The sequence below is a fragment of the Ambystoma mexicanum genome, chromosome 3q (assembly GCF_040938575.1).
Source record: "Ambystoma mexicanum isolate Mex_15411 chromosome 3q, UKY_AmexF1_1, whole genome shotgun sequence".
NCBI lineage: Eukaryota > Metazoa > Chordata > Amphibia > Caudata > Ambystomatidae > Ambystoma > Ambystoma mexicanum.
The window spans coordinates 867351152-868504584 of NC_090926.1; the positions used below are offsets into that span (position 1 = coordinate 867351152).

General features: G+C 47.4%; 1 protein-coding gene across 1 annotated transcript; it reads left to right on the forward strand.

The window, feature by feature from the left end:
• The first annotated feature begins 229471 nt into the window (after window positions 1-229471).
• Window positions 229472-878053, forward strand: ATAD5 (ATPase family AAA domain containing 5). The gene is made up of 23 exons (XM_069654960.1): window positions 229472-230114; window positions 281745-283615; window positions 307940-308027; window positions 308447-308611; window positions 309492-309621; window positions 313354-313432; window positions 323753-323934; window positions 356970-357124; window positions 375731-375884; window positions 433924-434244; window positions 453602-453698; window positions 463602-463684; window positions 471294-471433; window positions 496903-497053; window positions 525043-525216; window positions 564390-564517; window positions 604553-604646; window positions 625414-625478; window positions 657072-657252; window positions 737613-737782; window positions 760330-761174; window positions 804403-804561; window positions 876403-878053. Exons 1-23 carry the CDS (start codon window positions 230064-230066, stop codon window positions 876479-876481), a joined length of 5562 nt encoding a protein of 1853 aa, XP_069511061.1. The 5' UTR covers window positions 229472-230063; the 3' UTR covers window positions 876482-878053.
• The last annotated feature ends 275380 nt before the right edge of the window (window positions 878054-1153433 follow it).

The window sequence follows — 1153433 nt, forward strand, 5'->3', positions numbered from 1 at the left end:
CCCTCTCCACACCTGTCTGTACAGTAACTTTGTCCTGCACTAGAATACAAAGCCCATTACACCTGGACCCTACAGATCCTCAGCCATACCGCCATTTGAGGGCCGGTCCACATAGGAGGGTGAACTTACTACCACTTGCACACGGCCAGGGGTGAACCCCACACGCTCAGTACTACAAGGCCCAGACCGTCCCCACAGGGTGAGCAATCCAGCATCACCCCACCCAACCCGCGCAACCAAGTCCATCCAGTTACGGATGCCACCAACGTTCACCACGACACCACAAACCACGAAGGGGCCAAGATGGACTGAGTGGATGGAAGACTTCCAGCACTTTGTGAGAGGGTCAGGTGATGGCGACTCTCCCCACATAAGGGACATCTTCCTCAACCTGGTGGGGTAGGGGGGATAAAGACAATCCCAGCTGCTGAACAAAACGATTTTGCAGCATTGATCAAAGCCCTTGACAAACTACTCATAATCGGACCAAATCGCGATTATGAAAGATACCTCTTCAACCAGTGTTCTCAAAAACCACAAGAGACAGTAGATGAATTCCTAACCCGCTTTAGGGTGAAAGGAGCACACTGCCAATTTGATGCATTTTCTCTTGACGAAGCAATACGTCTTAGAGTCATAGAAGGCTGCTTATCGCCCGCACTCAAAAAGCAGTTATTGAAGAAACCACTCACCATCCCTGAAGTCAGCGAGCTTGCTCGCATCTTTGAAAGAGTTGATACACTAGCCGCGTCCATGACCGGCACCAGCAACCCAAAACAAGATACGGTTCAACTCATAGCCGCTGTGCAACCACCTCGCCAGAGCGATAAAAGTCCATACCCATACAGACCACAAGCATATCTAATACCATGTCAACCGAGGCAATGCTACCGCTGCGGCATGGCATTTCCACACTCAGGAGCCTGCCCAGCATTGTCACAAAGGTGCTCGAACTGCAGGAGAGAAGGACACTTTCAATCAGTATTTAGAGAAGGGAAACCTTTCCCCACAATGCCACCCCAAGCACCGGTCAGAATGCAATTCCGCCCAACGCTTCCCCAATACAGATCACAAAGATACTACCAACAGAACTAACGGCGACATGTAAGAGCTGTTGACGAATACCAAGATCAGGAATACACACACATGCCTGAATACACGGCCCAACTGCAATATCTAACAGACGAAAATGACAACCCACCGGAAGAAGAGGGTGAAGACACGTACTACCAGGATCCTCCAGCAACCGCATACATGTACTACAAACCACACAATCAAGACGAGTAAGTCAACCTCGTACTCGACAATGAAGAAGCCAGAGAAGACCCAAAAATTCCAATCAAGATGGAAAACGGTCTATTTCACTTTATGGTAGACTCAGGTGCCATGGTAAACATTATGGGTGAACAAGATTACCGGAGAATCCCGAATCCACCAACGCTCGAGTCCTCACACTGCAGAATCTTTCAGTGAGGTGCAGTCACACCTTTACAGACAATCAGACATTTCACACGCCGTTTTCTCCTAAATGGGCACAAGGTGGACACCATCATTCACGTTGTTTGATCTCTCTCCGAAGGGAGATGCCTCCTCAGCTATCACATCGCCTCTCGCCTGGGTTTGATCGAGATCCACGTGAGAGCTGGAGACACCATCACCTCCACCATGATACACCAGGAATCGAAGGAACAAGTCAGGACAATTGTCAATGAGCAACCTCAAAACCTGATCTCAAAAGCGGACATCATGCAAAAATTTGGCAAGCTCAAGGGTCCCCCAATCAAACTTCACATAGACCTTAACGTGCGACCTGTGCCACAACACCCAAGGAGAGTCGGATTCCACCTCCAGGAAGCAGTGTCACAAGAACTTGAACAACTACTCTCCGACGGCATTATCGAACCAGCGACAGGACCAACACCTTGGGTTTCCCCCCTTGTCATCGTACCAAAAGAAGGGGGCAGGTTATGCCTGTGTGTCGACATGAGGGTAGCCAACACTGCTATTCAACGCGAGAGACACCCGGGGCCATGCATCAAGGACATGATAGTGCAATTAAACAATGCTTGCATGTTCTCCAAACTCGACCTAATCCAGGGCTACCACCAACTGGAATTGCACCCTGACTCCAGAGCAATAACGACCTACACGACCCACGATGGGTTATTCAGATACCGCAGACTAAATTATGGCATCTACTCAGCCGCTGAAATCTTCCAGGAGGCGGTGCGACAAATCATCAGGCCAATACAAGGAGCCCTAAACTACAGCAACAACATCCTTATTTTCGGTTCGTCAAAGGAAGCAAATGACACCGCCCTGTTTTTCACCTGTGAGGCAGTACAAGCCACTGGCCTCACACTCAACATCGAAAAATGCAGGTTCAGCAAGTCAAGGCTCACATTTTTTGGTCACATCTTTTCCAGTGACAGAATGATGCCCGACCCCGAAAAAATGGACACCATCACAAAACTCAGTGAACCACAACAGACCGCCGATGTCCGCTCCTTTCTAGGAATGACCGGATACTGCGCCAGGTATATGCCGCAATATCATCACTCACCGAACCACTCAGGAAACTACTGCAGAAGGAAGCCTCATTCGACTGGACACCTGAGTGCCAACGCGCATTCAATAGCATCAAGCGAGCTCTCACGGAAGCCCATCGCCTAGCCTACCTTAGCCCGACCTGGCACACAGAAGTGATAGTGGATGCCAGTCCCGTGGGCTTAGGTGCAATTTTAGCACAGACGAGCGGTGCAGGTGTCCACCCCAGGCATGTGGTAGCATACGCAAGCAGAGCATTGTCCACCCCGGAAAGAGCCTACTCCCAGGCCCGAATAAGAAAGCCTGGCCGCTGTCTGGGCATGTGAACACTTTCACAATTTTCTTATTGGAAAAAAAATCACCCTGATAACAGACCACCAAGCGTTACTATCACTATTTGGGAACCCGCATACCAAGATGCCGCAAGAATAGAACGATGGGGCATCCGCCTTCAAGAATATGATTACAATATCGTCCATCGACCCGGAGGCAACTTAAACCCCACCGACTACCTGTCACAACATCCGGTGGGGGCCCCACTGACACGAAGAGGAGATGTCGCATATGTCAACTACGTAGCAGCAAACTCACTACCACCTGCGCTCTCAATAGACATGGTATCAGCAGCATCTGCTGCGGACCCCACTACCTCACTTGCCATCAGCCTGACGTCGACCAATAAATGGAGAGACCACCGACGTGCAACACTGGCCCACCTGGGGGCGTGCAGAGAAGAAATTGAGAGACTAGCGAAGATACACAACAAATTGGCTGTAAAAGACCACAACATTCTACTCACGGGTTGCTGCGTCGTCATTCCAGCCGCCCTGAGAAAAGAGGTTGTCCGCACCACACATGAAGGACACCGAGGAGCCAAAAACACAACTGAGACGCCACGTCTAGTTCCCATTCTTGGACGCCGCAGTGGAAGAATGGGTAAAGAACTGCCATGCCTGCCAGTGCACATCGCCAGCAGAACCCCCTTCTCCCCTACAACATACGCAAATACCAGACCACCCCTGGGAAGGAGTGGCCATAGACTTTTATGGACCAACAAAGTCAGGCGAATATCTCCTGCTCCTAATCGATGAATACTCGTGATTCCCCATAGTGAAGAAGCTAGACACTACCGCTTTCCCCCAAGTGGGTGCAGTACTGGAGGTGCTCAGCGAGTGGGGAATTCCCAGAGTGATCAAGTCGGACAATGGGCCACCTTTCTCCGGATATGAATTTGCAGTGATAGCAAAACATATCGGATTCAAACACATGAAAATCACACCTCGACACCCGGAAGCAAATGGGATGGAGGAACGATTTATGGTATCAATAAAGAAACAATCCAGAGAGCCCACATCAAAGCAGTTAACCCACATCAAGCACTGTGCCAACTCCTCAGAGACTACCGAAACACGCCACATGAGGCCACGAACAAAGCACCTGCCGAACTCATGGTCCGATGTGAGGTACACACATGCATCCCACGGAACCATTCAGCTACAGAGACCCCAGATATCGAAATACTACAACGAGATGCTGAAGGAAAAGAGAGGGCAAAGCAAGACACTGACACAAGGTGCAAGACAGTGCCAAAAGACTTTCAAATCGGAGATGAAGTGCTGGTACAGCAACCTGTAACACGAAAGACAGACCCCCCGGTTTGCTCTGAACTCCATGAGAGTCACAGCAGTAAAGGGAACAATGGTGACGGCACAAGACCACGACAAGGCCATCACGAGAAACTGCCAACAGTTCAAACACTACCTCAAAAGATAAGAGAGCGAGTCTCCCCCGAGACCCAGCTCCCCAGAGCCAAGGGTCCCACCAGCAGAGCTATGGATCCTGTCGAAGGAAGACGTCAGCAAAACAGATCACGGTGACGGCGCCCGACATGAAGGAGAGACAGAGACCTGTCACGACAGACCACAACGGGTCATCAGGAGACCAGCACGACTGGTCGAAGAATGTTAATAAGATGTTTGGACATTTTGTCCGGGGGTGGTTTTGCCGGCCACTGTAGTGCCAAGCCAGACCCCGCCCACCAAAAGGGGTGGGCGTGATGACGAGGGAGTTAGGGGGAGGTTGTGAAAGGAAGGCACGGTTGGTGCCAGTTTTACGTTGGAGCTCGAATAAAGAAGAGTTGATTTACCAACCCTCTGAGCGTGTGCGTGTGTTTCTTTCCGCCCGATCCTGGGCAACAGGCACTGGTCCAGTTTTGGTGGGTCGCGCCTCTTTTTAAACCTAACCACGTCATGACGCACCACATCATGACACCTCATTGTCCCTTCCTCTACATCACACCCCTCCCCAACTTGCTCATAAAACAGACAACATTCAGCATACAGTTTGTTGGTAACTGAGCAGAAGTCTATGCTGATCGTGTCCCACCTCTGCTGGCTGCATGAGGAAATTGTGATCGGCTGCAGGGGTCCTTGTTGGGTTGCTTGGCACACTGTGCATTATCCTACCAGCGACATCATTTTCTGTTGTATTTTTGGCAGCCACACTGTTGATTTGAGGAATGCCTGAGTTTTTATGATCCCTTGATGGCCCTCGCGGGCTAGCGTAGGGTCCGTTCCTCTAGCGTTGTTGGCAGGGCGATAAAGCGACCTTTCAGTATTATTCCATCTGTTGAGACAGAGTTCATTGCGTACCCCAAAGAGGCTTTGCAAAAATTCTTGGGCTGCTGGAGTGCGGTGGGTTGTTGCGCTAGAAAATTCTCCAGTAGCCCGACAGGATGGATTCCTTCACAAGCATAAGGAGCGTGTCTCACGCAGTTTTGCATATGATTTCCTCTAGATTAATTTGTTTGGGTCGGGCACACGCAGCCACATGGTAGACATGCTCATTCGTCTCCTGTGTCACTTCTTGTTCCGCCAGTGTTGCTTGCCCTGGGTGCCGAGATAAGTAGTCAGCCAAGTTATCACCTCTTCGATATCGAACAGTTGTAGCTGGAGCATGCAGCCTTCAAGCCTCGCCAGGGGATGTGAGACTGACCCCTTGAAGAGTGGCCTGAGCGGCTTATGAATAATGTAGGTCGTGGCATGATGTCCCAGGAGACAAACTGGCCTGCTGCCTGCTCCAAGGAAATACTGGCTCCTCATCCAAACTAAGAAGAGAGCCCACATCCAAGCCCACGTCTCTGCAGAATCTAACAACTCGGCCAAACTTTTTAAAATCTGCAAGGAGCTGACCAACCCTGCTGAAGTCTCTACCTCTCCTGTGGCCTCCCAGACCCTCTGCAATGCCGTTGGCTCTCACTTCATCTCTAAAACCCAGGACATTCTGTCCACCCTCTCGTCCTCTCCACCTCTTTCCCCTTCTGTCTCTGCAAACTCTGACTCTCCCGCAGCCACCCCCTCCTTCTTTCTCTTCCTTTCCTCTGTTCTCCCCTGACAAGGTTTCTAGACAAGTCTGATCTATGAAAGTCTCGTCAGAACAGATTCTTCCCTGTGCATCTAAAACCATCAAGGACCACATTGACACCCTTGCTTCTGCTATGGGCGACTTCTGCAACCACTCTTTCACCTCTGGAGCCTTCCCCTCCCCTCTGTTGAAGCATTGCCTTGTGCACCCTCCTCTGAAGAAACCCACAGCCGACCCCTCATACCGGCTAACTATCACCCGATCTCCATCACTCCTTTACTGGGCAAACTCCTGGAAAAGCTGGCCATCTTCCAGCTTAATCTTCACACTGACTCTGTTGGTTGTCTCCATGACCATCAGACTGGCTGCCAGAAGCATGGAAACTGCTCTCCTGAACATCCGTGAAGACCTGCTCTCCAACCTTGACTCTACCATCCCTTCTGTCCTCATCGTACGCAATCTCTCTTCTGCCTTTGACACGGTCAACCATGCCACCCTGCTCAACAGTCTTCGTGATAACCTGGGTATTACCGGTCAGGCCCTGGCCTGGCTAACCTCTTTCCTCTCTGATCGACCCTCCCAGTTCCAACTTGGGTCCTTCCTTTCCTCTATCTCACTTTCTACCTGCAGTGTTCCCCAGGGGTCTAACCTGTCTCACTGGCTTTTCAACCAATATTTGGCACTCGTTGCCCACCGCATTGCTGCTCTCTGCTCCAACTTTCAGTGCTATGCGGATGACACTCGTTTTTAGGCTTACCCTGCCACCTCTTCTTTCAACTCCAACTGTCTTTCTGCTATCCAGGAGTGGTGTGTCTCCAATGATCTCTGCCTTGATGCCAGTAAGACGGAGATTCTCCTCATTTGCACACCTGCACCCTCCTTTCCTACACTCTCTGGCCGGCCTCCCCTGGCCCTCTTCCTGCACCCACATGTGAAGCCAAGAACCTCTGGGTCATCTTCGACTCCACACTTTCCTTTTCTCCTCACATCTCTGACGTCTCTAAGAAGTCAAACTACCAACTGAACCTCCTCAGATGCATTCTTACTTTCCTCTCTTTCCCCCAGAAGCTTACTGTTTCTAGAGCTCTGGTTCTCTCCAGGCTGGACTATTGCAACAGCCTGTTTCTAAATCTGCCTGCTTCTACTCTCCGCCCTCTGCAACTCATCCAGAACAGGAATGCGAGACTTGTATTTGGCCCCAAGCCCTGGGATCATACCTTTCCAGCCCTGAAATCTCTTCATTGGCTCCCAGTAGCTGCAATGATTAAATTCAAGACCCTTTGCATTGTCCACTGATGCATGGGTCCAAAATACCTTCATCTCTCCCTCCGTAAATACCTTCCTACTCAAGCTATTCGGTCCTCCACCTCCAACTCCCTCAGGGTCAGTCGCTTCTCCAAGCAACGAGTAGGTGGTAGATCTCTCTCCTCGGCCAGGGCCTCCCACTGGAACAACCTCCCTGCCACTCTGAAATTTGAGGAGAACCATCTCCAGTTCCGGATGCACCTCAAGACCTTCCTCTTTGCTTCCGCCTTCGCTCTCCCTCTCCCATGCTGATCTGTCTGCTTCAGCACCGTGCACCTGCTTTACCCTCTGATTTCGGGGCCAGTTCCATGCCCACACAGCCGCTCACCTGCACTGCCCATGGCAATCCTTGCACTTGGGTCTGTATCTGTTACCCTACAATCCCCTTACCTGCACTTACCAGACACCCCTTGTCTGAGCTCAATACCTGCACTTGCCACCTTGCTGGCTGCACTACCTTTTGTGTTTTTGTATCCTGTGCTCGGCACTTGCCATTTCTCCCCTCTCCCTTGCACTTTCCCCCTTCCCTCTCCCCTGCACTTGCACATTCTCAATGTCACTGGGCCTAGTAGGATTGCTGTTTTGTCCTCCCTTGTTCCCCTCCCTTGCCTCGCTTCGCTCTGAAACACTTGTGTATGAGCGCAATACAAATAAAATATCATATCATATCATACACTTGAAAGTGTCAGCACCCTCACAGGATGGCGAGTACCTCTCGCTCAATGTGTGCATAGTTTTGTTCAGTCTTTGTTAGTGCGCGGCTGGAAAAAGTGATGGACTGCACGACTCCTTCTTGGTCTGTTTGGGTGAGGACTTCTCCCAGTCCCACCAGACTGGGATTCACAGGTAGTTCTCTTTTCCATGCTGTGTTGAAGAATGTCACTGTGGTGTTGTTGGTGAGCGTGTCTTTCATTCGCTGAAATGCTGCGATGTGCTCCTTTCCTCTTGTGCACAGCGCTTCCTTCATGGTGAGATTTCGCAGGTGTGCTGAGACCGTCGCTAGGTCCGGTATGAACCGGATGCAGTATGTGGCCAAAACTCAGGACTTCTGTTGCAGTGGTCGGTGGCTTTGCACTCTTGACATCCGCCATCTTGTTCAGGTTAGGGGATACTCCGGTTGCATTAAAGACATATCCGAAAAATGCCAGCTCCCTTTTTCTGAATTCAAATATTTTGCTGTGTAGGGTCAATCAAGACTCTTCTACTCGTTGTAGCACTACTGCCATCCTCGTATTATTTTTCTTCATCCAAAGTGCTGTACACTAAGATATCATCACTGACAATCATGGTGCCGGTTAGGTCCTCCAATGCCTTGCGGATCTCGTTTTGGAAGACCTCAGCAGCCGAGGAAATGCCGAAATTGAGCAGCGGTACCTTTGGAACCCCAGCTGGGAGGAGAAGGTTGCAATGTACTGAGACTCTCTGGCCAGCTTGATTTGATTGTAGCCTGACCGGAGATCCAGTTTGCTGAAAATGGTTGCTCCAGTTAAGTCAACAATCAGTTCATCACTCGTGGGAGTGATGTGTCATTCACATCCAATCGCAAGATTGTGAAGCCTCATATCGATACATATGCGAACAGCATACAGCTGTTTTGGTTTCTTGGTGACACCATCGTGGGTGGGCCCCAACGCCTTCTCGATAATGCTTAAGTGTTCCAATTTCTTTAGTGTGCTTCTACAGACGCACGCATATGGAAGGAAACTCTCCTGTGTCTAATTGCTTTTGCTTCTACAGTGGTGTCAACGTGGAGCGTGACAGTCTGGTTTTTGACACAGCTGAACCCTTTAAATAGTTTCACATGTTTCTCCAGTAATCTGCCAATGACAGGCTTCTGCAGGTTGAAGGTGAAGTGAATGAGTTTACATTGTTCTGCTGTTCTGCAGCTCAACAGTGTCTCTATGCCTGCCTCAAAGACATATCTCCTGGTGCAGCATGCTTCTCCATTGTAGACCACTTTTGGTTTGAAAGACCCCTTTACAGGGAGAAGCTTTTTCTGCCATATGTGTAGAGTCAAACCATTTTGTGGTGCAGTTTGGGGCTTTCTGGAACTGTCTTGAACTTTTTCAGAGGCATAACAGTCACTGTAGCCCCAGTCTCTATGACCATTTGTGTTGGGGTGCTGTTCACTAGTACTGTGCATGTTGGATGGGACCTGCGTTTTGTTCTTTTGGTGCTCTTTGGTAATTACACTGCCAATATGAGGTGCACTCCCTCACTCTGTCTCTTCCGGTGTTTTGTGCATCATTCTGGAGACAATTCTCCCTCCAATTGTTCCCTATCTTCACTGTCGTTGTCACTCGGACTTTAGTCTCACCCACCGTTCTTACGTTTCCTTTCCGATTCTTTTGGTAGCCTGTTCTTGGCATCCGAGTGTGTCTCGAGAGCGACTTGCGAGGCTATCGCCGGAACCTAGAGCTGAGGCAGACAGAGGCAACATTATTTATTTTCCCACACTTGTGACAGGTTGCTGTAATGGCTGGGCACAATTCTTCCTTGTGCCAGGCCTCTACGCACCATTTGCATGATTGCTGCATCCGTGAAGGGCGCTTTGATAAGGTGGGGGCTCTTCCTCTAGCATTTCCCCTCGAGTCGATCGCGGCAATGCTTATGGTTGGCTTGTCTGCATTGATTGGCATGCCACTCATGGCTGCCTCCATGCCCGCGACCCGAGAGTCTGTTCTTTTTCTCCGGTGTCCTATGTACAGAATTTCATTCAGGGATAGGCTGATCTCCGATACAATGGCTCTCCTGAGCTTTTCGGATAAGAGGCTATGGATGATTTGTTATCGCAAAGAAAACTCCTTGCCGGGAAATTTGCATCCCGCAGCCAATTCCCGCTGCCTCACCAGGCTCTGTTGGAATCTCTCATAATCTGAATTCAGTTGGAACTTGAATTTGTGGTTGAGCGCCATTTTGGCCACTTGGTAGTCATCTTCCAGGCCTCTTTTGAGCAGGGCATAGAATAGCCGCAAGGCTAGAGTTCGTAGGCTCAGCATGATGAATGTGTACGTTTTTCTTCTGCTGCCACAATTTTCTTAAACTTGAGGTGCAGCTCGAACTGCTACAAACACAGCTCCCACCAGAGGGTGGCACCCTCTGCGTAGGGTTCAAAGGGCTTCATGAATGAGCCTAGGGAGGAATCTGGCCACGTAGTGCTTCCGATGCGAGGCTCTCGCCATCCAGTTGGCTCTCCTGATGACCTGTGGGAGTTTTCACAGGCTGGTGGCGACTGCTGCTCGTCCGACATGCTGCCTGCTGAGTAGTCAGCTCTGGGGGCGCCTTTTCTTCACACCATCTGTGTGTGCGCTCGCTGCGTGATACTAGGGTTGAGGGTGTCTTTATGTTCTCCTTTTTCTGTTTGCGCCTGCTCTCTATGGGCTGCAACTACTCATCTACTGTTGGGGCCTTCCTTCACCTCCCTGCGCGTGGGATGGGGACACGTTTCCTTTTCTCTTTTTGCTTTCTGACGTGAGTTGGGGTCACACACCCACATTGATTGTTCTGAAATCCCTCTAGTGGTTATAGCGGTCTTCGGTTGCCTCCAACTCCCTTGGGGCTTGCAAGTGAAAGGATGCAGATGAAATGATGCCGGTGTGTACGTGCGCACGCACATCCGCTGTACCATGCTGTGCTATCTTGCTCCAATCCCGATGGTGGCATGATAAGCCTAGGATGTTCTGCCAGCAGGGAGACCGGACCGCCCTCCCTGTGATAGCGTTTGTAAAACCTCGGGTGTGATTGTTCACACGTTGTTGTGTTTATCCGTGTTCTCATTTGTTTTTTTTCCTTGATCCGGGCAGCTGGCTGTCGGAGTTGCTGCCGCCCTGATGTTAGTGGGGGCCGGGCCACCCCCGGACGTGTTGTCTCAGTTATTGTATTTATTTATTTATTGGTTATTTGTTAGGTGCTTATACAATTAGCAAAAACTGTTTCAAAGCGCCCACAGGGCAACAGGGTGGGGACAGGGGAAGGTAGACAATGAATTACAACAAAGATAAATAATTTAATTAATAGTACAAAAAAATAATGAGAATGACAGGGGGGGTGAACCTACTATGCCCTGTGAGTGTTCAGAACGTGCTAGTGTAGAGTAGAGTGGAGTCGGGAAGGGATAGGTGCTGTGGTGCTCATGGAGAAGTGCTTGGGGTGAAGTGCTTAAGAAGAGAAGAACGTAAGTGCAAACTCCCGTGGGAGCCTAAGTAAGTGCAGTAAAATAAGACAGTGGCTGGGATGAGATATATGGTGGGGCTTGGTCAGGGCCCCGAGGACACATAAGGGCCCTGCGCATCATTCAGGCTACTGTATTATTAGCAGGGAAGAGAGAGGAGAACAAAGAGGTAAAGAGAGTTTTTCGGAACTTACGGAGGGCCTGCTCAAGTCGTGAGGGAGAAGAAGGCTGTCGCCTCTTTGCCAGTGTCATGTAGCGTTGGCCTGCTGAGATGGGCCGCGCCATGGAATCAAGACGCACACACTTTTTGGGTTTGCAGCTTGTTAAGGATTTCAATCAGGCGACACACATTTTGGTCTCGTCCTAGAGCACAACTGAGATACTTTTCTCCTTATTTTATGCAGATTCAATTTGAGATGGTGCATCAGTCATATCACACTCCATTTTCAAATACCCCGGGTCACAATGGGCCATGAACCAGGCTGGTTGGTGAAATGCAATATTTATTTATTTTAAAATTCAAAAGAAATCATACAATTTTAATATGGGGCAGCAATCACCAATGGGGTGATAATCACAATGAAAATGGAATCAAGACACTTGGTTACCCTTCCCCTAGAACATATATACAGCACAATGGAATAGGAGCACTTTTTGATTTAGGAAAGATAGCACCAAGTTAAGGTTTCCTGCTGCAATGTTCCCTCAAACCACAGCAAGTAATCAGGAATAATAGGCAGAAGACAGAATAAAAATCTGACCTCCCCTCACAGAATAAGAGCCAAAAGAGCACTTTAACCCCTTAACAAAGGCCTAAAATAGCAATCGGAAATGGCAAATAATGAATTAATGTGTGGTTAAATTATAATATACATATGTTTTATCACAATAGCATGTAGGATATATCACTGGCAATCACAAGGCAATGGATCAGCAAAAGGCATACAATTTGATAATGAGTGGAAAGTTTAGAACAGATTACAGCCAAATGACACGTGTAAAAGTTGCATTTCTAACCAATTGCCGCTTTAAATTACCCAAACGGTTTATAATAAAAACAGGTGAAATACTCTGATTTGGAGTGTTCTTGGGTTGGGGGATAGATATATATCACAGGGGCATTCTAGAGTTGAAAATAGGCCTCTAGCTATGAAACTGGATGAGTTATGGAAGATATAAAAAGGTGCGCTCTGAGCAAAATGAAGCCATGAAATAGGAAAGGAAATCAGTTGTGACAAGAACAGTTTTACTCTAACCTAGAGTATTCACAGTAGAGCACCAAAGATGGACACAGTAAGATCCAAGGTTGATTTGCGATTTCAACCCGGTCACCCCAGTGTCCAACCCTGGCGGAAACCAGTCCGATCACTCGAAATAGGACTAATGGTTTAGGATTACACAAGACAAAATTGAAAAGAGATGACACTAGCACTTTGGAACGTCACGGGCAGGGTGCACGGATAATTCTAACAGTTTTAACAAGTTATCAGGATAAGGATAGGATGGCTTAGAGAGTGAGATAAGGACAAAGGCAAGAAAAGATAGGGTATGGGTTTCTATGGGGTAGGGATTATACTCACAGTCCACTTTTAGTTTTGGGATTTTTGGACAGTGAACAGGTTCTGGTCACCACACAGCTGCGCGCCTGGTAAAAGAAAACAGCTGGGCCGTTCTGGTTATCGGATGGCAAGGACAGCGGAATGGCAATCCTGGTCAATGGATACTAAAGGTCAGCTGGATGGCAGGATTGCAGCAGGCATGCAGTTAGTGGGCAGCAAGCCAGTCTGATTTCAGGATGCTTCCCAAATGAATACCACAGCGTTCCCCTTTTTAATGGGAGATTAGTGGGTTTTCAGAATTGGGGCCTTGCAGGGAATAGGATCAGCAATGCTTGGGTTTTGCAGTGGAACCTGGAGTAGGGTCAGCAATGCTTTGGCCTTGTAGTGGGGTCTGGAATCTGGATGTCTGGAGTCTTGTCAGGGACTCTTATTTATAATGAATAGTGACATCATCAAAGTATATGGCTGGGCAGGTTTAGCTAAGCTTGCCTCCAAACTACTGGATTGGTCAGGGGTGCTAGTACCCGCCTCGTTCTAAGCTGGTTGGATTTCAATGGAATGATGTCAGATTTATGATGTAAGTTTTACAATGTCCAAAACCTCCCACAGTTACTTTAACTAAAATCTAGTTTTGCCCTAAATGGCACCTTTATACAGTGGAAACATCTAAACAAATTACATAAACAGGTTACATATTTTATGCAGCACCTAGCAGTCCAATCCTCCAGTTTGTGAGACATTGTTTCGCCCTTCTACCAGTTTTTCGCGCTTTTCAGTGTGAAATGTTCGGCCTAAAATTTCATAACTTTATACATATGTGTGGATCATCATAAGGGATGTAAATATGAAAACTCGCAATGGCATCATGGACACGTTCCTTGTAATCACTGATTATTTAGCCATTTCCATTCCCAAAGGGTCAGTGAATTCTACTATGTCTTAAATAAAAAGCCCATAAAAATCTGTTTTGAACTGCGAAATGTTTACATTTTTACAAAGTCTTGCTGCAGAGATAAAAGTCTTTACATTTTTATTAATAAATTGTCTTTGGAAACAAATGGCAGTCGTTTGTCCCCCATATTTGGAAATAGCTTCCAAGCTACCCCCCTGAAGGGCAGGGCCGTCATGGAGATCTCCTCGGAAACCTCCTGTAGAAATCACAAAGACGTGTGACTTTCTTTTCACATATTCTTATCCTGGAAATTCCATTGTCAGTGGGTTCAGCCTAAACTAGATTCTGTCCCACCTAGTAATTATCACGGAGGTGTTAGTATCTACTGAGAGGCCCTTTTGTTTTTGTCATCCTCTCAGCAGAAACCTATTTTTTGTTTTTTAGCTGACATCCCCCCAGCAGCCACTGAAGTTTGAATTCATTGTGTTTATTTTGGCTCTGAATTGTAAGAAAATCTGCTCAATAGAACCATTTCCTTCAATGTATTGTCACACCACAGTCCCCTTTACATTGCTAGATAAGGGCAGGGTTTCATTAAACATGCCCTTTTAAAACAGATATTTTCCTTTATTTTGCAAAAGTACATTTCCCATGTGGTGACTGAAAGCATTTTTCTTGCAAATCCGGTTGTTCTATCTAGATTCCCACATTGTTTTGCAGCCATAGTTATTTTCTCTTGAAGGCAGGAGTTTGTTTTGACACACAGATGCACTAAAATTGACATAACCCAGATAGCTGGAGTTTGTTTGAAATACTGATCTTTGATACTTTGTGAAGAAAATGAACACGTTTTCCCGTGCTGGTAAAAGTGAGGTTTCTTTTTTGTTTTTTTTTCAGATATGGTTTGACAGGGCCTGTCAATTAGAAATCATGCTAGGTTTGGCTGTAGCACAATGGCCCTCATTACGACCCTGGCGGAAAGTGACTGACCGGACCGCCACAGCGGAAATAGCGTTTCCGCCATAGCACGAAGGAGCTAAGTGCGGCCCATTCCGACCCATCGGGCACGAGCCCCACGCCATGGCGGAAGTGCAAAGTCCGCGATGGCGGAAATGACCCCAAAACGGCCCACACCGCCGCCGTACGGCGCCCCAGGTGCAATACCGCCACCCCTCTTAGCGGTCACCGCAGTGTGCGCCTACCGGAAAGTACGGTGACCGGAAATATACGGAAACGGAAGTAAAAACATGGGCCCGGAACGGGAAACATCCCGCCGTACACCTATAAAACCACTAAAACCACACAACCACCAAAAACACTACCCTGAGACACACCCAAACCCGTCACCCACCCTAGCGAAACCAAGAAAAATGGGAAAAGTAGCGAAGAAAGCGTGCGACCGCAAGCGGCAGGTCCACTTCTCCCGTGAGGAACTCACCGTGCTAACAGAGACCCTCCAGGAGAATGCTGCCGTCGTCTTCTCCACGCAAATGACCAGGACGGCACTTGCAAACAAGAAGGCCATATGGGCTCTGGTGGCACAGCGGGTAAGTGCGGTGGGGACCGCACCCCGCAACCCACAGCAATGCAGAAAGCGATGGGACGACCTGCGGATACGCGTCCGTAGCATACTCTCTGCCAACCGCAACATTGCCACAGCCACCGGGGGAGGTCCTGAATCACCCATCAAGTTGACCCCTGGGAAGAAATCTGTGCCTCCACCATCGGAATGGAGAGCATTGAGGGAGTCGGAGGGATGGAGAAAGGAGTGCAGACATCCGAAGATTCAGGTAGGTGGGCCAGATAAAACAATGCTAAATCCCCAATGTCCAATCATGCGAAGTACCATGTGTCCACATAGTGCAACAGAAACACATGTCCAGGAGAACGTCCACACACATCGGCCTGATAGCGCACATTAAAACCCACAATAAATACATAATTAATTAAAAACACCTAAAACACGCACTACACGTGCAGCAGGCACACCCTAACTGCAGGCTGCCAAACAACTGCACCCTCACTCCACACACAAATGAAAGCACCTCCAAGGCCCCGACCCAAATCACCCTCAGGTACCACCCCAATGCATGTGATACAATGCCATTCCAATTTCCACAGACCCATAAATAACCCTCGCCCTCCTTTACTCCACCACAGGGTCCGATCCAAACGACGAGCTCCACGACACCCCTACCAGCACACCTGCAAAGAGGGCCAAGACCAACGGCCAAAGACCCTCCACCTCAGCTGCACGGATCAAGACACGGCAGCAGCACAAATCAGGTGGCAGCACAGAGGAGGGAACATCAACAGGCACCCCAGCAGCCAGCATGCCCACACCACCACCACCACAGGTCCCCCCAATGGATGCCACAGAAGGCACTGCCTCTGGTGGCAGCAGCACCATAGGTGACACCCCATTGATGGCAGCATGCTCGGACACAGAAAACGGGGATGTCGAAGTCAGATCCATCCATGACCTGTCCCAATCCCCCTGTCTGTCCCATCCCGTACAACATGAGGATACCACGCAGGGGCACCCACAAGACGACGACTGGCCATCCCCCACAAGCCCCGTGGCAAGGCAACATGAGGTCAACAGCCCCTCTGTGACACCCCCGCAAATGGCCATGGCCCAGCAGAGGCAACAGTCCCTCGACCAGTTAATCGTGCAACAGCAGCGACTGGCCACGCTCCTCAAGGACCATGCCGATGAATGTGGGGGCACTAAGGCAGACATAGAAACATCAACTGAGACACTTAGGGCAGAAATGGAGAGAAGTACAGAGACACTAAGGGCACAAATGGAGAGTAGCACCGAGAGCCTGAGAGTCCAAATGGAGACTAGCACCGAGAGCCTGAGAGTACAAATGGGGAGTGGCACCGAGAGCCTGAGAGTCCAAATGGAGAGAAGCACCGAGAGCCTGAGGGGGGAACTGCATGCGACGTCCACAGACGTATGTGCCGAACTTGCCGCAGTGCGCCGTGTGCTCACTGAGCTCTCACAAACACTTAGGGACATGCATGGACGTGAGCAGGCAGAGACATCATCCGTTGCAAGTTCCGTCCAGGGCAGCCCCCAACGTAGATCTGGGAGGAACCTGCGCTCCACAGGCAGGGGTGCCCCTGATACCCGCAGAGGGGGCTTGCAATAGCGACAGCCCACTGACAATGAGCATCTTTGGACACTGGTGTTCGGGGGGGAGGTAGGAGGGTGGAGGGGGTGTGTTGGGCTCACTTGGGTGGCGGGTCGATAGGGTGTTCAACATGATATCACATATGCCATAAACAGTGCACGATCAACCAATGAGATGTGTGGACATTGATCTTTGTGTACTAGGCCATCATAGGCGTACAGTCCATATTGTGCATGTACCAGACACACACAGTGCCACGAGTCCCGTGTCCATGTATCAGCCACCAGGCGTGAGTGCTAGAAGCATGCATCAATGAGATGCTGACGAATGTCACGGGCCTCCGGTGCCTCGCAGACTCCTTGAGGTGCTGCCACATCCCCACCCTCATCATGACCATCATCAGGTGCTTGCAGTTCTGCGTCAGGGGGCATGGGCACATTTCTACGTACGCACATGTTGTGTAGCATGACACATGCCATGACCATCTTTGCAACCTTCTCATGGCGGTACAGGAGTGCCCCGCCAGACCTGCTGAGGCAGCGGAAACGGGTCTTCAGTAGGCCGAATGCCTGTTCAATGACTACACGGGTACGTGAGTGGGCATGGTTGTAGTCCTCCTCATGCTGGTCCCGTGGGTTCCGGACTGGTGTGAGGAGCCATCTCTTCAGTGGATACCCACCATCACCTGTATGTGGACGAGAAACGTATGATGTGGAATGCCATTGCTACGTACGCACACCCCCCCCCTTCCTGCCAGGTCATTGCCGCATCACATACCCCACATCATCATGCATGAAATGAGACTCACCGAGTAGCCAGGATCTGTTCCCTGCGTGTCGCTCCATGTAGCGTGGTATAGTAGAGTTCCTCAAGACCATGGAATCATGGGTTGATCCAGGGAATCTGGCACAACAATGTGTAATGATCCTGTTGGAGTCACACACCATTTGTACATTCAGGGAATGAAATTGTTTTCGGTTGCGGTACTGGGCCTCCATGGCATGTGGGACGACCAATTCCACATGGGTGCAGTCGATGGCACCAATGCAACCCGGTATGCCGGCAAGTGCATGGAATCCCACTTTTGTGTTGGTAATTTCCTGCTCCGAGCGTGGTAGAGAGATGTAGTCGTCTGCGTGCTGCAGGAGGGCATCGAGCACTTGCAATAGTGTCCGTGAGAACAGTGGCTGAGAAATGCCATGCAGCTGTCCGACTGTGTGCTGGTAGGTGCCTGTGGCCAGGAAGTGGAGTACAGACACCACCTTCAGTAGGGGTGGGATGGCGGTTGGGCTATCTATCATGCTGACAAGGTCAGCCTGTGTCATGTCCACAATGGCGGCTATGGTGTCCCGGTCCAAACGGTAGAGGGTGTGGATCTGCTCATCAGTGAGGTTGAACGGATGTGCTCGGAGGCGTGGGATTGCGGGCTGCCTGCGTGGTGGTCGTGGCTGTGCTGGCGGCCCTTGCTGGCCCTGCCTTGGCCTCCTCCTCCTCCTGCGTCTCCTCCGTGCGGCCGGTTGTAGTTGGTGTTCGTCTCCTTCTTGGAGTTGGAGTACTTGCAGTGCTATCAGGTCCCCCAGGGCCAACATCGCGAGTCCTGCCGGTAGCATTTCGGAGTGGGTGTGGTTGTGGGAGGAGACTGGGTGTGCAATTTATGTGTTTTCAGGCTGTATGGCCTCCACCTGTGGTGATTCATTCCACCTGTGCAAACTGCTCTCCCCTTTGGCCGAGCACGTCCAGCACACAACGCTGCAATTCGAGTAATGGCATCTTGCTATTGCAATCATGTATTTGTACCCGACGGCCGTGTAACATTGGTTGATATGTTCATTCTGCTGTGGTCCCATTGTTTCACATACTATCTGTGCAGTCGCGAACAGACTTGTGAAGGCTCAGTGGAACGTAGTACTCGAGTAACGGTGGGCCCTCATGCATCACTGTACCGAGTTGCAACGACGGGCGGGGCGTCCCATTTGTGGGTGAAGGCAGTTGCCATTTTCACACACAGCCGCACTAGATGGATTAATTTGTGATTTCAAACGGCCACAGATGCCTCTTCGACGTGATGTTGCAAATGAGGAATTCGAAGGGCGGCGCTTTCGGTTTTCAGCTAGCGGCGAGGAGATGCCCACAGGTCTGACTGCAAATATAACGTTCTATTGTTCAATGTCCTTGAGACAGGGGCCATGGCGAGGGTGCAATGATTGATATGAATAGTTTGGGATGCGCAATAGCGACGTGGGCGATGAGGCCGGACGTTCCCAAATACATGTTACTTCACAACACTGGAATTACGGGCTGGGGCACAGTGGATTTTGCAGGCTGCATAACGCACAGACTCAATGGAAATTTCACATGTTATGTGAGTATGGAAACAGGCGTTTGCATTACGGGATGAGGGAACGATGTATGGATGCATGGACAGATGATTTGATACAGAGTTTGCCATGTACAGGGCTTCTTGGAATGTATCCGCCTCCCCTGCGCTATGTGATGCAGGGCTGCCATAGTGGGACCATCGTCTATGTGGCCTTGTTGAGCCCTCCCTGTCTCGACGCGCCTTCAGCCACTTGTGTCCATGCACGTTAACATTCCCATCTGATGGATTCTGTTTTGACAGACGCATGCACAGGTACACTCGTTTGTGATGGTGTTTACACCTCGATATAGATAGTTATGAGTCGCAAGTGGTTTTGGGGTGGTGATGATCCTTTGGAGTGGGCTAGCATGCATATGGCTGTGGATTTAGTGTGATCATTGAAGTGAGTTGTTCGGATGTAGTTCTGATTGCCATTCTGTTCTTTTTCTTTTCTTTTGGTTGACAGGTATCTCCTCCCCTTTTGCCACTGCCATCTGTATGCCACTCCTGCAGATGGCTTTTACTCCCGACACCTGCTGCTTCGTGTTAATCAGTGGAGCAGCATTACGATCTTATGGGACGATCGCCAATGGGCCCCATGCCCTTACGCAGTACTGGTGGCTCGGAGCAACATTTCGGCCTTTCAGCTGGACTAGTGCCTCCCCATTGGGACGGCCCTGCGGTTCTGTGCGCTTCCATGTTGCCTTTTCGTACGTGGATGTGGCTCTGTGTACCATGATGGAACAGGGCGTCACACAAGTAGTGGCTGGTCATTTCTTGCGGATGCAGCCCACAATGGTGAAATGTGTTTTGGAGTTCATGGCCTAATGGCTGTATGGGCTTGGTGATTTTGTTGTGCATTAAATTTCTATTCTGATTTGGCCCGTGTAGCGTTCTTCTTTGCAAGTGATGTGGCATATTCCTATTTGGGGAGCGATGTATTGGGAGGAGATCTGCATTGGGTTCCAGCTTCGGAGTCTAGTTGCGTGGTACTGTACTGGGCGCGTTTGCCTACGAAGCCCAGTGAGGTCAGGGATGGGGGCTGCCAATTTGACTGTTTGAATGTTGTCATGCTCAGGGGCGGGGGATTGGGTTTTGTGTAACAGATGCCGGTCAGCCAGGTGGACTGGTGGGATGATGTGTTTTCCGAATATTGCTGGTCACAGGTGCCTGTGTTTGCGTGCGTTTCGGGGGGGGGGGACTGTGGTCATGTCCATTGGATTGGCTTCTGTATTCGTGCCATCTGTGCCCTGCTGCTCCCATTGGCCCCTCATGTGTTTCTTTTGTTCGTTGGCATGCATGGGTGACTTGTACATTTCACTGGTTGTTGTGACTTCATTGCACCTACGGGGAGTTGTACTTTGTGGGCAGGGAGTGGTGTACAGGCACTCAGTGGGGCCGTTTACGGGTGATTCGCGATGCCGTACTTCTCACCATGGCGGAATGGTACATTCCGCCATGCTTGATGGCGTTAGGTACATGTCCGCTAGGGTCGGAATTAGCGTACCCTTGCGCCATGGTTGTATTTACGGTTTGGCATGGCGCGCGCGCGCGTGTTTGGTGCAGTTAGCGTTGGCGTTCACTACGGTGTCGCTAATGGCTTCGTACTTTGCGGTGACGGGTCATAGTCGCACCGAGCGCTATTCGATGGCGGTATTGCATTTCCGCCATCGTTTTCCGATTTCCGCCAGGGTCGTAATGAGGGCCAATGGAATATAGTGGGCATGGCAGGACCTTATTAATAACAGTAGTTTAAGGAAGAACAGATGGAAATAGTGTCAGCAACATTATTTTAAAGGTGAAAAGGTTTCCTTTTTAATGAGGATTTTGGGCTGGCAGCAAGGCAACGCTGCTTTTTCACTTTATTCCATTTGTATATGTAAGAACACACCAGTAAGCTCCCTCATAGTGCCCCCTTGTTCCATCCTGCCCAATATGTGCTTGTAAATATTGTGCAAGGCATCTTTTTGTTGCTGCACAATGCAGTTTTGAGGCCATGGTGCTCACTGGAACCAACGCAACCATTTAGCTGTTTCTGTTGAAGCGCTGCTTGGTTTTGGAGAAATTCTGTTCAGTGGTTCAATGTAGCCCAAAGATTCCTCCCACCCCGACTCTTCTGAGATCCTTGTCGAGGGAGAGTAGGGCAAAGTGGGCTTCATTGGTTAGGAGTCCTTCTTCCCTCAGGGAGCGGAACATCCTGATCCTCTCGCTGTCTCTCGTTGGAGCGTGGAATGACACCCACAGATTTCTCTTGGATCTTCCTTTATGGTGTGGAGCGACCCCCCTGATTTTCTTTGATTTCTCCCTTCGAGGTAGGATGTCCTCCTTGGTCTTTGAATAGGCGCAACCAGCACAAATCTATTAAAGAAATAAGAACTGGTTACTTCATTTTCCCACTAACTGCCAATAGGGTTGACAGCAGTGTGACACACATACATTCAATAATGACAAAAGATAGTGAAGAAAAATGCTCCCTGTTGCATAATTATACTTATAAATCCATTGTTCGCTTCTTTTTCTTATTCTCGTGCTTCAGATGTCTCCTCTATTTGATTCTCTCTTGGCTCCTCAATTTGCTGTAAAGTGTGCCTAGGATGACAACTCTTTAGCTGATTAATATGGACCCATTTCTCTTCTGTCAGTTCTCCTTTGGGAATGCAGATTCTATAGGCGACAGGTGAAATTTTATCTGCAATTTAAAAAAGACTGCGCCAACTGGGTAAAAATGTACGCTCTTTGGTCTGGTTCCTTTGGAAATTGTACAAGTAGACTCTGTCTCCTACTTGGTATTCCTTTTTGGTTGTTTTGAAATCATTTTATGTCTTCATCCCCTCTTCAGATCTTTCTAGATTCCACTGAGCTTATGCAAAAGCATCTTGAAGGTGTTTTCTTAGCTTCTCAACATACTCATGAGTTGTAGAGGCATTATCAGTGACAGTTATCAGTGTCTGCTCCTGTGTTCTATAGAGCAAATGCTGAGGTAGCACTATCCTTCGTCCAGTCATCAACTTAAATGGAGACATCATGGTTGCAGAAGAAGGTATAGATCTGATGGTCATCAGGACAAGCGGTAATCGGATGTCCCAACTTGGCCAAGAGTCTGCCACAAACTTATTTAGAATGCTTACAATGGTTTTATTGTACCTCTCAACTCCACCACTAGAGGGCTTCCGGTATGCAATGTGAAGTTTCCTTTTTACCCCAAGTATCTCCCACATCTTGGTCATCACTTTGCTGGTGAAGTGACTCCCCGTCTGACTCAATCCTTTGGGGTAGGCCAAAATGCGAGACGATGTAGTTGATCATCAGGGAAGCTGCTGTTTCTGCATTGCAATTTGGGACCGGGAGACATTCCACTCATTTGGTAAACAAGCATTTTTTTTAAAAAATATATTTTATTAGTTTCATAACATAAGATAACAAAAAACTGGCATAAGTTGCAATGGTCCAGCATATCAGCAGGTAAATCCCCAACTCCCCCACACCACTACCCCTCCATTCCCCCTCCAAGACCACGGTAAAGTTCTATGTTCATCATGAGTACATGTCTGGGCCTGGGTCGCCTTCCCCGGTTATCTCACCCTCCTGTGATTTTGGATAGAGCAGGGGTACTGTTAAGGCCACCCAACAGTGTAGCTCTTTGCTAGAATCAAGTCTCTGCACTTGGATCGCCGTCTCCCATGCTGCAGTTTCAGCTGTGATCCACTTTGTAAGATCATCCCACCACAGGGGCATAGGCGGGCCTCTGGGGCTCTTCCACCCCATGGCTATATGCCTTTTGGCCGTTATATAAATAAGGTCTCTGAGCTTGTTGAGGGGTTTGTTTTCCCTGCTGCGCCCATACCTGCCCAGGATGAATGCCGAGGGTTCGTCCACTTCAATGTCTATGTCTGCACCAGCCACCCTTCCCTTCACTTGTGTCCAGAATTCTCTGATCGCTGGGCATCCCCAGAACATGTGGGTCATGCCAACCTTGGGCTCACTGCATTTGGGACATGATTGGGTGCTCGCACCGGTAAATCTGGATATAGCTTCCGGGGTGAGGTACGCTCTGTTCATAACATACAGTTGGATGAGCTGTAAGCGGGCGTTTCGGGAGATGTTTTTGTGGTAGTGGGTTATATCGCCCCAGGCTTTGTCTTCAAAAACCAAGTTCAATTCGGTCTCCCATTTGTCCCGGCATTTGAGGTCATCTTTGGTGGAGCCCCATAGTAGGGCCTCGTAAATACGTGAGGTTTCGTGGCCCCCCTCGGCAGCATTCAGTATCGTTTCAATACATCCGTTTTCATCAGTCTGGTCGATAACCACAGGCCATCTGCTAGTCAGGGCCTGTATGACCGCTCTGTGCAGCAGGAATTGCCCGGCTGGGAGGCCTGTGGCGTCGCAAAGGTCCGGGAAGGCCAAAACCGTCTGTTCTTGGATTAGGTCCCCCAGTGTGGCCACCACGAAGGGCTTCCATTGTGTACGGGTCTCAAGTTGCCCCAGGAATGATTGGACATGAGTGCTGCAATGGGGATCTGTGGGGAGTACAGGTCCTCGGACCCGACCAGTTTGCAGGCCCTTTTCCAGAGTCGGAGCCCCAGCTTAACGAGGTAAGGGCAGTGTTCGAGGGCACTCTTCCTGGTCCACAGCAAATCCCTAAGTAATAGCTGGGGGAGGTCCGGCTGGAGGAGGCGAGTGTCGGTTGTGCTTTCGTCGGCCATCCACCGCACAATGTGTCTTAACTGGCTGGCAAGGAAATAGAGTTCGAAATTGGGATCTTCAGCCCACCCCTCTCGTATGGTCTCTGGAGAGTCTCCAATGCCACCCTGTGCCTGCCTCCCTACCAGAGCAAGCCCCTACAGAATTTGTTGAGGTCTTTAAAGAACGCGGGGGAGATATAGAAGGGAATGTTAGTGAAGTTATGTAATAGGCGGGGCAGGGCGACTATCTTAAGGAGGCCCGCCCCCCCGGCCACCGAAACCGGGAGCCGCCCCCAAAACTCCATAGACTTTAAGAGAGAGTCTTTGGCCCTTACGGTATTAAGAATATGTTCCGTGCCGGGGTTTCGATGTATAGTTATCCCCAAATATTTAAACGATGTCGCCTGCCATTCGAGATCTAGGGGTGGGAGAGATCCATAATATTCACTGTATAGTGCAGCTAGGGGGTAGAGGCAAGAATTAATCTTATTAATCTGGATCCCGGTGTGCTTGTGAAAGCTGTCCAGGGTTTCAAGAATGTAGGGTAGGAGGTGTTCAGGGTCCTGTAAATACAAGAGGGTGTCGTCCGCGTACATAGAGATGAGGTGAGTCGTCCCATCTATAGTGATGCCCCCATCTCCATATTCCTGTCTCAGGTAGGCTGCTACAGGCTCAGCGGCGATGATGTACAACATGGGGGATAGTGGGAAGCCCTGACAGGTGCCTCTGTGTAGGGACCATTTTGTGGAAAAGGTTCTATTGGTTCGTGCAGTGGGGTTGGCATAAACCAGCTGGGTCCATTTCAGAAATACGGGGCCTATTCCCATCTTTGCCATGGTAGCATATAGCCATTCCCACCTCACAGAATCAAAAGCTTTGGTGGCCTCCAGTGACACCACCGCAAGTTTCTGTGGTCTTCCCTCGGTACTATAAATGACGTGATGTAACCTACGCAGGTTCTCAGTGATGGAACGTCCGGGGACATATCTGGTTTGGTCTTGGTGGATCAACAGTGGGATCACTCTGCGTAGTCTGTTAGCGAGCAGTGCTGTGAGGATCTTGCAGTCTACATTTAGCATGGAAAGGGGCCTGTATGAGGCACAATCTGCCCCGTCCTTCCCAGGTTTGAGTAGGGATATTATCACGGCCTCGCTCAGGGAATCCGGGAGGGCGCCACGCTCGAAGGCCTCATTATAGACCTGGGCTAATATAGGGGCGAGTGTTTCTTCATAGGTTTTATAGAACTCCCCCGGGAGGCCATCCGAGCCCGGGGTTTTCCCAGCTGGTAGCGTTCTAATTACCACCTTGACCTCCTCGGAGGTGATGGGCTCGTCGAGGGTCTCAGCCATATGCGAGTCTAGTTTTGGCAAGTCAATGACGTTGAGGGCGTCTTCGATCCCCGTGTCAGAGGGGGGGTCTCAGAGTACAAATTATGGTAGTAGCTAGAGAAAACCAAATTAATTTCCTGTTGGGTATGCACGGTAGCGCCGTCCGGTGTGAGTATTTGGCATATGGGTGGCCTGCGGGTTTCCCTCTTGTAGAGCCAGGCTAAGAGTTTCCCGGGTTTGTCCCCCAGGGCATGGACTCTTTCCGTGTGTTTGGCGTAGCTTAGTTTACCTAGGGCTTCCCAGTGCTTTAGGCAGGTTTGTCTGAGTTCGGTAATTTTAAGTAAATGATCGGGAGATGAGTCAGCCCTGCCCTCAAGGGCGCACAGGTCTCTCTCGGCTCGTTCCAACAGGGTTGTGATGGATCTCTGGGCACCCCCAGCTGCTGCGATCATCTCACCCCGCATGACCACCTTATATGCCTCCCAGGCGGTGCTTATGTATTTAACACTATGCAGGTTGTTCTCCCAATATTGTTCAGTCTCGTCTCTTATGCGCTCTCTGAATGCTGTATCAAGTAGAGCTTCGGCTCTCAATCTCCACGTGGGAATGGGGGGTCTAGGCGGGAACACCTCCCAGGTGACCAACAGGGGAGAGTGATCGGACAGTACCCTCAGCAAATAGTGCACATCGACAAACACAGACTATTGTGTCTGGCTGAGAAAAATATAATCTAACCTGGTATGCACGGCATGTGGTGGGGAGTAGAGGAAGTGCTCGCGTTGCCCCAGGTACTGGTCCCTCCAAATATCACTGAGTTGCAACTGGTGGACTAGTTTAGAAAGTATTTTGGCCGGAGGGGAGGGACGGTCGTGTTTGTCGTCGGATCTATACAGTAGAGGGTCAAGGGTGCAGTTATGGTCGCCTCCCCATATCATAATTCTGTCAATATATGGAGTGAGCCGTGTATAGAGGAAGTGGAAGAAGGTAGTTGCGTCGTGGTTGGGTGCGTAAGTACTAACTAGGCATAGCTCTTTGCCCTCGATAGAACCACAAACCACAACCATCCTCCCCTCGTTGTCTGATTTAGTGCTAGTAAGCCTGAAGGGGACCGTGGGGGCAATCCAGATCAGGACCCCTCTAGCATAGGAAGAGTAAGCGGAACCCACTAGGGTGCCACGCCAGGTTTTGGCCTGGGCATCTAGCTTTTTGGCAGTTAGGTGAGTCTCTTGGAGCATGGCGATTCCGACCCTGCATCTCTTCAAGTAGGATTGGACGCGTCGTTGTTTGACAAAGCTGTTCAGGCCTTTAACGTTCCAAGTAACGATCTTTACTGTGTCAGCCATAGGTGTTACATAGACGGACGTGTGGGGCCAGCAGGACTCTGGATCTAATTAGTGCAGAAATGCATGACGAGTGCTTCCGTGGTCTTGGTAATTTTCGTTTGTAGTTCCCAACTGTAATAATAACTCCCCGTTTCCCACCCCCCCATTAACTGTAAGCAACCCAAACATAGAACTAGCCCAGCGAGGTCACCCTCGTTATGACAATCCCGTTTCTGCTCCGTAGGACCGTGCATAGGTCTCCAGGTACCCTACGGGTGGGTATGTATACCCAAAAAAAAAAGGGAAGAAATTTTCCAGGGGGTGGAGTGAACCTTGACTCCAGTGTCTCCATGTTAGGATCTAATCAGCTGTGTGGGGGCTCAATTCACCCACTGGCGGTAGGTAAAGGCTGCATGATTCCTATCGAGATGGCGGGAGAAACGTTATCTAGGTTTCCGCTTTCTTTCCTCGACATCAGGTATTTGCAGTCCGTCCATCCAGTCTCTGGCCTGTGTCGGAGTGTCAAATAGGTGTGCCCTGTTGTTGTGCAGCACTTTAAGTCTTGAAGGGTACAGGAGCATGTAACGCAACCCAGCTGCCTTCAGTCTGGCCTTTGTGTGTATAAACTGGGGTCTGTTCATTTGAACCTGGAAGGTATAATCAGGGTAGATTGCAATTGTGGCAGAGTCCCGTTTGATTTGGCCACCTGCTCAGGAAAAGGCTAGGATTACCTCTCGGTCTCTGTAGTTAAGGACTTTTGCTATCACCGGCCTGGGCGGAGCACCCGGCGGAGGTTTTTTAGCGAGGGATCTGTGGGCCCTTTAAATGTTGAAGCCTTGGGAGAGTTTACCAGCTCCCACCTCCTGTAGCAGGAGCTTCTCAACAATGTTAGTGGGGTCGGAGCCCTCAGAACCCTCCGACAGCCCAAGGCGAATATTGTTGCGACGGGCTCTTCCCTCTGCTTCCTCTGCCCTGTCTTCCAAGTTCTTGACCCTTTGTTGGAGCTCTTCGACGTCTCGGAGGAGGTGCGTTTTGGATTCGGTATTTTCTTTGACCTGTGTTTCGCGCGCCTCAGTCCTGCCGGCCCAGGTCTATGGCAACGGCATCGATTTTATGCTCCATCGTTGTTTGGAGTAGTCTGATGGCTTTGAGGAGCTGGGTGTTACTGGGTTCGGGTATCGTCGTTACCATAGGGTCAGGTTGAAAATCTGTGGTCACACAATTCGTGCTTTCAAGGTTCGGAGATTCGCTGGCTGCGTAAGTGTCCATGGTGGTCTGTCGCTGCTTGGGCCTGCCGTTTTTACCAGCCATCTTGTGAGCACACAGTCCACTCCGAAGTCAAGGAAGGGGGTAATGCTCCGATCCCTCACCGTGTTGCAGCGGCTGGCACCCCCTTTCCGTGGTGAGTGAGCAGTGGGGCCTTTAGGCGGTGATATCTGGGCGCTCTGTACATCCGAGGAGGCAGGCGGCGGGCTCGGGGAGTTCCGCGGTGCCCACACCCCATCCTGTGGGTGTAGTCAGTGTGGGTGGCGGATAAGCTATGGCCGCCCGTGGGCTCACCAGTTCTTGTGGATGCACAGTGCGCCGGGCTTGGGCCGCCCTCGGTGTCGGCTGAAGGGCGCAAGGCGGTTCCAGGTGATGGGGTCCGCTTCAGCGACACTCCCTGGTGTAGATACGCATTGGCGGGGGGGCCGAGGTCCCAACAATATGCGATTGCAGGTCATCTATCGCTCCGCTGCCGAAGCAAGAGCCAGGGCAGGTTACCCCCAGCCCCGCTTACCTTCGCGGCACCGGCCAGCCGCAGGTCTTGTCAGGGCTCCGCTGGGCTCTGCGGGGCTCCGCTGCGCTTCGCGGCCACGGGCAGGACGCTGCTGGATAAAGGCCTAGAGGGCGGCTCGCTCAGTCTACGAGCACAGTTGCTCCGCTCCTCTCACTCGACCCTGGTATAGGCCGGCTGGCTGCTCCGGCTCCCCTGCACGCTCCGATGGACGACGTCCTCCGCGGTGCAGGTGCGCTCCGGTCCCTCGAAACTCAGGACGCGGGAGCCGCCATTTTAGTTCTCGGCTCCGGCACTTCTCACTCGGCGTATGACGGCATTAGTTGTCCCCAGCCGTCCGAAAGACGGATCAAACAAATGCGGATGGGATACGGCGACGAATGGTGCAAGTTGCAACTTTTAAAAGTTAGCAGAAATACATGTAAAACAGCTGATGATGGCACATCGGCGCGGAGCTCACAGGAGACACGTCCGCTCTACATGGCAGTTAGCCACGCCCCAAGGTAAACAAGCATGTTACGGTTAACATGTACTTGTTCCCCCTAGATGAGCGAATCACGGGCCTGATGAAATCTACTTGTAAATCTGACCAAGGCAGTGTCACCCCCCTCTTCTGGAGGGGACCCCTTCAAGTATTGGTTGAGGTCCTACCCCATGTGTGGCCAGTATGCAACCTCTCGTAAGATTTCTAAAGTAGTGTGAAACCCCCTATGACCGACTGTGGCTGCATCATGGGCGTGACTTAGCATCAGGCTTCGGAATGAGGTAGGGACCACCCACTGGTCACAACTAGATATGGATCTCCTCACCAACAAACCGTCTTGGATTCGGGACATTTTTGGACATTTCATCAACACCTTGAGGTCCTCTTTCCCAATGTAATCGGTATCCGTCAGAGGAAAGTTCTCAGGGTCCTCAATGTGTGATAAAACTTACCAATAACCAGATCCCCTTTTTGTGCCGTGATTAAATCAGCATCTGGGGTCTCCTTAATCCACTGGGCAGTTGAGAGTTCATTGTGAGCATTTGTTTGGGACCTAGTGATAACAGTGACCTGGATTTCCCCCAACAGGGACTCGATCTCGAGGAGATCCCCCTGGATGGCTCCGGTTTAGGCCAGCTGATCAGCTAGGTCATTTCCAGTTTTGTCTGGTCTCTCTATTCTGGAATGAACCTTGATCTTCTTCCAATAGATGGTCATCCCACTAGAGGTGACCAGATCATCTATATTTTGGATTAGCTTGCCATGTTTGAGAGGTTTGTTGTTAGCACATAGCATGCCTCTGGTTTTCCAATTAACCAGGTGATCCACGAGCCTGTTCCGGACATAATCTGAGTCAGTGATTATGACCAGTTCATGAAGTTGATGTTGGACGGCAGTGAGGATGGCCTGATGAACTGCAATTAACTCTGCCACCTGACTACTGCAGGGACTGATTTTGTATGCAGCGGAGGGTTACCATCCACATAATCTGTGGGCATTCCCTCGCACTTGTCCTCTTCATAGACTTTGTGCAGGGAATTCAGGTACGCCTCTATGTTGTCCTGGGTTTTAAGACTTTCGTCCTCGAGACGATTTTCTCTGGCACAATCTTGCAAGTCAGCCAGATCTTGCACGAGGGGACTTTTCTTGTTTTGACCATATCTGACCTCCGCAGGAAAGCCTTGCAGTGACAGACTCCAGGAAGTAATTCTGGAATTACTTACATTTCCGGGCCGGATTCTGTCATTTTGGAGGTATTGCAGAGGCTGGTGTGAAGTCTCCACTATGATGTGTTCCACCTGGATAAGGCAGTCATTTTTCAATGCCCACAGCGTTGCCAGGAGTGCCTTCTCACAGTCGTTGAATTTTTCCTCCACAGAGGATAAAGTCTTGCTTGAATAGGAGATGACTTTATTGACCTTGTCATGCTTTTGATATAATACTGCTGTCAAACATGTATTCAGGAACCCTGTCTCCAAGAAGAACGCCTTGTTTCTGACAGGGTAAGCTAGACAAGGCACTTGTGAGAGGCTTCTTTTGAGTTGCTTTACTGTCTCGGATTGTTCTGGACCCCACTCCCACTTGACCCCACCCTCCTTCAACAGATGGATCAGGGGTATTGTAATCTCTGCGTAATCCTCAATGAACTTCCTACTGTAATTAGTCAGTTCAAGGAAGCTTCTTAGCTCACGCAGAGGTGTGGGGACTTTAAGTTTCAGGAGTGCTTCCACATTCTTTTCCTGGGGACAGAGACCCTCAGGAGTTATTTCATGTCCCAAGAAGTTGACACGGGTTCTGCACCACTGCGCCTTTTGGAAAGATAGTTTTGCTGTGTCAGAACATAACGAATGTCCGCTATGTTTTCCTCCACAGTTGAGCTTTTTATCAGGACATCATCCACATAGGCCAGGTAACCCCTTTGACCCAAGTCGGGCATGGCCTTATGTAGGAAGATGTTGAATTCGTTGCCGGAGTTGATGTATCCGATGGGAGTCCGGGTCCACGTGTACTGCTGCCCCCCGAAGGTAAAGGCCAGCTTGTATTGGTCCTCCCCAGTGACAGGCACGGTCCAGTACCCATTGGTCAGGTCAATGGCAGTGTATACCTTTGACCCCTGGAACTGGGCCAGTCCTTGGTCAATGTATGGAAGAGGCCATCGGGACATATGGACCCGTTTATTTAGCTCCCTAAGGTCAGCACAGAGTCTCCATTGGCCGTTTGGTTTTAAAATCCCCAGCACCGGATTATTAAAGGTGCTAGGACTGGACTCGAGACTCAAGGTTTTTGATTATTTCTGTCAGGGACTCCATGGATGCGAGAGGCAGGCGGTATTGCTTCACAAACACTGAAGTCATTCCAGGGACCATTTTTAATTCAAGTGGGAATGGTCGGGTCCTTCCTGGGATGCTGACCTCCTCTCCAATTTGAATTTCAACAACATACGGCATCAATTTGGCTGACCGAAATGCTTTTCCTGAATCATCAAAGTCCATGGGATTTCTCCCTAGTCCAGACCAGGCTTTATAATTGATCAGGTCCAAATTAATGGCAAAACGATTGAGAATCACAAAAAGCCAAAGACCAAGTCGGATGCAAGGTCACACAGCCGCTCTCTTAGAAGACCCAATCAGGGTATGTAAGTTATGTAAACTCTATAAAGCTTCATAGACTCCAAAGTAAAATTGTTTACATATTAAAAAAATAATGATAATAATGAAAGTTCAGTGGTATTTCATAAAGATTTTTATCAATCACTGGTTTTGTGAAAAAATACGTCTCTTGGTATGAGGCGTCACTAATAACTTCTTAGTGAGGAAGAAAAAAGCCAATAGCATTTTATGTCAGACCAAAACAATCTTTTGCCAATGCATTTCGGATTTACAAATCCTTCGTCAGGGCAAGTCTGTAGTTAACATGTATATTTACATAACATCCAAAAGAAAGTGTATCACAATGCACATTCACAAAAAAATATATAAATAACATACCAATCGTTGTAGTGGTAGAAAGATCGGTTGATACATAAAAGAAAAAATAGAAAAAGAGAAAGAAAGAGCAATAAGAAGTCTGTAAGTAAGGAGGTTAGCGATGACAAGATATACAGAACGCGTTTACCTGAGAAAATGGCAGAATGCTTGCATGGACAGTGGCTTGGAGAACCAGAACCATGTGGTGGGCAGAAAGCTGCCCGGACAAAATCGGCGCCAAGGCGCAGATAAGCTGAAATGTAAGAGAGACGTTGTAAGGAACCCGGGTGGGATCCGTGTAAGCAGTACGTGTCATAACATCAGGGGAGCTTACCATGAGACCAGCGAGGAGTCGGACTGTTCCTCTCGCCTGCCGGCGTGTAACTGCGTTGTTCGCATCGGAGCGTTGCCCAGACAACGCTCCTTAAATAAACCACGTGATCGCGGCCTAGCGAGGCACGCGCTCTGGGACAAATGACAGCAAATAGGTTTCTAAGTGATTATTTAGAGCTATAAATTAATTATACGCCTTAATTGGAATATGTCAAGAATTGTGGAAACAAAAAAATGTAAAAACCAGGAAACTGAAAGCATAGAGATAAAAGAAATACTCCAATACAAGACAAAGTAACAGGGGTAGAACTAGTGAAAGAGGATAAGAGAGTCATAAAAGAGAAATAGCAAATACAAAAGAGCCCTAAAGAATGCTGGGCTAATAAAAGAAAGTTGCAAAGTAAAACATCTATATCAACATTATTATATATACATATATATATATGACCACACTGGATCATGTCATCAAACGGCGGCATCTGAGGCTATTTTATGTAGTCATAGGAAAAATCATAGGAGAAATCAGATGCATGAGTAATGCTGCAAGTACCAACCCACTGTAATGGTGTCGTCGCCAGACGGCACCTTGGGTCCCAGACCGAAGTCCAGGAAACACAGCGGGGTGGTCTAAGTCCATAAGATATATCACAGTAAATAGTTGCTAGAAATTATGCCTTGAAGGAAAAGAGATTACACAATTAAAGAAAACAGTGATAATTAATCTCCTCGTTAATCCCATTGGGAACCAGACTCCCAAGTTTGTCAATCCAGAATGACTCTCTGCGATTCAACCGTTGGTTAAGGTCTTCGTGTGGGTTGTTTCTTGTGAGTACCTCTAAAACCACAAATCTAATCAGAGTCAAATTATGTCCATTCTCCAAACAGTGCCGTGCTACGGCAGAGTTGGTGTTAGCATTACGAATACATGAACGATGCTCATTCCACCTTGTTTTGGCCATTCTTGTGGATTGGCCCACATAAAATTCTTCCACACGGGCATTTGATGCCATAAATTATGTTGGTGTTGTCACAGGTTCCATAATTTTTGAGCAAAATCTTTTTCCCTGTTCTGGGATGGTTAATGGAATCTCCCTTGATAACTAAGTTGCAGTTAGTACAGTTCAGACAGGGGTATGTACCCGTCCGTTGGGTTATCGGTTCCTTAAGTGGTGGTCTTGTGTGTACAAGTTCATCTCTCAGATTCCTGCTACGTTGGTAAGCAAACACCGGTAATTCAGTGAATAAATTTTGTACTCTGATGTCATTTTTAAAGATCCCCCAGTGCTTACTGATGGTCTTCTTAATTCTGTTGCTCTGGATAGAGAATTTTGATACAAAGACAGGTGTTTTAAGTTCTCTCTTTTTTATAGGATTTTGGGTAGATAACAAGGTCTCTCGTGTCAGACTGTTGACCCTGACTGATGCTGTGTCCAATTCTGCTTGTTTATAGCCCCGGGCTAAAAACTTCTCTTTCATAATCTGTTGTTGGGCTAAACAATCATTGGGGTCGCTGACAATCTTCTTAACCCTTAGGAGTTGACTATATGGGAGATTTTTGAGTAAACTGGGCTGGTGAAAACTCAGACGATGTAGAAGGTTGTTGCGATCAGTAGGTTTATGGAAGATTGAAGTGCTGTAACACGTGGTCTCTTTTTTGATGGAAACGTCCAAGAAGGTGATAGTGTCATAAGAAATTTCTCTCGTGAATTGGATCCGTTTATCTATGTTGTTTAGATATTCAAAGAAAGTATCGAAGGATATCCTTGTGCCTCTCCACACCCCAAAAATATCGTCAATGTACCGGGTCCAAAGGTGAATGTCATTCTTCCAACGTTGGTTATTAAGCACATTATCGGTCTCAAACTTATACATAAAGCTGTTGGCATATGAGGGTGCCATTGTCGCTCCCATAGATGTCCCCGAGGTTTGGAGGTAAAACTGATTGCGATATTGGAAGTAAGAATTTTCTGAAATGAATTGTAGGAGAGCCAGTATGAACTCTTTCTGTGCTCGAATTTCTGATGCTTGTAGCAATAGCTATTCTACTGATTCTATACCGAGGTCAACGATTGAGAATGTCACTGCCTAAATAAAATGCAGCAGGGATGTCTGCACGACCCAACAATTGTGTTCTATGCTTTTGTTACCTACAGACATGTTGAGCATACACCTGTTAGGCAGGAGATGTTTGGAATTGGGAGTTTCTAAGCCCATTTCCCACTTATCAATCAATTTAAATGTGGGAATGGATGGATCTTTAGGAAGCTGCCTGAACGTGGCTTCGCTGATGAAGCTCTTACCATTGTTCACGCACACTCGGGCGAGAACAGATTCCTTCCCCTCATTTAACTGAATTGGGATGAATAACTGTTATCTAATTTTCTGAATGTCAGCTAAACTCTGAGCTGGTTTCTCATCATTGTTGACTATAGGATTGGGGTTTTCAGATTGTGAAAGAGTATAACATTTCAAAGTATTTCCTTCCAGTGTGGAATGGCACTTGAGACTGGAAGGGAGGTTGATTTTCAGGAATGGGCAGGAGTTCCCATCACCCGTTTGTTGTCCTACAGCAATTACTGTCACGTCAGGTATTTGATTGTTCTGGAAATGAAACTCAATATGATCAGGTTTTTGTTCAACCATGTGGCATGTGCCATTTAAACTAACATGGTTGACACTCTGTTTCAATTATATTGGCCTGTTAGTCTGAGTCCAGAGGACCCTATCCACACAGATTATTAGGGGGGACAGCCTTCACAGAATGTCATTCCCAATAGACATGGTGTGCCCTTTGGAGTCACAACTATGACCGGGTGTTTCACTTTGTGTCACACAATTTTTATTTCCAAATCCGCAGTCCCCTCGACAGGAATTTCATTCCCGTCGGAGTTCTGGAGTTGTCCAGGAAGAGGGGTGAGAGTGATCTGATATCTCTCCCCCCTTCCTGAATTTAGCTGACCAAAGGCCCTTTTTGACAGAAGAGTGGCTTGGGATCCAGTGTCCACCAGCGCCGAAAATGTACATTGCCCTTGCACTTGGACCAGGGCATAAAATCTGCCCTCCTTCTCTTCAAGAGGGCAAATATAATGTGCATTTTGGGCCAGCTGGGTGGTCAATTTCCTTATTTCTGACCCCGACACAGGGGTAGTTTGGGGATCATTCTGTATGGGAGTTTGGGGATCTAAAAGAACATTTTTACATTCGGATATTTGGGGAGTTTTGGGCTCCCCTTTTTCTGATTCTGGGCTGCCCTCCCCTTTTTGGAGGCAGTCAACAGAATTGGATTGTGAGGTTTGGGATCCCTTTGTTACTATTGGGTTTCCTGGATGTTCATTCTGGGGTTCACAGATGGGTGATTCTGACTCAGTCCCCACACCCACCCAGTCTTCATTTAGATCTCTTGGGACCCAGCTTTCTTTGGGAGGAGTCCCCCCCGTTGCTGAAGGAGAAGATCCTTTTCCCAGAATCCTCTAAGGATTCTTCCCCTTCACAATGGAGGACACTAACTTCCTCCACAAAATGGGCCTTTTTGAGTTCTTTATTTTTGTTCCAGTTCATGGGTGTCCAGGGGCTTTTCATGAGAGAGGAAGGAAGCTTCCTCTAGGGCTTTACACAACCCTTCCCCCTGTGCCTCCTCCTCTGGATCTGTTGAGTTGTCAGCGTTCTCTCCCCGTCATTGTTCTGGGGTACCATACCCTGGGTTTGTGGGGTTCTGAGCCGCCATGTTCATCTGAGGGTTATGTTGAGCCCTCAATATGCGACCCAGATCCTGTGTTAGGTTCTGGACCTGGCGCTCCAGTTGGGACACCCGCTCCGGTTGGTATGGGGTCTCTGTTCCAATCTAGGTGGATCACGGGAAGGGTGACTATCCCTTCTCCCGTAGTCCCCTGGATATTGTGAATTTTGGTAACCCTCCCCTCTCCCAGATTGGGTTGTTTGGGTTCCTGAAATGGGGGAATGAAAGGAGGGTTGTCCTGCAGGTGGGGGTTTTGTGAGTAGCGGGGGAAGAAACTTAACCCAGCATTTGGGAAATTACTGCCCTCCTGGGGGAAGTTAGGAGGGAAGTTTCCCGGGGCAGTATTTACATGATTGGACCCCCCCTTGGAGCTGGGGGAGTCCATAGATCCTCCAAGATTGGCCGGGTGCCCTTGTATCGAGGACTGATATAATCAGGGGAATAAGGGGTCCTTCTAGTGGGATTACCTCCCTGACTGCCACCTGTTTGTGACTGGCCTGAAGGCCTTCAGGGTCTCTGATTTTGCTGGTTTTGTGTGGGTACATTTTTAGGCCCCCCAAATCTAGATCTAAAATGGGGCCAACCTTCACATCCACCACCTTAGCAGTAGCAGGGGTATTGGCTGTTTTTGGGGTTCTTGGCCACATTTTTATTTTCTGAAGGTTTTTGGACCTCATAAATGCGGGTCGCCTGCTCTATGACCCAGTCCAGAGATCTTTTGTCACAGAAATCCCTCACCAGCTGGGTCATGATATACTTGGGGAGTGCATGAAATAAGTTGGTGATAAACCCCCTGCTATCCATCCGCACCCTCCTAGTGGTTTGTGCAAAGGGGCGTTTGAGCTCCTGCACAAATTCTCGCTTGGCCTGATCTTCCCCGCAATGCAGATTGTAGGCTGCTTTGCGAGCCTCTTGGGGGTTTCTGTGGGCAGAAAAGTGTTTTAAGATGGCCATCCTGTAGGTGGACCATCTTGAATGGTTCTGGTCCTCCAGTCCAGCAAAGAAGTTGGAGTACTTGGGGGAGAATGTCCATTTTACATGCTGTATGCAGTTCGGGTTGTCTTTCAGATGGAAAGTGTCCATCATCATCATCATCATCTGCTCATAGAGTTCCAAGTGTTCCCAAACAGAATATTTTGCCTTTTTTATGGTATGGGATTATGACACTCCTAATGGCCTTAATCTGCCTAATGGGGTCTTTTGTCATAACTCTCTTGAGTTTATTTGCCTTCTTTGGCTTAGTCAACGAGTCCACTGGCCCTCAGACTCTGAGGCGCTACTACTTGAGGTCCCTTCATGATCATCTAGCCACTCCCTGATTCTGTGAGCTTGAGAGAGGCTTGCAGAATGGTGCGGCCTAGTTTCTCCACTCCTATGGTGCTCAGGAGAGTAGTCTTCTGACTCTTCCCTGGTCCCATGGTTGGCAGAGTATCCCCCTCCACTGCCCTAATTAGGTAGAGGTCTTCAGGATGCTCTTTTTGAGCCTCATTTCATTTTGTTTTTCATCAAATTGAACCAACTGGTCCCTTGGAAACTAATATTTCTGTGGATCTAATTCCCCGACTCTCCCCTCACGGGAGAATTCCTTGTCAGAGACATCAGCCTTAATGTTTGGGTATCTATACAGGGACGCCCGTCCATCACTTTCTGGGGGGGGGCGCTGGCCTGTCAGTTCCATCAGGCTTGGCCTATTAAATTCTGATGGCCTCATGGCTTCCGGCTCATGTGAAGCGGCAGCCATGAAGTCAGCAGTGCACAAAGTGTTAAATGGGTTTGAGTCCCTTAGTACAGAGGTCCATATACTATGATCAGGGGTTGGCCTGTCCCTCTCTACCTGTTCAGGGTCCCTCCAGTTAGGATTAAATCTAGCATCCTCTTTGTCCATCCTCGCTAGTTTCTCCTTCTCAGCCCCTACTTCTTGATGATAAGCAGAGATCTGGGCCTTTTGCTCAGCTATCAAGGCTTTACTGGGCTCTATGACCCACTCTTGCGCTGCCATTTGTTTGTGGAGCTATCATTCTTTGCACAGAGGGCCTCATTGTCTCTCTGCACTTCCTGTATGGTTTGAGAATAATGAGACAATTTCTGTTGCAGGAGACTCACCTCCTGAGTTTGTGCATATTTGGTTTGGGTGTTCTCTTCCAGAGCACTTCTACCCATCTGGTGTGCTCCAGTAGATTCCCATACTCTGTTTTGAGTTCATCTAGTTTCTGGAGGGCTAACTCACTTCCCTGTAATTCTGTTTTTAAATAGCTTACTTCCTGGCCTAGGGCGTCTGTCTCTGGATTTAGGGTGCCTCTCTGTTCAGCCAGGTCATCCCTTTGTTTCTTGATGGTATTTAATTTTTGACGCTCTTGAACGAATTCTGCTTGGGAGTGGAGGTCCCTCATGATAAATTTATTATTTTCCTCTTTCAGCCTGATCTTGCTGCATGGTTATTTGTCCTGAGCAGGCCCTGTTATAGGTTAATTGTTGAGTCAGTTTCTGTTGACTCTCTGTCACGACCCTTGCCCAAAACCCCCTCTGGCAAACCCATTGGCCAGGTGGAGTCAGGACTCGGGCCTCCAGGGCCTGGCAATCTCTTCAAAAGCCCTCATGGGGCCAGTCCTGGCGCCTCTGGCGCCAGGCTCATACACCATGAAAAACAATGTGCTTGGGAACTACTTTATTGTATTGTCAGCCAATATGGAGGCATCCACATAGCTTGGTGTAACGCTCACCTGACTCCCACGGAGGCGCTGGCCTGGTTTGGATTGCTGTGGCCTCTTCTAGGGTGATGTGCAGGACTCGGAAGATGGAATGGGTCGGACCCCCAAATCTGGCTTGTCTGGCTCATAGAAATATCCTTCTGTGTGTGAAAAGGGAGTATTAACAATCTGCGGGATAATGCGTAGGACTCCCACTCCCCTTCTCACCCTCCACAAAACCCTTCTGCGATTCCCCGTGAAGTCTCACCTTAGGGTCTGAAAGGACGAGCTCTCCATCCTGCTTCTGATGCAGGGGCGCGTTGTTATCCAGTTACTTCACTGGATCTCGGATTGGTGAGAGTTCAAGTTCGCTTGACTTTTCCGGTAAGGTATCGTAAGAATTCTGTTGCAAGTTCAAGCTTTAAATAACCATTGTCTGTTTTCTCTATTTCAGGTGCTGAATGAAGATTCCGAGTTAGGGAATGGAACCGTCGAAGGAAAATTCTGGTGAGTTTTTGATGAGTGGTTCCTCTAGTGTTCTTGCATTAATGCACTAATGCTTGTGTCTTTTTCCCCTTAGGGGCCGGGGTTCGGAAATGCCGAAGATACGGCGCCGACCCGAAGTGAGAAGAGATGTCCCAATAAATATCAGGTAAGTCTTAGATGAGCGTTCCGCTAATGTCCTTGCATTCGCTCACTAATGCTAATGTCTTTTTCCCCTTAGGGGCCGGGGTTCGGAAATGCCGAAGAAACGGCGCCGACCCGAAGTGAAGAGGGATTGACCCAACAGGTAAGTCTTATGGTGGAAATTAAGCCTTTCTTATTCTCTTCCCTAGCTCACCTTCGTTCTTGTCTTTTTCTCCTTTAGGCGCTGAAATGCGGCGGAAGATCCAGATGGTCGCTGATGGGCAAGAAGGCGCCTAGTAAAGGTGAGTGGAATGCTGCGCTGCAGCGAGCTATGCGATCTGCTTTTAAAAATGAATGTCTTCCCTTTAGGATCGTCGGCGAGATGACTCTGGAATGCGGGTTAAGCAGGTAATGTCTCTTCTTTCTCCTGTTCTCCTCTCTTTTCCTTTTACAGGTGTTCCAGGATGCTGTCAGGCGTGGCTGGAGTCCGGATGCAGGAGCAGACATGGTGAGCGTCCAGCTGCTAGGTGCAGAACAACGCGAAGCGTGAGTTGCTGCTTGGGCGTGGCTTAAATAGCCTTCAAAGTAGTTCCAGGTATGTATTCTTCCTCTAAGGTATGTATTCTTCCTCCGGCCACACCCGTGTGGTAAAGTAGTCCCATAGGTAAAATAGTCCCATTCAGGCCTCTAGGTGGCCTGGATGTTGCAGCACGGTCTGCATCAGGTAAGTTCACACCAAGCACTTCTTAACACAAAGTCATCCTTTATGAGCCTGGCGCCTATGGCGCCTGGACTGTTGTCCAACATGAGCCTGGCGCCAAAGGCGCCAGGACTGAGTCCAAAGGGCCCCTACCTGGGGCCGCTGGGACTTCCCTCGGGAACATGATGTCTGCCACTGGGGTTGCTGGGCCCGGTCTGGCTCCTTGGGGGTAGGCATCATGACAGTACCCCCTCCCAAGGCCCCTCCCAAGGTTGTTCTCTCCGGAGGTTTCGGTTTGTTTGGGAATTTCCGGTGGAATTTCTGTATTAACCGAGGTGCATGTACCTGGTCGCTTGGTTCCCAAGGCCTTTCCTGAGGCCCATATCCTTTCCAATCAATTAAATAGAAGAGTTATGACTTTGACACCTTGGAATCTAATATGTCTTTAACTTCGAATTCCAGCTCCCCATCTACTTGAATTGGTTCTGGTTGTTTAATTAGTCTGGTTCCAGGTTGTACTGGTTTCAACAGTGATACGTGAAAAACGGGATGGATTTGCATGTTAGCTGGTAGATCGAGTTTGAAGGCCACTGGGTTGATTATAGCTTTGATTGGGTAGGGCCCTACATATCTTGGATTGAAAGTTTGCGGTCCTTTGAGTGGTAAATGTCTAGTCGCTAGCCACACTTGGTCCCCTATTTGGTACGGAGGTGCTTCACTACGATGTAAATCAGCATTTTCTTTGTACTTTTTCTTGGCTTGCTGTAAATGAGTCGTTGCTTCTTTGAAGGCTCGAGTTATCGTGGAATGCAAATGATCTACAGCAGGCATTTCAAGACTTTGAGGGGAGTCAAGGTCAGAGGTTCGGGGGTGATGGCCATATAAGGTATAAAAAGGGGTTTGTCCCGTTCCAGAATGTACAGAATTGTTATATGCATATTCTGCGATCCAAAGAATGTCTTTCCAATTACATTCAGATTGGTGCAACATACACCGAAGATACTGTTCAAGGGTCTGGTTTGTTCTCTCGGTTTGACCATCGGTCAGGGGGTGGTGACTAGTGGATAGTCGTACATTGATTTGTGCCAGTTGACAACACTTTCTCCAAAAATGGGAAATAAATTGGCTTCCTCGATCAGAGACCAGTATGGATGGAAAACCATGCAAACGAACAACATATTCAAGAAATTCCTTGGCCAGGATGGAGGCTGAAGGTAACCCCTTTAATGGGATAAAATGGGCCATTTTGGAGAAGAGGTCCACAATCACCAGGATAGTGTTGTATCCATAGCAAGTAGGCAGGTCTGTAATAAAGTCCAGCGGCAAGGTGTGCCAAGGTGCCGGTGGGATGTCCAAGGGTTGTAAAAGGCCGGCTGGTTTTTTCTTTTGACCTTTATTTTGGGCGCAAACTCCGCAGGACATCACAAAGGATTTTATATCCTTTCGCCAGGAGGGCCACCAGAATTGCCTTTTGATCTTTTCTTCAGTTTTAGCAATACCAGGATGTCCTTCCATTAATGTATCATGATAATGGGCAATAACGAGTTCTTGCAATTCCTTATGAGGCAGAAATAATCGCCCTTGGAAGTAGGGTAGATCATTATTGACGGAAAAGTGTGAACCCTTTTGACTCCATTCTTGCAAGGCTGTAGGGTCTAAAAGTTGTTTAACTCTAGTTTGAATGTCCTCCATAGTTTGTAAAGAGGTCAACCCCAAAATTCTCTGTTCACGTATAATCGGTACTGGTTCTAAGCTTGAATTTGTTTCTCCCATCCCAATCCGGGATACAGCGTCCGCTTTGCCATTCTTGCCGCCAGGGCGGTATGTGATTACAAAATCAAACTCCGCAAAGAATAAAGCCCATCGGAGTTGATGTGATGATTGAGCTTTGGCAGTTTTTAAATATTGCAAATTTCTGTGATCTGTAATCACTGTGATGGTGTGTCTTGCGCCGAGAAGGTAATGACGTCAAGCCTTGAAGGCGGACTTAATAGCTAATAACTCCTTGTCGGTGATTGCGTAATTAATTTCAGGAGCCGAGAATTTTCTGGACCAAAAGGCTACAGGGTGCAATTGGTTAGTTACAGGATACCTTTGAGACAGGACAGCTCCCATGGCTAAGCTGGATGCGTCGGTTTCAACAATGTAAGGGAGATCTGGGCGCGGATGTTTCAGTACAGGTGCAGAGGTGAATTTAGTTTTTAGTTCTTGAAAGGCCTGTTCTGCCTCATTAGTCTTTTCGAAGCGTTTATTTTTCCGTAAGAGTGCAGTGATGGGTTGAACCACCCGAGAAAATTCTGGGATAAATCTTCGATAAAAATTGGCAAAACCAAGCATGCTCTGAACACCCTTCACAGAGCTAGGAGATGGCCATTTGAGGATGGCGTCCACTTTTCGTGAGTCCATTCGGACTCCCTTTGGTGTCAGGATGAATCCAAGAAACTCGACTTCTGTGGCATGAAAAACACATTTTTCGAGTTTTGCAAACAGTTTGTGCTGGCGCAATTTCTCAAGAACTGCCTTGACATGTTTTCTGTGATCGGATTCCGAAGAGGAGTACACCAGAATGTCGTCGATATATACGATGACACAAACATCGATAAGTTCCAGAAGAACATCATTCATAAAGTATTGAAAGGCAGCAGGGGCGTTGCACAATCCGAAAGGCATCACCTGGTATTCGAAGAGTCCATATTTGGTGCGGAAAGCAGTCTTCCATTCGTCGCCTTCTTTTACACGCACCAGGTGATAAGCTCCCCGAAGATCTAACTTGGTGTATATACAAGCATCTTTTACCTGGTCGAGAAGTTCAGGGATCAGGGGCAGAGGATAACGATTCTTAATCGTTATTTGATTTAGGGCGCGGTAATCAATACAAGTTCTAAGGTCGCCTTCTTTTTTTGGCACGAAGAACAGAGCTGAGGAAACAGGAGACTTTGACGGGCGAATAAAACCATTGGCAAGGTACTGATCTAAATACTGTCGCAAATGAAGATTCTCAGGTTCAGTAAGGGCATAGATCCTACTACAAAGCAGTTGAGCATTGGGTACCAGATCGATTTGACAATCGTACGACCGGTGGGGAGGTAACGTGTTGGCCTGCTCTTTTTGGAAAACGTCTAGGAATTCTTGGTACTCAGGCGGCAGTTGTATTGTGGCGGAGGTTACTGTGGCCAGGCCCATGTTTGGATTTCTTGGATAGCAAGTTTGTGTACAAAAGGTTATTCTCTTTGCTCGCTAGTCAATTCGAGGATTATGTGTTTCTAACCAAGGAATTCCAAGAATTACTTGAAACTGTGGGGCCTTGATTACGTCAAACACAATAGATTCCCGATGTCCATCCTGACCCTCCAGTGTCATTTCTGTAGTAGAATGTGTTACCGGCCCTGAGGCAATTTCGGTTCCATCAACTGTGGTAATGACATCCTTGTTGGTTTTCGGACGGAGAGGGAGATTAATCCTGGAGGCTAATTCACGATCAACATAGTTTCCGATAGCTCCACTCTCGATGTATGCCTTTATAGCATGCAACGGCCGAGGCTGTCTCGGATCCACGAGGACCATTGGCATGATGAAATGCGAGGTCAAAGAATTTGTTTTCAAGCTCGGCAAGCAGACCGCTACGCTTGTCGGGCTTGGTCGTTTCCCGAATCAGGTTCCGTTAGATTGTTGTCAGTGGCTCCAACCACCTTCTTGGGTGGTTTTACCGGACAATCTCGTAAAAAGTGGCCAGAAGCCCTGCAATAAAGACATAATTGCTTCTGCCGCCTTCTTTCTCGTTCCTTCTGAGTTAACGGTCCTTTAACTCAACCGATTTGCATAGGTTCTGAAACGTCGGTACCCTTGGGGTAGCGTGAGTTTTGATCAACACTCGGGTTTCAAACTTAGATCGATCTGCTTTTCTATTCTGAAGTCTGTGATCAAGTTGGACCACTAAGTCTATGTATTCCGCGCAGGCTTGGGGCGGATTTACAATTTGAGCTAGAACGTCTTTAAGTTCTCCACGCAGGCCTCAATGAAATAACTTGATCCTTTTATTTTCTGGCCACCTGTTTCCACAATCAACCTATTAAAGGTGGCGATGTAGAATAAGAGATCCTGGTTACCTTGTCGTAAGGATAGCAGTTCGTTGTCCAGGGCCTGTCCCTGGGAGTGTCGAGCGAATAATCTTTCCATGCTTGCCTGGAAGCCTTGAAAATCCTGGAGAATTGGGTCATCTTGACTTACCAAAGGAACTGACCAATCGGCAGCACAGCCGCTGAGATAAGATAATACAAAAGCTACCTTGGTTTGGTCATTAGGGAAGGCCCCAGGTCTGCATAGAAAGTGTAAGCGACATTGGTTCATGAAAACGGCATATTTCTTGGGGTCCCCAGCAAAACGTTCAGGCGGGGCCAGTGGCATATTTCCGGGTAGATTGATTTGTACTGGGTTATTCGAAACCACAGGAGTGGGATTACCCCCGGAACCAGGTAACGGAGTTTGTCCTGCCTGACCTTGCAACAGCTGTTTGGCCAGGTCATCAGTTCGTTCCTTGGATAGGATCAGTTCTCTCCTGAGAGCGTTAGTCTCCTGGCGGGCGAAATGTACTTCTGCCCGTAATTCCCCCAAAAGTTGGGCCAGCTGGTCTGTCTCGGAAGTATCCATAGCGCCCGGGTAGGAAATTGTAGGTAGGCTTCGCGTTCTGTAACGCTCACCTGACTCCCACGGAGGCGCTGGCCTGGTTTGGATTGCTGTGGCCTCTTCTAGGGTGATGCGCAGGACTCGGAAGATGGAATGGACCGGACACCCAAATCTGGCTTGTCTGGCTCGTAGAAATATCCTTCTGTGTGTGAAAAGGGAGTATTAACAATCTGCGGGATAATGCGTAGGCCTCCCACTCCCCTTCTCACCCTCCACGAAACCCTTCTGCGATTCCCCGTGAAGTCTCACCTTAGGGTCTGAAATGACGAGCTCTCCATCCTGCTTCTGATGCAGGGGCGCGTTGTTATCCAGTTACTTCACTGGATCTCGGATTGGTGAGAGTTCAAGTTCGCTTGACTTTTCCGGTAAGGTATCGTAAGAATTCTGTTGCAAGTTCAAGCTTTAAATAACCATTGTCTGTTTTCTCTATTTCAGGTGCTGAATGAAGATTCCGAGTTAGGGAATGGAACCGTCGAAGGAAAATTCTGGTGAGTTTTTGATGAGTGGTTCCTCTAGTGTTCTTGCATTAATGCACTAATGCTTGTGTCTTTTTCCCCTTAGGGGCCGGGGTTCGGAAATGCCGAAGATACGGCACCGACCCGAAGTGAGAAGAGATGTCCCAATAAATATCAGGTAAGTCTTAGATGAGCGTTCCGCTAATGTCCTTGCATTCGCTCACTAATGCTAATGTCTTTTTCCCCTTAGGGGCCGGGGTTCGGAAATGCCGAAGAAACGGCGCCGACCCGAAGTGAAGAGGGATTGACCCAACAGGTAAGTCTTATGGTGGAAATTAAGCCTTTCTTATTCTCTTCCCTAGCTCACCTTTGTTCTTGTCTTTTTCTCCTTTAGGCGCTGAAATGCGGCGGAAGATCCAGATGGTCGCTGATGGGCAAGAAGGCGCCTAGTAAAGGTGAGTGGAATGCTGCGCTGCAGCGAGCTATGCGATCTGCTTTTAAAAATGAATGTCTTCCCTTTAGGATCGTCGGCGAGATGACTCTGGAATGCGGGTTAAGCAGGTAATGTCTCTTCTTTCTCCTGTCCTCCTCTCTTTTCCTTTTACAGGTGTTCCAGGATGCTGTCAGGCGTGGCTGGAGTCCGGATGCAGGAGCAGACACGGTGAGCGTCCAGCTGCTGGGTGCAGAACAACGCGCAGCGTGAGTTGCTGCTTGGGCGTGGCTTAAATAGCCTTCAAAGTAGTTCCAGGTATGTATTCTTCCTCTAAGGTATGTATTTTTCCTCCGGCCACACCCGAGTGGTAAAGTAGTCCCATAGGTAAAATAGTCCCATTCAGGCCTCTAGGTGGCCTGGATGTTGCAGCACGGTCTGCATCAGGTAAGTTCACACCAAGCACTTCTTAACACAAAGTCATCCTTTATGAGCCTGGCGCCTATGGCGCCTGGACTGTTGTCCAACATGAGCCTGGCGCCAAAGGGACTTCCCTCGGGAACATGATGTCTGCCTCTGGGGTTGCTGGGCCCGGTCTGGCTCCTTGGGGGTAGGCATCATGACACTTGGTTCCTAAGAACCAAGCTATGAGGTCTAGTGTTTTGGGTGTGGTAGCCTAGGGACTACTTTACCTGGACTATTTTGTTGGGGCTATTTAAACCACTGCCGAGCAAGACAACACGCTTTGCGTTACTTTGCAGCTTGCAACGTGACGCTCACCGTGTCCAGCTATTCCCTCGAACCTCGGAGAAGCAGAACTTGCAAGGAGACAAAAGGAACATCTTTAGCAGCAGCATCTTACCTGCAGTCTTCATCTTTAAACACTCGCAGCTAATGAGAACAGCTTCCTCGAATCTGCACGCCTCCCGGACAGAACGACCTGAAAGAGGAAGATAGAGGCAACATTAAAGAAAGCAGTAGAGACATTTACAAATTACGAACTGCTCAAAAGGCTTACCTGGCTGGTCGCTTCTTGGCTGGCACCACTCCGGACATTCTACTAGCGCTGAAGAACACCACGACCTACAAGGAAGGAAAACACAGGTTAGCAAAGACAAGACTTCGCAGCGCTGCGCATAGCGCTTACTTACCGCATCATAGCGCTCTTAATGCGCCATCATTTACCAGCGGGGCTCAACCAAGCCAGTTCGCCACGCTGAAGCTCCGCATACCTAAGGGAGAAAAAAGAGACATTTTAAACAAAGAAAGGCATGCAGGATAGCAACAAAACCAAAGAACAGCAATAAGACCTACCTGAACAATATCACACGGGCCGGCGTCAGTGAAGTAACTGGACCGCACTCGCCCATGAAAGATAACGCACCCCTGCAAAAAAGGCAGGATGGAGAGCACGCCTAATTCTACCATAAGGTGAGGAGAGGGCGCCAGAGGGAATTAAATCATACGTGGGTGGAGGGAGGATACTTACCCCAGTCGATCAGTCTTGAACACAGTCCTCCTGTATTTTCAGGCAGAACCTTCCCCGCAGACCACATCAGGGCAAAGCTGAGAAGGATACCAGCGAGTAACCCGGCTGGGTGGCGTCCCTGTGGATACCAGGTGAGCATAATAGAACGCGAAGCCTACCATAACAAATCCACCTGGGCATCATGGAGACATCAGAAATGGACCAATTGGACCAATTACTAGGGTAGCTTCGTGCTGAGGTTCATTCTGCCCGACAAGAGACTAATGCCCTCCAGAGAGACCTAATAGTGACCAAAGAACGCACTGAAGAGATTAGCAGGTAATACTTGCAATCACAGGCAGGACAGACGCCTCTACCTGGAAGCAATCCAACGATGCAAAACCCTGCCATACCACCCGCTCCGGTACAGATCAGTACCCTGGCACCACCAGAAAGGTTCTCAGGCGACCCATGGAAGTATGCAGCATTCATCAGTCAGTGCCGCCTTCATTTTCTTTGTAGGCCTGGAGAATTTACAAACGACCAAGCTTGGGTAGCTTTTGTCTTATCATACCTGAGTGGTAGTGCAGCAGATTGGTTGGTGCCGTTGGTAACCCATGACGATCCTCTATTACATGATTTTGGGGGGTTCCAGAGAGAAATGGAAAAACGTTTTGCTCGCCATACCCAGGAACAAGCAGTAGACAATGAACTCTTGTCCCTCCGACAGGGGAATCAGGACTTGTTAACTTACATTGCTACCTTCAACAGACTGGTTGCCGAAGCTAGGTGGCGAGAAAGCAAAAGAACCACGTTATTCCATCGAGGCTTATGAGGCGAATTAAAGGACGTCTTAGCCCAGGTGGTTAATCCACCCAGAGGCTGTGCAGAATTCATAAATCTGGTCGTGCAGCTAGACCACCGGTTGCAAGACCAAAAGGCAGACCGGTCTAAGATGGACCATCAGACCGTGTGTGTTCGACCAAGGGAAAATACACCCCGTGTACCAGAAAAAGCTATAGAACCCATGCAGATTGGAGGGATACGGCCTCCATTAATAAAACAAGAGCAGGACAAAAGAAGACAACAACAGCTCTGTTTGTGTTGTGGGAAACCAGGACATTTCCTGAAGGACTGTTCAGTAAAACCCCCAAGAAGAACAGTCGGGGCCACAGAGAAGGATGAAGCTAAGGAATCAGAAAACTACCAAGCTCGACAAACGTAGAGGTCAGTTTGTCGAGTGAGAAGAAAGAGTTGCTGACCTCGCACTTTGCAATACCAGCGATCTTAATTAACCACCAATAGTCATCAAGAATGCATGCGGTTGAAGCATACATCGATAGCATACATCGACAGCAGAGCAGTTGGAAATTATATTGATCAATAACTGGCAGCAGAGATGGGGCTTCCTTTGTGTTCTAAGCCAAGTATGGACAAGGTAACCACCGTTGATGGGACAGAAATCGCTTCCGGACCAGTAACCCAGTGCACAGCCAGGGTAACCTTGCTGTGCCAGGACAGACATCCGGAGTCTATTTCATTTGATCTCATCAAGGCACCTCAGTTCAGGCTAATACTAGGGATGCCATGGTTGGTTGCTCACAACCCTTTGATAGACTGGCGGGCACGATAATTATCCTTCCCCGGTGACTGCTCCCCTGCCTGCTATTACCAAGCAGAGAAACCCGACGTCTGTATCCCCATGACTCCCGGAGCGACAGTATCAACCCTGGGAGCAACTAATACCTTTCCAAGTGAATACCATGATTTCCAGGATGTTTTCCGAAAGGACCAAGCCAATACATTGCCGCCGCACAGGCCCTATGACTGTCAGATCGACCTTGTTCCTGGTGCACAAATCCCTTGCGGCAGGATCTACACTCTCACAGAACCAGAAAACCTTCATTTGAAATCCTATTTAGACCAGTACCTTGAAAAGGGATTTATCTGTCCTTCGAAGTCCCCTGCAGCCAGTCCTTTGTTCTTCGTACCGAAAAAGGAAGGAGACTTGAGAACCTGTATTGACTACCGCGCATTGAATCAGATCACCGTGAAGAACTGCTACCCCTTGCCACTTATCCCTGAGATGCCAGACCAAGTTAGAGATGCCCAGATTTATACCAAATTGGACCTTCGAGGAGCGTACCACCTGGTCCGAGTCAGAAAAGGAGATGAATGGAAAACCGCCTTCCGTACTAAGTACGGCTTGTTTGAATATCAAGTCATGCCCTTCAGGTTATGCAACGCTCCTGCGGCATTCCAGTATTTCATGAATGACGTCTTAAGGGAGTTAATTGATGTGTGCGCCTTAGTGTACATAGACAACATTTTAGTATACTCAGCCTCGGAACAAGATCATGTTAGGTACGTTCGTTCAGTCCTCATCAAGCTCCGTCAACATCGCTTGTTTGCAAGGTTTGAAAAATGCTTTTTTCACGTCACCGTAGTAGAATTTCTTGGTTTTATCCTTATTCCAGGAGGCATCAGAATGGACGTGTACAAGGTAGATGCCATTCTGGAATGGCCTTCACCGACATCTCTGAAAGGGGTACAAAGCATGCTGGGCTTTTCGAACTTCTACCGCCGGTTATCCCAGACTTCTCTCAGGTTGTGCACCCAATCACAGTACTATTACTAAAAAACAATAAAAAGATTTCTTGGACCGAAGAAGCAGAAGAAGCTTTCAGGAACTTAAACGAAGGTTTACCTCCGCTCCAATCCTGCGACATCCTCGTCCAGACCTCCCTTATGTCGTTGAAACTGATGCATCCAGTCTCGCAATGGGGGCTGTCCTTTCACAGAGAGACCCGGAAACCAGCCAGCTGCTTCCTGTGGCCTTCTGGTTGAAAAAGTTCTCAACTCCAGAGATTAATTATGCCATCACGGACAAGGAATTCCTGGCTATCAAATCTGCCTTTAAAGCCTGGAGGCACTACCTTCTGGGGGCCAGACACACCATTACAGTCATCACAGACCACCGAAACCTGCAATATCTCAAAACAGCCAAGGCCCAGTCCTCGCGCCAATTATGGTGGGCCCTTTTCTTCGTCGGATATGATTATGTAATCACATTTCAACCAGGACTCAGAAACGGAAAGGCGGATGCCTTATCTCACATGGGCATAGATGAAATAGTATATACAACTCCAGACCCAGTACCTATTATACCTAAAGACAAACTCTTAGGTATCACAACAGCCTTAACACAAGCAGAACTATGAAAAGAAATCCAACGGACAATGAATCCTGATGCCTCCCTGTCAGGAATGGCACTCTATAAAGAGTAGCACAGGACACCCAGAAAGGGTTTGGGTGGTTGTGCCAAATAAAGTGGACAGATAAGAACACACACAGCGGAAAGGAAAGAGAACGAAGAGTAAGCAAGAGTAGCAAGGGAAAAGATACAGAATGAATACCCTTTTGGGGTGTATGCAGATAGAGGAAAAGAGTATTCCACGAACCTTGGAAATACTCTAGCCTTCTGCACAGTTTGCTATAACAGAGGCCCACGCTGATTGCTCATGACTTGGAACAGCAGCTCTGGGTGTCTGTAATGTAGAAACAGGACAAGGGAAGGGGCAGAGGTTGACTGATGGGAACCAACAGACAAGCTCTGTACAAAAGGGTCTACAAACAGTACAAGAGAAGATACTACAGACAAATCCAGTAAAGGAGGTGATAGCAAACTAGCAGAAGGAAATGAAAGGAAAGTCGTGTAACAGGATAGGATAGCAGAAGACAGTAAGGAACAAGGTTGAGAGCTCAGAGGAGCAGGAAAGCAATCAGTAAGCCCACAGGAGTAGGACTGTAAGGTAGAACGCCCAGAGGAAAAAGGGCTTAGGGCAGCAGAGTAAAGCAGACTGCACGGCAAGGATCCCGTAACGGCCGGGCAGTAAGGAGTGAACCCTGAGGGACAGGGCCGCTGAACGTAGAAGGTAGCAGAGGACTGTAGAGAGCTGCTAGGCCGAGAACCCAGCGGAAAAGGTAGATAGTAGGCAGCGGAGCGTGATAAGCTGCAAAGTAGGAAGGCCCAGAGGACAAGGGCTGTAGGTAGCCAGAGAGAAGTAGGCTGCAGAGCAGGGAGCCCCAGAGGACAAGGGCTAAGGCAGCCGGAGTGAGGCAGGCTGCAGGGCAGGGAGCCCAGAGGACAAGGGCTGAGGAAGGAAAGCAGCAGAGCGTGATCAGCTGCAATGTAGAGGGTTCGCAGGGCTAGGGCAGAGGCTGGAAGGCAGCAGAGTGTGATCGGCTAGCAATGTGGAGAGCCCGGTAGGACAAGGGCGGAGGCTGGAAGGCAGCAGAGCGTGATCGGCTGCAATGTGGAGAGACCGGTAGGACAAGGGCGGAGGCTGGAAGGCAGCAGAGCGTGATCGGCTGCAATGTGGAGAGCCCGGTAGGACAAGGGCGGAGGCTGGAAGGCAGCAGAGCGTGATCGGCTGCAATGTGGAGAGCCCGGTAGGACAAGGGCGAAGGCTGGAAGGCAGCAGAGCGTGATCAGCTGCAATGTGGAGAGCCAGGTAGGACAAGGGCGAAGGCTGGAAGGCAGCAGAGCGTGATCGGCTGCAATGTGGAGAGCCCGGCAGGGCAAGGGCGAAGGCTGGAAGGCAGCAGAGCGTGATCGGCTGCAATGTGGAGAGCCCGGTAGGACAAGGGCGGAGGCTGGAAGGCAGCAGAGCGTGATCGGCTGCAATGTGGAGAGCCCGGTAGGACAAGGGCGAAGGCTGGAAGGCAGCAGAGTGTGATCGGCTGCAATGTGGAGAGCCCGGCAGGGCAAGGGCGAAGGCTGGAAGGCAGCAGAGCATGATCCGCTACAATGTGGAGAGCCCGGCAGGGCAAGGGCGAAGGCTGGAAGGCAGCAGAGCGTGATCCGCTGCAATGTGGAGAGCCCGGCAGGGCAAGGGCGAAGGCTGGAAGGCAGCAGAGCGTGATCCGCTGCAATGTGGAGAGCCCGGCAGGGCAAGGGCGGAGACTGGAAGGCAGCAGAGCGTGATCAGCTGCAGTGTGGAGAGCCCAGAGGAGCAGGGCTGTGAGGCAGGGAGCCTGGAAGGCTATGGCTGGAGGCAGCAGGGTGGAGCAAGCAACAAGGCAGGGTCCAAGCAGGAGTGAAGGTAAGCAGCATACAAGATCCGTAGAAAGATGCAAAAGGTGGAGGAACAACTCTCAGATGCAAGAGGCTGAGCCACTGCAGGCAGCAGCCTTTATGCTGCCTAGCCCAGCACAGAGGCAGGCTAATTGGTTGCACCTGGCTAAACACACCTGCAGGCAATCGGCCACCTCCCTTTCTGTTCCTGGGCTGGTGGAAGCAGGGCAAGTCTCTAGGGCTTCTGGGGGGTGTAGTTCCATTGATAACCAATAGGAACAGCCAGGAATCAATGCTTGTAGCCAGGTGCATTATGGTATGCATAGTTTGTTGGAAATAATAATTAAGCAGCAAAGTCTCGCAAATGGGAAATAAAGTTTCCAAAGTAAATATAGATAGATCCAAGAGTCTGTTGTAAATAAATGATAAACATATAGTCAAAATTGAGCGTAAATGGATGCGCCCATGGCGCAGGCATGACACTACCTCACATGACAAACTCAAGGAGAACAATATACCATCAAGGACCATCTACCCTTTTTTAAGGATCGTCTATATGTACCGAAGAAGGAATTACAACAGCATATTATTTCAAACTGTCATGATTCACTGATCGAAGGGCATCTTGGGATCGCCAAAACCCTAGCTAAGGTGAAAGAGAACTTTTGGTGGCCTATCTGCCGTAAGGACATCATTCAGTATATTCGGTCCTGCGGTGTCTGCGCACAATATAAATCACAGAAACAAAAACCATCTGGTCTCCTACAACCATTGGACATTCTCCAGTCCCATGGCCCACTCTTTCCCTTGACTTCATCACTGATCTACCTCCAAGCCAAGGGTTCAACACCATCCTTGTACTTGTGGACTTATTCTTGAAGATGGCCCATTTTATTCCTCTCAAAGGCCTCCCAGACTCAGCCACTTTAGCAAAAGTGTTCCTGAAGGGCGTGGTTAAGCTACATGGCTTCCCTTTGGTTCTGGTCTCTGATCGAGGCAGCCAGTTTGTTTCAAACTTCTGGAAAAAATGTTGTGTAATGGCGCAGATCTACCAGACACCATCCCCAAACGGATGTCCAAACCGAGAGAACCAATCAGACACTGAAGAAATATTTACGGTGCATGCTGCACCACGAACAAAGGAATTGGAAAGACCTACTATAGATAGATAGCCGAATATGCATATAACAATTCTTTGCATTCAAGCACGGGACAAACGCCCTTCTATACCCTTTATGGCAGACAGCCACGTACCTCTGAACTAGACCTTCCAGCTAGCTTGGAAATGCCAGCGGTAAAGACTCTACACACAACCATTACTCAGGCTTTCAAAAGGGCAAAGGAACACCTTATTCATTCCAAAGAAAAGCAAAAGAGATTTGCCGACCAACACCAGAAAAAGGCCCCTGATTATCAAGTAGGAGAGAAAGTTTGGTTAGCTGCTAAATTCGCACCCATCAAGGGAACCCGGACCTTTCATCCCAGATTCATAGGACCCTATACCATTAAGGCAATTATCAACCCAGCAGCTGTGAAACTGGATTTACCACCTAATCTACACATCCACCCGGTATTCCATGTGTCCCTCCTGAAACCAATGCAACCCGGCACACAGATTGGGACACCACCCAAGCCCATACATGTTGATGGAGAACCAGAATTCAAGTCAAAGATATCTTGAACTCTAAATACTCTAGGACCAAGCTATATTATCTCGTCGATTAGAAAGGATTTGGACCACAAGATAGATCCTGGGAGCCCAGTGAGAATATCCATGCAGCACGACATCTAATCAGGAAATTCCATCGGAACTACCCAACCAAACCTGTGCCAGACAGAAGGAACACCATGGGAGGGGCCTTAGGGGGGGAGTGCTGTCACGGCCCTCGCCCAAAACCCCCTCTGGCAAACCCATTGGCAGGTGGAGTCAGAACTCGGGCCTCTGGAGCCTAGCATCCTCTTCAAAAGCCCTCATGGGGCCAGTCCTGGCACCAGGCCAGAGCTATGGCGCCAGGCTCATACACCATGAAAAACAATGTTCTTGGGAACTACTTTATTGTATTGTCAGCCAACATGGAGGCATCCACATAGCTTGGAACCAAGCTAAGCTATGTGATCTAGTGTTTTGGGTGTGGTAGCCTAGGGGCTACTTTACCTGGACTATTTTGTTGGGGCTATTTAAACCACACCCGAGCAAGACAACACGCTTCGCGTTATTTTACAGCTTGCAACGTGACGCTCACCGTGTCCAGCTATTCCCTCGAACATCGGAGAAGCAGAACCAGCAGCAGCATCTTACCTGCAGTCTTCATCTTTAAACACTCGCAGCTACTGAGAACAGCTTCCTCGAATCTGCACGCCTCCCGGACAGAACGACCTGAAAGAGGAAGATAGAGGCAACATTAAAGAAAGCAGTAGAGACATTTATAAATTACGAACTGCTCAAAAGGCTTACCTGGCTGGTCGCCTCTCGGCTGGCACCACTACGGACATTCCACTCGTGCCGAAGTACACTGCGACCTAAAAGGAAGGAAAACACAGGTTAGCAAAGGCAAGACTTCACAGCGCTGCGCCTAACGCTTACTTACTGAATCATAGCACTCTTAATGCGCCATCATTTACCAGCGGGGCTCAACCAAGCCAGTTCGCCGCGCTGAAGAACTGCATATCTAAGGGAGAAAAAAGAGACATTTTAAACAAAGAAAGGCATGCAGGATAGCAACAAAACTAAAGAACAGCCAATAGACCTACCTGAACAATATCAAACAGGCCGGCGTCAGTGAAGTAACTGGACCGCACTCGCCCATGAAAGATAACGCGCCCCTGCAAAGAAGGCAGGACGGAGAGCATGCCTAATTCTACCACAAGGTGAGGAGAGGTCGCCAGAGGGACTGAAATCAAACGGGGGTGGAGGGAGGATACTTACCCCAGTCGGTCAGTCTTGAACACAGCCCTCCTGTATTTTCAGGCAGAACCTTCCCCGCAGACCACATCAGGGCAAAACTGAGAAGCATACCAGCGAGTAACCCGGCTGGGTGGCGTCCCTGTGGATACCAGGTGAGCGTAACACTCTCTTCCAGAGAGTCAACCTTTTCCTGACACTCTATTTTTACTGCTTCTAGTTGGGCCTCCATGTCTCCATTATTCCGCTGTTGGAGAGCCAAGTCCTCTTTTAATTTTATGATGTCATTTCCAGAATCTACCTCCAAATCCTGGCTCTTTTGTAATTTCTGTTCTGCTAATTGTAGTTCTGTCTGGGCTTGATTTAATAGTTCAGATTGATTCTGCGCTAGAGTTTCATTTTCCTCATGCTTTTCCCGCATCCCTCCCATGTTTGTATTTATTTGCTCCTCTTTAATTTTTGGGGTCATATATAATTCACTCAAAGCTTGGAAGCTTGGTGTAATAGGCCACCGTCCTGCCATGTATCCAGGTTCACGACAGTGACCTGTTGTATTATTTCTTGTAGCCAGACTTTTTCATCCTGTTCTGGCCATTCACCTCTGACAAATAGCTTGTGCAGAAGGTGCTCCCTAGCCATATTCATCTCTACTGAAACAGCCATTTTGGATATGTCCTTTCTTTATTAACTTATTTATTTAAGTAAGGGTAACATGTATTCTATTGCTTTCTGTCTATTTCGGGGTTGATTTAGCATTAATTTTTAGACACAAGCCTGGTACTTAGAGCATTTGTTTTTGGGAGACGCTTGTACAGTGTAACACAGTATTCCAACGACACAAAGTATCACTGCCCTGCAGGTTAGTCTGCTGTGCTAGACTGCACGGGTGGTAACCAAACTCAATCCTGGCTAACGGGCCCCCAACGTGTGTTAAGATTTCAATCAGGCGACACACACTTTGGTCTCGGCCTAGTATGTAGCGCACAACTGAGATGCTTTTCTCCTTATTTTATGCAGATTCAACTTGAGATGGTACACAACTCGTATCACACCCCCTTTTCAAATACCCCAGGTCACAATGGACAATGAACCAGGCTGGTTGGTGAAATGCAATATTTATTTATTTATTTTAAAATTCAAAAGAAATCATACAATTTTAATAGGGGGCAGCAATCACCAATAGGGTGATAATCACAATGAAAATGGAATCAAGACACTTGGTTACCCTTCCCCTAGAACATACATATAGGACAATGGAATAGGAACACTTTTTGATTTAGGAACGATAACACCCAAGTTAAGGTTTCCCCCTGCAATGCTCCTGCAACCCACAATTAATCGAATTCTGAGAATAAAAATCCAACCTTCCCTCAAAGAATAAGAGGCAGAACGGACTTTAAACCCTTATCAAAGGCCTAAAATAGCAATCGGAAATGGCAAATAATGAATTAATGTGTGGTTAAATTATAATATACATATGTTTTATCACAATAGCATGTAGGTTATATCACTGACAATCACAAGGCAATGGATCAGCATATGGCCTACAATTCGAAAATGAGTGGAAAGTTTAGAGCAGATTACAACCAAATGACATGTGTAAAAGTTGCATTTCTTTTCAATTTCCGCTTTAAATTACCCAAACGGTTTATAATAAAAACGGGTGAAATACTCTGATTTGGAGTGCGGTTGGGGGATAGATACATATCACAGGGACATTCCAGACATTCTAGAGTTGAAAATAGATCTCTAGCTATGAAAATGGATGAGTTATGCAAGATATAAAAAGGTGCGCTTTGAGTAAAATGAAGCCGTGAAATAGAAATAGGAAAGGAAATCAGTTGTGACAAGAACAGTTTTACTCTAAACTAGAGTATTCAGACTAGACCACCAAAGATGGACACAGTAAGATCCAAGGTTGATTCACGATTTCAACCCGGTCACCCGAGCGCCCAACTGGTGGAAACCAGTCCGATCACTCGAAATAGGACTAATGGCTTAGGATTACACAAGATAAAATTGAAAAGAGATGGCGCTAGCACTTTAGAAAGTCATGGGCAGGGTACACAGATAATTCTAACAGTTTTAACAAGTTATCAGGATAAGGATAGGATGGCTTAGAGAGTGGGATAAGGACAAAGGCAATGAAAGATAGGTTATGGGTTTCTATGGGGTAGAGATTATACTCACAGTCCACTTTTAGTTTTGGGATTTTTGGACCGTCAACAGGTTCAGGTCACCACACGGCTGCTCGCCTGGCAAAAGAAAACAGCTGGACCGTTCTGGTCACCGGATGGCAAGGATAGCGGAATGGCAATTCTGGTCACTGGATACTAAAGGTCAGCTGGATGGCAGGATTGCAGCGGGCATGCAGTTAGTGGGCAGCAAGCCAGTCTGATTTCAAGATGCTTCCCAAAAGAATACCACAGCTTTCCCATTTTTAATGGGAGATTAGTGGATTTTCAGAATTGGGACCCTGCAGTGAATAGGATCAGCAATGCTTGGGTTTTGCAGTGCGCCCTGGAGTAGGGTCAGCATTGCTTTGGCCTTGTAGTGGGGTCTGGAATCTGGATGGAGCAGATCAGAAACGCAGCGCAGGAACTTCAGGAAGAGTGTGTGTCTGGAGTCTTGTCAGGGACTCTTATTTATAATGCATAGTGACATTTTCAAAGTATATGGATCGGCAGGTTTAGCTAAGCACACCTCTAAACTTCTGGATTGGTCAGGGGTGCTAGTACCCGCCTCACTCTAACTAGGTTGGATTTCAAGGGAATGATGTTAGATTTATGATGTAAGTTTTACAATGTCCAAAACCTCCCAGAATTACTTTAACTAAAATCCAGTTTTTCCTTAAATGGCACCTTTATACAGTGGAAACATCTAAACAAATTACATAAACCGGTTACATATTTTATGCAGCACATGGCAGTCCAATCCTCCAGTTTGTGAGATATTGTTTCGCCCTTCTACCAGTTTTTCGCACTTTTCAGTGTGAAATGTTCGGCCTTACAATTCCATAACTTTATACATATGTGTGGATCATCATAAGGGATGTAAATATGAAAAGTCGCAATGGCATCATAGATACTTTTCTTGTAATACCTGATTCTTTGCCATTTGCATTTCCAAAGGGTCAGTGAATTCTACCATATCTTAAATGAAAGCCCATAAAAATCAGTTTTAAACTGCAAAATGTTTACATTTTTACTAATTCTTGCTGCAGAGATAAAAGTCTTTGCATTTTTATTCATAAATAGTCTTTGGAAACAAATGGGAGCCATATTTGGGAACAGCTTCCAAGCTACCCCCCTGAAGGGAAGGGCCATCATGGACATCTCCTCTGAAGCCTCCTGTAGAAATCACAAAGATGTGTGACTTTCTTTTCACATATCCTTGTCCTGGAAATTCCATTGTCAGTGGGTTCAGCCTAAACTAGATTCTGTCCCACCTAGTAATTATCACTGATGTGTTAGTATCTACTGAGAGGCCCTTTTGTTTCTGTCATCCTCTCAGCAGAAACCTATTTTTATTTAAGCTGACATCCCCCAGCAGCCACTGAAGTTTGAATTAATTGCATTCATTTGGGCTCTGAATTGTACGAAACTCTGCTAAATAGAACCATTGTATACATTGTATTTTCACATCAGAATCCCCTTCACATTGCTAGATAAGGGCAGGATTTAATTCAACATGCCCTTTTAAAAAATATATTTTCCTTCATTTTGCAAAAGTACATTTCCCATGTGGTGAGTGAAAGTTGCATTTTTCTTGCAAATCCGGTTTTTCCATCTAGATTCCGACATTGTTTTGCAGCCATAGTTATTTTCTCTTGTAGGCAGGAGTTTGTTTGACGCACAGATGCACTGAAATTGACATAACCCAGATAGCTGGAGTTCATTTGAAATACTGATCTTTGATACTTTGTGAAGAAAATGAACGTGTTTCCCGTGCGGGTAAAAGTGAGGTTTCTTTGTTGGGCTTTTTCAGATTTGGTTTGACAGGCCTGTCAATTAGAAATCATGCTTGGTTTTGCTGAAGTACACTGGGATATACTGGGCATGGCAGGGCCCTATTTATAACAGTAGTGTAAAGAAGAACAGATAGAAATAGCGTCAGCAACATTATTTTAAAGGTGAAAAGGTTTCCTTTTTAATGAATAATTTAATGTATATGTAAGAACACACCGGCAAGCTCCCTCAGTGTTCCCCCTTGTTCCATCCTGCCCAATATGTGCTTGGCAAGATTGTGCAAGCCATCTTTTTGTTGCTGCACAACGCAGTTTTGAAGCCATGGTGCTCATTGGAAGCTGCGCAACCATTTCGCTGTGTCTGTTGAAGCACAGCTTGGTTTTGGAGAAATTCTGTTCAATGGGTCAATGTAGCCCACAAACTGGCACTGGTACCATTTGGCAGGAATTGCCTCTTTTTTATAACTTAACTGTGTCATGACGGGCCACATCATGACGGTTCATTGTCCCTTCCTCTACACCACTCTCTACTTAGTACCTACTGCTACCTGCTTCTTATATATTTCCTTCTCCCTTCATGTTGCCACTCAGATACAGGACTAGTGGCTGCAGGCTGTCTGGTTGCAGGTATGCGACTAAGGTGCTTCAGTACATCTCCTCACAATTACCTTTCCTGAATGCTACTAATAATGAGACACCAACCAAGATACGTTTCCACAGCCACACCACATCAGGACACAAATCGAGATGGCACGTGGATAGATGGCATCCTTATTCTTTTTTTAAGAGGGCGGACACAGTCCCCTTTAGGATATTTTTGAGGCTGGCTTTCAAAAGAAAAAAGCATATTCAGCTGCTCGGACTGCAACCCAGGTCCTCATTTTCTCTGGTCAGACACCCACAATACCACATGAGAATGTAATCAAATATTTTAAATGTTTCATAACGCAGCACTCTCAGGTTACCCATGGTCATGCAGGAAAAGGTCATCTTGTCCTGTTTTCCCTTTGGATTCTTGGCCATGTTGCTTTTTTCCCAGCATTTCTAATTCAGGAAAACTACAAGTCCCAGAATTCCAAGCAAAAAAAAGACTGGATGGCCTTCTCATGTATGGCCACAGGAAAACTGAGAGCTCTGCATTATGGGATTTTGCATTCATGGAATATTACAATCTAAATGTAGGGTTTAAATAGGTGTCAAATACTTTGCCATCAACGTTATAGGAAAATATAACCTTTCAGGTTATTTGTTGAGTGTTGATGGTACATTTTTTGAAAGGTGAGTGCTCATTTGTCCTCTGCACTTTCTTCTATTAGGATGGGCCAAATGAATTACATTTGCTTATTTTGCTACAAGATATATTCACTTCCTGTGATTTTACTTCCCAGTGCGTATGTTAATGAGTCCCTTGAGTGTTTTTATTAGAACTGCACCAGATGGATGTTCTAAGTTGACCACTAGGCTCACCACTAACCTCCCCTCACACAAACATTTTGAACTTCTATGCTCAAAGACATCACATGAATACCAACTAAACCTTTTGCTAATCCCTCCCACCAGGCATCACGCATGAGGATGCTACATCTCTGATCTTCTTGATTTACTTCCACATATAGCAAAATGGCCCTGCAGCTCGCATATATACTGTAAAATAGCCTTGCCTTTCAGCTGTTCCTTTTATTTTGCTCTTAATTCAAGAAGATCAATAAAATGCAATAAAGTTTACATAGGGAACATAACTACAGAATAATTGGAAAACCTTGAAATGGAGCCAACAAGGCCTGAAACACGTGTTAGCAAAGGGGGAAATTGGTTGAAGCATTAAATGACATGAGATGATGTTTTACTTTTTGAGAAATACTGTTTACATATATAGACAGTTGTCTTTAAATATATTACAACTTGGAGCATTTGAAAATAACATGTTTTCACTTAAATTGCTGCCAGTAAAACTGTTTATGTTGTATGTAATATTGATATGACTATTTTGTAAAGGTGTTCTTTTCATGAAGTTGAAATAATTATGGAATCCGACAAACGAGGTTCAGATAAGTGGAGTTCAGCAGTATAAGGCTTGGGCACTATAGCACATACATGAAGTTAGGTTGCCATCATTTAAAATCCTCATTAGTAATAGACAGCCATATGTAAATATAAAGTAATAAAACAAGCATAGCTTTAAGTCTTAGGTAAGATAATATTCCATCATTGGGTGGTTTGCAATATTTTTAGTGCACTGAGTATGCCTAGTCTATATGACAAATGCCACAGAATATTTATTACTTATATGGTGCATGCACTATCTTTAATTATTATTTTATTTTGAGTTTTTGTTTAGGTGTCAATGAGTATGCTTCATTCATGTGCTACAGAGTAATACACATGTATTTGGTACTTGCTCCATTGTGTCTTTAAGCAGATTTCTCTTTCAATGATGGAATTACCTACATCATTTTATTAATTTAATACACATAAGAAAAAGCTAGGATACCTAAACCCTTGCCAGATAGCAATATGTCATACGCCCCAGCCAAAAGCATAGTGTGGACCTGTGTCCTGCAGCATCAGTATCCTGGTTTTCAGCACCTGCCTTACTGGTGGCACAGAGCAGGTTCAGAGGTCATAGATGGTCAATTGACAGCTACAGTGACAGCCAAGTCTCTGCAGTGCCGGTCTCCAGAGTTGGGATAGAAATATCAAGTGTGAAGATTACATCACTAGTGATCTTCCTCGTCTCAATTGTTGTATCAAAGAGACTGAAAGAGAAGAACATATCGGGAGTACTCTCCCTCAACACTCTATCCTCAAAAGAGACATTCAGGCTATAGAGTGCTGCGAGAACAATCTCCTTTGTCAGAGTGTTAGAAGAAAACAAGGACACTATGGAAAGAGTTCCCCTTGTTTTCATCGACAAGAGGCGAGGTTAGAAAGACCAGAAATAACTGTATTTGACTTTTAAGCAAATCCTAAGAGAAGCCTGGAAAGAAGTGCAAAGATTGATCAAAAACTGTTGCAGGAAACTATGCAAAGTTAGCCAGCAGCTGAATCAACTTAACCGGAAGGGTTCCATGTGTTAAAATCACGGCAAAAAGGCAGTGGTTTTGCCGCCGCAATCCAAGTAAAGGATGCGGGGGACACCGCCGCAACCCCTAGACCCATTATACCATTTAAGGGGAGCGGGGGACACCCCCACAACCCCCACTCCTCTTAAATGGTTAACAGGGTACACCTTTACTGGGTCAAACCACAGCATTTTTGCCGCAATTGTTTTGCACAAGTGACATTTTTGCTGCGATTTTATTACTGCATACCACCAGGAGAAGAAAGTCATTCTCCTGGTTCTTTCACCAAAATTGTTGAATCAGAAACGAAGGTTACCAAACAGCAGCTTGGAGGCTGACCAAGTTGACCAGGAGCAGATATCTGGTGTTGTACTGTTGAACCAGGAGAATGGAGTAATTCTTTTGATATTCTCTACAAGTGCAGAACTTTAACTATTATCAGAGACCAATAGAAATAAGTCCCTAGGGATGATCTCATTGCACCAGAAGAAGGGAGTCATTCTCATGAAGTTATTTATGTTCCTGTCTTTTGTTAGTGGAAGGGCTAGAGTAGGTTAGCATACCTAAGTGGTGGTGAATACTACATTCCCCCTCCTGTTGTTGTCAATTCTTCTATCTGTCGCCTTCTTCCAGTCAGCCTGTCAGTCCATCATTGAGTGAGTTCCCTTCAATCTATGGGTTCAGACTTTTATAGACTAGAAACCACTCATTTTACAAATGTGTATCATTTCTCTATTTTAATTGGTCAATCTATGTGATTGGACAGTGTTCCGAAAGTGACATCAAAATAAACCATCCCCTTCATACTCATTGAGCATATTAATGAAGTGAGCCGTCCAATCTAAACCAATCTAAACCCAGTTTCTCTCCCTTTGATGTGCTGTCGTCTTGGAGATTTTTACATTAAACCATTGTGATTTTCTAAAACAATATGTTCCACACATGTGATTAATTACTAATTAGTTTGTTAGATTGCTCTCATTCAAGGAAATCACATGATGCTAGCCTTATCTCTGCATGACAGGTGATGTGCATGTGACAGATTAGTGCTTTTCATTCTCTGATACGTTCACTTAAATATTCTATTCCCATCTAAGAATATCAGTATAGCCGGCACAAATTCTAGGACATATGAATCAATGATGTGTGACTTTTCTGCACAAAAATATTGACATTCATACAATTTGCATGGTTAACAAATATTGGAGAAAAAAACATGTTTTATACTCAGCTGATAGAGTTTTTCAACCTGAACTATTTTCTTTCTAAAAGTTGCTACAATATTCCTGTCAAAAGATATTCAAGAAAACCTGGTCCCATATGTACAATTTAATACTGCAGTTATTTTCCTTCCCAAGTGACAGGTTCAACAAATATTAATGGTATTTCTAGTTCCTGACCTGGAAAGAGACCATATGGGGTAATTCCTTTGAGGCTCAGAGCTGGGCCATGTATGACCCCTATGTGGGTGGTTGTCATGGGTTTCTTTATCCAAAAGTTCTTTGAAGTTCAGTTGATCAGAGTGATTGCATGAGCTGGCTGTCACGAATGTCAGACTTCATGTGTAAGTAAGCGTGAATTACATCCTTAATGGAAGACCTGTTTGATGAGAATTTCTGATTGTTTGGGAGAAGTCCACTGCCAGCCCACCCACTTTTCAGGATATATTTATCTGTATCTTTAGGGAATTGTTGAATGGACTGTGAGGACTCCTGCAAAGTCATCACTGAAACTCTGGTAGTGGTCTCTTCCCATATGGTCAGGGAAAGGCAGCCACTACCTGATCCTGACCCTGGGGCTGTTATCAGGAGGGAGGATCATGTGGAAGGAGACATATATTTGGGAAAGTGGTAACTCCACTAATGGAGACACACAATTCTTCCAGCTTCCCTCATACCCAAAATGTTAAATCCCTGATTGCCTATTGTAAAGTAGAACCAAGTGTTATGAACGCCATTACACATAATGTTCACATAACCTCTCAAGATTCTGTCAAACTCTATTCCAACAAGTGTTTAAAACAATCTTGCCTTGAGAAGTCTGGAAATGTATATGAACTCTAAGTTCCATAATACCTGGGGTACTGAGAAGAAGATGACCAAGGTGTCAATGAGGAGGAAATGTGACTTTAAGCGTGAAGTGCAGTCTAGTTGTTTGAAACCTAATCAGCCATGCGGGACATTTAAACCTGAAGGTTTTCCACAGCTAGAGGTTTGAGGAAGAAGCAAGGAAAGAGGCTGCAGAGTACAAAGAGCAGGACACAAGACCGATAGCAGAGGCAGTTCAGGATAGAAGATCCATGGGAGAAGGGGAGAAAGTCTGGCTGCAGCGGGTCGGCAGCAGCAGACCGTAGAATAGAGACTCCAACAACAAGGAGGTGACTGAAGCGCAGAAGGGTCAGGAGAGCGGAGGCCCTGTAAGGTTGCGCAGGTCCCAGCGGCAAAGGAAGCAAAGAAAGCCCACGCCAGCGCGGGAACCAAACAAACCTCCGCACAAGCAGGGCAGCCCGCCCCGTGGAAGACGCTCGCAGCCACAGCACAGTATACTAGCGAGTCAGCCTGAGAGTGTAAGGGCCCCGAGATGTGCAAAACCATGAAAGAGGTTTACAAAATGCTTTTCTATGCTGACCGAATTGAAGTAAAATAAAAAGGCAAACATGGTACAATTTCCCTAACAGTTGATGTCCTTTGGAGAAAAACTGGAACCAGCATTGCCATAAGCCAAAAGACATTGGGAGCAAAGTAAAAGAGCAAACCTGGTTAACGTGCTCCTGACATGAGATGTCAGTTGGGAGAAACCTGGGAATAGCATTGCCATAAGCCAAGAGACATTGGGAGAGAAGTAAAGAAACAGACTTGGTACAATTCTCCTGACAGGAGATGTCAGTTGGGGAAACCTGGAACCAGCATTGCTATCTATAAGTTAAGACACATTGGGCCTCATTCCGAGTCCGGCGGTAAGTAATAGTAATTACCGCCATGGCGTAAATACCATGTACGATGTGGTCGGAAGGCGCTATTTCCACCATATTCCGACTTCGCGTGCACGAGTATTCCGCCATGGCGGTAAACTCCCTTGCGGCATAGCGCAAAAGGTCCCGTCAAACCCCTTACCGCCATAAGCCTAGACGCATTTAACACCACCGCCTTCGATCGAATCCGTAATTAGCGGTGACCGTAAGTTACGCTGACCGTAAATTACGGCCACCGTTAAATACCGGAAACGGAAATAACGTCATCGCACAGGAACGGGAAGCATCACGGCGGCCATATTTAAAATCACAATCCATTGCAATCCTCACCATACAGGACATACAGGACTCCATACAGGACTCAGATCGACCAAATATACAACAGAGAAGATCATCATGCCAAAAGTTCTGAAAAAGGGCGCTGCGCGCATCCGAAAAGAAAAATTCACCCAGGATGAGTTACAGGTCCTGGTCGACACCCTGCATGAACATGCAGATATCGTATTCTGCGGCGACATGCGTAGGCCAACCATCCTCAGAAAGAAGGAGATATGGGAGTTGGTCGCACAGAGGGTGAGCGCCGTTGGAAACACCCCCCGCAGCACAACGCATTGCCGCAAACGGTGGTATGACCTTCGTCTCAGGGTGCGGGCCATCATGTCAGCAAACCGTCAGCAGGCCCTGGAGACAGGAGGAGGCCCAGGCTCACCCATTAAAATGATGCCCTGGGAGGAAACATGTGCGGAGATGATGGGCACAGAAGCCATCGAAGGTGTGGGCGAAATGGATTGCGGTGACCCCTCATCCGCTGATGCAGGTGAGTGTCATGAGTCCAAACAGTACATGCATCCTTAATTTAATTCACCGCAAAGGGCCGCCCAAAGAGTCACATCATGTTTGCTTCGTAGCCCCCCCCCCCCCGCAACCATGTCGTAACAAGTGGGACCCAGGATGATGTCAGGTGCAAGGCAGACACCCATATTGGCCATTCCACACAGAAAGCTGGCCAATGTCACTCACCACTGTACTCCGCCAACATGATTGACCCCGCCAACAGTATGCTTTTACCATCCAAGCCAAGTTCTCTCACCAACCAAAATATCACCAAGACGCTGCTCTCCCAATGTGTTACCATAGGCTTGTAGTCATGATGACCCCCAGATCATTGATCATGCTGTCTCTCTCCCTCTTGCCCCCCACAGGTAGCGGACATGAAAGTGAGGAGCAGGAAGGCTCCCGGCCAAGTACCTCCCGGGACAGGGGCAGGGTACAGCGCATACCTGCTGGCAGACATAAGGCCCATTCCACGCCACCTGCTCCAGCAACCCCCATGGAGGGTACACAACCCCCACCCGCGCACCTGGACATGGCTGCAGTTCCGCAGGAAACATGCCCCACGCTGCACCCTGAGGAATCCAGCATGTCAGGGGAGAATGCTGCCATGTGCCTCCTTAGTGTGCCAGACAGCCCCACATCCCATTCCGGGGTCAACGTGGAGGAGACCAACGTCTGCAGCCCTGAGTCACCATCATACAGCCAGGTTGCACACAGCGACTCCGGGTCGAGTGATGGGCCAGGCCTCACAGGCGAAGGGGCAACACCTGTCTCACATCAGCCCACATCCCCTGGCGCAACACCTGAGAGGCCTGCAGGCACAATACCGAGCCTGCAAACCACATCCCCCACAACGGCCGCAGAAGCTGTGCACTCCCAGAACCTCACGGCCATGATTGAGGAGTTTCTCCGGGACAACCGGGAATCAGGGTTGGTGCATCACAATGACCTGCAGGCTCTGGGCGAGGTCATCACTACATCAACAAACCGGCTCTGTGAGGTGCTCGGCAGGATTGCTGATGCCCTGGAGGCAGCTACCCCCAGACCTCAGCCCCAGCAGGAGGAACCACCCTCCCAGTGCTCCTCCACGCAGACCAGCCCGGTCCGCAGGTCACAACGCACAATGCGTAAATGATTCCTCATGCTCGGGGCGTGCCCATTGACTATGAAGCCACACACATGTGGCCTATGTAGTATTGATGGGACCATTGTGGGGCTGTTGTGGGGGGAGGGTGAGGGGGGTGAGGGTGTGCGTGGGAGTTGGGGGGGAGGGGGGTGAGGGTGTGCGTGGGAGTTGGGGGGGAGGGGGGTGAAGGTGGAGGATTATTTGTACACGTTTTCACATGATTGTAAAATACACAGTTTGGTGTTTCCTTGAAAACAGAGTGGACATTGATCATTGTGCATGTGTCTTTTAATGTCTCACAGTGCATGTAGTACACGTATCCCCACACCCAGTGCCCAATGTCCTGTCATCCTCACCCCCTCAGCTGACTTCTGACTCAGAAATATTGGTCAATCAATGCTTGTCGCACGTGACGTCCCTCCTGTGCATCGGCCCCGTGATGCTGTCCTGCCATTCCTTCCTCCTCCTCCTCCTCCTCCTCCTCCTCCTCTGGTGGGAGCAGACCCACGTCAGGGGGCAGTGGCACGTTCCGATGGATGCACATGTTGTGCAGCATTGCACATGCCATGGTGATCTTGGACACCTTCTCGTGGCTGTAGATGAGGGCCCCACCTGACCGGCTGAGGCAACGAAATCGTGCCTTCAGAAGTCCGAAGGTCTGCTCTATCACCACCCGTGTACGGGTATGAGATCTATTGTAGTCCTCCTGGTGCTTGTTTTGTGGGTTGCGGACGGGGGTCATGAGCCATGCCTTCAATGGGTAGCCAGCATCACCTGCATGAGAGTGGAATGAAGGTAAGTGTTCGTGCAATCATGGTGGAGAAATGGGCTAATCTGACATTGCAGCAGGTGTTCACTGGCCATGCACACATGTCCCAGGATACAGTGACCCCATTACATCGTACAATGGCGTTGACTGCCCCAACCTTATGCATCTCTCTACCCCACCCTTTACCACCCTGGTGGAGTATGCTGGCAGCCTACTCACAGCCCCAATGGACTGCCATGGCCCATTCCGGTTACTCACCAAGCAGCCAGGTACGTCGTTCAGCATGTCGCTCCATGTAGCGTGGTAGTGTAGAGTTGCGCAGGACCAAGGAGTCATGAGTTGATCCGGGGTATCGGGCATTGCATTGTGTGATGGTTTTACTTGCATTACACACCATCTGGACGTTGATGGAGTGATATTGCTTGCGGTTGCGATACGGCACCTCCATGGCATGGGGCACCACCAATTCTACGTGGGTGCAGTCGATGGCACCTATGCAATTTGGCATGCCTGCAAGTGCATGGAATGCAGCTTTGGTATCATATGTCTCCTGGGGAGTCCGGGGGAGGCATATGTAGTCCCTTCTGTGCTTGAGGAGGGCATCGAGCACTTGGTTGAGTATCCGGGAAAATATGGGCTGTGAAATGCCATGCATGTGCCCCACTGTATGCTGGTAGGTCCCTGTGGCAAGGAAGTGGAGCACAGACACTACCTTTAGTAGAGGGGGGATGGCAGTGCTGATTTCTATTAGGCTCACTATGTCGTTATGTATCAGGGCCACTATGGTGGTTATCGTGTCCCGGTCAAGGCGGTACAGGGTGTGTATCTGCTCTGGTGTGAGGTTGAAGGGGGTGGGTCTGATGCGTGGGATTGGGGGTTGACGGCGTGGTAATTGTGGCTGCACCGGTAGGGCATGCTGGCCCTGTCTCTGCCTCCTTCTCCTCCTGTGTATCCTCTGTGGTGGGGGCTGTGGTTGCTGTGGTTGCTGTGGTTGCTGTTGTTGATGTTGTCGTCGTTGCTGCCTTGCAAGCAGGGCCTCCAGCTCCATGAATGCTGCGAGAATTGGTATCATCTTGGTGTGGGAGGGGGTGTGGTGTGTGGGTGTGCTCCTTTTGTGCTGTGCCTGACTCTATGGACTCCACCTGTGCTGATTGGGTGCACCTGTTCCTCTTTCTGGCACTGTTCAGGGTTGTTAACACCTTCTCTGCGATGCCGGTAATTACGCCATGGCGTTAAGGTACTTTGCGCCCTTGTGGAGGCCGTTTTTACCGTGTCCGCTTTACTTGGGATCAGCACTGGTTTACGCCTTGGCGTTATTTCCGACGTGGTGTGTCGGGCGCGCGACACTGGTACGCTATTTACGGCGTCGTACTTTACGGTGGCGGTAATTACGGTGTGAAGGGTCGGAATAGTCCACGGCGGTAAATGATGGCGGAATTACTTTACCGCCATCGTTTTTCCATTAGCGCCGTACTCGGAATGAGGCCCATTGAGAGAGAGATAAGGAGGCAAAGGTTTGGCAGCTTTCCTGACAGGAGATGTCAGTTGGGGGAGATCTGGAGCAAGCATTGTCAAGAGCCAAGAGAAATTGGAAGAAAGGTTGACAGACAGAGCTTGAACAAACCATCATATTAGGAAAGGCTTGCATGGGAAAAGATGGTACAAGTAATCACTGGAGTCAACACGTTGTGTCACAGAAGTAGAAGGAAGATCTGATAAGAGTATCAGGCACTGAGGCTTTTTGGAAGAAGACACCTGGCAGGGCAGTACACCAAGAGGTCTGCGTGATTCAAGAACAAGATATTCCTGGCAGGAGAGTAAAGCTGGCTATCAAGAGTTTTCTTTGTAATTACAAATATATTCCTGCCATGGGAGTATACCAGGAGGTGAACAGTTGTGTAAGAGAGAACCCTTGTCATTCTGAAACAGTGTTCTATGAATGAGACATATGGTTTTGCCATTCGAAGAACAGTGTTCAATGAAAGAGATATTTGTTTTTGCCCTGCTCAGAAAGGTGTTCTGCGGAACAGACATGCATTTGACTTTTCAGTCAACTGTATTCTATGGATGAGAAATTATTGCTTTGCTAAATCGGAAGAGACGATTTCATTAATTTGGACAGAACATTGCTGAAACATCATATTTCCAATAGGCTTCCTGAATTGGTTCAGCAGAAGGGAGCCAACTCCTGAACACAAGGATTGCTTTACTGGAATCACTTATTTGAACTCTCACACTCTTTCTTTTATTGGGTTGAAACTAGAGACATTTACCTTGCCGAGTTTTGTATATGTTAGTGTGAGGGTCAGATAGCAGTTGGAGACAAGGTCAATTTGTTTTAGGTTTAGTTTCATGGATAGGGACATTCTCATTACGATAAGGACAGTTAGGCATTTATCCCACCCGTTTTGTTTTAATAAACATGGCAAAGGTTGAGAATCCTATGAAAATGATGTCCAGACTTGGTCTGTCCGGAACACTACCAGCACTCACTCAAATCGTGTGAACCTAAGGTTCTACAACTCTCAAATAATGTTCAGAACAAACATTCTATTACACACAGAATATTTTAATATAAAAAATAGAGAGAGAAAAACACAGACTTCTTAGTGCAATATAGAGTCAAAAACCTAACCTATTATTCATGACCTTTTTTCACATGAATTATTCAAAGAAATCCTCAAAGAAAAATACAATCTTATCTTAACTCTGATTAGTTCCCGTTTTATACAAAACAATCTCTGTCACATTGATAACACCCCAGTTCTTAAATTCCGCATAAATCAAACAGTGAATAAGGTAGAATTGTTCCCAAACAGAAATGAGGGTTCCAAGCTGGTATAAGAATTCTACATGTTTCTGGACCTTGTGCCCCATCATCAGGGAAATACCCTCAAATACATAGAACAATAATAAAGAAAATCCAATTATTATCATATATAAATAAACATTCATTCTAGCCTTAAATATAAAACATCCCCAAAGATAACAAAATACAGGTTTAACTACCTCAAAATCCTTGCTTCAATCACCAGTTAGACTTCACATCATCAAACTAGAGAAAGTAAAACAAAAATCTTCTAGTATTCTGGAGCCAGAGATAACCTCTGTGGGGAATCCATGCTGTAAATCCTGTAACAAAGGAATGCAAAGAAGACATTCAGGAAGAAAAGAAAATAGCAATTTTCAAATCAAAAAGAATACTACACCAATGGGGGCCCTATATAGAACTCATATACCATATCACCCATGCAAAAACGTGAATATAAAGTAACTGTGCACTCTCTAAATTGAATCAATAGCCAGTGTACCATCTAAAACATATAATAGCCTGTCCCAGAAAGAGAAACTCGCTAATAATAACAATTAAAGCTGAGAAGGCTAAAGAAGCTTCACCCAGGCGTGGACTGTGCCCCAGGAGTTTTCACTTCTTTCCATGGAGTTGATGGGTGGCGCTCTTTCCACAGGGCTTGCCGCTTGACATGGCAGGCACCTCCGCACGTGTAGTTCTACCAGGCTTTCGAGGTCTGGAAACCAGACTTTGGTTGCAGTCGCGCCTTTGTCTTTGCGACCCCCTGATGGCCGGTGTGGGCCAGTTCCAAGACCCGGGCTCTCATCGCTTGTGGGATGACGATCTGTCACCCTCGCAGTAGTAACCCATCCTCCGAAATCGAGAGTTCATCTCACACTCTCCAGAGAGCTTGAAGGTCTCTCTGGGCCCTGTCCTCTCGCCTGGTGTTGTTCTGGAGCACTTCCTTCCACTCCCCACTCCGTATCGTGGCTTGAATGATCTTGAACACTTCGTATGCCGTCGACTCTTCGGCTACCGCTTCTCTCGACACCGCTATCGGCATTGCACTCTCAACGATGTTGTGAACGAACTCTTGACACTCTACTAATTCGCTGGGGCCTTGCCCTCTCTCATAGTTCGGGTGGCGAGACAAGTAGTCTGCTGGATTGTTTGTCCCAGGCCGGTACATCAACTTCACCCTGTACTCGATGAGGGCAAGCATCCAGCGCTCGATCCGAGGCAGAGGCTTTGAAGATACTCCTTCTAGAATAGGTAACAGCGGTTTGTGGTCCGTCACAACCATTACAGGTTTCCCAAGGATATATAGGCGAAAGTGCCGGCACCCCCACAGGATCGCCAATGCCTCCCGCTTGATCTGCGAGTAACGCCTTTCAGTGTCCGTGAGGGCCATACTCGCGTAGGCAATAGGGCGCATGTCGCCCCTGGCGTCAGATTGCATGAGTACCGCTCCTAGTCCCACTGGGCTGGGGTCGACAACTATCTCAGACTCCGCAGTAGGGTTGAAATATGTCATCGTGTCCTGGTAAGAGAGTGCCCTCTTGATATCCAAAAATGCTTCCTGTTCTTTCTTCTCCCAGACCCATGTGGCATCGTTCTTTGTCAGAGCCCGGAGTGGTTCCGATAGGGACGCCAGACCTCTTATGAATCGGCCACATTAATTGTCCATCCCCAGAAAACTGCGCACTTCTGTGGGAGACTGGGGTGCAGCGGCCTCGCGGATGTCCTTTATCTTCTCTGGGTCAGGCGATACCCCGCTCGCATGGAAAATGAATCCAAAGAACCCGATGCGATCCTTGAAGAATTCACACTTCCCTCGATGCAGGGTGAGGCCTAGCTCTTTCAGCCTCTGCAAGATGGACTCCAACCGCTTCATGTGTTCGGCCTGGGACGCTGTGAACACTAAGATGTCGTCGCTCATATTGAGCATGCCGCGGCAGAGGATACGCCGAAGCTGAGGCGTTTGAACTGGTAGAGGCCCTCATGAGTGGCAAAAGTTGTAATATACCTCGAGTCCAGGTGAAGCTCTAGCTGATGGGTGGTACCCTGACCTCAAGTCCAGCTTGGAGAAGACTTTGGCCCCTTGTAGCTCCCCCACAATATCGTTCAGCGTGGGTGTGAGATGCCTTTCCCGTTTGATGGCAGCGTTCGGGAGTCGCATGTCTACGCAGATGCGGACGGCACCAGGCTGTTTAGGTTTCGGTGCCACGACAATGGGCGAGACCCAGGGAGTTGGCCTCTCCACTCTTTCAATGATCCCCATCTCGACGAGGGATTGAAGCTCCTTCTCGACTTGCGCCCTGAGGTGCAAAGGTATTCTTCGATGTTTTAGCGCTGTGGGCCGAATGGTGTCATCGATGTGCAAACGCACTGGGGCGGCTTTCAGTTTGCCCACTCCCTGAAAAATGCTGGAGAACCTGTCCAGGAGCCTATCGATGTCCACTTGGTACACCTCCAGCGCGAAGTGCACAATGTCCAATGCCTCCGACGCAGCGCAGCTCAGCAGTGAGTGCGGGCTGACATCATTGACGAAGAATCTGGCTTTGATGGTTTTGGTCCCACGGGTCACGGGCGCCACGAACACACCCTGAATCGTCAGGGGTGTGTCACCCCCAAACATGATTATTTTGGCTCTGGACTTGTCCAGCGGGGGTGGGCCCGGAATGGCTTCATAGTGCTCAGTGGCCAGTACACACACCGAAGCCCCTGTGTCGATTAGTACTTGAATATCCACAACGCAAGTGAGCTGTCTCCTCTTCTTTGCTCCCGTGGCTATATTTGAGAAGAAGAAGATTTCTTCCTCCTCTTCTTCTTCTTCCGTCATATTCAGCCTTTGGGTGTCCTGCTCCAGCGAGGCGATGCTTCGTTGCCTCCTGAAGCCTCCTCCACTTCAGCTCCTCCACTTCAGCTCTCCAGCTCTCGATGGCCCCCTGTGCGTGATCACCGGGGCAGCTGCTCGACACATCCTGGCATAATTCCCTAGCGTGTTGCATCTCCCGCAGACTCTAGTTTTCGCCGGACAGTCTTCCGAGTGAGGCAAATCATACCCACAGTACTGACACACATCCGGGTTGCCGTGTGTAGGTGCTGCCTCTTGATGTTTCTGGCCCAGCTGGGTTTTGACGATGCTTGTCTCCCTACTGCAAACGCCTCCTCGCTTTTGCCTGGGCACACTGCAGCATCCATCTTCGCCCCTCTACTCTCAGCGAGCTCATACACTCTGCCATTGTCCAAAATCTGTGTCAATGTCATACCTGGCTCTCGCAGGATCTGCCTTTGCAGTTTGCCGGAGCTGCAGCCTTGGATCAATTGATTACGAATCATGACTTCATCGTTGTCCCATCTGCAGGTGCTTGCTAACTGTCTCAGACGTGCACAAAATTGGTCGAGAGATTCGTCATCATGCTGTTCCTCCCCGCCCATGAGAAATCTGTTAAAGTCAACATTGGATAACGAAATGAAATGATTGTGCAGTGCTGTTTTGACAGCACATAAGTCACTACCTGCAGGTTCAGTGATTCGTAGATTCGCAGCACATTCATACCTGTCGAAAAGAGTAGTGTCGCCACTTTGGCATCATCGTCGGTCTCCCCAGTCGCCGCAAAAAACATGTCTAATTTCTTTATCCACAGGAGCCACTTGGGGCCCAGTTTCGATGGTGGGCCAGATGCATCAAACTCCTGCATTGGCTGTAATGAGCCATGTTGCTGTCGTGCCGCTCTTGCTGTCGTGGGTGCTTCGCTGTCGCTGTCCGTTATTTTCACAGGTCGCACAGGCACCTCCTTGTATCCTGGAGGCCGCAAACTTGACTCCACATGGCCTCAGAAGTACCTCGCTGAATAGGCTGCACCTTACTGTGATGGGCGTTGGCCCTGGCACCTGGCACTGGCTGTGGATGAGGATCTTGATGGCTCTTGCAGCTCCCAGCCTTGAAGAATATCTTCTCACCAGCTGTGTCTGTAGTCCTCTGGATCAGAGGACCACAGGGTTTTCAAAAATTGAGGAAAATGAAACTTCCTTAGCACGTGGGCAGCGCACGAGCACCCTCGCGGGCCGATACTGCCACACGCGTTGTAAATTCAAAATGGCCACCATCACTCGTGTCGGGTCCGGGTTGCTTTAAGGGTAAAGATCCGTGATTGACATGCCTGAGCTTGTCAGAATGTTCCCCTTTCCGCATACGTCCTCGTTGCCAATGTGATATGTGCCTCCGTGCCTCGGGCCGCCCCACGCCTGCAAGAGATAGGCGGACACACGCCTGTAGCTGTTGGGGTCCCGGCGGCAACTGCCGCACGGACCGTCTTTATTACATCTGCGCATGCACGGCCCAGAACGAGGCTCGCTCATGCGCGCCTTCAATCAAAGACGCAACACACTGCATATTCGAACACGCCGTGCTGAGCACTGCTACCAAACGTAACCCGGAAGTAACTGCAGAAAAATAAAGGCCCTCAGTGAGGTGCGCTTACGAGGACTGTCTGGGTCTCAGGAAATACAATGTTGGACTGACTCTGGAACACTCCAAACCGCGATCATAATGGCTTGTTGCTAACTTTGCGATCCAAGAAGGTGCTCTGGTGCGCAATGACTCCCTCAAGGTGGCAGTCAGTATACAGTCCATGCACCCCCTACCCCGCCCCCCCGTGATCCACGACAGCAACCATTCGAAAAAATTACCACAATATCTAAAAAAAAAGTGTTAAAGATACTACGGGAAGAAACTAAACTGAAAACGAAAGGCACAGTAGTGAAATTGTAGCTCCATGTAGTCATGTGGATCCTCTGGCTAGGCTTAGGATGATATGGAAAAAATAACACTAACGGTTCTACCCAATCTGGCATGACCCAAAACAGTCCATACGACGTATGGGTAAAACAATGTAGTCAAAATCGATGGGAAACAAAAGCAACCGTCCTTCAGCTATAGGGCTGGATCAGTGTAATACACAATCAACGAAGATGCTAGCAAGTGTGCCTGATAGGTAGGCAGTCACAAAGTCACAAAGGTCGGGTAAGTAAGGGGGGGCATTCTAGTATATATACCTGTCAAGATAGGAAATAGGAACAAAGTAGAGTTAGTAAAAGCAAATGAAAAAAGAGAACAAGAAATTAACCAAAATTGAGCAGTAAATAATCCAATAATCGTGCTGTACAATTAAACACCCAGTGATAAAAACATTTTTTTTTACCCGTATCGATTATCTCTTTCAGAAGTCCCCCAACTGTTTTAACTAAAAGTACCAACCAGTTATTGAACATAACAATTCAAATCAAATTCCATGCTCATGCCTCTTGGATGTAGCGAGAAGAGGTTCTCTATCCACCAAAGCTCATGCTGATGTAGCCATTTGACTGTATTGCCACCTCTTTTGCCACTCTTCACTTGTTCCAAAATAACAAACCGTAATTGCGCTATGGTTTGCTTCTTTTCCATAAAGTGTACTGCTGCCGGGGACTGTTGGTTCTGTGTTCGTATTTGTGACTTATGGTCAGTCCATCTCTGTTTGGCGTTACCTCTAGTAAGACCTATGCAAAAAAAACACAGGAACACTTCAAAGCACAAACAACATTCATTCAGTCACAGCTTGTCGCTGATTTGATGTCAATCTCCTTCCTGGAATATGGATGATTGATGGTTAAACCTTGTATAACATTGTGGCAATGCTGACAAGCATGACATGGTACAGTCCCAACTTTAGTATTCCTCGACTTCAACTTAGCCTCACCTGCTGCATGCACCAAATTCTTTCTCAGAGACGTTTTGTTCTCATATGCAAAAATAGGTAGTGATGGGAAAAGATCAGCTGTTATGCTGTCAGACTGCAATATTGATCAATGTTTAGCTATTATCTTCTTAACTCTGTGGCTTTGTCGTGAATATGTATACTCATACACTAGATTGTTTTGTGTTAATGTAGTGCGTTCTTGGAGTAGAATGTATTTAAACTTGCCGCTTTGTTTTTGGCTGTCTCTAGAGTCAATGAGTCATACTCCCTTGCTTTGAAGCGTTGCAACATTATGTTGGATTGTCTTTCATACTCAACAGGATCTGACATAATGCGTCTTATTCTCACCTGCTGGCTAAAAGGTAGTCCTTTTTTATAGTACTGCTAGGCTGAAAACTATTAGCATGTAAAGTACTATTTTTGTCAGTGGGCTTGGTATAAAGATTCGTCATCAAACATCGATCAATTTGGTGAATTTGTGTGTCAAGAAAATGAATATCGTTCTGATCAAAGCAGAACGTGAATTTGATTCTGTCTTGTAAGGTGTTCAGATTCTCGAAGAACTCTGAAAGTTCAACCTAGGTTCCCTGCCAAATTCCAAATATATTGTCTATATAATGCTAATAAAAAATGTAATGATTTTGTGCACTCTCATTTGACAGTATCAATCATTGTTCCAAATAATACATAAAGACATTTGCATAAAAAGGTGCCATGCTGGCCCCCATAGAAGTCCTGGCAATCTGTAAATAAAAATCTTCCCTAAATCTGAAAAAGTTGTTTTTCAAAACCAAAGTTAACAGGTTTAAAAAGATATATCTTATCAGCCAATCTCGCCTTGTTGTAACAGGATCCGCTCCATTGCACTCAAATATTCATCATGCAGAATGGAAGTATAGAGGCTGGTCACATCACATTTAAATAACAACAAATTAGGGTCATTCAAGGATAATGCATTCAGTTGTCACAAATGTTCACCTGTATCTTTGAGGAAGGTTGAAGTAGCGATTACAAGGGGTTTAATGATTTTATCAATGTGTCCATCTCTCATTTCCGACCCCTCACAGGACACAGTGGCAAATGGAGGTTGTTAATGAGTACCATTCTTTTCTACGCAAGACCAGTCTTTTGAGAAGAAAGATAACATTTGGTCCTTTGGTGTATCTTGGCAGTGTCACAAAGTGTATAGCCTAGTCTCAGAGGCCTGGGTTTCATTTCTTTGTGAAAACATCTTCCAAGCACTGTGGCTGGGGTCATAGAAAATATTATTTTGCTTTCTAGCCCAAAGTTGCTGGTTTCATTGACAAATGTATCATTTAAAGTAACTTTCTTTTCCACGTTTCCATGTTATAATTGATTTTGTAAATGGGTGTAAGGGTGTAGGAGGAGAAGACTGACACACAGGTGTCATAGTGATTGTTATAGACTTATTCAATATAAAAATAAAAGAGAAAACCTATCTTTTCCTATGGCCCCCATTGTAGGTTTGCCGGTATCCCGCCAGTAATTCTGGCGGGATACCGGCAAACCTGCCTTAATGTCTCTGCCACCCGATATCCCGGGATGGGATTGCCATAATTACCGCCACCAGTAGTACCAGTGCCATGAATTGCAGCAATTGTTTGCTAGTAGGGGCCTGAACTCCCAGTAAGTCAGGACTGCTGGGAGATCTGCAGCCTCCACCGGCAAACTGGAAGGGTACTGGTCCGGAAACAATACCAAAGCCTGAATTACCAGAATGTATTCCAGCATTTGTTCCAGACCCCCACTCTTATAATGAGGCCCTCTATCTATGTGGGGGTTCCCCTGCCTCAACTAAAGTGCTAATGGGTCTGTCAGGATGTCCTTGTAACTTAAAGAGTCCACTGTCCTGTGTCAACCATCTCTATTTCTGTCCCTTACACTTATAACTAAACTAAAGGTTGCACTGATATTCCTGGTCAGGGAGAATGACTGCCTCCACCTGGACTGGATGGCACAGTTCTGGTTGCAAGTTCCTCACCAGGTGTCAGGAATAAGGGCTGGAGCAGACGTGGAGTGCTAAAATGTGCTTATTGAAGGACAGAGAGCTGTGGGAGGACAAAAGACTACACTTCCCAGCAGCATTAGGGCGTATTGTAGTTTCTGGTTACGCACATGTTGCCAGCTGACTCTAATTGAAGGCAGTTTATTAGCAGGCAATGGCGCGAGGCAGGTGTGTCTTATTTTGTTCATGGAGCGGTTGGCGTCAGAGGAAAGGAGAGTTCTGCATGTTTTCACGGCTTGATGGTTTCCTGACTTTCCTGATTAATCATGCAGGTCGGAGGGGTAAAGACACTTCCGGGCTGACTAATTGCAGGGTGCTCTTCGTCCGGGAAGTCCTGCAGGGCTCCCCAGACTTCAGATAAGTACCAGTAGGGCTTTGCTGTACTTGTGCTAGTGGGATTGAGTACTAGACGGTCCGAGGATCAGGGCCTTCTTATTTTGCTTTCTATTACATGCTGGAACGTTTTTGAAAACATGAAATGTACAAACTGTTAAGTGGTTGGTAAGTCATTCAGTATATTGCGGTTAAATAAGCAAATCACACCACAGAAGGATATGTGTGCTATAAAGACACATGGGCATCGATTCAACTCCAACTAGTATTGCAAACTAGTTTTTGGTTACAAATGCTATTCATGTTACTTGTATGTTGCTTACGCCTGCCCAAGGGGCCATGTGTTGTTGTCCAATTATATTGGGAAGATTCCCATTCGTTTGTTTCATTACGCTTATTGCAATATGTTCATCATGTGTGTTATAATGGTCTAGTACACGTATTAAGGTGTGCTTTATCAGGTACAGGGCAGGGAACAGGTCTATGGTGTACCCTCATCTCTGAATTACATGCATTGCAGTATTTGAGTATTGGAAAGGGTATTAATGTATGCATATGTTTAGATAGGTTAAGGGTTTTTCCTTGTGCTTCCCCTTCCCTATGCAACTTAGGTGTTTCCTTAACCTTTTTCCGGTGTTCCTAATTTCCTCCACCCCATCCACAACCTCTCCCTAACCCCTCTTCCCCCCATTGGCTGCCACGTGGTGACCTGTTGTGTAATATGAGGTGCCTGTGCCAACCACGGTGGGAGGGTCAAATTAATTTGGCTTCTGTGGTTTGAGGGAGAGTGTCAATCTCTCTCTCTACCTCTAAATTGTGATTGTGACACCAGGAGGAATTACTCCCTTCCCCGGGTTTTAATACTTCACAAAGGACTGCTGATCCTTTAGCACTCTGCAACAAAAAGTTCACTATTTCTTCACTCCAGGGAGAATGACTCCCTTCCCCCGGATCATTGGTTTGATCCTCCTCCAAAGTTCAATTACCGGGAGAATGACTCCCTTCTCCTGTTGTCTGGCTCTCACTGCTTTTCCCCATACAAAGTCAGGGGGAATGACTCCCTTTGCATGGACTTTCTTTTCACTTGGCTTCATGATTCCACAATGCCAGGAGATTGACTCCCTTCTGCTGCCGTTCCTTAGCTTTGTTCTCAGAGTTCACAACACCAGGAGGATTGACTCCCTTCCCCTGTCCTTTCTTGGCTTTATTTTCACAGATCACAACATCAGGGGGGCTGACTCCTTTCCCCTGGATTTTCTTCTTTTCAAAGCTCACAACACCAGGGGGGAATTACTCCCCTCCCCTGGCCTTTTGTGGCTTTATTTTCACAGTTCACAACACCAGTGGGAATGACTCCCTTCCCCTGGCCTTTCTTTCATTTTAGTTGACTGTCCAGCACTTGGTTTCACCCGTGCGTTTCTCAGCAGTACGGTTAATGTACCAGTAGGGTCCTTGACGCAGGCCTCTCCACTAAGGTCCACTTGGTTCTTTTGGCTTCCCAAGTGCTGCCACAAGGAACAGGTCTGAACTCTCACTCATGCCCTCTGCCGTCATGAGTCCCAGACTTGTATTTCATAATTCTTTCGTTTTGGCAAACCTGGTTCACTCACTGCCACAAAGAAGATGACATCCATGTTCACCTTTCTGTCTGGAGTTTCGGTGCCAGATCCTGGCCTTTCTTCTCCCTACATCTCCCAGACTTGGTATACTCGCACGCCAAGTACTGTGATAAGGAATGTTTCCCCACTTGTTAGTTTGGTACAGGGGCTTGTTCCCCTTTGGTTTCCAGCCCCCACCGGTCCCTGCACAGTTCCCGTTACCATTGTTTCTCTCTGGGTGCGTTGCCAGTTATTCCTGGGGTCCTTCACTCAGTTTCTTGGTTGCATGGGCGTCTCCACACCTTTACTTTGCGGATCTGTTGTTTTGCGCTAGGACCGAAGGCTGCTTTTCTGCTTCCCGCCTTCTGGTCCCTGTTTATCAAGGCTTGTTCGGACGCCGAGGGAAAAAGGAGATTGATGACATTCCTGTACCAGGGACCAGACCTTCCCTGTTTGGCTCCTTGTCGCCTTCCAACTTCCCTGGCTTCATGGTCTTGCGATATGGTTGGCTGCTTCTCTCCCTTGTGTAGTACTTACTTGCTTTTTGTGACGAGTGGGCAAAAACAACTAGAATATTTATCCCAGTTCACGCCATGGTTCTTCATGGTTCCTCACCTCCTCGTCTCAGTACCTGTCAAGGAAGTTATCCATAGGTAGTACCTAATCTTCCTCGTCTCAATGGATGCTAAGCTTATCACCTTTCATACATGGGAGTAGTAAATTGGTTATTGGGTTTCCTATCATAAGGAGGTGTGTAGGATGTGGAGTGAGGGTTGTTGTACCACATTCTTCTCAGATGTTCTCCCTGATCCCCAGAGGGGGAGTCTCTCCCGTGAAAGCATCACAAAGCAAGACACAGACAATAGATTCAAAGTTCAAAACAAAATGATTTTTTAAAGGAAATACCCAATAAAGGCTAAGAGAGGGTGGGTTGGTGTACAGTTGGGAAGAGGGGAATAACATTCCTTCATGCATTCTCCTCCCAATTCCCTGCGACCCTCCATGGCCCTTCCCCAGCCAACTGAATGGAAGATTCCTTTTTTCTTTATTTTGTCTATCCCTATTGAATAATTGAACTGCTGGTGGGGAAATCCATCTGGTTTAAGGGACATTTTGTGGGGTGCCCATAACCTCTACAAAAGTAGCATTTTTGAAGGGGGTTAAGAGGTGGGGTTATAATAAGAGGATGATCTCCCCCTTTTGTTTGCTTAGATGCTGAGCAGTTCTGCTCTAGTTTTGGTGCTATTTGGGTGAGGAGGATAGTAGCCGATTCTGGGTAGGAAGGTAAGATGTTAGATGGCAATTCATTGGGGCTCCCTAAGGTCTTCTAGGGGTTTTCAACAGGACTCAGTTTTCTTTTCTAAGATCAACACAAGGTTCCAGTAAATTATTGAATGGGATCTCTGCGGCAGATGGTCCTTGGTCCATCTGGTCTAAAGGACAATGGGGGTCATTCAGAGGTTGGAGGTAAGGGAAAAACGATGCCGGTAAAGGATTGCCGGCATCGCTGACCGCTACAGGCTATTCCGACCAACCAGACCGCTATTTACAGCACCGTAAAGTACGATGCCGTAATTATCGGTCTTGGGTCGTGCGAGCGCCCCACCATGCCGAAATTAGCGGCATGGCGTAAACCCGGAGCTGATCACAAGTAAGGAGCACACGTAAATTACGGCCTCCTCAAGCCCATAAAGTACCTTACCGGCATGGAGTACATACAGGCATGCATCTCAGAGAAGGAGTAAAGAACCCTGAGCAGTGGGTTCCAGAGCCAAAGGTGCACACAATCAGCACAGGTGGAGGCAATGGAGTCTGCCACAGCAGAAAAGGAACTCAGCCATACACCACACCCCCTCCCACACCAAGATGACACCAATAGAACCAGCAAGGGCACAACCACAAAAACCCCACCAACAATACCAGCCCCCCCCCCCCCCCATTGAGGAGGCACAGTGGGAGAAGGAGGGGGAGACAGGCCCTGTATGCAGCACCAGTGCAGTCTCTGTCACCACCCCAGCAGCCCCCATTCCCACACAGCATGTCCGGTCACTCAAGGAAACCTCTGAGCAGATACACACCCCTGACCACCTTGCCTGTGACACCGTCACCACCATAACTTGCCCAAGACATACTGAGATAATCGAGCAGCATACAAATACACACTGCTATCCTGGCACAAGAGACGGTGTAGCCAGTGCCCCATACCCATGCCACAGGCACCTACCAGGACACAGTGGTGCCCATGCATGGCATGTCACAACTGTCCATTACACGGACACCAATAAAATGCCATATCACCTCCCCAAGCACACAAGGGCCCACCAATCCTCAACATGGACCACCCAGTAGACACACAACAGTAAAGTTGGCCCTCATGCATCTGCAGGCATGCCGAATGACATTGGTGCCCCTGACAGCACACACGTGTCGTAGGTGGACCAGCATGGCATGCAGGTGGCGGATAGCAACTGCAAACAATACCACTCCCCCTACGTGCAGACGGAATGCAACGCAACCAAGAACACCACACATGGGGGGCGCGACTTCAAAGAACAACTCATGACTCAATGGCCCAGCTGATTACAACGCTACCGTGCCACATGGGGCGACATGCAGGACGACATGCCAGGCTGCCTGGTGAGTCGTCTGACTGTGTCATGCCAGTGCATTGGTGGCATGAGGTGAGTGACTGCATGAACCAACTGGGCGGAAATGATGAAGCCATTGTACGATATTCACCCCACCAACCAACCCGCCACAGAACCAGTGCAACGGCACATGAGTACAGAGTCCCACATCGATGTAGTAAGGCACTCACAATACACTACATTTCCACCATCTGACAAGGCCAAATCCCACTACACATGCACCAACCACTGGCAGCCACCACAACCGTACGCGCATATAGGTCGACACACTGCATATGCACAATGTGGCTGCCCCCAGCATGGCACCACGTGGGAGACACATCCCTGGGAGTGGATTGAACTGAGGGCAGCAGGGGTATCCCACCACGTCACTGGCATGGCACACCCATAGGAGTGTTGGAATTCACCATAGTATGGATCAGAGCAGGATGATGACCATGAGCCACTGACTACATCCATCACACCCAAATACGAATCCACACAGTACACAACACCACATGGTTCGAACTTCAGGACTGCTGCATGCATCAACGAAGCCTGTACCACGAGATGACCACGCCATTCATTGTATGTGGACCATCTTGTAGACGCACCCCCCCCGCACAGCATTCCATTGAATTGTACACATATTGGGGCCATGAATGGGTGAAATGCATCCATGGACATGTTCAGTTCTCCAGTTCAAACACTCACCTCAATTGGCTAGACATGCAGGTGTTGGTGGCTGTCCCTTGACACCATGGTACATGACCCCTGTCAGTAACCCACAGAACAGGCCCAGGGTACACCAAATCACTGGCCATACCTGTGCATGCGTGTAGATGAGGCGGCCACCTGGCTTGCGTAAGGCACAAATGAGTTGGCGAAGCTGGACTGGTGTAATGGGCCATACAAAGAGCAGACAAGATGTCCAGAACACAAGTCAGCAGAGGGTGGCATGACATGGGCACACAGGGCACTGGATGTGTGTATACTTGTACACCATGCACTGTCAGTCGTCATCATACACATGCTCAATGATGAATGTCCACAACTGTTCAACTTTGCAACACCAATAGTGTATTGTGAAGAAAGAAATATTGTGAACATTAACTGCAGCCCCCCTCCCCCCAACCCCCCAACTGCACAACAAACCATCACCCCCCTCCCCCCCAACTGCACAACAAACCATCACCCCCCTCCCCCGCAACTGCACAACGAACCCTCAACCCCCTCCCCCCAAGTGCACAACGAATCCTCAACCCCCATCCCCCTCCCCCCCAATTCCACAGCACTGGTCCCATGTAGGACTTAAAGGCCACATGTGGCAGCAATGACTATTGTTCCTTGCTCCCCTGGCCCGGGGGGGGGCATGTCCCTGCACCGCATTGAACGCCGAGTGTGCCTTGCTGGGCTGCCTTGTGTGGCCTCACTGGATGCGGCCGTGTCCGCCTGCTCTGGCTGGGTATTCGAATGGCCTGCCTCAAGGGCATTAGCTATGTGGCCAAGGATGTGGCACAGACGGGTTGTGCTGTCAGTTAGAGTGTCACACAACCGGTCGGTGCAGTCGGTGAGTGTCTGCTGCATTTCCCTCAGTCCATCATGCCATTCAATACGGGCCTGCCGGTTGTTCTCCATAAACTCTGTTATGAGCTCTGAGAGCTGATTCACCCGACGTGTGCCGAATGATGGGAAACCATCGGTGAAACCACTTGCCCCTGCATGCTCGGCTGAGGGCTGCACCGGTGGACTTGGGACATCATCATCATACACCTGCGTGTCGATTGGAGGACTACAGACAGGTGTTGGTACATCTCCACAGTCACTACATGAGGCCAGGGGTACGATGCAGGGCTCCGGGGTGTGGACTGTGTGTTGGTCCTCCTCCTCGGACGCCCAACAGATGGGTGACGGGCTGTCTGCATACTCGTCAGGGCCAGTGGCAGCAGCCTCCCCAGAGATGCTCGACTGCGCCGATGTTGGGGTTGGCATTGTGGCAGGCACCAATGCTTGAATGGGTTGTGGTGGGGCAGTATCCAGTGGCCTTTCCGGAGCTGGGGGGGGCTGTTGTTTTTGGTGCAGGGATTCGCCTGACCCTGCCACTGCCCCTGGAGGTGTTTGGCTGGCTTGATTGTGGGTCGGCGCTGTCATGGTCAGTGCCTGTGGGGGTAGAAGAGAGGGACAACATGAGTGATTGTAAGATGTCCTATTTGCATACATGGCTGCATTCACATTTCAGTTGATCGCAGTTTGTGGACTTTTGGGTGTAGCTACGGCAGTGATACATGTGCATGAGTATGTCATGTACGCATGTTTGGGAGTGACTCATCGTGGCATGGTTATGTGCAGTTTGGCTGGCACAATGCCGAGCCGGCTGCACAGTGTGCATGATGGGATGTGCAAGTTAATGCACTATGGTTGATGTGCGCTATGTACTCGCACTTGGCCCTTGATTGCGTGGCACTTGCCTCTGCATTAGTTGGATGGGGGGATGGGTTGGATGGGGGAGGGCAACACGAGAAGGTGCCTTCAATGGCCCTTGGGGCACTTTGAATCATGCAATGGACATTGGCAGTGTACACTGTGAACACTCACCTCCTTCGGCAGAAGTCATTGCCCCGCACTCCATGTTCCCCACGCCCTCGATCGATTCTGTGCCAATCAGAGCCGCACATGTCTCCTCCCACGGCTCTAGTTCCACAGGGGTACTTGGTCCGCCTCCCGTCTGCATGGCCTGGCTCCGGTTGCTGGAGAGGAGGCCCTGCACCCGTAGGTCATCCCACCGCTTGCGGCAGTCCCTGTGGGTGCGGGGGGTGTTTCCTATGGCGCTCACCCTCTGGGCGAGTTCAGCCAAGATCTTCTTTTTGCGGAAGATAGACTCCCTCCGCATGTTGCTGCTGAAAACGACATCTGCATGCTCAGCCAGGTAGTCTACCATGGCCTGGAGTTCCTCTGGGCTGAATCTCCTCTTGCGGATGCGGTCCGCTGCCTTCTTTGGTGCTTTCGGCATGTTGGTAGTCGTCTGGTTCTTTTCCAATGTCTGATTTGCTCCAAAGGGTGCTGGCGGATGAGGATGGCAATGGATTGTGTTTTTAAAGATGGCCGCCGCTCTCCTTCCCGTTCCTGTGCGATGACGTAATTTCCAGTTCCTTTTTTTCGGTGACCGTAATTTACGGTCACCGTTATGTACTGGCGCTAGTCTTCCAAGGCGGTGTTGCTATTTACGTGTCGTAGCATGCCGGTAGGGGGTTTGCGGGTCGTTTAGCGGCAGGCCGCTCGGTACTTTTCCGTCATGGCGAAAAGCGCTTGTCCGCGAGGTCGGAATGGGCCGCAATTAGCGGTCTGACGCCAGGGATGTGTTGTACTTTACGCCATGCCGGAAAATACCGGTACTTACCTCCAATGTCGGAATGAGGGCCAATGCCTCAGAGAGAATCCCCATTCTTCACATATGGAATTTGGTTCATCTCTGCTGGGGACTGATGCTTTATATACATTTCTCTCTGTTGTCCCCATTTAATGGATTTTCATATCTTCTGGGGGAATGGATAATTCTGATAAAGTATCCTTCTTAAGAGAGAATCTTATTTCCCTTTCTAAAAGACTGAAAACAAAATTTGAACTTCCCTCCTCGCCAGATGTCGTCTCATGGTATATTTCTCTCTAAGGTTTATGGGCAAGAGGTTCCCATGGATTTTCATACCTCAAACTTCCCAACAATTGGCCCGCTCGATTTCAATGGGTTTTCAGAGCAATTTAAAAGAACAAACTTTAAATCATCTCCCCAGAAGAGTAGAGGTAGCATTTCTAATCCTCTTTCTCCAGGGGGTAATACATAGATGCCTACTCTGTTGGGTAAACCTAGTGTTAAACCTAAAGAAATTGTTATCTTGTCTCTCCTTGGCACTCGACAATCTTGTGGACAAAAAGATGGAAATCATTCCCCTCTACGGTCTTTCTGCTGGGGAGATTAGCTTGTGAGTTCAACTCCTGGACAGTGACCCCTAAATTATAGTTTACAAGGTCAGGAGGGGGATTACTGTCCCCCAGCTGACTCTTATTTCATGGATTTGACCCACTGAAGTGGCTTGAGTTGGTCTTTGCCCCTTGGGATTTGAGTCTATCGATGGAACAGTAAGGTGGTATATAAGGGCTAGTTTTCTGGCAGACTATACACGCTTGCATGAAGGTTTTAACATCAGCGTGAATTCCAGACCAGTAAAATGTATCCGTTATATGTATCTGAGTTTCAGACTGTCCCAGATAGCCTTCCGTCATATGTGATAGGGCTATCTCTAGGACCACCTGCCTGTGATTTTTAGGGACTGCCAATTGGGTCTTAACAAGGCCCTATAAAGTGGTGTCTCCTCTATAAGTCCATGTTTCAAACAGAAAAAAGTCCCCTTTCTCACAACCCTCTGGCTCTGCTACTAGTTGTAAAAATGCTTCCTTTAACCAGGGGTCGTATCTTTGTCCAAAGGCTAAGCCTGGCAGAGTTTTGAGCTCTTCCTCTGTGGGTTTTCTAGGTTCCCCAAAGCCTTGAGTTCTTCTATCTGTACTTTCCTTCCCGGATTCTTCCTTAAGCCTAGGAAACACTGCTTTCTCAAGTACCTCTTTGGAAATTATATCTCCTTGATGAACTTGGAATGGGTCCTTTCCGTGATTTCACGAAAGTTCAGCAGAAGTCTAAAAATTACCTTTTCTCAAGTTCAAACAGTTCCACAATTCCTTGGGGTTCCCTTCCCCAAGTTTGTATACATTCTATTCGTAAGGGATCTGCTTCCCAGGCATTCTTATAACTTCCCTTATATGTATTCTCAAATGCTTTATAGTTTTCTACACTCTGTAGGTCTGCTCATGCAAATGTATATAAAATGTTTTTCGTGCGCCATTCAAGGAGGGAGCATTCCGGGCCATAAAAACACAATGGACTCGCTGTGTATGTCAGGCTCTCCACTTCCGTACGCCGCTTATTCCTCGATCGCTCTTTCTCTGGGTTTCTTTCTTCCCAACTTTCTTGTCAGGTGGGAGTTTCCTTCACTGCATGTCGGCACCAGGGAAAAAGGGAGCTTTCTTTGCTCCCAAGCCTTCTCTTGCAGCTACCAGCCTTCAGGGCTTCTCTACACACAGGTCTCTGTCTCAGACCTATGGCAGCCTCTCAGGACAGACTCTTGCTTCAGTGTTTGCATCCCGCTGCATGGATCAGGTCTCGTGCTCTCTCACATCCCTCTTCGTATGGCTTCTCAGCGTGCACCAGCTTGCTTCCTTGGCTTCTCTCTCCTTCCTTGCTCGCATTGATCTGCACCTGAGGCAGATATTTATTCCACCCTGCCTTACCCAGGTCCAGGTCCTTTTTCTTCCATCTTTGATTAAGGTACTTTTGGTATTTGTCATCTATCTTCCTCGTCCCAGTACCAGAGTGGGTTTTCCTCCTCTTCTTCGCCTCAGCACCAGAGTGGTGTTCTGAACTTTGATTGTGAAGGGGAGGAGAGGGAAATGGTCTACTACAATAGCCTATAAAGGCTGGGGGAGGGTTATTTTGTTGTTCTTCCATAGGGATAGGGGGATGCAATGTCTCTCCTGTGGGCCCCCCACTTCCAGTCCCTAAGGACCATCCCCCACCAGTGATCCTCCCTCGCTTCTCTACCCCTATGGTTGGAATCCAAGAGTGATGGCCTTTCCCTGGCAACCTAAGCAGAGGATCCAAGGGGAGTAGGAGTGAGGACACCCTCAGGTTTCTCACACTCCCCATGAGATCCTCCCGCTGAGTATCACCCACAGGGTGACTATCGGGTAGTGACCTTACCTCCCTAGCCTCATGGGTCGGGGCACCCCCAAGGGGAGCAATGACAACTTCTCGGGATTTGTGTCACAGAAACCCAATGGTCGCTGTGGCACAGGTAGACAGATGGACACTGACTGCTCCACAATGCTACCAGACATTCTCCTAACAAGTTCTAGTTTATTTCATTATGGCATCCTTATGCACACGTCAAACTGTACACATTCCAAATGGAACAGACGAGGCTCACGTTGCGAACCTGCTTCTCTCCTGATCCTGTGTAAGGCGCTAGTTTCCCTCTATCCCATTCTCTGAGTCCTGTCCTCCTCGCTATATCCTTTTGGAGACTTCTCATTCCTGTATCCCATCTACTTGCTCGCGCTGTCCGTGCCTTGCCTTCCTTTTGCCTACAATCTGAATCTGTGCTTTGCGCATTTTCTAGAGCGTTGTTTTCATATTATTGCTCCATGCACCATCCACTCATTCTTCCCTGGTCACCCTAGCTATGCTGCATGCTTCTATATTGACTCTCTATATCACTGGAATATTCCTCTTCCTTCCTTCTTTGCATGCCCATAATGGGAAATTTTGTTGGACTTCTAACACTGATTCAGGTCAGTGCTGTAGTTGTTTGTTGATATCCAATCACATATCCTGGATTCTACACTGCATCTGCCTGCTGGTATCAACAATAAGAGGGTTTTTGTGCCTGTTTGGCCTTTCCCTCTGATCTGGGACGCATTCCTGCCCATCTGCCGCTCTGTCGTTCCTGGACTCTTATAGGGGACATAGTGGTGGTGGGCCAGGAGTACCCTTATCTCTTCAAGAACAAATCCAAAGCAAGTAAGAGTATCAAGAAGACATAAGGAGTCGGACTCAAATGACTCGGACTCAAATGACTCAGGTGAGAATTCGTCACATAGGAATAACAGTATAACATTTTTGCAATCAAGCTCTTTTTTTGTAATGTTATAGTTTATAATTATTTTTCATTATTCATTATTTCATATCCCAAATTACTAGCTTATACATCAACAAGATCTAATGCCTTCTCCAGTCTCTGCTATCATATCTATATCGCATCTGGCATTTTCTCTTCAATGGTTTTGGAAATTATGCAGGTCCAAAATTGAATAATTCTAAAAATAAGACCTTTGTTATCACCACAAAGAATCTGTGCCCATCTCTCGTCTCTGTAAATTTCATTTTGTAATGCAGATTCTCTGGCCTGCAAAGAAGAAAGCAGAAGTAACGTAGGCTTCAGTTCGATTTTCACTTTTCTATAACATGCTGTGTTTTTTCATCCCAGATTTGACAGGAACTTCGTTCGGATACTTTCAGATAAGCGGAAGGCTTTATATTTGTACTTGTCATTTACTGTGGACAAACACACTCTTGTTGCAGATGAGCTGCTGACATCATAATATTTTTTCGCATGCGTTTCTTTTTCATATGTGTTGCATTCTTTCCTTTTTTGTAGATTTCCCTAGACATCCGTGCCCCTTGATCTTGCACCATGCAGCAAAAGAGGGAGTACAGGGGACTCTTTTGTTCTCATTTCTTTCTGGACAGCTATGGATGAGATATTTCTTTCACCGTCTCTTCTTTCTTTTTAGAGAATAATGTGAGTTTCTTTCATGGGTTTTCGCCCCTCTCTATATTTTCCTAAGAGAGGATTTTTTCCCATCCCTCTGGCCTTGGAAATAATTAACCAGTTACATAACTATAAAGAGAGGTTGAAAAACTGGTTTAGGTGCACATAGAGACACTGATTTCAATAAAAACATACTTCCTATCATGAGGGTTTTATTATGTTTTTTATCCATTTTTATAATGCTGACATTTTCATCCAGTCATTGGCCCTCATTACGACCCAGGCGTTGGACCATGGTGCTAACAGCACCATGGTCCATGCCGGTAACTTACCGACTCCGCCATGGCGGAATGGGGAATTACCGCCCCATTCTGAGGTTGGCGGGGCGGTAATTCCCCATGCTGCCATGGCCCTTCCCCATTCCCATTTTTGCCCCATAGGGCTCAATGGGACTGGGGAAGGCGCTAATTATGGCACTGTAAATTACGGTGCCGTAATTAGCTCCTTGGTCCCTTTGCGGGTTGGTTTTTTAACGCCTGCTAAAAGCAGGCGTTAAAGTGCCACCCGCAAAGGGACCTCGTAATCAGGCGTTAAGGGTTTAACGTCGCCGCCACCTTTTACGGCGCCGTTAACCCCTTAACGCCTGGGTTGTAATGTGGGCCATTGTCTGTACTCTAATTTAGTAACTTACCAGTTAATTTCCCTTGCTCCACCTTTCCTCTTTCTGTTTTTCAGATATCATTCATTAGTTTTTTCTTCAACCACTGACTTCAGATGGCTACTCAATCATTCTCAAAGCTAGTCGAGGGTGACAGCTTTTCAATTGATTGATATGGACCCATTTTCCCTCAATAATATCTCCTTTTGGGATGCATATCTTATAGGTGATGGGAGATTGTCAACAATCTCAAAGGTTCCTCGCCAAGAAGGTAACACTTTTATTCTCCTTGGATTACTTCCCCTGAAATGTATAGAGATTAACCAAGTCATCCACCTCATACATGTTGTTGTTATCAGGCCATAATCTGTCTTAAGCCCTTCTGAGAATCTCTATGCATTCAAGAGTAGTTGAGGCATTTATCAAAGTCTTCCATGGAGTTTGGCAGTGCAGGTGTTGCGGTAATACCACTTTTCATTCTGTCATGAAATCAAATGGAGACTTGGTGGAAGAAGAAGGTGTAGATCTGAGGGCCATCAGAATAACGCCAATTGGATGTGCAAACTTGGTCCTGAATCAACCACAAACTTCTTCAAGATACTCACAATTGTTATGGTGTATCTCTCCACACCCCTTGATCGATGCAGGGCAGTAGGCAATGCTGAGTTTTCTTTTATCCCCTACGATTTACCACATTTTAGTCATCACCTCAGTGGTACAATGACTACCTCTGTCAGACTCAATCCTTTGAGGAAGACCGAATAAAGAAAACACGCGGTTGATCATAAAAGTGGTGGCTGTCTCTGTCTCACAATTTGGGACAGAAAGGCACCCAATCCCCTTTGTGACGATGCATGTCATCGTCAACATAAATTTGTTTCCCCTGGAAGATCAAGCTACTGGTCCAATGAAGTCTACTTGCAAATCAGACATGGTTACGCCGTTCCTCTTTTCTGTAGAAGTGCTTGTGCGTGAGAGAACTCTGTTGCAATTGAGCACACACAAGAAAACCCCTTTAAATATGCATTGAGATCTTCTGAGGTTGAAATGCTCATCCAAACAGAAATGTAAGTGAAAATGCATTGTAATGGTTGAAAAATTAGGACAGTCTGAGCAGCAAAAGCATTCTTTTTAATTAAAGAGTCTCCTTTCTCCCCATAGTTGTTAGCATTTGAGGAAGAGCCCGTTATGGCCATATGTCCTCCAAGATGTAAGGCTGGAGCCAGGCCACGATCACCCTCCATCCCTCCAAAGACCCACTTGGAGTCAGACTTGGCGCTTGTGGCACCAGACTCACTCACTCCCATAGGATAACATTGGGGATTGGACTTGTAGTGCATTGATGGGGACAAGAAGGATGCCCCCACATATTTCGGTTCCCAGAACTGCATGTGCAGTCTAGTCTTTTGGGTGTGGTTCAGCCCAGAGACACCTGGGCTACCCAGAGACTATTTAAGCCACGCCCAGGCTGAGAAACATGCTTTGCGTTTTCTGCACCTGCAGCGTGACACTCACCGTGTTCGGATCGGTCTCCAGTAGGCCTGCATCTTTCTTCTGCGCTCAGCTCCTGCAAGAACAAGAACACCGTTAGGAACAGCCTTACCTTGCAGCGCTTCTGCCCATCATTCATCGCTCCTTCTGTTCTGCGGGCATCTTCGGCGGTGTCATTCCCATCCCGGCACGCCGCTTCCTAAGGAAAAGGGAAAAGAACAGAAAAAAGGCATTAGTAAGCATTCTGCAAATCTTCGCTTATTTTTAAAGACTGTACGAGCTGCAAACGCTTACCTGAATCCCAGCCGCTCTGGGGGAACTCTGTCTCCGGAACTTCTCATCCATCTGTAAGAGGGAAAAGACACTCCAGGTTAGCGTGGAGACATCTAGAGGCGCTGCATACCGCGCTTACTCACCGCATTTGTTCTTCATAACCGGCATCTACGCTGAAAACGTCACGGCACCTAAAAGACACAGAAAAAGAACTCAGTTCAATACAAATACGAAAGGGGTGCATCGTGCATCGCACTCTCACTCACCTTCAACGCTACTCATCTCAGCAGCACGCCGCCATCCCCAGATGCCGGCCATCATCTAAGGAAAGAAAGGAACGAAGTCAGAGAACTGTTCAAAAGACACATTATACTTATCTGTCGGACTCTTGCCAGTGAAGTAACTAGGCAGCAACGAGCCCACATCAATCAACGCACCCTGCGCTGAAAGCAGGACGGAGAGCACACTATCCAAGAAAACAAGGTGAACTGTGGATCAAAGGGAAGGGTTGGACCCCGGGGAAGAAGGGGTTCAAGCACACAGAGACAATAGGGAGTTAAACTACCAATCCTGTGTTTCAGGCCCAGTCTCCAGTTGAGTAGCCTCCAGGGAAGGGTTTGATGTCGTAAGAGGTCAGAACAGGCTGAGTGACGTTCACGTGGATACCAGGTGAGCGTTACACCCTGACAGAGCCTTATTGCATTGTATGCTAATTTTCTTAGCCTACTGAAGGATGTCCCTGTCTGCAACATGAAATACATTTTATTAGACTGGCACAATAATGAGAACTTCTACCTTCCATGGGCGGCATGGTCCAGGGACAAGTGGGGAATTGCCCCCAAGCTGGTTGGCCTTTTACTCCCTTCGAAGGCAGGTCTAGATCCTGGGCCTCCTACCTTCAATGAGGTTTTGGCTGTACTGTGCATGATCCATGGACCATAGAATGCCCTGAAAGCTCAAATCCAAGCTCTCAAGACCTCCTCTGGGAAATGATGGCATTATTCGGCCATTTGATGATGCACTTAGCAATTGCTGTCACCACCTAACAACCTAGCCATAAAGTGCTATACCTTGCATATGGTTACAATCATGCATGTGATTGCATTATTGGGTCATTTGAAGCTGCCGTTGAAATGTGATGTCAGAAACTGGATGTATGGGATTCTTACTTACAAATGGTAACTTACTTCGTATATGCGCACACTGTTGGTGGATTTGAGAATGCACTGCCCTTTCCTCGTAGCATGTTAGACAGAGGCAGGGTTGCCTTTGGTATGGCTTTGGATTTGGATTATGGATTTGACTGTTGGAACAGGCATATCCTTCTCAATACTTGATTAACTGGAGTAGTTTCAAACTGGCAAGGCAATGTTTCACTGATAGACTGCCACATTGAGCTAAACTCCGCCGTGTTTAATAGTATGATTATGACTTTATGTATTATCACAGACCGATATGCACTTTCAGCACCCTATAATTAACAACACCCTTGAAAATATGAGCATCACCCTAAAATTATTGACAGCACTCTGGACTATTTGAAGAGTAACCTGACATTTAGTGGCAACACCTTCACATTTAATTGTTATGTTCTAGGAATACCATTTGGATCCTAATTCTTAGCGGTACACGATAAATAACCTGGTGCAATATTTAAAACTGGAGTCACTTCTACTGTTCTCTGAATCCACAATTGCCATTTCCCTTAGTCTGGTGATGGTACACTGTATCAGACACTACTTCAGTGATATGGCACAAATATACATTTGTAAACTGTGCATCCAGTATCTCTATGGGGCACACACTTTTATAAAAGGCACATCTATGGTTTCCTGCAGCAGAATGCTCAAGTGTATAGTTGGTGAGCAGACCTCTGAAGTATTCGAATATTTATTGTGTTCCTCTACAGATATGCTTGTTAATCCTATGGATTTTATTCAATTTATTTACAAAATGCGTCCTGTAAAAATGCACCATTTTGACAATTTTGACCTATTTAAAAAGTATTCTTGTGTGCAAAACCCCCCAATCCTACCTGGGTAACTGGGAAACTATTTATGCCCGACCACTTTATAAATTCACCGGCTGCCACTAACCATGCGGGTGAGACATGTTTTGATTGGTGCATATTTCCACTCTCCTGCTTCCCGGTCTCGGTCCGGTCAGACAGTCGGCTATCCGGCCGGGGGTGTGACAACAGCGGCCCCCACCACATACACAACAAAGACCCAGGGCCTCCATGGGTCCTATAAATGAGAGCAGCATGCTCAGAGTAAACACAATCTGTTTGTGGACCCTGAACGGGACCCAAGCAAACAGGAGGTTCACTGTTTACTCAGTGTCTTCCAAATCTTCTTGCTTCTTTAGCAATTCTTGAAGTTCGCTGTATATCGCAGTGTCTTTTCCTTCCTGGTCATTGTACTGTTCAAAGCAATTGCAATGCAGCTTTAACGAAGGAAGAAGCGGCAACCGAACGGCCAGCGCGGACGCTGTCAACTTCAACAATTTTCGGCATAGAACGAGAAGCGAGCGGCGAGCGTGTCCAAACACAACAAACAAAGACGCATGCTGCGGAATCATCCCCAAAACCAGCACGGCGCGGACGGCTTCTGATTCAACACTTTACAGGTGAGCCACCACGCTGGGGCTACGAGGGAGGAAAAATAGACATTTATGTCCAAAAGAGATACATTTTATTACGTGGACCGGAACCCCCGCATTATAAGGCAGACGGGGCAGGATAACGCAAGCCCATTTTAAACTGGGCAGAGTCACAAACCAGCTTGGGAGCTCGTCTTTGCTTGACAGCAACGCAGAGCTGCGAACACATTTTCAAACTCGGCGGGCCCAAACACTGCAGATTTAAAATAATTTCTGTAATATTGCAGGGCGATCGCACAGCGAAACCAATTATTTAAATTCAGTAAATCAAGCCTGGGGGCTGCCCAAGTTTCTGAAACCCGGGCAAAGAAGGCACCAGTCAACAGTTACCCACCACAGGCAACAAATGGAACAGGCGCAAAGAACTCACCGATAACAACGGTTTAACTCCGTGATAAAAACCCCTTTTTCTTTTCCTATAGCAGGCATAGAAAAACATGGTCCCCAAACGCAAAACACGGGCACCCCCAACACCGGCGCAGAAGCCCAAATCACCACAATTGCTAGCAGCCATTGAAGCGGCAGAGCACTACGGATGGGCATGGGTTAGAGAAAACATGTACGGCCTACCCGGGGAAGGAATTACCAGCCCACCCAGCCAGGAGGAGGTTCCTGCACCATTGAAAAAGAGAAAAATATCCAAAGACGCCACAAAAGGTATAAAAATATTGTCAAAATTATGCGAGAATATAGCGGAATTGCAGCAACTAATGGTAGAAATAAGGGGGAAACAAACGCCGCCTGCAAGGGAACCTGGGGCCTCAAACCCCCCATCACAATAGAACTGTCAGGATTAGTCAGGCGAGTACAAAGGCAGCGAATATGGCAAGGGAAATGTGCACACAGGAACAACGACTCATGTATGCTAGAACCCAGGAGTGCAAATAGAGTGTGACATCAAAACCAATATATGAAAAGGGATGTGGGGTAAGCACCTGACTGCGAGGAAAGTCGGCAATCGCCTTACCCCCAATTGCTGTTACAGGTACTGACAGCGCTAAACCCACGTGGAGGGCAAGCAATGACAGGATCTGTGAACTAACACTCTTGATGGTATTAAATAAGGGAACTAAAGAACTGTACTCACGAGGACGAGATAAACCTCTTGAATGTCAGCTTGCCCACGAATCCTGTTGATGAAACTGGGACCCCGAAAGGCTAGAACAGCAATGGGAGGAAAACTAAATACCTAAGTTGGAATAGTGATTACAAATTAGTGAGGAAAACATAAGCATTCACACAGGAGCTAGCTACAACCGCACACCACACCTAATAATCAAATGGGAAATAAATGCAGAAGTGCAATGGAAAACATGGAATGGATCCCAATAGAAAGTAAAGATCAGGAGCAGGGAAAAACGAAATAACCAATGCAAACTTCTCCCTACCCCTCCAAGGAAAAGACAGGAAGCTAATCTAAGAGGAAGGCTAAGGCATACGGGTTTACAGCAGCAAAGGACAGAGTCAAAGAAATATAGAACACAGACAAACTGGGCTGCATCTAAAAGGGGAAAGCACTGAGAAATGCTGCCTGCAAACAGAGGAAGACAAAAAGGGAATCAAGGGAGCAGAAATCAATTAGCGCATGAATCCGAGATTCAGGGCGGGGGAACAAGAAAACAGGAACTAGGAACTAGGTACAAAGGCAAGGAACAAGGAACAAGGGACTAGTCACAACAGGAACACTGCAAACGATGACCAGCGCTGGACTGAAGTAAGACTGAGGCTTTTAAAGCTGCTTAACGAGCACACGCCTCAGGTGTGCTGATTGCTGCACCTGCAGCCACAGGTGTTGCCTATCCTCCACCCAACCTTGTCCTGCAAGGGTGGAGGTGAAGCAGTGGGCCAGGCATTCTGGGAAGCATAGTCATTTGGTTAAAGAAGCATGCTGGCTGCCAAAAACCTGGAATGGATCCGGAAGGGAAGTAGCTTGGAAAATAGGGATTTAGCGCTCCTAATTCATCACAGCACTGTAGCATAAGGTTCGGAGGAAAGGTCCAGTAGGGAATAAACCCCAAATCATGCCCCCAAGTGGTGGGAACGGGAGTGAAGGGAGCGAGTCGTGACAGTATACCCCCTCCTACGGCCGTCTTCTGGTGCCCGCCACCCGCAAGAGACATCTTCTTTCCATGATGGGAGTGCTTTTTCTTTGGAGGTGGCACTGATGGAAATGGTGGCCTGTGGGCAAAGGCAGATGGACTTCCATGATAGGAGTGCTTTGTCTTTGGAGGTGGTATTGATGGAAACGGTGGCTTCTGGTGAGGAAGAGACTCATGGTTCGAAGAAAGGCATGAAGGACTTGCAGGACCTGAAGCAGAGTTGGAAGGTCCAGGAAGCTCAGTCACTGGGAGTGGACCCTTATAAGTCTTTGAGGAGGGAGGCAGGCTGGTGCAACATGCCTTAGACAATGGTAGAAGCCCTGTTAGCCTTTCTGCCGAGAGTGGACATGCGGGAGGTGAGGAAATTGCTGGCTTCAGGAAAGGTTTATGTTCAGCCATTAGAGAAGGTGGCGGCTGAGGTAGAGGTTCACATTTTCTTCTGTCATCCATCTGGGAAAAGGCTTGTGGTTGAAAGTGACTAAGGTTTGACTGCACATGTTCTACGCCTTGGAGACCTGGAAGTCCAATGGGTTGTACAAGGCTGGTACTCCTGGTGACAGTCGTGTAGCCACTTTGTTGCACGTGGGATACAACAGCAGGGACGTTTGGCATACTGATAGGAGTGATAGACGCAGTACTTGGTATTTCAGGCACACTCGCAGAAGGAGCAATAACAGACACATTTTGAACTGCAGCAGTCATTCCCTTCCTTTGGCTACTAGCACCCAACTGGTGCTTCTTGGCGGAATTCTGTTGCACAAGTCCTGTAGGTAATACGCCGGTCTGCACCACCCCCTGTGCACACCCAGGTGAGTGGTTCTGACTCACCACTTGGTCCAGCTTGATGACTATGAAGCGGGAGCTGGCAAAAGTCTCAAACTCTGATGCTGCATCTTTAGGAGGCTCTGATGCTAAAGTGAAGCAGTTGGGAGAATCGTCTTGTGGAAAAGGCAGGCATTCTGGTGCTCCTCCTGAAGCAAAAGAAAGGCAAGCTAGACGTTCATCGACAGTAAATGGTTGGGATTCAGGAGGAATCGCTGGAGCAGAAGAAAATACAGCAGGATCTGATGGTGTAGACAGGTATACCTCTGATATTGGCAGCGAGGCTAAGCAGGATACAGGCGTCTCATGAACTGAAGGCAAATACTCAGTATACTCCGGGACTGAAGACATGCACTTTTGATGGACTACCGGAGGCTCTAAAGCTGAAGGATGATCTGCAGGATGAGTCACTGTAGCTGAAGACAGGCAGGCCAGGGGAAACCTTGAGGCTGAAGGCATGCAAGCTGAAGCAATCTCGGTTGCTGGATACAAACATGTCCAGGTCTTTGGGACTGGCTCTTGAGTAAATGGCAGACATGGCAGCGGTTCATTGGTTGAAGACACGTGTGCCAAAGATGACTGCAGGGCTGTGGATTGGATCATAGAAGAGTCAATGGTTGTAGGAGGACAGACAGAAGTCTCAGAAGTTGACAGACACATTGGTGGCTCAGGAATGGAGGGCACCTTTAGGGCCGTAGACTCCATGGCACCAGAAACCAAGACTGAGCTGTACCCTTGCAGTCCCTTTCTTTAGTGGGTGACACAGAGTCTCTTTCTTTGTAGAAGTCAAAACCAACCAGTGGAATCACCATAGTAAAGTCTCTGTTAATCAGGATTTCGTCAATTGTCCATTCCTCTGTTTTAGCTTCTGAAAGAGGCAGATTATCAATCAACAGTTCAGGAATCGCCTGCCGGTTTTTTGGTTCTGTATACTGTGGAATGAATCCATCAGAACATGAAATCTGTACTGTCTCTGACTGTTCGTATTGATCAGAATTGGCAGAAGGAAGAGCGAACCCAGAGGTAACATCGTTTTCCACATCAGCTTTAACATCTACTTCAGTCTCAGCAGCTGTATCAAGAGCAGGGCCTAAGCCTACTGTAGTGACTGAATCTGTGTATGCCACCATTGTGGATTGTGTTTGGAAATCAGAAGCTTGTATGTGTGCTAGCTCAGAATTATGACAAACTGCTACACAGGAAATTTTAGGTAAAGGAGTGGCTTGTAAATCTTCAGCTAACTGCAATCCCTGACAAACAGCAGAACAATTGTTAGAAACTGTGCCCAGATTAAGCGCTGTGCTAGACGAAAGACCTTCACTCCCAATAGATCTGACATATTGACAAATATCATGGTTTACCAAAGTCTCTGCACTCAGGGGCTGAACAGTGTTCACTTCCTCAACATCAACAGATAAAGTCTGAGGTGTATTCAGTAAAGAGTGCAAGGTTTTATTCTCCTCTTGTAAAGAAATTAATTCTTGTCTTAACTCCTCAAGCTTAGCTCTTAGCATGCCCTGCATTAACTGTACATCACTATCAGTAGGCACAGGGGGAGGCATAGTGGCATCAGGGCTGGATCCTGCACTAGCAATCTGGATGTGCACCGATTGTACATTGTCCTCTACTGCTTGCAGGTTCTGTGATTTATAGTTTCTCTTACCAACTTGGTCTGTGTTTCCCTTAAGCAAACTATTGACATTAGACCTCTTGGCATTAGGGACTACAGTATGTACCTGTGCAAAGGAGTATGGTTTAGACTGAGGGTAGAAAACAGAAGTTATGCAAGGAACCCCTCCATTCTTTATGTTTGTATCATGAAACTGTTCTATCTGAGGTGAAGCACAACTGGAATCATGGGGTTCAACAACAGAGGTACTCTTGTATAATAAGTCTAACAGTGTGTTGTTTTCTGCGGCTAAGGCTTGCGCTGACATAGAATCGGGATCAAAACAAAAGATAGAACTAGGATCAGGCAATGTAGGATGTGCCATTCTATGGGAAAAATACTTTGCACGTAAATGCCCATTCGTGACAAGGAGTTCATTTAAGTCAGGACTAGTGATTTGATTGTCACAGGTAAATGTAGGGGACGCTTTCTGTACAAACTTGTTAGAGGCCTTGCCGCCTTTCTTTCTTAAACTTGCCATATTCAATGGGAATTTTGGGCTGGTCATTCTGTCAGGATTAGTCAGGCGAGTACAAAGGCAGCGAATATGGCAAGGGAAATGTGCACACAGGAACAACGACTCATGTATGCTAGAACCCAGGAGTGCAAATAGAGTGTGACATCAAAACCAATATATGAAAAGGGATGTGGGGTAAGCACCTGACCGCGAGGAAAGTCGGCAATCGCCTTACCCCCAATTGCTGTTACAGGTACTGACAGCGCTAAACCCACGTGGAGGGCAAGCAATGACAGGATCTGTGAACTAACACTCTTGATGGTATTAAATAAGGGAACTAAAGAACTCTACTCACGAGGTCGAGATAAACCTCTTGAATGTCAGCTTGCCCACGAATCCTGTTGATGAAACTGGGACCCCGAAAGGCTAGAACAGCAATGGGAGGAAAACTAAATACCTAAGTTGGAATAGTGATTACAAATTAGTGAGGAAAACATAAGCATTCACACAGGAGCTAGCTACAACCGCACACCACACCTAATAATCAAATGGGAAATAAATGCAGAAGTGCAATGGAAAACATGGAATGGATCCCAATAGAAAGTAAGGATCAGGAGCAGGGAAAAACGAAATAACCAATGCAAACTTCTCCCTACCCCTCCAAGGAAAAGACAGGAAGCTAATCTAAGAGGAAGGCTAAGGCATACGGGTTTACAGCAGCAAAGGACAGAGTCAAAGAAATATAGAACACAGACAAACTGGGCTGCATCTAAAAGGGGAAAGCACTGAGAAATGCTGCCTGCAAACAGAGGAAGACAAAAAGGGAATCAAGGGAGCAGAAATCAATTAGCGCATGAATCCGAGATTCAGGGCGGGGGAACAAGAAAACAGGAACTAGGAACTAGGTACAAAGGCAAGGAACAAGGGACTAGTCACAACAGGAACACTGCAAACGATGACCAGCGCTGGACTGAAGTAAGACTGAGGCTTTTAAAGCTGCTTAACGAGCACACGCCTCAGGTGTGCTGATTGCTGCACCTGCAGCCACAGGTGTTGCCTATCCTCCACCCAACCTTGTCCTGCAAGGGTGGAGGTGAAGCAGTGGGCCAGGCATTCTGGGAAGCATAGTCATTTGGTTAAAGAAGCATGCTGGCTGCCAAAAACCTGGAATGGATCCGGAAGGGAAGTAGCTTGGAAAATAGGGATTTAGCGCTCCTAATTCATCACAGCACTGTAGCATAAGGTTCGGAGGAAAGGTCCAGTAGGGAATAAACCCCAAATCATGCCCCCAAGTGGTGGGAACGGGAGCGAAGGGAGCGAGTCGTGACAAGAACCTACTATAACGGTTGTCAATCCACCCGTAACACCACCTATAGCAACTCCGCCACAACAAGTACAGCAGTTGCCAATAGCGGCCACAGCTCTAAATGCAACAGCCTCCACAACTCCAGCAACTGATCCAGCAGGTGCCCTAAAAGCATGGACAACGCCAGGCGCAGACAGCCCAGGCGCGACAGGGACACCCGGCAGCAATACTGACATTATATCAATCTGTAATGCGCAAGTAGAACAAAAAATGAAATCTTTCCAAACAGAGATATTAAATAGATACAAAAGATGCCTGGCATGGAACATTGATACTACAATCAAAGAAGCCATATGGGCCAAAGAGTTTATAGAAATCTTTTCCCTCATAGAAGCACAGCGCAAAGGGAAAGACGCTTTTAGAGATCCCAAAAAAATAGAAGAGAAAGCCATTGCCAGGAACGCCCAGGTCGAGCAAAACTGGGACAACTGGTTACAGGCCTTTGCCATACTAGCAACAATATATGAAGAAAAATTTCCCATGGATGGTAGGAAGATCTGGGCATATGTTGATAAAATAAGGGAAGTAAAAGTAACACAGAAGGGGAAGACATGGCTTGCATACGACATCAGATTTAGGAGGAGCATGTCAGAAAGACCGACCATTGAGTGGGATGAAGTCCAGAACGATTTATACACCCTCAACGCCGAACCTCCCCAGGAAGAAGATACGATGCATTCTTCTTCCAAAAATAGAAAACACGTGCAAGTAAGCAAATCCCATGACAATGATAAATCCAAAAAAGGGGAGCAGCCCTTTCGGAGGAACCAGCCTTGGGCGGCGAAAGATAATGCCCACAGACAGAACAAACAGCAGACTGGCAAATCCAACATCCCATGCAGACATTTTGGGAAAAACCAGTGTACATGGGGCAAAGAATGCTGGTGCAAACACGCCTGCACAAACTGCAACGGCGACCATGCAACAAGCAACTGCACCAGACTCCCAGCCAGGAAAGAATGATATCCCAATTTTAGAACATGGACGAACGCCCATCCACCCGGGCAATTTTAGGGATGCCCTAAACAGCTAACCAGACATAGAAACTAGCAGGATAATATCGCAGGGTTTCACCAAAGGGTTTTTCATCCCATTTAAGGGCTCTGGGTCACAATACATCCCAATGAATCTAAAGTCAGCCAGGGACAACCCCCAGATAGTAGAAACCAAAATCAAGAAAGAACTGCAACTGGGCAGGGTAGCAGGTCCTTGGGATGCCATGCCTCTAAAGGACTATTTAATATCTCCACTAGGCCTGGTTCACAAAAAAGAACCCGGAAAAATGAGACTAATCCATCACCTATCCTGCCCCAAAGGCCAGTCTTTAAACGATGGCATCCCACACACAGAATCCGCTGTAACTTACACGCATTTCCAAGAAGCGGTAAGGCTCATACAAGAGTGCGGCAGAAACGCCTTGATGGCTAAGATGGACATCGAATCTGCTTTCAGACTTTTGCCAGTCCACCCAGAGTCACAGCAGTGGCTAGGTTTCACTTTTAACAACAAATTCTACGTAGATAGATGCCTTCCCATGGGGTGCGCAATATCCTGTGCACTATTTGAGCAATTCAGTTCCTTTTTTCAATGGGCTTTCCTAAAGCAGAGACCAGGGACAAAAATATTGCATTACTGTCATGATGCCTACCCCCGGAGCACCAGGCCAGGCCCAGCACCCCCGGAAGCAGGCATCATGCCCTCGGGTAAAAGCCCAGCGGCCCCTTATAGGGGCTCTTTGGACTCAGTCCTGGCGCCTTTGGTGCCAGGCTCATGTTGGACATCAGTCCTGGCGCCATAGGCGCCAGGCTCATAAAGGGAGGTGTTTTGTGCACTTACCTGATGCAGACCATACTGCATGCTTCAGGCCTCCCTGAGACCTGAAAGGGACTATTTTTTCATAGGGACTATTTTTTCACTCGGGCGTGGCCAGGGAAGGATACATACCTAGTTGGGGAAGGATACATACCTGGGACTTCTTTTTTTTAAGCCACGCCCAGACAGCAGCTCATGCTTCGCGTTGCTCTGCTTCCTGCAGCTTAACGCTCACCGTGTCTGCTCCTGCTCCTGGACTCCAGCCACGCCCGCCTCGAACCTGGAAGACCTGCAAGGAAGGAAGAGAAGAGAAAGGTGAAAACCAAGGACTATTTCAAACTTCTTACCTGCATCCGGAATCTTCTTGCCAGCATCCCTGAAGAAAGACTGCCATTTAAAAGCATCGCGTTGCTCGCTGCAGCACCACGCTTCACTCACCTGTCCTCGAGACATCTCCCGGCTCCATCGCGGCTGTCAGCATCGGACGCCATATCTCTGCACCTAGGGGAGAGAGGAAGAAACAAAAGGTGAGCAGAAGGAACACAGAAGGAAAGCCTGATTAACAGCCATAATACTTACCGGCTTTTCTTCCACATTTTGGGTCGGCGCCGCCCCGTTGGCAGGTACCGTACCCTGGCCCCTATGGGGAAAGGACAAGAGACATTTCTGGGGAATGATAAGGACATTTAGAGGGATCGCCCTCATCACTACTCACCTCGGCAGTTTAACCCCTCGACGCATCGCCTTCATTCTGCACCTGAAATAAAGGACAGATCACAGGTTAGAAAGACAACATAAAGGGGGCCTCACTTGAACTTTGAACTTTCATACTTACGGCGCATCGCTCAGGAAAGTCAAGTGGATTTTGCCAGCGCCATTCTGAAAACCAGTGAAGTAACTGGACGAACACGCGCCCCTGCACCAGAAGCAGGATGGAGAGTTCATCCTTCCAAACCATAAGGTGAGCTTAAACCGGGGTTTGGAGGAAGTTAGAGAGGAACGAAGGGGGAAGGGGGAAAGGGGGGAGCTAGCCCACTATTCTGCAGACTGTTAATCCCCTTTCTCATCTGCAGAAGGATATTCCTACGGGCCAGGCAAGCACGATTTGGAGGTCCTGTCCAATCGGTGTTCTTGGTCCTGCGCATCACGCTAGAAGAGGCCACAGCAATCCAGACTAGACCAGCGCCCCCGTGGGAACCAGGTGAGCGTTACAGAACGCGAAGCCTTCCTACAAATTCCCACCCAGGCGCTATGGAAACTTCCAAAACTGACCAGTTGGCCCAATTACTGGGGGAATTACGGGCCGAAGTACACGCCGCTCATCAAGAGACTAGTGCCCTCAGGAGGGAAGTGATTGTAATAAAGGATAGAGCTGATGACCTGGCTAGACAGCTTTTGCAAGGTCAAGCTGGACAAACTCCTTTACCCGGTTCCGGGGGAACTCCGCTCCTGTGGTTTCTAGTAACCCGGTGCAGATTAATCTACCTGGAAACATGCCGCTGGCCCCACCTGAACGCTTTGCTGGGGACCCCAAACGATTCGCCGTATTCATGAATCAGTGTCGTTTGCACTTCCTATGCAGACCTGGGGCCTTCCCTAATGATCAGACCAAGGTAGCCTTTGTGTTGTCATATCTCAGCGGCTGTGCTGCCGATTGGTCAGTCCCACTGGTACCTCAAGATGACCCGATTCTTCGTGATTTTCAAGGATTTCAAACAAGCATGGAAAGGTTATTTGCTCAACACTCCCAGGGACAGGCTCTGGATGAAGAACTTCTATCTCTGCGACAGGGCAATCAAGACCTTCTATCCTACATTGCAACCTTCAATAGACTAATTGTGGAAACTGGTTGGCCAGAGGATAAAAGAATCACGTTATTCTATCGAGGTCTACGCGGAGAACTTAAAGATGTCCTGGCACAAGTTGTAAATCCGCCCCAAGAATGCACTGAATATATAGACTTAGTGGTCCAATTGGATCACAGGCTGCAAAACAGAAAAGCAGATCGGTCCAAGTTTGAAACCCGGGTGTTGGCCAAGACCCACGCTAACCCCAAGGGGGCTGATGCCTCGGAGCCTATGCAAATCGGAGGTGTTAAAGGACCCCTAACTCAAAAAGAACGGGAAAGAAGACGACCGATGCAATTATGCCTTTATTGTGGGTCCTCTGGACACTTTCTACGAGATTGCCCGGTTAAGCCGCCCAAGAAGGTGGTAGGAGCCGCTGATAAAATCCATGGAAACTCTGTATCGGGAAACGACCACGCCCGGAAAGCGTAGGGTTCCGCTTGCCGAGCTTGAAAACTAACTCTCAGACCTCGCATTTCATTGTGCCAATGGTCCTCGTAGATCCGGAACAGCCTAAACGGTTGCATGCTATAAAGGCATACTTCGATAGCGGGGCTATAGGAAACTATGTGGATCGAGAATTGGTCTCTAGGATAAACCTCCCTCTGCGTCCTAAAACCAACAAAGATGTCATCACCACAGTAGATGGAACCGAAATTGCCTCTGGACCGGTAACACATTCCACAGCTGAGGTGAAACTTGTAGGTCCGGATGGCCATCGGGAGGCAGTTGTGTTTGATGTAATCAAGGCTCCACAGTTTCAGCTTATTCTTGGAATCCCTTGGTTAGAGACACTTAATCCTCGAATTGATTGGCGAGCGAAGAGAATAACCTTCCCGGATTGTGCACAAACCTGCTACCCAGAAAATCCAAAGATTAATCTAGCATCAGTAACCTCTGTCCCCGTGCAACTACCTCCAGAGTACCAAGACTTTCAGGACGTCTTCCAAAAGGAACAGGCCAACACGTTACCTCCCCACAGATCGTACGATTGCCAAATCGATCTGGTGCCCGGTGCACAACCCCCTTGTAGCAGGATTTACGCCCTTACTGAACCAGAGAATCTGCATTTGAGACAATATTTAGATCAATACCTCGCCAATGGTTTAATTCGCCCGTCAAAGTCCCCGGCATCCTCAGCTTTGTTCTTCGTGCCTAAAAAAGAAGGCGACCTTAGAACTTGTATCGATTACCGCGCATTGAACCAGATAACTGTTAAAAATCGTTACCCTCTGCCTCTAATCCCTGAACTCCTTGACCAGGTGAAGGACGCTTGCGTATACACCAAGTTAGATCTCCGGGGGGCTTATCATCTGGTACGAGTAAAAGAAGGCGACGAATGGAAAACGGCTTTCCGTACAAAATATGGACTATTCGAATACCAGGTGATGCCTTTCGGGTTGTGCAACGCGCCTGCAGCCTTCCAATTCTTCATGAACGATGTCCTTCGGGAACTCATCGATGTCTGTGTTGTCGTGTATATCGATGACATTCTTGTGTACTCCTCTTCGGAATCTGATCACAGAAAGCATGTCAGGACCGTCCTAGAGAAACTGCGCCAGCACAAACTGTTTGCCAAGCTGGAAAAATGTGTTTTCCATACCACCGAGGTTGAGTTTCTCGGATTCATCCTGACACCTAAAGGGGTCCGAATGGATTCACAGAAAGTGGATGCCATCCTCAAATGGCCATCACCTAGTTCAGTGAAAGGTGTCCAAAGCATGCTTGGTTTTGCCAACTTTTATCGCAGGTTTATCCCAGAGTTTTCACGTGTTGTGCAACCCATCACTGCACTCTTGTGAAAAAATAAACGTTTTGAATGGACCGAGGATGCCGAACAGGCCTTTCAGGAGTTGAAAGCTAAGTTCATGTCCGCACCTATTTTGAAGCACCCGCGTCCCGATCTCCCATATATAGTCGAAACCGACGCGTCCAGCTTAGCCATGGGAGCTGTCCTGTCTCAGAGAGACCCTGAAACTAACCAACTGCACCCCGTAGCATTTTGGTCCAGAAAGTTCTCGCCGCCGGAGATAAATTACGCGATCACTGATAAGGAACTATGAGCCATTACGTCCGCCTTCAAGGCTTGGCGGCATTATCTCCTCGGCACCCGGCATACCATCACCGTGATCACTGATCACCAAAATTTACAATATTTAAAAACTGCCAAGGCTCAATCGTCTCGACAGCTCTGATTGGCTTTGTTCTTTGCTGAGTTCGATTTTGTAATCACCTACCGCCCCGGCTATAAGAATGGTAAGGCGGATGCTCTATCCCGAATTGGAATGGAAGAAATAGACACAAACTCAGAACCTGTGCCGATAATTCCCGAACAAAGAATTTTGGGGATAATCACTTTACAAACCCTTGAAGACATTCAAGCACGAGTGAAACAATTCCTGGACTCTTCAGCCTTGCAGGATTGGATCAAAAGGGGGTCTAACATTTCAGTCAAGGATGGCTTACCTTACTTCCAAGGACGCTTATTTTTGCCAGAAAAGGAATTGCAGGAACTGGTTATTTCCCGTCATCATGATACCCTGATGGAAGGACATCCTGGCATTGCCAAAACAGAGGAAAAGGTTAAACGACAATTCTGGTGGCCTTCCTGGCGAAAGTATATTAAATCTTTCGTGATGTCCTGTGGAGTTTGTGCCCAAAACAAAGGTCAAAAGACAAGACCCGCCGGTCTTCTTCAGCCCTTAGACATTCCACCAGCACCTTGGCACACCCTGTCACTAGATTTTATCACGGACCTGCCCTCTTGTAATGGTTACAATACTATTCTGGTCGTGGTGGATTTATTTTCCAAAATGGCCCACTTTATTCCGTTGAAAGGATTACCTTCAGCCTTTGTTCTTGCCAAAGAATTCCTCGAAAATATCATCCGTTTGCATGGATTCCCGTCCATACTAGTCTCCGATTGGGGAAGCCAGTTTATTTCTCATTTTTGGAAAGTGTTGTCAACTGGCACAAATCGACGTACGAATCTCGACCAGCCACCACCCACAGACCGATGGTCAGACGGAGAGAATGAACCAGACCCTTGAACAATATCTACGATGTATGTTGCACCAATCGGAGGGTAATTGGAAGGACATTTTATGGGTGGCAGAATATGCATACAATAACTCGATACACTCTGGAACTGGTCAGAGCCCCTTTTATACCCTATATGGACATCACCCTCGTACTTCAGACTTGGACTCAACTCTGAGCCTTGACATGCCCGCATTGGACCATTTGTATTCTATGATTACTCAAGCCTTCAAGGATGCAACTGCACATTTGCAACATGCGAAAGGGAAATACAAAAAGAATGCAGATCTGCATCGAAGAGAGGCGCCTCCATACCAAATAGGGGATCAAGTATGGTTGGCTACCAAACACCTATCACTCAAGGGGCCTCAAACTTTTAATCCAAGGTATTTAGGCCCTTACTCGATCAAAGCTATAATCAACCCAGTGGCAGTCAAGCTCGATCTACCAGCTAACATGCGGATTCACCCCGTTTTTCATGTGTCACTTTTGAAACCAGTGCACCCAGGAACCAGATTAACAAAGCCACCAGAACCTATTCAGATAGATGGGGAGCCTGAATTCGAGGTGAAGAACATTTTGGATTCTAAAATCTCAAAATCGAAACTTTTCTATCTAATTGATTGGAAAGGGTACGGGCCTCAGGAAAGGTCTTGGGAACCCAGTGATCACGTACATGCACCTCGGCTGGTAAAAAGGTTCCATCGGAATTTCCCAAACAAACCGAAACCTCCAGAAGGAACGACCTTGGGAGGGGCCTTGGGGGGAGTGCTGTCATGATGCCTACCCCCGGAGCACCAGGCCCAGCACCCCCGGAAGCAGGCATCATGCCCTCGGGTAAAAGCCCAGCGGCCCCTTATAGGGGCTCTTTGGACTCAGTCCTGGCGCCTTTGGTGCCAGGCTCATGTTGGACATCAGTCCTGGCGCCATAGGCGCCAGGCTCATAAAGGGAGGTGTTTTGTGCACTTACCTGATGCAGACCATGCTGCATGCTTCAGGCCCCTGAGACCTGAAAGGGACTATTTTTTCATAGGGTCTATTTTTTCACTCGGGCGTGGCCAGGGAAGGATACATACCTAGTTGGGGAAGGATACATACCTGGGACTTCTTTGGAGGCTATTTAAGCCACGCCCAGACAGCAGCTCATGCTTCGCGTTGTTCTGCTTCCTGCAGCTTAACGCTCACCGTGTCTGCTCCTGCTCCTGGACTCCAGCCACGCCCGCCTCGAACCTGGAAGACCTGCAAGGAAGGAAGAGAAGAGAAAGGTGAAAACCAAGGACTATTTCAAACTTCTTACCTGCATCCGGAATCTTCTTGCCAGCATCCCTGAAGAAAGACTTCCATTTAAAAGCATTGCGTTGCTCGCTGCAGCGCCACGCTTCACTCACCTGTCCTCGAGACATCTCCCGGCTCCATCGCGGCTGTCAGCATCGGACGCCATATCTCTGCACCTAGGGGAGAGAGGAAGAAACAAAAGGTGAGCAGAAGGAACACAGAAGGAAAGCCTGATTAACAGCCATAATACTTACCGGCTTTTCTTCCACATTTCGGGTCGGCGCCGCCCCGTTGGCAGGTACCGTACCCCGGCCCCTATGGGGAAAGGACAAGAGACATTTCTGGGGAATGATAAGGACATTTAGAGGGATCGCCCTCATCACTACTCACCTCGGCAGTTTAACCCCTCGACGCATCGCCTTCATTCTGCACCTGAAATAAAGGACAGATCACAGGTTAGAAAGACAACATAAAGGGGGCCTCACTTGAACTTTGAACTTTCATACTTACGGCGCATCGCTCAGGAAAGTCAAGTGGATTTTTCCAGCGCCATTCTGAAAACCAGTGAAGTAACTAGACGAACACGCGCCCCTGCACCAGAAGCAGGATGGAGAGTTCATCCTTCCAAACCATAAGGTGAGCTTAAACCGGGGTTTGGAGGAAGTTAGAGAGGAACGAAGGGGGAAGGGGGAAAGGGGGGAGCTAGCACACTATTCTGCAGACTGTTAATCCCCTTTCTCATCTGCAGAAGGATATTCCTACGGGCCAGGCAAGCACGATTTGGAGGTCCTGTCCAATCGCTGTTCTTGGTCCTGCGCATCACGCTAGAAGAGGCCACAGCAATCCAGACTAGACCAGCGCCCCCGTGGGAACCAGGTGAGCGTTACAATTACCTAGACGATTTCATGGTCATAGGGCCACTAAACTCCGAGGAATGCGGCCAGGCTTTAGCAAATCTGGAGCACATGGCCGCACAGTTCCCCTAGCGAGCGAGGGAAAAAACTACCAAACCAGACACAAACATAATCTTTCTGGGCATCGAAATAGACTCAGCAAAGGGGCTCTGCAGAATCCCAAAAACAAAAATAACAGAACTCTGGGCTAGAATACAAAACCTGATAATGAGAATACAATCCTTAGCAGGCAGCCTCAATTTCGCATCCAAAATAATACCACAAGGGAGGATATTTTCCAGAAGCCTGGAGTTCAAAACCAAATCAGTCACCAAACCACACTTGTATATCCGGCTAGGCAGAGAGGTGAAACAGGACTTGGAAACATGGGGAAAATTCCTCAGAGATTTCAACGGGTCTTTACTTTGGCGAACGCCTTTAAACACCCTGTCTAACAGGGTCCTATACACCGACGCAGCTGGCAGCAAGGGGTTTGGAGCCATACTAGACTCCGAATGAGTGGCAGGACACTGGCCCAATTCATGGCAAACAGCAGGGTGGACAGGAAACATCACCTTACTAGAAATATTCCCCATCTGGCTAACATTGCACATCTGGGGCAGGCGATTAGCGAATACGGAACTTTTGATTTGGTGTGACAACATGGCTGTAGTGGGCCCCATAAACAGAAGGTCTACGAAATGCCCTTGAGTACTAAAAGTATTACGAGCCATTACAACAGTCACGCTACAAGTAAACGTTGTACTCAAAGCGAAGCACATTTTCAGGAGCAGATAATAACATTGCTGATGCCTTATCTCGCTTCCAGTGGACAAGATTCCGAGAGCTAGCGCCGCACGCCCAAGAACAGATGACGCCAATACCAGCAGAATGCTAGGCAATAATGGGAAGACAAGAATAATGGCATCAACGCCAACACCAGAGAGCACAGGCCGGGATGCCCAACAAAAACCAGGCACCTCTAAAACGGGTGCCAACAACACATTGGCATCAACACCAGCACCAGAGAATGCAGGCCGGGATGACCAATACAAAGCAGGCACCTCTAAAAGGGGTGCCAGCAACACATTGGCATCAACGCCAGCGCCAGAGAGCCCAGGCCGGGATGCCCAATGAAAACCAGGCACCTCTAAAACGGGTGCCAACAATACATTGGCATCAACGCCAGCACCAGAGAGTGCAGGCCGGGATGACCAATACAAAGCAGGCACCTCTAAAAGGGGTGCCAACAACACATTGGCATCAATGCCAGCGTCAGAAAGCCCAGGCCGGGATGCCCAACAAGAATCAGGCACAACAACAACGGTGCCAACAACCTCACAGGCTTCCTAACAGAGATGGCAGAGAGGGCGGTGGCAAGCACCACAGCAACACAGTACAGTAAGTGTTTGCAAACAGTATTCAAAGCCACAGGTTTACACCACGTAGAACTAATAACGATTAAAGATATAGAAGTATTCTTAAAATGGGCCCGGGAACAAGGTTTCAAAAGGGATTGGGCTAAAAGACACCTGGTGGCAATCTCATACTTTACGAAAATTCAGGGCGATTCAGACCCCACCCAGAACACACTCATTTCTTATGCAATGAAGGGATGGGGCAGATTGGAGGGGCCGCAAGTGGACACCCGCCGACCCCTTGGTTTCACCAAACTGGTACAGATAGCAAGCCATTTGCAAGCCATATGTTGGCAGCCTTATGAGATAATGTTATTTAAAACAGCCTTTTTCCTAGCCTACTTCGGGGCTTTCCGGGTAGGAGAACTCATCGCTTCCAGCACCAAGGCCACAAACGGCCTGGGCGTCATGGAAATCAGGGTGAGACAGGAGAGTGTTAATATAGAAATGCAGCAGTCGAAAATGGGTGCAAAAAGAACCATCAATATTTGTTTCATCGATGAGGCAACAAACTGCCCGGTGTGCATCACCAACCTCTATTACGCACAACGACCCAAAGTGGGGGGGAGTTTTTTAATCCACAAGAATGCATCGGCCCTAAGCCGCTGCCAATTTAAAGGAGTGCTGATGAAAGCAATCAGCAGAGCAGGGTGGGATCCCAAACATTTCGGCAATCATTCCTTCAGGATAGGTGCCGCCACCGCTGCATGGCAAGGAGGTTTAGAACCGCAACTACTAAAATACACAGGGGGGTGGAAGTCAGACTGTTATAAAAGATATATCAGACCGCAACCGATATAGCCATCCACCCTAATAATATTGTCTTGCTTTTCCGTCCCTCCCACCACAGAAAAAACAGGCGAATTGAGGACCACACTCCGATCAGCATGGATAGTTGGCCACTCATTCGTTTTCAGGACAGGCAGATGGGCAGAAGAGACTAAAGATGGGCCACCTTTCAGAAACACCATTACGTTATGGTGGGGACACAGAGGCCTCCGTTGGGCGGACGTCCACGAAACATTAGCGGAACTGGTGGCATACAGGGACCCACCAGAATTCTTGATCCTACATCTAGGGGGCAACAATCTAGTCAACACAGCTAGACGCACCCTATGCAAAGAAATGTGCTCCTCCCTAGCAGGCATTTCGCACATCTGAGGGGTACCGAAATATATTTCTCGGCCATCTTACCAAGAAAGAAATGGCTAGGGGCCAACTGCTACAAATCTATAGACATATCCAGAAGAAAACTGAACAGGACCATAGAGAGATTCTGTATGACTAGAGGACTGGGTTTCATAAAACACCCAGCCATTACACTAGGCAACCCAGACCTTTTCCTCGACGACGGCACCCATCTGTCCAGCCAGGGCATGGAGCATTTTTTTCAGGAAATCAATACAACTCTTGCTCACAGGGGGTGTCTCTAGGGCATACTCTTGGGGGAACACGGCCAGCCGGGAACCTGCCCGTGTGTGGCGGCACGGGTCCGAGAGGGTAACCTCAGGACCCGGTGCTCAAAAGTATGATACCATCATGATATGTGATATTGTTATTGTAATAACCCATATCTGTACAATAATATCCTACGGCCTTTTTATTGCCAACACTTGAAACAAGTTGTGAGCCTATCATTACGGGTGAGGGTTCGGGGTTCGGCCATTACTAATGCATGCATATGGGTTCAGCAGTTATGGGCAATGCTGCATGGGCATCCCACAAGCGAGGCAGGGTAACTGCTGTTACCATCGGCAGTTGGGGGAGGGGCAGCCCCAACCCCCCGCGCCTGCTCCTCTCCTTCCCCCCAGCTACGGAGACACGCAGTCTCAGCAGCACAAAAGCCACAGCAGGGTAAGGTGCGAACAGTCAATGCGCACCCTTCCTCCAAACAGCAAGGTGCTAAGCGCCATAAGGAAACAACCATCAGGCAGGGCCCAGGTTCAAATATCTGCCCCCACCGGGGGGTCAGACAGTCGGCTATCCGGCCGGGGGCTGCGACAACAGCGGCCCCCACCACATACACAACAAAGACCCAGGGCCTCCATGGGTCCTATAAATGAGAGCACCATGCTCAGAGTAAACACAATCTGTTTGTGGACCCTGAACGTGGACCCAAGGAAACAGGAGGTTCACTGTTTACTCAGTGTCTTCCAAATATTCTTGGTTCTTTACCACAGAACCCACCCACCCTACAAAAGGGGAGAAGAACAAAAAGAAGTACAAGGCACTGTACGGTGCCCACAACAAGTCGTGGGACACAAGAAGGCGGCACGGGTCCGAGGGGGTAACCTCAGGACCCGGTGCCCAAAAGTATGATACCATCATGATATGTGATATTGTTATTGTCATAACCCATATCTGTACAATAAAATCCTACGGCCTTTTTATTGCCAACACTTGAAACAAGTTGTGAGCCTATCATTACGGGTGAGGGTTCGGGGTTCAGCTATTACTAATGCATGCATATGGATTCAGCAGTTATCCGCAGGCACGGCTTGCCTGGCTCGTATTTAACATCGGCCTGAGTCGCAGTGCACGTTCTCTTGGTAAATCTGGGGTAAGTTCATTTTCTACAATTATTTACTGCGTACTTTACTGCTCCTCCTCTGCGCCCTTTCACTGTTTCGTTACCTTTGAATGAAGTCTCAGCACTTCTTTCTGTGGAGCCTGCATCCCTTCCTTTCAGAATACACCTTAGAACACCTTATTGCAGATCATGCCTTCCTTCTTGATTGAAGGAGCCATTTTGCTCTTCCACGCTGAAAGTTTCCTGTATCTCTTCTATTGGAACTGTTCACCACTTCATCTTACTGAAGAGTGTTTCCATCCATCACCCAACCTCATCTACGGAGTATCTACTCACTCCTAGACTGTTCCACTACCCTGAAGTATCTTCTAGGTTTTTTTTGACATCTGCTTTTTCCCCTACCTGGGCTGCGCAGGAAAGACATCATTCTTGTTGAGACTGTTTCTCAGTCCAACAACAGTGGAGAATTCCCAGAACAGACTGCATCTCTTCAAATAGAAGGGGACCTTCAAGGAAACAACTACTGAACTTTCCGAATCTGAAGTCTCGACCAGCAGAAGCGACAACAAAACACAGGTGAGACCTGACATTGTTGACAATGGGCCACAACATTTTATTTGCCTCCTAACCCCCAATTTAAGGGGGTCAGAAATGTGAGGCAGACAACTTGGTAAACTTGTCAACAGAAAATTCCAACTCAGTTTGGTAAAATATCAGTTTGTCAACAGAAAATTCCAACTCAGTTTCATATAACTTCTGCTTGTCAACAGAAAGTTCCAACTCAGAAAATAGAATGCTCTTTCCCTTCCTTGAACATGTTTTGAATTCATCAATACCAACAATAATTGTCTTGGTCAGGATTAGTTGCCACAAATACCTTTAGCACCAAAAACAACAGAAAGGGTCTTTATCAGTACCCTTTTTAAGCACGTCTTCAACTTCCACTGGTTTACTCCCGTGCCACGCCTACTCCTCCAACAGTTTGCCATCCAAGTACACTCCCCTGCCCAAACAGCTTTTCACAACAACAAGGGTTTTGGGGTTAATATCAATTGACTTCATAATATTCAACAAATTGCAGATTCAAAACTCCGAACAACTCTTCAGGGAAAACAAGATTTACATTGGTGCTCTTTGATACTGTTCTGCAAATATTGCTCCTCTCCTTCTGAATTTCTTTTACCAGAAGAGCAGACTTTTTGCCACTCTTGTTCCTCCCCTACACAAATAATCAATGATTGATAGGAAAAGGGTCTTTCACTTCTCCCCCTTGGCCTAGGTAATGTGAGTTTATACCTGCTTTCGCCACATGTTGTACAAAGGATGTGCAACAAGTTTCACTGCTCATGGATCTTCCAATACCCACTTTCTGTTATTGGCAATGTGTACTAGATTGTAACAGCCTTGGGTTTACTCTCTCTTGGCTTGGGCAATGCTTGTAGGTGTTCACGTTTAACAATGTTGCCCCTTTAGATTGCTGGTGCTTCCATCGACTCACAATTATACAATTACAGTCTTTTGGCTTTCTTATAATGGGATTTTCGCTGCTTTTCATTACTTTGGTGTTCCAGTTTACTTTGGCAATCCCTCTCACTAGCTTGTGAGTGCGGCTTCTGTTGCTTTTCAGTAGAAGGAGATTAGAAAATGCTTTCCACACTACTTTCATTCACCCGCAAGTGTTCCTCACTCGCTGAATGCCTGCCTTGCATATTCGAGCAGGGAAGGAGCGCTCCAGGGTCACTAACAAGCGGTGAACTCACTGTGAAAGATGTGCGCTTCTCAGGCTTCCTCAGGTGTGAGCCATTTGCATTAATGACCTCACCACTTCTGTAACACTGCACCTATTCAACCATCTTCCTCGTCCTAGTTATTAGGGGATTATGGGACTTTAAGTCCCTTTTGACAAAGTTAGGTTTTTGAGTTTGAATTTCACTTCTAAACCCACATTTGTTCTTTATAAAACCCTTTAAAGGAATATCATAAGGATTAGTCACTAAACCTGATTGAAGAGGGAAAGGCGATTCTTTTAGGTCGTTATTATCCATAAATTCACATTCACTGTACCTTTGGGTGTAACAGAGGTCTTTAGATTTACAAGTGTGTGAGGCTTTGACAGGGCTTTTATTTCCTCTAAGACCTAGGAGTGCATGAGTGTTTTTACTCCTGTTTTCATGTGTATTTTGGGACACAGCAAGATGGTTTTTACAACAAGCCATCACACACTTTGGCATTAGACAGTCCTCCTCCCTAGAGGAAGACAAATACTGCCTCTCATCCCACAGAGTCCTCTAATTCCCCTCAGCCTTTTCTCCTCCCAGGTGATCCTCCTGCAGAACACCACCCCCAAGGTCAGGATAAGAAATTGTCTGCCTTTCCCTGGTCACCTGGGAGTGGACTTTAGGCAAGGAATTAGTGAGGAGTCTGTAGGATTCATCACAGCATAAAATTAATAGAGTCTCTCGCTCTCAAAGGACGGCTTGTCAGTCTACCACTTCCCACTGCGAGACCTCTGAGAGGGTTCGGAGTTTCCACTCTGAAGACCCTCTCAGGACTGAAATCCGCTTTTATAACAGCAGCGGTTCCGGCATCTTCAGTTCTCGGCTGCTGCAACTGCTGCTTACAACTCCTACTGCTGCTCCACCTTCTAGTTCCCATGGCCTGCACCTGAAGGGGTCTTAAATACCTAAAGGTCCCCCACAGGTGAGGGTCATCCAGACTGTTTAATTGCACACTGCGGTTTCACGCCGTAAGATATTCTGGCATCATGGAAATCTTCCCTTCTGAGGAAGATAAATACTGCATCTCTCCTAACAGAGCCATCCTGTTCCCTAGGGGCCCTTCTCCTCCCAGCCGATCCTCCTAGCTAATACCATCCCCAGGTTTAGGGGTCAGATAGGAGCTGCCTCCGCCAGGCCACTTGGGAGGAGACTCTAGGCAGTGTTTCTGTGAGGACTCTGCACCATTCATCACACTGTTTTCAATCAAGACCCACTGCACCCAAACCATAAGCACACTGATAGTGTGCCTCCTTTACAGGGAGACTTTACCTTTGAGAGCGCAGCCCATGGAACATACTATCAGACCACTGGGCTAGGACCACAAACTAAATCCGTAAGTAATCCAACAAACGAAGGAGCCACCCGTGGGTGGAATTACATGATTTGTAGAGACACTAACATGTCCGACTGGCGCAAGGAGAACGTTCCTTGCCTAGGCAGCGAATGACGTTGATGTCCTTTTTAAACACTTTTCTGTACTATTCACTTTAGGAGGATATCTTAGATCCACACCCTAACCCACCTTTGCAACATGCTGTTGGAGTCATAGTGAGGGGGTGGTGTCTTAGTGTCTTCACAGTGATTATTCAATGATGCCAATCTTTCTTTGAAAAGATGCTGATACACCAGAGCAGTGTGAAGAGAAGGAAACTACTGGCCTGGGGAGTAAGCTGTGTGCGATCTACTTTTTATGCAATTGTCTGCACCAGTCACTTTTGTATTTTTTCCATCCACACCTCTCCCAACCCCCGTCACTCTCTCCCCTTCCTCTTCTGGTCCTCTTTGAGGACCAGAGGGCACTGGGTCCTCAAACCAGAGCGCAGTGGATGGCCGCTTTATTGCCTGCCCTCAGAGTGCCGGATGTTGTTCTGAAGAGACTCTGACGTGCCAGTCTCTGGGTCTCTTGATTCACTCCCAGCTGATAGTTGGGTCAATCTGGTCAGAAGAAACCGGTTGTCACTTGTCAGGCTAAACGGGTGGACTGGTCAAGGTGGTTGACTTGTCAACCTGATCGACCAGTTTATAACGGGGGAATGTAGGAGGGTTTACTCGAGGTGGGGGCAGGAAGGGCGGGTGGTGGCATAAGGACTGGGGTGAAGTGGGTGCAGAGAGTGGGGTGGGAGAGGAGATGGAATCATGTAGAGTGACCGGATTTTCAAGATATAAAACAGGGACGTCCAACAACATAAAAGAAGGACCAACCCACTCCCCCCTAACCCAACAACCAAATGCCATCCCACCCCCACCCGGCCCTCCCCCGCCCAATCCCACTGCATCTTCATGGTATATTTTAAGTAATGCTGATTCATGTATTTTAATTTTATATGTATACAGCGAGCTTGTTTATTATTGGTATTTAGTGTGAAAAGTTGAACATCTCAGTTTTACCTCAGAAAGATGGGGTAGGGTATAGGGAGCGGAGAGGGAGGCTCAGTGGGGGACCATTTTTATTTTTTTATTTTTATTTAATATTTGTAGTGCGCCGGTAGCTCGCGAGCCTCGGGGCGCAGAGATAGGAACACGATAGACAGACTGACAGTGAGACGGACATATGAAGACGGGAAGGAAATACAAGGATTACTCCGGCTGAGGTTTGAACATGTGGAGTATTATTTGAAGATGTGGGTTTTTAGAGATTTGCGGAAACGGATGTAGTTAGGCTCTAATCTTAGGTGGTCGGGAGATTGTTCCAAAGGTTGGCAGCAAGGGTTGGAAAGGCTCTGCCTAGGCCACTTTTAAGTTTATGTGGGGCTATAGCAATTTTGCCGAGTAGGGATGATCTCAGAGTTCTGTTTGGGACGTATGAACTGATCCTCGTTTTTAGGTATGTTGGTGCTTTTCCGTGAATGCATTTATGGACGATAGTTAGGGTCTTAAAGTGCACCCTATCTTCAATTTTAAGCCAGTGTAGCTCCCTTCTGGAGTTGCTGATATGCTCTGTCCTAGATTTAAGTTTGACGGTTCTTACTGCGTTGTTCTGTATAACTTGGTAGCTTTGTAGGCACCGTTTGGAGGCCCCCAGAAGTAGGGCATTGCCATAGTCGAGTCGTGACAAGATGGTGGCTCTAGCTATGGTCGCGCAATTATCTTCTGATATGAAGGGTCTGATGGCATTTATTAGACGGAGGTGGTAGGCACAGTTTTTCTTAACGTATAGTGCTTGGGCCTCTGCCCCTAAGGATGCTTCAAGCAGCATACCGAGGGTTTTGACCTTGCCTAATACCGGAATGGGTGTGTCTTTGATCTGAAAGGATGCGTAGGATGTGGGTAGCTTAGCTCGGGCGTGTAATGAGCCAAAAATCATGAGCTCCGTTTTTTTCCCATTAAGGCACATCCAGTGGCAAGCGAGACCTGGGTGACGGAGGGGCAGGTTGCAGGGATGGCGGACACATAAGGGGTGAATATATGGCAGGGAGAAGGGTGAAAGGAGGTGGAATAGTAGGGTCAGGGATCAGTGGAGTTTTGGGTAGGAGAATAGGTGAACGAAATTCGGAGTAGTATGGTACAAATGAGCAACGGGTGAGGTGGGTTAATCCGCACAATTCCATAAAAGAAAAAAGAAAGGAAATGTTTTTTAGGATTTATGGTAGGTCAAACGTAGAATTGTCCTGCAAGGATGGACTTGAATAGTGATCGACTTTCCATGGACCATAGGTTTAACTGACTATACGCTTAAATTAACTGACTATAGTTAAATAATATTGAAATTCTGGAATTGATCCCCACCTAGAGGTCACCAAGATGAAGTGACCTACCATAAATTCTAAAAAAACGATTTCCTTTCTTTTTTTCGTTTGAGCTATTATAAGGTGAGACTGCTGTATTAGATTACATATAGGAACAATGGCATATGACGAAGGACACAAACCTTGCAGGTGTAGTTTGGTTATTTGCCCATGACTGACTGCCCATGACCATGCTAATGCCTATGGCCATTCCCACCCAGTTCCTGCCCCTCCTTGCTTTATTCACACCTTATTATCAAACTTTACACCTGAAGTGCCTGCCAGTATTTTCTCAAACCAGAGAGTTAATGACTTAACTGGAGTTGTAAATGCGCAAGTAGTGTAATATAAATGTCTCCACCCGGTCTGCGTTCAGCAAGCTATTTGTAAGCACTATGCGTGCCCTTCACTAAAGGCCTGTTAAAAACAAGCATTGGCATCCCCTTTACATTTTGTAAAAGTGAGCCAGCACACCCCACCTTATGTGGAGTGCTGGAGGAACACAATGTATCCTCTTTCTTACTCACCTGGTAACTAACATTTATTTATAATGCGGGTTTTACATGAATGGCTGGTGGCAGTGGTTTTACCTTAGTGACTTTTTAGTCTTATTACCCTCAGGCTGTCAATTCAGCCTCTGTAATGCACAGGAGGGCCACCATTTTGGTAAACTGGTGGCCTACCCAGAGGCTGATGAGATCCACTAGTCTCAAGAAGACCTGCATTTTTAGCCTTCCCACCACGTGCTGCGACCTTGTAGGGCTGCAATACCTCAATACCCTGGGACCTCGAGCCTTTATACAGTGCATGGTTTTCCAAATTATGAATCAAGCTGAAACTTTTGTGGCATCCTTCTGGATCTCCAGAGACCTGATTTGAATCCTTGAAGTCTCCTTACCAGAGTGCTGGACCAAATTAGGGACGAGAATCCAACCGGCGATATGCAGTCTTCTCCTGGCTCCTGAAAAGGGTGCCAAAACCACAGAACCACGTCCAGCTATGAAGAAACCTGTATCTGGAGTCTTCCCCATTGATCCCTGCTGCAAATTCCTGTCCAGTGTCCTGTCTTCAATCTTCACGACAAGGAATTCATCGACCAGGTTTTTTGACTGCAGATCCTGAAGATGTCCTGCTGCAAACTCTTCTTCTGTTCTGAGGTACTGTCAGGATCACACGCTCCTCCACTAGCTCTGAGTTACGCCTTCCTCTTTTGGGAAACACAGGACACTTTCACACCATGAGAGCACATCTGCTTTCCTTGCACAAAAACATATGTTTCTGTCCTCCAATGTCGTCTCCCTACTACAATGACCAGTGACCATTACGATCCTGCAAGAGGGGACATTACGGCCAAAACTGGAGATTACCATGGCGATTGGCGTCCGGGCTTTGACGCTTCTCCAGTCTCCAACTCATGTCGCTATCACCTGTCACGTGATGAATCCAATGACATTTAAGCTCCTCCTTCTCTAACCACGGTGCTTCTGAATTTGCAGAGGTGCGTTTGGATTGTGCCTCAATATTCTTGTTCTATTGGATTACCTGTTCTTTTGACTTTTTGCCTGTCTTCTGGATTGATTCGTTTTTTCCTGGTCTGCTACGGTTACCGGATTATCTTCTGCCTTCATCCTCCTCGACCCGGAATGCTTTTTGAATTACTTTTGTTCTCGTTCTATTATCAAGTTGCTTCTTGCATCTTACAGAACCTGCTTGCTGAGGTGAAGCGGAGTACCCCCCTTGCTGCTACACAAGGACTAGAGACTTCTTGTGTGTGTTAGCGGCCTCCCATTAGGCGTCCTCATTCCGGCGGGCTAGAACCTGGACTAGAGACTCACCTGTTTAGGCGTCCTCGTTCCGTCGGGTATAGGTCTAAGGGGTTACTCCATCCTCCCTCAGCACTGCGGCTAAGACTCTGCATAGAAATCTTCCTCCTCTGTGAAGCTTGCTGGATCCACGGTAAGACGTTTTTTCCCATTTTTGTTATCCCAAATCCTGCTACATCCTCACACTTCTAACATCAGGGTACATAGTTTGCAGATTGTATCGTTACACATCGGAAGGGACGTACCAGTAGAAGCTACCTAATCTTACAGCATTCTGGTGACATCATCAGCAGTCTTCATCTATTATTACAGAGGTTAGTCTGGGGTTCTCTGAGACTATCGTCCAACCTACCTTAGGGAGTTGTATTAACTAGTGTGCTTTCCTTCATAGGTAGCCTGGTGTTCGTTGGGTCCATCCTTCAACCTGGTGTTCGTTGGTTCCATTCTTTCAAAGAATAGATCCTACTGTCTCGTTTACATTACAGACAATAGGTTATATTGTTGGGAATAATCCGTCAGCTACACTACGAGGGCAAGTAGAGACGGATTCTGACAGGTACTGTGTTGGCTGGGATATTACTTAACTTAAGCCTTTTGTGATTCCTGTGAAGCTTTGGGAGTGATTCGTGTGATTGGGAGTCTTCTCATCCAGTTCATCCAAGCCCACTGCTGGAATCCCTCTAGGTTGTCTTCTCTGAAGTCCCTGTACCCGAACTAACTCTAAAGTGAACTACTTACTTGTTTTGAAATGATTTCCTCAGGGACTCTTGACTTTTTCTCCAACTGAACCTGTCTCACCGTGCCTACAGCTGGCATCTAGACCACTAGTGCCCCTCTTCTGCCTCTGAAAGAACTCATGCACTAGACTAGGGAAGGACTGGATAAAAAAATGATTCTGCCTTGAAAAATATAACAAGTGTTTAAAAGTTACTTACTTGTAACAGAGTTGGTTTGGTAACTGTCCCTCTGAAATGAGCAGTTACACAAGTTGTTACTATGACTGTGTTTTGCCCTTCTTAAAAGTATACATAAGGGTACTTTACTCACCTGTGAATTGTTTCTCCCACTTCCCAAAAGTAATGCTGTTGGCTTCACCTAACTATTTCTTTCAGAATATAAATGTATACGTTCACAAACTGAGTCTTGATTCCCCGGTCCTGCTGTCTAGCCTGTCTAGAATAAGTCTACATTGGGGTTTTCTTACCTTTATTAACATTGGGTCATTCTCAAAGTGCTTTCCCTGGTCTGCTTTATACAGATTGTAAAACGGTCTTAGGTTTATACATACCTTTAAGTTGCTGGTAGCTCCTTTAAAAAGTATATAGGTCGTACTCCCCTTGTGCTTTTCTGAATAAGTGTACTGTGGTTTAGCTGACCTTGGTCTGCCTGGTGTAATCCTAAAATAGTGTAGAGAGTTCTTGCATACCTTAGTCTGTGCTCCACTGATCTGAAAAGCAACTGTAATAGTTTATTACACAATTAGGTCTTACTCACCTAGAATGACTAAGGGTTATCCGAAACATAGTTGCAGGTTCATACTGTTCCATGAATTTCTGTTCTACTATTCAGAAAAGTATCCTGGTAACAGGATTGGTTTACTAAGTGATTCCTTAACTGAGTGTCAATGCATGACTGACAGGGTCTACTACCCTTGAATTACTGAGTGTATTCAAAAAGTATATGTAACCTGGTTTTACTCCTCAAGAATAGCTGATTGCATTCTGAATGTGTTATAGGTTTACTTAACCTTGAACAGCTAACTGCCATTCTTAACAAGGTAATACTTTGGGTTGTATTCCTTATGTATTGAGTTGGTTTTTATAATTGTGTTTATGTATAATGTGATAGTACTCATTTACCCAAGATTCACATCTTGGCCTACTTGTATTTAAATAAACCTGTTATTCCCATGCCCCCTACATCCCCTCTCCCTTTATCTGGGTGCGTTCTTCTACCATCAGTAAAAGTTGAGTTGTATGCATCTGACGAATGTTCTTGTGTGTAACCATTTTGTTTAAAGAAAAAATTAATAAACAGAATTGGAAAAATTAATTATAACATAAACCCTTTATTTTTAGAATACATAGTGTTTCAGTGTTTCTTTGGACCATATGTATGCTAGAATTAATTGGACCAAGCTACACCCCTCTCTCCTTCCTAAAATAAGCCTGCCTGCTCTGTCTATACTGCCAAATACTCAGGTAGTACAGCTTTATACTAAGAGTGGAGTTTTGTACTGTCTCAGTTATATGGTTTAGTGAAGCCCTTAATAGAACTTAAGAAAAACTGTCCTAACAGTCTGCAGTTTGTTCGACCAGTTTATGTTGACCTCAATTCGCTTTTATTTTTATGGGAAGGTCTGTGTCTCTCCCCACCTCCCCTCCCATCCCATAGTCAATGCTATAGCCCAGGAAGATATCTTGCAAGAATTGCAAGCCTATTTCCAATGCATTGGATGCCTGAGAAGATTGTCAAGTGACACAATGACGAGATGATTCGGCCTCTAGCCACGCGTCACTGGTGTGTGCCATTTCCCATGAGTGCCTGGAAGAATGCAGGCATAATTGGCAAAGGGATAGGACTGACACCCTGGGTTTTCCTGATTGGTCTCCCAAATAATGGCAAATCAACTGGGTAATGGCAATGCCTCGATTACTTGCCGGTAATCTTCATTACTCCGAATCCGAATCTTCCTTGTCACCGCCCTAATTCCTTGTAGTTCAGCTAAAAGAAAGCACTAAACATAGTTAGGCATGGAGGAAAGACTAACGCAGTCCTAAGGATCCTCCATGTTGATGTAGGAAACAGTGGTTTGGTAAGTCTGTCTGAAGAAGTGGGCATCAATGAAATAAGTATTGTGACGAGGTGTCATGCCTGCTGGTTCTCATGTCCCTGTCAGAGCCATGCCCCTATCAGTGCTCGAAGACAATGCTTTCGCTCTGCCGATAAAACGGCTGCTAGACCGTTCTTTAATCACTGGAAGTTGCATGGGATGTTGCATGGTGATGTTGTGGTTCGCCAGCACGTCGCACAGTCACGCTGCATTCCAGGGACGCTCTCCTATCATGTGACGTGAAATGATGTGTATCACGGCAGAACTGCGTAGTGAGGCTACTTAATCCGTTCGGATTTGGAACGCAGCGCTTCTGATTATTTGTTACGATCCCAAAGCGTTCCTCTGTTCGTTACGCCATCTGGCTGTTCTTGACTCCCTGTTACCGACCTGCTTTTGCTCACGGACTCCTTACCAGTCTCTGCCCTTGTTACGCTTACCAACGGTTAACAACCTCGGCTTGAATTACGAACTGATTTCGCTTTACGCTTTGCTGTTTCTTTTGCCCTTACCTGGCCGACCCAGAACTCACATGGACTACGTTTCCACTGCCGCTCCAAAGCTGCCTTGTGGTAAGGGGCCCCTGAACGCTAACTCAATCTGAGGGCATATCCATACAGCTTTCTAACTCTCAGCTCCTGAACTGCACCATTCTGCTCCTGGATCACCCAAGGGTCCTTAACCTGAACATTACCTCCTTCAATCCCTACTTCCCAGTCCTCTTCCATTGGATTTCAGTGCACTGGACATTTGGACGCTCTGCTGGACTTTTCTATGTGTGCATCAATCCAATTCTAGCGCGTCCCTTGTGCCGCCCGGGTCCTAGTCCCCTAGTAACCTTTCCCTTCCTCGTTTTTGCCCCTCTCAGTCACGAGCCTTGGATATACCTCCATCAAGACTTCTTCACGGTAAGAGACAAACCAGCCACAGTATATTACCTAGCTCAGGGGTGATAGGAAGGGAAGAGGGTGGTTGATTGGCACCCCATAAAATTGCTCTTGCCTTCCTAGGAGGAGTCGAGAAGGAGACACATTACCATCACCCAGGAAGTGGGGACTCCATTGTAACCAGGTTAATTCAGTACGATTGGGGGCTTCTTATTGCACCTGAAGGATCATTACCTCTAATTCCGGCCTGGTATGTTTCCAGTTATCGTGGATTCTCCGCCCTTCGAATTGATCCACTCCTCTGGCTTCTTGACTCTTAATAGCTAGTGAGGTGTGTCATTGGGAAGGTCATTCTTACCTTCTGAACCCAGGACCTATTAGGGAAAGTGAGGTTTCGGTACATCTGCCAGAGACCGAAGCCATCTTGGTGAGTCTTCCTTATTCTCTGTTTACTGTTCTGAATCATTGTGACACAAGGAAGCCGGACGAAGGGGTAAGCGGGTCCGTCTGTGTACCGACATGCGATTTCTGTACAAGGCTACGCACAGACTGAGCCGGCCTACACTGAATGTTGATTACCTCATTGTGAATGTAAAGGAGTCACAGAGTTCACCAAACTCGAGCTACATGAGAATTGTCACCACACCAACTAATCAAGGAGCCCAGATAAATAATGATTTTCTAAATGCAGATAGGTTTCCGCGGATACAAGAAACTGAGTTCTGGTGTGTATTCAGATGCAGATTTCAAGATAACACCCAAATTGTCCTCCGTGGTATAATAAATATAAGCAATGACATTTTGCTGCTAGAAGAGCTCCAATGCCCGACATTTTGCGGATATCACAACACTGAGAGAACTGTGAATTCCTCAAAGACAAACTAGACGTTTTTGGAAATTTATTCAGCAAAGACCCGATTAAGGTTTCGAAGATCGCCGCTACACCAGGTCCGGAAACTGGTACCGAGGTAAGAAACTTCCCAGGCATGGTGAATAACCGTGAGCACTTGGCACCCCAACTGGCATTGCGGACAGGACCACTGAGAGGCCTCAGGAAAAGATCCTCTACATGAGGCTAGAATGAACCACACAGGAAGTGGCCTTCCAGTCGATCAGAAAATTCACTCACTGACATTAGAATGTCATATTTCGACACAAAGAAAAGCGCTAAAATGGTCAATTCAGAAAGGCTAAACTTTCACCGTCGCCTGCCCCAGAAGGGCACTCACATCCACAGAGCAAAGATACTCACAAATTGAGTTCAAACTATTTGTGGTATTATGAGGCCAACATCATTTGGCATATGCATGTGGTTACCTTTGAAGGCCATCATGGACGGCAAATCATTGTCGCTCCTCATCCACTTGCTAGTGCAGGAAAATGGGTATTAGAATAACCAGGGTATAACTTTGAACTTACTTTTCACCCGATGCAAGATAATCCTGCTGATACCTCATCCAGACCCCCTCGACCTGCAACCTCAAGACATACAGGAAGCTGTGATTAAAGGGGGGCACATGTGTCATATTACTGAAAAAGCGCTCCCCAAAGCCTTAACAATAGAGTAATTTGCTCTGCCAACAGCGAATGATGAGTGTTTACAGAGGATCATAACTGCAGTGTAACAGGGCCAGTGGAAAAACATGTTAAGCATCAGCAGACACAGCACAGCTAAATTGGGGGCAGTTTTAGCAGCATTCAATTATGGACTGTCATCCACAGAAGAAGGACTCCTGTTAAAAGTCAGCCAAATCCTGGTTCTGGCAATGCTCACCAGAGTATTGCTCCTAGCCCACGAGGGACTTCAGGAGATTGATCAAACCTTCAGAAAAAGTATGGTTTCCAGGGATCTATCAGCGAGCTGAAGAAAAGGCGTGAACCTACAAATTATGACAGGCCTCCAACCCCACAGAACTAATGCCATCAATCTGCACCCCAGAAAGAGACACTCTGAGACAGGATAAGCGCGGACCTCTGTTCAGTCCCAGGTTGATTATTTCTTCGCATACTAATCCATGACTACTCAAGAGATCGAGAAGTAGAAACAGTCAGACCCATAAGCGCCCAGGAAGTGGCCCCAAAATTAGAAAGAGTAAAAGCGAGCAATGGAATTTCAAAATCACTGAAGACAGACTGGATCACCTTTTCATGAGAAGGTAGGCAGATCCAGCATGCCAGAGGTACCCCATGCTAGCACCAATCAAATGGTGACATTGAGTGATTAATGAGTACTTTGAAGAAGGAGACTGGAATTGACTTGAGCTGTTGCAAGTTCTTCTCATCTATCATACCATTCCACACTCCTCTGCCGGATGGGCAGTGCCCCATGTACTCTCCTGACAGCGAGAACAGGAAGGTCAACCTTTCCCGCTAAACGCCATTGAAGAGTCTCTGACAGCGAGAACAGGAAGGTCAACCTTTCCCGCTAAACGCCATGGAAAGTCCCTTCTGATGGGCCAGTGGAGATGAGAAGGTGTCTTGCCAACTCACAAGCCAGCACCCATAGGAGAGCAATACCATCAGAGATCCTCCCTGGAGACCAAGTGCCAATTGAAAATTGGCATCAAGAAGGTCAAAGCATCATGGCATTTGCCACAACGCCAGTGACCTGCACAGAGGGAACGCGGGATCACCACTGAAACCACTTGAGCTCCCACAACCCGAAACAGATCCTTCTTCCAAAAACTAAGGGGCCACCCACGGGTGGAATGCTATGCTTTAAAGAGACACTAACACGTTGGCACGCAGAGGAGGAAGTTCCTTGCCTATGTAGCAAATTACTTCGATGTACTTTTGAAGCACTTTTCTACAGTAGTCACTTCAGGGGAGTATTTTCTATCCACCCCCAACCCACCTTTCCAACAACTGAAATTCATGCAAATAAATAAAATGCTGTTGGTGCCAGAGTGAGGGGGGTGGAGTCTTATTACCTACACTGTGATTAACCAATGTTGGCAATCTTGCTTGGAAAAGATGCTGACACACCAGAGCAGTGGTAAGAGAAAGAAGTTTCTGGCCCGGGCACCGGACTGTGTTTGTTGAACTTTTAAGCAGTTGTCGGCATTAGTCACTTTTGTTTTTTTCCCAATAACTCCCTTCCTCTTTCCATTACACTGCCAGTGCCCAGATAACATTGGGCCCTCAGGCCACAGTACAGTGCAGGTGAGTTGTATTGCCTGCACTCTGCATGCTCAATGTTGCTTTGAAGAGTCTCTGACGTGCCAGGCTTTGGGTCACTTGATGATATATGATATTTATAACACGCTTAATACCCAGAGGTTTCTAAGTGCGGACCCGGGGATCGAACCTGTGTTGCTCCATGTCGTCTTGCTTCCAAGGCACCCGCGAAGCCGCTGAGCCTTCCCCCCGGGACATATATATCTGATGGTGCAGCAGAGAAGTGGAAGGGGGGCTGTATGGGTACAGATACAGACCCCAGTGCAAGGGGTGGCCCGGAGGCAGTGCAGGAGGGTGGCAGGGTGAGCAGGTACCTGGGCCTGAAGGACAGACGGTGGCCAGGTGCACGGCGTCGAGAGAGGAAACAGATCAGCAAGGAAGAAGATGGGCAAAGGCAGAAGTGAAGAAGAAGGTCTTGAGGTGCTTCTGGAACCGGAGATGGTTCTCCTCAAGTTTCAAGGTGGCAGGGAGGCTGTTCCAAAGGGATGACCCAGCTGAAGACCGACCTACCCCCAGCTTGTTTCTTTGAAAAACGACTGACCCTGAGGGAGTTAGAAGTAGAGGAGTGAATGGCTCGAGAGGGAAGGTATTTACGGAGGGATAGTTGAAGGTATTTTGGACCCAGGGCCCAGAAAGCCTTGTGGACAATGCAGAGAGTTTTAAATGTAATCCTTGCATCCACTGGGAGCCAATGAAGGGATTTCAGAGCTCGATATGATCCCAGGGCTTGAGGCCAAGGACAAGTTTTGCAGTCCTATTCTGGATTAGTTGTAAAGGCCGGAAAGTGGAGGCAGGCAGATTTAGAAATAGGCTGTTGACTGATTCCAGACCCAATGAATAGTTGGGTCAATTTGGTCGGCCTAAACTGATTAGCAAGCTAAACTGGTCGATTGGTAAAGGTGGGTGACCTGTCAGCCTTATCAACAAGTTTATGATGAGTGTTCTGACTTGAGTGTCGTGTAGACCAATGAGTCCTCTGTCCCCAAGTGACGCACAGGGGAACTAAATAGAAACCCGCTGTGCGACCTTTGAGGCCACAGGTGGGAGATGTCTTCCCAGATCCACGGAGCCTCTGGAACACCGATGCTGCTGTCAAGAAGGAACGAGGTTAAGTACCAGGCAATCACAATACAGTCAGATAAACAAAAGGATCTAAAGTGTCTTACCTATCTGGTGTAAGGGTGGCCCAGGTAACCTAGTAGAGAGGTTCGAGACTCAGATGATGCGGCGGTCCCTGGAATGGTAGAACCGCAGGTTAGCGTGGATGAAGGGTTAGCCACCTGTAGGAGAGAGGGCTTGACTTGAATCCCAAGAAGGGAAAGGGCGTAGAAGTTCAGCAAGGTAACAAGGGATGATCCAAAGACAAGTCGAGGTGAAGTCCAAAAATCCGGCAACAGGTCAACAGTTCTAATCAAAGGTACAAAGGGGTGTCCGAGGGAGTCCGAGGTAGAGTTCCGTGATCAAGATAACAAGGAGCAAGTAGTAACGCCAAACAGGGTCTGAAGCCAGCTGAGAAGCAATGAGCGTTCTGTCTCTCAGAACTTTATACTGCGTGTCCCTGGGTCATGTGACTTCTCTGGGTCATGTGACGTCCGCCAAGATCACGTGAGGAACGCCACCGTGTATCACATGACCGACGTGAAGACGAAACGCCGCCCCTTCTGCTATATGTTCTCCAAGGCAATTGCCAATGCAGAAAGGGTTGTAGTCGAGCCCGTACACTAAAGCTGGTACGGAGTTTTCAGTTCTGTGGGTTCACCGAATCACTTGAGCCTCGAAGCTTGGGAGGAGATGCTGGGGGAAGGTGAGCAGTGTTCTGATGTGTCGCGACCTGGTGTGTAGCGGCCTGGTGTGCAGAGGATCGCCTAACATAGCCCCCCCCAACGGCCCACGACCCCGTGGGCAGGACGGATGTTCCTTATGGAAACGGGCAACTAACCGAGGGGCGTTCAGATCAGGGGCGGAAACCCACGAACGCTCCTCCGGGCCATAACCCTTCCAATCCACCAGATACTGTATCCTACCCCTAAACCATCTGGAACCCAAAATGGCCGACACCTCAAAAACATCAGGAGAGGTCAAGGACACCGGCGCAACAGGGGTACGAAGACGGACAGAGTCAGGACAATGTTTGAGGAGGGAGACATGAAACACAGGATGGATACGCCAAGAACTGGGCAGCACTAGACGAAATGCCACCGGATTCACAACCTGAGAGATCACATACGGGCCGACAAAGCGAGGTAATAACTTCCGGCAACCTACCAGACGAAGATGACGTGACGACAACCAGACCCTAGAACCCACCACCAGAGGGGGAGCAACACTACGTTTGCTATCCACACGGGCCTTCATAGAAGCCTTTGCTTCGGTGAGATGAACCACGGTACTAGCATGTACCGCAGATAGATCCCTAAGACATGCCGTGGCCGCAGGGTTCGAAGAACTGGAAGCATCAGGGACCGGCAAGACCTTGGGATGTTGGCCGTAGAGGGCGTAAAAAGGAGAATAACCAGTAGCTGAATGAGCCGCATTATTATACGCGAACTCCGCAAGGCGTCAAACGGCCAACCAAGAGGTCTGATGTTGCAATATAAGGCAGCGAAGGTACTGTTCCATGGATTGATTCGTCCTTTCGGTCTGCCCATCGGTCTCCGGATGATAGGCCGACGAATACCTGGTATCAATGCCCAATAATTTCATCAACGATCTCCAGAACCGAGAGGTGAACTGTGAACCTCGATCGGATATAATGACCGAAGGGAGGCCGAATAGCATGAATACATGTTCAAAAAACAAATCCGCCAAGACAGGGGCCGAAGGTATGCCTTTACAAGGAACAAAACGAGCCATTTTTGTGAACGTGTCCACCACTACCCAGATGGAATCAAAGCCTTTCGACTTGGGGAGATCAGTAACAAACTCCATAGTCAACGTATGCCAGGGCCTAGGGGGTACCGGAAGCGGAAGTAACAAACCAACCGGTCGACCTCTTCGATGCTTAGCCTGAGCACATACTGCGCACGAATTGACATAGCACTCTACATCACGTTTCATAGAAGGCCACCAACACCAACGCTTGAGAAGATCTAAAGTGCGCTCTTGTCCGGGATGGGCATTAAAGGGAGCATCATGAGACCACTCAAGGGCCAGATTACGAGTGTCAGGTGTGGGAAGGAACAGGCGTTCATGTACGAAAGGTAATCCATCAGAATACACCGGATCCCATTCTCGCAACTGATCAGAATGATTGTTAGTCCAGGATCGTACCGAGTCTAAAAGTGACAATGAGGGTGTACAGAGACAAATCACATGACTCTTCCCGAGAACGGTGTCAGGAAAAGCAGGCAACTGGACCCCCCCCGGGGAACGTGACAAGGCATCTGCTTTCCCATGTGAAGTGCCAGGACGATGCATAATATGAAAATCAAAAGCGGAAAAGAACAGGTGCCATCGGACCTGTCTGCTATTAATGCACTTCAGAGAAGCCAGAACCTGTAAATTCCGATGATCTGAGTATACTGTGATGGAGTGTTTAGCCCCCAAAAGATGATGACGCCAAACACGAAAGGCATCCATGACAGCCAAGAGTTCTTTCTCCGTAACGGTATAATGAGACTCAGTACTGGAAAACTTACGGGAATGGTATGCCACTGGATGTAATTTGCCTGTAGTAGGACACGTTTGAGACAGTACCGCACCAAGAGCAAAGGAAGAGGCATCCGCCTCAACTGTGAATGGAAGCTCAGGATTGGGGTGTTGGAGTACCGGTGCGGTAGTGAAGGCGGTTTCCAAAGCCTCAAAAGCCTCCTGGTGTTCCCTGTGCCAATGATAGGGTACCTGAGGACTAGTCAAGGCCGTGAGCGGCGCAACAATTGTGGAGAAAGAAGAAATGAAACGTCTACAAAAGTTGGCGAATCCCAAAAAGGCCTGCAGGGACTTGAGTGTTTGAGGTACTGGCCAATCTAATACTGCTTTGACCTTAGATTCGTTCATGGATAACGCCCCAGGGGTGATGTGGAAACCCAGAAACTCAACAGAGGTTTTATGGAACTGACATTTCTCAGGTTTGGCAAATAAGGAATGTTCTCTCAAACGGGATAGGACTTCTTGAACATGCTTTACATGGTCATCAAGATCACGAGAAAAGATTAAGATGTCGTCCAAGTACACAACCATGTAAACATCCAGAATATCCCTGAATATGTCATTCATGAATCGTTGGAATGTGGCCGGGGCATTACATAGGCCAAAAGGCATGACTAAATATTCGTACAAGCCGTAACGAGTACAGAAAGCCGTTTTCCACTCGTCTCCCTCGCGAACGCGTACTAAATTGTATGCGCCACGTAGGTCAAGCTTGGTGAAAATGGAAGCATGTGTTAAATGGTCTAGAAGTGGGGTGATTAACGGGATTGGATATCTATCCTTTTTTGTGATAGCATTAAGGCGTCGATAATCCACACAAGGACGTAAATCCCCCTCCTTCTTGGGTACAAAGAAAATGGGACTTGCCGCTGGTGAAGTGGAGGGGCGGATGTGTCCTAAACGTAAGGCGTTCTGTACATACTCTTTCAATGCTTGTTCCTCCGAAGGGGACAAAGAATAGATCCTGCCCGAAGGGATAGTGGAATCAGGAAGTAATTCGATTGGGCAGTCATATGGTCTATGTGGAGGAAGTACCTCGGAAGAGCCCCGATCGAATACAGATTCGAATGCTTTGTACTCAGGCGGAATCCCAGACACCAACCCCCCAACAGTATGTGAATGCACAATCTCTGGATCATCAACAGTGAGTTGAGCTAAGGCTCCCAAGGCCCGAGAAGGTGTGTCAGGGGCTTGATGGACCGGGAGAAAATAATTCTGACAGACTTCGGACTCGAAGAGTACAGTGCCTGACTGCCAATTGATTAGTGGATTATGTTCACGTAACCATGGAATTCCTAGTATGATACCGAATTGTGGTGTGGTAATCAAGTCAAAACTTAAGGTTTCTGTGTGTGTTTCTTGTATATTCAACAAGAGGGGTGCAGTTTGGTGGTGTCTAACAGGACCAAAAACTAATGCAGAGCCGTCTACGGCTTGGACATGTTCCGGCCATGTTTTAACCACTAAAGGTAGGTTGAGGGAATGGGCCAAATCAATATCTATGTAATTACCAGTGGCACCTGAATCAATAATGATATTGACTGCATGAAGAAGGCCTGTAGAGGGACATAGAGTAGCCTTTACAGAGATGGGTTGGACACGAGTAAAGGCAAGAGAGGTACCCGGAGAAGATGACGGGACACTCGACCTGTTCTCCGGATCTAAGGTCGAGCCATCCGAAAAACCTGGCTCTTCTTGGGGCGTCGAGGACACTCCTTCACAAAATGTCCAGTGGTGCCACAATAAAAGCATGCATTATCCACCCTTCTACGTTCCCTCTCTGATGTTGTAATAGGGCTACGTAAACCTCCAACTTGCATAGGTTCTTCTGTACTGGAAGCAGGAGTACTGGCAAGAGTAGGATGGGAAGAGACCCCCAATTCAGCTCTATGCTCTGATCGTCGTGCATCTACCTGCAAGACGAGATCAACCAATTCCTGATACTGAGTAGGCATAGAAGGGATCACTGATAAAGCATCTTTCATGGTGTTACTCAACCCCCTATAAAAGACCACCGCCCATTTGTTTTCTGGCCATGATGTTTCCGCAACTAGTTGATTGAACCGGGTGATGTATTCTATCAAAGTCCTTCTACCCTGAGTCAATTCTAACAACTCCAAATCCCTAGACTGTGCCTTGTGTCGGGTATCGAATACTCGAGACATTTCTAGAACCAACTAATCAAAGTCATAAAGGACTGGGCTATTATTCTCTAGCAGGGGATTAGCCCAAGCGGCAGCCGTTCCGGCTAAATGGGAGAGGGCGAAGGCGGCTTTAGTAGTGGAAGTAGGAAAAGCCAAAGGTCTGCATAAGAAATGTAACTTGCACTGATTAATAAAGGTTCTGAATTTCTTGGGGTCACCTTGATAGCGTTCAGGGGCAGCCAGGGGGGAAGGAGTTGGGAGGATCATTGGAGTTGGGACTGTAGAAGTAGCCAAGGGAGGGGGTGTAGTGGAGGAGCTGGCATCTCCAAACTCAGGGTCTGCAGGAAGGGAATGCTGAACACTCTGTATGGAATCCAACCTTTGGTGGATCACTGTGTTCGCGGCTGCCATATCTGCCCTTAATACTGTAATGCCTGGACTAAAGCAGCTATGGGTTCTTCCGTGGATCCCTGCATCGTCAAACACGACTAAACGGCTTCTCAGTCTGTTCTGACTTGAGTGTCGTGTAGACCGATGAGTCCTCTGTCCCCAAGTGACGCACAGGGGAACTAAATAGAAACCCGCTGTGCGACCTTTGAGGCCACAGGTGGGAGATGTCTTCCCAGATCCACGGAGCCTCTGGAACACCGATGCTGCTGTCAAGAAGGAACGAGGTTAAGTACCAGGCAATCACAATACAGTCAGATAAACAAAAGGATCTAAAGTGTCTTACCTATCTGGTGTAAGGGTGACCCAGGTAACCTAGTAGAGAGGTTCGAGACTCAGATGATGCGGCGGTCCCTGGAATGGTAGAACCGCAGGTTAGCGTGGATGAAGGGTTAGCCACCTGTAGGAGAGAGGGCTTGACTTGAATCCCAAGAAGGGAAAGGGCGTAGAAGTTCAGCAAGGTAACAAGGGATGATCCAAAGACAAGTCGAGGTGAAGTCCAAAAATCCGGCAACAGGTCAACAGTTCCAATCAAAGGTACAAAGGGGTGTCCGAGGTAGAGTTCCGTGATCAAGATAACAAGGAGCAAGTAGTAACGCCAAACAAGGTCTGAAGCCAGCTGAGAAGCAATGAGCGTTCTGTCTCTCAGAACTTTATACTGCGTGTCCCTGGGTCATGTGACTTCTCTGGGTCATGTGACGTCCGCCAAGATCACGTGAGGAACGCCACCGTGTATCACATGACCGACGTGAAGACGAAACGCCGCCCCTTCTGCTATATGTTCTCCAAGGCAATTGCCAATGCAGAAAGGGTTGTAGTCGAGCCCGTACACTAAAGCTGGTATGGAGTTTTAGGTTCTGAGGGTTCACCGAATCACTTGAGCCTCGAAGCTTGGGAGGAGATGCTGGGGGAATGTGAGCAGTGTTCTGATGTGTCGCGACCTGGTGTGTAGCGGCCTGGTGTGCAGAGGATCGCCTAACAATGAGGGAATGGAGCAAGGTTAACTCTGGGATGAGGCGGGGGCAGGTAGCAGGGGTGGCGTGCAAACAAGTCGTGATGTGGGTGCAGAGAGAGGGATGGGAGCTAAGGTGGAATAATGGAGTGGGCCGGGATAGGACGGAAAGGGAGCAATAGAGAAGTGGAGAACTCAGTGAGGTGGGGGCAGGTTTTGGGGATGGTGGGCAAAGATGGGGTGGTTTTTTGGATAATAGGATAGGTGCATGAAAGGTGCAACAGGGAAGGAGGATTTAGCTGGGTCCCCTTTGACGAGCGATATAATGGTGAGATGAGTAAATCCACACCAATCATACAAGAAAAGAAACAAGCATTGGCAAAGCCAATAGTTTTGGCATTTGTAGTTTATTGAATTTAACATTCAGCATGGAGGGGAGGAACGAGGAATGACAGCACAGGGCGGAAGAAATGACAGCGTGTGGGAATGAAGGGCAGCCACAGGGGTGAGGGAAGCACTGTGGGTGGAGAAATCAGAAATAAATGGAAAACTGTGGGAGAATAAATAATCCAATAGATGGAAGCTAGGCCAGCAATAGTACACAGGAGCATTGTACAAAATTTGAAGGAAGTAGTGACAGCTCAAATGGCGGAAGGAGTGACATGGGAAAGGAGGGCAGAGGAACCGCACAGAGGGGGCTGATCGACAAGGGGAAAGAGTTGACAGTGGAAGAGGGACAGAGCAACAGCACAAGGGTGAAGGAGAGAAAGCACATGGGGGTGGACGGAAACCTACAGACAAGGGGAGGAAGGACAGTGCAAGGGGGGGGTAAGCACATGAGGGAGGAGGGAGGAGGGAAAGCACATGGGGGTGGACGGAAACCTACATGTAGCCCAATGGGCCAGGAACATTTCCCAAATATAGCCCTCCCTGTGGCTGCAAAATGAAAGATCAATACACAGCCACATCTTTGAAAGTGACACATGCACGTGATATGGTAGAGTACATCAGATTGAGAGAAAAAATGTGTTAAACAAGCCACTATTGGATCACATCAGTGTTATGGAACAAGAAATCACATTTAGTGTGCTGGCCAATGTCTGATGATGCCACAGCATTTTCAGTTGTCATGCCAACCACAAAGTCAGCCTTCTGGCATCCTTTTACTCTCTCTCTTCCCTGTAGCAATGGTTGTGGTCAGATTGTGCAGCTGTTGGCAGTGGGGTTTTTGCCCACATGATACCACACTGGCGACGAGGTACACACCCATGAGAACCATGTGTGCAGCAATTAGACAAAGATGGCACAACTGATCCACCAGATGACCCAAAGCCACCTCTTGTTAAACCCCTCCAAAACGGAAATCATGGTATGTGACAACTCGGAACCTTCTTCCGCACCCACTACCATGGCCATCCGCCATGGGCAACTCACCGACCCCCTCCAACTCAGTGAAAAATCTTGGATGCACTCTTGACTCTGACCTAACACTCTCGCGCCATGTCAACAACGTCTCAAAGTCCTGCCACTGCCACCTTAAAACCCTTAGGCGCATTTTTCCATATCTCTCCTTTCCCAACAGACTCTCTGCGGTCCAATCAATCGTTATATCAAGACTGGACTACGCAAACACCTTATACCTCGGAGTCCATGCGTACCAACTGAATAAACTCCAAAGAGCACAAAATGCGGCAGCCAAATTGCTACTTGCACTCGGCCCAAGAGACCACATCTTCCCAGCCCTCAAGACGCTGCACTGGCTTCCAGTAGCCCGAATAGTGACTTTCAAAACCTTATGCATCTCCCATCGAGCACTGCATAAAACCGGACCTCAATATCTTCAAGACAAGCTAAAACCCTATCACTCCCCACGCACCCTAAGATCAAGCTCAGCCGGCCTCCTAGTCATACCAAAGACAAACTCAGTCAGATTAGGTGGATCATCATTCTCAGCCTTGGCCCCCACACTATGGAACTCACTCACACCCCACATCCGCCTAACTGAGGATTTAACTTCTTTCTGCAAACTGCTTAAAACCTGGCTCTTCCCCTAAAACCAACCCGTACCAGACTAACCCAAACAGACTAACAGCATCTCAATGACTCCAATCCACCGAACTACCTGATGCGAGAAATTGATAGCCAAAAACCTCTAATATAAACTAGAAGGACAAACAGAATCAAACGAATAAAGTAGATCAAAGCAGTGAATTGGTTAATAAGAGTAAATTATACGGATACGGTAAAGAGATTAAAACTGCTGAAATGGACATAATGCATGAGGAGTGAACAAAATGAAAGGCGTGGAGGAAATAGTTAGAATGAATGAAGCAGGTGGAACAGAGGAATGCGCTGAGTGGACGAATGCATGAGTGGATGAACAGATGACTATATAGTTCGAATGAGTGTGGAAATCGAAGGTGTATGTAGATCGGATGAGTATATAGAATGGATGACATGTTGAGCGGATGAGTGTGTAGAGCGGCTGGTGTGTAGAGCGGACTTGCATGTAGCACGGATGAATGCGTAAATACAGAGAAGTGAGTAGAATGCAGGAGTGCGTAAAACAGATGAATATGTAGAACGGATGAGCGTAAACCGAATGCGTGTGTAGAACAGATGAGTATTTAGAGCGGATGAGTATGTAGAGCGCATGAGTGTGGATAGCGGATGAGTACGGAACTGCGGAGAGTGTGTAGATCACTGGAGCAGATGAATGTACAGACCTGGCGAATGTATAGAGCGGATGAGTGTATAGAGCGGATGAGTGGATAGAGCGGATGAGTGGATAGAGCGGATGAGTGGTTAGCGCGGATGAGTGGATAGAGCGGATGAGTGTACAGAGAAGATGAGTGTACAGAGCAGATGATAATACAAAACAGATGAGAATAGAGATGAATATATGCAACAGGATTTTACTGTTGAATGCGTGAAAAGCACAAGTGAATGGAGCGGATGAGTGTTGGGAGCGGGTGAGTGCGGGGAGCGGGTGAGTGCGGAGAGCGGATGAGTGTGGAGAGCGGATGAGTGTGGAGAGCGAATACGCGCGGGGAACTGTTGAGTTCAGGGAGCGGGTGAGTGCGGGGAGCAGGCGATTGAGTTGGGTGGGTGATTGCGTAGAGCAGATGAAGGTGTAGTGCATGCAAAGGGATAAAGCGCACAAACGCCTAGAGCGGATGAGTTGCACAGACCGGGTGAGTGCGTACAACCGATAAGCATGTAGAACGGATGAACGGCGAATGCATGCAGAGTGCGGGGAACGGATGAACGAGCGGAGCGGGATGGATGTGCTGTGCGGAAGAATGCGTAGAGTGGAAGACTACATAGAACAGACTAGTGGGTAGGGGCGGCAAATATATAGAACAGACGAGTGCATATGAGTGATTATGAAAAAAGGGATACGTAGAGGGGATGAGTGCGTAGAGGGGATGAGTGCATAGAGGGGGTGAGTGCGTAGAGGGGGTGAGTGCGTAGAGGGGGTGAGTGCGTAAAACAGGTGAATGGGGTGAGCGCATAGAGGGGGTGAGTGTGTAAAACAAGTGAATGCATAGTACATGTGAGGGCATAAAGCGGACGAGTGCCTGGAGCGAACGAGTGCCTGAAGCGAATGAGTGCCTGGAGGAAACGAGTGCCTAGAGTGAATGGACATGCTGCCTAGAATGGACGAGTACGTAGAACGAACGAGCACAGAGTGCATCCAGTACTGACGAGTGCGTTGAATGGATGAGTACGCAGAGCTACTGAATGCGTAGACCATGGGGCAAACAGGAGTGCTTGCGTGGGGCAAACAGTGCATGTGTGGGGCAGATAAGAGTGCATGCGTGGAGCAGACAAGAGTGCATGCCTGGGGCAGACTGGAGTACACAGGGCAGACTGGAGCGCGTGTGACGGACTCGAGCGCGTGGGCAGGCTGGATTGCATGAACGCGTGGAGCGGACCGGAGCACATATAATTGCGTGACGTATATAGTATGGCTTGGAATGCAGAGAACGTTTGAAAGAGCATATAACCCAACATATTATACCACCATGCTTACTCTCTCCTTTACATCACCACTCAACTAGAACACAGAGATACTATGACACCATTCGGTATAACTGTTCTCATACCAACATCCGCCGCACACTCCACATCATTCTAAGTAAACACTGCTGGTTACACACCCCCAGCCAGGAGTTCTCCTCAGGCCTAACGCAGCCACATCCGGTCTGGATAAACTCTGCCAGAACAAACACATACTCCAGATCTCTCAAACACCACACCTACCGCTAAGAAGCAGCTATTACACGAATACCCACCAGCTGCACACATACCCGGTGTTCACACGCACCTTTTGACTCTCTCTACTCTCTCTACTGATCTGAACTTCGGTTCCCAAGGGCGTTCAACCTACCAGCGCCTTCAGACCATACCAGTGGTATATAAGGCGCTATATAAATACAAAATAACATAACATAACCCAGAGCCGAGGCGGTGAAGGAAACTCACAGAGAAAGCAAGGGACATTCACCACCTGGTGGCAGATGACCAGCACCGCACCCACATGAGGGAAAGAAAGGATTATGAAACACAACAGCTACAGTGGCAGCCCAGAAAACACGTACTGAACAGAAGCAGAGAGCGCACCACCCAGTCTAGCAAACAAAAGCAGTTAGAAGCCACTCCAACCTCAACAGCAGGTAAGAAAACACAGGGTCACCCAGAACACTACGAAAGGAGCAAGCCACAATCATGTCAGAAGAGCAACAAGCGAAGAGCCCCCGCAAACCCGGAGCCCCGGGAAAACCTTCCAACCCGCCAGCAGCGCAAGTGGGTAGAAGTACGTGGCATGACTCTGCCCAAGGAGCGTTCATGAAGCCATTCGACCCATATGCTGGAGGGGCAGCCATTCGCTGGGAACTTTGGCTTCAGCAATTTGAACTACACATCCCGGGAGGATAGCTCAGCGGCAACGTGCGCGCCTTGGAAGCAAGACGACACGAAGCAACACAGGTTCGAACCCCGGGTCCGCGCTTAAAAACCTCTGGGTGTTTAAGCGCGTTATAAATACACAACTAAGACAAAAAAAAACCAATTACGCAACAAAGCCAAAAACAATTCCTGTAACAGCGCCTCGATGCCCGCGGGCTGTGTGAGCGCTTTAAAAATGTAAATAAATAAATCCAAACGAATTGTGGAGGAGGAGGAGAAGCACGCACTCCTCATGCCAAATTTAGGCATGCTCGCACTGCGACTCTTCACCACACTACCGTCCAGAGGCCAGGAAGAGGACTTCCAATTGGCAAGAAGTGCATTGAATGGGATATTTCGACCACAATTGAATCCAGACTACAAGAAATTTCAGCTGAGCCTAGAAAGGCAGCTGCCGACAAAAACAATTGATGACTTCCACTGAAGAATTTGGGAAATGGCCATAGGTTGCGAGTTCCCCAATGAAGAGTTTTTTTTTCCATAAGACAGCAAGTAATCCATGGAGTACGGTCTGAGAAGCCTCGGAGAGACGTTCTATCCGAGAGGAACATCCTGCTAGACTGCAATTTAGAGATGGGCCGCCAGAAAGAGACAACAGATACACAACTGGCCATGATGGAAGCAGCCATCAGTAGTCTGCCGATAGACGCAGAGCCAGAAACACCAGCCGTTGCAGTGGTCGACGCTAGGAGACGCCCACCAAGAGGAAAGCCCACTCTTCCAATATCGGCTGGGAGCAACAAAAGAACATGTAAGTGGTGTGGAGGAGCATGGCACCGCGATGAACCCTGGCCGGCAATCGGAGCCACATGCCGGAAGTGCAGCAAACTGAACCATTTCGCCCCAGTCTGTCTTAGTGCTAGGCCTCGAAGAGAAGGCGCAGAAGCCCCCTCACAAGAGCTACACTGACCAAGAACCAGTCGGCAAGCAAACTGCAAAAGCAAGGTGAGAACAATCGAGCACAGAACACACACAAGCAGCATCGAGAGCGAAGCAAGCAAGAGCTCAGAAGACAAGTCGCCCCAAAGACATCACGCAGGGCACCACAAATGACACTCAGAGAAGGTACACCTCATTTCGGCTGTGTTACCACACAGGAAGTCGAAAAAGACAACACAGAAATCCCAGCCCACCTGCACAGTGCTCATGAACGGCATGCCAACCAGAGTGATCATTGGCACTGGGGCAGTGGTCAATGTCCTGCCATTCACCAGCCTCACGGCCATGCACGTGAAATCTGTGTTGTTACGCAAGACCATCCGCATGTACACCTTTGGGAGCAAAACACCTCTCCCTGTAAAAGGATCATTCAAAGCGGACGTAATATACAACGGAGAAGCCTGTCGAACCAGATTCTATGTAGTGGACGCCGGCGTTGTGGCCCTACTGAGCTGCAGAACAGCAGGGAAACTGCGGATCATCCACTTTGCCCTCCAAATCCGACAACCAGAGTTAGACAACATCATTGCACAGCACCCAAAACTCTTCAAAGGCATTGGTTGCCTCAAGAACAGGACTGTAAAGCTCCACATCGACCCGTACATTGAGCCAAGAGCAGTCCGGCATCAGAGAGTGCCGTTCCATCTATGAGCGGCCGTCAAGGAGGAACTGAAAAAACTTGAAGACCTCCACATTATAGAAAAGACTTCCGGCCCTACCCCCTGTGTCTCCCCGATGGTAGTCACCAAAAAGCCCAAGCAACCAAAAGCAGTCCGGATTTGCATTGATATGAGACTCCCAAACCTCGCCGTCAGGCGGGAACGTCACATTACACCAACGATTGATGAGCTGATTGTTGAACTCACAGGAGCGACAATGTTCAGCAAGCTAGATCTTCAATCTGGCTACCACCAGTTCCGGCTAGCAAAGGAGTCTCGATATATAACAACTTTTGCGTCACACCTGGGACTCAGACGATACCACTGATTGAACTTTGACATTTCATCAGCAGCAGAAGTTTTTGAACATGAAATCCGGAAAGTCCTGCAAGACCTCCAGGGAACAACAAATGTAAGTGATGACATCCTGGTCCACGGTACATCTGAGCAAGAGCACAACGCATGGCTAACCACTATTCAGGCGTGCCTAGAGGAGTCCGGTCTTACTCTGCATGCTGAAAAATGCGAATTCGGCAAAACAGAACTCTCCTTCTTCGGCTATATCTTTAACGCGAAAGGAGTGTCCCTTGATCCAGCCAAAGTGTTGGACATACAGAACGCTTGCCCACCAAACACCTTGTCAGAAGTGTGAAGCTTTTTGCGAATGGCTTCCTACTGCTGCCGCTTCATCCCTGACCTGGCAACCACTGCAGCCCTACTCTGACAATTGACATGGAAGGACGTCCCCTGGACCTGGGGGCCAGAACAGGAAGAAGCGTTCCAGAAAATCAAAGTGTCCATACTTTTCAACACCACCATGGCGTTCTTCAACACAGCAGACAAAACAGAACTGCTAGTTGACGCCAGCCCAGTCGGGCTAGGGACTGTACTCACCCAAACGGACCAAAGGGGGAACTCGCACCCTATAGCTTTTGCCAGCCGAGCGCTTACCAGCACAGAACAAAGGTATGCCCACATTGAGTGGTAAGTCCTAGCTATCCTGTGGGGGTGTCACCATTTTCAAGTGTACTTGCTGGGGAACCGCGGAACCATTTACACGGATCACAAACCACTTTTTCGCATATTTAAAGGCTCTACCCCGCATCCACCAGCCAGGCTCGAGCGATGGATGCTACAACTTCAGCCATTTGACATCGACGTTGTATACCGCTCAGGAAGTGACAATACAGCAGACTACCTGTCTCGGTACCCCGACCAGCAATGCAGGAGGAACATGACGAAACACACGAGACAGACAAACACGTGCGCTAGACCAAAACGAATGGAAATGGAAGAAGTCATCAAGGAAACCGAGCAAGACTCATGCCTCCAGCAAGTCAAAGAGTCCTTCCATTCAGGGAACTGGAAAACCTATTAGCGGATACAACCAGCAAGACGGCAGCAGCCCAAAACCTCCTGCAACACCTACTAGGTGTGTGACATGAACTATCAGTGTCCGCCGACGGGGTCATATTGAAAGGACACCAAATAGTATTACCATTGGCACTAGAGGAAAGAGCCCTGCAGTTAGTTCACGAGGGACATCAGGGCATCACTAAAACTCAAGCATTCCTCAAATCGAGAGTGTGGCTGCCAAACATCCAGGCAAAAGTAATGGCGCTGGTAGGTGTGGGTGCAGCATGCCAAGCAACACACTGATCAAGCCTGCCGGAACCCATCACCTGCCCCCCCTCGGAGTCAACAGAGGTGGGACGCGATCAGCCTGGCCTTCTTCTCAGTTGCAAATGAAGCATATCTGTTGGTTGCCATTGATGTTTTCAGCAGGTACCCCGAAGTTGAACAAGACCGGTCAACAGATGCAGCTTCCGTCATTGCAGCCTTGTGCTAAAGATGGCGTCTCTAGGACGCAGAGTACCTGGGCTCCCGGTAGTTGTTCGTGGTGTGGTCGCCAGGCTGTCTGACAGGTTTCGGTAGATGATGTAACGCGAGAAACCGGTGCAGCCCTTTCCCTGAAGTCAACAGGGTTAGGGGTGGACCAGCTCCCAACGCCACAAGTGTGCTCCTTCCTGATTCTTGTGGCGCCGGAGCAGTCTGCAAGATTGTGTTGCGGACTGTATGCTGTGGTATTCTTCAGAGAGGAACACAAAGGTAGGCTGATGAGTGAAGTAACTGTCCGCAAAATTTATAAGGCCAGATTCCAGGGAAAACAACTGGGAACCCAATAGTAGAGCAGAGTAGAGAGTTCGTAACTGGAAGCAGCTGGAATGCAGGAAGAGAGAGGCAGGTAGGTCGTGGAAGACAAAGCCGTGGAGCAAGGCTGTAGGTGGTAAGGATGAAGGACTAGCAGAAGCAGGCAAGGCTGAAGGGCAAGCTGAAGCAGGCAAGGCTGAGGGCTAGGCTGGAGCAGGCAAGGCTGCAGGACAGGCTGAAGCAGGCAAGGCTGTAGGGCAGGCAGAAGCAGGCAAGGCTGAGGGCTAGGCTGGAGCAGGCAAGGCTGTAGGGTAGGTAGAAGCAGGCAAGGCTGAGGGCTAGGCTGGAGCAGGCAAGGCTGTAGGGTAGGTAGAAGCAGGCAAGGCTGAGGGCTAGGCTGGAGCAGGCAAGGCTGTAGGGCAGGCTGAAGAGCAAGGCTGGAGCAGGGATCAACAGGAAACTGGAGTAGCAGGAGGCTACAGGAGCGAAAACACGATCCGAAAGACAAACCGCGTTGAGACGCGGCGAGTCTCGGGATCTCGCTCCTTAAATAGGGCCGGCAGCACTCAGGAGGCTTGGAACGCAAGCCGTGCTATCCCCGAGCGCTGCCGGGCCCGAAACGAGGCTTGGGAAGCAAGCTTGTGGCTTCCCAAGCGTCTCGAGGACTGCGCATGCGCGAAGACCGAGACGCGCTCTTCCGCGCATGCGCAGACCCCGGGACACAGAAACCCCGGAAGCGCCGAGTGCCGCGGATGACCGCGGTCCCCCCAGCCGGTATCGGGGATAACAGCGCCAGGATGGGGCGCATCGGGACCCATAGGCGCGCCCCCTCCGACAGGTAAGTGAGGTGGTAACACTTTGCCCCCTCCCAGAAAGGCCAGGAGCCCCAGGTTTCCAAGGAAAGCGGCGATAAAAATCATGGATCAGGCGGGGAGCATGTACATAACTACGTGGTTCCCAAGTCCTATCACAGGCTGGGTAGCCCTTCCAGTCCACTAGATACTGGAGTACCCCACGCCTGATGCGAGAATCGCAAATTTCTTGTACCTCAAATTCAGGGGACCCCCGGACAAATACAGGCGTAGGACGAGAGGCAGATCGGCCAAAAGTGTCAACCACGTATGGTTTCAACAGGGAGACATGGAAAACTGGATGCACCCGCCATGTCTGAGGTAATCGCAAGCGAAAAGCCACAGCAGACAGGCGCTTAGTGATCCTGAAAGGGCCAAAATATCGGGGAGCCAATTTGGTGGGCAAATTACATATGGGAAGATGCTTGGAGGATAACCAAACCAGATCTCCCACCTGGAAAGCAGGTTCCGGGGACCTTCCCTTATCAGCCTGTCGCTTCATCCGTGCCTGTGCCTCCGCCAAAGTACTGCGTGCCAAGGAGTGTAGATCCTGGATGAAAGTGACGAGATGATCAGCAGAAGGAACTGCACTTGAAGATACAGGACAAAAGGGTACCAATCTAGGATGCAAGCCAGACAAACAGAAAAACGGACTCAGGCCCGTAGCAGAATGAACCGTGTTGTTATAGGAGATTTCGGCAAACACTAGATGCGACTTCCAGTTAGACTGGGTGGCATTGGCAAAACAGCGAAGATACTGTTCTAGAGTCTGGTTAGTCCTTTCTGTCTGGCCGTTGGTGTGAGGATGATAACCAGAACTAAGTGCACGATGAATGTCGAGATGACTGCATAGTTGACTCCAGAAAGATGACAAGAATTGAGACCCTCGGTCGGATATGATCTTCTGCGGTAATCCGTGTAACCTGTATATCTCCTGAAGAAATGCCGTTGCCATCTGTGAAGCAGTAGGTATTCTAAAGAATGGAACAAAATGAGCCACTTTGGAAAAACAGTCCACAACGACCATGATACAGGTATATCCTTCAGACGGAGGAAGTTCCACGATAAAATCAACCGCAATGGTGTGCCAAGGGTAAGGAGGAATCTCGGTGGGATGAAGCAAACCCAGGGGCCTCTTCACCTGGGGAATTTTCACCTGGGCACAAACAGGACAACTCTTTACATAACGTGCGACATCATCTGCCCAACCAGGCCACCAGAACTGTCTGGATATTACTTCTCGAGTTGCTCCTATTCCACGATGGCCACCCACTCGGGAGTCGTGAAACCCCTGAAGCACAAGAGTCCGACGAGAGGTTGTGGGGATATACAGCCTATTCCGGAAGAAAAGCAGCCCATTCTCTTCAGTAACCTGTGGATGCCTCATGAGGTCTTCCCGATCGGGATCGGAATTTGTGTCTTGTAGAATCTTCTGAAGATAAGGCGAGAGGGCGAACAGGAAATGCCTTGGGGATATTATTGGCTCATCCCTGCACTGCTTTCTTGCTTCTACCTCCAAGGATCGAGACAAAGCATCGGCCTTTACATTCTGAGCACTGGGGATGTATGTGATATGAAAGTCATAGTGAGAGAAAAAGAAGGCCCACCGGGCTTGACGAGAGGTTCGGCACTGAAGAGACTTCAAATACTGCAAATTTCGGTGGTCAGTACGTACTTCCACAGAATGCCGGCCTCCAAGGAGATGATGCCTCCACTCTTCAAATGCAGCCTTTATTGCCAACAATTCCTTTTCAATTACTGCGTAATTTCGTTCGCTAGGCGAGAGCTTGCGAGAAAAGTATGCCACGGGGTGTTCCACATCAGTTCCTGGTTCCTTTTGCAAAAGGACTGCACCTACAGCAAAATCGGAGGCGTCGGCTTCTACAATGTATGGCATCTCGTCATTTGGATGACGCAAAATGGGAGCAGTACTAAAGGCTTGTTTCAAGACGTTGAAAGCCTTGGTGGCTTGTGCATTCCAAAGAAAAGGTGTTTTACTGCTCGTTAGTTGAGATAAGGGAGCCGTGTGTTGGGAGAAATGGGGTATAAATTGCCGATAGAAATTAGCAAATCCCAAGAATCGCTGAAGGGACTTCACATCAGAAGGCTGAGTCCAATCTTGAATGGCTTGTACCTTGGCTGGATCCATGAAGATTCCTGTGCCACTGATCACATAGCCCAGAAACTCCATTCTTTTTTGATGAAAAGAACACTTCTCAAGCTTAACGTACAGATGGTTCTGAGACAAACGTCGAAGCACCTCTTGAACATGTTCCACATGTTGCTTCAGGGAGACGGAAAAAATGAGGATATCATCGAGGTACACCCAAACAGATATCCCGATTAGATCACCAAAAATGTTATCCATAAAACACTGAAAAACAGCCGGGGCATTGCATAACCCGAATGGCATGACCCGGTATTCGTAATGGCCAAAGGGGGTCTTAAAAGCCGTCTTCCATTCGTCTCCGTCTTTAATTCGAATTAGATGATAAGCGCCTCTTAGATCCAACTTAGTAAACACCTGGGCAGTTCGAAGGGACTCCATGATGCTCCGAATTAAAGGCAATGGATATCTATCCTTTCTTGTGATATCATTTAATTGACGGTAGTCAATACAGGGTCGTAGGGTTCCTTCCTTCTTTTTCACAAAAAATAGCGGGAATCCAGCTGGTGATTTCGAGGGAGTGATGTATCCCTTCCTGATACAGTCCGACAAGTATTCCCGAAGAACCGCCTTCTCAGTAAGGGATAAGGCGTATACCTTCCCATGAGGTATCACAGAACCAGGTACCAAATCAATAGTACAGTCAAATAGTCGATGAGGTGGTAGTGGTATGTCTTCGGGTTCAGAAAATACTGGCTGGAATTCGGCATATTCCTGAGGGACAGACAACAAAGCACAGAATTCAGGAGAGCCAGTACCCCTCGTGAGGGGTATGGAGGAAATCTCCTTTCTTGACACACCAGGCAAACAGCAATCTTGGAGGCAGAGAGATGAGGTGAAATCCAAAATGCGAGCTCCCCAATCGATGGTAGGATTATGGTGAAGAAGCCAAGGTAAACCCAAGACCACGGGATAGGAGGGTGATCTGATGACATCCAAGGCGATTCTTTCCCCATGTTCTTTAATCTGCATATGTAGGCACATGGTTTGTTGACGAATTGGACCAGAAGATAATGGGGTTCCATCGATACCCTCGACGGGCAAGACACTTCTCCGGGTGAGCAAGGGTATTTCATGGCAGACTGCAAATGTCTCGTCTATATAGTTTCCGGAGGCCCCACAATCCAACAAGCCTAGCACCTCTGTCTCCTTGTTTAACCATGATAACTTGATCCTTACCACCAGTAAAACAGCCGGTTGCATGGGCTGAAAAGAGGCGGAACTGGAAAGGACTGAATACGAATCTGGACCTGTCGTTGCCCTTCCTACTGACGACAGGCCTACTAGTTTTCCGACTTCCTTTGTGGGCGTAAAGGACAAGTACCCAGGAATTGCCCAGCAGCCCCACAGTATAAGCAAAGTCTTAAATTTCGTCTGCGTTTCCGTTCAGCTTCCAAGAGCGGACCCCTAACGGCTCCCAACTGCATGGGTTCGGGGCCGGAGTCCGAAGGCCCGGAATTTCCAGCCTGAGCGTTGGGTGGTCTAGTGAACATCCGTTCAGCTCGTCGTCTCTCACCCTTCCGTTCTGCCAATCTGTGATCTATTCGCAACACTTGTTCAATTAATTGTAGTAGGGTGTCTGGCTCTGGAATATGTAGTAATTCGTCTTTGTACTCCTCTCTTAAACCTCTTCGGAACAAAGTCTTTTGAGTTATCTCAGGCCACTGGGAGTCAGTTGCCAATTGACGGAAACGGCCAATGTAGGCTATGATATCCATAACACCCTGTTTCAAATCCATCAATTGATTCTGGGCTGTGGAGGCCAAATTAGGTGATTGAAAAACCTCCAGAAATGCTTTTTCAAAAGCTGCGAAGTCATTGAGTATGGGCCTAGTGGCGGACACCAATGGGGCGGCCCAAGCCAGGGCATTTCCAGTCAAATTACCCAAAATATATCCTATCTTGGCTTTGTCAGAACTGAAATGAGAGGCTCTAAAGAGGAAATGTATTCTGCAATGATTGCAAAACTCTGCCACACGTCTTGGGTCTCCGTCAAACTTGATGGTTGTAGTCTGGGACATAGCCCCTTCTCCCTGAGACGATACCCCGGAGGATTGTGACACCATCTGTCTTAGACCAATGTTCTCTTGACGGAGTGCTGTCATTTCGGCCCGAAGAACACGCATCTCCTCCCGGAGATCTTGTGCCTCGTCCATCTCGGAGTCGGAAGGTAGGCGTCTCAATCTGTTAAAGATGGCGTCTCTAGGACGCAGAGTACCTGGGCTTCCGGTAGTTGTTCGTGGTGTGGTCGCCAGGCTGTCCGACAGGTTTCGGTAGATGATGTAACGCGAGAAACCGGTGCAGCCCTTTCCCTGAAGTCAACAGGGTTAGGGGTGGACCAGCTCCCAACGCCACAAGTGTGCTCCTTCCTGATTCTTGTGGCGCCGGAGCAGTCTGCAAGATTGTGTTGCGGACTGTATGCTGTGGTATTCTTCAGAGAGGAACACAAAGGTAGGCTGATGAGTGAAGTAACTGTCCGCAAAATGTATAAGGCCAGATTCCAGGGAAAACAACTGGGAACCCAATAGTAGAGCAGAGTAGAGAGTTCGTAACTGGAAGCAGCTGGAATGCAGGAAGAGAGAGGCAGGTAGGTCGTGGAAGACAAAGCCGTGGAGCAAGGCTGTAGGTGGTAAGGATGAAGGACTAGCAGAAGCAGGCAAGGCTGAAGGGCAAGCTGAAGCAGGCAAGGCTGAGGGCTAGGCTGGAGCAGGCAAGGCTGCAGGACAGGCTGAAGCAGGCAAGGCTGTAGGGCAGGCAGAAGCAGGCAAGGCTGAGGGCTAGGCTGGAGCAGGCAAGGCTGTAGGGTAGGTAGAAGCAGGCAAGGCTGAGGGCTAGGCTGGAGCAGGCAAGGCTGTAGGGTAGGTAGAAGCAGGCAAGGCTGAGGGCTAGGCTGGAGCAGGCAAGGCTGTAGGGCAGGCTGAAGAGCAAGGCTGGAGCAGGGATCAACAGGAAACTGGAGTAGCAGGAGGCTACAGGAGCGAAAACACGATCCGAAAGACAAACCGCGTTGAGACGCGGCGAGTCTCGGGATCTCGCTCCTTAAATAGGGCCGGCAGCACTCAGGAGGCTTGGAACTCAAGCCGTGCTATCCCCGAGCGCTGCCGGGCCCGAAACGAGGCTTGGGAAGCAAGCTTGTGGCTTCCCAAGCGTCTCGAGGACTGCGCATGCGCGAAGACCGAGACGCGCTCTTCCGCGCATGCGCAGACCCCGGGACACAGAAACCCCGGAAGCGCCGAGTGCCGCGGTCCCCCCAGCCGGTATCGGGGATAACAGCGCCAGGATGGGGCGCGTCGGGACCCATAGGCGCGCCCCCTCCGACAGGTAAGTGAGGTGGTAACACCTTGGAGAAAATGTTTGCGGTACATGGCATACCCAACAAAATCAGGAGTGACAATGGGCCCCCGTTTAAAGGGCGCGAGTTGCGGAACTTCCTTGGCAAATTAAACATCCAGCACCACCACATCACCCCATATCGGCCCCAGGTGAATGGGGATGCGGAATGCTTTATGGCATCCTTGAACAAGGTGATCGCCATCGCTAAGAAGCAACGGAGCCCGTGGCTGCCTGCCATATATCGATTCCTATTAAAGTATCGACAGACGCCTCACTCATCCACCCAAGTTAGCCCAACTTCCCTAATGTTCGGCTTCCCAGCACAGATAGAACTACCGATGCACAACAGCTGGATTGCCCACGAGCCGGACTGGGAGCGCATTGAAGAAAGCAGAAGAGCCAGAAACGAAAAAGAAAGCCGCTCCGGAGGAGCCATCACCAGGGACATTGCCCCAGGAGACAAAGTGCTAGTGAAGAACAGAGACCCCCGGACCAAGCTAGCGCTCCCCTATGAGTGAGTTCCGTGGACAGTGACGGAAAATAACCACGGAATGATAACAGCCCAACGAGAACAAGAATCAGTAACGAGAAATGCATCTCACTTTCGGCAAGTGCCGGCCACCATGTGGGAAGAAGGTCACCCTCCAGTAGCACCACACTCTGTCGTCCCGGCTGAACCTCCGATGATGCCTCAGCATACCAACTGCAGGGAAAGTGATGACGAGATGGGCAGCACAGCAAAGGAGTCCCCTGGCACGGCCAGCCCTGAACAAGAGCATGCAGTGTCAACCCCCCACACCCCTTCAGACCTCGAGCTACTTCATCAAGGTACGTGTTAAGAGAACACCACAAGACTGAGAGGTTTTGTCCTGCACGGTGTCTACCACGGGACAGTGAGCCGGAAGGGCAATGACAAGTGATGTGACTGTGACAGTAGTTCCTATTACCTGTTGTATTTTCTTTTGTTATGTATGTTGGGGAGGGGTGTGGTATGTGAGGAAAGGTCCCGGATACGTCCTGACGCTACGACGTTAGGAAGCAAGGACGTGAAAAAAAGGAGCTGACGCCCGCGAAAACGAGACAGTTGGTAAAAGACAAACTAACCTGCGTGTCTGTGTCGTATGTTGAACTGCAACCAGGCCTATTGAAGTCCACAGCCAACAGCTGGGTTTTTGCCCACATGATACCACACCACCAAAATTCACCAAAACCAAAAAATAAAGAAAATAGTTTTTGGGGATTTATGATCAGTCAATTCTTTTTGATACCACTAGGTGGTGATAAAACGCAGCATTTCAATATTATGTAACTATAGTCAGTCCGTTTATTCTGGGGACCAAAGAAGTCCATGCTATGGACTATTCGTTCTGTTATGAGGAGAGGCGGTGGTCTCCTATGCCGCCCATTTTTCCTCTCCCTACAACACATTAACCGACCTACTCCCCTACTCCTGCACACACATGTACTGCTTGTATTTGGTCCTTGTGTCCAACAGAGTTCAACCAAACGGCAGACTTACAAAAGAGGCTATTTTAAACAAGTGGATACGACAACCAAAAGACATAGAGCTCCTGTTAGAGGCACCAGCAGGTTTGGGGGAAACCGAGGGATGTTACTATGCTTAAAGTTTTTAAAAAGGCTAATTACCTGACCAAGTATTGCAGATGAATAATAGGCTGGGTTTACAGAATTGCTAAGAAGTCTCACGTTTTACAGAGTTTACTGTTATAAACAGACAGTAGTTTACGTTTCTTCTGCGCATTTATATTAATTGTGGTATCACTGAGGTTCAGTGACTTCTTCAGCGCCTCTATTTTCAGAATGCTCCCATCCCCTTATGAATGTGCTATTCATTGAGGCTGGTGTTTACACTTAAGCCTCTTTCGCCAATCACTTTAGTGAAACACTCCTCACTTACTGATCATGCAGTATTTTTATTTCAGACGTTAATCAGGCACTCAACTTTAAGAAGAATGCCTTTCCTCCAGCTGGAAGAGTAGAGATCACTGCCAAAATAAGCAGTGAGGGAAAAGCGTGTCTGAAATCATGTGCCAATACTAATCAGGGGTATCTCGAAATTAACACAACAGATCTCCCTGAACCAAAAGAGGGATGGGTGGAAGGCTTTGAATAAATCTGAACCACTGGCACTGCTCTGGGCAATCTTCCACACCACTGTTTTTTAGCCCATCTGCACCATTGCAAAAGGGGTCCGCCATATGCAAATAAGTCAGGTGTTGCCACCAATAGGAGCATCCCAGCCCGAACTGCTAGGGCAGGTCCCCTCTGCACAGAAAACACAAGCAACCCCAGGCATGTTTCGGCCTTGTTGGGTTTCCTCAGTGAGGTGCCGCTTGGTGCGAGCAAGGGACCCACGTCTGGGCATACCCTCTCTCACATAGGGAGACAAACCATAACCAAAAAAGTGATGGGTGGAAGGTTTTGAATACATCTGAACCACTGATGTCCCAACACACAGTGATATTTCAATCCCTTTATTCATTCTTTGCAGGGATGGGTTGGAGGAATACATGTAGTAGTGGGGAACTAACTGCAAATGGGAGAATCTCAGATAACCGTCTCAGTATAGTGGGGTACATCATAGTGGACTGAATGTTCTTAGTCCAATATCCAATCCCTATTCTAAGCCACACAGTTCTGTGGCATCAATACCTGGAAACCATCCTTCCATATACTCATAGTCCCAGGGAATGTTTGAGATGTCCCAGCAGATGTTTCCACTTGTCATAGAGATATCTCAATCATGAGCAGTCCTCTGGAGTTACAATAAGGCAGGGGCTTCAATTTACCCCTTGTCCCTTATGGATCTCCTTAGACTTACCAGTGCAAGACCTTATAGATTTCCCCCACTAGCTACACGGGTCTCGTTAGTAGGATGTATTCCCTCCCACCTGGGTTCTTTTCAGGCTTCATCAATTATGACCCTCTATCCAAGGGTTGACCTCCTGGGCTTCTCCTCACTGCAGCCTCTTCATAGGCGTTTGGCGCTACAGACTTCCTTTTAGCTCTAATGTCTTTAAGGCTGCCCCGGGATCTGGGCTGAAGCATCTAACAGACGATTCTTTGTCTCTTTCTTTTCAGTGTTCTTTATCTCTTGCCAGCATTTGATGCTAAATGGGTCCACCTTCTCCTCATGACCATGGCCCACTTTCCCCAGTTATGCCTAGGTGTTGTGTTTCTCTGATTATTCTATTCAGCCGGTCACCCTGCGCTTACCGTCCAAGGTCTCAAACAGCCCGTGTATCATATTGAGGTCAGGCTCAGTCCTAATGGCAGTTGGGTGGTCTGGGATTCTGGCTGCAAACTCTCAGTAGGTACACTTTCTCACTGGCAATGAGTTTGCCCGATTTGCATGTTTGTGTGTCTTGCTTCGCTTATCCACTTCGCTTTGGGCTCCGCTCCAAGATATGCTCTCAGGCATGCAGGAAGTATCTCGCTCTGTGTTAGGACATATGGATGGTGCCCTAGGAAAACGAGAGACTGCCAGCATATACTATATCAGAGTTCGAAATTGCTGTGCGCTGTGAGAGCTCCCAGTTTATGAGCCTAGGGCAGCCTGGTTAACATGACACCAACATCTACCAGGAGCTACTTTTGACTTCATAGGCCAACTAGCGCCATACCAACTTACCTATGTGCTATTAACTCTGGTTGAGAAATGTATAAAGGAGAATAAAGGACACATCTAGGGAATATTTAAAGCAAAATGGAGCACATATAATGGACACAAATCTAGAGTTTGCATCTCATCCCCAGTATTATTTTCAGCATTCTATGTGCTAGCTCCATGTGCTAGCTCCATGTATCAGCGTCTGGTTCCCCAGAGGTATGATATGATATGATATGATAGGTTATTTATAATGCACTTAATACCCAGAGGTTTATGTGCTCGGACCGGGGATCGAACCTGTGTTGCTCTGTGTCCTCTTGCTTCAAAGGTGAGCATGAGCTCTGGCCTACCGGATGAATGCTGATACCCAGAAGCTGTTTCTAGCTCCAGCTTATCAAATCTTATTTTCGATCCCTGCTGTATTAACATTTCCCTGAATTGTTGACCGAAGGTTATGTGACGGGATGCCCAAGAGGAGACTGGGAGAGATCTATGTGTCTCCCATGAAACATACCATGTACAGCTATTGCCCGTAGGTGGTATACTGGTAAACCCCCCCGTAGGTGGTACCACATACCCATAGAGCCACATGTTACCCGCCCCCCTTCCATGTTCTCCCCAAACGTCATTCTGTGACAGAAAGATAATAAAGGGTCCATCTTGAGAACTTTATAAGTGCTAATCCTCTACCACCAAGCCCACAAGGAGCTGTAGGCTTTGCCTAACCCAGAGCCCGCGGTAGCTGTAGAGGGGGGTAGAACACTCCGAAGTCAATTCTCTAATCGCAATCAGTTGCTTACATGTATTAGCATATACGCCTATTAGGGTGGGTCACTAGGCTAGTGAAAGGGCAGTGCTACATGTTTGAGTCAGCAAACCTTTTCTCTTGCAAGGTGTTGAGTATAAATCTCTTTCAACTATGTCAGCTCCAATTTCCTAGGCGGATGCACCTAGACACACAGAATGGGTGTTGCTAGTGAACCAGAAGAGGTTGGGTGTTCATATGTTAAATGCTAACCACCTCTTCTAGAAGTGTTTGGTATTATCATAGACACTATTTAGTTTAGTACCATGATGAATGTTTGCAGGATGAATCAACCAGGATGTGCAATGCTTTGGAGAAGTGGTGTACATGTACAACTGTGGCTGGTGGGGATGTAGAATTGTGGGCTTTATAGCATATGTGGATATGGAGAAGAACCTTAGTGAGAGGCGCCAATCAATAGTTGCTCCTACAAAATAGTTGCATGCAAATACAAAATTGGGAACGCATTGTTGTGAGGGTGGCGATCACAGAGGTTGCACATTTGCTCAATGTGTTTATCCCTTTTTGTCAGTGGGATTCAGAAGATCTTGTGGCTGTTGATAACCACCTTCAGCTGGTGGGGGAGATAGAAGTAAGTGAAAAAGTGCACTCCCCTCTACTAAATGTTATCGATAACCCAAGTTGTATTGTAGGACCTCTTGCTCCTCTGCCAATGATCAGAGTTCACTGTTATGTTGCAAAGAGGGACAGTCCCCTCTAAGTGACCATGCTGCTTGCACATTCACACAGCGGGCACCTGATGTCAGGCGCACCGGCACAAGCAAATAAAAGGTGAGCCTCTGCGCATGTGTGGGCATTTTAGGGTAGACCTCCAACACACACACCAGAAAAAATACATCCCTTTAGGGAAAAAGCCCTGGCACACCTCTTGCAAGGATAAAAAGATTTATTTCCAGACAATACAATACGTACCAGCAAAGAACTCTGCTACCACGGAGCGTTTTGATAAATTCAAGCAAGACAGTGGGTTTTAAGGATACATAACATCACAAATGACAACATTACATACGTACATTACATAGGTTAAAAATCCATGGAGCTGGTTGGTGTGACCCTATATACATGTAGCCTGCTCCATACAGGATGCTAGGCGATTGGTCCCAGCATCTTCTGTCCGTCTTCTTCCATGTGGGGATCCTTTTCTTCTGTCATCCAGTATAGATGTGCTAATTGGCAGTTTTAGTTACACAGTTCATTATTTCTTAGCCCTACAGTGCATCTGGTACCAAGGACATGAGTGAGGAAAATACTTTTGAGGTCAAGATAACTCTCAGAACTATGTGGACCCCCACTCAATCCCAGACATGTCAGCGCCTCCTCAACCGTTCCCACCCGCAGTCTAAATTTGTTACCTTCTCCCATGCCACTTCACAGCACAAATCACATGACCCGATGGTGGGGGCAGCCCATCACCGCTCTCTGATCTTCCTAATCGATTGGTCAATTTACATTTTTATGGCCAGGGGTCTTGGGCTGGTCAGTGCACTCAAATATTTGGATCCTTAGCTTGGGGGTCCCTGGCCGCTGTAACTCAAAGATCTTGACTGGCAAAGGCCTAAATCCTTTGCCCCCTTCTCATGGGACAGCTCTTCAAAATAAGGTTCTGGCCCTCTCTTGGCCTTGTAGGGCGAATTCCTTCTGGGTTACATGCACTGATAATAAGACACAATGGAGAGCTGTGTGTCTTCAGCAAATTAATCTTCTACATGGCTGCCAGGGCTGCAAGCAGAATCCGTGCACACATCCCTCTAACCCTCGAGATGGAATTAGGCCTACTTGCATATCTACGGCACTAGGCCTCAATTTCAAGATGACATCTATCTTCTAAAATGGAGTCTCATCACACATGCAATATTAGTACCGGAATTCACTACATTTCCATTATAATCCAGCTTCTATGGGTGGCCCTCCTCCCCCTACATTCTCCCAGATCACCTACAACATCTCCTTCTACATCTGCCTCATCCTAAATCACAGAGGGGCCTGGGACTTCCGCCCCCACTCCTCAACATTCCCCCTTTCGTTAATCCCACATTAGCAAACTGCCTTGCCATCCTCTCAGCCTCCTCATACCTCCATGTTCCTTTCTTAGGCACTCACACTCTATATACTGAGCGCAAACTTTCTCCTGCTTGAGCGTACTGTTCGCGGGTGCAAGTAAGATAGATACAGCCACCAAGCCATTATAAATTCTAAGAGGTCTAATGCTCCCGGTCCGAATGGTCTGGCAAACTCTGTTCTGAAAAAAGATCCAGAAAACTGGGCCCAGGTTCTCCTGACTCTCTTTGCATGGGTCTGCCGATCTCGCTCCATACCTCCGACATGGCAAAGATCGGTGTTAATTCCGGTCTATAAGAAAGGAGACCGCAGGGAGCTAACTAGCTACCGTCTTTTGTCCATGCTGGATGTTACAGGCAAGGTCTTTACAAAACTGGTTCTCAGAGAGCTGGAGAACTGGGTAGTTGCTGAGCAAGTTTTACATCTTGCCCAGACGGGATTCAGACCTGGACCCAGCACCACTCACAACATCAGAGTGCTGGACTCACTAATAAATACCACATTGAGTAACAAAGAAGCCACCTTATATATGGTATTTGTAGATTTTACTAGTGCGTTTGACCAGGTAATTAGCGAGAAACTTTGATCTAAGCTAACTAGCCTTAACTGTCCCAGCTGGTTAATTCAGATTTTAAAAGCATTGCACAGAGAGAACAGTGCCAGGGTAAGACTTAATAACGAAGGTGCAGTGACCGAACCCATTAGCATTAACATGGGAGTAAAGCAGGGATGTGTGGCGGCAACCACGCTATATAACCTTTACATCTCTAACTTACTCCAACGTATGGGATTAAAGTCAAACTCTCCTCCCAAGTTGGGGACTACCCCAATAGTAGGTATGCTCTACGCAGATGACCTGATACTGTTCGACAGAACATTATCGAGCATCAAGAGTATGCTGGAGGAACTCGCACTGTACTCTTCTGAGCTGGAAGACAAAGATAATGCTGATTAACAGGAAGGGTCCCACCAGGCTGGGAATTGAATCTAGACTGGGCCTGATAGAGTTTGCTGACTCTTATCCTTACTTGGGCTTAGAGTTTGATGTATCCCCAAATTATAATAGGGTAATTGCCCACAAAAAAAGACGAGCCAAATTATTGACACTGCAGGCCTGCAAATTCTCAAGAGGGCATGCGGGATATAGCTTGGCGGGTACTGTAAAGTTATATCAACAGTGCTTTGTCCCAGCTATACTCTATGGCCTAGAAGCGCTGGCTATGCAGGACCTAAACTGGCTCAATACTCTAGAGGGCCAGTATTGGCGAGCAGTGCTAGGTTTGGGGCTGTCCTGCTCTATGCAATATCTGAGGATCGAGCTATGTTTAATCTCTTTGAGGAGCATGGCCTTGCGTGCTCAGGGAGTTTTCTACTTAAAATCTTGCACCGTTCCAAAATGTAAGCTACTTGCGATAGTGGGAAACAACTATGATACTGAGAAGGTCATGCAGGCAGATAATTTCAAGGATCTCAACAAATCACTTTTCCTAGAGATTGGATGGATCCATGCAGCAAAGAGAATGCAACCATTTATCCACTTTAAAAAATCATTTGTGTGCAATCTAAACCACTGGGACTGGTGTGAAAACGATTCCCATCTTGAAAAGCTGAAAGGGTACGAGGCTGTGCTCAATGTAATCCACAGATACAGGAGAACACAGCCTTATTTATTACTCTGCCCTGACCCGGGGTGAGGGACTTTCTCTTAAGACTGCGAACTAACCAACTGCTGGTCCTCGCCATTACAGGCATAGCTCTCAACTCACACGCTTTTGGCGGGTGTCACCCGCCTTGTAAACTGCTGACTCACCGCCAAGCCTCCTGCACGCCCATTTGTTTCAACGGGCCTCTCACCCGCCAAAAATAAAATCGAGTGTTTTCACCTGCTTTTGCGACACAAATGGTTGAGAGCTATGTACAGGTGCACACCAGGGGTTGGCTTTAAGGGATAGGTTTTGTCGTATATGTAAGAGACCAGGCTCCCTGGAAACTGCCAGACATGTCCTCACTTCTTGCCCCAAATTGGGTCCATTATATATGAACTTGTTGGGAAGACTGGTACACAGATATGAGAGTATTGTAGGAGACTCTTTTTGGGTATACTGCCTTAACTCATACGCAATATCATCCCAACTTACCCTGTTTAGAGTATGGCTACAGGTCAGAAAACTATTGCCAGAAACTTAATCCATTGCCATTGATCTGATTATATCGCTATAGAATTTTGTTTTGCAGCTGTTGGCATTGCCCTATATGGTAGGCCTTGCTATGATATGATAAGGCATTTGTAACGCGCCTATACACAAGTGATTCAAGGTGCGGCGAGGCAGGGAGGGGGGAACAAGGGGAGACAGACAACGATCCTACTAGGCCAGGTGTCATTCAGATCGCGCAAGTGCAAGGGTAGAGGGGAAGGGAAAAGTGCATGGGGGAAAGGGAGAGGGGAAAGTGCAGTACAGGGTTATTAGCATACAGCATACAGGATAAATAACAAGGGCCAGCTGGTGGCAAGTGCGAGGTAAGTGCAGACAAGTGCTGGGAAGGGGGGCTGTATGGATACAGACAAAGTCCCGTAGTGCAGGGGTTGCCGTGGAGGCAGTGCAGGGGAGAGTGGCTGAGCCGAGAACGGTGAATGGCCCAGTTGCAGATTCAGTGCAGTTTCAGTAGTATTAACAGGGGAGAGGGGGAGAGAAAGCGGAGGCAAAGAGGAAGGCTTTGAGGTGCTTCCGGAACCGGAGGTGGTTGTCCTCAAGTTTCAGGGAGGCAGGAAGGCTGTTCCAGAGGGAGGCCCCTGCAGTGGAAAGAGATCTGCCCCCAACTCGTTGTTTGGAGAAGCGGCTGACCCTGAGGGAGTTGGAGGCGGATGAGCGAAGAGCTCGAGAAGGAAGATATTTAGGAAGAGAGAGTTGAAGGTATTTTGGCCCAAGGCCCCAGACGGCCTTGTGGACAATGCAGAGGGTTTTGAACTTGATCCTCGCAGTCACTGGGAGCCAGTGTAGTGATTTCAGTCCTGGAGAGATACGGTCCCTGGGCTTGAGGCCGAGGACAAGTCTTGCAGTCCTGTTCTGGATGAGTTGCAAAGGGCGGAGAGTAGAGGCGGGCAGATTTAAATAGAGGCTGTTACAGTAGTCCATCTTAGAGAGAACCAGGGCTCTAGAGACAGTGAGCTTCTGGGGGAAGGAGAGGAAAGGAAGGATACCTCTGAGGAGGTGTAGCTGGTAGTGTGACTTCTTAGATACGGCGGATATGTGAGGAGAGAAGGAGAGCGTGGAGTCGAAGATGACCCCAAGGTTTTTTGCTTTGCAGGTAGGAGCAGGAAGAGGGCCCAGAGAGGCCGGCCAGAGAGCAGCAGGGAAGGAGGGAGTGGGAGTGCCGATGAGTAGAATCTCAGTCTTACTGGCATTAAGGCAGAGGTCGTTGGCGGCACACCATTCCTGGATAGCAGAAAGACAGTCAGAGATGAGGGAAGGAGAAGAGGAGGCCGAGGGTAGCCTGAAAATGAGCTGGGTAACATCCGCATAGCACTGAAAGTAGGGGCAGAGAGCGGCGATGTGGTGGGCGAGAGGTGCCAGATACTGGTTGAACAGCCAGGGAGGGAGGTTAGATCCCTGGGGGACACCATAGGTAGAGAAGAAGATGTCAGAGAGGAAAGACCCCAGTTGGACCTGGGAGGGTCGATTTGAGAGGAAAGAGTTCAGCCACGCCAGAGCCTGACCAGTGATACCGAGGTTATCACGGAGACGGTTGAGCAGGATGGTATGGTTGACAGTATCAAAGGCAGAAGAGAGATCAAGCAAAAATGAGAACACATGGAATGTTAGAGTCAAGGTTCGAGAGCAGGTGCTCACGGATGTTCAGGAGAGCAGTTTCCGTGCTTCTGGCAGCTCTGAAGCCAGACTGATGGTCATGAAGACTACCAACACATTCAGCATGGAGATTAAGCTGGGAGATGGCCAGTTTCTCCAGGAGCTTGCCCAGGAAGGGAGTGATAGAGATTGGGCGATAGTTAGCTGGGCAGGAAGGGTCTGAAGAGGGTTTCTTAAGAAGGGGGTGCACAAGGGAGTGCTTGAGAGGGGATGGGAAGACTCCAGAGGCGAAGGAGTGATTGCAGAAGTCAGCAAGGGCAGGAGCCAAGGAGTCAATGTGGTCCTTGATAGTTTTGGAGGAACAGGGGTGGACCTGTTTTGACGAGACTTTCATAGATCTGACTTGTCTTGAAACCTCGTCAGCAGAAAAAAGGGGAAAGGAAGAGAAGGAGAGAGGAGGGGTGGCTGCAGAATAGCCAGAGGAAGGGCAGGGAATAGAGGGGGGGAGGTTATATGAGGAGAGTGAGGACAGGATGTCCTGAGATTTTGAAATGAAGTGAGAGGCCAGTGCCTTGCAGAGGGCCTGGGAGGGGACAGGAGAGGTAGAGACTGCAGCAGAGTTGGCCAGCTCCTTGCAGATTTTAAAGAGTTCGGCCGAATTGTTAGACGCCGCAGAGATGCGGGCTTGGATAAGGGCTCTCTTCTTGGTGAGAACGGAGAGCCGGTATTGCCTTTGGAGCAGGCGACAGGCCAGTTTGTCAGAGGATGAACATGAAGCACGCCATTTCCTCTCTGCCACCCTGCACTTGCGTTTAAGGGTGACGAGATCCGAGTCATACCAGGAGTTACATTTGGCTTTGTGCTTCAGGTGGATTCTCATGACAGGGGCAAGGATATCAAGAGTATCAGATATAGCAGAGTGGAGAGTGGAGAGTGCTGTGTCAGGGTGGGAGTCAGCCAAAGGGGGAGGAGGGGGCAAGAAGGTGGCAGCGAAAGCCTCAACTGACACGCGCTTCATGGGTCGGATGACCGAGAAGGAAGGTGGCAGTGATGGGGGTGGCTTTGCCTGTGGGGTAGGGAGGGTGAGGTGGGAGGAGAGGAGAAAGTGATCACTCCAGGAGTGAGGAGTGGAGAGAGGGACAGAGAGGGGAAGGTCAGAGGAGATCAGGGCATCAAGAGTGTGCCCTGCAGAATGAGTCGGCCCAGACGGGAGAATAGAGAGTGAGAGAGAGTCGCAGAGGTTGCGAAAGAGTCCAGAGGGGGGACAGGAAGCATCTAGGTGGATGTTGAAGTCTCCAAAAAAGAGGAGTTGGCATGGCTTTGGGCAACTGTCTGTCTGTCTGTTTGTATGTATATTTGCTCATATAATTAGTCACACTCATTTTATGTAATCTTAACTTTTCTTAGTTTGATGAGTTAGGAAGTCTTTGTAATTTTGTATAATTGTGAAAGATGTTGTGATTGACTTTTTAATTTGTGATTTGTTATGATTTTGTGTAAAGTTCACATTTTTGAACTAAATCACAATAAACTATTAATAATTAACAACGAAATACAGCCACCATCTCCTTCTAAGTGAACCTAATTCTCCTCATAATTTTCAGGGTCAGATGGTGCCGTAGTAACTCTTTCCAGGGGGGACAATTCTCTGCTGTATTCTTGCCATGCGGGTTATATTTGGGTCATCTGTTTGTGCCTGCCCATCTTTTGTACCCCAAGGTGCCCTGCTTACCCCAATTGAAACCATCATCATTGCACTATTAGGGATCACTTTAGTACATCATCGAAGTTCCAACTGGCACGTGCAGAAGATCACCAGCATGAACAGCACCACCACTGGCACTAGTATCTTCACAACTGCTCCCATCAATTACGGTGCCCACGAAAACAGATCATCGATCCAATAATTTTTATGAATCCCTGCTTCTGTCTGCATGTGTTCTCAGAGGGTGTGTACGGTCTCTATTATAGGTGTGAGGGACCCATTTTGCGGCATCATTTGGGGGTATATAAGTACAGCAGGACTCTCCTATTTATTTTTTACAAACGGCCCATTCCATGGCTGTGAGTAGATCGAGCACATACCGGTTCAGCAACGTCATTAACTGGATGGTCCTCAGTTCAACTTTGATTGCACTGAATCCTTGCTCAGTATCATTCACCAGCTTTATCAGTTCCCATCAAACTATTTGCAACCATTTGGCATTGGCCTATGATTGTACCCCTGATTTATCCCTGATTGTATCCCTGGCACTATCAGAGAAGCGAAACATTTCTCTTCTTTATCGTACAGTCTATATTGATCCAGTATTTCTTGAAGCAATTGAGCTGAGTTTTTTGACAGATAGTTCGACCTCCTTTTCCTCTTTAAAAGTATGTTTTCCTTTTTCCCTGGCAGCATTCGGAAGACAGGGGGCTTCAGTGCTGATGCAGAGGCAGTTGGCCCTGGCGATTGCATGGGGTTAAACAAGCTTCTTGCTCTCATAGTTAGGTGTGTTTCAGGGACCACAAGGAGAGCTGAGTGCAGGGCGGCCAGCAAGCAGATGCCCCTCCATGATGGTGGGAGGTGCAGGAATGCCTGCTGGCCACAGATCCAGTATATGTCCATTACTGCTGCTGTTCCTTTCTTGAGGTCTGGAAGGTTTATTGTCACATCACACTTGCCATTGGTACCTACAGGGACATCTCCTGCATTATAGAAGCACAGTTGATGTTCCTCTTTTTTTTTGCACCATCACTGGCTTCTCCTTTGCTTCAATCCATGTTAGCTTTGCCCAGCTAGGACAAGGCCAGCTGTTGATAGCCAGAGAGAGCCATGGGAGAGAACCAACTGAGCAAACCGCGTTGTCTAAACTCCACCCACGCACTCAAAAGAGCCGCCAGGGACCCAGAGCGGTGAAGCCCAGTTAGGACAAGGCTGGCTCCTGCCAAAATTGACATCTTCGTTGTTTGCTGTTAATATTTGCATCAGTAGGATTAATTGGGAGTTACAGCAACATCGCGACTCTAGTGACTGGTTGCAAAATCTCACACCAGGCTTGCCGCTCCCGCCAAAATTGACATCTTCGCTGTTTGCTGTTAACGTCTGCATCAGTAGGATTAACTGGGAGTTACAGCAACATCGCAACTCTAGTGACTGGTTGCAAAATCTCACACCTAGCTTGCTCTACATGTGCTGGAGGTCTGTGTGAGAGTTGCCTGCTACCTGTGGCATATTGGGTGAGTGCCTTTGCTGAGGTTCACCTGGGTTTTATTTTTCTTCATCTTGCCTGGCATTAGCTGACAAAACCGGGGGGTTCGACGTCTCCCTGTTTTTCCCGCTTTCCGAGAGCCAATAAATTATCACACCCATTCATTTCACAATGGGGGGGTCTTCCTGCACCCCCTGTGCCTCCAACTGCTGGTGCTGGGAGGGGTGTATTCTGTTCAAAATCAATAGACAATGGTGAAAAGGAAGGCAGAGGGAGCAGCGGCACTAATCTAAACCGATCAAGAATGTCAATATACTGATCTCTGAAATCAAGAGCCTCCTGTCGGACATTGATGGGGGCAGGATTGGCCCAGAAGGGGATCCGGACACCCAGGCGAGCGTTTCAACTCAACCCCTCGGGATTGACTCACAGAGGATTAGCAAACCTAATACCAATTGCACGATTCAGGAGGTAGAAGTAGAATCCGGCAAGGTGAAAGGAAAGAAGTCTTGCTGAGAGGGAGGACGCTCCATTCCAGACCCTGTTAGTTGATGTGATCTATCTGCCTACCTTCTCTGGGGAGTTTTGCAGTGTTGATTCGGGCAAGACAAATTTGTTCTCTACAGCTGCACTAACGGGGATGTATTTGTACTAAGTCTTTGTCTATCTATGTATCTATGTGTAACGAGTTGCATTTATTCCATTGTTTTATGCATGTTTAAGAAGTATGAATAAAGGGCCTGTAAAGAGCCAATTATATTGTAACCAATGGTCTAAGTGTGCATCATTGCCTTCCTGAGTCCAGGAACTTTTATTCTGTATAACAGGGTGAGTAATTCTGAAGTTTTTGCACGTGTTTCGAAAGCAAAACATAGCGGCGCTGTGAGCAGGGTACTTGTGAGGTAACTGATTCCAAGTACTAAACGAATCTGAGGCTTGGACATGGAAATTCAATTTTCTTGGGTTTTTAGGTTTGCTAATTGTGTGATTGTCTTTGAGGTTTTGATTGGGGACTTGAAAAATCCAATGAAACCATTAGTTCCTTGTTTAGGAAAAAGGGAAACTCTGCAGGCAGAGATTGTCTCGAAGTGATGATCCCAGGATGGACAAAGAATCCATATGATAAACAGGCGCAGACTTGGCCGTGTGGCGCAGGTTTGAGCGAGCCATGGGATACGTTTATGGGAGAGGCGAGTCCGGCCGAGGTGGCCGCTTGCTTGCAACAGGTATTGGTAGAAAAGGAAAAGTAGTGCTCAGCGTTGGGCAGAAGAGGTTGGATTTTGTTGCATGCATTTAGACAGGTGCATCGGCAGAATGTCGCGTTGAAGGTGAATATTTTAAGGCTAGAAAAATTGTGCTAATGCAGCAACTTCAGATGAAACTGTATCATGATAAGGCAGATAAATATCAGGCAGTGGCAGTGGCCGAGCGAGCTGCTGTAAGAGTTGCCCGATATAAATACCGAAAGAGAAGAGGGAGAGTGAATACCCGAAAAGGTGGCAACTGTAATTGCCTCCCTAGGGGTCGATTGGGATCCCGATCAGTGGGACAGGGACCTATTTGACAGCACTAGTTCAGTGAGTGGTTCGGACAGGGTAACACTGTCTAAACCAGAGGCTGACAGAAAGACGGTGACCGTTAAACCGGTTACGTGTCGAAGAGCAGGGCCACATACGCAAAATCCGGGGGGTGGTTTAGTGGATTTGGAGGATTATTCTCAAAGAGGTCGGGGAATTTATAAACTGATTGAAACAGAGTGATGCTGAGTCTCTCAGAGGGATGGTGAGATTATTCAATGGAGGTGAGGAAGGCCTTCTCGTAGATTCGACAGATTCACCACGACACCTGTCATTGTCCCATGAAACCAATATTCAGGAGGTATTACGTGCAGGGCCACCTCCTGATGTGCAGCGGAGAGTTACAACACTTTCTTTGCTACAGTTAGCTGCTCAAGGTTGCAATCGCAATATCAGATTACGTCAGAGTGTCCGAGTGATGAAAAGAGGGGGTATATGTTGAGAGAGGCAATTCAAAGATTTAGGGAGCATGCGATGAAAGAAGTCATCCATATTGATGATCCTGAATATATGGGGGTGGTGGCATTATCGGTTCCAGTCCGAAATACAATCATTCGAACTGCTCCGCCAGCTTTTAAGAATGTAATCATTACTTTGCTGGTGGGAATGACAGGCAAATTAATGGATGAAGTGCCTGATGCAATTAGGCAGTTAGCAGACCTGTGAATGGGACAAAATGGAAGAGAAACCCTGAGACAGCGAGAGAGAGGAGCGTAGTGACAATCGGTCCCAGAGAAAGAGGTCCGACAGTAGGGATTCTCGTGTGTCGAGAAAGCACATGTTCTTGGTACTACGAAAAGATGGAGTGCCACAGGAGGACATTGATTGGATTGAAACAAGAGAAATGTACCAACTGTAAAACAAGCAAGGGCTTGATGGGAAAGAGCGGTACAAGCAAGTGAAAAGACAGGATGTAAATAAGCATGTTGGGGACACTTCCCCTTCTGCGCTGCCTGAAGAAGAGGTGGATGAGCGTGCCATCGGGACGTCTTCACCATATCAGCCAACTTATGCTGATTTGCAAAAAGTGATCAATGCGATGTTAGTGACACAGTCCAAATAGCTGCATTCAAAATATAAATAGAATTGTGATCAAACTCCGGTAGCGTCTGCCCGTATTAAGGTAGACAGACATCCTCATATAAATGTAAAACTTTTTTGGCAATCAGGGAAAACGCAAGAGGTTCGAGCTTTGATAGATACCGGGGCGAAGGCCTCATTGATTCATGGTAATCCTTCCAGATTCAATGGAAGACATTTTACTATTACTGGACTGGGGGGGAAAGAGAGACCCGCAGTTCAAACCAAAGTTGACATGAAAATTGGTAATATGAAAAGATAATAATATCAAGTGTTAATTGTCCCAACACATGAATACATTATTGGTTTTGATATTTTGGAAGGATTGACGTTAGGACTTGGAGGTAAGACTTACCAGTTTGGGGTGAGTGCAATGACGTGTACACCCATCATTGTGGGAAAATTGAAAATGCCCCAGTGCAGGTTCTGTTGGCCACAAAACATGTGTCGATGAAACAATACCGCATACCTGTGGGGCATAAGGAAATCTCAGATACTATCAAAGGATATGTTGAAGCAGGCGTGTTACATTATTGTGACTACGGCTTGAAACAATCTGGTCTGGCTGGTTAAAAAACCAGATGGAAGTTACAGAATGACTGTGGATTATTGCAAGTTAAATAAGTACACTCCTCCACTAATTCCTGCAGTCCCAGACACTGTTACTCTGATCGAGAACATGCATACGTTTGAGTGAACTTGGTATGCGGTGATAGATTTGGAGAATGCATTTTTCACTGTGCCGATAGCAGAAGAGTGTCAAGAGCAGTTTGCATTTTCATGGAATGGACGCCAGTATACGTTTTAACTTTTGCCTATGGGATACGTGCACAGTCCAACTATTTGTGACCGGCTGGTGGCAGAACATTTAGACAAAATGCTGTGCAAACATGATGTAAATTATCGCACTATATTGATGACATTTTGATAGAGGGAAAAGATGAGCAGAGTGTGCGGATGCACATAGAGGTAATCATTGAAGGACTGAGAAAGGAAGGATGGGAAATTAATGAGACTAAAATTCAGGGTCCAGCAGAGACGGTGTTCTTTTTAGGAATTCAATGGCACAATGTTCATTGTGAGATGGTGCCAAAAGATAAATTGAAGATTCTTGAATTTACCACACCTGTGAATAGAAAACAAGATTGGCAGTTCATAGGGTTGTTTGGGTTTTGGAGACAGCATATCCCACATTTGGGACAAATTCTGGCCCCCCTCTACAAAGTGACACATAAGAAATATGACTTTGAATGGGGTGATGAGCAATAGAAAGCATTTCAATTAGCAAAATAAATACCATACAAGTGCTTGAATTGTGGCTGTTAAGGGTGGGTGAAGTGGAGTTAAATGTGTCTGTACATGGGACTTATGCCAATTGGAGTTTGTGTCAAAAACAGGACAGGAAACTTGTTCCTATGGGATTTTGGAGTCGTAAGTTACCTGAAGCTGGTGACAGATATACTCTGTTTGAAAAGCAGTTGTTGGCATGCTATTGGGATCTTGTGGACACCGAGCAAATGACAGTGGGTCATGATGTATTGATCCGACCAGAAATTCCAATCATACAATGGGTACGGAGCTCTCCTAGGACACATCAAATAGGACATTCTCAAGGAGCTAGTATCATTAAATGGAAATGGTACATTCAGGATCGTGCCAAATCAGGAAGGGTGGAATAGTGAAGTTACACAAGCAAGTAGCTGGTGTACCGCCGTAGACTTTGTACCACAAGAAGTGACAGTAATCAGTGAGTCTCCCGTGAAATGGGGAGTACCCTATGGGGAGTTGACGAGTGAACAAACCGAACATGCTTGGTTCACTTATGATTCAGCTAGATATGTAGGAACTGAACAATACTGGAAAGAAGTTTCATATAATCCAAAAACAAAGAAAATTCGGACAACATCAGGGAAAGGGAAGAGCAGTCAGTTTGTAGAACTATATGCAGTTTGTCAGGCATGAAAGCAAGAAGCGCCTGGTCAATGTCATGCTCTGTGGGCAATAGACTAGCTGTTTGGCTGCCAACATGGCAGAATAATGGGTGGAAGAGTCATGCAAAAGAATTATGGGGAAAAGAACTGTGGCAAAATATTGCATAAATGTTGGTGCACAGTAACGTGACCGTGTATCATGCAGGCGCGCATTGTGTGACAGATTCATTGGAACTCTGGTTGAATTCTGTTGCAGACGAGCATGCCAGGATTTCATCTATGGACGCGAGGGCTGAGGAAGATAATCTGGAAGGGCTTGCAAAGTGGGCACACCAGAAAAGTGGGCACCTTTGGAGAAAAGGCTATCATCAGGTGGGCACAAGATCGAGTGATTAGTGTTCCATGACAGATAGTGGAAACCGTGATTTTGCAATGTCCAGTGTGTCAGCATCAGAGCCATAGATCTATTTTGCATGTGGTTCAGAGCACATTGAAGCGAGGTAAATTACCAGGCCAAATTTGCCAGATCTATTACATTGGTCCGTTGCCAATCAGCAAAGAATGTCAATATTCTTGTACAATTGTGTACACGTATTCGGGACACTTGATGGTGTTACCATGCAAAAGAGCTACTCAATTAAACACCATTAAATTGTTAGATCAAGTGGCAGTGTACTATGATGTACCTTTGCAAATCCAGAGCAACAATGGGTCGCATTTTAAAGGAAAATTGGTTCAAGAGGATTGTCAGGAAAAGGGTGTTGAGTGGATATTTCACGTCCCTTATCATCCCCAGGCTTTGGGGTTGATTGAGAGAATGAATGGGTTGTTGAAAGAACAGTTGCGAAAGACAGAAGAGGGCAGCTTGAAAGGGTGGCATGAATGCATTCTTGATGCGGTGCAGGTGTTGAATAACAGACCGATTGCTAACAGTAAAGCGCGTTTGATGCGCATGTTAATGCCAGCTTTGCAACTAAGCAATAACATTGCAGTGGAAACTGTGTTGTACTGGGAAATGTTGCATGGGGCTCTAGCTCCTTATTGAGCAACACCAGAATCAGCAGAGGTAGATTTGCATGCTAATGAAGAGATCAGGTTAGAACCTAGAGGAATTGGTGTTATTGCCACAGGAATTGGAGTACGAATTACGCCAGAGCATATGGGATTTATTGCCCCTAGATTTGGGCTAGGATTGAAAAGGATCCAGGTGCTGGGAGGTACAGTAGATGCAGACTACCAAGGTGAAATTAAAGTAATTCTGATCAATAGTGGAGACACAATGTGGCCAATTCACAAAGGTGATAGAGTAGCCCAATTAGTTATTGTACTTGTGAAATGATCAATGGTGAAAAAAGGAGAGCCACCTACTGTAATAACTACATGTGGGGACAGAGGTATTGGCTCATCAGACAAATTGGTACCGGGGCAAAGGTTTGGGTCGAGAAGCATTGTGGCCCGCCGGTTCCGGCAGATGTAATTGCAGCAGGAGAGGAGCAGGTTGTTCTAGTCTTGGAACCGGAGAAGAGAAAATGGAGCCATATTCCCGCTGACAAATGTTATTTGCGTGAGTGATGTACAATGCTGATCTCTTGTTTTTTCTTAATGCTTTTTCTTCAGTCCCTGTGTGTGGTTGGTGCGGAGGGTCCGGGGACATGCAAAGAAGAATGGTGAGTGTCTCCTTTGTGCAACTGACTCCAATGATTCGGATGATGACTAACGACTATGATGTCACAAGGTTGCCCAAGATGAGAGCGGCAACGAGATACCGACATTTTTCAAGGAGACGTCGTGGTCATAAGCGTGATGCTTTATCTTCCTCGGCGACAGCTGTGTCTTTTCTGTAACATGGTTATGGCTATTGTCTCACAATCTGAGAACATGGGCTTTTCTTGCCCGTCGAGTGTTGAACACTTCGCACGTTTGCTTGGCTGACGTTCATGATGCTTCGAATTTGATATCCACACGTCTTGTGGCCGTGCCGACTCCGGCACCTATGCTGCAACACTATTTTGGAGTACTGCATAATTATTCCATGATTGAGGATTCGGATGTTAGAAATTCTTATTTCGTTTACGAATACTGTAAAATCTGTCATGAAACGGATCGCAAGTGGAGAAATATGACACTAATTGTCACCTACAACGTTGCGCCAGCTGATGGGTGTTATGACATGACTTGTGATCCTCAGCGCATTGGCAAATGCCAGCATTGGAACATGACCAATGGAAAGAGTAGAACTGACTGTGAAAAGCGATTATGTGTGCGATCTGATAGCGCATGTACTGATGTTTCGAATATGATGATATGTATATTTACTGTGATAGCTGCCAGCCATGTTTGCATGTGAAACCTCCGACAGGTTGGCTATTTTCCTGTGGGTACATTACATATACATACATTCCCACTAACATTTCTGGTGGACCTTGTGCCTTAACGCGGCTCGGACTGATGATGTTTCCTTTATGGCCTGCGATTCATCGAGCTAAACGTTATTCTGTTGGTCATGTTGGTCTTTCACCGGACTGTGATTCTGATGTGTATTTGTTATCTGAACCTGAGGTTTTAGCACTTGCATTTTCTTTGGTGGGTGTATGTGGTTTGACTGCTGGTGGTTATAAATCTTTGATTAAATTAGCATGTTTAGTAGTTAAAGGGCTTAATGAAACTCCTCAAGCTATTTTGCAGAACAGAGCTGCTGTTGATTATTTGCTGTTGAAACATAATTTGGGATGCAATGGTGTGGAAGGGATGTGCTGTTTTGATTTGAGTGACCATTCCCGTTCTATTGAGAAACATATTAGCAATTTGAATGGCCTGATTTCCCAAGTCACCCAGGATCAGAGCAGGAGTTTGTGGGATCAATTATTTTCATGGATTCCTGATGCATTGCGTTATGTTTTTGTTTGTATTTTTATGTTTATTTTGATTTTGGTTATTTGTTGTTGTATTTCATGTATTCCCAATTTGATAGGGATGCTTCGTCGGTTTCTGAAACCGTTATTTGTTTCACTGGTATATGGAAGCTAATGCCCAAAGGGTGAATTGTAGTGTGCGAGCAAAAACTTGCTAAAACGTGGTGCCGGTGCGCGGCCATTTTGGACATTCACTTCAATGAAAGTCTACGTTTTCTTTGAGCTCAGTTAGAAGGCAGACATGATTTCTGCAGCGTTTGCGATATTTTAGTGTGAAGTAGAAGAGCTCACTGCGTAGGATAGTTTGCATTGCTCGTTCAAGAACGAGTCAGGAGGGAAGGCAGAGATGTGCAGGTGTGCTGATAAGGGGTGCTGGGAACGAAAGCACGAGAGACAAGCTGGTTTTTTCCACTGTCTGGATTTTTCCGCTCCAAATGTGCCTCCAATGCTTGCTGTCTGTCACTCGGGCTGGGGGCAGTCGGTATCCTATGAAAGGTGGGAACTTTGGCCCCATAAGAGGAGAGGTAGAATCCGCCAAGATGAAAGGAAAAATGTCTCTCTGAGAGGGAGGACGCTCTGTCGCAGACCCCGTTAGTTGATGTGATCTCTCTGCCTACCTGCTTTGGGCACTTTTGCAGTGTTGATTCAGGCAAAATGAAGGTGTTCTCTACAGCTGCACTAATGGTGATGTATTTGTACTAAGTCTATGGTCCTCATTACAAGTTGGGTGGTAGCCTTGCTGGTAAAACCTTGCACATTTTTCCAGCCCCTAGCAATGGGGAAATACAGAGCCATTACAACCCTGATGAACCCTGTATTTCCCCATTGCCAGGGGCCGGAAACTTTTACTCCCAATTCCCATTTCATCCCCATAGGGCTCAATGGGAATGGGGAGGTTGGATGCACCAGTACCAACCGACCTGGCGGGTGAAACGGCACCCGTGAGCAGAACTCGTAGTTTGCCGGTCCAGTATCTACGGTACCAGCAAGCTTACCGGTACCGTAGTTACCGGACCAGCAAACTTGTAATGAGGCCCTATGTCTATCTATGTATCTATGTGTAATGAGTTGCATTTATCCTATTACTTTATGCATGCTTATGAAGTATGAATAAAGGGCCCGTGAAGAGCCAATTATATTAACCAATGGTCTAAGTGTGCATCATTGCCTTCCTGAGTCCAAGTACTTTCATTCCGTGTAATAGGGTGAATAATTCTGAGGTTTTTACACGTGTTTGGAAAGCAAAACACCTTGGGATGTTGGGACCTAATGTGCAACAAAGGATATCTTCTGTAGATATTCACCTGCAGTCACTGAGGGTTAGTGGTCACACACAGAAGTCGATCAATTGGGCCAACGTAAAGAGACCCGACTTTAAGCCGCCTCTCTATACATCTATCCTCGATAATTTGAAAGTAATTTGCGAGTGGCAAACTAGTGTGGGAGACATTTTGCCAGAATATGAGCAATTAACTAATAATCTAATCCCACACATTTGAGTGCCCGTAAAGGTAATAAGAGGTCATCTCTTAAAGAAACCTGGCTGGTATGATCATCAGTGCCATTTGGCCAAGCAGGAAAACGTCAATTGTATAAAGTTTCCTATGGGGATGGATAGTACAATACTTTGTGACTGTCGTGCAAAATATAAATATTTGCTATCTATTAAAATGATACAATTTTTGGAAGGGCAGTGGAATGCCCTGCTCTTTTGGAAATTGGTCTCAACCAGGGATTTGAATGGAGGTCAGTGACTACTCTGCCATATTAACGAAGACTGTTGGTGGTCACACTTTTTCCACCTGTACCAGGATAATGATCCATGCACATTGCTACTCTCTCCAGTTACTCCCCCTGCTGATGATGCTGCCCTTTCGGTGTCCGTTGAGGAGGTGGTGGTAGCCCTCAACTCACTTAAAGGAGGAAAATTAGCTGGCCCTGATCTGATCCCGATAGATCTGTTAAAAGATGAGGTGGATATCTGGGCCCCAGTGCTATGCAAGGTATTTAATGCAATCTTGTGTCTTGGAGGCAGGCCGTGATTCTACCTATTTATTAGAAAGGCGTCAGGGATCACCCGGGAAACTACTGCCCGATTTCACTCTTAGATAGCACCGTGAAACTGTTTGGGGAAGTCATTTTAAAACATTTACAGGATTGGGTGGACAGCCATTGTATAATTCATGACTTGCAGGCTAGTTTTAGGGAAGATAGTGGCACGATGGATCATTGTTTTATGCTTTTTCTATTGATACATCAATATGTTGTTTTAAAGAAAATGGGCCTCATTAGGAGTTTGGAGATAGCCATGCCGTTCTTACGGGCATGGCTACCCCCAAACCGTGTCCCAAAAATAGGGAATTACCGGGCCATGCCGACTTTAGCGGGGCCGGTAATTCCCATTCTCGGGACCCGGACCCGGTACATCCCCATTCCCATTTGAGCCCCCATAGGGCTTAATGGCAATGGGTAGGATGCTAACACCGGGCCCGTTAATTACGGGCCCATTGTTAGCATCCTGGTCTGCTAGCGGGTCCCGATCTGCATGTGTTGTCTGACCAGGCGTGAAGAGAATGGGACCCGCTGCAGACCTCTTGAATGTGGCGGCCCAGAATGAACGGTGCCGGTCCCTTACCGGCACCGTTCATTCCGAGGCCACCTGCCTCGTAATGAGGCCCAATGTGTCTTTTTTGTGGCGTTTGCAGACCTAAGGATCGGATTTGATTCAGTATGCAGAGAAACATTATGGCAGATACTTACTTCTCGGTGTGTTCCTAGTGTTCTGATTCACATAATTTGTCAATTATATACTGCTAACAGGGCCAGAGTACGTTATGGGCTGGGGGGTGAATTGACATGTCCCTTTGACGTTGAGAAGGGGGTCAGACAGTTTGTGTCCTGGCCCCCTCCTTTTTAATATGTACATACAAGAAATTATAGATGCATTATTAAAGGAAACCCAGGATAGTCCTAATATTGGACTTGATAAATACCCAGCCCTATTTTATGCAGGCGGCACAGTCCTTATTTCCACTACACCTCAAGGTTTAAGGAAGTGTCTATCTATTTATTTTAAAAAATGTGGTGAGTTACATTTGAATATGAATATTGATAAATAAAAGGCTATGGTCTTCGAAACGTAGATCAATTAAGGTTGAAGTAGAGGGTTTGGAACTTGAACAGGATGAATTCTTTGATTACTTAGGACTAAGATTCCACGAAACTGGTAGTTGGGCAGCTCAGATTCTCAAGTCCTCAGCAATTTTAGGGCAGGTTTGTGCGAAACATGGAAAAGGGGCAGTCTCCCCAGCTTTGGATTTATTCCAGAAACAACCGTTGACCGCCACTTTATACGGATCTGAACTATCGGGTTACAGCAATATTTCTAAGGTTAGTTCATGTGAGCATACATTTTTGAAAATATTATGAATGCTTTCTCCAAGCGCTCCAACTTCTTTTTTTAGAGGTGGGTCTGCCTTGATCCATGCAAGACCAGTTATCTTTTGGACTAGACTATGGCAGCAACTGCCCGTGAAAGGTATCAGTATGCAGCGCTCCACCTCTTAGCTATGGAGCGTGGCAGAATCCTGTAATGGCATGTACATGTTAAATCCTCTCTTCAAGATATGGATATGTCTGAATTGTGGGTACACCCTGGTGCAATGAACCAGGCTTCGATAATGAATTTCAAGAGAATGAGCAAGCTAACAAGCAATTAACTCATTAGGGATGACGCTGCATCCCTGAAGCTAGGTCTGGATTATCTCTAATGGAGGATCCACCCTAGCTCTAAACTATATCTGAACAAGATAACACCAGCATTATATCTGCGCTTTAGATTGGGCATTCTTCCAGTGGCCTTTTTTACCTGCAATTGACGGGTAAATACCTGCAAATATCCTATATGGCTGTTAGGTTTCTGAGTCAATGTGCAGATTTCCATGTTGTTTACTAACTACCCATTGCATCCGCAGAGTATGGCTGCTTAGAGCACAGTCCCTGGAGAAATAGTGCAGTGCCAAATGCGATCATTGAAAAGTAGGTGAGGCTCCGATAAGTTTCTCTCCTCACGATACTCTAACTAGTGTTTGAACTTTGTCCTTACCTCTAATGTCACGCCAAAACATTTGTATTTTGTAACAATTAATTTTATCCTTGTATTTATCTTATTGTATCCAATGATTTTACAATATTATCTCTTCTGACCCTTCTTTGCCTCTATTTTTAGTCTACGCCCAAACTGTATATTTTTTGCCTTTTATGAATTTTATGAATGCAATGTTTATTTCTTTTGAACTAAATGTGCTTGAACAACCGGAGTAAAGTTGTTTAAGTAAGTTAGCTTTGCCACGTGCTTGGCCCAGTACTCTCGACATGCCTCGTTCACCCTCTGAATGACTTCTTTTCCATCTCCTATGAGTCCTCCTGCCATACAGCTCATCACAGTCTCCTCCCACCGATTGGCCACAAACTTCACTCCTTCCAGCTGCATGTATGGTCTTTATAAGCACTGTGGGCTTTTGGCATTATGGGCACACTGCTGTCCATCTGGGTCCATTATCCTAAGGTGTATGCTGTGCGCTTGGAACATGCTTCGCAACCTAAATAGTGCTATATCGACATTGAGCATCCAGAATCAGAGCCTTTTGCAGTATTAATACCTTGGGGGCTCCAGACGCGTCTGGTATTAAGGAACAAATATAACAACTCCCATTTACCATCTGCATCTTGTGAGAAACCTGAGGGTATTTTTCCAGTAAGTCCTTGAGACTCCCTTATTCAGGTGGTCAGGACACAGCTATGGCTGTTGGATCCAGTTCCTGGGGGAGGATCACCTGGGTAGGGGAAGTGGGGTCTATGCTGGGGGCAATACCCAAGGTGAGACGCAGTATTCTATCAAGAAGGAAGAAGAGGGGGGTGAACTACCTGCGGACTTCTTGGGTTATTCCATTTCTACCTCCCTTCCATCTATAGAACCCATTGGCACCTCAAAACCGCGTCTCCCAGAACCCCTGTTTCCCTGTTCCCTACCTGCAAACTCCCAGCCATTCTTTTCCACGCCCCTCAAGTCAGTATTTTCTGCGCGTTCCATCTGCTCAGGTAAAACACTACGATTCCCACAAACCCATTTGTTCATGTCACAACCCCAGCTATTCCCAGTTACCACAGAAAACCTATTGTTCCCACAACCCCCTATGTTCTGTTCTTCATCCTGGTCATTCTTATTCATTTAGTAGACCTTCCCAAAATTACCCCTTAGGACACTCTGGTACTCCAACCCCCCCCCCCACCCCTTTGTGTTACACGAATGCTGTTTCACACCTCAGACAGAATAATGTTAAATCTGCTCACCTGACATGTTCCAACAGAAGGGTCAGGCAAAGTCAGGCAATTAACCTAAACAACACACACCTGACAGCCCTTCCTTTTCCCCACAGGGATAAAAGGTGTCACAGGCGTGTACAGTACGAGCAAGGCGAGAAAGGCGAATACGACAGATTGCATGACGGCCGCCTTGGCTAAACCAAGGCGGCAGTTTAGACGAAGGAGAAAGGCAGCGGGAAGCGAGAGAGAGGCGAGGACAGAAAATACCTTGCCCTTTTCATCCCAGGTCCGCAGAACCTTTGTCAAGGGGAGCCTAAGACTGTGAACAATAGAGCAAGTGTCTTGCAGCAGATGTGAGCAGTACACAGGGCGAGTTTATGGTGATGAGCAGGAGCGAGGGAAGCTCTTGTGCCGTGGTACTGGTCTTGACTCCACGAAGAAACAGAGCGCCAGGCGATTAAGCACACCCAGTGAGTCAAGGGGAGAATTGAGAGATGCTGGGAGATGTTGAATGAGAATCTCAAAGTGGCTAGTTCTGAAACTAAAGTAATGAACTTTAAGTGAGCTGTGAAATCCGAAGGGGAAATTAGCGACAGAGGGAAACCAACACCACGTGGGTGTCAATTCAAGAGACTCTGGCCGAGCCCCAAATTGAGAAACTACAGAAACCAGAAGGCCATAGAAAGGCCGCCAAAGGAATACAAAGTGGTCATACGTGATTGTCGAGCAAAAGCCCTATACATTCGAAGGACTTTGATTCATGAATTGCCAAGAAACTGTAAGGGACATGAATCCTGTGAACATTTTAACTGAAGTGAAATTACAAGAGAGAAAGGCATTAGTGAACCTGGAGGAGGGATGCTGAAGGAGGGGGACGAAGTTTCAAAGTCCAGCGAAACAAAGTGGCAAAATGAGGAGGTCCACTGAACCGGTGTTGATAAAGACATTGAGAAATTAAGAAGGGTCCAAACCCGGATGCGGGAGATCTGTGGTGAGGCTAAACTCAACAGTGACAGTCAAGAGCAGTCCGAGCAAAGGAGATCCACAGGTGAAGCCATCAGTCACCCAAGGGCTGGCAGTCGGAAGAGATCTGAGTCCGAATGAGGAGATCCAAGGAGTTAAGCTATCATCCAAACTTTCTATTGAGCAAGGATCAGCCCCAGAAGAGGGGGACCAAGGGTGAAGTCTTCATTCTGTGTGAACTGTAATTTACAATTGAGAGGGTTGAGTCCAGAAGAAGGGGACCTAGGGTGAACCCATCACTCAACGAATATTGGGAAAAAACTTTTCATTTTGTTAAAGGAACTTTTTTTTAATTGTTTGAACACTTCAGGCCCGAAGGCAAGAGACTTTCTAAGGAAACGAGACTTGGCCATCAACATCCTGAGAACTGCCATTGGAACTGTCGTCTCATGCTGGAGAAGCCAAAGACAGTATTATGCGCCAAGCTCCCACCTACCCTGAGCTAAAACATGGAGAAGGGGACCCAAACCACTGCATCCTGACTTATCATTTACGAACACTTCTTTCTTTCTTAAGAGCTATCCCACACCTCCTTATGTAGTAGTTGCAAGGTTTGGAAATAGGTTTCTTAGTATAGGTCTTTTTTATTTTGACTTGACATCACTAGGACTGACTTATTATTCATTTGATGGTCGACATCTGTCCCATTTTAGAGTTAGGTTTTTTCAACCCTCATACCATTTTCATTGTTCAAAATAAACACCCTTGAACTGTGCTCACTTGTTTCTGTCTTGCTTGTGTCACCATGAGTTTCTCACATTACCCACCCAACTAATGTCTGCATACCAACTGTTACTCATCTCTGGGTGGTGCACATCTTCTATCATATCAACTCCCAATCCTCTGTATTAGTCATACTTTTTTTCCTTGATCTGCCTTCTAAAGCGTTTTAATTTGCTTGCATATGTGACATATATATGTATATACAGCTGTCAATTTACGTTTCGGGTTATAACATTCCTATTTATTGATGTATTAATGTTCTTTCCCAATGTTTTGTTGTCATCAGCATTCTGATATGTACACCCGACATGGTACACCTCGCTTGTATATCCTCCCCCTTTTATACGTTCCACCCATATAGAATTACATGCCAAATATGCTCCTGAACCAAACAGAAAAATACAAAATATTTTCAATGTAAAATGTACCACACACATATAATGTAGATAAGAACACAGTATTATTAGGTCTCTTCTTGACTGCATGTTGTACATACCTTAGAGGCACCTCGATAGGTAATTGTAATTTCATTGTTAGATAAAAAATGAAAAAGAGACAGAACGAAAGGTGGTTTACTCAAAATAGTGGGACTTTACAAATATAAAAATAAAGATATAAATCAATACTGCGTACAATTAAAATAAACGGTTCGTGAGACTCTGCATGTAGGTCATATACATATAAACATTCAGTAAATGACTTCGTAAATGTATGTAAGCTCCTTCTGGTTGGGTATTTCTCATGTAATGCTGTTGTGTTCGTGAGTGGGGGGTGCAGTATTTGGAGCCCTTTGGACATCAGAAAGGCATACCCAATATTGCAGCTCCTGGACCTTCACCGCAAACGGAATGGCATACACAACTGTAAAAGACCCATTGTATCTTGGTTCACTCCACCTGCTTGCAAAGTTCCTAAAAAACGCGTGGTCACCCAGACACAACTGGAGAGGCTGTGATGCCACTGAAGCAGATGCAGTGCCGGTTGTTTCTTCGGATCACAGTGGTGCTATCTGTTGAGAAGTAAATTTGATTGATCTAGTCAAAACAGTGAAATAATCCTTATATTCCTCACCCAGAACGGATGCTGCCCTGTGAGCATCAGAGGCATTACTTACAGGCCATAGAGGCATGTGCATTCGCCGGCCTGTTACCATCTCATGTGGTGATAAGTGACGATCCCTACAGGGCTGCGCATGCAAATTAAATAGCGCAAAGGGAAGACAGTGCACCCACTTTCTCTTAAGGGTGGCACAAAACTTAGATAATTTTGCTTTCAGCAATCCATTGATCCCCTCCACAACACTGTTAGCCTAGGGTTGGTAAATTGTGCACATCCGATGCTTGATGCCCAATAACGCGGTCCCTTCTTTCAAGAGTTTGTTAAAGAAATGGGTGCAATTGTCTGACCACAACACATCTCAAACACCACAACGAGGGAACTAATTTGGCAGCGCATTTAGCATCTGGATGTGCACAGGGACCTGCCTCAACACACCGGAAGAATGGACAAACTATGACGACCATGTACTCACACCCATTGCTAAAATCTTTATTTCGAAGTATTGCTCCATAAAAGACACATACAATATAACAATATAACATTTAAAACATTTTGCAAACATTCTATTTTACAACAAACTCTGCGAGAAGCGACAAAGAAGATTCTAAAAACCGATAAAGGGCCACTGCTACGTCTTTAGATGGTAAGAAGAATATACAATGCAATGCCTCTTTGCTCGACTTGCAGTGTCTTAAAGGCCGTTAATAAAAACCTTTTTCTTTGTACATAAAAACATGGGCAAACAAACAGAAAATTAGCTGTGCCATAAGTTAAGATTCTGCTACATGGACAGCAAATAATCATTTTCTGGACAAGATGTGTGCTGTCGCAAACCTCCTGTAATGATAGGCGGTCAATCCTCAGATGAAGCAGAACACACCTTATTCGATTACGATGGAACCAATACATATATTCAGTGTTAAACCCATTATATCCATAGCTAAAATAATTTGAGACCGAGCGGTTCTTCATTTCTATGAGGGTGTGCTACTCTCTTCGGTACTCCAGTTATTTTGTCCTTATTAAGTTGATGTCAGTTCTAGAAACAATTGCCAGAGCAGTGAAAATACCCGGTAAACCAATGCTATCAAGTGTCTTATCAAGTGCATTTAGCAAGTTAATCTTTCTACGGATATCCAATGTCATCAACACCTGCCAAATTTAATGCATTAAGTGCATCTCAGTTTTAACCCATATTCTCAGCTAGAACAACACCCATTTTAGTCTTATGTGATCTGGTATGTAATCCAGGTTTAGTTCTTGATGGAGCAAATAAATAGAGGAGCTCCCAACAGCCCCTAAGATGATCCACAAGAAATTGTTTTCTTGACCCTGAAGTGATTTAGCAGGGCACCAGCCCCACACTTCTGCGCCGTAAGTGCATGCCGCTATTGGCTTTGCCCGATAAATATCTAGAGTAGGTTTGGCACTTAAGCCACCCATTTCTTGGGTGAATCTATATAATGCACCATAGGCCTGAGAACATTTTTGTGCGATTTCAGCTATATGGTCTAACCAATTTGCCCTATTGTTAAGTGTCACCCATAGCTACATTAATTTTTCCACCCAATTCAGTTTTTGCCCTTATACACGAATAGGAGGTAGACTCTTGGAATATGTGCCCACTTGCATAACTTTGGATTTTTTTTAATATTTCTAGCCAAACCTCTTTTACATATGTAATGTGCTTAGGCACAAACTAAATTCTGTAGGGCTATAAGAGTATGAGCCAATATTACTGCATCATCAGCATATGACAGGACAGAAATGTTTCTCCGCCCAAATCTTGGTGTGTCCTTTGTTGCTTTGTTTAGTTCACTTGCCACACTGCAAACATACATATTAACATTAAACAGCGGAGCAAGAACGCAACCTTGTCTGACCCAACATAAGATATCATACACCCATTGCATCGCTCTCCCATATCAGCGTAATCTATATGGAGCTGCTGGAACGAGCCATTAGGGCGAGTTAGTGCACCTCTTATTGTTCTCAGGGTGTGACCAGTACTGTAAGTCTGACATGTGATGCAATTTATCAGCATTTTGGTAAGAACTTCCTGCAGATTGGGGATAAACCAGTCCTCCTGTATATCCGCAGCAATATGTTGTTTTGACAAATAAGATGGATGATGCAACTGGCTGAAGGTGACCAGCAACAATTGTGGAAGAACAACTTTGCCTGTGCTGTCATGTAGCCATAATAAATCTGTGGGGGATTGTGTACACTCTCTTTTCTGCCATAGCTCCTTCTTCTCCGGTGGGGCTCATCCTTGCAACTCAATAATTTGTGATATTGGTACTGAAGTGTATGGTGCTGGCAACTACTCTCATCCCTGTGCTATCAATTGATACTCTCAGATATTGGGCACTGGAAGATAAGCGGACTGTTTGGCCACTGCATCCGTGGCAGTGTTGCTGAGTGAGACTTTGTCTATATCATTTGTATGGGTGGTGCATTTAACCACTGCCGTCATGTAGGGCTGGGAAAGGGCGTGAATTAATTTGTTAACAGTGCTGCATGTTGAACCTGGGACACAACACCCCTGGGATGCTACGAGTGCTTCAATAAGTGCTATGACCTTCGCTGCCTGAGCTGAATAATGCATGGGCAGTCTTTTTTGTATCAGTACTTTGTACTCTCCATCCACTAAGTGGACCACTGCTACTCCTGTATGTCTCACGCCTGTCCCCTGACCAATGATCGCTGAACTGTCAACAAAAAGTAACCCCCCCACTCAAGTGGGCTATCTTTGGCCTTTGGTATGTCATCCCCCTTCCCGTCAAATTTCACACAATCATGCCTAGCCTCGGTACACAGTTCTGTAAGGAAAGTGGCTAGGTTTACTGCCTTGCAAGGCACTATGTGGATTTTTGGGCTGGACAAAATAACCTCATATGTGGAGGCCCGCTGTGTAGTTAATGTTGATTTAGATTGTTCTAAAATGGCAATTACTGCATGTTCGAGAGAGTAAGGTGCGCAACAACAGAAAAGTAGTTGAATTCAATTCTTTAGTTTCCAGTTATTAAGGTAAGTAATGTCAGGATTGATCAGGTGAGTGCAAATGCAGCGAATATGGCAAGGGAAATGTGCACAAAATCGCACAGTGAATAACCTTGAATCAAACAACGTGCACACAAGAACCAAGACTCATGTATACTAAACCCAGGAGTGCAGATTGAGTGAAACAATAATACAAATATATGAAAAGGGATGTGGGGTAAGCACTTAGAACCTCCTTATGACTGAAAGGAAAGTCGGCAAACTCCTTACCCACTTTGCTATTACAGATACTGACAGCGCTAAACCCACGTAGAGGGCAAGCAAGGACAGGATCTGTGAGCTGACACTCTTGATGATATTGAAATAAAGAACTTAAAAACAGTACTCACGAGGACTGGAAATACCACTAGAATGTCAGTGAGCCCACGAACCCTGTTGATCAAACAGGGACCCAGAAGGCTATAACAGCAATGGGTGGAGGATAACTAAATACATAAGACTCAAGACAAGGGGCAAGTAAGAATTGTGATTATAGAATAGTGAGGAAAACAAAGGCATTCACACAGGAGCTAGCTACAACAGTACACCACACCTAATAATCAATGGAAATAAATGCAGAAGTGCAAGGGAAAACATGGAATGGATTCCAATAGAAAATAAGGAGCAGGAGCAGGGAAAACGATATTTCAAAAGGCAAACTTCTCCCACCCCTCCAAGGAATAAAGGCAGGAAGCTAAATCTATAAAGGGAAAGACTAAGGCATCAACCTTTTCAGTAGCAAAGGACAGCATCAAAGAAAAAGAGAACACAGGCAAATTGGGCTGCATCAAGGGGAAAGCACTGAGAAAGGCTGCCTGCAGACAGAGGAAGACAGAAAGGGAAATCTAGGAAGCAGAAATCAATTAAGCACATAAATTAGAAATCCAGGGCAGAGGAACAAGAAACAGGAACTAGGAACCAGGCACAGGAACTAGGAACCAGGAAAAAGGGACCAGTCACAACAGGAACACTGCAACAATGACCAGCGCTGGACTGAAGTAGACTGAGGCTTTTAAAGCTCCTTAACAAGCACACCCCTCAGGTGTGCCGCCTGCTGCACCTGCAGCCACAGGTGTTGCCTATCCTCCACCCAACCTTGTCCTGCAAGGGAGGAGGTGAGGCAGAGAGCCAGGCATTCTGGGAAGCATAGTCATTAGATTAACGTAGCATGCTGGCAGCCAAAAACCTGGAATGGATCCGGAAGGGAAGTAACTTGGAAAATAAGGTTTTAGCGCTCCCAATTCATCACAGCACTGTAGCATAAGGTTCGGAGGGAAAGTCCAGTAGGGGATAACCCCAAATCATGCCCCCAAGTGGTGGGAACGGGAGCGAAGGGAGCGAGCCGTGACAAGTAAATATGATGGCGTAACGGACCCAGACACCATCTTCCGAACCTCTTCACTCTGCACTTCGCCTCGTCAGAGATAAGCATTTCTAGATACTTTTGGGCACTCCTACAGTCATCCTTCTACCAAACTAATCCACCGTGAAAGTTCAATTTTTTCGTTTGTATCCGCATCTCTTAGGAGGCTTTTTTGAACAACAGTAAGTTCTATATTGCAGTACAAATTTGCGATTTTCCCGCAATTGCAGCTTTAGCACTCTATTATCTTCATCTTCCGAGAGACTTTTACTCCGGTAGACTAGACTTCGCCACGTCTCTGGTTCCCTCGAGGGCCTACCACATTACATTGACTTTGGAATTCTGGCATAATATAAGCCTTTTGAAAGCCCTGATATGATACAGAGAGACGGTACCTGATTAATTTCCTTTCTACAGTCCGTATTTGGCCAATTGAAGAAGGGGAACAAATCCTCGAAACGCGTCGCCTCAAAATAACGGACTAATCTTTGTTTGCTTCTCTGTACATTGACCTATGTTCTTGATACATTTTTGTATATGGATTTTCATGAATCAATTATATATTTTTTTCAAACTAAAAATCCTTTCTGTGTGATGGAATTATTTGTTCCTACCATGTTCAAAAAATCAACTTGAATATCATTGCTATTTACATAATATTTGGCTTGATGCCAACACCTGATAGTGTGCAGGGGACAGGAGGATTACCTGGTTGAATCTTCTTTTCTTTGTTTGCAACAAAGGTAATCACTGATTTCCTGATTACACTGCATGACTTTCCATGTACTTACATGCATCTAATGTACGCATATTACATCCACAAACACAAAGGCCCTCATATTAAGGAACTGTTTAATTCATTCTTTTCTTTTCCATACATGCTATTTCCTTAAGATTTCCTTTGTTTTCTCTTTTATCCCACATGTCCCATTGCCTGTTATGGTATGTATGGACCTGAGTTCTGAATATGGCTATAATTCATATGTACCTTTTGTGTAACCCATTATAATACAAACTTGCTTGTGTATGCTACTTTTGTTTGAATTTATTAGTGCTCAGCCTTGAAGATGGAGTTATCTTCGGAATTCATTGGTTTATGAGCCCATACTGATGAGGAAGCTGCTTGCCTCTATTTTTCTGTTATTAAACACAATCTTTTTGTGCAATATGCTTGAGTTTCGACAACTACTTTTTTCAGCAGTCTATTAGCAAAGAATTTGGTCAGCCTACCAAGAACTGTATCTCAAACAAACATTGCAGCTTTTCTATAAGAGCAGTGTATGAGTGTCTGGATAACTGTGTGGTTTCACCCAGTTTTTCTGCTACTTTAAATTATGCATATTCCACATACAATGTTACTGAACACCCCATGGTGATTGTGGAGCTCTTTTCTATTGCAAATGTGGGAGTAGCAAGTGCTTGTTTGCAAGGGAACTGCCCTTCCATTACTGAGTTGAGCATTCCACTGTAATAGGCCAATGGGTTGTGGCCCATAATACTCTTTTGAGTGAGTACTGCCATTATCATTTGACCATTAGAATGAGAAAACAAATAAAACTCTCCCAACCCCGTAACACCGATTCCACTGCCTGATATCCCGGTGCACTGTACTCTGAGGGATTGCACCATTTTCTCACTGGGTGTGCAAATACCCAACACTATGGGCTTCATTACGAGTCCAGCGGTAACCCTGCTGGTGCTACCGGTGGGTTTCCTCCGGACTTGTAATACTTTACCGGCACCAACTTCCCGGGCTATTACAAATCTGGTGGCCCGGGAAGTCAGACGCCGGTAAAATGTAAGTCCTCATTCCCATAAAGTCCTATAGGACCCTATGTGAGTGGTGCCAGTGCTTCTGTGTACAGTCTGCCTACCATGGCTGCAGCGCCTGGCAGGGTCAGACCTGTAGGGCAAGTGGCCACGGCAGGCAGACACATAGTATGCTGGTTGGGAAATGAGGGTGCCGATGAGCTTACCGGCACCCTTGTTTCTGGATTGGCAAACTTATAATGAAGCCCTATTTCTCCATCATCAACCCTGTCCTCAAACAATTCTGCATCTGTTTCTTCTTTCAAGGGTACTGTCGACTCAATGCACAATACAGTGCGCCACTCACACTCGCCTGAATCAGTCCCAATTACCACAATCTCTGACTGCCAACTCACCCAAATACCTGTTCCTGCCACAAGCTCTGGGGACACAAATTAAATCAGATTTTATCTGCCAACACACTTTTCCGATCTGGGGCACTGCATTGAGTAATACTGTAATCCCATACACAAAAATATCGGGATCAATAGGAATGCTGCAAACTCCCCACCCTCTATAGCATGTATTATCATCATAGCTCTCACAGCACACATTCCCAGGGTAGCACATACTATTCCTTGATCTGTAAAAGAGATGGTCATGTTAAGTTTGCTCAAGCTGGCACGCCCTAACAAATTTACTGGGGAGGTTTCCGAGTATAATAGGGGTGCATGCACCACTTCTCATATTTTGATGGGTACTTCTTCTGTAAAAGCTTCCGTTGCCACAGCCCCAAAAAGTCCCTGTGTGCCGAGTGTTTCACCTGATAACGGAAGGTTTCCTTCACTGATGCATGATTTAGTGGCACCTGTGTCAACCATAAAGGTGAATTGTCTATTTCCTACCTCCGCTCCCACCAAGGGTTCCGCGTCTGGGTGGGTAGTCATGGACAGGACAGGGCACGCAAAGGCTCTCTGTGGGCTGCCCTAATCAGGATATGTTTTTGTCCCTGGAAACCTGAAAGGATTGGCTCCCATGACACTTGCTCCACGGTAATGTGTCACTGTCCCGTTAGGAACGGCATTGCAACCGGGCATTTGGTCACTTTGTAATTGGCCAGGTGGCGCTGCTTGTGGTGGGATGCCAGGCGGGGTAGGGCAGGCAGCCGTGCATGAGGAGGTTTGCGGCGGCAACTGTTTGTAAACTTGTCGTATCTCTTATGGTACGGATGTGGGCATCGGGGGTGCTGGAAAGTGTTGCTGCTGTGGTGTTGGGAACGTGGCAGTGTACGGATTGTTTCCTGCCCCTACTCCTACACTCCCTCATAAAATGACCAATTTTTCCTCATTCCCAAAACTGAACTGGTCCTGCTCGCCCTCTCTGCCCCATTCCTCCGAATCCACCTCTGCCCCCCTTCCTCCTTTAAACCATCCTCTTCCTCACTGCTGACCCCCTTGATACCACTAGGGGAACTGTGATTGAGACCCACCATTTGATTGCCCAACGCCTGGTGTGAGACAGGCATGGTATCAAGAGAGACACAGACCCAAAGATAATCATGTCCAAACCTTTATTTAATAAAGTTTCTGGGTTGGTGTAATGCCTAACTGGCTCTAACACTAAAGGGATGATTCCCTTAACTGATGTTTCTAAGGGCCGTCGAAGTCTGGAAGTCCAAAATAAAGATCCGTCTGTGTCTAAACCTATGCTTGCCCTCACTCTTTGACAAAAATGTGTTAGGAAGTCTTTCAAAAGTAAAAGTGGTGGTAAAAAAAAGAAAACCAGGTTTGGTTTCAGGTGGTCTTCTGACCAGGTGTAGGTTGGTCAGCTTCAAATGAAAAAGGACTGTTCATAGGATCTTCATAGCTCAAACAATGACCATGTTCTTAATGCCTTAGGGTGCCCTTCCCCAAGCTTCAATTCCTTCAGTAACACATAATAATCAAGATTCTACTTTGATAGGCCTCTTATGGTTCCCTTGCCCAAGCTTAGGCCTCGTCCAAGTTCAAACACAAGTTCAGCTCTTAGGCTTCTCAAGCTCAGGCCCCTCTTGAGTTTCAAAACACGAGTTCAGTTTGTCAGGATGTACATTTCTTTCATATACAGTTCTTTCAAAGTATTAGCATCAGAGACATTCGAAAAAAACAGGTTATTTAATCCTCCTTAGTGTGACCACTCTGAGTTTTAACTCCTCCCTTTTATTTCCTGCTCTTAGCCGCTTGCCTTTATGGGCTTTCTGCACACCTTCTTGTTCCCCTCTGTTTTCTTGAAGTCTTTCTCATGTCCACTGGCACTTTTCTTTCCTTCTCCTGCACACTTGCATCTTCCTCTCCTTCTTGTGCCCACTGGCACCTTCTTTAACTTCCTACATACATACTTGCACCTTGTTTGTCCTTTTTGTGCCCCCTGGCACTTTCTCTAGCTTTCTTTTTCACACTTTCCACTCTGCCCCCTTCTCTCTCATTTTGGGGCGCTCACACCCTCTTTATTATTGTTCTTTCACTTCACGCCCCTTACGCACTCTGATTTTCTTTCTTTCTCTTAATTTCTCTTGATCTTGTCACTCTTCTTTCAATCTATATTGTTTTACTAGTTTCCTTTGTAAGGAAGGCATGGTATCAAACAGTAAGACAGACACAAGTGATCACAGTTCAAGGGTGTTTATTGAACTCCAATTGGTTTTGAAAAACATCTATCTAATCCTAAATCTAAAGATGGGAGCAAGCTATGACCATCAAATAATAATAACGCAGCCCTAGTCGAGTCTGTAAAAATAAATGGGCCTATAGTAATAAATTAATGCCAATCCTTACTTCTAAATACAAATAGTATGGGAAACCATATTTTGCAAAGGAAAAGTGTTCAAGAAATTATATGCCAGGATATTCAAGCAGTTGGTTTCCCATCCCCATGGTTTCAGCATGGGACAAGGTGGCACATTCGAGCTTAACACACTCTCTGGCTTCTCTAGCATGAGGATGCAGTTCAAAACCTCAGCATCAGGGCCTTCTGTGCCAAAGTCTCTTTGCCATTCAAAGGCTCTTATTTCAGAGGGCCTGATACAAGTTCTCTGGTTATTTACTGCTCACCCTGGGTCCCCCTCTGCCGGGCTCAGACCCACTTTAACATATACAACTTCTCAGGTGATTTACTATCCACTCCGGGTCCCCCTCCGCTGAGCTCAGACCCACTTTAACACAAAACCTTCAATCGGTCTCCCTCCACCGGGCTCGGACCAAATGTACCTACTTTTCCAAACTTTCTCTACTTCATTAAAATCAAAGACTTTCGACTGTATGTGGGATTTTTGCTTGACCCGTCGTAGGACCACTTCAGTTCACATATAATCATTCTCTTCTTGATAGAGTCAGGACCACTCTGTCAAAGGTATTGTATCTTGCTTTTAAAGTTCAGTCATTCATCAGCAGTTCACCTTTACTTGCGTCTCTTATCACACACGTTTTTAACAATGTTCGCTCTGGTTATTTACTGCTCACCCTGGGTCCCCCTCTGCCGGGCTCAGACCCACTTTAACATATACAACTTCTCAGGTGATTTACTATTCACTCCGGGTCCCCCTCCGCTGAGCTCAGACCCACTTTAACACAAAACCTTCAATTGGTCTCCCTCCACCGGGCTCAGACCAAATGTATCTACTTTTCCAAACTTTCTCTACTTCATCAAAATCGAAGGCTTTCGACTGTATGTGGGATTTTTGCTTGACCCGTCGCAGGACCACTTCGGTTCACATATAGTCATTCTCTTCTTGATAGAGTCAGGACCACTCTGTCAAAGGTATAGTATCTTGCTTTTAAAGTTCAGTCATTCATCAGCAGTTCACCTTTACTTGCGTCTCTTATCACACACGTTTTAACAATGTTCGTTCTAGCGCTCACCTTACCATGTTGCTGCTTGCAACCTTGGCTTCAACACAGACCAGTCCTGTATCAGTCTCCCCAACTCACCGGCTGTGTTTATTTCACTGCTGCTGATTTGTTCTTGGAGCCAAGGCCAGTACCACAGCGGCTGGCGCTTCTCCCTGCCTTGATTATTGACGCTTGAGGGCCCTGGGTATCTCTGACACACAATGCAGGATTCTTCAGCCTGGTTTCCTAATCTTACACATTCTATTCTCGAGGTTTCTGGAAAGTAATGGTTCCTTCTCGAAAAGGTCAAGGGATCTTCCCTCCTTGCGATCCCCTTCTGTTGTGCCGTCTTTCTTCTCTCATTCAGCTGCCATCTTGAAACTGCGGTTTTCTCGTGTACCTTGCCTCACTCATAGTGTGCTGTCATGCTCCGCCTTTTATCCGTGTGGGGAAGCTTAACGGAAGTCAGGTGTGTGTGATGGTCAGTAATTGCCTGACCTCCCCTGACCATTGTATTGGCACACGTTGGGTATACTGCACTGGTTTTCTCTCATAGTGGGCTGACTGTGTGGAAGTGTTTGTGTTGTAAAAGGGGGGTTAGAGTTCCTAAATATTGTACCTGGTAGGATGGGGGAAAGGTGTTAAAGGGAAAGGGATACCGCATCTCACCATCTAGTGTTCCACTCCCACTCCCGAAGACCCCTCACCCAGGTGATCCTCCCGCACTGTTTCACCCCCAGGAACTGGATTCAAAAGTGATGGCTGTGTCCTGGCCACCTGGATGACAGATCTCCGGGGACTAGTGGTTGAGACACCTTCTGGTTTCCCACATGACCTTCTCCTCTGCGTAGTGGATATACTTGGTCCTTTCTAGGTTCTTCCATTTGACAATCCTGGTTAGAACAAGAGGGAAATATATCCAAGGACTTTTTTCCTCTGTTCTGGGAGAGGTGAGGTGTTCCCATTTGTCTCCTGAATGTATTCCATAAACTGCCATTGAGGGGTTCACTCTGGAATTAGGTGCTCTCTATATTGCATGGAAGGTTTTTGGTAAATGGGAGGCTCGGGAGGGGTTTGGGAGAAACAGTTGGAGTGCCAATGTTCTTGGGGTATGAATTACCTAAGGGGAGTTGGAAATTCCTACAAGAGAGTGGAGAACGCAGGGAAGTCCCTTCCTACAATGACTTCTTCGTGAAGCCCAGGAATGATGGCTGATGATACGAAATATGACTCTCCCCTGATTTTAATATACACAGGAATTTTGGGGTATATTTCGTTATCCCTGTGTACACATGTAACTCTAACTAGGGTTGCATTCTCGAGGTCTATTGTTGTAACCAAATCGGCCCATGTAGCGGTCTGTTTGCTACTTGAGTCGATTAATGCCTCTCCTTGTTTTCTATTTACCATGGCCTTTTCATACGAAAAGTCAGCGGAAGATTGACATTGTTACGCTCACCTGGCTCCCACAGGGGCGTCGATCTGAACTGGACAGCTGCAGTCTCCACCAATGTGACGCGTAGGGCCGAGATCACGGACTGGTCTGGCCCACCTAGCTTCGTTTGCTTGGCCCGTAGGAATATTCTTCTGCAAATGGAGTAAGGGAATTAACCACCCGTGGAGTTGAGCATTAACCCCCACCCACTCCCGCTGTTCTCCCCACTGATCACCTTTGATGTCCCCTCTTATAGTCTCACCTGATGGTTTGGAAAGATGAGCTCTCCATCCTGCATTGAGCGCAGGGGCGCATAGATAACCAGTTGCTTCACTGGCTCGAAGGAATTGGTGAGTTCCAGAACAATATTGACTCTGAGATTTCCGGCAAGACGCCGTAAGTATGTAGTTCGTAAGAGTTCAAATGTCTGACTTTCACTCTTGTCCGATTCCTTGCAGGTTGCAGCTTGACCCTAGCGAAGAGTTCCTCGTGGCAACCGGTAATATTCAGGTAAGGATTTGTATTATCCAACACAGATCGATAAGATAATGTCAGTATGAAACCTGTTGATGTCTCCCTTATTCAGGCGCTGAGAGAAAGTATGAAGTCTCGGGGAATAATGCCTCCGGCGGTAAAATCAGGTAAGTCTATTGTGGTGAGGAGGTTTCCCCTTGTTTGTCCCTTTGTTTCACCTTGCTGTCCTTTTGTTTCCCCTTAAGGGCCGGGGTTCGACGAGGATGCTGTGGAAGCTGCGCCGACCCGTGAATAGTTATAGTACCCCCGGTGGTAAAATCAGATAAGTCTATGGGGGGTAACTAATATTGCCTCTGTTTATTCCCTTGGCTCACCTTGCTGTTCTTGTGTTCCCCGTAGGTGCCGGAGTGTGGCGGGAACATGCAGAAGGATGCAGTGGAATGTGAAGATGCAGCGAAGGCCGGTGAGTTCAGCGCGCGCTGCAGCAGGCGAGGCGCATAAAATAACTTCTTTCTTCCAGCTCGAAGGCGCGGTGGATGGGAATTCAGGTAAGGATCAAAGGCATTGCTCTTGTTCTAGCCTTTTCTCCTTCTTCCTCCCTTTTTATAGGAGCTCCAGACTCAAGGCGGGCGTGGCAGAAGACTGGATGCAGACTTGCAGGCACGGTGAGCGTTACGCTGCTGGATGCAGAATAACGCGAAGCGTGTGCTACTCTTCGGGCGTGGTTTAAATAGCCTCCAAAGTAGTCCCAGGTAAGTATTCCTCCCCAGCCCCACCCGAGTGAAAAAATAGTCCCTAGGTAAAGTAGTCCCTCCCAAGCCTCTTTTGGCTTGGAGCTCTTTCAGCATGGTCTGCATCAGGTAGGTTTGCAGCATGGTCTGCATCAGGTCAATTTTAATCTATGAGCCTGGCGCCTATGGCGGCAGGACTGACTCTCCATATGAGCCTGGCGCCATAGACGCCAGGACTGCACCCAAATAGCCCCTAGTAGGGGTTGTTGGGCTTGCTTGGAATAACTTGATGCCTGCTACCGCGGTTGCTGGACTTTGTCTGGGTCCCCGGGGGTAGGCATCATGGCAGACATAAACATATACTAAAGATTTCTAGATCTTCTTCGGGTTCTTCCCACTCTGCCTCTTTTAAACAGCCTATTTCCATAGGTTTTTCATTTCGATTTTTAGGACAGTTTCTGGCCAGATGGCCAGTTTCTCTACATGAAAAGCAGATAGGAGGAGAGGATTTGATCCATTTAGGTTCTTCTCTTTTACAATCCTCTCTACCCCTTGGGTCAGTTCTTGTAACTTCCTTTCTTTCTTTTGGTATCCATACCTTGGATTTATAGGATCCTCCCCCTCTATCTAGTACCTGGGGTTGGGAGTGGTGAGTAAGCTTGTGATCTTTCCGCTCCTTTGATGTACCGAGTGGAAGTGTTTGACTGCATCCGAGTTGTTTTGGGCAGTCTCAATAGCCATAATTAGGGTGGGTCGATTTAGTTGTAGTACTGCCTTTTGCAAAAAGGGTGGTCAAGAATTGGTGAATTGTTCTAGAGTAATAATTTCAACGCATTCTTCCATTGTTTTGTAGTTAATCCAGAGGGAGACTGTATTTTTAATTCGTTGATATTGATATTTTATTTGTATCGCGCTCGTACACAAGTGTTTCAGAGCGTAACGAGACAAGGGAGGGGAACAAGGGAGAAACAAAACAACGATCTTACTAGGCCCAGTGGCATTGAGAATGCCCAAGTGCAGCAGAGAGGGAAAAGGGAAAGTGCATGGGGGGGGGGAGAAGTGGAAAGTGCTGAGCAAAGAAATAAATAAATAAAAACAAACAGTGGTAGTGCAGCCTGCAAGTGCAAGGTTTAAGGCAACAGACAGGGTGTGTCTGATAAGTGCAGAAAAAGGGGGGGGCTGTAGGGTTACAGATATAGACCACAGTGCAGGTGATTGCCAGGAGGCAGTGCGGCTGGGTGGCAGGGTGAGCTGGTACCAAGGCCCAAAAGTCAGAGGGTAACCAGGTGCACGATGCTGAGGAAGAACAGATCAGCAGGGGAGAGGAGGAGCGAATGCAGAGGCAAAGAGGAAGGTCTTGAGGTGCTTCCGGAACCGGAGACGGTTCTTCTCAAGTTTCATAGTGGCAGGGAGGCTGTTCCAGAAGGAGGTCCCAGCCAAAGACAGAAATCGACCCCCAGCTCATTTCTTAGAAAAATGACTGACCCTGAGGAAGTTGGAGGAGTGAAGAGCTTGGGTGGGAAGGAATTTACGGAGGGAAAGCTGAAGATATTTTGGACCCAGGTCCCAGAAAGCCTTGTGGACAATGCAAAGGGTCTTGAATTTAATCCTTGCATTCACTGGGAGCCAGTGGAGAGATTTCAGGGCTGGAGAGAGATGATCCCAGGGGTTGAGGCCAAGGACAAGTCTCACAGTCCTGTCCTGGATAAGTTGCAAAGGCCGGAGAGTAGAAGCAGGTAGATTTAGAAAGAGGCTGTTGCAATAATCCTACCTAGAGAGAACCAGGTCTCGAAAGACAATGAGTTTCTGGGGGAAGGAGAGGAAAGGAAGAATACCGCTGAGGAGGTGTAGTAGGAAGTTTGACTTTTTAGAGACATCAGAGATGTGGGCAGAGAGGGAAAGCGTGGAGTCAAGGATGACCCCGAGGTTCTTAGCCTCGCAGGTGGGGGTAGGAGGAGGGCCAATGGAGGCCGGCCAGACAGTGACAGGAAAGGAGGGTGAAGGTGTGCCAATGAAGAGAATCTCTGTCTTGCTTGCATTCAGGCAGAGATTGTTGGCGGCACACCAATCCTAAATGGCAGATAGGCAATCAGAGATGAGAGTAGGAGAGGAGGTGGCCGAGGGAAGCCTAAAAATGAGTTCAGTGTCATCCGCATAGCACTGAAAATTGAAGCAGAAAGTGGCAATGCGGTGGGCGAGAGTTGCCAGGTATTGGGTGAAAAGCCAGGGTGAGATGTTAGACCCCTGGGGAACACCACAGGTAGAAAGGGAGATAGAGGAAAGGAAGGACCCAAGTTGGACCTGTGAGGGTCGATCAGAGAGGAAAGAAGTCAGCCAGGCCAGAGCCTGGTCAGTGATACCCAGGTTGTCACAGAGACGGTTGAGCAGGATGGTATGGTTGACAGTGTTGAAGGCAGAAGAGAGATCGAGTAAGATGAGGACAGAATGGATGCTAGAGTCAAGGTTGGAGAGCAGATCTTCACAGATGTTCAGGAGAGCGGTTTCTGTGCTCTGGCAGCTCTAAAGCCAAACTGATGGTCTCTGAGACAACCAACAGAATCAGAGTGAAGGTTAAGTTGCGAGATAGCCAGATTTTCCAGGAATTTGCCCAGAAAAGGAGTGATGGAGATCGGGTGATAGTTAGCCGGGCAACAAGGGTCGGCTGTGGGTTTCTTGAGAAGAGGGTGCACAAGAGAGTGCTTCAGAGGTGAGGCGAAGGCTCCAGGGGCAAAGGAGAGGTTGCAGAAATCAGCCAGGGCAGGAGCAAGGGTATCAACGTGGTCCTTGATGGTTTTGGAAGAACAGGGAAGAACCTGTTTTGAGGAGCGTTTCATAGATTGGACTTGTCTAGAGACCTTATCAGGGGAGAAAAGAGGAAAGGAAGATAAAGAGGGTGGGGGGTGGCTGTAGGGGGGCCAGAGTTTACAGAAGAAGAGGGGAGAAGAGGGCGAGGGGAAAGAGGGTGGACAGGATATCCCGGGTTTTTGAGATGAAGTGGGAGGCAACGGCCATGCAAAGGGCCTGGGAGGCGACAGGAGGGATAGAGATTGCAGCAGGGTTGGCCAGCTCCTTGCAGATTTTAAAGAGTTTGGCTGAGTTGTTAGATGCCGCACAGACACAGGCTTGAATATGGCCTCTCTTCTTAGTGTGGACAGAGAGTCGGTATTGCCTTTGGAGCAGGTGGCAGGCCAGTTTGTCAGGGGATGAAAAAGAAGCCTTCCATTTCCTCTCAGTCACCCTACACTTAGGTTTAAGTGTAGCTAGGTCAGAGTTATACCATGTCACAGGTTTCCCCCTTCTCACCTGTCTATGTTGTTTGTTGGAGTTCTTCGATGGAGTCTTCTTTCGAACAGTTCGGGTCTTGTCGGTGCTCGGGTTCCAGGGTGCGTTCAGCGTTCCGTCTCTTGGAACGTTCAGATGTCCGGGGAAAGTCCAGGAAACGGCGAAGAGCGCACTCGGGGAACGAGTGCACGGTGATCCGGGATGCAATAAAGGGCAAAAAAGAAGGGGAATGAAGGAGGAGGAATTTAGGGGGACTGGGAACCAGGAATCAAAAGGATAAGCAAAGGGAACTGCGGCAGCACACGTCTAGTCACGGCAAGCGGTAGCGTTGAGACGCGCAGGGCCACGTGGGCGTGTCTGCTTTATAGAACGTAATATGTACAGCGCTGAAACTGGTAAACAACTTTCCGCGTTTGGGGGACATGTTAGGAGTACTGCTGAGTGCAAGCCCCTATGGGTCAGGGACCAGGAAATCCAAAAAGGACGTGTCCGATGGTTCATGACAGCATGCCTCCTCCGAAGGCCTGTTCCTCCGTGTTTGCCCGGGTGTATAAGGTGGAACCTTTGAAGTAGTCTGGGGGTGTTTAGGTTTGAGACTGGTTCCCATGTGCGTTTACTGGGTGGATAGCCTTTCCACTCAACCAGATACTGTAGCTGACCACGTCTGCACCTGGAGTCACATATTCTGGACACATTGTATTCTAGCTGGTCATTGACAACCACAGGGGTAGATCTTGGAGCAGTCCAGGAGTTCTGGACGTATGGTTTCATTAGAGACGTGTGAAACACTGGTGGATCCTCTTCCAGGAGTCTGGTAGTTTGAGTCGGAAGGCCACTGGGTTAATGATTTCCTATATGGAAAAGGGGCCATAGTACCGAGGAGCCAACTTATTAGGTCGTAAGTGTCGAGGCAGTAGTTTCGAGGATAGCCAGACCTTATCACCCACTGCATAGGAAGGTCCTGGTCTTCTTTTGGAGTCCGCATAGTGCTTGATGTTAGTTTGGGCCTTTTCGAGGTGTTCTTTGGCTTCCTTGTGTACGTTAATGAGGGTTTCAATCCAGGAGTTGACTGTAGGAACTGGTGTAGGATGTGGGAGAAGGGATGGTAGAACTGAAGGGTGGAATCCTTGGCTGCAGAAGAAGGGGCTGGTCTTGACAGACGAGTGATCCGAATTGTTGTAGGCAAATTCAGCCACAGGTATTAAGAGAGACCAATCGTCCTGGACCTTGGTGGTGAACCAACAAAGATACTGCTCCAGGGTTTGGTTCACACGTTCAGTAGCTCCGTTGGTCTGTGGATGATAACCTGAGGAGAGGGCACGTTGGATTCCTAGTATACAGCATAAGTGTTTCCAGAATTGAGATATGTATTGAGGACCTCTATCTGATATGACCTTGGAAGGGAGTCCATGAAGTCGGAATATGTGTTCCAGGAAGATTCCAGCGAGCCAGCGAGTTCTGATGAAGATGGTAGTTTATACAAGGGTGTAAAATGAGCCATGTGAGAGAATAAATCACTGATAACCATGATAGTTGTGTATCCCCTGGAAGGTGGTAGTTCCACAATAAAGTCGGTAGTGATAAATTCCAAGGGTCTTGTTGGTAGCGTTGGTTGGAGTAGGAGACCCGCCGGCCTCTTGTTATCATGCTTGTTTTGATTGCAGACTGCACAGGCTTGGATGTACTGCTGGACGTCAACTTTCATTTTTGGCCACCAAAACTATCTTTGTATTAAACGGAGAGTGTTGGTAAGGCTGCGATGTCCTGAATGAAGGGTATCATGACAGTGGCTTGTAATCTTTTGTCGCAGTCTCTGTGTGGGAATGACCAGGCCATTGTCCTTGAACAAATACCTGTCCTTTGTTTTGAGATTCCATTGATTCTTCCCGGTAAATTCCTTCCGTATCTCAGAGGACTGGGTTTGAATCCGAATGTCTTCCAGGAGAGGGATTTCTTGGGCTACGAAAACTGTATGGGGAAACATCTTTGGGAAGGATCGGTCTTCAAGAGTTTCATAGTCAGGACGTCGGGATAAGGCGTCAGCAATTATGTTGTGTGTTCCAGGAACATGATGGATTTGGAACGGGTACTGGGCAAAGAAGAAGGCCCAACGGGCTTGACGACTATTCCTACATTCCAGGGATTGTAGAACTTGAAGATTCCGATGATCCGTACGGACCTGAACAGGATGTTTTTCTCCCAGGAGTAGATGACGCCACTCTGTGAAGGCTTGACAGATGGCTAACAATTCCTTTTCCAGAACAGAATAATGGGTCTCGCTAGGAGTTAGGGTTCGCGAGAGATAATCGATGGGGTGTTCTAACTCGAATTCCTGCTTTAGGACTGCTCTGATGGCATAGTTGGAGGCATCAGTCTCCACTAAGAAAGGTCGATCAATGTCAGGTTGAGCCAAGATGGGGGCTGTCCAGAGGAAGGGAGTATCCTTCTTCAACAATGTAATGATTGGTTGAACTATCTCCGAAAAGGAAGGTATGAATTTCCGGTAGAAGTTGGCAAGCCCCAGGAAGGATTGAATATGTTTCACAGTATTTGGAACAGGCCAGGATAGTATGGAATCTACTTTTGAGTGGTCCATTCCAATTCCTTTTGGACTAAGGACAAATCCAAGATAGTGAACAGTAGAGACATGAAAAAGGCATTTCTCGGGTTTAGCCAAAAGCTTATGTTCACGTAGGCGCTGTAAGACTGCCTTAACATGCTCTTCATGCTTAAGATGGTCCTTGAAGTATATCAGTATATCGTCCAGGTAAACTATGACGAAGAGGAACAGCATATCGGAGAACACCCGGTCCATAAAACGTTGGAAGACCGCTGGGGCATTGGCGAGTCCGAAGGGCATAACCAGGTATTCAAAGTGACCAAAGGGTGTTCTAAAGGCTGTTTTCCATTTGTCTCCTTCCTTTATACGGATCAGATGGTAGGCACCTCTGAGATCCAATTTCGTGAAGATTATAGCTCCTCTCACCGCTTATCCAAGATTAAGGGCAATGGGTAGCGGTCCTTGAGGCTGCATTGATTAAGACCACGATAATCAAGACAGGGCCTAAGCTCCTTAGTATCTTTCTTGGGAACGAAAAACAACGACGCTCCCGCCGGGGATTTGGATTGTCGTATGGTGCCATTTTCTAAGTTGGTATCCAAGTATTCTCGGAGGGCCCTTTTCTCTGGTTCTAATAGGATGAACATCCTTCCAAAGGGAATCACTGCTGAGGGTTCAGTATTAATAGCGCAGTCTTCAGGTCTGTGAGGGGGTAGGGCTTGAACTATGGCAGTTGAAAACACATCAGTGTAATCCTGATAGGCCCTGGGGACCTGGATAATATTTGAGACTCTTCAAGACTCTTCAATGTACTATCCTCTTTTGTGTCTCTGTCTACTCGTATGCGCCCCAATGCTTGCGAGCGGTCGGCGCTCTACAAATAAACAAATAAATAAAATAAAAATAAATTGAGACCGTGAGTGGGCCTTGCTGGTCTGTCAGCGTACCTTCAGAGGATCCTGACGAGGAATCCAGGGATAGACAGTGAGACATGCAATGTTCGGAGCCAAGAAACAAGGATCCTGCTGCCCAGTTGATGTATGGGTTGTGCTTCTGTAACCAGGGCATACCCAGTACCATTGGATAATGGGCAGACTTTATGATGTCAAACTTGATCATCTCTTGATGATGGTTTATCGAGAGCTGGATCTCTTTGGTTTGCAGGGTTATTGGTCCTGAAGAGAGAAGTCTTCCATTGATGGCCTCTACAGGTTGCATGATGTCTCGAGTTTCATATGGAATGTGGTGGGTATTAACCCAATCCTGATCTATAAAAATCCCCATGGCCCCACAATCCACAAATGCTAGAATGGGGTGAGTTTCTTTCTTGGATGGTGATAGAAAGGCCTGTAAGATCACAAGGTTGTTTTGTCCAGGAGAGTTCAAGGATGGAATAGATGTGGAGCAAACATCTCTCTCCCGAAGCTGTGCTCCATCTAGGATCGGGAGCTGGCGTTTCCCGAACGCCGTGGAGGGGCCAAAGGACATTCTCTCACAAGATGTTTATCTGAGGCACAGTACATACACAGCCCTATGTGAATCCGTCGCAATCTTTCTTGCGGGGATATGGGTCCACGGAAGGCCTCCAGTTGCATGGGTTCTGGGTCTGTGGTCGGGGCAGGAGTGGGTTCGGGTTTAGAGGGAGATTCTATAGAGGTCTTTTGGTAAGGCATCTTTGTTTTCTTCTTTTCCGCCTTCCTTTCCTGGATACGAAAGTCTATTTGTAAAGAGAGGTCCATAAGGGCCTGGAAGGAACCTGGGCGAGCTACCCTGGCTAGCTCGTCTTTTATCTCTTCGTTTAGTCCTCTCCAAAATAGGGTAAAGCAGGCCTCCGAGGACCAATCTGCTTCCTTGGCCAGTTGCTCAAAGCGTGTTACATAGGTAAGCATATCCTGGGTCCCTTGTTGGAAATCCAATAGACGTTCTTGGGCACTATAAACCTGTTCTGGGCGGTCAAACATGGTGTTTAGAGCCTGTACGAACCCATCATAATCATCCAGGAGGGCATCTCTAGAATTAACTAAGGGCGTAGCCCAGGTTAATGCATTCCCGGAGAGATGCAAAATCATAAAGCCCACCTTTGCCCTGGGGGTGGAAAAGTAGCAAGGCTTAAAGGTAAAGTAAACTAAACATGAATCAAGGAAGCCACAAAGGTTCGTTGAGGAGCCATCATATTTATCCACTACTCCGCCCAGCAATACACTTTCCTTGGTTGTGGAATCACGTGACAGGACTAGTTTTTTTAATGCGGCATTCTCGGCTTTGAGATTCTTTACTTCTGTGGTTAACACTTGTTTGCCGCGCATGAGGTCTTGAACTGCAGCCCCCATGTCCGTATCTATATCAGTTTGGTCTTTATACTTGTGGAGGCAAGAAGTAAGAGGTAAGGCCATTAGTCGCTTAATAGAAATGACTGGGGTAAGTAAAAACAAAAAATAGAAAGTGGTTAAAAATGAATATTCATTTTTTATATATTAAATTTTGCATTGTACGCATGCGAGCTGTGACGTCACAGTGTTTACACTGTGATGTCCAGCCGTACGTCATACGACTGCGCAAACGAATGCTGTATTACGGCATTTACTGGTATATATAGCCGTGCTTTCCTGGGTTTAGGTATCCAGGGAGCAGTGCGGCTGTGTACATATATTTCCGTTCACAAGTAGGTTACTGGAAGGGTTTCTCTACACTTACGTGTTTTTTTTTAACCACTTTCTATTTTTCGTTTTTACTTACCCCGGTCGTTTCTATTACTTTCAGGTGATCCTATGGGGAACCTGTGTATTTTCTCAAAACTGCCACTAAAACGACTTGTTTTGATCCATACTTACGAGGATTGATTGGGGCGTGCAACCAGTTTCCAAGATTGACTCAGGGTAAGTGACTATTGGCCTTACCTCTTACTTCTTGCCTCCATACGTCTGAAATATAGTACCCCTGAATATTTTTCCGTATTTATATTTGATTTTTAGGGATCTCTTATCCTCATGACTTACCTCAGCTTCATGGGCCACCATTGAATAACTTCGAATAAGCTGCACATGATGATAAATTTAATTTTTTGATCCGTAGTAGGACTACTGGTGAGCATTTGCTACAATGTTAGAATGAATCATCCTTACCGTATTGTTTAGGCAGAATAGAACTATGTAGAATATTTGTTAGACTATATTTGAAATTAGGAGCAAGATTTAAATGATTTAGGTTCGAAATGTTGAAGCATACGAGGTGAACATTATATGGCTCGCTTTCTGATTGATATGTCAATGCAAGTGTAATGAATTGTGCATGATGACGAGTATCATCTACCATCATCTACCATTGGTCTCTTTGAAAACCACAAACTCTGTTATTTACTTGAAGAGATGTACATCAATATTTTACTTTGCTGCTTGAAAGATTTGTTGGCTATACGTCATTGCAGACTAATGAAATATTATTTAAAAATTCTTTTTTCAGATATTTATTTGAAAATTAACTATGAACTGCCCCTGAAGAAGTGATTGTTCACGAAACGCATTGGGCTTATAATAAAAGAATCAAGTTTTATGAAATAACTTTTGTACCCTAGATTATTGAGATGTGCATTACAATTTATATTTGTATATGTATGTTCAGGTCTAAATTTGCCTAAAAAAAACAATAACATAAAACCTTTTTTCGACAATGAAAGTAGAAATGTTTCAATTAAATATTTCAGAAATTAACAGGACTCATTATTGAGCCATTTGACAGAGTGCAGAGGACGGGAGTTCCCACACACGGGAACTTGTCTGTTTGTCTAAGATGAAGAAGGTTGCCAGCCTTAAAGTCCTTCCAGGGAGAGGTACAAATCAGAGGTACGCCCTGCAGAGGTGAAGGAGGCTGAGGTGGGGCAGAAGATGAGGGGAAAAAGGGCAAGAGAGCAAGGGGGGGAGGAGGGGACAGAAGGAGATGAAAGGAAATTGATGAGGTGAGGGAAGCGCCTATAAAAGAGGAGGAGATTGCCCCGAGGGCCTTGGACCATGATGGTGCCATTAAGGTTGACATTAATGATGACCTTAGAGGAGTCGAAGGGAGCCATGAGGACTTCCCAGCGGATGTCCCCTTTAATGGGAGAGGAGGAGACAGGACAGAGCACAGAGATCATATGAAGTGTCCATAGATATGGCAAAGGAACTACAAAGAGGATGTCAGTGAGGGTCTGTCTGGAGGACTCGCTGGAGACCATGGTTGCAGGCCAAGATATCCTTTTTGAACTCCTTTCTACCAGACATAGTGAGAAGGGAAGGATAGTCAATGGAGAAGCAGCTAGAGAAGATTAGGAGAAACTGAAAGTGCCATGGGAGTGGTAGCGAGAATAAAGGGGAGGGAGAAGCAGGTAAGAGTAGAACAAAGAAAACGGTGAAGTCACTGGGCCAGAAGGTTGCAGAATATCAACACTATAAGCAAAGTGCAGAGCAAGTTAGCAAAACACAGCTAGAATTTACTTTTAACCAAAATGCAAAACACAGCTAGAATGGACTTTTAACCAAAATGCAAAACACAGCTAGAACTGAACTTTACAAATGGGTTTAGATGCTAGCCAAGGGTGTAAAACACAAAGGAATTAGGAGTGTGAACATGGGAGACAAGCAGAGAGGGAGGAGAAAACAAGAGGGGGTTTGAGAGTGTGACCAGAAGGAGGGAACTTACCCATGGTTAAGGGGAGTGTAAATGTCATGGTAGTCCAGATTACTTCCAGGAGTGCTGTAGCAGCATCATGGAGGTTCATGTGCAGAGGTGAAGAAGAGTCTCAGGCAGCATTCTGGTAGCAGACAGGGAGCAGACAGAGGCCTTAGAAGTGGGCCTTTGAAGCAGTGGGCCGGCTCCCGCCTCCCGGTCCCATCAATTGGCTAATTTAGTGGAGGTAGCCAATGGTGGTGGTAAGGTCAAGGCTACAAGGCTATTGTTCTCCTAATTCAACAGAGGTTTCCCCAGGGTTGAGTTTAATGGCCCTTCATGTTTGCCGATAGAAGTTACAGGTTTGCCCTACCCTTTTTAGAAACCCCTCTTTTATGTATATAAAGGTGGCCCCCTGGGCAAGGTTAAGTAAGTAATAGATGGTCTGTAGCTCACCTTTCAGCAGAGGCCCCAAGTAACTTTTTTTTAGATGTTCTTCCCATCCTAAGCAGTCCCCACACCCTGACCCTCAGGTCATTCCCTTTTCCGGCAGTCCTCACAATCACGGGGTACACTGGCAACTGCTATGACCTTCTGGCCGATGTTGTTCCATATTGCTGTCTGCCGCTGCCCACTGGTCTTTCTTTGCCTGGATCTATACAGCTCCTCACAGTGGGCCACTACCTCATCTGTGAGGACCACAAGCTCGTCCTTGCTAAATCTGGGCTAAAATCCGGAGGCAATGTTTGGCCCCCTTGCCTCTTAACCTCTCCTGAGATATTTGGATGGTTTGCAGTGCTGGATGGCTGCAGGAAGTGGAGATATTTTAATGGATTGTATTTTCCAAAATGGATGCCGTGATGCTTCCCATTCTGGCAGTGACGCGATTTCCACCGGCGCTAATAGCGATAGGCTCGCCGGCGGTAGCGCTAGCAGCACTGATTTTCTGGTGATAGCCCTTATTTCGGCGCAATTACCGTCGGGTGCTCATAGTGTTACCATCAGAGTTGAGAGCACGTGCATGCCAGATTGTGATGTAGTGCTGATACCACTGCACGACCTGGCAGTAAGGCTATTTGCGCCCAGCGGTGATTGCACCGATTTACCACCAAACTTGTGATGATTTGACTCTATGGGTAGGGAAAAGGTCTCTACCAGAGATGGTAGAAACCCTTGCCATAGAACAGTTTTATTTATTTATAACATTTTTGTAACGCCCAGACCCAGGAGTATCACAGCGTTTGTACAGAGAAACAGTGGAAAATGACATTTCCCAGTCATATGGTGAACGAGGGAGGGGTACGTGGAACAGGAGACAAAGGCCTCATCACGAGTTGGGCAGTAGCCCTTAAATGCGGCAGTGACGCTATTACCTTTATTCTGGAGGAGTTACAGTTTAAATAGGTTGTTGATGAACTGCCCATGTGGAGGACATTGCAATAGTCAAGTTTGCTGATGATGAGAGCTCTAGCAAGATTGAGACAGTTTGGTGGAGAAAGGCATTGTCTGCTCAGAGAGATGAGCTTTGCCATATATGCAGAAGATGAAGTCAAAGCATTGATGTGTTAGGACATGTTAAGTTCAGCATCCAGGTAGATAGGTAGACACCTATTGTTTTCACTTGTTTCAAGACAGGTGCTAGGTAACTGGTGTGAAATGTACATAGTAGGGTCGGTACTGGTGAGAATGAACAGACTACCGGGTTATCTTAATGACCCCTTGCGAACGTGAGAAAAGCAGAGAGGCCATTGCTATAAGGAATCCCAACCCTGGGGGTGGACGGCCGAGGAAGTATCCCCTCAGTGGAGGGTCAAAGGGGATTGGGAGGAGTATACCCAAGGGCCAGACATGGTATCCACCTTTCCAAATATACACCAACTTACCCTCCCTCAGCCCTAATGGGGTATTTTCAATCACACCACATTGCCCCCTCCCCATTTCTAACAAGTACTGGGACGAGGAAGAGGTGACCGAGAATAATGGGGATAACCCATAGGAACAGCAAGGGGATACAAAGAGAAGCCTCCTACCTAACACCATTAGGCTGTCCCACTAATAGAGTCCGGCAAGGTCAGGCACTTTAGCACAACTGTGCACACCTAACTCCACTTGACTCTCCACTACACTATAAAAGGTGTGGTTCTGCCAGAAGCAGTTAGCGAGCTGGGGTTGCTGGTTGGGACGAGGAAGCCTGAAAAAGCCGGAGGAGACCTCAATGCCGAGACTCAGACCCAGGTGAAGCGTGACGAGAAAGCTGTGTTTCCAGGGGGCCACACTGAGGCGTGCTGCAGGCTGTGTCCAGGCCAGTGCTCATTCCCCTGGGACGTTAGCCGGTCCCATCGGCTTCTGAGATGCAGGTGGTAAAACCATGAGCTTAGTCCTCAAGATCCAGAGGACCCACTGATCTTACTTTTCAGTCAGCGGCAGAGTTAGAAAACTATGTAGCATGTGGGCAGTACTGAGCGTAAAGCAGAAAGGAATGAACATTGTTTAGTGGAAAGCAGAAAGCAGAAAGAAATGCACATTGTTAATCGGAAAGCAGAAAGAAAGTAAGAGCGAAGCGTCAGAGTGATAGCAAAGCAAAAAGCAGCAGGAAAGAGCGCAGGAGAGACCGAAGAGCCAAAAAGGGAGCCGGGCAGTACGAGCAACCCGCAAGCAAGGAAAGGGGCACGAGAAGCCTGAGAGCCAGAAAGGGAATGAGAGCGACCCACAAACAGGAGGGAAGCCGCGAGAGACCCAGAAGTCAGGAAAGGGGTACGAGGCACCCGAAAGAAAGTAAAGTGAGTGAAAGAAGGGGCAAGTGTGCACAAGTAAAGACAGTGAAAGAAGGCGCAAGTGTGCAAAAATAAAGTGAACAGTGAAAGAAGGTGCAAGTGCGTGCAGGAAAAGTGGAACCAGTGAAATGTGCTGCAAAGATGCACAAGCAAAAGTAAAGACAAGTGCAAGAGGAATAAGGGCAGAGTGGAAAAGGCACCAGAAGGGAAAGGTGCCAGAAGTGAGTTTTAAAGTGAAAAGAGAGGATCCGGAAGTTACAGTGGTTACGCCTCGGAGGAGTAAAGAACCAGGCATTCTCGAAAGTCTCTGATACTACCGCCATGAAAAAACTGTACAGTGAAAGGTACATCCTGACAAGAGGAACATTGTCAGCCTGATTCATGGAATTATTTGCGTGAAAAATGCAGATTTGCGCGCCTTTCTGCCTGAAAATCCCCATACCTCAAACAGGGATTTTCGAGCAGAAAGGTGCGCAAATCGAGGTTTTTCATGCAAATAATTCCATGAATCAGGCTGTTTGTTTGTGTGAAACCAGAGGGGCCTAAGCTTGGGAAAGGGAACCCTAAGAGGCCCACTAAAGACATTGGTGAACTTTGTGACGAGAGGCCTATGCTTGGGGAAAGGAACCCTGAGAGGCCTAACAGGAGCTGTGTCTTTTTGTTTGGAACTGGAAGGATCAAAGGTTGAGGAAGGGAACCCCAAGACACCCAGAGACCTTGTAAACTTTTCTTTTGAAGCACCATTTTGACTTTAAAGAGACCCCTATCAGATTTGGTTTAAGAGTGAGGGCAGGCAAAGGTTATGACACAGATGGATTTTGGTTTTGGATTCAACAGACATTGACGGCCCTTAAAAACATCAGTTGAGGGAACAATCCCTTTAGAGGTAGGGCTAGTTAGGCATTACACTAACCCAACTACGTTATTCAATAAAGGTTTTCCAACGATTACATTTGAGCCTGTGTCTCTCTTGATAACATTGCTGTCTCAGGCAGACTTGATGCAGTTTGGAATGGTGTTGGTTTTAAAGGAGGCATTCACAAAGTCAGTAATGATTGGAAAGATTGTGGGTACACATAGTTGTACAATGTGAGGTGGATAAGCGCCCCCCTTGCAGTTTGATGGCTTGAGGGCTAAGATAGACTTAAGTACATGCTCTTCTGAAACTTGGGTGAAGGAGAAGGGTGTGCTATCATGGGTGGGATGGGGGTTGGAGATGGAGGTGGCAGAGTGGGCAGGCGATCTGGAGGTAAATTGGATTTTTTTGGCATTCATTTTGTTACGAAGTAGGTTGATTTTCTTGGCAAGGGCATTCTGAATGGTAGTGCACCAGTCTTTTGTTCAAGCAATCGTGTTGGGGCTGACCGGGTTCTCTAGTTCTCGTAGCCTCCCTGCTTGCAAAAGTTGAGTCTTCAATTGAACACGCCTAGTTTAGAATTAACCACAGAAACAGCTCAGAACTTAAAAAGGACATCAGAAGATTTTCCAGTTTCCCCCCTTTTTCAGGTAAAGATAGAAACCAAGACGGTCCTTACAATCCCATGGTAAGAGATCTACCTAAGGGAGAGAGTCAACCTATGGTAATAAGAGAAAAGGGAGAATTAAGATCTGATATGGGAAGAATCCCGAAACACAAGTATAGATTAAGGATTATTTCCCGAGCATGGTGGTATTACTGGGCAAGGTAATGCCTCGGGCCAGGTACAGCTGTTAGTAGCCCCTTCTCCCTTTCCATGACGGTCATTCACGAGGCTGCCGGGACCAGGCAGGAACACTGCGATTCCCGGTGTCAGTGACGGACCAGGCAGTGATAGGTAAGTGGGGTGGGGATGGAAGGGGGAAAATATGTGGGGTTGGGGAAGGGACACATGGATGTGGGCACAGGGCAGTACTTACCTGAGATTGGTGGGGGGAGCCTCCCTCTATGAGGAGACTCGGACGGCAGGATTACCACATGGTAATGCCCTCGTTTTGAGCCTCCTCATTGGCTGGGAGGCTGTACCAACAAATCTTCCTCCCCAACCCCTGGCTTTTGACGGGTACTAATTAGGTAAAGAATTCATTATACTGCTGACCGACCTTAAATTGAAATACGATGAATGTAAGCTTTATGGTTTTGAGCTAAATAAACTTGACTTGACCCTGACCTAATTCCTGCGACATCCTTAATTAAAATAAATGTTGAGTGATTAGAAATAAAATGGTGCATAACAAGCTGCATGCAGTGTGAAACAAGGACTACAAAAAGGTGACTTTATCATGCTTTTACTTTCATTGTTTTTTAAGTCTTGACAGTACAACTGGAAAACTCATGAAGAGATTTGTTTAGGATCATATTACTTTAAATGTTGCTATTTGCGTCTGTAACACAATGGGTGTTTTCTCTTTTTTTGGACCTATAGAAGGTCAACCTTACATTCATACACATGTAATAGGTTCATTAGAATAACTTCTCCATAGACCGTGATAGTGGGCTATTTGTAGTCTTCCATTCAGGATGGGGAAAATAAAGCTACACGTATACATACCATGTTCTGCTCCATGAATGTGTTACTGCATATACTGTGATATATATGCTGTCAGGTTGGTTTGTTGTGCAATTAGTGTGTTTTTCCAGTCATCTCATTTCTATCAATTGTTTGCTATGACTCCAGCCCTAACCCGTCCCCGTTGTTAAGACCACTCCCCAACACCCACATTTCCAGCAGTGAATACGAGTATTCCTACAAGACTAAAATACTATAATCTTAGTTGCTGAATACCATGACTATGAACAGAAACTTAATTCCAACACTGAAGGGCATGCTATGTGCTGTACGGTTTTGAAGCAGTCTGCCCCCTGTGTAGCCGTTTTTAACACTTGCAAAAACCCATGTGCTGACACACATGTTGTAAAAGCCTGAGCAAATGTCGAATACACCTTTGTGCTAGAGAGGGAGAGACAATGCGAATGCTAAACAAGCATTGGCAATGCCAACAGTTATGCCTTTTGTGTAGTCATGGGAAAGGCATTTGCCATGCACTCCTGTAGTGGTATTAACTGGCCATCGATGTTAGCAGCTGCAAAATGATGCAAATACATGGGCATGTAATACCAGTGCTTGGCAAATGCCTAATACTTATACACAAGTCAAAACTGTTGCCTTTGTCAATCGTTGTTTTTAACAGGCCTTCTGTGAAGTACACGCAAAGTTAAGTGATGTTTTCGGAGGCAGGAAACAAAGTAAGTACTTTGGGCCTCATTGCTAGTTTGGTGGTATTTAACCTGCCCAGATACCACCAAACTCAATTACTGTTACCGCCATTTGGACCGGCGGAATATCCGCTGGATTCCAAGTGGTGTTGGCGGTGTAATTCCCCATTTAATATGAGCCCATTGTACTCAATGCAGCTTTTTTTGCAGAATTACTGCTGTCGAATTACCACCGCAGAAATTCCACCGATTCTGCTACTTTTTAGGCTGTGATTTGGAGGATTTACAGCCAGGATTTTCCTGGAGGCAGATCCTCCACTCCAGGCCAAAACTCCGAAATGGTGTAGTGGTCAAGTTGGCAGTAACTCCTTACCGCTTACCACCAAACTCGTAATGAGGCTGTTCATTTGTAAATGACTCTGCAGCAGTACATGAAACTACAGCCTCCCCTTCCAGCTCCAACCGCCCGTTCCAGAACCTTGGCCAGAACAGGATGCTTGCACGAGGCTGCTACAACACAAAGTGCTTATAAATCAAGTGGCTGAGAGAAGAACTGGTTAAGACAGCTCCAATTAAGTAAGTGGCCCTCATTACGACCCTGGCGGTAATTTGCGGACATTACCGGCATGGCGCAATTAACGTGTCCGTGCTGGCCAGATACCGCTAAAAGCGGCACATTATGACCTCTCGGGCACGAGCTTTGCGCCATGCCGGTAATGTAACAACCGCCATGGCGCAAAAGTACCAAAAACGCCACTTACCGGCATCGTATGCTATGCAAATAGCGCGTCAGCCACCTCAGCCATCTATATTAACGATCACTGCCATTAGCGGTGGCTGCAAATAGCGGGAACCGCTATTAGCGTTCCCGCTATTAGCGGTGACCGCAAATAAGCAGAACCGGAAGTTGCGTCAACGCACAGGAACGGGAAAGAGCACGGCGGCCATCTTCAAAAACACAATCCATTGCCATCCGCCTCAACCAGTGGACACCTGACCCCCACAACCTCTGCAAAGCTTCATCTACATTAATCCATCCTCACAATGCCAAAGGTTGTGAAAAAAACTGGAGACCGGCTGCGGCAGGAGCGCTTCTCTAAGGAGGAGCTTAACATGTTGACAGACACACTACAGGAACATGCCGACGTGGTGTTTTCGAACAAGATGACAAGACCGGCAATAGCCCGTAAGAAGGCCATATGGGCCCTGGTCGCACAGAGGGTCAGTCCAGTTGGCACTACACCCCGCAATGCACGACAGTGCAGGAAGAGGTGGGATGACGTACGGCTCCGCGAAAGGAGTATTCTTTCTGCCAACAGAAACCTGGCCATGGAAACTGGTTCCATGGCCAGGAGCACAGTCATCAATAAAATTGCAGCCGTGTGAGGAGACATGTGCCGCACTCATTGGCACCGAAAGCATCAAGGGGGTCGGAGACATGGAGAGAGGAGCCCCGACTTCATGTGACGCAGGTAGGTGCCTCTAATCCAGCCATGCCAAAATCACTGAAATCCAGATTGATGGGAATTGCAATGCTGCCTGACAGGGTTAACACAACACATCTGCATAATACTGCTTACAGGCAGTTCTGACCTCCACCTTGTACACATGCAGTATGCACACCCTTTCTGTAGCCACCTACATGCCTCCATGCTTCTACCACCTAAAAGAATGTCACTGCCTCCAATGTGCAACATGTACCAATCAAAATTAATGCAGCCATCACAATGCCTGCTCAATGTCGACAGAGGCATCACTAACCCTTTCCCCCCTTTGCTCCACCACAGGCTCTCATTCGGACAGTGACGAGGAAGACACTGCCACCACACCTGCAAAGAAGGCCAGGCCCGATGTCCCCACACAACAACCCTCCACCTCTGCTGGAAAAACCAAAATCCCTCTGCAGCCAAAATCAAAGACCACAACACAGGCCAGGGCACAGATGTGCACCAGGCCAAGCACCATGGTAGCACCAGCATCATACACCCAGCAAGTGTTGCCCACCGAAAGCACTGGGTCTGCCGGAAGCAGCACAATAGGCGAGACTGCTGCCACCGCAGGTTGCTCGGACGATGATGCAGGGAATGCAGATGTAGTTGTAGGTTCCCCCATTGGCCACCTTCTTTCCCCCTACCTGTCCCCATGCAGCCAGCATGTTGAAGGCATATAGGGGCAATACCCTGATAACTCTTGGCCAGCCACTCCATCCCCAGTTGAAAATGTGCAGGAGGGGAGCAGCACATTCAACACGCCACTGGCATCATCGTCAGCCCAGAAAAAGCAGGAGTCAATGGAACAAATAATCCAGAGCCAACAACTGTCCTCACTAATGAACCAGCATGTGGCCGAATGTGGGAGTGCTAGGGCAGAAATGCAACAATGTGCAGAGACAGTGAAGGCAGCAATAGTATCCACATCCAAGGACATATGTACAGAATTAGCCGCAGTGCTGCAAGTGCTCGCAGACCTTGTTCAGGTTTTGAGGGACATGCGTCCTTGTGAGGGGCCAAGTACCTTCTCGGCTGCCAGTTCGGCCCCATCCAGCCCTGTTCGCAGATCGGCCAGGAACCTGCGGAGTACAGGCAGGGGTGCCCCGGGTGCAGGGAGAGGGGGGCAATAGAGTCCGCCCAGTGGGACAATCCCACATGATGCACTACACCACAGGCATCCACACAGTTTTGTGGGAAGTTGAGGGGGGAGGGGGGATGGGATGGGGTGTGTTGGGAAGTTGAGGGGGGAGGGGGGATGGGGTGTGTTGGGAGGTTGAGGGGGGAGGGGGGATGGGGTGTGTTGGGGAGTTGATGGGGGAGAGGGAGGGGGTGTGTTCAGTCAAATCACCTAATCAATACAGTTTATGGTTATGCACAAATCACATGTGTGGACATTGATCATTGTGTACGTGTGCTTTATTTGTGAACGGTCCACAGTGTGCATGTCCCAGACACACACAGTGCCCCAAGTGCCATCTCCATGTGACACCCACCATCCATGTGTGCTAGAAGCATTGGTTAATTAGAGTCTGACGCATGGCACGTCCTTCCTGTGCATTGCTTCCGTCCTGAGGTGCTGCCCCATCCCCAACCTCCTCATCCTCATCGTCAGGTGGTTGCAGTTCAGCGTCAGGGGTACAGGGGCACATTCCGTCTGATGCATATATTGTGTAGCATTACACATGCCATGACGATCTTTGCCACCTTCTCATGGCGGTACAGGAGTGCCCCACCAGACCTGCTGAGGCAGCGAAACCGTGCCTTCAAGAGTCCAAATGTCTGCTCAATCACCACACGGGTACGGGTATGTCCACGATTAAATTCCTCCTCGTGCCGGTTCTGTGGGTTCCGGACTGGGGTAACGAGTCACCTCTTCAAGGGATAGCCTGCATCACCTGTATGTGGGCAACAATGTGTGTGTCAATCATGACATCAGATTTCAAATCATGACGTAACACCATGGCATGCATTCATCTCTTCATTTGAACCCCATTTCCATGCACGAATACAGTCACACGATGTGACCGCTATATGTGTATTCCTCTTATGGACTGTTTTGCATGCCTTCAACCACTGTATGCAGGGGGGTCCAGTACCTTATGAGTGCCCATTCACTGTGTTAGTACATAGCGGTTGTTTTGGTGATCTGGCCGATGTGTTATCAATGCTCTCATCATAGCACCATTGCTGTCAGCCTCATGATGACCTCACTGAGCACTAAAAATGTTGTCATGCAATTCATTTGGGCCTCTATGTCCATGTATTGGTGTTTTGATGTTCATGTCTGTCATGTGGCTCCTTTGTGCGCAGTTATGGTGGTCTGGCCTTTCAGTTGATGGTGTTTGGTGCCGTGTATTGGCTGAAGTCATTGCATGTAGGTGCATTTCTTTGAGATGAATGCGGTCTGATTTTGTACAGTGCACATGCTTTTGGTTGGGTCATGGTTGGGACACATCTTCATTCACATGGTAGGGCTGCCTACATCTGGCATTATGTGGTCAGGTGTCAGCTAAAGTCTGCACTGCTTTAGGGTATGAGCTGGCTCCATTACCTCTGATACTCGCAGCCAGATGAAGTATGCACCCCCCCCTGTCAGCCAGATGAAGGATGCATCCTTCCCCCCTTTGTCAGCCAGATGAAGTATGCATCCTTCCCCCCGTCAGCCAGATGAAATATGCATCCTTCCCCCCCTGTCAGCCAGATGAAATATGCATCCCCCCCACCACCCGTCAGCCAGGTAAAGTATGCAGTGGTACGTCAATCACCTATCCACTTCGCAATTCCATGGCCATGACATGAGACTCACCAAGTAGCCAGGATCTCGGCCCTGCATGTCGCTCCATGTAGCGTGGTATTGTGGAGTTACGCAGGACCATTGAATCATGGGTTGATGCGGGGTATCGGGCACAACAATGTGTGATGATCCTGTTTGAGTCACATACCATTTGTACGTTGATTGAGTGGTATTGCTTACGGTTGCGGTACGCTACCTCCATGGCATGTGGGACCACCAATTCCACATGGGTGCAGTCGATGGCACCAATGCAACCAGGTATGCCGGCCAGTGCATGGAAACCCACTTTGGTGTTTGCGATCTCCTGGGTAGACCGTGGTAAGGAAATGTAGTCGTCTGTGTGCTTGAGGAGGGCATTGAGCACTTGGTTCAGCGTACGTGATAATAATGGTTGTGAAATGCCATGCAAGTGCCCCACTGTGTGCTGCACATTGGAACACTGCACATGGCCATTTACGGTTGGTCCGCGGTTGCGGTATTAGCACCATGGCGGTAAGGTATTTTATGGCCTTCGCAAGGGCGTTAAGAGCATGTCCGCTCGACTCGTCATGTTCCCCAATTTGTGCCATGCTGCTATTTCCGGCATGGGGGTCGCGTGCCCGCGCCCTTGGTGCTGTTAGCGGCACCGTTAACTACGGTGCCGCTAATTGCAGTTACTCAGATCATAATAGGACCTAGGGGTAAGCGATGCCGGTAATCCTTTACCGGCATCGTTTTTCACTTACCGCCAGGGTCGTAATGAGGGCCAGTAACACTTAGAAGACTGCTTTCAAAAAATACTGGCAGACATTTTGAGCAAAGCATTTGATGTTAAGGCTTGATGGAGCTAGCTCAAAGAGATCCCAGGAGGATGTGTTTTGGGCAAGGAAGGGCAGAAGGTGGGTGGGAATGGTCATAGTGATTAGCATGGCCGTGGGTAGTCAATGGGTGGGGAAATAACCAAACAAAACCTACACGCTTTGTGTCTCTCCTCATATGCCATTCCCCTGATGGAGTCAAGTGTGAGTCCTACTATTGTGTGCTGAATTTGGCAGTCATTTTTACTTCCAAAATGACGGCCGCTATAGATACAAAACTAAAAAAGGTGCTAATCAGCAAAGAAGGGGACGGTCCCGTCTGCAGCGCTGAGCCCGCTTTCTGCTGCTTTTCGGACGCCCTGATGGGATGGGGCATGGTATGGTCATGAAATGCAAGAATACATCACATTTTGGTAGCAGGGACTCGTGGGCCATTAGAAATGTATGTTGAAATTAACTCTCCGATTCTGACCATGATGATGTTTTTCACTTAAATATGACAAGTTTAGGGAGTCAGAAAGTAGCACTTCTTTCAAATGTTTCACTTCAGTGCGCACACAAAGCCACGTCTGCTACTAGTTTCTGAGACTCTGTTTAGAGGAGCGGTAGGGTGAAGACTGGCGGAATCCCTGCTGTGACTGAGATTCTATGAATCTTCAAACACAGTGCTCGCTTACCGATTCATTATAAATATGATACTGTGGCAAATGTTAATTAATGTTAACGCAACATCTCTGCCAGCCCAGGATGGTAGGCTCGAACCCTCATTTAATATCCACATACATTACCCGATTAAGCCACAGTGACTGTATTGAACATGTTTTCATAAAAAGTCTTAAATGAGCAATCACAGGAAACACGCGGTCATAACCAAATCTCAGAGAATGTTCCCGACTCTACTTTCACCCCCCCCCCCTTCCACTGAAGTGTAATCACAATAGCCACTGTCGTTTCTAGTGCACCTTTTATGTTGGTTGCCAGACCAGGTTTTTCATTTTGAAAAATCTGCTCACCCTGTTCTGCCTACTAGGGCAGGGGATCACAATGGTGTCTTACTCACTGTGTTCGCACAGTGACTAACCTTTAGTTAGTCTTACAATTTCAGCTCCCTTATACAGTTCAGTACTGATTTTCCATGCTTGCACTATAGAAAGTCAAGATTCTATTAGACAATTAGACACGAAGGCAAAGGATTATGCTTTTCTTTCTTTACTTCACTCGACCAGCATTATGAAACCAACAATAAACAATATACAACTTTACAAAAAAAATTACATTTCCAAATAAAGCAGTCTTTTTTATAGTCATTTTAAGATAGGATGCATATTTGAACATGTGATCATTTTATCCAATCCACTTTCTCTGAGTCCATAACCCTATCCTCCTTTCCTTGTCCTTCCTCTTTCTCTGTCTGCCTCGAACTTTAAATCGTATGCCCCAACTGCTAAAACATAAAGAGTTTTTTTTCCTGCCTTCCTCAGGATCCTGCTGTCTTAGCCTCTGTTCCTGTCCAAGAAATAAATAAACAAAACTGAGGCTAGCTGTGATAGGGTTGGCAATCGCTTGAACACAATTCCTCACAAGAACAGCATTCCATGAAAATTTCATCAATACATCAATTATGATCCATACAACAATTGACTGGGTGGGATAATCAGTTGCCTCTGTGTCTTTAATAGAATCTTGACTTTCTATAACGCTAGTATGAAAAATCAGTAATCAGTATCCTACGTCAAGCGGATTATGTTTGTTCAAAGATTACTCACCACTAACTTAGACACTTGATCTATCGTTTGAAAGTAAAAGTTCTTGAAAGTTGACTCCTTCGACCAGTCTGCTGCTTTTAAGATGTCCTCTAAATGTGCTCCTGCGTTATATGCTTTAGAAGCTATTGCTCCTCTAATTGAATGAGGCTCGTAGGCTCTGATGTCGATGCCTTCCTGGAACATACTCCATTTTACCCACCTAGCCAGGGTTTGCCACAGATACTGCAGCAAATTATCTCCTTAAAGCGATCAACAATTGAGTTCACCCTGCCGGTCAAATACTATCTGTCATAGCCTCATAGGTCCTCAAACAATGCACTGGCCATAACCTGGGTTGATCTGAAAAATGTGTGTAAGAAACGTTCTTAATACCTGTCTTAGTTCTCTTAATAACCTAAAACGTGATCCCCGAGGGGGTAAAGAATTTTCGGTCCACTTCTAGTGCTCTAACGTTCGACACCCTTTTACATGAAATGAAGCATAGCACTCTAGCGAGCTTTGCTGATACTGCTTTCCTTGAAAGCTGATAATTGTCTGGCCAATTATTAAAGAAATTCAAGACAACATTAACGTCCCATGTCTGAGAGTGCTTGGGCATTGCTGGCCTCAAAAGCTCTACTCCCCTAAGGAGTCTGCAGACTAGCGGGTGTTGCCATAATGGCATGCCTTCTAGCGTAGTGTGTTCAGCTGATATGGCTGATCTACTGGTATTCACTGTCCTGTATGCTTTTTTATTATTATTATTTTTTAATTTATTTGTTTGTAACCATATAGGTTTTTACAAAATGAATTCGTATTTTAGAAGACCTTGTGCTGTGTATGTTCTACCTAGCAACACCACTCGGGGTGGTTCAGTTCGATGGCTTTGGAATATTGCCGGTTTTACAAGGGCTCTGCCTCGCGGGCCACTGGCGGTGGCTTCTCTGCTGGCGTGTTTGCTTTTTGTAGTGCCACCGTCAGGAATTTGGCAGCAGTCCTGGACCATTTGACTGAGTCGCCGGCTATCAGCCGAGACCAACAGGTTTCCTCTTCCAGTGTCGAGGGTTGGACGATGAGTGGTGTTAGGTAAGCTTGTCTTTCAAATGTTAGCGCTGGGCATGACATGAGTAGGTGTCGCAGTGATTCCACTTGTTCTGGAGCTCTGCACAAGCAGCAGTCTGATGTCGGGGATAGCGATCTGATGGCCAGAATTTCTCTACTGAGGAGTAGGTTCATGCGGGCACGCATGAAGGTTTTCCTTAGATCCTTTTCGGGAAATTTTTCACAGTACTTAAGGGGTTCCTTAAGTCGGTTGTGAGATGGAGGAAGATGCTTTAGAGATTTGTACAGCTGGATTTTGTCATTTGTGCAAATCCAATCTTGTTGTTCCAGCTTGGTTTTTACCCGACTAGGGTTTGTGATGAGCATTTCCTCGTTGCAAGCAACTTCTTCTAGTTTGCCCTGGATTTTTTTTGTCCAGACTGTTAGGGCTTTACAGGACCCTTTTTGCAGTTCAGATGCTACCAATTGGAAGATTGGAAGGGAGTTTGGAAGCAGTATTTTTCTGTAGAGTTGGGAAGCACTTAACGTCACCACCGAGGCTAGGGATGCCAGGCCCAGATCACATCGGATAGCTGGGAGCGGGGCTGACTTGGGCAGACCGAGCACTGATTTCCACAGAAATCCTTCCAGGCGAGTCCAAAGTTCCTCCGGCAAGCTTAAATTTGCCTCCATTCCGTAGGTTATGGCCGGGACAACTTTCGCTTTGTAGAACTGTATAGCTGGGTACCATGAGAATTTCCCAAATTTCTTGTCCACTGCGCGAGTTTGCGCGGTTAGGTTTCGTATTTTTACCCACAGGGAATTTTGGAGGGAGTTTTCTTGGAAGGTATTGTCGAGCATGACTCCTAGGTATTTGTATTCACTGATAACTTCGATCTTTGTCTGATCGAGGGACCAAGGAATATTTGTCTTGCCTTTCTTTGTTGACTTTGACAGTATCAGAATTTTTGTTTTTGTTTTGTTAATTTGAAGGTTGTTACTTTTCATGTAGATTGATAAATTGGTTAGTTGCCGTTGTAGACCTACCGCCATCTGGTCTAGCAGGATAAGGTCGTCAGCATACCAGAGCCTTGACACATTAGTCGCACCCACTTTCGGCGGGAAGGATCTCACTGTTTTTTCTGATTCCTGAAAGTCTCCGATGTACGCGATGAACAAGGCCGGGGCCAAAGGACATCCTTGTTTGACTCCTCGCTCAGTGCGGATCTGTTCAGAGAGAATCCCTTGGCGACTTAGACGGACCCGCAAAGATGTTGAGGTATGCAACGCCAAGATGGGTTCAAGGACTGGTTCTGGACAGTTCCACGCAGATAGTTTAGACCATAATTTTGACCGATCTACTGTGTCAAAAGCTTGGGACAGGCCTACCATCGCCATGTATACTTTTGTCGATCCACTTTTTACTTTCGCTTTGACGATGTTCATGATTAGTAGGTTTATTGCTGTCCCTGTGCCTTTTTGGAACCCAGTTTGGAAGTGGTCTGCTGCTGGGGAATTTGCAGCCCATTCTTTGAAGTGGGGTAACAGCAGTGACGCAAAGATTTTGCCAATTATGTCTAAGAGAACAATAGGTCTGTAGTTTGCCGGGTCACTTCTGTCCCCTTTTTTGAAGACCGGGACTAGGACTGCTTCAGTCCAGGTTTTTGGGACTTGTCTCAGGCTTTGGCATTGGATGAAAAGCTCGCAAATTGCATTTGCCCATGCTGTCGCGTGCTTTTTAAGGTCCACGTTGGTCAGCCCATCAGGACCTGGGGCCCTTGAGGTTTTCAGGTTGGCGATGACTCTCTGTATGTCCTCCACGTTTGCTAAATTGACCCATAGCACCGCAGATGATTTTTGGTACTGCGTGCCTGAATCTGAGGGAGGGCGGTAAAGGTCTGTGAAGTGGTCGATCCAGTTTTGCTCCGACACTGCGTTAGAGAGCAGGGGGATGTTTCTGAGCAGCGACCAAAAGTCTTTGGTCTATCTTGTTGTCCCAATGACGAGCATGGCTTCAGCGTCCTTTTGATAAAGATGTTGTCATTGGTGGTTGAGACATGTTTTGTAGATCCTCTCCTCTGTGCGGTATGCCGTCCACGATTCCATGTTCCCTATTTTGATTGCTTGCTTTTTTGCCTTTCTCAACTCCCGTCTCTTAGTCACCACCTCGTGGTTGAACGTGTGTGTGTGGTTTGGTGAGTTTTGCATCTTGCCACCGAAGCTCCTCTTGTGGGCCACTAGTAGAGACACGTACTCGGGTCTGTTCTCAGTTGCACTTGTACAGCTGGCGCCCCGTTTCCTCCTCAGATTGTTTTCAAAGGATCTCAAGTTTTCTGATGATAGTCTGAGTCGATTTTGCTGTTTGTTGGAATCTACCATGGGTAGGTAGAGCGATCTTTCTTTTGTTAGGCCTCCCCATGACATCTGGAGCAGGTTGTGGTCGCCTTTGTTCGTTCTATGTACTGTGAAGTCGGCGAGGAATGGGATCAGGCCTTCTGTGATGTAAATGTAGTCTAGGGTTGCACCAGTACCCGACCTTTCCCAGTTTGGGATTTGACTTCTGGGCTCCCCAAGGTCTGCCACGTTGTAAAGCTTCCGTGATTTCATTAGCTCAACCCAAGCTCTCCCTCTCTCATCCATCGGTGTTGGTATCGGGTCTTGGTCGCCTTGCGTGAGTGCCCCACAGTTTGCATTTAGGTCACTGCATATTATAATGTTCGGGACGTTCAAGTCAATTGTGATTACGTCGATGGTGTCGGCTATGGCGTTGCAGAACTCTTTGGTTGTGATTCTTTCCGGGTTCCAATATAAGTTGATTATTGCCAGTTCCGAATTTGCCACAGCTTTTGAGTCAGGGCTATGGTGATGCCATGACGTGAGTGTCGCTAACAGGCCATAACCTGCCGCTATGTTCTTTTTTCGGACGATTCCCGAGCCCACGCGAATGGCAGTCAGCAGGCCCGCGGAAGGTCGTCCCAGGGTGGACTTTGTTGCTGGAGAGACTTCGATTTCAAAGCCGTCGAGTGATGGCTTTCCCAAAAGCCAAGTTTATTGCATGCATATGAGGTCGTAGGCGCCTAGATTTACCTCACTCTGTCTCGTTAGATGTAGATATCCTCTGGTGTTCCATGATGCCATTTGTAGGGGGCTTTCCTTCTGCTGCAGTGATGGAGTCCCCGTGTTGTCTCTAGAGGCGTTGGAACACCGAGGTTGTTGCTATTTCTTTTGGGAACGTGAGATGATTTCCTGGACCCACTTCCACGGTTTCGGGTGGTGTGTCTCTTTCTGCCCTGTCTTTGGGATATATTCCTCCAGTTCTGGGTGATGTCTTTCTGGACTGGCTGCTCTCGCCCTTTGTGATACTTTTGAGGGCAGTCGTTTTCTTCGAGTCTCGTATTCTTTTTGATCAGCATGATGGTTCACCCGTGAGTCGTCTCGTCTCTTTTTTTGGGTGATCCAATTTTGCTCCGGGGGAGTCTCTTCTAGAGTGGAGTTTGGACCACGACGGCGAGCAGAGCCTCTCTTTTCACTCTCGACAGTCCTGAGCGGTGATGTAGGATTATGGAGTTTTTGTATTTTTAGTCCCAAGCGGTGTAGATCCTTTGTAAATTCCAGGGAGAGGTTAATTAGCGACTTTTTTCTTATGTGTAGATAGGCTTTGGCTCGGTGTTCGCGGTGGTAAGGTTCCACAAGTGTCTGGCCGTTTGATGTTAAATGGCGTAATTTGTTGGACTTACCCAGAAGATTTAGTACCGTCCTGCGGTTTAGTAATAGGTAGCTGTCCTTGGCTGAGGTCTGTTCCACTTTGTAAAGTGCTGTATCGTGCAATTTGATGTTTAGCTTAGTTTTTGCCTCGTTTTGTCTTTCCGCCCTCTTGTGAGATTGCACTCGGGGTCTGCTTTTCTGGTGTGCAGGTTCAAGTCTTGAGTTTGTATACCTTTCATGTTTGCGGATTACTGGTTTTTCTTGAGCCTTGAGGGCTTTTAATGCTTCCAGGCCCGCACTCAGTGAGTTTGAACGTGATCTGTGGGAACGTGTCCGTGAGTCGCTATCCTTTTGGTTAGTTTCCTTCCTCGGGACTGGCGTCACGTGCAGTTCTTTGAAGTGGTCTAGATGTGGCTCCTGAGTTTTTCGAGGTTGACGGTAAGGTGGAATTTAGATCTAGGTGTTGGGAGATGTTTAGCAGGTCCTGGTCGAGTTCTTGTTCGCTACTTGTTTCTAGTACTAAGACCGGCTTCTCTACGGTTTGGGTTTCTGCCTGTTGCAGGTTGGTGTTTGTCAATGGTTTTGGCCGCAAGTCCGCTATTTGGCTCTGAACATCCCCTTGGTCGACGTCTACAGGCTTTTCTTGTGGGCCTGGTTTTGGTGGTTTTTCCCTTTAGTCTGTTTGGGATTTTCAGTAAGCTGGCCTGGTGTGTCCTGAGTTTGTGCTTGTACTGATAGTTTTTTTGGTAATTTTATGAAGATTGAGGCGGGTTCAGTGCGTTTTCTATTGTCTGATGTCTGGGTTGCTTTTGCTGAGACTGTGGTTGCGTTATGGTTTAATTTTGCTTTGGTACCTGACGGGTCAGCTATCAGTTTATCAATTTTTGCCTCCAGGTTCGTGGCTATCCTGTTTGATTTTAGCTCGACAGCGTTTAGGTAGCCTTCTATGAACGTCAGTTTTTCTCTCATCGAGTTTATCATCGATGTGTTGTCTTTTAGGGCTTTCGTGATGGACTCATAGAGCTTGCCGAATGGATTTAGGGCTATTGTCAGAGCCGACATTATCGATAGTAGGTCCACTTTTTTTTTGGACGGGGTGTCTTTATCTGCGGTACTCGGGATTACACTGAGCCGCCTGGATCTTAAGGGTGTTCCAAGGTCTCTTTCATTTGGGAACTGTGCGGTCTTTTCGGATAGCCTTGTCTTAGCTGGAGTCCGCTTTTCGTAGCTGGCTGGAGGGATATCTCCCGACAGCATACTAGGGTTGTCTTGAATATAGGGGCGCATCCACTCATACTGATCATTTGGGTAAGTTATGTTCTGGTCTCGTCTTTCTCGGTGTGTATCCGGTCGTCCTGGCGAGTGTATAGTCACTCCTTCACACGGTGACTCTGGTGTGGATTCATTTGTCTCGCGTATCTTGTCAAATTCAACATGATGGATTTCTTTTTCATTACATTTGGTGTTTAGATGGAGAACCAAACTCTCTGGCTCAGTTCTCCCAGTGGTGGCTCTAGCAGGCTCTGCGTCTGCTGTGCTACTGGCTGCAAGGCTTTGCAGGATTTTATCAGTTTTTCTTGTTTTCATTCTTGGTGAAGACTCGCGTGTGGCCTCGAGGATTTCTGCGTCCGAGAGTTCTGGGTCTGCGTCGTGTTTTCTTTTGTGCTGCTTTATGAAGTATTCCTTCAGTGATGCAGATATAAGTGGGGTGGCTAGGTGTTTCGCACCTCCTAGTGCTTTGCCCTGGGCTTTCTGTGGTTTCTTTGTCAGTGTTTTCTCTTGCCTAATTTTCGATTTTATGTTTGTCTTGGCAGACACTGTCATGGGGGCCATGGCTGGGTGGTCTGCCACGGAGCTGTTCCTCGAGAAACTTTGCTGTATTGATTCAGTCTGTGGGGCCGTGGCCTCCACTAAGTTGCTGGAGGATCTTTGCATTGGAGATACATGCGGCGTGGCCAACACTTCTGCTTCCGCCCCCATGAGCGAGGAAGGTTGGGGCGGGTACGAGTTATTTGTTGTTGATCTATCGTGGGGGAGGACTCCTCCTGCGACACTTCGAACACCGAGTCCTCACCTTGATGGTCATTGACAGGCGACAAGTCCTCTTCTTCTTCTGTGTCCCAAGAGGCGTTTGCGCTATTTTCGGTAGGGCCCGGTCTGTGATTTGGCTGCTTAGACTGCTTTGTGGGATTTATTTGCAAGAATGAAGTTTGCTGTGGTTGGTGCCATTGTGCCGTAGTTGTTAGGGCTTGAAAGGCCGGCACCGGTTGCTGCTTATCCGGCTCGTCAGTATTGGGCTTCCGGATTACGGCGTGGAAACGCACTCCTGGGGCTAGTAATCCGTCTTGTACAGTGCCGTCTGTGGCACGCTTCGAGGACGCTGGTTCCGGCCGTTGAGGCTCCCGCCGCGACCGTCCTCTGACAGTCTCCGGCTGGGGGTCACTCGTCGTAACGGTGGAACGGCCGGACGCTTTGGACGTCGAAGAGTTTTCAGGTAAGGGAATGATCATCGTGGCTGGTGATTTTTTCTTTTCTCCTCCGCTTCTGACTGGCGACCCTTCTGGCGTCAGTCGAGTATTCTCGGGGCTCAGGGTTCCGCTGTGGACCCGCCCACGTGGATTTTTTGTCGAGGAGGGGTTGCCTTGAGGGGAAGTTGAGCTTAGAGGATGAGGGCTGACTAAGTCTGCGTTGCCCGCCGTCAGTTTCCCCGCTGGCTCGAGCGGGGGACCTCTGCCTGGTTTACCGTGATGTTGGTTCGGATAGGGCTGAGGGACCTGTGAGTCTAGTTTTTCTTGTGCGGGTTTGCTGCTGCGCAGGCGACGACTTATGTCGTCTTCAGGTGGAGAAAGAGGAGCCATAAGTCCCTTTAAGTTCCCTTTAAGTTCGGTATTGGTGGGTAACGGGAGACTGGTGACAGATACGTAACTGAGTAACTGATGAGTTTGTGCAAGGGGGAGGGAGAAACTTTTCTTCGATAAGAAGGATGGCTTACCGCTGCCGTCTCCCGGCACCTGACACCGGACACACTGCTTCACACACCGCGCTGCGCTCCGCGCCTGCGCTGTGTTTAAGTAGGAAGTCTTTCTTTGGAGCAATGGAAGTAGAAAGTGGACAAACTGGATACAGTCCACAGAGCAGAAAGGCAGCAGCAGTCCGTCTCCACGACACACACCGGACACACTGCTCCACACACCACACCTTTACCCTGAGCTGACAAAGCTACCAGAAAGTTCACCACTTTAATTATATTTGCTCTACTGGGATGTATGCCCCGTGCCACACACATACCTCTCAACTCACTCCCTTTTGGCGGGTGTCTGCCGCCACTTAAGCACCTCTCTCACCTGCCAAGATCTCTACACGCCCATAGGAATCAATGGGCTTTCACCCCTCAAATATAAAATCGGGTTTTTTCACCCGCCCAGCGGCCATGAAAGGTTGAGAGCTATGCACACACCAGCTATTCCATCATGACCAAGCTCACCTGTAGTACCTGGAGCTCATGCCTCTTCGATGAATTTCCTCTTGCTCATCGATTTCATCCTCTATCATTGGCCTCTTACCTTTCCCTGTTCCCTTACTCATTCTCTACCACACCTGCATACCTTCTTTTATCCTCCCATGTTAATATGCGCACTCCTACTTGCACACTGGTGCCTGACAGGGGAGCCGACTTATGAATTTTCCGGGGGGGGGCCAAATACAGGAAGTGACATCACTGGCAGTTATATGACTGCAAATTTGCATATAGTCGCCAACTTGGGGCAACGGCGCGTGGGGGGGCGGGAGTTGGCGCGCGCAGCGCAGAACAGTGGAAACATTGGCTAGCATGCACTGCATATACTAAAGTCAAGAAAGAAGGAGATTTAAGCCTTCGAGTTGCATTCTAGTAAGACATCACTGCCCCTACTCCACCGCTCTATAATCGTCCAGCAACACAACTAGGAGGGGAGAATGAAATGCTTGCTAAACAGAAGGTACAGCTGCAAGGTGGAGTACCACCACCACCACCAAAAAAGAAGTTCCCAATTCAAGGGAAACGAGAAGTAAAGACGTTCCCGATTAAAAACTACCAAGCAAGACGTGTGTGGTGCCACAGTTCAGTAAAACATCAACAATTCAAACTTACAATAGTGCTGCTGTAGATTCGCCAGCCACAAGTGAAATTTGCTGAGATGTTACCTCTGGGTAACCAGATAGATTTAGGGAAGTACCTTAATCTTAAACCTTTCAGTGGACACATCAGATGTGCTGCTGAAGTATAATGCAATCCTGGCTGAAGTATAATGCAATCCTGGCTGAAGTATAATGCAATCAAGTGTGGTTTCAGACTTGGGGGGAAGAGTGTTAACTGCTTTTAACATTGTAGTTTACCAGATATTCTGGTAAAGTAGTGTACAATGTTAAAAAGCAGTTCCCCAGGCTCACCCTGCACCGAGGTGATGTTTGGGACTGATGGAAGCACTCGCGTCTAAATGTTGTAGCCGTGGTTGTCTCCATGTTTTAAAAACTCCCACTTTCCGGGTTTTCAACATTGATTTGAAACACCCCTTATTCAAAAAATGAAGGAGTCAGTAAAAAAGCCAATGCTGAAAAGCCTATTTTGCACAAGTAGTAAGACCCAAAGGGTAAGAGCGACTGTATAGCAGACCATACCAATGTAGGATACTCCAGGATTACCTTCAGTCAAAATTCACCCACTGCAATGTTCCTAAATTCAGATTGCAGAGTAGTGTCCGACTGAACCTCAATCAGCGCTTCCTGGGCATCAAATGGATGATGCACCACCTCCTCTGCCAGAAAAGTCTGCAACACCCAGTCATTAATGCCAGCATTTACTTCAGGGAAGTATTCATCAAAGCTGGACCTTAATGTTGCTAGTTGGCTTGCCCAGCTCCAACTGTTCTTTTGCAAAGGTCTAGCTTCCTCTTGAAGGCAAATACTTTTTTATTCATTCTTTCCTCTGTGTTCTCATGTCCACAGGAATGCCCCCAAAGGTGGGATTGGGCGTTTCTGGGGTGGTGAGTTCTAGTGGTCTTAGTTTCCTTTATAAAATACACAAATCACATAGTATGTCAACCAGACAATGTATCATTGTGTACATCTTAAAGGGGGCCACCTGACCCAAAGCAGCACACTAGGAGATGTATTTTGGAACAATCAACATTGTAAACACACCTCTAGTTTAGATTGTAAAGAGTGCTTGTGCTGCAATTACAAGCACCCAGTTAATAAAGTCCAGACTTAAAACACTTGATCAGCATTCAGTGAGTAAAATAACCTTATAAAAATAAAATGCAGTTTTGCATAAAATTACAGAGAATTTTGGGATTATCAGGCACTGGCAAGCGGGCTCTGCTGTTGCTGTGGGAGAAGTGAGACTTGCAATGGTGACAAATTTAAGGTTAATAGCTGCTGATTATCACAAGATGGCAGGCCAGCATGGATCTTAACCACTGAATGCCCACTGAACAGCTATAAACCCTTCTATGTCAGCAAGAGGCTGATGTAGAGGAACCAGTGATAGAAAGCAATGAGGTAATTATACTGTACCATATCCCGTGGGAGGTGATGCCCCCCCAAGACTAAGTGAAGGCCCCTCGTGGCAAAAGGTTGAAAAGTCCTGCCGTCTCAGTCCCCACAGTCCTAACTTCTCCCCCGCTTAGAGTGGAAGCAGTCTGCGGCACACAGCTTGTAATGCAAATCGCACATTTTAAGTTTCAGGACAAAAAACAGAGAACTGAATACATTGCTGAGGTAAATGAGTTCTGACTGGCAACACTGGTAGTACCGTATAGAGCCACATTATTGCACCGCCCAACTATGAGTTTGAGGGCAAAGGCGGAGGAAAATCCTCCAGCAAGAAGCTGGAGGTATTTCCTCCATCATACCGTCCAAAATAGAACAATTTGGGATATTACCACCAGCAAAATGACTACCAGCAGTAATACCGCTGAAATCCACCATGGAGTCCTATGGGCCTCCAATTAATAGGGACTAACACTGCCTACCACCACTTGTAATCCGGCAGTAATACCGCCAGACCAAGTGGCAGTAATGGTAGTACAGTTTGGTGGTATCTCGGCAGATTTACAGGCCACACATAGACATCACCTCTCTCCATGTTGCCTTTTATTGTAAAGTGGATTACCAGGTTTCAGACCTGTAAGATACCCCTGTCTCCTCAGGTGACTCAGACCCCCACCATTCCATCCTACATAAACTTGATGCCCCCAGGCTGTTCTTCTAGTCTACTTTTATTCTACGCATGTAGATCCAGGAACGCCATACTCCTTTTACTTTCATGGATTATTTTACTTCCTGTTCCTTAAAGCCAGGGGTCTTAAACATGTGGTTCTCCAGATGTTTTGGACTACGACTCCTATGATCCATCACCATTGACTATGCTGGCTGGGGCTGATGAGCATTGTAGTCCAACACATCTGCAGACCTAAAGGTTGCAGAACCCGGCATCCAAGCAGAGGCCTGGAACTCCATACTGCCACAAGCACCTTATCATTTGACTCTGGCTCTGAAATAGAGACTTTATGCTGGCCCTTTACCCACAAACACTGGTTGTTAATATTAAACCTTGGAGCTGCACGCGTTAATAGCACTAGTGCAAGAAACGTTCAGGACGGGCGGTAAAAAGACTTCTGTGGGTCTTATGCGGCCTATGAGTTCACAGGATTTGGTTGACCAGGGAATAGCACACGAGGCATGGAGTTGGGACAGGATGGCAGGTTAGCTGCTGGCAACCTTTCAGGTGGCAACCGTAAACCCATGAAGAGGGAGCGGAGATGTGCAGTGCTTCTTTGCCCCCGATTCTCTGATTTGTCAGAGCTACATTTTCAAAGCCTCTCTCTGAATTGAGCATGAGTGCATTCATCTCTCAGTTGACTCACACAGTTATTGTTCTGTCTGCGTCTTTCATTTGTTATAAAACAGCAACCAAGGTTGGTGGCTCTCAGGGGGTAGGGAGCCTGGGACGCTCCAAGGACAATGAACTGGCAGCCAGGGGGTTTTAGCAATGCGCTACTTTTGTAAACAAAATGGACCCCCAAAAAATCTTTTTTTTTGTAACTGCACCAGTAAATCATCAAGAATCGAGGACTGGGAGAGAGGCTGCAGGAGAGCCATTCCCCCTAATGTGTATGGTACAGTTGGCTCTCGACTTACATCTACCTGTTCAGTAGCACACCTGGGAGTGGGTAGTTGAACTGGCTTTGCGGTCCCCGTTTCTCTGTGATAGCATACTCTTGAGGGCATACTTTTTAATGAACATTTAATTGCAACTGCATGTGTATACCAAGTGCTTAATTTGTAAAACAGTAGGTGCCTGTGCCCAAATATGTTCTAGCACTTCTGTGACACTTGGGCAGTTCCACACCACTGCTGCCACCCAGGGTCGGACTGGGACAAGAAAAAGACCCGGTCAACCAAAAAAAAGAGGCCCACCCCTCGCCTCAAAAAAGTGGCCCACCCCTCGCCTCACGACACTTGACCTCTGATATCACCGGAAGGGATGTAATTTGACCCCACACCAAAGTGACATCCTGGGAAGCGATGAAACACAACCTTTCACCCCATGACAAAATAGGAAGTGGCATCAAATAGCATTGTTCCTAAGTAAACTACACTACGAAAAATATGGTTATGATTTCCTCACGACACTTGACCTCTGATATCACCGGAAGGGATGTAATTTGACCCCACACCAAAGTGACATCCTGGGAAGCGATGAAACACAACCTTTCACCCCATGACAAAATAGGAAGTGGCATCAAATAGCATTGTTCCTAAGTAAACTACACTACGAAAAATATGGTTATGATTTCACTAAGGTGATATACATTTCATACAAGAATGGATCATCATACGTATCATTAATATCTGTGTGTATAAATCCATATTGTCAAAATACTGTGACTCCAAGCAGACGTCCAAGGCCACATGATAATATGGTATTATATAGCACTTACCCTTAAGCTCTTTTTTATAGAACAAATATGCATACAATATCACCCAACCTGTGTTGGTACTTATATCGACCCAAGAAGGATGAAAGGTTTTTGAAGAATAAAAAATGAAAATTTTTTTTGAAAAAAATGAATTTTTCCGAATTTTTTTTTTCAAACCGGCCCAAGCATGGCCTGAAACCGGCCCTTACTCCCCAGGGACGATTTCAGCCCGGGCAGGGGCCAATCCGACTCTGCTGCCACCACCCATAGTGGCACCATTTCTGATTTTTAGTTAACATTGAGTTTCATTATAGTCGGAGGTTATTTTTAAAAAAGCGAGCCATTGTAAAAGGGCACAATGTTTCTTAATAAATTATTGGAGAAGTTAGTATGTAGGGTGGTAGCAAAAATAAATGTCAGTCCTCATTTGAAAAGACTTTACAAAAACAGTTTGAACATTATAAATTACTTTCTTCCGAAACTACAGGTGCATATTCTTGCGGTGCATATTCTTGCTGTGCGATGTAACACTAGAATGTTAAGGAAAGACTTGGCCTATCCCGCCTGCCGTCCTAAACTACCATTGCGTCTTGACGCCGGGAAGCGACGCAGAGCGAACGTCAACTAGCTCAATCTCCTGGCAGAATGGGGGCGTACCGCCCCTCCCTCTGTGTGGCGGGAAAATAGAACTGTCACTCGGATCCGAGAGGAGGAAGTAAACACAGCCCTGTGCCTGGACCAGGCGCGCGTTTTCGCCTCTCGCGAGAACGTTTTCGGCGGCGCATTTCATTTCCCAAGTTTGTGCCTGAGAAAATAGCAAGGGAGGGGGGAAAAAAAGCACTTCGCAGCAGAGGAGAAAGTGGAGGGTTGAAAAATCCTAAGTTCTCGCCGTAAAGGAGAGCCAGCGATCAGGCGAAGGATAGTAACTTCTTTGGGGGGGGAGGGGACCAGGCAACTTCATGAACCCACCCGACCAAACCAACCCTCTTTTGGATAGGGGTACATACCATTAAGAACCATAGGCAGTGGAAACCGTCGCAACGCAGGCCGGCTGGTAAGCCCTATGGACTGCGTTTTACAGAGGAAGGAAGGCACCCGGCAGCTGACAGGAGAGAGCTAGCAGGGCGGCATTCTCCACGGCCAGGAAGAGTCCGGTTGAGGAGCCCAGTTCCCCTGTCTGATGCTTGCCGGCGAGTAGCGACCCCATGGCAACTGGCGAGGTCCCTTTAGCTGCTCCTGAGCTGCATCGTTCTCTCCTGCGCTGACATGGCGGGGGTACTTGCAATGGCTGCTTCTGTGGAGGACTACGGAGTCCAGGTGAGTCGGTGCAGCGGTTCTTCAACAGGGTGTCTTTCACTTGCCTGCCTCTAGTTGTGAGGGTAAAACTGAGCTGTAGCTTTTGTGTATCCATTAACGCAAACAAGGTAATGATCGTATTCAATTGTGCTACCCTCTTGCAAAGGGCCACTGCACGAAGTTGGAACCCCTGCAACGGCCTCTGTGATGTTGAGTTTTGACTGCAAGTCACTTTTATTTTGCCACCTACTATAATCATGGAGTATTCTGCCATTCCCCCATGTTTCGAAGGAGCAGTTGTACTTTTAACTCTTACACATATACTGACGATAGCCGTGCCAAAGAGCTATGTAATGTTGCACTGTAGTCGATGGGCATTTTATTCTTTAATGCTTGGCATTTCGTTCATGCCTATACAAAGAATAAATTCGTTTTAAAAAAATTAAGTTTGCTAATTTATTTTTGATTAGTAAACGGACCCATTTGATTAGCGATTTTGTACTAATATTGTTAATACAAAAACAATAAGTGCACCAGTGAGTGAGGGATGACAATTAGCACTTCCTTTATCCTTTCACATATATTGATAAATGCATATTCCAAAAAGTTTCTTTTCTTTTATATAAATCTTTAAAAACAAATGCATGTTCGTATATTAGTCACATCAATAACACAAAATGTTTTGACACAATTTTTCAATATTCTCAGTTTTTTTGGCTTGCACACTCAAATAACCCCCCCCCCCTTCTACTCGCATTCATTCACTCTCCATACACTTCACAATCTTCAACCATATGGGACCCACTATTTTGGTCATGTCACTCCATTAACAATATTTGACACAATTAGGTTCCTCTTGTCCAATGTCCGGTAACTCAATCTGTATAACAATGTTCCACAGATTTTGTTGTCTACACGTGTTTCGGTTGTCATAATAGAACTTCAAAACTAATGTCCATTCAGTAGTGCAACCTTCATCATGACAAAACAGGACGTTCAATATGTCCTATTTCTGATGGTAGGGTAAGGCGCACCACCCAAAAAAAACAAAAAAAAACAAATATACCCATCGTCACTTTTGTTTGTCACCCCCCTCTAATTCATACAGTACTTTTATTGTATTATCTGTAACTGTTCAGCGTTACAGATAATACACCTCTACTTAGCATTGTGTGAGGATGAACCAAGATGTGTCGACAGATCCCAACTTTCCTCCTAGGTTTGAACCTGATAAGTATGGTCTCTCCTATAGAGTCAAGAAGTAAGTAAAAATTAGGTGGTCTAAAATAAACCACATAGTAATAGGATACAAGTCAATCTCTATTGCAAAAACATGGTCCTCATGTCTGTATTTTGGCACCACTGTAAATACTTACTTATGTTAGGTTAAACGCTATTTTGTTCCCATGTGTCGTATTGTTCTCACATAATTCTGCACAGACAGAAACATTTCTTCCACCTGAAAAGACATCAATATGTCTATTATTTTGTAGTCAGTATATATCTCCCAGAACAACCAGGTGACTATGTATTCACCCTGGTACTGTCAGTTATCAAATAGAGCCAGTTCTTCCTCGATAAAATTAAATGACTTCCTTTTGGTTGTTTCTCTTCTTCTGTCACAATAGCGCAGTTCAGTGCTCAATGGTTCACAACCTACAGGGCAAATGATAATAGTATTTCTCTTAAAACGGGCACCTAGTGTTATTCGTTGCCACTCATATGCAGTGACCCGCATCATTATAGGTTCTCTTTAATGTAGCGGCACCCATGAAAACAAATATATTAACCTAAAGCTCCATAGCCTCCGAATTCTCCTATTGGAATTCTCATTCATACGGCCTATTAACCATTTCTTATGTCCGGCAACTGCTGCCAATTTCAATGCCTTTAGTTTATTATTAAATGTATGCTGCATTGGATGCCTGTTGGTACCCATTATCATTTATTAGTGCCGCTGGTACATGAAAATGCCCCTTCTGTCACTCTTCTCACTGTATCGGTCCGGACAAGCATCACAGGCATCAATCACAAGCCTGTCCCTTAACATCAGCTAATCTTTACTTCGCATATACAACTTGTACGTTGTTCCCTTTCCACCGTCATGCTAGTATCGCAAGTATATGCTATTTTTATAACTCGGCCCATGCGGTATACTGGACCCCTTACGTGGATATTTCGTCTGCTACAGGAGACGCCTTCCCTTTGAGTCGCAGGCAGTGAAAACCAACATTTGCGACATGTATGAACCTATTTACCTGTCGCGTCCGTGATCATAGAAAGGATTGTACCGTAACCTCACTCTCGACATATTTCATTAATGAATAGTATTACCTGGATCTGCATACCACAGCTATATGCATTATTACTGCCCCAGCTTATTTATAGAGTTAAGACATAATTCTTAGTTGGATAGTTTAGATACACATTTTTGTCTTTACCAAAAATGACACATCTGTCGGTCATCAGCTTCCCTAATGTGGGGTAACATATAGACCCTTGGCACAGTTGGTCATGCCCCATTGGTATTGTGCGCCAGGACTATAGTTGATCAAACCAAACTGGTATCATAAGCAAAGACTATGAATATTGCGCACAATTCTCGGTTGCATGCTTTTAAATATAAGACTTTTGCCATACAAACAGTGAAAGTTCCATCTATCTTCATGTAGAGCTTCACATTACACCTTGCCCATAGTTAGTCATACTATATTGATATTCTGTGCGAGGCAATATTAACTTTAGTCTTGTTAGGAGAAAATATCCTTTTGTGTTGGTAAACCATGTCTTCTCTTACTCTATCCACTATTTAGCTAGAATACCCTAAAGGGGGGTAGACCCCTATCTCTTGACCATCAAGTTGTTCCATTCCCCAGAGACATTCAGTCCCCGCCTCTCCGTATCTAGGGTGTATATCCATCTTTGCTCAACCCTATGTAGGGCGGAGGCCATATCGCCACCCCTGGTCTGTTGTCTAATGTGGTGTAATACAAACCATCTTCGGTCGATATCCTTATGGCCATATTTGTTGAAGTGATCCAGTGGGGGCTTATCTGCGACCTTGTTGCGTATACATGATCTATGCTCCCCAATTCTCTCACTTCTCTTGTTGTCTTACCCACATACATTTGGGCACATGGACAGGTAATGATGTGAATGATGTTCTTTGTCCTACAATTTGTGTTCGTAGCTTCCTTTTGACTTGTTCACAGTTGAATTCAAGTCTTGTCAGTCAAGGAACATGCTACACAATTGCCACACCTGTGATGGACTATTACTGGAGGTAAATCCCATTGGTTTAAAACAGTCTGTTCTCTGTTTATTTCCGAACATGTGTGCACCAGCCGTTGTCTCAAATTTTGGCTCCTTTTTAAAAGCAAAGAGAGGTCTCTTCTCTAGACTCCCAGGTTGTTTGATTAGATCCCAGTTACGATTTATAATCTTCTTGATGTCATTGCTTACTGGGTTAAAAGTAGTTACACAGACCAATCTTTCTTCTTTCGTCTTGTCCCGGGGTGTCGGGCATATCTCCCGGCTTGTATTTGCTGCCCTTTTCATGTTATCCTTTATCAGATGTTTTGGGTAACCCCTTTCCGTTAACCTCTCTCTCAGGTGCTCTGCATGTTTTGTAAACTCTTGCTTATCTGTGCAATTCCAATTCCTAGGTATCTGTAGGAACTGCCCATAAGGGAGGTTTTGTCGTAAACTCACTGGATGGAAACTCATAAAATGTAATGAGGTATTCTTATTGGTGGGTTTTCTGAATAGCGTTGGCAATTCCCATGTACAGAATGATCATATCTAGAAAACTCCCCTCGGTCCGATTCCACTCAATGGTGAACTTGATGTTTACATCACATAGATTCAGCCATTTATGGAAAGGCATCAAAGAGGCCGTTGTGGCCCGCCAGATCATAAAAACATTGATGTACCTGTACCAGGCTCTCGGGCATTGGTGCATATCCACTTGTTGTTTAAGTTGGCTGTCATTTCCAGAAATGTCTATTTCTTCATAGTTGGCCATGAATAAATTAGCCACATTTGGGGCAAACGTTGCCCCCATGCTGACTCCTCTTCTTTGTTTATATAATTGCTGTTTAAACAAAAAGGTTCTCAGTCGTTGCCAGTCGGGCACACTCGAGAAGAAACCCCCGTAGGAGGGCTATGTGGCTTGTCTCTTGTATCTAAAAACTCACCAAGTACCTCCACTGCATTTGGGGTATTGAGGTGTACAATGATTCAACGTCCATTGTAACTAAGATGTCTTCTGCTCCCACCTCCTATGTTCTGTGTGATCTTGATCATGTCAGGAGTCCTTCACGTAAGATGGCGTTTTCTCCACAAATGGTTTCAGAAAGTAGTCCACATATACTGTTAACGGTTTTAGGAGAGAGTCAATAGCTGAAACGATTGGTGTGCCCGTGGGTTTATCGATGTTCTTATGAATTTTAGGTAAGATGTAAAACACTGCTCTTTTGGGATGGACTTTCTTTAGGAAGCGGCCTTCATCTTGACATATCCACTCCTCATTTTCTGCATGGGTGATTAGGCTCTTGATTTTTTCCTGTAATTTTGCAGTCGAATTCCAATTTACTGTAAGACCCTTCATCTCCAAGCAGCCGCAAGCATTCCTTTTCATAATCCGTGGTCTGCATAATCGCTATCCCCCCACCCTTCTCTGCGGGTTTGATGGTAATACCCGGTATGTCAGTTTTTTTGAGGCTCTTTCCAGTCTGGTCAGATTGTCAGGCGCATCATTCTTTTTGCGATCGACTTGAGTACCTCCCGAACCAAAAAACAGTGGGAGAATTTTGAAAAATGGTGTCATAAAACATTGTGTTATTTGTGTAACTAATATATGAAAATCTGTTTTTAAAGACTTATATAAAATAGAAATTGTTTGGAATATACATTTATCAATATATGTGAAAGGGTTAATTGTCATCCCCCACTCACTGGTCCACTTATTGTTTTTGTATATGCTGTATAGCCTGACGGACCATGGTTTAGAATCGGCAACTCTTCTTTTTGACTAATATTGTTAATGTCACCAGAAGTTATTTGTACCCAAGACATGAAATGAGCAACAATACAGCAGTTTTGCACAGTTTTGCATACCACTGAAATAAGACATTAGTGAGAGGAGACAGGGCTTACAAATTCTTTAAACTTTAGCCAGACCTGCAGGTGTGGTAACTTAGTTTACCTAGCCAACCTAAGAGAAATGCAGTCGACCAATGGCAACAGAGGACAACACATTTAAAATGTGACTTCTTTAAAATGGTGCATGTCACTAAAATCCCACTAAATGTTTGGCACACTGCTGCCACCCAGAGACCAGCCATGCACAGTGAAACTTTTATTTGACATTTACTGCAAACAAAGTAAATGTTAAATAAAAGTTTAAACATCTCTGGCAAATGCTACTCGCCCTTCATAAAAATCTGTTTGTCCATGCGAGTGACTGAAAAGACGGGCATGTAACAGGTTAGCTACATGAATGGGCACAAATAGATATGATAAAAAGGCTCTGCAAGCAGTTTGGCCAGCAGTCTGCGGCAGGTGGTAATCTATAATACAATCATAAAGCAAAGCGTGCTCTGTAGGCTAAATACAGTGTTTGGTATCGCAGTAGATCTGTAGATGCACAGACTTGATGGAACTATTGATCACTACTTTGCATAGCATCTAGTTCGCTTGTGTGTTCATTATGTAAGAGTGAAGAGACTACGCAGAGCAGAGTGGATTGCGTAGCAGGCAGATAAGTGGGCCAACTAGGTGGAATATTGTTATTTGTGGTCCTCTCACTTTCAGGGTACCTGGTATAAAGTAACAGGGTGATAATATAGATTGTCTAGCAGGTGATAATATAGAATGCCAAGGAGTACAGGTTCGTTCATGGGTTGAGCACCAGTTGCAAGCAACCTGCAGGTTATAGAACTAGGTTTGCCATCCACATCATTTGACCATGTGATCATGTACATTTTCAAAAGTGTTCCCTCGTCAATATGATGCATCTTCCCGAACAAAATGAAATATAATTGACTCTAACCAAAATTTTACTGTAAAACATGGAGATGATGCCATGTTTTATACATCTTAAATTTTAGGAATGGAATTGCATGACTTCTCTCTTTTTTTAAATTTTTTTTTTTTTTTTTTAATAAAGTTGACACATACTGGTCTTTGCCAGACAGGATATAGAAAGTTTAATACAAGTATCATCCCGATTAATTCAGTTTTGCATTTATTTGAACAGGAAAACGAAATTCTTGCCTAGCACTCCCACACATGCCTTTGGCACTTGTGGAGGAGATGATTACTGATGCACTTGAAAGTGAATAGAGCAGAGAAGGTGGGAGAGCACTGAGGGCAAGAGAGGAATGCATGGTGAGCTGTGCTTTCATTGAAGAGGGGTACTTAAAATAGCTAACTTTGCTACTGGAGTCTTCATTTGATTAGCAAAACTAAGAATTGCATGGCAAATTGCTATGCAATACTGCTTATTTTGTGCCTTGTTATAGATTGAGTTTTCAATTGGGGGTTTACAACCTTCTCACAAAGCTTCTACGAGAAAAAATCGGGCAGCCACTGGGATGCAAAATGGGAAGCTGCAACAGCCATCTTGAAAGAAGCTGACCATCCCATTTGGAGGATGCCTCGTTGCTTTACTTGGAAGAAGGAATCAAGCCCACCTATCCAGGGCCAGACCCACCTTGCATGCAGCAGTCTCCTGTCACCTAATGTCTTTGTTTATGTAAAGCGCCCTGATACCCGTGGGCTCCGGCGATATAAAAATATATAAAATATATTTTTTTTAAATAAAATCGAGCCAGTGGTGCTAGCGGATGCACTCAAGGCTATGTTTATGGCAAAGCCATCAGGATAACGGACTAAGTCGACAAATGTCTCTTGAAGCACCCTGCTAACATGGGAGTTGAGAGCATTGAGGAATGCACATGCACTGAAGTAACAGAACTTGCTGAGAAGCTCGCAAATGGCAAAGCACCAGGGAGCAACGGAATAACCAACTTGGCCATGAAGATACTCCCACCTGCAGCAGTGGAATGCTGTGCGGAAATCGCCATGCATGCATACGAATTCAACACTTCTTTAAATACTGGAAAGAATGGACGGTCATTGTGTCCCCAAAGCCTGTGAAACCACTGAGAGATCCCGAGAACTACCACCGACATATGAGTCCAATTGCTGTACTGTCTAAGATTTTTTTAAAGGGTCTGTGTCCCCTGCTTCAGCAACTTTGCCTATGAAGGAATCCAGAGAGGATTCCTTCAAAGAGCATACAGTGAACCATCAGCTACTGAGTGGTAGACAAACATTCTGCATCCACAAATGTCCCGGAATTGTCTTCTTGGATGTGGCCAAAGCCTTTGATCGTGTGTGCACAAGGACTTCTGCACAAGATGATTAACCTGGGATTTCCAAACTATTTGGTAAACCTGATCGCAAGTTACTTTGCCGGCTACTTTTTCCACATGACCATGGGGGCAGAGCTCCGAACAACACCCCCTATCCAAGCAGTGTCTCACAGGCATCAATCCATGGACCATTCCTGTTCAACAGCTTTACCAACGACATTCCCTATGGATCTCCACAAAACAGACCTGGCACTGTAGGCAGATGACATTGCAGTCTTTCGGGGAAAAGGAAATGGCAAAGAACCTTCAAAAATCCTTGCTGTCGACATGGTGCAACGACTGGAAGGTTACACTAAACGCCAGCAAGACTACTGCTACGCTGTTCACCAAAAAGATCAGGGAGCACCTGCACATCACTCTCAACTGAGAGAACATCAAGTGGGAGAGAAGCAGCTGTTACCTGGACGGGACCCTGGACAGCAAGCTCACCTGGAGGAGCCACACTGAAAACTCACAACAGAAAGCTTTCAGCAAGCTTGCTGCGCTATCCCCACTCTTGAAGTCAAGGCTCATGCCTATCCAGGGTTAAGTCAACATCTACGTAGTGTTTATTAGACCCACCCTGAGGTACGCCTCTCTGGCATGGAGCACCTGTGTAGAAACACACCAGAGGACTCTTCGAAACGTGCAAAACAAAGCCCTGAGGATAGCGGCTGGAGCTCCCCTTTTTACAAGAACAGCAAACTTGCACGGGGAGTTTGGCATTGAGATGTTGGATGACCATCTAGAAAAGCTAAACGGAATTTCTGCCAGGGATTGGATCAGAACGCAAATCCTCTGATCAAGAAACTTGGTAAGATTACTGCTAACCCTTTTGAGCGCTACCCATGGCACATCACACCGCTGACGATGTAAATCCAGCGTATGCATTATACATTAATTTTAAAAGTTGAACATCTTCTACTTGGCTCCATTTTTCAAATTTTGTTTTTCTTCAATGCAGTGCATACATTTCATATTAGGCGCATTCCAAAAATCTTGAAAATAGAAGCAGCCAAAGAATGGGGTACATTTTCCTTTCCCCCCCCTAAATTGTTCATGTAGCAGTTAAGTTTTATTAAGAGAACTTATTTTCTGAAAATCCATCGACGATCTCACACTTAACCTTGACTATGCCATGCAATAGTGTGATTGTTTGTGTGATACAAAACATAATAGATATATTATAGGGCCGTATGATGAATTAGACAGTCGTCAGAGTTCCTGGCAGTAACCACCTCCCATGTGACCAGGGGAGAAATCATGGCTTCACCGGGTGAGACATGTTATCCCCTTTTTTTAAAAAATGTTTTTTAAATTTTTAAATTTTTCTCTTGAAAATGACCCTCATATCGAATAGGCTATTGTTATGCATCCACTCCTTCTCGCATGAAGAATGGGGAAATCGTGCTCCAGTTCCACCTATCTATCAGCCAGGACTCGGCATTAAAGACCACTTGAAATGTTTATTCAAGTTTGTCGAATCAATTCTCAAATCTGGACATCTTCCCCGAATGTCCAAGGTACTGGGACGTGGAAGAGGAATCGAGTAGCACAGAGCGAGAGGCCCAGGGAGCGTTCTAGTGGTTGCTAGCATACACATGTGCCCTGAAAATTTAAAAGGCAAGTGAAGCAGGGAATTGATGTCTGCTGCTGGTGGGAGTGAGCTGTGTCTCTGCGAGGTTGAAGAAACCGAAAGGCAATTACCGGCATGGTGAAGCCAGGCGGCTTGCCAACTAAGAAGAAAGAGGTAGTGCGAGAAGGACAAGCTGCCCGAACACCAGGAGCCGGCGAGAGAATCCTGGGGCGTTCGCAGGTGACAGAGATCAGTGCTTTAGTCACCAAAGTCCTGAACGAAGCAGACGTGTCGGAAGCCGCAAGAGACGAAGAAACCAAGAGGAAGCAGTTGCGAGAAGGAAGCAGATGGAAATTCTTTACTGGTTCACCGCGGGATACTCAAGAGATGCTAACAAGAGCCAGCAAGTCCACCCAGAGGCAGTGGGGACCCCTGGGGCGTGTCGGCAGAAACGCAGAATGCAAGTAATTAAACCGTAAGCGAGCGAGAAATACTTGTTGGAAGGGGATTTAAGCTACAAACAAAACCCTTACAAGCAAAGCAATATATGTTGTGCAAATATAGGGGAAACCTGTACTGGATAATATAGCCAGAGGACATATTGACAAGTATACGTGGGGAAGAGCAGAGGCATGGCCTGATTATAAGAAGCCCTGGCAGGAGAGTATACCAAGCAACTATAACTGTGTGAAATAAAGAGGTGTAGAGAAAAGGAAAAGTAATTGTGTTAACCAGGAGAGAAGAAGCAAAACCCTGGCAGAGAAGCATACCTGGAGTTCTGAAAGATGCCGATTGCAAAGTCAGACCAGTTTGTACGTTAGATGGTTATGGGCCAAACAAAGGCACAATGAACTGTTCCATGTGAAACTTCAGAGAGTAGAGCGTAATCTAGGGGAAGTGAATCGCCCTCTGGAGCAAGGAACATTATCCTTGAAGAACCTTTGTGTTGGAGCCATTTATTCTTTTGTGAACTCCTTTTTTTTCGAAACCTTCCAAGGTTAAATACAGTTCTCGTTTCACCTTCGAGTTTAGTTTTAGTGTGAGGGTCAGAATAGGTTTTTGGACACAGGACAGTTTTTTTGTTTTTGATATCCTGACAGATCCTTAGTTTTGGTTTAGGTAGGGAAATACCTCTTGGAGGAGGGTCAGAGATGCCTTTTCCCAACCATTTTTATTTTCAATAAAACTTTAACCAAAATCATGGTTTAATTTTGTTAAGGTGATGGAATGTTTGGACAACCTATGACTACTGAAGGCTATCACTAATAACTTTTGACTTGTAGGACGGATATGGTGTTTATTTTCAAAAGGGTTTTCAGACTACACCCCCCCCCCCCCCCCCGCCCCCTAAAATTTCCCATAGAGAAAAAGAACACATTTGGTGAAGCCAAAGTGCAATAACTACTGGGCGGATTTGGCCCAGATAAGCAACAGTTTGGGCAAGAAGCATTGACTTAGTTTCTGGGACAGGTTTGGGGTTATTCTGTCCATGAGCTGTTAAAATATTCAACAGGGAAGAGGGTGCCCCATGCTCCCAAAACTACAGCTGTATCCCCCATGGTGCTTTGCAGCTGAGAAATGAAAAGTCAGCATTTTATTCGATGTGAACGATGATTACCTGTGGGATGTGAACACACAAAGTTCTTTGGTGGGGTTGAAGTTGCATCGGGCCAGAGGTGGGGAGGTGTTTGGCCACACCTTTTTTGGGGCAGCCTCTCTGGGTCTCGACTTGGTGCTTTACCCATGCTGGTGCCTTCCGCGGATTGCATCTGTATGGACACCGATGGCTATATCGTTCACTCGTAATCCTAAAAATTGGCGAATACTCCTAAAAAATAAAAATGCAGAGTAAAAATACAACAAAAAATTGGAAAAAGCCAGGTATAATCTTGCGCCCCTGCTTTCAACGTCACAGCTTCATTGTTGGACTTGTTTGGACCTTTAGTGCACGTAGTAGCACAGGAAGAAACCACTATTTTAACAGCATGATTGGCAAAAGTAAACGTATCTTAATGTGCATGAATAACTAGGTGCAGAGAAATCTTACAAAAACATTTCAGTTAAAACCTATTTTTGTACTCGCTTAAAAAAATAAGCTCATTGGGAATTGGACTTTTTTTACTCAATTAAAAAATCATTTTGCTTCCACTTTAAATCTCTGGAGCACTGCCGATGGGCGCAGCCATCTTTGATGTGTGGCGCATGCACGGGTGTCCTTGTTCGGAGCTCCTCGTGCGCTGTGCACATGGCGTTGTGGCGTCAACTTGCTTTCCAAGCCCCTCTCTCACACTGTGACCCATATTCGCCCTAATTTGTCAGTACTCTGCATCTCAACAGATTGGTTTTCCCTGAACCATGCTACCCTCTTCGGCTCCAATCTTAGTAGGGTTGGGCTTCTTAAGTTGGGGATATCCGTTTCTGGAGTTGGCCATTGTGTGAAAGTTTGTGTTTTCCCTCCTCACAGGTTTTGGTGGGAATCCGCACTTCCCTGCACTGACCTAAAAGTGACTACATATATTTTACCTAGTGTGTGTTTAAGTAGTAGTTTTATTGTGTGTTTTTTCATTATTCATGTGTTTTTAAAGGCCTAATAAATTGTGTATGTTTGATATACTAAGAGTAATTCTTGGGTGTGCTCATCCACGACCTCAGATCACCCCCACTACTCCTGAGACTTAGCCTTGACTGCTCTCCAAGCTTCCTTGAATTGTCCTGGCTAACTTTGCAGGAGTGTTCCCTGTTTGACTAAATTAGGGAGGCCACCTGAAGATCTGTTCACCAGAGCAGAGTTGAGAAATCCATTCTAACAGAGTGCAAAAAGTTAACCGTATGGAAATGATTCTCATGTGTCGGCAATCCACATTGTGACATAAAAGCAGGTTTCTCTCGTAACGAATAAAGCACAGAATGAAGTAGCACAAAATGAAGTAGCACCCTCTCACCAAAGGAACAGATGTGCACTAACATTCTGAGCTTTCTTTGTATGCACAGAAGCTCGTGGTCAAATGTTTGCTGGACCGTTAGCCTTATATCCTTCAGAAGTCTTTACATTTTCAAATGAGGCAATCCTTAGTTCATGGAAAAAGAATGTCTGCATGAACCACTACATAAAGTTAATACTTATCTGGATTACCTCCTATATGGACATGTCTTGCTTAGTTTCTATTTCAGTTACAAATAAAGCATTTTCATTTTTTTGTTTATGTACAACGCTTGGACTGGTTGGAGTGTCAGGTTTTGAATGTTAGAATTGTAGTCTTGAAGATTGAAAGCTGCTGTGAATCCTGTGATTGGTGTAATCGCAATCACTGAAGTGTGAGCAAGGGCCTTGCTGCCTCTAACAAATTGTAGTACCGTTTACCACATTGGCTCCAAGGTAAATTGTAATTGGCTATTTTTAACGCGCTTAATACCCAGAGGTTTCTAAGCACGGACCCGGGGATTGAACCCGTTTTGCTCTGCGTCGTCTTGCTTCTAAGATGAGCATGTTGCCCCTGGGCTAACCTCCCAAGGTAAGGTTAATGGATGTTTAAACTAGACATTCCGAACTTGCCCATGCCTCATATGGTGTTAAACCCTTTAGTGTTAATTAAATTGTAAGAGTAAAAGTGATTTGCCTACACAAGTGTAAAATATATACGAAAGACAGACAAAATATGACTAAACTTGAAAATGAATAGTGGCCGCGAGGGCTGGTCTCCTTAAAATGGTCGCCCTTCCCCACCTACTACATAACTTCACTAACGTCCCCTTCAACATCCCCCTCCCCCCCTCATTTTTCAAAGAACCCAACAAACTCTGTAGGGGCTTCCTTTGGCAGGGAGGTAGGCACAGGGTGGCGTTGGAGAATCTCGAAAGACCATACGAGAGGGGCGGACTTAAGATCCCCAACTTTGAGCTGTACTTCCTCGCCAGCCAGCTGAGACATGTCACGCGATGGATGGATGGATGGATGGATGGATGGCTGATGAGAGCACGACAGACAGCCGGCCCTCCACCGGTTGTTCCTCCGAGACATATTGTGGGCTGGGGAGGGTGCTACGAGACACTGCCCTTACCTCGCCGAGCTCGGGATCCGGCTTTGGAAAAGGGCCTGCAAACTAGTCGGGTCGGACGACCCGTTCTCCCCACAGATCCCTATCACTGCACTCATGGTTAATCACTCTTGGGGGGGCATGTTGAAATACGTACACAATGGGAGCCCCTCGGGGTGGCCACGCTTGGGGACTTGATTCAAGAACAGGAAATCCTAACTTTTTCGGAACTGTGTGAGACCACGGGCCTCCCGGCAGGACAGTTCCTGTTGCACAGGGTGGTTGTACAGGCTTTGTGCAGGAGATGGCCGGTCGCTGCTGACCTGACTGAGGAGAATGAATGCATCGAAATGATACTGAACTTCGCTGAGGGGGGGCCACAAAACCTCACAAATCTCGAAGCCCTGCTGTGGGGTACGACCAGGGGAGACCTCAAATACAGGGAAACTGAATTGGGCCTTGTTTTTGAAGACAAAGATTGGGGTGATATAACCCACTACCATAAAAAGGTTTCCAGGAACGCCCGCTTGCAGCTTATTCAACTGTGCATCACCAATAGAGCGTACCTCACACCTGAAGCCATATCAAGATTCACAGGTGCTGGAACCCAATCATGCCCCAAATGCAGTGAACCCAGAGCGGGAATGACTCGCATGTTCTGGGGCTGCCCAGTAATCAGGGAGTTCTGGTCACAAGTTAAGGACAGAGTGGCTGGCGCAGACATCGTAGTTGAGGTGGATGAGCCTACGACCTGCATCCTTGGCAGGTATAGGCGAAACAGGAAGAACAAACCCCTATCCAAGCTCACTGAAAACTATTTTAAACCGAACACAAAGGCCTAATTCTGCAACAGAATCCAAATGTACAAATGATGACAACCTGGATAACTATGTATAATAGGGGTGTCACGGTATTCGTTTTATGACGGTACGATAACCTTCTTTCCAAATGACGGTATATCATGGTTATCGCGGTATAGCAGGTGGAGTTAACTGATCTTAACAAATATTTTCTAAAAGGTCATAAATTGACAGATTTATCATCACAAACAAAACCAGGCACCCAGGGCCAGAATTGGGCTTTTCAACATACTTCCCACTGAAATGCCTTGCTTCCACCAAACACAAACACGTGTGGAGAGGAGGAGGTGGGGTGGAGGCCTGCTGCAACTGGCAAAGCAAACTGAAAAGCTTTTCTTAAGTGGTCATTTAGGCTTTTTGCTTCCCCACTGGCTACTGGTGAAGATGAACATGTTGCCATCTTGATAACCTGCATGCCACAGATCAATGGAGGCTGATGGTTGTGTGTGTGTGTGTGTGTGTGTGTGTGTGTGTGTACACACACACATTTTATGTAAATTCAATGATAGAACCAGGGAAATCCCCCATTGCCATATGTTTATGGAACATTATCCATTATAAATATATAAACCCCAAAGCCGCCACCCCAAAGTAAACCCTTTTCCTTCTTGGCACTGTATCTATTCTTCCTATTGCTAACATATTGATTTTGTGTAAGGCACGTGTGGTTTATGGAATGGCATTAAAAACTGCTCCAACTGAAACTACTTGGCAGACGGCACATCCAACAGTGCAAAACCAAGACTGTGCAGCAATTGCTTACTGCAACCTTTCCAAATCAGATTGAAAAGCACACTTAACGGTATGAATGGTATAACGGTATAAACAATGTGACTGTTATTATTGTTCAATTAAGTGTTTTAACGGTATACGGTTATACCGTTACATCCCTAATGTATAATTACTTCATAAACAACATCAAACCAGTTAAAGGGAAATAATCTTTGCAGGCTTAGCAAACAATGTTAAAGGCACCAGTTCTGTGCTCAAAACTTGGCTATGCTGCTTAGTACTTGGACAGAATCATTTTTGATCCCAATCCATGAGCGAGACGAGGGTTACTCTGGGAATTATCATTTAATTGACTCTGTCCAGTAAGATCTTCTCGTCACTCCTCGACAAACCGAGAGCTTGGGCAAATGAGACCAGTGTTCTGCCTTTGGACCAAGCTGGGTTTAGGCATTCAGTGCCCTCCTTTGCAGTGTGTTTTCAAAATGTCTTTTTTTCCCCCCCTGTCCGTGTTAACCAAGAAAGCTAAATCTTGCAAAATGGGGCCTAGACCCGTTTTATGAAACTAGCTTCATTCAAGGTCAGGGTGGATGCACATGGTAACTACACGGCCCCTTAAATATTCACTGAGGTTTAAAATAAGGGGTTGTCATCACTGTTATTTTGTTAATTGTTTAATTCCCCTGCAAAAATTATATCACGACAATCTTTGTGCCATTTTTATTAAGAGGTTTGATTTTTGCAGGGTGTACATGCCCTGCATTCCATTGGAAATTCAGTAATCCTGTATTGAGGCAAGTACATTTTTTTTTTTCCCTAGCCAAATTCGTTGTTAAAATAAGATTCAAAGCTGCCAGTGTTATGGGTGCTAGGAGAATCTTCAATTATCGATAGGGTGACATTTCACTAGCAATGAGTATGCTTTTTTGTTAAGACATCCCACTATTTTATATGGAGTAAAAGCTAGGGTTGCCACCTATAAGGAACAGTAAAACTGGATTGAAGACCAACTTTTGTGACTATTTTTAGGTTTGGCCAATTTTTAGGTGGTTTGTGAGAGGAGACTTGGGTTTAACTACATGATTTTTCTTTGGCTAAATACACGTTATTTGGTGATTCTATTAATATTAAATCTGTATCTTCTAACACTTGCCTGATGTACTCCAGTTGGGAAAGGAAACTGGAAAGGATGTCGTGGTGCACAAGGTAGTATATTGAAAACATTTAAATTTTTTCAGAAAACAATATACGTACCTGTTGGTTTAAAACCGGTTCAAATTATAAGTGGTTGAAGCATTGCTTATTTATGGGATTTGTGCAGTCACCAGCCTTTAGCTAGAGAGTATCTCTATTTAGTTTCTCAAAAATTGGAAAGTGGTTACATAAGACATATATTTAGTTTTGTACACTGTGCAGGTTTAATCGGCCCACATGAGTTGTGGCAGCTTATGAAGAAAGGCAACTTTCCCTGAACCTCGCAGGAGTAATATCGGCGAGAGTGAACATTTTTTTGATTATTTAGTAACTGGGTCCTTTCGACTGACTATGGATAATTCTCATAGAAAGGCTGCTGGTTCTAATGCAGGTTTGATTTTTTATTATTGTTTTGGGATCTCCTATTTTTTAGATATGATTTTATTTGCAATGTTTTTATTTTATGTGCATCACTTGAAAGGCTTTCACCTAAACCAAATCATGTTTCGAATAAAATAACCTGTGGTATAGCTCATGGTTTAAAGAAGTTATTGCTCATTTAATGGGCCATTCATTTAGGTATTTGTAGTAGGCATACGAGTCTTTTTCCATCCCATCTGGTGGGGTTGCTGTGTGTTTTTTATTTATTTATTTTAAATTTATTTTGCCCAAGTGCAGGGTTCTGTTTCGAATAAGTATTAGATTTCCTGATTAAGACATTAATGGGTTTAGCTGGCTTTCAGGAGGCAGTTGTATACATGTTTGTATTAATAGCCCAGTGTGTTAGGAGTTTGTACCTATTTTTATTTGCTAGTTTATCTGGAATGAGCAGTTACAAAAAAAGATAATGCTACCTACTTGGACGAACCGGAATGCTTCCACCTGTTTGCTGAACCAGGAGACCAAGGAAACTGTACATTCTTGACATTACCTTATCCCGGCATAATAACTGCGCTTTAAACTATGGTCTTTCTTTCATACAGCTACACTTTTGACCATATGTATTATAGTGTATTTTGGGTGATCCCCTGGGCATTATTACATTTGATTGTATATATTTACATTTGAACACCTGAATTCATATTCAAACTAAATCAATAAGGACCGTTCCCAAATCATTTCGGCAGATAATGGGTTGAATCGAGGAGTGCGATCAGTTTTAGTTTCTACATCGGACTTTGCATCTTGCGTCTTCCTTCCAAAAAGACATCATTTCTTCAATGATTTGCTACTGTTACTCTGAACATTCGGACATGGGTAGACGACCTGCTGTCACTAGTTATGGCGCTGATGCAAAACATTTCACTCGAAGCTGCACAATTTGCAAGATTCCAGATTTTAAATAGTGTTTAGACTGAATTTAATTTTTAAATTGAAAAATATTATACATAGTTGAATAGGTACTTGGCGATTTTTAATAGCTTTGTGCAGTGCGCCAGATAAGATTTTGAAGTGAGAGTATTGTACTCCCTATTTTCTAAAGTTGGGAGTAAAATGTTTTTTGGGGAGTGCAAAGACTGGAGGGGGGTGTCTGTACTCCTGCTCTTTATATGGCAGAGAGGCACAGAAGACCCCAGCCAAGATTCTCTATAGGGTAGCTATGGCTGAGCAACCAATGTCTAGCTTTTCAGGAGGTGATGCAGGCTGGTTCTTAAGCACTCACAAAGGAATGTCCACACACTGTATTAGTTAAAACATTCTTTATATAATAAAGGTTCAAGGTTCTATGCACAATCACAATAACTCACTTTGTGCTCAGTTAATCTACAATGGCCAATATATACACAGTTACACGTGGTACCACAATTACTATCAGATTTCATTAAAGTGCATCAACTGCACTTACTTTAACCCTTTAAGTGCCATGGGTTTCCCCCCAGTGCCAAGACCTTTTTTTGGTGATTTCGGTATGTCTCCATTCAATGCCTTGTAACTTTTGTTACATGAGATCTCACCCAAATTTGGCCCCTTTTTTCCCCACATGTAGGTGGTCGTAATGCCACCCAGGAATCCTAGATTGCTGTATGGGGGAATAACCAAAAAGGGGGAACATTTTGTGTTTTTTCAAAAATGCCAATAAAATGAAGAAGCCTGTGTTTTTTTCCTTGTAAGAGCTAGGAACAAATGGTTTGCTTTGCTGAATTCCCCAATTTCCTGGCTTTCAAGAACAGGTTGAGTGGAAACGAAAGAAAATTATTTTGATGTGGTTATCAACCGTTTTGTGAGGTGCGATTTTTGCCAATTGGACATGAATGGACGAAAAGGGTAGGAAAGCCGAATTGGAGGACAGAAAGGCATCCATTTCTGAAAAGTAGACAAAATTTCAAGTTTAGGAAGGGGTGATTTGCGCAGGTCAGGCAACAACTAGGTAGGGGAAAATGCCATTGTTTGGGGAACAAGCAGGAAAATGACCGAAAAAAAGGTATGTGGTTGGCTTGGTACGGCAATGGCTTTTATGAATTTTGAGAAAAACAATGCTCCGCTACATTGCCCCGCCTCTTGCAGTTAGTAAAGCACACATTTGTTGTAGTGTTTCACAAAACAAGCAATACCACAAGCCAAACACTGAGCCATGGTACACGGGAGTTTAATGCTTACGGCCTGAACAGACGTACTTGGCATGTGTAAATCAGGAAATCCAATGTGGTGAGGAACGGCAAGCATACATTTTTTGAAAGAGCACAGGCAGACCTTTTCAAGGGTAGGTGACGTGTGCAGGTTACAAAAGTGTATGGTGCCTAAAGCAGCGACTAAATGTAGGGCACATTTGGGAAATTAAAGGGTTGTGTGACAAAGGGCAACAGCAAATGAGTCAATGTTATATAAACCACACAAACACAACAAATGTCATACCTTCCCACGGGTGTCCCGATGAAAACGGTACCTCATGTGTGGGTGCACCTACCTGGGCGCCAATACCTCCCTGAAGGGAAAAGCTGTAATGCAGCCCAGCCGCAACTCCAGGACGGTTGCAGGTGATGTCCCTAGCCTTGGACATCCATGCACCATGTGGGTGTACCGTCCCCTAAGCGCAGCAGCTCCAGGGAGCCCCGGATCCCCATTCCTCCCCGGAGGTGACATCTGTAACGTAACACAGCCAGAGGTGGAGCCTGGGCTTGCAGATGGACATGCCAATGTTCTGCTGGCATGGGGGGCAATTTGTGGCCTGCCCCTACAATTGTGTCCCAGCCCACCAACATATCTGCCCAGAAGGCCTATTCCCACCCACACCACCAACAATCCAGCCCCAGTCTCACCCACCCCACTGACAGTGGGCCCTAACCATACTGTAATAAACAGTACTCTCAATGTTGCAGCTGCTCGCGTAGAAAAAGCTGTAAACAAAACAAACATGTTAACTACAGTCACACCAGCAAAAAAAATCAATACTTTCAAGCATGCCCCCCACCCCCTTCTTGCAAGCCATCCCTGGTGGTCTACTGAACCTCACCCCCCCCCCCCCAGTGAAAACACATTTGCCCCTTCCTACGGGCAGATATCTTCCCCCAGGGAGGCCTGCATGACGTGCCCCCGCCACCCATCCGGGAGGGCTACAAGGGGTGGGAGGGGAAGGGCCACCACCCTTTCACGGGGGCAAAAAAAATCCCTGGTGTCTAGGGCCCCATCATCCCCATTGCATTTTTTAAAAATGTTTATTTTTATTTTGCCCCCTTCCCTCGGGGCAGATGATCAGCCATCTGCCCCCAGGGGCTGCACATATGTGCCCCCAATGCTTTGGGGGACGGGGGAAGGTGGGGGCTGCTTACAGTAAGCACCCCTGGTGTCTAGTGGGCATTGCTGGGTGCGGATTGAGCGCTCTGCGCCCTATCCGCGCCCAGCAATGCTTTCACAAAAGGGGTCGTTGGAAAGGGGCGTTGGATTACTAGGGATCGCTCAAAACAGAGCGTCCTTGACACCCTGGAGGGAATTCCAAGGACGAAATACCTCGTCCTTGGCACTTAAGGGGTTAAATGTCACACACATCCAGTAATAGAGAACCAACAATAGACCTAGGAGGAAAGCAGTTGGTTAGGACAATTGGCAGAATACTGAGCCCCTACCACCAGGACCAATTCTGTGTGGGGATTCCCCCCCCCCCCAACCTGGGCAACCTGTAAATAAAGATATATCGTACAAGCTCAGTCCATATATTGTTCACATGAGTCTTATTTCCTTCTAAATAGTTCTACGTACCTGGAATAGCAGAGTTCGATGTAGGGTTGTCGACGGATCCTTCTTGAGCGTCTCCCTTTAAGGCAGGAGCCACGGATCGTCGAGATCCCACGAGGAAAAAGGGTTAACACTGTAGCTGCGGCAGCAGCTTAGGTTCTTGCGGTCGAAAACATCCTGCAAACTGAGGCGTGCGGTGCACCTTGACGACGAGTGTCCGTTGCTCCTAAGAGTCAATGAAGGACTTTGGCCCAGCAGGGGCGTCTGGCGTCGGTGAACGGGACGGGCAAGCGGCTGGCTTCAGTAGTTCCATCATTGTCTGAGGTCTTCGGGTGGCCTCGGTCGTAGGCAGCCTTGACTTTTTCCGGCAGGACGAAAGCGGTCGACGAGGATGAGAAAGGGAGTCCTTGGATCAAATGTCTTAGGCAAAGGGAGCACTGCAGCTCCGGTCGGCGATGGTGGATGGCTGTCCGGTGCTTCTCTTAGTTCTCCTTGGCAGCCTTTCGTAGGTCTGTCTACCAGGGAGATTTGGCAAAGATCAGCTGGTGCACGATGGTCCCTCGCAGCTAGGGAAGAGGTCTCCTAGCCAGGTTCTCTCTTGGATCAGTTCCTTGAAGGCACAGCAGCTTTCAGATCAGTGAAGGACAGCAGCAGCGGTTCTTCTTCCAATGGGCTTCAGAGTTAAGAATCAGTTTCAACTTCAGCTTCTGAACGATTTCCAGCAGTGAGAGGCCCCCAGATATACTGTTGATCTCCCATTCACTTTGCTGGGTCACACTCCGGCAACCAATCATTCATAAGGGCATTCAGGCAGTCAGGCAACCAATCTGCTCACAATGCATTCAGGCCATTCTCCATCCAGACACTCGCAACACAGAATGTGGATTCGGACAAACACTCTGCAATTCAGCACTACACACTGCATTCATACCAGTTTGCCCCAAACCTGTAGCCAATTGTTGGCGAACTGCCGATTATAACTTTGTCTGCAGGCAGAGAAGCCCTGTAGCTGGTTGAGAGGAGCCATGAAGCGATGGTGCAAGCCCCGGCAGGGGTGCTGAGTCGGCGGACTCCCGACAGGGAAGGTTTCGTGTGGGGGAAGCTCCCCACAGTGATTGCAGAGCGGGAGACTGCCGCAGTTAAGGAGGAGCTGGTGCGTCCCGCCTGGAGCCACAGAGAGGTCGGAGCAGGAGCTGCAACCTGGTGGAGAATTGAATAGCAGTGGCAGCTGGACGGAAATCAAGCCGTGCCGCAGAATGGGAGGACCCAGATGGGAATCCTGAGGACAGGCAAGCGCCACACAACGCCTCTCCCAACGAGGGAACGGTGAGGCAAGCATAGGATGAGGTGAGGAGGAGCGGGAAACGGGAGACCCCACCCCCCTGGGAGGCCAGTGGAGACATCTTAGCCACTCTGGAGAGCGGGTGAAGACCCACGGAGAGAGAACCCATGGGAGGCACTATGGACCGGAGCCCCCTGAAGGGGAAATGGTCCCCTTTCCCTAGGGACACGAGTGCGGGCAGGAAGTGGCAAGGTGAGGGACCCCCTCCACTGGAGGAGGGGCGTGCTCCCGCCTAGCCAAAACCTTTGTGAAAAACGGGCAACACATCAGTGGACGGGGAGGAGGAAGCACCAGTGTGGTGGGATGTGGGTGCGAAGATATCCCTGAGCAGGTGGCGGGAGAGAGACCATAAACCAGAGACACCCCAATGGAGGACTACCACCGGGCAAAACATCTGCAGACACTGACCAGCGGTTTACACCCAGAATTGGAGGTGCGAGGGGCTCGAGCCACGCAGTGGAGAGCGGAATAATGGCCCCCAAGGCCCTACACCACCCTGCCCCCGTTCCCCACTGTCCCCCAGCCCTACGAGACGGTGCCAGGACTCAAGGGGAAGGCTCCAAGAGAATACCTCTTATGGCCTGGCGGCCTGCTCTGAAATTTCAATTAAAACCCAAACAGCCGGCGTAGCACCCGCGGACACTGCCCAGAGAGCAGAAATGGCGGAGGACCCAACTGCCAAAAAGAGAGAAACCGAGGGCGACCTGCAATGCTCCGTAATGGGGTTCTTACAGCTTCTATTGGGTCCGACGTCCTTGATGAGCGGGTGACTGAAGACGACATCCAGTGGGTCTCAGAACGAATGGGCACCGGCGCTAGACGGCGAAACCCAGAGGGGATGGGTGAAGGTGCAGCGGGTCAATGTTCATGGCTGGACAGACGCAAGGTCCCAAGATCCCAAAAATTCAAGAAACTCAATACCCTCCAGGAGGGCAGCGGAATAGATAACTGATAAGTAGAATTGAGACTATACATATGGGGGCTAGATGAGGCTACAAGTGAATAACAGAGTGGGGAGAATGGAGGAGTAGGTTTTGTGGAATTGAAGCAGAGGAGTTGGATCGGATGCCAGGGCGGGGGGAGGGATAGGGGGCCGATAGTTGATTTGGGGAATTTATGTTCGTGGTATGTTTCTAAGACCGTGGGTTCAGCAGGATCAATGTTACTCAAAGCTTCTGGAGCGGGAGGAGATGCAAGAGCAGATTATGGCAGTGGCTAAAGGGGGTATTTGCACGGGGTATCATCTCCTCAATTAAAAGCTTGCACGGTCCTCCGAGTTTGAGAGCGAGATTGGACCTGCTATGCCTGCAGGAAACCCATTGGGTGCGGGACAGGGAACCCCGTCTGAGGTCAAGCGAAGCGGGGGAGATATAAACAGCCTCTGATACGAAAAAGAAGGGAGTGGCAATATTGATCTCCTCCCGCTTCGCGTTCCAGAGGACCGAGGTCCTCCCCGATGTGAATGGGCTCCACATCTTTGTTAAGGGGAATATCTATGGTGCCCAAATCACCCTAGCCTCCATCTATGCTCCAAACATGGGTCAATGTGACTTTTTGGAGGAAGTGAAAGATAAGTTTGTGGAGGTTGGGTTAATGGTGGGGGGTGATTTCAAATGGTGCTTGACCCTACAAGAGACCGCAAGAGACTGGGGAGAGTGGCAGAGATCCGGAGTAATGAGGGAGACTCGATACGTTTCAGAAACACGAATGAAGCCCTCAGGGTCGTGGATTCACTCACCCTGTAGAAGGCCATTTATCGGCTCGGCTGTACACAACTGCTATTCGAGAACAGATCTCGTTCTGGTCGATAGACATTTTAAGGCCCATGTATTAGAGACACACATTGCCCCCAATCCCGTGGTCAGACCACAATTTAGTGAGGGTGGATATGGGGTTGGAGAGTACACCTGAGGCGTCAGCTCACCCCCCCCCCCCCCTACCACCAGCCCCCCCCTCCCCCCCCCGGATCCTGGAGATGCACAGATTGTTCTTTTAAAGACCAGGTCACCCAGGAGGTTTTGGGGGCCATTAAGAGTACTTTAGCTTCAACGACATGGGAGAGTTGAGACTCCACTCCAATCCATATGGGAAGGGTTTAAAGCCACAATTGGGGGTACTGATGAGGAGAGGTTCCCAAAAGAGAGGGCAAAACAGGAGGCTATGCTCCGACAGAAAATAGAAAGGGTGCCACCAGGGGGAAGGAAATACAGGGTAACTACATGTCCCCTGCAACCTCAAGTGTGCCTAGACGATACAAAGCACAGCTAAATGCAATTCTGGTCCAAGATACTGAGAAAAAGCTTGTTTCTAAGAGAGAAATACCATGAAAAAGGGCAAAAAGGCAGACAAGATCCTTGCGTGGCGATTGAGAGGGGAACAGAAGAGGCGAACGATAGGACATATCGAATCGAAAGATGGAATAGTCATACGGGATCAAAAAGGCATAGGGGGGGAAGTTCGCAAAATACTACGGCAACCTTTATGCATCGGAGTGGGTGGGTGAAGAGTAACATATTGCAGCATTCTTGGAGGATATAAGCCTCCTGGGCCTAACACACGGCAGAGCAGAGTCCCTCGATACTCCATCACAGTGGAGGAGGTGATTCAAGCAATGAAAAATATGAAGGGGTGCACAGTACCAGGTGAGGATGGATTTACGATAAAGTTCTACAAGCGTTTTCGATCCCTTCTTGTCTCTTACCTGGCTCGAGTCTTCAATGCTTGCCTCAAAGGGCATCCCTCCCGACACAATGTTGATGGCAGCGATAATTGCGATCCATTAGGAAGGTAAGGACCCCTCGAAGTGTTCATCCTATAGACCCTTCTCCCTGATTAATAGCGACATGAAAATATTAGGAGGCAAGCTGGAAATGATCCTACCAACACTAGTTCACTATGACCAAGTGGGTTTTATCTGGGGGAGGCAAGGGTCATTTAAACCTTATCCACTGTGCCCACGCAGGAAACCTAGAGGCGTGTCTGGTTTCACTACACTGTGAAAAGGCCTTTCGCAGGGTTGAGTGGCCCTTTATGATTAAGGTATTGGAGAAGATGGGATTCGGGGGAAACCTCTGTAGATGGGTCCGGGCGCTATATGGAGGTATCAGGGCAGGGCTTCAAATAAATGGGGGGAGGCTCTCTGAGGTGTTCAAATTGACGCAAGGCATGAGACAAGGCTGCCCGCTTCCCCCCTGCTATATGCTCTGGCTATGGAGCCGCTTTCGGTGGGCATACGGGAAAATCAAAACATACAAGGGATATCCAAGGGAGAAATGGACTGTAAGCTCACACTCTTTGCAGATGATATTCTGAGCGTTCAGCTGTTTGTCAGGTCTCAAAATGAATGTACGAAAATCATGTATTATGCCAATCGGTAAACTGAGCCCAGAGCCCCGAAGAGGGAATACCTGGGCATGAGAATAGAGCATGCTAAAATCACAGGATTCAGATTACGAAGGATCTGGGAGAACTGGTGAGATGGAACTATGACCTGCTATTGATGCAGCTCAAAGAGGACTTGAAGAGGTGGACCCACATTGTGCTGACCTCGGTCAAAATGAACCTTCTCCCCTGTGTACTTTACCGGTTTACTGCTAACCCGAGTCGACCTCCGGAGAGGTTCTTCCCCGAACTGCTTAGCAGCATTCGCAAATTTATTTGGAGGAATAAGACCCCAAGGGTGAGCTACCTAGAGACGAAGGGGGGGGGGGGGTCGGCTTCCCTGATATTGAGCTGTATTACAAAGCCGCCCAATTGCGTATACTCCGAGACCATATGAGAGAAGACACTAAAATCCACAGGGTGTATCTGGAAGATGGGACAGCCCACCTGTTAAAAGTTGGGGATTACTGCGGGGGTCCTTAGCTCCCACCCAATGTTGGGAGTCCTCTGGTCGTTTTGGCGGGACACGGGAGTCAACCAAGTGTTTACATCGTGGCCGTCTCCACGTTCCTCGGTATGGGGCCCCCCAATCATGGTTTCCGATATGTGTGAATAAAGAATTGCAAAAAGGGGAGGATCGGTGAGAAATTTGCATATAAGGTCTCTCCATACTATAATAGTATATTGGAATACATTCTACTACAATAACTACTGAGTTCAGACTGTAATCGCAATTGCTGCTTACATAGTTGTAGAATAGGATCTACATACTCACTGGAGTAACCATTACTGGCAAGTGTGTGTGCATATAAAATGTGAATGTTTCAAGTTGCATGCTACTAGCCAGCTTTGAAAAGTTGCTCACTTCCTCAATTCTTCACATGCACACAGCACACCATTTTTTTTTTTACTTGCCAAAAGTAAACTATCACTAGCAAAAGACTAGTGAAAAATTCTGCCAAACCCTATTAATTTGACTGGGGGTAAGCCAAGCCGCCTTGCCTCCAAGTCCCTGCACAGCAGCCCCCCCTGCACAGCTCATGTACATACTGATGACGACAATTCTGTCCCCTTGTGGAACTCTGGCACACTGACATCCCTGAATTAGCTCGTGCTGCAGTTCACATCTTGTTTGGATGTTTGTTTGGGTGTTATGGCTTGACTACAGCGCACAAGACCCACGAGAACTTTCTTGGGTCATGTGTATTCTTTCTGTACTTAACACAAATCCATGGTGCTCTGCACTTTTCATCTTTACTTCCTCTCACTCTTCAGTCAGACGTTAATATGGGCGAGTAATGGCAAACCTCTCAAACTTTAGTCCCTTACTCTGTTTGCCCCCTCTGTCCTGGACCACCTACCTTGTGGCACTCTTACTGTGTTGGACCTCTTTGCAAGTAAAGTAACTAGTGCGTTTGTTTTCCAAGCCTCTGCATTTGGCCATGTTAACCTGTCAAATGCCTCACATGAGGCTCCTTCATCCATTATCAACCGTATTACTTTGCCTTTTCAGCCGGACTGGGAGGTGATGGTTCCAAAATGAGTCGGGTTAGGTTGGTGATTATATTATGTATTTCTCTTCCAATAAAGGTTGCTGCCATGTTACCGTTTTAGAGGTAATGCTCAAAAGCTAAAGCGTTGGATCTCTCGAATCTTCAATGATGACAAGATATCACAGTATCCTGCATTAAAATGTGCAAGGGGCGATCCTGTATTTAACAATAGTATTTTTGTTAGCTTCCCATATTTTTCTTAATTCTTGGCTCACTTGAACGCTGTCCATGCAAAGGCTATAGAACTGGCTCTGTCCAAATCCTCCTCCACCAGTCTTCCCTAGTTCTGTCTGTTCCTTGTCAGCATGTACTTTTGCTGAAGTAGTCTAATAGTTTCTGCTGTTGAACAATAAGGAAATTTCAATAACGGCCAAACAAAATGCAGCGAACCAAATGTGGATCAGTTTCCTTTTGCGTTCTATCGAAAGCATCCGTGGTTGTAAAGTAAGTTGTTTTGTCCCCAGTTTGCAAATATGTTTGGCCAATGTTGTACCATGCCCCATTTCTTACGTTCTTGGTATTGGATGCATGGCATAATTTTCGCTGAGCATCCGTGCAAAGTGAGGTTTTCTTGAAAGACATCCTGTGCCAACACTTAAGTCTGACAGTGTCTGTTGGGGAGAATTCTCTGTATAGGCTAATTTCCCAAACCTAGTGAGTCCCCCAGCAGCTTTGCTGGATTTTTGGGGTTTATTTTTTTCTTCTGCTAAGAGTGAGACGACTCTTCTCTCACTCTTAGACATGATTTGAGATATCCTTTGACTTTGTAATGTGTTTTATGGGCTATGGGGTCTTTTACTCCATAGGTTTTCATGTGTTTTTGGTAAGTGTTACTGCACTGAGGGTGCAGTGTAACACAGGGGCGTCATAGTGACCCCCAAACATAGACTCATACCCTGGGACTGACTACTGTCTCCCAGGGCATGTAAAGTCACCATTGACTTTACTAGTCTTAAATTGTGAACAGAACCAGTACAAACCATCATATTGTGGAAGTACTGGTAGGGGTAATTAGATTGCCCCTTGGTCTGTTTTTCAAGGGGGCACTGCAGTCACCCCTCGTCGAGTTTCCGGCTGGTGGCAGTGGTTACCACGCAAAATATTCCACCAGAATATTTCCTATGGGATTTTCCCATTCATTTTAAACGCACCACTTTTTTGGTGCAATGTTAAAGATACCGCCAGGGTATTTATTTAACATTTATTCCCCAGTTGGGTCTTTTTGCCAGGACTCGGTTTTAAAATGGTGTTTGTGTTCGTCTCTGTAACTCCAACCCAAGTCGAGCCCTTTGTTCCACTTTTGGTGGGCTTCTGCACAGAAGCCTCCAAAAGTGGTGCCACTCTGTCTGGGTCTACAGGATGTGTGGGAGGGGGGGGGTTTAGGCACCCTGGACTGAGTTGCCTCGGCAACTCAAGTCGCACTCTTGTGTGATTGGGCCAGCGGTGAGCCGGCCGGCTCACCACTTAGCATGTTTGAGTGACAGCTAGGACTGGTGAATGGGGGTTTTCTGCATAAAAGCAGGGCTTTGGGGACTGGAACTTCTGAAGTCACCACAGGACCTAAAGAATCCGAAGAGGGAGAAGCTGAGCCGACCTGCAACAACGACACCAACGGTGGAGCCCTGCTGAACCGCCTCACCACTTCCCAACGACAGAGAAGATCTTCATCCTGGAGAGTCTTCTTCCTTTAACTGGTGGGGTTAACCAGTTAGCCCTCTTTTCGCCTTCCTAGATCGTCTCATGGTCGAATCGCCCGTGCCAAGCACCCCGGCGGCCGGATAGCCACGCTTCACCACTACCGCGAATAAAAGGGTAGAACCTTTTTTTTTTTTTTTTTAACCGGGAAACTCCGCAGCTGGTTTCTTCCCTGGCAGTGCAACGACCTCCAGCTTTCCTCCACGTCTCTTCCCTTGGGCGAAGCACCGACTTGCACCCGCTGCCAGGAACAACTGCCCCCCTGGAGCTTTCTCACCATTTCAGGTACTGTGTCCCGCCTGGTCTCCCTTGCAACAGACTGTTCAAGGTGTCCCGTAAATCCTTGACTCTCTATCCTGGGGTGACATGGGACCTGTTAACTAACTTTTTCTGAACTGATCCAATTCTTTTTGAACTGTCTGCAAAGACTTTTAAAGTATAACTCAACTGTGTGATCTTGGACACATTCCGCCTTGCTCTCCAAGAGTAGGCCTGGCCTATGACTTTCTTGCTTTACAGTAGACGCTGCCTTTCCTGACTTGCTGCGGTTCTTTGAAAAGTGTTGGTATTGTGTGCTTTCCTAATTCTGCCTTTTCCCTCCCTTTTTAACTAACTTGTTGGAGTGCCATCTTAGGTTAAGCGCTCACCTCTGTCTGCAAATAAGTGGTGTTTTAACTAAGACTTGTTCAATAAGTAATCGGGGATGTATATATATATATTGATAGTGACTGTGTTTGAACTTGCTTGCCATATTAGTGTTAGTGTATTTTTACAAGTGTGTTTTTAAATCAATAATATACTTTTATACCAAAGCTCTGGTCAGTGTTTGCTTGTGCTACTGTATTTTTGTACCTAATGTGTACACTCTATATACTGCTTAACTCTTCTTGAGAGAAGTCTGACTGCTCAGCCACAACTACCAGGTAAATCTGGGTGGTGCAGACTGCTACCAATTGGGTTTACTGCCAACACCTGTAGTCCTAAACCTTTTGCAGTGGTCCCTAAGGGAACTGCACAGGTTTCTGCCTAACAGTGTCATTGAGGAAACAGTTCAGCATGTAAATTGATCTGGTGTCCTCTTATTCCAGCCTGGGTGCAGATGAGTGGCACTGTGTATTGGGACACTTGGGCTATGCTTCCCACACCTGTTGATAGTAAAAACTGTCCAAAGCATAACTCGGGAGGATAGCTTGGGGGCAACGTGCTTTCCTTGGAAGCAAGAAAGAGTGCCACAGGTTCAATCCCCGGGTCCGCGCTTAGCAACCTCTGGGTATTGAGCGCGTTATAAATAACCTATCATATCAATGCGTCCTGAGTGTTTACAATAGTAATGTGCTGCATTGTCCAACAAATCATTCCTGGAAACGCATTGGCCTGCCAGTAAGTGTCCGATGCAGGCTCAAACCTTTCACTCAGTTTGCCGTCCCCTGCATGCTCATTACAGGCAATGGTAAAGCATCCATCCACTTTAAGCCGCCTCAGCTCATATTTTGCCATTAGGAACCCATTTTGGTACTGCACCAACCACATTGGTATTGGTGATATGGACAATAGCGCTTTTTTGAATATTTAATGCTTAACACATCTCCTGTATCATTTTTTCTGTTCAAATGGATGCATCTGTCACTGTTGATATTGAGTGGCACTTCAAACATGAGGATTAAGTCGCATACTAACTTGTGCTCTATGGTGTGTGCATTAGCCTTGGGTGTTGGATAGAATGACCCATTTAGAGAACACCACCAGTATGAACATTTGACCACCAGTACGAACCCCAGACCCGCCACTCATCATATGGAAAAAAAATTAGAGTGGAGCTGGGCAAAGTCTGTCAATGGGGCCGGGTGTGCCCCCTTGCTCTACTTGTGTTGCTTTCCATACATTCTAATGCTCGCAGATCAGGCATTGCTATACTAACTGTTCTGCTACGCGTGAAAAACCTGGTGCATACCAAACCAGTCCCTCCCTTTCGCTAGTTGCACAATAGCGTTCAGATTTCTAGCTAAATATAACTTTGGTAACCAGTAAATCTTAATGCGATTGCCGCAGCTTATCTGTTGTCTGGCTGCATGTGTTTATTTTATTTTCCTCTGAGCTTTGTGCTCGCGCTTAAATTTTTAGCAAACTGTTCAAGTGATTCATATTGTGGTTTATCTGTCTGCACTTGGATCTGGGGCACACTCTTCATCAAGAGTTTCAAGGGAAAGGACAGTCTCTCCCTGCTTGGTCTGCAAGAGCATTTCCTTGACTGACGTCACTTAAGAGCTTGGTGGAGGGTAGACTTTGTATGACTGCTGTTTTTTTGAGAGCATAATGAATTTTAAAAGTTCACTCAAATATTACGTTTTTAATGAGTTCCTGCTGCCATTAGCTGTCGTAATAGTATATTATCCCAAATCCATAGAAATATTAACCTGCTTCTCATTTACTATGCTACATATACAAAAGCTACTAATTACACTTCCTGTGCAGAATGCGGGGATCAAAATTAAGATTGAATAAGCAGGAGCTAAATATGCAGCTCCTGGGTATCCAACATTAACCAGTGACCAGGAGCTACAACGGCAGGATGAGGAGCTAGTACACCAGGTTCCACAAATGTAGCTTTCGCATTAAATACAAAAATATAATTATCTTTTTACCCCTTATGGCTTTGTGTCTTACAGATGTCCTAATGTTTGTTTATAGTGTAAAAAGGTTCTCCCGCCTGGAAGATGAACCAAGCATGAGACACTTTCACAGAATAAGATAGTAGCACAGGTCATTTAGCACCAAACAAAGCACTCAAGCGGAGGGAGGCAATATGCTTCTCTAGTGCCTTCTGCCTTACTTGCAATCTTTGACTCCTTAAATGTTTCTATTTTAGCTGCGTTAAATTGACACGTAAATAACACAGGGCCTTTGAAAGGTAAATCACTGACTGGATGAACAGACAGTTCGGTGAGTAATTAAAGTGAACTACAAGTATAAACACGTAGGGGGACGCTCAACGTGTTCCTTTTTCTATCCTCAGCTGGAGGTCAGGGGGAGGGTCACCACCAGCCGTATTTGTGTGTGCTATTTTGACCGCATGCTATTTCCTAGCTTGAGAGCAGTGCCTACAAACGCGCACACAGGTCTTTTGGGATTTCGCTAGACTGTCGTGTGACATTTTGACAGAGAAAAGAGAACTGGTGTTCATTTAATGTATATGTTCAGAAACGGCCCTTTGAACATCGGGTCTACTGTGTGTGGTATCTTTATAAGCGCTAGTTTTGATTTGCAGGATAGGAAAAGATACTAATGTCAATAGCCATTATTTCTTGTATTGCTACATCTTGCATCATCAATGTATTACTGACCGATAAAGATGAAACGGGCAGTTTGAGCAACCGGGTTGCTTCCATCAATCTAGCCAGGCGACGGATATTCCTAGAGTTTAGGGCAGGGCCAGACCAGGGGAATGATTGCTTTAATGAGATCGACAAATACCTGCACATCAGTATCATCCTGAATAACAGTTCTCTGATGCCTGGTAGGGTTGTTAACAAGAGGGGGTCTAATAGATATGGTTAGCAATACAACTCCCAAATGGCAACAGCCTCTCCAATGTGGGGTAGCAGAGTGTATGTGTTAAGCCCACAAATGAAATAGAGTCGCTAACATAAAGGGGAACATCGGGTCCTCTCTAGGAATGGTGAGTGTCATGTTGCAGTTGGTGCTATATCCTAGCAGTTTAGAGCCATTGTTCTCAATACAAATGGCCCCTATTATGTTGGAGGGCTGGAGATGCCGGCAAGGGATGTAGGTAGAACAGGGGCCGTCGCAGTCACAAGGCCAGCCCGGGAGAAAAAAAAGGAATAAACACATCTGAGAAAGGGAAAGTAGCATTTGGGAGAATCACAAATTCACAGGCTCCTTTTGTGCAGCACCTGCTATTACGAGTGCGAGAAGTAAGAACTGGAGTCTTAGTGGATATTAGCTATTCCCTGGGATATTCCTTTAAATGTAGTTCTAGTTTCTATACATAATATAGCCATGCGTAAAGCATAACAGGAAGCAAAGAATGGGCGGGGCAACTGTTGCAGTGGGAGACCTTCCGCAGGAAACCGCAAGCGTACATGGCAATTGCCGCGTTGAACCATCTTGTGTGTATGATGCATACGTGTAATAAACCCATGCTAATTCACAATGATAATGCTGGTTAGGGGGTACAGTTGCCATTTTAACATTAGGACAGGGTATGTGTGTATATATCATCGAAAGGTGCAAATACATATCACATAATACAAAAGCACCAAGTAGGATCCAAAAAGAAAAGTCCCAATCTAGAGCGATAATATATCATTTTTGCAGGGCAATTGTCTTTTCTCATGACAAAAGCAATGTAGAGGCATGGTCGGTGTATCCGTGGAGGCGGCACACATGTCTTTGGAGTGTACAAAATAGGTAGTCCTTTAAACTTGACCACCAGGGTAGCTGCTCTACAGTTTTCCCAAATCAGTTTGTCATTGACAGTTTCATTAAAGTTTTCTTGATCTTGGATTATAGCGTGGCCCCTCTGTTGGCCCTACAGCGTCTTTGGGGCACACTGTAGCTGGAGAAAGCAGGTTCCTTTCTCCCAGCATACGTTTCTGCAGAAGAAACGACAAGTGGGGCGGCAACACAGCCGTGGTAGGGGTGCTTTCTTCACATGACTGGCATAAATCCAGTTACTATAATCGGTCACTCTTGAACAGAAGCATCGAAAACAGATTTCAATAAAACCAGAGAGACGGGCAAGCCAGAGTAAAGTGGAGCAGTAAAATGCAGGAAAAGATTAAAGAGGAAATCAAAGTTTGGTATCACCAAACTCAGTAAAGGTCGAGCTTGCTGAATATTAAAAAGGTGATGGCGACAAGAACGAGATAGAAAGTTGAGTACGAGTCAAGATGGAGACCGAGATTCTGAGCAGACTCAGCAATAGGAAGAGAAGATGGAGTAAAAGACAAAAGAAGAGGGAGACTGAGAAGGAACTGTATTAGCAGGGAAGAAAAGAACTTGTTTTAGAAAAATTCAAAACAAGAAAGTGATTAGACATAAACATTTTGATGGCAGAAAAGACCGGAAGCAAGATGATTATGAATGGAAGATGTAAAGGAAGTAAAACCCAACTTTTTCTGTCTATCTTCTTCATAGAAGTGGTGAAAGATACCAAAGGATCAGATAATGGCAGCCAAAGGAGAAGTATAGAGAAAAGTTCCCAGAACGGATTCCCAAGCAACTCCGTGAGGAAGAGGTTAAGTGTTTGAAGAGATCCCAGTCCACTGTACGATTGGATAGCTAAGAACAAAACCAAGACAGAGCCAGAAAAACCGAAAGAGGAAAGGGAAGCTAAAAGTAAAGTGTGATCCACTGTGTCGAAAGCAGTCGACAGATCAAGTAGAATAAGAGAAGAATGTTTGGAATAAAGTAGAATAAGAGAAGAATGTTTGGAATAACAGGCATAAAGTAGAGAATCACAAACTGAAGGAAGCAGTTTCTGTAGAATGGAGAGGACGGAAACCTGACTGGAAACGAGGAAGGAAAACCGTTTCTGTAACGGAAACCTGAGAAAAACGACGTTCAATCAACTTGGAAAGGAAGAAGTGAAACAGGACGAAAATTCGTTGGTAAAGCAGAGTTTAGAGGTTTTTTCCAGAATAGGAAGAATTGTAACATACTTGAAAGAAGGAAAAGTGGATGTAAGAAAAGGCCCTTAACACAAATAGCAGTGGAGGGTTCCAAATTGGCGGCTGGCAGAGGACGTGCTTGGGAGTTCTCTTCCACCCCCCCCCCCCCCACCTGCCGCCGGCCCGCGATCAGCACATCAAATAAGCATTTCAGGGTGTTTCATCGCTCGAACAACAAAGGAAACCTGGCGCTCTACAGACACCGAAGCAAGAGAACATGGCAGGATCCCGGCAAGGGACCGGACCAGTGGTTACAGAAATGCTGAACGCTGTCAGAGAAGGGTGGACTCTACGGCGCACCGGCAGCAGAGGCAGGCCAGACGTACCGCTGCGAGGGCAGGCACACCAGGGCGGTTGAACGAGTAAAACACCAGTGGAGATCAGCCGGAGCACCCAACTCCCAGTGCGCTGCAACACCGGCACGAGCGGGAGAAGCAGACACCGCCCATATGGGCAGGCGAACCGGATACTGCGGCAGGAGAGAATTGGCGGGGCCAAAAGAGGGAATCGGACTGCCCCAACGCCCAATACAAGCAACACGTACACGGCATACGCTCCAGAGATCTAACAGCCCACGTCGAGGACGAGAGGAACCGGCAGGCCAATAAAAGAACACAACAAAGGTTCACTACAAAGCTACATCTATCAATACTAACTACAGTAGCCAAGCATAAAAGGAACCGACCAACGGATAAAGCAGACATCGGGATAGTGATCAACAACGGCCTGAGCAATAACAGCCCAAGAAGTTAGAAACCCCAGGGGCTAGCTGGGGTCCACCAAGGAGGAGGCTCAGGCAGTGGGCCATAAATCACGACCGGTAAACCAGGAACCAGTCCTCCGATGCCACCAAACACCATATTTTCAAGAGATCAAGGACCGAAGCGTACATCAGGGCAAAAAGACTACTGGGAGGTCCTAAAAGGGGAAATGGCCCAATCTTGAAAAGGCTTAATCGGCGGGGCACATAGCATTAGCATTAAGACGTGACGGAATAGAATCCAGGAGGGAAACCACCCAAAAACTGATATCCCCTCCAACCTCATGGAAATAAACACAACCCCCCCCCCCCCCACCCAGCCGAGAAAGCAGAACAGAAGCCTGAAACAACTGGGCGTGCGGACGACACAACCACAACAAGAAAGGAGGAACTCGCACGAGACGTACACAATACAGAACAGCAAGACCTGGGAGGAGGGGGGGGGGGATAATGCAATGACCAAATCGGACATGGAAAACTGCTTCAAGGAACTAGAGTCCATTTTTACTCTATCCAGGAACAATTCCAGATACTAAAAGACGACGTGAAGCAATCCCTACAGGAGGTGAAGACTGACATTGCAAAATTGGAAGAGAGGACTGACCAGATGTACAGAAATCAGACGAGGTGCTAGAGCAACTGGCTCGAGTCTTAATAACCTTGAACTCCAAAGTGAGGACTTAGAAAATAGATCAAGAAGATCAAATATTAAATCAAAAACAGATAAATAGAGGACAAAGACCTACAGGGAACAATCACCCAGCTCTTTGCGTAAGTGCTAACGGAGGACACAGAACCGCAGATACAGTTAGACTGCATAGAGTTGGACCAAAAAGAGCAACCGAACCACTAAGGGACGTGCTGGCAGCTGTATACTCCTACACTAAAAAAAAAAAGCTAATTCTATGAAAAGCGAGGTATGCAGGCCTGATGCAGATTAATAGTCAAGAAGTGCAGCTATACCAAGATCTTGCACAGTCTACATTATTGAAGAGAAGGAAACGGCCAACCAGGTGAAATACAAATGGACCTTCCTGTTAGGGCTTCTCTTCACCTGGGAAGGGAACCATCACCGGAATAACATCATGCGAAGGAGAGCAGATCCTGGGACTACAACAGGAAGACTGGTATGGGCTGGACCGGCCAGTGGGAAGAATAAAAGGGCCCAATAAGCTGGAAGGATGGAAAACTGTAATGAAGAAAAGCAGAGGGAGGAAAAGATGAGGCCCACCAAATCCCCAACGTAGTAGAACTTAAAACCACTAGAACTAGAGCAATAGCATAGGTATAAGGGGCGATGGGGCAATGTCAAACGCAGGCCCAAGGGTGAAGGAGGAAGGGCTTGGATGGAATCCAAAGTGGGGTTCAGGATCCCCCCACAACTTGAACCTGAGGTGGATTCGGCGCCAGGCACGTGGGACATTTCGTCCAGATGCTCATTGGAACCTAGCCCCCCCTCCTACCCCTGTCGGGGGGGGGGGGGGGGTAGGGGAGGGAAGTCTGGGGAGGGACACGACAAAGTGATGGGGGACGGGAACAGGGACGGCAAGGGTGGTGGGGAAGGCTGGCAGTAAGGAAACACAATAGTAAGGAGAGGCACCAGAGGGGCGAAGGACAAGAATTACATGGATAGTGGGACTTCGAAACAGATAAAAATCCTGACGCGTAATGTCTGGGGGATGAACACCCCGATCAAAAGGAAAAACCTAGAGCGACAGGCCTGAAGAATAATGGAAGATATTATGTCCCTGGAAACCCACATAAAGAAAACACAGATCAAGATAAGGGGGACCTCACAAACCTATCAGGCCAATACGGAAGGAAAGAGGGTGGAGGTACTCGTAGCTATACAAGACAGGCTCAAGGCACACATACAGAACTCGCTGGCTGATCAGGAGGGGCGCTACTTCTCGCTAAATGTAAAAATAGAAGGCATACATCTCACTCTAGCATCGATATCCAACACAGGGCAAAACGGATTCCTGAGAGGGACCTTCGTGGCACTAGAGGAATTTGCCATGGGAGATTATCATGGTTGGCGATCTCAATATAGCGTGGGGCCCCAGATTGGACAGAAGACACGGACGGGCACAAGCGCACCCTCTAAGGCACTAAAGAAAGGTATAGGCCAAAATTACTGCACCAAAGGTTCCGACGATGCAGAAAGTCTGAAAAATGCACATCACCAAAGGTTCGAACACCAACAGTTCGAACCTTTGGTGGTATGCATTTTAGGTAGGTAGGTAAAGACTGCGGGGGACACCCCCACAGCACACCCGACAAATTAAAAACCCTGTAGCTATCTGGGGGAAAAAAAGGACCCTGCGCCGCCGGTTCCCGATCACGGAAGTGAAAGGGAACTGGTGCCGAAGGGACACAGCGCGTCTTAAAAGTTAAGTAGGGTTTGCGTGGGGGTATCTTGGGGGTGTGTTGTGGGTGGGGGTGTAGGTTTGTAGGGTTTTGAAATGTTTGTTTGCATAGGAAATATACGAACATTTTGTGGTGCGTAGATTTCCCATGCAAACCTTTCCGTCGCTGACTTCCACGTAGATCCTAAAGAAAGCCTTTGAGACTCTAGCGCTCCATGATATTTGGTGTGCCAGTAAGGGGACATACAAGGATTCACCCACTTCTCTCATATTTATAATTCCCAATCTAGATTAGTTTACATCTGGGCGTCCGCGGGTTTAGTGGGAAAAACATCGGACATAGAAATTGGTCCGATCACCCTCTCGGATCATGCTCTGTTAACAGCAACCTTCACCATCAACAAACCCGTGGGCGGGGGGGGGGGCGGTAGGTTGGGGAGTGGAGATTCCCAACCGATAGTCTTCAAGACAGCATACTGGTGGAAACAATAAAGGGAAAGATTGTAATCTACTTCGCAGAGGATGATACAGGTACAACCTCACAGGGGGTGGTATGGGATGCCTTCAAGTCAGTATTGAGGGGAGAACTAATGGCGTTAAAGGCACAAACAGATAAACCATGTATAAAATGGGAAGTCGAGCTAGAGGAGAAACTCAGGATTGCAAAAAGAACTAGTGAATAACCCCAGCAGGAAGGTGAAATTGGCCCTGAAACGCATACAAGGCCAATTAGGGATGTTACAGAACATAAAAGCAGAGCTAGCACTCTTAAGAACGAAACAGAGGTACTATATCCGCGCCAACAAAGCAGACAAACTCCTGGCGAGACAGCTTCGCGAAAAGGGTCGCACAATAGCCATTCTGAAACTAAGGGACGTGCAAGGCCACCTGAAAACTACCAATGAAGAAATGGGGGTGAAATAATGAGTTCCTACTATCAGGCCCTCTATAAGTCAGAACGACCGGAGACTGAGAAGCAGAAGGCTTACCTAGACAATATCACCCTACCTCAGATATTGGAAACAGACAAAAAGATACTGGATAGAGACCTACAAATGGAGCTCATGCAAGCTATCAAACTCCCGTGAAATAAGGCACCGGGCACAGATGGCTACCCTGTGGCTTTCTACAATAAATATCAAGAAATACTGGCCCCAAGACTGACCAACCTGTTTAATAGCTTCAAAACACAACAAATTCGATGAACTAAGCGAAACTGGTCATATTTCCCAAACCAGGAAAGGACCCAACTCTGCCAGACTGTTACTGCCCAATAGCTTTAATTAATTTGGACGCTAAGCTCTACACGAAGATTGTGGCGGAAAGACTGACTCGGCTGCTTCCGACAATAGTGGGCCCAGACCAATCTGGATTCATCCCCAGGAGACAACACACGTAGGGTGAGTCACCTGATTGAAAAAGCTGAACACACCCGTACCCCAGCTTCTTGTTTCACTAGACGCGGAGAAAGTGTTCAATAGAGTAGAATGGACGCAGCTATTCCACACAATGGAACATATGGGCTTTGGGCAGACCTATATGCAGATGATCAAAGCTAACTATAAAACGCAATCAATGAGGATTTCACTGAATGGCACCCTGACGAAGCAAGTACCACTGACTAGAGGCACAAAACAGGGTTGCCCACTCTCACCTCTGCTATATGCAATATTCCTGGAACCGTTGATGATTGGAGTTCGAGAGACACAGCAAATACAAGGCATAAAAATGGGAGGAGAGGAACACAAAACCATGGCCTTCGTAGACGACTTGCTCTTAGCTCTGTCGAACCTGGAACATTCCCTCCCGGCGCCTCTGAGAGAACTAGACCACTTTGGGACCATCTCCGGTCTAAAGATCAACAGGCACAAATCAGAATCCTGAATCTGACGGCAGACCTGGTAATGGTGGGCAATATTGCTCGAACAACCCAAAAGCCAGGGACAGCATCACATAACTAGGGATAAGGCTAACACCCTCAATAGGGCAGCTATACAACACCAACTACCCGAAGCTCCAAGCAAAGCTGAATGCAGACCTAGTGAAATGAACCACCCTTAGCATTTCATGGTGGGGCAGACTGACTGCCGTAAAAATGCCAGTCCTTCCGAAACTGCACTATTCCCTCCGAGCGCTCCTGATAAAAATTCCAAGAAAATTCTCAAAATGATGTCCACATTCATGTGGTAACACAAAGCACCAAGAAAAGCGATGGCGACCCCAGCGGCTCAGAAGAACGAGCGAGGACTCATGCTCCCCCCCACTTCCGAAGATACTATGAAGCAGCGCAACTTCGAGTCATAAAATAATGGGTGGAGCAGCCCCCCAACACATCTGGGCACCCCCCCCCCTTTCAAACATGTTACAGCTGCATAAACATTAGAACACTAAAGTGAGTGAAGTGATGGGAGCGGGAATCTAAGCCGGGGACACATCGATCAAAAGAGTGGCCCTTAAAACATACCCATCACCCCAATGTTTGGGAACCCAGACTTCCAACCTGGAATGGAACGGAAAGCTTGCCTTAGCTGGATGCAAGCAGGGTGCACCAAAATATGCGATCTATACAAAGGCCAAGACATTATAACACTTCAAGATCGTGCACAAGAGTTGGGGATGAAACCCACACAGCTAAGACACTGGCTATTGATCCCCTCTAATAAAGAAGCCGCCACCAGACAACTGACCCCGTTTGAAGTATACATGACAGCGGACACGGGTTTCCACAAGCTGATCTCTAATCTTTACAAACTTTGAACGAACAAGGATAAGAAATCCAATGGAAATACATGAAGAGGTGGGAGAAGACACTGGGGGAGCCAATAACACAGAATCGGTGGCAAGACATGTGGAACAAAATTCCCAAGCTAACACGCTCCATGCAGCTGAGAGAAATGTGGCAGAAAGTTGTTCCCCAATGGCACTACACCCTGGAGAGACTTCATGCCATGTTCCCTGCTACAAGCAACAGATGCTGGCGAGGGTGCTCTGCAATACGAGACTGGAATCCTATTTGGTGGAGCTTCCCAGCAATAACACACTTTTAGGAAGATATAAAACAAGTAGGGAAAATGGTACAAGGAGCAGATGCTTTGGAAGACGAGGTTTGGTTGATGGGCATGTGGAACCCGAACTAGATGACATATACAAAAACCCACCAGAGGGGAGTTATGATGTAGATCATAGTGGCTTGGTTAACGATCGGCTAACATTGGAAACAAAAAAAACCCACCTATGATATTTGACTGGCTCCAAAAAGTATGGAGATTCGTCTCCATGGAATAGATGCCATACAGACTGCAGCTTCTGCTCAGACTGGGGTAATATCCACTCGATCTGCAAAGTGAATATATGCTTCAATGGTACCTGCACAATATCAGAATCATGGACATTTTGTGAACCAGTACATAGCACAACACCAAGAGCCAAAGACAGGAGGGGAATAGGGAGTTTGCGCGAGGGGGGGTGCGGCTCGGGGGGGGGGGTAATAGTTTTTGAAGTTATTGATATGCAGACATGTAAAACCACTAAATGTTTGTTTTTTTTTTTAAAGAGCAGTGAGATAAGAAATAAGCGAAGGATAGACATTAGATATGAATGAAGAGGGAATCGAAACTGAGGGAGAAGCAGAGTGGAGTATGAGCTAAAATAGACAAAGTATCAGAGTTAGTGATGGGTACAAATGACGAGATCGCTGAGATGGGCGGAGAAACTACGGAAGAAGAGGACGGAACAATAGCAACTCGAAGAGTGGTTACTTTTGAAGTCACCCTCACCCCCCGATAGGGCTGTGGTACTTTTGGGTATGTGCATGTTGCAGTTTACGTGCTGGGGCATATTTTGCTGTGTAGTTTTGTTGCTGTGCATGTGCCCTCCCAGAGGCCGAGTTGGGAGCTGCATGTTTGCTTTGTGTATTTCTTAGGGTATGGAGGTCCTCCTCTGGTGACATCTGTTGTGTGTTCGGGGGCGGAGGGGTGGATGGAAGTTATTGTACAGATTGTATCTGAACCCTTGTGTGCTCCTGCACGCTCGCATATCCCCACTTTCCACAACTCCAACATGTTGATTGACCCATGCCTCCCCATCTAATCTAGGCCCCATTCCTCCGAAAACCCCAAATCCCCCTCTTTCACCTCTAAACCCTCCTCTCCCATGTTGCTGAGCTCCTTGCTGCCACTCGGACTGGGTGCTGAGCTCCTCCTCCCCACTGTCCTTGTCCTTGCCAGAACCCCACTATTATGACCTCTGCGGGCGTTTGCGTGCCCCCTGTTTCTGGCTGTGCGGGTTTGGACACAGTCCCTTCTACTGCTAATTTAGCCAACTTCCTTTTGTACCAGTCTCGCCTCATTTACCTGCAACTGTTGTGCAGTTGTTTTTTTGTGCTTTTATTATTTTACAGTGGTGTATTCTTTGTATCTTCTCCCACCCCTTTGCTTCAATACCCAGATATTGTCTAGTGCCTTCTGAATTTCCTTGGTTAAGCCCCTTTTGCCTCAAAGTAAAAAAGAGGAACTGATTGGTCCCCCGTCTCTGCCCTCCACATCTCATGGGCCTTAATGTAATGTGATGGGTCTTCATCATCCCCCATTGTGTATTGCATAATGGACTGTATGTCTGGGGTGTCGCAGTACATCCGCCGAAGCGCGTCGCATCCCTGCTCTGATGGAACAGCCCGCCATTGTGCGCTTCATCTAACCTTACTCACGGGAACCCTGCTTTTATCCACACATCCCCAGCCTGATCTCCCACTATCGCTGCCAATAAACTTTTCATATCGCCTGTTGCTGTGGGCTGTCTGTTTTTCAAATGCATATATTCATTTCCCCACCCCTCCTGTTAACGGTAGGAGCGCTTTGATCAAATTGTTCTTGTCCCTCTGCGCCCAGGGCACATGTGTTCTCACCACGCCCTTGTATATTTGATGCATCTTTAGACTTACTCTCTTCCCTTCTTTCCGGCACTTCCCTTTTTCCTCGCTATTGCCATCCGGCCAAACCGCCTTATCCTCTCATCCCACAAAAGTTCCACTTGAGGTGTTATTTCCAGTGCCTGTTGCACTTCCTCCTCACCATCATCCTCAAACACATCTACGGTACTCCACCCATCATCTCCCGGGTCCCTGCCTAAACTTCTGTCGGACCTTATAGTTCCGTACCTTGTGCTGCCTGCTTGCCCGTCCTTTCTTCTCGATATGCACATCCTTTATTGCCATACTGTCCAATCCAAACAAAATGTCGCCCGCCCCCCACTCATCTAGCCCGCTTCCCCTTTGCCCCGATCTGCGCTGTTCGCAGTCACACTAATTCTGCTGGTTAATGGGCCTGTATGTATAATTTTGTTTGTTTATACCACTGTCTAGGGTCCTGTCTGATGTCAGGAAAATCTTTGGTAAAAGACAACAGATCCGTCCTGTTACATGGTGCATGTACATGGTGATGGTCTGGGCTAAACACAGGAACTTCCCTCATAGGGACCTGATGAATGGAGACTAGGTCTTTTGTGAGCCACTCAAGTAAGATTTAAACTCCCTGCTCGCACCCCAATTCATTTAAGTTAAAGCACCTGCACTCATATCGCGCTACTGGTCAGGCAAAGGCCACTCCTCAAGAGACCCCTTCTAACTGCTATTGTGTTTTTTTTTTTTTTATATTTCTCAAACACTAGTCCAAATAACTCATGCACAATGATATTATTTGCCCGTAGGGACTGAGTTTGTCTGACATTTTGACAGAGAAAAGAGAACTGGTATTCATTTCAATGTATATTTCCAGAATAGATTGTCCAAAATGCAGTAAATGAGTTAAATTCACATTGGTTTGTTTGGCATCCGTTGTCTGGGAACCAAAAGTAACTCCTCGTAGCTGTTGGTGTCTAGCTAACTAGGCTATTTAGGCTGCTAGAAGGAGCTAAATAGCTCCCAGCTCAAACTCGAACGCTGAGAAGGTGCCTCTGGTAACTGCCTGCTCTCCTTTACTGTGAAGGCAGTATATACCGCATTCACAGCCTTCTAATCACAGTTGTAATTTCTCACACAAGACCCATCGTTTAAAAGCTCTTCATCTAGATTGTCCGAGGGTTTCCTGACTATCTTTTCTGGATTTGGTGAGTACGTTTGTAATTGGGATACAATTTTGTGGCTGACCTTGTGTGGGGCATAGTACTCGAGAATCTGGGTTTAACACAGCTATTTAAACATCTTGTTTGCTCATATTTTGTAACTCTGGCTGTGGAGAACTGCTTCACTTATCTTCAACAAAAGCATGATGACGGCACCTGGCACTACTACAATAAAGGATGATCCTAGCACTATATTTTTGTGTCTTGGTAATGCAAGTGCGGCTGTAACCACATGCTGTAATAAGCGTTTTTGTGTCACTACAGCTTGCACATAACCTTCCTTTTGCATGGATGTCTGTAAGAAATGTTTGTGTAGTTGGTTAACCCGAGAGTAGAAGAGCTTGCCAATATTTAATTTCGGTGAACGCGGTTTCTTTCATTTGTCCCATCTAATAATTGTGGTGCATTTAAGTCATTTTCTGCAATGGCTTTAGCGTAGCCTAACGCTTCCTCTGGCTTCAATAACCAGTGGCACCTGAAAAGGATCTCATTTGACTTTCCGTAGTTTGCAATTTTAGAAAAGTTTGTAATCTTGACTCCATGATAGTTCTTCTCCCTCTGTTCTATCTAGGATAATGGACTTTTTCACCAGCCTCTTGTTTGAAGGTTTCATAAGACAGTGACTCAATGTAATCTGCAAATGGTACCAATTCAGCCCCTCAGACTTTAATTTATTTATTGGTCACTTACTAGACGCTTGTACAATTAGAAAAACTGTTTCAAAGCGCCCAAAGGGCAAACAGCGCGGGGTCACGGAAGGTAGACCATGAATTATTGCAAGGATAAATAATTGCATTAATTGTACAAACAATATTAAGAATCGAGGGAAGGGGAGACAAACCTACTATGCCTTGTGAGTGTTCAGAGCCGGCAAGTGCAGAGGGGGCGAGGGGTATGGGATAAGGTGCTTTGATGCTCATGGAGAAGTGCTCAGGGTAAGTGCTGAGAGAAGGACACAAGTGCAACCCTCAATGAGTGGGTGATCGAAGTAAGTGGAGTAGGAGGAAAGACAGTGGATGAGATGTGGGCGGTCAAGGCCCGAGGACACAAGGCCCCTGCACATCAGTCACGCTGCTGTGGGATTAGCAGGGAAGAGGGGAGTAGAAGGAGGAGGTAAAGAGAAAGGTCTTGAGGCTTTTTTGGAACTTGGTCTTGCTCGAGACGCAGAGGGAGGCTGTTCCACATGAGGGAGCCAGCCGAGGAAAGTGAACGCCCGCCAGCTCTGTTGGCAAAGCGCTTAACACGCAGGGAGCTGGTGCCGGAGGAGCCTAGAAGAAGAGTATTGGTCAGGAAACATTGAAGATGGTGGTCCCTGGTCCCAGATAGCCTTGTGTATGATAGAGGGATTTGAATTTTATCTGTGCTGAGACCGTGAACCAGTGAAGGCTTTGTTGGGCAGGAGAGATGCAGTCCCTGGGCTTGAGGCAAAGGATAAATCTCGCTTACCCTATTCTGGGTAAGCTGGAGGGGGGTCACAGGGTGGAGGAAGGAAGATTGGGAGGCTATTGGAGCAGTCTAGCCTGGAGAGAACCAGAGCATGGGTAACATTGAGTTTCTGGGGGAAGGTGAGGAAGGGTAGAATCCCTTTGAGAATGAAAAGCTGAAAGTGGGACTTCTTGGAAATGTCCTGAATGAGGGTTGGAGGAAAGGGAGTCGTCAAAGATGACTCAGATTCCTAGCTACATTGAAGGGGCATGGGGGAGGGGCGCCCATGGAAGAAGGCCACAGTGCAGGGAAGAAGTATGGTGCAGGGGACCCAAAAGGGAGGATCTGTTTTGCTGGCATTGAGGCAGAGATAATTGGCAGTGCACCAGGCCTGGATGGCGGCGAGGCGGTCAGGGATGAAGGAGGGTGCAAGGGTGTCACTTGGAAGTGTGAAGAAAAGTTGTGTATCGTCCGTGTAGCACTGGAAGTTTGGGGAGAAGGAGGAAATGAGTCGTGCCCGTAGAGAAAAGTATGTTAAAGAGCCAGGGGGAAAGTGTGGAGCTCTGGGGGACGCCACAGGTAAGAGGAGGAAGGGGACAAGCATGGTTTTGGAGGAAAAGTTAGTTAGGAAGGAGGTAAGCCAGTCCAGTGCCCGCTCTGATATGCCAAGGGAGTCATGGAGCCTTTTTATGAGGGTGGAATGATTCACACTGTCAAATGCCGAAGAGAGATCAAGGAGGATAAGGACAGCAGGGGATTGGAGTCAAGAGATGCAGGCAGTTCTTCACGGGTGTTCAGAAGAGCGGTTTCCGTGGCTTTGGATGCTAGGAATCCAGACTGGTGATCATGTAGACCGCCAACAACTTCGGTATGGGTGAGTTGGGGGAGGGCCAGCTTCTCAAGTAGTTTTCCCCAGAAGGGGGTGATGGAAATGGGGCGGTAGTTGGCTGGGCAGGAAGTGTCTGCAGAGGTTTTCTTTAAGGAGGGGGCACACAAGGGAGTGCTTGAGGAGATGGAAAAGAACCAGTAGCAAAAATGGTTGCAGAGATCAGTCAGAGCCGTGGCGAGAGAGGCTATATTTTCCTTGATAGTTCTGGATGAGCAAGGAGCAACCTGTTTGGACGAGACCTTCATGGAGTTGACAGCTCTGGTGACTTCACAGGAGACGGGAGTGAAGGAGAGGAAGGGGTAAGGAGGAGGGTGAATGGTAGGAGGGGCGTAGTGGTGAGCGTTGGAGAATGCGTGAGAAGGCTAAGTATGTCCTGGGTTTTGGAAGCAAAGTGAGAGCGAGTGTATTGCAGAGGGCGTGGGAAGGAGTAGGGGCAGAGGATGCTGCGGATGGGTTAGCAAGTTCCTTGCAGATATTGAAGAGTTCAGCCGTGTTGTTGGATGCATTGGACACACGTACCTGAATGTGGGCCCTTTTTTTTGCACGGATGGAGTCTGTGGTTCTTAGAAGTTATTTTTCAGCGCTTGATTAAATAGTGATGTGCTTTCAGTGTACACGTGGGGTAAATCAGGCCATGTCAGTTGTCCCTTAGCATGCGTACCGAAGAAAAGGTACTATCTGGATGTATAGGGATAGAAAAGAAAGCGGAGCATCAGTTACAAACCATGTTTCTACGGACAGTATGTATGGGGGAACAGTTGCAGGGTTAGGGTCTACAGGAAATGATGCTAAGAATACCCATTGCATTCAGTGCCCTTAAATCCTGCACAAATCTTAAACTTCTCGGTTAAGTTGATTTATGGCTAGGATTGGAGTATTACATGGACTAGTATTGGGCATGAGCATTCAATTGCAATTCCCATCTGCATCTGGTTTTAATGAGTATTGTGGTTATTGCTACACCGTGTACTTTTTATATGTACAGGTTCCATATTTTGTATTGGTCCTACCTCTTTTGCATGATATTTTGGGAGTTTACTTGGAAGGTATGCTAAGTTTTGTTTCTGTACCTGGACTGTTTCTTATTTAAAAAAAGTAAATTACCCAAGTTCCAATTTGTATGTTTTAGGTTTTAGTATCTTGATTTCAGATTGTACATGGTGCCACTATTATTTTTGGAGCACCTTTTCTGGCAACTGCTCCAATTCCTATATGCCTGAATTCCTCATCTATCCCCCTCTTCTGCTCATCTCCAGACTCCGTCTGTAATATTACCTCATCTTCATGCTCACCAGGAATGCCTAAGATAACTCCATCTGGAGTACAACAAATAGTACACCTTATTTTGCATAGTGTATCTCATCCCAATAAATTCACTGATAGTGGGCTTAACAGCAAAGCTGTTAAGCACTCTGTTACATGATGACCCACTGGGTTATTGGAAATCTCTACCCTTCTGACAGTTTGTGAATAATGAGTTATCTGTAAAGACTACTTTAATTGCAGAGTGATTCACTCTGGTATCAACCAAGCACAGGTCATTTTTAATGATTTGTTAGACAGTCGACAAAGGGATCTTCGGTTAAGCTTTTTCATTAGATCATCAGTTGTACCTTGGCATTCCTATTCCATAACCTATTTGTTCATGTCATCGAAGGGTCTAGGATTCACATTTAGAGAAGTTGCTGCTGGAAGGGGCAACTGCGCCTCCTCCGGGTGTCCAGGAGCTGAGTCTAATTAAAGCAGTCTTGCAATAGTAACCTGCTGTATTGCCTATCACAAATCTTCCTGATCGCCTGAGGGCCAGGGGTGCCACTTCCATGGCCCTTTCCCCTGGGTAGCCCATTTCCTATTGCATCGTTCACTGGTCCCCTTCATCCTGCATTCATAAACACTGCCCACCAGTGATGCTATTTGGGAGCGCCAGATGAATTTTGCAATAAGTGCATCTAACTCATTGTAAATTAATTTTGACGCAGACATTGGTATCATGGTGACCAGATATAACAACTTAGGAAACGCGTTAATTTTAAATGCGTTAATCCTACCCGTAAGTGAGAGGGTTAATATGTTCCATTTCTCCGAATCATTTGATCTTATCAAGTATTGGGCCGTAGTTTAACTGTATTAATATCCCCAGGTCAGTTGCTATTTAAACAACCAAATATTTTATAGAATGGCATTGCAGTCGGAAGGTGGCTACTCCACCCGGATCCCAGAGATGTCTAATCGTAAGCGGAGAACCTCGGATCTGTCCAATTTATACAATATCCTGCTATGGTATCATTTGCAGCAGAATTTCACCTATGCGAGGAAGGGAGCAGTGACTAAAAAATAGCAGGATATCTGTGTATAGAGAAATTCTGTTTTCCTCTGCCCCTTGGTGATGCCGGACCATTCAAGTCCATCCATAGCTACGTCGCTAAAGGCTTGATAGCTAGGGCGTATAGGAGGGGTGACGAAGGACAGGGGCTTGGCTCCACAACATAACTACATCTCTGGTATCTGGGGGAAGTGCAGCGGCCAGGAGGTGTGTGGCGTCAAAGGTGTAGACCATGCGTCCCCAAGTGTGGACTCTGCAGGGGCACATAGCAGCTTTTATTATGGTAGAGGCGTGGACGCTTTCATTCAGATCCCCGGATATGCAGTAACACAAACTGATGGTCGCCCTCATCACTCCGGGATGTCTGGAAACCATTCTACCCCCCTGGGGGTCTGCATGCAGAAATAGGTCCTAGCACCGTCATGGCCTGTACACAGGGAGAGTACGAATCAAGAGGTATTAAGCTGTTCTATTTGAGGCGCTGCACTCCCCAGCCCACAGAATAGGGCCCACCAGGCAGAACTATCCAACCCTGCGATCCCTCAGCAGAGCCCTGTGGGAAACCTTCAAGCGAGCACTCTGGCTTGAGCGGGAGGGTGCCGGTGCTTGTGTAGTCAATAGCTTAGAGTAAGCCGCCAGCGCAGCAACATACCTGTAATCATTAAAGCATGAAATGTCCGATTTTTGGTGTCTAGTCAAAGGATCGAATCTAAAGGGTCGACGGGTCAAAGGATCAACATTTTTTTTAAATTATATATTTTTTAGGTTTTCGTTTAGGGCAAAAAAGTGGATTTTAGCAAAAAAAGGGAGTTGAGGGGAGGGGGTGGGGGATGTGGGGGGGGCCCAAAAAACAATGTGGAAAAAAGAAAATTGATCCTTTGACCTGTCGACCCTTTCACTGTCGATCCTTTGACTGGCAACCCGATTTTCCCCTGTAGGCCCCTGGATATTGCTCGGGCTGGGGATCGGAGTGGATGAGGCAGCAGCAGGCATCCGAGGTGCAGCGTCCTGCCGACTGGAATCAAGATGGCGGCCTGCCTTGCATCGCCCACCTTGATTGCCCTTATGGCAATTACCTCTCCGGAGTGCGGGTGGACCCCAGGTTGTACTGCAGATGTTGCGACCGGCGTCCACCGAGAGCCCTTCAGAGATGTGCCGCTGCCAGAAGCGTACCAGGACATATCCGACTGCCGCGGCATGCAGCAGGCAGCTGGGCCAAGCAAATCTGGGTTCAGTATTCTTGTCGTTAGCTAGGACCCAGCCCAACTGCCGACCGCTGCCGCTCAGTGGAATGCCCTCTCGTTTCGGGGCACTTTCAGACTCTGAAGTGTGAAAACGAAGGATGACATAGCTCAACAGAAAGGGAGTTACATTAGCCTGCTGCCATCTTGCCCATGCTCACGAGTACGAAATCCTGCCACCACGGCCACCCCAGTGTTTATTTATTTTATTTTTTTTTTTATTTTTTTTGTGTGTGGCTGTGGTCCTTTTTATTTTATTTGCATGCAGGGGAGGGTGTCCGTGTGTGGCAGGGGGATAAAGGGACTTGTCATCACCCCACGCCACCATAAAAAAGCTGCAAAAAATTTGGCAACACCACCAATGCTATTGCCTGTCCAAGATCCACTTATGTTACTCCAATCTGACTTTCTAGGACACGCAGCGGCAGTCTTCTGAACTAGTTCAACACCATATGCTCAGTAGGCCAAAAACTCTTGTGCTTAAGTGCTGGCACACCGCGATGGGCATAATCCCGTTCAATGAGAATTCAGATCGGCCCATGAAGATTTATAGCACTGGATTACTGTGCACACTTAGTCAGTGAACCTCTGGGGTTCTTCTCTTTTTGTTAGTAAACTATTTGCTCAAATTCCATCTCCACAGGTGTCCATGGGGCAGGAACAGTTATCAGGGTTCTACTACCATTAGCACTCACTCCTTGTAAATGTTTTAGTGCTGCTTGCAGTTTTGCAGTTTGTGCGCTGTAAATCGTACCCGCATGTGTGGTAAGGGCTTCCAGTGGAAACGCGTCCTGCTTGCATGGCTTGTACATGACATCTCATGTTTGTGCAAATACTCGCTGAACACTGGGTTTGTGTTTGCTAAATGCTCTGGTCTTAGGCCTGTGTCGCTTGTGTTGCTTGGGCTGCTTGCTCCTCCACTCCATACAATATGGATATATCCTCCACCTCTAAATTGTCTTCCATTCTTTTTATTTAGCTTTGTTGTGGATAAAATATCGTCACAGGGGACAATAAACTGCACTTTTCCCCTTCATGCAGTTATTTTCCATTTGTTATTTTGTGTACTTTAGGTTTTTGCTTAGGACTCTTCCAAATATCTCTGCTTCGATTCTACAATTCTTAGATCCTTCTGTAAATCATTTAAAGAGAAAGTTCTGTCCATGTCATTTGTACTGGATCCTTTAGCTTCTAAGACACTTCTTGAGTGAAACTATTTTAGTTGAACGGGCCACCTTCTACATCTCCCGTTTAACATATATTTCAGTTTGCCACTTTATACAAGAATGCACTTCTATTTCGGGTGTTCCTGGTGCCCTTGGTTTCTTTTCCCTGAATGGCTCCACTCTCTGGGCCAAACTATCACCAAATTTAGTAGTTATCCTTTTCTTTCAGTTAATTATATTCTACCAGCGCTGCCATTCATTTAAAATTTGCTTTAGTGCAGCCTGGGAAGAAAAACAAAATGTAGGACCAGCTCTCTGCCAAAGCTCCTTGAGAGGTGTCAGTTACGCCTCTTACCTATACCTTTTTGTGTGTGAACAGTGCTTCGAAGGAGTAGCGGATCGCTTCTGTCTCAAACGGGGAATGCAAATCTGAGGCATGCAGGTACCAAAAGGATGAACCTGCAGTCTTTCGTCCAGTAATCTAAAGCAGCAAAGGTAGAACAGGTTTATTTCCATTCAGTTAGCAGAAATGGGTCTGCAAACAAACGGTATTCAATCCCAAAATGTGACCCAATGAGTCTCAAACAGAAAAGTCGGATATGATGCATTTAGTCTGTTACGTTAACCATAAACTTCACAAACAGTAGATCTGACTTTTGAAGGGGATAGCTTTAAAAAATAAATAAATGAATGCTGTGTTGGTGGCAAATTAATGCTCACCTCCGTCTTGTCATAGAATCAGTTTGCTTACACACGTAATACATATCCCCCTTTGAGCAAATCTTTCAACGTAAAGTAACGGTAGCTGTCTAGGCTTTCTGCTCGCTTCTTCGTTGAGGTTCCCAGGCAGTTTACCAAACCTTCATTTGTAGTGTATACACGTTAATGGGGCAATTTTGGCGCTTGGGTGTTCAAAGCCATCGATCGAGCCTGATGTAATATATGTGGGCCAATCAATCGGCACTGAACCTGCACCACCTCCATAATCATGACTGCGGCTTTGTGTGGTTGTCAGAGCCATCTAAAAACATTGCTGTGGCTGAATTTGGTAAATGGCTCACGTGTATCCAGTATTCTCTGCATAATGAAATACTGTGGTGTTAAGCACCGGTTCCATGACACGAGCGAAGCAAGGGCTTTTAACGAGGGCCCCAGACTGTTAACCACCCGTTGGAGCATGTGCTTAACGCCATTAGCACCCATCCCATGGGCTGAGGCGGGGCTAATTGAAAGTATCTTTTGTCAGTGAACGGGTCGCCCTGCGGCGTTCCATTTACGGAACGAAAAGCCTGTTCCAAGATGGCCACCAGGGCTCTGTACGGAAACTTTGCTTTTGGAAGTTGATCCTGTTAGATTAGATCTCCAAAACTATCCACTGGTTGCATGTTCTCAAGCAGCTTGTGTTGGTTTCCATTTAAAGTGGTAAGTAATTTGGGTCATAACTCCTTCAAAATTCAAACCGAAACTTAATTTGTCACTTCTGGATGCGGTTTCAAGGTTCATGATAGCAAAATGTGATGCAACTTTGAGGCGTGCTTTCATTTTGTTCTATTGTTTTAAACTGTCAGTGACTTCCTTGTATGTCACGCTGTATGACTTTGTAATCTTAGCCATAAAAGTCTCCATTTTATTGAAAAATAGTTGTGTACGAGAAACGATGTCCTCAAGCAGTTTTACCATGGCTAAGTTGATATGTTTCTATTTTTTTTTTGTACACAGCCATGCAAAAAACTACGCAAAGATGACGATCATCCAGTTAAAACCATAACAAATTATTTCTCACCTTTGGTAAAAAATGTGGCTAAAGTATTCTCACCACCGAAATCTAATATCCCAGATTATTTTAAAAGCACCCCACCCACAAAAGAAATTCGTATTTCAAATGGAATCTGCGAAAATGGAAAGCCTTTAAATAACCCCAAAGATCCTGCGTCGCCTGTGACGGCTTCACAGGAGCCATTGAAACGGAAAAGGCGAAGGGCAAAAGTGAATTTGCAATCTAGATTAAGTGATGTTAAGCCCTCTGAGGATCGGGCAGCTGTGGACACGATTAGTGACAGTCTTCCCAGCAATGACCCAGAATCAGCCTGTATGGGTGTTGGTTTTATGGGAAGTGACACGGCTGCCCTTCTTGCTCAAATTTGTAATGAAAGTCAACTGTCTGGTGGTGTCCAGTCTTGTGAATTGGGGACCCATACAACAAAAGCTGGCTGCAAAAGCAAAGCAACCAAGAATTCCCTGCAAAGGAGGCCTAAAAATGACAGAAAGTCGAGGAAAAGGAAGTTTGAAGATGGTGAGATGACATTTCCAAACATGCCTATGGCAATTCAGACTGACAATCCGAATAAAGAGGAGGATAAGAAATCTGTTAGTCTTGATCTTTCTTCCTCCATACAAAACCAAAGCAGTTTAACTGACTGTAGTCTTGAAGTTCATATAGATGACGAAAGGTCCAGCTTGAACAATGATAGTGTTGTAACTGTTTCGTTTGAAGAGTTTTTAAAAAGCCAAGGCAGTGGAGCAGGTCAGTCAATTGTGGTGCAGGCACCGGTGCTAGAGAACTCTCCCACAACCAGTAATGCTGATGAAAAAGGACTTGAGAAAAGTGATGACAATCCCCTTTCTACTAAGACTGTGACTGTGCTTGTGCAGGTTCATTCATCTCCCCCATCTACCATATCACCCCCTAAACAGTCCAACAAGCTGAAACACAAAAAATCGGGGGGGAAAATTGCTTCAATCTTTTTTAGGAAAAGCAGTAGAATGGAAGTGGAATGCGATCCTCTTAGCAGTGATGAACAGACTCCACAAATGACACTGAAAAGAAAATCTAATGTTGTTATCGAAGAGGAAGATTTGGAGTTGGCAGTGCTAGAAGTTGGGGGTTTGGAATCTGTGAAACCAAAGAGCACTGTAGAGGAAAGGCAACAGTTCATGAAAGCTTTTAGACAACCCTCTTCAGATGGTGGAAAAGCAGTTGCCAAAAAAGCTTCTGGAAAGCAACAGGATCTAAACGAAAAACCTCTGAAGGAGAAAGAAAAGGTTGATGAAGCACACACGAATTCCAATACAAACACTAGGGAACATAAAACTGCATCCAAATTAAATTCTGAAGAGCCTGCACAGTCAAAAGTTGAATATTCCAAAAGTGATGTGAAAAATACAAAGTTAAAGAAACGGAAAAGGGTGGGACAGGTAAAGTGTGCCGATTCTGAAAAGCCAGAACAGTATCCTCCTGAAAATACACACAGTAAGGTTGATTTAAATGCTGATAATTTGAATGCTAATTTAAACATGGAAAAATCCCCAGTTTTAGAGAAACCTGGAGTTGTTCTGCGGAAGAGTTCAAGACCACACACTCATGTGTCCCAAAATAGGACCCCCTCTAAAAATGAATCTGGAGAAGCTTCCAGAACTGCAACCGAGGACCCTGCAACTCCTAAAGTGAACAGACGTGGCCGTACTGCTCTTAAAAATACATTGAGTGGGCCTTCGCAAGTTTCTACACCAAAAATGAGTAGATTTGGGAGGAGAAATTGTGTTTATAAGTCCGAGATGATCTTAACTTCTGAAACGCAGAGTCCAATAAGGTAAGCATGGTCGTTAAAACTGTAATGCTTTTCTGATGTGACATGTTCTCACAAGCAGATAATGAAAGTTGTTCATTGCCTATGTACGTGCTTCAGGTATTCGAAGTCCATATAGAATTAACTTCTTGGATGATGACACAAATGTTTTCTTTTTGCTGGTCAGATAGCACAGCGAGTAGAGTGCTCGCTTTGACAATTGTGCTGACCCTGGTGATGCAGGTTCGAATCCTGGCAGGGCCAAACTCAGCCTTTCATCCTTGTGAGGTCAATAAATAAGCATCACACACCGTGGGTAATGAGCAGGGCTCAGATGCCCGAGGGTTCTTGGCACTATATAAATGCAAATTATTATTTTGTCTTTCTGTTTGAAAAGCTTGCTTTAGGAAATCATTAAATCTTTTCTTTGTTTCAGTTCAACTGCAAGCTTATTAAAATACTTAATAAAATATGGTTATCGTTTAGGTGATTCGCTACTCCTGTTACACAATATTACAGATCAATCCTTTGTGTTCAATAGGTATTTCAACTTCGGAAGGTTGATTAATCATCAAATGTTAGCGTGGTTATTTCAATTGAAATAATGTTAGCATTAATATCGGTATGAACACCATGTGGCGTTAATGTGGAATAATCAAATTACTTATCAACCTTCCTAAATACAAAATCTTATCGGACAAATGTTTGGACTAGAGGCAGTGTGAGTTTATATCACTTTGTTTCGTCTGCAATGCACCCACGTTCGATCTGCATGTGCTCCCTGCTCCCATTTCATTCCAGTGCAGGCACTGTTCATGGCATGCTTCCCTCTCAACAGGCATGACAGAATGCGATCTCCGAGGGTACAGCGGGGATACTCCTTATACGGCCCTCTGGCCGCTTGTGGCTATTCAGACTATTTGTTGTGCCCCCAACAAGGCACGTTAGTGCTTGAGCTTATGGTCCGGCTTAATGAGTTTAGAGATTCTCTGCTGAACCTCTGAATTATTTTTCCATCATCCATGCACCCCTCGACAAAATAGCTATGATCCAAAATAAAATCGCAAACAAAAAAGACAAGTTAACACTGCCAGCCATTAACACTGACCCACCAATAACGAGAGAGCCTTTAACACCTCATTTTAAATTTAGCCCAGTCTCCACCACTGAGATCATCAAAATCCTCTCCAGTTTAAAACTGTCAAGGTGACATCTGCCCTGCCCCTAGAATGAAAGACTGTTACAGAACTCGCCCCATTCATCACCTCTCATCAATAATTCTTTCTCACAGGGTACAGTCCCAAAGAAGCATGGGTCCTCCCGCTTCTAAAAAAAAAAAAAAAAAAAAACCTTGATCCCGGCATCCCTAGTAATTATGTCCCATCACGACGGTCCCCTTCCTCTTGAAAATCCTCGACCGCCCCGCTTACCTCCAGATTCATGAACACCTGGAAAATAATCTCCTGGGCCTACGCCATCAGGTTTCCGACCTAGAAACTGGACGGAAACGGCACTCCTAGACCTAAAAAAAAAACAAATGACACCATAATCGACAACAGAAATTTACCCCAATTTGACTTTAAATGCATAGTGTTGCAATACTTTTTTTTCAACATGTCTGAAGCGGTCTAATGGCTACAAAAAACTAGTCAATCATGTTATTGACCTACTGCAGTGTGCAGCTCCCCCACCCCCTCTGTGCTGCGCGTGTAATCGCTGGCAGGGGCTCGCTCACCTCAGTAGTGTTTTCCCGCTGCTTCCCTCTCGGGATCCTCCGTTATCTTCGCCCTGTTGGGGGATCCTCTTTGCGGCGCTCCTTTAATGTGGAGTCCTCTCAGTGAGTCCTATTACCTTCTCTGTCGAGCCGATGCATCAATGGAGGATTCAGCGGGATGGTAACTGGTTCTCTTCTGGGGCTCTTCAGTTGCCAGCTCCACGATGGCTTCTTTCCTTGTATGTCTTGGGCGGGGGCTGCCATGTGTCCACGCCACCCTCTCGACCCCTTTCCTTGTTTTACGTGGGACTGTTGCTGTCCTGCCCCTGGGCTCACCTCCAGTGGGATTCCACGACGGCAGTCTCTTCAGTGCTGCTTTGCTGAGGATTCTTCACAGGCTCCAACGGTTCACCCCTCGCAGCCCACCAGCCTCTGCACACAGCGGTCCGCATTACGGTCTCCCCCCCCCCCCTCCCCTTCCCCCCCCACCCCCCGGGCGGCTCGGATCACCGGGGGGGGGGGGTGGGGGGAGAAACATGTTGATTGTCCTTAATCTTTGCAAGTCCACCAATGTATTGTCCCCGGTGACTGTTCGTTTACTCCTCGGCACAGCCTGGTCAGAATGTAACTCAAACTCACTTTTAATTCATAAGAGCATTGTTCCTTCCTGTATATAGATAAAATAAGTAGTGAGGGCAAAGTAAATGGTGCCATTTATGTATTCTTTGTATTCATTATGTAAGAGGAAATGCAAGGCTAGAGACCAAACTGAGTAGATGGCATTGTAGCAAGCAGAGAACTGGGTAAACTAGATGGCAAATTGTGGAAATTATTCACTTTCAGGGTAACTGGTTTAAAGAGACCCGAGACCCATTGAGAGAGAACGTCAAGGACTTTGGAATCTGCTCCTGGGTTGAGCACCAGCTGCACAGATCTCGCAGCATCGAGATGCTGGAACTGGATGCTTATTTATTCGAGATGCCCGTAGAGCCATGTGATGCAACAATGGGGCGTAGCGAAATCCCTGTAACAGCCAAGACTAAGCTCCTTTAAGATTGCATTAAATATCTGTGCGGTCTCTGCTATATTGGTGAAACCACCAGGGCAGCACATGCCCAAATTGCAGTGCACTGTACTAGAATTAGATGTTGAAACCTCTCGACACCTAAGGTCCAACATTATATTGAACATAAACATTCTGCTGACATTTTCTACTCCTGAAAGAAGCTTGTTGGATCTGTAGAATGAGAATTAATGGAATGGGGCTTGATGACCAATGCATATTTATATTGTAGGCAATTTGTACATTGTCAGTGCTGGTTTGCTGCATCCTTCGTCACCTCTTGAAGTGGACTATATTGATAAACTGTAGTCCATTTTTGATTTTGACCATGGCCCTGGACAATGAAGTATCTTATCCTAACTTGTGTTCAGTATTTATCTCCATATATTGCTATGCGTTTCAGCACTCCGATATATCTGAAAATTGATCACTCAACAAGAACCCACATAGCCATTTCACCATTTGCACAGTAGGTGATTTTTAAGTTCGGTTAGTTTCCACGTCTCCCCAGTGATGTCATGACGCTGTTTGTCTCTACCTGTGCGCAAACAAGATGGCACCACTGTGCGCTCCACTAGGCATACTTTGCGTCTTTCCGACTGCTGAGCCACACGGCTCGGTAAGTTACTACCATTAGTTTCATCTCCCTGTCCCTCTGTAACATTGAGACTGATTTGTGCGCTCCCTGTTAAGAGCGAATTACTGAACTACTCTCCTGATCCGTCGTTTACTCCTAAAAAATAAAAAAAATAAAAGCCATCCATAAATATCCAGCCACACTCCAGAAGGTAATTGGCCTTTAAATACACTATACTTGGCTTGGTTATATGTGCCTAGAGAAGGCTGTAACTGACATACTCCTTCTTTACAGGACAGTAGATGCAAATGCATCTTGTCATTCGAGCCAATGAACGTTCTGTGATCTCGCATATGGGTTTAACATCTCTCAATAGACCAAAGGTTGAGCTATATAATAAGGTAACATTAATATCACTTAAAATGAATCTCTTCAACATGTGGTAGTTTTAACTAAGCTTTCGATCCTGAGAAAGTCGTAGTAATGCTGCATCGCCAAAATGTCTATACGTTTATTTGTCCTACAAATGATGTTTGTCATACATTGTATGTATCATGCAGCTGATGCGTCTTTAGCAGACAGGGAAACTCCATTGTGTTTGATTCTACCCGATTTCCTGCTCTCATGGGGACCTCCCTTTTTTTTTGTTTTGTTTTTTGCATATATCTTCATTAAGATTGAACAAACTATCTTTGATGTTGGTATCGGTTGTAAACGATTTCTTAAAAGTGAAACTAGCAAAAGTGTGCTACTGTCTTGAATTCATGACGTGAAAGTCTATATTCTGATTGTACAAATGCGGCAGAACACAAACACATGCAATGAATATATTTTTCTTCTCTTTGCTTTAACATACATCAGTTGAAGGTGGCATTCAGTGTAATTGCACTTTGTATTTTTACAAACCGTCCCCAAGTACTCACATTATTGAATGTCAAATTCTGTTTTTCCCTTTACCTTCTTTTGTGCTTTTTTCGAAGCAGCCTCGCATAACTGACATGCTGAACCCATTCATCTAAGTGGCAATCTTTACTCATTTGTCGAGAATTCCTCAGATATCTTATTATATTCTCCTGAATTGTTTGTATTGGAGACACTCTTACAGGTGCATTAGAGTACATATTTCACAAGCAGGGACACACTGGAAATCTAATAAGATTTGCCAATGTAATCCGTATACCCTAAGTTATGGAAACACCAGCTGGGAACCCAGTGTCTGTATTGTTTGTGTAAATTGGCAGCAAACTTTCAGATATGTCGTTTTATTATTTGATTGGGAAAAGGTTAACTGTCAGAATTAAGCGTGGCGCACACTCCTTCCTGGTAGGCCGAAATAGTGTCAGTCGCCAGGCTATACTGTAAGGCCATAGTGGTACCTGCTCATGGTTCATTAAGGACTGTTGGCAGTGTTAGAAACTTTTTTTTTTCTTACTTTAAATGTCTTTTATTATAACATAACACAAACATACATGTATCCCGTCCCCCTCCTCACCTGCTGAGAGGTCATGTTGCCTTCTGAGCTTATCATCCGTCATACAGCTGTTTCAATCGAGGAGCCAAGAAATCTAAATATGTCTTATAAAATGTAACCGGTAGGCCATCAGTGCTGGGCATCTTCCCTCCCTGTAAGGAATCTATGGTTAACCGTATTTCCGATTCCGTTATTGGTTCCTCCAATCTCGCTGCTTAAGGTAACTTGGGAATATTGGCCTGACCCGGAACATCTACATCTACTGAGGGAATGCCCCCACACTTTTTTACAATAATTTATAGAAACATAAAATACCTTGTTAATGTCAACCTTTGTAAAAGCATGGGGCCAATCAGCTCTTTGATTCTGGGTAATAGCTTTGTGAGGGGCTCTCTCCAGAACAGCCAAGCCAATAATCTTCCTGCCATGTCACATTCCCCATAAATTCTGCCGGTGTAATGGGCATAATCGTGACGGCCTAAATCCTCCTGCGTCTGCTTATGGCGCAGAAGTTCTGTAATTTGTTCTGCCCCACAGTGATTTCCGCAAGCTATTTCCCCCCTCTCGTTTTTTGATAGTCCTCAGAGTACCAAAGCTTCTTTTTTAATACGGATTTGACTCCATCAGGTAGCTATACATTTCCCCCTAATCATCACTTTGCAGGCTTCCTACAGCACACCTACGTCCTCAACTGACCCCCATATTGCGGTGATAGAACTCCACAATTGCCTCAAGATTGTGATCTTGCATGCCATGTTCATCAAGAAATCTGTCCAGTCTCTCCACGTAGGAATCTTAGCCACATATCTACACAATGTAAGCTTGGCAGTTAAACGAGAATGCTCTGAAAGGATCGTCCCCATGTATTTGATATAGATAAAATCATGGTACGAGTTCTGCCTAGTGAAAATCTAGTCCATTCTAGAGTCATGGGAGAAAAACAAAAACCCTTGGATCTTGATGGTAGTACTTTATATGGTGTTCATTTGTTGTACCTATAAGTTGGGTCAAGTAAACAAAACGCGACCCAAATCATTTTCTTATGTCCATTGCCCTCTATCGTTTCAAAGAATCGCAGAAAATACGAACCACCTGTGTTGGTGACATAATAATTAACCAAACATATCCCTCCCATCCAGCACCCCCACCAGTATTCGCGTACTACCCTCCACATCCTTTCTCACTCTCGATACTATGAGCCGAACGCCTCTGGCCACCATTTAAGAAACCTCCCTCGCAAAGGCCAAATAGGACGTGCCATATACCTCACCTCCCCAGTTTGCATTAATCTTCTGCAGACCTGAGGCTAGCGTGGGTCTCTTGGATAAAAACTATGTTCACATTCCACCTCTCGATGAATGCCCATATCTTTCTCCTCTTCCCTGGACATTCCAGGTCCACATTTTAACACATGCCTGCCAACGATTATCGATCCGCCCCCCCCCCCCCTCACTCCCTGACCCTTCCAAGTAAGACTGCCTTGTCATGACACACAGAAACCCTAACCGATCTCGTAGACACTTTTCCCCAACATGTCCTTCACTACCGGCCCAACCTCCTATCTCTCTCCCCACCCCCCACTAACCACCACAACCAAGCCTTAACCCCATGACCATATGACCTTCTACGGACAAATACCTGATCTCTGTGCATGCAATGGCCCAGACAGTGGGTGCCCACCTTCCACAGGGGTGTGTGATCCACCTTAGCGTGGAAAGAAACAGCTGATGAGCAGACAGACTGACCACCCCAACCCACCCAGGCCATCTACCCTCTCAAACATTCCTGACCGGCGTACATTAGTCATGCACTAGTGTAACTGATGGGATCGCAGGGGAGCCATGTCCGGCTTGTTGAAAAACATGGTCAACCCGAGGGATTTGACGCACCCATAGCCTGTTCTTTCTGGTCTGTTATAAGAACATTACTTCGGATTCTGCCAATTGCAAAGGTCCATTCTCCGTGACCAAGTGTACAGTCTTCCCGGACATCTGTCATGCTGCTTTGTCCTCCACCAACTGCAGGCCGAGCTTTCCTTTACGCTGTTATCTATCTTTTTTACTGCTTCTTGAACTCGTGTTAGTACCAGCACTCCACTGTCTTCAGATTCCCACTATTCTTGTGGCGAATTACAAAACCAGTGACTGTCCCCCCTCGGATGATCTTAAGCCTGGCTGGGGTACAGCAACATATATCGCAAGTCATGGTCCCTCTGGGTCTGTTTCACCTCCTCAAAGCTCTGCCACTGCTGCTGGACTGCTTGGTATCCTCTAGGAATACCATCACATGAATGTTATCTGTGAAGATGGGACCCATTTGCTTCGATTCCTCAAATATGTGTGCCGTCCCAAAACTTGATTCTAGCCACCACTGGCCTCTGTCTGGCCCCCGGAGGAGGTTTCTGCACAGGCATCTTGGGGGAGCTTTCAACTGCAAACCCAATCGCGAGGTCCTTGTATCCAAGTGATTCACATAGCCAAAGTTCTAGGAATAGTTCAACGGCCCACCTCCAATCCCACCTAGTGGATGTTCCGTCTTGAGCGACCCTCTGTATCCTCGGCTCTCATTTCCAGAATGTTTATAGTTTGTTCATAGTTGGTAGTAGGGTGGAGACTTTGCTTCTTCAGTTAATGCTTCTATTTCCATGGTAGTGGTCTTGGAGCGGTCTGTTTCAGCTTTTCTCACATCAGGTTTACTTCCTCACCTATAGAGCCGATCTTTGCCTCAAGCGCTACAGAGTGCTGAGCAGCAAACGGTACTTCAGTTATCCTGTCCTCGAAATTCCTAAGTAGGCGCTCTGATCCTCCTATTGCAGGTGTCCCTTTCTCTTCCTCAGGTTGCGTTTTGCCAGCCGACAGAACAATCCAAATAAAGAGGGGGGGATAATTGGGAGTACAAGTATCTGAAGAGAATAAATTATAGGCCCTGTTCAAAGATACTGCATCAGATGACGCATGGGCGGAGTGCATCATTTAAGCCCCAACACACAGGAATTGGGGAGCGTTCTTGGGAAATCTGCAGACAAAGGGAGCTTGTCTGACTGTTGTGAATGGGGTTCTACATTGGATGCAACTCCCCATCAAGAAGGCCTTTTCCAGTGCAAGCCCTTGCAGATAATTTGCTCAGGACAGAACCAGAATGCCTGAGTGGCATCTTGAAAACAGGACAGACTTGGTGCAGTGCTTACTTGACTGAGGTGCCCCATAGCTCTTTGTTTCTCATTTAATTAATAAAGCGCGCCGAACCCTAAGGTAACTGGGCTCATTACAAGACAGCTTAAAAGTGATGGCTACATGTGGGGCACGTTAATACGTACATCGTAATAGGGGCAGGGCAATGGATACAGAACTGGGGAACGTTGATACATGCATACCTCCATAATGGGAGGGCAGGGCAATGAGGAAGTATGCATTTTGTCAGCGTATGAAGCGCATGAGCGATTACATCAATAAAGTTAACGACAGGAAGAATCACAAGTGCAGGTTTATGAGGGAGGAGTGGCTGGCTTGCAATACTCAGGCAATTGAGGCGGTAGTGTCGTCCGTGAGGAGCCATTTTTTGTTCGACCTAAAGCTGTGGAAGGTTTGGTCAGTACGTAGGTTGAGCAGGAGTGCATTCCAGGCTAGGGTCGCTTGTACAGGGAAGTTAGTGCCTCCGGCTTTTTTCAGTGATGCCAAAGGAATTGGCTGATCTCGTAGGTCCGGACGAGGTTTTTAGGATTATTTTGTCTTTCAAGTACTGTGGAGCAGCATTGTTAAGACAATTGTCGGAGATGGAGACAGGTTTAAAGTCAGTTCTGTCCTGAATTGAGAGCCATTTGTGATTCCTTCTTGTTTCAGAAATGTGAATTTTCCTTGGGATACTCGAGGCTGTTTCAAGGCATTATTTTATAAGGTTTGGAGTTCATCACTTGTTTATGTGCTCCTGCGTAAATTGCGTTGCAGTAATCAAGTTTAGACAAGATTAGTGCTCTTGCTAGTGTGATACAGCGATTTGTGGACAGATAGGCTTTGCAGGCATGGATAAGTTTACAAGTATAGGCGGTAGCCGAGGCAGTAGCGTTAACTTGAATCCTAAGTTTCACGGTGGATTCAAGTTAGAAACCTAAGGTTTTTGTTTCCTTAGCAGTTTTGATCATGTTACCATCTATATTGAAGGAGATGTATTTTGGATTCAGTTTAAGGTTGGTAGGGGCACCTAGGATAGGAATTTCAGTCTTCTTGTCATTCAGGCTGAGGCTATGGGTAGCCATCCAGGCCTGAATGACAAGGTAGATTTAGTTTAGTAGGGCATTGTCGGAGTCATAGGTGCCAGATAACAGTATCGGTATCTTGGTGTCATCTACTTGACCTGAAAAATCAAATGGATGACATTTGTGACGCTGGCAAACTAGCGCTCCTGCTCCTCCTCGATCTATCAGCGGCATTTGACCTCGTCGATCACAACACACTCTGCCACCATCTCTCTATAGCAGCCAACTTCTCCCCGAAAGCATGCACATGGATCATCTCCTTCCTACAGGAAAGGGCCATGAAAGTTTTTTCGGACTTGGCATGCGCCTTTCCCAGTCACATCAAATGTGGGGTGCCCCAGGGCTCCTGCATAGTGCCCACCCTTTACAACCTGTTCACTCGGCCTCTTTTCAATCTCCTCGATGCCATAGGCATCTCATACACTAATTATGCGGATGACACCCAAGTGCTCTTCCCGCTCACAGGTGACTGAGCTCGACAAGAACACCTTCAATTCCATCTACGCCACCATCCAAGCTCGGCCCACTACTCCAAACTCATCTACGCAGCAAGACCCTTCATATCCTCTCAAAATGGCCTCACTATTGCCAGGGCCATGATGGGATCCAGGTTGGACTACTGCAACGGGCACCTTGGTGGGACCTCCGGTAAAAACATCGCTAAACTCCAACTTGCCCAGAACGCCCTCAGGGCCCCACCACAGGTTTCTCCAGGAAAGACCACATTTCTGACCTTAGAAGGCAGGTCCACTGGCTGCCCACTAGGCAGAGGATCATCTTTAAAATCCTCTCCCTCACCATAAATGCCTCCATGACATTGCTCCCCCTTACCTTGCCCAGAGAATTTCAAGACCCACCTCTGCCAGGCCCTCTAGATCTGCCTACACCAACCTGATTGATACCCCCAAGACCTGCAGAGTTTGTGCCGGCGGTTCGAGCTTCCCAGCTCTAGCAGCCTCACACTGGAACGCCCTACGTACGCACCTCAGGGAGGGGGGGGCGATTGACTCTCACCCTTCCGCAAAGCCTTGAAAACTATTTGTTTAACCTACTTGCCATGATCTCTGCAGGCAGACACACGTCACATGTAACCACGCTCCGCTCCTCTCTTCTCTCTGTAACTAAGTACATTATGTTTTCTATGTATACATAATCTTGCTTGCGTACACCTTCATGTAATAGCGCCTCGATGTCTATGGGCTGCAGTGCGCTCTACAAATGTAAAAAAAAATAATAATCTGCGTAGTTGGTGTAGATGACACCCAGGCGTTCCAGTTTGTCGAATAGAGGTTTGGTAAAAAACATTATAAAAGTAGGGGAGACGCAAGAGCGACCACAATTCTTACAAGCAAGTGAGCTGTAGAACAGGGAGTTAATGTGATTAAACCAGGGTCACACAGTGTGGCATGCACCAAATAACTGTTTTCATATTGTTTCTATGTGCCCACAATTCCTGGAGCGAACAAATCACTCATGGTCTTTTGGAAGAATTATTCTTCATTGATGGGTATGGGGTCGGCAGCATCGGAGGGGGAGAAAACTCTCCTCGTTCTATTTAAGAAGGACTTGATCCAATTTGCAGCCTCTTGTAAGAAATTGTCCGCTGATGTGAGGTGTTCAGAGTATATTATGGTCCACCAAGTCGAAGATGGCAGAGGTCTAGCAAGAGAACTAGTGCACATTGTCCGTTTATCTTTCATTTTGTCTATTTGAGTTTTCAAATCAATTAGGACTGTTTCTGTTCCGTGGAGTGGTCTATAGCCAGATTGTCTAAGCCCTAGGAGGTTATTAGTCTCAAGGTAAGTCTGGATTTGGATGTAGGCTGCCTTGTCGATGATTTTGAGTAAAAAGGGGACCGTTGTTGTTGGTCTGTAATTAGTTGGGATGGTGGGGTCGAGGCAGACTTTTTTTTTTAAAGTAAGGGGAGTACCCAGGTGTCTTTGAGATTAGTAGGAACCTGGCATGATTTGAAGGAAGCATTTATTATCTCAGTGATAAAAGGGGCAAGATCTCTGGCTGCATCTTTAATAATGTGTGCAGGGCAAATGTCGCCTTGGCATCGCACAAGTTTCAGAGAGGCTATACTTTTTTCGACCTCTGGAGTAGTAACTTGGGCGAATTTTAATTCTTGTAAAGTATTGAGGGCGAGAATTTTTTCAGGTCTCTGAAATGTCTGTGCCGTTAATGTTCAGTCGTTTAGTGGCAATGTTGTTGCCCAGGGCATTTTGGATGCCTGTGCACCGTCTGTTTTTAGGATGAGTCGGGGGGGCTATGGGCGATTCTAATTCCCTTAGTATTCCAAATAGTTCCTTGATGCTAGAACTGACGGTTGAATTCTGTCGTCGTAGGTTTCGTGTTTAGTTCTAATCTCTGCCTTGTAGAGAGGAGATTTCGGTTACTTTGTGTTTGTAATGCTCACCTGATTCCCACGGAGGCGCCGACCCGTTCTGGACTGCTACAACTTCTTCCACGGTAAAGCGTAGTGCTTGGAAGATGGACTGGACCCCCAAACCTCGTCTCTCTGGCTCGTAGAATAATCCTTCTGTAGATGGGGGGGGGGAAAAGGGAGTGAACTGTCTTGTAGATTGTGTGTGAGATTTCCCCCCTTTTCCCCCTTCTCGCCCTCCTCGAACCCTAGCTGTGCCTTCCGCAGACTCTCACCTTAATTTCTGTATGGACGAGCTCTCCATCCTGCTTCTGACGCAGGGGCGCGTAGATTTCCAGTTACTTCACTGGATCTCAGATTTGGCGAGGGTTCGATGTCTGCTTGCCTTTACCAAAATGCTGCCGTAAGTATATAGTTCAAAAGATCGTCTTATTTGTCCCTTGGCCTTTGTTTAATTTTCAGGGACTAGGTGAGGAATCCGTGTGGAGGAATGGATTCGCTGAGGTAAGCTCAGGTGAGTACATTTAATGAAGGTGTGCCGTAGTGGTTTGCTCCGACACCTTAATGAGTGTGTCTTATTTCCCCATAGGGGCCGGGGTACAGAAAAGCCGCTCCGACCCGAAAAGGGAACTGAGGTCCCAACAAAATTCAGGTAAGACTTAAGGTGAGTAATCTGTCCTTTTGCAGTTAGTTCGTTGCTCACCTTGTTTTGTCCTTTTTCTCCGTAGGTCTTGAATGCGACCAATGTCGCCTATGGGCGCTGAAGAGGTTGCCGGCGCCACGTGAAGGTAAGTGGAAGCGGCGCGGCAGCGTGAGAAGCGGAGCGCTTCTAACTATTGTCTTTCTTTTCCGTAGGTGCTGGGATGCGGCCGATGTCGCCTATGACCGCTGAAGAGCTAGACAGCGCCACGTGAAGGTAAGTGGAAGCGGGCTGCGGCGAGCGATGAGATGCGTTTCTAACCCTTGACTTTCTTTTGCAGGATCGACGGAGTGAAGAATCCGGATGCTGGATGAAGGTAGGTAATGTCCTAATGCTTGCCTTTCTCTCCTTGCAGGTGTTCCAGGTGCTGGCGGGCGTAGCAGGAGCCAGGATGCAGGAGCCGACTCGGTGAGCGTCCTGCTGCAGATGCAGAATAACGCGAAGCACGTGTGGCCATCCGGGTGTGGTTTAAATAGCCTTGGAAGAGCTTCAGGTGAGTGTTCTTCCACTGGCCCCACCCGAGTAAGAAAAGAGTTCCTGAAAGAAAATAGTTCCTCCCCATCTTTAGTTGGCTTGGAGCTTCAGGCATCATGGTCTGCCTCGGGTGAGTATGCAGCATGGTCTGCCTCAGGTGAGTTCACCCAAGCATTACCATATGTTCTGCCATGATGAGCCTGGCGCTTATGGCACCAGGACAAGGTCCAAAGAGCCCCTATAGGGGTTTGCCGGGTCCTGCTTGGTGAGTATGAAGTCTGCTTCCGGGGACGCTGGGCCTGACCCGGCTCCTTGGGAGCATGCATCATGACAGTGTTCTCTTTGAAAGGTAGATTCTTCCATATGGTTTCACGTTTCCTTTTTGCAAGCCTAAGGGCTTTCAGGTGTGTGGTAAACCAGGTGTTGTGGGCTTTAGGTTTACTCTTGCGGAGTTTCAACGGGGCAATGGTCTCTAAGACCTTGGTGTTATTGAATACGTCAATTAAGTCTTCGGGGTCTTCAATGCTAGTGGAGTTCAATATTGGGATCAGGATACGAGTCAGTTTCTCGGCTGTGATGTCGCACTTGTTTCTGGTGAGTAAGGGTGGCGGGATAGTTTTGGTTTCAGTGGCAGGTCGGTTAGCATTGATGGTAAAAGCGATAAGTGATTGGTTGGTCCATGTCTGAGGTTCAATGGCGGTTATAGCAGTGACACGGTTATGATCAGCCAGCCAAGCTAGAGTTCGTCCTTTCACGTGGGTAGCTTGGCTAATTCTTTGCGTGAAGTTAAGTTCACTTAAGGAATCCTCCAGAGATTTAGCGGCCTGGTCATTAGGATCGGACAAGCCTAGGTTAAAGTCGCCTAATACTAGGATTTGTGACAATGGTTTGGTATTGTCTGAGAGCAACGTAATGATGTCCTCCTCAAAGTCTCTAATAGGGCCAGGAGGCCTATATATGAGGTGGAAAGTTAGGGTGCTAGAATGAGAGGTTGTTAGTTTAACCGTGAGAAGTTCACAGGATTTGAGAATAGGGGTGGTCAAGGGTCTGAGTGCCAGGTTAGCCCGAGCTATGAAGGCAACCCCTCTGCCTTTTGAGGTTTCCCTATCCGCTCAAATGATGGTATAAGAGTCGGGAATGGCTAGCATTAGAGAGGGCCCTGCGGCGGCATGGAGCCAGATTTCATTGATTAAGTCTGCTATGTCTGTTGCATGTTTAACGATAGATCTTGCATTTATTAATGCACCTTTGATGAAGGGGGACTTGGTCTGTGATGGGGGTGAGACGACTTGGTCAGTGAGGGTGAAGAAGGTGGGCTGTCTTGATTTTGCTTTAGGTGGTACTCTAGTGTTGGTAGGGCATAGTAGGCGCTTCGTAGTAGGATGAGTGTTGGGATGGGAGGTTTTCTCCTGGTATATGTTCACTAGGAGTGCGTCGATGATGAGCCTAGAACCTAGTCTTTGGTTTCTGTGGTCGCCACGGCATGGTTGCTTGGGGGTAGGTTTGGAGGTGAACTGCTCGATCCATTGTCTGGGAGTAAGGATGGATGGGCAGTTCGGGCCAGTTTGAGTAGCCTGGTAATTTTTATGGTTTAGAACCAGTTTGGGTAAGAATGGGGTAGGATTGATGGTGGACATATGAGGAGTTTCTTGTAGTGGTGGGAGGAAGATAGTGTGTTTAACCTCATGGAACGGAGGCATTTTCTTTTCAAGTTGAGGAACAATCGGCACAGCTGGCAGATGAAAGCACAATATTAAAAGGCTTAATCGAATGTCTAGGTGTAACTTTGTGGCAATCATAATGGGTTCACTGGGTAGTTGATGCTAATAGTGGTGTCGCTGCTAGTGCAGGTGGTATCTTAAGGCGATAATTTATACCAAACGTTATCAGGGATAAGGATGTGAGATCTCTGCGGATAAGCTATGGTGCGGACGTACTCCCGCTCAGCTTAAGGTATGGCTGATTAAAAGTATGCTAGATGTCAAAGGCACAGGCCCCTAGGAGGTTCGCTAGGGTAGGCCCCTAGGAGGTTTGCTAGGGTAGGTGCCCAGTAGACTAGTGGGGCAGGGTACGATCAGGTAGCAGACAGCATCTAAGTAGAAGATGTGGGCATGACTGGTGTCAGTCAGTTGTGTTAGTCAGATGAGCAGTTAATACATTCCAAAACAAATAAGACTGAAGTGGGCGATGGGTTGCAAATTCACGTAAATCACAGCAGTATGATGTGAAGTTAACAGTGCAGCATATTTCAATTCATAGTTATCAACATTTAGATCATACATTGGATGGCTTGAGTAGCAATGGCCTATAGAGGTGAGCTGTATACATAAATCATAACCATCGGGAAGCGCGAAGTGAGCCGAGTAAAGCAAAGGTGAGCAGGTTGGTGCTGGCTGCTATTGGACAAATACCTATAAATGAGGCCGTCCTAGCGTAGCTAGCAGGATGCACAACGATCCTTGCAAGGGCAAGACATGCAGAGTCGAGCCGCGACGATATGGGACAGGTAGCTGCCACTACCTGTCCAGTGCTTTGAAAGACCAACCAAAAGGAGTAGAACTATCTGTGTGCATTTAAATCTATGCCTCATGAATTGGTTAAAATCCCTGCTAGGGAGTCTTTCACCAGGTAGGCCACTGAATGGGGACTGAAGTGTTTGAAGTATGTTCCCTGCACAATCATGAATTTTGGGGCACACACATATTCTCTGAATGTCGGAAATAAATGAATTCACTATTTTTCACTTGGATGGTGTATGACCATATTTATGAGATAGTGTACACCATGCCACAGAGTTGAAGGACTGGCTTCTTGACCTGTTGAAACCACAGTTTACATAAAGGGACCCGGAGTAAAGCTGCATTTCGTAACGAGGAATAGGAAGGAGGATAGTTTGTCCACTGTATTCCCAGGAATGTCAGTTAAAATAACAGTGGCATTTTCCAAATGGCATTGCACAGAGAAACTAAGTTAAGATTCCTGTTCCATCGTTCGCATAGTTATACTCCTGTTTGTGTGATTTTATTTTGAATGAACCTAGATTTTGTGCTCTCCCAAATAAAAGCTGCTGTTCAAAACCCAACCCAAATTAAAAGAAAAAATCCAACATGGCACCTTCTGTTAGACATACATGCCTGGACTTCAAACCTACCAGGCATTTCATGTAGAGTAGATTTACCCATAGATTAAGAAAGTGTGATGAATCTGAGGATGTGGTCCCTTCTTTCTTAGGCGGAGACATTTCCCATGGGGCCAGGACGGTGCGACCGTAGTACAATATTTATTCCCCCTGACGATGGTGCACAGAGGTAGACTCACATGGGGAGGGAATCCCCCAATGGGATTGGACACGATTATCACCAGAGAACACAGTATATTCCAGTTTCACAATATTCAACCTCTCTTCCAAATCCTCCTGCCCACTCCCTGGATAGTGTTATATGTATGGTTGTCAAGTTAGCCAAACTAACTTACTTGACAAACACTGAGAGACAAAATAATACCAAGCATTATGCATGCAGCCAAACTAACGTACATAACAATGAAAGATCACACCATCCAAAGTACTATGCATGTAGCTTTAAAGTTGATACTGTGATGAAGATGGGCAGGAGTACGATTCATTGCGTAAAGCAGAGTGAGCACTCTAGTTTTCCGAGCCCCGCAATTGCCTCAAACATCACTGCGACACGCAAGTTTTAAAGAGATCCAGAGTCCAGCTCAAGGTGGAAGAAACATGCAGCAGAGACGCTTTCAAGGGAAAGCTGCCCCCCCCCTAAAAGGAATATCGGGCGACCTACCCGGATGCAAGGTGAAGACAGAACTCGCAGCCGGAGGGAAGTCTCAGTCGGCAGGGACGCTATATAGGACGCTGGATGCCCGAACGCTACCAGAACCTCCAGGAGGAATACAACTGCCTGGGAAATGTCGGTACCACGAACAGCGCAAACTGGTACACAGGCTGCCCGGGAGCTGCATCGAGGTGAGCTCACGAACTGGGAAGCGGGTCTGGGGCCCTGTAACCAAGGAGAGACAACTGTATACTTGTCACGAGAGTGAACCAAGGGTACAACGCAAAGGTGCAAGTCTGTGACCCGCACCCATGAGAGGGTCTGGGGCCCGAAGAAAGTAAGACGGTTGTATATTTGGCAGGAGAGTGAACCAAATGGATACAACACAACCTTGCGAGACTGCGACTTGCACAAGGAACACTTTTTTACTTTAAGAAATGACCATCCTTGCACAGTTTTGTTGGATTGCTAGCGCTGGGGACATGACAGTGACAGACTTTTGGATTACCTGACAATTTCACTATTTAAGCCCCTCTTAGTTTTAGGCACAGAGGCATTTTTCCAACATCATGCCACCACTGTGTCTGAGCCTTACTTCTGCACCCTTGCAAACGTTATATTTGAATCCCAGGGTTTGAAATAGCTGGGAGCTATTTAGCTCCTGGATAATGCTTAGAAGAGTTTGAATACAGGAGCTACTTTTCACACCCCAAGCCAACTGGAGAACACAATATTCCTATCTGAATATTTATTCTATGTCTGGGAATTTGCATGAAAGGTGCATTAGTAAACTTCTAAAAGACATGTAAACATGAATGGCCATATACTGTACATAACGTTGTAGTTGCTTTTAATTTGGAAGTTGGATAGCTCCTTGGTCACGATGAGTACTTCCTGGTTGGAAGAAAATCTTGACACCCAGGAGCTACTTTCTTGCTCTATGAATGCCGGTTTTGACCCCTGAAATCCAATGCATGTTTTTCCCCGATAAGAACACTTGTAATTATATTTCTGATGTTTGTTAATCTGCTTAGAATCACATGCTGTGCATAGTCCGACATCCAGTGGTCACTGCAGAGTATTGCATTTTGTTTTTCGTAGTGAAAGGGGACGTCGACAAGGCGTGTCTGTAACACTATCCCTATAGTGACGTGCAGTGTACCCACAACCCCTCACGCGTCGAGGTCCTTCAGATTGTATTTTTTCCGCCCAGTTATTGGTCGCCTTTATGCGGAGCTCCTCGAGAGACATTGCGAAATCATTTCCTCGACCCTTGGTCGTTTATTATTAGCTATCACATAGATCCCTCCCTCGACGTAGCTGCCAAGCTGTTCTCCGCCGAGCAAGATCTTCGACGGAGGGACGAGCGGAGGAGATCCTTCTGTGCTGCCGAACACGTGGCCTGGCCTCGCCGGCCTAACACAGTAGCGAGAGTGGGGTTGTTGGTCATTTCTTTGTTTCACTCTGAGAATGCCTTTCTCTTCCCCTCCCTCTTTCGAGGTCGTAATCACATTTCATTCCCTCCGCTATGGAGAGGACACCCTTTAGGTTTTGCCCGCGTTGCAAGAGCCAGTTGACCTGGAAGGACAAGCACAAACGGTGTAACCGTTGCTTGCCCCTCGATCACAAAGAGGACGGCTGTGCGGCCTGTAAGTTACTTAAACCCAAAACTTTAAAGGACCGCAGGGTCAAAAGGTGGGCAGCCTATGCAATGTCTAGGTCTGACTCCTCGCCAGCTGCCGCCGCCGAATGTGATGAGGACAGTGATTACACGGCCTCCGCAACGGAGGTTGTAGACCTCTCGAAGGAGCGTTCCCGCTCCTCGTCGTCCGGCCCCGGCAAGCCCGGCTCACGCCCCGCTTATGGGGATGAACACCCCGGCGACAAGGACGAACACAGAAAAACACATAAGCACATACCCCAGGGCACACATTCGTCAAAGACGAAGGCAGCCATAGCGTCAACGGAGGCGTCGGGTCCACCGGCGTCTTCCGCTGACCGTAAGGGTCGCAAGCCCTCCCCGCCACCGCTTCCGCGACTGGGCTTTCTGTAAATAAGGGCGCTAACCCCAAATCCTCAGGCGACGCACCTCGCAAGAGTGCGTATGTTGCCAGTAAAGACTCGGCACTGCCTAGCGCAACGACGAGCGATCCCTCGACGGAGAAGCTGATCGCCGAAAGCCTCGCGCGTATAGCTTCTAAAGACGGCCAGAGACGGATGGCGGGCGACGCATCGAAAACCGCTCACAAGGCCAAAGAAACGCTGAGGACACCGGAGGGTAGGCTGGGACAGCTCCCACCGTCGACAGAAGACCCTAGCCAGCGAGAAGGTTTCTCAGAAGACAAAGGGACTTTATCTTCGACGCTATGGGACAGAACTAAGCAACTACAGGGAGAGGAAACTCCCTTTTCACTCCCAGACCGCTCTGGCCTACCTTACTGGACTGTAGAGAGGTTCCAGTCATGCATGGACAAGCTAGACCGGTTCATGGCCATCCCAGAAAATAGGACACCCAAGAGGCCAAGGGAGGTACTCCAGGAGGGGCCATGGGCTAAATACCCAAAGCTCTTTAAAGTCCTACTGAAAGACATGAACTCTTACGACCTCACTGAAGAGGACTCTCACTTCCAGGAAGAGGATGAGTTTGTGAATAATGAAGACCAACAAGAGGGAGAAGGTTTTCATGATGACACTAACCTAGGTGAGGAGGGCTACGAGGAGGACCCAGGTGAAGGTGGCTTACAGCCCTGGCAGTCGCCATCAGGGTCTACAGACCCCGACATTATAGACATTTCTTCTCCTCAGACCACACCGGTCAGGAACCCATCTCCAGTAGACAATCAGCCCAACTTCAATGCGCTACTGAGGAAGGCAGCAGCGCATTTTGAAGTTGAAACTGGGGAGGTCACCCCAGATACTGATTTCGTCGAAAGGATTATTAAAGAAAAACCCTCCCACTAGTCAAACTATTCCTATCCTCGCCTCGGTTAAGAGACGACTCACCCCATCGCTGTCCACCCCCGCGCTGGTAAGAGGGGTCAATCCAAGAAGCGAGAAATTGTTCTCACCCTCTGTCAGACCCGTTATATATCAGGGGTCACTCAGTCCCGGACTCCTTAGTGGTGACTAACACAAGGAAGAGGGCTGCGGTTCCACTGTCAACCAGCGAGGCACCCCCAGATAAAGAAGGGAAAAAGCTTTATGCCTTGGGCAAAAGAATTTCCGCCTCGGCAGCGTTTTCAATTAGGATTGCCAATAATACATTGTTGGCAAGCTATGCTGATGCTCAATGTGGTAAGCTTAAGCAGGACATCGAAGAAGCCCCTGAACCTCCAAGAACTCGCTTATTGGCTACATTTACAGAAGGAGCTCTGGTCAACCAGAGCATCATTAAGAACACTCTTGATGCGGCAGAAACTGCTGGCCGTTCTTTGGTGCAGGGAATTCTGCTGAAGCGTCACGTCTGGCTTAGCAATTCCGGTTTCAAGGCAGACACTCAGGCGTCACTCATTAATAAGCCAATAGAAGAGTCTAATCTCTTTGGAAGGGCAGTCGACGCACTGGAAAATGCGAAGAAAGAATTCAACACCATAAAGACCTTAGACCAAATCTCAAAGCCTCCAAACAGGCGGGGATTTGGGAACAAGCGCTTTTTTCGTGGCCAACGCCAACAGCAGCAGCAACAGCATTACACTGCGGGCAACTGGCCCTCTAATCAGGGTACCAATAACCAGTATAACCAAAGAGGACAACGCTGTGGCATGGGCAGAGGCCGGGGCTCCAGCCCCAGAGGCACCCCGGCAAGTAACACCAAATGACCCGAAGGTTCGGGTCCCCTCCATGCGTCTCCGGTTGGGGCCCGGATAACATTGTTCCTTTCAGCATGGGAGGGAATAACATCAGACCGGTGGGTATTGTCAACCGTAGCCCAGAGGTCCTGTCTAGAGTTCAATCGGTCCCCCACCTACAGACCTCCAAGGGGACGATGCCTGTCACCAGAACACCTCGTCATCCTCCTGCAAGAAGTAGAACAGCTGCTACAGAAAGGAGCAAGAGAGGTCGTGCCCCTATCTCAGGTAATGGAAGGTATTTATTCAGTGTACTTCCTTGTACCCAAAAAGGACCTAACCATGCGCCCTGTACTAGATCTGCGCCCAGCGAACAAATTTGTAAAACCACAAAAATTTCGTATGGTAACATTACAGGAGGTAATTCCCCTGCTATCTCAGGGGGGACTACATAACACTAGACATGAAAGATGCATACTTTCATATTTTGATGTTGCCAGTGCGAAGAAAATACCTCAGGTTCATGATGGAGGGCAAACACTACCAGTTCAGAGTGCTACCCTTCGGCATAGCGTCTGCACCAAGGGTATTCACGAAGGTACTGGCAGTGGCAGCGCCCCACCTGCGCAGGTTGTCCATACCGGTATACCCTTACTTCGACGATTGGCTCATAACAGGAGTCCTACGAGACATGCTTCTCAAACACCCAGAAGACAGTAGACCTTTTGTTCCAACTGGGCTTCTCCATCAACGAGAAGAAGTCCAGCTTAGACCCCAGCCAAATCAAACAATTCCTAGGGGCTCTAATTCGAACGAAGGACGGCCTTGTCTTCCCCTCCAACGAGAGGGTCCAAAATATGCTGTTTCAGATCCCTCAATATGTGGCCGGTCGAGAGGTGACGGTATGCAAAGCAATGCGCTTGCTAGGAATGATGGCGTCCTATATTTATTTGGTACCTCACGCGCGCCTGTGCATGCGCCCACTGCAAGAGTGGCTCAACAGCCAGTGGTGTCAGGCCAGCGGACAATGGGACGATCTAGTGGTGGTCTCGCAGGCCTTGGTTCTCTCGCTACGGTGGTGGTCGAAGGAAAACCTGGTAATAGTGATAACTGATTTGCCTTTGATTCAGATCTTTATTTACAGGGGAAAGGAACGCCGATCGGGGCTTCATTTGCCCCTAGTTTGGTGAATATCTGTATGTCGGAGTTTGAGGAGAGACCTATATGATAATCCATTTTCTTCCAATGTTACCCATGTGAAACGTTACATCGATGACTCGTTCTTCATCTAGAACGGTACGGCTGAACTATACAGGAATTCTTGTGTTGGCTAGACCAATTTGACATCAACTTAAAATTCACACACTATGATGGGGATTTCCTGCCTTGCTTGGGTTCCCATATTGGACATGGGAATGGCCATGGTACATATATTTGTAGAGAGCCCCCCCATCGAAAAACCTTGTTAACTTAAAATAGTCAACATCCAAAGTACCTTAAAGAAAATTTGCCTTATGTACAGTTCCTTCGATTGAAACTGAACTGCACTTTCCGTTAGATATTTAAAACCGTTAAATTTTGAAGGCCAGGCACAAGGCCTGGCGGACAGACTGCAGCAAATCAGAAATCCTCACAAAGTAGTCCAGCATGCAGCCAAAAGGATACGTTTCTGATGCAGCCCAGAGAAGGCAAGAATCAATCTGGCAGAGTGGTGCGTGTTACCACTTTTTCATAACATACCAACCAGATCAAGAAGTTGGCTAAAAAACATTGTTGGGTCACTTGCCCAGGGTGACAGACACAGATGCCCCTATTTGATCATAAAAGGGACAAGAATTTATGGGACAGGATTATACATTTCAGTTTTTCTATTGCTTCAGGCAGCTGTTTTCGGAACACTTTACCAGCGACATCCAGAGATTACCTGTAGAGGGAAATTATCCATGTGGCCCTTGCATGTTTGCGCATTGCTAATTGGAACAAAGGAGTTAATACATGGAACGTTTCACTGGTCTCTTAGAAAGTTTACCAACTGCAATTATACCAATGTAGTGTATGAGATCATGTCTCTGTGCTTTGCTTTACATTGGGAACAGCACTTTAATGGCACCTTTGGTTCAAACATTTTTGGAAAAGGGACATGATGTATAATTGGTTATTTATAACGCGCTTAATACCAAAGAGGTTTCGAATGCCCGGACCGGGATTCGAACCTGTTGCTCTGCTTCATCTTGCTTCCAAGACGAGCACGTTGCCATCGATGTAGATTTGAAATGTTTAGTGATCGACCAATTGCAAGCAGACCGAAATAACCTTTACATGGCGATACGTTTGTTCAAGTTGGAGCAGACTTGGATTTTCTGGCTGAGGACTCTATACAGTTGCCCTCAGTGAGGCACTCATTAAACTAGTGCTTTAGAAACAAGTTATTTTGGGGAGAGAAACCCCCTTGTCCCCTATAGGATTAAATTCATAATATGTTTCCATATGGGCTTTGGAAACTACATGTATGGGATTCTAGATGGTGATTATTTGCGTGTCCTTGTAGTAATGAGTCTTGTAATGTGCCATGTAAGGGAGGTTAAATGACATCCAATCTGCCTGAAATGCTTAAGTAAATATTTGGGATAAGCACAATTATTTATAAATGCACGGAGTTTTCCCTCAGTAAATCATTTGGCCAGTATGACATTGGAGAGATTTTACCCGGTAGTAATTGCCAGTGCGCGTCAGTGGGCATCAAGCTCTGGTTTTAAAGATGACTGCCGACTGACGTCGAGTGTCTGGACTGTTAGCATAGTAGTCGGTACACCCAAGATGGCCACGGGGAGAAGCACTGAGTTTTCAGGTGCCCGCAACAGCACCATGGGCATGTGATGCAGCCCTCCAGGATATAATATGGCTGCATGCAGGTAAACCACACACATTGTGGCGACAGCAGTAGATGACATGCTGTCGTACAGCCGGTAAGTGCGACGTGATGTTGGGGGTGTAGTTACTGGGCCGAGTGCCAGGTTCGGACTGGCATGTGTACGTACGTTTGCATTATTTGCTTCAGTTCCATGAGTGCTCTTGGAGCCCTTGAGTGTTCCTTTAGAGTCTTGGGAGTCTGTCCGCTTACAGGTAAAGGCTTGGTGTAGAAGAGGGCCGGTTAAGTGTAACGGGTCTAGTGGATGATGCACGCCTTGTCTTCAATAACCAGTGGTGCACACAGCGTGTTGTGAATACCATGGTAAGGACTGCTTATGTTTCCGCCTGGGGTGCACCCGAGGGGGGAAAATAAGACCCATTGACCGCCAGGACCTGGAGACTTTGAATGGTGCATATGTGCCGAGAATTGTGGCAACAAAAAGTGCAGATCAGGTTAGCCTAAAGTTTTTGTGTATGATGAATTGGTAATAGTGAGCAGTTTATAGGGTTGATGGGGTGTGGTTTTGCTATGAACAACCAAAACAAAGTGACTAAACGTGGTACCTTATGGTTTGTTTCACAGGCCATGTAAGGACACTCGTGATAAATGGTGTTCAGATCTGAGGAAGGCTGAGTAGTTGTGAATGACTACTTACGAGCACGAAGCTAGAGTAGACCAAAGTAAAAAGTGTTGACAAATGTTTGTTGTGCAGCATTGTTTTGCACATATGTAGGATGGTTTATATGTTCATATTATTTTTTGTGTCACGAGGGAGGATGCATGCATGAATTGAGATCTTCAGTATGTTAATTTTTAAATGAATTGTTCCCATGTATGTTTGTACGCGTACACTTTTTGAATAACGTAATCTTGATGCTATTTTTATAAGCAAGCTTTCAAAGTGATTGAAAACGCAATAAGCTAATGAGACATTTTGAATGTGCACAGGACCAAATGCTTGTGTTTGTATTGCCTTCAAGGCAGGGTATGTACTACATCCTTCTGATTAAGGTCCTATATAACTAAGTGCGTGGGCAATATCAGTTTGTGAGGTGGCCGATGCCCATAGCCTGTTGGTACCTTGAGCAGCGTTTTTTGCAGTGGTGAAGTGAAGTCCCTGTGTAGTCTCAGACAATGTTGTGATGCAACATGAGCGATTAAAACGTGTTTTTAAAGGTTGTAAGCTATGCACTGTTTTAATGATTCCATTTGTTAAATCAGGATGCGGTTTACGCGACTATCCGTTAGAGGGCGTACAGATGATTCTCGAACCGGAGAAGATGCAGCGTTTACTCCAAGAAGTAAAAAGGTAATTACTACATGAACAAACACTAGCACACCCACTGCTTGAGAGGGAAGTGCCTCAAATTAATTGAAGCAAATATCGGCACAATGCATATTTATGGGGCATCGTGGGAGAATTTCGGCACTGGGGCGGTTACAAGCTTAATTCCAGAAATGTGCCTTTGGAATGTGGCAATAAGTTCTCGTGTTTTGTATGATACTACCATTTTTGTTAATAATATTCTTGGATTATTACCTGCATTTTTATGAATAAGATATGTAGATTCTCCTTTGTTGCGGTGTCCTTTCTTTGGTTCTCGTGTTGTTCCTATGTAGATATTTCTTAATTATCTTGATCTCCCTTCGTGAAGTCTGCCTGCTTTGCAATCAAAATATTGTGTCAATGACATTTAAAATGCAGTGGCGATTTAAATGTGTTGGTAGGTACCGAATTCATCAAAGAAGGTGTCGAAAGCAAAGAAACTGGTTAAAAAAGCAAAGCATATACAGCACAATGCATCTAAGTCTAATTTGGAAACTGAACCACCCCCACGACGTTCATCTAGGCAGCAGGCTCTTTCTGAAAGGAAGCACTACGTTGAGACTGAGGCGAGTATGCGTCCCATTTTGTATTTTCGTGGATTCCAAATTAATATTCTGTATATGGTTGAAATGGCTATAGCTTTGAAATTAAATTTAATAAATGTGCGATCGTTTTGATATTTTAAGTAGTAATTCTCAGTGAATGTGCTGTGACCAGTGCTAATTATGGAACTGCGTCCGCAGCAAAGACTGCATCCATAGCGACACGGTCTATGCGGGCAGATGCCTGAAGAGAGCAATTGATTTCCCTGCTGCAACCACCCTGTGGGATGCCTCTGCTGCAACTCCAGTGGGATGCCTCCTATAACCTCTCCAGGCAAAGTGGTTCTTTTGATGTTCTGATCCCATTCTGATGATGTGCAAAGGCACACTAATAACAAATTACAAATCCATGCGGTGGGGCTGGATTATACCATGATCCACAAAAATATTATCTTGGCTTTTGTGCCTGCGCAAACTAAATATGCGAAAATGTCATTGCACATTGATTTTTGTAGTACATGTTGGAGAGAAATGGCATTTTCTTTACTTCTATTAGTACCGCCGTGAAAATGTTGGAAGTGTGGGGTGCGTTTTAGAAAAAATAGAAGTTCAGCGCAGGTATCTGTTGTAGTGCTGTGACACAATGTCTACAGTAATCTATCATTTGCAGTGATTTTTGACTAATGTTTTGGGCGAATCACCTGCCTATAAATGAAAGTTCTGCCAACCCCAATATGTATGGCCTCTCCATATACAGTTTTGCCCTTAAAAAAAGTAGTTGTGTCCTCCCAAAGTATGTTCAGTGCCCTAAAGTCCAACACCCCTTGTTTTTAAATCCTGGGTAAATAACTGCATTTAACAACGAATAAAAAATACCCTTTTCGAATTTTTGTTTTATATACAGGATTGTATGTTTGTCGATTCAAGCTCTGAAGATACCCCGGCTGATAATTGGAAGCCTGAAAAAAAATTGAGAAGTCTAAATGATGTACTTGGAAAAAGGCGGCAAGCAAAGTCTACAGAGTGTTCTGTTGGTAGTTGTCAATGTGCACCTTACGTTATACTGGGAAGACTGTTTTATTACAGAAAGTCTGGTTTTAATGCTTGCAACACCAAAAACTAGCCATGTATAGTGTAATTGTTTGCACACTCTCAAATTGAAGAGCTGCAAGTTATTTACAGAACTGAGGTTTGCTGGGACATGGGCATTTCAGACACAAGCTTTGACTCAGACGCAGTTCCTGCACTGGCCTGTAAGAAACTGAGTTGTCGAAAGGGCTGACTGCATGCACAAGGACTTGTAGCCAACTGTAGAACTCCTTGTTCCCCACAGATGACCATGACCTCAGGTGAAGTTCCAGTAACTTCTTTATTAGTTCCAGTACATTATGATAGTCATGTAATGTCAGGTACATCTGGGTTCAGGGCAACATACACCTGCATCCTCCCAGGTAGGCTTACATCTCCCAACTGCCTCACATAGAACCCCAGTCACACATAAACATTCTAACCCTTAACACTCCATTGTCAATCAATACCCTGACCAAAGGTTCCATTAGGATGCAGGATAATATCAAATCCCTACCTATCTCCCTTCCTTAGGGACATAAAAACACAAGTAGATAACTTAACCATAATGGCTAATAACAACACGCACACAAACAACCCCACGTTCAATGCACTTGCCTCATCACTCCTAAATGAGAACATTCTGCTAGTCTCATTACATATTCCAAAATAATCCACATAGCCGTGGGACACCATTACAATCAATGCCCCTTCCTCTTTCTACCAAGTGAGGAAAAGGCACCCAACTGCTCAAACATCCTTAGTAAAACTTTTACAAATAGAGGCACCCATACCTCTCTTCCTAAACTTGACTTCATTGTCCCACAAAAAAACACACACACATCTCCCTCACACCCAACAATGCAAACCGGTATGTACCTAAATACACACCACCTCCAACTAGACTGAGTATCCCAGATACCCGGGTAACTACTTCACTTCTTGTGACACCATTACCCCTAAATTGCCCATGTTGAAAGTATTCCTAAATACAATACAGCTCCTATTAGGGAAAACCACACTTCATTCACACCAGCATCATAACAACATCAATGACTCTACTATAGTCTTTGCTGTATCATCATGAAACTCTGAATGGTTTCTAAACCAAACAACCAACCAAAAACTTTGTTTGACACTTAGCACTCTAAACTTTAGCATTAAATAAGGTCTTAATACATCTGCATTACAAAAGTTCATCTGTGGAAATAAAACATTAGTGCACATAACTATACTTCAAATTCCACATACCAAACTCTAACAATGTTGTCAATGCAACCTATATTTCATTAAATGCCCATCTGTGGAAGGAAAAGCGTGTTAGTTAAACATGACCGTACCACAATTTTTTCCTTTGCATCATAACATTACCATGTATTTGTTGACAGAGGTAACAGAGGCCACGACTTTTACACACCATCCGTGCACACCTATCAAACATGCTAACTACCACTTGCAAGATACCTCTCATACCAATGTACCTACAACATAAATACCAAATAGCATTTCAGAAAACACTATTACTACGCATATCTCAATCTCTTTCTACTAATATGCAACTTTAACCTACTTAATAAAGCCTCACATTTAGATCACTTAATCCCTTGGTTGACTAATTACAAACACCCTTGATACCTAAATCCAATCTAAAAAACTATAAACTTTGTTCTCTGCTCTTAAGCTTCAACAACTTCCATGAAGTACCCCTATTACAGGACAACCTATCCCACAAGAACTACACCTGACAACATACAGGTTCACACTCTCATGCACTCACGCTGTCCAAATGCCATTCAGGCCTCACATGACAACAGATTCTGAATCAATAACTAATTATAACTACTTAACCAATTCAATGAAGGCAAGACCAAATTGCTTCGTTTACTTATGCTCGTGAAAGCATCATCTCTTAACTTAAAAGTACCTCTGTTATTCATTCCGGCAATTAAGATCATTAACAACTTAAGCTTTTTGAAAAAAAAAAATCCAACGGGCGGAAATGCAGGTGCCCGCAACAGAAATGGATTTACCAATCCATCTGCCACACTTCCTTTTGTAAATATTACCTCCCAAAGTGTTCCTTTCCTGGTATGTTCATAATGCTGCTTTTCATTGCTGCCAGCCGCCTGCTTTAAAATTGTACCCCCTTTGCCTCCTACCGCATCTCTCAGTTCTTAAGTAGGCTCCAAGCCCCTCAGGAACTACTGACAACATGCCTTCAAAGATCCTCATATAAGTGATAGCTCCTACATAGCGCTGCTGCAAATGGACCCTTGCCCCTCCAGGCACTACACATGTTGTCTTGGGCAATATTCTTTCATCTCTGCACATGGGCTCTAAGCACCTAAGGTGCAGCCACGGGCTACAAGTCTCTTAGGTGCAGGTATGGGCTCCAAGCCCCCTCAAACGCTGGAATGGCCCCCCAGGACCCTCCTCTGCTCCAGGCGCTTTTCATCTTCGCCACCAATCTTCTATTTAACATATAGGCGCAGCTTAGGTTCTCAACCTCTTCTATTGCTGCTGCCCCAACTCCAGGCCTCAAGCTGTACAACATCACTCCTCATTGTTTCTTTTCCTGGCGCAGCTTAGGCTCCAAGCCTCTCCTGTTGCTACTGCCTTGGGCTTATAGTCCTCAGTTGCACAGCATGCCTCCTCCTTGCTTAATTTCCAGGCGCAGCTTAGGCTCCAAGCCTCTCCTGTTGCTACTGCCTTGGCTATATCCCTCAGCTGCCCAGCATGGCTTCCTCATAATTTCCAGGCGTAACTAGACCCCAGGCCTCTTCAAATTGCTACTGCCATGGGCACCAAGCCCTCCATGCTGCAGCTAGTGGTCCCAGACCCCTTAAGCAATCAGTCTCTGGGCCCTCAGCCCCTCCTCAGTCTCTTGCTTTCCTCTTTCCCTGACCTGTCCTTCTAGTGACGGGCCAGCTGGCCCCTGGCTCTGGCGCAGCCCCTTACTTTCTGCCCCTGAGCTCGATGCGCTGGGCCCTTCTGCGCCTACAGTTTTAAGCGCTCGCCCTACCTGGGAGGTGGTCTTCTTGGGTTGGGGGGAGGTGTATGTGCCATCTTCAATGCTGTCCCCCCAGCACAGCCAGCATCCTCGCCGCCAATGTAGAACTCCTTGTTCCCCACAGATGACCATGACCTCAGGTGAAGTTCCAGTAACTTCTTTATTAGTTCCAGTACATTATGATAGTCATGTAATGTCAGGTACATCTGGGTTCAGGGCAACATACACCTGCATCCTCCCAGGTAGGCTTACATCTCCCAACTGCCTCACATAGAACCCCAGTCACACATAAACATTCTAACCCTTAACACTCCATTGTCAATCAATACCCTGACCAAAGGTTCCATTAGGATGCAGGATAATACCAAATCCCTACACCAACCTCTTCATGCATACGCGTGGGTCATGTTGATAGCTGACGAGTGGGCTTGAGTTGTGAATTCAGTGCAACCTAAAATTTGGAGGTGGGTCACTGGATATGCAGGAATCCTGTTTTTTTCTCGACTTGCATGTACCATACATCAATACTATATTGTTTTCACAAATAGCCAGAGGGGTCACCTATGTGTTCAGTTTCGGGTAGTCAAGTAGAGGAAATATCTAGCCTATGTGCTTTTCTGCTCAAATGTATAAATGGGACCAGAGCATAGTGTTTAGATGTGATTATTTTTTTCCACTTGCTTTACAGGGCAAGTTGTCACAAATTTAGTTTGTGGGAAAAAAAGGAATCCTCCAACAGGAGCCATTTCGGTTATTGACGATAGCAGGTCAGTACAACGATTTATTGCTTAAATGCTTTGAAAGAAATGCTAATTTGAATGGGCATAATTGCTGAAGGCTTTTTCGGTAGTCTTTACGCAGATGTGGGGGGGGGGGTGGGTAATTTTTATATCTACAGTCCCAATATTGTAACTTGTTTTCTTCTCCCTAATTTGCATTCTTTAGTATTCTGCGAGCATCCACAGCAATATAAATATATCCATCATACTAATCTTGATGCAAAGGTATGTTTGATCGTGGAGGCCAAATCTTTGTAAAGGAATTCAGAGCAATGCTACTATGGGAACCTTCGTAGGTTTCTCCCGCATGGGATATTTCATGGATTCAAATGCTCATGAATAATCCTTGTCAGGCTGGGAATCCTCAGTAATATTAAAGCAGTTCAGCTTTAAAGCTTTAACCGCTTGTCACTTATATAACCTATTTCTGTCACTTTGGGTCATACTGCCGCAGCCAATGTCATTAGCACTCCCTACCTCCACCCCCGCTGGCCATCTTCAGATTTCTACCACATGTTTACGTGTTAAGTCTTCGTTGTTTAGTTATTCAAATTTTTGACTTTTGTACTATTTTTGAGAGAATGTTTTCAATTTTTCCTTCATTAGTCACTTTTGTGACTGCCGGTAGCTCAGTTCTGTTGTCTATGAAGATTTGAACCATCGACTGATCTTCTCGCCGCGTGAGGCCTTCTTACCTGAGGCCTTCTCCACGCAGTGATGACTGACCACAGCAAGAAAAGCCTGTTTAGGCCCTGCTTCAAGATCGCCGTCAAAGGTTGGTCACTTGGCTGGAGGAAGGTGACAGGGCCTCTGTCTGAAGTCACCCCGCAGCCAGAGTCTGCCAACCTGTGGAAAAGAAACCTGCTGCAAAGAGATTCAGATCTGAAGAGCACACTTCCCTGGGGAAGAAACCTAAAAGGGGAAGACATTAGTCGCACACCTCAATTACCCCACACCCCCTACCATCCATGACAGCAGGGCTGCCATAGCGCGGTCTACTTCATCCGTTTCGTTGACTGCCCCAACTACTACTACTAAAACAGCCAAGTCAACTTCCACGACTAAATCCTTGTCTTCGCATTCTTCAGAGAAAAGAAGTTCGTCAACCTCAACGGCTAGGACACGTTGACTAGCCACACTACGTCGAAACACAAATCGTCACCGCTATCTTCAACGGTACGATCCGTAGGCCTGAAACTACCATCTCCTCATCGACGACTTCACCGTCCACGATTCACTCATCAGTGATTGCTACCATAGTTTCCAGGGTTGTGTCTGACACCTGACAACTTCGCAAGCTTGCTTAATTTCCTGTAAGTGCAAGGGTGGAAAAAGACATGCCTCCAGCACTTTGATTTTTACCACGGCGTACAAAGGCAAAACCATTTTTCACCCTGGTGCCTTTGGCCACTGAGACACAGCCTCTTCAGATGCTGCAGACGGGTAGCATGTCTGATGGAGGAGCCCTGCATGGTTTATTTTCTGATCAGGAGGATGTGGAATGGGAACCTGACCCAATTCTGCTGGCACCTCATCAGCCAGTGCCACCAGCAGATCCTCCCACTGCCGTGCCACCACTTGTTGCACCCACTTCTATGCCTATGGTTCACTTGGGAACACCATCGGCACCCAGAGATCTGTCACTGGACATCGTGTCAACTTTACAGACACTGGTCCCAGAACTGCAGCAACCACTACGTCCTCTGGCACCTCAAGGTGCCCCTAGTAGGAGCCCTCCAGCGTTGTCCTCGCATGAGGTAATCCTGCAGCGTCTGCCTCCTCGACCACCACCTCAGTTATCCACCGGATGAAATAGGTTCTTTTCACTCACTGTTAACACGTGCAGTGAAGCTCTTTGACCTCGTTCTGGAGGAACTGAGGAAAGAGGGTTTCCTGTTTCAAAGGCGCAAAGCTTCCAGAAAACCAGTTGTGGCCATCCCTATACTTGATGACATCTGGGAAGATGGTTTACTGGTAATGAAAAATGTATCCTCGGCTCCTCCATTAAAGAATTGCCTAGACAAAAAATATAAAGTTCTGGATACCGCACCCAAGTGTCGTCACACATAGCCAGCCTCTGACTCTGTGTTGGGTACAGCAAGGAAGAGATCGGCTAACCCTTCTCCATTCATGGTACCACCGAACAAGGAGGGGAAGCAACTAGATGCGTTTGGAAAACTGGGGATTACCCTGGCAGCCACTACTTTGAAAGCTGCTAATTAATTACCTATTCTTTCCCGATATGAGCAAGAATTGTGGTAAAAGATGCCCCCCCATATTTTATTTCCTGCCGGACAACAAAAAAAGATTAGGCTCTTGCCTTAATGCACAAAGGGGAGGCTGCGTTTGATCATGCCATCACCATAGCCGTAGACAATGCAGATACTGGTTTCCGCCATGGGGGAATCTGTCCGTGCTGAGGCGCCAAGGGTGTTTGAAAGCCTCCAACCTGAAGTCTTAGACATGCCCTTTGATGGAGTAGGCCTCTTTGGTAAAGTCGACGAGACCCTTCGGGCAATTGACACTGCCTGCTCCCTGTGCCCCCTGCAGCAGTGGAGGCAGCCCTTTCGATCTGGCAAGGGCAGATTCTCCAGAACCTCCAGGGATTATCGCCCATCGTATCACCAACCGTCTTGCACCACCTTGTAGGAGGCGTACTGAGGGAGGTTGCAGCGACGGATTGGATCATTTTCCTGCATGCAAATTCCCAAGCAAGCCTGACAAGCATCGGGCCCGGACCCCAATTCAGCACCCCAGTGGGAAGCCGGTTGTCGCAGTTTGTTGATCGGTGGCGCAACATCTTCACCAACAAGTGGGTGCTCAACATTGTTCATAATGGTCACACCATCAAATTTCTGGACAAATTCCCTTCCATTCCACCAATAAATCAAAAGGAAGAACAGCTGCCCCTTTTCTTTAGCAGGGACCAGACTTCCTGCAAGAGAAGGGCTATAGAAACCATACCATTGCACCTCCGGGGCTCCAGAGTGTACTCCAGATACTAACTGGTGAGCAAGGACTCTGGTGGGTGGAGACCCACCTTTGCCCTCAGGCAGCTCAAAAAGTTCTTAAAATCGTGAACATTCTGCATGGTCACGCTACAACATGTTCTCGACTGGCTGGAACAGAAATACTTCCTCTCTTGACATGGAGGATGCCTACTTCCACATTCCCATACATCACACGCTTCCTTCGTTTCGTGGTGCAAGGCAAACCTTACCAGTTCAAAGCTCTACCCTTCAGCCTAAAATTCGCTCCCAAGAGTCTTCCCTAAATGTCTAGCTCTGAGGCTGCCGATCTACACTGCTCAGGCATTTACATCTACCGCTACCTAGATGATTGGCTATCCTCCTACGTCCCGCCCCCTTTCCTCCATACTTGTGGGACATTCCGTCCTTCGGGACGGGACCGGAGCACTTTTGTCAAAGCATCAAAATTAAATGTTTGTCTTTATTTTTACGCAGGGCCACAGCACGTGGCCGTAACCCCGCCCTCCTGAGCTCTGCCCGCACACCGCCTTAGTCCTTTCTCTGCGTGGTCGGGGTCAGACGCACTTGCATCACTGGGAATATTTTCTTTATTCCCTTTTTGTCCTTCCTGCTCCTGCTCCGGTTCCACGGTCCTCTTGTCCTCCATCTATGCCGGAGCGTCAGGGATTTGTGTCCTGTTCTTCCTGCGAATGTCGTTTTGCGAGGGCGGTTCCCCAATCTTTGCCTGGAGTGTCTAGGCTTGAACACCGTTGGGACTTTGCAACTCCCTTTCTGTTCAGTCAGGTGGGAGGAGGTGTTCCAACACGTTCCTCCACAGCATTTGCAGCTCTTCGACGAGAAAAAGAAATGTCTGGTGAGTTCTTTCCTTTTTGGGGCACCCCAGCCATGGGACTTCTTCCCGGGGTCTTCCAGGACCGGAAGGGGCCAGAGTAGCTCTTCTACCAAGGATATCCCTGAGGTGTCCCGCAAGGGGGCTTGGCCCTAGTGGGTGCTGATGTGCCAACTGCAAGGGGATGTTGCGAACCTGTCCCTATCCTCTCTAAACCACTTTCCTATTGGCTAAAAAAGAGTGCACACATTTAGGGGTCGATAATCCATATTTTAATATTTTCACCTCCCAGCTGTGTGGCTTATCAATAACACAAGGTTTTATAAGAAGAGATTTCTATGTCATTCTTGTCACATATAACTCTATTAAAAGGCTCTTTTTGCTCTGTACAGTACTATGACTGTGGAAAGCAAATAGAGTTGTGATAATTTAGATTTCTTTTTTCAAGTCCTTTACTTAATATGTAGGGGTATTGGGGTCTGGGTTATCAACCAGATACTGCTATAACAGTCAACCGGTTTCAGCGGGATTCGCAAGTGGTCGCTTTCTTCAGGACGAATATTAGTGAATTAGATATTCTCTTTGAAATTCTTCAATGTTAGGAAGAATGTTGAGGATGTCTTCAGGTCTCAGACCAGCTTAGTTGGGTCAATCCCTGAGTCCTACAGGACAAACAACAAAAAGACAGGTGGACTATCATCAGTCTGAGTACTTCTAAAACCTACTAGACATATATTCATGTCATCATTCAAGAGTGAGGCACATCTTGCCTCTTGTTCTAGCACTTGTAGTTATACCTGTTCTCTATTGGAACACAGCTATAGGTGTCTTGATTCTTCCTGTCAGGTAGCCTGTGTCTCTCAGCATTAATTCCTAAAAATGGAGAACAGGGAGTTACAGGGCTTTATGTTTCCAAAAGTGCACTATATCTGTCCATCTGGACTCTTCTCCATTCTGTACAGGTTGATTTTCAACGCCTGTGACTCTATGTATAACCGCATCCAATTCACTGTACAGATTCTGATCATTACTACATATGAAATCTCATAAAATAGGGAATTAAACCCAAGTTCCTTCATAGACAGTCCTTTAGTGTAACATCAATCTAGCTTTCCTTTCCCTTTTTAAGCATTACTCATACGGTGGACCCACCCGAATGGATAAAAGGTTTTTATGGGGGCTAGTAATTGCCGCTGCCTACCTTATTTTCTTTTCCGTGCCGCCGCTGTCCTCCGTGTTTGTATTGCGCGCCATTTTGTGTTTCTATTTATCTGGTTGTAGTCGCGAGTTGATCACATGATCATTCGCAAACTACAAAAACAGCTCAAAGTGACGTAGGGAGATGTAGTTGTCTCTCCGTGCTTAGGTACCGCTCTGTCATTTTGAGAGCGGCATCGCGGTCATGTGAGCGCAAACACCAATCGCTCCCAAGTTGTAACACAGCAAACTCCGGGGCAGTCGGGAAACGTAGTTCTCTACCCCTTGGCCGCGTCTAATTTTCATAATGTTAATTGTTTGGAAAGCCAACTTTGTTGTTGGTGGCGTGCTTTCTGGTCACCGAGATATAATAGGGAATTACGTTAGTGTGTGGTCTGAGTTAACAGGGCTATTATCCTAGATCGTATAGCGGGATCCTTGACTCTCTATCCTGGGGTGACCTGGTGCCTGTTAACTAACTTTTCTGAACTGATCCAACTCCTTTTTGAACTATCTGCAAAGACTTTTAAAGTGTACTTTTGTGTGATCTTGGGCACATTCCGCCTTGCTCTCCAAGAGTGGGCCTGGCCTATGAAATTTTTGCTCTACAGTAGACCCTGCCTTTCTTGACTTGCTGTGGTTCTTTTAAAAGTGTTGGTATTGTGTGCTTTACTATTTCTGCCTTTTCTCTCCCTTTTTAAATAATTATTGGAGTGCCATCTTGGTTAAGCGCTCACCTCTGTGTTAAGTGGTGTTCTTTTCCTAAGACTTGTCAAATAATTAATCAGGGAGGTGTATATATTTCTAGTGACTGAGTTTGAACTTACTTGACATATTAGTGCCAGTGTATTTTTACAAGTGTGTTTTTTAAATAAATAATTATATACTTTAATACCAAAGCTCTGGTCAGTGTTTGCTTGTGCTACTGTATTTTTGTACCTAATGTGTATACTCTATATACTGCCTAACTCTTCTTGAGAGAAGTCTGACTGCTCAGCCACAGCTACCAGGTAAATCTGGGTGGTGCAGACTGCTACCAATTGGGTTTACTACCAACACCTGTAGCCTTAAACTTTTTGAGTGGTCCCTAAGGGAACTGCACAGGTTTCTGCCTAACGCACCTAGATGCATTTGGAAAGAGGGTCATCTTCACGGCCACCACTACCATCAAGGCGGCGAACGCCATGGCCATCCTTGCCAGCTATGACTGAGAATTACGGTTCATGCTAAGACCTATTCTTGAATTTCTCCTGGAAGACGAGGCAATCTTCCACGAGAGCAAAGCTGCGTCGGTCCAGGCCATCTCTGTATCCATCGACATAGGGGTTCGCCAGCTAGGGAATGGTGCCGTGGCGATGGGACTGACCGCAACAAACGTCCGACCAGGAGTACAATCAAAGATGGTGGAGATCTATTTGGCATGACAGTAGATGCAACCCTTCAGTCCATCAAGACTGACACTGCCCGCTGTCTGGGCATCCTACAGCACAATTGTCCTTTTGGACTGAAATTCTGTTTCAGCAGGATGTCACAACTACCGTCCCACCTATCAATCTTTGTCCTACAAGACCCCTTTCTACTCACGACTGACCCATACGGGGCAAAGGCCAGTCCTACAAGGGTAACTAACGCAGGTGCAGCTCCTCACAATCTAGGGGCTAGTCTTCAAAGCAGGTCTGACCCACCCAGGGCCCCGCCCTCCCACTTCAGCACCCCAGTGGGAGAAAGGCTTCTCCCAGTAGTGGACTTCGTTCATTAGTGGAGAAACATCACCACCAACGAATGGGTGCGCTCCCTCATCCAGCCGGGGTATGCTCTGGAGGTCATAAATCAGCCAATGAACGTCCCTCCGTTGCAGAATACAGAAAAGCTGCATCTGCTGCAGTGAGATGTAGAAGCATTGCTGTCCAAGGAAGCTGTGGAGAAGGTTCCAACCACACAGCAAGAGGCTGGTGTCTTCTCCAGATAATTCCTGGTAAGAAAGAAATACAGGGGGCTGCGGGGAGGATTGGAGGCCCAGTCTAGCTTGAACTTTTTGCATGGCCATTCTGCATGAGGTCCTATTACAGCTGCAGCAGGGAGACTTCCTGGCATCTCTCGACCTGGCAGCCGCCTACTTTCACATCCCTATTCACACTGTCGCTACTTGCGGTTTGCAGTAGCCAGAGTCCATCATTTCAAAGCTCTTCCCTTCGGCCTAGGGTCCGCCCCACGAGTGTTTACCAAATGCCTTGCTACAGTAGTGGCACATCTGTGCCGAGCGGGCATTCATGTCTTCTCATATCTCAACAATTGGTTAGTGCACACTGAGGCAAAGCACAGTGCACCGTTAACCATTAGCTGTCTGCAACCTGTTTCTCAATCAACTTTCCAAAGTCTCTCCTCTTTCCAGCTCATCGAGCATTATACCTGGGTGCGAAACTAGACTGCTGCAAACTGACCCCCATCAGAAGAATGGGTGGTAGCCCTCCCTAGCAAGGTACATCAACTCGCCACTTCAACCTTGGATTCAGTCTGCAGTTACAAGTCCATATTGGGCATGATGTCCTCCTGCATCCCTTTGCTGAATCACTACAGGCTGCACATGCGTCCTCTGCAAGAATTCTTGGATGCTTAATGGGTGCAAATCTCTGGATCCTGGGAGGACTGCGTTTCCTTAAGTAAGCAATTCAGGAAATATTGTCCCTGGTGGTCAATCTGTGCCCACCTTGCCCTTGGCACACCTTTCCAACTGCCCATCACCAAGTCGGCCACCACGAAAGCTTCACTCGAGGGATGGGAGCTCTCTCAGGAGACCTTCATGCCAGAGCTCTCTGGATGGAGAAGATTCTTCATATCAATCTCCTGGAACTGCACAGTTTTCTGGGCGATCAAATAATTCCTCCCGCGACTGCAGAAAGGTGGCGGCGATCTTTACGGACATCACAATGTTCTACATCCGTAACCAGGGGGGTGACATTCTCCCTCACTCAGACCTTTTGACAGAAGCGCAAACCCTTTGGTGCTGGGCACTACAACACCAGATGTTCCTTTTCCTCTTCCAGTGATTCACAACACCGATGACGATTTCCCTCAGCAGCGTCCTCCGGGAGAACTGCAGAGCGGTCAACTTCACCTAGTTTTCCATTGTTTAGGCATGCTGGAAATGGGCCTTTTCAACGTATAGCAACAAGAGATGCAAATCCTTTGCCATCTGGCTTCCCCACCAGAGAGCCTCCATTGCCCCTCCACGTGGGCCTGCTACAGGAGCAAATGGAAACGGCACCACATATGGTGCAGGGCCACAAGCTGGAGCCCCTAGCAGTCCAACCAAATGACATTCTGCCATACTGGCTGTCTCTGGCACAGGCCGGTTTGGCTCATTCCTCTAAAGTGCATTTGGCGGAGATCTCAAAGTACAACCGTTCACTGAACACTCCTTCCCTCTAATCTCGCAGATTGGTGAAGGAATTTGAAGCACTTTACTTGTGTACAAGCGCTTTGCAAATTTACAATTACTATTCATGAAAGCGCTGTTTTGTTTCTTTCCGCCAGTCAAACGCCAAGTCCCATCCTGGGAACTCAATGTGGCCCTGTCCAGACTCATGAACGCCTTTTGAGTCTATGCACAAAACTGTTTGATTCTCTTTCTTGGGGAAACCGTTTTTTTGTCGCCATAACATCCGTCCGAAGGGTATGCGAGATACAAGCTTTTTCAACGAAGGCACCCTACTTGACACTTCACAAATCCAAGATCATGCGCATCCCGCATTTGTACCCAAGGTGCCTTCCACATTTCATCTCGCTGAACCGGTGGTGCCTCCAGTATTCATTGGATCGCCTGCCTCCCCAGCGGACCGCTCATTGAACGTAGTGTGTGCTCTGAAGTATTACATTGCACCACGTCTTTCTGGGAAACTTCTCAGCTCTTCGTGTCATTTGGCCTCTCTTGAGCAGGGAAGGTGATGTCCAAACCATCAATTTCCAGATGGATATCCTCATGCATCTCATTCTGTCACCAGCAAGCTGGCAGGCCTCTTCCTAGCAGACCCAGAGCTCATTCTAACAGAGCAGTAGCTGCCACATCGGCTTTCCTATCTGGGATCCCCCTGCTGGACATTTGCAGAGCGGCCCTGTGCGCACGTTTACCAAGCTTTACTGTGTCGACTGTGATTCTGCGGCAGAGTCCAAAGCTTGCCAGTGTGTCGTTTGTAACCTGTTTGCATAAGGTTAGGGTCTCCGGTGGTAAGTTTACTGCAAGGAGCCTTTCTCTGCCCTTTTTCTTTTTTTGGTTATGGTACTACTTTGTAATCTATTCACAGCATGTCAGTCTATGAAAGATTCAATGCTGGAGAAGGAGCAAGCTAGCTACCATTGCAGGAGTTATAGGTATATTTTATAGATTCACATGTGACCCCCCCCAACCCTGCTTGGCTCTTCTTGGCTCATACTGCTACTGACGTGTGCTACAGCAAAGTCTGAACATGGTCGCTAGTGGTGGAGCTAAGGGAACCTTTCTGATTGGCTGTGGGAAGTATGGCTCTAAAGAGACTATACTAGAGCACAGAAGTGACAAATGCAGTTTGTTTAAACTGCTCTGTTACTGCGGAGTCCCAGCATACTGACAGGGAATAGTCACAGCATGTGAATCTATGAAGGATACCAATGCTACAGAACAGGGGTTACAGGTAAGTAACGTATTCCTTCTGTTAGCATAAGCTCCTGATGGTGAATGTATATGTATGTGCATAGTAGTGACACTTGCATGAGGCTTTAATTGCTTAGTGTTTTGAAAAGCCGAATTGTATATTTGTGTCCCTCTTCTGTGTAACTTGAATTATTGGAGTGCTTTGTGTGTGTGTCTCTCTTTGTAGCTCTAGACTCAAACCTTGAGCTCCTTTGCTACCCTACCTTGATTGTGTTTGGCTAGAGCTCAGTGTCTTCTTGTTTACTATAATAGGTTGGCGTCTCGGATTCCACCTAAAGGTGGATTCTGAAAAGCCATCTTCACAGGCTCAATAGTTAAGCAAATGTCAGCACTGTTGGTGTATGAACCTTTTTGCTTTACTTCCCAACAAATTAATCTGAGCTGGGGCAGTTTTCTGGCACATTCTTCTTTGCATTAGTGCTTTCTTTGTTTACTGACACTTTGAGTGTGTTAGACTACAGAAATGTAATGCCTCTAATTATGGAATGGTCTTAATACATTCACATTTTATGGTAATTTATTCTATTTAATCTACATGTTTCGTAGACGTTGCCTACATTATTTGGGAAAATTGAAATTGATCTCTTTAATGTTTGTATTTAAAGTAAAGATGCGTCTGAAAATTCTCAGGATGAAGAACAATGCAAAGCAAAGCGTGAGTTTCTGAAGAGTGGCTTGCCGGACTCTTTAAAAAGACACATTGCCAAGACGGCAGCTACCTTGGAAGCATACTCTGCAGCAAGCTTATCTTATCAAGCAGTCGCTCATGTACAGCAGAAAGAGGACTGTGAGTATCCCACTGAAAAAATATAAAATTGTCTAATGTCATACATGGTGGCCATGAGGGTCAAAGAAAATACTTTGTCCTTTTTTTATTAGCACATTTCAGATTATTGGCACTCAGACACGAGCATTAGTTTAAAAATTGCACTTGCATGTGAAAGTAAGAGGAGCATCAATCTTGGGGTAATGTGCCTTGGACAAGAGCATTGTTTGACTGGCGTATACTGGGTGGTGCAGGAATAAGAAGAGATCATACACCTGGCACTGGTGGACATATTGTTTTTTAGATTGAAAGCCTGTGGGCAATACTTTCACATGCACAAATGTGATTGGTCCTGAGTACATAAATCAGCAGATGTGGGTTGGGGCGGTAGGTTTGGCTAGGAGGGTTGAAGGATATTTTAATAAGTTTTACTGAAGAGAATGGCTTTGGCTGGAAGAGAGCATGTGTAGACAAAGTGGGGGGTACATGGTAGGCCAAGAGTGGCAGGGGAGTGATGGGTTGTGAAGAGACGAGGTGTGGAACGTTACAGAAGAATACATTGCGATGTAGACAGTAACATAATGGGCTAAGGTCTGGGATGGGGAGAAGACATTTTAGACAAATTGCAGGAATTTAGAGAGAACAACTTTGCCTGTAGAGCCATCCAGCGGTATGACTTAAGAGGTGGAAAATCTAGGAAGGTTGAAAATGGTGCATGTCCCAAAGTTGAGAATGTTGCTGAGAGCATAAGAGTATAGGGGCTGACTAAGAAGTAAGCGTGCGCAGTAATGCTTTTTGATTAGCACAAGCTAAGTATTTTAGTTGAGTGCGTTCAGTATGGATGGACTTTTCTGTTTAAGAGGTTGAGTTTGACTGCAGTGGCTGTGATAAACTGGAAGAGTTTCCGTTGCTGTCTGAACCCAGGGTTGCGAGTCATGGATGATGAGGGCGTTTGGGGATTTGGCGGTGAGGAGCAGGTTGAAGGGGATTGGTGCTGGAGTTGGGCAGAAAGAGGACTTCTCCCTTTGATTAATTTAGCACGAGGCAACGTAGAGCGATGTGTAGAAAAGGTTCAAGAGACGTGGACCCTGGGCTGATTGTTGAATGGCCACTTAAGGGTGTGGAAGAGGTTCTGGAGTCCCATGAGATGGAGTGATCAGAAATGGGATACCTAGTTGAGTAGAGTGACCTTGAATCAAACAGTGCGAAAGAGTTTGAAGGAGGAAGGATCCACAATGATGAATGCAGCAGAATGTTCAGAAGGATAAGCATGAAGAAGAGACAAGTGGTGCGCAGTGGTACCTAAATTGGTTGTGGTGTGAATGATGTAAGGGTGCAGAACTAAGAGTCTGACACCGTTGTGGTAGATGGGTTAGTATAGACTTTTTCTCAATGATAAAGAATAAGAAAAGCTGATCTTGCTCCACTCTGAGGGGTTGCCCTACCTCAACAGAAATACTAAGGACCCAGTCAGGATGTCCGTAAAGTAAATATCTGCCATCCTGTGTCTAAACCTATTTCTGTCCCCCACACAAACTTAAATGAAAGACTGGATATTAACCAGAAGGAGGCACCTCTCGTTCTGGATGTAGATTCCAAGGTACAGTTCTTTGTGAAAAGAATGTCTGAATGTTCAATCCAAGTTAAACCAAATACAGTTCCTCGCTTTCATGGGAAAACGTCTTCCTTAATCCTTGCTTCCGCTTACAAACAAAACATGGTTCACCCTTCTCCTGGAGGGAGTTTCTTGTGTTGAAGACAGTACACGGTTCTCCTCTTTCTTGGAGGGAACCGCTCTTAAACAAAAATTATGTAATAAAGCACAGTTTGAAAACAGTACACAGTTCCCCAGTCTTCTCTAGGGAACTTCTTTTGAACAAAAGTGTGGCTTGCCTTAATTCTTGCGTCCGCAACCAAAATACAATTCTCCCTTCTCCTGGATGGAGTTTTGTCTGGTTGAAAACAGTACCCAATTCTCCAATCTTCAGAAGGGAACATCTTTCTTGGTTTGCAAAACAAAAGTAACCTTTCTGAGTCTTTTCTTGGGCTTGGTCCACTAACCTTCCAGACCTGACCGTAGACTTTCCGATGGTGTATCAAGTCAGGTTCACTAACCTGCCCAACTTCATCTTACTGCTTCCAAGTTCCATAAATATCTACTTTTCTGCTGGTTTCCCTATTCCATCCTTTTAGGCCTTATCAAGGTCTTCCTGAATGCTTCTGGTCTTCGCCCTACAGGTTATACTCGCCTTTGCCTTGAAGGGAATATTCAACCCTTGAATGTCTTGATGGTGGTCTTTGCTTGTTTCTATTTGTATCCCAGACCCTGTTGCACATTGGCAGGGTATTGCCACTTTCATCTGGGTCCCAGACCCTCCTTGTCTGCTTCTGTGGGACCCTTGTCCCGGCTTTACTTAAAGTCCACTTGGGCAGACCTGGTAAACTCTCCTGCCAGGTACTACCATTATGTTATTCTTAATGTTCATATTAGCGTATGTAGTTCTCTTGTTATCCCCTTGAATAAGAACTTTATAAACCAGAGGAACAAATCAGTTGCACAGGTTCTCTTCTCTCCCCTTGGGCCTTTCGGGATAGGTTCTTGTGATTTATATATAAAGTTCGTATTAAGTTGCACAATGTTATCCCCTTTGGGTTTTTGGGATACCCCTACACAGTTTCTTAGTGCTTCCAGCTCCCTCAATGCCCCCGCAACCGGCCTCACCCTTTCCTTACCTTTGGGAAGTCATGGGGCGGTCTTTGATCTCTTTGGGAATTGGAGCTGAGCTTCCCTGCTGCTGCCGGGCTCCGCATTCTATCCCTCATGGATCCACAGCTCCAAAGTGGTCCTCGCGTCTTTGCCTGCGTCTTTGCCTACTTGTGTCTTTGTTGTTGGTTTGATTTGGCCGGTCCGGCTTCCCTTCGCATTGCCACCGGTCAGGTCCGCCTCGGTGGTACCTCTCAAACTGTCTCAACTCAACTCTACATGCCTCAGTTTCCAACCATCAGGTCCTCTGCCACAGAACGAGCATCTTGTTTCTTGTTCCCTGTTCTTCCAGGGCAGACTCGAACTCTCACTGAGTTGTGCTGCCCTTTTTATGATTGGGACTGCTTCTTGACAACTATACTGCATTTATTGGTTCTGTGGTGGGCTCCTGCACCTTGTTACCGCTTCCTTATCTCAGTAATCTTTGGTATAAGTTTGGTAAATCACCCTTTCTCGTCTAAGTAATGTCAATAAGACTTCCTACTTTACTACAACACATACAGGTTTGGGGGCTCAGAGGGGCATGAGTGGAGTAAAAATAAAGTCAAGTGAATACAGCGTTCTCCTCGGGCAATCCTCACTGGTCCCATGAAGGATCTTTCTCCATGAGATCCACCAGCTGAGTACCACCCCATGGTGGACTATCTGGTAGCCTCACTTCCCTGGCCTCATGGAAAGGGCCCTACCCCATGGAAGCAGTGACGATACCTGTTAGGCGGAATTATATGCAGTACCCTTTGGGAACACCACACACAATTAAGACTACAAGTGACAGTACAAATTCACCTTTGATACAAGCCTGTACTACAGTTAAAGTGGTAGCAGTGGATGAGCAGCCAGACGTATCTCAAGAGTAAGTGAGCAGTATCAAATAGTTACACAAAGGCAGCAATTACTATGATTCAAACAAACACTGACTCAAGGTTACTGACTCAAGGTTTTCAAGTAAAAGAATATACATTTATTTTACTCTTCAATTGTATAACATTTCACTATTCTTAGCAGTTTAAAAATCACTCTTAATACACCACACAACTCACAAGATGTCCCAGACAAGTCGAGCTCACAAAACGTGGGAGCAAAATGGCACTCCAGCAATTTAAAAGGGAGGGAAAGACAAAGTTAATACAAATTGAACCACACCAACAGCTAAGTACTCAGGGCAATTGAACAAGAGGAACTACAGTGATGGGGTAGAAAAGGCTTGGGGCCAAAGTCAATAGGACAAGTCTTTTGCTCAAGATCACACGGTTCAGGGTAGTTCGCGGTAAGGTTCGTGCCACGGATTCCAGACGAGGTTGGTTGGCAGAAAAGTTAGTTCAAAGAGAAGAGAAGCACACGCCCTCGGATTGAAGGATTTCACACACTTTCACCGTGGCTGAACGAAACAAACAAGCGGATTTGCACAGTACCTTAAAACGGAGCGGGAGCTGTAGCTGAGGCGGACGTTCCTGGTAGTTCCTGCAGGTTCACGTCTCCTGAAGCGACTGTCGGACTGACGAGAAGTAGGAAGACTGGAGGATCCTGCACTACCCAGGGAAGAAACCAGCAGCAGAGCAAAGCAACAAATAAAAGGTGCGCTCTTTTAAAACCTAAGCAGGGTCCGACCTTCCTGGCTATCCGGCCACTGTAGCTCTGTACAGCGAATTCGACCAGAGGGGTCCTGGCTTGCAGTTTAGGCGAACTGGTTGGTTCCCACCAGATCAAGGGAAGATGTTTCCTGGAGAATCTTCTGTCGTCCGATTCTGAAGATTCGGACTTGCAGCAGGGCTTCACCGGGCGGTTCAGTCGTTGTAGGGGTCCTCTCCATCAGCTCCTCGTTGGCTTCTTTCGTTCCAGTGGCGACTGCTCTTCCAGTCCCAGAGACCTGCTTTTTATGCAGTTTTCCCCCATTCATACAGCCTGGCGATCAATCACACAGCAGGGTGGCTATCCTGGCAAGGACAGTCACCCAGCATATCAAACGGAAGTGCGACTCGGGTTACCAAGGCAACCCATGGCAAGGGTCCTAAGACCCCTCCCTCACATCCTGCCTACCCAGACTTTCAGGCGCCTTAAGGAGGGCTTCTGTGCAGAAGCCTGCGAAAAGACTGCAAACTAAGAGACCAAACCTGGTTTGGCGCGCAGAGTAAAACGCGTGAAAGACATTTACAAAAAGAACTAGCGAACAAACCCAGCCGGAACCGTAATAAAATATATATGGTCAAGGGGGTTTGTTTGAGGCTAATATAATAGCCTAAAACAATACCATGGTTATTTAAGATAACCGTGGAATAAAAAATAGGGTAGTTACCCCTGCCACCAGCCAAGTCTTGATGTAAAGGGAGCGAAACAATGCTTCAAGAGACAGACTAAAAGGGATAACAATTAACCCTTTGCAATACTCCATGTAAGATGGGGTGTACTGGGTCTGTGGTTTAAAGTGAATAAGTTAATGGCAACTTTATCTTTTCTGGGGGACAGTAGTCAGCCCCAGAAAATGGAGTCAGTAGGAAGTCTCAAAGAAAACCATGTGTCACTGCACTGAAGGTGCTGTGTAACACGCATGAAAAATATGATGCCATGGAGTAGGCGAGGCTCTATTGCCCAAGATCACACAAAGTAGAAACACACACAGCAAAACACATGTAAGAGTGGGGAAAAAGGCTCACACCAGGTGAAAAAAAATAAACCCTAGAAATCCAGCAAAGCTGCTGAGGGACTCATTAGGTAAGGGAAATCAGCCCTTTATGAGAATTCTCCCGAACACTACCCCAGGATTTGTCACAATGAGAACGGTATATGTGGGTTGATTGGATTGCACTTTTCAATTGGGTCGTGGGTGTGCATCTCCCGAGTATTGAGTATGCTGTTGAAGACAACCCACTTGAAGATTTAAGTGGTAGGCAAGAACACAGGTTTGCAGAATGATGAGTTGGGGGTTATTTTTTTAGGAGATTTATGACTGACTGTTTTGTAACAGGCTGGAAAGATAATGGTTGAAAGTTGTACGCTCCTTGATTTATCGTACAGATGGTTCACTTGGAGCGCAAGATCAGTTGGCATAGCAGAGGATTGATCGAAGTTTGGTGGGAGAGCAGTAGAGAGCAGAGTGGGGGGGGGAAATGGTAGGAGGGGAATGTGGAGGGAGTGGCAGAGAAGGGTAGATCTGGTGTCCAAAATGTTATTTTTAGTAGAGAAGTCTACTTCTCAGTCATTAGCAGATAGGAGGAAACTGAATATTTCTTGAGTTTGGGGGAGCCTGGCCTTTTGAGGGTCTTGGATAGTTTTCAAGGGTGCGACAAGATGGACTAACCTAGATTATTGTAATAGGATTTGTCTGTGTTGAGTGTCGTAGTGCTTGTCCCTATAGAGTCCTTGTAGTCCGCGAGAAGAATGGGAATTCTATCTGATGCATGGTTGTCAGCATCTGGATGGCTGGGGAGATCCATGGTTAAGTATGTGGGCGGCACAGGGTAAAGTAGGGGGACAGAGTTTTTATCATTGAAGGAGGGCTGGGGTGCTTGAATTCATTAAAGGTTAAATTGAGTACGTGTCGAGGGGGAGATGTTGACTTGGTTGAGGTAGGTAAACCATGGAGTCAGGCTTCACTTTACAAACGTAAATTGGGAGGGGGTAATAATGAGGAATGGAGATTGTCAAGCGAATAAGAGTGGACAGAGCGAGGAGGGGTTATTTATAGACTCAGAGGAGCCCAGGGTGGTGAATAGGAATGAGGGAGTTGCTTTGGGTGTGGTCCAGGATTAGGAGTTTATGTAGGCTGACTGGGGAGTTATTAGAGAGTGGAGTCTAGTTGGAGCAAGGAGTTTGCCAGAGATGGGCTCAACGGAGGAGGGAATGAAATCAAATATGGTAAAGGGATGATGGTGGTGTCACCTTGCTAATGCTACCCACCACCACCACATTTATTTTAAAATAAGTGTTTGTGCAGAGGCTTTTGAGTCTGTGTGAAAAGATGCCCGGGAGGGAGGGGCGGGCAGGTACGATGGATCCATGTTTCTGTGGAGGCCATCACCGTGAGTTTGGGGTGAGAAAGTAGTTTTTGTTGCATGGACTGGGCATGCCAAAGACTGTGTGAGGTCAGGAAGGGCTGCAGTAGATCTGGATAGGTGGAGGTAGGCGACTAGGGTAAATGAGAATGTAGTGGGCTGGAGGTAGGAAAGAGGAGCAGCCCAATTGATGTTTGGCAGGAGAGTGAAGGATTCAGAGGCAACGGAAAGGTGGCTGAAAGGCCATGATAGACCAAGAGAAAGACTAGTAAGGTGAAGTAGAGAAATTGGCAGACTAATGATGGGCAGCAGTCATTTGGGGAAGTTGCAGAGGAGATTGCAGGGTCTAGGCAACCAAACAGAAGTGTTAAATACACATTATACTAGGTCACCAAAATGCTATTTAAAATTAACAAGTGATGTTGATGAATGCCTTTGTGGCAGTTCATAAGGATTTGCACAGGTACTGGAAGGTGGCGGATTTGTTTGGCTCACATGGTGGTCTTGCACGGCTGTACAACTAGATGGAGAGGGGAAGTGGTCAAAAAGAATGGCCCTGGCACCGACCAAGATTGAACGGGGCCATGCAGAACTCTCCCTTTGTTTTGAGACCCTTCACTGAGATGCCAGCTAGTGACACTTAAGGCTTGTCTTATAGTGGCCTTATTAGAGGACAATAAAGTATCGAGGTGTAGGATGAAGTGGGTAAGGAAGGGAAGATCTGTGTTCCGGGCATAATTAAGGCGTTTCTAAAATGTTGGCTCTTCAATGTAACTCAACGGGCAAGTGCATTTGTGGCTCAGATGACTCCTGTTTGAGAGGTGGAGCAGACTGCTCAATCAATCTTCTGGTCCTCGCAGGGTATCTTGCCCCCCCTCCTCTACGATCGCCTCACTCAGAACAGAGCTGTCTGAATTGGTGTAATGTAGTAATTCTGGAGGGATAGAGGGAGAGCACCTTTACACAAAAGCACTACCTGGTTTTTACTAGAGGGCATCCGGCCTACCAAGGCTACTCCTGAGGAGCTGACGAGGACCGAGCAATCGCTCTAGCAGGCCTCCCCGTTCAGGCTCGGCACCGGACTCTGGTTTCCTGCGCATTTCTGTAGCTATACCCAAAGTGACTTCACATGAGGAATCTTGTTCCGCTTGTGCGGAAGGCTGTTGAGTTTGTGCCTCTGGCGCCTAGGCCAAACTTCAACCCGCAGGTGGTATGGTCTCCCATGCAGACTTTGCAAAGAACGTGGGGTACGGCATACCTGCTACCAGCTATTTTGGTTGGCTACACGGAAGCAACCTACACGCAGGCCATACCGCCTTCTGCCACCTTCACATCTATGGCGGCAAGAACAGCTTTGCCAGCGCGTGAGTAGCGTTCTTTAAAATAAATGAATGGCGGTCATGAGGTCTGACCAAAGGTGTTTGATAGACCTCAACAGGGAAGTTCTCCCTCAAGCTGCGGCTCGTTCTCCTCCAGTGCAGATGCCAGTGCTCCGGTTGTGCACGACGATGCAGAAACTCTTGCTGGGGCCACAGCTACACAGCCCTAAAAGGGAGCATGGACACAGGGTTCATTATCCACTGGAGCGCAAGACCAAACTGTTGATCTCTTTGGGAAATAGTCAAGACAAACAAGATACTGACAAGGATGCAGAATAGCCTTTTGCAAAGGCCTTCCCTGAAAGGGTGGCAGGTTTAGCTCAGTACCTGGGCATCTCACAGCTGGAGCAGCCAAAAGCAGGAGTCCTGGCAGAGCTTCTTGCATTGAGAGCAACAAGCAGGTCGGGTATTCCCCTGCAAAAGGATGTAGAAGCGCAGGTCAAGAAGAGCTGGACCAAGTCACATTCACAGCATCCAGACATTTATTTGTGGTTTGCAAAGTATAGGCAGGTGGAGGGTGACGCTATCCTTCTAGCCTCCCACTCACAGCCGCATTCTTCTGTCATAGCAGCGGCAACAATGTATGCAAAGCCTTAGTGGGGTCAGCATCTTCATTCTTGCTACTACGCTTCTGTCCAAGGATGACTGGGTCTTGGAGGCTTTTGGAAAGGTAGTTTCTGATGCTTGTTAATCTGCTTAGAATCACATGCTGTGTATTTAGTCAGACATCCAGTGGTAACTGCAGAGTATTGCATCTTGTCTTTTGAAAATCGAAAGGGGACGCCGACGTGGGCTTGCTTGTAACACTATCCTTAACGTGACTTGTAGTGTAACCAAAATCCCTTGTGCGTCGAGGTCCCTCAGATTGTTTTTCCTGCCCAGCTGTCTGGTCGCCTTAATGCGAAGCTCTTCATAAAACATTGTTTTTTTTTTTTTTTAAATGTATTTTATTTTATAACGATCACACAGTGCAACAGAACATAAATAGAACACATCAGGCCACAACAAAGGCCAAACAACAGATATGAAAAAAGAAAGGAAAGAAAAAACAGAACAAAATTAACTTAACAATCCCCTTCCCTCCCCCCTATGAGCCTGTAGGGTGTCAACCATCATTGTCCGTTCCGTGTGGTGGGGTTCCGTCGCTCTCAGATCCAGCCGAGGTCGACCCCGTACTGAACAGTTCAGCCAGTAGCACCTTCCATGCCATGAGGGAGCTCACCTCTTCCTCCCCTCCCGCCCTGCTGGCCTCCCACCATGCTGTCGTCTCGGCGGCAGCCCATTTCTGGAGGTCACGCCACCATACCTCCACCCGTGGCCCTTGACAATTCTTCCATCCCATGGCTATTCTGCGTTTGGCAAGTGTATAAGCCAAATCTTTAAGCTTCTCCACGTGCCGAAGCTTGCGCGCCCTGGGGTACCCTCCAAGCAAACAGGCCCAGGCCGAATCTATCTTAAGTGCAATGCCCCTCCCTGCCAGCTTCTGCGCCACTTCACTCCAGTAGGTTGCAATCACAGGACAGGCCCAGAACATGTGAATCATGTCAGCGTTCTCTGTGTTACACTTGGGACACGCCTGGCGCCCAGCGTCTCGAAATCTGGAAATTCTCAGGGGGGTCATGTATGCCCTATGCGTGATATATAGTTGTATCTGTTTAAACCTGGCATTCCTCGATACTTTTTTGTGGTACCCCAGGGCGCGCTCCCACTGCCCATCCACCATCGGGGCCCCCATCTCTGTTTCCCATTCCAACCTCAGGTACCCCAAATCCTTCCCAACCTTTGCCATCAGCATCTCGTACAGCCTGGAGACCTCATGCCCGCCCTCGGATGCGTCATACATAATCTCCAGCGTCGCATCCGGCTCGTCAGCCAATACGGTCTCGGGCCAAGTGCTCCGGATCTCCCCGACCACTCTGTGAAACGTCATATATTGCCCCGCATGCAGCCCCGCCCCCGCCTCTAGATCTGCGAACTCCGCCAAGGCCCCATCCTGCCAAATGTCCCCCAAAATGACCAGCCCCACTGACTCCCAGTATGTTCGCAGGATGGCCCTAAGCTGTCCGTCTTCCCCTGCCAAGGCCACCAGCGGCAGCTGCGGCATGCACGGCAGGGGATCCCCCATCATCCGGCAGGCTCTTCGCCACATGTTCCTGCCCAACGCTAGCATCTTAGGAAGCCCCCTCATCCATGTGCTGGATACCCAAATAATCTCTCGCAGGTAGAAGGGGGAGCAGTCCTTTCCCAACAGTCTATGTTCCGGGGTTTCGTCGTCCGAAAGCCACTTGGCCACGTACTGCAGCTGCGCTGCCACGTAGTAGGCCTCAAAGTTCGGCAGCCTCACGCCGCCTTTCTCATAAGCCTTCTGCAATTTCCACAATGCGACCCTATTACGCGTGCCCTGCCATAAGAAATCTCTACATACCCCATGTAGTCTAGCAAAAAACCCCTTGGGTATCATGTATGGAATGTTATTGAAATAATGCAGCAGCCTAGGTAGCACGACCATCTTAAGCATAGCACCCCGGCCCATCATCGCTAAGGGTAGTTTCTCCCAAAACCTCATGCACTTCTCCATCCTCCCCACTGCCAATTCAGTATTGTGCCTGTGTTCCTCCCCGGTCGTGTGATATACGTCTATGCCAAGGTACCGAAAGGTGCTTGTCGCCCATGGGATTCGCAATACTGGCAACCTCTCAGCCGGTATCCCCACATAGCCGCCCAGCGGGAACAGGGTGGATTTCCGAGGGTTGACCGCTATACCAGAAAGCCAAGCAAACCTCTCCATCACCTCCAAGACATATTGCAAGTTCTCTTCAGGGTATTGGAGGTACAACAGCATATCGTCGGCATACAGGGATATCAGATGGCTCTCCCCCCCCACCTCTATGCCCACCGGGTCATACTGTTGCCGGAGGTAAATTGCCAAGGGCTCCAGGGCCAGGATGTACAACATTGGGGACCAGGGACATCCCTGCCTGGTGCCTCTACCTAACTGCCACCTGTCCGACACTACTGCCCCCGTACGAACTCTGGCTAGAGGCGCGCTATATAATAATTCGGCCCACCTCCTGTACCCTGGCCCCATTCCGAAGTGATCCAGTGCCGCCAACAGCCACGGCCAACGAACAGAGTCGAACGCCTTGACCGCATCCAGCGCCACTATCGCCATTTCGCCGTCTTTGCTACATCCCCATTCGACCACTCTGTGTAGGCGTCTATGGTTGTGGGTAATGTTCCTGTCCGGGACATAGCCCGTCTGGTCAGGGTGAATCAGCTTGCCTATCACTCTCCTCATTCTAGCCGCCAAGACAGCTGTTAGGATCTTGCTGTCCTGGTTCAGCATTGACAAGGGTCGATAGGAGCCGCAACCGTGTCCCGGTGTATTGTGCTTGGGGAGTGGCACTATGGCCGCTTCCCTGAGTGATTCTGGTAGCTGTCCCAGCTCAAACGCCTCATTAAACATGTCCAGCATGGGTGGGAGTACCTCCTCCCCATACGCCTTATAAAACTCGCTGGGGAACCCGTCCGCCCCCGGGGCCTTGCAAGTGGGCAGCTGTCGCACTATTTCTCTGAGCTCTTCCAGAGTGATCGGAGCATCCATCTCCTCTCGCTCTTCATCGCTGATTCTGGGCAGGCCTATATCCCCGAGTACTTCCTCTATCTCCTCTCGGCTCCCCCCTTCCCGATCTTCATACAATGTTTGGTAGTATTCTGCGAATGCCCCATTTACCCCTTCTTGCGTATCAATCTCCGCACCCCCTTCGGTGATGACCGATCGGATCGGAGCCCTAGGGGTTTCGCTCTTATATAGCCAAGCGAGGAGCCTGCCTGTCTTGTCCCCACCCGCATGCAACCTCTCAATGTACTTCGTATAATTCAAGTTACAAAGTCTGTCCCAATGCCCGGAGCACCGCTGCTGCAGCTCAGTAACTACTTCCATATCGGTCCCACCCTTCTCCAATTCTTTTTCCAGCTCGATCTCGGCATCTCGCAGGTCGGTCAGGATTCCGCCCATTAATCCCTTGGACTTCGCGATAGCAACTCCCCTCATCACCACCTTAAAAGCCTCCCAAAAAGTACCAGCCGATTTGACACTCCCTGTGTTCGACTCAAAGTACGCGACTATCTCCTCCCTCATGACCTCCTTGAATACCGGATCCCGTAGCGCTTCCGCCCGAAGGCGCCATGTTGGAATCCGTGCACGTGGGGGGCGCAGCCGCCAATGCATGATTAGGGGCGAGTGGTCCGAGAGGACCCTCGCCCTATAGTCAATCTGATCACACTCCGTAAGAATGTCTGGAGTGGCAAAAAAGTAGTCGAGCCTCGTGTGCAGTTGGTGCGGAGCCGAATAGTGCGAATACTGCCTCCCACCCGGGTGTCTCGCTCTCCACACGTCTACCAGGCCTAGATCCACTAGCAGCGACTGCAACACCTTGGCCGCTGGGCTGGGCCTAACCATTTTGTCATCCGACCTGTCCTCCCTGGGGTTAAGCACACAATTAAAGTCTCCGCCCCAGATTACTGTGCTCCCCATCCCTTCACCGAGTCTCGCGCACAGTGTCTTGAAGTAAGTCGCTGTGTCGTGGTTGGGCGCATAAGTGTTTATGATACAGACAACTCTACCTTCCACAATCCCCCGAACCATGGCCAGCCGCCCGTCCGACTCCACAACCTCCCCCAAGAGCTTGAACGGGACATGTGGTGCGACCCAAACCAGCACACCCCTGGCATACGCAGAGAATGTGGATCCAACCACTGTCCCCCTCCATTTTCTCCGCACCATTTCAAGTTTATCCCGTGTCAAATGCGTCTCCTGTAACAAGGCCACATCTATCCTCTGCCTCTTCAAATACAACATGACCTTATTACGCTTCAGGTAGCTATTCAACCCTCTAACATTCCATGTCAATACCTTAAGGTCTCCCATGATTTATCCGTAGCTCCCACTTCCCCCTCTGGTCTGATCGCCTCCCCCCAGTCCCGACTACATCCCTTCTCAGTTTCTTCCCCAGGCTCACATAACAACTAACACCCCCCACCCCCCTAACCCACCCAACCAACCGCCCAGCTCCATCCCTGGATCTCAGGCATCCCCGTGTTCGGTTCTCTACGGAAGCCCCCGCAGAGAACCCGACAGGGTGTCACACCCCACACACAGTGACTAACCTAACCACACACTGGGGTACGAATAAAACGGCCCTCGGATGCCCCCTACACATTTATATCCGCGCTCGCGGACCATGTTCGAAACAGTTAAAAAGTGCATCCCCATCACAAAGTGGCAAAGACTATATTCCAGTCCAAATGTTCAAAGTCCGCCAGGCCCACTGTTTCACTTAACTCTCCCTGCTCCGTCCGCCATCCGCTCATCAGGCTCCTGAGGGCAGTTCTGCGCATCGAGCCATTCCATGGCCTCCTCAGGGGTGTCGAAAAACAGCGTCTTAGCCTTGAAGAAGACCTTAAGTTTGGCTGGGTAGAGTAACATGTACTTGAAACCGGCCGTCCGCAGGCGCCTTTTGACCGCCCCAAAGTTCATCCGACTGCGCTGCACTTGTAGAGTGTAGTCGGGGTAAGCAGTGATGGTTGCCTCCCCTCGCCGTATGGTGCCCCCTTTACGAAAATGTTCCAGAATCTTCTCCCGGTCTTTGTAGTTGAGGATCTTGGCGATCACGGGCCTGGGCGAATTACCCGGCGGTGGCCTTCTGATCAGGGCCCTGTGTGCCCTCTCCACTGCGAATCCCTGCGTTAGGGCACCTCCGGTGATCTCCTGCAGCAGCAAAGTTTCAATAAAATCTGTGGGATTCTGGCCCTCAGCTCCCTCCGGTAGGCCCACAATCCGGATGTTGTTTCTGCGGGCCCGACCTTCTGCTTCTTCAGCCCTGCTTTCCAGGTTGCCTACCCTCTGCACCAGGGCATGGATCTCTCGTTTGTGCGCGGTGCATTCCGCCACAGTCTGGCCCATCTCCTTCTCCAGGGTCTCTGTGCGCTCGGCCAGGGTTCGCACATCTTGCCTCAGGAGGTTCACGTCCTCCTGTACCGCCCCGACCTGAAGTTCCATCGCAGTTTTCAGCTCGGCCACCGCAAGTTGGAGTTTGGTCTCCCATGTCGCCTTCAGATCTGCGATCGCTGCCAGGACCTCCTGGTTCGTTCCTCCTGCGGCCATCTCCTTGGGCTGGGCCTTCTCTTTGCTCCTGGTCCCCTCGGTGCCAGGCGATGTCTTGGCAAATTCGTCGAGCGTGGGCTGTTTATTCTTCGCCCTCAGGAGCTTGCTCGTCATATCTTCGATCAGGAGCGTCCCTTCGATCTCGCTTAGGCCCCAGGCCTGGGGGCACTATGTCCCCCCGTCGCCACACAGTTTCGGCTACCTCCAGTCAGGCTTGCTTTCGCTGGATCGCGCTGAACGTGAACTGAGAGAATCGCCTCCAGAATCCGGTCCCCGATCCTTTGTCCCAACATCAAGCGACGGCAGCCATTTTGTCTGCCGGCGAGGCTCCGGCCCAAAAACTTCACGCGGCTCCTGAGTACACAAGCGCTGCACAATCCCGTATGAGAATGCATCCACATGTGCAGCCGAGCTTCGCATTTACAGTCATCACCGTCTATGCCACATCGTAGCGGCCGTTGCGCGGATTCAGCCGGATAATGTTCGGATCAACGGGAGCTCCCGTTCAGGCACGTCCTTTCACATGGCGTCCAAGCCACGCCCCTCATAAAACATTGTTATTGTTATATTTCTCGACCTTCAGTCATTTATTCTCATTGTCACTCCCTTTGACGGCTGATCCTGTGCCACCGCTTAAGACTGCTGATGACATAATTTCGACGGCTCTTGATCCGGTCGCGCTGCCGACCATGTGGCTGGCTCTTCTGGCCGGCCTGTACAGTAGGGAGAGTGCGGTCGGGGTGGTCATATTCTTTTCAAGAATGCCTTTCCCCCTCTTTGTTACCTTGGGTTTGTCGTCCCTATCACAATCCTGCTCTATGGACAGTACTCCATTTTTAGATTTTGTCCTTCCTGTAAGGCAAAATTTCCATGGAAAGACTAGCACCGTTAGTGCAACAAGTTCGGCCTGTACACTCGTACGTCCCAAGACTATTAAGGGGTGCCGTTTGAAGCGGTGTGGGTGGCCTACGGTATGTCGCAGGACGAAGAAATTGCCCCCAGCCCCCCCCCCTGCCGCCAAGTGTGGTGAATAGGTTAGCAATGACCAAGGATCAGTTCCGGAAGCCATTGACCTTAAAGTGGAGAGTTCTCGATCTGCAGCGTCTGTAAGCATGACAGAAGTCCTGCTATGGGGACGATACATCCCAACGACAGGGACGCACCCGATTCCCACACAAAGGACACAACCCACGGTTCTGCTTCGGTGGTCCAGTCAAAGCACTCCAAAGCGCCAGCAGGCACGTCGGATACGTCGGCGGTGTCCGCTGATCTTTATGATCGGCAGCCCTACCTGCGACTGCGGCATGCATCTGGACAGTCCAAAAGTAAGGGCGCAAGCACCAAAACACGCAGCCATGGAGACGCTTCAGAAGAAAGCGCTGACTCTGCTTAAGGCCCGGTGGTGCCGAAATCCACCACGCAGCCACAGGCTCAACCATTACGCCTCCCTGTAACCCCGAGCATCAGCGATAATAGTATTGCAAGGATTGCCTCGGCGGTGAATAAGGAGCAGGAGAAAGAGACGAAACCAGAAAGAACGGTCTAAAGACACGTCAACGCCCAGAGAGCCCCTTGTCTTGATCGAAGACTTTAGAGGAAAAATCGCAATGCTCTAAAGAGGAAAATCGCAGGAAGACCACTTTCCTCTCCTGGTTCACCAACAACACATGGCCTACCTTCCCGCGTCCCCACACGTGTCCCGATAAACGGTACCTCACATGTGCGGGTGCACCTACCGGGGGCGCAAAAGGAAACTGGTAACCCCAAGCCTTTCGCCACTGACCAAATGCAGGGGGGGGGCATCTCGTTCAGCCCTCCCTGGGGGCAGATGCCCCTTCCTAGGTGTAGATATCTGCCCCCAGGGAGGGCTAAAAGGGGTGCCCCATTTCCCCTTGGGGGGGGGGGGGGGTGGGGGGGGAGAGGACCACCCCCTTTTTCTGTAAAATATATCCCTGGTGGCTAGTGGCCCCCCCAATCCCGAGCAACATTCCCTTTCGTTATTTTCATTTTTTTGTTTTGCCCCCTTCCCTGGGGGCAGATCAGCCATCTACCCCCGGGGGGGCCTAACCTGCAGGCCCCATCCTTTGGGGGCGGCCTGCACACTAATTCCTGGTGGCCCTTCCCCCCCACCCCCAATCAGATGGGGGGGCAACCACCACTTCATGGGGGCAAAAAAAATCCCAGGCCCCCACCCCTACACCCCATCCCCGTTCTATTTATTTTTATTTTTGCTCCCAGGGCTGTGCACATAAGTGCCCCCATGCTTTGGGGGCCGGGGGGGGGCAGGGCTGCTTACTTGAAGCAGCCCCCCTCCCCCCACGTCACAAACTAATCCATGGTGGTCCAGTGGGTTGCTGGTCACGGATCAAGCGCTCTGCGCTGATCCGTGACCAGCAATGGGTCATATACGTGGTGTCCTTGGAAAGGAGAGAACCTCCCCTTTCCAAGGACACCACTTTTTCCTATATCCCTGGTGGCCAAGTGGGCCCCAAGCCCCCTCCCACCGCACCCATCCCTCGGTTTATTTTTTACATTTTTTATTTTCACCCCTGGGGGCAGTGATCCCATGCTTTGGGGCCACGGGGGAAGGGGGCCGCTTACCTAGTAGGACGCCCCCGCGTCACAAACGGATCTCTTCATCCAGTGACATTGCTGCTCACGGAATCGGGCGCCCCGCGCCCGAACCGTGAGCAGAAATGCCACACAGTGGGTATCGTTGGAAAGGGGAGAATCTCCCCTTTCCAACGACATCCGCCTCGATCTCCGGCTTGAAATAGAGTCGGAGATTGACGCGGAGAAATAAGGGCTCTTACCTTCTTTCTTCACTGCAGCAGCTGAAAACGGCAACTGCAGTGATTTTACTTTCAGTTTCACAGCGACGTGCTTTACGCATGCCAAGGTGAAACTGAAGGTAATCCAGCCCCCTGGCAGCGAGGGGGGACCTCCCCCTCACATAGCCCGGGGGTTGGATCACACCTTTGTGTGATCCCTGCTTTGCAGGGATCACACAAAACAAGGTGCCAAAAAGGACGAGTTATCTCTTCCTTGGCACTGCGTATGCAATTCCAATGACGAGATATTTCGTCCTTGGCACTTAAGGGGTTAAAGAAGGCGGCAGAACATTTTGAAATCGCCACACAGGAGGCTGTGCTAGATTCGTACTTTGTTGAAGACATGCTAAAGGAAAATCCTCTTGCTAGCCAGGCCATTCCATTACTGATCTCTATTAAGAGATGTCTGGCTCCTTCATTGTTAACACCAGCTCAGACCAGAGCGGTTAATTCCAGGGTGGAGAAGCTGTTTCCCCCCCCCCTTCTCCTACCAACCCCCTTTACATTAGGGGGCATGCCACTCCGGATTCTCTGGTAGTTACGAATACCACACCACACTGTTGGCTAGCTATGCAGACATCCAATGGAATCTGCTGCAAGAGGGCCTTTAAGAGGTACCTGAACAGCTGCAAGCTCTGCTTGCGAGCATATCTGAGGGCAAGCAGGTGAACCACAATAATCATAAAAATACTTTGGATGCTGCTGAAACAGCGGGCAGGACTTTGGCCCAGGGCACCTTACTAAAACGGCACACCTGGTTGAAGAACTCAGGGTTTAAGCCTGAAGCCCAGGCACTCTTGATCAACAAGCCGATTGAGGAAAACTACTTGTTGGGCAAGGCCGTTGATGAGGCACTTGAGACAGCAAAGAAGGAACATGAGACTCAAGTCCTTGAACCAGATTACCCAAAGACTCTTCTAACAAAGAGGGGGTGGTTCTCGTTCCTTTTGTGGGCAATCTCGCTCCCCTCACAACCAGTATGGTTCAGGAAACAACTGGTCCTCAGGACAGGGATCTGACACCACCACCACGTATCCACCTAAAGGACGACGACGTGGAAGGGGTCGGGCTGGAATTCCACCCCCAGACATTACTTGGCCTCAAGTCAAAAATGACCCTCAGATCCGGGTCCCCTCCCATGTCTCCCCGGTCGGGAGGGACCTAACATCTTTCCTTCATGTATTGGAGGGGAATAACAGACCAGTGGGTACTCGAGATCGTCACCCACGGGTACTACATAGTTTTGCCGACCACCCAATTCAGACCGCCTGATGCCGGAACATCTACGCATCCTGCTGCAAGAGGTCAAGATCCTGCAGGAAAAGGGCGCCATAGAAGTTGTCCCTCTTCTACAGGTAAACAAGGGTATTTATTCAGTGTACTTCCTTGTACCCAAAAAGGATCTTACCATGCGCCTTGTGCTAGACTTACGCCCAGCGAACAAATTTGTAAAACCTCAAAAGTTTCGTATGGTCACATTGCAGGAGGTAATTCCTCTGCTGAAACGGGAATTACATGGCAACATTGGATATGAAAGTTGCATACTTTCATATTTCAGTGTTGCCGCCACCGAAAATATCTAAGATTCATGATCTAGGACAAGCACTATCAGTTGTAAGTACTCCCCTTCGGCATTGCCTCAGCGCCAAGGCTGTTTACAAATGTACTGGTAGTGGCAGCAGCGCACCTGCGCGGAAAATCCATTCCGTTTTACTCTTACCTCGACGACTGGCTCATAACTGGACTCCTACGGAACATGCCTGTGGAACACTCAAAAGACGATGGATCTTATTCAGCCTGGGATTCTCCATCAACGAGAACAAATCCAGTCTAGACCCCAGTCAAGTCAAACAGTTTCTAGGGGCCCTAATGCGGACAGAAGACGGCCTTGTCTTCCCCTCCAACTTAAGGGCTCAAAACATGCTGTTTCAGATCCCTCAGTATGTAGCTAGTCGGGATTTGATGGTATGCAAAGCCATGCGACTGTTAGGAATGATGGCGTCCTGCATTTACTTAGTTCCTCACGCGCGTCTGCGCATGCGTTCCATGCACGAGTGCCTCAACAGCCCGTGGTGTCAGGCCATTGGACAATGGGAAGATCTAGTGTTTGTCTCGCCAGCCCTCGTTCTCTCTCTGCAGTGGTGGTCGAGGGAAACCCTCTTGAAGGGAAAGGCCTTCACCACCCCTGCAGTAGAAGCCACTCTTACAACTGATGCATCTCTTACAGGGTGCAGGGCTCACCTGCTTCAGCAGAAGGCGCACCGCGTGTGGTCCCCAGAAGTAGCATCCAACCACATACATCTGTTGGAGTTGTTAGCTGTATTGAAAGCACTGATAGCCTTTCAGACACTACAGGTGAAGACCATCCTGATCCTCACAGACAGCACCACGGCCATGTACTACCTGAACATACATGGGGGCACACTCTTCAAGGCATATAAGCTGTCCCAGAACATTTGGAAATGGGCTCTCAAACACAGGATGTTCCTGTTGTCCCAACGTGTTCCAGGGGTACTCAATCTTCTGGCGGACATGCTCAGCAGAGACTTCCCACTGCCCGTAGAGTACGAATGGAGATTACACAAAGAAAAGATCTCCGTTTTCGCACAATGGGGCGTTCCAGAGAGCAACTTGTTAGCAACTCTGAAGAACGCTCAATGCCAAGATTATGCCTCCGGATACCCCCAGAACCAATCCAAGGGGGAACGGTCTCTGGATAACATGGTCAGGGAAATTTGTTTACTCCCCCAAGTCCCCTACTTAACATGATTGTGCGCAAGATGCACCAGGAACAAGTCACCATGATATTGGTGGCCCCCGTAAACCCTGGTTCTCATCTGATGTAGATGTCCCCATCTCCTCCAATGAAACTGCTTTGCCCATACATGTTATCTCAGGACAAGGGGGGTAAACACTTTACCCATGCCCGCAAACCCTGAACTTAGCGGCCTTGCTCCTGAGGTGATGAGTTCGGGCAACTACAACTTCATCAGAGATGCATGGAAGTAGGGAGGCGAGGAAACCTAACGCCCAATACTGCTACTCCAGTAAATGGAAGTGCTTTATCTGGTGTAATTCCAAGGGCATCAATCCCATTGACTGGTCTCCTACACACATTGTGTTGTACCTGACTCACTCACTGGCTCGGGTCTGGTTTTTAATTCCCTGAAAGTTCATCTATCTGCTCTCTCAGCCTACACTACGTCACAACAGAACGTGTTGTGGTAGAAATACCAGTTAAGGCTTTCATGGAAGGGGTTAAAAGAATTCAAAACCCAACCCCATATCTAACCCGGCTCCCGGATGGGACCTAAATGTGGTATTGACTAGACTTATATGGGGTCTCTTTTTAACCCTATGCAAACGGCAATTCTCAAGGATCTTGCATAAAAGACAGCCTTCCGAGTGGCTATCACTTCTATAAGAAGTTAGTGAACCACAGACCCTTTCAGTTTTAGACCCTTTCGTTGCAGTCCAGAGATAAGGTGGTTCTGCGCACCCCCTCCCTCGATTTGCGCCTAAATTTATATCCAAGTTCCATGTGAACCAATCCAATAGAACTGCCTACTTTCTTACAGAACCCCACTAACGTGGCTGAAAGAAGCCTACACATATTAGATGTGTGCAGGGCAGTCCTGTTTCTAGTGGAAAGAACTAGACCACTGAGGAAGACAAACCAGTTTTTCGTTTCAGTGGCAGCTGGTAGAGAAGGGGATCCTGTCAATAAATCGACCATCTCAAGGTGGATTGTCAATTGCATCACACTCTGTTTCTCTCTTGCTAAGAGAACTGCCCTTCAAGCCTAGAGCTCACTCGACTTGAGGCACTGGGGCTTCCATAGCATTCATTGCATGTTCCCCTAGAGTCCATTTGCACAGCGGCAACCTGGAGTTCTGTAAACACCTTTACGAAACAATATTGCCTAGACACTGATTCTAGGTCTGATTCCCAGGTGGGACAAGCAGTAAGAAGACCTCTTTTCACCACTGTTTCTTCTCACTGCCCACCTCCAACTCTGGGTACTGCTTGCTAGTCTATGCCCAGCAAGTGATTCTAAGCAGATTAACAAGCATCAGAAGACATGCATTACTCACCGTAATAGCATTTCTGATGATTGGATCTGCTTAGATACACATGCGCCCTCCCTGCATCCCCGCTCGGGTAGAAGGAACGTAGGCGTATTACTACTACTTTCTCTCTTTACGTACTCACTCCCGATGGTCCTTAGGCTCCCTCATGGCAGAAAAAATCCAATTGGAAGGACCTGGACGCTTGAGGGATTTTGGGTACATAAGTCACGTTGGGGATAGTGTTACAGTCACGCCCATGTCGACGTCCCCTTTCGATTCTTGAAAGACAAGATGCAATACTCTGCGGTTACCACTGGATGTAGGACTATATGCACAGCATGTGCATCTAAGATAAAATCATCAGAAATGTTATTACGGTAAGGTAAGTAATGCATGTCATACCTCAGTAAGTCCTGTCCCCTTTCCTCCATACTGCATGGGCGTCCCTTCCTAAGGACGGGAAGCAAACTTTTTCACCAGAAAAAAACCTTCCCATTTAAATTTAAAGGCGCGCGGGAGTGCTGCCCTGACTCCGCCGCCACACCTCAGTCTCCTTTTCTTTGTCAACGGGAGCTAGCCAAATTCACCAGTGCTCCCGGTTTGGCTTCAGCCATGTAATTCCACGCGCGGATACTTCTCTTTTTTCATTCAGGTACTCTGTCCTCGGGTGTCACGCTCCTTACCGGCGCATGTCGACTTCAGGGTTCAGCAGGTGTTCAGCCTGCGAAGGGCTCTTTCCTACATCAGACGCCCACGCCCTCTGCTGTCTTGGTCCCGACCACGGCTGGCATGTTTGTACTGCGTGCAACGTGTTCTCTTCGAGGGCTCTGAAGAACAGACTAGCTAGGTGGAGAGAGCTCTTCCAGAGGTGGCCTCCAGAGGACCTGAATGATTTCGTCAAACATAGATCGAGGCCCAAGGTAGGGCCACTCTTTTCCAGCGCACCCTGCAAGGGAGACTCCTTCCCAAGGACTCGCCCGAGCGGAAGGAACCTCTCAGGGTCTCATACGAGCACCCACGCTAATCCAGCTACCGGCAGACAGGACGAGAGGCCAGTAGATCCTCCCGGTGATGGTGCTGAGGGACCGGAAGGTCCTTTTACCAAGTGTTCACTTGAGGGGCCACACCCTTGTACCGTCAACATGTCTGAGGGGGCGCCTATACACGGCACAAGCGGCAACTCCGCCGAGGGCGAAACGCCTACCAGATCCTGAGGTGCACGGTAGGCCTCATGATCCACACTTGAGGCTTGGAGGAGGCTGGGCCCGTGAGCCAAGCAACACGTCAGCACGTGGAAGGCAGATCGACAAGATGGCCGACGCGCCAGTCAATATGGGCACCCGTCCGATACCGCTTCATGGAAGGGAGCAGGTGGAGGAGCGAGTGTCAAGGTGGGACTGGTGGCTCCAGTGCCGCAGGCCCCAGTGCTGCCCCGCTGCCCACTCCTGCCCCCCCCCCCCAACCGATAGTGCAGGCGGTTCCGTACCAGCCTATGGCTCCGGTCTCCAGTCCCCAGCCTTTGGCTCCCAGCACCCATCCACTGGTGACTGAACAACAGGACCCCCAGGTGGACACAGACGAAGAAAAGGACCCCGACACACCATCGTCAACCAATGCCTTCCACGAACATCTTGCAGGGCTGGCAGAGTACTTGGGCTTTCCTCAACCGAAAGTCGAGCAACCAGCAGAGGGGGTGCTCACTGAGGCCCTCACACTAGGATCCACGGCTAGAACGGGAATCCTGATGCAGAAGGACGTTGCCTTGGCCAAAAAGGGGTGGCTCAAGCCCCACTCTGTCCAGCTGGTCAATCGATGCCTGGACGCCAAGTACAGGTAAATGGAGGGGGATACACTCTTGCTATCAGCCCATCCTCAGCCACACTCTTCGGTGGTTGCTTCGGCATCTCTCTACTTCAAGCCTCAGTCGACCTCGGCCTCCTCGTCAACGGCACTGCTAGGCAAGGAGAAGATCTTGGAAGCATACAGGAAAAAGCTTAATACCAACGCTTCACTGCATCTTCGTCAAGCCAACGCACATGCCATGCTGGCAGCTATTAACCAGAGGCTTTGGCGGGAAATTGCAGACTTCCTCAGAGCTTCTGGCACAGAGCCAATCACGAATCAAGGCGGGACTGGCAGAGGCCAAAACGGTGGCACAAGACATCATGGAGTTCACTGTGTCCCACATTGACACCTCTGGCTGGGCCATTTGCATTGCAAAGGACATTAGAACGGTCTGGCTCTGTGCTACTAAGTTCAACCCGGATGTCCAGGAACGCATTTTGGAGCTGCCATTCGAGGGGGTGACCTCTTTCACTTCATGGATGAGGAGCTGGATATAAAGAAAAACAGCTCGCAAACAGTCTTTATCCATCCTCACAAAGGCAACGCCCAAAATGTACAGCCAGTCACAGCAGCGTTGTACATACGGAGGGTTCTGCGGCTTCCAAGAACGGAGCAGGACTGTTCGCCGACCCAACATCAGGGCAAGCAACAAAAAGGGTCGGGGGGGAGGGTTAAGGGCTTTTTCCAGTCCCCCTCCTCCGCAACAGCCTCAGAGGGAAAGAAGGCATGATGCGCACCTCTGGGTCCACGTGTCTCCCGTGGGGGGCAGGCTTGCTCTCCACGCACACTTCTACCACCTGAAATTTGCAGACCACTGGATCCTCTCCGTAGTGTCCAAGGGGTTCCGCCTACCTATCCCTGCCTCTCCTCAAACCCCCTCACCTGCCCCCACATACCCCCACAAGCCCGCCGCCCTCCCTCCCCCCCCGGACACACAGGTTGGGACAGCAACTCTTTTGGCGGAGGTCTGTTCGCTCGTAGAGAGCCAGCCAGTGGAGGAAGTCCAGCCTCCCAGCGAGGGATTCTACTCCAGGATTTTTGCCATTCAGAAAAAGAACCAGACAGGCCTGAGAGTTGTTGGACCTATCCACTCTCAACCTCTACAAAAATTCAACCTCCTTACGCCACCGCTCATAGCCGAGACATTGTGCAAGGGAGACTGGATGTGCTCCCTGGATCTGAAGAACGCGTACCTACAGGTCCAGATTTGGCAGCCTCATCCGTCTTTTCTACGATTCAGAATCATGGGCTACCATTTCCAATATAAGGTGCTTCCTTTCGGCCCCCCAGAGTGTTTACCAGACTGAATACAGTGGCGGCTCTCCTCAGGGCACAGGGCCACCATCTACCCGTAGCTCAACAACTGGCTTGTCAGGCGACATCTCCGGAAGCGGTGCACCACACGTCCCACGCTCATATGAGCACACTCCACGATCTGGGCTTTTCGCTCGATCTCAAGAGGTCACAGCTGCAGCCTACGCAGACTGACTTTCCTGGGGCTCATCTGGGACACGTATTCCAGAGTTTTCGCCTCTAGGGCAAGATCACGGCCATCAGGAGGGCCACTGTTCACTTTCTCAGCAGAGAAATGACATTGGCCTGGTGGTATCAACACCTATTGGGTCTCATGGCAGCGGTCCTATTGGCCGTCCCCCACACAAGACTCAGAGCACCATACAGCTGTACTTCGCAGCATCGTTGAACCAGGAGCGGGGCACTCGGGCGGAGATGATCAACGGTCCTCCTTCTCTTCACCCAGACCTCACATGGTGGTCCAGGGACTGCAACCTGCGGACGGGCAAGCCCTTCCGCCAGCCGACCCCCGCAGGTCACCATCACTACGGACTCCTCTCTCGAGGGCTGGAGGGGCCACTCTGGACAACCACAGCGTTCATGGAATCTGGGCCACATCAATTGGCTGGAACTAAAGGCCATCGGGCTAGCGCTCAGCCTTCCTTCCAGGTATTGGGGGCAAGGTAGTACTCATTCAGACAGACCACTCCACCAGCATGTTCTATGTCAACAAGAAGGGAGGTACCAGATCCCCTACACTGTGCAGACTAGCAGTCCGCATGTGTGAATGGGCTCTCGAGTACAACATCTCCCTCAGGATCGTCCACGTTCTGGGGGATTCCAACTTGGAGGCGGACAGCCGCAGCAGACTGGCAGCAGACAATTACGAGTGGCAATTGAATGACCTGGTGCTGCTGGAGATCTTCAGCAGATGGGGGCACCCCCAGGTGGACCCTTTTGCCTCCTGGGACAACAAGAAGTGCCAACAGTTTGTGTCCTGATAGGGACAGGGCCTCGGTTCCCTGGGCAACACATTTCAGATTCAGTGGAACGGCATGACCTTGTACGCCTTCCCGCCCACACCGCTGAGCCACAGGGTGATGTGCAGGATGAAAGAGTCTTGCCATATCAGCGGCATTCTGATAGCTCCATGGTGGCCAGCCTGGCCATGGTTCTTGGAGCTGCTCAGCCTCTTGGACAGGCCCTCTATTCACATTGCGACATGCCCAGCACATCTTCTGGTACAACAAGACAGGGGCATCCACACTGTGCCACAGTAATTGGCCCTCACAGCGTGGTTCCTGAGCAGGTCACTCTAGGGCACCCGATTCTCTCACAGGCTAACCTAGAAATCATACAGGGTGCAAGGAGCAAGGCTACTAGGACCCAATATAAAAGTGCACCAGGTTCTGTCTCTGGGCAAGTCTCTGATCAACGCCCCCCTCCCCCTTGCATGTACATTGGATGACGTGCTCTCCTTCTCTGCGCACCTCGCTCCCTCTTGCTTGCTACTGGACACTTGCTGCACTTATTTGGTGGCCATAGGAGCCTACAGAAATTTAGAGGAAGAGGTTTTTACCTCTTCCAACCCGATAGTCAAGAAGCATTTGACGGGACTCACCAGACTCTACCCGCCCATCAAGAGGCCACACCCTGTGTAGGACCTCGGCGTAGTGTTCGGCACCCTTGCGCACAAACCATTTGAGCCAATGGCATCCGTGGGCATCAGGCTGGTCACCATTAAAACAGTCTTGCTAGTTGGCCTCACTTCGGCTCGCAGAGTCCGCGAAATCCAGGCGCTAGTCGCCTCAGAGCCCTATGCTATTTTTCACAAGGATAAGGTTGTCCTGCGGACACACCCAGCGTTCCTACCCAAGGTACCTTCCGCTTTCCAACTAAACAAGGAAATAGTGCTGCCTACGTTCTTTGCTGAACCGAAGGACGAGGCTCAGAGGGTTATGCACTGCCTCTATTGGGCGTCTCTAAAATTCTACTTGGACAGGACCAAGGGCTTCCCCAATTCGGACGCACTGTTTGTCACTTTTGGCAGATCAAGACCTGGGTACCAGGCCTCCAATGCCTCTATAGCCCGATGGATGGTCTCGGGCAGCAGAAGCCACTTCCGGCTAACATGCACGCCCATGCGGTCAGAGCCAAGGCCGTGGCCATCGCATTCCAATGGCAGGTCCTGTGGCAAGTCATAAGTGGGGCGGCCACCCCTTTGGCTTTCTGCAAGCAACCTGTTCACTTAAGCAGTGTCTCCTCTCCACCCTGGGGCTACACTCAGTTGTAATCCCCCATGTAGTATGGAGGAAAGGGGGCGGGACGTATGAGTAATTGGGTTACTCACCGTAGTGACTAACTTACTCTTGGTCCCCTTTCCTCCATACGTCCCACCACCCCCCCCTAATAAAACTGGTGTCATTAGGCTATGTTAATCTATTGTCAACGCTTTTATGGGGACTGAGGTGTGGCACCGGAAGGCGGAGTCAGGGCAGCGCATGCTCTCAGGGCTGCACCCCCACGTGCCTCTAAATTTAAAGGGGAAGGTTTTTTCTGGTGAAAAAGGTTCCTTCTCCCATCCCTAGGAAGGGACGCCCATGCAGTATGGTGGAAAGGGGATTAGGACTAGGATTAGTCGCTACAGTGAGTAATTTTATAATTTCCGGCTCCACTTGAAACGGGCTGATGCAATGCTAGCAGCAGCCAAACACACTCAGCAGAGAGATTGCGGATTTCCTTCCAGATCTTCTGATACACATGCAGCCTTCATTTAAAACGGGCGGGTAGAGGCCAGAATGGTGGCCCAGGATTGGACTGAGTCATTGGTCACTCACATCAACCCTGCAGGACAGGGCATTTGTATAGCCACAGACATGCAACATACCACACGGATATGGGATACCAGGTTCAATATGAATGTCCAGGATCAGATTTTGGATCTTCCTTTTTAGGGGATGTGACTTATTCCACTCATCCACTGATGACCAGTGCAACAAGAAAAATCAATCTCGCAGACGGCTAAGTCCCTGGCACTTTTGGCAAAACCAGCCAGCAGTGGCTTCAACCGGACACAAGGCAGGGCAGAAAACGGGTCCCGAATGGTTGGTGATTTCAGGAGTACAGGGCACGACAACCTGATGGGTCGCCCAGCCTGCATAGGTGCAAGCAGCAGCAGCGGAGGGCTCAAAAGGGGATTTTCCAGTCCCCCTCCTACACCCCACCCTCAGATACCAAAATAAAGTGAGGTTTCCATCAGGTCCCACAGTTCTCCAGGTGGTTGGGGGGAGGGAGGGCGCAGGCTTGCACCCCAGAGTCAGTTTTGGCATCTTCACTTTTCTTTCATTAGTATCCACAGGCTTGTCTTCCCATTCCTGCTATCCCTCCTCTTTCCCTGACCCTCCTTCAAATTTGGACACCAGCCCTTCTAGCTGAGGTTGCTTCTCTGGTGAGCAGCCTAGCAGTGGAGGAGGTTCCTCACTCTCGGAGAGGCTCTGCAATTTATTCAAAGTTCTTTACCATTCAAAAAAAGAATCCGGCTGGCCTGCGGGTGGTGCGCCATCTTTCTTACCTCCTTCTTTTCCTACCGCTGGTGATGCCATCGCTGATAGCAGAGGGAGACTTGATGTGCTCCCTGGACCTCAAGGATGCTTACCTACACGTCCCAATTTGGCAGCCTCACAGGCACTTCCTTAGATTTACATTAAGGGGAGTTAACTTCCAATACAGGATTCTGCCGTTCAGGTTGAACTTGGCTCTGAGTGTTTACCAGGCTCATGAATGCAGTGGCGTCATTGCTACGGACACGGGAACACCGTTTATCTGTACCTGGATGACTGGTAGGCCAGAACCACATCTCCAGGGGCAACCCGAGAGACAGCGGGGTGTCTCATGCAGATGTTGATCGAGCTGGGGTTTTCCATCAACCATTGCAGGTCTCGGCTCACTCTCTCCTGTTCGCTAGTCTTTTTGGGATTAGTTTAGGACACGAAGCAGCAAACTATTTTCCCTACTCAGGAGATGGTCACTTCCATGAAGGCGGGGGCACTTCCATGTAGGCGGGGGTGGCTCATTTTCTCAGGACGGTGACGAAGGACTGGTGGCTCGAGCACCTGTTTGGGATTAGGGTAGTGGGTCTCCTGGCGGTTCCATTTGCCAGTCCAGCAGAATCCCAATTCCGCAAGAGCCAATACCAGACCTTCTCTGGTGGAGAGAGGAGGCCAACCTTCTGATCGGAAGGGCTTTTGCTCAGACCGTCAGTTACAATCACTAAAGACTCCTTTAGAGGGACGGTGTGCCGCCATCGACAATTTTTTGGTCCACAGGATATGTTCTCACAGGGACAAGGACTTGCACATAAATGTTTTGGAGCTCTCAGCCATTCAGTTTGCTCTGAGGGCGTTTCTGTCCCAAATCAGGAACAGAACCATCCTCATCAGAACAGACCATTCAACTTCTATATATTACTTCAACAAGCAGGGTGTGGGGGGGGGGCGACGACGACGACGACGAGATCTCTTCCTCTATGCAGATTAGCGGTTCAGATATGGGAGAGTTGTATTGCAGACTCATCCAGGGTTTTTACCTAAGATTGTCAAATTTTCAGGAGAGTATCTGTTTTTTCCTAATCCACAGTCGGAAGCCAAAAGGGTGTTACATTTTCTGGATTTGTGCAGAACTTTAAAGTTCTATATCAGCAGAACTAAGAAGTTCTGCATGTCAGATGTGCTATTTGTCACGTTTGGAGGCGCTTGCCCTGGCTCGAAGGCTTCCGTGCCAGATGGATGGTGGCTGCTATAACAGGCTTATAGGGTGCAAAACGATGCAAATTGCATGCGCGTGCAGTCGAGCAAAGGCTACAGCTGTAGTATTTCAACTGCATGTTCCATGGCAGTTCATCAGCAAATAGCTACCTGGGTGTCCATCTGCTTTTTGCAAGCATTACTGTTTGACTGTGACGTAGCTTTGGTCGGACAGTGTTGAGGAATCTATCTGCATAAGGTTTCATTACTCCCCTCCCTATGAGTATAATATCAGTTGTAATCGCCACTGCAGTATGGAGGAAAGGGGACGGCACCTTTCCTCCGTACGACCCTCCTTCCAACCCTTTAAAATACATCACTTAGACTTTTATAGCTGGTCAACCTGTCAAATGGGACTGAGGTGGGGCACCGCAGGGCGGGGGTTGCGGAACGCACGCTCCTGTGGCCATGACTCTGTGCGCCTTTTAATTTTAAAAGCCAGTGCTTTTTTTTTTAGCAAAACAGGTTCCGGTCGCGTCCATAGCAAGGGACGCCCATGCAGTATGGGGGCGCAGGGCTTATGGACTCGAAGTACGTTAGTCATTACGTTGAGTAACTTTACATTGCTTGTTCGTAGGGTTTGTTTGGGTTCTGCTCACGTTTGTTCTCTTTTCCAGGGTTCCAGACCCTCTTCTATATTGCTCTCCTCTCTCGATTTAAGATTACTGAACTCCCAGTTATAGTTCCTCTAGCCAAGGTACTCTTTCATGTACAGGACTGGTTCTTGTGACTTCCCATGTCTTTACTCCCCAAATATATCTTGGGTATTTTATTTATCTTTGGGATATAGTTTATTCTTCCCTTTTGCCAGGGTATTAAAATTTCAATACTATTTCTCCCGCTCTGTTTCAACAGATCGGATTCATCAGCTTATTTTAAATTCCTTTCCCATTTCTGCTGGTTGGGTTTTGTTCAATTTAAAACGAGTCGGTTTTGATATTCTGTACTCAAGTTAACTGTATTGCCTTTTGTCTCCAGCGGTAACGTCTCTGGTACCTGTAGGACTTTGGACTCTCAGCCTTGCTCACTCTGCAGCGTCTGCTTCGGGTGCACCCTGCTATCGCCTTCTGGATGTTACGAGTGCCGGGACTAGAGTTGGGAGCTGCTTGTTCCCGTGCCTGGTATCAGCATTGTTGTACAGGCAGGTTGCCCACCACAATTGCTGTGGTCATGCCACTACTGGAGTTCCTTTCTCGATAGCTGGTCTCCCAGTGGTAAATGCTCCTGAGTCACAGCTGGTCTGGATTACGCCGGCTCCGCGTACTGCGACTCTCCTTCCGCTCGGCTGCATACATGGGGCTTCCCCTGCATCTCTCGACTCTGTTCTCACACAGCCTTCTGCCTTCTGCCTTCTTGCCTTCCTTCTCTTGCTTGTCATCCCTTTTTTCACTCTCCTCGGCCCAGTTGATTGGAGGCTTGGATTTAAAGGGATTGCCTCAGTTTCTGGTTGATTATACTAGTTCACTTGACTCATGAAACGTGTAACGTCCTGGAATATTATATAAGTCCATATAAACCAGCGGTATTCAAACTGTGGGGTGTGCCCCCGGAGGGGTCAGCGGCCGCATTCCTGGGGGGGCCGTGAGAGCCCAGCATGAAATGTAAAAAATAAAAATTGTAATTTTTTCAAATTTTTGGGGATTTGAAGAAATGGGCAGGGGCGGCTCACATGATCGGGCTGAAGCATGAAACTGTCTCAGGCACCAATGAAAAAGTGGCCCGCAGTTGTAAATGGATATTCATTCCTTTAGTCAGACTATTTGAATAGTACCCACGGGGGGGTGCTTTGTGTTAAAATGTAAGTAAATTGTGATATTTAAAGAATATTTATTCAGCAACAATGGTCAACATTACAACATTACTAACTGCATACTGAAGTAACTAATCAAACTGGCCCACATTGGCCAAAAAGGCGGCTCATCCATAATGGCGAGGGGGTGCCCACCCAGTGGCCCCCTCGCCCATTATGTTGGAGCTAAGGAGCCAGCCAGTGAAACAATGAGCACTCCCTCAGCTGCTTTTTCCAGCTGAGGGAGTGCTCCTGGGCTGGCTGAACTGTCAAAGGGAAACACTATTTCCCTTTGACAGTTCAGTTTAGTTCCCCAGCCGCACATGCTCACTGAGCCATGCAAGTGCTGAGGCGTTTTGCTTCACCAGCATTGCATAGTTCATTGGAAATGCTGGCTGGGGCACTGCATGTCTGTATGTGCGAGGGGGAGCTTGTGCGCCGCCACGCACATACTGACCGAGCAGCCTGGAGCAGGGCGTTTCAGCACCCACACGCAGGCCAATGCAGCAGCTACGTTTATGTTCATATTTTTATTATTTAAACTTGTATGCTTGTTATGAGTGAGTGTATGGTGATGGATGCTCGTGTGAATGATGGTGATTGCTGTATGAATGTGTTTGTTTTGGTCTGTTGAGCTGATTCTGGCAATTGGATAGAGGGGGGTAGGAGGGTTGTACAACAAAGGCATTTTAAAAATGCCTAAATGCCTTTGTTGCACAATCCCCCTACCCGCCTCCGCTCTCCTTCTGTGGAGCCGATGGGACAGGGATGGTATTTTATTTACTGGATTTTTATCATAGATGTCCAGTCAAAAATACCATGCTTTCCCCCTTGGCACCCTACCGCCTTACATACACAATCTTGTTGATTGTGTGGGGCCCAGGGGACAGGGATGGTATCTTTTTACTGAACATCTATCATAATGTCCAGTAAATGTCATGCCTGCCCCCCGGGCACCCCAGCACCAATTCCAAACTGTCCATTTACCAATTTTCTTTGAAGTATGCTCTACAATGTAACATTTTAACCCATTATTTACATTTTTTTTTAATGTATGGGGGGGATCCCCCCCCCAAGCCCCCTTGATTGGTTCGGGCTCCCCCACTGTGCTCAGTCGCTATGGCATCTTTGGGAGAAATAGTTATGGCCACCACTTAAAAAAATTCACCAGCAGCCACTGGCCCTCGGACTGTGTTGGGGACAGGATGGGGGGAGCCCAGGGACTGTGGTGGGAGCAGGATGGGCGGGAACCATGGGATAGTGGTGGGACCAGGGTGGTGAGAGCCCAGGGTGTGTAATGGGGTGGGGAGAGCCCAGGGTGTGTAATGGGGTGGGGAGAGCCCAGGGACTGGGTAGGAGTGGGATGAGGGAGCCTAACGACTGTGATGGGAGCAGGTGCGGGAGCCCAGGGACTATACTGGAAGTAGGGTGCGGTAACGGCTTGCAACACTGCACATTTTTGGGGGGGCTTGGCCTGCCCACATTTTGTTCCGGGGGTCCCGGCCAATCAAATTTGAAGATCACTGATATAAACCATCACTTGGAGGATCTCCGGGAGTTTCTTACAGGATCTGGAGTCGTCGTCCCCAAAGGGGAGTCTCCCCAAATGAGGTCCCACTTGCCTCAATCACTACGGAGGGTTTTGGGGAGCAGGCTCATGTCCCAGGGGACAGAGAAGGTCAGGGGTGGGCGGGGGGGGGGGAGAAGGGACGAATTCCCTCAATTTGTCACAAAGTGCATGGGCAGAAGTGCTTTCTGTGACCTGGTGCCATTTCCAACCTCTAATCTGTGCAATTTTGACCCACCTGGCATAAAATAAGAGTGTTTCTGTTTAATCCATGGTAAGACTGTTCAGTGTTTTGGGTTCAGTGACATTTCAATGATCTTGTACAGTACATTATTGCAGCAACACTCTATAAAAACCTTCAGCAGTGTTAGCAGCTGCATCATTTTTGTGCTGTTTCCCTTGGGTGTTGTGTTGCGCTTGCCGGGAGACAGTGTTGCGGTTCCATGATCACCGTAATGGCTGAAGCAATATACTTCAAATCCAAGCAAGTGGGCATTTGCATGGTTTGTTTATTTTAGCTTGTGATTTATGCAGCCTTATCATTAACTGTTTTTTTCCCAGGTGTTCGCATGTGGACGTTGTTATGGCCGTCCACCCCTTTCCTGAGTGGGCTTCCGCAGCACCAGACTGATGTGAAGGACGTCGCAAAACTGAGCATGTCCCTGGGAACGTTTACTGCTAAAAGTTCAAAACGAAACATTGTTTCTACGGATATGGTTTGTATCTGTCTTTTAATAAGTAGCTTGTGTTATGCATATTTGTAGATGTGATGTAGGACTTTTTTTTTTTTTTTTTTCGTTCAGTAATCTGCTGTTAAAAATGAGACCCTGCCTATTTTATTCTCCAGCATTGGATCTTTCATGGATTCACATGCTCTTGAAGATTCCCCTGTCAGGCTGGGAACCCTTGGTAACATTAAAGCAGTTTACCTTTACATTTCTAAACTGCTTGTCACTTAAGTTCTCCATTAGCCATTTTGGGTCATAGTGCACACAGCCAATTAGACAGGTCCCCTTGGCTCCACCCCTGGTGGCCATTTTAGATTTTTTACCGGTCATTAAGTGAGTCTTCCAGAAATCGCTCTTCAGATATTTGACTATTTTTTATATATTTGATTTTGTTCTTTCAATAATATCTGCTTTTGTGCCGTGTTGCTTCCTGTCTGCTGGTGTGTACGTTTGGCCCATTCAATCGCCTCTGTGGTTGCTGTATTTTTTCCATCCAGTTTTGAGACATTCAGGAGTCTATGAAGATCTTGACGGACACGAGGAAGAAAAGCCTGCCACCTTAAGAACGTGTACATCGAGGAACTTCATGAGCAATGTCTGTCAGGCCACGACTTGAATAACTGCGCCATCTGCCAGTCGTTGAGGACCGCCACCTGAGGTTATTGGTCTGCTTTGATGAAGGTGCCGGGGTCTCTGTCTGTAGTTATGCCTCTTCCAGACACAGCAGACCCCGAAGGTACACACCCTAATCAGAGGTCGAGGTTCCACGAGTAATCTTCCCGTGTGGAAGTTTACAATTGTGGACTCATCAGATTGTCCCATCGCCCATGTCCGGGGAGAGACACCCACGTAACCACAATGCCCAGGAAAGGGCTTTCCATAAATATCAATTCTGGATCCTTGGGGCAGGAAGGCGGCCATAGAACAATATGGCCAAAGTACAAACATCTGGAAAGGGTGGTCACATCCTTGGCACTTGTAGTACTTTATTAGCACTGTGCACTTTTAGGCAGAGAGCACACATTCTCTAGCATTGGATCGTTCATGAATTCACATGCTTTTTATATTTCCCCGTCAGGCTGGGAAAACCTTGTTAACTTTAACATTGCTTTTTCCTATGGAAAACTTCGACACAGAGTGTCCCATCAATGTCTTTTTGGGTGCTTTCGGCTACACCAATAGGACGTCTGGACGTCAAACTGTTGGGATCACCTCGTGCTTGCTTTAGAGTGACTTACTCTTCGTGTTCTACACGTGCTTTGTACATTCTGGCCATCATGTCATCTGTGGGCTCAAAGAAATCGCTGTTTAGGCCATGAGACCTGTGGCCTAAAGAATGTCGACGAAGGGGATGGGCAGGCGCATGGTCTGTATTGCCTGTATCACAATCATTCTGCAGACAACTGAGATTTGTCATCGCTTTTCGCAGAAAGCGATGAAGGACCTCAACTGCCAGTTGATTTGATGGTTCAACGAAGGGCCTTATCCGGGTTCGCAGATTGGTTCGGCCCGCAGGAGCAAGTCCTCTGCTACGACGGTGAAAGGGTAGTCTTAACACCAAAGGGTGAAGTCGGCAGAACCCGCCTCTAAGAAGTGTGCCCTGGGGTGCTGCCGGAGTCGGAGGCTGCCGGAGTCAGAGGCAGTGAGGCGGGAAGGGTTGGGTGGCCCCGCTCTGGACAAGCCAAAAAGAACAGACCATTTGAGGGAATTGAATGCTAGGCCGGAGAAGTCGGCGGCACTGTCTCACAAGTCCTCAGTGGCAGATGAGGAGAAATTAAGTCGGTGGCGTCTTCTTCGACAAATCGATCGTTGTCGAAGGACTGCCATATGGCTTCCTCAGACCGGGAGTCTTATAAACATCGTTCCTGCTCTACCTCCAAGCGACCCGCTGTTGGGGAGAATTCTCATAAATGTGCTAATTCCCTTCACCTTAGAGACCCCCAGCAACTTTGCTGGATTTTGAGGACTTGATTTTTTACCTGGAAAGAGTGTGAGCCTTTTTGCCCACTCATGTGTTTTGTTGTGTTTTTTACACTTGTGTTCTTTGATTCTGGAGTTTTAGATAACTCCATAGGCATCATCTTTTCATGTGTGTTACACTGCACCCTCAGGGCAGTGACACAGGGATGTCTTTTAGACTTCCCAAATGTTTAAATACCTTCTCTGGGATAAACTATTTCCCAGAGAATGTAAAGTGAAATTGACTTTAATAGTCTTTCCAAATGCCTAGACCCAGCACACACCATTTTACAATGGAGTGCTGGAGGGATTGCATAGTATCCCCTGTCTCTGAAATACTCATGTAGCAGTCAAATGATACCCTTTCCTATTGAAAATGCTGGTGGCAGTGCTTTTACAACGAACTACCATGATTTCTCCCTAACGCCAACACTGGTAGCTAAAAATCACTGGAGCCATGTTTTCCAAGATGGAGCCTTAAGCCCCTTTGTTTAAACAGGTCCCGGTTTTACTCTTGCGTTCCATCCCCTTTCCTCCATAATGCATGGGCGTCCCTCGCGAGGGACGGGAGATGGAACCTTTTTTACCAGAAAAATCTTCTTCACCTCTAAATCTAGAGGCGCGGAGGCTTGGCCCTGGGAGCATGCGCTGCCCTGACTCTGACCTCCGGCGCCACACCTCAGTCCCCTTTTCCGCGTCGATGGGAACGGGACGAATTCACCAGCGCTCCTGGGTTTGGCTTTGGCCAGGTAATTCCACGCACACATTTTTCCTCTATTTCTTATTTTGTCTTTTTTCAATAGGTACTCTGTCCTCAGACGCCACAGCTCCTCCCCGGCGCATGTCGACTTCGACATGGTTCAGCAGGTGCCCATCCTGCAACGGGCCCTTCCCAACTTCAGACCCCATGCCCTCTGCCTACGTTGCCTTGGCTCAGACCACGGTTGGCAGGCCTGTTCGGCGTGCGGCTCGCTGTCCTCGAAAGCACTGAAGAACAGACTAGCAAGGTGGACGGCGCTCTTTCAACGGTCTCCTTCTGAGGATCTCAAGAGTTTCGTGAAGCATCGATCCAGGCCTGAGGTAGGGCCTATATTTTCATCCGCACCTCGCAAGGGAGACTCCTTCCCAGGGACTCTACTGAGCAGGAAGGGTCGGTCTGTTCCTTATGCCCACTCACGCACCGAGGCTGCTACAGCTACCGGCCTTCGGGCTGAGGGGTCCTCAGATCCTCCCAGTCTCAAAGTTGAGGGGCTGAGAAGCGCTGTCACCGGGCTTGCGCCCGAGGGGCTCCACCCAGCTACTGGCATCATGGCCGAGGGGCTATGCCCGGTTACCGGCAGCACGTCCGAGGGGGTGCCTGAAAGCATTAACGTCCCCCGGGTCGAGGTGGACACGTACCAGGCAAGGGCCCGAGGAGCGGGGCAAGTCTCACGCCGCTCACATAAGACTTGGCAGAGGCTCGCATCAACGAGCCGAGCAACACATCGCAGCCACATGGTAGGCAGCTCAGCAAAATGGCAGACGTGTGTCACGACCCTCAGACCTGATGCCCATTGGCCAGGTGGAATCAGGACTCGGATCGCTTATAAGGCCTGGCATCCACTTCTCAGGCCCTCTTGGGAACTACTGCTTGTGGAACTACTGCTTAGGGCTTTCAGTCAACATGGAGGCATCCACATAGCTTGATTCCTAGAACCAAGCTATGCGGTATAGTGTTTTGGATGTGGTGGCCTATTTAAACCACACTCGAACCACACAACACGCTTCGCGTTACTTTGCTACTAGCAACGTGACGCTCACCGTGTCCAGCTTTCTCATGAGTCTGACAAATTCCGGACCCGCAGAAAAACAAAGAACGTTAGCTGCAGAATCTTACCTGTAATCTCCATCCTTCACTGCTCGCAGCTCCGCTTGAAGAGTTTGCCACCTGGATCGAAGGACCTGAAAAAGGGAGAAAGACATTATTAAAGGAGGTAGAAGAGACATTACAAACACGAAGCGCTTCGAGACTTACCTGGCTGGCTGATTTTCGACCGGCAAAGCTCGAACTCCATCCGCGCTGGGAGCACACCACGACCTACAAAAAAGAGAAAAGCACAGGTCATTGAAGACAAGACATCGCTGTGCTGCACAAAGCGCTTCCTTATCGCATCATAGCGCTTTGGTGTGCCATTGTTTACCGGCAAGATCCAGCCTACCCAGTTCTCCAAGCGAACACTCCGCGCACCTAAGGGAGATAAATAGACATTTTAGAACAGTGAAAAGGCATGCAAGAATAACAACTTCATCTGAGAGACATTACTAGGGCTGCAGTCAGTGAAGTAACTGGACAGCACGTGCCCACCATAGACAACGCGTCCCTGCCCAGAGAGCAGGACGGAGAGCCCACCAATTCCGACAACCAGGTGAGAAGAGAACCCAGAGGGGCTGCAATCACAAAGGAGGTGGGAAAAAACGTACCTTGGTCGTCCAGTCCTAACGTAGTCTTCATTTCCAGGCGGAATCCCATGGACACCGAGAACCACACCGGGGAACCATTGAGAAGGGCATCGGCGACCAACTGGCTGGGTGGCGTCCCTGTGGATACCAGGTGAGCGTAACGTGCCAGAAAAGGACACCCGCTCGACGCCTCTGCAGGACTTCGGTGAAGAACGAGTATCAAGGTGGGACTGGCATCAACCAGGTACGTGGCCTACCCTTTTTATGCACAAGGTGGTTTTCCCTTGCATTCGTATGTACAGGGTCGGCAGCGGCCTCAGCTGCGGGTCTCCTGATATGGGGGCTATTATCGACGCAGTCGGGGAAGTCCTTCCTGCTATGCTAGTGGCTCCACAGACGCCTCCGCCGACACCATTGGCCCCGGCTCAGCCTCCTCCTCCGGTTCCTCCGCAAGCGGTTCCATACCAGCTGCCGCCTCTTCCTCAGCCGGCGGTCCCTATAATGATGCCGCAGCAATCACCGAGGAGTGTGGCTGAGGATGGGAGGAGAGCATCCCCCTCCATCTGCCTGTACTTGGCGTCCAGGTGGCGGTTGACTGGCTGGACGGAGTGGGGTTTGAGCAAACCCTTCTTGGCGAGGGAGACTACATCGGTTTGCAATGGAATTCCCGTTCTGGCTGAAGGGCGCCTCGTGAGGACTTCAGCGAGGATGCCCTCTGCTGGCTGTTTACCTAGGGATGGGGGAAGCCCAGGTATTCCGCCAGGCCCGAGATCAGTTTGTGGAAGGCCCTGGCTGATGATGGCGCATTAGGATCCTCTTCCTCAACGTTATTGGGAGGAGGAGGAGGAGCAGCATATCCTCCCATCCTCGGCCACACTCCTCTGTGATTGCTGCGGCATCACTATACTCCAAGCCTCAGTTGTCGTCGTCTTCATCAATGGCACTGTTAGGCAAGGAGGAGACTACCTTGGAGGCATACGGTAAGAAGCTGTATTTCAATGCTTCCTTACCTGCGACAGGCCAACGCAGACGCCATGCTGGCAGCCGCTAACAAGAGATTATGGCGGGAAATTACTGACTTCCTCCCGTAACTCCCCTCCCACAGCCAATCATGCTTCAAGGCGGGGCTAGCCGAGGCCAAGCTCGTGGCTCAGGATATCATGGAGCCCACCCTAGCACACATTGATATCTCTGGACGTGCCATCTGCATTGCCACGGAGATGAGAAGGATGGCCTGGCTCCGGGCAACCAAGTTCAACCCGGATGTCCAGGAACGTATTCTAGACCTGCCCTCCTAGGGCAGTGACCTCTTTCACTCCAGCACAGACAAAGAGCTGGACAAGAAGAATAGCTCTGACGGCTAAGTCTTTTTCCATTCTGACAAAGACCACGCCCAAAGCGTACTCCCAGTCTCAGCAACGCTCGGATAAGAGTCGCTCGTCTGGAGGCTTCCGCGGCTTCCAGGAACGGAGGTCCAGGCAGCCGGAACACTCGCCGACCCCTAGTCGGCGCAAGCATCAAAAAGGGTGTGGGGAGGGGGACAAGGGCTTTTTCCAGTCCCCCCTCCTCCGCCTCTGCCTCCGAGGGTAAAAAGTCATGGCCGACCCACTCAAGTCCACGTGTCGCCAGTGGGCGGCAGGCTTGCTCTTCACGCGCACTTTCGGCGACGGAACTTTGCGGGACTCCTGGATCTTGTCAGTAGTCTCCTCTGGGTACAGTCTACCTATTCCTGCCTCTCCTCCCTCATCTCCTCCTCTTCCGCATGTTGAGACAGCAACTCTTTTGGTGGAGATTCAGTCGCTCGTCCAGGCTGCTACTCCAGGATCTTCGCCATTCACAAAAAGAACCAGGCTGGCCTGAGAGTTGTACTGGACCTTTACCCTCAACCTCTCCTTACCTCTCCAGGGGTTCAAGATGGTGACACCAGCTTTTATTGCAGAGACAATATGCAGGGGACACTGGATGTGCTCCCTGGATCTGAAGGACTCATATCTACACTTCCCGATCTGCCAACCCCATCATTCTTTCCTCCGGTTCAGGATCATGGGCCGCCATTTTCAGTACAAGGCCCTCCCTTTTGGCCTCAAGTTGGCCCCCAGGGTCTTTACCAGACACATGAATGCAGTGGCAGCCCTCCTCAGGGCCTCCATATATACCCCTACCTAGACGACTGGCTTGTCAGGGCTACATCTCAAGAAGCAGTTCACCACTCCCCCCAGGCTCTGAACACGCTACATGACCTGGGCTTTTCGCTCAATCTCAGGAAGTCACAGCTACAACCCACGCAGTCTTTGACCTTCCTGGGCCTCATCTGGGACACGCGCTCCAAGAGGGTCTTCCCCTCGGAGGACTAGATCGCAGCCATCAAGAGGGCCACGTTCCACTTTCTCAGCCGAATCGCTACTTCGGCTTGGTGGTACCAGCATCTACTGGGCCTTTTTGCAGCAGTACTGCTGGCCATCCCCCACACAAGACTCCGGATGAGGATCATTCAACTTCACTTCTCAACATCGGTGAACCAGGAGAGGGGATAGCAGGCCGAAATCAAGATCCCCACTTCTCTCCACCCGGACATCACATGGTGGTCTGAGGACTGCGAACGGTCAAGCCCTTCAGGCCCCCTGTTCCGCAGGTGACGATTACCACCGACTCCTCCCTGGAGGATCTCTCGGTCCACGTCACGTGGACCCGTCGGGAACAAGATTACCACATCAATTGGCTGGAACTGAACGCCATCTGGTTAGCGCTCGGCCTTCCTCCCACGTGTCGAGGGAAGGGTTGTCGTCATCCAGACAGACAAATCGACCAGTATGTACTACAACAGCAAGCAAGGTCCCCTGCCCTGTGCAGACTGGCGATCAACATGTGGGAATGGGCCTTGGAGAATGAGATTGTCCACTTGCCAGTCCACCTCATTGGGGAATCCAACCTGGAAGCGGACAGGCTCAGCAGGTTGGGAGCGGACAACTAAGAGTGGCAGCTGAACGACCTTGTTGCACAGGAGATCTTCCACAGATGGGGCCTCCCCTAGGTGGATCTCTTTGCCACCAGGCACAAGAAGTGCCCCCAGTTTGCCTCCTGGCAGGGGCAGGGCCTAGGCTCTCTGGGTAGCGCCTTATGGATCCAGTGGAACGACATGTCAGCCTACGCCTTCCCGCCCACTCCACTGAGTCAGTGCTTTGCAAGTTCAAGGAGTCTCACCAGCTCAACGTCATTCTGATAGCTCTGTGGTGGCCAGCCAGACCATGGTTCTCGGAGCTGCTCAGCCTCTCGGAGGTTCCTCCAATCCACCTCCCGACGGGCCCAGCGCATCTTCTGACACTACAGGGGAGCAGGGTCGTCCACCCCACCCCACCCCTCAGAAGCTGGCCCTCACAACTTGGTTCCTGAACAGGTGACGGTCAGCCACCTCCACCTATCCCAGGCCAATCTGGAACTCCTACAAGGGGCTAGGTGCAAGGCTACCAGAGCCCAGTATAAAAGTAAATGGACCAGGTTCTGCCACTGGGCCCACACCAAGTATATTGACCCACTGGCTTGTTCGCTGGATGACGTACTGTCATTCTCGGTGCACCTCGCCAACTCTGGCGTGCAGGTGGACACCTGCCGCACATACCTCTCAGCCATTGGGGCCTACAGGAATTCGGAGGAAGGGGTCTTCTCCTCCAACCCGATTGTCAGACACCAGGCCGGATTTGCTAGACTCTACCTGCGCATCAGGAAGCCACACCCCGTGTGGGATTTGAACCTAGTCTTGGGCGCCCTAGCGCACAAGCCGTTTAGCCTGATGTCCGCGGACGCCATAGGCTCAGTCACCATCAAGACGGCCCTACTAGTCGGCGTTACTTCGGCACGCAGGGTCAGCGAGATCCTGGACTTAGTCGCCTCAGAGCTGTACACTACCTTTAACAAGGATAAGGTGGTCCTGCGGAACCATCCGGCATTTCTACCTAAAGTGCCATCAGCCTTTCACCTAAACAAGAGCGTCCTTCCCACATTCTTTGCTGACCCGAAGGACGAGCCTCAGAGTTCCGTGCTGCCTAGAAGTCAGACGTTCCCTTAAATTCTACCTGGCCAGGTCCAAGGGCTTCCACAAGTCAGATGCCCTATTCGTCACTTTTAGAGGCGCCAGGCTATCGGGCCTTAAAAGACTCCATTTCCCGCTGGATGATCTCTGCCATCACAGAAGCGCACGAGGGCTAGCATCGACCCCTTCCGGCAGACATGCATGCCCACGCTGTCAGGGCCAAGGCAACGGCCATCGCTTTCCAGCCCCATGTCCCCTGGCAGGTCATAAGCAGGGCGGCCACATGGGCCACTCCATCGGCTTTCTGCAAGCATTACTGTTTGGATGCCGGCTCCAGGTCAGATGCGGCTTTCGGACAGGCGGTTCTCCGGAACCTGTTTGCTTAAGGAAGGTCTCCTCGCCACCCTGGGGCTAGATTCGGTTGTAATCACCCATGCAGTATGGAGGAAAGGGGACGGGATGTTAGAGTAATCATACATTACTCACTGTAGTGATTAACATACTCTTAGTCCATAGTCCCCTTTCCTCCTTACGTCCCACCACCCCACCCCCCGTAATAATCTGGTTTCATTAGGCAATTGTAAATCTATTGTCGATGCGTCTTTGGGGACTGAGGTGTGGCGCCGGAGGGCGGAGTCAGGGCAGCGCATGCTCCCAGGGCCGCGCCTCCAGATTTAGTGGGGAAGATTTTTCTGGTAAAAAAGGTTCTGTCTCTCGAGAGACGCCCATGCAGTATGGAGGAAAGGGGACTATGGAGTATGGACTAAGTACGTTGCTCACTACGGTGAGTAACTTGCAATTTTTTTGCAGTTTCTTTTTGGAAAGGTCCTTCTAGTGTTTGTCTCTGCGTGCCAAACCAGGTTTAGTCCCTTTGTTCGTATGCCTTTGGCGGGCTTCAGGACTGAAGACCTCTGGCGCCGGAGTGTCTGGGGTGGGCAGGAAGTGAGGGAAGTGCACTCTGGCGTGATTGGCTGGCTGACTGTCCAGCAAGGACAGCCACCCTGCTGGGTGAGTGACAGCAAGGCTGGAATGAAAGGGAGAGAACTGTTTAAAAGGCGAGTCTCTTGGACTGGAAAGCAGTCGACCACTGGAACTAAAGAACTAAAGAACCGAAGAAGAGCTGGAAGAGGACGGCTGCTGAAACTCCTGGACCGTTGGTTTGCCCGGTGAAGCCCTGTGCAGGTCCGAATTGCCAAGTTCATCCCGACGGAGAAGCCCCTTCAAGGACGACTTCTTCCTTTGAGTTGATGGGACCAACCAACTCGTGAGCCACCTAGATGCCATTATCAAGGCTGGTTGGGATTAACCAGGGAGAGGGACACCAGCTTGTGTGCTTGAAATACAGCTACTGGAACTGAAGTGACTCCATTTTGTTTGCGTTTTCCGATGATCCCGTGCAGTGCAGGAATCACCTGACGTCCTCCCTCTTGTCCCCACGACGGAGGCTCAGGAACAGTGAGATCTGCAGGAACTGCCTGGAACCAATGACTTCAGCTGCATTTGTTTCTTCATACTAAGGTACTGTGCCAACCCGATTGAGAGAATGCGCCTCTCGCAGTGAAAGTTCATGAAACTTTCCCAACTTGCAGGCTTAATCAGCTTGTGACTCAACATGATTCTTTTTCTCCTAAACTACTTATGAGAAATTTTGCAAATACTTTACCGTTTCATACCAGAACTGCTCTTTCCTGTCCAGAACACTAGCCCATTGACTTTGGTCTAGGCCTATTGACTTGAATTGAACTCTTCTGGTGAAATGAAACTATTTGCACTGTCTATCAAGTATGTGATCTCTTCTACTTACCCTTCTGCCTTTTGCTCACTTCTAAGTAACTGAACTGCCATTTGGCTCCTATTTCAGGGGAGCTCAAACTGTCTCAAAAACGTAGTTTTGTAGTGTATTGGTATATAATATTAAGTTGCCTCCTTCTAGTGAATGTTTTCTAAATGATTGTTTAATAAATTAATAGGTGTTTTACCAAGAAAGCTTGAGTAGAAGTGTCTACTTGAACCACTGTGATTGAGAGACCTCTGTGTAATAACTTGTACTGCTCACATTCACTCTTGAGATGAGCCTGGCTCCTCAGCTCGCTACCAGAAACTGTGTGGTACAGACTTATACCAAAGGTTGGTTTGGCTTACACCTGCAGTCCTAATTGTGTGGTCCCAGAGGGGACTGCATGCAATTCTGCCTAACACCCGCTTCGCAGGAGGGGGCCAGGCCGGTCGCAGCCTTGGTTCCATCGCAGAGGGGGCTTGTCTACGGAAGTCCCTCCGTCGACGATGGTTGTTGCCTTTATTCCATCATTGCAAATGGTGACGTCAGCTCTGTCGGTGGCCGGGCTGGGTGCCTCGTTGACGGCCGAGGCGACTGGTGTGCTGTTGTCGTCCGCGGCTCCTCTGGGGCCCGATGCTGGTCCGGTGGCTACGGAGGTGCCGTGGTAATCTGGGTCGGCCTTTGGGCCTCTGCTCCCGTTGGAAATTCTTCAGCAGGACCCCACAACGTATACTTTGGACTTGAGGCTGGAAGAAGAGGTGCCGTTTTTCGATCCATCGGTGTTGGAACTGCATTTGGCAAGGCCGTCTACGTCGGAAGGAATGTTGTCTGTCCTGCCCCAGTATCCACTGGTGAATCCCATGCTACAGTCGCTGTTGGGACAGTTGCATGCACGGCTCCCAGTTCCCCTAAGCCCGGTGGAGCAGGTGTTGACCGTTGTGCCCCGACAGAAGGATGGGGTGATGTCCCTCGCCCAAGTCTCCTGAGAAAGTCTCATCTGGTTCGGCCGCCATTGCCGTTTCTCTCCTCCCAGTGGACATCCTGAAAAAGGGGAGCTGGTGGATTCGGATCCTGATAGTGTTCCTCATGACATGCTGTCAACGTTGTTGCCCAGGAGGGCGGATACTTGTGATACAGACCCTGAAGTGGATCCTCAGAGTAGCCCGGCTCAGCCATCTCCTCCGGTTGATGTCAGCCCTTTTCATGCTCTGATGGCAAAGGCTTGTCATGAATTTGGCCTTACTTCGGAAGAGGCGAAAAAGGACTGTTTTCCCATTGAGCGCACGGGGGAAGCGGCAGAAGGCGTTTTTTTCCGTCACCATTTTGGACCACGTGTGGCAGGAGGGTCTGCGAATGATGTGCCATCGTTTCTCGGAGCCGGCGGTGAAGGGCTGTTTGAAGAAAAAGTTTAAAGCACCGGAATCTTCACCAAAATGCCTCACGTCGCAACCCACTCCGGAGTCGTGGTGGTGTTGGCGGCGGCTAGTAGGAAAGCGCAGAGTCAACACAAGTGTGCAAACGCCCCCGGACAGTGAGGGCCGTATGCAGGAAGCGTTCAGCAAGAAGGTGCTTACGGTGGGCGCTACAACTGTCAAGGCAGCAAATTCCTTGGCCTTTATGGCTCGCTACGACCGGTTGGCTCTACTCTTTGACCATCTCCCGGAACAACAACAACGGAAGGAGGCTATGCTGCTGGTTCGGGAGGGGGAGGAAGCCTCGAACCACAGTATAAATATTGCCCGGGACCTGGCAGAATCCGGATTCAAGCAAATCAACAATGGGGTTGTTCTCCAGAGGAAGTCATGGCTGCTCTGTACCGACTTTCGTCCTGAAGTCCAACATAAAGTGGTGGACATGCCATGTGAAGGTGAGCAGCAGTTTGGGGGAAAAGATTGACGAGGCATTGAAAGGGATGAAGGAGGACTGATACGGCAAGATTACTGGGTATGCTGCAGAGTGGATGTTCTTTTCGACCCTTTGGGCATTTCGAGGGGCCTCAGGAAATGCCACATTTGTGGGTTCCCGTGACGAAGGTTACGGTCGCCCAGTTATTCATCCCAAGGGTTCCGACGTTCTTTCCAATCCATGCAGAGGAACAAGGACCATCAAGCACAGAGGAAGAGGGTTCCAGCCTCCTCAGCTACTAAAGGCCGGCAGTCTATGCCTCAACAATGACTGCCATATAGGCAGTCAACTAGGGGGCAGAGTGGCGCAACACGTCAAACGTTTAATTACGACGGACCATTGGGTGCTAGATGCAGTACAATTCGGCCACTCCAGTTTCGGCGTCCAAAACCTTCTATTACACCTGCAAAGCTGTTGGGGAGAATTCTCTGTAAAGGCTAATTTCCCAAACCTAGTGAGTCCCCCAGCAGCTTTGCTGGATTTTTGGGGTTTATTTTTTTTTCTCCTGCTAAGAGTGAGATTCTTTTTCTCCCACTCTTAGACATGATTTGAGGTGTTCCTTTGACTTTGTGTTTTATGGGCTATGGTGTCCTTTACCTCATAGGGCTTCATGTGTTTTTGATATGTGGGTTACACAGCACCCTCCGTGCCATAACCCAGGGGTATCGTAGCGACCCCCAAACATAGACTCCATGTGTGCTGCATAAAAGCAGGGCTTTGGGGACTGGAACGTCAGAAGTCGCCACAGGATTTAAAGAATCCGAGGAGGGAGAAGCCGAGCCAACCTGCAACGACGACACCACCGGTGGAGTCCTGCTGAACCGTCTCGCCACTTTTCCCGACGACAGAGGAGATCTCCAGCCCGGAGAGTCTTCTTCCTTTGACTGGTGGGTATAACCAGTTTGCCCGTCTTTTCGCCTTTCCTGGACCATCTTGTGGCCGCCTTTCCCATGCCAAGCACCCTGGCAACCGGAATACCACGGTTTACCACTACCGCGAAGAAAAGGGTAGTACCTTGTAACCAGGAAACTCTGCGGCTGGTTTCTTCCCTGGCAGTGCAACGACCTTCAGCTTTCCTCCACGTCGAGACCCCTTCCTCCGGACGAAACACCGACTTGCAACCGCTGCCAGGAATAACTGCCCTCGCTGGAGCGTTCTTCCCATTTTCAGGTACTGTGTCCCACCTGGCTTCCCTTGCAACAGATCGTTCTGGGTGACAGTAAATCTGCGACTTTCTAACCTGGATTAGCCTGGGGCCTGTTAACTAACTTTTCCTGACTTGATCCCAATCTTTTATGAACTATCTACAAAGACTTTTTGGGCATAACCCCGCTGTGTGATCCTGGACACATTTCGCTTGCTCTCTCTAAGAGTGGGCCTGGCATTTGAAGTTCCTTGCTCCAGTAGACTTTGCCTAACCTGCCCCACTGTGGTTCTTTGAAAAGTATTGGAATTTATGTGCTTTCTTAACTTTGCCTTTTCCCTCCCTTTTTCTATAACTTATTAGAGTGCCATCTTATGTTAAGCGCTCACCTTTGTTTGAAAATAAGTGGCGTTTCTCATTAAGACTTGTCTAATAAGTAATCAGGGTTGTATATGTATGTATGTATGTGTATATATATATATATATATATAGTGACTGTGTGTTGAAATTACTTACCTCTTTGTGTGCTAGTGTAATTTACAAGTGTCTTTAAATAAATAATTATATACTTTTACACCAAAGCTCTGGTCAGTGTTTGCTTGTGCTACTATGTCTCTGTACCTATTGTGTATACTCTATATACTGCCTAACTCATTTTGAGAGGTCTGACTGCTTAGCCACAGCTACCAGGTAAATCTGGGTGGTGCAGACTGCTACCAATTGGGTTTACTGCCAATCACCTGTAGTCCTAAATCTTTTGCAGTGGTCCCTAAGAGAGGTTTCTGCCTAACAGAAGCTGTTGCAGCCGCATCTCCATGTCTTGCTGCAAGAGGCGCGTCTAATGTTGGAAAAAGGAGCAATAGAGCCAGTCCTCGTGTCGAAGCAGGGCCAGGGGTGATGTACTCCGGGTATTGTGTAATCAAAAAGACAAATGTAAGTGGCGCCCTATTCTGGATCTTCGGCCAGTGAACAAGAATCTCAAGTTCAAGATGCTCACGTTACAGGACGTCATAAGATCTGTGCAGCCCTGGGAATTCTTGGTGTCATTGGATCTTGAAGACGTGTACTTCCACATCCCGATGCTGCCAAAACATTGCAAGTTCCTGCGCTTCGTGGTCGGCGACGAGCATTTCCAGTTTCGTGTTCTCCCTTTTGTCCTCAAGTCGGCTCCAAGGACGTTCACCAAGTGCCTGGCTCCAGTGGCTGCTTTCCTCCGCAGAGAGGGGCATCATGTGTATCCATACCTGGGTGACTGGTTGGTCAGAGGAACGTCGGAATCGGGATCGTCAGAATATCTCCAGGCTTCTATGATCCTGTCACTGCAGCTGGGCTTTGCCGTCAACTTTGGAAAATCCTGTCTGACGCCTTCCAGGGATTTGGTATTCCTTAGCGCTCAGTTTCTTATGCAGCACAATCTGGTAAAGCCGTTGGTCGAAAGAGTTGGGAAGTTGCTCTGCAGGCCGGGCGCCTGGGTCCCGGGGACTTCAGTGTCTGTCCGAGATTCCACTCAACCCAAATTGGCTGTTAACGAGGCCTGTGCAGGAGTTTCTCGCCTCCCGGTGGTCGCAGTGTCGGGGCTCCTGGTCCGACAAGGTGGTTATCTCCCAAGCTTTGGTGACAGCCCTGAAGTGGTGGACTCGCTCGGAAAACATTGTGCGGGGCATGTTCCTGGTGGAGCAAGACATTTAGTACAGGATAGTAACAAACGCATCCCAGGTGGGTTGGGAGGGCGCACCTCGATCAGGTTCAGGGATTGTGGTCCCGCAAGGAGGCGTCATTGCACATCAACATTCTGGAGTTGAGAGCTGTTCACTGGGCTCTGAAGTAGTTTCTACCTCTCATTCAGGGAGCAGTGGTTCATATTTTGACAGACAACACCACCACAATGTTTTATCTGCGCAAGCAGGGGGGCACGAAGCTCAGGGTGTCTGGCATTGGGTCATTGCTCACAGGATTCACATCACTGCTTATCATTTGCTGGGTGTTAAGTATGTCCAGGTGGATGCTCTCAGCAGTGACGCAGGTCCATTACATGTATGGAAACTGAAGGTGGAGAGAATCTTCAAGAAATGGGTATCCCCTGCCCCCCCTCTGCACTTGTTTGCCAGCTCGGAAAACAAGCAGTGCCCTCTTTGCCAGCAGGGTGGCTCATCCGGAATCAAAGGGGGATGTGTTCTTTCCCGCCGACGGGCATGTTTTTCTGCCCTTTCCTCTGATTCGGAGAACAATAGATATGGTGCGCAGGGTTCAGTGCAGAGTGATCTTGGTGGCCCCATTCTGGCCCAGGCAGACTTGGTGCTCGGATCTGCTTCACCTTGCGATGGACGACCAGATTCATCTGGGGTCGGAGCGGCATCTATCGCAGGACTGCAAGGTGTGGCATCATGACCCGGCATCCCTCTGCCTGGCAGCGTGGCTCCTGACCACTCCGAATTTGGACGTTTAGGGATCCCGCAGGAGTGTCGTTGGATCTTGGCGGCGGCAAGGGTGCCATCTACCAATGTGTCTTACACTACGAAATGGTCTTGGTTCTGTGCCTGGTGCGAGGAGAAGCCGGACGTACAGCCTTTAGAGGTGTCTCCGGCTCATTCTCCCTTACCTTCTGCTTCTGGCTATGGGGGGCCTGGTGTTGTCGATCAAGGTGCATTTGGCTGCTATTTCCAGGTTCACGAGACAGAATTCTACTCCACTGTTCAGTGACAGGTTGGTCAAACATTTCCTAAAAAGGACTTTTCAGAACTTTTCCTCTGGAGAAGGTTTGCTCCGGTATGGAGTCTCAATGTGGTTCTCTCGGCTCTCATGAAGCTGCCGTTTGAACCTATGTCGACGGCAACGATTAAGTTTCTCACATGGAAAGTCGCTTTTCTGGTGGCTATTACATCAGCCAGGAGGATTTCTGAACTTCAAGCTTTGGTTTTCGACCCGCCGTATCTGCGATTCATGAAGGGAGAAGGTTCTCCCGTCTACCAATCCTCACTTTATCCCTAAAGTTCCGTCGGAGTTTCACAAGAACTCTACAATTGCCTTGCCCACTTTCTTCGCTACATTCCCTGGATGTCAAGAAGGCGTTTAAGTTTTAGCTCGACCGTACTCTAGTCTTCAGGAAGTCGAGGCAACTGTTTGTGGCTTTTGGACCCTCCAACAGAGGGCAGTCAATTTCCAAGCAAGGACTTTCCTTTGGGTCACTCCTGCAATTTCCTTATACCACAGGAAAGCTGACAAGCCTTTGAGGGGCACTCCTAAGGCCCATTCTACGAGCTCCACAGCGTCTGCGACGCTGTGGGCAGGTATACCCCTCAGTGACATTTGCCAAGCAGCATCTTGGGCGGTGCTGCATACCTTCACCAGACACTGTTTCGGACAGCAACATGTGAAAGATGTGCAGGTGGGACGGGCGGTCCTCCAACGCCTGTTTCAATAAGGTAGGCCCCGCAGCTTCTGGGGTGGTTTACTTTGTCTATTGGTGTTTGTTTATCATGCATGTTGTTGCCTAATGTTCATTAGGCTGATGACTATTGCCTGGGCATGGGGTTCGGGTTGCCTGTACTGCACCTCCAGGTTGCCATACTGGTATGTAAACTATTCACAGCATGTGCATCCATGAAATATCCAATGCCGGAGAAGGAAGTAGTTTCTTACCTGTAACTCCATTTCTCCAGAGTTGGTATCTTTCATGGATTCACATGCGCACGCTGGCCGCCCCTGCAGGCAAACCTTGCTTCGGGTTTCCTCTACTTTGGGAGGTTAAAATCTGAAGGGAAGCCGCGGGGGCTGGACTATTTATACCAGACGTCCTAGTGGTGTAGCCTAAAGCATCCAAAAAGATGTTGATAGGACACTGTGTCAAAGTTTTCCATAGGAAAACGCTATGTTAAAGTGGGAAATGGGATGATAGGAAATATTCACAGCATGTGAATCCATGAAAGGTACCAACGCTGGAGAAATGGGAGTTACAGGTAAGATACTCCCTTCCGATTAAAACAAATTAATTCCCCACTCTTCCCACAGTGGCATGACCACCTCTTTTGTATGTAAATGGGCTGATGGTATATACTGGGATTTTTCGATGTATTGATACTTGTATTCCAATTATCTTGCATGAAACACTATGCTCAATTTGTATTTTGAAAACTTATCGAGAAAAGATGATTTATTTTCCCATAAAGCAAGGTTTTCAGGAAAATGTAATTGTACAGTTCAGTTAAAGAATAGAAGTTATGTCTGGTTTGGAATCCCTAATTCCCATCAAATTAAAAATCGGGCTTTTTTATTATGGTTCCAGAGTCTGTTTATCTGTCCACTTAGTAAATATATACAAGCTTTATATTTCTTCCAATATCTTCACTGTAATCCTTGTGATCAGAAGCCCAGTTCCCACAATATCTTTTTAAAAGGTTTGCTCAGTTTTGTCCTGTATGCAGCTTTAAGAATGAATTTGCAGATAAACATGCCCCTGTCTCCCAAAGACCTTCAATTTACTCTCCTGTACAGCATGATTTATTTGAACTATGGTAGGGCATGTATTGGGGTTCACTGCAAAATTAATTTGAGTTCTTACCTTGTCAGGCCACTGGATCCCATCAAATCTCTATTTTATTCTTAGCATTTTTTTAATGTCCAAGAATACAAGCGTTCTGCATTAGCAGAACTTCCTTTAAAAAAAAATAATAGTAAAATGGTTTCAATGGAAATAGGCATGATGTACTTGCAGCTATTGTCCTAATTTTGTGTTGAGGAAAAGAATGATGTATTCTGTACACAGAGATTTTTGAAAATTCTGATGGCCCTGGAAAAACACCAGATTTGCAAAAACAAACTCTCAAAACAGGATACCCCATGTATACTAATTTAGCAGATAGGGTACCCAGTCACAAAATGGAACTTGTGTCCATCCTCTGAGATTGGACAAAAAGCATAAGGATTAATCCGGTAGACTTAAGTGTGAACTATTGTGGTAGGTGGGAAAGAAACAGAAAAATCGCTCCCCACAGAAATCCTTCGCTGGGCTAATTTATAGGGTTGAGTCTCTTGCTCTTCTCAAAGGCTGTACTCTAGTTGTACTCTAGTATTTAAACAAAGAATTCACGGGAGAAACCCCTTCAAGAATTAACTCAAATCTCCATTAACAAGCATTTCAATGATACTGAATACGAACAAAAAGGACAAGCAGCTTCATAATTAAGGACTGATTTTGGGCTTTTGGCAAATGGATCGGTACAATGTGAAGCTTTTTTTTTTCCTATATGCTGTTCTACCGGGTGTATTTACCGTATCAAAAAAAACCTCACTTTTTTGTACACTTTCTCCATTGTGTCTGCTTGAAATTTTTGATTTTCATTTCAGTTATCTGGGTGGAGAATGGAATTTTCGGACGTGGTCTTGAACTACTTGTTGGAGGAGATCCGGTCTAGCAATATACTGTTTCCTGTTAGAAGATTTTTGAAACAGTTTCAAAAAAGACACTCTGAATACTGCACACCTTTAACCAGTAAGGAAGGTAAGTAATGTTTCAGGATTGAACTTTGAGAAATGGTTCCCAAAATCACTAACAAAAGTTTAATGTTTACATGCTAGGTGGGCTAAATGAGATGCAAATGAGATGCAAGCTGGTCACTTAGAAATGTTTCACCTGATGTTGGCAGAGCCATAGTACAAGCCCATTTTCCAGAGGACAATTTAAATAAAGCTTTGAGAGGTAAAATCCAGTCAAATCTTATTGCAAAATGTATGATGCTTGTGAATCTGCTTCGAATCGCATGCTGTGCATATAGTATGACATTAGTGATAATGGCATTGTATTCCGAGCTTTCTCTCGGAGATCGAAAAGGGACGTCAACTGTAACACTATCCCTAAAGTAATGTGTAGTGTACCCAAAATCCTTCACGTGTATAGGTCCCACCAGACTGTTTTTTTCCACTCATCTAGTCGATTGCATATGCAGAGCTTGTACAGAGTTTATATTGCTTTGTCTACTTTTAAGTGGTTCACACTTAATTTCCTCGCCGGCTGCTTCAACGGCTACCATCCGACAGATCCTGCTACGCTGACGGTCCTTCTACTGACAACTCTGCGACTGATTTCCTCGCGGCCTTGGCCCTCCGGCCCGGCCTCTTTGTAGGGAAAATGGGGCCCTGTTATTACTGACTTTCTTCTGAGAATGCCTCTTCCTTTCCCCTCATCCTTTTTCCTTTAGCCTCACTGCTGTTTCTCTCTGTTATGGAGCAAACATCCTTTAAATTCTGCCCGGAAAATTTCCCTGGAAGGATACCCATTGCCAGTGCAATCGATGCCTCCCTTGTGACCACAACAGCGTCCTACGCTGGAAGGGCAGAGCGTCGCTCCCCCATTGGCACCTCTGCGGCTCTGATTCGGAACCATGGACTTAACGGTGGAAGCACACGTGCCCGTCCCTGACAGCATGCCACCGGCAGTGCGATGGGAAGATCACACCCCGGTGACGAGGGCACTCAGGCTACACCTAAGTACAGAACCCCCTACGCTTTCTTTGAAAAATATGCAGAGAAAGTCTTCGATACCTGCTGGCCTGTTGATCATTCTGACTGGGCCTACTAAACCTCTGCGCACCTGCCATTGTGGCCCATTCATCCAAGATGCTCCCAAAGCTTCGGGAGAAGCTCTCTAAAGCCTGTTTACAGGGTTCTGACCCTAAAAATGCCTCTGTTACCTGAGCGGTATTCTCTATCCTCTCGCCCTCTTTCCAAGGCCCTGCAGCAGGTTCCTGTTCCAGCTGCCCAGACCTTCACTCAATGGATTTGGACTCATCAGGGGGAGGGGACGAGAGAAATTTGATGCATGTATGGATAAAATGGTGGAGTTTATCAACTTTCCGGGCCAGTTCGATGATATACTCAAGAGAGACATAGGCCTGTGGATTCTTGCTTTTTCTCTGAAGTCCCTGAGGCTCCTTTCACTGGGAGCACAATTTGCATCCTCGGACGAGCAACGTCCGCAGGAACCTCCTGTTGTGTTCCTGGACGACTAGGATGACACCGACCAGGTAATCTACTTTGTCCCTGATCCAGGTCCAGCATCTCGGGAACCCTATCTCTGTAGACCCAGACTGGGAACCCTGCTGATGATCAGGACACATGGCACACTACCCCTTCCCGTTACCATCGCCCGAGGGTCCTGCATAGAATTCCTACAATCACTCCGCTACCAGCCACCCAAGAGCAGACTACTGTCTGAATAGCATCTGCAACTCCTTCTGGCAGAGGTCCAGATCCTTCTAGATGAGGGAGCGATTGAGGTTGTCCCTAAACAAGGGTATTTATTAAATATACTTCTTTGTACCCAAACGGAGCTAACCATGCACCCTGTTTTAGATCTGCGTCCTCCAAATATGCCAAACCACAAAAGTTCAGGATGACAACTCTTCAGGAAGTAAATCCCATGCAACAGGGGGATTACATGGCCACTTTGAATATGAAAGATGCATACTTTCATATTTCAATGTTGCCAGCGGAACATTCACTATCAGTTCAAGGTTACTGGGGATGCTGGCCTCTTCCTGGTTCCACACGCTCGTCTGCACCCCATGGAGGAGTGGCTCTTGAGCCATTGGTGTCAGACAAGCGGTCAGTGGGACGATGTAGTGGTTGTCTCCACAGTCCTCGTTCTGTCTCTGCAATCTTCTGGCAGACATGTTCAGCAGAGACTTGCACTGACCCGTAGAGCACGAGTGTTGCTTGCAAGAGCATATTCTATACAACGTGTTTGCAGAATGGGGTTATCAGACGTCGACTTGTTTGCGACTCTGGAGAATGCGCAGATTTCGCCTCTAGGTACCCGCAGAGTCGATTCAAAGGGTATAGTCTCAGGATAATATGGTCTGGGGGGAGATTTATTTGCCTACCCCCCCCCCTGAGTTCTCTTCTAAACAAGATGGTGCACAAGATGCACCAGGAACAAGTAACAATCATGGTGGCACAAATGGGGCCTGACAGCCAAGGTTCTCATCAGAAAGTCGGTCTTCCCCCCGCCCGCACAACATGCTGAGAAAAGACCCAGGGAAGGCACTGTACCCATGCCCCCAAACTCTCAACTCTTGGCTCCTGAAGTCGGAGTTTGGGCATCTCCAACTACTTCAAGGATGTATGTACGTACTTAGAGGCACGTAAGCGTGATGCTAGACACTGTTAATCCAATAGATAGAAACATTTTGTCATTTGATGCAATTCTAAGAGCATCAACCCTATTGACTGTACACCTAAAGATGTATTCCTTTATCTAACACACCTATTAGCCTCAGGACTTGTCTTCTACTCTCCAAAGCTCCAACTCGCTGCTCTCTCTGCGTATACGACTTCTCAGAGAAAGGTGTCATGGTGGAGAATTCCTGTATTCAAATATTTCATGGAAGGGGTAAAAAGACTTCACCCTCCTGTTCCAACCCAGCTCCCGGATGGGACTTGAATGTTTTTCTTAGAAGATTTAATGGGACCTCCTTTTGAGCTAATGCAGAAGGCTAGCCTTAAAGCCCTAGCCTAAAAGACTGCCTTCCTAGTGGCCATTACCTCTATAAGGAGTGTTAGTGAACTGCAGGCTCTGTTCAGGACCCATTTGTGACTATTCACAAAGATAGGGTGTTATTGCATACACATCTGCGTTTTTCGACTAAATTAATCTCCAAGTTCCACGTGAATAAATCAGTAGAACTTCCAACTTTCTTTCAGAACACAACTAACTCATCTGACAGAAGCTCCATATCCTAGATGGTAGGAGAGCAGTGGTATACCTTGAAAAGACTAAACTATTATGAAAGGCAAACCAATTGTTTGTCTCTGTAGGAGCTGGTAGAGAAGGGGCCCTGTCTCTAAATCGGCAATTTCCAAATGGACGATTAAATGCATCACACTGTTACCCTTGAAGAGAAGCGTACCCTTTACGCCTAGAGCTCACTTTACTCGAGGCACAGGGGCTAGTATAACCTTTATTGCCAATGTTCCTCTAGATTCTATTTGCAAAGCAGCAACCTGGAGTTCTATTTTTACTTTCACCCAACACTACTGCTTGGACACACACTCAAAGTCTGATTCTCAGGTTGGACAAGCAGTGCTAAGACTTCTCTTTGCTATTGTTCCTTCACAAATCCAACCACCACCCCCTGCTCGCTAGTCTATGCACAGCATGTTATTCTAAGCAGTTTCACAAGCATCAGAAGACATTACTCACCATACTCGCATTTCTGATGATGGTAGTTGCTTAAATTTACAAGTGCCCATCCTTCCTCCCCTCCTTGAAGTAGAAGGAACATAGACATCTCAAACCTTGCTTCTGTACTCGTGTGCCTGTAAGGCTCCCTCATGGCAGAACAAAAACAACTTGTGGGACTGTGACGCGTGAAGGATTTTGGGCGCACTAAACATCACGTTGGGGATAGTGTTGCAGTCACGCCTATGTCGACGTCCCTTTTTTGAGCTTCGAAAGAAAGCTGCTATAATCTGCGATTACCACTAGATGTTGGACTATATGCACAGCATGTGAATGTAATCGGATACAATCATCAGAAATACGATAACTGTGAGCAATGTATGTCATGTAGCTGGGACAGATTCAAATGACAATGAAGTGAAGTTTTCTTGCTTACAACTGCTAACCGAAATGACAGAGCATGTAGAATCATTTCCTTCGAGTCCCTCATTACACCCTAGACCTTCTAAGAGCAGCCTTTTCACCAGACGGTTTCTCGCTGTTCAGTATTTCCACACATAGTCTTGATGCCGTTTCATTTAAACTCTACAATGATTCTCACTTGCTCTTCTGCAGATGTGCATGCCTAAAAAGCTGTGAGGGGTGGGTCTGCAGGGGGATGTGCATGCCTCTGTGTATGCGCTGTGACAAGTTTTGTTCTTGTGCATCTTTGACATTGATATACGCCACATTTCTGCACACACTGCTGTTGAACTTCTTTCCATTCTTGTTGATTTCATTCTTCCAAATAGTTTTTTTTACCAATGGCCACTTTGTTTTTTAAGGAGCATTTCTTGTTTTCAATGCATAGTAGGGAAATATATATATTATGGATCTGCTTAGATCACATGCTATGAATAGGCCGACATCTAGTGGTAGTCGCAGAGTATTACATGATTTGTTTTCGAAACTCAAAAAGGGACGTCGACAGGGCGTGTCAGTAATTCTATCCCGAGTGTGACGTCCACTGTACCCAAGGTCCTTCACTCGTCGAGGTGCCTCAGATTGTTTTGTTCCACCATAGTTCATACTTTCTGGCTAACGCCTTTGATTATACACGTTTTAAAAGTTGGATTTCCTCCTATTCTTTCGACGGCTGTACCACCAGCTGGCATGGACAGATTCTTTGACTACTCAGACCGTCTCAACAAACTTTGACTGCAGCCTACTTGGGTCTCAACGGGCCTTGACCCTTCACAGTAGGGAGAGTGGGTGGAGGTCATAACTTTTTTCTTTTAAAGAATGCCTTATTTCGCTCTTCTTCCTTTTCTATTGCCGGGCTTCCATCGTTCCATACTATGGAAAACGCACCATTTAACTATTGCCCTTCCTGTAACACCCCGAATAAACCTAAAAGCATTGCAAGTTCTGCAAAGTTCTTCGGCCAAGACAACTAAAGGACCATAAGACTAAGTGCTGTGCTCATCGCGCCATGCAGGTATAGGCTGCTGTGGACATGGAGGGAGCCTCCAGTGATGTTGGCATCCTAAGTGACGCCAAGGGCGATCTGGACCCAACGGTTTCCTGTGTGCGATCAGGCAGGCTGGCGGTTTTGCTGCGGAGACTACACCCAGCGGCTCAAGCTCCTACACTGCACGCCGCAATAAGAACACCCCCCCCCCCCCATGGCCGACAGTCGACCACTTTGTTGACCGTTAAGCCACACGAGGTGTCGAAGGGAAGGTTCTAAAAATCCCTGTCCTCTGGGCCATTGCGATTGCCACATGACGGGCCCCCAAAACAGACACTGAAGTCTATTTCCAACACCGCGAATAAACCAGACAAACCCTCGGGTACCGGCGAACATGTGTCAAAAGACGCTTCGACTGCCCTTTCCAATAGCTCTAAAATGAGGGAGATTATTAAGAAACATGTCCCAGATACTCTCGTCCAAAGCGTTAAAGCTCAATCTTTTACGCCCCTACTCTCTCCCCTATTTTAAAGGCTAAAGAACCCTCTCTAGTGACACCCTTTCAGGGGCCATGCAGCATAAACCACCCTCTACATCAGAGTATCTCTATCCCTGTTCCCACAGGTTTTCCAAGCTCCATTCAATGGACCCTTGAAAAATTCGACCAAGACATGCAAAGAATGTCATGATTTGTTGACTTCCCTGATCAACTGTCCAACCTCCAAGGGCTCTCGCAAGAGGAGGTAGCTAAAGACCAACCTGCTGCCAAAAGACCACGACTAGACGCTGCCCAGCCAAGTACTTCGCAGGACATGTCCCAAGACCTCTACTACATTGACACTTCAGGCTCTCAAGATCCTGGTTCAATAGCAGACCAAGGGAACCTACGACACAGACCAGTATCATGATGACATCTACATCATACAATCTCCAGACCATTATGACCAACCCGTGGCTGACTACCTTGTGGATAATCGGCTGTAGTATAAGCTCCTCCAAAAGACTGCTGAACATTTCAAGATCGATACCCAAGCACAAGTCGACAAAGATTTTGTAGAGGACATCCTTGGGAATAAGGTCTGCAGCACAGTTTATACCGCTCATGCAGTCCAACCAGAGGCACATTCAGCCTGCTCTGCTTACTCCCGACCTTACGAGTGCAGTTAACCTCTGTATTGAAAAGATGTTCTTGCCAGCACCCTCCGACTCATACATCAGGGGTCAAATAATGGCTGACTCTCGTCTCAACTGCCACAAGAAAAAGGGCGGGCACGCTCTTAGCCTCAGCTGAAGACCCTCCTGACAAGGAGAGCAAAAAGATATATACACTAGGCAGGAAAGTAGCTAACTCGGCTGAATATCAAGTAAGAATAGCTAATAACGCCATGCTCTTGGCAAGTTACAACTGCCATAAATGGGATGAGATCATACAATCGACTCCGTCCTAGAGCCCTTTAAAACAGTGTCTGAGGGTAGGCAGGTGGACAACTGCATACTTAAAAAAAATCTGGACGCAGCAGATAATGCAGGCCATATACTAACAGAGGGTACTCTTACTAAGCGCCATGCATGGTTGAGCCGGTCTGGTTTTAAGCTGGAAGCCCAAGCCACTCTACTTAATATGCCTATTGAACCCAATGCCTTATTTGGGAAAGCAGTGGAGGACGCACTTAAAAGTGCTAAAGAAGAGTATGATGCCCTTAAATCCCTGGAACAGCTTACTAGCAAACCTTTTGTGCAAAGAGTCGTGTTTGTGTCACAATGTAAATATTATGCCTGTGGAATTTGTCAGACTCCAAGGTTTAAGAAGAGAAACACAGAATAAATCACAAAAAAAAAACATGAGTGGGGAAAAAGGATTTCACTCTCTCCAGGTTCATCAAAAAGAGCTGGGCGTCTCTAAGGTAGAAGGGAATTAGCACATTTCTGATAAATCTCCCTAACACAGAAGATAAATGGTTTGGTAGATATAAGCTGATCAATCAGACTTCAATCACACTCCATATGCAGTATTGCTTTGGCGGCACTTCTGGGTTGCAATAAGATATTTTAGAAAGGCATTTTCAGCCACTTATGGGTCCAATTTTAGTGTGACCAGACATTTCCGCGCCATAGTTTGTGGCTGGTATATCTTGCATTTTGTACAATTCTAGGGCTGAGGTCAAAGCACACCTCCCATGTGAATGGAAGAATTAACTGATGCCCACGCTATACTTCCTCAAGGTCAGTGTAGCTTTTATGGCTTGCTCGCCCCAAGTTACATTCTCAGCGAAACATGGGCCTAGGTAGTTATAGGTATTGACCTGCTCCAGATTTGTTTCTTCAATCTCTATACTGACCTTAACATGCTTAGCCGTCTTGTGTCTAAAAACCAAGCTTTTGGTTTTGCTTTTATTTTTTTCTAGGCACAGTTCGTTGCATTTCTTCACAAAGGCAGCCGGGATATGCTTAATGCCCACAGGGGTAGTTGACAGCAATACTGCAACATCTGCGAAGAATAGGGCAGGGAAGTGCAAGTTAACCATCTTCAGAGGTTCCATGCCATTGTTCACCAGTTCCTCAATTAGCCTGTTGATATTCATACAAAAGAGGAGCGGGTCCAATACACATCCGTGCCTTACTCCACCTCAAAACTCTCTATTTTCTCCACTTAGTCCCCATCTCACCACAGCCCTGTTATGGTAGAAGGCCTGGATTATATGTAGCATTCCAGCCGGGAAGTTATATTCTTTTAGTCTCTACCAAAGCTGAGCTCTGGGAACCAAATCAAAGGCTGTCTTAAGGTCTGCAAATGCAACGTACAGCTTTTTGCTGTTCAAGACAGTGTATTTGCTGACAATGAGGTTTAGCCTAAGGCAATGCTCAAGGGGCCCCATTCCCTGCTTAAAGCCGATCTGGAGTGGGCTTAATGTTGTACTCTCAACGCTCATTGGTGCACCCTTCGAGCCTATGCACAAATCCAGCCTCATGCACCTAACGTACAGCTTTCATAGTAGCCATCACCTCAATAAAAGGGGTTAGTGAGCTACAAGCTTTGTCAGTGCAAGACCCTTTGTTTGTTATCCCCAAGGACAACTCACCCTAATTTTTCACCTAAATTCATATCCAAGTTCCATGTTAACCAATCCATTGAACTACCTGCTTTCTTTTGAAAATCCATCCAACTCAGCTGAGAAAAACCTTCATACAATAGATGTAAGGGCGGCAGTTTTGTACTATGTAAACAAGGCAAAACCGCTAAGAAAACCAGATCAACTGTTTGTAGCACCTGCCATGGAGGGTAATCGCGTTTCAAAGAATGCCATCTCCAAATGGCTAGTGAAATGCATACAGCTCTATTCCCTATCAAAGACAACCCTGCTTTCAAACCGAGAGCTCACTCGACCAGAGTAACAGGAGCTACTTGGCAGTTATTGCAAACGTCCCTCTAGACGCCTACATGGAGTTCCATACATACCTTTACTCTGCATTACTGCATTGACGCACATTCTAAAGCAGTTTCACAGGTGGGACAAGCGGTGCTAAAACATTGATTTGCTGCCATCCCTTCTCACAACCCACCTCATTCTCCAGATACTGCTCGCTAGTCCATACACAGCATGTGATCTAAGCAGATCTACGAGCCTCAGAAGGGATACATTACTCACCGTAATCGTATTTCTGATGCTTGTATCTGCTTAGTCGTATGCGCCTACCCTTCGTCCCCTCCTTGGACTAGAGCGTGCATAGATGTTTTTTGGCTTTATTGCTTTTTATGTTTTATTACATCTGTACTCGCGCTACACTTCATGCTACCTCATGTCAGAAAGAAAAAAATCTGAGGGACCTCGACACGTGAAGGACCATTTGTACAGTAGACGCCACACTAGGGATAGTATTACTAACACGCCCAGTCAATGTCCATTTTTGAGTTTCCAAAACAAATCCTAAGTAGGCCGCAGTCAGTTTGTGGAGACGGTCCTAGTGGTAGTCACTGACGAAGAATCTGTCCTTGCAAGCCGTCGCAGAAAGTCTTACAGTGCTACGGCCGTCGAAGGATAGGAAGAAATCTAAAACTTGTATAATCAAAGGCATTAGCTAGAAAGAAGGAACTCTGCAACTTGCGTCAGATTATGATGGCCGAAAAAACAATCTGATGGACCTCGACACGTGAAGGACCATCTGTACAGTGGACGTCACACTAGGAATAGTATTTCTGACACGCCCTGTTGACGTCCCTTTTCGAAAACAAATATTGTAATACTATGCAACTACCACTAAATGTCGGGCTATGCCCAGCATGTGAATCTAAGCAGATATAAGCATCAGAAATACGATTGACGGTGAGTAATGTATCATTATATGAACTGCATCCTGTGCACAGCATTTGAAAGAAATGCGTGCAATGGCATTTTGTGATGACAGCAGCCCACCTACAGCAAGAGCGGATTTGTTCAGAGTAAATGGCAAGGCCAAGAAAACAAGTCCTTTCAGTCACATGGAAGCATAGAGCAATCTGTACCAAATGGAGAACCGTCCAATCCATTTGGCACAGCGTTTTATAGAAAAGTACAAAAGACAAATTCAATTGAGGTCTACATCATTTCTGCTTTCTTCTTTGCAGGGCTACCTAGAGTCTGAAAGTGTAAAGCTTTTTCAGGCGCTAGTTTGGTAAAATTTTTATAATGTTGGCAAAACCAATTAAAACATCAATGTTGGACTTGAATGTTTTGTCATATTGGGTGCACTGACAGTCCCAATCTATGACTAGTTATTCTGCAATTAGTTTAATGACAAACTATTTTAATAGCTATGACCTCTGCCAGTTGAATCTGGGAATTCAATCTCCCCTTCAGAAGAAATGCAGGGTTCGAAATTGAGCAGAGCTGGGAGCTATTTAGCTCCTGCTTCTAGCATAGTAGAGCCTGCTTAGCTTTAAACCAACAGCTACCTGGAGCTACGTTTGACAAACATGTAAATGTGACTGTATTTGAGAATGTTAATAAAGAACCATTAGAACACATCAAAATAGACAAAGTTAGAGGGGCATCTCTGGTAGCTCCTGGTTCCCCTGCGGCAGCTCCTGATGCACATGAGCTGGTTTATTTCAATTTCGAACCCTGGAAATGCTCCTTGTTTAATATGGCCCCTAGAACCCACTTGTTTCTTCCTAAAGATGCATAGTTTCATGCCAACCAAGCAATCTTCCTACCAGTTTACTTTCCTTATATGGTTAAAGATGCAGGCAGAGTTTGGCACAATCTAGATGTCTCCAGGGCATAACAATTCTATCTAGCAGTGGGTACTATCTGTAACCTACAACTTCTCATGACATTTTGTAATTCTGTGCTGGGTTGGTCGTTGGGCCGTTTACTGCAGCGGCATTGGTAGTTTGCCTTGGTGTTGGAGTCTTATTTGCCAGAAGTTTATTGGGACCCCGCCTATCTTGCTTTTTTGGGCCATCCTGGATCACCCCTTCCTTTGTCCTCTTTGTGGGGCAGTCTTTTGCTGATGGCTGACTTTGTACTTTGAGCCTTTTGTCATCTACCTTGCTTGTTCCTCTGTCGTCCTGTGGCCATTTCAGTTAGTTCTTTCACTTCTGGTTAGCGGGCCCCACTACATGGAAGGCTGCTTTTTTCTTTGTGGCGCATTTGGTCGTTGGTGTTCCAGAATTAAAGGCCCTAGGTGTTCGGATACCGAAACAGCAGCTGTAGAAGTGTTGTTTCTCCAGCGTGGGGTCTGGCATGGATTCACATGCTCCTGAATATTCCCCGTCAGGCTGGGAATCCTCGGTAAAGAAAAAATCTGTTTGTTTAGTTTCTGAACTGTCTTTCTACTAGTGACCAATCACTGGTCTCTGGGTCATACTGCCCCCAGCCAGTGACTGCCCTCTACCTAAGCCCCTCCTCTGGCAACCATCTTCAGATTTTTACCGCACGTTCAAGTGTTGGAGTCCTCGTGCTATAGCTCTTGAGCTTTTACTGCGTTTTGTGTTTTTTCAAAGAGTTTATTCTTATATTTTCGCTCAATCGAGTCTCAAGCGCCTCCAATTCTACTTCCGATCAACGTGGACCCGTTTCGGAATTTTTCTACACCCCTCAAGGGCGAATTTTCACTTCTTGGAGGATTCCAGAAGAGCTTTGAGGCCTACATCGCGTGGTCATGGCCCAGGACAAGGGAAACACGACACCAGGAACCACGCTGTTCAGGAGCTGACCTGGATTGCAGAATGTCTTCAAGGAAGATGAGCACTCCCGGTGCCTCTGCTGCCTTCACAACGACACATCGCACGTGAAGGACTGTGCATTCACTCAGAACATGTCTGACCGAGCAGCAGGTTAGAAGAAGCCCGAGCGGTCTAAGACCTTTGAGGGTGCTTCGGCGACGGGGGCCCAACAAAAGGCAAAGCACTGCGAGTCCGCAGACACCGGGAGTGCCGATGGTTCGGACTCCTCGGCTGCCAGGCAGGGCGCGATCTCACTAGCGCCATCAACCATGAGCCAATGCTCTGGCTCGGTGAAGAGGAAGTCAGAGAACCCGGGTAAGCTTCGGGAGAAGCCCCGGTCGATCCTGACGGAGACAGCCAGGGGGGGGAAGCAAGGCAGCGACCCTCCCGATAAGGTGAAGTCCTCAGGCACACCCAAGGTGGTGAAGGCCCTGATTCACCCAGCGAAGGCCTCTATTGAAGGAGATGTGGCGGCCCTGGCGAAGCCTATGGAGGTTTCCCCAGTGGAGACGACTTCCGGGCCTAGAGTTTCCCTGCCACCCCGGAGGGAATCCTCTTTTCAACCTATCGATAAGACCCCCGGTGAAACCCCGGGTGGAGAAAGAGGGGGTGGGCACTGTAGCCGTAACGGACACAGATACCACCTCTAAGGATGAGCTGTCTAGCGTCTAGCGGAAGGATCCTGACGAGGCTGACTAAGCGAACGGAGGGGGTGACTAGAGAGACCGGGCCGTGGAGGACCTCACGCCCCAGCCGGCGGGCCCGTTGTAGCCGTTGCCTTTACCACAGGACAATTAGGAGCAATCTTGATGGCTATACAGACCCTGTGTACAGAGATAAGGCAAAGGTTGCCCTTACCCCCAGCAGCGCCTGGACCATCTGGAAGCCCACCCGACAAGCGGAGGCGAACCTATCCTCCCTTCCAGCCTTCACCTCCATCCCCTCCACTTAGGGATGAGACGGGAACGCGGACGGACGACTGGTGACGACGGGATGGACCTAGTGTTCCCCCGCCCCCTGACGAAATTGGCTCCTTCCACGCCATGATCGCCAGGGCATCGGATCTCTTCCAGCTCTGCCCCGAGGAACAGGAGGGTTTCCTCTACCAACGATGGGAGGCCAAGAGGAAGACTGTCCTCTCAGTCCCATTGCTGGACATCTGGGACGAGGGACTGGCGCTACTGAAGAACCCGTCCATGGCTCCTGCTAAGAGGGATCGCTACGAGAAGAAGTTCCGGGTCCCGGACTCTGCCCCTGTGTGCCTCAGAGCACAACCGTCCCCGTATTCAGTGGTCTCCGCAGCGGCCAAGAAGAAATCGGCAGGGGCGTCGGCATCAACTTCCACTTCCCCACCGGACGGCGAGGGGAAGAAGCTGGACGCCATGGGACGACAGGCCATCTCGGCGATGACCATTAAAGTGGCCAACACACTTCCGGCACGCTACGACAGGGAGCTGTGGTTCAAGATCGCTCCCCTCCTGGACTTCCTTCCAGACAAGAGGGCAGAGGCCCTGGAAATCCTACAGGAAGGCGAGGTTGCTTCGGACCATGCCATCACGATGGCCACAGACATCGCAGGATGGGCACAGCTTCGCCCACGCATGTGGCTCAAGGCCACTGATTTCTGTCAGGACGTGCAGACCAGGGTACTGGACATGCCCTTCGACGGAAGCAACCTTTTCGGCAAGGCAGTGGACGATTTCACTGCAGGCCATCAAGGCGGACACTGAGATGGCCCGGGTCTTGGGTTCTCTCCAGCAACGATGGCCGCCCTTTGGGACCACCGGAGGCAAGTCGCAAGGTGCCTCCAAAGGATTCGGCGGCAGTTCTGCGTCGTACCGCCAAGCGGACAGCTCCTCGTTGCAAAAAGCCTACAGAGGACGTGGCGAGGCCGGAGGATCCAGTCGTCAAGGTGGCAAGCCCGCAACGAAGCAAGACTGAACCGGTCGTGGCGTCGGGCCCCCACCCGAGTACCCCGGTGGAATGCCGGCATGTGAATATAGTCAGCGTGTGGGAGTCCATCTCCACCGACCGTTGGGTGCTAGATGCCATGGCGCATGGGCACTCTAAAATTCCAAGGAAGGTGTCCCTGTCTACCACCGGTGGCCAGGAAGGAAAACCATGTGCCACAACTGCTTCTGGAGGTATGAGCAATGCTAAGAAAGGGAGCCATAGAACTCGTCCGAAAGATGCTCCGGAGTATACTCGCGGCCCAGAAGTTCCGGATGGTCACCCTTCAGCATGTGCTGGGACAGCTGGAGGAGGGCGATTTCCTGTCGTTGCTGGACTTGGAGGGCGCTTACTTCCACATCCCCATACTCAAAGGACACTGAGTTCCTGCGATTCGTGGTCCAAGGGCAACACTATCAGTTCAAGGCCCTGCCCTTCGGGTTGAAGTCGGCACCAAGGGTCTTCACCAAGGGCCTGGCACCGGTGGTGACGCGGCTGCTCTTGCATGAGATCCACGTATACCCAATCTGGACAATTGGCTCATCCGAGCAAACTCAAGAGAACTTGCCGTCGATCACACAGCGAAGACCGTCCGCCTGCTTACGGAACTGGGATTCTCGATCAACTTCGCGAAGTCCCACCTGGTGCCGTCGCAGAACGCCCTGTTCCTGGGAGCCAGACTCAACACAGTGGCACAGTTGGCTTCTCCGTCGGAGGAGAGGACGAAAGCCATCCTGGGCAAGGTACAACGGCTGTTGACCATGGAAGTGGCCAGGGTGAGGTCCATCAAGTCCTTGCTCGGCATGATGTCGTCGTGCATCTACCTTGTGCGCCTGTGCAAGTTGCGGATGTGGCCACTACAGGAGTTCCTCGACACCCGTTGGATGCAAGCGGCGGGCAGCTTCGAAGACCGGATCTCACTCAACGAGACTTTCTGCCAAGCGATCCGGTGGTGGGGCACCTGTGCGCATCCAGCGGCGGGCATAGACTTCTAGACCCCGGCACATCAGGAAACAGTAACGACGAACGCCTCCCTGGAAGGATGGGGAGCGCACATCGGAGTTCTCCACACAAGAGGCCTTTGGCTCCCGGAGGAGAGGTCACTACACATCAACATCCTGGAGCTCCGAGGTGTGTTCTGGCCCCTCAGGTCGTTCCTTCCGTCCCTCAAGGGCAAGGTGGTAAGGGTCTTCACCGACACTACCACCACAATGTTCTACATCAGGAAGCAGGGGGGCACCAGATCCCCAGCCCTATCCAAGGAAGCGCAGGATCTGTGGCACTGGGACGTTGCCCAAGGGAGGTTCCTCGGCAGGGAGCTGCGCTTCGCATGATCAAGTGGATCTCCTATTCCGACGATGGGGCAATCCCCAGATCGACCTATTTGCGATGGCGACAAACGCCAAGTGCCGGAGGTTCGCTAGCAGGTTTCCCCAGCCAGGGAGCATGGGCGATGCAGTCTCATTCCCCTGGAACGGCCTGTTCCTGTATGCGTTGCCGATGCGACTCATCAGTCAACTCAGACGGTTCCGGTGCAGGATGATCCTCGTCGTACCGGTGTGGCCGAGGCAGATCTGGTTCCCGGACCTCCTGGACATGTCCGCATCCCCCCCAGCCCCCCGGTCAAACTTCTGATGGATGGGGATTTTCTCGCCAGGGAAGGAGACGCCATCCTCCATCACGACCCGGGATCGCTGAACCTGCAGGCCTGGCTCCTGCAGAACTAGAGTTTGGAGGATACGATATCCTGGTGGACTGTAAGGGGGTGCTTGCAAAGGCCAGGACGTCCGCAACTCAAGTGCTATGGACACAAATGGAAGAGGTTCTCTGTCTGGTGCCTTGCACAGAAGATTAACCCTCTGCGGATTATGGCCCCTTAAGTGCTGCCGTAATTGCTGTCGATGGCCAAGGCGGGGCTGGTTCATGCCTCCATCAAATCCATCTGGCGGCTATCACCCGCTATACTAGAACTCCGGGACGGTTGTTGCTGTGGTCTCACCGCCTGGTGAAGGAGTTCATGAAAGGACTGTTCCACTTGTTCACACCGGTGAAGGCTCTGGCCACGGCGTGGGAGCTCAATGTGGTGCTGACCAGGCTCATGGGTCCCCCATTCGAGCCTCTACACTCGGCACCGCTGAAGTTTCTATCCTGGAAGACGACGTTTCTTATGGCAATCACCTCTGCACGACGAGTGGGAGAGATCCAGGCCCGCTCCTGTAAACCTCTGTACCTGACGTTCCACGAGACGAGGGTAGTGCTGAGGACTCAACCCTCCATGCCCAAGGTGCCGACGGGCTTCCATCTCAACGAGCCCTTGGTCTTACCTTTTTTCTTCGCCGCCTTCGTCGCCGGCTGAGAGGACTTTGCACTAGCTGGATGTGGCTAGAGCGAGCGCTGAAGTTCTACGTGGACCGCACAAAGAGTCTTCGGAAAACATCACAGCTGTTTGTGAACTTTGGACCTGTGAACCAAGGGAAGGCCCTCTCGAATGCTTCCATTTCCAGATGGCCTCCGGCTGCATCATGCCTAGTCACCGGTTGGCAAACCGACCGTTGCCCGTCCGTCCAAGAGCCCATTCAACCAGAGCGACTACGGCGTTCGTCTGGTGTGCCCCTGCTGGTCATCTGCAGGGCTGCTACGTGGAGGTCGACGCACACCTTCACGAGATGCTACTGCGTCGACCGGGATTCCAGGGAGGAGTCCAGAGTCGGCCAGGCAGTGCTGTGCAACCTGTTCACTTGAAGGTGAGCCTGGCGAGGAGGTAAGAGATGCTTAATGTTGAGTTGTTGAAATGCTTAATATTGAGACTTGCCACCTCCCGTGGTTGTGCACGTGTACTGCTATGTATTCTTGTATTCATGAGCATGTGAATTCATGCCAGACCCCATGCTGGAGAAGGAACAAGTTACTTACCTGTAACTGTTCTCCGGCATGGATTCACATGCAAACTCTCCCTTCAACTCCTCTGCGGCTCTTCTCTTGGTCCTAGTGCCACTTTACGTGCTACCAAATCTGAAGATGGCTGCCAGAGGAGGGGCTTATGTAGAGGGCAGTCATTGGCTGTGGGCAGTATGACCCAGAGACCAGTGATTGGTTACTAGTAGAAAGACAGTTCAGAAACAAAACTGATTTTTTCTTTACCAAGGATTTCCCAGCCTGACAGGGAATATTCATGAGCATGTGAATCCATGCCAGACCCATGCTGGAGAACAGTTACAGGTAAGTAACTTGTTCCTTTCACCAGGTGGGTGTACATTTTAGTATAGGAGTGGGTTGTGCCTTTGACAAATGAATCTTTATACACATATTGTGTACCTAAACTGTTTCACGAAGGTTCCCAGTTTAATGCATCATCCGGTTTTCACTGGGAAATCCAGTCTGTCGCTTTTTTTTCTGATCTGGAATTATTCATGTAAATATTTGCATATGGTGTCACAAAACATCATGGTTTGTTGTAAAAAAAATACTATTTTACTAATATTTAAAACATACAGAGCTAAATCTACAAAATACCAAATCCAGTGTGTATTAAAATACCAATTAGTCTCAACTGTGCCCAACCAGTGGCACTCAATTTTATGCCCGTTTTGTGGTGTATACCAGGAGATTGCTGCAAGCTATTCTTGTTGCCGGGTGGCTCTGTCCGTAAGCCTACAGTTGTATCTGTGGTTTAGGAAGTCGGGTCTCACAGATTGTATGTTTTATTCTGATCCTTTGTGTCTGAGCATATTTGGTTGTACCGAGCCGTACAGATGAGTTCTGTTTCGGCCAATTTTACTCCCTAAGAATTGGCAAATACTCCCAAAAAATTAAGAGTAGGGAGTAGAAATGCATACCTCCAGCAAAAAAATGACATGTAGAATCTTGTGCCCCTGCTTTCACCCTCACAGCTCCATGGATATTTTTGAACCAGACGTGCACATAGTACCATAGGAAGAAAGTACTTTTTAACTGCCCGATTGGAAGAAGTGAACCTGTATCTTTTAAGGTGCATGAATAACTAGGTCCAAAGAAATAGGTATTACAAAAATATTTCCATTTTTCAGTTAAAACATATTTTTACTTGCTATGAAATACTCTAATTGGGAAGTGGACTTGCATTTGGACTCCCTAAAAAATTAATTTACTCCCAACTTTAAAATAAATAAGGGAGTAAAATACACTCCCAAATCTTATCTGAAACACTGGTTGTACCTTATTGCATGGATGAATGTTGTGGCATGCTTTGTGTGCACTGGGTGGAAGCGATCACTCTTCAAATAGCAGAGCCGGTCTGTTGGTTCACGATATACTGTTACATGTAGCAAGCCATCTTTTATTCTGGTGGTGTCAAGGAAATGTACTTTTTCAGGAGATAAGAGTATGAGTTTGATGTTTGCATGGAAATCATTGAAACCTCTGTGAAATCTTATGTACGGTAATGTTTCTTAGCGGCTCAAATGAGGAAATCAATGCATCGCAGATACCTTGGTGGTCTGCAGTCACAGGTGGCAATGAAATCATTTCCTAGTTGTGCCATAAATAGTTTGGCATACAGCGGTTCCATCTGATTGCCCATACCCATCTCCGGCATTTAGAGATAAATATTAGTACCAAATGTGAAATAGTTGGGGATTAAAATGAATTCTATGCATTTGGCCATAGGGTAAGCAAGCAGGTTATTTCCGAGAGCATTGCTGTACGTCTCAGTTCCATTGATGTGAGGAACGTTGGAGTGACAATAGGGGTAGGGGTGCCAATAGCGTTCTCTTTTGTATGCCAGTGGGCGATCTGGTTATAGCTGGGGTTCTGTTTTACAAGTGTTCAGAAATGTTCTCAGCGTCCCTGATGCAGAAATGATTGGGTATCCAGGGTGGTTTTCTTTGTGTATCTTGGGGAGCGTATAGACTGTACTATGTTGTGTAATGTACAAACTGTAAAACTCATACGCTCTGTATACAGTATGTATATAAGAATCACCTTCATTCTGCGCATGAGTCATATATAGATGAACATACATTGTTAATATCTCATAATTGGCAGAGTGGATTTTCACATTTATTTTCAGTGCATCAATTTCAGATGAAATCCAGGCATGCAAAACATTGTGAAAATCAGAGAAACCACTTGAGACTTGGGCCGAATTGTCCCCCCTCAACCTCCCTATGGGAAAACCCCATGTTAAAAACTGTTAATGTACATGTACATGCACATGCCTTGAAATATTACTGTGGAATATGTTCAGATAGCTTCTTGCAAGGGTTCGAAGTTATTGAGGTTTCTGAAGCGCCACGATAAAGACTTTAGGCCTCATCACAACTTTGCTGATGCAGTTAGAACGTGCCACTGGCATGTTACCGCACCGGCAAAGTACAAGTTTGCCGGTGGGGCACCTGATTTACTATCCGGTTAAGAGATGGAAGTAAGTCTGGCACCTTACTGGCAAAAATTGCTGATATTACTGGCACTGGGGCCTCAATGGAATGGGGATTTACAACCGTTGGCAGCACTCGTAATCTGGCAGTAACACCGTCAGACCAAATGCCAGTAACAGTGCAGTTTGGTGGTATCTGGGTGGATTTACCACCCAGATATCACCTGTTGGGGGATGTATCTATTTTACGGCAAATTCTCCTCTCCTTGTGAGACCCCCAGCACTTTTTGCAGCATGTAAATGAGGAGTCTTTTTTCCCCTCATTAATTCTTCTTGATCTGACCATGGGAACCCTGTTCATTGCGTTTTTACTTTATTTTTTGGAGTTATGTTTTCCTCCATACGTTTTAAAGGCATCTGAATTTCACTTTTGCAGCACACAGTACCCTATATTGTTGCTAGGAGCGGTTTGGGCTCTTTATATTCTCATTTTCTCCAGCATGGGGTCTGGCATGGATTCACATGCTCATGAATATTCCCCGTCGTCAGGCTGGGAATCCTCGGTAAAGAAAAAACCAGTATCAGTTTTTCGTTTCTGATCTGTCTTTCGTAGTAATAACCAATCACTGGTCTCTGCGTCATACTGACCACAGCCAATGACTGCCCTCTACCTAAGCACCGCCTCTGGCAGCCATCTTCAGATTTTTACCGCACGTTCATGTGTTGGGATCCTCGTGCTATTGCTCTAGCGTTAGTGCTATTTTTTCACGTTTTTTCTCAAAAACTTCGTTTTTTCGGTCAAAAGAGCCTCAAGCTCCACCGACTCTCCATCCGATCAACGGGGACCCGTGTCGGATTCGTCTGCGCCCCTCAAGGGTGAAGATTTCGTCGAGCTACGCTTTTGGAGGACTCCAGAAGTTTCTCAGGCCCGGACATGGCCCAGGAGAAGGGAAGCTCGACGCCCGGAAAGCTGTTCAGGATCTGCCCTGGATGCCAGCTCCAGAACGTCTTTAAGGAGGACGAACACTCCTTTTGTCTCTACTGCCTGCATGAGGACAAGACGCACGTGGAGAAGGACTGTGCGTTTTGCGGCAACATGTCGGAGAGGACCATGAAGGACCGCCATCAGCGTCTCGCCAACTGGCTGGAAGGGAAGAGCCCGTCAGGCGAGAAGAAGAGGAAGAAATCCGAGCGGGCTTCTAAGACCTTTGAGGACACCCCGGCGACGGGGGTCCAACACAAGGCCAAGCACCGCGAGTCCGCTGGCACCGGGAGCGCCGAACGGTCGGGCTCTACGGGCGCCAGGCAGGGCGCACCCTCCCCGGCACCTTCAGCCACGAGCCAACGCTCTGGGTCGGGTAAGAGGAAGGGCGAGCACCCGGCGAAGCTCCTGGAGAGGCCCCGGTCGAGCTCGAAGGCCCCATCGGAGGGGGAGCGAGGCAGTGTCCCCCCCCCCTTAAGGATAAGGCGGTGAGCGCACCTAAGGTGGTGAAGGCCTTAATCCATCCGGCCAAGCCCTCTATCGATACTGTCGCGGCGGCCCTGGCTCAGCCTGTGGAGGCTACGCCAGTGGTGGCGACCTCGGGGCTCAGTCTCCCTGCCACCTCGGAGGGAGTCCTCTTTTGTGCCCATCGATAGGACCCCCGTGAAATCCCCCGTGGGGAAGAAAGGGGGGGCAGGGCGTCGTAGATTCGGCCTCAACCTCGGAGGAGGAGCTGGTCGAAGTCTTAAGCCACGGCCTCGGCGTGGAAGAAGACCGGCCCGTCGGGATGGATCCCGACGCAGGTGACGACGACATCGTCGAGGGTACCGACGGGGCCCCTGATCGCCCGTCGGATTCCCCTCTGCCAGCGCCGCGAGACACCTCGGCGGCCATTTTGTTGGCTATACAGTCCTTATGCTCAGAGATAAGGACGAGACTACCGTTGCCGACGGAACCTCTCCCGTCGGGAGACCCGGAACCGGGACCTTCTGGGGTTCCCCCTACCAAGAAAAGAAGGATCCACCCTCCTCCTCCTTTTCAGCCGTCGCGCCCCTTCCAGCCCTCCTCCCCGTCCACCCGAGGGGATGATACGGGGACTGACACGGCAGCGACGGGTACGGACGACGAGGTATACGACGTGGATGTACCGTCGTCGCCTCCCATCAGGGCTTCTCCGCCCGACGAGATTGGATCGTTCCACTCCATGATCGCCAGGGCATCCGAGCTTTTCCAACTCTGCCCTGAGGAGAAGGAAGGTTTCCTTTATCAGCGGCGCAAGGCCAAGAGGAAGACGGTCCTCGCAGTGCCTCTATTGGACGACATTTGGGATGAGGGCCTCACCCTCCTCAAGAACCCTTCCACGACGCCAGCTAGAAGAGACCGGTACGAGAAAAAGTACCGGGTCCCGGACACGGCCCCCCTGTGCCTCCGGACGCAGCCTACCCCGGACTCCGTCGTCTCCGCGGCGGCCAGGAAAAAAGCGAGGGGGGTGCGGCCTCCACTTCGACTTCCCCACCGGACGGCGAGGGAAAGAAATTGGACGCTGGACGATTAAAGCTGCCAACGCCTTGGCTATCGTGGCCCGATACGACAGGGAGCTCTGGTACAAACTGGCTCCCCTGCTGGACTTCTTGCCAGACGACAAGAGGGCAGAGGCCCTGGAGATCCTGCAGGAAGGTGAGGTGGCTTCGGACCACACCATTACCGTTGCGACGGACATCGCCGACACTGGGTTCCGCCAGTTGGGCAACGGCGTTTGCCTTAGGCGGCGTGGATGGCTCAAGGCCACGGACTTCCGTCAAGACGTTCAGACCAGAGTCCTGGACATGCCCTTCGATGGGAACAACCTGTTTGGGAAAACAGTGGACGATTCCCTTCAGGCCATCAAAGCGGACACCGAGACGGCCCGGGCCCTTGGAGTTCTGTAACAACGACGGACGCCCTTTCGGAGCAGCGGAGGCAAGGGCGCCTCCAAAGGTTCCGGCGGCGGTTTCTCCTCCTACCGTCAAGCGGCCCGCTCGTCGGCTCAGGAGGCCTACAGAGGACGAGGCAAGTCTGGCGGACCCCGCCGTCGTCGCCAAGGACAAGGCGGCAAAGCCTCGTCAAAGCAGGATTGAACCGGCCGTGGGGTCGGGCCCCCACCGAAGCACCCCGGTGGGAGGCCGGCTGGCGAGCTTCGTCGGCGTGTGGGAGTCCATCTCCACCGACCGTTGGGTGCTGGACGCCTTGGCCCGGGGCCACGCGCTCGAGTTTCAAAGAAAGTGTCCGCGCGTCCCCCCCGTGGCCAGGAAAGAACTTCACGTCCCTCAACTTCTCCTGGAGGTAAAGGCGATGCTCAGGAAGGGCGCCATCGAACTCGTCCCAAAGAGGCTTCGGGGCTCCGGAGTTTACTCGAGATACTTCCTCGTGAAGAAGACGGGGGGATGGCGCCCCATCCTGGACCTGCGACGTCTGAACAAGTTCATCAAGGCGCAAAAGTTCCGGATGGTCACCCTCCAGCACGTCCTGGGTCAGCTGGAGGAAGGAGACTTCCTGTCGTCGTTGGATTTGGAGGATGCCTACTTCCATATTCCCATCCTAAAGGGGCACCGAAAATTCCTCAGGTTTGTGGTCCAAGGGCGTCATTACCAGTTCAAAGCCCTCCCCTTCGGACTACGGTCGGCACCCAGGGTGTTCACCAAGTGCCTCGCACCGGTGGCGGCGCAGCTGCGCCGCGAAGGGATCCACGTCTACCCCTACCTGGACGACTGGCTCATCCGAGCCAAGACAAGGGAGCTCGCCGTGGTTCACACGGCAAGGACCGTCCAACTTCTCACGGACCTCGGGTTCTCCGTGAACTACGCCAAATCCCACCTGGTACCCGCGCAGGACGCTCTGTTTCTGGGAGCGAGGCTCAACACAGTGTCCCTTCTGGCCTCCCTGTCGGAGGAGAGGACCAGGACCATCCTGGGCAAGGTGCAGCGGATGTTGGTGGCCGACGCGGCCAAGGTGAGGTCCATCAAGTCCCTCCTCGGAATGATGTCTTCCTGCATCTACCACATTCCCATGTGCAGGCTCCGGATGCGCCCGTTGCAGGAGTTCCTGGACGCGCGCTGGATCCAAACGACGAGCAGCTTCGAGGAAAGGATCACACTCGACGAGAGTTTCCGACGAGCGATCCGGTGGTGGGGCACCCGCGCGCATCTGACGGCGGGCATGGACTTCCAGACCCCAGCCCACCAGGAGACAGTGACCACGGATGCCTCCCTGGAAGGGTGGGGAGCGCACACCGAAAATCTGCACGCAAGAGGCCTTTGGCTCCCGACGGAGAAATCCTTACATATCAACGTCCTGGAGCTCCGTGCAGTGTTTTGGGCCCTCAGGTCCTTCCTTCCGTCCCTCAAGGGCAAGGTGGTGAGGATCTTCACCGACAACACCACCACCATGTTTTACATCAGGAAACAGGGCGGAACCAGGTCCCCAGCACTGTCCAAAGAGGCGCAGGACCTGTGGCATTGGGCAGTCGCCCAAGGGATGTTTCTGGTGCCGTTTCATCTGGCAGGGATAAAAAACACCATCGCCGACTCACTCAGCAGGGAGCTGCGCTCGGGCCACGAGTGGGAACTACGGCAGGATCTAGTGGATCGCCTCTTCCGACGGTGGGGCACACCCCAGATCGACCTGTTCGCGACGGCGACGAACTCCAAGTGCCGGAGGTTCGCCAGCAGGTTTCCCCAGGCGAGGAGCATGGGCGATGCTTTCTCGTTCCCCTGGGAGGGCCTGTTCCTCTACGCGTTCCCTCCTTTGCCACTGCTAATCCGGCTCGTCAACCAGCTCAAGAGGTCACGGTGCAGGATGATCCTCGTCGCACCTGCGTGGCCGAGGCAGATATGGTTCCCGGACCTTCTGGACTTGTCAGCGTCCCCGCCAATCAAGCTGCCGGTGGACGAGGATCTACTCTCCAGGGAAGGAGGCGCCATCCTCCACCACGACCCGAAATCGCTGAACTTGCAGGCCTGGCTCCTGCAGCGCTAGAGTTTGGAGGATACGACATACCGGCCGACTGCAGAGAGGTTCTTGCAAAGGCCAGGGCGTCCTCGACTCTTAAATGCTACGGACACAAATGGAAGAGGTTTTCTGTCTGGTGCCACGCACAGAAGATTAACCCTCTACGGATTACGGCTCCCCAAGTACTGCCGTACCTGCTGACGCTGGCCAAAGCTGGACTGGCACACGCGTCCATCAAGATTCATCTTGCTGCGATCTCCCGATACACCAGAACCACGGGCCGGTCGTCCCTGTGGTCTCATCGTCTGGTGAAAGAGTTCATGAAGGGACTGTTCAGATCGTTCCCGCCGGTGAAGGCGCCGGCCCCGGCGTGGGAGCTCAACGTGGTGCTGACCAAGCTCATGGGACCTCCGTTCGAGCCTCTGCACTCGGCCCCGTTGAAGTTTCTGTCGTGGAAAACAGCGTTTCTTGTGGCCATCACCTCCGCACGACGGGTGGGAAAGATCCAGGCCCTTTCCTGCAAGGCCCCGTACTTGACTTTTCACGACACGAGGGTAGTGCTCAGGACGCACCCCTCCTTCATGCCCAAGGTACCGTCGGACTTCCATCTCAACGAACCCTTGGTGTTGCCTGTGTTCTTCCCGTCGCCTTTGTCGCCGGCTGAGAGGACTTTGCACTCGCTGGATGTGGCTAGAGCGCTGAAGTTCTACGTGGACCGCACGAAGTGTTTTCGGAAGACGTCACAACTCTTTGTGAACTTTGGACCTGTCAATCAGGGGAAGGCTCTCTTGAAGGCTTCCATTTCCAGATGGCTCTCCGGCTGTATCATGTACTGTCATCGGTTGGCGAACCGACCGCTGCCTGGCCGTCCGAGAGCCCATTCCACCAGAGCGATCGCAGCTACCACGGCGTTCCTTTCTGGTGTGCCCCTGCTGGACATATGCAGGGCTGCTACGTGGAGGTCGACGCACACCTTCACGAAATTCTACTGCGTCGATCGGGATTCCAGGGAGGAGTCCAGGGTCGGCCAAGCAGTGCTGCGCAACCTGTTCGCCTGAGGTGAGCCTGGTGAGGAGGTAAGATGCTTAATGTTGAGTTTGATGTAATGCTTAATGTTGAGCCTTTGCCACCTCCCGTGGTTGTGCATGTGTCTACTGCTATGTATTCTTTATTCATGAGCATGTGAATCCATGCCAGACCCCATGCTGGAGAAGGAACAAGTTACTTACCTGTAACTGTTGTTCTCCAGCATGGGTCTGGCATGGATTCACATGCGAACCCTCCCGCCTACCCCTCTGCGGCTCTTCACTTGGTCATACTGCCACTTCACATGCTTCCAAATCTGAAGATGGCTGCCAGAGGCGGTGCTTAGCTAGAGGGCAGTCATTGGCTGTGGTCAGTATGACGCAGAGACCAGTGATTGGTTATTACTACGAAAGACAGATCAGAAACAAAACTGATACTGGTTTTTTCTTTACCGAGGATTCCCAGCCTGACGACGGGGAATATTCATGAGCATGTGAATCCATGCCAGACCCATGCTGGAGAACAACAGTTACAGGTAAGTAACTTGTTCCTTCCTGACCCCAGAAAATATTTAAACTAGGCGACTGCCCATTTAGGTTCAAGGGGTTCTCTGTCCGTAAGCAATGTAGCAGCACTGGCTTACTTCTCTGCGCTATAGTTGGTGCCACATACTACCGTGGCATAGTGCAACAAGTACTTCCATCTGTCCCATGGGACGGGTGGCTTGCCTGGTTCTGTTAAAAAGATCACAAGGGGACTAATGTTCTGCATGGTTGAAGGGACGTAGCACGATTAACCTGCAGCCCCATGGTTTAACCTTTTTTTCTGGGGGGTATGGAGGATTCCTACCTTCCTAGCTTCCTTCATCAACTGTGTGCCAATTGCTTTTTTATTTGTGTTAGGGAGAATTCTCATAAATGTGCTAATTCCCTTCACCTTAGAGACCCCCAGAAACTTTGCTGGATTTTTGAGCAAAGGTGAAGGGAATTGGCACATTTATGAGAATTCTCACTAACACTCGCGCCACCCCTCCACCCCCGACTAAGGGACAGGAGGATTTAATCCACCCCTGGATGAATCTTCTTACTCCAGTCGGTCAAACATTCTAGAGAGACATCAGCATTTTGGTGGTCAATGGTAAAATCAAACCCCTCTAGGCTGGCTGACCATCTTAACAATTTAGGATTCTCCCCTTCATCTGCATTAACCATCTCAAGGGTTGGTGGTCAGTCTGAATCATAAAAGTAGATCCATACATGTATGGTCTAAACTTCTTCAGTGACCACACCATAGCAAAACATTCTCTTTCAATGGTTGCCCACCTTGTTTCTGGTTCCTTCAGCTTTCTGCTGATGAAGCAGATGGGGTGCTCCCTACCTTTCTCATCCAGCTGACTCAGAACTGCACCTATACCTGTATTGGAAGCATCTGATTGCACAATTTAGGTTTAGTTGTAGTCAGGAGCTCTTAAGACTGGAGCTTGACAAAGGGCTTTCTTAAGTCCGTCAAATGCCTTAGTGCACTCCTCATTCCATCTGACCTTTTTAGGAAATGTGGGTGAGGAGACCACATTTAAGGGAGAAGCTATGGACCCATAGTTCTCAAGGAATTCTCATACGCAAGGCCACCAGGGGGCACAGGGATGAAGGCTGCCTCTGTGTGATCTTCCGTCCCATGGTCCTGCAAGTGGCCTGAACCCGATTTTGCCCCCCCAACCCCAATAAAGAATAGCTACGGAGGTGGGGGTGCCCTCCAGCTGTCGGTGACCAGAACGGGGAAAATCGTGCCGTGAATAGCGGAGAAACAGCCAAGGCCCGAGGCGGCGGGATCGAAAGTTGGAATCCAGCACCTGAGTGGTGAAACATGGAGCGGTGACACTGGGGTGCTCCCGGGCCTATGGAGACTTAAGGAGGCTTTGATCTCTGACCCTCCTTCCCGCAACGGAGTGCCGGCCGGGACCTTGCTCGACACCCCCCAACCCCTCCAAGCGCTGGCGCAGAGCCCAGAAGAAAGGAGAGTGGGGACTGTGTAGACTGCTGCGCCACTGGGGACGGCCCTGCCTACTCGGAGGGCCGGTGTTACATGCTATCCTTTTTTCACCAGTGGTCGGCTCGGGCGTAATGGCTGCCTATGCCGTCGTCTCCCACTCCAGGCGATGAGAAAAGGCGAAGCGCTCTGTGAATTATACCCTCTGCAGCATTACGGACATACGATCAGATTCCTGAACTATCTGCAACTCGCGACCAAAGGTGGAAGAAAACCGTGCCTGCGATCGCAGAGAATGGGGCGAGGATCTACAGACCCGATTGGCGCGAGCCGCAGTGAAGGGAGGTCCACAACATGGCTGGCACTGTCTGCAAGTGAAAACATTTAAACAAGGCGATCTGCCCGGCCGCGCTGGCACCCGCAGGCAGGAGTGTGCGTCTTACAGCCTGACCACAGCTTTTAAGCAGAACGAGCCGTAGGAGGGACCGAGAGCAGGCGAACAGAAGTGCTGCGGTAGAAACTCCATGTTGCCGGTAAGCTGTACGCACCTCCCTGCATCAAGCACCCGACAATTAGACCGTTGCTCCCTCCCACTTAGAGTGGGTGGCTCACTGCGAGTGTCTCCTAGGGGAATAACATTAGTAACGCTGATCTCGCTGTGCAGAAGAATGACAAAATCCGAATTAACACGTTGAGGCAGCCCGCTCCTCACACAACGTACCGATCTGGTTTATCACGAGAGTGCCCCAGGGGGAAAAACGGCAACAACGCTGACCGCGCTGTGCAGAATATTGACAATTTCCAAAGTAATATGTTGACACAACCCACTCTCCAGACAAAGTATGGAACTCTAGCATATCTAAGTGTCAGCAGGGGAGGCGCAATGTAGAAGAAGAAAGAGGGAATTTAGCCTGCGCCTGGGGGACATCAGCAAAGAAAGCGTACACAGTGTTCTTTAATAGCTTCAGGCTATGCCAGCTCCCCGGGCTTTATTAGAAGTGAGCGAAGCACAGGCATCTGCAGTATACAACCTGCCGCTTCAGTGGTGGCTACGACAATAGACCGGATTGGGAATTAGAGGTAGCTTGAAAGGCACGTCGCCAGCCACCGCTATGAAAGTTTAACGGCGCAAGCAAGTGATGCCCTCGACCATAACGAGCAAAGCGCCCTGAGCCCAGCGGTGTGAACATCACTCAGAATAAGTGCCTACAAATCGCCCACTCGCCTTGACAAAAGGCTAGAGAAGCAGCGCCCGGCATACAGCCCAGTTGCTACTTGAGAGCTGCAATTGTATCAAGGGCGAGAGGCGTCTTAGGGAGCAAGGACGAGGTCTCACCCAGGGGGGGGGGGGGGCAGGAGGCAAACAACAGAGGGACCAAACGGAAAGAGAACCTCCTACCCGAGACCCACGGGAGGCGCACCAGGAATATCGCGGTGCTCAGCAGTACACACCAGGCTGCCCGGACAGCACGCCAAAGGTGGGTCAGACCCCTACCAGAGAGAGTGGATACCAGCTAAGTGGTCTCGCCCAGCTGAGGCAGAAGCATAACCCTCCGCAGCACACCTACTGTGGGGTAGACGCTTGTTCCCCATTGACCGGCAGAGAAGACTCGGCCACTCAATCTTGGGACGAGAAACCAGTAGACGCATCCCAGCGAAGTGGGTATTGCACGTGACGCTCCAGATGCACAGTGAGGGGCACCCTGCCGTGCTGGGGCCATCCCTCACCCCCTTGAGCAACAGGCCTAATCATCCTATGACAAGCCCACACTTGTTCTATATCTCAACGCAAACATGTCACCCCCACTCCCCTGCTCTGACAAGGTACCACCCACACCTTTCCTACCAGCTTTGAGCAAAAATTCCACCAACCTAAATCGTCCTGGCTCCCTGCATAACCACACCATCCCCACCAAACCACCCCACAGTGCACAAACTAACTCCTACACAGTGCCTCCTCACCTGCGAAATCAGAGGCTTGGCTGCCGTGCCACCCATTTCTCAGCCCCCTATAACACCTTCATCACTAAGCACTCCAAACACTCACCATCACTGAATACTACCTCCACACCCAAAACATCCAGCAACATCAACACACCCAAGATCATCCCCACTATAACGAAACAAAAGAACAACCAGCAAACACAGCTCCAATTTGCACTCATTAACGCGAGATCCCTCCCAGCACACGCCACACAGATCCATGACCTAATCACAGATCTTAACCTAGATATACTAGCTATCACTGAGACCTGGCTACATGAACCCTCAGGTCCAGCCATATGCCAATCATTACCACCAGAACACACTATCTTATGCCAGGATAGAACATCCAGTAAAGGAGGAGGCGTTGCCCTTATTCTGAAAGAGACCCTCAACGTTAGACAGCTAAAAACATCAGATGCCGACAATTTCGACTTGAGATCATTAAAAACATCCCCCTCACCAAATGACACCATTACAATAAACATTGTTTACCGACCACCTGGCCCAACTCTCGACTTTCAGTCCAATATCACTCACATCTTGGGCGACAACCTCAAAACAAAGTCAAGTGCTATACTCAAAGGAGACCTCAACCTAGGCTTCAAAGACCCAAAAGATAAGCAAAGCACTTGCCAAAACTCTGCATGACTTAGGCTTCACCCAACGCGTGATCAAACCGACCCACAATAGAGGTCGTATCCTGGACTGCGGACCACAAATGTGCAGCCGACATCAGCTCTAACACACCTTGCCCATGGACTGACCACCACGTACTACACTTCTTCATACCATCTAAAATAGGAAAGAGCCCAAACCTACCTGCTCCAGCCACCACGGCTAGATCAAAAAAACTGCTCACTCCAGACAGGCTTTTCCCTTTCCTTGAAACGTTGCCACTGCTCATCCCACAGCCAACGACCCTACAACTCTAGTTGAGATCTAAAACACCACGCTCAAAGAGATTATAGATATTGTAGCCCCACTAGAAAATAAAAAAGCAAAACAAAAACTCCATGCAAACTCCTGGTTCACCCAAGAACTCCAGGACGCCCGAACCACCAAAAGAACAGCACCTACCTCCTGGCAGACCAATCCCCCCCTCTACCACAAGAGACACCTACCTCACAGCTGCCAAACTATATAAAAAAGCAATCGCTAGAGCTAAAGCGGCCACCTACAATGACAGAATTGAGAAAGCCAATTCTCAATCCAAAGAGCTATTCGCCATTTACAACGAGCTGACCATCCCACCCTCAGCACAACCTACTGAAAAAAATGCAACATGGTGTAACATCCAAAATGCTATGCTAGATGAAATCAAACTCCAGAACAAAATCAAATCCCAATTCGACAAATGCACACAAAACACACACACCTAAACCCTTCTCATTCAAGGAAGTCGCAGTTCCTGAAGTCCTTCTAATCATGAAACAGACCAAACCATCTCTATGCAAAGGAGACATTTGCCCAGCCAACATAATCAAAGACTGTGATTCAGCTTTGGTCCCTTTTGTAACTACGTTCATCAATACCTCTTTCGCCACCAGTACTGTCCCACTCGCCCTTAAGGAAGCATGGTTAAGACCGCTGTTTAAAAAACCTACCTTGGATTCGGACGCCCCAAACTACCGTCCCATTACCACTGTGCCGTTTCTGCTCAAGATCCTGGATAAGGCTGCATACCTACAGCTCCAAGCTTGCTTGGAAACGCACAACATTCTTGGAAAAAGGCAATCGGGTTTCCGCCTGCGCCATCGCACATAGTCAGCCCTACTCGCCCTCAAGAACCAACTACTTGAAGCCATGGACAAAGGCAAGACCGCTCTACTCCTAGATCTCTCGGCAGCCTTTGATTTGGTCGACCATAAGATCCTGTGCAAACACCTCACCAACACAGCACACTTCTCCCAAGAAGCCTCCGACTGGATCACCTCCTTTCTGGACGGTCGAGCAATGAGTCTTCTCAGACCAGGCATCCGCCCAGCCATCACCTATCAGCTGCGGAATCACACAAGGCGCATGCACCTCTTCACCCTCCCCTTATTCAGTGACTTAGAAGACTTCGGCATAGCCTTTACAAACTATGCCGATGACGCCCAAATTCTCCTAACTGTAACAGCTAACTATGAGCAAGACACACATGCACGCATCCAGGCTTGGATGGCGACAAATGGTCTATGCCTAAATGGGGAGAAAAAAAACGAAATGCTGCTAGTAGGCCCCAAAGAAGCCTTAAAAAAACTAGACCACTATAGTTCTTTCAGCATCGAGGACACCATCATTAAAACCTCAAACACAGTAAAAACACGGCCTATCTGGACTCCACCCTATCAATGGACAGGCAAGTCCGCGCCATCTCATCAGCGGCTGCGCTCACATCAAAAATCAAACGCTGTGAGACCATACCTATCGCATAAAAATTGCCTCAACATCGCAAGGGCCACATCTTGTGCAAAACTTGACTACTGCAAGGCACCTCCAATAATATCAACAGATTACAAATTGCACAAAAACAGTTCCCTCAGAGCCGCACTCAGTATACCCAAGAGAGAGCACATCTCCCAGGAACGGGAAGATGCCCATTGGCTCCCGGTCAAAGAACACATAATATTCAAAGCCCTCACCATCACACTCGGATGCATCGCCCAGTCTGCCCCAGCTTACCTAGTGGAAAGAATACACCAATCACCAGTCCACAGACTGAAACGTTACCAATATTCACACCAACTCTGTCCCTGTATTCAACAGAGCTAAAGCAGGCGGCTCTAGCTTTGAGGTTCTAGCCCCTAAAGCTTAGAACTCACTCCACTCAGTCTAAGAAAAGAAGAATCCCTGACAACCTTTAGGAAAGCTCTAAAAACAAAGCTGTTCAACTAGACACCTTATGTCATGCATTGTCTCTTAACGCTTTCCCTCTGTAACCTGTAACACCTTCTCTACAATATCATATACTGCTGTATACATCTACTCCTGCAATAATGTTATAACCATGCACCGAATGTATACTCTGTATAACCTGTATAACATGCACCAAGTGAATATCCTGTAACAGCGCCATGATGCCCCCGGCCCGCTGTGCGCTTTATAAATCCAAATAAATGAAGTTCCTATAATAACCAGTGAGACCGAAGAAGGCTCTTACTTGGGTTTGAGTAGTAGGGATGGCCCATTCGTGGACAGCTTGTGCTTTGCTAGGCAATTGCCTTATTTCACCTCCTCCTACCTCATGTCCAAGGGAGACCACTTTGCTCTGACCAATTTGACATTTACTTGCCTTTATGGTCAGATGGGCCTGCTCAAGAGCCTGCAAAATATATCATATGTGGTCAACATTTTTCAAGTATGGCTGAAAACTGCTATGTCCAAGTATGCCATGCAGAAGTCCTCCATCCCATTCATAACTTGATTAACCATCCTTTGGAATGTAGCAGGTGCATTCTTTAATCCAAAAAGCATTACCTTAAACTGGTAGAGGCCTGCTAGGGTTAAAAATGCAGTTTTCTCCTTGGCATGGTCTGTTAGAGCTATTTTCCAATCGCCTGATGTTAGGTCAAATGTACTGAGGTACTTGGCTGAACCAAGTTTATCCACCAGATAATCTGTCCTAGGTAAAGGATGGGCATCAGTCTTGGTGACTGCATTTAGAGCTCTATAGTCCACACAGAATCTCAACTCCTTGGATCCTGCTTTTGGCACTAGCACAACTGAACTAGACCATGGGCTGATACAGGGTTCTATTACCCCGAGATCAAGCATTTTGTTGACCTCATCCTTTATGTGGGCTCTGACAGTATCTGACATCCTGTAACCTCTGTTCTTAACAGATAAACAGTCACCAGTGAGAATATCATACTGGCCCCAAGGGGTCCGGCCTGGTGATGGTGAAAACAGTGAGGCAAACTTATTTAACAGAAACTTGCACTCCTCCTGTTTCAGTGTCAGATTAGAAGAGAGGTGAACTCCTATTTTCTCATCTAAAGGTTGTCCCTTGAGGAGATCAGGTAGAGGTTCACTCTCTTCCTCTTGAGCTGAAGGTAGAAGCAAAGCTCCCACTTCTGGTCTGGTGACATAAGCTTTTAGACAGTTTGTGTGAAAGACCCTGGGGGCCTCCTTAGGGTTGCCTAAGTCCACCAGATAGTTGACCTCCAAGTTTTCCCACAACCTTGAAGGGTCCTATCCATTTGTCCTGTAAGGCCCTCTGCCTTGTAGGTACCATAACTAAAACTTGCTGGTAAACTCGACCATGTTGGCCTTCTGGTCATGCCAATTTTTGACCAGAGCCTGACCTGCTTTTAAGTTATCAGATGCTTCTGTCATCATGTGTGTCATTCTCCTCCGCAGACCTAACGCATAGTCAGTGACTCACTGGCTTGGGAGAAGGCTCACCCTCCAACCCCTCCTTAATTGGGGCCAATGGACCTCTAACTGTATGACCATAGAGAAGCTCAAAGGGACTAAATCCAACTCCCTCATGAGGGACTTCTCTATAAGCAAATAGAAGGCATGTCAGTAGAAGGTGGCCCTTTCTTCTAAGGGGTTCCTCTAAAGCACCTATCATGCTCTTCATAGTACGGTTACACCTCTCTACCAATCCATTTGTCTGTGTATGGTAGGCAGTTGCAAACTTGTAAGTCACTCCACAGTTCTTCCACATGGCCTGCATGTAGTGGGAGATGAAGTTTGATCCCCTGTCAAAGATGACTTTGTTAGGAAAACCTACCCTGGTAAAAATACCAGGTAGGGCCTTCGCAACAGGCTGAGCTGTAACAATCCTCATAGTTGTGGCTTCAGGATACCTAGTAGCATGGTCTCCTACAACCAATATAAATCGGTTGCCAGAAGAGGTTGGAGGGTCTAAGGGACCAACCATGTAGATTCCTACCCTCTCAAAAGGGACTCCCACCACTGGGGAGGGGGGCACTAAAGCCACATTCTTGGTTCCACTCGTGACAGCTCTTACAGAATGTATCTACATCAGACCCCAACTTAGGCCAATAGAAATACAGAGAAAGCTTCTCTTTGGTCTTCTTCAAATTCAAGTGACCAGCCAAAGGAATCTCATGGGCTAACTGTAGGAACTGTTGTCTGATTTCTAGAGGCGCTACAAGTCTTCTGTAGTACTCTGGAATAGACTGTTGGTTCACTGTAGAAGACGCCATCTTCCCAGTACAACCTGTGCTTCCCTAACTCTTGCCCGTCCAGCTGGGAAACTGCCTGTTGGCGAAGGCCTTCAAGAGTAGGACATTCTCTGGTCTTTAGGATCCAGATCTCCAACATGGGTCAAGTCTTCTTCCAGCTCTCAATCTTCAGCAGCTGATTCAACCTTCCCTGGTTGTTCCTCACACTCGGCCTCGGCTGGTGGAGTAGTCACGTGTGACTTTGGACAGTTCTCTCGGGGATGTCCTTGTTGGTAGCACAGGAGTCATTTCTGGCTTTTTCCTTGAGGCTCTGGGTTTCCCCTTGTTCTTGTTCTTCTTAGAAATAGCAGTAAGTAGCTGCTGTGGTCTTGGTGTTATCGTTTCCTCTACAACATCCTCTGGAGAGACATTCAATGTACTCTCCCTGGCCCTTCTGGTCTGCTCTGGTTTCCTTTTACTGGGAGGCCTGAGGGCGTGCTTGATATAACTCCAAGAGTTTTTAAGTCATTCCCCCGCAGGACTCTCCCAGGCACCTCACTTTGTACACTAACAGGTATCTTGACAGTCCTGTTGTTGCACTGGATGAGAGCTGGTAATTGTGGAAGCATTTGGACAGGTTTTAATTTTGAAAGCTTCGGTGCCATATGTGACTACGGGAATGAATTTCTGTTTGTAATAAATAATGATAGGCTTTAGTGAAAGTTTACAGTACTTGGCTTTAATCAGATGTGCCTGGGACACTATCATAACGCTTTTTGTTTCAAATGGTGTTCTTGTTCTACTATATTCAGTTATATATATGATGAAACTGTATCCAGCTTTGCAGTCTGTAGAGGCCAATGATGGAATTTGGACCGCTGTTTTAATGTACCAAACTGGATGACTTTAGTTTTTGTGACATTGACTGAGATATAATTATCTAGACAGTAAGTTTCTAGGGATTTCAATAGGGCACGTAGTCCATTGGTGTTTTAGAAAACAAAACCATGTCTGCATAAATAGATGTTGAATTGGAATACCATTGATTCTTGTCGAATCAGTCACAATGGAATTGAATCGTAGATTTATATCCGCAATGAAAAAATTAAATAATGCAGATGCTAGCAGGCACCCTTGTTTCTGGCCTCGTGCAGTGTTGATGGAATCGGAGAGTAGGCCATTGTTTAGTATAATTTGGATGGTGTCAGAATGAAATTCAATGATCCATTTTAAAATTGACCATGGCCAACCACTATTCATTAATTTTTTGTATAGCAATTCGCGTGGAACTGCGTCAAAAGCCATACAACAATCAATGAAGGCCACATATAAGGCTTGTTTCTGTTCTTGAGCCCGGTAGATGACAATATTTAGAGTAATGATATTTATTGCTGTTCCTAATTCTTGTAGAAAACCAGTCTGAAATATATCACGGAGGCTGTATATATTGAGCCACGTATTAAATAGTTTCAGGACCAGACGTCCGATCTTGCCCGGACAATCTAGAATGGCAATTGGCCGTTAGGCCTTTGGGACGGTCCGATTGCCCTTCTTAAATATAGGCACTATGATCGATTGCTTCCATGTCCGTGGGATCCGTCCGATGGTAAAGGCATTTTCAAAGATCTGCATCAGAATCTATGCCCATTCTTGAGGGTGATCCTTAAGCATGCCATTATGCAGACCGTCGGGCCCACTAGCTCGCGATCGGCTTAGTCTTGATGCAACCTAAAATGTCATCAATATCTATTGGAAAAGAGTGGGGCATAGATATAAGCTGTAGAGACCAATTCAAGTCTGGGAACAGGATTGGTAAAGATCTTTAAAATGTGCTTCCCAATCCTCATTTGATATTGGATGTATCAATACTGCTTCCTGTGTTCTCAGGGTGACTCCATTTAGGTATGCCCAGATGCCACTTGTCGATTTACTAATTGATTTAACATTTGCTCACTAATTTCTCGATGAAGACACATTTTTTGCTCTTTCAGCCATTGTATATAGCCCAGTTTCAATTTTTTTCATATTGGGTTGCATGCTGGTGGGATAATGTATCAGATTGCGCAAAGCACTACTTAAGTCAGTTTTAGCTTGTTGAATTTTAAAATCAAATTAATGCCGGCGTTTGTATCTGGTGGTCAAATCAGGCATGATGGTTTGCTTAAATATCTGCATCTTTTGGATAGAACAGTCCTGGATATTAATTGGGAAGGAATTAATTAAACATTTTGAGACTATTTCCAAATTGGATTAGTTTCTGGGAATTCCATCTCGGGCGATTGCCACAATTATTTACGCTAATGTGACAAATTCACATTCCACTGCTGGATCTGCCAGCCAGTAGGAAACTTAAAGCACATAATTAGCTTGTTGTGGACACTTGCACAGGATGGTACCACATCCATAGATTGTACTTGGGAAAGGAATTTATTATTTACATGGATGTAATCCAATATGGCACACTGTAAGCCTCTTTTCCAGGTGATACAAGCATGGGCATTCCCATTACATACATTGTTTAACATGATAAAACCCCTGTCTTTCATGATTCTGGTCCAAGTGCTCTCGTCATTTGTCTCGGTTAAATTGGTATCAGAGAGCAAGTGCAGATTTAGATCACCTACATGAATAAATTTGCACTGCTATTATTCAGGGCTATATTATCCAGATGCCATAATAGGTGTTTGAAGAATAGGTCTGAGGTCAAATTTGACTTGCTTCAATATATGTTAAGGATGATGATATAAACTTTAGCTCTAGTAAGTCTCACAACTTGGAAGTAGGGGGAGGGGGAATAATACTCCTCACCTATAAAGCCACATGTTTTTTTGACTGCTAATAGGATACCACCGGATGGGTGGTCCTTCGATTTTTATTTTTTGTTTAATTTTTTTTACACAGCCATGGTGCTAAAGAGTATGTGAGAGTCCCATATGGGAGTCTCAATCAGCTTCGTCTCTTGGAGTGCAATGATGTCATATTGCTCGAGGTCACTCCTTCTAGAGTTTATGAAATGGTTGTGACCTCTGGTATTCCAAGAGACTATTCCAGTCCTATGGACTGTCCACTTTGTGGTGCCTTTTTTCATCTCTCGAGCCCGTGGCCAAGCATGCTGTTCCTCAGCGTAGCTGGCACCGGGTTTCTAGTTTTGACTTGGTAGCTTCTCTTCTCTCTCGGTGTGCTCAATATGCGCTGTGTTCTTTGCTGGCATTGGATGCTACCTTCTGTGTGTTAGCTGACCATCTGGCTCCACTTAGGCTCTGTAAACAGAAAAAACGTCCATCTCAGCCCTGGTTCTCTGGACTTAGGGCTTGCAAACTTCTTTGTAGGCAATCTGAGAGCAAGTGGCGAGCCAGTTATTCACCGGCTTTACATCTTCCTTTCGACGCACTACGGTTAAACAATCTTCTTTTAGTCAGAAGGTGGAGGCAGCCGTCAACCAACACAAGGCTCTGTTTGACTTGGTTCACTCCCTCTCCTGCTAAGATGAGTTCACAGGCTGTGCCGTCTCAAGATCTCTTGATTCTCTTGCCTTTTTCTTAACAAGATTGAGACTATCCGTCACAACATTAGCAATTCTGTTGGGCAGTCTGCTGCTTTGTCTTCCCCTAATTTTCCTACTTTGCCCAATCCTACTTGGTCTGTTTTCACTACTTTTTCAGGATGTTCTTGTGGCTATCAGCTTAAATCTGCATCACCTTCTGACTCTATCCCTCTTTTTCTTAAGGAGAACTGTGGTGATATTGTTTCACTGTTTACATCAGCAGTTAATAGCTCCTTTTGTGCTGGATATATTCCTAATTCAAACATGCGCTTGTGATCCCTTTTCTTAAGCAGTCCTCCTTGGATCCAACCATGCTCTCAAATTTCCATCCAATTTCACTTCTTACTTTCCTTAGGAAGTTGTTGGAGTCTCTTGTTTCTCCACTGCTTTCTTCTTTTCTGGAATCCTCTAGGTTCTTATACAATTTCCAGTCAGGGTTTCATCCTAGGAGAGGCACTGAACCAGTCCGCACCTCTGTGATGGATGATCTTGCCGGCCAGATTGATCAGGGTGGTGGCGGAGCAGTGATTTTGTTAGATCTAGCTGCTGCTTTCGACACGATTGATCATCCCATCCTGATCTCCCAGCTATCAGCGGCCGGCCTGGCTGGACAAGTTTTGGCATGGTTCTCTGCCTTCTTGGCTGACAGTTCTCAATATGTTTCTCTTCTTCCATTCTGTTCAAAACCTGTACTATTCTGTGACGTTCCGCAGGGCTTTGCACTCTCACCAACACTATTCAATATCTATATCGAGCTCCTTCTCCGCCTTATCCAGTGCCATGGCTTCCGGTATTACTCCTATGCCGATGACATGCAAATTATAGTCTGCCTTGATCTTACTCGGTTGGATACTGCCACACGGCTTGGGAGTTGCCTTGAGGACGTGTGATCCTGGATGGCTGCGAATTGGCTTAAGCTTAATGGTGATTAAACGGAGGTTCTCGTTGTTGGCACCTCCAGCCCTCTGTTTCTGGACAGCCCATTTCTGGCATACTTCTCTGGGTCTTTTTCCTATGCCTGTCTCCTCGGTTAAAAATGTGGGTATAGAAATCTCTTCATCTCTATCCATGTGTCACCAGGTTGCGTCAGTATGCAAATATGGACACTTTAAATTAAAAATGTTGTGGAAAGTTCTTCCTTTCTTTCCAGCCCAATTTCAGGCTTCTGTTGCGGCTCTCGTTCTCGGTACTATCGACGATTGTAATTCGCTTTACCATTGTCAGACCTGCTATCTTATGCACCGTCTCCAGCTCCTCCAGAATGCTGCAGCCAGGTCTGTACTTCATCCTCTGCTCGGTGCGCATATGTCACCTCTACTTCGTCAGCTCCATTGGCTTCCCATTGAGAAGTGTGTTCTTTTTAAATCGCTCTGCATTGTGCATCAAGCCTTTTATAAACTGGGCACAGAATCCCTTCAGACTAAATTTCTCCCTTATGTTCCGTCTTGCCCACTTGCTCTGTCTGCTCTCGTGATTCAGGTGCCTCAGGTTAGACTCCATCGTGTGGGTGGGTGTGCTTTTTTATTTGCTGGAGCTAAGGCCTGGAACTCTCTCCCTCACTCTGTGTGCCACTCCTGAACATTTCTCCATTTCTCATTTTGAATCCTTCTTTTCCTCCCTTTCTGACGGTTTAGCGCCATGCCGCCTTTGGGCGAATGTGCACTCTACAAGTACCCTTAATTTAATATAACATGGGGCCAGGAAGGTGAAGCAGCTACATGATCGTCCCCCTGGGCATGGTACTCGTGGAAGGATTCTATGGGCGGGAACCTCCTCTGCAGGATAAGAGGACTATCATGGTGGAATGAGGTATGTTAACCACAGTTCTGCCCTACATAATCCACCATACGGATGGGGCCCAAGCACCCCATCCTCTGTCTCCTTTCTGTTGGTAGTTAGTTCATGCAGTGTAGTCCTACCTATAAGATGGGCAATACTGTGAGTGAGGGAAGTAGATGGCTCCGCAATACTGACACAAAGAAGAGCAGGGCAATGAAACCAAGCCAACCATTTTAGCTTTCCTTTGGATCAGTCCTATCCGAGAGGGCCATTGAGCTGGGAAGCGAGGCAGTGCAGAGAGGACGTGTTGCAGACCTGGGTGCTAGGTGAGTGAAGTTGGTGTCCGAAAAGGTAGACGAAAGCCTAAACACACCTGAAGGCTGGGGAACTCAACATCCGGGGGCAGGAAGGAAGCCAACAGAGTGGTCCAATGCGCGACCCGATGTGCGGGGAGAAACCAGCATGGTGGAGCTGCCAAAAACTGATGGCCAACCGCGAGAGTCAAGGGGAAGCCAGAGAAGATTGTCAGTGTTGCAGAGGACCGGAACCCTTGCAGATCAAGCTAGAAGATGCGCAGAGAGGGGGGGGGGCGAGAAGGCACTGGAAACCCTTAGTCTGTGCTTGGGAGGAAGTGGGGAACAATCTTTCTCGTCCCAGTGGGGCCGAGCAGAGAAACAGACTTACTGAGTAAGGGAGTACCCCAGAGGAGAGCAGGGTCTGGCACCCGTGTATTGAGAGAATTGGAGCATTGTATATGCAAGACAATGCCTGTAAGGTTAGTGAACCAGGCCTGATTAAGAGACATTATACACCAGAGAAAAGGGTCTGGAACCCACATAATGAGAAGAGAAGACCAGAGGAAGAAAGCTAAATTAACAAGGAAAAATTGAGACCTCATTTAAACTATTGAAGGAGAGCCTAAGAAAGGCCTGGCGAATGGAGACATTTCCCTCGCCTTTGTTGAACTGCGTAACACCTGATGAGGCCCGGTGAAAGACTCCTTCCTTAGTAGTGCAGACTAATGGAGCTTGCTTGACTGCACCAAACACACCTTTGGGATTGGGACTTCTCTTTAGTATTGAGCGTGTGCTTCACGTTGGGGATTACCACAGTACTAGTATCATATTTAATTGCAAGACGAACTCATGGCTGAATGATTTCAGGCGCAAAGGACCCCTAATTTTCCGACAACCAGACGTTTTACTCATTATCTGCACTACTGGATGTTGCCAGCGCCCCTAACCCAGGGCTATGCAACCTTTGGCTCTCCAGATGTTTCGAACTACAGTTCCCATAATATCAAAATGATGAGCATTGTAGTCCAAAGCATGTGGTGAGCCAAAGTCTGCAGTCGTCTGCTCTAAACCAGTAGCATTACTGTTTTCAACACACGTCTTGATAGTTTAATTGCCTGTAAAATGCAAAACATTTCTCTTAATATTTCATGCCACAGATACAGGGGCATTTGGAAATGTCTTGGAGTAGTCAATGGTGAATTTAATGTGGTAGTGAAAGCTATTGATTGACTCATGTAATTGTTAAAGAGAATCTTCTGCTTCTGTCCAAATCATGAATCGCAAAAATGTTTTTGGTTTTCTAAATTGATGTTGGAACTCTTCCCCAAGGTCTTCCTCAATGAGGGTTGCATATTGAGGAGCCATTTCTTATGCCTGTGACTGTTCCAGTGTTTTGTAGGAATTGCCTTGCATTTAAACAAAAGTCCTCTTTATAAAGTATTGTGTTGCAATAACTTGCAGCCCGTCACATTGGGCCCTTAGAGAAAGCAGTCAGGATTTAAAAACTTTAATTTTTGGTGCAGAGATTTTCAGCAATGCAATTGAACCTGTAAAATGAGTACACAAACATGCTTACTCTGCCTTTATAACCACTGTAAGACCTTTTTGACCATGAACCGAAGTACACATTTTATCAAGTTCACTAGGCGCCCACTTTCCACGTGTAGGGCAAAACACGAGATTGGACTACTTTCTCTTTGTAAATGCGAACATCTCTTTAAACACTGTACTTGTTGTGTTGTAGATTTACAAGTGTTATATCATTGCTCCGATGCCAGCCTTAGCAAAGTTCTCAGAACGTCTTGCCCCGCACTTTTCAAAAACGAGTACAAAAAAAGGTATAAAATATCAAAATATTAGATTAACAATAATGCTGAAAGGAAATTGCCAAACCAATGGACACACCTTTTCCCATCTAGTGTCCCTTTATTTCTCCAGCATGGGGTCTGGCATGGATTCACATGTTTGTTTATTTTAGTTCTATAGCGCTCCAGACCCGAGAGTAAAAGGGCACTTAGTACAGATTACAAGGCACAGTAAATGGTAATTAGCAGTGATACTTTACAGCAGTTATATACAGGATATAAGACAGTGATATTTTAAGTTATGTACAGAATATACAGACAGTGGAAGTAGAAGCAACCAGTAATGGCATAAGTGAGGCATGTGCAATATGTACAGTTTATAACTAGGCTTAACTTAAAGGTTGACTTTTTGTCAGTAGCCACCCAATGGCAAGTTTCCTGAACTGGAAGGATTTGGATGACTTGATGATCAGTGGCAGTGCGTTCCAGAGTTGGGAGGCGAGGACAGTGAAGCTCGAGCCTCCGGCTCTTTTGGAGAAAAATCTGGGCACTGTGAGACATAAGGCGTTAGAGGATCTAGTGGTTCTGATGGAGGGTTTCATGGTGAATTTGTTGGTGAGGTAGGGGGGCTAGTTGGTTGAGAGCTTTGTAAGTGAGGCAGAGAGTTTTTAGATACATTTTTTTGTTGGATGGTGAGCCATTTGCATGTAATTCTGGTGGCAGAGATGTGCTCTCGCCTAGGAATGTTTAGTGCTGCTCGTAGCGCATTATTTTGAAGGACTTGGAGTTTGCTAATTATCGCTTGGTTGGCACCTCGGTAGAGGCTGTTACAGTAGTCTAACTTAGATTGTACGAGGGCTCTAGCTAGCGTGAGGCAACTGTTAGAGGAGAGAAAAGGTCTGCAGGCTCTAATTAATTTTCCTGTATAAGCGGTGGCTGAGGCGGTCGAGTTGACTTGTTTAGTAAGGTTGATATTGGCATCAAGATAAAAGCCAAGTGTTTTCACGTTTTTGGCGACGGGGATGGTGTTGCCATCGATGATGATATTGGAGTAGTTGGAGCTCAGCTTTTGTAAGTTGTTCTGTGAACCGACAATGAGCAGTTCAGTCTTCTCGTCATTCAGGCAGAGGCCATGTGTGGCCATCCATGCCTGAATGACAGATTTCATTGATCCTGGTGACATCAGTGTTGTAGTTGCCCGAGATGGTGAGGAGTATCTGGGTGTCATCCGCATAGTTTGTGTAGGTGACACCCAGACGATCCAATTTATCAAAGAGATGCTTTGTAAAGATGTTGTATAGGGTGGGGGGGAAACACATGAGCCTTGTGGGACACCACAAGTGTTGGGGATGGGGTCTGCTGCTTCCACCGGGGAGAAAACCCTTATGGTTCTATTGGCCTAGAAGGACTGTATGCACGTGACCGCAGAGGGGGAGAAATGGGCAGCAGAAGAAAGGTGATTGCAGAGTATTTTATGGTCGACCAGGTCGATGGCTGCTAAGAGATCTAGGAGTAGGATAGCAGCCTTGCCCTTCTCTTTAATGTCGTCGATCTGACTTTTGAGATCAACAAGGGTGGTTTCTGTTCCATGTTGAGGCCGAAATCATCCAGATTGACTCTAACCGAGTAGTTGTCTAGGATTTTTAGCAGGAAGGGCATGGTGGTGATAGGCCTGTAATTAGTGGGAATGGCTGGGTCCAGGGTTTGTTTTTTTAGAAGCGGAAGGACCCATGATTGTTTCAAATTTTTAGGTATGGAGTTGGTGGAGAATGATGCGTTTATAAGCTTAGAAATGAAAGGGGAGAGGTCTCTTGCTGCATCTTTTATAATCTTTGCAGGGCAGCTGTCCCCTTTGCAGTTTGATGGTTTGAGAGCAGTTATAATGTTTTGCACTTCCAGGGCAGATACTTTTTTGAAGGTGAAGCCATGGTTAGTGTTAGAGGTAGTAGGCTAGGAGTAGGAGCGAGGGTTACTGTTGGAAAGTTGTACTGTTGGAAAGTTGTAGTCTATTGTTTTCAATTTTCGTTTGTAGGCCAGTCATTTTATTCGCAAGGGCATCTTGGATGCTCGTGCACCAAAGTTGGTCCTGCACAGACATGTCCATCGGTGGATTGGGGTTTTGTAACTCCTTCAGGATGGTGAATAATTCTTTGGTCCTGGAACTTGCATTACTTATTCTTACATTGTAGGCTTCCTTTTTAGTGTGAATTATTTCTTTTTATTAAGGGAGGATGCATTAGTGAGGTTGGTTTTGTGTTCCTCTGGGTTCATTTTCCAGAGGGTTTCCATTTTAGTTTTCTTATTTCTTAGCATTTTAAGTTCAGGAGTGTACCAGGAGTTAAGATGGGCTCTGGGTTTACCTTTACGTAGTTTTAGTGGGGCAACAAGGTCGATAGCTTTGGTCATGACATTATTGTAGGTGTCTACTAGTAGGTTGAGGTCAGATGTGTCGTGGATCCTGTTTAGGGTGGGTAGAACCAATGGGATGAGGGCTTCAGCGGTAATGTTGCGCTTGATTCTCGTTAGACATGCTGGAGCAGGAGGGCACTGTATATGGAGCGGGTTATTAGTGCTAATGTCGAATGAAAGTAGGAAGTGGTCGGTCCATATAAGTGGTTGGGGGTCCTTGCAGATGTTAGTTGTGGACAGCGAGGCAGTCTAAGGTTCTGCCTTTCTGATGTGTAGGTAGGGTGTTAAGTTGAGTGTAGTTGTGTTTGCAGAGTGCATTGGCAAGGGAGGATGCAGGGGTGTCATGAGGATCATTGTAGCCCAAGTTGAAGTCACCTAGAATTATATTTTGTGAGAGGTTTGGATTTTTCTGCTATGATTGAGGTTATATCTTCCTCGAAGGTACCTGTGGGGCTAGGGGGTCTGTATATTAGTTCCAAGGTGATGGTGTTCTTAGGGGTGGTTTGGATTTTGATGGATAGGTGTTCACAAGAATTTAGCAGAGGGAGGTAACAGATCTAATTTTGAGTGAGGATTTGAATGAGTGCTACACCTCCTCCACAGGCATTGGGGTCTATCGGCCCTGAGGATGGAGTATTTGTCGGGAACCGGTTAGATAGGGACCTGCTGCGGCATGGAGCCAGGTTTCTGTGATGGCGAGGAAATCCAGGTCTGCTAAACAGATGTCGGCAATTGCAGTGGGGTGAGCCAAAAGGGATCTAACATTAAGTAAGGCTCCTTTGAGTGGCACGAAATTAGCAATGGTATTTTTATTAGTGACTTTTGTTGTGGGAGTAGTGGGCATTTTGCTGGGTAAAAAGTCTGCAACCTAGTCTGTTACGGGTAATGAGGTTGGGGTAGGCTGTAGGGAGATGTTCTGGCGTATTGAGAGTTCGCATCTTTAGCAAAGTTAGGTGGAGGGTTGCCTAAAGTGACGCTGATTTTAGCACTGAGGTCTGTAGGGGCACTGTGGGGGAAAGGAGGCAGGGAGGGCAGGAAGGGTGTGGGGCAGGGAATGGGGTGGTGTCTAGGGCAGCCAAGCTTGGCGAGTCAATTACTAAATGGGATATAGCTATTCCTACTACATGGCGTGCAATTGGGCATAATGCAGAAGGGGAACATGATGAATGAGCCAGGCTGGCATAGTACATATGTGAGGTTGGGACGGGATACTAGAAGGATGGTAGATGTTGACTGAGCTTGTGCGTGTAAGACCTAGGGCAGTTACAAGCGGTTAAGGTAGGTACAGCTAAGTTGCAGCTGAAGTAGGAAGGCATTCGTAGGTGCTAAGTCTAGGTAGTGCAGCAGTTAGATTCGAGTTATATGCCGACTGGCAGAATAGCTTGTACATGGGACAATCAGCAATCTAGTTAAAGTAGCAACTAGATTTGCGTTATATGCAAACTGGCAAAATAGCTTGTACATGGGACAATCTAGTTAAAGTGTGAGATTATGGTTAACAAAATATCAGATGGCTATAGTGTAACCGTGTAGACGGCACTTATTTATCTAGATCAGTTAAGCAGCCGTGATGCACATGTTAGATCAGTCAGTACCAGGAGGCAGCCTGGCTAAAACACAATATAGGTAGCATTGGTCTAGTAATCCAAAAAGTACATTTAGGCAGTTAAACACGGGTTGCCGCCAAACAAGCAAAATATGACATTGCTAGATATAGGTGTAGGCAGGGTTGAAATTAGCAATCTGAGCAGCACTGATATGGGGATGCACGTAAAGTGTCGGTAAGAGCATGTTTACTTGACTATAAATGATGCATACATGATACTACGTAATGGATCAGCAGGGTCAGACAACCATAAAAAAAAGGCCACAATGATCAACTTTAATAGACCAATAACATGGGGAGCAGAAAAGTGACTATTGACTACTCTGGGCAGCAGTGTGAGCGGCCGGAGGGTAACGCTAGTAAAGGCTGCTTACCCTATTGGATGAGTCGGATGAGTACAGTTAGTGCAGGCAACAGGCCATGTGGTCAATAGTTAAAGCGGAGGCACAGAGAATATGCTGGTGAGTAAAAAACAATCCGGGTCGGCAGATGGCTAACTTCAAATGCAGGTCGGAACGGATGTTTTGGTGTCTGTAATATTTTTTTTTTTTATTAGTTTCATACAAAACTTTTAAAAACAATTTTCAAACAAGATTCATACATCCATCCATCCTTATGATTATTGCTCATTTCACAGAATATTTCTAGGAATTATCTTATCTTTCTTGTTGTACAAGTTTTTTTTGTCCATTTCTTTTAGGAATGATATTAACGCAAATGTTATCTTGTTGTTGGAGCCATCATAAAATGCACTCCACCATTCATCAGGGTGCCAGGTTGTTCTTTGCGCTATCTCAAGTCCAAGAATTTTCTGTCTCTCTTCCATGTCTGAGCAATAAAGAACAAGATGCTTAAGTGTTTCAGTCTGACAGTTGCACAGCCTACAGATTGTCACTTTGATTTGTTTTATTTAGAATGTTAAGAGTTTCCTTTGTTTGGAATTGATTCATTCTGGATTTTAAAGCTTTTCTTAAAAATCTACATGGACATTTTAGCAGATCTATTGATGATTTATTATAGGCCTTAGCCGGCACGATTTGCATACATCGGTGGCGTGATCTTTGTTTCCCACCAGTCCATCTGCCACAATTTCTTGACTTCATTGGGATTTGTCCATAGTATCTCTTTGGTAGTATTTAAGATCTGAAGTATATTTTCATATTTCTGCTCCCACATTTCTTGAATCGATTGATTTTTTTTGTTTCAAGGTTCTTTAATATTTTAAATTGATATACAGTAAAATATCTGCTACAAATTGTCTAACGCCAAGGTGTTCCATATGATTTTTGCATTTATAGAAATGAGACTAAGCTCGTATCTGATACATGCAAGAGGTGTGCCAATATTTAACTGCAGGATCTTTCACCAAAATAGGTATTCACATGATTCCCATTTGCCATATGAGCATCCGAAAGAGGCTTTGCTTCCGTATATCAATGCCGGGACTACTTTTGTATTGTAGAAATCCCAAATTGGTTTAAGACTGAACTTTCCATATTTTTTATTAACCCAGATTGTGCTGTTAATTGACTGCTTCTCTGTCGAATTGCTCTTACATTTGCCTCATCATTGATGTTCGAGTTTATTATCACTCCCAAGTATCTCGTCTGATTTACATTTCTTAATTCATTACCGATTTTCCACTGGAATTTTGTTTGTCATTATTCCTCTCCCTTGCAAGTTCTTAAATTCGAAGGTTTCTGTCTTTGCGATGTTAATTTGGAGGCCGTTCTTCGAGATGTAATCCTCCAGTACCTTCAATTTATGCTGGAGACCAATAGGCGTTAAATCCAATAACACCATATCATCGGCATAAAGAATCCAGTCAAATTCCCGTTGATTTTTGGCAGAAATGTCCTAGTGTCTGTCAGGTGTTGTCCCACGTCGTTAATAAAGTTGAATAGTACAGCACCTAGTGGGCAACTTTGTTTGACATCTCGTTCAGTTTTGATTTTCGATAGTGTTCCTTTTTTATCAAGACGTATTTTGACAGATGTTCCTGTGTAGAGTTCTTTTATAGCTCTTATGAGTCCTTCTGGACAGTTCTGGGCTCTCATTTTGTTCCACAACAAGTTTCGATCCACTGCATCAAAAGCATGGACTAAGTCGATGAAGGCAAGATATATTGTTTTTTCTTCCTGATTGCCTCCATTTTTAGTAAATTGAGAAGAAATAAATTAAGATTACAACCTACGCCCTTTACAAAACCTGTTTGACGGGGGTTCAAAGGAGTCTGATTGCTGTATCCATGCTGTTAATTGAATTTGCAATTGCGTTGCAAAGATCTTACCTACGTCTAAAAGCGCGATCGGCCTGTAGTTACCAGGCTCAGATCTTATTCCTTTTTTAAAAATAGGAACTATTATAGCGCTTTTCCATGACAAAGGAATGGTTTGTTCTCGTATTATGTTTTTAAACAGAATGTAACAGAATTCAGTCCATTCCTTAGGATTGTCCTTTAGTGTATAATTTTTCAATCCGTCTGGACCAGGTGCTCTCGATGTACTTAGCTTTTTGATGTTTTCTGCTATGTTTTCTTTTGAGATGGTAATGTTCCAGGTCTCATGTTTCCAAGTAATTTCTTGCGTAGTTAATTTCTGGGGCTTATAGAGTGTAGTGGTTAAGCCATTGAGCCTCACCATGTTGGTAACGAGCGCTGTTTGATTTGACTCAGTTTTATTCAGTATTGCCCAAAATTCTCTTGTTTTGTTGTGCAGTGTTCGCATCATTTCTTCTGCGTCTTTTTGTTGCATTATGGCTCTATGGGCCTTTATCCAGTTATTGTTTCTTGTTTTCAGTGTTTTTTTTCCCTTCTTGTTGCTTTTGGGCATTCTCATATTTTAGTGCCCGAGTGTTTCTTCATAGTTCGCGTTTCTTCTCTACCACAATTCGGTCGTAACTATGGCAATGGCGAAAGTTAGTTTTACCACTGGTATTGGATTTCTCTTTAAATTGTTCTAACAGTGGAACATAGTCCGGCTCTAGATTCTTTTGGATGTAGGCCGTAATAGTTTTTATTTTCATGCTGTTAAGCCTTAGCCTATTACGACTAGGTACCACAGTAATTTCATTTGACCAATTTTCAGACTTATCAGATCTCATTTCATGTTTAATTCCAATTGTGACTAAATTATGGTCGCTTTGGTCCATATTCAGTACTGTCAAGAATAAAACTACTTAATCAATACTCTGATACTACAAAATAATCAATAGTTGAGTTTAAAGCTCCGTTTTTCTAAGTGGGATTGGACGGTACATCTCCCAGTGTATTCCCGTTGAGTATTCTAAGTTCCCTCACGGATATATCATTAAGGAGCTGATGAGTTAGTAGCTCTGTTTTAAGACGTGTTCGACTAGACCCATTTACACTCGATGGCTTGTTAAGATCCAAGTTCAAGTCACCACATATCGGGTTTACATTTGTCTCTTGTGACATAATTTCATCTATTGTGTCACACAACTCATCCAAAAAAGCCCAAATCCCTGTTGATTTTTGTTGCCAATATATATTAACCATATGTATTGAGTTTTTTTAGCCAGCTTTTATTAACATCTGTCCCTATTTTTACAGTTTGAATATAAGGGGTCAGATTTCTTGTGTAAAGGATTCTGAAACCACTGCATATTTTTACCAATGTGATCAAACCAGTCATAGGTCGACCCCCGTTTCTGTGTAATAGCCATGTTAATTGCTATCTCATAATCCGGTACCAGAGGTGGATCTACCAACCAAAGTTTCCTGTAAACACAAGATATCCAAATTTTGTAAAGCAGGAGTATCTTGAAAAAGATGAGCATGCCCTCTTGTGTTCCAGGATCCTATTTGAAGAATGTCAGTATTTTTTATATTATGACGCTAGCTTGCTTTATTTTGATTCAAAGCGCCGGACAGCCAACTCCAATCATCCATGCCTGCAGTTGTTTGCATTTTAAATTGTTCATTTTGACTCTTGTCTGGGTTAACGGGCACAGGGATGGTGATCTTTATTTTCCTTTTTTTGTTTATTTTAGCAGGTTGTACCGATGTCGAAACTGCAGTCAGATTATTAGCTTGTTTGTTGAGCTCATTATTCCGGAAAGTAGTCATGCTTTCGTCTCAGACTCCAGTTATATTTCTAATTGGTTCGGTTTGATCCTTTCTGATTTCTTAGCTGATTCAGTTGATCATTACTGAGCTCTTTGATGTCGAAGTCAAGTCTGCTTAGGACCTCCATTTGATCCATAATTTGGTTCCTTATGTGTCTTTCATCTATGTGTAATAGTACCCGATCAGTCTGCAATTCATTTACAAACAACTATTTTTAGGTCTCTTGAAGACAGTGTTTTCAGTTGTCCAGTATGTTTTAGTAAAGTTAACACATTTCTTATATTCAATATAAGGCAGTCATTTGCCTTATAAGCTCTTTCTAACATAATGCAAAAATTGGGGTTCGTATTTATGCAAGTTTGTGCTACTTGTGTCTTTTGTTGTGTAGGGACTTTTGCGCCTGCAACGGAAAAGTACTTCTTGCATGGTCTTCTCGATTTTGTGTTGTTCCTGGTTGATTATTTAGGAGACTTTCCAATAATTTCTCAGATTCACGTTGATAGCTCTTCTGAGAGATAGGTTGTAGAAGCTCTTGATTTGTTGATGAATTTTCCCTGTCTTGTTTTGAGTGGATAAGGTTTCTTCGCTCTTCAATAGTTAAGAACCTTTCTTCCATGTCTTTGTTGTTAATTCCAGTAGTTTGTTCTCTCTCTTTCATCACTTTCAATTGGGTCCATTATACTTACTCGTTCCTCATAATTCCCTTTTGAGATCAGATCCATTGGATTATTGTTCACATGAGCTAAGGTGATCAATGCTTTTTTTGACGTGCAACTTGATGGATTCCCAGATGTTTCAGGGTTAACATCAGTGTCATAGTCGCCATCTACCATCTTGTGTATTGATAAGTTCATTAAGTCGTCAATTGTGTTGTCAGTGCTATTAGAACGTTTCTCATAATCGTTATGAATTTTATCCAGATCTTTAATTAATTGTTTGAAGGACCTTGTTTCTTTTTCGCTTCTTGCTGTAAGCGCTGGAAAGTTCAGAGGTTTGAGGTTTCTTAAGAATTTTAATGATCCTCTCTTAGAACCTTGTATTTGTTCTATTGTGTTCTTGGTTTTCTTTTTGGCTTTACCTGCTGTTATAACAGGTTTATTCAGCACATGTGTTGCTTTGTTTTTCAAATATTTAATATACCCATGTCTTAGTCTGAACTTCTACAAGTTTTTGAGTTTCCATTTCACTTGTTTTTGCACTCTGCGTGTTTCTTTCATCTTGAAGTTGGTCAATAACTATTACAACTTCAGTTTCTCTTGGACTTTTGTCACTCGAGGTAGAGGGAACATCCAGATCCTTCAATTTAATGGCTTTGAGTTCCTCTTGGTTCTTTATCCGCCTTATCGCTGGTATCTATCGTTAAGAGCCATCTTCGATCCAGTAGTTAAGCGCTGCCTTGAGGAAGATATCTGCTTTTCTGAGTTTTATTTCCTCAGAGATTATACTCGTCTCCACTACATCAAACTGGGAGCTGGATGTAAGTGGCTGGGTTTTCCCTTGTCATTTCTTGAGGTCAAGTTGCCTTCCCATCTCACCATTGTGCGTTGATGGGCACGGAGGTGAACTCAAGTGAATCACAGTTTCACTTGATTACGTGAATCTCCTTAATTCTGATGTTTCTTGTGATTTCATGTTATCGAAATGAGTTTTTTTCAAGATCTGTAAAGCTTCTCGGGCAACTTCCGCTAACAATCTCTTGTCACTTGCGTTGCATACCATTTGGTCCTTGAGAAGCGCACTGGACACTTCCAAGGACTGTAAGTCATTGAGATTGGATTTTCATTTCTCTCATTTTGAATTCGATGTTTGTCATCTTTGAGTTTAAAAGGGCAATTAGTGTGTTCCGATCTTTATAATTGTCATTAAATTGCTCGTCCATCTTTGTAAATGGTGCTATGGCAATGGTTATTGCCGATGATATTTTTGGCATTAGGTCAAAGCATAAGTTTTCAGTTGGTGCCCCTTTACCATCTCAATGTGGGTTTTGTGATCATTTCTTCCAAATTCCAAAAATGTGACCACCTAATTTTTAGGAAATGGTCTTTCTGCAAAAGATGAGTCGGAGGAAGAAGTTTCTTCTGAAGATGAATCTCGTTTCTTCAACCTCGTTCAAATTTAGTGCAGTAGAGGTAGATCTTTGTATTGATTGATTTGCAGATCCACTTGTCAATCTTTTCTGGGATCTGCATAGTTCTTTTTCATTACTGGAATCAATCCTTCTTTTATTTGTCCTTTCATTAAATGGCCTCGAGCTCTTTAGTTGTGTATCTTGTTTGCGTTGAGGTGAAATATCACCAAGAGTCTGATCATTGGCATTTGTGGCAATTATTGTTTGCAGTCTTGATTCGCAGTTTGTTACATCAAGCTGGTTTTTCAATTGTATTTGTTCATTGATGCTAGACAGATCTTTCAATGATTGGTCGGCAACTGCTAAGAAGCTGCGTCTTGCATCTGGTCCACAAGCCAGTGTCTCATAAGTGTATTGCGCGTTTTGTGCTCTGGTTTGAAATCTTTCTTCTTGTATTTGTTCATTAGCAAATCCAATAGGAGTGCATGGAACAAGATCTATGAGATGGAGCATCTGGTACAAGAGCATCATTTTCACAAATTGGTTCTTTTCTTGCGTGTGCTGTATCCTTAAATGTATTACAGAAGTTTACTTTCACACTTGTTTTCTTTGGACTGCTTATGATTTCTTTAGTACTATTATCAATATTTGTATCGTATGACACGTTTTCCTTTGTCGTACCAATTGTGTCCAGTGTGTTTGTTACATTCACTATGTTTTGGCTGTGTGGGTCAGATATGCAGCAGTCGCTATCTGCCGCAGCTAAATCAATAGCCGCTTTGTTTGGTAACATTAGACCTCGAACGAAGTCGTCACAGGCGGAAGTCAGGCAGGGAAGAGGGCGGACGCCACCTCCAGGCACCGACCCCAGCGAAGCACACCTCAACCGACCGCATCCAGTCAGCCGGGAAGCATTCCCCGCCGCGGCACTGCCGCACCGTTCACCATCCTCGGCAGAGATAGCAACCCGCCCACCCTCTCCGAGCTCCCCAGCATGGAGCGCCAGCCCCAACCAAGGAGCCTGATCACCACCGGAGACGGTGGGAGAAGCGGAGGAACACCCCGCGGCTGCCCCGTCCGCCGTGTCGCAAGCAGGAAGCAAAACGCAAACAGGCACAGCAGGAGCAGCACGCGCAGCACGCGCAGTGCCGCCTTCAGGTAAGGGGAGGTGGGCTAGTTGTAAAGACGTCATTTTGTTTTTGTCAGGATTTATGTTTGACAGCTAGTGACTTCTCGTAGTTTATCAGCTCCGGTCCGCTGCTTGTTGGACTAGCGGTGTATAAGGAAAAGTCACAAGCCTTTCCAAGATCAATGTTACAACGTTTAAGTTGTGCTTGTGTTTTTACGTTTGGGTTTTGTGTGAAGGATTGGACTGGAGTGTAGGTGTTGAGGGGAGTGGGGACATCTTTAGGTTTTACAGACCGAGAATTTGGATTCATAAGTTAGTTTGTGTAACTCACGACTCACTGGGTTCGGATGTCCTCCCTTCGAACTCATGTAATTAATGATTACATTTGAAAATGGATAGTTTTCTCACCTTAGCCTAACACCACAAACGCTCTGCTTCACTCCGCATCTGCGGAGTGATTATGAAGCAGGGACTCTGCCTGGGACTCCACCTCCAGGTAAAGAAAATAGAGAAAATACTGTTGCTGCCTCTCTGGATCAGCAAGACACCACAAACACTCTGCTTCACTCCGCTACCTGTGTTGGTAATATGCGCAGATCAAGGGTGCCGTGAAGACGCAGAGCTGATTGCCACGGGCGAGTAGAAGGCTTAGTGCGCAAAGGTTGGTAATAGTAGGCAGTCTTTAGTGGGGCCAAGGGGTGAGAAAGTACTTAGTTGTGCGAGCAATGAGCACCAATGCAGGGGTACCGGTCGACGGTCCGACAGGCTTCAGACAGGCTTCAGACAGGCTTCAGACATGGAAGGGTGGCCCGGCTTACGCCTGCCGGTCTGGGATAGGTGCAGATGAGGTACTGGGCAGCCAATCGGCACTTGGATAGCAGGTCTCGGGCTCGTCGGAGTCGATTCGTGAGGCAGGGCGGCCATTTTGGCCTGTTTCACACCGCATGGAGTGTAATGGAGAACAGGTACACTGGATTCAACACTTTACAGTGGGCGCAGATGGGGTGCCTCTGGCACTATACTAGTGCCACTATAATTACAGCACATTCCACAGCGCCGAGATAAAAATTCTTCATAAGACCGTCGTGGATAGTGTGAGGTCCTTGGGCTTACCTCGCGCCGAGATAAGCATGGATTTCGCTTCCATGGAGGGGGACACTGCTCCTGCAGTGTTTTTAGAGCGCTGGCTCCTGCAAAAGGGGATGCAGCAGGCTAGTGGGCTTAAGACAGGCAACAGCCTTGGAAGGTGAGCCTTAGAGGGGTCATGAATATTTCCCCGTCAGGCTGGGAATCCTCAGTAAAGAAAAAATCAGTTTCATTTCTGAATTGTCTTTCTCCTAACAACCAATCACTGGTCTCTGGGTCATACTACCCCCAGCCAATGACTGTCCTCGACCTAAGCCCCTCCTCTGGCAGATTTTTACTGCACGTTCAAGTGTTGGGAGTCCTCGTGCTTAGCTGGTATCTGGACTTTCTCAGCATGTCGGCGTCTCCTCCAGTCAAGCTTCCAGTGGTTGCAGATCTTCTCGCCAGGGAAGAGGCGCAATTCTGCACCACGATCCAGGATCGCTGAACCTGAAGGCCTGGCTCCTGCAGCGTTAGAGTTTGGGGGCTACGTGCTCCCAGCAGACTGCAAGGAGGTACTTGCCAAGGCCAGAGCATAATCTACTCTTAAATGCTATGGACATAAATGGAAGAGGTTCGCCGTTTGGAGCCCTACACAGATCGATCCTCTACGTGTCACGGCTCCGCAGGTGCTGCCATAGCTGCTTTCGTTGGCCAAGGCTGACCTGACACATGCCTCCATCAAAGTTCATCTGGTGGCTATCTCCTGTTACACCAGATCTCCGGACGGTCGTCGTTATGGTCACACCGTCTAGTTAAGGAGTTTGTCAAAGGACTGTTCTGTTCGTTCCTGCCAGTGAAGGCTCCAGCGTGGGGACTCAAAATGGTGTTGACTAGGCTCCTGGGTCATCCGTTCGAGCCTATGCATTAAGCGCCACTAACATTTTTGTCGTTGAAAACAGCTTTTCTGGTGGCCATCACCTCCGCACGATGTGTGGGAGAGATCCAGGCCCTCATGTAAACCGAAGGGGGGTGAGGCGTGCACTCCCAATTCCTGGCCAATATACTACCTGAAGAAAGAAAAAAATAACTGGGTTAAATCCCAAAAGTGTCCAATTCCCAATGTTCAGAGTTGGATTCCTTCTGCTGCATTTGTACTGCTGTTCTCCGCCTCCTAGCGCTTTCGTGTCCCAACACTCTTCAGGGAGGCTGTGTTGCCTTTCTTTTCAGGTGAATCCACTTAAATTGCTAATGCTGTCACTTAAGGATTATGGGAGCTGTAGTGAAACCATTTGTTCAGGTGACCAAGGAAAGACTCCCCTCCAGGAACACACATCTTACCCTTAGCAGGGGGAGGGGTGAAAACCATAACTATCATGTAAACCACCTTACTTGACATTCCACGAGATGAGGGTAGTGCTATGGACGTACCCCTCTTTCATGCCCAAGCTGCCGTTGGACTTTCATCTAAGCAAGCCCTTGGTGTTGTATTCTTCCTGACTCCTTTGTCGCCGTCTGAGAGGACTTTGCACTCGCTGGATGTGGCTAGAGCGCTGATGTTCTATGTGGACCACACACAAAGTTTCCGGAAGACGTCACAACTTTTCGTGAACTTTGGCCCTCTACACCCTGGGAAAGCCCTCTCCAAGGCTTCCATTTCCAGGTGGCTCTCTGGCTGCATCACCCATTGTCACCGGTTGGCAAACCGACCGTTGCCTGGCCGTCCGAGCCCATTCAACTGGAGCGATCACTGCAACTATGGCATTCCTGTCTGGTGTGTCCCTGCTGGACATCTGCAGGGCTGCTACGTGGAGGTCGACTCACACCGTCACGAGATTCTACTGCATCGACAGGGATTCCAGGGAGGAGTCCAGAGTCGGCCAATCAGTGCTGCGCAACCTGTTCGCTTGAGGAGGTAAGATGCTTATGTTGAGCCTTGCCACCTCCTGTGGTTGGTCATGGGTGTACTGCTATGTATTCTTTATTCATGAGCATGTGAATCCATGGCAGACCCCTTGCTGATAAAGGAACAAGTTACTTACATATAACTGGTGTTCTCCGGCATGGGTCTGGCATGGATTCACATGCAAACCCTCCCGCCTACCCCTCTGCGGCTGCCTGAGGAGGGGCTTAGGTAGAGGGCAGTCATTGGCTGGGGGAGTATGACCCAGAGACCAGTGATTGGTTGTTAGGAGAAAGACAGCCTGACGACTGGGAATATTAATGAGCATGTGAATCCATGCCAGACCCATGCTGGAGAACAACAGTTACAGGTAAGTAACTTGTTCCTTCTATTCGGTTGCCAAAGATATTGCCTTTTACATGGATTGGAAAATAAGGTGCATTTGTTGGATTTCTTTGTTATTTCTATGTGCCTAAAGACAAGCTGATGGCAGCCAAGTATATTTTTACCATTTTATTATTTGTTTTGTGCAAATTCAGGCTTACTACGTATGGCTATAAAACGTGACTAGTGCCCTGAAATAGCCACGGCATGTGATTTTTGCCTATTCTTTGGCCTTCCTGCCTTGCCAGGAAATATGCACTTGCCAGGAAATATGCACTTGCCAGGAAATATGCACTTGCCAGGAAATATGCACTTGCCAGGAAATATGCACTTGCCAGGAAATATGCACTTGCCAGGGAAAGCGGCTGCTATCGCGGGCTAGTGATGCCATTTTTTTGTGTTACTGACTCAGGAAAGGGGCCCATAGGATAGGACCATTGTCTGATCCCCCTCCACATCTGTGGTGCCTGAAAGTCTCGAGTGTGAGACATCATTGAAACCATCAGTGATCCCTGAATGAACCACTGCTGCCTCTTTGGTGCAGATCTTTACCACTGGCGGACTTGGACTTGATTCCAGCCAGGATTTTTGACGAGGACTCCTGAAGCCAGAATCCAGTGTCAAAGACCAACCCGACTGGAGATCTGAAAGACTCCTGAAGAGGTCTAGCATCCCTTCTTGTGTCTGGCCTGATGACGCCCTGTTGGACTACCTGATCTGCAAAGGCCCTGTGTGGTGAAACATTGCCATTCCGAGTTTGATGCCGGAACTTCGATGGCTGCCAGCATGTGGTGCAAGTCGCCATTTTGTAGAATTCAACTTCCCAGCTTCAACGGGTCCTGCTCTGGAAGGTCGTCTTAATCCTCTAGTGGAAGCATACCTGTCTGTGTGCAGTGGCCGCCACTGGAATCCAACCTCCCCAAACCCCCCCCCCCCCTCTTCATGTCCTGTAAAGTGTCCTGCATCGGTGCTTTCTGCATTTCTCCATAGACAAGGGTTGCATTCTGCTCCTGGACCTGACCTAATCTGTAGGATCCTTGCACGCGCAGCTCCTGGGCACCTCACCAGAACCAACGGCAGGAAAACAAACCTCCAGCTGACGCTTAGTTATCTGGGGAGTGGGGGGTGATGGGCCAGGGGGTTAGAAGTAAATGCAAAGCATTTCCGGAAGGATAAGAGCACATTTTTACTTACCAGTAGTATTGTATGTCTTCTCTTGAACAATCCCCAACACCTGCATCAGAGATTCTGGGGAGAAGCCTTGTGACCTTTTGGGCACAAGATCCCACTCTTCATAGGGATTGGACCTCTAAAACTAGGGCATATTTCCTGTGACATGGTTCCATTTTACTGCATCTCTTACCTTATTTTATTGAAGCCATTGAATGCATTTTAGAATCTATGGTGCCTGTATTTATGTTTATCACCTGCTTGTTTAATATTTAGTGTGTTTTGGGCCAAGAATAAATAGTATTTTTGTACATTCCTGTCTACATTGATATTGTATGATTCACTGTGGGGACTCATTGTGCTCCCTTTACCCCACTCACTTTGTCCAGAGAATACCCTTGACTGCTCTCCATTGCTACCTTCATTGGGTTGTGGCTAACCTTTGAGTTCCCCTGTTCACTATAAGTTGGGTGGCCTCATAAAATCTGTCCACCATGCCAGATTATAGAAATCAATTTTAATATCTGCTAACAAAATATTCTTGGCAAGCCGCATTGGTGTTTCACATATATCATACCTAGCCCGTTACTCCTCTGCCTGAAGCAGATATTACATGCATATTGACTGCATTACCTGTTAACGCAAGACATTTCTTTTTTAGTATATCACCCTAATCACTAAAATGCCACATGCTTAGTCGGCCTACACCACCCCTCAGAAAGTAAACCCACATTCTTAAGTGCACCACATCAATTTGACACTGTATTGCAAAACTACACAGTCATCTATTTATTCTCATCAGAAGATTGTCACAATATAAAGCAGACTTTGAGATCCCATTCTTAATGTGCTGGTGTGGATGTCTGATGTGTTGTCTGTCAGCTGTAATAGTTTCCACTGGTGAAGTTCTACTTCTGACAGTTCATAACTGTCTAGGTAGTGATGTGTGGTGGGTGTCGTCCTAGCTACTCCTGCCTTTCTTATACTGGAATAAAAAGTGACTATATCTATTGTAACTGTCTTCTGCATCCCTTTCAACCTACATTCGTCTACTTTTGTATTTCTTCCAATTAGGGAGCTCTGAATTCCAAGCAACGTGTTCAGAGGACCCTGAGAAACAAAACAAAAGAAAAAAGGAAGAGGTTGGAGACCTCAAATCGAAAAGAAGGAAAGCAACCAGCAGCAGTGTTACAGACCAGACAACGGTATCTGAAGTGGATCCTACTGCGAGAAAAAGCATGAGAAGCAGCTTGAGTGAAGTTGAAGCTTCCACCAAAAACAAACGTACTCGAGCATCTAGGAAAAAGCAAGCCGAATCACCTAAGGAGAAAATTGAGGACTCTGATGAAGTTATACTAGTAGAGGGTGCTGCATCGGATGTTCTTACTACACCTGGTAAGTGTAGTTTTTCAGGTAAACTGCATATGTAGCTGTTATGTGTAAATCCATGTTCTATCAAGTAACTATCCACAGATCAACCAGGACCTTGATGTTGCTTAGGAACGGTCTAGGATTCAAACCGCTATAAAGGATGTGAGAATTGTGAGGAGAGGGTGGTTGGGGAGAGAGTGGAAGCAGAGCTCCTGGGGGCCTGTTGGATGAAATTTACCAATAAAGAGTAATAACCATATCTGTGTCTGCTCACCCTAGTAGTTAATGTTAAACTTCTACATTTGCTTGTGGCATAACCTTTATTTTTGTCTTGTATTCATTACTTTTTTCTGGGATCAATATTAAACTTGGCTAGCTCGGCCCTTGTACAGAATAACATTGGCGAGAAAACTCCCCTTTAAATGTAAAATTACCATAAAATATATTCTCCAGCATTGGATCTTTCATGGATTCACATGCTTAGAATATTCCCCGTCGTCAGACTGGGACCCCTCGGTACACATATATAGCCTTTTCCTAAGGAAAACTTTCGACACTTTTGTGTCCTATCTACGTCCTTTTAGGACTCGCCTACGCATGCTCCGTAGGCCGTCCCAGTATAAGAGGCCCGCCCCCGCGGTTCCCCTTCAGATTTCAACCGTCTCCAAAGTAGTGGGATCTCCTCGCGTGTCTTACTATTTTATACAAGGTTGCGTTACTGGAATTTGAGTACAGAAAATGTCCTCCGTGTCAGGAAAAGCGCTGTTCCGCCCATGCGCGACGTGCGGCTTGAAAAAAGTTTACGAGGGGGGGCGGACATATGGATTGTATATATTGCCTCCACCCTCATTCGGCGGATAACTGCGACATATGCAAAGGGTTTTCTCAAAAAACCCTCAAAGACCACAGTCGACGACTGGTGGCATGGCTGAATGAGGGAGCGGAGGCATACCCCCCCCTTCGGAGGTAGGCTTCACACAATCGGCGAAAACATCACGCCACGCTACCTCGTCGGAACCACCGGCGAAGAAATCTCGACCGACGGAAAGAGTCGTCTGGAAGCCACTCAACAAGAGACTCCTCGTCAAAGAAATCATCTTCATCAAAGGAAAGGAAATCCTCCTGGGGCGATCATCATAGATCGACCACGAGTCGAGAGTCGAGTAAAAGCAAGCCAAGTGTGGAAAAGGCGGGACCGCCAAAACCACCTGCTAAGTCACCTTCGTCGACGGCGGCCCAGTCATTGGCCCCCACCCTGCCACTCACGCAGGTGGCATCCACAGTCCCACCGACGACATAGACGATGGCCTCGTCGACAGGGGTTCTACAGGAGGCCTGGAGGCCTGAAGTTTTTGATCCGCCCCCCCCCGGATACTTTACTACAAGAACAGGCTGTGTTGCTGTCCTCGGAGGACGAGAATGAGCGAATAGCTGGCCCAGCAGACCTAGGGCTATGAGTGGCTGACAAGTCGTCGACGAGGGGATCCGTTATACCGGTATCTGCCCCTCTTCTCAGTCCTCAATCTGTTTTGTCGTTGGAAATTCTGTCCACGCTTCAATCGTTGTTACAGTCGTTGGACCAGAGACTACCTCAGGCAAACCTGCCGCAGTCACCCGTCGACGAGCCGGGCCCGTCCCGTCAACCGACGCACCTACGCATGCCAATCTCAGCACTGGCACAGGAGGAAGGTGAGCTGCCACATTCGGAGTCTGACAGGGGACCCATGTCGGATATCTCATCATCCCCCTCCAGGGATCCAACCTGGGAGTCAGAGGTGGAGTTGGAAACCCCTAGAAGCCCAGCTCACCCGTCCCCTCCAGACGACATTGCGTCATTCCATTCTATGATGGAGAAGCATGCAAAGAATTTGGTTTGTCCCAGGAAGAACAGAAAAAGGACTGTTTTTTGTTCGACCACATGGGTAAGAGAAGGTCTGTTCTCGATACCAATACTAGACCATGTATGGAAGGAGGGGTTGCAGACAATGCGTCACCCGTTTTCAGAGCCGGAAGTGAAAGGACGCCTGGAAAAAAAGTTTAAGGCTCCAGAGTCTACCCACAAGTGTTTATCCTCCCAACCAACGCCAGACTCGGTGGTGTCGGCGGCAGCGGCGAGGAAGGCGAAGGCCCAGCACAAGTGCACGACTCCTCCGGAGAACGAAGCGAGACGCCAAGATGCCTTTGGCAAAAAAGTGCTATCCGTGGGAGCGACCACAGTAAAGGCCGCAAACTCTCTGGCAATTGTGGCCAGATACGATAGGGAGATGTGGCACAGGCTAGCTCCGTTGCTTGATCTTCCGGAAGAGCATAGGAAGACAGCGATGTTACTCGTCCGAGAAGGTGAGGAAGCCTCAAATCACGCAATAAACATCGCGGTGGACCTCGCTGAGTCAGGCTTCAAGCAAGTAAATAATGGGGTCGTATTACGTCGACAGTCATGGCTTAAGTGTACCTACTTCAGGCCAGAAGTACAATACAAAGTTTTAGATATGCCCTTTGAGGGAGACCTTCTGTTCGGTGAGAAGGTGGACGAAGCCCTAAAGGGAATGAAAGAGGACTCGGACACGGCACGTTCATTGGGTGCCCTCCAGAGTGGCAGAAACTACAAATCTTTTCGTCCCTTTAGAGGGGCTTCAGGTAATTCAAGATTCTCTGCATCCGGAGACAGATCCTTTGGCAGATCAGCTTACCCCTCCCAGAGATACAGACGTGCCTCCCAAACGGCAAACCGTCGCCGGAACTTCCAGACTTCCAGAAAAAGACCATCATATCCGTCGTCGAGAGACAAGCAAAATAAAGATCAGCAGTGACATACAACACACCGTTCTGGGGGGAAGAGTTTCAGCATATGTCGACGAATGGGAACGAATAACGACGGATCAATGGGTGCTGGATACTATAAGAAACGGACACTCTCTGCAATTCAAACACAGCCCTCCGCAAATTCCACCTGCGTTCACCGCTCATTCCCATCTGAAGATACTGCAACAAGAGGTAACACTCATGTTAGCAAAGGGCGTGATAGAATTAGTTCCAACATCACAGAGAGGTCAAGGAGTCTACTCAAGATATTTCGTCATAAAAAAGCCAGCAAATGGCATCCCATTTTAGACTTACGCGATCTCAACAAATCTTTGAAGAGCCTAAAATTCAAGATGCTCACTCTGCAGGAAGTGATCCGCGCCGTTCAAGGGGGGGATTTTCTAGCGTCCCTAGATTTACAGGACGCGTATTTCCATATTCCAATGGGTCGGAAACACAGGAAATTCCTAAGATTTGTAATAGGGCGGACTCACTACCAATTCACGGTTCTTCCTTTTGGGCTCAAGACCTCCCCCAGAACGTTCACGAAATGCCTGGCTCCAATAGCGGCCTGGCTAAGGAAGCAAGCCCACCATGTATACCCATACCTCGACGACTGGCTGGTAAGGGGATCCTCCCCAGCGTCGACCAACACAAGTTTACAAGCCACCGTGCAGCTTCTACAACAGCTGGGATTCGCCATAAACTTCGAAAAATCTTCTCTGCAGCCATCGAGATCGCTGGTATTCCTGGGGGCACAGTTCGAGACCCAGTTAGGGCTAGTGAAACCTTCCCTCGACAGAACCTCAAGACTCAATCAACAAGCATGCCGACTACGGCGATACACCAAGATCTCAGTGAGAAAATACGTTTCGGTCCTAGGGGCCATGGCATCCTGCATCCATCTGGTGGAAAACTGTCGCCTATTCATGAGGCCAGTCCAGGAATTCCTCGCGGGCCGATGGACGCAGGCTCAAGGATCGTGGTCAGACAAGATAACCATCAACGACGACAAGCTGCTTCGGACCCTTCAGTTGTGGCAGTTTCCACAATCTGAACAACGGCGTACCCCTACAGGAGCCGGAGTTTCAGCGAACCATAGTTACGGATGCGTCCCTAACCGGGTGGGGAGCTCCCATGGGTGCTCTCCAAACGCAGGGTCGCTGGTCTCCAACGGAGTCACTCCTACACATAAACGTGTTAGAACTCAGAGCAGTACGATGGGCCTTGAAGGCATTCCTACCACACATCAAGGGCTCGTGAGTACGAATACTGACCGACAATACAACGGCCATGTTTTATCTGAGGAAACAAGGAGGGACGCGATCAAGAACTCTTTCCATAGAAGCCCAGAAAACATGGCATTGGGCATTAAAGCACGAAATTTCCATCGTGGCTCATCACCTTCCAGGAGTGAGGAACTCCCAAGCAGACTCCCTCAGCAGAAGCATGGCCCAAATACACGAATGGGAAATGGACACAGTTCACCTGATGAAAGTGTTGCAGAAATGGGGTCACCCCTCTCTGAACGCCTTCGCAACCAAAGACAACAAGAAATGCGAGCAATTCGCAAGCATATGGCCTCAAGAGGGTTCCATGGCGGAGGCATTCTCCTTCCCATGGACGGACATGTTCCTTTATGCTTTTCCCCCGTTCCCCCTCATACGGAGGACAATTCAGTGGATACGCAGATACAATAGCTGGGTAATTCTAGTGGCACCACACTGGCCGAGGCAACCGTGGTTCTCCGACCTGCTTCACCTGTCGCTGGAACATCCCATAGCGTTTCCGAGAGTCCCGAACCTACTATCCCGGGACAAAGGCACGGTGTGGCATCACGACCCGGACAGTCTCAACCTTACAGCCTGGCTCCTGACTTTTCGGAGTTCGGTGCTTTAAACGTTGCGGAGGATTGCCAAAAAATTCTGCAGGCGGCCCGAGCCCCTTCTACAAATAAATCTTACTCCTATAAGTGGCGGAGGTTCTGTGAATGGTGTCGAGGACAACAAGGCCTACAACCGTTGTTGGTGACGCCGGAACAAGTTCTACCTTACCTGCTTCTCTTGGCGGAGAGGGGGTTATCCTTCACATCGATAAAGGTGCACCTGGCGGCCATCTCAAGGTTCACGAGGAAAAGGCAGTCGTCTCCTCTATTTAGCGACAGACTTGTGAAACACTTCATGAGGGGTTTATTTCAAATTTTTCCCCCGGTAAAACGTTTCCCCCCCAACTTGGAGTCTCAACACAGTGTTGGCAGGCTTAATGAAACCACCTTTTGAGCCTATGGCCACGTCCGACATAAAATTCATATCGTGGAAGCTGGCATTCTTGATTGCTATCACATCAGCTAGGAGAATCTCGGAACTGCAAGCGCTGGTCGTAGACCCGCCATACCGAAGATTCTTTAAGGACAAAGTGGTCCTGGCAACTAATCCTACGTTCGTCCCAAAAGTTCCGACAGTGTATCATTAACACTGGTCCATTGTTCTCCCTACTTACTTCGCGACACCATCATCGACAGCAGAAAAAGCTCTTCATACCCTGGACGTTAAGAGGGCTCTGAAATTTTACCTACACCGTACACAGGAACTCAGGTCTACTCGACAACTGTTCATCGCATATGGTCCGTCGACGAGAGGAAATGCAATCTCTAAACAGGGATTGGCTCGATGGGTCTCATCGACGATTGCGTTTTGTCACTCCAAGGCCGGAAGGCCGCTGCAAGGACATCCTAGAGCCCATTCTACAAGATCAATGTCCTCCTCAGCAGCTTTATGGGCAGGAATTCCACTGACGGACATATGCCAGGCTGCGGCATGGTCAGTGCCCCACACGTTTACCCGCCACTACTGCCTTGCCAGGCAGCATGCGGACGAGGTGCAGATGGGAAGAGCTGTCCTGCGCCATCTGTTTCAGTAAGGTAAGCTCCACGCTGTGGAGAATCTGTTTTCTACCTTTTTTGATGACAGTATACTTTATGTAGGTAAGGTTATATGAGTTAACTTATTCCTACTGTACATATGCATTGTGTAGTATGGTGAGGGTATATTACATTACATTCTCACCGCCGTCTCAAGTGTTACTGCTATACAATCTATTCTAAGCATGTGAATCCATGAAAGATCCAATGCTGCAGAAGGGAATAGTTTCTTACCTGTAACTCCATTTCTCCAGCATTGGTATCTTTCATGGATTCACATGCGCCCGCCAAACCTCCCCGGAATGCAATGTATTTGATTGATAAGTTTAACCCTTCCTACTTTAAAGGGGCCGAAATCTGAAGGGGAACCACGGGGGCGGGCCTCTTATACTGGGGCGGGCCTCTTATACTGGGGCGGCCTACGGAGCATGCGTAGGCGGGTCCTAAAAGGACGTAGATAGGACACAAAAGTGTAAACTTGGCTAGCTCGGCCCTTGTACAGAATAACATTGGCGAGAAAACTCCCCTTTAAATGTAAAATTACCATAAAATATATTCTAATTGCTTGCCTATCTGACATAATACCTTTTTAGATCATCCCACGGTTTGCTCCATAAAAGAAAGCCGTTGCATTTAATTTGCATTTTTACCCAACCCTAGAGAAACCAAGGAAGCAAGTCGGGTAGCCTTTAAGAAAACCTAAAGCACAGGTACTTATCTGCCTATTGAAGGTAACTTCTTGCTTTCCTTATGAATGGTACTGGCAGTTGAATTTGCTTTTTTAAAATTTTGTTTGAAGAACTGAGTAAAATCAGTGGAATGTTTCCCAAAGGTCGGATTTTTTAAATTATGTTCACCACTGCTAAGTCTTGGATACCTACCCTCAATGTCCCTGTTTGTCACTTGTGAATCCCGCCAAAGACAAAACGAACAAAGGGACCAAACCTGGTTTGGCACGCAGAGTAAATCTCAAGGGACCTTTCCAGCAAGAAATGGCGAAAAAAGACTGGGCCCTTTTTGACAAAATGGGCACCCATGGGTGCTTTACCAAGGCTGCAATTGCAGCCCGCGGTAAAAACACAATGGTAGTAAAAAGTAAACCCCTGCCACCAGCCATTAATTGAGTGAGAGTGGGTTCAGTGAAATTGGAAGGCTGGGCATTCGGTCAGACCGTGGCCATCTGTTCTGCCATCGGCAACATTAGGAGTTGTGCCATGTCAAAGCATGTGTTTTATAGGCTGCTACGGTGTCCCTTCATTATGAGAATCAGGGTGTGAACACAAGGGAGGGAACTTCTCTTGAAGTGCTATGGGTTCTGCTGGAGTCCAGGTGGTGGTAAGATTAGCAAGCTTGAAATTGTCTGGGGCAGGAAGTTTTCTGACAGGGACAAGAATATTCTGAGATTGGCCCAACAAGTTGTCCATTTTCCCAGTCTGAGGCAGATGAGCCTAAATCTGTTGACCTTAACCTTGGGCACAGGACAAGTTCTCCAGCCATGTGAGAATTTCACCTTTCTTCACATGTCTGCATCCCTGGTTAAAATCTGGGTCTGTCTCTGCAAAACTGTCTGATCTTTGTCATCTTTCCCATAAGGCGTTGGTTTGAGCTCCTGCTGCTTATCCCATATTCCAAGGAAGTGAAATTAAATACCTGTTTGTATGCGCTGGGGAGCCACAGTTGGGGGCATAGGGGCTTTGGAAGCCACAGCCCGGTACAGTAGAGAATCTGGTGAAGGGAGCAAGGGGGAGCAGCAAAGATAATAGTGGTGGTTGTGGATGCCTGGGAAAAGGAGTGACAAAGGGGCTAGTTCTTAAGGGCCTGGGACTAGGGCCATGGGCCTCACCTGTTACCTGTGTGGCTGCCTGGCCTGCAGGATGACATCAGTACACCAACATATACCGCCCCCTTTCAACTATTCATATACTAGGGTGCAGTTGCAGTAGGAGTGCTAAGGATGGAACACAGCCCAGTCACTTTATCTTGCTATTTCATGTAATTTTTCTCTACCCTGGGTTGCTGCTCTCTCATCGCTGACTAACATTTTTTCTACCACTCCTTTATAACTCACTTGAGAACTACCATATGTGATGTGGTGGCTTGCCACAAATAACCAATCTGACTCTGAATGTAAATTAATGGGTGTTAATTGACCTTCAATAGGCGCACCCGAAGTGGACCTCAAGTGGCTGTTTGGCTGTTATACTCCCAGCCGCTTTCTGCTGTGTCTCGTGCCCGACTGCGGCCAGGGAGAGGAAGGTTGCTCATAACACATCATTTATATCTGTAAAGGACTTTGCAGTAAAGTAAATGTATACTTTACTCTCATTTGCATTTGGAAGAAAGGACTTTGTCCTCTGGACTTCGTGCTTCTTGCTCAGGATTTTGGCAGCGCACTATTTCATTTGCTCTTCCTGTTTGCTTCCTTCACAGCCCCTCCCTACTCACTGTGGGCTCTGCCTACTGCCCTCCCAGCATTCCCTACAAGTCCTGTATACCGCGCGCGCACCCGAAGTGGACCTCAAGTGGCTGTTTGGCTCTTCGGGGGTGCGGCGAGTGGCTGCAGCCTTTTGATTTTGATTCGAGTAAAGGCAGGTTTCATTTCCTTCTTTAACCTTCAAAATTCCTGCGTGAGCCGCCACTCCTTCCTGTTTGCGATAGATTGCTTGTTTATGAAGGGTGGCTTCTTTGGGCGTCTGGGGAGGCATAGAAACTTTTATCCATAAAATAGTGAGTAGAGGCAGTCTTTTCTATGCCTCAGTGTCGGCTCACATACTTCTCCCTATCCTGGGAGCGGTATGTAAGAAATGTTCTCTTGAACTTTTTGGTTGTATTTAAATTACCTGTAAAAATTGCTGAGGTTCACTCTTGGGCAGACTATGCATTTTATTGGGATAGTTAGAGTCGTAGGTGAGACTGCCAATCACTTACTTCTAGAACCCTTCGACAGAAGGAAGGGGTGGGCTTTGTGCAGTCTCAGTGAATCATCACGGGCAGTTTTCAAGTTCAGCTTGTGCCCATTTAGTCCCAAATATCTTCCTTCTCGAGCTCTTCGCTCATCCGCCTCCAACTCCCTCAGGGTCATTCGCTTCTCCAAGCAACAAGTTGGTGGTAGATCTCTCTTCGGCAGGGGCCCTCCCCCTGGAACAGCCTTTCTGCCTCGCTGAAACTTGAGGAGCACCATCTCGGGTTCCGGAAGCACCTCAAAACCTTCCTCTTGGCTTCTGCTTTCTCTCCCCCTCTCCCCTGCTGAATTCCCGGTTGAAACTGCACTGGTTACCTGGCCACCCTTTCTGATCTTGGGCCCAGACCCCGCCAATTGCTCACCTGCACTGCTTCCCTGGCAACCCCTGCACTTGGGGACTGTTCTGTATCCCTACAGTCCCCCTACCAGCACTTATGTCTGCTCTTACCTGCACTTGCCACCATCTGGCCATTCTATTATCCTATTTAATATACTATCCCATGTACTGCACTTACTCCTCTCCCTTCTCCCCACGCACTTTTCTCTTTCCCCCTTCCCATGCACTTGCGCGATCTGAATGGCACCTGGTCTATTAAGATCGTTGTCTGTCTTCCCTCTGTTCCCCCTCCCTTGCCTCGTCGCGCCTCAAAACACTTGTGTATAGGCGCATAATGAATGCCATATATCATATCATTGTTAGTGCTCGTAGGTTAATTGTTTCCTACCTTGGGACGGAAGGCCTGTGGGTTACACTCCTCACACCAAGCCGGCTGTGCGGGTGGAGGGGTAGGCTCTCACAGTCCCTTACAAACATGGCGGTATCGTTGAGGAGTGGTAAACTGAGGTCTTCCATAATTTAAAAAAAATGCATTAAAAAAACAGGTGTTGAAATGAATGAAAATGTATCTGACTATTCTGATAATAGTTTTGACCTTGATTGTGCTCCATGCGCTAGGCAATTCGGCACTGGTCCACCAAACTGCCATTGTGGAGCTAGTGCCCAATTGCAATGAAAAGATTTCATTGGGTGGGGGAGAGCCTCATAGCCCCCCACAACCTCTAGATGACCGAGTTTATCGTCTCAAGGAGTCGAAGAGGTTCACCCTGAAAAAGGGACTCCTAAGACATTTCCCCTTAAAACGGTTCTGGACCCGGATCTGTCAGTTCATCAAAGTTTCCTTAGTGTCCGGGACAGGGAGATATCCGTTAATCCTTTACCTCCAAAGGGCGACATCCTGACTAACCCTCCCATAGATACATCAATGATGGCTCCGGTTGTAAGTGCGGAATTGGACAGGTGGATTCTATTTTCCCTGCGCCCTTCCACACCAATACAGTTAAGGGCAGGAGGCATAGACGTTGTACATTTTCACAATTTTGACCAGGACATTTCATTCATCCCGAGATCTGACTTCTCAACCCACAACTCTTGGGTAACTTGCTGGAGAAGTCTACTGGCAACGGTGCTAAGATTGAGATTTCACCGACTCAGAAGAGCCGAATTTTAGACAGAGGAAGCACTCCTGCTCGGTCGGTAAAAGTAATTCATTTAATTCCTTGCTCAACTTCAATTTCGATCAGATTCAATGGAGAAAGCCTGCTCTGGACTACCCGAGTGTAGTACTTTATTATTTATTAGTACCTGGCGAGAGTCAAACAGAATGCATTCTGATTGGCTCTCGCTGGTCGTTACCCGGCTGAGAATCCTTTGATTCTTTGCTGGGTTTCTAGCCGCCTTATCCTCGGCGGGGGGGGGGGGGGGGACGGGGGGACATCCCCCCCACCCCCCCCATCCCCCCCCCCCCCCGGCCGGGGACTCTGGTAAGTTTTTTTTTTTTCTCCTGCCCACCCCACTTAACTTGCTCCTTCGTCCAGGCTTCCATCGTCCCCCGCCGGGGCCCCAGGTACTTTATTTATTTTTTTTGTTTTTTTCCACCGTCCCAACCCCACTTACCTTCTTTGTTTTTGGGAGCAGACACGCTGGGAACCGCCATGGAAAGGGAAAATGGACTCAGTTTTCCCTTTCCCGGCGGGCATTTTGTTTTTTCCCTACAGAAACGCTGCAGGGTTTTGGGACAAAAACAATGCTTTTAGTGCCCCGGTCTCGCAGTTCTTGCGGGCCGGGGTACTAATAGCTATATGCCCCTTGCGGTGGGGGCATTACCGACTCTGGTAATGCCCCCGCCACTCAGGACATATGTTAGGGAGAATTCTCCTTCTAGGGCCAATTCTCCTCACCTAGTGAGTCCCCCAGCAGCTTTGCTGCATTTCTGGAGTTTATCCTTTCCACCTGGTAAGAGTGTACAACCTTTTTCCACTCTTACATGTGTTTTGGCCTATGTGGTGTTACTCATTGTGTGATCTTGGGCACTGGAGCACACCACTCCAAGTGCCCCTGTTGTTGTATGGGTTACACAGCACCTTTAGTGTCGTAACCCAGGGTTGTCTTTTAGACTTCCCTCTGACTCCATTTCGCTGGGGCTGACTACTGTCCCCCAGAGAAAGGTAAAGTTGCCATTTACTTTACATAGTAATTTCTACCACAGACCCAGTATACCCCATCTTACATGGAGTACTGGAAAGGGCTAATCTGTACCCCTTTTCTGTCTGTACCTCCCTGAGCATTGTTTTGCTCTTAACATTTAGACTTGGCTGGTGGTAGTGGTATCTACCCTAACTTTTCTACCGCGATTATATTCGATAAACGTGGTACTGTTCTTGGCTATTATATTATCCTCAAACATAAACCCGCTTGACCAAATCGTCTTTCTTTTGGCACCGGTTGGGTTTATTTGCCATTTCTTTTTGTTCAAGTCCTTCTTGTGTTTTACTTTGCGCGGCAAACTAGGTTCGCCTTCTTTGTTCACCGTCTTTTGGCGGGCTTCTGCAGAGAAGCCCTCCTCCAGGCGCCTGGGTGTCTAGGTAGACAATGTGGGGAAGGGGTGTAGTCACCCCTTGCACAGGGTATCCTAGGAAACCCAAGTCGCACTTTGCCATGATTGGCTGAGGTGGTTGTCCCGGCTGGACAACCCCCCCTGCTTCGTGATTGACAGCCAGGCTGTGTGAATGGGGGTTTCTGTGCATAAAACGCAGGTCTCTTGGGCGCGTAGTCAGTCGCCGCGAACTACAAGGAACCGAAGAGAAGTGGAGAGAACGACGGCTGCTGCAACTAGGCTGGAGGTCATCCTTGGGTCGGTTCAGCAGCTGTTGGCAGTGCCCATCGCAACTGTTGGGTCCATCAAGTCTCTGTTGGCAAGATGTCTTCTGCATCCATCTGGTCCCCTTTTGCAGGCTCCAAATAAAGCCTCTTCAGCAATTCCTAGACCGCCAGGTGGCAGCAAATCTTGGCGCTTGGACGGAGAAGATCGCCCTCATTCAGGCGTACCAGCAAGATCCGAATTGGTGGGTGCTGTGCCTCATCTCACTCGGGGTGCTCCTTTTTGGATTACTCTATACCGAGCCACGGTTGGCACAAACGCCTCCCTGGAAGGCTGTGAAATCCAAATGGCAGTCGCACGCCAGGGGCCTCTGGCTCCCAGAGAAGGACCTGCACATCAACGTACTACAACTCGGGGTGGTGTTCTGGGCCCTTGAGTCTCTCCTATCGCAGCTGCAGGGAAAGGTGGGGAAGATCTTCAGACAACACCACCACCAGGTTCTACATCTGGAAGCCAGGCGGGACAAGCTCTCCTGCTCTGTCCTTGGAAGCCCAGTCCCTGTGGCGCTTGCCCATTCTTCAGGATATATTCCTCGTTCCTTTTTACCTGGCGGGCATCAAGAACAAGATTGCGGACTCAGCACAGAGCTGCGGTCCTGCCATAAATGGGAACTTCAGCGGAAGCAGGTGTCTCAGCACTTCAGCAGGAGGGGTCTTCCCCAGATCAACCTCTTCGCGACGGCAGCCAACTCCAAGTGCCAGAGGTTTGCCAGCAGGTACCCTCAGCTGAGGAGTCTGGGGATGTGTTCTTGTCCTGTGGTAAGGGTTCTCTGTTCGCCTTCTCTCCAATCCCGCTACGTGTCAACGCACTCCTATGTTGCCATTGCAGGATGATCCACATCGCGCCGGCATGGTCGCGACACATCTGGTACCCAGACTGGCTCCATCTCCGCGCTTGGATGCCTGTGGGTTTGTAGCACTATATAAAAACTAGTTGTATAGGTCAGTGGCTCTGTGTATTCAGCTGCCTCCACTTCACGATCTTCTAGAGAAAATGGAACAATACTGCATCACAACCCTGCGTCCCAGAGTCTCACGGCCTAGCTCCAGCAGCCCTAGAGTTTGCACATTACTCCCTGCTGCTGGAATGCAAGAAAATCCTGGCCACGGCCAGAGCTTCCTCTACGCTGTCTTGCTACGGCCGCGAATGGAAGCGATTCAGTGTGGTGTGTGACTTGGAAGATTCCGCCTCTGCAGATGACAGCTTCTTCTGTACCTCCTTTTCGCTGGCCAAGGCTGGTCTGTCTCGGGCCTCCATCAAGGTGCACCTGCCGGCCATATCCATGTACTCCTGGACATTGGGCAAGCATTCCCCTGACCCCTGTGGTCACACAGGCTCATCAAGAAGTTCCTCTAGGGCTTATTCAGGACTTTTCCGCCAGTAAAAGGCTCCGGCTTGGGAGCTCAACGTTGTTTTGACTAGACTCATGGGGCCTCCATTCAAACTGTTGCATCAGGCCCCTCTGAAGTTCCTCTCGTGGAAGACTGCTTTCCTAGTTTCCATCATCTCAGCCAGGTGATCGGGGATATTCAGGCACTCTCCAGCAAGTAACCATAGTTGTCATTGTACATCCTCTCAAAAAATCTTGCACTGCCAATAAGTATCTGGTGCGCTGAGCAGGGTTCCATCTGGTGGGAACTGAAACTACTTTTAGACTCAAACCTGGCCCTGCCTCAATAAATGGGAGCAGGAATGTTCTTTCATGAAGGTTAGCGCCATCTCTAGGGATATGATTCTGTATTTCCCCTCCAAAAAGCTAAAATAAAGGGATTAGGCATACACGATCGAGAAGGTAAGATCATACAAAAGGTTTAAAGATTTACTGATTGAGGTAAGGCCTCTATGGGTGCTACCAACCTATTTAAGCAAGTCACCTATCCCGACATGGCATAGATTGGCTGAGGCTCAATTTACTGCATACTAATGAAATTGAGGGGGCCAACGCGGGGACTCCCAGGGATTTAAGGATCTGTCGCCATTGCTTGAAGCAGGGCCAAGTTGAGACATTACTACATCTTTCGCTGTATTGCAGAGCTGTGAATGACAGGGACCACCACGGTTACAGGTTATGAGTTCCTATGGACAAAATCATTGGTTGAGGCAGCAATGCACTTGAATTTAACATAATTGGTTTGGTTTTTGATTTTGGTGCATTGTAGGATTGTTACTTGATGTGCTTAGTTATGAATTAATGCAATTATTTGCGTTGTTTTTAATTCTGTTATGAATTTGTTAAAGGTTAATCCTTTTAACCCTAGTAAAAAAATAAATACAAAAAAATGTCTTTCCATGCTACGGACCCACCCCACCTTTATGCCAAAGGTCCCCTCAGAGTTTGATCTCAACGAGCCTTCGGTTCTGCCGGTGTTCTTTCCGAACCCTTCTACGCCTACTGAAAGGGTGTTGCATTCGCTGGACGTTGCTCATACCTTGAAGATTTATGTGGCACGCACGAAGGATTTTCGAAGACTTTGCAATTGTTTATCCATTTTGGACTTGTGATCATGGGAAGGCCTTGTCTAAGGCTTCCATCTCCAGGTGGCTCGACGGCTGCATCGTGAAAAGTCATCGTCTGGCCAACAGACCCCTTGGAGGCCGGCGAGCCCATTCCATCAGAGCCATCGCAGCAACAACCCCTGCTCGACATCTGCAGGGCTGTTACATAAACGTCCACACACACACCCCTTCACAAGATTCTACTGAGTCGACAGGGATTCCTTGGAGGAGTCCCGGGTTGGCCAAGCAGTGCTATGCCACCTCTTTGCTTGAGGTGAGTGTTCCAGGGGTAAGTGTATTGCTTATGTTGAGCCTTGCCACCTCCCCTGGTTTTGTATATGTACTGCAGTTTAATCATATTCATGACCATGTGAATCCATTCAAGACCCCATGCTGGAGAATGAACAAGTTACTTGCCTGTAATTCCTGTTCTCCAGCAGGTGTCCGGTAATAATATTGCCATATATATGGTCGCCGTAAATAATATCGCCGGGAAAATGTCGTGGCGATATTATTTGGGTGACGATATATATGGCGATAGGGGTAAAAAAATAAAAATAAATGTGGGGGTTGCGGCCATTTTTCGGCGATATTTTTGTATGGCGAGATTTTTGTGGCGACATTATTACATGGAACCCTCCAGCATGGGTCTGTCATGGATTATCATGCAAACTCTCCTGCCTTCCTCTATGGCTCGTCTTGGTTCATACAACCACTTTACGTGTTCTTCCAAATCTGAAGGTGAGCCCAGGGATACGACGGTCATTGGATGGGGGCAGTATGGCCCAAAGGACAGTGATTTTTTTCAGATTGAAGCAAAACTGCTTATCTTTTTCTTTTTTACCCAGGATTCCCAGCCTAGCAGGGGGAATATTCATGAGCATGTGAATCCATGCCAGACCCATGTTGGAGAACAAGTTAGTAACTTGTTCCTTATGTAAAAATGGGTACTGGATGACCCTCACTACTACAGGCCCATCTCTCTCGGGTAACTCAAGTAAAATAATTTGAGTGTATTTTGGCAAGAGTGGAGGAGTGGGCATTGGACTACAACATCTTGAAACCACTCGAGCCATGTTTTAGACTGTGCTACAGTATGGTGGATCACTCCTTTATTTTGAACACCATCATTTGAGAAATATTGCAAGGTCAGAAGAGGGAAAAACTTTCCTTGACCTTGCAAAGGCATTTGCTCAGTAGGATATTTCCATCAATGGAATTAAACTTTACTAAATTGGTATATGTTGCCAGTTAAAGCTAGACCAAGTGAGTTACGCGGATACAGAGGCTTCAGTAATATACTCAAGTTTGGGGTAATAAAATGCTGCTATTCCCTACCAATAAGGGGTTTAAGCAGGGATATCCTTTAGCCCTAGTTTCTTATTTATGTCTGACTTTGATTCTTCCAGTGCTGGTAGAAAGGTGTGGCCCCCAATTCTAAACCAAACATATTCTAGTGCACTTCTATATGCTTACAATACTGGCCTCCTAGACCGAAGGTGCTTCAACAGGGGCACCAATATGCTAACTATCGGCAGAAACCTAGCCTGAAACTTAATAAAAATATGTCCAAAGTAGTAGTCTTTGGTAAACCTACGAGCTGGTCAGTGATGGAGAACCAATTAAGGACTTTGACTCTTATTCGTACCTCAGAAATGGATGCTGGGCTAGACATATAAAGCAGTTTGTGTGGAGCGCTACACTTGATGGGATTTATAGATTTTACCATTTGTATGGAGCCCATAGATTGGACAAATGTCTGAAAGTCAAGGAGGCCAAGGTTTCCTATGATACTTTTATACAGTGAAGTCTGTTGATGCCATAACTGCAAAATATTGGAGACAGTCCAGAATGTTTTGACGCAAGCTAATGGGCTCCGGGATGTACCCTTTTGATGAGGACCATGCTGGGGTTGTTGGCGATGGAGGCTATGGTTTAGTCAAGATAATTAAATTATTTTGCAAAAATACTTTTCGATTTCTCAGTCAACCACAATTTAGAGTTTTTTTTTTTTTAATGAAGTCCTCTCCGTGCAGTGGAAAATATAAGTGGTATTAAACAGCTCACAGATGATGGCATATAGAGGGATCTCTCAAATTCTGGCTCACTGAGCCTTCTCAAATCAGCAGTTAAAGCCAAGATGGGCAATATGGCTAGGGAGCAAGCTATGCTAAGCATTCACTCTTTGCCCTCCCTAACCACATATGCTGAGTCACAGGATTTTCCTTTGTCAGTAGGGACTGTATCAAATAAAATATCCAGTCAGTTGTATGATTGTCCTACACATTCATCTGAATTTATGACCTCACTGATTCACCTAAATGTACCTGTTGGCGGAAACCTGTGCAGTTCCCTTAGGGACCACTGCAAAACAGGTGTTGGCAGTAAACCCAATTGGTAGCAGTCTGTACCACCCAGATTTACCTGGTAGCTGTTGCTGAGCAGTCAGACTTCTCTCAAGAAGAGTTAGGCAGTATATAGAATATACACATTAGGTACAAAAATACAGTAGCACAAACAAACACTGACCAGAGCTTTGGTATAAAAGTATATAATTATTTATTTAAAAACACACTTGTAAAAATACACAGGCACTAATGTCAAGCAAGTTCAAACAGTCACTAGAAATATATACACCTCCCTGATTAATTATTCGACAAGTCTTAGGAAAAGAACACCACTTATAAACACAGAGGTGAGCGCTTAACCAAGATGGTACTCCAATAATTATTTAAAAAGGGAGAGAAAAGACAGATAGTAAAGCACACAATACCAACACTTAAAAGAACCACAGCAAGTCAAGAAAGGCAGGGTCTACTGTAGAGCAAAAAGTTCATAGGCCAGGCCCACTCTTGGGAGAGAGCAAGGCGGAATGTGCCCAAGATCACACAGTTGAAGTACACTTTAAAAGTCTTTGCAGATAGTTCAAAAAGGAGTTGGATCTGTTCAGAAAAGTTAGTTAACAGGTCCCAGGTCACCCCAGGATAGAGAGTCAAGGATTTACGGGACACCTTGAACAGTCTGTTGCAAGGGAGACAAGGCGGGACACAGTACCTGAAATGGTGAGAAAGCTCCAGCGGGGGCAGTTGTTCCTGGCAGCGGGTGCAAGTCGGTGCTTCGTCCAGTGGAAGAGAAGATCTCGACGTGGAGGAAAGCTGGAGGTCGTTGCACTGCCAGGGAAGAAACCAGCCGCGGAGTTTCCCGGTTAAAAGGTACTACCCTTTTATTCGCAGTAGTGGTGAAGCGTGGCTATCCGGCCGCCGGGGTGCTTGGCACGGGCGATTCGACCATGAGACGATCCAGGAAGGCGAAAAGCAGGCAAACTGGTTAACCCCACCAGCTCAAAGGAAGAAGACTCTCCTGGAAGAAGATCTTCTCTGTCATTGGGAAGTGGTGAGTCGGTTCAGCAGGGCTTCACCGGTGGTGTCATCGTTGCAGGTCGGCTCAGCTTCTCCCTCTTCGGATTCTTTAGGTCCTGTGGCGACTTCTGAAGTTCCAGTCCCCAAAGCCCTGCTTTTATGCAGAAAACCCCCATTCATCAGTCCTAACTGTCACTCAAACATGCTAAGTGGTGAGCCGGGAGGCTCACCACTGGGCCAATCACACAAGAGTGCGACTCAGTCCAGGGTGCCTATACCCCCCCCCCCTCCCTCACACATCCTGTAGACCCAGAGTGGCGCCACTTTTGGAGGCTTCTGTGTAGAAGCCCGCCAAAAGTGGAACAAAGGGCTCGACTTGGGTTGGAGTTACAGAGGCGAACACAAACGCCATTTTAAAACCGAGTCCTGGTAAAAAGACCCAACCGGGGAATAAATATTAAATAAATAACCCGGCGGTATCTTTAACATTGCACCAAAAAAGTGGTGCCTTTAAAATGAATGGGAAAATCCCATAGGAAATATTCCGGTGGAATATTTTGCGTGGTAACCACTGCCACCAGCCAGAAACTCGACTAGGGGGGACTGCACAGTGCCTCCTCAAAAAACAGTTTGTACTGGTTCTGTTCACAATTTAAGACTAGTAAAGTCAATGGTGACTTTACATGCCCTGGGAGACAGTAGTCCGTCCCAGGGTATGGAGTCTGTGTTTGGGGGTCACTATGACACCCCTGTGTTACTTCACTGAGGGTGCTGTGTAACACTTACCAAAAACACATGAAGCCCTATGGAGTAAAAGACCCCATAGCCCATAAAACACATTCACAGTCAAAGGACATTCTCAAATCATGCCTAAGAGTGGGAGAGAGAGTCTCACTCTTTGCTGGATTTTTGGGGTTTATTTTTTCTCCTGCTAAGCTGCTGGGGGACTCACTAGGTTTGGGAAATTAGCCTATAAAGAGAATTCTCCCTAACAGTATCTGTGCCTTCGGCCACCCTGAAGACTTGAGGCACTTCATGATGATCTGACACTTATTTGTAATCTATCCTAATATGCGATATCCGCTCTGAAATCGCAAGTTCAACCCCAATGGCACAGTAGGATTTTTAAATTGGTTCTATTTTGGTTTTACTGCCTAATGTTTTAAATGTTAAATTGTTTGGATCTAAGAATTTGTAGTTTTACATTTTGTGACTTGTTTCAAGCGTGTCTTTATAAGGAGACTAGGTTCTGGATTTTATGATGAAATGGGGGCTGATGCTGTTGTATGTGTATTCTCCTGTGTAAATGGAGAAATCTGAATAAAGTGTCTCTACTATTGCATGCACCTGTGACCAGGGCATGTTTCTTGTACCTGTATGTGTAAAAATGTGTTATCCTTATTGTGAAATCCATGCTGACTCAAAAGAAAATTGATAAAGGAAAGTTTAGACAAAACGAGGACAAGAGTTTAGAGAAAGGACAATATGGGATATCCTGTCAAGCACAACTCTTCAAAGAAGCTGCATGTTCATTCCTCAGTCATGTAATTTACCTGTTTCGCCCTGAATTATTGATGCGCACTGAGGTTTATAATGGTTAATTACATCTGGAATGTTTGTTTAGGTTCAATGTTTGAAGATGTTCTCTGGACAGAAAAATATCAACCGCAAGATTCCAGTGAGCTCATTGGAAACTCTGGTGCCATAAAGAAATTACACTGGTAAGTACTTGAGTGCTGGCGTGTGAATTTTTATTGTTCTTAGGGTATTTATTGAACCTGTACCTAGCTTTGGGAAGCAACAGTGCTTTCAATCCTAGGGGGAAGAACATAGTTAAGGAAGCAGAGAAACAAATAGAGTGGGGGGACAGGAAGTTTGGTAGCAGGGGCTCCAGAAGCAATTGGGGGAGGAAACGGTGGGGAACAGATCAACCGGTCTCTGGTAGACTTGGGGAGTTTAGGGTGTGTGGACCTACGCATTACAAAGGGGCCATTATTTGAAGATGATAGTCTTGAGCTCCTTCTGGAACTGTAGAAATTAAGGGGTGAGTCTGATGGGGGGGTGATTCAAGGGTTTTCTGGTGTAGACTTCTCGTACTTTCCTTCCCGCACTGGCAAAGTTCTGTCTGCGCATTTCCTTACTTCTGGGGATCATAGGCTCCCTTATATGCGGTTTCTCAACCTCAGTGATGCAGATGAGTCTTGCTTTGGGTGCTAGTGCAGTTCAGATGAGCGGATGGGTGATGTCAAATTTGCAGTGTCCTTTGATTAGACGTACTGCCGGACACATCTTGGGGAAGCCAGAGTGGACGCCGGAAGTCACTGTCCAGGTGGAGAGGACCAAAGATTGGATAGCAGATCTGATTTTTATTTTCTTCCTTTGATGAAGGGCTTGGTTTTCCACTGGGGAGAAAGTGGATACCAAGCTATTTGTGTCTTTCTTGCTATGTGCTTTTTAAAGGAGAGGTGTCCGCCAATGTCGAACCCAAGGGACTTGGCGCAGGTGGCCAGTTGTGGGTGTGAAGCTGCCCGAGGTTCATTGCAGAGAGCCAGGCCTGAATGTCAGGGTGTTCCTGTTGGTCAGCAGTAGGAATTCAGTCTTGAAGGAGTTTAACTTCAGGTATGCAATGGATCCATGACTGGATCAATGTGGATGTCTTCGATGAAGGATATTTTGAGGTAGAGCTCTGTCTCATCTGTGTATTGGATGTTTTGAGCGAAGATGGCTCAGAGCGACTCCATGTAAAGATTGGCGATCACGTGGGAGAGGATGGGTCCTTGGGGAGCTCCACAGGTGATGAGGTTGAGTTGATATGGAGGAATCCATTTGTATGAACTAGTAGTGATTAGCAAGGTATGATTTGAACCAGCTGAGGACAGTGTCTCTAATCCCCATGAAGCTATGCAGATTGGCGGTCCGTGTCTTTTGGTTTACTGTGTCGAATGCTGCTGAGCCGTCAAGGAGGAAAGGATGATGGTCATCAAGGAATTGAAAGGCATTGTCTATCACCTTGATGGTAGCAGTTTCTATGCTGCATCTGGGTCTGAAGCCAGATTGGTAGAACTGATGGAGGTTGTTTGCTTTCTCAAAAATCTCGTCTAGAAAGGGAAGATGGAGTGATGGGGCAGTAGTCGCAAAGGTCATCCAGTTCCACTGTTCGTTTCTTTTAGATGTCCTGAGTTAGGGAGCTGTTGATGTTTGTTGGGTGAAGCAGGAATACTCCAGTCGGAAGAATCTTGAGTATGGAGGCAGGGAGGATGTCCTCTGCATATCATGTGGCTTTGAGGGATGTTACGGTGGCAGTGAGGCCTTCCATACGGAGTGCCTTGAAAGTTGTCCAGGTGCGAAATGGGATGTGAAATGTGCCATCAGTTGTGGTGTTGGTGTCTGTTGGCAGATCATGCTGATTTTGTTGCTGGGAGATAGTTGATGCTGGTGGATTTTTCCATGGATTGTTTTACGGGTACGTCAGGCAGAGGATTGATGCAGTGCTTTATGGCTTTGAAGAGGGCTCTGCTTTCATGGTTGGCCTTGGTTATGGTGCTTTGGTAGTAGTTGGCCTTGGCAGTTGTAATCAGTCCTCTGTGTGTAGCACAGAGTTCCTTGGACAGAGTAAGGTTGGATGTGCGGCTGGACTTTTGCTAAGTCTTCTTGTTTTCTGATTGTTTGTTGAAGTTCAGTTGTTCAGTGGAGAAGCAAGACACAGTTCTGGTTTGTCAGAGGTAGATCAGTCCATGTAAGGAGAAGTTTAGCACAGTCTTCAGCGAGAGCCTCCACTGCAAAGTTGTTGAATGATCTGAAGGCTTGCTTGCTGGGTTTATGCTACAAATGGAAGTAATAGTCCTCTCACAGCCAGTGGTGGTCCCCCATCATCCTGGTTCCCAAGCCCGACAGCAGTTCCAGGTTTTGCATGGACTTCCGTAAACTTAACAAAATATCCACGTTTGACGCATATCCCATGCCCCGAATCGAAGATGATCTGGATAAGTTGGGGAAAGCCAGATATTTGACCTCCATCGACCTCTCCAAAGGTTACTGCCAAATTCCCCTCTGCCCAGAAGACAAGGAAAAGACTGCATTCGTAGCTCCTTCCGGGCTCTTCCAATTCACTGCAGTCCCTTTTGGCCTTCATGGAGCTCCAGCCACCTTCCAGAGACTTATGAATTCAGTTCTTGGGTGGGGGCGGGTTGAGGGTGATGGGGGGTGGGGGTGTATGGGGGGGACAGATGGGCAAGGTATGAACAATATGTGGGAGCCCATCTAGACAACGACATTATATACAGCGCAACCTGGAAAGAACACCTGAAACATTTGGAGGCCGTATTGGAGACATTACAACGGGCCGGCCTACAAGTCAACCCAAAGAAAACTCAAATGGCGAACTTCCACAAAAAGTACTTGGTATACTTTGTGGGACAAGGTACCATCAGACCACAGAAAAAGATGGCAGCGATTTAGAGAGTACAGTTCCTGGCCAACACTCGGCAAGTCCAAGCCTTTCTGGGCTTCGTGGGATCCTACCACAGGTTCATCCCTCATTTTTCAGCTATAGCCGCCCCACTAACAGACCTTCTGAGAACCTCCGCCCCGCCAAATGGGCGTGGAGAAGCTACAGAGGCAGCCTTCATTGCCTTAAAGAACGCTCTCACAAAGACCAAGCGATACTACGGTGCTCAGACTATGAAGCTCCCACCCTTCTTTCTACATACCGACGCATCTGGAACTGGCATGGGAGCCGTCCTAAATCAAAATAGGGGAGAAGCTGAGCAGCCAATCCTTCATCAGCCGAAAGCTACTTCCCCATGAAATGGGATATTTTTTTTAAATAAAATGTTTATTGGTTGTTCTTAAAAAAAGAAAAAAAAAGCAAGTTAACCATTTACATTTAAACAAACTTCAAATCCACATCAATTTTCAGCACAATAGAGAATGGCAAAATAAACCACTTGATGAAATTCCTAAAGTAGGATGTGTAACACCCTCTGCCAGTGGCAATGACTATACACTAGTATTCACCCCACAGCTATGTTTACACACTTAAGTCATTTATTGGTCACAAATTGCTCTAATTGTTAGGCGTCCAAGGTCAGTTCATCACTGAACTTGTTTGCTCGTGCAATTGCTTCATGACGTAACAATGAATCCTCAAATTTGAGAACAGCTAGACAAAGACTTGCGCATTCTCCCATCAGAACCCACTGCCACCACTCTAGGTCTAAAAGGGTAGTGTAATGGATGCAGTGAGCTTGTAGATGCTTGGAGCGCAACTGGGTGAGCGCTGTACAAGCTGTTACCAGAAGGCAAAGAGATTCTATTTGTTCTAATGAACCACAAAAACGACAATGAGCTTTTTCAGGCTTTATTTCCGTGCCAGTTTCACTTCACCAGTGGAAAGTAAATTTAATCGGACTCTGCAGTAAGTTTCTATAGTGATGAAAAGGGAACTTCAATAGATGGATTTAAACCATTTTGTTCCCATCCATTCCAAACTAGGTCTTAGCAAATCCAGTTTTGTTCTTCGGATAGTTTCAATCCAGTACATTTCTTGAAATGTAATTGGCCATTTTTTTGGGTTCGAAATCTACTTTGTTCAAAATGGTTTCATCAAGAATCTCTTAAATGTTTGCTACCCAAAGCTTAAATGATTTAGTAGGATCTTTATAATTCGGTATGAGTAATTCAAATGAAGCGGAGTTGGGTAGCATGAGCACTTTGCGCCAAAATAGACCTTCAAACAGTGCCCATATGTTCCATGATAAGCTCAGCAGGCCTCCTGAACCGTATGTCAAGATTGCTATAGCCTTCTGGCGATTATGGTGCAAGAGAAAATGTAACAGTACTTTTGCAAAATGTTCATGCCTAGGGCCGCTAGACGCATGTTTTTTATTCGCAGTGAGAGGTAGCAAGCGTTATCATCGATGTTTCAATTGTGACTCCCAAGTACAGTAGGGACTGTACAACTTCAATTTTCTCTCCTCTGATCCACCAGGTGTGATATTTTCTTGGTTCATTTCCAGCAGACGTCATGTTCAAGATTTTTGATTTCGAGACGTTGATATCCATATCATTTTGCTGTAAATATTCAATGAAGCAAGATGTGCGTCTCTGGAGGCCTACCTGTGTGTAGCCCAAGAATGATGTAGTCCGCGTAGACGATCCAGGGAATTTGAACACCATTAATCTTGGGTGGGAAGGCTCTCACCACACTGAGAAACGCTGAAGTCAGATATATATATGGCACAGTTCTGCTTTAGGCCACGATGGATAAAACATTTCTCAGATAGGACTTCTTCAGAGTTGAGTCTTATTCGAATAGATGTTGTTGAATATAAGGCACGAATGGCATCAACAATGTCTGGTGGACAGTTCAATTTTCTCTATTTCTCCCACAATTTGGACCTGTTGACTCAATCGAAAGCTTGTTCGAGATGCATCAAAGCCATATGCAGGCAAGAGCCAGATATTCAGGCCTCCTGTTTGAGTATTCCCAAGATGAAGAGATTGAAGCCAGTACCCACACTCTTGACAAACCCCGTTTGATGAGGATCTGATCTTCTGGTCTTCTGGGCCCATCTTGTTAGATCACATAAGAGAATGGAGGCAAATACTTGCCCCATGGAATCAAGAAGGGCGAGCGGCCAATAGTTCTTAGTATCGGCTCAATCACCTCTTATAAATGGGAACAATGATCGCCTATCACTAGGTGGAAGGAATTTGTTTGAAGACCAAAAAGATCAGCTCACTCGCAGGATGTTTAAGAAGTAGATTTGAGATGCCATCGGGCCAGAGGTTCTCGAGCTACTGAGACCTCGAATCTTATTTCCAAATCCTCCTTATCAAACTGAAGGTCCATGGCAGGGAACTAGCCCTGACGTGCAGTACCTCCAATATCACCAGGATACTCAAATTAGTTTGAAAAGTGGGCATGCCAGTTGGATTCACTAAACTGACTCTGCATCAGATCTGCTTTGAAAGATCCTCCATTGTTCAACAGTTGCCATAAGTCTCTGGTATTTTTACGCATAACACCCTCAGCATATGTTCTGCGTCAGCTTGTAAACGTTGGCTTTTAGTTGCAATCCGCCAGTTCTTATATTTTTTGCCTTCGGAATCGACAAAGTTCCAGACTAATGATAATAATGAAAATGATTTATTTATATAGTGCCTTAAGCCAAAGCGCTTTACAGAGAACATATTTACTTACATTTATCATCCCAACCGAAGTTGGTACTTATTTATCGACCTCGGAAGGATGAAAGGCTGAGTTGGCCTTGCCGGGATTCAAGCCTGCGACCTGCAGTTCACACATACATCACAGCAGCAAGCGCTCAACCTTCTGAGCTCTTACCAGCTATGAGCAGATTTTTCAGATTTAATTTTCCTAATGTCAGGAAGCATTAAGCGTTTCGCTTTCCTGACAGTTTGATCAAATGCATGCTTTGGTGGAGATCTGTTGTTGGATTTTTTACTTTTGTGGGAAAACTGTTTTAATATCCAGTCATAGTCAACACAGGAGTGATCCATGTCAGCTGTTTCTTTGTATGTTGCACAGATTGAGTGAACATCTTCATTGCATAGCCTTACTTGTTTTTTGGCCCAAGTTGCTTAAATGTGGTTCATTACTTGCCTCAAACTTGCTTTAACATGTTTGCAAATTTGCAGAGCTACTAGATCATGATCACTCTCTGAGGAACAATTTTCATTTGAACTACTGTCTTTAAGAGAACCATAGACAAAGTAATAGTCAAGACATAACCTTCTAGGGCCACGCCCCCATGTACAGGCCCCTGGTGAATCGCCACTGGCCTGACCATTGAATGTGTCTCTGGCGCTCGTTTCAAGGAACCATTCCCTCACTGGGTTTTTTTATTACTGATTCAGATTTAGGTGTGCCATTTTCATTTAGCAAATGTTTATTCAGGTCCCCACATATCATTAGCATGGCATTGGCATGTTCAACCAAAGTTCCGTCAATCACATTGATCACAGATTGCACAAAGTTTACTACTTTCGTAGAATTCACTCTCCAGTATACGTTCATAATTAAGATGGTTTCCACTTGTTTCTTTCCAGGTTTTGATAGTATCATGTCTTGGACATAGGGATTGGGAGTCTGAGAGACCCAGTATCCACTTTAATAAGAGTAAATCCTGAAGAGGGCCGACCCATCGGCCCTTTAATTACCAGATTCAGGAAGCACGCGTATCCATCACAAGAAGGCAGTTCTCTAAGCCAAGTCTCCTGGAGGCAAATAACATATTCTCTGAGAGAAATCCATCCATGTGTAAACAAGGCACTAAACCCTCTTGTGTTCCATGAGCAACAGAGGATTAGTGGGCTTTCCTCCTTTGTGGTAATCTAATGGTTGTCGACACTTGCTATGGTGCTCGCCAGCCCCTCCCAGCTCGCTGGTTTAATCTGCATTCTGGATTTCGCCACGTTTGTACTGTTTATCATGAATTTGACTTTCAGATCTTTTTTTTCCAAATGTGATGCAGCTGAGGGTTTGATAGAGGCTGGACGATCAGACCTAGGTGGAAGTGTGCGTTGGGTGTCATTCTTGGTGATTTTGATACAAGTCCGGGTCTTGGACTGGGTTCCATCGGGCTTCTGTTGATAAATAAGCTTTTTCAAGTTGGCATAGGAGGGCAGCACATTCCATTCAAACTTCCTAAGATCATAACCAAGGGGGGGAGGGGGTGTGGGATGGGGGTGTGTTGGGAGTCATTGTTCACTGTGCTTCAGAACTGCATTTTTGACTTTGTTGGAGTGGAAGTGTAATATAACCCGATCTGTTTTGTGCTCTAAGGCGAACTCGACCACTTTAATATCATTGGTAGATGCAAAGCGGAGTTCATGAACATCCTTGAAAAGCTTCATGACGTTGGTATAATTTAATATAGGCACATTAGAGCTGTTGACATTCCGCTCTGGATGGATTTTATACATGTTCAAGTTTGCAGCTAATGGCAGGCCGACGCTCCTGCTGTAACTTAGCAGAGTTTTTAGTTGGAAGGGTGACGTGACAGACGATTGCGTTTCTGATGCAGCATTTAGAATTTATTTTCCCACACTGAATCACTTTTCGTCTTTTCAGGCAATACAGAAGCTGAGGTTGTAGCTAATTTTTCGATCTCGGCCCACTCAGTATTTGAAAGATTATTCCACTCTGTCTTCACGGTCCTGTTCTATTATTTACACTAGATCACTCAAACAAGTGTCATTCACAATGTCTGTGGACTGTTCTTGAGCTATGCTCTTTCTTTCATGGGATCTTAGAGGGGCATTTGATGCTTTTCCAATAGCACTGTTTTTCCAATACCCACTGTTATTGCCCTCCTTGCTCAGTGAGCTATTCTAATTATTCAAGCAATTCAAGTTATCCAGAGTTCTCAGCGGGAGTTGGCCTTGGTTAGTGATTAAGCATGTTCAGTGCAGGCAGATCTGCTGCTTTTATATTTGGATTGCATGCACCGATCCCATCCTCTGTTAGGTAAGTGATTGGAAGGAGAGCTCCCACCATCTTCTTGTCAGTGATATCCAGTCTGGAGGCCAAGGACCTTTTGGCAAATGTCTGCAAAGCAGGCCTTGTAGCTTTCCCAGGGCCAAGGTAGTCGTGAAGGGGAGGGAGCGGATGAAGCAATTTACCCACAATATCCCAACAGCAGGGAGGTGGGGGGGGGGGGACAGAATCCCTGCTTCGGGAAAGAGTGGGCGGCGGAGCAATCTCACCTTGGATGCGCGTGTGCCGCCTCGTCCTGCTTCGCGCGGTTTCTCCCTCTGGATGCATCATAGCGGTCTAAAGTTGCCAAATGGGATCGGTTCGGTTAGAGAGGAGCGGCCACTTCTTGCTGACAACTGCTGGCAGATTCAGCGGTGCTCCGCACCAGTGATTTTAGCCGCCTGCTTTGGGCAGCGAAAAAAGACTGCTAGCTGACAGAACTCCACACACAGCTGACAACTGCTGTCAACTGCTGTAAGACTCAGCAGAGACTGCGCATCTTCCTATCACTACTTGTGTCCTCTTTGCATTTGTGACAGAGTGCAGTGTATTTGAGTCTGACCTGTATTTTGGGGCAGTGATGGAATTTTCTTTGCCGTCCGTGGCAGTGGTACTGTTTCTCTCCAGAAGCTCTGGGGACTTTTCAGCAGAGCTGCAGGGGACTTAATGTCTACTTTCGCATCCAGCGTTGCTGAAAGGATTTCACTGGCCCTCTTGCAGAGCATTTCTAGTGAGGATTGCAGTGATCCCCTGCAGTGCAGACTGTGCTTCATGTGCTCCCTTGGAGGTACTAAGGTAGCCTACAGCCTACAGTATACAGCTGTAGCTTTAATTTTCCCCCACAAGGATGCAGGAAGCTGTTCATCATGTGGCCCCACAATAGATGGTATTTCTGTGACCCAGGAGTGCTGAAAATGCAGTCTTCCCTTTCAAGACCACAGGTTTTTTTTATGTGCACTCCTTGGATGCAGCAGTGACTTCCTATGTGCTCTGGGTATACAGACAGGTTTTTGTTGCCCCCTTATGGGTGTGCAGGGTCTCCTCTTTGCCTTCCATGGGTGTTGGGCGTGTTTTAGTATGTCATGTTCATGAAACGTGTGGGGCTTGCCTGTGCCCTTCCTGGGTGTCTGCTAATTACTTTATAGTATTCACTGTTTGTGGGCCTGTTTGGTGGGAGTGTACACTTTTTTGACTGTGCATTAGAAGCAAGGATTCTTTGTGCATCCAGAATGGAGAAATGGAGAAGGGCTTTCTTGCCTTCCAATGGGATTTTTAAGCAGTATTTAGGTGTGAGTAAGAGGAGGCTCCTTATATTTAAGAATGTTGGGCAAGTCCTGGTTGTGCAGACCTAAAGGCATTGGGATCTCACTAAAACCTTGGTCTGAACATAGAACCCAATCCCAAGTGCTGCATGGCCAAGCCTCAACCGCTGCTAGAGCCTCACCTTCCTATTTGCTGCGTTCATCGCTGGGCCCAGCTGCCTCAATTTTGCTGCGTTGCTGCTTGTTAAAAGGTCTCCTCACACTGCCCATACACTGCACACAAACGCTTGCACTGTTCCCTCACAAATGGGCTCTGGCCCATCGTGCTATGCATGGGCCCTCACCTAATACAATTTCTGCACAAAACCTTGCACATGCATGCTCATTCATTATACTCCCAGAAAATGGCACATCGCTTCATACTGCACAAATGCCCATTTTATGTGCATATCCCCATTCATTTAGTGCCTTTACAAAGCCAAAACGATTTTATTTGTGGCTTTGGCAATGCTTGGATGTTTTAACCATCTGGCTCCAGACATTTCTCTCCCGTCTCTGGATGGACAAGAGTGCGCTGAAGACTTTTAGCCTAAAAGCACTTTGAGCACTAGAAATGTGATGTAATATGCATCAATTGAATGCCTGTTTAACTTCCTTTGGTTTATCTCTAGTAGATTGCACATCCAATAGCAGGATTTCTTAGGTTAGAAACTCTTCTGTAAAAGAAATACTGATTTTAAATTGTCAGCACATTGTGACATTAGGTGCCAATCTGTAATCTTGCATATTAAGCTTGCAACTGTCATACGTGTTGTTGTACCATTAAACTATTTTTACCTCTTTTATCCCAATAACTTTAGTTGGTTAAAAGAATGGAAAGCCAGAACTGATCGTGAAGAAAAAAAAAGTCAAAGGGAAAAGAAGTCCGATGAAAACAGCCAAGGTACAATTTTTGTTGTATTGGTATTTTATGGTTGCCTAAAGTAAAGCCTTTTCCCTACAAATACAGCATTTGTGTCTTTTTGATGAGTTTTTTTTTTTTAATCTAGGATCATTTTCTAAAATGGGTTTCCCAATGAGGTAATTGTTCTCTTTAGGCGTTTGGATATTTCTGAGGTATCTGATTAATTCCCTATGGATCGGGGTACGTGTTAAAACCACCAATTTGCGTTTGGATCCATCTTGGAAATCCTCTCGCTACGCTGCATGTTGCTTATACAGTGCTGGTGATCGAACATCACAATATGCCCAGGGTGTTTCATGACTGCATTCTTCTGGGTATTGTTTTTTTTAACCCCTTGTCTGGATGATCTCTGGCCCACCCCACAGCTCTGCACCCTCCAAAGTCCCTCAAATGAGGAATTACTGCAGCTTGGGAGCGGTAGACCGCCAACAGAATGCACGCGTCATCCACCATCTGGTAGAGACCAGATAAACCATGTCCTTTGCAGCTTGCTATCTCAACATAACAATACAGGGGGTGGTCAGGAACTTTCCTGACAATTTCCAGTTGTGCAGAGCGTCTGAATTCCCCATCCGTGCATGCCTGGGGACCGGAGCTGCAGTCAAGATATTGCAGTGGATATGTGGTCTGCAAACCCACACACTGATTTTGAACCTTATATGCAGGAAAGAACAGAGAAGCTGCAGACCGATGTGGAATATCACTCCACGTAGGTGGATTTCAAAATGGCACTGCACACCGCAATTACCTTTTTAAAAGCATTGTAGGCTGTATTCGCCATGTGTGCATGCTTGCTCCTTCTAGCAAATCTCTGAGCAGACCACTAGGCAGTCTGATCACCAGACGTGCACATTATAGATGGTAATTAATTTAGCATGCAACTCTTCTGTTTCTATTGTTCTGAAGCCTTCTGGAGCTGGATAGAATCTGAAATGAACATTGAAGGCAAAGCATAGACTTCAATTTGGTAATTTACTAAAAGGGGCAAAAAGCCTAAAGTACTTAATGTTTTACACATCCCCCTGGTGAGGTCTGTGTACTCCTCTAATGGTGGAACACTGTTTCTCCCAAAAAGGAAAGGCTAGACTCTCCAATGGTAGCTGTAGCAGTGCCGTCATGCTTAACTTTAAGAGGGAGGGAGGGAGGAAGGTTGACAGGGAGGCACAATTAGTCCCAGCAGACACTGCACAAGAACACCGGTATACTGTAAACCTATTCACTTTATTATAAAGGCCACACACAACACATACCAGAGCATAGTGTGGATAAACAGTAAATGGCCAGCAAAGGCCTAACTTTTAACCTAAAATGTAGGCCCTATGCATATAAGTTACATGAAAGACCCCTAGACAATATTACACACTAATCATGTTCTGATTGCAAAGGTACTAAACAAAACTTAGTACAGGCTTCCTATTACCTTCTACATGAAGTATTCTAATGAACAGTTAGATGTTGAGCACAGGGCAACACCCTGCCCAACACAGCTGGGCGGGCTAGCAAAGTCCAGGGTACATTTAAGAAGGCAGTCCCAAGGCCTAGAAAGGCATGTTCAACCCCTAGGAGGGAAACCGTAGCAATACAGTGATGCAATGTATATCCTATGCAGGAGTGTAATTGACACTTTTAATAGTCCCTAGTAAATGAGGAGAAATCTCTTATGATCCAGGGCTTAGTGAGGAACTCCAGGGACACAAAATGGGACTCTAGAAAAATGTCAGTGCAGGTGGGTCACTTGCAGTATCACTTGCAAGAGTTCCTGTATTGAGAACAGAGCCCCATAGGAAACGCCAGGTAAGTCTTTTCGTACCACGAAAAAGAAATCAACACCATTGGCGATCCAGAAGAGAGCCAGTAGAGGGTTTGAGACCCAGCAGCCCCAGAGGCAGAAAAACAGAGCAGGATTCAGTCCTGAATGTTATCAATAGAGAAATGCAGTAGAAGGGGACCTGCAGAACCCATCAACCACAGACCACGGGGACCCCCTGAGAGGGAGTATCTGGGATAACCCACCAACGCAGGGCCCAGAGTGGTTACTTTGGTTCCCTCCAGAAATTCTGGATAAACATGCTAAGTAATCTCTTCTTTTGAAAAGGTGAAACAAAGGATCTGGTGACCCAGGAATGTGCACCTTGAGCAAGCGAAGACCTCAATGGCCCAAAAGAGCAACAATCGCCCTTCAGTGAAGTGGGTCCCACCATCCAGAAGTGGAGTCTACAGCGGTGATGGCTCCAAGAAGGAGTACACTGTGGCTCAGACAAACATGGTCATCACTCCAACAAAAACTGTCCCTGCAAGAGAAACGGGTGGTGGGGACCAGAGACGACACAGGAAATCCGATTTGGTGGGTTGGGTGAGTCCCAATACTTCTCCAGGCGGGGGCAGCTTCCAAAATCAAGGTGGTATTGCCTGGTGGGGAAACAGCAGTAACATGCTGTAAAATGGCAAAGAAAACAAGAATAGTATGGAGGGCCTGGCTCCAGCAAATGAGCAGGACAAGGAAATCTTGTGAAGGGAACCAACGAACAAGGATTCAAACTGGAGCTAGGTCTGTCGCTGCATCCAGCCAGTGTGGCCAGAAGAGGGCATAAAAATGTAGTAACGGCAGGAAACGTCGAACTCCTCGAGCAAGTAAGCAGACCTGCTTATCGTCCAAAAATCATTGAGCTCAGGAACAGGGTTTCCTCGATATATTCGCTCACTCATAAGGGCTTCTGCCAGCCCACCAATGGGGATGTAAAACTAAGGATTTGGAGGCCAGCCAATCGGGTGGACCTAAAAAAAAATCACTCTGGCCCATCCCCCACAAGAAGTGTAGTGGCCTGCCCAGGGCCGGTAACTGATCTAAACCAGTCCAAACCAACATGGAGGCTGTCATCCTGGACTCACAAAGAGCACATGTGGCCTGAACAGCCATTTTAAGGGCTTCTTTAGTGGTTTCCCTGAAAAAAGGAAGCACCTAAACAAACTGGCCGAGTTGAAAGTAAAAAGACTGATTTAGAACCCCTATGATACCATAAAGGCACATTGGGCTACTAATGTGGTAAATCATCTTACACCCCCAAGCCCCCTGGTGAAGCCAAAACGAAATATTAAGTGCCCCAGCCTACCCGCTAAAACCAATATAGGGCGATAACATCACCCTACGGTAGAAATATGGTGCCCGAGAGGCAAATCTGGAACTGGGGCCATATACCTTAGTACATAAAGTGGTGTAGTTTACAGGGCGGACTTCAGCAGAGTCCCTCCTACCACCAAAGTAAATTAAAAACCTCAGTAAATGGAGGGGGGGAGGAGCAAAAAGAGTAGGGGTCCCATAAAATGAGACTGCAGATACCCAAAAATGAAATTCTGCCCTAATGGGCCTTGAAGTTGAATATTAAAGTAATTTAAAATTGCCTGAGGATTTCCAGCCCGATGACTCAAGTACGCGGCTCTACTGAACCTTCAAATCTGAAAATCCTAATTTTTGGTAACTTAGTTTTCACATTTAAATTCTGTAAATGCCTGCCTGTATTGTCCACAATAGCTAGTTTAGCTGGTAATCTTTGAACAAAAGGCCATTTTAAATATGGTACATCACTTAACTGTAATTCTATTTTTCAAAGGTATTTAACCAGAAATAACTAGCTATCATTCTAACACAGCTTTTTAAATGAATACTACCTGATTTTAGGAATATGCGATGCTTTGCTGTGTCTGAATGGGGGCGGTTATGAGGGAGGATCACATGGTGGGGGAGACCACCTCCGGGGGAGGGTTATGGTATCATCGGGTGAGACATGGTATCCTCCTTTCATTTCAGAAGAAACGCCTCTGATACTCCATGTCCTAATGGCTTATTATAAAGCCTCCCCTCTTCCAACCCTGAGTGCAGTAAAACCCTTTTGTTACAGTCCAAAGGCCAACTCTCAACCTCGAACTGGCCTTTTACAATGATAACACTTTTATTAACTCCACATACTGTCCCTCCAAACCTAGTTTTCCTTTTAAACACTTTGTAAACATTCATGCAGTGGTTTCAGGAAGGGACTACTACTCACACTATATCCACAACACTGGAATGAGGAAGAGGAATGAAGTAGTGCAGAGCATGGAAATCCACAAGCACAAGCAGCGCTCTAGTGGCAGCGAGTGCACACCTGTGCCCTGGACATTTGAGTCTCCAGAGCATGTAACGAGATGAAGTTGTTGGCTGGAGCTGGTTGCACCTTTCCGTGTGGAAAGAAGTCTGTGCAGCCAACCCACTCGGGGAGCTGAAAGGAAAAGGCAGCTGGAAGTAGGTGACACGCTGCGAAAGCCAGAAACCTGTGGAGGACTCTTGGGCGGTCGCCGGTGGTGTTGAGCAGAAAAGCAGTGTATAAACAGTTGCGAATCAGTAAGCAGCAGGAGACAGTCACCGGAAGACTGCAGAACAGACTGGACACCATTTAGAACGGGCGAGTCCACGAAGGGACAGAGGGAATACCGGGGCTTATTGGTGAACACGCCAAACTGACAGATACAAAGAGAAAATAAAGTAACAGTTTATGAAACCAGAGAGAGAGAGAGACTGAAAGATCAGTGTTCTAAAAGGAGACACTTTCAAGATGGTTAATGCATGTTGCAAGCATATGAGGGACGCTAAAAAGGCGATATATGAGAAACCAAAAATACTAATCAATAAGGCAAAACCATCAAAGGTAGGAAAGTGAGCAGACCCTCAGAGGAGAATTCCTGGCAGAAGAGTATACAAGGCTGTTGTAAATGTATAAAAGAAATACTGATAAGTAAATACACCAGGCAAGTTGGAAGTGAATAAGATAGAAGGATTAGCCAGCAGACTCTGTTGCTTTAAAAGACTTGGGAACGAACATCCTGGCAGGATAGTGCACAAGCTGTCCCAATCATACATAAAGACAATCCGTTTGAAGATGACCTTTATTGTTCGCTCAAAGGAACGTCGAACTGTTATTTGTAAAGCCAGAAAGTGACAACGAATCCAGGGAAATGGAAGAACCCACTGGAGCAAGACGCTTGAAAAACGCTTTGTTAGGCAAGATTGTATGCAGTACCCATAGGGTGCACTACAACAACCCTGACCTCCTGGCATTAGTAACCCAACCTTTGGTATAAGTCTGTACTACACAGGTTGGTAGTGTGGATGAGCAGCCAGGCTTATCTCAAGAGGGGTCGATGTGAGCTGTAGGGGTTACACAGAGGTTCACAGTGACAAGCATCCAAGCAAACACACACAGGGTTTCTTGAAAAAAACTATTAATTTATTTACCAGTCAGTTAATGTAAGCCTTCTTCAGAAGGGAGCACTGTAAAAGACCACACACACATACTTCAAAATTACACAATCTTAGTTCAGAATCCGTAAATACCAATTTGGGATGGCGTACAGCAGAGACCTAGACGCACAGGTGACTTCAATTGCTAGGGTGGCGCTGACATTAATTTATTGCTGTTGGCATTCAGAATTAGTTGAGAGCAATTAAAAAAAGGAAAAGATTAGAGCAAACAAGTTACCACAATTATTTTTTAAGCAGGCAAATAATTTCAGGTCCCCCAATGAGTCCTTCAGTTAAAACAGGCTAAGCCAAAGTCAATAGGCAGAGTCTAGATAGGCTAAAGCACTTCTTGGAAGGTAAGTAGAAAAGTCTTTGCACAATGTTTCAGAGGTCTTTGAAGAAAAAGATGAATCAATGTAGGGCCACAAGCTGTTTAGACCTGTGAGTAGTAGAAAATGCAAGCAACTCTACAGCAAGAGGCAAGTTCTCTTAGACTTTGGACAGTACCTTTTGAAATTAAGAAAAGATGCAGCAGATGACTCCGGCTCCTGTGCAGATCTCACTGTTCCTGAGCCTCAGCTGTGGGGACAAGAGGGAGGACGTCGTGGAACTCCTGCACTGGGACGGTCAAAACTTGCCACCGGCAAACTTCACTTTCAGTGGCTGTTCAGTGTTTCAGCACCTCACATCTACCGCGAATAGCAACACCGCAGTTCCTGGCTGTCGGGATGGCCTTTCCTTGCTTCTGGGGTCCTGCACTCTCTTGGGGCTCAGGCTCGGTCAGTCCTGCTTCCTGGGAGTCCGGAGGATCTTCCTGGAGCTCTTGGCCAACTTAAAAGCAACGCACACAAACTGGTGTTCCTCTCCCTGGCTCTACGGTTTCCAGCAGCAACTCTGTGGAAATTCAACCAGCTCAGAGATGGATGTTCAGGTGGCTTACTTTGGAGTTGATTGGTCCCACCAACTCAAGGCGAGAAGTCGTCCTTGCAGGGGATTCTCTGTCGATGTGAACTTGGTGTTTCGGCACTGCAGCAGGGCTTCACCGGTCCAGGATTTGTAGCAGGCTTTCTCTTCAAGGTCGTCTTCGGTTCCTTCATCCAGTGGTCGACACTGCCTTCGAAGCCAAAAGACTCGCCTTTTATACAGTTCTCTCCCTTTCATTCCAGCCTAGCTGTCACTCACCCAGCAGGCTGGCTGTCCTTGCCAGACAGTCAGCCAGCCAATCATCAGAGTGCATTTGGGTCTCCTAGGAGACTAAGACAGGGCTTCGGGCACCTCCCTCACTTCCTGCCTACCCCAGACACCCTGGAGTCAGTGGCGGGCTTCACTCGTGATTCCCGCCAAAGGCAAAACTAACAAATGGACTAAACCTGGTTTGATGCAGAGGGTAAATCTCAAGAAGGACCCTTCTACACAAAAATGGTGAAAAAAGACCGGGCCATTTTGACAAAAATGGCACCCTTGGGTGCTTTACTGCAGCTGTGAGCGCAGCCTGTGGTAAAGGCACACCACGGTAGTAAAAACGAAACCACTGCCACCAGCCATTCAGTGAGGAAAGGGCAACATAAAATTGTTACATGAAAAGTTAGACAAAAGAGATACTAGGTAACCCCTCCAGCACCCTATTGTAACATGGTGTGAGCTGGGTCTAGAAAGTTACAAATGTAAGTAAAGTCAATTTCACTTTAATGCTCTGGGAAACAGTAGTTTATCCCAGAGAAGGTATTTAAACCTTGGGGAATTCCAAGACTTCCCTGTGTCACTGCACTGAAGGTGCTGTGTGACGTAATGTAAAAGATGATGCCTATGGAGTTTGTCAGACTCCACAACCAAAAGAAACAGTGTACAAAAATCACATTAAAATACATGAGTGGGAAAGTGTCTCACTCTCTACAGGTAAAAAAAAAATCAAGTCCTCAAAATCCAGCAAAGTTGCTGGGTGGTCTCTAAGGTAGGGAATTGGCACATTTCTGAGAATTCTCCCTAATGCTTTGTTGAAGTTGTACATTGTTTTTTTGAACATTTAGCACACTGCAGATTAAAGACATTATCCTTTTCACCTTTCATTTGTTTAGAGTTTGATGGTACGATTAGTACTTTGGACAAAGGGTGGTTTTTTTTTGGCCCTTCGGACATTGACGGATCCTTAGTTTAAAGTTTAGGTAGGGAAACTATGCTAGTGCAGGGACAGCGAGGCCTTTTACCCAAACCTTTTTATGTTCTCATAAGTCTTTAGCCAACATCATGTCTAACTTGTGACAGAATATCATTCCAGACACCTCAAATCCGCTGCCTTTTCTTTTTCATTTGTAGATACTTGGGGACAATCTGACTTTGAAGGCGACTCTGGCGATGAGGAAGAATTTTTATGCAACACAGTCCTTATAACCGGGCCATCGGGAGTGGGAAAGACAGCTGCTGTGTATGCATGTGCCCAAGAACTTGGTTTCAAGGTTTGTTTCTAGGCATTTTATATCCACTAAATGTTGTTATGCCTTTTTATAAGGTGCCGAAGCCCGCAGGCATCAGGGTGTCATATCATCTCTGGCTACCATTTTCTGTTAAAGTATATCGAGTGGAATCTATTAAATTCAATTGTGAAGCTGTTTACACTGTCCAAAATAGCAAATTTTGAAGACATCCGCTTTTTTGTAGTTCGATTTTACAACCTGTTGGAATGTACTTTTTAAATGGTTAGTTTGTAAGGTCTACCCCGACTAGCACGTCAGCCATGTTGAATTGGTCTGCCTTTCTGATGTTTGTTTGAAAAAGACTTCTCTGAGAAGTCCAACCACTAACTGTTGTACAAGTCAATTCATGATTTTTATTTTACGATGGCCCCTGTCCATTCCTTGTCTAGATTTCAGCTTTCACAAGCTCATGAAATGTAATCTGTGGCAAGGTGAGCATCAAAATTGAAACACTTTGTATTACGTCAAGTAGGTGGGAAGTCTTGCTTTGCGTTCTTCAGCCGCAATTGGAAACATCTGCGATTACTTGCAGATGAGAGAAAAGCTAGTGGACCTACGTGGGTAGAAGCTGAGATCATAGTCAATGACAAGCTGTGTCCCGCCACCCTGGTTCAACGAACATGCAGCTTCTGGTGTTACTTCCCACCAGTGTCCTATGGCCTGCTCTTCCTTGATCTTGGCAGGGCGAATGAGCTCTAGCCACAAGGATGCACAAGTTCAGATGCAGTTTGTGATGCATCACATCTCTGGTGGGGCTGGCAAAAGGCATGTAGTGCATATCCTTCCTAGAACTCTAGTTGTACAAGGTAGCACTGGCATGTAAAGAAGGGGATTTGTCGGGGGGTGGGAAGGGGCAGGCAAAGGAACCCCCTCTACTGCAACTTGGTTAAAAGAAACAGCAGAGTGTGGTTTTACACACTATTAATTTGGTGAGTGCTGAGCAAGGGTCTTGGAGGTACACTAGGCACTTTCCTAGTATTTAATGTAATTGGGCAGTGGTACTGTATGCGTCAGTAAAATCACATTTGCTGCCACTGGCAGATGTTATGTCTGCAAAGTAAATATATACCTGCGGCTGGTGCTGTAGCTGGGTCACTAACCTCTGCAATAGGAGACCTGTTCAACTTTTTTGGGCTCGGGTGTATAGTGTGTGGCTGGCTAGGTTTGCCCACCCCTCCCCCTCATAGCCAGATACCCTTATTGAACATGGTTACAGAGGTTACCGTTCTTTTGATCCATATACCACTCTGTGCAATCAAGGTTGTTCACAGAGCAGCATGGTAGTAAAACGGGTGATTAATTCTTAAGACAAGTAGGAGTTTTGCAGGCTTCAGAAAGTCCAGGGGCAGGGTTCATAGACTAGAAACCCTGATGGTATTGCTGTGGTATTCTCTGCACAACAGAATCCACAGGTGGAACTTGAGGGTCTAACCACCTATAGCACCATTGTGAAAGAGAATGTGAACGAGACAAGTGAAGGTCCATTGCCTAACGACCTGACGTGCAAGATCTGAAAGAGGGATCCCATTATTTGGAGTAATTTGCAGAAAAAGTCTACATGCTGGAATTTTTGGGTCTTCACTCCAAAGTGGTTTCTTTGGATTGATTCCTAAACCTGCTCCCTCTCACTCCTGTTCCCCTGTCCCCTACAGAGTGCTGCATTTTATTAGGCTCCCATCAAATCCTAGCCAGCTGAATCAGAAGTCTGCATAGTCCCTGGTTTATTAGGGGCATAGCAGCAGGAAAAGCTTTTCTTGTTGGTGGCTTAAGAGTTATCAGATTCAAAGGCAGACCCTGAAGAGGAAAAAGCAGCAGTGGGTGTTGAAATGATCTCCTCGTTTCAGAGCCCAATGCCTCAATGTGGTACTGTGAAGCGTATAGAAGAAGGAAACCACTGACAAGGAGGCTTCATGGTGTAGACTATAAACCTCATTAAAGCAATAAAACTTAACTTTAGTGATTTGTCAGAATGTCTGTCAAAATTAAACGTCCTCCGTCAGAAACCAACTAATCTAACCCGAACGCTATAAACACAAGTCTTTATCTAAAGTGAAGTTTGTGTTCCCTACACCAGGAAAATGCCTCCATTATCTTACGTGGTCTTGGCACCTTTTACAGACCTCATGGTACACCTCTTTGCGCTCGTGCCACCACCTCGAATTCCTCTTCCTTCTGGCGAGTTGACTCCCAGCCAGCTCCTGGGACGTGGTAACAGCGCCCCATTCCTTGCAGCCTCTACCTGCAGGAACAGCTTCTCCATGTCTCTGGACCTTCTGGTTTGAATCTCCTGGACAGGACGTGCATGATGCTGGCTTCCGCAATGAGTTCTTTAATCCTTTCTTGCTTTCTTCTTTATATTGTTGACGCCGCCCTGACGTAATGTCAACACCATCTTGGAAAGTCTCTTTTGGCAATCTTCATGCCTCCAGTGAGCCACCTCGTTGCAAAACTTGGCTGGTTTTGCTTATGGCTGCTCATGTTCTTCTTCGTCCCAGTATGATCTACATTTGTCAGTCATGACTTTGCAAAAACACATTGTTCCAGTATCAATGGTGGGGGGAAATGGTACCCATGAGGGTGGGAGTTCTGTGACAGGGTAATGGGGAAGCTTTCTCCCAGGTGGACAACCTTATCCCCAGGACGGGAGTCCCCTACTATGAGGTCCTGCTGCATGTTACCATCCCAAGGGGCACTATTGGGTAGCAGCCACACCTCTCTAGCATCATAGGAAAGGACTCCCCAGGTGAGAAGTGACGAGACGTGGTGAATTATCACAGTACCCAGTCTGGCTCGGCGTAAGCTGGAAATGGGTGATCAAAATGTTCTCACGATTTGAGAGTGAACCCCTGTTGGCCATCACTGATTCCTCGCTCAGTGAATTCTACTCCCTCTGATGTCACACTTGCAGTCCCTCCTGACTATGAGATACTTCGGGCAGACCGCGAAAGCTCGAAGGGAAGGGGCGTTGCTCTGTTATTCAAAGACCAGTTTCAGTGCCACCTGTCGCCTCGTGACCCCCTGACGATTGTGAATCACTAGTGGCCAAACTAAGAATTAACGATACCACCTCTTAACATTTTCGTCATTTATAGGCCTCCTAGACCTCTTCCATTGTTTAAGGACCAACTCTTATACCTTCTTAATAAAACATCCAATATGAATATACCAGTCGTTCTGTTAGGGGACTTCAATCTCTGGACTAATGTGGCTACGGATAAAGCCTCTTGGTCACTGCTTAGAGGCAAGAAAGCGACTAGGAGTGGATTGCGTAGCAGGCCGAGAACTAGGCAAACTAAGTGGAATATTGTAGTTTGTGGTTATCTGACTTTCAGGGTACATGGTATAAAGCAACAGGGTGATGATATAGAATGTCAAGGAGTATGGGTTCGCTCATGTTTTGAGCAACAGTTGCAAGATGCAGGTTACAGAACAAGGTTCGTCATCAGAAGCGTTTGATCATGTACATTTTTAAAAGTGTTCACTCGTCCATATGGTGCATCTTCCCCCACAAAATGAAATATAGTCGACACTGACATTTAGCTACACTAACCTAAACATTACTGTAAAACATGGAGATGATGCAGTGTTTTACAGTATCAATAATGTATGCATTATGTAACAACTTACATTTTAGGAATGGAATTGCATGACTATCTTTTAAAAAAATATAAAGTTGACATCTTTTTGCGAGACAGGATATAGAAAGCTTAATAAAAGTATCATCCTGAGTACTTCTGGGTTGCAATTATTTGAAAAAGAAAAAAAAAAATTCCTGTCTAGCACTTTCACACAAGCCTTTGGCACTTAAGAGTGGTGGAAATGATTACTTCTGCACTTTCTCTCCATTAGCACTTGAAGTGAGCAGAGAAAAGAGGGTGAAGAGAGCACCGAGGGTACGAGAGGAATGCAGGGCGAGCTGTGCTTTCATTGAAGAGGGCAACTTAAATAGCTAACCTTGCTACACACATGTCCATTTGATTAGCAAACCTACAGAATTGCATAGCAAATTGCTATTTGACACAGCTTATTTTATGCCTTGCACGTCCAAATCCTCATTTCCCTTCACCAAATGCACTGTGGCTGACATTACCCGGATCATCTCCAATATCAAGCCCACCACATGTAAGGGTGATTCATTTCCCTCCATGTTTGTGGTTAGCTGCACAATACCATGGCCCCTTGAGTTACCAAACTCAATCTTTTTTTCATGGGTGTCCCCGTAGGCCTGGATTCCCCCCCTACTTAAAAAAGACAACCTTGATCCCCTTCAGCCTAAAAATGACCACCCAATTACCAATGTTCTGTTCCTCCTCAAGGTTATGCACCCAGTTGTGTACTTACTACAGAAATTCATTGAGTAAAATGCTACATTGGTCCCGCGCCAATCTGGTTTCCGAGTTCGACCTGGCACAGACTGCCATGCTCGACCTGTAGTCTAATCTCTCGTCTATCATCGACCAGGGTCACCTGGCCCTCCTTATGTTGATCGACCTCTTCCGCCTTCGACCAGGTCGACCATGAACTTCTGGCGACCAGGTTGCAATCACTGGTAGGTTGTTTGAGTACAGCATCACAGTGGCTGGCTGCTTTTCTGGGCCTCTGCATTGCCTGGCTTGCCATAGATGCTTGTTCCTCCCTGACCTCACTTGCACGCGGCGTGCCCCACAGCTCCTCTCTATCGCCCACTTTGCTTAATGTCTACAATCTTCCTCCTCTGATGATCTGATTGCCCTGTATACTGACTCTGCAGATGACACCCAGGTGATCTGAAAACTCTCAAGGAATCTACTCCCAGGATTCTCAGGTGATCAATTCCATATATTCCACCGTCCTCTCCTGAATGGTAGCGAACTCAATGGCCCTCAATGCCGAAAAAACTGAGATTCTTATCCCCGCCTCCAGCCATATGTTCAGGAACCAGGCTCCAAAGTACGCCAACTTCTGTTGCCAACACCATCATCCCTGTGGCCACGAGCGTCAAAATGCTGGACGTCATCCTTGATGTTGAACTCGCTGTGAGGCAGCATGTAACTAAAACACACGCATTATGTGGCCTTCTCAACAAACTTCTTCGTCATATTCGTTCTTTTTCTGTCCGAGGAAAACATGTCCCTACAGGCCTCATCCCTGGTCAACTCACGGCTCGACTATTGCAATAGTCTTCTGGCTGGTACTGCCCAGTCAAATCTCTCTGCTCTCCAGTAAACACAGAATGGGGCGATAAGAGCAGTTCTCCAGCATGGGGTCTGGCATGGATTCATATGCTCCTGAATATTCCCCGTTGTCAGGCTGGGAATCCTCGGTAAAGAAAAAATCAGTATCAGTTTTGTTTCTGATCTGTTTTAGTAGTAACCAATCACTGATCTCTGGGTCAAACTGACCCCAACCAATGACTGCCCTGTCCCTAAGCCCCGCCTCTGGCAGCCATCCTCAGATTTTTACCGCACGCTCAAGTGTTGGGAGTCCTCGTGTTTAGCTCTCGCGTTTTTTACTGCGTTTTCACGTTTTTTCAGGAGATTTTCTCATTTTTTGGTTTAATCGAGCCTCAAGCTCCACCGTTTCTACTTCCGATAACGGGGACCCGTTTCGGAATTCTCTACGCCCCTCAAGGGTGAAGTTTTCGTCGAGTTTATACTTCTTGGAGGATTCCGTAAGATCTGCGGCCTACCTCAACGGACATGGCCCAGGACAAGGGAAGCTCAACGCCCGGATCCAAGCTGTTCAGGTGCTGCCCTGGATGCGGATTACAGAACGTGTTCAAGGAGGACGAGCATTCGCAATGTCTCTACTTCCTCCATGAGGACAAGACGCACGTGGAGAAAGAATGTGCGTTCTGCAAGAACCTTTCGGCACGGACCAAACAAGATTGTCGTTCCCGCCTCGCCGCCTGGCTGGAGAAGGGCACAGCAGGTGAGAAGGCGAAGAAGTCTGAGCGGGCTTCTAAATCCTTTGAGGGTGCCCCGGCGATGGGGGCCCAACAAAAGGCCAGGCACCGGGAGCGTCGAAAGGTCGGGCTCTTCGGATGCCAAGCAGGGCGCTACTTCCCCGGCACGTTCGACCATGAGTCAGTACTCTGGTTCGGGGAAGAGGAAGTCCGAGAATCCGGGTAGGCCGCTGGAGCGGACCCGGTCGATCTCGAAGGGGGAGCGAGGCGCTGACCCTCCCCCCAAGGCAAAGGCCCAGGACGCACCTAAGTTGGTGAGTGCTTTGATCCACCCAGCAAAGGCCTCTACTGAAGTGGTCGCTGTGACCCTGGCGAAGCCGGTTGAGACTACGCCTGTGGAAACGCCCGCCGGGCCCAGAGTATCCCTGCCACCGCGGAGGGATTCCCCTTTCCAGCCCATCGCTAAGACCCCCATGAAGCCCCCGGCTGAAAAGGGGGGGGGAAGCTGGTGGACATTACAGACTCGGAATCAGCCTCGGAACTGGTGGAAACCGAGAAGGGCCTCAACGAGGGGTCCCTAGGCCTCAACGAGGGGTTCCAGAAGGTTCGATCCCAGGGGGCGGTCCCTGCTGACGTGATCAATAGCAACGATGAACAGGGCCCAGTGGAACGGCCACCCTGTCCGTCGCAGCCATTGCCCGAGCCCCAAGATAGGTCGGCGGCCATTTTGTTGGCAATCCAATCCTTATGCACCGAGATAAGGACGAGATTACCACGGACCCTGACGGAGGATCCAGAACCAGGCCTGTCGGGAAGCCCTCCTAACAAGCGGAGGAGAGTCCACCCCGCTCCGCCCTTCGTGCCTGCGAGACCGGTGGACCCCTTATCCCCCTCGCCGGACCCTAGAGAGGATACAGCGACGGATACAGCGACGGGGACGGCGGCGATGACACAGCAGACATCCCTTCGCCCCCCACCCCCGCGGGCGTCTCCAGCCGACGAAATTGGCCCTTTCCACGCAATAACCAGGGCATCCAAGCTCTTCCAGCTCTGCCCTGAAGAACAGAAAAAGGAGGGGTTTCTGTACCAACGACGAGAGGCCAAGAGGAAGACGGTCCTCGCAGTGCCTTTACTTGACGACATCTGGGAGGAGGGGCTTGCTGTCCTCAAGAACCCTTCCACGACACCAGCCAAGAGGGACAGGTACGAGAAGAAGTACCGAGTCCCCGATGCCGCCCCCTTGTGCCTCAGGGCCCAGCCCACGCCGGACTCGGCCGTCTCGGCAGCGGCTAAGAAGAAGGCACCGGGTGTGGCGGCTTCAACTTCCACCCCCCCGCCAGACGGTGAGGGCAAGAAGTTGGACTCTGAGACGACGAGTCATCTCGTCAGCGGCGACGACGATTAAGGCGGCCAATGCCTTAGCGATCGTGGCCTGCTACGACAGGGAGCTCTGGTTCAAAATAGCTCCACTGCTAGACTTCCTGCCTGATGACAAAAGGGCGGAGGCCCTAGAAAATCTGCAGGAAGGCGAGGTGGCGTCGGATCACGGCATAACGGTGGCAACAGACATTACCGATACCGGATTTCGCCAACTGAGTTTGCCTCCGACGACGAGGATGGCTCAAGGCGACAGACTTTCGCCAGGACGTCCAGACCAGGGTGGTGGACATGCCGTTCGATGGCAACAACCTTTTTGGTAACGCGGTGGATGAGTCCCTACAGGCCATCAAGACCGACTCGGAGACGGCCTGGGCCCTCGGGGTACTTCAACAGCGGCAGCCCTTTCGGAGCTCCGGAGGCAGTCAGGGTGCCTCCAAAGGATCCAGCGGTGGCTCCTCCACTTACCGCCAGGCGGCCCGCTCCTCTTCTCAGGAGGCCTACAGAGGTCGCGGCAAGCAAGGGGGTTCCTGTCGCCAAGAAGGCCGCCTTCAAGCAAGACTGACCCGTCCAGGTTGTCGGGCCACCACCAAAGCACCCCGGTGGGAGGCCGGCTGACGAAGTTCGTCAGCGTGTGGGAGTCCATCTCCACTGACCGTTGGGTGTTGGACACCCTGGCCAACGGGCACTCGCTGGAATTCCAAAAGAAGTGCCCTCGCATTCCTCCCGTGGCCAGGAAGGAGAATCACGTCCCTCAACTACTGTCGGAGGTAAAGGCGATGCTCAAGAAAGGTGCCATCGAACTCGTTCCCAGAGGGCTCCGGGGCTCCAGAGTGTACTCAAGGTACTTCCTCGTCAAGAAGACAGGCGGTTGGCGCCCCATCCTGGACCTGCGTCGCTTAAACAAGTACATCAAGGCACAGAAATTCAGGATGGTCACCCTCCAGCACGTGCTGGGACAGCTGGAGGAAGGCGACTTCCTATCGTCTTTGGACCTGGAGGATGCTTACTTCCACATCCCTATCCTAAAAAGGCACAGGAAGTTCCCCAGGTTCGTGGTTCAGGGACGCCACTACCAATTCAGGGCCCTACAGTCGGCACCCAGGGTTTTCACCAAGTGCCTGGCACCAGTGGCGGCGCGGCTGCGTCTGCAGGGGATCCACGTTTACCCCTACCTGGACGACTGGCTAAACCGGGCAAGGACAAGGGAACTCGCCGTCAAACACACGGCGAAGACCGTCCGGTTGCTCACGGAGCTGGGTTTGCCATCAACTACCCCAAATCTCACCTGATTCCATCGCAGATAGCACTGTTTCTGGGAGCTAAGCTCGATACAGTGGGGCAATTGGCCTCCCCTTCAGAGGAGAGGACCAAGACCATCCTGGGCAATGTGCGGCACCTGCTAGCCACGGACGTGGCCAGGTGAGGTCCATCAAGTCCCTCCTCGGGATGATGTCATCATGCATCTACCTTGTACCCCTTTGCAGACTTCGGATGCGTCCGCTACAGGAGTTTCTCGACGCCCGCTGGCTCCAAGCGAGGGGCTGTTTCGAGGACAGGATCCCTCTCGACGAGGAGTTCCGTCTGGTGATCTTTTGGTGGGGCATCTGTGCTCACCTCACGACAGGCACGGAATTTCAAATCCCGACGTTTCAGGAGACAGTGACAACGGACGCCTCTCTGGAGGGTTGGGGGGCCCACACCGGAGACCTCCACGCAAGAGGCCTTTGGCTCCCAGAGGAGAGGTCTCTCCACATCAACATTCTGGAGCTCAGAGCAGTGTTCTGGGCTTTCAAGTGGTTCCTTCTGTCCCTCAAGGGCAAAGTGGTGAGGATCTTCACCGACAACACCACCACGATGTTCTATATATGGAAGCAAGGAGGCACCAGATCCCCAGCCCTATCCAAGGAGGCCCAGGATCTGTGGCATTGGGCCGTCACCCAAGGGACGTTTCTGGTTTCCTTTCACCTGGCAGGAATTAAAAACACCGTCGCAGACTCACTCAGCAGGGAGCTGTGCTCGTGCCACGAGTGGGAACTGCACCAGGACCCAGTGGATCGACTCTTCCAACGATGGGGCAAACCCCAGATCGACCTGTTCGCGACGGCAACGAACTCAAGTGCCAGAGGTTCGCCAGCAGGTACCCACAGCCGAGGAGCATGGGCGATGCTTTCTCGTTCCCTTGGGACCACCTGTTTCTATACGCGTTCCCTCCGTTGCCGTTGCTGCTCCGCCTCATCAACCAGCTCAAGAAGTCCAGGTGCAGGATGATCCTCGTCGCACCGGCGTGGCCAAGGCAGATCTGGTTCCTGGACCTTCTGGACTTGTCAAAGTCCCCACCAGTCAAGCTGCCGGCGGACGCGGATCTTCTCTCCAGAGAAGGAGGCACCATTCTCCATCACGACCCACAGTGTCTGAACTTGCAGGCCTGGCTCCTGCAGCACTAGAGTTTGAAGGGTACAATATCCCGGATGATTGCAGAGAGGTTCTTGCAAAGGCCAGGGCGTCCTCGACTCAAGTGTTACGGTCATAAGTGGAAGAGGTTCTGTGTCTGGTGCCGTGCACAGAAGATTAACCCTCTGCGGATTACGGCCCCTCAAGTGCTGCCGTACCTACTGTCGCTGGCCAAAGCTGGACTGGCTCACGCCTCCATAAAAATACATCTGGCTGCCATCTCCCGATACACCAGGACTACGGGACGGGCGTCCTTGTGGTCTCATCGCCTGGTAAAGGAATTCATGAAGGGACTATTCCGATCATTCCTGCCGGTGAATGCCCTTGCCCCGGCGTGGGAGCTTAATGTGGTGCTGACCAGGCTCATGGGAGCCCCATTCGAGCCTATGCATTCAGCGCCTTTTGAAGTTCCTGTCATGGAAGACAGCGTTCCTCGTGGCCATCACCTCTGCACGACGAGTGGGAGAGATTCAGGCCCCATCTTGCAAGCCTCCATACTTGACTTTTCATGACACAAGGGTAGTGCTGAGGACGCACCCCTCCCTCATTCCCAAGGTGCCGTCGGACTTCCACCTCATTGAGCCCTTGGCGTTACCAGTTTTCTTTCCGTCGCCTTCGACGCCGGCCGAGAGGACTTTGCACTCGCTGGATGTAGCTAGAGCGCTGATGTTCTACGTGGACCGCATGAAGAGTTTTCGGAAAACGTCACAACTGTTCGTGAACTTTGGGTCTGTGAATCAAGGGAAGGCTCTCTCGAAGACTTCCATTTCCAGATGGCTCTCCGGCTGCATCATGCATTGTCACCGGTTGGCAAACCGACCGCCGCCCGGCCGTCCGAGAGCCCATTCGACCAGAGCGATCGCTGCTACCACATCGTTCCTGTCTGGTGTGCCCCTGCTGGACATCTGCAGGGCTGCTACGTGGAGGTCGACGCACACCTTCACAAGATTTTACTGCGTCGATCGGAACTCCAGGGAGGAGTCCAGGGTCGGCCAAGCAGTGCTGCGCAACCTGTTCGCTCAAGGTGAGCCTGGTGAGGAGATAAGAGATGCTTAATGTTGAGTTGTTGTATTGCTTAATGTTGAGCCTGTTGCCACCTCCCGTGGTTGTGCATGTGTATACTGCTATGTATTCTTTTATTCATAAGCATGTGAATCCATGCCAGACCCCATGCTGGAGAAGGAACAAGTTACTAACTGTTCTTCAGCATGGGTCTGGCATGGATTCACATGCTCATGAATAGTCCCCGTCGTCAGGCTGGGCATCCACGGTAAAGAAAAAATCAGTATCAGTTTCGTTTCTGATCTCTTTCTTAGTAGTAACCAATCACTGATCTCTGGGTCATACTGCCCCCAACCAATGACTGCCCTCTCCCTAAGCCCCGCCTCTGGCAGCCATCCTCAGATTTGGTAGCACGCCAAGTGGCAGTATGACCAAGTGAAGAGCCGCAGAGGGGTATGTGGGAGGGTTCGCATGTGAATCCATGCCAGACCCATGCTGGAGAACAGTTAGAGGTAAGTAACGTGTTCTTTCTAGACGGTACTCCATCTCTGAAGCAAGAAGAAAATTGCACTCGCTTCCTGTGAGGCATAGTGTCTCTCAAGATCTTGATCCTCACAATCGTCTTACCCTTGACGTGCATGTCTGCCTCATACAGCGTCTGAAGCCCTGCCTGCCCTCCAGCACCCTCGGGTCACAAGACCAGGCCAAACTAATTCAGCCCAGATTTCGTCTGACCAAGTATGGGAAGACAAACTTTGATGTCCTTGCCCCTGCTACCTGGAATGTCATCCCTCCCGAGCTGAAAAAATTCCATCTCTCACTGAATTCAAAAAGAGGCGGAAAACTTTACTCTTCAACGCGCTACCAACTTGGACTCCTCTGTTTCTGACGTTCATCACTTTGTTCTGTTTTGTCAGTCTTGTGTGTGCCCGGAGGCCCTCGGGCGAGCTGGTGAGTTATCAAAAATTTAAATAAATAATAAGCTAGTATTGGGTGCTAAGTATTTCAATCAGGGGATACACCCTGGTCTCAGCCTAGTATGCAGCACACAGCTGAAATACTTATTGTATTATGTCTATAGGTTCAATATTATGAGTGATATACCACTCATATCACACCCCTTCTCAAAATACCCCAGGTCACAATGGACCAGGAATCAGGCTGGTTGGTAAAGGTCATATTTATTTAAAAGTCAATCAAACATATACTTTTTAATAGGGAGCAACAATCACCAATGTGGTGACCATAACAGATGATAAGGTATGTAAGGCAGTTAAATTCACTTTTAAACAACACAAAATATAAAACACCAGAGAATAGAACACCTTTGGCTTGCTGGGAAAGATGGCATTTAAGTCAGGATTTCCCCTTGCAAAATTCCTCAACCCACAACTAAACAATTTTAAATAGCGATAAGGAAGCGGCAGGTAATTAGGAATAAACAACAGCAAACATAATTTGAATACAACGTTCCCTCCACAAACAAGGGAGAAAAACGGATTTGAAATCTTACACTTTAAAATGACATTCGAAAATGGCTGTCGAACAATGAAAAGTGTGCAAAAATCCTTAAATCAGTATAAATTTCTATGGGAGCAACATTGAAAAGATGCTAACAGTCATAAGCTATAGTTTGAGCAAAAGTAAATATTTTGAATCGAATGGAAGTTTGAATATAATTGAAAATGAAAATCACACGTGTAAAACTCCTAAAATTAACCAAAGGTTTTTAAAGAATAACGAGTGAAATACAGTGTGGTTTTAGGTTGGGATGTAGCTATGGGTTTTGGGTATAATCCAGAGTTGAAATGAAGTCTCTAGCTATTAAACTGAGTTATGCAATGTTGAATGGGAGGAGTTTTGGTAAATGGGGCGTAAAAGAAAACAAATCAATTTTTACAAGGATAGTTATGCTCTACACTAGGGCATTCAGGCTAGGACTGCCAAAGTTTTACTATTTACTGCTGAGCGCCATATAATTATAAGGCATCTGTATTGAAATGTGTTTAACATCTGTTCTTCCTACTTTGGTGAGTGAGTTTTTGATTACGTCTTGTGATTCTAAAGTAGTACCTCCTAGTCGGTTGCTTAAGTGAGTTATATGTATGTACTTAAGTCTGTGTGCTTACTTTAAAAAAAATTAGTTATTTTGATAACTTCAATAGAAATGCAGTGAGATGCACACCTAATTTTTGAATAATGCTAATTGGCCAGTTTTGCTTTTTGAATAACACAATTTCTGATGTTAATCTGCTTAAAATCACATGCTGTGCATAGTCCGACATCCAGTGGTCACTGCGGAGTATTGCATTTTGTTTTTTGTAGTCGAAAAGGGGGCGTCGACAAGGCGTGTCTAACACTATCCCTATAGTGACGTGCAGTGTACCCACAATCCCTCATGCGTCGAGGTCCCTCAGATTGTTTTTTTCTGCCCAGATATTGGTCGCCTTAACGCGGAGCTCGTTCGAGAGAAATTGCAAAACATTTACTCGACCCTTTGGTCGTTATTTATTATACATTACATTAGATCCCTCCTTCGGCGCAGCTGTTTCACCGCCGAGTAAGAACTTCGACGGCGGTGACTTAGACAGAGGAGATCCTTAGGCGCTGACTAACACGTGGCCCGGCCCGGCCTCGCCGGCCTAAGACAGTAGGGAGAGTGGGGGGGAGTCTTTCTACTTCTAAGAATGCCTTTTTCTTTCACCCCCCTGTCCTTCGGGGTCGTTATCACTTTTAATTGTATCCTCAGCTATGGAGAGGACTCGGTTTAGATTTTCCCCACGCTGTAAGGGCAAATTCACATGGAAAGATGAGCACAAGCGGTGTAACCGTTGCTTACCCCTCGACCACGAGGACGGCTGTGCGGCCTGTGAACGTCTTTGCCCAAAAACTTTAAAGGACCGCAGGGTCAAGAAGCGGGCAGCCTACGCTATGTCTAGAGCTGATTCCTCACCCGCAGCCGCCGAGTGTGACGAGGACAGTGATAACCCGACCTCCGTTTTGGAGGCTGTAGACCTCACTAGGGAGCATACCCGCTCCTCAGCGTCGTTCCCCGACAAGTTTGGCTCACGCCCTACTTATGGGGATGAACACCCCGGCAACACTGACGAACACAGAAAACATAAACATAAGCACACAACCCACGGCACTTCGTCAAAGACAGCCCTAGCGCCAACGGAGACGCCGGGCCCACCCCGCTCCCGCAGACGCAACGAGCGACTGGGCTACCTGCAGACAAGGGCGCTACCACCAAAACGCCAGGCGACGCGCCTCATAAGAGTGCGACCGTCACCGAAAGAGACTCGGCACCGCCCAGCACGACGCCAGACGAACCCTCGACTGAGAAATTGAGAGCTTGGCTCCTATAGTTTCCACTGACAGCCAGAGACGGACGACGAGTGATACGCCGAAGCCCGCTCACAAAGCCAGGGAGACACCGAGAATGCCGGAAGGGAGGCAGGGACCACTCTCGCCGTCGAAGGAAGGCCCTAGCCTATGAGAAGGTTTCTCCGAAGGCGAAGGGACTTTATCCTCGACGTTCTGGGACAGATCTAGACGGCTACAGGCAGAGGAGCCTCCTTTTTCGCCTCCAGACCGTTCTGGGTTACCACATTGGACATTTGAGAGATTCCAATCATGTATGGACAAGCTGGATAGATTTATGTCCACTCCTGAACATAAAACACCCAAGAGGCCAAGAGAGGTACTTCATGAGGACCCCAGGGCTAAATATCCTAGACTATTTGACCCCCTTCAAGAGGACACTAATACTTATGACCTCACTGAAGAAGACTCTCACTTCCAAGAGGATGAGGAGTTCTTAAAGAGTGAAGACCAACAGAACCTCGAAGAAGGTTTTGAGGAAAACCCTGACATAGGTGGGGGGGGCTTCGAAGAAGACCTAGATGAAGGTGGCTCACAGCCTTGGCCGTCCCCAACAGCGTCTACAGACCCTGAGATCCTGAACCGTTCCTCTCCTCAAAGTACACCGGTCAGGAACCAGTCACCTATAGATGACCAACCCACTTTCAACACGCTACTTCAGAAAGCAGCAGCGCACTTTGAAATTGAGACTGGGGAAATTACTCCTGATATTAATTTCGTAGAGAAATTCATTAAGGAAAAACCTCCCACTAGCCAGACCATTTCCCTCCTCGCCAGTTAAGAGACGAATCATCCCATTGCTGTCTACACCTGCATTGGTTAGAGGGGTCAACCCAAGAATTGAAAAACTGTTTACTCCCTCTCCTTTGTGGACTCATTATACATTAAGGGTCACTCAGTACCAGATTCCTTGGTGTTAACTACCACAAGGAAAAGGACAGGGGATCCGCTATCAACTAGCGAAGCACCCCCAGACAAGGAAGGAAAGAAACTGTACGCCCTGGGTAAGAGAATTACAGCCTTGGCAGCTTTTTCCACCAGAATTGCCAATAATACTACCTTACTGGGAAGTTATGCTGATGCCCAATGGGGAGAAGTTACGCCAAGACCTCGAGAGTCCCTGAGCCCTTAAGAACTCGCTTGTTAACCACTGTAACGGAAGGAACTCTGGTTAACCAGAGCTTCATTAAAAACACACTTGATGCTGCAGAAACGGCTGGCCGTTCTTTAGTCCAGGGGATACCTCTGAAGCGTCGTGTCTGGCTCCGCAACTCCGGTTTTAAGCCAGGAACCCAGGCGTCACTCATAAATAAACCAATCGAGGATTCTAACCTCTTTGGGAAAGCGCTGGACGATGCACTGGAGACCACGAAGGAGGATTTCGACACCCTAAAGACTTTAGAACAGATCGATCTCAAGGCCTCCCAACAAGCGAGGATTCGGTAACAAACGCTTTTTTCGAGCCCAACGTCAACAGCAGTACACTGCAGGCAACTGGTCCTCTACTCAGGGCACCAGTGGCCAATACACTCAGAGGACAACGCCGTGGCAAGGGTAGAGGTCGGGGCCCCACTCCCAGAGGTTCCCCGGCTACCAACACCAAATTTCCCGAAGGTTCGGGTCCCCTCCCATGCATCGCCTGTCGGGGGCCGGTTCACATCTTTCCCACCAGCATGGGAGGGAATAACATCAGACCGCTGGGTATTGTCAACTATAGCCCACGGTTACTGTATAGAATTCAGTCGGTCCCCCACGTACAGACCACCAAGGGGACGACGCCCATCACCGGAGCACCTCGCCATCCTTCTTCAAGAAGTGGAACTGCTGCTACTAAAAGGAGCAATGGAGGTTGTGCCTCTATCACAGGTAACGGAAGGTATTTATTCAGTGTACTTCCTTGTACCCAAAAAAGGTCTTAACCATGCGCCCTGTAATAGATCTGCGCCCAGTGAACAAATTTGTCAAACCTCAAAAATTTCATATGGTGACCTTACAGGAAGTAATACCCCCTGCTGTCACAGGGAGATTACATGACCACACTGGACATGAAAGATGCATACTTTAATATTTTAATGTTGCCAGCGCACAGAAAATACCTCAGGTTCATGATAGAGGGCAAACACTACCAGTTCAAAGTGCTACCCTTCGGCATAGCGTCAGCACCGAGGGTATTCACGAAAGTACTGGCAGTGGCAGCAGCCCACCTGCGCAGGTTGTCCATCCCAGTATACCCTTACCTCGACGATTGGCTCATAACAGGGGATTCTTACGAGATATGCTGCTCAAATACCCAAAAGACTGTAGACCTTTTGTTCCAACTGTGCTTCTCCATCAACGAGAAGTCCAGCCTAGACCCCAGCAAGATCAAGCAATTCCTAGGGGCTCTAATTCGAACAAAGGATGGCCTCATTGTCTCCTCCTCCGAGAGGGTCCAAAATATGCTGTTTCATATTCCTCAATATGTGGCCGGTCGAGAGGTGACGGTACGCAAAGCAATGCGTTTGCTAGGAATGATGGCGTCATGTATAGATTTGGTACCTCGCCTGCGCCCAATGCAAGAGTGGCTCAACAGCCAGTGGTATCAGGCCAGCGGACAATGGGATGATCTAGTGGTGGTCTCACAGGCCTTGGTTCTCTCGCTACGGTGGTGGTCGAAGGAAAACCTGGTAATAGGGAAACCATTTGCCGCCCCCGCAGTGGAAGCCACTTTAACCACAGACGCATCCCTCACAGGATGGGGAGGGGGGGCCCTCAGCTCTCCCATCAGATTGCACATGGAGTTTGGACTCAGAGTGTAGCGTCCAAACACACAAACTTGCTGGAACTGCTAGCGGTCTTCAAGGCACTGAAGGCTTTCCAGGCACACCTGCAAGGGAAGACAGTGATGGTCCTCACAGACAGCACCACAGCCATGTACTACCTAAACAAGCAAGGGGGCACTCCCTCTCGAGGACTGTCCAAGCTGTCCCAGAACATCTGGAAGTGGGCTCTCACACATGTTCCTGTTGTCACAACATGTACCAGGGGAACTCAATCTGCTAGCAGCTGAACTTAGCAGAGACTTCCCTCTGCCCGCAGAGTACGAATGGCGACTACAAGAAGACTTAGTCTTCAACGTTTTCACACAATGGCGATTCCAAGAAATAGATCTGTTCGCAACTCTGGAGAACTCCCAATGCCAAGATTACGCCTCCAGGTACCCCCAGAACCGATCCAAGGGGAACAGTCTCTGGATAACATGGCCAGGGAAATTTGTTTACGCTCCCCTCTGCCTCCCCCTCCCCCCGCGAAGCACCACCCCCGCCCCCCACCGGCTCCCCTTCTCAACAAGATAGTGCACAAGATGCACCAGGAACCAGTCACCATGATACTAGTGGCCCCTATGTAGGCCCGGCAGCCATGGCTCGCTCACCTGATGGAGATGTCTCTATCTCCACCTGTAAAACTACCCTGCCCGTACAACATGCTGTCGTCACAGGACTGGGGCAAGACGATACACCTATTCCCACAGACCATGAATTTAGCAGCCTGGCTCCTGAGGTCATAGAATATGGACATTTACGGCTCGCTCAAAGATGCATGGACATTCTTAGGGAGGCTAGAAAACCTAACACTCGTTACTACTATTCTAGCAAGTGGAAGAGATTTGTCATCTGGTGTAGAGGTAAGAGCATCAACCCCGTTGACTGCTCTCCCACACAGATTGTTCTTTACCTGACTCGCTTATTAGACTCAGGTTTGGTCTTTAATTCTATTAAAGTTCATCTAGCTGCACTTTCTGCATACACCACTTCTCAACTCAGTGTCACGGTGGAAAGTCCCAGTTATTAAAGCCTTCATGGAGGGAGTAAAGAAGATGCACCCTCCTATAGCTAACCCAGTTCCCCGATGGAACCTAAATGTGGTACTTAACAGGCTTATGGGCTCACCCTTTGAACCCTGGCACAAAGCATCCCTTAAGAACCACACTCTTAAAACGGCTTTCTTAATAGCTATCACCTCCATTAGGAGAGTGAGTGAACTACAAGCGCTCTCTATACTAGACCCCTTTGTAACAGTTCACAAGGATAAGGTGGTTCTACGCACACATCCTAGGTTTGCACCAAAATTAATTTCTAAATTCCATGTCAACCAGTCAATGGAACTACCAACGTTCTTTCAAAACCCTTCACATTTGGGAGAAAGGAGCCTGCATACACTGGATGTACGCAGAACCGTCATGTTTTATATGGAAAGAACTAGACCTCTGAGAAAGACTAATCAGTTCTTTGTCTCGGTGGCAGCAGGAAGAGAAGGAGATGCAGTTTCAAAATCCACTGTATCTAGATGGATTGTCCAATGCATCACTTTGTTTCTCTCTTGCTAAGAGAACTACCCTTCAAGCCGAGCGCACATTCTACTCGAGGCTCTGGGGCTTCCATAGCATTCATTGCAAATGTCCCTCTTGAGTCCATTTGCAAAGCAGCAACCTGGAGTTCTGTACACACCTTTACAAAACACTACTGTCTAGATGCCCACTATAGATCTGATTCCCAGGTGGGACAAGCAGTATTAAGACCTCTTTTTTCTAGTGCTCCTTCTCACAACCCACCTCCAACTCCGGGTACTGCTCGCTAGTCTATGCACGGCATGTGATTCCAAGCAGATTAACAAACATCAGACGACAATGCATTACTTACCGTAAAATCATTTCTGATGGTTGTATCTGCTTAGATTCACATGCGCCCCCCCTTCCTTCCCCGCTCGGATGGAAGGAACATGGACATCCTTTATCTCTCTCTCTATTCTGTACTCACTCACGTCTAATAGGCTCCCTCAGGGCAGAAAAATACAAACAGAGGGACCTCGACGCGTGAGGGATTGTGGGTACTCTGCACGTCACTATAGGGATAGTGTTTCAGACACGCCTTGTCGACGTCCCCTTTTCGACTACGAAAAACAAAATGAAATACTCCGCAGTGACCACTGGATGTCGGACTATGCACAGCATGTGAATCTAAGCAGATACAACCATCCGAAATGCTTTTTCGGTAAATAATGCATTGTCATATTGGGTTACTATGATAAAAAGTAAGTCATTTTACTGACAAACCATTGGTGACACCTCCGGAATTCATCTGCTAGTTTTTTTCAGCTTTGCTCAAGAGAATGTCTTGCCAAAAACAGTTCACTTTCTCCAGCATGGGGTCTGGCATGGATTCACATGCTCATGAATATTCCCCGTCGTCAGGCTGGGAATCCTCGGTAAAGAAAAAACCAGTATCAGTTTCGTTTCTGATCTGTCTTTCGTAGTAATAACCAATCACTGGTCTCTGCGTCATACTGACCACAGCCAATGACTGCCCTCTACCTAAGCACCGCCTCTGGCAGCCATCTTCAGATTTTTACCGCATGTTCATGTGTTGGGATCCTCGTGCTATTGCTCTCGAGCGTTAGTGCTATTTTTTCACGTTTTTTCTCAAAAACTTCGTTTTTTCGGTCAAAAGAGCCTCAAGCTCCACCGACTCTCCATCCGATCAACGGGGACCCGTGTCGGATTCGTCTGCGCCCCTCAAGGGTGAAGATTTCGTCGAGCTACGCTTTTGGAGGACTCCAGAAGTTTCTCAGGCCCGGACATGGCCCAGGAGAAGGGAAGCTCGACGCCCGGAAAGCTGTTCAGGATCTGCCCTGGATGCCAGCTCCAGAACGTCTTTAAGGAGGACGAACACTCCTTTTGTCTCTACTGCCTGCATGAGGACAAGACGCACGTGGAGAAGGACTGTGCGTTTTGCGGCAACATGTCGGAGCGGACCATGAAGGACCGCCATCAGCGTCTCGCCAACTGGCTGGAAGGGAAGAGCCCGTCAGGCGAGAAGAGGAAGAAATCCGAGCGGGCTTTTAAGACCTTTGAGGACGCCCCGGCGACGGGGGTCCAACACAAGGCCAAGCACCGCGAGTCCGCTGGCACCGGGAGCGCCGAACGGTCGGGCTCTACGGGCGCCAGGCAGGGCGCACCCTCCCCGGCACCTTCAGCCACGAGCCAACGCTCTGGGTCGGGTAAGAGGAAGGGCGAGCACCCGGCGAAGCTCCTGGAGAGGCCCCGGTCGAGCTCGAAGGCCCCATTGGAGGGGGAGCGAGGCAGTGTCCCCCCCTTAAGGATAAGGCGGTGAGCGCACCTAAGGTGGTGAAGGCCTTAATCCATCCGGCCAAGCCCTCTATCGATACTGTCGCGGCGGCCCTGGCTCAGCCTGTGGAGGCTACGCCAGTGGTGGCGACCTCGGGGCTCAGAGTCTCCCTGCCACCTCACAGGGAGTCCTCTTTTGTGCCCATCGATAGGACCCCCGTGAAATCCCCCGTGGGGAAGAAAAAGGGGGGGGCAGGGCGTCGTCGTAGATTCGGCCTCAACCTCGGAGGAGGAGCTGGTCGAAGTCTTAAGCCATGGCCTCGGCGTGGAAGAAGACCGGCCCGTCGGGATGGATCCCGACGCAGGTGACGACGACATCGTCGAGGGTACCGACGGGGCCCCTGATCGCCCGTCGGATTCCCCTCTGCCAGCGCCGCGAGACACCTCGGCGGCCATTTTGTTGGCTATACAGTCCTTATGCTCAGAGATAAGGACGAGACTACCGTTGCCGACGGAACCTCTCCCGTCGGGAGACCCGGAACCGGGACCTTCTGGGGTTCCCCCTACCAAGAAAAGAAGGATCCACCCTCCTCCTCCTTTTCAGCCGTCGCGCCCCTTCCAGCCCTCCTCCCCGTCCACCCGAGGGGATGATACGGGGACTGACACGGCAGCGACGGGTACGGACGACGAGGTATACGACGAGGATGTACCGTCATCGCCTCCCATCAGGGCTTCTCCGCCCGACGAGATTGGCTCGTTCCACTCCATGATCGCCAGGGCATCCGAGCTTTTCCAACTCTGCCCTGAGGAGAAGAAGAAGGAAGGTTTCCTTTATCAGCGGCGCGAGGCCAAGAGGAAGACGGTCCTCGCAGTGCCTCTATTGGACGACATTTGGGATGAGGGCCTCACCCTCCTCAAGAACCCTTCCACGACGCCAGCTAGAAGAGACCGGTACGAGAAAAAGTACCGGGTCCCGGACACGGCCCCCCTGTGCCTCCGGGCGCAGCCTACCCCGGACTCCGTCGTCTCCGCGGCGGCCAGGAAAAAAGCGGGGGGGGGGGTGCGGCCTCCACTTCGACTTCCCCACCGGACGGCGAGGGAAAGAAATTGGACGCTGTGGGACGCAGAGTCATCTCGTCTGCAGCGACGACGATTAAAGCTGCCAACGCCTTGGCTATCGTGGCCCGATACGACAGGGAGCTCTGGTACAAACTGGCTCCCCTGCTGGACTTCTTGCCGGACGACAAGAGGGCAGAGGCCCTGGAGATCCTGCAGGAAGGTGAGGTGGCTTCGGACCACGCCATTACCGTTGCGACGGACATCGCCGACACTGGGTTCCGCCAGTTGGGCAACGGCGTTTGCCTTAGGCGGCGTGGATGGCTCAAGGCCACGGACTTCCGTCAAGACGTTCAGACCAGAGTCCTGGACATGCCCTTCGATGGGAACAACCTGTTTGGGAAAACAGTGGACGATTCCCTTCAGGCCATCAAAGCGGACACCGAGACGGCCCGGGCCCTTGGAGTTCTGCAACGACGACGGACGCCCTTTCGGAGCAGCGGAGGCAAGGGCGCCTCCAAAGGTTCCGGCGGCGGTTTCTCCTCCTACCGTCAAGCGGCCCGCTCGTCGTCTCAGGAGGCCTACAGAGGACGAGGCAAGTCTGGCGGACCCCGCCGTCGTTGCCAAGGACAAGGCGGCAAAGCCTCGTCGAAGCAGGATTGAACCGGCCGTGGGGTCGGGCCCCCACCGAAGCACCCCGGTGGGAGGCCGGCTGGCGAGCTTCGTCGGCGTGTGGGAGTCCATCTCCACCGACCGTTGGGTGCTGGACGCCTTGGCCCGGGGCCACGCGCTCGAGTTTCAAAGAAAGTGTCCGCGCGTCCCCCCCGTGGCCAGGAAAGAACTTCACGTCCCTCAACTTCTCCTGGAGGTAAAGGCGATGCTCAAGAAGGGCGCCATGGAACTCGTCCCAAAGAGGCTTTGGGGCTCCGGAGTTTACTCGAGATACTTCCTCGTGAAGAAGACGGGGGGATGGCGCCCCATCCTGGACCTGCGACGTCTGAACAAGTTCATCAAGGCGCAAAAGTTCCGGATGGTCACCCTCAAGCACGTCCTGGGTCAGCTGGAGGAAGGAGACTTGGAGGATGCCTACTTCCATATTCCCATACTGAAGGGGCACCGAAAATTCCTCAGGTTTGTGGTCCAAGGGCGTCATTACCAGTTCAAAGCCCTCCCCTTCGGACTACGGTCGGCACCCAGGGTGTTCACCAAGTGCCTCGCACCGGTGGCGGCGCAGCTGCGCCGCGAAGGGATCCACGTCTACCCCTACCTGGACGACTGGCTCATCCGAGCCAAGACAAGGGAGCTCGCCGTGGTTCACACGGCAAGGACCGTCCAACTTCTCACGGACCTCGGATTCTCCGTGAACTACGCCAAATCCCACCTGGTACCCGCGCAGGACGCTCTGTTTCTGGGAGCGAGGCTCAACACAGTGTCCCTTCTGGCCTCCCCGTCGGAGGAGAGGACCAGGACCATCCTGGGCAAGGTGCAGCGGATGTTGGTGGCCGACGCGGCCAAGGTGAGGTCCATCAAGTCCCTCCTCGGAATGATGTCTTCCTGCATCTACCTCATTCCCATGTGCAGGCTCCGGATGCGCCCGTTGCAGGAGTTCCTGGACGCGCGCTGGATCCAAACGACGGGCAGCTTCGAGGAAAGGATCACACTCGACGAGAGTTTCCGACGAGCGATCCGGTGGTGGGGCACCCGCGCGCATCTGACGGCGGGCATGGACTTCCAGACCCCAGCCCACCAGGAGACAGTGACCACGGATGCCTCCCTGGAAGGGTGGGGAGCGCACACCGAAAATCTGCACGCAAGAGGCCTTTGGCTCCCGACGGAGAAATCCTTACATATCAACGTCCTGGAGCTCCGTGCAGTGTTTTGGGCCCTCAGGTCCTTCCTTCCGTCCCTCAAGGGCAAGGTGGTGAGGATCTTCACAGACAACACCACCACCATGTTTTACATCAGGAAACAGGGCGGAACCAGGTCCCCAGCACTGTCCAAAGAGGCGCAGGACCTGTGGCACTGGGCAGTCACCCAAGGGATGATTCTGGTGCCGTTTCATCTGGCAGGGATAAAAAACACCATCGCCGACTCACTCAGCAGGGAGCTGCGCTCGTGCCACGAGTGGGAACTACGGCAGGATGTAGTGGATCGCCTCTTCCGACGGTGGGGCACACCCCAGATCGACCTGTTCGCGACAGCGACGAACTCCAAGTGCCGGAGGTTCGCCAGCAGGTTTCCCCAGGCGAGGAGCATGGGCGATGCTTTCTCGTTCCCCTGGGAGGGCCTGTTCCTCTACGCGTTCCCTCCTTTGCCACTGCTAATCCGGCTCGTCAACCAGCTCAAGAGGTCACGGTGCAGGATGATCCTCGTCGCACCTGCGTGGCCGAGGCAGATATGGTTCCCGGACCTTCTGGACTTGTCAGCGTCCCTGCCAATCAAGCTGCCGGTGGACGCGGATCTACTCTCCAGGGAAGGAGGCGCCATCCTCCACCACGACCCGAAATCGCTGAACTTGCAGGCCTGGCTCCTGCAGCGCTAGAGTTTGGAGGATACGACATACCGGCCGACTGCAGAGAGGTTCTTGCAAAGGCCAGGGCGTCCTCGACTCTTAAATGCTACGGACACAAATGGAAGAGGTTTTCTGTCTGGTGCCACGCACAGAAGATTAACCCTCTACGGATTACGGCTCCCCAAGTACTGCCGTACCTGCTGACGCTGGCCAAAGCTGGACTGGCACACGCGTCCATCAAGATTCATCTTGCTGCGATCTCCCGATACACCAGAACCACGGGCCGGTCGTCCCTGTGGTCTCATCGTCTGGTGAAAGAGTTCATGAAGGGACTGTTCAGATCGTTCCCGCCGGTGAAGGCGCCGGCCCCGGCGTGGGAGCTCAACGTGGTGCTGACCAAGCTCATGGGACCTCCGTTCGAGCCTCTGCACTCGGCCCCGTTGAAGTTTCTGTCGTGGAAAACAGCGTTTCTTGTGGCCATCACCTCCGCACGACGGGTGGGAGAGATCCAGGCCCTTTCCTGCAAGGCCCCGTACTTGACTTTTCACGACACGAGGGTAGTGCTCAGGACGCACCCCTCCTTCATGCCCAAGGTACCGTCGGACTTCCATCTCAACGAACCCTTGGTGTTGCCTGTGTTCTTCCCGTCGCCTTCGTCGCCGGCTGAGAGGACTTTGCACTCGCTGGATGTGGCTAGAGCGCTGAAGTTCTACGTGGACCGCACGAAGTGTTTTCGGAAGACGTCACAACTCTTTGTGAACTTTGGACCTGTCAATCAGGGGAAGGCTCTCTCGAAGGCTTCCATTTCCAGATGGCTCTCCGGCTGTATCATGTACTGTCATCGGTTGGCGAACCGACCGCTGCCTGGCCGTCCGAGAGCCCATTCCACCAGAGCGATCGCAGCTACCACGGCGTTCCTTTCTGGTGTGCCCCTGCTGGACATATGCAGGGCTGCTACGTGGAGGTCGACGCACACCTTCACGAAATTCTACTGCGTCGATCAGGATTCCATGGAGGAGTCCAGGGTCGGCCAAGCAGTGCTGCGCAACCTGTTCGCCTGAGGTGAGCCTGGTGAGGAGGTAAGATGCTTAATGTTGAGTTTGATGTAATGCTTAATGTTGAGCCTTTGCCACCTCCCGTGGTTGTGCATGTGTGTACTGCTATGTATTCTTTATTCATGAGCATGTGAATCCATGCCAGACCCCATGCTGGAGAAGGAACAAGTTACTTACCTGTAACTGTTGTTCTCCAGCGTGGGTCTGGCATGGATTCACATGCGAACCCTCCCGCCTACCCCTCTGCGGCTCTTCACTTGGTCATACTGCCACTTCACGTGCTTCCAAATCTGAAGATGGCTGCCGGAGGCGGTGCTTAGGTAGAGGGCAGTCATTGGCTGTGGTCAGTATGACGCAGAGACCAGTTATTGGTTATTACTACGAAAGACAGATCAGAAACGAAACTGATACTGGTTTTTTCTTTACCGAGGATTCCCAGCCTGACGACGGGGAATATTCATGAGCATGTGAATCCATGCCAGACCCACGCTGGAGAACAACAGTTACAGGTAAGTAACTTGTTCCATACCATCTAGGCAAGTGCGTAGCATGGTTGAAGCAGAGTACATTTGTGAGTACCAATATCAGTGGGAATGTTTTCATGGAGCAAATTTGTTCTTGCAGGTGTTTGAAGTCAATGCATCCTGCCAAAGGAGTGGTCGTCAGATTCTTTCTCAGTTAAAGGAAGCTACTCAGTCCCACCAGGTGGACAAACAGGGTACAAACCTGCATAAACCTTGCTTCTTTAATAGTAGCAATTTCAGCAATTCCCCAAGTAAGTGGAATGTGATGAATATATTGGTAACCATATTAATATTCTTTTTTTTGGGGGGTTTTCTTTGTATCTGAAATGCTGTCTGTATAAACAATCTGGAAACTCCACTCAGAATTTATTTTTAGTAGCTTACGTTCCACTCCAAACTGTTTTATGCTTTAGGGTTTTCTGAGGAGACAGATTTATTTTTTCAAGGATTTGAACTTGGAGCAAGAGGCTGATGGGTTTATTAATGTAGGACATGGGAGAACTACTATTCAGTATTTGGCCATGCTGGTAAACTAGATAGTTCAGCGCTTACTGCTGAGAGAACTGTTGGGCCGACTTTGCTGTTAATACGTTCAAAAGCAAGAACAGTGTCCTTTTTAATTGGATATCCATTGTACATGAAAATGTTCTATAATTGCTTTTTTGTAAAGCACCATATATAATGTATGTATTTTTCTTTATTAAAGTGTTCAGTTACAAATAACACCTTTAACACTATTGATGATTACAACAAAATAAATGATACATAGTAACCATACACAGTAACCTATAAAAACGATTAAAATTCAATTTCATATTCGGTTTCATTGTAAAATTGATGCAAATTAAAATACAATCTATATGTATTTTCTCACCAACCAGCCACGCGGGTCGGCCTATGTAATGCCTGCTCCATAGGGGATGCCAGGTCATTGCTCCCAGTCCGTCTGTCTTCCATCACATGGTTCCCTGCACGATGAGCCTTGCAAAAACCAAGGCCGAAGAAGCAATTGGCTACATTTGTGAACAATGCTACTGTGTCATTATACAGTGCACCTGGCAGGCTCGGGGACTGGCATTGGAGGAGTCTCGAAGTCAAACTGACCCGCACATCCTTCACTCATTCCCAATCGCGTCATCCGCACCCTAGGCTTTCACCCTCGCTTTTCAACTATAATTTGTCCCTCCCTGTACCTCGTTCTACAAAGCTTGATATTATATATAAAGGTGTGACGACCATGCTCTTAGATTTATGGTTGTTTATGCTCTGTGGTCTGGGGTCAACTGGTGTCTTGGAATTCAGGGCTCTCAGGACTAGGGCAGTTCTAGAGGCTATAACTTGTAGTTAGCTGGGTGGTGGTCGGAGGCCTGCTTTGGCCTGTTTGTGATAAGTACACCAAGGCACACCCAACCCTGTCTCGTGGCCTTGCAGGGCACATTCTTTTTAGAACAAAGATTGGCAACAATCTTGAAACAAAGCTGTAGCTGTAACCCTATATTTAAATCTATAACCTGCAATTCAAGTTGAACAACCCTCTTTTTGCCTTCGCGCCCGAATACCCCTGGGTCTGGTGCGCAATATAAATAATAAAACAAACGCTTTCTGTGGAAGCTGGCAGCATTGGCCTTATCAGTACTTGGGCCTCTCCAGATTTCCCCTTCAAGATTGTGGCTTGTGTCGAACACCCTAAATGCTGCATGGCCGTGCAGACCCTGTGCTGTGGTTATGGCTACTAACTTCTACAAAAATGTCCACTTATATACATGCACTATGTCTAAATGTCAATATTCTGATAGTGTCAGGCACCTGGGGGGGAGGGGGATGGGCTTGCTCCCTTCCCAACACCACTTGGGTCTCCTCGTCCAGCGAATCAAAGGCACTCATTGCCACTGCGGCAGGCACAAGAAGAGGGTGAACTGAATGATAATGATGTGGACAACCCCCATGACAGTCAACCTCCACGCATACACCGCAAGGTGACTGGGATACCAATTCTTCTCTGGAGACCCACCAAAAGAGGATCCCCCAGCAGCCCCTCTTCTCCCACCCTCCCCATTGATATCGGAGGTCCACACTTTGGTCACGAGTGCCTGCCGTGAGATTGGTCTCATTTCTTCTGAGGACGAAAAGGAGTGCTTATTTGACCATACGGGGAAGAGGAGGAAGGCGGTCGTCGCCATCCCGATCCTCAATCATGTATGGCAGGAAGACCTTAAGACCATGAAACATCTGTTTACAGCACCAAATGTGCAGTCTCCCCTGAAAACGAGGCACGTAAACAGGACGCTTTTGGAAAGAAAATTCTGACAGGAGCGACATCCGTAAAGGCGGCCAATTTCCTCGCTATTATTGCCTGCTATGTTTGGGAAATGTGGCATAAACTAGCGCTTATTCTCGAATAAATCCCAGAGGTCAAAAGGAAAGAAGCTAGGGCGCTCCTCAGAGGGCGAAGAGACATCCAACCACAGTATAAATATTGCAGTGGACCTTGCTGAAACTGGGTTCATGCAGGTTGCCAATGGGGTGGTTTTAAGGCGCCAGGCGCGGCTCAAGTGCACTGGCCTTTGCAATGACATCGGTAGTAGACATGGCCTCTGAAGGGGACAATCTATTTGGCCCCAAAATAGATGAAGCCTCAAGGCCATAAATACGGACTCTGGTACAGTCTGCTCCCTAAAATCTTTACAAAATCCCTGGTCCTTTTCGGCCCTTCAGAGCCACCTCTGGAAGAGTGGGTATGTCCAGGGAGAGCAGACAGTGCACTAGAATACTACTCCCAGGGGTATAAAATATCATATAAAAGATCATACCATGCAGACAAAACGACACAAATGACCTTCCGGCTCCCAAATGGGCTGGCAGGGGGAGCAACCACAGTGAATATCCATGAAAACAGTTGGGGGAGGGGGACGGGGGGGGGCAGGTGCTGTTTGGGGGGGGGGGTAATGGGTCTCGCAATGCGCCCACAACTGGTGCGAGGAACCTGAGGGAATCCTTCCATCTACTCCCCTTGGATTCTCTTCTCAAGTGGTCAGGGAAAGGCCATCACTTTGAATCCTGACCCTGGGGTTGGATCAAGGGAGGATCACTTGGGGAGCTGGGGAGAGGATGTATTTAGATTTGTTTGCTTGTTACTTGCTTATACAGCAAGTAAGTTCTGTTTCAAAGCACTCAGAGCAAGAGGGAGGGAACATGGGAATGCGAAACATAAAAATATTAAACAGTGGACGGGAAAAATAAAGGACAAACCTACTGTGCCTTGTGAGTATTCAGAACATGCAAGTGCAGAAGGGAGGGGGCAGTGGGGGCAGGTGCTGGGTTTCCCGTGCTCGTGGGTGAGCAAAAGATGAAGTGCAAGGTATGGTAAGTGTGAGCCTCCAGGACGGTGTTTGTGCCGAGGATAGACAGAGGATGAAGACAATTCGGTGTGGGAGGTCAGGTCCCTGAGGATACATAAGGGCCCTTGACACCAATCAAAGCAGAGGGCGAGAAGGTGGAGAAGCGTGAGGTATAGGGGCAAAATCTTGCGGAGCTTCCGGAATTTAAGAAAGTCCTGCTCAAGAAGGTGGGGGAGGCTGTTCCATATAAGGGAGCCAGCTGTGGAAAACAATCGACCTCCTGCCCTGTGTTTAGCGAAACGCTGAACACACAGTTGGGGCCAGAGGAATGCAAAGGTCTAGAGGGAGAATATTTTGTAAGAGTTGCAGATGGTGTGTTCCCTGGCCCCAGACAGCCTTGTGGATGATAGAGGGATTTGAATTTAATCCGTGCAGCAAGTCAGTGAAGACTTTTTAGGGCAGGAGAGATGTGGTCTCTAGGCTTGATGCCAAGGATAAGTCTTGCTGCCCTATTCTGGATTAGCTGGAAGGGGGTCGCAAAGTGGAAGAAGGTAGATTCAGGAGGAGGCTCGAGCCGAGAGATAACCAGGGCTCGGGTAACATTTCACTTCTCGGGGAAGGTGAGGAAAGGTAGAATTCCTTTGAGAAGGAGGAGCTGACAGTGGGACTTCTCTGCAATGTCCTGCGTGTGAGGGAGGAAGGAGAGAGGGGAGTCGGAGATGACTGAGGTTTCTGGCTTTAGAAGACATAGTCGGGGGAGAGCCCATGGAGGAAGGCCAGAGTGAAGGGAAGAAGGCAGGAACAGGTGTCCCAATGGGAAGGATCTCCATTTTGCTGGCATTGAGGCAGAGATCATTGGAAGTGCACCAGGCCTGGATGGCACGCGGGGATGATGGAAGGTGCACGAGGGTAATCGGGAAGCTTGAAAAAGTCGTGTCGTCTGCTTAACTGGAAGTTGGAGGAGGAGATGAGTGCCGGCTGAGAGAGGTAGATGCTACAGGGCCAAGGGGAGAGGATAGGGACCTGGGGGACACCACCGGTGGAGAAGGCAGTAGGAGAGAAGGGGCTCAGGAAGACTTGGGAAGAGTGGTCAGTTAGGAAGGTCAGCCAGTCCAGTGCCCGTTCCGAGATACCAAGGGTGTCATGAGCCTTTGAATGAGGATGGAGTGGTTGAGCGTGTCAAAGGCCGAGGAGAGATAGAGTAGGATGAGGACAGCTGGGGAGTTGGAATCGAGGGATGCAGCAGTACTTCACAGGTGTTCAGAAGAGCAGTTTACATGCCTCTGGATGTTCTGAATCCAGAGTGATGGTCATGGAGACCACCAACCAGTTCAGTGTGAGAGTTGAGGTGGGGCAAGGCCAACTTCTCCAGCAATTTCCCCAGGAAGGGGGTGATGGAAATAGGGTGGTTAGGCTGGACAGGTAGGGTCTGCTGACAGTTCTTTAAGGAGGGGGCGCACAAGGGAGTGATTGAGGGAGGAGGGGAAAGAACCAGTGCAAAAGAGTGGTTGCAGAGATCAGCGAGTGCGGGGGCAAGAGCCACTGTTGTGATTGATGGTTCTGGATGAGCAAGGGGAAACCGGTTTGGGAGAGACCTTCATAGAGCGGACAACTCTGGCGACTTCTTCAGGCGTGACTAGGGCAAACCAGGAGGGTGGGTGACCAAGGGGGTGTGAGATGGGTTGGGAGGGTGAGTAACCAGACTGTTCAGGATGCCCTGAGTTTTGGTGGCAAAGTGAGTGGCCAGTGTGTTGCAGAGGGCCTGGGAAGGAAGAGAGGAGACTGCGAGAGGGTTGGCTAGTTCCCTTCAGATTTAGAAAAGTTCAGCTGTGTTGTTGGATGCACCAGATAGTCCCTGCCTGCCCCTTTTCATGGCACGGATGGAGAGTCTGTATTGTCTTTGGAGCAGGCGGCAGACCAGTTTGTCAGAGGATGAGCCTGACGTTTGCCACTCGAGTTCCGCCGCTCTGCACTCATTTCAGGGCTGCAAGTTCGGAGTCGTACCCGGTGTTGCGCTTAGCTGGTCCGATAGCACAGCGAGTAGAGCGCTCGCTTTGACATCTGTGCAGAGCCTGCTGATGCAGGTTCGAATCCCGGCAGGGCCAAACTCAGCCTTTCATCCTTCCGAGGTCGATAAATGAGCACCACACACCGTGGGTAATAAGCAGCGCTCAGATACCTGAGGGTTCGTAGCGCTATATAAATGCTAAATAATTATTATTAGAGGCGGGATTCAGGTGGATCCTCGTAACTGGGGCAGACATTTCAAGAGTGTTGATCGACAAGTGGAAGTTGCTGAGAGCAGTCGGTGGTAGATTCTGAGGTGGGGGATAACGGGGGAATAAAGGTGGAAGTGAAGGCAGCAGCTGACACTCGTTTCATCGGGCGGATGTTCGAGAACGAGGTTGGCAGGGCTTTTGGGGGTGGGGTCAGAGGGCAAAAGCGACCCAGGTGGGAGGGGAGAAGAGTGGACTGCCCAAGAGAGGGGTGACCAGAGGAGATGAGCAAGGGAGGTCAGAGTGGATGAGGGCGTCCAGCATTGTGGGTTAGACCAGAAGGGAGAATGGAGAGGGATAGAGGGGTGCAGAGGCCAATTAAGAGTGGATGCTGTGGCAGGGGAGTCCAGTTGGATGTTGAAACCACACTGTAGGAGCAGGTTGAAAGCAAGGAGGAACAGAAATGAGCCCATTCAGAAAGGAACAGGGAGGTAGCTCCTGGAGGCCAGTAAATGGTAGCCATGGTCAGGGTGGAGGAGGGAGAGATGACCAACTTGCATACCAGCCTCTCAAAGGAAGAGTAGAGCTGGGTGGGTAAGATGGAAGAAGGAATCGTACTAAAAGATTGACTCTACTAGTGCGCCCCTACAGTCACTGCGACTTTGGGGGCGCACAAAATACCAACTCCCGTTACTGCGCCTAAGCAGAGCAGGGTTTGTGGGGGTGTCCCCCGCTCTCCTAGGGCCCCATAACATGGTGGTTGTGGGGGTAACCCCCGCTCAACATTGTGGTAAGTTGGGGACAAAGTTTAAGAAAAAAAGAAAAGCACCCTGCAGCGTCAGTGGGAGAAACTGATGCTTCAGGGATAGTGGGGTGTAGGCAGCGTACACAGAAGTGTGCCACTGTAAAGGTCTGATGGGTGGGGGGGAGGTGTCGGGAAGGGGAATTCAGGCTAGGGGACGCGGGCAAAGTGATCTATCTAATGGCCACACCGTAATTGGCGTTGACATTTTCATCATCACATTTATGGCGGCGCAGTGATCACATAGATTCATGGAAGAAGGAACCCACTCCGGGAAGATTAAGGCAACCCCACTGCCAGCGCGGTGAGGTCGCGGCTTGGAAATTATCTTGAAGCTGTCAGGTAGGAGGGAGTCGAAAGCAGTGACTGAGCTGGCATTGAACCATGCCTCGGTAAGAGCGAGAATGTCTAGGTCATTGTCTTCAAGAAGGATGCAGATGTCAGCAGTGTTTGTTGGTTGAGCAGGCTCTAAGTCGACAGTCTCTGCCTTTGGAAGGTTTTCTGAGTGGAGTACAGGGGAGTGCTACTTAGTCATAGAGGGGGGGCAGAGAGTGGTAGGGGGAGATGCAGTAGAATGAAGAAAATTAATGAGGGACGGCAGGATCCGGTCAAAGAGAAGGTTGTCTTGAGGACCCTGAACCCGGATACTGCCAGTGTGGTAGACATTAATGATGCAGCTTGATGCGAAGAAGCCCGCCAAGAGGATTTCCCACTTGGTGTCACCATTAATGGGAGAGGAGTTGAAAGTGGAGAGAGACGAGATGTGAAGTCCATAGGTCTGGAAAGGAGATCAGTGAAGATCTCTCTGGAAGATGCGCTGACAAAGGTGTCTGCTATGGGAAGGCCAGGATTTGCACCCAGAATGTCTGTTTGCTTCGTCCAGATGTCGTGAGAGGGAGGATAGGTGATAGTGTAGTTGATGGAGAAGATGGGAGAGCTGGTCAGGGCCATCTCAGTGGCAGAGGATAGATGAGAGAAGGAAAGGGGGGGCTGCACTGCACAGTCCTAGTAGTTAGAGGGCACAAATACAAATGCAGAGCAGTAGGTGGGGTGCAGGATTCAATTATAAAAAAATAGCAATGCAGTACACAAAATTGATGCATGATGTAAAGCACACCCACCTAGATAAGATTTTAAAAAGGATCACAAATGAATGCAGTGTACACAGGGATGTGAGAAGGAAGACGCACAACTTGAATGATTTTACCTTTGTAGAACACAGAGTGCAGTGAAGAAAAATAGGTGGTCGAGGGAGAAAAGACTGAATAGGATTGGTACAGTACTCTTGCGTCCCGTCCCCTTTCCTACTTACTGTATGGGCGTCCCTTCCAAGGGACAGGAGACGGAACCTTTTTCACCAGAAAAAAATCTTCTTCCCCTTAAAATTTAGAGGCACGATGGGGTGTGGCCCTGGGAGCATGCGCAGCCCTGACTCCGCCCTCCGGCGCCACACCTCAGTCCCCTTTTCCACATTGACTGGAACGGGCCGAATTCACCAGCGCTCCTGGGTTTGGCTTTGGCCATGTAATTCCACATGCTGATACTTCTTCTCTTCTGTCTTTTTTCTTTTTATCATTCATGTACTCAGTCCTCAGGCGCAACACTCCTCCCCGGCACATGTCGACTTCTACAGGGTTCGGCAGGTGTCCGCCCTGCGACGGGCTCTTTCTAACTTCAGACCCCCACGCCCTCGGCCTACATTGCCTTGGCCCAGACCACAGCTGACAAGCTTGTACTGCATGCGACACGCTCTTCTCGAGGTCTCTGAAGAACGGACTAGCCAGGTGGAGGGAGCTCTTCGAGAGGACCTGAAGGACTTCGTCTATCATCGATCCAGGCCCAAGGTAGGGCCGCTCTTTTCCATCGCACCCCGCAAGAGAGACTCCTTTCCAAGGACTCGCGCGTGAGGGACAGCTCGGGTTCTCATACCAGCACGAACACAGGCGATCTCAGCTACCTGCCAACGGGCCCGAGAGGGGTCAGTGGATCCTCCCGATGTCGGTGCGAAGGGACCGGAAGGTTCTGTTACCGGGTCTTCACCCGAGGGGCCACGCCCTAGCACCAGCAACATGTCCGAGGGGGCGCCTAAACGCAGCTCTACCAGTGTATCTGCCAAAGGTGAAACGCCTACTAGGTCTCACCCTGAGGAGCATGGTAGGCCTCATGATCCACACTCAAGAGTCCTGGACGAGGCTGGACCCAGTGAGCAACACGACGCAGGCACGTGGAAGGCAGCTCAACAAGATGGCTATCGTGCCAGACATTGGGGACACCGGGCCTACGCTGCACCAAGGAATGCTGAGGAACGAGTGTCAAGGTGGGACTGGTGTCAACCAGGTACCTGGCCTATAGCCTATCCTTCATTTGCGCAGGGCAGGTTCCCGCTGCGTCCATATGGGCAGGGCATGCAACGGCTCCAGCAGCCTCTCGCTACCCCGTCAATATCGCCTCCCACTACTCCGGCCTGCAAGGGCAGGTTCTTTGGAAGGTTCATTTGGCTCATGAAATCTCCTCGGATGGGGGTCATTCTCAGGGACTGCATCAGGGACCTGCTCCCGCCTATGGCTCCAGTGTCGCAGTCCCCATTACCGCCACCCATGGCCCCTGTGCAGCCACCACTGCCCACTCCAGCCCCTGAACCGATAGTGCAGGCGGTTCCGTACCAGCCTCCGCCACAGCCTACGGCTCCAGTCTCCGGTTCCCAACAGCCCACCACCGGTGCCGGACCCCTAGGTGGACACAGATGAGGAAGAGGACCCCAATGCAGTCGTCAGGCAAGGCATCCCACAAACTTCTTGCAGGGCTGGCAGAGTATTTGGGCCTTCCTTAACCCGAGGTCGAGGAACCAGCAGAGGGGGTCCTCGCCGACGTCCTCGCGCTGCGTCCCTCAGCAAGGACCAGGATCCCGATGCAGAAGGACGTTGTCATCTTGGCCAAAAAGGGTTGGCTCAAGCCCCCTCGGTCCAGTGCGGATGCCATGCCAGCCGCCGTTACCCAGAGGCTGTGGTGGGAAATTTCTGATTTCCTTCCAGAGCTTCCGGCGCAGAGCCAATCGCGTTTCAAGGCGAGATTGGCAGAGGCCAAGATGGTAGCCAGGACATCATGGAGTCTACCATGGGCCACATTGACACCTCTGGCCAGGACATCTGCATTGCCACGGACATAACTGCCTGGCTCTGCAACTAAATTCAACCCATATGTCCAGGAACGCTTATTAGACCTTCCGTTCGAGGGTGTGGTGACCTCTTCCACTCCATGATGGACGAGGAGCTGGATAAAAAGAAAAGCAGCTCAGACGGCCAAGTCTTTATCCATTCTTAAAAAGACCACGCCCAAATCACTGTCACAGCGGCACACGTACAAGAGGCGTACATACGGAGGGTTCCGAGGCTTCCAGGAGCGGAGGTCCAGGCAGCTGGACCGCTCGCCTTCTCCACATCGGCGCAAGCAACAAAAAGGGTTTGGGGGGGAGAGTAAGGGCTTTTTCCAGTCCCCCTCCTCCTCAACAGCCTCCGACGCAAAGAAGGCTTGGCATGCCCGTTCGGGTCCACGTGTCTCCAGTGGGGGGCAGGCTTGCTCTTCATGCACATTTCGGGCACCAAAATTTCACGGACCCCTGGAATCCTCTCTGTAGTATCCATGTGGTATTGCCTACCCATCCCAGCCCCGCCTCTCTTTGCCTCCACTCCCAGAGATTGGGACAGCAACTCTTTTGGCGGAGATCCAGTCGCTCGTTGAGAGCCATGCAGTGGAGGATTTCCCAGCCTCTCAGTGAGGCTTGGGCTTTTACTCCAGGATTTTCGCCATTCAAGAAAAAGAACCAGGCAGGCCTTAGAGTTGTGCTGGACCTATCCACCCTCAACCTCTCGCTACCGCTACAAAAATTCAAGAAGGTTACGCCAGCTTTGATAGCTGAGACATTGTGCAAGGGAGACGATGTGCTCCCTGGATCTGAAGGACGCGTACTTGCATGTCCCGCTTTGGCAGCCTCATCGTTCCTATCTACGATTCAGGATCATGGGCTACCATTTCCAATACAAGGTGCACCTTTTAGCCTCAACTCGGCCCCCAGGGTCTTTACCAGACTAATGAATATAGTGGCGGCCCTCCTCAGGGCCACCACATTTACCCGTACCCTGACTGGCCCGTCAGGGCGACATCTCCAGAAGCGGTGCACCACACTTCAAACACTCTTATGAACCCACTGCACAATCTGGGCTTTTCACTCCATATCAAGAAGTCGCAGCTGTAGCCTATGCAGAGTCTGACCTTCTTGGGTCTCATCTGGGACACGTGCTCCGAGAAAGTCTTTCCTTCGGAGGACAAGATCACAGCCATCAATAGGGCCACTACTCACTTCCTCAGCAGAGAAGGGACATTGACCTGGTGGTACCAACACCTACTGGGTCTCATGGCAGCGGTTCTGTTGGCTGTCCCCCACACGAGATTCAGGATGAGGAGGATTCAGTTACCCTTCGCAGCATCATGGAACCAGGAACGGGGCTCTCAGGCGGAGATGATCAACGTTTCTCCATCTCTTCACATGATGGTCCAGGGACTGCAACCTGCGGACGGGCAAGCCCTTCAGGCAACCTACCCCGCAGGTCACCAATACTATGGACTCCTCTCTCGAGGGATGGGGGGCCACCCTGGACAACCACTGCATCCATGGCATCTGGACCCGGCAGGAGCAGGCGTACCACATCAATTTGCTGGAACTGAAGGCCATTGGGCTAGCACTCAGAGCCTTCCTTCCGATTATCAATGGCAAGGTTGTCCTCATTCAGACAGACAACTCGACCAACATGTACTATGTCAACAAACTGGGAGGTACCAGATCCCCTCCACTGTGCAGTCTGGCAGTCAGCATGTGGGAATGGGCCCTGGAAAACAACTTGTACTTCACAGCCGTCCATCATCCGGGGGAATCCAACCTGGAGGCGGACAGGATCAGCTGGTTGGGAGCGGACAATCACCAGTGGCAACCAAATGACCTTGTACTGAAGGAGATCTTCAGCAGATGGGGACACCCCCAGGTGGACCTCTTCGCCACCTGGGACAACAAGAGTGCCAACAGTTCGCCTCCGGGCAGGGACAGGGCCCCAGCTCCCCAGGCGACGCATTTCAGATTCATTGAAACGGCATAACAGCATACGCCTTCCCGCCCACACTGCTGATGCAGAGTTATATGCATGATCAAGGAGTCTCGCCGCCTCGTCATTCTAATAGCTCCACGGTGGCCAGCCAGGCCATGGTTCTCGGAGCTGCTCAGCCTCTCGGAGAGACCTCCGATTCACCTTCGATGGGCCCAGCACATCTGCTGGCGCAGAAGGGGGTCGGTGTCATTCACCCTTAGCCACAGAAACTAGCCTTCACAGCGTGGTTCCTGAGCAGGTAATGCTACCCCTAGCCACAGAAACTAGCCCTCACAGCGTGTTTCCTGGGCAGGTAATGCTAAGGCACCTCAGCCTCTCCCAGGATAATCTAGCGATTGTACCGGGCGTAAGGAGCAAGGCTACTATTGCCCAGCATAAGAGCAACTGGACTAGGTTCTGCCACTGGGCAGACGCTATGAATATCAATCCCCTTGCATACAAGTTGGACAATGTGGTCTCCTTCTCGGCACACCTTGCCCAATCAGGCGTGCAGGTTGATACCTGCCGCACTTACCTGGCAGCCATTGGGGCCTACAGAAACTCAGAGGAAGAGGTCTTCTCCTCAAATCCTTTTGTCAAGAAGCATTTGACAGGACTTGCCAGACTCTACCCCTCATCAGGAGGCCATACCCTGTATGGGACCTCAACATAGTATTCGGTGCCCTGGCGCACAAACCATTAAAACAAATGGCATTTGTGGACTTCTGGCTGGTCACCATTAAGACAGCCTTGCTAGTCGGCCTCACATTGGCTCGCAGAGTCAGCGAAATCCAGGCGCTGGTCGCCTCTGAACCATATACTACGTTTCACAAGGATAAAGTAGTCCTGCGGACACGCCCAGCATTCCTGCCGAAGATGCAGTCTGCTTTCCATTTGAACGAGGAAATGAAGCCCAGAGGGTTCTGCACTGCCTCGATGTCAGGCGTGCCCTGAAATTCTACTTGGATAGGATCAAGGGCTTCCGCAAGTCGGATGCTCTGTCACCTTTGGAGGTTCAAGACCGGGTTATCGGGCATCCAAGGTCTCCATAGCCCAGTGGATTGTCTCCCTCATCCAAGAAGCATATGAGGGACCGCATAAGAGCCACCTCCGGCCAACATGCACGCCCACACGGTCAGAGCCAAGGCAGCGTCCATCGCATTACAGCGGCATGTCCCTTGGCAAGTCATAAGCAGGGCGGCCACCTGGGCCACACCTTGGGCTTTCTGCAAGCACTACTGTTTGGATGCCGGCTCTAGGTCAGACGCGGCTTTCGGACAGGTGGTTCTTGGAAACCTGTTTGCTTAAGGACGGTCTCCTCTCCACCCTGGGGCTATGCTCTGTTGTAATCGCCCATGCAGTATGGAGGAAAAGGGACGTAAGAGTAATTAGGAGTTACTCACTTCTATGTTAGTGACTAACATACTCGTCCTTAGTCCCCTTTCCTCCATACGTCCTACCATCCTCCCCCTAATAAAACTGGTGTCATTGGGCAATGTTTAAATCTATTATCGACCAGTCTAATGGGGACTGAGGTGTGGTGCTTGAGGGCGGAGTCAGGACAGCGCATGCTCCCAGGGCTGCACCACCTCACGCCTTTAAATTTAAAGGGGAAGAAGGTTTTTTCTGGTGAAAAAGGTTCCGTCCCTTGGAAGGGACGCCCATCCAGTATGTGGGAAAGGGGGGACTAAGGACTGAGATAGTCACTACCGTGAGTAACTTATTTATGGTTCAAGGAGATAGTTGGAAGAGGCAATGGGACAGTTCAGCCATCACTTTGAGCAGAAGGGAGCCTGAAGGTGCAGTGGTCTACGATCGTGCAGGAGCAAGACGTGCACAGGAGGCTGCAGTATTGTTTGGAGGGGGCGCGTTAGGTGGGGGCCCTCCCGAGCCCTTGGCTGGTGGACGGATTTCGCCTGCCGGCTTCCAAATGGCTGATTTAGGCAAACTCCAGCCAATCAGACAGCGTCAGGCCATCTTTCCGTTGTGGATTTCAATTGAAAATACAACTCTGGACATGTGTAATGCACCAAAAACACAGCCTTGACCCGTATTTTCTTATTTAAAGCAGTGTTTTTGATATTATTTTTGATGCGTTAATTAAGGTTAGGAAATGGCGTGCCCCACAAGCCACGGTGCTAGAGCTCACCTTAGCTTCTTGGTGATGAGGGGGGCTCACGGCAGCCCGTTGTAGCCAAGCCTATTTAGGCGAACTCCAGCCAATCAGGCAGCATCAGGCTGCCTCAGGGACACAAAGGGCTGCTGTTTTTCATGGCAGCCATTTTTTGGCGTCGTGGTTTTCAGTAGTTAAATACAATTGAAATCCATGACGATGAGGCATGATATCCTCTTTCCCATGTCAGAATACACCCTGCCCTCCCCCTATCTTTGTAGGTTATCAGTCTGTTTGTCTCACACATCCACACTGTCCCACATTCATATGCCTTTAAGACTGGGATGAAGAAGGGGCAACTAGGAGTAATGCACACTTCATTTGTGCACACCACTCTGGTACTGAGACAAAGAAGAGCACTGTGAAACACCACTGCCTTGGTCTGGGATTTTCCACTAATTGGGGTCAGGCAAAGGACTTGCACCTGCAGCCAGTTGAAAGGCTACAGGTGTGTGGTTTAAGGAAGAGAGACCTGCCTGGAGGGAGAAACCCACTTGTGGAGGACGACGCACCATCCCAGTACAGAGCATGCTGGAGAGGGGCCGATGTAAACGGTGCTGAGTGCTGCAGGAGAGCGAGAAAGACGCCACAGTCCAAATGGGCTGTGAGATGGTCTAGTGAATCCAGTGCCGTGCTGGGGCACACTGAAGACTCCAGGGAGCTTCCAAAAGCAGCAGGAAGATTTGGAGCTCCCGGCGAGTGAAAGGGCAGCGAGAACAGAGGAGAAAACCGAAAGCACCCGGAATAGCTGCCGTGTACCAGTGAATGCACAAGAGGGAATAGTCAGGCCGGGGCATTTCAGGGCCTGGGTTTGGGCATAAGGAGATACCGATCCGATGAATGCTTATGATGAAAGGGTCGGTAGACTGTAGGAAAGATTTATGAATACCGAACTAGCTGCAAAGTATTTCATGCATTATTGATTACTGAACTAAAGAAAAGTTATGCAAAATACATGAAATTACCTCACGTGAAATGAAAGTGATGTACAATTTTGAATACAGTGAAAGCAAGTAAAAAGCATTGATGGACAATGTGAAAGTATTGTTACGCTCACCTGGTATCCACAGGGACGCCACCCAGCCGGGTTACTCGCTGGTATGCTTCTCAGCTTTGCCCTGATGTGGTCTGCGGGGAAGGTTCTGCCTTGTGGTAGAATTAGGTGTCCTCTCCGTCCTGCCTTCTTTGCAGGGGCGCGTTGTCTTTCATGGGCGAGTGCGGTCCAGTTACTTCACTGACGCCGGCCCGTTTGATATTGTTCAGGTAGGTCTTATTGCTGCTGTTTAGTTTTGTTGCTATCCTGCATGCCTTTCTTTGTTTAAAATGTCTTTTTTTCTACCTTAGGTATGCAGAGCTTCAGCGCGGCCAACTGGCTTGGTTGAGCCCCGCTGGTAAATGATGGCGCATTAAGAGCGCTATGATGCAGTAAGTAAGCGCTATGCGCAGCGCTGCAAAGTCTTTGCTAACGTGTTTTCCTTCCTTGTAGGTTGCGGTGTTCTTCAGCGCAAGTGGAATGTCCGGAGTGGTGCCAGCCGAGAGGCGACCAGCCAGGTAAGCCTTTTGAGCAGTTCGTAATTTGTAACGGTCTCCACAGCTTTAATGTTGCCTTGATCTTCCTCTTTCAGGTCGTTCTGTCCGGGAGGCGTACAGATTCGAGGAAGCTGTTCTCAGTAGCTGCGAGTGTTTAAAGATGAAGACTGCAGGTAAGATGATGCTGCTGCTAATGATGATCCTTTTGTCTCCTTGCAGGTTCTGCTTCTCCGAGGTTCGAGGGAATAGCTGGACACGGTGAGCGTCACGTTGCAAGCTGCAAAGTAACACGAAGCATGTTCTGCAGTCAGGGTGCGGTTTATATAGCCCAGGTAAAGTAGTACCAGGGAAAGTAGTTCCAGGCCTGTCACACCCAAAACACTAGACCGCATAGCTTGGTTCTTAGGGAACCGAGCTATGTGGATGCCTCAATGTTGGCAGACAATACAATAAAGCAGTTCCCAAGCACATTGTTGTTCATGGTGTATGAGCCTGGCGCCATAGGCATCAGGACTGGCCCCATGAGGGCTTTTGAAGAGGATGCCAGGCTCTATAGGCCCGAGTCCTGACTCCACCTGGCCAATAGGTTTGCCAGAGGGGGTTTTGGGCGAGGGTCGTGACAAGTATGCACCAAATGAAAGCCAGTAACGAGGGCTTAGGAAGCAAGTGAAAAGGAAATGAGCACTATTTCAAAGTGTGAAAGCAAGGTGGTGACAAGGAAAACACCCCTTGAAGTGAATGGTGGGAACGTCACTTTGTGACTGAGGCCAGCAACTGCCAAGGAGAAAAAACTGCAAATGGACAATTGACACAGGTTCAAAGAGGGTGCCTGTGTTGGCAAGGAAGTTGATAAGATGAGACGTGGGTAAGTTAATATAGGCTTTTATTCGAGTCCGCAAAGCGCAGCCTCTGCTGCTGGTAACTCAACCAACAAACTCTGACTCTTAACAATTCTAGAACTCTAATGCATATGTTAAGCACAACAGAGCAAAGTGAAACATACATGTATACGAGATGTACACAACAGAAGTACAGTGATAACAAGTGAATATAACAATGTGCCAAAGGTTATCGGTTGCGTGGCCTGTAGTGTGTGGACCGTGTGGTCTGACAACTGCGCCTAGACCGGGTGACCCCTACTTGGAGTGAGCCAAGGAAAGTTAAGATATTGAAGCTATCGTGCCTTTCAAGTGATTCAAGAAAAGAGCAAGCTTAGTGAACTGTCCAAAAGCCTGAAAGGTTGCAAGCCAAGAGAACTGACTGATTTTGAAGCTGAAAGAACTGCCTTCTTTGGGATGGGAACCCCAGAGACATTTTGGAACTGTGTTGAACTTGGGGAAGTGAACCCCAAGGTCTTTTATGCGGAACTGTTGAAGGGGCTGAAACGCAAACGAAAAAGCTGGTAGAAGCTCATAACTTTATTTTGAACAGTTTCTTGGGTTGCTGACATTCCCTACACATTGTATATCTTTAGCTTTGACGGCAAGTATAGGTTTTGGACACTGACTATCCTTGGCTTTCTTTAGTTAGGGAAATCCCACCTTAGCATAGGGAAAGTTAGGCCTTACTCCCTCCAGACAAATGAGAAATAAAATTATTTATTTTAGAAGTGAATCTGTTGTCTGTATCTTACTTCACCTACTAGAGCTCGCCCCACCCCCCCCAACCACCTCCAAACCTGCAAAGTCGCCAATCACCGGCACACAAGAGTGTTGATAAGAGGTACAAGACATGCTACAAAAAAGGGCCATAGAAAAAGTTCCAAGAATATTCAGGGGAAGGGCAGTTTTCTCCCGATACTTTATCATTTGAAAACCTGGCGGCAAGTGGAGACTGTTTTACTAAAATCCACTTGGAGGAAAGACTCTATAAAACTATCTCTTGGTATGCAAGTCCCCAACTCGTATAAGTCTGTACTACCCAAAGGATTGGTAGAATGGCAGAGCAGCCAGGCTTTCTTATGAGGATGATGTGAGCTGTAGCTAAGTACAAGAAGCCTAGTCAATATATTAGCCCAAAGAAACTTAAACACTGGAAGGTATAATAAAATATCTATTTTATATACACAAGTCAAGGTAGGTAAATACTATATTAGACTAACCAAAACACACAGGAAATATCAACGATACTTTTGACAGGTGACTGCTTCAATAGTAGTTGCTTTCGCTTGTAATTGTTAGAGAAAATTACAGTAATGAAATTATTAATTCATTTAGAGTCACTCCGACAAAGTATGTAGGAAGAAAAAAAAATGTTATTTAGTACTCGCTTGCAGTGATCTACTTCTCAGCAACACTTCAAGGATTCTAATGCTTTAGCAGTCCAATCCCTAACTAGTCAACAGTTCATCAACGTCAATGTAGGATGGGCTCAAGTTCTTCAGGATACTTTAGTTTAAATGATTTAGTAGGATAACACAATTTATAAGGACCCTGCAAAGGACTCCGTAAAAGCACACATGTTGTTAAGCCTGGGCAAGAGGTATGGGTGGACAGCCAAACAACTAGTATCAAACTCCATTCACACTGGAACGACTATTCGGCCTGAGGAAAGTTGTACTTTGAGCCCCACAGTACCTTAGGGTGGTTGAAGAAAATGCATCCGGATTCTTTCCTGTGCAGCCGCGACAAACCCGGTTGCCTGATTCCTTTGTCTGGTGAGGAAAGAAAGGTCTCTGAATGGGATGTCACGGAAGCAGTCGCAAGAAAGGACCCTCGGCAAGCATTTCTTCGGTCTCCCATGTCAATCTGCAGTTTTCACGGACAAAGGCACAAGGGAGTGTCAAACTCCTCCCCCTGCATTCTGTCCTCACAGACACACTGGAGCCTAGGCGGGGGACACAAAGGGTTCCCACCAAAGGAAAAACTCACACACAGACCTCCCCCTGACAGAATGGTAGAAGGGCTAACTAACAAAGGACAACCACACAAGAAATGGCGAAAAAAGATGGGAGCCACTGTGTTAGAACATAGGTGATCCTTTTGTGCATAACCAAGGCTGTGAATACAAAGTCAGGACAACAAGAAAAAGGTCCAGAAGTCCTGGAAAAAGTGCTTGGGGGGGTGGGGGGTCTCACTAGGAGAGGGGACTAAGCATTAAACTAATAAATCACCGCAACAGCGACCCATTTTGGATTTGTGCAAATTAAACAAATTCATAAAATGGCAAAAATGTACCATGGTAACCAGACAACGGGCCATAAAGAGGGTCCAACGCCACGACTGTCTGGCGTCCTTGGACCTCCAGAACATGCATTTCCACATCCCAATCCACCCAAGACACAGGAACTACTGAAGCTTTGTGGTAGATGGCGTCCACTACCAGTTTTAGGTGCTACCTTGGGGCCTAAAATCAGCACCCCGCACATTAACCAAGTGTCTTGTACCAGTGGCCGCCAGCCTCCGGGCGGAGGACCACCATGTCTACCCCTATCTGGACAATTGGCTGGTGCGGGCACCCATCATGGCAAAAGTGGAACAGTCCTCTGATTTGCCATCAATTACAAACAAATCCTCTCTTCGGCCATCCAGGAGAACCCTCATGGCATAGAACCCAACCTTCAAGCCCAAAAGGTGGCGAACAGTGCGTCACTGTATGCTCTCCTGGAAACTATGGAGTCCTGCATTCTTCTGAACCCGCACTGCAGGCTCCTGATGAGACCTCTGCAGGAATTCCTCACAGCAAATTGGTCCCAGGCTTCAGGGACATGGGGGGGGGGGGGGGTGACTAGGTGCAAGTCTCTGCCAAGCTAACGCAACAGCTCCAGTTTTGGGTCCATGGTAAGGTGGGGTGCACACGTCGACCAACTCCATGTGAGGGGGTTGTGGACAGCTCAGGACACCTCTCTGCACATCAATGTCCTCTAGCTCAGGCAGTGAGATGGGCACTTAAATCCTTCCTACCAGTGCTCAAAGGGCAGTCGGTCAGGGTCCTGACAGACAACACAAAAACAATGTACTAACTCAAGGAAATAGTGGGACACAGTCCATGATCCTGTCACAAGATGCACAGCACATTTGGCACTGGGCAATACCTCACAGCATATCCCTGCTATCATTCCATCTCCCAGGAGTCCAGAATCAGACAGACAGCAGCAGGCAAGTGTTCCTGATCCAAAATTGGGAGACCACGGCAACCCAAAAGCAGCTATTTCACCAGTGGGGTAACCAATCGGTGGAACTGTTTGCCACAAGTACCAACAAAAAGTGCAAAAGGTACACCAACAGAACCCCGCAACTGAGGTCAATGGAGGACGCATTCTCCTTCCCGTGGGATGGTCTGTTCGCGTACGCTTTCCCCCTGTTCCAGTCATATGCCAGGTAGTGCAAATTAGCAGAGCGCATCCATGCTAGGTAATCCTAATCACCCCAGACTGGCTTCACCAGACCTGGTGCTCGGATCTCATTCAGCTGTCGGTGGATGAGCGAAGCATCAACCCACTCAGTCACTCAAGAGGAGCTACTTCTATACCGTCTCTCCTTGGCCAAGTAGGGTCTGGCCCCCACATCCATACGGACACACCTTGCAGCCATCTCCAGGTACACCAGATGGAGTAACAGCATCCTACTGTATAGCAATAGGGTGGTGAAGCATTTTTTTAAATGACTCTTCCGAACCTTTCCTCCAACTAAACAAACTGCTTCAGAATGGAATTTGAACAGTCTTCTGATGCTTGTTAATCTGCTTAGAACCACATGCTGTACATATGGTTCGACATCCAGTGGTAACAGCGGAGTATTGCATTTTGTCTTTTGGGAACTGAAAGGGGACGTCGGCGTGTCTGTAGCACTATCCCTATTGTGACCTTTAGTGTACCCAAAATCCCTCACGCGCCGAGGTCCCTCCGATTGTTTTTTTCCGCCCAGATAACTGGTCACCCCATTGCGGAGCTCTTCATAAGAGACATTGTTTATCTTTGTTTTACACACTTTGTCGGTTATTTCCCATAAAGTCATTTTGGTGCTTCAAATAATACGACGAAGACTGCAGGAACATTTGATGGCGGTGGACCTCAACGCCTAAGATCCGGCGGCAGAATCATCCACGTGGCCGGGCCCTGTGGCCAGCCTACACAATAGGGAGTCTGGTGTCGGGGTGGTCATATCTTTCGCTATGTTTAGCCTCTTCCCCCCTCTTTACCCTCTAGGTCTGGTCATCATTTTCATTACCTTCCCTTATGGAAAGGGACACCATTTAGGTTTGCCCCTCTTGCAGGCTCAGGTACCCGTGGAAGGACGAGCGCTAGAAGTGCAACAATAATTGTCTGTCCCTTGACCACGATGAAGCTCGGTGCTCGGCCTGTAGTCTCCTTCGACATAAAACGCTTGAGGAGCGCTGCGTTAAGCGGTGGGCCGCCTACGGCATGTTGTGGGCTGCATCTTCTCCAGCAACCCCACAGCCGCACCCGCCGAAAGTGATGGGGGCACTAGTGATGACCAAGCATCCGTATCAGATACCATAGACCTTACGACAGACACTTCTAGGTCGGCCACGCCTGTCTCCGACCCCTCTAGGCCTGACGTAAATCACGCTATGGGGACAACACCCGGCGACCGGGCCGTACAAAAGACCCACACTAAACACACAACTCCATCCCCTGTTTCGACGGTTCCGCCGAAACAGATAAAAGCGCCAACAGGGCCGTCAAAAGTTTCGGCGGAATCCTCTGATCTTGAAGATCAACAGCCTTCCCCGCCTCCGTAGCAGCAGCTTGTGACTGGGCCTTTGAAAATTAGGGGCGCTACCTCAAATTCACATTCGGCCACCGAAGCGTGCTCAGCCGACGCCCCTAAGGTCCCGGTAGGACAAATCTACCGCTATGCCTCCTAGCCTCTTGGTGGGCGAATAATCTACCATTAGGCCTCCTAGTCGTACGCAGGACATCGCCAAAAGCATTGCAAGGATTACTTCGGCAGTGGGGCTGAGGCCTAAGGAGTCGATGAAACACAAGGAACGTGCCGTGGACAAGTCTAAAGATGCGCCACAGCTCCCCGATGCTATGAAGACAATCAGGAGCCGTTGTCTAACACTATTAGTAATACATTTCGGCACCAAAGGGAAGAAAATTAAGATTTTCCACGTTTTGCACCTTCTGGTTCATCTAAATGAACCAGGTAAAAATGTCAAGGGTGCCTGGACCGCTTGGAAAGGATGGTCTCGCTTTCAGAGCACCCTACCCCTCAAACCTCGGGAGGATCCTTTTTCTCTGTCAACCTTAAGATTTCCTGGAAATTTAGAACCTTCTCAGGAACATTTCTCATCTATCCACCCTGAAGATGAAATTCAAATGGACACATATCAAGATATTGAGACGGAGCCATGGGCGCTCCCTACTCACGATCAGGACACAGATGTCCTATGTTTGGACTCCCCTCTTTCCACCCTGGCCCGCCAGGCTTCACCAGTAGACGTACCAAATGGCCTTTAATGCCATTTTAAGGAAGGCAGCCGATCACTTTCAGATTGCCACCCAAGAGGCCATACCTGAACAAGATTTTGTGGAGGACATTCTAAGAGAACCCCCACCCCCCCAACCTCCTCCAATCAAGTAATTCCTCTCCTAAATTCCATTAAAGGGAGGTTGGCTCCTTCTCTCACACCAGCCCAGACCGGGGCAGTAAATCCAAGTGTGGAGAAATTATTTCAGCCATCGCCTACTGACCCTCAATATATTAATAGCCACGCCACCCCCAATTCCCTAGTGGTTACCACCACCCGGTAGCGGGCAGGAGTACCCCTTGCTACTGGAGAGGCACCCCCAGATAAGTAATCAAAAAGATTGTATGCCTTAGGTAAGCGTATTATCACGGCAGCTGCTTTTACCACGCGCATAGCAAACACTACGTTGCTTGCAAGTTATGCCGATGCACAATGGAACCTTGTACAAGGTGGTCTCCAGGAGGTACCTGAACCCGTAAAGACCAAGTTACTCGCCATCATGGCCGAGGGCAGGTAGGTCAACCAAAATGTATTAAACACTCTGGATACTGCAGAGACGGCAGGAAGATCCCTAGCTCAGGGCACACTGCTTAAACGGCACGCTTGGCTCCGAAACTCTGGCTTCAAGCCGGAGACCCAATCAGCTCTTAATAACACACCTATCGAAGAGTCGAATCTCTTTGGTAAAGCAGATGACGATGCTCGCTCTGGAGACTGCCAAAAAAGACCATCACTCTTGAGTCCCTGCAGCAAATCACACCACAACCCTCCCCCCAGAGGGGAAGCGGTTCCCACTGGTCCTTTCAAGGCCAATCCTGTTCTGCCCAAAACATGTACAACACTGGAAACTGGAACTCTGGACAAGCATCCAGCACCCCCGCCAACTATCCACCTAGGGGTCAACGACGCGGGAAAGGCATAGCCCCAACTCCAGGGGATCCACAGCCTCTGGTCAGAAATGACCTACGGGTCCAGGTCCCCTCCCATGTCACCCTGGTCGGGGGGCGATTTAACATCTTTCCTTTTGGCATGGGAGGGGATTACATCACACCAGTGGGTTCTGAAAACGGTCGCCCACGGGTACTCCGTGGATTTCGCCCGACCACCACAGTTCAGACCGCCCAAGACAAGACGCCTGACACCAAACCATCTGCGAATCCTGAAACAAGAGGTGGAAGCACTTCTGGAAAAGGACACCATAGAAGCCGTCCCTATTCTTCAGGTAAACAAGGTTATTTATTCAGTGTACTTCCTTGTACCCAAAAAGGACCTCACCATGCGCCCTGTACTAGACTTGTGCCCAGCGAACAAGTTTGCCAAACCTCAAAAGTTTCATATGTTTACTCTGCAGGAAGTAATCCCACTGTTGAAACAGGGATTACATGGCAACATTGTACATGAAAGATGCATACTTTCATATTTCAATGTTGCCAGTGCACAGAAAATATCTAGGGTTCATGATAGAGGACAAACACTATCAATTCAAAGTACCCCCCTTCGGCATTGCCTCGGCGCCAAGGGTGTTTACGCAGATCCTGGCAGTGGCAGCAGCAGACCTGTGCAGACTATCCGTCCCCGTCTACCCTTACCTCGACGACTGGCTCATAACAGGACTCTTACGAGACATGTTTAGGAACTACTCAAAAGACAATAGACCTCCTGTTCAGTCTGGGATTCTCCATCAACGAGAAGAAATCCAGCTTAGACCCCAGTCAAGTCAAGCTGTTCCTAGGGGCCCTGATTCAGACAGAGAATGGTCTATTCTTCCCTTCCAACGAGAGGGTTCAGAACATGCTTTCTTAGATCCCTCAATATGTAGCCAGTCTGGAAGTGACGGTATGCAAGGCAATGCGCTTGCTAGTTATGATGGAGTCATGCATTTACTTAGTTCCCCACGCTCGGCTGCACATGCGTCCCATGCAAGACTGGCTCAACAGCCAGTGGTGTCAGGCCAGTGGACAATAGGAAGATCTGGTAGTTGTCTCGCCAGCCCTTGTTCTCTCTGCAGTGGTGGTCGAGGGAAAACCTCTTGAAGGGGGAAGACCTTCACCACCCCCGCAGTGGAAGCTACTCTCGCAACCGACGAATCTCTCGGGGTGGGGGGCTCACCTACTTCAGCAGACAGCGCATGGTGTGGTCCCCACAAGAAGCATCCAATCATATAAATCTTTTAGAGATATTAGCAGTAGTCAAAGCACTAAAGGCCTTTCAGACACAGCTACAAGGGAAAACAGTTCTGGTCCTGACACAGTACCACGGCCATGTATTACCTAAACCAACATGGGGGCACACTCTCCAGGGCTATGCAAGCTGTCCCAGAACATTTGGATGTGGGCTCTCAAACACAAGATGTTCCTGTTGTCCCAACACGTTCCAGGGGAACTCGATCTTCTAGCGGACGTGCTCAGATTTCCCACTGCCCTTAGAATACGGATGGCGTCTACACAAAGACCTAGTCTTCAACGTCGCAGATTGGGGCTTCCCAGAGATAGACCTGTTCGCTACTCGGAACACCCAATGCCAAGACTACACCTCCAGGTATCCCCAGAACTGCTCCAAGGGGAACAAACTCTGGATAGCATGGTCAGGGAAACTTGTCTATGCTTGGCCCACTCCCGCCCCCTCTGGCTCCCCTTCTCAACTAAAAAGTGCACAAGATGCACCAGTAACCAGTCACCATGATATTGGTGGCCCCCCATGTGGGCCCGCCAACCCTGCTTCACTCATCTAATGGAAATGTCCCTCTCCCCCCTGTGAAACTACCCTGCCCGTACAACATGTCGCAGTAACACCCATGCCCGCAAACTCTGAACTTAGCGGCCTGGCTCCTGAGGTCATAGTTTGGACACCTTCAACTCCCTCCAGAGATGCATGGATATACTCAGGGAAGCTTAAATACCCAACATGGGCTATTGCTATTCCAGTGAATGAAACGCTTTGTCATTTGGTGTAATACCAAGGGCGTCAATCCCATTGATTGCTCACCTACACACATTGTGTTGTATCTAACTCATTTGTTAGACTCAGGACTGGTTTTCAATTCCCTAAAGGTTAATCTAACTGCTCTTTCAGCCTACACTATGTCACAACAGAAAGTGTTGTGGTGGAAAATACCGGTTATTAAGGCTTTTATGGAAGGGGTTAAGAGAATTCATCCCCCCATTTCTCACCCAGCTCCTGGATGTGATCTAAATGTGGTTTTAACCAGACCCATGGGATCACCCTTTGAGCCAATGCATAAAGCAAGTCTAGAAGACCTTACTTACAAGACGGCCTTCCTAGTGGCTATCACTTCTATTAGAAGGGTTAGCGAACTACAGGCCCTTTCAGTTCTAGACCCTTTTGTTAGAGTCCACAGGAATATGGTGGTTCTGCGCACTCACCCTAGATTTGCGCCTAAATACATTTCAAAGTTCCATGTGAACCAATCAATTGAACTACCCACTTTCTTCCAGAATCCCACTAGCATGGCCGAAAGAAGCCTACACACACTAGATGTGTGTAGGGCAGTCATGTTTTACCTCGAGAGAACAAAACCACTGAGGAAGACAAACCGATTTTTCGTTTCAGTGGCAGCTGGTAGAGAAGGGGATCCTCTCTAAATCGGCTATCCCAAGGTGGATTATAAAATGCATCCCACTATGTTACTCTTGCTAAGAGAACTTCCCTTCAAGCCTAGAGCACACTCAACTCTGGGCACTGGCGCTTCCATAGCATTCATTACAAATGTTCCCCTTGAGTCCATTTGCAAAGCAGCAACCTGGAGTTCTGTACACACCTTTACACAACACTATTGCCTAGACACTCATTCTAGATCTGATACTCAGGTGGGACAAGCAGTATTAAGACCTCTTTTCACTACTGTTCCTTCTCACAACCCACCTCCAACTCCGGGTACTGCTCGCTAGTCTATGCACAGCATGTGATTCTAAGCAGATTAACAAGCATCAGAAGACATGCATTACTCACCATAATAGTATTTCTGATGATTGTATCTGCTTAGATTCACATGCGCCCTCCCTGCCTCCCCGCTCGGGGCGGAAGGAACATGGACGTCTTACTACTTTCTCTTTTTGTACTCACTCACAATAGCCTGGGGCTCCCTCATGGCAGAAAAAATGCTATCGAAGGGACCTCGGCGCGTGAGGGATTTTGGGTACACTACACATCAGTGTAGTGTACATAGTTATGGCTGGTGGCAGTGGACATGTCCTACCAAATATTGTGCTATTTACCACAGACTGCATTCACAGTCTTGGTTGTGCACCATAGAGTCCCCTATGTTTTAACATGGTGGCTCCTTTCTTTTTCTTACCATTTCTATCGTGGTTGTTTTTTGTGGGCCCTACCATTCCGGGAGGGGGAGGTCTGTGTGTTTTGCCTTTGACAGGAACCCTTGGGTGTCCCCGCCTAGGCTCCATTGTGTCTGGGCAGGCAGGAAGTGGGGGAGGAGTTATTCTCTCCCCTACCTTTTGTCTGCCTGATTGCCTGAATGGAACTAGTTACCACTGGAAGGCTGGTTGTCCAGATTGGATAGCCACCTGCCCCTTTCTGTAAAATGCTGAGTTTGCAGAGGAGTGCGTGGGGAAAACTGAATAAAAGGTCAGGTTCCTGAGGTGGAAGGCAAGCTGACCACTGGAACAGAAGAACCGACGCTGAAGATGACCAGACGCTTGCAGACCCTTCCAATCACCGAGCAGCGACCACTGCTGTTCTGTCCCAGTTTTCCACTCGACAGAGGAGCTCTGAAGGCGACTCCTTCCCTTTGGCTGGTGGAACCAACCAACTTTGAGACAAGCTACAAATTGAGCCATCTCCCGAGGTGCTGTGCCTTTCTAGAGCTGCAGACGGCGAATACCAGGAGCCCTCGGACCCATTTGCAGTGCAGAGTTTGAGAGGCCAAATCCGTCCACAACTGTGGTGAGCTCCAGTTGGACCTCTAGAGGCATGATCCCACTCATCGCAGTCCCCTCGCTAGAGTTCAGAACTTTGGAATCGAAGATCGACTGGACGAATACTGTACTTTTCTTGGTGCTGACAAAGTGTGCCAAAACCACATACTGACCAAGATGACTGAAGAAATCCATACCAAGGGTCCTCTCTCCAGACTGCTGCTTAGACATCTCATTCAAAGTCCTTCCTTTCGTCACCAGAACGAGGAATCGGGAGACCGGGTCCGTCTCTGCTGAACAGAAGAATCCAGCTTTTTATTTCTTCTAACCTAAGGCACTGTGGGGTGAAAGCTTTAACTTACCTTGAACCGAGAAGTCACCCCAGAGTGTCTGGAGTGCGTGAAGAGGTGTCCCTTTTAGGGAGTCCTTTTGCAGGGTCTTCCTATTTTGTTATATTGCTATTAACTTATCCTAGAGACTGAAAGTATCCTGAGGAACGTTTGCTGTTCGTAAGACTATGGCTCGACTCCTACACTTACTTTTTTGTATTGTTAGGTATTGCACTTTTAAAGCGTTAGAAGCTGTGGAAAGTGTCTCTAGATCCTTAAGCTCTTCTGCCGTGTCTATAACCAACCTTTTTCACTCATAAAGACTATCTTATGTAGTTTTGCTAACTAAATAGAATTACTGTATATCTGTGAAGTAATGTGAGTGTGCAGTACTACCGATATTACAGTAGAACTGTCATTGGTGTCAAACTCTAACCATTTTACTGCAAGCAACTACTATTGAAGTAATGCCCTTTGAAAAGTTTTATTAAGAATTCCCATGTGTGTTGGTTAAGCATTTATCTACTTTCCTTGGGGAAATAGAATGTATATTTTAAAATAACATTTTAAGTGTATGTGTTTCTTTGGACTATTGTACTTACTGGGTTCAGTGTACTTACCTAGAGCTCACGTCTTACTCCTGTGATAAGCCTGCCATTCCATAAAGATCCTTTGGGTAGTACAGACTTGTACGAAGCGTTGGGGAGCTGTAGACCAAGGGATAGTTTTATGAAGTCTTTAACTCAAGTGAACTTACGCTATTGAAGTTCTTTTTGATAATCCGGAAACTGAAAGAGTACTCCTTAAAATTGAAGACATGAGTCTGTAAGTATGATAGTCGTATTGATTTCAATGTGTTCAGAAGTATATAAAAGTGGAGAAATTAAGAGGAGGGGCAAGCAGGTTGGATTTGTCTTCAGAAAAGTAATGTTGATGTGTTTTTATTTGTTTTGCTGTTAAATATTTACCAAGCCTACCTTTCCTCATTTGGATCCTGCATCTAGATTTTATCGCTTTAGTATATTGCACTAATCATTTAAACTGCCCCAGCCAGATATGAACTGACATTACTGATAACAGAAATAATCCACTGTTTTATTCTTTAGATTGGCTAAATGAATCTTGCTCTTTACAGATTTTTATTTTCCTCCCTAATGTTATCCCTCCTACCCTACAGCTAACTTTCATAAATGTTTTAGGAGCAGTTGGTCAGCTATTGCACCCAAGATTAAATGTGTGTGAGGGGAGGGGAGCGGGTGGAGAGGGGCTTTACATTTATCATTCTCACTACACACGCTGCCCTTAAAGATTTACGCTGAAACATAATTGCATCACACACTTGATGGGAGGTCAATGTAAGTTGATGGTTTTTCAAAATATTTTATAGGAAAATTAAACTCTCCAAGAAAAGTTGTTTCGTCGCCAAGGAAACCACCGCTCTCCCCAAGAGGAGCACAACTTAAAAGTAGCTTGCCAACTAACTCACTGGCAAATTTTTTCAAAACCTCTGCCAAACAGAAAACTACTGAAGAAACTGAGAAGCAAGCAGAAAAGAAAAAAAGTATGTTTTTTTTCATTCAGCTTCTGTTTTGTATAATTACCATTTAGCTATAACTGAAAACTGCTATTCTAATAATTTCCTAGATTGTTGGTGAGTTTTCTTTTCTGTGATCTTCGTTGGGGCTCATCATGCTGCATTTATTCCTGAGCACAATACAGTCCTGTATATAGTTATTGAATACAAATCTGATGCCTGTTTTAATCCCAAAAATGAAGTGACTGTTCTAATTTCAGGGATCCCTTACATAAGAAACCAATGTATGCATCCTTGAGATAAATTGGAAGAACATTGAGAAATAATGACACAAAAGTACCTTGTGCGCAAATACATGTCGGAAAGAATTCTCGATTCAAAGACAATGAATCTTAAATTTTAAGAAACATAAATGGTACTCATTTGAATCAATCCATATAAACCCAGTGATGACAATTCTCAATACATATTTTACAAGGCCTCTTTTCAACAGTGTCGCAACACAAAATTAAATGGCATAAATATCACAAATTGTCTCTGAAAGACGTACAGTGATAAAACACAATGACATGGTTTTTTTTTTAATTGAAATCATCAAACAGGCCGCTATAGACATTAAGCCACATTAGTGGCTGCATCTTCATTAGGACAATAATAAAATAGGCATCTAAGCAATGAACATCTAAACAATTTTAATATGTTTTACTAATAGGAAAGGTTTTTGTAGACCTTGCTATCATTCATTACAAGAGGGTGTAAACTTTAATAAGTGAAAATGACCTTGCACACCCACACATTAGTCGGAAACCTCAATTTCTGATCTACACAGCATGACCTAGAAACCTGCATTAACCAAGTCATGTGCTGATTGGTTTGCCACTGATGCACCACATTCAAGAACCCCAACCTGACCGCAAAGGACTGTCCATCTACAACCAGTTAATTCAAGAATCTCCTTTTGAAACAAAAAAAGAAATGAGCTTTCCAAAAATGTGGTTGGGTGTCCCTGAAAAACAAACCTATTGTAGCTGTAAGTCCATTTAAATCGCCCTTCACAACATAAATTAAAATCAAGCCAAAATAAAAGGATTAAACATAGACTTGTCATAATAAATAGAAGTTAAACGGAGCTTGGTCATGCATTTCAAATTCATTTGCTTTTTCAAAATGCATCTAGGTACAAAGAGAATCCAAATGGGGTGGTGAATAAATTAATGTATTTATTTTATTGTGATTTAATTTATCATTACACTTTTTTAGTCACATTCCGTATGTACTCATTCTCCGTTACCAAACACATGGTTATCTCACTTAATACTAAAACCCAACCGAACAATCCTCTATTTACATTTCTTTCGAGGCTGCCAAATCTTTTCATGTCCAATTAGCTGTATTTATTCGCCACATTCCACATTTTATTTTTCTTCTAGGTCATTTCTGCTGAGCTCTGTTCTTGTTTCTTTAACAGAATGTCTAAAAACGTTACACCAGCGCAGGTGAATCGCATGTTCCATCTATTGACATTTTCCCACCATATATCCACCGACCTCTTTATACGGTGCGATACAGCTTTCGATATGTATCAGTCTTTCTGCTCTCACTGCGGTGCATTCAAATAAGATATATTGGGGACTCTAAATTGTTAGTGTTACAGAATCTACAAACTCCATTATTTACTCCTCGTTTGCCCATTCAATGTTTGAATTCATTTGTTGGTAGCACTACAAGTCTTGTTTGCATTAGTCTTTCACAAAGATATTTGGATGGAAATTTCTTTAAATATTGAGGCACCGTCTCTTTTTTCCTGCGGTCGTGTGCCGCAAACCGTAGTGACTTAGACGCAAGTGCGGCTTCTCTTGTGAGGATCCAATCCTGACTTTTGAGTTTCTCATTTACTCGAGTTGGCTTCTCTATGATTCCTTGCAATGAGGAATTAATGGATTGCAGTTGTGTTTTTCGATTGTTTTCCATAAGTTTAGCAGAGTTGCACTCTTTCCCTCAGTTTGTAATGCAAGCACATTGTACCCATTTAGTGTAGAGTCCACTGAGATCTTCCTTAGTAACTAAAGCGTCTTCCATTTTATGATTGAGTATAAAGATTGATGTCCTAGCTCCAGTCTAATTGCAGCTATTGGAGTATACTTCGGTAACTTTAATATTGATTTCCAACACTGTGACTCCAGTCTTGCCCATATTCTCCAAGAGAGGTTGACACTTGCTTCACCACCATATATTAGAATAGGAGTTGCTTTTTGAATATAAAATGATCGCACCGGGAAGAGAGAATTTGCCAAATTTTCCATTTAGGATCGATCCTTGTGCACTAACATTCGTGCTTTTGAGTTGTTCCTCTTCCCAAGCTTTCTTGGCTACTGATTGATTTACTCTTACTCCCAAGTAGCTTATCTCTTTTACTCTTTCTACTGTATCACTTCCTATTTTCCATGCATACTTTGTCATGATATATATATTTCTGATGTTAATCTGCTTAGAATCACATGCTGTGCATAGTCCGACATCCAGTGGTCACTGCAGAGTATTGCATTTTGTTTTTCGTAGTCGAAAAGGGGACGTCGACAAGGCGTGTCTGTAACACTATCCCTATAGTGATTTGCAGTGTACCCCCAACCCCTCACGCGTCGAGGTCCCTCAGATTGTTTTTTTCCGCCCAGTTATTGGTCGCCTTTATGCGGAGCTCCTCGAGAGACATTGCGAAATCATTTCCTCGACCCTTGGTTGTTTATTATTATTAACTATCACATAGATCCCTCCCTCGACGTAGCTGCCAAGCTGTTCTCCGCGGAGCAAGATCTTCGACGGAGGGACGGAGAACACGTGGCCTGGCCTCGCCGGCCTAACTAGTAGGGAGAGTGGGGTTGTTGGTCATTTCTTTGTTTCACTATGAGCATGCCTTTCTCTTTCCCCTCCCTCTCTTTCAAGGTCATAATCACATTTCATGCCCTCAGCTAAGGAGAGGACGACCTTTAGGTTTTGCCCGCGTTGCAAGGGCAAGTTTACCTGGAAGGACAAACACAAACGGTGTAACCGTTGCTTGCCCCTCGATCACAAAGAGGACGGCTGTGCGGCCTGTAAATTATTTAAACCCAATACTTTAAAGGACCGCAGGGTGAAAAGGTGGGCATGCTATGCGATGTCTAGGTCTGACTCCTCGCCAGATGCCGCCGCCGAATGTGATGAGAACAGTGATTACACGGCCTCCGCAACGGAGGTTGTAGACCTCTCAAAGGAGCGCTCCCGCTCCTCGTCCGTCCGCGGCCCCGGCAAGCCCGGCTCACGCCCCGCTTATGGGGATGAACACCACGGAGACAAGGACGAACCTAGGAAAACACATAAGCACATACCCAACGGCACGCATTCGTCGAAGACGAAGGCCGCCATAGCGTCAACGGAGGCGTCGGGCCCACCGGCGTCTTCCGCCGACCGTAAGGGTCGCAAGCCCTCCCCGCCACCGCTTCTGCGACCAGCGACTGGGCTTTCTGTAAATAAGGGCTCTAACGCCAAATCATCAGGCGACGCGCCTCGCAAGAGTGCGTACGTTGCCAGTAAAGACTCGGCACCGCCTAGCGCAACGGCGAGCGATCCCTCGATGGAAAAGCTGATCGCTGAAAGCCTTGCGCGTATAGCTTCTAAAGACGGCCAGAGACGGACGACACGTCGAAAACCGCTCACAAGGCCAAAGAAACTCCGAGGACGCCGGAGGGTAGGCTGGGACAGCTCCCACCGTCGACAGAAGACCCTAGCGAGCAATAGGGTTTCTCAGAAGGCGAAGGGACTCTATCTTTGACGCTATGGGACAGAACTAAGCAACTACTGGGAGAGGGAACTCCCTTTTCACTCCCAGACCGCTCTGGCCTACCTTACTGGACTGCAGAGGTTCCAGTCATGTATGGACAAGTTAGACGGGTTCATGGCCATTCCAGAAAATAGGACACCCAAGAGTCCAAGGGAGGTACTCCAGGAGGGGCCATGGGCTAAATACCCGAAGCTCTTTTACCCCCTACAGGAAGACATGAACTCTTACGACCTCACTGAAGAGGACTCACTTCCAGGAAGAGGATGAGTTTGTGAATAATGAAGACCAACAAGAGGGAGAAGGTTTTCATGATGACACTAACATAGGTGAGGAGGGCTACGAGGAGGACCCAGGTGAAGGTGGCTTACAGCCCTGGCAGTCGCCATCAGGGTCTACAGACCCCGACATTATAGACCTTTCTTCTCCTCAGACCACACCGGTCAGGAACACGTCTCCAGTAGACGATCAGCCCACCTTCAATGCGCTACTGAGGAAGGCAGCAGCGCATTTTGAAGTTGAAACTGGGGAGGTCACCCCAGATACTGATTTCGTCGAAAGGCTTATTAAAGAAAAACCTTGCACTAGTTAAACTATTCCTATCCTCGCCTCGGTTAAGAGACGACTCACCCCATCGCTGTCCACCCCCGCGCTGGTAAGAGGGGGTCAATCCAAGAATCGAGAAATTGTTCTCACCCTCTCAGTCAGACCCATTATATATCAGGGGTCACTCAGTCCCGGACTCCTTAGTGGTGACTAACACAAGGAAGAGGGCTGGGGTTCCACTGTCAACCAGCGAGGCACCCCCAGATAAAGAAGGGGAAAAAGCTTTATGCCTTGGGCAAAAGAATTTCCGCCTCGGCAGCGTTTTCAATTAGGATTGCCAATAATACATTGTTGGCAAGCTATGCTGATGCTCAATGGGGAAAGCTTAAGCAGGACATCGAAGAAGCCCCTGAACCTCTAAGAACTTGCTTATTGGCTACAGTTACAGAAGGAGCTCTGGTCAACCAGAGCATCATTAAGAACACTCTTGATGCGGCAGAAACTGCTGGCCGGTCTTTGGTGCAGGGAATTCTGCTGAAGCGTCACGTCTGGCTTCGCAATTCTGGTTTCTAGGCAGAAACGCAGGCGTCACTCATTAATAAGCCAATAGAAGAGTCAAATCTCTTTGGAAGGGCAGTGGATGATGCACTGGAAAATGCGAAGAAAGAATTTGACACCATAAAGACCCTAGACCAAATCTCAAAGCCTCCAAACAGGCGGGGATTTGGGAACAAGTGCTTTTTTCGTGGCCAACGCCAACAGCAGCAACAGCATTACACTGCAGGCAACTGGCCCTCTAATCAGGGTACCAGTAACCAGTATAACCAAAGAGGACAACGTCGTGGCAAGAGCAGAGGCCGGGGCTCCAGCCCCAGAGGTACCCCGGCAAGTAACACCAAACAAAGTCCATCGAGCGGCACTTTCTGCATACACCACCTCTCCACTTAAGGTGTCATGGTGGAAAGTCCCAGTTATCAAAGCCTTCTTGGAGGGGGTAAAGAGAATTCGCCCTCCGATAGTAAACCCAGCTCCCGGCTGTGACCTTAATGTGGTACTTACCAGGCTCATGGGCTCACCCTTTGAAACCATGCACAAGGCAACTCTTAAGGACCTCACCCGTAAGACTGCTTTCCTAATAGCTATCACCTCCATTAGGAGAGTAAGTGAACTACAGGCTCTTTCTATTCTAGACCCCTTCGTAACAGTTCACAAAGATAAGGTGGTTCTACGCATACACCCAAGGTTTGCACCGAAATTCCATGTCAACCAGTCAATAGAACTACCAACGTTCTTTTAAAACCCTTGCAATTTGGGAGAAAAGAGCCTGCATACACTGGATGTGCGCAGTGCTGTCATGTTTTATATGGAAAGAACTAGGCCACTGAGAAAGACTTATCAGTTCTTTGTCTCGGTGGCAGCAGGAAGAGAAGGGGATGCAGTCTCAAAGTCCACTATATCTAGATGGATTGTTCAATGCATCACTCTGTTACACTCTTGCTAAGAGAGAAAAACCCTTCCAGCCAAGAGCACACTCCTCGAGGCACTGGGGGATCCATAGGATTCATTGCAAACGTTCCCCTTGAGTCCATTTGCAAAGCGGCAACCTGGAGTTCTGTACACATGTTTACAAAACACTGTCTAGATGCTCAATCTAGATCTGATTCCCAGGTGGGACAAGCAGTATTAAGACATCTCTTCTCTACTGTTCCTTCTCACAAACCACCTCCAACCCAGGGTACTGCTCGCTAGTCAAAGCACAGCATGTGATTCTAAGCAGATTAACAAACATCAGAAGACGATGCATTAGCATTTCTGATGGTTTTATCTGCTTAGATTCACATGCGCCCATCCTTCCTCCCCGCTCGGATGGAAGGAACATAGACATCTTTCTACATCTCTCTCTTTTCTGTACTCACTCACGTATCAAAGGCTCCCTCAGGGCAGAAAAAATACAATCTGAGGGACCACGACGCGTGAGGGGTTGTGGGTACACTGCACGTCACTATAGGGATAGTGTTACAGACACGCCTTGTCGACGTCGAAAAACAAAATGCAATACTCCGCAGAGACCACTGGCTGTCGGACTATGCACAGCATGTGAATCTAAGCAGATGCAACCATCACAAATGCTTTTACAGTAAGTAATGCATTGTCATTCTCTATATCTATCTGAGGCTTGTGGAATCTGCTTAGATCACATGCTGTGCATAGGCCGAAATCTAGTGGAAGCTGTGGAGTATGAGTTTGTTTTTTGAAACTCAAAGGGGCATCGAACCAGGGCGTGCCAGTAATACTATCCCTAGTGTGACGTCCCCTGTACCCATGATCCCTCACGCATATAGAACCCTCAGATTGTTTTTTTCCGCCATACTAGTCGGACGCATGTTGCGGAGTTCCCTCGTCTTTTAGTCGTTTATACTGTCCATTACAACTTCCCCGTTCACTTCACCCTACGCCGTTGAAGATCGAGGAAACCAGCCGTCGAGGACGGCCGTGACTTTGGGCATTGGAAGGCCTCTGCCCTGTACAGTAGGGAGAGTGGGGTGTGGTCATACAGGCTTCTTTCTTACCTATTTTCCTACATGTACCCCGCTGCCGTTTTGTAACATATGGAAAGTACTCCATTCAAATTCTGTGCTAAGTGTAATAGGAAGTTTCCCTGGGTGGATAAGCACAATACATGCAATCTGTGTCTCCCATGACACCATCCCGAGGCTACCTGTCGAGCTTGCAAGCTCTTCAAGCCGAAAATCCTTAAGGACCGCTCAACCAAACGCTGGGTCCACTACGCCAGGCAGCTAGAGGCCGTGGAATTGGAGGGGACATTCAGCAATGGCAGCAGCGCAGCCGAAAAGGACAGCTAGGGCCAAGGGCTGACTTTGGACACCCATGCGCAGGCCCCCGACTCCGAAGGACTGGCCGGCGGCCACGTTGTGGGGACAACACCCGGCGGCAAGAGTGTGTCACATACTACCTCCACTAAACACATCAGCCGTGACTCGACACGCGTGGCGAGCGATCAGCAACGGAAGCCACCTAGAGAGCGATCCAACAAATCTGTGTCCTCTGGGGGTTCCCGTTTGCGCTCGCCTCATGACAAAGACCAACCGTCCTCAGTTGATAAAGGTGTCGCACTATCAATAGTCCCAGAGGCCCGATCGTCAGATGACGATTCCGCCCTCTATTCTCCTCAGTCAAGACGCGTAGCGTCTACTCCCGAGATTCGATGTCCTTCCTCGAATACTGTTACCGCCTATCGAAGGGTTAACAAGTTGCCCCGCCCACAAGAGGGGCGGGAGTTTAGGACGGACGTTGGGGGGAGTTGGGAATGGAGGAAAGGCACACGTTGCGCCAGTAACAGTTGGAAGAGGAATAAAGCAGTTACCTTCCACATCCCTCCGTGTGTTTTTTTTCCTTTGCCTTATAAGCAGCAACATTTGACGACGAGGACCGTCCCGCACACGACGGAGTCCTCCTTCTCAGAAGTCCGCCGAATTCCGTGACCGCTGGCATTCCGCCAAGCCTCCACCTCCTGAAGCCGCCGCGGCTGCTGTCACTCGGTCAGCCTCCTTCTCCGCATGAAGAGATAATACGCAGCCACTGATACCCCGCCAAGCATCCTCCTTCTTCTGAAGCTGCCGGCGCCCAGCCGCACACGATTGAGGGTCGGACACCCTGCCAAGTCTCCTCATCAAAGGCACCACGAGACTGCCGAGGGCAGACCCCACATTGGCAATCCGCCAAGGCTCCTTCCACGCCTGCAGCACAAGCAGCGTGCCTGCCTCCTCCTGATTAACGGCAGTGATTTCACACGCGCCTTTTGGCTGGCAAAGGCACACCAACGCCCCAAAGTGAAGAAACGTCTCACGCTCTGCCCTGGAAACACGGCCGCCCATGCCATTCAAGCGGGAGGCCCCTTTCAAGTTTCAGAACGCCAGCATATGACAAGGGCATATCTGAGGGTGAGTAAATACAAAACACCCCTGACATACCAGACTATGCTATTTTAATAACCTCAGTGCACAGTACCATTTCACTAACATTCCCCAGTGCACAGTGGGCCCTAGTAGTGGGGACAAGGCCCAATACCCTGGGACATTTGGCCCCCGTGGTCCCACCAGTGAGCACATCGTGCCCCACACACTCGCAGCACCCAAGGGTGGTGCTCATCCAAACCCACCAACAGTGAGGCCAAGACCCCTTACTCCAGAAAGGGGCAGCAAAGTAATCAACACCTCAAAAGATGAGTAATCCAGTGTCACCCCAGCCTGCCCATGCAGCCAAATCCATACAACTAAGGATGCCACTTTTCTCAATTTGGTGGGGGGAGAGATTAAGACAATTGTCAAGACAATTCCTGCAGCAGAACAAAACTTCTTCCCGAATTAATTAAAGCACTAGACAAACTTCTCATAATTGAAGTAAACCGTGATTACGAAAGAACTTTTCAACCAATCTACACAGAAACCACACGAGACAGTGGATGAATTCCTAACTCGCTTAAGAGTAAAAGGAGCTCACTGCCAATTTGATGCATTTTCACTTGAAGAGGTGATACGTCTCAGAGTTAGAGGGCTGTTTATCACCTGCACTCAAGAAGCAATTGTTGAAGACGCCCCTCACCATCCTCGAGGTCAGTGAGCTTGCCCGCATATCCGAGAGAGTCGATGCCTAAGCCGCGTCCATGACTGGCACCAGCAACCCTGAACAAGACAATGCTGAACTGATGGCGGCCATGCAACCACCTCCCCAAGGCGACAAAGGACCATACCCATACAGACCACAAGCCCCACGTCAACAGAGACAATGCTATCGCTCGTAATGACATTTCCACACTCAGGATCATGCCCAGCTCTATCGCAACGTTGCACGAATTGTGGCCGAGAAGGACACTTTCAGTCAGTATTTAGAGAAGGGATACCGTTTACTCCAATACGTCTCCTAGCACCCTGTCAGGATACTGTTCCGTCCACCGCCCCACAATACGGGCAGCAAAGATACTACCAACAGAACCAACGGCGATATGTTAGAGCTATGGATGAATACCCGCAAACATCTGACCACACAGATCAAACCCAATACTTAAGGAATGAATATGACAATCCACCAGGTTACGGGGAGGATGGACTCTTCATGATCCAGCAGCGACCGCATACACCACATATTACGACCCAAATAATCGAGACGAATGTCAACCTTATACTTGACAATGAAGAATCAAGAGAAGCTCCCAAAATTCCGATCAAGATGGAAAATTGCCTGTTTTGTTTCATGGTTGACTCTGGGGCCACGGTAAACATAATGGGTGAACAAGATTATGCTAGGATCCTGAATCCGCCAGCGCTTGAGTTGTCACACTCGCAAATTTTTCAGTGGGGCGCAGCCCCAGCATTGATGACAATTCGACATTTTACACACGGTTTCCTCCTAAATGGCCGACAGGTGGACACCATCATCCATGTCATTCGCTCGCTCACCAGAAGTCGATGCCTTCTCAGCTATCACACCGCTTCTCGCCTGGGAATGATAGAAATTCACATGAGATCTGGAGACACCATCACTGCAACGACGAACAGGCAAGAACCGAAATAACAGATTGGGACCATTCTATGCCATCAATCACAAAACCTTGTCACAAAGGAGGACATTGTACAGAGATTTCCAAAAATATGCTCTGGTTTGGGTAAACTTAAAGGTCCCCCAATCAAACTTCACATAGACCTCAACGTTAGACCAGTGCCACAACATCCAAGAAGAGTTGGATTCCACCTCCAACAAGCAGTGTCGCGAGAAATTCAACAACTACTCTCCGGCATCATTGAGCCAGTGACAGGACCAACACCATGGGTGTCACCTCTCGTACCCAAAGAAGGGTGCAAATTGCGCCTTATGGTGACAACATCCTCATCTTCGGCTCATCAAAGGAAGCTCCTGATATTGCCCTGTTTGCCACTTGTGAGGCATTACAAGCTGCTGGCCTCATACTCAACCTCGCAAAATGCTGTTTCAGCAAAGCGAAGCTCACATTTTTTTAACATATTTCTTCTAGTGAGGGGATGATGCCGGATCTGGAAAAAGTTGACACGATCACAAACCTCAGCGAACTACAACAGCCTGCAGAGGTTTGTTCGTTCCTAGGTATGGCTGGATATTGCGCAAGATACATTCCGCAGTACGCATTCCTCACGGAGCCACTGAGGAAACTTCTACAGAAAGAAGCAACATTTGACAGGACACCAGCGTACCAACGTGCTTTTGCTGACATCAAGCAAGCCCTCACGGAAGCCCACCGCCTTGCCTATTTCAACCCAACGTGGCACGCAGAAGTAATGGTGGACGCGAGCCCAGTTGGCCTAGGAGCCATTCTAGCCCAGAGAAGTGGTGCAGATGTTAACCCCAGACATGTGGTAGCTTATGCAAGCAGGGCACTGTCCACCCCAGAAATGGCCTACTCCCATGCAGAAAAAAGTCTGGCCGCTGTCTGGGCATGTGAGCATTTTCACAACGTTTTAATTGGAAAAAGATGCACCCTGATAACGGATCACCAGGCACTTCTCTCTGTTCGGTAACCCGCACACAAAGATGCGCCCGAGGATAGAGCGATGGGGCATTCGCCTTCAAGAATATGATTACAACATCATTATTCATCGACCCGGAGGCGACCTGAACCCCGTTGACTATTTGTCGCGTCACCCAGTGGGAGACCCAATAACGCGTAGAGGGGATGTCGCGTATGTCAACTACATTGTGTCAAACTCATTACCGCCCGCACTGTTTTTTGACATGGTCGCTGCTGCATCAGCTTCTCTTGCGATCAGCCTCACGACGACCAACAAATGGAAAGACCACCGGAGAGCAATGCTAGCCCACCCGGGGGTGAGCAGGCAAGAAATTGTAAGATTAGCCAGAGTACATAATGAACTAGCCGTCAAAAACCACAACATTCTACTTGGATTTTGCCGAATTGTCATCCCAGCGGCTCCAAGAAATGAGGGTGTCCGCACCGCACATGAAGGACATAGGGGAGCCGAAAACACAAAAAAACTGAGATGACACGTCTGGCTCCCATTTCTGGATGCTGCAGTCGACGAATGGGTCAAGAACTGCCATGCTTGCCAGTGCACCTCGCCAGCCGAACCGCCTGCTCCCCTACAACACACGCAAATACCAGATCACCCGTGGGGAAAGAGCAGCCATGGACTTTTATGGACCCACAGAATCAGGTGACTACCTCCTACTCCTGATAGACGAGTACTCGCGGTTTCCGATATTATAAGAAGTAGCCACCACAGCCTTTCCGCAAGTAGCAGCGGTACTAGAAGGAATACTCAGCGAATGGGGAATTCCCAGAGTGATCAAGCCCGACAACGGGCCACCATTTTGTGGACATGAATTCGAAACGCTAGGAAGACATCTAGGATTCAACCACATGAAAATCACACCACGACACCCACAAGCAAATGGGATGGCAGAGCGATTCATGGCATCAATTAAAAAGACCATCCAGAGAGCTAGAATCGAAACAGTCAACCCGCACCAAGCACTCTGTTGGCTTCTCAGACTATCGGAACACATCACATGTGGCCACGAACAGGACAACAGCTGAACTCATGCTTCGTTATGAAGTACGCACCCGCATACCACGGAACCCGTCTGTGACGGAGACCCGGACGTCGAGATACTCCAGTGTGATGCTGAAGGGAAAGCGAGATTGAGAGAGGACACTGACACGAGGCGCAAGGCAACGTCAAAAGACTTTCAAATCGGAGATGAAGTTCTCGTTCAACATCCCATGGAACGCAAGACAGACCCACGGTTCGCCCTGAGCCCCATGAGGGTCACCCCAATAAAGGGCACGATGGTGACGGCACAGGGCCACGACAAAGCCATCACGAGGAATTGCCAACAATTCAAAAACTATCTCAAGAGAGAAGAGACTTGAGTTTGTCCCGAGACCCGGAGCCACGGATCCCGAGAGATGACTTATGGGCCCCCTCTGAGGAAGATGCCAGAGAGACAGAACAGGGCGAAGGACTCCAGAACGGAGAAGGGACAGAGGCTCGTTATGGGAGACCACAGCGAATAATCAAGAGGCCAACACAACTAGTTGAAGAGTGTTAAATTGATGTTTGGACATATTGTCCGAGGGTGGTGTTTCCGCCTTTTGAAGGGTTAACAAGTTGCCCCGCCCACAAGAGGGGCAGGAGTTGAGGACGGACGTTGGGGGGGAGTTAGGAATGCTGGGAAAGGCGCGCGTTGCGCCAGTAACGGTTGGAAGAGGAATAAAGCAGTTACCTTCCACATCCCTCCGTGTGTGTGTTCTTTTTCCTTTGCCTTATAAACGGCAACAAATACCACCTCCGAAACTCGACGCAAGGTGTCTAATCCCTCGGAGGCCCCTAAAAACAATGGAAAACATTGCTCTAGTCATGGGAAGGGGGATAAACAACCTAAAGTCATCTTCAGAACACCATGTTCATAAGGAGGAACAGAAGGCCCCTAAATCTTTAGAAAAGTCCAAGGTCTCTGACCCTTCCACTAAAAGTAAAGTCATCCCTCCCACTGCTCAAGATGTGGGAATTGATGAGGAACCAGAACATGTTGTGGTTGTTCCTAGCTCAGGAGAATGGAACTCGGCTGATATTGATAGGGTCATGAGAAGGATGTCATTTTTGGCTGACATCTATGAAAAGGACCCTAATTACTTTCATAGCCATGCCAACACCCCAGGTGCCTCTGCCCCTTCGGGGTGTAAGGCAATACCTAAATCCTCTCAGCCTCCTGCTAAAAAACCCCGCTCTGACGCCCCGGCTCAGGGCTTGGTCACAGACTCCTTTGTGGTTGAATCTTACCACCCTGATTCATATTGTGATGAAACAAACACAACTGGTGGAAGACCAGACAGGGGTCTCTTATTATGGGAATGACTAGGACCAGGAGGAGGATGAGGCTGAAGCCTACAATCTTGACTCCCCGATTCCTAAAGACCCCCCGGTGCATGACTTGCCGGTAGATAACCAACATCTCCTCAATGAGGTACTGGCTAAGGCAGCTGCCCATTTTCATATTGACACGCAGGGTGTCCAAGAAGACATGGATTTCGCTGAAGAGATCCTAGGAGACAAGAGTGCCATTACTTGGGCTATTCCTATATTAAAATCCATCCAGCATGGAATTGATCCCTCGCTGGTAACCCCAAATCTCACTTGTGAGGTTAATCCGCGATCTGAGAAATTATTCAGTGCCGCACCCTCCGATCCCCTGTACATTAGGGGCCAATTAAAACCGTATTCTCTGGTCGTAACAACTGCCAGAAAAAGGGCAGGTACACTGCTTGCTTCTTCTGAAGCACCGCCTGATAAAGAGAGTAAAAAACTTTACGCTCTGGGTAGAAAAGTTGCCTCCACTTCCGCCCATCAGGAACGAATTGCCGACAGTGCCGTTCTTTTGGCAAGCTACAATCAGTGAGAGGAGGTATCTGCTTTGGTATCCTCCGCACCCGAACCCCTAAAGAGCCAGTTGGCTCAACTAGCAGCAGATTGAAGGTCTGTATCAGGATGCATACTAAAGACAAACTTTGATGCAGCAGATAATGCTGGAAGGTTAATCGCCGAAGGCACTTTATAAAGCGTCACGCTTGGCTAAGGCAGTTGGGGTTCAAACCTGAAACCCAGGCCACTCTCAGATATGTCGGTAGAGCCAAACGTACTATTCGGCAAGGCAGTGGAGGAAGCTTTAAAAACAGCTAAGGATGAGTATGAGACCCTAAAATCTCTTGGCCAACTCACCAATAAACCCTCTGGACAGAGGGGAAACAATTTTTGCCGCTTTCGGGGCCAAAGTTCCCAAAGGAGTTCAAACTATTACCAGAATCAGGAAACCTCATGGGGCAACAATCCATCCCAATCCTCGCATGGCTTCCCCAGAGGGCAGCGCAGGGGTCGCATTAGGGGTAGAGGCAGCCCCGCCAGAGGTGGTACGCCACCCAACAAACATTGACGCTCAGCTTCAGGTCCCCTCCCATGCATCCCCAGTAGGGGGCCGCATTTCCAACATCACTCACGCATGGGAGGGGGATCACTTCGGAAAGATGGGTGCTGTCCAGTGTCCGGAGGATATTGCATAGAGTTGCTAAGGCGCCCCCACAACCATCCTCCACGACAGAAGGTACACTCACTGGAACACCAGAAGATCCTCCTCAAGGAGATTGCCATTCTGCTAGCAAAGGATGCCATAGTTGTTGTCCCGGTCAGACAGGTAAACGGGGGTATTTATTCAACCTACTTCCTTGTGCCAAAAAAAGATCTGACAATGCGAACAGTATTAGATTTGCGCCCTGCAAACAAGTATGTCAAGCCACAAAAATTCTACATGACTACACTACAAGACGTAATCCCCCTACTAAAAAAAGGGGGATTGCATGGCAACATTGGGTATGAAAGATGCCCATTTTCATATTTCAATGGTCCCAGCGCACAGAAGATTCTTGCATTTCAAGATAGACAACCAGCACTACCAATTCAAGGTGCTGCCCTTCGGAATGGCCTCGGCTCCAAGGGTATTCACCAAGGTACTTGCGGTGGTGGCGGCGCACTTACGCAGGGAGGCAATCCCAGTGTACCCTTATCTGAACGACTGGCTCATTACGGGGGGAGTCCCCCTAATTTTCAGACTAAGCGTCCAAAGAACAATCGACCTCCTCTTCCAATTGGGCTTCTCAATCAACGAGAAAAATCAAGCTTGATGCCAAGCACCTCGACAGTTCCTAGGAGCTGTCCTAAATACCCAAGAGGGGTTGGCCTTTCCATCAGAGGAAAGAATTCAAAATCTGTTGCTGCAAATTCCTCTATCAGGCCGGTCGCCAAATAAGGGGGCGCAAAGCTATGCGTTTGCTAGGCATGATGGCATCTTGCATTTACCTGGTTCTTCACACACGCCTGCGCATGCGACCCATGCAGGAATGGTTGTGGAAACAGTGGTCTCAGGCAAGTGGTCATTTCGCCAACACTAGTACAGAGTCTTCGCTGGTGGACAAGAAAATCTTACGAAGGGGAAACCCTTCTACGATCCAGAGATACAGGCTGTTGTCACAACAGACTCCTCCCTAGCAGGGTGGGGAGCCCACTACCTTCACCCTACAGCTCAGGGTCTCTGCTTTCACACAATGGCTCAGAACCACATCAATCTGCTAGAGCTTCTGGCAGTCTTCAGAGCGCTTCGGGCATTCAAACCCCTCCTATCTAACCAGTCTGCAGATCCTAACAGACAACTTGACTGCAATGTTTTACTTAAACAAACAAGAGGGCACTCATTCTCCCAATCTGTCCAAGCTTGCCCAGAAAATTTGGAAATGGGCACTCAAACCGAAAATGTACTTGTCATCCCAACATGTTCCAGGGGAACTCAACTCGCCATCAGATGCTCTGAGTAGAGATCCCCCTCCTAGAGGAACACGAGTGGCGACTACACAAAGAGGTCGTAGGAGACCTTTCTCTCAATGGGGTTTCCCCACTATAGACCTATTCGCCACAAGCGAAAACAGACAATGCCCAGACTTTGCATCCAGGTTCCCCCAGCCAGGCTCCAAGGGGAGCGCCCTATGGGTGAATTGGTCAGGGATGTTTGCCTATGTTTTTCCACCAACCCCTCTGACGAGGAAAGTGGTGAACAAGACCCACAGGGAACTGATGACGCTCATCCTGGTTGCTCCTATGTGGGCGAGACAACCATGGTATCCACACCTATGCAAACTAGTGGTGTGCGACCCCATCAAACTCCTCTGCCGGTACAACCTACTCTCCCTGCACGAGGGGCTAACATTGCATCCTCAGCCCAACTCTATGAACTTGGTAGCATGGCTCCTGAAGTCAGAGTTTGGATATCTCAATTTACCCCAGAGGTGTATGGATATTTTGAAAGAGTCAAGAAAACCTAACACGAGGCACTGTTACTATGACAAATGGAAACAATTTGTTATTTGGTCCCAGAATAAGCAAATCAACCCAGTTGATTGTACTCCTTCTAATGTTGTCACCTATATGCCCCACCTACTGGATGCAGGGTTAGTGTTTAACTCACTAAAAGTGCACCTGGCAGCTTTATCAGCCTACACCACTTCCCATAACAAGGTGTCATGTTGGAAAGTGCCCGTCGTCAAAGCATTCATGGAAGGGGTAAAGAGACTCACCTCCAATTTCAAACCCACCACCAGGGTGGGACCTTAATGTGGTACTTGCTAAGCTCATGGGACCTCCCTTTGAGCCCATGCACAAATCTACAACTGACTTATAAAACTGCCTTCTTAGTAGCCATCACCTCCATAAGAAGGGTCAGTGAAATTCAAGCTCTCAGTGCAGGATCATTTCTTTACTATTCATAAGGATAAACTGGTTTTACGCACTTACCCTAGGTTCTCACCGAAGTTCATTTCAAATTCCATGATAACCAGTCTATTGAGCTACCAGCCTTCTTCCAAGAACCCAAAAGCTCTGCTGAGGTGAAACTCCACACACTAGATGTGAGGAGGGCGGTCCTCTACTATGTAGACAAGACCAGACCACTAAGGATGACAGATCAGCTGTTCGTCTTCATAGCTCCAGGCAGAGAAGGAGATCGCATCTCTAAGAATGCTATCTCTAAGTGGATAGTCTGATGTATCCAGCTGTGCTATTCCATTACAGATAAAACACTGCCTTGTACGCCAAGGGCCCACTCTACAAGAGGTACTGGAGCCACTCTGGCTTTCATTGCAAATGTACCCCTCAACAGTATTTGCAAAGCAGCTATATGGAGATCTATTCACACCTTTACTCATAACTACTGCATTGACGCTCATTCCAAGACAGATGCTCATTTGTTCGCTTATGTACCTTCTCACAACCCACCTCCTTCTAACACTGCTCGCTAATCTATGCACAGCATGTGATCTAAGCAGATTCCACAAGCCTCAGAAGGGATACATTACTTACCGTAATTGTATTTCTGATGCTTGTATCGGCTTAGATTCACCCGCGCCTGCCCTTCCTTGTAGTCTTATCTATCTTATCTGCTTGGATACTCTGTACTCTTGCTACTCCTCATGCTACCTCATGTCATAAAATACAATCTGAGGGTCCTACACGCGTGAGGGAACATGGGTACGGGGACCTCACACTAGGGATAGTATTACTGGCACGCCCTGGTTCGGCGCCCCTTTTCGAGTTTCGAAAAACAAACTAACACTAGATGTCGGCCTATGCACAGCATGTGAATCTTAGCAGATACAAGCATCAGAAATACGATTATGGTGAGTAATGTATCATGTATATATGTATGTATATATGTTTTTAGTTTCGATAGTAGCCGTTGAAGAGACCGATTTGAGTCTGGTCTAGCAAGACAATGTCGCCTGCATCAATCTCTCTTGGTGGTTTATTTTCAAGGGGTAATGTCTTGTGTGTTTTAAGGCCCCCGGCAGATCAGCAATGTAAAGCTTAAAGTAAGAACTACAGATAAATTGACCTTATTGTCAATCCTTATCTGAGTTGAAGTGTTTTTATGTAGTGCTTTTATTGGCTCCAAGAGCGCGCTTGGGCAACCATTGCTCCAATTTCTACCATAGTTGTTCCCTATTTACTCGGTCAAAGGCTTGCCTTAAATCAATAAAGGCTAGATGACATTTCTCCTTTGCTTTGATGATAGTATTCTAACACTGTGAATGGATGCAGTAATACTCTGTTCACCTGTGGCATGTTTGGCTTGCTGGACCTGAAGCCATGAAGATGCACTGTCAATGGCAACAGTGCTCAGGACCCCTGCAAAATATCCAAACGGGTTCACTCGCTGTGGGGAAAAAGGCTGAGATGCATCCTACACCTCAAAAGTAGTCTCTTACAAGGAAAACATGCAAACGTGAGCTGCCATCTTCATCCAAACACCAACTAGAATATTGGTGGCAAATGAGCACGCCATTTTAGGAATGCAACTATATCGAAAACCTAGGTCAAACCATTGATTGTGAACCATTCGACCGTATACTAAAACGTGTTATCGCTCAAGGAAGATGTCATCAGAAAAAAATGTTCTAAGGGAATTGCGGATAAATCACTCAACTCAATTGAAGAATAAACACAATTGTTCAGTTTTATCACTGAATGCCTACGCATGGCATCTGTTCATTAAAACTTTGGTTGCTGAGGCCCACTTGAGCAGAATCTATTATATTTACTTTAATATGTATCCTAAAAAATGACCAGTTTATTTGGTTGGGTTGGTAACAACCATGATGTCCACCTTGCTGCCAATAAGGAGTATCTGGTAAAAAGGATGAACACTTTTTTTAAATTGGCATACTTTTTCCGTTTTGACATTAAATGATGTAAAACATTGCAGTTATTTCTTAATCTCCTTGAAAATGTTTCTTTAAGGAGTATACTTTTATAATCCGTTGTTTGGAGAGGAACTTACTGTACAATTTTCCCTGCATATTGTGTTTTTTTGGCCATGCTGAACACTTTGTTTCAGGCACCATTGATCCGATGTCCTCATTGCCCATAGCAAAATGAGCCAGACAGAACTGATTTGTTCATGTTAGAGTACTAGTTTATTAAATCACCCCATGTTAGGAGTTTTACAAAAGTCCATCTATGGTAGGACTTAAGAAGACTTGCACTTGGGGCACAGGGCTCCAACTCTTAGTATAGGCCTGAACGACACACGTAGGTTGATAGAAATGGCTGAGCAGCCAGGCTCATCTTGGGAGGGAGAAAGGGCTTTGTGGTACAAAGGAGTATACACATAGGCCCAAAGAAAGACACACTAAAGTTATATAAAAATAATGGTTTATTTTAATTATACGCTATGTAAGGTGAGAAAGTACATGCTATTACCCACAGTGAGTAACTTAGAAAAACCAATGCAGTATTCACAGGAAGTAAATCTGTTGTACTACTTTTAGAATGGCAGTATGCAATTCAAAGGTCAGTAAAACATTTGTAATAACTTTTAGAATATCTGTCGGGTAAGAATGTATGAAACAAAACCAACATAGGTCAATATTTGTACATTCTTTACAGAGGCCTAACACTTCAGAAGTCCATTCCTATCTTGAGTGGCTCAGAATCAGATTGGAGGGCAAAACATGTAAGGCACAAGCTGTAGAAAGTTCCAGAAGAAGTCTTCAGTAGCATGTAAGTTAAGTTTTTTGTTGGAAAAAGTGTCCAGGCACTTCGGAGAAGGCTCCATGAAGGCACACAGGCGGGTGACCTGGGCAAACTCCCTAACACACGAATCGGCACTCCAGCAACACAGGAGCAGCTAAGCAAGTAGGTAAGTTACCTTGAGTATCACAGTACCTTATAAATGAAGAAGAGGATGATGCTGCACGACACCTCCAGGATGCAGCAGCAGTAGACTGGAATGTATCTTGTGGCAGCAGTAGAGTGAATAGGCTCTCCGCAAAGGATTCTTCAGGGTTTTGAGATTTATTTTTTTAATTTTTTTTGTGCTCCTTTTTCCAAAGCACCAGTGAAGATGGTGTTCCATTATTTCTTTATTATTCCTGAAACAGAATAATTGAAAAAGTCTACCAATATGGTTTACTCGCCTTGAATGGCTTAAAGTGTAACATTCGGTTTTGCTTTCCCTGAACTTAGTGCCATACTAAAACTGTCTTGCAGAGTTCACTTAATCTAGAGTTGCATTCTGTCCTTGGAAAGTATACACATTCCTTAGAATTGTGTTGCAATCTTCTGAAAATTATCATTGCTAAAACTAACTGTTCTTGTAATAGAATTATTGTAAGAGTTTGACCAATACGGTTTTACTGTCCCTGAATAGCTGATTGCCATTGTAAATGTGTATCTTGAGTTCTTATCCATGAGTAGCTGACTGCCCCAGTACCTTTTGAACTGTGTTGTGAAAGGTAATAATAGTGTAACTGTATCCGTTCCTGAGAGAAGAATAAGTTTGATATGTTGCAAAGTGCTTACTGTTTATCTGGGTTGCGTAAGTGTATTATTCTTGAATCAGAATAACTCACAAGTGGCCAGGTACTTACATGCAACAGTGTTGGTATCACTATAGTATTCCTGAAATTGAATAACACTATAGGTTTCCATTGGGGTCGGTTTCCCTTGAATTCAATTTTCATTGCCGAGTGGCTGTTTGTGCTGGAGACTCTGGAACTTTGATACTGTGTGGTCCTTGTTGGGGAGAATTCTCAAAAATGTGTTAATTCCCTCGACCTTAGAGACCCCCAGCAACTTTGCTGGATTTTGAGGACTTGATTTTTTTACCTGGAGAGTGTGACCCTTTTTTCCCACTCATGTATATTAATGTGATTTTTTATACATGGTTTCTTTTGGTTATTGAGTCTAAGTCCATAGGCATCATCTTTTACAATTGTCACAAAGCACCTTCAGTAACTTTCTAGACCCAGCACACACTATCTTCCAATAGAGTGCTGGGTGGGGAGGGGGTTACTTGGTATCCCTTTTGTCTAACTTCTTATCTAGCATATTATGTTACCCTTTCCTCAATTGACTGGCTGGTGGCAGTGGTTTCGTTTTGAACTACCTTGGTTTGCATTTACTGCGACCGTTTGCTGAAGTCACCTGTGGGTGTAGGTTGTGTCTGTGGGCCATCCCAAAAGGGTCTTGTCTGATTCAGAAACTGAGTGTACAGTATTGAAGTGTGTTTGTGTGTTACCAGTATATTGCTTCCTTCTAAAGAAGGCTTTATACCGGACCGATAAATACATTAATAATTCTTTATGCAAGAAACCTGGAGTGTAAGAGTTTATTTGAATACCTTTAACTGTGAATCTTTGTACCACCACTACTGCTCACATTTCCCTTCTTGAGAGAAGCTTTCTGCTCAACACGCTACCGAAACTGTGTGGTACAAGCTTATACCAAAGGTTGGGTTGCCTATACCTGTAGTCCTAGTTGATTGTTCGTATCAGAGGGTACTGCATTCAAACCTTGCCTAACAGTCCTTCTACTCAGTTTTGCTTCCTTGGAAAGGAGTGGCTACAACCTTTAAAACCTCATCCATTCCGCGGAGTGGCTGTTTGTGCTGTTCATGATGCTGTTGTGCCTAAGGAGATGTCAAAACATAATGAATCGCACAAGTCAAAATCTGGCAGGACAGCAGTGGACTCGCAGCCAAGCACGGAAACATAAACATGGTGAGTCACTCTGTAGAATGATTCCGAAGGGATTGTGTCCTCCGACTTATTCCTTATCTTTGATAATACGTTTCCACCTTGCTGGCCTCGGAAATTTTTTCTGTAGAGGGCGCTGCGCGTCGACTTCCGCCGATGTCCCTCAACGGCCACTGTATCGGCGCCGACGTCACCATGCCCATAAATAGCCACGCGCTGCGGCTGTTGCTCAGTTCCATTTTTCCGCGCTTCGTGGGGCCTCGGAACGTCGTTGCTCACTTCAGTCAGGATAACTCTATATCTACTCGAATAAATACCTACTCGTTCTCGATGGCATCTTCATCGAAACCGCCGCCGCGAACCGGCTTCAAGAAATGTCGAGACTGCAGTAAAAAAATGTCGATAACGGATCCACACAGGAATCTGCTTGTGGTGCTTGGGAGCCGAGCACCATTGTTCGGAGTGTGAGGACTGCATGTCCATGACAGCGAAAGCCTTGAAGGAGCGCAAGGGCAAGCTTGAGAGGTAAGTCGGTCAAAACCTCCTCGAAGGTTTCTTCGGCTGAGTCGAGGCATTCGTCTCCTCGCCGTCAAACATTCCCATTCTAGATCTCGAAGTAGCTCCCACCATTCGTCGATCAAGACACTCAAAAATGAGACGTCGAAGATCCCCTTCCTCCTCGTCTTCTGTTTCCCCAGAAAGGGTTTCCTGTCCCACAAAACACAGCTCTCAGGCTGAGTGGGAGGAATTCAGAAAGACAATGTTAAGCGTCTTCGAGAAAGCGGCCTCGACCCCCTTGAAGACAGCTGAGGGTGATACCCCGGGTGAAAAACCCAAAAAATCAAAACACCGCGAGTCACAGCACCCGGCGAAACATTCCACCCGAGAGCGCCTCAAACCATCGGGTAAGAAGGGGATCTGAACTCCTGGTTCACCCTGCAGTACGCAAAGAAAAACGTAAGGCTAAATCACTCTGGAAGAGCCACCCATGTGACTCTAACAAAGATCGCCTCTTTATCACCACCTACAATTACAAGGAAGCCATTCTACAAGCCAAAAAGGAGACCTACAACCAACGTATCACCCAAGCAGAATCCAACACTAAGGAATTATTTAAAATCCTTAAAGAATTGGAATCCCCCTCCCCTGCTCCTGATACCTGCATTAAAGACAGTAAATGGTGCAACAACATCCAAAACGCGCTCCTCAACAAGATCACCACCCTGCAATCGAAAATGAACGTCAAACAAACTACCCTTTTTACCAACCCCCCCACTAAACCCTCCACTACTCCGGCCTCCTTTACTCGCACCCTCCTTTACTCGCACCCCTTTCAGCTTTACCCCACTCACCATCCTCGAGGTCGAAAACATCATTCGCAATTTAAAACCTTCTAACTGCCAAGGTGACTCCTGCCCAGCACCTATCATTAAGGAAGCGGCACATGATTTCGCTCCTTTTTATAACCACCTTCATTAACTCTTCATTCCTAACTGGAACGGTACCCAACAACTTAAAGGACGCTTGGGTTATCCCTCTCCTAAAAACAAAAAGGACTCTTGACCCTGAAACACCAACCAACTGCAGACCTATTACCACCGTACCGTTCCTACTCAAAATACTTGACAGAGCAGCATACCTGCAGATTCAGAACTACTTGGAAAACAATAACCTCCTCTGCTCAAGACAATCTGGCTTCAGACCTAAGCACGGGACTGAAACAGCTCTTCTTGACCTCAAAACTCAAATTGAGGACCTTAAAGACAATGGTGAACTGGCCCTCTTACTACTACTACTGGACTTATCCGCTGCCTTCGATTTGGTCAATCACCAAATACTATGTCGGCACCTGAAGTCCGCTGCCCACTTCTCTGACAATGCATCCAACTGGATTAGGTCATTCCTCGACAATAGGCACATGAGTTTTCTCACCTACCGCATCGGCCGATCCTACACCTGTCCCTTGTGGAGTCCCGCAAGGGTCCTGTGTCTCCCCAACTCTCTACAATGTCTTCACTAAACCACTATTTGATGTGCTTGACTATCTGGGCGTCACCAACACGAACTATACGGATGATACCCAGATATTCATACCCATCACTGGTGACTACATTGTTGACTCTAAAGCCCTTAATGACATCTACTTGGTCATACAAGCTTGGATGGCCCAGCACGAGTTGTGCCTCAACGATGACAAAACTGAGCTTCTCATCTTAGGCACGCAACAGAGACTTAACAAACTGACTCCCCTGTTCGGCTCCTTTAATATTGATGGTAATCTAATTAAAGTATCCAAAGATACCAAAACCTTGGGTATCTACCTGGACGCCTCCTTGACTCTCACTAGACAAACTAATGCAGTAGCCGCTGCGTCTGCTTACACCTGCAAATTGATTTCAGCCTGTCGCCCATTCCTTATCGCCCAGAACTGCATCACCCTGGCCAGGACCTTGGGTATGTCAAAATTGGACTACTGCAATGCTCTGTACCAAGGCACTAACCAGGGCAATCTCAACAAACTTCAGACTTCCCAAAATAATGCCATCAGAGCGGCCCTCCATATCCCCCGATCTGCCCACATTTCAGAAACCAGAAAGAACGTCAACTGGCTCTGTCTCCCAAAGGATCTCTCTGAAAGCACTGGCCCTCGCATACAAATGTGTTAACCACCAGGCCCCCTCATATCTAGCCTCGCGATTCACTCAACACATACCATCGCGAGCACTTAGATCTGCAAAATCCCTAGGTCTGGCGATCCCTAGATTCAAGCTGCAAACTGCTGGGGGCGCCAGCTTCCCAGTCCTGGCTGCCAAGCTTTGGAACACAGTACCACTCACTATCAGAACATTACCCTCATTTAACTTATTCAAACACAAAGCCAAGCTTTGCTTAGCTACATCTCACTAACAACCTCTCTTCTCGACGGGCCACCTGGGACCCAGCTCTGCTTTGCTCCGGCACCACCGTTCTGCTTTTTGCCTTGATTTGTAACGTCATTTGTATATTTTTGTTTACAATCTGTTTCACCACTGCGATGATGTCATACTTGTAATGTCCTACTAAGATATGCGCCCGGTTGCCCTTGGGCCTGGTCTGCGCTATATAAATAAACAAATACAAATACCATCTTCGCCGTCGTCGAAGATTCCTTCGACGCATGGATCGAGGGCGTTGTCGAAGGGTTCTGCGACGCATAGGTCGATCGACTCGACGCCGATGAAAGAGAAGACCAAGGCTACTCCACAGCCAACGGTGATTCCAAGGGCATCCGGCACGACGGCGAGACAGTCGTCGATGTCCTCGAGTAGGCTCCCGATCCTCACGAGTTCTTCGAGACCTCTTCCAGTTTTTTCGATGCCGTTCTTGGCGCCTTCGAAGCCTGTCACATCGTCAACGACATCGTTTTCTCGCCCAATAATGACGAGTTTGGCTCCTTCTGCCTTAGAGATGGGTTTTAAAACATTTCAGAGATCAGAGTACCCTGGACTATCTTCAATTTATGAAGAGGGGGAAGATTCTGACCAGGAAACATTTGGGTTACAGAGGACCACACTGCCTATTTCAGAGGATTTCACCTCTGAGCAAAGAAGGTTGAAGGACCTACAGGAGTCACTACATGAGGCAAGTGGGCTTCCCCAGAAGTGGAATTTGTTAAGCCAGACCCAGGGGGAACATGCCGAAACATCCTATAGAACCCTTATGGCAAGAATTATTGAATGTATGGGTTGGTCTGCGCCTTCGCCTGCTTTTCAACAGGATGACCTAACAGACATATTGGACAAAGGTCCACAGGAAGACCCTGTGGTCCCCTTCCATGCAGCCTTACAAAGGAAAATTACATCTAATTGGGAAACTCCTGAAGGGTCAATAAAAGATTGTCAGCCAAGTATAGGGTAGCGGCTGCTGACCCTGAATACTTATCAAAACACCTGACTCCAGAGAGCCTGGTGGTTCAAGCGGCAACTTCATCTAGCAGTAGGACCGCTTGCCCTACTGTCCCACAGGATAGAGATGACAAGAGGTACGATTCTATGGCGAAGAAAGTCTTCTCTGCTTGTCGTATGGCATTGAAGTCCATCAACGCCACCTGTACGCTCGCTAGGTTCAGTCGCACACTGTGGGAGTGTGTGTAACGCTCACCTGATTCCCGTAGAGGCGCCGGTCTTGACTGGGCGTATACCGTATCTTCAAAGGTGATGTGTAACACACGGCTGGCTCTTTGGGCTGGACCTCTGTGCACTGTATGTCTGACTTGAAGGGTAAGATGTCTTAGGTAAGTGAACGCCGTGCTCTCCATCTGCCTCGGGGCAGGGTGCTGTAACCAGTTTCTTCACTGGATAAGGGGAGCAGGCCTCTTGACTTCAGAGGACTGCTGTCCGTCGTTTACTGCACGAACGGTAAGTTTCGAGTAATTCTAATGTCTTTAAAGTCTTTAGTAATGATGTTTCTTGTTTTGCAGGGTTCCCGCGATGGCGGATGACGGGCTGAAGTGAGTTGAAGATGGAGCCCGTGTGATGAATAGAAGCGCCTGGAAGCACGTAAGTAAGCGCTTGTTGCCTGCTTCACGATGCGCTCTAACTGTCTTTTTATTTTGCAGGTACAAGTTCGGAGCGGCTGCAGGGTGCCGGAATACCCACTGGGTTAGATGTGGAAAGGAGTAATGGCACGTGAGTATTAAAGTTCCCCAATGTCTTTAAACGCACCTTGTTTTGTCTTTCAGATGCGGGATGCAGCGCCGAAGGCCTCCGGAGCGTGCGAAGAGTTGGCAAGCTTTTGTCTTTCAGATGCCGGAATGCAGTGTGAAGACCTCCGGAGCGCACGAAGAGTAGGTAAGCCCTTGTCTTTCAGATGCCGGAATGCAGCGCGAGGCGTTGGTGACAGCCGATGGACCAGGTAAGTGAAGAGCTGTCACTGAAGCCCGTAATGCTAACCTGTTCTTTCTTGTCTTTATAGGTGTTGCTGAAGACTGGATTCAGGATGGTAAGCCTTTTTCCTTAGGCCCAGGATCAGATGCAGAAGACCCGATGAGCGTTCTGCTGCAGAGGATGCAGAATAACGCAAAGCAAGATTCATCCATCGGGTGTGGTTTAAATAGCCTCCTGTAGTGCTTAGGTGTCTCCTTCCACAGCCACGCCTAGGTAAGAAAAGAGTTCCTGCTTTCCAGAAGAGTTCCAGTGTTCTGAATCTAGGGAGTGGCTCCTGCCCCACCCAACAGGAAAAGTAGTTCCAAACAGAAGAGGATCAGAGGCTCAACTGGCAGGCAAGTAAGCAGCATGGTCTGCTGCAGGTAGGTCCACCCAAGCATTATGAGCCCGGCGCTTCCAGCGCTGGGACTGGGCATATTTATGAGCCTGGTGCCACTGGCGCCAGGACTGGGTCCAAAAGGTCCCAATTGGGACTGGTTGGCACTCGGAACCTGGGTTATGGATCTGCTTCCAAGGGAGTTGGGAAAACCCTGACCTTTTGGAAGCAGAGATCATGACCGTGTGCTTCATCAGCAGCTGACTGCATACCCGAATGAGAGGAAAAGGAAGCCTTCCTTAACATTATTAAAGATGCCATGTGCGAATCACTTCAAACTGGCATCGATTCCGCTGACAGTATCAGCAGGGCCATGGCGGCAAGTACAACAATCCGCAGGCATGTGTGGTTGCGAAAGTCTGGTTTTGCTCCAGATGTACAGGCCAGACTTTTCAATATGCCCTTTGACGGCTCTTCACTATTCGGAAAAAAGGCTGATGACAGTCTGGAAAAGTTGCAGACTTCTAAAGCAGCAGCAAAATCTTTAGGAGCTGCTATCCGCCGAACTCCTTTTCGCCCCTCAGGAACCTCTGGGAGAGGAAAGTCCTTTCGCTATTATTCCGCATTCGGGAAAGGCAGAGGACAGCCGGCTCAAAGAGGCCAAAGGAGATCCAACCGAGGTGGACGGGTCAAAAGTACTAAGGCCGCAGCAGCAGCAGGTGCCTCTTTACCCTCGGCATCTGCATCAGCCGCCCCCAAACCACTCTGAGGCCTTTCCACACAATACACCTGTAGGGGGCAGGTTAACTCACCATCTGACGGAATGTAAGGCTATAACGTCAGATGCTTGGGCATTGGAGACAGTTGCCCAGGGTTACTGCCTACCCTTTCTACACATCCCTCAGTCATCCACCGGGGAACAGCTCTCTAAAAGTTCCAGATCCGCTCCTCTTGCAGGAAATTATAGACCTGCTAGACAAAGGTGCCATAGAACCAGTACCTGTAGCGGACAGGAACAAGGGCTGGTACTCCCCCCTACTTTCTCATACCAAAGGACGACGGAGGACTGAGACCCAACCTGGACTTGGGAGAATTGAAAAAGTTCCTCAGGAAGGACAAGTTCAAGATGGTAACTCTCTCTCAGATCCTTCAGGCCCTCCAGCTCCAGGACTGGCTGGTATCTCTGGACCTTCAGGATGCTTATTTCCATGTGCCAATCCATCTCAAACACAGGAAATACCTGAGGTTCGCAATTGGCGACTCTCATTATCAATTTCGGGTTCTGCCATTTGGGCTGACCTCCGCCCCAAGCTAATGTCGGCAGTGGCGGCGAGTCTAGGGAGGGAAGGGATCCACGTCTACCCCTACCTGGACAATTGGCTAATCAGGGCTGTAGCTTCGAAACAAGCCCAGGCCCAGATAGATTGTCTGCCACTTCCTTCACAAACTGGGCTTCTCCCTCAATTTAAAGAAGTCACAGATGATACCGTCAGAGACTCCAGTTCATTGGAGCAGTCCTGGACACTTTCCTGGGAAAAGCCTCGCCACCAGAGGTGAGGGCTCAAGATATTCTACAGGTGGTTACCACGTTTCAAAATGCCCAATGTCTCCCAGCCTTCGACTTTTTGAGGTTGCTAGGCCTCATGGCATCCTGCATCTTCCTTGTGCCAGAGGCTCGCCTGAGAATGAGATCTCTTCAGTGGGCCCTGAGAAGTCAGTGGTCGCAATTCTCAGGGAGAATGACAGATCTCCTCCCGATTCCGGACAAGGTAGCCTGCGTCCTTCAATGGTGGGCCTATCCAGAGAACATCTTGAAAGGAGAACTGTTTTGCCAACCATGGCCGGAGATAACAGTAGTCACAGACGCCTCACTCACGGGGTGGGGAGCCCATGCCAACGACTTGACCATCAGCGGTCGTTGGTCTCCATCGGAGTCCAGACTACGCATCAACCTATTGGAGCTGAGAGCGATAAGACTAGCGCTGAAAGCTTTCCTGCCATTAGTACAGGGGAGAAATGTCCTGATAATGACGGACAACACGGTGGCCATGCACTACCTCAACAAAAGAGGCGGCGTAGGATCACTGCCACTGTGCAGAGAGGCGATGCAGCTCTGGTTTTGGGCAATCCAAGAAGGAATCTCTATCGGCATCCACCTAGCTGGAGAGAAGAACTTGACAGCGGATGCTCTGAGCAGGCAGAGCACAGTCTCCCACGAGTGGGAGCTAGCTCAGGAAGTCCTTCAAGAGATCTTCGCCCTTTGGGGAACCCCTCAGGTGGATCTGTTTGCCACAAGCACCAACAGGAAGTGCGATCTGTTCTGTTCAAGGGAATTTCCCCCGAGAGGAGCTCTAGGAGACGCGTTCGTAGTGGACTGGGAATTTCCACTCCTTTACGCGTTCCCACCAGTCCCTGTTATTCCTCAAATGATCAGGCGGTTGAGAAGATTCTGGAAAACCATGATCCTAATTGCCCCGGATTGGGCCAGGAGAACGTGGTACCCGGACCTTCTAGATATGTCCATCTGTCCTCCAATCCGTCTTCCACTCAAAGAGAAGCTTCTCTCGCAGAAGGGAGGTCAGGTTCTCCATCCAGACACCAGAACCCTCAACCTTCACGCTTGGCTTCTGAGAGGGTGAGGTACAAGGATTGGGATCTCCCTGATGACGTCATGGAGGTGTTGCTTTCGGCCAGAAGGCCAGCAACAAAGTCTTTATACCGTTGCCGTTGGAACAAATTTTGCAGCTAGTGTAGAGAAGAGAATATCGACCCTTTTTCATGTGGTACACCAACGGTGTTATTGTTTCTACTTTACTTGGCAAACTCAGGCCTTCAAGTTGGCACTGTAAAAGGCTATCTCGCAGCGCTTTCTATCTTCAAGCGCACTGCGGAGGAACCATCGTATTTCAAACTTCCTCTAGTGATACAATTTCTCAAGGGATTAACTAATGTTTATCCTCCAAAACCATTCCAGGGTCCCTTATGGGACTTAAATTTAGTCTCAAACTTGCTAATGGGCACTCCACTCGAACCACTTCACTCTTGTTCGCTGAGATTTCTCACGCTTAAAACTGTCTCATTGGTAGCACTAACATCTGCTAGGAGGGTGAGTGTGTTACAAGCTCTCTCCTGTAAACCCCCACATACAATTTTCCACAAGGACAAAGTTGTCCTACAGGTGAAGCCTAATTTCCTCCCAAAGGTGGTTTCTGAATTTCATATTACTCAAATTACCTTACCTTCGTTCTACCCTCCTCCCCATCCGGGGAAAGAGGAAGAAAGGCTACATAGGCTGGACCCAAGGCGAGCTCTCAGCTTTTACATCAGTAGAATGGCTAGGATCAGGCAAGCAGAACAACTGTTTGTAGGATACTCGGGTCACAAGTTGGGACTACACATAACAAAACAAACCATCTCCAGGTGGATTATTTTGGCCATTCTGGAATGTTAGAAACTGGCAGGGAAAGAGCCACATCTTCGGCTCTCCAAAGGGGGTTACCGGTCCGAGACATATGTGCGGCTGCCACATGGTCGTCCGCACATACTTTCACAATATTTTACAATCTGGATTCCTCTACTAGTCAAGAGACCAGATTTGGCAAGGCCGTATTACATTCGATCCATCCCTAAAGGGATACATAACATTCTCACTCCCACCTCCAATTACATGCCACTGCTATGGGAGTCTATCAAAGATAAAGAATACATCGGAGGACACAATCCCTTCGAAGAACAAGTTACTTCTTACCTTGTAACGTTCTTCTTTCGACGGGATGTTCCTCCGACGTATTTCTTATCGCCCCTCCCATCCATCCCCGCAGTGATACTTACCTTGTGATTGCAGCTTACGCTCCTTCAAGGTCAATAACCAATTCAGGCATGACTTTTCTCCAGCATGGGGTCTGGCATGGATTCACATGCTCATGAATATTCCCCATCGTCAGGCTGGGAATCCTCGGTAAAGAAAAAACCAGTATCGGTTTCGTTTCTGATCTGTCTTTCGTAGTAGTAACCAATCACTGATCTCTGCGTCATACTGACCACAGCCAATGACTGCCCTCTACCTAAGCCCCGCCTCTGGCAGCCATCTTTAGATTTTTGCCGCACGTTCAAGTGTTGGGATCCTCGTGCTATTGCTCTCGAGCGTTAGTGCTATTTTTTCACGTTTTTTCTCAAAAACGTCGATTTTTCGGTCAAAAAGAGCCTCAAGCTCCACCGACTCTTCATCCGATCAACGGGGACCCGTGTCGGATTAGTCTACGCCCCTCAAGGGTGAAGATTTCGTCGAGCTACGCTTTTGGAGGACTCCAGAAGTTTCTCAGGCCCATCTCGGACATGGCCCAGGAGAAGGGAAGCTCGACGCCCGGAAAGCTGTTCAGGGTCTGCCCTGGATGCCAGCTGCAGAATGTCTTTAAGGAGGACGAACACTCCTTTTGTCTTTACTGCCTACATGAGGACAAGACGCACGTGGAGAAGGACTGTGCGTTTTGCGGCAACATTTCGGAGCGGACCATGAAGGACCGCCATCAACGTCTCGCCAACTGGCTGGAAGGGAAGAGCCCGTCGGGCGAGAAGAAGAGGAAGAAATCAGAGCGGTCTTCTAAGCCCTTTGAGGATGCCCCGGCGACGGGGGTCCAACACAAGGCCAAGCACCGCAAGTCCGCTGGCACCGGGAGCGCCCAACGGTCGGGCTCTACGGGCGCCAGGCAGGGCGCATCCTCCCCGGCACCATCAACCACGAGCCAACGCTCTGGTTCGGGTAAGAGGAAGGCCGAGCACCCGGCGAAGCTCCTGGAGAGGCCCCGGTCGAGCTCGAAGGCCCCATCGGAGGGAGAGCGAGGCAGTGTCCCCCCCCCCCCAAGGAGAAGGCGGTGAGCGCACCTAGGGTGGTGAAAGCCTTAATCAATCCGGCCAAGGCCTCTATCGAGTCAGTCGCGGCGGCCCTGGCTCAGCCTGTGGAGGCTACACCAGTGGTGGCGACCTCGGGGCTCAGAGTATCCCTGCCACCGCGGAGGGAGTCCTCTTTTATGCCCATCGACAGGACCCCCGTGAAACCTCCGGTGGAGAAGAAAAAGGGGGGGCAGGAGGTCGTCGTGGATTCGGCCTCAACCTCTGAGGAAGAGCTGATCGAGGTCTTAAGCCACGGCGTTAGCGTGGAAGAAGACCAGCTCGTCGGGAGGGATCCCGACGCAGGAGACGACAATATCGTCGAGGGTGCCGACAAGGCCCCTGACCGCCCATCGGACTCCCCTCAACCAGCGCCACAAGACAACTCGGCGGCCATTTTGTTGGCTGTACAGTCCTTATGCTCGGAGATAAGGACGAGACTGCCGTTACCACCAACGGAGGAACCGCTCCCAATGGGGGACCCGGAGCCAGGCCCTTCTGGGAGCCCTCCCCCTAAGAGAAGGATTCACCCTCCACCTCCTTTTCAGCCATTGCGTCCTGTTCAGCCCTCCTCCCCGTCCACGACTCGTGGGGATGATACGGGGACTGACACGGCTGCGACGGGTACGGACGACGAGGTTTACGACGAGGATCTGCCGTCGTCTCCTCCCACCCGGGCTTCCCCGCCCGACGAGATTGGATCGTTTCACTCCATGATCGCCAGGGCATCCGAGCTCTTCCAGCTCTGCCCGGAGGAGAAGAAGTAAGGTTTCCTTTATCAACGGCGCGAGGCCAAGAGGAAGACGGTCCTCTCCGTCCCTCTACTGGACGATATTTGGGATGAGGGCCTCGCCCTCCTCAAGAACCCATCCACGACGCCGGCTAGAAGGGATTGGTACGAGAAGAAGTACCGGGTCCCGGACGCGGCCCCCTTGTGCCTCCGGGCACAGCCGACCCCGGACTCCTTCGTCTCCGCGGCGGCCAGGAAGAAAGCGGGGGGGGGGGTGCGGCGGATACGATGGGACGCAGGGTCATCTCGTCTGCAGCGACGACGATTAAGGCGGCCAACGCCTTGGCTATCGTAGCCCGCTACGACAGGGAACTGTGGTACAAACTGGCCCCCCTGCTGGACTTCCTTCCGGACGACAAACGGGCGGATGCCGTAGAGATCTTGCAGGAAGGTGAGGTGGCGTCGGACCACGCCATTACGATTGCGACGGACATCGCCGACACTGGATTTCGCCAGTTGGGCAACGGTGTGTGCCTTATAGACGGCGTGGTTGGCTCAAGGCTACTGACTTCCGTCAAGACGTGCAGACCAGTGTCTTGGACATGCCCTTCGATGGAAACAACCTGTTTGGGAAAACAGTGGACGATTCCCTTCAAGCCATCAAAGCAGACACGGAGACGGCCCGGGCTCTCGCCGTTCTTCAGCAACGGCGGCTGCCCTTTCGGAGCGGCGGAGGCAAGGGTGCCTCCAAAGGTTCCGGCGGCGGATTTTCCACCTACCGTCAAGCGACCCGTTCGTCGTCGCAGGAAGCTTACAGGGGACGAGGCAAGTCAGGCGGACCCCGCCGTCGTCGCCAAGGAGGTCAAGGTGGCAAAGCCTCGTCGAAGCAGGACTGAACCGGCCGTGGGGTCGGGCCCCCACCGAAGCACCCCGGTGGGAGGCCGGCTGGCGAGCTTCGGCAGCGTGTTGGAGTCCATCTCCACCGACCGTTGGGTGCTGGACGCCCTAGCCCAGGGTCACGCGCTCGTGTTTCAAAGAAAGTGCCCGCGCGTCCCCCCTGTGGCCAGGAAAGAACTTCACATCCCTCAACTTCTCTTGGAGGTAAAGGCAATGCTCAGGAAGGGCGCCATCGAGCTCGTCCCAAAGAGGCTTCGGGGCTCCGGAGTTTACTCAAGATACTTCCTCGTGAAGAAGAAGACGGGAGGATGGCGGCCCATCCTGGACCTACGACGACTGAACGAATTCATCAAGGCACAGAAGTTCTGGATGGTCACCCTCCAACAAGTCCTGGGTCAGCTGGAGGAGGGCGATTTCCTGTCGTCTTTGGATTTGGAGGATGCCTACTTCCATATTCCCATCCTAAAGGGACACCGAAAGTTTCTCAGGTTCGTGGTCCAAGGGCGTCACTATCAGTTCAGAGCCCTTCCCTTCGGGCTAAGGTCGGCACCCAGGGTGTTCACCAAGTGCCTCGCACCGGTGGCAGCGCAGCTGCGCCCAGAGGGGATCCACGTCTACCCCTACCTGGACGACTGGCTCGAGCCAAGACGAGGGAGCTTGCCGTGGAGCACACAAGGACCGTCCAACTTCTCACGGACCTGGGATTCTCCGTAATCGCCAAGTCCCACCTGGTGCCCGCGCAAGACGCAGTGTTTCTGGGAGAAAAGCTCGACACAGTGTCGCTTTTGGCCTCCCCGTCGGAGGAAAGGACAAGGGCCATTTTGGGCAAGGTGCAGCGAATGCTGGTTGTGGACGCGGCCAGAGTGAGGTCCATCAAGTCCCTCCTCGGAATGATGTCTTCTTGCATGTACCGCATCCCCCTGTGCAGGCTCCGGATGCGCCCGTTGCAGGAGTTCCTGGACGCGCGCTGGATCCAGACGACGGGCAGCTTCGAGGAAAGGATCACACTCGACGAGAGTTTCCGACGAGCGATCCGGTGGTGGGGCACCCGCGCACATCTGACGGCGGGCATGGACTTCCAGACCCCCGGCCACCAGGAGACAGTGACCAAGGATGCCTCCCTGGAAGGTTTGGGGAGCGCACACTGAGAATCTGCACGCGAGAGGCCTTTGGCTCCCGACAGAGAAGGCCCTCCATATCAACGTCCTGGAGCTCCGTGCAGTGTTTTGGGCCCTCAGGTCCTTCCTTCCGTCCCTCAAGGCCAAGGTGGTGAGGATTTTCACCGACAACATCACCACCATGTTCTACATCAGGAAACTGGGCGGAACCAGGTCCCCAGCCCTGTCCAGGGAGGCGCAGGATCTGTGGCATTGGGCCGTCGCCCAAAGGATGTTTCTGGTGCCGTTTCATCTGGCAGGGATAAAAAACACCATCGCCGACTCACTCAGCAGGGAGCTGCGCTCGTGCCACGAGTGGGAACTACGTCAGGATCTAGTGGACCGCCTCTTCCGACGGTGGGGCACACCCCAGATCGACCTGTTCGCGACGGCGACAAACTCCAAGTGCCGGAGGTTCGCCAGCAGGTTTCCCCAGCCGAGGAGCATGGGCGATGCTTTCTCGTTCCCCTGGGAGGGCCTGTTCCTATACGCGTTCCCTCCATTGCTGATCCGGCTCATCAACCAGCTCAAGAGGTCCCGGTGCAGGATGATCCTCGACGCACCTGCGTGGCCGAGACAGATATGGTTCCCGGACCTTCTGGACTTGTCAGCGTCCCCGTCAATCAAGCTGCCAGTGGACGCGGATCTGCTCTCCAGGGAAGGAGGCGCCATCCTCCATCACGACCCGAAGTCGCTGAACTTGCAGGCCTGGCTCCTGCAGCGTTAGTTTGGAGGATACGACATACCGGCCGACTGCAGAGAGGTTCTTGCAAAGGCCAGGGCGTCCTCAACTCTTAAATGCTACGGACACAAATGGAAGAGGTTCTCTGTCTGGTGCCACGCACAGAAGATTGACCCTCTACGGATTACGGCTCCCCAAGTACTGCCGTACCTACTGACGCTGGCCAAGGCTGGACTGGCGCATGCGTCCATCAAGATTCATCTTGCTGTGATCTCCCGATACACCAGAACCACGGGGTGGACGTCTTTGTGGTCTCGTCTGGTGAAAGAGTTCATGAAGGGATTGTTCAGATCGTTCCCGCCGGTGAAGGCCCCGGCCCCGGCGTGGGAGCTCAATGTGGTGCTGACCAAGCTCATGGGACCTCCGTTCGAGCCTCTGCACTCGGCTCCGTTGAAGTTCTTGTCGTGGAAAACAGCGTTTCTTGTGGCCATCACCTCCTCACGACGGGTGGGAGAGATCCAGGCCCTTTCCTGTAAGGCCCCGTACTTGACTTTTCATGACACAAGGGTAGTGCTCAGGACGCACCCCTCCTTCATGCCCAAGGTGCCATCAGACTTCCACCTCAACGAACCCTTGGTGTTGCCTGTTTTCTTCCCGTCGCCTTCGTCGCCGGCTGAAAGGACGTTGCACTCAATGGATGTGGCTAGAGCGCTGAAGTTCTACGTGGACCGCACAAAGTGTTTTCGGAAGACGTCACAACACTTTGTGAACTTTGGACCTGTCAATCAGGGGAAGGCTCTCTCGAAGGCTTCCATTTCCAGATGGCTCTCCGGCTGTATCATGTACTGTCATCGGTTGGCAAACCGACCGCTGCCTGGCCATCCGAGAGCCCATTCCACCAGAGCGATCGCAGCTACCACGGCGTTCCTATCTGGTGTGCCCTTGCTGGATACCTGCAGGGCTGCTACGTGGAGGTCGACGCACACCTTCACGAAATTCTACTGCGTCGATCGGGATTCCAGGGAGGAGTCCAGGGTCGGCCAAGCAGTGCTGCGCAACCTGTTCGCCTAAGGTGAGCCTGGTGAGGAGGTAAGATTTGCTTAATGTTGAGTTTGATGTAATGCTTAATGTTGAGCCTTTGCCACTTCCCGTGGTTGTGCATGTGTGTACTGCTATGTATTCTTTATTCATGAGCATGTGAATCCATGCCAGACCCCATGCTGGAGAAGGAACAAGTTACTTACCTGTAACTGTTGTTCTCCAGCATGGGTCTGGCATGGATTCACATGCGAACCCTCCCGCCTACCCCTCTGCGGCTCTTCACTTGGTCATACTGCCACTTCACGTGCTACCAAATCTGAAGATGGCTGCCAGAGGCGGGGCTTAGGTAGAGGGCAGTCATTGGCTGTGGTCAGTATGACGCAGAGATCAGTGATTGGTTACTACTACGAAAGACAGATCAGAAACGAAACTGATACTGGTTTTTTCTTTACCGAGGATTCCCAGCCTGACGACGGGGAATATTCATGAGCATGTGAATCCATGCCAGACCCATGCTGGAGAACAACAGTTACAGGTAAGTAACTTGTTCCTTCTTATGCTACAAAACGGAACTGAGCAAGGGACACAGCGCGTGGCTATTTATGGGCATGGTGACGTCGGCGCCGATACGGTGGCAGTCGAGGGACATCGACTCGGCGGACGTCGACGCGCAGCGCCCTCTACAGAAATCTTTTTCGAGGCCAGCAAGCTGGAAACGTATTATCAAAGATAAGGAATACGTCGGAGGAACATCCCGTCGAAAGAAGTAACTTGTTAGTCTGTGACAAAGTGAGACTCAAACTTGGTAACATCACTCAGTAAAGAAAAACATTGCTATTACAGACATTCTCATCACTGTTTGAGCAAATATCACCATGAAGAGACAAAAAGCGCATGCGACTCTGGCACCCTGCCCTCTGGCTGCGAACGTACCTGTTCTTCTCCCCCAATTGGCGACTCGGAGCCGGGTGGTTCAAGCGTTGTGCTGACGCCATGTGCATCGGATCGATCCAAACCGGGAAGGCTGGGTGCTTTTGCTTTCGCTGACCTAGCGCAGTGCACAGCCCTTGGTGCAGCCCCTTGTGTAGCCCGTGATGCTGCTGGCCCCGCCGCTACCGCGATTGATGCCACTGTCTGATGCCGATGAAGGTGGGCCTGTCGGGTGCACCGGCTAGGACTCCTATGGAAAACGCACACAGTAAGCGAGGACGGGCACACGCAGACTTGAGGAGCACCTGCCCACTAGCAAGCCCAGTTTGCAGGACCGAGGTTGCGTAAGAAGCTGCACCGGCAGTAGTCGGTCAGAATCTCAACAAACTCAAGAACAGCTGCTGATGTAACCCTTGATGCAACTCTATCTGAAATACGAGAACTGAAAGACTGATGCACAAAGCAAGAGACACCTGAGCAGTCGGGAAATAAGACCGCTTGCTTATGAGGAACCACAATTGACTCGCATGGAGTGTTAAATTGCGACCGACAAAGGTCGGCAAAAACCAACATTGAGCATCTATTAGGGTCACCTCAATCGATCGTGAGAAATTAAACACTGCCTTATCATGAACAAGAATTACACAGCAGTGGAATTATTATTGAGCACAATTCTGCATTGGAATCACAAATGTGGAAACGTGATTCACAATTGCAATGTACGCCCTTTGATCTGCAAACACGGGATCGCTCGGCAGAACTGGAGGCACAGTGCCTCCAACTTCACTGTTTATACATTCTGACAATCCATCTATACAACAAAAATTAAGAAATACAAAGGCAAAACCCACCCTGATCTCTCCAAGCTGTTCTAATAAGGCCTAGCAAGATCAGGCACGGATCAGCCAATGTAGAACTCCAAGAAAAGGGGAAAATTAGCAAAATGAACCCACAAGCAATTCTGTCTGAATCATCCGTTGACTCAAAAATGTGAATCCCGCCAAAGGCAAAACTAACAAAGGAACCAAACCTGGTTTGGCACGCAGAGTAAATTTCAAGAAGGACCTTGCCACAAAGAAATGGACGCAACCCGCAGTAGATGCACACCACGGTAGTAAAAACGAAACCAGTGAGGAAAGGGTAACATAAAAATGTTACATGAGAAGCTAGACAAAGGTGATACTAGGTAACCCCTCCAGCACCCTATTGTAAGATAGTGTGTGCTGGGTCTAGAAAGTTACATATGTAAGTAAAGTCAATTTCACTTTACTGCTCTGGGAAACAGTAGTTCATCCCAGAGAAAGTAGTTAAACCGTGGGAAATCTAAGACTTCCGTGTCACTGCACTAAAGGTGCTGTGTGACACAATGTAAAAGATGCCTATGGAGTTTGTCAGACTCCACAACCAAAAGAAACACTGTACAAAAATCACATTAAAATACATGAGATTGGGGAAAAAGGGTCTCACTCTCTCCAGGTTAAAAAAAATAATTAAGTCCTCAAAATCCAGCAAAGTTGCTGGGGGTTTCTAAGGTGGAGGGAATCGGCACATTTCTGAGAATTCTCCCCAACAGCGACCAGCTGATGAGGACTTCTGGGACAAGGGTGAGGGGCCACTTGCAAGGTGTTTATCCAAGACTTTATCCAATCTTCCAGTCCAGCTAACCGCAATCTCCTTAGCAATTACCTTAGCAATCACTTTAGCACATGTGTGGGTTGAATTATATAGTCCCATGAGCCATATGGGCAACTACGTTGCCATATAATCTACAAGTGTGCCAGCAGCAGTCCCTCCTTGCCACAAAGTCAGAGATTGAAATAATTTGGAGAAAAAGCCAAACCTTTTAGGATTCCCAAAAAAAACACATACGTCCAAAAATGGAGTGCTGTCTTAAGTCTTGTTTTGTAGGACATCAATAGTTGAGGATTTTTCCTACTGTTAATGTTGTGAACGCGTGCAAGTTAATTCTCACTTGAAGTTTACTCCCTCTTTAAATGAAGGGGCTGCCTTTAACAAATCTCTAGGCATGTGAATATAGAGGTAGTTTTGTATAATTACTTTATTTTCATTTGTATCTCCATGATGCATACACTTCTTTTTACTTGTCACAAATCTGTACTTCCTTTTCATTGCAGATAATTGTGAGTCTTCCGAAGTGAAAGAACTGAAAAGTACATCAAAAGAGGTTGTTAAAGCAGCAGAAAAAGAACTATCGGAAGACTCAACCAGAAAGAGTGCAACATCTCTCATCCTTTTTGAAGAGGTACATTTTATTTTGTGATTCTTTTTAAGTACAAGGTTTCAGAAGAGCAGCACTATGCTGTTTTTTTAATATGAATACTACAAAGGAAACTGATTTCATAACTAATTCTCTTGGTTGTAAAAATATTTTTTCTATATACTGAACAGTTGACAATATACAACAAGGAGAAAGCTAAGAATTTGAAGCGTCCTGGGACCTGTTCTACCGGGTGTTCCAAGGGTAAAACTGGTTTGCATTTGTTAGGCATCTGAAGAGTTATTTTTATAATATGAGGGATTGTGAATGCTGAAAGCTACCATTTAAACACACATTGTTAAACTCTAAACAAATAAAAACGAATTTCTTATGATCACCACAAGAAGAAACTACTGATCCATCACAAGGTTGTATGTAGCAGAACTGGAGGAGACAGTTCATTAAATGATTGTTTAGCGTCACTGTACATATTCACTATACCTCAACAGGGTTTTTTGATGGAATTTAGTTGCCTGAATTTTGTTGATTCGACTAGGTCAAACTTTTTCTTTTTGTTTTTTTATTAGACGTTTGAACTGTGCTATAAACGGGTTACACAAGGTTGGAGTTTGTCTTCTGTTTTAGGCAGCTTTCAGAGACAGGAGGTTGTTGCTGGAGGCAAGCTTAGCATATTTAGCAAACAGTAAATGTATCGGAGTAGAGCAAGCCTAGCTGAGAAGGAAGAGGTGATGAGTCACTTGACTCCAATTTAGGACAGGTTTTGTGTGTGACACTAATTTGAAGTGGGTGAACCACGCAAGTTCGACTTAGTGAGCCTAGGAAGTGGGAATCCCAAAATGAATGAACGATTCATGTACCATTGGTCGGCTCTTGGGGTTGAGCAAAGAAATCACTAAAAAAAGGCTTGGGAGACTGTGATTTTTGTGGGATACAGTAACGGATCTGTTTCTCAGAACCATTACTGGTATAGAGTTCTGGGAAACCAACATTAGTGGACTTGCAAAGGTTTCACACCAGTCTAATCAAACTGTCATTTTGTAATGAGGCTGAGCAATAGGGATGAGTAAGATGCTCAAGTGCTGGTGTAATGTACATTTGACAGGTACATGACATTATCAAGCAATAGATTATGCATGCAGAGTAGAACCCTACTGTAATTGGCATACATAAGCATTAAGTCCTATGTGCTGAAAGAAGGTAAGTAAAACCATATACAGTAAATGCAAATACACTAAAAACATTATTTACAGATGTTTGGTGTCCAAGATGGTACATGCATATCCCTTGTCGAGGGAATGGGAAACGCTCTCAGCTAGCAGTGGGAGTGAAGCGAGCAATCGCAAGCCAGTCCTTTCCCTGAGGGCTGATATAGTGGAGGAATCGGGTTCTTATGCCACTTGTGGCAGCATGCGGTTATGCAGTACCTATTTGTCTCACACTGTGCCTGCCCAAAAAAAAAAATGCTTTCCAGACTTTTTGATTTTTTCCTAGTCAACCTACAATATCTGAGCAAAAGCAAGTCACATCAAGGAGAGAACAGCCCTCCCGAGCCACACATAGTCATCATGTCAGCAAAGGCAGGTACATAAGCAGCCCTCCAACATCCCTTGGTGTCAGTATTCTGCCGCGAGAGTCTGAGATCCATCAGGGAGATAGAACTGGCATTTTAGCAGCTACGTGGCTGGGAGAGCAGCCACCCGCGCACCCCATGCACAGGCGTCCACCTAAAACAGCTGGCACTCCTTTCCCTGGAACCACCAGGGAAACGCCCATGTGAACCAAACCCCCAAAGAGACTACACTTACAGAAGGGAGCCCAAAACCAAGCCCCGAATATTAACTTTACACAACTTGGCTGCCATCATGATTCTGTGATTGGTGCAGCTTCAATGCCGCTGCCTTTTGCTGATTTGTCATGGGGGAAACTGATCAGTCCTTCGGACTATCAGTACTGGGAAACTGTTTTCCCTTTTGTCTTACTTTTTGTAACTTTTGAATATTGCACATAGCATCTTTCAATTCAGTGCAGTGGGGGTACTTCTGTATCACCCATTACACTTGGGATTTTTGGTTACATTGATCTGTGCCCAAAGAAAAGTTGGTAGCAGCAATTATATTTTGTTTACCATTTTTGTTTTATTTCTAGTGTGCACATTTGCTTTTACTGCATATGCCTACTAAACGTGGCTTGTTCCCCAAAATGGCCATGCCACGAGATTTAACGTCTGGGTGTGGGGCATGAGTGAAACCAATAGTTGGCAGAGGCGGTTGGAGCATCGGTAGAGCAGCGATGCAGGGCCTGGCTCCGTGGATGGTGTGCTGGGCACTCCTGGCTGTGGCAGCTGCGCAGAACCATTAGATGAAATACTGAAGACAAACACTAGAGTGGATGAACAATACGATACAGGAAAGAAAGTTACAAGGATTAGAGACTGACGGATGGGAGAGATCCACAGCATTACAGATAAATCAGATTGAAGTACAGAATTTGGACGCACCTGATGAAGGGCTGAGAGAGAGCCCGAAACGCGTTGTGCATTAACGGAAAGACATGGGACTATTTGCTCAATGGTCCCTTTACTTCATTTGAGAACTATGGACTCTAAATTGAATAAGATTAATGAGTAAAAGAATGTTAAAGGGACATTAGAAATACTTTCGTTTCGAAATAATGATGAAAATACGGATATATTGTTTGGTTTATTGAACATTACTTGAAATACAAAACTACATGTAACATTTTTGTTGAAAAATTGATATATTTTGCATTAAGATAATGTGTTTAGCATGTTCATGCCTGAAAGTGTGCACAGAGTATGATCATTTTTGCTGAAGTGATCTTTTCAAACCTTTGTTTATCTGGATTCTGTAGCCCAGAATCAAACTCTGTTCAGCACCTAAATTTGTATTTAACATAAGCAAATACTTGAGTTTACATTAAGGTTTTTTGAATCAGGGAGTGCTCCTCTACACCTAGATTTCATTGAGATTTACACTAGAGGCTACTCCATATCTAGGGGAGCACCCAGCAGTAAGTGGATAAATAAGAGATGTCATTTTCAAAAATTGAATCTTTAACTACAAATAGAGCTGAAACATTAGGCTTCTCTGCAGAAGAAGCCACAAAGATTTTGGGACTGATCAAAGAAATCAACATTGACCTAAGTACCACGGATAATCCTGAAGAACTAATACATCAACTTGAACGCCTAATACGGAGAGAAATAAGTCAAAAGTTACACGCTACAACACTAGCCCAATACTACAAAGCACAACGAATACCACGGGGTCTGAGAATTGACCTAGAGCCAACACTCTGCAAGGAAAATCCTGAATTTGTGAAAAAGTGGAGATTCATATTGAACAAATGTTCACTGGATTTAATCTTATTGACGATTGAAGAACTATCTAAATCACTGATGAATATAGAAGTGGACCTTGAAAAATTAAAAACGTCATTAATTAAAACAATTTCTAAAGAACTAGTAATCGTACTAGAAGAAACCAATAAAAAACTAGACTCATATAAAAAGGAAATTGAAGCTAAAAAAATAAGAAAATTTCGGAGGGACACCCTAGACTACAAGTTAGACATAGTGTATTCGTGGAAAGAATATTACCAGCAAAAGGACAACGCAAAAAGTGGGAGAACAACTTACAACAAGAGATCTCCAACAACAGGAAGTGCATCGTCTGAGGCATCAAGTGGCGAATCAGAACCACAAGAACAATTAGTAGAAAGGAATGAACTAACACCATCGACATCTAAAACGACGAAGTCACCTTCAGAAAACATTGCGTCTTTTTTAGACAGGGCAAAACAAGAAGAAGCAAGAAGAAAAAACCCATCTCGGAAAGTGAACTTCCTGCAAAAGAGACGTTAGTAATCAACATCTCAGACTACCGTCTTAGTAAATTTGAGGAAAAAACTCTACAAAAAGGAATCTCGTTTGTCCCATACTACAGCAGTTCTCTGTTAAAAGAAAAAATTGACTTCTTTAAATTGACTCGTAAGATGAAATTGAAATTATTTTTTGACACATGTGAATGGGGAACAAGCAAGCAGGAATGTAAATATCTGGAAATGAAACCTAAGAGCACATTCATGCCACCAATCCAGAATCCACTAATAGATGTGTTTCAGAAGCAAGTATTGAAAGACTTGGAAAAATTGAAGTATAAGCGTAGATCAAAAACGAATTTTTCGAAAAGAGAACAACAAGTACTTGACAAACTGTGGAAAAATCCGAATTTAATACTAAAACCTGCGGACAAAGGAGGAGCCTTGGTATTGATGAATGTAGAACAATACAAAATGGAAATAGAAAGACAATTGGCACATGTCAATACTTATCTTGAAATTTTTGAAAACCCCACAGAGAAAGTACATAAATTAATAAAAGAAACATTAGATGAAGCAGAAAATGACGAACTAATAAGTCATCGTACCAAGAATTTTCTAATGAATTCTCATCCATTGATGCCGATAATATATATTTTGCCGAAAGTCCACAAAAATCCAACCCACCCACCAGGGAGACCTATCATTGCTGCAAACAGTTTACTTGAACCATTGGCACAATATATAGATAAGGCAATCCAACCTTCAGTGCATAAATTCAAAACATACATAAAGGACACGAATGATTTTTTGAACAAATTAAATCAAGTTGAAATAGATGACGACCAAGATATTCTCTTCACAATGGACGTGGTAAGTCTTTACACTAACATCACTCATGAGGGAGGTCTGGAAGCCATGGAGTGGCTACTACTGAAAGCAGATACAGTTTGTGAGGCTGATAAACTGTTTACTTTAAAACTACTTAAAATAGTGTTACAAAACAATTTCTTTATGTTTTCGGACAAATATTATATACAAACATCTGGAACTTCTATGGGGGCCGCAATGGCCCCAAGCTATGCGAACACATATATGGCCTACTTGGAGGAAATGAACATTTTCAGTGAAGAAAGATGGACAAATAAGTTGAAATGTATGTTCCGCTTTATAGATGACATATTCGGGATTTGGAATGGTTCACATGATGAATTGTTGGCATTCTTTCAGCATCTTAATAACATGGCACCAAGGATTGAATTAACATCTAAAACGAGCAAGGACTCCATTGAATTCCTTGATGTGTTAATATACAAGAAAGGAGGCAAACTGGAAACAACAATATTCACGAAACTAACAGACAGGAACAGTATACTGCATGCGACTAGTTTTCATCCACGGAGGACAATAGAAAGCATACCGTTTAGTCAATTTTTAAGATATAGACGGATTATTTCAGAAGAAGTGGAATACACCAGAAGAACAGCAGAACTAAAAGAAAAATTTGAGAAAAGAGGATACCAACCGTCCATCATTACAACATGTGCTGAAAAAGCCAACAGTATCAGTAGAGAGATAGCGTTACAACCAAAAGAAAAGGAGGAACAGGAGAAACTTGTATATGTTACCACTTTTTCTCAACAGAGCCCTAAAATCAAAAAAATTATCAGAAAAAATTGGTCAATTTTGACCCTTGACCCAATGATGAAAAGACCTTTTCCAGAACCTCCACTCTTTGCCTACTCCAAGAGTAAATCAATGAGAGAACACCTCATAAAAGCAGATTTTCTAGCAGAAAAACGAAGCCAGGAAACTCACAAAGGCACAACCCCATGCCACAATTGCAATAATTGCAATAACTTGATAACGGGCAACACCATCTTTCACCCCCATAAAGGTTACAAAATCAATTTGCATCATTCTTCGACTTGTGATTCAAAAAATGTAATTTATGGTATAAAATGTCCACGTGGGCATGACATTGAGGAAGGCGAAAATCAGATGGTCTGAACACAAGTCAAACATCAGAACAGGAGCAATTAAATCACCAGTGACTCAACATTTCAAAAAAGAAAGACATAACATTTCGCAAGCAAGATTTATTATCCTGGAACAGATAAAAACATCAAGAAGGGGCGGAAATTTAAATAAAATTCTTTTACAAGGCCCGGGAGACGCCGAAAAGGTCAGAAGGAAGGCAGAAACTGCCCCCTCCGTCGAGAGGGACCCCTAGCCTACCAGAAGGCTTTTCAGAAGGCGAGGGGAACCTTTCTTTGACGTTATGGGATAGGTCGAAGCGTTTTCAAACGGAAGGCCCCCCGACCGCTCTGGGTACCTCAAACCCTAGAGAGACTCCAGTTTTGTATGGACAAAATGGAGAGGTTTATGGAGACTCGAAACCTTCCAACACCCAAGAGATTAAGAGAGGGACCTCAGGAGGATCCCAGGGCCAAGTACCCTAGGCTGTTTGATCCCCCTCCCCCCCCAAGAGGATGTAGAATTATGATCTCACTGAGGAGGACCCGCACTTTCAGGAGGATAATGAATTCTTAGGCAATGAAACCCAGAGGAGGAAGGTTTTGAAGATAACCCAGATATGGGTGCTGGGGGCTTCGGAGAAGACCCAGAAGAGGGCGCTTCACAGCCCTGGCAGTCCCCATCAGCGTTTTCAGACCCTGACGCCCTAAACCTGTCCCCACCCAAGGACTCACCTATTAGAAATACGTCACCTATAGACGGTCAACCTACCTTTTTAATGCACTACTACGCAAGGCAGGAGCGCATTTCGAGATCGAGACCGGGGAAACTTCTCCTGACATCGACTTTGTAGAAAAGATCATTAAGGAGAAACCCCCTGTCAGCCAAACCATGCCTCTTCTTCCCTCAGTAAAGAGACAAATTATTCCTTCACTATCCACACCCGCGTTGATCAGAGGGGTCAACCCGAGGATAGAAAAATGTAGTCCTTCTCCATCGGACCTGTTATACATCAGGGGCCACTCTGTACTAGACTCCTTAGTGGTGACAAATCCAAGGAAGAGAGCACTGGTCCCGCTGTCAACTAGCGTGGCACCACCATATAAAGAGGGTAAAAAATTGTATGCCCTAGGAAAGAGGATTACAGCCTCAGCTGCCTTTTCCGCAAGAATTGCCAACAACTCTTTGCTGGCAAGTTATGCAGATGCACAATGGAGCAAACTACGCAAGGACATCGAGGAGGTACTGGAACCCCTGCGTACTCTGCTTCTAGCCACGGTGACTGAAGGGACCTTAGTCAACGAAAGCATCATTAAAAATACTCTGGATGCTGCAGAAACAGCTGGCCGTTCCCTGGTCCAAGGAATCCTCCTTAAACGCCATGTATGGCTATGTAATTCAGGCTTTAAACCTGAAACACAAGCATCTCTAATTAACAAACCTATAGAAGATGCAAACCTCTTTGGTAAGGCGGTGGATGAGGCACTAGAGACCGCAAAGAAGGAATTTGACACCATCAAAACCATAGACCAAATTTCAAGGCCTCCCAACAAACGTGGTTATGGCAACAAATGCTTTTTTGAGGCCAACACCACCAACAGCAGCAGCAATACTCTGCAGGTAACTGGTCCTCTAACCAAGGCACCAGTGGACAATACAACCAAAGAGGACAAGGTCGTGGCAAGGGAAGAGGTCGGGGTCCCACCCCCTAGGGGTTCCCAAGCCACCAACACCAAATGACTCAAAGATTTGGGTCCTCTCCCATGCATCGCCGGTCGGGGGCCGGTTAACATACTTTCTTCCAGCATGGGAGGGTATAACATCAGACTGCTGGGTACTATCAACCATAGCCCGCGGTTACTGTATAGAATTCAACAGTTCCCTACGTACAGACCCCCCAAGGGGACGACGCATGTCACTAGAACACCTCGCCATCCTTCAAGATGTGGACCAACTACTAGAAAAAGGAGCTATAGAGGTTGTGCCTCTATCTCAGGTAACGGAAGGTATTTATTCAGTGTACTTCCTTGTACCCAAAAAGGACTTAACCATGTGCCCTGTACTAGATCTGCGCCCAGCGAACAAATTTGTCAAACCTCAAAAGTTTCGTATGATGACTACAGGGGGTAATCCCCCTGCTTTCACAGGGAGATTACATGACAACACTGGACATGAAAGATGCATACTTTCATATTTTAATGTTGCCAGCGCACAGGAAATACCTCAGGTTCTTGATAGAGGGCAAACGCTACCAGTTCAGAGTGCTACCCTTCAGCACCGAGCGTATTCACGAAGGTACTGGCAGTGGCCCACCTGCGCAGGTTGTCCATCCCAGTATACCCTTACCTCGACGATTGGCTCATAACAGGGGATTCTTACGAAACATGCTTCTCAAATACCCAAAAGACTGTAGTGTAGACCTTTTGTTTCAACTGGGCTTCATCAACGAGAAGAAGTCCAGTTTAGACCCCAGCCAGATCAAACAATTCTTTGGGGCTCTAATTCAAACAAAGGACGGCCTCGTCTTCCCCTCCAACCAGAGGGTCCAAAACATGCTGTTAGGGAGAATTCTCTGTTAAGGCTAATTTCCCAAACCTATCCCCCAGCAGCTTTGCTGGATTTTTGGGGTGTATTTTTTTTCTCCTGCTAAGAGTGAGACTTTCTCCCACTCTTAGGCATGATTTGAGATATCCTTTGACTTTGTAATGTGTTTGATGGGCTATGAAGTCTCTTACTCCGTAGGGTTTCATGTATTTTTGGTAAGTGTTACACAGGACCCTCAGTGCAGTAACACAGGGGTGTCATAGTGACCCCCAAACATAGACTCCATACCCTGGGACTGACTACTGTCTCCCAGGGCATGTAAAGTCACCATTGACTTTACTAGTCTTAAATTGTGAACAGAACCAGTACAAACCATCATATTGTGGACGTACTGATAGGGCTAATTAGATTGCCCCTGGGTCTGTTTTTCGAGGGGGCACTGTGCAGTCCCCCCTCGTCGAGTTTCTGGCTGGTGGCAGCGGTTACCACGCAAAATATTCCACCAGAATATTTCCTATGGGATTTTCCCATTCATTTTAAACGCACCACTTTTTTGATGCAATGTTAAAGATACCGCCGGGTTATTTATTTAATATTTATTCCCCGGTTGGGTCTTTTTGCCAGAACTCTGTTTTAAAATGGCGTTTGTGTTCGCCCTGTAACTCCAACCCAAGTCGAGCCCTTTGTTCCACTTTTTGGCGGGCTTCTACGCAGAAGCCTCCAAAAGTAGTGCCAATCTGGGTCTACTGGATGTGTGGGAGGGGGGGTTTAGGCACCCTGGACTGAGTTGCCTCGGCAACTCAAGTCGCACTCTTGTGTGATTGGCCCAGTGGTGAGCCGCCCGGCTCACCACTTAGCATGTTTGAGTGACAGCTAGGACTGATGAATGGGGGTTTTATGCATAAAAGCAGGGCTTTGGGGACAGGAACTTCAGAAGTCGCCACAGGACCAAAGAATCCGAAGAGGGAGAAGCTGAGCCGACCTGCAACGACACCACCGGTGGAGCCCTGCAGAACCGTCGCACCACTTCCCAACGACAGAGAAGATCTTCATCCAGGAGAGTCTTCTTCCTCTGAACTGGTGGGGATATCCAGTTCGCTCTCTTTTTCGCCTTCCTCGATCGTCTCGTGGTCGAATCGCCTGTGCCAGGCACCCCGGCGGCCGGATAGCCACGCTTCACCACTACCGCGAATAAAAGGGTAGTACCTTTTAACCGGGAAACTCCGCTGCTGGTTTCTTCCCTGGCAGTACGACGACCTCCAACTTTTCTCCACGTCGAGATCTTCTCTTCCCCTGGACGAAGCACCCACTTGCACCCGCTGCCAGGAACAACTGCCCCCGCTGGAGCTTTCTCACCATTTCAGGTACTGTCTCGCCTGGTCTCCCTTGCAACAGACTGTTCAAGGTGTCCCGTAAATCTTTGACTTTCTATCCTGGGGTGACCTGGGACCTGCTAACTAACTTTTCCTGACTTGATCCAACCCTTTTTGAACTATCTGCAAAGACTCTTTAAAGTACTATTCAACTGTGCTTGGACACATTCTGCCTTGCTCTCTCCAAGAGTGGGCCTGGCCTATGACTTTCTTTCTCCTCAGTAGACTCTGCCTTTTCTGACTTGCTCTGGTTCTCTTAAAGTGTTGGTATTGTGTATTTGCCTAATTTTTCCCTCCCTTTTTAAATAACTTATTGGAGTGCCATCTTAGGTTAAGCGCTCACCTCTGTCTGTAAATAAGTGGTGTTTTAACTAAGACTTGTTCAATAAGTAATCAGGAATGTATATATATTAATAGTGACTGTTTGAAATTGCTTGCCATATTAGTGTTAGTGTATATTACAAAGTGTGTTTTTAAATAAATAATTATATACTTTTATACCCAAGCTCTGGTCAGTGTTTGCTTGTGCTACTGTATTTTAGTACCTAGCTTGTATACTGTCTAACTCTTCTTGAGAGAAGTCTGGCTGCTCAGCCACAGCTACCAGGTAAATCTGGGTGGTACAGACTGCTACCAATTGGGTTTACTGCCAACACCTGTAGTCTTAAGCCTTTTGCAATGGTCCCTAGGGGCACAGGTTTCTGCCTAACACATGGTGTTTCATATCCCTCAATATGTGGCCAGTCGAGAGGTGACGGTACGCAAAGCAATGCGCTTACTAGGAATGATGGCGTCATGTATGTATTTGGTACCTCACGCGCGCCTGCACATGCGCCCAATGCAAGAGTGGCTCAACAGCCAGTGGTGTCAGGCCAGCTGACAATGGGACGATCTAGTGGTGGTCTTGCAGGCCTTGGTTCTCTCGCTACGGTGGTGGTCGAAAGGAAAACCTGGTAATAGGGAAACCATTTGCCACCCCCGCAGTAGAAGCCACTCTAACCACAGACGCATCCCTCACAGGATGGGGGGGTGAGGGGCTCACCTATCCCATCAGACTGCTCAGAGTTTGGACTCCGAGCATGGCATCCAAGAACATAAACTTATTGGAGCTACTAGCTGTGTTCAAGGCACTGAACGCCTTCCAGGCAAACCTGCAAGGGAAGATCGTGATGGTCCTCACGGACAGCACCACAGCCATGTACTACCTCAACAAGCAAGGGGGCACTCACGCTCCAGGACTGTCCAAGCTGTCCCAGAACATCTGGAAGTGGGCTCTCAAACACATGTTCCTACTGTCACATGTACCAGGGGAACTCAATATGCTAGCAGACGAACTCAGCAGAGACTTCCCTCTGCCATCGGAGTACAAATGGTGGTTACACGGAGACATCGTCTTCACACAATGGGGATTCCCAGAAATAGATCTGTTTGCAACTCTGGAGATCTCCCAATGCCAAGATTACACCTCCAGGTACCCCCAGAACCAATGGGAACGGTCTATCGATACCATGGTCAGGGAAATTTGTTTACGCTTTCCCCCAGACTCCCCTTCTAAACAAGATAGTGCACAAGATGCACCAGGAACAAGTTACCATGATACTGGTGGCCCCTGTGCGGGCCAGACAGCCTTGGTTTGCTCACTTCATGGAGATGTCCCTATCTCCTCCAGTGAAACTTCCCTGCCCGTACAACATGCTGTCACAGGACAATGGCAGGACACTAAATCCATGCCCTCAGACCATGAATTTAGCAGCCTGGCTCCTGAGATCATAGAATTTGGACATTTACAACTCCCGCAGAGATGCATGGACATTCTCAGGGAGGCTAGAAAGCCTAACACTCGTTACTGTTATTCTAGCAAATGGAAAAGATTTGTCATCTGGTGTAGGGGAAGGAGCATCAACCCGGTTGACTGCTCTCCCACACAAATTGTTCTGTACCTGACTCACCTACTAAACTCAGGCTTAGTGTTTAACTCTATTAAAGTCCATTTAGCTGCACTTTCCGCATACACCACTTCCCAACTTAGTGTCATGGTGGAAAGTCCCAGTTATTAAAGTCTTCACGGAAGGAGTGAAGAGGATCCACCCTCCCATAGCTAACCCCGCTCCCCGATGGGACCTAAATGTGGTACTAACCAGGCTCATGGGGTCTCCCTTTGAACCCGTGCGCAAAGCAACGCTTAAAGACCTCACTCTTAAGACTGCTTTTCTAATAGCTATCACTTCCATTAGAAGAGTAAGTGAACTACAAGCGCTCTCTGTACTAGACACCTTTATAACAGTTCACAAGGATAAGGTGGTTCTACGCACACATCCTAGGTTTGCGCCAAAATATATCTCTAAATTCCATGTCAACCAATCAATAGAACTACCAACGCTCTTTCAAAATCCTTCTGAACTTAGGTGAGAAGAGCCTGCATACACTGGATGTTCGCAGAGCCGTGATGTTTTATATGGAAAGAACTAGGCCATTGAGAGAGACTAATCAGTTCTTTGTCTCGGTGGCAGCAGGAAGAGAAGGAGATGCAGTTTCAAAATACACTATTTTTAGATGGATTGTACAATGCATCACCCTGTTACACTCTTGCTAAGAGAGAACTACCCTTCAAGCCAAGAGCACACTCCACTCGAGGCACCGGGGCTTCCATAACTTTCATTGCCAACGTCCCTCTTGAGTCCATTTGCAAAGCGGCAACCTGGAGTTCTGTTCACAACTTTACAAAACACTACTGTCTAGATGCCCACTCTAGATCGGATTCCCAGGTGGGACAAGCAGTATTAAGACTTTTTTCTACTGTTCCTTCTCACAACCCACCTCCAACTCCGGGTACTGCTCGCTAGTCTATGCACAGCATGTGATTCTAAGCAGATTAACAAACATCAGAAGACAATGCATTACTTACCGTAAAAGCATTTCTGATGATTGTATCTGCTTAGATTCACATGCGCCCACCCTTCCTCCCCACTCGGATGGAAGGAACATAGACTTTCTTCTATATCTCTCTTTTCTGTACTCACTCATGTCTAATAGGCTCCCTCAGGGCAGAAAAAATACAGAGGGACCTCGACGTGTGAGGAATTGTTGGTACACCGCACGCCACTATAGGGATAGTGTTAGACACACCTTGTCGACGTCCCCTTTTCGACTACAAAAAACAAAATGCAATACTCTGCAGTGACCACTGGATGTCGAACTATGCACAGCATGTGAATATAAGCAGATACAACCATCAGAAATGCTTTTACGGTAAGTAATGCATTGTCATGTATATGTATATATACATTCAGGATTTTTCATCTTTTCTAACGTGTCCTTGGCACCATGCGTTTCCCTTTGGAGGTTCCTTCTCTCTTCCTTGGTTTTCTATACACATTACTATTTCTTGACTTAATGCCCACTCTCTTCGCTGGCTGGGCCAGTTAACACAACAACTGTCTTATTTTGCTTTCACTCTTGTCTAATACTTGGATGAGTAGGGAGGTTCCAGTAATGATTCTCACTTGGGTTCTGCTCTTTGGGGTTAGCGTCACCAGGCCTTGTCTGAAGGCTAGGAATCTCTTCTCGGGCTGTCAGGTTAGCTTTGCTGCTCGTCTCTCATTCTCGCTGTCATCCCACTGAACTTGTTCTGCGATGCAGGAGGGTCTGTGGCCTCGGCATTGTTACTGGACCGTCCAGTGCGTTGCGGTCACGACATCACTCACTGTTCGGTTTCTTCATTGGAGTTCCCTTTCACCAGTTTCTCCAGCTTCTAGCTGTTCATGGCGTCACTCTCACATGCCAGATGTGTTCTCGGTCTGCACGCTGCACTTCTCGGCTTCTCAACTTTCGCAGCAACCCAGGTTTGAAACTCCCAGGATTCCCTCAAGGATAGAGCTCCTCCTTCTTTTTATGGCGTACAGCTGGGTCTTCCCCAGTGCGGCTGTATACTCCGTCCTCACTTTCCATTGAGCGTTCTGTATCACTCGATCACGCTTCTGCTCCGTATTATCAGTTTGATGCTTGAGGGTTCTGTATCACTTGAGTACTCTTCTTCTTCCCAGTATTAATAACATATGAGACGGTGTAGAAGATGGGTTGTAGAAAATGAACACTCCAGTGCTGGGCTTTGTTTTTGGTTGTAACATGTGATAATATCTTTGGAAGGTCACAGGTGAGGAGAGGTAAACCCGATACTTCCAGTGGGTAAAATTGTGAGAAATGTGCCGATTGCCTTGCAGTAAAAAAAGTTGAGTGACCCTTTAATAAGGTTCTGAAACTTGTTGCTGTGCAGGATGTTTTTATTTGGAGTGTAGACAAAATTGTCTAGTTCAAATGGTCAGCCAACACGTATTTCAACCCAAAAGGGTCTTTCTCAAGGCAGGTCGGGTAAGTTGTGGAGTATGTTCACAGGACTGTGTTCGAGTTGCACAGTCGTAGCATTTGCTGCAAGAAGGCATCAGCCTCATGAACCTTGCTGAATAAGCTCAGACTTTGCCTTCTGGCTTTACACACCTTCCATGGGAGAACATACTCCCCCACTTACCCGACCTGCATTGAGAAAGACCCTTTTGGGTTGACACGTGTCGGCTGACTATTAACATAGGTTTCCTCACATTGAAAAAATTGGTTTTTTGTCACAGTAACACACAGTAGCTTGTTCTTCTTGGTCTTTTTGAAGAAGAGTTGTGACTGGTGGTTGTGAGAAACGGGGATTTTCTTGGTGGAATGGGAGTCCTTGTCCCCAAGGGGGAAGTCGCTCACGGTAAAGCCATGCTCGCCTCTACCTCTAGGGAGGGCACTATATAGTGGCTTCGCCTCCTTAGCCTCACAGGGAAAAGCTCACCCATTGGGGAGAAGTGAATAAATCCACATTAGCTAAACTGAGTAGGTGGATGAGCAGCAAGACTGAGATTTAGGAGATGTGAGAACCGGGAAGTGTTCAGTTAAGCACACATGGAACACTCTTAATACAAGTTGAGCAGAATTCATGAAAATACAGTTTCTTTAGGCCTTGGCCAAACTATTATTAATGAATAGCCACAGGTACACACTAAAAAGTTACTGCTATCTGTTGAGAGAGATTTAATTTAGCAATGTTCCCTCCATAGTTCCAAGGACCCCCGAACATTTTGCTTTTGTTTATGAACCTACCCTGACTTTTTACAGGGTAGTGAAACCTTCAGCTTCACTCCTTCGGCCATTTTGTTATGGGGAACTGATTAGTCCATCAGACTATCATTACTTGATAACTGTTTCCTTTTTTGTCTCAATTGTCACTTCTTAACATTGCACAGAACATCTTACAATGCAGTGCAATGGGGATACTTTTGTATCAGCCTAACCTTTTACACTTAGGATTTTTGTTTACTTTTGTAGGTGCCTAAGGAGAAGCTGGTGGCGGCAATTATAGTTTAACTATTTTTGTGTCCTTTCTAGCATGCATATTCGCGTTTGCCACATATGGCTACTAATTGTGGCTAGTGCCCTAAAATGGCCACGTTACAAGGTTTTCGCTTTTTCTTGGGCCATGTTGTTTGGCCATCTTACTGCCTTGCCAGGTCAGGAAATACCATATAAGGCCTTCTTTCCCTGGCTAGTGATTCCTTTTGTGTGTGAATGGTTCGGGAGGTGAGTGGGACGGTCGGGTCCCACTCCCCATTTGTGCTGCCATTTGAGTTTAGGTGTAGGGCAACAGTAACCAAACGAATAGTTGTCCCTGATTGGACAACTACTGGCTGTTTGGTGCAGATCCTTATCAGTGGTCTCGGACTTGCTTCCAGGCTGGATTTTGGATAAGAGGACCACTCCTACAGCCATTTCTAGAGATCAGCTTTGGAACCAAGAGTCCTTTGTAGAAGAACAGCCGACTAAGATGCAAAGAAGACTCCTGAGGAAGATCCCTGAAGAGGCCCACTATTCCTTCATGCGTCTGGCCTGGTAAACCCCTGTTGTATGACCTGATCTGCGAAGGCCCTGTGCAGTGCTTTCAATCCCTGGACTAGTGTGACCAACCAGTTTCAACATATTTTCGAGGATCCAGTCGTCCTAAGCCTTGTGAAGTGTCGCTGTACCACCCTGTCGACTGACCAGCTCGTTGTCAGATTTACAGATGAAATCTAGACGTACCACATACTGCCTCGAGATGGTAAGCAGGAACTTGACTTTAAGACAATTAGCATCCCGCAAAACCAACTCTCTCTCTCTCCCCATCCGATATAATTAGGAATCAGGAAAGGGGGAAGCAGGTCACAGAACACTAGAGGGGGAAAGGCGATGCCAGAAAAAAATCTGTGAAATGTCTGCATGGTAATGATGGCTTAGGAAGAAGTTTCAGATAAATGGAATGTCTTCGGACCCAGCAGGTGGTTCGGTGGATTCCAAAAGAAATTTATAAAGTTGTTGGCGAAGAAAAGTTTTCCGGATCAGCATAAGGTGGATGGCAACCAGAGCAACACCAGCGAATCAGAAGGCAACGAGGAACAGGAAGTAGGAGTTGGAGAGAGGCATGGAGAATGAGAACAGAAGGCAGAACGAACAAGGATTCTCCCGGACTGAACGAGCGTCGGAACAGGGAAGGAATGACCTGTTGAGGCAAGAGGTTCCAATGGTAGCACTTTCTGATGAACAGTGGACGCAGAGAATGACGTATCGGGACATGATGCCGGAAATGTTGCATGCTGTTCCGAAAAGAACTAGACCGCAGATGGCAAAGCGTTCTACAGGCAGCAATGGAGGTGTGACGAGGAAGATGCCAACTTCTCCATAACGACCAAGGTGTACATCCGACAGTGGGCTAATGTGCTAGAACCGTCACCTTTCCACGTTTGCAGCTGGTGGCCAGCTTGTGGCGTTAGTCACCTTCCTGCTGAATTTCAGCTGCAATGATCCTGCTCTGGAAAACGTTCTTCAACCGCGACTGGAAGGATGCCTGCTAGCTGTGTGCAGTGGCCTTTGCTGGAACTCGACTTCCCCATCCTGTGAAGTTCCCTGAATAGGTCTGCATCAGAGCATTCTTCGTTTCTGCATTTCCAAGGGTTGAACTCTGCTCCTGGACCCGGCCTGAAAAATCCTTGCACCTACAGATCCTGGGTACCCGCACTGGAACTAACCGCAGGAAAACCGATCTCCAGCAACAAACCCATCCAGTCCTCTGAGAAAATCAGAGCACAGGGGTTGGCGAGGGGGTAAGTAAACGTATTAGTCCCCCCTACACCCCCCCCTCTCCTCCATAGGCTAACCTCTTTTGTAACCTTCCATGGCACTGATTTTCGGTCATCACACCTGAGCAGTGAAACCTGAAAGAACACATTTTTGCTTAGCTGTAACTTTGTTGCATCTCTTCCCTTTAACAATCACTAACACAAGTACTTTGCCTGCTTCAGATGCATTGTGTGGAGAAGCATTGAGACATTTGAGCACAGTGCCTCATTCTTCATAGGGATTGGACTTCTGCACATGGGGCATATTTCTTGTGACTGGTTTCCATCTTACTGCATCACTTATTAGTATGTGTTTGAAGGCTAGAAGGAATATGGTGTTTTTTGTAGATTCCTTTATAAATTTAATTATTGTATGCTTCACTGTGTGGACTCATTGTGGACACCTCACCCCACTCTCACACTCCTGAGAGTAGCCTTGACTGCTCTCCATTGCTACTTTGATTGGGGTTGGCTAACCTCTTGTGGTTCCCCTGTTCACTAAGACTAGGGTGGCCTTCTGAAATCTGGCTACTAGTCCAGATTCTAGAAATCCCTCTTAGCACTCTGGTGTGCTCTAAAAACAGCACTAACACTTCATTTTGAAATGCAGTTAGAGATAGATTTCCAGATACTGTACGTATGGTAAAGTGAATACAGAAATCGAACCAGGTAAGTAATCAATACCTTGATAACGGATTGGCTGAAAATAAAGGAGTTGGCTGGAAAACATGCACAACCTTATACTATACTCATGTCATTCCCTAGTTTGAAAACTCGGGGCGTGTAGTGCTCTTATAAACAGTGGACCCAGTAATTATTTTTAGGACAACTGGACACGTTTTTGTTTGAGCCATCAGGAAGCATGTCTGTCTAAGGTTCAGCAACAAGAGGAAAGTCTTCTACAGCGCCTCTCCCTATCCAGCCACCTTAAGGGAGACCAAGGGGAAGATAATAAGCCAGAACACCACCTTTCAAGGCTGGGCAAGGGAGAGATGGGGCTAGGACTTTACGCCCATAAAACCGTATGGAGACAAGGGTGAGCCAAAACGGGTATGTTTACTTGCCCCCTGTACTCCAATTCCCCCAAAATACCATAGGAGTTCCTGAAATCGCTTGGGCTTTCTATATTCGTGCTTTGGTTCCGTTGGAGGAACCCCAAAGGCTGTGTTTTTTTTTTTTTGCTAGTCTAGTTAATCATTCCTGGCTCTGTTGGACCGGTTCTCGACGCTGGGGCAGCTGGACACTCGGCACACGCTGATTATTGGACCACCTTGCGTCCTGGGAGTCCTCGTTGACTACCTCGGAGGACTCCAGGTTGTGATGCAGACAACAAACGGCGATGGCCACTTGAACAAAATGGTGCAATCTGACATTTGTGGCGGTAACAAACTTTGGCAAGGCTACTCTTTGTGGTGGGTGTTATTTAATTTTTTTACTTTAGTGCTAAATCTCCCTCACTTGTGAGACCCTCAGAACTTTCTGCTTGCCTGGTGGATTATATTTCCCTATACCTTTTTTAATGTTGTCCTCTTTGACGCAATTTTGGCTTATACAGCCTATTGTTGCTGGGTTGCCCTTTGGTGGTCTTTTTAATTTTCTCTGGCTTACCTTGTTAGAACTACTGTTCCCAAGGATAGAAATTATATTTTATAATTTTTGTGGAAAAGCTATTTCGCCCAGCTCCTTCGGACCCTCAATACATTAAAGAGCACGCCACCCCGACTCCTTGGTAGTGACTAACAGCCAGAAACGGGCAGGAGTACCTCTTGCTAAGGGGGTGGCGCCTCAGGATAAAGAATCCAAGAGGTTGTATGCCTTAGGTAAGCGGGTTACCTCGGCTGCTGCATATACCACACACATAGCAAATACTAGGCTGCTGGCGAGTTATGCGGACGCTCAATGGAACCTAGAACAGGAAGGTCTCCAGGAAGTCCCAGAACCCGTCAGGTCCAGGCTTCTCACCATTGTGGCCGAAGGCAGGCAAGTAAACCAAAATGTAATAAAGAATACTCTGGACACTGCTGAGACAGCAGGCAGGTCTCTGGCCCAGGGCACTTTACTTAAGTGGCACGCTTGGCTTTGTAACTCAGGTTTCAAGTCTGAGACACAGGCCGCTCTCATCAACAAACCCATTGAAGAATCTAACCTCTTCGGAAAGGCGGTCGATGATGCCCTGGAAACGGCCAAAAAAGAGCCTGAGACTCTTAAGTCCCTGCAACAGATTACTCAAAAACCTTCCGCAGCGAACAAGTTCATAAAACCTCAGAAGTTCCACATGGTAACGCTACAGGAGGTGATCCCACTGTTGAAACAGGAGGACTACATGGCAATATTGGACATGAAAGATGCATACTTTATTTTAATGTTGCCAGCGCACAGGAAATATCTAAAGTTCATGATAGAGGACAGGCATTACCAATTCAAGGTGCTCCCCTTTGGTCTCGCCACGGCGCAAAGCGTGTTTACAAAGGCCCTGGCAGTAGCAGCAGCAGCAGCACACCTGCGCAGACTATTTGTCCCGGTTTACCCTTACCTCGACGACTGGCTCATAACACGGGACTCTTACGACACATGTTTTTTGAACACCCAAAAGACCGTAGACCACCTGTTCATTCTGGGTTTCTCTATCAACGACAAAAAATCCAGTCTAGTCCCCAGTCAAATAAAACAATTTCTGATGCTTGTTAATCTGCTTAGAAACGCATGCTGTGATTATGGTCTGACATCCAGTGGTAACCGCAGAGTATTGCATCTTGTCTTTCGGGGACCGAAAGGGAACTCCGGCATAGGCGTGTCTTTAACATTATCCCTATCGTGACATGTTGTGTACCCAAATCCCTCACGCGCCGAGGTCCCTCAGATAGTTTTTTTCCGCCGGATAACTGGTCGCCCTACAGCGGAGCTCTTACATAAGAGACATTGTTTATCTTTTACCGACTTGTCGGTTACTCCCCATTAAGTCACTTCGGTCACAAGAACAACTTCGATGAATACTGCATGGGATTTGTCTACAGCAGTGGATTTCAGTGCCTAAGATCCAGCGGCTGGAGCTTCAACGTGGTCGTGCCCTCTGGCCAACCTTTACAGTAGGGAGTGTGGGGTCAGGGTGGCCATATTTTCAGTGTCTTGCCTCTTTCCCCCTCTTTACCCTTCAGGTCTGGTCATCGTCCCCTTTTGCTATGGAAAGGACTCCTTTTAGGTTCTGCCCTAAGTGTAGGGTCAGATATCCTTGGAAGGACGAACACAGGACGTGCAACGCCTGTCTCCCATTAGATCACTACGAACAGCGGCGTACAGCCTGTAACCTCCTTCGGCCTAAGACCCTCGGAGCGCTGTGTAAAGCGGTGTGCCACGTACAATATATCGCGGGTGGAACCCCCGTCCCTCCACCGCCACACCCGCTGAGTGACGGCACCTCGGATGACCAAACATCCTTTGCGGATGTGATTGATGTCGAGACGGACACTTCTAGGTCCGCCACGCCCGTCCCCGACCCTTTTAGGCCCGACTCTGGTCTCGCTTCAGGGACAGCACCCGGCGACAGGGGCGTACAAGCGCATTACACTAAGCACACAACCCCTACACTTATTTCGATGGGCATGTTGAAAAAGGTGAAAGCGCCAGCAGGGCTGTCGAAAATTTCAGCGGATTCCTCGGATCGTTCAGATCCAACACCTTCTCCGCATTCCGCAGCAGCGTCTTGCGACTGGGCATTCAAAAACAAATAAGGGCGCTACTCCAGAATCTTCACACGTCGAAGCGCGGAAATCCGACGCTACGACGGTCCCGAAGGCCGCGGTAGGCCCAAAAATCACTACAGGGCCTAAAGTCAAAAAACCGATCGCTGGGTCCTCATGGCGCCCGACGATACCTATGAGGACAGTCAAGAGCCTCTTTCCAACACCCTGAGAGACAATTTTTGGCGCTGTAATGTGGAAGACGATGTTTTTCCATCCGTAGGCCCTTCTGGGTCCTCTAAATGGACAAGGGAGTAATTTGAAGGGTGTATGGACCGTCTGAAGAGAATGATCAGTTTTTCTGATCATCCTTCCCCGAAAAGGTCTTGTGGAGAGCCTAACTTTCTTTCTACTTCACATTATCAAGATCAGCAGCCTTCTGTCCCCGTCCAGCATGAAGACATTGTCCATATGAACACTTATAGGGACACTTACGATGAAGAGGAAGAAACTTCCTTTCTACAGAACTACGAAGAGGAACAGGCAGATGCCACGGACAATTGGGAAGAAACCCAGCAAGAGGGAACGGACCCATGGATGCTTCCCCATCAAGATCAGGACACTGATGTATTGTGCCTGGATTCCCCTCCGGCTCGCCAGGCCTCGCCTGTAGATGACCAGATGGCCTTCAACTCTGTTAAAAAATGCAGCTGGACATTTTCAAATCTCTACTCAAGAGGCAGTGCCTGAGCAGGACTTTGTAGAGGATATTCTTAAGGAAAAACCTCCATCTAGCCAAGCCATTCCCCTCCTTAATTCCATCAAGAGAAAGTTAGCTCCCTCCTTGGTATCACCAGCTCAAACACGGGCAGTGAACCCGAGAGTGGAAAAGGTGTTTCGGCCGTCTCCTTCGGACCCACAATACATTAAAGGGCACGCCACCCCGATACTCTGGTAGTGACTACCACCTGGAAAAGGGCAAGGGGTTCCCCTTTCCACGGGGGAGGCACCTCCAGATGGGTAATCCAAGAGGCTGTATGCCTTAGGCAACGAGTCATTCCGGCTGCCGCATATACCACGCGTATAGCAAATACTACGCTGCTGGCAAGTTATGCTGACGCTTTGTAGAACCTACTTCAGGAAGGCCTCCAGGAGGTCCCAGAACCAGTCAAGTCCAAGCTTCTCTCTATTGTAGCCGAGGGAAGGCAGGTGAACCAGAATGTGATAGAGAACACTCTGGACACGGCTGAAACAGCAGGCAGGTCTCTGTCCCAAGGGACCCTACTCAAAAAGCACGCTTGGCTGCGCACCTCAGGGTTTAAACCCGAAACACAGGCCTCACTCATCAATAAGCCAATTGAAGAAGCTAACCTGCTAACCTCTTCGGAAAGGCAGTCGATGAGGCCTTAGAAACAGCCAAGAAAGAGCATGAGACTCTTAAGTCTCTGCAACAAATCACGCAAAGACCTTCCCCCAGAGAGGTAACAACTCTCGGCGGTCCTTTGGAGGACAGTCCCGTGCAAGTCAGAACTACTATAGCATTGGGAATTTCAATACAGGACAAACTTCAGGAAGCCCCGCATACTACACTCCAAGGGGTCAGCAACACAGCAGGGGTAGAGGCCCCAATCCTAGAGGCGCCGCAGCCTCTGGTCAGAAATGACCATCAGATCTAGGTCCCCTCTCATATCACCCCAGTCGCGTGGTGCTGAACATCTTTACTCACGGCATGGGAGGGGATAACTTCAGACCAGTGGGTCATAAAGTCGGTCGCCTGAGGTTACTGCGTGGAATTCGCCTGACCTCCACAATTCAGACCACCATGCTCATTGCGCCTTTCACCGGGCCATCTGGAGATCCTGAATCAAGAGGTGGAAGCGCTGCTGGGAAAGGACGCCATAGAAGCCGTCCCTATTCTTCAGGTAAACAAGGGTATTTATTTAGTGTACTTCCTTGTACCCAAAAAGGACCTCACCATGCGCCCTGTTCTAGACCTGCGTCCAGCGAGCAAGTTCATAAAACCTCAAGTTTTGCATGGTAACGCTACAGGAGGTGATCCCTCTATTGGAACAGGACGACTACATCGCAACATTGGACATGAAAGATGCATACTTTCATATTTCAATGTTGCCAGCGCACAGAAAATATCTAAGGTTCATGCTAGAAGACAGTTATTACCAATTCAAGGTACTCCCCTTCGAAATCGCCTTGGCTCCAAGGGTGTTTACGAAGGTCCTGGCAGTAGCTGCAGCGCACCTGCGTAAACTATCCGTCCCAGTTTACCCTTACCTCGACGACTGGCTCATAACAGGGGACTCCTACAACACAAGTGTTTTGAACACCCAAAAAAACGTAGATCTTCTCTTCAGTCTGGGATTCTCTATCAATGAGAAGAAATCCAGTCTAGTTCCCAGTCAAGCAAAACTATTTCTGGGAGCTCTAAAGCAAAGAACATTTGGTCTTTTCCTCTTCTCTCTGCTTCCACTGCGTCTTCTGCTCCTGTTAATATTGTGACCACTACGACAACTCCACTTAACTGGCCTCGGTCCTTCTTCCCTTTTGTTGTCGTTGTCAAGGAAGATAAAAGGACTAAAGTTTTGTATGTCAGCTTCCACTCGCCTTCCATCTAGATGCAGCCTCCTCATCTCAGTAATCTGAGATGGTGGTTTTGCCCTATAATAATACATATACCCATATGGGTTGAACTTGTAAGGAGTGTTGGGGTTTTGTGTTAATTTTCTGGGTTTTGGTGTGGGAATTCCATCTCTTCCCTTTAATTCTAGGTGGAGATCTGGTTTGTCACAGCAGTTGCAAACGTTCTTACTTACCTTGATTGTGTTTTGCCATTCTGAAAAGTATATATAGGGTTATTTACTCACCTGTAAATTGGTGTGCCTCTTCCCCAAAGTAATGTTGCTGGCATCACTTTACTATTTCTTTTAGGATATAAACCTATACCAACTAGGTCTTTCATTCCCTGACCTGCTGTTTAGTCTGTCTAGACTAAGTCTGCCTTGGGTCTTTAACTGCCTTGAATAGCTGCATGCCATTCAAAATAAGCATACAGAGTTAATGCTTTCCTTAGTCTGTGTCCCCCTTATCTGAAAAGCAACTGTAATTGTGTATTGCAACACAAGGTCGTACTCAACTGGTAGAACTATGTCATCCTGAATGTAGTTACTGTTCCTTGAATTTGTGTTTTACAAAGTGATTATTTAACTAAGTGTCACTGCATGACAGACCGGGTCTACTATCTTTGACATAATGTAAAGTAATCTAAAGGTAACCGATGATTCTACTCCCCATGAATAGGTGTGTCCTATACTAAATGTGAGAAGGTCTGACTTACCTAGAAATACTATTAGATTTATGAACGGGGTCTATGCTTTCGTCTGTGTACTTTAAAGCATTGTGTCTTATGTGTTTGATTCTATGCCAAAGTACTTACCACATGACTTGACATGGCCTGTTTTTATAATAAACTTTTATTTCCTTAAATATTATTTCTGGTTGTAAGTGTTTTTGTTGAACCATTTGTTTGCTTCAGGTTCTTTGTAGTTTCCTAAAAGCCTCTTTCCCTCCCAAGATAAGCCTGGCTGCCTGGTCTACCCTACCAAATACTTAGGTGGTACAGCCTTATACTTGGAGTGGAGTTTTGTACTCTCAGTTGTATGGTTTTAATAAGCCCTTAGTTGCACTTCAGAAAAACTGTCTTAACAGTGGAGAGCTGTAACTTCAGGGAAATGCTTCTCAATGCATACGTTGAGGATCTCTTGAGTATGAAGGCTGAACTCTGGAAGGTGACTATGGCAGCGAAGTAGCCCAAGACACCACCTGGCGAGCCCACAGGATGGTCCAGAGCGCTTCTGGTGGATGGATTTTCGAGCAGCGGTTGGTCTGGACTGCTTGTTCCTACCGTTCCTGTGTTCGACGCACTGCTAAACAAACTTCAGGAGATCTGCAGAGACTGGGCATCCCAGGAAAGTGAAGAAAGGGCTGCCGGACATCTTCTGACTTCTGGGCTTTCAGCCGGCTGCTCTTCTTCATAGAGGTCTTCGCTCCAACAACAAACTGACGGATGCTTATCCATAATTCGGGTTGTTGTTGCCCCAAGCCCGCTAATCGCAAGAATCTGCATCATTCAAACTTATCAGGGACTGTCCAATCACAGACTGCCTCTTGCCATTCCAACTGTCCAGCAACGGATACTGTGGTCCGAATATGAACTGTTTCCAGACAGACCCAGCCCCTACATCTGAGTGCACATAGACAGCCACATTGCCCGCAAAACTGGAGCTTTCCCTGGATAAGGGTTTACCAAATATTGGAAATCCAGCCACTCCAGAGCAGGAAGAAGGTCCAGCTACAAGATGGCCAAAGGACGGGCGCAAATCTCGTGGCATGGCCATTTTGGAGTTTGATACTCTAATTGGCATTAAGCGGTAAAATGCAAAAGTGCACAGGACTACAAGAAAACATAAGGATCCCCTGCAACCAGGCCATTCTGGCTACATCCTGCAAGTAACCACAGTGTTACCAAAAACGGTTATAGCAACCGTGTCTCTACCACGGTGGTCAGTCATAATGTAGAATGCAATAATGTAGAAAGTCAAAATGTAGAATTTTTTTTTTTTAGAAAACAATGTGAAAAACAATGTCGAATTTTTCTACATTTTTTATATATATACTTAGAATCACATGCTGTGCATAGGTCCGACATCCAGTGGTCACTGCGGAGTATTGCATTTTGTTTTTCGTAGTCGAAAAGGGGACGTCGACAAGGCATGTCTGAAACACTATCCCTATAGTGACGTGCGTTGTACCCACAATCCCTCACGCGTCGAGGTCCCTCAGATTGTTTTTTTCCGCCCAGCTTCTGGTCGCCTTCACGCGGAGCTCCTCGAGAGACATTGCAACTCCTCGACCTTTGGTCGTTTTTTCTCATAATATTAATAATCCCTCCCTCGACGCAGTTGTAAGCTGTTCTCCGCCGAAAAGAATCTTCGACGGAGGGTCGAGCGGAGGAAATCCTTCGGCGCTGCCGAACACGTGGCCTGGCCTCGCAGGCCATATACAGTAGGGAGAGTGGGGTCGTGGGACATCTCTGGGTCTTTTCTGAGAATGCCTTTCCCCTTCCCCTTCCTTTCCCTTGGGGTGCTTATCGCGATTTATTGCCTCGGCTATGGAGAGGACACCATTTAGGTTTTGCCCGCTTTGCAAAGGCAAATTTACTTGGAAGGACAAGCATTCACGGTGTAACCGCTGCTTGCCCCTCCTCACAAGGAGGAAGGTTGCGCGGCTTGTCGGCTTCTTAAGCCTAAAACTCTAAAAGACCGTAGGGTTAAAAGGTGGGCGGCCTACGCGATGTCGAAGGCCGAAGGTTCACCCGCCGCTGCTACCACCGACAGTGACGAGGAACGCGATAACACGACCTCCGCTACGGAAGTCGAAACCCCCTCTAAGGAGCGCTTGCGCGCTTCGTCGTCTGTCCCCGGCCCCGACGGGCTCGGCTCACGCCCTGCTTATGGGGATGAACACCCCGGCGACACTGACGCACACAAAGACTCACATAAGCACACAACCCACGGCTCTTCTTCGTCTAAGACGAAAAGAGCTTCGGCGCCCAAGGAGACGCAGGTTCCACCGGCGGCCTCCTCGGACCGTTCGGGTTCGAAGCCCCTCTCGCAGCCGCGACCAGCGACTGGGCTTTCGGCAAATAAGGGCGCCGCCCCCAAACCATCGGCCGGCGCGCATCAACAGAAGGCGCATACCGCCGTAGAGCGTTCGACACCCATAGCGTCGAAAACGCAAGCTTCCGCCGACAAACGAGTCGCCGACAAACGAGTCGCCGAAAGCTTGGCGAGGATCGCTGTAGCCGACGCCCAGAAGCGTACGCCGAAGAACACGTCGAGTGCTACGCATAAGTCGAAAGACACGCCGAAAGAGCCCGAAGAAAGGCAGGGACTACCCCCTTCAGTCGGGGGGTCACCCAGCACACCTGAAGGTTTTTCGGAGGGCGACGGGACACTTTCCTCGACGCTTTGGGAGAGGTCGAGCTGTTTCCAGTTAGATGACTCTAATTTTCCCCCGCCAGACCGCTCTGGGGTACCCCATGAAACCATGGAAAGACTCCACCTCTGTATGGAGAGGATGGAAAGATTTATGAATACCCAGACCTCTCAAACTCCCAAGAGGACTAGAGAAGGGCCTCAGGAGGACCCCAGGGCCAAAAATCCGAGGCTAGTCGATCCCCAGGTGGACACAGCCTCAGACTTCCATAACGTATACGACCTCACTGGGGAGGAAGTATACTTGGAGGAGGAGGATGATTTCATAGACGATCAAGTAGGACAGAACCGGGAGGAATGTCTGGAAGACACGCCAGACATTATAGAAGAAGGCTTCCGAGAAGACACTGAAGAAGGACCTTCGCACCCCTGGCAATCCCCATCAGTGTATTCCGACACTGATGTCCTAAACCTAAATCCTCCTGACAATTCACCGGTTAGGAACACGTCTCCGATTGACGATCAGCCCACTTTCAATGCACTGTTGCGCAGAGCAGCAGCACATTTCGAACTGGACACTGGGGAGCTCTCTCCAGAATTAGACTTTGTGGAAAAAGTAATTAAAGAGAAACCCCCGGTCAGCCAGACCATTCCCCTCCTAGCTTCAGTGAAGAGAAGAATCATCCCTTCGCTGGCCACTCCCGCATTGATCAGAGGGGTCAATCCAAGAATTGAAAAACTTTTCACTCCTTCTCCCTCAGACCCGCTCTACATTAGGGGACATTCCATTCCGGATTCCCTAGTAGTATCTAATACTAGAAAGAGGGCAGGGGTACCACTTTCCACCAGTGAGGCACCCCCTGACAAGGAGGGCAAAAGGCTATATGCCCTTGCAAAAAGAGTAACTTCCTCGGCTGCCTTCCCAGCAAGAATTGCGAACAACAATTCTTTGCTTGCTAGCTATGCAGACGCGCAGTGGGCCAAACTGCGCAAGGACGCCGAGGAAGCACCGGAGCCTTTACGTACACGCCTACTTTCAACTATTGGCGAAGGAACCCAGGTCAACCAGAGCATTGTAAAAAACTCTCTGGACGCGGCAGAAACAGCGGGACGTTCCCTGGTGCAGGGAATACTCCTAAAACGCCATGTATGGCTGCGCAACTCAGGGTTTAAACCAGAGACACAGGCGTCTTTAATAAATAAACCTGTGGAAGACTCTAACCTATTCGGAAAAGCGGTGGATGAAGCTCTAGAGATGGCGAAAAAAGAGTTCGATACTATCAAGACTCTTGACCAAATCTCTAAGCCCACTACCAGACGCGGCTATGGCAACAAACGCTTTTTTCGTGGCCAACGCCAACAACAACAACAAAGTCAGCATCAACAATACCCTGCCACCAATTACCAGACCAATAGTGGGCAGTACAGCCAAAGAGGCCAACGCCGGGGTAAGGAGAGGTCGGGGATCCACCCCCAGAGGCTCCCAAGCCCCCAACATCTCCAAGTGACGCGAAGATTCGCGTCCCCTCCCATGCAACACCGGTCGGGGGCCGGATAACATCCTTTCTTCCTGCATGGGAGGAGATAACGTCAGACCGTTGGGTACTTTCCACCGTAGCCCACGGATACTGTATCGAATTCAACAGTTCCCCATCCTACAGACCCCCGAGGGGACGTCGCATGACACCGGAACATCTTGCCATCCTTCTCCAAGAAGTACAACAACTGCTGGAAAAAGGAGCCATAGAGGTCGTGCCTCTATCTCAGGTAACGCAAGGTATTTATTCAGTGTACTTCCTTGTACCCAAAAAGGATCTAACCATGCGCCCTGTATTAGATCTGCGCCCAGCGAACAAGTTTATCAAACCCCAAAAGTTTCGTATGGTAACCTTACAGGAAGTGATCCCACTGCTTTCTAAGGGAGATTACATGACAACATTAGACATGAAAGATGCATACTTTCATATTTTAATGTTGCCAGCGCACAGAAAATACCTCAGGTTCATGATAGAGGGCAAACACTACCAGTTCAAAGTGCTACCCTTCGGAATAGCATCAGCACCAAGGGTATTCACGAAGGTGCTGGCAGTGGCAGCGGCCCACCTGCGCAGGTTGTCCATCCCAGTTTACCCTTACCTCGACGACTGGCTCATAACAGGGGATTCTTACGAAACATGCTTCTCCAATACCCAAAAGACGGTAGACCTTTTGTTCCATTTGGGCTTCTCCATCAACAAAAAGAAGTCCAGTTTAGACCCCAGTCAAATCAAGCAATTCCTAGGGGCTCTAATTCAAACAAAGGACGGCCTCGTCTTCCCCTCCAAAGAGAGGGTCCAAAACATGCTGTTTCAAATCCCTCAATATGTGACCGGTCGAGAGGTGACGGTACGCAAAGCAATGCGCTTGCTAGGAATGATGGCGTCGTGTATTTATTTGGTACCTCACGCGCGCCTGCGCATGCGCCCAATGCAAGAGTGGCTCAACAGCCAGTGGTGTCAGGCCAGCGGACTATGGGAGGATCTAGTTGTGGTCTCGCAAGCCTTGGTTCTCTCGCTACGGTGGTGGACAAAGGAAAACATGGAAAAAGGGAAACCCTTTGCCACACCCGCGGCGGAAGCCACTCTAACCACAGACGCATCCCTCACAGGATGGGGGGCGCACCTATCCCATCAGACTGCTCACGGAGTGTGGACTCCGAACGTAGCATCCAAACACATAAATCTACTGGAGCTACTAGCTGTGTTCAAGGCGCTAAGAGCCTTCCAGGAACACCTACAAGGCAAAACGGTAATGGTCCTTACAGACAGCACTACAGCCATGTACTACATCAACAAGCAAGGGGGCACCCACTCTCCAGGCCTGTCCAAACTGGCCCAGAATATATGGAAGTGGGCTCTCAAACAGGACATGTTCCTACTATCACTACATGTACCCGGGGAACTCAATCTGCTGGCAGACAGTCTCAGCAGAGATTTCCCCCTGCCCGAAGAGTACGAATGGCGCCTGCACGAAGACATCGTCTTCGACGTCTTCACACAATGGGGATTCCCAGAAATAGATCTGTTCGCAACCCTGGAAAACTCACAATGCCTAAGTTACGCCTCCAGGTACCCCCAGAACCAATCCAAGGGGAACGGTCTGTCGATGCAATGGTCAGGGAAATTTGTTTACGCTTTTCCCCCGACTCCCCTTCTCAACAAAGTGGTGCACAAGATGCACCAGGAACAAGTGACCATGATACTAGTGGCCCCAATGTGGGCACGACAACCATGGTTCGTTCACTTGATGGAGATGTCTCTATCCCCCCCAGTAAAACTCCCCTGCCCGTACAACATGCTGTCTCAGGACAAGGGCAGGACTCTGCATCCATGCCCCCAGAACATGAACTTAGCAGCTTGGCTCCTGAGATCATAGAGTTCGGACATCTCCAACTCCCGCAAAGATGCATGGACATCCTCAGGGAAGCCAGAAAACCGAACACTCGCCACTGCTATTCTAGCAAGTGGAAAAGATTTGTCATCTGGTGCAGGAGTAAAAGCATCAACCCTATTGACTGCTCTCCCACACATGTGGTCCTATACCTGACCCACCTATTGGATTCAAGTCTAGTGTTTAACTCCATTAAAGTCCACCTAGCTGCACTTTCTGCATACACCACTTCCCAACTCAAAGTGTCGTGGTGGAGGATCCCTGTTATAAAAGCCTTCATGGAGGGAGTAAAGAGAATACACCCCCCGATAGCTGACCCAGCTCCCGGATGGGACCTTAATGTGGTACTTACCAGACTCATGGGCTCTCCATTCGAACCCATGCACAAAGCATCTCTTAAACACCTCACGCTTAAGACTGCTTTTTTAATAGCTATCACCTCCATCAGGAGAGTAAGTGAACTTCAGGCTCTTTCTATTCTAGACCCCTTCGTTACAGTTCACAAAGATAAAGTGGTTCTACGCACTCACCCTAGGTTTGCTCCGAAATTTATTTCTAAATTCCACGTAAACCAATCTATAGAACTACCAACGTTCTTTCAAAATCCTTCCAATTTGGGAGAAAGGACTCTGCACACACTAGATGTACGCAGAGCGGTCATGTTCTACATTGAAAGAACCAGACCACTGAGGAAGACTAATCAGTTCTTCGTCTCGGTGGCAGCAGGAAGAGAAGGAGATGCGGTTTCAAAATCCACTATTTCTAGATGGATTGTTCGATGCATCACTCTCTGCTATACTCTTGCTAAGAGAGAACTGCCCTTTAGGCCAAGAGCACACTCTACTCGAGGCACGGGGGCATCCATAGCATTCATTGCAAATGTTCCCCTTGAGTCCATCTGCAAAGCGGCTACCTGGAGTTCGGTGCACACCTTTACAAAACACTACTGTCTAGATACACACTCTAGATCTGACTCCCAGGTGGGACAGGCAGTATTACAACACCTTTTCTCTACTGTTCCTTCTCATAACCCACCGCCAACTCCGGGTACTGCTCGCTAGTCTATGCACAGCATGTGATTCTAAGCAGATTAACAAACATCAGAAGAGAATGCATTACTTACCGTAAAAGCATTTCTGATGGTTGTATCTGCTTAGATTCACATGCGCCCACCCTTCCTCCCCGCTCGGATGGAAGGAACATAGACTTCCTTTATATATCTCTCTTTTCTGTACTCACTCACGTCTAGAAGGCTCCCTCAGGGCAGAAAAATACAAACAGAGGTACCTCGACGCGTAAGGGATTGTGGGTACAACGCACGTCACTATAGAGATAGTGTTTCAGACACGCCTTGTCGACGTCCCCTTTTCGACTACGAAAAACAAAATGCAATACTCCGCAGTGACCACTGGATGTCGGACCTATGCACAGCATGTGAATCTAAGCAGATACAACCATCAGAAATGCTTTTACGGTAAGTAATGCATTCTCATATATATATATTTAAAATGTGTTCAGTATGAAGGGTGAGGGGAGCTGGGGGGACCCCCCTAGTAAATGATACTCTTGTTTATTTATTGATAGTGCTAATTGACATTTTTTTTTCAACATTTTTTTTCTAAAAATTGACTTTTCATTATATGTATAGGTTTTCGACATTGTTTTCTACATTTTTTTTCTACATTTTTATACGTCGACATTTTTTTTTATACATTAGGACTATAAACCCTCTACCACACTTCAATGAAAGTAGAATACACATAAAAATGTTACTACTCCACTGATAACTCGTGCCCCCAAAACGGATGAGCTTTGCAAGGTAAGTTGAGCAAAAAGCTTCACTTGCCTCAGTCGGGAAAGTTTCAAAACAATAACAAAGGTAGTGTGCTATTGATGTCGATGGAGGGAAAGTGGAATAATTGTTCTGTACAGCTGGGCACCCAAATAAGCCAGAGGGAGGGGCTGGGGCTAACATGCTGCTCCTGGTCTTTCCATATCTGCGGTATATTTGGCTATGAGCACTGGGGATTGAAATGATCCTCCACCACGCACTGTTCGAAGTCACTGGAGTTCATCCACCGGTAAAAGTAAATGCATGGGCATTGCTTCCTGGCAATCTACAGAGAAAGATGGGGGTTTGCACAGCCAGGTTCATCCAGTAGTCCAGGGAAACTAGGGGGAGTCTGCAGATCCAGTCTGCGGAAGATCAGAGAATATCAGTAGTTGAGCAGCAGATGAGTTTGACAATTGCAGGTCATTTTCTGCTGCTCCATCCACTGCGAAGTTCGACAAATGATGTAATGGATTATCAACAAGTCAAAGATTATGATCTTCGGGTTCAGGCAGGAGAAAGCGTGTTGCTGCTGGATAGGAGTGATCCTGTGCAGGATAGTCTGAGAAGGACTCCACAGAGACTCTAGTAGTATTAAAAGCTGGGCCTTCACGCCCCACCTGTGTACAGACTTTGAGAAACCTCCTGCCTCGGATCCGAAAGCAGACAATTGTTGCCTCTAGTACACCACCATTGATCCCAGATGAGCCCAGCTAATAAACTGCAACCAAATCTGGGCACTAAAATGGTAGCACCATATTCGGACATGGGGAATTGACGAGCAGATCCCGTAGGTATATCCGACACCCCTACCATCAGACGAGCAGCGGTTTTGCCATCAAGCCTCTAATTTACTCCAAAAAGATATTGTAGCCTTCATTGCCTGAGACAACACGTTCGACCACTATCACCTCAGTGATTAATAGGAGTGCGTTCCCCCATTATGTCAGGCCACTTTTTTGGAATAGTTTGAGCAGGAGCAAAATATGACAGTGCCTACTCGATGCTAACCTGGCTATAATGTTGAAAATAGACCTCTTGCCCTTTTCTTTCGTGGAGTCCGCTGGATGCCACTGGCTTATGGGAAAAGCAGGTCCGTGCTAGGTACTCTTCTGCACTTTTTCTCCTGTTAGGTGGAATGGCTAAGTTAGAGCATGAACTATAGCAGTCAGTGGGCTAAAACAAAACACTTCACAACAGATATGTGGGCCTGTTTTCAGATCATTAACTACATGACTGACAGCACACTGGGGGGGGTTCCTTTCCTTCTTCTAGTGGTCAAGGTGGAGCAGGTGCATGCAGTTCAGCATAAGGCAACATTTTGCATGCAAGGATTTCAGGACCGGAGTAACGGGAGTTGACATCTGGGAGAAAGTGGAGACGTAGAGGCTAAGGCCTCATTTACATTTGAGCTTTGTTTCAGCAGACAATGGATCAAATGTCCTTGCTTTATGATTTCTCAAGCGCATGCATTGCTCATGTCCTTCATCGCATCCTTTTATTGCTGATTTTTACAACCACTCCTTTGCCTCAGGATCCTTCCCCTCCCCTCTGAAGCACTCCCTTGTGCATCTTCTCAAGAAACCCACAGCTGATCCTTCTTGTCCGGCTAACTATCACCCAATTGCCATTACTCCCTTTCTGAGCAAACTCCTGGAAAAGCTGACCATCTCTCAGCTTAACCTTCGTTCCGATTCTGTTGGCTGTCTCCATGACCACCAGTCTGGCTTGAGAGCTGCCAGAAGCATGGAAACTGCTCTCCTGATCATCCGTGAAGATCTGCTCTCCAACCTTCCTGAAACTTCCACTCTGGCGTGATTGGCTGGCTGACTGTCCGGCAAGGACAGCCACCATGCTGGGTGAGTGGTAGCTAGGCTGAAATGAATGGGCGGAAACTAGATAAAAGGCGAGTCTTTTGGCTTGGACGGCAGAGTCGACCACTGGAACGAAAGAACTGAAGACCAGCTTGAATGCTGCAACTACTGGACCGTTAGTTTGCCCGGTGAAGCCCTGCTGCAGGCCCGAATCACCAAGTTCTACTCGACAGAGAAGCCCTGCAAGGATGACTTCTCTCTTTGAGTTGCTGGAACCAATCAACTCGTAAGCCACCTGGACACCATTCTCGGAGCTGGTTGTATTTTCCTGAGTGCTGCAGGAAATCGAATAACTAGGGAGAAGGACACCCGCTTGTGTGCGTGAAGACAGCTACCGGAATTGAAGAGTGCCATTTGCCAGCTTTTTGACCAGTCCCCTTGCAGTGCAGAAGTCCCCGACGTCCTCCCTCTTGTCCCCAGGACTGAGGCGCAGGAACAGCGAGATCTGCAGGAACTGCCAGGAACAGAAGTCTTCAGCTGCATCTTTTACTTCATTGGAAGGTATTGTGAAAACCCGACGGAGAACTTACCTCTCACTGCGAAAGTGTTTTGAACTTTGGCAACTTGCATGCCTAGCCAGCTTGTGACCCAGCACATGAACCTTTTCTTTTACACACTACTTCGAAGAACTTTGGCAAAGACTTTTCCGTTTAACAACCAGAACCGTTTTATCCTATACAAGACTTTAGCCCATTGACTTTGGCCTAACCTTTTGCATTGAATTGACTCTTCTGGTGAACTCCAACTATTTGCACTATTTTAGATTACTTGTACCCTTTGTTTTATTAACTTATGCCTTTTTGCTCCTACTTCAAATGCTCTGAATGCCAATTTGCTCCTCCTTCAAAGTAGTTTAAATGCCTCAGAACCTGATAGTTTGAAGTACTGTAGTATATTTACGTGTGATATTGATTGCGTCCTTTAGTGAATGCTTTATAAGTGACTGTTTAATAAATTAATAAGTGTTTTACCAAGAAACCTTGAGTATAAGAGTATTTGTATACTTGTGATTGTAGAGCTCTGTGTAAAATCCTTACAGCTCACATTCCCTCTTGGGATATGCCTGGCTGCTCAGCAACGCTACCACAAAGCTTTGTAGTACAGACTTATACCAAAGGTTGATTTTGCTTACACTTGTAGTCTTAGTTGTATGTAGTGGTCCCAAAGAGTACTGCATGCAAACTCTTCCTAACAGACTGGTGAAGATCATTTCCGTTGGTGTGCTTGGACTTGCTTTCAGCTCCAGTTCTGGATAAAAGGAAGACTTTACAGCCATTCTTCAGATCCATGCTGGAGCCAAGAATCCTTCGAAGAAGAGCAGCTCGTATATTACTTCTGCAGTAGACCGACATTCCCTCCAGTGGTTGACGCTGCTTAGCTCGCTCCTCTGCAAGATTTCCAAAGACCCTTCTCTGTGCTGCAGCCCTTTGACTAGTGGGACCAACTAGTCTCGATGCATTCTCGGGGTTCCACGTCCTTCAGAGCCTTTGGACGTGTCCCTGGACTGCCCAGCTCTTTCGCGGGATGCCTAACCAGAATTGTTGCTGTTATGCGTTCAAGCCCTGAACATTGATGGTCGCCAGCTTGTGCCGGAAGTAAAATTCTCATCTTCTCATCTTCAAGGGCAACTGTTCTTGAGCTGCTGCTTTGACCCTGACTGGAAGGACTGTCGCGGCCTACAAATGGTGGGTGTCTCCTTCTACCATCCCATGAAGCGTCCTGAAAAGGACTGAATTGTAGAAGTCTGCATTCCTTCGACTGGGCTTGCATCTTGCAGTTGCACCCAGCAGGATGAACACTTGAACCTGCAACCCCTGGCACCCCGCAAGCGAACAAAGGACAAAGACTTTGCTCTCAGTGACCCCATTCGATCCATCATGACCCCTGAGAAAATGAATCGGCGGGGTAGGGGTGAGTGGTGGCTCTAGTGTGCCTGTCAACACAACCTGACTCCCCTCCATAGGATAACATTGGGTACAAAGCCCTTTGTCTCCCATACCCCTCTTACTTTACTTTGGTCGTTGAACCTGAGACAAGTATCCTTCCCCCTGGGTAGCCTTGGGTCTGGAAGAGAGCACTTGCCTGTCTTCTGGTAAATTGTTGCAGAACCTTTGATTTGTTTGAAACATTTCTGAAACACCACCACAAGCCCATTGAATCCCTTTAGAGAGTACATACCTGGGAGAAACCTTGTGTTGGAGCCTGTGACTTTTGGGCACAAAGCCCCACACATCTTGGAGTTTACTGCTAAAGAAAGGGAATTGTACATGTGATTGGTTCTCATCATTTTACCTACATCTGCAATACCCATCTGCTTCACATAGATAGTTATTTAGTGATGTATTTTAAGCAATCCTACTGCTGAATGTATATTTTGTTCTATAAGGTGCTGTGCGACATTAGTACCTGCTAGTTTAATTTTTCACTAAACCTCGACTGGTCTCCACAATTCCTTGATTAGGTTTTGGCTAAACTGAGTCTCCATGTGCACTTTAACTAGGGTGGCCTCCTAAAATCTGTGTACCAGGACCGATTTTAAAACTCTATCTTAACACTACCCCTTTCACCAACTCCACACCAGTAGATCAATCAGCCAAGTGATGCCCAGTCATGGAATTGTTTGAATGCCCTGCCACGTAAGTGCTTGGAGGAGAATTGCAGTCGGCCAACGGGGCCTATTGGTGGTCAGTTGTCTGCCCATCGCATTCTCCCCTGCTGCAGATTGAATCCCTTTCACTTGTGCAGAAGGCTTAAAGGTTGAGCCTCATGGAGGCTGTCGAGCCTGTGCACCTGTCAAAGAGGGGTCTGTTCATGCACCTTCAGTGTTGAAACCCAACCAGATTTGCCTGCACACCACCCTTTACTTGCCAGATTTCAACCTGCACCTTCCCACAGAGTAAGATGACCCCAGTGCAGATTCATTGTGCCCTTCCCCCATGGTTGCTTGTTTAATCTGAAGGGTGCCTTTCTGCACGTCCTGATATGGCCAGAAAGTTTCTATGTTCCTCTGTGTTGGAGCTTCACCTTTAATACAAGGTTCTTCTTTTTCCAAAACTCTGCACCAAGTGTCTATACCAAAATGGAGGCAAAGAGAAGCCGGCACCCGCTGCCACTAAGTCAATTTTTACCCCTAACTGGATGATTGGCTGGAGAGGGCTCAGTCAACACAGGTGGCAAGGAACCACCTACAGCTCTTGCTGGCTCTGCTCTTTGATTTGCATTTGTCCGTGAACCAAGGTAAGTAATTCTTGATGGCCTCACACGGCCTAATAGTCTTTAGCTGGACACTCTGTACTAGTCTCTTTTCCCCATGATGGACCAAGCAAAGGGCTTAGGTTCCACTTGCGCCCTTCCTGCACAGGCTGTTCATGGTGGCTTTATGGCTTCAGCTGCAGTTAGACCTCAATGCTTCATGTCCTGGTGGTCCCACCGTCACCTCTAAAATTGAGGACATAACTATGCTTGAGAGCTTCTTGCTTACAGGCATTGAGTCCTCAATCCAAGCTTCTACCATTCCTAGAGGAAACACATCTTTTTTGGCGGATGTCATTAGACAACCTCTTAGTGGGAGTCCCTTTTGCATAGCCAGATCAGGTGAGCATTACAGTGTACTCCTAGAATGGGGAACTTCCCTGTGCAATTGCCATGAGCACATAAAAAGCCTGTGTTCTCTAGGCGATGTTCTGGAGATTCTGTTGAACTGGATGCATCCCCTTCACCTTACACTCCTAAAGTTCCAGAGGTTGACGGAATACGTGATAATCCTGGTGGCCCCTGGGCAGTCAGCTAGTTTTGGTTCTATCTGAATGTACTGCAGTTAATGCTTTTTCTGACACAGCCGGATTGCCTTTCTCTGGGTGCGAGGGACCAGCATGTTTTAAGTACCATCTCTTTTCTTACTTCGGCTATGGTCTGTCCATTTTGCATCTAGTCTCTCCATGTCTCTAGAAAGATTTTTGCTGGACTTAGCTGTCAGCTTCAGGAGCTTATTTTGATTCTAACTTTTCCTTGTTCTGGTTATCCACACATTCAACTGCCATTTCAACACTGTTTTATCTATTCTCACAAAAATGCTACCTCAAGCCTTAATGGTATCTGAATGTAGTCCAGGTGGCTATTTGTCATAACCCGTTTCAGCCGTAGGCTACAGCAGATATTTACTTGGTAACATGGAAACCTTCATTCCCGGTAACCATTACTTCTGCCCAGTGAATAAATGAGCTTCACCTAGCAAGGAAGCCTTTTAATGTGTTCTACAGAGTGGTCCTCTGGACTCAACCTTCATTTATGTCAGAGATTAACTTGACTTTTGATCTAAACCCGGAAATGGCTCTTAATCTAGTCCCTATTACGTTCTTCAGAGCTCCAAGGGCTTTTTCAGTGCCTAGGTTAAAGAAGAGCCTTCAAGTTTTGCCTTAATTAATCCAGGGAATATAGGTTGTCAGGCTTTCATTTTCCACTGCTTTCACAAAGCTTAGGCCTCCAAAGCATCCATACGCTACATCGAGAGCCACCCTCCTCTGAAAGGCTCCCATGCTCACTTAGCGAAAGGCAATGCAGCTTAAGTGGATTTTCAACTTCTTGTCACCTAGGACATAATGGCTAAAGCAGTGACATGGGCTACACACTAATCTTTCTGCAAACAATACTGTCTTGAATGCAGCTGCAGAGCTGATGCACAGTTTGGACAGTCTGCCCTTAAAAACTATTCTGCCAAGTTAATGCTGAAGCCACCCTTCCTTGGGTATTATGTATTTGGAGGTCTCCCAAAACTGTGATGGAAAACGTAACCCTCTGTCAGGTACTGATGTAGACGGATGGAAAAGGACTCAGAAACCAAGCCTAGGCTGGGGATCAGGGAGCAGACAGCACCCAACCTTGTGCAAAAATCAAAGGACAAATGTATTTTGTGGCAAAAAAGCGCTCCGGTCCCGTAGGAAGGAATGGCCCAAGCATAAGGGGGGGTGAGAGGGAGCGTGGGACTTTGGACTAGAAGTACAGTACTCACTGAGGTTGCTAACATTTTCTGTATGGATGGTTTGCTTTTATTCTGTGGAGTTGTAGGGAAGAAAGACTGTCCTGACAAGTGAGGAACCCTGCTACAGCACTTGAAAATCCAAATCTCTCAGTTGAATCACTGCTCATTACCTAGAGAAGCTGGACACCCATTTGCCAGAGTGAGGCCAGGGTAGTGCCTGCTTCCTCTGTCCAAAGGACCAGCTGGAACAAAACAAGAGACAAGACACCTTAAAGTGAAAGCCAGAGATGGACAGCTACAAAGCCATTACAAGACTGCTTACCTCATTTCACTTCATGATGCTTGCACCCCTGGGGATTCCTCAATCGCTCCTTTTAATGGTTGGTGCTGCCCTGCAACTTACCCCATTTCAAAGCATCTTGTGGGGACTGATTTCCCAAGATCTGCAGGATCATCAGAACACTACAGTCCTAGTCCTGAATGGAACAGTGTTTGGGAGCTCCAGTCACAAGCAGCCAAAGATCTGTGTGGTACCAAGCCAAACAAGTTACATCTGCTTTGTGCCTGAATGCTGCTCTTTTTCCATAAGACATTGGCTAGATGAAGTGGGAGGGGGGTGGGGTGAAGTGATCTTACGAAGATTTGTATTGCAAAGTCCAGCCCTCCAGAGCCATGCACTAACAGACATCTAAACCACATGCCTTTCCGTTCATAAAATCTCTATTTCTCCCCCCCCCCAACTGTTAACCGAGATCAGCCTCAAACACATTCTGTCAGCGTTCTGCCCCTGAGCCTCAATCGTGTGGCTAAGCCAAGGAGGGTGCAGTACCACCAAGCAGCACCTTGTAAAATTGGATGATGCCAATGCCCAGTAAGCTTTGCCATCCCTTGACTTGCCAAGCTTAGCAACGTAACTCCACTTTGAGACGTGATGGTTGCTTCAAACAGCACTGACCTCTTAAATGCAGTACCTACATGAGCTATAACTCTTGTCTGGACAGCCTTCTTAATCAGTATGATAAACAGGATAAACAGTTTCCTTGAGGGCTTGGCCTAAGTTGTTACTTTCACCATCAATAGGTGAGCAGTGGGTGCAAACTTTACAAACTAGGAAAAACTACATGGTGTGTTCCAGAGTTGCTTGCCTATTGGTTTTTCCTGAACTTGCACAGAACTTTCTTATACCTTAAAGGAAATCGTATCTGTTATTGAGAATGAATGTATTGGAGAGGGGAGCTTTCTTCGTGAGAATATTTCTGTATGGTGTCGCATAGTCTGGTTTATTTGTGAAGGTGTGATTCTTAGTCGGCGGAATAAAGCAATTTAACATTTATGTTCTTGTTTTAGGTCGACGTAATATTTGAAGATGATGTTGGGTTTTTAAGTGCAGTAAAGACTTTTATGACGACTACAAAGAGGCCTGTCATCTTAACTACAAGCGGTATGTACAGTTGAAGTATTTGGGCATTACAATGAACCGTTGAACCCTTTGCTTCAGTGGTGAAGCATAATAATGCTCAGACTTGAGCATACAGTGGCCTTACTAAGAGGTTAAAACTAATGAAGTGGACCTCTGGGCGTGCACTCCTTCTGCTTTGTGTTGAAAGAGCAGTGCTTTTGCCACCCTCTTTGGATGCACAACATTGAAAAAAGGCTTTGGCGCCGTCTCAGGTTTTCATAAGAGGTGGATATTGGGCCACCGATTTGCTTAAATACTATATGCTCCTGTCTACATTTCCCCCTTGGATCAGTAAAATAAACCACTTTAGCATCCAAAATAAATTAGAAATTAGGTACATTTGGTTCAGAATGCATGCAATCTACCAGCAGAGAAGCAGTCCTTTAAGTAGATGTTTGTGACATTGAGAGGTCGTTGATGAGTTGAAGGGCCAGATGGAAGTGTTTTTTGCATGCTTTATCTGCTTGTTTGTGCATAACAGTCCAGTTGCTGTTAGGGGATTTTTCCTAAAGTCCACTTGAGGTAAGACTTCATAAAACTATCCCAATGGCATACAGGTCCCCAACTCTTAGTATAAGATTTTCTGATGCTAGTTAATCTGCTTAGAATCAAATGCTATACATATAGTCCGACATCTAGTGTTAATCGCGGAGTCACTGAACCCATTTAGTACAGTAGTCCAAAGAAACACTTGCACCAATAAAGGTATATTAAAATTTCGGATGCTTGTTAATCTGCTCAGAATCACAAGCTGTACGTCTGTAAAACTATCCCGATCATGTGCCGTGTAGCCAAAATCCCTCACGTGCCGAGTTACCTCAGATTGTTTTTTTCCGCCCAGATAACTGGTCGCCCTATGGCAGAGCTCTCTCATAAGAGACATTGTTATATCCTTGTTTATCGACTTTATCGATTATCCTTTGATAGTAACTTAGGTGCTTTCTGTGCTACGCTGAAGAAAACAGGGGACTTTCAACGCCTAAGACTGCGGTGGACTTCGACGCCTAAGATCTGGCGGTGGAGCCTTCCACGTAACCGGGCCCTCTGGCCAGCCTACACAGTAGGGAGAGTGGGGTCGGGGTGGTCCTATCCTTTCAGCTATGTCTGTCCTCGTTCCCCCTCTTTGCCTTCTAGGTCTGGTCATCACCTTTATTGCCTTTCGCTATGGAAAGGACACCATTTTGGTTTTGCCACTCTTGCAGGGCCAGATACCCATGGAAAGACTAGCACAATAAGTGCAATAATTGTCTACCTCTTGACCACAACGAAGCGCAGTGCGCAACCTGTAGACTCCTTCGACCTAAAATGCTTAAGGAGCATCGAGTTGAGCGTTGGGCCGCCTACGGCATGCCGTGGGCCGGATCTTCTTCCCCCAATGCCGCACCCGCCGAAATTGATGGGGGTAATGGTGATGACAGGCATCCGCGGATGGCATCGACCTCTCGACGGACACCTCTAAATCCGCCACAAGCGTCCCCGACCCCGCTATGGGGAAAACACCCGACGACAATGGCGTACAAGATCGCCACACTAAACACGCAACCCGACCCCGGTTTCGACGGTACCGCCAAAACGGGCGAAAGCACCAAAAGGACCGCCGTAAATTTTGGCGGAATCCTCTGATCTTCAAGATCAACAGCCTTCCCTGCATCCGCAGCAGCGTCTTGCGACTGGGCCTTTGAAAACTAAGGGCGCTACCTCAAACACATTCGGCCGTCGAAGCACGCTCAGCTGACGCTCCAACGCCCTCTAAGGCCCCGGTAGGGGAAAAATCTACCGCTAGTCCTACGGCACGCCCCACTTCGCCGAACATCGCCGAAAGCATCGCTAGGATTGCTTCGAGAGCGGGGCTGAAGGAGAAGTCTAAAGACACAACGAAGCACAAAGAGCGGGCCGTGGACACGTCAAAAGACGCGCCGCAACACCCCGATGCTCGAGGACTACGAGGAGAGTCGGGAGCCTTTGGCTAGCGCTATTGGAGAAAAATGTTGGCGCCATAGGGAGGAAAATGAAAATGTTCTACCCTTGCACCCTTCTAGTTAGTCTAAATGGACCAAAGAAAAATTCGAAGGGTGTATGGACCGTTTGGAAAAGTTTGTCTCACTTTCAGAGCAGCCTACCTCCAAGAGACCTCGGGAGAACTCTCCCTTTTGTGCCCGTTTCAAAATTTCCTAGAAATGTTTGACCTTCTCAAGAACATTACACTTCTATCCACCCAGAAGATGAGATCCAGATGGACACTTGTCAGGACATTTATGATGAGGAAGAGAATACTACCTTCCTACAAGAGTACACTGTGGATCACTAGGCGGCTCCCACGGAAGGCTGGGAAGACACTTGCCAGGTTGAGACGGAACCATGGGTGTTCCACGGATGTCCTATGTTTGGATTCCCCTCCCTCCACTCCGGCCCGTCACGCTTCCCCAGTGGATGATCAGATGGCATTCAATGCCATCTTAAGAAAGGCAGCAGATTATTTTAAATTCGCCACCCTGGAGGCCCTACCTGAACAAGATTTTGTGGAGGTTATTCTTAAAGAAAAGAAACCCTCCAGCCAAGCCATAACTCCTAAATTCCATCAAAAGGAGATTGCCTCCTTCCCTGGTCACACCAGCCCAGACTAGGACAGTAAATCCAAGGGTGGAGAAATTATTTCGGCCATCGTCTACAGACCCTACATATATTAAAGGCCACACCGCCCCCGACTTCCTAGTGGTTACCGCCACCCGGAAACAGGCAGTAGTACCCCTTGCTATGGGAGAGGCACCTCCCGATAAGGAGTCAAAAGACTGTATGCCTTGGGTAAGCAAATTACCACGGCAGCTGTTTTTACCACGCGCATGGTAAACACTACGTTGCTTGCCAGTTATGCCGATGCACAGTGGAACCTTATACAAGGTGTTCTCCAGGAGGTGCCTGAACCTGCAAGAGCCAAATTACTCACCATTGTGGCCGAGGTCGGGCAGGTCAACCAAAATGTACTAAAAAACACTCTGGATACTGCAGAGACAGCAGGAAGATCCCTAGCTCAGGGCACCCTGCTCAAATGGCACGCTAGGCTCCGAAACACGGGCTTCAAGCCAGAGACCCAAGCATCTCTTATTAATAAACCTATCGAGCAGTCGAATCTCTTTGGTAAAGCAGTCGACGATGCTCTAGAGACTGCCAAAAAAAAGAGCATGAAACTTTTGAGTCCCTGCAGCAAATCACACAAAAACCCTCCCCCCAGAGGGGAAGCGGTTCCCGTCGGTCCTTTCGAGGCCAATCCCGTTCCGCACAAAACATGTACAATGTGTCGAAATACCTGGAACTCAGGATAAGCATCCAATACCTCTGCCAACTATCCACCTGGGGTCAGTGGCGTGGGAAAACCAGATGCCCCAACTCCAGGGGAGCCACAGCCTCTGGTCAGAAATCCCGTACGGATCCAGGTCCCCTCCCATGTTACCCCAGTCGGGGGGGCACTTAACCTCTTTCCTTTCGGCATGGGAGGGGATTATGTCAGACCAGTGGGTTCTCAAAACGGTCGCCCACGGGTACTGTGTGGAGTTCGCCGGACCCACCCCCCTACCCCCCCCCACCACAATTCAGACCGCCCAGAGGACGACGCCTGACTCCAGACCATTGCGAATCCTGATACAAGAGGTGGAGGCACTTCTGGAAAAGGACGCCATAGAAGCCGTCTCTATTCTTCAAGAAAACAAGGGTATTTATTCAGTGTACTTCCTTGTACCCCAAAAAGCGCCTCACCATGCGCCCTGTGTTAGACTTGCGTCCCAGCGAACAAATTTGTCAAACCTCAAATGTTCTGTATGGTAACCTTGCAGGAGGTAATTCCTGCTGTTGAAACAGGGGATTACATGGCAACACTGGACATGAAAGATGCATACTTTCATATTTCAATGTTGCCAGTGCACACAAAATATCTACGGTTCATGAAAGAGGATAGGCACTATCAATTCAAAGTACTCCCCTTCAGCATTGCCTCTGTGCCAAGGGTGTTTACGAAGGTCCTGGCAGTGGCAGCAGCAGCACACCTGCGCAGACTATCAGTCCCAGTTTACCCTTACCTCGACGACTGGCTCATAACAGGGGACTCTTACAAAACGTGCATATTGAATACACAGAAGACAATAAACCTGTTCAATCTGGGATTCTCCATCAACAAGAAGAAATCCAGCTTGGACCCCAGAAGCAATTTCTAGGGGCGCTAATTCGGACAGAGGATGGCCTCGTCTTCCCCTCAGAGGGTTCAGAACATGCTTTCTCAGATCCCTCAATATGTAGCCAGTCGGGAAGTGACGGTACACAAGGCCAGGCGCTTGCTAGGTATGATGGCGACATGCATTTATTTAGTTCCTTACGCGGGTCCCATGCAAGAGTGGCTTAACAGCCAGTGGTGCCATGCCAGCGGACTATGGGAAGATCTGGTAGTTGTCTCGCCAGCCCTCGTTCTCTTTGCAGTGGTGGTCGAGGGAAAAGTTCTTGAAGGGGAAGACCTTCACCACCACGGCAGTAGAAGCCACTAATCTCTCACTGGGTTGGCGGGCTCACCTACTTCAGCAGACAGCGCATGGAGTGTGGGCCCCACAGGTAGCATCCAACCATATAAATCTGTTAGAGCTATTGGCGGTATTCAAAGCATTGAAGGCCTTTCAGACACAGCTACAAGGGAAAACAGTTTTGCTCCTGACAGACAGCACCACAGCCATGTATTACCTAAGCAAACGGGGGCACATTCTCCAGGGCTATCCAAGCTGTCCCAAAACATTTGGATGTCGGCTCTCAAACACAAGATGTTTCTGATGTCCCAACACATTCCAGGGGAACTCGATCTTCTCCAGCATGGGGTCTGGCATGGATTCACATGCTCATGAATATTCCCCGTCAGGCTGGGAATCCTCGGTAAAGAAAAATCAGTATCAGTTTCGTTTCTGATCTGTCTTTCGTAGTAGTAACCAATCACTGATCTCTGCGTCATACTGACCACAGCCAATGACTGCCATCTCCCTAAGCCCCGCCTCTGGCAGCCATCTTCAGATTTTTACCGCACGTTCAAGTGTTGGGATCCTCGTGCTATTGCTCTCGAGCGTTTGCTTTTTTACGCGCTTTTTCTTAGGAACATTTTCTCTCTTTCGGTCAAAAGAGCCTCAAGCGCCACCGTTTCTTTATCCGATCAACGGGAACCCGTGTCGGATTCTTCTACGCCCCTCAAGGGTGAAGATTTCGTCGAGCCACGCTTTTGGAGGACTCCAGAAGTTTCTCAGGCCTTTCTCGAGCATGGCTCAGGAGAAGGGAAGCTCGACGCCCGGAAAGCTGTTCAGGGTCTGCCCTGGATGCCAGCTTCAGAATGTCTTTAAGGAGGACGAACACTGCCTTTGCCTTTACTGCCTGCATGAAGACAAGACGCACGTGGAGAAGGACTGTGCGTCTTGCGGCAATATGTCGGAGCGGACCATGAAGGACCGCCATCAGCGTCTCGCCAACTGGCTGGAATGAAGGAGCCCGTCAGGCGAGAAGTCCGAGCGGTCTTCTAAGACCTTTGAGGGCGCCCCGGCGACGGGGGTCCAACAGGCCAAGCACCGCGAGTCCGCTGGCACCAGGAGCGCCGAACGATCGGGTAAGAGGAAGGCCGAGCACCTGGCGAAGCTCCTGGAGAGACCCCGGTCGTGCTCGAAGGCCCCATCGGAGGGGGAGCGAGGTGGTGACCCTCCCCCCAAGGAGAAGGCGGTGAGTGCACCTAAGGTGGTGAAAGCCTTGATCCATCCGGCCAAGGCCTCTATCGAGACAGTCGCGGCGGCCCTGGGTCAGCCTGTGGAGGCTACACCAGTGGTGGCGACCTCGGGGCCCAGAATCTCCCTGCCGCCGCGGAGGGAGTCCTCTTTCATGCCCATCGACGGGACCCCCGTGAAACCTCCGAGGGAGAAGAAAAAGGGGGGGGGCAGGAGGTCGTCGTGGATTCGGCCTCCTCCTCTGAGGAGGAGCTGATTGAACTCTTAGGCCACGGTGCTGGCGTGGAAGAAGACCATCCTGTCGGGAGGGACCCCGACATAGGAGACGACGAGAACGTCGAGGGTGCCGACGGGGCTCCTGATCGCCCGTCGGAACCCCCTCAACCAGTGCCGCAGGACAACTCGGTGGCCATTTTGTTTGCTATACAGTCCTTATGCTCGGAGATAAGGACGAGACTGCCGTTACCACCAATGGAGGAACCGCTCCCGACGGGGGACCCGGAGCCAGGCCCTTCTGGGAGCCCTCCTCTTAAGAGAAGGAGGATTCATCCTCCACCTCCTCTTCAACCATCGCGCCCTGCTCAGCCCTCCTCCCCGTCCACGACACGTGGGGATGATACGGGGACTGACACGGCCGCGACGGGTACAGATGACGAGGTTTACGACGAGGATCTCCCGTCACCTCCCACCCGGGCTTCCCCGCCCGACGAGATTGGATCGTTTCACGCCATGATCGCCAGGGCATCTGAGCTTTTCCAGCTCTGCCCGGAAGAAAGGAAGGTTTCCTTTATCAACGGCGCGAGACCAAGAGGAAGACGGTCCTCGATGTACCTCTACTCAACGATATCTGGGATGAGGGTCTCTCCCTCCTCAAGAACCCATCCACAACGCCGGCTAGAATGGATCGGTGCGAGAAGAAGTACCGGTTCCCGGGCGCGGCCCCCTTGTGCCTTCGGGCACAGCCGACCCCGGACTCGGTCGTCTCCGCGGCGGCCAGGAAGAAAGCGGGGGGGGGGCACGGCCTCTACGTCAATTTCCCCACCGGACGGCGAGGGAAAGAAATTGGACACGATGGGACGCAGAGTCATCTCATCTGCAACGACGACGATTAAGGCTGCCAACGCCTTGGCTATCGTAGCCCGCTACGACAGGGAGTTGTGGTACAAACTCGCCCCCCTGCTGGACTTCCTACCATACAAGCGGGCGCAGGCCTTAGAGATTTTACAGGAAGGAGAAGTGGCGTCGGACCATGCCATTATGATAGCGACGGACATCGCTGACACTGGATTTCGCCAGTTGGTCAACAGCGTGTGCTTTAGGCGGCTGGATGGCTCAAGGCTACTGACTTCCGTCAGGATGTGCAGACCCAGAGTCTTGGACATGCCGTTCGACGGGAGCAACCTGTTTGGGGAAAACAGTAGACGATTCCCTACAAGCCATCAAGGCGGACACGGAGACGGCCCGTGCTCTTGGTGTTCTCCAGCAACGACGGCCGCCCTTTCGGAGCGGCGGAAGCAAACCGGGTGCCTCCAAAGGTTCCAGCGGCAGATTTTCCACCTATCGTCAAGCGGCCCGTTCGTCGTCACAGGAAGCCTACAGGGGACGAGGCAAGTCGGGCGGACCCCGCCGTCGTCGCCAAGGAGGACAAGGCGGCAAAGCCTCGTCAAAGCAGGACTGAACCGGCCGTGGGGTCGGGTCCCCACCGAAGCATCCCGGTGGGAGGCTGGCTGGCGAGCTTCGTCAGCGTGTGGGAGTCCATCTCCACCGACCGTTGGGTGCTGGACGCCCTGGCTCAGGGTCACGCACTCCAGTTTCTAAAGAGGTGCCCGCGCGTCCCCCCTGTGGCCAGGAAGGAACATCACATCCCTTAACTTCTCTTGGAGATAAGGGCGATGCTCAGGAAGGGCGCCATTGAGCTCGTCCCAAAGAGGCTTCGGGGCTCCGGAGTTTACTCAAGATACTTCCTCGTGAAGAAGACGGGAGGATGGCGTCCCATCCTGGACCTACGACGACTGAACAAATTCATCAAGGCACAGAAGTTCCGGATGGTCACCCTCCAACACGTCCTGGGTCAACTGGAGGAGAGCGATTTCCTGTCATCGTTGGATTTGGAGGATGCCTACTTCCATATCCCCATCCTAAAGGGACACCGAAAGTTTCTCAGATTCGTGGTCCAAGGGCGTCACTACCAGTTCAGAGCCCTTCCCTTCGGATTGAGGTCGGCACCCAGGGTGTTCACCAAGTGCCTCGCACCGGTGGCGGCGCGGCTGCGCCTAGAGGGGATCCACGTCTACCCCTACCTGGACGACTTGCTCATCCGAGCAAAGACGAAGGAGCTCGCCGTGGAGCGCACGGCAAGGACCGTCCAACTACTCACGGACCTGGGATTCTCCATAAACTATGCCAAGTCCCACCTGGTGCCCGCGCAAGACGCACTGTTTCTGGGAGCGAAGCTCGATAGTGTCGCTTCTGGCCTCAGTCGGAGGAAAGGACGAGGGCAATCTTGGGCAAGGTGCAGCGGATGCTGGTTGCGGACACGGCCAGGGTGAGGTCCATCAAGTCCCTCCTCGGAATGATGTCTTCTTGCATTTATCTCATCCGCCTGTGCAGGTTCCGGATGCGCCCGTTGCAGGAGTTCCTGGAGACGCGCGCGCTGGATCCAGACTACTGGCAGCTTCGAGGAGAGGATCACACTCGACGAGAGTTTCCGACGAGCGATCCGGTGGTGGGGCACCCGCGCGCACCTGACGGCGGGCATGGACTTCCAGACCCCGGGCTACCAGAAGACAGTGACCACGGATGCCTCCCTGGAGGGGTGGGGAGCGCACACCGAAAACCTGCACGCGAGGGGCCTTTGGCTGCCGGCGGAGAGGTCCCTCCATATCAACGTCCTGGAACTCCGTGCAGTGTTTTGGGCCCTCAGGTCCTTTCTTCCGTCCCTCAAGGGCAAGGTGGTGAGGATCTTCACCGACAACACCACCACCATGTTCTACATCAGGAAACAGGGCAGTACCAGATCCCCAACCCTGTCCAAGGAGGCGCAGGATCTGTGGCATTGGGCCGTCGCCCAAGGGATGTTTCTGGTGCCGTTTCATCTGGCAGGAATAAAAAAACACCATCGCCGACTCGCTCAGCAGAGAGCTGCGCTCGTGCCACGAGTGGGAACTACGACAGGATCTAGTGGACCGCCTCTTCCGACGGTGGGGCACACCCCAGATCAACCTGTTCGCAACGGCGACGAACTCCAAGTGCCGGAGGTTCGCCAGCAGGTTTCCCCAGCCGAGGAGCATGGGCGATGCTTTCTCGTTCCCCTGGGAGGGCCTGTTCCTATATGCGGTCCCTCCATTACCGCTGCTGATCCGGCTCATCAACCAGCTCAAGAGGTCACGGTGCAGGATGATCCTCGTCGCACCTGCGTGGCCGAGGCAGATGGTTTCCGGACCTTCCGGACTTGTCAGCGTCCCCGTCAATCAAACTGCCAGTGGACGCGGATCTTCTCTCCAGGGAAAGAGGTGCCATCCTCCATCACGACCCGAAGTCGCTGAACTTGCAGGCCTGGCTCCTGCAGCGCTAGAGTTTGGAGGATACGACATACCGGCCGACTGCAGAGAGGTTCTTGCAAAGGCCAGGGCGTCCTCAACTCTTAAATGCTACGGACACAAATGGAAGAGGTTCTCTGCCTGGTGCCACGCACAGAAGATTAACCCTCTATGGATTACGGCTCCCCAAGTACTGCCGTACCTGCTGACGCTGGCCAAGGCTGGACTGGCGCACGCTTCCATCAAGATTCATCTTGCTGCGATCTCCCGATACACCAGAACCACGGGACGGTCGTCTTTGTGGTCTCATCGTCCCCGGCGTGGGAGCTCAACGTGGTGCTGACCAAGCTCATGGGCCTCCGTTCGAGCCTCTGCACTCGGCTCCGTTGAAGTTCTTGTCGTGGAAGACAGCGTTTCTTGTGGCCATCACCTCCGCACGACGGGTGGGAGAGATCCAGGCCCTTTCCTGCAAGCCCCCGTACTTGACTTTTCACGACACGAGGGTAGTGCTCAGGACGCACGCCTCCTTCATGCCCAAGGTGCCGTCGGACTTCCACCTCAACGAACCATTGGTGTTGCCTGTTTTCTTCCCGTCGCCTTCGTCGCCGGCTGAAAGGACTTTGCACTCGCTGGATGTGGCTAGAGCGCTGAAGTTCTACGTGGACCGCACAAAGTGTTTTCGGAAGATGTCACAACTTTTTGTGAACTTTGGACCTGTCAATCAGGGGAAGGCTCTCTCGAAGGCTTCCATTTTAAAGATGGCTCTCCCGCTGTATCATATACTGCCATCGGTTGGCAAACCGACCGCCGCCTGGCCGTCCGAGAGCCCATTCCACCAGAGCGATCGCAGCTACCACGGCGTTCCTACCTGGTGTGCCCTTGCTGGACATCTGCAGGGCTGCTACGTGGAGGTCGACGCACACCTTCACGAAATTTTACTGCGTCGATTGGGATTCCAGGGAGGAGTCCAGGGTCGGCCAAGCAGTGCTGCGCAACCTGTTTTCCTAAGGTGAGCCTGGTGAGGAGGTAAGAATTGCTTAATGTTGAGTTTTGATGTAATGCTTAATGTTGAGCCTTTGCCACCTCCCGTGGTTGTGCATGTGTGTACTGCTATGTATTCTTTTATTCATGAGCATGTGAATCCATGCCAGACCCCATGCTGGAGAAGGAACAAGTTACTTACCTGTAACTGTTGTTCTCCAGCATGGGTCTGGCATGGATTCACATGCGAACCCTCCCGCCTACCCCTCTGCGTCTCTTCACTTGGTCATACTGCCTCTTCACGTGCTACCAAATCTGAAGATGGCTGCCAGAGGCGGGGCTTAGGGAGATGGCAGTCATTGGCTGTGGTCAGTATGACACAGAGATCAGTGATTGGTTACTACTACGAAAGACGGATCAGAAACGAAACTGATACTGATTTTTCTTTACCGAGGATTCCCAGCCTGATGACGGGGAATATTCGCGAGCATGTGAATCCATGCCAGACCCATGCTGGAGAAAAGTTACAGGTAAGTAACTTGTTCCTTCTAGCCAACGTGCTCAGCAGAGATTTCCCACTGCCCTATGATTGGTGTCTACACAAAGACATCGTCTTCAACGTCTTCGCAGAATGGGGCTTTCCAGAGATAAACATGTTCGCAACTCGGAACGCCCAATGCCAGACTACGCCTCCCGGTATCCCCACCATGGTCAGGGAAAATAATCTACACTCAACCCCCCCCCCCTCCCAAACCCGCACCCGCCCCCACGACTACCCTACTCAGCAAGGTAGTGCACAAGATGACCCAGTTACCTTGATATTGGTGCCCCCCCCGTGTGTGCCCGCCAAACCTAGTTTGCTCATCTAATGGCTATGTCCCTCTCACACCCAACCCCTGTGAGCCTACGCTGCCTATACAACATGTTGTCTGCGGACGGTGGGGGAAGACACTACACCCATGTCCGCAGACTCTGAACTTAGTGGCCTGGCTCCAGAGGTCATAGAGGTCAACTCCCTCAGATGCATGGACATACTCAGGGAAGCTAGAAAACATAACACTCGTTATTGCTATTCCAGTAAGTGGAAACACTTTGTCATCTGGTGTAATACCAAGGGCGTCAAGCCCATTGACTGCTCGCCTACCCACATTGTGTTGTACCTAACTCATTCGTTAGACTCAGGACTGGTTTTTAATTCCCTAAGGTTCATCTAGCTGCTCTCTCAGCCTCCACTACGTCACAACAGAAAGTGTTGTGGTGGAAAATACCTGTTGTTATTAAGGCTTTTATGGTAGGGGTTTAAGAGAATTCATCCCCCCATTTCTAACCCAGCTCCCGGATGGGGATCTAAATGTGGCTTTAACCAGACTCGTGGGATCTCCCTTTGGGCCAATGCATAAAGCAAGTCTAAAAGACCTTACTTCTAAGACGCCCTTCCTAGTGGCTATCACTTCTATTAGAAGGGTTAACGAATTACAGGCCCTTTCAGTTCTAGACCCTTTTGTTACAGTCCACAGGGATAAGGTAGCTCTGCGCACTCATCCCAGATTTGCGCCTAAATGCATTTCAAAGTTGCATGTGAACCGATCAATTGAACTACCCACTTTCTTTCAGAATCCCACTAGCATGGCCAAAAGAAGCCTGCACACACTAGATGTGCGCAGGGCAGTCCTGTTTTACCTGGAAAAAATGAAACCACTGAGGAAAACAGTCTTTCGTTTCAGTGGCTGCTAATAGAGAAGGGGATCCTGTCTCTAAATCAGCTATCGCAAAGTGGATTGTCAAATGCATCACACTATGCTACACTCTTGCTAAGAGAGAACTGCTCTTCAAGCCTAGAGCATACTCTACTCTGGGCACTGGGGCTTCCATAGCTTTCATTGCAAATGTTCCCCTTGAGTCGATTTGCAAAGCGGCAACCTGGAGTTCTGTACACACATTTACAAAACACTATTGCCTAGACACTCATTCTAGATCTGATTCTCATGTGGGACAAGCAGTACTAAGACATCTTTTCACTACAGTTCCTTCTCGCAACCCACCTCCAACTCCGGGTACTGCTCGCTAGTCTATGCACAGCATGTGATTCTAAGCAGATTAACAAGCATCAGAAGACCTGCATTACTCACCATAATAGCATTTCTGATGATTGTATCTGCTTGGATTCACATGCGCCCTCCCCGCCTACCCACTCGGGCTGGAAGGAACATAGACGTCGTACTACTTTCTCTCGTCACGTACTCACTCACAATACCCTTGGGCTCCTTCATGGCAGAAAAAAATACAATCAGGGGGACCTCAGCGTGTGAGGGATTTTGGGACCACTACACGTCATGATAGGGATAGTGTTACAGACACGCCTATGCTGATGTCCCCTTTCGGCCCCCAAAAGACAAGATGCAATACTCTGCGATTACCACTGGATGTCGGACCATATGCACAGCATGTGAATCTAAACGGGTATAAATCATCAGAAATGCTATTACGGTGAGTAATGCACGTCATATATTTGTTATATTTATACAAGGAATGTCTTAAAATACTTGGGTTACTTAACCAACACACATAAGATTACTTATAATTTGCAAAGGCCACTGCTTAGTTGGTAGTTGCTCGCCATACAATTGTTAGTTTGCCAGTGACACTATCGGTACGACAGCCACCTCACGTTAAGACAAAGAGATACGGTAATTGTAATTGGTTATCAAAACCACATAAGTCTATTAGGAAGGAAAAATGTTGGTTAATCATACAGTAGCAGAACCTAAGGTTCTAGAGGCAGTTTCTGAGCAAATTAATGCTTTAAAATTCTGATCCCTAACTCTGCAAAAGTCAGTTCGCAGAGGGTTCAGTCTCACGAAGCAGGATAATAGCAAATGTTCCTGTGGATACTTTGTCTCTAGATAAGGATGCTAGAAGAATTAACAGAACGTTGGAGACCCTGTTGAAGGACTCATTAAAGGGACACAAGCCGGCAGCTTGGGTCTGAGATAAGAGTGGACACCTTCACGCACTCCAACACTGGAGCGACTTCTTGGTTAAAGGTAAGCAATACTTTTTCACCCCACAGTACCTTGGATTAGAAGAAATGTGTTTGGCTGGATTCTACTCTGTGCAGCAGCGACTGACCCGATCTCCAGATTCCTCGGTTTGGTGACGAAAGAAAGGTCTCTGAATGGGATGTCGGCGCGCCTCTGTTCTTCTGAGTTTCTATCGGTTCTTTCAAACTTGTTCGTATTGTGAAGATCATGTCTTCGTCGTCTTCCACCCTGCGACCGGGTTTCAAGAAGTGTTGGGACTGCGGTTCCAAGATGTCGCTGACAGACCCGCACGACGCCTGCCTCTGGTGCCTCGGTGAGGACCACGTTACGGATGACTGACGACTGCCAGTCGCTTAAGTCGAAGGCCTTGCGGGAACAGAAGCTTTCTGTTGGTAGGGTTTCCAAGCCCCGAAAGTCGAAATCCACTGGGCTTCATTCAAGGGGCGACTCTCTGCATCGTCACTAGAAGTCCAGGGGGGTCTCAGTCCCGGAGTGGGTCCTGCCATTCCTCTGCCTCTTTGAGGCACTCGCGGAAGTGCTGTCACCGGTCGCCTTCCCTCGTCCAAGGACTCAGCCCGTCGGCGGGGTTGCTTGTCCCAACAAACACTCTACTCCTGCGGAATGGGATGCCTTTCGCACGGAGATGATGGCGATGTTTCAATCGCAGGGCTCTGTTCTGTCCGCCACCACTCTCACGCCTTCCGGGTCGGATGATCGACGCGATCATCGTGCGCCTTTGAGGTCCCGATCGGACAAGGTAGATCACTCCAGTCCTGCCCGCTCCAGGTCCCGGTCCTCGACGCCCTCGAGACCGTCTGAGCCTGTGAGGTCTTTTCGAAGACTTCGGCGCCATGTCCGTCGAGAGTTTCACTCGAGGCTCTGGCTCCGAGGAAACCCTCGATGCCATCGGCGCAGAGGCCGTCAAAGAACACGCTCGGGACTCCGCCCTCGAGGCCTGTGTCGAAGCCATCAGCGCCCCGCTCGACGCCGATTCGGCTCCCTAGACTCCTTTCGAGGATGCTTTGTCGACAGTCCCCCGTGTGTCGGTGGAAACCCCGAGGAAGGCCCTGAAGAAGTCGGTGAGACCTATCTTTGAGCCTTTTTCTGTGCCCTCCTCCAGCGATTTATTCCAGCCTCCGGAGTATATTTCTGAGGTGGAGGAAGGGTCTGAGGAAGGTTTAGTTCCGGATGAGGTCCCCAACGAGATTTTGTCTGGTCATAGCCAGATTGAAGACTGGTACGCCTGGTGACTCTTCGTACAGGCGGCTGATGTTGACGGTGACCGAGTACTTGGGGTGGTCTGTGCCACCAGTAGATTTTCTGCAGGATGATCTGACGGATATCTTGGACCAAGGTCCACCAACTGACCCGGTACTGCCATTCCATATTGCTTTGCAACGAAGGGTGGCGGCGGCTTGGACTGCTCCGGGGTGTCTCCCGGCAGTGGGGAAGTGGTTGCCGAAAAAGTACCGCCCAGCCAGTGGCGACCCCGGCTACTTGTCCATGCACCCTACTCTGGAGAGTTTGGTGGTACAGGCGGCTACGGCCCCAGCAAAACAGGCGGCGTACCCTACCATCCCTCCTGATAAGGACAACAATAATTTTGACGGTTGAGTGAAAAAAGTATTTTCTTCAGGGGGTATGGCTTTGAAAGCAGCCAACTCTGTGTGCCTTAGCACGTTTCACTCACTCTGTGGAATTTTCATTGGCGGCTAAACATATTTCCGAAGGGGAGGAACGGGGTGGCTTTCTTGCCCTTGTACAGGATGGCAAGGATGCCATGTGTGAATCCGTTCAGTTGGGTCTTTACAAGGCAGACTGTCAGCCGGTCCATGGCAGTGAGCACCATGATGCGCAGATTTGCGTGGTTGCGGAAGTCGGGGTTTGCTCCGGATGTACAAGCCCGGCTTCTCAACATGCCCTTTGATGGTGACCATCTTTTTGGCAGCAAGGCTGGCACAAGCCTTGAGAGGTTGCAGCCCTCTAAAGCTGCAGCAAATTCGTTGAGCGCTGCAGTTAGCCAACATCTGCCTTTTTGTCCTAGGGGACTGCAATGAAGGGGAGGTTCCTTTCGATATTCCTCTACCTTTGGTAGATCGAGAGGGGCTGCAAGTCAGAGGCCAATGTGGGAGTACCGGAGGTGGAAAACAAGGTACTCGAGGTGCCAAGGCCACTCGGGCAGTCGCCTCTTTGCCCTCAGGCATTGCCGCAGCCGCTTCAGGTCAGTCATGAGGCCATGTCCCATGGTTCGCCGGTTGGGGGAAGGCTGGCGCAGCGTCTTGTAAAATGGCTTGCCATTACTTCAGATGTGTGGGTTCTGGAGATCATAGCCCACGGCTACTGTCTTCCCTTTCGTCAGAGGCCTCGCGACAATCCACCAGGGAATCTCTCTTTGAAGAGTCCGGATCTGCTCCTTGCGCAGGAAATCATATCCCTGCTGGAGAAAGGCGCCATAGAACTGGTGCCTGTAGCGGAGAGGAATTCCCCTTATTTTTTGATTGCAAAGAAAACGGGGAATTGAGACCCATCATGGACTTGTGTGGTTTGAACAAGCTCCTCGGGAAGGACAAGTTCAAGATGGTTACTCTCTCAAGTCTTCCAAGCCCTTCAATTTCAGGACTGGTTGGTGTCTCTCGACCTCAAGGACTCTTACTTTCATGTGCCGATCCATCCCAAGCACAAGAAGTACCTGAGGTTCGCGGTTGGAGACTTGCACTTTCAGTTTCGGGTCCTGCCGTTCGGATTCACCTCCGCCCCGAGGGTTTTCACCAAGCTAATGGTGGTGGTGGCAGCGTATTTCAAAGTGGGGATTCACGTCTACCCCTACCTGGACGATTGGTTGATCAGGGCGCCCTCTCCCGAGCAAGTCACCTGCCACTCCCTTCACAGGCTGGGCTTCTCCCTCAACTTAAAGAAGTCCCACTTGACGCCAACCCAGTGGCTTCAGTACATCGGAGCAGTGCTCGACACATCCCTGGAGCAGTGTTTCCCTCCCCAGGTGATGGCTCATCACATTCTGCAGATGGTGCACACCTTTCAACATGCCCAGAGTCTCCCGGCGTTCGAGTTTTTGAGGTTCCTTGGCCTCATGGCATCCTGCGTTCTTTTGGTGCCAGAGGCTCGACTGCGGATGAGATCTCTGCAGTGGGCTCTCAAGATGCAGTGGCCACAGTCCTCCGGCAGGATGTCGGACCCCGTTCAGGTGCCGCCCTCGGTCGCCCAGGACTTTCTGTGGTGTGCCGTCGAAGGCAATATGATGACGGGGGGGGGGGGCTCTGTTTAGCCTACCCTGGCCTGAGGTGACGATCCCGGCTCCATATCAATCTGTTGGAGCTGAGGGCCTTCATGCTTGCTCTGAAGGCTGTTCTGCCGACTGTGCGAGGGAAGAATGTTTTGATTCTGACGGACAACACAGTGGCCATGCACTACCTCAACAAAGGGGGGGGGCAGGGTCACTTCCTCTGCGCAGTGAGGCGATGCAGCTCTGGTTCTGGGCCATCCAGCAGGAAATTTCAATCTCGGCAGTTCATCTGAACAGAGACGAAAACGAGACGGCAGACGCTCTGAGCAGGCAGAACGCAATCTCTCACGAGTGGGAGCTGGCTCAGGAGAATCTCCTGGAGATCTTTGCCCTTTGGGGGACCCCTCAAGTGCGAAAGGTTCTGTTCGCAGGAATTTCCTCCAAGAGGAGCCTTAGGGGACGCGTTCGTGGTGGAGTGGTCCTTCCCACTGCTGTAGGCGTTTCCTCCAGTCCCCCTCATCCCACAAGTGCTACAGAGGTTCGGTTCCCGGATGATGCTCATTGCTCCGGCATGGGCCCGGAGAACGTGGTACCAGGTCCTTCTCGACTTGTCCATCTGCCGTCCACGACGTCTTCCCTACCGAGACAATCTGCTCTCATGGGAGGGGGGGAGGGGTCAGGTTCTCCATCCAGAGGTCAGATCCCTCAACCTTCATGCTTGGCTTCTGAAAGGTTGAGGTATAAGGATTGGGACCTCCCTGAAGACGTGATGGAGGTGTTGCTTTCGGCCAGACGGCCTGCAACAAAGTCCCTGTACCGTTTCCATTGGAGAAAGTTCTGCGACTGGTGCAGGGTTAAGAATGTGGATCCTTTTTTCATGTGACATTCCTGTGGTTCTGTCGGTTTTGTTTTCTTTAGACCACAAAGGCCTGCAAGTGGGTACCATTAAAGGTTACCTGGTGGCGCTGTCCATATTAAAGTGCTCGTCTGAGGAGTGTTCTTATTTCAAAGTTTCTTTAATTTCTCAGTTTCTGAAAGGGCTCACTAATGTTTCCACCATCCCCTTTCCAGGTGCCCGGTTGGGATTTGAACCTTGTTCTAAAATTCCTAATGGGTGCTCCATTTGAGCCTTTACATTCTTGTCTTTTGAGAATGTTAACCCTTAAAACTGTATTTTTAGTTGCGGTTACTTGAGTGAGTGAGTTGCAGGCACTTTCTGTTAAGCCACCCTTCACGGTGTTTCAGAAGGACAGGGTTGTCCTTGGGGTTCATCCTTCCTTTCTTCCGAAAACGGTGTCGGAATTTCATTTAAGCCAGAAGGTAATTCTTCCGCCATTTTATCCTCCTCCGCATCCTGGTAAGGAAGAGGAGAGGCTCCATAGGTTGGATCCTAGGAGAGCTTTAGGTTTCTACATTTCACGCATGTCCCAGGTCAGAGAGGACGATCAGCTCTTTATAGGATACGCTGGAAGGCGTTTGGGACAAGCTGTTACTAAGCAGACTTTGTCTAGATGGATTATCTTGGCAATTTCTGAATGTTACCGCCTGGCGGGTAAGGACCCTCCGGTAGGCTTACGGGACCATTCTACTCGGGGTATGGCTGCCTCTACTGCCCTGCAGAGGGGTGTTCATATTCGGAACATCTGTGAACAGCCACATGGGCTTAGGTCCATACTTTTGTAACACACTACTCCCTAGATTCTATCCGTGGGCAGGATCTGGCCTTTGGCAAGGCGGTCCTCTATTCTGAAATTTGATTGGGCATTCTAAATTTCCATATTCTAAATTCTTTTCCATCCTCCATATGTTGGTACTGCTTTGGTACCCCTCGAAGAACAAGTTACTTTCTTACCTGGTAATGTTCTTTCGATGGGATGGTCCGACGACTTATTCCATATCGCTCCCTCCCTGCCCCGCTACAGAATTTCTTATGCAATTGCAGCTTACGTTTCCGCAAGGCTTTCTGTGGTCATACTGGCCCGAAGATTGGTGCCACACGTTCTGGGGAAAAACCTACAACGGAGGCTACGGGCGTTGTGCGTCCTACTTATAACATCCGGTGACGTCAGCTCGACGGAGGCCCTCGACGACCGCGTATCGACGTCATCAACGCAGGACGTAGACGCCGAAAATTTTCCAAAGCAGCACAGCTGTGGTGATTACCTGTCCTAGATATGGAATACGTCGTCGGACCATCCCATCGAAAGAACGTTACCAGGTAAGAAAGTAACTTGTTCCTCTATCCTTAAGATCAGTAGTAAGGATAAAGAAAAGAATCTCAAAGGAGAACCCAAAGGGTTCCCAGCAACCCCTCCCATCAAGAGCTGTGGGCTGCAAAAAGACAGATGCCTTTAAAAGAGATGGAGAAAAGTAGACTCCATAGTAAAGGTAAAACACAGGGATGAGAGTTCCAAAAGACAGAGTAAATAAGAATGAATGAGTGGAAAAAGACTCCACCCATGCAGGATAGAAAGAAAAGGGTCCAGAAGGCCAGCAAAAAGTGCTGGGGGTCTCGCTAGGAGAGGGAGATTGAAGCATTTTAGGGAGAATTCTCAGAAATGTACTAATTCCCTCCACCTTAGAGACCCCCCAGCAACTTTGCTGGATTTTGAGGACTTGAATTTTTTAACCTGGGGAGAGAGACTCTTTTTCCCACTCTCGTGTTTTAATGTGATTTTGAACACTTTCTTTTGGTTGTGGAGTCTGACAAACTCCATAGGCATAATCTTCTACATTGTCACCCAGCACCTTCAGTGCAGTGACACAGGGATGTCTGTCAGATTTCCAAAAAGTTTAAATGCCTTCTCTTGGATAAACTGTTTCCCAGAGCAGTAAGGTGAAATGGACTTTACTTAAATTTGTAGCTTTCTAGACCCAGCACACACCATCTTACAATAGAGTGCTGGAGGGGCTACTTCAGCTCATATAGACTTTTTCCCCGTTGACCTTGGCTTAACCTGTAATACTTAATGATTCTGCTTAGGGGATCCAAAAGTATATGCCTGCTTAAGAATATTTGTGGTCTCTTGTTTTTTCTAATAACCTTTTCCTTTGACCAAGTTCTAAGAGTATTCTAAATGTACAGTACGATATTAATGTCCCCTGCACCCTAATTCTTGAAGTCACCTGAGGGTGTAGGTTTTGGCGCTGTGCCATCCCAAAAGGGTCCGTACTGATTTAGAATCTGTCGTTTTTAAATGTATTTGTTTGTTGCTTTTTATATTGCTCCCTTCCGAAGAAGTCTTATTCAAACTGACTGATAAATTAATTATTGTTTATTCAAGAAACCTTGTGTAAGTGTATTTGAATACTTGTCACTGTGAATCTCTAACTCCCCCACAGCTCACATTGACCCCTCTTGAGATAAGCCTGGCTGCTCAACACACTAGCAACCTGTGTAGTACAGACTTCTACCAAAGGTTGGGTTCCTATTGCCAGGAGGTCAGGGTTGTTGTAGTGCACCCAAAGGCTACTGCATACAATCTTGCCTAACAAAGCCTAAAAATGATAAATCTCCCCAAATATTGCCCTCTCACAATCTCACACCAAACCTTGCAGGTTGCAATGTACTAGTTCCGATCCGTACAGCAAGAGTCATCAATTGCAAACATTTCCATGGGTTTCTGAAGCACACTTCAGTCAATTCTCAAGCACACCACTCAACAAAAGATCCTGCTAATCTCAAAACCTACCCAAGACGGGGACAGAAGACACTGGTTTATACAAACCACTTCAAAGTGTCCAGCCTCTGTCCATGAGGGACCCAGCCTCCCAAGTGCATAGTCCTCCCAAGTTTCCTTTTTAAGGTACATATAAATTGTCCTTATTCTGTGTATGGTGCCAAAAGACAAACTTGGAGTGTCTACATTTGAGGCATTTTCCAACCACATGTCCTACGTGAACTCTCACAATTTTAACAGGGCAACATCTCCTGCTTTTCCTTCAAATCCTTTGTGTTGGCAAAACTTCATCTGTAGAGTAAAGTTGATGCAATTGTATGTCAATGGTTGTTATTCCCATTTGTTTGACCTTCGACCAGTAACCGCCCGCTGATCTTCGTATGGACTACTGCTCCGAAATGTGTTGCTTTTCTCAATATTTTTTTACTATACACAAATGATAGGTTATGAAAGATTGTGGGGATTATGTTGTCATTAAAAATAAAAGCCTGAATCTCACAAATGATAAACTTTTTAAATCAAATTTCTATTGCAGATCCAACCTTTAGTTTGGTGTTTGATGGCTTCTTTGAAGACATTTATTTCAAAACTCCTTCTCCAGTAAGTTATTGCATTTTACTTGTGATATTAATATACAAATACAACTGCTTCGTTCCAAAGCGCAAGGGGTTTGTGTTGGTGCTATACTATATAGGTAGCGTTGAACGTTTTCGAATCAGTGTGGCCGTCAAGTCTGCAGTTGGAAGGAGCTACTTGTCTTGCTGGTCTGTTTTCTACTTTCATTGAGGGATCTGAAAGTCCCTCCCATCATTCCATCCAAGTGTGCGGGACTGTTGGGGCCACTGAACCAGTCTCTTCGAACTTTAAGCTGGTTTGCTGCAAGCCTTTCTGAGCTACGGTCTGCCGCTGCGAGCACCGTGAGTACCAAGCGCATAGTGTTTGTCCTTTTTCTTTTCTCCTCAGGGCGACTGTGCGGCGTGAGCCCTGAGGCGTGTAATATATATATATATATAGAGAGATGGAGGGGGATGGCGGGCGATGGAGGGAGATGGAGGGGGAGATGGAGGGATATTGTTTCTTTTTTTTTACCCTAGACCGCAAGAAAATATTTGACCGCATTGCTTTTTAAGAGCTGTGGGAGCCTTATTACATTATCATTGCAGCGTACTTGAGGTCTAAAATGTAATCGCTGATCAGCTCGTGGGCTAATTTGCAATTGCTTTTGGTGATTGTCGGAAAAGCAACCTTTTGAGTTAGCTGCTCTGCTGGGCAGCCTAGTTTCTTGATTTGGATTTGGCCTTTATAGTTGACTCCTGCTAAAGGGCAACTACAGGAGTTGTCTTAAAACTATGGTTGCTTTGACACTTGCCGCCAAAGACAGTCCGTCCAGTCTGAGTGAGGCTCATGGGAACACAACTGCTAACGGGCCTATTCCTGGTCCTGGTGTGGAAAAAGATTCTAAGGAAACCATGAAAACTGCGGAACTGCAAGAAATGGAAATTGTTGCAGCCATCCTGCACAACCTGGGTGGGGGGGTGGATGTAATGAGTTGAATTCAGGCTAATTAGGGGTGGATGTAATGAGTTGAATTCAGGCTAATTAGCTATAAGCAAAAGAGTACTCGTGCAGGGAAGAACAAAAATGCGATGAAACCTTTAGTACCCTGTGACTTGTGTGCCTACCTAACCACAACTCCTATTGCTGGGAAAAGAACTACCATGTTTTAGAAGGTTGTCAGCTCAAGTAATGAAATCGGGTTTTCAACAAAAAGTTTAGCATCACTGGTCCACTCAAATGTGAATGAAATTACTGATTTGAGTAAGATCGAACATGTTGACTCTATTATTGATTTGAGCCATTCTGATTTAGTAAATGTCGTTCAACAAACGTGTGACCATACCGGCTTGTGCTCCCCACAGTTACTGGATGAGATTGGCGTATCTAGAAATTATTCTAGAATTCCGGACAATAGTAGTTCAGATTTGTTTGGAGGGGCAGTGGGTATGCATCATACACTCAGAGGTAGTTGAACGCATTAGGTTAACTTCTCCGACTGTGTCAGCATTAAATATGGTTTTGAGCTCTTGTAACCATAAACGGAAGCATGAAACAGTGGCAGTGGTGTAACAGGTCTGAGTAAACAACCAGAACTCCAAAAAGATAATCTAATTATTTAAGATTGAGTAAGAAAAAAACTCTGCCATAACATTTATTAGGAACCTTACTATTAAGGATGTTCTTTGAGGTGGAATTCTACAAGACTGGAGGAGGGAGGGTCTGAGTTCCAATGTGACGAGAGGCGATTGACACTGTTGCTACGATTAGTGCAGACCGAAACTGGATGGGGTGAAACCACCTACAACCTTTGATGTAATTAAAGGGAGTGTGCATACAGATAGCGTAGGGATGCTTGGCATTTGTAAAAAATACTACCTGTACTATAAGCTCACAGACAGATGCGCCTTGTAACCTCGCCACTAAAAGGCATACTACGAACTGATGGGAGTGCCAATGCCTCCCCTTCGGTTCTCCTGAGGTCTGTGACTTAAGTCGCACATACTACTTGGCCGGGCCCCTGACATTCTGATAGATTTGACCCTCAGCAAAAAGATCAACTCAAAATGAGTGGTGGGGATTGAGTTTATTTTTTAATGATTATTTTTATTTTTTTATTTTTTTGGGGACATCAACCTGCACAGAATGTACTGGTGGTCACTAAGCCTGTCTGCTTGCTGGGTGGTCTGAATAAATTAAAGTTGGACGAGGTAGAAGTCTACCCTGAAAGAAATGTGTAAATTGTTAAACAAATTGACGTTGCCTGGTAGGAGGGGCGATCTGAAAACTCCAGAGAAAGTACATGATGAGGTTAAATGTGATTGTAATAGGAGGTTTGATAATCCAAAAAACCTTCCTAAGGGTCCTGTCCAATTTATGAATAGGGAAGCATCACGGGGAAAGCACCCATGTGAAAAAAAATGGTCAATACACCACTGTGTTGAAGGGTGCAAGGAGTATGGATGGTGGAGGTAGCGGTTTCTGCTCTACAAAATAATAGGACTTTCTCAGAGAATAGGGACAATGCTGCGTGAGCAAGGACAAGTAATACGCTGTCTTTGGTAAATTTCCATGGAGAACATGCCCAAGTCTGCTTAAACCGCGGTAATGTCCTTGTATTATTCTGAGATTCCATCTTTAGCAGCTTTCGCTGATCTGGAAAGAGTTGCATTTCCGGATCCAAGCCAAACTAATAAATGTACTCTATACTTTACATCATTGCTGGTAAGGGAAATGGTTCTGTTGGAACATTTGAAATTGGAGAAGTTGGGCTTTTCAATTATACCATGTGAGGAAAGCGATATGGAGGGGAAGTGAGAGGAGCCGGCTAGAGCTCTGAGAATCCGAGCATATACTACTGGCATGGTGGCTGAACGTAACCACCCACAAATAAATAAAGGACAGTGGATTGAGCGGGAGTTACCTCAGCATTATGGCAGTCAACTAGTTCCTGATTTGATTATGTACTGTGCCTCTCCACAGGGATTGATTGACCATACATTTGTGCAATGTCAGGTAGGATTGGGGAACTTAGAATTGAACCCGGACCTAGCATGCACCGAGGGATCAGATGACTTAACTCTGTCTTCTTGGAACTCGAGAGGGAATTGCGATCTTTTTAGCAACAGGATTTTACTACCCTGCTGAATCAATTACATTTTTTTTGCAAGAAACTCGGCTCCTGGAAACACCTGTGCTATATGGATACCTGACTTTTGTCCAGGCAGCCAAGCCTAGTAGATCTGGTCGTCCAGAGAGGGCCTTATTACTGCCGTTCGCTCTTAGCAGACATTATCTGCTGAAATGGTGCCTGACCTCCCATATGGTATTTTAGCATTTGAAATTAGTGGGTCTTGGTGGGGAGCTGAAGGTGCTTCTGGTTAACGTTTGTTAGCAGTCTGTAATTTGGATTTATTCCTAGAAATTGTTGCTCAAACCATTCTGAATTGGTAGTGTAGGAATACGGGGGAATATATAATTTTAGCAGGAGACCTAAATTCCAATTGCAGTGACCATGAAGTCGAAATTATACCCTGGATGAGAACACATCTCGGACCAAAAAAGTTAACGGTAAAAAGTGGTTTGTGGCTTTTTCCTCATTGGATCTTCAGGTCTTAAATGGACAGGTCAAAGGGGATATCCCCAGCCAACTGACCTGGTTTAGGGGAAATTGTAAGTCCACTCTGGACTATGTTTGTAGACCACACTTTGTTTCAGTATTGCACTAAATTTTCCCCATTGAAAAACTCTTGGAGTGACCACTCAGTTTTAAGAGCTGTTTTTGGAGTAACTGTTTGCAATAGTCTTAGGGGTGGCTAAAAGTTAACTCAGGAAATCGAGTGCGCTGGACAGATCCAAATATCTTAACTTAATTTCGATCCTTGCAGAGGTGATGAGCCAATCCACCTTTGAGTGGAAATTAGAGGTTTCTAACAGATCTCACTTCGACTCCTCTCTGGCTGCGATTATCGCTAGGGTTCCCTCTACTAATGTTAACTGGAAGAAATCTGGGAGCCGCCATGCAAACTGTTTTCATAATGATCTGGCTAGTAGAAAACAGCAAATTAGTACTCCTGAGGAGTATATATAAATTTGGTTGGGGGGTGGATGGGTGTAAGTAGTTTGAAGGCAGCTAGATTGGTTAAACAACATTATTGGAACTACTGTAAATCTGTTTGGGTTAAACACCGCCAGAAGGATGCTGAAGTTATGTTGCATACTGTTATAAAGAGGGATGTGGCATGTTTTTGGGCTCTGGCTAACGGGCTTAAGTCTGCTATTTCGGAAATGAAATTTTGTTGACGAATCTGCTTGGGTAGAGTACTTCCAGGATCTGTGTTCTTTGAATCTTCTACGGATTTCTCGAGTGATCCACCGTATGAAGGGTCGATTTATAATAAGACTTTTGATGTAGTGGACATTGTAAGGGTGATTCCCCCTAGCAAACGTTTGAGGGCCTTAATGGCCTTACTAATACCCTAAGGGCAGACCCGGCTACCTGCGCCAACGTTCTTTCAAGTTTGTTCAGGAGTGTGGTACACTCCTGCACTATTCCTGAATCTTGCACACAGCACTGGTAGTGCCTATTTAAAAGAGAAGTGCGAAATGTGACCCCCAGAAATTAGACCAATTTCTTTATTGGGCATTGACAGCAAGGTATTCGCCTCTCCTATTGTTAAAGCATCTGGAAGTCTGGGCAGTCTCTGTGGGTCGTCACAGTAGATTTCATACCGGTTTCCAAAATGGGCATTCTACAAACATCAATTGATGTGTCTTGAGGACTTTGCAGGAAGTGGCATGGGGGAAGGGTGAAGCGGTCTGCACTTACGTGGCTTCGATTGACCGCTCGCCAGTCTTTCACTGCATTGATCGTAATAGACTGTCGTTGAAGTTGGACGATTGGGGGCTGCCGAGAGGTCTTTTGAAGCAGATCATGTGGTTGAATGCATGAGAAGACAGGTATTCGTTTAAGGCTGAGTCGTGCTGGGGAATTTTTCCATGATGTATTCCAACACGTACTGGACTGAGGCAAGGGTGCGTTTTTGTCCCCTGTCTAGTTCATCTGTATGTCTCAGACCTTCAAGAAAGTCTGTTACCAGCTTCGCTTGTTGCCCCGACTGTGGTGGGGGAGAAGGTCGTATGGTTGGCTTACGCCGACAACTTTCTCCTCTTCGCCAGTTAGAGGAAGGATCGGTTTACAGAGACTGCTGAGGACTTTCAAGATCTATGCTAATAGTAACCATCTGCTAATCAACCCCAACAAGACAAAGATCCTGAGGCTGGCGAGGGCACTGAAACAAACTAAAGTCGGTTGGTCTTTGGCATATGCCAGGATAGAATGCACAAGAAGGGTTGTGTATTTGGGTTAATTCAAAAGGCAGTTTAGGGAATCAAATTGTGAGGTGCGATAGGAAGTTTGGTAAATTCTCGACCAGACATGCATTTTTGTTTTACGAAGGAAAGATGGTTCCTAAGCTAATTTACGGTCTTGAATTGTGGAATGAAGGAATGTACCGAACTCTAGATCTTGTGGCGGCAACTATCTGGCGATGCACTCTGCCCCTTCCTAAATCTGTTCCATTGCCAGCTATTCGGTATGAACAGGGGCTACTATCTGTGCGACTCAGTTAGCTGGAGAATGTTATCTTTGTTTAGGGGCATTATGGGTGCCCATGCAGAATCGCTGTACGGAGAAATAAAAAAACACTATGGAATTGGGTGTATGCTCTGCACTGAACTTTGCTGTGAAAATCTGTTGCGTGAAGTGAACTTGGAATTAGATGACTTTCTTCTAATTCCGTACCGGGTTAAGAAGGCTTTGTTTGCTCTCGACTGGGTAGGCACATTAGACACTCTTCATGCTTACACCTAAAAGAACATGCAAAACGAGGCTGCCTTCCACACTATTTAAAGTTGTTTCCAAGACATGACTTTAGAAGTCTTATGTTGAAGTTTAGGTTTACTATCTTGCACATCAGAGACCCTCCCATGGAGAGGGCAGATGACACAAACTAACGCGTACTGTAGATTGTGTAAACTGGAGCAGGAGAGCATGAAGCACTTGGTTCTCTATTGCCCTGCCCTAGCGGTCCAGAAAATTTCCTTTTTAAGCAAGTTACTGACTAAAATTGAATGGTTGAATGACGAAGAGCTCTGGAAGAACTGTGTAAGTTTTCTGAATAGATCTGATCTATCTATGGCAGGGTTTCTAAAGTCTCTGAATTTGAACCAAATGTAATATAAAGTGAGTTTTCTTTCTATATGTTTTACCTTTTGACTCTGAAGGACTGATTGATTGTAGGTAGATTAGTTTAAGGGCTACGAAATTTGTACAATTGTATGAAATGGTTGAATTTGTGTTGATGAAAAAGGAACACATTTTTAATTTTTTTCCCTTTTAGTTATTTAACTGACTATTGTAAAGGTTCATTTTTAACCATGAAAAATAAAAATAAATGTATGATATACATGCTTTGTTTTTTACTGGTTTTAACTTTGCATTCTGGGACTTGTAGTCCTTGGTTTACAATGGGGAAATCTAGGACTCAAATTCACAGAATGTTATTTGAAAACCAGGCCTGGCTTTGCATCTCACAAATGGAATGGGGCATATTGGCATATTTGTTTATGCAAGACCAAAAGTTCCATTCAACACTAACCTTTAGTCCAAGTCTAATGGCGGTTATTTTGTGGGTTTCACAGGCTGGTATCGGATTGATTGCAGTAATGTGCATTCTGCGGCACGCCTGGGATGTGCACGCATGGACCTCTGTAAATCCAGCACATCTGTCCAACATTGCCCGCATGAAAGATTAAGTGGAATAGGGATGTTGCCATATATGATCATGGTTAATGCATGAATGACTGAGAACGGAATTTGTCAAAGAGGGCTGGGCTTTTTGAAAATGCTGTCTGGGTTGAATGAATTAATCAGTTACTGCACTTCTATAGTACTCTCTACCCTAGATGGGTTATCTTGGTGTTGATGACCTTGTTCCATCACATGGACTTTGTATTGGGTCCTAAAAAAGGGGGTCTAAAGGTTTGTATGGTGAGGACTGTGTAAATTCAAAAGGAAGCATTCGAGGTTTATGCTGCTTGCTCTACAAGCCACCTGCTGCCCTTGTGGAACAAATAGGATTTTGCATTAGCCGGCAGGCCTGATCTGGTTTCGACGGGTCTTCTGGGGCAGAGGGGTGTAAAGCCTGATTATTTGTTGCAGAGATATTTTAATGCAATGCACCCCATTCAAAAGATTTCCCCATCCATTGTTTTGTTTTTGCAAGACATTCTTGTAAGCCCCCAAAGTCATCCTCTGCTGCGTGAACTTCATGTAAATCTGGCTATTTTCTGCATATTAGCATATCTGTATATAATCATAGGCCAGGTATAAATTGAACAGCACAGGGGATTGTGGCGACAGTTGAGGAACCTCATACTGAAAAACTTGGCTGAGTTCTGAAAAGACCCTTACTGAAGAAACTAGCCGTGGTCGTGAAGGAAAGGCTGAAGCCATTTAATTGCAGAAGGGGAAGCAGTTGGAGTAAGATCTTGTGGTCCATTATGTCAAATAGTGCCGAGAAGCCAATCGTGATTAGGAGGATTCCAGCCTCATCAACCAACCTAATGATATCATCCCAAAATACTTGTAGAGCTATTTCAGGGCTCTCGGGTCAGAATCCTGATTGCAAAATGGAGAGACCGTATTTATGGTTCAGGATCTTCAGTTTTTGGACAATATTATTATGAATTAAGCCAAGACATAAATAATAAACAATGTGCCTAAAGTTGACTAGGGTTGAGTTTGCCATTTTTAGGAGTATGGAACTGCCTCAATTTTCAAAACTTCGCCGATCTGCCAGTCTTCAAAGCGGAGGATTATACATTTACTTATGGGATGAGCCAAAACACTTCTCAGCAGTTAGGCAGATGGATCTACTGCAGAGTCTTTAGGTTTTAAGAGTTAACATGGAGGACATTTGATATGGGTTTTGAGCACCAAACAATCATAGTTCGTTTTGCATTTGGGTAGTGGGTGTACGGTTTAGCAGTCATGACCAAACCTGTCCTTGGCATTCCAATTTTTCAAAGACATTTTCACATAGCTGAATTGAGGGTAGAACAGTGGTAGAACAGCGTTTCAGTGTTGGTACTCGTGTGACCAAGTGGGTGCTGCTTGCCTGGTAAAGGGGCCTCATCCTTTTGACCAGTCGCTCTTTTTCTGGATAGCTTTTTCATTTTTCTTAGGATGAGTGTTCTAATTAGTTGTATCCTCTACTTGTAGTTGTTGGGACCATTTGGTTTCCAACCTGCTCTTTTGTTTAGGGATTTTGCCCAGTTTATTTTCTGGGATTCTAAGTTTGTCATAAAAGGAAAAAAAGGTTTTTTAAAGCTTTTTGAGTGTTAGGCTGGCCCATGGGCAGTTGTTGGCACGGCTGGGCTTGGCTTCGAGCTTGTGGAAGAGCGTACGTAGCATTGCAAATGAGATAGTCTCCTGAACATTTATGCTGGCTTTTTGGTTTCTAGACTGGCTGTCTGATGCTTCTTGATGTGTTCACCTAAGCAGCATCTTAGAGTTTTATTTTCCAGAGATCTATGGTCCTTTTTAAGGACCCCTTAACACAGATTTTTCTCTACTCTACCCCTTTTTGGGTTCTGAATTTTTTTTTTTTTGGTCCAGTGATACCTCTGCTGAAGTACCCCCCTATCACTACAAAACTTGTAACTTTATTTTTTAGTGGGCATGGCCCCATGGTAGCAAAGTTGGCTCCCTGACATGGGTGCTTTATAAATCCCCATTTTGGCCCTTGGGCGATCAGATCACCCTGCATTAGTTTTACACAGTAGGCTGGTATCGGCTGTAATTTAGTTTCTGCTTCACTAGAGGTTGTAAGCAGGCTTACCTCCTAGGTAGCCTCATGTAGCATTTTGGTAGCCCTTGGGGTATCCATATACTTAAGTTCTGCTCCCTGCCATTTTGTTTTAGGGCCTGTATTTCTCTAGAGAGACCAGGAGGCAGGCCAACAAAGGCTGTTGTGCACACATGTCTTTATGAGCGCAATTATGCACCGCCTATGGTGATTTGAACTGGTCCAGGAAAAAATTATGGGAGGGGTGGTACCTGATTTGGTTTTGTGCAGGGAAGCCCAATCATAGATACTGTAATACAATAAAGGTCTAACACACCTGATGCTTGTCTAGTGCAACACCCTTTACATTAAGAACGAAATTAAAGTGTAACTGGAGTGTATAGGAGTCCTAGGTGCTGGACAAGTTTCAAAGGCAGGACAGAGATTCTCTAGCTGTCACTGAGTCTCCTTCGGTTGAGCTGATGTGCCGCTAATAGGACGAGACCCAAGTTGTTCTTGTTATGTTAAAGTATAATTAAACACTTCGTAATAGTAACACACTTTATTCACCCAAAAATAAAGACTCTGTATCCCAATTATACATAAAACTATACATAAAAAGGGGCTGGTAAGGCTACACCAGACTGCTTGTGGCAAAACCTATTTTATTAGCCAGTATTCTGTGTGCTTCTATTCCGTGCCCCAATGGATCTGTTCAAATCTAGTGAAGCCACCTCATCGGATCAGAGGTGGACTAGTCCATGTTCTTCGTCCCCAGTGATCGGATATCATACTTTACCTTTACTCAAGTCTGTTTCGTCTACCAGTTTCAGTGGTACAAGCTATTGTGCTCACTTTAATCAGGACAGTCTAGTATTGTGAATACTCACTACTCTTCTGTTTGCTCGTGTGATTTATTTTTCACATAGCAGCAATCCTTATTAGATTAGAGACTGCACCCGTGTCCCTGCAAGGCAAATATCAGAGAATCATGGTGGTGGTGCATATTATAGGCATAAATGTCCCGGGAGTCGTGAAGTAGTTGCGACTCCTGTGTATATGCCTTGTCAAAATGAACACAAATTCCACATATAAATGACACTCGTCACTTACAGCTTGTTAGTGCTTAGACTTCCATGAGTGGTTTAGGGGTATTAACATGAACTGTGCACGCAGTGCTGACCTGTATGGCTGTGCAGAGATCCCCATCTCCAGTTGTATTCAATTGCAGGCGATATTTGAATTACTCAGTGGACTGTCAGTATTCCATCTCTCCATGTGATTCCTTCCATGCCCATAAAGGGAGAACCGAGAGAGGGGAGGACATTCTGTGTCCAAGAATACTCTTTCATTTGCAACACTCGAAGTGAGTGGCACCATATATATGGTGCACTTTATATAATTTATTTTTAAACTGCCGCCGAAAAACTCTTAAGAATTGTATTTATGGTACATGTTCATAAACCTGTATTTATGGTACATGTTCATAAGCCTGTACCCATAGTTAAAAGTTCCCCCCTCGTCTTTCCGTGTTTGTCCGTGTGCTGGGCACGACGTACAGTTCTACTGGCTAGGAACTTCTGAGTTACTACCTTCTCCGTCTCGGGCCACCTTGCGGATCATGTGATTCTGTTAGATCACACGTCATGCCGTAATGGCGCAGAGGATCGCGTGCGTGCATCACGTTAGTCAGATGTCACACAAAAATAGGGTCAGGCACGGCAGGCAGAGTACTAAGCACTGTAGATTGCTGCTCTAGTCTATGCAAGATTGTTTTTTTTTTGAATGAGCGTCTCCAACATTTAAGGGGCAGCCAGACCTAGACAAATCTACACCCCAAATAGACACAATCTTAGCTCAACTATTTTGATTTTTTTTCTCCTCCATAGAAAGTGTTAAGGATTCTTTTCTTTCTAATGTGTGCCGCTGCTCTTATGGGCAAACGCACGAGAACCACTGCTCTAAATACTCAAAAGACTTATGAGATAATGTTCATTTATATGTGGATTTTTTCTGTTAATTGTGACCAGGCATAAACAAGAGTCGCAACTACTTTGTGACTCCCTGTGGATGTACGCCTATAATGCGCAACTGCACCATGAATCTGATATTTGCCTTGCACGGCCACGGTCTCTAATAAGATTACCTCTGTGAAAAAAATCACACACATGAACGCACAAACAGAAGACTAGTGAGTATTCACAATACTTTGTAAGGAAGACTGTCCTGATGAAAGTGGGTGCAGTAGCTTGTACCACTGAAACCGGTAGACAAAACGGACTAGGGTAAAGTCTGAGATCTGATCACTAAGGACGAAGAACATGGACTAGTCCACCTCTGATCTGATTCGGCGTTTTCACTAGATTTTAATAGATATCCATTGGTGCATGGAATATAAGCACACATACTTTTGGCTAATAAAATAGGTTTTGCCACAAGCAATCTGGTGTAGCCTTACCAGCCACTTTTTTTAAATGTATAGTTTTATGTATAATTGGAATACGGAAAGTCTTTTATTGATGGGTGATTGAAGTGAGTTACTATTACGAAGTGTGTGATTATACTTATTAAACAAATCAGAATCAAGAACAACTTGTCTCGTCCTACTCTTCAATCCACTTTTAGATAGGCGGCACATCAGCGCAGCCTAAGGAGACTCTGACCGGTAGGGACAGCTAAACACTCTTGCTGTCCTGCCTTTGACACTCTTTTCCAGCACCTGGGACTTATGCACTCCAGTCACACCTTAACTTCAATCTGAATGTAGAGTTTGTTGCACTAGATAAGTATCGGGTGTGTTGGCGCTTGAACTGGTCCAGACCAGTTCCTGGCTATGGGTCAGCCATTTCACTTCCTGTGGATGTGGTCTGGGTTGACTGGATGATTTCAGGGTCCAAAGATTGGCTGGCAGCTAACCCTTTTGAACCGCTTACTGTGATTGGTGGGCTAGATTATGCACGCTCCTCTGTGTAGGTATCATACGTACGTGCACATATATTATAGGGAGACCATGAACATATGCTTGTGACAATTTTTTTGGCAGGCATGTAATTACTTTCTTGCTTGAGGATTCCTGCCAATTCTTTGGGCTGTTTGTTTAAGAACCAGATCCTTCCATACTGGCTGGACCTTGTGGCCTGTGCTGATCGCCAGTTCTTGCTTACGGCAGCAGATTGTCCTTTTTTAGCCTGCACCGCATCCTCCTACTGCCCCTCCCCCCCTTGTTGCTGGGGCCAGGCCTTCAATACTGGGCCCGTCTCTGGGCTGATTTTCCACTGACTGTTTACTGCCTCTGTTGTCCCACTTTGAAAGTTTGAAGTTGCTTATACCTGGGAGGGTATTAAGACCCTCATCCCTGCCTCAATTTCTCCACTTAACCGTCCTGTAGTCGTCTTCGTGGAGCCCTCTTCTATAGGTGTGCTCCTTTCTTTGATCAGCGAGTCACCGTAACCCGCTTTGCCATGTTTTCTTGCCTTTCTGGTGTCATCCTCTCCATTGCTTCTGCTTCTGGCTCGAGTGTCCCTCTCCTACTACAGGCGATTGTTCTTTATTTCCGTTATCTTGGTCGTTCTGCAGTGCAAGTCTCCTGGCTGTTCAGATCCTGTAAAACACAATTAGGGTTCTTGTAAAGTCAGTTCAAGAAGCCACAAAACACCAGAACTATGTATACCTTCCTCATAGCCGGTCAAGTGGCACAGCGAGTAGAGCGCTCGCTTTGACATCCGTGCAGAGCTTGCTAACGCAGGTTCGAATCCCGGCAGGGCCAAACTTAGCCTTTCATCCTTCCGAGGTCGATAAATGAGCACCACACACACACCGTGGGCAGTAATAAGCAGCGCTCAGATACCTGAGGGTTCGTAGCGCTATATAAATGCTAAAAATATTAAATTATTATTATTCCTCTGTGCCCGTCGTTGATGGGTTTACTCTTGATAGTTGGCCTCTGGGGTCCCCGGGGCCCATGTACAAATCCTTTTGCAGGCGTACTTTAACCACATTTTCCAATTGGCTTCCATTGAGGCTGCTTTTTGCTTGCGCTGCATCTCAAACCTGCATCTGGAGCTCTTTATTGGTGTTTACTCTTAGCGTACGTGGGGGGGGGGGGGGTTTACTTGCCAACAAGTCATCACTTACCTGCCTTTTCTCCATACAAGTGGATCTGTCTATTGACTTTTTCCCGTTGATTCCTATGGGCAACATTTTTCTCCCCTAAAGCTCTTACCTAGTGGTTTAAGGGATACTTACCTGCCCTAGGAAATGTCCTCCATCCATCCTGGGTCCAGTGACCCTTAGGCCAAAACCTGCACCTTTAGCTTAAACCTGTAATCTTGCAGTCCTATGCTCATGTGAATGCCCGTTTACAATGCAACTAATTTTAGTGACACTAGTGTTAGGACAGTTTTTCTGAAGTCCAACTAAGGGCTTAGTAAAACCATACAACGGAGACAGTACAATAAGGCTGTACCACTGGAGTATATGGTAGCGTAGACAGAGCAGCCAGGCTTATGTTAGGGGGGAGAGTGGGCTGTAGAATCTGTACAAAGAAATTGCTGTACACATTTGATCCAAAAACACAAACACTATTGTCGAAATAAAGGGTTTATTTAAATACAAGTAGACAAAGGTAAATCTTGGATAAATAAGTACTATCACATTATATATAAGCACAATTATAAAAACACAACACTATGCTTCAAAGTAGACAGAGAAAAGCATAGACCTTATTTAGAAAACTAACAGTATTTCTAGGTAAGTCGGACCTTATCAAACACATTTAGTATATGACACACCAATTGATGGGGAGTAAAACCACAAGTTACTTTTAGACTACTTTCAGTAATACAAGGGTAGTAGACCCTGTCAGTTATGCAGTGACACTCAGTTAAGGAATCACATAATCAACCAACCCTATTACCAGGAATCTTTTCTGAATAGTGGAACACAGATTGAAGGAACAGAATATACATATAACTACTTTGAGGATGACAGTTATTCTAACTGGGTAAGACCTTTAGGTGTAATATTCAATTGCAGTTGTTTTTCAGCTCAGTGGAACATAGACTAAGATAAGCAAAAACTCTTTACACTAATTTAGGATTCATCAGGCAGACCAAGTTCACCTAAAGAACACTTTTCAAGAATGGCACACAGATATTTTTTTAGGGTGGCACACAGCTAACTCGAGAAGTAAAACCTATACACTTTTTAAAGGTGGTATCAGCAACTTAAAGGTGTGTATAGACCTAAGACTGTTTGAGCATCTGTACAAAACAGACCAGGGAAAAACCCAATGTTACACTTTATGAATGACTCAATGTTATTCTAGGTAGGTAAAACCTTTGCAGACTTGTGCTAAACAGGTTATACAGCAAGTTAAGGGAAGCAAAGCCTAGTTGGGAAATGAATACACCCATTCTCTGAAAGAAATAGTTAGTGAAGCAAACAGCTTTGCTTTTTGGAAAGCGGCATAACCAATTCACAGGTGAATAAAATAACCTTATAGGTACTTTTCAGAATGGCACAAACACATTCAAGGTAAGAACTTTTGTAACTGCTCACTCTGAGTTACAGTTAACTTAACTCTTTCACAAGTAAGTACTTTTCAACACTTGTACTTTTCAAGACAGATTCCTTTATTCATCCAGTCCTTCTCTATTCTATTGCATGAGTTCACTCAGAGGCAGAAGAGGGACCCTAGTTGTCTAGGTTCCAGCTGTAGGCAGGGTGAGATGGGGTTCTGGTGCAAGTAAGTCAGAGTTCCTGTGTAAGACTGTTCAAACAAGTAAGTAGTTCACTCTAAAGTTTGTTAGGGTCCAGGTACTTCGGAGAAGACACCCAAGGAGGATTCCAGCAATGGGCCTGGTTGAACTGGATGAGAGGACTCCCAATCACAGACCCAAAAGCTTTACAAAAATCGCACAGGCTTAAAGTAGGTAGATACCCTAGCCAACACAGTAACTCGGCACAGAAGAAGAGTTGCAGCACGAAGACTTCAGGATCTGCAGCAAAAAAACAGGTTGATGGATTTCTCTGTCATGAAGGCAGAAGACAGGACTTTGTAAGGGAATTTGCAGCAGGGATCAACGGAGAAGGCTCCAGGCAAGAGTTTTCTCGCGGGTGGATGTGGCTTAGTGGTTTTGGCGCCCTTTTCAGAAGCAGGAAGAAGACTGAATATTGCTGGTCGGATTCTCGTCGTTTGCAAGATCCAGCACTCTGATGAAGGGACTTTTGGAAATCAAAAACTGTCTCTAGTTCCAGCAGGACTCATTGAGGTGCAGAACGGGATGTGTCCCAGTGGCGGAATTCCCGGTCAGGCTCTCAAGAGCCTGTGGAGGGGCAGCTTGCCCTCCAAAGAACCCCACACTGACGTCCGCCCGCCCAGTACACCACTGCCTGTAGCTATGGGTGCCAAGTTTTGGTTTTCGTTACGTGGGCAGAAACACATTTCGCAATTGGGGGTGGGGAGGGTCGAAATTCCCATAGTGCAAAGCTAGGGGGCCGGATCCATCCACCTTTTTAAAAACCATTTAACGGCAGGAATTGGGAGAAAAAAAGCTGCAGCATTTATAGGCAGGTCTAAACCTATAACTCAGCAGCAGTCGCCTAAACTGCTGGGCTGTCTTTGCAGTATTCTGCTTTTGTAATTCCTACTTTCCTGACAGCTCGCCATCAAACAGTTTGGCTTGTCCACGACCTACTCCCAATCAAGGCTGACCACAATAAGGCTGTCATAAACCCCTTTGAAGTGACAAGCACGTGCTCATTTTGCAAGATGCATGTTAACACTTCACTAAGCCAAAGGCAACAGTAGAGGAGGCCAGTCTGAGTGATTCAGAATAGCATGCCAATCCGGATTCTTTTTGGTTGCAAAATGACACGCCTGCCCCGTTCAAAGAGAACGGACGGGTGGGCATGTGGGGGGCGGGGGGTTGGTGACAAGTGCTCAGCTGCCTGAAGGCATTGCCTTCTTAATGTTCTTTGAAATGTGGGAGTACAGTGATTTGTCTGCACATTGTGCTTCAAACATCATTTACAAGGTCATATGTCTGCAGGCAGACCTGCCTATGTTTGAAAATAAAAAACACTGATTTCTGTAGCCCAGCTTCTATAATTACTATAAAGTCGGTCCTCCCCTTTCCCTATATTGAAAAAGGGGACAACCACTTAAAAATAACACAGAATTGGGAAGTGTTAGGCAGGTCTGCCTGCAGGTTGTATTATCAAGAGGTTGTGTTATCAATTGTCTGGAAATATGTCTCCTGCCCGATGATAGGTAGAACATATATTCTTCACTGAAAACACACCCTAAAGTCATGGGGCCTTCTAAATTTCTTTGACGCGCCAGACTGCAGCAGGGCTGGCTGAAGATTTGCCATAGCTCGTGCAGGCCCATTTCAATCTGATGTTTGGGGGCCCCTTAGCCTGGAGCGGAGACAAAGTCTGAGGCACCTGTGGTGTGCAAACAGTTTTTTACAGTTTACAAGAAACCTTTACACTTAAGCAAATTAGAGCAAATACATAAAAATGAAATAATACAACCAAATATACATTCTAATGAAGACAAAGAAATACACCTTGGGGGGCAGAAGAAGGGGATTAATACATCAGATTATCACAAGACTGCCGAACGGCGGGGAACTGAAACATTAAACCTCCACTGAAAAGCTATTAATCCATCTTTAGCAGCAAGGGTCTATTCTGAAGCCACCTGGCTTACAAGGCAACAATTTGATAACCCTTCTAGATGCTGAGGAAGCCCAAGGAAGGTAACGGCCTGAAGGACTCCAGCGAATGCAGCTTGTTGTGTGTAATGTGAGCACTGCAAAGTATGCATTTAAAGTATGGAATATAAGAAGTATTTTGCAATGTCATAAGATTCCTGACTGCCAACATGGGGACAGTTGCTGGTGGACCCTCCCAGGCTTGGGCCCCTTTCAACTGAAAAGGTTGAAAAGCCCCGACTCATCCTGTGGACTGCAGTGATTTGCTACCGTCCCACGCTTCAAGGAGCATTCAAAAGGCATATACCTGCAGGCTATATTCTCAATGCAGGGTTGTGTGCTATGTGGTGTCTGGGAATAATAATTCTCCTGCCCGATGATTGGCTGGAGATGCATTATTCGCAACCATTTGCTAGAAGTTGTCCCGCACGGATAACAACCTGCAGGCATGAGGCCTTCTAAACGTTGTTTGAATATCCATGTGATAAATGAATTGTGCCTGCGCTGCACGGTTAAAAAGGCCCAGAGATCACCTCAGTAAAACATTTTTTGTTAGTTGCAACTGCGCCTTATTTAGGCAATTGCTATGTTGCAATTAACTGCTCATCCCTTTAAAAAATATAGATATACAAATTGCTACTCATTTAGATCGGATTGTTTTCTTGGCTATTTCAGCTAATCAATTTTGCAAAACTAATTTATGCCTTGCAGTATGCCTGAAAGGAACCAGTTAACACTGGGGGTGCTGGCTGTCCAGATTGGACATCCACCCCTCCCATTTCTGTTAACTGCAGGGAGAGCTTGCAGAGTGCATGAATTTCTGACAAAAGGTGAGGTTCCTGAGGCAGAATGCAAGTCGACCACTGGAACAGAAGATCTGAAGCAGAATACAACCAGGAACGCCAGCAGACCCTTCCAGTAACTGCAGAGAGACCACTGCTGTCCTGACCCAGTTTTCAGATCAACAGAGGAGCTCCGAAGAGGACGACTCCATCCCCCGACATGTGAACTTCCAGGACTGCAAACCGCCATTACCAGGGGACCTCTGACCCAATTGCAGCACATAGTCTTCCCTTGAACAAATCCTCTCAGAACTTTGTGCTCCAGTTGAACCTCCAAAGACAAAATCCCCAAATACCCCTCAACCCCAGTCTTGGCCTCACCTGGCCCCTTGTGGGACCTCCAACCCCCCTTTGGCCTCTCGCAGGTCTCTCCCCATCCCCACACTCACATTCTCGGCCGGGCTCCTTGCCGCCACACCTTGGCCTCGCACGACACCTTGTGGCACCCCTCACTTGACCTTGCCTGGCCCCCTGTCAGGACTCCAGCCCCTGATGTGATTATCACCCTTCTCTCCAGAGCCCTCCCTCCCTCAAAGTAGTGTCTAAAACCCCCTCAGCAAGGGCTGTTGAAGGAATAGAGATGAGGAAAAGCATACAAATGTCACTGCATCAGCAGAGAAAGTAAGCAACAACCCCCTGCAGTAAGCGACTACTCTAATTCATCATCACAGGAGAGGCTAATTAATGTCGCACTACTTTGTATTGATAGTCCACTGCTCATACCTTCCAGTAACGCTGTGTATTAGACATGCACATATATAACTAAGCAATACACAGTACATTTAAATAGATGCCCCACATATAATGTTCATATTCCAAATGCTTCTGACACATTTCTCAGTAATGAACACTCTATGGATGCTTCTTACATGCTCCTGTATAATACAAATCTTTTTAATTATGAGAAATAAGCAGTAAAGAAACATTGCTACCATTATGGTCATTACACACAACACACTTAAATTGCAAACGGTCATTAAGTAATAAGCAGCAATCATGCCTCTGTCAACTCAAGGCCAACACTAATCAACCTTCTCAGAGTTATGGGCCCTTTAAAAACTACGACCTGCCTCACAAGGTCTTGCTAAGCAACCTCATCAAGTCTTGCTAAACAATCAACATAGATGCACCTGCCCTTTCAATACCTTTCTCAGTGTGATCTCAATGATGGGTAAAAACCTTTCATGTTCATTATCTGTACAAAGTAGGGAGATGAGGACTGGAAAAGACGGGATGCCTGGAGCGGTCAGCACAATCCAAAAAAGGGCAAAAAAACCCTATACAATCACCATGGTCTCTTTATTAAAAAGCAGGAAAAATAGGTATAAATGCTTCAGTGTCAATTGGGATTAACCATGGTACATGCATCAGCCAATTAAGAATATCATCTGTTCTTTAAGCTTTTTTGGCTTGGGTGGAAATGTAAAAATAGTCCCCATACAGCTAAGTGAAAAAATAGATCTGCTCAAAAGCCAAGTGTATTCGTTTGCCGGTGGAGCACCTGATTTACCTCCCAGCTCTAACTCGAGTTAAGCCAGATGCCTTACTGGCAAAAATCACCCATATTACTGGTGCGAGTAATAACGGAAAATCCCCCCAATGGGGATTTACAACCGTTGCACATGCTCTTAATCCGGCTGTAATACCACTGGGCCGATTGCTGGTAACAGTAATGCAGTTTGGTGGTATCTGGGTGGATTTACTCCCCAGATGCCACCAAACCCGTAATGAGGCCCACTGTCTCTAACTTTGTGTTTGGTAACTTTGTGGTAAGTTGCATAATGTTTCCAGGATGAGATGGTGGCAATGGATGCTTCGTTCTTTTTTTTTTTTTATAGTCTAGTGCACTTTAACACTGAATGGCAATTAGATTACTGTAAGCTGTAAATGGGCCATGCCACAAGATTTTTGCCCGTCTTTTGACCATCTTGTAATTTGACCCTTTTCCTGCCCTGGAGTCTCAAAATTTTCCATTTATGGAAAGCTGTTCCCCAGGGGAAGCTCCCGCTTTCGGGGGGTAAAGTGGCTGGCTGTGTGTGTGGCTGGATGCGGGAGCTGGGTCTGAAAGAAGCAGGAAGCAAATTTGAGTGGGCACCACAGGGGTATCGAGTCCTTCTGGCGTTATCAAAGGTTTCTAGTGTGATGAGTCTTTGTTAGGAAGTTAGATCCTCTATGCAGGAGCTGGCTGAAAAAGGCCTGGAGACACCCAAACCCAAAAAATACAGCAAGAAACAAAGATTAGGTGAAAACCCAATCATACAGCCGCTCTCTGGAATCCCATACTGGGTTCTATATTAGTTGTAATTTCACTATGTATAGTTCCTTCGATCCAATTCTTGAAAAAATACAAAAGTCAAATATATAGTGATTTTTCAATGTTGAAAATTATTTTATAGAAAGAAGTGACTAGTAGCCACCAAAATTGTTCTCCGTGAGGAAGAGATTGCCATAAATCACTCTATCTGAAGACTTATTTTTGTGCCAATGCATTTCGGAATATAACAAATTCCTTCATCAGGGCAAGTCTAAAACAATAAACACATAACATTCACAAGCAATTGTGCCAACCATCCCAAGATTAATATCCAACATAGAATAATTCCCATATTAGAAACAACGTAAGTATATAAACATCAGTATGAACAGTCATCATCCAAATAGTAGAAAAAATATGAAGGTAAACACATACCCGACAATGTAATGAGCCGGATCAGAAGGCAGGTCAAAAGATGTAAAATAAGAAACAAATCAGTACAAAGGCAAGTAAAGTTATCCTATAACAAAATGGAGGGAATCGGGGCCATTACCTGATGTAGGTGAGTAATGGCGAAATCTATGTTTCAGAGGTCAGGCTGTTCCACCGTGTACGGCGAGCAGGTGCTGTAAATGGTAAAGTGAATATATATAAAGCACCTATCCAAAGTGTAGCTAAACGCTAAATAGAAATAAACAGGCGTGGATTGTAACTCACCATATGTAAAGAACGAAGCGGAGAAGTTCTCTCAGCGTCTGCTCAAAGCAGACTGTCTTCGTTGCATCGGCGCGTTGCCGAGCAACCTGGTTTAATAAGACACGTGATTGAAGGAAGAATGTCCTCCTTGCATCGGTGCGCAGCCAAGCAACTCAGTTGTGTAAGACACGTGATCACGGCTCTAAGAATACGAGCCGCGACCCGTGTCCGAGAACTGGTTAATAAACTCAATATGATCAAAATATCTAATTACTGGACCTCCTGGGGCAGTAATGATAAAAGTCATTGCCTAAGAATCAAAAAAGAAATAAGTAATCTGTCATCCATGGACATAGAAAAAATACTAAGATTGAATGAACCCATTTGGATAAAAGTAATGGCTGTTATATGAGCACCTCAGATGAGGCTATACTAATTATGAACGTGCCGAAGTAGGATGGATGGAGCCTAGGGAGCAACCCTAGGGATGTACCTTGTGTTAATAGTATGTGCCTTAATGCCGCTAGTGGTGTCGTCTAGACAGACGGCACCTCGGGTCCTGGGGGAACTCCAGGATGCGCAGCATGCAGGACATCTTTTAAACATGGGAAACATCTCTTATTCATATACATTCAAGAGACCCTCAACATTCAGGTCATATACGTACTGGTGTCAATCTAAACCAAAAGATGCTAAATGCAATGTAAGAAAACAATTAGAGAAAACAATTAGAGAAAACAGTGAAAGTTGATCTCCTCATTTAACCCATTGGGTGCCAGACTGCCAAGTTTGTCGATCCAATATGTCTCCAAGTCCACATTCATGCCTCTTGCTGGGCAGTTGCAATTTCCAGCGGCTGTCTCTGATTTGAAAGTCACAGCCAAGTTTTAATGCTGCAAATCCTTGCCATTGGTGGGTTTGGGCAGCTCCTTTCAGGATTGTGGATAAGAGGGGGACTGCAGCCATTCTTCTTGTCATTTTTGGAGCCAAGACGCCTAGGCATCTTGCTTAGGTTCCAGAACTCATTGTTGGAAGATTGCCAGCAGCCATTTCTTCACTTGCTCAGCAAAGGCCTGTCTCTGCAGATCTCCTGAAGACTTTAATCAGTGCTTTGATCCCTGGACGAGTGGGAACAGGTACTGACTTCTGCTGGAAGATCCAGCTGCTCCAAGCGCTCTGAACAGTCCTGGAATCACCCTTTGGGGTAGCCATACAGTCCTGGTTTATTTCGCTGCAATGGTTGCTGCCCCAAGTTGAGCCTTTGGACAGCAACGTTCGCCGTCCCAGGTTTGAGTCTTGGGACTCTGAAGATCCTCAGCTTATGAGCCAATAAACCTTTCCCTCAAGTTGTTTCACTCCACCACGAAGAGGGGCCTTGCTGGACCTATTTATTTCCACTGCGAGGGTCTCCTTTAATTTTCTTGAATTAGCCATCGCTGTCCGCCGCCTGTATCGCATCCTGGAGGTCTTCTGTGATCGTTGGTTTGGTGGTCCAGTAGTCTGTGTCCAGTGTGTTCAGCTATCCATTCACCAGAAACAGTCTAACGGTGCCTGGAACTACAAACTAGCTGGACCCAATGCCCGAAGAGCACTCTCCACCCGAGACCCTGGACTTCAACAGAAAGAAGGAAAACCGCGATTTCATGATCTCCTGCAGTGCTCCCTGACTGAATCGGAGTACAGGGGGGGTGAGTAACCATACCTATTTTATCCCACCCTCAACCTGTCGCTATAGCCTTCCGTGCAATTGAAGTCCTAGCCGTGAACTGTGATGTCCTAGCCCGGTTTGATCCCTTGGCTCTCCCTAAGGCAGTTGGATTGGGAGTGGGTCTGCTGAACTTTTCTTTTGATGTCATTAACTTTTGGAACAGTTATAACTACTTAATGACTTTCTAAAAGACTCCTAGCATCCGAAAGACTTTTTTATTTTATTGGGGCTTGAGTCTAAAGGCTTTAGACCCTTGCTTTTCTAGCTGGGGAAGGACGTTTTAAGATTATAACTTTATACGGTTTGTATGGTATTTATCATCTTTCTTCTAAACCTAATAGTTCTCAAAGTATTAGATACTTACTAGTTCTATTTCTTTATTCACTTGCTTTGCTGCACTTGTATATTTTTTTAAATATATATCCAACTGTATTTACAAATGTTATTGCACTTAGCAGAGCACACCAAGGTGAATGTGTATATACTAGTGGGAGTTTGCTACTTACCTATGATTTTTCATAGATGGAAGTTTCTTTGGGACCTGTCTAACTTACATTTGTTTATCCTCTCCCACTCATTGTTCCTCCTGTGTCGTCCCTCTGGCCGCCACCCTCCCCGATTGGGCTCTAGGCCCTAATTATCTTTATCTCACAGATCAACCCCACTGCCCGTTGCAGCTCCTGCGGTGAAGGGCAGCTCCCACAGTTGCATCTCCAGAGGGTGTTACTCAGTGTTCACTGAGTGAGCATGCAGCACAGCAGTCAGCCAGCAGCGACTGACAAGGTAAGAAAGGACCGGGCAGGGGGAACAGCTGTTACTGCTCCCTATTTAACTGACCCTCTTCATTACTTCTGTTATCTAATTCTGCAGTCTGCTGCACTTTGCAGTTGTATGTTATCCTTATCTGGAATTGTAGAATTGTCCTATTCAGCCTGTGGGCTTTTCATTTCTAGGATAGTCAAATCTGTGTGTTCGTGCATTTGCTGCTCCATTAAAAAAAAAAGTAGGCTTTTTACTTTTCCCTCTATCTAGTCTTGCATCTGTCCTGATAACTCGCTCTAGGTGTTGTGCTTCTGCTATATGATGTAACCTAGGCCTTTCTCCCTCTGACACTTGGCTCTAGTTGTCATTGCTGTTGGTTGTAGTTGGTGTTGGTGCAGTTCCCCAACCTCCCCCCTTCGTCCTTTCCGCACTCTCCCTCAATGTTGCTCTCAATCTCACCCATCTCTTCTCAAACTGCTATTATATCACTTATCCTATCCCTCTGACAGTCTGGAAGAGAACATTTTAAGAAGGATCTCTTGGTCTCCAATACAGGCCTACACATCACTGACACATATGTCAACGTTTCTTCCAGCGAGACTCACGGACATCTGCTGTTCTTCGCCAGACCTATGAATTCCCCTTATGGTCTCTGTACTCTTCCCTTTCTCTTCCTCTCCCATTAATGGTGGCACCCCTTGAGAGGTGGTATTGGCCTCCTTCCTGTCTAGGGTCATCATTAATCTAAACCGAAATGTCACTGTCCTGGTCAAGGCCTCTCAGCCCAAGTTCCTTCTTGATAGGCGTCTTCCTTCTCATCAACTTGCTCCCCTATTCTGCCTCTCCTCCTGCCACCTCAGACTGGTATACCACACTCTTGTACCCCTCCTCAGAAAACCTTCAAAAGTGACAACCTGCTCCACTTAGCACCCTCCAATTCTCGCTCCGCCGTCAAACACTCCTTTTACATCTGCCACCTCCTTGACGTCCTCGCTCTCACCGAGACATGGTTCACTGCCAGCTCTGTCACATGTTTTGACACACTCCTCCCTGAGGGGTACAAGATCCTCTCTAAGCCCAGGCCTAACCGGTCTGGGAGTGGAGTTGCTCGGATCTTCCCTGAGTGGGTCCCTAAGACTATCATACCCACTCAGGCCTACTCCTCTTTCAAATGTCTTGTGTGCAGGCTTGGTGTCTCTCCTGTCGCCTTTCTGACTCTGGCCACCATCTACAGGCCCCCTGGCCAGGTCTCCCACTTAGTCTCTGGGCTGACCTCACCTCTTTTCTCCTTGCCGCCGTCTCCAAGCTTCTCCTCCGAGACTTCAATATTCACCTAGACTCCTCTGATGTGCCCTCTAAGCTCTTCCGCAATGTGTGATTTTTTTTTCTTTTTTTTTCTTTTCCCCCTCATTCTTCCTTCCGGTCCAACGCACTCAGCCGGGCACAACCTTGGATGCTCATCTCTTCAGACATCCCCCATCTCCAACCCTCTCATTACTCCTCTCCTGGTCTTATAATGCTCTCGTTTCCTCTCACCTGGACCTCCTGGGTCCCACAGCTAAACCCACGCCTGCACTGCCAGCCTCCTACTCTGTCATTCGACCTATGAAGCGAGTGTCAGTTGCTGCTTTTGCTGCCACCTTCACCCCTACTCCTACCGCTGACTCTCAATCTGACCCTTGAGAGTCTTACTAACCTGCAACTCTCCATCTCCGACACTCTGGACATCCTTGCCCCAGTCGTGTTCGGCTTGAAACCTGCCTCCAAGTGCAATTCCTGGTTTGACTCTGACCTGGCTGCTCTGAAATGCAAGTGCAGAGAGGCTGAGCGGAAGTGGTAGGCCCCAAGCACATCCCTTGACAGACTAGCCTGCCACCTGCTCCAAAGGCAATACAGATTCCATATGCTCGAAGAGGGCCTATATCTTCAAAATCTGCAAGGACCCTATTGCAGCCTCCATTTCTCTGCCTACCCTATCACTCTGCACTTCACAGGCCTCTCACTTCATTTAAAAAAACTCAGGACATCTTGTCCTCACTCTCCTGTACTCCTCACCCTTCTCCCTCCCTTTGCCTCCCCTTTCTCTCCCATAATACCTGATAAGGTTTCTAGTCCAGTCCGCTCTATGAAGGTCTCATCTAAACTGGTGCTCATCTGCTCCTCGAACCATCAGAGAACATGGTCTCCCTTGCTCCAGCCTTGGCCGATTTCTGCAATCACTCCTTTACCACTGGATCTTCCCCTCACTTTTCAAGCACTCCCTTGTGCAACCTCTCCTCAAAATGCCCTCTGCTGACCCTTCCTGTCTGGCAAACTGGAGAAGCTGGCCATCTCCCAACTTATCCACCACACTGAATCTGTTGTCTGTTTCCATGTCCAGCAGTCTGGCTTCAGAGCTGGCAAAGGCATGGAAACTGCTCTCCTGAACACCCGTGAATCTCGGCTCTAGCTCTGTCCGATCTCATCCTCCTTGACCTTTCCTCTGCCTTTGATATGGTCAATCATGCCACCCTGATAACCAGCTCCAGGATACCCTTGCCATCACAGTCCTGGCTCTGCACTGGTTGACCTCCTTCCTCTTGGACCGACCTTCCCAGCTTCAACTAGGTTTGTTTCTCTCCATCTCACTCTCCACCTGCAGAGTCCCTCTGGGCTCTATCCTCTCGCCTTGGCTGTTGAACATCTACCTGGCTCATCTAGCTCACTTGATCTCCAATGTTGTTTTCCAGTGTTATGCTGATGTCACGCAGCTCTCCTTCAAGCTTCCCTCCTCTTCCTCTCTCATTCCAGACTACCTGTCTATTTAAAACCATGGTGTCAGCTCACCCTCCTCAGAGGCATTCTCCCTTTCCTCCCCTTCCCCCAGAAACTGTCTCCAGAGCGCTGGCCCTTTCCAGATGTCCCTCTGTTATATGTATTCCCTGAATTCATTAGGCTAATATGCTATGCTCTACAGAATTTTATACTGGAAAAGCTGCAGCTATAATTCATATTCATTAAGACACAATATTGCTTCTACATCCAAGAACAATTAAGATGGCAAGGTGCTAGTCTTCTATTTAAAAGGCCGATTGTTGTAAGGTAGAATACATATTTATTTAAAATCTCAATAACAAAATAAACTTGCAAGTTTATTACTTTGGATTCATTGCCTACCAATCTGTTGCCGTGACTGTAAAAAACCTAAAGGCAATCACTATTGCAACAAAGAAACCTAGGCCGACCTATGTTATGAGAAAATACACTGCCCTTACTTAAAATGTTAGTACCAGTAAAGGTGTAGCTGTCATACTGCAAATCCAAAACCAAATAGTTATGCCAGCGTAGACTATATTCATCATGTTTCCCTTTTGCATGGTACCTCTCGACCTACCTTGCACAGGATCTAATTTATTTTCCCACCCCAACGGTTTTAGTAGGCGAGCATGTCCTAGACACCATCCTATCCCATGTCCCACCCCATTCCTACCCAACCTAAACCCATTCCAGCCCTGTCACAATCAGATCTACCCCATTGCAGATACTTGCAGTATCCAAAAAGCAATTTGTGCCACTATCCCTTGCATTCCTACCCTGAATAACAATCCCATCAGGAACTCCTATCCAAGCACTGGCATAATGAGACATGACCGCCTTAGATCCAGAACATACACACCACTTCGCCTCTTAACACAGGTCTAAGCAAAAATAAGTAAACTCAACCCAATAGAACTCATGACTAGAAACCAACGGCTCAGCTCACAAACCATTTTTTGTACAGACAACAATATCACCACTCAAGCTGAGACCAACCTCACCACTCCCACTGTGGACATTTCACCCGAACCCCACAAAAAGACCAACACAGATACCAGCATGCACCAGGCCACCCCAATAAAATCGGTAACACCCATAAAACTGACCCAACCCATGTCTAAACCTAAACTAGCGCTCATTAACGGACGAGCCATAGCCGCCCATGCCACGGAAATACATGATCACATCATCGATCAGGAACTTGACATGCTCATAGTGACAAACATGGCTCCACCAAGTGTCAGAATACTGAAGCAGTGGGATCCTGCAGGAGTGAAGCTGGCCCACCTAGCCCCCTAATCCTGCCTGCTCAATAATCCTGCTTCTTTAAAACTATTGGCAGGGCAAACCCAAGGGGAAAGGGGAATGGATAAGACAAAAGACAAGAACTCCCACTGCATGTACTTCAGATTGTCTTCCTGGAAGGTTTTGGCTCAGATGGGATGTTCCTAAAAGGAAAATACAATTTTTTAAATGAATGTGTTCTTTTAATCTTTCTGACTACTTTGTTATATAATACTTTCTCCTAAATAAATATTACCTGTTGCCTAAGCTTGATTTGCCAATAGGCTGCTTCAGAGAGGTATATTTATATATTGCTGTGTGGCTGACTGTAGCTACTCATAGAACTTTCTTCTCTTTTTGTCTTTCTGCACTCTTGTTCTCTATTTCCTTGAATTCCTTGTGTGATTCAGATGACTTAGTAGAATGACTGAAATATTTAAAGTTCCAACAAAAAATATTGTGCAGCGTACATCTAAAACTGCCTCTTACTGCGAATGTCTTTCCATTAAACACTCCAAAAAAAATCGCTGCTCGCTCGAACTTCAAAGGCCGTCTATTCTTGCTTTCTTCCGTTAGACTGACAACGAAGAAATGAAGAGAAAACAATTGACTTTTAAAATGGCCGCGACGCACGCGCAACGTCGCTGGGCCCTTTCTTCTAAACCGCGCTTGGAAATCTTCAGGAATACGCAACGCTCTCTCGCCGAACGAATAATAAAAATAAGGTTAATTCGTTACCTGAACTATGTTAAATGTTAAAACGCGGCGAATATAGTCTGCGCGCCTGATTAGCAATAAAAGTTAATTTACTCATAAATCAAAAATAATTCTTAATAGAATTTTTTATCAACAATTATATACATTGAAAAAATAAAGGAATGTATATTTTTTTCCCAAGTCTTTCTCTACAACTTCAGTTCAAAAATAATGAGTCTTCAATTAAAATACTGAAATCCACTTAGCTTATCAGTTTTTTCTAGGACTTGACTCTTCACAAGTTCAGCAGCTGACTGAAACTGGATTTCTTCAACTGCAGACGATGCATACGTTATCTAACAACTAATACTAAGATATCTTTGGGATTAAACGAATGGATACTAATATCCTTTAAAAATGGAAACTTTAATAGGAATTAATCAGGAGCTAATAAATGTATGACCTACTCAGCTACAAACTTTAATGAAAGGCAGTTGAAAATTGCCATGAACATTCTAAATGACATCACAATACTGTATGTTGTAAGCTAAACCAATCACTACTGCAAAAGTGTTCCACCATCCTGGCTTGGGGGCATTTCATCTTTCTAAATGAGTTAGTTAAGGGACAATAGAATAATTTGAAAAAGAAATTTCCTGTTCTCTAAACAGAATTTATTTAGTATTTCAACCACACTCTCTAACTTTCCTGGAAAGATATTTGGAACTCCCGATTCTCTTAGGAATATTATCAATGTGAGGTACCAAATGTGAAAACCTGACACCAAGCCTCTGGACCCATCCTCACCATAGCCATACCACCGGACTACACCATCCTCAGAATGGATAGAACCAATGCAATAGGTGGGGAGTAGCCATTATTTCTAAAACTACTCTTAAACTAAGAGAGTGTCATATAGAGAATCCTCTGGGATATGAAATCCTACTGACAAAACTGGCTACCAATCATAATACCACCATTAACATAGTAACAATATACAGAGCCCCCAATCATAATTCACAACCAGACCTAGATATACCACTGCTACTCACACCCTTTCTCAAACCTAAAACCAAATGCATCGTCTGTGGCGACCTCAACCTCGGATTTAACGATAGCCAGGATCACAAAGCAGAAGCATTATATAACGCCCTCAAAGACATGCTTTTCACGCAACACGTAAATGCACCTATCCACAACAAAGGCAGAACACTGGACTGGGTATTATCCCTCAATACCTCAGTTGACACAAAAACTATCACCCCACTACCCTGGACTGACCACCATAGCATCAACTTCTCTATCATGCAACGAGCCCGATCCACCCAAGTCATCCACAATAGACTCTTATGTCACTAGGAACATTCGCAAACTTTCAGCTGAAAACCTACCCCAATCCAAAAAAACACCCTCACTGACAAAATGATTACAAATGACAACCCATGCGCTCTAGCAGATATCTACCGAAACTGCCTCACATCTACTATAGATATACTAGCACCCTGTGTCAATAAATCCAGACTATCGGACAAAAAAAACATCATTCTGGTTTGACCAGGAATTAGTAGCACTCAGGAGAATTAAACGCGCGTGCAAACACCGCTACATTAAAATCCGCACTGCTGAAACAACCAATGCCTTCAACACCGCAAATAAAACATATAAAGCAGCCATTATGGCACATAAAGCAAATGCACTCAATACTAGGATTAAAAATGCAGCCTCAGATGCAAAAGAACTATTGACGATCTTCAAAGAGCTGGAAAACCCTATCCCAATCGCCAATCCTGTTCAACCTTGCAAAGAGTGGTGCACTACCATTCAAGATGCTCTCGCCACCAAAATCCAACTATTACAAAATAAAATCACTACTAAAAAGAAAATGTTAGCAGAAAAACCTACTCTACTAGCCACAAACTCTTGTCCTAAAACTTGCAAATCCTAGACCTTCCATTTCGCCCCAGTTTCCCAAGAAATAGTGCTCAATACCATAGATAAATTAAAGGAAACTAACTGCAAAGGAGACAACTTTCCAGCACACCTATTTAAACTATGCACTCCCACCCTCACCCCTATCATCGCAAATTTTGTAAATGCATCCTTCAGCACCCACCTAGACCCAGCCAGTATCAAAGAAGCTTAGGTCACACCATTATTAAAAAAAAAAAAAATCCCTAGACCCTCTAATTCCAACCAAATATAGGCCTATAACCACGGTCCCATTACTTCTTAAAATTATTAATAAAATTGCATACAACCAAATACAAACCCACCTGGAACAGAACAAATTACTCGGAGCCAGACAATCGGGGTTTAGACCATACCATAGCACTGAAACCGCTCTCACAGGCCTCAAAATCCAAATAGACACCATCAGAGATTCAGGTAAAATGGCCATACTGCTGTTGCTGGACCTATCGCAGCGGTCGATCTAGTAGACCATGACAAATTGTGCGATACCCTAACCAAAGACTTCAATTTCTCTACCAATGCCACCCTCTGGATCAAATTCTTTCTATCTGAACGAACCTCCAGAGTTGCTATTGGAAATGATGGCGGCGACCCCATACCGGTATCCATTGGAGTTCCTCAAGGCTCATGCCTCTCCCAACACTGTACAACGCCTACACCAAACTTCTATTCTCAGCATTAGACAAGATGGGTGTCATCTACACTAATTTTGCAGATGACGCCCAGATCCTTATTCCCATCACTGGGGACTATGCCCAAGATACCCAAACCATTAATATAATCTATGCTATCATCCAAAATTGGATGGCAATGAACAGTCTGTCTTAATGACGAGAAGACCGAGGTCCTCCTCATAGGATCCCAGGTCTGAATTAACTCTCTCCACGCAGACTACAAACACATCAATATTGACGGCTCCATGATTCCAATACTCGAGCAAGTCAAAACTCTTGGTGTATATCTTGATGTCAATCTCACTATGTGTAAACACATTGCAGCCCTTTCATCTTCCACGGCCTACACAGCCCAGCTCATTTCCCTGAGCAGACAATTCCTCACACCCGCAAACTGCATAACACTAGCTAGAGCATTAAAATTAACCAAGCTCGACTACTGCAACATCCTCCTTCTATGAACCTCCAATGACATAAACAAACTACAGCTGCTTCAGAATAAAGCTCCCAGGGCTGCACTAGGCATAAAGAAATCAGACCATATCTCTCACATTAGGCGCGATAACCACTTGATGCCCATCAGGGCCAGAATCCTATTCAAAACCTTATGCACAGTATACAAATGTCTCACTAACAAAGCCCCTACCTATCTTAACAACACTATAAAGAAAAGAATGACAGCAGAGTACTTGGATCAAACAAATCCCTACTAGAAATCCCACGCCATAAAAGTACCAAAGCAGGAGGGAATAGCTTTAGAGTCTGGGCGCCCACATTGTGGAATGCCCTCCCACTTAGAATCCAAAATGAAATTAGCATTGCAACTTTTTAAAAATCAGTTAAGATATGGTTCAACAAATGCTGATCATCTAGGCCTCCTAGCCCCTACCCCCCTCGCATTGCCAATGCACACCCCTCAACCCTTGCCTACTATTGTACATTAGATGTGATATCCACTGGCTGCCCATTAAGGACTGAATCCGCAAGACCCCACCTAGAATCTCCCTGGTCTCAGTATCTACTGCTGTTAAATCTGTAATTTTACTTAATCTCAAGTACCATCTGCCCAACTGTTCTAACTGAAAATGTAACACTGCATAATTACTTCATTACTTCATACAATGTCTTTAACCTTTGTAAAATAATGTATTATAAGCTGTCTGTAACCTCGCCGTGATACCCAAGGGTCTGGGCATGTAACAAATGCAACAAATGCAATAAATAAAATAAATAAAAAATGTCATCAGACTTGCTGTGAAAATCGTATTTTTGTAGAACCATGGTGTAATTTTGAAAGGTTTCATCTCTTGTCTTCCCCAAGGTTTATGCTTTTTGAAGTCTGGTTGAAAAGTGTTGCCCTAAATGTTTTTGCTTTTGCATTGCAGATCAATATTGCCAGCTACCTGCATGTGCTTTGTTTATCTGAGAATTTAAGAACCGATCTAAAAGACTTTGCCACATTGTTAACCATGAATAATTGTGACATCAGGCAGAGCATTCTCTTCCTTCAATTTTGGGTTAGAAGTGGAGGAGGATACATGAAAGACGCACCTCTCTCCATTTGTGGTAGGTAGCTCTTGCTTGAAAGTTCTTCTGTATAATATATTTAAGTTGTCAAAAATGAACTGGAAATGTTGGTGAAATCTCTCCCAGACAGTATGCTAGCAGTAATGGGTTAATGTACTATAAAACTATTCAAGGACCAAAATCAGTTATTTTTAATGTAGATTGAGGAGTAGTCGAAAAGCCTTTTTGAACGTATTTGCTGTATGGCAATGGTTTCCGCTATGGTAAGCATTACTTTCCAACACGAGTTAAGCATGCATAGTGGTAAGCTTGTAGAAAAAGTGGTCATACCATGGAATGGGGGTTTGTTTTTGGGGTGGAGGGGCAAGGAGATATAATATGGGTCTTGAGCAAAAGCAACTGAGATGTCACTGTACTTTGTATTCCCTGAATTCATTAAGATAATATGCTCTACAGAATTTTATACTGGAAAAGCTGCAGCACTGGAACACCTGCGTTCTGCAGGAAAACGTTAAATTGATCCAGTAGAGGTGTACATCATAGCCATTTAAACCTCCCTTTTTGACATGCAGGAATGATGCAGATGCTTTGGTGAAACCCACAGTGAATACTTTGGGTTTCACCCCAAGTAACCCAGGGTAATCCAGATGTGGACCCCTTGCTCATGGTACCTTAGAGGCTTAGCTTCACCTCACTGAGGGGACCCAACACGCCCAAATCACGTATTTGGTGCTGCTGATGGTTCTCTTGTTCAGAGATTTGCCTAGCATTTTGCTGCTGGACTCCCCCTTGTGGGTGGTACCAAACTGATATGCAAATAGGTATTTTGAAGGGATTGTGTCCTCCGACGTATTCCTCATCTTAGATATCTCCTTCCAGCTCTGCTGGCCTCGGAAAAGTTTTCTCTAGAGGGCGCTGCGCGTCGACGTCCTCCGAGTCGATGTCCCTCGACAGCCGCCGTATCGACGTCGACGTCATCCTGCCTATAAAGGCCGCACGCAGCGTCCGTTGCTCAGTTCCGTTTTTCCGCGCTTACTCAGTGCCTCGGAATACCGTTGCTCAGTTCTTGTCAGATTAATCCTATTTACCTCGAGTTATTCGATCCGTACTCGATGGCTTCCTCGTCGGAACCGACAACTCCTCGATCCGGCTTCAAAAAATGCCGAGATTGTGGGAAAAAGATGTCGCTGACTGACCCTCACAGAGTTTGTCTGTGGTGTTTGGGAGCTGAACATCCTTGTTCGGAGTGCGAGGACTGTATGTCCATGACAGCTAAAGCCCTGAAGGAGCGTAGGGGGAAGCTGGAGAAAGGTAAGACTTTTAAAGCTTCTTCTTCGTCGACGAAGTCGAGACATTCGTCTCCTCGTCACCATTCGCGCTCCAGGTCTCGGAGTGGGTCCCATCACTCCTCGAGATCGAAGCACTCGAAGAGGAGACGTCGAAGATCCCCTTCTCCGTCTTCCTCTGTTTCGCCAAAAAGAATCCCTTGCCCCACGAAACATAGTTCCCGGGTCGAATGGGAGGAATTCTGCAAAAATATGATGAGCGTCTTCGAGAAAGCGGCCTCGACCCCCTCGAAGACTGCCGAGAGCGATGCTCTGGTCGAAAGACCCGAAGGTCAGAAACGCCGCGAGTCGCAGTACCCGGCGAAGGAAACCTCTCGAGCGCGTCTCGAACCCTCGAGTAGGACTATGACCTCCAAACCTTCCTCGAAGGTTCCGTCGACGCCGTCGACGAGGGTTCCGTCGACGCCGAGGTCGGTGTCTTCGACGCCGTTGTCGAAGGAACCTTCGACACATGGGTCTGTCGACTCGACGCCAGCTTCGACACCGGCGTCGACGCCAAGAAAAGTCACGGTCACGACACACCCAGTGACTATCCCCAGGTCCTCGATGGCAATGGCTTCGAGATTGTCGAGTAGAATCCCAATTCTGTCGAGGTCATCGAAGCCTCCGCCTTTGTTTTCGACGCCACGCTCGAAGCCTTCGGCGTTGACGACATCGACGTTTTCGAGGCCGATAATGACAAGCTCAGAACCCTCTGCCCTGGAAATAGGATTTACTCCCTTTATGAGTTCAGAACAATTGAGAACTATGGCCTCAATTTTGGAAGAGGGTGAATTGCCTGAACAGGAAGACACATTTGAGTTGCAGGGACCTGTAACCCCAATTAGAGAGGAATTTTCCTCTGAAGAACGCAGGTTAAAGGATCTTCATGATTCCTTACATGAGGCAAGTGGGTTAGACACTTCCACTGAGTTGGAGTTTGCTAGGCCAGACCCGGGGGAGCATGCTGAAACCCCCTATAGAGCCTTAATGGCCAGGATCACAGAGTTCATGGGGTGGTCTGCACCTTCACAATCTTTCCAACAAGATGACCTCACGGATATTCTTGACAAAGGCCCACAGGAGGATCCTGTGGTGCCTTTTCATAAAGCTCTTCAGAGGAAGGTCATGACAAACTGGGAAACCCCAGATGTCGTACCAGCAGTAAATAAAAAACTGTCTACTAAGTACAGGGTATCCTCTACAGACCCGGAGTTTTTGTCTAAACACCCATCCCCAGAAAGTCTGGTGGTACAGGCAGCATCCTCTACCGATGTCAAGATGGCTTATCCTACCGTCCCACAGGACAGGGACGATAAAAAATATGATGCTATGGCAGAGAATGTCTTTTCAGCATGTAGCATGGCGTTAAAATCTGTTAATGCTACTTGCACCCTTGCTAGGTTCAGCCATACACTTTGGGAGTGTGCTTCTACAGCGGCTGACTGCATCCCGGAGGGAGAAGAAAGGGATGCGTTCCTGAATATTATACAGGACGGTAAAGACGCTATGTGCGAATCCCTCCAGACGGGCATTGATTCGGCTGACAGTATCAGCAGAGCAATGGCGGCAAGTAAATCAACCAGGAGATTCGCTTGGTTGAGAAAGTCTGGTTTTGCCCCAGATGTGCAAGCCAGGCTCTTGAACATGCCATTCGATGGCTCTTCTTTGTTCGGGAAAAAGGCGGATGACAATTTAGAAAAACTTCAAAAGCAGCAGCAAAATCCCTAGGAGCTGCAATCCGTCAAACTCTTTTTCGTCCCACAGGAACCTCTGCGAGGGGCAAGTCCTTTCGCTTCTACTCTGCATTCGGAAGAGGTAGAGTACGACCGGCTCAAAGCGGACAAAGAAGAACTACCCGAGGTGGATGGGGTAGATATTCAAAAGCCGCAGCAACAGCAGGTGCCTCTTTACCATCGGCATCTGCATCAGCCGCCCCAAAACCACTCTGAGGTTTTCCCTCACAGGACACCTGTAGGAGGCAGGTTGACTCAACATCTGGCGGTATGGCAGGCTATCACGTCAGATGCTTGGGCATTGGAAACAGTTGCCCAAGGTTACTGCCTGCCTTTCCTACGTATACCTCAGTCATCCACCGGGGATCAGCTCTCAGAAAGCTCCAGATCCGCTCCTCTTGCAGGAAATTTTGGACCTGCTAGAGAAAGGTGCCATAGAACCGGTACCTGTAGCGGAGAGGAACAAGGGCTGGTACTCCCCTTACTTTCTCATTCCAAAGAAAGACGGAGGACTGAGACCCATCTTGGACTTGCGAGAATTGAACAAATTCCTCAGAAAAGACAAATTCAAGATGGTCACTCTTTCTCAAATCCTCCAGGCCCTTGAGTTCCAGGACTGGTTGGTATCTCTGGACCTTCAGGACGCTTATTTCCATGTGCCTATCCATCTCAAACACAGGAAATACCTGAGGTTTGCAATTGGCAACTCTCACTATCAATTTCGAGTGCTGCCATTTGGGTTGAACTCCGCCCCGAGGGTCTTCACCAAGTTAATGTCGGTAGTGGCAGCAAGTCTGAGGGAAGGGATTCACGTCTACCCCTACCTGGACGATTGGTTGATCAGGGCTGTTTCTTCGGAACAAGCTCAGATCCAACTAAATCATGTGTGCCACTCCCTTCACAGACTGGGCTTCTCCCTCAATTTAAAGAAGTCACAAATGATACCATCGCAGAGACTCCAGTTCATAGGAGCGATCCTGGACACTTCCCTGGGAAAAGCCTCGCCACCAGAGGTGAGGGCTCAAGATATTCTACAGATGGTTACCAAGTTTCAACATGCCCAACGTCTCCCAGCCTTCGACTTTTTGAGGTTGCTAGGCCTCATGGCATCCTGCATTTTCTTAGTGCCAGAGGCTCACCTGAGAATGAGATCCCTCCAGTGGGCACTGAGGACTCAGTGGTCACAATTCTCAGGGAGAATGACAGATCTTCAGGTTCCCGACAGAGTAGCTCGAGACCTTCAGTGGTGGGCCTGTCAGGAGAACATTTTTGGCAACCCTGGCCGGAGATAACAGTAGTCACGGATGCCTCACTCACGGGGTGGGGAGCCCACGCCAACGACTTGACCATCAGCGGTCGTTGGTCTCCATCGGAGTCCAGACTACATATCAACCTGTTAGAGCTGAGAGCCATCAGACTTGCGCTGAAGGCGTTCCTGCCAGCTGTACAAGGGAAAAACGTCCTGATAATGACGGACAACACAGTGGCCATGCATTACCTCAACAAAAGAGGAGGCGTAGGATTACTACCCCTGTGCAGAGAGGCGATGCAGCTCTGGTTTTGGGCAATCCAAGAAGGAATCTCTCTATCGGCAGTTCACCTAGCCGGAGAGAAGAACTTGACAGCGGACGCTCTGAGCAGGCAGAGCACAGTCTCCCACGAGTGGGAACTAGCTCAGGAAGTCCTTCAAGAGATCTTCGCCCTTTGGGGAACCCCTCAGGTGGATCTGTTCGCCACCAGCGTCAACAGGAAATGCGATCTGTTCTGCTCAAGGGAATTTCCCCCGAGAGGAGCTCTGGGAGACGCGTTCATAGTGGACTGGGAGTTTCAGCTTCTGTACGCGTTCCCACCGGTCCCTGTCATTCCTCAAATGATCAGGAGGTTGAGAAGATTCCGGAGAACCATGATCCTAATTGCCCCGGATTGGGCCAGGAGAACGTGGTACCCGGACCTTCTAGACTTGTCCATCTGCCCTCCAATTCGACTTCCACTCAGAGAGAACCTACTCTCACAGAAGGGAGGTCAGGTTCTCCATCCAGACATCAAATCCCTCAACCTTCACGCTTGGCTTCTGAAAGATTGAGGTACAAGGATTGGGACCTCCCTGATGATGTTATGGAGGTGTTGCTTTCGGCAAGGAGGCCAGCAACAAAGTCTTTATACCGCTGCCGTTGGAACAGATTTTGCAGCTGGTGTAGAGCACAGAATATCGACCCTTTTTCATGTGATACACCAATGGTTTTGTCCTTCCTTTTATATTTGGCGAATTCAGGCCTTCAAGTTGGCACCATTAAGGGCTATCTCGCAGCGCTATCCATCTTTAAGCGCACTGCGGAAGAACCATCCTATTTCAAATTACCCTTGGTAATACAGTTTCTAAAGGGGTTAACTAATGTTTATCCCCAAGACCATTCCAAGTTCCCCTATGGGATTTAAACTTAGTACTAACTTTCCTGATGGGCACACCTTTCGAACCACTCCATTCTTGTTCGTTAAGATTCCTTACCCTTAAAACTGTTTTATTAATAGCACTTACATCTGCTAGAAGGGTGAGCGAATTACAAGCTCTTTCTTGTAAACCCCCTCACACAATATTTCACAAAGACAAAGTTGTCCTGCAAGTGAAGCCTAATTTCCTCCCAAAGGTGGTTTCGGAATTCCATATCACTCAGAAGATTACCCTACCATCTTTCTATCCTCCTCCTCATCCGGGGAAAGAGGAAGAGAGGTTACACAGGCTAGACCCTAGAAGGGCTTTACGTTTTTACATCAGTAGACTAGCCAGGATAAAACGGGCAGACCAGCTGTTTGTAGGTTACACAGGTCACAAGCTGGGGTTACCAATAACTAAGCAGACCATTTCCAGATGGATCATTCTAGCCATTCTGGAATGTTATAAACTGGCAGGGAAAGAGCCCCCTCAAAACCTTAGGGCTCATTCAACCAGAGGTATTGCAGCTTCATCGGCCCTCAAAATAGGTGTGCTGGTTAAAGACATCTGTGCGGCCGCTACATGGTCGTCTGTCCATACCTTTACACGATTATACAACTTGGATTCCTCCTCCAGTCAAGAGACTAGGTTTGGAAGGGCTGTACTGCATTCTATTCATCAATAGAAGACAGCATGAAGTCAGTACTCCCTCCTCCGATAATAGAATACTGCTATGGGAGCCTATCTAAGATGAGGAATACGTCGGAGGACACAATCCCTTCGAAGAACAAGTTACTTCTTACCTTGTAACGTTCTTTCGACGGGATGTTCCTCCGACGTATTCCTCATCGACCCTCCCATCCATCCCCGCAGTTCTACTTCCCTTGTTGTTGCAGCTTACGCTCCTTCAGGGTGATTAGTCTAGTCCAGAAAGAATTTTTGTGGGCTACAAAACGGAACTGAGCAACGGACGCTGCGCGCGGCCTTTATAGGCAGGATGACGTCGATACGGCGGCTGTCGAGGGACATCGACGCGCAGCGCCCTCTAGAGAAAAATTTTCCGAGGCCAGCAGAGCTGGAAGGAGATATCTAAGATGAGGAATGCGTCGGAGGAACATCCCGTCGAAAGAACGTTACAAGGTAAGAAGTAACTTGTTCTTCTCCTTTGATTGGTGGAGTGAACTAAAACGTGTCGCGCCAATATGTATTCAGCTACATTAACTGGATAAGAAATCTATGGATTTGGAACCAGGTATAGCCTCTGAAGGGTCACAGGAGCCTCTAAACCTCCATAGTAGAGCTAGCTGCAAATGTGGTTGAGCTTGGCATGGAGCGAGGGGTTGCATTTCTGGAGGTTTGTGTGGGGGTATGGAGGATTTGGCAAGTTTTCTGTGCACTCTTAACTGGTCATTGAAACTTGCACCACAAGGTGGTCACACCCTTGGTATGAGGTGCATTGTCAGTAGGAAGTAGGCTGGCCTAAAGTATATTTACTGCTGTAATGGCGAAGGGTTTGCTAGTAGGGTTGGTTCCAGGCATGGGAATGTGTTTTCCCACAAACGTGAGATACCTTCTTAAAACAATTTTGATTACCTCACTGGGTGAAAGCTTGCATGAAGATCAGAGGGTTCGCTTGTGGTTTTGGTTGATTGGTGTCAAGTCGTCTGGTGAAACAAATTGATTTTTATTTGGTCAGAGTATAATGTAACCAATCTAAAACCTGATATGCGTTTCAGTGCAATCAGTTGCTCAAACAGTGCATCACTGGGTGTGGCTGTCTGCTCAGCCTGTTTGGTAGATCAGCAGCAGAGAACAGTTGATTGTGAGACTGTGCAGCCAAAGCTGGGAACATGAATTGGAGTGCAAGAATTAGCTGGGAAACATGTGTGGCTGTTCATGCAGGCTTAGTGGGCTGCACAGAGAAGCATAGGACAGTGGAAGTGCGTACTCTGATAAGCGAGAGAGGCTCACCAAGTATCTAGAAGGTGGCTGTAAGTGATATTGGAGGGAGGAGGGTAAGTGGAACATTTCCTTTCCATCATAAACCACAACTTTCCTTCTTTGTTATCCAAGATACTCAAGCTTTCCTAGATTGTTCCGCATCCACAGCTCAGATAGGTGCTTGGTTGTCGTGGATTAAGTTGGACTACATTGCTACTTGTACAGTCTAAATGTACACACATCGCTGGTTTTAGCGCATCGAACGCCAATCACCAGATTATCTTTTAATTTCATCTCTGCTGAACATTGAGTGCTGCCTGTGCCTGATAGTTTATCTTATGTCAAATTACCCGAGGATCTTCCCTGCCAAAACAGGGTCTACCCTGATTGTACATAAATATTACGGAATCACCAGCCTGAGCAGCAGAGGAGGTGGTTTGCCCCCTCCTTATATACATGAACTTGTGTGTGGATTGCCTTAATAAGATCATGTACATGGACTTTTATGGGGGTGGGGTGAGTCTCAAGGTAGGAGGCAGAGAGGATCAGCGTACAAAATATTAGCTGTGAAAATTACAAGCGATTTCACACACAAAAGCACTGACAACTGGTTGTGATGAACAATCCTCATGCTCCCATTAAGTTAGCGATAGTCATGCTAGACCTTCCGCATCTATCGTGAATACTCCCTCAGAATTACAGCCGCAAGTTGAAATCAATTCTCTATTGCAAATATGTTTACTTTTAGAACGTGAATTGGAAAGTACAAAACTCAGGTGGAAAAAATGTATCTGGGATAAAAAGCAAATTTTAGTAATTGTAATTAGACAATCGAATCTTAGGACAAATCTATAATGCTAGCCTAACTGCTTACGCCAAGTGGATTTACAAAGTTGAATAGGAAAAACTCTCTTGAAATGGGACCCAGTGACATTGTATGATGCGTTGTAAAAGGAAATTATCTAATGTACAGAAGATTTGAAGGATTTAATTGCGACCGCTGCAAATATTGAAGATGTAACTGTTGATAATGATGGACCTTTGGGTCAGGGTGTTCAACAAGATAATATAGATCCAGAATGTGAGATGGATATGTCAAGCAGGTGTTTATTAGGAAACAAACATATGAATGGCAAGGGCCACTTTTGTGCCTGTAGATGTGCCTACCAGCAAACATGCCTGCTTCCAGTTTCTCAAGAGAATATATGAAAGTAAGGTAATGCTAAATAAAAGGACCTAGGGGGTGGTGGGTTAAAGGGACGAGTGTTGATATTGGAGAATTCTTTCAGTGTAAAAAAGACTGACAGACCAGACTCAATCCCTTCTAATAATGAGCAGTTTGTACTGGAGAAGGATAACTGAGATGGTCAGGATTATCACAGGGCTGTTTTGGAAATAATGCTCAAAATAATTTGATGAGGGCGCATTCATTTAAGATCTACAATGGAGCATCCTTACCAAGTGAGTTGAGGTTATTGATGAACAAAACAAAGTTATTGATTCTAAAAGATTGTATTTTTTGTAAGGGCAGATAGAGGAGAAATACAACATGAGGAAAGGGGTGGTTCCCATGTTGCATACCGAGCCTGCTTGTAAGGAATCAATGAAAATAGTGTTAAATCGTAGTATAAACTTCGATATGTTATTAAATGCCCAAATAGACGGGTTTTACTACTCATGACCTTGTAGTGGAACTTGATTACCTGTGCTTCTCATTGGGTAACTTACATTTGAGCAATGTAGCAATTTTATCAGACTTAGAATAATTTAGAAAGATTGGTTATGAGCTGGACAAAGTGTTGGAAGGGGGGAGTGGGTGGAGGGAGAACTGTTGTGGTATTTGAAAAAGACATATGGGAGTAACACGAATGAAACCTGGATTCCAGGCATAACTAACACCCACAATATTGCACGGTGATCCTGTAAATAGCCCAAATGGGAACGCATTGACTGCCCATGGGTAGCTGCCAAGTTAAAAGGGGTGCAATTTAAAAGATCCTCATGAAGTATTGAATAGCTGTTATGCCTTGGCACTCCAGAGGTTTTAATTGTTTTGTGGAACTTGTGATGGCATATGCCTGCAAGTAATCTTGCTGGAAGAACTGCCAACAATAGATGGATATGTCTACATGTTAAAGGGTCCCAACAGTCGACCATATGGTGGCTTTTTAATAGCCTATAAAACATACTTCCTGTCATTATACAAGAGGTACAAATAGATGGCATGAATATTCTTATATATTGTATGTGGAAATTGATGCTTTATATAAATGATTGGTGGATGATTTATGTGCATAGTCCTGTTATTACAAAGATCTACAGAATCAGGAGGGATAGTGGACAGTTTATTAAAAACATGAAATGGCACAATTATAGATGTGGCGTTAGTGGTTGATATAAATGCAGCACGTCCTGACCTGATTATTTCTGCTAGTAATAGGGGCTATTCAGTCTTAAAGGAAAGGCCTCTGGTGAAACATTTTGCGCAGCCTTTGAATACAAGTGGGCATAATTGTGCTAAACACCTTACTGGGAATTGGTTATGTTTAACGGAAGGTTACATAAGGTATCCTAGGCTCTTGGGCATGACATTAAGGAATCACTGCTGCACCTTCACTTACACAAACCTATTTTAGATTATTCAAAAAAGGATGGTTCAAGATTTAGAGACCAGTGATCATTGTACCCTCACCATTGAGGCACGTTCTGATTGCAACAAATTTGAGATACCAAGGTTAATGCAAAGGGTGGTGGAGGAGAATAAAGGACAGAATAGTCACAGGCAATCAGAAGCCTATTAAAAAAAATAAAAAAGTGAAGCGCATTTACATCAACAAGGTGATCTATTTAGGATTACTAAGCGAATAGTAACTTTCAATTTAGTCCTTCAGTTTGTGGACATGATGGATGAATGCACATCTCGTTTTGTATCGGATGAATACGCATCAAGTTTTGTATCACATAAAGGTCAAAACAAAGGCATTAATTATCAAACGTGGCAAAGGAACACATTTAGATATGATGTGTGACATAGCGACTTAAAAGATCAGAAATGTTTGAAACACCAAATTAAACCAGGTTATAAGAATAGGGTATTTTTACACAAATGAGCAACATACGCAACTGTGTGCTGTCTGCTGCCCCCCAAGGGCCCTCGTACATCCTGGGAATCTAAATTGTGCTGTTTGACCCATCCATCAAAAGGAATCTTGAACCCTTGGCCAGGAACCTGCTGCTGCATGGTGCAGTAATGAACCTAGTTGTCGCCAATGATCAAATGTTGTGTGAGGGAGTTGGTTTTGTTGTTAATGCAGGAGGCTGAAAAGTCTACCCACCCCTGAAAAAGCACTAGAATGTGAAGTCTACTTAGTCTTACTTTAATCTCAGTGGTGATGCCGGAGCATAGAACTCCTGCCTGTGGCCCTTTTAGTCTGGTCGACTTCCTCTTTCTTTGCAGGAACCTTATGTTTATGCTACTTACTTTAGAATGCCAATTGTTCTCTAGCACTGAACACCTAGATTTATTTTGAGCCAATTTACCTGTGTTGTATGGTGAGCCAGTCGAGCCATCAGTGTTTTTGAATTAATCTATACAAACCTGGGGACGTAAGGTTGCTTACCTCTGTCGGACTTGGACACTGTGTAAGGTAGCACTGGACTTCTCATTAATTAGTGTGGAGTGCCTTTTGAAATAAGGCTTCTACGTTGGGTTATAAATGTTTCCCCACCTTAGGGACTGTTGGTGTATATGCCTTTAACTATGAATACGGGAGGGGTGTTTAATCCGTTTTGAGTTTAGACTGTGAATGTATACATGTTAATAGTATTTACTTATCTATAGTAGTGTGTAACTTGATGCAACTTATTGAGACTGTTTTTGTACTTGCACGTAGACCTTTGTTGCCAGTCTTCCTGAATGTTAATTGTGCTATTCTCAAGCCTACCAGTTCCATAGCCTAAGCCTTTCTGCTCTGCCACTTGACCATTGGGAATTTGGCTAGATTTTTGTGTAAATTTGGTCTGCTTCACTAAGTTGACTTCTTAGAACCCTTCACCATAGCGCTCACTTTTGGGTCTTGATTCTATTCTGTCGATGCAGGGGATATGTTGTTGTGCTGGAATTTCAAAAAGCCAATTCAAGAGGGAGAGGCTGACTTTTTACTCCAAAAAGTGTTTTCAGTAGGCTCCATAGATTTTGAATCCTGGGACCCATTTTGTTGATGGCTGTATATAATGGATACTGGAGACACTAATGGAAAGTGCAGTGAAATGGCTTGAAAACCTTCCCAGCACCCCTTCCACACCCCAGCCCACAAGTGGAGTTAGGAGGATTGAGGCCCTCTAGCACCATACTAACGCAGAAAATTCAAACCAGAGCTTAGCGTATGCCGCAACATTCAGCCAGTATGGCCAAATGTTGGCCTAAAATTGCAGCAACAGTGAAATCCTCCATGCGGGAAGTAAACCGGCTCCTTCTGAAAATACAAGAGAGGTTTAGGCAAAGCGGTGTCCCTTTAGTATTGTCAATCAGATGGGCTTACCAAAGCTAACTCACAAGCACATAGGGGGTGGGCTACGACAAATGTGTCAGGTAGTCAACCAGTCTGTTTGGGCACTAGAACTAACACTCCACCAAGACCAGCCCCCAGTGACAGCTCCTGGTGTAAATCGGTAAAGATCAGTATGGAGTCTGCCATATGTGATCACAAAGAGCCCACATTGGCAGAACAGCTATTATAAGCCTACCTCGTGGTTCTCTAGAACAAAGGCCCAAAAACAAAATGGACAAGAGAATGGATTTCGGCCTTCGTGAGGCCAAAATTAAATTAGTTTCCACAAGTCTGCTCCCTAAAGCCAATGTATAGTGATTTGGTTAGGAAGCACCCTTGGTACTGGGAGCCTTGTGGGTGAGACAGGACCATTTACTAAAAATCTGTGAAAGGGTTGCAATGGAATGTGGACTTCAGTAGACGTCTCTTTGGCCACCAAAAATAGGTCCGTGATCCAACAATAAAATTAGGGGGTAAAGCAGAAAGTTGATAGCCTTTTTGCTAACTTTCCCTCCATAGTTTCCAATGGAACCTGTAAGGGTGCAGAAGTAAGAACGTGACAGAGGGGGGTTGTTGTTGGCATAAACCTTTTATTCAAGTGAAAAGAAAAACATCATCTTGCCCTTACTCCTCAACCAAAATTACTAATGTCATGGTCAGGCTGTCAAAAGCAAAAGTCTAAATCCTAGGTTTGACCCTCGCACTCGAAGTTTAAACTAAATAAAAAGGTCTTCCTGGCCCAGAGGAATGACTCCCTTCCCCTGGACAAAAAGACAGTTCTGTGCTTATCAGTTCCTTAAGTGTTTGGGGGAATGTCTCCCGTCTGGTACAGTTTATCAACTGCTGGGCGATGTCGCCCTTCCCCAGACTTCCTTGGGCTTGTAAGACAATTCAGCAATTGCGGGTCGGGGGGGTGTCTTCATTCCCTAATTGTCCCTCCACAGGCTTCTGTCTCTGGGGTCCCTGACCCTGAATGGCAGACCTGGTTCCCTCCTACCTGGCACTACGACGAAGAGGGGTTTGGATGCTTACTCAGACTCTGATGGGTAATTGACCGTAGTTGGCAGACTTGATGTCCTCCATCAGGCCTCTTAGTCCCAAACACAGACTTGGTTTACTTTCCTGCCAAGCTCTGTTACTGTTATTCTAGCAGTTCTCTTTATGATGTCTTGATTTCACATGCAGACTTGGTTTATTCCTCTGTCAAGTACTGTCTTCATCCTTATCACTCTCGCGGTTCTCCTTATCGTTTCTCTTATTTGACAGCCCTAAGTGCCTTCCATCCAAGCATTGCCACGAAGATTAGAGCGATGTATCTTTTTCTTGTATGGGTCCCAGTCTCTACTCCCCTTGTTAACTGTATCTTGGTAATGTTTCATCCACTGTGCTTCACAGGGTTTCTTGCACCTCTGGGGACCCCCAACCATAGGCTCAGCCACCCAATACCTTTAGGGTCTTGGAGGAAGCCCTCTGGTCGATCGCGGGCTTCCCAGGGTCCTTCTCTGCTTCGCTGGCGCTCTTATGCTCTCCTTGGATTGCCAGAGCGGCTTCAGACCGACATTCGGCATCTGTTCTCTCCAGACCACTTGTTCCTGTTCAGCTGCGCTGCTAGCTCTTCCCGCAGCTAGTCCTTCCATTTTCTCTGCGAATCAGTTGGAGACTGCCTCGTCAGCATCCACCTTTTTCTGCTGACGAGGTTTCCAGACAAGTCCGATCTATGAAAGCCTCGTCTAAACAGGTTCACCCCTGTTCCTCCAAAACCATCAAGGACCACATCGTCTCCCTGGCTCCTGCCCTGGCTGACTTTTGCAACCACTCATTCGCCTCTGGAGTCTTCCCATCCCCCCTCAAGCACTCCCTTGTGCACCCCCTCCTCAAGAAACCCTCTTCCGACCCCTCCTGCCCAGCCAACTATCGCCCAATCTCCATTACTCCCTTCCTGGGCAAGCTCCTGGAGAAACTGGCCATCTCCCAGCTTAACCTCCATGCTGAATCTGTTGGTAATCTTCATGACCATCAATCCGGCTTCAGAGCGGCCAGAAGCACTGAAACTGCTCTCCTGAACATCCGCGAGGACCTGCTCCTGAACCTCGATTCCAACACTCCCTGTGTTCTCATTCTGCTCGATCTCTCCTCTGCCTTTGACACTGTCAACCATGCCATCCTGCTCAACCGTCTCCGTGATCACCTGGGTATCACTGGTCAGGCTCTGGCATGGCTGACCTCTTTCCTTTCCGGTCGACCCTCCCAGGTCCAAATGGGCTCCTTCCTCTCTGACATCTTTTTCTCCACCTGTGGTGTCCCCCAGGGATCCAACCTCTCTCCCTGGCTTTTCAACCAGTATCTGGCACTCCTTGCCCACCGCATCGCCGCCCTCTGCCCCCACTTCCAGTGCTATGCGGACGATACCCAGCTCATTTTCAGGCTACCCTCGGCCTCCTCCTCTCCTTCCCTCATCTCCGACTGTCTGTCTGCTATCCAGGAATGGTGTGCCGCCAATGACCTCTGCCTTAACGCCAGTAAGACTGAGATTCTACTCATCGGCGCACCCACTCCCTCCTTCCCTGCAGCTCTCTGGCCGGCCTCCCTTGGCCCCCTCCCTGCCCCTACCTGCAAGGCTAAAAACCTCGGGGTCATCTTCGACTCCACACTCTCCTTCTCTCCTCATATATCTGATGTCTCTAAGAAATCACACTACCAGCTGCACCTCCTCAGAGGTATTCTTCCCTTCCTCTCCTTCCCCCAGAAGCTCACTGTCTCCCGAGCCCTGGTTCTCTCAAGGCTGGACTACTGTAACAGCCTCTATCTTAATCTCCCTGCCTCCACTCTCCGCCCTCTGCAACTTATCCAGAACAGAACTGCGAGACTTGTCCTTGGCCTCAAGCCCAGGGACCGTATCTCTCCAGGACTGAAATCTCTTCACTGGCTCCCAGTGGCTGCGAGGATTAAGTTCAAAACCCTCTGCATTGTCCACAAGGCCTTCTGGGGCCTGGGGCCTAAATACCTTCAACTCTCCCTTCCTAAATATCTTCCCTCACGAGCCCTTCGCTCATCCATCTCTAACTCCCTCATGGTCAGCCGCTTCTCGAAGCAACGTGCTGGGGGCAGATCTCTCTCCGCAGCAGGGGCCTCCCTCTGGAACAGCCTGCCTGCCTCCCTGAAACTTAAGGAGAACCATCTCCGGTTCCGGAAGCACCTCAAAACCTTCCTCTTCGCTTCTGCCTTCTCTCTCCCTCTCCCCTGCTAAACCTGCTCAACTCCCCACTGAATTCTACACTTAACCTGCATCTGGGCCACTCTCAGCGACCTCGGTCCAGGGCCCAGCCACTCTCCACTTGCACTGCCCCCCTGGCTCCCCCTGCACTGTGGGACTGTCACTGTATCCCTACAGCCCCCTACCCAGCACTTGCTCTGCACTTACCTCGCACTTGCCACCAGCTGGCCCTTTTTATTTATTATTTATCATTTATTATTTTATTACGCCACTTACCTTGTACTGCACTTTTCCCCCCTCCTCCTCCCCCTGCACTTCCTCCTTTTCCCCTTACCTCTGCACTTGCACGATCTGAATGACACCTGGCCTAGTAGGATCGCTTGTCCGTCTTCCCCTTGTTTTCCTCCCTCCCCGCCTCGTCGCGCCTTGAAACACTTGTGTATAGGCGCGTTACAAATACCATATCATATCATATCATCTCTGTTTGGATCTGCCCCTGCTGCCTCCCTCTGGGAGTCTCTCTCGCGATTCCTCACTGGAGTGTCTGACTTTCTTGTAAGTCCATTGTCAGTGTTTGTCCGTTCCTATCAAGGTCTGCATTTGAAAGCTAGACCATTCAAATACGTTCCTTTGAGTGATATCAGCAGATCTGCGCCTTTTCCTAGTCTGTCCTTTCTTGTTTTGGATTGATGTTCATCCCTATTCATCCTTGTCTCAGTTCTCTCTACGTCTTGCCCGCTACAGAAGTATATGGGATAAGAGGGTAGGTTTGAATTGTGGTTGAAGGAGAGGTAGGGTATTATGTGAATACAGCGCTCTCCCACAATAGTCATCACACGTCCCATAGGGGTTTTCCCCGTCCCATGACAACATCCTGGAATTCCTCACATATCCTTCCCTTCAAGCTGTTGGCTATCTCATCCCCTAAAGGAAATCGGTATAGGAAATCCACATTCCCCTGGTCCTTACCCCTGCAATGTTACACGCTTAAACAAAAAGGCTTGAAGTTGAGGAACCATTGCATAATCCGCAGGTTGGTGCAATTTCTCAAACTGATTCACATGAGAGGGGAATGGTCAGTAACGAGGGTGAACTTTCTGCCGGTGGGGTAATAACTGAGATGTCCTATTGCCCATTTTATTTCCAAGGCCTCCAATTCTATTGTGGCATAGTTACTTCTCTAGGGAATAACATCTGGCTGATATACGGCACAGAGTGTTATATTCTGCCATAGACTTCAGACAAAACTGCTCCTAGACCCACTTTCGAGGCATTTGTTCGAAATACAAACTTTGTTGAAGTTGGGCACTTTTAGGACATGTTCACTACACAAAATGGACATAAGGAAGTTAAAGCAGGCCACATCTTACTTTTCTCATTTTTTTAGTTGGTCAGTTAGGCACGAAGGAATAGATAACAAATTGGAAATGAATCTTCTATGATAGCCTACTAATGCCAAAAAGCCCCCCCAAGACCCTTTTGGTCTTCGGTATGGGAATTTCTCCAGCATTGGATCTTTCATGGATTCACATGCTGTGAATATTCCCCGTCAGGCTGGGAATCATCGGTAACTTAGAGCCGTTTAAACCTAATCTGAAAACTTTCAGTCACTTTTGTGCTCTGTTAGTCATGTTAGGTCATACTGCCCCCAGCAAATGGGAACACCTCCCTTAACACCTCGCCTGTCAGCCATCTCCAGGTTTCTTCAACATTTCGACGAATAATTTTGGTTTTTAACATTTACTCAAAGAATTTAAATTTTTCGATGACTGGCATTGGCGGCAGCAGTGCTAGCTCTGTAGACCGCTCCTGCCGCTGGAAAATCTTCGACTAAGCTTTGTCTGCACAGTTGGGCTTACAAGAGCCTGCTCAAGGCATGTGCCCGATGTGGACTGAAGAATGTTTACATAGATGATCATCACGCGAACTGCATCTACTGCCTTCACCCTCCCCATGTCATCCAAGATTGGGCAATCTGCCAGTCGTTCAACAAGACACTGAGGGATCGACATTCTTGTTGCCTGGCTCGGACACAGGTGGCACCTCTGACTCTGCTTTGGTACCGAGTCATGCTTTGTTACGACAGGGCAGGACGGCCCAGCAAACTACCTCTAGTTGGAGGTCAAGATTGCGCGAAGTCCAGGCCACCACCAAGAAGAGGCATAAAGACATCTGGCGACGAACCCAGATCCTCCCACAAGGACCGGTCTTCACCAAAGGTCAGTGCCCAATGAGGCTTGGCAGGGAAGGAGAACCAAGGCCTTTTTCATCGCCCCATGGAGACTTCATCTAAGTCCACGTCTTAATGCGGTGCCCACGCTTTGCCTTCAACCTAAAAAAAAATGGCTCGTCCAGATCGGCGACAGATGCGTCCTCGTCAACGACCAAGCTTTCCTCCAGGTAGTCTACCCCAAAGACCGTCTTCTACATACGTCGGAGACCCAGCTAAGGAAGTTGTCGACCACGACTACCGCGTCTTCGACTAAACCATCAACAGCCACAACTATGTCATTGAGATCCTCGTTGACGGCATCTACATCGGCGGCTGTGATACCCTCGTCGATGGCACAGTCGATTGGGGGGTTTGGGGGCGGGGGGGAGTGCATTTTCCAGATTGTTACCACTGCCATTGTAACTGGCGTCACCAACACCCAGACCAGCACAGTGACTGCATAGACGCCCCCTCCATGGGCATTATTCCCCAACCTTGGCCTGGTCTTTCTACGAGGAGGTATTGTCTCTGAACCAAGTCCCTCTCAGTCGGAAGAGGTAGAGGAAGCACATGAGGCCATCATTTCACCGCCGTTGTCTAGAGGACGCTGGACTTCATATCCCTTAAGGTAATCCATTTCATGGCGGTGTGAGGCAAGCCTAATCAGACCACCACCATGACCTCCTGTGCATTCATCTCAGACACAGGACAGTTTGCTTTTCATGCAGCCAGCTCCATTGCTGCCTCCACAGGGAAAGGCTCTTCTGGAAAAGGTGCACTGTCTCAGCAGCCCCCAGGTAATGCCAGTCCGCAACTACAAATCCCTGCTGGGGATGTTGTCAACATGCATCCCGTTGATCACCAACTGCCGGTTACACATGAGGCTGGTTCAGGAATTCCTGGATACCCACTGGATCCAAGCCTCCGGGTCCTGAGACGACCGCATTGCTCTGACACCAGTTTTTAGGCGGAACAATCTCTGGTGGTCAGTGATGCCACATCTGGTGCATGGCGCCCCCTTCAGGTTGCCAGACCACCATCGTAGCAGATGCTTCATTGGAGGGCTGGGGCGCCTCCCACTGTCAGGACCAAAATACCAGAGGCCTTTGGCCGGAGGAGGAAAAGGGCCAGCACATCAACCTGCTGGAGCTACGTTTTTTTTTTCTTTTTTTGGGGGGGGAGGCCTGAGGGCAAGGTGTTATGCGTTTACACTGACAACACAACACCAATGTTTTAAGCAGGAAAGAACGAGGGCCCCATAGCTTTCCAAGGAGGCCCAAGCCCTGTGGAATTGGGCTCTACAGCATGACATGTTTCTCATTACCCTTCATCTATTGGGGATTCAGAACACTCTGGCGAACTCCTTCAGCAGGGAGTTGCGCTCTTGTCAAAATGGGGAACTGCACACTACCAGCTTTGCCTGTTTTGCTCCAGAGATGGACCTTTTTGCCACCTAGGAGAATAGTCGCTTCAAGTCCTTTGCCAGTCGCTTCCCTCCATCCGGCGAGCTTGGGGGGCGCCTTTGCACTTCCATGGGCAGGGGAGTTTCTGTATGCATTCCCCCCCCCCCGCCCCCATTCCTCTGGTGCCTGGAGTCCTACGCACCTTCACACTGTATCGTTGCTAACCGATATTAGTGACCCCTGCGTGGCCGAGACAGTTTTGGCACTCCGACCTCCATGCCCTCTCCACGATGCCAATCAAACTGCACCCGCACCAATCGCTCCTGTCCAGGAACCAGGGGGGCGGTGCTGCACCACGACCTGGCCTGGATCTTGGAATTCAGAGCTCTGTCCCTTCCGCAAGACTGCCAGGAGGGCCTGTTCCAGGCAAGAGCTCCGTCCACCTTAAAGTGCTACAAGAGCAAGTGGAAACGTTTTCCGGTGTGGTGCAGGAACCTTTAACCAACCTCCGACCATCCATCCGGAGGATCTGTTGCCTTATCTGTTGTCCCTGGCTCAGTCTGGCTTGACCAATTCCTCAATTAAGGTGCACCTGGTGGCGAGCTCCAGGTACAACCGCTCTGCATGGTTGCCATTCCTCTGGTCTCACCGGCTGGTGGAGGAGTTCTTGCTTTGGCTGTTTTGAACTTTTCCATCACCCAGCGCGGGAGGTAAATGTACTACTAGCAAGACTCATGAAACCGCCTTTACACCCATGCGCCAAGCATCCATTAAACATCTCTCCTGGAAAACAGTGTTCTTGGTGGCAATAACTAGCCAGACGAGTGGGTGAAATCCAGGCGTTACGCTTGAAACTGCCCTATTTGACTTTTCACAATGACAAGGCTACTCTACGTACTAACCCGACCTTCATGCCTACGGTTCCATCCTCTTTCCATCTAAATCAGCGGTTGGTTTTGCCTGTGTTCATTGGCACACCGACCTCTCCAGCGGAGCAGGCCCAGAACACGCTAGATGGTCTGTGTCCACAAGTACTAGGTGGCTCGTACCAAGTCATTCGTACAACAGATCAACTGTTTGTTTCATTTGAACCTTTGGGGTCCGGGAAGGCTCTCAAGTCCTCCCTTTCAAGATGGATTGTAGCCTGCATCTCATTCTGCCATCAGCGGGCCATTTCCCAACAGGCCCCAGGTGCACTCCACCAGAGCAGTGGCAGCAACCACTGGTTTCCTGTCAGGAATTCCGCTGCCCGACATCTGCTGTGCAGCCACCTTGAGATCGGTGCATACGTTAATCAGGTTCTACTGTATCGACAGATTCCGCAGAAGTCTAGAGTTAGCCAGTCGGTTCTGCCTGTCATTTTTGCCTAACATTAGTAAGTCTCTGTGGTAAGTTATGCTGGGAGCTTGCCTTGGCCCATATGTATTGTTGTAATACTGCTTTGTAATCTGTTCACAGCATGTGAATCTATGAAAGATCCAATGCTGGAGCAGGAATTAGTTACTCCCCTGTATCTATGGTTCTCCAGCATTGGTATCTGTTCAGATACATTTCTAAACTCTGACCTGGTTGGCGGAAGTTTATTTATTTTATTTGTAATGCGCATCAACAAAGCCTGTAGGCATAAGAGCGCAGGGACAGATACGACAAAACAAATCAGAGCAAAAGACAGGGCAAGTATGGGCAAAAAAAAACCTGGCAGAAAAGGAGTGTCTTAAGTGCCTGTTTGAATTTCAGAAAGCTGCTACAAGCCCTCAGGTCAGGCAGAAGATCGTTCCATAGCCTCTGGGCTGTGTGGGCAAAGGAGTTCTGTGCAACCATGGCCAGTGTTGCCTTGGGGATGAGCAGAAGATTAGAGTTGTTTGAGCTCAGGACTTTTCTCTCTGGTAACCGGACCACTTTCTGAGCGAGATATTTAGGGACATTTCTGTGGAGGCATTGTTGTGTAATACAGAGTATCCGAAAGATCACTGGAAGCCAGTGGAGACCTTGTCTGGCAGCGGAGATGTAGTCCGATCGTTTGAGCCCCTCCACCACTCTCACCATTTTATTTTGAATGGCCTGGAGTCTTGCCCAGAAGCAGTAGTCCATGCGGACCCCAATAATTGCTCATGCAATTGCCGCACAGTTGGGTCTGCTAAGGAAAGGCCTAAACTGGGCAAACAATTTTAGGTAGTAGCCTGTACTGGTTACCAGGCAACTGATATGCGCTTTCATGGAAAGCTCCTGATCCAATACCACCCCCAGGGTCTTCACTTTATTGACTGTCTTAATTTCGCAACCTGCGATGTCAAAGGCTTGATATTCATCCCCAAGTTTCCTGGTCTGGCCAGCAGTGCCCGCAATCATCAGCTGTCTTCTTGGCATTTAACACTAACCCATTATCCTTCGTCCAGGATTCGATGAGACCAAACGTATGGTTAACAGAGCTGGTATCTTTGGTGTAGGCCCCAGTAAGGCGAATCAGACAGAGTATCGCCCACATAGTTGGCATACAGGGTACCCTCCCTATCCAGCATGTTAGAGGGGAGTGGTAAAGATGTTAAACTGGGGGAGATGCATGCCCCCTGTGGCATCCCTCATGCCATGGCCTTATGACAGAAAACCTTGGCCATACGACCGGAGAGGAATGAATTGACCCATTTAGCCACATTAGGGGAAAGAAATGCGGTGTCACTGAGTCTCTGAATCCGTATGTCATGGTCTACTAAATCAAAAGCTGATGACAAATCTAGTAGCATGAGCAGAACTGTACTGCCTTCCTCAAAGTGCTGTTAGATTTAAGATCCAATAGGGTGGACTCTGTGTCATGCGATTTACGGAAACCTGAATGTTTGACCAAGAAGATTGTGCGTTTCCAGAAAGCCCTTTTAGGGAGAATTCTCATAAATGTGCTAATTCCCTTCACTTTAGAGACCCCCAGCAACGTTGCTGGATTTTGAGGACTTGATTTTTTTTGATCTGGAGAGTTTGAGACTTTTTTCCCACTCTCTCGTATTTTGATGTGTGTTTTACTCTTGTGTTCTTTAATTATGGAGTTTTAGATGACTCAATAGGCATCATCTTTTCATGTGTCTCACATAGGACCCTCAGTACAGTGACACAGGGAAGCCTTTTAGGCTCGCCCAAGGTTTAAACACCTTCTCTGGGTTAAACTGTTTCCCAGAGAAAGTAAAGTGAAATTGACTTTACTAGTCTTTTCAAATTCCTAGACCCAGCACACACTACAATAGAGTGCTGGGGGGCTTACCTAGTATCCCCTATGTCTAGAAACTCATGTAGCAGTCAAATGCTACCCTTTCCTATCGAAATGGCTGGTGGCAGTGGTTTTACAACGAACTACCATGATTTTTCCCGACCGCGAACACTGGTAGTTAAAAAACGCAGGAGCCAATATTTTTAAAATGATGTTTGAGCCCCCTTTTGTTTAAACAGGTCCCGGTCTTCTCTTTTCGCAGTTACATTTTGGAAAGGTCCTCCTAGAATTTCTCTCTGCGCGCCAAACCAGGTTTGGTCCCTTTGTTCCTATGCCTTTGGCGGGCTTCAGGACTGAAGACCGGCTCTGGCGCCCGAGTGTCTGGGGTGGGCAGGAAGTGAGGGAGGTGCCAGAAACTCCCCGTGCTTAGTTTCCTAGGAGAGCCAAATGCACTCTGGCGTGATTGGCTAGCTGACTGTCCGGCAACGACAGCCACCCTGCTAGGTGAGTGGCAGCTAGGCTGGAATGAATGGGAGAAAACTGTTTAAAAGGTGAGTCTCTTGGCTTGGAAGGCAGTCGACAACTGGAACGAAAGAACCGAAGACGAGCTGGAACAGGACGAATGCTGGAACACTTGGACCGTTGGTTTGCCCGGTGAAGCCCTGCTGCAGGTCCGAATAGCCAAGTTCATCTCGACAGAGAAGCCCTTCAAGGACGACTTCTTCCTTTGAGTTGGTGGGACCAATCAACTCGTAAACCAGCTGGACACCATTTTCGGAGCCGGTTGTATTTTCCTCAGAGTGCTGCAGGAAACTGAATAACCAGGGAGAAGGACAGCAGTTTGTGTGCTTGAATACAGCTACTGGAATCGAAGATTTGCCAGTTTGTCAAATTTGTGACCACTGCCAGTTTAGTCCAGGAGCTAATTCCCTCCTTTTAGTGAATGTTTTTTAACTGACTGGAATAAATTAAGTGCTTTACCAAGAAACCTTGAGTATAAGTGTCTACATGAATACTTGTGATTGAAGACCTCTGTGTAACACCCTTACAGCTCACATTCCCTCTTGAGATAAGCCTGGCTGCTCAGCTCGCTACCAAAAACTGTGTTACAGACATATACCAAAGGTTGGTTTTGCTTAAACCTGCAGTCCTAGTGGTGTGTAGTGGTCCCAGAGGGTACTGCATGCAAACTTTGCCTAACCAGCCCTGAATCTATGCCACCCTATCCAGAATTGTGACTAGAAAAGGGATCTTTGTAATGGGGCGATAGTTCTCCGGTAGAGCTGGGTCAAGGAATGACTTCTTCATAAGGAGGAAGATCCATGCCTGTTTAATATACCCCGGTATATTGTCTTCTTGAAAGGAGCAGTTGACAAACTTGGTTATTATAGGCAATAACTGAGCTGCACATACTTTAACCGTTAATGCTAGGCAGATATCTCCCTTGCATGTAGTAGGCTTGAGACTAGCCAGAATGGCCACCATTTCCGTATCTCCTTAAAACAGAAAGGTGCAGCAATATGTGGGGGGAGATCATGGGGTATAGAGTCTTGCAAAGAGTCGAAAATAGTTTAGTGAACAGAGGTGTTTGCTCTGATCTTTTCAATGTTCCCCTCATTGCCTTCTGAATACTAGTGCACCAGTTAGTATTTTTCACAATTTCTGTTGTGATGGCACATGGGGGGTCTCAAGTTACTTGTGGGTCCTAAACAGTTCCCCCTAGTATTAGTGTGCTGTAGTAATATAACAGTATTTTTGCCTTGTAGATGGCAGTGTTGTACTGTTGGCAGCATTAGAGAGGTCCAATTTATTGGCCATGGATGGCTCATTTTTCCAGTTTTGGAAGGCTTTGTTCTTGAGGCACCTCAGCTTCTGAATCTCATTGGAGAACCAGGCTTTGAAGGTGTTGGTTTTAGAGAGGTTCGTTATTTCAGGTGCCAGCTTTTTAGTTGCCTTTGTCAGCATATTGCAATAGGCTTCGGCCAGTTCATTGGCCCTAGTGGGATCAGGTAGCTAGTATAGGAGAGATGAACGGTGCGCTCCGAGCAAGTGGTCCTATAGTGGTCCTGTTTGCTGTGGCTGTGATGGACTTTATTTCCCTATCTTCAGACAACGCTTGCTGTGTTTTTTGAAACCGGTACAACTTAACTTGGAATACGTCAAAGGAACTGAATTCACTGCTAAGAGTTACTAAGAATTCTCCAGCATGGGGTCTGGCATGGATTCACATGCTCATGAATATTCCCCGTCGTCAGGCTGGGAATCCTCGGCAAAGAAAAAATCAGTTTCAGTTTTGTTTCTGAACTGTCTTTCTACTAATAACCAATCACTGATCTCTGGGTCATGCTGCCCCCAGCCAATGACTGCCCTCTACATAAGCCCCTCCTCTAGCAGCCATCTTCAGATTTTTACTGCTATAGCGCTCAAGCTTTTACTGCGTGTTGCGTTTTTCCAAACAGTTTACTCTTTATTTTTCGGTCAAATCGAGCCTCAAGCTCCATCGATTAATCTTTCGATTAACAGGGACCCGTTTCGGAAATTTCTACGCCCCTCAAGGGCGAATTTCCATGGAATCTCACTTCTCGGAGGATTCCGGAAGATCTTTGAGGCCTACCCCACGTGGACATGGCCCAAGACAAAGGAGACTCAATGCCCGTTGGAACCAAGCTGTTTAGGATCTGCCCAGGATCTTCCCAGGTTGTGGCCTACAGAACGTCTTCAAGGAAGATGAGCACTCCCGGTGCTTCTACTGCCTTCATGCCGGCAAGTTGCACGTGGAGGAAGACTGTGCGTTCTACAAGAGCATGTCCATCTGGACCATAAATGACTCACTGACTGGCTGGCGGCGAAGATCCCAGCAACAGGTGAGAAGTTGTCAGAGCGGTCTTCTAAGACCTTTGAGGGCCCTCCGGCGACGGGGGCCCAACAAAAGGCAAAGCACCGCAAGTTTGCGGGCACCCGGTGTGCCGTTGGTTCGGGCTCCTCGGCTGCCTGGCAGGGCGCAATGTCACTGACGCCGTCAACCACAAGCCAACGCTCCGGCTCGGTGAAAAGGAAGTCTGAGAACCCGGGTAAGCTTCGGGAGAAGCCCCAGTCGTTCCCGACGGAGAAAGCCACGGGGGAGCGAGGCGGTGACCCTCCCCCCACAGTGAAGGCCTCAGGCGTGCCCAAGGTTGTGAAGGCCCAGATTCACCCGGCTAAGGCTCGATTGAAGGAGTTGTGGCGGCCCTGGTGAAGCCCTCGGAGGCGACCCCAGTGGAGACGACCTCCAGGCCTAGAGTTTCCGTGCCATCACGGAGGGAAATCGTCTTTCCAACCTATCGAAAAGACCCCTGTGAAACCCCAGGCTGAGAAAGGGGGGGCAGGCTAGTCCTAACGGACTCGGATACCTCCTCCGAGGACGAGCTGTCTGTCATCAAGGCAACCCTGGACAAGATGTTCATGGAGGTCAGGGCCCTCGGGAAGGATCCCAACGAGGTGGACGTAGAGAGCGAGGATGGAGCCGACTAAGAACGGCAGATCGACGAACCGGACACCATGTCGCTGCCAGCGCTCCCGTCGCAACCAATGCCACCGCCGACTGACAAGTCAGATGACATTTTGATGGCACTGTACACCCTGTGCACCGAGATAAGGAGGAGGTTTCCCTTACCTCCGGTAGACGATCCAGCAGCGCCTGGACCGTCGGGGTCCTCCATCCAAGCGGAGGAGAGTCCACCCTCCCCCACCCTTCCAGCCTTCACCTCCATCCCTTCCACCGAGGGATGAGACAGCCGGCGACGACGGGGATGGACAGTGGTGACGACGGACGGATCCCCCATCATCGCCTCCCCAGGCTTCCCCTCCCGACGAGATTGGCTCCTTTCACGCCATGATCGCCAGAGCATCAATGCTTTTCCAGCTGTGCCCTAAAGAGCGGAAGGAGGGGTTCCTCTACCAACGATGAGAGGCCAAGAGGAAGACCGTCCTCTGTCCCGTTGCTGGACGACATCTGGGACGAAGGACTGTCCCTTCTGACGAACCCGTCCACGGCCCCTGCGTAGAGAGACCGGTACGAGAAGTCCCAGATTCAGCACCTATGTTCCTCAGGGCGCAGCCTTCCCCGGATTCGGTGGTCTCCGCGGCGGCCAATAAGAAATCGGCAGGGGCGATGGCATCAACTTCCACTTCTCCGCCGGACGACGAGGGAAAGCAGCTGGACGCCGTGGGACTACGGGTCATCTCGTCAGCAGCGACGACCATCAAGGCGACCAAAGCTCTCGCTATTGTGGCCTGCTACGACAGGGAGCTTTGGTTTAAGATTACCCCCTCCTCCCCCCCTGGACTTCCTCCCAGACAAGAGGGCGTAAGCTCTTGAAATCCTGCAGGAGGGCGAGGTGGCGTCAGACCACGCCATCACGGTGGCCATGGACTTCGCAGACACTGGTTTTTGCCAGATGGGCAACCGCGTTTGCCTTTGCCGGCACGGTTGGCTCAGGGCCGGTGGACACAGTCGTCGCCAAGGGGTCATGGCCTTGGCGAATCAAGACTGAACCGGCCGTGATGTCGGGCCCCCATCCGAGCACCCCAGAGGGAGGTTGGCTGGTAAACTTCGACGCCGTGTGGAAGTCCATCTCCACCGACAGTTGGGTGCTGGATGCCCTGGCCCACAGGCACACTCTGGAGTTCCAAAGGAATTGTCCCCACTTTCCACCGGTGGCCAGGAAGGAAAACCACATTCCACAACTGCTTCTGGAGGTACGAGCAATGCTGAAAAAGGGCGCGATAGAACTCCGGAGTATACTCGCGGTACTTTCTCGGAAGAAGGAAGACCGGCGGCTGCCGGCCCATTCTAGACTGCCGCCGCCTCAACAAGTTCATAAAATCCTAGAAGTTCCGGATGGTCACCCTTCAGCATGTACTGGGACAACTGGAGAAAGGCGACTTCCTGTCGTCACTGGACTTGGAGGATGCTTACTTCCACATCCCCCATACACAAAGGACATCGAAAGTTTCTACGCTTCGTGGTCCAAGAGCGGCACTATCAGTTCATGGCAGTGCCCTTCGGTTTGAAGTCGGCGCCAAGGGTCTTCACCAAGTGCCTGGCACCGGTGGCGGCACGGCTGCGCCTGCAGGGATCCACGTCTACCCCTATCTGGACCATTGGCTCATCCGAGCGAAGTCGAGAGAACTTGCCGTCGACCACACAGCGAGGACCTGCCGCCTGCTCACGGAACTGGGGTTCTCGATAAACTTTGAATTCCTGCTTGGTGCCATCACCGGACGCCCTCTTCCTGGGAGCCAGACTCAACATGGTTACACGGCTGGCGTCACCGTCAGAGGAGAGGATGAAGGCCATCCTGGGCAAGGTACAACGGCTGTTGACCAAGGAGGTTGCCAGGTGAGGTCCATCAAGTCCCTGCTCGGCATGTCGTCATGCATCTACCTCGTGCGACTGTGCAGGTTGCGGCCGCTGCAGGAGTCCCTCGACGCCCGTTGGATACAAGTGACGGCATGTTTTGAAGACAAGATCTCCCTCAACGACTTTCAGTCAGGCGATCCAGTGGTGGGGCACCCGCGCGCATCTCGCGGCAGGCATGGACTTCCAGGAAACTGACGGACGCCTCTCTGGAGGGATGGGGCGCGCAGACCGAACACTCTAAGCAAGAGGCCTTTGGCTCCCAGAGGAGAGGACTCTGCACATCAACGTTCTAGAGCTCCGGGCCATGTTCTGGGCCCTCAGGCCCTTCCTTCCCGTCCTTCAAGGGTACAGTGGTACAGGTCTTCACCGACCACACCACCACGATGTTCTACATCGGGAAGCAGGGGGGCACCAGATCCACAGCCCTATCCAGGGAAGCCCAGGATCGGTGGCACTGGGCCGTCGCCCAAGGGATGTTCCTGGTACCCTTCCACCTGGCAGGAGCAAAGAACACTGTCAACGACTCACTCAGCAGGGAGCTGCGCTCTTGCCACAAGTTAAGTAGATCTCCTATTCTGACAATGGGACAATCCCCAGATAGATCTGTTCGCGACGGCGATGAACACCAAGTGCCGGAGGTTCACCAGCAGGTTTTCCCCAGCCGGGGAGCATAGGCGATTCATTCTCCTTCCCCTGTGACGGACTGTTCTCTATGCGTTCCCACCGGTGCCGTTGCTTCTGCGACTCATCAGCCAACTCAGACGGTCCCGGTGCAGGATGATCCTCGTCGCACCAGCGTGGCTGGTTCCCAGACCTTCTAGAAATGTCAGCGTGTCCACCACCTCCCAGTCAAGCTAGCGACTGACGCAGATCTTCTTGCCAGGGAAGGAGGCGTAATTCTGCATCACGACCCAGGATCGCTGAACCTTCAGTCCTGGCTCCTGCAGCACTAGAGTTCGGAGGCTACGATATCCTAGCGGACTGCAAGGAGGTACTTGCCAAGGCCAGGGTGTCCTCGACTCTCAAGTGCTATGGACATAAATGGAAGTGGTTCTGTCTGGTGCCGTGCACAGAAGATCAACCCTCTACGGATTACGGCCCCTCGAGTGCTGCCGTACTTGCTGTCGCTGGCCAAGGTGGGTCTGGCACATGCATCCATCAAAATTAATCTGGCGGCTATCTCCCGCTAGAACTCCGGGGCGGTCGTTGCTGTGGTCTCACCGCCTGGTGAAGGAGTTCATGAAAGGACTATTCTGCTCGTTCCTGTCGGTGAAGGCCCCGGCCCCGACGTGGGAACTCAATGTGGTGCTGACCAGGCTCATGGGACCTCCATTTGAGCCTTTGCATTCGGCGCCACTGAAGTTCCTGTCATGGAAGACAGCGTTTCTTGTGGCCATCACCTCCGCACGACGAGTGGGAGAGATCCTGGCCCTCTCCTGTAAGTCTCCATTTCTGACATTCCACGAGTCTAGGGTAGTGCTGAGGACTCACCCCTCCTTCATGCCCAAGGTGCCGTCCGACTTCCATCTCAACAAACCCTTGGTGTTACCTGTTTTCTTCCCGTCGCCGGCTGAGAGGACTTTGCATTCGCTGGATGTAGCTAGAACGCTGAAGTTCTACATGGACCGCATGAAGTGTTTTTCGGAAGACATCTCAGCTGTTTGTGAACTTTGGTGCTGTGAACCAAGGGAAAGCCCTCTCCAAGGCTTCCATTTCCAGATGGCTCTCCGGCTGCATCATGCACTGTCACCGGTTGGCAAACCGACTGTTGCCTGGCCGTCTGAGAGCCCATTCAACCTGAGCGATCGCTGCTACTATGGCGTTCCTGTCGGGTGTGCCCCTGCTGGACATCTGCAGGGCTGCTACGTGGAGGCCGACTCACTCCATGAGATTCTACTGTGTCGACCGGGATTCCAGGGAGCAGTCCAAGTTGGCCAGGCAGTGCTGCGCAACCTGTTCGCTTGAAGGTGAGCCTGGTGAGGAGGTAAGAGATGCTTAATGTTGAGTTGTTGAAATGCTTAATGTTGAGCCTTGCCACCTCCCGTGGTTGTGCATGTGTGTACTGCTATGTATTCTTGTATTCATGAGCATGTGAATTCATGCCAGACCCCATGCTGGAGAAGGAACAAGTTACTCCAACATGGGCCTGGCATGGATTTGCATGCAAAAACCCTCCCTGCGACCCATCTGCGGCTCTTCTCTTGGTGCTACTGCCACTTTACATGCTGCCAAATCTGAATATGGCTGCCAGAGGAGGGGCTTAGGTAGAGGCAGTCATTGGCTGGGGGCGGTATGACCCAGAGACCAGTGATTGGTTATTAGTAGAAAGACAGTTCAGAAAAGAAACTGATTTTTTTTTTTTACCAAGGATTCCCAGCTTGACGATGGGGAATATTCATGAGCATGTGACTCTATGCCAGACTCATGCTGGAGAACAGCTACAGGTAAGTAACTTGTTCCTTGTGAAAAATTATAGTTCACTAATGTCTTTTTTGTTCTCTTTTTTTTTTTTTACTAGGCCATGTCGCCTTTTTTGTTACGTGCATAAAGACTTTTGCGCGCGCTCCGAGCAAGTGGTCCTGTTTGCTGTTCGCAGCACAGCTAAAGCAGCGGGACACGCCTTTGTCTTGGAATCATGTTATTCTAAAATACTGATATTGACTTGCCAGTAGACTCAGGCGGGTCATTACTCTCGTCTAACAGCCAACAAACCCCTGTATACGAGAAAAGTGAGTAATGTGCGAGCGCGACTGTTGCCTGAATTGAATGAATGTTCAGCCTGTTGTGAACGAGTGCTGGGCAGTTAACCGCCCCGATCGTGCGGCTGATTGTAAGCCTGTGGACTTGAGCGGTACTCGACAGTGAGGAGCTATATGTTAAGGCATTGCTTGGGACTGATACGAGAGTGAAATATCTAATGTGAAATTCTCGCAATGTCTGGTCTCTGATGACAACGCAGTAAAAGGAAAATCGACTTAACATTAGAGCCACTTTTCAAATATTGTAGAATGAATAGAAAGAACACACAACTAAAACGAGACAGAGTACTCATGTCAGTTAGAACAAGGCGCATGAGTCTGTCTGCTGCACAACTCCTTCCAGGTTCCTCTGACACTGATGAGGACCTTATGGAGTGTGCTCAACAGTGTACAACCGGGATGATACCCATGACTGAGGACTCTGGTGCTTTAGATTCATCACAATCGCTTTTTTGTGAAGATAGGTTAATACTTATAAAAGGTTTTGCAACTGTGATGGTTGGGATAGAGGAAAAGATGGCTTCCGAGCCTTATGAATCATTTATGGATACCCCCCATATTCGAGCCAGGAGAAATAACTATGCTTAGTTTAACGCAGCACTTTGATGCCTCTACCCAGTGTGATAATGACCCTGACTCATGGATGCCCAGTGCAGTTATAACCTCTAAATCGAATAGTGATAATGCACTTGACAAGGTTGGGGAATCATTTAATTCTGATGGAACTGAAAAAACAAACCCGTACACTGAATGAAATCATTATGGTTTTAACTGCCATGCCCGTGGTGTGCATTAAAGAAATGCTAAGATTGTCGCCAGTTACAACAGTGAGTAGGGAATCTGTAAATACTGGTCCTAAGATTGTAACAGAAAATTTGAAAAACGTAACATTGAAAATTACCTAAAGATTCCTGAAATAATTGATCTGGGAGATTCACAAAAATATGGGGGTCACTGAAATTGAGCCAAATATAGCAGAGACAATCGATTTGGGAGTCAGTCTGGTCCGCATGATCTAGCGATTCCTACTGCTGCAAATGAATCAGTCTCTCAGTTCAACATAAAAATATTTAGAAAAATTAAAGAAAAATAAAAGCCAACAAGCTCAGGAGCAGAGAGAATTGAATCGATCTTCTAGAAAGTTCCTACGAGACAGTAACTTGCGCAAAGATATGCAAGAAGTCTTGAAGGGGGGACAAAGCTAATGGTGGTCATGGACTCTCCTGAGAGAAAGCAGGAATCAAGATGTACTTGAAGAGTCCTCAAGCATTAAAAATGGAGAACAAGTGGATACAAGGGTACATTGAGGGGGAACGGAAACTGTCCGATGTGCTTAAGAATAAAATAGTTACAGACAGAATAGACATGAATCTCAAAGCGATTGAAATGGGCATGATGGACATTTTCGAGATCTTTAGGATCTGTTGGGATTTAAGGCGTCTGTCGGGTTGAGAGACTCAGCAATTGCATGGTCAGGTCTGTTCTAAGATTTCATAAGTACCGTACCAACGGGATATCATTTTATGTTCTGATGTGGGAAGGACAAGGACAGTTTGTCCAGTGGAAAAAAAATGCGAGTGTTTGCCTTTTTATCAAAATGTCCCTTTTGATTTTCTTGGGCTGAGATCCCGGCACAATATCAGGGTGGCTGAGAAAGTCTCTAATGTATCAATGTATCAATGGAGCAATATGTTTCCACAGGTCCAGTTCTCGCAGCATTTTCTGATAGAAAGGGCCCATAGATCCCTGGCCCCACCACCCAAACCAGGTGCCCCACCCACGAATGATAATAGCCTGTCTCCTCAATTATCGAGACCGGGATCACATACTGCGCCTGGCGCAGGGAAAAAGGCACACTGTTCTATGACTCCAACGGGATACATACATACCAGGACTTCTCTAATGGGGTCCAAGCGGCCAGATGGACATTTGACCAGGTGAAGAAGTCACTGTGACAGGAAAGTACCGTACGCAATGTTCCCGGCCAAACTACGGATCCTACATGCTGGCCGTTCCCACTTTTTTGAGACCCCTGGGGAAGCAATGTCTTACATCGAGCAGCATATCCCGAAACCCAAGGCAACGGCTGACTGTAGGAATCTGCAGCACAATTTTGCGTCCATATGCACAAGGATAAAGCCAAGCACCACAATTGGGAGCCGACGCACCTACTTCGCAGCAAACCATAGTTATGATGCACATGGAGGCGACTAGTTCCATAGTTCGAAGTGTTGGCCGCACATCGCCACCCACTGCATCAGACTGTTAAAAGGGGTTGGGGTACTACACTGTCCAGTTGGAGGGACAGTGAGGGCAGAAAGAGTGGGTTTAAAGTAGAATAATGCTGACAAAGGACCGAACACAGAACAAACACCAGTGACAACAGGCACAACACCGCGACAGCACTCAACATAATATGGCCCCAGCAGGCTCATCACGTAACGTGACTTTGTTCATGGAACATACGTGGCCTGGCAAACCATATAAAGTCCAGAACAATCCTGGCATATGCCAGACGCCACAAGGTCGACCTATTATTTCGGCAGGAGATGCATGCCACAACGCGAGCAGTAGAGTCCCTCGCCCGTGAGTGGGGTCCTCTGAAAGTGGGAACTGGGTACTCCTCGCAGTCAAGCGGAGTGTGCAATATCATACACTGTTACGTTGGGTTCCATCTTATCAAAACAAGCGTGGACACTGAAGGTAGCTATATGATCATATGGGGAGCTCATTGATACTCCAGAGTTTTACCTCTAGGTCATGACACTGGTGTCACCGGAGGGGGAAGCTGTAATCAAATAGGGTGGGGACTTCAACACGATTTTGGACCTCCGGTTGGATAGATCGGCCAGCAATCCATAGACCTTACTCCAGAGCAGCTCAAATTATACAAAAGGGCATGACTGCACTGACACTCGTGGATGTGTGGAGTGAACTAAATCCAACTCTGAACGAGTTCACATTCTACTCACCATCACACTCCACCAGCTCCCGAATAGACTACTGGCTCCTGTCCCCGGCACTGGTCCCACGGGTGGTTGAATGTTCTATCCTTCCGCGTACGCTATCGGACCATTCACCGGTAATATTAGCAATTAACATGGAAACCACCGAAAGGATACATCGCACTTGGCGGATGTCGCCGTCCCTCCTGAGGTATGACTCATAGAACCCCGGAGAACGGAGATCACCGAATTCTTCAACATTAACGAGGGCTCAGTGGCCACACACTCCACGCTCTGGGAAGCATTTAAAGTCTGGACAAGGGGGCATCTCCTCTCCAAATTAGTGGGCACACTCGAATCCATCGGGTCCGACCTCAATCAGGTGGAAGCCAACCTCCGGAAGCGGGAAAACGCGCATGCAATGGCGCCTGGTAGGGAATACCTTAAACTGCTGCAGGATCAGTTGGACAATTTCAAAATCCTGGCGGAAAAAGAAATAAAAATATACCATGCATCCAACCAGAGCCAGATGCTACGGAGAGGGCAACAAGGCCGGGAAGATGCTGGCAAACCTGATGAAAACCGAACAGGGCTTCAAACTGATTTCGTCCATCAACTGTATAGACTGGGCAGTCCACACTAATGCGGACAAAATCAACGAGGTCTTCCTGGACTTTTACTCGGAGCTGTATAAAAACAATGACCGGGTGGTGTTGGAAGAGCTGGACCGAAACGTGACTTCCATCTCGCTGTCCAGACTCTGAGACAGAGAAACCCTGGTACGCCCGCTCACCCTCGAAGAGATAGTCCAGACCATCGACCTGACGGCTGGTAAGGCCCGGGCTTGGACGGCTTCCGAGCCGACTTTTACAAATGCTATGCAGACATATTGGCCCCTAGAATACTAGCACTCTGGGAAGAAGCCCTAGTGACCAGCACACTGCCGGAGTCCCTGAGGGAGGCCACCCTAACCGTTCTGCTTAAGCCACTCGCCCAGAATCTGCGGCAGTAACGCTTGACACTGTATGTCCTGGCGCTACATGTATGCCTTTCTGCACCGCATGGGCTTCGGTCCGCAGTTCCAAAACTTTATCCGCATACTTTATACAAACCCTAGTGCCAGAATTCGCACTAACGATACCTTGCCCCCCGCCTTCACCCTGCAGAGGGGTACATGCCAGGGGTGCCCACTGTCTCCCCTCATTTTTGCGCTTACGATTGAGGGTATGGCTGCGTTTGTCCGCCACAAGCACACAGCCTGTGGTATCCTGACTGGTGGGCTACTGCTATACGCGGACGACACCCTTCTACCCTTCTATACCTACTAAACCCAGACATCAACCTGTTGCCGGTCATGAATGACATATCGGAATTCGCCAAATTCTTGGGGTACAAAATAAATTTGACGTCTGAGATAATCCCCCTCACACCGAAGGTCACCAGGTCGGATGCCACAGCTCTGCTGGGCACCTAACACTGCCAGATATCTCGGTATAATAGTAGCCAAGGATAGAGACACACTATACAACACAACTATGCTCCCTAAATTACCCATCTAGAAACTAAACTAACAATATGGAATAAACTCCTTATTTCGATGTATGGCCTCATTGTCCTTCTGAAAATGGTTAGGGTCCCTTAAGCTACTATACCTATTTAGCAACGTTCCCATCTGGCCAGGTAAGTCTTTTTTCGATAAACTGCACCGGCTGGCCTTGTGGTTTGTATGGGGCGGGGGCGCAGTCAAGACAGAGCTGGGCCAAATTATGTGAAAATACAGATAAAGGGGAGCGGGCAGCACCCGTTTTCACTCTGGACTACTATGCGGCGCAGGCACACTACGCCATGTATTGGTACCATGACATCGAGGCATACCCTCACATGCAAGCAGAAAGACAACTGGCCACCCCCATCGATCTGCGGGCCAGCATATTTACTGAGAAACGTGGTCCCCAGGTTGGCCTGAATCCGCTGGCCTGCACGTCTCAGGCTTGGGCGGAGCTATTCCGCAGAGTTGGTTGCACACACCCCTACAGGAATCGCACTCCCCTGTGGCAACACCCAGACTTTACCCTCTTGCTTGATATGAGGCTACGTAAGAATTGGGACCAGGGAAAACCATGGAGCTCGGGGACCTGTTCCCAGGGAATTCTTTAAACTTGCAGAAGTGCAAACCACCACCGGCAACGGGCTCACAAGAACCATCCAATATCACCTGAAGGCAGTGTTAAAACAGATGGCCCTCATTCCCCAAAGAGCCACCCCCTCATCCATTTATTTTAGACATACTGGACCAGGACGGCTTCAACGGCACAATCTTCAAAATATTCCGCACAGTCCAGTCCCGCACCCCCTCCCAGAACAACATGAAAGTCAAATGGGAACAAGACCTGGGAATAGCAATAGATGACGCACAATGGGCCAGACATTGTCAATATACTAAGTCCATATCACTAAATGCCAACTTGAGGCTGACCCAATACAAGATCCTAAACCACCTACACATCACACCGGGAAAAGTCGCTAAATTTGACCGCTCCACACAACCCTTGTGCCCCAAATGCGGGCTGCCAGAGGAAGTCCTTCCACATTTACTGGGAATGCCCCCCACCCCCATAAGGCGTTTCTGGGGCGACGTGGCCTCCAGTCTCAGTGACATCCTGGAGGTCTGCATCCCGGCCACATCATTTAAGTACCTCTTGGGGACATTGGCAAAGTCTCGGTAGGTTCCCGGAGACTATTCTCGGTTGCGACAGCGGTGGCCAAACGCAATATCCTTTGGCACTGGAAAGCTGAAGCTGCCCCCTCTGTCCATGGCTGGCTCAGAGACCTGATTGAGACGTATGACTGTGAAACTTGCTTTACCAGTATAACCACGCCGACCAATCGTCCCAAAGACATTTGGGCGCCCGCCCTCGCCCCCCCCCCCCGCCCTCAGGCGCTGTCTGAACTTGGTCTAATCATAGGCCACATTGATGCATCTAATTCTGGTGATGCTTTCACACGAGTCACACTAAGCTGTTGCTATACATACCTGTGAACACTGTCGTTTGTATTGCAAATTACAATGTAAGCTCTGTTGATGTTCTGTACGTGTCAGCTGGAAAAATAAAGTTGGAAAAATAACTATAAAACCTATCCTTGACCTCACAGATAAAGCTAAACAATGTAGGAATTTCCATAATAAGAAATGGTGACCAACACAAAGTTCTGACCTTCCAGCTCTTAGCTTCCTTTTTAGCTCCCCAACCTAAGTTCAACAAAGTTCCACAAAAGGTCTCAAGATTACCTTTGCCCAGGTTCAAGGTAATATAGTTACACAGTCCTCTGGGTTCCCAAGTTCAATGCAACACAGTTCACTCAAAATGGGTTGTTGAGGCTCCATCCTCAAGACAGTATTTGCAGTTCATCAAATCTCAGGGTTCCCTTCCCAAGATTTCAACGTAACAACTTGTACTGGTTTCAGTCTTTCAAAGTTCAACACAAATCTAGGTCCACTTGACCCTCCTTCTGACTTGCTTTATCAGTTCACTCGCAGTGCTCTTTCTGGGTTTATTTCACAATATCTTTGACTGTCCCCATTTAGGGTTCACAGGTCTAGGCGCAGTTGTCGGACCACACGGTCCATCCATCACAGATCGCGCAACCAGGAACCCTATGCTCTCCAGCCCACACAGGTTCTTCTCTACTTGTCCCTGTGTACAGATTTACATTCACTTAGTTTCTCTTCATCGGCCTCTTGGCTCTGTGTAGTTTCACACTCGCCTGGTTTCTCCTGGTTAGCCTCTTGGCTTTGCCATAAAGTGCTACACACTTTTAGTAAGTCTTTGGCCTTGCCGGTCTTTATCCATTCATAAAGTTCACTTTGTGGTGGTCTTTTTCATGCCCCACCTTTCTGTTGCTTTCTTTCACACTTGCCCTCGTTTGTTTGCAAATGGGCACCTTCCCTTTTGGCTTTCATCAGTTATTAGATTTGCCCACAAAGTTTTATTCAGTTCTGTGTGCAATAAGATTACTTTAGCTCAGTTTCAAGGTTTTCTTTCAGTTCAATATTCAATATACGTAATTTAGCTTTGTTTCGAAGATTCATTCAATTCGGTATTAAAAAGAAAACTTATACGGCACTTGATTGCCTATGCATAGCCTGCTAGGAGCGCCCTGTACTGAGTGACTTTATCCGACACTCACTGGTCCTCTGCGTTACTCTCCGGTGGCTCCTCTTCTGCCTTTTAGGTCGGCGGGCCGGCCTCTCAGAGTCCCGCTTGCATTCCGGATGCTGTCCTCCACACGCCGGCAACTCGGCTGCTTCGACGCAGATGGCGTCCGTTACTCTCCCGTGCGCGTTCGCTGCTCTCTCTCCAACAGAGAGGCTCCCAAGTCTGTGGCAACTTAACAGCTCAGCTTGCCCTGGTCCTACCGGATATCAGCTGGCGTCATGCCTTCCTCTCAGGTCCCACCCGGCTGCCTCCTCACGACACGGGTCCCCTGCTGGTCTCTCCCACACATGCCTCCCTGTTGCTCCCTCTGCTGCTTCTTTGGTCTCCCGTTATACACCTGCAACCACTTGACAGGTTGCAGTGTTGAATTTTTAAATGAGCGTGTATGACCATAATTAAAAGTGCATGCCTGACATTTAAAGCACGTTACAGGCTTCTTGATCGTCCCCGTACTAGAGTGGTGAAATGAGGCGTTGGTGTTCATCACTCCTAATCGCCTTTTCTTGTTCCCGTACTGTCAGAGGTGAAAGGTGGGAGAGAAAAAAGGGGAGAGGTTTTACAATAGCCTATAAAGGCCGGGGGAGGGAGAGGTTGGTCTTCAATAGGGAATGGGGGGGATACCATGTCTCGCCAGTGGGCAACCCACTCCCAATCCGCAACGACTCACCACCCAGGTAATCATCCCTTGCTTCTCCACCCCCAGGGTCAGTAGCCAAGAGCGATGGCCTTTCCCTGGCCACCTGAAAAGAGAATCCAGGGGGAGTAGGAGTGAGGATACCCTCATGTCTCTCGCATCCCCCTGCCCCGAGGGGAGGGGGGGCATCGGGCAGCGCCTCTTCTCCCCGGACTCATGGCAAGGGACCCCTTCCCTGCATGGAAGCAGTGACGACATCCTAGGATTCATCACAAACCCTATTCTTTTTGCTCTGATTCTATCCTGTGTGATGAATCTGTATGTTTTGTTCCTTCTTCCCTGTGAGGAACCACCCCCTCTGATGCTACAGAGGTGAGCCCACTCAGCAAAACCCTCCCCGGGGGTTTGGGAAAGCAGTACCTCACTGGGAGTGACTCCCCTCAAGGGGACAAGGACTCCCATTTCCATGGGGAACCTTCTATAACTAAGGCCTTACGTCCCACAGCTCAATGTTAAAATCAAAATAATACTGAAAGTGCATTTTGGTTGTTTGGCTTAAGACGATGTTGATCTCTCCGTGGGCTTGACAGCTGAACATAAACTAAACGCCGCTTTGTGGTCACAGAGCGAGAATAAAGGCACGGTCACCCTTGAATGGATGAGAACAGCAGTTGAGCATGTCACTGAGGGGCGGCGCCGCGCTGTCCAGAGGAGCAGGCTGTGGCTCGGAGAGAAGCAGGAGAGAGACGCTGCAGACCCAGCACAGAGCTGTGCCGCATCGATGAGGCCAAGGCTGAGCAAAGCCGGCCTTATCTTGAGGCGTGACCACGCAGAGGACATGGTGGACCTGAGAAACTACAGTGAACCTATAATGCGAAGGCGGAACTAATCCTACGCTTGCAATGAGGGAGCCGAGGAGCTGAGAAAAGCTGAGACGAGCGGACTACAAAAGTCGCTTGTGTCAAGAGAGAATGCCAAAAAGCCACAGAGGATGCCACCGCTATCGCGCAAACGCCACATCTCCGAAGCAAGAACTGTGGCATAGAAGGTACCCAGGTTGCTTATATTGGAGGGGGCGGAGAGACCAGAGGGAGAAATGGGAAGAAGGAAGGATTATCCTAACCTCATACCAGAGGAAGAAAGCAGAGAGAGTGAACCAAGGTACAATAAGGGTTACAGGAGTCGGAGAAACCCAAATATTCAAATCGGCTAAACGGCTCACCGACTATCAAGAAACAAGAGGGTACATATCGAAAGAGGGGTTCCGAATACCCCTGGGAGATAAATGAGACATTGGGACAGAGAAACCCAAGGGAGTCAGAGGGGCCCAATAAGATGAAGTGAAAAACAAATTCGAGGGGAACAAAAAAGGCAACCAATACGTTAGCCTAGTGAGGAGAAACACACCCAAGTGGTGGAGAGGGCTCAAGGAGGTATCCCTTCTGACGATTCACAGGATCCCCTCACTTCTATGCAACATTCCCCCTAGTGGTGACGGTAAGCAGACCTCCGAGGGAGAGACTCCCCTCTTGGGGGACACAGTCGCCCGTTGTGAAGGAACTCCCTGACCCACTTTCCTATGAGCACCTCAAACCATCAGTACCTCAGAAAATCCAACCTTAACAGACCACTGTCTGCTACTGTAACACCACTTCCAATACTCGCCCAAAACATAAATCCACTGGGAAGAGGAAGAGTGAAGAAAGCATGGAGTGCTAACGGGTCGGAACCCAACCATACTATGAAGAGTAATGCGGACCACTCTGCCATGGAATGTAGACTATACCCTGAAGAGTGTGAACCACAGAGTAATAAAGAATATATCATGTAGAGTGAGGAAGGACTGATCCTCCGCTGGGGTCCTCCCAGCTAAAGCGCCTAAAAAGTAAAGGAGGACTTGCAATATAGTCCTCACCGAGCGGGTGAATTCCGGGAAAGCTTAAACCTGGGAGAGAGAAGCTAGGAGAATCCTGGAGCTCCTTGGTCAAGAGGATGTGGCGAACCAAGGAGAAAAGCAGTCCAGGAGCTGGTAGAGAGCAGACTCATGTGTGCAAGGCATTCCAAGATAGTGACGTGACCTTGAGGTGGAGGACCATGCGGTCCACAAACGATGCTAAGAAGAGGAAGTAAATGCTGGAAGCGGTAACCAGCACAGAGTGATCCCGACCCCGCAGGCACTGAATCTGCTACTGGGCCACTCTCACCGACCTCGGTCGTTGGCCCAGCCACTCTCCACTTGCACTGCCTCCCTGGCAACCCCTGCACTGCGGGACTGTCTCTGTATCCCTACAGCCCCCCCTTCCCAGCACTTGTCTGCACTTACCTTGCACTTGACACCAGCTGGCCCTATTTATTTATTTTTTTACTCTACTTACTTTGTACTGCACTTCCCCCCTCCCCTTCCCCTTGCACTTTTCCCTTCCCCCTACCCTTGCACTTGTGCGGTCTGAATGACACCTGGCCTAGTAGGATCGTTGTCTGTCTTCCCCTTGTTCCCCCCTCACTGCCTCGTCGCGCCTTGAAACACTTGTGTATAGGCGTGTTACAAATGCCATATCATATCACAGGAAGAACTAGTGACGCCGACCCAGCAAAGTAGAGGTAACAGAACGGCGCGAGACCCGGGATTGGGAATGGGCAAGCATTAAGCAGTACTGTGAATAAAGAATACTGCAGGGACTCATCCTCGTTACAGTAATTATGAAGATAGTAAAATTCAAGGAAGTTATGGAACTTTTCACATTCGTCCCATTGGTCGTAAAGCCAGTAAAGAAAATAAAGAATACTACAGGACTTCTCGTACATCACAGTATTTGTAAATCTGCAAAGATGGTAAAGAATGTAGACCTGTTGTACCAATCTTAGTGGTTGGGAATACCAGAAGGCAAGTAAAGATGGGCAGAAGAATATTCATGTTGAGCTCCCTAAGTGGAAGGGCTTAGAAGAGGGATACTGGTCCCAGTGGAACGAGAGACTTTGAACAAGGTGAGAGATATTTTGAGGGTAAGGAATGGTTTGCCTTAAAGCCAGATTTTGAAAAAGGGAGAAAACTACAAGGAAATGATGTCGAAGACCCTCACGTAGGGAAACAAGGAACTGTAAATAAAGACCAGGGATACCTAAGAGAAGGTGGAAGAGTCCCACATGAGGAATTAAAGGAACTGATCAATCACGACACAGGGTAGATGGAGTATTAAGGCTGGGCAAGCCTGTCCTGGAGAAGGCGGTCATTCTCCAAGAGCTCTTTTTGTTTGGTTAGTGATACTCCTTTTTGATTAATGGTAGGGTCAGTGTAGGGTATTTTCTGGACGGTGGACAGAACTATTGGGTTTGGACTACATTACGGACGACGAGCACCATGTTGGGAAGGGCATCCCCTCTTTTGTTAGGGATAGACAGGCCTTTTTTTTTGGTTTAACTACATTCATTGCGGAAAAAACACCACCACTTTGTCTGCCTCCTTCTAACACCCACTCCACTTACGACAACATTTGATCTGTTCAGGAATGTGAGACTTTATTTTGTTCACCCGGGAAACCTTTGGAACTTTGATGGGTCGATAACTGTTAAACCAGGGAGCATTGCTTTCTACAGATACGCATGGTATCAGAAACTAGGAGGGATTCCTGGAAGCACCGAGGGGGATTGGGGTGAAAAACTCTGAAGGCAGGTGTGATGAATCCCAAGGTATCATCACTGCTTCTGATGGGGGGAACCCCCCTTCCCATGAGGCCTGAGAGCTAAGGCCGCTACTGGATAGTCCCGCTGGGAGGGTGGTACTTAGCAGGTGGATCTCATGGGGCGGGAATCCCGCTTTGGGAGCAGTGATGAATTTGCGAGCACTCTGTATCCCTATAATATCCCCACCTCTCCTTTAAAACTCTCCTTTCCACCCCTACGCTCTGTTCCAGTGTATTTCTGAAGTACCACAGAAAAAATTGAGACGAAATATATCCAAAAGGATTTCTCTCATCGTAACTAGCGAAGTACTGTGACGAGGAGGATTGGAGGAACACGGAATACATACCACAACCACACAGACCATTCTAGTGGTGCAAGTCAGCCAATCAAACTACAATTAGTTAAAAGGATAAAAGGAAAAGAAGCACACAATTAATATGCCTGCCCAGCAGGAACCACAGGAAGAAGGGAGGCAATCCAGGAAGTCGCTTGAGGAGGAGACCTTTTTCCAAGCTGACCCAGGGAGTGGGGAACCCGCAGCTTGGGTCCAGGCGGAAGCTTCAAACCTACCTACCAGCCGGGACATGTGGCCAGACGGTCTCGCACTGGCAACTGCGAGGTAAGAAAGCCTTCATAAATCAGCAGAGGAACCCATGCTGCGATCTGCAGAGGAAAAGGATGATCTGAGACCAATGTGTAAGTACACGGAGGGAAGGGGACATCCTGTGACACTCGTAAAAGGGTGCAAGGAACTATTGAGGAGGAAACAGAACCAAAGGCCACACCAGAGGATCTGGGTCCCTGATACTAAAAAGCAGCAACTGTGGTCCGCTTGGACGGAAACTGAACCAAGCTGCCACAATGCAGGATTGTGAGTCTGCGACCCATATTAGGAATACAAACTTTTCATATACAAGAGACATCACAGACCTTGGCAGGAGAGTAAACCAAGGCTGTGGGTGGAAGTGAAACCAGATAGAGAGAGCGGCAAGAACATGGAGTACCCTACTTGGCAGGGAGAGTGGACCAAAGAGGGGGTACTGAGAACAGGCTCTGGGACCCGTAACAATTGGGAGGAAGATTGAAGCACTGCTTGGTAGAGAACCAGGCTATTCTTCCTGGTTGCAGTACCTGGGAGCCGGGTCTGCGCACAAAGACTCTAGGACCCTTAAGACGGCTTGGAAAAGGTGTTCAGGCCATTCTTCCTTGTTGCATGGCCTGGGAGCAGGGTTCTGCCACGTTAAGGACCATTAAAAGCAGAACATTTGTACAAAGCTTGGAAAGACTCGAGGGAAAGGGAATCAATCCCTTGAGTCCTGTGGAACTTTTGTTTTCTTTTGAGCACCTTTTTGGAACTACAAAGCTGGGCTGCAGGTTGACAGCCAGGAGACATTTCCCTTTTTCACCTTATGTTGAGTTTAGCCTATGGGGATCAATTAGGATTTGGACACACCACCGCAAACTTTACTTTGGACATTCTGACAGTTGTATTAGCTAGTTTTGTTGAGGGAGGGAAGCACCTCTTAGAGGTAGGGTTAGTTGGGATCAAGCACGTTATAAATAACTATTTATAAAAGTCGATGCCAATCAACATGCCATCTTTGTGTACGAGTCTTAACTCCTAGACCCTCACACAGGACACACTGCCTAGTTTTTTCTTTTATACTTTAAGTGGTAGGCTAGTTTATAGGATAAGTTTGGATAGAGGACAATATTTGTTATTTTGACAATTGACTAGCACCTTAGTATAGTTTGTTTGGAAGGGAACTTTCCCTTTAGCAATATGGATAGACGGGTTTTTTCTCTTAAGTTGGATAAAACCCTTTGATAAAATGTCTTCTGGTCTGAGTCCTACTCCTGGTTTGCCACACCGGACCTCTTCAGCTTCATATCCCTTGCCGTTTGGTCATTGTTATGGGGAAACTGATCAGTTCTTCAGACTATATCAGTACTGGGAAACTGTTTCCTTTTTGAATTCTCACCTTAAAGTGCAGTGTGATACTTTTGTATCACCCTAGCCTTTTACACTTGGGAATTTTGATTACTTTTAGATGCGTGTAAAGACCAGCAGGGGGCAGCAGATTTGTGTACCCTTTTTTTAACCTTCTTTTTAGTGTGCACATTCGTGTTTACCGCATATGGCTGCTAAACATGGCTAGTGCCCCCAAAATGTCTGCTTGCTTATTTGGCCATATTGTTTGACCTTCTTGCTGCCTTGCCAGGTCAGGAAATCACTTGTACGGTAATGCACTTGCCCATGAAAATCTGCTGCTTTCATGGGATAGTGGTGCCCTTGTGTATGGCCCAGGGAGGGGGTGGGAACGGTCTAGTCCCACTCCACATCCTGGGTGACAGAAAATCTGGTTGTGGGATAAATGTGAAACTATTAGTTCAGATTGGACATCTTCTAGCTGTTTGAATGGTGCAGATCCTTGCCATTGGTGGGCTTAGACTTCCTTTCAGCTCTGATTTTAGATGGGACAAATACTTCTGCAGCCATTTCATCAGATCTTCGTTGAAGCCAAGAATCCCTCAAAGGGCAGCCTGCTGAAGCTCTGAAAAAGACTTTGCATCCGTTCCATTACTGAGTCGCTGAAGACTTACTCCTCTGCCTGATCTCTGAAGACCCCAATAGATGCTTCAGCCCTTGGACTAGTTGGACCAGCTACTCTCGATGCCTTAACAAGGATCCTGACGTTCAGAGCCTTCTGAAGTGTCCCTTGACTGCCTGGTCGTCTGACCAGCTCTAGTGAGCTACCTCGCTAGGAGCATCACCATAACATGTTCGAGTTCTAAACTTCGGTTGTCGATGTTTTGTGCCACTAGTCCCTGTCAGGGAGAATTCTCATTATATGGCTAATTTCCCTTACCTATATATAGAGTCCCCCAGCAGCTTTGCTGGATTTGAAGGGTTTGTTTGTTTTTACCTGCTAAGAGTGAGACTCCTTTTCCCACTCTTAGGCATTTTTGCTGTGTGTGTTCTAGGCTATTTTTGTTTTTAATGCCTATTGGATTTTCTCAACCCCACAGGAACCATCCTTATTCACATGTGTTACACAGCACCCTCCGTGCAGTGACACAGGGGTGTCGTAGCGACCCCCAAACATAGACTCCATACCCTGAGACTGACTACTGTCTCCCAGGGCATATAAAGTCCCAATTGGCTTTACTAGTCAATTTCTATGAACTTAACCAGTACAACCCATCTTACTATGGAGGTACTGGAAAGTGTTAATAGTGTTTCCCTTATGTTCATTTTCGAGGGGGTAGCGTAAAGTCCCTCTCTAGTTTCTGGCTGGTGGCAGTGGTTACTACCATAAATATTCAACCGCAAATATTTTCTTATGGGATTTTCCCATTGTTCGAGGCTACCACTTTTTCTGACAGCCTTTAACATACCGCCGGTTTATTCTTATTTTAACTTTACTCCGGTAGGTTTTATTTGCCAGAACTTTAATATAAATTCTTTCTTGTGTCTTTCTCTAAACTCCTAAGGTCGGGGATCCTTTATTCGTCCTTTTGGCGGGCTTCTGCCCAAAAGCCCTCTTTCGGCACCACTGAGTCTGGGGTGAGTCCCTTGTGTGGGAGGGGGAGTAGGACCCCTGGACAGGGTTGCCTCCTCAACCCATGTCGCACTCTATCCTGATAGGCTGGAGGGTCTCCCGCCAAGATGACCACTCCAGTGTGTGAGTGACAGCTAGGCTGTATGAATGGGGCTCTTTTTGCATAAAAGCAGGGTCCTGAGGACTGGAAGAGCAAGACGTCGCAACTGGAACTAAGAAGCCGAAGAGGAGAAAAGCCAAAGACATCTGCAACGACTGATCCACCGGGGAAGCCCTGCTGCAGCGTCTCACCACTTTTCTCCACACGACGAGAGATCTTCATCTGTAAGAGCCTTCTTCCCTTGAGCTGGTGGGGCCAACCAGTTTGCCAATCGCCTTCCTTGGTCGAATCGCCAGTACTCGGTGGTCGGATAGCCAGGCACCAGTCCACCCAGACCGCGATTTAAAGGAGCATACCTTTTATTCGTCGGGCAGCACCGCGGGTGGTTTTCATCCCTGGGTAGTGCAGTAACTCGAACCTTCTTCCATGCCGGAGCCTCTCTTCCTCTGCTGGATCCCCCGAACTGCAGGAACAACCGCCACCGCAGGAGCCACTTCTTCATTTTAAAGGTACATTGTTTCGCCAGGCTGCCCTTTTTCGTGGTAGCCCTTAAGGTGTTTTAAATCTTATCTACCTGTTGGGTTGGCCGCCCCTCACTCTTAACATTGTCTTTTGTTTTCTGCATCCACCTTTTTCAAAATCGTTAACCAAAGACTTGACTGCAGCTACGAGAACATTTTTCTCCTGGGCCCTTGCCCTGTACCACTGACTCTGGCACAGGCCTATTGACTCTGGGCACATTTGTTAGAACTGCCTTCTTTAGATTGATTCTCCATTCAAACTGCGTGGTGCACCCTTTTCTTATAACTACCCTTTCCTTCCCATTTCTAAACCTTGTGAAATGCCATTTTTCTCAGTTGTCATTTAAGTATATGCTATACTGATGCACTGTCTGATTTAAATTGGTGCACAAACTTAAGGGAAGTGTTGATAGGGTGTATAATAAGCTATTTCTATATAACTTGTGCTTTCCCTCCCTTGTGAGAAATTGATAGAGGAGATAGAGGATCCCTTGTGTGTAGTTTTCACTGTGCTGTTTTGCTCAGTTTTCACTCTGGATTCTGCCTAACAGTCCCCACCTCCCCAAATTTCAGCATCAAGGAATTCTGTCCTGGGGTACCTTATGTGACTCTGACTACGCCTGACTTAACCAGTGTGTGACCATCGCTGGAACTCTTTCTCCAACCTGTGAAGTGTTCTGAAGAGGCCTGCATCGGTGGTTCTGGCCTTTCTTCGACCAAGGTTGCATCTTGCACATGCACCTGTGCGGAAGAACCCTCAAACCTGCAACTCCTGGCCACCTCTCATACGAACCAACGGTGGAAGATTGAGCCCCAGCCCCCTCCCCCCTCCAAGAAAATCCAAGGGGATAGATTTAGTGCCTCCTTTTGGGGGCAACATGTCCTATTAATCTCTGTTCTGTCCTTTTACAGCGCTCTGAGACCTACGGTTGTGTGGCTCTCAACAAATATCGAAAGAAAGACATTCCTCTGGCCTTTTGGTCATCTAACCTGGGTCGTTACCTACCACTGGGTTAGCCTTGGATCTGGAAAAAAGGAAAACGCATACTGACCTCTACTAAAATAGTTGTAGAACCTTTAAGCTATCACCAACCGAAGCTTATTGAACTTACCTACAGAGACTCCATTCTGGTGAGAAATATAGTGGCTCCTGTGACTTTTGGGCACAAGCCCCCATTCATTTTAGGGTTTGGACTTATTTAGATGGGTTATTTTGTGATGTTTCTATCATTGAATGCATCTAAAATATTGACCTTCTTTTGTGAAGCTATTTGATGTATATTTTAACCTGTGGTGACTGTGTACTTGTACCATAGTGTTGTGCTGTAATACTACCTATTAGATACATTTTCAGTGTGTCCAGAAGGCATATAATAACTGGTTTTGTCTACATGACTGCCTAAATTTAAGTATTGTGTTCCATACTATGTAGACTCATTGAGGGCCACTGACCCCACTCAGTCTCTCCTGAGAATAAGCCTTGAGCGCTCTCCATTGCTACCTTGAGTGGGATTTGGCTAACATCAGTGTTCCCTGTTCACTATAACTAGGGTGGCCTCCTAAAATCTTTACACAAGGCCAGATTTTAGAAATCCATGTCAACAAGATGAGGGACCCTAAAGTGGCCCTAGAATTCCCAAAAATAGAAATTCTGTCTTAACGGGTGTTTCCAGGATAGGTATGTGGCTACCATAAAGTATGCAGGATGCTTACAGTACTCTGGTTAAGAGGGATGAGAACGTTATGGGTGCAAGGTCCTTGAGGGTTTGTGGTTCAAAGGGGTCCACTGGAGCTCACAAGGAGAAAGTGTCCTGGATTTTAGAGAGGGCAAAGCTATTACCAGTGGGAGGTGATACAAGTTGGGGTGTAGCAAAGGAGCTAGTAGCTTGTGAGGGTGAAAGAGACGTGGGTGAAGTAGTTTGTCTCTTTCCCAGGGCAGAAGGGAGCTCATGGATGGCATTGTTTGTGTGCTTTAAGGAGTTTGCAAGTGTGAGATTTAAAAGTAAGGCTGTGTGGTGGTTTTGCCTCCATCTATCTCAGGTTGTCCATAGTTTGGGGCAAATGGTGAAGTGTAGGCTGAGAAGATGTGCAAATGTTTATTGGTGTTAAAACTGAGCTCAAAACTAGGTTTGTTATTATATTTCTTGCTCATTAGATGAGGCCTGGGGAGAAGAGGGGGGCCTAGGTGATGGGTGTAAGAAAGCACAGGAGCTCACCTCAGCAGGTCAAAGGTTGCAGGGTGTATATCCTGGATTGATTGGACGCTGCAGCACTTTTTCTAGTAACCTGTTCAGAGCATTGGATCAGATAGACAAGCACCCTAGTGAGATGTTACTTTGGCCCTCACATTGCTTCTGTGAAAGCAGGCATGTGTGTATTTGTGAGGGGGGGGAGTGATGGAGAGTGTGGGAAAGCACGTGGAGCTCATCTCGGTGGGAGTAAGGCAAATGAGATGCTATCTCGACATTCATCTCCCCTGAGCGGTTGATTTTTACATTTGAGTGCTACAATGAGGAGATGGCCTGTTAATGGAAATGTATTAATGCTGGTTATGTCGTAGACACAAAATGGAGGAAGCTACTTTAATGTGTCTCCTTAATCGGAAATGGTCTAATAATTTCACTTTAAAACCAGTTTGTTAGCACAAGCCTTTTCAACATTCAATGTGAAATATAAATAAAGCATTGTCAAAGATTAAAACCATAATGATGCCAGCAGACAAACACAATGTCGGCTACAAGTCCTTTTCAAAATTTAATGTCGAAAATAAACAGTAGAAAATAAACGGATTGCAACTCGCAGTTGCCTTATTTGTCCCACCATCCATCTAAATGGAAAACAGGGAATTTTCAACAAAATCTCAATCCTATGCAAAATTCTGTAGATACTTGTCTGCCGCCCTCTTTACTATGGCTCCGTTCTCGTTATTCTCCCACGCCATCTTGTAGAGAATCTGCATACCCCCACCACCTCCTCTCCCTCACTTTACAGCCTTCTCTGTCATAGCCTACGTGTTGTTCAATCTTGTCCTCTCTGATCACTGACTCAATCTGAAAGCTGTTCACTACCTTGTTTGCTATAAGGAGGAGTAATAGAGCCACTCCTGTCTTGTCCTGTCCTCCAAAACCTTTAAACAACTTTGCATACTTCTCTAAATTACCTTTATGGCATAGTGTGATTTTTATATTACACTGATTGTTTTCTTTCCGTCCTCCTGCTCAGGACAACGCAACATTCCAGCCTTGTCTCTGTCAAAGGTTTTCCATCTCTGAATGAGGGCTTAATTCTCCCCTGTCAGTGAGAATGTTCTTCAAATCCCTTCAATTTGTTTCTCACATCTAGTCTCCAAGAACCTTGCTAGGTACTTTCATTTTATTCTTCCTTAAACATCAACACGCCTGACATTTTGCTTCGTAGTTCTCTATTTTTTAGTCTGGATGCTGAGGTTTACCCTTGGACCTGAAGGAATAGGGACATATTTTCAAGCATGTGTAATAGAGTTGTGGTGCTTTAAACAGCTGAGTTCTTAGTAAAAAAAACTGTTGAAGGATGACGAATATTAAACCCTGACACCAGCACTGTAGTGAGCCACAGGACCAACCCTGGATTCTCGTATTTAGAACCCAGGGATTTACCTTTTCGCCTAACGTTGCTGGAGAATCCTCAACACCCATTTACTTTGGTAGAGGCAGGGAACAAATCTGGAATTGCAGTCTCACTCGTAAAATAGAACTTTCTCCTAGGGGTGGTTGGGTGCAAACTATGGCGAATCCATCAAGTCAGGTTTTGAAAATAAAATGATCAACAAGCCAGTGACTGCTTTCGAGCCATCACCTAATGCCAACAGTAAATGGTCTAACGATGTGGCCTTAAAGTAGCTGCCTGCTCGAAATCTATTTCCACGTTTCTCACTTAAGGAATACATATGTTCCTTTTCAGGCCCAACACCCTTCCAGGCAATGGCAGCAACTAAAAAGGCAAACGCTTACAAAGTACACTTTCTTTGCAGCAGTGGTGGTTGTGGTGTCCCTAGTGATGAGAAAAACCAAAAAAGGAGCCCAGGTCTCATTCTTACTGGTCCTTGTCGCTTTATGGGGCACTCATCCACACAAGATGTAGCAGCACCATCAACGAGAGCCTTGCATCATGAATATAAAAAGCATTTGTCCATTAGCACAGCACCATATATCTTGTCGACTGGAACAGCACCCTCAATGGAGAAGTCTGTCACACAGAAACCCAATTCGTCGACACAGAAGAATACATTGTCGACGAACATGTGAATGGATATGCGTATATTGTTGGCAACGGTTAACACCAGTACTACTAAGTCTACTGAGCTTTTGCTGATGGACATAGTTATGTTATTGCCTATAAAGAAAATGTCAGATTTTCCACACCTGATGTTGCATGAGGTTTCAGAGCCATCTGGAGACTAAAGGATCTTCTTGGAGTCTACCCCACCTCACGGACATGGTGTGCCAAGCCAATTCCGATTTAGGAGGATCCCAGCAGTTCTTGCAGAATACCGATGCTGAAATTAATAAGCGGCAGCAAACACATTGGTTGAAGTGCAACCAATGGACACTGATCTTTGGGAAGACCCCATAAGTGACCTATATCGTGACTTGTCTCCAATCGGGTCAATGAGCCAAAGGAGGGTGAATTGCCACAAAATGTGCCATGGATGGATGAATATTATTCCAAAACGTATGTAACCCAATGGCAGGGTGTTTCTACCTGGGGAAATCTTCTTTCCATACGATGGGTACCAAAACTGGTGAGTTGTTTGGACTGCAAATGTCCACAGAGGAGATCTGTGCTCTACGACCACGGGACAAACATAGACCATCAACTGAGCCCATTCCAATATTTGTCACAATCTAGGAGACAAGTGGGTCAAGCCACAAAGTACTGCAATCACTGCTTGCCCTGACGAAATACAAGCCTCCGGATTCTGTGCCACTAAGTCTATGGGGACATCCAGCCCGATTCCATTATTACAGTGGTAGTATGGCGATGGCTACAAAATCTGGCACCTCCTTTGACGTCACCTCTGGATAAAGAGGGAAAGCTAGAAGCCATTGGCCGCAAGGTATCCACATCTGCCTCCATGACCATCAGGAGAGTCCACATGCTCGCCCTTATGGCACAAAGTAATCTGGAACATCTACCGGACGACTTGCAGGAAGAGGCGAGGGGCATTGTTAAGGAGAGCTAACAGTTTAGTTCAGTTTAATATGATGCACTGAAGGCCGTAGACAAAACGGCGCACACATAAAATAAAGACAAGCAATGTGCCATGAGGTGCATGACAAGTAGTCTGATTATAAACAACCATGCAGAAATTTAGATTAGTAAGACAACATATAGATCAAGAGTTTAAATGAAGAACGTGATCTTCAAGGCCTTAAGGATTTGAGAGAGAATGTAATTCTCAGAGTGGATGCAAGGCTGTTCCATGGACAGGGCGCTATGGAATCAAATGCCAAATTTCCGGCTCTAACAAGTATGACTTGTGGTTTGTCTAGAAGGTTAGAATTGTTGGATCACAGCACACAGGAATTTGGTTTAAAGGCTAGTGTATTTTGCAGGTAGACTGGATCCTTACCGTATAGACATTTATGCATGGGGGTATTGACCTTGAAAGCAAAGTGCTCCCTTACAGTGAGCCAGTGTTGGTACACAGCAAGCCCCACTGTGAATCAGAGGTGATCCCAAAAAACGCTGGCCTGGACCCGTTATGTGGCAAAGGAAAGGCAGTCTCTACCGGATCCTGATCCTGGAGGTAGTATTCTGTGGGAGGATCACTTTGGCGGAGGCATGGGTCAGGAGGAAGGGGAGAACCCTCTGCATAACTTCCCTAATGATCCTACAATTTTAGTGGCTTTCTGTGAAGTTGTGGATGTAAAAATTAATAACATTATGGACTTAAAGTCCCATAATTCTCTTAGTTCTGAGACAAGGAAAAGAGGCAGAGTTACTAAACCGTAGGGCGCGGTCTAGTTCTAATTTCCCACACCTGAGCGGGATCTAGGTGCGAGTCAGTGGAAAGCAGTGTGAGCCGCAGAAGGAGAGGCAGAAGCAGGAGCCGACACTCTACAGAAACCCTGGCAGAGATCAAGGTTCCTGTGAGATGCAGAGAACCCGCAGCAGGAAGCAAAGTGAAGCCCAGCTGTCTCCAAGAAGAGATAAGCTCTGAGTCCTGCATTCTGTCCTGGTGTGAAGCTTTCAACAGAGCGTGCAAGGAGCAGTGAGCTCCGTTGACTGAGCAGGCATCAAAAGAATGACCGGAGCTGTCAAATGCGAGGGAAACGAACGCTTGAAGAGGCAACGAGTCAGGAGGAGACGCCAGGAAAGACTGGTGAGATTGCCTGACATGGGTGACGCTGGGGTGCTCTTACATAGACCGCTGCCTAAGAGTACATAATTTGGATACCGAATATTTGAATTGAAGCAGGTTGAGCCTGACTCTTCTATAAAAAAAGAGGTTGAATAGGGGAACCTTATAATTGATATTGCCAAATCCAAAATGGGGCAATACTTAAGCAAAAACAATCTCTCTCTCTCTGGGAGAGATTGGGCAAGAGACAATTCTAACACACATTGCCTAAGCCAAGAGGGGGCAATATTTGAGCAAATAGAATAGAACTTGCCCAAAGAGGGATATCTAACAAAGGGACATTGTACTCAGCACTACCAAGCCAAAGAAATATAACCGTGGCAGCAAGACCATTTGAATGCAACAGTCCTAGAACAAGATACCCTGTGGGAGAAAGTTATGAACTACATTACCTACAGCCAATAGGTTGTTCCATGAGATCAGAGAATGCAGGAGAAAGGCCCTCCTTGTAGAAAGTATCAAGGGGAAAGAAGTGTAACCTGCATTGCCTATGGCGAACAGATCAATCGGAGAATCGTTGTCCTTTTGTACAAAATACATGTAGAAGAAAAACCAAGTATGTTGAAAGTCAAGAGACTGAATCAAGAAGTAGTTGTTGATCCAACTTTCCCTATTGAATATTTAAGTGTGGAAATTTGGGGAAAAAAACCTCACCACAGAGTACAAGTAGTAGTGATAGGAGTTTTATCCATACCAGGAAAGGGACAAATGGTGGTTAGTCCTGGCAGGTGCATGGACCAGGAAGAATATGATTTGAAGTACTGCAATGTGGTAGAAGGTTATGGTGCAAGAGAAAGTGATTCCATTACTGTGTTTTGATGAACTGTTGTAAAACCATCAAAAAATAGTCCATAGGCACCCCTCTGAGAGAACGAACACGGCCCATTGACCTGTTCTTTGGGAAGGTACCCACTTGAGAGTCCGTAGCCACACTTTAGCTCACTGTACCTTTCACAGATGGGAAATAACTATTTGCATATTGGTCTTTGTCCCGCCCATATGGGCAGTCCAGCACCGAAATGCTATGGCAATTCCCTTCTGAACAAGAGTACCAACAGAAACCCCATACATGTATTTCAGCCTTGTTGTGCCTCATCAGTGAGGTGAAGCTGTGCCTCTCTGAGCACAGTGAGCAAGGTGTCCATGTCTGGATGACCCTAGGAAACTTAGGGTGACTAAACCTAACCCCTTAAACAATCAAAAAATGGCCCACAGGCGCCCCTCTGCGAGAACGAACACGGCCCATTGACCTGTTCTTTGGGAAGGTACCCACTTGAGAGTCCGTAGCCACACTTTAGCTCACTGTACCTTTCACAATGGGAAATATCCATTCGCATATCAGTCTTTGTCCCGCCCATATGGGCAACCGGACATGCTCGTAGCCATGGACCTTGCAACACTATCCACAGTGTCCAACCAAGACTGCAGGGATTCACACATGGCATCATTGCTAGCCTTCACAATAGCTAGAAAGCCAACCCTTTCCCCCCCTTCGGGGGGGAAAGTCCGGTTTTGCACCCGATGTGCAGGCCCGTCTTCTCAACATGCCCTTTGACGGGTCGCATCTTTTTGGCAACAAGGCTGAGCCTTGAGGTTGAAGACCTCCAAAGCGGCTGCCAAATCTTTAGGCGTAGCTGTCAGACAACCTCAGCCTTTTCGTCCCAGGGGAGAGCAATGGAGGGGTGGTTCCTTTCGCTATTTCCTCATTTGGAAAGACTAGGGGGATGGCCAGTCAAAGGGACCAACGTAAGGGCACTCTTGGTGGACGAGGTAGGGGTGGCAAAGCTGCTCAGGCAGCTGCCTCTTTGCCATCCGGCGTTGCCGCTCCTAAACAGCTGACGCCATGATTGATCTCTGGTTGGGGCAGGCTGTTGCAGCATCTCGAAGATTGGCAAGCCATTACTTCAGATGCATGGGTTCTGGATACAATAGCCCACAGTTACTGCCTACCTTTTCTCCAACGGCCTCACGACAATCCACCAGGGAAACACTCTTTGAAGGATCCGGATGTGCTCCTTGTGCAGGAGATTTTAGCCCTGCTAGAGAAAGGCGCTATAGAACCAGTGCCTGTGGCGGAGTGGAACAAGGGTTGTTATTCCCCTTATTTTGGTATACCCAAGAAGGCCGGAGGACTGAGACCTATCTTGGACTTGCGATACTTGCACAAGTTCTTCAGGAAGGACAAGTTCAAGATGGTCACTCTTTCTCAGATCCTTCAGGCCCTCCAACTTCAGGATTGGTTGGTGTCATTGGGCCTGCGGGATGCTTATTTTCATATGCCAATCCATCTCAAGCACAGGAAATACCTCAGGTTCGCAGTTGGCGGATCCCACTATCAGTTTCGGGTCCTGCCATTCGGCTCACCTCAGCCCGAGGGGCTTCACCAAGCTCCTGGTGGTGGCGGTAGCGCATCTCGGGAGAGGGGGTATTCACGTCTACCCCTACCTGGACGATTGGCTGATAAGCACGCGTTCTCCCGAACAAGCCTTGGATCTCAGCATCACCTGCCACTCCCTTCACAAGCTGGGCTTCTCCCTCAACTTCAAGAAGCTACATATGGCACCATTCCAACAGCTCCAGTACATAGAGGCTGTTTTGGACACATCCTTGAGGATGTGCTCGCCATCCAAGGTGAGGGTTCATCACATTCTTCAGATGGTCCCAAAATTTCAACAAACCCAGTCTTCCGGATTTTGAAATTCTTAAGGTTGCTCGGCCTAATGGCATCCTGCATTTTTCTGGTGCCAGAGGTCCGCTTGAGAATGAGATCCCTTCAGTGGGCTCTACGGACTGAATTGTCCCAATTCTCGGCAGGATGTCGATCTCCTTCATGTTCCGTTCTCGGTCTCGCAGGACCTTCTGTGGTGGGCCAACGAGAAAAATCTCATGAAAGGGAAGTCATGGCCGGATGTCACAATTGTGACGTACGCTTCCCTGACAGGGTGGGGAGCTCATGCCGACGATCTATCCATCAGCGGTCGTTGATCTCCATCGGAGTCCAGACTTCACATCAATCTATTGGAGCCATCAGGCTGGCGCTGGAGGATTTCCTGCCGTCTGTACGGGATATAAATGTCCTGATAATGATGGACAGCACCGTGGCGATGCATTACCTCAACAAGAGAGGTGGTGTAGGGTCACTACCTCTGTGCAGGGAGGCAATGCAGCTCTTGTTCTGAGCAATAAGCGAGGCTATGTCCTTTTTGGCTATTAATCTGGCCGGCATGGAAGTCCTTCAAGAGATCTGCGCCCTTTGGGGAACCCCACAGGTGGACCTGTTCGTGACCTGTGCCAACCGGAAGTGCAAAAGGTACCGCTCAAGGGAATTTCTTCCGAGAGGAGCTCTAGGAGACACGTTCGTCGTGGAGTGACTCTTCCCACTTCTGTACGCGTTTCGTCTGATCCCCGTCATCCTTCAATTTCTCAGGCGGTTGCGACGGTTCAGGACCCACATAATCCTCATTGCTCCAGATTGGGCCAGGAGAGCGTGGTACCCAGACCTTCTAGACATGTCAATCTGTCCTCCAATGCGTCTTCCCCAAAGAGAGGATCTCCTCTCGCGAGAGGAAGGTCGGGTTCTCCATCCTGAGATCAAGACTCTCAACCTTCACGCATGGTTTCTGAGAGGTTGAGATATAGGGATTTCAGTTTATTTGGCAGTGCTGTCTATCTTTAAGCGTTCTTCAGAGGAATGCTCTTATTTTAAAATTTCACTGATCGCTCAGTTTTTGAAAGGGCTCGCGAATGTGTTCCTGCCGTCGCAGGTGCCGGTCTGGGACCTTAATTTGGTTCTAAAATTTCTGATGGGTGCTCACTTTGAACCGTTGCACTCTTGCCCATTAAGGTTGTTGACACTTAAAACGGTTTTCTTAGTTGCAGTTACATCTGCTCGAAGAGTGAGGGAGTTGCAGGCACCTTCTTCTAAGCCACCCTTTACTTTGTTCCATAAGGACAGGGTTGTATTGCGAGTACGTCCGTCCTTTTCACCTATGGTTGTGTCCGAATTTCATTTGAGTCAGAAGGTGGTACTCCCCGCTTTCTATCCTCCTCGTGCTAGTAAGGAAGAGGAACGGCTCCATAGGTTAGATCCTCGAAGAGCCTTGAGCTTTTATCTCACCAGAATGGCCAAAATCAGAGTGGACGACCACTCTTTGTGGGGTGTACTGGACACCATTTTGGACAGGCTGTTTCTAAGCAGACCTTGTCTAGGTGGAATGCTACCGGTTGGCTGTTGAGGACCCTCCTGAGGGTTTGCAGGCTCATTCCACCAAGGGCTTTGCTACTTCGACAGCCCTCCAGAGGGTTGTGCTGGTAAAAAAATATCCGACGCTGCAACGTGGTCTTCTATACACGTTTGTTCAGCATTACTCCCTGGATACTTTCCATGCTCAGGATGTTGCCTTTGGTAAGGCAGTGCTTTACTCTATTTAAATTGGGTATTCTAAATTCTTTTCCCTCCTCCCAATCATGATTACTGCTTTGGGAGTCTGTCATAGATGAGGAATACGCTGGAGGACACAATCCATTCGAAGAACAAGTTACTTACCAAACTGGTAACGTTCTTTCGACTGGATGTTCCTCCAACGTATTCCTCATCTCCCTCCCAGCCTACCCCCTCTCAAGAATTTCCCATGGCATGCCATTCGTTTACGTCCCGCAAGGACAAAGTGCAGTCAATGCTGTGTTCTGGGCATGTGTGCCACATGTTGTGAGGTGGGGGGGGCCTGAACTGAGGCTACGGCAACGTGCATGCTACTTATAACATCCGATGACGTCACCCTCTACGGAGGCCTTTGAGGACATCGACCCGATGCCATTGACGCAAGGACGCCCTCTGCCGAAAGAATTTCCGAAGCTGCACAGATGTGGACATTACATGTCATAGTTGAGGAATACGTTGGAGGAACATCCAGTCGAAAGAACTTGTTGTTCTCCTTGTATAAGAAGGGACAAATGCGGGAGAGAGGTTTCTACTAACAAGAGATTGTTGCGACAATCTGATTGGTTTGCGCTTTCATGTTCAATGGAGCATCAAGATACACCCCAAGCTTGTAACTGTCTGACACTGGAATAGTACATAACAGCAATTGTAAAATCCTTGTTCTTTTAGGGGTGGAGGGGTGGAGGGGGGGTGGGGGAGTGGCAGTTTATTTAACCTCTGCTGTGTACCGACAATCAGGAGTTCCATTTTAGTCATTGAAGGCCAATTTGTTGTGGGCCATCCAGTTCTGGATAATTTTGTTTATCATATTGATGTAATCCAGGTCATGACTATAGATCCAGATAACTGAAATAGTACCAGAGTGTCGTCCACATAATTGGTGTAGAAAACGTCTACATAGGCCATGATTTCACAGAGGGGCTTAGTGAATATATTGTAGAGCGTGGGGGACAAGCGCGATCCTTGCAGAACTCTGCAACCAAGCGTAACTGGAGCAACTGCTCGTAAATCACTGAATACTCTCACAGAACGCTCAGATAGTAAGAAATGAATCCAACTAGCCGCCTTGCATGAAAAGTTAGCTGATATGCATAATGTCAACCAAGTCAAAAGCATGCTACTGATTCAGCAATGGATGATGCAGATTCATGGTTTTGATAGCTTGCCAACCCGGATGTATTACGAAGCCAAGCCCGGTTAAAGGCCACTAACCTCCATCCAGAAGTGCAGCTTAAATATTGGATATGGACAGGGCCTATTCTTCAGGAAGGAAATGGACGACCCATGAAAGGCATACAATCGGACACAGACACAATCAAAGCCATAGGCGTATTGCAAGACCGGGACAGACTGTCCTTTCATTTTGTTTTTTCTCCAGGGGAAGCAGTACTAGATTCAGCACTGTCACTTCTCAATCCTGGGTCTTAGACATCATCACATACCGCCTTGACCTGGTACCAGCAAAGCTCCAAGATATTCCACCAACAGTTGTCGGAAGGGATCGCTTAATCCCTGACGTCTATATATAACATGAGGGGTGATCCATCCCACGCAGCACCCATCTTGGGGAAGATCAAATAGCATGCAAGTAAGTCAATGGCATGCCTTTAGATCTGACTACTGGCTGCTAGGCATAGTTTCAAGAGGGCATGTGTTGGAAATTATGACCAGACTGCTAATCTGTGGACTCGAACAATCACCAGTTTATTCAACTGCAACAGGTAGTGAGAAGGTTCTTTGTGACCTTGTACCCCATATTCACAGGGGTCAAGGATTTTACTCCAGATACTTCCTGGTTAAGAAAAAGCTGTATTTGGTAGCTCATATTAGATCTGTGCTTGACGATTTCCATCGTGGGCAAGATAAGTCTCTTCAGGGCCTGTGCATCTTGTGGCCTGAATAACATTTATGTCGAGGATCAGCACCTCAAGTGCCTCTATTTTCTACACCAGATCACGATGAAGACTAATGCGAGATCTGCTGTCTTTTCTCAGCGAAGACCAACAGGGACCGCTATCGCAGTTTGGTGGCTTGGCTCAAGGGGAAGTCCTCTGAAGTGGCCGTGCAGTCATGCTTCGTCAGGGACCGGTAGGTCCCATGTGCGTGCTCCCTTTGAGAAAAAGGTTGAGATCCTTTGAGGATCCCCCTTCCTAGAAGATCCAAAAGAAGACAAAACGCCACGCATCGGATCCCATGAAGGTTGCTGCTGCTACAGGATGTAGTTCAGGAAGGGGCCGCTGTCTGGTACAGTCCACGTGAGCATACCGGCTGGTGGGTTACCTTCTGCGAGGAAGTCCCTGTCCCATTCCAAACACAATCCTCTTCCAAGGATAGTTCTTGGAAGGAGAGGCCTGTGAGGCCCGTTGGCGGCTCCCTCATCTTAGTCAACTTCGGTCCCAAGGACCCTTTCGATGACGCCTTTGCCTACCAGGACGACCGCCTTGTCTACGACTACTTAATCTGCCAAGACCTTCAACTATCTACGTTGACGACCACAGCTTTGTAGACCGTCTGCAACGACCCAGTCAACATCAACCATTACTTCGCCGAAAGGTTTGCCAGCGACCATAGTTTATACATTCACGACTACGGCTGCGCCAAGGGTGCCCCTGCCTCCATGGCCTGTCTACTACACTGACAAGCTTGTCGACATTTCACCTGACCCGGATGTGTGGGCATGGGTGAGGTGGTGGTCATTTGGATTGTGAAACTCTCGCCTTCTCTAGGTACATAAGGTGTTTTTGTTTTGGAGCTACATGCCATTAGTTTCAAAATGTTTATTCTGTTGGTGATGTCACACCTACTGGGCTTTCAATTTTAATTGTATATTGGGTTATTTTATCAATATGGGTTAGATACCCGGTTTCTTATACACATTAAAGTTTTTCTCCACATCCACAGTGCTCCATATCCCTGGGGTCCTGAAGAAGGCGAAATACCCATCTACCCACCGAAACATGCATACCTAGCATCATGCACCATCTGCACATTCATGGTGCCCAGTGTCACTTATTGGGACGTAGACCTGAGATGTGTGTCTGGGCCTCGGACAAATTACGTTCTGGCCTTGAATATCTCCCATCACGGTACAACTCCCTTATTCTTTAGATCAGGACTTGAATGGGGGATGCTTTTCTATGGTAGGGGGTTATCCCAGATAGCAACATTAAGTGTCATTGATTTTGATGTATGCAATCAATTTGGGAAACTCTTCTGCTTTTGTAATGTGTTCACATTATTTATGTCATGATATAGTATTTTAATGTGCACTTACCCGATGCAGACCATGCTGCCACATCCAGGCCCTCTTGAGGCCTGAATGGAACTACTTTACCTGTGGGACTACTTTCCACCCGGGTGTGGTCGGGGAAGGATGCATACCTAATCGGAGGAAGGATACACACTTGGAACTTCTTCCAACGCTATTTAAACCACACCCGATCAGCAACTCACGCTTCGCGTTGTTCTGCTCCTCGCAGCTGGACGCTCACCGTGTCAGCTCCTGCATCTGGACCTCAGCCACGCCTGTCAGTATCCTGGGTCACCTGCAAAGGGAGACAAAAGACCGTACCTGCTAAATCAGCACCAGAGAGACATCACACCGACGATCCTGAAAAGGAAGACATCATTTTAAAAGCATTTCGCTCCGATCGCTGCAGCGCTGCATTTCACTCACCTTTCCTGGACGCCACCATCTTCAGCAGCGATCATCCGGATCCACAGCCACTTCCCAGAGCCTAGAGGAAAAAAGACGAGAACAAGGTGAGAGAAGGGAGGGAATAGGAAAAGCTCAGTTTCCTTCTAAGTCTTACCTGTTGGGTAATTCCCATTTCATTTCGGGTCTTGCTCCTCCCAGGCATCCGGACCCCGGCCCCTATGGGGAAAAAAGACAAAGACATTGAGCGAATGCAAAGACATTACCCGAGCGCTCATCCAGCACTTACCTGTCATTTACTGGAACAGCACGTTTCACTTCGGGTCGGCGCCATATCGCCGGCATTCCGAACCCCGGACCTTAAGGGGAAAAAGACAATGAACATTATTATTAAGCTTGGACTTTTGAACTTGCAACAGAATTTTTACAGAGCCTTACCTGAAATGTCAAGCTTACCTGAACTCCCATCAATCCTCAATCCAGTGAAGTAACTGGGTTTCGAAGCGCCCCTGCATCAGAAGCAGGATGGAGAGCTCATCCTTCCTGACCCTAAGGTAAGACTTCACAGGGAATCGTGGAAGGGTATCGTGGAGGGTTGGAAGAGAGTGGGAGGCTTAAGCATAACTCAGTCAGTAGGTAATACTCCCTTTTCACGCACAGGGGAATATTCCTGCGAGCCGGAGAAGCCAGAGTAGAGGGGCCCTTCCTGTCCATCTTCAGAGTCCTGCGCTTCACCATTGAAGAAGCATCAGCACTCGAAGCCAGACCTGCGCCTCCGTGGGAATCAGGTGAGCGTTACAATTTCGTGGAGAATAAGAGCATTGTATATTTTTCTAGCTAATCTGTATTTGCTTTATTAATGTGGTGTACAAGTTACTGAATACTCCTATTCAACGGACAATTAATTTATCCAAAATACAATAAACTATCATATTTGATCAATTATTCATGTTATATTTGTTTGACTGGATTGTGTCCTCCCACTTATTCCTCATCTTTGATATTCGTATCTCGCCAGCTTTGCTGCTTGGGAAAAATTCTCAGAGGGCGCTGTGCACAATGTCATGGCATTGATGACCCTCGAGGGCCGCCGTGGAGCGTCAACTTCATCAATTGTATAGCTTGTGCAGCGCCCGTTGGCTACAGTTCCTTTTTTCCGAAAGCTTTTGCTTTGAGCACTAACGGCACGCTTTGTTTTTCTGTTGAAAAATGTCATCTTTGACACCTTCTACCCCAAAGTCGGGATTTAAAGTGTTATGACTGCGGGGCAAAAATGTCAGTAACCAACCCTCACTGCGTCTGCCTTTGGTGTCTGGGCTCCGGGCACCGTACCGATGACTGCGGCTCTTGTCAGTCCATGACGGAAAAGGCTCTTCCAGAACGCAGAGGTAAACTGGCAGTGGGGAATGAAGCTTTATAGACTTCCTCGAAGAGGGAAAAGAAATCCAGGGAATCTAGAGATTCCACTCGGCATAAACAGTCGAAGGGGACTCGGTTGGGAAGCCGATCGAGGCAATCTTCTGCGAAGAAGAGACGTCATAGGTTTCCCCTCTTCTTCCTCAGACGACTCCTACGAAGGTCATCAAGTGCCCGACTAGGTCAGATTCCCCTAGTAAATGGGACGCTTTCAAAGTGGAAATGATGCAGATCTTTGAGAATGCGGCCTTGATCCCTTCAAAAGAATCACGCAAGAGCCATGGCCAAGTCGCTCCTTCAGACGACTCGGGGAAGTCAAAGGCTACTTGTCAAAACCGAGTAAGTTGGCTGTTTGTCGAGAAACTCGACCCAACGAAAAGGCGTCTAAGGTATCGACTCGGGAAACGAGTTCATCCCCGATACCATCGAAAAGTGCTGAGTGCTTCGCCGAAGTCTAGGGCGAGTCCTAGCAAATCGACCCCTTTTTCAAAGCAGTCTTCGACACTGTCAACAGAATCTTCGATCTCATCGAAGCCCATATCGGTTCAGGAAAAAAAAATCTTTAAGCTTGTACAGAAAGACTTTTACAAGTCAATATCCACCATATTTGAAGAGGGAAGTGCTTCTGATGAGACTTCATTTGGGGTGCAGTTTGGCACTAAAAATGTACCTGAAGAGCTCATTGATCCAGAATTAAGGATGAAAGACCTCTGTCTCGCAATCTGCTAGTGGACTTGATACTTCTCCAGTATTGGAGTTTGGCAGGCCTCGCCCGTCGGAGCATGCTGATTCAGGTTACAGAAACCTGATGAACAGAGTCAGAGGGTTAGTATTCCCCCTACTTTCTCATTCCCAAGAAGGACGGAGGATTGAGACCCATCTTGGACTTAATAAACTTGAACAAGTTCCTCAGGAAGGACAAGTTCAAGATGGTTACACTTTCTCAGATCCTTCAGGCTCTCCAACTCCAAGACTGGTTGGTATCATTGGACCTTCAGGATGCTTACTTTCATGTGCCAATCCATCTCAAGCCCAGAAAGTGCCTGAGGTTTGCGGTTGGCTGTTCTCTCTATCAGCTTTCAGTTCTGCCATTCGGGCTGACCTCCGCCCCAAGGTTTTTCACCAAGCTGATGGCGGTAGTGGCAGCAAGTCTCGGGAGAAGAAGTCCCATATGATACCATTCCAAAGACTCCAGTTCATCAGAGCGGTCTTGGATACTTCCTCTGGGAAAGCCTCACCTCTTGAGGTGAGAGCTCAACACTTTCAGCAGAGGGTAGCAAAATTCCAGAATGCCCAACATCTTCTGGCCTTTGATTTTTTGAGGTTGCTCAGTCTCATGGCATCCTGCATTTTCCTGGTGCCAGAGGCCCGATAGAGAATGAAATCCCTTCCAATGGGCTCTCAGAACTGTGATCCCAATTTTCAGGGAATATGTCAGATCAACTGCAAGTTCTGAGCAGAGTTGCTCAAGACCTGATTTGGTGGGTTTGCGAGGACGCCATTCTCAATGGAGAATCTTTTTGGCAACCATGGCCGGAGATAACGGTAGTGACGGACGCCTCACTCACGGTGTGCGGAGCCCACACCAACGAAGTGAAAATCAGCGGTTGTTGGTCTCCATCGGAGTTCAAACTACACATCAACCTTTTGGAACTGAGGGCAATCAGACTAGCACTGAAGGCCTTCCTGCCCTCTGTACGGGGAAAGAATGTCCTGATAATAATGGAAGACACAGTGGTCATGTACTACCTCAGCAAGAGGGGTGTAGGGTCATTACCACTGTGCAGAGAGGCAGTACAGCGCTGGTTCTGGGCAATACAAGAAGGAATCTGTCGGCTGGTCACCTAGCCGAAGAGTAGAACACGGCGGTGGACGCTCTGAGCAGGCAGAGCGCAGTCTACCACAAGTCGGAACAAGCTCAGGAAGTCCTTCATGAGATCCACCCTTTGGGGAACCCCTCAAGTGGATCTGTTTACGACCTGTGCCAACCGGAAGTGCGACAAGTACTGCTCAAGGGAATTTCCTCCAAGAGGAGCTCTAGCGGGACGTGTTCGTAGTGGACTGGGAATTTCCACTGCTGCACGCGTTTCCTCCAGTCCCCGTGATTCCTCACATAAGCAGGAGGTTGAGAACGTTCGGGAAATCCATGATCCTAATGGCCCCAGATTGGGCCAGGTGGACGTGGTACCCAGACCTTCTAGACATGTCCATACGTCTTCCACAAAGAGAGGATCTTCTCTTGCAAGAGGGAGGTCGGGTTCTCCATCCGGAGGTCAACACTCTGCTTAGATCACATGCTGTGCATAGGCCGACATCTAGCGGAAGCTGCAGAGTATTACGGTTGTTTTCGAAACTCTTAAAGGGACGTTGACAGGGCGTGCCAGTAATACTATCCTTAGTGTGATGTCCACTGTACCCATGATCCCTCCCGCATCGAGGTCCCTCAGATTATTTAGCGGAGTTCCTCTTTCGGCTTAAAGCCATTACTTATTTCAATTACCGATTGTTAATTCTTTCTATCCTTTACTTCACCGACCATTGAAATTTCACGCCGGTGAACAGACTGCTCGTCGAAGACTACTGCGACGGACCATTCGGCATTGGAATGCCGTCTCAGCCCAGACAGTAGGGAGAGGGGGGGTCGTTTTAGGATATGTCTTTCTGCCCCAAGTGCAATAGAACATTTCCGTGGGTTGATGAGCATTTAGTCTGTAACTTGTCTCCCAAGAGACCACGTCGATGGTTCTTGTCGAGTGTGTAGCCTCTTCAAGCCCAACACACTAAAGGACCAATCGACAAAACGCTGGGCTCACTACGCCAGGTAGCTCGAGGCCATGGAGGTAGAATGTGCCTTCAGTGATGGCAGCAATCGGGCGTTTCGGACGGCGAGGGCGACTGGGTAGCTTCGGCTACCCAAGCGCAGACCCCCGACCCCGGAGGACAGGCCGGCGGCCTGTTGTGGGGTCTACACCCGGCAGCAGAAGTGCAACAATTCCATCCACCACTAAACGCACAAACCCAGGTCGAGACTCGACACATGGGTTTGAGCGGTCGACAGCGCATGACACCCACGGAAAGGTCTGTTAAGTCCCTGTCCTCTGGGCACTCTCGCTCGATCGCCCAACCGTTGACGGCGCGGGCATCCCACGTAAAACTCCCTCCGAGGGCCCTACCCGCACTTGAAAGTCGACGCTCTGCGTCAGGCAGTAGGCCCCAGACAGTAAAACACTGCTCTGGGAGCTGGGGGGGTGAGGAGGACACAAAAAGGTCCTCAAAGACTCCTCATAGGAATTAAAGCCCTCATAAGGATAAAACCCCTCATAAGGAAAAAACTCAAGAATCTAGGCCAATCCCTCAAAAGGATAAACCACTAGAGGCTAGGCCTAAGAAATCTGGGGTAATTCCTCCCACAGATGAACTTAGGACTTCCTTCCAAACCCTTAGTCTTCCCAAGTTCAGCACAATGGTCATCGCAAGACATAGACAGAGTCATGAGGAGAATGTCCTTTATGGCCAATTTCTACGAAAAGGACCCTGCCTAATTTCAAAGTTTCCACTCCTCCCCCACCACAGCTCCATTTGGGTCACAAGTCTCTGCTCAACCTTCTCAAACCCCTACTAAATGGTCTTGTACAGAAATTCCAGTGCGTAGCAGTGTCATAGAGCTCAATGACCCAGACTCCGAATACAAAGACCTCTCAATTGTAGAGGCAGCTGACCCTCAGTATAATGAGGATGCAGCAGACCCTTACTATGCGGATGGTGAAGACCAAGAGGCGGACCCAGAGACCAATATGTATCCTATCGACTCACCTATTGATCAGGACCCCTTATCACTGATTCTCCGATTGACAACCAACCCCTTCTTAATGAGGTGCTAGCCAGGGCGGCAGAGCACTTTCAAATTGAGACACGAGGATAAGGATTTTGTAGAACCAATCCTTGGACAAGAAGACGGTGGCGCAGTTTATGCCTCTACTCAAGTCCATACAGCGCAAGATACAACCGTCATTAGAGACCCCTAACCTCACACGGGCTGTAAACCCCGTATAGAAAAGCTATTTAAACCTGCACCTTCAGACGCACTATATATTAGAGGGCAGCTGAAACCCGACTCCTTAGTCGTAACTACAACTAGGAAGAGAGCTGACACCCCCCTTGCTTCCTCTGATTCCCCACCGACAAAGAACGCAAAAATCTTTATACAATGGGCAGAATGGTTGCCTCCTCCGCGATTTACCAGACCAGAATTGCAAACAATGCAACCCTTTTGGCCAGTTACAACTGCCACAAATGGGAGGAAGTGTCGGCTTACTGTCTTCCCCGGAACCATTGAAATCCCAGCTAGCACAGGTAGCCGCTGAGGGGAGAGCAGTGTCAAGCTATTTACAGATGTCAGATGGATTATTGCACAGGGTACTGTTATTAAACGTCACGCATGGCTGCAGCAATCAGGTTATTAGACCGTAAACGCAGGCCACCATAATTAACATGCCAATTGAACCCAACGTGCACTTTGGCAAGGCCGTCAAGGATGCCCTTAAGACAGCTGAAGAGGAGTATGACACTTGAATCTTTGGGTCAACTCACCAATAAGCCACCTGGCCAAAGGGGTAATGTCAATTTTCGCTGTTTTTGTGGCCTAAGTTCACAACGGGAGTCCAATTACAATCAGAGCCAAGGGACTCCCAGGGGAAATTATCAAGGTCAGTCCTCCCAGAATTATCCTAGATTACCGCGTAGAGCCAGAGCTCGTGGCAGGGGCAACTCCTCCTGGGGTTACCCCTCCACAAAAAGTCACTAACCGATTCAGGTGCCCTCCCATGCCTCTCCAGTAGGAAGGCGCATTTCCAGCTTCACCCACGCATTGGAGGGAATCCCCTCAGACAGATGGGTGCTGTCCACAGTAGCAATCGGATACTGTATAGAGCTCCAACTACCCCAAAACCATCCCCACGACAAAAGGTTAATTCAAAGGAACACCAGCGTATCCTCCTCGAGGAAGTCACCACACTTCTGCTAAAGGACGCCATCGAAATCGTCCCGGACAACCAGGTAAACATGGGTATTTATTCAATCTTCCTTGTGCCAAAGAAAGATCTCTCCACGTGCTTGGTATTAGATTTGCGCCCTGTAAACAAATATGTAAAGCCACAAAAGTTGTGCATGACTACGCTACAAGAGGTAATCCCTCTACTACAAAAGTGGGGATTACATGGCAACACTGGATATGAAAGATGCCTATTTTCATATTTTAATGTTCCCAGCACACAGAAGATTCTTGCCTTTTCAGGATAGTGAACCAACACTACAAATTCAAAGTGCTACCCTTCGGCATAGCATCCGCTCCAAGGGTATTTACCCAATGTACTGGCAGTGGTGGCAGCACACCTGCGTAGGGAGGCAATCCCAGTGTAACCTTACCTGGACGACTAGCTCATTACAGGGGAGTCCCCCTCATTTGCAAACGGAACATTCAAAAGACTATCAACCTTCTTTTTCAATTGGGCTTCTCAAAAAAATCAAGCCTAGTGCCAAGCACAACCAAACAGTTCCTAGGAGCTGTCCTAAACACACGAGGAGTTGGTCTTTCCGTCAGAGGAAAGAGTACAAAATATGCTGTTGCAAATACCACATCAGGCAGGTAGCCAGATAAGGGTGTGAAAAGTGATGCGCTTGCTAGGCATGATGGCATCTTGCATTTACCTGTTTCCACACGCGCGCCTGCGCATGGAACCATGCAGGAATGGTTGGCGAAACAATGGTCTCAGGCAAGCGGTCAGTGGGACGATCTAGTGGTCGTTTCGCCAACACTGGTACAAAATCTTCGCTGGTGGATGAGAGAAAATCTACTGAAGGGGAAACCCTTCTACGATCCCAAGATACAGGCGATTATTACAACGGACGCCTCTCTTGCTGGTTTGGGGGGGGGCCCACTACCTTCACCACACAGCTCACGCGTGACATCTCAGAACCACATCAATCGGCTAGTACTTCTGTCAGTATTCAAGGGGGCACATGTTCTCCAAATCTGTCCAAACGAACAGCAAATCTGGAAATGGGCACTCAAACGGAAGATATTTCAATCGTCCCAACACGTTCCAGGGGAACTCGACTCTCTCCCAGACTCATTGAGCAGAGATCCCCTACCAAAGGAACACGAGTGACAACTTCATGCAGAGGTCGTGTAGAACACCACTTCTCTCTATGGGGTTTCCCCACAATAGACTTGTTCGCTACAAGCAAACAAGCAATGCCCAGGCTTCTCCTCCAGGTTTCCCCAGCCAGGATCCAAGGGGAACGCCCTATGGATGAACTGGTCAGGTAAATTTGCTTGCGTTATACCCTCTCCCCCAACACCTCTCATGAGGAATTTTGTGAACAAGATCCACAAGGATCAGATGACGCTCATCCTAGTTGCTCCTATGTGGGCAAGAGAACCCTGCTAGCCACATCTGTGCAAACTGGCGATGTGCGATCCCATCAAACTATCGCTTCATAAGAAGAGTTAGTGAAATACAAGCATTGTCAGTGCAGGATCCTTTCTTTGTTGTACACAAAGACAAGCTGGTTTTACGTACTCACCCTAGGTTCTCCCCTAAATTCATCTCCAAATTTCATGTAAACCAGTCAATCGAGCCACCGGCTTTCTTCCAGTAACCCAACAACTCAGCTGAGGTAAAACTCCACACACTGGATGTGAGGAGGGCGGTCCTCTACAATGTAGATAAGACCACACTGCTTAGAAAGACAGATCAACTGTTGGACTCGATAGCGCCAAGTAGAGAAGGTGACCGCATTTCAAAAAATGCCATTTATTTTTATTTTATTTATTCGCATTTGTTTAGCGCACCAGCAGCCCAGAGGGCATCGTGGCGCTTGTTAGATATGAAAATGGCTTGTTGTACATACAGTGAAGTCATTACTTAGTTGCAAGAGAAGAATAGTCGTTACAGGAGAGAAGGGAGGACGAGAGAGGAGAGGAGAGCAGGAGAGAGTAAACGACATGAAGGAAGAGGAATTAGTTAAACAAGGTGGTTTTCAGTATTTTTCGGAAGGCAGTGAGCGATGTTTCTGCTCTGAGCGTGCTAGGTAGTGCGTTCCATAGCCTAGGGGCAATGTAGGGGAAGCTTATTCCACCTGCTCTAGCTCGTTTGATGCGTGGGACCCTAAGTTGGTTGGAGTGAGATCTGGCTAGCGTATCAGACAGGTATGAGGGTGCAGACAGGTTGATACATTTGTGTGCGGTGGTAAGTATTTTGAATGTAATGCGCTCTTTGCCATCTCTAGGTGGATAGTCCGATGTACCCAACTGTGCTATTCCCTATCAGATAACACACTGCCTTTTACGCCCACGGCTCACTCCACAAGAGGCACGGGAGCCACCCTGGCTTTCATTGCAAATGTCCCATTTAGACAGTATTTGCAAAGCAGCTACATGGAACTCAATACGTACTTTCACTGAGCACTACTGCATTGACACTCATTCCAAGACAGATACATAAGTGGGACAAGCAGTTCGAAGACATTTGTTCGCTTTTGTACCTTCTCACATCCCACCTCCTAACACTGATCGCTAATCTATACACAGCATGTGATCTAAGCATATTCCACAAGCCTCAGAAGGGATACATTACTCACCGTAATCATATTTCTGGTGCTTATATGTGCTTAGGTTCACATGCGACCCACCCTTCCTCCCCTCGGAGAGAAGGGGCATGGATGCTTATGAGCTTGCCTGATAAGTTTCTGCTTGGATTCAACTGTACTCGCGCTACTCCTCATACTACCGCATGTCAGAAAATAACAATCTGAGTGACCTCTACGCGTGAGGGATCATGGTACAGTGGATGTCACACTAGGGATAGTATTACTGACACGCCCTGTTGACGTCCCTTTTCGTGTTTCGAAAACTAATATTTTGCAGCTTCCACTAGATGTCGGCCTATGCACAGCATGTGAATCTAAGCAGATACAAGCATCAGAAATACTATTACGGTGAGTAATGTATCATATATATAGCTCTTAATAGATTTGACGGGAAGCAGTGAGCTTCTTACATTGGGGTGAGATTGTGGGACATCCTGAGCAGGTTATGGAGGGGAGAAATGGAACAGCCACTGGGGACCATACAGAAGTTGACCTACATAGATGGACAAAGAACATTGGGCATTTTTAAGTACAGGTAGGTGGTACGGCCAGCGTGGGGTGTGACAGTGATGGGTGAAGTGCTACGGTTAATTTCTTTTATTATTGTGTTCATCGTCCAGACCCTCCAGTTTATAGCGATTTTGCGATCCGCAAATGCCGCGAAAATGGCCGTTTTGCGCAAAATGCAGCCAAAACGGCTGTTTTGTGCAAAAACGGCATCTTTTAAAAAAACATATTTTTTTTACATTTTTTTTTTTTAAAGTAATCTGCAAAAATTACTGTTTAAAAAAAAATGATACTCAGGGTGCCAGGTTCTCAACTTTTTTTTTTACACAAGAAATTAAATGCGCTAACACATCTCATCACTTGCGCCCCAAAAAAGTGCAGCCCAATCCACAAGGGACACATGAATGGGCACATTTTATATGTGCGCCCATTCAGATGGCCTTTTTCACCTCCTTGATCAAATAAAGTGGCGTTTCTGTCAATTTAAAAGCGCATCCTTCATTTCCAAGCAAGATGCACTTTTAAATGTGCAGAAATTGTAGGCAACCCTACGCGCACGGGATGTGGGGCTGCCACTGCATGACCGGGTCTTTCCTGATCCTGTCATGCATTTCTTTTAAGGTATGAACCGCTGCTGTGTCGCTTGCATCTCTGTTCCTCAAACAGGATAAAAATGCATTTTTTGGGTCGCATTTTACAGCGGCAGGCACCTGGAGGGCCTGTCCCTGTGAAAGGCGCTGGGAGCTTGCAGAACACTGTCGGGAGAGTGATTCTATTCAAAGTACTGCCCGTTTTGATGACAAAAATCTGTTGAATGTTACAATTTGACCTATTTCGTCCAGTACTATTCGATCGTTTTAAAAAAAAAAAATACTGAACATGTGTTGCAGGGGTGTCACCCGCTCCCCATTTTCAGTATTTTTGGTCTAGGGTGGTTGCAGAAGTTTTTACCCCTTTTTCCCCAAAATTGGAGGCAGGGACAGAAGAAAAAGAAAAATAACGAAAAAGGGACCCTGCGGAGTCGGATCCGTCCCGCGTTGGAGGGACTGCAGGGTTGCAGGGGAAGCGGCAGCGACCAAGCAGTTAAGTAGGGGAGGGGGTGGGGTGGTGGTGAAAGGTACATTTTGGGTTGTTTGGCTGAAATGCAAATCAATTTGCAGCGAAATTGACTACGGTCAATTCCGCCGCAAATAATTACACTTCGGTCAAACAACCCAGAACACCATTCAAGGCAGCTGGCCAGCGCACAATTTACGCTACAGCTCAAGCCTGTGGAAATGCGCCGTTCCCCTTTGAGAATAAGGTGACCTGCTCATTTCCAAGAATGGGTTGTCTAAAAATAGCATAGCCTCGGATCTTTTTTTAAATGCCCCATTATTTGAGGAACTGGGTCAAAATCTACATTAAAAAAAATAAAGAAAATGGTTACACTACGAGAGAGAGGGAGAGTGATGGGTGAGATATGAAGTGATGGGCAAGAAAGCAGAGGGAGAGCAGTGGGTCAGAGGAGGAAGCGCTGCACAAGAGAGCAGAGGAAGCAGTGATGCGGTGGGCCAGAAATCTGAGCGCGAGCAGAGGTACAGAAAGTAGGAGCGTGTGGTCAGTGAGCCAGAAAGCAGAGAGGAAGCGGTTGGCCAGAAAGAGGCATTGAGCTGCAGATTGGGGGGAAAAGGATGAGGGAAGAGTGCGATAGAATGGGAGAAAGGATGCAAGATGCAGAAGCAGCACAAAAGAATGAAGCACTGTATATTGCGGGAGGAATTGTAGAATGTAAGGTGTGAGTTGGGAGTATGATTTGGAGTGTGGCAGGGGCTGGGCAGTGCAAATTGTGACTTGACAGTGTGACATAGCACGTGAGTATTTGTATGACAGTGAGAGGTTAAGGAATGCAAGTTGTGATGGAGAGTTGGTCAGAGAGGTGTGTGGGTGTTTTGTGGGATTGGAGAACATAGAAGGGGAATATTTTCAGCATTACAATTGATAATGATCAATTTAGTTAATACTATTAAATAGGCATGAACATTAAACCAGAAATGTAGCCAAATCAAACACTGTTCTGCCAAGCCAGAGACATCTGGGACTCTTCCTATTAAATTAATACAAAAGATACATAATAATGATACCCTGGCTCTCTTGTAGCCTTCCACTGTGCCTATTTCCTGCAATGTGGCAATCTTGCACCCTCCAGTTAATACAAAATGTCCCGCAAAAATGCCGCAATAAATAAAGGTTTGTGCCGCAAAATTTGCCATTTCATGCCGCAAAATCCTGGGAGGCCTGATTGTTTACAGAAAACCTTACACAACATACACAATGTACATAAAAAGAAAGGGAAAGAAAAGAAAAACTTCTCATACAATCTTACAAATCTTGTTAAATAGAAAAAAGTACATAAAAATGTTATCAAGAATATGAATAATTCAAACATACAGAATTGATACAAAAGAAGATTCCTTCACATTGATAATCAATGCCAAAATCAATAAACATGAAACCTATTCTATTGTACCAGCAAAGTCCCATTAGGTACTGGAATTCTTATTGTCCAGTTCCATAGTAAGTAACACCAAAAACTCATTAAGGGCCAAGTTCAAGGATATACTCGTAGCCCACATGCACCTACACCAGAATAGATTTGCAGAGACCTCCATATTTTTGTCGAATTTGTATTATTTGAGACTCTTCAGATACATAGCATCGAAGTAAGGACATACGATAACCAAATGTCTGAGTCACCGTAGAATCCTTGTCCCCACAAAATCTGCAATTGTTCTAGGAGGAATTGTATACACAGTTTGGAAGAATCATACCAATACTTAATCCTCTCATAAGTAGGGATCTGATTGAACCTAAATCGCATGTAGGTCACTCGTACATTAGCACATGGAAATCTTTGGAGATATAGAGGTATGCATTCTCTTGCGTGCCCAAAGTTATTGTACTCCCTATAGGTAGAATAGGTGGCAATGCAATTGACAGTCTCCACTCAATCTGCCCTAAACAGAGACCTCTTCACACTGCCCGGTCTTTGCACTAGCCAAAACAGACTTTATCCTGGAACAGAATTCTTGTATAGAAGAAACAGATTTGTCATGCATAACTGAACCAGGTATCTCATAGAGCGAGTTTTTCGGGGGGGTGGGGGGGTCATTCATTTTCCTAAAGGTGTTTAGTTGTTTCCAGACAGATCTAGCTTTTAAAGATATTAAAAAGAGATCATGTCTTATAACCGCATTAGGTACAGACATAGACAAACCCAACAGCTCCTTCGACAATTTCCCTTGTATCAAATTCAGGGTAGAACCCATGGCATGGGTGGAAAGGTCAAGACCATATAAGATAATGGGTTCAAACTTGGCAATATAGTAACGCCTAAGTGGGAGAAGTGAAAATACTTTTTGCTTTAGAAATTTCATTTGGGCTTTAACTTTGTATGCCTTATCAGGAAGACTAGTTCTCCAGAATTCAAGGCGGACCCTATTCAGAAGATTGTACCCAAGATAAGTAACAGCCTTGATCTGTTCCATTTTTTCCTGACCCTTAGTCCAATCATATGACACTACCTTCGTTCCCCTAGAGTAAACAAGTACCTGAGATTTCGTTGCATTGGGGAGATTATTTGCAGCAGCATAGTGGAAAAACTCATCCTAAAGCCCGGGGGTGGGGGGGAAACGGGGGAGTTACGATGTAAAAGAATAAAATCCTCCACAAAGGCCATCCATTCTATCCTAGTACTCCCCAACCTGGCCGGTGCAATAAACTGACCCTGCCACAGTCCCTCCACATCCCACACGTACAGGTTGAAGAGTATAGGGGCCAATGTACAGCCCTGTTTGACCCCATCATAGGAAAAAATCTCCTGGCAAAGTGACCCCTCCCCGGTCAGTCGGACACTTATTGTGGTGTGGGTATGCAGAAGTGCAATAAGCTGGACAAGCTTTCACAGGATATTCATAGCTAACATTTTAGACCATAGCCTTGCCCTGATGACACCATCAAAAGCACTGGACAAGTCCATTGAGGCTAAAAAAAACAACCCCCACACACGTATTATGTACAAAGTGTATTAGATAAGCTTGTACAGTTGCATTTAGGATAGTACCCATATCTTGTCTGAATCCAACTTGGAATTTACTAAGAAGAAAGCTGCGCTTGACCACACAATTAAGGACCCTGAGAAGCAAGATGGAAAAAACGTTACTCGTAGCACCATTAAACGCTGTGGGCTGATATGGATTTTCTTTCTCTCTATATAATATTTCTGATGCTTGTTAATCTACTTGGAATCACATGTCGTGCATATAGTCTGACATCTAGCGGTTACCGCAGAGTATTGCATCTTGTCTCTCGAGGATCGAAAGGGGACGTCGACATGGGTGTGCCTGTAACACTATCCCTAACGTTATATTGTTATATTCCCGACCTCTGGGTGTTTTTCTATCCTCCTTTCCCTTTCGATGGCTGATTCCAGTCCGCTGAAGACTGCTGAGGACTGAATTTCGATGGCTGTCTCCAGTTGGTGCTGCCAACCTCATGGCCGGGCCCTCTGGCCGGCCCATACAGTAGGGAGAGTGGGTTTTGGGGTGGTATATATACTGTTCCGAGAATGTCTTTCCTTCTCCTTTCTTTGTTTCCTTGGTCTTGTTGTGTAATTTTTTAAGATCCTAAGCTATAGACAGGACACAGTTTACATTTTGTCCTTCCTGTAAGACAAAATTCCCATGGAAAGACTAGCACCGCCATTGCAAGAAGTGTCTTCTCCTCAATCACAACGAAGCACCCTGTGAGGCCTGTAAGCTCCTACGTCCTAAGACTTTAAAGGAGAGTTGATTGAAGCGGTGGCTGGCCTACACAGTGTCACGTGCCGAGTGCATCTCCCCTGCCGCCACAGAGTGGGACAAGGATGTGAGTGACGACCAAGGCTCCACTTCGGACGCCATTGACCTTACTCCGGCGCATTATCGCTCCACAACGAGGGTCCCGCTATGGGGAATATACACCCTGGCGACAGACGCACACGATACCCACACAAAAGACGCAACCCCCGGTTCTGCTTTGACGGTTCCGTTGAAGCGCTCTAAGGCGCCAACGGGTGTGTCGGCCAGTTCGGCAGTATCCACCGGTTCCAGTGATACGGCAGCCCTCCCCGCAACAGAGTCAGCAGCATGCGTCCAGGCAGTCCAAAAGTAAGGGCGCCAGCACCAAAAGCCATGCGGCCCTCGCAACTCTTCAGAAGAGTGCGTCAATGCCGCACAAAATCCACCGCGTAACCGCCTATACAGTCCGTGCACTACCTTGTGACACTGGGCATCAGCGATAGTATCGCGAAGACAGTTTTGGCAATGAAACACAAAGAACAGCCGAAAGACTCGTCGAAAGACCAGGAGGGACGAAACGATTACTCTGAGAGCCTTTTCCTCCTCTAGGCCCCTCTGGTTCATCATGGACCAGAGAAAAGTTTGCGAGGTGCATGAACAGTCTAGAAAGGTTTGTTGAACTTTCTGAAAAGTTTGCTCCAAAAAGCCCACTTGAAGAGAGCCACGCCTGTAACCAAATTTCAGAGGTCTTTTGATCCACATCATGAAGAAAACATTTTGGACATCACTGATGATGAATTACATGCTGATCCATATGTACAGGATGATTCCCCCCCCCCTCCTTGGTGATCCTGCTGCTGATCCTTCTGATCCCAATCTGGGATGGGAGGACGACCATCCAGTTGATGATCCACCTTGGGCGTCCCCTACTCCGGAACCCGACAACTTGTGTATGGACTCCCCTCCCTCCCCACCAGTCCGTCAGGCATCACCTGTTGACAACCAAATGGCGTTTAAAGCTATCTTAAAGAAGGCGGCTGAACACTTCCAAATTGCCACACAGGAGGCAGTGCCAGATTTGGACTTTGTTGAGGATATCCTAAAAGAAAAGCCTCCGGCCAGCCAGGCTATTCCATTATTAAATTCGATAAAGACGCCTTGCTCCTTCATGGTTAACGCCCGCTCAGACCAGTGCTGTTAATCCACGAGTGGAAAAGCTGTTTCGCCCTTCCCCTACTGACCCCCTCTGCATTAGGGGGCATGCCACTTAGGATTCATTAGTGGTTACAACAACGAGGAAGAGGGCAGGTGTCCCCTTGTCCACAAGCGAGGCACCACCTGATAAAGATTGTAAAAAGCTGTACGCATTGGGAAAAATGGTTACAACTGTTGCTGCATACTCCACATGCATAGCCAAGAATACCACACTGTTGGCTAGCTACTCAGATGTTCAATGGAACCTATTGTAGGAGGGCCTTCAAGAGGTCCCTGAACCTGTGCATGCTCGCTTACTTGCAATTGTATCTGAAGGCAAGCAGGTGAACCACAACATTCTAAAGAATACTTTGGATGCTGCTGAAACAGCTGGAAGGACTTTAGCCCAGGGCACCCTACTAAAATGGCATGCCTGGTTGAAGAACTCTGGTTTCAAGCCAGAAACCCAGGCATCTTTAATAAACAAGCTAGTGGAGGAAGGCAACTTGTTCGGCAAGGCTGTTGACCAGGTGCTGGAGACAGCAAAAAAGGAACTCGAGACTCTGAAAAGTTTGAGCCAAATTACTCAGAGGACTTTTCAGCAGAGAGGTGGAGCTTCTCGTTGCTCCTTTCGTGGTCAGTCCTACTCTCGCTCCCCTCACAACCAGTACAATTCTGGAAACAATTGGTCCTCATATCAGGGATCTACTTCCACCACCACGTACCCACCTAGAGGGCAACACTGTGGAAAAGGAAGGGGACGTAATTCCACGCCCAGAGGATCCCCGGCCTCTAGTAAAAAATGACTTCCGGATCCCCTCCCATGCATCCCCGGTTGGGGGACGTTTAACATCATTCCTGCAAGCAAGGGGATTAAATCAGAACAGTGGGTGCTCATGACGATCGCCCATGGGTACTGCATAGAGTTCAGCCGACCACCTCGATTCAGACTTCCGTGATCAAGACGCCTGACATCAGAACACCTCAGTATCCTGCTGGAAAAGGGCGCTATCGAAGTAGTCCCTCTTCTACAGGTAAACAAGTGTATTTATTCAGTGTACTTCCTTGTACCCAAAAAGGATCTCGCCATGCGCCCTGTGCTAGACTTGGCCCAGCAAACAAATTTGTCAAACCTCAAAAGTTTTGTATGGTCACACTGCAAGAAGTAATTCCTCTGACACAGGTGGATTTCATGGAAACATTGGACATGAAAGAGGCATACTTTCATATTTCAATGTTGCCTGCACACAGAAAATACCTAAGGTTCATGATGGAAGACAAACACTATCAGTTCAGGGTACTTCGCTTTGGCATTGCCTCAGCCCCCAAGGGTATTTGCAAAGATACTGGCAGTTGAAGCAGCACATCTGCGCAGGCAAGCCATTCCACTTTATCATTACCTCGATGACTGGCTCATAACAGTACAGAACATGCCTGTCAAACACTGAAACGACAATAGACCTCTTCAGTCTGGGATTCTCCATAAACAAGAAGAAAATCCAAGAAGAAAATCCAGCCTGGACCCCCGTCAAGTCGAGCAGTTTCTGGGGGCTCTAATTCAAAGAGAAGACTGCCTAGTCTTCCCCTCCGAGAGGGTCCAAAACATATTGTTTCAGATCACTCCGTATATAGCCAGTCGAGAGGTAACGGTACGCAAGGCCATGCGACTGTTCGGTATGGTGGTGTCCTGCATTTATTTGATTCCTCACGCGCATCTGTGCATGCGTCCCATGCAAGAGTGGCTCAGCAGCCAGTGGTGCCAGTCCAGCGGACAATGGGACGATCTAGTGGTTGTCTCGGCAGCCCTCGTTCTCTCTCTGCAGTGGCAATTGAGAGGAAGACCTTCATCACCCCTGCAGTGGAAGACACTCGCAACGGACGCATCTCATGGGGGCTCACCTGCTTCAGCAGACAGCGCACTGAATTTGGTGACCAGAGGTAGCATCCAACAATATAAATCTGTTGGCGCTCTTAGCCGTATTCAGCACTGAAAGCCTTTCAAACACAGCTGCAGGGGAAGACGGTCCTGATACTCAGACAGCACTACAGCCATGTACTACTTGAACAAGCAAGAGGGCACTCACTCTCCAGGGCTATCCAAACTGTCACAGAACATTTGGAAGTGTTTCTCAGAAACAAGATGTTCCTGTTATCCCAACACGTTCCAAGGGAACTCAGTCTTCTGGCGGAAGAACTCGCCAGAGACTTCCCACTGCCCTTAGAGTACCAATGGCGACTACACAGACAGTCTCCAACGTTTTTCGCAGAACGGGGCTTCCCAGAGATCGATCTGTACGCAACTCTGGAGAGCGCGCAATGCCAAGACTACGCCTCCAGGTACCCACAGAACCGATCCAAGGGGAACGGTCTCTGGATAACATGGTCAGGGAGATTTGGTTACGCTTACTCCCCAATCCGCCTGCCCCCGACTCCCCTACTCAACATGATCGTGCACAAGACGCACCAGGAACCAGTCGCTATGATTTTTGGTGGCCCCGATGTGGGCCTGCCAACCCTGGTTCTCGAATCTGATGGAAATGTCTCTATCTCCTCCAATGAAACTGCCTTGCCCTTACAACATGTTATCTCAGGACAAGGGGAAGACACTTCGTCCATGCTGCAAACCCTGAATTTAGCGGCCTGGCTCCTGAGGTCCTAGTTTGGGCACCTCCAACTTCCTGTGAGATGCATGGGCATACTGAGGGAGGCAAGAAAACGCAATACCCGATATTGCTACTCCAGTAAATGGAAGAGGTGTGTTATCTAGTGTAATTCCAAGAACAATCATCCCATTAACTGCTCACCTACGCATATTGTGTTGTACCCGACTCACTTACTAGACTCAGGCCTGGGTTTCATTCACTGAAGTTTCACTTAGCTGCACTCTCAGCCTACACTACGTCACAACAGTGTTGTGGTGGAAAATATTAGTTATTAAGGCTTTCACGGAAGGGGTTAAAAGGATTCATCCCCCCATTTCTAACCCGGCTCCCGGATGGGACCTAAATGTGGTATTGACTAGACTTATGGGGTCTCCCTTTGAGCCTATGCATAAAGCAAGGCTCTTACCTACAAGACCGTCTTCCTAGTGGCAATCACTTCAATAAGAAGAGTCAGTGAACTACAGGCCCTTTCGGTTCTAGACCCTTTTGTTACAGTTCACAACGATAAGGTGGTTCTGCGCACTCACCCTCGATTTGCGCCAAAATTCATTTCCAAGTGAACCAGTCTATAGAACTGCCAACTTTCTTCCACAACCCCACTAACGTGGCAGAGAGAAGCCTACACACATTAGATGTGCGCAGGGCAGTCTTGTACTATCTGGAAAGGACTAAATCACTTAGAAATACAAACCAGTTTTTCATGTTAGTGGCAGCTGGTAGGGAAGGGGACCCTGTCTCTAAATCGGCCATCTCAAGGTGGCTTGTCAATTGCATCTCACTGTTTCTCTCTTGCTAAGAGAGAACTGCCTGTCAACCCTAGAGCACTCTACTCGAGGCACTGGGGTTTCCATAGCATTAATTGCAAATGTTCCCCTCAAATCTATTTGCAAAGCGGCAACCTGGAGTTCTGTACACACCTTTACAAAACGCTATTGCCTAAACAACTCATTCAAGGTCTGATTCTCAGGTGGGACAAGCAGTACTAAGACATCTTTTCATTACTGTTCCTTCTCACAACCCACCTCCAACTCCGGGTACTGCTCGCTAGTCTATGCGATTAACAAGCATCAGAAGACATGCATTACTTACCGTAATAGCATTTCTGATGATTGTACCTGCTTAGATTCACGTGCACCCACTCTTCCTTCCCGCTCAGATGGAAGGAACATAGACATCTTACTACTTTCTCTCTTTTCTGTACTCACTCACGATGGTTATAAGGCTCCCTCACGGCAGAAAAAAATACAATCGGAGGGACCACCACGCATGAGGGATTTTTGGGTAGACTACATGTCACATTAGGAATAGTGTTACAAGCACGCCCATGTCGATGTCCCCTTTCTGATCCTCGAAAGACAAGATGCAATACTCTGCGGTTAACACTAGATGTCAGACTATATGCACAGCATGTGAATCTAAGCAGATGCAATCAGAAATGCTATTACGGTAAGTAATGCATGTCATATATCTCTCTCTCCCTGGTCGGTGCTAGAATACCCATCAACAGTAGCTTATTTGCCCACTATTCAGTGCTAAACTCTTTTGTATGGCACACGACTAGCGCTGCTGTGTACTGGTTAACACTGTTTGTTTGTGACATGTTTCCTAAACAAATAAAAATAGCTTAAGTTTGTACAACCGATGCTATAAATGTAGATCTAGAATTAATTTCAGAATGCTAGCTTGGACTGGTGAGTTATCCTTTCTAAATGGTAGGTATGATTCAGTGTTCTGAGGTGACTTTTTTGTGTATGTCTGACTGTTAGTGTAGTCTGAAAATATTGCATTATGATGGAATATTTAATTGGAATAATTTCCATCTAGAAAAATCTAATGGCGAAATTACTCCTGCTGACGAAGACTCTGCGGATACCAAGACAGTTATTCCTCTGATGAATGCCCACATCCCGAAATGTGACACTGGATGTGTTGAGTCTCTTTTGGGCCTTAAAAACATCCTTTCACCGTCAGAAGATTTGATGTCATTTATTAAGGTAATTTGTAAAAGTGTTGCCTAATGGCTTGATATTTCTCTTGCGTAAAGCAACAAAGGGGGAACCTTCACTGTTTTCTTCTGCGCACACACTTGTTTACTGACAGTTCATGAATCCACACCATCTTAAGTGTCTTGTCACAGGACCATGTGTTCCCTAGGGCTGTAGAGTCTTGATTGGAACACGATTTTATAGCTTCAGATCCAACCAGATGAGGCCATGTTTCTGATACTAGTCATGCGTCAAAGAATTTGAAGGGAGCCAAACACACACATGTACTTCCTGAGCTTGCAATATGACATTCCGTTTAAAGCGTTCTGAACCTGGACTGGTTTGCCCCAGTAGTGAATGATAAGGTGGTAGACAGTTTCTGGTGTCCTGATTTCTCTCCTTCACAACTAGTGGAGTAGCCTTGACCGGGAAAAGCTCCTCCAAAAGAGTGTTACTTTAAGACATGCCGTATGTGGCCGGTGCATGCCAGCATCCCTCCATGCACCAAGCCTTACTGCCTCCTGTCCCCAGTTGTCACCATCTGTCACGTCCTAGTCCATTTATCTGTCCTATCAGTTCGATATAAAAGTGCTTTCTCCACGTGCTGCCATTTTTATTTTTTGGGTTCTATTTTCTCCTTGCTTTCAACCATCTCAGAGACACATTTCTATTAACTTGGTTTTTATTTTTCTAATACTGCCTCCCTCTTCATATGGCATTCACGTTGGGTTCTAGTTGGTGCATAAGATGCTGTTCACTGTTTTAGTGGCTGACCATCAGAGCATTTGTGAACTGTCTCAAGAACTTATATCCAGTAAGCTTCTGTCAGTTTTGTGTTGGAATCAACATACGTCACTGAAGTCGTACTTTATTGCCATGCTGAACAGGGGTCCAGTACGTGGGGCCTCTATGGACTTTTTGGAACGATAGACACAGCCTTCTGTTACGAGTGATTCAACATTGCCTCTCTGCACCTGAGATAAGGTTGTGCCTCCAGTGCTAAAAGTCCTAATGACCTTTCAGAAGTACGCATTAGGCACACTCATTTGCATATACCTCTTGGTGGGAAAGGAACATGATGCAAGGTTTGGTCCGGATTGCAAGCTTTTCGCACAAGACGCAGCATAGACTGTACCGCAGAGAGATGATCTGTGGAAGCATGTCATCTAAGAATGTGAAGTCTACCTCCTTATGGGTGTGGTGCCTATCATTCAGGGTTTTTGCACCAAAGGGGTCTAGACCAGATACAATTCCACTCTGACGTTCCAAGCTACAATTAAGGTAGGATCATAGACTGTTTTTTCTGGAGGTATCCCCTGATGAGTCTCTTAGCTATGTAGCCATCTAGCATGGAGCAGGCGTTACCTGCTGAAGACTTCGTTCAGAACTCCTTGCCAAATCCTTAGATTTTCCATAGGAGATCTCTAAAGATAAACCCTTTGTGCTAATGGGTTGTAGTCCTGCATAATCTGTTGGGGTTTCCAGAGCCCCTAACAAAAGCAAAAGGCTGGTTTAGAACCAAAAACTGTCATCCATCTGAGACAAAGGCTCTAAGGTTTTGGAGTGTCAAGGTAGAAGAATTATCCAAATGCAACTCTAGCGCTAAAACAAATTAACTGTCTTGGCTGCTTATGACATCCGAAATTGGGAAATGGACAAGATTGCCAAACTTCTACCTCCTGAGATTTGAGGAATTATTATTTTGGCTTTGAGGGAGAGGAGGTTGCATTAACAGACACCACCACTAGCACTTTTAACTGCTCTGTATGTATGCACCTATAAAACATTTACACAGCTCTTTGGTGAGGACTTTGAAACAATAGATCATAAGGGGCTGACTACGTTCCCACCAAGGGAAAGACCATCATGTCTTGATTTGTGGCTGTGACAAAGCAGTCGAGTGTCACTCAAGGGAGAATAATGCTGGTGGTGAAGTACAGTTAGTCGCAATATGCAACCCAAGAGAATATGCTGCACAGGCATAGTGAAAATAATACTTTGTTGTAAAAATGTACAGAAATCATACTTAAGTAGGGGTGTGGCCAAGCGGCACCTAAGATGGCGGCTTGAGTGAGAGGCTCCTCTGAACAGCGAGATCATATTTCAAATATGGGCAATTAATGTTAATAACATTTCAAAAACATTGAAATACCCTACATAGCAGCAGGTCTTCACATTGTTATGTTTCCGAGTTGAAACATCCACAGAATTTGCTTACTTGAAGATAAGAGGCTTTGTGTGTGAGGAAACGCGACTTTCGCATCCCGCTAAATCCTTCTCTCTCAGATCTTCCTCTGGACTTCCAGGGTGCGGCATCTCGGAAAGAATAAAGAAAACTACCTCATCATCCTTGGCAGCAGCGTGCGCATTTTGCCGGTGAGTATTCGCAGTCTATCCCTCCTCACTGAGGTAATCTTCCCGAGCAGTTTCCGAAACACACTTTGCAGTGGCCCCCATTATCTCAGAGATACGCTCACAGGGGAAGCATTCTGGTCACCCTCTTTTTGCCTGTGTCTTTAATCTTCATTGCGTGCCTTCTCCGCTCGCCATGGTACATGCTTTATCCCTCACACGGCTTACTGGCTTCCTGCTTCACAGCGTAACAAATCATGTTGCACCCTGGCTTCAATGTAATCTCTGCGGCCTACTGATTACTGATACCTGGTGGGTAAAAAATATACAGGCTTCATATTCAATTCATCTATCTGACATTTTTTATCTGCGTTTCTTCAGAAATATGGCTGATGCCAAACAGCCCAATAATCAGATAAATCTTCACTTTGTGCATGGAGAAGATTCTAGAAGAACTTGGTCATATTAGCTCTTCCATTTCCACATTTTCTCGTTACTCCAACATTCAGGATGAAATTAAAGATTTTAAGCACAAAATAAAAATGTAGATTAGATGAAGCTGAGGAAAGAATTTGTCGTTGAAGACCAAAAAAAGGCAGCAAATAATTCAACTTTATGCCGCAGAATTAGAAGGCAGAAGCAGTAGACAACATACTCTTTGGGGGGGAACCCTGAATGCAGAAGCACATGACCCTATAGATTTTCTTACCAAATAGAGCCCCTCTACCTTAGGAATTACTTTCTCGCCCCCTTGGAACTGCAACAAGCTCATCGAATAAGGCCCCGGTACTCGGTCAATAAATCTACTGCCAGAGCATTTATTGCCTGCTTTCTGAGACATCAACAAGCGTGCCAAACTTTTATAACTGCCAGGAAAAATTCTCCAATCCTTTATCAAGGGCATAGGATCATAATCTCTCCAGACTTCTCCAAAATTCCCCAATCCAAAAGGAAGACATTTCTGGATATGAGACCTCTCATGAAGACCCTGGGTATCAGATCAGATATGGACTGCTTGAACCCACGAAAATGATGATTACCATACCGGATGGACCAACCAAAGAATTCATGGAACCCAGCAATCTCTACAACCTGCTACAGACTCTTCAATCTACCCCGATGGATACTACCTCTTTGCAATCAACATCCTGCTCCATTTTGTCTGACCCTCTCTCCATTGCCTCCTGTTTCACCTATCCTCATCTGCCTATGTCAAAAATGTGTTATATATTTCCTCTATTTCCTAATCTTCTCCCTTTTTCTGTAATCTTAGAGATTATCTATACCTCCTGTCCACTAGTCCTTTATCACTCTCGTCTTGTTAGTCTCTGTGCTCTTATATCCCCTATGATACTTCTTTTACTATTTCTTCTCATTTCTACTACCTATTTTTCCATACATCATTACATCAACCTTAATATATTCCTTTCATTCTCCTTTCTGTTCTCCTCCCTATTGTTATGGTCCCTCCCAGCTGTTCTTCCCCACACACCCTAGTGGTTCTTTAATGCATACAAAACTCTTAATTTGTCTGTTCATTAAGTGTTTAGCGACATATATATGGACTGCATACTTTGGTCAATTCATATACTTTATGATTATTACTCAACTCACAAAAATGAAGGTTGATATAGCTTGCCTTCAAGAGACCCATCTAGATTCAGACAGTGAAAACCTCAAAATTAACACATTATGGATTAGCCACACATTCTCAAACGCCCTAGACAAAAAAGGTGGGGGTCTCCATCCTGACTAACAAACACCTCACCTTCCCCCTCATCAGTGAAGATAAAGCTCCAGAAGGCCGCTGGATCATTATTGAAGCAACTATCAACAGCTTACCAGTAACTATAATTAATGTACATGGTCCCACCGCTCCAACCCTTCCACCCCCCTGTTTTGGTCCAGCTTTAAAGCAAAACTTCTTCAGGCGTCGACGTCTTCTTCTTCGAAGACTTCACAGGCTCCAACGGTCTCGAGGGCGTCGAGGACCGGACCTGGAACGGGCATGACTAGAACAATTCCCCTTGTCCGAGCGGGACCTTTCCCGCGAATCGTGCTGACCACCCGAGCCCGAAGGCGTACGAGGGGTGTCTCGAATACGGTCACGGCCGACTCCTCTCAGAGGCGCGGACGGACTAGAGTCCTGCGATTCAAAAATCGGCAACATCTCCTTACGGAAGGAAGCCCATTCCTCAGGAGTCGAAAGCTTGGTGGGACAAGCAACCTGCCGACGGGCACCGTCCTCAGACGAGGACCGGAAAGGCGACCGATGACGGGGATTCCGTGAGTGCCTCAAAGAGGCAGAGGAATGGCGGAACCTACTCCGGGACAGAGACCTCCCGGACCGACGACAATGCGGAGAGTCACCCCTTGAATCGTCCTTCGAAAGCCCAGAGGACCTCGGCTTACAAGGCTTGGTCACCTTACCAACAGAAAGCTTCTTATGCTCCCGCAAGGCCTTCGACGTAAGCGACTGACAGTCTACACAATCATCCGTGTCGTGGTCCTCATCGAGGCACAAGAGGCAGGTGTCGTGCGAGTCCGTCAACGACATCTTGGACCCGCAGACCCGACACTTCTTAAAACCCGGCCGCGGGGTGGAAGAAGACGAAGACATCATGAATCTTCACAAACGAACGGGTTTGAAGAACCGAAAGAACAATAACTCGGAAGAACCGAGGCATGCCGAGATCTCCGAAGCGAACACGGAATGCGTCCTACTTATAACATCCGGTGACGTCGGCTCGACGGAGGCCCTCGAGCACAGCGCATCGACGTCATCGACGCAGACGCCGAAAATTTTCCAAAGCAGCACAGCTGTGATGATTATCTGTCATAGATACGGAATACGTCGGAGGACCATCCCATCGAAAGAACGTTACCAGGTAAGAGTAACTTGTTCTTTTATGTGGCGATGTTAATCAAATCATGGATTTCACCCTAGATCGGAAATCTACCTCCAATTTTGTCCAATCCAAATCCCGCGATCATTTGCTCAATATGATACATAACCTTAACTTGATTTACTCTTGGTGTTTCTGCCATCCAGACACAACGATTTTACATTCTACACTCCCCCTCATCACACTCTAGACTTGATTACATCTTTGTTAACCCTTCATTAACCTCTGCCATTATTAATTCTGAAATCTGCCCCATTACCATTTCCGATCATGCCCCTGTCTCTAGTTTTAGAATGGATACCTATACCCAAACTCTCCCCAAAATGGAAATGTAACTCCTTCCTCCTTAAGGATAGCTCCTACATTCAGAAAACTAACTTTCATTGAGGATTTTCTTCTCCACAATAGTCCAGAACATACTTCCTTCCACAACAGTTGGGATGCTTTCAAAGCCACTACTCTGCTACTAAAAAGCACTAATTTGAATCCACTCATAACACACTATTAACCTCCATTAAAGATCTTGAGAGAGTATACTATGGCAACCCAGATCCCACTATAGAAGAAAACCTCCTGAATAAATGTATTGAATTCAATAAATAGATAAAGCGGCTAATTCTATACTCGGATCTAAATTACATAGTACCAACAAAGCTGGAAAAATGTTGACATCTTATCTAAAAAAAAAAAGAAAAATCGCTCATCACTCACATCACCTCTTCTGAGGGTAAGAGACTAACACATTGATATAAATGGAGCCTTTCTAGACTTCTATTCCAACCTATATTCCTCTGACACCTCTATAAAAGAATCAGAAATTCAGAGATCGAGGAGGGTGAAAAGACCAGTTGACCAAACGGACGGTAACCAGGTGAGCGGTAGGGAGACCATGAAGTAGAGCTGAGAAGTAATGTATACGAGAAAAGATGAGCAATAATGTTTAGTTGTGTGCAAAGAAAGAACAGGCACAGCAAATATTAAATAAAGCATAGCAAGAGGATCAGACATTGTTAGAAATGTGGAGGGAAAAAGAGAGATGGGGATCAAAGATGACACCTAGGTGACGCACAGATGAAAAAAGACGAAGAGGGAAAGAGCAGATGCAGGAGGAATGGAAGTAGCAGGGAAGAAGGGAACCTCTGAGGGTTTGAGATGAAGGAAATTTGTATATCCAAAGCTGACTATCCGAGACGGACAGAGACGGATAGTGAAGCAAGTCAGAAAAAGAGAAGAAACAAAGTTGAAGTATCACTGGCGTAGAGCTGGAATGAGAATTCATAGGAGACGAGTAGTGAGAGGGATGGTATAGAAACAAGAGAAGGGGACCATGAACAACCTTGAGGAACCCCATAGAGAAGAGGGCTGTGGGGATGAACTGTTACCAGAACAAGAGACAGAATAAGAATGATTAGAGAGATGGGATTGAAACCATTAGAGATCCGAGCCAGAAAAAACAGGTTTTAGGATGGAAAAAATAAGTTGTCAACAGTATCAAACTCATCTGAGAGGTCGAGAGGAATAAGAATATAGGAGAGCTTAGAGTGACAAGTAGTGAGAATAGTGATGGAGACCTGCAGGAGGGCAGTTGCGGTGTAGCGAGAGGGGAAAATAGACTGGAGAGGTGGGAGACGAGAATTAAGATGGAGGTTGAGACCTGAGACTAAACGGTACGCTCCGAGCTTGGAGAGAAATGGAAGAGGAGAAATGGGGCAGAAATTAGCAGGGGGAGAAGGGACAAGGGAGGTTTTTTATAGATGGTTTTTATAGATGGAAAGAATAGTAGCGTGTTTAGATTGCGAAGGAAAACATGAGTGAGAGAAGAATTAATGATGGAAGTAGATTTGTTGAGGGAAGTGGGTCAGACGGGGGGGAAAAGCAGTAGGTTGGGCCCGAGCAAGGAAGTCCTAATCCGAAAGAGGAAAAAAGACGATTAAGAAGGGGAGCTTATGGATAAAAAGGACTGGGTGTAACAGGTTGAGTGGAGGAGTGAAAACAAACTTCAGGGTAAAATAGTTGGCAAAGTCAGAGAAAGAAAGGTAGATGAGGGAATGGTTTGTGGCAGCTGAGACAACACGGCTGAGATGGAGCTAGTGAGAGAGCTAAAGTGAGTTCAGAGAAATGGTTCTTTTTACCTGGGGGCCAGGATTGTTCATAAGAGTGGAGGAAAGAGAAGATGGAGATGAGAGGGGGGCTGAGACCTTTCCCATTGCCGTTCAGCTTTGCGAAGACTCTGGTTGTGAGAGGAATGAGCCAAGGCATGGTAGGGGGATGAGAAGGGTCCCGTGAAGGAGCAGGAAGGGTAAGAAGGGTCGAGTAGATTGGAGGGACGGTGAAACAGATTTTCATCCTCAGGAGAGCAAAAAGGAAGGAATGGAGGAGAAGTTTGAAGGGAGGAGAGAAAAGGAGGACTGAAGGAGCAAAGATTACGACTGATGTTGGAATTTGAAGGGGAAAATTGAGGATGAAGGAAGGTAGAGAGGACATCTGCTCAATGGATACGGTGCAATCAACAGGACAAAGTCCTGAGGCAAACCGCAGTTATGGGTTAAAGCCAATTTAGTAATAGTACACCACAGATGTGGCCAAATAAGCAACCAACCCCAGGGAACAACGATGGAGACAGTTTCAAGCAAAATACAAGGAGACCAGAGAAGGATGGTTTCAAAGCAGGATTGAGGCCATTGGAAGTCGGTGAAAATTTGCATTAGAGTGCCTGCAACACCCATGTTGCTCCTGGACTCCATCGACTAAGGACTTCTGAACAATATAGCAGGACCCGAGGGACAAGAATTTAAGGCACCATTCTCTGAAGATTGGGTACAGAGATGATGGGAGTACCCAGCAAGTACATAGATTTGTTTTGCAAGGTAGGGACAAGGATCCAGTAGCCAGGGACTTCAACCAGCAAAATCGGCAACATAAAAGGCACTAGGAAGTTGGAGGAACCTTACCAGTGGATCCAGCGCCTCAAGGAACAAAATGGTGCAGCCAGCCAACAAACTACGATTGCATGATGGGGCACCCTAAGGGCTGATGTAGTGTAGTGGTGAGCCACCACTCTAACAGGCGAGGGAGGCGCTTGTCCAAGAAAAATTTGAGGGGACGAATGGAGCAGTGACCTAGACACTGACAAAGCGCAGGATAGCCAGCAAGGCAGACCAGGGGTTGGGCGAGGAAAAGACCAGCAAGGATTACAACAGCCAAAAGAAGGACACTGAGAGAAAGGACAAAAACTGTTCTGCCAATATGGCCAAACCTGAACCTTGGCAGCAGTAGCCAAGCTTCGTAACAATCCTCCAGTAATTCAGGTAAGAATCTGAGAAATTTTCCTCCGGTCTCCCTTGAACACATTTGTTCTGGCACACAGATTTTTGTGGCCAGCCACAAATCGTCAAACACTCTAGTCCACCCTCACCGGATGTGTAATGGGCATGTCTGGGATGCGAAACCAGGCTTGGCCAGGTTAAACCTCTCTAGAGCAGGGGTCTGCATCCTTTGGCTCACCGGATGTTTTCGACTAAAACACCCATGGTGCCCTACCATTGACTATTGGCTATGACCGATGGGAGTTGTAGTACCAAACTTCTGGGTAGTCAAAGGCTGCAGACCCTGCTCCACCGGGTGCAAGACCGGGGGTCAGAGTCGGCCCTCATCAGCACAACAGCCATTTTAGACCTGCCTTGTTCCCCCTCAAAGGGGATGGCCCAAAACAAAATTAATTGGTACCCTGATGGCTACGATACTGGTGCATTTTGCTACCAAGCAGGTGGACTACTCAATCCTAATAAAGCCAAAACTAAATTACAGCTACCACCATCCTACACTTGTAGGGTGATGGAATCACACTGGGACCAAAATGGGGTGCTTAAAAAGCACCCTGGTCCTAGGAGCCATATGTGCTACCTTATGTCATAATGTGAAACAGGGTTGCAGTGGGACATCAGTAGAACACCCTCTATTAGCAAACATAAAGATACAAAAGAACCAGCTAGGGAAAAGCAAAGCATTTAGGGATCCCTTGATGGGTAAAAACTCAGAAATTGGAATTCTGTTCTAAGCGGTACATACTGATATTCAAGAAAAGGCCATTGACCTCCCTTTGGATGGGAGAACAGTTTTTTCCTTCAACTGATGTCCAGCAAACCTGTATGACTACAGTTACAACCATATCCCCAAGTGCCCCTTTACCTGTTAGTATGTCTGCCACAAAGCGCTTTGAAACACATTGTGTATAGGCGCTATCATATCCTATACCTACTTGGCTTTCAAGATTGGGCTGTTTACAAATGGCATACATTTGGATACTACATATTCAATAGTTTTATCAAAAAGAAAGTGTTCACTCGCATATGCTTCTTCTTATCTGAAGGCTGTGACAAAAATGACTTGAGAATTCAGGGGAAGGGGGTGCAGCTCTCATGTTCAGGGAAGGACTGATGCATCTGTAGGCGGGAGGATTTCCTTTTTTAATTTTTTCTTCAAAGCCTGGGCCAGCTGCCCAAAATTCCTGGGGGTGCTGAACAAATTCGGGAAGGTTGTGCTGTAAATATTGCTCCTACACTTGCATGAAATCTCAGTGGTTGGCATTAGAATTCCATCTTTTATGTCCTTCCTAGCAAATGTGGGCCTTAAAGTTCAGCCCTGCGATCACTATCTTATTACTACTGCCGATTATTCAAAGATGCCAAATGAAAACGTTTTCACTGTGTAAAAAAGCATTTCCGACAATTTGAATGATTACTTAATAAATACCACGCTTTCTAAGATCCTGTCCCTCTGTGGGGGTCATTATTTTGTTATAGCTGCTGTTATGCACACCCCATTTGAGCGTATAGCCTCTTGCAACATAGACCTTTTAAACTACAACAAATGTTAATATTTTCTTACTTCTACTTGGGAAGCAGGAGAGCTGCAAGCCTGCTATCGGAGGACCATCAGCATTTTTCCAACGGATTAGAACTATTGCCACTTTTATTCTAAAAGTTCTTTCAGATTCGCCTTTAAATCTAGAAATTGTTCTTCCTGCCTGTTTACGCCTCACTCTTCATCAGTGAAGGCTCCTCAATGTTGCTAGTACCCTTAATATTTACTGCTTTATTTGGATAGGGAAAAGCCCTTCAGAAAATGAAACCATTGGTTACATATGGCGGGTTCTCTACAGAAAATAAATCTGAAAATGCTACCACTACAGTTGGGCAGTCTCGAGCATCTCGGATTTCATTAAATGTCCTATCTGAGTACTTATCAGAGACTTCATGGAGAGCTATCCTGGGCCATGCCTCATGATTTAAGCATTATTCTTGATGGATCTCAGAGTAAAGATGCTTCTTTTGGCCCGGAAGGCTTACATAGACTCTTTGCTTGAAGCCTGGCCGGGCACATATTGTCTCCTTCAAGCAACCTTCTGTTTATGTACAGTCTGGTCAATCAATTTGGAAAGCAGAGCACTATTGGGTTAGGGAAAATGATCTTCATGGTGATTATAGTATTTTTAGTCCTTGATCTTCCTCCTTCACAACACCCTCCCAGTCATCGGCTCATAGCATATGCTGTGATCTTCAGGGGTAGAAAACCTGAATTGTAAGGTGGTGGTTGGTGACCTGCATGTGCGGGCTAGTCACGTGGAAGGATGCATGGGTGTCATCCCATTCTTAATTTCATATAACTGCAGCATACTTTTTTGGGCAGCTTTCCCCCATGCTTCCCCTATACTTTTTCGGCCAATCTTAACTAACCAGAACTAATCTAACTGGAATTACCATGAAGGTTATTTTTTTCTTTTGTGCCCATTTGAATTCTATCAGAATTCCATATTCGCACAGTAGATCTACGCCATCTTCAACCAGATATTAATTTTCAACCAGATAAAAACAAACATTACAGCTGCATGGAATGTTTGACTAATTGATAGGTAGGGTGACCGTCCATCATGCATTTCCTACCCTTCTAATCCACAGTGATTCATAGCTCCATTCAAAACAAAGCCTGTTGTGTGACTCATCTTGGCCTTGATCGTTAGGATTCTCTACCCTCCTTGAACCTCATTCTGGCCCTAAAAAATAAACTCACTGTCCACTTTATTTACTAAGTTGTGTTTGTTTCCCAAAGAATCGGTTCGGCAGCTTGGAATGTCCAAAGTCACAGGAGAGGTCAACTGCTCAAGTTCGGTGGTTAGCAAATAGTAAATATTTGGCTTGGTTGTTATTGTGGTACAATTTGATTTACCAATAATTTGGGTGAGAGGAGCATGCTCGTAGACACCCACACCTGTAACGGTTGTTTTGTATTCCAAAAAATGTTTATCTTTTTGTTCAGAATATTAGAAATACATTTTAGCCTGATGTGCAGTATCCCTTCAATGAGGGATGCAGTTTATCACTATGCAAATGTGTTAACTGTTTTTTTACCCTATAGCTCTATGCATGTTTGACTTTGCGTAAATCATTCTGAAAATATGCTTTATTTTTTTTAATTTGACAGGCGTGGCCTTTGATTATATGAAAACAATGTTTTTCATATAGTTACATTTCTACCTTAAAGGTCATTGTACTAGTGCACAGGCTGGGCTTCTCCCTGAACTTGGAAGTCCCATGTGACGCCAGTCCAAAGGCTCCAGTTCATCGGAGCAGTCCTATAAACTCTGGTAGGGAAGGCTTTCCCTACCAAAGAAAGAGCCAACAACATGGAACAGATGGTACATTTGTTCCAGACTCACAATACCTTTCCAGCGGCTCCCTTCCTCCGCTTCATGGGTCTCGTGGCCTACTGCATTTTTCTAGTGCCAGAAGCCATACTGCGCATGAGATCCCTTCAGTGGCTCCTAAGGGACCATTGGTCTCAGTACCTGGGAGCGCTCACAGATCCACTGTGACCAACCAAGTGGTCCGTGACCTCAGCTGGTGGGACGCAAAGTTTCCCCCAATCCCTTTTGTTGTTCAAGATTGGGATCTTAATCTGATCGTGACATAATTGATTTCGGCTCCATTCGAGCCCATGCATTCATATCCCTTAAAGCTGCTGTCCTTTAAAACCGCCTTCTTAGTCGCAATCACTTCAGCCAGGAGGGTTAGTGAGTTGCAGGCATTGTGCTGGAAACCTCTGTTTCTATGGGTTTTTTTGGGGAGAAAGTTTCTCTCAAAGTGAGCCCTGGATTCCTCCCGACAGTAGTTTGAGTTCCACCTTTCTCAGTCCATTGATTTTCCTGTTTTTTACCCTCCACCACATCCCTCAAAAGAGGAGGAGTGGTTCCACTGTCTTGATTCCAAAAGAGCCTTAAGCTACTATGTCGCTCGAACATCTGGGTTTCGGAAGACCGATCAGTTATTTGTGGCCCATTCTGTGTCCCGTAAAGGTTTGGCTGTGACAAAGCAGACCCGGTCTAGTTGGATTATTCAGTGCATAACCGAATGTTATCAGTCAGCGGGCAGGTGGGGCTTCCTCCCAGTACCAGGGCACACTCAATAAGAGGGGTTTCGTCTTCTACAACCCTACAGAGAGGAGTTCCTATTGGCGGCATATGCCATGCAGCCACATGGTCGTTCTTGCACACATTTGCCAAACATTATTCGCTTGATGTTGCATGCGGGGACAATGCACAGTTTGGAAGAGCAGTTCTGCAAAATCTGCTTGTATAGCGCTTTCTGCCCTCCTCTGTGTCCTAACTACTTGGGAGTCTATCAGATGAGGAATCCGTGGGAGAAAAGCAAGCCATTGAAGGAGAGCTGGGTTAGCCTCCCCTCCGGTTTTCCTCTAGCATTCATGTACAGGGGAGGGGAAAGGGTGGAACTGAAGCATGGGGCGTAGTGACGTGGTACTTATACAACGGTCACGTCTGGATCTGACGATCTAGCACTAAGCAAAATAGATCCGCCGAGTCGAGGTCCACTACGCCCCATCAAAAATGTTTCCGAGCAGCAGAGCTGGATGAGAATATTTATCAGATGAGGAATCTGCGGGAGAAGACTCCATAGAAAGATCATTACAGTAAGTAGCTGCTTTAAGGCCTGTTCAAGATGTAAACTCCAGAATGTCTACATTGAAGATCTTCATGATACGTGTCTTTACTGTCTATATCCGGAACATAACTTGTCCAATTGTTCACATCCAAGATCAGCAAGGACTGCCACTGCAGGTTAATGACCTGGTTGAATGAGGTTGCTGGGGGCCTCTGACTGGCCTCTGTCCGCAGTTATGACTCTGCCAGGCACAGCAGACCCCTAGAGTGTTCTCCCTCTTCAAAGAGGTCGAGGGCCACACAAGGAATCTTCCCGCCGGAAGAGAGCAAAAGAGGGGCATCTGTCAAATGCACAGGCTGCTCCACCATTGACCGTTTCAGCACCTAAAGCACCTTTGTCTATGATTACATTGTCTAAGCAGTCTTCGGAGAACTGGCCCTCATCCACGACTACCATCCCCTTGTCAACGTCGACCCCGTCGACTCCCCATAGTCGGCCCAAATCAGCCGTGACAAAGCCCTCCTTGACGATGGCAACCTAGTCGACTACCCATTCAGCCACATCTTCAACTACTACTACTTCAACCAAGATACTACTAGCAAAACCGTTGCTAACCCGTTGACGACCAAATCTTCTGCGTCTTTGCTGTCTAAACCATCGTTTTCGGCCCCATCCAGAAGCGTTTCCACATTCCCAAGAGGAATTGCCATTGACGGGGAGGTACCATCTGCTTTAGCATTCTTCCGAACACCTCTGGGGACTCGGCCTGTTTTCACTGGCTCCCTATGTACCGCCTCTGACTCACTGTCCATGACGACTCCTGAACTGGACATTGAGCTTCTGGAGACTATTTTCTTCCAACTATGAGGAAGAACAAGAAGCAGCTGTCCTGCCTCTTCCTAGCATGTGTCCACCAGTTCCTCTGAAGCAAGGCCCTACTCGACCTCCAGTGGCGCAGCCTTCTCCAAGCACTCCTGTCCCAAGTGGCGCTCCTGGCTCCAGTGACCTGTCTGTGGATATACTGTCCACTTTGCAAACACTGGTTGGCGAGCTCCAGCATATACTTCCTGCTCCACTGTTGCCCCTTCAGGAGCAACCTTGTGAGTTGTTTGCATGAGAGGGCTTTGCCCCCGCACTCCCCACCACTATCTAGGCCTCTTCCGCAGGCTCCATCCCTGCCACCTGTCACCCTCACTGATACTGACGCTGATGATTGTCCGTCAGATGGTTCTCCAAGCAAGCAGGCCACAGAGGAGTTTGAAGGCCTGGTGCCAGGCGATGGTGAGCCAGTCAAACTACTGCCAAAAGAATCGCCTCCAGATGAAATTGGCTCCTTCTATTCACTCATGACGTGTGCCGCCAATCTGTTCGATCCTATGCCTAAGGAACAGGAAAAATGAGTTTTTTTCTTTTAAGAGTCTAGAACCTTGCAGGAAGTCGATGGTTTCCATGCCAATGCTAGAAGATAACTGAGAAGATGGGTCTCCTTGTTATGAAAAACCCCTTTTCAGCACCACCCAAGGAGGACAGCCTTGAGAAAAAATACAAGGTCTCATATTCCACGCCAAAATGCTTCCACACGCAGTCATGTCCACACTGTCGTTTCTGCAGCGGCACGTAAGCATTCTACCAACCCTACTTAGCCCTGCATGGTGGCTGCAGACTAGGTGGACAAACAGGTAGAGCAGTCAGGCTTATCATAAGGGGAAGATGTGAGCTGTAGGTAAGTACACTGAACCCAGTTAGTACAGTAGTCCAAAGAAATACTTAAAATGTTTTATATTAAAATATATATTTATTATTTACACAAGGATTGTCATAAAATACTCAGATCACTTTAACAACACACATAGGATTACTTATAGTTGATTTTTCAAAGGCTTCTGATTAGTTGCTAGTTGCTCGCAGTTGCAATTGTTAGTTTGAACTAATGACTTCTACCGTATTATCAGTATTACTGCGCACTCGTGCACAGATATACAGTAATTTTATTTAGTTAGCAGAACTACATAAGATAATCTTTTAGGAAGTAAAGTGGTTGGGTAGTCCAACGGCAGCAGAGGTAAGGTTCTAGAAACATTTTCTCTACAAACTATAGCTTTAAAAGTCCGATCCCTAACTCTATGCAAAAGCCAGTTCGTAGAGGCTCAAGGCCTTACGAAGCAGCAGAACAGCAAATGTTCCAGTGGATACTTTGTCTCTTGTTAAGGGTGCCAGAAGAATTAACTCGACGTAGGAGACCCTGTTAAAGGACTTGAAAAAGGGACCCAAGCCGACAGCTTGGCTCGTGTAAGAGTGGACACCCTGGACAAGTCTACGTGCACTCCAACATTATGGAGCGACTTCTTGGCTAAAGGTAAGCAATACCTTTTCACCCCGCAGTATTTTACGTTAGAAGAAATGTTTGTGGCTGGATTCTCCTCTGCAGCAGCGATGGACCCGGTCTCAAGATTCCTTGGTCTGGTGATGAAAGGCAGGACAATGAGAGGGGTATCTCAGCAGCCGTCTCATGGGGACCTCTGAAATGGATTTATCTAGCTTCTTTGGTCAGTCTGCGGTTCTGGGGCCTTTTCTGCAGCACTAACAAAGTACACAATTTGCCTGGTCAATCTTCTTCGATTCCTGGAGTCCTGCACTCTGGTGTCTCTTGATGTTCACCCGAGGCTCAGCAAAGACTCAAACGGATTCGGCCTTGGCAAGACGATGCACTACAATTGTGTCAGCGTTCTCTTGCAGCTCTGGAAAGTCACATCACCTAGGGAGATAGCTCAGATTGTAGTTCTTCACAGTGTTGCAAAGGGCCTGCAGGCGTCACTGGTCATCGTCTTCGGTTACTTCAAGTTCCAGTGGTCAACCTGCCTACTGGAGCCTAGGCAGGACACCCAAGGGGTCACGCGAAAGGCAAAACACGCACCGACCTCCCCCCAACCCCTCCCAGAATGGTGGCAGAAGAGCTAACCAAAAACAACCATACTAGAAATGGTGAAAAAAGAAAGGAGCCACCATTTTGGAACGTAAGTGACCCTATTGTGCCCAACCGAGACTGGATAGTCTGCAGTAAAAACGAATGGCACAATAGTTGGTAGAACACATCCACTGCCAACAGCCATATCTAGAGGGTTGTCTATGTGACTACAAAGTCTCAGCAGCATAGAGAAGGGGGATACTAGGTATCCCCTTGATACTCCACAAGATAGTGTGTGCCAATCTCTCCTATGTTTTAGGAGGGATAAAAAATATCCCTCTATCCTTAAGAACAGTAGTAAGTAAGGATAAAGAAAGAATCTGAAAGGGTTCCCAGCCACACACCCCATAAGGAGCTGTGTGCTGCAAAATTGAAACAGATGCCTTAAGAGATATGGAGGAAAGTAAACTCCATAGTAAAAGTAAAACGCAGAGAACAGATTTCCGAAGGGCAGATCCCACTCATTCAGGATATAAAGACAAAGGTCCAGAAGTCTAGCAAAAAGTGCTGGGGGGACGGGGGCGGGGGGGTCTCACTAGGAGAGGGCATGAAGCATACAAATGAGAAATCTCCCTAACGGCTATCAAGACCGGCACTGACGCAGCCTGCTCGCTAGGCACTATACAGGAACGCTGCCAGTCCTTTCGCTTTGGTAAAGTGAGATTCTCAAGGACTTAATGGGAATATAAATCCTCCTACCGGCCACAAACATCCCACACTGGCACCTAGGAGAGGTTACAAGGGAAGGGCCCAGTCGTACAGAGGAAACCAGCGCTGCAGCAAAGTTTCCTCCAGGGCTCCATCTCCAAAGCAGGCCTGGCCAGGGCTTGCATCCAACCCCACCACTTCAGCACCCCACTAAGGAGGAGGCAGGGGACCGAGGGGGTGTGTATCGGGCGGTCAACCATCTTTGTCACGCAATGAGGACCTCACCGACAAATGGATACTAAACATCATTTGCCAGGGTCATACCCTAGAATTCATGGGGAAATGTTCCTCCCATCCCAAAAAGCAACACCAATCCTTGCTCCTGCAAGAGGTACGGTCCCTCCTAAGGACGAGGGCACTCCAAGGCCCAATGCACCTCCGAGGGTCAGGAGTGTACTCCAGATACTTTCTGGTGAGAAAGTAGGAAGGATGGAGCCCTATATTCGACCTCAGTCTCCACAAGTTCCTCAAGACTCAAAGATTTTGCATGGTCACACTACAAAACATCATAGGGCAGCTGGAAGAAGGGGACTTCCTCTCCTCTCTAGACCTAGAGGGCATGTTTTTCCATAGCCCCATCCATTGACCGCACAGGCATTTCCTCAGATTTGTAGTCCAGGGAAAGCACAATCAATTCAAGGCACTGCCCTTCGGACAGAACTCACTGTCACAAGTGTTAACAAAATGCCTAGCTCCAGTGGCAGCATACCTCAGTCGCTCAGGCATTTACGTTTACCCTCAACTGGATGATTGGCTAGTGCGCGCTGCCTCTAGCAACACAGAACATCAAGGATACCATCTGGTGTCTAGCATCTCTGGGGTTCTCACTCAACTTTGTGAAATCCTGGATATAGCCTGCTCAAAACTTGCTATTCTTAGACTTGCGCCTCAACACCCTCCCATGTCTCGCCACCCCTCGGAGGAGAAGGAGAACACGATACTACGAAAGGTCCAGCGGCTGTCAAGCTTGCCAATTGAATCAGTCCACACCCTCAAGTCCCTACTATGAATGATGTCCTCATGCATCCCCTTGATTCTGAACTGCAGGCTCCATATGAGACCACTGCAGAAATTCCTCGACACCCGTTGGCAGCAAATATCAGGGTCCTGGGAGGACAAACTTCTTACACCATCTTTCCGCAAGGCTCTCCAGTGTTGGTCATCGAATCTCACACAGGGCACTCCCTTTTCGCCTTCTGAGGGTGAGGAGCCCACACAGGACAGTTCCACGACAGGGGGGAGGGGGCTATGGCTACCCAAAGAAAAATCCCTACACATCGGTGAAATGTTCTGGGCCCTGAAATCCTTCAATCCGCAACTTCAGAACAAGGTGGTTTGCATCTTCACGGTCAACACCACCATGTTTTATATCCGGAATCAGGGGTGCCTGTAACGGTGTGTGGGAGTGCTTCTACAAGTACCAACACAGCTGTATATAGTAATCCATCCCCACCCACCAGGTCATGTTAGCCATGGATTTAGAGTTGCTAGGCCATTGTGTACATAGTTACCAGGCTCCAAGGCTAAGTGCCAGAGTGGAACTTGGAGCCTGGTGGGAAGGGGAGTTCTGGATTCCATGGAAAACAGTTGAAGAGAGCCTCGATGGCTGGGGGTCGTTATGCATGAAGCTTAACATGCATTGTTAAGAAACGGTCAATAAAAGGGCAAGTTACACCATCCATAAACGTGTGGGTCTCCCTTTCATACACAACAAGGGGTGCCCGCTCTGTTTTGTTGTTGGAAGCACAAGCACTATGGAAATGGGCACTGGCGCAGAACATGTATCTCATTCCCTTCCATTACTGGGGATCCACAATACTATTGTGGACTCGCTCAGCAGTTCTCTGCCTCTTCTCTAAGTGGGCGGGTGTGGGGATCAACCTGTATGCCACAACAACAACCACAGTGACCCAGTTTGCAAGTCGATTTCCCCCCAAAAGGGAACCTCGGGGATGCATTCTCTTTCACATTGGAGCAACTGTTACTGTTTTTCTCTCAATTTCGTCTAATGCTTAGAGTTCGAAGTGCACTCAAACTAAACCACTGCAAGATGATCCTGGTAGACACAGCATGGACTTGCTAGATTTGGTACGCCAACCTACTTCACCTATCAATGGCACAGTTGCTTCCTCTCCCCGACCTTCTCTCCATAGACAAGCGGGTCATTGCTACACCATGATCCAGTGCCCCTCAGCTTGGTGGCTTGGCTTCTCCAGCCATACATGCTGTCCTGCTATAAGAGCAACTGGAAATGTTTGACTACATGGTGTGAATTCCAGCAGCTAAACCCGTTGCACATCCGAGCTTCTCAAATCTTTCCATACCGCTTTAGCAAAAGCAGGTTTGGAACACATCTATCAAAGTGCATTTAGCAGCCGTTTCCTGCTACACACACCCCACAAGCCAACCTTCGCTCTGGTTGTAGAGGCTAATAGAGGAATTCCTCAAGGGCTTGCTCCATGTGTTCCTCCAGTCCCGCCTCCCTTCGTTCGAGCCACGGCGCCAGTTTAGGAACTTGATGTAGTCCTCTTGAAACTAAGGGGCCCGCTGTTCTAGCCTCTCCACAGAGCACTGTTCAAATGTCTCTACTGGAAGACTGCTTTTGTAGTGGCCATCACTTAAGCCAGACGAGTAGGTGAACTGCAAGCGTTCTCCTACAAGCCTCCATACTTTACTTTTCACCAGTCCAAGGTGGTTCTCATAACATAACCTTCTTTCATGCTGAAGGTTCCCTCTGTCTTCCACCTAAACGAACCACTAATGCTGCCAGTGTTCTTTGGCTCCCCTTAGTCAACAGCGGAGCAAGTCTTGCATTTTCCCGATGTTGCAGAAGTCCAGGTTTTATATGGCTCACACAAGGGAGTTCCACAAGTCATCACAGCCGTTTGTTGCCTTGGGACCAGTAGGTAAGGGCAAAGTCGATGGTGGCCGGTGTGCATTTCAGTCCAAAAGTTCACTACACAAGAGTCGTGGCTTATACTACAGCCATTCTGTCCGGTGTTCACCTTCTCGACATCTGCAGGGTGGCCACATGGAGGTCTGTCCATACCTTCACAAGGTTCTGCTGTGTCTATGGGGATTCCAGGTAGAAGTACCAGGTTGCTTAGCAAATTCTTCGCTTGAGGAGTGTTCCAGAGGTGAGTTAATTGCTTCTGTAGAGCAATACCGCTGCACATTTTGGGATGTACTGCTGTGTAATTGTATTCAATGAGCATGTGAATATATGCAAGATCCAATAATGGATAAGGAATAAGTTACTTACCTGTAACAACTGTTATCCTGCATTGTCATCTTTCATGGATTCACATGCAACCGTCCCACCTTACCCCTCTTTGGTCGTTCTTGGTACTTACTGCCACATTGTGTGCTGCCAAATCTGAAGATGGCCACCAGGGGTAATGCTAAGGGGACCTGTTAAATTGGCTGTGGGCAGTATGACCGAGTGACACAAATGGGGTACTAAAGTGCCCCTTAGTTTCAAACTTTAAAGGTAAACTGCTTTAATATTACTGAGTATTCCCAGCCTGACTGGGAATATTCAATGAGCATGTGAATCCATGAAAGATACCAATGCTGGAGAACAGCCGTTAAAGGTAATAATGTATTCCTTTCGCTCTGTGTCTCCTTCCACACTACTGTAAAGTGTTCCAAATGGTGGTGTTCAACTGTCTTACTAATTTCATAGACATCCACAACCTTGGGGACCCTGCCTCCCTACAAGCAGGTTTCCGCTCCTGTCACTCCACGGAAACTGCTCTCATGAATGTCACCAACTTCATTGACTCTTCTAAGCACTCAAACCTATTCTCTATCCTAATTCTCCTTGACCTGTCTGCTGCCTTTAAAAATGTCGATCACTCTGATCTCCTTTATACTCGCTCTTCTTGGAATTTGCGATCAAGCCCTTGCCTGGATTGAATCATACCTGGCATCTCGCCAATTCTGCCTCCTGGAGCAACACCACCTCTCAACTCACTTTTCTGTTTGTGTTCCACAAAGCTCAGTCTTGGTCCACTCCTCTTTACACTCTACACCTCTGCTCATAGGGCACTTATCTCCTCCATTGGGTACTCGTACAGACACCCAAATAATCTTCTTTTTTCCTGAACACTCCTCTTGTCTATCTCCATTTTAAACACACTCTCTGCCATTAAATATTTAATTGGATGGCTTTGCACTCTTTGATCAACTGTACCAAAACCGAGGTGCTATTCTTCCCTGCCAAATCCCTCATCTCTTCCCCGCCTATCCAGTTCTCAATTGACTCTCTCTCGTACTCTTCAGCTAGAAATCTGTCATCTATGACCCTTCTCACACCTGCTCTACTTTAATCTCAAACTGCAGCTCGCCTCAACCTCCTAAATATTAGTAAAATCAGCTACCTCCTTCCTTTCAGCTTCGCCAAGCATCTCTTAACCACCCATGTCTTCTGCAAACTGGACTATTGTGCCAGCATCCTCTTTGGCCTCCCGAACTATGCTTTCTGTCTTCTCAACAAGATTATTACATTTCTTCGAACTATATCACTGCACACCTACTTCTTTGTACCATCACCAGGCGGGATGGCTGACTATGTAAAACAAGGCCAGATTTGCATTTCTTCCCCTGGTATACAAATCTATTAACAGTAAGGCACCACCGTATCTAACTTCCTCTAAGCCTTCTCGTAATTTCTGCTCTGCCTCCTCGACTCCCCATGTGACACCTTGCCCTCCCTGTGCATCCTCTCGCTTCCACTCTCTTCTTGCTCCACTTGCATGTAATTCTTTCCCTGGACATCTGAGAAGCAGTCTGCAGATTTGTTCAAAACCAAACTAAAAGCCAACCTCTGCGTCTGTTATCCCCATTAACCTACCTCTCATCTGCCTTCTAGCTAACATTTTTCCCTCGCCTCTATACTGCCTGTCCCTCACTTTCTCTGCCTCCACTCTACCACTTCTTCCATCAGTCGCATCCCTAACACAGCTGCCCATACCACCTACCTGCCCTTAAAAATGTCTGATTGTCCTTTATGTATGTCCACCCATCTATTGTCCCGGTCACTGTTCCATTTACTCCCCAACACAACCTGGTCAGAATGTCACTGAAACTCACCCCATTGTAATTAGCTCACTTCATCCTGCCGAATGTGATTTCTTATCTATTGTACATTATTTTGTGATTTAAAAGAACATTGCAACGCCCTGCACATTAAATAAATGAATCACATAAAAAATCATAAGTGGCAAGGATGGACTTGGGAGTAGGGTGAAGGGGGCTTGGAAGCAACATATAGAAATGTGTTCAACAGCATTGTAGTGAATGCATCAGATATCGCTGCTAAGGTGGTGGAAACATTGTAAATGGATTTTAAAGTTGTGTGGTCCAGTAGTAATAAAGGGTAAAGCAAGTACCATTTAGTCAGCTGGGTTTGCATGCAAACGTTTGGGTGGCGTGGAATTACCAAACCTATCTATGCATGCTGCCATTCAAGAACCTCCGGTGTTGCAAATCAAGCACATTAGTAACCAATAATGTACAGTATAGCGACCACATTTCAGTTTCATTATGTAATTCCTTTATGCTAGTTGGTTGAGGTTATGATTGGGCAGCATTGTGATGAAATGATGCAAGTGCTATGATCTGCCAAATGCGTAACGTCCTCTTACCATTTCACATTTCAACCCACAGTGCAACATCACCAACGCGGAAGAGTGGACAACGTTGGTGCTACTGCTCCAGAACTTCCAAATGAAGAATGTTAATTTTATATTCAATAACCTAGAACTACTTCTGCCACTGCCTGTTCAGATACTCCCAGAACCAAATGTTGCACCTGAAACTGAAGGAGAAAAGGCTGATCCATCTGCTTTAGATCCCAAGTCTGCACTTAAAGAGGACACAATTAAACATGACTATTCTGAAGATGGTAGCCCAGTGAAAATGTCTATGCGGATGAAGTGTAGAAAAAAGCTTGGACTCTTTAACGACCCTGACTTATTTGAGTGCGACTCTAAATTTCTGACATTGCACAACCAGGAACTTCCGTTTTCTGAATTGGAAACCAATGTTCAACTAAAGCCAGCAATTGTAAAACCTCATCAAGAATGCCTAAAAAAAACTCTCAGCCCAGCAGAGCAACAGTGTTCAATTCTTGTATCCCAGTGCCTAGATTCACTGATGAAGTTTGTGGACGACATATCTTTTTTGGATTCCTGTCTATTAACTAATGTTGAGGAACAGACAGAGTTGAAAGATATGGATTATAATTGGAGTGGTGGCAGAATAAAAAATGGTCTATGTGATGGCCATAGAGTTGAAAGTAAAGATTGGTGGAGTACACAAAACTGTGGAGAGCTGAAAGCTATGGTGGAAGTGCTCAGTTTTCGGAACTGTTATTCCAGTATTTCTGATAAAATGGAATCTTCTTTGGACAAGTGCAGGAAGCTGGGAAAAGATCCAGTGGAAGAACTAACGCTGCGCTTGCCTAAACACAGAGATGCAGTCTCCTTCAGTCAGTCAGGGGTGGATGCAAGGTAAGTTTTTAATGGTATTTATTGAAATTGCATTCTATTTGGGGGATGCTTGTCCAGCCCTATTTTTCCTTTTATTCTCACACTTTATGTGCTTATAACGGAAAATACAAGGCTGAGCATCCCAGAATGCAAACAGAAAATGACTAGATAATGTCCCCCATGCCTAATTTGGGAGTGTTGTCATGTACCCACCACACAGAGAACAGAATAGCAAAGGCTGTTTACTAAGCTCACTGCATTCAAAGATAGTTGGATTGAAAAATTACTGTAATGGTCAGCAGCTACAAATTGGAAGCCTCTTAATTGTTGCTAGGAATAAATTAACTTTCTAATAACTCAGTTTTACAATAAATTTTGGTGCAACAATTCAAGTGCTGCAGAGATCTGTGTTCAAATTGCAAGCAAATTTTTGATTCCGGCATTTTTCATATGCCTTTAAGCCATGATGAAAATGTCATTGCGATTATCGGTAGTAGCAACTACAATTTTGCAAGATTGTACCAGCAATTCTTGTATGAATACGTTTCTATTGCTGATAGTTTTGGTAGCAGTGTCTACCATGTTCAATCTTACAAAATATACGTCATGCTTTGTTTTGGACTCTTTTCTTTGTGGACCGATGTGTTTGCTAAGGAAAAATATCAATTTCTATGCATTATTTCAAAGAAAGTTCTGCACCTGTACACTGATCGGAAATGCTGATACCCGTGCCAGTAGTTTCCTTATAGACTGCATCAAAGTTTTTTTGCAGACTATAAAACTCAATGTAAGGGAACGTTTCAGTGACAGTACTTTTGTAAGTTTAGTGTTTTCTTAATGTAAAGTTCTTCACATTTTATTTATAATGAGGAATACTGCAACATGATTCCACTTAGCTGACTGTGATAAATATTAATAATTGTAATGTTAAGTGACATTCAGGCAAATGGCTCTTTTCTTGTCGGAAAGGGGTTTTATTGGCAAATAACTGTTTTGGCATCAAAATATCACTGACCAGCAGCTGACAAAGCCACACAAGGCACTGTCCTTTCCTGACTAGGTGACCCCTTCTAATTCAATGCTCATCTTACCTGCACATGCACGCTGTATACAGTGTGAAACTGGTGCTGCAAGCTATAAGTAGGTTCATATACATGCATAATTTCTATAGTGTATGGCATTTATGATGCGCCTGTACACAAGTGTTTCTAGGCGTGACAAGACAAGGAGGGGGAAAATAGGGAGGACGAAACGACAATCTTACCCGGCCTTGTCATTTAGATCGCACAAGCGCAGCTAAGGGAAGAAGTGCAGGGGTTGGGGTGGGTGGTGGTGAAGTGCAGGTAATCAAAAAAGTGTTTTTTCTATGGCGTTGCACTGATGTCTCTTTCTTGTTTTATTGCTGTTGAAATTAGGGATGTAACGGTATAACGGTATACCGTTAAAGATACCCTGAACCACTTAATTGAACAATAATAACAGTCACATTGTTTATACCGTTATACCGTTCACACCGTTAAGTGTGCTTTTCAATCTGATTTGGAAAGGCTGCAGTAAGCAAGTGCTGCGCAGTCTTGGTCTTGCACTGTTTGGATGTGCCGTCTACCAAGTATTTTCAGTTGGAGCAGTTTTTAATGCCATTCCATAAACCACACGTGCCTGACACAAAATCAATATGTTAGCAATAGGAAGAATAGATACAGTGCCATTACGGAAAAGGGTTTACTTTGGGGTGGGGGCTTTGGGGTTTATATATTTATAATGGAGAATGTTCTCTAAACATATGGCAATGGGGGATTTCCCTGGTTCTATCATTGAATTTATACATGTCACACTGCGAAATTCACTCATCTGTCGGTATTCCCTGCTGCCATACCAAAGGGTAACATGTCCGTGATTACTGAACACCTTTTGGCCCGCAAGTAAACTAAAGTAAGAGAGAGAGAGAGAGAGTGTGTGAGTGTGTGTATATATAGAAGTGTATACTCCCATCAGCCTCCATTGATCTGTGGCATGCAGGTTATCAAGATGGCAACATGTTCCATCTTCACCAGTAGCCAGTGGGGGAGCAAAAAGCCTAAATGACCACTTAAGAAAAGCTATTCAGTTTGCTTTGCCAGTTGCAGCAGCCCCCCCCCTCCACACGTGCGTTTGTGTTTGGTGGTAGCAAGGCATTTCAGTGGAAAGTATGTTGAAAAGCCCAATTCTGGCCCTGGGTGCCGGGTTTTGTTTGTGATGATAAATCTGTCAATTTATGACCTTTTAGAAAATATATTTGTTAAGATTAGTTAACTCCACCTGCTATACCGCGATAACCATGATATACCGTCATTTGGCAAGAAGTTTATCGTACCGTCCTAAAACTAATACCGTGACACCCCTAGTTGAAATTGAAGAACATGGGAGGTCAATTTGAACATAAGTAAATTATATTGTTCTTCGAATTACTTAATGCCAGTACAATCTGTACAGATGTACTGCTTTGTTCAATGCATGTATTGTCCCTGTATATATTTTTATGATTGACCTTTGTGTTTATCAATTAAATTTATATATTTTTCTAGAAATTGCCTGTTGATTTAATGATAAAAGGGCAGATTTCTTTTCTTCAATCACTTTGTTGACCCAAGGTTACCGATGTGGAACATAAACAAGATGCCTGTTGGACCCAAAGTATAGTACTAAAGGTTGTTGACCTTTTTGAGGGTGGTCTATTACGTGGTTTTCTTCCCTTTTACCTCCTTCCGTGTTATTGGAATCAAAAAAGTGCTGCTGGTGGGTGGCTTGGTGCATTTAATGAAAAGTGCAGCCAATGAGTGGCTCTTAAGTGCAGGGAGAGGGGACTGTAGGGTTAAAGATACAGTCCACAAGTGCTGGGACGCCACGAGGCAGTGCAAGGTGCATCTGGACAGGCAGGGACCTGGGCCCAAGTTCAGAGGGTGGCCAGGTGACTAGTGCATGGAACAGACGGGTCATCCGCTGGGGAGAGGCAGAGAGAAAGCGGAAGCGAAGAGGAAGGTCTTGAGTTGCCTCCAGAACCGGAGATGGTTCTGCTCAAGTTTGAGAGAGGCAGGGAGGCTTTGCCAGAGGGAGGCCGCAACCGAAGGCAGATCTGCCCCCAACTCTCTGCTTGGAAAAGCGAATGACCCTCAGAGTTGGAGGTGGATGAGAGGAGAGCCCGAGATGGAGATACTTGGGTAGGGGGTAGTATGGTGTAGTGCGGTCCCAGGCCGCAGAAAGCCTTGTGCACAATGCAGAGGGCCTTCAACTTGATCCTTGACACCACTGGGAGCCAATAAAGAGATTTCAGGGCTGGAGAGATATGATCCCTGGGCTTGTGGCCAAGGACAAGTCTTGCAGTCCTGTTCTGGAAAAGTTGTAAAGGACCGAGAGTAGAGGCAAGAAGATTTAGAAAGAGGCTGGTGCAGTAGTCCAGTTAGGAGGACCAGAACTCTGGAGACAGTGAGCTTCTGGTGGAAAGTGAGCAAAGGAAGAATACCTCTGAGGAGTTTGATTTGGGAGATGTGAGGAGAGGGTGGAGTCTAAGATGACCCCAACGTTCTTAGCCTCACAGGTAAGAGCAGGAAAAGAACCCAGAGTGGGCGGCCAGAGAAAGGAGGGAGCTGGTGTTCCGATGACGGGGATCTCAGTCTTACTGGCATTAAGGCAGAGATCATTGGTGGACCACCACTCCTGGATTGCAGACATACAGATGGGAATGAGAGGAGTAGAGGCGGCCGAGGGGAGCCTGCAAGAGAGCAGGGTGTCATCCGCATAACACAAAGTTGGAGCAGAGAGCAGCGATGCAGTGGGCAAGAGTTGCCAGGTATTGGTTGAACATCCAGGGAGAGAGGTTAGGCCCCGGGGGGGGGGGGGGAGAGGAGGGGAGGGAGGGGGGGGGGGAAGAGGAGAGGAGAGGGGGGGGGGAGAGAGAGAGAGAGAGAGAAAGAGAAAGAGAGAGAAAGAGAAAGAGAGAGAGAGAAAGAGAGAGAAAGAAAGAGAAAGAAAGAGAAAGAGAAAGAAAGAGAGAGAAAGAGAAAGAGAGAGAAAGAGAGAGAGAGAGAAAGAGAGAAAGAGAAAGGACGACAACCAACAGGTTCAGTATTAAGTTAAGCTGGGAGATGGCAAGCTTTTCCAAGAACTTGCCCAGGAAAGGAGTGAAGATCGGGTGATAGATAACCAGAGAGGAAGGATCGGCAGAGGGCTTATTTAAGAGGTGGTGCACAAGGGAGTGCTTCGGAGGGGGGGTTGGAGGTTCCAGTGACAAATGAGTGATTTCCGAAATCGGCCAAAACTGGAGCAAGGGTGTCAATGTGGTCCTTGATGGTTCTGTAAGAACAGGGAAGACCCTGTTTTGACGACACTTTCATAGATCGCACTTGTCTAGAAATGTCGTCGGGGGCGAACAGGGGAAAGGAAGTCATATCTCATCGGCAGCAACGACGATTAAGGCGGCCAACGCCTTGGCTATCGTAGCCCGCTACGACAGGGAGTTGTGCTACAAACTGGCCCCCCCTGCTGGACTTCCTACCAGACAAGAGGGCGGTAGCCCTAGAGATCTTGCAGGAAGGAGGGGTGGCGTCGGACCACGCCATTACGATTGCGACGGACATCGCTGACACTGGATTTCGCCAGTTGGGCAACGGCGTGTGCCTTAGGCAGCGTGGATGGCTCAAGGCTACTGACTTCCGTCAGGTCGTGCAGACCAGAGTCTTGGACATGCCGTTCGACAGAAACAACCTGTTCCGGAAAACAGTGGACGGTTCCCTTCAAGCCATCAGGGCGGACACGGAGACGGCCCGGGCTCTTGGGGTTCTCCAGCAACGGCGGCCGCCCTTTCGGAGCGGCGGAGGCAAACAGGGTGCCTCCAAAGGTTCCAGCGGCGGATTTTCCACCTACCGTCAAGCGGCCCGTTCGTCGTCACAGGAAGCTTACAGGGGACGAGGCAAGTCAGGGGGACCCCGCTGTCGCCAAGGACAAGGCGGCAAAGCCTTGTTGAAGCAGGACTGAACCGGCCGTGGGGTCGGGCCCCCACCGAAGCACCCCGGTGGGAGGCCGGCTGGCGAGCTTCGTCAGCGTGTGGGAGTCCATCTCCACCGACCGTTGGGTGCTGGACGCCCTAGCTCAGGGTCACGCGCTCGAGTTTCTAAAGAGGTGCCCGCGCGTCCACCCTGTGGCCAGGAAAGAACATCACGTCCCTCAACTTCTCTTGGAGTTAAGGCGATGCTCAAGAAGGGCGCCATCGAGCTCGTCCCAAGAGGCTTCGGGGCTCCCGAGTTTACTCAAGATACTTCCTCGTGAAGAAGACTGGAGGATGGCGCCCTATCCTGGACCTACGACGACTGAACAAATTCATCAAGGCACAGAAGTTCCGGATGGTCACCCTCCAACACGTCCTGGGTCAACTGGAGGAGGGCGATTTCCTGTCGTTGTTGGATTTGGAGGATGCCTACTTCCATATTCCCATCCTAAAGGGACACCGAAAGTTTCTCGGGTTCGTGGTCCAAGGGCGCCACTACTAGTTCAGAGCCCTTCCCTTCGGATTGAGGTCGGCACCCAGGGTGTTCACCAAGTGCCTCGCACCGGTGGCGGCGGAGCTGCGCCGAGAGGGGATCCACGTCTACCCCTACCTGGACAACTGGCTCATCCGAGCAAAGACGAAGGAGCTCGCCGTGGAGCACATGGCAAGGACCGTCCAACTACTCACGGACCTGGGATTCTCCATAAACTATGCCAAGTCCCACCTGGTGCCCACGCAAGACGCACTGTTCTGGGAGCGAAGCTCGACAGTGTCGCTTCTGGCCTCTCCGTCGGAGGAAAGGACGAGGGCCATCTTGGCCAAGGTGCAGCGGATGCTGGTTGCGGACGCGGCCAGGGTGAGGTCCATCAAGTCCCTCCTCGGAATGATGTCTTCTTGCATTTACCTCATCCGCCTGTGCAGGCTCCGGATGCGCCCGTTGCAGGAGTTCCTGGATGCGCGCTGGATCCAGACGACGGCCAGCTTCGAGGAGAGGATCACACTCGACGAGAGTTTCCGACGAGCGATCCGGTGGTGGGGCACCCGCGCGCATCTGACGGCTGGCATGGACTTCCAGACCCCCGGCCACCAGGAGACAGTGACCACGGATGCCTCCCTGGAAGGGTGGGGAGCGCACACTGAAAATCTGCACGCGAGAGGCCTTTGGCTTCCGACGGAGAAGTCCCTCCATAGCAACGTCCTGGAGCTCCGTGCAGTGTTTTGGGCCCTCAGGTCCTTTCTTCCGTCCCTCAAGGGCAAGTTGGTGAGGATCTTCACCGACAACACCAGCACCATGTTCTACATCAGGAAGCAGGGCGGAACCAGGTCCCCAGCCCTGTCCAAGGAGGCGCAGGATCTGTGGCATTGGGCCGTCGCCCAAGGGATGTTTCTGGTGCTGTTCCATCTGGCAGGGATAAAAAACACTGTCGCCGACTCGCTCAGCAGAGAGCTGCGCTCGTGCCACGAGTGGGAACTACGACAGGATCTAGTGGACCGCCTCTTCCGACGGTGGGGCACACCCCAGATCGATCTGTTCGCGACGGCGACGAACACCAAGTGCCGGAGGTTCGCCAGCAGGTTTCCCCAGGCGAGGAGCATGGGCGATGCTTTCTCGTTCCCCTGGGAGGGCCTGTTTCTGTACGCGTTCCCTCCATTGCCATTGCTGATCCGGCTCATCAACCAGCTCAAGAGGTCACGGTGCAGGATGATCCTCGTCGCACCTGCGTGGCCGAGGCAGATATGGTTCCCGGACCTTCTGGACTTGTCAACGTCCCTGTCAATCAAGCTGCCAGTGGACGCGGATCTTCTCTCCAGAGAGGTTCTTGCAAAGGCCAGGGCGTCCTCAACTCTTAAATGCTATGGACACAAATGGAAGAGGTTCTCTTTCTGGTGCCACACACAGAAGATTAACCCTCTACGGATTACGGCTCCCCAGGTACTGCCGTACCTTCTGACGCTGGCCAAGGCTGGACTGGCGCACGCGTCCATCAAGATTCATCTTTCTGTGATCTCCCGATACACCAGAACCACGGGGCGTCTTTGTGGTCTCATCGTCTGGTGAAAGAATTCATGAAGGGACTGTTCAGATCGTTCCCGCCGGTGAAGGCTCCGGCCCCGGCGTGGGAGCTCAACGTGGTGCTGACCAAGCTCATGGGACCTCCGTTCGAGCCTCTGCACTCGGCTCCGTTGAAGTTCTTGTCGTGGAAAACGGCGTTTCTTGTGGCCATCACCTCCGCACGAAGAGTGGGAGAGATCCAGGCCCTTTCCTGCAAGCCCTCGTACTTGACTTTTCACGACACGAGGGTAGTGCTCAGGACACACCCCTCCTTCATACCCAAGGTACCGTCGGACTTCCACCTCAACGAACCCTTGGTGTTGCCTGTTTTCTTCCTGTCGCCTTCGTCGCCGGCCGAAAGGACTTTGCACTCGCTGGATGTGGCTAGAGCGCTGAAGTTCTACGTGGACCGCACAAAGTGTTTTCGGAAGACGTCACAACTTTTTGTGAACTTTGGACCTGTCAATCAGGGGAAGGCTCTCTCAAAGGCCTCCATTTCCAGATGGCTCTCCGGCTGTATCATGTACTGTCATCGGTTGGCAAACCGACCGCTGCCTGGCCGTCCGAGAGCCCATTCCACCAGAGCGATCGCAGCTACCACGGCGTTCCTATCTGGTGTGCCCTTGCTGGACATCTGCAGGGCTGCTACGTGGAGGTCGACGCACACCTTCACGAAATTCTACTGCGTCGGTCGGGATTCCAGGGAGGAGTCCAGGGTCGGCCAAGCAGTGCTGCGCAATCTATTCGCCTAAGGTGAGCCTGGTGAGGAGGTAAGAATTGCTTAATGTTGAGTTTGATGTAATGCTTAATGTTGAGTCTTTGCCACCTCCTGTGGTTGTGCATGTGTGTACTGCTATGTATTCTTTATTCATGAGCATGTGAATCCATGCCAGACCCCATGCTGGAGAAGGAACAAGTTACTTACCTGTAACTGTTGTTCTCCAGCATGGGTCTGGCATGGATTCACATGCGAACCCTCCCGCCTACCACTCTGCGGCTCTTCACTTGGTCATACTGCCAGTTCACGTGCTACCAAATCTGAAGATGGCTGCCAGAGGCGGGGCTTAAGTAGAGGGCAGTCATTAGCTGTGGTCAGTATGACGCAGAGATCAGTGATTGGTTACTACTACGAAAGACGGATCAGAAACTAAACTGATACTGTTTTTCTTTACCGAGGATTCCCAGCCTGACGACGGGGAATATTCATGAGCATGTGAATCCATGCCAGACCCATGCTGGAGAACAACTGTTACAGGTAAGTAACTTGTTCCTTATAGGTCCCAAATGGACATAGGTTAGTTAAGTGACCCATTGCCCCTATCACTAGATGGTGTAGTTTTTGTGTTCGGGGCTTGTCGGCAGTTGATATTTTGGGATTCCCACCAGAAGGTCATTACATTAACCAAGCCTCGAATTTGAGTGCTCCAACCACTGAGCAATGATAATCTTTATTTATAAAGCTGAATGTATCTATGTATGTGTTTGTCCGGCTATACAAATCCACACTGTTGAACCCACTGCTACCAAATTTTGCATGGATTCCTCATTTGTCTTGTGCAAGAATTTAGTCTGTTTGGATGCAGAACATCTACTCCGTAGACACTCATTTACTGATGCTCACCCTGATTCACTGCAGTAGGTACTAGGAGGCAAAATTTGGAAAAGTGTCTGAAGCAAAATGTTCGTTATGTTGGTTATTACTTTAAAATGTATTACTACTGTATACAATTCAAAACTGTTTATTAAAGCAGTTTTAAAGGGAATCAAAAAGAATTGTTATTTCATGCCACTCCAAATATGGTAAATGGGAAGGTTACAGTTTACTTAAGTTCATTCACGAGAAGAGAGCACAATCAATCTTTCTTGGACATTTTCTCAACGGTGACTGAAACATGCAGCACAAAAAACAAAAATCACTTGTAAAAGCTCCACCTGATGCAAAGCAAAAATCAATATCAAGAGCTTCTGAAACACAACAAAAAACAGCAGCACGACTTGCCGACCAGAGGACAAGAGCAACTTTCTCCAGGGCAAATGAGATGCCAGAGCAAACTGAAGCAAAACTTGCCAACAAGAGCTACATCCTCCAGGGCACATGAGACACCATTCGATCAGGACACGGACAACGCTGGTTACCCGAGCTAGTTATCCATAAGTGGCATTAAAGGTTTCAGCAGTTTAAGTTGGCAATAGTAGTTTGATTTGCCTGTAAATTGCAGTTCATATTTGACTGCCAAATGCAGCCAAGATTCTTACCTTCTATGAGTGCTGTAGGAACACCAAAGAGGGAGGGACAAGAAACAGATGTAAACTTTTCCAACCGATTCTTGGAACCAAACGCAATAATTTCCGTTTTAGACTGTTTCAGCTGTAGCTTGTTCTCCATCCAAATTTTAATTTTCTCTGCACATGATAAAACACAGGCTGATGCTTCTGCGAAGTATTTTAACCGAACATGAGCATCAGCATACGAATTATACTGTAAACCAAATTGGGGGAAAAAGTGTTAAAGTGGACAAATGTGCACATTAAACAGTGGGGAGAGGGAGGAACACTGAGGGAGCCCACATCCCACCGATGGACACGAAAGAGCTCAATCTGACTTGCTAGTAACGGTCAGTCGGAAAGGATGAGCATTTGTCTGGTTAATCTGTAGGTCTTGTCATTACTGTAGAGGAGCAGAAGAGCAGTGTGTGAACTAGCCACAGCAAGGCAGGAGGGTGTTTCTAGAGCAGCAAATTGCATTTTAAAGGATATCTTTGCATCATCAGTCAATTTGGCCACTTAAGAATGGCCTGGTATTTTTAGCTCACCAATAAATAATTCTCAAGTCTCCACAACTTGACAGATGAGCGGATTCAGAGAAGACTGCTTCATTTCATAAAAATAACTCAAATAAACCTCTTAGCACTGCTTAAGCTGTAAAATGTTAGTTTCCAGCCAATGAGCAACTGTTTTAACCACCCATATTTGTTTTATTAGAAAGTAATTGGATCTGGGGGCGCTGCTGAGCAGCGAGAAATATGGCCGCCTATACGGAGCTTCCAACCTGATGACCTCCTGAGTTGAATTCATCCAGTTTCCAGCCTGTGATATCACTGGCTAGTGCAGCTGTAGCTTGCTCATTCAATCGGGCAGGTCCACATCAACTCCCGGAGAGATTGGCGGCTGCTGTACTGAGCTGGCTCCATTTGAAACCCTGTCGGGGAGCGCTGGAGAATTGCTGCTGGATTTGGCTGCAGTCTGCCTGGGCAGACAGCAAACCCACTCATGGCCTCGTGAAGATCTTTTGAAGTCCCTGTTTTGGGATGTCCTCTTTTCAGCACAGTTCAACTATCGAGCTAGAGACCATATATTGTGCATATTCATTGATCGGGGCTCCTTACACGTTGACTCTAGTACAATTCATATCTATCTGGACTTTTCTACAGCGGTCCAGGCAGCCAGAAGATCATGTGTCCCGGTCAAGCGGCTTCTACAGAAGCAGCATATAGAATATTCCATCCTTTTCAAATCCAAGCTGCATATACTGCATGGAGGGAGGGCACATTTCTTTAAGACTCTTGGGGACACTATGCAGTGCATTGAGGCACTCCTGGGCGACCGGCCTCGAATCACACGTGAACTGTACATTTATTCTTTTCTGCCAATGTCTGCTGAAGGGAGCTGAACTGGGGGTGGGAGGTGAATAGCCTGATCAAGGCAAGGAAGGTACTGGCCTAAATCACTAGAAATCAGCTCAAAATCCTGATATTGCAGGGGGTACATTATCTGGGGAATACTCATGAGGCATTTGCCCCAAGTGGGGTTGCCAAAGATGATTTCTGATGCTTGTTAATCTGCTTGGAATCACATGCTGTGCATATGGTCCGACATCCAGTAGTAACTGCGAGTATTGCATCTTGTCTTTTGAGGATCGGCATAGGCTTGTCTGTAACACTATCCCTAACGTGACATGTAGTGTACCTAAAATACCATATGCGCTTAGGTCCCTCAGTTTTTTTTCCGTTCAGATTACTTGTCGCCCTAATGCAGAGCTCTTACACCGAGATAGTCTTATCATTATCGACTTTGTCGATATTCCCGTTAAGTCACTGACTTTTGAATCCTGTGAAACAACGCTGAAGACTGCTGTGGACTTTCGCCGCTTGTTGATCCCTGCTGCGCTGCCGTCCATGTGGCCGGTCTTCTGGCCGGCCTACACAGTAGGGTAGGGGGGTCGGGGTGGACATATCCTTTAAAAGTATGCCTTTCCTTTTTCACCCTCTCTGCTCCCTGCGTTTTGTCATTGGTTTAATTGTCTTTCACTATGGAAAAAACACCATTTAGATTTTGTCCCTCGTGCAGGGCCAAATATCCTTGCAAGGACGAGCACGCTCCGTGCAATAATTGTCTGCCCCTCAACCACAAAGAAGCGAGTTGCACAGCCTGTAGACTCCTGTGTCCTAAGACGCTTAAGGAGCGCTGCTTAAAGCAGTGGGCGGCCTACGGCATGTCGCAGGCTGAATGTGCTTCCCCCGCTGTTGCAACCGCCGAAAGTGACGGGGGAACTAGCGATGACCAGGCCTCTGTTTCGCAAAGCATTGACCTAACTGTGGACTGCTCTCGGTCCACGACGCCTGTCCCCACCAGGCCTGACATGAGTCACGCTACGGGGAAAACACCCAGCAACAGGGGCGCACACGATCGTAACACCGAACACATAACCCAAGGTTCTGCTTCAGCAGCTATGTCGAAGCGTACCAAACTGCCAACGGAACCGTCAAAATCTTTGACTGGATCCTCCGACATGATCGGCAGCCTTCCCCACAACGACAGTCGCGGCCTGCGACTGGGCATTCCAAAGTAAAGGGTGCTAACACTGAAAGACACCTGGAGGCCGAGGCACTCCAGGAGGATGCACAGGCGCCGCTTAAGGCCCAGGTGGTGGCGAAATCCACCGCTCTGCCCCTGGATCAACCCCCGGTTCATCCGGTGGCGTCGAAATCCACCGCTCAGCCTCTGGTTGTCCAGGTGGCAGCGAAATCCACTGCTCAGCTTCCGGTTCAGCTGGTAGACTGCCCAGATTCTCCTACCATTGCCGAAAGCATCGCAAGGATTACTTCGACAGTTAGACTGAAGGAGCGGTCAAAGGAGGTGGCGAAGCACAAAACAGCTGAGAGACGTGGCGAAGGACACGCCACAGCGCCCCAAACCCTGTCAGGACTACGTTGAGTCCTGTGCCTTTGTCGGACTCATTAGGGGAAAATTCTCGACGCCACAGGGAAGATAAACCCTTTCCTCCCCTGGATCCTTCTGGTTCATCCTCCTGGACTAGGGAGAAATTTGTGGGATATATGGACAGATTAGAAAAATGCCTTATTCTGAGGCCCTTGCTCCCAAGAGACCTCAAAGACTTTCCTTCTACTCCTGTATCTAAGTTTCAAAGGACCTTGGATGATCCACCTGAGAGTTTACTTGTGTCCTTACAGATGAGGATGTTATGGACACTGATCAGGATGAAGATTGCACCTTTCTGGAACACTACAATGGGGATGATCAGACAAGTTTTATGGACAATTGGGAGGACAGCCGTCCGGTTGATGCTGAACCCTGGACGTTCCCTACTCCCACCCAGGACCCCGATATCTTGTGCTTAGATACACTTCCCCCCTCCCTGACCCCCCCGCACCCCCCTCCACTCCGGCTCTGCAAGCCTCCCCAGTGTACGACGACCAGATGGCGTTGACCATTTTCAGATCATCTTACCAGATTCTGATTTTGTGGAGGATCTACTCGAAGAAAAACCTCTGGCCAGCCAGACCATCCCCTTGTTAAACTCAATCAAGAAGAGGTTGGCGCTTTGTTCGTTGACGTCAGCCGAGACCAGGGTGGTGAACCCTAGGGTAGAGAAGCTGTTTTGGCCTTCTCCGACCAACCCTGCCTATATCAAGGGTCATGCCATTCCGAATTCGTTAGTGGTTACCACCACTAGGAAACGGGCTGGTGTGCCCCTGTCTACAGGAGAGGCACCACCTGATAAGTCAGACTTTATGCACTGAGGAAAAGAATAACAGCTGCTGCATTTACCAACCATATAGCCAATAACACCATGCTATTGGCCATCTACGCGGATGTCCAGTGGACCTTTCTACAAGGACGACTTCGGGAAGTGTCGGAACCTACAAGGACCAAGTTGCTCGCCATCGTTTTGAAGGCAAGCAGGTGAACCAGAATGTGCTCAAAAACACTCTGGACGCTGCCAAGGCAGCAGGGAGAACCCTGGCACAAGGTACCTTGCTCAAGAGACCTGCATGGCTGAGGAACTCCGGTTTCAAGCCAGAGATCCAAGCAGCACTGATTAACAAACCTGTTGAGGAGACCAACCTGTTTGGCAAGGCAGTGGACGACGCTCTTAAAACAGCCACGAAAGAGCATGAAACACTTAAGTCCCTTCAACAGATTACCCAGAAACCCTCTACTCTGAGAGGAAGCAGCTCCCACCAGTCCTTTCGTGGGCAATCTAGTTTTTCACAGACCCAGTATAATGCAGGAAACTGGAATTGGGAACAAGGGTCTAATACCTCCGCCACTTACCCACCCAGAGGACAGCGGTGTGGGAAAGGTAGAGGACGGGGTTCCAACCCCAGAGGCGCCCCAGCCTCTGGTCAGAAATGACCTGCGGATCCAGGTCCCCTCCCATGCAACCCCGGTCAGGGGGCGTATAACATCTTTCCTTACCGCATGGGAGGGGATAACAGACCAGTGGGTACTGAAGACGGTCGCCCACGGGTACTGTATAGAATTTGCTCGACGACCCCAATTCAGACCGCCAATATCAAGACGCCGGACCACCGGCAAATCCTACTGCAAGAGGTGCAGACCCTTCTATGAAAGGATGCCATAGAAGCTGTCCCCATTCTACAGGTAAACAAGTGTATTTATACAGTGTACTTTGTACCCAAAAAGGATCTCACCATGCGCCAGACTTGCGCCCAGCGAACAAGTTTGTCAAACCTCAAAGGTTTTGTATGGTCACTTTACAGGAAGTAATCCCGCTGTTGAAACGGGAATTACATGGCAACACTGGACATGAAAGATGCATGCGCAGAGAAAATACCTAAGGTTCATGATGGAGGACAAGCACTATCAGTTCAAGGTACTCCCTTTCGGCATTGCCTCAGCACTGAGGGTGTTTACAAAGGTACTGGCAGTAGCGGCAGCACACCTGCGCAGACAATCCGTCCAGGTTTACCCTTACCTCATACCAGGGTAGTCCTACGAAACATGTCTATTGAACACTCCGAAGACACTAGACCTCTTATTCAGTCTGGGATTCTCCATCAACGAGAAGAAATCCAGCTTAGACCCCAGTCAAGTCAAACAGTCTCTAGGGGCTCTAATTCGGACGAAAGACGGCCTGGCCTTCACCTCAGACAGGGTTCAAAACATGCTGTTTCAGATCCCTCAATATGTAACCAGTCGGGAAGTGACTGTATGGGGTGATGGCATCTTGCATTTACTTAGTTCCACACGCGCGTCTGCGCATGTGTCCCATGCAAGAGTGGCTCAACAGCCAGTGGTGTCAGGCCAGCGGACAATAGGAAGATCTGGTAGTTGTCTCGCCAGCCCCAGTTCTCTCTCTGCAGTGGTGGTAGAGGGAAAACCTCTTGAAGGGGAAGACCTTCACCAGCCCCGCAGTGGAAGCCACTCTCACGACCGACGCATCGCTCACGGGGTGGGGGCTCACCTGCTTCAGCAGACGGCGCACGGCGTGTGGTCCCCACAAGTAGCATCCAACCACATAAATCTGTTGGAGCTATTAGCGGTATTCAAAGCACTGAACGCCTTTCAGACACTGTTACAAGGGAAACCAGTCCTGATCTTGACTGATAGCACCACAGCAATGTCAATGTACTACCTGAACAAACAAGGGGGCGCACACACTCTCCAGGGCTATCCAAGCTGTCCCAAAACATTTGGATATGGGCTCTCAAACACAGGATGTTCCTGTTGTCCCAACACATTCCAAGGGAACTCCATCTTCTGGCAGACCTGCTCAGCAGAGATTTATCACTGCCCGTAGAGCACGAATGGTAACTACACAAAGACATTGTGTCCGTTTTCGCAGAATGGGGTTTCCCAGAAATCGACTTGTTCGCAACTCTGGACAACGCTCAATGCCAAGTTTACACCTCCAGGTACCCACAGAACCGCTCCAAGGGGAACAGGCTCTGGATAGCATGGTCGGGTAAATTTGTTTACAGCCCCCAAGAACCCCTCGACCCCCCCCCCAAAAAATCCTTACTCAACAAGATGCACCAGGAACCCATTCACCATGATATTGGTGGCCACCATGTGGGCACGCCAACCCTGGTTCTCATCTGATGGAGATGTCCCTCTCCCTGCCTATGAAACTGCCCTGCCCGTACAACATGTTATCTCAGGACAGGGGAGAAACGCTGCACCCATGCTCGCAAACTCTGAACTTAGCGGCCTGGCTCCTGAGGTTATAGAGTTCAACTCCCTCAGTGATGTATGGACGTACTCAGGGAAGCGAGAAAACCGAACACCCGATACTGCTATTCCAGTAAATGGAAACGCTTTATCTGGTGTAATGCCAAGGGCGTCAATCCCAGTGAATGCTCTCCTACTCGCATTGTATTGTACCTGACCCACTTACTGGATTCAGAACTGGTTTTTAATTTCCTGAAGGTCCACTTAGCTGCTCTCTCGGCCTACACTACGTCACAGCAAAAGGTGTTGTGGTGGAAAATACCAGTTATTAAGGCTTTCATGGAAGTGGTTAAAAGGATTCATCCCCCCATTTCTAACCCAGCTCCTGCATGGGACTTGAATGTGGTTCTGATTAGACTCGTGGGGTCCCCCTTTGAGCCTGTGCACAAGGCAAGTCTAAAAGACCTTACCTATAAGACAGCCTTCCTAGTGGCTATCAATTCTAATAGAAGGGTGGGTGAACTACAGGCCCTTTCAGTACTAGACCCTTTAGTTACTGTCCAGAGATGATGGTTCTAAGCACTCTCCCTCGATTTGCGCCTAAATTTATTTCCACGTTCCATGTGAACCAGTCAATAGAACTGACCACTTTCTTCCAGAACCCCAATAACCTAGCCGAAAGAAGCCTACACACGTTAGATGTGCGCAGGGCAGTCATGTTTTACCTGAAGAGAACACAACTACTGAGAAAAACAAAAAAAAAAGGTTTCAGTGGTAGCTGGCAGAGAAGGGGATCCTGTCGCCAAGTCCGCTATCTCAAGGTGGCTAGTCCAATGCATCAGACTTTTTCTCTCTTGCTATACGAGAACTGCCCTTCAAGCACATTCTACTCGAGGAACTGGGGCTTCCATAGCATTCATTACAAATGTTCCCCTATAGTCCATTTGCAAAGTGTCAACCTGGAGTTCTGTACACAGCTTTACAAAACACTATTGCCTAGACACTCATTCTAGATCTGATTCTCATGTGGGACAAGCAGTACTAAGACATCTTTTCACTACTGTTCCTTCTCACAACCCACCTCCAACTCCGGGTATGGCTCGCTAGTCTATGCACCGTATGTGATTCTAAGCAGATTAACAAACACCAGAAGACATGCATTACTCACCGTAATAGCATTTCTGATGATTGTATCTGCTTAGATTCACATGCACCCACCCTTCCTCCCCGCTCGGGTGGAAGGAACATCAACGTCTTATTACTTTCTTTTATGTACTCTCTCACGTTAGCCTTGGGCTCCCTCATGGCAGAAAAAATACAATCGGAGGGACCTCAACGCGTGAGGGATTTTGGGTACACTACACGTCACGTTAGGGATAGTGTTACGGACCCGCCGATGCCGACGTCTCCTTCCGATCCTCGAAAGACCAGATGCAATACTCTGCAGTTACCACTGGATGTCAGACCATATGCCCAGCATGTGAATCTAAGCAGATGCAATCATCAGAAATGCTATTACGGTGAGTAATGCATGTCCTACTAAATAATCCTCAGGCGAGCGATGTAATTACTCTTATTCATCGCTCCATTCCATTTCCGGCCACGAACAGCAGTGATGACTCCATGGGATGTTGTGTGATAGTCTGGGGCAAGCTCTATGGTAGGGATGTAGGCTTAATTAATACATATGGGCCCAACATTGAAGACCCAGGTATTGATGAATCTGTTTTTGGCATACTGGTGAGGGCCTTTCGAAGGTATAAGGTTATCCAGACGGCAGTTTTGAAAGTGTAATTCTTTTCCGTATATGCAATTTATGTGGGAAACTGTGTTCCCTGTTCTCTTCATATGTTCATTTCAGTTTTTATTATGTTGTTCACAAAAGAATACAAGTACTTTCTACATTTATCAAATTGATTTTGAATTTGTTCTATGTATGTTTTATACGGGCTATTGACTACCCCTATTCTGTGGACGATTTGTAAGTGTTTGCAGAGTGTTTGGCAATAGCTGGAGAATCCCGTTTTGCAGGCGGACTAGAGAGTCTGTCCTCGCTCTCTATTCTTACCAAACCTACAAAACATCAACTCCGGATGCAGAGCGTTTGCTGAGTGTTCGCCGTGTTGGTACCAGGAGCCGCAAACTGAGCACCTTAATATGGAGCCTGAACAAGAACTCCAATATCCTCAACGTTCCAGGCGGCAGGTACGTTTAAATTCAAAGACTCTTGTAGCAGAGCCTGTCTGTTTCAGTTGACCGCAGGAGCCCAACATTGCATCTTTACGCACACATACATAGACTGTATAACCTTCCCTAGCCCCCCAGCTGGAACCTTCAGAGCTCCCAAAGCCCTAACACCTAACCCAAGACACGTTAGCAACAGCGCAGGACGGGCCTGAAGTGGAACTATTCAAAACAGTCTCCAGAGTCTGGAACGCTGGAAGACACCCGGGATGAAGTGCTCAACGTCTCAATGACCGAAGGGGTGAAAGACTTGCAAAAACCACACAACAGAAAGCCTGCTAACGCTCTCCCTGAAACGAGAACGAAGAATAACAATGAACCAAAAATGGCGCCTATGTTTAAAAAAGAAATGCCACTCATTTTCAGATTTGGGAAAATTAAATTGGCATTTTAAACAGCCCGACCACCTCTCTGCCACAACCCAGATGCGGGCCCCTAGGGCTGCCCCAGTCAGAGACTTCACAACTATGTCTCAAAGAGAGGAAACCCCTGGGATTCTAGGGCCTCATTTGGGGCCAACCCCCTTCATACAGGAGCTAGAAGTGCCAACCCTTCGGGGCGACCCATCGGATGAAGACTTACTGAGAAGCGGAATCCTCTGGAGCCCATGTAAACTGGTATCCCCCTCCACTGCGGCAGACAGGACCGTAATTCCACCTAAACCTTGAACCTGCACGCTATTTGCTTGAAGTTGCACGCCGACTAGCCCACTCTGATAATCTGTAAGGTATCTCTGTAACATGACATGCTATCTGTATCTAAGATGTTTCAATTATGTAACAGCGCCAAGATGACGCCGGGCTTTTTGTGCATTTTATTTAGTTTGCATTTATATAGCGCACTTAACCTGGGGGTATCTAGGCGCTTATCTCATAGTTATACATAGAGTTGCACATAATTGATCATTGAGGTGTGGTCCATTACATTTTTGTACAGTTCCAAGCATCAGGTAAGTTACAGATTAGGGATATGTTGTTTAGGTTACATAGCATGGGTTAGTAGCAGAGGCCCTGTGTGAAGTGGTGTTTCTTCAATTATTTGCGGAATTTCCATAAGGAATTTTCAGCTCCAAGATTGGTAGGTAGGGTGTTCCACTGTTTTGCAGCTAGTGTAGGGAAGCTACTGCCTCCTGCTTTGTGTAGGTAAAATCTCGGTGTGGCAAGTAAGTTCTTATTTGCTGAGCGGGTATGCCTGTTAGACTGGGATCTAACTACTTTGTCAGCGATGTAGGTAGGTGCTACTTTATTTAAGCATTTATGAGTAAGGGCAAGAGTTTTAAATGTAATACATTCCTGGATAGGTAGCCAATGTGCATCTTATCTTGGAGACATGGGTGGTTTTAGGAACGCTAAGAGCCGCCCTGAGGGCATTATTTTGAAGTACTTGGAGTTTTCTGATGTTTTGAGTCTTCGTACCGGCATACAGAGCATTAGAGTAATCTAATTTGGACAGTATTGGGGCCCTGGCCAGCGTGTACAGTTGTACGCTGTTGCAGGTGCTGTAGCATTTACTTGTTTAGCGTGAGTGACGAGTCCAGGTAGAAATCTGTATTTTACTTCTCCGGCAACTCGAATGTTGCTATCAATATTGAAGGTTTTGAAGGTGTTGTTTACTTTGGCAATACAGAGTTGTGATCCTAAAAGGAGCAGCTCAGTCTTATCGTCATTAAGGCATAGGCCGTGGTGTGCCATCCAGGCTTGAATGGTCGGGTATCTGGCATTGAGGGTGGCTGAATCGGTGCTGCGGTCAGCAGTGATAGGGATGAGGATTTTGGTGTCATCTGCATGGTTGGTGTAGGTGACACCCAGGTCGTCAAGACGGTCGAAGAGGGGTTTGGTAAATATATTGTAGAGCGTTGGGGAGACGCAAGAGCCTTGTGGAACCCTGCATGTGACCTGAGGGGGGGGGAAGGAAGAGCTTCCATCATAGAAGAGAGGACTCTCATAGTTCTATCAGATGGGAATGATTGAATCCATTGGATGGCATTGGAGGAGAAATCAGTAGCAGAGGCTAGGTGATTACATAGGATTTTGTGGTTCACAAGATCGAATGCTGCGGAGAGGTCTAGTAGGAGCAATAAGGCTAGTTTCCCTTTATCTTTTAGATCATCCATTTGGATTTTTAAGTCCAGTCGGGCAGTTTCCGTCCCGTGTCGAGGTTGGAATCCAGATTGTCGGAGACCAGTGAGATTGTTAGTCTCTAGATAATTTTGTATTTGTAAATATGCTGCTCGATCTAGTATTTTCAGAAGGAAAGTTACTTTAGTGATCGGGCGGTAGTTCGTAGGTATATTGGGGTCTAGAGGGTTTTTTAGGGGCAGTAGTACCCAAGCGTTTTTCAGATCCAATGGGATCGTGTTAGTGAAGAGGCATTAATTAGGTTTGTGATGAACGGGGTGAGTTTAGTAGCACATTTCTTAATGACAGTGGCTGGGCATGGGTCGCCTTGACACCTAGAAGGTTTAAGGCTGTTGATAATTTAATGACTTCTTTGTTGGTGACCATCTTAAATTAATATTGGGTTGTAGTACTAGCATCGATGGTGGTACTAGGTAAAGGGTTGGTTTGTGACATTTGGGTAGTCATATTTTATTTTTTTTGCTTCACTTTTTGTTTGAAGTAGTTATTTTGTTGGATAGAGCGTTCTGGATGTTTGAGCACCACAGGGTGTCTTTGTTGCAGACTTCTACTTGTGGTACTGGCATTTCCAGTTCTGAGGATGGCAGAGTTCCTTTGTTTTTGGATTTTGCATTTGTGATTGTCGTTTAAAGGAAGTACTTGCTTGCTTGTAGTCAAGCGCAGCTGTCGTGTACTTAGTTTTGTTGATACCACTTGGCTGTTTTTGCCAGTTGGGGTGTGCGTGCTGCTGGCTTAGCTTTTCGCATGGAAATAGCTGCTAGCTTATTTATGGCGAAGAGTACAGTTTAGTTGTACGCTTCAACCATTGTAGTTGGGTCATTTGTGGTTGTATTGGTAAGTGCCAAGATGGGTTGTAGCAGTGGAAGTATATTGTTAGCCGTGGTATTCTGTTTGTTTCTGGATAGGGCAGGAGGTACCAAAATTGTGCAAGGCTGGTGGGATTAGTTTTTGTGTTAATTGTGAAGGTAATGAGGTGGTGGTGGTCCGACCAGAGACATTTGGGTGTTAGAGATGATGTGTCTGTTGCAGTTGTAGTCCGCTAGCCAGTCAAGGGTGTGGCCTTCGTTGCGGGTGGGTTTCCGTATTCGATGTTTGAAGCCGGGGACTGAAATCATGTTGGCCAGGGAAAGGGCTTTCTTATCTAACGGGTAATTAAGACCTAAATTGAAATTACCCATAATAATTGTCTGAGTGCAGGGTTTGATAGTTGGAAATCAACACAAATTGAATTTAGAAAAATTAAAAATGTATCTGGAGCGCAAGATCTAAATGACTGGTGTTCATTATCCATTTATTTCAAGCATTGGGCAGTCTACATGCAGCAAGTCACAATTTGTGCAGCTCTAGTTTCACCTTGCATAAAACATATTGCAACAAAAGATTCAAACCACTCACCAACAGTTGTTATAGGCTGCTTCTTATCTAGCAGGGTTTGGTATTCGTTGAGAGGAGTTGGGCTAGATCATTTTCCAGGGAAAGGATCCGGCCTGATGGCCTGTAGAGTAGATGGATGTTGATGGTGGCAGTGGCGGATAGGGTCATTGTCACTGACAGTAGTTCCCCGGAAGGTATGGGGGTGGATGGTACAGTTCTAATATTGATAATATTTTTTGCAATAATGGATACTCCCCCTCCTTTAGCATTGGGTCTGTCCATCCAGAATATAGCGTAATTGTTAGGTATGGCTAATGCAAAAGCTGGGCCCGCTGCTGCATGGAGCCAGGATTCTGTGATGGCTATAAAGTCAAGGTTGGGTGTGATAATGGTGTCAGCGATTTCTTGGGCATGGGTAGGGATCTGGCATTGATGTATAAATTGGTTCTTTGGTCGTCCCATTTAGTGAGCTGTTCAGCAGGGTTTTATTATGCGACCTTGGACAGGTTGGTAGGTTAGATTTAGGCCAGGATTTACTATTATTCATGGTTGGGTGAGGCATACCAGACATTTGCTACTGTGACAGGTGTTGGTGGTAGGGCACTGGTTCCTAGTAGGTGGTAGGAATGGGCGACTAGGTCCTATAGATGTAGGCATAACCGTTCTAGTCTTGACTATATTGGAGGTGAGGTTCGTGTTGGCCTGCTCGGGGTTAAAGGGTAGGTACTGAGCAGGTGGTAGGAATCGCATTAGTCTGAGAGGTGTTGCGACATTGCGAGCATAAAGAGGACTCTTGCCAGTGTCTGGTTGGTGTTAGGGCTGTGTTCCTAATGCTCACAGCTAAACCCGTCCAGGAAGGTAGGTATGGTATGTATGCAGTCTAACCTGCTACTAATTTAGTTCTGTAGCTGACCAGTGTTTGGTTCTCACCTGCCTGGGAGACTACCGCAAAACGTGTGCTGTGTACTAGGCACTCGTGAGTCTAGGCTTCACACCCGTGAAGCCTGGAGTGTCATTAGTAATCTAAAGCCTCGTTGTAGGGTGCAGGTTGCATATGGCTCTTTGGGGTGTAATGTGGAGTATAAGCCTAGTGATTGGTCTGTAGGGCCTCGGGGATAGTCGGGAGCGGGGGTGGCTTAATCTTGGCGTGTCCTCTTACTAGATTTGCAGCACAGTGTGAAATTGGCCTGGCATAGTATAATACTAACACACAGACAATGCACATAGGGGCCTAGCATAGGTGAGATCTGACATGCTGTCCAATGCAGTACACAGGCCTAATATAGGGGAATACTAAACATACAGTCTTAAACATAGGAGGATACACATACTGAATTTATAGTTAAATAGCCTAGCATGGGTGAATATTATCCAACATGAAGGTGCACACACAGGTCTAGCATAAACGTACTAAGCCAACCGCACTATGCATACAGTGGGCCACAAATAAGAAAGGACACTTCTAGATTTGCAATTGGAGACTAGAAGGGCCTATCATAGGCTAATACATTTCCTGGTCGTAGCCAAGCTCGAAAGGGCAAGGTATCTGAAAATAAAAGTGGAGTGTATATGACGGGGATGAGCACACGGCTTGAATGATGTAAGTTACAGACACCGGCCACGTGTGCCTGTCTGTGTCGCCAGCGAGAGGGGCTAAATAGGCATGAGCGATCAAGTTGGTATACAAGGTGGCGGTAGGCAGGGAAGCACACGGACCGTTGAGGATCAGTTAAGCGTAGTGGTACGCTCTGCGCTGCCTAGCTCTGTAGGACGAATCAGCCATATGTATTAGAGACTTACTGTCAAACGTGGCGGGCGAACTTAAGAAATGTTCTCCGCAGACATGGAGGTGGAGAGGGACAGTGTGGCAGGCACCTATACTGCCCGGCTCGGACAGGAGCCTTAGGTTTGGGCCTTTAGTGGGAGGGCAGGCTATCCCCTGCCGGTCCTCCTGTTAGGGCGGGGATGTAGTCAAGGGTGCCCAATCGGGATAGCCAGTAGAATCCTGGAGGTGGGGCACATTCAGAGGCGGCGGCCATCTTAACGAGCATCGGTCTGCAGAGTTAGGAGTCTGGGCACCATGGAAACCCGGTTCTCAGGTGAAATGGATGCCGTGCACACCGCTGGCAAGTAGAGCGGTTCTTTAGAATCTTTTCTTTTGAATTTCTGCACAAATAAAATGAAGGATAATAGCGATTGTGCTACATGTGCTGTGAATAAGCCACAAGGGCTTTTCTCGTTGCCACTGCACGCAGTAGATGCCGTGTAGCTGCTCATGCAGCACGTGGTGCGCGCAAGGCACCTATACATATATACAATCACATTTATTCCATTGTAATTTGACTGTCCATCCTGTAAATCACTCCTTGGTTACATTATTAATCCTTGGTTCCAAACACACTTGTAATAAAACATTTCTCCTTCAGCAGCAACCAGCCGACTAAATCACGCTTGTCATACTTCCCCCTCAAATTGTTCATCTCCATATTTTTAGGCCGAATCTCCCCAACCAAAATTCCCATTGCGCTGCCTGTCCTTGCAGGAGTTACCCGACTGGGGAAGCTGAGCTTTATTCCTTTAAGATTTTAAAATCATAATTTGTTTTCCTTGCATCAATCCTCTCCATGTTTTATAAGGCTAAAGTTCTCCAACCAAAAGACTCCTCGGTCTGCCTGCCCTTGCAGGAGATCCTGTGCTGGAGGAGCGCTGTTTGACTGGGGAAGCTGACCTTTATTCCTTTATTAGAGCCCCCTTCGCCGCTGGGCTTCAGAGGGAGGCTCATCACGTGAGAGGCGAAAACCCCTCCTGATTATTGCCAAGCTCACTTAGTCTTTTGAGTCCAACTGATTGCTTGCATACCGCCCCTGCGACTACTGCAGTTGCATCAACATGACAGTGGAACCTGCCATTGCTCGTAACATTCTATATTATTGGGTGGATGGGAGGGAAAAGCTGCCCTCCATGCACCTCGACGGCCACGCAGCAGAAAAGAGGGTCCTGAAAAGGCAGGTTGCGTTGCCCCCTACTGGCTGCCCTCTCCTCTGCCGGCTCCAGAGACCCCCTTCCGGGCCTTAGTTGGTTTCTATGGCTTCCACCCTTTCAATTGTTCCTCCTCCAGGGCCGTGGCCCCGGTTAAGCTTATGCCTCCTCGAGGATCGGCTCTGCCTCCCACGTCATCGCCATAACCGTGGGACTTCGGGTCACTTCTTGGTTCACACACCCCCTTTATGGGTATTTATAAATGAATAAAACACCTCCACAGATCCTCACTGAGTCACTTCCCCTAATTTTTAAATGGAAAGCACAAATCTTTCACGTTGGCCGTTCAAAGGACACCCTCACTGATAGAACTTCATTAAACTCTGTGCCCAGATCTCAACGTTAGTGCCCCAGCATACAACACTAATCTGTTGGATGGTGCAGCGTGTGCCATTCCCCTTTGTGACTTTAGATATTTCGCCGCCCACGCCCCAACTGCATAGGGAAAACTCAGCTCTTAGCAAGAAACATCGAAAGATCTCCTCCCAGCGAACGACATCAAGTGATGGATGCACCCAACAGGACTTTGAAAGATCCACCACGGTCTTGGAGGAACAAACCGGGACCCCAAGACTCAACTGCCGGGCGAAAGATTCCCTTACAGCCGCCAGGGAAAATTCATCACAGGCAGGCCGTTTTACTAAAGACATTGCACAGTTCGCTTTACGCTTATGCAAAGAAATGAGCCCAAAGAGGATGAAGTGCCCCAACGGGGAACCCTGAGAAGATCTAAAGGGGGTTGATGCCATACCAGCAAAGAAATCGAAACTAACCGAGGATGAGACTCCACCAGGAACCTCAGCAGCCCGTGAGCACAACGCACACCAAAGACTGCACACCCCCACTGGCAGAAGACGAGCCCCAGAGGTTTCGTACAGGAGAGAATCCCTTGGTGAAGATTCCTCCTCTGAAACGGAATCTCCAGAAACATTTCACTCTGAGCAGGAGCCAAGAGAACAAATCTTAAAGAAACAGCTAATGTTAAAAAATCAGAAGCGGTTAATAACGCATCAATGCAGTAAGCATCCCTGGGAAATAACCTTCAGGCCTCCATTCTCTCAACAATAACATTGGCTCCATGCTTAAAATTGTATGAGAACCTGCACGAAAACTAGAGGATCAAACGACTTTAATAGCACTGATGATTTCCAAGCTAGTCTATGTTGAATCCTTTATAGAGTCACTAAGGGAGAAAAAAGCAAGAGAAAAAGAAATGGAGGGGGTAATCTTGAAATCTTTGACCTACTTCAAGATGCCAAAACTGAGGCGCAAATCTTCCTGGAGGGGCCCGGGAAATCACCTCCTGGTCCAGTATCCAAAATCAACCTCAACTCCCCACAAATCACCCCCAGAAGAACCTGAGAATGTGGCGGACAAGGGCACCAAAGAATCAAGCAGACTACACTTCCCTCCCAAGATAAACGGAACAGAATTAGACTGATTACTGTACGCAGACAATTTGGTGCTCTTGGATCAGACGCAAATCAGTCTGCAAAGAAAATTAGACATCTTACAGAGCTATGTAAACAACCTCAAGATCAACGCAAAACAAAATGAGATCATGGTACTCGGAGCCCAAAAGGGCAGAAACAAGAAAGGGGAAAGCTGGCTATTAAATGGGGAAATGCCTGTGCCTATCAAACGAGATAAAATACCTTGGGATAACTACAGGAGAAACTCCATGGGTTGATTTCCCAAAGAGAAAAGCAAAACGCCCAACTTCACTGGGTTTGACAATTGACTGCGTTTGGAAAGTATTCTCCTCAACCATTCATAACCTTTTATAATCAAAAGGTGACCCCAGTACTAACTTATTTGGCAGATGCGTGTTCGGCCTTCGTTGGGAAATCCTGGGATTACCTTGAAGGTCTTTTTTTGGAAAAGAATACTACATCTCCCTAAAACAACCCTTGTGGCAATCTTGTGTAGCTTGTGATTGTGGCAATCAAACACAAGCTATGCCTTCTATCACTATATGTGATGGCATGGAAGGTACAGTTTGAAGTAATCAAGACCAAAGAGCTAGCTATGAATGATTGGCCGTTGAACACATGGAGGGACCACTGTACAGCTATTCTACAGAACTTGGGGACTTTGATCGAAATTCTATGTAAAAATCTGACCTGTGAAAAAGATCTTTTGGGCGGGTGACTGGCCTGAAACGGAAAATCACATTCCGCCACACACTTTCCAGAAACCTTTTCAGGCAGCCAAATGTCACTTCTGGTTACTTGAAAACATTTCCCAATAAGCAGAGGGGCTGTTTTTTCAGATTCCGGCTGAACGTACTTCACACTAAAACCACTTTAAGAAGATATTGAGGCAAACTAAGTGCCACCTCTGTGGCTCACAGACCGAATCCTTGAAACACTTATAATTGACATTGTTTTGCCCCAACCTGAAAGATCGAAGATCGATCCACCTATATAACCATGCGTTTGAAAAGGTTGGCCTGGATGCAGAAAAGTCGTTGTAGGTCTTGTATGGGGGGGCTAACCCCAAGGACTATATACGCTCTGGTAAAATTCCTTGAAGCAACATTCGGAAAACTGAAGGAATGGAAATGTAATTTTGCCCGCCCGAAGGGAGGAGTGGATTTAAGGAATCGAAGGACAGTCAATAAGTGACATGCTTTTTAACTGAAATGAATGAAATGTAGGTGGATGGTGAAAAGTTTGTAATAAACGAAGCACTAATACAAAAAATACAATACAACAGTATATTTTGTATATTAAATATTGTCACATTTATTTGTTTTGACTTAGCCCACAACTGGCTGTAACATCATTCATTGTGTGGTCCATAAATGGCCAAGCTGGTGCACCCTGGCGAATACAGCTTTATCCCTAGTACATCCACGGCGCCGAATCGGAGATGGCTGTTCCGCATGGTGTCCCAAATTAATCAACATGCCAGGGCGGTGGCGGCCTCCCTTGATTCTGAGAAAGCTTTTGATTCTGTGCCGTGGATGTATTTATTCAAAGTTCTGCAGCGTTATCAGTTTGGTCATTATTTTATCAATTGTGTGCAGCTGCTCTATTCTGGGCCTGTGGTGAACGTTCGTACCACCAACAATAATATATTGCAGCTGCTACAGTTGGGTAGAGGTACACGGCAGGGATGTCCGTTATCCCCCTTGCTCTTCGCACTTAACATAGAGCCTCTGGCAGCACGTATTGGAGCATTTCATGGGCATCCGCATATCAGGACCTCCGCAAGTTCTCCTTATATGTTGATAATACTCCTTTATGTTCGTTACCTGGAGGTGATTTTAGGCCCTATGATGGACACAGTCCATGAATTTACCAGATACTCTGGCTATAAGGTCAATCAATCCAAGTTGGAGCTCTCCCCGCTCACTGACGCCAAGACTGCTCCAATAGATTTAATGGGTTTTAAGTGGGTCCCCTTGCAATTTTAAGTATCTGGGGATAATGGTCTCCAGGTCACAGCAATCCTTATGCTCAATCATGCAGGATATCTGCTGCTGCTTGGGGCCCAAGTTGAAGGTATGGTCCAGACTACCTCTCTCATTGTATGGTAGACTCTCTCTGCTGAAGATGATTGTGCTTCATAAAGTGCTATATTTTTGTATTGTCCCCATCTAGCCCTGGAGGGAGTTTTTTTACATCACTCGGATCACTTTCAGTGTAGTTCTCTGGGGGGTCCAGGACAGCTAGGATCAACTGAGAACAACTTGTTGAGCCGTACGAACGTGGAGGGTTGGGTAAGGTGGTCCATTTATCCTTGGAGAAGTATGGGGTGGTGCATATGGATATCCAATCAGTTATTTTCGGTGATCAGTATGTGGACGCCTGTTGCTTTTACCCTGTGCAGACTACAGTGAATGCATGGGCTAGACTATTTTGTAGGCTAGCACTCGCCACTCCTTACAATAGGCGAGTTCCCTTGGGGAACTACCCAGGTCTTCCTCCAACATATGATGCAGAAATACGTATGGCGTCGGGTGGAGAGAAACAATTGATAATTGGAGACCTGTTCCCTGATGGTCGATTTGTGTCATTGGATGATTTTTCGGTCCAAATTGGTAGACAGCTTTCTACAAGTATTGCAAAATCTCCGGGTTAGGGCGGCCGCCCAGCGGCTGTACCCATCGTTTTTGCAGGAACCCGAAGCGCAGGAGTGCATCACGGCAATAACTGTTGGGGGTGACAATAGGTGTATGATTTCCAAACTTTAGAAGCCGGGCAGGGTTGCAAAAACAGGGTATGCCAGAAATATTATGCAAGATTTGGGCACAGGTTTACAGATGTACACTGAAGGCTGTGTTGTGTTTTGACTTAAGTATCTATGAATGCCGGTTACCAGCTGATGTAGATAAAAATACTGAATCAGCTGCCCAGCATGCCTGTTAAATAGCTACGTTTTCTCCTCGTATAGATGGTGCATGTGCGAAATATGGATTGTCTCCTGCCAACTCATTCCATGTGTTTTGGGACTGTTTGCCTGTAAACCTATTTTGGCACAGTGTGCCCGAAATGTTGGGTGACATTGAGGGAGTTCTCTGTAATGTGTCAATCACAAGGAGGTTTTTTAACCCCATCTGTATTGCTTACAAATGCATCCTCCAACACCGGAAATCGGCATCAATCCCAACTTGTGGTGAATGGCTTTAAGACTTGGTCTAAACCAGCGAGACGGAGGAGGCCTTTACTGCCAGTGTCACCCGAGCCTCCTCACCTAGGAATATTTGCGCACCTTTCCGTCTCTCGCTGACTCGTATGGTGAGGCAGAATATTGTTGAATAGGAAGTTTTTGGGAGGATACTTGCACCTGAGTTTTATCACAGTGGATGGAATAATGTGTCACGATGTATGTATCCTCATATGTCACTGTCATGCAGCCTGTCTGGTTTGTTGAAAATAAAGTTTGGAAAAAAGAAAATAATTGCATCTAAATCTACATGAGTGGGCTTTAAGAACACACGTAAAACATTTACATTTAAAATATAACTCATGTAAATAGCCAGATTTAATTCACCATTTAACAGTAGAAAGACATTTTTTCCTGGGAATAATATAAGCATGTCATTGCCCCTGTAAGAAAAACTCTGGAGTGAGCCCCATAATGCACTGCAGTGACAGCCTACAGTTCAATGTTTCCAATCCGAGAATGCATATCTAGCTTTTGAGCCTTCATTTGAATTATGTTGCATCTTTTTAAAGGATTTGGAGAAAACTCCACGTTTTGTGACACTTGTCTATATTGTTTTTTCGGTGTACCTCTACCTTAGTCATGCCTGCCCTCAGAGGGCTGCAATGCCAGAGTAAAATTGGGTGAGTCTGATGTGCATGCACAGTTTACCTGTCCATTACATTGACCAGGGTTCTGCAACCTTTAGATCTCCAGATTTTTTTACTTCAACTACCTTCAGCACTTGCCACCATAGGCAATGATGAGAAATCAAGATGTAGACCAAATATCTGGAGAGACACAGGTTGCAGGTCGCCTGGTAAAGAGGAAGGCCTGGTGTATGGCGACATGCTTTGGAGGAGAGTTTGCGGGTATGGAAGGGCAGTCCAGGATTTCCCAGAACGGATGCCACTGCGTAGTCACAGGGCCCTGATGCCTAGAATTGAGAGTTCCTGTTTTCTATCCAGACGCATATCTGATGCCCTCGGGTTCTGCTGATATCCACCCATCCCCCTGACTTATTATGTGATATCAAGAGTCTAATCTTCAACATGTTCCTCTTGGAGGATCTCTGTGGCATTCTCCATTTCAACATCTAGGCATTCCATGTCTGCATTTTACTGGCTACTCAACCTTGACAAATTGTCTCTTCCCATGCCGAAAGGAGCAGTTCCTATGCATCTGTCTGGTGAACACTTCCCCCATGAGGGTTATGACTGACACCCCTTCGGTCTCCATCTGCCTCTAAAGCCACCATCTTGCCTCGGTCCCTCTGAGGATAGTACCATCAGAGGCCAACTGGCAGAAACCTATCTGTAGCTAGTCATCAAATCTGTTGACTCCTTCCAAGCCGCTGAGAGTAACTTCTCTTTTAGGAACGCCTCCTACTCCTGGTTCACTCATGGATTTTGTTTTGTCTTCATGCTTTTCTCCATCGCTGACCGGGTCTCCAAACTCTAGTACATCACCCACGGATGATGTCATCACTTTGAATGGAGTACTCATTTCAGTAGCGATCAAACTGAATGTCATCTCTGCTGCCTCGATCTACACCCCCAGGCTGCAGAGTCTCAAAGCCATCAACAGTAGACTTAGCCATTCTTGTGCAATTCAGAAAAGATCTCAAAACCCTCTTCAAGATGCAACTTATTAATACACAGTAACAACCCTCATCCCAACCCCAAAGGACCCCCACACCTTAATGCTAATTAGTATTTCTGTTGCTTAACTGTCATGTAAGAAAGCCCTTTTGTAACTTTGCACCTAGCATGCAATCGTATTAATCTCTACAGTCTGCTGCTTCTCAAAACTAGATCTGTGTTCAATAAATACCCAGAATGCAATAAATAAACGAAATACATTTTGTTTAAGAAGGCCATGATTGCTTGCAAGACTCTGCATCAGCCAGTTCAGAAACTCTGGTTCTGTTGGTTCGTGCAATTCAGAGGATGTTTCTTACTCTGCCTCTAACCAGGCTACCTAATCATGGCAGGATGATAAAATGCTCTAGTACAGGTTCCGCTGCTCAGAAGAGCTCATCTGCTTGTATATTCCGTGGTGGCAGCAAAGTAAAGCTCTTCATGCTCAAATACCTTTGTCCTGGCTCCCTCTAGACAAGGAAATCAAGAGTTAATTTTCAAAGTAGTATTTACAGCTTCATCAGCCTTGAGAGCATCTAGTATGACTGCAATTCTGAGCAGATAAGATAAACTTGTGGACGCAAAGCAGCTACTTGCCCAGTGTGTGCCAGCTGATAAATAGGAATATTGATTGGATGTTATCCGTGAACTGAAACTTGTCTCAATACAAGTGATGTATGTTTTGGCAGATTTAGCACACTTCTTGAAGTCCTGTAATGGCTAGACTGTCCCTCAAGCATCATTCATGGGAGAGCTTGACACTCTAGCCATAGGTGCAACAAAACATTTTGACTCCTCAACTCGGGCCCATTCATTTTGGATCTCTTGCAGACAAAATCCAGAAAACTATAACAAATTCAGTTCTCCAGCATGTGGTCTGGCATGGACTCACATGCTCATGAATATTCCCAGTCAGGCCGGGAATCCTCAGTAAAAGAAAAGTTTCACTTTCACTTACTGTATTTCTTCTTTCAACCAATCATTCAACTGAGTCATACTGCCCCAGCCAATGACTGCCCTCTCGCTAAGCCCTTCCTCTGGAAGCCCTCTACAGAATTTTATTGCACGGTCAAGTGTTAGGAGTCCTCAATTTTTGCTCCATGAGCTATTCTGTTTTTTGCGCTTTTTCGAGAAGTCCCATTTTTGTTAGACAGAGCCTGTGTGCTCTTTCTCTCCATCGGCTGACAAGCAGGGATCCGTTGGTTCGTGAATTTCAGCGCCGCCTCAAGGGCGAAGATCTTTGAGTTTCGTCATCTTCCAGAAGGCCATTGGGCCAATTCCGGACCATGTCGGAAGAGAAGAGGGAAGTTCCCTTTTCAAGCTCCGCAGTGTGCAGCAGGAGCAGAACGTGTTTGTTGGGGACAAACACCTTCAGTTCCTCTACAGTCTCCATCCGGACCACAGAGAAGGGGATTGCGAGATCTGCCTCTGGTTCACCAACAGAGAACCATGAAAGCTCATTACAGCAGAATGGCGGCTTGGCTCAGTGCCAAGGTCTCTGCCTTGTGCCCTGGGCAGGGGCATGCCTCACCCAGGACCGGCCGGTCCGAGGAACAGGCTTCTAAGTCCTTAGAGGGCTCTCCATCCATGGGGGCCCAAGACAAGGCCAAGCACCGCAAGTCCACTTCCTTTGGGGTCGCTGCACAACCTCACCATCTGCCTCCATCTCCAGCCATCAGTCCAGCTCGTCCTCTAAGAGGAAATCGGCAAACCAGGCCAAGTTGCAGAAGAAGCCCAAGAAACTTAAGGTGCAGGAAAAGTTGGCCGACCTACCCAAGAAGGCCCAGGCTGCGCAGGAAAAATCGTAGTCTATCGAGATGGTAGCAGCCGCTCTCTTGAAGGCCAAAAGGGCTGACCTGGTCATTGTAGCCCCGAAGGCGCTTAGGGTGTCCCTACCTGCGCGGTGGGAGGCCTCGACCGGGGCTGTGGAAAGGACACCAGAGAAGAGGATGCGTCACTAAGCCCGAACCTGACCCCTCAGTACGCAAAGGGGGCTGGGAGAGGAGACATCCGGGCAGGATTGGATGTTTCTTTCGTGAATGAGGAGGATCAGAAGTCCATTAACATGATCCACAAGGATGTTTTAGGACAGCAGTGGAAAGCCCAATTGGGATGGCAGCAGAAACCCTGACCGGGACGAACGCGGGGCCTAGTAGGCCTACTGCCCAAACCCCTCCAAGAGAAGTATCCTTGGACATCCTCTCGACCCTGCACACGTTGGTGTCGGATATTCAGAAAAGGATTCTCCCGGCCCTGGTCTGTCCGGCCATCCCTGTGTCCCCTATGATGCCTGTGGCCCCGGAACAACCTCTAGGGGAAAAGGAGGAAGCGCCACCCAGCACCTCCTCACCAACCTCCGCACCCGCCCTCACCTTCCCCTCCCTGGGACCAGAACACGGACGCAGCAATGACATAGTCCTGGGCGGTTTGCCGCAGCCGAGAGTCTCCGCCGGATGAGTTAAGGTCATTCCATGCCATGGTCACCTGAGCGTTCAAGCTCTTCCAGTCTATGCCTGAGGAGACCAAGAAGGAAGGTTTCCTTTACCAGCGGCGCAAGGCCAAACTGAAGAGCATCATGGTGGTGCCCCTCCTAGATGCCATTTGGGAGGAAGGCCTGGCACTGATGAAATACCCGGCCAAGTGGGACAGCCTGGAGAGAAAGTACCGGGTGCCGGAGTCTGCACCACAGTGCCTGTGGTTGCAGCCATCACCGGACTCGGTGGGATCGGTGGCTGCGAGGAACAGGTCATCTAACCCCTCGTCCTCTGTCCCCCCGGACAGTGAGGGGAAGAAATTGGACACCATGGGTAGAAAAGTCGTATACTCCGCGGCATCGACAGTGAAGGCGGCCAATGCGCTGGCAATCCTGGCCAGGTATGACAGGGAGCTGGTACAAGCTAGTCCCAATTCTGGAGTTCCTACCCGACGACAAGCTGGTGGAGGCGTTCTACCTCCTCCAGGAGGGGGAGGTGGTGTCGGATCATGCCATCACGATGGCCTTGGACATTGCTGACACCGGTTTCCGGCAGATGGAGAATGGTGTCTGCATCTGTCGCCTGGGCTGGCTTAGGGCCACCGACTTCCGCCAGGAGGTCCAATCGAGGGTTCTGGACATGCCCTTCAGGGACAAGCTCTTTGCAAAGACAGTCAATGATTCCTTCCAGGCCATCGAGGCTGATACAGAAACGGCTTGTGCCCTGGGCACTCTCCAGCAGCACTGCTCTTCCTTTCAAGCCCCCGGCAGATCGACGAAGGGGTTCGGTAGTGGTTCCGCTTCGTACCGTCAACCCTCCTGATCCATGACTCAGTAGACCTACAGAGGCCGTTCCAAGGCTTTTCGTGGGAGTGGCCAGTGCTGTCGTCTCCCCCTAGGTGGACACAGGTGCCGAAGCAGGACTGAACCGGCCAGGAGCAGCACGTCCCTCCGCTCCTGCAGGAGGTCCAGACCATGCTAAGAAAAGGGGCGATGGAGCTAGTTCCACGACGGCTGCGGAGTCTATTCAAGATACTTCTTAGACAAAAAAGACTGGGGCTGAAGGCCCATTCTAGACTTGAGGCGTCTCAACAAGAACCTCAAGTCACACAAATTCAGGATGGTCCCGTTGCAACACGTGCTCGGCCAACAGGAGGAGGGAGACTTCTTGACGATGCTGGGCCTGGAGGATGCATACTTCCACGTCCCCATTCACAGGAAACATAATAAGTTCCTGGGCTTCGTAGTGCAGGGAATACACCACCAACTCAAGGCCCTTCCATTTGGCTGAAGTCAGATACAGGATGTATAGTAAGTTCTTAGCGCCAGTGGCAGCCCATCTACAGGGGATACATGTGTACCCGTACCTAGACGGCTGGCTCGTCCGGGCCAAGTCAAGGGAATTTACATCGGGCACACGGAGAGGACCGTCCAGCTGCCGACGGGTCTGTGGTTCTCAGTCAGTTATCCAAAGTCCTGCTTGGCGCCACCACAGAATGCTCCGTTACTGGGATCCAGGCTCAACAGTCGCCTGCCTGGCCTCACCGTCTGAGGAGAGGGTAGTGGCCATACTGGAGAAGGTGCGACAACTGCCATCACTGAAGATCGCCATGGTGCGGGCCATCAAGTCACTGCTCGGCATGTGTATTTACCTTATCCGGCTCTGCATGCTACGGATGCGACATCGTCAGGAGTTCCTAGAAGCTCACTGGATTAAAGTGTCCGGAAGCTTTGCAGATGAGATCCCTCTCGACAAGTTTTGTCGGACGATAAGGTGGGGGGGGTTGTCCACACCAAAGTCGCCCAGGGCACGGGGTTTCAAAACCCTCCATACCAGGAGACTGTCACCAGGGCTGCTTCTCTGGAGGGCTGGGGTGCCCACACTGGGGGTCTCCACAGCAATATCCTGGTGCTGCAGGCAGTGTTCTGGGCCCTCGAGTCTTTTCTTCTGTCCCTGAAGGGCAAGTTGGTGAGGACTTTCACAGACACCGCCACCACTATGTTCTACCTCAGGAAGCAGGGGGGCACCCGATCCCCAGCGCTCTCCAGGGAGGCACAGGATTTGTGGCACTGAGCCATCAACCGAGAGATGTTTCTCATCCCCTTTCACCTGGTGGGGGTCAAGAACACCATTGCCGACTCCCTCAGCAGGGAGCTGCGCTCCTGCCACAAATGGGAGCTTCGGCAGAACCAAGTGGACTGCATCTTCAAGTGGGGGCAGACCCCAGAACGATCTGTTTGCAACGACAAACACCAAATGCCGAAGATTAGGCAGCATGTTCCACCAGCCGGGGAGCATGGGGGACGCCTTCGCCTTCCCGTGGGAGCCCTCTTCCTGTACGTGTTCCCGCCGCTGCCTCTCCTACTGCAAGTCATCACTCAACTCAAAAGGTGCCGATGCAGGATGATACTAGTCGCCCCGACGTGACCGAGGCAGATTTGGTACCTGATCCTTCTCAGCCTGTCTGTGTCGCCTCCGGTCAAGCTGGCAGTGGTCGCGGATCTGCTCACCCAAAAAGGAGGTGCAATCCTGCATCACGACCCAGGGTTATTGAACTTGAAGGATTGGCTCCTGCAGCCCTAGAGTTTACGGGCTTCCGGCAGATTGCAGGGAAGTCCTTGCCCAGGCCAGAGCATCATCGACAAGTGCTATGGGCACAAATGGAAGCGTTTCACGATGTGTTGGTCGCAGAAGATTGAACTTCTGAGGGTCACAGCCCCGCAGATTCTTCCGTACATGTGTCCTTGGGCGAGGCTGGTGCACGCCTCCATCAAGGTGCTTCTGGCGGCTATCTCTCGCTACACCAGGTCTCCAGGACGATCATCTCTTTGGTCCCACCATCTCGTCAAGGAGTTCCTCAAAGGACTGCTTTGGTCTTTCCCGCCGGTGAAGGCTCCGGCATGGGAACTCAACATGGTGCTGACCAGGCTCATGGTGGCCATTCCACCTCAATGAGCCTTTGGTGTTGCTTGTGTTCTTTCTGAAACCTCCGTCGCCGGCTGAAAGGACTTTGCACTTGCTGGACGTTGCTCGTGCTCTGTGGCACGCTTGAAAAGTTTTAGGAAGACGTCTCAACTATTAGTGAACTTTGGTCCTGTTAACCATGGCAAGGCCTTGTCCAAGGCTACCATCTCCAGGTGGCTCTCCAGGTGGCGCTCCAGCTATATCACGTCATTGGTCGGCCAACCGACCGCTGCCCGGCCTTCCGAGAGCCCACTCCACCGGAGCAATCGCTGCGATAGAGTTCTTGTCTGGTGTGCCCCTGCTGGACATCTGCATGGCCGCTATGTGGGGGTCCATGCACACCTTCACATAGTTGTACTGCATCAACAGGTATTACTAGAGTTGAATGCAGAGTCGGCCAAGCAGTGCTACGCAACCTGTTCGCCTGAGGCGAGTCTGTTCCAGAGGTAAGAGATAATTGCTTTTGTTACTGCTATGTATTCTTTAATCGTGAGCAAGTGAATCCATGCCAGACCCCATGCTGGAGAAGGAACAAGTTACTTACCTGGAACTATTGTTCTGCAGCATGGGTCTGGCATGGTTTACATGCAAACCCTCCGTCCTACCTCTCTGTGGCTCTTCTTGGTCATACTGCCACTTTACCTGCTTACCAAATCTGAAGATGGCTGCCAGAGGAAGGGCTTGGGGAGAGGGATGTTGTGTGAATCCATGCCAGCCCCATGCTGGAGTACAGTAGTTACAGGTAAGTAACTTGTTCCTTACGCTTAAAACATATGGTCGAGTTAAGAGAAGAGGGAATTTCATTGGCAACAACAAAAGGTGTTGCCCATATAAATACCAGCATCACAAGGTTCAACTCTAGTGAGAATCTCACACCCAAAGGCCTCCGTACCAGCCGAGGGAAAAACCACAAGCTCATGTGTGTGATGGAGGTACACAACTAGCTCCTCTACAGAGTTTCTAGTGGCTTTGCACTCGCACCAATGATCACCCAGGTGGGAGGCATAAGCCACCAGAGGTTTGGAGCTTTAACTCAAACAAGTGTATCTGCTGACGCTTCAGTCCACTCAACAGGCTATATCTCCTGTCAAACCAGTTTGTCTTTTTCTGCAAAGGGGATGTTTTTGCCTTTCCTGAGCCTCTCTAGATGACAAACACCTGTAAGGCAAAGAGAAACTGTAAGTCAAACCGGATTTGAGACCTTTTCTGGGTCTGAAGTTGGCAAACATTCGTGAAAAACATTCCGAATGTTGGCATTTCAGCAGATGGTACCTTATTTGGCAATAGATCTCCAAGACGTCTTCTTCCACAGCCCAGTCAGTGGAAAAGACAGATGTTGCTGTTAAGAAATTTCAAAAGGTATGGTCCTCGTTGCTTCCTTTCGGAGGAAGAATACCTTTATTTAGCCTTGGTTGGATAGTTGCATTATAAAAGCATTAACTGATCCCTCTTGTTTCTGCAGCCTATGAATCAACTAGTTCTGCAAGTAAACTGAATTCTACTTAGAGACTTGCTTAGAGAATTTGCAAACTGAGCTCAGCAATCAATACCAGGGAAGCTAGTGTCCAGAACTTTTTCAACCTGCCAGTTAACTGCTAGATGCACTGCACCCCTGGATGGTGGCCACCTCTTTTGTGTTCTTTCACCCTTAACTCATCTAACTTTGCATCTTCAGACATTTTCTTCTTCGTGCTTTTACTTCACCTTTATCTTCACATCAAACGTAGCTCTAGGATTAGAGATGGGGTTTTGGCTAGGATCCAGTTTAGCTTAACTGTTTAGTTTAAGATTTGATTTAATGGTAGGAGTCTTGATAGGGTTGGGGCAGGGGTAAGAATATGGGTAACAAAAGAACGGAGGGTAGGTAGAGGAGTCTCTCACTCTAGAGGAAGTTTATTTTAGGGAATAGGGGGTGGGTCTAAAGGGTTCAGGGTTAGATTTAAGGTTAGGAGTTCCAATCAGGGTTAGTTGGATGCGTTAGTTTAGGGGTAGTGGGAATGTGGTAGGAGGGAGGATAGGATTTAGGGATAAACCCAATTCAATCCTTATGGTTGGCAGTATGGTTGGGTTTCAGGGTGGGATTAGGGGAGAAATATGGATTATAAAACAGGGGTTAGTCTCCCACTGCAATAACTAATGGTACGAAGAGGTACGCGACAAAGGGAATGCAGAAAGTTGATATTCAACGTTGTGTTTGTTAGAATCATGCCTTTTTATAGTCCCTTACGTGAGACTACGGATGCACCCTCTCCAAGAATGCCTGGAAGATCAATGGCAACAGAAACAGATTGCTGGGAATCCAGTATAATCTGAATGCAAAAAGCCATAGTCACTCTTGTGGGTGAAAGCTTTGAATCTGATGATGGGGGAGCCTTGTTTCTTTCCCTAGCATAGAACGTGAAAGGTACAGATACATCGCATGAGTTTCAGTTGATCACTTATCTCAGGGATCATGATCTGTGACCATATTTGCAGTCCACCTGTCTGAGCTTTCCTTCCTTTGAGTTGGCATATTTACCAGTGCTAAAGGACAACATGACCACTATGCACTCTATAAACAAGCAGGAAGGAAAACCTATGATTGTTTCAAGGGAGGCTCAGCTTCTTCTGGCAATAGGCTATCCAAAGGTGAATGAGAAGTACACCTTCCATGGAGAGGTCATGTTGTTGTGGCCAACTTGTCACTTGTGTTGACAATCAGGAAGGTTTAGTGGTGAGTAGAGGACCGAGGGTAGTGTATAAAGAGAAAAGGGGGGTCCCAGAAACGACAGCTGTCCCCCATGAAACGGATGATACAAAACAAACTTGTCTGCGGGGGTGTGGGGGGATGTCCTCCATGAAGAGGTTATTGGGAAAATCACAGAGCACACAAAATCCCCAGTGAACTACACGCATTATAAGTGTCAGAGGATTTTGTCTTAATACACAGACAAGGTAGTGCTTCACACCTACGTTCCTCTCCAAAATTCATCTACAAATGTCATGTTAACCAGTCTAGAGCGTCCATCTGTTTTCCCTAACCAACCAAATAGAGGTGAAAGAGCACTACACACACTGGATGTGCAGAAGCAGTCCTGTTCACAGAAAAAGGATAAACACACGTTTTTGGCAAAGTAAAGTACAACCAAGTATTTTACTTGGCAAAACAGAATATAACCATCACAATATAATTTGTCGAAGCAGATTTAAGCAGCAGTGTATTCCCTTTATAAAGTCTAACATTTGACTAGAATGTTTAATACATTTACCATAGATTTCTACTTATAATACTGTTCTGACATATATTCTTGAAGGTAGAGTCCACTTGATTTTTGAATGCTGTTTGAAAAAGGAATGCATAATGCATTGGCTGGTTTGGTCTTCAAACAGGAAATGTAATATTTCTGGGCTCTCTTCACAAGCGTGCTCATGTTTTCCAAATAACATAAACTGGTGCCAGTCCTTTGGCTTTCAGTTCAGCAAGGCACCATTTTAGATGCCTGGGGAAAATACTATTTTAGGAAATTAGCCAATAGCATACTTTGCTGTCAGTATTAAAGTTTGTGTTCCACCTAATCCTTGAGCAATGGAAGTACAATTTTGCCAATGCATTTCAAAGAAATGTTACTGATGTATGGCAAAATCTGTGCCTTATGTCTGATGCTATCAATCAGGTGAGCAGGTATCTAACTTCCTGCATCCCAAGGGTTCACCTTTTTCATGGTAGCTGAAGAATAACAAGAGGTGAATGAGTTAGAGGCATTATTCCTTCGTCCCTCACTTTATTTTCCATGGGAAATTTCTGTTGTGGGGGAGGGGGGTGGGCAGCGGAATGGAGATTGGATGGTTTTAAAGTGAAAGTAATCTGTCAGTTATTAAAGCTAGCTTCTCTAGTTTATTCTGTGCAGGGGGATTTTTCATCCCATCGCAGGACTTTCCTGGCAAGCATATTTAGGATATGTTGCAACTTGCCTTCAGCAGCATCTTACTTTCTCAGGAGCTTAAAACATACCATTCTGGTTCTCCTCTACCAAGCCATGATATGATGTGGCATTCGTAACGCGCCTGTACAGATTCAGATCGCGGGGCCCCAGCCGAAGAAAGAGGTCTGCCCCCAACTCTTTGCTTAGAGAAGCGCCTGACCCTCAGAGTTGGGAGAGCGGTGAGCCCGAGAAGGCAGATATTTAGGAAGAGAGTTTGAGGCCGTGTGGTCCCCGGCCCCAGAAAGCCTTGTGGACAATGCAAAGGGTCTTGAACTTGATCCTTGCTGCCACTGGGAGCCAGTGAAGGGATTTCAGAGCTGGAGAGATGCAATCCCTGGGTTTGAGGCCAAGGACAAGTCTTGCAGCTCTGTTCTGGATGAGTTGAAGAGGGCAGAGAGTAGAGGCAGGAAGATTTAGGAAAAGGCTGTTGCAGTAGTCCAGCATAGAGCCAACCAGAGCTGTGGAGACGGTGAGCTTCTGGGGGAAAGTGAGGAAGGGAAGAATACCTCGGAGGAGGTGCAGCTGGTAATTTGACTTCTTGGAGATGTCGGAGATGTGAGGAGAGTTCGGGAGTCTGGAGTCGAAGATGACCCTGAGGTTCTTAGCCTCACAGGTAGGGGAGGGAAGAGGAAAGGAGGGAGCTGGCGTTCCGATGAGGAGGATCTCGGTCTTACTGGCATTAAGGCAGAGCTCATTGGCGGCACACCACTCCTGGATTGCAGACAGAGGGACGGTCTGGAATGAGAGTAGAGGTGGCTGAGGGGAGCCTGAAGGAGAGCCTGAAGGAGAGCTGAGTCTGCATAGCACTGGAAGTTGGTACAGAGGGCGGCTATGCGATGGGCAAGAGGTGCCAGGTATTGGTTGAACTGCCAGGGAGAGAGATAAGACCCCTGGGGAACACCACAGGTTGATAAGGAGGGAGAGGAAGGACCAAAGTTGGACCTGGGAGGGTCAATCAGTGAGGAAGGTCAGCCATGCCAGGGCCTGATCAGTGATACCCAGGTTATCATGGAACCTGTTGAGCAGGATGGCATTGTTTATCGTATTGAAAGCAGAGGACAGATTGAGGTGAAAGGACAGAAGGAAGGTTGGAATTGAGGTTTTAGAGCAGGTCTTCATGGATGATCAGAGCAGTTTCAGTGCTTCTGGAAGCTCTGAAGCCAGACTGATGGTCATGAAGACCACCAGCAGCTTCAGCGTGAAGGTTAAGCTGGGATACAGCCGGCTTTTCCAGGATCAGCAGACGGTTTCTTAAGAATGGGGTGCACAAGGAGTGCTTCAGAGGTGAGGGGAAGGTTCCTGTGGCGAAAGTGTAATACAGAATTCAACCAAGGCTGGAGCGAGGGTGTCCATGTGGCCCTTGATAATTTTGGAAGAACAAGGAAGGACCTGTTTAATGATGAGACTTTCATAGATCGCACTTGTCTAGAAACATTATCAGGGGTGAACAAAGGAGGGCAAAGGAGGACGAGAGGTGGCCGCAAGAGGGTCTGGGGAGAGATGGAGGAGGATGGAGTGGGGGAGAGGGTGGGCAGGATGTCCTCAGTTTTAGTGATGAAATGAGAAGCAAGGGTCGTGCCGATGGCCAGGTAGGGGACAGAGGAAGTAGAGGCTGCAGCAGGACTGGCCAGCTCCTTGCAGATTTTAAGAGTTTGGCTGAGTTATTTGATGCCGCAGAGACGCAGGCTTGGATGTACGCTCTTTTTGGCAAGGACAGAGTCTGTATTGCCTTTGGCGAAGGCGGCAGGACATTTTGGCAGAGGGTGAACCTGTTGCCCTCCACTTCCTCTCAGCCACCCTGCACTTGTGTTTAAGGGTGACGAGGTCCTGAGTCATTCCAAGAGTTGCACTTGGATTTGAGTTTCGGGTGGATCCTCATGACGGGCAAGTACATCAAGAGTGCAGAGAGAGAGCAGAGAAGGTTGGAGAGGGCTGTGCAAGTCAGCCAAAGGTGCAGAGGGAGTAGAGAAAGTGGTGGCAAAAGACTCAACTGAGATACGCTTCATGGGTCGGATGACCAAGAAGGTGGGTGGCAGAGCTGCAGTAGGATTGGCCGGAGGGGTAGAGATGGAAGGGAGAAAAGGAGAAAGTGATCACTCCAGGAGAGAGGAGTGGTGAGCAGGTTAGAGGGGGGGGTCTAAGGAGATCATAACATCCAAGATGTGCCCTGCAGTGTGTCGGGCCCAGAGGGGTGAAGAGAGAGAGAGGTTGCGAAAGAGTCCAGAAGGACATGAACCATCCAGGTGGATGTTGAGGTCTCAGAATAGGAGAAGTTGAAAGATGGAGGCAAGGAGAGAGTAGGCGAGGTCCGCCCACTCAGAGGAAGGAGGTTACCTGGCCAGGCGGCCGATACATAGTGGCAACAGTGAGAAATGGAGAGCCTACAGACCAGGCATTCAAAGGAAGAGTAGTCCTCCATAGGAATGATGGAGGCGGCGATCCACTCAAGAAATATACAGGCTACACCCCCACCGGGACGGTTGGATCTGGGCGAGCCATCCACTGTGCAATTTATGAATGTCCTATGGATGCTAGATCCTTTGTGGCTATGTGCCGTTGGCTGTCGGACGTATTTGATCAGGTCAAACACTGGGTCCTGTTATTCATTTGAGTCACTTGAATATCTGTAGAGTTTGGAATTAGATCTTCTCTTTTCAAACTGATTGCAACCAGTTGGTTTAGATCATACACCCTTTGTGTGTGCTGTGGCACTCCCCAGGGTTTTACCCTCATTCTCATGACTTTGAATATCTGCATGGAATTGCTGGACACTTGGTCGGTGTGTGTGGCCATCAGTTTGCAGTTGCTGCACATGTTTACCTGAAAGTATCTACATGGACTGAAATCCATATCCGATAGCTAGGCTGGATGGCAGAAATATAGTTACCTGGCCTTATTGTTCACTCCTTAGTTCTATTCAAGAGTGTCCTTCCTGCGGTTGATAGCATTGCTCCTGCTCTCTTGTAGTAGGGTCCTTTGCATCTTGATATCCCACTGGCCCGTTCTGCTTTCCCCCTAAAGAACAGGTGGCCCTGGAGGCAGCCTTAATGTTATCCTTTTCTATCAAAATTACTAATCCTCTACCCCCTATATAAATGACAGCATTGAAGCAGTGTAACCCAGTAATGCTTCTCAGGAGCCCTTCATCTACACTGAAGGACATTCACTCATTAACATGTATTTTTGTTTTCTTATATAGTGAACGTCGCACATACACAATGTAGTTAATCTTAATATTTGTTTATTTTGCAGGATTGCACAAAAAAGGTTATCTCTGGTAAAAAGTGTGTTTTCCAACCGATCTTTCATGACTGTGGGTAATAGGCAAGCCAGCATTGTGGAATATTTACCCATCCTTCGTAATATTTGTAAGACGGAGAAACTCAAAGAACAAGGAAAACTGAAACGAAGGTAAGCTCTAAACAGTGGTTTTTGCTGTGCTATGAGACGTTTTCTGAATGTGCTTTGAAATGAAGCATCAGACAAAGGGGAAAACCCATTTTGAACTTAAGTTGGTACAGTTCAGCATTTAGTAACAGAATTTGATACTTTGCTTTCTCTCGCTCTCCCTCTAAATAGACAGAACACCCTTCCTGCCCGAGGTCAATAGATTTACTTGCTTTATTTGCTACACATCCAGTTTAAATGGCAGTTTTTATTTTTAGAACAAATGAAGTTTTTTTTGTTGTGATAAGTAATTTTCCACTGCAGGATCATGTATTATTCAAGATCTCCATGCATTAGATTTTAGGCTTTTGTTCGGGTGTAGCTAGAGTGTTAGTACTCTGGAAGCTTTTGAAGAGTTTGTGGTGTCAACCAGCTAATCTGCAGTTCAAAAAGAGTGCATCGTGGCAAAATCTCTGTAGTGTCTACGTTGTAGGAGGTAGTGAAATTGTAAGGTCGGAGAGTGTTGGTAGCGTGTTGGTAGCACAGCTTTTAAAATATCTTTGTATTTCCATGCTGCTTGGTTTATTTAGCTGTGCTGCATTCGAGGGTGGTAATAGTAGAACTATGAAGCTGTGAAACAAGAGGGGGGGGTCTGGGAATCTCTGTACTAGCACAAACAGCCCAATGACCTGTTCTTGGGTGAGTAACCCCTGGAGAGACTCTACCAAGTCTTTAGCTCACTGTCCCTTTCACAGAGAAGAAATTTCCCAACATATCAGTCTTTGTCCTGCCCAGGGGCAGTCCAGCACCGAAATACTAGGCAATTCTCCTCTGAACAAGAGTACCAACAGCAACCCCATACGTGTTTCAGCCTTGTCGGGCATCATCAGTGAGGTGAAGCTGTGAAGGCTTAGTTTCTGGTCCTTTCCCTTTTGCAGTGGCAGATTTCAAGTCTGCATGTGTTCTGGCTTCTGGTGGTGCGCTGTCCACTGGATTGATCACTTAAGCATTTTTCAGCATAGCGAAGGATTTGATCGGGGTGAATCCACTCATATTTTGAGTCCTTTACCCTGTTGCAAAGCTATCCTTCTATGAAAACACTTGGTGAGGTTGGATTTTTAGCAGTCGACATGAGGTGAATCTGTCCTGTTTTGGTATATGAATCATTTGCAAATTGAACACCCCATGCAAAATCATGGTTATCTTAATCATGTTAGTCGAATTTATACCATGCACGTTTATCCAGGAGCATCTTGGTTGGCGTTAGGATTTTAACGGCATGCTGGCCCAGAGCTAGAATAGCTGTTTTCAACAAGCGCTTTAATTGCAGGTGATTCTCAGTATGCCCAAGGGCTACCGGGAGACCTTTCCGCAATTTACCGGCTGGGACAGAGAAGGCCCAGCCCTGCAAAGGCAGAATTTAGGAATAGCGAGACAAGCATTGCCCGAGCGGAGCGATCGCCCCGGAATGTATGACAAAAACTTGTCTCGAAGATAATATGCCCCCTGGCGATAAGAGATTTAAATGTAATCATGGTTGTCCCAACTGTCTCATTTAGCTATGCCAGAATCTTTCCAACGTGCCTTCCATGGCCACGCCCTATTCCTTTTGTTAAGTTTGTTATATTGGCTCTCATCTTTTATACTTTTAGCTAACTGAGCATTCTGTACTTTGATCATTTCCCTTTAAAAAGCTAAATCTTGCCAGTCTGAAAAATAGTGTAGAGGCCAGGACGAAAGGATAGGGCCTTCATGTAGTAAAGGCAATGAGTCCAACAGCTTATAATTGTTTTTCCTTTGGCAAATTGGCCAAGATCTACCATCATTCAGTACTTTGACATCCTCCCCCTTTTTTGTACGATCATTTTTAGTTTTTGGTTCCTTCATCAAGGCCAGTAATTCCAGGTATGTTGGAACACATGTCAAACTGAACGCATTCATGTGAATAACCATCCCATATTTTAAAATGGATGGGAAAATGGCCTTCACTTTCAGTCAACCTACTTAACTGAGGAATTTCAGCATGTGTCTCACATCTTTGCACATGCCCCCACATGGTTAGTCTGCTTCATCTGAGATTGTAGCATTCGAGGTTGTGAGCATATATCCATCAAGGGTGGAATTCTCAATTGACGTCTTGGTAGTGCTGACAAAAATGTCCAGGATCCCTGCCAGAGTTAAATCCTAGTCCCTTTTCATCCAGGAAATTGTTCATCTATTTAGCTATTCCCCAAAGTCGCGTCCTAACTGTTTCGGTGGTCAATACTTCTGAGCAGGTTGCGTCACTGGCTACATTAGTAACCTTAGCAGCTTTTAAGACATTCCTTCCCCTTCATTAATTTGAAACCAAGAACTGATATTCAGAGCAGTGGTGCTTCTTTGTTGGCTTGGGTGCTAAAACCGCATTCTTGCTCATATTTGTACTATGGGATAATGTGAAGCAATTGAAATATTCTGGTGTTCCCCTTTTAGTTAGCGTCTCCAGTTAAAATCATATGTGGCGAAGGAAACTCACTAAATGGCCTCCACTATGCTGATCCTCTTTACTGCTAGATTCTGTGGATTTGCTTGATGCCTAGATGTATATTCCAATTGGGACTCCTCAAAGCAAATTCCTCTGTTAAATGAAGCCAGTTCAGAGTTGTCACGTTTAGCCTCTTTGACCAATTGGTATGAAATTTGTCAATTCTAATATGTTGATTTAAACTTTGACACTTTTATGGAAGACATGCGACTAAAGCTTACTACTAAGATGACATTTAGGGGTGTTATGACAAATTGCTGAATTAAAAAAAACAAATTATTTTTTTTGCCAACCTATAGCTCTACTGCTTTTATTTGACTGATTTTTTTTTAAAAGTTGTTTCTTCTGGTTTTACTGCAAAATGCACATGGAGACCACCCCCATATATACCTTACCCCATCTTAACATCTGCATTTTGCGGCAAAAAACAGTGGGGATGTGGGAATCTGAAGTGTAGGTCAGCGAAAGTGGGGTATACTCACTCATTCAGATGCAGTAGTAACTAACCTGTTGCCATGCAATGCTTTGTAGTATGAGACTGCTATAGGTTTCCCTGTCCTGCCAGCTAGCGGTTAGCTCCGGATTTATAGGTTTTTTCCTCAAAGGCAAAAATTGGTGGGTGTTGACTATGGAGGTGTAAGTTATGAGACCTCCATGATGAAGCACCAGTGCCCATCTGCTATGGGACCTTTTTCTGTTTCTTTAACCAGTGACTTACAGCAAGGTCCACCAACATTCAAAGCATGTTAATCAGTTATTGGCTTGGTTGTATAAATCGTAATACATGTTTCAAAAGACTTTTTTTTAAGGTCTTCCCTTTTGTTTGTGCAGTTGTGTTCTAACTAAACCAATTGCATATACATGTATGTTTATGTAGGAGTGGGGAAGGGTCGAATTCATGACAACCAAAACTTCAGGAACAAAGAGCACACTTCAAAAAAAGGCGCCTAGAAAACGCATACCATATAAATGTCTATAGGTGCGTCATTCAGGACAGTGGTGGCAGGGATGTGATGGTTGTTTTTCGAGGTACATATAAAGCAAGAATATAAAGATGTTTATCCATCAGAATCACAGCTTTGCTTCTGCTACACGTAAAGAAGCTTCAAGCCAAGGGCCGCTAAGCTGAAATTCGGTAATGGCACTTAACCTGGGCAATTGGCCTTGTTCGAGATGAACTGAGTTATTAGTGGGTTCAGGAAAGCCACTACCTCCAATTGGAAAAGGGTCAGAATTCTTTAAGACTTTGGAGAGGACAGAATTTCAGATAAGTCTTCCCTGAAAACATAGATGACAAAACGACAGGAGAAGCATGTAAAGGTATGCCGTCAAAAGGCTCCAAGATCAGACGCACACTAACCATGTAAGACAAAACCTTCTACATACACAGAATTGAAACACATCGGTACATCTTGCCCCCCACCAGCTGAGATCTGGCCAGTATTTTAGCAGGCAGTGTATTTTCCATTCTTCCTATATCCTGTCCCTTTTCCGCCATACTTTTGTGTTATCTGCTTTGTGGGTTCGGCGCCAGTAGCCATGTCCAGCAATGCCCTCATGTTTGAGATTAGAAAGGGGAAGTTGGGGTACAGTGCCCCTCTAGCCATGCTCTACCCTCCAGTTAGCCTACCTGTCCTTTTCTTCATGTCGACGGTACTTGGTGCCTCTAATTATCACACAGGTCTTTTAGCCTGCTTACATTTTGTTGGTTTTTTATGCACTTCGGCTTTTAAAGCAAACTCCCTTCAACCTCTGGCAAGCAAATCGTTTTTCTGTTTACAGGTTCCATGATTGGCTGTTCACAATCTCTGCCTTGAGTGCTTAGCCCTCCAGTTGGCACTCTGCTGACTCTGCAACTACATGTTGATGTACTCTCTGGGAGACCTGCTTTTGTTTTTGTAGTCCCCCTTCAGAAGACCTCCACTAGACTCTTGCAAGAAGTGTCTGCTGGAAAAAGACATGCAGGCCATTTTCTCAACTGCATCCCGCACCAATTACATGTTCCATCATGCCTTCAGTATCGGTCTGGACCCAATGTTGCTGTCCCTTACATAATGAGTCTCCTCTGAGGATTCCTGCCTAGTGGATTTAGAAAGGGGGCTAGTGCAGAGGAGTCTGGTGTGGCTAGGACTTTCTTGCCCTTATGTGATGCGCAAGCATCCTACGGCGACACCAAGGACTAATTAAGGAAACTGGTTCCTGTGGGCTGTGTGCTTACATCGGGCTATTGCTGAAGTTTCCTGACTTATTCAGTGGGGCCCAATTTAGTCTTTGTAAAGGTCAGAGCCTGTTGGCTGCAAAAGATATCCATGCTTTCAAATGGATTGTGTCCTCCCACGTATTCCTCATCTTAGATATTCATGATGATACGAATATCTAAGATGAGGAATACGTGAGAGGAACATCCAATCGTAAGAACGTTACAGTTGGTAAGTAATTTGTTCTTGTTCCTGTTTCCCACATATAGGTCATGTGCAAGAAGGTGAGCCACATTGAAGAGACTTGAGTACATTTGGGCAACATTTTAATGGCATGCTCAGAGCCTTATTCGCCAGAGTCCCTCCGTATTTACATGGGTTCCAAACAATGGAATCCCTCCTTTACTTTTTTTTATTGCAGAAAAGAATATCCACTGTTTTGATTCAGGTTTCATCTTTTAGCTGATGTTCACTTCCATCAAAAGGATCCCTCTTTTGGCTAGGAGAGACTATTCCCATTCTCCAGCATGGGGTCTGGCATGGATTCACATGCTCATGAATATTCCCCGTCAGGCTGGGAATCCTCGGTAAAGAAAAAACCAGTATCAGTTTCGTTTCTGATCTGTCTTTCGTAGTAATAACCAATCACTGGTCTCTGCGTCATACTGACCACAGCCAATGACTGCCCTCTACCTAAGCACCGCCTCTGGCAGCCATCTTCAGATTTTTACCGCACGTTCATGTGTTGGGATCCTCGTGCTATTGCTCTCGAGCGTTAGTGCTATTTTTCGCGCTTTTTCACAAAAAACTTCGAATCTTTCGGTCAAAAGAGCCTCAAGCTCCACCGATCCTACATCCGATCAACGGGGACCCGTGTCGGATTCGTCTGTGCCCCTCAAGGGTGAAGATTTCGTCGAGCTACACTTCGGAGGACTCCAGAAGCTTCTCAGGCCCGGTCTCGGAGATGGCCCAGGAGAAGGGAAGCTCGACGCCCGGAAAGCTGTTCAGGGTCTGCCCTGGATGCCAGCTGCAGAACGTCTTTAAGGAGGACGAACACTCTTTCTGCCTTTACTGCCTTCATGAGGACAAGACGCACGTGGAGAAGGACTGTGCGTTTTGCGGCAACATGTCGGAACGGACCATGAAGGACCGCCATCAACGTCTCGCCAACTGGCTGGAGGGTAAGAGCCCGTCTGGCGAGAAGAAGAAGAAATCCGAGCGGTCTTCTAAGACCTTTGAGGGCGCCCCGGCGACGGGGGCCCAACATAAGGCTAAGCACCGCGAGTCCGCTGGCACCGGGAGCGCCGAACGGTCGGGCTCTACGGGCGCCAGGCAGGGCGCACCCTCCCCGGCACCATCAACCACGAGCCAACGCTCTGGGTCGGGTAAGAGGAAGGCCGAGCACCCGGCGAAGCTCCTGGAGAGGCCCCGGTCGAGCTCTAAGGCAGAGGAGGAGCGTGGCAGTGCCCCCTCCCTCAAGGATAAGGCGGTGAGCGCACCTAAGGTGGTGAAGGCCTTGATCCATCCGACCAAGCCCTCTATCGAAACGGTCGCGGCGGCCCTGGCTCAGCCTGTGGAGGCTGCACCAGTGGTGGCGACCTCGGGGCCCAGAATCTCCCTGCCTCCTCGGAGGGAGTCTTCTTTTGTGCCCATCGATAGGACCCCCGTGAAACCCTACGTGGGGAAGAAGGGGGGGCAGGGCGTCGTCGTAGATTCGGCCTCAACCTCAGAAGAGGAGCTGATCGAGGTCTTAAGCCACGGCCTAGGCGTGGAAGAAGGCCAGCCCGTCGGAATGGACCCTGACGCAGGTGACGACGACGACATCGTCGAGGATACCGACGGGGCCCCTGCTCGCCCGTCGGATTCCCCTCTGCCAGCGCCGCAAGACAACTCGGCGGCCATTTTGTTGGCCATACAGTCCTTATGCTCCGAGATAAGGACGAGGCTACCGTTACCGACGGAGGAACCTCTCCCGTCGGGGGATCCAGAACCGGGACCTTCTGGTGTTCCCCCTACCAAGAAAAGAAGGATCCATCCACCACCTCCTTTTCAACCGTCGCGCCCCGTCCAGCCCTCCTCCCCGTCCACCCGAGGGGATGATACGGGGACTGACACGGCAGCGACGGGTACGGACGACGAGGCATACGACGAGGATTTTCCGTCGTCGCCTCCCGCCAGGGCTTCTCCGCCCGACGAGATCGGATCTTCCCACTCCATGATCTCCAGGGCTTCCGAGCTTTTCCAACTCTGCCCTGAGGAGAAGAAAAAGGAAGGCTTCCTTTATCAGCGGCGCGAGGCCAAGAGGAAGACGGTCCTCGCAGTGCCTCTGTTGGACGACATTTGGGATGAGGGCCTTTCCCTCCTCAAGAACCCTTCCACGACGCCAGCTAGAAGAGACCGGTACGTGAAAAAGTACCGGGTCCCGGACACGGCCCCCCTGTGCCTCCGGGCGCAGCCTACCCCGGATTCCGTCGTCTCCGCGGCAGCCAGGAAGAAAGCGGGGGGGGGGTGCGGCCTCCACATCGACTTCCCCGCCGGACGGCGAGGGAAGGAAATTGGATGCTATGGGACGTAGAGTCATCTCGTCGGCAGCGACGACGATTAAAGCGGCCAACGCCTTGGCTATCGTGGCTCGCTACGACAGGGAGCTCTGGTACAAGATAGCTCCCCTGCTGGATTTTCTGCCGGACGACAAGAGGGCGGAGGCCCTGGAGATCCTGCAGGAAGGTGAGGTGGCCTCGGACCACGCCATCACCGTGGCGACGGACATCGCTGACACTGGGTTCCGCCAGCTGGGCAACGGCGTTTGCCTTCGACGTCGTGGATGGCTCAAAGCTACGGACTTCCGGCAGGACGTCCAGACCAGAGTCCTGGACATGCCCTTCGACGGGAACAATCTGTTTGGGAAGACAGTGGACGATTCCCTTCAGGCCATCAAGGCGGATACTGAGACGGCCCGGGCCCTTGGAGTTCTGCAGCAACGACGGACGCCCTTTCGGAGCAGCGGAGGCAAGGGCGCCTCCAAAGGTTCCGTCGGCGGTTTCGCTTCCTACCGTCAAGCGGCCCGCTCGTCGTCGCAAGAGGCCTACAGAGGACGAGGCAAGTCTAGCGGACCCCGCCGTCGTCGCCAAGGAGGTCAAGGCGGCAAGGCCGCGTCCAAGCAGGATTGAACCGGCCGTGGGGTCGGGCCCCCACCGAAGCACCCCGGTGGGAGGCCGGCTGGCGGGCTTCGTCAGCGTGTGGGAGTCCATCTCCACTGACCGTTGGGTGCTGGACGCCCTGGCCCGGGGCCACGCGCTCGAGTTTCAAAGAAGGTGCCCCCGCGTCCCCCCCGTGGCCAGGAAAGAACTTCACGCCCCTCAACTTCTCCTGGAGGTAAAGGCGATGCTCAGGAAGGGCGCCATCGAACTCGTCCCAAAGAGGCTTCGGGGCTCCGGAGTCTACTCGAGATACTTCCTCGTGAAGAAGAAGACGGGAGGATGGCGCCCCATCCTAGACCTGCGACGTCTGAACAAGTTCATCAAGGCGCAGAAGTTCCGGATGGTCACCCTCCAGCACGTCCTGGGTCAGCTAGAGGAAGGAGACTTCCTATCGTCGTTGGATTTGGAGGATGCCTACTTCCACATTCCATCCTAAAGGGGCACCGGAAATTCCTCAGGTTCGTGGTCCAAGGGCGTCATTACCAGTTCAAAGCCCTTCCCTTCGGACTACGGTCGGCACCCAGGGTATTCACCAAGTGCCTCGCACCGGTGGCGGCGCAGCTGCGCCGCGAGGGGATTCACGTCTACCCCTACCTGGACGACTGGCTCATCCGCGCCAAGACGAGGGAGCTCGCCGTGGTCCACACGGCAAGGACCGTCCAACTCCTCACGGACCTGGGATTCTCCGTGAACTACGCCAAATCCCACCTGGTGCCCGCGCAAGTCGCACTGTTTCTGGGAGCGAGGCTCGACACAGTGTCCCTTCTGGCCTCCCCGTCGGAGGAGAGGACCAGGACCATCTTGGGCAAGGTGCAACGGATGTTGGTGGCCGACGCGGCCAAAGTGAGGTCCATCAAGTCCCTCCTCGGGATGATGTCTTCCTGCATCTGCCTCATTCCCATGTGCAGGCTCCGGATGCGCCCGTTGCAAGAATTCCTGGATGCGCGCTGGATCCAGACGACGGGCAGCTTCGAGGAAAGGATCAAGCTCGACGAGAGCATTCCGACGAGCGATACGGTGGTGGGGCACCCGCGCGCATCTGACGGCGGGCATGGACTTCCAGGCCCCAGCCCACCAGGAGACTGTGACCACGGATGCCTCCCTGGAAGGGTGGGGAGCGCACACCGAAAATCTGCACGCAAGGGGACTCTGGCTCCCGACGGAGAAGTCCCTGCATATCAACGTCCTGGAGCTCCGTGCAGTGTTTTGGGCCCTCCGGTCCTTCCTTCCGTCCCTCAAGGGCAAGGTGGTGAGGATCTTCACCGACAACACCACCACCATGTTTTACATCAGGAAACAGGGCGGAACCAGGTCCCCAGCGCTGTCCAAGGAGGCGCAGGACCTGTGGCATTGGGCCGTCGCCCAAGGGATTTTTCTGGTGCCGTTTCATCTGGCAGGGATAAAAAACACCATCGCCGACTCACTCAGCAGGGAGCTGCGCTCGTGCCACGAGTGGGAACTACGGCAGGATCTGGTGGATCGCCTCTTCCGACGGTGGGGCACACCCCAGATCGACCTGTTCGCGACGGCGACGAACACCAAGTGCCGGAGGTTCGCCAGCAGGTTTCCCCAGACGAGGAGCATGGGCGATGCTTTCTCGTTCCCCTGGGAGGGCCTGTTCCTCTACGCGTTCCCTCCTTTGCCTCTGCTAATCCGGCTCATCAACCAGCTCAAGAGGTCACGGTGCAGGATGATCCTCGTCGCACCTGCGTGGCCGAGGCAGATATGGTTCCCGGACTTGCTGGACTTGTCAGCGTCCCCGCCGATCAAGCTGCCGGCGGACGCGGATCTACTCTCCAGGGAAGGAGGCGCCATCCTCCACCACGACCCGAAGTCGCTGAACTTGCAGGCCTGGCTCCTGCAGCGCTAGAGTTTGGAGGATACGACATACCGGCCGATTGCAGAGAGGTTCTTGCAAAGGCCAGGGCGTCCTCGACTCTTAAATGCTACGGACACAAATGGAAGAGGTTCTCTGTCTGGTGCCGCGCACAGAAGATTAACCCTCTACGGATTACGGCTCCCCAAGTACTGCCGTACCTGCTGACGCTGGCCAAAGCTGGTCTGGCACACGCGTCCATCAAGATTCATCTTGCTGCGATCTCCCGATACACCAGAACCACGGGGCGGACGTCCTTGTGGTCTCATCGTCTGGTGAAAGAGTTCATGAAGGAACTGCTCAGATCGTTCCCGCCGGTGAAGGCTCCGGCCCCGGCGTGGGAGCTCAACGTGGTGCTGACCAAGCTCATGGGACCTCCGTTCGAGCCTCTGCACTCGGCCCCGTTGAAGTTTCTATCGTGGAAAACAGCTTTTCTTGTGGCCATCACCTCCGCACGACGAGTGGGAGAGATCCAGGCCCTTTCCTGCAAGGCCCCGTACTTGACTTTCCACGACACGAGGGTAGTGCTCAGGACGCACCCCTCCTTCATGCCCAAGGTACCGTCGGACTTCCATCTCAACGAACCCTTGGTGTTACCTGTGTTCTTCCCGTCGCCTTCGTCGCCGGCTGAGAGGACTTTGCACTCGCTGGATGTAGCTAGAGCGCTGAAGTTCTACGTGGACCGCACGAAGGGTTTTCGGAAGACGTCACAACTCTTTGTGAACTTTGGACCTGTCAATCAGGGGAAGGCTCTCTCGAAGGCTTCCATCTCCAGATGGCTCTCCGGCTGTATCATGTGCTGTCACCGGTTGGCAAACCGACCGCTGCCTGGCCGTCCGAGAGCCCATTCCACCAGAGCGATCGCAGCTACCACGGCGTTCCTATCTGGTGTGCCCCTGCTGGACATATGCAGGGCTGCTACGTGGAGGTCGACGCACACCTTCACGAAATTCTACTGCGTCGACCGGGATTCCAGGGAGGAGTCCAGGGTCGGCCAAGCAGTGCTGCGCAACCTGTTCGCCTGAGGTGAGCCTGGTGAGGAGGTAAGATGCTTAATGTTGAGTTGATGTGATGCTTAATGTTGAGCCTTTGCCACCTCCCGTGGTTGTGCATGTGTGTACTGCTATGTATTCTTTATTCATGAGCATGTGAATCCATGCCAGACCCCATGCTGGAGAAGGAACAAGTTACTTACCTGTAACTGTTGTTCTCCAGCATGGGTCTGGCATGGATTCACATGCGAACCCTCCCGCCTACCCCTCTGCGGCTCTTCACTTGGTCATACTGCCACTTCACGTGCTTCCAAATCTGAAGATGGCTGCCAGAGGCGGTGCTTAGGTAGAGGGCAGTCATTGGCTGTGGTCAGTATGACGCAGAGACCAGTGATTGGTTATTACTACGAAAGACAGATCAGAAACGAAACTGATACTGGTTTTTTCTTTACCGAGGATTCCCAGCCTGACGACGGGGAATATTCATGAGCATGTGAATCCATGCCAGACCCATGCTGGAGAACAACAGTTACAGGTAAGTAACTTGTTCCTTGCCCTGGGACAACCTGGCCTCCAACTATAATCCCTCTTACTTTTTAATAGTGTGTGTTGGTCAGCAACCTACAGGGTTTACTCCAACAATGCCTGCACAACCTCAGAATCCGGCTGGCCACGGCCCCTCTCAAACAAGTGGTAGGTTCCTATTATTGACTAAATTCCAGTACCTCATAACCTTTGGTCACAAAGGTCTATCAGAACGAAGTATTAAGATGGTCATACAGCAGCCCCAACCCTCTGATCCAATACAAATACAGTACGAGCCTTTTCTGGAGTTGTCTAGCACCTACGACCCACTCTTAAAACCCCATTTTAATTGAACCACTTCCGTTACCACAATCTCATCCAGTTCTTCCTCCTGATTTGCTGAATCCACATTCTGAAGAGCAGGAAATGCTAGCCCACTGAATGACTTAGAAGTGGTAACATCCTCAGCTTGTGCTTCTTTCTAGAGATTGGTGAAATGTATGTAACTCATGTGAATCGGTGTCGCCGAAGTGTGGGGGAGGGATTTGTGCATTTGTTCTAGATAGGATTGATCTTGCTTAGGTCATACATAGAAGGATGTTATGGATGAATCATTAAATTTATGTAAACCCTCACTCGGCCTATCCAGTCAAACCCATGCCTACCATAGAACTATTCAGTCAGATTAAGTGTTTCCACAAGCGTTGGAATAAGCCACCTCTTCAACTGCCTCGTCTACTTTTGCACTCTTATGTAGTGATAATGTGCTTTTGTATTGCATCAAGATCTGTCAAAACAATTTGTATTTCTATTTGGAGAACACTGTCAATTTCAATAAGAAATTACTTACAGTAACACATTTACAGATGGCCGATGGCTGGGGAACAGAACACTAACGTAGACTCGGGTCAACTGACATTTGTCATCAAAAGCATGATTGGAAGAGGTGCATAAGGATTCGTTATACTGATTTCTAGAATGCGGAGGGTGCCCATAGTATTGGTTTGAAGCCCAGTCCAGTAGAAATCTTGCCCAATGAGCTCCTTCGATGGTATGGGTGCCCCCTGTTTCAATTGGTGCTCGGATCAGCATTCAGGTTTTGTCTGTCAATTGCGTTTTTCTTTGAGGCTGCATCCTGCCATTTCGGCTTAATATTTTCCCCCCAGAAAGCAGTGCTGCACCTTCTGACTTCCGAGAACCTGGAAGGTTCTTGTACTGACTGACAAGTGTAGTGAACGAAGTTTAACTGGTTTTAACGAACCCCTGCAGTGCTCTGGGGTTGAAGGCGCACCGACACACCCCTTACATTTTTTGTAATTCTTGTGGATAGCAGCCCTTGTGTACATTTCAAGCATCCTTTCCACAATTTGGTGAAAAGGTATGAAATGTTACTAAGAGCTCTGTGTGGGTTTTCTGTGTTAGGAGTACATGGTTTCTCTATCACCTTCAGGTTTTGGTACCAACACTAGAGCAAAGTGTACACTCAAAAGCACTTGAACCAGAGTATGTTTTAAGGAAGCTCCTGTTACCCATCTTAATGTTTGGTTTTACAGCATGGCTGGGTGTGTCTGGTTTTGACATCAGTTTATCCCTTTTATTTAACAAATTCATTAATTTCCCATGGGTTGGTGGGGTTGAGATAGTTGGTGCCACTATGATTACATTCGGTTTCTGGTCTTCTGAGCCAGTTGCCCAATTAAAATAGCATCAGTGTTTTATAAGATATCAGCGTATGGGTGACATTTTTGAGTCGGCCTGAGCGCACAATATGCAACTTAAAATGACAGAGGCACAGATCTCCTTGCCCTGGCAGGTGGAGGTACTAGATTTCCAATGCATAGTTGTGTGATGTACATTGAAGCTTTTTGGGGGTTGACACACAATCACCAGGTAGTTGCCCTATAATGAAGAGCTCAGGTACTTGGATGCCCAACGTTTGCGTTAGCGCTGTAGACTTCCCCAGTGTTAAGTGGGCAGTTTACTTCAGATAGGTTCAGTAGAGAAGAAAGGGGTCCAACATTCACTGGAGAAAGTTGATAACTTATGCTTTTCCATATTTCTCTTTCATGCATAGGATCCTGATGAAATTCAGTAGATGCCGGAACTGCTCTTTGTCTATTCCCAACTGGCCAGAGTGGTTTGATTCTCAGACCTGGTCCTCTTCACCCCTCCCCTACTCTTGCTCCCCTTTGAATGGTCTTCTGTATGATCTAGGTGGATTCTTCATCCCTCCCACCCAATCAGTGATCGTAGCAGCATGGTTCCTGGGTTCTTGATTCTGGCTCTTCTCCCAGGAGAAGATATCTGTGCAGCCTGAAAGGTTTCCACAAAGTAGCTGTCCGATAGAAAATGGGTACCTTTTCTGTCAATTTATAGATGGAGGGTCTTAACCTTCTTTAGATCAAGTTCCTGTCATGTTAAGTTATGCAAAACCTGTCTGGCAGCTATGGCTGAATTTAGGAACTCTTGTAACTACTGTTACTCAAAGCATAGGTAACATTTGTTGGAAAGGGGGCAACCCTGTCCCACCCCTCTAAGTGCTTTATAGTAAGGCGAGCAGCATTCGAAACACTATGGTGGGCCAGGGGGAAGGCGTGAGAGTGGTATGACCCCACCCCAATATAATCAACCCACATAGTATAGCCCAAGGTGCGAGCAAGACTGCCATTTTGTATAGATGTTAGTGCATTCTGTGTAGATGTTAGTAACTATAGTTTGGAGACCAGGCCTGTGCGCAAATGTGGCATTTCATGCATTAAGACCTAATTACAAGACACAGGACATTTCCAGCCATGCACGAGCTTCCATGAGGACAACCCACACCCCCCCGACCGCCATAAAGCTCATTCATTGTTCTAGCAGTGTTCCTAAGATGTTTTTCTATCTGCAAGAAATGTACCCTACAAGGCCGTGATCATAGACACGCAGCTGGTGTGCACGTTACCTCACACTGGCCAAAGCATGATCTGGCCCATCCCCAGGCGACCACGAGTTATAGCCATATAACTAAGCCTCAAGATCCCTGAATTCCATGGCACCAGTTGCCCTTTGACCACCATCCCCAAAGTAACAAATCCTGAAATGTTCAAAGAGGATGAAAATTGCATGTCTTTGAGCTACAATTATTTGATTTGTATTGCAAGGTGCTGGGTTCAAAACGGGGGCAGAGAACTTTGAGCCGGATGGCACGGAAAAGAGTGGGTGAAATGTGTGAAGGTTAGAGTGCCCCAGAACCTCCTTTGTGCCAGTCTTAAGGCCTGCCAGGTCCACAGTATAATGATAAAGTAGCATTGTGTTAGGAGTGTAGATAATTGGTTCTTTGACCTTTGTCGGTGAGAAGATGATCTCTGCGGCGCCCATGTGATGGAAGACTGGTGGACGGACGAACTGGTCTGGAACCATTGACCTGGCATCCCTTATGAGGCAAGCCGATCCTGTATAGGTGCACACCAACCAGCCGTGCAGATTTCTACTGTATGTATTGCATCACTGACGATTTCTCATTTTAAGCCTCTGCTTGTACCCTTTTTCGGCAGAACGTTCTTAGCAGCAGAGTTCTTTGATGCTGCTCTCATCTGTCTGTGAGATTAAAACGTAGATCGACTTGGGCATTTCGTCCCTAGCGGGTTATATTCTGTCTGGTGTGAGCGTTCCGGGACTTGCCTTCACATCCTCTCCTTGACCTCATCACTGCCGTGCCAACCCTCCATCACAGCTCTCCAATCCTGCTGAACTGATTAGACAATTTGACTATCCCCTTTCACATTATTCACACCACCTCAGTCAAGCACACGCATCGGAAATCCAGCAAACGAGACCCACCTGCCTCCACCTCCCATAATCTGATCTACCCCTGACGAACCAGGACTATGACTCACATCAACACCACTGTCTGAAACAACATCAACTGCCATGCTCTAGCAAATCAACAAGCCTTCAGAAAACAAGAAAAGACTTGCCAAAAATCTTAGCGCCCCCAGTCACGCCCTGCTCAAGGAACTCTGTGCTGCATGCAGACAATCACTACTGCCAGGGCCAGCTACTGCCAAAATACCATAGAAAGCAGGGTTTTCACCAAACTGCTGGCAGTGAATAAATGCCGACCCTCCCGATTTAGGAAGGCGACTACTGATTTTTCGATTTAAAGAAATTCTATCTGTCACTTACTTCTGCCTAAAATAATTTAATACCCAATGCAGTCGGTGACTCTGCTTTCCCGTGCCTTCTTGGCATCATGCCCTCCTGCATCCTAGTGGTGCCAGAGATGAGGCTGTGCATGGGACCGCTTAAGTAGCTTCTCCGTTGCCTATGGCACAGTGCCAGGGCCACATGTCGTACCTTCTACAGGTCTCGAGCTAGGTGGCCCAGGATCTCTTTTGGTGGGCTGTGTGGACCACTTGCTGAGAGGTGTGTTGCTTCGTCAACCTTGGCCCCGGGTGACAGTGGTCACGGATGCATCTCTGACTGGCTTGGGCGCTCAACTGTCAGTCCTGACTTTGAGCGGACTGTGATCTCCTGTGGAGTCTGCAGAATACATGAACTTGCTGGAGTTGAGGGCTGTCAGGCTGGCCATGTTCCCCTTCTTGACCTCTGTGAATTGCAAGAATTTGCTGATTCTGGTGGACAACACAGTGACTATGCACTACCTGCAAAAGAGGTGGTGTGAATTCCTTGCCTATGTGCAGAGAAGCAAAAAGACTGTGGTTCTGGGCTCTGGAGAACAGCGTCTCTACAGTGGCTCATCTGGTCGGACGAGGGAATGACACAGTGGATGCCTTGCGCTGCCAAACTTTGGCCTCCCACGAGTGGGATCTCTGTCAGGGAGTTCTGGAGGCGATATTTGTTTTGGGTAACTCCTCCAGTGGACCTCTTCACATCCAGTAGCAACAGGAAATGCAAGTTGTTCTGCTCCAGGGAATGTCCTTGTCAAGGAGCTTTCAGGGATGCACAGACGGGCCAGTCGACTTTGGGCCTCCTTTCTGCGTTGCGCCAATCCCCGTCATTCCGCTTGTTCTCAGGACATTTGCACCTGTTCGGAACCACAATGATCCTGAACGCCCCAGACTGGGTCAGGATAACATGGTATCGGGAGTTGCTGAAAATGTCCATCTGCCCTTCCTGGTGCCTACCTGTTATGCTCACCTGGTATCCACAGGGACGCCACCCAGCCGGGTTACTCGCTGGTATGCTTCTCAGCTTTTCCCTGATGCGGTCTGCGGGGAAGGTTCTGCCTGAAAGTACAGGAGGACTGTATTCAAGACTGACCGACTGGGGTAAGTATCCTCCCTCCACCCCCCGTATGATTTCAGTCCCTCTGGCGCCCTCTCCTCACCTTGTGGTAGAATTAGGCGTGCTCTCCGTCCTGCCTTCTTTGCAGGGGCGCGCTGTCTTTCATGGGCGATTGCGGTCCAGTTACTTCACTGACGCCGGCCCTTTGATATTGTTCAGGTAGGTCTTATTGCTGTTGTTTAGTTTTGTTGCTATCCTGCATGCCTTTCTTAGTTTAAAATGTCTTTTTTCTCCGTTAGGTATGCGGAGCTTCAGCGCGGCGAACTGGCTTGGTTGAGCCCCGCTGGTAAATGATGGCGCATTAAGAGCGCTATGATGCGGTAAGTAAGCGCTATGCACAGCGCTGCAAAGTCTTGACTTTGCTAAGCTGTGTTTTCCTTTCTTGTAGGTCGCAGTGTTCTTCAGCGCGAGTGGAATGTCCGGAGTGGTGTCTGCCGAAAGGCGACCAGCCAGGTAAGCCTTTTGAGCAGTTCGTAATTTGTAAATGTCTCTACTGCTTTCTTTAATGTTGCCTCCATCTTCCTCTTTCAGGTCGTTCTGTCCGGGAGGCGTGCAGATTCGAGGAAGCTGTTCTCTCATGTTGCTAATGATGATCCTCTTGTCTCCTTGCAGGTTCTGCTTCTCCGAGGTTCGAGGGAATAGCTGGACACGGTGAGCGTCACGTTGCAAGCTGCAAAGTAACGCAAAGCGTGTTGTCTTGCTCGGGTGTGGTTTAAATAGCCCCAACAAAATAGTCCAGGTAAAGTATTCCCTAGGCTACCACACCCAAAACACTAGACTGCATAGCTTGGTTCTTAGGAACCAAGCTATGTGGATGCCTCCATGTTGGCTGAAAATACAATAAAGTAGTTCCCAAGCACATTGTTTTTCATGGTGTATGAGCCTGGCTTTTGAAGAGGATGCCAGGCTCTAGAGGCCCGAGTCCTGACTCCACCTGGCCAATGGGTTTGCCAGAGGGGGTTTTGGGGGAGTGTCGTGACACTACCGAGGAGGGTGGACTTGCTCTCGCAATCGGAGGGGCGGGTCCTTCATCCAAACCTAAGCAGCCTGAACCTTTATACTTGGCTACTGAGAGGTTGAGATACACAAGGAGTCTGCTCTTTTCCAGCTCTGAGGCATGCTACAAAATCCATTTGTGCCCACAAGTTGTGTACATTTTCGTTTTGGTGTCTTGTCCTCTATGCTGGATTTTCTACTTTCCTTGGCCCAAGCGGGCCTGCAGATTGGCACTGTGAAGGGTTAACCTCACCGCTATTTCTGTGTTCAAGAGGTCCCCAGAACAGGGATCGTTGTTCACAATTGTTATGCTGGTCTTGAGGGGTTCGTCTAACCAGTTTCTTCACTTTCTCTCCTCTAGCACTCTCTCTACTTGTGGAGACCCCGGGGATCTAACTTGACCCCCTGGTTCTTCAATATCTGCATGGGCCCCCTTGCCCCACAGGATCTCTACCCTTACCTCTAACTTTCAGTGTTATGTGGATGACTCTTTCAGGCTACCCTCAGCCTCCGTCTCCTCGCTCATCCCTGACTGTCTATCCGCAATTCAGTCCTGGTGTGCTGCTAACGATCTCTACCTGGCCGCCAGTAAAACAGAGGTTGTCCTCATTGGGACCCGCTTTCCCACTTTCACACTGGCGGCCTCCCTGCGCCCTCACCTACCAATGAGGCAAAAAATCTTCGAGTTATCTTCGACTCCACTCTCTCTTCGCACATCTTGGACATCTCCAAAATGTCCCACTACCAACTACACACCTCAAAGGTATTCTACCTTTTCTCACTTTCCGTCATAGTCTCACTACCTCGAGAGCCCTGGTTCTCTCTAGGCTGGACTTTAACAGCCACTTTCTCAACCTTCCTACTTATACTCTCCATCCTCTACAACTCATCCAAAATAGAACCGCAAAATTTCTACTTGGCCTCAAGCCCAGGGACCGCATCTCGCCAGCGCTGAAATACCTCCACTGGCTCCCTGTGGCTGCAAGGATTAAGTTCAAGACCCTCTGCATAGTCCACAAGGCTTTCTGGGGCCGGGGCCCGCACAATCTACAACGCTCTCTTCCTAAATACTCTCCCTCTAGAGTTCTCTGCTAGTCCTCCAACTCTCTGCGGGTGAGCTGCTTTCACAAACAGGGATTTGGGGGTAGATCTTTATCCTCTGCAGGTGCCTCCCTCTGGGACAGCCTCCTTGCCGCTCTCCGTCTTGAGCCGGAGCACCTTGAGTTATGGAAACTCCTCAAGACCTTACTCTTTTCCTCCTTCTCTCTCCCTCTACCCTGCTAACCTGTTATTTTTCTCCACCCTCCTTCCTCCTTCTCTTTCCCTAACTCTACTCAGTTTTGCTTACTGGTTGCCTGGTTCCCCTCCAAAGCCTACCAGGTCCCAGGACCCCGCCCGCCAGCCAGTGCTTGCACTTGCCTCCAGGCCACTGCACTATGTTCAGCACTACTGCATTTTCTGCTTAGGCTCTAAGCGAGGCAACCTCTCTGCACTTAACCCAGGGCCCTGTTGGACTGGCCGCTTTTTCACCCCACATATCCCCTCTTCCTCACACCTCTGTACGCATGCATTAACTGAATGTACTAGAACTAGTAAGTTTGTGTGTCCTGTCCGCCCCAGCCCCCCACCTTTTTCTGCCCCACCACCCCCATCTTCCCTAGCTTAGTCGAAACTGTAACACTTCATGCACTTGCACTAGGAGAAATGCTGTCATGGCATAGTATACTAGTTTTTCTGTTTAGATCATTCGGAAACTTCAAGGCATAAGAATGATTACTGTATTCCTGTGTCCCCTTCCCGCTTTGAAGCACTCCACGTGTGTATAAGGGCTATATAAATTTACAATTACTACCAGTTTGTGGTTCCAGCTTGGGATTTGAATTGAGTTTTAACATTTCTTATGGGTGCTCGTTTGAGCCCCTTCATTCCTGTTCTATTAGATTGCTCACCCTCAAGATCATTTTCCTGTTTGCCATCACTTCTGCGAGATGGGTCTGTTTTACCGCCCTATTTGTTTTTTCCCAAAAGAGGCATTGAGAATGAGACACTCCTTTCTGCCAAAGGTGGTCTCAGATTTCCATCTCTCTGAGAAGATCCATGTTCCTGTTTATTTTTCCCTCCACCTCGCCCTTCCAAGGCAGACTAACAATTCCATCGGCTGGACCCAGTATGGTCGCTCAAGTCCTACATGTGTCGTATTCGAGGCTAGGAACGATTACCAGATTTTCGTTGGGTACTGTAAGGAAGGCATGGTATCAAAGTAACAGACACAAGTGACCACATTTCAGGGTGTTTATTGAACTTTATCAAGGGGGGATAAATGCCCCTCTAAACCTAAATCTAAGATGAGGGGGGGGGCAGCTACGACCATCAAAATAATAATAATGCAGTTCTAGTGGAATCTCGTCAAAATAAAAGGGCCTATACTAAAAAACCTATTGCCAATCCCTACTGCTAAGCTACAAATGTTGTGGGGGTAATGTTCATGATAAAGAAAAGTGTTCACAAAATGATAAGTCAGAATGCTCGGGCAGTTGGCCTCCCTTCCCCACGTTTTCAGCCTGGGACAAGGTGGTTCACTTGAGCATAGCACACACCTGGACTTCTTCGGCACGAGGACACATTTCTATCACACGCATCAGGGCTTTCTATGCCCAAGTCTCTTGATCCAGATGGCCTGATGTATCAAACAAATTAAAAAGTTCCCTTCCAAGTAGGGTGATTCACCCTTCATCCTGGAGCCCACTCTTTCGGGCTCAGATCCTCTTCTCCAATGCTTATAGAATCGTTTCCCGGACGACTCACGGTCCACACTGGATCACCCTCAGCCAGGCTCAGATCCCGTTTACACAATTCTCCAGCATGGGGTCTGGCATGGATTCACATGCTCATGAATATTCCCCGTCGTCAAGCTGGGAATCCTCGGTAAAGAAAAAATCAGTATCAGTTTTGTTTCTGATCTGTCTTTCGTAGGAGTAACCAATCACTGATCTCTGCGTCATACTGACCACAGCCAATGACTGCCCTCTACCTAAGCCCCGCCCCTGGCAGCCATCTTCAGATTTTTACCGCACGTTCAAGTGTTGGGATCCTCGTGCTATTGCTCTCGAGCGTTAGTGCTATTTTTTTCACGTTTTTTTCTCAAAAAACGTCCATTTTTCGGTCAAAAGAGACTGAAGCTCCACTGTTTCTTCATCCGATCAACGGGGACCCATGTCGGATTCGTCTACGCCCCTCAAGGGTGAAGATTTTGTCGAGCCACGCTTTTGGAGGACTCCAGAAGTTTCTCAGGCCCATCTCGGACATGGCCCAGGAGAAGGGAAACTCGACGCCCGGAAAGCTGTTCAGGGTCTGCCCTGGATGCCAGCTTCAGAATGTCTTTAAGGAGGACGAACACTCGCTTTGTCTTTACTGCCTACATCAGGACAAGACGCACGTGGAGAAGGACTGTGCGTTTTGCGGCAATATGTCGGAGCGGACCAAGAAGGACCGCCATCAACGTCTCGCCAACTGGCTGGAAGGGAAGAGCCCGTCAGGTGAGAAGAAGAAGTCCGAGCGGTCTTCTAAGACCTTTGAGGACGCCCCGGCGACGGGGGTCCAACACAAGGCCAAGCACTGCAAGTCCGCTGGCACCCGGAGCACCGAACGGTCAGGCTCTACGGGCGCCAGGCAGGGCGCATCCTCCCTGGCGCCATCAACCACGAGCCAACGCTCTGTTTCGGGTAAGAGGAAGGCCGAGCTCCCGGCGAAGCTCTTGGAGAGACCCCGGTCGAGCTCGAAGGCCCCATCGGAGTGGGTCGAGGCAGTGACCCTCCCCCCAAGGAGAAGGAGGTGAGCGCACCTAAGGTGGTGAAAGCCTTAATCCATCCGGCCAAGGCCTCTATCGAGACAGTCGCGGCGGCCCTGGCTCAGCCTGTGGAGGCTACACCAGTGGTGGCGACCTCGGGGCTCAGTCTCCCTGCCACCGCGGAGGGAGTCCTCTTTTATGCCCATCGACAGGACCCCCGTGAAACCTCCGACGGAGAAGAAAAAGGGGGGGCAGGAGGTCGTCGTGGATTCGGCCTCAACCTCTGAGGAAGAGCTGATCGAAGTCTTAAGCCACAGCGTTGGCGTGGAAGACGACCAGCCCGTCGGGAGGGACCCCGGCGTAGGAGACGACGATAACGTCGAGGGTGCCGACTGGGCCCCTGACCGCCCGTCGGACTCCACTCAACCAGTGCCGCAAGACAACTCGGCGGCCATTTTGTTGGCTATACAGTCCCTATGCTCGGAGATAAGGACGAGACTGCCGTTACCACCAGCGGAGGAACCGCTTCCGACGGGGGACCCAGAGCCAGGCCCTTCTGGGAGCCCTCCCCCTAAGAGAAGGAGGATTCATCCTCCACCTCCTTTTCAGCCATCGCGCCCTGTTCAGCCCTCCTCCCCGTCCACGACTCGTGGGGATTATACGGGGACTGACACGGCCGCGACGGGTACGGACAACGAGGTTTACGAGGATCTGCCGTCGTCACCTCCCACCTGGGCTTCCCCGCCCGACGAGATTGGATCGTTTCACTCCATGATCGCCAGGGCATCCGAGCTTTTCCAGCTCTGCCCGGAAGAGAAGACGAAGGAAGGTTTCCTTTATCAACGGCGCAAGGCCAAGAGGAAGACAGTCCTCTCTGTACCTCTACTGGCCGATATTTGGGATGAGGGCCTCGCCCTCCTCAAGAACCCATCCACGACGCCGGCTAGAAGGGATCGGTACGAGAAGAAGTACCGGGTCCCGGACGCGGCCCCCTTGTGCCTTCGGGCACAGCCGACCCCAGACTCGGTCGTCTCCGCGGCGGCCAGGAAGAAAGCTGGGGGGGGGCGCGGCCTCTACGTCGACCTCCCTGCCGGACGGCGAGGGAAAGAAATTAGATACGATGGGACGCAGAGTCATCTCGTCTGCAGCGACGACGATTAAGGCGGCCAACGCCTTGGCTATCGTCGGACATCACTGACACTGGATTTCGCCAGTTGGGCAACGGCGTGTGCCTTAGGCGGCGTGGATGGCTCAAGGCTACTGACTTCCGTCAGGACGTGCAGACCAGAGTCTTGGACATGCCGTTCGACGGAAACAACCTGTTTGGGAAAACAGTGGCCGATTCCCTTCAAGCCATCAAGGCAGACACGGAGACGGCCCGGGCTCTTGGGGTTCTCCAGCAACGGCGGCCGCCCTTTCGAAGCGGCGGAGGCAAACAGGGTGCCTCCAAAGGTTCCGGCGGCGGATTTTCCACCTACCGTCAAGCGGCCCGTTCGTCGTTGCAGGAATCTTACAGGGGACAAGGCAAGTCAAGCGGACCCCGCCGTCGTCGCCAAGGAGGACAAGGCGGCAAAGCCTCGTCGAAGCAGGACTGAACCGGCCGTGGGATTGGGCCCCCACCGAAGCACCCCGATGGGAGGCCGGCTGGCGAGCTTCGTCAGCGTGTGGGAGTCGATCTCCATCGACCGTTGGGTGCTGGACGCCCTAGCTCAGGGTCACGCGCTCGAGTTTCTAAAGAGGTGCCCGCGCGTCCACCCTGTGGCCAGGAAAGAACATAATGTCCCTCAACTTCTCTTGGAGGTAAAGGCGATGCTCAAGAAGGGCGCCATCGAGCTCGTCCCAAAGAGGCTTCGGGGCTCCGGAGTTTACTCAAGATACTTCCTCGTGAAGAAGAAGACGGGAGGATGGCGTCCCATCCTGGACCTACGACGACTGAACAAATTCATCAAGGCATAGAAGTTCCGGATGGTCACCCTCCAACACGTCCTGGGTCAGCTGGAGGAGGGCGAATTTCCTGTCGTCGTTGGATTTGGAGGATGCCTACTTCCATATTCCCATCCTAAAGGGACACCGAAAGTTTCTCAGGTTCGTGGTCCAAGGGCGTCACTACCAGTTCAGAGCCCTTCCCTTCGGACTGAGGTTGGCACCCAGGGTGTTCACCAAGTGCCTCGCACCGGTGGCGGCGCAGCTGCGCCGAGAGGGGATCCACGTCTACCCCTACCTGGACGACTGGCTCATCCGAGCGAAGACGAAGGAGCTCGCCGTGGAGCACACGGCAAGGACCGTCCAACTTCTCACGGACCTGGGATTCTCCATAAACTACGCCAAGTCCCACCTGGTGCCCGCGCAAGACGCACTGTTTCTGGGAGCGAAGCTCGACAGTGTCGCTTCTGGCCTCTCCGTCGGAGGAAAGGACGAGGGCCATCTTGGGCAAGGTGCAGCGGATGCTGGTTGCGGACGCAACCAGAGTGAGGTCCATCAAGTCCCTCCTCGGAATGTCTTCTTGCATTTACCTCATCCGCCTGTGCAGGCTCCGGATGCGCCCGTTGCAGGAGTTCTTGGACGCGCGCTGGATCCAGACGACGGGCAGCTTCGAGGAGAGGATCACATTCGGCGAGAGTTTCCGACGAGCGATCCGGTGGTGGGGCACCCGCGCGCATCTGACGGCGAGCATGGACTTCCAGACCCCCGGCCACCAGGAGACAGTGACCATGGATGCCTCCCTGGAAGGGTGGGGAGCGCACACCGGAAATCTGCACGCGAGAGGCCTTTGGCTCCCGACGGAGAAGTCCCTCCATATCAACGTCCTGGAGCTCCGTGCAGTGTTTTGGGCCCTCAGGTCCTTTCTTCCGTCCCTCAAGGGCAAGGTGGTGAGGATCTTCACCGACAACACCACCACCATGTTCTACATCAGGAAACAGGGCGGAACCAGGTCCCCAGCCCTGTCCATGGAGGCGCAGGATCTGTGGCATTGGGCCGTCGCCCAAGGGATGTTTCTGGTGCCGTTTCATCTGGCAGGGATAAAAAACACCATCGCCGACTCACTCAGCAGGGAGCTGCGCTCGTGCCACGAGTGGGAACTACGACAGGATCTAGTGGACCGCCTCTTCCGACGGTGGGGCACACCCCAGATCGATCTGTTCGCGACGGCGACGAACTCCAAGTGCCGGAGGTTCGCCAGCAGGTTTCCCCAGCCGAGGAGCATGGGCGATGCTTTCTCGTTCCCCTGGGAGGGCCTGTTCCTCTACGCGTTCCCTCCTTTGCCACTGCTAATCCGGCTCGTCAACCAGCTCAAGAGGTCACAGTGCAGGATGATCCTCGTCGCACCTGCGTGGCCGAGGCAGATATGGTTCCCGGACCTTCTGGACTTGTCAGCGTCCCCGTAAATCAAGCTGCCAGTGGACGCGGATCTTCTCTCCAGGGAAGGAGGCGCCATCCTCCATCACGACCCGAAGTCGCTGAGCTTGCAGGCCTGGCTCCTGCAGCGTTAGTTTGGAGGATACGACATACCGGCCGACTGCAGAGAGGTTCTTGCAAAGGCCAGGGCGTCCTCAACTCTTAAATGCTACGGACATAAATGGAAGAGGTTCTCTGTCTGGTGCCACGCACAGAAGATTAACCCTCTACGGATTACGGCTCCCCAAGTACTGCCGTACCTACTGACGCTAGCCAAAGCTGGACTGGCGCACGCGTCCATCAAGATTCATCTTGCTGCGATCTCCCGATACACCAGAACCACGGGGCGGACGTCTTTGTGGTCTCATCGTCTGGTGAAAGAGTTCATGAAGGGATTGTTCAGATCGTTCCCGCCGGTGAAGGCTCCGGCCCCGGCGTGGGAGCTCAACGTGGTGCTGACCAAGCTCATGGGACCTCCGTTCGAGCCTCTGCACTCGGCTCCGTTGAAGTTCTTGTCGTGGAAAACAGCGTTTCTTGTGGCCATCACCTCCGCACGACGGGTCGGAGAGATCCAGGCCCTTTCCTGCAAGGCCCCGTACTTGACTTTTCACGACACGAGGGTAGTGCTCAGGACGCACCCCTCCTTCATGCCCAAGGTGCCGTCGGACTTCCACCTCAACGAACCCTTGGTATTGCCTGTTTTCTTCCCGTCGCCTTCGTCGCCGGCTGAAAGGACTTTGCACTCGCTGGATGTGGCTAGAGCGCTGAAGTTCTACGTGGACCGCACAAAGTGTTTTCGGAAGACGTCACAACTCTTTGTGAACTTTGGACCTGTCAATCAGGGGAAGGCTCTCTCGAAGGCTTCCATTTCCAGATGGCTCTCCGGCTGTATCATGTACGGTCATCGGTTGGCAAACTGACCGCTGCCTGGCCGTCTGAGAGCTCATTCCACCAGAGCGATCGCAGCTACCACGGCGTTCCTATCTGGTGTGCCCTTGCTTGGACATCTGCAGGGCTGCTACGTGGAGGTCAACGCACACCTTCACGAAATTCTACTACTGCGTCGATCGGGATTCCAGGGAGGAGTCCAGGGTCGGCCAAGCAGTGCTGCGCAACCTGTTCGCCTAAGGTGAGCCTTGGTGAGGAGGTAAGAATTGCTTAATGTTGAGTTTGATGTAATGCTTAATGTTGAGCCTTTGCCACCTCCCGTGGTTGTGCATGTGTGTACTGCTATGTATTCTTTATTCATGAGCATGTGAATCCATGCCAGACCCCATGCTGGAGAAGGAACAAGTTACTTACCTGTAACTGTTGTTCGAAGGGATTGTGTCTTCCGACGTATTCCTCATCTTAGATATCTCCTTCGAGCTCTGCTGGCCTCGGAAAAAATTTTCTTTAGAGGGCGCTGCGCGTCGACGTCCTCCGAGTCGATGTCCCTCGACAGCCGCCGTATCGACGTCATCCTGGCTATAAAGGCCGCGCGCAGCGTCCGTTGTTCAATTCCGTTTTTCCGCGCTTACTCAGTGCCTCGGAATACCGTTGCTCAGTTTTGTCGGGTTAAACCTATTTACCTCGAGTTATTCGATCCATACTCGATGGCTTCTTCGTCGGAACCGACAACTCCTCGATCCGGCTTCAAAAAATGCCGAGATTGTGGGAAAAAGATGTCGCTGACTGACCCTCAGAGTTTGTCTGTGGTGTGTAGGGGGAAGCTGGAGTAAGGTAAGACTTTTAAAGCTTCTTCCTCGTCGACGAAGTCGAGACATTCGTCTCCTCGTCACGATTCGCGCTCCAGATCTCGGAGTGGGTCTCATCACTCCTCGAGATTTAAGCACTCGAAGAGGAGACGTCGAAGATCCCCTTCTCTGTCTTCCTCTTCCTCTGTTTCGCCAAAGAGAATCCCGTGCCCCACGAAACATAGTTCCTGGGCTGAATGGGAGGAATTCCGCAAAAATATGATGAGCGTCTTCGAGAAAGCGGCCTCGACCCCCTCGAAGACTGCCGAGAGCGATGCTCTGGTCGAAAGACCCGAAGGTCAAAAACGCCGCGAGTCGCAGTACCCGGCGAAGGAAACCTCTCGAGCGCGTCACAAACCCTCGAGTAGGACTATGACCTCGAAACCTTCCTCGAAGGTTCCGTTGACGAAGGTTCCGTCGAGGTCGATGTCTTCGAGTCTGTCGACTCAACGCCAGCTTCGACACCGGTGTCGATGCCAAGAAAAGTCACGGTTACGACACACCCAGTGACTATCCCCAGGTCCTCGAAGTCGATGGCTTCGAGATTGTCGAGCAGAATCCCAATTCTGTCGAGGTCTTCGAGGCCTCCGCCTTTGTTGTCGATGCCACGCTCGAAGCCTTCGACGTTGGCGTCGACTACATCGACGTTTTCGAGGCCGATTATGACAAGTTCGGCACCCTCTGCCTTGGAAATGGGGTTTACACCCTTTATGAGTTCAGAACAATTGAGAACTATGTCCTCAATTATGGAAGAGGGTAAATTGTCTGAACAGGAAGACACATTTGAGTTGAAGGGACCTGTAACCCCAATTAGAGAGGAATTTTCCTCTGAAGAACGCAGGTTAAAGGATCTTCATGATTCCTTACATGAGGCAAGTGGGTTAGACACCTCCCCTGAGGTGGAGTTTGCTAGGCCAGACCTGGGGGAGCATGCTGAAACCCCCTATAGAGCCTTAATGGCCAGGATCACAGAGTTTATGGGGTGGCCTACACCTTCACAATCTTTCCAACAAGATGACCTCACGGATATTCTTCTGTGGTGCCTTTTCATAAAGCTCTTCAGAGGAAGATTATGACGAACTGGGAAACCCCAGATGTCGTACCGGCAGTCAATAAAAAACTGTCTACGAAGTACAGGGTATCCTCTACAGACCCGGAGTTTTTGTCAAAACACCCATCCCCAGAAAGTCTGGTGGTACAGGCAGCATCCTCTACCGATGTCAAGACGGCTTATCCTACCGTCCCACAGGACAGGGACGATAAAAAATATGATGCTATGGCAAAGAAAGTCTTTTCTGCATGTAGCATGGCGTTAAAATCTGTTAATGCTACTTGCACCCTTGCTAGATTCAGCCATACACTTTGGGAGTGTGCTTCTACAGCGGCTGACTGCATTCCGGAGGGAGAAGAAAGGGATGCGTTCCTGAATATTATACAGGACGGTAAAGACGCTATGTGCGAATCCCTCCAGACGGGCATTGATTCGGCTGACAGTATCAGCAGAGCAATGGCGGCAAGTACAACAACCAGGAAATTCGCTTGGTTGAGAATCTGGTTTTGCCCCAGATGTGCAAGCCAGGCTCTTGAACATGCCATTCGATGGCTCTTCTTTGTTTGGGAAAAAGGCGGATGACAGTTTAGAGAAACTGCAAACTTCAAAAGCAGCAGCAAAATCCCTAGGCGCTGCAATCCTTGAGACACCTTTTTGTCCCACAGGAACCTCTGCGAGGGGCAAGTCCTTTCGCTTCTACTCCGCATTCGGAAGAGGTAGAGGACGACCGGCTCAAAGGGGACAAAGAAGAACTACCCGAGGTGGACGGGGTAGATATTCAAAAGCCGCAGCAACAGCAGGTGCCTCTTTACCATCGGCATCTGCATCTGCCGCCCCAAAACCACTCTGAGGACTTCCCTCACAGGACACCTGTAGGAGGCAGGTTGACTCAACATCTGGCGGTATGGGAGGCTATCACTTCAGATGCTTGGGCATTGGAAACAGTTGCCCAAGGTTACTGCCTGCCTTTCCTACGTATACCTCAGTCATCCACCGGGGATCAGCTCTCAGAAAGCTCCAGATCCGCTCCTCTTGCAGGAAATTTTGGACCTGCTAGAGAAAGGTGCCATAGAACCGGTACCTGTAGCGGAGAGGAACAAGGGCTGGAACTCCCCTTACTTTCTCATTCCAAAGAAAGACGGAGGACTGAGACCCATCTTGGGCTTGCGAGAATTGAACAAATTCCTCAGGAAAGACCAATTCAAGATGGTCACTTTCTCAGATCCTCCAGGCCCTTCAGTTCCAGGACTGGTTGGTATCTCTGGACCTTCAGGACGCTTATTTCCATGTGCCTATCCATCTGAAACACAGGAAATACCTGAGGTTCGCAATTGGCAACTCTCACTATCAATTTCGAGTGCTGCCATTTGGGCTGACCTCCGCCCTGAGGGTCTTCACCAAGTTAATGTCGGTAGTGGCGGCAAGTCTAAGGAGGGAAGGGATTCACGTCTACCCCTACCTGGACGATTGGTTGATCAGGGCTGTTTCTTCGGAACAAGCTCAGATCCAGCTAAATCACGTGTGCCACTCCCTTCACAGACTGGGCTTCTCCCTCAATTTAAAGAAGTCACAAATGATACCATTGCAGAGACTCCAGTTCATAGGAGCGATCCTGGACACTTCCCTGGGAAAAGCCTCGCCACCAGAGGTGAGGGCTCAAGATATTCTACAGATGGTTACCAAGTTCAAACATGCCCAACGTCTCCCAGCCTTCGACTTTTTGAGGTTGCTAGGCCTCATGGCATCCTGCATTTTCCTAGTGCCAGAGGCTCGCCTGAGAATGAGATCCCTTCAGTGGGCACTGAGGACTCAGTGGTCACAATTCTCAGGGAGAATGACAGATCTCCTTCGGGTTCCCGACAGGGTGGCTCGAGACCTTCAGTGGTGGGCCTGTCAGGAGAACATTCTGAAAGGAGAACATTTTTGGCAACCCTGGCCGGAGATAACAGTAGTCATGGATGCCTCACTCACGGGGTGGGGAGCCCACGCCAACGACTTGACCATCAGCGATCGTTGGTCTCCATCGGAGTCCAGACTACATATCAACCTGTTAGAGCTGAGAGCCACCAGACTTGCGCTGAAGGCGTTCCTGCCAGCTGTACAAGGGGAAAAACGTCCTGATAATGACGGACAACACGGTGGCCATGCATTACCTCAACAAAAGAGGAGGCGTAGGATCACTACCCCTGTGCAGAGAGGCGATGCAGCTCTGGTTTTGGGCAATCCAAGAAGGAATCTCTCTATCGGCAGTTCACCTAGCCGGAGAGAAGAACTTGACAGCGGACGCTCTGAGCAGGCAGAGCACAGTCTCCCACGAGTGGGAGCTAGCTCAGGAAGTCCTTCAAGAGATCTTCGCCCTTTGGGGAACCCCTCAGGTAGATCTGTTCGCCACCAGCCTCAACAGGAAATGCGATCTGTTCTACTCAAGGGAATTTCCCCCCGAGAGGAGCTCTGGGAGACGCGTTCATAGTGGACTGGGAGTTTCCGCTTCTGTACGCGTTCCCACCGGTCCCTGTCATTCCTCAAATGATCAGGAGGTTGAGAAGATTCCGGAGAACCATGATCCTAATTGCCCCGGATTGGGCCAGGAGAACGTGGTACCCGGACCTTCTAGACTTGTCCATCTGCCCTCCAATTCGACTTCCACTCAGAGAGAACCTACTCTCACAGAAGGGAGGTCAGGTTCTCCATCCAGACATCAAAACCCTCAACCTTCACGCTTGGCTTCTGAAAGGCTGAGGTACACGGATTGGGACCTCCCTGATGATGTCATGGAGGTGTTGCTTTCGGCAAGGAGGCCAGCAACAAAGTCTTTATACCGCTGCTGTTGGAACCGATTTTGCAGCTGGTGTAGAGAACAGAATATCGACCCTTTTTCATGTGGTACACCAATGGTTTTGTCCTTCCTACTATATTTGGCAAATTCAGGCCTTCAAGTTGGCACCATTAAGGGCTATCTCGCAGCGCTATCCATCTTTAAGCGCACTGCGGAAGAACCATCCTATTTCAAGTTACCTTTGGTAATACAATTTCTAAAGGGGTTAACCAATGTTTATCCCCCAAGACCATTCCAAGTTCCCCTATGGGATTTAAACTTAGTCCTAACTTTCCTGATGGGCACACCTTTCGAACCACTCCATTCTTGTTTAAGATTCCTTACCCTTAAAACTGTTTTATTAATAGCACTTACATCTGCTAGAAGGGTGAGCGAATTACAAGCTCTTTCTTGTAAACCCCCTCACACTATCTTTCACAAAGACAAAGTTGTCCTGCAAGTGAAGCCTAATTTCCTCCCAAATGTGGTTTCTGAATTCCATATCACTCAGAAGATTACTCTACCATCTTTCTATCCTCCTCCGGGGAAAGAGGAAGAGAGGTTACACAGGCTAGACCCTAGAAGGGCTTTAAGTTTTTACATCAGTAGACTAGCCAGGATAAGACAGGCAGACCAGCTGTTTGTAGGTTACACAGGTCACAAGCTGGGGTTACCAATAACTAAGCAGACCATTTCCAGATGGATCATTCTAGCCATTCTGGAATGTTATAAACTGGCAGGGAAAGAGCCCCCTCAAAACCTTAGGGCTCATTCGACCAGAGGTATTGCAGCTTCATCGGCCCTCAAAAGAGGTGTGCTGGTTAAAGACATCTGTGCGGCCGCTACATGGTCGTCTGTCCATACCTTTACACGATTTTACAACTTGGATTCCTCCTCCAGTCAAGAGACTAGGTTTGGAAGGGCTGTACTGCATTCTATTCATCAATAGAAGACAGCATGAAGTCAGTACTCCCTCCTCCAATAATAGAATACTGCTATGGGAGCCTATCTAAGATGAGGAATACGTCGGAGGACACAATCCCTTCGAAGAACAAGTTACTTCTTACCTTGTAACGTTCTTTCGACGGGATGTTCCTCCGACGTATTCCTCATCGACCCTCCCATCCATCCCCGCAGTTCTACTTCCCTTGTTGTTGCAGCTTACGCTCCTTCAGGGTGATTAGTTTAGTCCAGAAAGAATTATTGTGGGCTACAAAACGGAACTGAGCAACGGACGCTGCGCGCGGCCTTTATAGCCAGGATGACGTCGATACGGCGGCTGTCGAGGGACATCGACTCGGAGGACGTCGACGCGCAGCGCCCTCTAAAGAAAAAATTTTCTGAGGCCAGCAGAGCTGGAAGGAGATATCTAAGATTAGGAATACGTCGGAGGAACATCCCGTCGAAAGAACGTTACAAGGTAAGAAGTAACTTGTTCTTCTCCAGCATGGATCTGGCATGGATTCACATGCGAACCCTCCCGCCTACCACTCTGCGGCTCTTCACTTGGTCATACTGCCACTTCACGTGCTACCAAATCTGAAGATGGCTGCCAGGGGCGGGGCTTAGGTAGAGGGCAGTCATTGGCTGTGGTCAGTATGACGCAGAGATCAGTGATTGGTTACTACTACGAAAGACAGATCAGAAACGAAACTGATACTGATTTTTTTCTTTACCGAGGATTCCCAGCCTGACGACGGGGAATATTCATGAGCATGTGAATCCATGCCAGACCCATGCTGGAGAACAACAGTTACAAGTAAGTAACTTGTTCCTTAGTCTACATCTGCCGAGCTCGGACCAATTAGTTCGTATTAGCAATCGAAGACTTTCGAATGTGCACAGAGGTTGGTTTGACCCATTGCAGGACCGATTTGATTCACAGGACACAATTTTACACTCTGTTGGATGCCTAACAGAGTCCTTCGAATGAGCACCCTTGTGGAGAGACCACTGTGTATATGGCATCTACCTTGGTTTCAGGAGTTCAATCACTCCTTGCAAATACAATTATATTCGCGGCACTCAATCACATATGCCTTACACTCTATTCTTCACAGATTTCTTAATACAAAGTTGTCGCTTGTAACCTTGGTTCAAACACAGACTGGTCTGCTATCAGTCTACCCGACTCACCGGCTGTGCTGACTTTACTGGAGCAACTTTCTTGTAGGAGCTAAGGACAGCACCACGGCGGCAATCGCTTCTCTCTGCCTCGGCTATCGATGCGGGAGAGCCCTGGGTACCTTCGACACACAATGCACCTTTTTGCAGCTTCTGTTCCTGGTCTTGTGTTTCTTATCTTATCCTCAATGGCTCATGAAAGTCACGGTTTTCTTCCTCTGAAAAGGCCAATGGCAATTGCCTCCATGCAACCCTTTCTGGTCTTGCCGCCTTTTTCCGCGTGTTATACCATTTCTGTACTGCTGCTTCCTTGTGTGTTTTCCCTTGCTCAGTGTGCTTTCGTGCTACGGCTTTTATCCATGTGGGGAAGTGTGATGAAGTCGGGGTGCTGTGTGATTATCAGTAATTGCCTGACCCTTGTGTTGGGACATGTCAGGTATACGGGTGTTCGTCTGTTGTCGCTCACGAACTGTCCATGAGAAAGTGTTTGCGTCGGAAAGGTGGAGGGGGATGTTGTGGTGTGGGGTTTGAGCTTCTAGGTGTACTACCTGATAGGATGGGGAAAAGGTGTTACCTTCGGTGTCCCACTTCCACTCCCCGAAGACACCTTATCCAGGTGATCACACTGGTCCATCCCCAGGAACTGGATTCAATAGCAATGGCCGTGTCCTGGCCACCTGGAGGACGGACCCCAGGGACTGGCGGGTGAGACACCTTCAGGTTTCTCACAGTACGCTAGTTCTCGTGCTGGCAGGGCTGTGACCAGACCTAACCGGTCTAGGTGGATCATTCTCTAGATCTCTGAATTTTAGCATTTGGCTGGGAAGGATGTGCCTGAGGGCCTCTGAGCTTATCCTGCCAGGGGAGTGGCTGGCACCTCAACCCTGCCGCCGAGTGGAGTTCCAGTCTTGTATATTTGCCAGCCGGCAACATGGGCGTCCTTGCACAAGTTTGCTATGCATTACTGCTTGGATTCCCTTGCTGGCTAGGAATCCTGTTTTGGTAGGGCAGTCCTCTAGAGTTTTCTTGTTTAGGTGGTGTCATTGCTTCCGCCATCGTCTAGATGTACCTACTGCTTTGGGATTCTATCATAGATGAGGAATCCATGGCAGGAAAGAATCCATTAGAAGAACAAATTACCTACCGCTCGGTAATGTCCTTTCAGATGTTCCTGCCACAGATTCCTCATCGCCCTCCCTACCTCTAGCGGAAAGCTAGTACACCATCAGTTCTACGCTACCTCTGCTTCAGAGTGCTTAGGGAAAAGGGTGGAACTGAAGTCATGGTGTGCTACTATATATGCTGGCAGTGATGTCCTATCCTAGAGGTATCGATGGAACAGGTGCAGAGTTGCTCTGCTCCCCCCTAGCGGTGAAAACGTTTCTGGAGAGCAGCTGTGCTGGGATGGGGGGGGGGTGATATCATACATGAGGAATCTGTGGCAGGAACATACCTTCGGAAAGAACATTACTGAGAGGTAAGTAATTGGTTAGTATCTAGATTTCCATATCCGGAAATATATTTTTTGCTCATTTAGTAGGAGCGAGAGGATGTGTGAGGAGGAGGGCAAACCACTTGTGGTTGTTTGGCTATTTACCTAGCAATTGACTGCCCATGACCATGTGTATATTATCTGACCATTCTTGCTCATTACTTGACATTCCCTACCAAAGCACAACCTCCCTTGATCTCGGACCTAGCTTGGTCAAGCCATAATATAAAACTTTGTCCTGCCACTGTTCTTTCTCAGCAGTCTGCTGAGTTAATGGTTAAATTGCGGCTGAAAATGTGCTACTGGTGTAATAAAAATGACTTGATCAAGTTTGTGTCTGATTTGCACTGACCTTCTGCCAAAAATCAGCATCGACCGGGTCTACACTTTTGGCAGGTATTGTATAGCCACTGATATCTCCCAAATTTGAGAAATGTTCAACGGTTGCCATTTTGTAACCAGGTAATACTATTGTGGCAGTGCCTAGCAAATGCCTATCCTGTGGCTACACAAGCCAAAATTGTTGGCTTTGCTAATGCTTGTTTATACTCCTACATGTAATGATTGTCTAGGGTGTTACCCTTCAATGGGTTCTTTACCATATTGCACTGACATCCTGATATTTATACAAGTCTCTGCCAATCTAGAACTGACATGGGTTATGTTGCGAGTCTCTTGTCACTATATACCAGGGTGGGCTAACCTCTTATTTACACAGAATATAAGTGAGCAAAATCCATGCATTATTTAGCCAATGGACGTCTAGTCTGTCCGCAGGCATTGGTTTGTATCCTTGCCTTGCTCCAGCTCCCACCATTCACAATCTGGGCATACTTAAATTCTGACCATTCACTCGCACATCAGATAGTATTATTGGTCAAGTCCTGTATCTTGCATATGCTTATTCTCGAGGCACTCGCGTCTGCTCTTATCCACATAAAATCATGGCACATAACACCTTTTTGTTTTCAATTTTGTTTCGGGGTATATCATCAATCTGGGCCTGGCAAATAAATGACCAGTCTGCAACAGGTACGAAATGCAACCACCAAACATTTGCTGCCTCTGTGAATTGATCGGAGCGCCTGTGCTTTGCTACAAGTCATTTTTATAACGCGCCATACACAAGTGTTTCTAGGTGCGACAAGACAGGGAGGATAAGACCCACTATCTCACTAGGCCTTGTGTCATTCAGATAGTGCGAGAACGAGTAGTGCATGGGGAAAGAGGAGGTGCAAGGGAGAGGGACAGGGAAACAGGGCAGCAATGCTCTAAGTGCAGCACAGGGCAGCGCGGCTCTCGGTAAGTTCAAGGTGGCAAGGGACTGTAGAGGTTACAGTAACAACCCCTACTTGCGCGGAAGGCCCAGGGGCAGTTCAGGGGTGACTAATCAAGAGACAGCCTGGTACCAAATGAGACTGAGGGTAGCCAAGCAACCAGTCGGTGCGGCAGACAGTTGGGCTAGCTGGGGAGCAAGGGAGAGAAAGAGGAAAGTTTTGAGCTTCTAACGGAACTTCAGGTGGTCCGGCCCTGAGAGGGGCAGGGAAGCCATTCCAGAGAGAGGCACCTGCAGAGAAGGATATTACCCCCCCTCCCCGTCTGAAGAAGCTACTGTCCTCTAGAGAGTTGTAGGTAGCTGAGCGAAGGGCTTGAGAATTAAGGTATTTATGAAGAGCGTTGGATGTGGTGCAGGCACAATGCAAAGGGTCTTGAACTTTATCCCTGCAGCCACCGGGAGCCAGTGGGGAGATTTCAGGGCTGGATAGATACGGCCCCTGCGCTTGAGGCCAAGGATAAGTCTCGCAGTCTTGTAGTCTTGCTCTGGATTAGTTTCAGAGGGTGGAGAGTAGCGGAAGGTAGATTGAGAAAAGGGCTGTCGCTATAGTCCAGCCTAGAGAGAACTCAGGGCTCTGGAGACAGTGAGCTTTTGGGGGAAAGTGAGAAAGGGAAGAGTACCATTGAGGAAGTGCAGCTGGTAGTGGGACTTCTTGGCGACTTCAGAGATGTTAGGAGAGAAAGATAGTGGAGTCGAAGATGACACGAAGATTTTATGCCTCCCAGGAAGGCGAAGGAAGAGGGCCCAAGGAGGGCGGCCAGAGTGAGGGAAGGCGGGAGCAGGTGTCCCAATGATTTCCATCTTACTGGCATTAAGGTAGAAATCCTTGGTGTGGCACCAGTCCTGAATCGTGGATAGACGGTCAGGAATGAGCGAGGAGGCTGAAGGAGAACAGAGTGGCATTCTCATAACACAAAGTTACAGACGACGGTAGAGATTAGGCGGGCCAAAGGGCCTAAGTAGAGGTTGAAAAACCAGGATGAGAGGATAAAGTCCTGCGGAACGGCACAGGTGGAGAGGGAGAGGTTGCAGAGAGAATGGAATCAAGCTGGACCTGGGAGGGGCAGTCCAAGAGGAAGGAGGTCAACCACTCAGAGCCTGATCCGCGATGCCCAGGTTCTCACGGAGTCGATTGATCAGGATGGCATGATTGACGTGTCAACAGCAGAGGAAAGATCAAGGACGAAGAGAACCGAAGGAATGCTTGAATCAAGGTTAGAGAGCAGATCTTCACAGGTGTTCAGGAGAGCAGTTTCCGTGCCTCTGGCAGTTCTGAAGCCAGGCACATGGTCATGGAGACGACCAACAGATTCAATGTGGAGAGTAAGCTGGGAGATTGCCAGCTTTTCCAGGAGTATGCCAAGGAAAGGGATGATAAAAGTGGGTGAAAGTTTGCCGGAAAGGTAGGATCGCAGACAGCTTTTTGAGGAGGGGGTGCACAAGGTAGTGCTTGAGGAGAGGGGTTAAGTTCCAGTGGCAAAAGAGTGATTATAGAAATCGGCCAAGGATGTCAATATGGTCCTTGATGGTTCTGGAGGAGCAGGGAGTACCTGTTTGGATGACACTTTCATAGATCAGACTTGTCTAGAAACCTTGTTGGGTGTTGTCGGAGAGAGAGAGGAGAAAGGAGCGGAGGGAGAGTTGACCAAAGGGGGCGCCGAGAGAGGAAGAGGAGATGGAGGACAGAATGTCCTGAGTTTTAGTGGTGAAGTGAGAGGCCAGAGCCGTACAGTGGGCCTGGGAGGGAACATGAGAGGTAGAAACTGCAACAGGATTGGCCAGTTGCTTGCAGATTTTAAATAGTTTGGCCGTGTTAGAAGCCGCCGAGACGCGGGCTTGAATGTGGGCTCTTCTTGTACAGGACCTAGAGTATGTATTGCCTTTGGAGCAGACGGCAGGCCAGTTTGTTGTAGGATGTGCCCAACGCCCTCCACTTGCTCTCAGCCACCCTGCACTCGAGTTTCAGGACGGCGAGGGCAGAGTCATACCAAGAGTGTTGCACTTGTGGGTAGGCTTCAGCTGGATTTTATTGACTGGGGCAAGGATGTCCAGAGTGTTGGAGATAGAAAGATGCAGACTAGAGAGGGTGGTGTCGGAGTGAGTTAGCTGCAGGAGTAGGAAGAGCAGAGAAAGAAGCAAAGGCATCCATTGGCACACGCTTCATGTGCTGAATGGCCACACAGGTAGGTGGCAGTGCTGGGGTGGGCTTTGCCAGAGGGATCGAGATTTTCAGGTGAGAGGAAAGTAGAAATTGGTTGGTCCAAGAGAGCGGAGTGGTGAGAAGGTTGGAGAGGGGGGGGAATGTCTGAGGAGATGAGAACATTCAAAGTATGTCCGGCAGAGTCTGTTGGACCAGAGGGCAAAATGGAGAGCGAAAGCTTGTCGCAGAGGTTGTGGAAAAGCCCAGAGGGGGGATGTTGAGGTCTCTGAGGAGGAGAACTTGAGAGGTAGAGGCAAGAAGAGAGGATAGGTCAGCCCAATCTGAGACAAAAAGGGCAACCTGGCCTGGTGGCCTGTAGGGGAGAGAGAGAGAGAGAGAGAGAGAGAGAGAGAGAGAGAGAGAGAGAGACAGTCACACAGTTCTGGGCTCGGGTTGGATCTTGTAGCCATCAGGAGAGTGTCAAAACTTGTGACAGAGCTGGCCGTGTCTCGGTAAGAGCTAGGACATCCAGGTCAAGTTCGTCGAGGAGGTGGCAGATGTCGGAGGAGTGTTTGGCAGCAGAGCAAGATTTGAGAGTAGCGACGTGGAGCAGGTTGCCACATTTGAAGGAATCCTGGGGAGGGGTACATGCTTGAGGTGAATCAAGTGGAAGAGGGGCCCAGAGTAGTGAGCAAAGGTGGAAGCGAGAAGTGGCAGAGGAGCCATCTGGATGCTATTTGGAGTAGCAGGAGAAGTAAGGAAGTTGATAAGATGCAGGAGATGCCTATCAAACAGGACATTGGTCTGAAAGCCCTAGACCAAGACGGTGCCATGCAGATGGACATTAATTATGACCATGGATGAGTGGAAGGGGCCAAGAGGGCCTCCCAACGATTGCCACCATTAATGGGAGAGGAAGAGGTAGGAGAGAGCCAAGACCATATGAAGGGTCCATAGGTCTGGTGAAGGAACGACAATGAGGATGTCAGTGAGTCTGTCTGGAGGAAGCACTGATGTAGGTATCGGCGATTGGGAGGCCTGGGTTGGAGACCAGGATGTCCCTCTTGAACTTCTTCCTTCCAGACTTAGTGAGTGAGGATAGGAGATAGAGTAGCAGTTAAAGAAGATGGGAGAAACAGAGAGCACCATAGAGCATGCAAAGTAGAGAGGAGAAGGGTATGAGAGGAGAGAGAGAGACGCACAGACCAGCTCCACACAATGCAGGATGCTCAGAGGGGGCACCGTGGTCACAAAAACAAGGAGAAGACACAGGAGGAGAAAATAAGCGACTCACCAGTACAAGGGCACCCCTTTCAGGGTGTGTGACCTAGAGAGTGGGAGAGATCCTAATGCGACATGGTTAACCAGACCACAGTTAACACAATGTAAAACACCCAGATTCAACTTTGTAAAAGGGGAAAAAAAGCCTATTTTTTAAACATTTGTCCTTTCACACGTAGAGATTCTCTATAACACAAAGATGTCCTCTGGGTGAATGTGCTTTACAAATATACACATACCTACAAAACTCTAGCTACCCACAGTCTTCATCAGGACAGTGTCTAAATGTATCAGCAGAAGCTTCTGAGTCTGCCATGTTGATCATGTCTAGTACTTTCTTCAAAAAGTGCAGGCGGGAGGCCACCAGTAAAAGACCCAACCTCCCCCAGAATGTATAAACAGGAGCAGCATTTGTGGGAGTACCCAGGGCACACTCCTGAGAAGACTGGAGTGCAACCGCCCCCTGGGAGCCGAGATACGGCGCACAGTTGGCAGCATGTGAAAGTGAGGAGGCGGCCCGACCTGACTATGGGCCTGCGGCTGCACACAGGGACACCGGCTGCGGCACACTTGAACCCCCTTGGGGAGGGTCCCAACAGTGGGAGAGGGGAGGCGGCGGGGGGGGGGGCATTCCAACAGGAGACACAGAAGAGTGGAACACTGGGCTGAAGAGGAGGAGCAGACCCCCCCCACACCGCCTCTCCGTAGAGCAGACTGAGCAGCCCAGCAACCCCCGGGGGCTGAGGGACCCAAGAGCTTTTGCGGTACCAGCTTCTGGGGCAGCCCAATCACGCCCCCTCTAGAACAGTGGGGGGGAGGGGTTGTCGTGGAGGAGCGGAGCAAAAGGTCCCCAGAGAAGTGGGGACCAGAAGGTGTCACTGCAGGCAAAGGTGTAGGCCCCCAGCACTGGGGCGCTGTCATGACACTTGCCCCTGGCCCTCACTGGCAAGTCAGCCTTCCAGTTAGGGCCAGGTCAAAGGCCTTAAAACCTCATCCGAGACACTCTTGGAGTCAGTCCTGGCTCCCATTAGAATGGGACTATTTACTTGGGACTATTTAACTTGGGGGGTGGGGGGGAGGGTTCAGCCAACATGGAGGCACACACATAGCTCAGTTACAAGAAACAGGGCTATACGGTAAAGTCTTTTGGGTGTGGCAGGCCTGGGACCATTTTACCTGGACTACTTTACCTGAGACTATTGAAACCACACCCAAACAGTTTACCTGAAACCAAGGACCTGCAGAGAGAGAAAGAACACTGCAAAACGTACCTGGAACAGTATCCTGTCTTCAATCCATCGCGGACTTCAGTTCCACTCACCTGAAGATACAAACTCCATAATCCGGCACCGCATGCATCCTGGAATACCATAACCTGGAAAGAGGAGAAAGAAAGGCAGCATTAGTAAGCGTTTACTCTAGTTTCCTCCCGAATGAAGAAAGCCACGCAATTCTTACCTGGGTAGTCATCTCCTGGTCAGTATCATTGCTGGAATATTATGGCGCTCGGTGAGGAACATCGCAACCTGCAAGGAGAGAAAGGACACAGGTTGGCAATAAAAAAGGCGAAACAGCGCATCACGCATTACTCACCGGACAGCATCGCGCACACCGCGCTTTCAACTACTGGCCCATGCTCATCTTCAAACTGCATGACAACACCAAAATACCTTTCCATACCTAAAAGGAAAGAAGCAAGACATTATTATTCGAACTAAACGGAACATAAGAACTGCATATAAAGACTGTAAAGCAGAAACCTACGGAGTCGCAGCAGGCCTGGATTCCCACAGGGGGGCTTGCACCAGTGAAGTAACTTGGTCGCTGCTCGCCCCCACATATACGCGCCCCTGCCACGAGGAGCAGGACGGAGAATCCACCTTTTACAATATTAGGGTGAGGCGAAGGCCCAAGGGGGGAGGAAGGAGTTGAGGCCAAGGGAGGTGGGAAAACAAAGACAAGCCTGGTATTGAATCCAGCTCTCCTATATTGCAGGCCCATCTTTAACCAGAGGCATTACTAAGGGACCAGGAGAGGTTTCGAGAGTGCAAATCATCCAACCAGGGCTGGGTGGCATCCCCGTGGATACCAGGTGAGCGTAACAGGCGTGTGCCTCCCATGATAGTTGAGGGACCTGGGGAATCTTGTGGGGCCTGGCCCTGAAATGGCCAGTCACCGCCTCCCCCCTACGCTAGAGGAGACCGACTGGAGGTGAGGGCCCCCTACCCAGGGCACTGCACAAAATGCCCAGCTCACTAGGACCTGAAGGGCGGAACAACAAAGCACCAGAAAGGGGCCTCAGGCAAAGGTGCTGGAAAGGGCTCGGCACACCCCAGTTGAGAGTGAGGGAGAGACGGATCGACTGCCGGCGAGCATTGGTTCCCACAACAAGTCGCTCAAAACAGCCCCACGGACTGACTGGAAATTCCATAGAGCTTGAGGTGGCCACTTGTGGATCATGGTTGTAAGCAGTTCAGCCCCTCGCAGTGGGGGTCCCCCCAGACAAGGGACAACACGCCCGGCAGTGAGGGAAATCACATAGATGTGAGAGCTATGCTGGCTGGTTTTGAGTACAGAGAGAGAACCAGGAAGAGACAGCGCACAGCCATGGGGGCCGGGGGGGTGGGAGAATCAATGGCGACAGACGTTGCAGCATTGATGGAGATCCAGAGTTTTCGGGCTGACATCGTGAGAAGTGTCGACAGAATAACTGAGGTTCGACACGAAGAAAGATAGACTCGAAGTGGAGCACAACCAATCGGTTTAGGATGATTTTCCAGAATAAAAATGGTCGCAACGACCAAAGTTCTAAAAATGCTAGCACTAAAGGTTCGAACACCAAAAGTTCGATCCTTTGGTGGTAGCATTGAAAAAAAAAAAAGGGAGGGGGTCTCGGGGGGAGTCCCCCGCATCGCCCCCTCACTATACTTTATAGTAGTGAGCGGGGGCTGCGGGGGACACCCCCGCAGCCTTCCGTTTAAAATTAAAAAGAAAAGAAAAGGACCCTGCAGCGCTGGTTCCCGATCACGGAAGTGAAAGCGAACTGGCGCTGCAGGAACACAGTCTGAAGATGAAGGTAAGTGGTGTTTGTTTATGTTGGAGGTGTGGGTGGGGGGGTGTTATGGGTGTGTTGTGTGTGTGGGTGTATGTATGTGTGTTTGCATGAGAAAGGTGCAAACTTTTGGTAGTTCGCACCTTTCTCATGCAAACGTTTTGCCCGCGGTACTTTCAACTGCGGGCAAATCACTTGGATGCCAACCAATCCTCTCTGGATGACATGGAGATCCAAATGGACGTGGGAATGTCGGAAATGGAAAGGAGAGGGGGAGATTGCACAGAAAATCGATGTCATTGAATAGAGAGAGGCGAAACAATCTGAGGCTCTTTGGGATCCCCGATAAGGAGGGGGCAACAGAGATGGACTTGCAGAGAATCCGCCACAAAGTCACTAAGATCAATTTCGATGATGACTCCATTGATCAAGCCAAAATCGAAAGGATCCACAGGGCCGGAGGACCAGCCAGGGGTCCCAGATCGGTACTCGCCCGATTTCAGAACTACCCGGATAAGCACAAGATCCTTGAGAAGGCGAGGAAGAAGGGCCCAGTGATGTCTGGTAATGCCAGATTAATGATTTTCCAAGACCTGTCCTCGCTAACGCTCGCAAGGAGATGTCTGTATTCACCTCTAACGAAGTGGATGAATGAGAAGGGAATCCGATCTAGGTCTGGTTTCCGTTTTCCATATCCTTTGAGGTAGATGGAACTAAATTCAAACTGTCGAACGAGTAGGAGATACAGAGGGCCACAAGGGACTTAGTAGTTGACACTGGAGGTCCACAGGGGGCGAAGGAGCAGGAGGTTGGTGCGAACAAATGGCACTTCAAGGGACCTAGAAGACGAGGAATGCCAGGATCTCAGAAGTTCAGGAAGTTGAACACGTCCCCGGCAGCAGACGCCTGATGGCATAAGACATTGTATCTTTGTTCTTAGTGAAGGGCATCAGGTGGTGTGGGGGTGCCCTACTGGTAGGGGCAGGCGAGTGTGCTTTGGCTAGTGCGAAACGCCTCAAAGCTATCCACCAGTTGCTGCGTGGCCATTGCATGCGGGGAGATTGAGGGGCAGAGGTTCTGCGGTGTTAAATGAAGGTGGTCTGGGTGAGGGAGGAGAGGGGCTCTGAGAAAAGGGAGTCTGAGCTGAGACCTATGTGAAGGGGTCCAGTTGGTGGTTCAGTATCACCCTAGTGATAACTCGGGCGAGCCGGGTGCCATTCGGGGGGGCAAGGGGTGGCAGGCAGGCAGGTACCAGGTATCTCGCTTAGTTTTGTTTTATTTCCTGGTTACATAGTTCAAGTTGGCAAGTTAAGGGTAGCCAGATGGCAAGGACGTGGGATTTGTAGTGGTATAACTTGATGGTGACCGCAAGAAAAGGCACTTAAGGGGGCCGGCTGAGGATTGGGACTCGACATCAAGGGCCTAAACTCCCCTACCAAAAGGTCTCTTGTCACAAGGGAATTTCGCAGGGTAGAGCTGAATGTTATTTTTCTCCAGGAGACCAAATTGTGTAAGGGGGGAGAAAGAAGAATAACCAGTGGTTTGGTGGGCCAGGTATTCTGAGAGTCTGGTCCAGTAAGGAGGGTAGGGGTGGGTATCCTACTCAACAGAGTACTTTAGCTGGAGGTGTCCAAGGTGTGGCCAGATGTGGAGGGGAGGGCCTTGTTGGTCTCAGGCACCATCATAAAGCTGCATTTTACGTTTGCCACAATATATGCACCCAACCAGGGACAATTGCGATTCTTAAGAAATATCCTCCGTAAATAATGGAAAGTTCGGGACATCTCATAATTGGCGGGGACTTCAATATATGGGTGGATGTGAACTGGGACAGGCAGGGTATGCAGGACTGGGCACAGTAAGTAGTGAGACATGGCTATGGGGAGATCCAGGAGACTTGAATTATATGGGCTGCGGGACATGTGGCGATACTTTCACCCACTAGAGAGGGGATACGCCTTTTACTCACCACCCCCCAGAACATTTACCTTGATATACTGTGTACGCTTCAAACGGTGTATGGGAAGAGGCGCTGAACGCAGAGATCCGCCTGACTTTGTGTTCAAACCACAGTATGGTGACGGTGCACTTGGGTTGAGCGGGCATGAACCCGGGGGGGGGATGAGGGGGCCAAGTGGAGATGCAACAAGTCCCTATGGAAGGACTCTGTGTTCTGTCGGGAGATGGCTAGGAAAATCAAGTTTTTCATTACTAACCACACAAAGGAGGAGGACATAAGGACGTGTGGGAAGCGAGGAAAGCTACCTGAAGGGGGTGGTTTCGATTAGGGAATGGTGCGGAAGAAAAGCGAGCGGTTTCTAATTGAGAATAGGCTGTGGGATGAGATCAATCGCCTGGATAAATTGGCGCAGGAGCAAGGAAAGGTGAAGGAGGAGTGTGTTAAGGAGGCTAGGGGGAAACTGGAGGACCTGCAGCTCCTTGAGGAAGGTAAGCTAATACACGAACTGCAATTCCTACGAGAAAGGGGATAAGGCGGATGCGCTCCTTGCAGCCAGATTAAAAGAAAAGAGAGATGGGTGGTAGAGATAGAGGGGGGTGGAGTGAGGTAAATGAGACATCCACAGAGGAGTTCCAGGGGGCATTTTATAAATCAGACCGTACCCCAGGAGCCGGAGGGATCAGAGTATTTGGCGAACACTCACCTGCCCAGATTGAAGGGAAATGAAACTGCCGCATTGGAATCCCCCATAACAGAAGAATACATTCGGAAGGTTGGTGGGGAGACCGCAGCAGGGGAAAGCCTTGAGGGAAGATGGTTTCACTGAGGGATTCTACAAAACCTTTCTCAAAGTCTTATCACCATTTATGACATAATTGTTTACTGACATATAAGCCCTGCAGTCTTTCGCGGGGGCATTCATCTCGGTGATACCAAAGGAGGGGTGGCATCCCAGGAAATGTGGCGTATATCGCCCAATTTCCCTCTTAAATATAGATGCCAAAATATACACCTGGGTGCTGTCAGCGAGACTCTAGGGCTTCAAGCTGTGTTTAATCCACCCAGATCAGGTGGGCTTTATCAGGGGCAGACAGGGGGCAAACACAATGAGGAAGACTGTGCATCTCATGCACGAAGCCGGTGGATGGGGGTAGGGATCCCTCATCTCTCGGTCAATGCCGAAAAAGCATTTGATCGGGTGGAATGGGAATTTCTCTAAGCGGTTGTTAGGCAGAATTGCAGTGCCCTCTGGGACCACCACATACAATTAGGACTACAGGTGTAAGCAAAACCAACCTTTGGTATAAGTCTGTACTACAGTTTTTCGTAGCGAGCTGAGCAGCCAGGCTTATCTCAAGAGGGAATGTGAGCAGTACAAGGATCTTACACAGAGGTCTTACAATCACAGTGGTTCAAGTAGATACTTACACTTCATTTATTACACAATCATTTAGAAAACATTCACTAGAAGGAGGCAACTTAATATTATACACAAACGCACTTCAATACTGAACCAATACGTTTCTGAGTAAATTAGGCTCCCCTGAAATAGGAGCAAAATGGCATTTCAGTTACTTTGAATGGGAGTAAAAGGCACAAGTTAATAGAATAGATCACAAATACTTTCTTGGGCAGTGCAAATAGTTTCAGTTCACTAGAGGACTCAGTTCAATAGGCCTAGGCCAAAGTCAATGGGCTAGTGTCTTGGATAGGAAAGAGCAGTTCTTGTAGTAAAAAGTAAAGTTTTTGCCAATGTTCTCATTGTTGGGAAAATATGTTGGGTCACAAGCTGATTAGGCCTGCAAGTTGGGAAAGTTCCACAAACTTTCACCGCAAGAGGTAAGTTCTCGCAATCGGGTTGGCACAGTACCTTAATATCAAGAAAAAGATGCAGCTGGAGACGTTGGTTCCTGGCAGATCTCGCTGTTCCTGTGCCTCAGTCATGGGGACAAGAGGGAGGATGTCGGGGGGAGGAGGGGGCTCCTGCACTCCACGGGGACTGGTCAAACAAGCTGGCAAAATGGAAGATCTTCGGTTTGATTAGCTCTCTTCAAGCACACAATCTGGCGTCCTTCCCCCTGGTTAAACCAAACCAGTTCAGAGAATGGTATCCAGGTGGCATACGAGTTGATTAGTCCCACCAACTCAAAGGAAGAAGTCGTCCTTGAAGGGGCTTCTCTGTTGAGATGAACTTGGCAATTTGGACCTGCAGCAGGGCTTCACTGGGCAACCCAATGGTCCAGGAGTTGCAGCAGCCGGCCTCTTCCAGCTCGTCTTCAGTTCTTTCGTTCCAGTGGTCGAGACTGCTTTCCAGTCCAAGAGACTCGCCTTTTAAACAGCTTTCGAAGGATTGTGTCCTCTGACGTATTCCTTATCTATGATATTTGTATCTCCAGCTTGCTGGCCTCGGAAAAATGTTTTCCCAGTAGAGGGCGCTGTGCGTCGACGTCTGTCGAGTAGGTGTTCCTCGACAGCCACCGTATCGACGCCGACGTCATCATGCCTATAAATGGCCACGCACAGCGCCTGTTGCTCAGTTCCGTTTTTCCGCGCTTCGTGTGCCTCGGGATACCGTTGCTCAGTTCGTCAGTCAAAATATATTAATATTTCCTCGAGAAAACCGGCCCGTACTCGGTGGCTTTCTCCTCCGACCCGACGACTCCTCGGTCCGGTTTCAAAAAATGCTGAGACTGTGGGAAGAAAATGTTGTTGACGGATCCTCATAGGATCTGTTTGTGGTGTCTGGGAATCGAACACCAGTGTTCGGAGTGTGAGGAATGCCTATCCATGACGGCGAAAGCCTTTAAGGGGAAGCTCGAGAGAGGTAAGTCAGTTTTAACTTCCTCGAAAGTTTCTGCGGTAGAGTCGAGACATTCCTCTCCTCACCGTCGAAAGCATTCTCGGTCTAGGTCTCGAAGTGGCTCCCACCACTCGTCGAGGTCTAGACACTCGAAAAAGAGTAGAACATCTCCTTTATCGTCGTCTTCTAGTTCCTCTGAAAGAGTAAATTGCCCCACAAAATGCAGCTCTCAGGCTGAGTGGGAGGAATTCAGAAAAAAGATGCTAAGCGTCTTCAAGAAAACGGCCTCGACCCCCTCGGAGTCAGCTGAGGGTGATACCCCGGGTGAAAAGCCCAAAAATCTAAACGCCACGAGTCGCAGCACCCGGCGAAAGAGTCGACCCGAAAGCGCCATGAGCCATCAGGAAGTAAAGCATCTTCGACACCATCGTCGAAAGCCCCTTCGAAGCATAGATCAGCGCCATTGACGCCGTTATCGAAGGGTTCTTTGACGCATCCGTCGATCGAGTCGACGCCGATAAAAGAAAAACCCACGGCTACTCCACAGCCAACGGTTACACCGAGAGCCTCCGACACAACATCGAACGTCGTCGACATCCTCGAGCAGGATTCCGATCCTCTCGAGTTCGAGGCCTCTTCCAGTTTTCTCGACGCCTTTGTCGGCGCCTTTGAGGATTTTTACATCGTCGACGACATCGACCTTTTCAAGGCCACTGATGATGGCTCCCTCTGCTTTAGAGATGGGTTTTATACCATTCCACAGGCCAGAGCATCCCCCCTTAACTTCAATTTATGAAGAAAGGGAAGATTCTGATAAAGCCCTTTTGGGCTGCAGAGGACCACATCAACTGAACCAGAGACTTTTGCCTCTGAGGAAAGAAGGTTGAAAGACCTTCAGGATGCGTTACAGGAAGCAAGTGGCCTAGACACTTCCCCAGAAGTGGAATTTGTCAAACCAGACCCAGGGGGACATGCTGAAACCCCTTATAGAACCCTAATGTCAAGAATTGTGGAGTTCATGGGTTGGTCTGCGCCTTCACCTGTTTTTCAACAGGATGACCTCAGATATTCTGGATAAAGGTCCACAGGAGGATCCTGTGGTTCCCTTTCATTCTGCTTTACAAAGAAAATTTTAACTAACTGGGAAACTCCTGAAGTTGTCCCTGCGGTTAACAAGAAGTTGTCAGCGAAATATAGGGTACCTGCTGCTGACCCTGAACACCTATCTAAGCACCCTACTCCCGAGAGTCTGGTGGTCCAGGCTGCAACTTCATCAGGCAGTACATCTGCATACCCCACTGCTCCACAGGATAGGGATGATAAAAAATATGATGCTATGGCTAAGAAAGTCTTCTTGGCCTGTAGCATGGCTTTAAAATCTGTTAATGCGACTTGTACGCTCGCTAGGTTCAGCCACACTCTTTGGGAGTGTGCTTCATCAGCGGCTGACTGCCTCCAGGAAGGAGAAGAAACGGGACTCATTTTTAAATATCATCAGAGATGGTAAAGATGCAATGTGTGAGTCCCTTCAAACTGGCATTGATTCTGCTGACAGTATCAGCAGGGCCATGGCGGCAAGTACCACAATCCGCAGGCATGCGTGGTTGAGAAAGTCCGGCTTTGCTTCTGACGTACAGGCCAGACTGTTAAATATGCCCTTTGACGGCTCTTCCCTGTTTGGTAAGAAGGCGGATGACAGTTTGCAAAAACTGCAAACATCTAAAGCAGCAGCCATGTCACTAGGGGCTGCAATCCGCCAAACTAATTTTCGTCCCTCAGGATCCTCTTGGAGAGGAAGGTCCTTTCGCTATTATTCCTCATATGGAAGAGGCAGAGGACGGCCGGCTCAGAGGCCAAGGAAAATTTACCCGTGGTGGACGGGGTAAAGAAAAGAAAGCTGTTGGAGCAGCTTTACCTTCGGCAACTGCATCAGCCGCTCCCAAACCACTCTGAGGTCTCCCATCACAAGACACCTGTAGGGGGCAGGTTAACTCACCATCTGACGGAATGGCAGGCTATTACGTCAGATGCTTGGGCATTGGAGACAGATGCCCAAGGTTACTGCCTGCCTTTTCTACACATCCCTCAGAGCCATCCACCGGGGAACAGCTCTCTGAAAGTGCCGGATCCGCTCCTCTTGCAGGAAATTGTAGACCTGCTAGAGAAAGGTGCCATAGAACCGGTACCTGTAGTGGACAGGAACAAGGGCTGGTACTCCCCCCTACTTTCTCATACCAAAGAAAGACGGAGGACTGAGACCCATCCTGAACTTACGAGAATTGAACAAGTTCCTCAGGAAGGACAAGTTCAAGATGGTAACTCTCTCTCAGATCCTTCAGGCCCTTCAGCTTCAGGACTGGTTGGTATCTCTGGTCCTTCAGGATGCTTATTTCCATGTGCCAATCCATCCCAAGTACAGGAAGTACCTGAGGTTCGCAATTGGCAACTCTCACTATCAATTTCGAGTTCTGCCATTTGGGCTGACCTCTGCCCCGAGGGTCTTCACCAAGCTAATGTCGGTTGTGGCTGCAAGTCTGAGGGAAGGGATTCACGTCTACCCCTACCTGGACGATTGGTTGATCAGAGCAGTTTCTTCGGAACAAGCTCGGATCCAACTAGATTATGGCCCTCATTACAACTCAGGCGTTAAGGGTTAACGCCACCGTTTAACCCTTAACGCCTGATTCTGATTTTAACGCCTGCTTTTAGCAGGCGTTAAAATCCATGGCGCTAACCCGCCATGGTGCTAATTACTCCGCCGTAATTTACGGCGGCGTAATTAGCGCCTTCCCCACTCCCATTATGCCCTATGGGGCAAAAATGGGAATGGGGATGGGAAATGGGGATTTACCGCCCCACTCACCTTGGAATGGGGCGGTAAATCCGCCATCCACCATGGTGTAAACAGAGTTTACACCATGGTGGTAAAGTTGGTGCACTTAGCACCAAGGTTGTAATGACCTCCTATGTCTGCCACTTCCTTCACAAGCTGGGCTTCTCCCTCAATTTAAAGAAGTCACAGATGATACCATCACAGAGACTCCAGTTCATTGGAGCAGTCCTGGACACGTCCCTGGGAAAAGCCTCGCCACCAGAGGTGAGGGCTCAAGATATTCTGCAGATGGTCACCAGGTTTCAAAATGCCCAACGTCTCCCAGCCTACGACTTTTTGAAGTTGCTAGGCCTCATGGCATCCTGCATATCCCTTGTGCCAGAGGCTCGCCTGAGAATGAGATCCCTTCAGTGGGACTTGAGGACTCAGTGGTCACAATTCTCAGGCAGGATGACAGATCTCCTCCGGATTCCGGACAACGTAGCCCACGACCTTCAATGGTGGGCCTCTCCAGAGAACATCTTGAAAGGAGAACTGTTTTGGCAACCATGGCCGGAGATAACAGTAGTCACAGACGCCTCACTCACGGGGTGGGGAGCCCATGCCAACGACTTGACCATCAGCGGTCGTTGGTCTCCATCGGAGTCCAGACTACACATCAACCTGTTGGAGCTGAGAGCCATCAGACTGGCACTGAAGGCTTTTCTGCCGTCTGTACGGGGGAGAAACGCCCTGATAATGACAGACAATACAGTGGCCATGCACTACCTCAACAAAAGAGGAGGCGTAGGGTCACTGCCACTGTGCAGAGAGGCAATGCAGCTCTGGTTTTGGGCAATTCAGGCAGGAATCTCTCTCGGCAATTCACATAGCCGGAGAGAAGAACTTGACAGCGGATGCTCTGAGCAGGCAGAACAGTCTCCCACGAGTGGGAGATAGCTCAGGAAGTCCTTCAAGAGATCTTCGCCCTTTGGGGAACCCCTCAAGTGGATCTGTTCGCCACCAGTATCAACAGGAAGTCCGACAGATTTTGCTCAAGGGAATTTCCCCCGAGAGGAGCTCTAGGAGACGTGTTCGTAGTGGACTGGGAGTTCCCACTTCTGTACGCGTTTGCTCTGGTCCCTGTCATTCCTCAAATGATCAGGAGGTTGAGAAGGTTTCGGAAGACCATGATCCTAATTGCCCCGGATTGGGCCAGGAGAACGTGGTACCCGGACCTTCTGGACATGTCCATCCATCCTCCAATTCGTCTAGCGTACAGAGAGGATCTTCTCTTGCAGAAGGGAGGTCAGGTTCTCCATCCAGCCATCAAGACCTTCAACCTTCACGCTTGGTATCTGAAAGGTTGAGGTACAAGGATTGGGACCTTCCAGATGACGTCATGGAGGTGTTGCTTTCGGCCAGAAGGCCAGCAACTAAAACTCTATACCGCTGCCGTTGGAATAAATTTTGCGGCTGGTGCAGAGAAAAGAATATCAAACCCTTTTCATGTGGTACACCTGCGGTGTTATCATTCTTACTTTATTTGGCAAATTCAGGCCTTCAAGTTGGCACTATTAAGGGCTATCTCGCAGCGCTATCGATCTTTAAGCCACTGCAGAGGAGCCATCGTATTTCAAAATTCCATTGGTAATACAATACCTCAAAGGTCTAACTAATGTTTACCCTCCAAGACCATTCCAAGTTCCCTTATGGGACTTAAATCTAGTTTTAAACTTCCTAAAGGGTGCTCCTTTTGAGCCACTCCACTCTTGTTCATTGAAGTTTCTCACCCTCAAAACTGTTTTATTGGTAGCATTAACATCTGCTAGAAGGGTTAGCGAGATACAAGCCCTATCTTGTAAACCTCCTCATAAAATTTTTCACAAGGACAAAGTCGTTCGACAGGTGAAGCCTAACTTCCTCCCAAAGGTAGTTTCTGAATTTCACATTACTCAGATTACTTTACCTTCCTTCTATCCTCCTCCCCATCCGGGGAAAGAGGAAGAGAGACTACACAGGCTGGACCCTAAGCGAGCCTTGAGTTTTTATACCAGTAGACTTGCTAAAATTAGACGAGCAGACCAACTCTTTGTAGGTTACGCAGGACATAAATTGAGATTACCAATAATCAAACAAACCATCTCCAGATGGATTATTTTAGCCATCCTGGAATGCTACAAACTGGCAGGGAACGAGCCCCCTCAAAATCTAAGGGCTCATTCGACCAGGGGTATCGCAGCCTCCTCAGCTCTTCAAAGAGGGGTACCAATTAGAGACATATGTGCGGCTGCCACATGGTCGGCCGCACATACCTTTACCAAATTTTATAGCCTGGATTCCTCCTCTAGTCAAGAGACTAGATTTGGCAAAGCTGTGTTACACTCTGTTCATTCTTAAAGAGTAATAGGGCTTTGAGGGGATTGGGTCCTCTGACGTATTCCATATCTATGACATGTAATCACCACAGCTGTGCTGCTTCGGAAACTTTTTTCGGCATCCTGCGTCGATGCGCTGTCGTTGAGGACCTCGTCCGACGTCATCCGATGTGATTCGTAGGACGCCCGTAGCCTCAGTTCCGTTTTTTCCGCGAACGTGTTGCTTCGTGAATCTCGGTTAACGCCTCGACTCTTTGGAGTTCTGTTCTTCTCGGTTCTTCGAACCTGTTCGTTTTGTGAAAATCCTTCGTGTGAAGATGTCTTCGTCTTCGACCCCGCGTCCGGGTTTCAAGAAGTGCGGGGAATGTGGGTCCAAGATGTCGGTGACAGACTCGCACGACGCCTGCCTCTGGTGCCTCGGGGAGGCCCACGACACGGATGACTGTATCGACTGCCAGTCGCTCACGTCCAAAGCCTTACGCGAACGTAAGAAGAAGTTGTCGGTAGGTCGGGTGTCCAAGCCCCGGAAGTCGAAGTCTGCGGGGCTTTCGACGGATGATTCGAGGGGTGACTCTCCGCGTCATCGTCGGAAGTCTCGTGGGTCTCCTAGAAGTCGGTCTCGCCACTCCTCAGCCTCTTCGAGGCATTCTCGGAAGCGCCGACACCGGTCGTCTTCCAGGTCCTCTTCGGAGGACTCTGCCCGGCACGTCGCTTACCCCACCAGCCGTGCGAACCCGGAGGAATGGGCTTCCTTCGGAAAGAAAATGCTGGCGATTCTTGAGTCGCAGGGTACTAAGCCATCCGCGCCCCCGAGTGGGGTCGGTCGTGAGAGGTCGAGAGACACCGCTCGCAAGAGTGGTCGGCACGAGTCACGGGAGAGGTCCCGTTCGGACAAGGAGACTCGTTCTCGACGTACCCGTTCCAGGTCCCGGTCCTCGACGCATTCGAGACTGTGTGCACCTGTGAGGTCTTCGAGGAAGACATCAATGTCTGAGGCGTCGAGGGCGTCGACAGGCTTTCTCGAGGCTCCGAGGAAGCCGTCGATGCTCAGGTCGTCGAGGGACACGCTCGGGGCTCCGGCTTCGAGGGCTGTGTCGACGCCGCCGATGCTGGCGGCGCTGCATCTGACGTCGACGCCGATTTCCTCGACGCCGATCCTCTCGGCGCTGATGCCTGTTCTCTCGACGTCGGCGCCGATTCGCTCGACGCCTTTTGTGTCGGAGGTACCCCGTGGCACGGGGGAACCCCCTAGGAAGGCTCTGGTTAAGAGCAAGCACTCTCGGGTGCCTTCTTTTCGCCACCTGGAATATATTTCAGAGGCGGATGAGGATTCTGATGGCCTGGTTCCTAGTCAGGTTCCAGATGAAATTGTCTCGGGCCATAGGCAGTTTGAAGATTTTAGGCAGTCATTGCATGATGCCAGTGGACTGGACACCTCTCCGGAGGTGGAGTTTTGTAGGCCTGAGCCTGGCTCTCATGACGATTCCTCGTACCGGCGCCTTATGGCTAGGGTTTCTGAGTACTTGGGATGGTCTGCTCCCCCAGGGGAGTTTGTGCAGGATGATCTGACGGACATCCTTGATGTTGGTCCCCCAACTGACCCGGTACTGCCGTTCCATATGGCTTCACAGAGAAGGGTGGCGGTGGCTTGGACTGCTCCGGAGAGTCTCCCGGCGGTGGGCAGATCCTTGTCGCGAAAATACCGTCCAGCCAGTAGCAACCCCTGCTACTTGACCAGGCACCCCACTCCGGAGAGTTTGGTGGAGCAGGCGGCCTCGGCAAAGCAGGCGTCGTACCCTACCATCCCTCCTGATAGGGACGACAAACGTTTTGATGGCTGGGCGAAGAAAATGTTTTTTTTTTCTGGTAGTATGGCGCTTCAGGCGGCCAACTCCATTTGTGCCTTGTCTCGTTTCACACACACTCTGTGGAACTGTGTTGCGTTAGCGGCTGAACATATTCCCGAAGGGGACAAACGGGATGGTTTCCTTGCTATGGTCCAGGATGGTAAGGATGCCATGTGTGAGTCCGTTCAGTCGGGTTTGGACTTAGCTGAATGCGTCAGTAGGTCCATGGCGGCGAGCACCGTGATACGCAGGTTTGCGTGGTTGCGGAAGTCGGGGTTTGCTCCTGATGTGCAGTCCCGGCTCCTCAACATGCCCTTTGATGGTGAGCACCTTTTTGGCAGCAAGGCTGACGAGAGCCTTGAGAGGTTGCAGACCTCAAAAGCTGCAGCAAAGTCGTTGGGCGCTGCAGTTCGCCAACCTCTGCCTTTTCGTCCTAGGGGACAGCAGTGGAGGGGTGGTTCCTTTCGCTATTACTCGTCCTTCAGTAAAGCAAGAGGAGCTGGCAGTCAGAGGCCAATGCAGGGGTACCAGAGGTGGACGACAGGGTACCCGTGGTGCCAAGGCCGCTCGGGCAGTTGCCTCTTTGCCCTCAGGTAACGCCGCAGCCGCTCCCACTCAGTCATGAGGCCATGTCCCATGGTTCGCCGGTTGGGGGAAGGCTGGCGCAGCATCTTGTAGAGTGGCAAGCCATTACTTCAGATGTGTGGGTTCTGGAGATCATAACCCACGGCTACTGTCTTCCCTTTCGGCACAGGCCTCGCAACAATCCACCGGGGAACCTCTCTTTGCAGAGTCCGGATCCGCTCCTTGCGCAGGAAATTCAAGCCCTGCTGGAGAAAGGCGCCATAGAACTGGTGCCTGTAGCGGAGAGGAACAAGGGATGGTATTCCCCTTATTTTTTGATTTCGAAGAAAGACGGGGGATTGAGACCCATCATGGACTTGCGCGGTTTGAACAAACTCCTCAGGAAGGACAAGTTCAAGATGGTTACTCTCTCTCAAGTCCTCCAGGCCCTTCAGCTTCAGGACTGGTTGGTGTCACTCGACCTCAAGGATGCTTACTTCCATGTGCCGATCCATCCCAAGCACAAGAAGTACCTGAGGTTCGCGGTTGGCGACTCGCACTTCAGTTTCGGGTCCTGCCGTTCGGATTGACCGCCGCCCCGAGGGTTTTCACCAAGGTCATGGTGGTGGTGGTGGTGGTGGCAACGCATCTCAGGCAAGGGGGGATTCACGTCTACCCCTATCTGGACGATTGGTTGATCAGGGGGAGCTCTCCCGAGCAAGTCCTGGATCATCTGTCCGTCACCTGCCACTCCCTTCACAGGCTGGGCTTCTCCCTCAATTTAAAGAAGTCCCATTTGACGCCAACACAGCGGCTCCAGTACATCGGAGCAGTGCTCGACACTTCCCTGGGGCAGTGTTTTCCTCCCCAGGTGAGGGCTCTTCACATTCAGCAGAGGGTGCACAAGTTTCAGCATGCCCAGACGCTCCCAGCGTTCGAGTTCTTGAGGTTGCTCGGCCTCATGGCATCCTGCATTCTTCTGGTGCCAGAGGCTCGCCTGCGGATGAGATCTTTGCAGTGGGCACTCAAGACGCAATGGTCGCAGTCCTCCGGCAGGATGTCGGACCCGGTTCAGGTGCCGCCCTCGGTCGCCTGGGACCTTCTGTGGTGGGCCGTCGAAGGCAACTTGATGAAGGGGCTCCATTTTGGTTTCCCTGGCCGGAGGTGATGATCGTGACGGATGCATCCCTCACGGGATGGGGAGCTCATGCCAACGGGCTGACAGTCAGCGGTCGTTGGTCTCCGTCGGAGTCCAGACTCCATATCAATCTGTTGGAGCTGAGGGCCGTCAGGCTAGCCCTGAAGGCTTTTCTGCCGACTGTGCGAGGAGTGTCCTGATCCTGACGGACAACACAGTGGCCATGCACTACCTCAACAAAAAGGGGGGGCAGGGTCACTTCCTCTGTGCAGGGAGGCGATGCAGCTCGAGTTCTGGGCCATCCAGCAGGAAGTTTCGATCTCGGCAGTTCATCTGGCCGGAGACGAAAACGTGACGGCGGATGCTCTGAGCAGGCAGAGCGCGATCTCTCACGAGTGGGAGTTGGCTCAGGAGATTCTCCTGGAGATCTTCGCCCTTTGGGGGACCCCTCAAGTGGATCTCTTCGCCTCCAGTGTCAACCGGAAGTGCGAAAGGTTTTGCTCGCGGGAATTTCCTCCAAAAGGAGCCTTAGGAGATGCGTTTGTGGTGGAGTGGTCATTCCCGCTGCTGTACGCGTTTCCTCCAGTCCCTGTCATCCCGCAAGTGCTGCGGAGGTTACGGAAGTTTGGTTCCCGGATGATCCTCATTGCTCCGGCGTGGGCTCGGAGGACGTGGTACCCGGACCTTCTCGACTTGTCCATCTGCCCTCTACGTCGTCTTCCCTACAGAGACGATATGCTCTCACGGGAGGGGGATCAGGTTCTCCATCCAGAGGTCAGATCCCTCAACCTTCACGCTTGGCTTCTGAAAGGTTGAGGTATAAGGATTGGGACCTCCCTGAAGACGTGATGGAGGTGTTGCTTTCGGCCCGAAGGCCAGCAACAAAGTCTCTGTACCGTTGCCGTAAGTTCTGCGACTGGTGCAGAGTTCAGAATGTGGATCATTTTGCATGTGACATCCCCATGGTTCTGTCCTTTTTACTTTCTTTGGCCCACAGGGGCTTGCAAGTGGGTACCATTAAAGGTTACCTGGCGGCGCTGTCCATCTTTAAGCACACGCCTGAAGAGTGTTCTTACTTTAAAATCCCTTTAATTTCACAGTTTCTGAAAGGGCTCACTAATGTGTTCCCTCCGTCACCTTTCCTGGTGCCCGGTTGGGATTTAAACCTTGTTCTTAAGTTTCTTATGGGTGCTCCGTTTGAGCCTTTACATTCTTGCCCTTTGAGGCTGTTAACTCTGAAAACTGTGTTTTTAGTTGCGGTTACTTCCGCTCGCAGAGTGAGTGAGTGAGTTACAGGCACTTTCAGTTAAGCCACCCTTCACTGTATTTCACAAGGACAGGGTTGTCCTTAGAGTTCGTCCTTCTTTTCTTCCGAAGATAGTGACGGAATTTCATTTGGCCCAGAAGGTTGTTCTTCCGGCATTCTATCCTCCTCCGTATCCTGGTAAGGAAGAGGAGAGGCTCCATAGGCTTGATCCTAGGAGACCTTTAAGCTTTTATGTTTCACGCATGTCCAGGGTCAGAGTGGACGATCAACTCTTTATTGGTTACGCTGGAAAGCGTTTGGGGCAAGCTGTGACGAAACAGACTTTGTCTCGCTGGATTATTTTAGCCATCTCGGAGTGTTACCGCTTGGCGGTTAAGAACCCACCGGCTGGCTTGCGGGCCCATTCTACCAGGGGTATGGCTGCATCTACTGCCCTGCAGAGGGGTGTTCCTATTCGCAACATCTGTGATGTAGCCACCTGGGCTTCAGTACATACATTTGTACGTCACTATTCCCTCGATTCCATCCGAGGACAGGATCTGGCCTTTGGCAAGGCGGTCCTTTGCTCTGCTATTTGATTGGCTATTCTAAATTTTGATTCTAAATTCTTTCCCTCCTCCTTGCTCTGGTACTGCTTTGGGAGTCTGTCATAGATATGGAATACGTCGGAGGACCCAATCCCCTCGAAGAACAAGTTACTTTCTTACCTGGTAACGTTCTTTCGATGGGTTGGTCCGACGACGTATTCCATATTGCTCCCGCCCTGCCTTCTCTGCTGCAGAATTTCTTTTGCGATTGCAGCTTACGTTCCACAAGGCTGTGTCTGACTGGCAGTTGACTAATGTCACACGTTCTGGGGGAAAAAACTACAACTGAGGCTACGGGCGTCGTGCGTCCTACTTATCACATCGGATGACGTCGGACGAGGTCCTCGACGACGGCGCATCGACGCAGACGCCGAAAAGTTTCTGAAGCAGCACAGCTGTGGTGATTACATGTCATAGATATGGAATACGTCGTCGGACCATCCCATCGAAAGAACGTTACCAGGTAAGAAAGTAACTTGTTCATCTCTTACTCCCGCCTCCAATCACATACCACTGCTATGGGAGTCTGTCATAGATAAGGAATACGTCGGAGGACACAATCCCTTCGAAGAACAAGTTACTCCTTCCTGGTAATGTTCTTTCGATGGGATGTTCCTCCGACGTATTCCTTATCGCCCCTCCCATCCATCCCCGCAGTAACATTTCCCTTGTGGTTGCAGCTTACGCTCCTTCAAGGGTAGTAACCATTCATGCAATAACTACCTTACTCTACAAAACGGAACTGAGCAATGGACGCTGCGCGTGGCCATTTATAGGCATGATGACGTCAGCGTCGATACGGTGGCTCTCGAACGCCTACTCGACGGACGTCGACGCAGAGCGCCCTCTAATGGGAAAACATTTTTCCGAGGCCAGCAAGCTGGAGATACAAATATCATAGATAAGGAATACGTTGGAGGAACATCCCATCGAAAGAACGTTACCAGGTAAGGAGTAACTTGTTCTTCTATTTCATTCCAGCCTAGCTGTCACTCACCCAGCAGGTTGGCTGTCCTTGCCAGACAGTCAGCCAGCCAATCACGCCACAGGGCATTTGGGTCTCCTAGGAGACTAAGCACAGGGAGTTTCGGGCACCTCCCTCACTTCCTGCCCACCCCAGACACGCAGGCGCCAGAGGCAGTGTTCATTCCTGAAGCCCGCCAAAGGCGTACAAACAAAGGGACCAAACCTGGTTTGGCGTGCAGAGACAAACTCTAGAAGGACCTTTCCAAAAAGAAACGGCGAAAAAAGACAGGGACCTGTTTAAACAAAGGGGCTTAAGGTGCCATCTTGAAAAACATGGCTCCCACAATTTTTAGCTACCTGTGTTCGCGGTCGTTTATAACATGGTAGTTTGTTGTAAAACCTCTGACACCAGCCATTTCTATAGGAAACGGTAGCATTTGACTGCTACATGAGTTTCTAGATACAGGGGATACTAGGTAACCGCTCCAGCACTCTATAGAAAGATGGTGTGTGCTGGGTTTAGGAATTTAAAAAGACTAGTAAAGTCAACTTAACCTTACATTCTCTGGAAAACAGTAGTTTATCCCAAAGAAGGTATTTAAACCTTTTGGAAGTCTAAAGACATCCCTGTGTCGCTGCACTGAAGGTGCTGTGTGACACACACACAAAAAAGATGCCAATGAAGTTGTCAAAACTCCATAACCAAAAGAAATAAACACAGAAAACAAACAGAATTAAAAAGTTCAAAGCCCCAAAGTTTAGCAAAAGAGCTGGAGTGTTCTAAGGTAGAGGGAACTACCATATTTATGAGAATTCTCCCTTACAGCGGTGCTCGTAAAATTTGGAATAGTAGCCACTTCCTCCGCGAGATAAAGGCATTCTACACCTCCCCAAGGGCCTCTGTAATGGTGAATGGGGGATGCTCCCAATGGACTGAGCTGGGTAGGGGAACTAGGCAGAATTGTCCTCTCCACATCTTTGTATGCACGCTCTCTGGAACCCCTTGCCCAGAGGATTAGGGAAGACGGCAGAGTGGAGGGAATTGGTGTGGGAGGGGAGAAATATAAACTCGCCCTATACGCAGACAACCTGCTGCTGCACATAGTGAACCCTCCGACATCCATTCTGGCCGCAGTCCAGCAGATAGAATCATACAGCGCACCCGCTAGACTGAAGATTAATAAATCCAAATTGATCCTCTTCCCACTGAACAGGGAAAGAGAGGTTAACACAGGAAGATTTGCGCCCCTCTGGATGCAGGTTAGTTGGGGGACGTTAAGATACCTGGGTATCAATCTTACCAGATACTTGGGGGAACTGTTTGAGGCCAATTTCACCCCACTGAACCACTTAAAGCCACGATTGAACTGGACCTGACGAAGTGGAGTAAGCTTGCTGCATCATGGTTGGGGCGACTTAATGCAGTAAAAATGGTAGTCCTCCCAAGACTTTTGTATCTATTTCAGATGCTCCCTATATGCATTCCAGATTTCATCTTCCTGGAGATGAAAGCGTTCCCTATCAAGATTCTTATGGCAGGTAGAAAAAGGCCAGGATAGCATGGGAAGTACTCGTGCTTCCCAAGGGAAAAGGTGTGGTGGATCTGACAGGTATTACAAGGCAGCCCAACTTGGGATGCCGGTACCACACCTCAGGGCCCAGGCGGACCGCCAGTGGATTGCATTGGACAACCGTCACCTGCAACCAGCTACGGTGGGGAAATGGCTATGAGTATCAAGAGAGAGAATCCCCCATAGAATCCGGGAACACCCTATACTGGGGACCATATGGAACACTTGGAGGAAAGGGGCGGAAATGAGGGGAATCACGTGGCCTTCCCCACTTGGACACCTATTGGTCCCGGGAGTCAGATGCGATTCCGAATCCGGAAAGGTTCCAGGCATGATTTGAAGCCGGACCTGAGAGGATAGGCCAGCTATGGAGAGGGATACGTTCATAGATCTACTTGAGTTGGAGGCCCCCCTGGGCATAGGGAAACTGTCTTCCTGTATTTACAACTAAAGGGGGGTCCTCACCGATAGGACCTGGAGCGAACAAATACAGCAGGCCCTGACCCTCTTTGAAAGACTCCTGGACTCTAGAATGGAGATGAAGGGACTGTTCTCAGTGATGTATGGGACCCTTGTAGAATCTGGGGGAACAGGGGGGGTCAACAGAGAAACTGAGGGAGAGGTGGGAACGGGATCTGGATGGGAGAATAGAGCCTGCACTGTGGGGACGTCTCTGTTAGGGTGCCTATCAGAGCTCGAGTTCAAGTCAATGTACACAACACAGGATGAAGCTCCTACATAGGTGGCAACTCGACCCAGTCAGACTGGCAAAAATATACCAAGACGTCAGCCCACTTTGTTGGCATGAATGTGGAAATGGGGCCGACTACTGGCACGTGGTGGGGCTGCCCAAGGGTCCAGTTTTACTGGGATGAAGTCTTGGGGTGGAATAAGGAGTGGATGGGATTAGCCGGGCCAAATCCCCCTTGTTAGCCTTGCTTGGAGTAGAGGGGCAAGAAGCAGAATACTGCGGACTGACTGGGATGGCCTCTGGCTTACTACTAGCAGCGAGAGCATATCTTGCCATGAAATGGAAAAGCCCCCACACGCTGGATAAAAAGGAGTGGACAAATGTGGCATAGACTCTGTGATGGAAGGGATACAGAGGGATTGCATGACCAACCCGGCCCACTGGAATGCGGAGGGTTTGAAATACCTGATGGCGGAGGAGAGGCAGGGTGCGGAGGAGGCAAGAGGGGCACAGAACCCAAATGCAAGAAACAGTGTGCAGCGCCGCCAGTACTAAGGAAACGGGAGAATAAAGGATTCCAGGGCAGAGATCAAGCGCCAATGGTTAGTGCTTTAAATAGTCAAAGGGGAATAACTGTTTCAATGTTTTTTTATAGAGCTGAATGGTATTTTATTTGAATTTATAAAGCACTCAGCGGCCATGAGGCATCGTGGCACTGTTACAGAAGATTCACTTGTATAGAGATTACATGTATTACTGCATTGAACCCTGTAATGATACAAGTATGTATGTTCCATGTATATTCTAGTTGAACAGCTTAGTTTTCAATGCTTTTCTGAACATGGTGAAGGAAGTTTCCTTTCTAAGGTTGAGTGGTAGTGCATTGCATTTTCTTGGTGCTAGCACCGAGAAGCTGACTCCACCAGCTTTGGCTCTTTTGGAGGTCGGTACTGATAGTTGGTGTGAGTATTTAGCCCTTTTAGGTTTGTTTACAGGCACCTGGTGAATTTGTTCTGACAGGTAGGGGGGTGCGGACTGAGGGCCATCTGTGGATGATGGTGAGGGTCTTAAACGGTGTGTGCTCTTTGACTGGGAGCCAGTGGGCATCATGTCTGGCCTGAGATGTGCTCTCTCCTACCAGGGGAGAGCGGGGGGGGAGTTGGAGGGGGCGCTGTTCATTGTTACTTGTTGACCCCTAGGAGAAGGAGGCAGAGTACAGGTGCTTTCCTTCGTGGTGTCTACATTTTCTAAATGCATGCCTCATAAAGTTGTGTTGGCACTTTTACCAAAACTTTCAATAAAGACGAATTTGGAGAAAAAAAAATGAAAAAACTATTCTTGCATCGGACCACATGCCCAGCATACATCTGTATTCAAAAGACACCTCTTCCAGTGGTAGAGGTGTAGTGCTTCAGGATTGTCTGCTCCACCTAATTCTGACTCGTGGGTGTAAGATCTGTTGGACGTCATTATGGTTAAGGGCCACCAAAGGTAGCATTTTGTAAAAACCCAAATGCAGCCAATTCCATGCAACTTAAAGCCTGGGGCCAGGTGTGACTAGCTGTGGACCAAGATAGATGCCAGCTTTATTGTCCTCCTGGCATCCTGGCAATTAAGCATGTCATGACAGCTCATGGGTCTGGACAAGAGACTTTCATGCAGACAACAGAGGGAACCTACCTAATTTGAGGGCCTAGTTCCAGCAACTGAAGCCCTAGAAGTGGCAAATTTGTCCTGTGGTTCGACGCCACCCCAAATCTAATTTACAAGATGGCAGAGTGGGACATGCATTGGCTGAGCCCTGGGTTAATGCCACAGATACAGAAGAATGCTATTTTACTTTAAGTGGGAACTGGCATGGCTCTGTCCGCTGCCAAGTAGGCAACGGTTGTGTGCAATTCTCAGTACTCCATACCATGGACTGCTGAGCCTTGCACCATGATGCATGGCTGAAGAGGAGGTACACCTCAGCAGAGGGCCTGAATCAGCACAGTAATAACTCAAGTGGGCCAATTTGTGGCTCTCCCTGTATACCTGCGGACATTTCTGCTCCGTTTTACCCAAATTCTGATAATTCTAGATTGGCCAGCCTTTGCCTGAGCCCTGCGCTACCCTTCAGCACTTTTGGTCCTCACAAGCAAGCGTCTGAGTCCAATAGCCCAGTATGGTGATCAGACCTACTGAAGCGCACTGAAACTCAGGCCTCTGATGTGCAAGGGAACTACTTGTCTGTCTTTACCACCTGACAAGGTGAGAAAAATAAAACCGCCTGGAGCGCAAGGTCTTTGCGTCTGGCAGCCTGGCTCTGTGTGCCATCAAAGCCACCTGTACTCTGTCCAAGTATACTCTCGGATTGCAGGATTCAGTCACTTCTCCCCAGGGGGAGCCTTTCCTAGTGTAGCTAGGGATGTGAGCTCGCTATATGATACCCTCCTTAGGCGTAGAGGCAAGCGGGACCTCAACGGGAGAGACTCCCCTCTTGGGGACAAGGATTCCTGTTTTGAAGAGAAACTCCCCAAGTTACTCACCCACACCCTACCTCCAACAACTTCTATCCAAAGAAGATATAAAGAACCAATTGATGTATGTTACTGTGGTGCAGAAAGCTTAAATCCATGTGAGAAATAAATGAGTACAATGCTGTGAAGACGATTGCATGAGTAATGCAGAGTACTTGCACAACAAAGATTACTTGGGCGCTCTGCCAGGGAAGGCACTGCTGCGCGTCATAAATGGAAGAGGGGAAATCCTGTCAGAAGCCTGAGAGATTCGAATCAGCTGTGCAAGGAAAGCTGAATCGGACCAGGACGCGCAGCTTCCAAGTGTGGAAGCAAGCTGGTGAGTGAAGGCAGCACGGGAAAAGCCTGTAGTAAGAAGAGCTGAGGGAAGAACCCCAGGCAGCCTACTGTGAGGGGTCAGTAATGCGAGGCAGACCACTGATTCGCGTTTTCTCAAAATATGACCTTTTATTAAAGCAAATATTTCCAAAGGTCTTGCTTACCCTACTCTACCGAGGAATTCCCTACCTAGTCTAAAGACTAATGGAAACAATCTCAAGCATGTGTAAGCTGGCCCTCGCTCTTAACAAAACATACACAGGATATTATGTATCGCCATAATGCAATCAACAATATTAAACCATATTTGAATGACTTTCTCCTGCCCTGGGTAAGATCCCTTCCCCAGGTCTTCAGTTCAACATCAAGTGTTCAAAGGAAAAGAAAAGCCTTGAACCAGTTCTTGTCAGTCCAAAACAAAGCAAACCGCTCATCAAACAGAAATCCACTGGTAACAATTCTTTGTTGCTGTATGCCAAGATTCCCTTCCAATTTCCAGCAAAGAAAATAGCACCAATGGTAATCCTGGTTCTAATAATAAAATCACTTCTTCAAGATAGTTTGTCACAGTTCAAAAGAAAGTCCGTTATTTCCTCAGTGACAATAATACACCCTTCTTTAGGACTTCATCTGCTACAACTTTACATTTGGTTAGTACTTGGTAGGCATGGCACTCTTCCTTTTAACCTCCTAAAAAGGGGTAGCCTCTTTGCCTCTTCAGTTTGTCTGACTGCCACAAGAACAAGCTGCTTCGGCCCACAATACTCACTTATTTTCAGATTCAGCTGTCTTTTGCACCACAGGTTGTAATTTACTTCTGAGCCTTCACAAGCATTTAGCTCTCCTTCACCCAGCTTTACTCGCACCTTTTCTGCCCCAGTAATTACCCAGAAGCCGTAGTGCTACTCTTTCAGCTTTAGCTACCAATGCCACAATTAGAGCTTAGGCCACTTAACAGTTAACAACTTCACAGTGCAAGTGGATAGCTTTTTGACTCTTAACACAACTGGTTTCACTAGGAAAAGGGGTTGCCTCTTGGCTTAGTCTAAAACACTGAAGAGAAGAACATGCATTACCTCTTTGCTTCTCAGATTTAGAAAGAATGCCACTTCTGGATACAGTATAGGATTCTGTCTTTTGAGTGAAAGCACAATTGGGCACACAACCACTTTTTAAGGTAGAGGTTTAATTTTAAAGATGTGAAGAGAAATGTATTCTCATGTAATGTTAAAGGATGCAGCTCTGACTACCTTCGGGAAACCCAATTAGGCACACACGACCTTCCTTTGGTGTAGATTTCACTCTTAGTTACTTGTAACTTGTACGTCTTCAATTTTTGGCATTCGGTAATGGTTTGACAAGGGCATTCTGTTAGTCTGTAGTTGATTTTACAAGATTCAACAATGGGTTTAAACACTTTTGACTTCTCATGCGAGTGTTAAAGCTTTCACTACAAATTTGAGTGTTACAATTCCATTATTAACCGAACTTCAAGTATATCGAACAGCTTTTGCTTGCTTTAAATATTACGCAAGTCCATTAGGAGCTGGCTACAGATACCGGCAAGGCTCGGGAATTGTATCTGAACGCTGTGCTTCAATCACCGGCTTCAGGGACACTGCTTTTGCGGGTTGCTCTTCTTCCCCGACGACTTAGACAACTGCTACTACTTCTGGCGCACTTGGGATCCACACCCTTCGTCAACACAGGTTTTTCTAGTCTGGCCACTTCAATTGTGAGTTTCCTTTGTACGCCCTCCCCCTCCCACAGAACTTGGGCCTTCTGCTTCTGGCCTTGAACTCCAGCACGGTCACGGCTGTGCAATCACAGCACCTCGGCTCACATGGGGAAAACTCAGCTTCCAACACGTCTTCCTCTATGCAGCATCTACAATTCAGGTTTGGGAGAACAGGACCCTCTCAGAATTTACGGGTGAAATCTGTATCCACGTTCTGGTGTCCCTTCTGTGCTCCTACTTCCTCGTTGCTTGCCAGCCTTGTGCGTCTTCTCTGCTGCTACTACTACTGCCAGCCTTCCAACTCCTGTTTCAGCTCCTTCCACTCCTGCTTTCCAGCTTTTGCCTTTTATGCCTCTTAGGTTTGTCAATAGGCTTCAGGTGCAGGTTGTTAGCCTTAATTGCATGACTGTTACTATGGCTACTAGGCTTAATTGCCTGACTACTACATCTACATACCTCTTCAGCGCTCTTCCTCGTCTCATTACCTCTGGATTCTGGAACATCTAGGGTAGATTTAATTCCCTTACATTGTTTAGGAGAGGGGCAGTGCAATTACATTTTTACAGAGGAAGATGGTTTGAAGAAGACATTTCCATAATCCTTTGCATTGCCACCTTGAGATTGAGGGGGGTATTTAGTTTGGGGGTACCAAAGAGGATCTTTCTTTTTAGTATAGTGTGCTTTAATTGTATAACCTTAAGAGTTAACCTTAGATTTAATATGAAGTTGAGAGATATTAAAATGGCAATAGGCCATAACCTCGTTAGGTACATTGGGAAGAATCTTTCTTTCTGTCGGAGGAAAAATACTGTCTCATCCCACAGAATCTCCTCACCACCCTGGGCTTTCTCATCCCAGGTTATCCTCCCACAGTACCCCACCCCCAGGGTTGGGATCAGGAAGCGTCTGCCTTCCCCTGGCCACCTGGGAGGAGACTTAAGGCAGGGCTTTAGTGAGGGATCTGCAGAATTCTTCACACTACAGAGTTGTAAGTGGTGGCGTGACCGAGAGTTGGTGGACTGTTAACGCTGACAGACTCGGAGACACACGCCTGTTCATGGAGGGGTATCGAGAAAGAGAGCGAGAGGCCAGAAGCCAACCTGACTAACGGAAGCAAACATCCCATCCTGACGGCAGGCCCAGTGACGCTAACCACAAGTGCGAGAGGTCTCTCAGGAGACCTGGAGAGATTATGAATATAAGGAGCATAGTAATTCTACTTGTCCGAGTGAGGAACGTAACTTAATATTCCCTAAGGGGAGGGGTAAGTCTAATGTAGACATTCCTACGAAAGAGGGAAAAGTGAAGCACCAAGAGAATCAATACTGGTACCCTCATACTCGTCCCAGTTAAACTTAAGAAGTGGAAACCGAGAAGAATCATTATTGGAACATTCATACTCGTCCCAGTAACTATCGAGTGACGGAGAAAAGCGAGAGTTCATTCGAGAATCCTTACAACTGGCACAGCCTCTACAGACGAGGCACCAATTGTGTGAAAGAGAAGAATACTGTTGGAAGGGGAAAATGAGGTATTTGTTTTTGTTTTTTTATTTGGCCAAATGGTACATTTGAATTTGGTCTGTACCATTCAACCGAATAAAAACGAACAATTTGGCTAATACAAAACGAACATGTGGAGCGGGGGTGTCCCCCCACTCCCTATGATCGATATGTATTAGCCTTGAGGGGTTGCAGTGGTGTCTCCTGCTTCCTAATATTGGAGGCGGGGGTCCGGGAAAAGAAAAAGGGACCCTGCGTCATTGGATCCCACCTGCGTTTGAGGGACGGATCTGACGCTGCGGGTTGAAGTGGACCAGGCGGCGAGCTAACAAGTAAGGAAGGAAAGACGGGTGTCGGAACGGCGGTGTGGGTGGTAGTGTTGGATCATCTGAGAATTGATCGCATTCATGCTGGGTTTTTTCAAACAGTTTGCCGCAATCAATTTTCACACTATCCAACACCGCCAAACAGAAAATATTGTGTTAGGAACAGAAGAGAAGCTGAAGAGCCCCATTTTTGAACTTTATGAACTGGTCAAAGTAGTTGCCCAGAACTTCCTATGATTATTACTAAAGTGACCGTGCTGAAAAGTAGAAAACAGGAGAAGGGAGTCATTCTCCTTTACCTACATTGTTTGATAGTGGCAGGGACAGAATAATAGTTTAGCTGTGGACAGAGGACCGATCTTCCTTTTGGACTCGCGGACTGGCGAGTATCCTAACTTGTTAGGTAGAGAAAACCCATATCTTGGCTGAATAAAGTCCTTCAATGGAAGATATTGGTCTGTCCTTTTTCTGACCTGCCACAATACTCACATTCTGTCAAGTCTGAGTTTATTTCTAAGATTGGCTGAAAACCTGCCCATGCCTGACATGCTAGTGAGTTTTGCTTAATTGGTTGCAGATGGCAAGAGGCCGTAAGGCAGATGCTATAATTCGGCCAGGACACAGCAATTGCGGTGCCTGCTCCATGGGCAGCTGAATCATACCCTGGAGACATTCCTGCGTACAGCTGTTTCCACCCTGAAATATCAGCCAAACTCCTCCCCATGCTGAGGTATCTGCTTTTGATCCAGAGAGGATGAGTTGCTAGGAAGGTTTACAGCTTCAAGTTCTACATTCATTGGGCCCGTCTGTCTGCCAACCTCCTGCCTCTTATAGAAGCTTGTTTCTGTCATTCTCTTTTTTAGCCCACCGAGGCTGCAAGTCGGAGGGTCTTTAGTGGAATGCTTCTTTACAGGTAGTCTCTCAGGGCTGTTGACCCCTTTTCTCAATTGTCTTCCACACAAAACACCTTCCATCGCCCAGATGCTCTTCTGCTGGAGATCTCAAACCTCCGGGTGACTCCTGGCATCAAGCATTTTTCCCCATCCTGCAGCTGCAGATTTATTTACTGAAACCTGCATGGATTAGTTCAAGATTAACACCCTTGCCCAAATCTTGAGGTTCCTGGACCTTCGAAATACTCACTTTCCTGTGCCAATCCATTCCAAACACACAGTAGCTGAGGTCCGTGGTTGGCAATGGCCACTACCACCCTGCCAGTTCAGTCCTTCCTTTCACCCCCTAAGATTTCACCAACGTTTTTACTGTGGTGAACACTTGTCGCAGGAGGATTGGATTCACGTCTTTCCCACCCGGGGGACTAGCTCATTTGAGCTTGTGCCCTGGAACAAGTATGTGTCCACCTTAACCACAGCTAATGTTTGCGGCACAGTGTGGGCTTACCCCTGAACTTCATGTATTCCCTGAATACACCATCTCAGAGCCTTGGGACAGACTTCTGGCAGGCCCTTTCTTCCCAAGAACTATGTAGCCAACATTATTCAGACTGGACAGCTCTTTCAGTTGCCTCAGCCTTCCTCTGCCTTTTAGGGCTCACAAACTCCTGCACCATTCTGGTCCCAAAAGCATGAGTTGGTGCTAGTGGCCACCTTAGTCAGTTGTCTGTTCGAAGCAACATGGGGAAACCTTCTACAAGTCTCCAGCAGAGTATTGCATTACCTCTTGTGCCTTGGACCTCAGAGCCTTTCTCTGGAATTGAGACCCTCCATGGCAACCTTTGCCACAATTGGCAGTTGTCACATAGGTCTCTCTGAAAGAAGATCCAATAGTAGAATTCTCCCTTCCCCTGCACACTATCATATACTGTGAAAACAGTCAAAATTCATCATGTAATAAACACAATTATGGGTAAGTCGGTATACAATGTAAAGAAAGACCAGTATGAATATTTTTTTTAAAACAAGATAGATGAATTCAATAGCATCAAATGTTTTGTATCGGATACAACATCCGTATGTGGCTGACGCGTTTTGAGGTAAACACCTCTTCAAGAGCTATACGGACTGCAGAGGGGAAAATGACATGAATCACTAATTCAATCTATTATGTACTTCAAGGTTAACATTATTCATATGTCTATAGGAAACTTAATGTTAGTGTGTTTAGTCAATTCATTTAGTGGAAACTCTGTGTGGGAGCCTTCACCAATAGCAAGCTGGATGTGACCCCAAATATACAATCAATTCATTATACTGATGAATGGTGGTATTGAAATAAGGTCTGGTGTAGCCACCTCTTAAAACAATCACCCATGCATATAGTGCCCTTGAGCTATATATCTAGGTCTATCAGCAATTTAACCTCTTCTTCAAATTTCCTTAGGCATTCATTTACCACCCTCCAAATCTGTTTAATTGCAATGACCAAACTCTTATTCATCCCAGAAAGACATCTCAGCTAAAAGTTTTCACTAGCAATCTAGGTCTGATCATACTCAAATTTGTCAAAATATTTCTCATATGTGATATTTATCTTTTTGCAACATGCAAGTACATGCCTAGCGGTTTTCACCTCTCATCAAGGCACAGTCTACAGAATCTTCTCTCAACTGGAATACCAGCCCAAGCTCCTCTGACCCCTAAAACATTCAGACGATTAAGTCTGATATCCAGAAATATTCATCCGTTAGCCTGGGAGGACATTAATTTTATATAGTATTGCAGCTTTTTATAGAAGAAAGGCATTCTGGCAAACGTACTTAGGGGACTCATAGTTGCTACCTTATCATAGCTGGCAATCCAATCCCACTTCGAAATAAATTCTTCAAGGATTTTAATACTGCCCCATCCCCATTCGTGTCCCTTATAACCTTATCAAATACTGTAACATTACTTGGATCATTCATGAGGTCTCATCTTACTACCAATGGGCATAAGATCATGAAGATGTTTAGATAGCCAGCACACTATTATCTGCCGAGCGAGTTACCAATTGCTCTATTGCTATATCACCACACCATTTTTTTGCATTTGCTAAATTACCATTGGACCATCCGATCCTGTTGCCATTACAGGAGATCTAAATTTCCCCTATGGCGTCATGTCCATAGCAACCGTACATTGTAGCAGAGAATGGTTACTAAATGTATTCAATAGCTCAAAGCCCTTTAGTTGGTCATAGAGCCTATCGCTCAGACATATGTAATCAAGTGTTGATACATATATACCATTAGTCCATGTACTATTAGTAGTGGACTTATAATATATACATCCATTCACCACTGGTAGGTGGAAAACCTTCATTATGGATAATGAACTATCTGCTTTCGTTATATCCCCCAGGTGAAGTGATAGTATATTTGAATTAAGATTGCCTCCTAATATAACATTCATTTCACCCTATATGCTCCATTTGGTCGACAGGCATTCATATATGGTCTGTTGAATGGAGGTTGTAGTGTCATTACCAGGCGGATCATATGTTAACCAGTATGATTCGACTAGCATTATTCAATATACCTCCACCATCAATACATTAGTATTTGCCACCAAAATGGTTAGGCCCCCAGATGGTCTACACTTATCTCCTTTCTTTGCCAAATTGTGATATGCTGTATAACCATCAAAGGCAACCCTTTTCGTTAGCCAGGTTACTTGTAAAAACACTATTTTTGCAATATTCAGAAGATCAAATTAACCGTATTATGCAAAAAGATGGCAATGACCTCTAGTATTCCATGATATAGTGGAATCAGCTCATTTACTATTATAAACTGGTGGTAAGAAAGAGCACAGCTATTCCCAATGGGATTTTATTACATCATTGCCCTCCTTTGCAGACTTTCCCTCTCCCCTTTGTTCCAGGCCAAACATCAACCTCTTAACTGACATCAAGTACAGATCCACTACTTTTCAACTCGTCCTTGTGATCTCTAACAAGGCATACCACTGCTTCAGAATTACAATATATCCGACTAAACATACCCCCACGAGGCTCAACAAACTTAGTCCCTGCTTTTCAATACTCTCAGTGGGAGTTGGGCATTAAGAATTTCAAGCAGTTTACTTCGATTGATGGGCTGTTTATTTTTCTTATTACTGCTTGCAATAGTGAACTGTCTCTTAGGTAGACTATTATTCATATTGATCCCAGGGCCAGAGTTCAGAGGTGATTTCATATTCTTACCGCTGTTCATGGACAATGTCTAGACCACCTTCGAAAACTTGACCTTGTGCTTCGTTAAATGCAGAGGGTTTTCCTCAGGTTCAGCCTCACTGACATTTTTACATACAGAGGAGCTATCAGTTGTAGCCATAGAACTATCACTGGACTCATCAGATAGCCCCCTCCAGTCGCAGTAACGGCTCTTCAATAGCATTTAACCATAGTTGTGGTGAACGAGGAGGGGAAGCCGAACCACAGTAGAGGGAATGACCGCAAAGAAGTGTCAATGCGGTCTGCTTTTGCTAGTCATTTTTTTCATTTTAAAATGTCAGCATGGTTAGGGAAGTATGTGGCATTTGTCATAATTTCAGCAATGGTAAACCATGTATACGTGGAACAAAATATTATCCAAATGCGCTTAACCAAAGCAAACGGGTAGCTATGCCTTCCCTGGGTTCAACATGCTAAGCATAGGCACCTGGCACCGACAGAGGTCTTTTGAGCTATGGTGTGCAGAACAATATGCTCTAACAACGACTCCTGTGGCACCAGAGTGGAGCAGCATAGGTAAGAGACTTGGTTGACGGTTTTTCAGCACTTCAACTAATCTGAAAAGCTTTTTCAGGTGATCTGAGCATCTGTTTAAAACAATGTACAATACATTTTTAAACATGCGATTGAATAATTCTGTGGATAAATGGGGAAGAAGCAGAAGGCTGTCAGATAGGAAATGCTCATGTTCTTTTTGGCAGCCGAAAACAGTTTGTGCTCTTTTTATTGTATTTAGTAGTAAGGATGTCCTGGATAGATTTTGTTCCAATGAGAACCAGCTTTATTGGTTAAGTAGTTTCTTTTAAGCACATAGGAAACAGACCTTTTGCTTTGTAGCACTTCTGATTGGTGGCTATCACTTCTACACATGTCCATATTCTCATTTTCTGTATTTTAGGTTCCTGCATTATTGTGAAGGTATAAGTCTGGAATTACCCAAAGCAACTTTACAAAGTCTGGCTGCGGATTTCCCCTAGCGTTTCCTTGATCGGACGTTGGTGCTACATTGTACTATGACTGAAAGAAAACTTCAGAGTGATGCCAAAACTCAGATTTTTCTACATTTTACTTTGACCATCAGTTCACACGCCTGTCGAGGTCAAGTGCAAAGAATTTTGTGTCCAGGGTGTCTCGCTGGAGGATTTCAGAATTCGGAAGTGTTACTAACCGTATTTCATATTGTTAACAATGGGTATATTTTACAGTCTGGTTTCGTGTTGCTTGATGGGACGATTTGATCTAAATGCACATGCGCTTCTGCCAATGTATATAGTATGTAAAGACTTGTGTTTATTACATTTATCTATTTAAGTATTTGTAACTGAGTAATGAGGTGCTTGCAGCCTTATTGTCCCATGAAACGTTGTAGAATTGAATTCTGCGACTTTCATCACAGATGTTAAGTGTTTATTCTGTATAATGGACTTCAATGATGCAAATGTTAAGTGATTTTTTTTAGTCATGCCTTTCATCAAATTTAGGACTTTCTAAAATGCTGCTGCCCAAAAGCTGCATAAAATAACTGCATACTTGAAGATTGCAGGTATTGTACGTATCATATTAATTTTACAGTGGATATGGATAACATTTAACTTCCGAAGCGCTCAAAAGACATGTAAATAAAACTTTTGGTCCTTTCAGAGATTAGATTATACTTTGGTAAACACTTCAGAGATTAATTTTGCTGTAATAGCCCAGTCTTACTTTTCCCAATCATATCCACTGCTAGATCCATAAGCAATATGATCCGCTATGCTCCATAGGGCTCTTCTCATTTTGCATTTACTAAATTTATCCTTCTGTCTGAATGTTTATATAAACTCTTTCCACTTCATGTATTGTGGTATTTGTTTCATGAAATAGTTGAATTGGAATAACTATTTTCACATGAAAGCATTGCCCCATTTTCTCTTAATTTATTTAAATTATGGTGTTTTCATGGATACGTAGATTGTTTAATATTTCATTGAAATGCATAAAAGATGCTTTTTCATATTCCTTGTGAAAATTGCTAATTTAATGAATATTTTTTGAACAAAATGTCAGCAAATTGAGTATACCCTGGGCCCCCGTAAAAGAAAGTGATAAGTTGTATGCTACTTATGTCCACCCTTAGGCCAGATGAAATACCAATGTTTTGAGCTTGGCATTCTCAGATGACACTTTTTTAAATCACTGCACGTTTTGACATTTCTGCCTTTATTTTTTTACAGTCCTTCTCACTACTCCTATGCATGCCTCTGTGTAAAAAGGTGATTTTGAGTCCTTTGTGTAACCTGTTGTGAAAGCTTTCATTTTGTCACCAACCAGGAGCGTTTTTTAAACAATTTATACTTGACAAATCTTAACATGTGTCAGATACAAACAAACGTAGAAAGCACTAGCTATTGTATAGTTCTATAATTATATTAATGTTGTACAGTTTGTAAAAATATTAAAACCTGCTTCTGAATGGGAAAATGTATATTTTTATCTTCACAAACCTTTTCCAATGTAATGATTTTTTAAAACTGTTTACAGGGCTAATTAAATGTGATTATTTAATTGTGTATTTCTGAATTTCTTTTCGTGCCAGCGTTAAGTAATCCATTGCTAAAACTGCATATTGCCCACATTGTGTACAAAGACGACAAATGGCAGGGTAAGTCAATATTATCCTCTGCGCTTGTACGTAATTATTGAAGTGGCACAAAGGCTGCGGGTGTCTGGGAGGTGTGGGTGTACTGCCAATATACTACCACTGTACAATAACAATTAACTCAAAAGGTCCCAGTCACACTGCGCCAATTGGTGCGAAAATTAAATTCCAGTCTGGTGTTTGAATGGTAAAACAACCTGACACGTGTTTTGAGATTTCCTAGCTCTTCATCTGAGGCCGATGTAACGCACCAAATTTCCATATGTACAGTATTTCCACAAATTAAATTACAAATCAACCAAAATGAATTGACACATGTATCAATCAAGGAAACATATTGGGTCACACAAAGGGCAGTTCGCCAAGGAAAGGCAAATAAGGTCAATGAAAAATAAATGCCACATTTGATGTCATTAAATGTCCACATTTTCACCAAAACACAATTGAAGACAAAGGTTGGGGAAATAAAGAAGGGGGGGGGGGATAAAAATAGAAAGACATTATTAGTGTGAATGTGGTTAGGCTAGCGCGACCAAAAACAATTTTGCCAAAAGTGTAGGGGTGAGAAAGTTTGATTGAGGTGATACCTTATGTATGGAGTTCAATGGTCCAATTCTGGATATGGCAAAAGTTTGCCTGTTGATAGTTCAACTGAAATCAGGGGTTGACATAATAGGTTGGCTGAGGTAAAAAGTCCTGAATTAATTGTGTATGAGAGGAAAGTAAATTATCATACATCTGATGCTTCGCAATTGCGGCGAAATCTGAGGTAAGAAAATGACATAAAACACAGTATGAATAAATTAATTGTGCCTAAAATGTGGGCAATTAGTTATAATAAAAGGTGGCTAATTTAGCAATCATTTTTAATTAAATGAGGTGATGGGACAAACTATTATATAGTTATGAGTGCCCAGGAGGCGCTTGCAGTGCGTGTGTAAGGGTTGATATTATAAACATAGCGTGAGGCTCGAACGTGCGAGCGCCGCCGTGATTTGGCTAGCATGGAAATTGCAATAGAAGCTCAGGGGCTGTAGACAAAGGGTCTTACCTGAGATGAGAAGTAGCAACAATATAAACTGGAGCGCGAATCCGAGGAGACATTAAAGCACAGATCCTCGGGTGATACCGCCGCTAGACCTGGTTGGGTCCAGAGTGTAAGTGATTTCAATCCGGCACACACCCAAGTCAACGCCTAGCATGTAGTGCACAACTGAAATCCTTATTTATTTTTGTCTAAAAGTTCTTTATTCTGAATGATATACCACTCATATCGTGCCCTGGAATCGGGCTGGTTTGCAAAGGTAAATACTTATTTGTATTTTAAATTAATCACAATGTTTTAATTGGCACACAACAATCACCAATGGGGTGATGTAACACTGAATGATCTCTTTAATACATAAGGAGTAGGTAGTTAGCAAAACAATTCAGCACAGAAAATAATACTTTTGTGTAGGTTCAGATCGGATAGCACTTTGGTTAGAGGTTCCCCCTGTACGCCCCTCAACCCCAATAGGTAATGTAAAGAGATAGGAGGAGAGAACAGGTTTCAGGAATGGCAGAATTCAAACAGAATATCAATCCCACTTTCCCCTTTTCAAACACAAGAGAAAACAGAATCGACTGCCAAGCTGTCAGAATGCCTTTTAAAGTTATCTTTAGGATGTACTGGGCAAAAACACCAAATATGGTCAAAATTGCTGATTGTTATACGTTCTTAGGGGTGCCGCTTTGGATAGTTGCACACAAACACAAGCAATGATTTAATCCGAAGTAAACATTAGAAAACTTAAAATTCAAGTTGGAAGCAATTAAAAGCTGTTTTACACGTGTAAAAATTTCCCAACACGAAAATTAGCAGCAAACCTTTCACTGCGCGATAATCGCCATAACGGGAGAACCGCAATTTTGTTTCCATCACAAAAACTGAGGGAGTTACAGACGTTTTTGTAGAGGTTGTTTTTTTCCAAGATGGGCGCAAGAATCGAAAACAGGGATGCGCTTATAAAATGACAAATGGGTTGCTTACACTAGAGGAGACTATGAAAAAACGAATACCACACAGGAAAACAGTCACTTGATCAGGATGACTGCCTGCTAAGGAAACTTGCCTTCTTCTGATGAGAAATATCAGCGCAGAGATAGCTTTAACAATACTAGTTATGGAGGAAAGCTAGTATGGGTTGGAGAGAGGTTTCAGACAATGCAAAGATACTCCTAACAAATACAATATAGGATGGGTCTAAGATAGGACTAAGTCTATGCAAAGTACATATTCTAGGGACACTTCTTCCTATTGATACTCACTGGATAAATGTGTAAATGGAACAGTCGGTTCTGGTCAGGGGATTGAATTGGGATAGGAAAGACGGCTTGGCACATCGGACTGGGCAGTGTCAGCAAGACATTCTGGGCATGGCACAGGACTGGATAGGGTCAGCAAGGCGCTCTAGTCATGGCACCGGACTGGATCGGATTTTCCCTTCTTGGTTCTGAGGTTATTTCTTTTCAGCAGGCAAGCAGTAACAGCACAGCCCGTCTGTATTATGTTGCTGCCCCTTAGGCTTGTGGGGTTCTGTTCTGGAATTTGAGGCCTTGCTGAGTGGTTCAGCTGTGCAATGGGCCCTTTTGCTTTGACACGTGTCTGGAGCAAGGGAGATGTACAGCTCAGCAGCAGGGTGCTCCGCCAGCATCAGGATAGTGAGTGAATCTGTCTGTCCTTGTGTGGTGAGCTGTCCCTAGTTATGCTATGAAATGACCTGAAATGACCTCATAAAGTGGGTGTGGGGGCCGGTTTAGCCTAAGCTTGCCCCTTTGAAAGGTGATTGGGCCAGAGTCTACTCTCTGCCTTGCTAGCAGGAGAGAAACAGAGCGTCATCTTTATGGTGCGATTTTATGAGGCTGAGAATCCACCCCTAGCCCCTGGAACACAAAATCTACTTTTGGCAAAATACAGATTTCCACATGTGCAACCTCCATACAAATCATATACAGATTGCATATTTTATATAGCAGCTATTCCTCAAAACCCTGTAGCTGTGGGGTCCAATTTTTAAGCAAATGTCTACAAGTGTGCGTGTTTAACATGGGAATAAGTGTATAAAGTTTCACATTTCTAGCAGAAATACATTTTGTGTAAAATCACATTTCTTGCCATTGCTGTCCAGAACCTGTCGCACAGTTCTGGCGCCTCTTCACCCGCGCATCCAGAAATTACATTAACATCTGTTATTTTTATATTTTTCACAATTTTAAACAGTAATCAGTCTTTTTAAAATATGTTCTTTGTCCTTGTAAGCAACAAATTGTTGTTTTGCTCCTCCCCTTGGTGTCTCCCTGGAAGCCCAAGAGCCACCCCCATGTTTGTTCCTTGCAGAGGCCATTTACCACTGTCTTCAGACTTAGAATTTCCTGCTCTGCAGCTCGTCATTGTTCCGTGCCAATGTAGCCCAGGTTCTTTCCTACCCTGTATTTAACACTTGTGTGTGATTTCCTGCTCGGGGGGGAAAGACCTTCCTTCTGTGAGAAAAACCTGCTATTCCAGTTTGGCAGCTTCAGCCAGGTTTAAATTAATTGTTAAATTCTGTGGCCTTTTCCTTAGCACAAAACAAACTTTTTGGATCAAATAGCAGCTAGAATTCTCATTCAAGATTTTAAATCATGGGATCAACACAATTACAATATGAGTTACTTTCAGTAACAGGCCTTTTAAATTGCAAACATTTGATTTTCAGTTTATACAAGTTAAAGTTTAATCAGGCAGGCCACTGACAGCTGCCATCACAGCAGCCCTCTGCTGGACAGAGATTTTTGACAGATCCACAGACAGGCCACTTTTGCTGTGGAAATCTCTTTATGCTCTCAGCCTTTCAAGCATTGTAAGTTCACAATGATTTCTTAAATGAAGTGATTTGTAGCACCCAGCAAGAATTTTTGAAGGTGTTCTGTACCAGCATTCTGAGGTTTCAGCAACAAAAAACGAGTGATTTCAAGCAAGCTTGGGAGTTTCCTTTAGCAAAGCACTGCTTTTTTCCTTCTGCACTCCACTTTCCATTGTGGTGGAGCCCAGTGACACATTTCAGAAGTGAGAGCTCTGTTACACCACTGACAACACGTGTGGCAGATTGGGCAGCCATCTTTTTGTGGGTTGAAAAGCACGATTTTAAAGGGTTTTGGCACGCACAAGGATTTTGCAGCCATTTTGCTGTTTCTGGCCCCATCATAACGGGGTGATGCAGCATAGCAGATCAAAAGTGGGTGAATTCATCCCACAGAGCCCCCCCTCACGACTTGAGTTTGACCGCCCGTCAAGGGGAAGTCGGGAGATTGGGATGCTCTTTTTTTTTTTTTTCTTTGGTCCATGTTGCGAAAGTCAGCTGCTTCTCCAGTCAGTGCTGGATGGACACGCTCTCCTCGCCGGTTCTGATTGGGGTATAGAACGGCACTCCGGGCTCCTTGGGTCTTTCCTCCCGGTCCCCGAGTGATCCTCTTTGATAATCAGAATTTCTTCGTTCCAATGCTATGAGACAGAACAAAGCATGGTTATGGACATTTTCCGCACTACTACTCCCCGAGGATGTAGTGGGGCAGATGCATATATTGACTACAATTTACAATATTCCCCGCCTATATTTACTAAAGGTTTTAGCAGGTGGATTCTTCCAGGGGTCCGGAATTTCCCCCTCTGGGTTTCCGGTTGGCTCCTCTATTTGCCGCAAAGTATGCCTGGGATGGCAACTCTTCAGCTGATTTATGCGCACCCACTTATCTTCCCCTTCTGCCAAACTGCCCTTGGGGATGCGGATTCTGTAGGCGACTGGTGATTCTGTCCACAATTTCAAAAGGACCCCGCCAACTTGGGAGTAATTTGCTCTCTTTGGCTTGGTTCCTTTGGAAATTGTACAAGTAGACCTGGTCTCCTACTTGATATTCTTTTTTAGTTCTAAGATCATAGTGGGTGCTCATACTGTCTGCAGATCTTTCTAGGTTCCGCTTGAACATAACAAAAGCATGTTGAAGGCGTTTTCTCAGATTCTCAACATACTCATGAGTTGTGAAGGCATTTATCAAGGTCTTCTCTTGTGTTCTGTAGAGCAGATGCTGGGGTAGCACCATCCTTCGTCCAGTCATCAGCTCAAATGGAGCCATTTTTGTTGCAGAAGAAGTGGTAGATCTGATGGCCATCAGGACAAGGGGTAATCAAATCTGCCACAAACTTTTTTAATATGCGCACAATAGTTTTGTTGTATCTCAACTCCACCACTAGAGGAGGGCTGGTAGGCAATGTGTAGTTTCCTTTTGACCCCAAGTATCTCCCACATCTTTGTCTTCACTTCGCTAGTGAAGTGACTACCTTGGTCTGACTCAATCCTTTGGGGTAGTCCAAAACGCAAGAAGATGTGGTTGCTCATCAGGGCAGCTGCTGTTTCTGCCTTGCAATTTGGGGCCGGGAGACATTCCACCCATTTAGTGAACAAGCATGTTACGGTCAACGTGTACTTGTTCCCCCTAGAGGAGCGAATCACGGGCCCGATAAAATCGAATTGTAAATCTGACCAAGGCAGTGTCATCGCCCTCATTTGGAGGGGGGCACGGTGTGTGAGTGATGTTAGCTGAAATTGTGCACACACAAGACACCCCTTCAAGTATTGGTCGAGGTCCTCCCCCATGTGTGGCCAGTATGCAACCACTCGCAAGATTTCTAGTGTCGTATGAAACCCCCTATGACCGGCTGTGGCCGCATCATGGGCGTGACTTAGTATCAGGCTTCGGAATGAGGTAGGTACCACCCACTGGTCATGGCCAGCTATGGATCTCCTCACCAACAAACCGTCTTGGATTTGGAACATTTTTGGACATTTCATCAACACTCTGAGGTCCTCTTTCCCAATGTAATCGGTATCAGTCAGGGGAAAGTTCTCAGGGTCCTCAATGTGTTGATAAAACTTACCAATTATTGGATCCCCTTTTTTCAGCCGTAATCAAATCAGCATCTGGGGTCTCCTTACTCCATTGTGCAGCTGAGAGTTCATTGCGAGCATTTGTCTGGGACCTAATGATAGCAGTGACCTGGATTTCCCCCAACAGGGACTCTCTCGTAGATCCCCTTGGATGGCTCTGGTTTTGGCCAGCTGATCAGCTAGGTCATTTCCAGTTTTGTCTGGTCCCTCTACTTTAGAATGACCCTTGATCTTTTTCCAGTAGATGGTCATCCCATTCAAAGTGACCAGATCATCAATATTTTGTATTACTTTCCCATGTTTTAAAGGTTTATTAATAGCACATAGCATGCCTCTGGTTGTCCAGTTAACCAGGTGCTCCACGAACCCGTTCCGTACATAATCTGAATCTGTGATTATGACCAGTTCGTGGAGTTGGTGTTGGACAGCAGTGAGGATGGCTTGATGCACAGCCATCAGCTCTGCCCCTTGACTACTTCGGGGACCGATTTTGTACCCAGCTGAGGGTTCTGGGGTATCATTCACCCATGCATTCCCTACGCCAGCCACAAGTTCCTTTTCCCTGTTGTCAACATGGTAGGAGCACCCATCCTCATAGACAGTTGGCATTCCCTCATACTGGTCTTCCTCATAGACTTTGTGTGGGGAATTAAGGTAGGCCTCCATGTTGTCCTTGATTTTAAGACTTTCGTCCTCGAGACAGTTTTCTCTGGCACAATCATGCAAGTCAGTCAGACCTTGCGCGAGGGGACTCTTCTTGTTTTGGCCATATCTGACCTCCATGGGAAAGCCTTGCATTGACAGAATCCAGGAAGTAATTCGGGAATTACTCACATTTCCGGCCCCGATTCTGTCACTTTGAAGATATTGCAAAGGTTGGTGTGGAGTCTCCCCTATGATGTGTTCCCCCTGGATAAACGGGCGGTAGTTCTTTAATGCCCACACCATTGCCAGGAGTACCTTCTCACAGTCGTTGAATTTTTCCTCCACAGAGGATAAAGTCTTACTCGCATAGGCGATTACTTTATTGACATGGTCATGCTTTGGATATAATACTGCAGTCAAGCATGTATTTGAGAAGCCTGTCTCCAAGAATAACGCCTTATTTTTGATAAGTTAAGCTAGGCAAGGCGCTTGTGAGAGGCTTTTTTTGAGTTGTCATACTGCCTCGGCTTGTTCTGGACCCCACTCCCACTTGACCCCCCCTTCAACAGATGGATCCGGGGTCTTGTGATCTCTGCGTAATCCTCAATGAACTTTCTGCTGTATTTAGTTAGTCCAAGTAGGCTCCTTAGTTCCCGCAGAGTTGTGGGGTCTTTTATTTTCTGGAGCGCTTCTACTTTCTTTTCCTGGGGACAGAGACCCTGAGGAGTTCTCATGCCCCAAGAAATTGACACGGGTTCTGCACCACTGTGCCTTTTGGAAAGAGCTTTGCTCCGGCAGCCCTCAACTGTATCAAGACATAACGGATCTCCGCTATGTGTTCCTCCACAGTTGAGCTTTTGACTAGAACATGGTTTACATAGGCCAGGTTACCCCTTTCACCCAAGTCGAGCATGGCCTTGTGCAGAAAGATGTTAAATTCAATGCCGGAGTTGATGTATCCGAAGGGAGTCGGGGTCCAAGTGTACTGCTGCCCCCCAAAGGTAAAGTCCAGTTTGTATTGGTCCTCCCTACTGACGGGCACGGTCCTGTACCCATTGGTCAGGTCAATTGCAATGAATACCTGTGACCCTTGGATCTGGGCCAGCCCTTGGTCAATGTAGGGAAGAGAAAACAAAACCCAGATAAAGTGGGAGCCTCTGCAATCACTGGTACCTTGAGGTAGAAACATACAATAATATACAAAAGTTGGTACCAGGAGATGAGGAAACTCTAAAAGGAGGGCGAGTGGATGCAAATTTTAATTTTATCATTTTCATTTTATTTTGAATTTTAAATTATATAATACATAATACTTAGAAAACATTTAATTCATTTTACTGCTCATCCATTCGCACACATTCATTCAAGTAATTTGCACATCTAAAAGTTATATAAATGTAATAAAATGCCATAAAAAAGAATTATTCATTTCATTGGTACATTTCATTATAAACCTAATAGTTAATCAAAGTTCATTCCAGAAAAAATATCGACTATTGGTGCTTTATCAGATAGTTCTTTTTTCGAAAAAGCTCCCCAGATGGTAAATAGTTTCGACTTGGCCGATTTGGATGTCTTCATCAGGATTGGATGAACATTTAACAGATACTTCTAAAAATAGAACAAACGTACAATTGTAAACATTATTAAAACAACTGTCTGAAATTGCATACCTAAATCACCCCTCTCCTAGTGTTTCCTCTCACAAACAATGTATTACGACATATCAGTATCTAGAGCATCCCTATGGCTTTAGTCTCAAGGTCAGCATCTATCTAGTCCACCGTATAATTAGACGTGTTGTCACGCAACCTCTTTATTGACTTAATCAATATAATTTTATATTCATAAAGGATGTCAAAGAAAACTAGAACGAAAATACGTTCTTGTAATCTCCATAACACGCACTTCTAAGTTAGTGCTGAACAAACCCTTCTCGTCACACTCAAGAGTCCCCACTATTATCAGCATCAGATCTCAGCATCGAAAAATAAGAAAAAAAGAAAAAGCCTTCCTACCTGCAAACCACATTTGGTTCGCCTAGAAGCTTAAGCTCCAGCAAATTCTGATTCAGAAGCTGGATATCCTAAAGACAACACAAAAACATATATAAACCAGTTTTAGGAAAAAACAAATAACAAACATATTGCTGTCTAAAGGGGGCAAATGTTAAATTACCTTCTTTCCCACAAAAACTAAATATATATCTTCCACACTGGTACTTTGGATAGTATCAATTTGCCTTGGGTGCCAATTGTTTTCTAGCGTTCAAAAATGGCCGGTTAGCATGGGTTAGAGAGCGCAGATTTAGTTGGCTACACCTCTGTGCTGTTTCAAGTGGAAATATAAAGGTAAACAAAAAAATAAGTAATGAATATTGGCTACATGCCACAATAACTCAAAAGTAAAAAGGGACTGCCCAACTTCTTGCTTACCTATAGAGCCACAGAGGTACTCTACTAAAGCCTACAGCTCTATCCTGAACATCAATACGAATAGTATCCAGTTTCCACGGCTAGCCGCGTGTCCTTCCCACAGCGGTGATCTAAATGTAATAAGGAAACAATGTGAAAACGACCGGTCTAGTCTGATTAAACGGTACCAGTCCAACTACCCAAAAAACGGAGCGATCTGCTCTCCCAAAGGCTTACCTTAAAATCGCCTAGTACCGAAGATGTTTGCGTCCGCCATTGATCCGCAGTGGTCCGAATCTAATGCTGCATGAAAGTCCCTCTTTTATTTCAAAACAAAGTAACTAACACAGTGGAAGGACTGAAAAATCAGCCCTAATACCTGAGCTAGAAAAAGGACTATAGAAAAGAAAAGAAAAGAGGAGCAAAGGGCCAAATTCTTCCATCTCGGTAAACCGGGCTATGGAGGGAACCAACGAAATTTGTATCTTTTCTTTCAAGAAAACCTGAGGATAGGAATCAATTCCATTCCTCTTGTTGATTGAGCCCTGTATTTAAACTGTTAGTATGGTAAATCCACCATTGTTCTCTTTGTGCTAATCGTGCAGCAGTATTAGCTGCATCAGTGCCTAGAACCTTTTCTACTACCCACCATCTCATATCTTCTGGCTTATGATTAAATTCTAAAAAATGTAACGTTAAGGGAGCATTCTGCTGACCCGTTCTAATCTTGGATTTATGCTCACCAATCCGTAGTTTAACCGCCCTAGAGGTCTTCCCTATATAGGCTTTCTTACAGGGACATATAATGACGTAGATCACGTTAGCACTGAGGCAGGTAGAATGCTGCCTCAGTTCCCAACTTCTTTTATGGATCTCCACCGCCGTCGTGGCCGTGGTACTAGAACAGTTCGAACAGTTCCCACATGGGTAATGCCCCTTAATAGGTGGCATACCCCACGAGGCAGTGATAGTAGGTTGACTGTCATGAATCGAGATTCTGTCTGCCTTAGACACCCAATTCCTAATATTTTTACCTTTCTTAAAAGCATAGATGGGTTTTGCTAAATTAGGCATATTAAGTTGTAATAGGTGCGTGGAAATAATCTTCTTAATTTTACTATGTAGGGTATTGAACGTGAGAGCACACACTAGTTGGTCCTCACCCAACTTTCTCTCTTTCAGGTCCTTTTTCAATAAACTGTCCCTATGTTGGTATCTAGCACGTTTTTTCGATTGTCTAAGCAATCGCTTGGGATACCCTCTTTCAGACAGTCTATCTTCAATTATCGAGGATTGTTTAAGGAAATCTTCAACTGTGGTGCAGTTTCTCCTCGCCCTCAAAAACTGCCCATATGGAATATTGGATTTCAATGACTGAGAATGAAAGCTCTTGTGATGCAGTATAGTATTTCTATCTGTGTCTTTCCTGTATAGGTCTACAGCCAATACCTTTTTGTCAACTTTGATAAGAAGGTCAAGAAACGGAATCTCCTTATTGCTGGTCTCAATGGTAAATTTAAGATTGGCGTTTAGATTATTAATCCAATTAAAAAAGGCCTTATAGTCGCCTTTTGAGCTGTCCCAAATGATGAAAATATCATCAATGTACCGTTTGTACATTTTTAGAGCCGATCTAAAAGGGTTAGAATCTGTCATAATGTTGGTTTCTTCAAAGTCCCACATGTAGAGGGTGGCATAATTCGGTGCAAATGATGCACCCATGGCCGTACCCTTAATTTGCATGTAGTACGAGTTTTTAAATCTGAAGAAATTTTTAGTGAGCGCAATTTCCAATAGTTCCACCAAGAATTCACTCGGAACTGAGATGGTATCAATCCTAGTTTGGAGAAACCTCTTAATAACCCCCAGTGAATCCTCCTGAGGAATGTTCGAATAGAGCGACTCAACAATGTAGGGAAGAGGCCATGGGGAAGTGTGGACCAGTTTGTTGAGCTCCCTTAGGTCAGCACAGTCTCCACTGGCCGTTAGGTTTCAAAATCCCCAGCACCGGATTATCATCCCACGGGACTCGAGGTTCTTAATTATTTCAGTAAGGGATTCCATTGATGCGAGAGGCAAGTGATATTGCTTCACAAACACTGGAGTCATGCCAGGGTCTGTGGGAATTGTGGCGTGGATGTCGGTGCGACCTCAGTCGTATGAGTCCACCACAAAGAACTTGAAAATCCAAGAAAACTCAATTTTTGCTTTTGCTCCAGAGTCTCACAGGCATCAGGTAGGTTGACTCTCTCTTCAACCATCTGCCTGAAGCCTGGAAAGACTTCCGGTTTGGCTATCTCAGCGGCCTCCTCCAGCTTGGTGGAGAAGTTCCTGGTCAGGGTATTGACTTGGATTAATGGCTTCACGTGGGGAAGGCAGTCCTTGAGGACCTGAAAGATCACCTCATCCCTCCTGAAGTCACAAGTCACATCTTCCTTACCATAAGGGCAGGAGGAGTACACCAGGAAATTCCCCCCTGCTGGGTGAAGATCCTGTCTGGTGTTGTCATCGTTGCTATCACTGTCAAAACAGTCCTTGGGGATTGGTCCTAACAGTTCGTTACCTAAATCTATGGAGAAATGTCGGTCATCAACCGCCATTCCAATAATGGTGCCTGCGCCCAGAGTGATACTCTTTAGGTCGCTGTTATCCATCTCTAGTGGCATGATGTTGTGTTCTATGTTGACTAGTGGTGTTGGGTTTACCCCCAACCCTTGCTGTTGGAAATGAGCATTAAGATGAACATAGGCGTCAGGATTTTTCAGTTTCTGTCCTCTTTTAATTTTTACTTCCAGTGAGAATTGTCGGGTCCGTTCTGGGATGGTGGCTTCCTCTCCAATCTGAATTTCAACTGCATATGGCAGCAGTTGAGCTGACCGAAATGCTTTCTCTGGGTCATCAAAGTCCATGGGATTACCTGCTAACCGGGACCAGGCTTTGGAGTTTATTAGGTCCAAACTAATGGCAAAGCAATTGAGAATGTCACTGCCTAAATAAAATGCAGCAGGGACATCTTGCACGACCCAACAATTATGGACTATGCTCTTGTTGCCTATGGACATTTTGAGCATACACCTGCTAGGCAGGAGATGTTTGGAATTGGGTGTTTCCAGGTCCATTTCCCATTGGTCTGCCAGTTTAAAAGTGGGAATGGCTGGATCTTTTGGGAGTTTGCAGAACATGGCCTCGCTGATGAAGCTCTTACCGTTGTTCACACATACTCAGGCGAGAACAGAGTCCTTCCTCCTCATTTAACTGAATAGGGATGAACAACTGCTCTCCAATTTTCTGAATATCAGCCTAGCTTTGAGCTGATTACTCATTGTATTGGACTACAGGAGAAGGGTTTTCTGATTGTGAATTTGTATAGAATTTCAGAGTGTTTCCTTCCAGTGTGCAATGCCACCTTAGACTGGAAGGAAGGTTGATTTTCAGAAATAGAGAGGACTCCCCATCACCAGTTTGTTGTCCTACTGCAATTACTGTCACGTCTGGGATTTGGTTATTCTGGAAGTGGAATTCAATTTGTTCAGGTTCAACCTAAACTAGCATGGTTGACACTCTGTTTTAATTTTATTGGTCAGATAGTCTGGGTCCAGAGGACCTTGTTTACACAATCTATGATGGGAGACAATCTACGCAGGATGTCATTCCCTAGTAAACATGGTGTGCCCTCTGGAGTCACAACTATGACCAGGTGCTTCACCTTGTGTCGCCCAATTTTAATGTCTAAATCCGCAGTCCCATCGACAGGATTTACATTCCCATCGAAGTTCTGAAGTTGTCCAGGAAGAGGGGTGAGAAATTCGGTATTGCTCCCCCCTTCCCGAATTCAGCTGATCAAAGGCCCTTTTTGACAGAAGGGTGGCTTGGGATCAAGTGTGCACCAATGCAAAAATTGTGCATTGCCCCTGTATTTGGACCGGGGCATAAAATCTTCCCTCCTTCACCTCAAGGGGGCAATGATAATGCACATTTTTGGCCAATTGGTGGGTTAATTTCTTTGTTTTGGATTCTGATAGAGGTGATTTGGGCAGGATTCTGTATGGGATCTTGGGAACCTGTAAGAAAAAGGTGACCGCTAGATATGGGGGAAGTTTTGGGCTCCCCTGGTTCTGATTCTGGGCTGCCCCCGCTTTTTGGAGGCAGTCACCATAATGGGTTTGAACAAGGGGATTTTCGTGCTGGTCATTCTCATTCTAGGGTTTGATGATGGGCGGTTTTAACTCGGTCCCCACATCTACCCAGTCTGGATTTGGATCTTTTGGGACACATTTTTCTTTGGGAGGAGTTCCCCCATCCCTGAAGGAGAAGATCTTTTTGCCAGGATCCTCTGAGGACCCCTCTCCTTCAAACTAGAAGACTTGCACCTCCACAAAATGGGCCTTTTAGGCTCTTTATTTCTCCTACCCCACCCTCTGTTCCTTGGGTTGCAGACTTTCGGGGGCAGGAGATTTTGGTCCGGTTCCTGGGTTTCCAGGGGCTTTCCACAAATGGGGAAGGAAACTTCCTCTAAAGCTTTACGCCCCTCTTCCCCTTGTGCCTCCTCCCTGGGAACCGTTTGGTTGTCGGGGTTCTTCCTCAGTCATTGTTCTGGAGCACCAGACCCTGGATTCTGAGCCGCCATGCTCATCTGAGGTTTCTGTTGAGCCCTCAGCATGCGACCCAGATCCTGTGCCATGTTCTGGACCTGGCGCTCCAGTTGGGACACCCGCTCTGGCTGGTACGGGGTCCTCTGGTCTACCCTAGGTTGATCCCGGGAAGGGTAACTATGCCCTCTCGCATAATAACCCTGGTTCCGATAGTTTGGGAACCCCTCCACCCTTGGCCTCCCCCCTCCCGGTTTGGGCTGACTGTGCTCAGGAAAGTGGGGAAAGAAAGAAGGGTTGTTTTGGGGGTTGATCTTTGGTGGGTACCGGCGAAAGACATTTGGTCCGGCATTTAGAGGATTACTGCCCTCCTGAGGAAAGTGAGGAGGGACGTTTCCTGGGTTTCCAGCTTTCTGGTTGGATCTCCCCTACCCCCCATTGGGCTGGTGGAGTTCACACATAGCCCAGGATTGGTGTATTGCCCTTGTAGCGTGGGCTGATGTAGTCAGTGGAGTTAGTGGTCCCATTTGTGGGGTTACCTCCCTGACTCCGTTTGGGATTGGCCTAAGGGCTTTCTGGGTCTGGAGTTAGTCGATTCTGCGCTGGAAGGTTTTTAGGCCCCCCCCTCTCCAGATCTAAAAAGGGGGCAACCTTCACCTCCGCCACCTTTCGCAGCAGCAGGGGTGTTGGTTGGTTTGGGGCTTTTGCTAATAATCTTACTTTCCAGTGGCTTCTGCACTTCATAGATGCGCATTGCTTGTTCAATTACCCAGTCTAGTGGTCTTTTCTCATGAAAGTCCCTCACTAGCTGGGTCATAATGTATTTGGGGAGAGCATGAAAGGTGTTCACAAATTCCTTACTGTCAGTGCGCACCCTTCTAGTGGTCTGCGCAAAGGCACGTTTCAATTCCTGAACACATTCTTGCGGGGCCTGGTCTTCCCCACATTGTAGGTTGTAGGCTGCCTTGCGGGCCTCTTGAGGTTTTTGATGAATAGAAAAATGTTTCAGGAATGGTTCTGTCCTCCAGCCCTGCAAAGAAGCTAGAGTACTCGGGTGAAAATGTCCACTTTACACACTGAATACAGCTTTGGCTGTCCTTTGGGTGGAAAGTCCATCTGCTCAAATAATTCAAGGTGCTCCCAAACCGAATATTTGGCATTTTTGGGGTAGGGCGTGATGACGCTCCAAATAGCTTTTTGTTTCAGGGGGATCCTTGAGTAAAGCTCTCTTGACTTTGTTAGCCTTTTTAGTTCTAGCCACCCTGGTCCACTCATCCTCTGACTCGGGCACTGCTCCCAGAGGTTGCTGTCTGATCTTCTAGACTCTCCCGGATTCTGCGAGCTTGGGAATGGCTGGCAGAATGTGGGGGCCTAGTCTCTTGGGACCTGTGGCGCTCGGAAGAGTCTTCAGACTCTTCCTTGCTCCCAGGATTGGTTGAGTACCCCAATCTCCCCCCGCCCCTTCTGTCCTAGCTGGGAAGAGGTTTTTAGTATGCTCTTAGTGGGCCTAGTCTCATGGAATTCCCCACCAAATTTCACTGACTGATCCCTAGCTATGTGATATTTCTGATGATCCAGTTCTCTGATTCTCCCCTCACTGGAGTCTCCCTGATCAGAGAAGATGACCCTAGTATTTGGGAACCTGTACATAGACGCCCGGCCATCCATTTCTAGAAGGCAGTGACCTATTAGCCCCATATTTCCCATTGGGTTGAAGTCTACCATCCTTGTGGCCCTTGGTTCATATGAGCCAGTGGACAATGGGGGTGGCAGAGTCCATGGAATTGAAGGGATTTAAGTCCCTGATGACGGCGTTCCTGAGGTTATGCTCAGGGGTTTCCCTCCCATCTGACCTCATCTCTTTCAGCCCCTACTCCCTGATGACATGCAATAATTGGACCCTTTTGTTCCTCTATTAAGGCCTTACTGGTCTCTAAGTTGTTCCTGCATGGCTATCTGTCTATGGAGCCTGTCATTATTTTCACAGAGGGCCTCATTGTCTCTGTGCTTCCTGTCTGCATTTGGAGTATTGGGCCAATTTTTGCTGCAGGAGACTCACCTCCTGAGTTTGGTCCTTACTGGCCTGATTATTCCTTGCCAGAGCGTCTTCCACCCTCCTGGTATGCTCTAACAGCTTTTCATAGTCCATTTTGCGTTCACCCAGTCCCTGAAGGGCCAGGTGATTTTCTTCTAGCTTGGTTTTTAAATGGCTGACTTCCTGACCTAGGGTGTCCCTCTCCTGTCATAGAGTTCCCCTCTGCTCAGCCAGGTCGTCCCTTTGTTTCCTAATGGCATATCATGTCTGGCGCTCCTCATCAAAATCTGTTTGAGTGTGGAGATCCTTCACTATTTTATTATTTTCCTCCTTTAGTTCATCAATCTGATTTTCTAGGGCAACTATCTGCCCTGCGCAGACTATTATAATTTAATTGCTGCTCTAGCTTTTGTTGGCTCTGTTGCAGAGAATCCAACCTTTCTTGACACACTTTTTGCAGTGTCAGTAATGTGGTATGTTGCTCTGCCTTCTCTTGCTGCAGGAGATCCAGATCTTCCTTTACTTTTGTCAGGTACGGTCTGGTTTCTCTCTCTGATTCTTGGCTCTTTTGTAGCCTTTGCTCTGCAAAGTCCAGATCAGTTTGGGTTTTCTCTAGGAATTGTACTTGCCCCTTTGCCAGATCTAGGCTTTTGGCATATTTTTCCTGTATTACTCCAATATGGAGGTACCGGTAAACCGCTATTTTGGCAATTTTACATTGCTCTTTTACTTTTGGGGCCATATGCAATTCACTAAGTGCCTGCTGTAATGGACCCTGGTCCTGCCATGTATCTAATTCTGTGGCAGTGACATGTTTGATTTCCTGCAGCCAGACTTTCTCATCCTGCTCTACCCATTCACCCCTGACAAACAATTTGTACAGTAGGTGTTCCCTTGCTATATTGATTTCCACTAGGGTTGCCATTCCGGAAATATTAATTTCCTTCTGACTTATCTCAGGGTTGCTTTAATTTTGCAAAACAGACCTAACTCCTTGAGTATTTCTATTGAAGGGTGTTTTTACAGTGTAGCACAGTATGGTAGCCCAACAGGTGTATGTACCCAGTCAGTTAGCACGCTGTGTTAGACTGTCACAAGTGGTATGTCTAATTCAGGATCTCGTGACGCGCCCCCAAGCTGTAAGTAATTTCAATCCGGCACACGCCCAAGTCAACGCCTAGCATGTAGTGCACACTTATTTATTTTTGTCTAAAATTTCTTTATTCTGAACGATATACCACTCCTATCACGCTCTTCTCCTGGAACCCCCCTGGACACACTGAACCAGGAATCAGGCTGGTTTGCAAAGGTAAATATTTATGTATGTATTTAAAATCAATCACAATGTTTTAATAGGCACACAGCAATCACCAATGGGGTGATGTAACACTGAATAATCTCTTTAATACACAAGGAGTAGGTAGTGAGCAAAACAATTCAGCACAAAAAATACTTTTGTATAGGTTCAGATCTGATAGCACTGTGGTTAGAGATTCCCCCTGCACGCCCCTCAACCCCCCCAATAGGTAATGTAAAGAGATGGGAGGAGAGAACAGGTTTCAGGAATGGCAGAATTCAAACAGAATATCAATCCCACTTTCCCCTTTTCAAACACAAGAGAAAACTGAATCGACTGTCAAGCTGTCAGAAAGGCTTTTAAAGTTATCTTTAGGATGGGTTGCGCAAAAACATCAAATATGGTCAAAATTGCTGAAATTGGTATAAATTCTTAGGGGAGCCGCTTTGGATAGTTGCACACAAATGCAAGCAATTATTTAATCCCAAGAAAACATTTGAAAACTTAAAGTTCAAGTCGGAAGCAATTAAAAGCTGTTTTACACGTGTAAAAAATTACACAACACGAAAATTCGCGGCAAACTTTTCACTGCGCGATAATGGGAGAACCGCATTGATTAGGTGCGATGGACAGATCTGGATGTTGGCTACAAGCGGAAGTTGACATTTTGTTTCTATCGCAAGAACTGAGGGAGTTGCAGACGTTTTAGTAGAGGTTGTTTTTTCTGAGATAAGCACAAGAATGGAAAACGGGGATTTGCTTACACTAGAGGAGACTATGAACAAAACAAATACCACACCGGAACAGTCACTTGATCAGGGTGACTGCCTGCTAAGAAAACTCGCCTTCTTCAGATGAGAAAAATCAGTGCAGAGATAGTTTTAACAATACTAGTTATGGAGGAAAGATAGTATGGGTTGGAGAGAGGTTTCAGACGATGCAAACACACTCCTAACAATACAGGTTCTGAGTACAAGACAGGATGGGTCTAAGACAGGACTAAGACTATGCAAAGTACATATGCTAGGAACACAATTCTTCCTATTGATACTCGCTGGATACATTTGTAAATGGAACAGTCAGTTCTGGTCAGGGGATTGGATTGAGCTTAGGAAAGACGGCTTGGCACATCGGACTGGGCAGTGTCAGCAAGCCATTCTGTTCATGGCACAGGACTGGATAGGGTCAAAAAGGCGCTCTGGTCACAGCACGGCACCGGACTGGATCGGACCTGCCCTTCTTGGTTCTGAGGTTATTTCTTTTCAGCAGGCAAGCAGTAACTGCACAGCCTGTCTGTATTATGTTGCTTCCCCTTAGGCATGTTCTGTTCTGGAATTTGAGGCCTAGCTGAGAATGGTTCAGCTATGCAATGGGCCTTTTTCTTTGCCAAGTTTCTGGAGTCTGGAGCAAGGGAGATATACAGTTCAGCAGCAGGGTGCTCCACAGCATCAGGATAGTGAGTGAATCTGTCTGTTCTTATGTGGGGTGAGCTGTCCCTGTTTATGCTATGAAATGACCACATAAAAGGGGTGTGGGGGCCGGTTTAGCCTAAGCTTGTCCCTTTGAAAGGTGATTGGGTCAGAGTCTACTCTCTGCTTTGCTAGGAGGAGAGAAACAGTGTCATCTTTATGGTGTGATTTTTATGAGTCTGAGAATCTGCCCCTGGAACACAATCTACTTTTGGCAAAATACATATTTCCGCATGTGCATCCTCCATAAAAATCACATACAGATTACATATTTTACATAGCAGCTATTCCTCAAAACCCCGTAGCTTTGGGATCTTGTCTCCGCTTTTCACAGAATTTTGCCCTTTTCACTAGGAATCAATGTCCAATTTTTAAGCAAATTGTAGTGTACATGTCATCCTTTCATCACGAGGCGCTGCGCAAGCTCTCCTCGTGATGAAAGGATGAATGGAATGCAGTGACGGAGACCCGACTTTCAAACGTGTCTTTCAGTTGCTGCCCTCGGTCGGTGGGGCCTGTCCACCTTTACTGACCTATAATAAATCCCTCATTTAATTACCTATTTAGCCTCCTTGTCATATTTGGCCACTTCAAGTGGCGACGAGGATTCTGGCCCCACCGCCCCCCCCTCTATTTCCTTTTATCTCCACCTATACTATTCGCAAATCGCCTGATCCCATTCCAGCAACGGACAATCACCTCCATAAGCGTCGAGCCGGCCCGTGCAGCTGTACAAAAAGCTGTGGGCGCTCCGCTTCGATCGTGAAATCAGCTGTGTCAATGCAGGTGTAGAGCAGGCTGTGCAGCTATGTGACGCTGTTGCCGCTCCGCCGTGACAACGCCTCCAGTCCATGTACATAAACGCTGGAGCGTTTAACAAGTGAGTACCTGCGCAGCCCCGCCTGTTTTATTACGCTGCGTGTGTCTGACTTCCGGCTGTAGCCTGTCCGGACACGCCTTCCTCCCTGCAAATGCTGAAAGTTACCGTATTGCACAGAATACGAGTGCATTTACAAGTCCTGACAGCGTCTCTTTTCCTGCATCAAGAATTACCGTATTTTAAACAATACAGTGCACCTACAAAGGCTGAAATAGCCTAGTGACTGTCACGTGAACATAGAGAGGGCAAGCAACATTCAGTTCTACTGCAATTATAACAGTGCTACAAGCAACTTGTGAGATACAATATGGAAGGATTGTGTTAATCTTGTTTGGAACAATTTGTGCCTATTGGAAGGTTTAGGCACAGCCATTGTATATACTCCGGTATATCTGCCTAGTAAAAACTTCATTCAACATGACTTTCAATAGTGTGCCACCACCCATGTTTTTCCTGTCAGATGTTGGTGAACCAGCAATTCCATGGAAAAGATGGATTAGGTCATTTGAACATTATGCTGGCGTGGTGTGTGGTCAAAACTGCAGCGTAGAGAAGAGAAAGTCTCTATTAATGCACTGTTTAGGTCCGGCAGGACAGGAGAAGTTTGAAGATCTACCAGATCTCCTGTCGGATGAGGATACTGACCTGAATGAGTATGAACGGTTGGTGAAAAAGATGGGCAAACATTATGAGAAAAAATTGAGTGCAATTTTGGAACGTTATAAATTTGGTAAAAACTCAAGGAGAAGGTGAAAGTGAGGAACAATACATCACAAATTTGAGAAAATTAGCTAAGACATGCAATTTCAATGCTCAATTGGATGAGAGATTAAGGGATCAATTCATGTTAGAGTGTAGGAGTACTAAAGTAAGACTGTGGGCTGAAGATGACCCCACTCTGGACACAGTTTTGCGTATAGCAAAGGAGGTGGAGCACACCAAGAGATGTGTTAAAGAATTGGAGAGCAGAATGCAGACTATTGACATTAAACAGGAAATGTCCAAGGATAAAACCATTATACCCACTATGATTAAGAGTAATGAGTCTATAGCTCAAATAACAGAAAAATCCAGTAGAGGATACAAGTCAGAGAGGAATGGCAGAGTATCTTGGAGTGATGAGAAAAGAAAGAAACCAAGCATCAGAATCAATAATGGTGATGGGAGGAAGAAAAGTCCACGCAGACGGAGGGATGACTTCAAAAACAGAAATGCAGGAAGATGCTACAGATGTGATGGCTCAGATCATTGGGCAGATAACCCAGAGTGCCCTGCTCTGAAAATTATATGTGGGAAATGCAAGGGCAAGGGACATTATGCATGATGTTGCAGAATGCAGAACACTTCCACCAATTGGATAGGGAATGATGAATATAGCGATGAAGATGGAGAAGAATGCGTATTTGTTGTAACCGATGAAGAGAATGAACAAGAAATGGAAAGTCCCAAAGCCATGGTGTGTGTTGATGGAGCCGACATACAAATGATGATTGATTCAGGAGCCAAATACACACTATTACCACAGAAATTTTGGGACAGGGAAAAACATGAGTATTTACATGAGCCAGGCATAAGACCCAGAGCTTACGGAGAAGTTGAAATAGGTGTCATTGGATGGTTCTGGGGGTCACTCAAATTCAAGGGGAGGAGAGCAAATGGCAAGATATACATAACTAAAGGAAGAAGAACACCTTTGTTGAGTTGGACCCATCAGAGCAAACTCAGTTAGGTTAGATGCTGCATCTGACGAGTCAGTATATTTGATTGAAAGTGGTACTAGACAAATCCAAGGAACTAGAGATCCCACTGAAAATGATGACATGATGGAAAACATATTCAGGAAGGAAATAGGATGCCTGCGTGGTTTCGTCCACAAAATCAAAATGAAACCAGGCCACAGTCCCGTGGCGCAGAAGTTGAGTAATATTCTGATTTCTATGAGAGAAGAGGTGAGAAAATATTGGAAGATCAGAAAATTATTGAAAGAATAGATGCCAGTGAATGGGTTTCACCACTGGTAGTGCTAAGAAAAAAATCTGGGAAATTAAGAATGTGTGGACATGAGAGAATTAAATAAGAGTGTGATACCAGATAGGTGCCCACTTCCTAATATACAAGAAATTGTGTCTACCATTGGACCCTCGAAATATTTCTCCACTCTTGACCTAACATCAGCATACCATCAAGTTAAGTTGCATAAAGAGTCTAAAAAATTGACAGCATTTATTACACCAGATGGATTATACCAATACAGAAGACTACCTTTTGGGCTAGTATCGGCAGCCTCAGTATTCCAAAGGATCATGCACAAACTGTTTGAGGGTGATGAGGGAATCATTTGCTTTCAGGATGATATTTTGATGCATGCCATCGATCAAAAGGTGCATGATGAAAGATTACAGCATGTCTATAAAAAATTGTATGAAGCGGGAATGACTCTCAGTAAAGACAAGTACAATATCAATCGCAATGAAATTGAATACCTAGGACATACCATTTCTGCTGAAGGTATAAAACCGAAGAAACAACTGGCCGATGCCATAATGAACATGCCGAGACCTAAAACAAAGGAAGAAGTGCGTACATTTGTTGGGATGGCAGAGTACTATTCAAAGTTTATAAAGGATTTTGCTATACATACTGTACCATTTCGTGAACTTTTAAAAAAAAAAAAAATATTTGAATGGAACGTGGAATGCGAGGAAGAATTTGAAAATATCAAATCAGAACTAAATAGAGCACCATCATTAAAGAATTTCAAGAGTGGAAAGAAAACTATAATTACGACAGATGCCAGCAATTTAGGACTGGGTGCTGTTGTCACCCAGGAAGTTGATGGAAAAGAAGTTCTGATCGCTTTTGCATCAAGATTATTGAAGGGTGCAGAAAAGTCATACGCTGCAATTGAAAAGGAAATATTGGCCATTAAATGGGCAACAGAAAAATTCCGAAATTTCATTTGGGGAGTGGAAGTGGAGATACGCACAGACCACAAACCATTGATACATGTCATCATGAATAAAGGGTTGGATAATGTATCCAACAGGATCAAGAGGTGGGTCGTGCTGTTGCAAGAATACAACTGCACAGTACGATATGTGCCAGGAGTAAGAAATCGTGCTGCTGACTGTCACGACTCACTAATACTTCAAAGGCTGATGATGAGAATGAAAATTATTCTGAAGTTGTTTTGAGTATAGAAGCAATGTCTATATCTAAAGCTGAATGGGAGGAAGCGGAAAGTCGAGATGATAACATGGTTCAGTTGAGACATATTATACAGAGCGGGGAAAGCATGAGAAAAATTAGATTTGAGGAAGGTGATCTCAAGGAATACTGGAGAATTGCGGATGAACTCAATGAAACAAATGACAGAATCATGAGAGGAGATCGTATAATTCCACCTGCGAGCCTATGACAAAGAATCATAGAATTGGGTCATGAGGGCCATCAAGGAATGGTGAAGACTAAACAAAGGATACGTGACGACTTTTGGTGACCAGGATGCGATCTACAAATCGAGAGAACAATCAGAGATTGTATCCTTTGTAATCAGAGTGATAGACCGTGTGTGAATGTAAAGTATCCTATGGTAATAACGAATATTCCAGGAAAAGTATGGGATGAAATAGGCATAGATATACTAGGACCTATTCATTGTGATGGCAAACAGTTCTGTCTGGTGGTCATTGATCTTCTGACCAGATGGGTAGAAGTCTTGATTAAACCCAATATGAATGCGAAAGTGATTGTAGATTTCATGTCAGACATATGTGCCAGAGAAGGTTTTCCACGAACCATATTAACAGACAATGGGGTACAATTTAGGTCAAAAGATGTGGAGAAGTTCTGTACTGAAAATTCTATTGTGCACCAAAGGAGTGCAATATATCATCCACAAATGAATGGAGTAGTTGAGAGATTCAACAAAATACTCAAGGATGCCATTCGTTGGGCTTGGGCAAATGGACTCGATTGGGAAGTAGCAGTAAAAAAAAAAGTTATTGCTCACCGTTTCACACCACATAGTACAACAGGCCTATCACCTTTTGAATTGAGTAGAGGACGTAGAGCTAACACCAAATTGACCCCATCCTGGTTGGGGAGGGAGACTGTTGTGAGGAAAGATTTTGGAGAGGCAGTAGAAAACATAAGGGATACTCCACTAAGAAATAAAAAAACTCACGACAGTCATATAAGGAAAGGAAAAGAAAGAGAAACTGCAAAAGTGGGGGGGCTGGTGAGAATAAAATTACCCCCAGTGCTAAGAGATGGACCCTGCAAATGGTCTAAGCCAGTGAGTGTAATTGAGGTTTTTAAACATGCAGTGAGAGTGCAAGATGGCAGAGTTTGGAACATGGAAAGGGTGTACGTGATGAAACCATGCAGAAGTGTAATAAACAGTGAACCTGTTTGCAGAGAACAGACTAGTCAGGATTTTGGTTTAAATGTGGAAGTAAATGGTGGGTATGCAAGGTCGATGTTGAATAGAGATGTTATGTCATGTATTTCCTTGCAAAGAGCGAAAGCAGATATTTCACATGTGTCAAGAACGGGAAGGATAATCCGCAAGCCGGATCGCATGAAAGACTTTGTCTAAGGAATCAGCAAGTCAGATCACATGAAAAGATTTTGTCTAAAGATACAGTACTTGGGGAGAACATCCTGTCAAACTGTTAAAAGGAAACTGTGAGACTAAGGGAAGGAGATGTGTAGTGTACATGTCATCCTTTCATCACGAGGCGCTGCGCGAGCTCTCCTCGTGATGAAAGGAGGAATGGAATGCAGTGACGGAGACGCAACTTTCAAACGTGTGTTTCAGTTGCTGCCCTCGGTCGGTGGCTCCTGTCTACCTTTACTGAGCTATAATAAATCCCTCATTTAATTACCTATTTAGCCTTCTTGTCATATTTGGCCACTTCACAAATGTCTACAAGTGTGTGTGTGTGTTTAACATGGGAATAGGTGTATAAAGTTTTACATTTCTAGCAGAAATACATTTTGGGTAAAATCACATTTCTTGCCATTGCTGTCCAGAACCTGTCACACAGTTCTGGCGCCTCTTCACCCGTGCATCCAGAAATTACATTAACATCTGTTATTTTTATATTTTTCACAATTTTAAACAGTTATGTCTTTTTAAAATATGTTTTGTCCTTGTTAAGCAACAAATGGTTGTTTTGCTCCTCCCCTTGGTCTCTCCCTGGAAGCCCAGGAGCCATCCCCCATGTTTGTTCCTTGCAGAGGCCATTTACGACTGTCTTCACACTTCGAATTTCCTGCTCTGCAGCTTGTCATTGTTCCTTGCCTATGTAGCCCAGGTTCTTTCCTACCCTGTATTTAACAAATGTGCTTGATTTCCTGCTGGGGGGAAAGACCTTCCTTCTGTGAGAAAAACCTGCTATTCCAGTTTGGCAGCTTCAGCCAGGTTTAAATTAATTGTTAAATTCTGTGGCCTTTTCCTTAGCACAAAACAAACTTGTTGGATCAAATAGCAGCTAGAATTTTCATTCAAGATTTTAAATCATGGTATCGACACAATTACAATATGGGTTACTATGTAATTAAAAAAAAAAAAAAAAAAATATGGGTTACTATCAGTAACGGGCCTTTTAGATTGCAAACATTTGATTTTCAGTTTATACATGTTAAAGTTTAATCAGGCAGGCCACTGACCGCTGTCATCACAGCAGCCCTCTGCTGCACAGAGATTTTTGACAGATCCACAGACAGGCCACTTTTGCTGTGGAAATCTCTTTATGCTCTCAGCCTTTCAGGACATTGTAAGTTCACAATGATTTCTTAAACTAAGTGATTTGTAGCACCCAGCAAGAATTTTTAATATTTGAAGGTGTTCTGTACCGGCATTCTGAAGTTTCAGCAACAAGGAACAAGTGATTTCAAGCAATCTTGGGAGTTTCCTTTAGCAAAGCACTGCTTTTTCCTCCTGCACTCCACTTTCCATTGTGGTGGAGCCCAGTGACACATTTCAGAAGTAAGAGGTCTGTTCCACCGCTGACAACACATGTGGCAAATTGGGCAGCCATCTTATTGTGGGTTGAAAAGCGCAATTTTAAAGGTTGTTGGCGCGCACAAGGGTTTTGCGGCCATTTTGCTGTTTCTGGCTCCATCATAACAGTGATGCAGCATAGCAGATCAAAAGTGGGTCAATTCATCCCACAAGAGCAAGTGGTGGCTCATAGGGGGCCGCCATCTTAGGTGAGGCAACTCTCTTAGTTATTTAAGAGCAGATAATTACACTGCCGAGTCGGCACAAATAAACTTACAACCATTGAAAAACCATTGATTTAAAGTAAATGGTAATTGTATATGAGAAATAAATAATTAAATACATTCATTGCTTGGGGGCATAAACCATTAGAAAAAGATCATTTGTTTGCAATTGAGTAAGCATATAAGCGTCACTTTGAGACCTATGTATAAGGGCTATATAAGTAAAAAGATGATAAATTGAGGAGCAGTTCACTGATCCACAATTTTGGACGCATGTGTGACTTGAACATGTGGTGGCATGAAAAAGAATTTGACCTGTAGATAAGAATTGTTTACTGGGTCACCCGGGGACGGGGATACAATTAGGAACATATATATTAGCCCACATGTACTTGGCAAAAAATGTCCAAATGGTCGCGCTGCCCAATTACTAATAAATATACAATTGCAAGTATGTAGTGAAGAATGATACATTCAATATTGCTGCACATCCATATAGTAAGGTTACATTGGCTAGTCAGTCGCAAGAGAGCCATAACTTTCAATTAGGTCTTGGGTTATGTCAAATTACAGGAATACTGCAAATTCATGGTCTGAATTAAGGCCATTGTACACGGTCCGATATTTACAAATGAGTCTGGCCTCCAGTTGACAAAGCTTTAGTGTCAGATTGCCACCTCTTTGCGGCAATTAGACTTTGGTCAGACCTACAAATTGAATAAGATCCTTACATTCAAGTTGGTGTTGTGCTTGCCAGTGACTGGCTAATGGATATTTAGCTTCCTGGCTGCCAATAGTTGATATGTATTCTCTAATCCGAATTCTTAATGGTCTGATTGTACTGCCGATATATTTCAGCCCACAGGTACAAATAATACAATATACCACAAATTTAGTGTTGCAAATAATAAAGGATTCCACATGGTGGTCACCCTGAGGTCCAAAAGGAACCATAGAAGTTTCAAGTGCGTATTTGCACATAGTACAACATCCACATTTGTGAAATCCTTTTGTTTGGGCGGAATGTAGCCATGTGGTTGTATGGCTAGGTATGCTCATGAAAGACGGGCATTATTTATTTTTAAGTGTCTTGCCTTTACTATATGGGATAATAGGTTTAGGATCAAGCCAATTTGAAATATATGAATCTAAATGAAGCAAGTGCCAATGTTTTATCACTATATTGTGTACTTTATAGCTATCTGAATTAAATCTAGTGATCTACCTAATTTTCTGTGAGCCTGGTGTCATGGTACGTGATTTTGGAACTAGAAATTCAGCTCTCTTCAACTGACGTACTTCTTCTGCGGTTTTATCAAGACTGGTGGTATCATACCCTCTTGATATGAATCGAGATTTAATCGTCACTTTCCAAAACAAAATCTTGCATTTCTGGGCAATTTCTTCTGGCACAGATACTCTCCTTTTGGGATATTATCAAATACATGTTTTTAGTGGCAACTTTGGGCATGTAAAGTTGCATTGAAAGAAGTGCTTTTGCGGAATGTTTTGGTTGACAAATCATTTTCAGTAAGTTGTATAGTTAGGTCAAGAAAATCTATCTTGGTTTGGCTACATGTAGAGGTAAATTGAATCCCCCAATCATTGCTATTGAGGAAAAGTACAAATTGGTGGAGTAAGTCTTCTGATCCTGTCCAAATCAAAATGGCATCAATATATCATTTCCACAGGTGTATGTATGATTGGAAATGAAGATTAGTGAAGACGTATGTTTGCTCGAAATGATGCATGAAGGCATTCGCGAGTGCCGGGGAAAAACTAGCTCCCATCGTGATGCCAATCAGTTGTTTGAAATAAACATTAAATAAAAATACATTATTTTGCAAAGTAAATGGATGAAGTTCCTTCAACATTTCAACATGTTCAAAATGAGAGGCAGATGATTGGCGAAATAAAAAGTTTACACATTCAATAGCTTTCAAATGATCAATTGAAGTGTACAATGCTTTCACATCAAGAGTCACTAACCAACAATTATCCTGAAAATCCAGTGTGTCCAATATTTCGAATACATGCATTGTATCCCTGATAAATGTTGGGGTCAAAAGTACAACTGGTAATAGACGCTCGTTAATATAGATTGAAATTGGTTCAAGGACACCACCTCCTCCACTTACAATAGGTCTCCCTTCCGGGATGTCTTCAAAAGCCTTGTGAATTTTAGGAAAGAAATATGCTGTAGGCATAATGGGGCCATCAACCATGACAAAATGTCTTTCTACATCCGTGAGTAAACCTTGTTTGTGCCATTTTAGTATCAATTGATTCGCCAAAGTTTGAATTTGATGCAATGGGTTATTTTTAAGTGCTAGATGGCAATTTCCTGTATTGAGGCGTCTCATACCCATAGTGATGTAGTCTGATCTATCCATCACGACAACATTGACGCTCTTGTCTGCCTCTTTAATAATAAGGGCAGGATTGGTGGCCAGTTGTTGCAGTTCCTGGAATTCTGATTTTCATAGGTTATGAGTAAATTGAAGTGAACTGCTGAACCGAATTGTCTGCTAATTTATGTACATCCTTTATCACTGCCTGGTGAAAAGTGTCAATAATGATATCATTAGGAAAAATTGGCGTAAACTTCAATCTCTTAGTAAGTTGTTTAATTTTAACATTCTGTTGTACAATATCCAAATCTGACAACACTTGCATGATGCATGTTTGAGATTGGAGATCTGCATCTTCCAAAGTCATTAGTACATGAGTGCTGAAGAGTGTCTGAAGTGAGATTTGGGAGGGTGCTGGTGTTGGAGGTAGCGATTTGAAATTTTGGACTTCAGTGGAAAATAATTTTTTAAGCTTAAGTTTACGGACAAATTTAAACCGGTCAATTTGAATGTCCACATAGTTATTGGTAGCTGAGGGTACAAATGAAAGGCCCCTGTTGAGGACAGCTGTTTCAGCTGAAGAGAGCGAATAAGTGCTGAGATTAGTGATCAAGTTCAATGATTTTGGTGTTAGTTGTTGCTGATATGTTGCTCTGGTGAGTCTGCGAGACGGAAGTGCATTTCCGCTGCCTGGGCTTGTCGCCCATTGTGCCCCTGGTTGTGTGCCTGGGGTTATAATATTTGTAGCTATTGGACTTTGGAAGCATACTTTTTTTGCTGCTATTCGATTGCCCTTTTTGTATCTCCTTAACTGCTCTAAAAAAGGAGATGGGTCTGGAGCTGCTAATTGGTTCGATTGTATGTCTTCTGAGTCATCTTGTAGGTCATCATGTAATATAGAAGGATCTCCAGTTTCCAGATTAGACGGACCTGGGATCTGTTTCTCTGAGTCACCATCTACATCAGAACTTACTGGCGATGAGGCAACGCTACTTGATCGTGATCTAGAGACCTCATCGTATTTGGCCTGGTAGGTATACATTCTGTTGTCTCAATAGTCTCTATCGTCTCTCGAAAATGTACGTGATTTCCTCATTTTGACTTCATCCTGGTGTTTGCGTAGTATATCGTAGAGGGTCTTAAAGTTCTTGTCTATAGTAGCACTTGGAGCATCAAATAAATGAATTTCCTCTTTGTCTATTTCTATAACTTTATGTGCATGTTCACGTGTTCCACTAATAGTTTCAGCATATTATTGAAACTGGCAGTTAGATTAATTTCCCATTCTGAGATAAGGTCTGCGCTTGTATGTAGTTATTGAAGTGGCACAAAGGCTGCGGGTGTCTGGAAGGTGTGGGTATGCTGCCAATATACTACCACTGTACAATAACAATTAACACAAAAGGTCCCAGTCATACTACGCCAATTGGTGCGAAAATTAAATTCCAGTCTGGTGTTTATTTTGAATGGTAAAACAGCCTGACACGTGTTTCAAGCTTTGCTAGCTCTTCGTCTGAGGCTGATGTAACACACCAAATTTCCATATGTACAGTATTTCCACAAATTAAATTACAAATCAACCAAAATGAATTGACATGTGTATCAATCAAGGAAACATATTGGGTCACACAAAGGGCAGTTTGCCAAGGAAAGTCAAATAAGGTCAATGAAAAATAAATGCCACATTTGATATGTCATAAAATATCCACATTTTCACAGAAACGACACAATTGAAGACAAGGGTCAGGGAAATAAAGAAGAGGGGTGTGGGGGGAAATTAAAACCAGAAAAACATTAGTGTCAATGTGGTTAGGCTAGCGCAACCAAAATCAATTTTGCCAAAAATGTAGGGGTGAGAAAGTTTGATTGAGGTGTACCTTCTGTATGGAGTTCAATGGTCCAATTCCGGATATGGCAAAAGTTTGCCTGTTGATAGTTCAACTGAAATCCGGGGTTGACATATTAATAGGTTGGCTGAGGTAAAAAGTCCTGAATTCATTGTATATTAGAGGAAAGTAAATTATCATACATCTGATGCATCTTTACCTACCCCCTATTCGACAAATTGGACAGACTGAGTGTCACCTACACTAATTATGCGGATGACACCCAGATCCTCATTCCCCTTTCGGGCAATTTTGACAAGGACACAGCCTTGGTAAACAAGATATACCACCTCATTCAGGAATGGATGGCATCACATGACCTCTGCCTCAATGACGATAAAACAGAGATCCTGATACTGGGGTCCGATGCTAACATAAAAAAACTCAGCCCCAGCTACACTGCATTTAATATTGACGGAAACTCCATCAAAGTAGTGACTGAGGTAAAAACGTTAGGCTTCCACCTTGACTCCACTCAGTAAAAAAGTCAACTCCATGGCGTCATCTACTGCCTATACCTGTAAACTCATCAGGGCATGTAGACCGTTCTTATCTAAAGCCAGTTGCATCACTCTCGCTAATGCACTAATAATGTCAAAATTGGATTACTGCAACACCCTATACTTAGGCGCCAACAAATACATCATAGACAAAATACAAATACTACAAAATAACGCCTTGAGAGCAGCCCTGTATATACCCAGCAGAGAGCACTTCTCTAACATCAGAAGAGAACATCATTGGCTAAAAATAAGGGATAAGATTCTACTCAAAACGGTATCACTCACCTTCAAATGCCTCAACAATGCAGCACCCCGATACCTCACCGAAAGAATGACTAGGAGAACTTCGACACGTCCATCTAGATCCGCCAACTCCCATTGCCTAGATATCCCTAAATTTAAACTCTCTAAATCAGGCAGTTCTAGCTTCCTGGTTAAAGCTGCACAATCCTGGAACGCACTACCCCTAGCCTTCAGAACCGAACAACCATACGGAAGATTCCGATGCAACATGCTAAACTGGCTACGATTGAATGACATCTGATACCTAACCTTTTTGCTCTACTGACCTATGTACTTGACCATGTATGCTTATTCTTTACCCAGTGCGTCTCAAATTTCCTTGTACTGCAGCACCCCGTTACCTAAGGGTTTGGTGCGCATTATCAAATTAATAAACAAATGCACAAGACAGTAAGAACCACGTGTCGCTGCCTGATCTGCGCCCTGTCTGGTGCCGCAACATCACCTACACGCTAATGCATGTTTCTGGTTAATTCACTCAAAGGCTGTTATGGAGCAGGTCATCAAGGTTAAGTAGAACAGTGTCTGTCTTCATTGGACAAGTTCAACACTGGCTGTCTCCATGAATGCAGCACATAGCCAGACTGAACCTGCACCAGACGATAAAGAGGAAAGGATGCAGTTCCAGTCCAGGAGGCAATGCTGTCTTTCCAAAAACAGTTGTACTGCGTACCTTTCTGGAATTAAGTTTTGGGGCTACTCGGGAACTTAATAGGTTTTTTGGTCATTGAGTGGTACAAACGCAGTAGATTCTTACTACATCCTTAGTGTGAATGTGTAACACTGCGTGGAATCATTTGGTTGTGCTGATTAATTTGGTTGTGCTGATTCCCCACACTATTCGCACAGCATCTACTGCATTTGTATGCTCAATGATTTTCCGGTCTGATGGAAATAGGCATATGGATGTAGCGGGATTGTGATTTTTATTGGGTCGCCATTGCGATCCGTACATTTTTGTTCTTTCTGTCATGTGCATGAAGGAATTCTTGGTCTTGGCATAACGCCTCACTTGTAGCAAATTCCTTTCCCAGTTAATGTGATTTGAATTGAATATGTTCATGTGATAGTGGTTGCCATGTTTATACATCACCTCCAGCTCTAAGAGTCATGATATAAGTTAATTAGGCAAGCTGCTTTTCCAAGCAGAGAGTTGGGGGCATATCTTTCTTCAGCGGGGGCTCCCTCTGCAACAGCCTCCCTGCCTCTCTCAAGCTTTAGCAGAACCATCTTCAGTTCCGGAAGCAACTTAAGAGCCTCCTCTTCGCTTCTGCTTTCTCTCTTCCTCTCTCCTGCTGATGACCAGTCTGTTCCATGCATCTGGTTTACCTGGCCGCCCTCTGAACTGGGGACCACGTCCCTGCCTGTCCAGTTGCATCTCACACTGCCTCTTGCCTCCCCTAGCACTTGTGGTCTGTATCTGTAACCCTACAGTCCACCCACTCTCTGCACTAATTAGCCACCCGCACTCTCGGATTACCAGCACTTAACCACCCTTTGGCTGTGCTCTGCTACCTGCAGATCTCCCCTCCCCTCTTACGCTTCTCCCCTCCCCCTCCCTGTGCTTGCCCAATCTGAATGAAACAAGGCCTAGTAAGATCGTTGTTTTGCCCACCCTTTAGTTTCCCCCTCCTTGTCTTGTCGACCCTAGAAACACTTGTGTACAGGCGCGTTATAAATGCCATATCATGGAAGTCTGAATAACAGAATATAAAGTCCAATATGCAAGTCTACATGTGTAGATATTACAAGAGGGTCCCTTAACAGTGATAACTGCACCTATAGATTCTAACTGGCCTAAAAGTCTCTTGCATCAAGTGCAGATCCAGACCAATTGCATTCCTCTCTACCCCCAATAAGGGGTTTATGCATTTGGACTCCATTTGGAGGAAAGGCCTTCCGTTCTGAATGCATTGTATTTATTTATTGAAAATTAAGTGCTTCTCCAAGAGCACTGTATATAAAGGGCATTGATGGCCGAATCGTTCTTATTTCTGGGTGTTTCAATGCACGGGACACTGCAGTAGTAGTTATATTAAACTTAAAAGTGGTGAAGGACTTGGAAATGTTACATGGCGATGGCACAAGACTGTCCTTGCTCTTGGTACTGCCTACACATGCTAGTTAGGTGCACACACACATTGTCGGGTTTGGCTTGGGTGCCCCTGTTCATGAAAATAGTTTGCAATGAGTGCTAAGCAATTATGCAGATACTCAACAGGATTGGATACCATGGATTGTCCCACCAGGTCAAAGGGCATCGGGGCTGATATATAGACTCTTGTGGTAGTGTGCCTCTTTTCCCTTAGGTATAAGTGCAGCACCATGATATGATCTTGAATGGGATGCACATTTTTCCACCAAAGGCCAGTGGTTCATTAGAAATATATGAAGCACCAAATGCCTTGGTCTAATGTCTGGCCATTTCTCTGTAGTCAAGACGTCGCCCTACACAAGTTGGGTGTTTCTGCCCCCGAAAGAGTAACAAACCAGTTGTTTCTCCCGTTCTGAATGCATTCTCTGGTCCAACAACTGTTTTCACTTTCTGTTACTCTAAGGAATTTATTGAGGATAGGGGCTGATTGTTAGATGATTTCAGACAGTAGTGCGAATAGTATGTCTGCGCCTCTCTGCGTTATTCAGAGTTGAAGTTCCATGTGCAAATGTCAGATGTATGTCGGCGTCAAGAACCTAACTACGACTGATATTCCCCTGATCAGTCGAAGGTGAAGGTGGAACTGTTGGGTATAGTTCTGCGCCATGACAATAATAAAATAAAAACTGGTATATATGACCAAACCTGTTTGTCCTTGATTAAATCAAAAAACCCATATGGTCCTAGGTACAATCTCAGGTTCTATAACGTTCTGTCTAAAGTTTTCCTAGTCAACATTAACCAAATGGTGGCACGTCCTAATGTTTCACCCCTGTGCAAGCTTTGTCAAGGCGTAGCAGAGTTTTTACACAAATAGAAACAGAATCCCTGTACAGAGTTACAGGTCACTTTGTTAGAAACATTGTGCATAACTACTAGTGTGGCTACGTCCACCCCTTATGGATCCCACATCATTCCTGTGCTTACATTGGCTTCCAGTGGCCAAAAGTTCATAGAGTCTTTTATTGTCAAGGAGCGGATTACCTGCGAAACAAATTTCAGCATTATATCCCTGGTCCTTCCCTTTGTTCCGAAAATGCATACCTAGTTGTGATACCCAAATTTCCTCTCTAGGGTGGGAGACCCAGCTTTTTCTGTCTCTGCTGCTAAATTGTGGAACAACTTGACTAAATCTGAGACTTATTGAAAATCATCTTCTTTTATGGTGACTTCTTAAAACCTGTCTTTTCTAAGCTGTTCGTATTGTTTTTGTACAGTGGCTTTGTTTTGTTGTGCTCTCTCCTCGCGCCAAAATGCCATTGGATGAATGATCGCGCTATAAATCTTGTTATGATGAAAGATATGTTTGATCCATGTCTTGCTTTCAAATATTTATCTTCGATTACATCGAGAACATAACATTCCATTAGTTAACTCCATTAGTTAACTTCCATTAGATGGCTAAAAGATCCTTTACACACCCAGAACCAACCGGCATGGCGGTGGAGTAGCCCTGATCTTTCCAGAGTGGGTCCCTGCTTCTGTCATCCCTATGCAGGCCTTCCCCTTTGAATGTCTGGTCTACGGGCTCTCTATCTCTCCTGGCCTCTCTAAAACTGTGGCCACCATTTACAGGCCGCCTGGCCAGGTTGCCCTCTTCCTCTCAGAATGGGTGGACCTCTCCACTCCTCTTTGCCTCTACCACTCAACTTCTCCTACTTGGAGACCTCAAAATCCATCTGGATGCTTCCAATCCCTGTGCGGGACTCTTTCGCAATCTCTGCGATGATAGCGCTCTTATTCTTCCTTCTGGGCCAAAGCACTCTGCCCGGCACACCTCTCCCTGCGCCTTCGTGTGAGGCATAAAATCTTGGGTCATCTTCGACTCCACTCTCCCCTTCTCCCCTCACGGACCTCTCGAAGTCCCACCACCAGCTGCACCTCTTCACAGGTGGTGTTCATTTTCTCACTTCCCCCAGAAGCTCAACATCTCCAGAGCCCTGGTTCTCTCTACGCTGGACTACTGCAACAGCCTTTCTCAACCTGCCTCCTAATACTCTCCACCCTCTGCAACAAATCCAGAACAGGACTGCAAGACTTGTCCTTGGCCTGAAGCCCAGGGATTGCATCGCTCCAGCCCTGAAATCTCTCCACTGGCTCCTGATGGCTGGAAGGATCAAGTTCAATACACTCTGCATTGCCCACAAGGCTTGTCGGGGCCCGCACTACATCTAACTCTTCCTAAACATTTTCCTTCGCAAGCCCTTTGCTCAGCTACCTCTAACTCTCTGATCATCAGACGCTTCTCCAGGCACAGAGTGGGAGGTAGATCTCTCTCCTCTGCAGGGGCCTCCCTCTGGAACGGCCTCCCTGCCCCTTTCAAACTAAAGCAGGACCCCCTCAGGTTCCAGAAGCAGCTAATTTACCTTCCTTTTTGCTTCTGCTTTCTCTCCCTTGCTGCCCCACCTGTCTGCTGTACTGACTGGTCTCCTGGCTACCCTCAGAATTCTATGGGATCCTGGCTCCCCCACGACCTGCAAGCACCTGCACTGCCTCTGGGCCTCAGCGCATAGTGGTTGTAGCTGTAACCCTACAGTCCCCTCCTCTTTGCACTACCCTGCACTTAGTCAGAGCAATGCTACCCTGACTACACTCTCCCTCCCCCTGGCACTTTCTCCTCTCCCCTCTGCACATGCACGATCTGAATGACACAGGGCCTAGTAAGATCATTTGTTTCATCCTCCCTATGTCTCCCTACCTTGTCTGGTCACACTGAGAAACACTTTTGTATAGGCGCGTTATAAAAGACTCCTATCATAACTCAATATCCTGAGTAAATACACACTATTTGGATGTTAACCTTGGGTAATCCCCGTTGTTAGCACTTGGTAAGCCTTTTTATGCATTAGCAATATGCATTAGTATACCATTGTTATTAAGTGTTTGCATCAGTTTGTTATTCCTTACAATAAGTTCAGTTTTACATATACATTGGGCCACTGCATATCTTCTAAATAGTCATGTTAGAGTACAGGTAGAGGAGGAAAAAAGAAAAGAATGAAGAGTATTGGGGAGTGTTTAGTTATATTTGCAGTTTGTTAACATAAGGGGAATATTGTGAAGTCCAAGCAATCATTCATTCGACCATATTTTGCACGGTGATGGTCCAAAGTGACCGTTCTTGTTAGATATATATTTATATATATGTAGGTGCAAGCCTCTATGCAAGCATGTGATGGCATAGGTCTAGTTATAAGGTTGTGTCCCATAGTGGTAAGGCATTAATTGTGGTAAATACTGGCGAGAAAGCTAGTTGTGCCGCGCTAAGTTGGCTGGGTGGAAATCATCAAAAGGAGGGTGTCCAGTAGGTTGCATGCTGTGACTAAAAACTACGGTAGGCTGGAAATTAAGTTTGTCCTATTACCTTAGGACCTCTTATTTACAACGTAGTACAGGTAGGTTCACTGGATTGCATCAGAGTCACTGCCATGTATTGGATTTTTGGGAACAGTAGGAATGTTGTAGAGTACCGTGTGTACATAGGCATAGTATAATGGGTGCTCAATGCTGAGCTGAGAACTGGGGTGCATAACTAAAGTTCAGATACATTAAATAATTCTTATTATCTTGAAAGCGTCAGGCTAATTCTCGCCAAAATCTTTGTGCCCCTCTTACAGTTGCTTGTGTGTATGTGTATATGTATATATATATATATATATATATATATATATTCATTCATTCTCCTGGAGGGGGAATGTCAAGTTACTGGCCTAGTAAGGCTTGCAGCATTATTTTCTAAATAGAAATAGACGTATTTTGCAGTGTGCATAGTGGACCCATGCCTCATTAGGAGTGTTGTTTCCTTAAAGTATGGATGGCAGTGCTCCGTTGGTGTCTGTAACCACAGCCATCTTTGGATCCGCATTATATAGCCGTCCCGCGATGGTGTCATGCGTTCTAAATGTTGTGATGTCATCAACGTCAAACATGCCTGTGGCAAAAACGGGGGGGGGGGGGGCATATTTTTTTTCTTCAAAAGATTATCATGAGTGATACCTGTTCAAATAAATGATTTAAAGGATGCATATTGTACCGGAAGTAAAAACCACTAGTAGCACAATGTGAGCAGGAGAGCGTGTTCACAGTTGCTGGGAGCGTCTCATGAGCGGTCCAGTGCTCCTTCCAATTGAACCGGTGAAAGCTGGTGGGTATTGTCACCAAGGTCTTATTAGAGCTAACTGAGACCTTATCTTAATAAAAGGGCAAAGAAAGCTTGTGGGTGGAGAGAAGTGGATTTTCAGATAAAATAGTACTCGTGGCATATGTAAAAAAGGGGGTGTCATCGTCAGTGGAGTGTGGTTCGTTAAAGTCCCCGAGGAGGGGAATCGGACTGTCTAATGTTCGAATTGGGGTTCATGCTTGGCGTGGGTCGATGGTTACACTTATTGGATCCCTCTTGGAAAACATCCTCACTACCATCTTACTTGAGAGATACCACAGATTTTCTTTCCAGAATGGATGAACTTCCATGGGAACCGACATACATCTGGGCAACTATGGGTGTGGTATCTCTCCATACCGCAATGCAGCACAAGTTTGGAAAGAAAGAATGCACATTTTTCCTGAACTCCAGGTCACTTATCTAAAACGCACCAAAATGATTCTCGGTATGATTGACCTTTTGCCTTGATAACAATGCATTTCTTTTCAATGAGTTTTTCAAATAAGTACAAGGGACAGCTATGGGCACTAAATGTACCCCTTCATATTCCGGTTTGGCCATGGGGTACTGTGAAAAATTAGAAGTATGGTCTGAAAAAAATGAGGCATATACAGATAACATAGTGTTGTGGCTATGTTATATTGACAACCTATTTGTCATCTGGAAAGGGAGTGAATAGGGATGGGTCGATTTTGTGAAAGTACTAAATAAAAATGACGATGTTACAGTGAAAATAGTTGATAAACAAGCAATTTGTGAACTTTCCAGAAAGCCAACAGGTTCCAACACTATACTCCATGTGACTAGTGCTCACCCCAAAAAAACCTCATATGGAGCATACCCTATGGAGAGTTCATCACGCTACAAAGAAACTGTACTACCCTTGAAGACTTCGAATAGCCAGCAAAACGACTGCATGGGGCTTTCAAAGACAGGAGTATCACAAGAGGATCATAGAAAGGGTATATATACAAGCACGATCATTGACAAGACATACCTTACAGGACAATCGGCGAATAAAATCACGAAAACCAATGAAGACACCACGATACTCATCTTGACATTTGGCACCCATGCCAAATTGATTTGCTAGATCCTTAAGTATTGGAAGGTACTGAGAGCAGTCAAAGACCTATGCGGAATACCAAATGAATATCCACACATCACTTTTTGTAAATGTAGTGCCTTCAAAGATACTCTGATCAGCAGCTTCATGAAAGCGGATGATATCAACAAAGCTGACAACTGGTTAAAAACCTGTGGAGAGGGCCTTTTCAAGTGCACATGCTGTAAAATGTGCAAATATGCCTCAAATTGTATCACAACCATCCTGTATTGGGACACCCTGTCACTATCCAGGGAGAGAACGTGCGAGTCTGAATTTGTAGTTTACATTCTTAAATGTCCATGCAACAAATGGTATGTGGGAAGCAAGAAATGCAAATTGAAGACCCGCATCCTACAACATGTAAAAATGACGCTGATTATTCCATGGTCAAACATATTTACGAACTCCATGAAGGTAACCATGTGGGACACAGCTTCTTTGGATACATAAAATCGAAACGGGACCAAGAGGAGCGGATAAAAAACGTCCACTCTGACAGGAAGAAACACGATTCATCATAGATTTTGAGAGTAAAAACCCTGGAGGACCTAACATTGATGAAGAACTGTACACTTTCCTAGGTACAGAATGATTTCTACATGTAACCTACCCTTGTAATGAGCAACAATAGACTTGGACACCTCCTGACAGTCACTTGACACTCCCATGCAAGAATGCTATGATGCTTGGCCTGTATCAACTCTAAGAAGCTGAGAATGACTGGGGTTGTAGCCATTTATCTCTACCTTTCCTCTCACCAGCTAAAAATATATATTTTTTCTGTATGCCTGTGACATGTTTGATATATCTATTCGCATATGCTCATTTTTATTTAAAAAGTTTTGCCACTTATGTAGGTTTCCCCATTTGGAAAAGATATGGATTTTATGCCTTTATTTTAGCAAGCTTCTTTTACTTCCAGCCCTTTCTTCTTGGATGGTCAGGTATGTTTTATTGTGGGACTACTTAACCTATGAGTGTATATGTTATGAAATGTCGGAATTAGCAGAGACCTTATTGTATGCTTTGATGGATATGCGGTGTATACTTTAGCTACCCTTTAACAGTGGTTACCAATGAGCAGTCTACATTGAATCAGAAATGTTATTTCAAGATTGGATACTCCGCCCACAGGCATTAATAGAAGGGTTGTACTCAAACATGAATAATAAGAATTTTACTTATTATTGCTTATATAAAGTGTCAATGATATTCTTGAAAAATGCATGGTAATTTTTGACATGTTGCGAATTCATGTCGTCTTTTTATGCACTAGACACTTTATCCGGTAATGTTTACATTTACGTCAAGAACAATGACACTGTTGTTTATTGAGGCACCAGACACTTTATCTAGAAATGTGAACATTCATGCTACTAACATTAATTTCATCCCTGATTACTAGCACTATTGAGTACTGAATCCCAATATGAGAAGTGGTAGACAAATGAATAATGACAATTCTGACAGATGCATGATCATCTTTCACATGTTGTCAACCCATGTCATCCATCTATGCACTTGACACTTTATCCAGTAATGTTTACATTTATGTTAAGAACAATAACAATTTTCATGCCATCATCTGAGGCACTAGACACCTTATTCAGTAATGCTTATATCTGTGCTATTGATATGAACATGTTAAAATTGAGGTTTCTCCTTTCTGTTCCCAGTGTCAGAACGAGGTACTGGACATTATAGCCAGATCGTAATGTATCCTTTGAAGATGTTGATAATGTTATACACTGGACACTTTCAAAAAAGCACCAGACGCTTTATCCATCAATGTTCATATTGCTGCTAGATTTGCCATAATTATGTCGAATATATGGCATATAATTTATTGTTGCCAGCGCCTGCTTTAACAACTTTGACATTTTTAACATCTGATAGAGTATTGTCTTAATTTTGATTTCATTTATGAATGACGTGCATCAGTCATGGCGGATGTCTGTCATTTTTACATACAACGCTGTGGCGGTTATTATTTGCACTAACTTTGCAATTTTGATACATATGCTATGTATGAAAAACTGAAAATATTGAATGTTTGCCGCAGTATGTTCTGCTGATCGAAGAGCCACACATTTTAAAATGCAGTAGATCTTGTAAATGAATCAGATAATGCACTAGGCACTTCATAAAATCATTGCTGAGACACTACGTGTGGCATACTAGCAGATGCAATTTGTGAAACCAGGTCAGATACCCAGCTAATGACTGAATTACAATAGATAAGCCAAGGCAAAATGGCTGACAAATCCGTTATTTTTGTAAACCTTTTCCTCTTTCCATCACTATACTACTATAGACAAGTGTGCTTCACGTAATTGTGAGCAAGCCACGGGATATTGGCGAAACGTGTCAAGCTGCAGTTGTCTGCTGGTCAATGCAATTTGGGACAATGAAGAAAGAATTTTAAACTTGTTTTCTTTCAATAAAGATTTCACATTTTAAACTTGTTTGGACTCTGGCAGTGAATCACTTTCTATTACGGGAGTGCAACTCCTAGAACGGTGGAGCGGCAACAACATAGTGGAGATATATATATATCAGTAGAGACTATACCTAGTGGGACACATGATCAGCTAGTACTGTGATGACTGATTCAATCAACCGATGCCAAGCATGAACCCCACTTCGAATGTTAGTCTGATTCCCCTCCTCAGGGGCTCTAATGAACCACACTCCACAGACGGGGACTCACCCCTCCCCCCCCTTTTTCTAATATGGCAACAGTACAATTTAACCGATGCACCATCCACTTATCCCCATCCCCCCCTGCGCAGCACCTTCGTTTGCCATTTCAGTAAGATAAGGTCTCAGTTAGCTCTAATAAGACCAGACCTTGGTGACAATACCCGCCAGCTTTCTCCGGTTCAATTGGAAGGAGCATTGGACCACTCATGAGACGCTCCCAGAAACTGTGAACACGCTCTCCTACTCACAACTTAACCCTAGGCTATTTCCTAATAGTATTGGGCTACTAGCGGGTTTCACTTCCGGTACAATATAATGCTAATAGTTTAGCATTTATACAGTGCTACGAACCCTCAGGTATCTGAGCACTGCTTATTATTACCCACAGTGTGTGGTGCTCATTTGTCGACCTCGGAAGGATGAAAGGCTGAGTTTGGCCCTGCCATGATTCGAACCTGCGTCTGCACTCTACTCGCTGTGCTATCTGACCGGATATGCATCCTTTAAATCATTTGAGACCGGTATCACTGATTCTTTTGGGCAAAACATGTTTTTACTTTGTTTTTGCTGCGCTCGCAGCCTTGTTTGATGATTATGTCACAACATGTGATGACATCATGGAACGGCTATATTACACTGATCCAAAGATGCCGGTGCTCGGAGACGCCAATGGAGCACTGCCATCCATACTTTAAGTATCTATCTAGTGCATCCATACCTCACTCCTAGTGAGGTATGGATGCACTAGGCACACTGCAAAATGGGTCTATTTCTATTTTAAAAATAATGCCTTAAGCCTTACCTGGCCATTAACTGTTACCATTCCCTCTCCAGGAGAATATATATACAAGCAACTGTAAGACGAGCACAACGATTTTTGCAAGAATTAACATGACGCTATCAAGATAATTATTTACGGTATCTGAAATTTAGTTATGCACCCCAGCCCTCAACTTAACATTGAGCACCCAATATACTATGCTTATGTGTGCACGGTAACTTTGCTACTGTTCTCACAGATCCAATACCCGGCACTGCCACTAATACAATAGCAGTGAACCTACCTGTTCTACGCTGTACGTAAGAGGTCCTAAGTTAATGGGACAAACTTAATTTCCAGCCTACTATAGTTTTCAGTCACAGCATGCAACCTACTGGACACCTTCCTTTTGAAGGTTTCCACCCACCCAACCTATCGCACAACTAACTTTCTCACCAGCATTTACCACAATTAATGCCCAACCACTATGGGACACCACCTTCTAACTAGACCTATGCCATCACCTACTTGCAGAGGCTTGCACCTACGTATATATATCTAACAAGAACGATCACTTTGGATACCTCCACCATGCAAAACCTGGTCGGCGGAATGATTGCTTGGTCGTCACAATACTCCTCTTACGTTAACAAACAGCGAATATAGCTAAATGCTCCCTAACACTCCTTCATTCTTTCCTCCTCCTTTTATTCCCACTGGACAATTTATAAGATTGGCAGTGGCCCAATGTATGTGAAACTGAACTTATTGTAATGAATAACAAGCTACTAATGCAAAAACCTAATGGCAATGGGATACTAATGCTTAAAAAGGCTTACCAAGTGCTAACTGATTACCCAAGATCCAATTAGTGTGTATTTACCATATCAGGCTATTCAGTTAACTAATGGAATGTTATGCACAATGTTATTAAGACCGTTACCTGTGACTCTGAACATGGATTCTGTTTCTATTTGTATAAAAACTCTCCTACGCCTTGACAAAGCCTGCACGGGCTGAAACATTAGCACGTGCCACCATTTGGTTAATGTTAGCTTTGAAAACTTTAGACAGAACTTTATACAACCTTGGATTGTACCTACGACCCTATGTTTTTTTATTTAATCAAGAATAAACATTGTTTGGTCATATAGACCAGTTTTTGATTTGTTTGTTAGATTAGATCTCGCTCATAGGTATACCAGTGTACATTAAAGCATGTTGAAAGTGTGTCCTTATCAGCTTACTTTGACATATGCCTCCCAGTTTGGGAGAGGTGCTCGCCTCTTATTACTTTCAGTGAGGGGTCACTGGAACAACTTGAACACATGAATAAAACTCCTGGCATGAAGGGCCACCAAGCTTGCAACAATGGCCTCCTAATCCCGGGCAGGGGGTGTTTGTAGATTCTTTACAGGTAGCACCACCATTCCCTACCTGAACAAGGCCATTGTGTGGAGTCCTTCCTCTGAGTAGAGGGGTGAAACTTATCTGGTTCTAGGCCCTGAGAAATGGGGTAGTGTATGTATGGAGGTTGCCTCGTAGGCAAGGAGTATGTGCTGAATAATGCCTTTAATGAAAAAAAATCCTATGTCCTATGAATGTAAGCAGTGACCTGTGGTTTTGGTTGTGATTTTCTCCAGATGGTGAATTCCAGGAGCCCACCTTTTTTCCTTCTCGTCTAAGAAGTGCCAATATTTCTGTTCAAACACATTTATTAACTGATGTGCTTGTTGACTGTTGGTTTTGGATTAGGACTACAATCTTGTGTATGCCTTCCCTTCATTACCAGACATGCATTGCACTGGATTTGGAGGAGCGGCAACACAATGGTCCTTGTACCTGCAGGTCAGGCATTGTGAATGTGGTACCAATAAACTCTAGACTTCATGCTGCACTCTCTTGAAATCCTTTCTTGAGGTAGGACCGTCTTTGCAGGACTGCGACTGTATACTGTGCTGAATGAGCAACCTGAAACGTAATGGTTGGATGTTGTTCCTCAACCGAAATATCTACCTTTCAGAGAGGGTTTTGTCACTTGTAGACTAGCTACCAAATCCATCCATCTATATGTCCGGCTGCGAAGCCTCGGGCCAGGTTGTAGCCCGCCCACAACGTTGTGTGGGAGTCCGCAGTTGTGGGCTGTTTTGGGGACAGGAAGTGATGTTGCGGGCTACGGAGGGGCTGGCGGGGACACTGGCAGTTAGAGGTTGTATTCAATAAAGAATACACGTTGAAGTTGATGCTCTGTCTCCTGCGTCATTTATGTGTGCATGTATGCGGCGTGAGGCCCACTCAACTCCCCCACATTGACGACGAGAGGAGACGCATACCGCATGTGCCGAGGGCTGCCGTCAGGCAGTGCTGTGCGTCGGCGCCCCTCACCCGCACTGGTCCCCGTGCGAAGCAGCGCATTAATGGCGATGCCGCATCACGCAAGCGGGCCGCTCTGCATACTCCAGAACACAGCAACGCCCGCAGCTCACGAGAGAGTGCCGGCGACGCTCCCAGCCCAGCTGGTTGAGAGCCCCGCCAGGAGGAGGAGAGCAGCAGGCCGAGGTGAGAACCGACCCTCAACAAACGCCTCGCCCCCCCCACTCACACGAGGAGAAGCAGGGGAAAGGAAGCAGGAGGAGGGGAGTCAGCAGAAGAAGGCTGAGGTGAGAACCGGCCTGTGGCGGACGTCACCACCCTGCCCCATCCCACCCCCCTCCCCCCCACTCACACGAGGAAAAGCAGGGGAGAGGAGGCAGGAGGAGGGGAGACAGCAGAAACTCGTGGTTTCACCCACGAGAGGCCATCCACGGCAACACATGAGTGCCCTGCTCACGTGGAAGGTCTCCACGTAAGAAACAAGGCAGTAGACTCGTCCTGCCTGCCTGGAAACATGAACAATTAAAAGAAAGTATCCAAGATTTAAAACGGTGCACGATCACCACACCCTACCCACACAGTAGGAAGAAGAGCATACCCCCAAACAGACCACGAGGCACGCCACCTGAGCCTCACCATGACAGACCAGGCGTCGTCATCCGCTCCCACCGCCTCATCTTCAGCACCCACAGCTGCAGCGGCAGGCACGGAGGGAGCCACAGGCGGAAATGCCGCTCAAACACCAGCGGCAGGAGGGACCGCACAGGTGATGCACATGCCCAACCCATTCGATGTGCGAGATGCAACAAATCTAGGACCCAGGTGGGCCACATGGCTTCGAGACTTTAAATTTTACGTGGGAGCGGTGGGCCTTGCAGAGGTCTCCACGTAAGAAACGAGGCAGTAGACTCGTCCTGCCTGCCTGGAAACACATGAATAATGAAAAGAACGTATCCAAGATTTAAAACGGTGCACGATCACCACACCCTACCCACACAGTAGGAAGAAGAGCATACCCCCAAACAGACCACGAGGCACGCCACCTGAGCCTCACCATGACAGACCAGGCGTTGTCATCCGCTCCCACCGCCTCATCTTCAGCACCCACAGCTGCAGCGGCAGGCACAGAGGGAGCCATAGGCGGAAATGCCCCTCAAACACCAGCGGCAGGAGGGACCACACAGGTGATGCACATACCCAACCCATTCAATGTGCGAGATGCAACAAATCTAGGACCCAGGTGGGCAACATGGCTTCGAGACTTTAAATTTTACGTGGGAGCGGTGGGCCTTGCAGAGGATGACAGGCTCAAATATACACTATCCATGGCTATAAGACCGGCCGTCCGAGACACCGCTGGTGGACTAATCAACTGGAACATGGCAACATACGATGAGGTACACTGCAAACTGTCAGAGTACTTCACCCCACATACCAATGTCGATTATGAGTGCCAAATTTTTCACCCCACCTGGCAAGAAAAGGGCGAGTCATTAGACAACTATGTCATGCGCCTGCGCATTAAACAAAATTCCTGTGAATTTCACTGCTACTCAAACGAGGAAGCCCGAAGGTCGCAGTTAATAGCGGGCTGTCAATCCCAATCTTTCAGAAAACATCTGCTTCAAAAACAAACATCGTTGGAAGAAATCTTGGCCCTAGCCAGAATGGAAGCTGCTGTCGAGTCACAACTAGACAACCTACGAAAAATAAACATACAACAGCTCAGGACCCCCCCAGACACAGTCAACAGGCTAGACTCACCAGCAAATCAAGCTGGAGGGTGGTCAGAAATCACATGCTACAGGTGTGGTTATGAATACCCACACACGGGGGACTGCCTTGCCGTAGGACAACAATGTGCCACCTGCGGAGGCATGGACCACTTCCAGGCGATGTGCAAAAACGCCCCTCGAGCCGGAGCTAGCAGGCAAAGAACCCAAGAACGCCGTAGGATGACCCGCCACAGCCCAACGAGCAACAGGGCCAAATGGCACCGCAAACCCTCACGAAGAGAGAAGGACCGCAGAAGCACGTATGCTAGAGAGGACAGGCGACCACAAGAAGGGGGGGAGGTGCAGCCAGAGAAGGGGATTTGTCCGATACATAGAAATGCGCTCGCCATCCAGCAATGAGATCCTATCATCAGAAGACGACCAACGGAAGAAAGGGTACGTGTGGGCTCTCAACAATGCAACGGCCACCCAACATAGCCCGATCCTCACGCTGCAAGCAAATGACACTCCAATAGAATTCCTAATCGACACGGGGGCTACAGTGAACATTATCAGCGAGCAAGCATATATAATTCACTATATCGCCAACCAAAAATACGCAAGGCCACTGTGGACATATACCCGTACGGCGCAACCACGCCACTGCCGTGCAAGGGCACCATCACAGCATGGTGCGCACACAAGTCTCATGCGGCGCAAATTCCCCTGCACATCCTAAACACGGAAGCAAACAGCGGATGCATCCTAAGTTTTAAAACAGCAGTCGACATGGGCCTCGTGCATATCCTGTACCAGCTAATGGCACACAAATACTTTGCTACACCCAAGGCGATCCATGACGCATTCCCAAAACTGTTTAAAGGGCTAGGCAAGCTGAAACACAGGAAGGTCCACCTCCACATCAACCCGGATGTGCCCCCTGTGGCGCAACACTACAGGGGCATACCAGTTAACATACAGTAGCAAGTAGAGGAGGAACTGGACAAATTGATAAAGCTGCAATTCATCGAGCCAGTGCAGGGGCCCACACCATGGGTGTCACTGATCGTCCCGGTTCCCAAAAAAATCCCCAGACGTTTCCATACGCCTATGTGTGAACATGAGGGGAGCCAACGTCTCCATCGAAAGGGAGAGACACCAAGCACAAGGATCACTGCCATGATTCACCTCCTCCATGGAGCCAAGTTCTTTTCCAAGCTAGACCTAACAAAGGGGTATCACCAGATCGAAATAAGTCCCAAATCCAGATACATCACAACCTTCGTAACACACCTAGGCTTGTTTCAGTACAAAAGACTCAGCTTCAGAATCTCTTCGGCCGCCGAGATCTTTCAGGAAGAGATCCACAGTCATCCGTCACATACCGAACTGTCTAAACTACTCGGACGACGTGCTGGTATTCGGCAAAACCAAAGAAGAACATGACACAGCCTTGCACTGTGCGTGTGCCGCCATGGAATCGGCAGGCCTCACGCTCAACAAAGACAAGTGCGAGTTTGGCAAGGGCTCACTACGATTTTTTGGCCACATCTTTTTAGACCAAGGCATGCGGCCTGACCCAGACAAGGTTGCAGCACTCAACACGGCTCTGCCCCCCGCAAACACCTCAGAGCTACGCTTGTTTCTGGGACTCGCGAGTTATTGCTCGAGATACCTCAAGGACTATGCGACAGTGAGCAACCCATTGCGACAGTGAGCAACCCATTGCGACTGCTCACGCACAAGGCCAACCATTCACGTGGTCAGGAGAGTGCCAACAGGCGTTCGAATCCATCAGAAACTCCATCTCAAAGGCGGAACACATGGCATACTTCGACTTCCGAAGGGCCACAGAGGTTATCGTCGATGCCAGCCCGGTGGGGCCATTCTATCCCAAAAAGACCACGAGGACCCGGCCAAAGTATTCATCGTAGCCTACACCAGCAGAAGTCTCACCTCCACAGAACAGTCCTACTACCAGGCCGAGAAGGAAAGCCTAGCAGTGGTGTGGGCCTGCAAATATTTTCACCTCTTCTTATACGGAAAAGAGTTTACAGTTGTCACGGACCATCAAGCACTGCTCACCATCTACGGCGACCCCAAATCGAGGATGCCTCTGAGGATAGCAAGATGGGGGTTGAGGCTACAGGACTATAAATTCAGCATCAAGCATCGCCCGGGAAAGAAGGACAATCCGGCGGACTATTTATCCAGGCACCCATCGGGCCCAGCACAGACTCAACCTTCCATAGCGGACGCATACATTTACTATGTGGTACACCATCTGCAGCTGTTTCCCATAGATTGGACGGAAGTGATAAGCAAATCCAAGCAAGACCCGGCGTTACAAATCGTCAAGCACTGTATAAAGACAAACAAGTGCACATGAAACAACAGGCAAAACAAGAACCAGAGAAGGTGAGAGGTGACATACGGTGGATTGACCACGTGAGGGATGAACTATCAATCGTGGATGATCACATCATACTGAAAGGCTGCAAAGTCATAATACCCGAATCACTGCGGGAAAGGACAATACAACTGACTCATGAAGGACAGAGAGGAGTGGCAGCAACAAAACGACTCCTAAGGCACAAAGTCTGGTTCCCAAAGCTCAGTGCCCTGGTGGACTCACTGGAAGGCGGATGCACGACGTGCGCGCAGCTCGCGCCTCCGCCACACCCAAGCCCGATGCAAATGTCCAAGCTGCCAGACCGAGTCTGGGACAAACTAGTGGTAGATCTGTTTGGACCCATGCGGAATGGCACATATGTACTAGTGCTAGTGGATGAACACTCACGATTCCCCGAAGCACAGGTCGTGGAAAGTATGGCTGCCACATGCATCATACCAGCCCTAAACTGCATGCTGTCCGCATACGGCATCCTAAGGTTGATAAAATCAGACAACGGCCCGCCCTTTGCCAGCACAGACTTCCAAAACCTCGCCAGGTACATGGGTTTTCATCATAGAAAGATAGCACCAAGATGGCCCCAAGCAAATGGCACCGTGGAGAGGTTCATGGCCAACATCAAAAGATCACTACAAATTGCCACCATACTGAACAAGCCATTCGAACAAGCCCTATACCAGCTGCTCAGGGAATACAGACACATCCCGCACAGCACCACGGGTGTCTACCCGGCTGACCTCATGTTCAGGCGACCTGTGAAGACAAGACTACCGGAGGACCTGACACCAAAGCCCCTGACACCCCTAGAACTTCAGGCCAGACAAAAAGACCAAGAAGAAAAGGAGAAGATGAAACGAACTGCAGACACGTGCCAAAACACGCAAGAGTCAAACGTCGAACCAGGCGACCAGGTGCTGATGCGGCAGGCCACGGGCCGGAAAGAAGATGCCCCATTCGCCCCAAACTACTGACAGTGACGCGAAGGAAGGGCACCATGGTCACTGCGGAAAGAGGACGATCCTCGGTAACCCAAAATGTCTCTCGGTTCAAAAGACTAATAACACCACTCAGTGGGAGATGGGAATCGGATGAAGAAACCAGAGACCGGTGCGAAGCAGACGAACCCTACCTTGGAGATAAGGAAGCATCTGAAGATGAAGGTCCTGATTGGGGCACGCCGGAACGCGCCCGACACATAACCCCAGAGAGGTCTAGACGACCCCAGCAAAGTTGCATAAAGCAGCAGAGACTCATAGAAGAAATAGGGTAAAGGACACCAGAGAACTGCTGAGTTAAAAAGGCGGGAGATGTCAGGCTGCGAAGCCTCTGGCCAGGTTGTAGCCCGCCCACATCGTTGTGTGGGAGTCTACCGTTGCAGGCTGTTTTGGGGGCAGGAAGTGACTTTGCGGGCTAGGGAGGGGCTGGCGGGGACGCCGGCAGTTAGAGGTTGTATTCAATAAAGAATACACTTTGAAGTTGATGCTCTGTCTCCTGCGTCATTTATGTGTGCATGTATGAGGCATGAGTGAGGCCCACTCAACTCCCCCACACTATACAGGTTGTGGCTATTCTGCAAGTGGTGTTTTCTGGTAGAGGGCTTGATCCATTATGCTCCATGGCTGCTGTTTTGGATTTCATGTTGGTATTATTTAATGCCATTGTACCTTGCAGCAATCTGTAATCATTAGAAGGAGCCCCACTTTTCAATTCTAAAGTTGTGCAGTTTTTTAAATAGCTGCTCTTCAAGCTCTGTACAGATGTCCTTGTGTTTGGCAGAAACCTGTGCAGTTCCCTTAGGGACCACTGTAAAAGGCTTAGGACTACAGGAATTGGCAGTAAACTCAATTGGTAGCAGTCTGCACCACCCAGATTTACCTGGTAGCTGTGGCTGAGCAGTCAGACTTCTCTCAATAAGAATTAGACAGTATATAGAGTATACAAAATAGGTACAAAGATACAGTAGCACAAGCAAACACTGACCAGAGCTTTGTTATAAAAGTATATAATTATTTATTTAAAAACACACTTGTAAAATACACTAACATGGCAAGCAAGTTCAAACAGTCACTATCAATATATATACATCCCTGATTACTTATTGAATAAGTCTTAGTTAAAACACCACTTATTTGCAGGCAGAGGTGAGCGCTTAACATAAGATGGCACACCAATAAATTAGTTAAAAAGGGAGGGAAAAGGCAGAATTAGGAAAGCACACAATACCAACCCTTTTCAAAGAACCACAGCAAGTCAGGAAAGGCAGAGTCTACTGTAGAGCGAGAAAGTTCATAGGCCAGGCCCACTCTTGGAGAGAGCAAGGCGGAATGTGTCCACGATCGATCACACAGTTGAATTATACTTTAAAAGTCTTTGGAGATAGTTCAAAAAAGAGTTGGATCAGTTCAGAGAAAGTTAGTTAACAGGTCCCAGGTCACCCCAGGATAGAGAGTCAAGGATTTACAGGACACCAGTCTGTTGCAAGGGAGAACAGGCGGGACACAGTTCCTGAAATGGTGGGAAAGCTCCAGCGGGGGCAGTTGTTCCTGGCAGCGGGTGCAAGTCGGTGCTTCGTCCAGGGGAAGAGAAGATCTCGTCTTGGAGGAAAGCTGGAGGTCAGTGTACTGCCAGGGAAGAAACCAGCCGCGGAGTTTCCCGGTTAAAAGGTACTACCCTTTTATTCGCGGTAGTGGTGAAGTGTGGCTATCCGGCCGCCGGGGTGCTTGGCACGGGCGATTTGACCACGAGACGATCCAGGAAGGCGAAAAGAGGGCAAACTGGTTATCCCCACCAGTTCAAAGGAAGAAGACTCTCCGGGATGAAGATCTTCTCTGTCGTCGGGAAGTAGTGAGGCGGTTCAGCAGGGCTCCACCGGTGGTGTCGTCGTTGCAGGTCGGCTCAGCTTCTCCCTCTTTGGATTCTTTGGTCCTGTGACGACTTCTGAAATTCCAGTCCCCAAAGCCCTGCTTTTATGCAGAAAATTCATCATCAGTCCTAGCTGTCACTGAAACATGCTAAGTGGTGAGCCGGGCGGCTCACCACTGGGCCAATCACACAAGAGTGCCACTTGAGTTGCTGAGGCAACTTAGTCCAGGGTGCCTAAACCCCCCTCCCACACATCCTGTAGACCCAGACAGAGTCGCACCACTTTGGAGGGCTTCTGTGCAGAAGACCGCCAAAAAGTGGAACAAAGGGCTTGACTTGGGTTAGACTTACAAAAGCGAACACAGGCGCCATTTTGGCACCGAGTTCTGTCAAAAAATCCCAACCGATGAATTAATATTAATTTAATAAACCGGCGGTATGTTTGAGGCTATGCTAAAAAGTGGTAGCCTCGAACAATGGGAAAATCCCATAGGAATATATTTGCGGTCGAATATAAAAAGTAGTATCCACTGCCACCAGCCAAAACTTGATCAGGGGGGACTGGACAGTGACCCCTCGACCAACAGACCCAGGGGCAATTTGATTGCCCCTACCAGTACGTCCACAATATGATGGTTTGTACTGGTTCTGTTCACAATTTAGGACTAATAAAGCCAATGGTGACTTTACATGCCCTGGGAGACAGTAGTCAGTTCCAGGGTATGGAGTCTATGTTTGGGGGTCACTATGACACCCCTGTGTTACTGCACAGAGGGTGTTGTGTAAAACACATACCAAAAACACATGAAGCCCTATGGAGTAAAATACCCCATAGCCCATAAAACACATTACAAAGTCGAAGGATATCTCAAATCATGTCTAAGAGTGGGAGGAAAAAGAGTCTCACTCTTAGCAGGAGGAAAAAAATAAACCCCAAAAATCCAGCAAAGCTGCTGGGGGACTCGCTAGGTTTGGGAAATTAGCCTTTACAGAGAATTCTCCCTAACACTTTGCCTTTCCCTCTTTATTGCCGACAACAGTTGACGTATCTGAGGACTATTCTCAAGGATGATGGTAGAAGTGTTCTGATTCACCAGAGCAGGCTATCTCCCTATTGCCCTGGTATCTCATGCCTTCTATGTGCCAGCTGCAGTCGTGAGCCTTCGTTTAATGTTAGGAAGCTAGAACTAGACTTCCTTGAGTGGCCCTGGCCAGGTGTTTGCAACACACTATTTCTCGGTTTGTAGGTTTCTTCTGGTGCATCCTTCTTAGTCCTTATCTGAGCCCTATATCTAGTCTGGAGAGAGGTAAACTCCACTAAGTGTGGATTTGCCTTGTATAGCACTATCATGTCTTCACTTGCAATCTGTTAGTTCCGGTAGGGGACCCCTCTCTGGGATCATGCATGTTATCATTGAATATGATCCCTTATCTCATGGGAGAACCGGGTCTTCCACATGCCACTGCACAGGAGATCACACCTCTGCTTTCCAGAACCCAATCTAGTCCCCCTCTACATCCAGCCACCACAAGCTTAAATGGGGGAAAGAGGATACTGTCAGACCAGCTCTGATCTCTTGCCTTTTGGGTGGAGTCCACTCCCTGCCATCCATCTGGGGAGGTGGGGCCAGCCCAATCTGTTGTCTCCGCCCTAGGGGCATTGCAGCCACACCTCAAACGGGGCATGGCACTTACCATAACTGCTGTAGCCCCAACAGTACCGTGACCATGATAGGCTAGCTATGCAATCCTTACTCACAGCCCAGACCCATGGCCGGGGCGGCCACAGATCAACCTCCCACAGGGTTTAATTCCTGCCTTTTGGTCACACCAGAAAGCAATCTGCACTGCCACAATTTACTTTTGTAAGGCAGGCGGGGGAGGGGTGTCTTCCGCCAACCCCCCACTCCATGCTTCCACCCACCAGCATCACTTCTTTGAACCAAGATTCGTGCACTACAACAGATACATTTAATGGATAGGGAGCTCACATCCTCTGCATGCTGCAGGCTCCCAGATTTGCATTTTTTAAGCTTAGACATTTTCCTACATGTGAACGTGCTAAACGGGATAGTAGTGCATTTTCCGAAAGAATGGTCACTTATTTTGAGACTAACTACACAACTATATGCTTTTTATTAACTCTTTTAGAATGTGCCTCGTTTAGTCTAACCTTAATGAGTTCTCACTTTTCCTGATTGTGTCTTTCAAACTCAGATGGTGCTTCAATTTTTAAATCGCTCTGCTTATATTCTTTCTACAGTAGTAGTGAATGAATGCACTTCTGTTTAGAGTGTTTGCTTGCCTTTTTACCTTTTGCTTGCAATAGGAATTTCTGCGTAGCTTATGTGCACAAATACACTGATCCATGTCTCTTTCTGGCGATGGGACCTGGGGTTTACACTATACAAACACAATGATGACCTCTGTGTAGAATATTCTTACATGTGGTGTTAAATGCGTTATGTGCTCTAACTCACTGAAGCAGGAATTTATTTGATCTCCTATGCAGTCCCTAATTGATTAAGAAAAATGTGTCAATGTGCATTATTTATTGCAAAGTAGAATCATTTTTTGTGAGAAATATCTTTAATTTAGTAACTGATCATGCAGTCTGTAGTAATATTATGAAGGTGTGCATTTGTGAATTAGTTTAACATTCTCTTCTCACGTAATGATTCGATTTATTTGAGAAGAGCTGTATTTTATTCTTGGATGCGTTCTCCAAGCACAGGAATAGTACTAAAATCACTCAAATCACCATACATCAAACCCCTCCTAAAAGTTAAGACTGGGAAACGCAGACGACCCTACTACCTACAGATTTATATCACACTTACCTTACCTGGAGAGCCACCTCTACAAAGAAATTCTCAATCATGTAGAAAGCAAGTGAATTCTTGACCAATCTCGAGTCAAATTCAGACCGATGAGAAGAACTGAATCCGCTTTCATCTCCATATGGAATGACCTCAAATAAACATGGTAACGGCACCCAATCTGCCCTAATACTACTGTACATATCAGCCGCCTTTGACACGGTCGGGGACACAACACTTTTGAAAGAGACTGGGGGAATGCAGCATTAAAAGCTCTGCACTACAATGGCTGAAATCCTTCCTCACCATCCTAACCGAAAGAACACGTCTACCGCCATTTACATCAAACACTAAAATAATCACCTACAGTGAACTGCAAAGATCAACCCTCTCCCTGCTGCTCTACAACATCTACATAACCCCCCTGATGAAACTCTTTCAAACCCATGGACTGACAGCCTGCAACGTTACAGGCGACACCCAACTCATCCCCCGATCAAAACCATGACAGCACACTCAACAAAAGCCTCATCGATCGAACACCTTGATGACCACAACCTCAGAGTAAGCCCAACCAAAACAGAAATCTACCCATGCAAAGACAATCCAACACAGGCATGCTTTACCTGGCCACGGAGCATGGGAGACATCAACAGTGATCACAAAAATCGGGGGAATCATCAGACAACGATCTCTTTGGAACCGCAAGTCAACGCAGTAGCAGCGCAATGTTTCTACCTCCAGTTAATAAGAGGAATCCTCCCTCACCTCCATTCCCCCACACAAAACCCTTGCCATTATCTCCTTGGTATTATCAAGAATAAACTATGCAAATAGTCTGTACCTTAGAATGCCAAAACGACTCACAAAAAAACAACACATCCAAAATACCATAGAAAGACTACTCCTGAGACTAAACAGAAGAGACCACATCACACTGACCCTGAGAAGTCTACTCTGGCTACCAGTATTGCCCATAAATCACTACACCGAGCCCAATTCCTCCAAACCAGCATCACTGTTGCCAACCAGGAAGACACTTTAGATCGAACAACCAACTCCAAATAGGAACAAGACAATGGGCCTCATTACACGGTAGGCGGTAGGGGTTTACCGGTAAGGGCACCGGTACCGGTAAACCCCTACCGCCTTACTACAAGTTCCCTTTGCGGGACCCGACTTTAACGGCTGGTTTTACCAGCCGTTAAAGTAGGGTGCCGCAAAGGGACCTCAGAGCTAATTACGGTACCGCAATTTGCGGTACCGTAATTAGCACCTTCCCCATTCCCATTATGCCCTATGGGGGCAAAAATGGGAATGGGGAAGAGCCTTGGTGAATGGGGAATTACCACCCCCGCTCACCTTGGAGTAGGGCGGTAATTCCGCCATCCACCAAGGCGGACACGGTAAAATACCGGCGGCAACCATGGCGCTAATAGCGCCATGGTTACTGCCTACCGTGTAATGAGGCCCAACATGGGAAAAGGAAATTCTGAGGAATCTCCTTCTATCTGACAGTCAAACTATGGAACTCGCTGCCGAAAAAAATAAGAACGACAGAAGACCACCTAACATTCAGGAAACTACTAAAAACCTGGCTAGTCAACTCACTGAGATAAACCTAGATGTGCACCTCTACAAAACAAACATCTGGGCCAAAGTAAACCGGGGACAATGCAGAATGAAGAACTGATGATAAAACGAATCGAGACCCAGAGATCACCGGAAGAAGCCAACTAACCACCTATCCCCCTTCTCTTTTACACATGCCCACAACCCTCCTATACTACACATGCCCAGAGGGCTAGTAAAATACACCAAAAACATGCAAACCATACACCCTCTCTAATCATGCTACAAACCCAATACCTGCAGAAAACAAACCACTCAAGCACTGGATGCCACCCTTCTAGACACAATCCCAGTGCAGATAAAACACCTACAAAGCTCACGCGCACAAACGCTAGTTTCTTCTGGTTCTGCACGCATCAACAGAAGAGCACAACTCTATCCTATCTCTCACTAACCAACTCTACCCATTTTTCTTAGTGCCATGTGAGCGCCTGCAGACTCTGCAAATGGCAGCAGTGTGCGGGATAAATCAACATAACATAGCTGCCTGTGCTTTATAGATAGGTAGATTTTTAACAGGTTTTTTTTCCAAGAACTGGCTTTGACACTATAGTGGTGACTTTATTTTAGCTATGCTTAATTTTGTCCATGGTTGTATAGTTTTAGATTTAATCCCCCCTGAAGATTCTTTACTGAGGCGCTTTTCTATCCTTGCATATTCGATTTGTGAAAAAGATACTGGTCAGAGGATTTCTGAAAATATTTAGACCTACCTCTTGATTGAATTTAATGATCTGGTTCCCTCTTAACTGATCTTTTTTTAGGTGCCTGCATGGCAGCCCTCTCCTGTGTCCCCCTGCACTGGACATCCTCCCTGTAGGCTTGTGTAGTGCCTCTTAAAGACTGAGATCTCTCTATGGGGAGCCTGTTTATTCAAGAGACACAAATTGTTTTATAGATGGCCAAACATTGAACAGTTTACTTCAACTAGTAACCATTTGGGTTCCATCTCGAAGTTTGTTGAGCTTACTCCTGTGAGGTGGGTTAAATGCTACTGGATTATTGAGCCTGGTGTTTAGCTCCTGAAATAATGTTCGAGGGGATTGGTTCCTCCGACCTATTCCACATCTATGACAGGTAATCACCACAGCTGTGCTGCTTCTGAAAATTTCCTGCAGATGTTATAAGTAGGACGCACGACGCCCATAGCCTCAGTTCCGTTTTTTCCGTGAACGTGTTTGCTTCGGAGATCTCTGCGCGCTTCGGTTCTTCTGATTTCTATCGGTTCTTCGAACTTGGTTGTTTTGTGAAGATATCGGGTCTATGTCTTCTTCTACCCCGCGGTCGGGATTCAAGAAGTGTCGGGTGTGCGGTTCCAAGATGTCGCTTACGGACCCGCACAACGTCTGCCTCTGGTGCCTCAGCGAGGACCACGCCACCGATGACTGTGACGATTGCCAGTCTTTGACGTCGAAGGCCTTGCGGGAGCGGAAGAAGAAGCTATCTGTAGGTAGGGTTTCCAAACCCCGAAAGCCGAAATCCGCTGGGCTTTCGACCGACAATTCGAGGTGCGACTCTCCAAAACGTCAGCGTAAGTCCAGGGGGTCTCGGTCCCGGAGTGGTTCCCGCCATTCTTCTGCCTCTTCAAAGGCACTTGCGGAAGCGGCGTCACCGGTCGCCTTCTTCGTCCGAGGACTCCGCCAGACGGCGAGTTGCTTGTCCCAACAAGCATTCCTCTACTGTAGAATGGGACGCATTTCGTAAGGAGATGATGGCGATTTTTGAATCGCAAGGCTCTGTTCCGTCCGCACCTTTGAGAGAAGCCGATGGGCTAATTTTCCTCACCTAGCGAGTCCCCCAGCAGCTTTGCTGGATTTCTGGAGTTTATTTTTTCCACCTGATAAGAGTGTACATCCTTTTTCCACTCTTACGTGTGTTTTGGCCTATGTGTTTTTACTCATTTTGTGATCTTGGACACAGGAGCACACCACTCCAGGTGCCCCTGTTCTTGTATGGGTTACACAGCACCTTTAGTGCAGTAATCCAGGGTTGTCTTTAAGACTTCCCTCTGACTCCATTTTGCTGGGGCTGACTACTGTCCCCAGAGAAAGGTAAAGTTGCCATTTACTTTACATAGTCATTTTTACCACAGACCCAGTACACCCCATCTTACATGGAGTACTGGAAAGGGCTAATCTGTACCCCTTTTCTGTCTGTACCTCCCTGAGCATTATTTCGCTCTTTTAACATTTAGACTTGGCTGGTGGCAATGGTATCTACCCTACCTTTTCTACCGCGATTATACTAGATAAACGTGGTAATACATTTGGCTATTTTTGCAGCCTTAAGCATAAACCCGCTTGACCAAATCATCTTTCTTTTGGCTCAGGTTGGGTTTATTCACCATTTCCTTTTGTTAAAGTCCTTCTTATGTTTTACTTTGCGCGGCAATCTAGGTTTGCCTTCTTTGTTCACCGTCTTTTGGCGGGCTTCTGCAGAGAAGCCCTCCTCTTGGCACCTGGGTGTCTAGGTAGACTGAATGTGGGGAAGGGGTGTAGTCACCCCCTGCACAGGGTATCCTAGGAAACCCAAGTCACACTTTGCCATGATTGGCTGAGGTGGTTGTCCCGGCTGGACAACCCCCCTGCTGCGTGATTGACAGCCAGGCTGTGTGAATGGGGGTTTTGCACATAAAAGGCAGGTCTCTTGGGCTAGAAGTCAGTCGCCTCTGGAACTACAAGGAACCGAAGAGAAGCTGAGAGAACGACAGCTGCTGCAACGACCCCACCCCGGTGAAGCCCTGCTGCAGTCCTGAGCTATCTACCCTTCAACGACTAAGAGGAGATCCAGTCCGGAGTCTTCTTCCCTTGAGCCTGGTGGGGATAACCAGCTCATCTTCTTCAGCCAGTGATCTCTGCCGTGGTCAAAATCGATGCACACTGCTGTAGTGGTCCGGATAGTCACCTGCCGAGCCTCTTCTGTTTTTTTTTTTTAAGGAGCGCACTTTTTATTCGTTGTCGCTGTTGCCGGCTTCATCCCTGTGTGGTGCAGACCCCCTTCAGACGTCCTCTTTCGCAACGAAGCTCCAGGAATCGTGAGTCTGCAGAAAACCAGCAGGACAACTGCCAGGGCACCAGCTGCATCATTGGAATAAGGTACTGTGCTCTACTGGAGGAAACTGGGTGAACCCCTTTTCTTCATCCTCAAGGCTCGCCTTTGTCTTCCCTCCTTCTTATAACTTTTGTTTCCGAACATTGACAATATCTAAGTACTTTTGGGCTACGCTGAATCGTGAACTGTCTAACGGTGTGATCTTTGGCAACAGGTCTCCGGTGTCACTTAACCCCGGCTCCGCCCCTTTGACTTTTGAACTCCTGTTTCTGAGTGTTTCTTGATGCTGTCTGCCTTACCTAAATATTGCCTGTGATTTTTGCCTCCAACTCCCTCTGGGTATCTCAGGTGCTGAGTGTGTTTTTGCCACGGTAGTATTTCACATCACGGATACGCGTTTATTGAGTAGAGCGAACTGTCAAAAAGTGATTGCAACCGTATCCGCGGTATCGTGTTTTGTTCATAACACCGGTTAATTCAAACACAGGGTACTTACCTTGAGACATACTGTACAAAGTGAATTGGTTAGTTGTAGTATATTTAACTTGTGTTTTTGTTTTAAGTTTATAGAAGTGTTGTGTTTATAACTGATGGTTTAAAAATAAATTTACTTATATTTTTTTTACCTGAAACCTTGAGTCAGTGTTTGCTTGAGCCACAGTAATTGTAGTCCCTTTGTGTAATCTCTGCTACTGCTCATATACTCATGAGATAAGCCTGGCTGCTCTGCTACTGCTACCACTATAACTTAGTAGTACAGGCTTGTACCAAAGGTAAAACTTGTATTGCCACCTATGGTCTTAATTGTATGTAGTGGTGATGATAAACCCAATATTGTTTCTCTCTTGGTTGTTAGCCTTTTTACAGAGACGCGTATGATCTATACAAAGGTGATTCTCACTCTTTGGTCCCCTCACTGGGACGAGTATGATGCTCCCAGTAATGGTTCTCCTAATTACTGGTCCTTTCACTGGGGTGAGTATGAGGTCCACAGTAATGATTCTCTTGATCGCTGCTTCTCTCTCGGGTGAGTATGATGGGTTGGTGTATCGTTAGCTTTGTTCTTGTTAAAGAGTTTTAATTATGGAATTCCTTATATTCGCTCCTACCACTGGGACGAAGCTGATTTCTGCAATGGTTATATTTGTTTTATCTGAGTGTACTGCATATGATTATGCCAATCGTTATAAGCTCCTTGCTCCTCTGTTCTCCTGCTCTCCCCTTTACTTTCTGTGTAATAGGGCTGCGTCACTGGGTTGGCGTTATCCTTCTGCATTTCTCTTTGTATTGTCAGGACTGCTTTGGCATTCACTTTTTTCTTAAATACGCTTCGGCGTCTTCCTTCTCATTCAGTATCGGTGCTGAAAGGGGTTTCCCCTTTTTGGCCACCAATTCCTTCTTGCAGTTCTATCCTGGGACTTCTCTCATGTTGACAGACTTGTGTGGTCTGTCTTTTAAGCAGTGCAGCTCAAGCACTTAAGCGTTATGGCTTCTCTCCTCCAGCCTTCTTCGAATGTCCCCCCTGAGACTACTTGCTTGGCAAACTCTCATTAGTCAGTCCCTCCAACAGTGCAAATCGGGAACTTCTTCCTCCCAGCTGCTTGCTGGCATGGAAAGCAGCATTCTCTCTGGGTCCCAGCTTCCCGGGCCAACCTTGTTTGAAACTCCCAGGTCTCTCTCAGACGCTCGCTCTCTCCCACTTTGGGACTTCCCCAGTGTTGCTCTGTAGTCCTCCTCTTTTTGAGTTGTATTTATTATAACTCTGTGGGGTTTTTTTTTCTCCGTACCAGGCAGGTGCTGGTCTTAATGAAAGTATCACAATAACAAATATACATGGGTTCTTCCTGTTTTCTCCCCCCAGCATTGTTATAGAGTTGCTTAATGGGTTGGGAAGGACTTATCCTAATGGAGATGGGCGAGTGTTGGAGATGTCTCCCGGTGATGTCTCTCTTGCCTCTCCCCCTAGGAGTGGTTATCAGATAGCGGATCTAACTCGGCAGGATAGCTCAGCAGCAACGTGCTCGCCTTGGGAGCAAGATGACACGTAGCAACACAGGTTCGATCCCCGGGTCCGACCTTAGAAACCTCTGGGTATTAAGCGTGTTATAAATAACCTATCATACCTCCCTAGCCTCACAAAAAAAGGCTCCCCTGTGGGGAGAAGTCACTGAATCCCTTGATTAGTCAAACAGCTTAAAAACAGTATGTTTAAATTGTGTGCTAAAATACATGAATCATATCTAGCCTTACCATACAATGAACCACTTGAAACATGGACGCACCAAAAATTGTCCCTTTATGCCCTTTCAATTACAAGTAGAATGTAAAGTGTAATCGAAAAGACTTTTAATAGGGTCCCTTAGCTATGTCTGACATTCCTGGTCAATCTAGATGCGTTTTAATCCAAAAACTTCCACGAGCTTCACATTGCCAATACCAGTACATAATATTGAAACTCCTAATCTAATCTCACAATATTATGCACTCCTGTAGCAAAACAATTCATAGGCTATCTAGCTTGTCTAGTCTGACCCAACTCTGCAAAACATCTTTCGAATGGATTGTGTCCTCCAACACATTCCACATCTTTGACATGTAATGTCCACAGCTGTGTACTTCGGAAACTTTTTTGGAAGAGAGCGTCCTGCGTCGATGGCATCGGGTCCATGTCCCTCGAGGGCCTCCGTCGAGGACAACGTCACAGGATGTTATAAATAGGATGCACGGCACCCGTAGCCTCAGTTCTGTTTTTTCCACGAACGTGTTAACTTCGTGAGACACGCTGCGCCTTGTGTGTTTTCTTCATTGAAGATGTCTTTCTCTTCAACCCCTCCGACTCCGCGATCCGGTTTCAAGACCTGCTGGGACTGCAAGTCTAAGATGTCGCTCACCGACCCCCACCGCATTTGTTTGTGGTGCCTCGACGAGTCGCACGACAACGACGACTGCTCGAAATGCAAGTCGCTGACTGCAAAGGCCTTGCAGGAGCGAAAGGGGAAGCTCCAGGTAGGTAGGGGCTCGGAGCCTGTTAAGTCCTGGACTTCCAAGTCCAAATACAAGGTGGGTTCCACCGTTGACTCGAGTAGTGACTCACCGCGTCGGAAGGAATCCCGGGGATCTCGGTCCCGGAGTGGTTCCCCCCACTCGTCTTCCTCGTCCCGGCACACGCGGAAGCCCCGTCACCAGTCTCCTTCCCCGTCCTCCTCGGAGGAAGGTGCCTCGAGGAAGGATTGCATGCTATACGAAGTCCTCGACTCTGGAGGAATGGGCAGTGTTCAAGAAATCTATGATGGTGATTTTTCAATCACAGGACACAGGTCTGGTCGTGCCTTCTGACGAAGCCGGCCTGGATCACACTCATTCTGTGGCTCGCACACCTTCAGGCTCTGGTTCGCGACCCTCTTTGGGAGCTGTCGAGGTCCCATACGGACAAGGAATCGAAGGGTCGCAAGAGACATGCCTCTAGGTCTCAGTCCTTGTCCCCAGCGAGACCGCAGCAACCTATTGAGGGCTCGGGCCGGCGTCGACTCGTTCAGCGCTGTGTCCGTCCGATTCGGACATCGACGCCTTGCCGTCGTATCAGCCCTCAGGGCCGTCAGCACCAGTGTCGACGTCGAAGCCTTCGGCGGTCCCGACGTCAAGGTTGTTGACGCTCTCAACGGCGAAGCCTTCGGCGCTATCCACGCCTTTGGGAATTCTTTTCGGAATTTGCCATTTGAGTAACCAGACATTGTGAATCCTCCAAGAAAGGCTACATCGAAGTCAGTGAGGCTGGTTTTGGCCTCCAAGCCCTCTTCTGTGCCCAGGCCTGGTTTTCAACTCCCTCTGGATGATGTTTTTGAAGAGGAGGAAAGGTCTGAGGTTGAGGAACCGGGTGACCTTGATGATGCTCCAATATTTTCTGGGGACAGTCAGTTGGAGGAGTTGAGACAGACCCTTCATGATGAAAGTGGACTGGACATGTCCCCGCAAGTGGAGTTTGGTAGACCTGAGCCTGGGGCTCATACAGAGTCGTCTTATATGAGACTCATGGCACGAGTCTTGGAGTATCTGGGCTGGTCTAGTCCTCCAGAAGACTTTGTGCAAGATTATCTGACGGACATCTTGGATCTAGGTCCGTCCTCTGACCCTGTTTTGCCATTTCATTCTAACTTGCAGAAAAGGGTGGCAGCTGCGTGGCAGTCCCCGGAATCTCTTCTGGCTGTGAATAAAAATCTAACTAAGAAATACCGCCCTTCCGTTAGCGACCCCAGCTATTTGTCTATTAACCCAATTCTTGAGAGTTTGGTGGTTCAGGCGGCTACGGCCACCTTGAGGTAGGCGTTGTACCCTACCATCCCTCTGGATAGAGACAACAAGCGATTCGACGTTTGGGCCTGGAAGGTATTTTCTGCTGGGAGTATGGCCTTGAAATCGGCCAACTCCACGTGGGCCTTGGCAGAGTTTACACACACACTGTGATCTAGTGTTGCTTTTGCGGCTGAGCGTATTCCTGAGGGGGAAGAAAGGGATGGTTTTCATGCTATCGTGCAGGATGGCAAGGATGCCATGTGTGAGGCCCTTCAGTCGGGTTTGGATACGGCTGACAGTGTGAGCCGTTCCATGGCTGCGAGCACCGTTATACGCAGATTTGTGTGGTTGCAGAAGTCGGGGTTTGCTCCGGATATGCAAGCCCATCTTCTGAACATGCCCTTTGATGACACACATTTATTTGGCAGCAAGGCTGACGACAGCCTTGAGAGGTACAGACCTCAAAAGCTGCAGCAAAGTCTTTAAACGCAGCGGTGCGTCAACCTTTGCCTTTTCGTCCTAGGGGACAGCAGGTGAGGGGAGGTTCCTTTTGTTTCTACTCTTCCTTTGGTAGAACGAGAGGGGCCGCAACTCATACCTGTGGTGGTCGGGGAAATCGTGGTGCCAAAGCCGCTAAGGCAGCTGCCTCTTTGCCTTCAGGCACTGCCGCAGTCGCTTCCAAACATTCGTGAGGCCATGTCCCATGGTTCGCCAGTTGGGGCCAGACTGTCTCAGCATCTCGAAGAATGGCGGGCCATTACTTCAGATGGGTGGGTTCTGGATACCATAGCCCACGGCTACTGCCTTCCCTTCCTTCAGCAGCCTCACGACAATCCACCGGGGAAACACTCTTTGAAGAGTCCGGATCCTCTCCTTGAGCAGGAAATCTTGTCCCTGCTGGAGAAAGGTGCCATAGAACTGGTGCCTGTAGCGGAGCGGAACAAGGGTTGGTATTCCCCTTATTTTTTGATTCCAAAGAAAGACAGGGGTTTGAGACCCATCATGGACTTGCGTTGGTTGAACCAACTTCTCAGGAAGGACAAGTTCACAATGGTCACTCTTTCTCAAGTCCTCCAGGCCCTTCAACTTCAGGATTTGTTGGTGTCTCTGGACCTCAAGGATGCATACTTCCATGTGCCGATCCATCCGGCGCACAGGAAGTACCTGAGGTTTGCAGCTGGCGACTCGCACTTTCAGTTTCGGGTCCTGTCATTCGGATTGACCTCCGCCCGAGGGTCTTCACCAACCTCATGATGGTGGTGGCAGCGTACCTCAGATGAGGGGGGATTCATGCCTACCCGTACCTGGACGACTAGCTGATCTGGGTGTGCTCTCCCGAGCTAGCTTTGGATCATCTCGGTGTCACCTGCCGCACCCTCCGAAGTCGCACCTGACACCTTCCCAACAGCTCCAGTACATCGGGGCTGTGTTGGATACGTCCTTGGGGAAGTGTTCACCTCCCAAGGTAAGGGCTCATCACATTGTGCAGATGATGGACAAATTTCAACATGCCCTAAGTCTCCCGGCATTCGAATTCTTAAGGTTGCTCGGCCTCATGGCTTCCTGCATTTTCCTGCATGGCTTCCTGCAGGGATCTCATCCGCAGTGCCAGAGGCCAGGCTGCGGATGAGATCCCTGCAATGGGTCCTCAAGATACAGTGGTTGCAGTTCTCTGGCAAGATGACGGATCCTGTTCAGATCCCACGCTCGGTCTACCGGGACTTTCTGTGGTGGGTGCACAAAGGGAACCTGATGAAGGGGGAACCGTTTTGGCAACTGTGGCTGGAGGTGACGGTAGTGACGGACGCTTCCCTCACAGGATGGGACGCTCATGCCAACAACTTGACTGCCAGCGGTCGTTAATCTCCGTCGGAGTCCAGACTCCACATCAATCTGTTAGAGCTGAGAGCCATCAGGCTAGACCTGAAGGCTTTTCTGCCCTCGGTACGGGGGAGTGTCTTGGTCATGATGGACAACACAGTGGCCATGCATTACCTCAACAAAAAAGGTGAGCAGGGTCACTCCCATTGTGCAGAGATGCAATGCAGCTCTGGTTCTGGGCTATCCAGCAGGAAATTCCGATCTCGGCAGTTCATCTGGCCGGTGACGAAAATGCAGCGGCGGACGCAGTCTCTCACGAGTGGGAGTTGACTCAGGAAGTCCTTCAGGAGATCTTTGCCCTTTGGGGAACCCCACTGTGGATCTCTTCACCACCAGTGTCAACCGGAAGTGCGAGTGATTCTGTTCAAGGGAATTTCCTCTAAGAGGAGCCTTAGGAGACGCGTTTGTGGTGGATTCGTCATTCCCACTGCTGTACGTGTTTCCTCCAGTCACCGTCATTCCTCAAGTGTTGCGGAGGTTCGGTTCCCACATGATCCTCATTGCTCTGGATTGGGCCAGGAGAGCGTGGTACATCTGCCCTCCACGCCGCCTTCCCCACCGAGAGGATCTGCTCTCGCGATGGGGGAGCGGTGGAGGTGGGTGTGTGTGTGTGTCAGGTTCTCCATCCAGAGGTCAAGACTCTCAACCTTCACTCTTGGTATCTGAAAGGTTGAGGTATAAGGATTGGGACCTCCCGGATGACATGATGGAGGTGTTGCTTTTGGCCAGGCGGCCAGCAACAACATCCCTGTGCCGTTGGCATAAGTTCTGCGACTGGTGCAGGGATCACAATGTTGATCCTTTTCAGTGCTCCATTCCTATGGTTTTGTCTTTCTTGCTTTCTTTGGCCCACAGGGGCCTTCAAGTGGGGTACCATTAAAGGTTACCTGGCGGAGCTGTCTATCTTTAAGCGCTCGTCTGAAGAATGTTATTACTTTAAGATTCCTTTGATTTCTCAGTTTCTTAAATGACTGACTAATGTATTCCCGCCGTCCCCTTTCCAGGTGCCGGTTTGGGATTTGAATTTGGTTTTGAGATTTCTCATGGGTGCTCCGTTTGAACCTTTGCACTCTTGTCCTTTGAGATTACTGTCCTTCAGGACTGTGTTCTTGGTTGCGGTTACTTCCGCTCGCAGCGTGAGTGAATTGCAGACACTTTCAGCTAAGCCACCCTTTACTGTGTTTCACAAGGGGACAGGGTTGTACTGCGAGTGCGTCCTTCTTTTCTACCTAAGGTAGTCTCTGAGTATCATTTGAGTCAAAAGGTGGTTCTTCCATCTTCTACCCTCCTCCTCATCCTGGTAAGAAAGAGGAGCGTCTCCATTGGTTAGAAGCTAGGAGAGCTCTTAGCTTTTACATTTCTAGGATGTCCAGGGTCAGAGTGGACGATCAACTCTTTGTAGGATATGCTGGACACCGATTGGGCCAGGCTGTTACCAAACACACCTTGTCCAGGTGGATTATCCTTACCATTACGGAGTGTTAATGGTTACCAGTTGGGTAAAGACCCTCCTGAAGGGTTGAGAGCTCATTCCAGTAGGGGCATGGCTACTTCCACCGCCCTCCAGCAGGGTGTTCCTATTAGGAATATTTGTGATGTTGCTACTTGGGCTTCAATCCATACATTTGTAAAACATTATTCCCTGGATACAATCCATGGTCAGGAGGGTTCCATGTCATTTCATCACGGGATGTTTTTCCGCTGGGTTTTTTACCGTGGATTTTTTTTAAAAAACTCCTCGCTTTTTATTTTTTTATTTTTTATTTTTATTTTTTGGGGGGGTTACCCCCCAAAAAAAACCAAAACACCATCCCCTTTATTTTTTATTATATCCATGTACACCCAATTTATATAATTTATTTTAACCCCCCCCCCTCCCAAAAATGCAAAGATTTTTTTCGAAAAAAATCAGCGGTAACAAACCCTGCGAAAAAACATCCGGCGATGGAAAGACATTGTACCGTCAGGATATGGCCTTTGGGAAGGTGGTTCTTTATTCCGCAATCTAATTATTTTTCCCTCCTCCATTTATTGGTACTGCTTTGGGAGTCTGTCAAAGATGTGGAATGCGTTGGAGGACACAATCCATTTGAAGAACAAGTTACTTACCAACTGGTAACATTCTTTCTACTGGATGTTCCTCCAATGCATTCCACATCGCCCTGCCAGCCTGCCACTCAGGAGAATTTCCTATGCGATTGCAGCTTCCGTTTCCGCAAGGCTAAGTGCAGTCCAGATAGCATCAGAATGGTGTCACACGTTCTGGGGAAAAAAACTTAAACTGAGGCTACGGGTGCAGTGCGTCCCATTTATAACATCCTGTGACGTCGTCCTCGACGGAGGCCCTTGAGGGACATGGTCCCGACACCATTGACGCAGGACGCCCTGTGCTGAAAAAGTTTCCGAAGTGCACAGCTGTGGACATTACATGTCAAAGATGTGGCATGCGTTGGAGGAACATCCAGTAAAAAGAACGTTACCAGTTGGTAAGTAACTTGTTCTTTCATAGAAATGCAAATAAACTTGAGCAAACAGCTTCATTTTAAAACCACTGTCACTGCCCTTATAATCACTTATAGAACTTGTAAGAATATCCCAGTCATCAAATTTGAATGCTTCACTTCAATCTGTGGACACGTTATCTCATACTCATGCACTGTGTCCCACAGCTTTTTCAGTTACACTTGTTGTCAAGCATGTGATGGAGTCTGTCATCGCAGAAAAAAATATCCAAAGCAGGCTACGGTATTCCAGAAAGATCACAGCTCCGTTGGCTCAATACTCCTTAAACTTTAAAATCAAAAAACGAATCCACTGCAGAGTCCGTCTCTCTCAATATGTTTTTAAAGCAATATCTCGGCTGCATGTTTTCAAGCAATCACCCGGCTCTACTCTTCCACAGGAATAGTGGCTCTTCAAATTCCTACCCACAGTAAACTGGACTTCTCTTGCATAAAATTCTGATGACTAATGAGCCATCTCCTAGTCTTACCTGTATGATTCAGATTTACCATGCTTCCGAGATTCAATTCTGACAATTTCCCATTGAGAATGAATGATTCACTGGATGGTCAAAATTTAGGATAGCCGAAGTGAAAAAGTATTGGTCCTGAGTCAGAGAGGAAGCAGCATGCTGTGAGTGATCATTTCTTGGCAACCAAGGAGAGAGGAGCTTTTTGAGTCTGGTAGGGCAGGTTAGACTAAGCAGATGGGTTAGTACCTGACGGAGGAGGAACATTGATAGGATAGGGGTGCTGAATTCAGTTATGGACAGGTACACTGGGATGTGTACATGTTTGAGCCCTAACTTACCTAATCACAATGAGGTTAATTGTTTGAAGCAGGGTGAACAGGTGTAAATTGCCTCTGACGTAACAGATTGCTATCCAATTGCAGGCATAGATACATAAGCAGATGGGTGCCTATGCTATAGTGCACCAACGCTTAAATAGGGGCTGTGGTGAATACTCACCCAGAGATGTTGTCCAATATGTTGCCCAATATGTAGTTAGGAGAAATGGTGCACGATTTGCAATGTTGCATAAAGAAACAATGAATACCTCTGAATTGGATTCGGCAAATGATTAATTTCAGTTCTCCAGTCTGGCATGGATTCACATGCTCATGAATGTTCCCCGTTGTCGGGCTGGGTATCCTCTGTAAAAGAAAAAATGTTCACTTTCACTTTAAAACTGTATTTCTCCTCTAAACCAATCGCTGTCCTCTGGCTCATACTGCCCCCATCCAATGAGTCATCTCCCTAATCCCCGCAGCGAGCCTCAGATTTTTACTGCAAGCTTCAGTGTTTGGAGTCCTTCAGTTGCTCTCTAAGCTATTTTGTACTTTGTCCACGTTTTTCGAGGAAAAGTTATATTTTTGTTCCATCGGAGCCCGTGTGCTCCTATCTTCATCGGTCGACAACGGAAATCCGTTGTCAGTGAAGTTGTGCGACCCCTCGAGGGCGATTGCTAGTCAGTTTTTGGAAGCCCGTCTTGGGCCTACTTCGTGCCCTTTGACCATGACTGAGGAGAAAAAGGAAGAAAGGACACTTTTCAGGCCCTGCACCCAATGCAGGCTATCTAACGTCTTCATGGAGGACAAACTTCTAAAGTGTCTATACTGCCTGCACCCGGACCACAACGAGGATGGGTGCGAGATATACCTGGGCTTCTCGAAGAAGATGAAGAAAAACCGGTATAGCAAGCTGGCAGCATGGCACATGTCGAGCAAGGCCTCAGACCCATACTCCAAGTAGGGTCATGCCTGACCCAGGACCGGTTGGTCCGAGGAGCGGTCTCCCTCTGGGAGGAGGTTGAAGTCCTTTGAGGACACCCCATCTGTGGGGGTCCAAGACAAGGCCAAGAACTGCAAGGCTGATTCCGCCGGGTTTGCCGCTTCTGCTGGTCCCAGGTCGGATAGACCGCCGTCCACCTCCTTAGCCAGCCTGCCATCGGGTACCTCCTCAAAGAGGAAGTACTCCACCCCGGCCAAGTTACAGGAGAAATCAGAGAGACAAAGGGCGGAGGAAGAGAAGAAGTCCTCACAGGCTCATCCGGCGCAGCCGAAGACTCTGTCGACCACTTCGTCGACAGCCTCTGGGGCGACCACTACGGCGAGGGTGGTCCCTACAGTGCAGAGTATCCCTGCATCCCAGGCGCAACACGGCTGCCGAGGCAGCGGCGAAGGCTGCAGGTACCCCTGGGAGGGGGAAAGCACCAGGTCAGGTCCCGGTACACGGCCCTCAGCAGGGAAAAGGGGGGGTAAGTAGGCCCCAAAGCAGCCCTCCTAGGTTTACGTTCAGCCAATGAACATCTCCACGGACGACGACCAAGCGTCTGTCTATGAGGAGGATGGTAGCGCAGGGCCTAGCACTGCATCATTCACTATTCAGCCGAGGGACATTTTCATGGACATACTGTCAATTCTATGCACTCTAGTGACAGAGATCCAGCAGAAATTGCCTCTGGCACCTGTTCCGCAGGCCCCTGACCAGCCTCCATGCAAGAAGAGGAAGCGTCACCCGACACCAGTGCATCCACTTCCTGCACCACGCTGGGACCAGACTCCAGCAGCGGACCCGGATACACACACTGGTATGGAGCCGGCCATGGAAACTGGTGAGGATGTGGACTTCGTCCCGGCAGACAGCAAATCGCCGCACCTGGACGCCCCTCATAGAGGCTCTCCACCAGATGGGGTGGGATCATTCCACTCCATCTCCAAGCCCTCCGAGCTATTCAGCTGTTGCCCGAGGAAACCAAAAAGGAGGGCTTCCTATATCGGTAATGGGAGTCCAAGAGGTAGACTATCATGGCTGTACCCTTTTTGGATGGCATTTGGGGGGGAAGCCTTGGCCCTAATGAAGAACCCATGCACGGCTCCAACCAAATGACCGGTTTGAGAAGAAATACAGGGTGCCGGACTCCACACCCAAGTGTTTGAGGTCACAACCGTCGTCGTATTTGGTAGTGTCGGCCGCCGCAAGAAAAAGTTCAACCAAACCGGCATCTACTACATCATCAGTCCCTCCAGACAATGAGGGAAAGAAGATGGATGCCCGGGAAAGAGTTATCTACACGGCTGCATCCACGAGCAAAGCAGCTAATGTGCTGGCTATTTTGTTGCGGTACAACAGGGAGCATTGGTACAAGCAGGGCCCTATCCTGAAATTCCTTCCCGACGACAAGAAAACCGAAGCTCTCACCCTCTTCCAGGAAGGGGAGGGGGCGTTGCATCATGCCATTACGGTGGCACTAGACCTCGCCGACTCAAGCTTCCAGCAGATGGGAAACAGTGTTTGCCTTCGTCGGCAGGGTTGAAGACCACTTACTTTTGCCAAGACGTTCATGCAAAGTTGCTGGACATGCCGTTCGACAGCAAAAATCTGTTTGGGAAGGTGGTCGACGAATCTCTTCAAGCTATAAAGACAGACATGTAGACGGCCCGTTCCCTTGGCACTCTGCAGCAGCATCGCTCGCCATCTTTTCGCTCCTCCAGCGAGAAATTGTGAAGATCATCCAAGTGATACCACATTGTACAGACAACCTCCTCGAACCTCCATGCAGGTAGCCTAGGGTGTTGCTCCCATGCCTATGGTACCAGAGGTCAGTGTCGCCATTGCCCATAGTGCGACGGCACCCAAGCAAGTGTGAACCGGCCAAGACATTGTGACCCCACTTGTGTACCCTGGTGGGAGGTTGCTGACTGGCCTTGTCAGTGATGGGGGCTTGACGCTCTCGCCGAGGGACACACCTTGAATTCCAACGCAGGTGATCTTGTATTCCACTGGTTCCTGGTCGGTAGCAGCACATCCCTCAGCTCCTGGAAGAAGTGTGACCAATGTTACAGAAAGGGGCGATAGGGCTCATTCCCCAATGGCTCCAGAGTCTATTCCAGAAACGTTCTGGTCCGAAAGAAGATGGGGGTTGGAGACCCATCCTAGATTAGATCTATGCTGTCTGAACAAGTACCTGAAGCCCCAAAAATTCCGGATAGTCATGTTGCAGCACATGCTCGGGCAGCTGGAGGAAGGGGATTTCTTGACATCCCCATCTACAAGAAACATCGAAATTTCCTACGGTTGCTGGTACAAGGCTGACACTACCAGTTCAAGAACCTACCATTTGGCTTAAAGTTGGCCCCACGAGTGTTCACAAAATGTCTGGCCCTGGTGGTGGCCCACCTATGTCTGCAGGGCATACGTGTGTACCCTTACCTGGACGATTGACTGATACGCGCCCACTCCTGGGAACTGGCCGGTGAGCACACGAAGGAGACTGTCCGGTTGCTGACAGAGCTGTGGTTCTCCGTAAACTATCTGAAACGCGCTGTCCCTCAGCGCCAGACTCAATACAGTGGCCTGCCTGTCATCACCCTCGGAGGAGAGGCTAATAGCCATTCAAGGGAAGGTGCAGCGACTGTCATAGAGGTTCAGGCCATCAAGTCGTTGCTGGGCATGATGCCCTGCAGATGCGACCCCTGCAAGAATTCTTGGATGCACGTTGGATACAAGTGTCCGGGAGTTAAGCGGACAAGATCCCCCCTCAATTAGGAGTTCCAGCGGGCGATGTGGTGGGGGGTGCGCTACCACATCACCCATGGGACAGGATTTGAACCCCTGCCATACCAGGAGATGGTCACCACGGACACCTCTCTGGAAAGTTGGGGGGCTCACACTGGACTAAACCAGCGGTCTGCGGCTTCTGGAAGAGAAGGATCTGCACATCAACATCCTGAAGCTAAGGGCAGTGTTCTAGGCCCTAATGTCTTTCCTACTGTCTCTGAAGGGCAAGGTGGCGAAGATCTTCACGGACAACACCACCACCATGTTCTACATCAGGAAGCAAGGGGGCACTTGATCCCCAGTGCTCTCAGCAGAAGCTCAGGGATTGTGGCACTGGACCATCGGACGGGGGATGTTCCTCATCCTGCCCCACATGGTAGGCGTCAAAAACAGCATTGCAGACTCCCTCAGTAGGGAACTGCCCACCTGCCATGAGTGGGAACTTCATCAGGATCAGGTGGACCATCTGTTTGTGAAATGGGGCAGACCCCTGATAGATCTTTGTCACGGCGACGAACTCCAAATGCCACAAGTTAGCCAGCAGATTCCACCAACCGAGGAGCTTCAGGGGCGCTGTCTCCTTACCAGTGGGAGGGTCTGTTTCTGTACGCTTTTCACACACAGCAGGAAAGGAAACTGGGGATCAACACACTCGGACGGTGTCAGTGCAGGATGATACTGTTGCCGATCAGATTTGGTATCCGGACCTACTCAGCCTGTCGGCATTGTCTTCAGTCAAGTTGCTGGGACTTCCGGATCTGCTCACCAGAGAGGGAGGCGCAATCCTTCCTCACGACTCAGGATCCCTGAACCTGAAGGCAGCTCCTGCAGCCTTAGAGTTTGGGGGTTCTGAGCTGCCAGCGAACTGCAGGAAGGTCCTCGCCAAAGCCAGGGTGTTGTTGACACTAAAGTGCTACACCCATAAGTGGACACGTTTTTCTATGTGGTGCCGGTTGTATAAGATTAACCGTATGATGGTCACGGACCCATAGATTCTTCCATACTTGCTTTCCTTGGCAAAAGCTGGTCTAGCTCACGCGTCCATCAAGGTACACCTGACGGCCATCTCACGCTACACCAGATCCTCGGGAAGATCGTTGTTGTTGGCCCACAGACTCGTAAAGGAGTTTCTCAAGATCTTTTTTTTCGATCTTTCCCCCCGGTGAAGGCACCTGCCCCAGCATGGGAACTCCACATACTCCTGACAAGACTTATGGGGGCACCCTTCGAACCTATGCATCAGCCCCACTCAAGTTTCTCTCTTGGAAGATGGCATTCCTCGTGGCCATCACCTCAGCCAGACGAGTGGGTAAGATACAGGCCATGTCCTGCAAGCAGCCGTAGCTAACTTTCCACAAATCGAGGGTGGAGCTGCGTATGCACCACTCTTTCATACCAAAGGTTCTGTCGGAATTCCACCGCAATGAGCCTTTGGTGTTACCTGTTTTCTTCCCGAAACCTTTGTTGCTGGCGGAGAGCGCATTGCATTCGCTGGATGTTTCTCGTGCCTTGAAGTTGTATGTCGCACGCACAAAGAGTTCTCAGAAGACTTCTCAATTGTTTGTGAACTTTGGACCTGTGAATAATGAGAAGGCCTTGTCCAAGGCTTCATCTCAAGATGGCTCTCCGGCTGCATCATGCACTGTCATCGGCTGGCTAACCGGCCTCTGCCGGGCCGCCAGAGAGCCCACTCCACCAGAGCGATCGATGAGACTTGGAGGTCCATGCATACCTTCACCAGGTATTACTGCGTCGACCGGGATTCCAGGGAGAAGTGCAGAGTGGGCCAGGCAGTGCTACGCAACCTGTTCACTTGAGGGGAGACTGTTCCAGGGGTAAGTGTTGATTACTTCTGTTGAGCCTTGCCACCACCTGTGGTTGTATAATATGTACTGCTGTGTATTCGTTATTTATGCGCATGTGAATCCATGCCAGACCCCATGCTGGAGAAGGTTGAAGTTACTAACCTGTAACTATTGTTCTCCGGCATGGGTCTGGCATGGATTCACATGCAAACCCTCCCTCCAGCCCCTCTGTAGCTCTTCTTGGTCATTCTGCCACTTTACGTGCTTACCAAATCTGAAGATGGCTGCCCGAGGAGGGGCTTAGGGAGAAGGCTGTCATTGGATGGGGCACTACGACCCAGATGACAGTGATTGGTTTAGAGGAGAAATACAAATTTAAGTAAAGTGAAACTGTTTTTTTCTTTTACCGAAGATTCCCAGCCTGACAACAGGGAACATTCAAGAGCATATGAATCCATGCCAGACCAATGCTGGTGAACAGTAGTTACAGGTAAGTAACTTAAACCGCCATTTGTTTTTGTTTTGCTGTACAAGTATGGAAATAAGCCCATTCATGAAGTGGGTCTGATTTTGTTTGATTTCCCACAGTATTCCACGAGGTCTGTGTTTGCACTATTCCCATATGGTGTCTTCAAGGTCACTTTTAAGTACACTATAAACTGGGTGTTACATGGTTTCACATATCTGATAACCAACATGCCGTTGGGGAAACATCAAGCAGTGTCTTATTCTGGTATCAATATCCTATGAGACTACTATTCAAATCACAACCTAGAGTTTCCTACAAAAAATGATTCCTGGAAACTGATCCCCAATTATTTCTATTAAATGTATATAATCATGCCCTAGAGCATGCCAAAGATTTGTTTAGTGTCTCTTCTAAAAGCGGCTCCCTTTGCAAAGGAAGAAGATGCTCTACCCAGAACTACACTACATATGAGTACCATTTCTTCACCCACGAAGGCTAAGTGGAAGCGCAACACTGGGGAAACCATCGGTGACAAATAGTGGTTGTAAGTGCACAAACTCAATGAGTCCACTCTGTGCGAGTTTTCCGCCCTGTGAAGTTATGTACCTCAGCTCTCACCTCTTAAACTATCCCTGTGTATCACTGCTCCAGCTGAGAGATGTTTGGGAGAACGATCAAGTGGCTTGGGTATGGGACCACTGACAAATATTAGCTGTAAGAGCGCAAACCATTGAGTGGCTTGTGGATGGGACCACTAACATAATGACTGTAAGCGCACAAACCAGTCTGTTTGGTGAGAGTCACCCACCACTGTGGAGTTATGCCTCTAAACACCCCCTTGCATCCTCAACCCACCTCATAAACTCTTCCTGTGTCCGTCTCAACGGACACTTATGTGCTGAGGCACATTCATGGGTGTGTAAATGATACAGGGGCCCAAAACCTAGGTTTCGTGATTCAGCTATGAGTAGCCATCTTTAAAAAGTTAGGGAAGGGCTTGGTATGGGGCTCACTATCAGTCAAAGCCACTCAATGGGAATCTTGACAGCTACTTCACTGCCACCCCTGCTGCACTTTGGCCCTCATCCACTTTATCTCCCCGAGTTCTGCGCCTTGGGTCAAAGCCCCAGTTGTGTTGAAGGACTTGCGGGAGGATGAACATATCTGGAGGACTATGTGATGATCTCAATTCACGGCCACTGATGCACACAATTGTTTGCAGCTAGGTTGTGTCAGAAATGTGAGGTGGACAACTTTGTGAAGGTTTTTCATAAGATGCCATTATATTAACTCAAAAGGGTTTCCGTCTATCAAAATAACTAAAGGAAACACACTCATGAAAGGATTGTAGCCCTCACACTTATATACTGAATCCGTACAAATAACCCAATACAAAAAAAACGAATGAGAAATGACCTAATTTATTTGACCAAAAATAGTAGGTATTTTAGTTTATGTGTGGTAAATAATAGGTGGGGGTGGGATAAGAGTATAAATTAAGGTAGAACAGGGTGCGGGGGGACTCCCCCTGCATTATAAAAAAAAGTTAAAGCAAAAAGTCGTTTTCGTTTTTCAGTCTCAAAAATGTGGTCATTTCAAAATTCGTTTTTTCCCTCTAAATTATCACAGATATCCTACTTATACATGCAACAAACTTAACAAGGTAATATGTGGCAATTCAGATATAACAGAAATAGGTTATCACAACCTAACTTGTGTACAGGCACGTTATAAATGCCATATGATATCATAACTTTTCCTCCTTGTAACTTGGATGAATAACCTTCCCCCAGATTAAAACGGGATGTTTAGTCCATAGTTCAAAAGAATAAGAAAATTCTGTATTTCAACCACATTCTAATAAAGTTAATTTTGCTCCAACAAGTCTCTCACTTGGACTTAACAGTTCAAAATGTTCAAGTTTTCTTCTCTCCACTTGTGATAGAGATCAACACAGCTTCTTAGAAAATAAGGATATTTCCATAGTAAATCTGTATCAACAACATTCTTTGTCAAGATGATTCTGCGACAGTTCACAAAATACTTCAGCAATATTAATTTTTCAGGATGATTCCACAATAGTTCTCAATATATTTTAGTGCTCTTGCCACTGGTTCTTCAACACCTTTAACCACACCACAGTACTGCAATGACTTCCTCCACTCACCTGCCAGATATACCACTACAAAGTCCCTTGCCCTGGTGTACTAGCCTGCCAAGACTAATAACACTACTGATTATTATGAGTACTTCTGTGGGAAAGGTTCTACTTCACACAATTTATAAAGCCTTTTGCTTTTCCACAACATGAAGTTCCATTACTTCTTTTGGGAAGACATGAAACACATTGCTGCTGTTTGTTGCACACTTGTGATTGCCGCATGCAATGCAGATTATGCTCATCTCTTCCTGAATACTTTCTATCAGGAAGGCAGCCCTTCTGCCACTCTTGTTTTCCCACTCTTATATTAACCAAAGGCTGATAATGGTTTTTATTCCAACTCCATCTTCTTTGGCTTCGGCAATGCTTGTTTAGATCAATTGCTTCTTTAACACTCTAGCAATAAGGTTAACACACAACATGAATCTTAGCTGCTCTCTTTTGGCTTTGGCAATGTTGATTCTTTTTTAATTGCTTTGCTATTGCCCTCTTTTGGCAATAATTGTTTGTATTGGTGTCTAATAATATTGCCCTTGCTTGCTGTTGGCAATTATCTGACCTTCAAAAACACAATGACATGTTGCCGGTCTGTTCATCAAGTTCTTATGTTGCCACTTTCTCTACTTCGCACCAGCATGGTATGTACATCAGTTTGGTATTCAAAATGCAGTCGTTGGCTAGCAGGCAATCACGGAGCGCTCTGGGCTCACATTATGCTAGTGAACTCATCGAGTTTGGTGTGCGCGTCACCTCACTCTGTTGTTTCCAGGTCTTCTGCTTCTGCTCTGCTTGACACAGCAAACTTCTTCTTTCTGTTTTCTGTGGCCTGTGCTGGTCATAAAAGGAGCATTCCCTGCGCCAAAGGCTCTCTCGTGCTAGCCTGCCACCATAGCCCGCCTTACTTTTAGGAAGGCTTTGTAAATCCATGCTGCACAAACTCTGCAATCAAGGTCTCTGAAGATAGAGACCCTCTCAGAACCGGCAAATGACAGTTGTTTTGGCTGCTCCTTCAGCTTCAATGTGGAGTTACTGCAATCACTCCACCTCCCGCTACTGCTCTCCATGGCCTGCACCTGAGGGAGCATTTTATGCCTCTGTCTCCCTCAGGTGTGGGTCATTAACACTATTAGGCTACAACTTGCAGTCTCTGCATCCCTCTTCTTCGTCCCAGTACTTTAGGCATTGTGGGACTTGAAGTCTGCAATGTTCCCATTTTTTCTTTTAAAGGGAATATTATCAACTTCATTTACATTTGTACTTATATTTCCTAGAGGGATATAACAAGGTTCTAATGAATGGTTTGACTTTACAGGAGAATTAAGGTTTTCAAAATCTGAAATGTTAATGTTTAAAGACTTACATGCAACATTCTCTTGCAGATCGCGGGAGCTTTCACTCATAAATATAACTGATTCTAGGAGGTGATTTTTACACCCAATAAATAATTGTTTGACAGTTTCTGCCACTATCTGGATAGTTAGTTTTGGGAAAGAACAGCTCCCTCCGACAGCAAGCCATTACAGATTCTGGTATCACTGATACTTCCTCATCTGAGGAAGACAAATACTGCATCCCTCCCAACGGAGTCCTCCCATTCCCCTGGGGACCTTCTCCCAGGTGATCCTCGTGGCTTATACCACCCCCAACGTCGGGTATCAGGATCCGGTAGCAGCTGCCTTTCCCTGGCCACCTGGGAGGAGACGTTAGGTAGGGTTTTTGGGAGGACTACACAGGATTCATCAGTTTCCACACTTTTACAGAGTGCTGCTCTACTTTTGTGAACAGTTTGTCAAGGATTTCTATTTTGCGCCTGACATTTTGCACAGTCCCATGTGTGCTATATGGTCCCAGGGGTGCACCTTTGCTGTGATGGAAACCAGTGAGATCTCGTGCTGTGGAATGGCTCGGCCCATGTGCTTTTCATTTGGGAGAGAAGTGTGAACTGGAATGGCTTTAGAGTGAGGAAGAGGGTTTATTTAACTTGCAACCCATGTGCTACAAAGCCAGGAAGGCAGAGAGCCCGTGGTGGTTTCTAATGCTAAGAGTTCCATTGGGTATTTCCAGCTTGGGATGGCCTTCACAATATGTTTTCTGCAAGATGGTGTTAGGCCTAAAATGGAGTTAGTGGGGGATTATGGATCAGAGTGCCATTCCTCTAAAGGAAACTGAGAACAGGGAGCATCTCTGAAAGAGCGAGAGAGATGCCAGTCACAAAAGTATGCTCCCTGACTATTGTATAGGGCCTTTAAATGTGATTCAAGGGACTGGCTGTGTGATGGTAAGTACATGCACAGAAATGCATGGAAGTCAGAACTTTTGCAACATGTAGAAAAATACTAATGCGTAAGCATGTGGTTATCAAAAAAAAGGTCCCAGAACACTTATTTTTGCAGCCTTGAAGCTTAAGAACTGTTTTGAATGGATTGTGTCCTCCAACGTATTCCTCATTTTTCATCAGAGGGTGCCCTGTGTCGATGGCGTCGGGTTGATGTCCCTCAAAGGCCACTATTGAGGGTGACGTCATCAGATGTTATAAGTAGCACGCACGGCGCCCGTTGCCTCAGTTCTGTTTTTTCCGCAAAAATGTGTTTGCTTTGTGAAACTCTGCGCGCCTTGTACTTACTAGTATTTGCTGTTGAAGTTAATTGATATGTCTTAGTCTTCCACTCCGATGACACCTTGTCCGGGTTCAAGAAATGCCGGGACTGCGGCTACAAGATGTCCATCACAGAGCTGCATCGTGTCTGCATGTGGTGCCTCTGCGGGGGCCATGACACGGATACGTGCTCCAGGTGCCAGTCGAGGACTGGAAACGTCTTGAGGGAACGAAAGGGGAAGCTCAAGGTAGGCAAGGTGTCCAGGCCTCATAAGTCACGACCTGCTGGGCCTTCGACCGATGAGTCGAGAGGTGGCTCTCAGAGGAAGAAGGCCAAGCGTTCAAGGTCCAGGAGTGGTTCCCGCCACCCGTCCTCGTCGAAGCGCTCGAGGAGAAGGCACTGCCGGTTGCTTCCTCATCATCAGGCGGCACCCCCGAGAGGGTGAGTTACCTGTCCAAAAAATCAACAGCAGCTGAGTGGGAAGCTTTCCACGAGGAAATGCTTAACATTTTCGAGAAGCAGGCCAAGGCCTCGTCTACGTCTTCCTCGTCTACGTCTTCTGTTGAAGCCGGCAGGGAACGGTCTCGACCGGATACTCGCGTGCCTTTCCAGCCCAGGTAAACAGCACGATCCTCATCGGGAGCCTTCGAGGCCTCGTCCGGACAAGGTATCTAAGGATCGATCAATCGAGACGTGAAGCGAGGTCACAATCTTCGTCTCCATCGAAATCGTCCAAACCCACAACGCCATCGGTGTCACGGCAGTCGATAGTGCCTGTCGGGTCCTCCACCGTGGTCAGACCCTCAATGTTTACTGAGCCATTATTGGCGCCGGTGGTGCCAATTCTGCTGGCACAGCCCCTGGTGACGGTGGAACCTCTGAAAAAGGCAGTATCGAAGTCGACGACTTTGAAGCCTCTGACTGTTATACCTGAGAAAAGGTGTACTCCTCCTCTGCCAAAGAAAGATTTTTTTTTAAGAACCTCACCTCCATTTTTGAGGATGAGAAACATTCTGTTGAGGGTGTGGCTCCTTTTGGTCTCCAGTTTGGGACCCCGTAATGTGCCAGAATGCCTCATCTCGGAGGACAGTTTGATGCAGGATCTTTGTGATACCTTGCATAATGCCAGTGTTATAGACACTTCTCCTGGAGTTCGGCAGATCAGACCCTGGAGAGCATGCCGACTCCTCTTACAGACGCCTTATGTCGAGAGTTGTTGAGTATTTGGGCTGGTCTAGACCTACTGCTCATTATGATCAGGATGATCTTGCGGATATTTTGGATCAGGGTCCCCCTACAGATCGCATATTGCCATTTCATGTGGCTCTGCAGAACCGGGTGGCCAGAAATTGGGAAACCCCAGAGACTAATCTGGTGGTGAACAAGTCTCTGATAAGAAAATACCGCCCCTCCAGTAGCAACCCCGGCTACCTGTCATCTCACCCCACTCCTGAGAGTCTGGTGGTCCAGGCAGCCACGGCTACCTCGAAGATAGGGACGATAAGCGCATGGATGGGCATGCAAGATATTTTCAGCTGGGAGTATGGTGTAGAAATCAGCCAACTCCGCTTGTGCCTTGGCAAGATTTCCGTACACTGTGGGAGTGCATATCTATGGCGGCTGAGCATATTCCCAAAGGAGAAGAAAGGGAGGGCTTCCTAGCTCTTGTTAAGGATGGCAAGGAAGCCATGTGTGAATCCCTTCAGTCTGGGTTGAATGTTGCAGACAGTGTCAGCAGGTCCATGGCTATGAGCACCGTAATACGTAGATTTGCGTTTTTGCGGAAGTCTGGTTTTGTACCGCATGTGCAGGCTAGACTTGTGAACATGCCATTTGACGGGTCTCACCTTTTTGGCAGCAAGGCTGACAAGAGCCTTGAGAAGCGGCAGACCCCTAAAGCAGCTGCCAAGTCTTTGGGCGCCGCTGTTCGCCAGCCTCAGCCTTTTCGTCCTAGCGGACAGCAATGGAGGGGTAGATCTTTTCGCTACTACTCATTTGGAAGGGCCAGAGGAAAGGCCAGTCAAAGAGCCCAACGTAAGTTTCCTCATGGTGAACGAGGTAGAGGTGCCAAGCCAGCTGAAGCAGCAGCCTCTTTGCCATCATGCTTTGCTACAGCCGCTTCAAAACTGCTCTGAGGCCATCGGTCACAGGTCACTTTGGGGGGGGCAGGCTGTCTCAGCATCTGGAAATATGGCGAGCCATTACTTCGGATGCTTGGGCTCTGGAAACAATAGCCCACGGGTACTGCCTTCCTTTTATACGGAAGCCTCACGACAATCCACTGGGAGTACACTCTTTGAGGGTTCCATATCCGCTCCTTGTGCAGGAAATATTAACCCTGCTAGAGAAAGCAGCTATAGAACCATTACCTGTAGCAGAGAGGGACAAGGGATGGTACTCCCCTTATTTTTTTATTGCCAAAAGGGACAGGGGGACTTTGACCCATCTTGGACTTGAGATACTTGAACAAGTTCCTCAGGAAGGACACATTCAAGATGGTCACCCTTTCTCAGATCCTTCAGGCCCTGCAACTTCAGGATTGGTTGGTGTCATTGGACCTTCAGGATGCTTATTTTCTTGTGCTGATCCATCTCAAGCACATGAAATACCTGAGGTTTGCCGTTGCCGGCTCTCCCTATTAGATCCGAGTCCTGCCATTCGGGTTGACCTCCGCCCTGAGGGGTTTCACCAAACTGATGTTGGTAGTGGCAGCGCATCTCAGGAGAGGGGGGAATTCACGTCTACCCCTACCTGGAGGATTGGCTGATCAGGGCATGTTCTCCCGAACAAGCCTTGGATCATCTCAACATTACCGGTCACTCCCTTGACAGACTGGGCTTCTCCCTCAATTTCAAGAAGTCCCAGAGGACACCTTCCCAATGGCTCCAGTACATCAGTTCTGTCTTAGACACGTCCTTGGGGGATGTGCTCGTCACCCAAGGTGAGGGCTCAAAACATTCTTTAGATGGTAACCAAGTTTCAGAATGCCCAGCGTCTTCTGGCCTTCGAATTCTTGAGGTTGCTTGGCCTCATGGCATCCTGCATTTTTCTGGTGCCAGAGGCCCGTCTAGAATGAGGTCCCTTCAATGGGCTCTCAGGACTCAATGGTCCCCATTCTCATGCAACATGTCGGATCACCTTCAGGTTCCAGCCAGAGTCTCGCAGGATCTTCTGTGGTGGGCCTACAAGGAAAACCTCATGAAGGGAGAACCTTTTTGGCAGCCTTGGCCAGAAATAACTGTAGTGACGGACGCTTCCCTCACAGGGCGGGGAGGTCACGCCAACGATCTGACCATCAGTGGTCGTTGGTCTCCATCGGAGTCCAAACTACACATCAGTCCTTTGGAGCTGAGACCAATCAGGCTAACACTGAAGGCTTTACTGCTATCTGTACGGGGGAGAACTGTCCTGTTAATGACAGACAACACGGTGGCCATGCATTACCTCAACAAGAGAGGTGTAGGGTCACTACCACTGTGTAGAGAGGCAATGCAGCTCTGGTTCTGGCCAATTCAAGAAGGAATCTCCCTAGCGACAGTTCATCTAGCCGGAGAGGAGAACACAGCAGCGGAGGCTCTGACCAGGCAGAGCGCCGTCTCCCATGAGTGGGAAATAGCTCAGGAAGTCCTTCAAGAGGTCTTTGCCCTTTGGGGAACCCCGCAGGTGGATCTGTTGGCGACCGGTGCCAACCGGAAGTGCGAGCAGTACTGCTCAAGGGAATTTTCTCCGAGAGGAGCTCTAGGGGACGCGTTAGTGGTGGATTGGGAATTCCCGCTACTGTGGGCGTTTCCTCCAGTCCCCATAATTCCTCAAGTTCTCAGGAGGTTAAGACGGTTCAGGAACCGCATGATCCTAGTTGCTCAGAATTGGGCCCGGAGAATGTGGTACCTGGATCTTCTGGACATGTCCATCTGTCCTCCGATGTGTCTTCCCCAAAGAGGATCTTCTCTCGGGAGAGGAGGAATGGGTCCTACATCCAGAGGTCAAGACTCTCAACCTTTACGCATGGTTTCTGAAAGGTTGAAATACAAGGATTGGGACCTCCCTGATGACGTAATGGAGGTGTTGCGTTCGGTCGGCATCAAAGTCTCTGTACCGTTGCCTTTGGAAGAAGTTCTGCGACTGGTGCAGAGAAAAGAATGTTGATCCTTGTTCATGTTCAACTCCGGATGTTCTATTCTTTTTGCTTTCTTTAGCCCACAAGGGTCTCCAGGTGGGTTCCATTAAAAGTTACCTAGCAGTGCTCTCAATCTTTAAGTGCTCATCCGAGGAATGCTCTTATTTTAAGATTCCCTTGGTTACTCAATTTCTAAAAGGGCTCACAAATGTGTTCCCGCCTTTTCAGGTTCCGGTTTGGGACCTTAACTTGGTCTTAACGTTTCTGATGGGTGCTCCATTTGAACCATTGTACTCATATCCATTGAGGTTGTTAACCTTTAAGACTATTCTATTGGTTGCTCTTACAACTGCACGTAGAGTGAGCATGTTGCAGGTACTTTCTTCCAAGCCGCCCTTTACAGTATTCCACAAGGACGGGGTTGTGTTGAGTCAGATCCTCCTTTCTACCTAAGGGTGTTTCGGACTTTCATTTGAGTCCCAAAATTGTGCTACCTGCCCTCTATCCTCCATCCTAGTAAAGAAGAGGAACGGCTTCATAGGTTGGACCCTAGGAGAGCTTTGAGCTTTTATATTTCCAGAATGTCCAAGGTGAGAGTGTACAACTAGCTCTTTGTGGGGTATACCGGGCACAAACTAGGCCAAGCTGTGTCTAAACAGACCTTGTCTAGGTGGATCATCCTCACTATTTCTGAATGCTATACGTTGGCGGTCAAGGTCCCGCCTGAGGGCTTGCATGCTCATTCCACCAGAGGCATGGCTATGTCGGCAGCCCTGCAGAGGAGTCTCCCAATAAAGAACAAATGTGATGCTGCAACGTGGTATTCGATACACACGTTTATCAAGCATTATTCCCTGGATACTTCCCATGCTCGGGATGTGGTGTTTGGTAAGGCAGTGCTTTACTCTGCCCTTTAATTTCAACTTTACAAAATTCTTCACCCTCCTCCACTCATGGATACTGCTTTGGGAGTCTGTAAAAGGTGAGGAATACATTGGACGACACAATCCATTCGAAGAACAAGTTACTTACCCCTGGTAACGTTCTTTCGACTGGATGGTCCTCCAACGAATTCCTCATCGCCCTCCCAATCTGCCCCTCTGTACAATTTTCCATGCTATCACAGCTTTTGTTCCAACAAGGCTGAGTACGGCCAGGCCCTATTTGTGGCCACTTCTGCTAAATGAGGAGGGGGAAAAAAACAGAACTGAGCCAACGGGCGCCGTGCAGGCTACTTATAATATCCGATGACGTCACCCTCGATGGAAGTCTTCGAGGGACATCAACGCCATCGACGCAGGGTGCCCTCTGCTGAAAAATTTCCGAAGCAGCTGAGCTGTGGACACTACATGTCAAAGATGAGGAATACGTTGGAGGAACATCCAATCGAAAGAAAGTTACCAGGGGTAAGTAACTTGTTCTTCTCAGCTTATTTCTACAATTTGGATGCCAGATGTACAGAAAATGTATCTGTCATTTCAAAATGTGTTCCTCTCTATGGTGCATTTATGGGAAAATGCAATTATAAATGACTAGGTGCACTTGTGAATTCTCATACAAAATAACGGGAATTGTAATGGAAAAATTAAGCCTTATTTTAAGTTCCATTTTATTCTGCCATGCATTAATTTCTCTCTATGTAGTATTTAAACAGGAAATGAAACATACCGAACATATTACTGTATTTAGTCTGAGGTTGACTTAAGCTGACCTCCTCCCAGTCACATCAGAAGACCGGAGGCCACAAATCCCTATAAAAGCCAATGAGCTCAAACATTTTTTTTAACCTTAAAGCCTCATGAAAGCACTACCAGATGTCCGGCACATGTAAAATACAAAGAGACTTGTCTAATGAGCTGAAGGTATGAAACGCGTTAGCTGATCTTCATCCAAAATAAAGCTTGCCATATATTTATATCAGGAAGGAGAATGTTCTGAGGACGTATTGACAATAATATCTGCAGGCCAAAGTCAGCATTACTTTGAAACTGAATAGGAAAGTGAGTGTGTGGAGTGTTAAACCCAAAATTACTTGAAAAATCATACATTTTAGAAACCTGAGACAAATTAGTTTGTAGCTAAATATTATATCTTCCAACTTGTATATAATTTGCTTGAGGCATAATATAAACATTGGAAGATAAGTGAGCAAAATGATTATCACTGGAAATACCCAATGCACAAGAATAGTTAATGTTTTAAATTGTTCCCTCTGACATACAGATGGGGGATGATATAGATTTCATTAATTTTGCACATTCACATCTAGAGTTATTTGCCATAAATGAAATAGCTCCAAAAAATGAAGCATCACATTCCCTTCCACAGTTGTAGTTATGGGACTGGTGGAAGCCACACCTGTCACAAGTGTGGTGAGGATTTTAGCATGCACACAGGGAAGGAGATTAAGAAAATATTGTGAGATTAATATTGAAAAATATTCTTGGAACCAACTGAGAAGAGATGGCTGGGAAACTGGGCTGAAATCGTTTGGATGACTGATTCCTAGGCAGACTAGATAGAAGAGCAGGCCTGGGTTCCAAAGAGCCAACAGAGCAAGGATTTTGCTGAGTGCAGCAGCTTTCGAGAGATGGTGCAAGCTGATGTTTCCCAAATGAAAAGCCATGTTTGAAAATGTGAGTAAAACCCCAATTTAACTCCAAACTGTCCTTATAGAATGTCCATGGTAAATCCAGGGAACACAGAGTTGGAATCCTTTTGAATGCTAATTTAACAAAGATTCAGGAGCAGTGTTAAATAAAATGCCCGGTCCCTCACATTTAAAGTGAGTCCTAAGGCAATGTTGTTTCCTTAACACCAATGCATTTTTGTATAGCGAGACACCTTTGTTAAACCTGAATGGACATTTCTTTGGTAGAATTATATTAAGTTAAAATATCCTTTGCTCATGCCGACGCAAACATCCAGACCCTAGTGTATTCATGACACATTGGGTGCAAGTTTGCATATCACATCACAATAGACAATGTGCGTCTAGCTTTAAGTTGGATGTTTGTGCACCTGAAATTATCTCAGAGCATTCATCCTATTCATAGAAAACTGTGAAAGCTGTTAAACACGTGCAGTCCCTGATCTTAAAATCTACAGGCAGACCTGTGTGTAATGTGAAAGGGCAGGGATGTTTGAACATGTTATCTGTTACTGGAGACTATTACAGCTCCAGCCTGTGCTTGTAGAACTGAATGCAAATGAATAGGAATAGACTGAAAACTACACATAGGCACATTGAAAGATGTGCCCGCATAGATTGACAGTTGCACACATTTATCGATTGAAAGCAAAACTGACTGCTTTTTGGAAAATTACCTACACATGTTAATTGAAAGCTGCACATATATATTGTGAAGGTTCTGCACACATGTTCAGAGCAGAGTGCAAAATCCCTGAAAGAAGAATGTGCAGTTCCTGAGAGCATTATTTTCTGAATTCAATCAAACCTGTAGGCATCCTATGCAAAATGGACATTGTTCCCATTTAAATGAGCTGCACATCGCTAATACTTTCACAACCTCACACTTACATCATTTTGCTAAGTTGAATTAATGTGTTTCTAGATGTCAATTGTTCAAGTAACCTTTCTCTGATACCACACTTGTTTTGAAACTGGGAAAATTAAAGTGATTTTGAAATTGTTATCTTAATAAATGCATACTCCGGCAAAAAAAGCAGCAATGTTATCATTGAAATAAATTGTGTTGTCTAGTTAGAAGCTAACATGTGTAATCATTCCTAGTATCTATTAGAGTATAATATACATATCGAACTGAGATTCAAAGTTAATGCTTGCATGAAAGCTGGTAGTGAGATTCATGTAGACAGGAAGCATTTTGTGTTATTAATGTATAACCGGTTGGTGATGTATGTGGTGTAGGTTTTGAGCAATCATTGTCTATTTGTTTGGAATATTGGGTTGGGATTGTACATCAGGAAGATTAAATTGGTTGGGTCTGGTGGAATCAATATATGAATCAATAAATATGGTAATATTTCTACAAGTTGAAAGGCACTTGGCCCCATTCGCCTTATGAATGGCTAATTGGGACCATATTTCCTATTTAAATTTCAAGAATTTGTAGAGCTAATAGCATTATTCTATATGTACCTTTCAGCCAGTCCATTCTACCGAATGTGCATGTATTAGAATAGCAAATTTAAAAAGTCATTTAAGTGTAACAAATCTTTTCCTGCAACTGTAAGAGTAAACTTTAGTCTACCAAATAAGCAGGCTATCTAAATAAAGCATCACTTAACTTCTAGGAAATAACGTATCTGGAGGTAATTTGTATGCCCAGGCACTCCCCTGAGGAGGCCAAGGCAATGGAGGCTCCCATAACAGCTGAGGAAGAGGGCAGTTGGAAGGGTCCCTGTTGGGGGGAAGGCCACGGTGCAGGACAGCTTCTCAGCGGGTTTTTATAAGGCTTTTATGGCCACCCTCATCCTGTTCATGGTAGAGCTGTTTAATTACATCTTGGTGTCAGGGGAAGCCCCAGAATCATTCTCCTGCGCGCTAATAACTGTGATACCCAAGGAGGGCAGGGACCCATGCCAATGTGGATCTTATCGCCCCATCTCTCCTAAATATCAATGCTAAAATCTACATACGAGTCCTTGCGGCAAGACTCGAACAACAAATGCCCAGGTTGGTCCATTCCGACAAGGTGGGCTTCATAAAGGGACGTCAGAATGCGGACACGTTTAGGAAGACCCTACATCTAATTCATGAGGCCTGTGGGATGGGGTAGACCTGGCTCTCCTTTCGGTGGATGCTGAAAAGCCCTTTGACCGGGTCGAGTGGGGCTTCTTTGGCAAAATGTTGGATAGGGTAGGCTTGGTCTCTAGGATCAGACAGGGTATAGTGGTGGTTTACGCGTCGCCCCAGGCTTGTGTCGCACTTAATGGTGACTATTCCCGCTGGTTTGCCCTAAGAAGGGACACGAGACGGGGGTGTCCACTCTTGCTGATCCTATTCACGCTCTCCCTGGAAACATTTGCCCAGAGAATCAGAGAAGATCTCCAAGTAGGAGTTATGGTGGGGGGGGGAGAACAGGGTTCCATTATACGCAGATGATATGTTATTGCATGTGAGGCACCCCCTGATCTCTATACCAAGGGTGCTCCATTTGATGGAGCGGTACAGGAGTCTTTCGGGATTTAAGATTAACAGGGTGAAATCAGTCCTGTTCCCCCTGGACAGGGACAGAGATAAATAGGTTTGATCCACTGGGATTACTGGTTAACCAGGGCACACTAAGATACTTGGGGATTTACATCACAAGGGATGTGCAAGACCTATTTGAAGCCTACTTCCCCACGCTGCTATCCGTGTTCCGGGCAGACTTGGAAAGATGGGAAAAACTGACCATATTCTGGCTTGGATGCCTGTGTTTGCCAAGGTTTCTTTACCTGTTTCAAATGCTCCCAATTCGGGTCCCAGAGGCCTATTTCAGAGAGATAAGAGAGCTATGGTGAAATTTCTATGGCAGGAAAAAGTAGAGGATATCTTTCGAGGTCCTCACCTAACCGAAAGACAAGGGGGGGCGTGGCCCTTCCAAATGTGAAATTGTATTATAAGGCGGCTCATCTAAGGGTCCTCAGACAACATCTTAGAATGCAGAAGGAATACCAAGAGGTCTGTCTGGACAATATCCACCTGTCCCGGCCACTGTGGGGGAGTGGTTGTGGGTTCCCACATGCAGGCTCCCGGTGCGATATGCGACCAGCCGATTCTGGGGACAATATGGGAGCTTTCTTACCATAACGGAACTGGAAGAGGAATTGGGGGTGGGGGCCATCTTGGTCTTCTCATACCTCCAGTTAAAAGGGGTGCTCATGGGCGAAATGGAGGGACGCTATACGGAGAGGTCTTACCCCCTTTGAGAAACTGCTTGATAAAAGAACGGAAATGAAGGGTCTGATTTTGGCTAGGTCCAGGGAATTGGTGACGGCAGGGAATGGGCCCACTGAAAAATTAAGACTTAGTTGGGAAAGGCATATGGGGCGAGAGATGGATACGGAGCTGTGGTCGCAACTGTGTAAAGGGGCCTCACAGATTTTGATTTCTAGCCAATATAAAATGCATGCCTTCAAGCTCCTCCACCGTTGGCAATATGATCCAGTTAGGCTCTCAAAGATGTTCCAGACAGCGAGCCCCAACTGCATGTGGGGACCGAGCCGATTACTGGCCTATGTGGTAGGGATGCCCCCGAATAAAAGTGTTCTGGGACGAGGTGCTGAGTTGGATAAATGACCTGGAGGGGGTACACAGAGACAACACACCCTTCCTGATCCTGTTTGGCTTGGAGGAATTAGAGGGAGAACAGAGGGAGAACTGAGAGTGCAGGGGTTGGCAGTACCCCTACTGCTCACAGCACGGGCCTGCCTAGTGATGAGGTGGAGGTGTGCCCGGCCCCCAAGCAAGAGAGAATGGCTTAATGTGGCAATTAATATATGCATTATGGAAAGAATCACTGCGGGACTACATGGGAAGGTGGGGTTGCATGAGAACACCTGGAGGGAATTTATGAACAAATATTGTAACATCTGAGGTAGGGGGAGATCAGACGCAAAGACTAAGGGAAGGTTGATAATCCCTAGGCCACCAGGAGTTCAAAGATTCGAGCCCCTCCTTCCCCCGAGGGGGACCTCCACCAGCCGGACTTTAACCCAAGTCAATGGTCTCATGGATTTGAGGGCCTTAGCTAATTCTTCATCATAAATGGGTCTGAAGGAGAACTTAGAATGCTCTAGTTGATGCCGTTGCTTCTTGTTCCCAATACATGTTTCAGCATTGACCGATCCCTATTTTTCCGCAATGTTAGCATGGGCTTCAGCTACCTTGTCCGAGAAGGCCTTCTGGATGTTTTTACAGTCCGAGTTAGAAGGCGGGCTAGCATATGGTACAGCTTTAGGTTTTTCTAAATCTCTAAGAATCTCAAACTATTTCTTGGAATCATTTTTGGAGCTAGCGATTTGAGAATTGAAATTGGGTTTTTTGGCGAAGAGAATTTCTGCATGGTACACTTTCTCTAGTGATTTGCACCCTTTAGTCTGAGACAGATTTTTCTCCCAGAGCCTGGCAGCCCTTCGTTTATCTTTTTTTCAAATGGCCAGTGCTGCCCCATTTTTGATTATTCGTTTTTTCTCTAAGGATCATGGTTTTAATATGTGCTAACTGATCCAAGAGATCGGTTCTCTTTTTGTCGTATTTAGCTACCAACAATTCAGGTTGATCTAAGTTTGATGTACTCCTCATGAGGCTGTCAATGATATTTGCTAAGTCTATGTGACTAATTTTGTTATAATTCCTGCTAACCACTCTTCAATAGATTGGTCTTATCCATAACGAGAATCTGAATATTCCACTGAATGAAATGAATAAAATGGTCTGACCAGATACAAGGACTGGGGACCAGGGGGGTTATGGCCAGGTTCTTGCTAACAACGCAATCTAGGATATTACCTAGTTTATGAGTAGGATCTTTATTAGGTATCTCAAATCCACATGTTATGAGTCGTTGAGCAAGACAGGTGGCTTCCGTATTTTGGGGGTTATTATACCATCTATTAAAATCTCCCAGTACTAATGTTGCATTATTCGGTTTATTAAAAGAAGACAGGATTTCTAAAAAATCGTCAGCAAAGAATGGCATGTCATTTGGAGGGCGATAGACCAGGATGATGCTCATGCAGTTGTTAGGAGTGGGGGTAACCTTAATTATCATAATTTCACAATTCTTACAACTAATGGGTGTTTGAACAAAATGTATGTCCTCCTGAATCACTATCGCTACTCCTCCCTTCCCAGTCTCTCTATTTTGTACATAGCATGTATAGCTTGGGGGTGTATTGAGGTGTACATTGGGTCCATTAGAATCTTGCATCCAGGTTTCTGTGAGACACAGTAGATCAATCTGTTGGTCGATGATATACTCTCCTACATTCAGGGCATGGCTATCTAAGGATCTGGTGTTTAGTAGTGTGACTTTGATAGGCATGGTGGGACTAGATTTTAGAGTTTTCCTTGCTCTAGCCACCATAGTGGCAGTTATCGGCCTGAGTCACAGGGCTGGTTCTATTCTCAGGCATGTGCCCGGTAATCACAGTACCGGATCCAATGACTCAGTATGTGACTGTCTGTGTAACCCAATAAGTCATATATACGGAGGTACTATGCTCTGCTAGATAGACATGTATCCAACCTTAAACAAAATCTCGCATCAACAGAGCACGGGGGCCAGCACCAGCGTGTGTGTCGTGGACTTGCACAGACTTGCTAGTTCCTGACGTGCCTGACAACAGTAGAAATGAGCGCTCGGACCACAATTGCTCTGGGGATTGTAGTTTGCTGCGCAACTACGTGGAGCACACCACGCTATAGTTATACGAGTGGCAGAAGCAAACTGTGTGGCTAAAGTGTCTAGTGGGAAAACAGCTATAAAAAAACAGACACTAACAGGTTAAAATCAGTACAATTTATGATTTCGATGAAGGTTTAAATACTAGCAGGCTTGATAGTCTCTGGCGCTAACGGGCCTAACAACTGAAGTTGTTTTATGGATCACCCTCCAGATAGATCTCTCCATCATGACAGCATCTATTGATTAATACCCGAATGTCCATTACTAATCAATAATTTGCCCAGACTGGAAATTAAACACAGTCCTTTTGAACAGGGTAGCCAACCTTGACCCTCCTGCTGTATGGGTTGAGGAAGTTGTAAGTACTGTTCCTGACCACCTACTTTAAACCAAAATCCACTTTGCATTACCAAAAACCTTTTATAGCACCATTATGAAACCAAATTCCTCTCCCGTCCATCCCCATATCCCTCCTCCCCATTTGTGACAGCCCACACCTTTCCATCTGCTGCTCCTTCACTGGCTGATGTGAAAGCTGGATTCTCTAAGATGAGTTTGAAAAGAGAACTAAAAGAAGTGATGTCTCGGTCTACACATTAATTCAACAATGTGAAAGTCAGATTAGTAACAGGGTTAACACAGAGACTCTCCACCCTGTGCAATGAGGGTTGGTTCAAAATATACAAACATTCTACAGTCTGACCATGAACAGCCTTTGCTTTTCAGAAAACTCTGCATCCACACCCCCAATGTCCGAAGCTGTGTAGCTTCGTAGTTAGAAATGATATCAGGACACCTCGTACCTCCATTTTCCTTTGGCCTAACAAGTATCTTCTACCGATGCAGGGTTTCTTAACTAGCCACACACATCACATCAGAATTCTTAGCAGGTGTAAGAGGTCCTCCCTGGAAAACGCAACTGGAAGGCCACCTGGATGTAGATAGTAGCCTTGGAAGGAAGTTCATTTTAAGGAATGCAATTCTGCCCATCCAAATAGAATAAACACCATTTCATCTGTGTAGGTCCTGTTTAATTTGGTCAAATCCGCAGGAATAGTTTGTGTGATACAAGAGGATATTTTATGTGTCGGATGTATTCCGAGATACTTCAGCAACGTATTGGCCCAAATAAATAATAATTTGTCAGTCAAGTCCTCTTTTCTGACACTCGGGTTTAGAAACTTCAATTTAGAGCTATTTTCTTTGATTACCCCATCTGAGAAACATCACTCGTACTGCCTACATGTCCTACACTAGTCTAACTCCACTCTTCTGCACCCTCCCCACCACACCCTCCATGAACTCGGAATGGTCTTAAATATACTTGTAACTGAACCACTCTCAGAGATCCAAAGTCCCTTAGATGGGGTGTGTCAAGAGGAGCCATTGCTTAAGCAAATCCAACTGCACCCAAAGTAGCTCTCATGTGTATCATAAAAACCTTTTAAGAGTAACAACAGGGGCGTGGCTTGGCGCCGATGGCGAGCGGTAGCTGACCTGCCGAGCTCCGGCCGAGACGCCGTTTCCTGATCCTTTTCTCCGGCTCATGTGAAGCACCAGCTCTCGGAGAAGAACGTGCTGTTGTGGGAAGCGGACCTGAACCCGAACCACCGTTGGGCCCACTGAATCGGACCTCCTAGACACTACCGTAGCCCTAAGACGGCTCTCCCCCCCTCCGCTCCGATTGAATCCAAGATGGCGCCTCGCACTGCATAGCGGAGCCTCTGAGGGGAACCCCTCCCCCAACGGACTCCCGGGCCTGGAGGGGCGAAGCGGAGGCACGACAAGGAGAGCGACCCCCCCGGGGGCCGCCCAACTGGCACCAATGCAAGGCCCGCAGCCCGAACGTTCTCCCATCGCACAGTGCGGGGTCACCCGGGCTGGATCACACGCGCTGGGGAAAAGCACCACGCGGGCCCGCCGCAGTTACGCACGGCCCACTGAGGTGAACCAAGCTCCGGAGCGGCGAACACCTCTGCGGCTGGGCGATCGTGGACAAGGACACATCGACAAACCCAATCCCGGGTTCCCCGGGGCCGCAAACGACTGCACTGCGGCTCATCTCACCGGGACGGCGCCAGATCTGATTCTGGCAAAGATCGCCCAGCACCCGATGCATAGGAGGAGAAGACAGACGCGCCGCGGGACACACCACCGGTCCGGTCCAACAAGACAAGGTGCATGAGACCTCGCAACACCTGAGAAAGGGGCCCCCCGCATATCCCTATTCTTCTGATATCCACCCCGAGGGGCCTGCACGCCCAGGTCCGAGGGCAGGCAAAACACCGTCTTGGGCCCCCTGCCCCAAGCCCAGCATCGGAAGAGGGCCTCGATAGCACCCCCGCATGCTACCTAGCTCCTGAGGCCCAGGGCATCCACAACCACCACCTCAAGATGGCCGCCAAGAACAAAACCAGAGCTGCCACCATGGACTCCTTTGTTTCCACCAAGGTAAAGCCCCCCTCTCAAGCCAGGGCCAGTCCCTCTGAAATCGCCCAGACGAGCGAAGGTGTGGCCGCCGATAATCACTCTCAAATACTGGAAGCCATAGCTTCACTAAAAACGCACATAGACTCCAAGATCGGCAAATTCAATATAGACATCCAACTAATTTGCCAGGACGCACGCAACTTAGCTGAGAGGGTAACGACCGTTGAACAATCAACAGAGGAAACATCTGCGGCCACCACAGCTATACAGTCTGAAGTCACCCACCTGAAGAGGAAAGTCGCCTTCCTGTCCTGGAGGAGAGGGCGGAAGAGGCCGAAGGCCGGGCCAGACGGGGCAACATTAGGATCCTAGGTGTCCCGAAGGGAAGCGAAGGGGCAAACACCACATCCTTCGTCGAAACCCTTCTGCTACAAGAAATTGGGGCCGGCAAACTGACAAAGGGATTCTCGGTCGAAAGGGCCCACAGGTCCCTCCAGAAGCGCCCTCCCCCCCCGGGCTCACCTCGCACCCTAGACCAAAAATAGCTAAGATACTGAACTTTCAGGACAGAGAAACTATCTTAAGGCAATCCAGGGAGGGTGGCCCCATCAAAAGAGGGGACTCCAAAATCTCCATTTACCCGGACTATACCCAGAAGGTGCAAAGAGAGAAACTCATTTGTCCCGATAAAAGCTAGGCTCTGCCAACTGAACCTAAAATACTAAAATACAGGCTACTATACCCGTCGCGCCTTAGGGTCATCTATAAGGAGAGAGTGGTATTCCTCGACAATCCAGACGCAGCCAACATGTGGCTAGAGGACAATAATCTGGCTGACGGCAAGGATAATCCACGGACTGAGGCCTAACCCCCTCAGATTTCATAAGTAACTCTCAAGTAACCGTAAAGAACCAGCAAATAAGACGCCGGATACCAGAAGGTAATCCAATCTCAGTTTATCACAAGGAAACGGCCTCGCTCGGCTCCGCCGCCAGGCCCTAGCCCTACCCCCAGCGTAGAATCCAGTCGGTCCAGGCACCCGCCTGACCCAGCTCGCGCCTGACTCCCGGATGGGCTTCGACGGCTCGAGAGCGCCTGAGCACCGCAACAATTTTGTAGTCGCTGGGCGCACCAGTTTGAGTTTTGTTATTAGTTTCACTAGTTGCACAGTCTTCAAATTTCTCTCGCTAATAAAGACCGGGATGGGCCCAGGACTTGACCCGGGAGCTCGAGAACCAGTGGTGTCTCCCTTGCAACCCGCTCACTGCGGATTAAAGCAGAGCCAAACCCTAGGGACGGAGTCCCGTGCCAGACCCGATGGCGGCACAACTTACCGTGATGACATGGAATGTGAGGGGCATGGGCTCATACCTCAGACGGAATCGCATACAATCCTATCTCAAAAGGAAGAAAGTCTCGATTGCACTGCTTCAAGAAACCCACCTCGCGACGGAGGGCATGTCCAAGATTGCAGACCGATGGGCCGGGACTGTGAGAGGGTCCCCCTATTCCAAATACGCGAGAGGGGTTCTAACATGGATAAGCCCGGACGTGCCCTTCCAAATGGAGAGGTGTGAACTAGACAAAGAAGGGAGATATGTAGTGATTGGGGGCACAATGGAACAGACCCCGGTTTGCCTGGTCAACTCATACTTCCCACATCACGGGATACCGGCGTACCTCACCACAATGATCGCAAAGCTGACTCAACACCGGGACCGCACCTTTATATGGGGAGGCGACGTCAACTGCGTCGCTGACGCAAGCATGGACAGATCACTGCCTCCCCCCCACGGAGCAACCTCCCAGCCCGGGCCCTTAAGGAAACTCTGGAGCAGCTCAACCTGGTGGACATCTGGAGGGAACACCACCCAGCCGAGAGGACCTACTCCCACTACTCAGCTCCGCACGGAGTCCACACAAGAATTGACTATCTGTTCATCAACAAGGAGCTCGCCCCACGAGCCGCAGCCACAGAATATCTGGGGAGAACGATCTCCGACCATTCCCCACTAACCATGCTATGGCAACAGAAGGGACCCAGACCCCCGATCCCTATGTGGAGGATGCCGACTGCGGCACTTGAAGACCCTGAGTTCAGGGAAGACCTCGCCGGAAAACTGGAAGATTATCTGGAAATCAACTAGGGGTCGGTATCCTCCTGGAGCACATTATGGGAAGCTATGAAGGTGGTGACCAGAGGAGAAATTATATCGAAAGCCGGCGGAATTCGTAGGCAATTAAAGACAACACTCGAAGCACAAGAAGCAGAGATCTCCCGACTAGAGTCCACCCACGACAACTCCACAGAGGCCGAGAGCAAAATGAAGGAAGCCCGAGTAGAATGCCAACAAGCATGGGAAAGACTGGAGAAATTCAATTTCACCACATACACCATCAGATCCCACAAGGAATCAGACAAACCGGGGAGATTACTGGCCTGGCTCTGCAAGCGAGAACACCCCAAGCACCTCCCAATGGAGATACGGGACGCCGATGGGACATCCCACACGACACAACTGGGGATCAACGACGCATTTGCCAGATTCTATTCCAAATTGTATGCCCACGAGGCACAAATTCCCACGGAGGACATCATAGAAACGCTTGAGGAGATAGATCTCCCCCGAATATCAGCCGAGCAGAGAGAGGAACTGGAGATGGAGATCACTCTTGAGGACGTGCAAGGGGCAATCAGGTCCCTCTCTACCAGCAAAGCCCCCGGCAGCGACGGCCTCCCACCTGAGTTCTACAAAACGTACGAGCCCATCCTCACCCCAGTCCTCCACGAAGTCTACCAGGAGGCATACACGTACGGGGTCCTCCCCAACACCATGAAAGAGACCATAATCGTTCCCATGCTCAAGCCACACAAATCACCCACCGACTGTGAATCCTATCGCCCCCTGGCCATGCTAAACTATGATGCTAAGATTCTCACATCCATATTAGCTGGCAAATCAGCCAGAGTGGTGGGATCCATTGTCCATGAGGACCAGAACGGATTTGTGCCTGGGCGCAACACCACAGCTAACCTTAGGAGGCTACAACATATAATGGCCGAAACATACGAAAGAGACGAAGACCTGGCGGTGTTGTCGCTCGACGCTATCAAGGCCTTCGACTCCATATATTGGGAATGGATTAGGGAGGCCTTGAGGAGATTCGGCTTCGGAGGGGGTTTCATCAGGTGGATCGAGGTCCTCTATAATTCCCCAATGGCAAGAGTGAAAACGGGAAGAATGGTATCAGCAGCCTGGGAAATACAAAGGGGAACGAGACAGGGGTGCCCGCTATCGCCCATGCTGTACATACTGGGCCTGGAGCCGATCGCATTATACTTTAGGCAACAGCTCTTCGACGCTGGCATCAAGGTGGGCAATGTACACCACATAATATCCGTATACGCGGACGACGTTCTTCTATACCTGAGAAACCCCGAGGTCAACGCACCAACAGCACTAGAGGTGCTCGACAATTATGCAAAATACTCCGGGATCAGATTCAGCAGAAGTAAGTCCTCCGCATTCCCCCTGGCAGGCCTACGCGGCATACCAGAAAGCGATCTCCCGGCAGTAGGAATAGGGTGGCAACTGGTCATGTTCCGGTACCTAGGGATCAACGTGAGCCACACCCCGCTACTCACGAATGAACACAACACAGAAGTCGCCACCACGAGTCTTCGACGCTCTATAAAATTCTGGTCCAAGCTCGCGCTGACAATGGTAGGCAGAGCAGCGATAGCCAAGATGATCATACTCCCCCGATTCCTATACTTTTTCGTGAACATTTGTCACAATGTCCGACCGCCCTTCTTCAAGAAACTGGAGGCAATCATCAAGGACTTCCTGTGGGGACCTCACAGACACAAACTGTCGCTATCCATCCTTTCCCTGCCGCATAAAGAGGGAGGAGTAAAGCTACCAGATCTCCAGTTATACTACCTGGCTGCCCAGTTAAGCCACATAACGAAATGGCTCTCGGACGAACCTTCGGCTGAAACGGAACTACTGAGGCAATCCTCGAACAACGTGATCCCCAAGGAAACCCTATGGCACCCCACACGGCAATCCCCGGTGACCTTACAAGTAATTGACCTAGGTAGGAGGATATGGGCCAGGTCCTGTTACATCAGGCGAGTGAAACATCCGTATTCTCCGGATAACCCTATCTTGGCAGACACCTGCCGAACGGAGGCAGACCTTTCCACTGCAAGGAGGTGGGAAGAAGCCGGCATATACACATGGGGTGACATGTTTGAGGACGGGGAATTCAGGGACTTTGAATCACTAAAGGCCATTGAAGGAATACCCCCAGGCCAGTTTCTCTGGTACCACCGCCTCAAGCAGACCGCCAAGAAACAATGGAACAGCTGGCCGGAAGAGCCCTCCCTTGACCCTCTACTACAAGAAATGCACGACCTCACGGACGGCTGGAGACCAGTCTCCAGGCTCTATAACAGACTATGTGATAAACCCAACCCTAAAGGCGAAGCTCTGAGGGCGAGATGGGAAGCAGACCTCGAGACCCCGATCAGGGATAAAGAATGGGAAAGAGTGTTAATATTTCCCAAATAAGTGTTTGGGAACGCTAGATTCGGCCAGATTCAGTTGAACGTCCTGTATAGGACATACATGACCCCACACAGGGTTGCCTCCTTCAACAAGTCATCCTCCCCATCATGCCCATAGTGTGGGAACGATAATGCGGACATGATCCACATATTTTGGACTTGTACTAGGGTGATGACACTATGGTCCAAAGCTAAACAGACTTGCATGGACGCCGGAATGCGGCGGTACGAATGGACTCCCGGCGATTGCCTACTAGGGAAGTACCCCAGACCCAGCAAATTCAAACATGCTGTTCGGTTAATGGACATCTCATGCAACCTGGCTAAGAGAACCATTGCGATGGCTTGGAAGACGCCATCGGGCCCCAGGCATGAACACTGGCTCAAAGAGATGGAGAGATGGACGGCAGCCGAAACCAGAGCCTGGCAAGAAGGAACCACATCAAGCGGCGAAACAGAGAGCGGCACCTTGGAATCCTGGAAGGCCCTCCTGAGAGACATACGCTTCAGCGCTGACTACAAACCCCCCTGAAATCCCATAGCATCATACCGACACTAACTCCCTGCACCTAGCCCGAACCGACAGACCCTGTATGCGACCTCCCCTGCTTCCTGAAATACTGGGACATTGGCCTCGACCCATCCATCCACCGAAAAGTTTGCTACCACAAGAAGACTGTTGTTGTTTTGTTTGTTCCTTCCCTCTTTTCTGTTCTGCTCCCTTCACTATTTCCTCCTTTGTTGCATCACTGCTTAATTTCATGTTGTATTGCACGTATTTCCTCACAAAAAACCAATAAAATATGTTTTAAAAAAAAGAGTAACAACAGTCTTGAGGATTGATACCTTAATGCAGCAAAGGTAGCCCCCATGTTGGAATCAGTGCTGAGATTGATATAGGTGCTTGCCCACATTATAAAAACTAGACAGGTCCAATAAGAAATGTAAACAAGACCACCATCCACAGTAGTAAAACAATAGAAAATGAGTAGAAGTATTAATTGTCTTTGGGACCTAAATGCGATTTTTGTACTTTAATTCCCCTTCAACTCGGTCTTTTGCATTTCATTGACTAGTCATTATGAAACGCCACCTTAGAAGCAAAAAGTAATTTAGTGGTCTTCAGAGTTAAGTTGTTATCCATCAGCATTGAATTTCCCAAGCTTTCCAGCAACAAGAAGCAACATGCCTTCCTCCACTGTTAGGATTACAATTTGCTAATTGTGCCTAAATTGGAGGTGAACAACCAGCTGTATTTCTTTTTTCACGCTTGTATTTCTACCAATCGCCTCAGTTCTCTCATATGCAGTAGTGTCACTGACGTAAAGTCCTGCATAAGATGGACAGGGCTGTCCACGAATTCAATGTAGTGCTTTTTCAGGCAGCTTAGATACACTTTTCTTTGCTGTGCTTCCTCCAGACAGCCCCCGACATTCCCTTTGTCGTCCCCGCTCCAGACCTATGGACCCTTCATATCTTCTCGGTTCTCTCTCCTTTCTCCTCTTCTCCCATTAATGTTGGCACTAGGTGGGCGGTCCTCTTGGCCTCCTTCCACTCCTCCATGACCATCATTAATGTCGATCTGAACGACCCTGTCTTGGTTCAGGGCCCTCAGCACAATCTCCTTTTTGATAGTCGTTTCCCGCATCTTATCAACGTCCTCCCTTCTACTGCTACTCCTTCCACCACCTCTCTGGCACCCTCATCTTCCTTTTATGCCCACCCTCGGGTCCCTCTACCACCTGCGCAGGGTGTACCTCAAGTCTATACATGGAAGTCTTTCAAATGTGGCAACCTGCTCCACGTTGCTACTCTCAACTCTCGTTCTGTCAAACACTCCTCTGACATCTGTCACCTCCTTGAAGAACTTGACCTAGATGTCCTTGCTCTCACAGAGACATGGTTTACAGCCATTTCTGTCAATAGTTTTGACGCTCTCCTCCCTGTGGGCTATAAGATCCTCTCCGAGCCCAGAACCAACCGTCCTGAAGGTCGAGTAGCCCCGATCTTTCCGGAGTTGGTCCCGGCCTCTGTCATCCCTATGCAGGCCTACTCCTCCTTTTGAATGTCTGGTCTGCAGGCTCTCCATCTCTCCTGGCCTCTCTAATTGTGGCCATCATCTACAGGCCACCTGGCCAGGTCCCCTTATTACTCTCTGAATGGGCCAGCCTCTCGTCTTCTCTGCTTGCCTCTACTTCTCAACTTCTCCTTGGAGATTTCAGCATCCACCTGGATGCTTCTAATCCCTCCTCTGGGCTTTTCCACAACCTCGGCAACACTCTCTCTCTTTCCATTCTGCCCTCTGGCCAGACACACTCTGCCGGACATACTTTGGATGTTCTCATCACCTCAGACATCCCCCTCTTTAACCCTCTCACCACTCCTCTCTCCTGGACTGACCACTTTCTACTCTCCTCTCATCTGAAACTCTCTATCCCTTAGGCATAGCTCCCAGCACTACCTCATACCTTCTCGGTCATTCAGCCCATGAAGCGTGTGTCAGTGGATGCCTTTACCTCTCCTTTCTCTGCTCCTCCTACTCCTACTCCTGCGGCTGACTCGCACCCTGATGCAGTTCTTTCTAATCTGCACCTTTCTATTGCCAACACCCTGGACATCTTTACCCCTGCCATGATGATCTGGCTGAAGCCTGCCTCCAAGTGCAACTCTTGGTATGATTCCAACCTCGCCGTCCGGAAACACAAGTGCAGGGTGGCTGAGAGGCAGAGGAGGGCTTCGGGTGCATCCTCTGACAAACTGGCCCGCTGCCTGCTCCAAAGGTAATACAGACTCTCTGTCCTGTGCAAGAAAAGAGCACAAATTCAAGCCTGCGTCTCTGCGGCCTCTAATACACGGCCAAACTCTTGAAAATGTCCAAGGAACTGTCCAATCCTGTTGCAGTATCTACCTCTCCTGTTCCCTCCCAGGCCCTCTGTACTGCTCTGGTATCTCACTTCTCTGCTAAAACTCAGGACATCCTGTCCTCTATCTCCTTTTCCTCTCCCTCCTACTCTCTCGGGCCCCCTTTGGCCATCTGTCCCTCTCATCCTCCTTTCTCCTCTTTCTCTGACAGCACCTGAGGAGGTTTCTGGACAAGTCAGATCTATGAAAGTGTCATCCAAACAGGTGCTCCCCTGCTCCTCCAGAACCATCAAGGACCATATTGACACCCTTGCCACAGCCATGGCCAATGTCTGTAATCACTCTTTGACCATTGGAACTTTCCGCTCTCCCCTTAAGCACTCCCTTGTGCATCCCCTCCTTAAGAAGCTGCCGGCCGATCCTACCTGCCCGGGAAAACTATTGCCCAATCTCCATCACCCCTTTCCTGGACAAACTCTTGGATAAGCTGGCCATCTCCCAGCTTACACTGTACACTGAATCTGTTGGTTGTCTCCATGACCATCAGTCTGGCTTCAGAGCTGCCAGAGGCAAGGAAACTGCTCTCCTAAACACCCGTGAAGATCTGCTCTCTAACCTTGATTCCATCATTCCTTCTGTCCTCGTCATCCTTGATCTTTCCTCTACTTTTGACATGGTCAACCAAGCCATCCTGATCAATCGACTCAGTGAGAACCTGGGCACCACGAATCAGGACCTGGAGTGGCTGACCACCTTCCTCTTGGACCGCCCCTCCCTGGTCCATCTTGGTCCCTTTCTCTCTGCCACCTCTCTCTCTACCTGTGGCGATCCCCAGGGCTATATCTTCTCACCCTGCTTTTTCAACCTCTACTTGGCCCCTTTGGCCCACCTTATCTCTACCATCTCTAACTTTCAGTGTTATGCGGATGACACTCTGCTTTCCGTCAGGCTCCCCTCAGCGTCCTCTCCTCTCATTCCTGACTGTCTATCCGCGATTCAGGATCGGTACGCCTCCAACGATCTCTGCCTTAATGCCAGTAAGACAGAATTAATTCTCATTGTTACCCCTGCCCCTGCTTTCCCTCTCTCACTCTGGCCGCCCGCCTTGGCCTTCCTGCGAAGCATAAAACCTTGGTGTCATCTTCGACTGCTCTCTCTTCCTCCCTCACATCTCGGATGTTGCCAAAAAGTCCCACTACCAGCTGCTCCTCCTCAAAGGGACTCTTCCCTTTCCGCAAGAATCTCACTGTCTCCAGAGCCCTGTTTCTCTCTAGACTGGACTACTGCAACAGCCTCTTTCTCAATCTGCCTTCCTCTAATCTCCGCCCTCTGCAACTAATCCAGAACAGACTGCGAGATTATCCTTGACCTCAAGCCCAGGGACTGTATCTCTCTAGCCCTGAAATCTCTTCACTGGTTCCCGGTGGCTGCAAGGATCAAGTTCAAGAATCTTTGCATTGTCCACAAGGCTTTCTGGGGCCGGGGGCCTCATCCAATGCTCCCTTCCAAAATACCTTCCTTCTTGAGCCCTTCGCTCAGCTACTCAACTCTCTAAGGGTTAGACACTACTCTAGGCAGAGAGTGGGGGTAGATTTGTCTCCTCTGCAGGTGCCTTCCTCTGGAATGGCCTCCCTGTCCCTCTCAAATGTGAGTTGGACCACCTGAAGTTCTGGAAGTAGCTCAAAACGTTCCTCTTCTCTGTTTCCCCTCTCTCCCTCCCCTGCTGACCTACATGTCTGCTGTACTGACTGGTTGCTTGGCTACACTCAGAGTCTCAGTGGGTACCAGGCTCTTTCTTTGATCATCAGTCACCCTTGCACTGCCTCCAGGCTTACCACACACTTTGGCTGTAACTGTAACCCTACAGTCCCTTGTTCACCTTGCACTACCCAGAGCCGCGCTGCACTTACTCAGAGCATTGCTACCCTGTTTTCCCCTCTCCCTTGCACTTCCCCCTATGTTGGACTTCCCCCCTCCCTTTGCCCTTGCACTTTTCGTTCTCGCACGATCTGAATGACACAATACCCAGTAAGATCGTTTATCTTGTACTCCCTCTGTCTTCCCTCCCGTGTCTTCTCGCACCTAGAAACACTTGTGTACAGGTGCGTTATAAATGACTTATATCATGCATTTTAATCTTTACATCTCTACGAGGGGCAGAGGGGATACTTCTCCTATGGTCCCAACCTGCAAGCCCTGTCTACAGCATAGGTGATGTTTGGCAAATTGCCCAGTATGCAAGTATTCTAGCGGTGAGAACTGGTGATAAAACAATGAGGCAAGGTCTTTCTTGTGGATTTATAGTGTTGCGTACCCAGTACACAACTCACTCACTAGCCTCAGCTTTCCACTCCAACCTTCTGGAACCCACCATTAATAAGCTTTTCCACATTCCTAAGTTTCCCAACATATAATAAATAGACATTGAGCACACCATAACACACTTCCCCTTTCACCCCACCCCTCAAATAAGGAATCACTGCAATGGCTGCAGCCAGTTTTGGCCAGCTTCACTTTGTTCCAGATCTATCTGTCATCTGTCAGCACTGCATCTTGGAATTCTCACATTTCTTTGTGGACTCCAAAACCAGGACTCGCTCTTTCCCACACTCCTGCCTCTCCGTACACTAACCTGATCCCCTGCCTCACCCAAACTCTTCCCCCTTGAAACATTTGAGTAGGTCATACTCCACTTCATGTCATCCACCCTCTCTTGGACTCTAGCCCTCAAACTATTCCCATAATCCAGGTCACAAACCTCGCCCTCCACAGCCACAGAGGACACACCATGCTATGAGGCTTCCTCTTCCTAAGCACCTCAAAAGGAAGCAACCCAGTTGTAGCATGAGGAGAAAGCCTATATGCAAATGCCCTCCTCAGCACTCTCTCCCCCAGTCTTGGCCCCTCAACTTGGACCCATGAACCGCTAGTATAATGGTGCAGTAAAACCGGACCATTCTTTTTAGGATGGTTCAACGTTGCTTTATGATGCGAGACTCCCACCACCATGAGAAACCTTAATCACCAGTCTAGGTCTAGACCCCATTGTCCATAAGAAGCTTTTCAGGAAAACCGCTCTCTGAAACAACACATCAAGGAACCCTACAATCTCTTTCGAATCCGTTTCACCCATTTGGAATACAAATCGAACAAAACAAGGATGTACTGCCTCCTCCCCCCAATGAAGTGGCCTCAGCGCATCCACAGCCACATATTACCAATGATCACCTAAAATTCAGAAAACTACTAAAAACCTTGCTCTTCAACACCACAGATTCAAACTGAAAAATACGAAACAACTGAAAGGGGAAACGCAAAGTAAAGGATGACTAAATTTAAGAGGACACGGACAACACTCAGAACCGACCAGGGAAACTCTTACTACAATAAGAGAGACGACGCTAAGTCAAATAGAACACAAGTGACACCCATAAGGACAGAATTCAGCATTCCAAGCCAACCCCAGACAACAACCTCACCCGCCCCATAATTGCTATCAGGCACCATACTTGTACAGAGTTGTGTGAATGTAAGCACTTATCACACATGAACTAAGTTGTGAACATTGGCATGGACACAGACCATATGAGCTGTGAATGAAGGCAGGTACCGCCCCTGGATGTAATGCAAGCACTGGCATGTGCCACGTTGTGAAAGGGCTGGGAACGATGGGCTGCAAAAACAACTGAACAAGATGGTGAATGCCACCACACGCCACTTATAGATTGAATAGCCTTGACTAGTCAATGTCGCGCACTGACTAAATTGGGAATGCTCTCTGGGCCAGATTTGAAGGGACGCACATATGCCTGCCTGCACCACATACAAACAGGTGTCACATAGGTGGCCGAGGCCGATCTTGGGTAAGGTTATGAATGGGAGTGGAAGCCATGTGTGAAAGGGACTTTGAGTATCGGACGGCCCAGCTCAGGACAGAGATGCAGAAATGCTCCCGCATCCCACCTGGAGAGAATAGGAAAATTCTGCTTCTCTAGTCGGCACAGCAATGCCAATTAACCAATACACTTACGATTTCACCCCTCTGCATATTCCTTTCAAACTCCAACCAAACACTACCACAAGCCTACAGCACAACAATCTGCACAAACTTCACTACACTGCAACAACAAAACAAAACACACATAGACTCGCTCAACAGTACATGACGACTCCCGGCCCTAAAATACCCCAGGCCCAGCCAACGGACCCACCGGGCTGAGGCCGCCAACAGCACATCACTAATCTCTTGCACTTTTCCAGCTTATTCCCACTAACTCCCCCCCCCACCTCCTTCTTCCCTTTTTCAGAGCCGCCAGAGCGCCAGGGGCCCACTCCGGTGGGGATAGTGCGCGGTACAAATATCCTTTAACATTAACCATGGCATGGAAGGAACATCAAATGGCCTAAGTCATTGAACATGGTTCTGCAAAACCTTATTTGCTTCACCACACTGTATGCAGCACTTTACCATTTCCTCCACCTCAACATCAATCTTAGGCCACCAATAATCAGACCCAACCTTCCCTTGCACTTAGTCATACCCGAATGCTGTTTGTGTTCCAATGCCAACAACCTGGGTACCAACCCCAAGGGCGCCACCACCTTCGCTCCTTTGTACAACAACCCTTTTTGGACACCCAACTCTTCACAGACTTGTATAAATGTCTCACCATCAACCTTTTTCTATCCAACAACCCTGCACTTTCCTCATGACATCCAGAAGAGTGCATCACTCTTCTGTTCTCTCATCCACTCGTCCTTGCCGAGAGTTCCATCACACACCCTCTTCTTCACTCTCCTCTACCGCAACCGCACTATCTGCTCATAAGAAATCAGCCACCCCCTTCTCTTTCCCAGGAACATGTTCAACATCAAAATGGTGGCCCTGCATAATGTCAAGGGAAACAGGAGATGGGTAGACCTCTACTTCGCTGACTAAGAGGAAGTAACAACTGTAATGTACACAAAGTGTGTCAGCGAGAAAAAATCAAATTAGGGAGGAACCCGGCTATAGAACAGGGAGAGGGGCACCCACATTTTGGAACCACAGATCAAACCATACCAAAAACAGAAAAATTAGAAACCATTAATATTTTATTTGTATTTCGTTATTTGTTTAAAATATACATATTAGGGGGGCATGGCCAGCCGAGGACCCGTGCGGATGGCTCTTCGGCGAGCTCTGTGATTCCACCCATCCCCTGGGCCCCTGACCCCCTAAAAACGACCCGAAAATCATGCAGAAGCTACCCAGGTAGTCATAACTGCCTTGTGCACCGATGGAGAGGGAAATCGGCCGCCACCAAGCACTTTAATTGAAGTTATAGGCGAAAATCCCACGTAGCGATCTCCCACCAAGATGGCGGCCGCTGTAATCCTCACGTAAGGTGGAAAGCCGCAGTATCCTGAAAGGACATGAATATTTCCGAGAAACGTACCGCTGCTCTGGGGTCCCCCCTGCAGGCCCTGGCATCATAGCTAATTGCGGATGAAACGAGGAAAAGAAGATTTGCGCTCCCTCTCCTGAGGCGCGTAACACGAAGCATGAGCTGCTGCTGGTAGAGGTGGCACACCCCGGAACCTGAGGTGTGTTACCGTCGGAGAGCCGCAATCCACGGAGGAACCGGAGGGAAGGAAGCAGGCGGTATCCGACACCGGCCTGAAAGACCTGCGGGCTGGAAACCCATGAGCGAGCTCGGCGGTGAGCAGAGGTGAGCGGCCCAGCTGGGGGGAAGGTAACGGCTGTAGCGGGGGACTCCCATGTAGCGGAGAAGCCACAAAGCAGCTCTGGGTGCAACTCATAGCCCCCCCCCTCCTGAAACCTCGCACACAGCTGCAACGAGGTGCCGACAGCAGGAAATGGCGGATCTGAACAGCGGGGTCTGAGTATTCCAACCGCTTCTGACACTCGGAAGGGCTGCAAACAAAGCAGCTCTTCTCAAACGCCACTGCAGCATACAATTCTTAATAAAAAAGGAGCGGAATACACAAGGAAGCAAGGAAAAGGGCCACACGACAGAACACTAATTTGGGCGGTCTCAAAGAAAGGAAAAGTCAGAGGCACTGTCTGCCCTCCTCACAGCCTAAAGCCGGGAAATACGAACACGGTGTGACATAATGACATGCAACCCAGCCAAAACAAATGTGAATGAAAGTTATTGTGGTGAAAGGAAGTGACATCTGCTTGGTAAACCCACATACATGACTTCCGATTTGTATGGATGTGGCTCCAGGCCCTGCCGGAGGTAAACAGCGGCAGCCAACCCCCACCGGAGTCAAAATTAACTGGGCACAAACAGGTTTAAGGGGGCAGTGGCCACAAACAGGAGGAAGTCACATACCCCTTCCAAGGTTTAACAAATTGAGACACGCAATCGTCAAAGGGGTGACAAGAACGGAACCCGAGCCCCTTGGAGGGATTCTAATTATATAACACATGCCTCGGCCCACAACGCAAACAGAAAACAAGTAGGGAACCACACTCGGCCCGTCTGTAAAGGACTTTTCAAAGTCGTGAAAAAAGGGGAAAACACGCCAGAGGAGCAACGGCGACAAACAACTCTGACCCTAACACACCAAGTCTAATCTAATCTGCAACAAACAGGATCATCATAATCCGACCAAGATGTCCAAACAAACCACGAAAACCAAAAACCAAGGCTCGGGAGATATTAAAGCTATGCTGCAGACGACAGACCCTCAGAAGCGCAATCAGGTGCAAGCCCAAGTGCATGCCCCCCCCCCCTCCGGAGTGTGCTGTTGAACCTGAGGACCCACCTATCCGGAAATCGGACCTGCTGGAAATGCTGCAAGAACTTAAAAAAGACATCAATGAAAGTGCAAATAGCCTAGCTAAGTCCATTTCGGATCTCAACAAAGGGGTCATGGCAATTGAAAAAATGATTGACGAAGTGGAGACAGTGGTGACGGAGCATAGCCATGAGCATGACATCTTGGCAAATAGAGTCCTCGAACTGGAACAACAAATGGAATGGATGCAGAGTAAACAGGAGGATGCTGAAAATAGATCCAGGCGAAATAACATTCGCATCCGCGGGGTTCCCAAATCGATACCGGACCCTGAGCTGCAGCAGTACGTCGTGGACCTGCTCTGATACATCCTGAACGTAGACGAGACCAAAGAAATTGTGCTGGATCGGACGCATAGAGTTTACTCTGCATTCCAACTCAATAAGAATCTAACTCCAGATGTCCTAACCAGGATACATATGTTCCAACTGAAAGAGGACATCATGCGAGCGGCCCGTAAAAAGGAACCCATTAAGTTTCGCTCCACCTCAATCCAATTATTACAAGATCTGGCCCAAGCCACACTTGCCAGAAGGAAAAAACTGAGGGTGGTCACAGACTGGCTGAGAACTAAGGAGGTGCGGTATCGCTGGGGACATCCGACATGCCTACGCTTTGAGTGGAAGGGCCGAAAATTCTCTGTCTCCAAAGAAGAAGATATGGCAGAACTCATGCAGGAAGAGGAAGAGAGTACCCTCACTGACAAAGAAGGATCCCCATCCCGGAGTGAAGAGACAGTAGGAAGACTTGAAAGGGGTCAGTGGAGGCCAGGACGTCCTCGACCGGGAGGGCGTAATAAGGAGCCTAAGCCTTCGGATCCCACCTGAACAACCGCCAAAAGCCAGGAGATCAGGGAAGATCTTGAAAAAAGGGGGATGCTGATATTATAAAAAGAGGAGACCTACACTAAGGATGTGATTTCGAGCTGTACCAGATGCACAAGAAACAAACAAACCAAACATCAAACCAAAGGGGGGGTGGGGAGGGGGGCAAAACCGGGGGAGGGAGACAGGAGTCCGGATCCCAAATTTCCCAGGTGAGTATAGAACTCGGTGATAAACTGTGCATATACTATGTTGGAAATGTTTTTGAGAAGTTCTGATTCTTTTTTTTTTTTTAAACTTCATTTTTATTTGAAATGACAGCGTACCAGAAAAACACAGAAGGAGCCACACAGCGCCATATTTAGCAAACATCAGGCAATATACACACCAGGCAACACATAATGAGTAGATTGAAACAATATCGAAATCGGCAATACACAGAGCGTTGACCGCTGTACCATAGGGGGTATGCATCTAGGGGGAGCCCACTAGAGAGGAGGGGGACAAATTGGATGGGGAGGACATGGCGGTCATAAATTCCCAGAATCTACGCCAGATATCCCTCGGCCTGGAATGTGGGTGTTGCATTGTATTCCAGGACTGCTCCGTGTCGTGAGCCCATGTGACTAATCTGAGCCACTGCGTATAGGTCGGCGACCTGGGGCGGAGCCAGCATAGTAATATGCAGCGAACTGCCAGCAGCATGCACAGGCCTGCCAGTTTCTTAGAGTCACGGGGCAATTGAGGGAGGTCATGGAACAAGCAGTGCAGTGGGGAGGGGGTGATAGTGTGTTCCAGGATGTCAGATAGTGCGGAGCAAATGTCCAACCAGAATTGGGTTAAGAGGGGGCAGTCCACTAGCATATGGATATAGGAGGCTTGATCAGTGCCGCACCTGGGGCATGTAGGGGGGTAGTGTGGAACATGCGATGCAGTCTCTTGGGTGTGTGGTGGAACAGGTGCAGGACCTTGAATTGGATAAGTTTGAACTTGGTGTTGTAGGACACATCATGGGTTCGAGCACACATTCGAGACCATCTCTCGTCAGTAATTTCAACCCCGAGATCCCTCTCCCAACTGTGCCTTAGCTTGGTGAAGGGGGGGGGGTGCTCTGGTCTGCAAGAGGGAATAAAGTCTCGACACTTTACCTTTAAAGGAGAGATGGGAGCAGAGCTCCCCAACTATAGGCTCGTCGGGCGGCCGGGCAGGGAAATCGAGGTACCTGGATTCAAGACTCTCCCGGAGTGAAGAGTATTGTAGCCACACCGAGGGTCGACGTTTGACTGAGAGGGGGAGGTCAGGCCACTCAATAAAGTTTCCTTGTTCAAATGAATCGCGGAGCATCAGAAAGCCGGCGTCTGACCAGTGAGACACTACAGAGCGTGGAATATGTGGGATATCAGGAAGGAAGTTCCACAAAGGCAGATCTCTGTGAAATGGGTAAGGAGTGTCGACCATTGCCCAAAGTTTGGTTAGCGCCAGGGACGTGCTAGCGACAGGATCTGCAGAGTCTAAGTTAGGGGGCGATCGGCTGGAGTATCAGAGATCCAATAACTCAGTCACTGACCGTCAGATTTCCAGGCAAACATGGGGGGGGGTCGATGGTGTTGAACCAGTGTGCAACGAATTGGGATTGGGCCACCACCTAGTACCTGAGAAAATCTGGTGCGTTGAATCCGCCCAGCGCTTTGGGGGCGGTCAAGGTGGACAGTTTGAGGCGGACCGCGCCCGAGTGCTAGAGGAGGTGTTGGTAAGGGAGCGCAGTGTTTGGAAGAAAGCATCCCCGGGCCAAACAGGCAGATTGGTAAATCGATAAAGCAATTGGGGTAATACAACCATTTTAAGTATTCCAATTCTGCCTGCCAGTGAGATGGGGAGCCTAGTCGAGTGAGAGGTTTTTGTCGCCAGCTTAGTGAGGTAGCTCTGGTAATTGTCGACGCGTAGTTGTGCCGTATGTCGATAGACCACCACTCCCAGATAGGTGAAACTAGACGGGGACCAGTTGAACCCATGGAGGTCTGAAGGGGGTTGCGTTGAATCTGTGAGTGGGAATAAGGTAGACTTGGAACAGTTTACTATCAGACCGGATATGCCTTCCGAAACAGGCTATATCAGTCAATATGGGAGCGAGGTTGGTGTCGGGAGAGCGAATGTATAGGAGGGCGTCATCAGCATAGAGGGAGCCTGTGATTTCCGAATCATGTCGGCAAAGGGCTCCATGGCTATGGCGAAGATGAGTGGGGAGAAAGGGCATCCCTGGCGTGTGCTTCTAGATATCTGGAAGGGGGCAGAGCATCCGTCTTCAGTGCGGACCCTGGCCGATGGACCGGTGTAGAGCAGCTTGATCCAGGATCGGAAGTTGGGGCCGAACTTGCATTTCTCGAGGACTTGCCATAGGTATTTCCACGAGACCGAGTCAAATGCTTTCTGCATGTCCAGCGTGGTCGCAACTGCCTGTGTAGCCGGATTGATCCTATTGAGCACATTGAAGAGCCTTCGTAGATTTAGGGAAGTGGATCTACCGGGGACAAATCCCGATTGGTCAGGGTGGATGATGTGAGGCATGTATGGAGCTAGGCGATTGGCTAGCAGTTTCGCATATATTTTTACATCACTGTTGATCAGTGAGAGAGGTCGGTATGAAGCGCACTGAGTGGGGGGTTTGTCAGGTTTGAGAAGCACTGTAATCAGTGCCTCACGGAGAGACGGGGGTAATATACCCCTGTCGCATGATTCCTCCCATAGGGCCAGTAGTTGTGGTGCTAGGTGAGATTTGTATTGTTTATAGAAGTTCATAGGGAGCCCATCGGGGCCAGGGGCTTTCCCAGACGATAGTGACTCAATGGCTTCGACAAGTTCCTGCAATGTGACGGGTCTCTCAAGAAAGTTTCTTGTGTCGATTGAGACGACAGAGATGGGAAGATTATCTAGGTAAGTGTCGATTTCCGGGACCTGGGGACCATAGGCCTCTGAGTACAAGGAAGTGTAGAACAAACAGAACTCAGAGTTGATGTCTTGTGGGGAGGTGGCAAGTGAGCCATCAGGCCTAGTTATAGCCGGGATGTTGGGAGCACAAAGCTCACGGCGCAATAATCTAGTCAGCATTCGACCAGGCCGCTCTCCTTCACAGTATTTCCTCGCCAATTGGGGGGAGTCCAAGAACCTAACCTCGCAATCAGCAAGGGCACGGAACCTGTCTAGCTCCGCTCCGAGTGCCGCCAGAGTGGCTGGGGAGTGATCTGAAGCGTATTGGGATTCGTGGGTAGCAAGGGCCGCTTCGCTAACAGTAATGTCGGCGCAATTGTCCCTCAGGATTCCACTGCTTTTGGAGATGGCAGTCCCTCTAGTGTGTGCCTTGAAGGCTTCCCAGAACACAGCCTGTGTTGACACAGAGTTTGAATTCATCTCGAAGTATTCCTCAATGGAGGACTCCAGTTCGGACGCAAAGACAGGGTCAAGAAGTGAATGAGGCCTCATCCTCAACTGCCTGGTTCTGTTGGCGTCCGGACCCCAGTTCAGGGTGATAAGTACTGGTGAATGGTCTGATAGTGTCCTGGGGAGGATAGCCAGGTGAGATAGGCAGCGAACCAACATGTCTGTAATGAGCCATCTGTCTATTCTAGAGTGGGTATCATGTACTGAGGAATAAAAGGAGTATGTGCGAGAGTCAGGGTACATCAGACGCCAGGCATCCACCAGTGCGAGTCGGGGAAGTGTGGTGAGAACAGTATATGCTGCTTTGGACAGTTTGCGTGGTCTGGAGCCCAATCTATCTAGGTTAACATCCAGTATCGTATTGAAATCCCCGCCTCATAAAACGGGCATCAGGGGGTAGCTTTCGAGTAGAGTGGCCAATTGTAGATAGAAATCGGGGTCATCCACATTGGGGCCAAATATATTCAGAATGACTACCTCTTTGCGTTGTAGTGTGCCAGTGATCAACACGTATCTGCCAAGTGGATCAATGCGGGAGTGGTGACAGGAGAATTTCAGTCTCTTGTGTATGAAGGTGAGGGTGCCACGGCTTTGGGTGGAATAATTGGTGTAGTACCTCTGGGGACCCCATTGTCTGGCGAAGCGCTCGCATTGTTCAGAACGGGCGTGGGTTTCCTGTAGGCATAAGATTTTAACTCCATGGCGCTCGGCATGAAGCTGGATTTGACGCATCTTTTTGTAATTGCCCAACCGCCGGATGTTCCAGCTCATAAAGGTCAAGTCGGAGTCAGCCATTATTCGGGGGGCAGTGGTTGCATTACCATGAAGGGGTAGTTAGTGAGTGGAATATGTATGAACTGGGTGCATGCAGCCTCATGTCTGGAAGTGTAAGGAGTTACGCTGTGGCGCGTGTGGCGCCTCTGGTGGCTGTCAAAACTTTTTTCAACTAGAACATCCCATCCTCCCTCCCCTGCCCACATCCCTCCCCCAACCAGAGGGACGAAACCCAACCCAAAACAAATCAAAAACAAACAACTCGGCATCAGCGCCTGAGGGGGCTGTTAGCAGTCCTAGCCGTGGCGCTACCGACTGTGCGAGGTCAAGTAGAGTGCAAATACAGTTAGAGTGACAAGCGTGTTCAATTCAGGTCACATGTGTAAAGGATTATGGTGGAGACCAGTGGACTATAGCATCAAGTTCATGCATTTTCGTGGCCTCCAGCCCTGAGAGATCTCAATTTTAAACATTTCAACTTCAACAGGTCTGCATTAGGGGAGACTGGCCTAATCAGCGCAAACTCGAAACTGGTGCAATTGTAAAGTGCTACTGACAATTCAAACATAGCAAGAAACCGCTCCTATAGTAGGGCCAGGAGAATGGAGGAGCAAAACAGGAGGCGGAGGAGTCAGGTGCATAAACAGAGGCGAAGCGCATGCGTGAAACAACGTGAACGGGGCTAGAGGCGGACCATCATTAATTTAAAGTACTATAATTGGTATCATGGTGGACTGTGTCTGTGGCAGTCGTGGGTCAGCCGGGGGAAGTGTTCGTCGAGGAACTTGGAGGCCTCCTCAGGAATAGTGAAAAAGAAAGTTTTGTTGGAATGTTCGATACGAAGTTTTGCGGGGAATAACATGGAGTACTTGACTTCCAGGTCGCAAAGTCTCCTTTTCACAGCTGTAAATGATTGGCACTCCCGTTGTACCGCTACGGAGTAGTCCGGATAGAGGTGGACTCTGTTCGCTCCCAGGAGAAGTTCTCCCTTGATCCTTGCCGCCCTCAGGAGGACATCCCGGTCCCGGAAGTTTAGGATTCTGGCAATAATGGGCCGTGGCGGAGCGCCCGGTTGAGGCTTCGCGGTTAGGGCTCGGTGTGCTCTTTCGATGGCAAACTGTGAGGAGTGTTTGGGGGCATCTAGAAGTGTCATGAGGATGCGTTCCACGTAGTCCTCCATGGGCTCAGTGATGCTGTCCTCGGGAATTCCAATAATGTGCAAGTTGTTCCACCTCGAGCGGGATTCAAGGTCATTTTTCTTTTCCACCCCTGTCATATGGTTAGTGAGCGCAGATACTGCAGCCCGCAGTGAGCCCAGGTCATCCTCAGCGACTCCCAGTCTAGTTTCAACCTCAGCTACTCTACCATCAGTCCTTTCGATATGGGCTTTTATAGAGGAGATTGTCCCATTCATATCGTCCAATTTAGTATGGAGTGTGGTAAAGCCATCACGTATGTATTCCAGCATCTTCTGTGAGTCTTCAGAAGTTGGTGGAGCAGAGGCGGAAGGTTGTTCATCGGAGTCGTCAGTGGGGGTTTGGAAGGTGTTTTAGCAAACATATTCAATGAGCTCGGTTTTTTCCCCATTACCAGCTCCCTTGGTCATGGTGAGGGTCGGGTTTGGGGGACGGCGGGTCCAGAATAAGGGGAGTTGTACAGAGGTAGAGAGACTCCCCAGCTCCAACCGCAGTACAGAGACAACTGGGGCTATAGTATGAAGGCTTCCGGGGCTGTGGGGCGGCGTCAGAGTTGCAGCCAGGTCATGCTCCGCAGTAGAGATTCAAGTGATTTTTCGTACTCTCAGATGGAGAGGATCCGTCCCGGTGGTGACTGCAGTGTGCCCGAGCCCTCCAGGGTGGGTTTGGTGGGGTTTCAGGTATCGGTGGTATAATCCTGCAGGTTCGATGTGGCGTGGAGTAGGTGTTGGAGCCCAGGGGGGGGCCACGGATCCGCCCAGTAGGCGTGCGGCAAGTGCCAAGTAAAGTGTCATTGAAAGTACTCAGGTTTGGGTTTGGCAGGCTGGCAGACCCACAGTATTGAGGGGGTGCCCGCAACAGAGAGACAGTATCAGAGGGTCGCCACTGGCCTCAAGGTCTTCAACTAGGTAGAGTTTGCAAGGCGATGAATCAGATGGGTCAGATGCAAGAAGACTGGGTGAGACACAGATGCTTGGAGGTGGTGCAACTCCCCAGGTGGTGGGCCCTGACCAAGAGTATCTGGGTTTGTGACCGTCTGCCTCTTGGCGTCAGATGGGTAGTAGTCGACTTGGAAGCAGGGTAATCTGCGAGCCACCTACAAAGTCCTGTCTGAATTTCCTCGAGGTGCAAGGATCATTAGTGGTAACACCAGTGAGGGTGTCCTAAAAAGGTGGAGATGGTGGGGGTGGAGAGCGGCAGCGGCACAGTTCCAGTGGCAACACCGACCACCAGGTATGTTTGAGCTGGGAGGAGAGGGTTAGATCAGTGGTTATATCCAGGATGAGTCCACAGGTCCACAACAACAACAGATACCACCGTTGGTTCCACTGGAGGTCTCCCGCGAGTACAGTAGACTGGAGCGGGGCGTGGGGGGGGAGGCCCCCGGTGCGCCCCAGACGGTGCGGGCCTCAGGGCAGCCACCACAGGGGGCTGGGTGGTGCGCAGCACAGGCCGCAGTGAGCAATGAAGGGCGCGAGCCCCAACAGGGTTTGTTCCCCGGTGGGGGAGAAATTAATGTAGGCAGGTCCATGGCCGCAATATGCGAAATCACAGCAGTGGGTGGATGGAGGCTCGATCCCTGCTCCCCGGCCTCCTTACCTCAGTGCCGCTGCATCCGGATGGCCTCCGTAAGGGGAGCAAGGGAGACGAGCAGGCGTAGAGTGGCGCCGCGCGGGGTCAGCCGCAGCGGAACAGATTTCTGGAGACTTCGGCACGGGGCCCGCGGGCAGATGGTCTCAGGTCCTCGCCACCAGCCCGCAAAGCGCCGCATAAGCTGAAGGGCGTCAGGGGTCCAGGCAGGCAGCGCGGCGGCAAGGCGGGACACGCACAGCTCAGTGCCCCTCCCCCACACAGGCCGCCCGCGCCAAGTTGTCAGGTAGCACCGGCGATGCGAGCCCCACGGGGGCCTGGCTCCGGGCAGTCCAGCAGCCCGTCACGCCGCACAGTCCTCCAGCGCCACGCGGGTCCACAGGGGGCCTCCGACCTCCAAAATCGGAACGATCACAGCCTGGATCCCAATATCACTGCAGGCTCAGTGTCGGGCAAGTCAGCTGTATTGGCGAGGTAGATAACAGATGGTATGTCCCCTCGCAGTCTGGAGCTAACAACTCAGACGGCCATCTTGCTTCGGCGCAACAGCGCCCCTCGAGAAGTTCTGATTCTAGAGTTGGGACAGGGGATTTTGTTTTTCTGTTCTTGGGTGATAAAGTACCAAAAACACTTATAATAGGTAAAAAAAGCTGTGAGTGGGATCACAAAGAATGGGACCAATGGTTGAACTGTAGTTATGTCGGAGTTGACATTCGTCTCATTGAATGTTCAGGGGCTCAACTCCCCAATTAAGCGGAAATCTGTGGTAACTAGGCTAAGAGACATGCACGCTCCAGTGGTATGGCTGCAGGAAACACACTTTCTGCCAGGGGATGAACAAAGGTTGAGACCCAGAGCCTTTCCCGTACAATACCTGGCCTCCAGTGGGACTAAAAAGCAGAGAGTAGGTATTCTATTGGCAAAAGACATTAATTTCGAGAAAAGATTTATCAAAAGAGACACGGAAGGCTGCTACTTGATGCTCAGGGGAAAACTGATGGGTCAATTGGTTACTTTGATCTCAATATATGCCCCCAATGCGAGACAAGACCACTTTCTACTAAACCTGTTTCCCAAAATTGCACAATGGGGGATTGGGAAAGTTCTAATTGGAGGCGATTTTAATGGAGTAATGGATGCAACATTAGACAAAACCCTCCCAGCCACTTCTAATGATCACACATTCAGACAGGCTCTCGCCAAATTTCTGAGGGACCTACACCTCCTAGAGACTTGGCGTTTCTTTAACCCAAACGATAGATCGTACACCCATTATTCTGCAGTGCACATGGGCCATTCCCGAATCGATATAATACTCGTTTCCGAAACAGTGATCCCACAGGTCACGGGATTGGAAATCGGAGTGCGGTGCCTATCAGATCACGCCCCGGTACTACTTAAAATGTAGTTTCACCACCTGCAACAACAACCCCATAAGCCCTGGCGACTAAATGAAGTATTGTTGAAGGACCTGGGGGTCCGAACGAGTATAGAACAAACCTTACAGAACTACTTTCGGGAAAACATGACTACGGGGATGGATTGGTTGACCATTTGGGATGCCAGCAAAGCTGTAATACGGGGGAATTCATTGCCATACATCACACTATATTAAGAGTCGGGAAAGGGTGAGACGCAATATGGAAGCCAACATACTGAAGGCAGAGGTGGAATATAAGGACAGGGGCTCACAGAGGGCATGGCGGGAACTAAAGAAGGCCAGAGCAATCCTAGAGACACACCTAGCAGATGATGCAGCACGCCTTCTGGTGCAAAGAAAACAATGTTACTATATGCATGGGGGTAAAGCTAACCGATTCCTTGCTGCCAAGTTGCGACACCAAAAACTCTGGAACCGGATAACCCAGCTCCGCAACCGGAACGGGGATGTAGTGAAGGGGGAGAAAGAGAAGAGATGATGTTCCTATACTATACTAACAATCTAAAAAAAGAAAACTTAGAGGAAGAGGCCCAAGTCGCCTTTTTAAACCAAGTTGTATTGCCACAAATCAGTGAGGCGGATAGGCAACAGTTGGAGGGTCCTATAACAGAGGAGGAATTGGGGGAGGCAATAGGGGCACTGAAAGGACATAAGACTCCTCGCCCAGATGGGCTAAGCAACGCATACTACAAAACTTTTAGGACCATCTTAGTAGGTCCCCTGACACAACTATTTAACCTCATTAGAGACAAAGGGTGCACATCCGGGGATATGTGTCCAGCAACTACAATACTACTACTGAAACCAGACAGAGATCCAGTGGATTGTGCAAGCTACCGCCCGATCTCTTTACTAAACGGGGACCCAAAGATTTATTCTATAATTTTAGCCCGGAGATTAGCCACGGTACTTCCGGGGATAATTCACTCAGACCAAGCAAGCTTTGTAAAGGGGCGGCACACTTATGATAACATCCGCAGGGCCATAGTCGTGATTAATTGGGGACGGAGGTCTGGTCAGAGGTTCTCAGTGGCAGCTCTGGATGCTTCCAGAGCTTTCGACAGCTTACACTGGGGATTTCTATGGCTAGTCCTTGAAAGATTTGGTTTTGGACCAATATTCACTCGTATGGTAATGGCCATTTTCACAAACCCATCCACAAGACTAATGGTCAATGGGAAACTGACGGAGAGTATCTCCATTCAGAAAGGAACAAGACAGGGGTGCCCATTGTCGCTCCTGATCTTTGCCATGGCTATGGAGCCACTTGCATGTAGGGGCCGCGATCATCCGGGAATCCATGGGGTGGAGGTGGGCAATATCGGACCACAAAAAATAGCCCTCTATGCGGATGACATTCTTCTATTCCTGAAGGGCACTGGGCATTCCCTACCGGCAGCCATACAACTGCTGGAGGAGTTCGCGAAAGTCTCAGGATTTAATGTTAACTACCCCAAGTCCAAAGCTCTTAATATTTATGAGATCCCAGAACGAATTCCGGAGTGGGAGAACCAATACCCCTGAAATGGGAACACAAGACAGTAAAATACCTCAGGATACAACTGACCCCCAGCTACAATAGACTATATGGGGCCAATGGCCCGGACCTCCTGAAAACGGGGGGACCTGAAACGATGCAATTGCAGGAACTATCCTGGTTGGCACGCATTACGGCAGTTAAAATGACTCTACTCCCTAAATTTGTATATGTAGTGGGTGCCCTCCCAATCAGAATCCCGAGCCCAGCAATCCAATCCTTACATAAAGAAGTAATGAATTTCATATGGGTGGGGGGGGGCCGAGGAGTCCCAAAAAAATACTTTTTAGACCACAAGCCTTGGGGGGACTTGGGGTCCCAGAACTCCATAGATATTTATGGGCAGCACAGGTGGCCCCATTGCTACAATGGGCCGCTGGAGAAGATCGAAACCAGTGGGTCACATTAGAAAAAGCAGCTACTAAGATACCCCTAAAAAACCTGGGCTTCCTTGCCACAGGGAACAAGGTGGTCTGTTGTTGGAATCAACTAAAACCACTCTCTGGTATTGGGATAAGGTATGGAGAAACCAAAAGATCAAAGTGGGGGGGGAGAACCACTCACACCGATTGCATGTGACCCAGACTTCACCCCAGGTATGCAGACCAACTTCTGGACACACAGGGGGGGCAGAGAAAACAGTTTGGTTTTGGAGGATCTCTACATAGATGGGTCACCTCTGACATGTGAGGATTACAAATCCAGGTTTAACATACCAGAAAGAGAACGTTTTCATTATGTCCAGCTCAGGCATTGGGTCTCAAATGCACGGGTGAAAGAGGGGGCAACCAGGAATCCAACGGGGGTGGAGCTAACAATACAAGAAGGCCTACCAGATAACGGAATAACCAGACTATAGCGTCTAATAGGGGGAACAGACCCCGAGGAGAATCTCACTTACATGCAAAAGTGGGAAACAGATCTAGGCAGAACAATCTCCTGGGACACCTGGGGCCGCATTTGGCATAGAACCGCCAAGAGTTCTAGATGCACCTCAATTAAAGAAGCAGCATATAAACTATGTCTCTGTTGGTATATCACGCCCGTTTGAATACACTCCATCAACCCAGAATACCCTGCAACCTGCTGGAGGAGAAATTGTGGCCTCCCAGGGGACTTTATTCACATGTGGTGGTCCTGCCCACTAGCCGAAACATATTGGAAGGAGATCTTAAGTCATATTAAAGAAATAACTGGCGCACAACTTCCATTCGACCCACTAGTGGTGCTCCTGGGAGAGGCGGTGGAGGGTTGTTATGCAAACTCTGGGCACACTGCCACACTTATCACTCATATGTTGAGTGCGGCCAGAATCACGGTTGCACAATTATGGAAAACCAAGGATGGACCAATAGTAGCCATGTGGTGGGTAAGACTGTGGGGAGTAATGGCTATGGAGAAGGTGACAGCAATAGCCCTTGGCTCATACTCGAAATATTTAAACACTTGGCTACCACTACATGAGTTTATGGACGGTAGAGAGCAGATGTACTTCAAACCCGGAGCACTCCGTGCAATCTCTATTATTTGACAAATATGAGCATTGAACCTGAGAGCGATCCTACTAGCTCCAGCTAGCCATTTAAAACAAAGTGCAGAACACTTTTTCACCCATAAGTTGGGATATGTTTGGGGGGAGGAGGGGATAGTTACTGTTTACTATGTATGGTTTAAATATGAGCAATGGATTTGAATTGCATTGAAATCCCAGGTTTCTGGTAATTGAGCTGGCATAAAATAATGTCCGCTTGTTAACAACTGGTAATTATATCCATAAGTTTACGATGCTCTAAAAACCTAAATAAAGTTGTTAAAAAAAAAATATACATATTAAATCATGTTTCGAGCTCATTATCTAAATAACACCATTTAATTAGAAAATTGAAAAACACAGTGTTTATCTAAAAACACGACTGGTTATTCAGTCAATACTAGCTTAATGTAGCCAAGCAATCTGAACATCATGCCTGTTGAAGGGGATCATCCGGCTGGTGGTCAGAGGCTACGGCCGCATTTGATAATATAAGGACAACCACAGCTATCTAAACAAGGCAATGTGTTGGTTACTTCTAAAGTTGGAACCAACAAAAGAGGGGGTGCCGTACGTCAACTACTATACTGTCATGACCTATTGTATACAATGGAACTGACATGCAAACAAACAGTAGTTTCAATGGTACATAGCATCTAAGCTGATTCACAATTGATGCCCATCTTCTTCAGGACGGTGCACTCCCATCAAGATGTATGCCACTGGTTTTTATAATGTGGAAAACTGCATATGTAAGGCAATAGTGCGTTCAGCTGTGGAGATTTGTGCAGGCTGAATCCATAATTTTGCCTAAAACATCAAACAAAAACAGAAAAGCACAAACGCCAGTCAAACAAATTCATGAATAATTTGTACAATAAATATTAAACTAAAACTTAAATATTAACACAATGGACTAAAAATATGGTTTTGGTAAGAATGATCTTGTGAATAACGAACAGGAAGAGTGCCTCCCTCCAAAATAATCCGGCAAAAAAATCCTCCAAACTTGTTAACGGGAGAAATGGGTATAGCAATTGAATTCTTAAATTACCATTATCTCAACCTTTAGAGCTGGTCACCTTTTCCCGAATGTAAATCCTGAGAAATGAATGTAGACCAGCAGAACCAGTTCTCTATAAAGTAGAACTGCAGAAAACAAAAAACAAAAACATGAACATGTTATAATCACAGCGAGGTAATGATAGACTAAAAACCTCTCTGAAAAATAGTGAAAAACCACCAAGGTGCAGTCCTTCCCAACGTGACCATAGGATCGCAAAATTATGCTCACCTGAGTAAGAATGAACAAGGCGAAGAAAAAATTGATCTTGACATTGTGTAGCTGATGACAGATGGCATCAAGGCGTCTGCAAAAAGGTGTCCTATCAGGGCGGAATGTTGTTCGGCGTGGCGTAATGAACACACCAAAAACTGAATGGATAAATAAATAAGCAATGTGCCACCGATACAAGGGATTTTCATAACACATCATACTTGTTTTATGGTGTGCAGCCTGATAATAATCGAATTATGTTCCTAAGTGTTTCAAAATATTTCAACAAATTGCTCAAATGATGTAAGCACTGCCATGCTCATAGAAGTGGCGCTAATGCAAAAAGAGTAGGACGTTCCTGAATGTTTTGAAACGTTTTGCAGAGCATTTTCAACAATTGGGTAAGGCGATACATTTGTTGTAACGCCCATGATAATGGCGGCATTACCAGCCATAGTATGTAGCAGCATATAACGTGCTGGCTAGCAGTTTCCCAACTGTTAGAAAAAGCCGGATATATCTGCTTGGGAACAATGTCCAAAATAGTATAAAGGCTCACGGAGACTAGCCGAGGCTAAAAGAATCACCATGCTGGTCCCCTCCCTGTCAAGCGGCTATCAGCAGACATGAATAAACAGTTACTGCTGTAGCAGTAGTTCAATGCTCTGTGTTTTACAAAATGCACGTTACTAAAGGCGCGGTGCTCGGCTCTCAGCATGTGGCTGCAAGCCTTACAAATGTTAAATAGGCAAACAAACACAAAATGCATGTTGCCGAAGGCGATAGTACCTCGGCTATTAGCATATAGCTGCAAGCCTTGCAAGTATTAAAAAGACAAGCAAAACGTCCCTGCCCGGTTTACCTGAATAATGTTGGTGTCTAGAATTACATCCGTCCATGCCCCTGCGACTTCAAAGGATCTCCCGAGAGTCGTCAGCGGAAGGGATTTAAATATCCAAGTGGGCGGATGACGGCGTGATACGTTATCCGCCTTGACAGGGTAATTAGTCAAATAGGCCCCAGCTGGACATAGATGCACACGAGCCCGAGCAGGGAAGGGAAATAAAACTCTCCCCCATGCCGCGCAATCCCAAAAGGTGTCAACCAAGGCCGCGGCAATAAACACACGCGCTGCAAAGTTGAAAGGCGTCAAACCAAAAGGCCTCCTCATGGAAAGTAAGTCTTGCTTAAGGGCAGATTTCGCAAATGACTACATAAAAGTTGAACGAGATGTTCAAATGGGTAATGGCTGTAAGTGATGTGAATGGAATGGTTGAGAAAGGTGAGGAAAGGACAGCCACAATGCAAATTGCAATGAAAATATAAAGTGACATGAAAAAAATGTGTGTATTTCTGCAAACTAGTGTGGAGAAATACTAACCCAGAACTGTAAAGTGTCTAAACTGCAGAGAAAGACCCTAAAATAGAAACTGCATTAGTTTCAGAAAAAAGCTAGAGGTAAAATAAAATAAATTAAATAATCTAAACTGCAGGAGACATAGCGCCTGGAATAGAAACTGCAATAGTTTCTGAAGGAAAGCTAAAAGTAAACAAAGGTGAAGTAATCTAGGCTGCAGGTGACATAATTCAAACTTGGGCAAATGTAGAGGTGGTGGCAGCCCACTCTTCCTGTGAGTTGAGGCCTACTACGTGGCTTTGGGTGTTATAAATCCACCAATTTTCTCGAATGGATAATCTGTTGGCAGAAATATGAGGGTCGGAGCCTCTTACTTGTTCAATGGCCCACCAGCGTAAATCGTCGCAATTATGACGTTGTTCGGAAAAATGAAGAGCAAGAGGGGATGTAAAATTACCAGTGCGGATCCTGGACTTATGCTCAGAAATTCTGAGTTTCACGGGTCTGGAAGTTTTGGCAATATAGGTCTTGTCACAGGGACATGTAACTGCATATATAACATTCTTAGGGACACACATATAGTGTGGTCCCTAAGCTTCCATACCCTGTTATTGATGTTCACAGTGGTGGTGGCTCTGGAAGACCCGCAGTGGCAACAGTATCCGCATGGAAAATGGCCCTGAACTTTGTTTATGCCCCACATCTCAGTGATGGTTTTGGGTCCAGTTGGAAGTAAAGACCTGTCGGCTTTAGAAAGCCAATTCTTCAGGTTTTTGCCTTTTTTGTAAGCAAACATGGGAGGGACCAAGTCTGTATGGTTCAATTGTAGAAGGGGCCAATGCTTGCTAATGGCTTTCTTAATAGCCGAATGATGAGTATTCTAAATCATCGCACAAACCATTCTTGATTGGTCCGATTTATCGCAGATGTTCTTAGTTAAAAGGATCTCATGATGCTGGTGGCGTGCCCTCTTACGGGGTTGGCGCAATATATGAGGATACCCTCGATCCGAAAATTTGCTTTCAATAATGTCGGCCTGTTTGGAAAAATCTATTTTATCAGAGCAATTGCGCCTTGCCCTTAAAAATTGGCCATAGGGGATGCTGACTCTTAAAGCTTGAGGATGAAAGCTTTCGAAGTGGAGGATGTTATTTCTGTCAGTAGGCTTACAGTATAGGTCCACTACAATTGCCCCATCCTTAACTTTCAACAAAAGGTCCAGAAATGGTATTGACATGTTGTTAACAGTCATAGTGAAACAAAGATGGTCATTCAAAGAATTCATCCATGTAAGGAAGGTTTCATGATTACCCAAGGTTTTGTCCCAAATTATTATGATATCATATATATATCTTCGATAGAAGATAATAGATTGAAGGTAAGGATTGGATTCATCAAAGATGGAAACCTTCTCGAAAGCCCACATAAATACGGTGGCAAAGTAGGGAGCGAAGGAGGCTCACATAGCGGTTCCCTTGATTTGTAGAAAGAAATCCTCCTTGAACCGAAAGTAGTTTTTGGTAAGTGCAATTTCTAGAAGGTCAATGAGGAATTCACAGGAGCGAAGGAGGCTCCCATAGCGGTTCCAAACTATGCTCCTAACTATGCCACCTTATTTATGTGGGCTTTCGAGATGGTTTCCATCTTTGATGGCAACATGCATTTTGTGTTTGTTTGCCTATTTAACATTTGTAAGGCTTGCAGCCACATGCTGAGAGCCGAGCACCGCGCCTTTAGTAACGTGCATTTTGTAAAACACAGAGCGTTGAACTACGGCTACAGCAGTAACTGTTTATTCATGTCTGCTGCACGACAGGGAGGGGACCAGCATGGTGATTCTTTTAACCTCGGCTAGTCTCCGTGAGCCTTCATACTATTTTGGACATTGTTCCCAAGCAGATATATCTGGCTTTTTCTAACAGTTGGGAAACTGCTAGCCAGCACGTTATATGCTGCTACATACTATGGCTGGTAAATTCCGCCATTATCATGGGCGTTACAACAAACTTATCGCCTTAGCCAATTGTTGAAAATGCTCTGCAAAACGTTTCGAAACATTCAGGAACGTCCTACTCTTTTTGCATTACTACCACTTCTATGAGCATAGCAGTGACTACATCATTTGAGCAATTTGTTGAAATATTTTGAAACACTTAGCAATATAATTCGATTATTATCAGGCTGAACACCATAAAACAAGTATGATGTGTTATGAAAATCCCTTGTATCAGCGGCACATTGCTTATTTATTTATTTATTTATCCATTCAGTTTTTGGTGTGTTCATTACGCCACACCGAACAACATTCCTCCCTGATAGGACACCTTTTTACAGACACCTTGATGCCATCTGTCGTCTGCTACACAATGTCAAGATCAATTTTTTCTTCGCCCTGTTCATTCTTACTCAGGTGAGCATAAATTCTCGATCCTATGGTCACATTGGGAAGGACTGCACCTCGGTGGTTTTTCTCTGTTTTTCGGAGTGGTTTTTAGTCTATCATTGCCTCGCCGTGATTATAACATGTTCCGGTTTTTGTTTTATGTTTTCTGCAGTTCTACTTTATAGAGAACTGGTTCTGCTGGTCTACATTCATTTCTCAGGATTTACATTCGAGAAAAGGTGACCAGCTCTAAAGGTTGAGGTAATGGTCATTTAAGAATTCAATTGCTGTACCCATTTCTCCCGTTACCAAGTTTGGAGGATTTTTTGCCAGATTATTTTGGAGGGGGGCACTCTTGCTGTTCGTTATTCACAAGATAATTCTTACCAAAAACATATTTTTAGTCCAGTGTGTTAATTAAATTTTAGTTTAATATTTATTGTACAAATTATTCATGAATTTGTTTGACTGGCGTTTGTGCTTTTCTATTTTTGTTTGATGTTTTAGGCAAAATTATGGATTCAGCCTACACAAATCTCCACAGCTGAACGCACTATCGCCTTAGATATACAGTTTTCTACATTATAAAAACCAGTGGCATACATCACGATGGGAGTGCACCGTCCTGAAGAAGATGGGCATCAATTGTGAATCAGCTTAGATGCTCTGTACCATTGAAACTACTGTTTGTTTGCATGTCAGTCCCAGTTTATACAATAGTTCATGACAGTATAGTAGTTGACGTATGGCACCCCCTCTTTTGTTGGTTCCAACTTTAGAAGTAACCAACATTGCCTTGTTTAGATAGCTGCAGTTGTTCTTATATTATCAAATGCGGTCTCTGACCGCCAGCCGGATGATCTCCTTCAACCGGCATGATGTTCAGATTGCTTGGCTACATTAAGCTGGTATTGACTGAATTACCAGTCATATTTTTAGATAAGCACTGTGTTTTTCAATTTTCTTATTAAATGGTGTTATTTAGATAACGAGCTCGAAACATGATTTAATATGTATATTTTAAACAAATAACGAAATACAAATAAATATTCATGGATTCTAATTTTTCTGTTTTAGGTATGGTTTGATCTGTGGTTCCGAATTTGTGTGCCCATCTCCCTGTTCTATAGCCGGGTTCCTCCCTAATTTGATTTTTTTCCACTGACACACTTTGTGTACATTACACCTGCATAGATGTCACCCACTTCATGATCTGCCTTGAAACTCTGTCAAGACCTTTAGAGATGCACATCCACAAGAGGCATGTGGTCAGTCGGCACTTTGAACTCACATCCCCAAAGGAACACACAGAACTTCTTTACGGCCTGACCACACTGAGTGCCTCCTTCTCCGTGGCCAAATACCTCCTCTCAACCTCGCTCGAGGTAAAAAAAAAAAGCCCCTATTTCCACACCTTGTTGATTCTGTAACAACACAGCCCCTAGCATCAGTCATGACCCATGTGGGGCACAGTGTATCAAACTCTGCCAACGCTGGGGCCTTGACAATTGCCCCTTTGACATCAAACTAATGCGGTCATCCCTCACTCCACTCAAATACTGCCCCCTTCTTATATAGGCTCTGGATATTCTTGCATCTGTCTGCAAAATGCGGGACAGACTTTGCTTAATATTTCACCAGCCCAAGGAATAACATGACACCTTGCTTGTCCTCGGACTACACGCATGCTCAATCGCTAACGCCAAGTCTCCTTTGTGCTTCACCCCTCCCTCACTCAGTGTGTTACGAATAATCTTTGGATGCCTACTGAAGTTTACACTTGTACCTTCTCAGTCAACCCATCCTTCTCAATAATACTAAGGACATTCCTCAACCTATCATCATGTTCTCCTTCAATTCCTCTGTGACAAGTATGTTCTCCTGAAAACAGAATACACCTTTCTCTTCACCGATCAAAGCAGGTATCATCCTTCAAAAGAAAGCAGCAACTGGAACTAACCCAAAGGGCATCCTGCAGTACCTAAATGTCCTTTCTGGTGTCACAAATGTTGTCAACTGCCTAGATGCAGTGTGCAGATTTATTTAATAAGTGGAATTCAACGTACTACAAAAGCACTCCACACCAACCAAGCACACCATTTCTCCTTTGTTGGGTAGTGGAAACGTGTCCACCATGTCATTTCTGTTAAGCCCCTCAGGTTATCACAGATACGGATCTCCCTGTTACCTTTCCTGATTAGAACAATGGGAGAGACCCACTCTGATTCCACTCTCACTCGCACCAAATCTTTCAAGCTTCCCTAGCTTCTCCCTGAGGCAGATGGGGACATGCGTGAGCTTAACCACTACAAGTACTGATCCCGGCTTCAGTCATATCCCTTGAGACACCGAAGTCTGCCCTCAGGAACATATCCAAACTCACTCTCTACCATCAGTTCTTTGTCAATAACCGATACCAATCTTGGCACATTAGAATCTATAACGAATCCCATCTCAGTTTTCTCATACCACCCTAGCAGACACCCTCCAGACCTTGACGCAAACATGTCCGCCTCTGTGAACTTTCCCTTACACTATAACATGCATCTGACTTCACCCACAATCTCAATCCTGGCTCCCCCATATGTACTGACCCTCACCCTGGGCTATGTTTCTTCCTCTTCAAAAAGTCTTGACCACGTTTCCCAATCTACTGTAGTGTAATCCGAACGCTTATCCATCAGGATGGGAACACCAAACCCATGTTCCAATACCTCCACATGTGCCTTTTTCCCTCTCATCTATCTTACCCCAACACTCCCTACTGAGACATTCACTCCTTGGACACCACTCACTTGGTTGCATTCCTCAAACTCATCCTCCTCAAGCTGAAATTTCTCTTAACTCCTCTTGAGGAAATATTACTGCAGCACCTAGCATAGTGCCCTTTCTTTTTGGGCTTCCGACACTCAACACTCAAAACAGGGCACTTCTCTGAATTAGCGAAATGGAAGGTACTCTCATGTCTAAAACATCTTTTATACTCTCTCCCTCCAGCCCCCCTTTTTTCCATTCCTCCTTTTTCTTCCACTCCCTTGCTACTCTGGACACTTCTGCCTTGGGGTTGTTTTTTTCCTTCTTTTTGTGCTTTGGCTATGGCACACTCCCCCTTCTCATTTTTCCCTCCTTTCACCTCCAACGCCTTCACACACTTCATATGTTTCACTTTTTTGGCAATGTCATGCACCTTGTCCAAACTCTGATCCCATTTACTCTCAGATCGTCTCCCTTCTGTTATGCTCTCTAACACGTAGCATGAATTGGTCCCGACATGTTTATTGTACAACGCTCCATAATTGCAACTATTCGCCAACTCTCACAGTCCTGTCACAAAATTCTTCACTGACTCTCCTTCTGCTTGCTCACGCATCCCAAAGTAATATCGATCCAATATGGGACTGGACTTCTATTCATAGTGCCGGTCCAGTTTGCGCAATATCGTTTCATATGCATTCAAAGACACTCTGGAAACAGCTCCCATTTGCACCTCTCGACTTCCTGGCAGTTTTGGCAGGTTTTTCAGCACGCTTCTCCCTTCAAATTCCAGACAGTGCATTAGTGACACCCTTCCTGTCCATACCGGATATGGAACCATGATTTACCAGGATTTATGGCCTCATTACAAGATTGCCCGTCCAGAAACAACGGTACCGGTAAGCTTGCCGGTACCGTTGTTTCCGGACCAGCAAACTGAGTTCTGCGGGCAGGTGCCCTCCCGCCTGCCAGGTCTGACCTGGCGGCGGAACGGCACCCGCCCGCAACCTTGACGGATGCACCGGCACCATTCATGAATGGTGCCGGTGCATCCGTCCTCCCCATTTCCATTGAGTCCAATGGGACTCGAATAGTGAGTAAAATATTCCAGCGCCGGCAATGGGCAATTACCAGGACCACCAGGGCTGTAATGCCCCGGTAAGTACCCATTGCTGGGTGCCAGAAAAGTCATGACTCCAGCGGCAGCCGTGCCGGTATTTTCCGGCACGGCTACCACCAAAGTCATAATGAGGCCTGTAGTCCTGAAAATCCTGCTTCTATACATCCCACTTTATTAGAAGTTCACAGATGATGGCAGAAACTGTGGGGTAAATTGCACCCGTTTAAGGAGGTTACGACTACGTACAACTTACCTGTTCCTAGCACACTAATCAGACATGTGGTGCAAAACTGACTATTAATGGCTACTACTTATTACCATAATAATCAGTGCAGGAAATCAGCATAAGAAGTCACTCTGTAGCTTTGCACAAGTTCCTTGAGGTGATTGCCTGACTCAGTAATGTCTCGGGTGCTCGCCCACCATATCTTCAAGCCTTGCCTGAACCTAAGGTGGTCACCATACACACTCCAGGACAATGACTGTTCCCGTTCAGCACCGATGCGCCTGCACTTCACAATCACACCCGGCAAGCGCACAACTCCGCCAGCTTACCTTATCTTTGCAGCGATTTATCTGGTGCCTCCACCCACCATATCCTCTTGAGAAGGAATTAACAGGTGACGTGCCATTAGAGAAGTTGTGTCTCCGCCAGTCGGCTCTCCAAAACCATCACCTGAGATATTTGGTGGCGATGAGCTCTCTCGTTTGCTGCTTGATGAGCCTGCTCACTGGCACTTGCAACACTCGCGTTGGCGACAGGTCCAGGGGGCCAAGTCCATCATTGGCAGTTTTATAGAAGTGAGTACTGGTAAAGAAACACTGGGGCATGCTGTTTCTTGTGGATTTATTGTGTTGAATACCCAGTACACGTCAGTGGGTAGGGAAGCCCCCCTGAGCCATCACCTTAGCTTCCAGCTCCCTCACCAATTCCAGCCTCATATCTTTCCGCACCAACCTTCTATAACGCACACCTCATAAGCTTCCCCACATTCCTAAGGTTCCCAAAATATAGACATGCAGCACACCATAACATCAAGCAAACAGCTGAGTAAGGCATTTCTGGATGTTCGATCCTCCGAGCCCTCGTTCGCAGCTTCCCGATCCATCAAGATCTTCAAATTGATGCTGGAGCATCTGTAACAAGTCTGAAGGCATCAAGTTCAGATCTCTTGTTAGAGCAGGAATCATATGGTTTCAGTGTCTGCCTCGGTTTGTTCACTGCAATCCAAGAGTCTCGATCGTCTGCACGTTTTCTGTTATCAATTTTATTAAGACTACATGAAGCATGGTTATTTTATTCTTCAGAAAGACCATCAAAAAGACAATGCAGAAGAGCGTAGACCATATCCCTGTGTTGAGTCAGGCAAGGGAGAATCACAGAATTAATTTCTCCAGTGAATGAGAGTAAATCAAGGTCACCACTCCCCACAGTTCAACTGCTGAAAACAGGCACCCAATCATTCCCAGCAGGGCGGCCATACAGTCTACCAGTATCAAGGTTTTGGGTCAGGTGTAACGCTATGACAGCAAAAGAAAGAAGGGCAGCCACTGAAAAAAAAACACAGCTAAATTCTCTGTCACTGAGGGAATGGAGGGGGGGCCTGTTTTGCAACTTACCACAAGCCCACCCCCTCATTGCCAGGCCCGACAGATGCCAGCAATTATCTAGGATCACCATCAACCCAATCAGAGCAAGCAACAATCTCCCAAAATAGGGAGCACCAATCTTGGTCTACAACCCCAACCCATTCTTGACAAGTGATTCACCTGGGAGCATACACCAAAGGAGATCACAACATCATATCTTATTATAGCTTTATATATCTAGCCAAAGGGCTTTGTGGGGAGTTATGAGCCCTAAGGATTGAGTTCAAGGCCAAGCCTTTAACAAGGTATCAGGGCCCACAACAAGGGTACGGCCTGAGGGCGAGGTCTATAAAGCGATTAGAAGCCATGGCCAATCACAAAAAATAATTCCTACAAACATTTTTTTTATTAATTATTATTATATTGTTTTTTTCTTGAAGACTTAACTATTCTGTGTGGAATATTTAAGTTTAAAAAGAACATGTAAAATAACATGGCAAAAATGCCATGCTTAGTTATAGTGAATTACTGTCATGCGCCGTCTTCAGAGTTGGCGCCTGGGGCATCGTGCTTGTTTACACTCTTCCTGATTCCCATCACGTTCAGGACTTACGTGCATTCAGCAGTCTAGTCTTTCATTTTGTGGATGCACGTAGCGCTACTTAAGCCACGCCCCCATAACACTCTGTGTTGCAACCGCTACAGTCAGCTGTTTCCTGTGCTGCTGCTGTTGCACTTCGCTCAAACTTTCGCTTTGCCTGTGTGCTTGGCCGCCTTCCGCGCTCTGTCTCATTCTCCCTCCTCTTTCTGCCTTCATCGTTCGTACTTCAGTCCATTCGGTGCCTCTCTCTTCTACCTCTCTTCGTCTCTCTCTACTCTGCTCCCTTTTCTCTTACTTTCACGCTAGTTTCCCTGGCGCTTTCCCTTTGGTCACTTACCTGTTCCAATTACTCATTACTTGCTCAATTTCTTACCACCTTGCCTTCCCGGAGTGTGTTGTTACCTACACACTGGTTCGGATCCACCTCCAGCCCAAGTTCCACTGGAGGTCCTGCCGAGTCCTTCTATCCAGAGGGTTTTTTCTGCCGCGGCTGGCTTTTTCCCTGTTGTTGGTCCCTCCCGGGAAAGGAGTCACAAGGTAGTGCTTTATAACAGCCTTCACTGTGGCTTCTTCCCGTGCGAGACCCAAGCTGCAAACAAAAAAGGCGAAGGATTACAGAGCCCGCTGTTCCCTCAGCCCACTGGAGGAAGAAGACACCGATACCTCAGGTGAGGATGAGAAACAACAGGAGGAGGGGAAAAGGGACGTTCCGAGTATTCAGGTCAAGGAAGTTGACATTTGCAACGCCACCCCCCAACAATGGCTACTCCGGAACAAGTACAGGAGTTAGTAGCCGCAGTTCAAAACCTCTCACTGGAAATGAAAAACATTAAAGCTGAGAACAACCTACTGAAACAAATGGTATCAGCTCGTGAACCACCCTCTACTGATTTACCCCCAATGACACTGTCCTCAGGCAAATTTGACGGGTCACCCAAGAAGCTTAAAGAATTCTTAGATGCCTGCAGGGTATACTTTATGTTCAGAGCCCGCACATATGCCTCGGATCACGCAAAAGTGGGGTTTCTTATCTCAAACATGTCTGGCAATGCCCTCGCTTGGGCTACCCCTTTGGTTACACATCCAGATCCTGAACTCCAAAATTACGGCGCATTTGTGGATCTCTTGAAGCGCACTTTTGAGAGACCTGAACTAACTATGGCAGCAGGAGAGGATTTGCTGGATGTCAGACAGGGGCAGTCTGATGTGCTGACGTACATCTCATCATTCAAAAGATTAGCTAAAGAGACCGGATTATTCCGACCAATCTCAATACATCTTGTTCCGCCGGGGGCTCAGAGAAGTTGGCACACTTTCCACGACCTGCTTCATTACCAGAACTGATGACTGCCGCACTTCAAATGGAGTTTAGAATGCAAGAGAGACGACACGAGAGACGTAAGACATTTACCCCTTTTTCACTGACCCCTTCTCCTCTCTCACTAACGATCAGGCGATTCGAGGAACCCATGCAGATCAGAGCCACTCGTCGTTCCTTGACTCCTGAAGAAAGTAAGAGAAGAAGAGAGCAAGGACTATGTGCCTATTGCGGGTCCGATAAAAATTCTGTACGTACCTGCACTGAGTTGCCCAACAAACCGTCGGAAAACGACAACCCTCGATCCTAGAACGGACGGGATATCGAGGGCCATCTGGTAGTCCCTATGTGTCGATGTCCATTGATTCCTCTGACACTTCAGAGGATTTGCACCTTATGGTTCTGACAGTCAAGGTCACGGTGAAAGCAATCAGATGGAGACTCTGGCGTTGCTTGACTGCGGAGCCGCAGGTAATTTTGCCGACACTCTCTGGGTGGACAAGGTTGGAGCCACGTGCATTGACCGTACTCATGGCCAAAAGGTAGAGGGCGTGGATGGAGAGCCTTTGATTTCCGGGCCGATTCTTCAAACCACCGAACCATTACCACTCACCATACATCAACATTCAGAGGTCATCACCTTTGACATTATTCATGCTGCACATTTTCCTCTGATATTAGGAATCACGTGGTTACGTCAACACAATCCTAGTGTGGATTGGAAGACCAACTGTTTGAGTTTCAATTCGAACTATTGTCATACCAACTGTTTCCAGGGATTGTCCTACCAAATTGCAAGAACCATCCCCAGTGCTCTAGTCACAACTATCGGTGTCCATTCCATTACCCGGGTGTTGGTAGAATACAGTGCAGTTTTCGCTGAAGATTCTGTTACGCTCACCTGGTTCCCACAGGGACGTCGATCGGACCCGGACAGCTGCGGTCTCCACCAACGTGATGCGTAGTGAAGAGATGACAGTCTGGACTGGCCCGCCTAATCTTGTCTGCTGGACTCGTAGAAGTATTCTCCTGCAAGTGGAGAAAGGGATTTAGCCACCCATGGACTTTAGTGATGCCCCCCCCAACAGTTCTCGTTCTCCCCACTAATCACCTCCGATATCCCCTTTTGGTAACCTCACCTTATGTTTTTAAATGATGAGCTCTCCATCCTGCATGGCATGCAGGGGCGCGTAGATACCAGTTACTTCACTGGGTTGAAGGTACTGGAGGAGTTCCGGAGGAATATTGACTCCAGTGTCTATAATGTTCAAAGAGTTCAATATGTCTGATGTTCACTCTTGTTCCATTCCCTCGTTAGGTTGCAGCTGGGTTCAAAAGAATATTGCCTGGAGGCAGCTGATGGCGTTCAGGTAAGAGTCTGTATTACCAAACACTGTCCGGTAAAAGTTGCATGAGTTTAACTTGCTGTTTTCTCTCCCTTTATAGGTGCGGCATAGGATGATGCAGCGAATTAAAGAATAATACCTCTAGTGGTAAAGCAGGTAAGCCTATGGTGGCAAAGAGATTGTCTTTGTCGGTTTTCTCGGCTCACCTTGTTATTCCTTTTGTTTTCCCCCCAGGTGCTGGATTTCGACGAAGAAAATGATGGAGGCAGCGCCGAGTCGAAAGATGTGGTGGACTGGTGAGTATAACGCGGCGCTGCTACTGGCGAAGCGACGTGTGTTGAAATAATGTCCTTTCCAGGCTCGGAGATGTGCTGGGTCCGGAATCAGGTAAGGAATCAAATAATGTCCGTGATCTAACCTCTTCTCCTTCCTTTTCCTTTTGTCTAGGAGCTCCGGATTCGAGGCGGGCGTGGCAGAAGTCTGGATGCTGACTTGCAGACATGGTGAGCGTCACGCTGCTGGATGCAGAATAACGCGAAGCATGGGCTGCTGTTCGGGCGTGGTTTAAATAGCCTGCAAAGTAGTCGCAGGTAAGAAGTTCCCCAGAACCACACAGAGTGAAAAATAGTCCCTGTAATAAAATAGTCCCATCCAGGCCTCACGTTGGCTTGGACTCATTTGCAGCATGGTCTGCATAAGGTAAGTAAAGTCTATGAGCGTGGCGCCTATGGCGCCAGGACTGATTTCTATGATGAGCCTGGCGCCTAAGGCGCCCGGACTGAATCCAAACAGCCCCAGCCGGGACTGTTGGGGTTATAATGAGTATCTGGATGCCTGCTTCCGGGGCTGATGGACTCGATCCGGATGCCCCGGGGTAGGCATCATGACAGCACTCCCCCCCAAGGCCCCTCCTAAAGTTGTTCTTCCCCTTGGCCCTGGCTTGTCTGGGAAGTCCCGATGGAATTTTTTCACCAATCGAGGAGCATGAACGTGGTCACTAGGTTCCCATGACCTTTCTTGTAGTCCGTAACCCTTCCAGTCGATTAAATAAAAAAGTCTTGATTTAACCATTTTAGAGTCCAGGATGTTTTTTACCTCGAATTCAGGTTTGGTTAATCTTGTCCCGGGTTGAACTGGTTTTAGAAGTGAAACATGAAAGACAGGATGAATCCGCATATTAGAGGGTAATTCTAATTTGACGGCCACTGGATTGATAATGGCCTTAATGGTGTAAGGCCCCAAATATCTAGGATTAAAAGGCTGAGTTCCTTTCAGAGGTATACGTCTTGTAGCCAGCCAAACATGGTCTCCGATTCGATATGGTGGGGTCTCACTTCTATGTTGAAAGAACAAGAGGGTTGGGCAAAAAAGCCAAGTGGGACACTGCGCTTGCAGTATTGGTTGGAATTAGATGGAGGGCAGCAGGTGACTGGGTTTGTGTGGGTATATTGCCCATATACACCACTGTGAGGTCAAGTTAAGAAGGAGTGTTTCCAGTCTCACTGCGCCAACACATACAAATTTAAGACACTGCTTAGTTTGCAGTTTTATTAGGTGAGTATGGTACAGCCTAACACGTGTTTCGAGCAACACTGCTCTTCCTCTGAGGCTTGTACATCAAAATTAAAATTAAATTAAATATTAGCCAACCATATAGGGGGTTGTGAAAAATAACAAAATAAATAACGCAAAAAACATAGAAATAGATACAGAGTAACCATATAGTGCAAATTAATAGATTTCAAAAAATTTTTTTGGTTTAAAATGTACCATGGGGCAGTAGGGGTGATATATCACCCAATTTTTGAAATAGATACAGAGCAACCATATAGTGCAAATTAATAGATTTCAAAAAAAAATTTTTTTGTTTTTGTTTGAGATGTACCATGGGGCAATAAGGGTGATATGTCACCCAATTTTTGAAATAAGTCGGTCACATTTATGGCCCCATTTGTTAAGAGGCGTGAATAAAATTATATAAGACAAACACATTTTAAGTCCAAAAGTAACGGAAAACATTGTACCATGCATGGCATAAAGAATTAGTACATTATTGGGTGATCCCACAAATCCAATTGTATACATATAACATTGTTAACCAAATAGTAAAAAGAAAACCCACCGTGTTAATGTGGTGGGTTCAAATGGCATAAACGGTTTAAAAACAAAGTTGTAGAGTTGAGAAGGAGCGGAGAATGAGAGAGAGACAAAACAATAGGAAAACCGTTAGTGCATGATTGCAGTGTATTCACAATGGCCAAAAAATGCAAAGGTTTGATTAAATTTAAAAGCTAAATATAAAGTACCTTAGATTGATTGTTGAACATACGTCATTACGTATTGTAGATGTACTGAAGGTACAAACCTAAAGTGAATGATATTGGTTATGTCATTGGGCGTAATTAATCAATTTGGAATTGCTAAATTATGCAATTTGAAATAATTCTGACATACCTTGTTATATTCCTCGCAATTGCGGAAAGCTACCCAGTTAATATATCCGACTGTAGATGTAACAAGACAATTGATCCGAATGAATATTCCATTGGAGCAAAGCCATAAAGGAAAGAGAGGTAAATCATTAGGTTAGAGCGCTAGCCGCTTATCTAATTATGACAAATGGGCATGCGAACACATATTGAAGGGTGTTCTAGGGACCGGCGAGAGTTACTTACCCCGGTGGTCCGAACTGAACGTATCTAATCCCCACGCATGCGCTGTGTGAACTGTTGTTTTTATTGACCTGCTTACCGCTGTACACTCCAAAATGGCCGAACCACATCTACACCCATGTCGGCCATTTTGGAAGGGTTAAGATGCTGTTATTTTCATTTGAAAAAATGGTAAAAGGACGCCTCGCGCGAAGTAGTAAATGATACTTTCAAAACCTATTATATGGAATCTCATTTTATCAAATGACCAACTCGAAGTTATTGTGAAATAGCAGAATTCTACATGGTGTTCCAATATGAATCTCAGGTTGCCATGGAGACCAAATACATCTCTCCAATATGGTGATGTAAAATGTTATAGAGGGCCTAATTGATGGATTATGATTTAGAAACTATATGTATTCCTTAAAATATAGATACATTGGGCAACTGAGAGGTCGACTACATTTCTTGGCAAGGGTGATAAGACGGACTCGCTCTCTACGAAATTAATGGATTCCGAGGATTGTTTGTCAAAAACTAATTGCCCGCTCCTGAACCTTGTACACAGCAGGTGCTGAAATTACATATAATCATGGAGTAAGACTGAGTTAAATAATGTTATGTGCAAGACACGAACACAATTGAATATAGAACCAGACCAGGGAAGACAATAGGAGGAGAGACTAGAACCTAAAATAGGCAATAGTAGAAGAGCTTTCTATATAGTCTAAGCAAATTATATAAAGCATTATTTTTATAGAAAAACTGAAAGTTCATGGTCCGTGTTCAGACCCTCTAATACAGTTCTGTATTGGCATATAAGGCGTGCTTCCAATCGACGGAGAATCAGAGTAAGGTTGCCGCCTCTTTGCGGTAATGTCACTTTTGCAAGCCCTGCAAATCTAATATTTTGTTTAAGATCAAGCTGATGAAATTTCTGCCAGTGTGATGCTAGCGGGAATTTGGCATCCTGGCTAGCAATAGTCGACAAATGTTCACGAATTCTGGTCTTGAGGGGCCTGATCGTACTTCCAATATATTTCTTACCACAGACACAAATGATGCAATAAACCGTATATTTGGTATTGCAATTAATGAATGACTCAATCCGATGTGTTTGCAAAGGATTAAACAAAACAATATTAGTTTCTAATGCATATGGGCACATGGAACAGCTACCACATTTGTGAAAGCCTTTGAATTTGTCTTGGTTGAGCCATGTAGTTTGGCGATCTTCGTTAGGCATGAATGATGGGCTAAGTAGATTTTTTAGAGTTCTTCCTTTACTGAATGTAAAATTCGGAAATGGGTCAATCCAGTTACTGATATCCGTATCCAATTGTAGTAAGTGCCAGTGTCTCTTAATGATAGAATATAGTACATGACTATCCGAATTGTATCGGGTAATCAGTCGAATCTTGTCTGGACCTTGTCGATGATTCATTTGTTTGGGATGGAGTAAGATATCTCTCTCTAACATACTGACTTGACGGGCTGTGGAAACTATTTTTGATTGGTTGTAACCCCTTTGTAGAAATCTATTTTGTATTGATTGACTTTCAAGATAATATTCATCCAACGTTGTACAATTCCGACGTGCTCTAATCAGTTCTCCCTTAGGTATGTTGGAAATCACATGTTTTTTATGACAACTGTCAGCATGCAGGATTGAATTAACTGCAGTAGTTTTCCTGAAAGTTTTGGTTATGAAGCCACAGTCCGAAATGCGAATAGTAAGATCCAGGAAATCAATAGTAGTGGAGCTGGAAGAGTGAGTGAATTGTATGCCCCATGCGTTTGAATTAAGCATGTTCACGAAAGCATCTAGTTGTTCTAAGGTACCTGTCCAGAGCATAAATACATCATCTATATAACGCTTCCAAAGGTAAATGTATGAGGTGTAGGCATGTGTGCAAAACACAAATTGCTGTTCAAAATTGTGCATAAAAATATTGGCTAATGCTGGGGCGAAGCTAGCGCCCATAGCAATCCCAATGAGTTGTTTAAAATACACATCATTGAAGAGGAACACATTGTTCTCCAAAGCAAACATAATAAATTGCTTAAGCATTTCAATATGAACATAGTAGGATGCTGAGGTATTACGGAAAATGTATTCCACACTTTGAATAGCCATATCGTGTTTAATCGATGTATATAGTGATTTGACATCTAATGTCACCATCAATAAATTTTGTCGAAAAGGTAAGTCATTTAGGATTTGTAGGACATGCATTGTGTCTCTAATATATGCCGTGGTGGTGAGCATGGCAGGTAACAAACATTGATTAATATATAGCGCGAGGGGTTCCAAAACACCTCCTCTTCCACTCACTATTGGTCTGCCTTCAGGTATATTAGTATACCCTTTGTGTAGTTTACTGCCCCATGGTACATTTTAAACCAAAAAAATTTTTTGAAATCTATTAATTTGCACTATATGGTTACTCTGTATCTATTTCTATGTTTTTTGCGTTATTTATTTTGTTATTTTTCACAACTCACTTCTATGTTGATCAGCATTTTTCTTGTATTTCTCTTTTGCTTGTTTCAAATGTTTTGTTGCCTCTTTAAAGGCTTGTGTAATAGTAGAATGCATATGAGTTACTGCCAGCATTTCTAAATGCTGGGGCGAATCGAGTTATTGTATGCGTATTCAGAAATCCATAAAATGTCCTTCCAATTACTTTCGGTTTGGTGGAGCATACAACGTAGGTATTGTTCAAGAGTCTGGTTGGTTCTCTCTGTCTGACCATCGGTTTGGGGATGGCGACTTGTTGATAACCTTACGTCGATTTGTGGCAATTGACAACACTTCTGCCAGATTTGCAAAATGAACTGACTACCTCGGTCAGAGATCAATATGGAAGGAAATCCATGTATTCAAACAATATTTTCGAGAAATTCCTTGGCCAAGATTGAAGCAGAAGGTAATCCTTTTAAAGGAATTAAGTGGGCCCTCTTTGAAAAAAGATCCACAATAACTCGAATAGTGTTGAATCCATTACATGGCGGTAGAGCTGTAATAAAGTCTAAAGACAAAGTGTGCCATGGTGTGGGTGGAATATCTAAAGTTTGTAAAAGACCAGCTGGTTTCTTCTTTTGATTTTTGTTCTGGGCGCAGATGCCACAAGACAGTACAAATGACTTTACATCTTTTCGCCAGGTGGGCCACCAGAATTGTCTTTTAATTTTAGCTTCAGTTTTTGCAATGCCTGGGTGCCCTTCCATCAGAGCTTCATGGTAATTGGAGATGACTTGTTCTTGTAGTTCCTTGTGTGGTAGAAATAGACGCCCTTGATAGTAAGGTAGGTCATTGACGACTGAATAATCTTGGCCCTTTTTAACCCAGTCCTGCAGGGCTGCCGAATCGAAAAGTTGTTGGATCTTTAAATGAATATCTTCTAAGGTCTGTAGAGTAGTTATCCCAAGAATTCTTTGTTCAGGATTTATAGGCACCGGTTCCGGGTTCGAATATGCTTCTCCCATCCCGATTCGGGACAAAGCGTCTGCCTTACCATTCTCTCAACCTGGTCGATAAGTGATCACGAAATTGAATTCGGCAAGGAATAAGGCCCATCGAAGTTGACGCGATGATTGGGCCTTGGCTGTTTTTAAATACTGCAAGTTCCTGTGATCGGTGATTACAGTAATGGTATGCCTGGCACCGAGAAGATAATGCCGCCAAGCCTTGAAAGCGGATTTGATGGCTAACAACTCTTTATCGGTAACTGCATAGTTTAATTCGGGGGCCGAGAATTTTCTGGACCAAAATGCTACTGGATGAAGTTGACCGGTTTCTGGATCCTTCTGGGACAGGACAGCCCCCATGGCTAAACTGGATGCATCGGTTTCAACTATGTATGGGAGCTCGGGGCGTGGATAATGTAGTGATACACGAAATTGCAACCTTGCCAATCAGGGCTTTAGATGACAGCATTAGCCGCTGAAAGCCAATAGTGTATTCAAAGTATGTGCTAAAAATGCTGACAGTAATCTGTTGTAGCACTTCCATTATGCAGTAGTGAGCTACAAGGAATATGCAGGCCTAGTATGAAATAGGTCAAATTAAGCATTGTTGATAGACAGGCAGGGAGGGCCCCTAGCTATGTAGCTAATAGGTTTTTGGAGTGTTTGGAACATCATGGCACCTATATAGCGCTTAGATAGCCAGTCTTAAGCGCTATAAACACTAAGCTATGAGTGCATGCCTTTTAGAGCTTGCAGATGGGGTTAATACATCGCTGCTTCCCTTAGAATATTCAGCCTCACTAACGGTAGCCCTGGCTCCAAGCTAATCTTCCTTTTCTCTGGGAAGGTACTGATAAGACATTCCTCAGCCAGCGCAGATGGGAACAAGGGAGGGGGTAGGAGCGAGCAGGGAGCATCTCAGAGAGAGCTGGGTTTTTTCCATGAGCCAGTTGCACAGGGAAAGTTCTGGAACTGTGCGTCATGGTGACTGACAGCAAGAGATTATAAAATATCCATGCACACATGGATCAGGGGGAGATCGCCTGTGGACTTGATTCGTGTACAGTCAGGTGCCCGGAATTGGCTCTCACGGTGTCCTCCAGCCTTGTTTTTCTATGAGCGGGGCTTGTTTTACAGCTAGCTTATGAAAAACCCAGGTCTCCCAGGGCTGATTAAGGGACGTAAGACTGTGTTTCTCTATGTTTCTCTATATTTCTCTATGTTTCTCTATGTTTATCTAAGTTCCATGTTTCACTATATTTTGCATTGCTCTTTGTTTTATGCTTTGTAATATTCTCTAACTTGAATCCCAAATGTATATGAAATTCACTGCTTAGAATAAATATGCTAACACTTTGAGGGTGTCATTTGTCACTAGCATGAGATCACTGCTCAGCACAATAGAACCTGTATTTTGGGCTGAATTGGGTATTTTTGCTCTCAAAGGGCTGGCCCCGAGGAAGATTTTGCCCAATATCAAGACATTTGGTGGCAGCTTTGTGGGATTTGTGAAGAGCAGTGCCATGCTGACATGACAAATGGTGTGAGAGAACACAGTGTAGAGTGGGGAGCAGGCTGTCGCATTTCCTTGATGGTCTCACTGCAGCTCTGAGACTTCAAAAGGCAGCAATGTTGTGTCGGCTTGCCGTGGCCGATAGCTTGTGTGGTTAAGACTCCCTTCAGTAAATCAGTCGTGACTGACTTATTGCATGGGATTGGTGCCAGGGAGTACAAGGCAATAAACGAGCGGGAAATGGCTTTGTTTAAAGCACTCCGATGAATGGTTAAGAAAGATGTATGCTCAATTAGAAAAGAATTTTATCATGTGGTTTCCCAAGTTTAAAGTTGTAATTTGGAATGCATAATGAGACAGAGTTCTCATCTCTATTCTGTCATGAGGGCAGGAAAAAAAAATAATTGCAGGGATTTGACATGCAAATTGTGAATAGTGATTTAACCATTGACTCAGCCCCAGTGTGCTAGCGAGTGGGGGCTGTAATGTTCGGAGGCGAAGGTTCGTCTTTTTTGATATATGCTTTTGAAGGGTTGGCATTCCTGAATAATGAGGAAGGGGAATGAGCCATGCTTAGGAGAATGAGTAACATCTGTGCTGAGAGCCTAAAGAGTTTTTTCTTTCTTTTGGCAACTGTAAAATTCCATGTGCTAATGGTGGCAAATTCTGTTTAAAGGAAACACACTAAAATGGTTATATTGCATTTTAGGCTGTGCCATGCTTATATTGGGTGAGAGACTCACTTAAAAGGAAAGTGAGTGAATGTTATTTGGATTTTCGATTTTTGTGTACTGATTTGAAATTGCAGAATCAGTTTGCAATGGTTGGGGAGAAAAACAATTTATATTTTTCTAAATTGCCCCTGGAGTATTTTTGACTGTCCCCATGCTATGCCATGGATTTGTGCTGTTGCCTTATAAGTGATGTATGATTTGGAAATAGTGTCCTGTTGACTGTGATACATGGGGAAAAATGTTGTTGACACATTAAACAGCCCACAAGCAATAGAGTGTGGGTTGTTCTTGCAGAAAAAAAAACGTGCAGGGAGCTGCACTAAACATTGGCATTTTTATTTTTTAAATGCACTGAACTGAGTGGTTATAGTTTGGCAATGGTACAACAGAATGAAACATCTGTGTGTGATAAGATAGCACAAAGATTTAATGGGTTGCGAGTTCTCTTGAAAGATCGCACATTACAAGAAAAGTGCCGCTTTTGAAAAACAAGAGTCTTGCTGTGTGTGCAGAGCTTGTGCCTTGAAGCTGTCTTGGGCGAGGTGCGTGAAGGCAAACAAAAGCAGAAACAGTACAAGAAAGAGTTAATCTGGATGAATTGTCTGAAACGAGTGAAGCCGCCACAGTATAAGAGTTATAGGCAAAAGAGATAAGCTGCGTGCTCATGGCGCTGCCAGGTGCACACGAAAGATAAACATGCCTGCATTCCTGAGGAAGGGGGAGCAAAAACAGAGAGCTGTTCAAAAAGTAAAGAATTTGCCCAGTAAACTGTGGTACGGAGCAAAGGCTTCATGCAGGATGGCAGACGGGCACATCACATCTGAACATTTACCTATGCATCTGTGAATGGGCCAAGAAAAGACAGCTGCCCATTCCAACAGACATTACTGTGCAAACCGCATTCCCATGTGATGTGATGTGAAGTGAAGTAAAGCGCTATTGCTGTGCAAGCTGCATTCCAATGCTCCATGTGATGTGAACTGAAGTAAAGCGCTGTGCACTGGAGAAGAAACCTCTAGGCGCTTTGAGAAGAGAAAATACACATCTGGCAAACTGCAAGCTACATTGCCAGGGGATGGAGTAACTGACAAAGACATTATGGCATTCCAGATGGAAGCAAAACTGACAAAAGTGCTTAGCCGGTTTGCAAGAGACAACATGCAGAGCGGGGCTTTGAAGTACAACATGAACATTGCACATTAGCCATGATCCAGAAGCCACACGGCTTAGTGCAAGAATGAATGATTTGTTGAAGCAACAAAAGAAACTGGCTTAGACTATCGCACTCAAAGGGGTGGTTCAAAAACAGCAAACGCCCTTTGAAAAAATGACAAGTGAAAAAACCAGAGGCTTGAAAAGACACTGCTAAGAAAAGAAAGATAAATAAACAAAGCTGCTTGTACAACTGTAAGCGGTATTGGACTGAAAGACTTTACCTTTGAAAAATGGAGTGATGCCAGCAGGGCAAACTGAATCAAGATCATGAGACACTGGAAGCAAGTTGGCGCCTGGCATTGGTGATCGCTTTGGTGAAAAAGAAAAGCATTGTGCGACCTGGGTACTTACTATATGGCTTTGTAAAAGCATAGATCAGTCTGAGGTACCATTGACCAGCTATGATTGCATTGCACAAATGAGTTTGTGATTAGGCAGTTACACCCCGTATGGTTGAGTGTAAATAAGCCCCCAGAAACATGCAGAAAGGTGATAAATAATTGCAGTAGCAATGACAAAGTGTGTAGTTACCTGATGAGACTTTTTGAAGATGGGGGTGGTATTATGGGAAGGGGTGGATAACGCTGATATTGAAGTTTTGATGACATCCTAACATTTCTGTTTGTATTTTGCCTAGACAAAGCACAACAAGACATTTTACAATATCAGAAAGTGAATATGCAGTTTGTGGGTGACACTGATCAAAGAAGGGTCAGACGCATTCTCAGAGAAAGCGAGCCACTGCGACATGCTATTTCAACTTTAACGTGCCCTGCACCGCACTCAATGCTGTAACCTGCGAATAGTGTCCAACAGAGTAATAACTTTTGCTGAACTGGCACGATGCAGACTTGGCTAATTATCAAGTATTTGATGCTACACATTTAAATGACATGTTTTGCCCTTTCTTGTTTAAAGGACTATGGACAATGAATTGTGGACTGTAACATCAGGCACCACATACAGCTGTGTGACACAGCAATTGAATGCTAACACATTGAAAAATGGTTTTTAAATGCACTGTTGAGATGAATCTGAAAAAACCAAATGGTTTTACTCTTCCAACTGAATGGCTTTAACCAGAGATGTTTTGTTTTTGAAAAAAAAAATATTCTACATTGCACGTAGGCAGGAGAATGATTTATGAACTGTTGGGGCAGCAGAATTATGCAAGCAGGAGCGTAATTTATTTTGAGATAAGATGAGTGCGCACATCAAAGTCACCTGTGCGTAGGTTAAGATTCTTAATTGAAGTAATGCTGCCAAGTGTATGAGCTATAATTTGAAATGGTAATCTTTGAAACACTGGATACTTTTACAGCCAGCTTAAGGCAGGTAAATGAAACCATGACTGACTTGATGTTTGATTTTATGACACAGAGTGTGACACGGTTTTTGTTAAACCAACCAGTTTCATGTTTTTGTGGGGACAGCTGTCTCCAGCACACTAATGCAAAGAGTCACCTTTTGATTGTAGACATTTGGAATAATTCTTTGGAAAAGCGCTACAAATGAGTATCCACATGGAATTGCTAGTGTACTGGCCTGGCACATTGTCAGGCATCTTTTGTCACTGAATGGATACCATTTGTTTAATTTGTCTAATGTGATGTTTTTCTGACCAAGAACTGCAGCGAGTGTTCTCGCCAAGATTTAATGAACTATAACTTGACTAAATGAATTTTTTCCATGGTGTGATGAAACAGCCACTGCCGGATAGTAGTATGGTGTTTGTGGCTAAAGTTAATATTGTATATGGTAGATATCCCACTTGAAGAAGGGTATTCTCCAAGTCACAGAAGGTAGACACTGTGAACCTGTTAGATTTTCCAGTGGTAAGACAACATGTAAATTGTAGACTGGTAATGCACACCTTCATTATTACAGTGCTACACTTAGACATAGATTTATCATGAGGCAATGTTTCCTTAGTACTACCAAGCTGCTACAAATGGAGTCCATTTCTATGGCCCATCACTAGAGTGCGCGTAGCTAGGGAGCTAGATTCATTAATTGCAGGAGCTTTATATGCTTGTGACATAGAAACTGTGCACAATAAGCTAGCCACTATGGGTTCTGATGCCAGCTCTGCTATAGAACCTCTGGCCTAGTGGGGCCCATTGATATGCCCAGCACTGCTACAAGTATTGACAGCCAATTGAAGATGACAGAATTTTAGACATGAAGACATTTTTGTCTGCCATAGGGCAGGTCAACAAGAATGCTAAATACACACAATGCATTGTATGGCAAACATTGTTAAATCAGCAGGTGTTGGCTTTTTACTGGGTGGGGGCGACCATCCTCCACACACTGGCACGCAGAGCTACAGTTACCAGCATACATATGGATTGAATTGCTTGCTTTTGATTGCATGAATAACACATGCCATGCTTTGATGTAAATTAGTAGAATTGTTTTTATTTAGACAACCTGGTGCCCATGGGTTCACCTTGTTCACGAAATTAGATGGTTTCTGGTTGGGTTCCACCTACCTGGAGGAAGTGTCTAGTCACACAGCCCATAGTCACGCTTGAATGCCCTGGGATCAGGGGGAGGGTAGGCCCTTAGGGTGAAAGGCTGCCAGGTTTTAGAATTGGTAACCATACATAAATGCAATAGTGCATTGTAGATTAGACTACACTGGATTGCCTTGACATTTTAACTGCATGCTGCTTTTTAACTGACAATCAGTTATACAAAATTGATTTAGGTATTTTTGTGTAGGCCATGTTTTGGCTAGAGTAAATGTCCATGTTCACTTGGTGTAGGTATTTTTGTGTAGGCCAGGTTTTGGCAAGGGTATATGTCACTGTTCACTTTGTGTACATTTTTGTTTAGGTAGTGTTTTACCTTGCATGCCACGCTAACTAACCGCTAGAAGATAGTTTGCTTAAACCTCTTGCAAAGCCCCAAGGTCTTTATCACTGCACTAAATACTATATTGATAGGTATTAGTCAGCATTTTGTCGCACACACGTTGAATAGGGGTGGAATGTAGTGATACACGAAATTGCAACCTTGCCAATCAGGGCTTTAGATGACAGCATTAGCCGCTGAAAGCCAATAGTGTATTCAAAGTATGTGCTAAAAATGCTGACAGTAATCTGTTGTAGCACTTCCATTATGCAGTAGTGAGCTACAAGGAATATGCAGGCCTAGTATGAAATAGGTCAAATTAAGCATTGTTGATAGACAGGCAGGGAGGGCCCCTAGCTATGTAGCTAATAGGTTTTTGGAGTGTTTGGAACATCATGGCACCTATATAGCGCTTAGATAGCCAGTCTTAAGCGCTATAAACACTAAGCTATGAGTGCATGCCTTTTAGAGCTTGCAGATGGGGTTAATACATCGCTGCTTCCCTTAGAATATTCAGCCTCACTAACGGTAGCCCTGGCTCCAAGCCAATCTTCCTTTTCTCTGGGAAGGTACTGATAAGACATTCCTCAGCCAGCGCAGATGGGAACAAGGGAGGGGGTAGGAGCGAGCAGGGAGCATCTCAGAGAGAGCTGGGTTTTTTCCATGAGCCAGTTGCACAGGGAAAGTTCTGGAACTGTGCGTCATGGTGACTGACAGCAAGAGATTATAAAATATCCATGCACACATGGATCAGGGGGAGATCGCCTGTGGACTTGATTCGTGTACAGTCAGGTGCCCGGAATTGGCTCTCACGGTGTCCTCCAGCCTTGTTTTTCTATGAGCGGGGCTTGTTTTACAGCTAGCTTATGAAAAACCCAGGTCTCCCAGGGCTGATTAAGGGACGTAAGACTGTGTTTCTCTATGTTTCTCTATATTTCTCTATGTTTCTCTATGTTTATCTAAGTTCCATGTTTCACTATATTTTGCATTGCTCTTTGTTTTATGCTTTGTAATATTCTCTAACTTGAATCCCAAATGTATATGAAATTCACTGCTTAGAATAAATATGCTAACACTTTGAGGGTGTCATTTGTCACTAGCATGAGATCACTGCTCAGCACAATAGAACCTGTATTTTGGGCTGAATTGGGTATTTTTGCTCTCAAAGGGCTGGCCCCGAGGAAGATTTTGCCCAATATCAAGACAGATGCTTTAAGAAAGGTGCCGACGTGAATTTCAATTTCAGTTCTTGGAAGGCTTTTTCAGCCTCTTTGGTCCACAAGAAGCGTTTGTTTTTTTGCAAAAGTGCTGTGATGCGGTGTACAACACATGAGAAGTCAGGAATAAATCTGCGGTAGAAATTAGCAAACCCAAGCATGCTTTGCACCCATTTAACTGAACTGGGTGATGGCCACTTGAGAATTGCGTCCACCTTTAGAGAGTCCATTCAGACTCCTTTTGGAGTCAGGATAAATCCAAGGAATTCAACTTCTGAAGCATGAAAAACACATTTTTCCAATTTTGCATATAACTTGTACTGGCGTAGTTTCTCAAGGACTGCACGAACGTGCTTAACATGGTCTGATTCTGAGGAGGAGTACACTAGAATATTGTCTATGTATACGACAACACAGACGTCAATGAGTTCACGAAGGACATCGTTCATAAAATACTGGAAGGCTACTGGTGCATTGCACAACCCGAAGGGCATCACCTGATATTCGAATAATCCGTACTTGGTGCGAAAAGCGGTCTTCCATTTGTCGCCCTTCTTTACACGTACCAGATGATATGCCCCTCGGAGATATAATTTAGTGTAGATGCAAGCATCCTTTACTTGGTCTAGTAGTTCGGGGATCAGAGGCAATGGATATCGGTTCTTCATTGTGATCTGGTTTAATGCGTGGTAGTCTATGCACGTTCTGAGGTCACCTTCCTTTTTGGGCACGAAGAATAAAGCTGAAGATGCAGGGGACTTAGATGGACGAATGAAGCCATTAGCAAGGTATTGGTCCAAGTATTGTCGTAGGTGACGGTTTTCGGGTTCTGTAAGGGCATAGATTCTACTGCATGGAGGTTGTGCACCGGGTATGAGGTTGATTTGACAATCGTATGATCTATGAGGTGGTAAGGTGTTTGCCTGTTCTTTTTGGAAAACATCCTGGAATTCTTGATATTCCTTAGGTAACTGCATGACTGGATTAGCGACTGTGGCCAGGCTTTTGTTCAAGGTTTTTTCCAGGTAACAGGTTTGTGCACACTCCGGGAAGGTTACTCTCTTCTCTCGCCAATCAATACAAGGATTATGTGTTTCCAACCAAGGTATACCCAGTATTATTTGGAACTGCGGGGCTTTGATTAAGTCAAACACAATAGTCTCTTGATGCCCATCTTGACCCAACAGTGTCATCTCTGTGGTGGAATGAGTTACAGACCCAGAGGCAATTTCAGTTCCATCAACTGTGGTGATAACATCCGAAGTGGTCTTTTTGCAGAGAGGTAGATTCATCCTAGAAGCCAATTTGTGCTCCACATAGTTTCCTACGGCCCCATTATCAATGTATGCCCTAACTGCGTGCATACGTGATGGCTGCCTTGGATCAATAAGGACCATTGTTATGATTAGGTGCAAGGTCTGAGTGTCCTTCTTTAAGCTCGGCAAGCGACCTCTACGCTTGTCGGGTGTGGTCGTTTCCCGAATCAGGCTCTGTTTGATTTCTATCAGCAACTCCGAATACTTTCTTGGATGGTTTTATAGGGCAATCCCGTAGAAAATGTCCTGAGGCCCCACAGTACAGACACAACTGCATCTGTCGTCTCCTTTCTCTTTCTTTTTGAGTTAAGGGTCCCTTAACCCCCCCGATCTGCATTGGTTCTGATGCATCTGTTCCTTTGGGATTAACATTGGGTTTAACCAATACCCGATTCTCGAACTTAGCTCGATCAGCTTTTCTATTCTGAAGTCGGTGGTCTAGCTGGACCACTAAGTCTATATATTCTGCGCAATCCTGAGGTGCGTTCACAACTTGGGCCAAAACATCTTTGAGTTCACCCCGAAGTCCACGATGAAATAATGTAATTCGCTTTACCTCTGGCCATCCGGTTTCCACCACCAACCTATTGAAGGTTGCGATATAAGTTAGCAGGTCCTGGTTTCCTTGTTGTAGGGATAGAAGTTTGTTATCCAGGGCCTGCCCCTGTGAATGTCTGGCGAATAATCTTTCCATGCTCAATTGAAAACCCTGAAAATCCCGAAGAAGAGGTTCATCCTGGTTGACTAATGGAATTGACCAATCCGCTGCGCTGACACTAAGGTATAACAGTACAAAGGCTAGTTTGGCTTGGTTGTTTGGAAAAGCTCCTGGTCTGCATAAAAAGTGCAAGTGGCATTGGTTCATGAACACGGCAAACCTTTTCGGGTCCCCAGCAAAGCGTTCGGGTGGAGCTAAAGGAATGCTCCCTGGTAGAACCACTTGCACAGGGCTGCTCGATGAAACGGGGGTTGAATTCCCCCCAAGTCCAGGTAGTGGTGTTTGCCCGGCTTGGTTTTGCAGCAGTTGTCTGGCAAGATCATCAGTGCGTTCCTTTGACACAATCAGTTCTCTCCTGAGGGCATTAGTTTCTTGGCGCGCGGAGTGCACTTCTGCCCTAAGTTCTACTAACAATTGGGCTAGTTGGTCGGTTTCTGAGGTCTCCATTACGCCAGGGTGGGGATTTGTAGATAGGCTTTGCGTTCTGTTACGCTCACCTGGTTCCCACAGTGGCGTTGATCGGACCCGGACAGCTGCGGTCTCCACCAACGTGATGCGTAGTGAAGAGATGACAGTCTGGACTGGCCCGCCTAATCTTGTCTGCTGGACTCGTAGAAGTATTCTCCTGCAAGTGGAGAAAGAGATTTAGACACCCGTGGACTTTAGTGATGGCCCCCCTCAACAGTTCTCGTTCTCCCCACTAATCACCTCCGATATCCCCTTTTGGTAACCTCACCCTATGTTTTTAAATGATGAGCTCTCCATCCTGCACGGAATGCAGGGGCGCTTAGATACCAGTTACTTCATTGGGTTGAAGATACTGGAGGAGTTCCGGAGGAATATTGACTCCAGTGTCTATAAAGTTCAAAGAGTTCAATATGTCCGATGTTCACTCTTGTTCCATTCCCTCGTTAGGTTGCAGCTGGGTTCAAAAGAATATTGCCTGGAGGCAGCTGATGGCGTTCAGGTAAGAGTCTGTATTACCAAACACTATCCGGTAAAAGTTGCATGAGTTTAACTTGCTGTTTTCTCTCCCTTTATAGGTGCGGCATAGGATGATGCAGCGAATTAAAGAATAATACCTTTGGTGGTAAAGCAGGTAAGCCTATGGTGGCAAAGAGATTGTCTTTGTCGGTTTTCTCGGCTCACCTTGTTATTCCTTTTGTTTTCCCCCCAGGTGCTGAATTTCGACGAAGAAAATGATGGAGGCAGCGCTGAGTCGAAAGATGCGGTGGACTGGTGAGTATAACGCGGCGCTGCTACTGGCGAAGCGACGCGAGCTGAAATAATGTCCTTTCCAGGCTCGGAGATGTGCTGGGTCCGGAATCAGGTAAGGAATCAAATAATGTCTGTGATCTAACCTCTTCTCCTTTCTTTTCCTTTTGTCTAGGAGCTCCGGATTCGAGGCGGGCGTGGCAGAAGACTGGATGCTGACTTGCAGACACGGTGAGCGTCACGCTGCTGGATGCAGAATAACACGAAGCATGGGCTGCTGTTCGGGCGTGGTTTAAGTAGCCTGCAAAGTAGTCCCAGGTAAGAAGTTCCCCAGAACCACACCCGAGTAAAAAATAGTCCCTGTAATAAAATAGTCCCATCCAGGCCTCACGTTGGCTTGGACTCATTTGCAGCATGGTCTGCATAAGGTAAGTAAAGTCTATGAGCCTGGCGCATATGGCGCCAGGACTGATTTCTATGATGAGCCTGGTGCCTAAGGTGCCAGGACTGAATCCAAACAGCCCCCAGCCGGGGCTGTTGGGGTTTTAATGAGTATCTGGATGCCTGCTCCCGGGGCTGATGGACGCGATCCGGATGCCCGGGGGTAGGCATCATGACAGATTCTCCGTTGGAACTACCTCCTCATAGACCAGAAGATTGCGGCATAGATCTGGTACCAGACGCCTTAGTACCCTTTGGCAGAATGTTAGCATTGTCTAAGATGGAAAGGGAGATGTTACGTAAATACCTCAATGAGAACCTACACAACGTCCTCATTAGGCCTTCAAAATCCGCTCCTCTGTTCTTTATACCCAAACGAGACTCAACAGACCTTGCATCGACTACAGAGGGTTCAACAAGGTAACGGAGAAGGACCGGTATCCCATGCCGCTTATCCCCGACATCCTAGAAGCCGTCCAGAATGCCTCTGTATTTACCAAGCTGGATTTACGCAGTGCCTATCACCTCCTCAGAATACGCTCCGGAGATGAATGGAAAACAGCATTCCGGATCCCCTTTGGTCTCTACGAATATCACGTAATGCCATTTGGACTTGTGAACGCATCTGCAATATTCTAGAGGTTTATGGATTGGATCTTCTCAAACCTTCTGTTTGTGTCCGTCGTCATATATCTCGATGACATTTTGATCTACTCTCAGAACTTACGAGAACATCGGGGCCATCTTACAGAAGTTTTGAAACGACTCAAAGCACATCACCTACTGGTGAAGAGAGAGAAGTGTATCTTTGGAGCTACTTCAGTACCTTATTTGGGTTTTATCCTTTCACCCCAAGGCATTCAGATGGACCAAAGAAAGGTAGATCCCATTCTCCAGTGGCCGGCTCCTACCTCTGTTAAGGAGGTCCAAAGGTTTCTGGGTATGGCCAACTTCTACAGGCGCTTTATATCTGGCTTCTCAGATATGATCCTGCATATTACTCACCTTCTTAAGAAAACTTCGAAGCTATTTGCTTGGAATCCTCAAGCTGAAGACAGTTTTCAATGTTTGAAGAAGCAATTTTGTAGTGCTCCTATACTCCGTCAGCCAGATCAGAGCAAACGATTCATATTGGAGTCCGACGCCTCAGCAGCACCAATAGGGGCTGTCTTGTTACAGGAACATGACAATGAAGACCACCCTGTAGCCTACCTATCTAAAACCCTCACTTCGAGCCAACAAAGCTACTCGGTCATCAAAAGAGAGTTGTTGGCCATGAAGAAGGCGTGTGAGGTATGGAGACACCTGTTGCAGGGAACTAGTCATCCTTTCATCATCAGAACGGATCACAAAAATGTGCAAGTTTTACAGTCCATGGACTGTATTAATTCCCGTCAAGCCCGATGGGCACATTTCTTTTCCCAATATGACTTCCACATCACATACATCCCAGGAAGTCAGAACGCTTTGGCTGACGCCCTATCCAGAAAAACGGGTACCTCAAGGCTTACATCCGGTACACCAGAGAGGTTGTTTCCCAGAAACCGAATCATCGTAAACCTCAAACCATTTCCACAGCGAATCAGAGAGGCAGCTGCAAACCACCCAGAACCAAAAGGTTTAAGGAAGTCTGATGGCTTATTCTTTAAGAAGAGGAAACTGTGGGTGCCATCCAAAGCTCTCCAGAAGGACGTTCTTTCCTGGTGTCACGATCATAAACGGCTGGTCATAGAGGACAAGCCGGTACCCTGGATTTGGTTCTGCGGACTTTCTATTGCCCAGGTTTTTCCAATGACATTAAACAATACGTCAAGACCTGTGATGTGTGCAATCAGAGTAAATATGGAACCCAAAGACCTATAGGTCTACTGCAACAAGATGCCATACCAGACCATCCCTGGAGCCATATCACTACGGATTTCATTGTTGATCTACCTTTATCCATCGGGTGTTCCTGTATTATGGTATCCATGGACTCTCTTACTAAAATGGATCATTTTTTCCCGCTTCCAGGTCTGCCCACTGCAGATGGTATGGCAGTAGTGTTCATCAAGGACGTCTTCAGGCTACATGGGCTCCCAGACAAGATTGTCTCGGACCGTGGTAGCCAATACGTTTCCAAGTTCTGGAAGTCGCTCTGCACAGCTCTGGGAATCAAACAGGCTTTGTCATCTGGCTACCACCCCCAAATCAATGGGCAAACGGAACGACTGAATGCCACTCTGGAACAGTATCTACGGAGCTACACCAATTTGGAACAGGACAATTGGGTAGACCTGTTACCCACAGCAGAGTTTGCCTATAATAACGCTAGCCATTCGGCCAGCGGTATGTCCCCGTTCTACTGCACCTACGGGTATCATCCCCGGTCCATCACTCCTCTTGTTCCCATGCCACCTTCCATTCCCAAGGTGTAAGAAGTGTTATCTTGTTTCAAAGACACCCAAGAAAGGGCAAAAACCAACTTAATGGAAAGCCTCAGATCCTGTAAGAGACAGGCTGATAGGCACCGGCAGGATGTTCCGGATTGGAAAGTGGGCTCAAAGGTGCGGCTGTTTACTAAATATCTGCCACGGTGGTCTCACCCATCTAAACTCTCACCGCGGTTTATTGGGCCTTATCCTATCACTGGCAAGATTAATCCGGTAGCATTCCGTCTGAAACTACCATCTGTTCTTAAACGAGTGCATCCTGTTTTCCATGCCTCTCTTTTAAGAAGTGCAGATCAGTCTCGGAATACTCGTACTTTTTCCCTACCAACCCATCATCACCGCGAGCCTGAATATGAGGTTTCGCAATTAAGGGATTCCCGATACCGCAAGGGTCAATTGGAATATTTGGTTCATTGGAATGGGTTTCCCATGCAGAGGATTCATGGGAGCCGATAACGCACTTCCATGCCCCTGTCCTTCTTAGGAAGTTCCATAGAGCACATCCAGGCAAACCGGGAGGTTTGCGTCTAGGAAGGGGGTATACTATCATGCGCCGTCTTCAGAGTTGGCGCCTGTGGACCTGTGCTTGTTTACACTCTTTGTGATTCCCATCACGTTCAGGACTTACGTGCATTCAGCAGTCTAGTCTTTCACTGCGTGGATGCACGTAGCGCTACTTAAGCCACGCCCCCATAACACTCTTTGCGTTGCAACCGCTACGGTCAGCTGATTCCCGTGCTGCCGCTGTTGCGCTTCACTTAAACTTTCGCTTTGCCCATGTGCTTGGCCGCCTTCCATGCTCTGTCTCATTCTCCCTCCTCTTTCTGCCTTCATCGTTCGTACTTCGGTCCGTTCGGTGCCTCTCTCTTCTACCTCTCTTCCTCTCTCTCTACTCTCCTCCCCTTTTCTCTTACTTTCACGCTAGTTTACCTGGCGCTTTCTCTTAGGTCACTTACCTGTTCCAATTACTCATTACTTGCTCAATTTCTTACCACCTTGCCTTCCCGGAGTGTGTTGTTACCTACACACTGGTTCGGATCCACCTCGAGCCCAAGTTCCACTGGAGGTCCTGCAGGGTCCTTCTATCCACTGGGTTTTTTCTGCCGCGGCTGGCTTTTTCCCCGTTGTTGGTCCCTCCCAGGAAAGGAGTAACAAGGTAGTGCTTTATAACAGCCTTCACTGTGGCTTCTTCCCGTGCGAGACCCAAGCTGCAAACAAAAAAGGAGAAGGATTACAGAGCCCGCCGTTCTGAGTATTCAGGTCAAGGATGTTGACAACTATTCTTTTCACTAATTTAAACTAACAAACTAAAAAAGGACGGTATTTGTAGGAAAGTTTAATTTTCACTTTGGGTACTAGAGCGGGTGAATTACTGTTCGTGTACAGCTTTGAGAAAAAGTAAAGCAACAATAACATTTGCAAGCTTTAAGAAAACTCTGAACCATACCGGCTCTTATATTCCACAAATTGACCAATTGGAAAGTGTTATTCACCCGCTCAGGGTTCTAAAATTAATTACAGGCTGCTCCATTATCTCCCTCCCTCTCCTTCCTACCTTCCTGTTCTCTCTCCTCCTCTCTACGTTATTGGTGTATACTGAAAGCCGCACTATTCTCTGCTCTTTCTGCCCTTGTGGGGAGGCCCAGCGAAGACATCTGCATACTATTTCTTGTACTTGCACAGAGGATATGCGGAGGGGGGCACAGGAGAGGGGTGCACAATGGAGAGAAGAGAAGTGATTAGCAGGGGAGGGGGTTGCTTGCCCCAGGATCCCGAGGGTAGAGTAGAGCTGTGCATGGGAGAATCCTAGGAGGGCTACCAAGTCAGCAAGAGGAGATTATTTGATGGAACGGGCCCTGAAATCCATTGACCATCTGATGCCTTCCAGGTCAGACTTGCCTTACAGGCGAAACATAGCCAAATGAGGCCACTGGTCCGACTTTCAGATAAAACACAGCAATTGAATGCATTTCTTTATAAATTGCTGTTTATAGTTGTTAAGGAGATTTTTTCACAGCCTTCTGATGAGAAGTGTGAAACCATCTATCTGTAAGCGATATTCAATCAACACTACAGCTAAGTCAATGCCTAGTCTGGGATGCTGAGGAAAACCCTTATTGATGTATTTTTATGTCCAGTTCAGTACTCTGGATGACAACCCTTGTATAACAACCCCCGCTCTTAAAATCCCTCTGACTCCACTGAGCCAAGAAATAGGTTTGTTTTGCAAATTTAAAAGGTTTATTTGGACAATTCAACAATATATATCTATCACACTTTATAAATAAATTGATAATTGATATCACACTTCAGAATATGACCGTGATCAACAATGGATAATGTTACAGGGGTACACTGATTTGGTTACTTAGGAGGAGTTTAGAGGATGAGGTAGCTGAAAATGCTTGATGGATTCAAGGAAATGGAAGGTGGAATAAAATGCAGTACAGAAATAACTTGTTATGATTTTAGCAAAAGGTAATATGATCACTTTTTCTTTTGACAATTCACTCCCCCCTATGCAATACAAGAAATGGAAGGAGAGCACACAGTCTTCAAGAATCCCAACAAATCACACTTTATAATGCAATACACAGTTCCATTTCCCCCAGCAAGCTTAGAGAAAACAGGTATGAGTTTTAAACACAGGCGAATTACTTTAATGTGGTTTGCAAGGAAGTGAAAAGGTGCTAAAATTGCTTTTAATTCCCTCTAGAGGTTCAGGGTAGGTGATGGCTACTTTATATTAGTTCAGGCTCACTTTAACAATACTCTATGAATGCTTAGCAGATTGCAAACTAATTTTAGCAAAGAGAAGCAAAAAGCTGCGGATTTTTACAGATGGCTGAAATTGTGCAAAATGTCAAATCGCGGCAAATTTACACACGCGCGTCGAGCGTAATTACGGAGGCACTATAAGGAGTAGGAAGTCTAGGTTTGTTGGAAAGCCTACAATCTTAGCTTTAAGATGAAAGTTAAATCTCGTTCCTAGCACAAACGGTTCCGGAGATACGGACGATTTAATAAAGGTAGTTTTTCAGATTGAAAGTAAACTCAAAATGACAGGTGACAGCTTGCAGCTGCAGAATTGACAGGTGACAGTTGTGCAGCTTTAAAAATGACAGATGACACGATTTCTAGGAGGCTGTTCTAATTAGGTTAAAATAGTTTGGATTAGATTATTTTAACTAAGAGATTGGGTTCTGCACAGTTCTGGCGGATACTCACTCCTAATTTTGAAATGAATGGGCCTCGTCACGAATCTGGTCAACTTGACTGGACTTCGGGCGGTTCTGCTCACAGCGTCTGGGTCAGCTCTGCTCTGCTGGTCTAGCCTCTCTGGATACAGTGGCCTCTGGTTCTGGATACTGCTCGGCTTTCCGGTCCGGATCAAGTGTATTCTGGATGTAACACTGCTTTCTGGGTACTGGCAAATGTTCTTGGCAAAGAATTCAGACAGCTCGCCCAGCTGTGGAATAGTTTGCAAAAGATTTTGAGGCCTGCTGACAAATACTTTTGCTTGCAGTGGGCCTTCTTGGTTCAAAGTTCTGTAGTCTCTGTTTAGCTTGGAAGTCTAAGTATTGGATCTCTGGATGTGAAGTCGTCAGTCAGCACGCTCTGCAGCAAATGGAATTGAATGTCTCTACCTGTCCCAGCAGTCTCTTTTTATGTGTTTTGGAAGTGGGTGTGTGCGTGGCATAACTGAGCCTGCCCCTCTCTACTTGTCATTGGCCCAATTCTTCCCTCTCCCATGATTGGGGGAATTGGGTTGTGAGTCAGAGTGATGAGGTCTGTTTATGGGTCAGAGTATACTCCCCTGGTCAATTTGCCCAAAAATCTATATTTGATTCAAATACATATTTCCCAGATACACAAGTAGTCGACATTACATGTACACATTATATATTCCTTATGGTCCGTGCTTGTCCGCCTCTGATCTTCCTGGGGGCTTGCATTAAAAAATGACAACATTTTGCGCTTTTTGACTGGTTTACCAATATCGGACATTTACCAAAAATTACACACATGTGCGCAAGGAGTATTGACATTAATTGATGAAGTGTCAGATTTTTAACGTGCAGACATTTGGAGTAAGACCCTATTTTCCGCTAGCAACCCCCCAGAATACACCACAGGGTCCTAACACCTCTTAAAACGTGCACAGAAAAATCACAAGAATAATGATATTACTTATATAATTCTGACAAGTCTGTACTATGAATTATCCATCTTTTTTTTAAATTATGCTCTGGCCCAGATGGGTGTGGTTTAGGTTCCAAAGCACATGGGGAAGCTTCTGTATGTCTCCGCCTCCAGCTCAGGCGGCTCCCAGAGGCACTTCTCCTCCCACTTCTCCCAAGAGGAAGCTATTTTACGATCTCCCCAATATAACATTTGCCTGAGCCCAGGACAGTGCTTTGTTCAACCTCCTGCAGGTGCCCCTCCCCTAATATAACCAGAGAGGTGTCATCTCCTTTTGGTGGGGGCAGCAGGATGCAGCTAGGCCTGGGAAGAGTGGCTGAGCAGGTTTCTCCTGTCGGGGATAGTTGTCAGGCAGAATTCAGCTAAATGTCACTTTAGTTCCCAGTTTAAATCAAACTTACAATTTTTACATATACATTAAATAATTACTTCCTTCAAGTAATTTCAGAATATAGTTTTACATTGTATCCACCACTTAGCAAGTCTTTCCTTGGCCTGGTTTGGGTTCCTCTGTTCAGTTTTACACAAAAGTCTGGTGGTTTTAAAACGCCGGCTTTCTGATAGTGGTGAGTACCGGTATTGCATCCATTTTTGGGATCTGTCTTGAATTACTGCATTTCAATAGAGTGGTATTTTGCTTGATAGTATAGGGCCCTTGCTTAACATTGTTTTGTTGGCATCCTTACAGTAGAGTGGTGATATGGAACCCCCCACAAGAAGGTTGTATCTTTGGAGTGGTCTTGTGTCAACTGCGCAGTTCTCGTGGATTCTGGCGTGAATGTGGACGGCGACAGCTCATCCCCACATCCACCCAGTCTATTGATTTAGTTTGTTCTGGGATATAATAATGGGCGGCGACAGCTCATCCCCACATCTACCCAGTCTAAGGATTCAACATGGGTCAAAACCCTTGACAAAATCCCCCGCCCGACTGCGCTTTGATTCGAGTCGAGGGGAAGTCGGGTGCCAAGGATGTTTTGAGCCCGGTGCTGGTATGTCCGCATTATCTTCTTCCAATTCTGTAGATGGCACAGTTCCTCCACCCAGTTGGATCGATCGGTTCTCCTCGCCGGTCCTGATGGGAATATTGGGCAGTACCCCGGGCCCCTCGGGTCTCTGCTCCCAGTCCCCGGTCATCCTCCTTGGTCAGTCTCCATGGTTTCCTCTCTTCTAGGATGATAAAGCAAAAGCGGCAATACACATTCCTAGACATTTTTCCACCACTATTAATGGTGTGGCGAACATGTACATTTTATACATTTTGCAGTCTGATTTTAAAAACAATATATGACAGGGAACATTTGCATTACTTTACTATATTTTTGATATGTGGAATATTTTAGAGTTTGAACTGACTTACTCTGGAGCGGCCCCCTCTGGTATTGCAGAGGACTCCTCCAGTTGCTGCAGGGTGTGCCTGGGATGGCAACACTTTAACTGATTTATATGTACCCACTTGTCTTCCCCCTCTGCCGAACTGCCTTTGGGGATGCGGATCTTGTACGCTACAGGGGAGATCTTGTCTATAATTTTAAACGGTCCCTTCCATGTAGGCAAACATTTTCGCTGTTTGGCCTGGTTCCTTTGGAAATTGTATAGATAGACCCGGTCCCCCATAGTATATTCCATCCTGGTGGTCTTCAGGTCATAGTGGGTTTTCATGCTATCAGCTGATCTTTCTAGATTCCGCTGAGCATAGGCAAAAGCATGCTGAAGGTGTTTCCTTAAATTCTCCACATACTCATGAGTTGTGGAGGCATTTATCAGTGTCTGCTCTTGGGTCCTGTAGAGCAGATGCTGGGGAAGCACAATTTTACGTCCGGTCATCAACTCAAATGGTGACATTTTAGTTGCAGATGAAGGGGTAGATCTGATGGCCATTAGGACCAGAGGTAATCGGATATCCCAACTTGGCCCAGAATCTGCCACAAACTTTTTTAATATGCTCACAATGGTTCGGTTGTATCTCTCCACTGCCCCAGAAGAAGCTGGCCTGTAAGCAATGTGTAGCTTCCTTTTAACCCCCAGTATCTCCCACATCTTTGTCATTACTTCACTGGTGAAGTGGCTACCTCTGTCTGACTCAATCCTTTGAGGTAGACCAAAACGGGAAAAGATGTGGTTAATCATCAGGGCAGCTGCTGTTTCTGGTTTGCAGTTTGGGGCTGGGAGACATTCCACCCACTTGGTAAACAAGCATGTAACGGTCAACATGTACTTGTTTTCTCTAGACGAGCGAATTACAGGGCCTACAAAGTCGATTTGCAAATCTGACCATGGCAGTGTCATCCCTCTCTTTTGGAGAGGCGCACGGTGTGTGAGGGATGATGGCTGAAATTGTGCACACACAAGACACCCCTTCAAGTATTGGTCGAGGTCCTGCCCCATGTGTGGCCAGTATGCAATCTCTCTTAAGATCTCAAGTGTTGTGTGAAGCCCCCTATGACCGGCGGTGGCCGCATCATGGGCGTGACTTAACATCAGGCTTCGGAATGAGATAGGGACCACCCACTGATCATGGCCAGCTTGGGATTTCCTTACCAACAAACCGTCTTGGATTCGGACCATTTTTGGACATTTCATCAACACTCTTAGGTCCTCCTTCCCAATGTAATCGGTATCCGTCAGGGGAAAGTTCTCAGGGTCCACAATGTGTTGGTAAAACTTACCAATTATTGGACCCCCCTTCTGAGCTGTAATCAAATCAGCATCAGGGGTCTCCTTACTCCATTGGGCAGTTGAAAGATCATTGTGAGCATTTGTCTGGGACCTAGTGATAGCAGTGACCTGGATTTTCCCTCTACTTTGGAATGACCCTTGATCTTCTTCCAGTAGATGGTCATCCCATTCGAGATGACCAGATCATCAATGTTTTGAATTAACTTCCCATGTTTCAGGGGTTTGTTATTAGCAAATACATGCCTCTGGTTTTCCAATTAACCAGGTGCTCCACGAACCCGTTCCGTACATATTCCGAATCTGTGATTATGACCAGTTTGTGGAGTTGATGTTGGACAGCAGTAAGGATGGCCTGATGCACAGCCATCAATTCTGCCACCTGACTACTTCGGGGACCAATTTTGTATCCAGCGGAGGGTTCTGGAAACTCATTCACCCATGCGTTCCCTATGCCAGCCACGAGTTCTTTATCCCCATTGTTGTCAACATGGTAAGAGCATCCATCCACATAGACAGTGGGCATTCCCTCGCACTTGTCTTCTTCAAAGACTTTGTGTGGGGAATTAAGGTATGCCTCCATGTTGTCCTTGATTTTTAGACTTCCGTCCTCGAGACAGTTTTCTCTGGCACAATCATGCAAGTCAGCCAGACCTTGCGCGAGGGGACTCTTCTTGTTTTGGCCATATCTGACCTCCACAGGAAAGCCTAGCATTGACAGAATCCAGGAAGTAATTCGGGAATTACTCACATTTCCGGCCCGGATTCTGTCACTCTGGAGATATTGCAGAGGCTGGTGTGGAGTCTCCACTATGATGTGTTCCCCCTGGATAAACGGGCGGTAATTCTTCAATGCCCACACCGTTGCCAGGAGGGCCTTCTCACAATCGTTGAATTTTTCCTCCACAGAAGATAATGTTTTGCTCGCATAGGAGATTACTTTATTGACCTTGTCATGCTTTTGGTATAATACTGCCGTCAAGCATGTATTAGAGAACCCTGTCTCCAGGAAGAACTCCTTGTTTCTGACAGGGTAAGCTAGGCAAGGCGCTTGTGAGAAGCTTCTTTTGAGTTGTCTTACTGCCTCGGATTGTTCTGGACCCCATTCCCACTTGACCCCCCCTTCAAGAGATGAATCAGGGGTCTGGTGATCTCTGCGTAGCCCTCAATGAACTTTCTGCTGTAATTAGTCAGTCCAAGGAGGCTCCTTAGTTCCCGCAGAGTGATGGGGTCTTTCAGTTTCTGAAGTGCTTCCACTTTCTTTTCCTGGGGACAGAGACTCTGAGGAGTAATCTCATGCCCCAAGAAATTAACACGGGTTCTAGACCACTGTGCTTTCTGAAAGGAAAGTTTTGCTCCGGCGGCCCTCAACTGCATCAGAACATAACGGATCTCCGCTATGTGTTCCTCCACAGATGAACTTTTGATGAGGACATCATCTACATAAGCCAGGTTACCCCTCGCACCAAGGTCGGGCATGGCCTTATGTAAGAAAATGTTGAATTCATTGCCGGAGTTGAGGTATCCAAAGGGAGTCCGGGTCCAGGTGTACTGCTGGCCCCCAAAGGTAAAAGCCAGTTTGTATTGGTCCTCCCTACTGACAGGCACGGTCCAGTATCCATTGGTCAGGTCTATTGCAGTGAATACTTGTGACCCTTGAATCTGGTCCAGCCCTTGGTCAATGTAGGGCAGAAGCAATCGGGAAGTATGGACCCGTTTGTTGAGCTCCCTAAGGTCGGCACAGAGTCTCCACTGGCCGTTTGGCTTCAATATTCCCAGCACCGGATTATTGAAGGTGCTGTGTACTGGACGGATTATTCCCCGGGACTCAAGGTTCTTAATTATTTCAGTAAGGGACTCCATGGATGCGAGAGGCAAACGATATTGCTTCACAAACACTGGAGTCATTCCAGGGTCCATGGGAATTGTTGTGGTGTGGATGTCGGTGCGACCACAGTCATATGAGTCTACCGCAAAGAGATCTTGGAAATCCAAGAAAACTTGTTTCAACTTTTGCTTCTGTTCCAGAGTCACGCAGGCATCAGCTAGGTTGACCCTCTCTTCCACCATCTGCCTGAAGCCGGGAAAGACTTCTGGTTTGGCTATCTCAGCGGCCTCCTCCAGCTGGGTGGAGAAGTCCCTGGTCAGAGTGCTGATTTGGACTGGAGGCTTCAGGTGGGAAAGGCAGCCCTCATGGACCTGGAAAATCACCTCATCCCTCCTGAAGTCACAAGTCACATCTTCCTTACCATAAGGGCAAGAAGTGTACACCAGGAGGTTCCCCCCATGCCGGGTGAAAATCCTGTCTGGTGTTGTGTTTTCATCACTGTCACTGTCAAAACAGTCCTTGGGGATTGGCCCTAACAGTTCATTTCCTAGATCAATGGAAAAATGTCAGTCATCAACCGCCATTCCAATAATGGTGCCTGCGGCTAGAGTAATACTCTTTAAGTCGCTGTTATCCACCTCTATTGGAATGGTGTCATGTTTTATGTTGACTAATGGAGTTGGGTTTACCCCCAACCCTTGCTGTTGGAGAGAAGCATTTAGATGTATGTAAGCATCAGGGTTTTTCAATTTTTGTCCTCTTTTAACTTTCACTTCCAGGGAGAATTGTCGGGTCCTTTCTGGGATGGTGACTTCCTCTTTAATCTGAATTTCAACTGCATAAGGTAGCAATTGAGCTGACCTAAATGCTTTTTCTGAATCATCAAAGCCCATGGGATTATCCGCTAATCGGGACCAAGCTTTGAAGTTTATTAGGTCCAAACTAATGGCAAAGCGATTGAGAATGTCACTGCCTAAGTAAAAGGCGGCAGTGACATCTCGCACGACCCAACAATTATGGACTATGCTCTTGTTGCCAATGGAGATTTTGAGCATACACCTGCTTGGCAGGAGATGTTTGGAATTAGGTGCTTCCAGGTCCATTTCCCATTTGTCTATCAGTTTGAATGTGGGAATGGCTGGATCTTTTGGGAGTTGGCGGAACATGGCTTCGCTGATGAAGCTCTTACCGTTGTTCACACACACTCGAGCGAGTCCTTCCCATCATTTAACTGAACAGGGATGAACAACTGCTCTCCAATTTGCTGAATATCAGCCAGGCTCTGAGCTGATTTCACATCTTTCTGGACTATAGGAGTGGGAGTGTCTGACTGTGGATTGGTAAAGAATTTCAGAGTATTTCCTTACAGTGTGGAATACTACCTTAAACTGGAAGGAAGGTTGATTTTCAGAAATGGAGAGGACCCCCCATCACCAGTCTTTTGTCCTACTGCTATTACTGTCACGTCTGGAATTTGGCTATTCTGGAAGTGAAATTCTACTTGGTCAGATTTTTGTTCAACCATGTGTCATGTGCCGTTTAAACTAACATGGTTGACACTCTGTTTTAATTTTATTGGTCGGCTAGTCTGGGTCCAGAGGACCTTGTTTACGCAATCTATTAGGGGTGACAACCTTCTCAGGAGGTCATTCCCTAGTAAACAAGGGGTGCCCTCTGGAGTCACTACTATGACCGGGTGTTTCACCTTGTGTCGCCCAATTTTGATGTCCAAATCTGCAGTCCCCTCGACAGGAATTTCCTTCCCGTCAAAGTTCTGCAGTTGTCCAGGAAGAGAGGTGAGAGGAATACGGTAATTCTCCCCCTTCCTGCATTTAGTTCATCAAAGGCCTTTTTGGACAGAAGGGTAGCTTGGGATCCAGTGTCCACCACTGCCGAAATTGTACCCTGCCCCTGTACTTGTACCGGGGCATAATATCTTCCCTCCTTCTCCTCAAGGGGGCACAGATAATGCACATTTTTGGACAACTGGTGGGCTAACTTTCTGGTTTTGGACATTGCTAGCGAAGAGATTTGGGCAGAATTCTGTGGAGAGCCTGGGGAATCTGAAAGAAAAAGTTGGCAACTGGAAATGGTTTCGGGTTCTGGGCCGCCCCCCCCCCTTTTTGGAGGCAGTCATCAGGATGGGTTTGACCCATGGGATTTTGGTATTGTCGGTTCTGGGATGAGATGATGGGCGCCGGTAGCTCCGTCTCCACATCTCCCCAGTCTGAATTGGCATCCCTTGGGACCCATTTTTCTTTGGGAGGAGTTCCACCATCTCTAAAGGAGAAGATCCTTTCCCCAGGATCCTTTGAGGATCCCTCTCCCTCAAATTGGAAGATCTGTACCTCCTCCACAAAATGGGTCTGTTTGGGTCCTTTGTTTCTCCTACCTCCTCTTTGCTCTTTTGGTGGCAGACTTTCAGGGGTCGGAGATTTTGTTTCCGGTTCCTGGTTTTCCAGGGGCTGTTTACAAGTTGGGAAGGAAGCTTCCTCCAAGGCTTTACACCCCCTTGCCCTTGTGCCTCCTCCCTGGGAACCGGTGCTGCCCCCGTCATTGTTCTGGAGCAGCAGGTCCAGAGTTTGGGGCATTCTGCGGTGGCATGCTCATCTGAGGGTTCTGTTGAGCCCTCAGTATGTGACCCAGATCTCGTGTCATATTTTGGACCTGGCGCTCAAGTTGTGAAACCCGCTCAGGCTGATACGGGGCTCTATTTTCTCCCCTGGGCTGATCTCAGGAAGGGTAGCTATCCCTTCTCTGGTAATACCCCGGATTGGGAAGATTTGGGTACCCCTCCACCCTTGGCCTCCCCTCTCCCGGATTAGGTTGTCTGCGCTCAGGGAATTGGGGAAAGAAGGATGGATGAATTTGGAGCTGGAAATTGGGTGGATACCTGGGGAAAAAGTTCTGCCCAGGATTTGGTGAATTTCTGCCCTCCTGGGGGACGTTAGGAGGGAAGTTCCCTGGGCCAGGTGCTTGGCTGGATCCCCCCCTTGGGCGGGAGGAGTCCACACATAACCCAGGATGGGTCAGTTTCCCTTGTAGCAGGGACTTACATAATCAGGGAAGCGAGGGACCCCATTTGTGGGACTACCTCCTCGACTCCCTGTCTGTGACTGGCCCGAGGGCCTTCTGTGCTGTGAATTATTTGGTGCAGGCAAGTTTTTAGGCCCCCCCATCTCCAAATCTAAAACGGGGGCAACCTTTACCTCTGCCACCTTGGCAGCAGCAGGGGTGCTGTTGGTTTTGGGGTTTTTCTGCGCATTACTTTTATTTTCTATGGGCTTCTGCACCTCATAGATCCGGGTAGCCTGTTCAATGACCCAGTCTAAAGATCTTTTCTCATGAAAATCTCTCACGAGCTGGGTCATTATGTATTTGGGTAAGGCATGGAAAAACGTATTGATAAATTCTCTGCTATCCGTGCGCACCCTTCTGGTGGTCTGCGCAAAAGCACGCTTTAATTCTTGCACAAACTCTTGTGGGGCCTGATCCTCCCCACAATGCAAATTGTAGGCTGCCTTGCGAGCCTCTTGAGGATTTCTGTGCACAGAAAAATGTTTCAAGATGGCCACCCTGTATGTGGACCACCTTGAATGGTTTTGATCTTCCAGCCCTGCAAAGAAACTGGAGTATTCTGGTGAGAACGTCCATTTGACGTACTGGATGCAGCTACTGCTGTCCTTCAAATGGAAAGTCTCCATCATTTCCTCATAGAGCTCCAAGTGTTCCCAAACAGAATCCTTGGCGTTCTTATGATAAGGCGTGATGACACTCCTTATTGCCTTTATTTGTTTCAATGGGTCCTTAAACAAGTCCCTTTTTGCCTTATTGGCCTTTTTGGTTTGGGTCACCCTGCTCCATTCATCCTCTGACTCCGAAGCACTGCTCCCAGAGGTGCCCGTCTGATCTTCCAGGTTTTCCCAGATTCTGCGAGCCTGGGAATGGCTGGCAGAATGTGGGGACCTGGTCTCCTGTGTCCTGTAACGCTCAGAGGAGTCTTCAGATCCCTCCTTGCTGCCAGGATTTGATGGGTACCCCCCCCACTGACCTAACTGGGCAGAGGTTTTCAGGATGCCCTTAGTGGGCCTACTCTCCTGGGGTTCCCCACTAAATTGCACTGTGCTTGTGTGCCCATACCCGGATGCCCGCCCATACATTCCTGGGAGGTACTGGCCTATGAGCCCCATACTTCTAGCTGGATAGTAATCTGCCATCCCCGTGGCCCTGGGCTCATGTGCGTGAGGGGACATGGGGGTGGCAGAGTCCAGGGACTGGGAGAGATGAAGGCCTCTGGTACTAGGGCTCCTGCGGTAATGTTCAGGAGTTTTTCTTTACCAGCGAACCTCATCTCTGTCCGCCCCTGCTCCATGTTGCAATGCAAGAGCCTGCACTTTCAGTTCCTCAGTTAAGGCCTTACTAGACTCTATCAGTCTCTCCTGCATCGCTACCTGTTGCTGGAGCCTATCATTGTGCTGGCAGAGAGCCTCATTCTCTCTCTGTGCCTCCTGATTGGTCCTGGAGTACTGGGCCAGTCTTTGCTGCAGGAGGGTTACCTCCTGAGCTGTGTTCTTATTGGCCTGCTCCTTTCTTGCCAGAGCATCCTCCACCCTCTTGGTGTGCTCTAACACGTTCTGGTGTTCTTTTTGGAGGTCACCCAGTCCCTGGAGGGCCAGGTGATTTTCTTCCATTTTCCTTTTTAAGTGGCAGACTTCCTGGCCTAAGGTATCCCTTTCCTGACTAAGAGCCTGCATCTGTGCCGCCAGGTCATCCCTTTGCCTTTCGAAGGCACCAGCTTTCTGGCGCTTCTAGTCAAACTCTGCCTGGGTATCCAGGTCTTTCAAAATCAGTTTATTGCTCTCTGCCTTCTCCCTATCTAGGTGGCTTTGCAGGGTGACTACCTGCTCAGCACATGCCCTATTGAAGTCTAACCTTTGCTCCAGCTTTTTCTGGCTCTGCAGTAGGGAGTCCAAACCTTCTTGGTACTCCTTCTGCAAGGCCAGAAATCTGGTATCCTGGTCAGACTTTTCCTGTTGCAGGATGCACATGTCCTCTTTGATTTTAATGAGATACTGTCTGCTCTCATTTTCTGACTCCTGGCTTCCATGCATCCTCTGCTCAGAAGAGACCAGGTCAGATTGGGCCTTCTCTAACGCGATCTGTTGCCTATTTGCCAGATCTTGGCCTTCAGCACATTTGTCCTGCATGGCTCCCATATATAGATACAAATATGCCGCTATCCTAACCATCTTGTCGTGTTCATCTTTAGCTTTAGGAGCCATGTATAGTTCACTCAGGGCCACATGTAAGGGACCCTGATCTCTCCATATATATGACCCTCTTTCAGTGACCTGTTGTGTGATTGCCTGCAACCAGACCGTTTGGTCCTGGTGAGTCCACTCACCCCTCACAAATAGCTTATGTAAGAAGTGCTCTCTGGCTATTTTGATGTCTACCAGTGTCGTCATTCTGGAATTTGAGTTCCTTCCTGACTTACAGAAGTTTGTATTTTATTTTGCAAAACAGACCTTCTCCTTAGAGCGTTCCTTTGAGGGGTGCTTTCACAGTGTAAAACAGCGTGGTGATCTAACCGGATATGTGTATCCGGTCAGTTGGCACACTGTATTAAGCTGCACAAATGGTAAACCTAACCCAGAATATCCCGGCTCCGAGCCCCCACTTTGTAAGCGATATTCAATCAACACTACAGCTAAGTCAATGCCTAGTCTGAGATGCTGAGGAAAACCCTTATTGATATATTTTTATGTCCAGTTCAGTACTCTGGATGACAACCCTTGTATAACAACCCCCTCTTAGAATCCCCCTGACCCCACTGAGCCAAGAAGTAGGTTTGTTTTGCAAATTTAAAAGGTTTATTTGGACAATTCAACAATATATATCTATCACACTTTATAAATAAATTGATAACTGATATCACACTTCAGAATATGACCGTGATCAACAATGGATAATGTTACAGGGGTACACTGATTTGGTTACGTAGGAGTAGTGTAGAGGATGAGGTAGTTGAAAATGCTTGATGGTTTCAAGGAAATGCAAGGTGGAATAAAATGCAGTACAGAAATAACTTGTTATGATTTTAGCAAAAGGTAATATGATCACTTTTCCTTTTGACAATTCACTCCCCCCCTATGCAATACAAGAAATGGAAGGAGAGCACACAGTCTTCAAGAATCCCAACAAATCACACTTTATAATGCAATACACAGTTCCAGTTCCCCCAGCAAGCTTAGAGAAAACAGGTATGAGTTTTAAACACAGGCAAATTACTTTAATGTGGTTTGCAAGGAAGTGAAAAGGTGCTAAAATTGCTTTTAATTCCCTCTAGAGGTTCAGGGTAGGTGATGGCTACTTTATATTAGTTCAAGCAAAAGCTGCTGATTTTTACAGATGGCTGAAATTGTGCAAAATGTCAAATTGTGGCAAATTTACTCACGCGCGTCGAGCGTAATTACGGAGGCACTATAAGGAGTAGGAAGTCGGTTCTAGGTTCGTTGGAAAGCCTAGAATCTTAGCTTTAAGATGAAAGTTAAATCTCGTTCCTAGCACAGCACAAACGGTTCCGGAGATACGGACGATTTAATAAAGGTAGTTTTTCGTATTTAAAGTAAACTCAAAATGACAGGTGACAGCTTGCAGCTGCAGAATTGACAGGTGACAGTTGTGCAGCTTTAAAAATGACAGATGACACGATTTCTAGGAGGCTGTTCTAATTAGGTTAAAATAGTTTGGATTAGATTATTTTAACTAAGAGATTGAGTTCTGCACAGTTCTGGCGGATACTCACTCCTAATTCTGAAATGAATGGGCCTCGTCACGGATCTGGTCAACTTGACTGGACTTCGGGCGGTTCTGCTCACAGCGTCTGGGTCAGCTCTGCTCTGCTGGTCTAGCCTCTCTGGATACAGTGGCCTCTGGTTCTGGATACTGCTCGGCTTTCCAGTCCGGATCAAGTGGATTCTGGATCTAACACTGCTTTCCGGGTACTGGCAAATGTTCTTGGCAAAGAATTCAGACAGCTCGCCCAGCTGTGGAATAGTTTGCAAAAGATTTTGAGGCCTGCTGACAAATACTTTTGCTTGCAGTGGGCCTTCTTGGTTCAAAGTTCTGTAGTCTCTGTTTAGCTTGGAAGTCTAAGTATTGGATCTCTGGATGTGAAGTCGTCGGTCAGCACGCGCCGCAGCAAATGGAATTGAATGTCTCTACCTGTCCCAGCAGTCTCGTTTTATGTGTTTTGGAAGTGGGTGTGTGTGTGGCATAACTGAGCCTGCCCCTCTCTACTTGTCATTGGCCCAATTCTCCCCTCTCCCATGATTGGGGGAATTGGGTTGTGAGTCAGAGTGATGAGGTCTGTTTATGGGTATGAGGATCCTCCCCTGGTCAATCTGCCCACAAATCTATATTTGATTCAAATACATATTTCCCAGATACACAAGTGGTCGACATTACATGTACACATTATATATTCCTTATGGTCCATGCTTGTCCGCCTCTGATCTTCCTGGGGGCTTGCATTAAAAAATGACAACATTTTGCGCTTTTTGACTGGTTTACCAATATCGGACATTTACCAAAAATTACACACATGTGCGCAATGAGTATGGACATTAATTGATGAAGTGTCCAATTTTTAATGTGCAGACATTTGGAGTAAGACCCTATTTTCCGCTAGCAACCCCCCAGAATACACCACAGGGTCCTAACACCTCTTAGAACGTGCACAGAAAAATCACAAGAATAATGATATTACTTATATAATTCTGACAAGTCCGTACTATGAATTATCCATCTTTTTTTAAATTATGCTCTGGCCCAGATGGGTATGGTTTAGGTTCCAAAGCACATGGGGGAAGCTTCTGTATGTCTCCGCCTCCAGCTCAGGTGGCTCCCAGAGGCCCTTCTCCTCCCACTTCTTCCAAGAGGAAGCTATTTTACGATCCCCCCAATATAACATTTGCCTGAGCCCAGGACAGTGCTTTTTTCAACCTCCTGAGGTGACCCTCCCCTAATCTAATCAGAGAGGTGTCATCTCCTTTTGGTGGGGGCAGCAGGATGCAGCTAGGCCTGGGAAGAGTGGCTGAGCAGGTTTCTCCTGTCGGGGATAGTTGTCAGGCAGAATTCAGCTAAATGTCACTTTAGTTCCCAGTTTAAATCAAACTTACAATTTTTACATATACATTAAATAATTACTTCCTTCAAGTCATTTCAGAATATAGTTTTTCATTGTATCCACCTCTTAGCAAGTCTTTCCTTGGCCTGGTTTGGGTTCCTCTGTTCAGTTTTACACAAATGTCTGGTGGTTTTAAAACACCGGCTTTCCGATAGTGGTGAGTACCGGTATTGCATCCATTTTTGGGATCTGTCTTGAATTGCTGCATTTCAATAGAGTGGTCTTTTGCTTTATAGTATAGGACCCTTGCTTAACATTGTTTTGATGGCATCCTTACAGTAGAGTGGTGATGTGGAACCCCCCACAAGAAGGTTGTATCTTTGGAGTGGTCTTGTGCCAACTGTGCAGTTCTCCTGGATTGTGGCGTGAATGTGGACGGCGACAGCTCATCCCCACATCCACCCAGACTATTGATTTAGTTTGTTCTGGGATAGAATAATGGGCGGCGACAGCTCATCCCCACATCTACCCAGTCTAAGGATTCAACATTGGTCAAAACCCTTGACATATCTTAAGGGTAAGAGGGTTCTTACCAGAATATAGACCCATCTATCTTTATTGGTAGCTACCACAGAGCAATGCAGCTTCACCCAAAGGTACACAGATGGCTGGTAGTAAGGTACAGTATGTCTCAATAGACAGCCCAAGTGAATGACCAAACAGATATACATACATACATATGTATAGTCTTTATTATAGTATAGCACATAAACCACACAAATTATTTGAGCTGTAATAATTAGAACAGTATACATACAGGCCTCAAAATGTGCACTTTCCACTAGCGAGTAAAAAATGGCATGCTGTGTCTGTGGAGAATTGGGTCTAATGAGTTTGTATGCATGTCTGGTAGTTTGCAACTTGAAATCCTTACCATTTATGCATCTATATTATAGGGTGGCGAAAGAATTGAGTCAGGAAATACAAAAATTCTATTGCTAATAACTTTTTGACTTGCAGGACAGATATGACTGATATTTTCCAAATAAAAAGTGTGTGTCTCCCTGTCCTGCCTGCCCCCTACTGGACATTTCTGGAAATATTTTGTTCAAAAATAAAAAAAGTTATCAAGAAAGCAAAAAAACACTTTTCTCAGCTACTCCCATCCATTTTCCCATAGAGAAAAAGTTCACATTTGGTAAAACCAATGTGCAAAAACTGCTGGGCAGATTTGGACCAAATAAGAAACAACATGAGCATGGAGCATTGTCCCAATTTATGGCACAGGTTTGGGGTTGTTCCATCCAGTAGGTTTTAAAATATTCAGGGTAGGGAGTGCCTCCTGCTCCCCAAAAAAGTAATATCTCCCATGGTTCTTTGCAGCCGAGAGGCTTTTCAGAAATGAAATTCTGCCATTTTTTGTTTTTTTTGCTCGATGTGTGAGCCGTAATCTCTTGCACCAAGCCAAACAAAAAAAAAACGCCAGCTTTTGGGGAAGCCAAAAATTGAACGTGCTGATAAAGCTATGTAGAGGTAGAAAAAGGATACAAAGGCATGAGGCTATCAGGTGGGCATGGCGGGACAGGACACCATGTGAAGTTGGGGGTTGTTTGGGAGCCAAGTTTTGGAAAAAAGATTTACGATTTATCAGTGGAATCTTGCGAGATTATTGCGGTTATAACGCAAGACATGCTCGTAAATGAAAATGTCACATGAAGCAAAGCGAGAAACAGAGTAATGGGGGGGTGTAAAAATCAACTGAGGTGGGTGTGGGGGACCTGGGGAAAAGAAAGGAGGCACATGGAGTGCGCCTGTTACAACTTTTTAATTTTCAAGGGTTATCACGGTAATTGTCGGGATATTGGGGGATTGGATATTGGGGGAAACAATGTGGGACATCTGTTGTGATCACATCTACAAGACAGGGGTACATGGGTATTTGTGCCAGTGGCTCTTTCCAGTGCGCCCCAAATAAACCTATTGGTGCAACATGTGCAGCGGCCATGGCTAAAGAAAGGCTGTGGCAACTGGCCATAGACAAAGGCCATGACTAGTGGGCTTGAAAGAAAGCTAGTGTTTCACAATATACAGTGGGCATGGTCAAAGGCTACAGCTAGTGGCACCCAAGGTAACCTATTGGTGGAACGTGTACAGTGGTCATGGCTCGGGGGCTTTGAAGAAACCTATTTTTGCAACATATACAGTGGCCACAGACAAAGGCCATGGCTACTTGCTCTTGTATAGACTATGGTATGACAAAACCTTTGCAATTCACTGAAAATATTCAGTTAAGGGACCGTTAATGTGATCAGATTTAATGCAACAAAACCCTTGAAATTCAGTGGTTGTGGGAAGTGATCATCTTAACTCTGCGTCCCCCCTGTTGCAAAGTCCATGAGCACATACCAGATGGTATTCACAATGACATACAAAATTTGAGTCTGGCAAGATAGCTCAGGGCTAAGTGCTTGCTGCAGAGATCTGCAGGTTGCAAGTTTAAATCCTGGCAAGGCCAACTCAGCCTTTCGTCGTTCCAAGGTTGAAAAATTAGTAGGAACTCTGGTTGGATAATATTGTAGGTATATGTGTTCCATGTAAAGTGCTTAAGCGTAAGTGCCATATGAATAACACAACGTAAGATCCTAGGGGTCATCAACGAGGGCACGCTGAGTTAAGATGATCATCACATCCACTGAATTTCAAGGGTTTTGTTGCGTTAAATCTGATCACCTTAACTGTCCCTTAACAAGCTAAAGTGAAAAAATATTTATGGTATGTGATCAAGGAGACAAAGGGCTGTGAAGTGCGTTATACCGCTGCTTCTTTGATTTTCTGCCTGACAATGGAATAAAGTCTTCTTTTTTAACTTGTCAGATCTGTCTAGTTTTTTGTGGATTGTACATCTACTTTGGAGAACTCTTGGAGTGTGGTCTGTGGTGCTTTCTGTGTGTCATATATATATATTAATATTACACGGCCTGCGGTAGCAGTCTTGTAGTTATGGTTAAGCTGCTCAACCCATTGGAAGAGCACTTTTTGGGTGGCTTATAACTTCGCAGCCCACGCCCCTGGCAAATCCTTATTAAACTTTGCAAAAAAGTTATATAACCCCATCAGATTGATTCTGCGAAGTCTGGTGAGGTTTCATCCAGGGGGGGCAAAGTTAACAGGGGGTCCCAAAATTCATGGTTTTTCCCATAGACGCAATGGAAAAAAATTTGCTTGCGCCTACAGTCCAAACTGCTGGATGCATTTTCACCAAATATTTGGCAGGGGGGGCAGATTGGTCCCAAAAGCATGCTTTTGTAAATTTGGTGTAAATCCGTCCAGTATTTATTTTTAAAATGGCCAAAAAGAAGGTCAAAAGAAATTTGGGATATCTGGGTTCGGTCCGTGGACTCACTTCCCTGTTCGAATAGCAGACAGGTCTCCTATTGGTCCAGAGGGCAGCGTGATGTCCGCGGGCATCGGACATGCCCTCCAATTGGATGGTGGAAAGCGTGTGGTGCGTCATATTTTGAGAAACGCCCGTGTTGGGAAGGATCTAGGGTCCGACCGAACCCCCAAGTGCTTTAGAGTTAGGCAAGACCTCTTTAAGGGGCTATAATGGACGAGGTGGGAGGAGGGGCACTGGGAAGGCTCTCTCATGCAAACATAATCACACACACAGACATAGGCAAGCACTGAAGAAGGTAGTTATTGTCTAAATATAAGGGGCAATTAACTATTAGTTGGATAGATTTTTAATGTCAGACCCCAGGCATTTTACAATCTTAGCTAGTGCTGTAAGAGAGTCAAACTCCCCTTCCTTCCCAGAAGGAATGTGGCCTGTGGGATTCAAAATAGACTGCAGGCTTAGTGTGCTGTTCCCGTCACTATGGCCAGTGCGAACTGACTCACCGGGTGTCCACTGCCCGTCAAGGGTACATGCGGGTCAAAAATAGGACTCACATGTTTTTGTGCAGCAAAATGCAGAATGGGATAAATTATAGGTATAAAGTGTGGAGGAAACTACAAGGCTCAGATAAATATGAGCAGGATGAGTGACATATGGATAAGAATGAATGAAAATGATTTATAGATAACTATGTTTAGTTTTCTTTGGGCTAAGTCTCAAAGTTTGTAAAAGTCTGCAGAGCTACAGTGGCCCTCATTACGACCCTGGCGGCAAGTTAAAAACGATGCCGGTAAAGGATTACCGGCATCGCTTACTGCTAGGGCCGATTATGACCCGAGATAGTGCTATCAGCGGCACCGTAATCAACGGTGCCGCTAACTGCGCGGGTACGCAACGTCCCATGCCATAAATACCGGCATGGCGCAAAGTGGGGATGAGTACGAGTCAAGCGGACATGCTCTTAACGCCCTTGCGAAGGCCATAAAGTACCTTACTGCCATGGTGCTAATACCGCCATTGCGGACCAACCGTAAACGCCCATGTGCAGTGTTTCAAAGTGACACAGATGCACATAATCAGCACAGGTGGAGGCAATACAGACAGACCAAGCACAAAAGGAGCACACCCCACCCCTTCCCACACCCAGTCACACTTCACAATGATTCCAATAGGACTAGCAATGTTGGGGCTGGAGGACCTGATTGCAATGGAAGTGCTACAACAACAACAACAAGCACAACAGGCAGCACAGAGGAGATGCAGGAGGAGAAGGCGAGCAAGGCAGGGCCAGCAAGCCCCACCAGCACAGCCAGTGCCACCATGCAGGCAGCCCCCAATCCCACGCATCAGAGACAGTCCATTCAACCTCACCGCTGAGCAGATCCACACACTGTACCGTTTGGACCGGGACACCATCACCACCATCGTGGACATGATACACGACGACATTGTCAGCATGATTAAAACACGCACCGCCACCCCCCTGCCCCCCTACTGAAGGTAGTGTCAGTGCTCCACTTCCTGTCCACAGGCACCTACCAGCACACAGAGGGGCACTTGCATGGCATTTCACAACCATTATTCTCACGTACGCTGAACCAAGTGCTTCATGAACTCCTCAAGCAAACAGACGACCACATTACCTTACCACGGTCTGCCCAGGAGATCTCAAACACCAAAGTGGGTTTCCTTGCACTGGCCGGCATACCTGGTTGCATTGGTACCATCGACTGCACCCATGTTGAATTGGTGGTCCCACATGCCATGGAGGTAGCGTACTGCAACCGTAAACTATACCACTCAATCAACATGCAAATGGTATGTGACTCGAACAGGATCATCACACATTGTTGTGCCCGATTCCCCGGATCAACCCATGATTCAATGGTCCTGTGGAACTCCACAATACCACGCTACATGGAGCGACATGCAGGGCAGAGATCCTGGCTACTCGGTGAGTCGCATGTCATGGCCATGGTAATGTGAAGTGTGTAGGTGATTGAGGTACAGATGCATACTTTACCTGGCTGATATGGGGGGGGGGAGATGCATACTTTACCTGGCTGATATGGGGAGGGAAGATGCATACTTCACCTGGCTGCGAGTACCAGAGGGAATGGAGCAAGTTCATACCCCAAAGCAGCCCACACTGGAGCTGACACCTGACCACATAATGCTAGATGTAAGCAGCCCTACCATGTGAATGAAGCTGTGTCCCAACTATTCCACAGCCATCTGCATGTGCACTATACCAAATCAGACCGCATCCATCCTCAACGAACTGCAGCTACATGCAATGACTTTAGCCAATACACAGCACCAAACACCATCTACTGAAAGGCCAGTCCCCCATCACTGCGTACAAAGGAGTCACATGACGGTCATAAACATCAATACACCACTACACTGACACAGAGGCCCAACTAAATAGCATAACACCATTTGAAGTGCTCAGAGAGATCATCATGAGGCTGACAGCAATGGTGCCAGGATGAAAGCATTAATATCACTGGACATCTGCCAGATCACCAAAACAACTACTGTGGACTAACACAGTGCATGGGCACTCACAAGGTACTGGACCCCCCTGTGTACACTAGTTAATGGCATGCAAAACAGTCTATAAGAGGAATACACATATAGCAGTCAAATCGTCTGACTCCATTCATGCATTGAAATGGGGTTCAAAGTAAGAGATGAATGCATGCCATGGTGTCACTTGATGAGGTAAAATCTGATGTTATAACTAACACATACATTGTTGCCCACATACAGGTGATGCAGACTATCCCTTGAAGAGGTGGCTCCTTACACCAGTCCGGAACCCACAAAACCAGCACGAGGAGGACTATAATCATGCACATACACAAACCTGTGTGGTGATTGAGCAGACATTTGGCCTCTTGAAGGCACGGTTTCGGTGCCTCAGCAGGTCTGGTGGGGCACTCCTGTACCGCCATGAGAAGGTGGCAAAGATCGTCATGGCATGTGTACTGCTACACAATATGTACATCAGACGGAATGTGCCCCTGCCCCCTGACGCTGAACTGCAACCACCTGATGAAGAGGATGAGGAGGGTGGGGATGGTGCAGCACCTCAGGGAGGAAGCGATGCACAGGAGGGACGTGCCATGCGTCAGACTCTGATTAACCAATGCTTCTAGCACACATGGACGGGGGGTGTCACATGGAGATGGCACTTGGGGCACTGGGTGTGTCTGGGACATGCACACGGTGGACTGTTCACCAATAAAGCACACGTACGCAATGAACAATGTCCACACATGTGATTTGTGCATAACCAAAAAGTGTATTGAAATGGAAAATTTAAGTGAACACACCCACTCCCTCCTCCCCCCTCAACTCCCCAACACACCCACTCACCCCTGCCCCCTCAACTCCCCCACTAACTCCCCATAACATGGTGTGGATGTCTGTGCTCAAGTGCATCATGTGGGATCGTTCCACAGGGCGGCCTCTATTGGCACCCCCCTCTCCCGGCACCCGGTGCACCCCTGTCTGTACGCCGCAGGTTCTTGCCCGATCTGTGGATGGGGCTGGTTCGGGTAGAACCGGCAGCTGAGGAGGAACTGGGCTGCTCACAAGGACGCATGTCCCTCATAGTTTGGACAAGCTCCGAGAGTACGTGCCGCACCGCGGCTAGTTCAGCACAAATATCCTTGGAGGTGGACTCTATGGCAGCCTTTACAGTTTCTGCACATTCGCACATTTCCCCCCTTGCGCTGGCGCATTCTGCCACATGCTGTGTCAAGAGGGAGGCCAGTTGTTGTTGCCGCGTGATGATTTCATGCATCGGGTCCTGGGTTTTTTGGCCTGTGGATGATGCTACTGGCGTGTCCATTGAGCTGCTCCCCTCCTACTCATCTGCCACTGGGCATGGAGTGGCCGGCCAAGAGTTATCAGGAGATTGCCCCTGTATGCCATTGTCATGCTGGCTGCATGGGGACAGGTAGGGGGAATGAAGGGGGGCAGTGGGGGGGACCTACAACAACATCAACATCCCCTTCATCATTGTCTGAGCTGGCAGCGGTGGCAGCAGTCTCACCAATCGTGCTGCTTCCTGCAGACCCAGTGCCTTCAGTAGACACCACTGGGTGGATGGTTGTCGTTGGTGGTGCCGTAGTGTCTGACTTGCTGCACATCAGTGCTGTGGACTGTGATGTGCTTGTGGATTTTGGCTGCTGTGGGGGTTTGATTTTTGCACCAGAGGTGGAGGGACGGTGTTTTGTGTCTTCGGGCCTGGCCTTCTTGGCAGGTGTAGTGCCAGTGTCTTCGTCGGCACTGTCCGAATGAGAGCCTGTGGTAGACCAAAGGAGGGAAAGGGTTAGTGATGGGTCTGCGGACATTGAGCAGGCATTGAGATGGCTGCATTCATTTCGATTACTAGATGGTGCACATTGGAGGCAGTGACATACAGGTTGTCTCCCTCTTAGGTGGTAGAAGCATGGAGGCATGTGGGTGGCTACAGAAAGGGTGTGCATAATGCATGTGTACAAGGTGGAGGTCAGCACTGCCTGTAGGCAGTCTTCTGCTAATGTGTCGTGTTGACCCTGTTAGGCATCATTGCACTTACCAAAAATCTGGACTTCAGTGAGTTTTGCATGGCTGGATTTAAGGCACCTACCTGCGTCGCCTGATGTCGGGGCTCCTCTCTCCATATCTCCGACCCCCTCTATGCTCTCTGTGCCTATGGTTGCAGCACATATCTCCTCCCACGGCTGCATTTTGATGGGCGACTCAGCTCCTCCGCCAGTCGCCATGCCCAGATTTCTATTCGCTGCCAGTATACTCCTGACGCGGAGACGTAGATCGTCCCACCTTTTTCTGCACAGTCTGGCATTTCGGGGTGTTGTGCCGACTGCACTGACCCTCTGGGCTACCATGGCCCATATGGCCTTCTTTCTCATGATCGCCGGTCTGGTCATCTCTGTTGAGAAGACTACATCGGCATGCTCTTGTAGGGTTTCAGCCAACATATTTAACTCCTCCCTAGAAAAGCGCTCCTGCCGCAGCCGATCTCCGTTTTTTTTCAGAACTTTAGGCATTCTGATGATTAATGGGTGTAGGAGAAGGTTTATGGAGGTTGTGGGGGTCAGGTGCCCACTGGTTGAAGATAATGGCAATGGATTGTGTTTTTAAAGATGGCTGCCGTGCTCTTTCCCGTTCCTGTGCGGTGACGCAACTTCCGGATCCGCTTATTTGCGGTCACCGCTAATTGGGGTTCCCGCTATTTGCGGTCACCGCTATTAGCGGTGACTGCTAATATCGATAGCTACGGTGGCGGACGTGCTATTTGCACGGCATACAATGCCAGTAAGTGGCGTGTTAAGGACTTTAGCGGCATGGCGGTGATTACATTACCGGCATGGCGCAATGCTTGTGCCCGAGATGTCGTAATGTGCCGCTTTTAGCGGTATCTGGCCAGCACGGACACGTTCATTGCGCCATGCCGGTAATGACCGTTACTTACCGCCAGGGTCGTAATGAGGGCCAGTGTGTTTTTGCATAGTTAGCAAAATGGAGGGACGCATGACCTATAGTGTGTTTTTGCACAGCTAGCAAAATGTAGAACCAGCATGCTCTAACAAAAATGCTGACAAGGAGGAAAGAAGGCTTTGGAGCATCCCTATTATGGACAAAGGACGGATTGGGATGAAGCCATGATCCAGCTCCAGTGACATCACCATGGCAAGCTAGACCTATTTAAACCCCTGCTTGAGACCACTCTGGCAGGAAGGAGCGGGGCGAGGGACAAGAGAAGACAGTTCAGTCAGCAGAGTCCTTTGCTACCATCCTCATTTGTAAAGATTAAACTTGTTATCCTTAAAAGATTGCCTTTTTGCCTTATTTCCCTAGAGGAGTGTATTCATTCTGGTGTGAGTGTAATTAGGGACACCCTTACAAGTGGTGACTATCCCGACATGATCCAAGTTCTCCCCGTACCTTGCAGAAGGCTCCAGGCCACTTCTCCTGGAAAAGAGCCACGCCCACCTACAGCGACTGGTCCTGCAAATCAAAAAACACGTGTTCCCTGAGTGGTTTTAGAAGGAGCCATTTTAATAGAAATCCTCTTTGCTCTATGAAGTGGAGCATGACTCCAGACAGAAGGATTGGCCGGTATTTGACCCCATAACAGATAAAACTCAGGTGAACACGCACATGTAAGTAGACTCTTGTAAGAGATAACAAGAAGGGGGCATGTGTGTATGACAGTATGTGAGGTGTAAATGGATTAAGTATGAGATCAATGACATAGAGTGGAAAGGGCTTTTGGTGATGTGTTACAGTATAGATTGGACAGGATTTCAGGTGATGTGTTAAGGTATAGATTGGATAGGAGTTGGGCTATGTATGCGTATTTCTGTTTTTCTACTTTTTATAATGGAAAAAGGGAGCCTTTGCGTGTAAAGACTGGGAAGAAAGGGAGCCTCAGCGTATAAAGATTGGGATCTAAGGGATACTCAGCCATAATAGGTTGAGAAGGTAGTGCCACGCGGAATTCTTTTATGATGATAAAAGCAATGGGATCCCCATCATGTACAAAAAAGCTGAGAAGGTGGTACTACGAGGATATAAGGACAAAATAAGAAGTGGCTCGGTATAAGGAATGGGCCTGTATTTTAGTCAATTATTTTAGTATATTTTCTCTTGCTGTCTTTTGTGGTAAAAAAGAAGGAAGGTGGACGAGTCGCGGTTTGTGTGTGTGAAAACAAAGTGGGAACAAAGGGGTGGGGGAAAAAGTGGGTTCATCTGTATTTTTGTGTAACAAGCGGCAGCGTGCGCAGCATAGCAGTAAGGTCTAAGTAAAGGATAAGGGATGCACAGTTTTATGGGGGAAGAAACCCCAATAAGATACATGCATAGGGCCCTGCCACTGTACTGTGACAGGAAAGAAAAATATCATAGACAATGGGTGTTGGAAACAAAGGGAAGGGGGGGATGTCCTGCTCCTGGCCAGAGCAGGGCTCCCATAACAGAAACACGCTAGAAAAAATGTCCATCTTTTTAGCAGCGAAATATAAGAGAACGAAGTTACAAAAAAGAGAAGAGGTTTTAGATCTAATGTCAGATCTTCCCAAAACACAGTGCACGAATCCTGGGAGTCAAGACTGGCTGTTTCCAGTCTTGTAACTTTCCAAGCGAAAACATGTTTACTGCCCGGAAGGGTGAGTCTAGAAGCTTCTCGAAGAGCTGATACGTCATGATGATTGATGTGCAGCCCCTAATAAGAGAACTATAATTGGACCAGTGAGGTAGGGACTCATCCTGGGCTGTTGGTGAGACGCGCGTACTAAGAGGAACAGTGCCTGGACGACCAGCTGTGCACTATCTGGGCCGAGACTCCTAGCATCACACCCCCGCTCCGGTGTAGGACTGTGGGGGGCTTGGCCAGTCCTCTCCTCCTCTCTCGAGGAGTGCCGGGCACCTGTAGCGGCGAGGGTCCCGGGTGTGAACTGATCGTACCTTCATCTACATTTTATAGGAGCGTAAAACAAAATAATTGCATATTCATCTGTGATTGACAATTGACATTATACAGCTTGCACTTTTCTATTATTATTGTAAATTGCTGCTTAGTTTTCATTAGACACTGTAGATAATAAATGCAAGCATCATATATTCTGTGTGATTGGCTTTCTTCCAGACTGAATTCATCAGGCTTCGAATAACCTTACTTGTGTGGGAAGGTGATTAAGAGTGATTACTTTGCACTAAGGGCTGGTTCCCAGGGGGTGCAGGTTCTCCTTTATCACTACACCTCTATACAACATAGGGCCTCTTACTGAAACACATCTGATCAAACCTGTCCCCAAAATTATTATTCAAGGAGGCGCTGTTGAGCAGCCCATAAAATGGCTGCTTAGCTCGTGAGCTCTGTTCCTACCCAATTTAATCTGCAAAATATCAGCGCTAATCCTTGTTATCCCCCCATGATACTGCCACGATCTGGCTGCTGACAACCTCCCCTTCGGCTGTCCGAAGTTTGGAGTGAATTCGGTGCCTGTGACCGGAGCAGTGGAGCCGGTGGCTGTGGCGGCCTGCTGATTCCCCGCCTGGCTGGGCTGCCGTTGCCACCTCGCCGCTGCCTGCGGCATCCCTGCTGTGAGGCGCTGCCCCGCTTTTCGCCCAGGCGCCACCTACCTCTACCCACGGCGGAGCTGCCTCGTCGGGGTGATCTGCTTCCCCGCTGGTGCCTGGTGAGGCGAGGCCTCGAGACATCCGCCGCCCCTGCTGGGCATGTGTGCTGGGGCGCCCCGATGGCGCTGCTGCTCCGCTTGCTGGGAGGACCGGCCCTGCGTCCATTAAGCTCCTTCTGCCACGGGCCGGGTCGGATGCCTCCCCGCCCGCATGTGAACGTGGCCCCCCTGGACTGGAGGTGCGGGGAGCTCGCTTGTCCTGCGCAGGGGCGCCACACTAGCGCACTAAGGATCCGCACACACCACGCGGGTGGGCTCCTCAACTCCCATCAGCCCGATCACTCAGGCGGCTGCATCTACGGCTGGCGGCGGCCGCGGGACGTGGAAGCTGCCCCCCCACGGCTCCCTGTGAGAAGGGGCCGCTGCCCCAAGGAGGATTCCCTGGCCTGGCCCCCCCGGCGACGAGCCTGGGCTGGGGGGCGCTGGAACATCGCCGCACCCTGCTGATGATGCGGAGCCTGCGGCACCTCCCTGCGCCCAGCCGGGGCCTCCATGCCACACTGGCCCGGGGTGTTGGCTTGCCTGGGTGAGGGGGCTCGGACCTTCGAGGGCTCATTCTCACGTCTGGATGCACAGGTTCAGCCACCCCAAAGGCTAGAAGGTGGGTGTAATTGGCTACGCTGTACCCCTCACCGCCGCCCTGGTGGGGTACCCCTACCCACCCCAATACTTGCACTTTGAACTGCGTGCTTGGAATAACCAAGGGAGACTGCCTACACGGGGGCCTGCTTTGCTGCCCCAGTCCTCGCTACCCTCTGCTCTTGCGGCGGCCCTCGGTCCTATCTCAAAGGGCCCCAAGAAAACATCTTCCGTGGCCCCCCTGTCTCGTGAGGATAATATCTCTCCTTCAACTTGAGGTGGGCCCCCCAGTCAACCCATCTACAGCTCCAACCACAGCAGGCCTACCCGTACTCCTAAGCTGCATTAACTATACAGGGCTCGCTCCACTCTCCCTAGCTCTCTCCATTCACAGTGCCTGCGCCCGCCATGGAGCGCCTGCGAAGTCCAGTGTTAAACAGCTCCATCGGCTACTCTATGCCCACGGTTGCTCCGCCATTACTGCCCAGCAGCAAACTGCCCACCTCCAACCCCGTGGGAAGGTACCAACACAGCTGAATGCGAGCTCCCTACACAACGTTACCATGGGCCCTCCACCACCCCCTCTGCGGGGGTCCCGACCTGCTGCCACCATCTACCCCATCAAGCTTGAAGTCCTTCCACCACAGTGATGCCCAACAGGGCGTGAGGTGCGGGCAAGGTAGGCGCCATGGATAAGTTCACCAAGGCAGCGCCCAGGTCGGACCAGGCCTCTTCCTCTGCAGCACAAGAAGATAGGGAGGTTTTACCGGACCCCACACAACCAGACTTAACGACCATGATGGAGTCTATGGCCAAAAACTTCGCAGCTTTCCATGAAAAGCTAGACGATATCAACGCTAATGTAGCCTCTTTAAGAGCTAAACTCGATCAACATGAAGCCAAGATCACTGAAGCGGAGCAAAGAATAGGAACCAATGAGGACAACGTCCACACCCTACAAAACACAGTCAATGAGCGCGTCCGCGACATGAAGCAGGTCAAGGCTAAGTGTGATGACCTTGAATCAAGATCGCGAAGGAACAACATTTGCATAGTGGGGGTTCCCGAATCTGCGCTAAAAGGTCGCATGGAATCCGCGGTTGAACAGCTCCTCAAAGACCTCCTTGACAACCCCGAGCTCTCACCATTTTTCACAGTAGAAAGAGCACATCGCTCACTGGTACCCCGGCCCAAACCAGGAGACTTCCCCAGGCCAATTATTGCAAAACTGCTGAGTTACAAAGACAGAGACCACATACTCCGACTGGCCAGCGAGAAAGGGGAACTAAGGCTGGACTCACAAATCATCAGGATCTTCCCTGACTTTTCGGTGGGAGTACAGATGGAGAAACGCCAATTCGGAGGTGTGAAAAAAATGCTCAGAGACAGGAAAATTGAGTATGCGATGCTCTTTCCTGTTCGCCTAAAATTCACCCATCGCAACAAACTCTATTTTTTCACAGTCCCTGACGAGGCAGTCAAGTTCATCGAGGCACATATCCCACTGGTGGATCCTCCAGTGGAACCTATGGATGACAATTGATACCAGGGCCCTGAGCCCCCACTGTAGTCCCCATCAGCTGTGGCCAATCTATGAACTGCCCCCCGATGGGCCCCCTCCCTCCATCCTACTTCGGGCTCAATACTGCCCAAACATCAGCGTATCAAGCTCACAGCTTCTTGGAGGGGACGCGCCCTTAATCAGCCCGGCTATAACACCACACACTGGGCCTGAACTCCAGTTGCCGGGCCTTACTGACATACACTGGCCCAAGGCAGTAGCACCCTAGATCTTGCTATGCTAGATCATGTGTATCCTTTCTTCGTAACCTGAGTTTCATCAGCCGTTCTAAAGATTAATGATGTTGCATCATAAAATGTATTGATAAATGTGGGTCGGACGGCAGCGGCAGCCCCCACTGCAGCTGCAATGCCCTTTAAGGCGAAGTGTTCATGTTCAAGCCCCTGTTGGGCTACTGTTCAGGTGCTGCCGAATTGGAGATGGCACGCTGTTGTTTGTTCTGGGGGGGGGGCGGGGGTTGGCATCACACTGCCAGTTTGTACCGGGCGGTGAGGGAGGGGGGCGGGATAGCGAGGGAATGTTTGACAAAAAATGGCAGAGGGGATGGGACTGGCACCGCAACACACATAACCATGGTCGGAGACAGATTCTACATCTGGGATGTCCTGTAAAACTGTCTGCATGGCTATTAGAACTATACTAAGTCTCGTAGGATCACAGCATATGCACAAAGACATGGGGTCAAGGTACTTCTGTTGCAAGAAACACATGATATGAAATTCCTATCATCAAACCTAGCACAAACCTGGGGCCCCAACAGATACTATACCCAATACTCAAGCCAGGGGGGTTCTTATTCTCATCCATAAGTCGGTAAAGTTCACACTCCACACATCCCACATCGACACAGAAGGTAGATACCTAATTCTCCACTGCTCTCTGGCTAATGAAGAATGCTTGCTTGTGAATTCATACGCCCCCAACATTGATTCCCCCGAATTTATAGACGCAATGACCGCCATCTTGATGAGATACGTGGAAGTCCCCATTATATGGGGAGGAGACATGAATCTTATACTTGACAACGCCCTAGATAGAACACCCACCTCCCACAGGGCCACAACTTGAGCTGCCAAGCGACTTCTCGCACACATGAGCTCCCTAAATCTACACGATGTGTGGAGAACGCTCCACCCCCATGATCGAGACTATACTTTCTACTCCACGGGACACGACAGCTCTTCAAGAATAGATTGTTCCTTCTGTCCGGGAACCAGGTGGGCAGGGTTTCGGATGTCAGGATCTTGGCACGCACAATATCTGACCATTCCCCGGTGCTCCTGCAGATCCAACTGGGATCTAGACTGGCGGCCCAACCCACCTGGCGATTTAAATCTGGCACTCTTTCCGACATCATCTTTAAAGCTGAGATCCTAGCGGACATAAACACGTTCTTTGAAATAAACAAAACGCCCGACACACCTGAGGGGACCCGCTGGGAGGCATTTAAGGTATACATCAGAGGGATGTGCATTTCGAGGGAGGCGGGGTTCCTCAAAGCCATAAGGCAGGCCTATAAAAACTCAGAAACAAAGCTCAAAACCCTAGAAACGGAGTACGTTTCCGCACCAACTCCAGCAACCCTAGCAAAAATTAGAACAGAACTGGAATTATTTGAGTCTCACGCCCTAAGCGAGGTGCGCTACTATGCTCGCCCTGTGGCTGCCCGTAGGTACGGCGAGGGAGACAGGCCTGGAAGAACCCTGGTCAAACTGGTGCGTGTGGAGGGAGGCAGGACCCGGATTGATAGCATTATTGATGAAAAGGGCTTGAAACATTGGTCGGACCAAGCCATCATTGACACCTTCGCTACCTTCTACGCCAACCTATATGGCCCCCAGTCGGAACACACAGCCCAGGACCTGGATGATCTGCTAGAACACATCCCTATGACCCTCATCACCCAGAACACCAAGGAGCAACTCGACGCTCCGTTCACGTTAGATGGGATAATCCAGGTAATTTCAGACCTTCCTAAGAATAAAGCCTCACATGGGCTCACATCCAAGTTCTACCAGGAACATGTGGCCATTTTAGCGCTTGTATTGTATGGGGTCTGGACTGAATCACTACGATTAAATGCCCTCCCCCCCTCCTTAAGAGAAGCCCCAATAACCGTCCTTCCGAAACCAGGGAAACCCCCAGACGAATGCGGGTCCTACAGGCCCCTGTCCCTCATCAACATAGACATGAAAAACTTTGCTAAGATAATCGCTAACAGGTTCCTCCCATCTGGTGCACGCTGACCAAAGTGGATTTGTCCCGGTCGCTCCACGGCACTTAACATCCACTGCCTATTCAACGTGCTGTCCAGAATTGATCCGAATGCCGATGCAGCGGCGGTCACACTAGATGCCCAAAAGGCATTTCACATGGTTTCATGGCAATACCTATGGGCCGTGCTGGGGGAAATGGGTGTAGGACAAAACATGATTTCATATATCAAACTACTATATACAGGGCCATTGGCCAGGGTGCTAGTCAACTCTGTTACCTCCCCTCCCTTTGCGCTATACAGAGGTACCCGGCAGGGGTGTCCATTCTCCCCCATCCTGTTCGTGCTCGCCATTGAACCTATGGCTGATCATGTCAGGAACCGACACACCCGCAAGGGCATTCGCCTACAGGACACGCCGGAAATCATCTCTCTGTACGCGGACGGCGTACTGCTATACGTCAGAAACCCCTCCACACACCTAGACCCGATCATCCGAGACATAACCAAAATAGGGACGTACTCCGGTTTCACCATCAACTATTCTAAGTCAGAAATGTTCCCTCTCACCAAAGCAACCCAGCAACCAGCATGTGTGTTCCCCCTACACTGGTCCCCGGATGGCATTAGGTACCTCGGTGTGCAAATGTCACTAACCAGGGCTTCCTTACTGACAAACAACTACGAGACAACGGCACAGCTCATCGAATCCAAGATGCTTAAATGGCGCAATCTCCCCTCACGGGCAGACTGTCCCTGATAAAAATGATAGCAGTCCCCAAGCTCCTCTATATCTTTTCCAATGTGCCGATATGGTCCGGAAAGCAATACTTCGAGAAGCTCCACACGGCGTGTGCCCAATTTCTCTGGCACTCCAGTGCGGTCTGCAAGAAGTGGCAGCATATGACTTTACCCTATGAAAACGGGGGTTTCACAGCCCCAGACCTTTCACTGTACTGGAACGTGGCACAGGCCCAACACGCTACTCACTTGTATGCACACCTGAATCCGCCCCCTCACGTCAAATTAGAGAAGCTGGCAGGTGATGGAACTAACATCATGACCTTACTATTACACCGCACATTCCAGACAGACGCCCCTGCAAACCCCGTGGCCACCACCATCAGAGCATACAACAGTATCCTGCATTCTAGACAAGAGCAATGCACATACTATAAATGGCTTCCTTTATGGCAATTTCCGGGACTCACTCCCACATACGACCAGCACTTCTCACGACACTGGGAAAACCTGGGTTACAGGGCTCTAACTGACCTATACCTTGATGGCACATTTATCACCCCGCAAACATGGCGGCCTGGACACTCCAACTCTATGCTTGAGCTACTTCAATACTGTAGGTTGAGAGCGGCGGTGCGGGTAATGTGGCCCACGTACCCAGACGAACCCCCAGACTCATCTGAACTCCAATAAATAGCAAACTCCGCAGGGGGCAGGGGCATAATATCCTCTCTATATAAAATGCAGCTGGCAAAACTGGAGATTGTAGCCCCCAAACCACGGGAAGCATGGGCCAGGGAGCTGGAGACGGAAATCACTGATGAAATATGGAACAAAATGTGTGCACATACGCGTTAAGTCTCCCTTAGTGCCAGATTCCACTGCATACAATGCAAACTCCTCAACAGGCTTTATTACACCGCACAGAGTGGCAAAATTCTCACATACCCCGACTCACGTGTGTCCGAAGTGTGGGTCTGGAGAGGCAGATCATGTGCACATGTTTTGGTCCTGTGCTGCACTGGGGGCCTTTTGGATGGCAGTGACAAAAGCGCTCTCTGAGATAATTGGGTCCCCAGTAGACTTGGACCCATTAGTCTTGCTGTTCTGAATTTGGGCTTGGGAAAATGAAAGAAAAATATCAAAATTTCTAAATGCAAGTGCGATTGTCGCCAAAAGATGTATATTGCAATGTTGGAAGCGACACACCCCCCCCACCCTCGAGATGTGGCTGAAGGCCCTCACTTGGGTACAAATGTGTGAAGAAGAATATATCGGATCCCTGCCCATGCCATTCCGCCCCAAAACTGTGTGGACGGAATTCTGCAGCTATCTGAACAATATAGACGGGGTTTAGTGGAGCTCACCCCACCACCCGGGCCCGCCTAACTCACCATAGGAACTGAGTGGGTCGCGACCCCCCTTGGACTGTCAACCGACCCTCCCCAATCTGCGATGCTTGAAATAGCTACGATTTACTGCCGATATGTGATACTGTGATGTTAGCTAATATCTGTGCACTCTGTACTGTACCTGTCTTAACTCTCTGCCAATAAATAAAAGTAAAAAAAAAAAATACCCAATTTAATATTTTTAAATAGATTTGCTTACTATTAATTGAATAATAGGTGAAGAAATGTGTCATTAGTTTTCAACAGATTTTTTAAAGAGTAATCCGATATCAAACCATATCCCAAGTGTATACCAGATCACATTTTTGTTTTCAAATGCATCATTTAGTTACATTTACTGCACATGGTATTGGTCATATTGTGCGCAAACAAGGCGCGGTCCTGGGAGTCCCTCTCTACCGGCGTATATCCCATGAGAGTCTCAACCAGATTCTTTAGCTCACTAGCCCTTTCGCAGAAGAGACATTTCTGTTACATATCAATCTTTGTTCTGCCAAAGGACAGTCCTGCACCAAAAGGCCGGGCAATTATCTTCTGAGCAAGAGTACCAACAGCAATCCCAAACACGTGTTTCAGCCTGGTTGGGCCTCGTCAGTGAGGCGGAGCTGTGCTTCTCTAAGAACAGTGAGCAAGGAGTCCACGTCTGGATTACCCTAGTAACTTAAGGTGAGAACCCAAAGCTACTTAATATGCACAAACAACGGGGTCCTGGGAGTCCCTTTCTACCGGCCTATATTCTGGGAGAGTTTCAACCAGATTCTTTAGCTCACTATCCCTTTCACAGAAGAGACATTTCCATTACAGATCAGTCTTTGTTCTGCCCAAGGACAGTCCAGCACCGACATGCCAGACAATTCTCTTCTGAACAAGAGAACCAACAGCAACCCCAGACACATGTTTCGGTCTGGTTGGGCCTTGTCAGTGAGGTGGAGCTGTGCCTCTCTAAGAACAGTGAGCAAGAAGTCCACGTCTTTATTACTCTAGTAGCATAGGGTGAGAACCCAAAGCTACTTAATATGCACAGGGGGTCATTGTACTTGAAGTGAATGCCTGCGTAGTGTAATTAACATTCATACGCCTTCACTTTCTTATTAATGGCTGTTTTGATATTCCTCATTTTAATATAAATGTCTTTAACACTCTTAATGGATTTGAATCATGTATTTTTTCAAGGCTTTTTGTTTCTAGCCCCTTCTTAGGTTACTAAATTAGATGACATGGACATTTATACTACTCAAGGGGAAGTTCTCTCAGAAATCTTATTGGCCCAATCGACAGACATATCTTTTTGAGCCTACATTGAACGATCCTAAAGTAAAAACCAATGCATTTTACCTTCGTTTTTCCCACATTTACAGATGCAAAACTCACAGGTCGGGAACCGCAATCTTGTGCTAATCTTACATGTTGACCTATCGCCCTAAGCTCAAGTGCCCTTGTAGCAGTAATTCAGATGACCCGCCCCTCCAGCTGACATCACTAGTCAAAACGATATGTTCCACCTATTCTCATGACGTTCATGCACAGCGTAGCTTAACGTACCCTATCATCACCTACATCATAACGTTACCTAAAGAAAAACCAGGAAGATCAACACACATCCATGCACAGTGCAAAAGTTCACTTTCTTTTCACAAAAAGAAGACAGGGAAACAACTTAGTCGGCAATGTAACAAGTAGTTATATTTTTAACATGATTCTCAAAATAGAAGACTACATCCACGGAAACATTGAACACTTTTGCGAATAGAAGTGAGAGCCATGCTTCAAATATTTTCCAAAACTGTGATTCCATCAAATCTTGCAGATTGCATTGACCGATCAATTAATCCCTGCACTTGCATTGTGAAGTCAAAGTTCTGTGTGGTTATATCTAATGCACTTATGTTTCTTCTCTAATGTTTGATTGATGCACACAGTGTTCTGATTGTGAAAACAGAGGATCACGCCCCTGCGGGTAACGGCTCTGCAGCTCCTCCCACATCTGCTTGTGGCACGCACTAAATTCTTTCAGAAAACGTATCAGTTTGTTGTCAGTTTTGGACCTATGGGGCACGGGAAGGCCCCTTTCTAAAGGCTTCCATATCCAGGTGGGTTTATCATGCATTGTCATCGTTTGGCCAACAGACCGCTTCCAGGCCCAGCCGTGAGCCACCTCCACCAGAGCCATTGCAGAAACAACAGTGTTTCTCTCTGGTGTTTCCCTGCTTGACATCTGCATGGCTGCTACATGGAGGTCCACCCACACATTCAAAAAATTCTACTGTGTATACAGGGATTCCAAGGAGGAATCCCGGGTCGGCCAAGCAGTGCTACACAACCTGTTTGTTTGAGGTGAGTCTGTTCCAGGGGTAAGTGTATTACTTCTGTGAGCCTTGCAACCTCCCACGGTTGTGAATATGTACCGATGGGTAATCATATGCATGAGCATGTGAATCCATGCAAGACCCCGTGCTGGAGAAGGTTTAAGTTACTTACCTGTAACTCTTGTTTTCCAGAATGGGTCTAGCACAGATTCACATGCAAACCCTCCCTCCTTCCCCTCTCTGGCTCTTCTTGGTTCATACTGCCACTTTACGTGCGCTACCAAATCTGAAGATGGCCGCCAGGGGTGGAGGACAAGTTTCATTGGCAGGGGGCTGTATGACGAGACAAGCAGTTTTAAGTTTAAAGCAAAACTGCTTTCTTTTCACCAAGGATTCCCAGCGTGACGACAGGGAATATAATATTCATGAGCATGTGAATCCATGCAAGACCCATGTTGGAGAACAAGAGTTACAGGTAAGTAACTTGTACCATATTTCAACTATTCCAAAGAACAAAATATTTAATTTATTCTTAACTCTTCTGAATGTAACCTTTTTTATTTCTTTTTTTATACTTTTAACATCCAAGAATACATGCGGAACACTGAAGTGTTCATCTGGTGAGCTATTTTTTCAATGCCAATACTTAATAACTTGTCTTCCAAATGAAATTTACTTTGGTGCAATCAATAACGACTAACTTATTTCAACCCAATTCTAAAATTGTCTTACGGGAAGAACTACTATCATATACATGGCTTCTTGTGAAATTCAGCAGGAGCTGACCACAAACATGTGTCCATGTTATGTTATTGTGATGTATACCTTGCACAGCTTCAATTTTAATGGTCTCAAGGCACCCTGCCCCACCCCACTTTGGACTACTGCAGCACCTGTAGCCTGGAGTGGTGCGGGACACGGACACCACACATTGCTGTGCGCTCAGGGCCACCACCAGTCATGTGCCCTGGGCATGTATGATAAGCAGTGCTTTAAGTGGGCCGGGGCCTGCCGGGGCCAGGCCCCGCCAGTCTCCAAAAAGTGGGGCTGAGCCGGGGCCCTGCCGGGGCCCCCCGTCCCACCACACCATGGCAGGACGCATTATCCCGCCACGGCCGCAGCCGCGACGGGAGATGCGCCCGCCAGTGTAACGTTAGGCAAGTGGACAGAAGTGCCAGCCAGCCACAGCGTCGCTGAAGCTGGCTGGCACTTCTGTCAGTCACTGTAACTTCCCTGATGACCCCCCATCTGAGGGGTCATCAGGGAAGTTACAGTTCCTTTGTTTGCCCTCGCCAGGTCACTGACCCTCTGTGAACCTGCAGGCTCCATGATCTAATATGTAGATTATATCACGGAGCCCGCGGGTTCCCAGAGGGTGAAAGACGCCTCGGGCTCTGTGATCTCTGCTCAGAGCAGTGATCACTGAGCCCGAGGTGACTGTCTCCTTTGGCAAATCTTTATAAAAGATGCCTTGAAATGTGTACGTTTCAAGCCATCTTTTATAAACGTAGAAATATTTCTACGTTTATAACAGACGGCTTGAAACGTACACAATTCAAGGCATTTTTTATAAAGCTTTGTCGACGGACAAAACCACCTTGGGTTTTGTCCGTCCTTAACGCTTTATAAAAGATGGCTTGTACGTTTCAAGCCGTCTTTTATGAACATAGAAATATGTTACAAATGTCTATGTTTATAAAAGGTGGCTTGAAAGTGTACAAACATAGTAAGTTACACACACAAGTGTGCGTAACTTACTATGGTTTGTACACTTTCAAGCCACCTTTTATAAACATAGAAATATGTAACATTGCTATGTTTATAAAAGAAGGCTTGAAAAATACACAAACCATACTAGTACGCATACAAATATATAAATGCTCTACTACATTTATATATTTGTTTGCGCACCCTACTATGATTTGTGCACTTTTAGGCTACGCCCACAGCGGATGCCACGCCCCCAAACGAGGGCCCCCCCTCAATTTCTTACCCCACTTAAAGCACTGATGATAAGGTTTGTTATAGATGCCCAGAAGCGAGGCCAGCACTGGACGTGGGGTGCAGATCTGTCTGCCCGTAGGGTTCTGATCAGGCTAGCTGGTGATTGCATTACTTTCAAAAGAGTTTTTACAAACAAGTGCCAGTCTTTCTTTAATGTAAAGTCAAGCACCCCATTTCAATTAAACCTGACCGTATCGTGCCTGGACACAGTCAAGCCATCTCCAGACTTGAAAAAAAACAGAATTCGAGTAGACACCATGAAAACACGCATTGCCACCTCAACCCCAATACAACCTAGACACACTTCTGAAATTATGTCCATCTGTTACATAATTTCACCCTTGTGACTCTGACACCTATTGCAAAATTACTCAATGCACCTATTCCCTAACCTGATAAGCATGTGTTGCTGTTAGTTACCTAGCAGTGTACCTACCCACCTTCAATACTTGTCAAAAATGCACAAACTAATTTCACAAATCCTCTCAGACATAGAGAGATGGCAACAGCGCAAAATAAAGATGCATGGATATTGATGGATACAAACCGGTGGGTGAATATATAGAGAATCATTGAATGCCTCCATGTCTTTGAAATGTGACAGAGAAGTAATGATCTTCAAACTTTACAATTAAAATGCATCTTTGTTACATGCTAAAATCTATACATTGTCAGTCTCTTTGCTCGAAGTTGTGCAAGGTTAGACCATAATTCAGGGTTTAAGCCCTAAAAAACAAAATGGGACGCTCATTAACATAATAATTGAACGTGGCTTTGTCAGAAATTAGCATATGAAGGTGCCCGCTGAAAAAAGTGTGGGGACTCCTGAAAAAAGTGGAGGGACTCCGACAACACGTGTGTCCCATCGACTACAGCCCTGCCACAAGGCACAATGACTATCAACCACACAAGTCATTTTGCTTTTCCTGTCAATCCATGTTCTGTGTGCAAGATAAATTGTAACAAATGTAATATTACATCTGGCACCTAACTGTAAGATTCAATTTTGTCAATGCATTCCTTTCTATCGATGTTCCATTTCTCATAATTAACATTTTAATATGAGCTTTTACACATGTGAAAAAATTTAACAACATGTGTAGATTGAATTTTAATAATCAAAAAAGACTTTGCCATGATTTTTCAAAAAAGACACAGGGCCTCATTACACGGTAGGCGGTAAAGGTTAACGGTCACTGGTAAGGGTACCGGTGACCGTTAACCCTTACCGCCTTATTACGCGGCCCCTTTGCTGGTTGGTACTTTAACGCCTGCTTTTAGCAGGCGTTAAAAAACGAACCCGCAAAGGGACCTTGGTGCTAATTAGCACCTTCCCCATTTCAATTATGCCCTATGGGGGCAAAAATGGGAATGGGGAAGGGCCTTGGTGAATGGGGAATTACCGCCCCCGCTCACCTTGGAGTAGGGTGGTAATTCTGCCATCCACCATGGCGGACACAGTAAAATACCAGCGACAACCATGGCGCTAACAGCGCCATGGTTACCGCCTACCGTGTAATGAGGCCCACAGACTTAAAATAATCACATTCTCATTTATTGTTATATCAATCAATGATATTGAGGTAAAATAATTAAGAAAAGGTATAGTAAAAAAAATTAATACATATCGACTAAAATTACATCACAAACAATAATTAAATCAAAAGAAATTCTGAAACAAAAGTATTGTACATTGTGTGATCTATACAGTTTTCAAACATTATAGAAACGATTGAAACTTGCTTTGGATAAAGTTCTAAAGACCACAGCACATCATTTGAATCTTGAAGTCAACCTTTCTACAAGTTCAAGTTTTGGAGCACATAGTCTGGTGCCATTCCATGTGTTTGCATGTGCAGCACAGTCAAAGTCAGATCTTTAACAAAAACAAAATCCATCTGCTCTAATATTGGCTTTGCCACCCATTGGTTTGTTTCTTTTTGTAAACGCCATGGTGTAATGAAGCCTCCCGAAAGTTACTGCAGTTTTGGCTTGTTCCTTACCAACGTTCCTATTGTGTGAAAGTACAGCCACTCTTATTCTGGCCTGCATACTGTCTATGCTGAAATGCAACCTTTCATACCTGTACTTTGTCACATACTATGGAACACCTCCAAATCTCCAGTGTGGCAGAATTCTGTGAGTCCCTTCATGTCTCTTGAAAGCGTTTTGTCGCATACAATATTCTCGGTTGTTGTGTGAGGCGGGGAGCCTGCCACCAACCACATTTTCTTATGGTCCATGTACACATTCATGAAAATGCTTGTTTTCATCCCAAGAGTGCATGTTTGATCAATGGCGCAGCATTGAAAACCACTTTTCAAGAAGAATATCTACAGATTCCTCACACGTTTTTGAGCTCTACCAAAGATGGTTGCGGATAGACTGTGACCATTTTAAAATGTCTTCTGTACCCTTTTTTTTACCAGCACCTGTTATTTAAAAAAAAGAATGATTTTGCAACATACCATATATCAAATTGATGCTTTGTGGGAACTGCTCTCGTATGGGCTTTGCTATTCAAACGTGCCTGTCAGCGGCTTTCAGTTCTATTTGCATTCCCCTTGATTGCAGAATTTCAGTGGATTTCATTAAAACATATTTCTCCATGGCAACAGAAGATGTACATTCAGACACAACGACTGAACTCACTATTGTTTTGCTTTCCATGTCTTGGAAGTGGTAAGTGCAGTATTTTGCAGAAAAAAACGGACTGTCACACTGTCCATCACAAGCAAGCCTAAGCCTTTTTCCTTATGAGCATTTTGCCCACCTCACCGGAGCCATGACGAGGACTCTCACACCATGAAGGTATTTTCCACAGCTTTTCAAACCTTCTTTGGCATTGTAGTGTGGTCGCTGCATATATTTAAAAAAAAGAAGAAAAAAACATTGTTTATTACTGCTTTTAACGCACTTGGTGCTGGGTGCACTTGTGGACTCCACCAGTGCTCCATTCATCATTTTGACCATGCTATGCAACAAAGATTTCGGCCGCATAATTCGTGGCACTGTAGGCACCTGCCGGTACCCAGTGAGCTGCCCCCCCGACGCTGACCATTGGCTGGGCAAGTATATCTCTTAGCCTATGGTCGGAGCCAGCAGGCGAGAGCCTGCCCCCTTCCCAAGGCTCTTTTCCAGGGCCGCTGGGACTACCCTGTCTGGCCCTGTCCGGTGCTGGAGGGAGCCACCTCCATGCCGCCACCACAGCAACTTGCCCCCAGTCCACGTTGCCGACCAAAGACTTGCAGTTCATTTACATTCGGTGGCCATTGGCATTCGGTGGCCATGGGCTATCTTCTTCAGGTTTTGCACCGGTAAACCCCCCTGAACTGGACTATAACCTCTGGCCTGGTTGCCTCAGACTTTTGTATTGCTCTAACATCTGTCTCCTTATGTCTCCTTCTCGAAGACTCTTACCAAGACATGGTTCAATGCCAGCTCTGTCACTGCTCTTGACACTCTCCTTCCTGAGGAATACAAAATCCTCTCCTAACCCAGATCCACCAGGCCTGGAGGTGGGTTGGCCCTGATCTTCCCTGAGTAGGACCCTGCTTCCATCATTCCTACTCCTCTTTTGAATGGCTCGTCTGTAGGCTTGGGGTCTCGCCTACTCTCTCTCTCTCACCATCGCCACTATCTACAGACCCCCTGGCCTTACCTCCCTCTTCCTCTTTGAATGGGCCGACCTTACCTCATCCTTTTCAACCTCCTCTTCGAAACTCTCCTCCTTGGTGACTTCAACAGCCACCTCGACGCTCTTGAAACATCCACCTCTCAGTTTCGGGTCCTCTGTGACTCCCTCTCTCCGACTATTCTTCCTTCTGGCCCGATTCACTCTGCCTGCCACACTCTTGATGCCCACATCTCTGGTGACATCCCTATTTCTAATTCGGTCACCATCTCCCTCTCCTGACCACTCTCTCCTCTCCTCCCACCTTGGGCCCTTTGGCCCCCTATCTGAGCCACCCCCTGCACTGCCAGCCTTCTTCACCATCATTCGACTGATGAAGCGAGTGTCAGTTGCTGCTTTTGCCTCCACCTTTATCCCACCCTTACCCCTGACTCTCCCTCTGACTCTCTCTTTGCTAACCTGCACCTCGCCATCTCTAACACCCTTGACAATACTCAGGACATCCGGTCCTCACTCTCCTCCATCCGGGCATCCAGAGGCACGAAAACTGCTCTCCTGAACACCTGTGAAAACATGCTTGCAAATCTCAACTCCAACTTTCCTGCTGTTCTCATTCTCCTAGACCTATCCTCTGCCTTTGACATGGTCAACCATTCCATCCTCATAAAACGACTCTCTGACACCCTTGGCATCTCTGACCGGGCACTGGATTGGCTGACCTCTTTCATCACTAACCTCCCTTCCAGCTGCAACTGGGCCCTTTCTCGTCCACCACCATCCCCTCTACCTGCAGCATCACCCAGGGCTCTATCCTACCACCATGGCTCTTCAATATCTACCTCGCCTCTCTTGCTCACCTGATCTCCTCCTCCTCTCATTTACAGTGGTATGCCGATGACACACAGCTTTCCTTCAAACTTCCCTCTACTTACCCCTCTTCTTCCTCCGCTCTCATCCTTGACTGTCTGCCCGCCATTCAGGCATGGTGTGGAGCAAATGATCTCTGTCTCAATGCCAGTACGGCGGAGATCCGCCTCATTGGGACACCTGTACCTCTTTTCTTCCTACCCTCTGGCCACCCTCTTTTTGCCTTCTACCCCCACCATCTTGTGAGGCCAAAAACCCTGCTCTCTCCTTCATCCCTCACATCATGGACTTTTATCAAGAAGTCCCACTTCCAGCTTCACCTCCTCAGATGCATTCTTCATTTTTGCACCTTCCCCCAGAAGCTCAATGTCTCCAGAGCTCTGGACCTCTCCAGGCTGGACTACTGCAACAGCCTCTTTCTCAAACTTCCTCTTTCCTCCCTTCGCCGCCTCCAGCTAATCCAGAATAGGGCTGCAAGACGTATCCTTGGCCTTGAGCCCAGGGACCGTATCTCTCCAGCCCTAAAATCCCTCCACTGGCTCCCTGTGGCTGCAAGGATCAAATTCAAGACCCTCTGCATCATCCACAAGGCCTTCAGGGGTTTGGGACCATGCTACTCCAGCTTTCCCTCCCCAAATACTCCCCTGCTAGAGCCCCATGCTCCGACTGCTAAACACTTCTCCAAGCAGAGAGTGAAGGACAGGTCTCCCTCCTTGGCTGGTGCCTCCCTTTGGAATAGCCTCCCTGCCCCTCTCAGACTTCAGCTGGACCTCCTTAAGTTCCGGAAACTGCTCAGAACTTTGCTCTTCTCTGCCTTTCCTTTCCCTGCCAATCACCCCACTGCCACTGTGACTGGGGTGGCCTTATCCTCATGAATCCCACTGGATCTCAGGCCCTTCCTCCCAGTCTATACCAGCAACATCCCCCCACTGCACCTCTGACCCCTGCTTGGTGGCTCCACATCCCACCCTTGAGAGCCGCTTGCACTAGCACTTAACCTGGCTCCCCCTTAGCACTTGTCCACTCCCCTGCTCCTCAGTCCACCCCCATTCCCTGCACTTCTACCTCAATGCACTTGCATGGCTGAATGTCAAAAGGCCTACTAGAACCATGACTGCACAAATGTGCAATAAAATAAGAAATACATACAAATATGAGAGCATTGTCCATTGATATCTGTTCAAGATTCTAAGCCTGGCTAAATGAATAGCAGGGAACTATAATTGTCTCTGATATTATTATTATGGTATTTATTGAGCGCAGACCTAGCTTCGAGAAGCAACTGAGCGCTTTACAGAGGTATGCAACAGAACAGATATATAGCAGGGGTAGGATACAGAAGGGCACAGAAGAGGGATACAGCTGTAGCAGGTGGCAGGGAGGAAACTGGCGGGCACTATCTAGTCAGGAGGCGCAAGGGGCGACGTGATGGCCTAGGTGTTGAGGAGGAAAGATTCCGTGAAGAGGTGGGTTTTGAGTTCGTTTCTGAATTGTAGGAGAATGGAGCCTAGTCTGATGCTGACGGGGAGGAGGTTTCATAGTCGGGGCGTAGGCAGAGAAGGGTTGTTTTCTGGTCCTGATATTTGTATATGTGGTTTTAGCAAGGAACTCCAGTTCTACACATTTTCAGACACTTGAAATATTACTGAACGTTGATCGACTAAACAACAAAGTAGATTCACAAAGTACATTTCCAGCAGGCATTTTTCCAAGGATAGGTTGAGCGGACCATGAAACTATGTTATGTTGGTGGACACAGCTACCCTTGATCTTCAGGTTGGTGTATTTGACTATATGAGTAAACTTTACCAATGGCTCCCCACATACTCCTACATAATGTATAATCTCATTTAATCATTTTGATAATCTGTAGCAGCCAGCAGTCGAATACAAGGTATTTTAGCTCCTTTAATAGCCAATCGTCCTGCAGTGCAGCAGTTTGTGATTCATTGGTGGTGGACAAGTACTCCACACTAGGAAGAGTGATGTCTGGATACTGAACGCAGTCGATCAATTCCAAAGATGCTTCATTTATTTCCATCTGTGATATTTCTGGATTTTCAGAATGCATTTGGGAAACAGGGAACATTATGTCTTTCTTTGATTTAAATTGTTTAGAGGGTGTGGATTGTGTGAGCGGGTCTGTAAGTAATTCTCAAACTTCTTCTCTGTTGTCTGCCACTTCTGGGGGACTGTGTGCTGTAACAATGATCCATTTTTAGTTTCCACGGTTCACTGGTGACACTCTGTTCAAATTCCAGCCACTATACATATGCATCCCGACTCTGAAGCTTGAGACAAGCATGCTGAGCCTCAAACATCAGTTGCTCCCAAGTGACATCAGTTTGGCAAGCGACATCATTAGTTAGTGGTGTGGTCTGAGTCTTTCTGCTCTTCTTTTTCCTAGGCCTCTAATCAATTAAAAAAAAATGCATAATTTATTGCACACTTACAGAACATATGAATTTCAACCTCAGAATGTAAGATCAATTAAATACATTATAAACAATTCCTTTAAAAAAAAAAGCCTGGATGTTATTTACCCTTGTTTTTCTAGTGTGCTTTTATACAGTCAATGAGTTTCTGACCTCAAACCCAACTAAAAAAGAGCATTTGGAAAATGCAGAAACCAAGCATTCTACTCTCATATTTCAATATACAAATTATGTATAATTACAAATAGAACCTAATTTCCGTGGCAAAAACCCTTCACACGTAATCAAAATTGCATGAAAATATAAATGGATAACTGATCTTTTTCAATATCATATATATACCTGTGGTCCATGTGTCTCTTTAATCCCGACTGCTTCAGTAGTACATTCCTTGCACATAATAAATTCAACAAAATAGGTTGATAGTTCAACAATGTAATGTTCAATTCTTTGATCATAAAAAGTACATCTTCAGAATTTCATTTTTATCATTCTCAACTTTACATCATCAGTTATACATAGAAAACAGACGGTAAATCACTTGAAGAATTTTTTTGTCTAAACTTTTATAAACATATATTTTTAAGAAGAGGTAGTCGTACACAATGTAGATCTAATGTTTTTAAATAAATATTTGAAATTGTACCTGGTGAACTTCAAAGATGGCACAAGGAATTGGTGTGAGTGCTAGCACTACACTGTCATCCTGCAAAACAAAGTGAATACAATGTTTCCACCAAAAGTATGCTGTACTATAATTTGTTTTATATCTATTGAGCTTTAGATAGGCAGCAACAGTTTATTAACACATCGACCATTCAGAGAATGAATGATTCCATGTAATTCTTCTACAAAGTATTTGTGATGTATTACTATCATTGTTGCATGTGTGTAGGTGAATGATACAACAAGGTTGTTGATTGAATACTTTCCAATTTGTCCAAAAATATCATTAATTGTATATAAATTATCACTTTTCTTATTACGTTTAAACATAATATTATTAATCAACACTTATCAACATCATTCAATAAATTCTCACATCTCATACCTCATCCTCCTGACTGGGTGAAATAGAAGAATAGTACGTTGTTGAAGTTCCTGCATCCCCCATATCAAAATAACTGCTGTTATAATAGTGATGTAAGAGAAATATAGCAAGAAAATGTTATGAGAAAGATAATCGATATTCTGATATGATCCTTCATGCCATTTTTTAACAATGGCAAATATAATCAATAACACTGATCAATATGTTTAAAGCTGAACAGGACCTTATAAATTAATTGTATAGTCGCACCTAAATGAATAGTATAAAACAAATTGAGTAAGGTTGATGGCGAAGTTGATGGTAGTTGTCGAAGTTGAATCTTGTTCCTTTTTTCAATGTATATATTCATAACAGTGTTCAACAAAAAACATACATTAGTATTCAAATTTAAAATTTTTACTACACTGTAAATAAGTTTACGTGCATGTCAGTTGGGCTCACCGTTTGGATATTTGAGGAGTCTGTTGTTACCTCCATGGTAACGGTCTGGACTTCCATCAGTGTGGTCTACGTAAAGACAGACATGGTAATGAACACATTTACTAAAATAACCAATTTTCAGAAGATGTTATTGATGTTTTTAGAAAGGCTCACAATGCACTGAACTATTTGTGTGTTCCTAAAGTAGTAATTTAGTCGTGAAGAAAGTGTAAAATTTAAAAACTACTGAACATTGTGTCACAATGTAAAATTGGTCAATCAAATATCGATACCAATATTACTCCAAACCTTTCATCAAATTACCTTTTGACACACTATTGCAATATATTGTGTGATCATTTTCACAGGAGTATAGGGAGACAAAGTTATGAAGCAGGTACTAGAGGTGTGCGGTATAAATGCTCTAGCTAAAACATTAACATCAATTGATGTTTTAAATTTGACGGACTGTTTATTATTAAAATTTGATATTGGCTTTTTTTTAACCTTCCTTGGTCCCTTTTAATGTTTTAGCTAGAGCATTTATACCGCACACCTCTAGTACCTGCTTCATAACTTTGTCTCCCTATACTCCTATCACTATCCTCCCGGATATAGACAAAGTATACACTGCTAATTGTGATTAGATGTATGCAGACGAATTGTGTGCATATGAACATACATAAACTATTCAACGTTCACTACTCACCGTGTGCTGAAATTCAGCTGGAAATGCATTGGGAATAATTTGCAGAGGGGTCTGGGACAATGCTTTTTAGTGTACTTTGATGGTTCGTACATATCTTCTGAGAAGTGCATGCTGCAGACACAGAATCTATTACCCCTCACATCCCCTGAGACATCATTGGCTCCGTTTTCAATCTTGGACAATGGAAATCCACAGTTCAAAAACCATGATTATATTAACATCATATCCTTTGGGAAAATATGCATCACTGTACCAGGAGTTTTGACATGGCTGATATTAGGGCAACCCAAAATGATACACAAAGGCATTGTTTGATTGTCCGGGTCTATTACGCTCACCTCCGGTATCAGTGGCAGTTCGCACCTGTGAGCGTGTGCTCGCAAGCGTGCTGGGTGGATGGGACCGAACAAGGAGCTTAATAGAATGTACACCTAAAAGGGGTCTTTAGCATGAGGACCATTGTCCACATGGCCACCCAAGACACAGTGGGCCTTATCATAAGTTGTGCATAGCAGTAAAAATTCAGCGTTAACACTATTACCACCGCATTACCACTCTGCCCAACTATGAGTTGAGCAGTAAATCGGCTTGCTTTACCTCCAGCTTTGGGTAACACATAGTGGTGGTGCGCTTTCTTTGTCTATGTAGGCCAAGCAACCAGAGGTTTCTCTGCAACAGCAGCTCTCCACCAAAGTTGGCATCACCTCACATCGATGGCAGGCACACCAAGTGGAAACGGCTTCCATGCGAGTAGGATCAGACTCCAGTGTTTGATCATCACAACTTTCATCTGATTCCCCATAATTTCTGATTTTTTTCTCTATCATCCATCTCCTCTTAAGTATATTCGGGCTCGTGAATATTTACTGAAGATGCATAAAATCAAAAGTCAGAAAAATAAAAACGTTTTCATTTGGATAGAGTAACAAAATGAGGTTTTACTTTAAAATGCAATGTAAAAGAAAAATAAGAGAAGAAACAGCCATGTTACAAAAACCCATAGTGCAAAGACAAGAGGAAAAGGCACACATTTTGAAATTTCGCAGTGACACACGTAAAAAAGAAGTCATGTAAATATAGAATTTTTTTTTTATTTGAATTTTTTGAAGTTTTCAAAGACATGAAAAGGGCATTACAAATCAGTAAACCAAAAACAGTTCTAGTGAATCACATACGTGTGAAGCAATCCCGCCCCCCCTAATATACAAGCTTGTATTTTATTCAAAGTGAATCCCCCCCCCGCCCGGAACATCCCCCCCCCTCAATCTCAATATATTCACACATATATATATATATATATATATATATATATATATATATATATATATATATATATATACTATAAACAATTTGAGACTTGTTTGGAGCACATTTTAACACATCCACTAAGTACACTTGCACGGGTTGTTTGGGCATGAAGTCCTCTGGGTCATTATGTATGACTTTTTCTGCAAGACAAATTGGAGTGTTCTCCTTAAGGGGAAGAGTACCACTTTTTAATTTTCATTTCACAGTTTACTGATTAGTTCCCGGCATGTATTTACAGACAAATTCTTCCCATAACATGTCACATTGGGTTGGTTTTCCATGCAGGGCGGCAATTATTTTTTCCATGACACATATGTTTGATGCCACATTTACCCACTCGGCCTTGCCTGGAGTCTGTTCGGATTTCCATTTAATGACTACAGTGGCACGGGCCGCTAGTAAGAGGTGGGCTGCTAGACCCTTAATTCTCTCCCTTTCATCCTCACATTGTTCAAATCCAAAGAGAACCATTAAGGGATCTGCAGTCCTTGGGATTCCATTGAGTTCTTTGATCCATCCCAAGACTTCGTTCCAGTAGACCTTGATTCTGGGACAACCCCACCACATGTGCCAGTACTCAGGTATTTTACCACAGTTACACCAGTATAGTGGGCTTTGTGATTGAAACATTCTAGAGAGTCTGAGAGGGTCGTATTGCCATCTATGTAATATTTGTATCCCTTGGAGTTTGTATTGGCTAGCTATAGAGACTTGAGGTGCAGATCTACACATTCTTGCCCACATATTCGAGTCGATTTCCTCCCCAAGATCCGGCTCCCACCTATTCTTCAAGTGCAACTTGGAGCCCCTCCCCGTCTCCACCAATTCTCTATACATGGCAGATATGAAGCCTTTCATTTCTGTTCTGGAGTTCAGCAGCTTCTCAAAGGGAGTGAGTTCCCTATCAACCTTATCTTTCCATTCGGCCCTTGGCAGAGCTCCCTTAAGCTGCAGGAAGTGGAACACAGGGAGGGGGCCCAGCCCGAGGCTCTCACCCAGTCCGGTGATCGTTATATAGATCCCGTTCTTCCAAAGCTGACCAGCCCTCTCTAGGCCCGCTTCAAACCGGGATTGAAATCTAAGTTAGGAATATTCTCTCGAATATCTGGGGCCCATAGATGTCTCAAAGGGGATGGCCAAGAAGTTATTCCCTGCATATCCTTTCTCCTCCTCCATACCTCCAAGATGGTCCCCATTATCGGGTGATCTCTTAGCCTCCGTACTAATTTGTTCCTGTGGACCCATAACCATTCAGAGACTGTTGCCGGGGAGAGTTAGTGGATGTCCATGGCGACCCACTTAATCAAGTGTATGGTCATTGAGGATCTTTGCAATTTCGTAGGTGGGGAATCAAAATTCGGAGCAGGGCGGCTTTGTAATATTTCTTCAGGTCTGGTAGCCCCATTCCTCCCTTATCCTTGGGCAATGTTAAAGTGTCATAGGCTACTCTCGCTGTTTTACACTCCCACAGGAACTTCACAACGGCCCGTTTGGCCTCATCAAAGAAAGTATTCGGGATCTGTATGGGGAGCATCTGAAAGGGATAAAGGAAGCGAGGGAGGCATACCATTTTGATTGCATTAAGTCTACCCATCCATGATACCGTTTGTTTTTTCCATTTAGCCAGGTCCGCGAAAAACTTTTGAAGGAGGGGTGGGAAGTTAGCATCATAGAGTTTGGAGATGTCTCTTGTGATCTGTATACCTAAATATTTAAACTTGTCCCTTTCCAGGATCAGGCCCAGTGTGGCGAGCCTATCCAGCTCTGCTTCCGTGGGCTCATATAAGGGAAATAAGATTCATTTAGCCTCATTGATTTTAAAACCAGAGAGGGTCCCGTACTCTTTAATCAGCTGGATTGCTTTGGGGATGGAGGACGTGGGATTCGAAATGTGCAAGAGTAGATCGTCTGCAAACAAGGCTACCTTATATTCTGTGGCTCCCAGTCTGAATCCTTCAACCTGGGGGTCGTCTCTCAGTTTCTGGGCTAGGGGTTCTACCGAGAGTGCGAAGAGTATTGCAGAGAGAGGGCATCCCTGTTGCGTTCCTCTACCTAGCTTGAACCAACGGGAGTAGTCGCAGTTGACAAACACTGAGGCCGTGGGAGATGTGTAAACTGCTTGGATACCTCCCCTGAGTTTCTGACCTATTCCCACTTTGTGGAGGACTGCCTGCAGAAAGATCCATTTGACCCTATCGAAGGCCTTTTCGGCGGCGACCGAAAGGAGAGCCAATTCATTTCTCATAGTTTGAGATGCATTAATCAAGTGTATGGTCTTCCTCATGTTGTTCGCCCCTTGTCTGCCCAATATAAAGCCAACCTGGTCATTGTGTATTAGACGCGCCATATATGTCTCCAGTCAGGCCGCCAGGATTCTGGTATACATTTTTGCATCAACATTTAATAGGGATATGGGGCGGTATGATCCACATTGCTTAGGGTTTCGGCCCTCTTTGGGGATCACTGAGACAAGGGCTCGGACAAAGGAGTCCGTGGCCTTTCCCGTGTCTAGGATTTCATTGAAGAGTTCTACCATAAGAGGGAGGAGGGGAGAGAGAAATGATTTATAGAATCCGGCGTTGTAGCCGTCCTCACCGGGGGATTTGCCTAAAGACAGCCTCTTGACCGCGTTTTTAACCTCGTCTTCCGTTATCGGACACTCTAACGCACGGCCTTTGTCGTATGTTATCCGTGGCATATTTACAGAGGGCAGGTATTGATCAGTATCTGACTCACCGGGTTGGGCCTCTGACCCATAAAGGGTCTCGTAGTACTTGGCAAAGGCCTCAGGGATGCCTGCATTAGTGGTAGTGTAGGAGGTATCTTGGTTTTCTATTTCCAATACTTTCCGCTCTAACCGTTGGGAATGCAGTCTGGCAGCCAACAAGGAGTTGGCCTTGCCCCCCTTCTCATAAAACTTCTGCCTTATGAGTTGCAATTTACAGGCTATCAGTCCGTGTTCAAGAAGGCGAAGTTCCTCCCTCTTATTCTTGGCCTCCAAGATCTTGTCTGCCCTCCCAGTTTCGTCCCTCCTCACTTCCCCGTCCAAACGACATATCTCACTTCTGAGTTTGTTTTCGATTAAGTGTCTTTCTCTTTTCTTGTTAGCCCCCTCTCTCATCAGAACTCCTCGCCAGGTCGCTTTCCCCGCTTCCCACACTATCAGTTTGGAGACCTCCCCAGTGTTGTTGCTCTTGATATATTCAGTGATCTCAGTTTCCATCTCTGCCTTGAAAACTGGATCTTTCCAGAGTGTTTCATTACACCGCCAGCGGCCTCCTTTCCTGGGCAAAGGGTTCCAGTCAATGTCAGCCGTGACCATGTCGTGATCGGACCATGTAATGGGGACAATATCCGACCTTATTGTAGCATTATACATTTCCTCCGTCAGGTATATGTAATCAATCCTGGTAAAGGTGTTATGTGGGGCGAAGTAGATGGTGTACCCCAGGTCTCTGGGGTGGAGTTGCCGCCATATGTCTCTCAGGCCGTTTATATCAAACATATTTGTTCCCTCCTTATGTCCTCCTTCAGTAGGATCCCTCGCTTCAGGTTTGCCCGCTTTCCTATCCAGGTTGGGGTCCACCCACAAATTGAAGTCCCCCCCCAGTATGAGATGTCCAGTGGCCTCCAATACAATTTTGGGAACTGTCTTTGCTAGGAATTTGGCTTGTCCCGTGTTGGGGGCATATATGTTTGCGAGAGTGAGTTTTACCTTCCCTAAAGTGCCTGCAACAAGTAGGGCTCGCCCTTCTACATCCCACCATGTCTTGGAGATCGTGAATCCCATCCCCTTTCTAATGAGTATCCCTACTCCTCCCCTTGTCACTGGGCCAGATCCCCAGAATTCTATCCCTGTTTGTGTCCCCAGGAGTTTCCGTTCCTCTCCCTTTGCATATTTCATTTCTTGAAGAAAGAGGATATCCAGTTTCCCCCTACGGAATTCCCGATGTACTAAGGATCTCTTCGTGGGGGAATTAAGGCCTTTGACATTCAGTGTTCCCACCCTCAGGAGGTCCCCTACCCGTTGATCTGTATCAACCGCCATTTGTGGTTATGCATTTTAGAAGACACTTCAGCCATAAGTGACACCTTTTCAAAGTGTCGGTCAACCATGCGTGCCCCCTTACAAGTCTCAGTGAGGATTCTGTTCCCAACCCGCCCCCCTTTTCCCCTTCTCCTCCCTCCCTCTACAACCCTCATCCCTAGTTGATGGCGTCCGATCGGGATCAGTTGAAAAGATTGACCCGACGTCTGACCACCACTGGGAACCGTTACCTCACGGTCTATCTTCAAAAAGCAGTCTCAATAACATTTGAGCACCCTTCTCGTTCCCCCCCTCCACCACCCTCTAGAACACAGCAAACAACTCTTTGGAAGGATACATGGCGTCTCATACAAGGTTGCTGTCTATTGCCTATAGTGGGTCGCCCGGCCCACCCCCCCCACCTGTTCACTCCTTCGCAAGGTGTCTACACTTCATTGTGTTCTGAAATTGTGGTAAACTAGGGTTTTTCTCCCCTTGCAGGATTTTCAAACTTAGGTGGCCTCTCCACTGGTACCTTACACGCATTACTGTGTTCTGAAATTGTGGTAAACTAGGGTTTTTCTCCCCTTGCAGGATTCTCAAATTTAGGTGGCCTCTCCACTGGTACCTTACACGCATTACTGTGTTCTGAAATTGTGGTAAACTAGGGTTTTTCTCCCCTTGCAGGATTCTCAAACTTAGGTGGCCTCTCCACTGGTACCTTACACGCATTACTGTGTTCTGAAATTGTGGTAAACTAGGGTTTTTCTCCCCTTGCAGGATTCTCAAACTTAGGTGGCCTCTCCACTGGTACCTTACACGCATTACTGTGTTCTGAAATTGTGGTAAACTAGGGTTTTTCTCCCCTTGCAGGATTCTCAAACTTAGGTGGCCTTTCCACTGGTACCTTATACGCATCAATGTGTTCACTGTGTTCCTAAATTGTGGTTAACTAGGGCTGCCGCTCTCTTCCTGTCTGCTTGCGCTCGTCCTGTCTCCCCCCCCACTCCCTCCTATTCCATGGTGCTCTCTGTTTCTCCTATCTTTTCTAACTGCTTCTCCATTGACTATCCTGCTCTCCTCACTAAATCTGGTAGGAAAAAGTTTAAAAAGGACATCCTGGTCTCCAACCCAGGCCTCCCTATCGCTGACACCTACACTAATGCCTCCTCCAAGGAAACTCTCACCGACATCCTCTTTTTCGTGCCTTCACCTGACCTATGGACCCTTCACATGGTCTCTGTGCTCTCTCTCCTTTTTCCTCTTCTCCCATTAATGGTGGCACCCGTTGGGACGTCCTCTTGGCCTCCTTCCACTCCTCTAAGGCCATCATTAATGTCTACGCTAATGGGACTGTCTTGGTTCAAGGCCCTCAGGCCAACCTTCACCTCTTTGATAGACGCTTCCCGCGCCTCATCAACTTCCTTTCCTCTCCTGCTGTCCCCCCTCCTCTGTCCTCTGCTACCTTGCCTCTAGCCTCCCTCCCTGCCCCCTCACATGCTCCTTCTTCACCTCCGCAGGGCGTACCTCTGATCTGTACCCCTCCCCGGATGTCCTACAAAGATGGCAACCTTCTCCACATTGCTACTCTTAACTCTCGCTCTGCCGTCAAACATTCCTCTGATATCTGCCGCCTTCTTGAGGAACTGGACCTTGATGTCCTCGGTCTCATTGAGACGTGGTTCATGGCCAGCTCTGTCACCAGCTTTGACACACTCCGACCTGACGGCTACAAGATCCTCTCAGTGCCCAGGCCCAACCGTGCTGGAGGGGGTGTGGCCCTTATCTTCCCTGAGTGGATTCCTGCCACTGTTACTCCCACGCAGACCTACTCCTCTTTTGAATGTCTTGTCTGCCGACTCTCTCTCTCTCCTAGCCATTCCCTTACCGTGGCCACAATCTAGCGGCCACCTGGTCAAATTTCCTCCTTCCTCTCCGAGTGGGCGGACCTCTCCTCCTCACTCCTGTCCTCAACCACTCAACTCCTCCTTCTTGGAGACTTCAACATCCACTTGGATGCCTCCTGTGGACCCTCTGGACTCTTTCGCGACCTCTGCGACTCTATCTCACTCTCTATTCTCTCGTCTGGGCCGACCCATTCTGCAGGGCACACTCTCGATGCTCTGATCTCTTCTGACCTTCCCCTCTCTGTCCCTCTCTCCACTCCTCTCTCCTGGAGTGATCACTTTCTCCTCTCCTCCCACCTCACCCTCCCTACCCCACAGGCAAAGCCACCCTCATCACTGCCACCTTCCTTCTCGGTCATCCGACCCATGAAGCGCGTGTCAGTTGAGGCTTTCGCTGCCACCTTCTCGCCCCCTCCTCCCCCTTCGGCTGACTCCCACCCTGACACAGCCCTCTCTACTCTCCACTCTGCTATATCTGATACTCTTGATATCCTTGCCCCTGTCATGAGAATCCGCCTGAAGCCCAAAGCCAAATGTAACTCTTGGTATGACTTGGATCTCGTCACCCTTAAACGCAAGTGCAGGGTAGCAGAGAGGAAATGGCGTGCCTCATGTTCATCCTCTGACAAACTGGCCTGTCGCCTGCTCCAAAGGCAATACCGGCTCTCCGTTCTCACCAAGAAGAGAGCCCTTATCCAATCCCGCATCTCTGCAGCATCTAATAATTCGGCCAAACTCTTTAAAATCTGCAAGGAGCTGGCCAACCCTGCTGCAGTCTCTACCTCTCCTGTCCCCTCCCAGGCCCTCTGCACGGCACTGGCCTCTCACTTCATCTCAAAAACTCAGAACATCCTGTCCTCACTCTCCTCCTATCACCTCCCCCGCTCTATTCCCTGCTCTACCTCTGGCCCTTCTGCAGCCACCCCTCCTCTCTCCTTCTCTGCCTTTCCCCTGTTTTCTGCTGACGAGGTTTCGAGACAAGTCCGATCTATGAAAGTCTTGTCAAAAGAGGTCCACCCCGGTCCTCCAAAACTATCACGGACCACATGGACTCCTTGGCTCCTGCCCTTGCTGACTTCTGCAATCACTCCTTCGCCTCTGGAGTCTTCCCATCCCCTCTGAAGCACTCCCTTGTGCACCCCCTTCTTAAGAAACCTTCTTCCGACCCCCCTGCCCTGCTAACTATCGCCCAATCTCTATCACTCCCTTTGTGGGCAAACTCCTGGAGAAACTGGCCATCTCCCAGCTTAATCTCCATGCTGAATCTGTTGGTAGTCTTCATGACCATCAGTCTGGCTTCAGAGCTGCCAGAAGCACGGAAACTGCTCTCCTGAACATCCGTGAGGACCTGCTCTCGAATCTTGACTCTAACACTCCATGTGTTCTCATTTTGCTTGATCTCTCTTCTGCCTTTGACACCGTCAACCATACCATCCTGCTCAACCATCCCCGTGATAACCTGGGTATCACTGGTCAGGCTCTGGCGTGGCTGTCCTCTTTCCTCTCCAATCGACCCTCCCAGGTCCAACTGGGGTCTTTCCTTCTCTGACATCTTTTTCTCTACCTGTGGTGTCCCCCAGGGATCTAACCTCTCTCCTTGGCTGTTTAACCAGTATCTGGCACTCCTCGCCCACCGCATCGCTGCTCTCTGCCCCAACTTTCAGTGCTATGCGGATGATACCCAGCTCATTTTCAGGCTACCCTCGGCCTCCTCCTCTCCTTCCCTCATCTCTGACTGTCTTTCTGCTATCCAGGAATGGTGTGCCGCCAACGACCTCTGCCTTAATGCCAGTAAGACTGAGATTCTACTCATCAACACACCCACTCCCTCCTTCCCTGCAGCTCTCTGGCCGGCCTCTCTTGGCCCTCTTCCTGCTCCTACCTGCAAGGCAAAAAACCTCGGGGTTATCTTCGACTCCACACTCTCCTTCTCTCCTCACATATCCGACGTCTCTAAGAAGTCACACTACCAGCTCCACCTCCTCCGAGGCATCCTTCCTTTCCTCTCCTTCACCCAGAAGATCACTGTCTCTAGAGCCCTGGTTCTCTCGAAGCTGGACTACTGTAACAGCCTCTATCTAAATCTGCCTGCCTCTACTCTCCGCCCTTTGCAACTCATCCAGAACAGGACTGCGAGACATGTCCTTGGCCTCAAGCCCAGGGACCGTATCTCTCCAGGACTGAAATCACTACACTGGCTCCCAGTGACTGCGAGGATCAAGTTCAAAACCCTCTGCATTGTCCACAAGGCCTTCTGGGGCCTTGGGCCAAAATACTTTCAACTCTCTCTTCCTAAATATCTTCCTTCTCAAGCTCTTTGCTCATCCGCCTCCAACTCCCTCAGGGTCAGCCGCTTCTCCAAACAATGAGTTGGGGGCAGATCTCTCTCCGCTGCAGGGGCCTCCCTCTGGAACAGCCTTCCTGCCTCCCTGAAACTTGAGGAGAACCATCTCCGGTTCCGGAAGCACCTCAAAACCTTCCTCTTTGCCTCCGCTTTCTCTCCCCCTCTCCCCTGCTAAATTTCTGAAACTGCACTGAATCTACAACTGGGCCACTCACCGTTCCCGGTCCTTGGCCCAGCCACTCTCCCCTGCACTGCCTCCCTGGCTACCCCCTGCACTGCGGGACTGTGTCTGTATCCCTACAGCCCCCCTTCCCAGCACTTGTCTGCACTTATCTCGCACTTGCCACTAGCTGGCCCTTGTTATTTATCCTGTATGCTATTAACCATGTACTGCACTCTCCCCTCTCCACTTCCCCCTTGCACTTTCCCTTCCCCTCTACCCTTACACTTGCGCGATCTGAATGACACCTGGCCTAGTAGGATCGTTGTCTGTCTCTCCTTGTTCCCCCCGCCTCGTCGCGCCTTGAAACACTTGTGTATAGGCGCGTTACAAATGCCATATCATATCATATCATATCATGTCAGTAGGCCACTCGTTCTCCTCGTAGGGAGGAGCATCCATACGGGTGGTGGTTTCTCCATTTCCGAACCCAGAGGGGTTCAGATCACTCCTCGAGCCGCCCGTTCTTGTGTTGCAGTAAACAATGCGCTGAGTTCCATCTAGCTGGTTGTCTTCTTCATTTAGCTCATTCGGGTGTGACATTGCCTCGTCTGTATTTCCTCGATCCCTTGATTCTCTTCCTTCGTGAGCCTTGGAGTTCCCAACGTCTCTCATTCTGTCCTGTTCCCTCTTGTTCTTCATCTTCTGGGCGCTTTTCCAAAAGGTCAGCAGTGCATTCACTGATCTCCCTTTCTGATTTCAATCTTATCTTTTTACCGGCGTATTCAAAAGAGAGGGAGAAGGGGTAGCTCCACCTGTATCGAGTTCCTTGTTCCTTGAGCCATTTTGTAAGGGGGCCGCACATTCGCCTTAGGGTCAAGGTCAATGATGACAGGTCTTGGAAGATAGTGATCTGTGCTTCGCCATGGGTAAGTGAGCCTCCGGTCCTGCCCTTCTCTAGAATCCTAGCTTTATCCTGGTATCTGTGAAACCTGGCAAGGACAGATCTTGGGCCACCCCAGGTCTTCCAGCTCTATGTATCCGCTCCGTTTTGGGCTCATCGATCTCTTCGTCCCCTACCAGTATTTTGATGATATCATGGATCGTTTTGCAAAGGTCCCCCTCTTTTTCTCCTTCATCCTCAGGGATACCAAAAAAGCATAGGTTATTTTTCCTCTCTCGATTTTCTAAGTCGTCCGTCTTCATTCAAAATTCCTCTTCCCTTTGCTCTATCTCCCTTATTCGCAGGTCCATCTGGGTTTCGAGGGTGTCTATGGAAGCCTGATTGTTTTCAACACCTTCAAGTCTCTCTTCAAACTTGTCCATTCTCTGTATTATCTTATTTATTTTACCCCCAATGTTGGCTCCCATGGTCTTTATCTCATTTAAGAGAGCCGCAATGTCTCCTTTTGTCGCCGCTGCTTCTGTCCCGGAGGCGTCCATGATGACTGTATTTGCGTCGTGAGCAGCGAGTGGTGGCGGGGTGTAGGCGTACTTGGCTAGTTTTGATTTAGCATCCATATAATATCTGTCGTGCCGGAGGAGGCACACGCCCCATTGCCCGCGGCTCTACCCTCCATGTCAGTAGCCGATTCCGGTGGTCCCCGAATAATTCCAGGAATAATTAGGTGTTCTGAGTGTTTATGTGGCCCTTCGGGCGATTGACAATGTTTCAGCCTCCTTGATTCACTCTGGGCAACTTTCACTTCACAGGCGATGGAGGGGTGCAGTCGTGGTTCTGTCTATTGCAGTCTCTCACCAGATATTCTTGTTCCGCTGAGGAGCAACAGGGGTCCTCTTCAGAACAGGAGAGGGGGCCTCCGACTCTGTAATGTGTGGGAGTCGTGGGATCATATCCTCTGGTTCGTGCTTTCCCTCTGGATGAGTGTCGCTGGACGACAGCGAGAAGTTGTGGGGATAGGATTTGTGATGGAAGTACAGGGAGCAGGCTTCAATCTTGTGCTCTGGTTGGTATCTGTGTGTTGGGGCAATATGAAGGCCCTTCCTTCTGCCTTTGGGCGGTTCAGTTTATTGGTGCGGGGTCTTCGATCATTTAATGGTTTAATGGTAGTCCATAAGAGATAAGCCTGATCCGAGTCCGCTAGGTGGTTTTGAGATCAAGCGTTGACACAGGCCAGCCACCTACCTCCTCTTCTGGGGAGGTGTCCCCGGGCCCTCCGTTTTTCATTAAAGGTTGTCCCAGTGGTTCTATGCGATTCTGTACGTAGGGAGTGCCTTCTCCAGTGAGGGCACGTGGCGCGGGACCGTCAGAGCTGCAGAGGTCGTCCAGAGTTAGCTGGGTTTGCGGTTATATCGGCTTCTTTCCCTCTCGGGGTTGTTAATGCTGGGCCTCTGGTCCCACGGTGTGAGGTTCCACCTATGACTGTGTACGACTGAGGGTATGTTGCTACCAGCCCCACTGAACGGCGTGGTATAGCGCTTTCCCATTCGTTGGGCCCTTTGAGTTGTGGCAGTGTGTGAACTTTCGTTTCAGGGACCTCTGCCGGGCTCCACGAGCAGTCGAGGGTGTTTCTTCCTTCACTTCACCAGGTGGCCCTGCCAACCTCTGAGGCCTAGCTGCCGTTCTGCTAGGAGGGTTTCTGGGGGGTAGTATTTCATTGGTGTCAGGGTATGTACCGGTTGATGAGGGCCAGTGATGGGTACTTGCAGTTTGTTCTGCAGGTAGGGATCGAGCTCCGGTTTATCTCCCCAATGATGCGCCCGCAGTTCAGGTTGTTCCCTCATGGGCGTATTTCCCCTGCGTCACTGCGTGATCTCTTCACCCGCCGCACTCCTTGTGTGGTCCATGATCAGGATCAGGGTCACGGGTTCCAACAAGACCGTTATGTCGGCCACCTGATGTGCCCACCCAGCAATGGGTATTTTACGTGGTCCCTCAGGCCTGCTCAGGGTTGCGCAGCACAGAGGAGCGAGAGCCAAGTGGGCCGTCCGGGGCCGATCTGATCCGTCAAGCTTCCCTCACGGGACCCATTGTCATCGCGTGTGGGTCTGCAAACAGCTGGTGATCACCGTCTTTCATACGGTCCAGAGTTGTATTACACCGAGGCTGGGGGACGCGTCAAGGGAGCCGCTCAGCACAGGCGGGGTGGCGCAGGGCCGGGGGCTTGCACAGAGATCCCTTCTACAGCCTCTGGGACGTCTCCTTTCCCCGCGCTCCGCACCCACCTCCTTATCTCCTGAAGCTGTCTCCTCCTGAGTCTCAGTTAGGCAGGGCGGGCCATGAGATCCAACTAACCAGGGCTTCCCAATGAGGTGCGAAGGTTCGGTTGCGTGTTGCCTTGGTTGTTTTTCGGACAGGAACGTGTGCCAGCATCCGTAGGACTTTCAATTCAACTGCAATTCCTGGAGGCTTTGTGTTCAGGTGATGATTTCTCTCGGAATTCCAGACCGATTTTCTCCAGGTTTTTTGCAGTGTGGGGGGGGCGTCTTCATGCAGCTCTGCGTTACTTTTCAGCCATGGGGGGAGGTCCAAAAGCAGGGACTCAAGACCACTTTGCAGACCACAGTAGCAGAGTTTACACGGAGGAAGAGCTCATCCATGCGCCCCCTGGTGGCCAATTAAATATAGAATTTTAATATGGTTTGTTAAAGACATTCAGGGACGTCATTTGAGTGTCACCAGGAGTAGCACCTGTGACCCCTGAGGTCACCCTTCCTACCCCTGTGGTCTCCTTTGCTACCGCTTGGTAGGAAAGATTTCCATTTCTGTGTAATTTTCACTCGAGTTGTGAACCCCCCAACTTTTTGCTTTTTTCTGACCATCCTAGCCTGACTTTCACCAGTGGAGTCCAGCCTTCTGCTGCACTCCGTTGGGCTTTTGCTCATCATGTTAAGGGGAAACTGACATGCCCTTCAGACTGTCCGTACTGGGAGACTTTAATTTCCTTAGTCTTTCACTTTGTTGCCATTTCTTGGTAACTTTTTATCAGTGCACAATATACCTTCTAGTACAGTGCGCTGGGTCCCTTTTTCATTTTTAAGGCCCTAGACACTCTCGAAAGATTTCTGGTGAATGTACAAGTGTGTGCAGGATGCAACTGGTAGCAGCAGTTACTTTCTAAAGCATTTTGACTCCTTACAATGATCCAAACCGCGTTTACCGCAGGACGGTGGCAAGTGCCTAAAATGGCCATGCTACAAAGTCCTTTGCTCTGTCCTTTGATCATTTTGTCCCTTAGCCTGCCCCAGGCCGAGCCATAGCCTGCCCCAGGTCGAGCCAACCCGGGAAATTCCTTATTTGCTCATGCAGGCTCCCGCGCAAAACGAGGCTTTCGCAGGCTTCTGCATGCCTTGGGTGTGTGCACGTCCAAGATGTGGGCTGGACCTGTCTAGTTCCAATACACATCCTGGGTGCCAGGATTTCTAGTGTGCTGGTATGACTGGGACCACTCTGGTCCATGGTTGGTCCACGTCTGGGATAGTTGAATGTGAGCAGATCTCCCATTGGTTGCCCTTCGTTTTGGCGCAAAGCAAACTTTGGATAAGAGAAGGCACTCTACACCCATTCCAGGTCGATCTTCTGCATTCTCACCGAACTAAGTAAAGGAGCCAAGTATCCTGAATCAAAGAAACAGATCTGTAGAACCGCTGGAGACCCGCTCTAGGGTTTGGCACCCTGTCCCGCTGTTGTACCGTTGGAGCCCCTGTTTCTCATTGATCACAGAAGGCCTGCAAGGGCGCTTCGACCTGTTGGAGTGGTGGGATGAACTACTCTCAGCACTCCCTGCTTAACCTGCAAACGAGCCTCTTCGAAAGTGTTCCTATATCGGCCAGTGAACTCGTGCTGCACCTTTGCTCTAGAATCGCCACTGTCTCGAGTCTTGACTTGAGACTTTGGAAACCGTAAACTCTTGGTAGAAGGCACTCTCCCGCCGACTTTCGTACACCTAGCATTCCTTGGTCAGGAACTAGGAACTCTCCTGTTCCCTAAGATGAACTGCAGTGAACTGGGCCGATCCCTTCCTCAGAAGCAGAGAAAATGCCACTGTCCCGCCACGGACTGAAGTCCCAGAACGCAGCCCCTGAAAGCTGGAAAGACGCACAACTGCTGGACTGGAACCTGCGAAGGCGAACTGGACTGGAATAGTGAAGTTTGGTCCGGACTGCGTCGAGGGTCGGTGAGCACTTGCATCACTTAGCGGTGGCCCTTAGGCGCATCCATAGTCTTTTACGCACGAGTGTCCCCCAAGGGCCACTCATCTTAGTTAAGGTAGCCTGAGCTACCATCCTATTGCCGATTCCTGGAAATCACTCTGCCCTCTTGTGGAGACCCTCCTTGTATAGTGGAACTCTATTCTTCATCGCCTCACCCCCCTTTCTGAGACACTACAGCTCCTAGGGAGAGGGCCCGTTTTTGTACTTTAACGCACGATCGAGCGTTGCCGCGTTAAACATACTTTTGATCACAAGGCTCCATACTTCTTAGGGATTGGACTGCCTACTAGTTAGAGTTGTGATTCCTGAGGAATTGCCTAAACTATATTTTCACTCTCTGACCCTCTTCTGTTACAGTTTGCGGATCCATACTTGCTTAATATTGCTTTAGGAAAACAGTTAATGTATATATGTTCCCTAGTATAAGGTTGTTTTAGAACTGTTAATATTACTGTGGTTTCATCTTGTGTCTGATTTAAAAGGCTTTTAATAAATGTATATGTATTTTTGATATATACACCTGACAGAGCGTAATTTGTGGTGTTGCTTACTGTGTGTGCTCATTGTGGGCCTTCGATCACTCTCACCACTCCTGAGACCTACTAGGGCCTCATTACATGTTGTGCGTTAAGGGATTAACGTTACGGGTAATGGAATACCGGTATCGTTAAATCCCAACGCCAATTGCGACCCGGGTTACCACTATTAGCGGCACCGCTAAGTACGGTGCCACTAATAGCGGCTAGTTTGCGGGCGCGCGACCCTTCATCTCGTAAATAGCGGCATGTTGCTAATAGCACACCATCACAAGCCATTCGGGCATGCAAATAGCGGCATGGTAAAGCCCCAAAAACCCCTTACCGGCATGGCGCTAATACCGGCATCGCGACCCACCCGTTAAGAGAACTGAGAAGTGTTCCCACCTGCTACAGGTGGACACAATCAGCACAGGTGGAGGCAATGGAGACTGTGGCAGTAGAAAAGGAGCACACCACACCCCTTCACACACCCCTTCCCACACCAAGATGGTTCCAATACTAGCAGCATTACATGGGCTGGAGGACATGATTGCAGTGCAGCAGCAACAACAACAGGCAGCACAGAGGAGACGCAGGAGGAGGAGGAGGAGGGCAAGACAGGCGCAGCAAGATGGTTCCAATACTAGCAGCATTACATGGGCTGGAGGACATGATTGCAGTGCAGCAGCAACAACAACAGGCACCACAGAGGAGACGCAGGAGGAGGAGGAGGAGGAGGAGGGCAAGACAGGCGCAGCAAGCACCACCAGGGCACCTAGTAATACCACAGAGGCAGCCACCAAAACCCAGGATCCGAGCCAGTCTGTTTAACCTAACCCCTGAGCAGATACACACCCTGTACCGTCTGGACCGGGATACCATCACCAGCATCGTGGACATGATACTTGACGACATTGTGAGCCTCAGAGACATCAGAACTGCCATCCCCCCTCTACTGAAGGTGGTGACCGTGCTCCACTTCCTGACCACAGGCACCTACCAGCATATAGTGGGGCAGATGCATGGCATCTCACAACCAGTATTCTCACGCACGCTGAACCAGGTACTCGATGCCCTCCTGAAACATGCACGTGAACTCATATTCCTGCCACGGACTGCCCAGGAGATCGCAAACACCAAAGTTGGCTTCTATGCACTGGCAGGCATCCCAAGTTGCATCGGCGCCATCGACTGTACACATGTGGAATTGGTGGTCCCACATCACAATGAAGTAGTCTACCGAAACAGAAAGCAATTCCACTCTATCAATGTCCAAATGTTATGTGATGCAAACAAGATAATCACACATTGTTGTGCCCGATTTCCCGGATCAACCCATGATTCAATGGTCCTCCGGAACTCAACCATACCACGCTACATGGAGCGACAAGCTGGACAACGTTCGTGGCTACTTGGTGAGTAGCAGGGCAAGCACATGGCAGTGTGATTGGAGGGGGAGAGATACATACTCCAACTGGGTATGATTGGGGGGGGGGGAGATACATACTCCAACTGGGTGTGATTGGGGGAGGGAGAGATACATACTCCAACTGGGTGTGATTGGGGGGAGGAGATACATACTCCAACTGGGTGTAGACAGCCGTCCGTAGGACAAATGGACATACAGATGTACGCCATTGTCCATCAGGGAAGGCCACAATGTACTTGAGAAGAACCCACATGCAATTTTAAGCTGCACAACATTGAGAACAATCCAGGTTTCCAAATATTACACATCCATCCACATCCACATTGCACATCATGCCACACCACATAATACACAAATCAGCAACATGGCGTCAAGATAGTTATACAGAATTAGCGCAGCACAACATCAATACAGCAATGTGCCCTTGAATGCATGCAAAGGGATCACTCCTAGCCATAGCATTGAACCACACACCTATAGCACCACTGAAGTGATGCTTCACAGCATGGCAACATTGATGTCGGAATGGCAGTACACTAGCAGTGTGGTACCAAATTTGCCTGGGCCCAGGGACACCTAAGGCCTGGCCTCACCCAGGACATGTCAATTACTGTCGGAGGCATGAATCGGGCATGTCCACTTGCAGGGTCGAGCCCACCTTTGCACATTGCAGTCACACAGATCGTCTGCATGCATGCTGGTAATCGTGGATTTCAATCACAATGCAAAGTCGATTTGTGTGATATGTACAGACCGCTCTTGAGGTGAACAGTAACAGGTCCCCATTCTTCCCCCCATACAGGTGATGCCGGCTATCCCCTGAAGAGGTGGCTCCTTACCCCTGTACGGAACCCACAGAACAGGCACGAAGAGGACTGCAATCGTGCACATACCAGTACCCGCATCATGATTGAGCAGACATTTGGCCTTTTGAAGATACGGTTCAGGTGCATAAACAGGTCGGGTGGGGCTCTCCTGTACGGCCATGAGAAGGTGGCCAAGATCACCATGGCATGTGTCATGCTGCACAATATGTGTATCAGACGGAATGTGCCACTGCCCCCTGACGTTGAAATGCAACCACCTGATGAGGATGATGATGGTGATGAGGACGGAGGTGACAGGGATGCTGGTCATGCAAGAGGCGATGCCCAGGAGGGACGCAATGTGCGACAGCATCTGATCAACCAAATATTCTGAGACACAATGTTTAACTCTGTAGGATGGATATGGGTATTAGTGCACTGGTGTCTGTGGTGAAGCGCAAAATGGACAGTCATCAATAAAGTACACATACACAATGACGAAGTCCAAGCCTGTGTTTTGACTAGTCACCAGTGTATTAATGTATAATGAGATGATAAAGTGCATATCCCCAACTATCCCACCAGCCTTTCCCACACCCCTCCCCCCACAACACTCCCGAAACACCCTTTCCTCCCTCCCCCCACAACACTCCCGAAACACCCTTTCCCCCCTCCCCCCACAACAACCCAGTGTGTGCCTTGCACAATGTTGGTGTCCTGCTGCACATGTGCCAGCTAGACCCTGCTGTCCCTAATTAACATTGCCACCACCACCATTTGTAGGTTGGGATGATGTGCGCCTAGTGGTGCGCATGGAGCGGCGGAGGGGGCTTGTCTGCCTTGAACTCGCAGATGATGAGGAGGCTGTCTGTCCCTGTGGTGGTGGTGGGAATTGGCGGTCCATCGCATCAGCTATACGCATGAGGACCTACCTCAGTTGGCCAATCTCAACGCACAGCCTGTTGGTACAGGCTTCCATCGCCTCCCCCGATTGCCTAGCAGTCTCCGTGATGTCCCCCCTGAGACGGGCAGCCTCTTCCACATGCTGTCCAACCAGCACTGTAATGTCCTCCTGGCGCTGCCTGATGGTGGCCAGGTCATGGCCACTGTGGCCAGCTCGTGGTGTGGCTGCTGCGCCTATGTCTACGTCCGGTCATCAAGTGAGGCCATGAGGCCACCGGTGGGCTCCAGCACCCTCCCGTGTTTTCCTCGCCAGACTGGCCATGGACACAGGATCCTGGTGTTGGCCGCGGAGTTGCTTCTGGGCTTCCTGGGGGGTGGGGGTGTGCATTTGCATGCTGAACTTCATAGGGTCCTCCACATCTGACAGCGGCGCTGTGGCAGCTGCCTCACCAGTAGAACTTGTGGCAGCGGACTGTGGCCCCTCCGTGAGTGTGACCTGTGGTGGGGGATTCACATCAGTAGGTGTGGCAATTGTTGCTGGTGTAGACTTCGGTATTGGCGCAGTGGCGATCTTGAGATGTTTGCCCCTCTGCAGGGGCTCACTCCTCCATGTGCCACTTGCTGTGGTGGGGGTGTCCCCTGTCTCCTGGGTTTTTTCTTTGCAGGGGGGGCCTGAGTCGCAGTGGCAGGTTCTTCGCTGTCTGTATGTGAGCCTGTTGGGGACAAAGAGGGGGATGGCATTGGTGATGGTTCAACGTGCTTCATGCAGAATCAGTTCATCATGCTGTTCTGTGCATTGGGACTTCATTGGTGGGAATTCAGGTGATGGGGCTGTTGAGTGGGTCTTCCATGCATGGGTCTGTGTGGCACTTGTCTGTGGTGATGCGTGCATGTGTGTGTGTTGGGGTGTGACACTCACATGGGCAGGTTTGTGCGCATGTATGATTGTGGCCGCATCCATGAGGTGAATGTGGCCTCACATTTGGGGGGTGCCTCAACATTCACAGTGCATTGTTTCATGTGTACACTTACCTCCATCTGATGTAGTGGCCACACCATGCTCCATGCTCCCGACTCCTTCGATTGATTCGACGCCAATCGTGCTGGCGCAGGTCTCCTCCCACTCCTTCAATTTAATTGGTGAATCCGCGCCACCTCCTGTGGCCATGGCCAGCTTGCGGTTCGCAGACAGTATGCTGCGGACCCGGAGGCGAAGATCGTCCACCGCATACTGCACTCCCTGACGGTGCGGGTGGTGGTGCCCACCGCACTCACTTTCAGGGCACCCTCTGCCCAGATGGCCTTTTTCCGGATCAGGGTCTCCCGCCGCATGTCGTTGGCAAATACCACTTCAGAGTTTGCTGCTAGTGTCTCTGTCAGCATAATGAGTTCCTCGTTCATACACTTCTCTTTACGCTAGCGGTCGGTGTTTTTTTTATGGCCTTTGGCATGGTGAGGGGTTCCTCGAGGCTTTGGGATGGCACAGTTGTCGAAACAGGTCCAGGGGGTGGAGGATGGCAATGGATTGTGTTTTTAAAGATGGCTGCCGTGCTCTTTCCCGTTCCTGTGCGATGACGCTATTTCCGGTTCCGCTATTTAACAGTGACCGCTAATAGCGGTGTCCGCTATTTGCGTGCTTCTGGAGGTCGGAAGTGCTATCAGCGCTTTCGTCGGTGCCGCTAAGGGCTTTTTTGGGGTCTTTAACGTCATGCCGGTAGGGTCATTACTGGCATGGCGCTATGCTCGTGTCCGCGTACTCGTAATGCTACGCAATTAGCGCCCTCTTGGCTAGGCGGACACGTTAATAGCGCCATGCCGGTAAATGCCATTTTTTACCGCGTACCGTGTAATGAGGCCCCTAGTCTTGACCGCCGCCAATGCCACCTTGATTGGCCTGGTTTCAGGAAACTAGGATGGCCCTCTGAACCTCTGCCCACCAGGTAAGAATTCAGAAATCCATTTTACCAAATTGGTGTACAGCAGTGGGATAGGATCGAGGGTACCAAGTGTTGCGCACTGTTAAAGGTACCCGAGTTACACTTACCCATGACACATAGTGACCTTAGTAAAAACGTAACTTCAAAGCTAACGACCTGTCTTAGATCATGGAAGCAATAACTGACATAACTTTGAATGCTTCCAAATCAGAGACACTGAGAATGTTGTGTACCGAAAGAAGCTCATCAGCTCAAGGTACCAAGGTTGGAATGATCCAAAGGATCATGGATTGGCAAGAGGATCAACTCAAGGCCATAACTTCAGATTATGCTTTCTGGTTTAATTCAATTGTTTTGTAATGCTTGCTGTATATTGTTGGTTCCTCTTGTAAAGCGTTTTGGATTAAAACGCTTTATAAATTCAATAAAATACAAAAAGTGCAGAAGGTGGTGGGGCTGCTCTCACTGACAGTTCTAGCAGAGCTGTCGCACCATCATGCATGAAGTCCATGAAGACAGGGATGAGGAAGGGTCCCAAGTTTTGTCTGTTGGCTCTGATCCTGAAGCCATGCTTCAATTCAAGAAGCAAGAGCTTCTGTTTAAGCAGAAGGAGCTTAAGTTGAACATGGCAAAGCTGAGAGCTGAGCAACCAGAAAAACAAAAGGACAGGGATCATCAGTTGAGGCTGGCTAGGATTCAGGCTACAACTGGCTCCTCTAAGGGATCTGGAAATGGGTCTGGGTCCTCCTCTCATTCACGGTTTCCTAACGATCTGCTCAGTATGTATGATGAAATGAATGACATCATGGACTGGTTAAACTGCATTTGAGTATGCATGTGAAGTACAAGACCTTGGGCGGGGCGGTAAATCCCCAATCCCCATTTACCCTTCCCCATTCCCATTTTTGCCCCATAGGGCATAATGGGAGTGGGGAAGGCGTTAATTACGCCACCGTAAATTACGGTGGCGTAATTAACTCCATGGTCCCTTAGCGCCATGGATTTTAACACCTGCTAAAAGCAGGTGTTAAATCCGCCATGGCGCTAAGGGACCTCGTACTCAGGCGGTAAGGGTCGGCGCTGTTTACGCTGCCGTAAACCCCTTACCGCCTGGGTCGTAATGAGGCCCTTTGTAAGATTGAAGCAAACTCTCATCTTAAAGTTTGGGAAGACTCCTGCCCAATACCTGAAGAGATTTAAGGAGGGCAAAAAGAAAGAAGGTAACACTTGGGTGTCCTATGTTACTGATTCCTTGAAAAACATGACTGGCTGGGTTGAATGCTATAAGGTCACAACCTTTGAGGATATGATATGTTTGGTCATGCTTGAACATATTTTTGCATCTTGTTGCCCTGAGCTTAAGCAGCACTTAGCTGATGCTAAGGAGATAAATCCTAAGAAGCTAGTAAGTGCAGCAGATGTGTGGGTGTCCCACAGAGTGTCCGATAAGGACAACCAAACAGCTATGACCATTTAAAGCACCTTATTTAGGTTGTACTTATACTATGCTGTCCTGTCACCTCTCTGTGTGTCCTTGTCTAAGTGTAATACGCCCTGATGCCTTTGGGCTGTGGCGCTATAGAAATAAATAAATAAAATAAGGACAAGACTACTCCTGGTAAGCAGGAGGAGGGGAGAAAGCACACAGATAAAGAGTGTAGGGGATCTGATAAAACGTCCCCCCATAAGAGCAACAAAAAGAATAACAAGGGTAAGTCCCAAGAGAATGTTCAGGGTAGTGGGAGTCATCCTCACAGATAGGCCTCCCTATGTCCCAAGAGGATCTTGTGTGGCTTGTGGAGCAAGTGACCATTGAAGGGGGACCCCAGATGTAAAGTCAAAACCTTGGGGGGTTCACCCAGTGAGTCTGACCTTCTTCTCCTATGAGGAAGAAGAAATCACAGGAAATCCTCCTCCTCAGACTCTTTTCCCAGTGGGATAGAATCTGAGGTAGACCTAGTTTCCCTGGGTTCCTGGGAGCCTAAAGTCTCAGAGGCCTATGCTAGCATTACAGATAACACCAAGCACTACTTTAAAGACAGTGTGCTAATCAATGGAGTAGATACTCCTGCCCTTAGGGATAGTGGGGCCAGCAGAACTGTGGTGGATTCCACTTTGGTAAACCAGGAGGAGCTTGCCAGAGCTTACCTGATGCCCACCAAGTTAGTTAATGGTCTCCCTCCCAAGTTCCCAGTAATGCCTGTAAACTATCAATGGTGCAGTGGTCAGGATTCCTGTGAGTGTACAGAGGCAAGTTCCAGGAAAGGTCCTGCTGGGGAATTATCTCAGAGACGTAGGTCTTGTGGCTGACACACCAGAGAGACCATGCACAATGTCACAAACCAGGGCTGCCTTAGCCAAGTCCAAGGCGCAGCCCAAGCCAAAGGGGAAGCCCAAGGCTAAAGGAGTAAAGAAAGACAAGAGAGGGAAAGAAAACATTCCCCCTAACTCACCTACCACTGAGGTGGAAGTAGTTGGCCAAACACCTGAACCTGATGAGGAAGAGGTGTTGCCTGAAATTCTCATCCCACATGACCACCCTGAACTCCAAAGATTGTTGGTTGAAGGTGGTCCTGATAAGCCTGAGATTAGTAAGGGCCAACGTGAGTGCCCATCTTTGGAAGGTCTAAGGAGACAGGCCTGCTCCCAGCTTGAGGGTCACCCTCCTGGGAAGCATAGGATTTAATGGGAAGGTGTGCTCCAGTACAGTGAGACCACAGAGTCTACAGAAGGAGACCATAGGAGGTTGGTGGTCCCCCTTCATGTAAGACCCTTCCTCTTGCAGTTGGTGCATGAAGTCCACCTTGCTGGCCACCTTGACATGAAGAGAACCAAGCAAAGGTTAGCCCTGCACTTCTACTGGCCCAAGATGGGGGTCCAGGTAGAAAGCCACTGCAGGAGTTGTGCCACATTCCATTTATCTGGGAAAAGTGGCTCAACAATCCAGGCTCCATTGGTACCACTCCCAGTTGTGGGGTACCATTTGAGAGGGTAGGGTTTGGCATTGTCGGTCCCCTTGACTCTCAGACATGCGCAGGCAATAGGTTTATCTTGGTGCTGGTGGACAATACTACTAGATATCCTTAGGCCATCCCATTAAAGACAGTAACTGCCAAGTCAGTTGCTAAAGCTTTGTTTGGCATCACTAGGGTTGGCTTCACTAGAGAAGTTGTTTTCTGATGGGGACAGCAACTTTATGTCCAAGTATATGCAAGCCATGTGGAAGGAGTGTGGGGTCACTTACATGTTTTCATCAGCTTATCATCCACAAACCAATGGCTTAGTTGGGAGGTTCAATAGAAGCATGATTGCGGCTCTGGAAGAACCCCAGAGGAGAAAATGGGATCTCCTTCTGCCATGCTTACGTTTTGCCTACAGAGAGGTCCCACAAGAAGGGTTTTGCTTCAGCCACTTTGAGCTTTTTTTTGGTCACCCGGTTAGGGGACCCTTGGCTATAGTCAAGGAGGGATGGGAGATGCCCACTCGCCCTATCACTACCAATGTAATGGACTATGTGATTGGACTAAGGAAGAAAACGTTCCTCCTGATGGCTCTGGCCATTGATAGGTTGAAGGCTGGTCAAGCTCTGGTGAAACATTGGTATGACCAGAAGGCTTCTCTTATCAACTTTGCCCCAGGCCAACAAATGCTGATCATGAACCCTATAAGGCCTAGAGCTTTACAGGATACATGGGCAGGCCATTACTCAATAGTGGAGCCACTGGGTGAGGTGAACTATTTAGTGGACCTTGTAAAGGCTGTACAGGGCCCAAGTTCCATGTGAATAGACTGAAGGCTTCCATCCCTAGGGTTGAAATTGCTGCACTGCTCTTGGCATCAGATATAGAAGAGGAGGAATCAGAATCCCTTCCTGACCTGTTCCAAGGCAGTCCTTCAGACAGCGCCATTGAGTGTGTCAAATTGGCCTCTCACCTGACTTATGTTCAACAAATGAGGTGAGAACTTTACTGAGGCAATTCTCTCCCTTCTTTTCCCTAGCTCCTGGTTTGACACCTTGGTGCAAACATGACATCGAGACAGGAGATAGTGTACCTACCAAAATTAGGGGGTACAGAATGTCAGATCAGGTGAGATCCTACATCAAGACAGAGGTCAATAACATGCTGGATCTTGGGGTGATTGAGCCCTCCAGAAGTCCTTGGTCTAGTCCTGTAGTTCTGGTACCAAAGGCAGGTACCTCGGAGCTGAGGTTCTGTGTGCACTACAGGGCTCTGACTGCTGTCACCAAGACAGATGCTCACCCCTTTCCTAGAACTGATGCGCTGGTGGATACCTTGGGTGCCTCCAAGTACCTCAGCACATTTGACCTCACTGCAGGGTATTGGCAAATAGCCCTAGCAGAACAAGCCAAGGAAAAGCGAGAATTCCCAACTCCAGAAGGCCTTTACCGGTTCAGGGTAGTGCCATTTGGATTGAAAAATGCACCTGCCACTTTTCAGAGGCTTGTGAATCATGTCCTTGACGGGTTGGATGAATTCTGCCTTGCTTATCTGGATGATATAGCAGTTTTAAGTGCCACCTGGGAGGATCATTTGCATTTTATTTGTATTTAATTTGTGTTTATAAAGCGCCTTAAGCCAAATCGCTCTACATTTTAAAAACAAGATACGGTACAAAAAATGGTGAGCAGTAAACGATCAATCCTGGTAGCAGATATTCAGGGATGATGAAGAAGGTAGGTTTTCAAGGAAATGCAAAAGATAGAGTAAATAGTAATGGAGCTGAGGGATAGTGCAAGGGCATTCCAGTGAAGGGGAGCAAGAAGGTGGAAAGATCGAAAACAGGACTGGGCACATGCAGAAGGGGAACATTGAGTGTGAAGAGAGAATAAGACCGGAAAGAGCGAGACAGAGTGTAGAGAGATGAAAGCGCAGCAAGGTTATCAGGGGCAAGTCCATAGAGGGATTTGAAAACTAGACAAAGGAACTGAAATTTAATTTGGGAGTGAAAAGGTAACCAGCCAAGCGAAGCAAGAGAAGAGGAAATAGAGTCTTGATAAAGAAGAAGACAAAGTAGACGAATGGAAGAATTGTAGATTGATATTAGAGGGGCAAGACGAGAGCTCGGAAGACCAAACAGAGTGGTGGAACAGTAGAAGAGTCGAGAAAAGATTAGTTAGGAAATAAGAAGTTTAGAAGCTTGGAAAGTGAGGAAGGAATGAGCTTTCCGGATATTATGGAGGTGGAAACGACAGGAATGAGAAGTGAGAGAGGTGTGGTGGGCAAAGGAAAGATTTGAGTCAAAATAAAGGCCAAGGTTGCGAGCTGTAGAAGAAATAGGAAGATTAGAAGCAGGAAAGGATATGAACGGGGTAGAGAATGAGGAGGGAGAGTATTAGCAGGGAAGAACAGGACCTCCGTCTTCCCTGCATTAAGGATGAGAAAATGAGATGCCATCCAAGATTTGATAGCAGTGAGACAAGCTGTGAGGGTATGGTGTATATCAGAAGTGATGGAAGAGAAGGATAGAAAAAGTTGTGTGTCGTCCGCATAGAATTGATGAGAAAGATCAAAAGAGGAGATAATAGCAGCGAGTTGTGAGGTACACAATGAGAAAAGGAAGGGGCCTAGGACTGACCCTTGGGGTACTCTGTGATCAAGGGGGAAAGATGTAGCGGTCTTACCTGCCCATGAGACAGAAAAAGTTCTATTAGACAGATAGGAACTGAACCAGGAAGGAACAGAATCCTTAAAACCAAGAGAAGAAAGGGACTCCAGGAGCAAACAGTGATCCACAGTGTCAAATTCAGCAGATAAGTCAAGAAGAATAAGAAAAGAGGAGTGTTTAGAGTATCAAGCTGAGAGAAGAGAGATAAGCACAGAGATCAAAGCAGTCTCAGTAGAGTGGAGGGGACGAAAGCCAGACTAAAAGTGAGGAAGAAGAGAGAGATTAGTGACAAAGGATGAAATCTAAGAATTCCCAAGACGCTGTAAGAGTTTAAAGAGATAGGGTAGGAGAGAGATAGGACGAAAATTAGAAACAATGAGAGGATTAGCTGTGGGTTTTTTCAAGATAGGAATACTAGTTGCGTGTTTAAAGAACATGGGAAAACAGAGGTAGAGTGACAAATGTTAAAGAAAGAAACAAGATAAGGTATGAGAAGAGGGTAAATCTTAGGTATAAGAGCAGAGGGAATTGGATCTGTAAATAGAGTAGCGGAGGGGTAGTCTTTGGCTAGCAAGAGAAGTACATTGGTGTTGGAAACAGGGGCAAAGCTAGAAATGAAAACAGAAGGAGTAGGGGGAGAAGGAGGTAAAGTGCCTGGGGGAAGAGAGGCTTCAATGTCTTGGTGAAGAGTGATTAGATGCAGATTCTGATTTGAGCCAACACCTTTCAAGTCGGTGAAGAAGACATCGCATAGAGCGGAGATGACGGGAAAACCAGGGTTGAGAAGGTTTGCGAGTGGGGTGGAAAGCAGACAAAGGATAGAGTTGATCAAGACCAAGAGAAGCACCTCAGGTGGTCCATAATCCTGCAAGGGTTTGACATCACCATTGAGCATAGGCCAGGTAACCAACATAGTAATGCTGATGGGTTGTCCAGAATGTTTAGTTGATCTGAACAAGAGGCCCATCCAGGGGTGGATTAGTTCTCCCCTGTCCTTGTTCTGGGAGGGACGAGTGTTAGGAAAGATTTCCATTCATGTGTAATTTTCCTTCCAGTTGTGAACCCCATTTTGTCTGACCATCCTAGCCTGACTTTCACCAGTGGAGCCCAGTCTTCTGCTGCACTCCGCTGGGCTTTTGCTCATCTCGTTAAGGGGGAACTGACATGCCCTTCAGACTGTCAGTACTAGGAGACTTTGTTTTCCTTAGTCTTTCATTTTGTTGCCATTTCTTGGTAACTTTTTATCAGTGCACAATTTACCTTCCAGTACAGTGCGCTGGGATCCCTTTTTCATTTTGAAGGCCTTAGACACCATTGAAGGATTTTTGGTGAATGTACAAGTGTGCCCAGGACGGAACCGGTGTCAGCAGTTACTTTTTAACATTTACCACATTAGGCCCAGGACGGTGGCCAGTGCCTAAAATGGCCATGCCATGAAGTCCTTTGTTCTGTCCTTTGGCCATTTTGACCCTTAGCCTTCCCCAGGTCGAACCAACCCAGGGAATTCCTTATTAGGTCATGCAGACTTTCGTGGGCTTCTGTATGCCTTGTGTGTGTGCGCCCAGAATGTGGGCTGGACCTGTCTACTTCCAATACACATTCATGATTGGTCCACGTCTAGGATGGTTGAATGTGAGCAGATCTCCCATTGGTTGCCCTTTGATTTGGCGCAAAGCAAACTTTGGATAAGAGAAGGCACTCTACACCCATTCCAGGTCGATCTTCTGAGTTCTCACTGAACTTAGTAAAGGAGCCAAGTATCCTGAACCAAAGAAACAGATCTGTGGAACCGCTGGAGACCCGCTGGAAGGTTTGGCACCCTGACCCTGCTGTTGTCCCATCAGAACCCCTGTTTCACATTGATCACAGAAGGCCATCTGGCGCTTCGACCCATTGGAGTAGCGGGACCAACTATTCTCGGCACCTCCTGATTAACCTACAAACAAGCCTCTTCGGAAGCGTTCCTGGACGGCCCAGTGAACTGACCAGCTTGTGCTGGTCCTTTGCTCTGGAATTGCCGCTGTCTCGAGTCTTGACTTGAGACTTTGTGAGCCGTAAGCTCTTGGTAGAAGGCACTTTCTCGCCGACTTTCGTACACCTAGCATTCCTAGGTCAGGAACTAGGAGAGCCCACACAAGCTTACGCGGAACCCGTGTCATCACGCAGTGGTGACGAGCTTCGTGAGTGCCTTGCTGCTGTGCCCTCCTGTGCCCTAAGACGAACTGCAGTGGAACTGGCCCGATCCCTTCCCCAGAAGCAGAGGGAAAGGCCACTGTCGCACCACGGACTGAAATCCTGGAACGCAGCCCCTGAATGACGGAGAAACGCACAACTGCTGAACTCGAACCTGCAAGCGAATTGGACTAGACTGGCAAAGCTTGGTCCGGACTGCATCGAGGGTCGGTGAGTACTTGCATCACTTACCGGTATCGCCTATACGCATCCATAGACTTTTACGCAGAAGTGTCCCACAAGGGCCACTCACCTTAGTTAAGGTAGTCTGAGCTACCATCCTATTTCCGATTCCTGGAAATCGCTCTGCCCTCTTGTGGAGACCCTCCTCGAATAGTGGAACTCTATTCTTTATCGCCTCACCCCCCTTCCTCAGACACTATAGCCTCTTGAAGAAGGCCCGTTTTGTACTTTAATGCACAAGCAAGTGCTGCCGCGCTAAAGGTACTTTTGAGCACAAGGCTCCACACTACATAGGGATTGGACTGCCTACTAGTTAGGGTTGTGATTCCTGAAGAATTGCCTAAAGTATATTTGCACTGTCTGACCCCCTTCTGTTACAGGTTGCGGATCCATGCTTGCTTAATATTGCTTTAGGACAACAGTTAATGTGTATATGTCCCCTAGTATAAGGTTGTGCTAGAATTGTTAATATTACTGTGGGTTCATCTTGTGTTTGATTTAAAAGGTCTTTAATACATGCATATGTTTTTTTGTAATATACACCTGACTGAGTGTAATTTGTGGTGTTGTTTACTGTGTGTGCTTATTGTGGGCCTTCAATCACTCTCACCACTCCTGAGGCCTAGTCTTGACCACCGCCAATGCTTCCTTGATTGGTCTGGCTTGTCTAGAAGGTCACCCTGTTCCAAGAAACTAGGCTGGCCTTCTGAACGTCTGCCCCCCAGGTACATCTTAACACCCATAAAAAAAATACAAATTGAAGCTCGTGGACAGTGGCCAGTGTCAATTGGCTCTTTGTATCTAGCATGGCTGGCTTTCTTTTTCAGGCTCCTTAAAAAAAACAGAGGGTTCCACAAATGTAATACTTTGAGCAGTGACCATAAATAAGAAAGAACAGGAATAAAAAATAATTTGTCTTTCTGGAATTCTATAAAATAATTGCTAGGCTCATTAAAAGTTTATTTCACATCTATCCCCTCTGCTCTTCGCTTTGGCCATGGAGCCGCTGGCTCAACGAGACCGGGAAAACCCCCGAATCAGTGACCTGAACACCGGCTCTGCGCAACATAAAGTGGCCCTCTACGCGGATGAAGTTCTGCTCACCATTACAAACATTGAGAGATCCATGAGCGAGGCCTTAACCGAAATCCACAACTTTGGGATGGTCTTGGGATTCGCGATTAACTTTCAAAAGTCGGCAGCGCTGGGAGTGGGCATGACGCCAGCTGAACGGGAGGCCCTGGAGGAGAGAGGTCCGTTCCAGTGGAGCATCAAATCGATCCCCTAGTTGGGGTTCAGATCCCCGCACGCCCCAACTGAAGTTTACTGGGCTAACTTCCCGTCACTCTTAGAGGAACTAGAGAAGGATCTGACCCGCTGGCAACCCCAAGAGATCTCCCTCCTAGGCCGGATCACGGCGTGCAAAATGAACTTACTTCCTCGCTTCCTCTATGCCTGTGCCGCCCTCCCGATCACCATTCCGCTCCCCCCTTTGCAGCGGCTCCAAAGGAAGATGGTGGACTTTATTTGGAAGGGGAAGAAAGTGCGCATCCCGCGGAGAACAATGATGGCCAGCACGAGATTGGGAGGCCTGGGGGTTCCCGACCTCCGTAAATACCATATGGCGGCACAGCTGGCCCACCTCCAAGCATGGGGGCTTGCTACAGGTCGACCGAAATGGGTGGAGATCGAACAATCCTGCCTTTCTCTCCCCCTTCGCTTCCTCCCGTTCTTACCCACAGCCTTATGCCGCAGCTGGCCGGGCACTCTTACAGCTACAAAGCAAAACGATTAGGGCCTGGGAGTGGGCTCACAGACACCGGGGCATCCCAGGAGACTTGCGTGCGCTCTCCCCAATCTTCCTCAACCCAGCTTTCTCCCCCGGAGCCCATCCCCAAAACTTTAGAAACTGGGTCGCAGGGGGCCTCGCCACTTTAGGGCAACTCTTTGAAAGGGACTCCCCCCTAACCTTCGAACGCTGCAAGATGACTTTCCAGTTAGCGGAAACGGATAGGTACTCCTACACTCAGCTCAGGCATTGATGCTCCCACCCACAGACCCGAGCGGCGGCCACAAGACCCCTTACCTCACTGGAACTAACGGTGAGCGACCTGCCGGCCCGGGGGAAGATTTCGGCCCTGTATAGACTGCTACAGGAGGACCCCTTTCAGTCCAGGCCTTTCTATATGTCCCAATGGGAAACGGACCTCGGACACACCATTGAGGACCATACATGGGTGGACATTTGGACAAGAACGCGGACGACTTACCGCTGTAGTACCAACTGGGAGTGTGCCCATAAACTACTCCTGCGCTGGTATTACCCTCCTCTTCGCCTTCATCACTTCCAACCAGCACTAGACCCCTACTGTTGGCGACTTTGCGGCCTCCCAGGATCCTACTTTCACATGTGGTGGACCTGCCCCCGGGTACAGGAGTATTGGTCTCTCTGCTTAGCTACCATAAAAGACATCACCCAGGTGACCTTTCCGCTCACGCCCGAACAGGTCCTTCTAGGGATCCCACTGTCAGGCTCATACCCGCGGTCGGGGAGGAGAGCTGTCCTGGTGTCCCAGTTCTTGTTAGCGGCTAAGATCACGGTGGCCCGCACCTGGAAGTCTGCGGACGGGCCATTGATGGCCCTTTGTTGGGTCAAACTCTGGGATATTTTGATAGCCGAGAAAGTCACGGTAGCCAAGGCGGGACTGCTTCATCGATTTCGGGATATCTGTGCGCCAGTGCTAGACTATGACCGGAACTATCCGGCCCTGACCCACAAACCGCACCTGATCGCAAGGGCCCTTCACGCTATGGAGGACTCGCCATTGCCGCCAATCCAGTCTGACTAAGGCCTGAGAACTATGCTTGCCGGGGAATGCCAGGGGTGGTAGATGGGGACTCTGGGTTACATGACCTGATATGCTACATGTAATGCTATTGTATAATTTCTCCTGTGTGTGGATTTATAAATAAACAAATTAAAAAAAAAAAAGTTTATTTCATGCACACTTCAGCGGACGAGTCACTGATTTAGTCTGTTCTTAAACATCTCAAATCCACAAAGCAGACAAAAGCCTCCCAAAAGCATTCAGAGTAGAATAAGCATCCATTTCGGACTATGAATTTTGATTTTCGCAAGTTGCAGTTATAGCATGTTTTTTCCGCCGTTGTCTCTGTTACGATCATCAAAAGACATTCCATCTCGGTGTGCTCGGTCACTTGACGAAATCCTTGTGCCTAAAAGCCTGTGTACAGTGTAGAAATGTTTGACCATAGCACATAAAGTGTCCCTTGATTTCATTGTGCCACAATTAATGCTTTGTTGTAATGTGTCTATCTTTCCTATATCCATGGCATGCAGTTCAGGATGTTGGTTTGCATGTAGGATGTAACAAGTGCCCAGAGTATTGGATGCCATGTGAGTGCGCTGCTGTAATGAAGGGGAACATGGAGGCCTTAGTTACGGTGTATATATATAAATAATTTAATAAGTGACTATGATACAGAGCCCCACAGCCTTGCTCCTTCTCCCAGTCATCTCCAACCGTCTCCGCTCGCCCCCTCCGTTCTCTCCTGGAATCCTACGCCATCAGCTGAGGGACGCTCGCACAGAGTGCCTACACGGTAGTGCCGTGGAAACACTACACTACGCATCCCCTTCTCTTCTCAAAGTTTCTCAGTCCCTACAGGGACTGGAGCACAGTGGAGTCCTTCGGGGTCTTCCTTCTACACATACTTCTCCAGACGATTGGGCCTCTGACAGTATCTCCCTGACCTCGAACGGAAGGAGCCCACATATGTATGGTTAGGCAAGGCAAATTGTCCATCTCGGGATAACATCATTCCCATCTTTGCATTCTCACCAACTTTACCAGCTCCCTCATTTTTGCTAGCAACATTCTCCCCCTCTCCCTCCCTCTCTCTCTCCTACCAATTTTCTTCACAAGGGACAATCCATGTTTCATACTCTCCCATCATCTAATCTGACTGCATGTTTAAAAACTTCTGTCACTTTGTCAGGCATGGACCACCTGCAACACCCATCTCTGAGAGCAGGAGGTAATTTGATTCTCACCATGTCTCCTCCCACAGGGTGAACATTACTCTTTCTCACACCAACACCATCACTCGCTCTTTTATTTCTCATTTGGTAGGCTCTGATGTTTGTAACCATGCCCTCCAATTTGTTCGGTAAATCAGCGGCCTTGCCCATCCAAGCTGGCTCTAATTTTGCTTTGGCCTTCCTCCTCCTGCTAAATTCAAAAGGAGAAACACCTGTTGTACAATGCAGGGTGAATCGGTGAGCAACAATGACATCTCTCACTGCCTCCTTCCAATCCTTGCCATTGACCCAATCCCATCTGATGGCTTCTTTGAGAACTTTAAGCGTTCTAGCACTCCATTGGTTTGTGAATGATTAATAGCACTCTTACTGTGTTCAATAGAGTTTTTACGACAGTACTCACCCACCTCTTTGGACTTAAATTGGGATCCATTGTCAGTAGCTATAACCTTGGGATAAATCTCACGCTCACAAATTTCCTCCAAGAATTCAATAACAATCTTCACTGTCACATTTCATTTGATCACAACTTCCATCCACCTGGTGAGTAGAACAATAACAACCGGGCAGAAGGATTGTATACCATTACTCCACACAGGACCTAACCCATCTATTCCCAGCTTTTCCCACAGTCTTTCCAGAATATCAGTAACAACCATAGTATGCTTAGAACTCACATACACTTTGCCACTCTTATTACAAAGGATACAATCCCTGACTTATCCTCTTGATCTGCACATCGCACGCTGGCCACCAGTAGTTACTTCTTATTCTCTGCTTAGTTTTAACGATTCCCTGGTGACCTTCATGTGCCAGACCTATCAGTCGCTCCCGGACCTTCTCAGGTGGAATGATTCTTTCACCACGCATCACCATCCCTTCTTGGATGTACAAGTCATCTATCACATTCCAGAAGGCTGACAGCCTTAGCCTCTCAAATATTGTTTTCCAATGAGGATTGTGTTCTTCCAATACTCGCATGAGAATACTTAAACTTGTGTCCTCTTTCATCGCATCTTCCCACTCTTCACAGACAGGTACAGAAGTTTTCGCCACTTCTTTTTCAATAGTAGCATACGCCTTCTGAGCTCTCTTCAATAATCATGATGCAAAGGCTATGAGGAACTATTTCCCACCTTCCTCTTGTGTCACCACAGCGCCTAGGCCAACATTGCTGGCATCCGTCGTTATGATGGTTCTCCTGCCACTTTTAAAACTTTGCAGTACAGGAGCTCTCACCAAGGCTTTCTTAATGTATTTAAATTCCTCTTCACATTCAAATGCGCTCTTCATTTTTGACATGTTCACGCATGGACAAAGTGTGTTTTGCAAAATAACAAATTCATTTGGAGTAATACTACCCCATACCAAGAAAAATTCGAACTTCTTCACAGGTCTTGGCATATTTTCAATGGCTTCTGCCAACTGTCTCTTAGGACTTATCCCTTCAGCAGTAATAACATGTCCCAGATACTCAATTCCCCATCTATTAATCTTGCATTTCTCATGACGTAATGTCATCTCTGCAATATGTAGCTTCTTGAATACCTTATCCAATCTTTCGTTGTGAAGTTTGAGAGTGTCTGCATGTATTAAGATGTCAACCTGAAAGCATAAAATTCCTTTGTCCTCATTAAACAGTCTGTGCATTATGTTCTGGAAGACCGTGGCCGCCGACATCAGGACGAACGGCATTCGTTTGTATTGGAATAGCCCCTCACAGGAGTGATAAAAGCTGTCAAACACTTGGATTTTTCATGTAATCTTACTGGATGATAGACCGAGGTGAGATCTAAGGTTGAAAAGGGTTGTGCTGGGCCTATAGTTGATATAATGTCTTGAATGTTGGGTAATGGGTGTCTCTCTGTAACTATGCATTTATTGAGTCGTCTCATGTCTACACAAATCCTGAGTTTTCCTGAGTTATTCCGTAAGGCAACTAAAGGTGATACCCATTCCGCTGCATCTATACTCTCTATGGTGTCTTGGTCTTCTAATTTCTTTAGTTCTCGTTTAACTTTTTCTCTCATAGATAAAGGAACATTGCGTAGCTTCTGCGCCACCAGTATACAGTTGTCTTTCTTATTTATTTTATGCACAAAACCACGTAAGCAGCCTATTTTATCCTGGAACACTTCATCTATTATTTTCTCCCCGTCTTTAGCATTTTCAATGGCAAGTACTGTCTCCTCTGCATTGGGTTCTTATTTTACTTTAAGCTTAGTTTGGTGTGTTCAACTCAACAAGGCTGTTTTTCCCTTTCTTGTTACATTTCTTTTCTTTTGGCTTCTCTACTTTAGATTTTTAAAGGGGCCCAGAACCACCCAATTAACTCAATTCTGGCTACTCCGTATGCTCTAAGATTGATATCAACTTCATTAAGATAGTCACAACCCATTCTCTCTCCTTTATTCTGTGGTAAGAGTATATATTTAGCACCTGAATCAATCTTCATGGATGTTAGAACTCCGTCAATATGTAGGGTGACTTTGCGACTGTCTATTTCTTCTTTGTCATCTACTACCATTGATATGCACTCATCACCCTCTTCCTCACTGCGATCACTACCAATCCAATTGGTGGAAGATTTTTTGTTCCTGCAATACCTTGTGAGGTGACCTTTGCCTTTACATATCTGGCATATGATCTTCAAAACAGGACATATTCCGGGTTATCTGCCCAATGATCCACACCATCACACCTGAAACATCTCCTTGGGCTGCTCTGCCTTGGACTGTTTCTTCTCCTTGCGCGAAAGGGTATTCTCCCTCTCCTATATTCTCTCCATGTGGGTTTGTGCACTCTCTGCATTCTTTCCCCTGTTTTCTTCCTTGTATATGTACTTTCATTGATGGTCGATATGCCATCATTTAGCTTGGGTCTGGTTGTAGGCTGCAGTACAACTTCTGTCTTTAAGTTAGTGTACTTTATTCTCATTTCCAGGACACTTTTCTGTGTGTTCCACTTCTTTGGCGACTTTCAGCACTGTGTCTAACGGGGGGGGGGTTGGGGAGGAGTCATCCTCTGAACATAGTTCCTCTCCGACTTTTGCACTGCTGCACTCTAGCATGCATTGGTCTCTGAGACGTTCATCAAGCTGATCATTGAAATTAAATGTTCTGGCCAACTTCCTTAGGCTTGTGATATATTGCTCCACACTTTCACCATCCTCTTGTATTCTTTTTTCAAATTGTAATGTTTACTCATCTTTTGGACTGCTTTTTCATATTCATTGAGATGTCCACCCTCATTTTCCAGTAGATCTGGTAGATCCTCAAATTTGTCTTGGCCTGCGGCACCCAGACAATATAGCAGCAGAGATTTACTTCTTTCAACTCTGTAATTAGTTCCACACATTACACTGGCGTAGTGTTCAAATCATGTTGTCCATCTCTTCCAGGGAATTGTGGGTTCCTCAATCTCAGGTAGAAAGAAGGTTGGTGGGGGAACACCAACAAATGCCATTGTTGTAGCGAGATTGATAAAGTAATGGTGGTGGGTTATCTGTGCTGGGTGGTTGAGAGAATTGCTTGTTGGGGTTGCAGTCTAATTAATTGTTCTAGCATGCAGTGCTATGGGTTGCTGTCAGCATTTCATTGTGTTGCGCGTATGTACTGTACAGTACAGTAATGCCTGCTGGCATCTGAGGGCGTTATAGTGCTGTAGAGGTAATATTTATTTTGTTGTGCCCATGCATTATGGTTAATATGGTAAAGTTGCAATGCTGTGGGCACACCGGCAGGTGCAGTTTGGAGAGTGGAGCAAAGTGACTGCCTGTATAATAAGGCTAATACAGTAATATTCTGTGAACGTTATCACGTTGTGCTGTACAAGAGGAAGTGATTGCACACCGTATGGTCACAAAACATATTAGGGGAGATCAAAAGGAGCAATGCGGCTTAACATCTGTCGGGGTTCACTGTTCCATGCAGGACCTTATCATCAGCATCTCATGCAGTAATGCGGCTGCAGGGCTCAGTGCGTTCCAGATAGCCCATCTTCGTCGGCATGTTTGTAATGAAGGGAAACAAGGAGGCCATAGTTACGGTATATATACATAAAAGTAATTTAATAAGTGAATATGGTACAGAGCCCCGCCAGCCTTTGTCCTTCTCCCCGTCGTCTCTGCTTGCCTGCTCCATTCTCCTGGAATACTACACCGTCAGCTGAGGGAGGCCCGCACAGTGTTGTTGCTGTGGACGTACTACACTACAGCTGCTTTTCCTGCGCTACTCTCAATTCTTAAATGCACAGTTATGAACCCTCCAAATGGTATGTATTTTGCCAACCTCGGAAGCCTGAAAAGTAGATCCATGCAGGCTTGACTTGTGGCCACCTTTGCACCAGACCTGCAGATGAACTGGCCTGCTGTTAAATCTCAGCTACTATAGACTGGAACAGCTTAGCCCTTTATGGGAAATGTCTAGCATCTCCTCGCCCCGGGATTCTGGACTTACCTTAAAAGGAGAATAATGTCTTCTAATAGTAAAATGTTGAATAACTGGACAAAGAAAATCATAAAGATACTGAAAGACCTGGGGGAGGGGGGTTACTTGAGGTGCTACTTTCAAATCCGACATGGATAAAGAAAAAATTGAAAGAGCACGACTGGATTTCGACCCTGAAATCAGCAGCTAGCTACCAGTCTATAGTTCATCTGGTGATGGAACCGCGAAAGTGGATGTTCTACCTAATTACCTAAATCAATTCCCTAGTAGGAAGTTCTGGGATATATATCTGAGTCAGAGCACGAATAAACCTTCTTCCAACCAACGAGATTCGGGCTCTCTGCGGTCTAGCCCAAGAGAATAACTTGCTTCTGTAAAGAGTCCTGTGTTGTGGAAACTGTGAAGCATCTCCTCCTTCTTTGTCCAGCCCTTAAAGATGAGCGAACAAAACAACGTGGGAACTTGATGTCCGAGCACTTGACACTAGACCCGGAAGTATAGTGGAGTATGCCGCTGAGTGGAAGTAAGACTACATATGTGATTGCAGTGGTCACATTTTTAACTAATTTGTTTTAAGGACCTTTTTGAAAGGTTTCATCAAGGTTTCATCAAAAACTAGAGGACGGGACTGGTTTGGACATCAGTATGTCTTTTGATTTTGTTGTTTTGTTGCTAAAAAATTGTAAAAAATTGTAATCAATTAAATGCAAATTAAAAAAAAAAGAAATCTCAGTTACCAGTTGATTGGTATCCACTACAGAGTGTAGTTTGCTTTCTGACTAGCTCATTTTACTATAGCGGCTAAGATAGCTATAGCCGGTAAGATAGCTCAAGGGGTTGAGTGCTTGCTGCTGTGATGTGTGTGTGATCTGCAGGTGCGAATCCTGGCAAAGCCAACTCAGTCTTTCATCCTTCTGAAGTTGATAAATGAGTACCGACACAGGTTGGGTGATATTGTATGTATATTTGTTCTATATAAAGCGCTTAAGCATAAGTGCTATATAATAACACATCATTATCATTTGGCCTTGGACATCTGCTTGCATTCACAGAAATTTGGTAATATGGGCCTATACAAACTGATATTAACGATACATAAGGTGATCCATTCTTGTATGAAATGTATATCTCATTACAGTAATATTGTAACCATATTTTTCCTAGTTTACTTAGGAATAATGCTATGCACTGCCACTTCCTGTTTTGCCAAGGGGTGAGCGGTCATGTTCCATCGCTTCCCATGTCGTCACTTTGGGGTGGCGTCAAATGACATCACTTCCTGTGATGTCATCAGAGGCCAAGGGTTGTGTGATGTCACTCCCACTACCCCTGGCATTTTGGTGAAATAACATCCCTGAATTTGTAAAGTGGGGAAACAAATTTATATACTGTATATTCATTAGAGGTAGTGTAAGTACCTCTTCTCAATAAATCGTTATGATATGATATGATATGGCATTTGTAACGCGCCTATACACAAGTGTTTCAAGGCGCGACGAGGCAGGGAGGGGGGAACAAAGGGAAGACAGACAACAATCCTACTAGGCCAAGTGTCATTCAGATCGCGCAAGTGCAAGGGTAGGAGGGAAGGGAAAAGTGCAGGGGGAAAGGGAGAGGGGAAAGTGCAGTACAGGGGTAGAAGAATAACAAGATAAATAATAAGGGGCAGCTGGTGGCAAGTGCAAGGTAAGTGCAGACAAGTGCTGGGAAAGGGGGGCTGTAGGGATGCAGAGACAGTCCCGCAGTGCAGGGGTTGCCAGGGAGACAGTGCAAGGGGAGAGTGGCTGGGCCAAGGACCGAGATCGGTGAGAGTGGACCAATTGCAGAATCAGTGCAGTTTCAGTGGGAATTTAGCAGGGGAGAGGGGGAGAGAAAGTAGAAGCAAAGAGGAAGGTTTTGAGGTGCTTCCGGAACTGGAGATGGTTCTCAAGTTTCAGGGATGCAGGAAGGCTGTTCCAGAGGGAGGCCCCTGCTGCAGAGAGAGATCTACCCCCAAGTCGTTGCTTGGAGAAGCAGCTGACCCTGAGGGAGTTGGAGGCAGATGAGCGAAGAGATCGAGAAGGAAGGTATTTAGGAAGAGAAAGTTGAAGGTATTTTGGCCCCAGGCCCCAGAAGGCCTTGTGGACAATGCAGAGGGTTTTGAACTTAATCCTCGCAGCCACTGGGAGCCAGTGTAGAGATTTCAGTCCTGGAGAGATACGGTCCCTGGGCTTGAGGCCAAGGACAAGTCTTGCAGCCCTGTTCTGGATGAGTTGCAGAGGGCAGAGAGTAGAGGCAGGCAGATTTAGATAGAGGCGGTTACGGTAGTCCAGCTTGGAGAGAACCAGGGCTCTGGAGACAGTGAGCTTCTGGGGGAAGGAGAGGAAAGGAAGAATACCTCTGAGGAGGTGCAGCTGGTAGTGTGACTTCTTAGAGACGTCAGATATGTGAGGAGAGAAGGAGAGTGTGGAGTCGAAGATGACCCCTAGGTTTTTTGCCTTGCAGGTAGGAGCAGGAAGAGGGCCAAGAGAGGCCGGCCAGAGAGCTGCAGGGAAGGAGGGAGTGGGTGTGCCGATGAGTAGAATCTCAGTCTTACTGGCATTAAGGCAGAGGTAATTGGCGGCACACCATTCCTGGATAGCAGACAGACAGTCAGAGATGAGGGAAGGAGAGGAGGAGGCCAAGAGTAGCCTGAAAATGAGCTGGGTATCATCCGCATAGCACTGAAAGTTGGGGCAGAGAGCGGCAATGCGGTGGGCAAGGAGTGCCAGGCACTGGTTGAACAGCCAGGGAGAGAGGTTAGATCCCTGGGGGACACCACAGGTGGAGAATAAGATTTCAGAGAGGAAGGACCCCAGTTGGACCTGGGAGGGTCGATTGGAGAGGAAAGAGGTCAGCCATGCTAGAGCCTGACCAGTGATACCCAGGTTATCACGGAGGCGGTTGAGCAGGATGGTATGGTTGACAGTATTAAAGGCAGAAGAGAGATCGAGCAAAATGAGAACACACGGGGTGTTGGAGTCAAGGTTGGAGAGCAGGTCTTCACGGATGTTCAGGAGAGCAGTTTCTGTGCTTCTCTGGCAGCTCTGAAGCCAGACTGATAGTCATGAAGACTACCAACAGAATCAGCATGGAGATTAAGTTGGGAGATGGCCAGTTTCTCCAGGAGCTTGCCCAGGAAGGGAGTGATGGAGATTGGGCGATAGTTAGCCGGGCAGGAGGGGTCGGAAGATGGTTCCTTAAGAAGCGGGTGCACAAGGGAGTTCTTGAGAGGGGATGGGAAGACTCCAGAGGCGAAGGAGTGATTGCAGAAGTCAGCAAGGGCAGGAGCCAAGGAGTCGATGTGGTCCTTGATAGTTTTGGAGGAACAGGGGTGGACCTGTTTTGACGAGACTTTCATAGATCGGACTTGTCTCGAAACCTCGTCAGCAGAAAAAAGGGGAAAGGCAGAGAAGGAGGGAGGAGGGGTGGCTGCAGAAGGGCCAGAGGAGCAGGGAAAGGAGGGAGGGAGGTGATAGGAGGAGAGTGAGGACAGGATGTCCTGAGTTTTTGAAATGAAGTGAGAGACCAGTGCCGTGCAGAGGGCCTGGGAGGGGACAGGAGAGGTAGAGATTGCAGCAGGGTTGGCCAGTTCCTTGCAGATTTTAAAGAGTTCAGCCGAGTTGTTAGATGCCGCAGAGATGCGGGCTTGGATAAGGGCTCTCTTCTTGGTGAGAACAGAGAGCCGGTATTGCCTTTGGAGCAGGCGGCAGGCCAGTTTGTCAGAGGATGAACATGAAGCACGCCATTTCCTCTCTGCCACCCTGCACTTGCGTTTTAGGGTGACAAGATCCGAGTCATACCAGGAGTTACATTTGGCTTTGGGCTTCAGGTGGATCCTCATGACAGGGGCAAGGATATCAAGAGTATCAGAAATAGCAGAGTGGAGAGTGGAGAGGGCTGTGTCAGGGTGGGAGTCAGCCGAAGGGGGAGGGAGGGATGAGAAGGTGGCGGCGAAAGCCTCAACTGACACGCGCTTCATGGGTCGGATGACCGCGAAGGAGGGTGGCAGTGATGAAGGTGGCTTTGCATGAGGGGGATGAAGGGTGAGGTCGGAGGATAGGAGAAAGTGATCACTCCAGGAGAGAGGAGTGGAGAGAGGGACAGAGAGGGGAAGGTCAGAAGAGATGAGGGCATCAAGAGTGTGCCCTGCAGAATGAGTAGGCCCAGACGGCAGAATAGAAAGTGACAGAGAGTCGCAGATAGATAGCTAAACAGAGAAAAAAGAACTTATGGAGGCTCGGAGTGAAATACACTGACACTAAGGAACTAAGGAACAAGAAACTCCAATGTTGTCTGATGAGAAAGGGTTTGTTAGTTATCAACGTAAGAGGCGTTTTTGACAGTTCCATGTAGACACGTAAATAAAATAGAGGACGATGACATTAGACGTGCATTGGCGTTGTGAAAAGGGGAGTAAGCGTTTACTGATGTCAGCTTGAGGGGCGGGTGATCTGAATTACTGCCGCAAGGGCACTTGAATTTAGGATGATGGATCAACGGATAAGATTAGCACTAGATGGCGGTTCCCTACCCATGTGTTTTGCATGTGTAAATGTGAGAAAAACAAAGGTAAGATTCATTGGAAACATGTTTAGGATCGATCAATGTGTGCTAAAAAATACCTGCACGATCGACTGGCCAATAAAATTCCTGAGAGAACTTCCCCTTTAAATAGGGCCGCATATACATTGATGTTAAGCTCATGTGATTCTGATTGAGAGAAGCATATTAATTACACCATTAATAGCTGCTTGTTTCCTTTTCAGATTGAATTTTCACACATTTCTTTTCTTTGAACTCATTCACTTAGTTGTGTGGACATGTGCTACCAGGGCCATAGCTACAGCTTAATAGCTGAAAAGAAAAAAGAACATGGAAACATTATTTTAGAAAAAAGAGACGGAAGATGGGGGATTTAGGCAAAGTGTGTCTAAAGCTGGTTAACTTGTGATGAGCGCTCAGCCATTCTCACCTGTTGCTTAAAGTGAAGAGTCCATCTTCTGGATTTGTGAGCACCAACCACGCCTTCAGCGACGATCTGAGGCGGCATTTTCATCATGATTTTAGTGGAGGCTGCCATTTTAACCTCTCTTTAATCGATCCCTGGAGAAGTCCATGCATTGCTTTAACCCTATTTTGCCACCAGATGATCATGTGAATATTTACTTATATACAATTAGGAGAATCAAACATCACATGATCAGAGGCATTATCCCATGGGAGGAAGCACAGGCAATCAAAGTCTTGCAAACAGAACAAAGAATAGGGATAAAAGAGCCTGTTTGAGGCAGCAAAATAGTAGATGTCAGCCACGCTTTTGCGCATTCAAATGATCCGAATTCCAATGAAATACTAAAAGATGCAGCCACATAGCTATTTCAAACATCTCTCATTTGTAACCTTGAAGAATGGTATGTAGAGGGTTTATTTTCAAAGAGATTCTATTTATAATGGTGAAGAAACCAACTTCATTTCTACCCAACATACATAAAAACGAATATAACTTTCCATTTATGAGACCCATAGTAAATGGAGTAGGACCCGCCTAGAACCAGGCTTGCAATACATTGCTGTGCATCTCAATCCTTTAGTGGCAACACAGTTCATAGATTAAGTATAACATGCACATTTTGCAATTAGTACAAGAAATTACATGGGAAAACAAGTACGCGCTGGCAACTTTGGATGTAGCCACCTGTTTTGCATCTATTTGGTCTTGTGAGGGAAAGCACTAACACTCGCGTCTCCCCGGCCTCCTCAGCAAAAACAAATAATTGGACTCAGACCAGCAGAAAGAAAAACACACACATTATATAAAATTATAAAACAACTGGCTCGTTACAGGCTGTTTATTAATACCATATAGATACCAATGAACAAACATACACTTGGATATATAAGAATTTGAATATAGGTTACATCACTGTCAAGCGTGAGGCAGAAGAAAACTTCATCTTGGCCACCAACAACACTGCTTAGTCCCTTAGCAGGCAAGCAAAGAGATCACTGCGTCTGACGGGGTCTGAAGTGGGGCGTCCTCCCTTTCAGCGAGACTGCATCACCCGCGGGTCCAAGTTCCAACTACTTTCTCCATACAATGCTCTCTCCTTTACGGGGGCATTTCCACGCCCTTCTCAATTGCGCTCTGCTCTCGTCCGAAGAGCAGATCACAAGTCGAAGGGACAGAGGATGAAAAAATCCAGTTAGAAGTGGAAAAGACCCAGCGCCCCTCTCTCTCGCATTAATTCCCAGACCCCTTATCATGCACCTGCAGTGTGTTCCGACTCCCTTTCTGTACTCGTCCTTCAATGGACAATACAATAACTGTTTTCCGCAGTAAGTCCACTCGAATAATATGTATGTGACCTTGCTCTGTTTTCACTGCTACTTGCTCATTCTGTGAGGCCCACGGAAATGCAAACTTTATTACTGTGATGGAAGATGAGTGTTCAAAGATGGCTGTGCATCGACGCCATGTTATTCTTGCTCGCATTTTTCACGCAAGCATTACCTCACCCTCTATACATTGACTGAACAATAAGTTTAAATACCCAAGCAGCCAGCCTCAAGGCCCACAAAACTGTGCTTTTATACATGATGAGCAGCCGTGGAGCAGGCAGTTGACCGCCGCGTTCAAGTGTTCAAGTGTACTCGGGCTACTTGAGATTTGGTGCGTGAGGAGGAGCTAGAGCGTGATGCAGAGGGGAAGTGACAACTGCAGCGTTAGTGGAGCAGGCAGTTGCTGCAGTGTTGAAGTGTGCTGGAGCTACTTGAGATTTAGTGCGTGAGGAGGAGGCCAGTTGCCCACAGTACCCCGCGGGGGTGCAGAGAGTGAAAGCGATCTGAGCCGAGCATGGATTTGCCAAGTGCAGTTGGGAAGCGGGGGAGAGAGGAGTGGACTTTGAAGATAGTGGTCCAAAGTTAAGCCACTAGACACTTGTGAGGGAGGTGTTTGAGAAATCTTTCCTTCAAGGCTCTGTTGAAGTATGTTGCATTGGACATGGCTGATCCCACTCCTCGTCCACGCTATAACTTGCGCAGAGGCTATGAAAACTGTACACCAGACATGGCACTCGATTCGATCTCGGAAGACACACTGGCCAACATTGCTCGCTTGACAGCGCCTGTCATTGCCTCCCCTATGTGATGGCCTGGCGGCAGCTCGCAATGTGACCTGGAGAATCCAGTGAGGAACGGCAGTCCCCCAAGTTGGGCTAGGGCAAACCCTCAGCCAGAACATAGAACAGCTAGCACGTACGTGATCTTGGTTAAGTCTAGACAGGACAAGGATGTGGGTACCACACCGCAGAAAGACAGCTCTCTTGAGGAAGTAGAAAACTAATTTTTGGTTATTTGCCACAGTCTGGAGAAGGAAGGCTTCACCCCCCCCCCCCCCACCCCCCCAACCCTCTCTCCAGCTGCAAGTTGTCTTATTGTCTTATTGTCTTTCAGGCTCCTCCAATTTGTGACAAATTCCATGGAGCACCCTGCAGACTCTACCATCATTACCATAAAAGAATCTGGTCCTGCAAGGGCTGGGGGTGAAGCCCACCTCCCGGCGATAATGACCACAGATGGAGGCAGTACATTGTTTATTAACTCTCTAAGCGGGGCTTCCTCAGCAAATACCTCAAACTTGGCAATCCACATAACTTTACAAACACTGGTCAGATTATATGACATACTTGGAGAGGGTATAAAATCAATTTACGCATTCTGTATTACAAATCAAAACATTGATGAAAATACAGAGTAAAGGTCCACAGACGATGAGGAGGGAACCTCTAGCAATCAATACGCCTATTAGGATTGATCCCTGCTGCCTGTGTAATACTGCAGAGGAACTGCACAGAGGGCCGAATGTAGACTTGCCCTCTACCTCAATTCCTGTCATAAAAATTGGGAAGTGTTGCCTAGGGGACCCTGATGTTTCTCCCCTTCTTCGAGGGTGTGGAAGAAGAGAAAGAAATGGAGACGCAACATTGACGGAGTGCCCCCGCGACCTGCCCCAGGAGTAACCCTAAGAGAGGCCTAGAAAAAAGTGTCAAGAAAAGCTAAGAAAAGGCGATAGTCCAGGACATTTCTTAGGGAACTGAATTCAGATGATGTTGACAAAATGATACTACCTGATGGGGGACAGCAAATCGGTCCTGGAATTGCCCCAAAGGAGGGAAATATCCAGACGTGATTCCCTGACATGCTGGTTGACTGTTCCGTGTGCAATAAATGGTCCTTGCCTGGGGTGCAGGGAGACTTGGGACAGGCTCAGGCAGGGCACCAAAGAGGACAGTGTAGTCAAAATTACGAACCAGCAAAACATCCAAAATAAGGTCCCTCTTACAAACCTCAGAACTAAAGAAACTGAATATCCTGTTTTGGTTTTGTCTGTACTATCAAATACCAACTCTGAACTGGTTTTTAATAGATCATTTGTATTAGAGCTATTCATGGACATTTTTGCTTTACGCATGATTTGTTCAGGGGACATTGACTGTGTTGAATTCATCTGTAAGGATCGTACAGACATTGGGCCTCATTACACGGTAGGCAGTAAGGGTTTACCGGTACCGGTATTTTACCGGTACCGGTAAACCCTTACCGCCTTACTACGAGGTCCCTTTGCGGGTTGGGGAATTTAATGCCTGCTTTTTGCAGGCGTTAAAAACCAACCCGCAAAGGGACCAGGGAGCTAATTACAGTACCGCAATTTGCAGTGCCGTAATTAGCACCTTCCCCATTCCCATTATGCCCTATGGACACTTGTTTGGAATTAGAAATTATTTTTGTCCGACTGTTGAAGAATTGTTTCTTCATTCTAAGGATCTCTTAACGGTCAGGTTGACCTGGCAAAATAGGAAGGACAGACTAGGCAACAAAGTATTGTTAATCGATGTATATTGGAACCCCCTCAGAACGGATGAAGTAGAACTCTTTGAATATGTGAAGGACTTTCCTTTTGGCTGACAGGTACTTTAGGGGATGTCCCTCAAGGGTTGTCCTTTAAGGGTGATTTAAATTGCCTTGTGGAGGACTTACCTTTTTCAGGAGAACCTTACGAGGGAAAGGGTGGCCAAGTAAAAGGGGTAATAAAAGTGAAATCTGTGTCTGTTGGTAAAACATCTACCTGCTCCAAGGAAAGGGGGATGAAATGGGCAGGACTTATATCTACTTGGGACCTGCATAAGCTAAATGGTAATACCCCAGGGGATTGTGCTGGTAACTCCATATGGACCAGGGAACATGTAAATTCACTATAGACTACATCTATGTTTATGAAAACCTGTTGATGGGCATGAGAAACCTGACCATTATGCAATGCATTGCCAACGAACATGCTTACCTATCGGTTTCCTTTTCGCTAAGGGTTGTGAGGGTTCAGAAATAAAAGCCGGACACAAAGTTGTCATATTTTTGATTAAATACTTTTATTTAAATAAAAATGGATAGGGACAATGCCTCTCTGACTGTATTTTTATTTATTTATGCATTTAGTTTATATTCAATCAGGAACAAACATTTGCACATTTAAAAAACAAAAAAGTCATATTTGCTGTAAACAAGTCAATACACAAATGAAACAACATTACTAAATTCAAGTCCTGATTACCCATACAATGTATCTTATTTTATGATAGGGTTCAGAAATAAAAGCCGGACACAAAGTTGTCATATTTTTGGTTAAATACTTTTATTTAAATAAAAATGGATTGGGACAATGCCTCTCTGACCCTATTTTGTTTAATGTATGCATTTAGTTTATATTCAATCAAGAACAAACATTTGCACATTTAAAAACATCATATTTGCTGTAAACAAGTCAGTACACAAATGAATAAATACACACATTACTAAATTCAAGTCCTGATTAACCATACAATGTATCCCATTTTATGATTGTTAAAACCAAAACCAGATAGTTGTCTAAAGAGTCACCAATTGCCATAAATCAAATTCTGCAGCATTAACTACTACCGATTCCCCCCTATAAAGATTGCACAAATATGGTCCCTACTTATGTTCTCAATTGATTTTGTGAGTCCCCCATAACCTTTAATATACAGTGGTTTCAAAACGGCACATGCTGTCAGTAAATGTCTGCTTGTTTCAACTTCTGTTAAGCAGTGCCTACACGTTACATCTTGTTCTGCTCTATTCCACCTGTTCATGTATTCTTTTGACCACAGGATATAAAAAACAAGTTGTGCTGAATTGGACCTAATTGCTCTCTGACCCTATGCTAAAGAGGAGGTTCCCTGCCTAAAAACCAAACACTAAGGCTCATTCTGTGTCAGGATAGCAATAACTGAAAAGCCGTCCTTGTGTCCAAAACGTCCTATCCTGACCCTCACTCTAAAAACAAAAACAATAAAGTGTGCAAGGAAATTTCTTGAACCTGATATTGGCGAAAAAGTGTTCACAACTGAAGATTAGAATAACTTCAACAAAAATGATCTCCAAGGTGAAAGAGCTGGAGGTTCCCTTGCCCTGGATTCTGAGATGGATGGCAATGTCTCTTTTACTGAAGAAAAGGGATGTCTGGTGATAACCTCTACGAGACCTGGGGTGTAGTGAATACTACTGCATAATCAATATATTTAATTATTAATCATTGCAAAGGAGCAACAAAAAAGCGAAATATTCAAAATTGTTAATGTAGTGCTTTTCTTTTTCTTTTCATTGCTTAGATGCAGAGACCAGTGCCGATGCATTTCGGACTAAAGAGTCCATCTTCCTGGCAGGTTCTGTAAATACATAACATGAAACAGAACCTCGGTGTCTGAGCCTTTGTGCACAGTTCAACATCAAGAAATCATAATGTTGACCTGTAATAAACAAGTAAAATGCTCTATACAAAAACGGTGCCATACCTGTCTTGCAATAAACGTTCTGGCACCTGGGAAAATAACCACATGTTGTATGAGAATAACACTCTGTCCAGCTTGTAGGACAACAACTTCATAATATGCTACCATATGAAAAAAGCTATGCAAGTGTCATGGAATGGCAAGGGACAAAACCCTGGCATGACAGGTGAGTAGTCGCTGTGCTCAGGGCTGCTCAACAGCTGAGGTCAAGGAATATATGTGCAGTCTGCCTGTGAAACAAGTATGTATAGTTCAGGAAAAAACTGGCAAAATTAACTGCGATTTGTATTAAAATAAAAATGGAGGTCAAGGAAAGTAAAATGGAGGATAACGCTGACTACATTTGTAGGTACGGATTTTGAATATTTACTTTTAGAGTGAAAGATAATCTTGAGGTCAAGGAAACCTCTCTGCTTTATGTTGTGGTGGCAGAAGTGTGGTATGTCTCACCGACACGAGCGCAGCAAGTGCTCACAATGATTACCCCTGCTAATAGAGCACAGAGGGCTTATTAGCACCATGGTTCATGCCGGTAATTTACTGATTCCGCCATGGCGGAATGGGGAATTACCACCCCATTCCGAGGTTTGCGGGGCGGTAATTCCCCATGCCGCCATGGCCCTTCACCATTCCCATTTTTGCCCCATAGGGCATAATGGGAATGGGGAAGGCGCTAATTACGGTACCGCAAATTGCGGTCCCGTAATTAGCACCATGGTCCCTTTGCGGGTCCCAACTTTAATGGCTGGTCTACACCAGCCGTTAAGGTCGGGTCCCGCAAAGGGGCCTCGTAGTAAGGTGGTAAGGGTTAACGGTCACCGGTAGCATTACCGGTGACCGTTAACTCTTACCGCCGTCCGTGTAATGAGGCCCAGATTCTTAATTCTCCAACAACAGAGGCCAAAACAATTATGGAAATGAAAGATCTGACCATGCATAAAAATCGACCATAAAAGAAAAAACCAACCTTGTATGCTGGAATACTCAGGGTTTCAAACACTTTATCAACACTCATAGCTCAGAACTTGACGTTGTTGATATTGTAGTGTTGCAAGAAACTTGGTTGGTTGAAACCCCAATTTGGAATGGCTATGAGATAGTGTTAGAACCTGCCATCTCCCTTCCTAGGGGGAGACCAATGGCTGGTCTTCTCATAGCTATAAGGAAATCCAAAGGGTTTAAAGTTACAAGTTTTAATTCTGGCACGCCCTTCATTCAATTCATCAAATTGTCAAGTGAGGCCTACACCTTCATATTAGTCAACATTTTTTGAGGGAAAGCTCACTTGTCCTCAGATTGTTTCTTTACCCATTTGGAGGAAATATGTTTGAGAATTGCATTAGAAAAATATGTTGACTTTGTACTAGTCATGGGAGACATTAACCTTCATTTGATACCTATAAATAAAAGGAAACTAGTAGTTGAAGGAACAAGATGGAATCAATGTATGGAAAATATGCAATTGGTTATGGTCAATGGTGCTGTGGAAGGTGATACCCCACCTGCGAGTACCTGCATAATGGAGTATTTGAAGCCACCATTGACTATATTTTTGTAAACAAAGCAATGATGAACATGATCCAGTCCCTGAACATAAGACCTAATACCAAAAGGGACCATCACCAACTTTGCTTAGAGTGGGAGTTGGAGTCCAAGCTATCGGCAGAATGTGGGGGGACATATAAAGGCGATGTAATTGCCAATAATGCGAGAAATCGATTGAGATGGTCCGACTCTTCATTAATGTGCTTTGAGAAACAACTGTCTTGTAATTCAGGAGGGACTATGTGTCTTCTATGCTGCAATATGTGACAATCAATAATTCTGTACAAGGTCAAAGCTATAGGCACACCCATATATTTGATATAGAGATGAAAAATAAAAAATCGGAGTTAAGACAGCAGGTACGTACGATAAAATATCTCCCATTTGAGGAAAGGACGTTGAAAATTAAACAACTTCGCATGAGATACAAAAACTGGCAAAAAGGAAGAAAGGCCCTGTGTTTTCAGAAAGATAGCGAACTTATGCTAAGGAAGATTGCCTCCAAGTCGACTGCTGAAATATGGGGTTTGTTAAACGAGGCAACTTACAAAGATCAAAATTCAGTCCAGATAAACCCCATTTCAGCGGAAACTTGGCGTGCGTATTACCTGCAGATATATCATTCTCCCCTGACAGACAGCCAGATTGCCTTTGAAAGTAAAAATTGGGATCATTTAATTACATTTGATCAGGATGACATATTATTGTATATATCAAAACATAGCAGCTCGCGGGCTGCGGGTCCTGATGGACTTAAAAATAAAATGCTCAAAAAGAATCCTGAAATATGGTCGAGTATACTCATGCAAATATTCAGAGAGTTGATGCACTCTGGGCTCTTGCCCCTCTCATGAAGAAAGTCCATACTCATACCATCATATAAAAAAGGCAACCGATTTGATCCGGCCTCTTATAGGCCCATTGCACTTCTCGACTGTCCGGGAAAGATTTTTGCCCGCCTTGTGCTTCGTGAGTTTAACTGGTGGCTTGATAGTAAAGGGCTAAGAGATCCATGGCAAACTGGCTTCTTGAAAGGTCTAGGCACAGGAATTAACCTGCTATGCATAAATATGGTCATTGCTAAGCAAGCCAGGTTAAAATTACCCTCATATGTGGCATTCATGGATTTTAAAACAGCCTTTGATGCAGTTCCAAGGGCACTCCTTGTTATGAAGCAGATGAAAAACAATTGCCCCTGGAACATACTAAAATGGATCCTCGATCTCCACTCTCAAACATCTTTACAAATCAGACTAACCAATGAGGGAAATCTATCAGACCCGATTCACCGCTCTAGTGGACTCAAGCAAGGGTGTATTCTTGTGTCATCCATTTTCAACTACTTTATCCTTGACATCGGTAAAGAATTTGATAATATTTTGACTTATTCACCAAGGCTGGGCTCCTGTGAGGTTAAATGGCTGTTATACGCTGACGACCTTCTGTTGTTATCTAAAACGCCAATGGGGCTCCAAAATATGCTAGGTGCTTTGGAGAATTACGCAATCCATAACAAAATGACCATAAACACCAAGAAAACACAGGTGATTCAATTTGGCAATTGTAAACAACGAAATAAAAAGTTGGGGTGGCAGTTGAATGGAGAGGAAGTGGAATCAATAACTGAATATATTTACCTGGGTATAAACATCAGCAACAACCCTAATGACTCTCCATATGAATTCAGTCTAAATTCCAAATGCAAGAGTTTGATATCACAGTCAAAAATCATTAGTGGTAAATATTGTAAATTCACTATTGCACCTCTTCTAGTCTACTACAAACAAAAAGCTCTGCCGATTTTGTTATACGGTGCTGAAACCAAACCAATTCAATCTAGTAATTTTTGGAATATGAAAGAAGGGACCTTTTGGAGAACTTTGTTATGTTTACCACCTTCCACACCTATAGCCCTGATAAGGCATGAATTGGGGCTAACGTCTATATATGCCTCTCATAAATGAAAAGTGTGTATGCTTTATAGGGAATGTGTCCTGGAAGAACACCGGAATGGTCTTATCAGACAATTAGCCAATTACATACAAATATCTAAGGATGCCTATATTCTGCAATGGAAAGTGCAGGCGCAGAGGTTTATGCAAGAAGCAGACATAACAGACAACTTACTTGTTCAAAACCCAAATAAAGCCAAGGGCAAAATGTGGGAGATGGATTGGAGAGAAACTAGAGAATTGTGCTATAAGTACAAAACTTTCAACAAAAATGCTTTTGGCCTCAAAGCATATGGTATCACAGAGGCGTTTCTTCTGAAATCTCCCAGTGTTGCGCATCGTGCAGGACTTCTGCGCATGAGACTGAATTTATGGCATACGAGAGTTGTAACAGCCAAATGGGTCAAGGACTCTGTGGCTACTAGTACATGTAGGTTTTGCAATACTGAAGATGAATCCCTAGAGCATATTATTACGAAATGCTACAAGTTAAAGGAAATGAGAATTACATATTTTAAATCCCTATTTGAATACAAATTGCACATGAGGGCAGAAGATCTGTGGAAATACATATTCAATGTATATTCAAGAACTGTTGGTTATGCAACAATACATTTCTTGAATGAATTAAAACTTAATAAAGATGGTATGGATAAAAAAAGCTCCTCCTAGTGACAATACAGACAAGCCTGACTTTGATTGGCTTAAGAATTTCATTTAAACCTTGTTGTGACAATTTAGTTTTGTTAAGATTGAGAATGTTGTGCTCAATTTTAGCAATTCATTTTACTCTGTTTTTCTTTCTGTATATGCTGTGAATAATGTTTGATTTGTATTAAGTTTTTAAATGTATTTAAATGACAAATGTGAAATGAATTATATATTTTTTTTATATATTGAAAGGTTCAGTTTCTCAACCGTACCAATAAAAATAAAAAAATAAAATAAAAAAACATTTCCAGTTTTGTCTGGTCCCTCTACTTTGGAATGACCCTTGATCTTTTTCCAGTAGATGGTCATCCCATTCGAGGTGACCGGATCATCAATATGTTGGATTTGTTTTCCATGTTTCAATGGTTTGATATTAGCACATAGCATGCCTCTGGTTTTCCAGTCAACCAGGTGCTCCACGAACCCGTTCCGTACATAATCCGAATCTGTGATTATGACCAGTTCGTGGAGTTGGTGTTGGACAGCAGTAAGGAGGGCTTGATGCACAGCCTTCAACTCTGCCACTTGACTACTTCCGGGACCGATTTTGTACCCAGCGGAGGGTTCTAGGGCATCATTCATCCATGCATTCCCTACGCCGGCCACAATTTCTTATTCCCCGTTGTTGTCAACATGGTAGGAGCATCCATCCACATAGACAGTGCGCATTCCCTCACACTTGCTTCTTCATAGACTTTGTGTGGGGAATTAAGGTATGCCTCCATGTTGTCCTTGATTTTAAGACTTTCGTCCTCGAGACAGTTTTCTCTGGCACAATCATGCCAGACAGCCAGACCTTGCACGAGGGGACTCTTCGTGTTTTGGCCATATCTGACCTCCACAGGAAAGCCTTGCATTGACAGAATCCAGGAAGTCATTCGGGAATTACTCACATTTCCGGCCTGGATTCTGTCACTTTGGAGATATTGCAGAGGCTGGTGTGGAGTCTCCACTATGATGTGTTCCCACTGGATAAACAGGCGGTAGTTCTTGAATGCCCACACCGTTGCCAGGAGTGCCTTCTTACAATCGTTGAATTTTTCCTCCACAGAGGATAAAGTTTTACTCGCATAGGAGATTACTTTATTGACCTTGTCATGCTTTTGATATAATACTGCAGTTAAGCATGTATTTGAGAACCCTGTCTCCAAGAAGAACTCCTTGTTTTTGACAGGGTAAGCTAGGCAAGGCGCTTGTGAGAGGCTTCTTTTGAGTTGTCTTACTGCCTTGGCTTGTTCTGGGCCCCACTCCCACTTGACCCCCCCTTCAAAACATGAATCAGGGGTCTTGTGATCTCTACGTAGTCCTCAATGAACTTTCTACTGTAATTAGTCAGTCCAAGGAGGCTCCTTAGTTCCCGCAGAGTGGTGGGGTATTTTAATTTCTGAAGTGCTTCCACTTTCTTCCCCTGGGGACAGAGACCCTGAGGAGTAATCTCATGCCCCAAGAAATTGACATGGGTTCTGCGCACCACTGTGCCTTTTGAAAGGAGAGTTTTGCTCCGGCTGCCCTCAACTGTGTCAGAACATAACGGATCTCTGCTATGTGTTCCTCCACAGTTGAGCTTTTGATTAGAACATCATCTACATAGGCCAGGTTACCCCTTTCACGCATGTCGGGCATGGCCTTGTGTAGAAAAATGTTGAATTCATTGCCGGAGTTGATATATCCAAAGGGAGTCCGGGTCCATATGTACTGCTGCCCCCCGAAGGTGAAAGCCAGCTTGTATTGGTCCTCCCTACTGACAGGTACAGTCCAGTACCCATTGGTCAGGTCTATTGCAGTGAATGCCTGTGACCACTGGATCTGGGCCAGCCCTTGGTCAATGTAGGGAAGAGGCCATTGGAAAGTATGGACCCGTTTGTTGAGCTCCCTAGGGTCGGCGCAGAGTCTCCACTGGCTGTTTGGCTTCAAAATCCCCAGCACCGGATTATTGAAGGTGCTGGGGATTGGACGGATTATCCCATGGGACTCAAAGTTCTTAATTATTTCAGTAAGGGACTCCATTGATGCAAGGAGCAAGCGATATTGCTTCACAAACACTGGAGTCATGCCAGTGTCCGTGGGAATTGTTGTTGTGTGGATGTCGGTGCGACCACAGTCATATGAGTCCACCGCAAAGAGATCTTGAAAATCTAAGAAAACTTGTTTCAATTATTGCTTTTGCTCCAGAGTCTCACAGGCATCAGCTAGGTCGACTCTCTCTTCAACCATCTGCCTGAAGCCTGGAAAGACTTCCGGTTTTGCTATCTCAGCGGCCTCCTCCAGCTGGGTGGAGAAGTCCCTGGTCAAAGTGCTGATTTGGACTGGTGGCGTCAGGTGGGGAGGGCAGTCCTTGCGTACCTGAAAGATCACCTCATCCCTCCTGAAGTCACGGGTCACATCTTCCTTACCTTAAGGGCAGGAAGTGTACACCAGGAAATTCCCCCCATGCCGGGTGAAGATCCTGTCTGGTGTTGCGTTATCATCGCTATCACTGTCAAGACAGTCCTTGGAGATAGGTCCTAACAGTTCATTACCTAAATCTATGGAAAAATGTCGGTCTACTTCTTCCCCTGTGTCTCTGGCTCGCTCTGCTGTTCTTAGCCCAAACAGTGAATTTCGAATCTAGATATTCCAATAATGGTGCCTGCGGCTAGAGTGATACTCTTTAAGTCGCTGTTATCCACCTCTATGGGAATAGTGTCATGTTCTATGTTGACTAGTGGTGTTGGGTTTACGTTGACTAGTAGTGTTGGGTTTACCCCCAACCCTTACTGTTGGAAGTGAGCATTAAGATGAATATAGGCGTCAGGGTTTTTCAGTTTCTGTCTTCTTTTAACTTTCACTTCTAGGGAGAATTGTCAGGTCCTTTCTGGGATGGTGACTTCCTCTCCAATCTGAATTTCAACTGCATAAGGCAGCATTTGAGCTGACCTAAATGCTTTCTCTCGGTCATCAAAGCCCATGGGATTACCCGCTAATCGGGACCAAGCTTTGAAGTTTATTAGGTCCAAACTAATGGCAAAGCGATTGAGAATGTTACTGCCTAAGTAAAATGCGGCCGGGACATCTCGCACGACCCAACAATTATGGACAATGCTCTTGTTGCCTATGGAAATTCTGGGCATGCACCTGCTAGGTAGGAGATGTTTGGAATTTGGTGTTTCCCGGTCCATTTCCCATTTGTCTATCAGTCTAAATGTGGGAATGGCTGGATCTTTAGGGAGTTTGCGGAACATGGCCTCGCTAATGAAGCTCTTACCGTTGTTCACACACACTTGGGCGCGAACAGAGTCCTTCCTTTCATTTAACTGAATAGGGATGAATAACTGCTCTCCAATTTTCTGGATATCAGCCAGACTTTGAGCTGATTTCTCATCTTTCTGGACTATAGGAGTCGGATTTCCTGATTGGGAATTTGTAAAGAATTTCAGAGTGTTTCCTTCCAGTGTGGAATGCCACATTAGACTGGAAGGAAGTGTTGATTTTCAGAAATTGAGAGGACCCCCCATGACCATTTTGTTGTCCTACTGCAATTACTGTCACGTCTGGGATTTTATTGTTCTGGAAGTGAAATTCTATTTGGCAAGGCTTCGCCTTGTGTCGCCCAATTTTAATGTCCAAATCCCCCTTCCCGAATTCAGTTGATCAAAGGCCCTTTTTGACAGAAGGGCAGCTTGGGATCCAGTGTCCACCAGTGCCAAAATTGTACACTGCCCCTGTATTTGGACCAGGGCATAACATCTTTCCTCCTTCTCCTCGAGGGGGCAAAGATAATGTGCATTTTTCGACAACTGGTGGGTTAGTTTCTTGGTTTTGGACACTGACAGGAAGGTGATTTAGGCAGGATTCTGTTTGAAGTCTTGGGAATCTGAAAGAAAGAGGTAACAGCTAGAGATGGGAGAAGTTTTGGTGTTCCCCTGGTTCTGGGCTGCCCTCCCTTTTGGAGGCAGTCGCCCGGATGGGTTTGAACCAGAGGATTTTCATGCTGTTGATTCTGGGGTTTGATGATGGGCGGTGCTAACTCAGTCCCCACATCTACCCAGTCTGGATTTGGATCCTTTGGGACCCATTTTTCTTTGGGAGGAGTTTCTCCATCTCTGAAGGACAAGATCCTTTTCCCAGGATCCTCTGAGGACCCCTCTCCTTCAAACTGGAAGACTTGTACCTCCTCCTCAAAATGGGTCTTTTTGGGCTCTTTATTTCTCCTACCCCCTCTCTGCTCCTTGGGTTGCAGACTTTCGGGGGCAGGAGATTTTGGTTCCAGTTCATGGGTTTCCAGGGGCTTTTTACAAGTGGGGAAGGAAGCTTCCTCCAAGGCTTTACACCAACCTTCCCCTTGTGCCTCCTCCCTGGGAACCGGAGGGTTGTCGGGGTTCTTCCCCTGTCATTGCTCTGGAGCACCAGGTCCTGGATTTGAGGCATTCTGCACCGCCATGCTCATCTGAGGGTTCTGGTAAGCCCTCTGCATGCGACCCAGATCCTGTGCCATGTTTTGGACCTGGCGCTCTAGTTGGGACACCCGCTCTGGCTGGTACGGGGTCCTCATGTCTCCCATGGGCTGATCCCGGGAAGGGTAGCTATCCCTTCTCCCAACATACCACGGGTTAGGAATGTTTGGGTACCCCTACACCATGGGTGCACAACATACGGCCCGCGGGCCAGTTGCGGCCCGCCATGCTCTTTTGTCCGGCCCGCGAAGCACAAAGACTTTCCTAATGGAGGGCGGCCCGTGGCAGCCCTCCATTAGGAAAGTCTTTGTTGTCTTCCGGGCCGTACAAAACACTGGCCCTCATTGGCTCAGCACACACACGCACCACGTCGCTCCTATGAGCCACGTAATGCGTGTGTGCTGCACCAATGGAGGGCCAGCACTACAGCTGGCGTGGTCCATAAGGCTTGATGCTGGAAGGCATTTCAGCCTTGGACCACGCCAGCCGTAGTACGATTCCAGGGTTCCAGCTTACCTGCCTTCCAGCCTTCCAGCACGTCTCCGGTAAGTGCTCTGTTTGTGTTTGTGTGTCGGGTTTGTTTTGCTTTATGTTTGTGTGTGTATGTTGAGATGCAGGGGTGGGGGGGTGTCGGATGTGTATGATTGTTTGTATTTGAATGTATTTTGTGTGTATGTTGAGATGCGGGGGTGGGAGGTGTGTTGGATGTGTATGAATGTTTGTATTTGAATGTATTTTGTGTGTATGTTGAGATGCGGGGGTGGAGGGTGTGTCGGATGTGTATGAATGTTTGTATTTGAATGTATTTTGTGTGTATGTTGAGATGCGGGGGTGGGAGGGTGTGTCGGATGTGTATGAATGTTTGTATTCAAATGTATTTTGTGTGTACGTTCAGATGCGGTGGTGGGGGGTGTGTCGGATGTGTATGAAAGTTTGTATTTTAATGTATTTTGTGTGTATGTTGAGATGCGGGGGTGGGGGGGTGTCGGATGTGTATGAATGTTTGGATTTGAATGTTTTTTGTGTGTATGTTGAGATGCGGGGGTGGGGGGGTTGTCGGATGTGTATGAATGTTTTGATTTGAATGTTTTTTGTGTGCTGAGTGGGGGGTGGGGGTTTGGGTCTGTATGGGTGCATGCTTGTGTGTGTGCTGAGTTGGGGGTGGGGGGTTCGGGTCTGTGTGGGTGCATGCTTGAGAGTGTGTGCTGAGTTGGGGGTGGGGGGTTTAGAGTCGGGGGGGGTTCGGGTCTTTATGGGTGCATGTTTGTGTGTGTGCTGAGTTGGGGGGTGGGGGTTTGGGTCTGTATGGGTGCTTGTTTGAGAGTGTGCTGATTTGGGGGGGTGGGGGGTTCGCGTATGTATGGGTGCATGCTTGACAGTGTGTGCTGAGTTGGGGGTGGGGGTTTGGAGTTGGGGGGGTGGGGGGTTCGGGTCTTTATGGGTGCATGTTTGTGTGTGTGCTGAGTTGGGGGGTGGGGGTTCGGGTCTGTATTGGTGTTGGTTTGTGTGTGCTGATTTGGGGGGTGGGGGTTTGGTTGGGGGTGAGGGGGCCATGGGGTGGGGGGTTTGGTTGGGGGTGAGGAAGCCATGGGGCATAGTGTTTGGTTGGGGGTGAGGGGCCCATGGGGCATAGTGTTTGGTTGGGGGTGAGGGACATGGGGCATAGTGTTTGGTTGGGGGTGAGGGGGACATGGGGCATAGTGTTTGGTTGGGGGTGAGGGGGACTAGGGCATAGTGTTTGGTTGGGGGTGAGTGACATGGGGCATAGTGTTTGGTTGGGGGTGAGGGGGACATGGGGTATAGTGTTTGGTTGGGGGTGAGGAGGCCATGGGGCATAGTGTTTGGTTGGGGGTGAGGGACATGGGGCATAGTGTTTGGTTGGGGGTGAGGGGGCCATGAGGCATAGTGTTTGGTTGGGGGTGAGGGGGCCATAGGGCATTGTGTTTGGTTTGGGTCTAAGGGGGCCATGGGGCATAGTGTTTGGTTGGGGGTGAGGGACATGGGGCATTGTGTTTGGTTGGGTGTAAGGGGGCCATGGGCCATAGTGTTTGGTTGGGGGTGAGGGACATGGGGCATAGTGTTTGGTTGGGGGTGAGGGGGACATGGGGCATAGTGTTTGGTTGGGGGTGAGGGGGACATGGGGCATAGTGTTTGGTTGGGGTGAGAGACATGGGGCATAGTGTTTGGTTGGGGGTGAGTGACATGGGGCATAGTGTTTGGTTGGGGTGAGGGACATGGGGCATAGTGTTTGGTTGGGGGTGAGGGGGGCATGGGGCATAGTGTTTGGTTTGGGGTGAGTGACATGGGGCATAGTGTTTGGTTGGGGGTGAGGGGGGACATGGGGCATAGTGTTTGGTTGGGGGTGAGTGACATGGGGCATAGTGTTTGGTTGGGGGCAAGGGGGACCTGGGGCATAGTGTTTGGTTGGGGGTGAGGGGGCCATGGGGCATAGTGTTGCACTCCAAGAGTGAACCCAATAATAAAGCTAAAACAGGCACAGTTAGGAGATGTTCATCTTTGGCTTTTTGAGGAAACCTGACTCAACAAAGGCCATACTCCTCTTGGGCAACCCAAAGAGCAAACTGTAGCAGTCCAAAATAACGCCATGTCCAATCTAGGGTCAATAAAATATATATAAGTTAATTAAACAGGCGAGATACAATAACTAAATAGAAATAAATTATAACAATGGAAAATGTGTAGTACAAAATGTAAGTTTGAAATTCAAATAAAAATCATTACCCCTCAAAAACATTCTTTTTCCATGTGTTTAGTACAACTTGGGGGTTTAAAAAGCCTCCTGCCACGCCCCGCCTACCGCCCTGCCCACATTTACTTTTTGGCACACTATAGCCCTCATGTAAGGTACTTTCGGCCCTCTGTCAAAATCAGTTGTGCACCCCTGCCCTACACCCTTGGCCTCCCCTCTCCCCGATTGGGTTGTCTGGGCTCAGGAAAGTGGGGAAAGAAGGATGGATTGTTTGGGGGTTAAAGTTTGTCGGGTACCATGGGAAGAAATTCTGTCCAGCATTTGGGGGATTACTGCCCTCCTGGGGGAAGTGAGGAGGGAAGTTCTCTGGGTTGGCTGCTGTCTAGTTGGATCCCCCCCTTGGGCAGGAGGAGTCCGCACATAATATATTGCCCTTGTAGCGCGGGCTGATGTAGTCAGGCGAGTTAGGGGTCCCATTTGTGGGGTTGGCTCCCTGTTTGTGATTGGCCCGAGGGCCTTCTGGGTTTGGGGTTGTTTTGATTCTGTGTGGGCAGGTTTTTAGGACCCCCATCTCTAAATCTAAAATGGGGGCAACCTTCACCTCCGCCACTTTGGCAGCAGCAGGGGTGTTTTGGGGCTTTTGGGACTATTTTTGTTTTTCACTGGCTTTTGCACCTCATAAATGCGTGTGGCTTGTTCAATGACCCAGTCTAGTGATCTTTTCTTGTGAAAGTCCCTCACTAGCTGGGTCATGATGTACTTGGGGAGAGCATGGAAGAAAGTATTTACAAACTCTTTGCTGTCAGTGCGCACCCTCCTAGTGGTCGGCGCAAAGGCACGTTTTAGCTCTTGAACAAGTTCTTGTAGGACCTGATCTTCCCCACATTGCAAGTTATAGGCTGCCTTGCAAGCCTCCTGAGGATTTCTGTGCACAGAAAAATGTTTCAAGATGGCTGCCCTATAGGTGGACCATCTGGAGTGATTCTGATCCTCCAGCCCCACAAAGAAGCTGGAGTACTTGGGAGAAACGGTCCACTTTACAAATTGAATACAGCTTTGGCTGTCCTTCAAATGGAAAGTGGCCATCATTTGTTCAAATAGCTCCAGGTGCTCCCAAACCGAATACTTTGCATTCTTATGAAAGGGCGTGATGACGCTCCTAATGGCCTTTATTTGTTTTAGGGGATCCCTGAGCAAGGCCCTCTTGACCTTGTTGGCTTTTTTGGTTCGGGCGACCCTGGTCCACTCATCCTCTGACTCAGAGGCACTGCTACCAGTGGTGCCTGTCTGGTCTTCTAGGCTCTCCCGGATTCTGCGAGCTAGGGAATGGCTGGCAGAATGTGGGGGCCTAGTTTCTTGAGTCCTGTGGTGCTCAGAGGAGTCTTCTGATTCCTCCTTGCTCCCAGGATTTACTGATTGCCCCCCTCCCCCCAACTGTCCTAGCTGGGCAGAGGTTTTCAGGATGCCCTTAGTGGGCCTAGTCTCATGGAGTTCCCCACTAAATTTTACCATCTGGTCTCTGGGTAAATGGTATTTTTGAGGATCCATTTCTCTGACGCTCCCCTCATTGGAGTCTCCCTGATCAGAGAATGTGGCCCTAGTACTTGGGAACCCATACCCAGATGCCCGCCCATCCATTCCTGGGAGGTGCTGATCTATGAGGCCCATATTCCTCATTGGATTGAAGTCTGCCATCCCCGTGGCCCTGGACTCCATTGCGCCAGTGGACATGGGGGTGGCAGAGTCCATGGAGTGGAAGAGATGAAGGCCTCTGGTACTAGGGTTCCTGCGGGTTCCTGCTGCAGGATATCCATATCTTCTTTTATTTTTATCAGGTACTGCCTGGTTTCATTTTCTGATTCATGGCTCTTTTGTAGCCTTTGCTCTGCAGAGTCCAGATCAGTTTGGGCTTTTTCTAATGATTGTAGTTGCTTGTTTGCCAGATCTAGGTTTTCGGCATATTTGTCCTGTATTGCTCCAATGTACAGGTACAGATATGCAGCTATTTTGGCAATCTTACTTTGCTCTTCTTTTACCTTAGGGGCCATATACAGTTCACTCAGTGCCATATGTAATGGACCCTAATCTTGTCATATATTTAATCCTGTTGCAGTGGCCTGTTCTTTAATTCCCTGCAACCACACATTCTGATCCTGTTCTGTCCATTCACCCCTGACAAATAATTTGTGCAGTAGGTGTTCCCTTGCCATATTGATTTCTACCAACGTCGCCATTCCCGAAATATGAATTTTCTTTCTGATTTATAGGAGTTATTTTATTTTTGCAAAACAGACTAAATTCCTTAGAGCGTTCCTATTGAGGGGTGCTTTTCACAGTGTAACACAGTGTGGTAGCCCAACAGGGTTTATGTACCCTGTCAGTTAGCACGCTGTATTAGACTGTCATAAGTGGTATGTCTAATTCAGAGATCTAATGACGAGCCCCCAATCTCGTAAGGGATTTCAACCCAGCACTTCACCTAAGTCAATGCCTAGCGTGTGATGCACAGCTGAAACCCTTAATTAATTATTTGTGTCTATAGGTTCTTTTATTCTAAATGATGTACCACTTATATCACACCCCTCTCTTTTAACCCCACTCCCCGGTCACACTGAACCAGGAATCAGGCTGGCTTGCAAAGTTAAAATATTTATTTATGGATTGCGCAACATATATATCACACTATTTTCTAATGGGTATACAGTAATCACCAATGGGGTGATGTCACACTAAACAATCTCTTTACTCACAAGGAGCAATGATGGGAAACATAATGCAGCATAGAAATAATACTTTTGGGTGTGTTCAATCAAATGGCAATGTGATTACTGTTTTCCCCCTGCACATTCTTCAATTCCCCAATATGCAGTATAAAGAGATAGAAGGAGAGAGAACAGGTTTCAGGAATGCAGAATTCAAGCAAATATATCCATCCCAATTTCCCCCCAGCAAACACCAGAGAAAAACAGAATTGATTGGCAAACTTGTCAAAAATGGTTTTAAAGTTGGCTTTGAATGAATGGTGTAAACACTGAAAATGGTTTAATTCCCTGAAATTGTTGAAATACTAATGGCAGCCACTTTGTATGGTTTCAGACACACACTAGCAATGATTTGCGAGTAATGAGCAAGTTGAAAACTGAATTTTGAAGTCAGGTGCAATGAAAATCTATTCTACATGTTAGATTTGAGCCAAACGAAAATTCACGACAAACTTTTCCGTGTGCCGTAAGCGTGATTGCGGAATAACTATAAGAAGTTATGGATGTTTTCGTGGAGTTCGTTTTTTTTCAGAAAGAGGCAACATTGTAAAACAAGGAAGCGCTTTTAAACTACAAACAAGGTTTCTTTACAATAGGGATGAACTATGAAGAAACAAACTACTCGACAGCACAACCACCAGACCAGGACGTCACCGATCAGGTTTTTGCCTGCCGAGACGCTTGCCCTCTTCAGATGAAATATATCAGAGCAAAGATGATTTTAACAATATTATGACAGAAGGATTGTACGATAAGAGAGAGAGTTTAGGCAAGACAAAAAGGATTTCTAGCAATACAGTTCTGGATATAGTTAGATTTGATTTGGACAGGGATGACTATAGACAGTACAGTGACAATCCTATACTATGGATACTCACTACCAAGGTTTTGAATGGAACCGTCAGGGATTCTGGTCAAGGATTTTTCTGGGACAGACTGCTGGGCACACCGGACTGGTCTGGTTCAGCGATCAGCAAGGCGCTCTGGACACCGCACGGCAGGACTGGACAGCAAGGCGCTCTGGTTTACACTGCACAGCACGACTGGACTGGATCTGCAAGGACTCTCTGGTCTGCACAACACGGCACCAGACTGGGATTTAATCTGTCCTTCTGGTTATGAAGATAATTCTTAATTTAAAATAAAACTTGCAATTTTTAATCAAGCAGCTAGAACTCTGATTCCAGTCTCTCAATTATGGAGATTAAATTGTTACAACCTATATTACTTCTGATAGCAGGTCACTTGATTTATAGACATTTGATTTCCATTGCACAAGTTTAGCTTCTGATTCAACTAATGACAGCTGTCAATACAGGTGGCTGCTGGTACTGCGCCAATATTTTGACAGACTTTCACAGGCAAGCACACTTTTTACTGTGGATATTTTGATGATAGATTCCACTTTTCCTGATATTGTGGGTTCATATTGATTCCTTAAATGATGTGGCGGGTAACACCCAGCAAAGATATGTGTTTTGGTCCGGTATTTAGTATTTTCAGCAACCAAGAAAAAGGGATTTAAGAGCACTTTCTGGGTTTCCTTCAATAAAGCACTGCCTTTCCTGCAGTGTTCCATTTTTACTCGGTAGGCAGCCCAGTGACAGGTTGCAGCAGTGAGTCTCCTTCCACTACTGACAACAGGCAAAGTAGATTTGGCAGTCATCTTTTCCGGTTTCAAAGCGCAATTTTCATAGGTTTTGGCACGCATGGGGTTTTTGCGGCCATTTTGCTGATTCTGGTGTAACCAGCACACAGGGATATCGCAGGACAGAGCCTATTGAGTTAAAACATCCCAGATCTCCGAAGAGAAGGCCTTGGGCTGCTTCACCTGCTTCATAAGAGGCTAGGTCTCTTAGTTTGAAGTCTATCTTCAACAAGAGTCCTCGTCTCCTTTCTGAGGAGATCGCGCAATTTGCGTTTCCCAGCAGGCATACTGCTCTCTGTGACCAGTTTGCTAGTTCTTCTGGGTCTACTTCTTCCCCTGTGTCTCTGGCTCGCTCTGCTGTTCTTAGCCCAAACAGTGAATTTCGAATCTAGATAGACCTTGCTACCTTATTTGTGGCTACATGCCTGCATACTGTGTTTTCAGCCCAAACAGTGAATTTCGAACCTAGATAGACCTTGCTAATATATTTGTTGTTACATGCCTGTATACTGTGTCTTTAGCCCAAACAGTGATTTCTGGATTTTAGAGAGACTTGCTGCCATATTTGTCGTTACATGCCTTGATTATGACTTTCGTATTTAGGTAAACCTTTGCTGCTAAAATTGGCCCAAATTTATCACCGGATGCACCTACTAGCTACCGGCAATTCTATCTGACTGTTACTTCTGATAACTCTATCTCGAACCTAACTGCCTTGCTTTGAATACCGCTCCGGTCATCTAAGATGCACCTAGCAGTCACCTGCCCTGTCCTTTGACTACTGCACATCACCTACACTAACAGAATGTACCTACCAGGCACCTACTCAGCACTGCTGAGAGCAATCCTTCACCTCATCCACCTAGCCAGCTCTCCTAGCACCACCTCTAGCCCTGCCCCCACAGGCACCTCTTCTCCATCCAGTATGCACTATTCTACGCCATGTAGCCTCTCCGCTAGAAATGCCAAACTACGAGCCAGACCACCCAAACTATATGAGCCTAGAGCCAGGGATTCCAGCCAGTCTAAACTGACTAACTGGACCCTACCTACGCATACAGTCACTCCCACCATCTGTCCAATGGACACAACCAAGCATAGACGTAATAATACTACGACCAAGTTTACGGTTCACGGATTTTAGCAGCGCACACAGACAATTCTCTGACCTAGCCGCCGCATCACCAACTATTATACTTTGTGGTGTACCCCAAGGCTCCTGTCTCTCCCCCACCCTGTACAACATCTTCACACGACCCCTCTTCCTCATCCTCGACGCTATGGGCATCTCATACACCAACTACGCCGACGACACTCAGATCCTCCTCACTCTCACAGGTAACTATGACACCGACTCCCTGACCCTCAACAACCTCTACAACACCATCCAAGCCTGGATGGCTGACAACGGACTATGCCTCAACTCTGACAAGACGGAACTCCTCCTGGTAGGTTCCCCTGACACGCTAAAAAACCTAGATGCCCAATTCAGCCACTTCACCATTGACTCCATTAAAATCCCGGTCTCCGGTTCTGTCAAAACTCTGGGAGTCTACCTGGACTCCAGCCTATCCATGGATAGACAAGTCAACGCAATAGCATCCGCAGCTGCATATCATGCTAAACTTATCAACACAATCAGGCCCTTTCTATCCAAAGAGAACTGCACCAACATAGCCAGAGCCATCACCGGCTCCAGGCTAGACTACTGCAATGTACTCTTTCTAGGAACCTCCAACAAAAACTTAGAGAGACTACAAGTAATACAGAACAATGCTCTCCGGGCAGCCCAAGGCATTGCTAAAAGAGAACACATCTCTGAAGCCAGAAAACTAGCCCACTGGCTCCCAATAAAGGAAAGGATCGTATTCAAAGCCCTGACACTGACCCACAAGTGCATTCACTTCACTGCTCCTGCATACCTTTCTCAAAGGATCCACCCTGTCTCCACTACCAGGCCAACCAGATCCCCATACACCAACATGCTCTCTGTGCCACTAGTAAAAAGAGTAAAAGCGGGTGGATCCAGCTTCCCCTATCTCACGCCCACCCACTGGAATGCCCTACCTCCCACTATCCGTGGCGAGGACTCGCTCACCACCTTCCGCAAAACACTCAAAACTACCCTCTTCACATAAGGACCGACACATCAGCACGAATACTTATCATATATGTTGTAATATACGACCAAATGCAATATTTGTAACAACAGTATGATTTCTTGTACTATTCATAATGTGTGAACAATCGCTATCATATGTACCATGTAACTAAGTTATTGCAAGTAACAGCGCCTCAATGCCCCAGGGCTGCTTGCGCGCTATATAAATATAAATAAATAAATAAATAAATAAATAAATAAATAAATTCCCACCTATTGAAATAAGATTTAATAAGGCACAAGTCACAGCATGTACCTAATATTTGCTTTCTTTCAAAATGAAATTAATTATACTAACTATTCTTGATATTCTGGTGTAACCTATTGACATTGCCCTACTATGCAAGCTTGACCTTAAAAACTGAATATGAACAAGTGGCTCCATGAACAGAAGATCTAACTAAGATATGCCTGCACACATTAACTAAATTATCTTCCATCCGCACCCAGGATCCTATTCTTGACTCTACCACACTTACACCGTATGACTCGAACTCCGCCACAGGCCACATTCAGATGTTACCAGACAACCTTGACTCTGCCTATTTTAGCTCAGCAAAAGGTTACCAGACTTAGATACAATTCTTGGTTTATGTTTTAATATGAATGACGTTCAAACACATGAATTTCTGTTACTCATGGTGCCTTAGTAAAAGCATTACCCACATTATGTAACCCAAGTGTTTGCTCAAAGATCGGATACTGACGGCAAGTAAGCAGTCTATTAGGATATTTAACATCATCCCATGCTTCCTATTCTTTGTACATATGTCACACAAGCCGTTTGGAGAGCCCCTCTTGCAAGTTAACGCATTCTAAAGCTCAAATATTAATTTGCCCTCTAAGGAGTTTGAGTAGGCAAATGTCATGTTCAGCGTCTCCTACTTTAGCATTCCTAACATTACCCTATGAGTGGAGAGCACCATTGCAATATCATTTACTTGGCCTGTAAGCAATAATTGGAAGGGACTCTGCCTTGCATTATTCATATATCAAATTAGGGCAACAATATTCATATAACTAGAATGCTTTTCACACAATGTGCAACCTTTCAAAATGTTCAGAGTGCCATGGCGCATAGAATGTAACAAATGATATGTTAACACTCTGCTATACAAACATTGTTTAACTGAGCACTTGTTGAAACCTACTCAACAATTGAAAGGTAGGTATTTTGCAAACAATCTTGTATGCACTTCATAGTAATTGTGCACAAACAGAGTTATGCTATTTTCTTAAACTGCACATAATATCATCATGGGGCTTTTAATTGTATTGTGGGTATGCAAATATCCCAGTTACAGTTTGACTTCTACAATCCCTCACTTTTTACAGAGCCCTGTAAACTAATATTGGAGGCTAGCACAGGAGCCCGGGAGGGGAACGGGTGGAAGGGTACAGGAGAACACTCCTTCAGCGTGAAGAACAAATCAGAAACTTTAAAAAAACAAATCAGATTGTTTTGGCAGTACCGTACAGTGAAGGAAAAGTGTTTGTTTGATCAAGGCTAGGAAACTGTAGTAATAGCCTAGGAAACAGCACCTTCTATTTCTTTGTATGCTCAGCTGCTGAGGACTTTTCAATATATTCGTGTGTTTGCATTTATTGCTTCTAGCAGCCCCACGCATCGTGGTCAACTGATAACAGTGAATTTCAGAAGAGGGGTCCCTAGTTAAAGAAGAAGGTACTCAATATGTTGTAACTGTGAGCATTACTGCTATTGACTTAAAGGGCAAATATATGTGATTGTATTCAAAGGGGCGCCCGAAGAAACCTTGTTGATTTTTGTCTAGGCAGTGGTGATCAAGGGTGGGCAAAGCTATAGGCTGTATTATGTGCCCTGTAATTTCACTTCCTATGTCAGGGTTAAAATCAGGGCTCCGATATGATTTTACTCCATACTTGGAATCAAAAGATTTTTCAGGGAGTAAGAAAGTAATTGGCTTTGCCAGTAGGGATATTTCATGCTTATTGAAATATGTTCTTTACCCTTAAAATTCCTCTTCGCAGTAATACTATTAGAGTTCTTACCAATTACATTGCTCTGCTGGACACTGATACGAAAAAGAGATCAGTGCAACTTTGTGGGTAGAAGCAGGGGTAGATTCATATTGTAACGCTCACCTGATTCCCGTAGAGGCGCCGGTCTTGACTGGGCGTATACCGTATCTTCAAAGGTGATGTGTAACACACGGCTGGCTCTTTGGGCTGGACCTCTGTGCACTGTATGTCTGACTCGAAGGGTAAGATGTCTTAGGTAAGTGAACGCCATGCTCTCCATCTGCCTCGGGGCAGGGTGCTGTAACCAGTTTCTTCACTGGATAAGGGGAGCAGGCCTCTTGACTTCAGAGGACTGCTGTCCGTCGTTTTACTGCACGAACGGTAAGTTTCGAGTAATTCTAATGTCTTTAAAGTCTTTAGTAATGATGTTTCTTGTTTTGCAGGGTTCCGGCGATGGCGGATGATAGGCTGAAGTGAGTTGAAGATGGAGCCCGTGTGATGAATAGAAGCGCCTGGAAGCACGTAAGTAAGCGCTTGTTGCCTGCTTCACGATGCGCTCTAACTGTCTTTTTATTTTGCAGGTACAAGTTCGGAGCGGCTGCAGGGTGCCGGAATACCCACTGGGTTAGATGTGGAAAGGAGTAATGGCACGTGAGTATTAAAGTTCCCCAATGTCTTTAAACGCACCTTGTTTTGTCTTTCAGATGCGGGATGCAGCGGCGAAGGCCTCCGGAGCGTGCGAAGAGTTGGTAAACTTTTGTCTTTCAGATGCCGGAATGCAGTGTGAAGACCTCCGGAGCGCACGAAGATTAGGTAAGCCTTTGTCTTTCAGATGCCGGAATGCAGCGCGAGGCGTTGGTGACAGCCGATGGACCAGGTAAGTGAAGAGCTGTCACTGAAGACCGTAATGCTAACCTGTTCTTTCTTGTCTTTATAGGTGTTGCTGAAGACTGGATTCAGGATGGTAAGCCTTTTTCCTTAGGCCCAGGATCAGATGCAGAAGACACGATGAGCGTTCTGCTGCAGAGGATGCAGAATAACGCAAAGCAAGATTCATCCATCGGGTGTGGTTTAAATAGCCTCCTGTAGTGCTTAGGTGTCTCCTTCCACAGCCACGCCTAGGTAAGAAAAGAGTTCCTGCTTTCCAGAAGAGTTCCAGTGTTCTGAATCTAGGGAGTGGCTTCTGCCCCACCCAACAGGAAAAGTAGTTCCAAACAAAAGAGGATCAGAGGCTCAACTGGCAGGCAAGTAAGCAGCATGGTCCGCTGCAGGTAAATCCACCCAAGCATTATGAGCCCGGCGCTTCCAGCGCTGGGACTGGGCATATTTATGAGCCTGGTGCCACTGGCGCCAGGACTGGGTCCAAAAGGTCCCAATTGGGACTGGTTGGCACTCAGAACCTGGGTTATGGATCTGCTTCCAAGGGAGTTGGGAAAACCCTGACCTTTTGGAAGCAGAGATCATGACACATATATGTTCATGGTTTCCTGATTTTTGTTGTATTCATTGCCCTGTTTTTAGTAAAATGGTATATGCCTCCTAGCTGTAAGACTGGTTTTGAGTACATGTCACAACTTGCAAAACAACATAATGTGGATAGTAAGCAGAGGCCCAGCAATTCAGGTCATCATATTCTCTGGTGCAGTTATTCTGATGCAATTTTCCTTAAATAAATTATGAGACGCATTTTCTCCTGGCCCTTGAATTACTCCATTAAAGTGGCACATGAACTCCTATTGGCATGATTTCTGACACATTCCTTTCAGTTGCAATTATTCCGTTTGCAAAAATGGCATAATGTCTGAATTTTTTAACAACCACATCAGTGAGTGTCGATACTTGTTTTTTGTAATAAACACATGTTTTTTTTCCCAATGGCATTAAACACTTTCTGCATTGTCTGCTACAACTAAACCTATTGTTTATCCTGAGCATGCAAAGCTTTTTTGTGCATACCCGTTTTACTCTCTGCGCAGGTGTACTTTTGGTAGGTGCTATGGCATATCTTGAAGTCTTGGACTGGTTGATGAGCTCTTCTTATAATCAAATACAAAATATTAGATTTTTTAGCCTATATGTTTGGAAAAAGAGTTGTAAGCTGCTCCTTTTAATGTGCGCACAAAGGCTAATCATTTCCGCAATAAGGGAAAAATAATTAGAGGGAGCATTGCCCTATACCCAACCCTCCCACCCGTTTCAGAATCTCCAAAGTCTCAACATTAAAAGTGGAAAAAATCATACTCAGCCTTAAACCGTCAAATTGCCAGGGTGACCCATGCCCCTCACAAATCATCAAAGATGTGGCAAGAGACTGCTCACCATTTATTACCAAACTCTTTAACACCTCCTTCTCATCAGGTACTATCCCCAACAATCTCAAAGAGTCCTGGGTCCTCCCTCTTCTCAAAAAACCTTCCTTAGACCTTTCTATTCCCACCAACTACAGACCCATCACCACCGTCCCCTTCTTGCTCAAAATATTAGATAAGGCAGCCTATCAACAAATACAAAAATTCCTCGAGCAAAACCATCTCCTGGGAATCGGGCAATCAGGCTTTAGACCCCAACATGGGACAGAAACTGCTCTTATTGATCTCAAGGCTCAAATCGATACTCTGAGAGACAATGGGAAAACTGCCTTATTGCTTCTTCTAGACCTCTCTGCAGCATTCGATCTAGTAGATCACAAAATTCTATGTAACCACTTGGACTCGGCTGCACACTTCTCACAAGAATCCATCGGTTGGATTGAGTCGTTCCTTTGCAACAGATCCATGTGTGTTTTTTCCACCTCAGCGTCCGCTGACCCCATCCCCATGACATGCGGGGTTCCTCAGGGCTCATGCGTCTCCCCTACTTTGTAAAATGTGTTCACGAAGCCCCTGTTTGATGATCTTGACGGTCTGGGTATCACCTACACTAATTACGCCGATGATATCCAGATCCTCATCCCGTTGACGGGAGACTACAATAAGGATTTGGCCTTGGTGAACAGGGTGTACCTCATCATACAGGCATGGATGGCCTCCCACAGTCTATGCCTGAATGATGACAAGACTGAACTCATTATCCTCGGTTCCACCTCCAATCTAAACAAACTGGACCACAGCTACACTAGCAATCCTATCAAGGTAGCTAAGGAAGTGAAAACCCTAGGAATCTACCTAGACTCCGCCCTGTCCTTCCACAAACAGGTTAGCTCCATGGCCTCTTCCACAGCATACACTTGTAAACTTATAAGAGCAGCCAAACCCTTCCTATCAACGCAGAACTGCATTACCCTAGCCAGAGCCCTTGTGCTTTCTAAACTGGTCTACTGTAACACCCTTTATGTAGGAGCCAACAAACAGGTTACTAATAAAATCCAGACCCTGCAAAACAATGCTCTTAGAGCAGCGCTTTGCATCCCCAAGAGAGAACACATCTCTAACATCAGGAGAACCCACAATTGGCTTGCCACCACTGACAAAATCCTGCTCAAAGTAGCCTGCTTAACACACAAATGTCTCAACAATGCAGCCCCCCGCTACTTAGCCGAAAGAATAAGACGATACACCCCTAACAGACCCACCAGAACTACAAGTGCTAACCTGCTTACAGTTCCCAGGTTCAAACAAACCAAAATGGGCGGCAACAGCTTCCATGTGAAAGCAGCCCAACACTGGAACTCTCTACCACCCTCCCTAAGGACACCTCAAACATACCCCCACTTTAGACGTAACTACATTCAGTGGTTAAAGAACAATGACCAATAACTGTCCAATAACACGGACCTGCAACTGTCTAATAACTGTGTAAATCATGTAAATATGTATACTTATAATCTATTTCTACTGTATCCCTCACAACTGTATTAACCTATGTACCCATTGTAATTACTGTACAGCACTGTAACTAAACTGAGAATAACCTTGATGCTTCTGCGCCCTCATACCCTCGGGTCTGGTGCGCAATATAAATGAATAAACATAAACATAAACATGATCTTGGCTAGTGGCCCTGCGAGATCCAACACTTTCTCCTGACAGCTCCTCCGGGATCTGTCTATTCCCTTTTGCGGATCCCTAGATGTCTTAGACACGCGAACGCCAGCATCTTTGGATCCAGTTCAGGAGCTTCCGCTACCTTGCTCGGTAGTTCTGGTCTCGGGCATTCAGCCCTCATGCGCTGTCTCGCCTCTTTCTCCAGCGCTTTTCGCATTCCTCTGTGTCATGTATTTGGCTACTTGTGGGGATGGCTGCCAGTCTGAAGACTTGGTGTTTCTAATGTTCTCGGGTTCAAACATATATGAGATCTCTTCACTATCTTCTAGGTGTTTCTCTTTTCTTAATCTCTTACCCCCGGAGGGTTCTAACTCTTCTTCCTTTGTTCTCTCTTCCTCTGCTTGTGAAGAGCATGAGGTTTCTGGTGACTCTTCCACAGTGTCTATCCCATCTTTTCCCATATTGTTCTCCACTGGGTCGGGGGTCGTGGTTCTTGGCACCACCGGCTTGCGCAGAAAAGTGTCTCTTAGCTTGTTGATAGCGTCGGTAGCCTCTAGAGCCTCTTTGTCTGCCCTGTATCGGTGACCCGGAGGGTCAAAAGAGGCCTTCATCATCTGGGTCTCAGTGGACCTCCTTTTGGGGCCCTAGTGGATGTGCTCTGTTTTTTCTGTGCTTTTTTGCTTCTGGTGCAAGAATGTCTCTATGGTAGCCAATCTGTCTTGTGGGAGCCTTACCCCTTGGGCCACTGCTTCCACCAGTGAACTCCCCATTACTCCTCTTCTGAAACTGTCAGCTAGGTACTCTGCCTGTTCCTGTTCACTCCATTCATATTCTGACATTTTTTCTGCCTCAGTGCTTGTGCCTCTACCTGTGTTCGGGTTGTGTGGCACATCCACTGCTGCACTTTGATGCTGTTCTATGTGGCCAGCACCTGTCTAGCTCTTCTTGGCACTTGAGTTCATTCCCCGCGTTGCGAGGGGGCAGGGTCCAGTCTTCCCTTTGTGTTGGGAGGCTGAGGCACATCCTGCGCTGTTTATCTATTTGTAATCCTTTGTTTAAATGTTGGTGTATGCGACCTCTCCCTATGTCGGGAGACTGAAGCGCGAGACTGTAAATCTGACTATAATGCAGCTGCAATTTGTTTCGGCTGTCTGGGTTCCGCGTAGTATTGGTCACTTTATCAGGAGTCGCTCTGGTGATGATTGCTCTCGAGGTCCCGCCCCTCCAAGGGAGGGAGCCGTTATGCTCCTCTGTCTACATGGTGGCCGGTTGGGGTCCCCGATCCTGTCGATAGTGCGACATGGGACTGCGCCTCCTCCTCTCTCACACCCTCGCTCGCGCTGTTGTAGGTGTGCGTCTGTCGCCTTTTCCCTGCTTGCGTGGAGGTAATCTGGCTCTCAATTATT

Bases quoted from the DNA above. Each gene is read 5' to 3' on its own strand.
- ATAD5 (XM_069654960.1), top strand. From the start codon at position 230,064: ATGGCGGGGGTACTTGCAATGGCTGCTTCTGTGGAGGACTACGGAGTC. The intron at 525,217-564,389 runs GTATGTTTTTTT...TTTTCATTGCAG, and splicing joins GCAAGCAGAAAAGAAAAAAA to ATAATTGTGAGTCTTCCGAA. The intron at 761,175-804,402 runs GTAAGTTTTTAA...TTTATTTTGCAG, and splicing joins CAGTCAGGGGTGGATGCAAG to GATTGCACAAAAAAGGTTAT.